The 988,265-nt window shown below is 40.5% G+C and overlaps 5 protein-coding genes, 2 non-coding genes and 1 pseudogene across 9 annotated transcripts; 2 read left to right on the top strand and 6 right to left on the bottom strand.

The window, feature by feature from the left end:
* Nucleotides 1-147,292: 147,292 nt before the first annotated feature.
* Nucleotides 147,293-178,388, bottom strand: TBX4 (T-box transcription factor 4). The gene is made up of 9 exons (XM_030881821.3): nucleotides 178,366-178,388; nucleotides 173,514-173,711; nucleotides 172,643-172,737; nucleotides 164,479-164,598; nucleotides 163,121-163,268; nucleotides 152,387-152,539; nucleotides 151,368-151,456; nucleotides 151,000-151,235; nucleotides 147,293-149,078 (listed from the first exon to the last, which is right to left on the bottom strand). The coding sequence occupies exons 2-9, from the start codon at nucleotides 173,706-173,708 to the stop codon at nucleotides 148,447-148,449; spliced, it is 1,668 nt and encodes a 555-aa protein (XP_030737681.1). The 5' UTR covers nucleotides 173,709-173,711; nucleotides 178,366-178,388; the 3' UTR covers nucleotides 147,293-148,446.
* A 7,459-nt stretch (nucleotides 178,389-185,847) lies between these two features.
* LOC132594334 (high mobility group protein B1-like) lies at nucleotides 185,848-186,651 on the top strand (annotated as a pseudogene).
* A 27,672-nt stretch (nucleotides 186,652-214,323) lies between these two features.
* Nucleotides 214,324-223,765, bottom strand: TBX2 (T-box transcription factor 2). Its single transcript, XM_030881831.3, has 7 exons — nucleotides 223,079-223,765; nucleotides 221,705-221,972; nucleotides 220,552-220,698; nucleotides 219,276-219,352; nucleotides 219,002-219,165; nucleotides 217,929-218,563; nucleotides 214,324-215,704 (listed from the first exon to the last, which is right to left on the bottom strand). The coding sequence occupies exons 1-7, from the start codon at nucleotides 223,474-223,476 to the stop codon at nucleotides 215,252-215,254; spliced, it is 2,142 nt and encodes a 713-aa protein (XP_030737691.1). The 5' UTR covers nucleotides 223,477-223,765; the 3' UTR covers nucleotides 214,324-215,251.
* Nucleotides 223,766-230,840: 7,075 nt separating this feature from the next.
* Nucleotides 230,841-803,893, bottom strand: BCAS3 (BCAS3 microtubule associated cell migration factor). Of its 3 annotated transcripts, none has more exons than XM_060290805.1 (25): nucleotides 803,739-803,893; nucleotides 801,944-802,031; nucleotides 797,498-797,552; nucleotides 791,724-791,799; nucleotides 783,562-783,668; nucleotides 756,634-756,715; nucleotides 716,909-716,981; nucleotides 677,042-677,149; nucleotides 674,975-675,051; nucleotides 659,101-659,177; nucleotides 653,842-653,925; nucleotides 644,091-644,261; nucleotides 631,577-631,670; nucleotides 610,938-611,071; nucleotides 594,032-594,296; nucleotides 567,121-567,271; nucleotides 557,095-557,139; nucleotides 549,209-549,333; nucleotides 547,052-547,217; nucleotides 544,988-545,088; nucleotides 520,410-520,510; nucleotides 517,490-517,686; nucleotides 511,383-511,480; nucleotides 253,525-253,692; nucleotides 230,841-231,643 (listed from the first exon to the last, which is right to left on the bottom strand). In XM_060290805.1, exons 2-25 carry the CDS (start codon nucleotides 802,012-802,014, stop codon nucleotides 231,495-231,497), a joined length of 2,775 nt encoding a protein of 924 aa, XP_060146788.1. In that variant the 5' UTR covers nucleotides 802,015-802,031; nucleotides 803,739-803,893; the 3' UTR covers nucleotides 230,841-231,494. The 3 variants fall into 3 exon arrangements, with proteins under 3 accessions (XP_060146788.1, XP_060146789.1, XP_030737682.1); XM_060290806.1 differs by having other exon boundaries at nucleotides 803,723-803,891; XM_030881822.2 differs by lacking the exon at nucleotides 557,095-557,139.
* A 3,247-nt stretch (nucleotides 803,894-807,140) lies between these two features.
* On the bottom strand, nucleotides 807,141-807,246 carry LOC115866412 (U6 spliceosomal RNA). Its single transcript, XR_004044649.1, has one exon. It is a non-coding gene; the product is annotated as a U6 spliceosomal RNA (small nuclear RNA).
* Nucleotides 807,247-814,866: 7,620 nt separating this feature from the next.
* PPM1D (protein phosphatase, Mg2+/Mn2+ dependent 1D) lies at nucleotides 814,867-868,133 on the bottom strand. Its single transcript, XM_030881833.2, has 6 exons — nucleotides 867,501-868,133; nucleotides 850,545-850,773; nucleotides 839,646-839,770; nucleotides 826,205-826,395; nucleotides 819,924-820,166; nucleotides 814,867-815,456 (listed from the first exon to the last, which is right to left on the bottom strand). The coding sequence occupies exons 1-6, from the start codon at nucleotides 867,970-867,972 to the stop codon at nucleotides 814,899-814,901; spliced, it is 1,818 nt and encodes a 605-aa protein (XP_030737693.1). The 5' UTR covers nucleotides 867,973-868,133; the 3' UTR covers nucleotides 814,867-814,898.
* A 48,727-nt stretch (nucleotides 868,134-916,860) lies between these two features.
* On the top strand, nucleotides 916,861-987,722 carry APPBP2 (amyloid beta precursor protein binding protein 2). The gene is made up of 13 exons (XM_030881835.2): nucleotides 916,861-917,284; nucleotides 944,425-944,513; nucleotides 948,431-948,582; nucleotides 953,387-953,510; nucleotides 967,997-968,165; nucleotides 971,915-972,004; nucleotides 973,246-973,313; nucleotides 973,394-973,499; nucleotides 974,201-974,325; nucleotides 976,961-977,046; nucleotides 978,719-978,909; nucleotides 980,281-980,446; nucleotides 982,727-987,722. The coding sequence occupies exons 1-13, from the start codon at nucleotides 917,147-917,149 to the stop codon at nucleotides 982,978-982,980; spliced, it is 1,758 nt and encodes a 585-aa protein (XP_030737695.1). The 5' UTR covers nucleotides 916,861-917,146; the 3' UTR covers nucleotides 982,981-987,722.
* Nucleotides 954,129-954,201, bottom strand: TRNAW-CCA (transfer RNA tryptophan (anticodon CCA)). The gene has a single exon. It is a non-coding gene; the product is annotated as a tRNA-Trp (tRNA).
* Nucleotides 987,723-988,265: the final 543 nt, after the last annotated feature.

The following is a 988,265-nucleotide window of genomic DNA, read 5'->3' as shown; positions in this document are numbered from 1 at the left end:
AACTACCTGAGAAAAATCAAACACATTATTTTTTAGTGTTATTATCCAGCTTGATCTCAAATACCATCCCTTTCCCTAGATATAATTTATTCTTTCCAAAATCTAATTCTCTCCAAGGCTAAAAATTTCCATTACTGAGAATGTACATAGAGATGTGGCACAAGCTTTTAGTAATTCCAAGAGGTGCTTCAAAAATTTTGTACAATGGTATCATGGTTGAATCAGGTATATAGTCTCCTCAGATCACAGCCTTGACCAGGTTGGTATTGCAAGAAGTAAAGTCTAGCCTTTATAAAGAGTGTGAGGTAAAACATTTTCATTAGTGACAAAATACTTTTTAAAGAGATGTTTTAGAAAGTTTAAGTTAAAACATGTAAAAGCATTTAAAAGAGTATCTGGCACATGGCAAGCCCTCAATTATTACTTGGTAAATCAATCATATATCTGGAGTACACTCTTGCTTTATACAAAGACTTCCCTAACGATGATAGATAGATAGATAGATAGACAGATAGACAGATAGGAGATAAACTGACAATAAAGAAGCATTGTGTAGTAGGAAGGGTAAGTTACTTGTCTCGTTTATTTTTTAAGGCTGAGATATATAAGATAGAAATTGTTTATCAAGTAATTTGCCTTACCCGTTCCATGCATATGAAATAATCATCTAATACTGAATTTATTTAAGGGCTGAAAATACATAGAATATTCAGGCCACGAATCAGGAAAACTACCAGCTGGAGAAGGGGCTTGGTTCATGGAAGAAAGGTACATTGTGAAGAGTAGATGCTTCATGACTTGACTTTTAAAGTTTACATGAATCATTTAAAACCTTTAATAATTGTGTTGGAAATTAATGACAACTCTTTGTGCTACTATTATGCATTTAATTATTAAGTGGTTTTTAATTTTGTATTGTTTCTAAGTTCACATGCTTTTCTATATTATTTTTCTGCAATATGACCTTCTCATGCTATGTTCCTGTAGTAAAACACATTCAAAATATTTAATTCTTTGAAATTGCTTATAAAACTCCATGAAGTCAAAACACCTATTGTAAAATCACTTGAAAGACTGGTTATTTAGTTATTTAATCTCTGATGGCATTATTTTGGTATTTGCTTACTACAGAATTATTCTTGCTCATGATCTTTTCAGCCTCAGATTTATCAGTAAGCTGCACAAGATTTTACTTTAACTGTTACGAATTTGTGGTAGAGTCTTGTCTATTTTTATAGACAAATGCAGTCAATTTTTTGTAAATAAAAAGGCAGTATTAAAACTGAACTTATTTTTTCTGAACTTTTTCATAATAAAAAATAAATTTAATACCACATCAAACAGTGAATGTCTAAGGAAGATAAAACTTTAATATAAAGTATCTGTGCAGCGATTAAACATAAAGACATCACTTCAGGAAATGGAAATTTAAATAGATGACCTAGGCTTATGATTCTCTAGCCTGAAACAATTTTCATGTCTACCAAAAAAAAAAGCATTTTGTTTCTTAAGGTTTCATTTGACAGACCATTAGCTGCCTGGCTTCCTGTACTCTACAATGGGGCCTTGTTGTAAAATCCATGTGATCTGAGCCAGTGGATCACCTTATTGGTGAAGCCATCTTATAATGAAGTGCTTTCAGTAACTGAACTCCTGGACAAGATCCAAAACAACCCATCTTATACCAAATTCTACTCTATAATAAACAAGTTTCAATGTATTACAAGGAAAACAAAAATTGTATTCCCAGAAATTAACCTTTGAAAATCTAATGGTAAATTCTGATTAAAAGGAATATTTGTTCACAAGGCACAGTGAGGTACATATTTTAGTATGCTTTATAGTTTGTGTTTTTTAATTTTGGTCTTTTGTGATTTTGATTCTCTTGTGCTTTTACCCAAAATTTCACCATTTCACATGATTTTACATCTGTATTTACAAAGCTTAATTTAAAAGGTTTCCTTTGTCTCCTTTCTGTTACAAAGTACTGATTGTACAGGTGGCATGTCATGTATGTAAACTAAGTTAGATGCCATCGTCTTTTATGTATGATTCATATATAGTGAAAAGATTTAGAGATATTAAATACTGATTGTTGTTATTTTGGATCAAGACTTGTCTTGGTATATTTTTCCTTTTTTTCAAACTAGTGTTGTGGTATTCATATTTAAATGTTAACCATCCTTTCAAACATTGATCTCTTTTATTGTATCTGTTGTAAAAGGACCCAAGTAATCCACCTTGCCAGTCAGGATTTTATTGCTTGTGGTTACCTAAAGCAGAAGGCAGTAGGAAATATAAAAAATTACTCTGTGCCATCCTTAGTATGGACCAACCTAAATTACAGTAAGGTAGATTGATGTATTAATATTTCCATATTTCAGTCTTTAAAGTTGATTGGCAGTATACATGGACTTTGTTACCATTAGACATGGAAACATGTTCTGATACCACCTGCTGACTTACTTTGGGCAAGTTACTTATCTTCTCTGGACTTCTGTTTCTTCACCTTAAAATGTTAATAAATAATAATTTCATAAGAAATAAATCAAACATTATGAGTATCAGATGCAATAGAGTGCATAAAAGCTTTTTTTTTTTTTACATCAGACAAGGAGACAGATAACAGAATTGGGGGTCAAAAGTATGACTTTGAGTTTTGGCCCTGCTATTTACTGAGTGGCCTTGGTCATATTATTATAACTCATTGAGCCTCAGCTTTATTTTCTGGGGGTGAAAAAAGTGAGCAGTTTCTACCTAAGAAAAGTATTGTGATGATTAAATGAGATGATATACAATATGTGAAAGTACTTTATAAATGTTGAACCACTGTCCAAATGGTAGTTGTTAGGAAACTGCAACAATAATCTAGTACAATTGTTTTCTCAGTATCCTGAAACTGCACCTTCAAAAGGACTAATAAACCTGTTAGAATTTGGTCCAAGCGCTGAAAGGCACTTGGAGCTTTATTAAAAATTCTGTGTAGTTAAATATTGTGAAAATGTATTTTCCATTTTTTACATTTCATTTTTATATCTTAAAATGTGTGCACATTACAAACAAAAATGTCATCAGCAGAACACTGAAATCTGTAATTTGCACTGAGAACATTCTATGTACAATTCATAGGGCAGGGATTTTTGTTGGGGGTGGGGGCAGTCTGTGTTGTTTACTGCTGTACTCCCAACATTATATTTACTGACTAAATTAATTGATACATTCTATTAATAATGTATTTCTATCAGGACTTTATATATGAATACTTGGCTTTCATAAATGCCTATTTCATTTGACTAATTTCAAGACTAGTGACCCTTCTCTTTCCAAATTTGTTATTCTTACCCTAACAGCATTAAATCCCTTACATTTTCTCTAATCCTTCAGCTGTGGGCCAGAGATTGTCTTTTCTCTTTCTTTTTTTCCAAAGGGTGTGATTTTACCAATTTTAACTTACAAAGAATTTTGTACATTCTCTTTGAGATATTCATAAACAGTACTATTCTGACACATTGGATTCTAAAATAGGAATTGGATTTCATGCTAACTAATTGATTAGCCAAAAATGACAGCTATTTTGTAAACCTTTTAAGCCCATTATGACCCTGGGACAAAGTTAATTTTTCCTGCCTTTGTCCCAGTGTAGTATTTGTTGTTTGGTATTGCAATTAATTGTTGAGAAGTCTGTCTCTCTGGCCCACTGTGACCCCTAAGAATCCAGACACTTTTCATATTACCTGGCATTTAATCATTCATCTACTTTTTCATCTGCTGTATTTTGAGAGCCTACTTTGTATTAAGAGCAGTGCTATACTCTAGGGATACCAAAGATGAGTATGATGAGGATATATCTACTAGGAATTCACAGCCTAATTCACATATAAGTAAACACTTATTTATAGTACAGTGTGATAGGAGCTGTAATACAGGCAAGGCAGTGTTTGTTGAGTATATGCATACTGTTAAGCACAATTAAGATTATAGAGGATCTGTAAGTTAACAGCATAATCTGTTTAACACAGGAAAATTCTTAACGGGTTTTTTTTTTAATTTTAATGGAAAAATGCTCAATTTTAAAATATATTCTTGAGGAATTTCAGGATATGCTACGTTTCCTGAAGTGCCCATCTTCAGATCTCTTAACTTCTCTATTCTGGATTATTGAGTGTTAACTTACCCAAACAGAACAAAACAAGAACATAACAAGTATATCTGTAGTGCCTTAGAGTATAGCATGTAGTATAGTGTATCATAGAGCTTTGACAACTGTTAGTTCATTCGGTTCTCAAAATAGCCTGCCAAAGTCAGCAACACAGGTGGTATTATCCTCATTCTTATAAATGAGGAAAATAAAACATAGTAATGAGACCACAATCAAGGTCTTGGTTGACGTATTTTTGGGCTTTGTATTGATTTTATGAGTCCACTTTTGTTTTCCAGAATCTCTCTATGAAAGGTATAGTCTTGGAATTCTGAAAGCAAGCCTCACGATCCTACTTTTTATCCTAAGGGGCATTTTCCAGAATAATTTTACAACATTTTAATAATATTAAATGAAGGTACATTAACATCCATTAAGGAGTATTAGCTTTTTGAGGGTAGAAACCATCCTGGAGAATAGTAAACTGCTTGACACGTAGTATGTGCTTAGTAAATATTTTTCGATGAAAAAAAGGAATCTCCTTAAAACAACTCAAAAAGCTTAACATTACCTTGGGTAACATAGCTAACTAGTGACATTTGAGTCAGAACTAGTACCAAAGTGTCATAACTTTCAATTCCAGTTTCTTAACACCTTACCAGCATACCTAATACCAAAGCCTCAGTTTCTGACTTCAACTCCTATGATTTCACCTCCATTTCATCTACCCTTTTCCATTGACTACACCCTACTCCATTCCTCCTCCTATACCTACTCCCTCAGTTTTCTCCCAGCTTATCAGCCTCCTTCCTTCAGTCTTTCTTCCTTACTTCCAGGTTTGGACTTCATAATCAGTCACTGGAACTATTCTCCCGCTGGTGTCCTGAACTCCTATCCACCTTTGTCATTCTATCCCAGTCCTGCAGAATCCCCAAACCTAGTTTAATATCAGTTTGTCTTTGCTGTTACTACACTGGAAAGTTGAGCACTGCTGAAGTTTATGTATAGTAGTGTGGATTGGTGTCACTACAGTAGATGGCTTCTAGTCTTGATTGGATTCTCAGCGTTGCTTTTCAGCTCATGTATTTTCCCTGACTAGTTCCCCTCTCTTCCCTAACCACCAGTAACTGGACTAAATTTACATGTTGTTTCTTTTCTCACCCCTGCTCCCTTCCCAGTTGATATGCTTCCTCTGGATAATCGTATCCTGTTTTGAACTACTTGCTGATGATTCCTGACCCATCATCCAGCTGACTGCTCAACATCCTAGATATCCCATAGCATCTCAAACTCAATTTGTATAAAACAATTCTTTTCTGAAACCTGCTCTTCCTGTTTCACTGGTGGCACCATCATCCATCTAGTTCTCCAAATATTAAATATCAGGTCATCCAAGTTTTTGAGTTGAGCAATATCGCTCAACTATCCCCTACTTTCCATCTTCACAGTGACTGCATTAATTCAGACCTTCATAATCTCTTTTCTAGACTAGTATAATGGTTGTGTTTTTTTTAATATTTATTTATTTGACTGCACCGGGTCTTAGTTGCAGTACGTGGGATCTTCGTTGCTGCGTGTGGGATCTTCAGTTGCGGCATGCTGGATCTTCACTTGCGGCATATGGGATCTTTTAGTTGCAACATGCGGGATCTAGTTCCCTGACCAGGGATCGAACCCAGGCCTCCTGCATTGGGAGCATGGAGTCTTGACTGCTGGACCACCAGGGAAGTCCTAGACTAGTGTAATAGTTCTTTACTAGTCACTTTGCCACCAGTCCATCCCCAAAAGTCCCCCTTCTACTTTGTTGCCATTTAACTAGTCTAAAAAACAAATCACTTCACTCACCTGTTTAAAATCTTTTTATATACAAGATCAAGTCAAAACTCTACATGAAAACATAACAGACTTTTTTTTTCATTTTAGTGAAGTATAGTTGATTTACAATGTCATGTTAGTTTCAGGTGTACAGCACATTCAGTTTTTTTTTTTATATATATATATAAATACAAATATATATATATATGTTCTTTTTCAGGTTCTTCTCCCTTATAGGTTATTACAAGATATTGAGTACAGTTCCCTGTGCTATACAGTAGGTCCTTGTTGGTTATCTATTTTATATATAGTAGTGTGTATGTGTTAATCCCAGCCTCCTAATTTATCCCCCTGCCCTTTCCCCTTTGGTAACCATAAGTTTGTTTTCTAAGACATACCAGACTTTTGTGATCTGGTCTTTGCTAACGTCTCCAACCTCATCTCCTGGCACCCTGTGCTAACTTTATACTTAAGAATAGTTTTTAAAACAAACCATGCTGTTTCACATCCATTGCCTGTGCTAATGTTCTTCCATCTGTGCAGAGTTCCCTTCTCCTTTACCTGACAAACTCATACTCATCTTGAGAAGTTCAACTAAGGCATTAGTCCTCTGAAAACTTACCATGTCCTCCCAAATGCATTAAGTATACTTCATCTAACTTTCTTGCTCCCCGCTGCAGTGCACAACTTCAACATAGTATTTTCAACATTAAGTTGTTTATTTTTGCTTCTGTCTTTTGTACCAGACTTGTATGTTTGTACAAATTAAGACCTTGTTTGCTTTGGCACTCTTGCATCTGGTACATGCTTTAAAATAGTAAGTACCCAATTTATGGCACTGTTTAGTTCCACAAACTGAACTGAATCATGTTATCTTGAGACTAGCAACTTCTAGTTAAGTACTGCTTTTATTTGTTTACTATACTTTTATTACTGTTTTAATATTCTAGAGTAGGCCAGAACTTTAGAAGTCATCTACTTCCCTTATATTAAACATGAGGTAACTGAGGCCCAGAGTGATTTAGTACCTAGACAAAGGTCATTGATAGCAACACGCCACACGGTTTTTAACATAGTTTAGTTCATATTAACTTAGCCTCTTTCTCAAGGCACTCTAAGAGAAAGGTACAATTTTAGACAACTAAGAATATAAAAATTAAGATACCAGTTATAAAGCCACTCAATCTCATTCTTTGGACTTCATCTAACTAAAGAGTTTTTTATGAGAAGCAGTACATATTGCTGATAATATATTTTAATGATAATATACTTGTTTTATTGTTACCACTATGTGCAATAATTCTCCATTGAGTTGTCTTCTGATTGACATACATATACAAACACCTTAATAAATTACTGCATCCAGTAGTTTTTTGTTTGTTTGTTTGTTTTTAGGAAACTAATATCATTGTTAGTGTGCTATGCCTTTCCTAAATATTTTTCATCTTATTCTTTTCTTAGGAATTTTTTTGGAAAGCTTTTTCTAAGAATACCTTGCTGATGAGACTCCAAAGAATCTTTCTGAATGTTAAATTAAATTGTACAAAATCCTTTTGCCATTGCTTAACTGAGTTGAGTACAGATCAGAAGAAAAAAATGTATTTTATGTCACCAATGACATTGCTGCCCTTAACCATTTAAAAGCCACATAAATGGTTTATCAGACTTCAGTGAATAATGAAGGTAAACTTAATGACTATATAGCTTCCTTGTTTTCTAAAGTCTTCAAGTGTAAATAAGGCACCTTTTTCATTTTCATGTGACTTCTAAAATGAAAAGCAATTTTTAATTCGCTTTTTAAAATAAGTTCCACTGTCTCAAGAATTGCAAAGGAAGAAAAGATAAAACAGAATCTCAAACTCTGTTCAAAACAAAAATGTATAAATAAGAAATGTCACATTGGGACAGATGAGGCATTGATCTATCTGTGTCTGATAATGACTTCCAAAAAATATTCCCAAGGGCTACAAATCCAGATCTCATGCATGTGTTGATAGTCTTGACCTGGGTAAAGGATGGGCAGTAGCTCATGGAAGCAACCTATAGGATAAAAGGTACTGGGTTCCACCAGCTCCTCCTAAAAAACAATGGGATGTATGCTTATTATATACAAACAAACGACCTATAAACCCAAGTCCTTTTTCTTTTGCATAAATAAGTCTCAGGTTGTCTACTGCCCTTTTACAATTTCTTGGCCACTTTCAAGCCTGTTCATCATGTTCATTTTTATTCTGCCAATACCTGTTTTTAATGTTCGGTAGAAGGGACTAGGCCACACATTATGATTTATCCCAGGCCCTGCACTCACTCAGAAATAATCCTAAACTCCACTCATTCCTAGAAGCAATATGGCCAGGTAGAAACATTACTTTTATTCCAAAGTCCTGTCTTCAGATAACCAAGCATCTATTATTTACCCATTTTCAACATCAGTGGATTCATCTAAACTTTCTTTTCTACCCATTTAAAAACTGAGTCATAAGTTCTGTGATAATATCCATTCACTCAATACTTAAGCATAAAAAACACTTAAAACTATAACTTGGGATTTTCCCTGCTGCTACCCCCTCAAAGGTAGACCATTCATGACAAGTCTGAATGTTTACTTAGGTTACAAATGTCTGCCGAAACATGGTCAGATCATATGGTTCTAATAATGTCCCTTTAGTATTTTGCAGCTTTGACCAATTTCAATATTTTTTTCTGGAATTGGAAATTCTTTCTTGCGAGAATGTACTCATTTATCAAAAACTGAATATGTGGTTGTTAAGAACTTTTGGGCTTAGTGCAATATGGAAGACTATAAGAAGTTTTTTTGAGAACTACAACTCTGCGTAGATTCAGTCTTATCATTACACAAATCCTTCCCATTTCATCTGTATACCCTTAAGCTTGAAGTGAAAGGCTATGTTGTTAATTTTTTTTCCTAGCTACATCATGCAATGTCTCCTCATTCTCAGTTTCCACTACTCTTTTTTCAGTGACTTCCAGACACAAATGCAATTCAGTCCCAAAAGAGATTGGGAGAGTGGAGTGTATAGGAGAGGTTCTCTCTTGATCTATTGTCTGCTCTCCGCCATAACTGAACACCTGTTATATAGCACCATTAATTCCTACCAAAGATAGTGAGTGCTCATTTAACCCCTGGAGCTCTCACTTCATAAAAACTTGGAGTTTTACTCACTTTATTAAAAAGTCAGTCCAACATAAAATATTGTCCTTGCATATTTGAGGTTTGTTTGGTGGATAGTTCAACTAAAGAGTATGGAGAAACTTTTTGTCCTGAAAGCAGATGTATAATGGTGATACCTATTATTGTTATGAATGTACTGTAAAAGGAACAATGCTACTCCCACAGACATATTACAGTGTAGAAGCTTGAGCAAAATTACTTTGCTTTTTCTAATTGCTGAGGAACTATTTGCATTTAAAATAATATTCTTTTAAAATAGTCTTCTCTTAGAATATGAATCTTCATGTATTTTCTTTTTTTTTTGTATTTTCTATTATAGCTTCTATTACGGGAAAGATTGCATTCTCATATTTTTATGTGATAATCAAATTTCTGTTTTAAAACGAACTGGTGTTAAAATTTTTAGAGGTACCGTTTCACAATTAATGTAAACAGATTATTCTTATTGTACAATAGACTATAGAGATTTGTTCATAGGTCTCTCAATTATACATGGTTTTATTTGAAAGCAAAGAATTACATTTTTCTCTTGAAAACAATTTTGATTCTTAGGAGGGCACTAAGCCGAAGGGATCGCGCATGAGTTTTGGATTTGGACATGTTAAATCCCAGCCTACTGTTTTCTAACTTTAACTTATACTCCCTGAAACCCAGTTTCTTTATCCATAAAATGAGGGCAATAATACTTACCTCAGAGTTGCTATGAGAGTAAAATTAAATAATGAATTTACACAATAGACATTAGCAAGTGTAAGCAATGACTCTTTTTGTAAACTTATTTTCTGTACTCGTCTATGTTAGACTAAAGATTATTAACGTTAAAATTTTCCCTTTTTTAAAAAAATACGTTAAACTAATGGTTTCAAAAACATTATCCAGTCTTAACATGCGGTTCACTTTCTATTAAACTTTTATAAGTGAAATTGAGATGTTGAATCTGGTAGTTCAGGGTTTATGAAAGGCCTTTTTAAATTTTCTGTAGGCATGGAGACAGGTTTATCTTTAAATGCCATCTGGAATATGGAAGAATGTTCTTTAACCATCTACCTGCAGTGTAGAAATTGTATCAACCAGTCTCTATTCCCGTGTCCTTTAATTGGTGCTGAAATAAGTGACCCTAGAAACCTTGCTGAATCAAGGGTAAGTTTATATATTTTTGTCCTTGAAATTTAATATGGAGCTGCTTATGCATAACTATACTGCTATGCTGATGATAAATATAATTAATAAGGCCCATTCTCTCTTTTAATTAAAAAATATATAAAGTATGTATACTATTAAAGATGAGCTATTCCTAGTATAGTACTTTAGTATCTGGCATTAAAGCAGAAGTATTAAAGCTAAAACTAAAAAGCCATTTAGTATGGCAGCATAGAAAAATTAGACACGTTGTGCTTCCATATTGCAGTGAAATTCTACTTTAAAAATTTGCGTTATTAAAGTAATTGTCTTATCTCTGTGTGTTTTTAATCTGTTCATTTAAGCCTAATCAGGATGAAATATACATTGGAGACAAAGACATGAGCCAAAGATCAGCCTTGTAAGATAAGGATCGGATTTCCAATTCAAGGTACACTGCCAGCACACATCCTAAACCAAGCAGAGTCAAAGTTGTAATAGTAATGTAAGCAATTTGTTATAGACTTTACAGTTCCATCAGAGGATGGAAGTACTTTCACCAGATATGTTCTATGAATAAGACTAAGTATGTTCTTAAAGAACTATGAATAACATCACTTAAAAAAGTAAAATAAAATCCCAGGTAACCAAGTGTAGTACGATTTTTAAAAATATTTTCCTAGTGTAATATAGTGTGGCAGGTAAGAATGTGAACTCTACAGTGAGACTGGTTGGATATCAAATTCTACTTCTGCCTCTTTATTGGCTCCATGACCTAGAGCCAGTTACTTAACTTCTCTGTGCTTTAGTTTATTTTTGTGCAAAACTGGGGAAATAATAATACCTAACCAATACGGTTGTTATAAGGATTAAATGAGTTAATTCCTATAAACCACTTAGAATGGTGCCTGGAATGATGATGCAAGAGCTCATGCAACAATAATCATAATGATAATAATGGTACATTATTATTGTTATTAATATTGCTTTAGAAGTCTTTAGTTATTAAAAAGAACAGGATCATTCATTATCCCAGCATTAGCAAAATTAGAGGTTAGAACATTTACCATTTTAGTTTTTAAGTTGTCTGATGATAGGTAGGTATATGAACAACTTAAACTATAATGTTCCTGTTTTAGCATCATGAAATGGTATCATAGTCCCTTAGAAACAAGAAATGCTCTACTGCTGTGGATTTTATAAGGTGAGTTTCAATACACATTCAGAGGAAATGCCATTTATAAGCATACAGTTAATTGAATGCTCACAGGAAGAGCATAGTTAAGTACTATTCCTTGGTGGGCTGGTGAATTATGCCTTACAATTAATACTTCTCTGTGGGAAAAAAATAGAGCTAGTCTTTCTTCCAAGGAAGGTAAAATTGGCAGTATGGGAACATTGAAAAGTTCTGGCAGGGTTATATATTTTATTTCTTTTAATTTACTCTTCCCAACTGGAAATGTAATAAAGATTTTGTAACAAGGTTTTGTTCCATTGTCTTGCCTGATAAGAAATTTAGACAGGAGGGTAAGCATAACCTTATTTTGGTTGGGACCACTGGGGATTAGCTTTCAAATATGGCTTTCTCTTTTATAGTTATGGCTATATCATATCCATCCATATCACACACTTTATTAGTGAGTTAGGACATTATATCATTTATCATATGTTAACCGAACATAACCATCACCTGTGTTGCTGAGATATAACTCACTTTTTATTCTCTTGTTTAATCTTACCTAATAGTAGCACAATAAAATTCAGATATTTTTTTGCTTGTTTTAATATAATGATTCTTTTTAAGCATTGAAGATATTTGGAGATCTAAAATCTGAAATGACTGTGTAAATGTACTACATGCAAATGAAAGATTAGTTCTGCTGTTTCTGGCTTTACTGAGGGTGGTTTTTATAGCTATTGTTGGCATCTTATTGAGGAAAATGAGGTGTTCTCTAGAGATGTTAATATTTTTAACCTAGATGCATCATATTTACCTTAATAGCTTGTAGAAGATATATTTTTTATATTTTTATTACCATGCGGGATAAACAAACTACATTTTCTCTGATTTACAATTCTTAACATCTCCCTTTTTCCTTTTATCTTTAAAACACCCACTGAATAATATTAGTTTTTAAACATTTTCTGTAAATCTGTTTTTTCTTATTGCCTTATTTCTCTCATTTATGCCTATTTATAACCCTTCTCTATTTTTTTGCTCCTATTTATACTAAATTAGTACTTGAATACTAGTACTCTTTAAATGACTGCATCAATAAAAAAATCACATTGCACCATAAGAATATCTTGTCTGCTTTAGGTGGTATAACACTCTTATGTCAATAGAAAAGGTAGAAGGAATGTTTTTGCAGTTCACATATATGGTTTGATTATAGACCTACATGTATATAGCTTGAAACCTTTATTTCACTGGACAGCATTAGAAAACCAAGAGTAATTCAGTGGTGAGTAAGAAAATCTGGAGGGAAAAAACTCCAAAATATTATAGCAAACACTTGCATCCTATTTGGCAACTATTAGAACATTGTGTCAATCGAAAACATACAAATCCTCCTCAGTTAAGATAGCACTTCTTGGGCTTCCCTGGTGGCGTAGTGGTTGAGAGTCCGCCTGCCGATGCAGAGGACACGGGTTCGTGCCCCGGTCCGGGAAGATCCCACATGCCGCAGAGCGGCCAGGCCCGTGAGCCATGGCTGCTGAGCCTGCGTATCCGGAGCCTGTGCTCCGCAACGGGAGAGGCCACAACAGTGAGAGGCCCGTGTACCGCAAAAAAAACCAAAAAAAACAAAACACTGAGATACCACCACACACCTATTAAAATGGCCAAAATCAGGAACACTGACACCAAATGGTGATGAGGATGTGGAGCAAGGAATTCATTCATTGCTGGTGGAATGCAAAATTGTACAGCCACTTTGGAAGACAGTTTGGCAGTCTTCTTACACAATTAACGTATATTTACCATAGAATCCAGCAATTGCTCTGCTTGGTATTTACTCAAAAAAGTTGCAAACTTGCACGTGGATGTTTATAGCAGCTTTATTCATAACTACCAAAACTTGGGAGCAACAAAGATGCCCTTCAGTATGTGAATACATAAATAAATTTTGGTATATCTAGTCAATGGAATATTATTCAGCACTAAAAAGATGAACTATTGAGCCATTAAGAGACATTGAGGAACTTTAAATGCATATAACTAAGTGAAAGAAGCCAATCTGAAAAGGCTATATACTGTGTGATTCCAACTATATGACATTATGGAAAAGGCAAAACTATGGAGACAATAAAAAGGTAAGTGGTTGTCAGGGTTTGGGAATGGTGGGAAAGGATGAATAGGCAGAGCACAGAGGACTTTTATGGCAAAGATAGTATAGTATAGTGTGATACTATAATGATGGATACATGTAATTATTATAGTATCATTATGCATTTGTCCAAACCCATAGAATGCAACACCAAGAGTGAACCATAATGTAAACTGTGGACTTTGGGTGATTATGATGTGTCAATGTATGTTCATCACTTATAACAAATGGACACTCTGGTGGGGGATGTTGGTAAGAGGGAGGCTATCCATGTGTGGGGCCAGGGAATATATGTGAAATCTCTGACCTTCCTCTCAATTTTTCTGTGACCCTAAAACTGCTCTAAAAGTTGTCTTAATTATTAAAAAAAAAAAAATCTAAGGCTGCAACACCCATATAACAGCAATTGTACTCCTGGGTATTTATCCCAGAGAAATGAAGACTCTGTTCACCCAGAAATCTGTACACAAATGTTTATAGGAGCTTTATTCATAGTGGTTAAAAGATGAAAGCAACCCAGGTGTTCTTCAATAGCTGACTAAACAAACATTATATACATACTATGAAATACTACACAGCAATAAAAGGAATGAATTATTGATACACACAACAACCTGGATAAATCTCCAGAAAGTTATGCAGAGTAAAAAGCCAATCTCAAAAGATTGCATACTGTTTGGTTCCACTTATATAAAATTCTTGAAATGACCAAACTTTTCAAGTGGTGAACAGACTAGTGGGGGATTAAGGAGGAAGTTCAGGTGGGAGCACATTGGGTGTGGCTATAACGGGCCAACACTAGAGATCCTTGTCACGATGGAAATATTGCATATTGACTGTTTCAATGTCAACATCTTAGTTTTGATATGCTCAAGTTCTACAAGATATTACACTTGAGGAAACTGAGTAAAAAGTCATGGGATCGGGACTTCCCTGGTTGTCCAGTGGTAAAGAATCCTCCTTCCAATGCAGGGGACACGGGTTTGATCCCTGGTCAGGGAACTAAGATCCCACATGCTGTGGGGCAACTAAGCCCTCATGCCACAACTGCTGAGTTTGCGTGCCTCAGTGAGAGAGCCCACAAACTACACAGCCCGCGTGCCACAACTAGAGAGAGAAAATCCATGTGCCACAACTAGAGAAGCCCACATATCACAACAAAAGATCCCACATGCCTCAACGAAGATCCCACAACTAAGACCCAATGCAGCCAACAACAACAAATAATAATAATAATTAAAAAGTCATGGGATCTCTCTACTATATCTTACATATCAGTCTATAATTATCTCAAAAGGTTTAAATTGTTTAAATGAAGGAGAAATTCTGACATTCTCAGGTGAACAAAAACAGAGAATTCATTACTAGCAAACTTTCCCAACAAGAAATGCTAACTGGAGTCCTTCAGGCTAAATGAAAACACTCTGGGTGGTAACTCAAATCCTCATGAAGAAGTAAAGAGCACTGGTAAAAGTAACTACAGAAATAAGTATATATAACAGTGTAAATGTATGTTTGTTCATAATCCTTTTTATCTACCTCTTTTCAATAACAACAACATAAAATAACAATTATAAAACTGTTGATGAGCTTATAATAAAGATACAAATTGAGTGGTAATAATAGTACAAAGGAGGAGGGAATGGAGATATCAGAGAAAAGATGGTGTATATTATTAAAATTAAGATACTATTAATCTGAAATAGATTGTTTTAAGATGCTAATTGTAATCTCCAGAGCAGTCACTAAGCAAGTAGGCAAAAAAATATGGGAAAATATGAATTTTGAGGAGAACACAATTTAGCCCATAACACTGAGCAAATTTTCTTTTTTTTCTGAAGAATTTCTTCTAACATTTCTTGCAAAGGCTGAAAGTTGTCTACTGGCAACAAATTCCCTCAATTTTTGTTTGCATGGGAAGGTATTTATTTCTTCTTCACTGTTGAAGGATAACTTAGCTGGATACAGAATTCTAGGTTTGTTTCTTTTTTCTTTTAACACTAAATATTTCACTCCACTCTCTTCTTGCTTGCATATTTCCTGAAGAGAAGTCCAATGTATTTATTACCTTTGCTCCTCTATAGGTAATGTGTTTTCTTCCTTTGGCTTCTTTCAAGATTTTCTGTTTGTCTTTGATTTTCTGAAGTTTGAATATGATATGATTTGGTGCAGGTTTTCTGGAATTTTCCTCTCTAATAGTTTATGAGCTTCCTGGATCTGTGGTTTGATGTTTATCATTGATTTTGAGCAATTGTCAGTCATTATTATTTCAAGCATTTCTTCTGTTCCTTTCTCTTTTTTTTTCCTTGTGCTATTCTCATTACACACATGTTACACCCTTTGTAATTATTGTACATTTCCTAGATATTCTGTTCTCTTTCATTCTTTTTTGCTTTTAGCATTTCACTTTTGGAAGTTTCTGTTGACATTTCTTTGAGTTCACTGACTCTTTCCTGACCTATGTCTTCAATCTGTTGATGAGCCCATCAAGGCATTGTTTATTCCTATTACAGTGTTCTTGATTTCTAGCATTTCCTTTAGATTATCTTTAGAATTTCCATTTCTCTGCTTGTATTATCCATCCATTCGTGCATGCTGTCCACTTTTTCCATTAGAGCCCTTAATATATTTATCATATATGTTTTAAGCTCCCAGTATGATAATTTCAACACCTCTGCCATATCTGAGTCTGCTTTTAACACTCTGTCTCTTCAAAAAAAAAAAAACGTTTATGTCTTTTAGTATACCTAGTTGTGTTTTATTTTTATATTTTTTAACAATCTACTTCACAGGTGTTATTGTATTCTTTTCTTTTGATGGTGTTAACAGCCATTGATATTCAACACCTAGAGCCATTAATTCATTAGGGATTGCAAAATAGTGATATCCTCTCATTCGGTTTTTATACAGAGTACTTTTATGAAGAAGAACTTCTCCTTATGTACTATTTAGTTCCCAGAGGTACAGTTTAGATAGGAAAGTCAGGGTAAATACTTGATATCTTCCTTTACCACAATTATTATAATGAGTTCGTTCACTAGCATCCTACATTTGTGATGATTTTTGGTTGTTTGTTTTTCAGTTTCACTATAAGCTCAGAAACTTAAACATGGTGACATATTTCAATTCCTTTCACATTTTAAAAAAAGAATAGGGGGCTTCCCTGGTGGCACAGTGGTTGAGAGTCTGCCTGCCGATGCAGGGGACGCGGGTTCGTGCCCCGGTCCAGGAGGATCCCACGTGCCATGGAGCGGCTGGGCCCATGAGCTGTGGCTGCTGGGCCTGCGCGTCCGGAGCCTGTGCTCCGCAACGGGAGGGGCCACAGCAGTGAGAGGCCCGCATACCGCAAAAAAAAAAATAGAATAGGGACTTCCCTAGTGGTGCAGTGGTTAAGGATCCGCCTGCCAATGCAGGGGACACGGATTCGAGCCCTGGTCCGGGAAGATCCCACATGCCACGGAGCAACTAAGCCTGCAACTGAGCCTGCTCTCTAGAGCCCACGAGCCACAACTACTGAGCCTGCGTGCTGCAACTACTGAAGTCTATGAGCCTAGAGCCCATGCTCCACAACAAGAGAAGCCACCTCAGCGAGAAGCTCATGCACTGCAACGAAGAGTAGCCCCCGCTAGCCACAACCAGAGAAAAGCCTGTGTGCAGCAATGAAGACCCAAAATAAAATTAATTAATTAAAATGTAATAAAAACTCAAATTTTATTTACATGTTGGTTAATATAATCACTTTCAGCAGATGTTGCAGTTTGGCTTGGAAGGCAAAATCTAGACCAAAGACTTGAATAGGCACTTCACAAAAAGATGGTATTCAAATAGCCAATAAATATGTGAACCTCATCATCAGGTAAATGCAAATTAAAACCATAATGCAATACCACTATATACCTATAAGAATGGCTAAAATGAAGGCAGAAAAATGCTAAGGATTGGCAACAGTGTAGAACAGCCAGACTCTCATGACACTGTTAGTGGGAATGTGAATTGGTATAACCATTTTGGAAAACTGTTTCACAGTTTATAATAAAATTGAATATATGTATATCCTAAGCCCCAGAAATACTTTTTGATATATGCCCGACAGAAATGTGTATATATGTTTAACAAAAGACATGTACAAGATTGTTTGTAGCAGCACAATTCATTATAGCTATAAAGTGGCAACTGTAGTAGAATGGATAAATAATACAAAATTTACCATTATAGTAGAATGGATATACACATATTGTGATCTATTTGCACAATGAGACTGAATGAACTATAACTGTGCTCAAAAACATTGAAGAATTTCACAAATTTAATGTTGAGATAAAAAGCCAGACACAAGTTCAAAAACAGACCAAATTAACGTATGGTGTTTAAAGTGAAGTTAATGGACTGGAAGGAAGTGATATAGTGACCAGAAGGGGCCTTTAGGATGCTGTTTCTTGATGTTTAGTGTTTTTAATCCAGTTATTGGTCAATGGGTGTGCTCACTCTGTGAAAATCAATGTGTTTAACTTTTTATTTGTGCACTTTTCTATAGGTATGCTATTCTTCAATAAAACATTTTAAAAATACAGTTTGAGATATCCTCACCTAATCTCTTTCATACTTTATTAATTAGTGCTTAGTTAGATAAGAAACAATTATCAAACCCCGTTGGATCCAAGGCATTTTAGGAATATAAATCTGAGTGAAACAATCCCTTCAAGTTGCTCAGAAAGGACCATAGGTAGAAAAACTTAAGCAATGGGACTACTAAATCTCCGATGGCATGATTTTATCATGTTTTTAGTGTTTGGAGAGCAAACCAAATTGATTTAAAACTTCTCTAAAAAATTAAATACATACAACTCATAAAGAAGTTTGGTCTTTTATTTTCCTAACTGATCAGACAAGTCAGCTGTTAAAAAGGTGACCTTTGTGTAACAAGGATTTTGTGTTTTTTTAGGGGAATCCATGTTAACACATTTGATAAACTTTTATTTTAATGCACCTTTCTGGAATACCAGTCTGACCTCAATCTGAACAAAGCCTTAGTTGATGTTTGAAGCAGTAGCTTGGTCATTTTCTCAGCCTGTACGTTTATTATTGAATGTTAATCAGATTCATCATTAAAGATTTCATCTGTCACACAAATGCATAATTGGTTATGTCTGAGTGGCCACCTTTTGTCTTGAGCAGATTGCTAAAACTGCATTAAGCATCATTAGACCAAAATGATGACGTTATTAATTTGTCCTTTACTTATTTTCTAACAGATTGGGTCTTATTATTATTGCAAACACACTATAAATAACAGTCTTAGGAAAAGCTCATGTGAATTCTTAGTTTGTAACAGGCTTTCATATTGAAAAATGCATGAAATAATTGCTAATTATGTTTATTAAACTGTTTCCTTTTGTGTATATTATAGCACACCATTCAGAATCCATGGGTTAAAAGTAGGATGAAAGTGAGAAATTTGTAAGCATTGCTCTTTTACCTTGGTATATTTTATCATCCACTTTTATGAATGAAATAATATAGAAGGAAAAAAGATTAAATATATTATTTAAACTTACATGTTAGTTTTCTCTTAAAATGAATCAATGAGATAGAAATAAGCAAAAAGTAATCATGAAAATATAATTTTTAATCAATATATTTATATCTCTACATTTTCCTACAACATATTTTTCTTAAAATCTTATTTGCTGACCCACAGAATTTTATTTGTAAAATATCTATCTAAGATTTTGAATTATATGTAATGACATCTTTCTTGTTCAATTTCTATTACTGTTGTGATTACATAAATTCAGTGGCTATGAAATGCATGAAATTGGCTGTCATTTGTGATATGACAATTTCGTCATAATTGGTTTATGCAGAATGTGCTTCATAATGATCTAGAACATCTTTGGTAATCTGTCTGCTCCTGGAGCTGAGACTTGGCCACAAATGAAATTATTGCAGCCGTGGAAATGAAATCCTCACCCGTGAAGGGTTCAGGTCGACTTAGCTTTATAATCTGGTTTAAAAGTTTTGAGTAGATGGAATTAGATGATTGTCTTTCATCTTTTCTCACCAGTGAGTTTTAGGGAAGAATATTTATTATTTTATATTTTATCAAGGAGCTGAATCCCCTCAAATTCATAAATTACAAATTTTACTAAGAATGAGTTATTGTCAAGCATTTTATACATAAAGCAATTATTATGGGCTGTAAAATTTATTACTATAGTACCTATTTGAGTGAAAATATTCACTTTAAAAATTATCTAGTACCTTTGTTTTTTTACTATTTTCATTTAGATTTACATCTGAGTTTTTTTTCCAGCTTCATTGAAGTATAATTGACAAATAAAATTGTATATATTTAAGATGTACAATGTGATGTTTTGATATTTGATACATTGTGAAATAATTACTACCATCAGCCTAATTAATATATCCATCACCTCACATCGTTACCTTTTTTTTGTGTGTGGTGAGACAATTAAGATCTACTCTTTTAGCAAATTTCGAGTATGCAATACATTATTATTAACCATAGTTACCATGTTGTACATTAGGTCTCTAAAACTTATAACTGAAAGTATGTATCCTTTGACCAACGTCTCTCTATTTTTCTCACCTCTCCCTGCCCTACCCCTGGTAACCACCTTTTAACTCTCTGATTCAACGAATTAGACTTTTTCGGATTCCACATATAAGTGAGATCATGCAGTATTTGTATTTTGTGTCTGGCTTATTTCACTCAGCCTAATGATGCCCTCCAGATTCATCCCCGTTGTTGCAAATGGGAGGATTTCTTTCTTTTTTAGGGTGAGTAATATTTTATATCATATTTGAATATATATGCATATAACATATATACATATACACATATACATACACACCATATTTTCTTTACCCATTCATTCATTGACAGTACTTAGGTTGTTTTCATATCTTGGCTATTGTGAATAATGTTGAAATGAACTCAGGAGTACTCACATCTCTTCAAGATAGTGATTTCATTTCCTTTAGATATATACCCAGAAATGGGATTGCTGGATCACATGGTAGTTCTATTTTTAATTTTTTTTAGGAACTTCCATACTGTTTTCCATATTGGCTATACCAATTTACATTTTCACTATAGTGTATAAGGGGTCCTTTTTCTCTATACCCTCTCCATCACTTATCTCTTATTTTTTAAATAACAGCTGCCCTAACAGATGTTGTTTTGCATTTCCCTGATTATAAGTGATGTTGAGCACCTTTTAATATACCCATTGCCCACTTGTATGTCTTCTTTGGAAAAAATGTCTGTTCAGTTCCTCTGCTCATTTTTAAATGGAATTATTTGGGTTTTTGCTGTTAGTAGTATGAGTTCCTTATATATATTTCTGGATATATAGTTTCCAAATATTTTCTTCCATTCCATTGGTTGTCTCTTCACTCTGATGATTGTTTCCTTTGCTATGCAGGAGCTTTTTTAGTTTGATGCAGTCCCACTTATTTATTTAGATTTTGCTATGCTTTTGGTGTCATATCCAAAAAATTATTGCCAAGACTAATGTCAAGGAGATTTTCCCCTATGTTTTCTTCTAAGAGTTTTACAGTTTCAGGTCATACATTTGAGTCTTGAACCTGTTTTGAGTTGATTTTCATGTATGATGTAAAAGAAGGATCCAGTTTTATCTTTTGCATGTGGATATCCAGTTTTCTCACCACCATTTCCTGAAGAGGCTAACCTTTCATCATTGTGTATTCTTGACTCCTTTGTCAAAGAATTAGCTGACTGTTTATGTATGGGTTTATTGCTGGGATCTTTGTTCTGTTCCATTGGCCTTTGTGTCTGATTTTATGTCAGTACCATACTGTTTTGATTACTATAGATTTATAATATAATTTAAAATCAGGAAGTGTGATGCCTCCAGTTTTATTCTTCTTTCTCAACATTTCTTTGGTTATTTGGGGCCTTTTCTAGTTTCATATGAACTTTAGGATTTTTTTGTTTTTTATTTCTGTTGTAAAAAATGCCATTGGAGGGGCTTCCCTGGTGGTGCAGTGGTTGAGAGTCTGCCTGCCGATGCAGGGGACACGGGTTCGTGCCCCAGTCTGGGAGGATCCCACATGCTGCGGAGCGCCTGGGCCTGTGAGCCATGGCCACTGAGCCTGCGTGTCCAGAGCCTGTGCTCCACAGCAGGAGAGGCCACAGCAGTGAGAGGCCCGTGTACCACAAAAAAAAAAAAAAAAAAAAAAATGCCATTGGTATTTTTATGGGGATTGCATGAATTTGTAGATCACTTTGTGTAGTATGGAAATTTTAACAATAATAATTCTCTCAATCCATGTACAGATATCCTTCCATTTATTTGTGTCTTCTTCAATTTCATTCATTAATGTTTTATAGTTTTCGGTGTGAAGATCTTTCTTGTCCTTGGTTAAATTTATTTTTAAGTATTTTATCTTTATGATACTGTTATAAGTGGGATTGATTTCTTTTTTGGATAGTTTGCTGTTAATGTGTAGAAATACAACTGATCTTTATATGTTGATTTTGTGCCCTATAACTTTACTGAATTTATTTATTAGTTCTAACATTTTCTTGATGGAGTCTTTAGGGTTTTTATATAGAAGATCATGTCATCTGCAAGCAGAGTAATTTTACTTATTCCTTTCCAATTTGAATGCCTTTTATTTCTTTTTCCTGCTTGATTGTTTGGGCTAGGACTTCCAGTACTATGTTGAATAGCAGAGGTGAGGGTGGATATATTTGTCTTTTTCCTGACCTTAGAGGAAAATTCTTCAGATTTTCACCATTGGGTATGTTATTAGCCATAAGCTTGTCATATATGGCCACCATTATGTTGAGGTACAGTCCTTCTACACCTAATTTGTTGAGTTTTTATCATAAAAGAATGTTGAATTTTGTCAAATGCTTTTTCTGCTTCTATTGAGATGATCATATGATTTTTATCCTTCTTTCTCTTAATGTTGTGCATCACATTTATTGATTTGCATATGTTGCACCATTCTTGTATTCCAGAGATAAATCCCACTTGATCATGGTGTCTGATCCTTTTAATGTGCTGTTGAATTCAGTTTGCTAATATTTTTTGAAGATTTTTGCAACTATATTCATCAGGCATTTGACCTGTAATTCTTCTTCTTGTAGTATCCTTGTCTGGCTTTTTTGGTAGGGTAATGCTGGCCTCATAAAATGAGTTTGGAAGTGTTCCCTCCACTTCAATTTTTATGAGTTTGTGAAGAATTGATATTAATTCTTCTTTAAATATTTTGTGTATTTCACTTATGAAGCATCTGGTGCTGGGATTTTTTGGGGTGGAGGCGGGACAGTTTTTGATTATTGCTTCAATATCCTTAATAGTAATTCATGTGTTTGGGTTTTCTATTTCTTCATGATTTAGTCCTGGTAGATTGTACATTTCTAGGGATTTATCCATTTATTCTAGGTTACCCAATTTGTGTATAATTGTTCATAATAATCTTTTATGATCCTGTGTACCTCCGTGATATCAGTAGTAATGTTTGCACTTTCATTTCTGATTTTATTTGAGTTCTTTCTCTTTTTTCCTTAGTCTAGCTAAAGATTTGTCAATGTCATTTACTTTTTTAAAAAACCAACTCTTACTTTCATTGATCTTTTCTACTGTTTTTCTAATCTCAGTTTCATTTTTTTCTGCTCTGATCTCTATTTCCTTCCTTCTGCTAACTTTGAGTTTAGGTTTTGTTTGTTTGTTTGTTCTAGTTCTGTGAGGTGTGAAATTAAATTTTTTAGTTGAGGTCATTTTACTTTTTTTTTTTTTTTTTTGGCTGGGCTGAGCAGCATGTGGGATCTTAGTTCCCCAACCAGGGATGGAACCCGTGCCCCCTGCAGTGGAAGTGCGGATACTTAACCACTGGACCACCAGGGAAGTCCCTCATTGTACTTTTTTAATGTAGATGTTTATTGCTATAATTTCTCTCTAAGAACTGCTTTTGCTGTATCTCTCATGATTTATGTTGTGTTTCCATTTTTGCTTGTCTCAAGATAGTTTTTAATTTCTTCTTTGATTTCTTTTTTAACCCATTGGTTATTCAGGAACATGTTTAATTTTCACATATTTTGGGATTTTCCAGTTTTTCTCCTGTTACTGATTTCTGGTTTCATATCATTTGGGTCAGAAAAGACACTTGATAAGATTTCAGTCTTCTTAAATTTCTTAAGTCTAGTTTTGTGGCCTTACATATGATTTATCCTAGGAAAATTTAGTGTGCACTTGCACTTGAAAAAATGTGTATTCTGCTGCTGTTGGATGGATTGTTCTGTTAGGTCCATTTGGTCTGAAGTGTAGTTCACATTCATTATTTCCTTATTGATTTTCTGTCTGGATGAACTATACCTTGTTGAAAGTGGAGTATTGAAGTCTTCTACTATTATTATATTGCTATCTACTCCTCCCCGCATATCTGTTAATATTTGATTTATATATTTAAGTGTAGTGATGATGGGTACATATATATTTACAGTTGTTATACCCTCTTGATGAATTCACCTCTTTATCATTATGAGATGATCTTCATTGTCTCTTGTGACAGTTTTTGACTTAAAGTCTATTCTGTCTGATTTAAAAATAGCTGCCCCCGGTCTCTTTTTGTTTCCATTTACATGAAATATCTCTTTCCATTTCTTCACTTTCAGCCAATGTGTGTCTTTATTTTTTATTTTTTTTAACATCTTTATTGGAGTATAATTGCTTTACAATGTTGTGTTAGTTTCTGCTGTATAACAAAGTGAATCAGCTATACATATACATATATCCCCATATCCCCTCCCTCTTGTATCTCCCTCCCACCCTCCCTATCCCACCCCTCTAGGTGGTCACAAACAACCGAGCTGATCTCTCTGTGCTATGCAGCTACTTCCCACTAGCTATCTATTTTACATTTGGTAGTGTATATATGTCCATGCTGCTCTCGCACTTCATCCCAGCTTACCCTTCTCCCTCCCTGTGTCCTCAAGTCCATTCTCTACATCTGTGTCTTTATTCCTGTCCTACCCCTAGGTTCTTCAGAACGATTTTTTTTTTTTTTAGATTCAATATATATGTGTTAGCATATGGTATTTGTTTTTCTCTTTCTGACTTACTTCACTCCGTATGACAGACTCTGGGTCCATCCACCTCACTACAAATAACTCAATTTCGTTTCTTTTTATGGCTGGGTAATATTCCATTGTATATATGTGCCACATCTTCTTTATCCATTCATCTGTTGATGGACATTTAGGTTGTTTCCATGTCCTGGCTATTGTAAGTAGTGCTGCAGTGAACATTGGGGTATGTGTGTCTTTTTGAATTATGGTTTTCTCAGGGTATATGCCCAGTAGTGGGATTGCTAGGTCATGTGGTAGTTCTATTTTTAGTTTTTTAAGGAACCGCCATACTGTTCTCCATAGTGGCTGTATCAATTTACATTCCCACCAACAGTGCAAGGGGGTTCCCTTTTCTCCACACCCTCTCCAGCATTTATTGTTTGTATATCTTTTGATGGTGGCCATTCTGACCCATGTGAGGTGATACCTCATTGTAGTTTTGATTTGCATTTCTCTAATGATTAGTGATGCTGAGCATCCTTTTATATGTTTGTAGGCCATCTGTATATCTTCTTTGCAGAAATTTATTCTTATGTCTTCTGCCCATTTTTGGATTGGGTTGTTTGTTTTTTTGACATTGAGCTGCATGAGCTGCTTGTATATTTTGGAGATTAATCCTTTGTCAGTTGCCTCATTTGCAAATATTTTCTCCCATTTTGAGGGTTGTCTTTTCATCTTGTTCATGGTTTCCTTTGCTGTGCAAGTAGCTTTTAAGTTTAATTAGGTCCCACTTATTTATTTTTGTTGTTATTTCCATTTCTCTAGGAGGTGAGTCAAAAAGGATGTTGCTGTGATTTATGTCATAGAGTGTTCTGCCTATGTTTTCCTCTAAGAGTTTTATAGTGTCTGGCCTTACGTTTAGGTCTTTAATCCATTTTGAGTTTATTTCTGTGTATGGTATTAGGTAGTGTTCTAATTTCATGCTTTTACTTGTAGCTGTCCAGTTTTCCGAGCACCACTTATTGAAGAAGCTGTCTTTTCTCCATTGTATATTCTTGCCTCCTTTATCAAAGATAAGGTGACCATATGTGTGTGGGTTTATCTCTGAGCTTTCTATCCTGTTCCATTGATCTATATATTCTGTTTTTGTGCCAGTACCATACTGTCTTGAGTACTGTAGCTTTTTAGTATACTCTGAAGTCAGGGAGACTGATTCCTCCAGCTCCCTTTTTCCTTCTCAAGATTGCTTTGGCTATTCGGAGTCTTTTGTGTTTCCATACAAATTGTGCAATTTTTTACTTAAGTTCTGTGAAAAATGCTATTGGTAGTTTGATAGGGATTGCGTTGATTCTGTAGATTGCTTTGGGTAGTATAGTCATTTTCACAATGTTGAGTCTTCCAATCCAAAAGCATGATATATCTCTCCATCTGTTTGTATCATCTTTAATTTCTTTCATCAGTGTCTTATAGTTTTCTGCATACAGGTCTTTTATCTCTTTATGTAGGTTTATTCCTAGGTATTTTATTATTCTTGTTGCAATGGTGAATGAGAGTGTTTCCTTAATTTCTTTCAGATTTTTTATTATTAGTTTATAGGAATGCAAGAGGTTTCTGTGCATTAATTTTGTATCCTGCTACTTTGCCAAATTCATTGATTAGCTCTAGTAGTTTTCTGGTAACATCTTTATGATTCTCTATGTATAGTATCATGTCATCTGCTAACAGTGACAGTTTCACTTCTTTTCCGATTTGGGTTCCTTTTATTTCTTTTTCTTCTCTGATTGCTGTGGCTAAAACTTCCAAAACTATGTTGAATAACAGTGGTGAGAGTGGGCAACCTTGTCTTGTACCTGATTTTAGTGGAAATGGTTTCAGTTTTTCACCACTGAGAACAATGTTGGCTGTGGGTTTGTCATATATGGCCTTTATTATGTTGAGGTAAGTTCCTTCTATGCCTACTTTCTGGAGGGGTTTTATCATAAATCAGTGTTGAATTTGGTTGAGAGCTTTTTCTGCATCTACTGAGATTATCATATTGTTTTTATCCTTCAATTTGTAATATGGTGTATCACATTGATTGATTTCAGTATATTGAAGAATCCTTGCATTCTCAGGATAAACCCCACTTGATCATGGTGTATGATCCTTTTAATGTGTTGTTGGATTCTGTTTGCTAGTATTTTGTTGAGGATTTTTGCATCTATGTTAATCAGTGATATTGGCCTGTAGTTTTCTTCCTTTGTGACATCTTTGTCTGGTTTTGGTATCAGGGTGATAGTGGCCTCATAGAATGAGTTTGGGAGTGTTCCTCCCTCTGCTATATTTTGGAAGAGTTTGAGAAAGATAAGTGTTAGCTCTTCTCTAAATGTTTGATAGAATTCACGTGTGAAGCCATCTGGTCCTGGGCTTTTGTTTGTTGGAAGATTTTTAAACACAGTTTCAATTTCAGTGCTTGTGATTTGTGTGCTTATATTTTTACTTCTTCCTGGTTCCATCTCAGAAGGTTGTGCTTTTCTAAGAATTTATCAGTTTCTTCCAGGTTGTCCATTTTATTGGCATAGAGTTGCTTGTAGTAATCTCTCATGATCCTTTGTATTTCTGCAGTGTCAGTTGTCACTTCGCCTTTTTCAATTCTAATTCTATTGATTTGAGTCTTCTCCCTTTTTTTCTTGATGAGTCTGGCTAAGGGTTTATTAATTTTGTTTATCTTCTCAAAGAACCAGCTTTTAGTTTTATTGATCTTTGCTACTGTGTCCTTTATTTCTTTTTCATTCATTTCTGATCTGATTTTTCTGATATCTTTCCTTCTTCTAACTTTGGGGGGGTTTTTTGTTCTTCTTTTTCTAATTGTTTTAGGTGCATGGTTAGGTTGTTTATTTGAGATGTTTCTTGTTTCTTAAGGTAGGATTGTTTTGCTGTAAACTTCTCTCTTAGGACTGCTTTTGCTGCATCCCTAGGTTTTGGGTCATCATGTTTCCATTGTCATTTGTTTCTAGGTATTTTTTGATTTCCTCTTTGATTTCTTCAGTGATTTCTTGGTTATGTACTAGTATATTGTTTAGCCTTCATGTGTTTGTATTTTTTACAGTTCTTTTCCTGTAATTAATATCTAGTCATAGCATTGTGGTCGGAAAAGATACTTGATACGATTTCAATTTTCTTAAATTTACCAAGGCTTGATCTGTGACCCAAGATATGATCTATCCTGGGGAATGTTCCATGAGCACTTGAGAATAAAGTGTATTCTGTTGTTTTCGGATGGAATGTCCTATAAATATCAATTAAGTCCATCTTGTTGAATGTATCATTTAAAGCTTGTGTTTCCTTATTTATTTTCACTTTGGATGATCTGTCCATTGGTGAAAGTGGGATGTTATAGTCCCCTATTATTATGGTATTACTGTCGATTTCCCCTTTTATGGCTGTTAGCATTTGCCTCATGTATTGAGGTGCTCCTATGTTGAGTGCATAAATATTTACAATTGTTATATCTTCTTCTTGGATTGATCCCTTGATCATTATGTAGTGTCCTTCTTTGTCTCTTGTAATAGTCTTTATTTTAAAGTCTATTTTGTCTGATATGAGAATTGCTACTCCAGCTTTCTTTTGATTTCCATTTGCATGGAATATCTTTTTCCATTTCCTCACTTTCAGTCTGTATGTGTCCCTAGGTCTGAAGTGGGTCTCTTGTAGACAGCATATATAGAGTCTTGTTTTTGTATCCATTCAGCCAGTCTCTGTCTTTTAGTTGGAGCATTTAATCCATTTACATTTAAGGTAATTATTAATATGTATGTCCCTATTACCATTTTCTTAATTGTTTTGGGTTTGTTTTTGTAGGTCTTTTCCTTCTCTTGTGTTTCCTGCCTAAAGAAGTTCCTTTAGCATTTGTTGTCAAGCTAGTTTTGTGGTGCTGAATTTTCTTAACTTCTTGTCTGTAAACGTTTTAATTTCTCTGTCAAATCTGAATGAGATCCTTGCTGGATAGAGTAACCTTGGTTGTAGGTTTTTCTCTTTCATCACTTTAAATATGTCCTGCCACTCCCTTCTGGCTTGTAGAGTTTCTGTTGAAAGATCAGCTGTTAACCTTATGAGGATTCTCTGTTTGTTATTTGTTGCTTTTCCCTTGTTGCTTTAAATATTTTTTCTTTGTACTTAATTTTTGTTAGTTTGATTAATATGTGTCTTGGCTTGTTTCTCCTTGGTTTTATCCTGTATGGGACTCTCTGCACTTCCTGGACTTGATTGACTATTTCCTTTCCCATATTAGGGAAGTTTTCAACTATAATCTCTTCAAATATTTTCTCAGTCCCTTTCTTTTTCTATTCTTCTGAGACCCCTATAATTCGAATATTGGTCCATTTAATGTTGTCCCAGAGGTCTCTCAGACTTTCTTAAATTCTCTTCATTCTTTTTTCTTTATTCTGCTCTGCTGTAGTTATTTCCACTATTTTGTCTTCCAGGTCACTTATCCGTTCTTCTGCCTCAGTTATTCTGCTATTGATTCCTTCTAGAGAATTTTTTATTTCATTTATTGTGTTGTTCATCATTGTTTGTTTGCTCTTTAGTTCTTCTAGGTCCTTGTTAAACGTTTCTTGTATTTTCTCCATTCTGCTTCCAAGATTTTGGATCATCTTTACTAGCATTACTCTGAATTCTTTTTCAGGTAGACTGCCTATTTCCTCTTCATCTGTTTAATCTGGTGGGTTTTTTGTATTAAGTTGGTTGGCTACGTTTCCCAATCTTGGAGAAGTAGGCTTATGTAGGAGACATCCAGTGGGGCCCAGCAGTGCACTGCCCTCTGGTTAACAGCACTATGTGCTCTAGAGGTGTCCTCTATGTGGGCTGCATGTGCCCTTCTATTGTGGTGGGGCCATCTACTGTTGGCATGCTGTTAACCAGGGCTGGCCCCTGACCCAGGTGGCTGTTAGTTCCTACCTCATGCAGAGACTGCTAGCTCATTGGTTTGTGTGGCTGGGTCCTGGTGTGGCTTGCTGCTTGGCCTTGGGGAGTCCCAGGACTGGAGTCAACCAACTGGTAGGTGGATAAAACCCTGGAACTAATAGCCTAAAGGGAGGAGTCCAAAATGGTGTTGCCAACACTAGTGTCCTCATGATAGAACAAGCTCCCCAAAATGGCTACTTCCACCATCTATATTGCCAGGGGGAGTCCCAGCTGCCTCCTGTCTCTCTGGGAGACTCTTCCAGATCAGCAAGTGGGTCTAACCTAGGCTCCTTTCAAATTACTGCCTCTGCACTGGGTATCACAACATGTGAGACTTTTTTTTGAGCCCTTTAAGAGTGGATTCTCTGTTTCCTGCAGCCCTCATGCTCTCCCATACTCAAGCCCTGTTGGCCTTCAAAGCCAGACATTCTGGGGTCTTGTCTTCCTAGTCCAGGACTCCTGGATGGGGGAGCCAAATTAGACCCCTTGCTCATTGAGGAGAACCTCTGCAGTTGTGATTATCCTCCCATTTGTGGGTTACCTAACCAGGGATGTGGGTCTTGACTGTATCCTGTCTCCTCCCCTCCTACCCATCTTGTTGGTTCCTTCTTTATTTGTTGACAATCTTTTCTTCTTGTCTTTGATAGTTGCTCTGTAAATAGTTGTAATTTTGGTGGGAGGTGAGGTCAAGGTCTTTCTGTTCTTCCATCTTGGCCACATACCACCCCCTCTCACTCCCAATTAGGATTATTTTTGAAAACTTTCAGCTAACCTCATACTTAATGATGAGAAACTCAAAACTTTCCCACTAAGATCAGGTACAAAGCAAGGATGTTCTCTCTCATCACTCCTCTTCAACATTGTTCATTGAAATACTTAGTTATAAATCTAACAAAATATGTACAAGATCTATATGAGGAAAATTATAAAACTCTGATGAATGAAATCAGAGAACAATTAAATAATTAGAGAGATATTCCATGTTTATGGTTAGAAAGACTCAATATTGTCAAGATGTAAGTTCTCCCCAACTTGATCTATAGATTCAATACAATCTTAATCAAATCCCAGCAAGATATTTTATAGATATCAATAAACTGATTCTAAAGTTTATATGAAGAGGCCAAAGACCCGAATATCCAGCACAACATTGGGAACAATATGTAGGACTGAGACTACCCAACTTCAAGACTTACTAAGCTACAGTAATCAAGACAGTGTGATACTGGCAAAATAATAGACACATAGATCAATGGAACAGAATAAAGAGCCCAGAAATAGACCTCCATAAATATAGTCAACTGATATTTGACAAAGGAGCAAAAGGAGTATAATGGAGCAAAGATAGTCTCATCAACAAATGATGCTGGAACAACTGGACACTCACACGCAAAATCATTATCATGATCATCATCATCATCTAGATACAGACCTTACATCCTTCACAAAAGTTAACTCAAAATGGATCACAGACCTAAATGTAAAATACGAAAGTATAAAACTTCTATAAGATAACATAAGAGAAAACCTAGATTACCTGGGGTATATTGATGATGTTTCGTATACAACACCATGAAAGAAATAATTGATAATCTGAGCTTCATTAAAATAAAAACTTATGTTTTATGAAAGACAATATCAAAAGAATGGGAAGACAGTTCATAGCCTCAGAGAAAATATTTGCAAAAGATTCATCTGATAAAGGACTATTATCCAAAATATACAAGGAACTCTTAAAAACTCAACAAGAAGAAAACAACCCAATTTTAAAATGGGCCAAAGACCTTAGCAGACACCTCACCAAGGAAGATATACAGATGGCAAGTAAGCATATGAAAAGATACTCAACATCCTATATCATCAGGGAAATGAATATTTAAACAATGAGATACCACCAGACAACTATTAAACCAAAATCAGGAACACTGACAACACCAAATGCTGACAAGGATGTGGAGCAACAGGAATTTATTCATTGTTGGTGTAATGAAAATTGTAAAGACACTTTAGAAGACAGTTTGGCAGTTTTTTACAAAACTAAATATACTCTTAGCATGCAATCCAGCAACTGTCCTGCTTGGTATTTACTTAAAGGAGTTGAAATTTTAGTCCACACAAATTCTGCACCAGGATGCTTATAGCAGTTTTATTCATAATTGACAAAACTTGGAAGCAACCAAGAGATAACAAAGAAAGATACATTCAATAGGTGAATGGATGAATAAACTGTGATACATTCAGTCAATGGAATGTTATAATGGAATATTATTCAGCACCAGAGAGAAAGGAGCTATTAAGCTTTGGAAGGACACAGAGGAAACTTAAATGCATATCACTAATTATAAGAAGCCAATCTGGAAAGCCTACATACTGTATGATTCTAACTTTATGACATTCTAGAAAAGGCAAAACTATGGAGACAGTAAAATGATCAGTGTGGTTGCAAGAGTTGGGATGAGGCAGATAAATAGGCAGAGCACAGAGGATTTCTGGGGCAATGAAAATACTCTTTTGATGTTATAATGAAGGATACATGTCATTATATAATTGTCTAAGTCCAAAGAATATGTAACACCAAGAGTGAACCCCAAGGTAAACTATGGATTTTGAGGGATTATGATGTGCCATTGTAACTTCATCTGTGGTAACAAATGTACCGCTCTGGTGAGTGTTTTTGGTAATGGGGGAGGCTGTGTATGTGTGGAGGTTGGAGGGATAATGAAAATCTCTGTACCTTCCTCTCAATTTTGCTGTGAACCTAACACTGCTATTTAAAAAAATAGTCTTTAATAATATTAGTAATAAGTTCAATCAGGAATAAACTTAATTATGGTGAAAGATTAAGTACTTTTCTCTAAGAGGAGCAAAATAAGGATATCTACTCTCACCACTTCTGTTCAACATTGTACTGGAGGGCCCAGCAGTGCAATGAGGAAAAAAAAAAAAGTAAAGCATACAGATTGTAAAGGAATATGTAAATCTGTTTTTATCCACAGACATCATGATCACCTGTGTAGAAAATCATACAGAGTATACAAAAAAAAAAAAAAAAAAAAAGCTACTGGAACTAATGAGTATGCTTAATGAGGTCTTACAATACAAAATCATTACAAAAATAAATTATATTTTTATATAGTACTATTCCTTTTAGTATTTGTCTCCCAGTGATGAATTTTTTCAATATTCATTTGTCTGAAAATTCTCTTCTTTCACATTTATTTTTGAGGGATATTTTTACTGGGTATAGAATTCTAGGTTGTAGTTATTTTCTAGAACCATTTTGGAAATAGCAATCTATTGTCTTCTGACTTCCATTGTTTTCATTGGAATGTCATCTGACCTTTCTTTCCTCTGGCTACTTCTAAAAATTTTTTTCTTTGTCTTTGGTTTTCAACACTTTTACTGTGATATTCCTAGTACACTTTTCTTTGTATTTATTGCTCCTGGGTATTAGCACTTCTTGAAAGTGTGGCTTGACATCTTTTGTGAGTTTTAGAAAATTCCCAGGAATTATCTCTTCAAATATTTCTTCTGTCACATTCTCCCTTTCCTCTCCTTCTGGGACTTCAAAAAAGTCTCAGAATTTTTGTACCCAGCTTATTCCATGTTTACTGGAAAAAATTAACTAGAAGTGCCCTCATCTCTCTATGTTAATATTTTTTAGACTATCATGCTATAATTTTGTTGCATATTATAACAAAAATAATTCCTTACTTAAGATGGGTACCAAAGCTTTTGAATAACTTTCAAAAGAGTAAGTATAATTTTTCTTTATTTGATTTATATCTTCTTGTGAATTAAATGAATGTTTCAGCTTTAAAAAAGAAGCATCAGGGGCTTCCCTGGTGGCACAGTGGTTGAGAGTCCGCCTGCCAATGCAGGGGACATGGGTTCGTGCCCCAGTCCAGGAAGATCCCACATGCCGCAGAGTGGCTGGGCCCTTGAGCCATGGCTGCTGGGCCTGCGTGTCCGGAGCCTGTTGTCCGCAACAGGAGAGGCCACGGCGGTGAGAGGCCCGCGTACCACAAAAAAAAAAAAAAAAAAAGAAGCATCAAACTTAAATACTGTTTTCGTAGTTTGTATTTTATAAGCATTAACTTCTATTCACCCACACTTATGGGAAAAGTCTGTATCCTTCATTTATTACTACCAGCCAGGGATATATGATTGTGGATGCATATTTCTGTTTCAACTTTTGTTTGAGCAGCTTCCAAAACATCATCCTATAGGTTTTTAGAATCTGTGCCAATTTTAGCTCAGATTAAGTTTCTTTGTTAGAATTGCTTTTTAAAGCATCTGGATCAGAAATCATATACCTCTGCTGCATAGCAAAGAAACATTTGGAAATCATCACAGACATCATAGTAGAGGATGATGGTACTGTATGTTTTTTCTCAGTGTAGGTAAAGGCTACAACAAAAAAAATTTATTAAGAATTTAGAAAGTGTTGGGTTGATATGGTTAAAACATCTTAAGCAGCTGATAGCTTGCTTTGAAAATAATAATACTGTTCCTAAAGCTATCATGGAGTATTTCTGAGTAAAAATAGATATTTCTGCTTTTGCCTATTTTTAGTGCTACACACATACACACGCGTGCTCACGTTAAGAAGGTAGGCAAGATTAAAAATTTTAGTTTAATTATAATTTTATCTTTGTTTCTTGCTCAAATTTGAATCAGAGACCTAAATTATTCTCATATCATTTCAACAAATAGCGTCCATTTGAGAAAAGAGGTTTTCTTGGGATGGTTTAGATTTCATTAGATGACAATAATCCATGTGCTCTCCTAAAGAGAAAGACCCATCTTTATTTAAAACAAACAAACAAAAAAGGAAAACAGAAAAACAAAACAAAACAAAATCTTCAAGGGAAGCCTTCCATTTCTAATATAGTATATTGTGTCATTTTCATAAATGGGCTAGAACTTTAAGAATAGTCTCAGAACTTTTTTACCTATGAAGCAAACTTAAATCTATGGTTTTTAGGCTCTCCAATAGTTTCCAAAATGATTTAACGGGTTTTGGAGAGATCATTTGATTATCCCATATATAGCCATAAGAAGTTACGTTTAGGTTGTGGTCTGGAAATCCAAATGATTTAGTGGATACGCTCCTGACTGTGGAACCAGAAGAAAAGAGTTCTTTTTCTGGCTGGAGTGTGACCTTTGTCATGCTTCCTTCTGTGCTTTTCTTAAATTTAGAAATAATTTCTCTTCTATGTTTACTTCCAAAGGATAGCGCAAGCCTATGAAGTTATCAAGGCACATCACGACCTAAATGTACCTACTCGTGGCTATATCTGGTATAATCAAATGACATCTCCAAATCTCATCAGTCATGAAATTATACTAATTATGATTAGTATGACCATTTTGGTGCCAATTAAAATGTCTGTAGTTCTAATGTTTGTGAATCAGAGCCTTCATATTGGTAGAGCTATTTTTTCAAAATCCCTGATACATTTTTTTTTCTCATCTTATTAGTCAAGGAAGATATTAGAGGAAAGGTGAACAGATTCTTCAGAGAGTAAGGAAATACACTTTTGCTTCTTTATAGTCTACCTTATCTCCACCTAAAAGACATAGCTAAAATGTGATGTCTGAAATATATGTAGCAATGAAGTTTTTATTGATTGATATAAATATGGGTGGCTTTGCTCAGCTGAATACTGCTGGTAGGAGTTAGTGGCGTATGTAATACATTATCTTACTACACTCATTTTATGGAAGCTGATCCTGATGGGACAGTGGAAGGAGAGCTTACTCTGGCTTTCTGGAAAAGCAATTAATCCTACTGCTTATGTATCAACCATGTCTTGGATCTCATTGGTGTGCTGGCACCCTTTCTCCTTTTATGAAAACAAAAATGCAGCTGCTGACCAGAAGGGCAGCTCTACAAGTGGAGCTTTCATTGTGTTAGTAAGAGATTCATATCCAGGGTTGACATCATTTCAGTTATGGCCTTTTCATTATTAAAGTTTGGAATTTCAAGTTTGTTTATTAAAGATTTAAAGCTGTAGATTAAATTACCAAATTGAAATCCACTTATTTTCCTATACTATGATAAGTGGATAGGTGTGCTGGAAAATGTATTTTTCAGATTTTACCAGCAGATGAATTATTTTAATTGTGAAATGCATTGTATCATAAAGAAACTGACTTTTTTTTCCTGAATCTTTAGCATTTCTTCTTTATGAGTAACTCTCCACATCCCTCAGTTTCTAGTAAGTAAATTTAGCAAATAAATTTAGCTCTAAGAAGAGCTACTGACTATTAAATGTTGGCAAAAATAGTAGCCAAGGCTTCTACTTAGCCCTTGTGGCAACTTTACTGTGTACATGATCTGTTTCTCATCAGTCTCTAAAATTGATAATTCTTTAAAACGTGTGGCATTTACCTCAGTATAGTCTTGTATATAAGGACTCTTAATTTGTAATCCTATCTTTTTCATGGCAGTGCATTTTTTTTGCAAAACAAAAATTAGCAGAATGCTTTTTATCTAAGGTTTAATGTAAATTCTATTTTAAATAGCAGAATTAACACTATAGTTAACAAAGACAATTTCACAAAGATATTAATGAAACAGAAAGTTCCAACTGAAATATGTTTTATATTTTTAAATTCCTAGTGTTTTGGGTTTTTGGCATTTTAGTTCTTGCTTTTCCATTAAATCAAAGGCTATTGGGCTTCAATTTTTATCTGTATAAAAAATAATTGTAAAAAAGACCATTGAATATATATATATACAGTGGCTTTTATTCCCATGCCCCATGCATTCTGCATATGTATTAGTAGATGGTAGTTGGTTTTTAAAAAATTGTTGCTGTTATTTATTTTTTCTGTTATTTAAGATGAAAATAACATTTAGAAAAAGCAACTGGGGTAATGGCTGTGATATCACTCTGACATATTTTCTTTAAAGACTATTTAAATTGTTTGGTTACATATTGAAGGGAGCAGGGTGGAAATAAATCCAAAAGTTTATAATTCTTTTCTTTAATATAAATGTATTTATTTATTTATTTATTTATTTACTGGCTGTGTTGGGTCTTTGTTGCTGCACGTGGGCTTTCTCTAGTTGCGATGAGCGGGGGCTACTCTTCATTGCGGCTTCTCATTGCAGTGGCTTCTCTTGCTGCAGAGCACAGGCTCTAGGCGTGTGGGATTAAGTAGTTGTGGCACGCTGGCTCAGTAGTTGTGATGTGCAGGCTCAGTAGTTGTGGCGCACGGGCTTAGTTGCTTCTTAGCCTGTGGGATCTTCCTGGACCAGGACTCGAACACATGTCCCCTGCATTGGCAGGTGGATTCTTAAGCACTGTGCAACCAGGGAAGTCCTTACAATTCTTGAGATAAAATTGTTTGTTGCTGGGTTCCAACACCAGTTCTCTGACACCAAATTGGTGGCCTGCAATTCAATTCAATTCTGATACCAATTACCCAGAGTTAGAGTCAAACTTTACAGGTTTAGGATAACATCCTTTACAAGACTACCCCCACTTCAGATGTCAGTCACAAGATTTGTGTTTTCACCAAAACACCCAACTTCTGCCTGGTCTATTACAAATTCAGGCAGGGCTTCCCACAGCCTCCTCAGGTTCAATAATTCAAAAGAATGACTCACAGAACTCAAGAAAGTGCTGTTCTTATGACTGTCATTTTATTATAACAGGTACAAATGAACAGTCACATGAAGAGATACATAGAGCAAAATCTGGAAGTGCCTGGAGTGCAGGGCTTTTGTTCCTGTGGAGTCAGGGTGTGCCACCAGTAAATCTGTATGTTCACCAACCAGGAAGTTCCCCTGGGCCTGGATGTCCAGACAGTTTAATTACATAAGCAAAATTGCTCAAATCGAAGGATACTGGTTGAATGTTCAAGCCTATCTCCTTTCCCTGAAGGTTGGGCTGGCCCAAAGTCTCAACCTTGTTCTTTTTGGTGATTAACCCTATCCTGAAGCTTTCTTGGGTCCTGTCTTGAGTAACCTCCTTAGCATAACAAAGACACTCCTATCACTCAGGAAATATCCAGGGTTTTTGAAGCTCTGTGCCAAGAACCAGGGACAAAAGTCAGATATAGGTTTTAATTATACTACAGTTACATATTATAATGGCCATAATTATAAATAGTTGTCAGTGGGATAAAACACAAAGAGATATTTAAAAAGATAATTCTGATGGCATTTCACATGCAGAGGTAATCAGTAAATTAATGGCCGTCACACTGGGAAAGTCTCTTAATGGGAGTTGCAAGTTTTCAATTTCTATTTCTACATTTAAAGTAGATTTAAAGATCCATTATAACTGGTTACTTATTTGATGCAGAATCATGAAAATAATGTTCTGATTACAATCTTACATTTAAAAGACAACTTAAACTTCATAAAGTAAATGGCAAACATCATTCAGGGTACTTGAAATATGCAGTTTGTACCCACTGAAAACTTTTTATTTATCATTAGGCAACTTGTGTTTATGATATCCATGTCATTGCAATTTGCTAACATAAAGATCAGTTTATTTCTTCAGCCACATGTTGTTAGTGCCAGAAACTCAGATCTGAAAACTGATTTTCCACAAGCCTATGCTCAAAATGCTTATCCATAGTATAATTCAAGTTATTAAACTACAATTTTCTGTAAAATAATTTGATGTTCAGATGATAGCATGATATAATAATATTGCATTGTACGTATCACATTACCAAATCTTATTTTCCTTTTGTTACCCAAAAAACTGGGTTCGCCTCTTGGAAGGTATTAAGCCAAAAGACACAACCAAGCCAAAGGGTGGGAGAAAGAAGGATTTATTACTTGCAGCAAGTAAGGAGAACGCGGGGATCTGTCCCAAAGCAGTGTCTCCCTTAACAGCAAAATTGGGGTAGTTTCAAGCTAAGGGTACATGCATATTCATGAAGAGTCTTGAGCAGAGGAAAATTCAGCATAGAATTGGGGCAAAGGTCGACAGAGTCCAGGCTTTAGTTGACTGAAGTCAAGAGGGTCAACATCATCACTCCATCCTCCACCTGGGAAGGGGCCTTAGTTTCTGCAGAACTCAAAGACATGTATCAGATCATTATGTGCATCCCTTGAGGAGGAACCAGGACTCTGCTTTATTGCTGAACTGTTGTTTCTTGACTGCTTTTTTCCTTTGCTCCTGATTTCCCTCACTTCCCTTAAGATCATGAATTACTGAGACCTGTTCAAGGACAAGCACTGTGACCAGGCCTAGATCACAAAATGGCTTAGGCCAAAAATGGCTTCTCTTATGTCAAGAAAGCCATGCCTGTTCTCTTCCTCCAGGGACCCCCTACGCTATCTGCTTACACTTTTGTTAATATCATTTCCAATTGACATAATAGATTTACTTATGAATAATGAATGAATGAATGTGTTCAGATCTTACACACATAGATACTGAACAACCATGCTGTTTTTATTTTAGAAGGGTAGGAGTTGAATTTAGCTTTCCTACTAAATTCCGGGTCTGTGTATAAATTGCTATACTAAATGTACCTTCTTTCTCCTAAAACAATTATAGGTTACAGAAAGATAGGAGGATTTATAATCTAGGAATGGCTGAGCATTAAAGTTGAGATAAGGCTGCTAACACCACCAAGAGAAGAAATCAAGAATGATTTTTTTTTTAAATCCTCTTTTATCAGTAACAACCATTTCTTTCTTCCAATGGAATTGGCAAATGTAGTAAAACACATGGTTTTCAATAAATTAATAAAATTAAATGTTTTAAGTAGTGAATTATTTGAGTGAAATTATTGCTGTATTATGGGATAATGTAGACCAACCATTAGAAAAGAGGATTAGTGATTTTAGTGGGAAAAATCAATTTCAAATAACCTAAAAAAAAATATTTATTTAGTTTTTTAGATTTCTTGTAAGGCAATAAGATAGGAACAAAGTATACTTACTATTTATATATAAAATTCTAAACAATTATATATTATATTTTAGAGTATATAATTTTTGTTATTATTTTAAAAATATTTTTGTTATTTTTTAAATATTTAAAAAAAATATTTATTTATTCATTCATTCATTCATTTGCCTGTGGTGGGTCTTAGTTGCAACATGCAGGATATTTAGTTGCAGCATGCGGGATCTAGTTCCCTGGCCAGGGATCAAACCCAGGCCCCCTGCATTAGGAACGTGGAGTCTTAACCACTGGACCACCAGGGAGGTCCCAATAGTATAAAATTTTGGAGAAATGTTATATACTTTGTATTGTGTGTGTGTGTGTGTGTGTGTGTGTGTGTGTGTGTGTGTATCCTACCTAGGGAGTGATTGAATTAAAGTGTATAAGACAACTAGAGAAGTAAGTTATATGATATTGGTGTGGAATGAGTTAGCCTCTCCAATGAGGTAGAATTTGTAAGTTTTAAAGAAAAAGCATGCAAATTTCTTCCTGAAATTTTATACAAACATTCCTGAAATCAGATCTTCTTTGTTTTCATTAGGAAATTATAACTTCTTTCCTAAAACTGGTTACCACAATTCCTTTTACAGAGAAGCAGGTCTATTTTAATGCTAAAACATCACTATTTTTTGTTTTTCTAGAGTGTAGCTGTTAAAGATTTAAAGCCTTGCTTTTGCAACCCTTCCTGTGTCTGCTTCAAGAACCAGATAAAGTTAAGTTGATGTTTTCATTCAATCCCTGATATTAGGCTGCAAGTTCTCCTTTCTCTTTTGCCCCTCCCCTTTGTATAATAGATGAAGAAAAAAATATCAATAGAAAGTACATACAAAAACACTTAAATTATCAATGGAGATAAATTTTCAAGAAATAATTCCTCATGTTATTCCAAAACTATTAAAATTATTTCAGAAAACGTCAATTTTTAATATGAAAACTTTAAACTAAAATTAACATCCATTTGGTGACGGATGTTAACTAGAATTGTATAGATCAAGATTGTTTTACAATAGAGAAGTCATTTGTGGTCAGTGGGGCATAAAATGTGGTTTTAGATGTCAAAGTGTAATGAAATTAAATTTATGTCACTCTTTTTGCTTTCTTTTCTGTGGACTAATCATGAATCTACTATGTCACTCGAGTTTAACAGCTGGTGTTGATGAAAAGATATTGGTCTTCATATATAGTAAGGGTGGTTATAATAAACCTAGTACAATATGCTGAAAATTTTTATGAGTCAACTCATAATGTACATGTGAACTTGTCCAAAAAGAAATCAATACCTTAGTGAAGGATAAAGTTGGAAGGGATGGCTAGCATCAGAGTTTTTTGATTATTCTACCATTTGTTTTTAAATTTTTTGAAAGTAGCTATTTTAAAATTATATGTGGATTACATTTGCATATTTTCAGATGGCTATTTTGTCTTATTAGATTAGTAAACAAATCAAAGATACCTTATTAGAGAACTTTTCCCAATCTGATAGCTTCTAGGTGTTAAGAAAAATTAGGTATGATGATATTAATTTGCTGTTAACTAATGTCGTACAACATTGCTAAATGACAGTCCATCTATCAAATTAACGTCATGACATCCTACTGGTTATTTTAATATGTTATAAGGATGAAATGTGTTCTTTAGAAATGTTTTACATTTGCACTAAGTAATGGAAAGTACAATATATTATGTGCCTCTGCCCAGAGGAGGGTTCTTAACAAAAATAATTGAAGGTAATAAATTTTACCCCCTTTCCCTCTGTGTTGCCCCTACCCCAATATACCTTCTACATTATTCTATTATTCTATTTCCTATACATAGCAAGCTTGCTAGATAGTAACAAAGGCTCAGCACTATTGTGTGTATTTTAGAATAAAACCCATAATACTTGCCAAAAATTTGCCTTGCCCTGAAATGTGACTTTAATAAAAGCTCTCTGTGATCACTTTTATAATGATTTGATCCCAGCTTCTAAGATTGAAATGTGCTCTTGAATGATGTTGCTATTGAACATAAGACAGGTTTTTCAAATAATTAGGAACATCTACAAACTAATAAATCTCTCCTACAGTTTTAATTTGATTGTATACCTGGTAGGTGTTTTTGCTTAAGAGAGTGTGTATGAGGGTGCATGATTTATAATGTGCTTCAGTTTTTTGTTTGTTTGTTTAAATTGTCATAGGCAGCAGTGATAAAATTTGGTGCAAAGAAGTGATGCAATTCATATTTGGTGTATAACTTACCATTATCTTTAATCATGCCTTAATCTTGCCAACATTACATAATGTGAATTTTTAAAATTTGAAGATAGCTCATTTTAAGACACATTATTCTAACAACTGGTTTTCTTCATAATGCTTTGTTTTCATGTGTAAATATATAGTACATATGATTACTTTTAAAAATGATTACAGTTTCATAGCTTTTGTGTAACAATATCCAGAGCATTTTCAGTGTATATTTAATTGTCACGTTTAATGTGACAATATATTGTGAAAAGTGATTTTTTAAACTATTTAAATGGGATACTTTTCAACAAGAAATAATGATGTGAATGAAAACTAATCCAATATATATGAATGTAGCCCAGGCTTGCAATATTGGTTTATCCATTAATTTTCTTAGCCCAGGTGTTTGTTTAGCAGGAAGTCATCTCACAAAGTGATGATAGATGTATTTTACTCAGAACTGGTTATACAAGTCCAACATCTTGTACTTTTCATGCTCAAAACTGTTTGGTTAGGAACAATTGCCTATAAATGTTTAAAAGTCACAATTCAAGAAAATTGCTCATGATCTTTCAATAGAAGAAACACTTTCTAAAAGCTTTCAGTGAAAAAATTAGAACATTTAAAAACCTAGGTAGGAGTCAATTTTATTCATAATTTCATTATAAAAATATTATTAAGTAACATTAGAACAGAAATTTTTCTAAAATGGAAACACTTTACTGATTTTTCACACTTAAAAATAATACATTTTTGTTGTAAAAATCAAGCAATACAAAAATCTCAGAACTGGAAATTTTACCTATAATCTCACCTATCAGAGAAAACTATTGTTAAAACTCTGCTGTTGGGCTTCCCTGGTGGCGCAGTGGTTGAGAGTCCGCCTGCCGGTGCAGGGGACGCGGGTTCCTGACCCGGTCCGGGAAGATCCCACATGCCGCAGAGCGGCTAGGCCCGTGAGCCATGGCCGCTGGGCCTGCGCGTCCGGAGCCTGTGCTCCGCAACGGGAGAGGCCACAGCAGTGGGAGGCCCGCGTACCGCAAAAACAAAAACAAAAACTCTGCTGTATATCCATCCAGGACTTTTTTTAACAAAATACTTTTAAAATATACTTATGCATACTACTTTGCAAGATGCTTTTTTCACTTAATATATCATGGGTATCTTTCCATGTCAATAGGGATAGCAATGATAATTTTTAATGATGACATAGTATTCTGGAGATAGTTAACTCCCTATAGGTAAACCACAATTTATTTAATGAATCTCTCTATTGACGGACATTTAGGTTGTGTCCAATTTTGTGCCATTATAAACAATGTTGCATTTGTTTAATGATTTCTTTGGAATAAACTTCTAAAAATTGAAATTACTGGATTAAGTGTTTAGATATTTTAAAGTTTTATATATCTTGTCAAATTGCTCTCTGAGAGTTATGCTCAGTTATGATCAGTTATGCTGATCGATATACAAATTTACAGTGCCACCAACAGCGTTTGAGAGTATATACCCTACCCTACCCTGAGTACAGTCCATGTTTCTAATATTTGCCCATTAGATGTGATGGAGTAGCACAACTTATACATGTATTGGTAATTTTAGATTTCTTTACTTGTGCAGTACCAGGAAATGCATACCTTTTCCCTAGCTTTCTAAGTATTCATCTTTTTCTTATTGATTGGTAAGAGGCTTGTAATGACAATACCAACCCTCTGTATATCATATGTTGAAGTTTATCCTTTAACTTGATTGATGTTATGTGTCAATTTGTGGTCCATTATGCAGCCAATTTTGTTAGTCTTTTTTTTTTTTTTTTGCGGTATGCGGGCCTCTCACTGCTGTGGTCTCTCCCATTGCGGAGCACAGGCTCCGGATGCGCAGGCTCAGCAGCCATGGCTCACGGGCCCAGCCGCTCTGCGGCATGTGGGATCTTCCCAGACCAGGGCACGAACCCGTGTCCCCTGCGTCGGCAGGCGGACTCTCAACCACTGTGCCACCAGAGAAGCCCTTGTTAGTCTTTTTATTGATAGCTTCTAGCTTTAGTGCATGCTAAGAAAGTCTTCCTCACCCAGGTTATGAAAATAATATATTTTATTTTCTTCTAGTGCTTTGATAGTTTTGTTCCATTTATGTCATTTCTATTCATTTTTAACTGATATATAATTAACATACAATAAATTGCACATATTTAAAGTGTACAATTTGACATGTTTTGATATACTTGTAACCCATGAAATCATCAACACAATCGAGATAATGAACATATCTGCCACCTCAAAAAGTTGTTCCATGCCTCTTTGTAGTCCCTTCGTCCCTCCTCTGATCAGCTTTCTGTCACTGTAGATTAGTTTTCATTTTCTAGAATTCTATATGAATGGAATCATAGAGTATGTTTTTTTTTTTGCCTAGCTTCTTTAACTTAGCATAATTATTTTTAGATTCATCTATGTTTTTGCATATAACAATAGTTCATTCTGTTTTATTGCTGAGTGGTGCTCCATTATATGAATATACTAAACTTTATTTATTCACATGTCAATAGATGTTTGGGTTATTTCCAGTTTTTGCTATTACCAATAAAGCTGCTATGACCACTCGTGAACAAGTCCTTGTATAGACATATACTTTCATTTCTCTTGGGTAAACATGTAGGAGTGGAATGGTTGAATATTATGCTAGGGGCATATTTAGCTTTTTGAGAAACTGCCAAACTTTCCCAAAGTCATTGTACCATTTTACATTCCTACCAACAAGGCATAAAAGTTTCAGTTCTTCCATGTTTTTGTCAACACTTGGTATGATCGGTTTTTAAAATTTTAGCCATTCTAGTTGTGCGGTAGTATTTTATTGTGATTTTGTTTTGTATTTCTCTAATAATTAATGATATTGAGTATCTTTTCATGTGTTTTCATGCTGTCTATATATTTTATTTGGTGAAGCGTCTGATCAAATCTTGTGCCCATTTTAAAAAGTTGGGTTGTTTTCTTATTATTAAGTTTTGAGAGTTCTCTCTGTATGATCTGGATTCGAGTCCTTTATCAGATATATGCTTTGCAAATTTTTTTTTTCAGTCTGTACCTTGTCTTTCATTCTCATAACAGTGTTTTTCTAAAAAACAGAAGCTTTAGATTTTGATGAAGTCAAATTTGTCATTTTGTTTTTTGGATCATGCTTTGGTATCATAACTAAGAAATCTTTGCCTAACCCCAGGTTGCAGAGATTTTTCTCCTACATTTTCTAGAAGTTTTGGGTCTATGACGCACTTTGGGGTAGTGTTTGTATATGGTGCAAGATATGGGTCCAAGTTTATTTTTTTATATCCAATTGTTCCAGCAACATTTGTTGAAATGAATATCTTCTCTCCACTGGATTACCTTTGCATCTTTGTCAAAAATAAGTTGTCTGTATATGTGTGGGTCTATTTCTGAACTCTCTATTTTGTTCCATCTATTTATTTATCTCTCTTCAAAATACCACACTGTCTTGATTACTGTAGCTTTATAAATCTTGAAATCAGGTAGTGTTAATCCTCCAACTTTATTCTTCTTTATTGAAGTTGAATTTACCATTCTAGATCCTTTGCATTTCCATACGAATTTTAGAATCAGCTTGGCAATTTATACAAATAAGTTCACAGGAATTTTAAGGTTGCAGTTGGAAGAACTGACATCTTAAAAATATTGCATCATCTGTGCATGAACAGGTATATCTCTCCATTATTTGGGTCTTTTTTAATTTCTTTCAGCAATGTTTTATAGTTCTCATGTATAGGTCTTGCACATCTTTTGTCACATTTATTCTTAGATATTTCATATTTTATGCTATTATTTTTAATTTAAATTTCTGAGTGTATGTTGTCAGTATGTAAAAAAGACATCACTGATTTTTTTACACTTACTGTGTGTCCTGCAACCTTGCTAAACTCACTTACTAGACCTAGTAGAGCTTTGTATGCTGCAATGGATATTCTCCATAAATGATCATGTCATCTGTGAATAAAGACTTCCTCTCAAACAAGAAGCTTTTAAATTCTTCTACTTGTTTATTACACTGGATAAAACCTCCAGTACAATATTGAATAGGCATGGTGAGAGGAGACAAATTTTGTCTTGTTATTGATTCTAGGGAGAAAGCATTCAGTCATTAACCATTAATTATGATGTTAGATATAGATTTTTTTTGTAAATAATTTTTAACAACTTGAAGAAGTTTTCTTTATTCCCATTTGCTGAGTGTTTTTATCAGGAATGAATGTTGGATTTTGTCAAATGTGTTTCCTGTATCTATGAGATGATCATGTAGTTCTTCTTTTTTTCATGTGTTGATAAAATGACTTACATCGATTTATTTTTGAACGTTAAACCTACCTTTCATTCCTGGGAGAAACCCAACTTTACTGTCACGTATATCCTTTTCATATATTGATAGATATGATTTGCTAAAATTTTATGTAGAATTTTTTTACATCTATGTTTGTTAGGACTATTATTCTATAATTTTTTCTTGTAATATTTTTGATGGCTGTGGTATCAAGGTGATGCTAGCCTCATAGAATGAGTTGACAAATTTTACCTACTCTTCACTTCTCTGGAAGTTTGTGTAGAATTGATGTTATTTCTTCCTTAAATGTTAGGTAGCATTCACAGTGGAATTTTCTTCATGGGATTGTTTTTTAACAGTTTCACTTTCTAGATGTAGGTCTATTCAGGTTATCTATTTATTCTTTTTTTAATTTATTTATTTATTCATTTACTTAATTTTTGGCTGCATTGGGTCTTCGCGGCTGCACGCGGGCTTTCTCTAGTTGTAATGAGCGGGGGCTACTCTTTGTTGCGGGGCGCAGGCTTCTCATTGTGGTGGCTTCTCTTGTTGCAGAGCACAGGCTCTAGGCTCACGGGCTTCAGTAGTTGTGGCTCGCAGGCTCTAGAGCACAGGCTCAGTAGTTGTGGTGCACGGGCTTAGTTGCTCTGCAGCATGTGGGATCTTCCTGGACCAGGGCTCGAACCCCTGTCCCCTGCATTGGCAGGCGGATTCTTAACCACTGCACCACCAGGAAAGCCCTTATCTATTTATTCTTTACTGAGTTTTAGTAGATTGAGTGAAGGGATTTTTTCCACTTAATTTAAGATATCACATTTATGAGCATAAAATTGTTCATAGTTTTCCTTTATTATCTTTTCAATATCTATAGGATCTATAACAAAGTACTTTTATTCCAATATTAGTAATTTGTGTCTTCTCTCTTTTTCCTGATTAGTCTTGTTAGAGGTTTATCAATTATATTGATTTTCATACAGTGCCGGCTTTTGGTTTTATTGATTTTCTCTATTGCTTCCTTTTCTTTTATTGATTTCTACTCTGTTATTTATTATTACCTGCTTTTGCTTACTTTGGGTTTAATCTGCTCTTCCTTTTCTAGTTTCTTAAGGTATAAGTTGAGGTCAATCATTTGAGACCTTTCTTATTAAAAATTTCTCTCTAGGGACTTCCCTGGTGGCACAGTGGTTAATAATCCACCTACCAATGCAGCGGACACGGGTTTGAGCCCTGGTCCAGGGAGATCTCACATGCCACAGAGTAACTAAGCCCATGCACCACAACTACTGAGCCTGTGATCTAGAAGCCTGCACACCACAACAAAGAGTAACCCCCACTCACCACAACTAGAGAAAGCCTGACTGGCAGCAACAAAGACCCAACACAGCCAAAAATAAATAAATAAATATAATAAATAAATTAATTAATAAAAATTTCTCTCTAGTCAAAATACATTCTAATTTCCCTTGTGATTTTTTCTTTGACCCATGGGTTATTTAGAAGTATATTGTTTAGTTTCCAAATACCTGGGGTTTGTAAAGATGTCTTTCTGTTATTGATTTCTAATTAAATTGCATTGTGATCACAAACCATACTTTGTATTATTTACATCATTTTAAATTTATTGAGACTTGTGTTATGGCCCAGAATGTGATCTATCTTGGTAAATGTTCTATAAGCACTTGATATGAGTGTGCATCCTGCTGTTCTTGGTTGGAATGTCCAAGGTTGATAATGTATTCAAGTCTGTGTACCTATACTGGTTTTCTGTCAACTTGTTCTATCAATTATTGAGAGGGGTTTTAAAATCTCCTATATAATTGTAGGTTTATCTATCTTCCTTTCAGTTTTATCAGTTATTACTTCACGTATTTTGGAGCTCTGTTGATAAATTGAAAACATTTAGGATTGTCATCTTGATGAACTGAAATTATGTTTTAAAGGTTATAGTCCATTTAAATTTATTATAAAATATTGGCTATTTTTTAAGATTCCACATGTAAGTTATATCATACAGTATTTGTCTTTCTCTGTCTGACATTTCATTTAGCATAATACCCTCCAAGTTCATCCATGTTGTTGCAAATAGCAAAATTTCATTCTTTTCTATGACTGAGTAGTATTCCATTGTATGTATGTGTGTATATATATATGTATATATGTATACCACATCTCTTTATCCATTCATCTGTTGATGGACACTTAAGTTGCTTCCATATCTTGGCAATTGTAAATAACTCTGCTATGAACATCGGGGTGCGTGTATATTTTCAAATTAGTATTTTCGTTTTTTGTTTTTTTTTGGATATATACACAGGAATGGCATTTCTGGGTCCTACAGTAGTTCTAGTTTTAGTTTTCCAAGAAACCTCCATACTGTTTTCCACAGTGGCTGCACCAATTTACATTCCCACCAACAGTGTATCAGGGTTCACTTTTCTCCACATCCTCTCCAACGTTTGTTGTGTTCTTTTTGATGATAGTCAAACATGAGCACCATGTTTGAAGTCCCTGAGAAAATAAAGAGCTTAGTGTATTCAAAGCCAGAGTTGCTGCAGCTCAGTGAGCAATGCTATAAGACAAGATTGGTGAAGTCATCAGGGACCAGATTATGAAAGGTCATGTAAGCTCTCTTAAGGATTTTAAATTTTATCCTAAGAAAAATGGGAAACAGTTGAAGAGTGTTAGACTGAGGACTAGCACGATCACATTGGAGTTTTGTTTTTGTTTTTTCTTTTCTCTAGTAGCTTTTCTTTTTTATTATTTATTTATTTATTTATTTTTGGCTGCATCATGTCTTAGTTGCAGCACGTGTGATCTTCATCGTGGCATGCAGGATCTTTCGTTCCCACACATGGGCTTCTCTTTAGTTGTGGTGTGCAGGTTTTTTCTTCTTTAGTTGTGGTGCACAAGCTCCAGGGAGCATGGGCTCTGTAGTTTGCGGCACACAGGCTCTCTAGTTGTGGCACGTGGGCTTAGTTGCCCTGCGGCATGTGGGATCTTAGTTCCCTGACCAGGGATCGAACCTGCATTGGAAGATGGATTCTTTACCACTGGACCACCAGGGAAGTCCCCAGATTGGAGTTTTAAAAGATCTCTGTGGGGGGAATTCCCTGGTGGTCCAGTGGTTAAGACTCCAGCACTTTCACTGCCAAGGGCACAGGTTCAATCCCTGGTCAGGGAATTAAGGTCCTGCAAGCCTCATGGTGTGGCCAAAAAAAAAAAAAAAGATCACTGTGGTTGCAATATGAAGAATGGATTAGATTTGAGGATGACCATAGTGGAAGCATGAAAGCTCTTGCAGTGGTCTGGGTAAGAAAAAAAGATTGCGGGTTAGATTAGGGGTGATGTCAGAATAGCTGTATAGAAATGAATCTAGATCTATCTTGGAAATAGAATTAACAAGACTGAATGATGAATAAAACATGTGGGAAAAGGGATAATGAATTAATTAGAGTTTTTTTTTTAAGGCAACCTTTTTCTTTATTTCATTTTCAACACAATTTTAGCTCAGACAGCAATTCACAGAGGGTTTCCCAGTAACCAATCTAAGTGGTCTTTTTTTTTTTTTTGAAATATAGTTGATTTACAACATTGTGTTCATTTCTACTCTACAGCAAAGTGATTCAGTTTTATATATATATACACACATATGTATATATATATATATTCTTTTCTTAGCTGTAAAAAAGAAAAGTTGGACTAATATTATCTCCTTCTCAAACTGACTATTAAATGATCTAGATTAGACTGATTGGAGTAGAATATGTGGCTGAAGAGAAGTACCCAGAAATAAGATCTTTTACTCGGTTTATCCCCTGTGCTACAAAAAGCTAGATTATGGAGCTACTTTACCTACTATAATGTCAACCTATACTTAATTTTCTTTTTATAAATCTCAGTAAGTAGTAAAAAAAATTTTTCCCATTCAAAGAAGATAAGTATTTTGAGGGTGTGTTGCTACAGACAATTTAAAACAAGAAGTACAAGAGAAAAGAAGGGCTACCTTCCCAAGCTGTGAACACAGGAAGAAGCCTTAACCTATTGGGTGGTGGCAACAAAAGCAGGAGCTTAGTATTTCATCACAGAATGCAAGAGTGTAATCCCCATTTATGTGTGTAGAGAAGACAAGACGTTTAAACAATTTGTCTATTGCTACACAAGGAACTGCTATTGAACAATGGATTAAATCTAGTTCAGCTAGTATATGTAATCAGATGCAGTTACAATAACCTTTCAGGTAGCTAAATAAGCAGGAGGTAGAATATATAGCTCTGTTAATTTTGGTTAACGTCAAACTACGGTATTCTGCCTGTAACCAAGCAGGCTGTCATCTTAAGACCAGGGCCAGCCCCTCTATATACAGTGCTGTGAATCCCAAGGTATATAAGTTAAAGCTGGCCACTTATGGAGATCTCTTTGAGACTATGTGCATGAAATCAATAATAGGGTTAAAATTTTAAAAAATTAAATCCAGAGAGGTTTCCCAGAAGTTATGTATAAATCTTCATTAGGTAAAATTTCCGTTTTGAATTCTGATGAATGGAAGCCAATAGTTGGTGAAGCCAGCACCACATACTTCAGTATACTCAATACTTAAATGCTCAGTATTTTCAGCTGAGTATAAAGCAGCATCTTTCAAGCCAAGTGAGAATAATGAATGAGAAAGTTTTCATAAGTAGAAACACCAATTTTAATAAGAAACTAGAATCCCATGATGCTTTGACACTTATCCCCAATTTTTAAGTGCATGGGAAGAAAATGTATTTATCTTTGATGGCTTTGGAGAAGAATACTTTGAGAATCCAAATAAAATAAATATATATATATTTTTATTTTTAAATCTTCAGACTTAAGCAGTGAGTATATATATACATATATATATTTATACATACACAAGTATATATAAAACAAATTAAACAAACATATAATTATTTATCTTTGTTTTTATTTTTTTTGTTGTTTGTTTATTTTTTATTTTTTTATTTTTTGCTGTAAGTGGGCCTCTCACTGTTGTGGCCTTTCCCGCTGCGGAGCACAGGCTCCGGACGCGCAGGCTCAGCGGCCATGGCTCACGGGCCCAGCTGCTTCGTGGCATGTGGGATCTTCCCGGACCGGGGCACGAACCTGTGTCCCCTGCATCGGCAGGCGGACTCTCAACCACTGCGCCACCAGGGAAGCCCTGTTAATGGTATCTTTTGATGCACAAGATTTAAAAATTTTATGGAGTCTAATTTGTCTATTTTGCTTTTTGTTGTCAGTGTCTTTGGTGTCATATCTAAGAAATCACTGCCAAATCCAATGTCATGAAGATTTTGCCCTGTTTTCTTCTAAGAGTTTTATAATTTTAGCTCTTATATATAGGTCTATGATTCATTTTGAATTAATTCTTGTATATGGTATTAGGTCAAGTCCAACTTCATTCTTTTGCACTTAGATGTTCAGTTTTCCCCAGCATGATTTGTTGAAGACTGTCCTTTCCCCCACTGGATGATCTTGGCATTCTTGTCAAAAATCATTTGACCTTATGTGCGAGGGTTTGTTTCTGGCCTTTCTATTCTATTTCATTGGTCTATACGTCTGTTTTTATGCAAGTACTACACTGTTTTGACTCTTGTGGCTTTGTAGAAAGTTTTGAAATCAGTAAGTGTGAATCCTCTAGCTTTGGTTTGTTTTCAAGATTGTTTTGGCAACTTGGGGTTTCTTGAGATTCCAAATGAATTTTAGGATGGATTTTTCTATTTCTGTAAAAAACATTGTTGGGATTTTGGTGGGATTGCATTGAATCTGTAGATTATTTTGAGTAATATCAACATCTTAACAATACTAAGATGAACAATCCGTGAACATAGGATGTGTTTCCATTTATTTGTGTCTTTTTAATTTCTTTTATCAGTGTTTTGTAATTTTCATTGTACATGTCTTTCATCTCCTTAGTTAATTCCTAAGTATTTTATTCTTTTTAATACTATTGTAAAAGGAATTGTTTTCTTTTAAAAAAATTTTTAATGACATTATTTTTTTCTACTTTTACAAGCAATATATGTTCATTGCAGACAACTAGAAATGCATAGAAGCATAAAGTAAAAATTAATGCTCACCCATAATCCCCACCCCCAGAGATAACCATCATTAGCATTTTGATGCATTGGAATTGTTTTCTTTTTGGTTGCTCATTGTTAGTGTAAAAAATGCAACTGATTTTTGTTTGTTGACTTTGTGTCCTGCTACTTTGCTGAATTCAATTATTAGTTCTAATAATTTTTTTGTGTGTGAGATCTTTAGAGGTTTTTACATATAAGATCATATCATCTGTGAACAGAGATCATTTTACTTCTTCCTTTCCAATTTGAATGGTTTTTAAATTTATTTTTCTTGAATAATTGCTCTGGCTAGAACTTCTAGTACTATGTTAAATAGAAATGGCAAAAGTGGGCATCCTTGCCTTATTCCTGATCTTAGAAGAAAAGATTTCAGTCTTTCACCATTGAATATTATGTTCACTGTGGGTTTTTTATATATGGCTTTTATTATGTTGAGGTAGTTTCCTTCTATTCCTAGTTTCTTGAGTGTTTTTATCATGAAAGGGTGCTGAATTTTATCAAATGCTTTTTCTGCATCAATTGAGATGACCCTGTAGATTTTTCCTTCATTCAGTTAATGTGGTGTATTACACTGATAGATTTTCATATATTGAAACATCCTTGCATTCCAGGAATAAATCCCACTTGGTCAGTGTATAATCCTTTTAATATGTGGCTGAATTTGGCTTGCTAGTAACTTGTTGAGAATTTTTGCATTGATAAGTGTTGTTGAACCATAGTTTTCTTTTCTTATAATGTCTTTGTCTGACTTTGATATCAAAGAATAAGTTAGGGTGTTTTCTTTCTTCAATTTTTCAAGAAAAGTTTGAGAAGGATTGATGTTACTTCTTATTTAAATATTTGATAGAATTCACTAGTGAAGACATCAGTTTCATTGATTTTCTTTGTCAGACTTTTTATTACTGATTCAATATCTTTACTAGTTATAGGTCTATTCAGATTTTCTATTGCTTCATGATTTTGTGTTTCTAGGTTTTGTGTTTCCAGGAATTTGTCCATTTCATCTAGGTTATCCAATTTGTTGGTGTACAATTGTTCATAGTACTCTCTTATAATCCTTTTTATTTCTGTAGAATCAGTAGTAACATCCCCGCTTTCATTTTTTTAGTCTTCTCCCTGTTTTTTTTAGTCCATCCAGCTAAAGATTTGTCAATTTTGTTCATCTTTTCAAAGAACCAACCTGGTTTATTGATTTTCTCTATTGTTTTCCTATTCTTATTTTGTTTATCTCTGCTTTCATCTTCATTATTTTCTTCCTTCTGCTAGATTCATTTGTTTGGATTTCATTTGTTCTTCTTTTTCTAGTTCCAAGTTGTAAAGTTAGGTTGTTGATTTGAGCTTTTTGTTTTTTTTCCTTTTAGCCCTTTAAATATATCAGCCAACTACCTTCCAGCTTCCAAAGTATCGAATGAGAAATCTGCTGATAATCCCATTGAAAAGCTCTTGTATGTGACAAGTTGCTTCCCTCTTTTTGCTTTCAAGACTCTCTCTTAGTGTTTATCTATCAGAAGTTTAATTATAATGTGTCTTGGTGTGGTTCTCTTTGAATCCATCTCTTTGGAGTTCCTTGAGCTTCTTGGATATTTATTTTTATGTCCTTTTTCAACTTGGGGAAGTTTCCAGCCATCATTTCTTCAAATATTCTCTCTACACCTTTCTAGCTCTCTCCTCTTGCAGAGAACCACACAATGGGTGTGTTGGTCCACTTGATTGTGTCTCACAGGTCCCTTATACTCTGTTCACCTTTCTTCAATCTTTTTTCTTTCTGTTCCTCAAACTCAATCATTTACATTGTCCTATCTTCAAGTTTACTGATTCTTTCTTTTGCTGGCTCAAATCTGCCTTTGAATCATTCTAATGAATTTTTAATTTCATTCATTGTGCTTTTCAGTTCCAGAATTTCTTTTTGGTTTCTTTTTACGTTTTCTATCTCTTAATTGATATTTCCATTTTATTGATACATTGTTTTCTTGACTTTCTCCACATCTTCCTTTAGTTCTTTGAGCATCTTTAAGGGAATTGGTTTTTGTTTGTTTGTTTTTGTTTTGTTTTTTTGGCTGCACTGCACAGCATGTGGGATCTTAGTTCCCTGACCAGGGATAGAACCCCACCCCCTGCTGTGGAAGCATTGAGTCTTAACCACTGGGCCTCCAGGGAAGTCCCTTAAAGTCTTTGTCTAGTAGATCCACTATCAGGTCTTCTTCAAGGACAGTTTCTGTCGTTTTATTTTTTCAATTGAATGGGTCATACTTTCATGTTTCTTTGTATCTTGTGGGTTTTTGTTCAATACTGGACATTGAATAATGTGGTAACTCTGGAAATCAGATTCTCCTCCTTCCCAAGAATTGGCTGAGTTTTGTTTTTGTTTATTATTATTATCATTATTATTATTATTAGTGTTTCTCTGCCAAGGATTAGTCTGATGTGTTTAGTGCTTCTCAGGTCTTTTCTGAGCCTGTGCCTTTCCCTGGCCATACACAATGACTTTATGTTTTCCCTCATATCTGCAGTTCCTTTTGAATGTCCTAGTTTTTAATGTCTGGCTACCAAAAGGGAAAGAAAAATGAAGGGGAGATAGAAAGGTTCCAGTCTTTTAAATCCTCTGGAAGTCACTTCAGCTAAAGGGATGGAGGTTGCAACAATTGGGGGAGGTGCAACAACAATGGCCACAGATCCCTGATGTTTTGTGGACAGAGTTCTGTTTGCTACCTTGGCTCTTGCAAGCTGCATTGCAAGCTGCTCCTGGAATATGTGCACAGCTGCCTGCCAGGGGGCTGAGAGGTGGGGAGATGGGTAAGTGCTACTGTGCTAAGAGCTGAAATTGATCAAGATTAACCACAATTTACCATCCAAACCTTCCCTTGGAAGTTGCAAGTCTCCTGTAGACTCTTGAGTTCCAAAATAGTTACATCAAACAGATTCTGTCAGTGTAATTTTGTCTAGATGGGAGAGAGATTCCTTGTGCTTCCTACTTCACCATCTTCTCAGAATCCTCTCCATGAGTATCTTTAATTTCTTGATTTACTTTAAATAATTCCCCCAAACAGGGAATCATAGACAATGCATTTATGGATATTATTTATGTGAGAAAACTGAGACTGATTTCAATACACATATACCAACAACAGATCATAAAGAAAGGTTTAGGCCCTGTATCAAAGATTGGCAAATAAATGTACAGTTATATGTTTCAGATTAAAATAATGTGAAAGAATGTGATTTTGTTTATGATTATCCAATTTAATCACTTTTTCAATGAATTATTGACCAATTTCCAGGTCCCACTCAGAAAACATTAATTTAAAGTGTTTCTACTGTACTCTGGATAATCTATACCTTATATTCTGTAAATCCAGTAGATACTTTTCATTGCCAACCTTACCTGACCTCTTGGCAATATTTGACACTATTGACATCTGTATTTTTTAATGCTCTCTTTCTTTGGTCTCCATGCTACCACATTCTCCTGGTCTTCTTTCTGTCTGGCTTACTTCTCAGTTTCCTTTGTGGGCATCTCCTCTTCTGCCCAGATCTTAAACATTGGTATATCTCAGGTGTTTTTCCTAGCTTTGTATTCTTTTCAGTCTGTACACTTACCTTAAATGATCTGATTCATTCCTGTTGCTGATGACTCACATATCTGTAATTCCAAGTCCAATCTTCATCCTGAGGCACACACTTATATATCCACTGCCTACTTAACACCTTCACTTGGATAACTCTCTGGTACCTTAAACATAGCATATTCAAAAATGAACTAACCACTTCTCCCCCACTGAATGATTAGAGCTCCTTCTTCAGTGTCCCGAGCACAGTGAGTGGCACGATCACACCCTTATTTTCAAACCAACAACCTAATAATTGTTCTTAACTCTTCTCTGTTCTTTTCTGTGACATCCAATGAATCTTCAAGTCCTGTTGTGTTTTTTTTTTTTAACCTGCTGAGTATTTCTCAAACCCATGTACTTCTCTCCATCTCTACTACCATCATTTTCTCCTAATTTTTGTAATAATAACCTACTAAATGTTCTCCCTACCTCCAGTCTCTCTTCTTACCAATTTATTCTGCAACTGAAGTTGCATACTCAAGCTTCAGTGTGTGTACAACTGAATTAGTAAAATGGCTTATTAAGCTCTGCATGGTCTGGCCTCTGCCAGTCTACTGTTGCTATTCCACCAAACACTCTAGCTCTACTGAATTTTTTTCAGTTCCTAGAACATCATCCTTCCTTTCCGTCAAGCATTCACATGCTTGCCCTCAAGCATTCCCTCTACCTGGAACACTCCTACTCATCTTTCAAATCTCAGCTTTAAAGTCATTTTCTCAAGAGAGTTAACCCTATCCCTAGACAGATCTCCCTGAAACATGTTCCCATTACACCTCTCTTTACTGTAATTACTTATTTAATATTTGTTCTCCTGACTAGATGAAGTTTCTATAAGAGTAGTGGCCATGTTTGTCCTACTCACTGCTGGATCCATAACCCAATGCCTATCACATAGTAGGTACTCAATAAATACTTGGTGAGCAAATGAATGAATAAGTAGCACTCAATAAATGTTTGTTGAATGAAACTGTTAAAAAAAATACACTGCAACTTCCTATTTGGAGCAGAATTGTCCTCAGCGAGCTCACTGATGTGGAAGATGTTATTCAAGTATTTGTAATTCTGGAATTGTTTTTGGAATTACCTTCAGAAATGCAATATGTTCTCTTAAATACCCTAGACAGTGGCAAATATTTACCCTTTGAGGTTGGATTTTATTTTGGAAGTAGCAAAATCACTCAGAGTCGAGATGGGTAATTAATCTGGGTAATACTATCAGAGGTGAAAAATTATGTGTGACTGTAAATTAATGAGTCTGACTTTTTTGTATGGCTCATAAACTGGGTCTTAAGGCAATTCCAGAAGAGAAATTTCAAAAATGTTTTGAGCAATGGCAAGATTGTTAGAATGTTTGTATAGCTTCCCAAGGGAACTACTTTGCAGGGGGCACTGCTCATTTAGATATATACAGTCAAGAATGTTTTGTTTTGTTTAATAATTCTTGTTTCCTTTAGATACAGTTTCTACCAATGTGTGAGCTTTACTCAAAGCTTCAGAAAGAGCATGATATAGTAGTATACAGAGCCCAAAAATGTTAAGTAAATGTTACTTATCATCACCATTATTGAGAACATTTAATAATGAGCAAAGCACTTACAAATTAATCATCACTGTAATTTGGCCCATATCACCACAAAGAAAAACTACTTTAGCCCACATACTTAACTACCTCCCCCAGCAAAAATGTTATGAAATATAGAGTAATCCTTTGCCAAATAAGATAGCTCTCAAGGGTACCAACCACTGTGAGATTTGGTTGGCTCAGTTTACTGAAGTTAATGAGTGAGACCAACTGCCACAGATGGTGCCTTCAGATTCTGGTCAGACATCTCAAAAATATGTATTATTGGTCACAAGGGAAATCATGGGCAAGACCAGAACTACAGAAATAAATCTATCTTCCCTATTAAAAGGAAAAATAATAAATCTCATTTAGATCCCCCTCTATGTGCCAGAAATTATGCTAAATTAAGCACTTAATGTACAAGTATTATTTTTTCATTTCAGAAACCAAAGCCAAGAGAGGTTAATTAATTTGTCCATTATCATACATCCAGCAGTTGGAAGAGTTAGACTGGGAACTCGTGATCTACATAATGCCAAAGCCCCAGTTCTTTCCACTTTACTCAAAGTACCTAATGAACTAAGGCCACATCATATGCAAAGACAGTACATTTTAAATCCCACCACTATCACTCTAATTCTTTTTGTGGCCCATCTTATCACCAGTGTCCCAGTCTTCTGGTGCCTCTACTTTCTTCAAAATGAGCATCAAGAGTTTTCTATTAAGTATATTTTTCTCAACTTTTTACTGTAAAATTGAGTGTTTTCTGACTGCATTCTCAGTAACTGTCTTTGAAGAATTATGCCTAACTTCTAACTTCATTGCCCCAAAAGTTGTTACTAAGGCTCAGATCCTGCTTCTATGACCTGCCCTATGGAAACTAACTTTCCATGATCTCTGCTTCCTATAGAATGGTAATGCACCAATCCTTTATGGGGAATTTTTCTTGCCTCCTGATATTGAGTCTCCTACGGGAAATGGGGTGGTTGATGGGACATTTCCAGTTACTAATCTGATGTCTATACCTTGTCCAAGCAAAGACTCCAACTTGGATGTTTACCTTGCTACAGACTGTCAGTTTCCCACAGAATACATTGACAGTCATAACATTTTTGTCATATCTCCATCTCGATTGTGCCATTATGTAGATGGAACCAAATTCATTTACCCCCCCTTTTTTTTAACATCTTTATTGGAGTATAATTGCTTTACAATGGTGTGTTAGTTTCTGCTTTATAACAAAGTGAATCAGCTATATATATACATATATTCCCATATCTCCTCCCTCTTTTTTTTTTTTTTTGCGGTACGCGGGCCTCTCACTGTTGTGGCCTCTCCCGTTGCGGAGCACAGGCTCCGGAAGCGCAGGCTCAGCGGCCATGGCTCACGGGCCCAGCCGCTCCGCGGCATGTGGGATCTTCCCCGACCGGGGCACAAACCCGTGTCCCCTGCATTGGCAGGCGGACTCTCAACCACTGCGCCACTAGGGAAGCCCTCTCCTCCCTCTTGCATCTCCTTCCCACCATCCCTATCCCACTCCTCTAGGTGGTCACAGAGCACCGAGCTGATCTCCCTTTTAACTTGATGCCCTTGGAGGAAAATATTTGTCTTGGATAGGTAGCTTGACACATTATCTCTGTCTTCTAGCTTAAAACTAGCAAAAAGACTATGATGCAAGAGCCTTTAGTGCCCAATGACAAGGAAACACCCAACTAAAGGAAATTAGAAAAGAATAGTAAAGCTTTGTGTCATAAAAATCAGCAGTACATTCAAATATATACCAAACTATAATTTTTTTTTTTATTATTTACAAGCTAGCATAATTTAACCCCACCTTTTTGTGTTTCTCCTCTTGTCTCTATTGCTGACTGATTTCATGGCATTTATTTTAAGGTCAGTAGAGTCTGTTTCCAGCACCTCATAAATTTTAACTCTTCATCTGTCCTTCATCATGATTTAATTATTTATTATAAGCATCTCTTAAGTCACATCTGTTCATAGTGCTCTTTTCTGGCCCTTAAAATGATATTGAACCTTCTAAATCATGCTCTATATTCTCAAAAAGCTTCTTGGATTGTAATAGGAAGATTACACACATAAAAAAAAAAACTTGGGCTTCCCTGGTGGCGCAGTGGTTGAGAGTCCGCCTGCCGATGCAGGGGACGCGGGTTCGTGCCCCGGTCCGGGAGGATCCCACGTGCCGTGGAGCGGCTGGACCTGTGAGCCGTGGCCGCTGAGCCTGCGCGTCCGGAGCCTGTGCTATGCAACGGGAGAGGCCACAACAGTGAGAGGCCCGCATACCGCGAAAAAAAAAACTTACCTAAGACAAATATTTTTAAGGAACAGTCAAAAAGAGAATATGCAATGAAGAAAATTAATAAGGGTATTAAAATTGCTGTTTTAGCAGTTCTCTCCATCCATATATTTAGCCTACTCTCGCTCAGAGCAGCCTACAGTATTATTAGTCTGCTAATATTAATTTTCCAAGGGTTCTGGAAAGTAATTTAGTAGCAGGAATTATTCTTACCAAATATACTGGGGAACTAAATCACAGCAGGACTTGTACAAGGTCTCCTGACAATCATAGAAATAATATTTAGACATCCTGACTTCCAGTTAATTATTTACTAAAAATAAGATGATTTCTAAGGAGGTTTAACTACACATTCCTTTGTTATCTGTTAGTATACAGTATTATTACACATTAGAATACTAATATATATGTTAGTATATGTTATCAGTTAGTACACCTATTTCTTCCTTCTGCAAAGCTTTAAGTATGAAAAATAGATTCTAGCATATGATAATTAGTGATAAAAGAGTCAAGGGTTACTAAGAAGAAAACCAAAGAAGAGAAACATGTACAAAATGTTAAAACTAGTAAAGATTTTCATAATTATTTTACTCTAACTCAGTGCCTTTCAAACTTTTAAAACCATGATTCACATTAATAGATACATTTTATCTTAAGACTCAAAGTAGTTACTCTCACTATGTATAATGCACCTTTGATGCTATTTCTATTTCATTTTTAAAAATTCTGATCAGGACTTAATAAATGGGTGAAAATTCATAGTTTGAAAATCACTGCTTTAAACTGTCCATATCTACCAAAGGGGAGAAGAAGAAGGAGGAGGAGGAAAAAAAAGGAATAAGTTAATGATGACATAGGCTAGTCGAAGTCAAGTTTAGTACGAGATATTTAATATGATCATTTTTTCCCTCACTGACAAATATGTACATTTTCTTCCAAAGAAACCTAGTGTACTTGAATTCATATTTTACTATGACATTCATCTGGGAATGTAGAACACTGTGTTTACCAGCTATAAATCATACAAGAAACATTTTTTTCTGAACTTTATACCCAATTTTTGAAACAAAAGACATGATACAAAAGATATTCTAACTCCATTTAAAAAAAACTTTTCCAAAGAAGGAAGTTATGTTCCATATTTTTAAGATGCCGAAGAGTCTTTACTTAGGTTTCTTGTTCGTATTTCAAGTGATAGCCCAAAAGCAAAGATGTATTTGCTTTTTAAAAAAATCAACTAGTGTGAATTTTGAATATCAGATTTCTGCTTTCACAAATAAATCATTTGTGTCAAATTCATCTGTTCCTCTTCATATGGCATATCACAAGTGTATTGCAGCTGGCTGCTTTACAAACTGGAATTTGGATTCTATTAACAGCTCTGGTGAAAGTTTCCTCTCTAGTGTCTGGGCTTCTTCATTGCTGCACACACTGAACATGGCTTTAGCACAATTACTTAAAGCTCCTTCAATTAGAAATTACAAGACAGTTGTCATCAAACTTATGTAACACGGATCAACAAAGCATCTGGGAGAATTCGTATGTGCAACAGATCCAAACCCTGCAATGCATTCTCATCTTGAAGCATATACATTGATTTTATAGCTAATGGAAAAATCAGAAGTGTCTCTGTTTTCCTGGTTTTAAAAATACACATACAACAAACCAAATCTCAAAGTAAAATGCATGTTTTGTAAAAATTGCAGTTAGGAAGTACATAAAATAGCTTTATTTTCATCAGAGTGAAATTTTAGCATTACTTTTAAGACATGAAATATAAAAATCACAAAAAATTGGTAATTTTTGAATAAGTAACATCACTGCTAAGCATTTTGAATTTTGCCATCTGGAGAAACCATTTAAAAATTCACTCTAGGGGCTTCCCTGGTGGCGAAGTGGTTGAGAATCTGCCTGCTAATGCAGGGGACACGGGTTCGAGCCCTGGTCTGGGAGGATCCCACATGCCGCAGAGCAACTGGGCCCGTGAGCCACAATTACTGAGCCTGCGCGTCTGGAGCCAGTGCTCAGCAACAAGATAGGCCGCGATAGTGAGAGGCCCACGCTCTGCGATGAAGAGTGACCCCCGCTTGCCACAATTAGAGAAAGCCCTCGCACAGAAACGAAGACCCAACACAGCAAAAAATAAATTAATTAATTAATAAACTCCTACCCCCAACATCTTAAAAAAAAAAATTCACTCTACTTCTAAGCAATATTGTGTCATATAGTAGAACAGACAGTATAAAAGGCCTGGGATTTGGGCTTAGCTCATCCATTAACTGCTAATGTAAATTTGGGTGATTTGCTTAACATTTCTAGGCCTTGGTTTCCTAATTTTGAAAATGAAGATATTAAACCACATGGTTTCTAAATTCCATAATATCTTGGGAATAGTGAGGTGTGAGATAATTTAATCTACAAACGTTAACAGACAGAAATTATCCACTTTTTTCTTTCTGCATTAATTAGTGGGTACCCCTCATCATGTAGGTAGGAAGTAAAGCAGTATCTTTGCTTGAATGTAAGAGGATTTAATAAACCTTTTTTAAAAAATCTCTGACCCCACTTAGGAACTAAAAGAAAAGAGGTTTCCGAAAGCCTGTTCTGTTTATCTAGGCAAAGCTTGTGATCACTACAGTAAAAGAATAAATCCTGCAGAAAACACATTAGCAAAGACTGAAGTGAATAATAAGATAAAACAGTGTACTCATCCACCCATGTCAGTGAGAAAAGGCAATGTGTTTTTATACAATTGAATTGAACAAAAATTATACTAACATATGAATCCTAGGGCTGCCAGAGAGAGAGAATGGCGACCATCTGGAGGTAAGAAGTTTCTTCTTCATGGAATCACAGTGACGACATCATTCACAAGGGGCAGAACATAGTAAAGTATTTATCTTTCATTCCACAAGGTGGTGTGTTTTATGTATAAAAGATTTGAGGTAGTGTTTTTATTCTGAATCTAATGATGTGCTTTTTAAATGGTTTTCTTATTTTTGCCTTGTTAGTACATCACTTAATATCCTGCCTCTGGATCTAACAAATTGCCTGATGCCAATGTAGATACAAGTACTTGTTCCCAAATTGATAACATATGCCAAGATTTTCTGTATTGCCCTCCATAAACACACTTCTGGGGGTATTCTTGACCCTGATCTCAATGAGAACTTCAAATGTGTTCCCTCTCTGCAAGATCACTTTCCGTGTGCTTTTCCCCCTGTGGTTATGGCTTTAAAAATTAAATATACGTTAGAGAAATAATATGATCCTTTACTTAGAAATGTTATTTGCATATAGTATAGGACTGAATGAGATTTGTGAAATAATATTAGAAGTTACTTAAAACAAAAGTTAAAGAATTGTTGGCAATAAAGTTCACCAACTTTAACCTAAGAATCTACTTAGAGCCTTCCAAACACCTAGGATTCTGCCTTTCTTCTCTTCCATAATGACTTCTTCAACCAAAACCCCTCCCAAATACTCTCAAAAGAGTCTAAGAATAGTTTCAAGGAGTCTGGGTTAAAGGTGTTTGATTTCTGGTTCTTTATGTTTGCCTCCTAGATCTTTGTTTCAGATACATCTGTAAACTGAACATCAGTGGGTAAGGTAAGGTACAGACATTCATAAACTGCAGTGTATATTTAGAGTACATTTGCCATTCATTCATTCATTCATTCTCTCACTCATTTTTCAAATATTTATTAAATACCTTCATTGTTCCAGGCATTGTGTGTTAAGACTGAGGGTACACAAATGTAAAATAGATAGCTAGTGGGAAGCAGCCACATAGCACAGGGAGATCAGCTTGGTGCTTTGTGTCCACCTAGAGGGGTGGGATAGGGAGGGTGGGAGGGAGAGGCAAGAGGGAAGAGATATGGAGATATATGTATATGTATAGCTGATTCACTTTGTTATAAAGCAGAAACTAACACACCATTGTAAAGCAATTATACTCCAATAAAGATATTAAAAAAAAAAAAGACTGAGGGTGCTAAACAGAATGAACTCTCTATTAAGAGTAATATTATAGTAATGATAGCATCAAACAATGTTCAGCAAGGTAAGTAAGAAAATAACTTTATTTTAATAAAATCTTAAAGATTTTCTCTATTTTTTCATTATGGATTTGAAATCATTTTTTCATTTATTTTCTGCTTTCCTGTCTTCAATGTAGTTTAAGCTAAGAATTATTTATGGTTTAAACACCACAACTTGCCAGGAAAAAAAAATGACCAGTAAGTGCATATGAGTTTTTAGTAACTCCTAATTGTTATTCCACTCTAACGTTTGCTTTAAAATAATTTTAGAATCTCATGGTATACTTGGGTCTTAAGATACTAGAAAAATGGAGGGAAATGTTCTCTGCCAGCAGGTCTATGGGGATTGGAACTTGGATATTATTTATTTAGAGAGAATTATAATAGATATGAGCTCAGAGATCAGGAGATGGTACACACTACAAAAGCAAATATAATTACTAATAGGATACATAATAGAAGGTTTAGCTGTGTATAAAACAGAAATGAATAGTCACTTTCCACCCTGGGAGGGACTGGTTGTCTTCTTAAACAGTGTCCTGGTTCAAAAAGTAAAACGAAGCTGTTGATCAAATGCTTTCCTAACTAGAGATTAGCTAAGTGTTTACCTTTGACAGTCCTACTCAGGGCATAAAAAATGGTGTGTTAAAATGAAAAAACATTCTGTATACTGAGAGAAAACGATGCTGTTTAATGGTAAGATAATTCTTATTCAAACCAAAAATGTCCTTTTTTTCTTTCACTCAAATTGAATCATCAGAATGTTCGTATTATGCTTAAGCCAATAAAAGGAAGAAAGACTAAAATATTCAGAAGTTAAACATGTCCATACTTACACAGTTTTGTGTTAGAAATGGTTGGTTAATTATCTTATTAAGTTGCTATCCACTACAATATTTAGTGCTTTATATTTCTGAGGTGCTGCACAAATACTAACAAACTGATTCCGTAACACTCTGTAAAGTTTGTTAGTGTTGTCCCTGAGATTTCTAAAGCAAAGAGAAAAGAGATCATTTCAATGAGTGTACTTTGGGTTGAGGGGACTATAGCACGTTCAAGACACCCTTAAAATTAACCCTGTTTTGGAAGTAAGATATGCCCTTCTGGAACATTTAGGGAATCTTCAAGATTGGACATGATTGTGTACCAAAATAGACAATAAATGCTATAGATCAGAGTAGAGAAAACCAGATCTATAGTTTATCTTAGAGCAAAGAGCATTTTGCTTCTTAGAAACAGGAGGAAATAATATACCATGATTTTGTCTTCTACCCTAACTACTTCAGTAGTTACTTTGAGACCAGGAAAGGTAATTGCCCTCCTTCAGCTAACTCTGCACACATATGGAACATACTAGCCTTGTACTCAAAGTCAGTTACTTTAGCATCTAATATGGGTGCAGCACTGCTTGTCAAATTTTTCCAAAACAAGAGACAGTAAAAACTAGCCTTTCCCCAGGAGCAGAACTTCAAAATTAGATGTGTGATCAGAAACTTGGAGGAAAAAAAAAGAGTTGAGGCAACACTGTGCCGTTTTCTACATGAGCTCCCCGCACCCCCGGCCTTTTTAAAAAATAAATTAACTCATCATGAGATTTTCAAATGCATTCTTTTAACATATGGTAAGAGTGTAAACATACTGGATTTATTTCAGGGGAAAAAGTAACCTGATTGATTCAAACAGTACCTCAGAATTTATTCAGTAATGTCAAAAGTCACAACTTCTTTTTATCACTTTGGATTCACAAAATTGCATCAGGGGAAGATATATGCTTGAGTGTGATTGCTCCCAGACATGCATTTTTTCCTCCATCAAGGATCTGAAATAATACCAAAAAGCCAACTTGTATTTGTGTGGGTTTTGGCGGCACTCATCCAGAATGATTTCCCACTGAATGTTATGCCAAACCTGTAAAACAATAAGGATATATCCTGACAACAGTAATTTTCTCTCTGGCATCCAAAATTCAGATCCTTCTGTTGATAGAACTGTTCTCCGAATAAAACTATCCTGTATTGCCTCTGCTAGGTGAGGGGAGGAGTGCTGAGCAGGCAAGTATGGGAGTGAACATGTGAGAAATTAAAAGAACGTGAGCAATTGCTTAATAATAGAAGAGCTCTAATAGCAGAGATAATGGTATTCTTACACTTAGAAATGAGCAATGTGAAATTCAAAGCACAGTTTAGTTGAATGTAGAGAAAGTATACATTGGAATGAAGTCACGTACTGCCAAGGATTAAGTCTTCATTCCTTTTCACTAGGACGAGTCCCTCCGGTGCACACGTGTCGCCACACTAATAGGCAGCAGGAGACACTGTTGCACTGTTTTCTTCCCAACATGAGAGGCCTGAGGATGAAATCAGAGATCATCTGCTTGTGAATGTGGGGAAAAGAACCCATTTTTACTGCAAGGATTTAATGTGATGTTGATGGTAAGTGACATGATCACTGAAAACAGATGCCATCTGGAGTCTCACTGATTGATGTGCAAACCTCTGACAGCAGAAACCCATGTTGCCATTTTGCCTTCATGCTTGTCTTATTGAGATCTAGTCAGGAAAGGATCCTCTTCATTTCAAATGTTGGAACATGAATCACGCTGACAGAAAAATAAAAGGTCCTTCTATCTGGCGTTATTATTCCAAAGTGTAAGCAACAGAGGGAATTTTTCTAAAGGTGAGACTCAGAAATTTTGAAATCCCCTTTAACAAATTCTCCTCTTTAACTGAAGAACATTTTCACTAGAACCTGTTTTCTTGTTTAAAACCATGTTTTATTGTCCTTTCAGATGGTTGCTATAACTTTTATAGTGTTCGCTATTTTTCCAGTTCTATATGTGACAACTTTGATTAACTTGCAAAATGAGGAATTATGGGCCCTCATGCTTTTGTGTGAGCTTGGATGCTGCCATAGTACAAAGAGAAAACATGACTTCACCATGTGCAGTAAAAGAGGGACTGACTTGAATTAGGAAACCTCTCAGGAAGCAGCCAGAGAGCCTCTCCACCTGAACTAAGTTTGGGAGACGTGCAGTTTGGTTTTAATTGGTGCGGTCTGACCAAGCAAATCACAAGAATGAAGTATTTATAAGATCTAGAGTGAATGGTATTCTTTAGAATCTCAAAGAACGACATATTATGATAGATACTAATCGTACGTGATTCTGTAAAGAAAAGCACTTGGCAACAACATGAGAAAAGATGGCATTGGATAATATGTTGTAGTGAGTGGAAAGGCATCTGAACCCAAGCCTATAAATACTTCATTCCAAAGGTAGATCCTAATTATATTTTCTGAATTGGTTTTTGATTGGTTGGCCCATTTTATGTTTGTTTTAATAATAACATCTATTAAAGATTTTCTACTATAAAAGCAATATATTTTTCTCTTTTAAAAATTGGATAATTATAAGCAAAACCACCCATATTTTTACTACCCAAAGGCAACCAATATACTTTTCTATGCAGAAGTTTTTATATTTTTAAATATACACCACATATAATATTTTGTATTCTGCTTTTAAAACTTACTATATCACATAATATTTTTTGTATTAAATTCTAAATTTTCTTTTATTAGCTACCATGATAATCATCAAATGAAAGTACTATCATGTTCTTAATCTTTCGATCATTGATGTTTACCATTTCTTCTCATGATAACGAACGATTCTCTGAAAAGCTGTGTCTCTGGATCTTGGTTTATATTTATTTAACTGGTTTCCAGATATAGAATTATTAGTTTAAACTATAAAAAAATTTTAAAGGCTTTTGAGAGACACTGTGAAAGTGTTTTCTAGAACGGTTGTTTCAATTTACACTCTCTCTAGCAGAGTGTGATATTATTCATTTTCATGGTTCACTCAAATGACTGATTTTTTTAACTCTTTTGGGATTCTGTGAGGCACAGTGGAATTTGGAAAGAGATGTGATTGCAGTTTGGCCCTTTGCTTAACCCCCTTAATGTCTCCATGTACAATTTTCTTCATCATGAGATGAATTATAAAATATCTCACAAAATTATTGTATGAAAAGACAGTAAAAATCAATGGAAAATAACTCATAATTTAAAAATATCCCGTAAGCACCTGCTGTGTATGAGATTATTCTACATACAAGTATTTTTTTACAAGTATTTTTTTTAACAGGGAACACCTAACAAATTTTTATTTTCTCCAGATGATAGTAGTTTAGGGAAGGAGAGGATGAAAATTTTTGGTTAGAGAATCAGGAGACCCACTTTCTATTTTACTCGTGCACTAACTTACTGTGTGACCTTTTGCACAAATTACTTAACCTCTTTGGGTCTTTATTTCTTCATCAAGGAGGGCAGTGGATTTAACCAGATTATCTCTAAAGTGCTTTCTGACTCTAAGATTCTTTGATGCTATCAAAACCATTTTTCCAGAAAAGAATGACCTTTCTAACTACTCCTCCTTCCGAAATCCAAATGGAGAGTGTCTGCAATATTTATTTCCAAAACCTTTCAGTGAGTTCAAATCTATATGTCTATGCTGGCGTAACTTTCATGTTCCTATCCAAATTCACTTTAAAGAAATATCATGATGAGAGCATAATCTTTGTGTGATCCTTTTGTCAGTTAAACAAAAACAGAAGAAAGTTACAACAAAGAATCCTTTAAAAAATGTAAGTATACTGCAGAATGTGCCAAATTATTTCCTAAGTTTTGTAGCATAATGGTCACTGGTTTCAGTGGGAATTTCATACAGACCTCTCAGATTAGAATTTGGGGGTCATGACTACAGCACAGTAGATATCCTATCTCAAAAGATAGTAACACCTTATCTGGGCTGCAGGGAACATTTATCTTGTTGATTTCACTTTTGTATACACTCTTAAATATGATGCTGACAAAGAAAAAATCATATATCTTTTTCCTAGCAGGATTTTGTTACAGAACACTTAGCTAGATTATTTTAAAAATAACAGCTTTATTGAGATATAATTCACATATCATAAAATTCACCCTTTAAAGTGTATAATTCAGTAGTTTTTAGTATGTTCACTGAGCTGTAAAACTATCACCATCGATGTGTTTTTAAAACAAAATGAAAGTGTGTAGACAGTACACCAACCACTTGCTTCTGTTTATTGGATTTGGTATTACGTGTAGATTTTTTTTTTTTCACTCAAGACATGGCTCAGTTGTAAGAATTTAAACTCTTCAGAGTTAATGAAATAATTGCTGTGTTGTGGGCACATTTTCAATTTAATTCAAAATCCACCATCTATCAAATCATACTTTGAAATCTTTTGTTTACATAATATAGAAAAATTGAAAGTGTGTGTGTCTGATGGTTTTGCAATACGATGAAAGGTGAATAAGAGGCTGAGGAGGATTCATGTGTTTTTCAATTTATTTAAAATATTTAGAGTCATTTAAAAATTTTGCCTCCCCCTGTTGACTTAGAATTCTAATGGATGATTAAATATCAAGGCCAGAGGTGGTGGGGACGGGGAGGGGAGGAAAATCTGAAGGTGATGGAGGGATAATAATTGTCTTTTCAAGCCATGAAAAAAACCCAGAACAGGGCTTCCCTGGTGGCGCAGTGATTGAGAGTCCGCCTGCCGATGCAGGGGACACGGGTTCGTGCCCTGGTCTGGGAGGATCCCACATGCCGCGGAGCGGCTGGGCCTGTGAGCCATGGCCGCTGAGCCTGCGCGTCCGGAGCCTGTGCTCCGCAACGGGAGAGGCCACAACAGTGAGAGGCCCGCGTACCGGAAAAAAAAAAAAAAAAAAAAAACACAAAAAACCCAGAACAACAAAACCCTTCTTATATTTTGAGAAAGCACAGGTATGACTCAAAGTGATAATAATAACTGAGACATTTATATTTTTATCCTAAACATTTCATAAGATCAATTATGAAAAAGTTAGATTTTTCTTTTACTTAAGCCTTTGCAATAAGCTTGCTAGTAATCTTTTCTTAACTATTTTGTAAACAAGCTGAATGACTTACTACTGCATCGAATGACTTTTTAGTAACTTGTACTACTGATGCTATAAAAAACACAACACTACCTTTGTAAATATAGATAAAACCTTTTCTCTTTAACACTCCACTATAAACTTTTCAGTGTAGCATCTCATTTTTCTTTTCCAGCCCATCTCTTCAGAAATGAATGGATTGTCGTAAATTATTCTCTCACTGTTAAATTCTCTCACCCATGGAAAATTTGAAGTAAATCTCTCACTAGAGAGGTGATAAAGAAGAGGCCTAACATTCTTGCTAGGACCTCAGGACAGACTGTAATGATAAGAGCCTCTTCTCTAAATGTTTATGCAAATTACTTGAAATGACCTTGAATAAGTCATTTAACATTCACATGCCTTATTTTCCTCATCCACCAAATGAGAGTGAAGAGTGGTCTAGTTAGGTGGTTGCTTATGATGATCAAAAATATAACATCAACTAATTGTATATCTTTTGTCCCTCAGAAAGACATTAAAAACTAATATTTTCAATATGACTAAATTTTCTATGATACCTTTATCTGTATTTGGGGAACTAGTTGAACTCAATCTAAAATACACTGAAACATTGGAAGGGTATAAATAAACTAACTCATATTATGGTATTGTAGAGACATTATAAACATTGATTTTTGTTCTTGAGTTTTTAGGTGAGCATTGAGATATATAGGACGCAAAGTTAGCTTGAGGAAAATAAAATGACTCATAATGAGACATAAGAAATATTCAGCAAAAATGTGGGACAGTTAGCAGAGATTAAATACTTAGCTGAGAAAAAACAAACTTGGATACAATAGACACTGGTAATATTGGGCATGATTTTCATTTTTGTAAAATTGGTTGGTTATTTCTGGGAATGTTCTGTATTTTATAAATACGATTTATATCTTAGTTGGATGCTACTTACTGAGGCAGCATTGTTCTCTAGAAAAAAGACTGATGCCCTCTACTGTCATCTTATTTCCTCTGCTTGCTGTCAGAACAGGAGGGAAAGGGCAAAACCCAAGAAAAGTGGTCATGGAGCAGTACTGTTAGTAGCACCCCATGGGCTGGATCATCTGCCTATGTCTGACTGTTTTATAACTTCACTCTGAAGTGAGTTCACATCATCATTAGAGGAACAAACATAACTGTTTTTAAAAGATTTTTTTAGTAATACCATCTGATAGAAATATATGCTGTAGAAATTCAGGAAAACTCATATGAGGTGGAAATATCTTTTGTATGAGGTTTCTCTTGAAGTGAAACTAAAATGGATTCCTTTGGTAATCAGAAGAAACCTTAGCCAAAAATTCTTTTGGAACTAATGAGTTTTGGAACTTACTCCACGAAGCGACCAAAAATATTTAAAGTGTATGCTGACCGGACAGGCCTAGAATTGTTATTTTTTATTATTTTATCAAGGCCCATGGAAAATTCTGGCTGTAGATGGCAGCATCACACTAACACATCCATTCTAAAGCCTCCTAGGGCGAATTTGCGAGAAAGATGCTAAAAGCTCTGGTGCCTGGAGGACTACAGTTCATTCACTAGAAACCAGCCACAATTTTTCTTTGTCAAGGATGAAAACTTTCCTGGACTCTGCAAGCATCCACCTCTGAATTCACTACATTTAGATTTATCCTCAAGGTTGTGAGTGTGTTCCTTTAGTTGTGGGGTTTGGCAGACACAAAGGATATGAATTTTATTAGAGCTTCTGAAAATACCAGTTGTAGGGCCTTTGAAAACCCAGAGTTGTCAGCATTTCACATTAATGGGTCTTTTATTTGTTTGTTTCTCTTCCTGATTTATAGACAACACCCCATTATAGAGGTAATATATCTTCATTTAAATAACTTTCAAGTTATTTATGACTGGCAATGACTTTGAGGCTGGGGTGTTTTACTTTGTTTTATTTTTGTTAACAGGTTCATTTCGGTGCTAGTGATAATACTATAGCCTAAAATAAAGGCAGCTTTACAGAGTTCTCTGGATGATTGGAATAATCTAGTTAATTGCATTAAAGACCCAAATTTTTCATGAAAAGTCCTTTTTCATTTCCAACTATATTCGAACTTAAGTTTTTAACAAAAGCAAATAATAAGTAATCAACAAATGATGAAAACACACTATGGCACATACTAAGTATGGCTCTTTTATATCTTATTTTCTTTTTTTTTTTTTTTTTGCGGTACACGGGCCTCTCACTGTTGTGGCCTCTCCCGTTGCGGAGCACAGGCTCCAGACGCGCAAGCTTAGTGGCCATGGCTCACGGGCCCAGCTGCTCCGCGGCATGTGGGATCTTCCCGGACCGGGGCACGAACCCGTGTTCTCTGCATCGGCAGGTGGACTCTCAACCACTGCACCACCAGGGAAGCCCTCTTATTTTCATTTAATCCTTTTTACAAACCTATAGTTATTCTTATTTTGCGCATAAGGAAGCAAGCGCAAAGAGTTCAGTGACTTGCCCAAGATTTCACATCTAATCGTGGTGGAGCGAAGCTGCAATACAGGTTATTTATTCTCAGGTCAGTTTCTTCAGAGCCATTGTAGCTGCTTCTCTGAGGAGACTGGTAAGACATGAGAGATTTAAAACAGGAAAATGGATATAATTTGTAAGCACTTGGAATGGGTAGGTGGGTGATTTTTTAAATTTGCTTCTTCATTCAATAGATATTTATTAAATGTCTGCTATGTTTTAGGCCCAGGATAAGAACTGAGGAAACACTGACATAGTCTAACATACATAGTTCTTGCCTTTTTGTAGTCTGTAGGGAGAAACTAACACACACATAGATTATAACATAACACAGTGTAGTCTATCATTGCATTTAGTACATTGTAATATGTGGTAATGTGGTAACACAGAGAAGGCAAATCTTACCTGGGATAGAGGGGAAGACAGTTTTCTTGAAGGAAATATTTCAGTTGTGTCTTATAGGCTGGACTAGACAATTGGAAGGGATAGAGGAGGGGCATTCCAAACAGTGGAGCAGCATAAACCAAAGACAGCATGGTACGCACATCAAATAACAATCTAGCTCTAATACTAAAGTGCAAAATCTAGAAAATAATTTTATTGAGTTCAAAGGGAAGAATCAGGGTCACTATTTCCTTGTCAACCCTTACTATAACTTAAAACCTATTATAATAATGCTAAATCTCAAGGACACTTACATTACAACCTTAACCATCAAAAATATAGTTAAGTACCTGGGAGAGGAAAGAAAATAAGAACATTGACAGTTCTTGAATAGCATTCATGCTGTCTCAACACTTCACATTAACTCTGTGATATTAATATTAATGTACCTGTTTTATGATAAGACTTAAAAACATTAAGGAACTTGCCCTTGGCAAGCTAGGAGAAGGTAGAGCCAGAGTTGGTGGTGCAGTGACTCTAAAGCCCATGCTTTTTTTATGCTTTTGTAGGAAAGGAAAAATATCTTTTCCCCCCTACCCTTCCAAGATCTTGACTGGGATCCCTGTAACAAAAGACAGATTAACAAGAGAAAAGCATACAAATTTATTTAATATGAGTTTTATGTGACACAGGAAGCTTTGTAAGGAAATGAAGACCCTAAGAATGATTTTATGCAAGTGTAATGAAGAGTGGAAAGTCGTGGGAGAATGTGATAGGACAAAAAGAGTATAAGGCAAATGTAGTAAACTAGGGGAAACTTAGTAGGGCCTATTTGGTCAGAGTCCTCTCAGTGTCCCTCTGTCTTCAGAGATAAGGATGCTCCTTTCCTCCAGGTACTGGAGGGGAGAACCTCTTATGTGAGGGTCTTATGACCTGCTTCAGGGAGAGGTCAGAATGTTCTTCCTGTACTTGCTGCGTCTCAAATTCCTTTAGCTTAAGATATTCACTATGCCAACAGGTAGCAGGTCCTGAACCCCATCACTTTCTTTCCTCATAGGAGCCAAAAGTTAAGCATTGCTAAGTCTAAACACTATGACTTCCTACGCACTTCACCCGTAAGACAAGTCCTTTGAACTCTGACTCTGGTGGTTTACTTTCATAAATCACAAATCCAGTCTCATGCCTACTGCTCAACATCTCAGACATAGATTAAAAATTAACTTCCTCTCTCTGCCTCAGTCTTACCATCAGCACCACACTGCATACAACTTAAGTCATTTTCCTAAAACAGAACTAGTCACATCAATTATCCAAACAAAAACCTTTACTGCCTTCCAGTTTTCTTCATCATAAAGTTCAAACTCCTTAGCATAGTATTCAAGGCTATTCACTTAGACCTGGCTTTGTCTAGCTGTCTTTTTCTCTCCTTCCCTCCCTCTCTCCCCTTCTCCCTCTCCTTTTCCCGCTCTTCCTCTTTCTCCCTCTCCTTCTCCCTCTCCTTCTCCCTCTGTCTCTCCCACTTCTTCTGTCTTTCCCTCTCCATTTGTCTCTTCTTCTTCCTGTTTCCCCCCCGCCATCTCTGTGTCTCTCTCTATCTCATCCCCTTCCCTTTTACCATGACTTTTGTCACACCAGAGTATTTATTGTTCCCTGAACATAGTATGTTCTCTTCCCCTAAAGTGTAATTTTCTATCTGATATGATCTGACAAAATCCAATTCATCTCTCAAGGCATATTTAAATGTCAGCAACCCTGTGACATCTTCCCCTCTCTCCCTGGTTAAATTAATAGTTCTTCTTCATACTACCACAATACTATTGTCACCTCTATTAGTGCACTTAGTGTTTTGTTTTACAGTTAGCTGTGTACATATATGCCTGTTAAATTGTGAGTGTGTTCATGCTCATCGTAGGGTATGAAAGTCATTAGCAGTACCTCAGAAACTAAATTGATGGACACTCAGAATGTTTATTGAATGAATGAAGCTCAGGTATCTGAATTCACAGAGGCATTAAATATAATGAATTAGGGTAGGAGTCAAGATGGTGGAGTAGGAAGACACGGAGTTCTCATCTCCACACAAGTAGGGCACCTGCCAGGTGCTGGTGGGGGACCTCAGACACCTAAAGTGATGGGAGGAATCCCCAAGCGACCGGTGAGGAATCCCCGAGGATGTGGGGGCCAAGGAGGAGGGGAGGAAAAGTGGAGGCTGGATGGGACAGGCACCCCTGAGGGGCAGCTGGGGGAGGGGAGGGGTTCCCACACTCAGAGGGGCCCACCCATGGAGTGGGGATTAACAGGAATGGGGAGAGACCTTTGGGGTGTCAGGGGATCAGAGGGGAACGAGGCTAGGGTCTCCCCCACCCGCTCGAGCCCCAGCGAGACTGTTGGGGTCCCAGGACTAAACCTCAGCCCTCCAGGGCCCTCTTTGTCCAGGCTGAGCCTAGGCCCTGCCCCCCACCTAAGCCCCGGCCCCCAACCAAGGCCTTTTCTGGCTTTGTTTTTGCTCTTGTGGTTCTGTTTTGCCTTGTTTTTGTTTCATTTATACTTTTATTTTTTCTAACATATTTTTTATTTTTCTAATTTTTATTTTTTTATTCTTTGTTATTGTTTGGTTCTTTTTCTTTTTCCTGCCACACAGCGCCGCTTGTGGGATCTTGATTCCCACTCTGGGGGTCAGGCCTGAGCTCCCGTGGTGGGAGCACCAAGTCCAAACCTCTGGACTAACAGAGAACCTCAGACCCCAGGGAATATTAATCGGTGTGAGGTCCCCCAGAGGTCCTCATCTCGGCACCAAGACCCAGCTCTACCCAACTGCCTGCAAACTCCAGTACTAGACGCCTCAGGCCATACAACCAGGAAGACAGGAACACAGCCCCACCCATCAAAAAAAAAAAAGAGAAAACAAAAATATAAGTTACAGTTGAAGGAGCAAGGTAAAAACCTACAAAACCAAATAAATGAAGAGGAAATAGTCAAACTACCTGAAAAAGAATTCAGAGTGATGATAGTAAAGATGATCCAAAATCTCAGAAATAAAATGGAGGCAGAGATCGAAAAAATACAAGAAATGTTTAACAAAGAACTAAAGAACAAACAAAGAGTGATGAATGACACAGTAACTGAAATGAAAAATACACTAGAAAGAATCAATAGCAGGATAACTGAAGCAGAAGAACAAATAAGTGAGCTGGAAGAAGAATGGTGGAAATAACTGCTGAGGAGCATAATAAAGAAAAAAGAATGAAAAGAATTGAGGACAGTCTCAGAGACCTCTGGGAGAACATTAAACTCACAAACATATGAATTATAGGGGTCCCAGAAGAAAAAGAGAAAGAGACAGGGCCTGAGAAAATATTTGAAGAGATGATAGTCAAAAAATTCCCTAACATGGGAAAGGAAATAGCCACCCAAGTTCAGGAAGCTCAGAAAGTCCCATAAAGGATAAACCCAAGGAGAAACACACCAAGACACATATTAATCAAACTAACAAAAATTAAATTCAAAGAAAACATATTAAAAGCAGCAAGGGAAAAGCAACAAATAACATACAAGGGAATCCCCATAAGGTTATCAGCTGATTTTTTAGCAGAAACTCTGCAAGCCAGAAGTGAGTGGCAGGACATATTTAAAGTGATGAAAGGGAAAAGCCTACAACCAAGATTACTCTACCAAACGAGGATCTCATTCAGATTTGACGGAGGGATCAAAATCTTTACAGACAAGCAAAATCTAAGAGAATTCATCTCCACCAAACCAGCTTTACAGCAAATGCTAAAGGAACTTCTCTAGGAAGGAAACACAAGAGAAGAAAAAGACCCACAAAAACAAACCCAAAACAATTAAGAAAATGGTAATAGGAACATACATATCGATAATTACCTTGAATGTAAATGAATTAAATGCTCCAACCAAAAGACACAGACTGGTTGCATGGATACAAAAACAAAACCCATATATATGCTGTCTACAAGAGACCCACTTCAGACCTAGGCACACATACAGACTGAAAGTGAGGGGATGGAAAAAGATATACCATGCAAATGGAAATCAAAAGAAAGCTGGAGTACCAATACTCATATCAGATAAAATAGACTTTAAAATAAAAACTGTTACAAGAGATAAGGAAGGACACTGCATAATGATCAAGGGAACAATCCAAGAGGAAGATATAACAATTATAAATATTTATGCACCCAACATCGGAGCACCTCAATATATAAGGCAAATGCTAACAGCCATAAAAAGGGAAATAGACAGTAACACAATAATAGTGGGGGACTTTAACACCCCACTTACACCAATGGACAGATCATCCAGACAGAAAATACATAAAGAAATGCAAGCGCTAAATGGCACAATAGACCAGATAGATTTAATTAATATTTATAGGACATTCTCCCTGAAAGCAGCAGAATACACTTTCTTCTCAAGTGCACACAGAAGATTATTGAGAACAGGTCACATCTTGGGTCACAAATCAAGCCTCAGAAAATTTAAGAAAATTGAAATCATATCAAGCATATTTTCTGACCACAGTGCTATGAGATTAGAAATCAATTGCAGGAAAAAAGCTGTCAAAAACAAACATATGGAGGGTAAATAGTGTACTGCTAAATAACCAAGAGATCCCTGAAGAAATGAAAGAGGAAATCAAAAAATACCTAGAAACAAGTGACAATGAAAACATGACAACCCCAAACCTATGGGATGCAGCAAAAGCAGTTCTAAGAGGGAAGTTTATAGCAATTCAATCTCACCTCAGGAAATAAGAAAAATCTCAAGTAAACAATGTAACCTTACACGTAAAGCAACTAGAGAAAGAAGAACAACAACAACAAAAAAAAACCCCAAAGTTAATAGAAGGAAGGAAATTATAAAGATCAGAGCAGAAATAAATGAAATAGAAACAAAGAAAACAATAGCAAAGAACAATAAAGCTAAAAGTTGGTTCTTTGAGAAGCTAAAGGAAATTGATAAACCTTTTGCCAGACGCATCAAGAAAAATAGGGAGGGCTTCCCTGGTGGCGCAGTGGTTGAGAGTCCGCCTGCCGATGCAGGGGACACAGGTTCATGGCCCGGTTCGGGAGGATCCCACATGCCGTGGAGCGGCTGAGCCCGTGAGCCATGGCCGCTGAGCCTGCGCGTCCGGAGCCTGTGCTCCGCAACGGGAGAGGCCACAACAGTGAGAGGCCCGCGTACCGCAAAAAAGAAAAAAAAAAAGGGAGAAGACTCAAATCAATAGAATTGGAAATGAAAAAGGAGAAATTACAACTGACACTGCAGACATACAAAGGATCATAAGAGACTACTACAAGCAACTATATGCCAATAAAATGGACAACTGGAAGAAATGGGCAAATTCTTGGAAAGGTACAATTTTCCAAGACTGAACCAGGAAGAATTAGAAAATATAAGCAGACCAATCACAAGTAATGAAATTGAAACTAATTTAAAATCTTCCAGCAAATAAAAGTCCAGGACCAGACGGCTTCACAGGTGAATTCTATCAAACATTTAGAGAAGACCTAGCACCTATCCTTCTCAAACTCTTCCAAAAAATTGCAGAGGGAGGAACACTCCCTAACTCATTCTACAAGCCACCATCATTCTGATACTGAAACCAGACAAAGATATCACAAAAAAAGAAAATTACAGACCAATACCACTGATGAACATAGATGCAGAAATCTTCAACAAAATTCTAGCAAACAGAATCCAACAACACATTAAAAGGATCATACACTATGATCAAGTGGGATTTATCCCAGCGATACAAGGATTCTTCAATATATGCAAATCAATCAATGTGTTACACCATATTAACAAACTGAAGGATAAAAACCATATGATCAACTCAATAGAGGCAGAAAAAGCTTTTGACCAAGGTCAATACCCATTTATGATAAAAACTCTCCAGAAAGTGGGCACAGAGGGAACCTACCTCAACATAATAAAGGCCATATATGACAAACCCACAGAAAACATCATTCTCAATGGTGAAAAACTGAAAGCATTTCCTCTAAGATCAGGAACAAGACAAAGATGTCCACTCTTGCCACTATTATTCAACATAGTTTTGGAAGTCCTAGTCATGGCAATCAGAGATGAAAAAGAAATAAAAGGAATCAAAACTGGAAAAGAAGAAGTAAAACTGTCACTGTTTGCAGCTGACATGATACTATACATAGAGAATCCTAAAGATGCCACCAGAAAACTACTAGAGGTAATCAATGAATTTGGTAAAGTTTCAGGATACAAAATTTATGCACAGAAATCTCTTGCATTCCTATACACTAACAATGAAAGATCAGAAAGAGAAATTAAGGATACAATCCCATTTACCATCTCAACAAAAATAATAAAATACCTAGGAATAAACCTACCTAAGGAGGCAAAAGACCTGTATTCAGAAAACTCTAAAACACTGATGAAAGAAATCAATACAAACGGAGAGAAATATGATACAAACAGATGGAGAGATATACCATGTTCTTGGATTGGAAGAATCAATATTGTGAAAATGACTATACTACCCAAAGCAATCTACAGATTCAGTGCAATCTCTATCAAATTACCTATGGCATTTTTCACAGAATTAGAGCAAAAATTTTTACAATTTTTATGGAAACAAAAAAGACCCCAAATAGCCAAAGTAATCTTGAAAAAGAAAAAGGGAGCTGAAGGAATCAGGCTTCCTGACTTCAGACTGTACTACAAAGCTACAGTAATCAAGACAGTATGGGGACTTCCCTGGTAGCACAGTGGTTAAGAATCTGCCTGCCAGGGGACGTGAGTTCAATCCCTGGTCCAGGAAGATCCCACACGCTGTGGAGAAATAAAGCCCACAAGCCACAACTACTGAGCCCACGTGCTGCAATTACTGAAGCCCGTGCACCTAGAGGTCATGCTCCACAACAAGAGAAGCCACCGCAGCGAGAAGCCTGTGCATTGCAAGGAAGATAGCCCCTGCTTGCCACAACTAGAGAAAGCCCGCGTACAGCAACAAAGACACAACGCAGCCAAAAAAAAAAAAGACAGTATGGTATTGGCTCAAAAACAGAAATATAAATCAAAGGTACAGGATACAAAGCCCAGAGATAAACCCATGCACCTATGGTCACCTAATCTATGACAAAGGAAGCAGGAATATACAAGGGAGAAAAGACAATCTCTTCGATAAGTGATGCTGGGAAAACTGGATAGCTACATGTAAAAGAATGAAATTAGAACACTCCCTAACACCATACACAAAAATATACTCAAAATTGATTAAAGACTTAAATGTAAGATGGGGCACTATAAAACTCTTAGAGGAAAACATAAGAAAAACACTCTTCGACATAAATCACAACAACATCCTTTTTGACCCACCTCCTAGAGAAATGGAAATAACAACAAAAATAAACAAGTGGGACCTAATTAAACTTAAAAGCTTCTTGCACAGCAAAGGAAACCATGAACAAGACGAAAAGACAACCCTCAAAATGGGAGAAATATTTGCAAACGAAGCAACTGACAAAGGACTAATCTCCAAAATATACAAACAGCTCATGCAACTCAATATCAAAAAAACAAACAACCCAATCCAAAAATGGGCGGAAGACCTAAATAGACATTTCTCCAAAGAAGACATACAGATGGCCAAGAGGCATATGAAAAGATGCTCAACATCACTAATCATTAGAGAAATGCAAATCAAAACTACAATGAGGTATCACCTCACACAAGTCAGAATGGCCATCATCAAAAATCTACAAATAATAAATTCTGGAGAGGGTGTGGAGAAAAGGGAACCCTCTTGCACTGTTGGTGGGAATGTAAATTGATACAGCCACTATGGAGAACAGTATGGACGATCATTAAAAAACTACAAATAGAACTACCATATGACCCAGCAATCCCACTACTGGGCATATACCCTGAGAAAACCATAATTCAAAAATACACACGTACCCCAATGTCCACTGTACTATTTACAATAGCCAAGATATGGAAACAACCTAAATGTCCATTGACAGATGAATGGTTAAAGAAGATGTGGTACAATATATACAATAGAATATTACTCAGCCATAACAAGGAACGAAATTGGGTCATTTGTAGAGATGTGGATGAACCTAGAGTTTGTCATACAGAGTGAAGTAAGTCAGAAAGAGAAAGACAAATATCGTATTTTAACGCACATATGTGGAATCTAGAAAAATGGTACAGGTGAACCTATTTGCAGGGCAGGAGTAGAGATGCAAATGTAGGGAATGGGCATGTGGACACAAGGGTGGGGAAGGGGAGGGTGGAACAAACTGGGAGATTAGGATTGACATTTATACACTACCATGTTTAAAACAGATAGCTAGTGGGAACCTGCTGTATAACAGCTCAGCTCGGTGCTCTGTGTTGACCCAGATGGGTGGGATGTGTTGGGGGGCGTGGGAGGGAGGTCCAAGAGGGAGGGGATATGTGTATACATACAGCTGATTCTCTTCTTTGTACAGCAGAAACTAACACAACATTGTAAAGCAACTATACTGCAGTTAAAAAATAATAAAATAAAATAAAATAAAACCAGGCCACTTTCTCACTACATTAAAATATATATATAATGAATTAGGAAGGGAAAAATGAGATTACAAATTATGATAGGAATCCTGATTTTAGCAAAAATGACAGCTCTCAGCAAGGGGAAGATAGAAAACCATATAAAACACAAATAACTAAAAATACCAGTCTGGGACCATTTCCTGTGGAGCCAAACATCCAATTTATTTCAGTGTACCTTGAGTGGCACTATTACTACATAATACAATATAATTGTTACTAAGAGTAATGATCCTGTATCATTATGAAAGCATTTACAATTTGTTCTGTGTAGTGTGTTTAAGAAAGCATGGTAGAATAAAGATAGATGTATAGATATTAGTTCTAATGGAATAGAACTAAGAGTCCAGAAATAAACCCATGTGTCCATGGTCAACTTATTTTTGACAAGAGTGCCAAGACTATTCAATGAGGTAAGAATATCTTCAACAAATGGTGCTGGGACAACTGGAAAATAATTAAGTTGTGCTCCTACCTTACACCATATACAGAAATTAACTCAAAGTGGATCAAAGACCTAAATGTAAGCACTAGAACAGTACAGTTTTAGAAGAAAACTTAGGTGTCATTCTTTATGACCTTGGATTTGGGAATGGATTCTTAGATATGACACAAAAAGTATGGGCAACAAAAGAGAGAATAGATAAATTGGGCTTCATCGAAGTTTAAAACTTTGTATATCAAAGGACACTGTCAAGAAAATGAAAAGACAACCTAATGCATGGGAGACATTATTTGCATATCATGTATCTGATAAGCGTCTAGTATCTAGAATATAAAAAGAACTCTTACAGGACTTCCCTGGTTGCACAGTGGTTAAGAATCCACCTGCCTAAGACAGGAATAAAGACGCAGACCTACTGGAGATCGGACTTGAGGATATGGGGAGGGGGAAGGGTGAGCTGTGACAGGGCGAGAGAGAGTCATGGACATATACACACTAACAAACGTAGTAAGACAGATAGCTAGTGGGAAGCAGCCGCATGGCACAGGGATATTGGCTCGGTGCTTTGTGACAGCCTGGAGGGGTGGGATAGGGAGGGTGGGAGGGAGGGAGACGCAAGAGGGAAGACATATGGGAACATATGTATATGTATAACTGATTCACTTTGTTATAAAGCAGAAACTAACATACCATTGTAAAGCAATTATACCCCAATAAAGATGTTAAAAAAAAAAAAAAAGAATCCACCTGCCAATGCAGGGGACAGGGGTTCGACCCCAGGCCAGGGAAGATCCCACATGCAGTGGAGCAACTAAGCCCTTGCGTCACAACTACTGAGCCTGCGGTCTAGAACCCGCGAGTCACAACTACTGAGCCCGCGAGCCACAACTACTGAAGACCGTGCACCTAGAGCCCTTGCCCCACAACAAGAGAAGCCACCGCAATGAGAAGCCCACACACCACAACGAAGCATAGCCCCCACTCGCTGCAACTAGAGAAAGCCCGTGCACAGCAGTGAAGACCCAACGCAGACAAAATAAATAAATAAAATAAAAATAAAAGGTATCAAAAAAAAAGAACTCTTACAACTCAACAGCAAAGGACACACAGTTCAATTTCAAAATGGGCAAAGGACTTGAATAGACAATGGTCAATAAGTACATGAAACGATGCTCAACAAAATTTGTCATTAGGACAATGCAAAGTAAAACCGCAATGAAATACCACTTTACATTCATTAGGATAGCTATAATTTTTTAAAAAAGGAAAAAGAAAATAATAAGTGTTGGTAAGGATGTACAGAAATTGGAACACTGTACTTTGCCTGTGTGAATATAAACGGATGCAGCTGCACCATTTTATATTAAAGCAGTTTGGTGGTTCCTCAGAAAGGTATAGAATTACCATATGACCCACAAATTTTGGTCCTAGAATAAAGAATTGAAAACATGTGTTCATAAACAAATCTTCAAAGCAACAAAACGTAAACAAATCTTCAAAGCAACACTACTCATAATAACTAAAATGTGAAAATAATTCAAATATCCATCAACTAATGAATGGATTCAACAAATGTTAACATTTTGCTATGTTGGCTTTAGTTTTGTTTTTCAAGAAATAAAATATTACAAGTAAAGTCCCTTTTGTATCCCTCCTTCATCCCATTTCCCTCCCTCTTGCTCCCAGAGACAGCCACTGTCCTGAACTTGGTATGTGTGACTCAATCCCATTTATTTTTAAATATTTTTTTACATGTTGAATCCATAAACAATATATAGTATTGTTTGATGTGATTTTTAAACTTTATATGAAAAGTATCACACCTATCCAGCTGCATTTTGTTTTTATCACTCAACTTTTTAAATATATTATAAAATTTATGTAATTTTAAGACCTTACAAGACTGTCGCAAATGTCTCCTAACTTTGTCTCCCTCCCTTTAGTGTTCCGCTATCTCCAGTGCAACCCTGTTTAACTATTTCATCAGTTGAAAATTCTGATGAATCAAGGTAATATATGACATAAAAACCAATTCTGTAGTCCAAAAATACAGTCTTACTATGTTATACATATTTTTCTGTTATAACTAAAATTATAGAATTTAAGCTATAAGACATAAACCATTCAAAGAAAATCATAGTTAAAAGGTTCAACAAGTACCCAAGAATCTTTGTTTAATTATATTTCAATTTCTGGAGAACATTGGCCATATATGTAATGCAAGTATTTATTTAAAAAATTAACACTATTGAGAAATGTAAGTATATTCAAAATGTTCAAATAATTTGGCAATAAAGCCATACAAAGTCAAAAGTATGGGCTAGATCATAACTATATTTAATGTCAAACACACATGGTTCTGTGTGTTTGTATCTTTAAATCAGAACTTGCAAAGTTGTATTCTCAGACCAATACTTCAGCTTCAACCATATTTGTTTTGAGAAACTAATTTTATCAAGGCGTGAACTTTGGTGTTTGATGGTTTTATACATCCTTCAGGTACCCCTACACCCCACTGGAGTCTGGCTATTTTTCATTACTGAGTATGTGACAAAGGAAACCTCTCTTTTGACTCAGGAAATACATTTATTCTGACCTGGAGTGTGATGTAAGTCCCTGATCTTCTCTTCCCTCTCCCATCTCATATTGTGCTCTTACTGTCAGCTACAAGAACTCAAAGATGGACCAGAGGTTTGGCTCTGGTACCTGAGCATTAGGTTGGCAATTCATTTATGCATCTTTCTGCCTAATGCATGATCCGCCTCAATAACAGTATTTTCCTGGGTGGTATTTTTTGTTGTTGATCATTATGCTTAAATATGGGTTCTTATATTTCCCTGTGAATCATTATATCAACATAGGTGTGGTTAGATAAACACAAAGGAGATAAATGAGCTAAATCTGAACCTGTAGAAACACTTTATTTTCAGTGCTTATAGTAATGACTTGCACATTTGTAATATTTCTTTCTGGCTTCTTTTCATGGGGCGGGGGAGGGCGGTATTGAGTGTGCAAGCAAAAAAAAAAAAAAAAAAGAAGAAGAAGATAGGTGGAGGTTGGTGGGGAATGCTTCCCACCAAGAGCTCAAGACATCTAAGGTGAAAATTGGCTTTTGAGTAACAAATATGCACGTGAAACACTTAAAAGAAAACAAAGATACCTAATAGTTCTCAGGTAGAATTAGTCATCATAACTTTGTAATACCTTCTAAAGTGTGCTTCTTTGAACTTTCAGTTGAAATGAAACCCGTGTCAATTAGCATGCAGCTTCTTGTCTTGGATATCAACACGTTTTAAAACCGGGTAGAGAAGTCAACTTCAGTGTTAATCTAGGAACACCCTAGATTAACCTTGAAACTTCTTTTAGCTTTAAAACATACAACCTCCCAACTCTACAGAAAAGTAGGTGTTCGTTGAGGAACTTTTCAGCTTGTTTGTGCTTCATCTTCATTGTTGGTTTTCATAGAGATAATAGTTCCTAATAATAATTGTTTCCAGTGAAAGGAAGTTCAAGGCAAGTTGAAAATACTTTTGAATGAGCTCAAACAATTTACAATTTCTATAGAATGCAGCACTCTCCTACTCATAGGTAATATTGTTTGATCATTGTTAACATGTTAGGTACAAGATCAGTGATTTCTGCTTGATAATACCTTTCACTTTAAAGTGTATTTAGTGTTTGCTTATCATCTGGTTTTAATGTGGTAGAGTCATAATACATAAAAGAGTATTTTCACTAGGGACATCTTTTGGGTTACACCCATTAACACAAAAGTTGTAATGTTTTCCAAAATACCTTCATTTAATTACCAGTTATGCTGAACTTTTCACAAGTTGCATCAATGATGAATCACTTAAACTAAAGTCCACGAATGTGTACAATAGAACAAAAGAGAGGCGCAAAAGAAGTTTCAGCCTCTAGACAAAAGTAGAATTTTTCAAAAGGTACAAAGAAATAACCTTTTGTCAACTTCCCATCCTATAGAAGAGCTGTAAAAGACTAAAGAGCCTAGCACCATGTAAACATTAATAGAAAACTAATATTTCAGCAGGTGTGCATGTTGCTTTTTAAACTGAATACAGTTATCCTTTGATCATATCTCTGAAAAGATTTTCTTTCCCAGATATGTTGCAGCCACTTTTCTTAAAGGTATAGCTTTCCTTTCTGGAAATTTCTTGATATCATTATTAGTTTTTGTTAAAAAAGAAACTCAATAAAAGTAATTTGAAAAGAAATTATTGGCCATTCTGCTTTTAGAATTTCTCCTCTTTAGATAAATTTACTAACTTCTGCTATTAGTCATGCCATTAACTGATATTAAGTTTTAATACAGTCAGAATTATACTTTTCTTCATAAGGTCACATTATATTAATATAATAATTAAGCACACTAATCAAGTATTTATAGTATTCCTATTCCATATTTAGGACTGGACTATGTACTGTGTTAGGAAAATATAAGAAATGGTTACTGCCTTCAAGGAGCTTACCATCTGAGGGAATGACATTAACATATATTAATATAGTATGTGCAGGATTAAAAATATACATGACACCAAAATAATAGCCAGCCAAATTGTCTACAATTAGAAAAGTCATTTAAAAAAAAACTATAAAAATTTCTTTAAGCTGTAAAATATATTAACATGTTTTGAAGGTACCACCACTGCAAAATGCTTTCACCAAGTTTTGTCAAGGCCCTATAGACACAGCCTAAGGACAAACCTCTCCATCTCTGCTACAAATACTTTCATTCAAACCTGCATCATATCTTGCCTACAAGCTAGAATTCCTGCCTCTCTATAACCTTATCTTCTCTTAAATCTGCCATCCATATTGCACCCAGAACAATCTGCCTACAACTGCTTGCTTAAAACTTCAGCAATTTCTCATTGCCAACTGAATAAAGCCCAAGTTCTTTAATGTGCATGTAAGACCTCTGGTCCCTCATTGCCCAATCCTTTCTTCTGCATCGCTCCATCTAGACTTTTATGTTCTAGTTATACTGGATTTTCTTTATTGTTGCAAATACACACATACTATTTCATACCTTTGGTGCCTTCTTTTCTTATGTTCCCTCTACCTGGATTGCCCTTCCCATGAATCTTTGTTTGTCTAATTCTTACTCATCTTTTAAGACTGCAATTCAGGCATCACTTTCTCCTGAGGTCCTAGGTTGAACTTAAAAGTCCCTTTCTCTGTGATCCCATAATGATCTCTGAAAATCTCTATCAGCATATAATGTATGTTGAAAGCATTCATATACATATAGAGAGAGGAAATGTCTTCTCTTTTATGTCATCAGTGCCTAATACTGAACTTAATGCATACATTTGTATGTTTTCTGGAGTAAACATATAATAGTTTAGTAGGTGTTTTCTTTCTTGTATATCGCTTTACTATTTTTTAGCTAATTGCCTAGGGCAAATCACTTGCCTCTTTGAAACAGTTTTTTCATCTTTAAAATGAAGATAATAACTTCTAATATTTATTGAACACCTGCTATGTTACAGGTATTCTTCTAAGTACTTTGCATGTGTGCACATCAATGCTGTGAGGTAGATACTATTATCATCCCTATTTGACAGATAAGCAAACTGAAGCATAAGGAAAGAAATTTAACCATTTTGCATAGTTAGTAAGTGGGGAAGCTGGCCTTCCAGCCTAAGCAGTCGGATTCCAGAATTCAGACTTTTAACAGCTGCACTACGCTGCAACACAGGAGAAAGGTTATCAGAAGGACCGAGTGAGATGCCAGTAAGGACACTTGGTAAAGCACATAGTATTATGCAAATAATAATAACTATAGTTTTTGAAGCACTAGTATGTGTTGTGCATAGTGCAAAGAAACTTACACATAGTATTAATTAATTTAATCCCGGGTACTGTTACAATCTCCTCTAAAGATAGACAATCAGGGCAAAGAAAAAACTGTACAGCAGTAGGTGATGCAGCCTGCATTCAAGCACAGCAGTCTGAGTCTACAGCCAAGTGTGCTTAACAGTGATGCTGCGCTGCCTCTCAAATATTAGTTATTTTAAATTAGTTGCTGTGTGCTCCCTACAGGGGAATTTTGTCACATAAATCTTCCCATTTACATTGCATGTATCTGAAATTATATATGCTTTAATCAAAGTGAGTTTCTTCCACTTGGAACCAAAAGGAAGTGTTACAAAGCAGAATATACCTGTCATGCAAGTGAGGACTTTCAGGATTGGCACCTTTAAAGAACTTGCTTACCTTCTTAAAGGCATGTATTTAAAGATGGAATAACATATATACTAAATGTACTTATGCATATGTTTTGTTTTTTTTTTTTTTTTTTTTTTTTAGCGGTGCGTGGGCCTCTCACTGTTGAGGTCTCTCCCGCTGGGGAGCACAGGCTCCAGACGCGCAGGCTCAGCGGCCATGGCTCACGGGCCCAGCCACTCCGCGGCATGTGGGATCCTCCCGGACCGGGGCACGAACCCGCGTCCCCTGCATCGGCAGGCGGACTCTCAACCACTGCGCCACCAGGGAAACCCCTTTATGCATATGTTTTAATCAGTAGAGGAAATCAACAAAAAATTCAATTGTGATTTAGAAATCAAAGTCTCCAGTTCATTATTATCTAATTCGTTACTTCTTAAATAAATACCAGCATTATATCCTCTTCTGAAGAATTATAACATATGAAATACCCAGACACATTTTTTAAAAATCCTAAATTGGGATCCACTACTTAGTGGAAATAGAGAGATATGAGTTCCAAACACCCTGACTTTAGTGGGGTTAGGTGACAAAATAGAGTGATTTCATTTTAATGCTGGTTTTTAACATTTAATTTCCTTTTATAAGAGTAGTTTGACCTTTGCGGAACATGGGAAATGTAAAAGGACTGAAAGAAAGCCCCAGGGTTCTCTCCAGAACCAACTTCTCCAGAGGATCCCTCAAGCAGGCCACCTGCTTCAGTATTACTCAGATGGAGAGGCTTATATCTTCTAACAGCAAAACTGCGAACTGAATCTCCTACATGAGAGACCTGCTGGTTAATGTCCCTAGCAGCTATATACTCGGTATAATACGGCATGTTTACCTAATGGCTTGCTACGTGCTTAACATGTGAAGTTCCTTCTCATGGCTGTTTGTTTCTGTTGGACTGTATGTGTTAAAAATAATATAAGGTCAAATTCCATAGGAAAGCATGGTTCTGATTGAATTTCCAGTCCCAAACTCTGGACCTAAGCCAGTAGGATCTGGGAATGTGTCAGGGAGAGTATGCCTTACATGGCAGTGCTCAAAAGTGACTACTTAGGTTGATTAACTAGTGGTGAAGATAGGTTTGGAAAGATATTTCAACCAGACTAATTAGCAAGCAGTCAGATGTGACAGAAAAGTGAGTAAAATATATGCCACCTCTCTGGAAGGGAACGAAAGAAATTGCACTGGGAAAAGATGGAAATAAGTAAGATGTGTGCTGGAGCCATGGTGAGAAAAGTTAGCTCCATTGCCTGCCTCATGCTGTTTAAAAATAGAAGTGAGAGCTCCTAAACATGATTTGAGTTAGACTAAGAGTCCAAGCCCTAAGTATATGTGTTTAGCTATATAATTTTTGGTGTAATTTATTATAGGCAATGTTGCCTTTAAGTCCATTTTAAAGTTTGAAATAGGACATAAAATCTAAAAAAGAAAAAAAGAAGACTTTATGATGTCCCTCCAAACTGCATTAGTCTAAATTTAAACTCGGAAAGGATCAGTTTATTATCTTTTTAATTTCCTTTGTAAAATGCCCAGCAAAACACATGTATTCATGCTGACACTTTTTGGAGTTAACAATACTTTTATATGAAACCATCTGCCCAAGAAAACTGCCCTTTAAAAAATGGATTATGATTGTGAAAATGATGACTTCTCTCACATGGCTCAAACAACTAAAACTTTAACCATTGCTTGGTCACCCTCACACTCAATTTTTGTTTCTTAGATTTTGATTCTCATTTATATTTCCACTCTGGGACACTTTCAGTTGTCTGCCTGGAATGCCTTTCTCAACTTTTTTTTTTTTTTTTGTGGTACGCGGGCCTCTCACTGTTGTGGCCTCTCCCGCTGTGGAGCACAGGCTCCGGACGCTCAGGTTCAGCGGCCATGGCTCACGGGCCCAGCTGCTCCGCAGCATGTGGGATCCTCCCGGACCGGGGCACGAACCCGTGTCCCCTGCATCGGCAGGCGGACTCTCAATCACTGCGCCACCAGGGAAGCCCTTTTTTCAACCTTTTTAGCTTAATAAAATCCTGTTCATCTTTTGAGGAATATTAAATATTATCTCTTACAGAAACTTTTCTCTGTTTCCCACCCTCCATTCTTCCCCCACAGAATTATTTCCCATACTCTGTGGTTCTATAGGATCTAGTACTGCTCCTATTACAGCACTTGTCGTATTATATTACAGGTAGTATGTATTTGTCATTCTCCCAAATTAACTGTAAGCTCTTTGATGGCAGGAACTGCTTTCTTTATGGTGGAACACTTATTCTCCATGTTCAAGAAATTAACAGAAAGACTTTCACATGGTTGACAATATATTTTGAAACCAAAGGATCTTCAAAGTAGAAATTCTGGTGAGGGGGCAGCATCTTTCCAAACATTCTCCTGCTCTGTTATTGAACTAGGCTTCCTATTTGTCCAGATTCTCCGCAATGTAGAGATGAGCTTTCCTTCTTACACCGGCAAATCTGTTTATCAATTGTTTTCACTGTGAGAGTGGACATGTTACTTTGAATCCGTTTATTTATTCAGAAAGTATGTTTTGACTACCTACTATGGCATTGCTGAAATTTCCACCAACATTAACGCCTCGATTTTCTAAAATGCTGATAAATAATAATATCCACTACCACCACTGTTTGTACAGCATTTTGCTGCTTCCAAAACTCTCTCATTTCATTAAAATTTCCAAAACGGATGGAGTGGATATTATTATTATCTCAACTTTTAAGGCCTTTCTTAGATAGCTGGCTAACTTCATTGAAGAATGCTTTTGTTTTATCTAATTACAAAATTGAAGATCTGTAAGGGACCTTGAAGGGTTCTTCCCCTTCCTCTTACCGATAAGTAAAATGATATCTGGACAGATGAATTGGCTTCTCTGTCACATATTCTTAATAAATGGCAGAGTCTAAACTGCAATAAAACCTGTCTTCTGAGTCCTACTTCTAGCCACTACCCCTACTGCCTCTAAGACAAAAAAGTTTGAGTACATCGCCCTCATTTTTGAGAAATTCTCTTTCTTCATTTTTGGGGAGTGTCATTTCTGACACAGTTTTGTAAATCTCGGTGTTGGTGTCATAGTCTTCTGCCTGGACTTGTATTCTCTTTTTCTTTTCTTTGTCTACTTTCACTCTCTGAAGTGTAACTCACACGCACACCTGCACCAGGTATTGTTACAATAACCTGTTCTATGCAATTTTCTCTCTAGTGGGCTCTATCTAACCATCATGTTTTTCAAATCTCCTAGTTTCTTGGCCTTTAGTTTCTAATTTCAATATTCAGATAGCTAGTTGGGTCATTTTATAACATTTACCCAAATGTCTACTGACAGAGCTGGGTGATGCGATATGTGGGCACCATTGTCTGGTACTCCTCCTTTGCTGAGAATTCAGAGAGTTTTAAACTGGAATGAATTATTAGAGATACTTGGTCTAATTCTGTTGTTTTCCAGATTAGGAGAATGAGCTCCGGTGGGGGAACAAAAAACTTGCCTAAAGTTATATAGCCTGGATCCAAATCTAGGATTCTAACAATGGTCCTTCTACTATTTACATTGCTTGTGGAATGAAAATAAGATCTCCGAACAAGGGCAAGGGCATTAGTTGAGTACAGAGAAGGGAAAGCGAAAAGTTTGTGCTGACAAGGCTCCCAAACTCGATAATCAGCAACTTTAAAAATTTAAAAAATTGACCTTAATTTGCAACTAAACCTGGAGAAGTCTTCTGAAGAGCCTGACAAATCTTATTTTCCTATTCCAATTAATCAAATTATTAGAAATGTGATCATTTTTTCCCTAAGGAAAATGATCGTCGTGTGACAATTTTCTAGCACTTTACGTCATCTTACCTCTAAAAGCAAGCCCTATTATTCTCTTCATGGCACATTATAGGGAAACACTGATAGTGTCTCAGCTGAGACTAGTTGAACTTAAACATAGTACATGAACCCTTTATAATTTATTAACAAAATTTGAGCATAGAGGCTGATTTTTGTAAAATTTGCTTCTGTGAGACAGAGTACTTTGCATTGATTTGGGATACTGACATTCAGACTGACACTTTCCAGACTTGAGTGTGTTCACATTTTTCATAGCTTAATTGTAAATCATCTTTCATTTAGAAGATTTAAAAACAGGCTAAAGACCTAAATCTTTTCAGTCACCCTCCTAACTGGGAAAAGCCTCTAGATGAGCCTTATTATGTTTTTTTCTAATAGATTAGAACAAATGGTTTGATACTGTTCAAATAGAACAAATACCATCGCAAGAAAAACAACTCTTTCCTCCAAGAGTTAAATGTAAAATTAGGTGTCATTATAGGGCATTTGGAAGATGTTTGAACGCCGTCTAGCCCAAGCAGGCCAAACCGCTCCACTGTAATGGGCAGCAAATCAAAACCAGAGTGGGAGGCTTGTTTTCCCCTATTTGTTTTGCTTCATTCTGCTTGATTATCTTGGCAAAGTTAAACTGAAATGGCAATGCTCTGAAGTTCTGTAAAGTTAAGCTTTTAATTAGGTAAAAGACTCTTTTGCAGCTCTTGTTGAGTGCTCATTTTGTGCTTGGAATGCTTTATTCCATACTTTGGTATGTTTTGAAAAGAGTTGTGGTACTCTGTGCCGACTCCCTCCAGTAGCCGTGAAAACCCTCCGTGGATGTTTTCCAAGTTTTATCTGCTTGGAGGTTGCTCTGTAGGTTCCTCGTGCATTTGAACATCTCTGGGATTTTCTGCACATTTGCACTATTAAAAGAAAACTGATTTCTGCTTAAAGTTAACTCTTTAAAGATCTTCTATTTTAAATCATTTTTACATTTTAAAAAGTTTTAATTAACCCTGCCTGTAAATGGTAGATTTTTCTCAGAAGCTTTTCTACTTTAAGCTTTCACTAATACTCTCTTAAGGGTTTAGCTGATAGGCACATGTTTTTATACCCATGGTTTTAACTAATAAATGGAACATAGGAGAAAAACAGTTATCAAATGATGGTACAAGGGCTTCCCTGGTGGCGTAGTGGTTGAGAGTCCGCCTGCCGATGCAGGGGACACGGGTTTGTGCCCCGGTCCAGGAAGATCCCACATGCTGCGGAGCGGCTGGGCCCGTGAGCCGTGGCTGCTGAGCCTGCGCGTCCAGAGCCTGTGCCCCGCAATGGGAGAGGCCACGGTAGTGAGAGGCCCGCGTACCACACACACACAAAAAAATGATAGTACAAGACTGTGGCTGTGTGTGTGTGTGTGTGTGCGTGTGTTAAGAAGAAAATATGGTCTTTACATTAATATTTTTCATCTGGGTAAAAATATCTTTAAATAATACTCTCATGTACTAGGACTTTAAAAGGTTCAAGTCTCCCGTATGAAGAATTCATTTAAGCAATGTAAGGATCATGAGGAAAATCTTGATCAGAATCAAATAAGTGTGTGTGTAGAAACATTAAGTCACTTTTAGAGTTTTTTAGAGGAAATCTCGAAATTGGATTCGTTCTGAAATAGGAAATATACTGTTTCTGAATTAGTAACCACAGTTAGCGGTTACTCTATTTTTGATTAGAATCTGGTCTGCTTTTTTCCTGGAATTTAACACTTGTCTACATTATAGAAAAAGCAGCCACCATTGTGAAAATAAATCCTGAAGCATGTGTGTCAATATTCAAATGTTAAGACTGTCTACAGAAAAGAAATTGCTACCAACAGACAATCTTATCACACTTACTCTTGGGAAACAGGTGTCTGAACTGATTTGGGAGCTTTGGTTTTATTTTTGTCAGTGTTTAATTTCCTGCCACGCAGATGCACTTCACGTTAAGGGATTTATGTGATTAAGTGGCAAAATGAGAAACAAGGTTTGTCTGGTTTGGTGCTCATCTTCTCTCTTTAGTTGACTAATCACCTTTGGATTCTGGGCTCTGTCAGGGAGTCCCTTATGCAAGCAAGCCACATTTATCAATCTAGACATTTGATCTGTCCGTGACCACATTGTTAGAGGTGAAGTCCAAGATAAAAGTTACAGTTTGGATTTAGGAGGACATTTTATAATCCTGGGTTGGAAATGGTTTTCTTGGTTAGTGTAAGTGTCTTTCCTCCTGGTTATGTTGACAGCAGTATCCTGCACATGTACTTCAGCTTAAGTGGGAGTCACAACACTGTTGCCAAGATTTAAAGCCTCAAGAGAGGTAAAGTAGTCAAGATCACATCTTCTCATAGCAATTCAGAATCATTTTCTTAGAAGCGAAATGTTCACAGTGAAGGCTTGAGGCCTATACAGAATCATTCTGACACCAACACTATAGTTTGCATGTCTCTCACTTGCCCTTAACTTGACACACAACTTGAGGGATTTAAGGTGATTAACAGCTCTCCCCCTCTCTTTCTCCAAGGTGATGATTACCTCCCTGCAGCTACTATCATCCTAGTGTATTAGTGGTAGTAATGACCGGGATTTATGTAACACTCTCTTAAGGAAGACTGCAAAGTATTTTATGCTTATTGCATCCTCCCTTTGAGGTATAAGCCGGAATTGTTATTTAGAGCATTCTGATGGGGAAACTGAAGCACTGTATTTACAGGACTTGTCTTAGGTCCCACTGACAGGCAGTGGCATAAGCAAGGCTTAGATTTTTGATCTCCTGATTGCTAACCCGCTATTTCTCTAACAAGAATGCTGCTCCCTCTTCATTTTTCAAAGTGAATAGGAACCACCAGCTTTCACATTTCACCCCAAGCACTGAAAACAACAAAAATACATCTATGCACTACCTTGAATTTGTATTGTAGCACACCATTCTCTGCATATGGGTTGACATACCTTGTAACAAAAAAGTTTGTGACAGAGTGACCTGACTTTGAGCCGTCAAAGGTGAGGCATGGCGCTGCTGAACTTTCTTTGTATAGGCTGCTCAAATACACGTGTTGCATGCTGTGAATGTGACTGGATGATGCTAGAGATGGTTTGAGCCTCTTTTATGTTTGGGGCTTCAGTTTCTCTTGTTTTGAACTTTCATTGGATTCTTTCCCTCATCAGCCCCTGTACCAAACCACATATTCACACATGACTGTAGGAGCTGACTAAACTGTTTTGCAATTCTATCGAATTCCTTATACAAAATTTGGATTATGCCTTTGGTACTTATATGTACAACCAAATCCTCTAAAACCCGGTTCCTTTGGTCAGCATCAACCTTTAACTGCCTTTCTAGTGATAAAAACACAATCTGATGAAGAGAAGAATTTGGTTTGATTCACATTTGGCTTGAAAATATGTTGTTGATAAAGGATCCCACCTAGGCATAGTTTTAAACACAGATAACTCTAACTTTTAAAAAATTTTTATTTTATATTGGAATATCATTGACTTACAATGTTGTATTAGTTTCAGGTGTACAGCAAAGGAAATCAGTTATACGTGTATCTATTCTTTTAAAAATTCATTTTCCATTTAGATTATTACAGAATATTGAGCAGAGTTCCCTGGGCTATACAGTAGGTCCTTGTTGGTTATCTATTTTAAATATAGCAGTGTGTACAAATCAATCCCAAATTCCCAATCTATCCCTCCCCCAACCCTTTCCCCCCATAACCATAAATTTGTTCTCTAAGTCTGTGAGTCTATTTCTGTTTGTTTTTTAAAAATATTTATTTGGCTGCGTCTAGTTCTTATTTGGGCACGCAGGATCTTTTTTTAGTTGTGGCATGCAGGCTCTTAGTTGCGACATGCAGGATCTAGTTCCCTGACCAGGGATAGAACCCAGGCCCCCTACATTGGGAGTGCGGAGTCTTAACCGCTGGACCACCAGGGAACTCCCCTGTTTTGTAAATAAGTTCCTTTGTGTCAGTTTTTTTTAGATTCCTCATATGAGCAATATCATATATTTGTCTTTCTCTGTCGGATTTACTTCACTTAGTATGATAATCTCCAGGTCCATCCATGTTGCTGCAAATGGCATTATTTCATTCTTTTTAATGGCTAAGTAATATTCCAGATAGCTCTTATTTTGAAGTGATTATTAATGTGTTCTTTGTAAAGGAAGGGAAGGGAAGAGAAGGGAGACTTAGACACATTGAGCACTGATTTTGTGCCAGTCTCTGTCATGTATGTTTTCATAAATGCTGTCTTATTCAAACCTCCTAAAACCTGCAAGGTAAACACTATTTTCTCCCATTTTAACAGAGGAGAAAATGTAGAGTCAGAGGGGTTAAGTGACTTGGACAAGTTACTTAGTAATGAACTAATAAATAGCAGAGCTCAAATTCAAGCCCTAGTGTGTCTGATAGTTATTAGCTAATCTATACTGGAGAGGCCCTTGGGTTAGTTTAAATGCTATAGATGAATAGCGTGGAAATAATGGAACTAAGGAGTTCTTAAAAAGAAAGGCCACTATATAGAGAGCTGTACCTATGCATATATTAAATATAAACACAAAAGAAATCTTTCCCAATCCTATAGGTTGTGGCAGTTGAGAAATCTTCTCACAAAACACCGCTTTTAAAAATAACTGTACTGGGCTTCCCTGGTGGCACAGTGGTTGAGAGTCCGCCTGCCAGTGCAGGGGACACGGGTTCGTGCCCTGGTCCGGGAGGGTCCCACATGCCGCGGAGCGGCTGGGCCCGTGAGCCATGGCCGCTGATCCTGCGTGTCCAGAGCCTGTGCTCCACAACGGGAGAGACCACAACAGTGAGAGGCCCACGTACTGCAAAAAAAAACAAAAAAAAACTGTACCGTTTTAAAATCTTCTGAGATAACTATGAGAAATCAGGGAAAATGAGTGTCAGAGGCTCAATGGCTTGAAGGAATCAAACATTTTTTGGATTCAGACTTTGTGGGGGAATAAATAGTAAGAGAATCTGGTGTTTTCAGTCAATATTTCAGCATCTGGGTAAAGGAAAAATTATCTGAAAAGGGGACTATTTCTATTGACCATTTTGCATTTCTAAGCACTAACCATTTTAGATGGAGCACTTTTCTCTAGAGGCAGGAATGGATGTAAGAAAAAAAAAAAACACCCTCTCCCCTTTCTAAAGGGATCTAAGCATAGACTGGGAGACATAAGATAATAGATTACTTCCAACTCTTCGCATCAATGGATTTAAGTTGTGTAAACATTAAATTTGCTTGTAATTTTGCCTTGATAAAAGCCTCAGAAAAGATGTAAGCCTCAAAAAAAGAAAAAGAAAAAAAATAGTAATCAGACCCAATACAGACTCGGCCAGAAGACAGCAGTAGGACAGGCACCTGGAGATTAAGAAGTAGTTCCAGGAATTGGGAGGAGACCGAGATTCTGCCTTATAAGCATATCTGCAGAGACTCCAGTGACACAACTATCCGTGTGCCTCTGAAAATTATTTCCAAACTTTGGCAGGCTGTAGATTGCACATGCTTGGTTGATGTTTTTCCGAATGTTTAATCCTAGAGTTGAAGCCATTCATATTCTTAACAGTAGAGGTCCTCAGTGCCACAGTTCTTCAACTAAGATGCTGAAAAATTCTCCCACCCTTGAATTATTTGGCATTTATAGGTACTTGTGGAATTTAAGTCATTTTGTGGATACCAGTGTCTATTTTTTTACGTCATTAATAAGTGAAAAAATTTTTAGCTTGCATTGTCTGATCTTGGCTTAAATTTTCACAGTCTTTTGTAATAGCTGAAATGATGTGTCAAAATGAGTTGACCCAATAGTGGGATATTTGAAAAAATACATAAATTTATTATATATATAATATATAAAAATTTATTTATATATAAATATGTAAATCATTTTCTTGAAATTTTGGAAGGACCACGAGAAACTATTTAGAGAAAACTTTAAAGTTTCTTGAGATGAAGGACAACAATGATTGAGGGGGTGTGCCGGTTTAGGGGTTACCAGTTTGGTTTTCTAAAAACTGCCGAATTTTTTATTGTCCTTTGTGTTAAGAACTATATATGTACAAGATCCTTGAGGAGGGAGGGGGTAGGTTTTTTGAGTTTTGTTCCAGGGGTTTTTACTTGAATTTACTGCCCATAAACACAATTCATTGAGGACATCCCCACTTATCCTCTCTTTTCACCAGAATCTGACATTATCCTTAATTCCTCCCACTTCCTTACTCTCCATAGCTAAACAATCAGTACATCTTTCAATTCTATCTCCTGAATATTGCTTGCACCATTTCTTGCTTGCACCTTTAACTTAGCTATTGAAACTATCTTCAAACTAATCTATTTCCAGTCTCACCTCCTTCTAAACCATTCCCTGCATATTTACAAAACCACCTTTCTGAAATGCCATTTCCCTGCTTAACATTTTCAGTGGTTTGCCATCACTACTCAATAAAGCCCAAATTTTCTTAGCATAGCCTGCAAGTTCTTTTATAACCTTGTCCCTAACTACCTCTCCAGCTTTATTGCTTCCTTCTCCCTTCACCACAGCACTCAAACCTATGTTCCAACCATGTACTGAATTACTTAGCGTTCTTCAAATGCATCAAATTATTTCAACCTTTCTGTCTTTACATGCTGTAGTTCTAATACTACTATTCTTTCTTCTCTCACTCCTTGTTTGCCTGACAAACACCTAGTTCTTCCTTTAAGATCCAGGCCAAGTATCTTCTGCTTTGAAAAGCCTTTCCTGAACCCCAGGCAGGGTTAGCCCTTACCCTCTTTGTGCCAATACTCTACTGTATATATTCTTCCACTAACACACTCCCCATATTATATAGTTACTTCTCCTGCAAGACCAGTGGTTCTGGAGGGAAGCAGGGGCATTTGGCAATATGTGGAAACATTTTTTTTATTGTCACACAGCGGAGAGGGAGTGTTACTGGCATCTAGTGGGGTAGGAGACAGAGACTCAGCTAAACGTCCTATAATGCCCAAAACAATCTCCCACAACAAAGAATTACCCAATCAAAAATGTCGGGCTTCCCTGGTGGTGCAGTGATTGAGAGTCCGCTTGCCGATGCAGGGGACGCGGGTTCGTGCCCCGGTCCGGGAAGATCCCACATGCCACGGAGCGGCTGGGCCCGTGAGCCATGGCTGCTGAGCCTGTGCGTCCAGAGCCTGTGCTCCGCAACGGGAGAGGCCACAACAGTGAGAGGCCCGCGTACCGCAAAAAATAAAAAAATTTAAAAAAAAAAAAGTCAATAATGCCAAGTTTGAGAAACTCTGCCAGACTATAAACTTGTGTCTTTTTTCAACTTTAGATCCTCAGGATGTAGAACAATGTCAACCAGAACTATACACTAAATGAATATGGTTCAGTGAGTAAAATATTTCATAGGATTCTCTGAAGGGAATTCATCCAAAGGTGGAAAAATAAGATTCTTTGAGAAAATTGCCAGAGCCCAAATTCAATCACATTCAAAGATGTAATTTGAAATTCATTAAAAAATTCTCTTTGTAAGGCATAGAGGCTAGATTAGAATTGGGATCTGATTATGTGCCTACTTCCTCTCTTAAAAAGTCATGTAAAATGTAAGAAAACATATGTTAAAGGAAGAAAAATTCATCAGATTAGATATTTTGAAGAATACCTACAGGAGAACACAGAGGATAAAAGGAAGAAAATAATTAAAGAAATAATAGAAGAAAGTTTCCTAGATCTAAATGAAAATAGAAGCCTTCAGACAGAAAGGGCTTATATCAGAATACCAAGGATGAAGAGAAATCTCAGAATACCCAGGATAAGGAGAGGAAAAACAAATTATCTACAAAGGAATAAATATCAGTTGGGCATTATATGTTTCATTACTAAGGCTGGATGCTAAAAGACAATGAAACAATATCTCAATATAAAGATGTAAAAGTATTTTAAAGCTAAAATCTTATTCCCACCCAAGTTAACATTTAAATGGGGGTGGGGTGGAGGTGCAAAATTAAACATTTTCAGACATATGAAGACTTGAAAGTTAATCACCCACAAACTTCCTCTTTAGAGAATTACTAAACAATGTAACTCAACCCCTCCTCCCCAAAAAGGAATTCATAGGAATATGAGAGATAAGGAACAAATGATCAGCAAAGAAACAAAACCTAAGTAAGTCTAATGATGCTCATGAATAATAAGAAATAATTAACAACAACCTGGAACTAAAACACCAGATAATTTCAGTATGGGCAATAGGAGGGAAAAGATGAGAGCAGAGGGAAGTGAATGTATGCTTGCTAAGACTGTTCTGTTGTTGGGGGCAAGAGGTGTATTGATATATAGATTAATCGTTAGGAAAAATGATAGAAAAATAAAAATGTTTAAATCAATATTTAAAATGTAAGAGTAATCATTAGAAAAATAAAATATAGCTTTAAATCAATCCAACAAAAGGCAATAAATAAGAAAATAGAAGAAATCACAGTAAATAAAAAACATAAAATAAAGTAGGAAGATTAAGTCCAAATATACCAGTAATCACAATTAATGTAAATAGGTTAACTTCTCCAATCAAAGGATAAAAATCTAATTGGGCTTCTCAAATCTTGCTGTATGCTGTTAAAAATATATATATATATTATATATATACATATATAAAATATTAAACATAAAGAAAATAAAATAAAGAAATGGAAAAATATATCTTATGTAAATGCTAACAGAAAGAAAGCAGTATAGGAATATTAATTTCAGACAAAATATTAGTTTCAGTTTAAAAAAAGTGAAAAGCAACAAAAGGGGCAAAGAGGGACTTTTCATATTGATAGAAAGTACAGTCCACCAAGAAGAAATAAAATTTTTGAACTTTCATCAACTAAGAACATAGCTTTGAAATATATAATAGTAAGTGAAATTTGATAGAAATACAAGGAGAAATTGACAAATTCACAATTAAACTGGGAGATTCTAACAACCTTTTCTCAGAAATCAGATAATCAAGTACACACACAAAAAGTAAAGATAGAGAGGATTTAAAGTACACAATCAAACAACTCTGTTTTAATGATACACATAGAATATTATACTCAACAAAGACGGAATACAACTATTTTTAAACATCCATGAAAGAAAGATTCTTAGAATTTAGCCATGTATTAAACTACAGAAGAAATTTTAACAGATACTAGAATAGAAAAATGTCTCTATGTTCTACAAATCTCTGACCACAATGCAAAAAAATAATGATTTGGAATTAATAATTAAAGGAAACCTCCCCGAATCTCTCTGCATGGAAAAAATTTAAATGTCCTAAATGCTATTGTATCAAATTACAGACTATTTAGAAATGGAAACCAATAAAAGCACAACGTATCAAAATCTGGTGGATTAGGCAAAGAGATATTTGGAGGAAATTTTCGAGCCTTAACTGCATTTATTAAAAAATAATAAAGATTTAAAATAAATTAATTTAGCATTCAACTCAGAAAACTAAGGGAAAAAACATAAAATAAACCCTAAAAGGAAGAAATAATTAATGAAGATGAAAGCAGATATTAATAGGAAGATCAAACTAGAAATCAATAAAACCAAAAATTGGAGGGTTTTTTTTTTTTAAGACCAATAAATAATACAAAACTTTGGCAAATCTGATCCAGAAAAAAGAAAGCACAAATAAACTCATTGGAAAAGATTTAAAGTTGTACTTACATACCCCAAATTTGAAAATCTAAATGAAATGAAAGACTTTCTAGAAAAGTATAACTTAGCAAAATCTACTCTACAAGATAAACAATTTAATATATCAAAAATAAAAAAAAAATATAAAAGTGGGAAACAGTCTTCCTCTAAGAAAGCATCAAGCCCAGTTTTTTATAGATGAATTCTACAAAGCCTTAAGGAATAACTGTTTCTTTTGATGGATAAAATGCTCTAAAACATAGAGAATGAGCTCAGGCTTTCTAACTCAGCCTCCTAGGCTGAACCCAAATCTAGACAAGGGCAGTATACACTTAGATATACACTAATGTCATTTATGAAAGATTCAAAACTTTAAGTAATATATTCAAAAATCAAATCTAATGATTATTAAAAGGTAAATGCATTATGTCCAATTAATATTTGTCTCAGAAATGCAAAAATAATTTAATATTCTATAAATTATCAGATTAACAGAGGAAAAAAAGGTGGTCTTCAAAGTTCCCCAAGTCAGAAAAGAACATTTAATATAACTGAGCACCATTCCACATTAAACAAATAAAAACCAATAATTTTCAGTAAATTTGAAATAGAAGTAGACTTCCTTAACTTGATCAAGTTTATCAGAAATATACAGCAAAATGGTTCTGAAGAACCTAGAGGTAGGACAGGAATAAAGGCACAGACGTAGAGAATGGACGTGAGGACACGGGGAGGGGGAAGGGTAAGCTGGGATGAAGTGAGGGAGTGGCATGGACATCTATACACTACCAAAGGTAAAATAGCTAGCTAGGGGGAAGCAGCCGCATAGCACAGGGAGATCAGCTCGGTGCTTTGTGACCACCTAGAGGGGTGGGATAGGGAGGGTGGGAGGGAGGGAGACGCAAGAGGGAGGAGATATGGGGATATATGTGTATGTATAGCTGACTCACTTTGTTATAAAGTAGAAACTAACACACCATTGTAAAGCAATTATACTCCAATAAAGATGTTAAAAAAAAAGAAATTAAAACTAAAAAAAGAAATATACAGCAAACATATAAGCATTCCCTTCAAAATCTGGAACAAGGTAGGATGCCCACTACAATTACTGTTCAATGTTATAACTGAAAGCCAATGCAATACGAAAAGGAAAAGAAATGAGAATAATAAATATTGGAAACAGAGACAGAAGTGTCATTGTTTGCAGACTACATGAGAATCTGCTTAGAAAAATCAACAGCTCTAAAAACTAAGAGAATATAGCAAAGTAGTTAACTAAAGATCATTATAGAAAGATCAACAGATTTCTTATATCCCAGAAATTACATGTAATGGATAAATTCCTAGGAATAAACCTAACAAGAAATGTGTATGACCTATATAAACTGCTGAACTTCAATGAAAGCCATAAGAGAAGAATCAGTGGAGACAAATACCATGTTCTTGTATTGGCAGACCCTAAATTGTAAAGATGTCAGCTCTCCTCACATTGCCTATAAGTTTAATGCAATCCCAATCAAAATCCCAGTATTTTTCATGGAATTTGACAAGCTGATTCTCATTTAGTGAGGAGAAACTGACTGAGACCATAAGAGGACGGTTTGATACAGAACAATGAGGGGGGAATTGCCTTACCAGATATGAAAAAATACTGTAAACCTATGATAATTAAAACATTCTGACACTGGTGCAAGAATAGGCAATTAGGTTAATGGAACAAATGCAGAGCTCAGAAACACACACTCATATACAGAAACTTAGTTTATGATAAAAATGGTATTTTAAATGAGTGAGAAAATACTGCTGAGGTAATTAACTGTCAATTAGAGAAATAAAACAAAATCATATCACAATCTCACACCAAATATAAAACTAAATTCTAAATAAATTAAAAAGCTAAAATAATAAAAATATCAGGAGAAATGTAAATGAATATTCTAAATTTGGTCTGCAGAAGTCCTTCCTAAGCATAATGAAAAATCTAGAAGCCATAAAATAGATTGACAGTAAATGAAAACTACTGAAACTGAAAACGCACAAAGTTTTAAAAAAATGACACAAGTGTAAACATGTATAAAAACTTTTGAACTCTATACCTACCATATGTAAATTATACCTCAAGTTTTGTTAAAAGGTAAGAAAAATGACAGGGAGAAAATAATTGCAGCATATGTAATAAATTTATTGAATGTAACATTCAAAATATAGAGTAATAAAAAGCAATCAGAGAAATTAGAAAACAAGAGTAAAAATGGCAATTGACAGAAGAAATTAAAATGACCAATTATCATCTGAAAAGATGTTCAAATGTGCTAGTAATCAGGAAAAGGCCAACGTAAGCAACAATGAAATGCTACTTTCTGCCCATCTGATTGACCAAAATTTTTAAAAAGATAGGTAATATCCACTGTTGATGAGTATAAACGGTAGGCACTCGTATGAATCACTGAGAACTAGTGGAGTTTGAAAGGTGTTTTTAAGTTCTCATCAACCATTTCATCAACCTGTCTCTGCAGTTTCTTGGTTTTTAACCTAGATAAATCCTTGCACCTATAAATATTAAAATATATATGGGGATGTTTATTGAAGCTTTGTTTATAATAGCAAAAAACGAAAGAGAAATAACATAAATATTCCCAGAGCTAAGTAGACTAGGGCTCTATGGATTCATGGAATATGATCCCACTTATAAACAAGACCAAATATAAAAATATATAAACACACATATATAAGACATAAATATGTAGAAAAATAGTCAAGAAGGATATACCAAACTGTTAAGAGTAGTTACATCTTAGGGAGGGAGTAGAATTGGAGATAGGGATGGGAAGAAAGAACTTTCTGATATTTATGCTATCTACTTGTGTATTTTTAAAAATTTCATGAGACTATATTTCTCACATAAATAATTTTAAATTTACATAAATGTTTGAAATGACGCCATTATTATAAAAGCAATGCCTTTTTATTATAGAAAATTCGGAGAAGGAAAATAGGAAAATAAAAATTAGCCTGTAATCCAGAAATATCCACTATTAACATTTTGATGTATAGCCCGCCAAATTATTTTATTCATATACATGCATTTTAAAATAGAAATGGCATTGTATATTGTGACCATCTTCCCTAATATAAAACTACTTGTGTTCAGTATCCTTTTTAAAAGGATATATTTTCCTTCATTTGTTCAGTAAGTACTAGGAATACAATTGTGAGTTAAAGTGTAATGTATTTAATTAATCGTCTGTTGTACTTTTAGATTTCTCCCAATTTTTTGCAGTGTTGAAAGACCTCTTTAACTGAATTATTATTGTGATTTTATTTCCTCAGACTAATTCTTAAATTGCTGGAAGTGTTGTTGCTGGAGCAGATGCAATGTGCCTTTTCTAGGCCTTGGGTGTGTATTTCTACAAGACTTTTGGTAAATTACTGTTTAATACTCACCAGCAGTGCATGAGAGTAGCAGTTTCCCAGTTCCCTGACCAACACTGGATATTGCAATTTTTAAAAATATGAATTTAATAAGTAAAGTCTGGCATTTGTTTTTATTCATGCTAATCAATTCTTTGATTATGAATAAAGTTTAATACTAAGGATATTAACCCTTTGACAGTATATTGCAAACACACAAACTTTTTAGCCCCCAGCTGTAAACTAAGGTTACATTTGATTGCCTTTAGAAGTCTCAGTAATATTAATTGCGCAGCTATTATGTATGTGTGTGTGTGTGTGTGTGTGTGTGTGTGTGTGTGTGTGAAATACATCACTCTACATACAAAAAAATAACATTACCATCTTGGCTTGTGATTGACTCATATTCCCTTAGAGAAAAATTAATTTATTTTCCATCAGTTAACAATGTTTTAAAAATTAAAATGTTTTCTGGAAAACTACATTCTTTGGTAAACCTTTCTTCATGAGAGATTGAAATCTGCCTTAGACTTTTACATGGATTAAGTTTTAAATTAGCATAGAAGAATAACAATATGAATCAATTTGATCAAAGAAAAAGTGTCACTAATTATTTAAACAAGACACTTACAGCAGGGATTTAAAGGCAAAGCAGCGGATTTCCCTTGCATGTGGATCAAATCAGAAGTATCCCATAATTGACTCTTTACAAGACCCTGCTTCAGTATAATGGACTAGATATTAAAGCTCTAAGTATTTAAAGCTAGTTTCCGTCTTTCTCTAAATGGAGGCCCGCCACTAAGAGCTATTTTACAAGTCTGACACATTAGCTGCATCACGGGGAAATACACTGGCTCTGCTTCTAGGGCGCGGAATTTCAAGTGCTTTCAATAGTTAAATGGTGTGAAATGGGTAACGTTGAACCTGTGAGAAGCAATGAGCGCCTAAAAAATAAATTCCAGATGGGAAGTTTGATGGAAAGGGATATAGATACTGTAATGGTTCTTTCAAAGAATTAATTCCAAAAAGAGCTCATACGTTTTGTGTGGGGTTTTTTGTATTTTTAGCCAACTTATCTGTGCATGACTTTGAGGGGGAAGAAACTGTAATTTTCCCCTTCTATTATTTAACATTGTTTGGAAACAAAGCAGGTTTTGTAAACTATTACTGTCAGATCAAACACAGGAATAGAATAAGACGAGTCATATAAGGAGTATTTTATAACTTTCTTAGACCAGTAAAGTCAAAGGGTCAAGTCCAGACCACAGCTCTTCCTTACAGGGTAACATTAGACTAAATAACTAACCGCTTTGTATGTTAGGATTCTCACTACAGAATAGAGGTTTTGATATCTACCACTGCAGTACATTATTCATCAGGACAGGATGTGTTTTAATGTTTTGATCTCATAGCATCTTTAGTAGTTCACACAAAGAACAACTCTGAAGAAGAATTGTAGTGTAGTGAAAAGAGTTTTAATGTTTGACTAGATGTGGGTTCAAATCCCAAATTTGCCACTTAGTAAATGATCTGGGTCATTTTACTTAATCTCTCAGGGCCTCAGTTTCCTCATTTATAAAATAGTCATATCACTAGGAATGTTGAGGGGATTATACAACGCAATGTCTGAAAAGCACTAAGCACTAACTTGTAAGTCCTCAAAAATCATAGCTCTTATTATTCACAGTAAATGTTTATTGAATTAATTTTCTTGTAATTATTCTTACCAATAATCAAAATAATTACTAATTGGTATTCAAAAGACGGCCCATTTTGACACTCAGATATTGGCCATTCTTTCTCCTGTACAGTATGCAGAATGTTGGAAAATATATTTGTGCTTCTACCTCCCAATATAATGAATAGAATGGAGCCAATGCAACACGCTCAGAATGGGTTTTTGAAGTTCTAACTTCACAACTTACCAACACAACTGCAAAAACCAATAGCTCCAAGGTACTGCAGTGTTCCATTAGTGTGAGAGTCACATCGGCCAGTGAAGGGGGGTTCACTCTGCAACCCCTCCTCTCCATTTGGCAGTAACTACTCGTAAGTGAAAGGTGCTGGAGGAGTCAGGATAGGGATCTGGCTCTGACTCTAGTTAAAGTTTTCCATGTTTTCATTACCAACTCCATTTTTATGGTTTAGATCTTGGCTGTAGTAAACTCCAGACTGAATAGACGCCTCACATATACATCTGAGACCAGCATTCAGTCTTAAATAGCAGACAAGTTGCCTGCAGATGCATTTTTTGAAATGAGGCATAGAAAGGGGGTTTTTTTGTTTTTTTTTTTTTATGTCAGGCATCAAGCAGCCTCACAAATCATTTTTACGTGGCTTCCTGGACCTTTGTTTTTAGCAAATCCTTTAACGGGGGATTGACTCATTTGTGTATTTCTTCAAAGGAAGGATTTTGCAGGTAGCTCTTCATGGGGTCTGTCACCTTCTAGGATTTGGGAGAAAGAGAGTTTTAAAAGAGTAGAGATGTTTACTTCTGAGAAGTCATTGTTTGGCACCTGCAGCCATTAGCTCAGGAACTAAACCACTGGCAATCTTGGGCATAAAAGTAGGTGTCTACGCCACAAGTCTGAGGTCCCAGGACTGAGCTGGAGACAAAGCAGTGATGTTTCAGAGACTCATTAGCATTTTTCAATATCACCGTTTCTTTTTTTCTCCAACTTTATTGAAATCTCATCAGCGTTGCTAATAAATGGACATGGTTCCATGTTAACCTAAGAGCAGATTGTGGCCTATTCATTTTATAAACATGAATTCTGTTGTATGATGCCTGCTTTGAAAGCAAAATCATTTAAACATTATGAAATTATTTTTCATCCCTTCATGTTGGGTTTTTGAAATAAAAATATAAATGTAATTTAGGTGGCTTGTGCCTCTAAGTTAAAACATAAGCAATTCTACTTAGCCAAAAAGCCAAATTTATTGTCATTTTATTAGGCAGGTGGTATACATATTAGATTATTTCCCTCTCGGGTTTTACATTTATTTCATGTGTTTTTCTCCAAAGAACAGGAGTTATTCTGTCAAAAGTGGGGAGGTGAAACCTCGGTTAAGGGGATACTGCAAATTCTACCCTTTCAGCAGAAGTAATTTATAGTTTCATAATATTCCAGAGTTTCTCTTTGTCTTTTACATGACAATTTATGACCAAGGTATTTTCATGTTTCCCTTCCTCCTTGCTACAAGCCTGAACAAATAAACTGTGTGCATGCAGCATCTTTTTCCCTGTGCTATTTTCCAGGTATCATTATTTTTTCTTCCCCTGACCTCATATGACATAAGCTGGATTCTGCATTGCATTATTTTAATCCAGAAAGCACATAATGTGAAACTAGACTAGTGAGAATGAGGTTTTTGTGTTATTTTGTCTAAAACTATTCTTTAAAAACAATCCAATTGTTAAAATCCATATCCTGAATACTAAAAAAAAAAGTTCTTGGCTGCCTGGATATATATATTTGGTATACCTAACGAATGACTTTCTTCAGGCATCTGCCCTAAGGTTTTTTTTTTTTTTTTTAATTGTTGTTACAGGTACAAAACTGGGGTAGGAAATAATACAACAAATACCTTTCTACTCACTGCCTAACTTAAGGAATGAAACCTTAGCAATAAATAGAGGTTCTCTGTGTGCCCCCTCTCCTTAGTTGCATCCTCCTTCCAATCCTCTAGATGAGGGAATCTGGAGTTTATCATTTTGAGGGATTTCTGTATATTTTTACTGCATATATATGTATCTCTAAATGATATTTAGTATTAATATCCATTTTTAAAACTTTATATACATGTTATCCTACTCGCTTGCTTTTTTCTTTCAACATTTTGTGTCTGAGATTGGTCCACATTGATATATGTGGCTCTGACTCATTAAGTTTCACTGACGTAAAGTATTATTCTGCATGGTTATACCACAATCTATTTAGACATTTCCTGTCAATGGACATTCGGCCTATTATTGTTTGCTGTTATTAACATTGCTGCTATGAATATTCTTGTGCATATATTTTATGCACACATGTAAGGATTTTTCTAGAATATATCCCCAAAGTAAATGCATATTCACTTTTTCTACTTATTGCCAATTTTTTCACCAAAGTGGTTGAAGCAAATTCAACCCCCACCAGCATGCTCTGCTTCACTATCTCACCGAAACTTAGTATTATAAGACTTTAATTTTGTTAATCTGATGGATGTGAAACAGCTCATTTCCCTGATCACTTAGTGAGGTTTAATATCTATTTGTTTATTGGCCACCCATGTTTTATCTTCTGTGAAATATAAGTTTATGTCTTTTGTCCTTGGCGGGGGCAAGGGGATTATTTGTCTTTTTCATACAGATTTGTAATATATCCTGAGCACTTATCTTTTGTTGGTTTTATGTATTACAAGTATGTTTTTCTAGTTTGTGTCTTCTCTTTTCACCTTTTCTGTGGTGTGTCCTTTGATAAGCTGAAGTTTTAATAGTTAAAATAGTCAAATATATCAATCTTTTCTTTATAGTTTATGCTTTTTATGTCTTGATTACTATAGCTTTATAATAAATCTTGATTTGGGGTGGGACAATTTTCTCCACCTTGTTTTTGGAGATGTCCTTGGACAAAATGATATCCTTGGATTTTTAAAGTGTGATTATTCCTGCTTTTCTAATAGTAGGACTTTATTTGAATATCCTTTTCTAGGCTTCTGATCATTTCCACAAATGCACTGATTATATCTTTCCTGCCTCTGCTCCTCCCCTACTCTATCTCCGTCCCAGTCTTTCTTCTGCCCACTCTGATTTCCAGAAAAATGTAAAAAATAGGGTTATCTCTATGCAGATTGCCAAATAAATGATCAGTTGCTCTATAAAGAGCCAAGATTCATACACTTTTAATGCTATTTAAAAATTTAATGCTAAAAGGAATCAGAGATTATTGATTTAAACCTCTTCATAAATGATATGAAGATGAGAAAATTTTTAATGAAATCAAATTTCTCTGAGTGATGGAAAACTAAGGATCAAATACAAAGAACATGTGCTTTGGATTCAGCTGTTCTTCCTCTTACTAGCTATGCTATTCAGCCTCTTTAAACTTTGTTTCTTCATCTATAGAATTATCTCAAAAGGTTTTTGTAAGCATTAAATGTTAAATATCCTGCATGATACCTGAAGTATGGGAGGTACTTAATGATGTTGTTCTCTCCCTGCCCCCGTGCTAACCTTTTCTCGTGGTGGTGAGCACAATGCTAGGGGAATACAGTTTTAGGGGATTCAAGAAAGCTTCCCGAAGAGGTGATGCTCAGCTGAAATTTGAAGAATGTGTAGTAGTTAGAGGGATAGGGAAGGGCCAAGGACACTCCAGGCCCAAGGAACAACATGTGTTTGGGAACAGTTCACAGTCTAGGTTTCTCTATGTAGACCACAGCTATCTTTTTGTTTGTTTGTTTGTTTGTTTTGCGGTACGCGGGCCTCTCACTGTTGTGGCCTCTCCCGTTGCGGAGCACAGGCTCCGGACGCGCAGGCTCAACGGCCATGGCTCACGGGCCCAGCCGCTCCATGGCATGTGGGATCTTCCCGGACCGGGGCACGAACCTGTGTCCCCTGCATCGGCAGGTGGACTCTCAACTACTGCGCCACCAGGGAAGCCCTATATTTTGATAATTAATAGAGAAAAGGACTTCCAGAGGCTTCCCTGCAGGTTATGTACTATGGTGATGTGTTGGAACAAAGGGTTTAACTTTCTTTAATGAGTTTTGGATTTACGTTTCTTGCTAAGCATTTCGATTGGTTGTGGGTGTGTCAGCACAAAGGCCGTATAAAGCAGTGTACTTCAACTTGAACGCACCTCTGGGAGTTCCCAAGATCCCTTCATGGTGTCCACAAGGGCAAAACTATTTTCTTAACAATACTAAACATCATTTGCCTTTTCCACTATGTAGATATTTGCACTGATGTTTCAAAACAACGGTAGATAAAACTGCTGACACCAAATTGCAGTAGTAATCATTGCATTCTTCACCACTGCGTGCACACCACACACACACACACACACACACACACACACACACAGCAACAAATAAAAACAGCCAGTTTTGTTTAAGGAATCCTTGATGAAGCAGTAAAAATCATTAATTTTTATTAACTCTCAACTCAAGTATAGGACTTTTTGAATAGTCTGTGTAACAAAAAAATGCATAAAGCTCTTCTGCTGCATACTAAAGTGTAATGGCTAGCTCCAGGAAAATTACTGTGCACTGGTTTGAGTTTCAAGTTGAACTAGCTGCTTTTTTCACAGAACCTTATTTTTACTTGAAAAAATGTCTGAGAGACAAGTTGTGGTTACTCAGATTTGGCAGATATTTTCTTTTGTTTTTTTTTTTAATTTTATTTATTTTTGGCTGTGATGGGTCTTCATCACTGTGCGTGGGCTTTCTCTAGTTGTGGCAAGCGGGGGCTATCTGCGTTGCAGTGCGTGGGCTTCTCATTACGGTGGCTTCTCTTGTTGCAGAGCATGGGCTCTAGGTGCGTGGGCTTCAGTAGTTGTGGCACACGGGCTTAGTTGCTCCACAGCATGTGGGATCTTCCCGGACCAGGGCTCGAACCTGTGTCCCCTGCCTTGGCAGGCGGATTCTTAACCACTGTGCCACCAGGAAAGTCCCAGATATTTTCTTTTCCTTTTTTTTTTTTGGCGGTACGCGGGCCCCTCACTGTTGTGGCCTCTCCCGTTGCGGAGCACAGGCTCCGGATGCGCAGGCTGAGAGGCCATGGCCCATGGGCCTAGCCGCTCCGCGGCGTGTGGGATCCTCCCGCACCGGGGCACGAACCCGCGTTCCCTGCATCGGCGGGCAGACTCTCAACCACCGCGCCACCAGGGAAGCCCGATATTTTCTTAATGATGAAAAAAGGGAGCCAGTCATTTCAACAACTAATATAGTATTTGTTGCCAATGATAAAAGCCCAGCTTCCAAGCAAGAAGAAAATTTTGTAAAATTTTAGATATTTTTAATCACATCAGTGGTGATATTAACGTGTGATTTTTTTTACATTATATAATGAAATGTGTCAACATTTGGAAGATCTGAATAACTCAGTGAACCAATATTTTCCAAATTACCAACGAATGATGTTAAAAAAAAAAGGATAAATGATCCATTCTAAGTGCATGAGAGACCAATGATTTTGATGTAAGGGAGTACAAAAAGTTCATTGATAAGGTTGCAGATTCCACCTGGCAACTAAACTTTAAGAAATTACCACTTGTCAATTTTTCGTGTAGCATCAAAGAAAAATAGCCACAGCTATCTCCAAATCCTCCTTAAAACACTTTTTCAACTACAGGTCTGTATGAAGCTGCTTTTCTTTGTATACTTCAATCAAAACATTTCACAACAGATCAAATGCAGGAGCGGATATCAGAATCCCCTGTCTTCTATTAAATCAGACATTAAAGAGATTTGCAAAAATATAAAACATTCCTGCTATCTTTTTGTTTTGAAAATATAGTTTTTTAAAATAAATGTTACTTATATTAACATATAATGACATTAGTTTTTAATGAATTAATAAATACCTATATATAATTTTTCTCAATTTTAGTTTCTAGTACAGTAAATACTGATAGATATAACTTACATACATAAGAAGTCTTTGGGGTCCTCAATAATTTTTAAGAGTAAAGGGTCCTGAGACCAAAAAAGTTTGGTCCGCTCATATAGACAGAGAAGAAACTTTGAGATTTAAAGAAAAAAGTAACCAGTATGTTAGTATGGTTGATGCATTGTGTTGAATTAGGGCAAAACTATGATGTATTACAAGATAGCACAATGTATTAAAAAAAAAATCACTGGAGTCAAAACTGATTTCTCCTAATTCTACCGTTAAGCAACAGTTACTTCAAGTCAAGTAACTAGAAGTTACTTCCTTTTAGGGTTGCTAGATTTAGCAAATAAAAATACAGGACGCTCTGTTAAATTTGAATTTCAGATAAACAATGAATAATTAGTTAGTATAAGAATGTCCCAAATATTGCATGGGATTCATATTTAACCAAGTGTCCTGCATTTTTTCTGGCAGCCCTACTTCCTTTTCCAGGTCTTAATTTTCTCGTAAGTAAAATGAAGATGTAGGTGAAACTCCTATATGTCTACTCTTGTATTGATGCTGGTCTTTGATGGTAAAACAAGAAAATTTAGGAATATATATTGCACTTGTATGCATGTATTAATATAAAGTTGTAAACAGTCCTTTATTGAAAGGATTATCACTTATTTTGAGGTTATTCTTCTACGATATTAATTCATAGCTTGAGTGCCTACCATCTTCAAACCCACTTCTAATTCTAATTCCATTATTCCAAATTCTACTACTTTCTGCTCTAAAGTCCAAAATTTCTTCTCCCTCTGTATCAGCAGTTATCAAAATTTTTGGTCTCAGGGTGTTATAATATCCCTTTTTTCATGATATGACTGGTATTGTTTTTCTAATGTCCTTTTGGGGCAAGTATGATAGTTAATCCTTAAAATTGTTTTTGAAATTTTACTTGTATAAAATCCAAAAGATTGGAAACCACTGGACTAGATGGGATCTAAGTTTTCGCCTAGCTTTTACATCCTATGGACTTTGCTTTGGGGAGTCAGGGGAACACGAGAGGCACGCAGACTTTTCCGCCTATACTCCTAAGCGACTCTAGCATAATTTCTTTTCTAAGCCGCATTTCCTCACTATGTAATATAAAGAGAACAGCTCTCACTCCCTTCTCCTGCACTGTTCCTTACTGGGAGAGTGAATGAAGTCATGTCTGGAAAGTGCTCTGAGCTCTTCAGAGAAGTACCTAGAAAGGGAGGGAGGTGTCGTTACCCTGTACTGGGAGCAAGAGTTGAGTTTTTAGGATAAACTGAAAAGCTGAGAGTATGTTTAAAGTATTGTTTTTGATTTGCACATCTTCGGTTTGATCCCTAACAACATGTTTTCTATGATTCCAGGAATTTTGTGATCTTAGTTCAGTGTTGACATTTTACATCCTCCCTAGGACTCTAAGTACTCTTTAAGGAATGCGTGGTTAATGCAGTAGAAAGAAAAATCCAAAATCACACTGTATCCGAGAGCCAAAAAGTCCAGCCTTTTTATTGGCTTCCAATACTGGCCTTAAACAAACATGACTCGTTTTTCTGGAAACACCTGTCAACTTAAAACAATCAAAAAGGACAAAGCCAGAATCCTCAAGATTCACTGAATAGCTATCAACCATGATTTCTAATCTTCCAAAGGTTGTGATTGTTTGTTTATTTTTCCATACCATTTCTTAGACTAACTTTCCCCCCAAATAAAGGCTAAATATGATGCATCATGGGCAGAGAATCCCTGATCCAAAGCCCCAGAGATAACCTGACTCGATTATTCCACATGCTCTGTATTCCCTACCAAAATAGACTTCTTTTTAACTAGAGTCCAATTTCCAATGGGTTTAACCTAGAAAAACAGCAAAAAGCTAATAAAAGCTCAGAGGCTGGTCCAAGGAAAGCATCGTGGCTGCTACACGTTTGGAGGCCTGGTCCAGCGGAGAGGTTTACAAAAGCTGCCAATTCCTCCAGTGAATTTGCTGTTCTCTGGGATGTGGCATGGGGTACCTGGTAGACTCCTGTTAAGTTCTCATCCAGGAATAAATTATACTTGACTTCTTTCCTGTATTGCCAAAACCTGTAATAATTGTGATACTGGAGTTGCTAACAGACTTGATCTTTGAAAAGAAAGAGGGAGTGTGCAGATAACTTCTTCTACAGTTTCTTCCTACTCACTCTTCACCCAGATTAGGATTGTGACAGATTCATCTTTTGTGGCACATCTGAGAACCATATTTTATCAGAAAAACATATTTTAAACACCTGGAGTAATACCTACCACTCTCCTATTCATTCTCTACCATAGTATCCCACACTGGGGGGTTTCAGGAATTTTACTCAAGAGGTATAACTTACAGTCACTCACTCTTCAAACTTGAGTCGATTTCGCTGTTATCCGTAGCTAGGTAATCTCAGCCAGCATCAGATGGGTAATGACCTTTCTTACCTCGCTTCCCACGCCCTCCCCGCCTCCCTGTATTTATAAGATCTCTGAATTTGGTGCTCTAAGTCCTATTGTCAGGTTTAACCTCTTGTATCTACACGTACTGTATAGTACTGAATGGTAGATTTTACATCTGCATATAGTGTAGGGTCTGATCAGGAATTTCTTCTTTCTTTCCTGCCGAGTTTCAAAGTCTACTTGTTTTCCTTGTTCTCAGCGACTGACTACAGACAAATAGGTCCTACAAATTTGGCTGTCAAAACTATTAAAATGAGAGGGTTTTTTTGTTTTTGTTTTTTGCTGGATTAAGGACCTAGTATGTCTTAACATTTCTCTGAGTTCCAGGTTTCTTTGGCAGCTTCTTCTCCGTATCTTAGAAAAATTGATCGCACACTCTCTAGATGAGAGAACTTCTACCCAGTAAGTAAAACAAAAAATTATGAAACATCATGATTGTCAAGGAGGAAAGTAGACATCAAATACAAAATAGTAAATGTCATTATGTAAAAACGTCTCCTTGAGGCTCAGGTTGATGTTACCATAAGAGGTCTCATTTCTAGTATACTATACATGTGGGATCCTAGTATCAGTTAGTGGCTTGGGAGGGCAAAGGCCAAACAGAGAAGTTTTTGTGTGAGATGAACTCAGCCTGCTGGGTTATGATGGGCCTGAACCACTGAGAAAGTCAAGTGATTCCAAACCAACTCCTAAAACAGCTTCAGAGAATTTGCCTCTCTGCTGCCAGGGTGAGTTTACTAGATCTCTCTGATGGACCGTAGGAAAAATTGATAATTATCATCATTGAAAAACAAAACTCCGGCTTCCCTGGTGGCGCAGTGGTTGAGAGTCCGCCTGCTGATGCAGGGGACACGGGTTCGTGCCCCGGTCTGGGAAGATCCCACATGCTGTGGAGTGGCTGGGCCCGTGAGCCATGGCCGCTGAGCCTGCGCGTCCGGAGCCTGTGCTCCGCAACGGGAGAGGCCACAACAGTGAGAGGCCCGCGTACCGCAAAAAAAAAACCCCAAAAAGCAAAACTCATTTATTGAGAGCTTAACATGCGCTGTGACTATGCATATGTTATTCTATTCTCAAGACAATTCTGCAAATTAAGATGTTATTGTCCCCATTTTAGAAATAAGGAAACTTGCTTCAGAGAGATTAAAGGATTTATTCAAGTTAATGAGAGAACTGGAATTTAAAATCAATCCTATAGCCTTAGAAGTCCTTTGGTCTAAATTGGTCCTCTTTATACAAATAGGGAAACTGAATCCCAGAGAAAGAAAATGGACTTTCCAAGTCTATATTGTTGGTAAGTAGAGAAGCCGGAGTTAGAACCCAGTTGGATTGTATGATTGCATTTACAGGAAGGGTCTAGAAGAGGCAAATCTATAGAGACAGGAAACGATTAGTGGTTGCCTAAGGTGGAGTGCGTGAGGTATAAGGGATACAGGGCTTTTTGTGAGGTGATGAAAATGTCCTAGGGTTATTATGGTAATGGTTGACAGCTCTGTGAATATCCTAAAAATCAGTGAGTTGTGCACTTTAAATAGGTGAATTATATGGTGCATGAATTATATCTCAAAAAAGCTTTTAAAAAATGCATTAGTGGGCTTCCCTGGTGGCGCAGTGGTTGAGAGTCCGCCTGCCAATGCAGGGGATCGGGTTCGTGCCCCGGTCCGGGAAGATCCCACATGCCGCGGAGCGGCTGGGCCCGTGAGCCATGGCCGCTGAGCCTGCGCATCCGGGGCCTGTGCTCTGCAACGGGAGAGGCCACAACAGTGAGAGGCCCGCGTACCGCAAAAAAAAAAAAAAAAAAAAAAAAATGCATTAGTGGCAGCGAGTATTATAATTAGAGCACCTACTCCTGTTAGTACTAGGTCAAACAAAGAAGGAACAAATAAAAGTTTTCCAAGTGTTTAAAAAGACGAAGCTTAGGGACTTCCCTGGCAGTTCAGCAGTTAAGACTCTGCACTCCCAATGCAGGGGGCGCAGGTTTGATTCCTGGTCGGGGAACTAAGATCCCACATGCTGTGTGGCACAGCCAAAAAAAAAACAACAACAACGAAGCTTAAATCTGAAAAAAAAAAAAAGAAAGAGAGAAAAAAGAAAAGTTAAGTGAGGTACAAATGTGAAAGCTCACAAAATCAAGGCTGTGGCTAAAATCAAATCACCTAGTGTAGGTTCTCACCCCATGTGTTGAGATCTTTCTGTATATCACAAGGGCTTCCATTGTCAGTTTCAGGTCCTGTGTTTCTTCACACTTCTTTTAAAATTTTTGACCAAGAAGTAAAGGGTTTAGTTAGTGATAACAATGAGAGAAGAGGGAGAATGCCTTCTCGGGTCATGGAGTGGGTGGTTAAAAGGCATATCAAGAGCCTACTCTATGTTTTGTTCTAGGCTTTGTAGGAAACACAAAGATGAAAAAAATATGATATCCTTGTCCATCAGGAGCTTGCAGACAGAGTAAGTGACCAAGCTCTTTGAGCTGGAGAACTGGAGGGAGGAGAGAATATCTACCCTGACGTTTCCTGGCAAGTTTCATGTTTCACAAGGTTAAAAAATTGAAAAAATACTAACCCGACTTGTTATGTGCACGACAGTGTGTGATGGATGATTCTTTTTCACTTGTCTGGTCAGGTCAGTCTAAACTTTAGAGTGCAGATCCTCCAACAGATGCAACAATCTGTCTGTCTGCATTATGTGGTTTCTCGTTTCCTCCACCCTTTTTCCTTCATCATCTCATGTGGAACTCCCCACATCTAAGCGGAGGGCTCAGAGCAGAGTTCTTCCTGACCTTAATGATAGCAATCTCTATCTCCTGCAACAATCACAGTTTACCTGTTGGAGCCCCAAACTGGCCACTTGTTTCACACAAGGTTTCTGTTGCTTTTTTTTTTTTTTTTAAATAGAGCCGGTAATGTTCTGGATGACTCTGCAGTTAACTCTGGTCTGACCCTGCACCTCAGTGGTTTTATTAGCTGTGTGTTTGGCTCTGGGATCCTCTCTCTAGCTATTGTCGTTACTGAGACTATTTGTGTCTCCAGTGAATCTCTCCTAAATCCCTGCCTGTTATCTGGCCTGGGTATGTGTGTCTAAGAAGTGAGTGCATTCTTGTCTGAAGTATGTCCTGACTGTCTCTGATAGCAGCCATTTCTGACCTAACTTTACTGGGTACTCAGATTGATATGATTAAGATTAACGAGACTTACTCTCAGTCATGAACCTATTCAGGGATAAACTTGTAAATCCAGGGAGTTCTGAAGATGACTTGTTACTACTTACCTTTCAACCTTTAGGGGATTTGAGGGATGATTTATAACTACTCCTTCCCCCTCCAACAATATCATTAGAAAGATGTCGTGAAAGATACTCTGCTCCTGCAGCCCACAGATTATTTTTCATGAAAAATATGCTTTTATTAATAATAATCCATAAATTATATTTATGTGTTTGTAATGAACAGTGGTTCAGTGAAGTCATTGCCACAAAGACAGGACAACACATACACCAGCTGAAAAGTATACAGCTCTCATGATTTCTATGACAAAATCCTTCCTGGGTTGGATTTTCTTCAAAATGTCCACTGAGAGGACCATATAAAATCATCTACTAGAAAGACAGACATGAAAATTACAAAACTGCACTAACACAAAGTTGGGAAAAGTGTAAGGAGCCTGGTTATATGGTAGGTCCTGTGGCACTATGTATGTGGTCATTCCGGAGAGCTAAGTTTTCCAGGTAGCTGGGTGCTTGCCATTTAAGTACACTTTTCCATTAGTTTAACCAATGCAATTTCCCTGGCTTTTTTTTTTTTTTTGCGGTATGCGGGCCTCTCACTGCTGTGGCCTCTCCTGCTGCGGAGCACAGGCTCCAGACGCGCAGGCTCAGCGGCCATGCCTCACGGGCCCAGCTGCTCCGCGGCACGTGGGATCTTCCCGGACCGGAGCATGAACCCGTGTTCCCTGCATCAGCAGGCGGACTCTCAACCACTGCGCCACCAGGGAAGCCTCTTCCCTGGCTTTTTAAACAGTTATAAGTTAATCTTCTTTTAGTGACTCAGAGCCAGGTCTATGGATGTTGAGGCAGCATGACAGTGGGAAAAGCACAGGCTCTGGTCTGCAGACCTGCATTTGAATACTGGCTCCTGCTCTTCATAGCTATGTGATCTTGGGCAAATTTCTCGAAGTTTTTGCGCTCCAATTTCTCATTTATAAAATGACAATGGTAGAATGAAACTTAACAGTGATGATTTGAGGATTAAGTGATATAATGCAGTGGTTTTTAAGTATTTCTCATCCTAAAACTCTTTTTACAAATGAAATCTTACGCAGAGCCCCATTGTGAACAAATAAAAGTGGAAATGCTCTGAGTTTTAAAAGTCACTGCATCTGGTACAGAGCCTGACATGTAGTAGATACTATTGATATTTAAATGATAGCAGTTTAGTATTGTCATCACTTCATGTGAAGATTTTATTCATATTTGTGCTTTTATCCTCATATCTGGTTTTTTAAAATTGAAGTATAGTTGATTTACAATGTTTTGTTAGCTTCTGGTGTACAGCAAAATGATTCAGTTTTATATATATATATATATGTATATATATATATATGTATGTGTATATATACATATATATATATATATATATACACTTTTTCAGATTCTTTTCCACTATAGGTTATTACAAGATATTGAATATAGTTCCCTGTGATATACAGTAGATCCTCGTAGATCTATTTTATATATAGTAGTGTGTATCTGTTAATCCCAAACTCCTAATTTATCCCTTCCCTCCCCTTTCCCCTTCAGTAACCATAAGTTTGTTTTCTATGTCTGCTGTTTTGTAAGTTCATTTATATCATTTTTTTAGATTCACATGTAAGTGATATCATATGACATTTGTCTTTCTCTGTCTGACTTACTTCACTTAGTACGATAGTCTCTAGGTCCATCCATGTTGCTGCAAATGCCATTATTTCATTTTTATGGCTGAGTAATATTCCATTATACATATATACCACATCTTCTTTATCCATTCATCTGTCAATGGACACAGGTTGCTTCCATATCTAGGCTATTGTAAATAGTGTTGCAATGAACATGGGGGTCTCTTTTCAAATTAGAGTTTTCATCTTTCCCAGATATATGGCCAGGAGTGGGATTACTGGATCTTATGGCAATTCTATTTTTAGTTTTTTAAGGAACCTCCATACTGGTCTCCATAGTGGCTGCACCAATCTTATATCTGCTTTTTTTTTTTTTTTTCTTTCTTAACGGTACGCGGGCCTTTCACTGTTGTGGCCTCTCCCGTTGCGGAGCACAGGCTCCGGACGCGCAGGCTCAGCAGCCATGGCTCACGGGCCCAGCCGCTCCGCAGCATGTGGGATCTTCCCGGACCGGGGCACGAACCCGTGTCCTCTGCATCGGCAGGCAGACTCCCAACCACTGCACCACCAGGGAAGCCCTATATCTGCTTTTTAATGTGGTCTTACCATCAAGTTGTCATTAGTCTCTTCTCACTGTAATCATTGTACTTGCTCACAGAAAACCTCCCATCTTTTAATTCACCATTTCTTTCTAATCAGCTCTGGACTTAGACACCAGACAACCATGACTTAGAATGACATGTAAAGTAGAGCAACCAAGTTCTGCATGAGGGTTTCAGAATCCTAATGTGAGTAAAATATATGATCCCTTTTTTTTTTTTTCTTTTTGTGGTACACGGGCCCCTCACTGCTGCGGCCTCTCCTGCCGCGGAGCACAGGCTCCGGACGCGCAGGCTCAGCGGCCATGGCTCACGGGCCCAGCCGCTCCGCAGCATGTGGGATCCCCCCGGACCGGGGCACGAACCTGCGTCCCCCGCACCGGCAAGCGGACTCTCAACCACTGCGCCACCAGGGAAGCCCTGATCACCTATTCTGAGCTCATATTTTGTAACACAAGTCTTGGTTATTCAGAGACCTTTTCAGAAAATAGTGTGTACAGTGGAAAGAAACTGAGTTTGGGAGTAAGACCTAAATCTGAATTTTAATTCCTCTACTTGTTAGTCATATGACCTTGGGCAAGTTACTTGACCTCACTGAACCTCAGATTTATCAGCTTTAAAATAGAGAAAAGAGGGCTTCCCTGGTGGCGCAGTGGTTGAGAGTCCGCCTGCCGATGCAGGGGACACGGGTTCGTGCCCCGGTCCGGGAGGATCCCACATGCTGCGGAGAGGCTGGGCCCGTGAGCCATGGCCGCTGAGCCTGTGCGTCCGGAGCCTGTGCTCCGCAACGGGAGAGGCCACAGCAGTGAGAGGCCCGCGTACCGCCAAAAAAAGAAAAAAGAGAAAATAAAACCTGTATCATAGCATTACAATGATTAAATGAAGATATATATATATATACATACACACACGATGTAGTGGAGTCCTAGACACATCGTAGGTGATATGCAAAAATTCATTCTCTTTCTTTACTTCACCCTTCATTTTTCCTGGTTTTTCACTGTGTTTCTGGATAGATTAAGTTGCTGACTGGCTCAGGTGAGATATAATGGTATAAATTTTGGAATATGTTAGGGAAGGGGTAGCAGTGATACCAGAGAAGAGTGAAGACCATAAGAAGCTGAGAGATGGAGTGTGGCTATCATTTCTCACCCATAAAAGAAAAAAGGAAGAAAAAGGCCAAGAAGATAAGGCAGTTTTTCAAAGATCATAGCATAAAACGTCAGTAGCACAAACATCAGTACAATATATTCAGTTACAGGATGCTGCATCCTTAAGCAGGCAATATTCTGAACTATCCTCTCTGCTCATTTTTGACATAAAATCTTGCCTGGAATCCTGTTGGTTTGAGTAGCATCAATAGTTAAATGGTTTTGTCTGTTTGAACTCAAGTCTTCATAAAGACTTTTAAAAGGATCTTTTGAGAATAACTATGTATTACAGAATGAACTATATTTTATCAAATAGTTAATTTAAACATAAATCTATAAACACAACTATAGTAATAAATAATATATTTCTGACATTAAGCACTGGCGGAATGACTCTCTCTTGGTCCTATTCAGACCCTCTTCTTCCATTGCCTGGCAGTACACTCTCTGCGCATCTTCTGTGTCCCATGCTGTCTCGTAGCCCTCACTTTTCGACCTTGTCCAAATGCTTTTAGCTAATCGCAGAGAATTTTAGGCTTCTCTGTCTGCAATGGCTCAAAGTTTAGTCTTTAATTACAATCCTTTTGAACTGTATTTCCATAGCACTAGCAAAACTGTTTTGCATCTGCTCCTGAGCAGAACCATTTAAAGCTCTTACATAGGAAGGTTTATTTTCTTTCACGGTGCTCCTTGCAAAATGTGTGCCACCACTGTCCACTCTTTATCTTGCACAACTTTGATATCTCTTGCTCTTCCTCGCTTGCTTGCATCCTCTGTCTCTGTGTGTCTCTCTGTTTCTTCTTTTAAGGATGAGACTAGTTTCCAGGTTGAAACAACTTGAAAAGTCTCCACTGTGCAGAAGAAATTATAGTCTGGCTGTAACAAACCAGAGTTTTGTTGTCTAATTATTTCAGGCCCATCTCTATGGGAGCATCAAATATCTAAGCATATTTTACTGAGTTATGCAAAATTTCCTAGTTGTTTCCTTTGTTTTATTGTTGTTTTACCTTACTGTTTTCCAATTAAATTCTGATCATGGAACAAGAGGTTTTATAAAACAATCTCTGAGGAAAAGAAAATTACTAAAACTAAAATTGGAGAAAGTGTAAAAGAAAAAGGAATTAAGTTAGACAACTTGTTTTAATTCCTTTTAAAAACGTATACGCTCATTTGAGCCTTCATTGCACCAATTCCAAGGTACTTTCTGAGATTCTCAGTAATAAAGAAATGATACGTGCTTTCTTTAGACAGTGAGCCTTTTTTAAAGTATAAAGTCAGTCTTTTATACTGAGAACCCATAAGGTGATGAGGATTGTACCATCTCCACCAGCCCTTCTTTCTTGTTCCACAAAATTCATGGAATAGTGAAATGAGCACCAAACTTAGAATCAGGACATGGTTCAAGCCCCAGCTTTTCACGTACTAGCTATATGACCTTGGCCAAGTCACTTAACCTCTCTGAGTCTCAGTCTGTAACATGGAGATAACCTACCTTATAGGGATGCTCTGATTAAATCATGAGACCATACACTATAAAGCACCATGCAAATAAGTCATCAGTTTTGAAGTCATCAATTTCCATTCTTCTCTCCCTTGGGTTCAGTCATGGGCAGTCCTCCCAGAGCCAGTCCTCATAGGTCCTGATCCCCTCTCTTGATTCAGGAAGAAAGAGCACTGCCCTCACTCAATACTCACCTAGTGAGTGTCAAGCACTTTGCTTATATTACTTCATTTAATCTTCAAAACTATCCTGTGAGGTAGGTGCTGCAAGTATTTGAATCCAGGCAGCCTGACAGTGTCTGCACGCTTAAAGCCATGCTGATTTGAGGTACGTTTCAGGCAGGCATCATTACCTGTCACTCTTGCTGCCATGAAGGAAAAAGCTTCTGATAGAAGTTTTCTTTCAGGAGGATGTAAACTCAGCACCAGCCAAAGCCATCGGTAAATCGGGGGAGCCCTGGATACTTCAGGAATGGCGTCCTTCTGCGTCATGGGAAGGATTCACAGGAAGGCGGTAGCTGGACCTAGGATGATAGCTTGATGCAGTACCACTCAGGGCCACTTGGGAGATCTGAGGCTAGGAGGGCCTGGTAGAGGGCAGTCCAGGGCGGCACCAGAGAGCTTTGAAACCAGTAAGGCTTCCACAGGCTGGGCTCTGCAGCCAGCCAGGCTTCACACTGAACATCTCCAGATGGGCCTGCATCTGAGCTGCTTTCTTAGCTGGGCCAGAGGGAGGCTTGGGAGATCTGAGAGGAGAACAAGAGGCCCCAAAGAAAGCTGGACAGGAAGTTTCCTAGCACAGCAGAGGCCAGCAGCAGAAAGAGAATAGCACTACCCCCACCAGCACGCAACGTTCTACGAAGTGCAAAGATTGTGTCAGCGTTTCCATTTTAAACCCTTAATTTCATAGGCTTACAGCTCAAGTCATAAAAATTCACTCTGGGCTGAAGTTTGGCATCCAGTCTCTTAGCTGTTCTTGTGTGCTCAAAAACAGAGACGTTTCCAGTTTCATACATTTTGGGGACTTCTATAAACACCCCCAAAACTTCATTTGATTAAAAATGGGTTTCTAAGCTGTCGGCCTATATGCAGCGAAAGCCTGACTCTGTAAATATGCAGAAAATCTGTTTTGAAATAGTAATATTGTCCCAGTAGAAATATCGATTCCCTACACACTGAACTAGGGCAGTGGAAGTAAGTGGAATCTAATGTTATTGCATATTTAGAGTAAGATGTCATGTGACACGTGACCTTCACTGCCACTCACCACCAGGGGCTGAAGCTGTTCTCTCCCTAAAAGATATTTGGATTTCCAACTGGAGACAGTTTGGTAGAGGGTTGAAGTCAGCAATGGATTCCAGTTTTTACAAGTTATTGGGTCTTGACATATTTACACCTCAATTAGACTTTCCTTGCAGGTTTAGGTACAGACAGAAAAGATAACATATGTCAACACGGCCTGACATATAATAGACTGACCTTTATCGGTAGCAACTTATTGGTAACTCAGGGACGTGAGTATATGGTAGTCATGAGTGAAAAGTCCTCTAACCTCTTCATTTTAAGATTTCCACCCATTCTGCTCTTCCCCTAATACCTCTCACTGGCCCCTGAAGCTATAAAGACATTCAAAATATTAGGTAAATTGAAAAATAAATTCCCAAGAGAAAGCTCCCAAGAGTGACGTTATAAACCTCAATCTTTGAAAAATCAGACAAGTGACTAGGAGTTAATAACTCTACACGTATGGCAGGGGTCTCCAAGACCTGTGAGAGCTCGAATCAGATAACTTAGCTCTGTAGGTAATGCTTGGGCACTTTGGCTCTTGTAACAGTCAGCCTGATTGGAGGGAAGTTAGAAGAGGCTGGTCTTCTCAAGTGCTGGGACTTTGGCAGCTAAGAATAGGAGCAATGACAGTCACTGAGGCAGATGCCTCAGCTGGAGAGAGGGCAGGGCAGGAGCAGGGCAGCCACTGTATGGACCACCCATCCCTGGGCAGGACGTTGCCCTGCTTCCCAAACACGCTGAGAGACTTGGGGAGTCAGTGCTAACCTCAGGGGAGAGAGAGGGAATGTCTGGCTGTGGGGCCTGGTTTGGGAGCCAGGAGAGGAATCCCTGGCTCTGAGCCCCAATTCCAGGCTGCCAACGTGATTTCCATCTCTGGAAACAAGTTTTCTATCAACAAAGGGATTTTCCAGAAACATCTTCTTCATTAACGGAGGCACTACTGAAATGTCCATGGAACATTTAGGGGTCAGTCAAACCTGAAGTTTAACTTTTACTTTTTAAATGTCAAAAGCAAACTGCAGATCTACGAACAGTTAACAATTTTACCTACTGCTGTCTAATCCTTTTATCCACTGCAAATTCCATTCCGAAGGGAGTCATCAAGGCAAAGTAAAAGTGTTTGGTGAATACTAACTGATTAGGGAGGGGAAGTTAGTGAAGTTTCTATTAAAACTAATGTGTTTCTAAGCCCTTCATACTCTTTCTTTCTTTATATTTTTAAATTATGCATTCAAAAGAATGCATATAAAGTATACATTAGGCAGAAGAATAAGATAAATGCTGGTATACCCAAAACACAGGCTACGAAACGAACACCATGCATATCCCCAAATACTCCTGTGAGCTCCTCCCCATTTCAAATTCTGCTCCCTCTTCCCTGGAGGTTACCCTATCCTGGTTGTCATGTTTATTACTCCTTGACTTTTCTCTAGCATGTAGCTCAGCTATGTGAGTACATATCTCTAAACTATACTGCTCAGTTTTTTCTTTTGAGCTTCATAAAAATGGTGTCATACTGTATTCTTCCACAATTTACTTCATTCATTCAACGTGCTTGCAATATTCACCCATGTTGATCTACATGGCTAAATTCATTTTCACTGCTGTGTAATATTCCATTGTTTGACCATACTAAAATGTATCCAACCATTGTCCTCTTAGATGTCTGGGTTGATTCCAATGTTTTGCTCTCACAAACAGTTCTGCTTTGAAGCTCACTGTACCTATCCCTTGGGGAACATGACGAGAGTTTCTCTAGAAATTTATTTCTGCCAGGTCATAGAGTTTGCGCATCTTCAACATACCAAAAAATGCCAAATTATTTTCCAAATGTTTACACACAACCACCAGCACTGTGTATTTGTTCCACTTGCTCCATATCCTTTTAAATTCTTGGTTTTGTTTGACATTTTAAGTATTGGCAATCTAATGTATGTGAAATGTTATCCCTTTGCGATTTTAATTTGCATTCCACTGATTTCCAGTGAGGTTAAGCATCTTTTCATATGTTTATCAGTCAACTGTATTTGTTCCTTTGTGAGCCAGGTTTTCTATGGGATTGTTTGCCTTTTAGTAATTGCTAGAAATTCCTTCTATGTGCTTTATCCTTGTCACTTGATGTGTTGCAAATATATTTTCACTTATTTATGCTGACATTTGATAGGCAGAAGTTTTAACACAGTTTGTTTTCACTGTCTTTGTTCCTTTCTTCCATGGTTGCTTCTCACAGGAGGAAATACAAGCTGGAATTTAGTTCACCCTTGGTGAATGGCTCCCCTAGTCCCTCTTGGGTAGTATTGGTTGGGATGGATCTGGAGTTGATTCGGTTTGTTTTACACAGTTTTTTTTCCAAAGCAGGAGCATGTCTCTAGAGGCTCTCAGAAAGTACAGGCTTTTGTTGATAACTTTCACCTGTTTTGGGGGAATTCTGCTTAGTGTCAAACAGCCATCAGAGTCTCAGAAAGAGTCTTCTGTTCCTAAGAATCAGTAAGAAATTGGAAAAAGGAATCCTTATCCTTACTTAGGGTTCGTGGTGGTGTGGCAATATGGAGCCCCCAAACCTGGCATCTAAACCCTGTTCCAATTCTTATCCACTATGTAAGCTCTCAGAGCCTCAGTCTTGTCTGTACATGAAGACAATTACACTTGCCTTCCTCCCCTGTGAGACCCAATGAGATGATACACATCAAGTGCCTACATGACACACAGCTCTCAAAACTGTGTGTTCCCTTCACCTTAGGAAGCATAGTCCTTTGACAGCAGTCCACCTGTTCAGCGCATCTGTGATCTTTGGCCAAAAACCTTTCCTCCACTAATCTCGCCAAACCTGCACCTCACATTTGGCTTACGTGAAGACTAGAGTAGACAAATAATTGTTGTCTGGGGCTTCTGATATTTTTCTCTTATTTTTTATTTTTATTTATCTATTTTTAAAAACTTAATTTCTTTCTTTTCTTTTTGGCTGCGTTGGGCCTTTGTTGCTGCCTGCGGGCTTATCTCTAGCTGCGGCAAGTGGAGGTTACTCTTCATTGCGGTGCCCGGGCTTCTCGTTGAGGTGGCTTCTGTTTGTTGCAGAGCATGGGCTCTAGGTGTGTGGCCTTCAGTAGTTGTGGCACGGGGGCTCAGTAGTTGTGGTGCACGGGCTTAGTTGCTCTGCAGCATGTGGGATCTACCCGGACCGGGGCACGAACCCGTGTCCCCTGCATCGGCAGGCGGACTCTCAACCACTGCGCCACCAGGGAAGCCCAGTCCCCTTCTCTTATGTTTTTAAATACTCAGAAATATGAGCACCATGTGCTTAATCATTCCAACTCAACTCTGTCACCATGTTCCATATATTTGTCAAATGAAAAGCCAGTTTTATTTTTATAAGCACATAATCTTAAGGAGGAACACTTACAACAAAGTACAATTGGACATTCTGATTTTCATTTTGTCAGTCACAAAGTCCACTCACAAATGCCACATAGACTTTCATTCATATTCTGTCTGTCTGTATGTCTGTCTGTCTCTCTCTGTCTCTAGCTATGATCAGAATGACTCAGGAGCAGTTGCAGTGGTGTTCTGGTTAAAAGCTTCCAATTCCATCTTTACTACTTTTTATCACAGAATTTAAGAAGCTTTGTAAGGCCTTTCTCCTTGGTCAATCTTTTCATCAATTGACCCTGCCCTGGGTAGTACCAGCAGTTGTGATCTTGGTAACGAGATGACCTAACATATATGCTGCTCAGTCTTTCTTTAGTCAAATTTAATTTTTAGTAAATGTACCAGTTCAGGATCTCAGATACTTTTTGTAAGCCGTTCATTCTTTTATTTTATAATCTTTCCTGCTTGATCAGTTGCACTGGTTCATTTATCACTTTCCCATTTTGAATTATTTTAACGAATTCTACATTCATTCATTCTTCATGTAATCAACATGTGTTGGGTGTTATGTTTTACTTTAAAAAACGTGCTCTTAAATTTACTATTGCAGAAATCATTGCTAGAGTTTAAAGTAACTCATAGCATATTTATCTGTTGTTGGTATGCACAGTGCTTTTATTACATATATCATTCAGATAGTTCTATCTCATTCTACTTTCATTAATATCAAAGCCCTCCCTTGATATGGTGATTTTCAGTGTTTCTGTTTTCCTATTCTGTTCTTTGTATATACCACTCTTACAGGGTGTATTTTACACCGCTTTGTATCATAGTTATGATTTTACTTGTGTTATCTCCCCTTCTAGATTGTAAGTGCAACTTAAATGTCTGCCTGGCCACCCCCCCATTCTTTTTTTTTTTTTTTTTTTTGACCACACCATGCGGCTTGTGGGATCTTAGTTCTCCGACCAGGGATTGAACCTGGACTCTCAGCAGTGAAGCGCGGAGTCCTAACCACTGGACCACCAGGGAATTCCCTGGCTGCCTCCTTTTAAAGATCACTTTCTTCTGATATCCTGAGGAAAGAGGGTTTCATTTCAAGGGCACAATCTTGAATTGTCCTCCACACACTGCTGCTACCAGCCACGCTGCCTCAAGGGAGGTGATGTGGAGTAGACTTCATTTCTTTTATTGCCCTCACCCTTGGTTCCTGCAACATCACTTATGCCAGGCTGTTATGGATAGCATATCTTTATGGGGGACACAGATAGGTTAACAACGCAGTACAGTAAACAACTTAGAAGTGAACATCCCTGTCCCAAAGTCCCCAGGCCATCCCCATTACAGAGAATTTTTCCCAGAGAGAAAGGAACTTTCTTTCCTTCGGTTCCTGCTTCTTGTCATCTTCTTAGGCCCTCTTTTCTCCCTAGTCCCTCCTCATCTCTCCAGACATCTCTACCTTGTGGTCCCACCCCATCTCTTTCACAGTGATGCTTTACAGAATTTCAGACCTTCTCTCTTTCTTCCACAAAGAACTTCAGCTCTCCCTGTGTCTAGCACATCTAGGCTGATCCTTTCTCAGCCAAAAAGTTCAGCCAAAGAGTTTTCCTAAACAATAATGTTATGTACCCTGAAAATCAGTTTGGCAACTTCCCTATAGTAGAAGTGGCTGCAGTCAGGTGTTTTTTCTTTAATAGCGTCATTTCGCATCACTACAAACATGAGGACCATATCTTTCACACATCATACCATCATGCATATGAGAGGCTCTGATCTTGCTGTTTCACTCTTTTGGCCTTATTTAACAAAACCAGCTGCGTTTCAACGGTATGCGAAAAAGAGAGGTAAGATAAGAAAGGAGATGACTTTCACTCCAAGTTTTCCAGCTTAGGTGACCAAGTGATTGGTAAATCATCAGCCTTTGCTTAGGACACACAGGAGGAGGAACTTTTTTTGTGGGGAAAAGAGTTCAGTTTTAAGCATGTCAAGCTTCAGGTATCCATACGATCAGATATCAGATAACAATGCAGATAAATATTCAGGTATCAGATAATATTGCCAAACAGCAATAGGAATGCAGATGTTGGTCCTCAAGAGAGAAGTAATTTCTCTCTCTCTTTTTTTTAATTTATTTATTTTATTTATTTTATTTTTGGCTGTGTTGGGTCTTCGGTGCTGTGCGTGGGCTTTCTCTAGTTGCAGCGAGCAGGGACTACTCTTTGTTGCGGTGTGCGGGCTTCTCATCGCGGTGGCTTCTCTTGTTGTGGAACGCAGGCTTTAGCTGCATGGGCTTCAGTAGTCGTGGCGCACAGGCTTAGTTGCTCCGCAGCATGTGGGATCTTCCTGGGCCAGGGTTCAAACCCGTGTCCCCTGCATTGGCAGGCAGATTCTTAAGCACTGTGCCACCAGGGAAGCCCATTTTCTCTTGACTTGGGAATCATCGGTGTACGGGGCACTGGTTAAGCTATAAGAGAAGTCATGCAGAGTGCCAAGAAAAAGAGAAAAACTACATTGAGAGAGACCATGACAGATATAGAACTCAGTGGATAAATGTTGCTCCTGGAAAGAATAGAATAAATGGGAACAGATGCAATAATCGAATATATAATAAAAAACATAAGGATAAAACACTAGGAGGATTTCTGTAGAAGTCAGGGTCAGGACAAGAAGGGTCGCTATCCCTACGCTTATTTATCGTTGTTAAAGTTAATTCTATCCAACAAAAAAATAGAAAAGAAGGAAGGGGTTGGGGGGGGAGAGGTGGGAAGATGATCAATATTTGCAAATGATAAGATTATCTAACTAGAAAATCCAAGAGAACCAAATAATTACTGCTAGAACCAAGAGAGTAATAGTATCTATTTACGAAATAAAAACTGTTTTCCTACTCTTTTTCAGAAACAACCACTTAGAAAATCGAATGGAAAAGTAATAAATACCATGTACAATGAAAATGAAAATAAGGAAAGAGCTACATTTGGAGATGCAGAAGAAGAAAGTTAAAGGCACTCCTTTCTTATGGTCCCTGTTACAGGTGGAGATTACGCTGCACATTTTTGCTGTTGCTGCACGTGTGCTAGCGCTGCGTCCCCAGTTAAACCACAAGCTTTTGGACCACAGGACCTGTCCTTCCTTCTGTTTCTCATCTGAAATCTACTAGAAAGCTAAGCACAGAGGAAAAGGGCTGAAACTACCTTATTCCTCCTGTTTTTGTGCATTTTTCTCAGTTTGACATAAACTTCAAGTAGAGACTTAACAGAAGGAAATAACTACTTTGTGAACTAATGAAAAAATACCACTATATCAAAATCATTCATCTAACTCCTTTCCCCCAACTTGAAAACTAACAGTTCCACACGACAAGATTTAGTGGCCACATTCCTGTTCACTTTCTTTGCTTCAACGAAGTACGTTTTATAAAAAGACCTTTTAAAAATGAATCTGCTGGAATAGCCATAAGACAGCCTCCTCAAGCAGACTAGAGTCAAGGGAAAGAGAAAGCAAAATCTTTCAAACCAGAGTCTCCTCTCTCCTGTCACTTCTCTCTCCTCACCTTCTTGCTGGCAGATAGATTACTTGGAGCAACAAGGAAGGTAATTAGTACATGTAAATCAGACATAGAAAGACAAATACTGTCTGATCTCACTTATACGTGGAATCTAAAAAACAACAACTTCCCAAAAAACCAAACTAATAGAAAAAGAGACCACCAGACTTGTGGTTATCAGAGGCATATGTGGGGGGAGGCAGAACTAGATAAAAGTGGTCAAAAGTTACAAATTTCCAGTTATAAGTATGAGGATGTACCATAGAACATGTTGACTAAAGCTAACACTGCTGCACAGTTGCTAAGAGTTCTCATCACAGGGAGGAAAGTTTTTCCTTTCTCCTTTTTTTCTTTCTTTTCTTTTTAATTGCATCCATATGAGAAGATGAATGTTAGCTGAACCTATTGTGGTAATTACTTCACAATGTATGTAAATCAAACCATCATGCTGTACACCTTCAACTTACACAGTGATGTGTGTCAATTCTCTCTCAATAAAACTGGGGTGGAGGTGGGATTCAGGTGAATCCAGGGTGATATATGAAGAATCATTTAAGACTATTCTAAATCACTGGTCTTTAACCTCATTGTTGACTGAGCCTAGATCCCTGCTTCAGTTAGAACAGTCACTTGAGAAGTAAAAATGCTTAAGGAAATTCAAACAAATGGGGTATCATAGTATTGTATTGTGGTTATAATCTGCATTTCCCTGATGACTATTGAAGTTGAGCACCTTTTCATAGAAGACTTTTGATGTTGACAATATTGTGACTTAGATAACCTGAAAATGCTTCAGCTCAAAAACCTCTCGAAAGATGGATAAGACGTAGCAACTTTCTGCTAAGAGAGTGGATCTTAAAAGTTCTCATCAAGAAAAAAAAATGTGTAACTACATGTGTGATGGACATTAACTAAACTTTATTGTGATGATCATTTTGCAATCATGCATATATCAAATAATTAATTTGTACACCTAAAACTAATACAATGTCAATTATATCTCAATAGAAAAATATATAGCAATTTTCACTTAAATATATAGCTGAGCTTTTAAAAAAGTAAGAAAACCCCTCAAAAATGAAAAATGTAAGAGGAACTAGAAACAGTCAGTTGCAAATTTAAGCTGATGCTGGGACTACCTGGCATTAAAGAACCTATCTTACTAACCCAGGGGCTTGAGTTTTTGTCTTTTTAATTGGTTAAGGATTGTGTTTTTTTAATAAACTTTTTTAGTAAACTTTTTTGAAGTGTAACATGCATAACAGAAATTTGCACAAATCATAATTGTACAGTTTGGTGCATTGTAATGAGTGAACACACCCATGTAAACTAGTACCCACACCAAGAAACACACTTTTTCCTGGCACTCCAGAAGCCTCCCTTGTACCCCAGCCAATCACTACCCACCTCTCCAAGGGAAACCTCTATTCTAACTTCTAACAGCATCAAATTAGCTTTGCCTGTCTGGACTTTGTATAATGAAAACACATGGTATGTACTCATTTAAGTCTGGCTATTTTGTTTAACATTATCTTTGTAAGATATATCTACAATTTTGCATTAAGTTGTCATTCATTCATTCTCATTGCTGTGTAATAGTCCAGTGTATGAATATACCACAATTTGTTTATTCTTCCTATTGCAGATGAGATGGTGTTGTTCTCACTTTTGAGTTTAATGAATAGTGCGACTGTTAAGATTCTGTACAGACCTTTTTGTCAGCACACACATGCATTTCTTTTCTGTATGTACCTAAAAGGGGAATTGCTTAGCCATCTGGTATGTTCCCATGTTCCTACTAAACATAATTGTAGGATACTGACAAACAGTTTAGTAGATACTGCCAAATATTTTTCCAAAGCAGTTATGCCAATTTATATTCTCACCAGCTGTATTTGAAAGTTCCACCAACACTCTGTATTGTTTTTTTTCTTTTTTCTTTTTTTTTTTTTGACCCTGCCTCGAGGCTTGCAGGATCTCAGTTCCTCCACCAGGGATTTAACTCAGGTCACTGCAGTGAAAGTGCCCAGTCCTAACCACTGGACTGCCAGGGAATTCCCTTGTCTTTTTCATTTTAGCCATTCTGATGGGAGTACAGTAGTATTGCATTATGGTCATAATCTGCATTTTCCTGATCACTATTGAAGTTGAGCACCTTTTCATACATTTCCTGGAAATTTGGATATCCTTTTTTGCAAAGAGCCTGTACAAGTCTTTTGCCCATTTATCTATTGGTATGTCTGCCTTTCTCTTATTGATTTATGGGAGTTCTTTATTCTGAAGTTGATTCCATAAATATATACAAAAAATATCTTTAGGGCTTCACTGGTGGCGCAGTGGTTGAGAATCCACCTGCTGGTGCAGGGGACACTGGTTCGTGCCCCAGTCAGGGAAGATCCCACATGCCGCGGAGCGGCTGGGCCCATGAGCCATGGCCGCTGAGCCTGTGCGTCCGGAGCCTGTGCTCCACAACGGGAGAGGCCACAACAGTGAGAGGCCTGCGTACCGCAAAAAACAAAAACAAAAACAAAAAATATCTTTAATATCTTCTATTCTGTACTTAGATTTTCATTTTCTTAGTGAAGTCTTTTGATAAAGATAAGTTTAGGGACTTCCCTGGCAGTCCAGTGGTGAAGACTCTGTGCTTCTGATGCATGGGGCTCAGGTTCCATCCCTGGTCAGGGAACTAGGATCCCATAACAAAAAAAACTGTTATCATGGAAACTGACACTTACTAAAATTGACACTTATTACAGCTTTTTTAAAAAAAGATAAGTTTACAGTTCAATATAGACCAGTCTATCAGTTTCTTCCATTATGGTTCGTGCTTTTTGTGTTCTTTTTAAGAAATCTTTGCTTAGCTCAAAGTCATGGAGATATTCTTCTATGTTTTCTTTTAAACATTTTATTGTTTCATATTTCGATCACAATCCAACTGGAATTTACTTTTCTGTATGGTGTGAGTCAGGGGTCAAATACCATTTCGTTCCACATGGATAACCAATCAACACAGCGCCGTCATTTTCCACTGCAATGCCATGTTTTTCATAATTCAGGTATTATATATGTGTGGGTCTGCTTCTGGACTCCCTGTTCTGTTCCACTGGTCTATGAAATCTGTCTTTGCACAAGTATCATACTGCTTTAATTGTTCTAGTTTTATGACAGTTCTCCTTACCTTATAGTATAAGTCCTCCAGTTTTATTCTTCTTCAATGTAAGGGACTTGAGCTTTTAACTGACATATAATGATAGGAAAGTAGAGAAGTTGATACTGAGACTCAGGAATAGCTAAAACCCTAAAAACTTCCAGCCAGCACAAGACAAATTTTTTCCTCCTTTGGGTTTCAGTGTCTGAATTTATTCTTCCTGCATAGTCTAAGAACCCAAGTTGAAAAGTCAACATAAAAGGTAATCTTCACGGCTTCCCTGGTGGCGCAGTTGTTGAGAGTCTGCCTGCCGATGCAGGGGATGCGGGTTCGTGCCCCGGTCCGGGAAGATCCCACATGCCGTGGAGTGGCTAGGCCCGTGAGCCATGGCCGCTGAGACTGCACATCCGGAGCCTGTGCTCCGCAACGGGAGAGGCCACAACAGTGAGAGGCCCGTGTACCGCAAAAAAAAAAAAAAAAAAAAAGGTAATCTTCAAAAGCAAAACCAAAACTGCTCTTGTTGTGAAACATCAGTAGACCCAATAAATAGCAGAATTAGCTCCTCCTCCCCAAGGACCTCAGATAACAGAATTATCATCTAGAGATGATTTTAAAGCATGTTTAAGATAATTAAATACATAAAAAGAAGAGAGCACAAACAGAAAAGGCAATTTTTTTTAAAAAAAAAGACTAAACTGACTTGGAGAAGAATCAAATAGAATTTCAAGGAGTGAAACATATACTCCTTAAAATTGAGAGTATTCATTGCTTCCATGAAAGTGGAAAGTCTTAGTTAAATAAATGACAGGTTTTAATCATAGAAGCATTAACATGACCCCTGATTATTGTCCTTTCCAACTGCAGGCATCAAGCAACCTTTCATCTTTGGTTGTGACATGATTAATACCAGAAGACATGGAATAAGCAGGAAATGTTCGGAATGGGCTGGGCATCCCAATTCATCTTCAGGGTATTTGTCTTAAATGTTAAAAGTGGCATTTGTAGTGAAACACCACCAAGAAGGTCATGCTCAAAAATGACCCAGAGAAATAGAAATTCAGAGGACGATTTCCTGGTGACTAAGTAGTTAGCGTTGGAGGGGGTTTTTAATGCCACATAAGCAAAATAAGTCCCATCTGGCTGATCCAGGCTTGGATTGTGTTGCAGGCAGCTGACATAATTCTCCATATTTAATTTCCCCAAGCTGGACAGTGGAACCAGGCTTTGGAGTCAGATCTGGATTTAAATTCTGGTTTTTGGTCCAGAGTTGGGCATCCAATCCCTAAGGCCTCCTTTCCCCTCCCACTTCCAGAACCCTTAACATAAGCCTGAGTACTGTACGCACAATGATGGTGCTTTTGCCTATCTGAGTCCTAAGGACCCTCACAAGGTAGTAGTGATGGCTGTTTACAAATCTTCGAGTCTGCCGCGGCCCTCGATGTTTTATATACATCCTTCTATTTCAATCCTCACAATAACCCTGGGATAGAAACAGAGATAGAGATATAGAAGACAGAAAATCGACAGAGAGATAGAAAATTTCCCCCATTTTATTTGCCCAAGATCATATGCTAAATTGGGCCGGAGATGAGATTTGAACCCATGTGTGTTCTAGGTTCTTTCCATAACACTAAGTTGCCTGACTCGTGGCTTATTTCAATACTTTCTACATTCAACTTCCTTCTGAACAATGCATTTTCATGAAATCTTCAGCACTGACAAGGAAACAAAGGGGCTGGGCTGATTTTCTCCCAGGCGGCTCCGTGGTCTTCACAACAGCCATGTTCTGTCGCAGGGCTGGCTGTTCCCCTCAGCTGTGCGTTGCTGCCTGCTCTTATGTAAACCCCTCGTCCAGGACAGGCTTTACTGATGCCGCCTTCAAAGGCAAGGCGGCTATCTGAGAGGACGAAAGAAACCAGTAAAAATGGTATTCTGGGGAGCCATCCCAGGTAGAGTTGTGTTTTTATGCACCAGCACACTTGTGAAGCAAATTTGGTGCACTCATAAGGGCAGTTAATGAAGTTCAGTTAATGAAGTTCATTAAGTTCAGTTAATGAAGTTCAGTTCTTTGTGTAAACAAGGGAGACAGCATGTGTCTGAATGTAATTCCGACTGCATCAAGGTCATTTTAGAGCTCGTGGAGCTCTATTTGTCTTAGGAAATCTCGAAAACTTTTATAGGGAATTCGGAAAATATTTTCTGCCAGCAGGAAAGATAAAATCCCTGCACACAAAGTACAGGCATGGGCCCAGAGACTGAACAGACAGACTGCTGTAAAACCCCCATTTAATAAGGCATTAAAATGCCATCGACCTGGATACATTTTAAAAAAAAAGAGAGAGAGAGAGAGAAAGCTATGAAAACAAATACCATTCAAATAATTAGGATCTTATGCCTGAGGCCCGCCTTGATGCCAAGCAGAAACTTCCCTGCAGGAATTGGAGCTAAGCCTGATCCCCAAAAGGACGAACTGGCCAAGACAAAGGCAGCTCTGCACCCAGGTTTTTCCCAGTCCCCCTCTACCGCCTGCCCCTTGATGCTGCAGGCAGTGTGTTTGAAATTGTTTCCCTCGCCGACATCTTGGGTGACTCTGCAGTCCAGTGACTCGAGTGGGGAGTCCGGGCCCTGGTGGACTGCTGGCCTGTCTTCAGGAAGGGCCAACAGCGTAGTCCCTAAAGAGGCCGCGAAGCTGGGAGCATGGGCGCTTGTGCCACCTGCTCTGTAAAGTCAAGGAGGCATTTGAAGGCCACTCTCTGGGATAAATATGCTGCAACTGGGGTAGGGGTTGGAGAGTGAACATTTGTTTGTGAACGTAGCTGTGAGGGGAAAAAAGGTATCTTTTCACCAGCGCCTGCAAATACGGAAGCTGCCACAGACCTATTTCCTGCCACCCAAGCTTCTGAATAGTTGAAGGCCAGGTGCATAGCTGCATGTTTCATTACCCACCTCCCTCAAGGTAGTTCCCAAGGGCTCAGCCCCACAAATTTGAAATAAAGGATTTGTCATTATTTCTGGAGTGACTGTTTATTGGGGGGCACCCAGTGTTGTGTACAGAACTGCCTGTTATGAAATGATGTTTAGCAGGTCTAACTGAAGGAGCTTTCCTAAAATTGAATTTTAAATCAGATTACGTCTGTGATACAAGTTGAGTGGACCTTGTAGTTACTCTCATATGCATTTGTGTCACTGATCAGTAACTTTCCTTAAAGAATCCTGTAGAGAAACTCGTGACTATCTGAATGTTTCTCATATTTTATTTCTTCTTCCTGTTGTACGTTCCTTTTCTTCCAATAGATTGTAATCACCAGCAAAATTTGAAAATGAGAGCGTGGAGAAAGGGAGAGAAAAAGAAAGAGAGAAAGGAAAAAGAATGAAAGAAACAAAGTCTATGCATTCGCTGGGGTTGATTTCAATGGACCAGTTGGTTTCATTTTGCAATACAAACGAAAAATTCAGGGCTTAGGGCCTAACACTTTCATTAAGTTAAGCTTTGGTGAGTTCTAATAATATAGCGGTTTATTAAAAGTGTGAACAATGTCATTGCAGAGGCCTTCCCTAAGCAGCAGCCTCACCTCATGACTCATGCTTCCTCCATGGCTGCCTGAGCTCTAAAGTTGTGGGCAGGATATTTAAGGTCCAGTGAACCAGCTTCTTGAGTCTTTCTTGCCGTTTGGCTGGGATCGTGTCCCGGTTAGCAATCTTGCCATCCAGAGGGGTAGCTGGACAGCAAACGTGAGAGAGGGGCTGGCTGCCTAGGGCTGTTGTAAAGGATGAGCCCAAAAGAGTAGTGAAAAGCTCAGAACTTAGTCCCCAGCAGGAGTCGGGCTGGAGGAAATGAAAGGATCAACAACAGAGGAGCGAGGAGCGCTGTGGCGATTGTTCCTGATCACAGCCACAGGCTCTTCCGCATCAGCCGGCAATCGACCTCATCAAAAGCTGAGGACGCAGGCGAGGCAAGGATCATGATAAGGCAGGTGATGATGCTAAATCATCCACGTCTCAGAGCTGATGAGATTGCTCAATACCTCACCACCATTCTCCTTCCTTAGTCTATAAAAAAAGCACTGTTTGTTTGTTTTTTTTAACGAAAATGGAAAAATGAGCATGGATTGGTACTCACCAGACCAACAGGAAGCTTAATAATTGCAATCCCATCCACTTCTTACTAAGTATTTCTATGCAGAGCATCTCATTGGGCCCATGAACCGAACCTAGGAGGTCGGTGGCACAGGTATTACCCATATCTTTTTGTAAATGAGGACCTTGAAGCCAAGAGAGACTGAGAGACTTGTCCAAGGCCTCCAAAAATATAGTGGCCGAGTTGGGACTTTCTTTTAGGAATAGATTCGTTCCCAGTGTCACTGAGTTTGGCTATCGGTTCTGAATGAAGGGGCAGAAAACGCAACCCGTCCCTTCCTGGAGGCACTGGTAAAGATGGCCGGCTTCTCCTTTGCAGGGACACCCTTTCCTAACTGTTCTTGAATGTCGTCCTTACTGCTGGATAAGCCCCAAACCCTTGGGGTTGTGAGGTGCTCAGAGGGCTGAGAAGACCAAGCAGGATTCTTCCCGGCATCACCCTCCCACCCCCACTAGCATTGTATACCTAACTGCACATAGATCTAGGCTTTGGCATCTGTTAAAGGAGGCTTAACTGTGAGACAGGAGAAGCAATAAAGTCCTGAAAAGCAATAAAAGGAATTTCCTAGAAAAAAAAAGTCTCACATCTTTTTTTTTTGTTTGTTTTTGCGGTACGTGGGCCTCTCACTGTTGTGGCCTCTCCCGTTGCGGAGCACAGGCTCCGGACGCGCAGGCTCAACGGCCATGGCTCACGGGCCCAGCCGCTCCATGGCATGTGGGATCCTCCCGGACCGGGGCACGAACCCGTGTCCCCTGCATCGGCAGACGGACTCTCAACCACTGCGCCACCAGGGAAGCCCTAGTCTCACATCTTTTAAGCATCAAAAATAAAATCTGCGTAAACTGGCATTCCATGTGGGGGGAGGGGAGCACACTTTTATCTCTATTATCTTATTTAATCTTTTCTGTAACCTTGGAAGATAGGTAGCACTTCATTGCTCCTAATTAACACATGGGGAGATGTGGCAAACATCTAATAAGTGGTGGAGCTCCAGGCTCACTCTCTCTCCACTACCTCCCTGTGCCTCTCCATCCAAAGCTCTGGTAAACCATCTCTGGAAGGTCATGCAGATCAGAGCCTTATGGCAATTCCTCTATCATCCTGTAGTCGCCATACTTTTTCTTTCTTTTTTTTTTTTTTGGCTGTGTTGTGCCTTTTTTGCTGCGCACGGCTTTCTCTAGTTGTGGTGAGTGGGGGCTCCTCCTCGTTGCGGTGCGCAGGCTTCTAATTGCGGTGGGTTCTCTTGTTGCGGAGCACGGGCTCTAGGCACGCAGGCTTCAGTAGTTGTGGCTCATGGGCTCAGTATGTGTGGCTCGCGGGCTCTAGAGCGCAGGCTCAGTAGTTGTGGCGCACGGGTTAGTTGCTCCGCCACATGTGGGATCTTCCCGGACCAGGGCTTGAACCTGTGTCCCCTGCATTGGCAGGTGGATTCTTAACCACTGCGCCACCAGGGAAGCCCTCCATACCTTTTTGATCTCACCTCCGTTTAGCAAAAAGTCTTAAAGCACATACTCCCAATATATTTATATTATTTATTATTTATAACCTTATTTATTAGATATATAGATGTACGACTTACTAACATAGACATTATATACTTGGAAAAGGATGAGATTAAAATAAATAGAAAAAGAAGTTCTAGTATTTCCTTCTGTTACTCTCCTTTGGAGTGTCCTGCTATAGATTTAGACAGATTGTGGAATATAAGTAGGGAATTCACGATTGCAGACGTTATTCACGGAATCATAGACTTTCAGTGCTGCAAAGGATATGAGGAGACTCAGAGAGAGGGCAAGTCACACAGCCAGCATGTGACAGAACTGGCGGTAGGGTCCACATCTCCTCACACCCAATCCCAAGCCCTTTTCACTGCTCTACACTGATGTAGATAGAAGCTGAAAGTTCATTTTCTTGGGCTAGAAAATGCACCGGGGTCTCCAGCATGACAGGCCAGAGCCTAAACACAATGCCTAACCCTTCAGCGCTGTGTCTGGAGTAAATTCAGGTCCATCGACTGCCCTAAAAATGCAGCCCCGGGCTTTTCAGTCCGGGCCGCAGAGCACATGCGCCAGGTCAACAGCGCATGCGCTCTAAGGAGAAGGAAGATTGTGCTATGCTGTATTTGATGCTATTAAAAGCAGCTCACAGGGCTTCCCTGGTGGCACAGTGGTTGAGAGTCTGCCTGCCGATGCAGGGGACACGGGTTCGTGCCCCGGTCCGGGAAGATCCCACACGCCACGGAGCGGCTGGGCCCGTGAGCCATGGCCGCTGAGCCTGCGCGTCCGGAGCCTGTGCTCCGCAATGGGAGAAGCCACAACAGTGAGAGGCCTGCGTACAGCAAAAAAAAAAAAAAAAAAAAGCAGCTCACATAGTTTCTATCATTCCTAATGCCACAAGTTATTCACTGAATTATGTTTAGAGGGGCCTCCGAATTCCTTAGAGCCAAGCCTGAAGAAGTGTCACATTCGAGCACACGGAGGAGCCCATCTAGCACCACAGCTTGAGCGCAGGTAAGATGGTGAGCGTCTCAACGGCTGCTGTCCCAGTTCATAGGAGCACCGTCATTTCCCAAGCGTGCACCCTTCCCAGAGGCTTACACAGGGAGCCATGTTTGGGGGCTTCTTGCCTTGGTTTGGTGTGGTTCTCTCTTCTTAAGAGAGAGACAAGGCCAGTCCTTTCTTGGAATAGGCTGAGTGGTCTCGCAGAAGGGGGTGGGGGAGGGGATAGTTTGGAATCCCCAGAGGAGAAAGAGATGTAGGGACATCGAAGGCAGTTGCTGGAAAACAGTCCCACTCTAGTACCGCTGGGTCTTATTTGCCCCTAGGAAGCAACTGGATAAGACGACAGAGAGCTGTCAGTGAGAGCATCACACTCTGGGTGCAGGCCTATCAGGGCAGGAGGTGCTCAGATAGCTCAGGACCCCGGGAGCTGGTCTGTGACCCTGAAGCTGAGCTGCAGGAGTGCACTGCTTCCTCATCACACCCATGACAGCAGCCAGAGCAGAGGACTCAGGCCACACCAAGCTGCAAACTGAGTCCCTGGTGGAGGCAGCATTCCTATCCTGTCTTCTGCTTGGGCAGTTCCCTGACTCATGTGTCTGAACAGCCGTCACCCCGTGATGGACACTTCACAACAGCCCAAAACTCTGCAGCCTCACGCGGCTGGCGCTAGAGGGCGGGCAGCCCAGACCCAAGGCTTTGCTGCTAGGCGGATATGCCGGGCCTGATGGAAGAGAGAAAAGTTGCGCAGATGTGAGCGCTCTTTACGAAGTAGAATCTGCGTAATTCAGCAAGCATTTGGGGTGGGCAGGTGGGGAGTCAGCACTGAAGCCCAGGTTTCTGAGTCGAGCAACGGGACGTTGGCTGGTGGCTCCATTCACCCAAAAGTAGAAGGCAAGGGGAGGTTTGGAGGGGGAGGACGGGTTCAAGTTTGAACAGGGGGAGCTGGAGATCCTGACATTTCTTAAGTAGAACGGTCCAGGAGACAGACTCAGGAGAGGGAAGTGAAATTAGACTTAAGATGCATTGGCATTTGTCGGTGAAAGAAGCTGTCGGGAACAGACGGCATCACCAAGGGAGAGCAGCTAGTTAGAAGAGAAGGCTAATATATAAAATTGATAAACAGTAAGGACTTGCTTACTGTATAGCACAGGGAACTGTATTCAATATCTTGTAATAAACTATAATGGAAAAGAATCTGAAAAAGAATAGATATAGATATAGATATATGTGTATATATATACAGATAGATACATATACCTATAACTGAACCATTTTGCTGTACAGCTGAAACTAACACATTGTAAATCAACTGTACTTCAATAAAAAATAAATAAATAATGAAGAAGGCTAAAGCCCCAGACCTTGAACAAGAGCAACGTTAAAGGCCTAGGCAGAAGAAGGGGTGTCTAAGAGGGAGACCCCGGAGTCAGGAGGCAAACAAGCAGAGAGAGGGGGCCCAGACGTCAGTCTCGGGCCACCTCACTAGCAGCCGCATCCACCTCCCAGAGTTACCTCTACAGCGTTTGGGCACAGTTTCTTTCACTCTTCTTTTATTTCAGGCACTTCTATAATCTTACCTTATTTTTCTTTTTTCTTTAATTAAAACTTTTCGTTTCAGAAGTAATACATGCTCATTGTAACAAGTCAAACAAAACAGAGATGTATGAGGGAACTATTAGAAACAGTTCCTCCTAAATCCTCTGTGCCCCTACTGCGCGTGAACGCACGTGCACACACACACAGAGATACACGTCACAGGCTCACACATCACACACCTTCATACGTACTCACACATCATGCATATATACTGCACACCCATATGTGCACACACACAGAGGGGTTTTTTGTTTTATAGTTCACACAATTGGGAAACCATGCATATTCCTCAGAAACTATTTTTCACATAATATATCATAGAAATATATATTTATATATTTCATTCTCTTGTTGATTGCTATTTAATGATCTATAGTTGGGCTATGCCAATTCTTTTTTTTTCATTTTCTAATATTCTTGAGATCATACTCTATACTACGATCCTCTTTTTTCACTTAGCTTTAAATCAATTCCCCATGTCATTAAACACACTTTGTAAACACAGTGTCAGTGACTACATCATATTCCAGAATATGGGCATATCATAAGTTACTTTCTGCCAATTTGGGGCTATTAAAAATAATACCACAATGAACATTATGGAGCATTAAGCTATGCCCACATTTCTGGATATTTTCTTTAGGATATGAATATTTTTAGTTTTTGTCCACACTCCCAAATTGCTTTCTCCAGAAATAACAATCTGTGCTCCCACCAGCAAGGACTAAAAGAAGCTGCCCACATCTTTTCTTAAATGTTGATTAGTTTGTTAGACGAAAGTGGTATTTTGGGCTTCCCTGGTGGCGCAGTGGTTGAGAGTCCGCCTGCCGATGCAGGGGACGTGGGTTCGTGCCCCGGTCCGGGGGGATTCCGCATGCCGCGGAGCGGCTGGGCCCGTGAGCCATGGCCACTGAGCCTGCGCGTCCGGATCCTGTGCTCCAAAGCGGGAGAGGCCACAACAGTGAGAAGCCCGTGTACCGCAAAAAAAAAAAAGTGGTATTTTATCACTTTCCTTTGCATTTTCGGTTATTAGTGATGTTAGTCTTGTTCAGGTTAATTATCCATTTGCCATCCTTCTCTTAAGAATGATCTGCTCACCCATGGCTCTCATTTTCCACGTCAGCCCTTCCTCCTTCCTCACCACCCTGCCCCGGATGTTTACTCCTCGCCCTGGGCTCCAAGAGCACCCTGCCCCTCCTGTTTCTGCATCGCTTCCCATCTGCTCACAAGTCTCTCCTGTCCCCTCCACAGTCCGCTAGCTGGTCTCTCTCGGCTTCTGTGCCTGTGGGTACCCCTTCTCTACCTTCCCCAAACCCCAGCTCCCGAGAACCAAGCACGAGCCTAGAATTCTCGAGCAGGCCGCCAGCGTTCACCATCGGCCTGGGGTCCGCGCAGACCGCGGACACGCACGGCAGGGTCCTTCCTGCCCTGCGCTGGGTCCAGGTAACTGGGGGCCCCGGCCGGGCATAACCAGCTGGGACTTTGCATGACCCTATCTCATCTTTCCCTTTCCCATTTTCCTCCTCTCCCCATGATTCCAACTCAGGCTTTAATTTTCACAAACGATACAATTTGGCGGTTTGGGGTTTCTGCAGGAGAATTTCTGTGCTCCTGAGAGCACTGGGCCTGTTTGCTCTTGTTAGAGAAGAGGGACTCCGGACGCTCTGCAGACCCCGTCAGGCTGTGGTAATAAGCAGGGGCTGTTTGAGCAGCGAAGTGTAAACCTGGTCCTTCTTAGTGAGACTTCGCAGAAATCCCACTGGAGATTTTTCTGCCCCTGCCCTGTCTACTTTCCTTCATAATGATAAATGGCTGAAAAGAAAACTATCTAATCTCCAAACTGCTGGCTTTTTTTCGACTCTTTCTTCAAGGAGAGAAGGAAGAACACCGTCACATAAAACAGAGTCCTTCATCGCCTGCTCCTCAGGATGACGGTTCTTTCCCTTTTCATCCGGGCCTGTTTCTGATCTGTGATGGGCTCGCACTGAAAGCTCCAGCAGGGCCCTCTCTAATCAGCTGCGACAGACGCGGCAGTTGCTTGGGTTGCCCATCGAAATTGAATTGATTACCCGGCCCCTTTGCCATTTTGTTCTGCACACAATTGCTTAATAGCTGTCACCTTGGCTTTCAGTCGCAGCGGGCTTCAGGCTGACTGGTTCCCATTACTCAGGATGGCCAGTGCAAGTTCATCACCTTTACAGGATGTCCCTGATTGATTCCGTATGCCTTGGAGACCTGTAATATATTTGCATAGGAGGGAGGAGGGCGTCGTCGGGGGACCGAATAGAAATCTCTTGGCCTCGGGAACTGCCAGGTTTTGCTGTGGGGCTCACCGCATTTGAATCATTACCAGGCCTTCTTGTCAGGAGTCTGGCCTCTGCTGACATAGCTGCTAATGAATTTGCAGATTTTTTAAAAATACAAAACAATCCAGCCTGTCCTAACCTTTGCCGTCGCCACCTGCCGCCTGTAGGGTGCGGGCGGCCAACAGGACCCGCGCTTTTCCCGCCTAAGTTCCTGCTGGTTTTTGAAATGATGCCCTCTCTCTCCCCACCCCCTTCCCCGGGCCGCCAAGCAGGAGAACCCGGGCTTGGAGGGAGACATCTTTCAAGTGAAATCCTTTGCGCTGGGAACTACTTCAATTAGACAGCAGGGGGAATGTTAACATGCCCTCCGGCCTTTTAAGTGGGTTTTAATTTTATGTTGTAAGATAAGACACTGCAGGGCTGGGACTGCTACTCCTCCAGCAGGCTCCATTAGTGGGGAGAGGCGAGGCCTCTTGACCCCCTGAGGCCCAGTGGAGGCTGGAAGTTGGTTTGGTTTTTTAACAATTTGTCAGTCTGACCCAGCTTCTCTTTTCATTCTCCCTCTGGTTATTCCAGGCTCTTCTGTTGCTGGAGGGGCAGCTGGGTGGCTGAGCTGCGGCTGGGAGCCTAGTCCAGCTTACTCCAGGGGCCTGGCCCTGGGCTGAGGGCAGAGCCCTGGGGGCGGCCTGCCTATGGCTCACAGTTGAACGTTCATCGTTTCTTATTTCCCTTCCCAGGCAGGGCACAGCAGCAGCAGACACTTTTCATGTGGCAGGTTTCTGGCCCCATGATGTATGACCTGTTGGCGCTACTGAATGGTGCCCTTTGTTCCAGGGTATCCCATGTGCCCCCTTTTTATTGACTTGTTGATTCAGAGGGGCAGGAAAGTTCCACAAATCCCACTGCAGGCCCTGTTCTAGCCATGTCCAGCTGGGGAAGCCCACGGACCTCATGCTTCCCAGAAAGTTGGTAGGAAGCAGCGGGCTGCCTAAAGACAACATCTCTCTTAAGAAGCGGCTTTCTTTACCTCCAAGTCAGGCAACTGTGTGTCTGGAGAGAGCCTGGGAACATACGTCTAGCTCCCAGCCCCCTACACGTGGTTGTAGAAGGTATAGAGTATCCCAGAATGCTGTCTTCACCCAGAAAGAAAAGAGCGGTGCAGGTGTGGGTTAGGAAGAACCCCCCTCTTCCCTGTCTCCTGAGCCAAGTTAAGTTTTTCTCTGTGACCAACAAGCCCAAGGTGGGAGCCGACAGCAAAGGGAAAAAAGGAGCTTGGCCTCCTTCTGCAGGGAGGAGTCCAGCCAGAGAGCAACCCAGGGCCACAAGGGCAGGACCCTGGGGAAACAGGAGATGAGGTTGACTTTTTACCCAGCAGGAAATCTCATCTTAATCCTGGTGAGGACCAGCTTGAAAGGGCATCCCTTACCCCTGCCTTCTCTTCTCATGGCTCCCTCCTGGAGATGGTGGGTGACAGGGAGCAGCTTTGGAAAAGGAACCATGAGGGGAGGGGGCGAGAGGCAAGGGGTTGTGAGGAGGGAGACCCAACATGCCTTCCGACACCAGCTTCTCTTCTCATCTAGGAGGGTGAACCTGGACTGGACTTTGTCTCTTTTTATCCCACCCCCATCTTGAGGCCAACGTCAGGGAACTGGCAGAGGAGTAGACAAGCGGAGGTCTCTGCCAGGCCTGGATTCCTCCCCTGGGGGAGCAGGTGGTTGATGGGCTCACATAGCTGACTGCTTGCTCCAGGAAGCCCCGGGCTCTGACTCCAGCCTGCTCTTCAGTTCCTTCTCTGAGGCAGCTGCACAAATCCCACCAAGAACTCCCCACCTGGGAGCCCATCTCCCCCAAACCACCAGGCTGCATGTCCACTACTAAAAGGTGACAGATTCTTGCGTACTGTCTGCCCTGCCCGTCTGGGGTCTTTGTGGGCCCTGGAATCCAGGTCCATCGTCTGGGGAGTAGCATGAGATCAAAGGTACAGTTGCTCCGTTGGTCCTAAATGACTTCACTCTGAGCTCAGAGGCTCCATGGAACAAACGCGCAGAGGCACTGAGGGCTCCACCTGGCCCTTGAGAAAATATATGAGCAAAGGGGAAGCAGAGACCATTGCTGAGCCAGGAAATGACAAGTCAGGAGTAAAAAGCATCCACACACTTCACAGTTGTAAAATGGCTTTATGTTCTGATATGTAAAATAAAATGTCCATGCTATATAACAAAATACTTGAAGTTCCATATCCCGTTAGCTAATGTGTCTTCTAATAAAGTGTAATCTGTAGTGTGTGTGTGTTTATATATAATTATTTATTTGTATGTTTTATCTAAACCATTCTTTGTTTTTAACATCAAATGTGTAATAAAGATTTAAATAGATGTCTTTCCAAACACCCTCTCCAACGTTCATTTTATTAAGTTTATTCATTTGTAAAAAAGCAAAGCTGAATTGGACATGTGGCCTGCATTTGTGAGATATATATATTTATATATTTTATTTTATTTATTTATTTATATAATATATAAATAGCTATTCAGCATGCAAAGAGTTTAGTGATTTCCCAAATTTGATTACAGAGTTCACACCAGCCACAGGGACGGTCTGGTGACTTTCAATGCTAAAGAGCTGAGCTGAGGACGAGATCCACCTCCCTGGAGAAGAATTATCATCCTTGCTCCTCTGAGCTCACTGGCTGAATTCACTGGAAGAAATGAATGTCTTCTGAGTTCTCATTTTTATTTCTGTTGGGCTTTCTTGCTCCAGAGGCGAGGATTTTCTGGGAGCAGAACGGGCTCTAGAGCTGCTGGGCAGCAGCTCCAGTGTGGTCTCCTGGGGACACTGCTAGGTCAAGTGTGCTTCCTACTGGCCAGTCGTAGGACGCAGATGGGGCCTGAGAGGTGAGTCTCGCGCACCAGAGAGGGTGAGGGGCTGTATACTGGGGACGGAGGGGGAAGGGCTTTGTACGTTATAAGAAAACCTGAATGATGCCAGAGATGCTACTGGTTGTGTTTTCCCTCCTCTTGAAGGAAAAAGCAATGTTTTAATACCCATCAGGTGGCACTTCGCCCATGACTCTCTCTCTAAAAATTGTCCCTCAGACCTCAGAGCTCCGGGGATCAATTTCCGGGCCACTAACTGAGCAGTCAGCGCTCCTCTCCCAGAAGGGCTTCGTGGCTTAGCTGAGCCCAGCTCTCAGGTGGTCTCACAGAATCTCCGGAAGCCAAAGGAATGGGCCTCCTGCTCCCAAAACAAGATTCTCAGCTCCCTTGCAAGGCCAGGACTCTTAAGATGTGCAGAGACCCCTCCCACCCCGACTTCCCCTGCGGGAGAGACCTCACCACCTGAACTCTCCACTCCCATCCCATCCATGGGCATGTCAAGAGATATCAGATAACAGTGGATCCAGGTCCTGCAGCCAAAATCACTTCCGAGATAGTGTGTTTTTCCCTTTGTCATGGCCTCAGTCTTATGTCAGAAGATAGATGCCCTCCAAAGAAACGCTCACGCGCACTCGCACCCCACCCTTTATGATACCTTCCTGTGTTTCTTGGTAGTGCACGCCACCCTCAGAGGTTAATGCTGGGTCAACCCGGTACTGGGGCTGTGGGCGGGCCCTGAGAGTCATCCGTCAGTCCAGTTCTCGACAGTCCCCATTCCTGAATGATACTGTAAGGAGGCTTCCCGGGACAAGGAGAAGCTCTGCGAGTAGAGAAACTCGTTGGCAGCATTCAGGTGCGGCGAGGGCGGCTTCCGCTCGCACGCGGTGCCAGTGCCGGGGAAGCCGCGCTCCCTCGGGAAGGAGGCGCCGGGCCCCCGCTCTCGCTCTCGGACCTGAGACTGTGAGAGCTGATTGTAGACGCTGAAGTGGGCACTTCCGGGCGGCTGGGAGCTCGGAGCCGAGATGGGGGGCAGCCGGGGCATCATAGTGGTGGCGGTGAAGTGCGTGGGGAAGGACTGGTAAGGCACAGTCTCCACGGTCTGAACGCTGTAGCTCGTGTACGGCGACACTGACGTCCACATGTTACAGCTCAGTGGGGGCGGGGGCAAGTCGTCCACCCCGGACACACCGGCGATCTCGGTCCCTGAACCTGAGTACATGCAGGCTTCTCGTGGGGTCACCTCACTGCAGTAGGAGGGGCTCAGCATCTGTTGGTCGTAGGGAGGGGGAGACCGGAAATAATGATCCTCCCCCACTGCAGTGGGAGCTTCCAGATAAGATCTTTTGCAGGGTAAGTCCAGGTGGCGGGCACTGTCTGCCGGAAGACAAAGAAACCTCAGGAAGAGCCATTTCCGCCAGCCCAGGGCCCCGAATACCCCCGCTGGATGCTAGGACAGCCCATCCTTGTCATTCAGGGCCCCCACTGCCCCACGCTACCACGGCACTCCCAGAACCATTTTAATCAGCTACAGCTTTTCAAGGGCGGCCGCAGCCAAGAAGTGGTCCGATCATGGGCACGCTCAAAGGCCACGGGGCGCGCTGCATCACTGGACGCTGAGCGATGTGTTTAGCCCGGCAGTGGATAGCTTTGATCCTTTGCCACCCTGACTCTTGGGGATGGTAAAAGGCCTCAATGTGCACTGGCACTCTTAGGCTAGGCCCACCCTGGCCAAGGAAAGTGCAAGCCCCTGCCAGCCCAAACCGGGCCCGGAGGCTACATCTGCCTGAATTAGCCAGAAAATTAAAGCCTCCATGCTTCGGCCTCAATCCTCCACTCCCAGGAAGGCTCTAGCGAGACAAAGCTACTCACAGGCACGCTCCCATTGCTTTTAGAGGAGGAAGTACACCCTCCCTGTGTTCAAAGAAGCCCCATCAGATTGTAATTACACAGATTCCAACCTAACAGCGTTTACACAATTAAGAAATGGAGCTGTTAATAAGTAAAAGGTGACTGGTACTTTTAAGGCTAAGCTAATACTCTGTCTCAGGAAACGTGACATTAACTGCTCCAGACCATGGGTGTGTGTCTTTCAACATCCTCAAGCATGAGGGCTTGACTCTCTGGACCAGCACGGGCTCCCCTGGGATACAGGGATGACCCAGGCCTGAGGACTTGGGCGGCAGCCCACTCAACAAATTTAAGAACACTTGTCGGGTCGCTTGTCTTGGTCTCCCTCCTGCTGTTTTCTCTAGGGATTCTCAACAGGAAAGAGGCCACAGACAGTAGGTAAATAAATGTGTTTGGCTGTGTTCCAGTAAGACTTTATTTATGGATACCAAACTTTGAATTTCATATAATGTTCATGTATCATGAAAGAGTCTTGACTTTTTTCAACTATTTAAAATGTAAAAACCATTTTGTATGACTCACAGGCTGAACAAAAACAGACAGCAGGCCAGATTTGGTCCAAAGGCCACAGTTTGCCAGCCCCTGCTCTAGGTCACTAGTTCTACTGGACCTGGTGTGGTGGGTACTCAGGGGCCTGCCTGGCTGGTCCCTAGGAGCTGGGCTGAGAGAACATTCTGGATTGCAAGCAAAAGTCCCCAAACTCATTCCCAAGACAATTCAGTGGCCCTGTGAGGACTTCTGGTGTAATAACACTGATCATTCATATTTTATAGAGGGAAAAATCGAGACCTGGCACCAGAGCACATCTGGTTCTCGGCTCAGGGCTCCTCTTCCTCACAAAGAAGCCAGCACGGACAAGTCTGTTGCCTGTCTTCCTGGTCCCCAGTCTGCATCCACAACAGCTCCCTGCCACTTTCAAGAAGCCTTTGCAGATCTGGTGTGATGCGGTGGGGAGCCTGTGCTAGGGACTCCCTGTGTTAGGATGGAGGTCGCCTCCCTAAGTGGAAACCTCGGGATTGTGACGCTTCCACCTCCTCCCACACCTAGAGACAGAGCCTGGCTGACTCGTGTCCTCTGCCCACCCTGCTGAAAGCAGCACCTGGGGCCAGGGAGGGGTACCGGTGTCTGGGGACACCAAGGCCGCAAGCTGCCTGTGAGGGTTCTGAGGGCTGCGTGGAAAGCAAGAAGCGTATCCCTGCACTGAGCCTGGCCACGGTCCCCAACCCTTCAGGCTCGCTCTCCCAGGCCACACAATAACCAGGTGTGTGTGTGTGTGTGTGTGTGTGTGTGTGTGCACCCATGCGTGATCACATGTGCAGTGGGCAGTGTCTGTGGGGAGAGTGTCACCCCCTGACCCTCCAGGGCTTCTAGACCAGGAGAGAGGTACCTCGTCTTTTCAGGCAGTGATAGAAGAGGCTGGAGTCCCTCTGGGCTGGGAAGGTGTTGAGGGGAAGGTCCTGGGGCTCAGCTGCAGCGAACTGCATGTGAGCCCCGTTCTCGTACTGGTAGTGCTGGAGCGCCTGGTGAGCCCCATGCAGGGGGCTGACGTCAGGCTTGGATGCCAGCTGGGTGGAGACTAGCCTCTGCCTCATGATGCTTTTGGAGATCACGGGATATTCTTTGCTGGAGGAGAGGGGAGGACAGTCAGCGGGACACGGGAAGGGAGTGGAGATACCTTGAGGGTTACGGAGTCTCTGTGCTTGAACCCGGGACACCCGGTCCACCCGCCCCACCCCCAGGCCGGAGCAGCCCCACCTCTGCAGCCGGGCCACGCGCAGGTCACTGTCGTCACTGCCCCGGAACCCCTTGGCAAAAGGGTTGTTCTCAATTTTCAGCTGTGTGATCTGTCAGGACAGGATACACGGTAGAGTCACTGCGGGGAGAGGACTGGGCTGGCCTCTGGCCCTCCTCCCCGACCCCGGGCACATTCGGAACCCCCGGCAGTGTCTGGGGAAGTTGCGTCTTGCTGAGGCCTCCTTGGCCTTGCCCTTCACGTGGCCGGCTCCTATCCCTTCCACTTGCAGCAGAACCTCTGGTTCTGTCTCCCGCTCTCCCGCCGGCTGTGCTACCTCGATTCAGCCCCTCATCATCCTCTCCCAGCGGCCTGTAGCAGCTTCCCCTGCACATCATCCCCCTCTAGTGCAAATGCCACATCAGGTTCTGCGTGACTCTTCTAAATGCAGACCTGACTCTGTCACTCTTCTGCCTAAGATCCTTCCCCTGATCTGGCCAGTCCCACTGTGCAAATGTGAAAGCCTTCTGAGAAGGATGGCGTGGGCAAAGGCGGGGGGCAGGGGAGAGTGGCCCGGGAGGGGATCGGGAGGCAGTTTGGGGTGGTCGGCCTGGGGTGGAAGGTGGGCCAGGACATGCCAGGACCCTGTGACCGCTGCCTGGGAAGGGCCTCCAGATGGCTCAGTCAGCTGCTCCCACACAGCTGGCAGTGCCCCAGGGCTCCTCTCCCTGTTCCATCCCCTTCTCTCTGCAGGTGCAGAATCCCACCCGGGAGAAGAAGACTGTAGAACGAAAGGGCCCAGCACTGAGCCACAGGGCAAGCTCCACGCTCCCGATCTTTACAGTTGCCAACTCTGTCCATCCCCAGCGCAGAGACCACAGTTACTCTGTGCTGGGGGTTCAGGGATCTGGTCTCCTTTCCTGCACATCACTCCATTTCTCACTGCTCTGCAGGGTTTAGCAGGTTCCTGAGGCGCCTTCCCTGCCTGCCTCAGCCCTGCTGCAACGGGGCTTCACTTCCTGCCTCTGTGGGGGTGCTGTACCTTGTGATTCTGGTAGGAGGTCACAGAGATGAAGGAAGTTTCTGGGAACACGTGGGTGCAGAAAGCTGTGTTTTTGGAGCCAAAAGCATTGTTCTCATCAGCCTTCACGATGTGTAGCCGCGGCTGGTACTTGTGCATGGAGTTGAGGATGATCTGGAAGAGAAGGGTCTCCTCTGAGCTCCGGGTCCCCACCCTCTTGTCTTCGGCCTCATTCAGCTGGCCTGGGGCTGGCTTTCCTTGTCCTAAACACCCGGGCTCCAGGGCCTGACCACAGGGGCTGAGCCCAGAAAGGTCCAAACCTCCCTTGAAGGTTGAAGAACCAGGCCCCTGGCCCCACTTGGACTCTGCTCCAGCACCAACTCCTGGTCCCAGGACCTCCCGGATGCTACAGACCCTTCAGTGTGGAAATGGGGACACAACCATTTAAAAGCCCCAATGAACTCAGCACAGTGTAGTTGGTGGAATTCTGAGCTGTAGGCGAAAGTCCAGGTGCCACTGACTCACTGTGTGACCTCAGGCAAGTCCCTCGACTTCTCTGAGCCTCAGCGCGCAGCCCGGCAGGCTGACTCTTCCCCGGGCCTCCCGCTGTCCTATCCAGCTCTTCTTCCCCTGCTCACCCCTCCCCACTTATGAGGGACCTGCCTTTTGGAGAGTTGTCAGCGGTGGGCGGCGCTCAGCCCCTCCTCTCACATTTGTCAGCAACAAAAGCAGCTTCCCAGCCCAGGGTTTGCAAGATGGGGGAGGGGGGATGCTGAGGAGAACGGTGCACTCCGACCTGTTCCCTCGGGGCACTCCTTCCTTCATTCACAGAGGCCTGCTGAGGGGACACGGGACACCCAGAGGCACTGTGCCTTCAGACTTGTCCCAGGCAGCTCTCAGCCAGGAGGGGAGTGCCATCAGGAGGTAGGAGGAAGCCCGGAGGCCCCAGGCACCCCCAGCCCTTGAGGATGCCTGGGGCAAAAGGCGAAGAGCCCAGGAGACTTGGCCCAGAGCCCTGGGAGAAACACACGGTAGTTGTGGCCCCAAACCCACTCCGTTTGGCCGTGCCCCACGGTAGCGCAGCATCACTGCCATTAAAATGTATTTTTCATCGTTGACATTTACCAGACGCCCTTCCCACTGGAGGTAGGACCAGGCGTTTGGGGCATTTTATCAGCACCGCTGCTTTTGTTAACCCTTTGGCTCCTGTCCGGGCTGGGTGAGGCTGGTCCCCTCTGAGCTCCTTTCTCTCCGCAGGGAGTGCCCCTCCCTTGGGCTGTCTCTGCTGGCTCCTACCCTTCCAGGTTCCCAGGGGCCACGCCTGGGGCTGAGGCTTGGTGAAACATTTAACCCCTGAGTGACCAGAGTGCCAAGTCCCTGACTTCCATGGCAAGTCTGGGCTGAAGCCTTCGTCTGGCGAGGTTCTGCTCTCCTCACACCCTGGGGACAGAGGCAGCCCAGGGAGAGGCTCAGCCAGGGGCGTGGGTAGCCCAGGAGCTGGGCTGTAGGCTCTGACGTTCCCCGGGCTCCTCGGTTTGGCTGGGCAGCTCCGTCCAGCAGAAACTAGCTCTTCTACACGGGCCACTCCTCACTCAGCCCTCAGTGACAAACCTCTGGACCCTCTTGGGGCAAGTACAGAGCTCCCCAAATCCCAAATCCCATCCTGCAGCTGGGGACCCACTGCCCAGCTGGGAGCCTGCCAAGCAAACCTCAGGGCACAAGTCCTGCCCGGGGAGGCCTCAACGGACTTCGTGTTCCAGGAGCCTGGGAAGGGGCCCCTCGGGAGAGGGGCTGGGGGTTGGGAAACACCTCCCAGACCCTTTAGGTTACTCTGTCATCCTGCACTGTACCCACGCTGCAGGAGCCCACAAAGGACCCCAGGGCCCAGAAGACCCAGCACCTGACTACCCGGGAGGCAGCCTAGATGCCAGATTTCCGCCTCTGCACCTGTGCACAGGCAGTTCCCTCTGCTGCCTTGATCTCCCTTTCCCATTCTCCCTCACCTTCTAGGCCTATCATCTCAAGGCCCAACTCTTCCAGGAAGCCTTCCCACACTACTAAGGCCTGCTCTGAACTCCCAGTTCATGAAACTCCCTTTCCACGCATTGTCTACTTGGCTTTGTGCTGCTTCCTAGCGGCCTCCCATTTCTTCTTGGCCCTTCAATTAAATTATAACTCCTCAAGAGAAAGGGTCATGTCTTTTATACCTTTTGTACCTCCAGGCTCCTCTCCTTCAAAACAGGAACAAGCAAGTGTGAGACCAGGATATGGGAGGAGAAAGACCTGGGCCATGACCACGAACTCTCTGTCCCCTCCTCCCTTGTCTTTCTTTGCTCACTAGAGACAGGATAACCTCTAAGGCACTTTTCAGGTCAAAAATAGTGATCAAACATGTGCACAGACAATCCTTCCATGACCACTCACACGCTCCAGCCCCTGACATGCAGGGCTAACCCTGCATCAGTCCAGCTCTCCTGGCAGCGGGTGGGGGGCGCCCAAGGGGAGAACACAGACGACGGGAGGACAGAACCCAAAGGAGGTGTTGCAGTCACCGTGCAGTAAGGCTGTGCCGTCCCTTAAGGACACCTGGGGACAAAAAGCACCCGCCCTGCTCCTCTGCCAGCTGGGCCGTCACAGGCTGTGACAGTCCACCAGAGCCCTGGGCATCATCAGTCCCCTCCCCCTCACTGTCACCCACCTCCAGGTCCAATCAGTGACCAAGGCCCGTGACTCCACCTGTAAAACAAAGGCTCCTCCATTCCCCACCCCCCCCACCCCACCCCCCCGCGCAGCCCTGGCTCAGGCCCCGCCGCCTCTCACTGGGCTCTGCGGCAGCCGCCATCTACTTCCTCTCCATTTCACCTGCTACACATCAGATCAGGTCACTCCCTTGCTTAGAACCTTCTGGCTCATCCAGGAAGACTGTACATTGCTTGAGAGCAGGGCCCTTTGTATTTCTTCCTCTTGCCTCCCTTGTCCGCTGGCCCCCAAACTCCTGCCAGTATTTAGGGCTCAGTAAATATCTTAAGTTCATGATGCCACCTTTGATGGCTCCCTCTTGCCCCCTGGGATAATGGCCGAATCCTTAGCCTATCAGACAAGGCCCTGGATGACACGGGTGGTGAGACTGCCAAACACACCTTCTAGGAGAGGGAACCAAACAGGCTGGCAGGGAAATCTGGGAAGAGAGCAACTGCCAGACGTGCAAGGGCAGGTAGGGGCCACTGGGGAGCCCAATCCCAGCCACAGAGAAGCCAAGAGAGGCCCGGAAGCTTCTATGGATCTCTGCCCACCAGCTGCAAGTCCTGAGCAAGCTCTCCCCCTCCAGTCATCGGGGTCCCCCATCTGTAAAGTGAGGCCTTCGACTAAGTGGTCCCAAACACCCCTCCCGCCTCTGACAGTCTGGAACTTGGACAGGTGTGTGGAAGGAAGTCCCACCCATTGAACCAATGCAGACGCAAAGCACAGCATCGGTCCCGACGGCCTGGGAGAATGGGAAGCTACCTCAGTGACTCGCGCCTGGCTTTACTCGGAAGTTCCTCAGGCGCCGCGTTAAACTGTTTAGCTAGAATCTCACATCCATATTTCTTGCAGAGGATGTTGGGTCAAATGGGCCAGCCACGTCAAAAAACCCCACTACACGGCTGGTCCCGTCGTCATCACTGTTCTACAGAAATGGGATTCATTATGTTCTGGCTACAAGTCAGAGGCCTGTTCTATTTTCACAATTGTGATAGCGCCAAACATCCATCTCCTCAAGAGATCGCCACAGCGTGCTTGGCTAATGAGGCCCAGATTTATCTGTGTTGGAATCACAGCACATCAGGGCATGGAGGGACAGACCGTCGAGATCATTCTAGTTCACCTCCTAATTGTAAAGACGAGGAACAGGAGGCGAGTAGTGGGAACGTGACTTGCCCAAGGACACACAGCTGGCTGGAGGTTGAATCGGGGAAGATTCCAGATGGCCCTTGAGACAGCACACACTGCTCTCAACAACAAGCTCGGTAATTAAGGATAAGGTTTCAACCAAACACTGCGGGGGATGAGGATTCCCCAGGCCCTGTCACCCATGGTAGGGCACAGCGTATCTGGATGCTAGCCACACGACAAGTGGGGCTAATGTCTGTTTGTCATATATTAAAACCAAATTTTCTCCTGCATCACATGTTTACTTTCTAAGACGACCTTCTCCATCATCCTTCTTACCCCCTCCAGCCCTGTAAAGAGGTTTAGGAAAGAGACAGGATCCGCAACTTAGAGAAAAAAGAAAAAAACACAACAAAACTAAGACCGGAGAGACCCAAAGATTGGCCCGAAGAATATCTAGACTAGAACTGAGTCGGACAACCCATCAGCCGATTCAAGAGGCCTGGGCCAGACAGGCCTGAGGCCTCACGCCCAGGGCAGCAGCCTTCCCACCTTCTCTCCCAGTCACAGCAATGACAGCCAGCGTTGACTGAACACAGCCTCTGTGCCAGGCCCTGCGATGAGTATTCTACACACATCACACAACTGACCTTACAACATCCCTGTAAAGGAGGTATCATGATTAGCCCCATTTTAACAGGCAAGGAACTGAGGCTCAAGCGGGGGAAGGCATCTGCCCAACCTCAGACAGCGACGGGAAGCAGAGCCGGCATCACTACTCTCCGAGCCTTAGCTCGTACCTGCACCTGCACCCGTGTGGCTGGGGAGGGTGAGGCCCGGTCTGGAGCCGGACGGGTGGTCTATGTCCCAGAGCGCCCAGCAAGGCGTGGCGCATTGTCGGGGCTCAGCAAACGTGGGAGGAAAAGAGGGAGACCAATGGTTCTGGGTCCCCGCTGGCTGGCATACGCTTTGGGGGGACATCAGCCTCCAGCGGAGGAAGTGCCTTCTCTGTCTAAATAATCCCCCCGTCAGCAGGTTCACTCACTCACTGCTCACCACCACTCACACGGCCAGGCACCAGGACACAATGGTGATGAAAAACCTCACGGTTTACCGTCCAGTGGGGAAGTCACACGGTAATCCAAAAATCAAGCAAAAATCAGTGGGGAGAAAAAGTCGTGGACCCCAAACTGCATTGATAATAGTAACGAACAAGATGAAACAGCTCGCAGCACATGTGTAGGACCTCGGGAAGAAAACCTGAATACGCCTTTGAAGGACAAAAATCAGACTGCAACAAAGACAAAGGCATCCCTATCAATCCTCCCTAAGTAAATTTATAATTTAAAGTGATTCTAATAAAAATACAAGCAAGTTTCTTTCTCAACACTACAAGCTGATTCTAAAGCTCATATAAAAAAATAGACAAGACCAGCCAAGAAACCGCTGAAAAAAAAGAGCAATGCAGGGGGACCAAGCCTGCCAGACACTAAAACCTATTATGAAGGCTCAACAGTTAAGGCACTGGCACACGAACAGACACAGATTCAGAAGGGGATTTAGTGTACAGAAATAAGGCATCCTAAACCAGAGAGGGAAGGGGACCAGTCAGTTATTGGTGTTGGGAACCACTGGATAGCTCTCTAGAAAAAAAAAAAGAAGTTGGATTCACACCTCATATAGAATGCCAGAATAAATTCCAAAAGGATCAATGGTTAAAGTGTAATAATAATTCTGTAAAATACTAGAAGAAAACACAAGCAAACTCCCTTATAAGTAAAGAGTGGAGAGGGGCTTTCAATTACTCAAAATCCAGAACCCACAGAGAAAAGACCAATACATTCAATCAAAAACTTCTGTGTAGGGGGCTTCCCTGGTGGCGCAGTGGTTGAGAGTCTGTCTGCCGATGCAGGGGACACGGGTTCGTGCCCCGGTCCGGGAAGATCCCACATACCGCGGAGCAGCTAGGCCCGTGAGCCGTGGCCGCTGAGCCTGCGCGTCCGTAGCCTGTGCTCCGCAACGGGAGAGGCCACAACAGTGAGAGGCCCGCGTACCGCAAAAAAAAAACAACAAAAAAAACCACTTCTGTGTAGGAATACCACTATAGGCCAAACCAAAAGACAAGTGACAAAAGGGGAAAACATATAAGCAATTCGACATCCCAGAGTAGGAGCGAAATCTTCCTAATTTATAAAAGCTCCTAGAATGGATAGGTGATTGAAAAAACAATCTAAGAGAAAAATGAGCAAAGGGTAAGGACCGAATAGGAGATACATATAAAAAAGATGCTTTGGAGCTTCCCTGGTGGCGCAGTGGTTGGGAGTCCGCCTGCCGATGCAGGGGACGTGGGTTCGTGACCCGGTCCGGGAGGATCCCACATGCCGCGGAGCGGCTGGGCCCGTGAGCCATGGCCGCTGAGCCTGCGCGTCCGGAGCCTGTGCTCCGCAATGGGAGAGGCCACAGCAGTGAGAGGCCCGCTTACCACACACACACAAAAAAAGATGCTTAATCTCACTCATAATAAAGGAAATATAAATTGAAACTAAAATTGACATCTATATTTCACCCATCAAACTGGCAAAGATCCAAACCTTTCTCTCCCACCATGTTCGTGAGGCTACAGTGATGGTGGGAATACACATCACTGGGACTCCAGTGGAGGGCAGAATTACAAATTGCAAATCCAAGCACCCCTTGGACAGGCAATTTATCAGAAAGAATACTTGCCATAGGTATAAAACGACGTATGTACAAGCTTAATCAAAAGAGCAAATATAGGAAAACATCTAATTCCTTCAATAAGGACTGGCTACATAATTAATGGAACGATCACATGATGAAATTCTATACAGCTGTAAAAAAAGGAATGCGGCAGCTCTACGTGACTGGAATGATCTCCATGATACATTAAGTTTACAAAGCAAGGTGCAAAGTGTTTACAGCATGTTACCTTTTGTGTGGAAAAGAAGGGATTTGAGACTCTGTATTCTGCCTGCATGTGCAAAAAGAAACACTGAGAAGAAATTAGTAACAATGGTTACCTGTGGCCAGAGCTGGAAAAAACTAGGTGGATGGGGAACCAGGGGACGGAAATGTCTCATTGCAGACGTGTTTTATTTATTCATTGATTGATTTTTAAACCATGTGAATGTATTTCCTATTCAAAAACAAATTTGACAAATAAGTATAAAATTATAACTGTGGTAAGTACTTGGACAGAAAGGTGCATGGTGCTCTGAGAGCATATAATGGGGACCCTGAACTGTCTCCCTGAAGATGTGGCATTTGAGCTTGGATTCCAAGGCTCGGCAGTAACGAACTAGGCTAAGAGGCCTGTGGCTGGAGAAGGAAACACACTGAGGGGATGGTGCATGTGCCACTTTGTGGCCTGGGAGCCCACACCCCCAGTCCGGGGCTAATTTTGCCTCTGGAACAGTGAGAACTACTATGCCCAAAATCAAAAGCTAATCTTCAGGCTTCCCTGGTGGCGCAGTGGTTGGGGGTCCGCCTGCCGATGCAGGGGACACGGGTTCATGCCCCGGTCCGGGAGGATCCCACATGCCGCGGAGCGGCTGGGCCCGTGAGCCATGGCCGCTGAGCCTGTGCGTCCGGAGCCTGTGCTCTGCAAGGGGAGAGGTCGCAACAGTGAGAGGCCCGCGTACCGCAAAAAAAAAAAAAAAAAAAAAAGCTAACCTTCTACCCCGGCAATCTGGGAGTCCTGAGACACAAGAGGTGGTGAAGACGGCCATTCCCCTTCACACACACACACACACACACACACACACACACACACACCCCTCACTGCAGCCATCCCCTCCCTGCCTCCAGATCAGGAGAAAAGTAAGACCCACGTGCCAGCCACCTCCATGTCCCGCTGCAGGACCCAGGCCCCACCCCAGTGAGGCCCTCTTCAATTTCCCGAAGCAGCTTCTCTTCCCATCACGTGGTCACCTGGCACAGGACCCTGCTAGGGGTAGGAGGGGTTGGCGAGTAGGAGGGGAGGATGGCAGGCGTCCTCTGTAGCCAGTGGAGCCACAGCAGTGGAGCTGAACTGGAGCAGCCCAGCCCGGCCCCAGCCCCCTGATCCTTTCTGCCCCTGCCGCCTGCCCGTCCTCTGCCCCTAGGCTTACACCCAGAACCCAGGGGTCACACCCTGAACCCACCCCTCAAGAACAGAGGGCTTTCCTGGACTCACAGCAAAAACCTACAGGAGTTTTCTAGTCAGAAGCCAACCCTGTCTTTTCAGAGCATGTGGCCCTGTGGCCGGAAGGGTTCCTGGACTCTGGGCCCTTCTCCTGGGGGAAGTCTGTAAATGGGAGACAGCTGCTAAAATCTCTGAGATACTGTGAGACCCAAGGGGAAAGTCCACAGTCCATTTGGCTGGAGAAAGTTCCCTGAGGTCTGGAAGCTTTTAGGAAACATTGCAAGTGTGGAGGTGAGCTGTGCAGAAGGACTTGTCTGGGGCAAGTTCTCAGTAGAAGATGGCTCTTTCCCAGGCTCTGCACCAAGAAGGGCGACTGGGAGAGCTCAGCACTCCAGGTGGCACAGACCAGGAGCAGAAAGCCAAGGTTCAAATGGGCCACTCTGCCTTGACATGTCGAGGAAGTTAGCTCATCCTCCACAGACCTTGCCTGCGTGGTCAAAGGCTGCTCCCTCTCCAGCGATGCCCCAAATTGCTGAAGATCTGACAGCTCGAGCCCTGGGTACGGGAAGACAGGTGCAGAAGCCAAAGGAGCGCGGGACCAGGCATCAGAAGGCGGGGGTCCACGCTCTGCTCCTTTACTCCCAGCTCCTGAGACAAGCACCTCATCTCCCTGAGCCCTGCCACCCTACAAAGGGTGTTGTAACCAATAGATTGCAAGTGCTGGATAAATTCGGGGATGGGGAGAAGGAAGATGCTCTGCACCCAAACCCTCCAGGGAGGAAGCTGAGTTAGCATGGGGAACGTCCCTCCTGCCGAGGAGAGGAGAGCCCCAGGCAGGCACGGCGAGTGTAGCCAGGGGCACCTCCAATGTCACGAGCCCAACACGCAGCCCCACTGGCCCAGACTCAAGACTATATGCAGGGTTATTGCAAACCTCTTATGGACTCCAGTAGAGCCACCAGACACAAGGCAGGCTGGGAAGCCTACTGCTGGGCTATGAAGGCCAGGTCTCCTGATTCCTAAAAATCCCAGCTTTTCAACCACCTGACTCTCTCCCCTGCCACATTCTGTAGGGGCCCAGGGAGGTGGAGGAGTCTTCAGAGGCATCCCTGCAGCTGGGAACCATGAGAGCAAGCTGTGCATCTGAAATTCTCCAGAGCTTCGGTTCCCTGGGTACTTCTGGTCACTCACCCAAAGATCCCGCTTCCGCCAAGCTCTGTGTTCACCCCAGTGGTCTGTCCCCTGGGGTCTGCGTGTGTGTGCAATCACGGGCAGAGATGTGGCTTCCCACTTCCCACCATCGAGGCCCTCGCTAACCTTTTGAGGTTGATCCCACAGCCTGGCCAAGCAGAGGAGGCCAGGTAGGAGCTGACCAGGAGCAAAGTCTTGGCCAGAATGGGAGGCCCCTCCGGCCCTCGGTTAAAAGACCCTGTGCTCTGAGAGATGGGGGCTCGGCTGACCCTTCCCGTTGGATGGTGGCTTGTCTCTGCCCCCTGGGAGAGGCTGGGGTTACTTGAGTACACGTCACCATGCACACCTGCAGGTCTCTGTCACACACCCGACGGCATGGGCCTGCCCTGCACGGGAAAGCCCACGCCCCTCGCAAAACAGGTAAGTCAGGAGTTTATTATGTTAACGAAGCATTCTCCTAATTGCTGGTTTATAGATCACCAGTGACCCAGAAGAGAACTGAACAGACTCCGAGAAAATGAGAACTGAGAGCTGCTTGCCAGTTACACACCAATCAGTCAGAGATGAAGCGTCACTGGCATTTTCCACAAGGAACTATGATTCACAGAGTTCTGATTTGCACACAGCTCCCCAGAAATAGAACTGAGGCATAAAAGAGGCACATGCCTGCACAGCGCCCACCCCTGCTTCCCCCACCACCGTCCACATGGACAGTATGAGTGTTAGGGGTGCAGCCGGGGCAACTGCATCTAGGAGCCTCGACAGCACCCGCTCCACCACACCACACCCTGAGTTTCCAGGGTAACCGTGGGTAGCCTAGAGGGGCGAGGCCTGCTCCCTGGCAGATGACACCGGGTCCCTAGGCTTCTGTTTGCCACACACTTGAGCTAACAATTTCCACATAAAAAGCTTTTGTGGGCCTGCCAGGGACAGACGGGGAAAGAATGAGCTTCAGCGGCCTGGATGGGCATCAGCGGCAGGACCCCTGGGGCTCCAGAACCTCGTGACAGCCAGGTCCCGGTCAAGGCCAGGAAGGCGCTGACCCAGGAGCCCGAGCGAGGCCTTCCCTTCCAGGGCAGGTGGCTGCCGGGCCAGGCAGACGGTACGCGCCAGAGACAGGCTTCGGAACCCATCAGTGACTCTTTCTCAAGAAGGTTTACTTGTCTGAGGCTCCAGCAAGGCCAGAGTTGGGGAAACTGAAGCTGAGATTTGGTCCATCATCATCGTTGCTGTCATAGTTGCCATGTATTTGGAGCCTCTTAGGTACAAAGTACCTCATGCGTAATCATTTAATTCTCACGTGGTCATCTCCATGCTCTAGACAAGGAAACCAAGGCTCAAAAAGGCTAAGAGACTTGCCCAAAGTTACCCAGCCAGTAAGTGCTAGGGGAAGGATGTTCTGCTGTGGGACTCAGACCCTGTGCTCCTTCCACAAACCGGCCTGGAGCTGGATCCCGAGAATGGATTCTCCAGATCCCAGATCCCTGGACCGGCCCATCCCCAACACTGGCCCTGGACTCGCCCTCAAGGCCAGGCGGTCCCATGCTTACATGGCCGAAGGGGTCCAGGTGGTTGTTTGTCAGCTTCAGCTTCTGGAAGGAGACCAGCTGCCGCATCCAGTGGGCCCCAGTGGCAGGAGAATCCGGGTGGACGTAGAGCCTTCCGGGCATGGCCGGCTCAGCCTTCCCTGCCACCATCCTGCCAACAGAGCATGGAGAAGCCAGAGCAGTTGATTGCCCTGCAGCCTGGGGGAGCCCAGATTCTCTGTCCCCTCTGAGAGCAAATCCCCAGAGACCTGAGAAACAAATCACCGATGGTCCTATCAGACTGTCAATTTAGGGCTTTGGGGGTAAGAGGGAGGGACAGAGGAAAGAGTGCTGGGAAGGGAGAGCGTTTCTGAACCTCCTGTATTTCACTGCAAAAGAAAGAGAAAGTGAGATTACAGAGACATGTGATGATTTACTTGAAGGAACGGGGCTAATCACAAGTATGCTGTGGGGAGATTCAGGCACTGCCATGTATGTGTTATATTTACAATTTTTAAATGTTATAAGTTTGGAGGTAGCTTCTCAGAGGATGTAGACAATTTTCAAATTGCTTGCCCCCAAAACAAACATAAGAAACGAACTGCTAGCTGTCCCCTGAGCCAGGAGCTGCTCCAGCCCAGAGACAGAACAGAGACAAGCCCTTGGCAGGACCTGGCCACCGAATCTGGCCTCCCGGGTCCAGGCTCTGCAGGCCTATTACTCATCCACCGCTGAGCCCACGTCCCGGGCTGTGGATTCATTCATCCCTCTCTCTCCCTGGGCGCTGTCCTGGGCTCTGGGGGCAGACAGGGTACTAACGGGATGGCCTCAGGAAAAGCAGCCCAGCGTTTTTTCACCCAGTCCCAGCTTGGTTTCGCCTTTCAACCTGACTGCTCTCTCTTGATGGGGGGCACAGCATAAGAGGGAAGCCTCTGCAGCCAAAGAGCAAATGAGCGGAGGAACAGGAGAGAGATGCCACAGCCCAGGTAACTGGGCCCCAACTATGGAATACCAAAGCCCCCAAGGAAAGTGGCTTCCATCTTCTGCCCCCCTCCCCGAGCACAGCACTGCCAGAGCCTAAACCTGCCCAGTGCTGGGGCTCATCTGTCATCCCAAAGAACAAGCACCTACCCGGTTCGTCCACAGCTGTGGGGCGAGCACAGACCCTTGAAATCCACCAAAAGCCCAAACACTGCGGCTCATTTTCAGCCAGCAGCAGGTGTGCGAACATTTGATGACCCTGTAGCCTCAGCAGGCCCGGCGCCCAAGGCTGCGGATCTGGCCAATCACTGGGACTAACTGGTAAGTCCCTGGGCCAAACGTCAGGTGGGGATGGGTGTGCGAGTGGGAAGGCGGGTGATGTGAGGGTCCCGGGTTCTTACCATTTGTTGTCACAGAACTTGTAGCGATGGTCATCCGCGGGGACGATGTCGATCAGCAGGATGTACTTGGTCTTGGGGTTCATGCCTGTGACTTTTACCTTGTAGCTGGGGAACATCCTCCTGGGGGAAGCCGAGAGATGACGCAGAGGTGTGGACAGAGCACCAGGAGAGGTGGCACAGAGTGGGCGAGGGGACAGAAGGCCTTAAGAGGCACTGCCCCTTTAGCAAGAGGTCTCGGCACTGGTCAGAGCTTTGTGACCTTGGGTAAGTTGCTTCCCTCTGTGGTCAGCCTCCCCCTCCACGAGGAAAGGGCTGCACAAGCTGCTCCCTCTGAGCCCCTGCAGTTGTCAGTCTGTGGTTGTGAGCAGCTAAAGCACAGAGACCCTGGTCAGGATGTGAGAGAGGATCTCAACACCAACAAGGCTGCCTTGATTTCCCTCCTGTCTGTCATCCATACACAACGAACGTTCTGGGGTGGGGGTGGGGGGGCATTACAGGGGCCCAGAGCAGAAGACCTGGAAGTCCCTGTCAGCTGCTTCCGTGAACAATGAGGTGCCTCCTCTGGGTCATGTCTCTATGGAAACCCCCAGGCCTCAAACCAACTCGTAGCAGAGCAGGAGTGCTGCTCGCTCTCCGGATGCCTCCTGTGTGTTTAGCAGAGGTGTTCATCCCTGTGAATGCCTTGCCTGGGCCTGTGTGCACTAACTGGGTGTCGGGGAAAGTCAGTCTAGGAGCCCTGAGGAGTAGAGCACGGATTCTAGAACCTCCCTGCCGTGGTCCACAGCCTGGCCCCACCACTGACACACCATGCTGCCTTGGCCAGCTTGCTTGGATCTCTCTATGCCTTGGTTTCCTTATCTCTAAAATGGGACTACCAATCTCATAGGTTGCTGTGTGGATTAAATGAGTCCACTTACAGTTCTTACCACTGACCCCCACTGCACTCCTTCCTCCGCAGACCAGTGGTATGACCTACCTCTATGAAAATAGAGTCAGCAAAAAAGCAGAAAGTTTTCCAGGTCCTGCAACCCATGATGAAACTGTCCAGGACCCTGAGGCTCAGGGAACATTCTAGAGAAGAGCTTCCTCAGACTCCTCAGCACACCAAACATACAACAGCATGTACCCATACCTGCGGGGTACCCTCCCCTGGTCACCAGGTCCCTGACACCGGACTTCCTCAGAGGGGAACTTCCTCAGTCCTCCTCAGATGCTCCCACCCCCTCCTAGCTGATCTCCCCCAAAGATGTCCCCAAGAGAGAGGCAGAAGCCAAACCTAACTGAAGACACTAAGGCCACTGGGAGCCAAATCCCCTGAGCTGGGAGAAGCCCAAGCAGCTCTGGGAAAGCCATCAGGGGGTCCTCCGGCTCTCACGAAGCTGAGAGACAGCACGGGAACCCTCAGGAGAAGCTGTCCTAAACACCTCAAACAGATGATTGGAGTCCCCCATTTTGTCGACAGGGAACCAGCTTACCTTGACAGAGCAGGGCTTCCAGAGGGATCCAGGCCCCCACAAGGTGGCAGACCCTACAGCAAGCCCAGGCCAGGACCCTGAGGTGGAGGGTGCCCCAGCCCGTGCACCCTCTCTCGCTGGAGGGCAGGCCCATGAGTGCTGCGGTGGGCCAGGGGTGTGGGAGCTGTGTGACCATGTGTGTGCACGAGCACATGTGCTTGCGTACACGGTGGAGTGCGCGTGTGTGCGGCTGGAGAGAGGAGGGCAGTTCTAGCGGCAAGTCTAGGGACTCATAAACCGTGTGGAAGAATTTGTCTCAGATGTCAATTGAAAGCGTTTTCAAATGTCCACCCAACCCCCTCCCCAGGAACCCAATGCTGCCTCCTGCTTACCAGCCCCCTGCCCAGCCGGCCCTGGGGCACAGCTGGAGCCTGCACCACCCTCTTCCTGGCCCAGCCTCTCTCCAGGTGGGCCTAAGGCTGAAGGAGAGGGAGGCAGCAGTTTGCTCAGCTCCCGCCTCCCTGGGGGAAGGCCAAGAACCCCGTCCCCTGCAGCCTATCATTTTGTAACTGCTACAGAAACAGCCACAGAGTGGGGCAGCCCTGGCTGGGCTTAGGGTTGGCCTGGTACCAGTGGCCTGCACTCAGCCTGCTTCTCCTATAATCACTGCAGGTGGCGACAGCAGAGGGCAGGCACAGCTTCTCCCCGCTCCCCCGAGCCAGCGTCCACAAAGGGGGCCAGGAGAAAACTGCTCGCTGCCACTTCAACGGTCTTCATAACCTAGGCTGAGAGGGGGGTACGGGGTCCTGCCCTTGCCCTTCTACCCGCTACTGTACTTCACCTCAGCAGCTCAGGAGGCCAGGCGGACGTGACTAGTGCTTTTGAGAAGGCTGGCAAGGAGCTGTCCTCGGCCTCCCAAGGCATGGGGCTGGTGTCCCGTGATTTGGCCTCTCCTGGAAGCTGACCGTGGACCAGATTCCTGACGGATAACAGCCTCCAGGAGGTTTTAAGGAAGTTGGGGCAGGGAAGGAAGGTGTCTCCTAGCCACTGCCCTGCCTTTCCCTCTTCCTAGGGCAACTGCCCTCAGAAATCAGGAGGCACGATGAGATCTGTGGTTTGAATGGGGAGCTCAAAAGTCCTCTGTTCCGGGCTGAGCTGGCCTGAGCTGGCCAGGTGACACCGCTGCCTTCATGGACACAGGTATCTCCGTCTCTGTTAGCGTCCAGTTTGGTGGCCGCTTCTGGGCCATGGAGAGCACACCCAGTGGGGACCCTGGGCACTATCATTTCCCCACCTAGTGGGCTCCAGAGGATGAAGGTCCTGCCTGGTGTGCAGCTGAAGCACACACTCCTCCAGCCTCGCAGGCCTCCTGCCCGAGCTGAGGGCATCTGCCCTTGGTTCCAGAGGGTCCAAGGTTGGAGCCGAGAGGCCTGGCATGGGAGTGTTCACCAGGAGGGCAGGCCTCAGGAAGCTGAACTGGGAGCTGTGGCTTCCTCTGCGCTCACCCCGCCCTGTAAAGGTCTTCTCTATTGAAACAGATGAAACCATAGAGTGAATTGTAAATTGCTTCTGTGATTTAGGACCAAAAGAAAATGTACCTGAAAACCATCACCCATGTCGGGGAGGGGGGGCGGAAGTGAACACCTCAGTGGGACAGGGAAGGAGGGCCAAGCAGGGAAGTAGTGACTGCGCAGCCCGTACCCCACTCAGCCCTGCCACCGGCCAGCGCTGGTGACCGTGAAGCCCTGGCTCCCTGTCCTCAACACCCGGCAGCCACCCAGACCCCTGCTCGGTACGCCCCTCCGCACCCCTTCCCCGTGCCCTGCGTGCCTTCTCTCTGCGGCCCTGGCGCCCTCTCCCGGCTCTGGTTCCCCGCCCGCCTCGGACTCCTGGTCCGCAGGCATCTGGGGCGCTCCCGGCCCCCGCGGAAACTGCTCCGCCAGGGAATAAACAAGCCGCCTGCCCCGCCGGCCCCGGGAGGAGATGAAAGCCGGGGGGGTCTCTCCTCTGATCATGAAACAGGCTCTGAAAGGGTGCGGGCGTGGGGCCTTATCTACTTCATACTCGGAAATGGTTTTAGAATGAACTGCTAAGATAAGCTTCCTTGGACGTTTCTCGGTGTTGGAGGCTTGCGGGGCGCCGGGCAAGGGTTTGGGGCATTTTGATTTTGGCAACAAACCCATAAAGACGCACTGAGAGAGAGGCCAAGTAAGTTTCAACTGGGCTCAGAGAGCCGCGGGGCGCCCGGTCCCGGGCCAAAGGGGTGGCCAAATTCAAGGTGCTGACCTATTCACTCCCCACCAATCCAAGGGGGTGGGGGGCAGGAAAGAACGAACCGAGGAGACCCACCAGATTCTCTCCAGTTAGCAGAGCCCCCCAACCCCAAATCCACCACACCCCCGGCTTCCTCAGGGGGATCCGGAACCCCAGGAGCGGCTATATGTGCCTTCCCTGTAATGTAGGTGCAAAACCAAATCGAAGGGGTGAGAAGTCTGGAGAGGGGATTCGAGGTGGGGAGAGGCGGTGACTGGGAGGGCAGACAAGAGGGATTCTGGGGGCCGGTAACGTGCTGTTTCTTTATCTGGGTGGTGCTAACACCAGTGTGTTCATTTTGTGAAAGTCTGTAGAGCTGTACGATCAAGATTTGTTCACTTTTCTGCAGGAAGGTTCCACTTCAATAAAATTGATATTAAAAAGTTGTATGTGTGTGTGTATATATCATAAATACGTGTACATAAACACATACAGAGGCCCGTGGAGGCCAGAGTTTGAAAGGAAAGGGATGCAGGAAAGGGTACGGGTCCACAGAAAACCCCATCCATTTTCTATCCCCAGTGTCTTGGGGTCTTAAAGAAGAATTCTGGGTGTGTTGGAAAGAGGCCAGGGCCTCTGGGTGGGAGGTAGGGGTGCCGTCTCTACTGAGACCAAAGCTTTTGTGGCCAAGTGGTTTCTGAGAGCAATGACAGAGCTACGTAATTTATTTCCACTTTACACACACACAGAGTTTTCTACTTCACTCAAAGCATTTTTAAGAAATACTTTCCCTGAGGTGGGGGGCAGGAGAGAGGGTGTGTGGAATGGATGCTGTTTTGGAAGGCCAGTTGCTTCTCTCAGATTTTTTTGAAGACACTTCCTTCTGATAGACTTTTGCTTTCAGAAAATACTTTAGAAAGAGATCAAAGCACTCTCTCCCCAACCCACTTTCCCAGTGTCTTCAACCCTTACTTCTCTTATCACCCACGCCACTGGGCTCTGACGCTCTGTATACAGAGCAAGGGCAACTGGCTTTGAAGCCCCGGATTAAGCCGGGCCAAATCCTTGCCTCAGAATAACAAACAATACAGGTTCAACAGGAGTTCTCATCAGTAGTTCATTTTTCAAACACAAATTCACTGTCACTAACACAAGCAACATTGAACTCAACAGGCTATGAAGGCTGATAGTGGAGATTTATCTGGTGGCAAAACCATGACCTAGGAGTAGAGCAGTCAGACGGTTAGGAAATTTTCATATTGGGGAGGTTTATATTTAAATTTTGTAGAGCTCACTTTTATCTGTGTTTGGGAGAAAATGCAGTTTCTCACATGTATCAAGCTTGGCGGGGATGTGAGGAAGCAGAGAGGGCTCTGTTCTCTGCAGTTAAGGGCATAAACTCTCTGGGTGCAGGGGCCTAAGAGAGACAGAGACTGGCTAGGGAAGGCTGTGGCCCCATTATATACCTGACATCGGGGGACCCCGAGCGTTCAGAAATTGATGGCTTGAACTGCGGCTGGCATGTTAGTCACCAGCTCAAGTTGTTTGAGAATTCAAAATCACTATCCAATGAAGGGGACCCTTTTTTCCTTTGGCCTTCAGCTCTTCGGGGCTTAAGGCAGAGGCTTGTGACTAAGGACTCATACTGGCTTGAGAACATTCGGGCTCCTTTTCTCCAGCCCCTGCCCCCCCCCCACCATGCCTCCACGGGCCAACCAGAGAGCAATCACGCCCCTAACCAGCCAGGGTCCCTAGGGCAGAGCAGCAACTCCACCTTGCGCAGGTCCCCATAAACAAGCAGTCAAGGGAATTTCTCAGTTAGGGGCTTGTTCTGGGGGGAGGGGCATCATTGCTTGGCTTGCGTAGACCTGGCAGCTGCCTAACTCTGCTTCTATGGGCAAGGGCCAAATGCCCTCCCTTCTCAGGGGTTGGGTTTATGTTCTCTTGGTTCTCCTCCAGCTCAAGCGGTCTAGGAATCTATGATTCAAGGTTCAGGAGAGATGTCCAGGCCATCTGCTGAGAAATAGAAGTGTCCCAGGAAGTTGATGGTAGAGACACAAAGAGGAGGACAGGGAGAGGCATTGGACAGGACGCTGAAGGGCCACAAGCCCGAGCAAAGCACAGTGCATTCCAAGGCTGCCATGGGAAGGAGGCAGCGGGGAGGAGGGGGACACGGGGTCAGAGCGGTGAAAGTGGTCTCTGAAGCCAGTGGGCAGCTACGCAGGAGAAAAAGGGTGTGTGAGAACCGTGCAGGCAGGGGATAAGGCTAGTGATTTTCCTAAGGACTAGACCTGGTGCAAGGATAACTTTCTGCCAGGGAAAGACTGTGATGAATCCCTAATGGGCCACCATCGTCATGGTCATTTAAAAATTATTATCATCATTCCCTGAGGCCTGCCTCTAAGCCTCTAGGGATGTGCCTCTTCTGTCACTAGGATCAGGCACAAATATCTGCCTGAAGCCCGTCACCTCTGGAAATGTGTGTGTGTGCGCGCATGTGTGCGCTCGCGTATGTGTGTTGGGGAAGGGAGGGAGGAGGACCCATGCAGGTGCAGGAAACCCCACTGAGGAGAATCACAAATGCCTTGTTTAAAATGGCAGGGGCCACACATGCCCAAAGAACATGCTGGTTCATTTTCAAGAGACAAGGTTATTTCTGCTGCCTCAAGATGGAAGTTCTGGATCCTTCTCTTCTTTTCTTCTCTACATCCCAGCAGTAACAAGAAATAAATCCCCTCTTCACACCTATAATCCGCTCAACAATTTACCAAGCACTGCTCATAAGGTCCCTGGTTTGAGTCTCACAGTAACTGAAAAAGGAAGGATGGCAGGTAGGTCTGCAGTCACCATCCTGTTTTACCTGACACCTCTGAGCCACAGGAAGCTTGGGGACTAGCCCAAGTGCACACAACTAGGCAGAGGCAGGCCTTGTGACACCTGATCCCCACTGTCCTCAACGACCGTTCCCCCACCAGGTTCCCCAGTGCATCCCGGGTTCCCCATCCCCAAAATGCAGCAAACTCCAGTCCAGACATTTCCTTGTTCCTTCCCCCGATAGAGGCCCTGGGTGGCCCTGCCACCTCCCTGACTTAGGCAAGAGGGCAGCCGAGTGCCCAGACCCCCTCCCCCAACAAAACAAAGGAAAATTTGCAAGGCCTCTCAGTAAGCAGACTGGAAGGACCCAGCAAACTGCCAGCTTTTTGTTTCCTCTGACCCATCATTCCCTAAGCAGTTCAGCAGAGCTCTCTAAAAAGTAGAACAAAACGCTGAGTAAATGCCAGACGTTTCTCTAATTATGATGAACAGTATTCGCTAGCATTTATTGTGTGCTTACATGTGCCAGGAGCTGTGCTAAGGGCTTTACATGCAACTGTATAAAGAAAAACCTATTATTTTACAGATGGACATGAGGAAAGGGCATAGACTCTAAAGTACCTGGCCTGAGGGTGGCACAGATGGAAGCAGGTGAGCGGAACGGGTAGCCTGCCCCCACCCCAGGTCTGACTCCCCCTCCCCGGCCCTTGAAGCTTCACCACCTTATTCCTCAGAAAACCCAACTACGGGTCCAGTGTCAGATAAAGGGACATTTTCACACCTAAACTGTACCCCGGGAACCAAAATCCAGTGTGAGTTTGTGGAGGAGGCAGAGTAGGGGAGAGAACGTTTCTGAACCTGAACCTTCCAGCTTCTCCATCTGCAGCCATCTCCCTTCACCTGGTAACCGCTCTCCTTGTGATTCCAACCCCACCCAGGGTGCACCGCCCCAGCGAATCTCTCCATCATGCCCCGTTCTGCATCTTCCTCCTCTTTCCCTCTCCTCCAGGCTCTCTCCCACAGACACCAGCACATTTTAAAGATGGTTCCACTTTATAAATCATCCCTCTCTGGCAGCCACCCGAGGGCTACTCCCCGAACAACACACACACAGGGCCCAACGGTGCCTTCCCCTTGGCCGAGGAGGGTGCTGGCAACTGGCGGAGCGGCGCCCGTGGGATGAGAGGCTTGGGGTTCGAGCTGCCCCGGGAAAAGCAATGGAAATAGGAAAACGTGGTCCCATTACCCTTTCCTCAGTCTGTTGAGGGGCATCTCCGGGTCCCCAGTCAATACAATCCTGAGAAACCCAGCAGCTCCCCAAAAGGAGGAGGACAAAGCAGCCCCCCAGGGGCCAAAAGTGCTGGAGCGGAGACCTCCAGCAACGCGACCCTGTTTGCGTTTCATTTGCATATCACTGCCCCTCCCCTCCCTCCATCCCGTGCCTCTCGATTGTGGTGTAGCCCCCCGCGGGCTTCCGAGGTCAGTTCTGATGCTGTGGCGGGACTTGGAGCTAAGGCCAGAATGGCGAAGGGGACTCCAGTCGCCCCCTGGGCTGAAGACCGAGAGGACTGCTGAGGGAGCCCCTGGGGCTCCCCACTGCCCCCATCCGTCATCCCCACCCCCGAAGTAAAACCAGCGCTGACCTGCCCGCCTTGGTGATGATCATCTCGGTGCCCGCCTCGTGGAACTTCTTCCAGAGCTCCTTCTCATGCAGGCCCACCTTGATGTTCTCGATAGTCTAGGGATGGGAGAGAGGGGACTTGTGTCGCCCTGCCCACGGCTCCACGCGGAGCCATCAGAAAGGGGAACACAGACCCAAGGGACCATGCAGGACACTGCCAGCCCCAGGTGCCCACGCCTCGAGATGTCGTTTCAAAAAATTATTCTGTACCACTGGTGAATTTTTAAAAATTTAATCAGTGGCTGAAATCCCCTTCTTCGGAGCTGCATCTACAGACGGCCCCGCAGAGGACACACTAACCGACCGTGCCAGGGTAGATGACACACTCTTGCACAAACATAAACACTGCACGTGGCCCGACATAGCCACAGGCTTGCGGGCAGACACACCAACACAGGATGGGCACACACACCCTCGGCCAGAGGCGCGCACCCGCAAACACCTCCTGCGGACCCGCACAGGCAGAGGGCGTGCACATGGTCACGGTGGTGTCCCCTAGGCCTCGGAGCTCGGCGGCGGCTCCCGCAAGCACCCGGCCAGGGGCTACTCACCCCGCCTGGTACCAGGCTTTTGTCCCCGCCCTCTCAGGGTCGTCGGAGCTGGACTGTTTTCCTGGGCTCGCTCCGGCGCGGCCTCCCCTCCCCGGCCTGTCTCAGAGCAGCCTCAAGGGCTCGAGGTGGAGGAAGGACGAAGGGCAGAAGGCGAGCCCTGCCCAGGGGAGCGCGAACAGGCAGACAGTCCTGCCCGCAGTGGGGCGGTTGACAGACACAGGCGGCCCTGCAGACAAACCGACGCCCGACCTCCACCCGACGGCCTGCCCGGCCCGGCCCTACCTGCTCGGCGGCGGCAGCGGTGGCGATGTTGGCGCCGGGGCCCGGGGGGCTGCCAAGCGCGGCTCCGCTGAGGCCCGGCGCGGCCAGCGCGGGCTCGGGGGCGTTGGCGGCGTTGGCGGCGCTGGCCTCGCCGAGCACCGAGCCCGGGGCCCGGAAGGCCTCCTCGCTCTCCGACAGGCCCTTATCCTGCAGCATCTCCTGTGGGCACAGCACACGCGAGTCATATGCCCATGTCCACACGCGCCCGAGACCCGGCAGCCCTGGAGCCGAGCCGCGGCTGGCGGTGGGGGGTGCTTCGGGCACTGCTGGGAGGCCGCCCTGATGCACGTGGACCCCGCCCCCTCCCGAGCTGGAGGAGGGAGAATAGCGCGGTCAGGACCCTCGCCTCCTCCCTCTGGGTCTGGACCTGGGAGGGTTTGTGTGCGGTTCCAGGTCCTCCTGCCCTGGGTGTGGGGCTGTGTGACGAGTAGGTCTGGGGGAAGGACCGCCCTCTCAGCATTGCCCCAGCTGCACCCCCAGTGCGTCCTCCTGCTGGGCTCCAGTGGACCCTGGAGCCTGAAGTCTGGGTCTTTTTCGTCTGTTCCTAATAACTGGGGTCCAGGCTCACTCTTGGCCCAGGGCAGCCAGGACACCTTCTGGGTAGGGAGGAGAGGAGAGTCAGCCCAGGAGGGCAGGGCCTGGGCTCCCAGGGCTCCACAGTGGCAGAGAGGGCCTTCGGCTGAGCGGCCTCTCAGGCTCCTGGTCACTCATCTGCCCAAACCCACTCCCTCAGACAGCAGTCAGGTAGAGGCTTCCTGAACCAAAGGTTTTCCTTCCTGTACGTTCCCACTCCCTCAGATGCCTGTGTGGCACCCACGCAGGCACCCACGTCCTCACACACAGACACAGCACCTTCTCATAGCCTACAAGTCACCCAAGTAGCCACATTTTCCTAGGGCCACTCTGATTCAGGCCCCGAACTCAGCCAGGGGCCACCCCAGCCTTGCCCTCACATGCACACTGGCTGGCTCACTCACTCACACTTTAGATTTTAGCTTCAAAGGGCTCTGCTTTGAGGCAAAGGACTCAGACCCTTCCCAGCTAAGGACCAGGCCAGTTGAGTCCAGTTGACAGGCACAGCCTAGTCCTGCCCCAGGGCACAGCTACCCTTCCCCAAGCGACTAGGACTATTCACACGCCTGCTCATGTGCCTGCTTCCTTCTGGAAGCTGGTCCTGGGATATCAGGATGAGAGTCCCGCCTGCAAGGACCTGCCTGTCCTGCCTCATCGTGGGTGCAACCCTGCGTTATCCCTGCTTCTCCTTTCCACCTCCTAGCTCTTCTCCCTTCATGTAGATCTGGGCAAGTTCTGGGGAGGCTTTCTAAATGTCTGCCTGCCTTTCTTGCAGCTGAATGTTCCCTCTTTCTCCCCCTATCTTCTTTCTGTCCTCTCCTGGCTCTCCCTGGGCATTCCAAGGCCCAGGTCCCTCACCACTGGCCTCCCATCCCAGGCCTAGACATGGGCTCCCAGGGCCTCACAAAGTAAACAAGCCAAGTGCAACCGAGGAGATAAAAAGGGGCCGGGGCCAGTTGGGGCTGGGAAAAGCCCATAAAGATAAGGCTGACAGGCGGGTCGGTCCTCCAGCCACAGGCACTGAGGAGGAAGACTCGCCGGGCATGGCCAATGCCAGCACCGGCCTTGGGCCACATGCGGGTTCCGGGGCCGAGCCTGGAAACCCAGGAGACTCCAGGCAAGGGGACATTGTGCAATGGGGGTAGTTGTGCGCTCTGGCCCAACGCGCTGGTTCCAACTATATCTGGGGTCAGCCGGGATGGGCACCCGCAATCCGCTGGTCCAGATGCTGCGGCCCGCGGGGCCAGGAGGGGCCGCCTGGCCTGATGCTGTCTTGGCCACTAGGTCCTCTGCGGACACTTGTCACACCCGGAGCTGTGCAGCGGCTCCCCGCGACTTGCGCCGCGCGCTCTCAGTCCTGCCCGGTGCTGAGCACATCCGCGGCCGGCGTCCACTGACGCCAGTCCCACCGCTACCACGCGGGACAAGGGCTGCGTTGGGCTTTCATTCCCCAACTCGAGGTTCGCCTCTTCCTTTTCTCTCCGCCACGCAGCCACATCCCGACATCGCGAAGATTCGCCTTCGCTGGAGCTCCCCGCTCGTTCCTTTTTCTTCCCGCCCGGCACGGCCATCCCCGCTGTCCGGTCCCGTCGGACCCCGAGCCCCGGCGCGCTGGGACGCCAATAGAGCGGGTCCCGCACCAGCCGGGGTGCGCGGCCCGCGCTCACCCTTCTTCTGGAGCCCTCGGCGGACGCGGCCGGCCGGCTCCGCGCCCTGTGCGCTCGGGTCCGTCACTTTCAGTTGACTCGTTTTTTTAAGAAGAACAGCATTTTTCTTTTCATTTCTAGATTACTGGTGATACTTTTCTCGCACTGGGGGAATTGTTAATTTTTTATACTATTTTAATTATCTCTATTATCAGAGTAGTATTCTGGTCAATTCAATAACATTAAGACTACTTATTCTATCACACAAGCTATTAGTACGTTATTTTTAATACTGTATGGTTTAAGTACTGGTTTGATTTGTTAATTCATCATTATCAAATATGTTGTTATTGCTTTCCTGTCACTGCTCCATCATTCTAGGGCCTCCTGGCACATTCGTAATACTATTACTAAAACCTAGGCAATTATTAAATATAGTCTTCCAATAGGTCATGTTAATCTCTCATTATTTTTATTTTTACTCTGTATCCCTGAAATGTTTCCGTGCTGCCTCCTCAGTCTCTGTTTGTACTTTGTCACAGTTTCAGTAATTTATTTACCATAACTTGTAGTATTATTGTTCTCAATATTCACATTCATTTCCTTCATGTCCTTATAATACTTCTCGTTATTTTACCATTATTTGTTTTGTTAGGATTGTTCATAATACTCCAGGTATTCTTCATCACATCGTTACAATATCTTGTTACTTTGTCATTATTTGTAATGTTATGGATCTTAATTCGCTACTTATTTTTCAATGCATCATTACTTCTTGTTACTTTGTCATAATTTGTAATATTGTTGTAGCTCTTAATACTCTGTTTTCTCATCACATTGGTACAATACTTATTACTCTACCATTATTTATAATGTTGTTGGGACTATTAAAACCTTGGTCATAAATTGTCATATTACTCCAGTAATTCTTGTTGCTGTCTTTATTTATATTACTATTGTTCTTAAGATTTTGGTTAACATTTATTTTAATAATTCACTATAGTATCAATAATAAATTATATGATAGTATTCTGTCAATACTACTAATATTAGTATTTCCCTTATTAGTATTTTCATTGTTCACCTTTTTCCTACAGTTTTATCATTTTTACACTGTTACTATTTCTTATTCTATTGATTTTAATACAATAGTTCTTATCACATTGTTCCATCACTTTGTCTATGATTCTCTCAAATTTGTGATTACAATTTTCACTTGGTTTTGAGAGTGACTGTTATTTTATTGTTGTTTTAAAGTCCGAGTACTGTATTAGTTATGCCGCTTAGCCCTGCTTTTTGGGTCATTGCTCATATTTTGATAATTCTTGATCATGGATCATTATTTATATAGTATGCTCCTTGCTTTAATTTTGACGACCCTGTTGCATCAAAGGCACTGTAGTCCAGTGTTCTGATCACGAACATTTCCACATCGATATTCGCCAAGTACCTGGGCCCTCCTCCTTGGCCTTTCTTATTCTTCAAACACCAATTTCAAGGCCACCGCTCCACTTGTCTCGTCCTAACCTTGTTCCTTTGGCGCTGGCGCTGTCGTTTCTATGTTCTTGGGCCCTTAGACCCAATTCGTCCGGTTACTAGGAGGAGAGAAGGGCTCGAGCTCCGACCGCTGGGAGTCGGGCGAGGCGGCAGCCGGATTAGAAACTCTTCTCGCCGCCCTCTTGCCGCCTTGACTGTCCCCGAGGTTCTTACCCAGGTCCTGTTACTCTCCCCCTTTCCAGCTCATCCTCCCTGGTTTCGGTGTTGCCCCTCTCCCGCACTCCCGACTCACCCCCACCCACGCCGGGACCCTCACTCACCCTAACTGCGCTGCCGCATGCGTTGGCGCCTGCGGCCCGAAGTCCGCTGCAGGCTCGGGTCCGAGGAGCCCGGGTCAGCCGGGACTCCGACTCGGGGCAGCTGGGTCAGGGTTCCGCTGCCCGCCGCGCCCTCGTGGCCGGACACATCCCGGTTCTGGAGCGGGCCCTTGATCTCCGAGGCTGCACTTTGGGGCCTCAGCTCCCTCCTCCTCCCTCCCTCCCTCCCTCCGGGGCCGCACCCCCCTCCCCGCGCTGACGTCGCTGCTGTCAATCAGTCCGCGCCCGCCGCCCCCCGGGGAGGGGGCTCGAGGGTCCCCTGGCTCCATGGTCCGGGGACCCCGAGCTCGGAGTGGGCTGCCGCTCCACCAGCGCGCGGCCCGGTGCCCTCTCCGCGGCCCTCGGGCCCCGCCGGCCGGCTCGGGGTGGGAGCCCGCATGGTTTAGATTAGAGGGGGGGGGGAAGAGAGGGCGAGCGGCCTGGCGGCGCCGCGCGGCTCCCACCCGAGGCTCGACAACCAGAATGGCCGGCCAGGGGCGGCGGCGCAGCCCGCACCCAGGGGCGCCGCACGCCGGGCCGGCGGGGCCGGGGCCCACTTCCAGACGGCCGCCCTCCGCCGAGCCGCAGGCCGCGGGGCCCGCCTGCTCGCACGCACCGCGGTCCGAGCCCGCTCCCGGCCGTGCCCGCTTTCTTCGTGAGCCCGCTCGGCGGCCACAGCGCACACGCGCCCCACCGCCCCGCACGGCGGCTCCCGACCTTGCCCGCCTCACATTCTCACACCTCCGCGCGCCGGCCCGCGCTCGCTCCTGCTGTCGGGTTCCGGCCCCTCTCGCGACAGCCGGGCCGGGCCTCGTCTGGGACCGACTCCGCTGCTCACTGGCCCGCGCTCGTCCGGGCCCAGCGGGCAGCGGGCGCTGGAGTCGACCGCGGGGGTCACGGGTTAGGGCAGGCCCTGCGTGCGCTAGGGCGGTCCGGCCTGGAGCGGCGGCGGCGGCGGCGGCGGCGGCGGCGGCGGCGGCGGCAGCGGCAGCGGCGGCGGCGGGGAGGTGCGGCGCCGGCCTGAATCCGAGCCCAGGCCCAGGCTCCGAGGTGCCAAGGCTTGGCAGAGCCTCTTGGGGAAACTGCGGACCAGGGCCAGGACTCTGCCAGCAGCTCCCCGAGATCTCGGAGGGCTGAAGAGGAAGCCCAGTGCCTGCTCCAGTCTAGGAAGCCCAGGCGGCTTCGCACTGAGCCAGACAGCCAAGGTGCCTCCGAAAGTGAGTGCCCCTCAGCCACCTGGACCTCCCGGTCCGGCCTCTGATTCCCTCTGTCTCACTTATCTCTTTTTCTCTGTGTCTGACTCTACCTCACCACAGGCTCCTGCAGCTGCACAGGCACACAGACCCATGTGGACCTCAGCCCATGCCCAAGCCTCACAGCCTGTAACATGCCCAGAACACTGGGGCCAGGATAGGTCTGCCTGCCCACCCATCTGCAAAGGCCCCAGAGTCCTCTGTCAATAGGATTCCCAGATTAGCCCCTCACTTCTCAGCATGGGCTGTATCCCTGCCTCCATGGTGTCCCAGCCTCTCCAATCAGCCTCTGTTCCTTTCCAGATTCTGACCTCAAAATCATATCGACGGGAACAGGACAGGGAAAATCCTGGATGGCTCTGTCCCTTTTATAATGCTAGGAAATGGAAAGCCAGAATCAGTGCTTTCCCCAGAACCCTGCACACAAAGGGGGAAGCAGAACACCACCTCAGAAAAGCCAGCTGCTGCTGTCAGGAGCCTGTAACCCAGCTCCACAAGGGCCCACTGCTCAAGAATCTTCATCTCCCCCAGCAGTACCAGATCCCACTGCCTCATCTTCCCTTCCTGACTTGTCTCATGGAGTCCCAAACCAGGAAGGGGAAGTAAGGTCTAAGAGGGGTGGAGAAGCTGAATCCTCCCCCAATCCTGCCTCCTCCTGGTGTGGAGAAAGGGAAGGCCCTGGTGTTTCAGGAGACGCCTGGGGAGTCATGTTTCCTGTGTTAGGGAGAACTGGATGACATGCCCACTTCTGCGCCCAAGCCCCCTCCCATGCCCTCTCCAACAGCCTGGAGGGAAATCCCTTGCAAGTAAATAGCGTACAGACCAACCAACTACTGTGTGGAATGGTGAACAGGGAGGGCAGTGAATCACCAGTTACCATGGGAAAACTAGACTTAGGCCAGACTCTGGAAAGAGTTTGATGACAGCCACTGGAGGAAGTTCATAATAAGACCATCTAAGGTAGCTCTTTAAAAAAACTAGAGTGGAAACCTCCTATGAGTGCAAGGCTTTCTGGAGACTCATGAGAGATAATCCAAATCAAAACTGACAGTTCATGATGATGTGGAGAAATGCGATATTGAAGAGACAGGCAAGGTTTGGGTGATGAAAAGGAAGGGGTGGGGGGGCTTCCCTGGTGGCGCAGTGGTTGAGAATCCGCCTGCCAATGCAGGGGACACAGGTTCGATCCCTGGTCCAGGAAGATCCTACATGCCGCGGAGCAACTAAGCCCGTGCGCCACAACTACTGAGCCTGCATGTCGCAACTACTGAAGCCCGTGCACCTAGAGGCTGCGCTCCACAACGAGAGAAGTCACCGCGATGAGAAGCCCGCGCACTGCAACAGAGAGTAGCCCCTGCTCGCCGCAACTAGAGAAAGCCTGCGCGCAGCAACGAAGACCCAACACAGCCAAAAATAAGTAAACAAAATAAATAAAAAAATAAGAAAAGGAAGGGGCAAACCAGCCAGCAATTGAGCAAGAAAAGAGGGGAGGTTATGTACACAAATTCTCCATTAGTAGGATGGAATACATCATTTTGTTGATTCTAAGACACACATTTTTCGCATTTTGACATCTCTGAAATTAGGATGCATCTTAACATCAATGGTGTGTCATAGTTTAAGTAGCAGGGTTTTTTTTTCTTAGTGGTACATAAAATAATAGAATAGCATACAATTGATGAAGTATAGTATTTGCTGATAAATGGCCTGTGGCGAAAGGAAAAAGACCAATTTTTCCCCCAAGACTTATTTGAGGAGTTCAAAGTACAAAAACTCTCCTCAACTAGCTAAGTAAATAGTTGACCATAACCAAGCATCTATCACACCAACTTGGGTTGCTTAGGGGAAAGGTCTCAGATTTGGTGTAGACTGGCCTTGGTTTTGAAATCTGGTTCTGAAATCTTAGCAGCTGTATGACCTTGAGCAAGTCCCTTGACACCTACATAAAATGGGGATAATCGCACCAACCTACTAGCTATTCGTGAGATTTGGCTAAGTCAATACATGTAAATGCCTGGCATGTGGTAGGTAGATAATAAAGGTTAGTTCCCAAGTATTTTTAAAATTAATTTTACCCCACCTCTTTCCCAAAAAGGCTTGAGGTGGTTTATAACCAAAATAAGCTAATAAAAATACAAGTAGAAAGACAAAGTAGGGTCAAGGAAAAAGGAGAAAGAATATATGCTATCGCTAAGTGTTGACAAAGTTGCTATAATTGAGAGAGAAATCTGGCTTACTAGCAACAGGGCAAAATGGTAGTTCTCCATTTCAGAAATGTGGAAACACTATTTCCTTGGTGAAGGATGGGGGGAAAAACTTTACTCTGGCCCTAAATTTTAAAGTAGCTTCTCATGTAAATGTTATTCTTATATCTTTACAGTGTTTTATCATTTACAAAGTTCATAGCTACTATCTCATTTGATGCGGTATTAACTCCGTTTTATCTCCATTTTATGGATTCATTCACCCAAAGAAATATTTATCAAGTACTTACTATGTGCCAGACACATAAACAAGAGGAAAGGCCAACTAACCATTCTATTAATTAGTTAGCCAGCTGATTAGCTAACCAGTTACTAACTGCAAATTCACTAACAAATGACCTACAAATGTACTAATTAATCACCTATATAATCAGTTCCAAAGGGAGCAGGGGCTACAGGATAAGCTAGAGAATCCCAGTCAGTACAATAAGGTGGCTTGTCCAGAATCCAGGGTGGGTTTGGCTGAAGATGATTACTTGAGTTGGCACCATACTGTAGTAAAAAGCAATTACATTTTTTTTTTAAATCCTAGGTTTTTGGAGAATTTAATAAATACCAATGTCAAGCCCCAACCCTGACCAACAGAGTCAGAATCTCTGAGAATAGAGCCGAGGTTGAGAACCACTGTTCTGTGCCAATCATGGAAATCCTGTTCCATGCTCTCATAGACTCCCTTCCTTGTAGCTAGGAGTGGTCATGTGACCCAGTGTTGGCCAATGAGGCCTAAGCAAAAGACTGGAGAGGAGAAAGGATGTGGAGAATTTTTTGCTTTCTTGAAAAAGGGGAAGACATAGTCTTCTTTTCCCCTGTGGATGAGATCCTTGGAGTTCTCACTCTCTAGAGACCTTGAGGCAAGAAAGATAAAGGCCAATATGCTAAGGATATCAGAGCAAAAAGAAAGAGTCTGGGTTCCTGATGGCATCACTGAGCAGGTAAACCTGCTCTTGTAATGTGAGAAGAAATAAACCCTATTTCTTTACATCATTGTTAGTCTGAGTCTCTGTTATTTACAGTCTTACTCCTGAGGCATATGCAAAGGTCCAGCTCAGTGCTGAGTGAGTCCTTGGGCATTTCATAGTGAAAGATACATATCTTAGTGTCCATATGTGTTCTTATGCACGTGCACATACCTTCTCATTCAAATCCAGGAAAGAACATCCCTCCACACTGCCTTCCCAGCCATGTTATTCTATGTGTGCTATAATCTAAGGCCTGGGATCCTTAGTAAGTCCCCCAAAGAGGAAAGATGGGTGAGGCAGCAGGGAATTCACCTGTCCCCTGTGGCTTTATTGTTACCCACTAACCCCAAATCTTGGTTCCAGATTCCCCAGCCCACATCCCGTTGAGATTATCAAACTCAGGACAGCTGGAGTTGGGGCAGGAGCTTGAGCTCACTCTGGAAATTGGAGGATTGACTAAGGAGAATGGGTAGTGGGTGGCAGCTACTGCTGCAGGTGCTTCCCCTCTTGCCACACGTGCAGCTCTGCACACCTGACCTCTCACCCTGGCCTCCCAGGCCTTCTCCCCCAAAGAGAATTAGGAAACTTCCAGTTAGAAGGAACTGAGGACTGGGCTGGCCTGATCCTGGACCTGGGTGAGGTAAGCTGGTCTGAGCCCCTCCTCAGGACTGAGGACAGGGACGGTGATTCACCAGTAACCCAGGTGGATTCCTACTATAACTCTCACTTGAGGAACTACAGGGATAAGGAATGAATAATCACATCTGGGTTTTGCACAGTCACAGGTAGCAATATAGACCTTCTGTTCCAGAGTCCTTATCAGTAGGTGGATTCACTGTAGACGATCACACTTTCTTCCCCATTACACTATATGCTCCTGAATTGCCACTTCCTTCCATTTCCTCCAGTAAGACTTCTCTGAAATACACATTTATTTTACAATCTGTCCGAGGAAGGTATATCCGCTAGGGTTGTGTTAGGTTAAAAACAAAATCCTAAGTCAGAGAAATTATTTAATGTTTCAATCCCCTCTGCCCCTTCTTTCCTCCTCTTTCTCCCTTCCATTCTTCCTAAGCATAGATTATCCAAAACTGGCTTTTAATTTGGGCCCTCAAGGATTTCTTTGAACCAGGGGCTGAAACAAATTAGAATTCAAGAATGAAAATATGTGCACTATTAGAAAGCCCTTGGAATTTGAAGTTTAAAAGCCTGAATTCTGGTCCTCAACATGCTGTTTATAGAGGGACCTAGAGCAAAATCTGCTTTAAGCCTCTTTCCTCATCTGTAAAATGAATTTAATAATAACAGCCACCTTACAGGGTAGAAGAAAGCATGAAGTGATATCACATAGATAAAAGTGCTTCCTGAGAAAAAGAAAAAAAAAAAGTGCTTCCTGGCTTCCACCCCTCTTGCTGCAGTTGGTCCATTTTCTGCTTCTAAGCAATCAGAGGCATACCCCCGCTGTTAACTGGTCAGACCTCCATACTAAGTTTCCATTCCCTCACCCAAAGCTGGGCGGATGGAGCTGCCCAAGGAGCCCTGGGCTCAGGCGCCATGCCAACACTGGCACTGAACAGGGCACAGACCCCAGCCTGTGTGTTCCCGGGACGTAGTGCCCCTGACTGTGGCTCTTCTAGAATTCAACAAGACCTTGTTGAAGGCTGGGGTCTGTGCCCTGTTCAGTGAAGGCTGGAAGAAGTCCAGAGGCCCGACCCCCACGTCCCTGCATTTTCTGAAGTTTCTCCTTTGAACACATTCCTTTATTTACTGGGACTCATTTAACCTCAGCCATATCATTTATTTGGTAACTGTCACTCAGCCTGCTCTGGCATTAACCTCATAATCCTATTGATTTTCTCCAAGCTAGTTGGGGGCCTTCTCTACTTCTCCTTGGGCCAGCTGGGGCTGATTCCCAGTTCCGGTCATTACCGAGAAAGAGGCCCCAGACGGGTAAGGACCTGCCTGGAGGACCATCTGGGGTTTCCTTGTTTCCACCTTGGCCCTTCGAGGCTGCGAGAGACAAGATTGATGAGGCCCTGGTTGCTTAAGCGTGAGGTAAGGCGGCTGACCGCTCACCTACACCACAAGGAGTTCCCTGACTGGCTACTGAGGCCGTCTTTCAGCACAAAAGACCTGCGCTTCACCAATCGCAGTTTCGCTTGGCCAGGAACCCCGCCTCTGTCCGCCATCTTGGATTCCGGAGGGCCCAATCACTGCGGGGGAAGCAGGGAGGGTGGGGCCGAATCTGCAGCTCGCACCGAAGTGGCCACAGGCTTGTGCCTTCTTGCCATGTGCAGCCCGAGTCTGGCCCCTCACAAGCTGCGGCTGCAGCTCCCAGACACCACCCCTGCCCGTCGCCAAGGGATTAGTGTCCGTCTGTCGTTTGGGACAGCCTTGGTGGGTGTTGTCCCAGACCAGGGCCTCCCCTTCGCCATTCCCCAGGACCACTCTCTCAAGAATCCAGCTTGGGCAGAAGGGATTGTGTTAGGGGGTCCAACAGCCTGGGGTGCTGTCTCTCCCAGAGCTGAGTGGGGTGACGGGAGTCCCCTTCCCCACCAGGCTTGAGCCACATGTGCTGGGAAGTTCATTTCCCCTTGTTCTGCAGAACGGGCTCAGGGATTGACCCCAGGAGTGACCCCAGTGTCAGGAGGTATTAATGATCTCCATACGGGCAATAAACAGGCAGACCGGCTGGCTTGGTGTGGAGGTGCCCTGGAATGGGGCCGCCTCATTAGCCTCACATTCGCTGGAGGGTAGAGGCTTGATTAGCGAGGGCTCCCTCATCTGTCTCTCCTCCCCCAAACATCCTTGAGCTCCATGGGTACGCGGTTGGAGACACTGGAGACCTCCGGCTGGTTTCTCAAGAGGCAGCCTCTTCAGGTGTCCGCTCAGCCATTTGTCCACTTCTAACAGGACTTCCAGCTTGCTCCTGATAAAGTCTCCCTTGTTTTTAAAAGCCTGCAAAGGCCAAATCCATGCATTCTGAGTCACCTCACTTTTTTGTCTACAAGAACCCAGGAACAAGAAGACCTTCCTCTTCTATAACTTAAATCTCTCCAAGCCCTGTTTTCCCAAAGAGCAAAGGGAATAAGTAGGTGGTTACCTGCCTTTGGTGCGGGTGGGCAGTCTTTAGCCACTGCCTAGACTATGAAAAACACAATCTGGTTTATCACATCTCCCTCCAAATTCATTTCCATCAGGTTGGTTACTTGTTCTAGGTGTGTGACTTAACCTCCCAGTCTCATGGGATAGACAGACTTGTAAACAAATGCAGTAATAAAACAGGCCCAGGGCTATAATCTATTTCCATATTGAGTGTGATGAGACTACAAAAGAGGGAATAACCAATTCATCCTACCTTGTTCCACAGGGTTCCATGAGGAGATGACATCTGAGTTCATCTTTGGAAGATGAATATGTATGGGATCCTGAGAGATAGAGGATGTGAAAAGGGACTCCCAGGAGAGGGGAAGCACAAGTACAAAGGCACAAAGGGCATATCTGAGGAGCAGCGGGGCTGCAGTGGTGGAAATGAAGCTTTGTAGAAAGGTAAAGTTTGGAAAGGGTCCTGTAAACCCTGTTAATAACTTTATCTAGACAGCCATTGCAGGACACTGAGCTCCACAGAGACAGCACCAGGGCAAGTGAGAGCCAAACAGGTACTAGGTAACTCTGAGCCTCGCTGAGGAAAAATAATTAAACACGGGCAAGGAGAGCCTAAGAAACTGAGAGGCAAAATGTCGTCATATGCATCCTTTGCGCAAACTTGCTGGGAGAAGCACAAGAAGAAGCACCCAAATGCTTCAGTCAGCTTCTTGGAGTTTTCTATGGACTATGTCTACAAGGAGAAAGGAAAATTTGAAGACATGGTGAAGGTGGACAAGGCCCATTGTAAAAGAGACATGAAAACCTGTATCTCTTATAAAGGGGAAACAAAAAAGAAGTTCAAGGATCCCAATGTACCCAAGAGGCTTCCTTTGGCCTTTTTCTTATTTTGTTCTGAGTTTCACTCAAAAAATCAAAGGAGAACACCTGGGTCTATCCATTGGTGGTGTTGCAAAGAACCTGGGAGAGATGTGGAATAACACTGCAGCAGATGACAAGCGAGCAGCCTTATAAAAGAAGGCTGAAGGGAAAATATAGAAAGGATATTGCTGTCTACTGAGCTAAAGAAAAGCTGATGTAGAGAAAAAGAGAGTCATCAAGGCTGAAAAAAGCAAGAAAAAGAAGGAAGATGAGAAAGATGAAAAGGGGGAGGAGGAGAAAGATGAAGAAGATGATGATGAATAAGTTGGTTCTTTCTAAGTTTTTTTTTCTTGTCTTGTCTGTAAAGCATTTAACACCCCTGTACACAACTCACTCCTTTTTAAGAAAAAATTGAAATGTAAGGCTGTGTAAGATTTGTTTTAAAACCATACAGTGTCTTTTTCTGTATAGTTATGCTGCTGAATGTGTCTCTAGCTAACCCTGTCCTGGTGGTATTTTCAATGGCTGCTAACCTTGCGTGATACAGCGTTGGGAAGTAAATTGGCATGGAAATTTTTTTTTTTTTTTCGGTACGCGGGCCTCGCACTGTTGTGGCCTCTCCCATTGCGGAGCACAGGCTCCGGACGCGCAGGCTCAGCGGCCATGGCTCACGGGCCCAGCCGCTCCGCGGCATGCGGAATCCTCCCGGACCGGGGCACGAACCCGTGTCCCCTGAATCGGCAGGCAGACTCTCAACCACTGCGCCACCAGGGAAGCCCATGGCATGGAAATTTAAAGTAGGTTCTTGCTGGTACACAATACAAATGAGTCATGTATGGGGATAGTTTTTTCATCTTCAGTTGTCTCTGATGCAGCTTATATACGAAGTAATTGTTGTTCTGTTAACCGAATACCACTCTGTAATTGCAAAAAAAAAAATAAAAAAAGTTGCAGCAATTTTGTTGACAATCTGAATGCCTCTAAGTAAATACAGTTTTTTAAAATTAGTATTGTCCTTTTCCTAGGTCTGAAACTTTTCTTATTGAGAGGAAGCTTGTCTTTTGCCTTTGCCCATTTTGGATCACATGAACTATTACAGTGTTTATCTTTTCAATATAGTTAGCTGATAAAAAGCTTTTGTCTACACACCCTGCATATGATGAGGGTAATAAAAGTTGAAATGAGACCCAAAAAACTCCACAGACTCCCCCCCAAAACCAAACCAAAACAAAAACAACAGCAAAAACGTTATCTAAGGGCAATGGGAAGCCATAAATGGTTTTTAGCAGGAAACGTTCTGGACTGATCAGATTTGTGTTTTAGACAATGATTGCTGGTAGGGTGGGAAGATCTGGGAGTGAGGAAGAGTAGCAAGAAGACCAGTTGTGAAGGCAGGGAAATTATTCAAAGGATATTTGGGAGAAGTGGAGTAGGAAAGAGGCTGGAGTTTAGGATGTCTCTGGGCAGGAATATGGTAGACATTTGTGATTTTGCACGTCCTGGGTCCACTCCTCTTTTTCAGGTTCAGAACCCCAATTGAGTTTTAGGGGAAAGAATCATTGCCATTGGTAAAGTTTGGTGGGAAGAGTTTCAGTGAAGGCGCTCCATCCCCAGCCAAGAACATGTTAAATGCTTTCTTCCTAGAATTCTAATCTTGAGCGTAAGGGCAGAAAGAATGGAGGCAGAGGAGTTGAATCATCATTTTTGGGTCTCAGCTTCCTTACGCATACAGTTGATTTAAGCTTCAACCAACACTGCGTGGTAAGCAACAGTCCTTTTTTTTAAAATTTTGTTTTATTAAAGTACAGTTATTTTACAATGTTGTGTTAGTTTCCACTGTGCAGCAAAGTGATTCAGTTACACATATATATATTCTTTTTCAAATTCTTTTCCATTATGGGTTATCACAGGATATTGAATATAGTTCCCTGTGCTATACAGTAGGACCTTGTTGTTTATCCATTCTATATGTAATAGTTTGTATCTGTTCATCCCAAACTCCCAGTCCATCCCTCACCCATACCCCTTCACCCTTGGCAATATGGTAGGTAACATTCTCATTCTAGATTCTCCAGTCTTCATGCCCTGAAGGAGCCATTCACCTACACCCACCACTCAGCTCCCCAGAGCTGCTCTGGCCTCCGTCATTTCTGAGCCTGGATTTTGAGGCTTCACTTCAAGTTGGTGAGTTGCTTCATCCTTCCAGTAAACCCCTCTCTGCTTAAGCCAGCCAGGTGCATTTCAACAGCTTTGACAACAGAACCCTATCTGGTCCTGAGGACATTAAGTGAGAGAAGAGGCAGTGGGCGTGGGCAGAAATGAGTTTAGTTTTAGTCGTGACAGGACTTTAGTTGGAAATACAGGGGCTGAAGATTTGGGACACATCAGTACACAGTGGGGTTCACTGTGTTCACTGTAGCTGATGAGGCCACTAAGGGAGAAGTTATTTAAAAAAAAGAAAAGAAGGAGTCCAAGAAGAGAATCTGGAGGGTGTGGAAAAGAAGATAGGAAACCAGCAAAGTGACCCAAGAAGAATCAGTTAAAGGGCTGGCCAAGAAGGGGTGCAGTCCTGGCAGAAAAAGAACTTTTTCAGAGCAAGGGAGAGGTTAGTATAGTGTAAAATACCGGCAAGAGTATCAAGGAGGAGAATGTAAATGATTGGCAAGGGGAGCACCAGGGACGTTAGAAAGAGCAGACTGAGGGCGGGGGAGAGAAGAGACTACCTCCCTCCCAGACTGTTGGAGGCTCAGATGAGCTGGCTTTGGTGAACTGGGAGGGGGCCACCAAATAAGAAGCTTGCACTCTGATTTCCCGGGACTTCTGGAAAGAGCAGTAGTGCTTGCCTCCTGTACCATCCTCCCCTCTCACGGGCATTGACAAAAATATGCTGGCAAGTTCCTACACCCCACTGGAGCCCTCACCCACCCAGAGGACCTGTCCTGGGGAGCTCTGTCTCAGTCACCTAGGAGCCCAGGGCCCAGCTGAGAGGCTGGAGACAACCCTGCCGTGGCCCTGGGTTCCTGCAGTGGACTCTCCTTCACAGCCCACCCTTCCACCCCGCTGTCACTAGCGTCCAAACTCATCCAACTCATCGTCTGACATTAGAGCCCTCCAAGACCAACTCCAAACCCCCTCCCACCCCCGTCGCGCTTCTCAGAAACCAAAGTTCCCTGAACACAGCACTCTCGAAATGGCCTACACAGTCCTGTTTCTGCACCTTTGTTCACACGACACACCTTCTCTCCTTTGATCTCCTGCCTACACGCACACTTCACAGTTTCCGAAGCATCTTCACATACCTGTGTTCACAACAGCCCTGAGGAGTAGGAAAGGAGGAAGTGGTATAGTTACGCCCCTTTTACAAATAAGGAAACTGAGGCTGGGGGGAGTAAAGGGACTTTCCCAAGGTCACACAACTAGGAAGTGGCCTGTGCAGACTTCTGGAGTCCAGTGGCTTCTAGAAGCCAGGCCCTGGAATCGTGAAGGTTAGTGCAATTGTAGCCTCCTTGCCAGCACAGGGCAGGCTGTTGGCTCCATGCAATTTGGCTAGAGGTGTTTGGGGGTATCATGGATGCAGTGGTCAAGAGCTGGCCTCTGGGTCCATAAGGCTTGGGTAACTTAGCCTCTCTGGGCCTCAGTTTCCTCATCTATAAAATGAACAAAACCCATTTACATCATCAGGTCATTAACTATTTGGGAAGCATTTAGAACACTACATAGTAAACAGATTTACTTGAAAGAAATCAGTGAACCCAGTGATTTAGGCAAGATGGCAACTGGTTGAAAAGGACTAGACCCAATCACTTGTCCACAGCTTTACAGTAATGTCCTCCTGGTAGGGACTCTGGCAGTCACAGCAGGCTGCAGAGGAAACCAAAGAGATAACCGCTGTCAGCATTTTGCCGTATTCCCTTCTCTTCTCTTTTTCTTAACTTAAAAAAATTTTTTTAATCTATTAAATTTTAATAAAACAGACCTAGAAAATTCAGTCATTAACTCTTCAGATGAGAATCATTCTGAGGAACGATTGAGCACCTTTTGTGCATATTTAAGCGCTGTTGCCCAGTTTTTATAATTTTTCAGGGTCTTGTTCCCTTCCCAACTAATATTTAGTCCATTACTTGTGCTCTTGACTACTTGTAAGAGCAAAGAGGTGGAACAACAGAAATGTTCCTTACTTAAATGATGGCCACTTACCAAACTGCATGTGATCCAAGTTTTATAAAAAATTAGACTAGAGAATTAAACACTTTTTTCATATGTTTAATTGCTGCTCGGTTATCCTCTTTGGTGAGACTTATTACCTTTTTATCCATTTTCTTCTGTCCATTTTTCTATTTGTTTCTCCGCTCTTTTCTTGCTGATCTGTAAGAATTTTCTGTATATTATTTATACCAGGCTGTTGTATTGTATGTACTAGATGTCTGTGTGGCAAGTAGCTTCTTTCAACCTGGGGGTGGTGTTTTCACTCTCTGAATGGATCTTTCGATGATCACATGTTCTAAATTTTAACATAAATTACTACAGCAGACATTTTTCTCTCAAAAAACAATTAGTTATATCTCTGCAAGGATCCATGGCAAGGTGTGACCAGTAGTTGTCTCAGGGAGGGTAGGGTTGTGGGTGTTCTGTTTTGCTCTTCTGTGGCTTATGTCTTCCTTTGGCTCATCTGTAAATTTTTCTGTAATGGATATGCATTGCTGTTTTCATAAGAAGACTAGAAATTAGAGCAATAAGAGCAATAATGAAGGGGCAATAATAAACCCTCACCATATGCCAGTGTATTAAATGCTTGATATGAATTCCCTTAATGGGTGCAACAACATAATGTAGACACTGTTATCCACTTTCTAAAGTAAACTTTTTATTTCAGAATAGATTTATAGAAAAGTTGCAGAGATGTGCATAAACTCCCCAGATAGCTCACACCCAGTCTCCCCTACTGGTAACATCTCACGTCACGTGAATATCGTGTATTTGTCACAACTAATGAACGAATATTGATCGATAATATTAACTAAATAAAGTCCGTCCATACTTTATTCAGATTTCCTTAGTTTTTACCTAATGTCCTTTTTCTGCTCCAGAATCCCATCCAGGATATCACATTACATTTAGTCATCATCTCTCCCTAGGCTCCTCTTGGCTGTGACGGTTTCTCCAACTTTCCTTGTTTTTGAAGACGTTGACGGCTTTAAGGAGTGCTGGTCAGGTATTTGTAGACTGTCCCTTGATCAGGGTTTGTCTCGTGTTTCTCAGGATTGAAGGAATCTCAGGATTCCTTCCTTTGGGGGAGGAAAGCCGCAGCTGTGAAGCGCCCTTCTCATCACATCCTATCAAAGGGACGTGTTATCAAGATGACTTATCACTAATGATATTGACCTCGATCACTTAGCCGAGGCAGTGTTTGCCAGGTTTCGACTAGACTAAACGTTCTCCACTCTCTTTTCACACTGCAGTTGTCGGGAAGAAGTCGCTGAGCGCGGCCCTCACTTCAGGAATGGGGAGTTCTGCTCTCCTCCTGGAGGGAGGAGTATTTACGTAAATTATTTGACGTTCTTCACAGAAGATTTATCTATTCTCCTCAAATTTATTTATTTTTTCAATCATTTATTTATATCAGTATAACCTCATGGATATTCATTTTGTACTCTGGGTTGTAATCCAATACTGTGTTATTTATTTTGTCACATTGTTGCAATTTTGGCCATTGGGAGCTCTTTCAGCTGGTTCCTGTGTCCCTTTGATATCCTATCATTAACATCCACCTTTCACAGATGAAAAAAATAAAATTGAGAGAAGATGAATTACAGCATTGAGTCACACCACGTATGATCATTAGACACCGTTGTCTCCTCTAAACACACACACACACACACACACACACACACACGCACACACACGCACACACGTTTTAAGAAATTTTGGAGTTTGGATCAATTTTGCCCTGCTTGCAAAACTTTTCTAATTTCTCTTAATCCATAATCTTTGCTATGGTTTCCTTATCATGCCTCCGTGTGTGTGTGTGTGTGTGTGTGTGTGTGTGTGTGTGTGAACATCTAGTTTGTTCCCACAGATACTTGTGGTTATATATTAATTCTGTTTCAATAAATAAATACTTTATTGTTGGGCATTTCAGTTATTCCAAATTTTTGCTAATACATACAACACAGAGAAGAAATACTTAGCTATAAAAAATTAGAAATTAAAAAGTAGATTTAAAATGCCTTGAAAAGATGGGCAGAAATGCTTAAAGACATCTAAAGGTTGCAAAACCACTTCGCAAGCAACTGAAAATTCAAAGACTTTCGAAACACTGGCTTTGGATATGTGTTCGTTTCCAAGGCCATCCTGCTGATCAGCCTGTTTTGGGCCAACTGCCAGGAGCCCATCTACCAGCCCCTCTTTCCCGGATAACCTCCTACAGCACATGTGGCCTGGACGCACTTCCAGACCCCTGTACGGTTCCTGCCCCCTCGGTCTGAGAGCTGCAGGGAAGAGCTGCTTTGGAGGAAGGCGTCACTGGCCCAGCACCGTGATGCCGGCCACTCCCCCTCCTTCCTCCCGGAGGCCCTGTGATCTAGGCCAGGTGGGTGGTTTGCACCCTCATAGCTTACACCCTCCATCCTCTCCGCCCAGAGTTACCCTCCCTGCACCTGCCGCCACCTGGGTCACCCCTATATCTGCACACACCCTCCCATAACAACCCTGTGAAGGAGACAAGCACAGGAACCTGTGCCCAGAGGAGGGCCTGAGGAAACCAAGGCACAGAGGTTAAGTGAGCCAGTCAGAAGCAGAGTCAGGCAGAGCTAGAACCCAGGCGTCTCCCTCAAAATCCAGGGCTCCTTCCTACTCCCTTGCTGCAGGGGTCTCTGCTCTGGAAACTCTTCTGTGATGGGAGATACTGGCCCGAGACCCTGCCTGTCTCTCCCTGTGTTTGGCGTGGTGTCTGGGCCCGTCTTCAAGGGCAGTTATCTCCTTGCTTCTGCCAACAGAAGAGGATGCAATGGAGAGCTGAGGGGTCCCCAGCCTCTCCCCTCTGACAACAGCATCAAGGCCAGGACCAAAGTAGGTAGGAGGAAACACAAGTGCCAGGGCTGACACCCTGGGGTGCACCCCGGTGCAGCCCTGGAGAAGTTAGACCAGGGTTTCTCAGCCTTGACACTATTGATATTTGGGGCCAAATAATTCTTTGTTTCAGGGGCTGCCCTGTGATTGTGGGACATTCAGCAGCATCCTGGCCTCTACCCACATCCCTACTCCAGGTTATGAAGACCCAAAACGTCTCCAAACATTGCCAGATATCCCTTGGGGGGGGCTCAAAAATCACCCCCGTTTAGAAACACTGGCCTAAACAGACAACCACTGGGTTTTCAGGACAGTGTCGGCCTTGACTGCATTTTTTCCAGAAGTATAATTTATTCAATATGTAACCAACTGTGACTTGATTTGTATACATTTAAAGAACTTTTTGCATCGTTAAATAACAAATTTTTATCAAGCATGGTGTTCTGATTTGGGGGGTTTAAAATATGGTCTCCGTGGCATGTTCTCAAAGAGAGGACAGACCTAAACTCCGGTCCTTGGCCAAAGGTCCAGATCCTGGGGAGGAACCCGGCCAGATTTGGGAGGGGGTGGAGCTGCTGACCCAAGGTCCTGGGTCATCTCTGGCTGTGACACAAACCCTTTCTGAATGTTGTGTCCGCACTGCCACCACACAGCCTCCTGGTGAGCGGGCTTTGCCCATGAAAGCAGGATGGCTGTCTGCAGAATAGTGAGAGCTCACAGCAATGGTGACCTCGTCTCCCTGTGGCCTGAGTGAGCACAGGACGGAATTTACCCCACCCTCACATCCATCTTCCTACCACCAGCAGCGTGGGTAATGTGCTTCCTAGGTTAGCACTGAGTTCTCAGGCCACAGGAGCAGAAACACTGTCTCATCAAAGGACCAATATGTTTGGCCCACGTTGCAGACCCTTTCAATAAAACCTTTGACCTTCTGAAAGATGGTGGGATTGGGGGAGGAGGGGTGTCTGTTTTTTTTTTTTCCCAGGATGGACCGAGTCAACTAGAGAGCGTCACTTCTGGCAGACGGGCCGAGGTCTGGGACTGGAGGGAGAGGAGGCGCTGGTGAACTTGGACTCATTGGCCAGAGGCAGGGTGGGTAGGTGACCCTCCCTTCCAGTTCAAAGTCATCTCACCTAGCTTTGTAAGGTATTCCCACCTATGCCTGAAATGGAGATCCAGTGAAGCGCTTTCTCTAAACTTACCTGATCTGAAGATGTACCTGGGGCACTTGTTAAAAATAAAGATTCCTAGTCCCTTTCAGCAATTCTGACTCAGTAGGTCAGGGACTGAGCCCAGATGTTTTTAGTGCCTATAACAAACACCTCAGGCAAGTTGGGCAACACAGAGGAGGCAAATTCCTATACTTCGCCCTTGGCGTGTTATTTTCATCTAGCTCCTTTCTCTTTGAGAACTTGGCAAGTTCTCTTACAGCCCTGGGTCTCCTGAGGGTGGAACTTACCTTATCCACCTCCAGGGTCAACCAGATACCTGCAGTGATGGATGTTCAGTACATTTTTGTGGACTAAGTAAGTTCTCAAATAGGTCTCTCCACATGCAAGTCACATGTACTATTTTTCTTGGAGTAGAGGATGCCGTATTTAGGATCCAAAGCTTTATAGAATTTTCTTTTAAATCTACTTTATTGAGATATAGTTTACATACAATAAAGTGTACCCATTTAAAGTATCAGTTGGATGAGTTCTGACAAGTGTGCGCTACATCGGTATAACCACAACCACAAGATACAGAATATTTCCATCAACCCCGAGTCCCCTCCTGTCCCTTTGCAGTCAGTCCCCGCTGGGCCCCGGCTCCAGACAGCTTCTCTTCTTCCTGTCACTATAGGTTAGTTTGCATCCTCTAGAATTACACGTAAACAGAATCGTACAGTATGTATTCTTTCGCATCTGGCTTCTTTCATTCAGCGTAATGATTTGAGATTCATCCGTACTGGTGGGTAAATCAGTCCTTCATATTGCCGAGTCGTAGTCCATTATATGGATATGACCCCAGTTTGTTTATTCAGTCACCTGTTGATGGGCATTTAGATTGTTTCCAGATTTGGCTGTTGTAAAGAAAACTTCTATAAACATTCATGTACAAGTCTTTGTGTGGACATATGTTTTCATTTCTCATGGAATTTTCTAGGACTGGGGTAGAGGTAGCCAGGAGTAGGGACCATCAGAAAAAGCCCTCCCTCAACTATTAAGTCAATAAACATTTATTAGGATGCTGATGTGCCAAGCCTGATCTACAGGCTAAGAAAGCCAGGTCAAAGAGAGCTCTCATGACCTTTCAGTGTGGTCAGCATCGTGGCAGAAATGCCCTCTGCGGAAGGGGCCAGCCCAGCCAAGGAGACCCAAGAGGGCCTCAAAAATCTTCAGACCACGTTCCGCTAAGGAGGCTTCATTTCGAATGCAGGTGTGTGAGGGAACATTTTTAATGGCTCAGAGGGAAAGACTCCTTAACTAAATTATCACATTTTTTTCCTCTTAACGCCAAGGTAAATTTCCCTAAATGGGAGTTTCCACTGGGAAGAGAAAGAAATGTGGACAGACTCTTCTGGGAAAAGTGAGCCTGGGTAAGTTTTCTGGACAATCAGAAAGAAAAGTATATTAGTATATCACAAACTGGGTGGCTTAAACAGAAGACATTGATCCTCTCATGGTCCTGCAGACCAGAGTTTGGAATCACGGTGCCTGTGGAGCCGCGCTCCCTCTGGAGGTTCTAAGGGAGAATCCTTCCTTCCTCCTTCCAGCTTCTAGTGGCTCCAGGAATTCTGTGGCTGTGGCAGCATCTAATCCCTGCCTCAGCTTTCACGTGACCTTCTTCCTTGTGTCCTTTTTATTGTAAGGACACGAGTCCAGTAGATTAGTGTCCACCCTAAATCCAGGATAATATCACCTTGAGATCCTGAACTGATTACATCTGCAGAGATCCTATCCAAGTAAGGTCACATTCACAGGTACTGGGGGATAAGGATTAGCTATATCTCTCTCAGGGTGGGCAGGGGAGGGGACACAATTCAACCCACCGCAGAAGAAAAACTACCGAGAGTTTAAAAGACTCTGGGCCAGAAACTAAACAAAATAAAAATAATAAAAGTCAATATTATTTAGTTTCCTATGTGCTAAGAACTGTCCTAAACACGAGACATAAATTATCCCGTTTAAACTCCTTGGCAGTTCTGAGGCAGGCGAGATCACTCGCTGCAATATGATGACGGAGGAAACCACAGGTGGTACCAGATGCTTCATTAACATGTTCACGGGTGGTCGCACAGCCTACAGATAAGCGGCCCAGGCCCAGAGCCACTGCATCACTTTACCTGCAGCAGGTGTTGAGGAGAAGTGCGTCGCAGTGCAGACTCTGCCCCTAAAGTTCTTGGAGGTCTTGGACATCTTTCTCCTTTCAGGGCTTGGGGGAGTTCTGTGTAAGGGGTGGGAGTGACCTCTCAGAGCCTAGACCTTGGGAAGCGAGCAGAGGCGGTGGGTGAATCTACTGCCGGCTGGCTCTGTCCACGACTTCTTTTAACCCTTGAGTCTGGGGGCCACAATTGAGGCAGAAGGGCCAGAGAGAAACCAACACAGAATCTTGGGAATAGAAGTTGAGGCAACATGTCAGTTTTGAAACATGCATTTTAAGAGTAGGGCAGCAGGTCCAGCATCCAAAAGGTGGCAAGAATGAGGGTGCGCAGGGTGAGGCTGGCTTGCAGCTGGGGGCTGCCTTGGGAGTCCCAGCCACCTGGGGAAGAGGTTTGCCCTGCCTGGGAGCCAGGATGGGCCAGGCACCCACCTTCTTAGCCTGGTATCTAGGAATGGGCTGAGGAAAGTAAAATTCTGAAAGCACAAAAAATGACCAGCTAAGAGGCAAAGAGGAAGCAGTGGATAGAGGGGTCCTCTCCCAGTTCAGCCAGTCCTCCTTCCTCCCACTTGAAGGATTTATTCTCTTCTCCCTGTTCTTCCTTAATCAATCTACTTTCTTCAGGTAATCAATGATCTACCCATTACCCAGATCAACCTAGGAAAAGCTGAGGCCAGTAACTGACCAACCCCAGCTCCAGTGTGGAGTTGAGCAGTTTAGAAAAGCAGTCAGCACACATTCATTCATTCATTCATAGCCCAGCCGTCACCCTCCAGGTGATTCTGATGCAAGTTTGAAAACAACTGCCCTGCATCATCCTACCCCCTCAAAGATTCAGGCAGGCCAAAGTCATCTCATTTTCTTTTATAATAGGGTGCCCAGACTGGCAGATGAAGGAAACAGCCTCTCTCTGGAGTTTAGTAAAGCCTTTGAAAACTTTGAGGACAATGTGGGAAAATGTGGAGAAGACCAGTGAGGAAGGAGGCTGGATACAGCACGACAGTGTGCTGTCATTCCAGAGGCACAATTAGGACCAATGGCAGTTGGACGGTCACACCCAAAGAGTGTTAGTTAACAGGTTAGTTACAAATCTGGCAGGAGGTCTCTACTGAGGAGCCACAGGATTCTGCCCAGTTTGACCTTTTTAATCAACGCTGTGGAATATGGCATAGCATCTGCTCGGTAGGTGGCACAAACTGGGGGAGATGGCAAATATACTGGATAACAGAATGAGGACCAAACATGATTTTGACCAATCAGAAAGAGATATAAATATAAAATCCAGCACAAAGTCGCCATGTATGGTTGCGTAGGCTGTTGACTACCCAAGTGCATCTTCCGAGTTGAGGAACTAAATGGGGGCTGAAATTCAGCCAGCTCTCCACTCAATTCCACCCAAAAGAAGAGGACCCTTTTAAAATTTCACACTGAAGGTATTTTATGAATTTGCAGCAATGCTGGCTTATCATTTTTTCTACTGCGGTAAATATATATACATATATAACATAAAATTTGCCATTTTAATCATTTAAAAATGTTAAATTGTGGTACGATATACATAAGAGTTACCATTTTAATTTTTTTTAAGTGTACAGTTCCGTGGCATTAAGTATATTCACATTGTTTTGCAACCATCAGCAATATCTATTTCCAAAATATTTTCATCACCTTAAACAGAAACTGTACCCATTGAGAAACAACTCCTCATTTGCCCCTCCCCCCAGGCCCTGGTAATATCTGATCTACTTTGTCTCTATGAATTTGCCTATTTTAGATATTCCATGCAAGTGGAATCATACAATATTTGTCTTTTTGTATCTAGCTTATTTCACTTAGTGTGATGCCTTCAGGTTTTATCCATGTTGTAGTATGTATTGGAGCTCCGTTCCTTTTATGGCTGTATAATATTCTATTGTATGTATATACAGGCATACCTTGGAGATATTTTGGGTTTGGTTTCAGAGCACCACAATAAAGAAAATATCTCAATAAAGCAAGTCACATGAATTTTTTGGTTTCCCAGTGCATAGAAAAGCTATGTTTACACTATAGTGTAGTCTATTAAGTATGCAATAACATTATATCTGAAAAAACAATGTACATAACTGAATTAAAAAATACTTTATTGCCTAGAAATTCTAACCATTATCTAAGCCTTCAGCGAGTAATAATCTTTTTGCAAGAGTAACATCAAAAATCACTGATCACACATCACCATACAAGTATAATAATAATGAAGTTTGGGCTTCCCTGGTGGTACAGTGGTTAAGAATCCGCCTGCTGATGCAGGGGACACGGGTTCGACCCCTGGTCTGGGAAGATCCCACATGCTGCAGAGCAACAAAGCCCGGGTGCCACAACTACTGAACCTGGGCTCTAGAGGCTGTGCACCACAACTACTGAGCCCGTGCACCTAGATCCTGTGCTCTGCAACAAGAGAAGCCACAGCAATGAGAAGCCCGTGCGCCGCAACAAAGAGTAGCCCCCACTCGCCGCAACCAGAGAAAAGCCCATGCACAGCAACAAAGACCCAATGCAGCCAAAAACAAAAATAATAAATTTATTTTTAAAAATAAATAATGAAGTTTGAATTACTGTGAGAATTACCAAAGTATGAGACAGAGACAGGAAGTGAGCAAATGCTGTTGGAAAAATGTCACTGATAGACTTCCTTGTTGCAAGGTTTCCACAAACCTTCAGTTTGTAAAAAAATGCAACATCTGCAAAGTGAATAAAGTGAAGCACAATAAAACAAAGTATGCCTATACCATACTTGATCCACTCATCTGTTGATGGACACGTGGGTTGTATCTGCCTTTGGACTGTTGTGAATAATGCTGTAATAAACACTGGTGTACAAGCGTTGGTTTGTGTCCCTGTTTTCAGTTCTTAAGGGTACATACATAGGAGTGGAATTGCTTGATCATATGGTAATTCTATGTTTAGATTTTTGAGGCACTGCCAAACTTGTCCACAGTGGCTGCACCATGTTAGATTCCCAACAGGATGGACAAAAGTTCCAATTTCTCCACATCCTTGCCAACACTTATTTTTTATTTTAATTAAAAAAAAAATTCTAGCCAGCCTTGCAGGTGTGAAGTGGTATCTAATGGTGATTTTGATTTGCCTTTCCTTAATGACTAGTAATGTTGAATATCTTTTTAATGTGCTTATTGATTATTTGTATATCTTCTTTGGAGAAATGTCTATTCAAGGTCTTTTGACCATTTTTTAATTGGGGTGTTTGTCTCTTTCTTGTTGAGTTGTAGGAGTTCTTTATGTATTCTGGATATTAAATCCTTATCAGATAAATGATTTGCAAATATTTTTTCCATTCTGTTTGTTGTTTTTTCACCCTCTTGATAGTGTCTTTTGTTGTACAAAAGTATTTAATCTTGTGAAGTCCAACTTATTTTTTTTTTTCTTTTGTCACTTGTGCATTTGGTATCATATTTAAGAGACCATTGCCAAATCTAACATCGTAAATATTTTCCCTTATGATTTCTTCTACAAGTTTTATAGTTTTAGCTCTTAAACGTAGGTCTTTTTTTTAAAAAAAAAAAATTTATTTATTTATTTATTTTTGGCTGTGTTGGGTCTTCGTTTCTGTGCATGGGCTTTCTCTAGTTGTGGCGAGCGGCGGCCACTCTTCATCGCAGTGCGCGGGCCTCTCACTATCGCAGCCTCTCTTGTTGCAGAGCACAGGCTCCAGACGTGCAGGCTCAGTAGTTGTGGCTCACGGGCCCAGTTGCTCTGCGGCATGTGGGATCCTCCCAGACCAGGGCTCGAACCCGTGTCCCCTGCATTGGCAGGCAGATTCCCAACCACTGTGCCACCAGGGAAGCCCAAACGTAGGTCTTTTTGATTCATTTTTTAGTTTATATATGATATAAAGTAGGAGTCTAATTTCATTCTTTTGCATGTGGATATCCACTTTTCCCAGCACCATTTTTTGAAAAGATTCGTTTTCCCATTGAATAGTCTTGGCACCTTTGTGGAAAGTCAGTTGACCATAAATTTGAGGGTTTATTTCTTGGCTCTCAATTCTGTTCTTTAGTCTATATATCTATCCTGATGTCAATACCACACTGTTTTGATTACTGTAGATTTGTACTATGTTTTGAAATTGGGAAATGTGAGCCCCCCAACTTTCTTCTTCTTTTTAAGTTTTTTTTGGCTATTTAGGATTCCTTGATATAGAATTCCTTGATATTCTATATGAATTTTAGGATGGGTTTTTCCAAACACAGTTGACCCATCGTTTTTGATTTAAAAAAAAAAAAATCAGTGTCATCTGTCCACAGTGGGGAGGGGATCTGGCATAGAACCAACTTGAGCCAATACTGCTCTGTGGTTGCCAAAGAGCAAGTGATGTTGGGCTGTGTTTAAACCCATGCAGGAGGAGAGAGGGCCCTGTCTCCTGTGCTCTACCCACTGAGGCCCACATTTTTCTAGAGGATTCTTGAGACCATAGATGATGTTTCCAGAGACAGGATAATATATATAGTGAATAAACTCAATTGAGGAAACTTGGGATATGACTGGGTGGAGTTAGAGGAAGGGGGTACATGGTAACTTTCAAATATTTGGATGGCTCCACCCTCTACCCAAACTTTCTCTCTTCTCTTCCAGCTATAAAACAAAAGCTCCCCCTACAGATGAATGAAGACAAACAAATGATCAGGAGCCAGCCAAAGCTGCCCTGTTTCTAACCATTGGTGTGGTTTTTAACTACTAGACCAGTTCAAATCTCTAACAAGCTGCCTACCTTGGGAGCGGGTGAGTTCCCTGGGATAAGCAGTGTCCAAACAGAGGCCAGGTGATGGGTTACTGAATCAGTACGGCAACAGGAGTCAATGACCCCAGAGACTCTTTCAATCATGGAGCAGGGCTTGTAAAAGATCTTGTCTGAGTGTGTGACCCCCTTCTCCTCCCAGGGCATCCTCTCTGTGACAGCTGCTGCAAAGTGTGCTGGGAATGATGTGGCTGCCAACAGGAATCTACTTCTTCAAGTGATGTTTCAATATCACTTTAAAAGGAGGCAGGGTAATGTTCTGGGAAGAGCAGACAGACGTAGGTTTGAATCCCAGCTGGGTCTCTAGCTATATAGCCCTGACAAGTTACCTAATCTCTGCAAGCCTCAGTTTCCTAACCTGTACAGTGGGAAAATTATACCAACTATAGCTGACCATATGCAATCTGTCAGCCCCCAGCCAGTTCTGGGGACACCAACCCTCACAGCTCTGTCTCACCCTCTTGCTGCAGGCAGGGGTGGGCATGTGACCTGGCCTGGCCAATTATGGTTGCCTTCCCCCTGTCCACTGAGTAGATATGGAACCCTCATAGGAGCTAGTCAGAGTCTCCCCAAGTGGTCTGCTCTACACACAGAGAGCAGGCCTCTTCCTCTGGGATTGAGTGATCTAAAGGCCATCTGGGCCTCAGCTGCCTTGGGCATCTTTCCTGCTTTGCAGGGAGAATGTGCCTGAGAGCAGAGCCAATATAGAGGGGAGTCAGGTTAAGAGCTGGAGCTAATGAGAGACAGCCCAGACTAATCTGACTCCCTGGACCCAGCTATGCCTAAAGTCCACTCCTATTTTTATCAATTATGTGAGCAATAAATTCCGGTTTGGGCTTAAGCTAATTTGAGTTGGGCTTCTGTCAGTAGGAACCCAAAAAGTCCTAACCAGTATATCTTTCTGCAGGGCAGTTGTGTGGATTCAAAGAAATATTGTCAAGCACCTGGCACTTAGGCAGGCATTTTGTGAGAGCCCAGCAAGCCTGGTTTTCTGGTGTAACCATAATGGACAACAGTGGAACAGGGTGTTTGTTCGGGTGTTTGAGACAAGCGAGAATGTGATCCCCGCTGCGCCAATCAGCGTTTCCCTGGGTTGTTCTGAGGGGTGCGGTGGGGCAATTTCTTCTCCCCTTGAGCCACGAAGCTGGATTTCTGTAACCACAGCTGTCCGCAGCCAAGCTCCCTGTCCCCTGAAGAAGCCCACATGCGGTGGGAGAGAATGACACCAACCCCCAAAGAGAAGAAATAAGAGAGCAGGTCAAGAGTTAGAGAGGGCTTCCCTGGTGGCGCAGTGGTTGAGAGTTCGCCTACTGATGCAGGGGACATGGGTTCGTGCCCCGGTCCGGGAAGATCCCACATGCCGCAGAGCAGCTGGGCCCGTGAGCCATGGCCGCTGAGCCTGCGCGTCCAGAGCCTGTGCTCCACAACGGGAGAGGCCACAACAGTGAGAGGCCCGCGTACCGCAAAAAAAAAAAAAAAAAAAAAAAAAGAGTGAGAGAGTTGGGGACACGTGTGCCCAGCCGTGTGCCCAGCCACCAGAGTTCTGAAGGCGGGCTGCCCCCTCCCCTGCCCTTCCAGGTACCACATAAGCCAACAAACTGCTTTTTTCCTTCAGCCTGAGCTGTATTTCCATCCCTTGCCAATGAAGGATTCCTGACTAACGTGCCCAGAGGCCAGCTGAGGTGAGTCCACAAAAGACCCACTGGGTCAGCTCTGCCGCTGGGACAGTCCGTCCCTGGCTCCCGGCGTGGAAAAGGCCAGCATCCTTTCCTGTCAAGCAGCTCTCACATCTCACGTCCCTCCTGGAGGGGACAGATAGGGCCGATGCAGGACGCTGATGTCACAGTTGAACGCCCTCCCCAACTGCCACCGTTTAAACCCTTTGACTAAACTGTTGCCTTGTCTGTAAACTGTGTCCTATCCAGTAGGCAGGCCTGTTGTAAGGACTGCACAGCGTCCCGCCTAGTTTAGGGAGTTAGGTTGGGTTCCCCTTTGCCCCTGGTGGGCGACGGTGAGAGCATGAGTGGTCTGGGCTGAGCCCCCATGACAAGTTTGACAGGCGGGGGCCTCGGTGATCCTCGGAGCGCCCTCACCCCAGGCCTCACCCTGTTCTGCCCTGTGCGCCCAGCACAGTGCCCTCCACCTCTTCATTCATGTGACCCCAAAGTGGTGAGAACCAGGGACAGCAGATCCCTTTGGGCCTGGCTAGTTCAGGTTTCTGAACAGGTGAGGATTCTCACTCAAATCCCTCCTACTTCAGGGGACAGACGGATGAGCTCTGGGGAGGAGGGGGCACCTGGCCAAGGAGTAGACCCGTGACATAAAAGGAAGGATCCCAAGCTCCACGTTCTGCTTCCCTGGGCTGGTCCTTCACTTTTTCCCACTGGTGGAACCTGCGCTGGGCTCTCTGGACCTCAGTTTTCCTGCCCATCACTGGGGGAGAAGGGAAGTTAGCGCTCAGCCCTGGCAGGGGGCCTGATGGGGGCACAGGAGGAGGGGGAGGGGACTTCTGAGCCTCTGAAATGATGCCCTGGGACTCAGACCAGAGTCTGATCCCTAGGTGTTGATGGAAGCTGCCAGCGTGGCACCTGGAAGAGGGAGCACTAACTCTAGCCCTAACCCTCACCCTCACCCAGCCTGGCCCCGGGGGAGGGAGTCCTGGGAAGGGTAAGTTTCCACCAGTGAGCTAGGAAAGTGGGGAGGACCTGGAAAACAGGGTGCTGTCCAGAAACATGGGGGAATGGGCAGCCCTGGGCATTTAGGAGGTCACCGTGCAGGGCCGGGGAGGCATCCTGAGGACAAGCCACACTAACGCCACACACCAGCCTGAGGCTCAGGCCCGGCCTCGATGTGAAGAAAGGCGAGTTCTGCGTGCAGCTCAGCTGCTCTCATGCAGATGCCCTGTGGCAGCAGAGTGGGGGGAAATAGGGCCCACCGTGGGAGGCGTTGAGGGGAGCACTGTCGGGGGCAGAGATGCATCAAACATAGTCTACTCTTTGGGCTTCCCTGGTGGCGCAGTGGTTGAGAATCCGCCTGCCAATGCAGGGGACACGGGTTCGAGCCCTGGTCTGGGAATCTCCCACATGGCGCGGAGCAACTAAACCCGTGAGCCACAACTACCGAGCCTGGGCACCTGGAGCCTGTGCTCCGCAACAGGAGAGGCCGCGATAGTGAGAGGCCCGCGCACCGCGATGAAGAGTGGCCCCCGCTCGCCACAACTAGAGAAAGCCCTCGCACAGCAACGAAGAGCCAACACAGCAAAAATTAATTAATTAATTAATAAACTCCTACCCCCAACATCTAAAAAAAAAAAACATAGTCTACTCCCAGGCCCTCAAGGGAGGAGAGTTGTTGATGGTAAAACACATTGTCTCCTTAAACCTCAGGAGAGGTTGGGTGAGGAGTGGGGGAGGGGGACAACTTACTCCCATTTCCCAGGTGAGGAAACCAGAGATATGGAGCCATTTGCCTAAGGTGACCCAGCTGAGAGGTAGCAGAGCCAGGCGGAAGTCAGGTCCATCTGCCAGTCCAAGCTCTTCCTACGCTGGCCCTGCTGGAAAGCTGAGCTGGGGGAAGAATGGAAAACCGCCCCCAGCAGGGCACCCAGCCCCATGGCGCATTCTGGTTCCACTGGATACGTCCGAGGTGGTGATGGAGGAGGGGATGGGGTGTGGTGGGGTGGGGAGGGCATGACCCTCAGAGAGGCTAGACTGGGCCCGGGCCCTGCTCCACCACTGTGGCCAGACAAGCTGCAGGTTTTGGATTTGGGGCTCCCAGTAGGCCCTCTCAGGGCCTCTCTCCCCAGGTCCTCTCCCCAGGACCTCTCTGCCCAGGTCTCCCAGCCACCTCCACCCTCCGGGACCTGCCTTCCTCTCCGAGGCTCCTAAGCAGAGGCCCCCCTCCCCCCTCCCCCTTTGAAAGGCCTTCCCATCTTTCAGGTCGCCTCTCTATGACGTCCTCCTCTTCTGGCAATGTTCCCTTATGTTCACTAAGCATCTGCCCTGTGCCAGAAGCCTGAACCCAGCCAAAATTCTGGGTTTGGGGAAAGGGACTTACCAGGATTGAGGGAGCCCAGACTGGAGGGAGGAGCCAGATGAGGCACCGGGAAGGAAAGGACTTTTGACCTGAGACTTCGAAAATACTGGTGCATTTAGATAAACAGGAGAGGAGGGACAGAGGGCCACTCCACGCAGACAGGAAGTGGGGTTTCCCTGTCGTGGAAGATGAACCGCCCAAAGCTCTTCCTTCCTACCTCCCTGTGGACCTGCCATCTTGTCTGTTGGCAGCCTGAGAAAGGGGACCAGGCCACGCTTCCTTGGGACCCCTCAGAGCCCTGAGAGCAAGAAGCTCCGGAGGGAGTATTGGATAGGACAAGCGGAGATCACCTTCGGCCCCTCCTCCTGGGTCAGCTGGTCCCACATCCTACGTGAGCATGAGGCACAGGCTTCAGCACACTTGCTGGTTCCCCCAACTCTGTGTGACCATCAGGGTGGCCCCATTTCCTCTTGCCCTTTGCAGGATAAATAGACGAGTCTATTTCAGAGATGAGGACCCTTGAGGCTCAAGGGGTCAAAGCCACAGAGCTAGAGGTGCAGCTGGGATTTGCACTCAGGTCTCTCTGGCTGCACAAGGTCTTTGCTCTTACTTCCCTCAGTGTCATTGCCTGGCAGCGGGACTAGCCAGAAATTAGGATGGAGGCACAGAGAGCAGGCCTGGATCCCCCCAGAGGCAGCAGCCAGCAGGCTGTGAACCCCTGTGAACAGGCCTGCAGCAGTGGGTGCAGGGGCTCTGGGCCCCAGACTCCAGGCCTGGATGACTCCAGATCTCCACCTAGTGGTAGCAGGGAGCTACTGCCACACCACCCAGGCAGCTCAATGAGACACAGATCTAGCCAGGTCACCAGTAACCCATCCTCCAGCAACAAACACCCTCTCCCTGGGCGTAGGTTCTTAGGAGAGAGAGGAGGTCCCATCAGCTGGCACTGGGGTTCATTGCCCTCATGATTTCTCTGTAGCGACATAGTCGCATGTCGGACCTCTGTGCTCAGCCGCAGACACTCTATCCCACAGGCCCCTCTGGCTACATCTAGCCTAAACATCCAGGTCTAGGCCAGATTCCCCAGGCTCAGGGACTTGGCAGCCTGTCACCCCAGACAGCAGGGTCTCACTGGCCTGCACTGGCCTCCAGGGTAGAAGGGGTCACCCAGCTCTGGTGGGCTCAACCCTGGCTGCTGCCCAGACCAGAAGAGAATTTGCCCTGTCCCCAGATGGCCCCAGGCCCCCATCCTCAGGCTCCTCCAAAGGGGCAAGGCCTCCTCAGGAGGGGCAGGGAAGCAGCGTTCACTGTGCCAGGCACTGTTCTACACAGCACCTCAGTTAATCCTCAAACAACCCCATGAGCTAGGTACTATTATCTCCAGTTTGAAGAAGTGATGGGGGAGGGGTAAACTAATTTGCCCAAGTCACACATTCATTAAATACTGACTATAAAACAATGTGCATGGGCACCACACTCAGAAGGGAGAAGGCCAATGGGAAGCTTCCTGGAGAAGGAAGTGATTCCAGGCAGAGGGCAGAACTATGGGTGTGAGAAGTCCCTGAGGCAAGGTCAGAAATGTTAACCTAGACCTGGGCAGGTGGACAGCAGAGCGGGCGGGGGGTGGGGCAGGGGGGAGTAGGCAGGACTCATACAAGCCCCACTGCCAGGCTAAGGAGTCTGGACTTGACCCCAAGAACACAGGAAGCCTTTGGAGGGCATTAAACAGGGCAGCGACCCCATCTCATCTGTGTTTGGGGAAGGTCCTGCTGGCAGGAGAGATCAGTGGGGAGACACACTGGGAGGCTCCCTACCGTCGCAGGTGCAGGGGCGTGCCCTGGAATGGGGGGTTGGAGGGGCGTCTGTTGCTCAAGGCAGGGACTCAGTGGCAGCAAATGCCCAGAGGCCAGAGAGCCCCAGAGCCCCTAGGGAACAGAGAATCACCCAGCACAGCTGGAGAGCAGGGTTTGAGGGCTGGGAGGGCCCTCAGTCCATTCGGGCTGCTGTAACAAAATTCCACAGACTGGGTACCTTCTAAACAACAGACATTTATCTCTCCCAGTCCTGGAGGCAGGAAGTGTGACCTCAGGGTGCCAGCATGGTCCAGTGAGGACCTTCATCCGTGTCAGAGGTGTCCCATTGTATCCTCACGTGGTGAAAGGGGAGGGGCTCTCTTTTATAACAGCACTAATCTCATTCAGGTGGACTCCATCCTTACGACCTAAGCTCCTCCCAAAGGTTCCACCTCCGAACACCATCACCTTGGGAGTTAGGTTTCAACATGAATTTGGGGGGGACACAAATATTCAGACCACTGCAGCTTTGACCCTTCTCCTGCAGAGGCAAGTCCTCAGGCAAGATATACGTCCTCCTCCCTGGGCCTCAGTTCCTCAGGAGAGAGAGGAGGCCCCATTGGCCGGGACTGAGGCCCTTGGCCCTCAGGGGCTCTCTGTGCCGACACCAAGTGAACGTGGAACTTTTGGTCCAGGGCCTGGCAAACATATCCTGGCGGGGCCAGGTGTGGGCCCTGCTTCTGGAGGGTACATTTCACTTACTCATTCATTCATTTATTCAGCGAATGCTTTTTGCACCCCTTCCGTGTGTTAAGCAGTTTCAGGTCTGGAGACCCAGAAATAAGCAAAGCAGACACCAGCCCTTCCTTGAGGGAGCCAATGATCTCATAGGAAACAGAGACCTTAAGCAAATATATCCCTTCCCAGAGGAGATATGGCAACACAGAGGGGTGGGGTGGGAAAGGGCTTGGCCCCAGCAAACTGAGGGCAGAGGGAGAGCCTCAGAGCCTCAGAGAGGCTGGGGAACTCGTTTCTCCATGGAAAATCATCCCACCAAGCGTCTCCATGTAGGCTTGTCTCTGTGTGTTTGCATGAACGTGTGTCTGTGTGGTAGGTACAGGTATGTGTCTGTGTCCATTTGTGAGTCTGAGTGTGTTTCTCTATATGTCTCTGTGTGTTTGTATGTGGTTGTTAAGGAAGTGCCTCTGTGTGTTTGGGGGTGTGTCCATATATGATGACATTTGTGTGTCTGTGTGTGTGGGTGTTAGCATGCTAGGTATGGGTCTCCACGTTCATGCATGTGTGTGGGTGTCTTTGTGTGAGGGACAGGGTGACCTCCTGGGTGATTTGCTAAGATCTAAGGGGTTTCTCAGAACTTGATCTAGTGATACTAAAGTCAGAACTGCTAGGGACACACCATGACAGTTGCAGGAGACCAAAGCTGGGAGAGTGGACAGCCCCCCCGAGAAGGAAATGAGACCCAAAGTGGGGCAGGGCTAAGTAAGGACCAGTCCCACAAGAGTCCGCCATGGGGGGCTGGGCTGAATGCCCAGTGGCACTTGGAGGTCCTGGGGCTGTCACCTCAGACAGCAGGGTCTCACTGGCCTGCACTGGCCTCCAGGGTAGAAGGGGTCACCCCTTCTACCCTGTAGGAAAGAGGGCTCCAGGAAAGAGCTTAGGCTTAGGGTCTGCCAGACCTTGCCATGACCCGTGACCTGCTTCTTAGCAGCTCTATAACCTTGGGCAGGTCTAAGCCTTGGTTTTCTCTTCTATAAAATGGGGATGAGCATACCCACTACCCAGCTGAGAATGCAATAAGAAAAGGCATGCCCAGCGTTGAGCACATGGTGGGTGTTCCACAGCTCCTCCTCTCGAGCTGAGGAGAAGTTGTGGTGGGACCAGAGGACACCTTGTTCTCTTGGGGACTGAAATCAACAATAAGGAGACCAAACATCCCTGAGCTTAGCACTTGCCACGTGACATTCCCCCTGCTATGGTTTACACAGAGGAAGCCCCTGCCCCCAGCAGGGGGTCCTGCCCCCTGCTGGGCTGACATGAACAGGGGAGGCCACCCTTCCCCTGGTGTCCTAGTCTTGGGCTCCAAGTCAGGCTGCTTCTCCCATGGACACGCGGCCTGGCGGGCCACAGAGGGCACCCGGCCCCTTTGCCCTTTCCCAGCCATGAGGCTGACTCTCACCCGTCGTCACTTCATCAGCTAACATTTCCAAGGACCAGGCCGTGGGATTGTGAAAGAGCTCTTCCTTTATTTACTGGATGGTCTGGGGCACTTCACTTCACCTCCCTGAACCTCACTGTCATTGGCTGGGAAATGGGGATTCGCAGTCAACAGCCTGCCAGTGAGGGTTCAGTGAAAGCCCATGCACAGAAGTGCTTTGAATGCCCCCAAAGCCTTCCACCAGCTAAGGAATTAGCCCGCTGGGTATCCCAGGGCTGGGGGGCACCTGAATGCCCTCCATCAGTATCCCCTTCTCTCTTTGGGAAGAAGCCACAGGCAGTGGGCAAACCGTGGTGCTGGGTGCCAAACCCACCCTCCACCAAGCTGTGCCTCTCCTCCAGTTTGCGCCAAGGTGGAAGGGGGTTGCAGGGCTGGGGTGGGGGGCAGGGAACCACATCCCACAAGGAGTGGAGGCAGCTGGAGCCAGCCGGTTCCCTGAGGGTTTCAGGACCTGGAATGTGATTTCCTAATTGTGAATTCATTCTGGCCACCAGCCTCACCCCCAACCCCAGGAATCTCAGCAGCAACAGCCTGGGTCTGTGGATAACCCCGCCTACCCTCCAGGCTTGGGTTCCTCAAACATTAAATGGAAGCAGAGTCCCAGCCTCTTATCTGAAGACGTTGAGACTGGGGGTCACTGGGCATTGGAGAGCGAGGTCACCTGCTCACTCACAGACCAATGTGATTTTACTCCAAACCACTTATCTTCAGGAGGAGGATTTGGCCCAGAGAAGAAAGTCACATTGTCCAAGGTCACACAGCAAGACTCACAGCTTGACTTTATACCTGTCTCTCCAGCTTCAGCGGTAGATGGACATGCAGATAACTACTAAATTACCATAGGTTTGATTCTATCCTGTGTTATACATTGAAGGGGAAAGAGCTGGAGGCCTAGGGCAGGAAGGACACTCGGCTGGGGTCACACAAGAAGCTGGTAACTGTGTTGCAGCTCTCTAGCTGTGTACCCTTAGTTAATAATAAGGGAGGTAATCTCCGAGAGTGCCAGAGCTCACCTGGGGACTTTAAGCGTCAGCTGGAATCAGCCTTCCAAACCTCGGCCCCTAATCAAACTGGCAATAGGACATTGGGCCTCACACTCGCCCGTCCCCATTCAAACCTGACCCAGAACCTTGGTGGCTTTTAAACCCGAGGGAGAGATTCTCAGGCTGACCCCTGTGCCCTCTCCAGTCCCCACCGCTTCCCACTGGAACAACGCAGACCCGAAGCCTCCCCAGGGCTTCTGGCACCGGGGCCCACGGAGGCAGGACCCTGGGGAAGCAGCTCCGCAAGTCTCGCCCCTGGGTGGCAGTGGGGGACCGGGGGCCCATCCTGCCCCTGAAGACGGGTGGGGGAGGAAGGTGCCTCGGTGCACCTCCCGGCGGGAGGCCCACTGGATCCCGCCCAGCACCCGGGAGCCTCCTCAACCTGCTATCCCCCAACCCCGCACCCTCGTGGGGGCCCCGCCGGGCAAAGCAGTTCGTCCGGCGCGCGACGGGTCCAAGCCCACAGACCCGCTTCTGAGACGTCCGGAAGGCGGGAGTCAGGCGGCCTCCTGCCCCGAGAGGGATCGCAAGGGCCCTAGCCCGCCCGGCACACAGAAGGCGGCCGGTGGGTGTTTGCAGCTGGGGCTTCGCAGGTCGGAGAGCTGGCCCGGCAGGGCGGCCCCGAGGAGAAGGGAAGCCCCCATCCCGAGCCTAGGGCAATCCCATCCTTGTGTCTGCAGCCGCTGTCCAGAGCTTCCTTCGGGCTCCGCGGAGCGCCTCTGTCTCTTGGCTGGCTGCCTGTGCCCGTGTCTGGCCTGGATCGACGGTAGTCTGTGGCTCTGCCTCCGTGCCGCTCTTGCTGCGGCTCTCGGTCCACCCCAGCTCTAGCCCGGGGCGGGCTGTCCGGCTGCAGCCCGGCCCCTGGCCTAGAGCGCCATCTGGTGGGCATGTGGAGAGTTGCCACGGTCCCCGGACAGGGCTCGCTCCAGGTCCGTTCCTGGCCGGGAGCTGAGGAAGGTACCAAAAGGAGGGGCCTGGAGAAGAGAGGCGGCCGTCGGCTCTGGGAACCTGGTGCTTCAGGAATGAGTGAGAGGTGGGGTGAGCGGGTCCGCGCCTCCAGAGAACCCAAAAGGAGCTCCAAGGGCAAATCAAAGTCCCCGGCGCGTTCAGACGGAGACAGGAACGTATTCAGTGAGGGTGACCAGGCTGCACTGCCAAGGGCCCTCCTGGGGGAGTGCCCAGAGAGGACCCGGAGCTCAGGGTCCTCAACCTTTGCCCCCTACCCCGGGTGCTCACAGGTCTCCCTTCTGCTGCCCAGGCCCTAGAGCACGGAGCCCTTGGCCCCTCGACGGACCTTGTATGCCGGGCTGGTGCTACGGACTTTGGGGTCCAGGACGGCGAAGGAGAGGACAGAGTGGGATTGGATTTGGGGTACTTCCTAGAGCAGTGAGGAAGGCAGGCTCAGAGTTTAAACCTCGGTTTCATCGAGACTCTGTCCCTTGAACCGTCCTATACCCGGGAAACGGGGGTGGGGGTGGGGCAGGCGGGGAGGGGCCTGCAGCTGGGGCTTTCACCTGTGGGTGTCAGGTGGCGCACCAAGCTGAACGCGCCCCTCTGTCTGCAAGGGGTGGCCTGCGTGGGCATTCGCGGTAAGCTGCGGAGGCGGGTCCCAGTTCTGGGCCCTTGGGGAGGACAGGGCGGGGCCACTGATGCTCAAGATTTTCCACGGCAGCCTTTTTGGGGGTTGGGTTGGCGGGGATGGGGGTAGGGGTAGGGGGATGACTTGAGGGCTCGGGAGACTCGGATTGGCAGAACAGGAAACAAGGTCCCCTAGGTCTCGCACTCCTCGCTGCCCATCCGCTAGGGGTCTCACGGAGCCCCCGACACCCACACCCCTAGCCTCCAAGCTCCCCTGTGAATCACACTCACAATCCCACGCCGACACGTATAATTCCCTCTCACACCCCGCAGTCCCAACGCACAGGGCCTCGCGCGACACACCAGGTCAGCAAGCCCTCCACACTCGTCCGCTGGGGATTCTGCCGTCTAGGGCGCCTGGTGCCAGGCCCTGAAGGGTTAAGGAGGTCTTGGGACACCGGAGCGGCGGGACGCGGGGAGCCTGGCCTAATTGGCGACCCCGGGAACAATGAAAGCTGGGAGGCGGGTGGCTTAATTGGGCCAGGGAGCGGCCTGGCCTTTGTCTGGGACTCGACCGCGCGGTTCCCGCAGCCGAACTCAGGCTCGCAGCTGGGACCCAGCGCAGAGGCGCGAGGGCGACTCAGGGAGGGGACTGTGCGATTGGGGGGTCAGGGGGGACGACTCTCCAAGCTGCGCTCGGGGCCCAGGGCCTCTCGAGGCCCTGAAGTATCACTCCACCCCACCCGGGGCGCTGCAGCCACCACGAGGTGAGAACGCGGCCGCAAACTGGCCGCTCTGCCCGGCTTTGACAGCGACCCTCCTCCGGTTTCCCATCTGCCCGCGGGCCCGCCCGCGGCTCCGGGTTGGTGCTGCCCCCTGGTGTCAGCAGCTCGCTCTGCAGCCTCTTCCCAATTCTTCCTAGACGGGCTGACAGTGAGAAACCGGAAGAAACCAACGCGCCCCTCTTCGAATTTTAGAGGCGTTTTTAGCTCAGAGCGACCTCGAATAAACACACTGTCCACAGAGGATTTTATTTGAGCTGAGAAAAGGACCTTTCTGCCCCACCTTGTTCCTGAAGTGCCCGCCTCGCTGTCCTGCACGCCCGAAGGTCAGAGGCACGGAAGCCGGAACCCACCATCCGAGAGTGGGACAGCGTTCTGGCCCTCCCACCGGTTCACTGGCTGAGCCCCTCGCCGAATTCAGCGTGACCTGTGGCCAGCTCCCTCCCTGGAAGAGGCAAACATGATTCTCTTCCTTGCAAATGTGTCGGCCCAAGAAGGTGTCCTGGGAGCTTGGAGGCCAATTCCACCTCCGCCTTCACCCTTCCTCCACCTCACCATCCTTGATGGCCCCGGTGAACAGGAAGCCAAAGTCTCAAGTCCCCCGAAGTACCCAAGTTGAGCGTCCTGCTGGGCCAGGGTGTTACGGATCTGCAAGGCTTAATGAGGAAGGAACTGGGTTTGAAAGAGTGACCGCCCGTCTCCCATCCCTTCCACTGCTAGGATTTGGGGCTGGTGACACCTGTTGGCTCGCTGAAGAAGAGAGAAGATTCCGCCCTCATGGGATAGGGACAGGAGGCAGCTGTCCTCGCAGACGTGGGCCACGAGGAAGGAGGCCTAATGGAGACTGACACAGTGGGGCTCCCTGAGAGACCACCATCTGAACCCATTATTATACAAGGGGAAAGTGAGGCAGGAAAAGAAAGAGCCTAGTGACCCTCACTCCCCACACCCCCAAGAGGGATTTAGATGATTTCCACGGGAGAACTTTCAAGCTAGACTTTGCCACTCTAGTCAACAACCCTGATACGGAGAGAACGTTTCTTTTTGAGGTTCAGGAGACAGAGCGATGGAAAAGGATTCTAGGGTCCGCGGTATATGGGGGACCATGGCCAAACCTCTCCTCCGAAGGGAAAGAGGGAGCAGGCAGCACCCATCTTATCAGCCCCACCTACCCAGCGGCTCTGAAAGTGGGTGCAATTCCGCTGTGGTGCCCCGGACTGGGAGCGGGAGGCCAGGCGCGGAGTGGCGGGAGAGGCGGACAGAGGCTAGCGGCCAGCAGAGGGAGCCCGGCCCCCGGCCTGGGACGCGGACGCGCTGGGAGCGCGGGGGCTCGCGGCGGCTCGGCGCCGCCCGGCCCAGCCCGCAGCCCGCGCCGGCGCCGCCCGGCCTCGCAGCTCAGCTCGCTGCCCCAGCCTTGCAGCCGCCCCCGGGGAGCAGCTGCCGCCGAGCCCGGGGCGCCCAACCTTCGGTCCCCGACTCCAGTCCCGCCTGACGAGCTTGCGGCGCCCCTGCCCCGCGCGACCCACAGAGCGCACTGTGCCGTTCACTTTGCATTGTAGCGTTTTATTGTTTTCTCGAGTTTTTGTCGTTTCGTCTCGCTCCAGAGCGAAAAGTGAAAACCTGAGGTGGAGCCCGCGGGCCGGAAGAGCAAAGCCCGGGCGCAGGGGCCGAGGGGCTGGCGGGGTGGGAGCTCCTCCAGGGATCGGGGCCCTCTCCCGCAGCCAAGGAACCCCCAAGCCCTGTACAATATAGATGCTCATGTAAAATGAAAAAAAAATTAAATGCTATGAGTTAATCTCTAAATATTATGTACACAGCAATGTACACCTTTGAATAAATTAATACCAATTTGCATATTCTGGGAACCTTAAAGCTTATTTACACAAATTACCATTTATTTCATAAATATCTTTTTTTTTTTTCACCCTGGGGACTCAAGGCAGAAGTGCCACTCCCTCTGCTGACCCAGGGGTGGGAGGGGCGCCTGTCTGGGTGAAGAGGTGGAAGGACTAAAAGAACAGGTTCCTCTCAGCTCAAGTCTACACTGACTTGAATCTTCACTGACCCCAGCACCCCTCACCCCAGATTCTCAAGCGGTCCCAGCCCGAGGCTAGGGGTTCTGGGGCTCCCCCGCCTGACGCCTGCACCTTCTGGCTCCCGAAGAGCCAGCCTCTGGCTGGGCCAGGGACGAGGACTCCCCACAGTGCTGGAGGACCCGGAGAGGGCCCCGCCGATGACACCTTGACACGGGAGCAGGCTTGGACCAAATCCAGTGGCTCCAAAGCGACTGCGTTCCTGGCAGCTGGATTCCTTCTGAAGCCCAGGGAAGTGTCCCAGGCCCTGGCTGGCTGATCGGGGCTTCATTCCAGCCTCTGCAGCCCGCTTTTTCTCCTTTATTTAAATAAATACCCATTCTGTGCTGTACATGTCCCAAGCAGCAGGGGCAGGCAGCTCAGGAGGCCTGCGCGGCAGCGGAGCAGCTGAGCAGCCCCTCACTTGGGCGACTCCCTGCCGGGCGAGAGGGCTCGCTGGCTCTCCAGCCCACTCACCAGCCTCTGGATGCTCTGCAGTTCACTGGCTGCCTCTTTGGCTGAGCCGCTGGGCGACAGGGCCCCGCGGGGCGGGGCCCCCGCTTTGCGGAGAGCCAGCTCGGGCGGCGGGCTGGGCTCCCGGCTGTTGCCGCCTGCAGCCTTGGAGCCCTCGGCCGCCAGCCCAGTAGTGAGGAGGCTAGTGCTAGGTGGGATGGTGACTGGGATCTGGTAGGGGCTGAAGCGCAGGCGGGGCCGGGCACTGCCCAGAAAGGGACTCCGGGATAGGGAGCCTGCGGCAGCAGCGGCAGCCGCCGCAGCACTAGTGGCTGGCAAAGCGGAGGCCGCCGCGGCAGCAGCAGCCATGTAAGTGTAGGGGTAGGGGAAGAGGCCTCCGAAAGTGGGCATTGGGATTCCCTGGAAGAAACAGAACAAGACAAGGGTTAGGCATCCTGCCTGAGGTGTTTCTGCAGGTGATCTGGGCTCTAGGGGTGGTGCTACAACTGGAAATCCTTGCCCTACAGTTTTTAGGAATATGAGACCAGAGCTCACATGACCGTAATCCCCCAAAAGCACAGGTAGGCATGAGCCGGTATGCCTATGGCCAAACCCAGTCAGAAGGGGAGCTCACTTCAGGTTATGACGCACAGACCTGGCACCATCAAGCTCTGTGCCAGGTACTACAATCGGAGTATGGGAAGGCCATTACAGGCAGCTGAACTAGCATGGGCCTTGAGGGAGGAAACAGGGCTGGCACAGGGCCAGGTGGCCAGTAGGCATCTTTGGCTGTGCTGGGAGGGAGGTTCTGCTCACTTAGAACAGTGTCCTCCCCAGCCTTTCTATCCGCAGGTGCCCCGCGGGGCAGGGGAAGCACAGGCGAGGGGCGGGGTGGGGGCCGGGGGCCTTTGTAAATTCTCCCTCTGCCTGCCCACCTGCTCAGGGGTCTCCTGCCTGGACCAGGAGAAGGATCCAGATGCCAATCAGTTTATAAACTGGCCTGAATACAAAGGACTCCTGGCGGCACCTAAGTGGCAGCTGAGGAAGGAATGCAAGGCCTTTGCCTGTGGAAAGCACAGTAGCTGGGAAACCCTGGACAAACACTGCCTGAGTCCCTGAGGCCCGACTTTTGGATTATCTGACCTTTGAGATAATGTTCACTCCACAGAGTATGTGGGTATGGGGAGGAGGGCAGGAGCTGACTGGGCTGGGCTTCCGGGGAGCCTCAGGCCTGGCTCAGGCAGGGAGAACGAAGAGAAGTAGCTTAGTCAGGAATGAGAAAATATCCTTCCTGAGAAGGTCAAGCCCTACTGAGCATTCAGACATGGTGTCTCAGAGGAAGGAGGGAGGCTTCAGATCTCCCAGGTTTGGGCTCTTCCTGATGGCCAGAGGTGAGCTATCCTGGCTTGAGAACTTAACCATTAGCCGTCCACCAAGTGATGCGTCCTGAGTGCTGAGTACTTCTGCCCTGGCCTTACACCTGTGACCAGGCTGTGTCTAGAAGCCCTGACTTCCCTGTGACCTCTCTGATGCCCATGCTTATCACTAGAATTTGTCTGAGGAGGAGGCATCACATACACACCGACTCAAGGGTGCAGATTAAACCTCCAGGCCCTGAACTCCATTTTCTGGAGGCTTCCTTGCCAGCTCAGATCCCCAGATAGGTGATGTTAGTGCCTCAGACACTCACTCCACACGCCCCCGACGCTGAGCTCTATTTAAAACTCATTTCAGAATCCCCTCCCCCACTTTAAAAATATTTGCTTCTGAACCAAAGGAGCCTTCTCAGATCTGAACTCCTATTTTCCTTCCCTTAAGATAAGATCTCACGGGTTCAATTTGCCAGAAACCTCAGAGGGAGGAAAATGAATGTAGAGATTCCAAATCTTTCCACAGGGAATATTCCACCTAAGCAACCAAAGAGGCCGCTCTCCCCATCAGATCTTCTTATTTTGCTGCTGGCCACAGTTTCATAAACTTTCCCCTGGGAGCTCAGAATTTCAACTTGGGCCTGGGGAACCGAGCCCCTCGTCTCTGAGACATGTGCCTGGGAGAGTTGGGAAACCCGGTGTGGGGGAAGGGAGAACCCAGTCCTTTGTCAGGGCAGAGGACTTCCTGGGGGGTCTGAAAGGGGCCAGAGACATCTGGGAGGTGGGTCATTTGGGTGGTCAATTATCCAGAACATATTTCAAATTTTCCTACTCCTTTTGTCCAGCCACCTTAGCCTTTCAGGGACTGACAGTGAGCCAGGGATCTTTGTTCCCAAGAAAAATGTCCTGAGGCAGGCCAGGCAAGTGGACTTACAAAAGCCCGGGGCAGCCCCAGTCTGCCATAGCAGAAAGAGTCTAATGGGTTACACTCTATGCTAGGGTTATAGGGAAGGAAATAGGCCCAGAGAGGGTCAGGGACTTGCCCAAGGTCACACAGGAGTCAGAAGCAGTGCCCTTGCAGACCCTGGACCTACAGTCCTAGTCTCCCTGAACCTAGGTGTGTTCCAGAGGGTCCATTGGGTCTCCCCAGGAGGGAGTCCTTGCCGGCTGGAAGCACTGGAGCGCCTATGGCATCCTCAAGCCCTATGCCTGCCTCCTCTGCCCACCTCAGTCCTCCTCCCTCCATCGTGCTGCCACCAGCTCACAGGCCTTACCTGAGATGCCAGCATGTGCTGGGAGAGGTGGAACGGGAAGGGCCCGGCGGTGCTTGCCGCGCTGGCTGCGGGACCCAGCCCGCCTGCGTCCAGCCCGGTGGCTGTCCCTGGTCCGCCACCTCCTCCGCTGCCGCCGCCTGCCACCGAGGCCAGTAGGTGGCCCATGCCCATGGCGGAGAAGGCGCCGGGGCCCATGGCGAACTGTCCCGGGTGCAGAAAGAGCGGCTGGCCGGCCCCCAGAGGCCCGAAGAACTGCTGCCCGTGCAGGTGGCCGGAGAAAGCCAGGCCCGGCAGGTGTCCGGCGCCCAGGGGGGACGCACTGTCTGTCTGCACCACCAGTGGCGCCAGGCCGGGATCCTTGCCCTCGCCGGCCTCCTTGCGCCCCTCGTCCTTCCGCCGGGCTTCGGCGCGCTCCTTCTCTAGGCTCCGCAGGCCAAACAGGCCGTCCCCGCCGCTCTCGGCCGGCTCCTTGGCCCTCTCGGGGCTGCGCCGCTCCCGGGCGCGCTCGGGTTCGGTCAAGCGAGGGGGGCTGCCGCCGTCCAGGGCCGGGCTGCGGCCTAGCGCCTGCCCCGCGCGCTCCTCGCTCAGCCTCTCGGGCTCTGGGTCACTGTCCGCGGCGCACGACTTCTCCTCGGCTGCGGGGAGAGAGGACGCGCGGGGTTACGGCCTGGGAGAGACAGGCGCGAAGCCTCTCCCGGTGTCGGCGCCGGGCCGGAGAGACGTGCGAAAGCCTGCTCTCGGGGAGGCCAAGTCGGAGGAGCTTCTAGGGGCTCGTGGGGCTAGGGGCAGTTGTAGGTCACCTCATCCAAGACCCTTTACGTGCAGTGGGAGAAAGTGAACCCGGTAGAGAAAACCTTACTGCGCCAGAGTCACCCAGCGCCGGGGCCCTACCCCGGAGCCCAGCAGGATCTGCGGGCCACCTGGGACCGCCCTCACAGGAGAGTCCTGGGTTAGAGCCCTCCCAGGCTCACTGCTGACGCTTCTCCCAGGCCTTAAGTTAGCCGGATGTGGAGCACCGAGCCACCTGGCGCCCGGTGGACACCCTCCCCTTCTCTTCCCCGCCAGATCCGCACCTCTAGTCCGGTGCAGGCGCAGGGGACTAGGCGCTGTCCCCGGGGAGGGTGGCGGTTCCCGCGCGGGGGGAGGGTCGCAGGACGAGGCGTCCGACTCGGCACCGTCGCGCTCTGGCTTGCAGTGCTCCTCGTACAAGCGCAACGACGGCAGCGTTAGCTGCTTCCTGGGGATAAGCGGACGGAGCGGGTCAGAGCGCAGCGCAGCACCCCCACCGCCCCCTTCCACGTCCTGTTCCCCCAGGCACCGCCATAGGTCGGTCCTGTACACCCTCACCTTTTCTCCCGCCGGCCATTCCCGGTGTCCCGGAAGCCCTTGGCAAACGGGTTGTTGTCGATCTTAAGCTGCGTGATCTGCGGGGACCGAGGGGGTGGCGCCAGGTCAGGATGCGGCTCTTCCAGCCTGGCCTGGGGCACCCGGAGGTCAGCGGCTGCCCACCCAGAGGAGAGCCCGGGGAGTGCACACTTGGTACCCGCCCACCTGGGATAGGACACTCCAAGCCACAAGGCAAGGTGAGGCCGGCGGGCGGGCCTCGAGGAAAGCGACCTCCAAAAACCTTATTCGAGGCATAATCCCTCAACTTGCACGCACAAGCCCAAAGCTCTGCGGCCAGAGTCGAAATGCGTCCAAGCGTGCACACAGGCCCACGAGGCCACTCAAGTTAAACTAACCCGGAACCTGAGCAGGGCGCAGACAGCAGAGCACACGCAGGTCAGCAGACACACACAGTCAACCACACTCACGGGCCGCGCACATGCAAGTACACACGGGCAAAACAAGTGCCCAGGAAACCAAACGAATTCACACGCCTCCACACGAATCTAAGGCACTCCAAATGGTGCGCGCATATCCGCGTGGGACAGACACATCGGTTCACAAGGACGGAAAAAACGACCGGCAGGACACTCAGACACTGTCGTTCAGCCGAGAGTCGTGCACATGGGCACAGGCCTAGTGGGGTGGTGATGTGCCTCTCTAGAGAGGGGTGTAGAAGGGCAGCAAGCAGAAAAGGCCCTTTCACTTGAAGGAAAAGCCTCTAAGCACCTCCCAAGGGGTCCCGGGCCTGGACTGACCCAGAGAGGGATGGCGGGGTGGGGGCTGTCACCTGTCCCGCCCTCTGGCTCCCCCAGGAGAGTGAAAACTGGGCCCCCTGTTCCTAGCGTTGGGTTCCTAGCAGCAGGAACGCCTGGGCAGATTGCCTCCGGCGCCCTCTTTTCATTTCAATTCCCATCCCTGAGCCAAGAAATAAACGAATAAAATGTAAAAATGTCAGCACGGCCCCGGAGTCTCCGCTAATTGCTAAGTAAATATCCCCACCCCAACGAGCGCCCAGCTGCTCGCGCGCCCGGGGGAGCTCGTGGGTATGTGTCGCGGGCTTGCGAGAGAGCCTGGGGGATTTCGGTGGCTGCTGCGCTTACAGACGTCAGGCTTGGTGCTCGGGAATGGGCCGTGAGGGAGCCGGGGGCTGCGGGCAGGTGTGAGTGGAGGGCTGGAGCCTGCACGTGGGGAGGGCGTCGGTGGAGGGGCTGGGCCCACCGCCGGTCCCGCGCACCTTGTCGTTCTGGTAGGCAGTGACCGCGATGAAGTCGGTCTCGGGGAACACGTAGGTACGAAAGGTGCTGTAAGGCAGCTTCAGGATGTCGTTGGCTCGCACGATGTGGAAGCGTGGTTGGTACTTGTGCATGGAGTTCAGGATGGTCTGCGGGGAGGGCGCGGGTCAGCCGACAGCACCCCCCCCCCCCCGCCAGCCTGTGACCCGAGCATTTCTGTTCTCTGGGGACCCGACCTCTTTCCATCTCTCTCTCTCTCTCTCAGGGTTTTGCCTTCCCCATTCCACCCCCCACCCTTCCCCGTTTTCTCCTGTCTTCTCTGCTTTTTTTCGCTCCTATATTACTTTTTCTTTTTTCTCTCAATTTTCTTCATCACAGTTTCTCTCCATTAAAAAAAAATTTACCCCAGTTGAAAACAGAAATAAAACAAAATAAAAACCCCTACAATGCCACTCTTAACCTCTCTTCCTGGGCTCACTGCTAAGACCCTAGTAACGCCACGGAGAGAAGACTGGGACCTTCGAGGGCTCACCGACTGCCCTACGTTCGGACAGGGAGTCCCTTCTGCCCCATGAACTTCCCCCCTCCCATTCGCTGGGGCCCTCGCTCAGGCAGAAATGATGAGAACCCCAAACTCCCTCCTCCTGGTCGGGCAATCTGCCTGTGGGAGGAGGGAAAGGAGTCTCAGAAAAGGTATGGAGGGGGCTGTTTTAACTTTTAAATCTCCACGTTTGGGGAGAGGGATGGGAACCCAGGTCTTGTTCACGGGGAAGGGTGAAGACAAGCTGAGGTCCTGGGCAGGGCTTCCAAGCTCAGAACCTAAAGACCAGCGGCTGCACGACCCAGTTCCGGCCACACCTGCCTCCCGCTGGACCCTAGGAGGGGCTGTGGAAGGCCTGAAGAGAGCTGAGGCTGTGAGCAGCCTAGAGCTTAGCGGCCGCCAACCCCCCCATTCTCCAGGCTTGCAGAGCAGAGCCCTCTGGGCCCAGGCCCAGCCGGCATAGGCCACAGGGCAGTGACCTGGGCAGGGGCACCCTGCAGGTTCGGCAAGCGTTCCCCTCCGGGGAATCGTGCGGTCTCCTCTCCTCCCCCCACCCCCTGCAGTGCCCGGTGCTCAGTGTCCGACCCCCATCCGCACAACCGCCCTGCACTCACGAAGCCGTGCTTGTCGGAGATGTTGTTGGTCAGCTTCAGCTTATGGAAGGCCACCGGCTTGGCCATCCACTGCTCTCCCGTGGCCGGGCTGTCCGGGTGGATGTACATCCGTTTGGGCATCTCTGGGTCGGCCTTGCCCGCCACCATCCAGCGCGAGTTATGGAATTTATACCGGCAGTCATCAGCGGCCACGATGTCCATCAGCAGGATATATTTGGCCTTCTTGTCCAGGCCGCTGACTCGCACCTTGAAGGGAGGAAACATCCTCCTGCAAGAAAGGGAAAGATGGAGACGTCATGGGACCCGGCTCTCTGTCGGAGGACCCCCCCCCCCACACCATTGCCTGGAGCTTCCCCACCTGTGTTCCGCTGTTGTCCCTGCTCTCCCCCTTAATACTGTCTGGGAGACACCACCTGCAGTTGTTATTCCTGGGAGACCCCATTTCTGCCTGTCAAGACCCTCTCCTATTATAAGGCTTCCCATCGGCCCTATGCTCAGATCTAGTGACCCTCTTTCTCCCTCATCTGAGATGAAAGCTGAGGTTTCAAGAAAGAAATCCAGGGCCTTTATAAATACACCCGCTTCTCTTGACTCTCCCTGAAATCCGTTCAGGGGATATATCCACTTGGGACCGAAGCTCTCAGAAATAAATTCGGATGTTGTTTGTTTGGGGGAAGGAACTAGGTTACAGTGCCGAACAAGGACCCTGACCCTGAAGTTCGGGGGAAGAGGGTGAGCCTGAGGCCTGGATTCTCCGTATCTGAGTCAAAGGCTTGAGTGGTTGGGGATTGTAGTTTTCTTCCGGCCTTAAGGCCTAGGGCGACGTGAGCGTCTGAAGGTCCTCGCTCCTCGGCGCGAACAAGGCTCCAGGCCGGGTCAGGCTGCAGCTGGGCCGGTTCGGGGCTCGCTGCCGAGAACGCAGCGACCGGCGGGAACCAGTGGGCCAGCCTGGGCCTAGCAGGGTGCGAGTCTCATTCTGGGCTCCAGGGTCGGAGGAGAGTGCGGGAGACGCTGCATCTGCCCAGAGCACCGAGCCAAACTCACAGGCAGGAGAGCGAGGCCGCGGGGCTGAGTTGCAGCCGAGACCGCTGGAGAGCAGCCAGGGCCGAGCCGCGGGGCCTCCTCGGCTTTGGGACTCATAACGATTGGGGCTATTTTGCAGGAGCATATTTTCGTTTTCATTTGGGAGATTTCGATGCTTTGGTTTAAAAAAATTCGTTCGCTGCCAAATAAGAAAAGTCAACTTGGTTGTCTAAGCGTGGTGCAGGGGCCCGAGCGAGCAGGGAGCCGCGAGCGGCGGGCTCGGCGCTGGTGTGTGCTGTCGGGTGCCCCTCTCGCCCACCCGCGCGCCCTCCGGCCAGCCGGCTGCCCTACCTCCCGGACTTGGTGATGACCATCTCGGTGCCCAGCTTGTGGAACTGGTCCCACAGCTCCTTGGCCTCCAGCGTCACCTTGGGGTCGTCCTCCACCTCGTCCTCGGGCTCCAGGCTCTTAAGCGAGCGCAGATGCGCAGCGGGCGGATGCGGGCCGAGTGCCGAGACGTGCAGCCCCGCCTCGGCCGCCGCCGCCGCCGCCGCAGCCGCCGCCGCCGCCGCCCCCGCCAAGCCGGGGTCGGGCAGAGGCTTGGCCAGCGCGCCGGGCGGCAGTGCGAGCGCCGGGAAGAAGGAGGGCTGCGCCGCCGCCAGAAAGGCGGACATGGGGAAGTCGGCCGGCCGTGGCGCGTGAAACGGGTGGTAAGCCATGGCGCTGGCCGCCAGCGCCGGCTCTCTCATCGGGACATCCGGCCCAGGCGCCCGGTGGCCGGGGCCGGGGGCGCGCGGCTCGGACCCCCGGCCCGGGCGGCGGCGCGCGCGGAGGAAGGGCGACCCGGGTGGCAAGCGCGGTGGCAGCTCCTCCCGGTTCCCCGTCCGGCGCACGGCGAGGGACGCGGGGCTCTGGGCGCGGGGGCGGCGGGGGCTCTGCGCGGGGCTGGGCTGGGCTGGCCCGCTCCGGCGCCGGGGACCACGCGCGACTGGTTAGATCTTGTCGTGATCTCTGGAAAACTGTGACTATCTCACATGTCCTGCCCTGCTCGGATCCCCTGCGCTAACGAGCCAGGCCCCCCTTGATTGCTGATTTTACGCTTTTTGGACCAATTGTGGGTCTCCGGGGGCGGGGTTTTGACAGCTCAGGCCAAGCTCCGGCCGGGAGGGGGGGCCGAGGAGAAGGTGTCGGAAGCCTCAGCAGTAAGAAAACATGTCAACAGAATAAAATATTAACCAATGACGGGCCAGCGAGCCCCGAGACCCCTCCCCCTGCCCCGGCCCCCACCCCGCCGCCCGCGCCCCCGGTTGCCTGCGCCCGGACAGGAAAGCGCGGCGGGCCGACCCGACTTGCCGAAAGGGCCTGAGGCGGGGGGCGCCCGGGTCCCAGGGCCCTGGGGAAGGACCCCCAGCCGCAGGCCGCCCCAAGTGCAAAGCATTGACACGGCCCAGAGAGGAGAGGGGGCGCCCTCCTTCTCCCGCGCCCGGCGGCCCGGCAGCTCTGGCCCGCGCCCCAGCTTGGCCTCCGACCCCGCTCCCGGCCGTGGCGCCGCCCGGGTCCCTGCACTCCGGAGGGAGGCTGCGGGTGCTGGAAAGAGAGGCCGGTGGGCGGGCGAGTCGGGAGGCGCTGGCTGCCGAGGTCCCGGAGCGGAACCCAGGTGGCGGGAGCCGGTGAGTGGAGCCGTGGCAGAGCCCTGGAGGGGCCGGCGTGGGCGGGAGCGGGACGCGGCCTTTCACTCGGGAAACGCGGGGACCCCTTAGCCCGCGCCTCCCCTCACAGGAAGACTCAGGAGGAACCGGGAGTTCCGGGAAAGCCGTGGACTCAGCCCCGTATCCGCCTGCGTCCCCGACCTAAGCAGAGCTCTCCCACTGCCGGGAGAGCGGGTCCTCGGGGCTGGGAAGGTGTGAGTGCACCTTCCGCCGAGTACAGGGCGGCAAGGCGCGGGCGGATCCAGCCCCCAGGTTCTTGACCCGCGACCCAACGAATTTTCGCCGCATCCGGTACCAAAGACACAAGTATCCCTCATTCTAAACACCGGCATCCTCTCTCCTCCACTTTCCTAGAATTTGTTTCCAGCTCTCGAAAGCTCACGTCTCCCAGGTTCAGTAATGCCGAATAACGAGTGTGGGGTTCTGAGCGTCTGTGCGCACCTGCGGTTGAGCCTCCACCCCCACCCCCTCCTACCCCCGCCTGCCGCAGTCGTTCTCAGGCACCACCAGTATTGCCTCCCGCCCTTGGGGTGTGTATGTGTTTGTGTGTGTGTGTGTGTGTTTCGCGCCCACTGTGGTGGTGCCTTCTGTGCGCAGCGGGAGCCGAACTTAAGGCGTGCGCCCAGTGAAGCGGCTACACACCTGCCTCGAATCAGTCTCAGGCCTGACACTGATTCCTGGAGGTCGCGTTCTGAAGGCAAGACGGACCACGCACTAGACACGGGTGACACTCCTGCCCGCACAACCAATGCAAAGGCGGGTGAGTTCTGCCGGAGCGGGTTTGCGCCGGCGTTGTGGGCGCGTACAGCCCACATCAAACAGTGTCCCATCCGCTGCGCACACCAGTCGCGGGGAATCCTGTCGCTGCACACGCAGACCTGCCGTGTAAAATCTGATCACCCCGGCAGTGCGGGTTGGGGACCGGCCGGAACGGTTTGGCCTCCCCGAACTTTTTTTCTACTTTTCTGAGCGGACCCCGGAGAGCTCGCTACCCCGCTACCCAGCGTGCAACAGGGCGCCGCCCCCAAAGGGTTTTTCTTCACGACCTCACTCTCTACTGGGTCGCTCCTCTCTTAGTGCCTCCTCTCTGTCCAGAACGAATCTTCGACTCCGCGCTGCGCAGTCTATGCAGCCGGGGCAGGATCCGTTGCAGCTTTGCACAGGCGAAGTCCTGCCGGCTCCGTCTTAGGCGAGATGTTGCCCCTGGGGATGGATGTGTGTGGACAGGTTTGAGCAGTTGGTGAGGTGACCAGATAATAGCCAGGGCAGCGTTCCGGAGCCAGGAATCCGGGCACAGGCCTGGGAATCCGTGCATGCACTCGCAAAGTCGTGTGTGTACACGTACTTTCGAACTTGCAAGAATGGCGTGTAGTACACCTAAGTGTGTGCAATTTGGACATTTTCCTGGAGAAGGTCTGTAGCTGGTCCGGGGTCCAAGGCCCAGGCAGTCTGAAACACGCTGGTACGGGTTGTTCGCCCAAGAAACCCCGCGGAGACGATGCAGCGGCTGCATTTGGGGACCACAATCCCACCTGGCCACAAGCACTGGGCCACGGACCTGCCCTCCGGCGGCCACAGGCTCTTTCCCGGCCCGGACCCCATCATCTGCCCTGCCCCGTCGTCCCGCAACCAACCCGAGGTCGCTACAGCCGCTCTTAATATTCCGAATTTCCATTCCCCTATACCCCTACCCCCAACACCTCCAGCCAAACTCTCCAGCGAGGAATACCCTTGGCTCAACGAAAACCCGCGAAGGGGAGGCCCGGGAGGCCCTGGTGCTGCGCCGTGCGGCGCGCATGTCCCGCTCGGCCCCTCCCCCACCACCCCCCGGGTCTGACCCTCCTCTTCCCGGGGACAGGCGCCTCTGGGGGGTCCCCGGGGTCTGAGAGTGCGTGTCTCTTTAAGAGGCCCTGGGGGGCGCCTCGCGAGCCGCCCGGGGCTGGAGGGGGAGGGCACGAGCGGGGGCGGCTGGCGCCAGGCGGCCGAGGCTCCACAGCAAAGCTCCGGCCCCTGTCACTTCGCATCGGCCGGGCCCCGCAGACAGGCGGGGGACGCGCGCTCAGCCGCCCCTCCCTCTCCTAGGCCGTCCAGGGCCCGGGCGTCGGGCGGGCTCGGGCCTCGGGCCTCCGGCCCGTTGCACGCGCTCAATTAGCTCTGTGCTTCCCGCAACCCGGAAATCGGGCGGGGGCGGCCTGGGCCGGGTGTGGCCGTGGTCCCGAGCCTGGCCGGGCTGCTGTCCGTCCTTGGCCCCCCGTAACCTTTCGCGGGGTCAAGGGCCACTGCTGGGACCTTCCCGGAATTGGTCCCCGCCCGGTGTCTTGGTCTGTGTGACCGGGCGTGGATCTGCGTGCTCCTACGTGGAGTGATGGCTTGGTGTGTACGGTCCTGTGGCAGAGGGGACGTGCGTCCGGGTAGCGGGGCGCTGGCGTGAGACTGGTACTGAGTGCGCGGTGGTTTCTGAGTGTGCCCGGGCTAAGCTCGGGTGCCGTGTGTGGCCCTATGCCGGTGACCAGTAGTGGAGGTACCACTGGGCGCGTCCATCCTCGTCTTGGCCTGTGTGTGTAGGAAGAAGGGGAGGGGAGAATAGACAGAGTTGCTCCCCATCCCCGGCTTCCCGGCCAGACCCGCGCCTCCCGGAGCCTTGGCGCCAGCCAGCCCCGTTTAGTGGCCGGCCCGGCTCCCCCGCGGTCCCGGGTCTGGCTGGGGTGGGGGCCGCGGCCTCGATGACCCCGGCCCGCAGCGGCCCGGCCTGTCCCGTCCACTTAGACAAATTGCGGCTGACAGGCTCGCAGTCTCTCTGGAGTCGCCGCCCGTCCGTCGCCTCCCTCCCGACCCAATTACCCCGCGCAGGGTCGGGCCAAGTGGCTGGGATGGGGCGGGGGGCTCGGGGAGAGCGGGAGGCGCGCGCGACCTCTTCCCGGCTGCGTTGTGGCCCAGGCCTTGCGCCGGGACAGGCGGCGGGGCCACTTCTTCGGATCATGTCCCTGGAAGTGCCTGGGCAGCACGGCCTCTGCGGCCCAGTCCCCAGTCTTCCAGGCTGATGCGAAAGCAAGGCCCAGGCTGGCAGCTCTGGCGCGGGACAGCCCTGGCCCTTGAGGGTCGTCGCTGTGCACCTGAGGGCAAGCAAGGTCACAGGGCCCGGCAACCCAAGACTCATCCCCGCCGGATTTGGGACGACTTCCCCAGAGTTTTGGGGATTCCATAACCCTGAGAGCTCCGGACTACTCTATGCTCTGGGGTCGAGGTCCTCGGTTCACAGCAGTCCGCTTGGGACGCAGGGGTCGGTAAAAGTGAGGTGCACATCTGTGAACCTGCCAGTGCGTGGACGAGCACGGGTGTGCGGTCATGGGTGTGGGTGCCTGGGATCGTGGCAGAGTGAACAGGCCACGCTGCTGTGTGGCTTGAGAAGGGGCAAAGCACAAAAAGGACCCCCCTAGGACCAGCCCACCTGCGAGAGAGGGGCGGGGCTGGCCTGCGCGCGCTCACCAGGCTCGATTAGCTTTCGCAGAAACGCTTTCGCCTGGAGCAGGGCCATGATTCCCTGGAGCAGCTTCGGGGGTAGTTCTCGACAATCCGGGCGGGCTCCGGCGTCGCCTCACCTGCCCTCCCTCTCCCCGCCAAAGAGCTACCTGGCCTCCGGTCAGCCTCTGGGCCTCCAACCAATCTTTCGCTTTTTTGACCTGCAGCTTCCTCTTTGCTTCCTTGGACCTTGTTGCTTTTCTCCGCTGGGTGTGCTCCCCTCCCCCCACTTTACAGATGAGCCCAGAGGTGCAGTAATTTACCCGAGGCCACACAGCTACCGGTGGCAGAGCTGGGATGGGACCCAAGGACCTTAAGAAACAGCAAGGCCACTCCTTAGAAGCTGGTGATGTCATTGCTGTCCCACTAGCTACACCTGCTCCTGCAGCAATGCAGTACTGAGACTCCAGGGCCCCACCCTCAGGCTGGGCTCTGACTTTGAATACAAGACGGTACAAGATGCTCTTCCCTTTTGCCCCCAGAGTTCCCAGCTCTAGGTCTGCAGGAGGGGGCTGCCTTCTCAGTTACACGGGGGCAAAGGAGCAGCTGTAAAGCTAGCCAGGGGCCAGGGCTGGACGCTCTTAGGAGTAGAGAATGGGGGTGAGTGGCCTCAGAGTCTTGGACTGTGTGCGGGCCCAGGACAGGGAGGTCAGTGCAGAATGCAGTTCCTCTAAGGGAACTGGCCTGGGCATGTGAGGCAGCATGGAGCAGACAGGGGTCAGCAGATTAGCTGTGTGACTTCTTAACCTTGGGTGAGGCTTCTTTCAGGCTCAGGCTTCTCATCTGCAAAATGAGAACCGAATAGCGCTCTTTTGGGTGCCTTCTAGTTTAGAGATTCCCTGATCTGTGAAAATCAGAAAACTCAGCAGTGAGAAACCATTTCCAGTCTTAGACCGGCAGCTGCCTGCTCTGGCCTCTGCTTGCTTCCAGAGGAGCCGACACTAGTGTTTGACAGAGCGCCGTGCACCTGAATTTACCTTGGGACCACTGGGCCATTTCTCCAATCAGTCCCAGACAGTGCCCTCCCTCCCTGAGCTGCCACCCCAGCTACCATCAGCCTCCTCGCAAACCATGAAGGTATTTTTTCCTCCATCAAGTTGAGAGAAAGTCCATAGTGATTGCCTGTTGAGCAGGTAGGGCTGTAAGAATCAGGGAGGTCACATGGCTTCCTCAAGGTCACCTGGTCAGGCCACAGTTAGATGCATGTTCTGACGGCCTCCTAGGGTGATGCCATCATGGGGGTCTGCTGGGGCTGCTCGGGGTGAGGTGGACCTTGCCCTGGGTGTTATCTCTAGAGGAGAGGAGGCTGGCTGCTCCCGGGCCAGTGGGCAGTAAAGCCCCCCACCCTGGGGCCCAGTCTCACTTCCAGCTGATTACAGGCTGTGGCAGGGTCTATAACCTCTCCAATTAGCCGGGGGCCAGACCCGAGGCCTCTCTGATAACCCCAGCTCCAGTGGCAGCCGCCATGGGGCCAGCTTATCTGGCCTCTCTTATCCTCCCCCTTCCCCCACATACTCAAAGAGTTGCCCTAGCTGTGAGCAGATGAATAACCAGATTGTCCTGCAAGCTCAGCCCTACACCCACCACTTTCCCTGACTGAAGGAGGCCACAGCTGTTTTGCACCCCCTGGAGGGAAAGGGCTGAGCCAGGGAGGACTCCTGGCTCTAAGCTGCCAGCCGGTCCCCTGTGTGGTTGGAGAGCGCTCCTGGCTGTCCATCTTTGCCCCATCCACGTGCCCTAGGGTGGGTTCAGAGGGCCTGACCCTTCCTTGAGCTCCTTCCGTGGCCAGTGTGCATAGGCAATCTGGTGGCACGCCCCTCCCTCCCTCCCTGTCCCCTTTTGACGGAAACACTGCTCTGGCTGGGGTGGGGGGTATGCCAGGCACATCAGTGTCTCCAGTTGGGCTGGAACGGGAAAAGCTGCTGTTCCTCCCGCAGCCCCGACTGGGCCCAGGCCTCCTTCCGTTCCCAGCATGCCTCACTCTGGCATGTGATTCCTCACCCCGCAGGTTCCCAGGCAGGAGGGACTGGCTTCAGCCACCCTATGCAGGGCCATCTACTCAGCCTTTAGAGCCGAGTGTGATTCAGGTCCCCCTTCTGCTAGCATGCCCAACTGGTCGGGTGGAGGGCACTGAAGATTTAATCTCTCCGCAGGCGCCAGGGTTGGATGGGGTGCGTGCGAAGAGGGCGGGGGCCCTGGAGCTCCCCCGCTCTGGCTGGATGGCTGGATGGGAAGGCCTGCTTGTTTGTGAACTCTTCTGTGGCTGTTACATTAAACTTCACCCCAAACCACACCTGGATCAGTGGGTTTCCTTCAATCCTCCCAGGCCTCTCTGGGGTCTCAGGGAAGGCGGGACTGGGGCTACCCCTTTTCACTCCCCTGGCTCCTGTCTCCTTCCTGCCATTCACTTTAGGTCCAGAATTGGGAGGTGGGAGGGGAACCACATCAGGAACTTGTCATCCAAGGTTCCAGCCAGGTTTCCTGGGAGACCCACCTTCACCTGACCACCCGTCACCTTCTGAGTCTGAGGAGAGGTAATGACAGGGAGCCTGTCCCAAAGACGAGGCCAGAGTCTTCATCAGGCTCTCCTTCCCACAGCAGCCCAGAAGCACATGCCAAGGACCTGACCAGCCCTGATGGCCACAGCCAGGGAGGGTCCGGGCCTGGGCTGCTCCCAGAACTCAATGGCTCTGGTAACAGGCAAGAAGGTCAGAGAATGGATTTAAGTCAGACCCTGCCCCAGTTCAAGAGTAAACATCCTCATTCTCCTTCCTCCCCCCTCCCAGACTCCCCCTCAGCTGCACGTGTGGAGCAGGGACACACGGTCAGGCCCACAGGACTCTGCTCAGCGCTTGGAGAGGACCCTGACCCCAGCAACTCAGGGATGGACACCAACTGCAGCGTGATTTATTGAACAAGACGTGCACTTTTTGACAGGGCCTCAGTAACCAGGGTTTCCTTCACTGAACAGTACAGGACCAGGGTAAAAGGGCTTACAGACAAGAAAGACAAATCCTTTCCATGAGCCAAAGGGGAAAGAAAAGAGGAAGGGGGGTTTCTTCTTCCTTCCTCCTTCCCTAATACGCTGGGCCTCAGTTCAACGCCAGAAGGAGGTTGGCCAAGGGAAGCTGGGCAGCGTGTGCCAAAGCCAGGAGTGAGCTGGGGCTGTCGCTCAGGGCCAAAGTGCCCGCCGGACCACCCACCCTCGCCCCACCCAGGCCCCCGAAGGGTTTGGTTAGAAAATACAAAAGCGGGTCCAATGCAGGACATCATGTGCAAACGGAGGAGGGGACGGAGCTTCTGCAGAGTCTCTCTCAGCCACGGCCCCGTTGATGGGGGGCAGAGGGCATGGTGAGCCAAGGTGCTTTGGAGAAGGGTCTCTTCTCAATCCAGGGAGGGGGGGCGGCTGTTGTCACGAAGCTTGGGGAAGGTGGTTGGTAAAAGACGAGCAGAGTCCGAAGGGCAGGACCAGAGCGGGGACTTCTCCCCTCCCCCCAGCAGGTGAGTGGGCCAGCCAGTCAGAAGCAGGTTGCTGGTACCTACGGGAAGCTGGTAGGGAAGAGGCTGAGGGGCTGACTCTCATTGGTGGGCAGTGGGGATCGGTAGCCATCGAAGTTTCTCGGGATGCTGCCGCTGGTGGAACCTGAGCTGTTACTCAGAGTCTCGATGCTTCCCTCTCGCTGTAGTTCTGCAAGACAGAAGAGCGGGCCAGGCCCGGTCAGAGTGCCGTCTTGGGGAGGCGGGGGTAGCCCTGGGCCGGGCTGCCTGCCTTGAGGCACCAATCTGGGTCCATTTACATCCTTCTGCGGGGGGAAGGACGGGCCGGGTGGCAGCTCGGGGCACAGGGAGGCTCCCCCTGAGGAGGGCGAAGCCCCCTTGGCTGGCGGGCTCCAGTTACTCCCTCATTGTGGGAGCCCCTTTAGCCAGAAGTACGGCCGCCCTGATGATTTGTCAGGACCACACTGCCATACATGGGGCATGTGCTCAGCCAGCATGCTCCCCCAACTCCATGAGAGGCTCCTATCCTGGAGCTACAAGTCTGGCAGGAGGGGAGAAGCCAGGACATGGGAAGGACCGACGCTTCCCTACCTGATCTGTCTCCCTCCCCTCCCCTGCCAGGGAGCTTCAACCCTGGCTTAGCCACTCGCTCACTCATTCTCACCCACACAGTCTGCCTGCTGGCCAGGCCCCGGTCCATCTGCGGCACCTCCTGGAAAGTGACCTGTTTCCCTTCAGGAGGGAATGCCAGGTTTGAGAGGGGCCTACGTGCCTGGAGTGCCTCCTTTCTCCCTTCCTCTGGGCTCCCAAGTGTCCTGGAGGCCCCCCAGAATTTCTATGCTCGGAGTCAACCTGGGAAGCAGGCAGGGAGGCTCCCATCTCCTCCTCTGCCCCTTCCCTGGCGTCAACACAGCCACGCTACCATCTTGGGTATGGCACCTGGCTCCCTCTCGTTCAACTCTGGGCAGCTTACCCAACTGCCCACCATCTCTTGATCCAAGACAAGTACTGGGGTAGGTGGACTGGGGACAGACTTCCTGGCGTGCCGAATGCAAGGAAGAGAGAATTACTTCTTGGCTTTTTGAAAGTGGCCAGTTCCTATACCCTCTCCCTCACAGTGGGCTCTGAGATGTGGGCACACACATCCCTGGGCAAACTCTGGGCCCCAAGCCGAGATGTGGTACCCGCAACCTCTCCTTCCCCAAGGTACACCTGCCCGGGACTGAGGGGGTCTTGCGTGTCCACCCCAGGAGCCCAGGACCTCAAAGCAGTCATCTGAAACGGCAAGGTGTGCTCGAATGTTACACTTGTCTGGTCTCTTTTATCTCCAGCCTGCACCTGCTCCCTGGCTCCCTGCCACCGTACACACGCAGCACAGCTGGCTTTGGTTAGGGAATGGGTCATGGCCTTTGCTCCTGGGCCGGCCATCACCAGTCGGCCAGGAAATAACCACCGACCCCCCCCCCTGCGGGTGACCCCCAAAGCATCGTGGTGACCCAGCAGAGGCAGCCACAGAACGGGCTGGGGGAGTCTGTGCTGCCCTCCTTCAGAGCAGGCTCCTGGTCCTGTGTGAGGCGTGAGGGGCCCTCAGGCTGGAAGGGTGTGTGTGCCTGGACACCAGAACCCCTCAGCAGATGGGGGCTGTGGACACAAGCTACAGGCTTGGTGATGGCCCCTGATCTCCAAGAGACACTGGCTGCCCCGTTGGGCCCAACCCTGAGATAAGTCGAGAGTTATCTAGATGTGGATCGCCCTCTAGCCTCACCCTCATCTGGGAGTCCAGGCCATTATGCCGAGAGAGGGACGGGACAGGAAAGCAAAGAACAGGCCCCGGGATTTCTGTATGGAAGCGTCGGGCCGAGGAGTCTGTGGGAGATCTCTGATTCCAGAGGCCCTGGCCCTGGTGCAGGCTGTCCCAGCACTAGGGGGCGCTGGCAGCAGGGCCAGGAGGGCAGGAGACGGGAGCAGTGGCCGCAGCAAGAGGAGCAGGGGCTTCCTGAGCCAAGGGAGAAAGCCCCACGTGGAGGAGCAGAAAAGGCCACCGGCATGGGGAAGGCCGGCACCTCTCCAGAGCTGGAAGCCATGCCTGACGTTCTGGAGGCCCAGCGCCGGCACATCCCCACTAGCGAGGAAGCCGAGGGGCCGGAAGCCCAGGACCGAGCGTGGCACCCCCTCTGCCCCTCAGCACAGGCCCGCAGGGACCCCACCCCGCGAGTCTGGGCAGACGCCCGTCATCCCATCCTGTGACAGTGCAGGGACGGTTGCCAAAGGGACTTACAAGATGAGTTTGCTGCTCTCAGGGGCCAGGTAGAGCCTGAGCTGTCCTGCTCGTGTTTTCTCTTTACCAGTGAGGCCTGGGACGTGAGGGAAGTGGTCCCATCTCCCAGGGCGACCGAGCTCTGGTGAATTTATGTCCCGGACGTCTCCCCGGGCCTCTTCCCTCCTCTCCATGCCCACGGCCACTGCCGGGTTAGGCCTGTGCTTCCTGCCTGGATAAGTTCCAAAGTTCCCTACTGGTCTCCTGCCCTCCAGACCCCCCTCTCCAAGCCACCGCATCCCAAAGCTGGGGTGTTCTGTCTGTAGCACAAACCTCATCTTGCTTTTCCTCTGCTTAAAAATCTTCATCGACTCCTAAGCGTCCTCAGGATAAGGTCTAAACCCCTCAGCTCTATCGAACTGCCTTCCATGACTGACCCGCCCCCCGCAAGACCTCACTAACCTCTCCTGTTATTGCATTTGAGGAACCAGTAATGAGCTTGGGCAGTCTGGGGGCCTCTCCAGGCTGCCTTAGGCCTCTGGGCCGGTGCTCATCCAACTTCCTCTGATGGAAAAGCTCTTCCCAGGCTCCCTAGGCCCCTAGGGCGCCTACTCATCTTCAAAGCTAAGGGCAAGCAGGAGCCTGTGCTGTTGCCCTGGCAGAGCCGGCCAGGCCCCACTCCTGCCCTGGGCCCTCTAGCACACTGTGCACCGCCTGCTCACACGCGTGTCTCCATCCAGGTGGAGGGTCTCTCGGGGGCCAGTTCTGTGCTTTCTCTCTGTATTCCCTAGTGCCAACCGCAGGGCCTAGAAAACAGCTGGTGCTCAAAAAACATTTCTCGAATGAATGAGTGAACGATGTGGTAAGGAGATGTGGCGCTTTTCCTGCGCATGACTACCAGTACAAGAAGCAGGGGCCCGGCTGGGCCTGGGCACTTTCCTACATGCCTCTGTCAAGTCCCTCTCTTCTTCTCGCTGAGACAGGATGAGCGTGTGCAGAAGCGGATGTGGACGTGTTCGAGGGGTGCACACACGGTTGCCCCTCAGGCCACCCAGCCGCCCAGCCCTCAGAACAAGCGGCAAACGGAAGTGTGTGGCCTTACCTTCCTCCATCCTGAACACATGCTTTGTGACTGTTGTTGCTCATGGACGCTGGGCTGTTGGCATTGTTTTTTTTTCCCTTGTGAAAAGAAGAGCATTGAGGAACCTTTTGGGAAAAGACCCGGACAATGATGGAGAAGTACACTGATCTCTGCAAGCAGGAGGAGAGGGTATCGGGAGGTGTGGGGAAGTCACACTGGGAGGAGGGTAAGCTTGCAGCAGAATTCTGTAGTGACATGCATGTGTAGGGGCCTGGGGACCAGTCTTGGGGTCCCAGAGATGGAAGTGTCGTGACACAGCCGAGACCCCCTTTGGTGAGGGTGACGGGTGGTGGGGGAGAGGGAAGGAGCCTCTGGCCCATGCAGTGCCGGCTGCGCCCCATGCACGTGGGATGCCAGGAGAGGAAGAGGAGACAGACAAAGGCTGAGTTTTTGGGGACGCCTCCGGATGTTCTGACTCAGTGGCCCAGTTTCTGGCTGCCACCCTCCTCCCCCAATCCCCAGACCCCTGGGTCTGAACAGCTCTCCTGCAGCTGAGGTGGACCTCTGGGGAAAGCCCACCAGAAACCTGCCAGGGCTGCAGGAGAGAGAGCTGGGGGCTCTGTGGTGGGGGACTAAGCAAGCATCCCTGGAAGCCTCCCCACTCAGCAGAAGTAGGTGGATTCTGGCCGGTGGGAAAAAGCTAGCTCTAAAGGAGGCTGCTCTCCAGGCCTCAGAGCGAGGTAGGGGATGAAGAGTAGCTCCTAGACAATGGACTGGACTCGGACAGAAAATCCTATTATGACCTCACATTCTCCAGCGCCTTCGTGCTCCTGGGAGGTGGGTGCTGGTCTCCCCACCTTGCAGGCAGCAAAACCAAGGAAGAGCAGGAAGCCATTGGCTCTGGGTACACAACCCCCCACGAGAGAGAACTGGGCCGCTGCAGGCCCCAGGACGGTGATGTGACGACTCCAGAAACCGCTAAGACTGGCGCCAGTGCTCCCCACTGGCTGTGTCCACCCATTCCCTGCTGGCTCTTTTTGGAAAATGGGCCTGCTGCCCCTCTATGCCCTGGGCCAGGATGGGTAAGCCACAGCGGGTAGGGGGGCAGTGGAATGAGCAACAAGCAAAAAGGAGGTGCCTTGGCTCTCATGAAGTAAGCAAAGGACCGAGAAAGCTCAGCCCTCGTGCTGCCCTCACTCTCTATGGAGCCTGGCAAATTTCGAAGGTGTCAGAGGCGGGCAAAGAGGTGGCTGGCCTTGTTAGGGAGAAGCGAGCCTGGTTCCCTGGGCGTGTATGCCAATGGAGACCCAGGGAGCATGTGAGGAGGCAGGAGCTTAGCTGCCCCATCTTGGGCTGGGCCACGCAGGATGAGGGAGCCTGTCTTCCGTCCTTCACTCCACCATCACCCCAGCCCCTCATCTCCCAGCAGGATACTGACGCCCCTTTGCAAAGGCAGGAGCAGCAGCCTGGCTCCTGCGAGCCGTGGGTGGGTGCCGATGAGCAGGGCAGGGCTCCACCCAGGGAGAGGCAGAGGATGAGGCAGGAAGGGGACCTTACACGGCACAGGAGATGGCACGGGGGGCAGGGCATGAGGAAGCCCCTCTCTCTGGTCCTCCCCGCTGGACTGCTGGTCCCCAAGGCTGCTTCACCCTGGAGGTTCTTCTCCCTGGGACAGTCCTCTCCCCTGGGTACAGACCCTTCACTCCCTGGAGGCCGTGCAGTGCCTGGTAAGACTGGGTGCAGGTCTCTCTTCACAGGAGCAGCCACTTTACTGAGCGCTATGGTCTTGGTTCCCTGATCCCTGGGGAGGGGGTGAAACGCTGAGGACACAGGGTCTATGTGAGCTTTGGGAGGAGCTGGGGGAGCCCAGGAGGGCAGGAGACCCCAGGGGGAAGGTCAGGAGTGAAGTCCCACTTTGGGCTTGACCTTCTCCAGGCCTCCTCCAGGCCGGGTGGCAGTGAGGGTGGCTGGCCAGAGACCCCGAGGGAAGCCCCTTTGGCTTCTGGTGGGTGAGGGCCCTGTGGAGAGCCCGTCTCGGGACTCGGCTGAGGAAGGTCTGTTTCCGGGACCTGATGGGGTCAGTGAGGGCAGTTCTGTGTGTGTGTTTGGGCGGAGGGTCCCTGGGACCCCTGGGGTTCAGTCCCCAGGCCTCCCTGGAACTACCCTTGCCACAAAAGGAGTAGCATTTACTGCCGGGCCCCTCTGGTGTGCTAGAGGCTCCAGCCGGCCCAGCTCTGCACACTCAGCCTCGATGCTGCTCATTAAAGGGATGAGCAGAGCACTTCTACTGGGCCCTGGCTGCAGCCACACACCCCCGTCCCAAGCTAACTGCCCAGGCGGCCTGCGGGGAGCAGGATTAGGCCTTGGGGTGGAGTCTTAGGTGGTACCCACCGCCCACTTCCAGCAGAGAGGAGGGAGAATGCCCCCCACCCTTACCCCTCAGCCTCAAGGGCCTGAGGAGTGGGGGGGGGGCAATGTCGGCCCAGGCTGGGGAGGCAGATGAGGGCAGTGGTTAAGAGCACAGGCCCTGGGCCCTGCTACCTGGGAGATCTGGGGCAAGTTACTCAACCTCTGTGCCTCAGTCTCCTGCGCAGGAGGGTAACAGTGTCTCTTTCATAGTGTGGTCGTAGAATTAAATCAAACAATGCATGTAGAGCGCGTCATGAAGTGCTTAAAGCTTCCCGTCAGCAAATGTGAGTTACTCTCATTGCTGCAATTGTATTAGCGCCTGTGATTATCCACAGGACCTCGGGGTCCCTCTCCATCTTCCCTCCCCAGCAGGTGTCTCTGCCATCCAGGCCCCACCGGTTCGCGCTCCCCCTTCTCCACTGGATCTTGGGAAAGAGTCTTTCTTTTTAATCAAGAAATGGCCTGAAGAGGAAGATGGCAGATATGTGTTTACAGCTTTTCATCTCCCTCCTTGCCTCTTTGAAAATACCTTCTTCTGAGCTGGAAAATAAATTTCCAACCCTGTTGACGTGCATTGATTTTTCCCTCCTGCGTCCACCTCCCAGTTCTTCCCCATCAGCAGGGCCTGTGGTTAAGCTCCGTGTCTGGGTTGGGCTCAGTGGTACCCCAGGGGAGTGGGTGGCCCCAGAGCACGGAACTGTCAGCCAAACTGCCCCATCTTGCCCAGTGCCTGGCTCAGAGGTCTGCAAACAGAAATGGCTTCCATCCCCTTCTGCCGTGAGGGTTCTTGGCTGGGGGGTTGAGGTCAGGGAGTGGGGTGGGGGGAAGGAGGTCCTCTGAGCAGGAGATTAGCGATTTTTAGCATCTTCCCTGAAAGGGATATACAGAGAGGAGACCAGGGGACCACAGGACTGCTTCAAGCTCAGCAAGTGGATCTCAACGGGGTCTGCCCCAAGCAATGGACTTTGTCAGCAAGGGGCCTGCCAGCAAGGGCCTGGGACCAGCTATGCAAGCTGGGGCTCGGAGAGAGAGGCGCTGAGGAGGTGGGGGGCTTGGCTGCATCCTGCGGGTTCAGGAGGTTCGTCAGCTTCCTGGTGCTGGAACCCGAAGAGGTGATCCGGAGGCCACCTAGGGGGTGGACACGGCTAGGGGCTGCTTGTCTTACAGCAGCCCTGGGCCTGGAAACTACTGCTGTCTCTTCCAGAGAACAGGAGTGGCTCACAGAGGTGGGGGTCTCTTCAGGGAGACAGAGATGGAGTTGCCCGAGATGGCTTCTGGAAACCCTGACAGCTCTGTCACAGACCACACTCTGGGTTGGAGCCAGCCTCAGCCCCAGGGCACTTTTTAGGAGGTTAAAAGGGCAGCAGTTAAAGGAGGCAGCCTGTAGGGAGGCCTTGATTTTCCTCCCACCCTGACACACTGAACTGAGGCTGCATGGCCCCCCTGCACCTTCCCTTTTCCTGTCCTCTCAGCCCTGCCGTATCCCACCCTCAGGCACCCTCCCCAGGCTCCAGAGCCCGCAGAGAGGCCAACAGACCAGGGATCCTCTTCTTCCACCAACACCAGGTCTTGGAAGGATGGGGGCTGGGGGGTAGGGCTGAGAAGGTATCACCTTTCTCCTCCAGCAGGGGTTTTTATTCCCCTCTCGGGCACACTTGTGGAAGGAAGGAGGGCAGTTTCTCGAAGCTGAGGGGTTGAGGATGAAAAGGGCCTTCGGAGTTCAGATAATGGGAATCCTGGTCTGGGTGACGGAATGAGGGAGTGGAGAAGATAGCTAACAATGGCCTGGGTATCTCCAGGGCTTCACACCTGTGTCTGAGCACAGAGCCCTGGCCCACTGATTCCACCCGACTTCTGGTCATCTCACTGCACACTCAGCCTGGGGTCCCTGAGAGCTTGTGCCAACGGCCCGAGTCCTGCAGCCGGTGGGCAGGTACACGCCTTCCCTCCTGGCAGGAGTCTCTTCCAACCCACAGGGCTCCCACAAACACGCTTTCTTATCTCCTTGCCCAGCTCTTGTTCCTGACCCCGCAGGTACCGAGACCCAGAACGTCACAGGATGAGGCCAAGGCTACGTGGCCTGCCTTGCCCCTCGCCAAGCCCTCCCCCGCTGCCAGCTCCAAACATGAAGGGCAAATATCTGCTGCTCGTGGCTCAGGCACCTGGAAGTGTGTCCCTTGGCCACTGGGGCCACGCACAGCTGCCTAATTACCTCAGGGTTTTGGGGGGAGACCTGAGGCCTCAAGGAGACCTCAGACCCTTCTGGGCATCCACTGGCCCCTCCCTGGAAGGTGAAAGTCACGATCAATACCTGGAAAGGATGGTTGAGGAAACTGGAGAGCCCTCTCTGTGCCTTAGGCCCCACCCAGAAAAACTGGGGAAAAGGCACATCACCTTTCTTCCCTCCAACAGGAAAGGTCCTCAGGCCTCTGGAAACCCTATTCGTGACAGCAGGCCAGTCTGGCATTAATACATGAGACAGGGGCACAGAGGTAGGCTAGGTCCAGGATGCGCGCGCGTGCGCGCGTGCCTGCGTGCGTGCGTGCGTGCGTGTGTGTGTTGGGGGTGGAGAAGGGAGCAGAGCATCTGAGTTCCAGGCAGAGCAGCTCACAACCCAGCCCCGGATCCCTTCCAGGCTTAGGTGGTATTGGCCAGAGGGTAGGCTGGCCTGTCTGGGGCTGGAGCCTTCCCCTGGGTCCCTCCTACAACAGCCATGATAGGGCACCAGCCCCAGCCAGGGAAAGACCAGGAAGGCTGCCACAAGCTGCTCCCAGGCGACCCATGTGACCCAAGCCCTCTCAAGTCTTGGCTTAAGGAGAAGAGAGCAGGATCACCCACCCAGGTCACCTCGACCAGCACCCCATGTGTGGGGACCCTCTCGGTGTCACTACATCTGTCTAACTTTAAATCCTGACCCAGGCAGAGTATGTCCTGTCACAGCATATTATACTTGGGGATGGCAAAGGCTGAGCTGACCTGGCTCACGGGTCCCTGGTTTTGAGTTATGTGATAAATCTGGCTGAAACCATGCTTGAGATCAGCCAGATGTAGGAGCAGCCTTGAGCTGAACCTCCCTGTGGGTGTCGAGGAGGACTCGCTCTAGCCCCAGTCCTGCCGCCAACGTGCTGAATGGCCTGGGCAGGTTGCTTCACTTCTCATCTGCATCACCATCTGTCAGGCAGGAGGGGAGGGGCTGCTCTGCAGACCTCATGGGGCGTGTGAGGCTCTAAACAGAAGAGGATGTGAAGGTGCTTCAAGAAGCAGGATACGCCCGGAGCGCGTGGGAGAGACCACTCTCACTGCAGTGGGGTCCTGGGTAGAAAGCTGGGGTTGCCATCTCTGATGCTTCAGCAGGCTGAGGCCCTTGGAGAAGCGGTCCTCACCCAGGAGGGCCCAAAATGCCCCCTCTAGCTCCAGGCCAGCAGCACAACATGGGGGACAGAGCTGCGGCAGATGCCATCTGAGGTAGATGCAGGGGGGCAGCGTGGCGGTAGAGGACGCCCAGCCAGGTGCTGGACGGGCCTCCTTTGTGTGCGTCTGCATATGGGGCCCCGCGACCATGCCCACTCAGCATGGCTCTGGGGAGGACACAGAGCTTGGAAGCTGTCCCAGGGAACCAGGTGTCCGGCAGCCAGCCTCGACTTTCCTGCCTCCTGAAGTCCAGCCTTGAAGCTCGGAATACCCCACCGAGCTCCCGGGCGGGGTCTTCCCGAGCCGCCCTCTGGGGCTGTGAGACAGCGCGGGGGCCCATGGACCACAGGAGAGATGCTGCTCCTTGAACACGGCTGGTCTGATGGGCTCAAGCCACATCCGGTTCTCATTCAAATGTCCAAATGTAATTAAATTCTCTCCGATGCAGCGGAAGAGTTTGGTAAGATGTGGCTTTCCCCCTTCCATCAAGGTTAAGAAATCACCATCATCTCTCATTCCATGGCTGACCCAGTCTGCTCCCTGCCACTGATCTGTCCCGTTCTGTACAGTTAAGGCCTGTGCTCTGATCTGTTTTCTAGAGCTGATGGGGCGGGGGCCCATGCCGTGCCCTCTCCCCCACCATCCCACTTACCCACCTGAGAGGACGGCCAGCTGAGGCCCAAGCAGCAGGCTCGCTTTGACTGAACAAGTCAGTGCACTGTGGGCTGTGCAGGGGCGGGGAGGTGAGCGGCCCTGGGGACACGGCTGCCGAACCCAGGCTCGCCTCGGGGATGCACCAGTGTCCTCCTTCCACTGCCTGGATGTGCCTTGTCACGCCCTGCTGAGGGATCCCCTCTCTGTAGTTTCTCACAACAGGATGCACTCGAGAGCCTCTGGCCTGGTCCCAGAGCCCTCTATGGGAAATGGAGCCTCTCACAGTCCGGGCAGGGTGAGGCAGCCTGCCTGCCCCTACGCACGGAGAAGAGGAGGGAGGCGTGAAGGAAGCAGAGGAATGGAGAAGGCCTGGGAGCCGTCTCCGGGAATCCCTGGGACCTCCACGTCTCACAGGATTGCTGGTCATTTCTGGCCTGTCAGGGCTCCGAACGGGTTAACGGGCAGCACGGTCCAAGGTGCCAGCCTCGGTGAGACGGAGGGTGGCCCATGCCACTCAATAGAAAGGAGGCGCACTCACCCGAGGCTTCGGTGCCTCTCCCCAGCCTCCTGTTCAGGACTTCCCTGAATTCAAGCAGAACATCCCCTAGACAGGCTGCCTTTTCCCGCTTCCCTTCCCAACTGAGCATCTCCAGTTTACGGCTTATTTTTACTTAGGGATTTATGACTTTCATGGTAATGGGTTCCATTCTACTTCCTCTATGTCTATTTTTCTAATCTTTGTGGTATAGACTTTACGAGACTTTCTTAATAAGTCGGGGTAGTAGTCTTTTTGAAACAAACTGTCCTGCAAGTTAATGACTTAGAGTGGGTGTGGATGCTCCCCAGAGACAAATGGGGGCTGGGGAGGGGATAACCAGGGTGGGGGTAGATAAGACTCTTCTAGATTGAATACAGGTCCCTTTAAGGCTCTCGGTCAGCTCCTGGACCAGAATCCCCCAGGCTGCTCACCAACATCCCCATCAGATCTAGGACCACTTTTAGGCACACGCGGCACTTCCACACCAAAGAGTGCTCACCCTGGAGATGGGCACAGCTCACAGCAATCCCAACACTGCTGACCTGCCTCTAAATAGGAAACATTTTGTATATTTGTTTCCAAATGGTAAACTTTAGTTTAGTAATGGATTTAATTTAATTGCTTGGTGGCATTACTGCCAAGGCCATAGGGCTGGTGCCTTCGTATCAGTGAAGGTTTTAAGGAAATGAACCTAGTTCTTAGTTCAGTTGTCCTAGGCCAAGCTTAGCTAGGACAGTGGTGATGGGGTCAAGGTCTCTGTTGCCTCTGTTAGGGTCCCCAGCCTATGATCTTGACCCCGTAGTCACGAGTTTCGATTAATTGCTGCGGTGCCGCCCGTCCAGATGAAAAAGCTGGGCGGGTACACAAAGGCGGATGCTGCCTTTGTGCTCTGTCCACAGACTGGCTGCTGGTGCCGGGCCTCTATTCATTATTCAATTCAGCTCGCTCAGACGAGCCTTTCCATTTGCTCCTCCAGGAGAAATAACAAATCTAGAAATGCAATTCCACTTTGCTGTATTACAATATTGATTTGCCCGTCGAGTGGGAGTGCATTTGTTCTGTCAGCCCCCCTGTGGGCAGGAAGGGGTTAACCAAATGTTTATCACAAGGCTGGCTTCAGAGTTGAAAGTAATGTGATCAGTAATGAATTTTGTGTTACATTAGGTTGTATAAATGGACAGACAAGCGCAGACAACAAGTGGCCAGGAGTCGGGGCTAATCTAATGATGTAAAAATAGAGACAGCACCAATTATACTAGGGGCCAGCTCCAGGCTCCTGCAGGGACTGCAAATGAATAGGTACAAATCAAATTACTCACTAATAGACGCACTACAAGAGGGGCAGTCAATGGTAAATGCATTAGAGCCTAGTGACCTCTCTGCTCTGCACAGCAGAATCCGAAAATTTGACTTCCATCTTAAAAGTGGGGGGCAGGGAGTGAGGTTCTCAAAGAAACTCTTGTTGGGGGAAGCACGGCAGCTACTCCCCACCCCAAACCAGTCCGTCGCCAGAAGGTACCTCCTGTCTGAGCCGACCTCTTGCCCTCACTCCAATGCCTCCTGAAGCCTGAGCACCGGGGCAGGGGCGGGGGGCCTCTTGAGGGACCAAAAGAGCAGTGGATGAAGCCCTGCACGTAGGCAAAGACAGGAAGTTACATACCAACACACTTCACAGCCATGTGCCTCTCAGGGGTGATGGTTTTTGCTGCTATGTCAAGAGCTGTGTCCGTATTGAAAATAAAATATTTCTTTAAAGAGGATCACAACATGGACCTTTCAGAGAGCAGCGGTGCCAAGATCAAAGGGAGTAGATACGAAAATCTGGTTTGACCACTGAGCGCTTTGCGGGGAGTGCTAGTGGTCTGTTCCGAGGCACAGCACAGGCAGGGTTTTTTTTTTTTTTTTACATCTTTATTGGAGTATAATTGCTCCACAATGGTGTGCTAGTTTCTCCTTTATAACAAAGTGAATCAGCTATACATATACATACGCCCCCACATCTCTTCCCTCTTGCATCTCTCTCGCTCCCACCCTCCCTATCCCACCCCTCTAGGTGGTCACAAAGCACCCAGCTGATCTCCCTGTGCCATGCGGATGCTTCCCACTAGCTATCTGTTTTATGTTTGGTAGTGTATATATGTCCATGCCAGTCAGGCAGGGTTTTATCTATTTCTTGCCAGCCTGAACTCGTCTGTCCTTCCCTCTGTTCCTTCTCCCAGTCCTGCCTTCGCCCTTACAAGGGAATGGGAGCAGAGAAGGATGTGGAGTTACCACTGGCACCGCAGCCCCTCAGGTTTTCTTCCTCCCTCTCGGGTTCTATGAATGTGGAAACCAGGCCTTAAGTTCCAAGCTGCTTGGCAGTGCTGCTGGGCTGCTCAGAGAAGGCTCATGGAGACGTGCTTAAACGCATGAACCATATGCTTAGATTCAGCTCCCAGTGGCTTGGGGAGGGATAAAGTATGAAACCAAAGGACCCAGGCCCATGCCCGGATGGAAGCGGGGGCGGGGGGGGGTCTGGTAGGCTCGGCCCACCTGCTCCTCCCCACAACCCACCCCTAAGGCCAACACCAGTCACATACATCAAAGTGGAGATGGCAAGCTGGTCCTGGCCAACTGGAGATGATGGGAACCGGCCAGAAAAATGAGCCCCCTGGCCCCAACCTGGCGGGGGTGGGGCGGGCAGGCACAGAAGGGAAAAAATCATCCTGAACAAATGAAGCAACTGGATGTCAATTCTCCCCAAACTCAATTAAGCACACAGAGGGGTGCGACTGCAAGCTATCGGGCTACACTAAATAAAACATATGTGGGGGGAATCGGCGTAGGTCTGGGAAGCCTGGTGCCGGGAGATTCTACCAGGACATTTAAGAATGCTTTCTGTGGTGGGCCTGCAGGTCCCTGGGGGCAGGGGTGGGGTTCAAAGAGAAGTGGGCAGGAAGCAATCACCAAATGTCAGAGGTTAGACAGCTGACTCTGGGGTGGGTGCTCGGAAACGCCTCCCTCTGTAAATTCAATCTGATGGGCACGGCTTGGCTTCCTTCGTCCAGGACTCTTTTGCTTCAAGAGCCCAGGCTCTGGACTCCTAAAGGGTCAGAGGGCCACTTCCAACTTTCATTTTCTGTGTGTCTGTTTGTCTTTCCTCTGTCGCCAGCCATCCCGCCTGGGGTGGGGGCAGATGGTGGTCGACACCTCAGGCCACCTTCCGGGGCAGTAGAGGGGCAGAGGCAGGGGCAGAAGGGAAAGCTGGGTATTTAACCATCCATGACTGTGTTCAACTTTGTTCAGATCTCACACCTCGCAGAAAGGTCAATGGTTAAAGGTGAATTCTCTGGCAGAAGAGGAGGAACGGAGAGAAATCCTCCCGTTTGTTAACCATTTACCCATGTTCATGTCTTCAGAGAAGGCCCCTTATCTGGGGGTCCAACGGCCCTTCTCCACCCCTTGTCCAAGCCTGTCCGTTTTCCACAGGAATTCGTGCCCATGTGGGGCAACACCTGGAAAGGGGACTCTGAAGATTCACTGATGAGGTCACATGGGCACTTCCTCCTTGTCGACAGGAATCAGTGTGCTTTGGTTAAAGAATTCAAAGAAGACTTTGGGCAACTGAGAAATGTGCAGAGGAGCTTCTCAGCCCTAAACTTCCATTACAGCTCTGCCTTTGCCTGGGGCTTCCAGCGGCCTTAGGGGAAAAGGAGAGAGGGATGGAGGAGGCAGAAACTAACTATCTAGAACTGGCCAGAAACTGACAAGTGTGTCTTTTAAACACAATTCTTCTTTCCATTGCTCCGACTGGCTTTCATTTACCTCTCAGGAGCCACGAAAACCCATCCAGTCATTCAGCAAACATTAACTGGGGCTCAGCTTGGCTCCTGTCCTAGTGCTAGATGCTGGGCAGGGAAAGGCTGGTGGTTAGAGGTAACAAAGAGGAATCGGACTCAGTCCGAGGAACCGGAGTTGGGCTAAGACACACAGTATGGCTGACGGAGGGGCTGAAGAGACCACCAGAGTTGAGCCTTGCCCCAGTGGGATGGAGAAGGGAATCCGCCATTGCTAGTTAGTGGAAATGGCAACATGTACTACCTGCCCAGGGCCAAGTGTCAAGTGAGTAGGCGATGCAGAAATTCAGAGAAAGCTTCAGACAACGTGAGATTTGAGCTTGGTCTAAAAAGGTGACCGGGCAGTGGGTGAGGGCAGCAGGCCCTTGAACAGAGCCAGGTCAGCAGTGCCACGTGCTGGGGGTGATGGGTGAGGGTGTCTGCATGGAATATGAATAAGGGGCGACTGTGGAAGGGGTGTGGGGGGAGCAGGCTGGAAAGGAAGGTGAGGAAGGCCTGTAAGAGACTTGAAATATCACAGCAAGGAGCCCAGGCTGTCATGTGTGGGCCCTGGGCTCTTGTGAAGAGGGAAACAGGACAGGCAGAGGAGGCCCTGACAGTAAGGATGCCTTCCTTTTCTGGGTCTCCCTTCTCGGGAATAATATGTAGGAGTGATTGATAAACCCCTCGGACCAGGTGACAGGATCTTAAGAACTGGAAATTCTTCCTCCTTTTTTTGTTTTTTTTTATAAATTTATTTTATTTTTGGCTGTGTTGGGTCTTCGTTGCTGCACACAGGCTTTCTTTAGTTGCGGCGAGCGGGGGGCTACTCTTCGTTGCGCAGGCTTCTCATTGTGGTGGCTTCTCTTGTTGCGGAGCACGGGATCTAGGCATGCGGGCTCAGTAGTTGTGGCTCACGGCTCAGTAGTTGTGGCTCGCGGGCTCTAGAGTGCAGGCTCAGTAGTTGTGGCGCACGGGCTTAGTTGCTCCGCGGCACGTGGGATCTTCCTGGACCAGGGCTTGAACCCGTGTCCCCTACACTGGCAGGAGGATTCTTAACCACTGCGCTACCAGGGAAGCCCTGGATATCTCCTTTTAATCCCACATGTTTTAGTTATGATTTCATTTCAAAGCTTTAATTTTTCCTCCTTTGTACATCGCAGAGAGGAACGTCTACCCGGCGGTGGTGTGACAACTGTAGGATGCTCACATGGTTAGCATGGATTTGGAGCTGTAGAAGCCGTTTGGGAGGTGGCGGCCGTGAGGACAAAGGAGAGGAGGAAACAAGGCAACCAAAGCGCTCGGCACAGGGAACAGCGGCCAGGACATCACGGGAACAGGAGGCCAACATTTCCTGCACCTCCTGTCTTCCCTCTCCCTTGGACTTAGAGAGGAAGAAAGTGAGCTGAGAGAGGGAAAGCTTTATTCCCTGGAGGGCCAGCACCGTGCCCAGGGGTACCTCCAGAGAGCCCGCCTGCCTGCAGCGGCCCCGGAGAGAAGGTGAGGGCCTACTGAGGAGGTGGCTGACAGGAGCCCCTGAAAGCACTGAAGAAGGCGAGAAAATCCAGGGCCCGACTAGGTGAAGCAGAGGAAAGTACCTAAGGGACTGGCTAAGTTGCTTCCATGATAGTGCTTGCCTGAGAGCAGGGACGTCTAAAAGGTAAGAGAATTAATTCACTGCCCCATGCCTGCAATTACTGTCACGTGATCATGTGGCACCCTGAGATGGAAGGGGGCTGACACGGGTCCTACTGGAAATGCAGCCTTAGCACGAAAATGTTCCCAGCCCTCAGCAATGAGGCAAGCAGGAGTTCCAAGGCCCATTGGAAGAGCTAATCCTAGAGGTAGGATAGAGGGTCCAACATGGTCCAACATACTGGGTTATTTGTTTTGGGGTGCCCATCTGGTCAACTCCAGGAACAATAGCTAACATTTATCGAGATCTTAATTCTCACAGTCCTGAAATGAAAGATATTAGCGCGCATACACAAAAATAGTGCTTTTAGTTCATCTTTTTGCAAAACGTAGGTAGTCGATGGACTTTGTTAATGGCTATTTGTTAATTCACTTATTGAACCCTTCCTATGACCATTTAAAAGCTGTGTCTACTGTTCAAAATGTGCTTTCCATATTAAGGAGGAAAAAAGGTACAGCCCTTTCAAAAAGTAGAAGTAGTTTCTGACAGAAATCTTTGGAAGACCTTTCGCTGAAAAGAATCTCACAGCCTTTTCTGCTGAGTAATTACTATACACACAGGAAAACTCAGAGGATTTAGCAGAGTAAACTGGAGCACTGCTTTCCAAACTGTAGGTCACAATTCATTGATGTATTGTAAAGTCAGTTTAGTGAGTCATGACTGCATTTAAAAAAAATGTAGACAGCTGATTCACATCATCGTACAGCAGAAACGAACACAGTATTGCACAGCAACTATACCCCAATTTAAAAAAAAAAGAAATAAAATAGTACTAGAGTGTACTGCCTATACTATTGTTTTCTGAAAGTTTTATATATTTGAGCAAGGAAGTAAATGTATTTCTCATGGAAGGTAAGAGGTAAAGATTGAGCCCCCAGTGTGATCCCCAAGAGTAGCTGCTTCTGGACTAGGACAGAATCTATTAAAGAGACTCTAGACAGAAAAGGATGAGCGTCTTTCCTACCCTTAGTGCTGTGATCATAAAGGAGAATGAAACAGCATTCCCAGGACTGATGGAAGCCACAGTCATGGGGAAGAGTCAGTCCCCCTTGACCTTGACTGCTGACTTAGTGAGCTCTTAAGAGTCAACGGCAGCAAAGGGAGGCTGCCTGCAACAGAGATGTGTCAATACTTTAAACAGCTGCTCAGGACCTGTGAACTAGGCCTAGGGCTTTTGCTATTGGATGCGGGAGAAAGCCAAAAAAAGAAAGACAAGGTTTAGCTAAATAGTGATTGAAAGAGTTAAAGTGAAAATAAACTTAATATGTGTCCAGGTGTTTATGAAAAGTTTTTTGGTTTTGGGTTATACCTTTACTTAGACACAAAACAACTGGAATAAGTAAATGTTTTGCTTATCGAAAAAAATCCTATTTTTCTAGAAAAGGCAATATTGAAAGGCTTGTCTACTAAGCAGGAATTAGTCATGTTATTTTGAGGGGCTGAGAGAGGAGGGGCTGTAGGAGACAGCATTCCCGGCAGAAGGAGAAGTCTGTGCAGAGGCCCAGCAGGCAGAGGGAACACGTGTGCTTAGGGACCCTCCGGGGACTTCAGCTCGGCTGGAGCTCGCCCAGAGCAGTGAGAGAGGAGTCCGCAGACAGGGCAGCGGCTGGTCATGAAGGGCTTTGTACGTGATGAGATGGGGTGAATCTGGGAGAAGGACAGAGCTGGCGGGAGAGGAGTTCAGTTTTTGGACATGTGGAAACATCGACAGGTGACTGGTCTGGAGATCAGGAGAGGAAGCCAACTTGGAGAATCTTTGGAAATCATCGGTTTATGGGTAGTAACTGAGGCCGCGGAAGCAGAGGGGATGGCCCTGTTCGCACTGAGGGAGAGGAAAGAGGGCTAAGAAAGGGCCTGGAGAAATACATTGAAGGCCGACAGAGAAAGCAAGCCCGGGGAAAGGACGGAGAAGTAGCAGAGGCAGAAGAAAAACCATGAGAGTGTGGTGAAACAGGAACTACAGGGAAATCACTCCGAGATCACAGGGCCTGGCTCACCGGGCCAGCGCTGGGGCAAAATGGACATTCGGTGGTGACTCTGGGTATTGTGGCCGGGCAGGCTGGGGGTAGGAACTGCTCCTCCTCTGGACAGCAGGGGAGGGGACGTTGCTGCAGAGACGTTTAGGGTCTGGGTGCAGGAGGCCAAGGGATTGCTCAAATGGTGACCAGCATTTTCTGAGGGTGAGAGACAAGCTGGTGGGATAAGAGATTTGAGGGGAACGGGAAGTTTGACATAGCGTCCATGAAGAAGGAAAGAGACTGATTTCAAGATGCCGGGTGGACAGAGCACAGGTCCCATACCGAATAAAGCGCAGACTAATTCATACCAAATAAACAGCAATAATATGGAAAAAATAATAAAATACGAACTCTTAGAAGACCAGAGATCTGGGGAATCTCTAAGAGAATGAAAACGGGCCAGAAGCCACAGCAGTAAAGCTGCAGCAGAGCTGCTAACACCTAGGTTAAATGTACAATCCATTCACCCAGTAGTTACTGCACACCCCCTATGTGTCAGACACTGTTCTATGCACTGGGATCTGCTGCAAAAGATGAGTGCAAACTGAGAATCGGAAAAGGGGGCACTGGGAAAATGCAGAAGGACTGCCAGGGCTCACTGGACAGTACAGGCCGTATGTTTGTAGACATACCGATCTGAACAACTTATGATTTTTCTTCAGCAACCTAAGTGTACGAGCAGAGTTGACTTGACCTGGATTTTGTTTTCTTGACTGGGGACAGGGGAAAGGTAACAGGGGCAAGAGGTGTGAGGATATTAGAAAGAAAGCAATGCAGTCAGTTATTTTTTAGCTGGACTTTCAAATTTAATTTTGATCCAATTAGAGTAACTGGTCACAGCCATCCTGGAGGACAGAGCTAATGTCCGCCTCACAGGTCAACTATGTTTTAAAACGGGCCTTCTCAAACTTTAATGTGCATAGAGATCTTGTCAAAACGCAGGTGCTGATTCAGTAGGGCTGGATGGGGCCTGAGATTCTGCATGTTTAATCAGCTCCTGGATACAGACAGTGTTGCTGGTTCACAGACCACTCTGCGAATAGTAAGGTTTTGAAAGGTTTTGCTTTACTTTGGGGGAGAGTTGTTTTGCACTATGGTATGGCTTACCGGTGGGGTGCTGGGGCTGGCTGACTGCTACATTTTCAGGAATGCTGCTAGGTTGACTGACATCATGCTGATAGCTTGAAATTGGCCGTAATGGGAGGTTCTGTCCTATGGCAGTGCCCAACTGCTATAAATCAGGGCTTTCCTGCTTCCCTTTGGAGAGCTGGTTGTTAAACATTTACCGGCATATCACTAGGTAAACCTGTATAATAGTGAAGCACGGATACAATGGGCTTTGGTGTCAGGGGTCATGGAGCACCCGTCCCGGGTACTACACTAAACAAAGAGCCTGCTGCAAGCATTACAGAAACTGATCATCTCTGGTGCCTCGGAGGAACGAACAGAGGCACATGCTTGGGTCACCCTATCCCATGAGCACCTAGAGGAGCAGGTTGTGGAAAGCGAGAGTGGGACTGACAGGCTGCTCTGAGCAAAGGGTGACTTGCTGGAAATTCTCACCCACGTTGCCTGGCTATCTCTGGGCAGCAGGCTGACTCTGATGTGGGTGTGTCAGGCTGCCCTTTCAAGGCCCTGGGCTGCACGACCAGGCTGATACTTTATCTGGAGCTGCAAAATGCGAAAACTGATTCTCAACAAAGGCAGGGGGGAACAGGTTAACTTCCATGATATCTGCTTAACTTACTGGCCTTTAAAATCGAGGCAGAGTTTAAAAACAACAACAAAAACATATATATGTGTGCACACATATAGACTGATAGATTTAATTTGGTCAAAGGAAACCAAATGAATCCCATTTGGTGACAGCTTGGGGAGGAAAATGAAATCCCTCTGCTCAAAAAGGGCATCTCCTATTTTCTGACCTATGGGTCATGCAGTTTTAATTTCCTCTCTCTCTCTCTCTCTTTTTTTTTTAATTTCATGAACCTGCTTAAGGCCACAAAGACTCTCCCGAATCCTTCAGCTGTCTGGCAGATGAATGGCTGCCAGCTTCGCTCAGGTTACTAATGGTCTGTGCCAGGCTGAAGTTCCCCAACTCTGCCTGAATGCGCCTTCCAATCTGTTGCTGGATGACACGGAGGTGCTCTAAGCGGCTTCTGAGGAAGGCGGCTGGGGAGGAGAGCTGACCCAGAGCTGCTCTGGTCCCTGGAAGGGTGGCTCCTTGGGAGTGTGTCTGGTGCCACCGGCTCTGGTTTGTGTGAGCTGGGGCTGGCCAGGGCCCAGAGATGTAAGGGAAAGCTGTGCTACGAGCAAGGTTCAGAAAGGGAAAAGATTATCTCCCTTCGGCCAGCTTCCAAGCAAAATGGGGTTAGAGCCCCTGTAAATGGCAGAGCTGCTTCTCATCTCCGGATCCAGGTGGGAGAACAATGGCATGATGACCTGCCATTCACTAGTTGGATGGCTTTACAATGGGGGTGGAGAGGTGGCGTGCCCATGTCTGTGCTTGTGGGAGTCGAGGGGGTGGGACATGGCTTGTTGCAGCTTCCATGGTGCACGTCTTCCTTTCCAGGGAAGAAGGGGGCATGGAGGGGGTCTGGTCCTCAGAGATGGCTGTCTCCTGTGGCCAGATAAAGCACCTCTCCATCTCTAGCCAACTCCCTCTCTTGCATCTATTCTGTTCATTTGCCAATTATCACACGAGAGCTATGGGCAGGCATGAAGCTAGTGCTGTGGAGAAAGAGATGAGGACAATGCATCTCTATCCTGTTAGTGTAGGAACAGAGGAACTGAATGGGATGGGAAAGAAGAGAGGGAAAAGGTTAACTGCTAAACCCAAATATCTAAAAGACCTGGAGGATCTGCAGGAAATTGGGACTGTGTAATAATGTCAGGCATTTTGCGCCCTGCCAAAAATGCTTTTTTTTTTTTTTTTTGCGGTACGCGGGCCTCTCACTGCTGCGGCCTCTCCCGTCGCGGAGCACAGGCTCCGGACGCGCAGGCTCAGCGGCCATGGCTCACGGGCCCAGCCGCTCTGCGGCATGTGGGATCTTCCCGGACCGGGGCACGAACCCGTGTCCCCTGCGTCGGCGGGCGGACTCTCAACCACGGCGCCACCAGGGAAGCCCCTTTTTTTTTTTTTTCCCAAAAATGCTTTGACTCTCGATCTTGCTTGTCCTGATTCCTGCCCCAGGGTTGTAAGTTTCTCCTCCCTGGAATCCCCTCTTCAGGTAGGCACGTGGATGGAGCAGTTCATGGTAAGGAATAACAGGCTTGAGGGGACTCAGGCAAGCAAGAGGGAGAAGGCCTGCAGCCAGGATTTGCTCCATCCCTGAACAAAGTTCCTGTTGACCTCAGAACACTGGCAAGAGGCCTGTGGGGCGGTCTTCCTCAGGGATAAAAGCCGGGCTAGAGCTGGCACTAACAGCACAGATGTCTAGAAGGAAGCGGTACTTTAGAAAAAAGGAGAGGCAGAAAAAAAAAAAAAAAGAAAAAAGGAGAGGCAGGCTGTACTGTAATTCTGCAAAGATGGAAGGGTTGTGGGCTTTCCTAAGTGCATACGTGTGTGTGTGTGTGTGTGTGTGTGTGTGTGTGTGCACACCTGCTTGCCCGGGGCAGGGCTTACCCATCATCTAAGGATGTCTCTGCTCTATGGATGTGAGAAGCTACCCCAGGCCCCAGTTGCTGCACCGTCTCAGAGATAAGAGCACAGAGGCAAAAGGCAGCGTGAGAAAAAGCTGTCTGGGGGATCACACCAGCCTTGCCTGCTGCATCCTTGCTCCCTCCCCGGCTGGCAGGGCCCACTGATACTCTCCAATCTATAAAGCCTGCAGCAGGGCAGAAGAAGGTGTGCTGCCTCACTGTTCAGTGCTCAAGGGCTGCTGAAACCTTAGGGACACCAAGGCTGTCCCTTCCCCTGGAGAAGGTGTCCTTCTGGGAGCCACCTATACAATACAATTGTGTAACCACAGCGTGTTCGTACGCATTAGTCCATGTAGGAGGGGTCGGTTCCCTGGGAACCCCCCTCTGCACGGGGTTTCCCAGTATCAGAAGCTTCCAAAATGGATGGCAATCAGAGTACTAACTAAAGAAACAAATGGTTAAAACACACACCCTCTCCCACCAGAGAAGCTCCATACCCACAGGAGCTATTCACGACCAAGCCAGGCTAGGAGCGTGAGGCCGCCTTTACCTGTTCCGGATCCCACCACGTCCCGGCTCGGTGACTCGGCCATGGCATCGGCCAGCCGCTCCCGCAGGCCCTCCTCCGTGTGCTCCATGGAGGCCATGTGCCGTAGCCCGAAGCCCTCCGGCCAGCTCCCACACACCTCCAGCAAGGTCACGCTCCGGTCGAAGGTACCTGCAGCGCACAAGGGACATCTGACGCTGAGTCACCTTGCAGAGAGCAGGCCGTTCTCTATGTCTGCTCACCGCCAACTCCCCGCCCTGCCCAGGGTCCATTTTAGCCCTTCCACAGGACGGATGAAGGAGGGAACGCCACGAAACACGGATGTGCAGGGCAGAACGAGACCGCTCATGCCACCAGATCAGAGCGTGTAGACCTCCGCGGCGTGGGCCTAGTGGTTTTTGAACTGTTTTCTTTTTTTGTTATTGTTGCATGGCTTGTAGGATCCTTGTTCCCCCACCAGGGATTGAAACCGGGCCCTCAGCAGTGAAAGCACAGAGTCCTAACCACTGGGCCGCCAGGGAACTCCCCCGAACTGTTTTCTGAGGACCTACAGGGTTCTCTGAAGTCTTCAGGGACTGCTTCAAGATCTAGGTCAAGGGTAGGAAACTTCTTTCCCAGGTTCAAGCAAACTGCCCTCCCCACTTTTCTCTGTTTGAGGCAATAGGGCTTCGCCTAAAGATTCTTTTTTTTTTTTGCGGTACGCGGGCCTCTCACTGTTGTGGCCTCTCCTGTTGCGGAGCACAGGCTCCAGACGCGCAGGCTCAGCGGCCATGGCTCACGGGCCCAGCCACTCCGCGCCATGTGGGATCTTGCCGGACTGGGGCACGAACCCGTGTCCCCTGCATCGGCAGGTGGACCCTCAACCACTGCGCCACCAGGGAGGCCCTAAAGATTCATTTTTAAAAGGGGTTACATAGCTTAAATTTTTTTAAAAAAAGGCATTCTAAGTCACTATATCCTATCACCTATACCAAATGTCCTCAGAAAGGTTATGTCCCGATATCCAACGGCAAGTTTGTGGCAGGCTTGGTTCAAGAACTCAGATCTTCCGATGGCTCAGTCTAGAACTCATTCTACTCCACCGCCTACAGTCCCCCAGCTGCCCCAGGACACGTGCACCACTGGGGCGCCATTTTCAGGACGGCAGCACGAGACTTGGGTGATAGCATCTTCAGCAAAGACCTTTCCTCGATCTGAAGCTGCTTCCCAATTCCAAAAAGTACACGGTGCTCTGCTGAATGCCAAGATTAGATTTTACATGCAAGATCACTTCAAAGGCTAAATTTAAATTATTCTCCTTTATTATACAGCAAGTCTTCTGTGAAAGCTTATTTCATCCACTCTCTCTTGGAAGGAGATTATAGTCATGCTCTGTTGCTTTAAGCACATACCATTTCCCCAGCGATTAGGTAACTGAATCCACTGCATTTATTGGGCTTGGTTCCTGCCAGCACCAGGAAGATGGGGAAAAAATGCAAATGCCAATGTTTCCCAAAGTTAAAAGAACACCACCACACACTCTTTTTATCAGGTCTTGCTTCTCCTCTTTGATCAGCCGTCAGAAACTATCTTCCCTCGGCGGTCAGGACTGAGCAGCGTCAGGGCACACTCTCTGCCAATGACAGGTGGTAATAGAGAGGGTGCGAGCCCCAGCCCCGGCAGGCGGCCCTGCCTCTGATAATGGCCAAAGCACTGAGGTGATAACCGTTCGTAAACACTCCGACAGTCGGTGACTCCATACATCAGCAAAGAGGGCCAGATAATCCTGAGCTCTCCTGACCAGACAAAGGCCCCTGGCCAGCCCGCTGGGATTTCTATGTGTGGCAAGGGTCACTCCTGGTTCCTGGATGTCATCAGCCAAGTTTGGCTTTGATTTATCTCTTGCCTAACTGGAGGGTAGATTCCTGGTGCCGGGGTAATGGGCAGCGTCTATAAATGCATCTCCCCAAGAAGAGGCCCACCTTGGGAGTGCGTTGCTGGGGATCAGCCTGTCAGGTGGGACTCAGGGACGGGGAGCTGCCCTATACCACCTTCTCTCTCCATCAGGTAGGGTCAGGCGGTGGGTCTGGGGAGCCAGGCGCTGGGCAGTGGGGGAGAGGTGCTCTGAGTGTCAGCCCTCTAAGGGCCTGGGCTGTGCCAGTGTTGCCCTAGAGCCCACACTCAACCGGCATCAGCCACGACTCAAAGGTGCCCAGTCCCCAAGGACACACAAGGAATGAAGACACACAGTGGACTGCTGATTCCAGTGCCCACTCACTAAGTGATGTGAGGCAAGTCCCTCCATCTCCTTTTTCCATCTCTGAAGTACAGTTGGTAACTCTCTGCCCTGTCTCAAAGGAGGGAAGAGATTAAGCGAGGTTCCTGCCGGGAGTCTGAGTTCTCCTCTAGCGCCACCCCACTCTTAGTTGACAAGATCAAGAGCTACAGCACCAGCGTTCCTGGTCTGCCTGGGGTCTGCCTGGGAAGTCTATGCTTAGTAATTTCCAGAACAGGAGATCAACAATAAAATGTGGGCACTCCTCCACCCTGTGCGCTCAGGGCCGGGGCGGCAACTTTTTATTTTATTTTATTTTTTATGGACAGAGATGTCCCAGAGCCTGGGGAAGGGAAGAGAATGATCTCACTTCACAGGAGCAGGGTGCCTGCCTCTAGAAAGGCGCTCAGTCAAGGATTGTACGTACTGTGTTTAGAGGTCAGGGCAGGTAAGCTGACAGCAGGGCCAAGAGGTGTATCAGAAGCCAAAGCAGGAAGAAAACGAAACAATCCAGCAAGACGTTATGGCAAGAAGCGTGCAGGTAAGAGGCCCTGTCCATGAGAGAGGGTAAAGGCCAGGGGAGTACGTAATATTGTAAGGGACAGAGTGACAGTATACAGGAGAAAAGGATCATGAGCTAGTGTTATAGTGGAGAATGGAAACAGAAACACAGGCTCTAACACATATTACTTGTATGCGTATAGCTCTGGGCAAGCCCTTTACCTTTCTGAGCCTCTGATTCCTCATCCATAAAAATGGAAAAACGATACAATCTTATAGGGGTGTTACGGGGTTTGCATTAGATAAATAGCATATAGTGAGTGCTCTGCACATAAGGGGTAATGCTCGTGTATATGTTAATAATAACAAATACGTACAACTTTATACCACTTGAAGCGTCATCATAAATGCTGACTATCACAGTGATCCTGAAAGGCGAGATGGGCACCACTCCAATTTACGGGAGAGGAGCTGGAAGCGCAGAGAGATTCAGTGGCTTGCTCAAAGTCTCCAGGTGACAGATCTGGAACACAAGCTCCTAACTGTCATCTTGGAGATCATTCTATCAGCTGCATCTGGAGCTGCATCTGGAGAACTGTTATGGGGAGAAATCACCTCCATCTTTCCTAACTTGCTCTGAGAACTCCTGTCACCTTCAACCACGGCCTTTTAAACATCTTTCCCACACCCAACCAGCCCAAGTTTCTTGGAGTATCCTGGTAACGCCGATGAGTCATCCTGTCGGATGGCACACAGGAGAAAAGAAAAATTGATAGAAGATCTAATCTGTTCTCTCTCAGCACGGGCACTGCGAGGAAGCTGTGAGTACGAGGCTGGGGATACAAAAAGTGCTCAGCAAAGGAGCATTTGATCATTTCGACAGTCCTGAGAGGTCACAGAGAGCACACAATCAGTGGTCCTGCTTATAGTGCTAGAGGGAGTCCCAGCAGAGGCCCAGCGATGCCCCCCTTCCTGCCCATCCTTCCACCCCTGCCAGTGCAGATGAGGGCAGCAAAGGCGCTCACGGGGTCCCCTCGTCTTGGAGGGAGAAAAGGGCTGCAGGTGTGTGCGTGTGCCAGCAGGGGCTGGGGTTAGAGGCTAAGCCCTCGGAGAGTGAGGTCACCTCTGGGCTCTTAGGCAACTGCGCATCTTGTCAGCGTGATCGGCACCGCTATCATTCATCTGGCCAGCCTAGAGACACTCCATCAGATGGGCTGGCCCTTTGAGCCCCATTACAGGGGAAAGGGTCAGTTTCAAGGGGGAGAAGACACTTAGTGCAGGTTGCTTGCAAAGCACAAAGTATATGTACTTAGCAAAAAACATCTTTAGCTGAAGCAATGCTCTGCTGTTTACCAAGCCCTCTCACGTTTATGATTTCGGTTAACTCACACATTCATCAAATATGGATTAGTGTCCACTGTGATATGAGTCAGGCCCCGTGCGGAGGGATGGGAATACAAAGTGAGAAAGAAAAAAAAAAAGCTCAAGGTCCACAAAACTCTGGGAAGCAGCAATGGTCACCATTTTACAGATCTGCATTTTTCTGAGACTGAGGGACGTGAGACAACTTAAGGTCACCGGTCCTAAGTGCGACAGTCTTCCCATGATGCTCCCTGGGGACCCCTTCCTTCAGGGCTGCCTGCCACCCCACTATTCTCTGAATATATTTTCTAAGATTCAGTTCAGGTCTCATTGGCTCAACAAAACCTTGTTATAATGATAATCTAAGTTATCATGAGCACTCTTCTACAAAGTCTGACTGTTCGCGAAGTTCTTCACCTCTTGGGATGAAGCTGGTGAAAGTTATAAACTTACCCCCAAAATGTGTATTGGCAAACATGAAATGATACGAACAGTTTCAGGGTGCTGAGGGATGCCTCCGAAGCCCATCCTCAGATCCCAGGTTAGTGAGATCAGTGTCCTGGTGTTCTCCCCACACTGCCTTCTATGATTCTCATGATCTGCTCTTCAACCTAGTTTAGAAGCTGCTTTAGGGCATGGATTCCTCCACAAGCCGTAAGTCTGTAATAAGCACCGGACTTTGTGCATTGTGCTTGCTCCAAACATGTTTATTGACTGATTATGAACATCTGAGAAATCTGACAGTCACTCTGGAGTCAGTACCCTTTGGGTGCATTGCCCCAGAGACTAAACATCTAGGGCCAGGACTGGGAGGCGGAGATGGAGGAAAGCAGAAAACGGAGCTAAAATTAAATAAGAGGAAGGAGACAAATTGTAAGTGAGCAGAAAACAATGTTGCGATATCATTCTACTACCCCCTGGAGACTTATTTTACAGGTGAGATTCTGGGAATTGGAAGAACCCGAACAATCTGCCTCGGATGACACAGAGAGCCAGGTTCATACAGGTGAGCTTCCCGAATCCTGCTTCCCAGCTTGGCATCCTGCATTACACTCTCTCCCCAGAGGAGAAATGGGTCAGGTTCTCGGGTTTCACGAACGCATTAAAGGCATGCCATGACAGCTGGCGAGCCAGCAAGCTCCAGGGGGAGGTGAGTGGCACACGTGCTCTGTCTTTTGTGCACCACCGTCAAGGGGCAGGGAAGCCCAGCGGTGGAGGCAGCGTGGGGGAGGTGGGATGTTCCTCTGAGCTGATAGCGTCTAATCACACCCTCGCTATTTAGGAGATTGTGGCTCAGCCTCCGCTTTGCATCCATTAGATTCAGCCCAGGGTTTGGATGCTGATGAGAGCCTGTCGATCAGATTTCCAGCCACCAGGGAGGCCAGGTACCAAGAGCAAAACTTGTCATTAAACAATGCTCTTCAAGACAGAAGCCTTCCTGGGTGAGAGTTTGTGATGATAACGATGGCCACGATAACTAAGAAATGATCCCAGGCACGATGAGCGCGGCCATTGGAGAGGGTCCCCACCTGATCTGCAAACTAGGTCACCAAACTGAGCTTGAGACTGGTGCTTTCTCTGTGCTTACATGAACAGGTTGCTTCATATCAGCACAGGCTGAGGACATTAGCTTTGTGGTTATTAGATGTGGCCACAGGCATGTTTCACTGTCTCAACATGTGCTATGTCATGGCTAACAGACGTGGGAGAGGGAGGCTGAGAGCATATGAGGACCCCATCTGTCCCTCTCAATCCTTTACGTTGGTTCCCAAGATAACAGTAACCCACATCCACAGACGTAGTACAGAGCAAAGAGGCCTAGACCCCAGCAATCTTTTATGACTCCGACTATCTAATGCTCACCAAACTTGTGACCGTGTACCATGTTTGTCCCATAGTCATCCGTTTGGCTGCGGGGTTTAGATTCGGTGGTTAGGTAATTAAAGGATCTACTATTCCAGTTCAGAAGTAAACTTAGCAATAGAAAGGAAAGGTACCAGCGAAGTACAGAAACACCCTTAGCTAATGGTGGCAAGCGAGGAGATGCTGGCGAGCCAGATGTGGTGATGCCACATCTGTCCTCACAGGCCCTCGGGGCCACTAGTGGGAAGGAATTAGTCACTGTTCATCAGAGGTCCATGAACAGACTACCATGTGGGGCACGTCAAAGGCACCTGAGACAGGGAAGAGAAATTCAACAGTAACTGAGACACTAAGAATTTATGTGCTATTTAAAATAGTCATTTTGACAACGATTTTAACTGCAATATATGATCACAACTCATACTTTAAAGCTTAGGATATAGATTACAAATCCAGACATCCAGGCTATAATTGGAATTCTCCCATTAACTTTTCTGGTTACTCTAGGTCTTAATTTCCCCACTTACCACATGGAGAATAAATGAGCAACTCTCATTTAAGGGGTTTGCTAATAGTTTCAATGTAATGAACAGTAATACACTAACAGAGCAATGGTGACATGATGTCTGAGGTTCCTAGGGTATCCAAGGGTACCAGATTTCATTTTCTATGAACCAGTTCCATAAGCAAGCAGCCACCCTGTAAAGGAGTCTTGGCTGGAGGAAGCAAGGAAGGATTCTCTCGTGGAGACTTTGGTGGAAGCGTGATGCTGCTGACACCTTGATTTTGAACTTCTGGCCCCCAGAAATATGAGAGAATAAATTTCTGTTGTTCTAAGTTACCAAGTTTGTAGTAATTTGTTACGGCAGCCCTAGGAAAATGATACACCTATAAAACAGGGAAATGAATGTTTGCCTTCCAGGGCTGTCATGAGCATCTGATCAGATAGGACATGAAAGAGTGCTTTGTAAAACTGCACGGGGCCACTCCAACATAGAGGACTACCCCAGGGTTCTGTGAGCAGCTCTTCTTAGGGGCAGTGGGATTCTGTGACAGGCTTAGAAAGTGAGTAGGGACACCTCTAGGCCAGAAGACAAGCAGCTTGAGGAGGATACTGGGTGGGAAAAAGTCACATCAGCTCCCAGTCTGGGCAACTCCATCGTGAAAGCTGAGTGGTTCTGTGTCATTACATAGCCAGAGCCTTTGATAGGGAGTTACAGCACCTACGTTGGGTATGTATCCTCCACTTCTCTGAGGATGACTGCAGAGGGCCCAGGAGAGCAGGGGAGGTGGTGTCTTAGCTCTGAGGTCAGGTCCCTCACATCCCCTGATCTCCCCACATCAGAGGGATAGGACATTTCTGTTCCCTAAATTCTTTAATGAATAAACAGAATCGTACTCAACACAGGTAAGGATGAAATGAAATAGGCTGTTGCTAATGGGAATATTATTGTTATAAACTATCTAAAGGGCAATTTGGCAAGATGGATAAAGAGCCTTTTAAAAACATGAAGGGCCACTTCTAGGAGCCTAACCCAACCTAACCCTAATCTAAGATGCCAACAGCCTTCATGCATAAAGATGCTCACTGCTACTTGAATGCAGCCTTACAATAGGGTATTTGTTAAGTAAACTATGCTTCGTAGCGGCAGTAGAATATTAGGTAGTCTTGGAAAATGATACTTATAACAGGAGAAATTCTATAAGAGATGATGTTAAATTATTTGGGATTAACAGACATACACTATTATATATAAAATAGATAAACAACAAGGACCTACTGTATAGCACAGGGAACTCTACTCAGTATCTTGTAATAACCTACAATGGAAAAGAATCTGAAAAAGAATACATATGTATATATAAAAATATGTAAATTTATATATACATATATAACTGAATCACTTTGCTGTACACTTGAAACATTGTAAATGAGCTATACTTCAATTTTTAAAAAAATAAAACAAAATTGTACAGTTAGTATTACTGAACAATGTAAAGAAAGCATTAAAAAAAAAACATTTTAGGGCTTCCCTGGTGGCGCAGTGGTTGAGGGTCCGCCTGCCGATGCAGGGGATGCGTGTTCGTGCCCCGGTCCGGGAAGATCCCACATGCCGCGGGGCGGCTGGGCCCGTGAGCCATGGCTGCTGAGCCTGCGCGTCTGGAGCCTGTGCTCCGCAACCGGAGAGGCCACAACAGTGAGAGGCCCGCGTACCGCAAAAAACAAACAAACAAAAACATTTTAAAAGAGTCATGACAAAATGTTATTAACCACGGTTGCCTCTGGGCAGTTGGGTTATATGCAACTCTCCTGTTACTTTAAACCTTTCTATTTGTTTCTTATAACTTCCGTAATCAGCATAAAGCAAACCAACAAATACTAAGAAAAAACTGGAGAGAAAAAAATGCCTATGGCAGCAACAGTCATGCTTGGACCTGGATCACAGCTGAGCCTGTGAAAAGCATTGGAGGGGAAGCCCTGACTCTGCTGAGCTGACTCCCTTGCCAAGCTCTGTGCTTGACTCAGCCAGGGCAGGTGAGCCTGTGGCTCCAGGGCCCATATTTGACTTTCCTCCCAGTGGCCGTGGTTGGCTGCATGCGATGTTGACCCATCCCTGTGTACATTTGGCATATTTCTTATTAATTCATATCAGGAATGTGCACCAACTTGTGTGTGAAAAATGGCAGAAACAATTCCACCTCTGTACAAATTTCATACATCAGATCAGAGAGGGCAGGTAGAGCAACTCTGGAAGGAGCCGATTTTTACATCAAGTCCCTTTACCTGTCACCTTTGTCCCCACCCTGCCCTGCCCCCCACACTCCCACTATCCTTTGGATAAACAGGACACAGCTTCCTAGGAGACACCCTTCCATGACTGTCAAGGAAGGTCTGAGCCCCTTGCACATCATTAGGAGGTCACTGAGCAGGGCCCTGCCTCTTGCCTGGGAGCCCAAGAAATCAGTCATCACTGCAGGTCCCAGGGGAGTTACCACTGGCTTCACACTCAGACCAGACCCGAAGGTGCCTCAAACAGGAGAGCTTTCTGAGTCAGGTGGACATGGGCATTTCCCAGACAGGATCCCAGAGACCCTTTCCTCCTCTGCTTGAAACGTGGCACCATCAAGATTTCTCGCCGTCTAGGTGAGCAGAGAAGAATCATTTTGCAGCTAGGCTAACCCTCGGCATGTTTGGCCTGCTTCTGAGGGTGGAGAGGAAGTTTACACACAGCCCTCTGTCATAGGATTTCTATGGTAAGGCTCAGAATACACTGCAAGACAAACGGTATCCTCGGAAACCTAACAGCTCCTTGAATGGAAAAACTTCACGGAACTGTTCTCTCTCCAGACAGGTAAGCGCACAAACTAGGTTTTCCAGGACAGTCCCGATTCCACATAATTAGTTCTGTGATCAGATCAGGTATCAGGAAAGGCAAGAGAACGGACATTTGTCAAGTGTCTGTTTTGATCCAGGCATAGCTACTTCACGTGCATTACCCCATAGGAATCACCCCAACATGTCTGATGTTGGTATCAACATTCCCATTTTACAGATCAAGAAACTGAGGCAGAGAGACCTCACATTTTTGCTCAAGATGACAATATCAAGGGTATGGTCAGGATTCTGATTCTAGGTTCATCTGCCTCCAAAGCCTGTACTTTCCCCATGAAAATCCAGGCTGAATTTTGATTTTGAAAATATGGCTGCAGAACCAGAAGGGGGTTTTCAGCTCAGTCTTCCCAGTCTCGAATTATAAAGTGGTTCTTGCCATTCAGCTGTGGTGGGGTGGGGGCAGCAACCCAACTTAAACCCTGTGTTTGTCTTGAAAGAGATTACAGTGCTCCACAAATAGGCCAAATTTGAGGCTCTCAACTGAGGAGAACTTTGAAGTCTGAAACCTGGGGCTAAGATGTCCTGTTTTTATTAATTAAAGAAGATGTTTCAAAACCATCAGATGCATCACAACTGGATTTCAGATGTGAAACCCAGTATACACATAGACGAGCATGGCTCGCCCTTTTGGGTTGTTTTCGCTCCTCCCTGAGGATCTGCATTTCCTCAGATGAGAGTGCTCTGCTTCCCGGTCTGGCTGAGGCGAATGGAGGCCCAACTTTGCAGGCCTGGGCCCTGCTGGCCTCAGGAGTTTTCAAAGGCCAGAGAGGGATGAGTGGGCAAAGTGGGTCCTGCTGCCATTTGCTCCTCTAAGCCCCCGGGGCAGTGGCTGTGGGGAAAGGGAGGGCCACCCTGTGCCGAAGGAGGGTCCACCCTGTGCCGAAGGAGGGTCCTGGGTGTGCGTACGGGCCCCAGAGCTGACTGGTTTGATACCCCGCCCATTTCTGGTTTTATTACTGGTAGACCCCTAACTCTGTGGCCTTGAAAATGGCGCCCCCAGCTTGGGCAACAGGCATTTCCATCTGTAACGTGTGGTCAGCCTTCTACCAGTCTCTGCCACCAAAACCCATCAGTACTGACTCCACGGGGTAAACCTGAACCAGATTTTCCGCCGCAGGCATCTTGCGATGAAGATCTGGGCCTGGCCTGCCATTCTGACGTGGGGTCTATTATATAACAGGATCTCTACGTTCCAGGCCCTTCCAAAGAAGTTGTTCGGCAGAGACTTGGCCTCAGGGCCTGCAAGGAGGAAGATGAAAACCAGCACTGTTTGGACAGTGCGGGACCCCCACTGGAGCTGGGGTGCCTGGGGATGCTTTCCATCGGGCGTGGAGGTTGAGGTTGGTGGAGGACAACCCACGCTAGGGAAGGCAGCGGGCGGGGAGGTCTGAGCACAAAAATGAAAGCAAGGATGTTCCTCACGTGGGGCTGTGAGTCAACGCCACTGGAGCAGGAAGTCTCTCATGAAGAATAACAGCTCACATAATTCCGCAGAATCACTGCATATTTTCACACAGTTATTTCACTTTGATTCTAGGATCACAGCAATTTGTACCGTAGGCAGGACAGACACTGTCGACTCCTTTTTACAGATGAGGATACTGAGGGTCAGGGAGGGTCTATGACTTGCCTCAGTCACCTTAGTTTCTTGCCTCACAGGGTAGCTGTGGAACCATCTGTGAAGGTCCTCAGTGGACAGACCAACACACTTCAGAAATATCATCGTGGCTGCCTGCGGTGGGCACAGAAGTGGGATCACAGCGTGGACTGGTGACCCACCTTGCTGAAAGCCTGGCTAGTGCTTTGCTTGGGTCCCTTGTCCTACAGGGACCTCCTTGACTTCTGGCCTCATTTCCTGGCCTGGCAGCCATGGGGGAGGGGGTGGGGCTCAGCTTGGTATCACTTGAATTTACCACACAAGGTGTGTTTGGGGCTTGTTCTGCACCTGAAACAGTGGGGTGCCCGGGAACTGTCATTTCCTGCCTTGACATGTCCAAGTATTTGTTTAACCCTGGCTGGTGACACTGACTAGCCGCCCAGGCATGGAAACAAAGGAGGATGTAGGGAAAAGTTGAGCCGCTGCAGGAACACACAGGGGGGAGCACCGAGGCATACAAATCTTCACAATGAAGATAATCCCTTACACTCACACTGCCTTACCCCTCACAAGGTGCTTTCACAGGCCTTTCTCCCCTTAATCCTCACAACACCCCTAGGGAGGAAGGCAAGGCAACTATTGCTAGTCCCTGTTTCACAGCTGACGAAGTAAGTGCAGGGAGTTAAGTGGGGGGCAGAGCGTAGACAGGGGAAGCCCATCCTGTGCTCCACGCCTGTGCTACTCAAAGTGCGGGCCCCCAACCAGCAGCAGCAGGAAGCCCATTAGAAATGGAGCCTCTCAGGCCCCACCCGAGAGGTGAATGAATCGGGATCTTCGTTTAAGTCGGATCCGCAGGGGATCCGTGTGCGCAATAAAGCCGGAGACCGCTGCTGACACGCCCTCCCCTCCCCTTGCCCTGTCCCACCAAACGTTCTTAGAGCATGCTTAGAGAAGCACCTTAGAGATGCTTCTATCTACTCATTTCAGACAAGGAAATTGGTCCAGGGAGGGGACGGGTCCTGGCCCCCGACGGCAGCAGGAATAGACAGAACCTTGATCTTGCTAATCAGTCCTGGGTCCCTTACATCCAGCTGACATTCAACTGGTACCTCCTTTGCCTTTCCATCCCCCTCCACACCCCACAGGTCACCCCTCAGACCACCCTCATCTGCCAGTCACTCAGCCTCTCCCCTTGGTTCCAGCCTTGTGCTAAGTGTTGACACAAGTTCTAAGGTCCGGGGTTAAAGCAAACAGAGAAGTTCATACCTCGTGCTAAGTCTAGGAGCCGAGTAGAGGGGTGTGTGTGTGTGTGTGTGTGCGCGCGTCAGGTGGGGAGGGCCAATGCTTGGGTTGTCTCTGCCCTTTCCCCTCCAGCCTTCTTGCCTACAGGAGAAGGCTGGGGAACTCTTGCTTGCCTGTGAAGGAGATTCTGCTTAGGCTTTGTAAAATGCCCACTTCATTAGTTAAGTGTGAAAATGTCCAAAAACTGTGTTAATCTGCTTATAATTTCCCCTCCACTCACTGGTCACACTCTGTGCCAAGTCTGGCACCTGGGTAAAGTGATTCGTATGCCGTGGCTGGAGCTTGGGGCCAGGATTTCCCCTCCTTTTCCTCTGCTTCTGCTCCACTGGGGCCAATCAGGATGTTATTCATTTCCCTAGTTGAGAAGCAAGTTCAAAAAGGCCAGCACAGCCTCCTCTACCCCTTCCCTGTGTAAGCAATGCCAATCCCTCCCACGAGGAGGAAGCGACATATTTTGTTTCTGCTACACTCACGCAAAGAGCAGGTTTACAGAGTTAGCCCAGAACGAGTGTGTTCGCGTGTTTGCTGAAACCTATCTTTTTATCTTTGGACCTAGGGTACACAATGAACTAGAGGAAGAGCAGAGTCATCCATAAGGGGGGGAGAGAGAGAGAGAGAGAGAGAGAGAGAGAGAGAGAGAGAGGGAGCGCCAAGGCGCCAAGAGGCCCTTAGGAGGGGCCTGGATACCTCCTAAGGTATCCGTGTCAGACAGACACGGCCCTGTCATCTAACCGTGAGTTAGAGCTAACAGCTGAACGGAAGAATTAATTTCTCATTGTGCTTCATTTGAGTTTTAGAAATGCCTTCAGGGTAGAAAAGTTACTAGAATAGCTTTCTCATATGTCTCAGACTGTTAAAAAAAAAAAGGTAAATAAATAAAAACGAAGTCATCTTTCTTATATAAATACCTACCAAACAACTCAATGAACTTGCAAACTCACCAAAACCCTCCCGGGCAAGTCATTAATGAAGAGGCCTGGATATGAGCTCTATCATCATCTTCTAATGTAGGAGGTGACTCTCCTGCTCTCGAGTCAAGATGGGTGGTGGTACATCCCAGACTGGGTGAACCACCCCTCCTTCTCCTACCCCTGCCCGCGGTGTCTATCTTCAAGGCCCGAGTTGCTTGTACCCTTTGAATCTAGCTGCAATCTCTTCTCTTCACCTTATATCTTATTTTTTAAAGCATTGCGAGATGGGGCTGGGGGTCAGATCCTTTAGACAGACAAGGTGCTTATAAGGTCGACGAATTCTGCTGGTAGAAAGAGTACGTGGTAAGAGTGGGAAACTAAATACTAGCTTTGGCTCTGGTCTGTTCTGTGTGACCTTGTGCAGGTCACTCAGCCTCCAGGCACCTCAGTTTTCTCTACTGGAAAAGAGCAATAATAATGCTAGCTATTCTGGCTAGTTATTCGTAATTCTCAAAGTTATGTGAAGATTCAAATGACAGGGTACGAGATAGAACCTTCAAGATTACGATGTGTAATCTGCATGCAAAGTACTGATTTTGCCCTGAGAAGCCAGATGGCCCTAGGCTGGTGCTTTCACCACTTCCCTCCAGCTCCTTTGAGACATAAGGAGGATGTCTAAACGGTGTGGCTTCCTGTGGCATGGGAACATCCACATAGCTTAGCTCGCTGCTCATTTCTAAACCGGGAATGTGAAAGTCACCAGTAACGTCTTTACTGTAGCTTTCGTGTTGCACAAGATCCTCCACTGCTGCCCTCCAGGATCAAACAGGCTCCCCCTGAAGTTGTTCTGATGTCCCAGAGATACCTGAGAGCCAAGAGCCTGCAGCACAGATCTTGCCATATAATAGGTGCCCAGTAAATATTTATTGAATGAATGGATGAAAGAACAAGACTTCGTTATCTTTCAGTCTGAAGTATGTACGTGTCATGGGTATGAAGGGAGCTCCTAAGGGCATTTCTCAGCCACCCTCCTACCTCCAGGCAGCATCAGTCTTTCATTTTAAAATAACTACAAAAAGAAGAGGTCCCCACGCTCCTTAGAGGGACACTCCCGAGTTCTCTACCTCAGCAGGTACCTTCTGCCTGCAATATTAGCATAAGTCTAATTAATATCTCTATTTATCCTGGAAAGATAATGTCCCAAAGCCAATTGCTTAGGAAAGATGATCTATCTTGACTGTTCATTAAAGACAATGTTTGAATTTTATAGATTTGCAATTTCACACAAGGGGTGCAGGCCCTCTGAACAACTTCTATGCCTAATAAATACCTATGGTAGAGTCAAAGGCCTTATTTACAAAGACGCTCCAGAGAATAGACGTTTTAAACATACCTCATGAATTTCACTGCTGGGACAGTGAGTGGTCTTAGCTCCTAAACATACAAATGGGTAGAGTCAGCTCCTGCCATGGCAGTAACTTTAAAATCTCTTCTTTGTCTACATGTGGTGTCTCTTCCAAACTACTTTAATAGTCAGCTTTTTAACATATGGTGGGTTTTTTTGTTTTTTTTTTTCATGCTGGATTACATTCAGTTCCATTATTCCACAAAGTGGAATAGGCAATGAGACTGTCTACACCAGAGGGCAGTGAGGGTGTTCCAGTCTAAATGCTTTCAGAGAAGTAGCGCTAGATCAATTATCTGTCTAAACGCAGGATTTCCACTGGATTCCCGAATACTCAGACAGTTGTTCAAAAACTCTCCATTAGATCAGTGGGTTAGCATTTCCATTTCCACACATTTGAGGAGTTCTACCAGTCACAGTGGCTCATAACTAACTCCAGGGGTTCTCCAGAGCCTTAGGTCAGAATTTGTGTGTAGGGTGGGAGGGTGGAGGTATGGCTGGTGGAGTCACAAAGAGCCCCAGGTTATGACGGAAGAACCTTCGGCCTGGAGCATCATTCTCAGACTTCCCTAATGAGAAGAATCACCAGGGTGCTTATTGAAAAACAGATTCTCAGGCCCGTCTCCAAGGTGTCCTAATAATAGAGTGGTTCTGGGATAGCGTCTGATTCTGACCTGGGAATTTTGGGAACCACGGTTCTAGAGCAGCCGGTGCTCAAATCTAGTCTTAAGAATCTCTCAAGATTGAAAAAGCATGCGACTGTCCCCCCATGACCGTGGTAGCTCAGTTACAACCATGTGGCAACTCAGATGCTATAAAGGAAAGCTGAGTGCGTCGGGAAGTTGCAGACTGCTCCCACTCTTTCCCAGTTTCCTCTGATTCTCCTCCTCCCTCTCTGACCACCCCCAAAGCCTCTCCCAAGGCCTTGCTCGGCCCCTTCTGCTTCTCAAATTTTGGCGCTTCTAGGGGTTTCACCCTTAACCCTCTTCCTTCTCTGCACACTGCACCTGGGTGAGCTTATCAGCTCTTAGTCACAACTATCATGGACATGTGACTTGACTTCCAAACTGCACTTCTAACTCGGTTCTCTCTTGGCCTCCAGGGCCATTTGTGTCAGACTAAACACGTTCCCCAGGCACCTCCAAGTCATGTCCAAAACCAATCCATTACCTTACAGCTCCAAAGTGTGTTCCTCCTTCTCTAGTCCCTAAACCAATGGCCACACTGTCTTCTTGGTGCCCTCTGCCAGACCCCTCCTTTCCCTCATCCCATTCTCAGAGCCAGCTGGTCAGGAAGTCCGGTGGATCTGACTTCTCAAACTCCTTTTAAAAAATAAATAAGTAAATAAATAAATAATTTTGGGGGGCTGCACCGCGAGGCTTGCGGGATCTTGGTTCCCTGACCAGGGATTGAACCTGGGCCCCAACAGCGAAAGCACCAAGTCCTAACCACTGGATCGCCAGGGAATTCCCTTCTTAAACCCTCTTGAATCTGTCTCCTCCTCCATAGCCACTGAGTTCAGTTCTCACAGGGTCATTCCAACAACTTGACACTGGTCTTCCTGCTGCTCAGTAGACCTTCCCCCTTCTCTTCATTCTTCTTAGTGCCACCAGAGTGATCTTCTCTACAATGCAAATCTGAGTATCTGCCTCATCTAGCCTCAGGATAAAGCCCAATCTCCTTAGCACCACTGTCATCACCTGGCCCTGGCCGGCTCTCCACACCCTCCACACCATACTCGCCCTGGCGCTTTGCCCCCTGTGCCACTGAAGCTGCGGCTCCCTCTGCCTGGGATGTGCTTCCCTGGCTAAGTCCTATTTATCCTTGAAGACTCAGATCAGCTGGGGAGTCCAGCGCTCTCCTTCTGGGGCTGATTCAGGTTTTCCAGCAGGCACCACAGCACCCTGGGCTTCCCCTCCCGAGAGCCCACATGTAGTCAATTCCACAACAGACCCTTACCGGGGGTCTATTACGGTCCAGCTACTGTGCTGAGCGCTGGGAGTTTTGGTAAAGGTGACAGGCTACAAAAAAGAACAATAAAGTATTTTCTGGTCTATCTTCTCACTAGACTGTACGTTCCTGGAGGGCAGCATCTGCTTCTTCTTCTTCTTTTTGGGACTTCGTTGCTGCACGTGGGCTTTCTCTAGTTGTGGCATGCGGGCTTCTTATTGCAGTGGCTTCTATTGTTGCGGAGCACAGGCTCTAGGCGCACGGGCTTCAGTAGTTGTGGCTCGTGGGTTCTAGAGCGCAGGTTCAGTAGTTGTGGCGCACGGGCTTAGTTGCTCCGCGGCATGTGGGATCTTCCTGGACCAGGGCTCGAACCCGTGTCCCCTGTGTTGGCAGGTGGATTCTTAACCATTGCGCCACCAGGGAAGCCATTCTTTTTAAAAAAGATCTCTGTATCCTAAACGCACAGCACGGTGCCTCAGTTCCTGGCACCCAGCAGGAAGGAAAGAGGGAGGGAAGAAACTGAGGCTGTTTAACCTGGAGAAGAGGTTCAGAGAGCTGAGATTCTAGAACTCAAACATTTGAAGAGCAGTTTTACAGAAAAGGGAATAGACGTGTGTGTGGTGTGTGTGTGTGTGTGTGTGTGTGTGTGTGTGTGTGTCTCACCAGGGGGCAACACAGGACACAGAGGGAGAAGACAATATGCTGCCACGTCTCAGACCAACACGAGAAGAGGTGCCAGCCAACACACAAGCTGCCGCCTGCAGCTGACACGACACGAGGCTCGACCCCAGCCTGAGCTCCTCCGGGAAGCCCTCCTGGAGTCACCTGCAGGGAACGGTCCTCCTGCTGCATCCCCACAGCACACGCACACCCTCCGTGGTGGGACTGTGGTCAAGTGAGCTGTTTCCATGTCTTTCAACAGCACTGTGAGTGTTTTGTCTTATTTTTGTATTCAGAGCCCAACAGAGGTAGAATGGGAAATGGTGAAAGGCTCAGACTTCTAGGGCCCTTCTTCTGTCATTTATAATAGTTGTATAAGTTGGGGAACTTAGTTATCTCTCCTGGTTCAACTTATACATCTATAAAATGGGAATAATTAAAAACAGTAAGGCTTAAACAAACGTGCCTTATACACAATACATGCTTAAAGGGACCACTATCCCACCGATTGTCACAACGACCCTGCATTATTCCGTTCTTCTGAGAAGTTCTTCTGTTTCAGAAAGAAGCTGAGGTATAAAGACACTCTGTACTAGGCCACAGAGCTGGACCTCGGGGCCAGGATTTGAGACATCTCATACAGTATTCCTTTCAGGCACTACAAAAACACTCTCTCCCTGATTTTTCAATCATACTAAAATGATCTGACAATAAAAGGAAGCACTGTCTTCTCCAAGGGAATGCAAATATTCTTTGTGAATGACATCACCTCTTCCAAAGGAATTATCTTACCAAGCAGGGGAGAAGCTCAGAGCTCACACAGCCTCTAGCATAGGGCTCCACATCCCCGTCACTGGACTCTACAGACCAAAGCAACGATCCCTCGACTTCAAAGAGGACTGTGGTGTTACAGCCCTGTCACCTTCTCAATTCCTGCCAAATGCTGAGAAAGCGTGGCGCTCAGGTGCCCGATCAAACCACCCCCCTTGGCCTCACGATTCACCAACCTCCACACACCAGTGACCTTCCCCTTCATTCCAGCCATTCGCTCACCTGGATCTTGCAATTGGCACTTGTAGTATTTGAAGCAAGAAACCCCACATTTTGATCGTGAAACTTCCTATTTGTCTCTCCCTCACACTTCCTCATTTCTACCAATGATGATTTTCAACTTCACCGAGACTGCCAGCCTCTGGAGCCCTCCACAATATTCCAAGCCACCAGCTCCCTCCTGCTGGCAGTTCTTCACCATCCATCCCAGCTCACAGGTCCAAGAACACTCTCACCGAGCCCCCGTCACCCCCCCTCCTGGTCTATACGCCCCCCCGCTTTGCCAGACGCATCCGGGATGGTCCAGGCAACCATCGAACTTCTCTGCTCCTGGGCTGCTGAGCTGTGCTGGAGAAAAACCATACACTTGTGTCATCTGGCGCCATGACAAATTTATCAGCCAGGCCCTCCTTGTTCCTCAATCTTTTTTTTTTTTTTTTTCCTATTTGTTCCTGGTCAGTTTCCTCCTGTATTTTCCCCCTCTTCTCAAGCTCCCCAAACCTGTCACAGCTCTCTCCCTCATTCTCAGCAAATGACCTGCCAACTCACTGCCTTTGGGATTTCCTTTTTAGTTCTTTCTTTTAAAGATTCAAAAGTCCATGCATCTTAAAAGCAACCTGGTATGGAGTGACAAGCCCAAAACACAGCCCCTGAAGAATCGTCCAGCCAGCCAGTCAGGCAGAGCAGAAGCGGAGTCTCCTCCGGAACGAGAAAGCGGGAGCGGGGGGTGGCGGCTGGGAACAAGAGAACCGCTCTTCCCGCCTTTCCTTTCCCACTGAATACGTTCTGGAGAGTTTTTCATTTTGCCCTTGTCACTTCTATTCTTCATCAGCAGGCTGGTGCTGTGTGAGGCTGAGTGCCATCCTAAGGTGGAAGGAAAGATGATGACAGAAGGCGGGTGAGCCCCTGCCCCAGGCGGACGGTTTATAATCCAGATTACCCTGTGGCGCCTCCAAATGAGAAGGGACACAGCAGTAATCATTCCTGAGAGATTTGCATGCACATGCGCGCGCACGCGCGTGTGTGTATCCATTTCAGAGTCATCCCAGGAGTCAGAAAATACCTGTCCGCAGTGGCAGACAAGGGGCTAGAATGTTGCCTCAACTGCTCGCCATGGTGGCCAAGTGCCTTGATGACCCGGCCCTGCTCACTCCTCCAGACTCATCGCTCCCCCCGCTCCCTTGTTCCTTGTGCTAAGCATAATGAACTTCTTCTTCTTCCTCCAGTGGATTGCTCCCTCTCACCTCTGGGCCTTCACATCTTCCCCCTGATGACAGCTTAAACAGAGCTTTTTCTGAGCCTTCCCTGACCCTCTATAGGTTAGCTCCAATGCCCCTCCTGTGTGCTTCCCACAGCAGAGACCCCTGAACCTACCTTATCACACACACTCCATGGGCACTGCTGGTTTGTCTGTTTTCCCTTCTACAATATAAGCCCACGAGGGTGGAGAGATCATCCGTCTTGCTCTTTACCGTATCCTCAAAACTTAGGGCCCACATTCCTAACGTCTTGATACCGATCCCTGAGAATCAAGGGTTCTAGAGGATAACAGAACACTAATATCAGTGCACAGAGGGAAGAAAGTCCCAGTGGAAATAACGCTGGGCCTAAAGGGGGAACCAGTCTCAACCAGAAGACCCAGAGTCGACCGTTGCTCGTTTCATGGTGCAATGGCTCCAACTTTCAGCTCAGGGTCTTGGATGAACAGGCCCATGTCTCTGACAAAGCAGAATAAACTGGTAAGAGGTTGGCCCTTTAAGACCCAGGGGATTTGATGTCAAAGGATGACGTAGGCGGGTGAACTCAGGTTCCTCTGTGTAAAGAGGGTTCCTGTGTTCCAGCTCCTTGTGGGTTATCGACGAGCCTCTCTCAGACTGGATCGCGGGCTCTTTGGGATCAGAGTTGGGTGCTGGTCTGGTCTGCACCCTCAGCCTGCTCTCCAGGCCCCTGGCCCCCGTCTCCTGGTCTCTGATTTGTCTTAGCCCACCCAGGACCTTCTTGCCAACCAGATTTCACCAGGCCATCTATAGCCGAGTCTGTATCCAGCCAGGCGCCCCGTCCTGCTAGAATGACCTGACTTCACCAACCAGGCACCAGACGAAGCACTGGACTTTGTGGCAGGAAGAGAAAGCGGGGAGGGGTACGAACAGCGACGGTGCCCCGTGGCGGCTGCAGAGCTGAGTCGAGCGAAGAACACCGCCACAGATTTGCTTCTCTCGTTCCAGGCAAAATGCCCGACTGGCGCTGTTTTCAGAGAAGTTAAGCTGCTTTTGACTTAGACTGAGGATAATCACAAGTTCCCGGAGGATCACGCTGAGGAGGGAACTGTCAGGAGAGACATGTGATCACGCTGAGACCTGGGAGAGGAACGGCAGTGGGATGTCTGTCCAGCTGTCTGTCCTGCCGTCCAGCTGTCTGGCACAAACCCCTGCATACGCTTCCTCCAACAGTGCTTCTCACCTGGGGCGACACATCAGAATCCACTGGGGAGCTTTTCAAATATACGGAGGTGCGAGCCCCGTCCCAGATCATAATCTGAATCTCTGGGGCATAAGATTGGGGCCTGGGCATCTTTATCTTTGAAAAGCTCCCCTAACCCTGACCCTCACCTTCACCCTAACCCTAACCCAGGTGACTCTGAGGCACTCCCTGTTGCCATAAACCACGGCCAGGTCTCTACTGCTGTCTAAGTCAGTGCGTCTGCCTGAGACCATTACTACGTAGAGAGCAGGGCACACACCTGCATAATTCTCTCTGCTCAGACGCCACCCTGGTGCCATTTCCAACATGAAGCTGCATGAAGGGGCTGTGCTTCTGCTCCAGATGACATTTGTAGAAACACTACCGTCCCCACCCTGCATGGCAACAGCCTTGGCCAATGTGCCCATGAAGGCACACATGGACTGACGGAGGGATCTGGTGCCAAACCTCCACAAACCAACCCTCCTCCGTGGCCCAGCAAGCTGGGAAACTAGGGTGGGGTGGCTCAGAAGAGGTCACTTACTAGAGTATGAAGGAATATTCTCCTTTTCCTTCAGAAGAAAAATTTCTTCATACAGTGCATGGAGGAGAACCTCTAGCCCTCCACGGCATTCATTTCTGTAGTGTGCTGTTGACTGCTGTATGCCCAGAACTGCAACAGAGGTGATCAACACACGCTTGCTAAGTGAATGAGCAACAGAGACCCCTTCATCTTGGGCTCTCTGGCCCAGTGAGGGAGGAGGCACGGGGTAACTCGGCAGTTGGGAGATTCCTCAGCGGCGATACTGCCCCACTCACTCTGCCTGAGAATCGAGAACGAAACATTTTTAAGAACCAAGCTCTGAACCACCACCCTAAGTTCATGATTTCCATCATGGCCAACTGCCTGTCTACACGTCATAATAACTTTTCTGTCCATTGCTGCTAAAAAGGCACTTTCTAGGACACCTACATTCCTTAACACTAAAATATTGTGTTATTCCTATTTGGAAATTGTTTTCCAAATCATCCCTGAAAGGGAATGTCCACTTGTGTCTCACTGGTGGCTGCTAAGTTTAAGATATTTGGGGTACTACAGAGAATGGTCCTTAATATCTAGGTGGATCTGAGAGGGCAGAGTATAGGCCCAATGATCACCACTTCCCAGAACCTGTCTCTGGGTGCTGAATCTCAGGCTACGGGGGCAGCACGGGAAGAACAGTCATGACTCTGGATCAAGTGTGATTTCCTGGGTTCAGTGATAGGACTGCTGGCCTCCTGAAGGACGGCAGAACCGTGTGGTGAAAAGAGCACTGGGCTTGGAGTCAGGAGGCCTTGGGTCCATCACCAACTAGCTGAGTGTCACTGCACAAACCTCTCACCCCTGTAAGCTTCAGTGTCCTCCGGCGTGAAATACCTGCCCTCCCTACTTGAAGCATTGTTGAAAGGATCGAATAAAATAGGAAGTGTATATGCACGCGTTCTCCCTGTAAACCCTAAAGTGGTATCTTTTGAGAAATCCCCGGCCCTCGTCTGAGGACCTGCCCGCCCAGCAAGCCTCTCCTGACTCTCTCCCATGTCCCTTAGCCCCCGGGGTGGAGCTGGCGTCCTTCCGGCTCCTCACAGAGGCAGACCTCTCTTCTTTGTTTCAAAAAAGCTCCAGCTTTGACTCTGGTGCCATGAGACTAAACGGCCCCTCACCCCTCCTTCTCCAATTCCTGTCCCTCCATCACACCCCCCACTCCTCAAAGATTTTAGCTCCTGGTTGGTTCACTGCCACTCTCTCCATCACGCATCCTGTCATAAGTCACACAGATGGTCCTTCCAACAACTTGGCCTCTCAGTTCCTGAACTTCACTTGTAGTTTACCTCCATCACTCAGTCTCAGCCGTTTCTTTGATATAATTAACTGCAAACACTGTCACACTCTCAAAATCAAATATCCCACTCTGACCATCACCTCCTGTCTTTCTGGGTCTCTCCCTCTAGTACCCCAGCTCCAACAATCCTTCAACACCCCTCCAAGGTCTATAATCTGCTGGTTCCACTTGCTTTTCATCGCCCCTTGGTCCCCTCTGTCCTCTCCTCCCACACGTGTGCTGTTATACTCACGCCCTCGGATGAATATAAGAGTGCCCCTCTCTCCCTCTGCTATACTCGCCTGGTGAAACCACGATCTTGTTAAACCCACTCTCCACTTACTCCCTGGCCCCATGCAATTACTCATAGCTGGAAAAAAAAGCTCACTGTGTTAACCGGTCTTACGTTTAACTTGATGATCACTACCTTCAAATGGGCCTCTAACGCTGCCCTCTAATCATATTTCCTTGGTCCATCTGCTCTCCACTCTCTTGACTGATGCCTTCATATTTGCTCCTCTAGCCTCAAACCTCCAATACCTTCTCCATCCTTCTCACCTTCAGCTGAGGACGTATTATGACTTTGCCAAGAAAACGGAAGCAATGAGAAGGGAACTGAAAGTCCCTCTGCTGTATCTATCCACCTACCTCCATCTGAGTGTATGTGCTCACTCATCAAGGCCAATCCCCCCACCTGTGCGCTAGAGCCCGTATCCTCTTGCCATCATTCTGCTAGTTTTTCTTCCATGAAGAGAAAGGAAGACCCGGGCTTCCCTGGTGGAGCAGTGGTTAAGAATCCACCTGCCGGTGCAGGGGACATGGGTTCGAGCCCTGGTCAGGGAAGATCCCACATGCCACGAAGCAACTAAGCCCGTGCACCACGACTATTGAGCCTGTGCTCTAGAGCCCGCGAGCCACAACTACTGAGCCCGCGTGCTACAACTACTGAAGCCCGTGTGCCTAGAGCCCATGCTCCGCGACAAGAGAAACCAGAGACAAGAGAAACCGCAATGAGAAGCCCGCGCACCGCAACGAAGAGCAGCCCCCGCTCGCCGCAACTAGAGAAAAGCCCGCGCGCAGCAACGAAGACCCAATGCAGCCAAAAATAAATTAATTAAATAAATAAATTAAAAAAAAAGGAAGACACTCTTGACCCTCCTCCCTCCTATAGCTGCCTCCCCATTTCTGTCCTTCCCTTAAAATTCCTTGAAAGAGAGGTCTGGACTTGCTGTCTACAAGATCCTTCCTCCCATTCTCTCTTCGAACCCACTCAATCAGGGTGTTGCCCCCATCTCTCCACTGAAAAGGCTCTTCCACAGGCGCAACCTCCACGTTAGCATCCCATGGCTGCCTCTCAGTTATCATCCGACCTGACCGCTCAGCAGGTCAGGTGTGCATTTGATGCGGTTGATCCTTCTCTCCCCTTGGCTTTGACAGCACACTCACCTAGTTTTCCCCCCATCTTTCTAGCAGCTACTTTCAGTTGCTTTTGCTGACTCTTTTACTCTCCCCCTCAACCTCTAAATGTTGAAATGCCCAAGTTTACATGCAAAGCCACGGTCTGGTCAAGGAAGGATTACAGGGCAAGGGAAGCCCTCGTCTGAGCTCCTTCCCCGTCTTCCCACTGTATCCTTATCACCGGGGGCTGAAGGGTGCCAGTGCCTGAGCGCTCTCCCTCACTGCACCAAAACCTCTTCTTCGTTAGCGCTGCAGGTGTGACCTGGGGATGAAGGGGAGGCGGACACTGGAGGTGAGGCAGTAAAACAGACCGAGGGCAAGGGCAGCGGCCACTGTTGAATCAGTATTCAGGCTGAGAGCTGCGGCCCACGACGGTTGCCAGCCATCAGTTTCTGCAACCTCCACCGAACAACCTTCCCAGGAGGTCACGTGTTGCTTCTTGAATAGGCTGATTGAGTAACAGAGTCCAAGAGAACATGAGAAAATGGGAGAATCAGACAGGTTTTTGCAACCTTTCTTTTTTAAACCAAGATGTCAAGCTGTGGCTCACTGAGAAACTGAATACGAAGACGGACGTGACTGCCACGAAGGAGAGAAACAAGAGTTCATTTTATTTGTTATTTTTCCTTTTTTTGGGGGGGGGTGTGTGGGTAAGGGCACCAGACAGGCTTCCCATTTGAGGACTGGTAAGGATTTGCTTTGGGACACTGAAAAAAAAATAACTTTTCTCAGTGTCACAGGGGAAAAGGCATTCTTCCTGGGAAATGGAAAAGGCATTAGTCAGGGTGAGGGCAGAAGGATCTACTCCCACACGGGCCTGATTTGCCAGAGCCAATGGTGTCGGGCTGCCTCCTACCCCTGGGAGGGGCCTTCTCCTTTCAGGCTGGGCTTAGCTTAACTCACAGCTCAAAAGCCCCTACCTCCACTCAACAACAATGCCAGAAAAACATCTGCTACCCCTAACTCTCCACTTCCCAAAAGAAATGATTAAAAAGTTAGAGAAACACTTCCATATGGAAGAATCCACTCCCAACAGGTCACCACAAAGATACTTCAAACACAATAAGACAGGAAGGGCTAAAAAAAGCAGAGAAGTTCACAGAACCCACACAATCTTTTATACAGGAAAAAAAAAAAAAAGCCACCCTGGTAACTTTACACAGTTCAGAACACCATTTGGCAGTTAAGTATGTCCTTAATCTGCTCAATTTGCTTATTATAGTAAAGGGTTTGAAGAATTTGAGAGTGGTGGCCAAAAATACTGCCATAATCTCTATTCCTAAAGTAAACTCACAAAGTGAATTAACTTCTTCAACTGAAATATTTCAAAGGTGAAAGTCTCTCCCCTCCCCCGCCCCACCTTCCGACATAGAGACTGGCCACAGGGAAGACACGGTCACTTAAAATCAGAAGCACGTTATTCATCCAACAAACATTCATTGGGCATCTAAATCAAACAAGGTCCAGGACTAGTCACCGGGATACAAAATGAAGCATGACATTCAACCTACCTTTGAGATGCTTACACCACAGAAGGGATGCTGCAGTTTCCAAATCAGAACTCAGACCTTCCAGAGGAGAAGGGATCGAATGCAAGCAGCAGGGGGAGAAGGTAGACAGCCCTGGCTTTGGAGTCACACTGATCTAGCTGCTTAAACCTTAGCCCCGCCGTGGCTGTGTGATACTGGACGGGCCCTCACTGAGCCTCGGCTTCCTTCACTATAAAACAGGGTTAGAACTAGTTTCCTTGCAGGGATGATATAATGATTAACAGAAACATACACAGGCACGCCACTGACTGTTGATACGAGGGAGACTTTTTCTGTCTCTAAAGCCCTGTGACGCGCCAAAAGGCTTCGGCTAAGAACCTTGTGGATCTATAAGGCCAGAGGAGAAGGAGTGGACAAAGAATGACTTTTAACGAGTGAAAGCAAAAAAGAAAAAGGAAAAAAATAACACCACAACCACCAAACAAAAAAGAAATTCCACCGATACTCAGTTTAGGTGGACTAGAGATGGTCATTTTCTTTGGAGAGAAACAAAACCAGAGGCAGCTCACGCGGAGCTTGGCAGGATGACGAGGGGGCACTCTGCTGCTCTGAAGGGAAGACGGGGATGGGAGGCGCTGGGCAGAGCCGGGCCTCCTTTCCAGGAGGCTGCGAGCTGACTTCTTTGACCACCTCCCCTGGGCCTTAAATTGCTTCCTGAGGCGAGGACCTGGCTAATGGTTTATTTACAACGGGAAGAAGCAATTACCTTGGAGAACACGGAGTCATATACCCCCCATCAGCCAGGAACACGGGCACTCTCCACCAATAACCCCGAAGATATACGGAGCAGCGACTGCCCCCATTTAAAGACACGGCCACCGCTCTCCTCCCCACGCCACCCCGGTGAGGTGACTGAGAATCAAGTATGAGAAGGGGAGCCCGGGGAAGCAGGACCAGGCTTTGAGGTGGGGAAGTATAAAGTCATTTTTGGTTCTGCCGCTGCCTTTTTGTGTGATGTTGGGCCTTTTTGGTGAGACCCTTGCCCTCTCTGGGCAAAAAGACATGACACATTCATGCCCCAAATCTAGCTTCCCCCAAAGAATGCCATCGGTAACGTTAAAACAAACAAAAAATCCTTGTGGGTGAGTGGAACGAAGCGCTATGACGAAGTCCTCAGGCCTGGGAGCGTGGGCAAGCCAGGCTTGGAATGAACGCATTGCACCTTGAAACTAGAAGGCGAGATGACCTGCTAGGGAAAAACTGGCAAGGCTGCCGCCAGGGTAGCTTACCTGCGGGGTGGGCATAGGTGGGTAGGGTTTCTAGCAAGCCCCAGAGAGAACAGGAGGAAAGCTGGAAGCTCTCTACGGGAGGAGGCTGACAAAGACAATGAGAAAGAAGCCTAAGGGAATGCAGGTTGTCTGTTCTGATATTTAATAACCAAGAACGAAAAAGGCAGAAGAGGTGCAAAAAGCTTAATAGTATTTGTAGTTCAAATTAAAGTGTTCAAAGCCCCATTATAGAGCAGGGTAACGTATGCAATGACATCTGGGACTGTAATCAGCAAAGTGCTTTCAGGAGCTGCCAAAGCAAACAGCCAAATAACAAATCCACTTTACAGATCATCAATCTGGTCCTGGACTTGCCAAGGTAAATAGTACAAGGCTGAAGTTTGCTTTGCAAACCAGGGAGCTGGGAGTTTAGCGAGGCCTTGATCCAGAGCAGCACCGTTGGGGCAGGGCCTCTGGAGCTTCCCTCCCTCGCATCAGGGAAGTTCTACAAGCCCTGCATCTGAGCAGAAGGCAGTCAGGAGGCCGGCAGAGCCCTCTGGGCCGGATGTGAACACCTCCGTGGTCTGCAGGCCGCTACAGCTGCCAGGCTGGGCTGTGCCCTCTCAGGTGCCCACTCTCCAGCCCAGACTCTGACCAGACTGAAGTTTGTAGATTTCTGAGAGAAAATCCAGCCTAGAGATGCTTTTGCTCCTGTTTCCCCTGTCACTGTGAACGGCCCTGAATTCCCAACGTGGGAAAGGCATCTCTCAGGAGTCAGTCAGCGTTCAGAGGAGACGCAGCCCTGGGCCGGGGATCAGGGGGGACGCTCTCCAGCTCAGTCATCGGGACTCCTTGCTGCTTCCGAGTCTGGAGCAGCCCTGAAGGACGGCACAGGGGTCCCCTGCGGGCACCGCTCAGAGCGTTAGGACTGGAGAAAAGGGGCCAGACCTTCTGGTCAGACCCAGCAGACGCCAGCCTCTCCTTCATTTCTGTGCCCAGCTAACCTCAGCAGCCTAGAAATACAGCCGTTTCTCTCCTCTCTCCTCCACCCAAAGGAGGAGAAAAGCCGTTGAGGGAAGCCCACGTTCTCCTTCCCTCAACGGCTTTTTGTCTTGATGCGATCTGCCCTCGTCCCTGAAGGGCAAGAGAAGGGAAATTTGTAATTAGATATTTATTTACGTGATTCTTTGCTTAATGTCTCTTTCCCCTGCTAGACTGGGCTAATGACTTCCTGGTTGCCTGGGTCTTCACCACGATGGTATCTCCAGGGCCCCCTGCAGAGTCTAGTCCACAGGAGGCCCTCAATAAATATTTGGGAGCTCTAAGGGCAGATGAACGAGAGCTACCATGTACTGAGCACCTCGTCTGGGCAACTCATCTAGGGACACTGTTTAATTCTTAGCAAGAGCTATACGAGGTATTATTACTGTGGCCATTTCCCAGATGAGAAAACTGAGGCCCACAAAGCAAAATAATCATTTAATTAAACTTCACTCAATGTGCCAACATTAATTACTTGGCAATAAGAACTCCTTTGGGAGGGAGACAGCCGCTTAGATGGTCCCTATACCTTGCATCTTTGCATTTCCCATAGTGTGGGGTTCAGAGAAGCAATGAAAGGAGTATCTGTTGAATGACCGGCAAAGAATAGCAGAGTCCACTTGCTTACATCTTACAACGCTAAGGATGTAGGGCAAAGACAGCTGTTTTGAGTGAAAGGGGATGAAGAGGTAGTCCTGAAAAATCAGGTGCCTTGACTGAGGGCACATTGTAAGTCAGCCCTGGAAAGTAGGACTCAGCGGCTAGGTCAGAGGGGAACGTCCCCGTTCCACCCGAGAGGAATCTGCTGCTCTGAATTTACATGGTTTTCATGGAAGCAGACTTGACTAAAATGGGGCCTCCTAAAGGGAGGTCTGCCTATGTCTACTTGATGAGAAAAAGCAATGGGCTGACAATGATACAAGGCCATGCGGGTTGGGCAGTGATGTGCCTGAGGAAGAACTCCTCGGCCTGGTCTAGGACCTTCAGCGGTAACGAGAGTGCTGGGGCCATCAGAGCTTTACTTTTGAGTGACTGAGGCCCTGCACGGGATGCAGGCTCAGGCTCTTTCTATCCAGATGCCAACGTCTGCTCAGGAACCCCAGATCACAGCAGACGTCTCAGCCTCAGGTACAGGCCAAGGTCCACAACGGGTCAGGCATCTACTGGGCACTAATGAATACTAGTTGCTGTTATAATGAGTCATCTCTGTGACTCTTATTTTTCCAAAAATTGCAATTCAATAATCTCTGTGGCTCTTTTGCTTTCTATGACCTATGATGTGTAGGTATTGGCTCGATCCTTGAATACATTCTGTACTATCCTTACATTAAAACTCTGTAACATGGGCTTTATGATTCTGCTTCATAGATAAGGAAATTGAGCCTCAGAGAAGTTACAGAACTTGCCCGGGGTCATCCAGCTCACCTTGTCTCCCACATGCTTTTCCATGACTTCTAAGGAATGAAGCCCACGTTCTCCTTCCCTCAACGGCTTTCGGTGGACACAGCTTTGACATGAGCTGGGAAACACTTTGTTGATGTCCCTACTGTATCATGCTCATCTGTTTACACATCTGTCTGCCTTGCTAGACTATGAACGTCTGGAGGGCAGTGTGATTGTGTCTGATCACCTTTCTGAACCTCTAGGGCTTGGGGCCCTAGAATCTGAATTTTGGGGACTCATCAAATTATAAGTTGAGTTAATATAAATGAATGAATTGATGCATGTGTGCTGACCTCATCTCTCAACCAGGGAAACAACGACCAGAAAGGTTCAGGAACTTGATAAAGCTGTATAGCTAGTCTAGCGGGCACAAAAGGGGCTCTTGGGCCTGGAGAGGAAGCAAGAGCTGGCATGATTGCATGGTATGCACGGGGTTGGTGAGGGCTGGGGGCAGCAGAGTGTGGGCCGAAAGGAAGGTATGCTATTGGTGATGGTGAAGCAGAGGCCCACCTGGCTCACAAAATGCCTCCATTCTCACCAGGGTCTGGCTTGAGGTCATGGCCAACTATGGCCTCATGAGAACTGGTACCCTCTGAAGATTACAGGTGGAGATTAGCAGTCGGGCACAAACCCCTTTGCAGATGGAGCTTCCCTAAGATCAACAGCCACAGCAGCAGTGGCTGACAGTCTGAGGCCCTGGGCAGTAACTGTACTTGTTCTCACAGGGATTTCATCTTTCTGCCCACACGGGCTTCTCTCCTGGCCCACATGCCAACCAAGGTCCAGAGATAGGCCTGAGGTGGCACCAGGGAGACAGGAAGAGCCTTGAAAGAGCACCTTGATGGGGTCTCTGCGGAAGGGGTAAGGAGCCACTAGGCTGCAGCCTGTAGGTCTGGGGAGGGCAGAATTCTAGAAGAGAACTCTGAACCTGGAGTTCGGAGGCCGGGATTTGGTCCTGGCCCTGCCTCTTACCGGCAGCAAGACTTCTCTGAACCTGCGGGAGGTTAATTCCCACTTCAGAGGGTGGCTGTAGGGATCAGTACAGGTAATGACTTTGAAAGAACTTTGTAGAATTGCAACATTACCCTTCACATGAGGTTTCTTTTTCTGCTGTCAAACTGCTTCCCTCCTTTCAGTCTGCAGCCATAAATCCTATGGATCTATTTGCCCTTCAGAAACATGGTGAGCAGGGGCTCCATCCAGCTGGGGAGGGAAGCTGATTTCTAGGACGGTGAAGGGAGGCGAGAAGAGGACGTTGGTAGTCAGTGCAGGGAGTTCAAGGCCTAGAGGACTCCTCACCTGAGAGCCACACAAGGTCTGGCCAACAGCCGGGCACACCTTAGGCCCACTGTCCTGGCGACACTCTGCTCTGGCTGGGTCACCAGGCAGTAGCTGTTCAAAGGATGCCTTCTTCTCATGCCCCACTCAACCCAAAAGAGAAGCCCATCTGGGTGCCTCTCCACAGAGCCTTTCCAGAGAGAAGAGGCCTAAGGGGGGCTGCCCTCTTCAGAGAGCCAGACAGTGGCCCAGCTCCAGAGCCTGGCGGGCTGGGCAGCAACTCTCCGCGTTTGTCTGAGGCAGCCTCGCCGTCTCATGGGAGGTCGAGATGCACATGCCAAACCAGACACACATATGGAGAAGATTAGCCCAACGTGCAAAAGAGACAGACCAGCACAGGATGATCCATGGAAAAGGCTGGTTTGGTGCAAACCCAAAAAAGTACACCACCCAAGCTCATCGTAGGCTCGGGCATGGACAACGCTCTTGTCAGCCGCGGTGATGGGCTGAGGGTTCAGAACGGTAGTCGTTTCGGGCTAATAAGCAGAAGCCGTACACCTGCCGTGCGCTGAGTACACAGTGACAAGCCCACACGGGAAAAAATGACAGAAATGGCACTGAAATGTGTTCCTTGTTCATGGTTTTCTTGACAGGAATTCCCCTTTCATTTTCCCTTAGGACTAAGAAGGGTTATATTAACTGGACCTTTTCTTTCTGCCAAGGTGGGCAGGCAGGGCATTCTAGAACAAAGGGAGAGGGGCGTCTCACTGCTTTCCAACTCTCCTTCACCCCTAAGGAAATTTCAAAAGCTCCAGCGTGCGTTCCCTGTCACAAAGTGATTCAGAGAGTAGGATGTTCTGGAATGAAACAAGACAATGGGATTGCCACATACCTTAAAAAGGGGCAATTTCTCTGGAGATCAGTAGGAACCTTTGAAAACTGACCAAAGAACCCACCCCTCACTCCCAGCCTCCACCATTTCCACCCCTCCAGCCCTTTGTCCTGAGGGTTCTAGGGGTTGCTACTGTTCCACGGATACTTCTCTTGCCTTTCAGAAAGACTGGAAGCTCCTAGAAGGCAGGATAAAGTCTTACAGGCTTCTCTCACCTCTACCACACCCAGCACCCGTAGTAGGCTGGCAACAACAAACACGTGTGGAATACCTACTGTGTGCCTGACACTGTGGCTTCATGTGACCCATCGGGGAGATGGCAGAATTGTTTCACCATGATTGCAGGATGTCAAAGTTAGCAGGGACCACTCAGCCCCAGCTGCTGAGCTTGCAAATGAGGAAACCGAGGCCCAGAGAGGGAACGTCATCTGTCCCCGGTCACGCAATCAGCAGAGTGAGAGTGCCGGCCTTGCACTGTGCGTCCCCGAGGGTCCCTGTGCACATTAGGTGTCCCCCTGGGTGCTCACCAGCGTGTGTTGCTGATGGACGAGCAGGCAGGCTGGGGGACTCTCCTTGGGCCTGAGGTCTGAGAGGCTGTCAGGTCATCCACTCAGCCAACTGGCCACTGACTCATGCATCTGCCTCCCACACCAGGCCTTGTGCTGAGGGCAAGAGCCTGCTGCCCAGTGAATGAAGGCCCGCATCTGGCGGCCCAGGACAATTCAGGGATGAACACTGCTCACAGCACATTCCTCCCAGCCTGTGAAAAGAAGCCAGAAATTTTGGGGACTTTCTTCATTGAATTGCAGGCTTTTCAACTTGGAAGAGACCCCAGGGCCTCTGGACTCAATTCTGTACTGCAATCGTTCGTTTCCTTGGCAATCTCTGCCCCTCCGGAGAAAGTTTCTTAAAGGCAGAGACTATCTTATTCACTCTTCTCCATTAGGCATCTCCAGTGCCTCATGAGGGCTGATAAAAGGAAATTCTCAATAAATGCTCATTAAACCGACACCCTGAATTTGATTAGCAGGAACAGAATCCTGGAAGATCTGGCATTTGAGCATGGTCTTGCAGGATCCATGAGCAAGTGCAGCTGAGTCACACAGGTAAGCCCCGAGAAGGAGAAAGTAAAGAGCCCTTCCCCCACCTCATCACCATCGTCCAGGAGAGCTTGTTCCCAGCCAGTAGCTATTCCTGCCCCCTTACTTGTGTTCTCTTGGTAAAAGTCTTTACTGTTATTTCTGATTAGAAAAGTAACATATGTTAATTGCAAAATATATTAACTATAAAAGACCATGTAAGAGTGAGAATTCCCTTTTTTAACTTCCCCAGATAGCTACTATTCACTGAGTTTTGTTTTTATGCTAGCAATAGAATCATATTATACACATTGCTTTTCAACTGCTTTTTTTTAATCTAAAAATGTTCTTTTTAATACCTACATGCTATTGCTATGATATGGACATACCAAAATTTACTGTTACCCGTGCCTCTATTGATTGACAGCGGTGTTACTTATTATTAGTTTTTCTTTGCTATTACAACAGTGCTTTTCCCTATACCTTAGAAATTTTACCTATATTTTTATAGAATAAAGTCCTAGAAGATAAATTACTGGATCAAAAAGAATGAATTATTAATATATAATGGTTACTACCAAACTGCCTTCTAGAAAGGGTTACCCAGTTGACACTCCACTGCCAGTGTCTGAACAAGCACTACAAGCATTAAATAAAGTCAATGCCTACCGCTGACCTGCCGTGAACTGAACCGCTGCCCTCATCTGCACAAGGCCTTGGTCAGTTCCCTCATTTTCTATGGGTTCCACCTCTTCATTGCTACACACGACACACTTGGCTGTCATCTAACTCTCAACACAGTCTCATCACACTTCTAAAAAATCATGAACAGTTACACTTATTATATTCATTTGTAAATGTCTCCTTGCCTCTCAAAATAGATCTGAGCATGCCTCAAGGGAGAGGGGTATCTATTCTACCTTTCTGTCATCTCCCTTCCCTCTCTCCCCATCCCTCTCTGAGGAAACACCTAACCCAAACATCTCTTCTGTGCCGAAGACCCATAGATTCAACCCCACAGATGTGGAGTTTGCATCCTGACATCTCAATGGAAACTCAACGTGTCCAAGCCGCCTTCTCCACAACTGGCAACTCTCCGTGAATGAAGTGAATAGAGAAAAATAGGTCAGAAACCTGGGGACCACCCTCAACATCTCCTCCTCTCTCGCACCCATATTGATTCCATCACAAAATCCTTTGATTGTACCTCCTGAACATCATTGGCATCTGTCCGCTTCTGTTGGTTATTGATACCAACCTAATCCATTCCATCACCTCCTACTGGACTTCTGTAAAAGTCTGTCTTCCAGAGTGATCTTTTCAAATCTCAAATATGATCCTATCATTCTCTGCTGGAAATAGATTCCCCACTGCTTTTAGGATGAGACTAAAATCCTTCACAGGAGCAGCAAGTCCCCACAGCCTCACCCGTGCTATTCACCGCCCCTTCCTCCCCTTGGGCACTGAGCTGCAGCCACGCAGGCCCTCTTTCACCTTGACCACTCCCCTGACCTCTTGCACCCCTGCCCCCCTGGCTGACTTAACTCACCCCCTAGGGCTTAGCTTCAATGTGACTTCTCAGGAAAACTCTCCCCAAATAGCCCTTTCAGATGCTCTCATACCACGTGGAATTCTTCCTTCATAAGACTTCACACAATTTGTAATCATGTTTATTTGTGAGACTATTTGATTAATGTCTTTCCCCCTCCCTAGACCATAGACTCACAAGCCCCACTGTGTTCAAGCACAGTGCATGTAACAGTACCCACAGCAGCACTGAACAGCTATTTGATGGACGCTGAACTAACGAATGGCGGGTGCTCAGGAATGTATGACAACACGATTTCTCAATTATTTTCTGTCAAGGTTCCCTTGCTGGATATTTTAGCCAGATTCAATCACACATAGTGAGTCTTTTGGTGGGAGAAGCCTTCAGCACGACTGGTTCCCAGCTGACAGTCCCTAGGGACCACCCTATACTGTTTATCCTGCCACAGAGACCAGCAGAAATGGAGACTCTTTTCAAAAACACCTCCTTGAAAGAGCCCCAGCTTTGGAGAGCTGGCCCATCTCTCTCTCTCTCTCTCTCTCTCTCTCTCTCTCTCTCACCAGTCAGGCCTGTTACTCCTGGAATCCAGCCAGTCATTTTTTGAAAAAGAACCCCTGTCACTTTAAGATTTGAGTCCCTTGCTTGGGCCATATATCAATGTTCCTCGCTGCAGTGGCTCTGCGGCCTGCTGTTCAAATTTGTCCAATTAGACACAGCCCCATGGGGTGGAATTCAGTGTGAAATCTGCCTGCCACTGACCAACAATGAATTGGTGTGTAGCTCCTCTGCTTTGCAAAGCCTTCGGGGAGCGCCAGCACAGGTCTTCCCGGAGACGGCTCACCACCCCCCAGGCAGTGCCCAGTGCCTTGAGGCTGAGGGTCACCCTTCCCACCCCAGCGGGGCCTGAGGACTGCACAGGGCAGGGCAGGGCAGCACGAGGCTGCCCAAGCAGGTTTGGGATGGGGTGGAGGTTGGGAGTCAGTTCCCACAGACGTGAAAGGGTCAGGGCACCGCTGGTTCTGCTCAGAGTTCCTTGTCATGGTCGCTATTCAAACAGCACAGAAACCAGGATTCTCTCGCTCCCTAAATGCAACTAAGCTACAGCCTGTGTCCTGTGCTGTGGGCCGTGGAGACACAGTCAAACACTCAAGCTCTCCGACCGGTAACTCAGCTGGCCACGGGAAGAGGGCCGGGTGCGTCTAAAGCACAGGCGAAGTGCTCATGATGGGACCCTCGTGGAAATGGGTCTTAAGGAAAGAATTTTTAACCAAAACCCTCCTTTGTAGTAACTCTCTGATTTTTAAAAATGTTTTAAAATTTCTCCTCAAGAAGCTAAAACTTTTAGAAACTCGTGAAATTCTTAGAGCATTAGACTTCTGAACATGGAGAGACTCAAGAGGTCATCTGGTCTACATCCTTATTTGATAAACTAGGCGACTCATGTGAGGGAGAGGAAGTGACGTCATACAACGTCCAAGGTCATACAACCAGTCACTGGCAGGGCTGTAAGCCAGGCTGGTGACTCCAAGCGTGGCTCTTGCCTTCCTATTCGGTGCTGCCTTCCTTTCTGGGCTATTTCAGTTTGCTTTTTAAACACATGGCCAACTCTGAGTCAGGACATACATAGATGTACTAGAGTCAGGCTATGGTACAACTGAGATTACTTACGGGTATCATACACAATATATAAATATATGTATTTGTTATAAATACATATTTAATCCCAGTTCTAGTTTTCTCTGCATGATCAATTCACATAGGAGCCGTGGGCTTTGGTTTCAACAGTGTGTACAGGGAAGGAAGCTGGGGGCTGTAAGTACTCCAAGGTCTCCTATTCATTCATTCATTCATTCATTCCCTGAAACATTTACTGAGTGCTTAGCATGTGTTGGGCACTGGGAACACAGAGGTAGAGAAAGGAGGAGTCCTGACAGGAAGAGAGAGCCACGAAAGTGCTCTAGCAGACGCTTGTGAGGAGTGCCCTGGGAACACAGAGGAAGGAGGCCCGAGCTGAAGCAGTGTGAGGATTCCAGCTGGAAGCTAGGGTGAGCATGATGAAGGGACCCCAAACACCGCACAGACACTAGCAGCTCGAATCCTGTCTCCCACCCAAGCTCTGACAGTGAGTTATCATTCTCCCCCAGGAAGAATGTACAAACGGGAAGGGAACAGGTAGTCTAGGAAAGAGGGGAAACAAAGAGGTAGCTAACCCGCACGGGGACCAGGGGGCCCAAGGAAAAGTAGGGCTGCCTTCTTCTGCCGGATAGCTTACGAGCAGTGGAGCACAGCAGATGGGCCGCCTGCTTCCTGGGGATTCTGCACCGTGGTGATGAATGGTCTCTGGGTCCTCGGAGGGAAGTGGGGGCTACTAAGGAAACAGAGACCCAACTTTTGACTGAGACGCCATATGGAGGAAGGAAATGGGAAGCGTGTTCACCATTCTCTCCCCAAGTTCACCCCCACCACACACCTTCAAGTGTGTAATTTTAAGATTTTTTTTTTTGCCACGCCACGTCGCTTGTGGGATTTTAGTTCCCCGACCAGGGATTGAACCCAGGCCCACGGAAGTGAAAGCACAGAGTCTTAACCACTGGACCGCCAGGGAATTACCTAAGATATTTCTTTTTTTTTTTCCCCAAGATATTTCTGAAAGCACTTTACATTATCAACTAATTTTCTCCTTCAAACCAATCCTCAAGGTAGGAAGGATTTGTTTTATTGCTTCATTTTACAGAACAGAAAACCCAAGGCTGCTCAGCGCCATTCCTATGGCTACACAGCTTTCTAGGGAGTGTCAGAGCTGAGACTGGGACCCAGGGCTAGAACTCCCTGAGGCCAAATTCTCACTGCATTACTTATTTTCATGTTGTAGCAGAGTGCTCCACATATATTCATATTTAACCAGTGAGATTTCATAGGAAAAAATAATCAGAATGGGTTATAAATGAGTCCTTCCCCCTGGGGAAGTTTGGGCTCTAGACAAAAGTCTTCTCATCTTTAAAAGACTCCCTTTTGTGAAATGAACAATCTGGCCCGTGGTCATCAGCTGTCTAAAAGACCGCTGGGTTACAGCGAATTTCCCCATGTGATGCTAAATCCATGTGACCATTATCCTTTTTCTTTTTCTTTCTTAATTCCTTTCTTTCTTTCTTTCCTTCCTTCCTTCTTTCTTTCTCTTTGTTTATTTGTTTCTTTCTTTCCCTGTCTCTCTCTTTTTCCTTCCTTCCTTCTTTCTTTCTTTTTTAAACCAACTGCTTAGCAGCTCAATCAAATTAACTGTGGTGCTTTCAAAAGGCATCAAAATAGCCACGACTCTCCCTGAGAAAAAAAGGAAGGCGCCTTGTTTTCAGGAAAAGATGTAAAGTCCTCACTCTAGAGTACTCAAACAGATATTCATTCCATGACAAATCCTCCCTTTCTCCCAGAGCCTTTTTTTAAAATTTTTTATTTTAAAGAAAGACTTAAAAATATCAACACCAATAATGAGACTATATTCTCAGCTTACTTCTGGCCAAATTTTATTTTCAGCTTTGAGTAACTGGAAGTTCTTTATGGTCAAGGACAAAAAAACAAGAGGCTGGAAAAACCTCATTAAAGAGCTGAGCAACACAACTCACTTGTTCGAAATTGAAGTGGAGGCCGGAGAGGGGGAGGAGGAAGGGAAGAAGAGGGGGAGGCACGGGGAGGCCATGCACTCGGCCAAGCCTCGGGCCTGAAGAAACGTCCCAGCTGAATCGTGGCTGAGTTACAACCTCACTCCCAAGAGGCTGGCGGAAGGCTTGCAGGGATGGGCACAACCCCAGGAGGCAGTCCTGGCCCTCACCAAGAATGAGGAGAGGAAAGAATTCTTTCTGTTCCTATGAACTGCTCAGTTCGGCAGCTCCCCTAAAACAGAACGTTCCAGAGACTAGCACCTTCCCTCAGAGTGAGACCCTTTCATTTGGGTGGGCTTTACAATGAGCAAGGTGCCTTTACACGTGAGCTCATTCATTTTTTTTACATATTGGAGTATCGTTGATGAACAGTGTTGTGTTAGTTTCAGCAAAGTGAATCAGTCATACATATGCATGTATCTATTCTTTTTCCAATTATTTTCCCATTTAGGTTATTACAGAATATTGAGCAGCGTTTCCTGTGCCATACAGTAGGTCCTTGTTGGTTATCTATTTTAAATATAGCAGTGTGTCAATCCCAAACTCCCAGTCTAACTCTTCCCCCACCCCTTCCCCCCGAGTAACCGTAAGTTTGTTCTCTAACTCTACACATGAGCTCATTTTTGCCTCATCACTGTAACCTGAGGAAATAAGCGGGAATTCACGTTATCATCCATGTTTTACTGATGAAGAAACAAAGCTGAAACTTAGAGAGGTTGCCTAAGGTCACACAGGCTGCAAAGCCTAAATTCCAGCCGTCCGGGGTTCTTCATGCTACTCTCCCTTGTCTCCCAACCAAATCATAGGCCAGAGTGGAGAACAGCAGGCCAGGCTGGTTCTCATAGTCTAGAGTGGCCACAAGGACAACTCGCTGGTCGTTCTTCCTAGGGCTTGCTCCAGCATGAAGAATTTCTGATGACAAAGGCCCAAAAGCCAACCTAAGTGACAGCAGCGTGAGGTTCCCCAAAAGCACAGGGAGCCTAGTGGTCCACAGGGCTACCCGGATGCCCGTCAGGAGGAGAGGGCTTCCTGGCCAGAGCCTCACACCGCCCTAGGCCAAATGGCCTCTTCTTGGGGGTCATCAGCCATGCACCATCACTGAGTTTGCTCATGTGTTTCCTCCTGGCCTAGGACCACCACAAAGCTCTTTGAAAATGGAGGTCATGAGCTGCCCAAGAAGCCAAAGGATGGATGGGTACAGGGAGAGGGGGTGGGAGAGGAGGGGTGTGAGTCCATCTCTTAGTCAATTATTTGTTTTTTTTTTTTTTTTGCGGTACGCGAGCCTCTTACTGCCGCGGCCTCTCCTGTTGCGGAGCACAGGCTCCGGACGCGCAGGGCTCAGCGACCATGGCTCACGGGCCCAGCCGCTCCGCGGCATGTGGGATCTTCCCGGACCGGGGCACGAACCCGTGTCCCCTGCATCGGCAGGCGGACTCTCAACCACTGCGCCACCAGGGAAGCCCTCTCAGTCAATTATAACCAGCATCTTGCTTCTTCTGCTACTGCTCTGTCCTTCCTTGGGTTAGTAAAGGGTGACCATTTAATTTCATGCCACATCTTTCCAAAGCACTGGGTGCTACAAGGAACTGAGAGCCTACTTTAAACAAATAAGCCAAAAAGGGAAATCGGAGATTTTTAGTTATGTTTGTAAAGCTCATAAGAAAACAAAGCTAGATTAAGGATTCAGAAGACTTGAATTCTAGTCTCTACGACTTACTAATTATATGATATGGAAAAATCTTAAATTCTTGAGGCCTCTTTTTTTAAAATCTGTAGTATGAACTGATAGCAATAATCCCTGCCTATGTCACCGCATGCTTAAAGGTTCATCTGGGATAAGGTATACGACAGCTATTTGTAAATGTTCCAGTATTATACACCTGTGATGTATTATTATTTTTATTATGACTGAAGAGCTTATTACACATGTTTCAGGCAGATTGAAGAAGTCCTCTTTGCCTGTTAAGAAAACATATGGAACATCCAAAGCAAATATTAGAGAAAGTCTAATTATATCCTCTGGGTCCTGTCACTAAAGCAGGTGAGTGTTTTGTGACTTAAGAAAAGTAAAAGAACTGCGCTGAAAAAAGAGCTTGCGGTCAAATACCTTCTTTCACCTGTGTCGCCTGGCTGAGAGTCCAGGGACAAGTGAGGAACCCAAGTCTTTTTGGCTTGAAGCGTAGCTCTCTAGGAAGAAATTGCTTGGTGCAGAAGAAAAAACTGGGTTTTAGAGTCAAAGCGACCTGAGTTCAAATTCTAGCTCTGCCAAAGTCTAGCCATGCACCTGGAGCAATTTATTTAACCTCTTTGGGCTTCAGCTGCTGACCTGAAAAATGGGGATGAGAATCTCTATTCGTGCAGAGTTGCCATAAGGATTTGGAATTATGTATGTAAAGTGACTGGCCTGTAGCAGATGTTCACTGTAAGTGATCTTATACCTTATCTCCTTATCTCCTAAAATGTCATAAAATTCTAGTGACTCGCTGAAGTAGGTAGATATGAGAGAAACAATGTAAAGACAATAGCATGGTAGCATGGAAAACCCAGGCTTTGAAGACCTGGGTTACTAGCTGTGAGACCACGGGCAGGGAACAGCCCAAATGTCCTCATCTGTAACAAAGGAAAAATACTGTACTGTCAATGTAAAGACTACAAGATGCAAACTAGGAAGAACTCTAGAATGTCAAGCATATAATAAGAGATCAATAAATATCAATTACAGGGCACAATTCATTTTCTCAATTTACCCCTTTTCAGTTCACTATGTCTGAACTTTCCCTGGGCAGGTATCATCATAACATATTACATGGACTTCTAAATTTCATTTGCTAATTGTTTCTCTAGATCTATACGGAAAAGCATATATGTACAAAAGTGGCCAATTTTTTTTCCTGGCCCACCACGTAGAAAATGTCTTGGTTTTTCCTTCTTTTGGCAAACATCTGGGGTCTTGGACTTAAAATAATGGATAGCTTTATAGGACAACAAGAGTGTAACAAGCATTTGAGGATGATTCTAGAGAGTAAACATCAGAGATATAGGTGTATCTTGTGTACCTCAGACGTTTTCCCGTCTCTCATTTCCTATTCCTCCTGTTGCCATCCTTGGCCTCTTGTGCTCTTGGACAGCATTACATACACCTTTGCTGCCATATCTGTTCTCATAAATCTAATCCAGAAATGCCTCTTGTCTCTCAATTCCCATCTTGCCTACTTATCATCTTATTAGAATCCATCTCCTTAGCTGGACCAGGTCTCATTTCTAGTATTCTTAGAAATATAGTAGTTGACAAATAAACGTATGTTTATTTGCTATTTCTGTATTGGAAGAAGGGAACTAAAGTCTAGAGAACCAGTAAAAATACACTTTTCCCTATGGAAAATTTCTCATAATAAATGCATAGAAAAAACAGACTTCTTTTCTGAAAACTATGAGTTCACACTGAAAAAGACATTTGAAATCCACCTTCAAAGATACACACTACTTTTCATTTTAATGGAATTATAGCTATTAATCTGATTAACGGCTAACAGAGATAACAATACTGCACAAGAGAGGAAAAAGAAATTACTTTAGTCAATGTCAAAATGACAAGCCATCAAAAATTTGTGGTTTATTAAGAAAAAAAGAGAAGATCTCTTAAACAGACCTAGATGGCCTGGCAAACTTTTTAATTTAATCTTGTGATATACTGTAACAACAAAAGGCCTCTATAGCATATCAGGCAAATTTATAAGAATATGATCAATACATCTGACATATTATTTAATTATAATCTCTAGTGACAGAGACAATATGAAAACCTAGCATCAATATTCTGACAGTGGAATAAATAAATAGATATAATTATTCCTCATACCAATCCCAGCAGAATTGTAAATTATCAGGCCAGACTGTAGATCTGAGTTCTAAGGTTTCCTTAATATGATAGAGTTTGATGTAGGGGGTGTCATATCTCCAATATCATGCCTTTTTATTAGAATGTAAGGGTCTCTGAGGATTTCAAATTCAAACGGTCAGAACGACCCCAGGTTCTCTACATATTACTAGTATTCCCAGATCATGGCTTCCTACTGGGATACGCCGATGGGGGAGAATTCTGGGGAGGGAAGAAGGTCACAGGCAGGGGCAGAAGCAGGAGTTGAGAATCACTGTGCACCCTCTGAATCTTGGAATCTAGACTCAGAGGCAGGAGCCCTTACCCATCATTTCACGGAGCATGACAGTGAGAACCAGAGAAGAGAATGGACTTGCTCAAGGTCACAAGGCCTCCTGGCAGGACCAGGTCCAAACCCAAGTTTCATGATGCACAGTACAAAGCTCTTTCTATGTCACCATGGGAGAGAAAGCAATTGCTGAGGTGGTCAGCTAGAACACGGCCAATATAGCCATGGCTATTATCATACCGACAGAAGGAATGCACTCTTCAGCGAGAGCCAAGACAAATTATAGTTAACATTTAACATTATGGGACCAACTTCAAAGGTACTCCAGCTGGACTCTAATAATGGGAGATGAAACTGCTAACACTAGCAGAAAGTTGCAGGTGGACAACTTGGGCTGGAAATAGCGCACGTCCTTGGAACAGGAGTGCTCTGCAGAAACCCCACACGAGGCTGTCGCCTCACCACAGGGCGGGGAGAAATACGGGAATAACCTTTTGTCTGTTTGTGGTTCAAAATGTTATTAAGCTGTTCATTCCTTGTTAATGCTACAGGACACTTAGAAATGGCCACACTTGCCGTTTGGGGGAGCAGGGCATGGCTGCTGATGGCAATGGGAAAGGGAGATGGTGCTGCCTGGTGGGCGTCAAGAAAGACTACATTTTGCTACAACTAGAGGAGAGGAGGAGAGGAGACAGCTGCTGCTTGGATGCCCCCAAGGAGTAGAGATTGGACACTGCAAATCCTGGAGGCTGAGAAGGGAGGTTCCAATGTAGAAAAGTCAGTTAATTCTGGCACCTCTACTCCTGCCTCAAAAAAAGGGCAGAGTTCACCTGCGGAACCCTTACTAACTTTTGGCCACAGACAGTCTCTTAAATGAAGGGTTGATTCCACCTGGCAGGGAAACTGTCCATTCTTTTTCCAGCAGGTTCTAGTCCCTTCTAGCCAGGGGTTTGGTCCCCAGTGTGATGATGGAAGGGGAGGATGGGAAGGGTGGGACAGAGCTCTGGCAGCAGAGGAGGTCTCTGCCCCAGCGTCCTGTACATCCTGGGACGCCCAAAGCACAAACACTGCCCTTGTTGCCCCTCCACCACTTGGTTTGACTTGTCAGGCCTGCAGAGCCATGTCGGTCAGGGCAACCTGGCACGTTCTACCTGGTTCCTCCCACCCTCAGGTCTCACCCAGGTTCTTGGTCCAAGTCTGCCCTCAGGTGGGTGGAGGGGAAGAGATCAGCATCTGGCCCCCCATGGCAGGCTGTGCCTCTGCTCTAATAACTACGCTTCTGTTCCCTCCCTGAGGATGAGTCCCAGGGGTATCTGTGCACTGGATCCCTGCCCCGAGCAGCGTCAGCTGTCTAGGAACAAGACCGTGCCTTACCCTGCCAGCCACCATTCTCCTGCCCCACCTAGGAGAGTCTTGCTGGAGTCTCAGCCTGCTACAGGGCTCCACTGCCAGCTGTCCCTGCTGCTGTTACCAGCCCACCAGGTCAGGCCTAACTCTCAGCACAGGCCCACAAACAAGCAGGTGTTTGAGAAAGGCTGTTTGCTGATAAGGAAAATAACATCATCTGTAGATGAATGAATGAAAGCATAAAAGCATCTGACCTGGGCTTCCCTGGCGCAGTGGTTGAGAGTCCACCTGACGATGCAGGGGACATGGGTTCGTGCCCCGGTCCGGGAGGATCCCACATGTCGCGGAGCGGCTAGGCCCATGAGCCATGGCCGCTGAGCCTGCGCGTCCGGAGCCTGTGCTCCGCAACGGGAGAGGCCCGCGTACCGCAAAAAAAAAAAAAAAAAAAAAAAAAGCCTGGCAATGGAATGCGCATATCAATCGAATACCTGGGAGGAAACAGCTAAATATAATATAATGGATATAATACATACGTATATTAAGTTTAGAGATCAAACACTAAGTATATACACAGCTCCATGACCCTATCTTTGTTGCTCTGAGAATGACATCTTAGGCTCCCCTCCCAAACAGCCCCCATTCAGTACTCATTTGCTGAGTTCCTGCTGTAGATCAGACATGATTCTAAGCACCAGAGAATCCCAGATGGAAAGATCAAGTCCCATCCCTGAAGAAGTACAGTAACAGACGAGGGGGGACGATGAAACAGATGGGGGGACGATGGAGGTAGAGTTGAGATACTGGCCATGGGAACCACTGAGCTTACTGAGGGGTGAAGGACAAGGTTGTGCAAAGGTGCTGCCACTTGAGGGGGCTCCTGAAGGAGGAGCAGGTGGCATCTGGCAGATGGGAGGGAAGAGGAGGTGAGGCGAGGGGACATCCCAGGGACCGGCAGGAGCAAAGGCAAAGGGGCATGAGACGGGGGTCAGGGAACGACAAGCCATCTGGCCTGTTCAGAATCCAGGTCCCACGTGGGGGAGAAGTTAGGGGTGTGGGTGGAGAGACTCGAGGTCAGAGAGGATCGCTGGAGCTCACTGGCCTGTAATCCTGGGGCTGTTATTAACCAGCGACACTGTGCTGCCCCTTCCATGGGCTTCCCTGCTCTGAGGTGAGAGCACAGGCGCCAAGGCTGAGGGTCAGGTTCGCAGTTGTTCTTCAGGTTCTCCTGGGCCTCGGTACAGGGAGTGCAGGCTGAGATGGGCAGGGGTGCAGAAGGGCACGCCACTGGAATGTTTGGGAGAGGATTAAAGGCATTTTCTAAGCAAACAGTTGCTCAGATGGGTGAAGGGGAGCTCCAACATCAGACAAATGCTGTGCTTGCTAAGAGCATTCAAATCTGGAATTCCCTCTGGTGGCTGAAATCAACATCTCTAACAAAGGCAACCTGGACAAGCCGGATCTGTAAAGAGCATTATCCACTCCCTGGGTACGATTTATTGGCCCAGAATATCAGGTTAGCGAGCTCAAATAATTAAACATCAGGCCAGCTGTTTTAGGCAATTAGGTAACATTTTTCATTTAGGAGACCACACAACAGAGAGGAGAGAATCGAGAGATAAGACCTGCGTTTTGATTTACGGAGTCTCTGCTGCAGATAGAGCCCAGCTTTTTGGAATCCTTCAGGCAATTACTATTTCAGGCCTGGCAAGAAATGGAGGCTGAAAGTAACTATTGGGCTTGTCTTGGCAAGACTCAAAGTCACTGTAGTTGTACGGTTGTCCCGGGCAGCGGCGGAAGGGAAAGTCAGTGGCAAGAGGAAGCCAGGAACCGTAGGGCCATTAGGAGGGTTGTTGCAGGCTGGGAGCTCAGGGGAGGCCAAATCTAGCCTCCCACAACACGTTCTTAGAGAGGGAATGTGGTCAGATGGAGAAGGCCCAGCCCTGCTAGTCGGGACCCTGTGGTTCCCTTTCTGGCATCTGCTCTTGTCAGTTCTGTGGGTACTGCTGACACTCCCTGCCTTAGCATTCTCTGCTGTAAAAGAAGAGGAGGGCTGAGCGCACTTGTGTTTCGGGGGGGAGAAGGAAAGAAGTGTGACTGGCAGGTTGCCCAATGGTGCTGGCTTGGGACACTTGGAGGAGGAGGGGCGGGGGTGGATACAGACATCAGAAGACCTAGACTTTAATCTCCTCTCTACCCCTCACCTCGCTGGCAAAGAGACTTTGCTCAAGTCACTTCCCCTGTCTGGACCTCAGTTTCCACAGCATTAATCCAGCAGCTGGATTCGACGACACTCCTTGTTCTCACAGCCTACTCTTCTAAGACGCCAAAGAAGATAAATGGCTGGGCTGAAGGCATGCAAGTTTTTCTCTGAATGGAAAAGAGAAAAGGCCTGTGTGCTCCAGCTGACGTTCCCCACAAAATCCTGGAGCCAACGCTAAGTATGGGGCGGGGAGCGCGGGGCCGTCTGAGGAGACAGTGGGCCCGCGTGTGGTCACTGGCGACACTGGACTGAAACGTCTCTTGCGCGAGCTCTTCCACTTAATTGGGAGCTTGCCTTTCCAGTTGTATATTTTTATCCTGCACCCTGGAACCCAAACCATGAGGTCTGCTGCCAAGGGCTGCTTCTTGTTTAATCGTTAACTGCCTCGGCCCCGCCGAGCTCTACCCCAGCCGGAAAGGCCGCCTCCAGAGGCCGCACGTCCTCGCCAAGCGGGACTCGAGGGAGGATGCAGCGCTGGACCAGAATCCCAGCTCTGTCCTGCAGCTCTGGAAGTAAACCCCCTACACTGTCTGGCCCACACAAATCCCAGTTCAGCCGGGCCTCTCCGGTGGGGTTATTCTGGTAACAAAATGCTGGAGATCAGCAATTCTTTTCTACTCTTACCCACTCTCAGCAAGGAGCCAACTGGGCTATTCCTCAGGCTCCACTTTCCGTGTCTGAAATGTGGTTGAAAACTAATATTCCAGATGTTTCCTCGTATTTTAAGTGGAGCCACAGATTACGCTTCCTGCAGGAAGGCAGTGTGGCACGGTGGGAGGAGGACAGGCTTTGGAGTCAGACAGGCATCCGAATTGGGGCTCTGGCCTGTAGAGCTGTATGGCCCTGAGAACCTCTTGATTCTTTGAACCTCGGTTTCCTCTTAATATGGAAATAACAGGATTCCTGTCGACTCGGTGGCAACCTCCATGAGCACAAAGGCTTGTCTGATTTGTTCATCATTACGTAGTCTATGCCTCGCACAGAGTAGGTTTCTCGATTAGTACATAGCAAGTCTGTGATTAAAAACCTCACAGTATTTGGAGGAACCCAACAGGATTAAAGATATGAAGTGCCTAACCTAGTACCTGGGCTTGGAAAGTGCTTATTCACTAGTCTGCAGTGGCTGGAGACATATTCCTTCTACTGAGTGAAGTGGATGCTCAAAGAAGAAGACAAGTCCTTGGTTATGCTCATCGAAGTAATAATGAAGAGGCCACCTTCCCTTGTGGGAGAAAAGACAGGCACTTAGAAGCCTGTAGATTTGGGGATCTTTTGCTAAAGCTCACTCTCTGACCATGGAAAAAGAAGCCAATCTGATGCAAAGCCACTGATGTCACGGATGGCGGTAGGAAGGCGTCGGTAATACCAATGGCTTCCTGGCCTTAGGGTCTTCCAAGGAGATTCACACAGGCATGGAAACCAGATTTTCAAGGGCCCTGGGTACACTAGACTATTGTTCCAGGACAGAAACGACTCAGAACAAAATGATGAGTGGGATTTTCCTTGCATTGGCTACAATACATATGTTTGTTCAAGAAAAAAAAGTTGGAGTGAGAAGACATGAACGTCTGCTGCTAAAGAAAAGCCTGTTTGTGCCAGCCACAGTGGTGAGATTGTTCAGGGAGTTCATCTTGAAAGTCCAATTACCCCAACAGCATGGCCAAGGTCAGTGCCATTTTGGGGTGTGGCAACACTCCAGCCTCTTCAGTATCAGATGTGAATTACACAGGGTATCTGCCTTGTGGGAGAACTGGCATCCGCTAGACGGTCCAGCCTATCTGGCTGATACCACGGTTCTCCTTGCTCCATTCCGTTTCCTTGGACAGACCTGTCTAATGGATATGCCACAGATTCTGTAACATGTAGGATCCTGGACTGGGATTTGGAGCTACTGTTCCTAGGGGGTAAATCAGGAAGAACTCTCCCAAGGGCCAGCTCCTCTTAATGACGACCCAGGGCTCACATTTAAGGAGCAAGAGATCAAAAGATCTTCCAGGGCTTCCCTGGTGGCGCAGTGGTTGAGAGTCCGCCTGCCGATGCAGGGGACATGGGTTCGTGCCCTGGTCCAGGAAGATCCCGCATGCCGCGGAGCGGCTGGGCCCGTGAGCCATGGCCGCTGAGCCTGCATGTCCGGAGCCTGTGCTCTGCCACGGGAGGGGCCACAACAGTGAGAGGCCCGCGTATCGCAAAAAAAAAAAAAAAAGAAAAAAAAGAAAAAGATCCTCCGGCTTCATTTCTAACTGCCAGAAACCACGTCAGTTTGGAGAAGTACAAGTCTCAGGAGGCTGAGATGTGAAATGACCTATGTGCCCTAACAGCTGACTTAAAAATGTATCTTTTCAATACAGGATGCCAAGGTCCCTTCTGCCCTATATTTCAGGGGGATATAAAAGCAACAATTTACCTACAAATTCTTCAAGCAGCCTAGGAATTAGTATACGGTGACTCCTTCAAATAGTGGATAATGTGTCCTGATGTGGATTTAAAAAACAAATATCTAAAATTTTCACAGACCAAACAGTTTGAATAGAGATCTCAAATTTGATCACTGAAGAATATAATTCCATCAACCAGAAGAAGACCCGATCTTAGAGAGGTGCCACCTCGTAGAATCTCCAATCTCTGAGGGGTTAGTTATAAAATTTCCCCAAAGAAAGTTAATTTTAAATCAATGTCATAAGATAAATCTGTATGTGCTGATATGGAAAGCAAGTTAGGCTCTCTGTAGAGTCGGAGCTTAAAGAAGAAAAAAGGATAGGTATACATATATCACATTTATATGCATTCACACAAAATACGTGAAAATAGTAATAACAGCTAATAATTATATACAGCATTTACTGTCAGGCAGTATTTTCTGTGTGGTGGGCAGCCAGTATTTTAAGTGTTCTACACATATTAACTCACTGAATCCTCACAACAACCCTCGGATGTAGGTATACTATTTTATGGATGAAGAAATGAGGCCCAGAGAGGTTAAGTAACTTGCCCAAGGTGACACAGCTAGTAAGAGGCAGAGCTGGGAACTGAAGTCAGAGCAGACTGCTCCAGAGCCCATGTTCTAATCCACTGAACTGCCACTAACGTCCTGGAAGATTCTCAGAAGCCATCTGGAACACAGTCTTCCCTCTTCTGCATTCTACCTTCCTGCCAGCTGCCTCCCCAAACACACACAGGGCAACAGAATTGGGAGTCCTTTTTCTCTCACAGTATTTGCCACTAGAATGATCTGTTTATACAGAACAAGACGGGGAGCTCTCGGAGGGCAGGGCGTGGAGGCAGGATCCTCATTATGTCTCTCACACCTCTAATTTTTTGTTCATAGCTTGGTTCGGTACCTGGGCTCGGGGGAAATACTGGTTTCTGAGAGATGGTTCACATACGGGCCAATGAGAGAGATTTGGGAGTTCTTTCAATGGTCTCATTTCTGATTATTCAAAAGACCCATCAAAACAGAGATGGATGAGTGGGTCAAAGAGATGGGAGCCCAATACATATATGCATAACAGGGAAGAAGGGCTGGAAATCTGGAAGCTGGGAGAAGGAAGAAATGTGATCTCTTTTGGTCCATCCACCCGGCAAACCTCTGGCAATCTCCACTGATAACTGAGAGCCAGGACCATGTTCATTAACCCCTGAATTCTTATATTTATTACTATGAACCATATGGACGGCAATGACTAATTCCCACCACATGGCTGGGATTCGGCTTCCTTACTAAGGAAACACAAGGTGGTAGCCTAAATGCTGTAGGTTTTTATAAGGAAAACTGCATTAAGCATAAGCCTTTCCTTTAACTTTATACCTTCGTCTTGAACCACCAACGTTCTCATTTGCCAGTGTTCACGGCTTACTTTTACAAATTACCATTTGACCTCATGAGCTGCTTCTTACAAGGGCGTGTAGATACATGGGAGCCTCCTGGTCTCCCTCTTGTCATCCTGTCCTTCCTCCTTAACCCATGAACCCATAAACAGGCCACTGCTTTCCCCCAGAAGCTACTTCACAATCCAAAAGCGCCTGGGTCACCTCTCCAGCTCCAGACGTTGCTCAGTGTGCCTCACATATGGGTTTTTCTTGGGAAGGATGCAGCTCAGGGAGAGGAGGCGAAGCCTATCTGAGATGGGACTCGTTTTTTCTCAGGGAGAACAAACACACGAAAGTGTTTTTTCATTCTATGATGAAGCTGGGATGCAGAGGGGTAACTGAGGCAGGGAAGGGTCGGGGCCACACTGGCCACGCCACGGCCCATCTGACACCCACTTCGGGTCCACTGATGCCCCTGTAAGTGGCTCCCTGCTATGTCTCCTACAAAAGGGCAATTTGGGGAGTAATGCTCTAGAGTGTAGTACCCCTGAGTTCTCCCCACACCAGTTCCCTCAAAAAATTTCTATTACCTCTACCTAATCCCTCATTATCAGAGAATGAATGGGGAGGAAAAAGGAGGCTCTGGATATCTCTTCCATCTTGCAAAATTTGAGATGTTTGCAAATCGGTGGAGAATTATCTAATTCCCCTATAAACATTCTCACACAGGCTAAGGTTCTTTTCTTTCCCCCCTATTACTAAACCCAGGGCTGAAAGGAACATTACTCCTTGTGGGGGAAAAATATTAACCCTTGTTTGGGGCAAGCATCATGGAATCCAAAAGGAAACAGGATTCCGTGCTTAAAACACTCAGAGGATGGGACAGATAGGTCCTCAGCATCTCTGCCGGAGGAGTCCATGTGGCCGGATGGAGGGGACACATATAATACTCCCCCAACCTACTCATACTTTGGTACGTAAACTTTATAAGTACAATGTTGCCAGATTCCGGTGCATAAAAAAGTAGCTGAAAAAACTCAAACCATAAATAATGCCAAGTAATAAAGGAGGTGAATGTTTCTGTTATTAGATTCTTTCATTGTATAAATCTGTTTAATAAGCTGGCTAGGAATCACTGATAGAAAACAGACTCAGTATGGTGTTACAGACCAACCCGTTCCAAAAGGCCAGCATGGGAACTCGTGCCAAGTTATATTTTTCTGTTCTTAACCAATGCAACTTAAAATGTAATTGTTGTTTCCTTGTTCAAAAATGGAAAATGTCTTATGAGGCTGTGTTTGGAGGGAGCAGATGGCACGCGTGCGTCGTGTCACACACACAGTGCTGGCCACCCCCCCCCCCAAGAATACTCAGCATTTGAAGGCACTTTACCGTATTTATAGATCGTGCTGCCTTTTGTCTTACTCACTGAGAGGGACTGGGGTCTGTGTATAACTCCTACTTTTTAGAGTCCTATTTCTCAACATTTATATGTGTGTGTTTAGAAAAAATCCCTCCAAATATCCTCCTTTTGACCCAAGAACCATGGCAACCACTTTGGCTAAAGAAATTCACTGAACACTGAAGGGGGTGGGATGGGATGGGGGTGGTGGATAGAATGGAGGTCTCTGAGGTCACATTCATCTTCCAACACGATGGTTTCTAACGGCTTGATGTTTTTCTGGGGTTGGTTACTATCATCACGATGGGCTGTAAAATGAAATGTTATAAACTAGCTGAGGGCTTGAGGGGAAATATTTGCCAAATGGCATAGATGACAACACCGGGAGTCCCCACGCACTCAGCCACGCTCACAGGGCTGGGCCACCTGTACCCCCTCCACCGCTGGCCTGTCTACTTTCTGACCCTCATTCCCAGGTCCCTTTTCAGGAGGTCCACATACAGCTAACTAGATAAAACAGAAGGTAATTGGATGAAATAGGTATTTATCTGCCCCACTTAATTAGTGTTTGGAAAATTTGAGTCTCAACGGTATAAAGGTACATCATCTGAAGATGCTCATAAAACGGTGTTACATTTGTAACTCTGTATCAGATGTTTTGCTGTTAATTTTACACAGGTCATATGGAAGTGCCTAAAGAAGGTGTTCCCAGCAGTTAGTTAAAAGTTAGAGTTAAACACTTTTAATTTGGTTATTTCCCAATGAGTTGGCCATTACGTTCTTAGTCAGGAATGTAACTCCTTCTAGAACACTGTTTACGTGGGAAACTGTAATTCAGTGTAGAGCACTCGGACTGGAAATTAGCTAGAGCCTTCTCTGTAGTTTCTGGGATTTATATAGTTCTTTTTGTTCTGAACACTATTTGGTGGGGGGTGGCAAATCCCATTGAGGAAGATTGGGATTATTGCTGTTTTACACAGGTAGATGCCAAACACAGAAAATAAAGTTTAAAGGGGCCACTTAGTAATGTACAACATGACAACTATAGTTAACAATGCTGTATTGTGTATTTGAAAGTTGATGGAAGAGTAGACCTTAAGAGTTCTCATACAAGAAAAAAAAAATTGTAACTATGTGAGGTGATGAATGTTAACGTGTATCAAATCTTTATGTTGTACACCTTAAACTTATACAATGTTATGTGTCAATTATATTGCAATAAAACTGGAAAAAAAAAATGAAAGGGGCTGCTCGCATGTTGGCTAGAGGCTAAAGAAAGATAATTCCATGCTTATTATGCTTACAGTGTGGGAAATGCAATGGGAAAAAGAAAGGGTGGGTACGATGCTCCTCTGAGATTACTCTCAAAGAACCTGAGTCAAACTCTAGTAAATGCTAGTGACAGTAAGGGAGAAATGGGGAAAATGACAGGTAGTATTCACTGTTCTCCAAAGAGCAAACTAAAAACTGACAGAAAAATTTCCTTCTGGGAATAGTCCCAGAGGAATTACGTGGCTGAGGAAGACTGGAGTGTACTCTTCAGACAGATGGGAACCAACATTAGGTGCCAACCCAAGCGCAACAGTAGGCTGGGCTCTTAGCTTCATCCCTCCTTTTCTAATTCTGTGGCTCATGGGGAAGAAAAACCACAAGGACTCAGCAGAAATGACTCTCTGACGAACACTGTCAGACCTCTGAGAAAATCACAGAAGCTGAGGAAACTGGCCCAGAAGCTCTGATGCCAAATTGGCCAAGAGACCCAGAGCTGTTCCTAGAAAGATCTGACGCCAGGAAATAGCAGACTTAGAAATAACCATTCTACTTAAGCCTGGGGAAAAATCCAAAGTTCCGTTACGGAACGATTAATAAAAGTGAAGATCTACGGGCTTATTTTCCAAGAAATGTTTTAAAGAAAAGAGCTTCTTGAATTATCTTTGAAAATTAATACTTGGTGATACTGATTATGTTCTACTTCTCAAGGTGAGTTTTGTTTTCATTTGAAGACAAAGCAAAGCCTGCTCATCTCTAATAGCTAAATATAAGGCTGAAGTCTGGCTCCTGTATAGTTATAACCAAACCACTATTACAGTGCCAAAGTACTTTGACTGTGAGCAAAGTGTCCACAAGGACGTTAAAAAAGCACATCCAACAACAGAAAGTTCCATGTACACTTTAACCTCATGGGATCTTTACAACTCAGGGGCAGAGACTCTAAGGGTTCTGTCCAAGATCACACAGCTCCCAAGTAGAGAAACCAGGGCCAGGACCTGAGTGTACCTCCTTTTTTATACCACACTGCTTTCCCACATATAGGATTTGGGGCTTTATGATGCTCTCACCAACTGTTTGAAAACTGGAAACACATACTAGGGTGTTTGAATCAAAAGCCACCCAATGACGTGGAATTGGAAGTTAAGCCTCAGGGCCAAGTTAAGTGAAACAAGAGAAAACACACATAGAGCTCAGAGATTATGGCGTTCTCATTACACAACAACCTCTGTCTGGCGGGAGTGAGACAGGGAAAGTAACAACAAAGGCAGCCATCATTATTGATCACCTACTATGTGCTAGTGACTCTTCAAAGCATATAACATATATTTACTCACTTAATCCTTATCGCAATTCAGTGTGTACGCATGTTCAACAGAGGAGGAGGGGGTTTAAGGAACTTGCTCAATTTTCCACTGTTACGTGGCAAACAATGGATTTGAACCCAGGCTTGTCAATCTTTCAGAGACCATGCCGTTTCTACAATGCCTGGCTTTTTTCTGGTTGGGCTCAGCACTGCTTTTGGCTCATGGCCCCCCTTCACGGTATGTGACTGGCGCTCCACTGCATTCTCCATTCCTCACTCTATAGTGAGTGCAAAGGCAAGTGTTAACCCAACTGAGCAGCCGGGTCAGAGTTCAACGGATTCGTCATTTTCCTGGGATCATCTGGCAACCCCAAGAGATGCCTCCTCATTCACTAAGGCCAGTATCCCACCTGTAGAGGAGTAGGGCTCTATAGAAATGGCAATCCTCCTAAGAAAGGTCACACATACCTGTCACTTTGATCCTAATGTGAATAAAAACTTTAGAAAAGGATTGGGAAGGAAAATGGAGAGAATTTGAGGGTATTAAGCAATTGGAAGAGGCATGTTGGAAGTTCAATACCCTATGGAAGTGACTTCCCGTGCCTGGGACATTGAGGTGTATGTACAGAGTTCTGTAAAAGCCGCAGAGGAGATGCCCACTCTCTCCCTCTCCCTCACTCCCTTCCTTCCACGGGGAGACAGGATCAGACGAGGAAGTGGCATATGTCCTGAGCTTCACAGTATGACTGAGAATGGAAAAAGCAAAAGTGAGAGAGGCATCCTAGGCAGCAAACAGTATGACTCATATGGGGAACCATAAGAATTCAGGTGCCGCTGAAACATAAAATTCAAGGCAGGAAGTGGTCGGAGCCGTGGATGTAGAGGCAGGCAGAAGCCAGAGCAAGGAAAGGCTCTGCAGACGATGCTAAGAGCCGCTGTGGGCAAACAGGGAGCCTCAGACAGACCTCAGGCAGGACAGTGACAAGGTCAGAGCAGCAGTGTCACAGGACAGATAAATGGAAGCCAAAGTGAAGGTAGGAAGAGCAGACAATGACAATACTGAGGAAATAACCAGGCGGTGGTAATAGGAATGAAAAGGAGAAAGGACAAATTAGAGCAATTTTAGGGAAAAAGAAAATCAGCAGGAATTGGTGATTTATTTGTGTGGAGAAGGAGGCAGCAGTGAGGATGACCCCATATATTTCTAGTTCTGTTGACATGATGGGTGGTGGGGCTACCAGCCCCGACTGGAAAATAATGACAATGGTACTGTTGGAAGTGGAGCAGGGGTAGGACGGGTTAGGCTAGGAGAATGATGCCCACCCTTCATCCAGCCAGCCAACAAGTATTACGGAATACCTCTTTAGTGCCGGGCACAGAACTCGGTGCTGGGATCACAGAGATGACTTTTCAACCTCGACTGCTCAGGAGCTTACAATCCAGAAAGGAGTCAGAAATGTTAGCAGAAAACTACAGCACGTTGTGATACATGCTCAATACAGACGGAACAAAAGAGGATAGGGAAACACGGATTCCACCTCAATCCACGCAGAGCCAGACACAGGCGGCGGAAAAAGGGAAGCACCGTCCCGTACCTGGGCCCTCTTCCTGCGGGCTGGTCACTCCCCATTGCCCCCATACCCCTAAAACGAAGTCAAGGACAGAAATGAGAAATGACAGCAGGAGGAGAAAGCACCGAAGTCCAATTAACAACAGGTGGTAAGGCTGTCAGCTCAAATCACGGTCCTGGAAGCCAAGCAGAGTTGGGGCTGAATCAGACCAGGGCTAGATCAGAATTCAAACTCTATAGAAACCTACGGCACCGATCACTCAGTGAAGCCCATGTGTTCCTTCTCACACACTGTACGTTTCTCTGGCAGCTCAGAAGTTCCGGGCGGCTGCTGTGTGCCCACACACAGGCGCTTGTTTACATTTTTTCCCCCACTCTCATACATGAGGGACTATTTCTTTCCTTTTTTATTTTTAGGCCTCCTGCAGCAGTGTGTGGCTCTGCGTCCCCATACATTCTTTTCATTTTGTCTCAATAAGATGATGTTCAAATACTATTTGAAAAATCAATAATATCCCCTGCTTTGCTGTATCAGTAGAGCTGTTCAGCACACAGGACGGTGGCTACGGTGCTTACGAATCCATCTCTGAGGTCCCACTGCTGGACCAGCCTTTGCCTTTAATGACCCACCTGAAAGGCAGGCTGGGAACTCATCACAAGCTGGGCTTCCTCAACATCCTTTGCACTGAATATCCTAGAACACAGATGGTTAGATGACACTGGAAGGGGCCTTAAAGATGGTCTCCCTCAAAGCCCTGAGTGCCCAGCTGAGAAAACTGGGAAATGATCTACAGCCTAGATCCCGAGTCTACAGTCAGAACTATTCCATTTCACTGTCTTTCTCTACAGTGTTTGAACTACTACAGGATTCTCTTAGATAAAAACACACCCAGGGGCCATAGCTGATCCTGAAAGTGAAGGGTCATATAAAGTAACGTCTTTTCTCTCCAAGTTGGAAAAAGAAATACAAGAATTCTGGAATTCTGTCACTTACCAGTGTAACCTAAACTCTCTCTATATTAGTTTTCTTCACAGTAAAATGGGAGTAACAATGACATGGACTTTCTGGGTCTGTTTATGTGTGGAACCTAATTTATGGCACAAATGAACCTATCTACAAAACAGAAACAGACACAGAGAACAGACTTGTGGTTGCCAAGGCGGCGGGGGTGGGTGGAGGGAGAGGAACGGACTGGGAGCTTGGGGTTAGTAGATGGAAACTATTACATGAAGAATGGGTAAACAAGAAGGTCCTACTGTACAGCACAGGGAACTACATCCAATCTCCCGGGATAAAACATAATGGAAAAGAATATAAAAAAAGAATGTGTACATGTGTATAACTGAGTCACTTTGCTGTATAGCAGAAATTAGCACGTTGTAAATCAACTATACTTTGATTTAAAAATATTAAATTAAATGAAGTGTAAGAAACTCTGTACCTTTATTTCTAGTTTTCAATTCATAATAAAGAGGATATTCCATTCCTCAAGAGTCTAAAAATGACCATACCAGAAAAAAAAAAAAAAGAAAAAAGAAACAACCCAGAAAAATTTGCATTTCATTATTGGAATGGTGTGGTTAGCATGTTGAAGATTCTATTAGATGGTACCAATTTTCACAATAAGTGGACATGAGTTATTGCTGAATACTTGACGCTATCTCTGGAGAATAAGACATCATAGCCACACAAATGGTAAAGTCAGATCCCATGGCGTGTCTTGATGTGACATTAAAAGACAAGATGAGAAAAGTCAAGGTATGCACCGGAGAGGACGGAAGAAGCATAGGAGTGGGGGAGGGGAAGATTCTGGCTCTTTCTCCTGTCAGGGTGGGATGGGGCAGGGGTAATGAGCTGATTGTGCAGAGGATCTCAAATTTTTCTTAGCATGAGCTGACAGAAATAACCTTTCCTCAGCAAGACACTGGGTCTTTACAGAATGGTAATGAGAGTCCAAGGTGGCGCTGGAGTCCAAGGAGTCACCTGATTCTAGGGATGATCTAGCTTCTTTTTCATTTATCCCTTAAAAACCCCTTATATGAAAATATGAAATTACAATACACAAATTTGTGAGAGGGGGTAGAAAGGGAGAAGATTTTTCACACTGCAAAAGACTGATTTCCTTCTGATGAAAGGTCTTTTAAATTTTAATCCCATCCAGAGGTTACCAACGTGGGGTCCACAGGTTCCCAAGGGATCCATGGTTAACATTCAGGTGGTCTGTGGAGTTGGAAGGAAAAAAAGTTCCACCTATATTTTCAGTAACCTCTAACTGAAATTTAACACTTACATCAATTATGAATGTAGGCAGCAAACATTAGTAGCGCCTACGACTGTCGTCAACAGAAATCACATTTTTATTGCACATTACTATTATTGCAATTTACACAAGGGATTGGGAAACTTTTTCTGTAAAGAACCAGATGCCCAATATTTTAGACTTTGAGGGCTATATGATCTCTCTCCAGCTGTTTGACTCCGCTATTGCAGCATGAAAGCAGGCAGAGATGACATGTAAATGAATGAGCATAGCTGTGTTGCAATAAAACTTTATTTACAAAAACAGTCTGTGGGCTGTAGTTTGCTAATCCCTGGTGTACACACATTATGACTTTATAGTAGCGATTAGTTCTGGTTATTTAGTATGCTAAAATATAAGTATTACTATATCATAAATGTGTAGGCATATAAAATATGTTAATAATTATGTTCCTATACATTTTATGCATTGAAAAATATCCTGTGAAGGGGTCCACAGGCTTTACTAAATTACCAATAGTCCATGGCAGAAAGATTTAGATGCCTTGTCGTAGATATATGTGCTTGTTGACAAATGACTGCTGGGCAGACTAGAGGTACTGGGGAAGAGGAAAGCTGGAGGAACAAAGTCAGCGTGGTAGAAGACACTGTCAACTTGAAGCTAATCAGATATGAAATAAAAACCTCCCTGGTCTTTCCATGGTAGGTGATGAGAAAAAAAGGAATTCTTTTCCGATTTTCAGTGACTACATAAAGTGAGTTCCACTTTCTGTACATTTCTTCTCTCTCAGTTTAAGAAGCACTCACGGACTTCCCTGGTGGCGCAGTGGTTAAGAATCCACCTGCCAATGCAGGGGACACGGGTTCGAGCCCTGGTCCGGGAAGATCCCACATACCGCAGAGCAACTAAGCCCGTGAGCCACAACTACTGAGCCTGTGCTCTAAAGCCCACGAGCCACAACTACTGAGGCCGCGTGCCACAACTACTGAAGCCCGCGTGCCTAGAGCCTGTGCTCCACAACAAGAGAAGCCACCTCAATGAGAAGCCCGTGCACCGCAACAAAGAGCAGCCCCCGCTCGCCACAACTAGAGAAAGCCCGCACAAACCAACAAAGATCCAACGCAACCAAAAATAAAATAAATAAATTTATAAGAAAAAAAAAAAGAAGCACTCACTATTCCCATCTTGCCTCCCCACGCCATCACTTCTTGCTGCCATGAATTTTTCTGAAGAGTTTACAGTGAAAATCTGTTCCTTAAGCACAATGGGTTTATACACCTCAGGTTGAAACTTGCTTTCTGATGATTTCTTTCCTCAAATGTCACCAGAACAATACCTTCTGGATATTAGGGAGCACGTGTTCTCTTAAGCTTTTTTTTGGCCATGCAGCGTGGCTTGTGGAATTCCCGGACCAGGGATCCAACCCTGGCTCTGGCGGTGAGAGCACCGACCCCTAACCACTGGACCACTAGAGAATTCCCTAGAATTTTTGATTTAGAAACTTGAGGTTGAAGGGACAGGGAAGCTGAAGGGAAAAAGGGGACAAGAGGACAAGGCCTCTCTGTGCCTGATCAAGGTCAAAGCTCTAGGAAAATATCCTTAGAGTCTCAGAACAGTGAAACCGACTGGGAATACACATGGCAAGTTACATACTTCTCATAAAAGACAGGCTGTTTTGTCCTTCAAGTATAAGCCGTATTTACTTCTAATAATGCAACAGCAAAATATAATGTGAGTAGAAAGCACCTTCTGCTTAGTACTGTACTAAACAGCTCTGGGTTACATTTACAATTTTAATAAACTGATTTGTCAAAACTGTCAGAATCAAGGGAGATCATCTGGATACCAGATGAACAAAAATATCTGTAATTATAAGCTGTCCATTTTTCTCTTTCATCTTCTATATACGTATCTGTGAGCAGCTACATATTTTCATGCACATACATACACATAAATTTTAAATCATTTTTAAAAACCTGTCATAATAGAATTCAGGAGAGTAGAAAATACAGTTCTCCTGGGAGAGCAATGGGACTTGAAGGCTGAGCTACACTCCCCATTTTAAGACTAACATCCTTTTGCTGAACTATTCTGTCAGAGCCCAAACATTTCAGTTTCATTACCACCTGGATTGTTCCTCATCTTTCCTGAGCACTCACTGTGTGACCACACGCAAGTAACTAAACCTCTCTGGCTCTCTGATATCTGAATGTGAAATAAACATTTTGATAGATGTTAACTGCCCTACAAAAGTGGCATGAGTACTAATGAGATTCTTTTGGTAAAGAAGCCCAAACCCTCTGAAGAATGCTATGAAATTGCCATGAATTTGTTATGACATAATTAATTCATACAGATACTTAACCCAAGTTAAATCAGAATCCCATCTTTTGCCATGTGATTGTTAAATTATATGTGACTACTGGGCTTCCCTGGTGGCGCAATGGTTAAAAATCCACCTGCCAATGCAGGGGACATGGGTGCGAGCCCTAGTCCGGGAAGATCCCACATGCCGTGGAGCAACTAAGCCCGTGCGCCACAACTACTGAGCCTGCACTCTAGAGCCCAGGAGCCACAACTACTGAGCCCACGTGACACAACTACCGAAGCCCGCACACCTAGAACCCATGCTCCACAACGGGAGAAGCCACCGCAATGAGAAGCCCACGCACCGCAACGAAGAGTAGCCCCTACTCGCCGCAACTAGAGAAAGCCTGCGCACAGCAACGAAGACCCAACACACCCAAAAAAAATTAAAAATAAATAAATAAAATTATACGTGACTACTCTCAACTGGAAGGTAGCCTGTATTTGAGGGCACTGAAATCTCTATTCCCATAGGAGAGGTGAGATGGATGAGTGGAAAGATGGAAGGATGCAGCCTGAGACACAAAAATTGGAGGAGCCTGAGTGCCATTCCCTGTGGGGGCTTGGATCTGACTCCCTTTTGGAAGTAGTTTGGAAAGACAGTGGGATAGTCATCAATGATCTTTTTCATCATTATTCTCGGGGCAGAGGATTTGAGCTGGAGAGTCAACTCACATGGAGAACGAAGTTGCTGAAAAGAGCCAGTGTTAACAGGGACAGAAAGATCAGGACATTTGGGAGAGCTTCCACATATTACAGCTCAACTTCCTTTTCATTTTAGTTTGCTTTTATTTGAAGATCAATAAGGAATGCAGCCTCTAGATGAGGCCAGCTAGGAAGCTGACTTTTTTAGGGAGAGGGACGCATGGATAGTGGATTTTTAAACGTGACATTCTAAATCACCCCTGCTGGGTTAAGGACTACAGTGAGTGTCTCTGTGGCAATTTTCCAGCCTTGCTACACACCAGGCACAGAATGTGCTGGGAAGTACCATTTACTGAAGTATTTTGCTGATGTCCAAGCCTGTGTCTTCGGTGAGTGAGAAGACCGTGCCATTCTAAGCAAGACGTGTGGCCTTTCCAAATCAGAAATGGACACAGATATAGAATGCTAATGCTGGAAGGGACCTTAGAAACAAGCTGGGATACGATACTTAACTTTCTGAAGGCAAAGGCTAAGGTCCAGAGAGGGTGAGTGATGGGCTCGATGCTCTGCAGTGGGCTACTGACGAAGCTGGAGACGGGGACCCGAGTCAGTCTCCAGCTGCTGGTCCAGCGCACAGGCAATGGCAAAACGTGAACCAATGGTCCTTCTCTGAAACTATTCTCTCTGGATTATTTAGAAACAGTCTTTTTGAGGGCTGAAACACTTGACTATAGAGAAAAGTGGAATGTATTACCAACAATGGATAGAATAAAACATTTTTGAAAGCCTAGCCGTTGGGCAGAAGTTTCTCAGAATGAACGCAAACATCTGTACTTTTTCTAGACCGCCTGTTTTACCCTCTCCATCAGACTCGGGTCGCCTTGTTCTCTCTGTCCACCAACCCCTGGGGACCCACATCACACCGATCTTTCTGGCAAGAACACCAGGGCTTGGCTTTCTCCGTAGCCTTTGCTCCCTTGCCTATCCCTACAGGGGTCTAGGTGTCTGCCGACTGCCGCTTTAATCATTTGTTTGTTCATTTGCTTAAACATCTGGTCAAATTTTGGAAATAATCTCAACAGGAGGGTTTATGCTAACTTCTCTTGGATGTTGAGAGCTTCTACATGCCCCCCTCTCCCCTTCCTCCCGCCCCAAGCCAATCACCAAGGGCAGTGAGACAGTCTGAGCCAAGAAAGAGAAAGTCAAGGAGTATGACTTGCCCCTATTTCTCCTGGCTGTTTCTTAGGTTCCTTAAACTCAGTGTTACAAAGTAGATGTATCTTCTCTCCTCCCTCCCCACCCTCAATCTCTATGAGTAGTATTGCTTTCTACTCAGTTGCCCAACCAGACCTTGAGTACCACCCTGGACACTTCCCTCTTTATTACATCCTGGGCGCAAGATGGCATTTAACCCTCATAAAGCCCTCTAACTGTCTCTCATGTTTTGCATCTCCTCTCTACTCCCACTCCCACTACCTTACTTCAGGCATTCCTCTCTTATCATTTAGATTAATACAGTTACACTTGATGGTCTTCCTGGATCCAGCCTCACCCCACTTGAATCCATTTTCCACACTGTAGTCAAAGTGGTTTTTCGGAAACACATATCTGATCATACTGCCTTGCTTAAACTTCCACGGGAGCTCCCCAAAGCCTTCCGCCTCTCTACCGTGACTCACCTCAACTCCTCATGTTCAGCCTTCTATTTCTCCCACCTCATCTCTCGTTTATGCCCTACAGCCTGGCCTTCCTGAACTAAATGAAGCTTGTGCTCTGGCCTCTCTTGTCAATGGACTTTGTCCCTCTTCACTGCTGCATGGCTAATTCCAACTTGTTCTTCAAGACTTGGTTCAAGCAATCATTCCTCCAGAAAGCTTCCCCTGGCACCTGGTGGGTGCTTAATAAATTTGTTGAATAAATGAATAAACTGAACAGATGGTAGGAAGATGTTCTGGTAAACACACCTCTCTCCTACAGAAGCCCAGTAATAACTGCAAAGGGAAAGGAAGGAATGTAGGCTGGGGAATAAGAACTTTGGCTAAATGTGATGTCATTATCATGACTGGGGCAGAAGCATCCTGTTTCAGGTACCTTTGTCAGAATTGCCTTTTCAAAAGTGAGATGGAATCCTAAGGAACAGTCTCTCCTCAGAAGACCTGGAACTTAGAACAGTAACATAACTGCCTGCCTTGGAAGCATTAGGAACCATCGAATCAGAGTGATCATGTTATTTGCCTTCACTGACTTTGCCAGCAATTGTCCTATTAAACTGTCATTAAGTCTAACTCAAGGTAACCACGAAGAACTTGGAGTATCCAAATGACCTCTGGGTCGAGGCTATATAATCTGATTGGGGGGATGAGGGAGTGGTGGAGGCAGATACGGTGATGACACACATCTAGATTCTGTTTCCCTAGGAAATATTTTTGGGAATATTTTACTAAATAACATCAGCAAGACAAAACTCATGTTCAAAGAAGAAAGGGAAACTTTTCAGGATCCCCTTGGGCCAGTGCAGGAGCTGTCTGAGCAACTGTTAGTGTTTAAAATTGTAATGATCTTTGGAAATTTCCAATGCAACAGACATCTCAGTAAGACTGGTCTTGACCTGCGTGGTAGCAGAAACAGGCTTTACCGTAAGCACGGAAAGAACTGGACAAAAGAACCTTCACCTGGGAGCCACTGCCTTGGCTCCTGGAGGAAACTCACAGAAAAGCAGCTCCCCCATGGCCTCAGAGACAGAGAGGCAGCTACTCTTCTAAAAGACACTCTCAGTCTGCCCTTGTGCCTTGGGGATAATGCTGGGCACGGTTTGTCTTGGAGATAGAGGTTCTCTAGCCCTTCGTTCCCCCCAGGAGCCAGACTGCTCTCTGGTAGAAGTCTCCATCACCAACACCTCCTTGCCGCCATCACCTGCTCGTTGTAAACCACTTCACTTGAGAATTCAGTTTCAGGAAAGGAGAAAGGGGTTGCTGGCTAGGCTGCCTAGTAATCCGGCACGACCATTCCAGATGTTGTGACTCATTGAAAGGGAGTTCCTTGTCTGCATTGCCCATCTCAGGCAGCTTATTAGGGAGCGTGCCCTCCAAAGGTTTAGAGATAAGTCTCAGGGGGAGCACATTCCCCGATCAAGACTTCATCACCCAGCAGGGGCTATTTAGAAGCTGGGCTTCTCAGCTTGTCTCCTCCATAAAGTGACACCAAGACCTTCCTGTCAGCCACAGTCTTGAGTAGTGATGTCATCAAAGGCTTTGGTCATGTGGGTGGAGGCGGTCTTGGTTTTCTAAATTAGTGAGGGGGCTAAATGCTTAACTGACCTGCCCTACTCATAGCACCGCAGAAGCAGAGAGAACTGTCTTAGGGGCAAAGACCTCAAGGGTAAGAAACAAACCAGAAGTCTCAAGAGAAACTGTTTGTGAAAGACTGAGCTTATCCCCAAGCCCAGCTGTATCAAATGCAGGCTAGATCCCAGTGACGGCAGCTGGATGGAGCCTGGCAGAAAGGAAAGGAGCTGCCCAACTGCGTTTAAGTAACAACACTGTCTTGAAAAATCTGACAAATATAGGGACAGGAGAGATGGAGCAGAAGAGTTCCCAACGGGATCAGGCATCTCTGCCACTGAGCCTAGGCCTGAAATCTCTTCTATATGTTTATTTCATCACTTTGGATTTCTCTATTTCTTTGCATCTCTGGGTATCCTTCAGTCTCCATTCTAAAACTCTGGAGGGGCTTCCCCGGTGGCACAGTGGTTAAGAATCCGCCTGTCAATGCAGGGGACACGGGTGTGAGCGCTGGTCCGGGAAGATCCTACGTGCCGCAGAGCAACTAAGCCCATGTACCACAACTACTGAGCCCGAGCTCTAGAGCCCGTGAGCCACAACTACTGAAGCCCACGTGCCTAAAACCCGTGCTCCGCAACAAGGGAAGCCACCGCAATAAGAGGCCTGCACACCGCAACGAAGAGTAGCCTCCGCTCGCCGCAACTAAAGAAAGCCCGCGCGCAGCAAGGAAGACCCAATGCAGCCAAAAATAAATAACTAAAATAAAATAAAATAAAATTCTGGAAGAGGATTTCTCAGACTCAGGCATTTCTGCCCACCAGTACCTGAAGGAGTACATTAAAACAGCCCTAGACAAAAGCTCTCTATTTCTTATCCCTCCTCAGGCTTCCTGAACTCATACTACCAGTGTGGAATTTTTTAATAACAAAAGGAATTCCAAATACATGCTGTAGGTAGCATAACTCTGCTTGTTCCTTGTATGGCTTAATCAGATACTTAAAGATACTCAGGATGGGTGATTCTTCCTGGGCTGGTGAGAAGTTCTGTGCCCCTCAAATACAGAAGCACAGGACCAGTGAGCATGGGGACATGACAGCGCTACTATCCATCTGGGGGCCTGGAATAAAAACATAGGCTATTCCATTCCAGTCTCTTTTCAAACGTAATAAGTAACTCTTTTATGAGTTTAACTATAGTAGCTGGGCATCTCTTCTATACATTTATTTTCTTTTTTAATAACCACTTATGTTGGTGACTGCAAGATGTAAGAATGAAATGCTGTAATCTATCACTCAACTCCGTGGACTGCAAACACAATGTACTTTCTAGCAAAATGGTTTGCTACTTCCAGTAGCTCTCTTGAATCCTGCTGCACATAATGGAATTTGAGCTTATGACCATACATAGTTCCTCACCAGCATCTCACCAGCAACATGGTCTTTTCCTCACAGCATCTCACCAGCAACATGGTCTTTTCTCTTTCCTACTTGACCATTGTGGATCCCCGGTTACCTGGTAACTGCACGAGGGTTGTGACGATGTCTTAGAAATGCCCGATTTGAGTTATGACGGAATACGAAGACCTTGTTCTCTTTTTTTCTATAGGAGTTTTCTGAGTCCTAGTTTTCTGATCTTAAAAATGAGTCCGTCTGGGACTTCCCTGGTGGCACAGTGGTTATGAATCCACCTGCCAATGCAAGGGGCACAGGTTTGAGCCCTGGTCCGGGAAGATCCCACCTGCTGCAGAGCAACTAAGCCCATGTGCCACAACTACTGAGTCTGCGCTCTAGAGCCCACGAGCCACAACTACTGAGGCCACGTGCTGCAACTACTGAGCCTGTGTGCTACAGCTACTACAGCCCGTGCGCCTAGAGCCTGTGCTCCGCCACAAGAGAAGCCACTGCAGTGAGAAGCCCGCGCACCACAACGAAGAGCCAACGCAGCCAAAGATAAATAAATAAATAAAATTAAAACAAAATATGAGTCAGTCACAGACATAAAAAACAAACTTACGGTTAACAGATACACACTACAGAAAACAGATAAACAACAAGGTCCTACTGTTTAGCACAGGGAACTATATTAATATCTAATAATAACCTATAATGGAAAAGAATCTGAAAAAGAATATATATAGGTATATAACTGAATCACGTTGCTGTACACCGGAAATTAACACAACATTGTAAATCAACTATACTTTTTTTTCAGTAAAAAAAAAGAAGCCATGAAGCTTCAATTAGTGGTTCTTAATTTGTTTGTCTCCATCTCAACATATCTGAGAGACATGCATATCTCAGAGGAAGAGAGGGAATGATTTTTAAATTGGGGTGAGGAAGGTAAGAAACAAAAGTTACCAGACTGGAGGGGCAGGGGAATTTTCTCAAACTGTAAGTGAGATTTTCAGCTTAAAGGATTTCTAATATCCCTTCTCATTTTAAAACTTTGACTACCTCCACATCCCCTAATTTTCTCTCCACTGGGTCCCCAATGAGGTGAGGGTCACATCTCTTTCAAAATTGCATCAGTAATATTTTTTGCTAACATACTAGTGATCCCTGAACTTGCCCACAAAACACGAGTTCAAAGAAACTCTTCTGGTTGCCAAATTTTAGCCGTAATTGACATTTACACTTTGAGAAATCTTTATCAAAAATCTCATAAAAAAATCTTATACATATATCAAAAAATGCATTTGTCAAAAATAACTCCCCATAAATGATTTTTTTCCTGGCGTATACACTCATAGGTTATTGCTAAAGTTTATATGATTTAATTGGAGATTTTTAATCACCAACGGTTCAACTTTGCAAATATTCTGTACGTACTGATGAAAAACAGACATCCCGAGGCTGATTTTTAGAAATGAAATCCACATACTTTGTTACTTGCATGACATCATGTAAGTGATAGTTTGCAAGCCTATGGTAACTCATTCATCAAGGACAAATACTAGGCGCGTGACTAAGAGACCCTCTGTCTTCTCCCACCCTGGCCTCACCTACCCAGTCCCCAAGCATGCGGGACCAGCCCCACCCCCGCCGATCTCTTTTCAAACTAGGGAACTGTCTTTTTCTTTTAATTCTCTGCAAACCTACCTGAAAAAAAAAAAACAAAGGAAAATACAAGAACTGCTGTGAGAAGGTTCAGTGGCAAAGAAGGCAAGTGGGGGTAGGTGGGATTGGAACTCATCTAAAGAAAACATTGGGGTGATCCTCGAATCCTTTCTCCCGGAGGGGTCAGTGGGTGCCAAGTTCTGCATTTCTCCTAAATGATCCCAGCAGCTGCAGCACATTATATGTGGCAACTCTTTTAGGATCTGAAAGGGTTTTCAAAGTCATGCTGGCAGCTGCCTCCTGTCGCCCCACTCTGTAATCATTGGACCTCTTGTTCCTTTTATAGAGTTGTTCTCTCCTAATAAAACACTAAATGCTGGTCTGAGCAACTGTTCCCGGATCACTAGCTGCACTCCTCCCTCCCTCTTCCTCCTCGCCCGACGTGCCTTTTCTTCTCTGGCCACAGTGGAGCCCTGTGTAAATTGCTCCAGCGCGGACCTGTGGTGGCACTGGCACTCGCATGGCTCACACAAGCACCACCAAGCCCAACTCCACCGGGCCTGAACTCACATCCATTTCCAGCTATTTTCTGAGCTGCTACTTTGAAACTGGGCAACCATCCTAAATATATGAAGGCACACGAGAAGCACAAACTGCCATAAGCGAAGAGCCGCAATTCACTGTGTCAGGAGCCTGAGGAGGTGACAACTCCAAGCTGTTCGTCAGAACCCAAAGCTGCGACCTCTCAGCTTTTGGATGACAAGCACTACAAAATAAACTGGTTTTGTTGTTGTTGTTCTTGTTGTTTTCCTGGCCAATATGAACCATATTTTAAAGGTGTGAACTCCTTCCAGACTTCAAAATGCGGGTGGAAACAACACCGTCCCAATCTAGGAATCAGCTCAAAGAGGGTTCTCTGCTCATCTCCAACCTCACAGTCCTCCCAGCTGTGACCTGGGAGCCACAGAAAGCAAGCACGACTCCCTTTCCCACATCAAGTACAGCGACATTTAAAAGTGGCCTTGGTTTTCAAGGTTTCATGCCTACTTTACGTTTGATCTGGGTTTTTACATTCCCGTTTAAGGTCGTAAGCTTCTCAAGAGTGGGAACCCAGGTTATTCAGCTTTTTAGCACTGCCTGGGATGTAGCAGTTGTTCAGGAAATGTTTGCTGAATAAACAAGTGAAACCCTGAAAACAAAATTGACTTGGCTTGTGGGTGCTTGGTTAAAATAGGCAAACCGAAAAAGTCCCTTGATCACATTTGTTCCCAAGATTCTGAAGGCTTTTGGCTGAGCTTTTAAGTGAGGAAATCCCACCTTCTTGAAATAATTCTATTTAAGGAAGGGCCATTTGACTATAAATGAATATAACAGAATGAATCTTCAATCCCTAATGGGTAGTAAACAAATTACAGGCGCCCAGATTCTCTGTGCAGCTTTTCTTTATCTTAAGATCTCTCTGAAAGTATAAATAAAAAGGCTGTAATTGGTGATTTAATGCTTTAGCTCATACTGGTTAGCACTTTTTTATTCTTTACATTGAGTGCTGAGCATTTTATTTAAACTGATTTATTTGTTTTCTATTATGAAAATTTTTTTTAATATATAAGCAGAGAAAATGGTGTAATGAACCCTACATACTCATCACCAACTTTAATGACTATCAGTTCATGGCCTCTTATTTCACTTATATAAATTAGTTTTTAACGTAAGTTTTTTGACAATCAGACTTTTGCCTAGAGCTCCCCAATTAGTTTATAATTACTACCAACTTTTTAGTTTTGAGAAACCTCCCACTCAGAAGGTGGAAGTTTTGAGCCAAAATATGACATTTGACTTGGGTGCAGCTGCTTAAAATATGTCTTCATTAAAGTCAGATGAAGGAGATAAGCTTAGTCTTGGCCTCCAATGGAACGTAGTCAAAGTTTGCATTTTTTCTTTTAAGTATAAAAGTAGAACTGTTTCCACCACCACACTCCCTCCTACGCTCCCTTCACACACACACACACACACACACACACGCACACACGCACACGCACGCACACACACACACACAACTAATACCCTACGTTCTGAACAATTCCATGAAGAGCGCGTTCCCAGACCTCTGGGTCATGAGCACACATGTCTCCAGTTCCCAGGTTCTGTGCTCACACTTTGAAAGAACCTGAAGGCAAGGACACGGGGCAAAATAAATGCTCAAACAAATTGATTTTAAGGAACAGACCTTTATACATCTTTTCATTTTTATGGCTTAAGATGGTGCAAAAATGTTACTTACTCCCTAAACAGTTATTAGTCTCTGTAATGTAACATAGCAGATACTTTCTAAATCCTTTTAGCCTTCTCCCCCTTACTGGAAAGATCATCATTTTTTTTTTTTTATTTCAAAGTGGATTTAATAAAGAAAAGGAGTGTGCTGTTAAAGTAATACGTGAGGCTTTGACATTAAGCAGTGCAACCCCAGAGAGTCGGCAAGAACAGGGTCTCTAATCTCCAGTGATTTATAGAGGCTCTTCCTTCATCTCTGTACTTGGGGAGGGCCAAAAAGTTTAGAGACAGCCTGGCGTCCCTCTTACTCCACACCACTAACTCCTGCTGGCCAGTCGGCCTGCTAAAACTTTTAACCCTTTAGCTGCCAGCTGCCAGCGCATGCATTAAAGCCAGTTTATTTGCTTTCAGAGGATGGAGGGGTTTCATATTGCAGTAATGCACACGGAGGTAAACATCGATGTCTGATACTGAGACATGATAAGCCAAGAGCAGGAAAAGAAGCTAAAAAACAAATCTGGTTCATCTTAAGATGTTTGGAAAAGGTCCGAAGAGGAGCCCCTTTTCGTGGGTGAATGAGAATTTACTGGGTCACATCCACACCCCAATCCCACCACTCTGAGTGAGCCCACAGAGTCATGGCGGCTGCATCCTCTCCTATGTAATGCTTAGTACTTGGAAACATAACTCAAGGTCAAAGTTCTAGAACACGATTAGAAGGAGACAACATGAAGAGTCTGAAACAAGTTGTTCCAACAAGTGGACTAAGGGGTGGGAAGGAAGGGACACTCCTTGGCCCTTTCGGAGGCCATATTCGGTGGCTGCCTCAGGCTTGGTTCCTAGTCTCTGTCACTCAGACAAGGAAGCAATCATCCTAACCCACCAGAAGTATAGGAGAAGTCAAGGTCTTGGGCTGAACTGCATCTTTTAAAAGATCAGAGCACAGCGTTTGCCAACAAGGCCTGACAGGGATCTGTGGTAGAAAGCACATGCCGATCTAAAGCCAGGACCGTCTGCAGCAGAGACGGCCCTGGGACAAAGCCCTTGCACTCCCTAACCTTGGGACCCTGCCGCCCGGGCCACTCCTGACAAAGGAAAGAGACTGAGCCCTACTTTAAGGGGCTCTCGGGAATCAAGTACCCAGGTCAAGAAGACTAACAGAGATCAATATCACTTACTCGAGGGCTGGCAGATGGCAAGTCGAGGCCACAAAATTCACAACTGACGGCAGCAACAGCAAGCAGCAAAAGACCTTCCTCTCTCCCTGGCCACAGCCCACGTGTTTTCTGTGACTCAAGAAGCTGGTTGAGCATCTCCCTTGATGGTGAGGCTCGGGAGGGAACTGAGGCAGAGACAGGAAGCAACTTGCTCACGAGCTGGCAGCCAGAGGGGGAGAGTCAGGACCGGAGCCCAGAGTTCCCGACTCTGATGAAGAGGAACAGGGGTCAGCGGGCTGTAGAGACGTCACACCCGAGTTCAAGTCCTGCTTCCTATCTTTGGCATCATCTCAAGCTTCAGTTGACTCCTCTTAAAATAGGAATAATAACTGTATCTATCCAATGCTGTGAAGATTCAACTGAGAGCGTGAACTAAAAGCCCTGAAATGGTACCTGGTATGTGGTGCACCCTGAAAACGTGTTCTTAATTATTGGAGTTGTTGTTATTACTGGTTTTTTCCTTCAGAAATTCATGTGCTGGTCCCACTCAAGTGAAAAGGATAAGAAATGTATTTCTGTGGGACAGCACGTGGCCCAAGTTGCTCTGAACCAATGCAGTGTGGCCGACAATCTCCCCCATGACAGCCGTCACCATATGCTTCCTTACTGCTGCCATGACACACACCACATTTGGTTGTAATTTAGCTCTGTGCGGATCTGCTCCCCAACTAGATGGAGTTCTCCTGGGGTAGAGTCCATAGCTTATTCCTAGTCACATCTCTAGGGTCTGGCTCCGTAGGTGGCCCACAGATGTTTATCGAATGAATAAATGAATGAATGTAGTTTAAAGGGCCTAGAAACCCTTCTGTCTTTCTTCGCTCTGGCCAGAGTGTAGCCTGTCTAAATGGTCTGCCTTCTCACTCAAGTGGGCCCAGGGCAGAGCTCAGATACCACATGTCTTTGCAGTCCAACCTTCTCTGAAGGTGACACGTTCAAGGAGTCCCTCTGTGACTCTTTCATCAGGCCGGGAAGTGAGCGTTGAACACATCACGCCTCTTAACAGCATCTCTCGGATCCTAGCCCACTGTTAGAGGTTAGTGTGGAAGTCCCTATTTTGTCATATTAGTTTCTGGTCCCACACCAAGTAGCAGCATGCTAATGTGAGAAAATCTGGAGAAACCCCTTCTAGGTTGAACTGTCGATGGCCTGCAGGGTCATATACACCACATCACAGTCCTTTTCTGTACTCGCCAGACACTTCACCAGCCCAGGAGTAGGCGCCGACATCAAGACAAACCCAACCACTGTTGCTCCATCTCATATGATGACTTCCAAATGCAGATTCAGCGGATTTATGAGCAAGAAGGAATTTGTCACACTCCCCATCCAGGCTCACCAAGGGCCAATGGCAAAGACCTTCCCTTCAAATATTGCAAAGCAATCCAGGAGGAAGATGTGTGTAGAGTTAAGCTGCTCTGTAAGCAGTCTTTTGACTCACACCCACACACTGGGAACTCTTTGGAGACAACTTCCCACCAGGTGTTTCCTTTCATGAAACATTTCTGGTCAACGAGTAGCCAAGGTGTCACAATGTTCTGACAGCCACAGCCTGGCGCTGGTTTTAGGTCTAAGATTCCACAAGGCAAACTCCAATAGTCACTTGCCTTTTTATTTTTCAGACAAGCTTCCCAAGTTTTGAAAATCAAAAAGTTAAGTGGTGGAGCTCTAGAATTCGGAGGACTAAGCTGATTCGCCCAAAGTAGGGCCCAGAAACGGGGAAGTAGGTGGCAGAACTCGGCATGGGGGTGGAGGGAGTCTCGGCCGCAGGCTCTTACCTCTGGAAAACTGCAGATCCCCAGCTCCGAGCACTCTGGCACCCTGAATAAACAGCCTGCTTTATCGGCCACCCACACTCCTTCAGTGAGTAAAAGGGCTTAGGAATGTAAATCACACTGGAGTGAAGTGTGATCCTAATTTGCACTTAATCAAAGCCAATTAGAGGGACATTATTTACACAAAGCCCATGCATCTCAATTATGCCTAGCACAGCCCAAGACAGTTTTGAGTCCAGACCTTAATTTTGCTTAATTAGAGACGTAAACATTTTCACTGAGTCAATCCCCCAGTCTCGTCTACAGCCTATGGGTAAACCGAACCAAACACGCGGAGCTCCGCACTTTAGGGCCAAGAAAATATAACTGACACCTGTTGGAAATCAGCAGAAAACAAAGAGAAGTATTCAGACCTGGGGGCTCCTCTGGGCCGGACAATGGCACTGGGTTCTCTCTTTAACATACACGTTTTAGCACCTACTCGGCCAGGCACCAAGTAGCATAATTGTGTCCCTTCGTTTCTGCATTTTAGCAAGATAAACCACAACCCAGGAGGATGGGAAAGCAAAGGACCCCAATTCAACTCTCAGCTGATACTTTTTTTCTTTTCTCTGGTTCTTGTGGTCCCTGGTCTACTGTGGTGGAGGCAGATTCAGGGTAGTTGGTTTGAGTCACCAGGGGACAGAAGAGGCCCCAAGGTCAGAGCCAGGCAGTAGGTCAGGAGAGAGCAGCTTCGTCTGAGTAGAGACTGAAGAGAGGAATTTAGGACAACAAGCCTTCCAGAAGCCTACAGACCAGATGGCCCGGAGAGGGCCTTGGTGACAACTGCTTGGGAACATCACTCACCCATCCATTCTACAAATAGGTGCTGGGGAAGCTTCTACTGCTCTTTCTGAGGAGGCCTCTCTGTGGTCACTGTGCTATGCCCTGTCCTATCTGGGCAAATCCCCCTCGCTTTTTGGTGAGCGGGGCATGGGGACTCTCCCAGCAGAGGCCCTGGCAGCTCATCTGAGGGTCCCTTCTCTCTGTGTTTACAGCCATCAGCACAGCCTTAAGGGAACAAATCAATGCCCAGGCAGGTTGAAAAGCCGGTAGAGCTGAAGTCTAAACGGCATCCTCCGAAGCTCAGTTGGAGAAAGCAAAAAAGAAATGCAGCGAGAAAAGAAATGCAGCTGCATACTGCACTGCTGCTTCCAAGGAGCCCAGAGGCAGCAGGGGTCAACAGATCATAATACCAAAGGTATGATTAAAGCTGCCCAGGTGAGGGAGTTCAAGTTCCAACTTGAACTACAGTTCTCAAGTTCTAACCGCTGAAAGTCAACTTAACTTTTTTTGAACCTCATTTTGGTACAAATCCCCTCTAAATTCACCTGGCCATCCCTTTGCCACCTGTGCCTCCTTCCAAATAGGGACAGAGGAGGAGTGAAATAAATACAAAGTACCTGGCATGAAGTGGGTGCTTAATAAAGATCTGGTGGATCAACTGTAGGAGACCAAGACTAATTAGATTCATGGGTACTTTTCCAACACTAATGGTCCTATTAGTCCTAAAAAAAAAATAAAATGAAACGGTAAAATCTCTAAAGGGACTGGGCAGCATCACTGAACATCCCAGCAGCCCAACTGTTTCCACCACATAAAAGAGCAAAGTGAAATAGCCATCACAACTTCCAGTGTTATAACATCACAACATTATAGTATTATGTAGATATAAGATGTCATGAGTTGCTTTATTTTAAATTTTAAAGAGGGAAAAATCATAGTCAAATCTACGTACATAAAATTTACCTCAATATAAATGTTTTAAAAATTCACATTTTAGGTAGATAAAGGGATAACATAATTTGTCCAATTCGTTAAGCCAGGATAGAACCAAAAATAATAGTGTTTAATTCTTCTCAAACTGAAGTATAGCAACTTTGGGAAGAGTTTGGTCCACAGCTCTCTGTGTTCATAGGCTTCCTTCTTTTTCATTCAACCCAACTCTTCTATTTTATTAACAGGGACCAATCTAAACACAACTTTCTATAACTCAGGCATTTAACATGTCCTTGGAGCCTTCATAGGTCAAGCAAGGGAATTTTCCCTTGCTGACACAGGAAGTCACATCTAAGAGTAAACCAACTTTAGTTCTCCAAAGACTTTGCCTTTGAACTCTTTGAGCACGATCCCAGTGACCTGCATTCTCTGTCCTTGCATATTAACCAAATGCCCCACCCACTTTTTCTAACCATCCAACTCTTAGAAGTTACCAGTTTGGACACTTGGGGAGAACCTCTTACCAAGGGCTCAGTCCTCCCCCTCCTTTGTCAGCTCCCAACCAGGAGGCTCAGGAAAGACTTCAGTTTGGTAAGATATTCCCAAAGAAGCACTAAAGGAAATTTCAGATTTATGAGGTTTGCTTTCTCCTAGAGACAAGTTTTATTTCAAACCTGAGACCAATTAGGGAGAAAAATAGCAAAAGCATGTATGGACGTGTTCACTGAAATTAACCCAAATGATTCCTTTACAGTTTAAAAAGTACTTTCTCACATATGACTTCATTTGATCTTATTAGATATTTACAAAAATCTGAGAGGCAGGTACACAGTAGATAACTGGTATGTGTATGTTACAGTGAGGCAATGAGGTATTCTGAATCCAAATTCAGTGTTTCTTCCACTAGATGCAACAGGCTAAATGCAAATAGTTGTTTAGGAAAAATGTTCCTGAGCATCTATTATGTGTGCAACCTTCTTGCAGAAAGGGAGTGACAGAGAGAAGAACGTGAAGATTTATCATGAAAACATAAGAGAATTTTGTAATCAATAGAGAAGGGGAGAAAGTTATTCTAAGTATAATGCAAATTCCCAAAACTGTTAAAAATTACTGATAAATTCAAACACATAAAAACTTAAAATATTGTATGGCAAAAAGTATCAAAAACATGTTAAAAGATATTGACAAAATAAGAAAAATATTTACAATACACCCACAAAATGCTAATTTGCTTAATATGTAGAAAGCTTCACCAAATCAATATGAATAAAACCAATCCCAATAACCAAAGAAAAATGAGCAAAGAACATGAACAGAGAATGCACAAAATATAGAATGTAAATATGTGAAAAGATACTCAATGCCAATCTAAGAGAAGTTCAAATTAAGATTACAATGAGGGCTTCCCTGGTGGTGCAGTGGTTGAGAGTCCGCCTGCCGATGCAGGGGACACGGGTTCGTGCCCCAGTCCGGGAGGATCCCACATGCCGCGGAGCGGCTGGGCCCGTGAGCCATGGCCGCTGAGCCTGCGCGCCCGGAGCCTGTGCTCCGCAACGGGAGAGGCCACAACAGTGAGAGGCCCGCGTACCGCAAAAAAAAAAAAAAAATTACAATGAAATATAAAAAAAAAAATTACAATGAAATATCAATCTGAATCTATCTGATTAGCAAAACTCAAAAAATTTAATAACATGCTGTTTTGAAAAGGTATAGAGAAGCAAGCACTCTTATATATTGTTAGTGCGAGTATAAGTTAGTATAGCATTAGGAAATAAAATTGCTCACAACACTGAAACTAACACAATATTGTAAATCAACTATACTTCAATAGATACTTTAAAAAGAAGAAAAACAAACAAAATAACCCAAATGCACATACCCTCTGATTTGGGAATTTTATTTCTAGGAACTGTGTAGCTACAATTATACAAATGCTCAAAGATGTAAAAGGATATTTACTTTAGCTTTAGTTTATAATGAAAAAAGACTGAAAACCATCTATATGTCCAACAATAGCGGTTCTAGGTAAATTATGGTATATCATTACAATGGAAAACTATGTAGTCTAAAAATAATAAGGAAATTCCATAAATACTAAAAAGAGAAAGGAAAAATATCTGAGATATATTGACATATAAAACTAATGTACAAAAGAGTGTGCATACTAGGGTGTCCTTTCGATGTAAAGAAAAAAGGATGTTTGTATGTGCACAGAATATCCTTGGAATGACACACAGGAAACTGGTAACAGTGATTACCTCTGGGGAAACGCTAGAAGATAGGGGTGCGAGACTTTTCACTACATACCATTTAGTGCCTAATATCACGTGGTACATAATACTGTTCAGAGCTGTGACTGGGCTTCCCTGGTGGCACAGTGTTTAAGAATCCGCCTGCCAATGCAGGAGACACGGGTCTGAGCCCTGGTCCGGGAAGATCCCACATGCCGCGGAGCAACTAAGCCCGTGCACCACAACTACTGAGCCTGTGCTCTAGAGCCCGTGAGCCACAACTACTGAGCCCGTGGGCCACAACTACTGAAGCCTGCGCGTCTAGAGCCCGTGCTCCGCAACAAGAGAAGCCACCACAATGAGAAGCCCGCGCACCACAACGAAGAGTAGCCCCCGCTCGCCGCAACTAGAGAAAGCCCACAGCAGCAACCAAGACCCAACGCAGCCAAAAATAAAATAAATAAATAAATTTATTAAAAAAAAAAAAGCTGAGGTACCACGTGAATAAAGTAGGCCAATGAGTTGAGACTTGCTGGAAAAAGGCTTTGACCTGTTAAAAGTCCAGAGATACACATATGGCTCCATCTTTGCTGCCCAAATGAGCAGGCATGTGTGAGAATAGCTGGCAGAGCCCTCGGCACTGGTGCTGCCCAAGTAAACACTACTCTGTCATAAGAACGTACTTGGAGGGGCCGCCTCTTAATCGGGCACAGACCCACAGACCCACAGACCCCCTACCCCCGCCCCCCACCCTCGAATGATATCAGTCTTTTCAGGTGAATATACCTTTCCTTTCAAGTTACAAGAAGCTTGTATACCCATCATTTCATCAAATCTTTACAAACACATTCCAAGGAAGGGACATTTTTTTTTTATATAGCAGGTTCTTATTAGTTATCCATTCTATACATTTTAGTGCCCTCCTGATATACAGATCTGTACACTGAAGCTCAAAAAATTTAAGTCATTCACCCAAGTTGCAAAATCTAAGTGGCAGACCTGTGACTCAAACCTAGATCCCCTGATCCAAATTAGATGTTCTTTCTACCTGGTCAACTACTTCACATTCCCTTCTGAAAAGAAATCAGTGACGACCCCTCCATGCTGAAGCTGTGGAAATTAAAAGCTATGAAGTAATTATTTTGCCTATACAACTCCCTGGATCCTGAGGCATCCAATAGCCTCCTGGACTTTAACAAACTATAATTGCCTTTCTCTGGGCATCCACGGTGCTCCAGGGTAAAGTAAGGAGATTGGACTATAAGAATTCTGAGATCCCTTACAACTCTACCCTTCAGTGAAATGGAGGATTTCCTGAGTTCTGCTGACAGTGGGGAGAGAATTACCCCAGGGGTGAGCGTTTAACTACAAAAAAAAGTACTCAGAGCTCTGGAGCTAAGCTAAACAAAGAGTTAACATAGAGAGAGACTGGGGGAGGGAGAAAGAGGGAGCCATATAGGTGCTTTAGCAAAACTCACACCGTCTCAGACATCCAGCCGGTCTGAAGAAGCCAAGTACAATGTGGCTTGTGGTTACCTGGCCGGCTTTTTTTACTCAAGCAGAGGAATCAGGGCCACCTCACCATGGAAGCCCAATGGCTTGGCCCACTATTTTAAACATGGTTTGTGGTCTATACCAGGATAGACTGAACAAGTCTGTGTCCTCCAAGGGATTAAGACTGAATGTAACATGTGCTTACCCCAATGGCAGTGATGGGGACAAGTGAAGAGACATTGGGCAACATCAACATTAGACACAAATTTTTGCTAAAAATATCATCTGCAAGGCCTCAGGGAGAAGTCTGCAACATACAAACAATGCCTAGTGAATCGTTAGCCACGACAGGCTAGGCAGAAGCTGCCATTCAAGAAGAAACCAAATGATAAGGAACAGAATGGAATTCCCCATCTGCTCACATACCTGCCCACAAAGGGAATCATTGAGAAAGAGAGAAGAAATAAGCAAGAGCCTCTATTCTGTTAAGAGTGTCAGTCCCAGGCCGCACACATTTTAAAAACAACACAGCTTTACTGAGATATAATTCACCTACCATACATTCCATCCATTTAAAGGGTACAATTCAACAGCTGTTAGTATATTCATAGAACATGTAACCATCTATTTTAGAACAGTTTCATTACTTCAAAAACAAACCCTGTACCTCTTAGCCATTACCTCCCAAACTCCCCATCCCCCAGCCCCAGGCAACAAGGAATCTACTTTCTGTCTCTCTAGATTGGCCTATTCTGGACATTTCATATAAATGGAAACATACAATTGGTGGTCCTTTGTGACTGGCTTCTTTCAGTCACAAATGTTTTCAAGGTTCATTTATGTTGTAGCACAGATAAGAACTTCATTCCTTTTTATGGCTGAATAATAACCCATTGTACGGACATACTGCATTATGTTTATCCATTAATCTGTTCATGACACTTGGGTTGTTTCCTCTTTTAGCTATTGTGAATAGTGTACAAGCATCTGTCTGAGTTCCTGCTTTCAAGTACTTTGGGTATATCCATTAATCAGTTGATAGACAGTTGTTTCTACTTCTTGGCTATTAATGGTTATTAATTACTACTTGAGATTAATGTTGCCATGAACATTCGTGTACAAATTTCCATTTCTGTTGGTTTCATTCCCTTTTACCTAGGTGTGATATTGCTGGATCATATGGCAACTCTATGTTTAAAAATCTGAGGAACTGGCAGACAGTTTGCCAAAGAAGCTGCACCACTTTACATTCCCAAGGGCAGTTCCAATTTCTCTACATCCTCAGCATCGCTTATTATCTTTTTGATTACAGCCATGCTAGTGGGTGCAGAGTGGTATCTCATTGTGGGTTTTTTAAAAAAAAATTTATTTATTTATTTATGACTGTGTTGGGTCTTCGCTGCTGCGTGCAGACTTTCTCTACAAGCAGCGAGTGGGGGTTACTCTTCGTTGTGGCACACAGGCTTCTCATTGCGGTGGCTTCTCTTCTTGTGGAGCACGGGCTCTAGGCACACAGGCTTCAGTAGTTGTGGCATGCGGGCTCAGTAGCTGTGGCATGCGGGCTCAGTAGTTGTGGCTCATGGGCTTAGTTGCTCCGAGGCATGTGGGCTCTTCCCAGACTAGGGATCAAGCCTAGGTCCCCTGCATTGGCAGGTGGATTCTTAACCACTGCACCACCAGGGAAGTCCTCATTGTGGTTTTGAGTTGTGTTTCCCTGATGGTTAATAATGTTGAGCATCTTTTCACATGATTATTGGCCATTTGTATATCTTCTTTGGAGACCTGTCTATTCAGATCCTTTGCCCACTGTTATATTGGGTTATCTGTCATTTTATTGTCGAGTTGTAATAGCTATTTACGTTGTATAAATAAAAGTTCCTTTTTGGATATATGATTTGCAAAAATTTTCTCGTATTCTGTAGGTTGTCTTTTCACTTTGTGATATTATCCTTCAAGGCACAAAAGTTTTTAATTCTGATGAGGTCCAGCTTATCTATTTTTTATTATGTTTCTGCTTTTGGTATCATATCTAAGAAACCATTGCCTAATCCAAGGTCACAAAGATTTACACCAATGTCTTCCAAGAGTTTTATGGCTTCAGCTCTTGTATTTAAGTCTTTGATCCATTTTGAGTTAAGTTTTGTATATGACATAAGGTAGGGGTACAACTTCATTCTTTTGCATGTGAACCTGTAACAGTCCCATCACCATTTGTTAAAAAGACTATTCTTTTCCCAAAGAATTGTCTTGGCACCCTTGTTGAAAATCAATTGACCATAAATGAGGGTTTATTTCTAGGCTTTCAATTCTATTCCATTGATTTATGTGTCTGTCTTTATGCCAGTACTACAGTGCTTTGATTACTGTAACTTAGCAGTAAATTCTGAAATTGGGAAGTTGATGCCTATAACTTTGTTCTTCTTTTTCAAAATTGTTTTGACTATTCTGCATCCTTTGAATTTATATATGAATTTTAGGACCAGCTTGTTGATTTCTGCAAAATCAGTTGGGATTTTTAAAGGGACTTAGTCGAATACAAAGATCAATTTGGGGAATACTGTCATCTTAACAATATTGTCTTCCAATCAGTAACATAAGATGTCTTTCCATTTATTTAGGCCTTCCGTAATTTCTTTCAACACTTTGTAGTTTTCAGAGTATAAAGTTTATACTTCCTTTGTTAAATTTATTCCTAAATATTTTAATCTTTTTGGTGCTATTATAAGTAGAATTGTTTTCTTAGTTTCATTTTCGATTTGCTCATTACTACTGTATAGACATACAAGGTCTGGTCCCTACAATGAGACCCTTATTCTATAAAAGTGGTTCTGCTTCTATGATCAAAACCTATTTATGTTATTATAAACAATACCACTCTGTGTGGGATCTTGAACATTTGTTGGGACTGGGGTGTACGGGAACTCTCTGTGCTGTCCACTCAATTTTTCTGTGAACCTAAAATGGCTCTAAAAAATTGTCTATTAAAAAACAAATTAAAAAAATTTTTAAAGGATAAATACTGCATGATTTTACTTACATGAGGTAGGTAAAGTAGTCAAACTCGGAAACAGAAAGTAGAATGTGGGTTACCAGGGGCCGGGGATAAGGGGAAAATGGAGAGTTGTTCAACGGGTAAAGAGTTACAGTTTTGCCAGATGAAAATTTCTAGACATCCGTTGTACAACAATATGCATAAAGTCCACACTACTGTACTATACACTTAAAAACAGTTAAATTGGGGGGAAATTGGATGAAGGTGGTCAAAGGTACAAACTTCCAGTTATAAGATAAGTAAGTACTGGGGATGTAATATATAACGTGATTAGTATAATGAACACCGTATGTTATATGTGAAAGTTAAGAGAGTAAATTCTGAGTTTTCATCACAAGGAAAAAACATTTTTTTGTTTTTCTATTATTTTGTATCCATATGAGATGATGGATATTTACTAAACTTATTGTGGTAATAATTTCACGAGGTATGTAAATCAAATCATTATGCTGTATATCTTACACTTATCCATTGCTGTATGTCACTGATATCTCAGTAAAATGAAGAAAAAAGGGGGAAAAAATTGTAATGGTTAAAATGGCAAATTATATATATATATATATATATATATATATATATATATATATAAATTTTAACCATGCACACAAAAATAATTTGAATCTGGTAAAGGGAAAGCAAAAGAAAACTTTAAAATGTGGTGGGGTGAGAGAGTTGGTGGTGGAGATACTATCATTTACTATATAATTCTGTCTTTCCATCTAGAATGAGGATATACCTTGATGATAGAGTTCATGGCTTATTCATTTTCATGTCTGAGTAGTCAAGATTACCTTTAGTTAGGAAAAGTACTTGAATGAATGAATGAATAAATAAATGCAGAACAGGCAGGGATGGAACAAGTAAAGGTGTAAACAGTGCCCAAGGTCATAAATGACTGGGGAGACTGACTCTTTAGTGAGTGACAGAAGATCTGCGGCCTGAGGGACATCTACAAGTGAGTAACGGTTTCTCTCCAGGCACAAAATGTAGGACATGATATTAAATATTCAAGAGATACATGACCTAGTTTTTTGGGGGGCTGGGGGTATTGGGTTTTCCGTGAGCTCTGAGCATACACAGACCTATGTAGGACAGGTCCGTGGACACAGAGGAGAACAAAGCAAAGGAGAGCAGCCTTTTACCCCGTGGTCATGTTTCAGGTCAAGCAGTCCTCTCTTACATAACACTTCCTGGCTATGCTCTGGAAAATTCCATGTTTCATTCACCTCCTTGCCACCTCCCTCTCTGAACTTAGAATCAGACTGTAAGCCTGTGGGCATCTCATGCTTCTTGACAAGGATAATACATTTTGGCAGCATGGCATTCATTCATTTATTCACTCACTCACTCACCCACCCACCAACCACGGCTAAGATAATTCCTACCACTGTAGCTGTTGGTCAGGCCCCTGAATATTTTTGAGGGACCGGTCAATCTCTTGTTTAAGTTTCCAAAGAAATAAAAGCCTTGACATCACTACTTATTATCTCTGAAGGTACCAACCACCGTGGAAATTTAAAAACTAACTTTGCTATCCTAGTAGAGATGAGACAAGAAGAAAAGAACCTTACTCTTGGAATTCTGGCTTTATAAAGAAAATATGGAATGTCCCCATTTGAATGCATCCCTGGTGGGAGATAGTTAATCTCTGGCAATGTATGATATGCGTGTGTGAGGACACTGTTTATTCTAGACTTTCTGCAATTTACAAACTGAAACAAATAATGGTGGAGACATTTGCAACTATGGGAAAAAGGGTGTTTACAAAGTGGGAGAAAATAGACTAAATAGGCTTCAATTACAGAAAATTTCTAACACGGCAAGGGATGGACTCCATAACAGCAGAAGGTGCAAAGGGTTATGAGTCATACTTGTTGCAGCAAGTATGTCAGTTTCAGAAATGAGCATCTACATGCAAGGTCATGTTGGTAAACCCTGGGGACACCAGACAGGAAAATTTTCCTAGGCCTCTTGTTTTATCTCTCCAGCCTTAGATAGAGCTTCTCAAATACCAGGTCTTAGTTTAGTGTTAAATCATTCAAGCTCAAGGGGCTTCTCACACTTTCCTTTGGAAACTAATTCTCCTTTCCTAAATCTTTCCTTAAATGGCATTGCTCACAGCAAGTCTCCTTGTGAGAAGCCTGCAACAAAGAAGATCTCCTTTCAAAATTCCCACACAGGTCATTTTCTTTGTCCACTTAGGCTTAGGTCTCTCTGTCTCCCTCTTTTTAAAGCCATCTGTCTCCTTTGCCTATTGCACTGCTTCCATTTTTAGCACTGAATGTCATATCTAACTCCCCAAATACTAGAGTAAAAATGAGGTCCAACTCCAAAGCACAATCCCTAATTTGCTATCTTGGTTGTTACAGAAGTGTTCATATGAAAAACATCAAATTGCTTGTTAATGGTCAAAAGGGGTCTGCCTAGAATAGAGAAATTTTAATGAAAGTGAGGACAAGTTTCCCCCATGTAGAAACTGATGTTGACTACACGGGCTTTCAAATGGATTTCATGTCTTTATAAAAACAATAATCAAACAGCAATTCATTAGAGATGAGGAAGGGAAACAGTTTAGTATCCATACTGGTTTTCATGAGAAAAAGACACTTATCTGTTATGGGGGGAAAGGATAACTATTCTCCAGCTCAGTTAGCAAGAGAAGGTGTAAGTTCACAAGTGCATAATAGTCGAAGATTTTCTTAGGATAAAGGGAAGGACCATGGTCATTTGCTCTTTTTTATATAAAGCTCAAGACAGCAGTGCACACCCAAACACTGGGAAATATACCACTTGATGGAAAAAAAAAAAAAGAATGATGATTTTATGCAGTGAGATTCTGCAGTTCATTTCTTTATCAAATGAGCTTGTTTCACTAAGTTTGGTTATGACTTGGCAATCCTTACTTAAAGTCAACATGAATTTGAGCCAAGAAAAGATTGTAGAAACCAGGCCCACGGAAGCAGAAATTTGGTCTAGAATATTTTCCAAGGAAAATATTGATTGGACATTTTTCTTCCTTGTACAAAAGGAAAAAGAATGGAACAATTATTGAATATTATGTATCAGGTCCTATGCTATATTATATACAGTATCTCATTTAATCCTCAAAATAGCCCAGTGAGATAACTAATGTTAAGTTGCTCTACGAAGTTACACAGCTAATTAAAAAAAAAAAAAAAAAAAAAAGTGGAATGGAACCCAGGGCTCTCTGCCACCAAAAACTAGATCCCTCTACAAGGTGGTTTCTTTCTATCATATTTCTAATAGCCCTTTTATATTTTTAAAACCTGACCATAACTCACCACATAGCTCTCTCTCCCTCTTGTTGATTCAGATTTTTTAAAGTGTTTTAAAAGATATAAAATATTACAGATACAGCTGAAATCTCTGTGTACCTTAACCCAGTCCCATTTCTCCTTCTATCCCAAGTGTCATACTATTCTTATTCCTCTGCAGTGTTTTTTCCCCCACATGTTTTTAAGATTTATCTATGTTGCTACATACAGCTTTAGTTCATTCATTTTTACTCTATATAAGGAACATACCATGATTTTTGAAAAGATCGATTCTTTTGCTCATCTGCAATGAACATTATTGTAGGAGTCTTCTTTTACATGAGTCAGAACTTTCCCTGGATTACATACCTAGGGATGGAACTGTAGGATCCTAGAAATAATAATGATAATAACTGACACGTAGTGCTTATTTTGTGCCAAACATTGTTCTAAATGGCTTATATTAAGTCATTTAATTTTCACAATAACCTTATGAGGATTCTGTTATTACCTCTATTTTACAGACAGGAAGTAGTTTGACTCTAGAATCTATGCAACTTTACTAGACATTGCCTAATCTAATCATTACCTCCTAAAATGATTACATCAATTCATACTTCCACCATCACTGTATGAGTTTCAACATCCTTGCCGACACTTTTGGTCAAAGTTTTTAATTTCTGCTATCCAAATATGAAGTACTAAGTTTTTCCTATATGGATAACCATTTGTCCTGGCACAATGTATTGACTAGTCCATCTTACAGCACTGATTTGTAGTGGTATCTCTATGATATTTCAAGTTTCCACACACATGTGGATTCTGTTCTACTGGTTGCCTCTGTAACGATACCATTCTGCCTTAATTATTATAGTTTATAATACATTTTAATATCTGGTAGGACAGAAATTAATTGAGATTCGAATGAAAATCATAATAGTCTGTTGTTCTCCAAAATCGCTCTTTGATGATTTCAACCCTTTGGTCTTCCACGTGAAGTTCAACACCACCTTGAAAATTTTTATGGAAAGAAATCTGTGCTGGATGTTCTGATTTCTCCTTCAGATCCCCTTTCTACTCTTCACCTTGCTCCATCCCCATGAGGCTGTCCTCCAGATGGACAGCATCAACTGGGTCCCTTCACCCTGGATTCAGCCACTGAGAGTCAATGACAGGAGAATGAAGAACAAGAAGGAAAACAGGTCAAGGCATTTTCCCCCACTGGCTTTCTTGCCACAGGGCCCAATCAGCAGTGGCTGTTCCTCTACCCAAGGCCTGGCAGATTTCTCCTAGATCTACAGCTACAGCACTCTCTGGGGTCTGACAACTGCTCCACCTCTTGCTGTTTCAGGCCGGGGGATGCTAAAGACTTCTTGCCTTTGATAGCTTAGGATGCTTCACCTTCCTCTGTTGGTTTCTTGGTTGTCCAGACCTTTGCAAATAAGCCCTTCATTGCCTCTCTTCAGTAAACACTTTGGTGTGTGCCATTGGTGTCCTGCCAGGCCTTTGACTAATTTAAAATCTATTACGACTTTGATTAAAATTTCATTTAATTTCTCAATTAATTTGAGGATAATGGACTTTTATATACTGAGTCTTCTTATCCATGAACATGCTATATCCATTTACTTAGGTCTTCTTTCATCCCTTCAATTTCCTTTTTTTTTTTTTGCTGTACGCGGGCCTCTCACTGTTGTGGCCTCTCCCGTTGCGGAGCACAGGCTCCGGACGCGCAGGCTCAGCGCCCATGGCTCACGGGCTTAGTTGCTCCGCGGCATGTGGGATCTTCCCCAACCAGGGCACGGACCCGTGTCCCCTGCGTCGGCAGGCGGACTCTCAACCACTGCGCCACCAGGGAAGCCCCTTTCAATTTCCTTTTATAAATTTTCTGTAAACATTCTGCATATCTTTTCTAAGGATTATTCCTAGCTTCTTTGTGCTTCACTGCTTTGGCAAAAAGGGTTGTTTCTTTAATTGGTTATTGCTGGCCTGTAGCAACACCATCAATTTCTGTATCCAGTAACAATTCTAATAGTTTGTTGATTCTCCTGGATTTTCTATGCAGCAAATCCTATCATCTACAAATAAGGTCAGCTATGTCTCTTTCCTTCCAAATCTTACATTTCTTATTGCTTGTTCTTACTTCATTGCATTGGCTAGTACTTCCATACAATGCTGAATAGAAACGGTGTTAATGGGCATCCTTGTCTCATCTCTCTTAGCTCTCTCTTCACTGAGTAAAACCACCGTAAATCCTAAAGCTATGCCTCCCAGCTTCCATTTGCCTTTAAATAATTATATTCAAATTAAATAAGTCATATTAGCCAAAAAGTCATGTGACTACCATATGCCCTGGAGCATACGATGTAACATTCTAATATAGAAATGACAGTCGCAGTCTACACTGAAATAGCCTTATGTGAGTTGTAAGCCTTGGCTTGGGTATAGCTAATTTAAACAATAGGGTTCAACCAATTCCTGTATAAGCCACCATCAATTCATATACTAGAAATTGCAGAGGCGATCACACCAAACATCACATGATTTACCATGTTAGCTTTTGAAACTGGGGGGAAAACATGCAGAAAAGAAATAAACAGCTCTCTCTCTCTCTTTTAATGGATGTAATAACAGAAGAGTAATGAGGTTGGAAAACAGATGTGGACAAAAGAAAAGCCCATGCTACAGTGTGGCCCACACAATCTGGAAAGGAATGATAAAAAAAAAAAAAAAACTTTACAAGCTGTTTTGAGTCTTGAATTAAAAGGAGTAATCAAGCAAGGCTGACTTATAAAGGGTCAGAGGGTAGCATCCTGCAGCAGAGAATAAGCAGAACCCCTTTTCCTGAGCCGTCCCCTGCCCAGCTGAGCCCAGGAAGGAGGATTTTCCCGTGTAGCAGCCTCTCTGAACACATTCTAGATTCCGGGTTTAATAGCTGCCATCTAACCTCTTTCCCCTGCCCACCCGCTCCCCAGGGAGGTACTTCCTAATGGGTTGGACCTTTTCAGTCTGGTTTTAGTCTCTGGCTCTTTATATTCTGAATGGGGACACCTCAGTCTCTTTCTATGACTTCCAGGCAAATTGTGTCAAATTAGATAAATGTGTTTGATGCTGCTTTGGGAGCTCTCATTCTCTGATTCCTTCCCACACCCTGTTCACCACGTTTGCCTCCTAGAGTCAATTAGAATGTGTATAATCAAAGAATTCCAACTCAAATAGAGGGTTTTTAAAAAAAGAAAACAAAACTTTACCAGTATACATATAGTAAAGCAATATCAAGAGGCAGATGCAGCATATTGATAAAAGGAAGATAAAGCCTCATCCTGTTTCCAAGGAGATTAACCACACGAAGATAATTTTTTTTTCTGCTCCTATGGACACTGTTATTAATGGTGTTTTATGGAAGAATTGTCAGACGCTCATCAGTTTACCAAACTATGTTAGTCTGTACAAAGCGTCTCTCAAAATGGTCCTGTGAGAAAGCAGTCTGCTGCAGTTGTCTGACTGGGCCTCTGAAAGCTTTCAAACTCAGCTACTGAAGTCCAGCCAGCATCTAATTTTACCCGTGAGTTCCAGGAGAGAGGAAAGCTGGTGGGAAGATTACAGAGTTCCTTGAAGCTCTGACCTACAACAGGAAGAGAGTTGTCAGCCTTCATGTCTCTCACCCTAAATCCCAAGGCAAACAACAGTGGCGGGGCGTTTTATAACACGTTCCCATTGTAAAATTGCATATTTCAGAAACACGATGCTGGCTCCCTCATTTTCCATAGACCTCGTGTCAGTATAAATAGATGACCTTCAAATGAATATTTTTACTTAAGCTTTTCAATTTGAGTTTTTCTAATGTACTTGGGCTTCTCTGGGTTTTCTTATAAAACGGTAGACATCTACTGCTTTTGAACTGGCTAATGCCCCTACAGATTCAAGTCTGATCACTACATTAACGTCCCGGGAATTTCTGGTAATGTTAGTGTGAAATGCCACAGTGATTTCAGAGTTTCAGGGGCATTTTGAGCTTTTTGTAAACAGAGTGGAAAAATGGGGCTTTGAAGTTAAGTCTCGGCTTCTGCAGTTAGTAATTTGACCGAGTTACCTAACTTCCCCAATACATATCTGTAAAATGGGTGTAATAATACCTTCCTTAAAAGGCTGTATGGGGGACTCGTGACAATCAAGGTTAAGCAAACTGTCCAGTGCTTAAGTCACACAGTTCAATAAACGGTAGCTACTGCCAACCCGAAGTGATAGACGGCAAATCCACAGTTATCTACAGTAAAGATGGCACAGAGTGACACCTCCTAAGGAAAAAGATGACCTCAGGCGCCCCTAAGAGCACGTGGAGGATCAGCCAACAGGAGAGCAGAAGCGATAGCCAGTGTCTGGTGTCAGGGAGATCTCCAATATGATTGTCCCAGGCCAGTAATGGACAGCTGCCTGCTCCAGGACTGGTGCCCTGGGAAAGAACATGAGCCTCTTCTTGCTGGTAGGCTGATGAAAGGGAAATAAACAAGAGAACCAGCTCCCGTGGGTAGAAAACTTAAATGGCTTCATTAAAATTCTTATGCTGATAACTTGTCTTCTGGAGCAGCAGTTCACACAGTAGCCAGTAACCTAAGGATGGACCATGACTTAGGCCACCCTCAGCTTCTCCAGAGTTAAACAGATGATCTGATGTTCTCAGCTTCTGTGGATAGGAACTGACAATTGCTATGCTATTAAAGTCAGAGCTGGACTCTAATCAGAACAAAGCACAAACCATACCGGAATGCTGACCATAACTCTGGGTCACTATCTGGCTGAATTTCAGTGTTCTCAAATTCTACGTGCCCTTGAGAAGAAGAGATCTCAACACAGATTAGTTCTGTGAGTTCTGCTTACTGCCCCCAGCCTCTTCCGATGTAAATAAAAAGTAAAGATCGTACTACTGTTAACTAAGCAACTACAAAGTACCAGGAACTACTGCTAATCTACCCCCATACCACTCTTCTGTCTGCTAGAAAGAAACATTTTAGAAGGGGCTCAGCTACCAGAAATCTTCTTCAGTATCCAATAGACAATAACAAGGTTACTCCTGACATTCAAATAAGCTGTTTAGGAGAGAAGGGCAGTGTATACGTAGACCCTTGGGTTTAAGAAGGAAACATCTTTTAATCAGAAATGAAATAAGAATCCCCAAGAGCTCAAGGCTTGCTGCAACATCTGTCAGTTTAGAATGGATTAATAAAATTAAGAGGGACGGTAAAATCTTATCTAGAGGGAATTACAAATACAAATCCATATGCTGGAAGGGGATGGAAGAGTCAGTTAATATTTAGCTAGTGTTCTGTGATTCTTCCAAGAGTAACACTTGGCTTCCCAAATAAACTAAAGAGAGTGTATACCAATCCTCGTTCCATTAGATGAGCCAACTAAAATTATTATCAATAAATCCCGTTTAGAAAATCATGGCAGAAAGGGTGAGCAGCAGAAAAGGCTACGAGGAGGAATGGTATTTGATCTAAAATTGGAAAGATGAGTAGCGCTTCTATTGGTGTGTACAAAGGGATACTGATGACAGAAGGGCTTTTCAGAGGAAGGAGACAATGTGCACAGAAATATGAAGGTGGCAAGGTGGAAGGCATGCTCAAGAGATGATAAATATTGGGTTGGCCAGAGAGTTCACATGAACTTTTTGGCCAACCCATTAATTAAATTCGGCACAAGCAAAGGGTTCATCTAAGCAAGGAGCAGGAGGTCAGATAGAAAAGATCGGTTTGAACCAAAGTGAAAATGGGAAGGGAGCCTCCAGTTTATCATTGTGAATATGAGGCACTGTGCTGTCATTTCATCTAGATCCATAGACTCCTTTGAGGTGGTTTGCTATTCACATTTGTATAGAAGAAGAAACAGGCTAAGTGAAAGTCCCACATTTACGGCAGAACAGAGTCATATTTTTGAATTATTTGATTGCTCCCCAATTCCATGTTCCCCCCACTACACTGTGTTACCTGCAACAAGAAATTAATGAATCTGGATTTCTATTATTTGAAGGTGACAACACTCAGTAAAGTTTTTGAGGGGAAAATATTTTGACATGATCAAACTATTTGCTATTTGGGGATACATAAAGACTCTCCTGGGGCCGCTGAAGTCTTCCATTCAAAGGAAGGTAACTTGGTAAAAAGTTTTCTTGAAGGAATGACTGAGAATATGGGTTGAAGGCCAGGGTTCTGGCCTTTTTTAGCAATGTGATTTTAGATGAGTTTCTTTCTCTAAGCCTTATCGGCAAAATGGGGATGAAAACATCCATCTCACAGGTTTAGATTTAAAAGGGGGAAATGCTCTATAACTAGAGCATAATGTAAAATTTTTAAAAATCCAAAATTCTTGAGTTGGTAGAGAAAATACCTAAACAGAATTTGAGTTCACCCCCAGAAACGGTTCAGAGACACACATAAGTGCAGTAGTAAGGCCTACCCCTTACTTGTAGGCTGTTCAAAGACCATCTGCAGGGGTTTCCCTGGTGGCGCAGTGGTTAAGAATCCGCCTGCCAGTGCAGGGGACATGGGTTCGAGCCCTGGTCCGGGAAGATCCCACATGCCACGGAGCAACTAAGCCCGTGCACCACAACTACTGAGCCCACGTGCCACAGCTACTGAAGTCCACGCACCTAGACCCTGTGCCCTGCAACAAAAGAAGCCACTGCAACGAGAAGCCCGTGCACCACAACAAAGAGTAGCCCCCGCTCGCCACAACTAGAGAAACCCGCACGCAGCAACGAAGACCCAACACAGCCAAAAATAAATAAATAAAATAAATAAATTTATTAAAACAAAAACAAAGACCATCTGTAGCGTTTGGGGGTTGGGTTTAAGGTTAAGGAAATTACTTTGGGTTCCTGTGCCACAGGATACAAACAACCCTAAAAACCCTTAGGTCCCTTTTTTTTCTCTTTAACATTTCTTTTTCTTTTTTTTAATTGGAGTATAGTTGATTTACAATGTTGTGTTAGCTTCTACTGTACAGCAAAGTGAATCAATTACACATATACTGTTGTTTTAGGTTCTTTTCCCATACAGGTCATTACAGAGTATTGAGAAGAGTCCCTTTTGTAATGGTTATTTTTGTGTGGCCCTGTCTCTTGTTCACCTTTGTATCCTACTCATCTCTCTCCGGGCCCCAGACTCAATGGTTTTAAAGGCAAGAAGTGGGCATCAACCTCAAATGCATAGCACTCCACGGACAAAGACATTCTGTTTAAAGAAATCATGAAAAAAGAAACTACCTCTTGGCTTGAAGAAGGAAGGCTTAATGACCCCATGTCGTCTGGTCCAGCTCAGGGTCACTTTGAAGGCACTTTGAAACACAGCACTTCCATGTTAAAAAAGAAGCCTCAATTATGAGTCATTAGCCCGTTTAGCCTATGACTATGAGTAGAGGTTGACAATGGGCGGGAAACATTTTATTAAGTGTCAAAAGTAAAGATTAAAGTCAGAAAATAAATATGATATACTTTTGACTTGGAGTTTCAGAAAATAAGCTTCTGGTTTGATCAGACTCAATTTTCAGGGGAAAATGGATAATGTGGCAACTCCCATCCCTCAAGTCTAGGAGCAAAGTTGCATGTAAGTAGCTTGGCAAGGAAACTAGCAAGGGCCCCCAAATTCCTGAGAGCCAAACGCCATCCACTTATTATTTTATTAGGTGTTTTTCACTGAACGTATAAACAAATTGCCAGGACTTTACTATAAATAGCTCAGGGAAAGAAAGCTGTGGTAAGGGTCTCCACATGAGCAGCTCAATCAGGAAATCTTTAGTCCCCAAACTCTACACACGGTGTGGTCAAGCAAACACGTCTTTAGAAAAGTCTTCCCAAAAAATGATCATTCTGATGGAAAAGCTTCACTCAATACATGCAGTTGGCACTTAAGTCAACTACCAAGAAGCACAAAGTCAAGTCTACTCTGATTCCAGGGCCCTCACTCACACCACAGGGTGCAATGATATGCCCACTGGGGTTCTAGAGAAGGATGGGAAGGCTTATGGGTGCTGATGATATTCAAAATCTCTGACCACTGGAAGTCACCACCAGTTTCCCACGATGATTTCCAGACATTGTCAAACTAAGAAGAAATGTAGGAAAGTGGAATGTGGAAACTAAAGAAAGTGTATCATGGATGTCTTTTAGAGGCTATAAGGAAAAGAGACTTGGGCGCACTCATCCAAACTCTCTTCTTACCTTGTCAGATGACCTTGAGATGAAGAGTTACCTCTTGAGATTTGCTTTTGCTCTTTGGAAAATTAGGAACGTGATTAGCTGCTGGGAAGGGTATGTTCGACAAGCATCAGAGAAGGGAAAGCTTTGATATTTTCATCCAACTCTGGGGCAGAGATGAGGATGGAGAATCGGTTCCAATCTACGGTAGCTCCAAACAGAGCAAAATCTGAAACTTCAATAAGTCTTTGTGCTCTTTCTGTGACAATTACAGCTCTTAGAAAAGCTGCTTCAGTGCCGTCAGAACAAATTTAGATTAATGAAACTAAAAAGAGTCCCAAAGAGGAAGGTACCAGGTGTTTCAATGTAGCCAGGCAATCCCAGAGCTTAAAACCTTAAAAGCGAAAAGCTAAAATATTCTTACTGAGAGTTGGGATGAATTTATGGTTGATTTTTCTAGGTAAATAATAATCAGTGTTGTTGTAGTATTGTTGTTGCTAAGTATGCAAGACCTTTCCAGCAATCATATACTATACTTACCTGCTATTTAAGCAGTGTAGTTAAATTTTCTAATCTTACCAACTACTTGGTCAATCATTTTAGAAAAACAGGAAAACTGATTTGACACAAGGGCGAAGGAGAGATAAAAGCTCAAGGAGGGCTTCCCTGGTGGTGCAGTGTTTAAGAATCCGCCTGCCAATGCAGGGGACAGGGTTCAAGCCCTGGTCCGGGAAGATCCCACATGCCGCGGAGAAACTAAGTCCATGTGCCACAACTACTGAGCCTGCGCTCTAGAGCCCATGAGCCACAACTACTGAGCCCGCATGCCACAGCTACTGAGCCTGCACTCTAGAGCCTGTGCTCTGCAACAAGAGAAGCCACCACAATGAGAAGCCCGCGCACCACAAGGAAGAGTAGCCCCCACTCGCGGCAACTAGAGAAAGCCCGCGCACAGCAACAAAGACCCAATGCTGCCAAAAATAAATAAATAAAATAAATAAATTTATATTTTAAAAAAAGCTCAAGGAAAAGACAATTGATGCATAAACTAAGAAAGTAATTTTACTTTTTAAACCAGTGAGCCTATGTTAAGCACAGAAATGTGCTTCTCACAGTTTTTAAAGCAACTGGGAAAGTAAGTCTTCTTTCAGGTAGTACCATATGAGGCCTCAAAGGACAATGCTTGGGGTGAGGCAGTAGCAGCCCAACAGGGTTAAGTCTCTTCAAGGTTTTAAACAAAAAACAAACATCCAAAAAATAAAAGCATGAAGCACAAAAAACAAAGCAAAACACCTCCCCCCCAAAAAAAAATCCACTTAATTTTTATAGGGATTGTTCTCTAATACCTAAGGAAGGGGTTGGTTCTCTTGAATTTTTCTTTAGGGTTGTCTCTGTGCTAAGGAATAAGGTCACAACTGGGGTTTTAATAGGGTCTCCGTGGGCCTAATGTAGAAGAAAAGCTAAAGGGCTGAGGTCTTGTGGGTATTATCCTCAGGCTCTTTCTCCTCCAGTCTTCTTTTATATATAAATAAGACAAGAGTTCCAGGCAATTGTGAAGTTAGGGCAGCAAAACATAAGGCAAATTTTCTCTCTCTGAGCCTCAGTTTTCCCACATGTAAATTGAGGAGACTGAACTGTAATATATAATCACTCAATCATCCCCAAAGTCCCTTTCAACTGAAAGTACATAACAAAGATAAAAATGCAAAACAAAAACAAACATCAACAACAATCAAAGAAAAAAAAAACAACCCACTTCTAAACCTCTACTCCTCAGCTGGAATCTGATGGTAGGACTTCATGAAACACCAGCCCAGAGGTATTCATGACCCCTCAATCCTGGGTCTGACAGCCTCCTAGTGATAGAGCTCATGTTCCATCCCCCCCAGGTCCAAATTCCTGAGGGTGACTGTCGAAACAATAGGGGTAACAATGACATCACAATGATAGTATTGATAATAAGGCCAATAAATGCTATTATTAATGATAATAACAGCTAACATTACTGAGCTCTTATTAAGGGCCAGCCACTAGAAACGTCACATCTATTTACTCAGTCAATTCTCGTAACAACTCTATGAGGAATTAACCCTGATATTATCTCCATTTTGCAGATGAGGAAACTGAGGCTGAGGCACAGAGCAGTTAGGCAAGTAGCAGGAGCAAATGATGCAGCAACAAATCACTGAATCGCCAAGATCCAAGGGGGAGGGGGTCCACAGGGCTCCTACACAGCACCGCAGGACGCTAAGGACAGGACAGAGCTCCCAAGAGAGAAGACTTAGCCCACCGAGGTGGAGCCAGTGGGGTTAGCCGACTGAGAACTGAGAGCTACGGGTTGCATCTTGACTCTGCCACTGCAGTTAATCCAAGTCAATTTCCTTGTCTGTAAGACAAGGGCAGAGGATGAGATAACCTTTAAGGCCCTTTTCAGCTCTGACATTCTCCATGAGGGACCATGTTCCATAAGGACTCAGCAACTGTTTGATTCCCAGGCTTTTTTTTTTTTTTTAAGTTCTTCATTTCTATTTTAAAAAATTGCATGTTCCCGTGGCCCTGGAATGCCTGCCTCTGGCCCCTCTGGAGCCCTGGGTTATGTGAAAGCAGCCGTGCCAAGCTGGCCCATGGGCGGGGCCGAGTCTTCCTGGCTGGCCTGTGACATGTTCCTGACGTACTGTGTGGTCAAGGAGCTGGAACTGGGGGGGCTGAACAAGGGCCAAGCCTTGCACTTCAGCTTCCTGACCTGGCAGCCATTCAGAGAGACCCTGCTAAGTGCTATTTCCTAAATACACTCTCTTTTCATAACAATCTTACCACATTGCTTTCCTTTACAAGCACTCTTAAAAAAGGGAACTGGACTCCTTCTGCTTAATCTACACAGACTACATTTGGAAACCATCAGAAACTGAACTCTAAACAAAACGTTATTAATGTGTTGTAATCTGCCCTCTATGTTGCAGATGAAAAGAAAATGTTTTATAGTTTCAGAGCATACGTTTTAATTGCCTTTTAAGAGTGCATATACTTTTAGTACTTAGTGTTATAAAACTGTAGTATCTGTTTCTTGATAACTGTTGAGTGATCTCAGCTATTTTTATTAGTTTTTTTTCCTTATCCTTTTCTCCCTTTTTCTCCTAAACTGCCACCCATCAAAGTTCCTTTAGATCAAGCTTGATAGAGGGCTCACATATTTGAGATCTTCCATTATAAATAGCTTCTTAACAACATCCACCTCACTATAAAACACTTGTTCCTGAAAATGAGTTCTATAAACAAAGATGGAGTGGGTGGCTTTGTCTAATAAGCCAGTATAGCTGGGAACTGTGCAGTCTAGCCTTTTCCCAGTTTGCTATTGCTTTTTTATGGGGGCCAGATGACCCACGGAGATCTGATGCTCTTGCTACTTTTCTCAACTGTACAGGCCTGTCCCAAGAGACTAACATATCAGTCATCAGCCCAGAGGTTTCAAGGGCAGAGTCTTGGACATACCAAGATCCAGTTTGCTCTTCAGCAAGGAATCCCAAATTCATTAGAATTAGGCCTGAAGTTAACAGAGGATTGGGCTCTCCACCAGCTTGTCACCAGGCTGACAACTCCCCGGAAGGCTGGGTCACTTGACAGAGTCTGAGGGGCTGAGGTCTCCATTGTCCCACCCTCCAGATGGACAAATGATGCCCAGCTCTTGGACCAGTGATATAAACCTGAATCACAGGCTCACAGGAAATGAAATGACCTTTCTGAGCGAAGGGTTTCTTGGGGCAGGGCCGGGGGATGGGAGCATTTGGCCATCTGGATTCCTGGCCAGGAGGAAACTGTCTCTTGAGTGGTCCAAGTATTAAGTACTCCCAGTGACACAAAGCACCACAATGGCAGCCACAAATGATAAAACCTTTCCAGGAACATCTAATATAACACAATGTTCAAAAACCAGATTTACAGAGACTCCTTCGACCAGAAGGATCCATGGAGATGATGTAGTCCATCACTCATTTTCAGGTGAGGAACTGAAGCCAACACGGGCAAGTTATTTACCCAAGGTCTCATGGCCTACGGGAGCTCAGAAACCTGGTTTCTAGTTCTCCACCTGGCTCTTCACCACCTACAGGATGACCATCGGTGAGTAAAGGAAGCGTCACTGGAAGGAATTCCCTTTAGTCATCTGAAAATGGGACCATGTGCCCTTTAATTTCAGTTTCTTTTCAGAGATAGCCATCTTCCTTATCTCAAACATTAACTCAAATGTTTCTTATGATGTCTCCAGTGTTTCCCTAATGTCTTCATGACTCACTGGATATTATGGCTTGATACAGTACAGAGCAGTGCTCAGTTACAACCTTAGTTTCTAAAGCAATTTTTTTTTATGAAAAACAAGCCTTCCTCTCAGTTCCCTTGCCATCAAAACTTGCACAATATATTGAGAATTCTTGCAATGGCTCAGCAGGGCCGATTTTCATAATGTGTCAGAATCCACAATGTGAAGGAGCAGTTGTTTATAAATCTATTAAAACTGAATTTTTTTTTTTTTTTTGTCTGCACTGGGTCTTTGTTGCCGTGTGTGGGCTTTCTCTAGTTGCAGTGAGTGGGGGCTACTCTTCATCGCAGTGCTCAGGCTTCTCATTGCGGTGGCTTCTCTTGTTGCGGAGCACGGGCTCTAGGCGTGCAGGCTTCAGTAGTTGTGGCATGCGGGCTCAGTAGTTGTGGTTCGCAGGCTCTGGAGCGCAGGCTCAGTAGTTGTGGCACACGGGCTTAGTTGTCCCGCGGCATGTGGGATCTTCCCGGACCAGAGCTCGAACCCGTGTCCCCTGCATTGGCAGGCGGATTCTTAACCACTGTGCCACCAAGGAAGTCCCCAATTTGTGATTCGTAATCTCTGGGGCAGGTGACATTTTAATAACCGAAAAAAATTGGCTCAAAAGAAAGCTTTGAAAAATTGGGTCATCCTATTTTCATACTCCAGGGGTCTACAAGCTAGATATGGCAAGTCTTTCTCTTTTTTGACAGATCGTAGGTCAAGTGGTTATAATTATAAAAAGATTGGACAGAGAACAGCTACTTAAACATCCTGGAAATAACTTCTTCTACCACCATTTTATAACCACTTCTAAAGAATTCTCTTCTGGGATGAAACAATGTGAAACCAAGAGTTTCCCTTAGACAGGTTAAGGGAAAGCCCTTCCATTCAGTCATTTTTGCATTCATTGGTGCTCCTAAAACAAACTGGGTTTTTTTGTTTGTTTTTTTTCCGCCGTGCCATGAGGCATGCGGGATCTTAGTTCCCCGACCAGGGATCAAACCCGTGCCCCCCGCAATGGAAGTGCTGAGTCTTAACCACTGGACCGACAGGGAAGTCTAAAACAAACTGTTTCTCCACCCAGGGAAATAATTCTGTGTTGGGATACTGGAGTCCATCTCTGCTGCTGAGATCTCTCTCCTTAAGATCTCAGCAATATAGTTTTTGGGTGTGTTTCATGACCTTTTGTGCTAGCAAATAAGCCTTTGGAGGATTAAAATTAACTTTCTCATCCTAGTTTAAAGAGTGCTCTGCTCTGGGAACATGAAAAAAAAAAAAGCCCAAGTCCTGTGCCAAATACCCAGTCTAGCAGTGCTGATATTGCTTTCAAGGCTCTTACTTTAAAAATAAATTTTTACAGGAGTAGCAGAGAAAGTAGCAAAAGAATATACAAAAGCTCCTCTTTTTAAGATCAAAGAAGAATCAAGTTTTGTGTTACAAGTATTTGAGAATATACTACTACTTTAAACTACTCCAAGTGGTCTAAAGCATTAAATGTGCCTCAAACTTCCTGACCTATAGATCTAAAAGTAATCACTCACCTTGACCTATGTATCCTAATATGGACTAAATAGAATATTCAATGAAGTCCTGGTATCATATGTGTTAGGAGCCTTAAAATCAGGCTATCAGAACTGGTCATCTGCCCACAGAGCTGGCTAGATAAATTTCCACAATGACACACTCCTGGAATGAACACTGAGGGACTCAGGTCAGGGCCACTTCCTGTTACGAAAGCACAAGGCAGACAAATTCTCACCATATGGCCTTTACCCTCTGATCTTATATCTTACCTGTCCTCCCTTCAGCTTCAACTCAAAAATCTATTCCTTTACCTCTGGACAAGCAACACAGGGAAACTGTATTAAATCAGCCAAAGCAAAATACAGGCCTTTAAAGTGCTTCAACTTTCAAACTCAAACAGGGTGCCACCCTTGATACGTACAATCAGAAGAAGTTCCTTTGGCTGCCTTCGTGGGGCAAGGATTCAAGAAGTGTTCAGGAAGGCAGAAAGCTCTCCAAAAGAAGCTAATTCAAAAGAGATTTCCAAGTCAACATCCAAACCGAAGAGATGTGGAAAAATTCAGAAAAGCATCCTAACAAAACATCCCAACAAAGTACCCTAACTCCTTTTTGCAAACCCACAGCTGGTAGGAGCAAAGTTCTAACGTGACAGCCTTTTAAAGCAGCAAGTTGCAACCACAAGTGTGGTTGCTCTTCCAACATTATTTTCTTTGGGAAAATTACATGGGTGGGTAGGGAAGCAAACCCAAGAGGACTGCAGTTTACAAGTCCCGAGGCCTGGGAAGTAGGATGCACAGAACCTGGGAGTGGGGACCTCATGGTAGAGAGGGGAAATCTAACCTTCTTGTACAAGGTGGCTAAGATCTCTGGCCGCTCTTCAGGCAGAGTATACTGCTCTCTATGTGCAAAACTGATCAATAAAATTTTACTGGCAAGGCAAAAGGAGAAACATCTGCTCTAGTCAAGAGCAGCTGTGGTCAGCAATAAGGCAGCTGGCACAGGGTCAAGGCTGTTCTTGCTGGTAGGTGGTATTGTGGTCACCAGTAATTACTTTGGAGAATTTCACGGAGTCAAGGATAACTAAACAGACAAAGAACATTTTATTTTACTTTCTATCTTTAGCCCAGGAGCAAAAATCGTGACATGTTGTATAGAATTCAGAAGCCCGATGCAGTCCATATTTTTCAGGGCAGAACTTTTTACCTCGAAGACTGGAAACCCTTAAATGTAAGTATTTCAAAAAATATGTTCTTGACAAGTGACCTCTCCACTCATTATTTCTGATTGAACAGTTCCTGTAGATTGCATTACTCTTTAAGTGTTTCCTTCTGAAAGATATAGTATAGAATACTTTAAAGAAAATGTGAAAATTACATTTAGCAAATCAATAAATGGTACAAGGTTTTAAAAACCTCATCTTTATCAAATTTCCATGGTATCTTCAAAGTTAAATAAACCCTACAGTGAATGGGAATTTGGAATGTAAATATAAATCTGTTCAATGCATGCAGTTGATAATTTTTCATGGAATGATGAATGTGAGAAAGTAGCAGTTACATTAACATACACTGTACTTAAAAAATTAAACACTTGGGAAATAACCTCTTCAGCCGCTGGAAAATGACAAAGTCTAAGACATTTCAATCAAGTTAATTTCAGTAGGAAAGCAATGCATTTTTCCCACCAGAAACTATATGAAAAAAGAAATTAACCAAAATGGGTCTCTGAATGATGGGATAACATCAGCCTCAAGGAGAACTTCATGACTGCTTGTCAATTAAGTTATTCTACACACATATTCATAGGCAAAACTAGCCACATTCATTTTAAATCATGTCAAGGCTGAATGGTCGATATTATATTAAAACGAAAGCATGATTTGCATTAAAAAAGAAAAGGAAATTCTCTTGCCAACCAAGAGAGCTCACCTGCAGCAGCTGGATAATTCAGGTATTCAATCTCCAATCAGGCCATGCCAGGTAGGTCATGTCCAAAATATTACTGGATATACAATACTACCCCTAGTGTACCCTCTGACGGCTGGGGCTCCTCGAAATCCTTAGACAGTTTTGGAAGTGGAGGGAGAGACCCAGGGACCAATTTCAACCTACTTTAGACCTATTCCTAACTCAACCATCTCTAGAATGCCACCTTAGACCAGGTCTGGGGTCATGATAGGTCCAGGGTTCTCCCAGGACAGAAAACAATCCTTGATCAGTATGTAAGGAAGGCCAAATCCAGGTGCTAGAAGGCTGGGATTGTAAGTATCAGCCCTGTCAATCGCTGTACATAGATCACTTGAACCCTCAGAGTGTCAGGTTTTTCACATGTCAGAGTAGGAAGCCTTCCAGCTTTGACATTACATTGAGTCCACAAAGAACAGGTCTCTAGACCTAAAGAGGTGTCCCATCAGCTCCATATCCCTCAGGACTAGGCAGTAAGAGGTCCCCTAACAATCTCCTGTTGTTTTTTCTTTCAATGAGACTTTCACTACCATTAAAAAGAAGTACTAAATTTAGGTGTTCCCTGAGGAACTGGTTTTTATGATAGCCCAACATCTCACAGTTGTTACGTTAAAGCCTACCATCTGAAACCACTGAATAGTAGGCAGAGGACTTCTATGACTTTGAGTTTTACATATAAAATTTCGACCAGAGAGAAAAACTGATTGACATCAGATAATATGGGAACAACTTTTACATCTTCTAAAATAAGCAACTTTAGGACTTCCCTGGTGGTGCAGTGGTTAAGAATCCACCTGCCAATGCAGGGGACACGGGTTCGATCCCTGGTCCAGAAAGACCCCACATGTTGCGGAGCAATTAAGCCCATGCACCGCAACTACTGAGCCTGCGCTCTAGAGCCCACGAGCCACAACCACTGAAGCCCGTGAGCCTAGAGTCCATGCTCCGCAACAAGAGAAGTCACTGTAATGAGAAGCCCGCGCATCGCAACGAAGAGTAAGCCCCCGCTCGCCACAACTAGAGAAAGCCCACAGCAGCAACGAAGACCCAATGCAGCCTAAATAAATAAATAAATAAAATAAGCAACTTTATTAATTTATCAGTAATATTTGCTTAAATACTGCCTAAAATTATAGTCTATTACACTGCGTTTAGGAGGATGAATAGTGAAATCACAAATCCTATGGAGTTTCAGTTAAGTCTTAAAAAACATTGCTCCTTCCCTGTATATCCCATTTTGTAAAATGTAGAATAAATGAAGTCTGTGAGCATCAGGCAATTTTAATAATAAAGTAAAAATCTTCTGAATTTTACCTATTGTTTTTCTTTTATGACACATTTTTGCTAACTTCTAGTCACACTGTTTTCAAACTGATGCCTTTGCCGATGCTATTTCCACAGACTGAATGGACTTTCCTTAGTTTTTTTTTTGCTTTTTTTAGCGTGTTGAAAACCTACTTATTTGTCTTCTAAAGACACTATCTTCTAAAGAACTGGCAAAATAAATCCTGATATATCCAATAATGAGATAGTATGCAACCCATTATATGAGATTATAAAGTTCTCAATCTGTTTGGAAGAAACTGGGATTAGGGATTAGTTCACAAAGGCAGCGCGGGACATGACAATCTTTGGAAAACTGATCAACACTATTCCTTCTCCTAAACATCGGCTCAGAAGTGGGATAAACCTCTGTAAAAAAGCAGGTTGACTGGCAGAAGTGAGGCTCTGAAGGTGAATTTTTCCTTTAGCTTCCTGAATTCCAGGTTCTTTTCATCTCAGGAGATTGTTAACTGCAGGTTCTGTACAGCAGCTCTGTTAACTGCAGGTTCTGTACAGCAGCTCTTTGCTATAGCTTGCAGTCAGTGATGTCTTTCTAATCGGAGGAAGGGTCTAAGCGTCACGGGCTAGTCAGTGAAGAAGTTCTCATCATGTCTAAAGCATCAGATATAAAGGGAGGATAGCTATAATCTGGGTCTGGCAACATTAACCAAATATGGACTGAGTCCAAAATAGACATGAAAGTTATTAAAACACCACTCTAAACGTCTTTATGTGTTTTAGGTATAGTGACTTAGGGCTCATCGGGACATATCTAAGAGTCTCTTTTGGGTTCTGATATTTATACTGTCTTCTTCATGTTCTTGGCTTCTTCATCTTGAATAACAAGAGCCATTCTGGTCCTAGATATACTTATCACCGAGAAACCATTCCCCTTTAATTAAAACATACACACACACACACACACACACACACTGAATCTTATTCTATTATCCTGAAGGCTCTTAGCCTTCTCAGAAAACTTAAGCATTTACTCAACAAACCTTGTTTCAACTCCTATGTGTCATATGCTATGAGTAGGGGAGAAAGTACAATTTTAAACTGGTTTTATCTCAAAATTATTATTTTATTAGGCTTATTTACTTTCTCTTCTGTTATTAGCATAAGGAGATGGCTAAGTCATTTGGGGTGTGTGTGTGTGTGTATGCGTGTGTGTGTGTGTGTGTGTGCGTGTGTGTGTGTGTGTATTAAATCCTGGCACAAGACAACAAGTAGAGAACAGCAGAGACAAAGGGAGATACAGGCGCTCGGTGGTCAAACAGGCTGGTTCACTGGCTTTGCCACTCTCTCCTGTATACCAACCTACAAATCGGTAGAAAGAGCAAACTCCTTATTGATTTCCGGAATCACCTTCAAATAGTCAAACCTCTAATGTCAAATCTACCTAATTCAGTGTGTCTATCGTATTGAGGGTCCCCCAAAGAAAGCCTAATTGGATTGTAATTTCAGGTTGGCCTCTTCTGAAGGGTGAGAGACAGGGAGTGAGAGTTGTCAGGGAGGGAGCAGACAGTTTCTCATGGCAAGAGTCCTCTCCTGTCCAAACAGAGGAAAGTTCCCAAGTAAGGGTGGCATATTGAAATCTAATCAAATGGCTAGACTATTTTTACCCTTGAATTCATCAAAATCCTCTCAAGAACAACCACCCTTGGTACTATTTAAGAATGCTTCTTTTGGGGGAAGGTTTTAGTTAAGACTTACTTCAGTGTTTTTGAATTTAATTTAAAAGAAATGAGCCCTTTATAGTCAGTCACAGGGCTGAAAGACACAGGTAAATGAATCCAGTCTACTGAGTAAGATAAGATCGGTCTTGAACTTCTTAGAGTATGTGTGCTAAAATGGATAAGTTTTAAACGAGCATCAACTACAACTCATTCCATTGTAATATCATGGTGCAGTGGAAAGAATATGGACTTTGGGGTCAGATAATCCTGGGTTCAAAGCCTGGCCCTATCACTTATCTTAGGCTCAGTTCTCTTAAAAATATAAATACTATTCTATCTGGCAGGATAGTTGTGAGGATAAGAAAATATGCACATAAAGTGTTTATCACACACACGCAAAAAAAGTGTCCATCACAGAGTAGGCATTCAATAAATGGTAGTTACTGCTATTATTATTATTATTATTATATGAGGTGACATGCTTACAGTTCCCAAACATCCAAATACCCACACCAAAATGCAGGTCACAAGGAGAATGTAACTGCCCTCACAGAAAATCCCAATCAAAATATTTTTATCATATACATATTTAAAACTCAAGTATAAGACTTTTAGGCCTGCGAACTTCCAATACAACAGTATGGCTTCACACACCTGAGTGTTCTTTTAAAAAAATATATTCACATTTAAAAGGTCAAGTTGTAAAGCCATTTGATTAAAATAGTAATAAAAGAGTAAACATTAACTCACAATTTCTCCTTTGGTCTTTACTATTCCAAGCGGTATCACCTCCCGAATAAGTTGCACCTTAAGACATTGTAAGATTATCTTGATTAAAATCTTTAAGTTCTTAATTTTAAGTAGGGAAAACCTAATCTCCAAAAGCTAAGTTTAATACTTTTAGCATGATCTAGATCTTAACAGTAGCATGTTATCCTCTGCTACTCCTGAAACATGACTGCCCAAAATAAATGAAGTTCCCTTTTTATATTAATTTTAGAGCCACTGATAAAAATACAAATGATTAACATCAGAAAGGAAGAATTGCTCATCGTTAGGCCACCCAAATTTCCAAAAGCATCATAAGTTATAGAAAGCTTGTCTCTGGAATTTCAACAGTTTTCTCAAAGGTGTCAGAGCTATCTACTAGAGGCCTTGCAAATTGAATTAAATAACAAAATAAAGCAAACAAATACCCACCCCCCTAATCTGTCAGTATTTCAAACCTAGGCTTTCCTCTTGGGTATGTAACTATCCTTGATGATAATTCTGTTCAAGCTAGTATTTCCTCTCCAAATTCACTTTTAACCCAAGCTAAATAAGGATGTTGGTGCCAATCAACTCCCACTATCTACAGTATGGTAACCCATTTTATTCACTCTTGCTTTTGCTTCTCAAAAATAAACTCACTAAATCAGCACCTGATCTTCCCCTAAGAACTGTAAACCCATCCTATACGTAGGAAAAATTGACACAAAGATAGGTTATATTGCTTCCGTTGTTAAAAATATCCACTAGTAAAGTTAAAAATCTGAAGCATTCAAGCATTTCGATTTCTTATTTGCTTGTCTGGACTATCTGCAATACGCATTTCGATTTTTGCTATTTCTAGCCACAAAGCCATCACAGGAGTTGGCCTCAGGGCCCGGAGAGGAAATCTGGCTTCCACCTCTGGGACACACGTTTCAGCGCTTATGTCTGACTGACCCTGCCAATCACCCCTGCCAGAAGCCACAAGCCTGGCTTACAATAACAGAGTATATCAAAGAGGACAGGAAAGAAAACAAGACAGTGGCAGGGTCAGCAGAGGATAAGAACACGGTGAAGATGCCCTGTGGAAGCAGGGAACGGGGAGCCATATATTCATCCTATCGACTGTGTTTCTCAGAAAAGGCAAAGTCATAAATGCTTTGGACCTTGACTGCCAAAGTCGGCCCTGTACTACCATAAAATTACTGCCAGACGTAACTAGGAGAGCAGATTGTCTCGTTATGATGGGATGGGTCAAGAAGAAACACTCTTGTTCACACGAACTTGTAATTACAACCCATATGCTTAAACCAACTCAGAGTGGTGATCGTGGTAACTGTATATTGACCTCTGATATAAAGATCATCCATGTAAAGTGACTCTTTTCACTAGAACCATCCAGTTCAAGAACAGTGGTAATCCATGCTTGCCTCCATAGAAGAACATGCCTAATCCACTGTGCACTGTGATCATAAAGTCAGCAAATTTAAAAGGCGTAGAGAGGAGAACAGAAAAGTCGTTAAGAGTCGGGGAGAGGGTTTATAGTCAGTCTGGGTTTGACCTTGACTCTGCTACGTATGAGCTGTGTGATCTTGGGGAAGTTACTAGTTTCTCTGAATCGCAGTTTTCTCAGAGAATTATTATGAGCACTCAATGTCCAAAAAAAAAAGATAAACTTTCAATATATGTTAACTTATTATTAAAGACAGCTATGTATTATAAAAACAGAAGATAACTTTTAAAGGCCGCTCTCTTAGGCCTGACATTCCCAGTCTACTTTTAGTCTCAATCAACTTTTTCAGCCTTCGCTTCTACTACTTCCCTTCACATCCACTATCCAACCTTCCTGCCTCTACTGCTTTATTTGTGTCGTGCCCTCTGCATAAAATCACCATTAGAGTCACCTTTGAAGATTCAAGCCTACTGTTCAAATAACACCTTCTTCAAAAAGCCTTTTTTTTGATCTTCCCCATCTCTCTCCACTAAATTACTCATAATATCTTGTAACCTTCTGACAACTATTTTATGCTGTCTGTTATAGGCATTTGTACATAAACAGAGTACCTAGCACAGGGCTTTGTCCACAGTAGCACTTAGTAAAGGTTAATTAGAGGAATAAACAAATAACAACAATTCTCTCTCTAATAAGAAAATGAGCAACTTGCCTTCACACTCCCACTTCCCTACAGAACCCCACGAAAACGCCGATGCCTCATTAACTCCGGCGGGACTGGAGAGACAGAGGCTGCCAGGAGCCCAAGCTGTGAGAGTTGGCACTTCTCTCTTTGCATCCAAGGAGTTAAACTGAGTCCCGGGGAGATAAAAATCTCCGGTTTTATTGTTTAGTGAGGCTGCCTGACAAACGAAGATCCAGCTGCAATTGTAACATTCCAAGCTCGGAAGGCGCCAAGTTTTACTAACTATAATTTAACTGGTCCGACTGCTGCAGTCCAAATTCTTGTTTGGATAATCAGTCTTTGTTTGAATATGTTCAAAAACAGCACAGACTAGCATTAGCCTCTGGGTATGTCATGTGAGCTGATTACCCTGTGGCTCCCAGTAGCAGAAACTCATACACAAGAGGAGGATTATTTTCCTAGTATTACTGTTACGCTAACATATAATCAGTCCTTTTCTCCCAGTCTCCACATCTCGTCCACAGCCTCCCCCAACCTTTTTTTTTTCCTCCTTTCTTTTTTCTTCTCTTTTTTCTCCCTCTCTCTCTTTTTTTTTTTTTATAATTCAAAAGTCTTCTTTCCAAGTTCAACCAAAGTTTAAAGGTGAAAAGGTCAAGAAAGTTTCATGGCTGTGGCTGTTTAGAAAAGGGTAGGACTAACTGTGGTCTCTAGCTCAGCCTCTACTAAAGGCTCAAGAAGCTCATATTTCACTGTACTTCTGCAGCGCCCAGTTGCCTTGACACAATCTGTTTGGAATGAAATTAAGCCCTTGTTAATCATTTTTAACATAATAGCATAATAATAACTTCACCTGCCAAACAATCATTTCATACTTAAGCAACTCAAGTGGCTCATTTGTTTGTTAAAAAAAAAAAAAAATCCAAATTCTCCAAGTTGTACGTTTTAACTGGAGGACACTCGTTTGGGATCTACCCACCCTGCCCGTCTGCAAGTCATTCGGCTCTCTCTAACAAGCCAAGAAGGATTCTGGAAACTCTGCACCTATCCTGTCACTTGGGCCTTGCTCTGGCCATTCTCAAAGAGCCCAAATGAGTTGACAGTGCCTGGCTGACAGAAAATGCTAGACAGTATTTGCCATTAGTATTTTGGAGGGGAAATCCTGACTCAGAGGTACAGTTCTAGCAATCAGTGGAAAAACTGCTGGTGGGGAAAAACCATGGCTTGGAAAAGGCTGGAATGATTAGCCATTGGTACATGGGTTGGCGAAATGCTGCAAACTGGGAAATTGAAGTGGGAGCTCTCAACTGGTCTGGAATTGTAGGTGTAAATCTGGTCCCAGCAGCTCCTGTATTGCTAGAGGGAAGGCCACCAAAGGAGAAGGAAACTCTGCTCCCTGGGAGGGATACCTGTTTATTTTACAATTAACAACAGCAAAGGAACGCTTTCTGAAATTCTTCCTGGAAGGCACAGAATTTAATCCTATACAACAGTTTGAATCTGCAAGGTCTTAGCTGAGATGACAGGTAGAAATCAGAGTACTTCAGAGCTGGCTCCAGTTACAGAGAGAGACATAAGGAACCAAGAAAAGCCCCTTCTGGGGCCAAAATTCTAAACTGTGCAGTGATCTAGGATTTGAGAGAGGAGGAGAAGAAAAAAGACGGCGCTGTGCATTAGGGCGCAGTGGGAAATGGATAGGAAGTGAGGTCTAAAGGTTGAAGGTTTATCATTTATCTACTCCTCTGCATCCTTGCTCCATGCATTCTGGGGCAAAGGAAGAAGGTTTCTATTGTGAATTTCCACAACTTCTAATAGTCGTATGTTAGACATATACTCATCTTTAATATCAATGAATTACACCTTCTACTAACTTAAATCATGCTGAAATTTAAGACCATGTTTTTCCTCCCTTCTGTGGGTACTGAGTGAAAAAAAAACCCAGGCCCACTGATATTCATAGTGCTCAATTCACATTAATTAGAATTATAGAATGCCACAGCCGGAAGAGCTCTTAAAGAAAGGTTAACGTAGAAGTGTCTCAGGGGCCAGAACTGAGGCCACACAGGGATTTCCCCTGTACCCTCCATTAACAAAACATCTCCACCTGTATCTGTTTTATATATTGGGGTCCTGCAAAAATTTCACTAGAAGAAAAGGCTCTGCTGTTGGGGAGGAACGGGTAAGAGGGAGGTTTGAAAACCAAAGAGCTGGTCCAATCTTTCATTTTAAAGTTAACGAAACACGGGTCTGTGAGGCTGTGACTTGGCCAAGGTCCCTCAGTGAGTAGAGAACAGGGTTAAGACAAGAATTCCTCTGCAGCCCCCAGTTCAGTATGTGCTCCATCTCCAAACCATGTCTGTCTGCTCCACCTTTCAGGGAAGCCCTGCCTCCATTTACTGTGTTTGCATCACAAGACTGCAACCTAAAAAGAAACACTTTTTAGAAATATTTAACTGGCACAAGAAGTCAAATTAACGATCATTTTTTAGATCTGGACAATGAACTACGGCAAGCCTGGTTGATGGCCATCTTTAGTTGTAAAATCACTTCTGCTAAAGCCATTAGCCACGAAGTGTTCTGGGCAGCTCGGATTTTACAACAAAACCTGTAAAAGCTAGGGGTCAAAACTTTTCCCCGGGGCTTAAAGGTGTGAAGCTTCTGAAATGAAGCTTGGGTACTCAGAACCTTCCCAATCAGCTCTAATCTTCACCACCTCCTTTTGATTATCCCTTGAAGAGTGTTGCTAGATAATATGGAGGGGGAAAGAAAAAAAGCCCAATAAAAAAAGGAAGTATTTTTAGCCTCTTTTTAAGCGGTGACAAAGTTTATCACACTCCTACTCAAATTAGTCACACAGGTTAGTCCCAAGGGAGAGCAGTCTGGCTACAGATCATTGCAAAGGAATGACTTCTTGGAGGCCTAAAACAAACACTTAGGCACATGGTTCCATCTGGAAATATAGTCAAATAGAAGCAAATTCCACGAAATTCCCAACTGATGCAAGCAACATAATTTTGTATCTTACAATACTAGCTTGGACTAGCTGCTGTGGTCTGCTAAATAGATACATGACTCTAAAATGAGGATAAAGACAATAGTTACTTTAATAATGATAATAATAATAATTATTTCCAATATGCTTATTCACAAGGGTTGAAGATGCCAATACAGCAGCAATGGAGAAGAGAGAGAACAACTGAGGAGAAAACAAGACTTGCAAAGAATTTCCCACCATTTTGGTTCTTTCTCCTTTTAAGAAAGAGAAAATTGGTCCTGAATCCTCACGATGAAACTCAGGGACTTGAGGTTTTTTAAAGTTTTTCTTCACAAGCAAGAGGGTTTTCAGGGAAGGACTAGCACGTGGGCCATGCAATTGGTTATCTTCAAGGGTCTGTCAAAGTGCCATAAATGCAGCAAAGATTCCCACATGAGTCTCTGTTTCTCTGTTCAAATATGAAAACCACCCCTTCTTACCCTGCCAGATATAGCCCCCTATTCTTTTTTGCCAAAATGCATTAGTTATGAAGCATTACTGCCAGTAGGTACAGTTACATAAAACATGCATGCTTACCCAAAATTAATTGTTTCCAAGCTATGTGGGAAACTAAGCACCCCGTACATGAATAACTCATAGTCACTAACTTTGTGGAATATTTTAAAACTTACCTTCTTATTTCTTTTGAAGACAGGGTTGCCTTAATACCCAGCATGGTTTTGTATTATAGATTTGTACCTCGAGAAATTTCTAACACGGGTTAGAAATGGCTTTGCCACTCATGAACTTCATGAGTTTACGACCTTGAACAAGTAGCTGAACTTTATAAAACCTGTTTCTTATCTGTAAAATGGGAACAGAAGAGAGCAATAAAAAAATATAACCTTTATCAATGTTTGTGTTATTGTAGAATTTCTGGGGTTATCTCGTGGTGGGCCAGGGAGAGCTGCATTGCTTAAAATTTTTAGGGGAAAAAGTTAAGTAATTTGACAGACAAATAATTCATATGTTAAAACAAACATATACATTGTGGAAGAGAATACAATATCAACACTCATTTTAAGATAAAACCCTAGCTTCAAGAAAAATTTTAAGCCAGTAGCAGTCAAGGTTGTGGGTCCAGAGTTGGGGAATGAGCAAAGGGGGACACATAAGCATCCCTCTTCTGCTATTCGAGGTACTTCAATGGAAAAGTTTTAGAAGCACAAGAAGGTGGTTCCCCAACTCAGACTGGGGCTGCTGAGGAGAAAAATTATTAAATTTAGACAGAAAATTGATGTGTGACTTAAAAGGTGACAGCTTTCATCCTTTAGGATAACATGCAATGATTTGGGAAAATACTGTAATTATTGGACCTATTACTTTAGTGCTTTTAAATCCTTTTAAAATACACTATGGGGGGACTTCCCTGGCAGTCCAGTGGTTAAGACTTTGCCTTCCAAAGCACGGGGGGCAGGTTCGATCCCTCATCAGGGAGCTAAGATCCCACATGCCTCGCGGCCAAAAATACAAAACATAAAACAGAAGCAATATCGTAGCAAATTCAATAGAGACTTAAAAATATATATACATTATAGGGCTTCCCTGATGGCGCAGTGGTTAAGAATCTGCCTGCCAATGCAGGGGACATGGGTTTGAGCCCTGGTCCGGGAAGATCCTACATGCCATGGAGCAACTAAGCCCGCAGGCCACAACTACTGAGCCCGTGTGCCACAACTACTGAAGCTTGAGTATCTAGAGCCCGTGCTCCGCAACAAGAGAAGCCACCGCAATGAGAAGCCCGCGCACCACAACGAAGGGTAGCCCCCGCTGGCCGCAACTAAAGAAAGCCCAGGCAGCAACGAAGACCCAACACAGCCAAAAATAAAATAAATAAGATAAATAAATTTAAAAAAATACACTATAAAGTATGCTTTCTTGTTAAAGGCAGCTTCTCTGGTTAAAGAGTTCAACGTGTCTAGTCTCCTTCACAATCTCTCAACACTACTGGGGCTTAAAGGAATCTCAAAGCAAGATAATAAAGTGCTCCTGAAGCCGTTCAAGGCTTCTTTAGCGAAGAGCCAGGTGACTGGTCCCACACACATGAGTCTCACTTGCCAAAATGAGGAATTTCCTACTGCTGGATTCTACTGGGCCTGGGGGCATGATGTAAGAATTTGTGGGAATGAGCGTAAAAGAACAGGTAGAACAAGATGCAAAAATCTTTAGGGCTAAAAATCTAAAAGGAGAGTCTCCAGGTGGGAAGGGAGTCTGTGTCTACACCTGTGGCTGAGCCTTTGCACTTTATCTCCCTGGGGTTCACTCTCAAGGAAGAGGAAAAGTACTGCTAACGCCACTGCACGAGCTGTTATTCCCTTTATAAAGGCTCAAGGATTTATTTGCAAAACTCCCTTTCTATATTGACCTCAGTGCAAATTTTACATAAAGCCAGGGAGAGAGAGAAAAAAATCATTAGAGAAAAAATGAGCAGCATAAAAAGCTATGTTTCCCAAGGTTTCTTTTTTTTCTTTTTCTTTTTTTTTAACATCTTTATTGAAGTAGAATTGCTTCACAATGGTGTGTTAGTTTCTGCTTTATAACAAAGTGAATCAGTTACACATATACATATGTTCCCATATCTCTTCCCTCTTGCGTCTCCCTCCCTCCCACCCTCCCTATCCCACCCCTCTAGGTGGTCACAAAGCACCCAGCTGATCTCCCTGTGCTATGCGGCTGCTTCCCACTAGCTATCTGTTTTACGTTTCCCAAGGTTTCTGATCCTGAAAATCTCTCCTCAGAGCAGCAAGGGCTTTCCTGACATGGCGCCAGGTGCTCCGCCCTGCTGGACCCGTATATCCGTACAGGACCTTTGCCTGGTTTCTTCTCTTCTGGGTGCTGGCCCTTCTCTCAGCCAGGTGACCTCAGGCACACAAGGTCTCCCCAGTATCCAGGACTGGCTCTACTGTCCACCTGCTCATCTCACCTTGTAATATTCAAGGGCAAACACAAATTCTCCCCTTTTCTGTTTCAAATCTCCCACAGTCCCAAGGGTTTCTCTGCCATCATATCGTTTCTGGTCTGAGGGACATGTTCAGGTTATAACAGCATCAGTGACAACCACCCACCTGCAGAGGCCAAATCAATTATCTTAATCTGGGGTCCAGGAATGGATGTCAGAGGATCCCCAAATCCCTGAAAACGTACAAGATTGTGTGTCTGAGAGTGTCTGCACATTTCTTCTGGACCAGACTCACAAATTTCACTAGCTTCTCAGTGCTATGACCCCAAAATATTAGGAACCACTGACTTAGCTTTTCCATATTTAGGTGGTGGAACTTGTGCCCCTCTGGAACAGTCTGTGAGGACTCATTCATGTCATTCCACTACCCCTAGACAAAAGACAGTCTAGTCAAAATGCATCCATCCTGGCTAACAGTGTAACATTAGCTTAACATAGAGCAACCATAACCTATATGAAAGGGGCATTAGCACCCACATAAAACACCTCATAAATAGCCAACCTGGAACCCCTCTCCCAGTCTTCATCATTCTTTCCCTGAAGGAAAGCATATTCTATTTTATGCATAATCTAGTTACCTGGATTTCTGGTCCTCAGAAGTAGAAGCAACACATTTAAAAAGGAAAGGGATGATATAAGTAGATGCACGGAGAGCAACAAGAAAAACTTGGTCTCTCTAAGACTCAGTTCCCTCACCTGTAAAATGGATACAGTGAGAGCTCTCTCAGAGGGTCACTGTGAAGATTAAATGAAGTATCCAATGTAACACTATGTGCACCTGGCATATATTAATTACACAGTCAGTAAAAGATTTCTGTCTTTCTCCTAAGGTTGTCAGTCTTGATGGCAGAAAAATAAAAGTTACAGTTAATACACATCAGTGCTGGAGCTATTTTGCATCTGAGCAAAGAATATGACATAAAAAACCCTCAACCTTTAATATGCAAGACCCAGTACAACACTGTACGCTTATAACAATGAGTCATTCAATAACATACACGCAAATGTAGAAAAAGTATGAAATCATGAATAAACAGGATGATACATACCAAATTGAGGCTAATGATTACCTCTCGTAGCAGTAATGAGTTAGGAGGCTCTAGCTGTTTATTTCTTTTGGGAAAAATATAAGAACAAATATTAAATTGTTATTAAGTTTTAAAATTTGCACAATGGGTCCATGGGATGGTGGATACACTGCTGTTGTTACCATTATGTTCTGTACTTTTCTGTATGTTTGGAGTATTTCATAATTAAAAATTAAAAACAGATAAAAAGAAAAAATATGAGTCATTCAACAACTAAGAACTGCATGTCTAGGCCCTGTACTAGATCAAAGGGTACTCAAGAAGTAAGCAAGCATGAATCCACTTGAGAAAGAGCTCCATACAAAGGGTTAAAACATTAAAATAATTATCTGAACACTTTCTTCTCCAACTATGCACAAAAAGACAGTGTTAATATAAATGCTTCAGATATTGCCCTTTTTTTCTGACATGCTGGAGTCACCCGAAAAGTTGATATCACAGGACAAATTTTCCCAAATTCTCTATAGAAAGCATTATGGACGTAAAAGCAAGAATGTTAAAACGCGTATGATTGACACTCTTGTGGTCAGCAGGCGTTTTAGAAATCACGCTGTATTTCTGAATGTATAAATATTAACTCAGAATGAGCATGTGATAGAGAAAAAGGTGAACCTTAATTTGCAAAAGGACAATCATATATTCTGTAGCTGAAAATATATGAGTAGTCTCCGTAATACCATATGTAAAGAAAACAGACCCTCTGAACAATCACTAATAATTAAGCTCTCACCCTCCCTTCCTTGGCTGTGCCCACTGGAAACAGGAATAAATATCCCCTTCACCACTATACTAGATCATGCTAAGGTCTTAGGTGGAAAAGAAGCGGGGAGAGTAAACTGATTACACTGCATCAAGTACCAGCACATATAAGTGTTTCTGGATTGTAGGGATAAGATGCTCTGGGCTTATTACTGCTCCTTGATCCAGAGAGATTTAAGGATCTGGTTTCAATTAGATGCTTTAAGCCAGTAAAACTATATCCATAAAGACACACTTATAGAAGAACTTTAAGATAATTAGGATGCTGAGGAAACTGACGAATTCCATTCCTTTTCCTTCTCCTCCTTTATTTGCCATCCAGTTGAAAGAAGAAAAAAAATAGCCGTATGATTTTATGAATTAACCAATGGTGGCAAAATTAAATAAACGAATCCAGAGGGATCTTAACAAACTGAGCACTGATACAGCGAATCTTTGGGGAGGAAGTGTACAAGTTCATGACCTTTGACACAGTGTCCACTGGCTAAAACCAGCACAAGTGTAAAAGGTAAACTTTAGGAGCAATTGGAATTAGATCAGTGCTGGGAATTCAGACGGCCACTTATTAAGTGAAAAAGGGTAACTATTATATTTAGCAAATAATCTGTGTTCTTCTAAGGTTGTTAGACCTGAATACAAAGGCAGGCTGAGTCAAGAAAGAATAAAAGGAGAGATGAGTCTTATTTCTTTAAACAAATGCCTGAGCAAAACTCACATGTCGGGACTTCCCTGGTGGCTCAGTGGCTAAGAATCCGCCTGCCAATGCAAGGACACGGTTCAATCCCTGGTCCAGGAGGATCCCACATGCCGCGGAGCAACCAAGCCCGTGTGCCACAACTACTGAGCCTGCGCTCTAGTGCTCGCGACCCACAACTACTGAGCCCGCGGGCCACAACTACTGAAGCCCGCACGCCTACAGCCCGTGGTCTGCAACAAGAGAAGCCCCCACTCGCCACAACTAGAGAAAGCCCGCGTGCAGCAACAAAGACCCAACGCAGCCAAAAATAAATGAATAAATAAATTAATTTAAAAAAATAAACAAACAAAAAAACTCACATGTCCACCAGAACGGACTTGCTACCAGTGATTACTTTCATTCTAATCATCATTGCCAAATCTCTTGTGGCCAGCTAAGAACAAAACTTATTTGGATTAACTTCAGTCATGTCAAAAACATCTGTAAGTGGTAGCTATGGATATCAGCATGGCATGACTTTTGAGTTCAATTCAAATGTTTCACTCTTTGTGTTCATAAAACCCAAGATGGTGGAGTAGAAGAAGGGGTTCTACATGTTGCAGATCTGTGCTGACAAGGTGTGACTGTCGAGCACGGGAAAGACGGCTAGTCCGAATCAAAATGTGCTGTAAGGATGAAATATACAGCAGATTTCCAAGACTAAGCATGGGAAAAAAGAATGTCAAATACTCTGTTAATCATTTTTATACTGATTAAACCTTGAAATGGTATTTTAGATATACTGGGTTAAATAAAGCATATTATTAAAATTCGTTTTAGCTGTTAGTTTTTACACACCAGGAAACCGAAGTGCAGAGAGGATAAGGAATTGCCCAGGGTCACAGAGGTTAAGAAGTGGTGGAAGCAAGATACAAATCCGACTGGCCAACTGACTCCAGAGGTAACATTCAAAACCCTATACTCTCTAGTCTAATTTACTTTTCAAACATTCTCTCCTTCTCCTCTCCTTGTCACACCATGTCCTACAGGCAAACCAAACCATCTACTTTCCCTGTATGTACATCATGTTTTCTGAGCATTGTTCTCCCTGCCAGGAACGACTTCCCTTTCCTATTTCCATATAACGAAACTCATCTCAAATGATACCTCTTCCAGGAAGCCTTCCCTGAACTTCCAGTAGAAACTTACTTCCCTTTCTTCTGAATGTCCCCCCCTATTTCACTTGTACTTCTGGTATTACTTGATAGTTACACGTGTACTTATAGTTTATCTTCCTGCTAAGAGGAACTTGGCATTGTGCATCTTTAAATCGCCTATGGTTCCTAGCACAGAGATGCACATGATAGGTACTCAAAAATTCCTTTTATAAATGAATGAGTAAATAATAAATATATAGGATGAAAATTAAAACCGCTTTCTATCCTCAATAGGTTTATGATTGAGTACAGAAGGAAAGATGGACTGCCCAAGTGATATAAAGCAAATGCCTTTTTTTGCCCCCAATTAGAGGTGGCTGAAGGGAATTGAAGAATGGCAACTTCACTGTCCCCTACGTCCTTCTATTCAAATCCTAGCACGTGATGATGCTTGGCAGACATCCATCAGACATGATCAGGCTATAACTGAGTTCTAGCTATAATGCCTGGTTGACATCTGTAGAAACAACTTTACACACCACAAAGAACCCAGGCTTAGGAAATCAGCTGTTCTGAAAATACCTGCGCTAACTCTTTCATCATCACGTGGCCACCTCACCAAAGGCTCTCAGAGATTCAAATATAAATTACTCCATATCGTGTTCTAAGAAATCAAGATATTCCTCCTTTCAAGTGTATCCTAATTGCTAGGTTTTTAAAAAATTTAATTAATTAATTAATTTATTTTTGGCTGCGTTGGGTCTTCGTTGCTGCGCGCGGGCTTTCTCTAGTTGTGGCGAGTGGGGGCTACTCTTCGTTGGGGTGCTCAGGCTTCTCACTGAGGTGGCTTCTCTTGTTGTGGAGCACGGGCTCTAGGTGTGCGGGCTTCAGTAGTTGCAGCACGCGGGCTCAGTAGTTGTGGCTCACGGGCTCTAGAGCTCAGGTTCAGTAGTTGTGGGGCATGGGCTTAGCTGCTCCGTGGCATGTGGGATCTTCCTGGACCAGGGATTGAACCCGTGTCCCCTGCACTGGCAGGCGGATTCTTAACCACTGTGCCACCAGGGAAGTCCCTAATTGCTAGTTTTAAATTTTTAAAAACTTGACATCATGAAAAGACACTATGCAGCCCTTCATAATGACTCACGGTTAAAGACATCTTTTAGCTAGATGTTGGCAGGTGGTATATAAAATAAGGAAATGCATGAGCATGTAGAGAGACAGTACCCAAGGCAGAGAGGAGAATGACTAGATCAGGCAGCTTGCAAGCCATCCAGGACCTTATTAGAGGTGTCTCTACTAAGTGACATTTTAAATATCTATAAAAAACAGCTCTGAATACTGTCACATATGGAAAGCAAAATAAATATTTCTAAGAAATCTATTCCACAATTACCATCTGCAGTTGTGATTAAGGAAAGGGAGATACTGCATTGGCGTTCTTCAAATGTGGAGGATTAAACTACTGAATTTGAGACCAACCAAACTGGGAAATGAGAAAAGCTCAAGGTGGAGTAATACTATCACTGGGGGAAACCTAAAGGGCTAGCTGTAGGTTATGCAGCCCACAAGTTACATTCCCATCTTTCAGAGAGGGCACAAACATGAAAGTAGAGGAAGCACAGGGAGCAGCAAATGGTTCTACTCAAGGCAGCCGAGTGAGGCAAAAGGGAGCTTCAAAGCAAACGTCAAAGCCAACAGGCATAGGAATCAACCTGGACTTGTGGACCGGCCAATGGCCCACCTTGACCAAGACCACTCATCGCATGATGTAACTTACAAAATCAGCCATAAAACAATAAGTTAACCACGTTGCCTACTGGTAAGCTATAGACAAAAGGCAGGAGTCTGAAATTTCACAGAAAGATCTATCAGGGCGGATCCACAAAACATCTTTACCTCAGGGAAAATACAATTGAGCAACTGTGAAAAGAGGAATGCCACTATTCTTTCTTTTTCAACAAACCTATAAAATTTTAGACCAGAAAATTCTCTGGAGACCATCTATTCCAATCTCCCACTTTAGAGAAAACTGAGGCCTTAAAGAAAGGAAAAACCATCCTAAGACCACAGTAGGTAGTCAAGCCTAATCTTGATTTTAGACTATAAAAGAGAATATAGAGTCTCAAAATTGAAATCTGTAGTTTGACAAGTCGAGGGGTGCTCTTTCTTTCAAAGGTTTGTGCTGAGTCTTTATTTTTATCATTTATTTACAGCTCCCCACCATTCTTTCGTATCTTGGTTAACTGATCTCATTCTGCCATTCTATGTCCTCTACCCCTGTATCTATATCTGATTGTATCTACGACTGCTAATAAATTCCCTAAATTAGGCACTTTGAACATATGCAGGGATTATTTATTGAGTACATTTATTGAGTACCAGGCATGTGTATTCTTAATAGAAATAGTAATATCAACGCCTGTTAACCAAGCACTTACCTATGTGCCAGGCACTGTGCATTTTCTTATTTAATCCCTAACAGTCTTATAAGTAGGTTACAATTCTCATTATAATTTTTATTTTATAAATGAGGAGGCTGAGGCAGAGGGAGGTAAATCCACTGGTTAGTTAGTGATGTGGTTAGCTTTCTCCCCGACTCTAGAACTCATACTCTTCATAATTACACTCTCCCATAGGCCATATTCTTGTGGTTTTTCCCTTTATATTATGTAGCCTCCTGCAGTTTTCTTTATTCAGGGCCTCGCAGAAGATCCCAAACACAGGCACATCGAATAAAGCCTGTTTTATGATCTTAGTTGGAGGAGCAGTCCCAATAGCAACATATCCAACAGCAGCTTTGGGAAAGGTAGCCAGCTGTAAGAAAGCAAATGGTAGACAGGCTTGGGCCTTCCCAAGAATCCATTTCTGAATGTGTCCCAGAGGTGTACTTTTTTTTCCTCTTACAACCTTGATAATCAAATTTATCCCTTAATAGCTAAAATCATGCCTCTGCTGGTGACAAGAAGAATCTTAAATCTCTGAAGGACAGATGATAACCTAGTACTATCAATTTGATTTGGGAAGAGAAGGCTGTGAAATGGCCTTAAGTGTCTGATAGGAGATTTTTCTCAGGCAGCCTGAAAAAAATCTGTGGAGGGTGATAATGATAAAAACCAATTCTAAGCAGGTAGAGCTTGAAGTGAAGGCAGTCTCTCTGTGACATTAGAAGGAAGTATTCTTAGATCTCCTTTAGAAAGAGCCAGGCAAACTGTTTCTATGTCCCTGAGAAGGGAAATGATGGAGAGAAACAATCACAGCCGCTGATGTCTGTACTGATACTTCCAGACCCCGGGATTCTACCAGGAACCACACTTTTAAAATGAAACACAGACATATTTTCCCCAGGGGTGGGGACTGGGGGTGGAGGGAGGAGTAGGACACGTGCCCTCCTGATTAGACTGAGTTCTTGTATCCCACTAAAAACTTTATTATTTCGGCCACTCTATTTTTTCTTCCATGTTTATCACCAGTTCCCTTTTGGGTACCCTGTTGACCTTGGGCACAGATATCAAGAACTTTCTTTGGTACCACAGCTGGGAGGTCAATGTCATATCATGTTTTCACCTCACTGTCTCTGTAAAGAGAATTCTTGGAAGGGTCGTTTTCCATCCCCTTTCACCCTAAGATTTGAGGTTTTAAGTTACTAGTTGGGAATTCAGTCACTTTGTTGCACCTAAAGGTCAAGTAATAGAACCCAAGCTGAAACGTCATTAATTCACTGTGCTTTAACTCTGGAGATGTATTTCATAAAAGCCCAGAGTATCATGAAATAGTCAAAAATTGTCTTCATGTGTGGAAAGGTGTTTTCCTCTTTCGTGTGCCTGTCAGCCATTAAATAAAACTCTAAAATGTGGGAAAGCTAAGAAACAGGGGCTCTGGGCATGGCATTCTCCAAATAGATTCTTGTGACTCCATCAAATGAGGACACTTTAGTTTTAACGATGCACCAGGAATTTTCTCTGAAAGGTTCTGGGAATGGCAGACTCATTCCTGGTTAGACTCCCTCTCTCCCTAACTCCCACAACCCGCCCTGTTTCTCCCTGCTCCCAACAGGATGGGAAGAAAACGTCCTTAGGAGACCTTTCCTTTTTTATATTACACAATCTCATCTCTGGAATTCAAGTCCTAGTACTGCTCAGACCAAATAAGAAGTGCTTGTCACCAGGAAGGCGGCCATCTAAACAAGCAGCAGCTAGATGAGAAAAGAGGGCATGTCAGCCCAGAGCAGCAGAGAGGGTTTCTCACGGCAGCTATTTGCAACCCTCCAAGGAGCTTCAGAGGCTGCCCATTAAAACCCTGTTAAAACACTTCTGATGTTGTCAGCAGCAGAGAGCTGAAATAGCACAGCGATCACTGAGATGCTATCTGCCTTGAGCAATTCAATGGTACTGTCAATACTATGAGCAAGGAGGTACAACATAAAGCAACAGCCTAATTTCTACATCAAAATTTCATAAGCTCCCTCAGCTGGCAGCACTCGTCATGGGGGCACATAGAGACCAAGCCAGTGGACCACCCTAGGAAGAGAAAGACCTTTATGTTCAGGTCTGGCCCCAAAGTCCTGAACCTGCACACGACTACTGAACCTGCAATACTCCCTAGGAACTTTGCCCAGAAAGGAATTACTGGAATGAATGTTCCTCTCCAGGGCACCACTGGGCACCAGTTAAGGCACGGGATTTCTGGATCAGGTTTCTTTCTTGGAGGTTGTATGTTCAGAAGACAGTTTGTTCCACCGACATCTACCCATGTTTGTTCCTCACGAGAAGAGTCCAATTGTATTGAAAAGGCTACAGAATTTGCCTGATTTCATACTTCACTGCTCTGTTTCTGATTTCCGATGACAATATTAGTTACAGAGACCAGAACCCTAATTCTAGAGCACCTTCCGTTGTCAGCAAACGTAAAGAAGAAGGTATCTTACGACTGTTTTGGATGCAAGTTGAAAACAGCAGGTAATACAGGCGAATTCCCCCGCTTTAGAAGCACACAGCCTGGTATCGTTCCATTTGATGGCGCTTTCTTTTGGCTAACATAGGGTGATAAATAGGGAGGCTGTCACCCACATCAGTGCACTTTTAAGGGTGAAATGAGCACCGCTAATTAAACTGACACGTGCAAGCAGGAGCTGGGTAGACTGGGACCTATGCTTAGCCGAGCTAAGTCCTCGCAGTAAATTGAGACTTGAAAAGTTATGTGATGGGATAGGAAATGAATAAGTGGCTAGTTCCTCACAGAACGAACAGCAGGATGGAATGAAGATGCTCAGCCCACCAGCTGGATGTCTTACTTGCCTAATAACAAACGTCAGGCTGTTTGATCCACGGTGTCCATGCAGACAACTGTGCCGACTCAGCCCTGACCGCCGCTTCCCCGGCCCCCACCCCACCCCACCCCACCCCCAGGTGAGAGGAAGGAGGCGTTACCATGTGACTACAACGCAGTTACAATTATCCACTGCAACTTCACATGCAGGGTGCTGGGACAGCTAGCGAGCTGTCTCCAGGAAATTTACCTGAAGCCAAGAGCATGCTGGTCTCAGGGTCCTTTTCTCTGGCCCCAAGGACAGACCCAAGAGGACAGGCAGAATGGGGTTTGGGCATTTTCCACTGTGACAGAATTTAAGGTAATCCCAACACACTAAGGAGAATTCAGACTGTAGTCTTTCGGGTAGAGTCTTTGAGGGAAAGGAGTATTACCTAACCTTCTGGATGCTTCTAATCACTGTGATAATGGGCTCACAGGGTAATGGGGTAGGAGGGGGAGACTTCAGACGGAGAAAGCCAGTACAGCAAGCTCCACAAGGAACGAGAGATGGGTGCTCGATTCAATTTCCCATGACGCAACGCTTCGCATTTCTTCTTTTAACCATCTCAGTGGGTGTTCTGCCTGAAGACCATGATAGCATAACCAGACGATAAGCAAAGCAATATTAAGTGAAGAACTACTCGGAAAAGATCAGATAATCCCAAGAATTCTGGCAGTAACTAGTCGACTTAAATTATCAGTGGCCAATTATAATTGTTCATTCAAAACACGAAGGCCTCTCAGAGCAATAAACTCAGTAACCAAGACTTTTCAGAGGAAGTCTGACAGTTTTCTTGTATAGTTTATTTTGTGCCTGGCATTAACGCTTTTTTTAAAAAAAGCATTAGGCTTTTTTTAAAAGGCATTTTGAGGAAGGGAGAAAAAAAGGCTTCAAGGAGTTTAAGCAAAGCAATATGGGTTGCTACATGATGAAGAAAAATATTTCTCAAGCAAATTGACAAGTCAGAGGAATCTGCCTAATGATATCAGATGTGCAAAAGTGAACTTGGGATAAAAGGGGGGTAATTTTGGAGGGTGCCTAGGTCCTGGGAATATGCCCTTCATTTATTTGTCCATTCTTTCAATAGCTCCAAATAACCACGACAGGAGGAAAAGCACTTCTGCTCTCAGTTCCTGTTTATCTTTTTCAGGAAAGATTTCCTATAATTTACATTACTAAGGCAAGCCAAACTAAGCCACAATGATTCCTGGGTCACAATATCCTCACCAAACACTTCCAAACCATTGTAAGGACTGGAAATCATCCAGGTGGGAAAAGAATCTATTCTTTTCAGGAATCCAGATTTTTCACTATCACAAAAGGCAGAGGACACTTTAAAACTAGCGCTAACTTTAAACTCTACAAGGTAGGCAAACAACTTTGCAGACTGAGGACTTGATATTTAGATAAAGGAAAACCTGCACAAGACTGTACAGACTAGGGACTTCCCTGGTGGCACAGTGGTTAAGAATCTGCCTGCCAATGCAGGGAACACGGGTTCGAGCCCTGGTCCAGGAAGATCCCATATGCCGTGGAGCAACTAAGCCCGTGAGCCACAACTACTGAGCCTGAGTTCTAGAGCCTGCGAGCCACAACTACTGAAGCCCGCATGCCTAGAGCCCGTGCTCCACAACAAGAGAAGCCACCGCAATGAGAAGCCTGTGCACCGCAACAAAGAGTAGCCCCTGCTCGCTGCAACTAGCGAAAGCCTGCACGCAGCAACAAAGACCCAATGCAGCCAAAAATAAATAAAATAAATAAAATTTTTAAAAAAGAGTGTACAGACTCACTGTTAACAAATGCACATTTTAAATTCTGTATCTTAGAAGAGTGTGTTCGAAAATTATCTTTTTAAAAAAATTTTTTATTGAAGTATAATGGATTTACAATGTTGTGTTAATTTCTGTACAGCAGAAATTAACTTTGCTATACAGCAAAGTGCCTCAGTTATACATATATATATTCTTTTTCATATTCTTTTCCACTATGTGAGAATTCTCTTACTTCATACAAAATCAACAAGTATTTATTGAACTGCCTAGTTCATAGATACGATGACACAGGCTAGAATCCTACATGTGTTTCAATTTGGTATCTCCTTTCTGAACTGTTTTGTTTTGTTTTGCTTTGTACTTTAAACTTCCGTTAAGCGTAGGGTCAATTCTGGAAGAAAAAAGCTTCTCCCTCAATACTTTGTAAACCTGAGTTAAGGCAAATCTGACAAAACAGTGACATAAATCCCAATAGTGGTATCTTCTGTAGTACATAAACACATATCGACACCACTCTAAATCCACTCATATGTCCCAGACTATGCTCAATTTCTTGACATCCCATGATACACTAAGGAATCTCCCTCCTCACTTACTTAGAGTTTATTCCTAGGAAATGGGAATAGACAATTTATGTCATGCTGCCTAATCTGAAACGATGCTATACCTCCAAAGGAAGGGAAATGGCTATCAGAGAGATTAGTATGGAATAAAATATACAGTAAGATATTCAGCAAAATGTTCTGGAATATAAAAGACCTACTACTGGGGAAACCAACATAAATATATATTTTAATAAATTAGAAAAGTGAACTTATATATTACACTCTGAAAAGCAAAAGAGATCCAACTAAGACAGAGGTTTTCAAGTTCGGCCGTACACTGGAATCATCCAGAGAGTTTAAAAAATACTGATGTCTGTGCTTCAATCTCAACTGATCTGAGCGTGGTCTGGAGATAGGAATTTTTGGAAAGGTCCCCAAGGAATTCTAATGTGCAGCCAAGGTTGAGAACCACTGCACAAGAGCTGCTGGTGTCCACATCTAATGGAGCCTGGATATGGTGAGCTGGGGGGGTTAGCAAATTAAGGAGGTGAATTGGAAAGAGATGGAAATTGGGAGAGGCTAATGTTAAACTTTCACTCTTCTTGTAAAAGATTACAGTTTACTTTGCAATTAAGTAGCTTTAAAAAATATGTCAAAAGATATTCCTCTGTATTCTAGAGTCTGCAGTGCAATGGACATTGGTTCCCACTTTATGCAGGGGGAGCAATGCATACACGTTTGGAGACATATTCAAGTGTCTGCATGTCTCAAGTGATGAAGCAACAGAATCACTACAAATCTGGGGGGAGGTCAGGAATCATCTAGTTTAGATGTTTCACAAAATACCAAACTGAAGTATAGAAAGGTAAAGTATCAGAAGAGATAACTAAAAACCAAAGACATCCAGATTCCCCATCCAGAGAAAGAATCAGCCAAGCAAGTTCTTTTCTCTTGTACTATGATGCCTGAAATATTTTCTCTAACCAATGGGTTTCAAGAGACTTTTGTTTCCCTCTCAAAAGATTTAAAAGCATTAGACATCGGTGAAATATATCCTTGTCCATTCTTTTTTTTTTTTTTTAGCGGTACGCGGGCCTCTCACTGTTGTGGCCTCTCCCGTTGCGGAGCACAGGCTCCGGACGCGCAGGCTCAGCGGCCATGGCTCACGGGCCCAGCCGCTCCGCAGCATGTGGGATCTTCCTGGACCGGGGCACGAACCTGTGTCCCCTGCATCGGCAGGTGGACTCTCAACCACTGCGCCACCAGGGAAGCCCCTTGTCCATTCTTAAGAAGCTAGCTCCCTGAACTGAAAAATATTAGACCAAGCCAAGGAGTAGACTAAGAAAAATCATAATAATAGACAATAAGTGAAATTAATCCTGGTTAGTTATATTTCCTGCTTATCTGTTCCAGCTATCAAAAGAGAGAGCCTGATTGGTTCCTTAAATTTTATCAGGTGGATGTAAGAGAAATGTAGGTTGTATTTACAGGGTAATCCTGTGCATTAAGTATATGCAAGTGGTTAATTTTCTGAGACGAAACCCCCAACAAACTTGTTATCACTAAATACTGCTCAGCGTCTGTATGGTACATTCATAGCCAGAGAATAGCCTTTTGAATAGTTATCTTTCAGTATTTTCCAGGAAAGCCACAGTTAATTCCAAGGAGTAGTTCCATTAGTATATTCCTTTACTTGGAATGAGCTTTGAAACCGGCCCTACAAGGAGTCCTGTGAGGTTAGTTAGCATCTCCAGCCCACTTTAAATCAAGCAACAGCTCTCAACAATCATTCTCTTGCCTTTCACTTTAGGAGGCATTCGGCTGCCAGAATTCCTCACTCACCCCTTTGCACTACATTACCATAGACCTTTCTCTGCCATCCTGGGACAATTGCAAAAGGGCAGAAGGCAGAGTTTAATATCTCATTCAGTTCCTCCTTGCCTGCCTCACATGCTGGGAGCTGCCATGGTTTGGAATTCATGATGGACTAAACCACATCCAGAAGACTCAAAACCTGTGAGTTCTAAACAGCTACCTAGGGACTTCCCTGGTGGTCCAGTGGTTAAGACTCCACACTCTCAGTGCAGGGGGTCCAGGTTTGATCCCTGGTCAGGGAACTAGATCCCACATGCATGCCACAGCTAAGAGTTCTCATGCCACAACTAAGGAGATGGAGAGCTGCAACTAAGGAGCCTGGCTGCTGCAACTAAGACCCGGTACAACCAAATAAATAAATAAATAATAATAAAGTAAACAGCTGCCTAGCACAAATGTCTGTCTGTCCATCTGTCTATCTATTCATCCTCCATCTTTCTTTCACAACTTTCAAAACAACTGTATTTTTCAAAAAGGAAAACATGTGACTATAAGACAGTTAAAGGTCAGGAAGAGAGATGAGCTACAATGCAGAGGTGGCAAAAGAAGATCATCCTTCTTGGAACTTGAGGTAAGATGGTTATTGTACTACTTTTGCTTTAAATTCTCATCATGCCTTACTTTTCTCATATGAAAAATTTATGGCTAAGAATTAAACAAGGGAAGGAAACTCACACTTACTGAGGCACTGAACAGTTGGCTAGGTTCTGAGGAACACAGAAAAAGTATTACATAGGTCCTGCCTCAAAGAAGTTAACTACCTTGTTGGAATTCAATTCTAAAACATAAAAGCACTTGCACACAGTATAATAATAAAAAAAAAAGGTATTAACTAAATAAAGGAGGAACTCTCAAGAAAGACTTTTAGAAGAAAGGACCAGAAGGACATATAGATATAGGCAAAATCTGCCAAGGGAGCCCATAGATACAATGCTAATCAAATGCCATTGCCCAAAAATGGGACCTCCACAAAGGCCACTTCATTTTCTAGTGTGGTTTCTAAGAGAGGCTGAAAAACGGAAACTGGAAACTAACACCAGTGAGTCTAATAATCGCCCTGGTTATAATTAAGGCTGGCATAGTCTCTGCCTAAAGCAAAGCAAATATGAAGGCATCTTGGCTAAATCCAATGACTTGCATAGACACACATACTTATATTTTATATACTTATATTTATTTATACATATATTATTATATATAATTTTTATATATTCAAGTGTACATATAAAAATAAAGTGGTAATGTGTGTGTATGTATATATAAAAATTTTATTCCATGCCTTGTCTTTTGCTGATATAGCAGACTTCAGATACCTCTTTGAAGGTATAGACAAATTCTTTGCTATAAACAAAGAATTTAGGGGGTTAGTACACATATCCTCTTATTTTTAAACTTGTTGATCTTCAAAATAGGATATTCTTCCAATGGAACAGATCTTTTCGCAGGTAGGCTTTTTGTAAACAGGATATGTATACTCTTTAAGGAGCAACAAGTTGAGGATATAAATCTGTCAAGTCTAGAATATTCCTACTGAGTTTTACAAATGGCAGAAAACAATAGTGTACCAGTTCTTTCTAACATTAGCTGCTTTGTTCCTCTCACAGCCTTACAGAAAAGTTGTTTGCAACTCTTCACATCCTTACAAAGTATTCAGATTCTTCAATGAAATGAGGTTCCCACATTGTGGATACACCCACACAGCAAACTGCTACAGTGAATGAAACGGATTATAGTCAGATCTTTGACGATACTAACTTTACGCTAAGGCCCTACTCTGGTGGGCAGCTTTCCCTCCAAATCTATGCCTGAAAAATGTTACCCAAGAAACAGACCCTAGACCTTCAGAAGAGCTGTTGAGTGGTTATTTGAGTTGAAACATTTCCTGTGTGGGAATAGACTGGTATAAGTACAATGATGGTTCCCTGGCTGAAATGTCAGACGCATTTTTTTTTTTTTTGGATGGAGAAACGACCTGGATACAAAGAAAAGATCCTGAGTCTAATGATGCATAATTCCTACTAGACCAACGCACATCTGCAAAACCAACCTCAGGAGAGCCTGCCTGCCTTATGCAGCCACCTCTGCTGCTCTAGATAGCACTCTTTTCAGCCAACAGCTCTTCCACGGAGCAACACTCACTTTAAATCAGCTTCCAAACAGCTATTCATCCAAGGGAGGACAATTCAAAGGGATCAAATTGGGCAGCTCAGAAATCTGTGGCTAGAGACATGACAAAAGAGGTCAGAAGGGACCCAGAGGGAGGGTGGCTCTCAAAAAGGGAGGAGAGTCTCTGGATGTTTACATTCTTGTTTGAAAAGTCTTCCAGGGCACAAGTACAGTCAGTAAGGAAGCACAACCACCTGGTGGCCAACTGGGCTGTCGTATGAACTAACCAGGCAATGATTACTGATGACAGAGGGGAAAAGTGAAGGGGGGCTGGTTCCAGCAATTTTGAGGGGAGTGGGGAGAATGTTAATGTCATTCCATTTCTTCTGAAGAAGTGAGAATACTCTCCAGAACAGTTCTTCCCACCCCCACCCCAGGCTTTTTCTCCTTTCCTCCACCCAGGGCAGAGATCCTGGCTCAGAGAAGGCTGTGGGCAGCTAAGACTCTGGCTCACTTCCACCATCTCTGGGGGTGTGGGTCAAGCTTGGCCTGGGATAGACTGGAGGGAGAATCCTTTCAGTTCTGCTGAAGGAGGCTTACACACGCCTTCATCTCCCCATGATAACCTACACCTACCTGTGGAGAGTAGATTCCCTGCTTCTTCTGCACGATTCCTGACTCCCTGAGATGGGAGAGTGAGTTAGCAGCTGGAAGAGTCCCTTCCCTTTCGCTCTCTGTTCATGTCTGTTATAACTCAGAGTTAGGCAACCACGTTGTGATCCTATTTAAAAGCTATCCCTGAAATTGCCTCTGCTAAGTAGTTTACTACTACTATCACCACACAGGGAGGATTCTATGCTTAGCATCTGGTCACAGAGCAATTTCAGCAATAGGTCCTAGATTAGAACTTGGTGAACCTGAGGCTTTCACTGGTATTATTCCTAGCCACCAGGTATGAATCAGGGAAGAAATTCAGAACCTGGCCCTATCTTTCAACACTTTACTTCAACATTCACTCCCTTAGGATTTCTGGATATCATCTAACAGACCATAAAGGTAAATCTCTAAACGGCTCCAAAGGGAGCTTTCAGAGTTAAAAAGCCACTCCATCACAAAAGCTACACATGTCCTTATTATATAACAGGAACAAATCCACTGGGTTACTTCACCTGCCAAGGGGTAAATTCGTCCTCTGCCTGATGGGAATGACATTAATTTCCACGGCGGTGACGTTGTAGTCACCTATCAAGTCATAGGTGCCAATATTCCTGATGAGAGCTGGCTCAGCTTTAACCTTCCTCACATTCTATCCTTTTGTGAACCCTGACACTTCCTCTCTGCAACTGATGGAATCAACTTCCAAACCTGGTGGATTTCATGTCTAATCAGAGCATTCTCCTGACCTTTTTCCTGTATAGGGGTGAAGGCTGGACCACTGTTCAAATGGCTTTCTGTTCAGCCTCTTTAAGCAGCAGTGGCAGCAGCTCTCCTACAAAATGGTCTAGGGAAGCCACCTAAAAGGGTGGGTGATCTTCATAAATGGACAGGAAACAGAAAAGACGAATATTTGGGTGGATGACAGATGCCTTAACTGGCCTTCAAGATACGAGCTGTTCTATTAAACATAGGGCCATTATGCTGGCCGGCCATCCACTTTAAACCCCAGAGTGATTAAAATGCTGGCAGGAAATGAAAGCTCTCTATTGAAGGTCCTTCCCTGAGGTCCTAATTTCAAACCAAATTTTACAGCACCGCACAGGAACAAAGGAAGCCCAGTCTTCCAAGTCTTCTTTTTGTCACTTTGGACAAAGACACCCCCTCATACTCTTCAAAGAACAATGGCCTCTGCAGAGCCACAGCCATGCCAAGAATGGGCACAAACCATACAGAAACACATTTTAAAAATACATTTTACACTGCCCTTGACATTTCGGATAAATAGAAACCACTGCACTGAAATTCCAAATATTTCATCCTTTCCCTCCTCCCTTTGCCTCTATAATGAGAATTTTCCTATTCTCCCAATCTACTTGATCTTTGACATTTTGGCCTCTGTGAATGGAGGACACAGTTGAGTAGCCAAATAAATTAATTATTCAGATAATTGCGTTTTATTAAAATAATCACTGTCACTGAGGCAATCGCATGATTTTCACCGTCAGAAGACAACATGGATGGCTACAAATCTTTTTTAATTGAAACATCGCCAGAGCTTTTCCTGTTCCACAGTCCACTACAAGCAAGCCAGGGAAAATATGTTATCAGGACAGGATTTCTTATTTCTTTACTAGCTGTTGTTTCGGGGTGGCCTTTTTTTTTTTTCCTCCTTCTTCTTCTTCAGCAAAAATAGCTTTTATGTTTTTACTGAACCACTTCAGATTCACTCTTCCACACAGTGGATGTTTACTTGGATTTGGCAGCCTGAGAACAGCTGGTTGTTTCCTAACGAATGGAACACGAAACCATATGTTTCAACATTTAAGCAATTTTGAACCAGAGGTATAATTCTGAGTGCCCTTTGTTGAAACTGTACATTAAATACCCAAAGGATCCAAGCTATACAAGAGATATGGCACCCCCCTCCCCTTCCTTTTTTAGCACATTTCCCTTAGCAACACCACCACTCCACACCACTTATATCACACACTCGCACCACAAGTTTGCAGGAGCGCTGGTGAGCTGACGACGGCTCTGCTTCAGGGGCAGCTGTATTTTAAACAGGAAAAGACAGCTAAGCAGACTTTTTCCTTCTAATTCTGTTTGGGAACGAAATGTGTCTGAGCCCCTCTGAGGGCACATCAACAATATGGATACCTATTTTTCTTCACAGAAGCATGGACCTAACAGATGTATAAAAGAGGAGGCTCTGATATTCGCATTTAGGATGACCAGACGCTTTGTCTCTCCCCTTTCCGTTTTAGAACATCCTCACGTGAAGCTGGGCTAGTGAGATTCAAGTTAAACTCACACCGAGGATGAGAAATGTCCTAAACAGAAGAACTTCTCATGAAACTTACTATCTCAGCTCTCTAATGAAACTTACTATATTTTTTTAAAAATTTGGTGCTTCAATATTAATCATTAAGAATGTTAGAAAACGAAACTATGGCTTTAAATTCAGGCTGAGTCAGAGCATTAGCAAGGCATTAGCGGTGCACCAAAAACAAGATTCTCTTGTTCCTGGAAGATGAGAGCTCAGCTTCAGAAAAAAATGAAATACTGTGAGAAGTCAAATATATGTAAATAGGCAACACAATAAGTAAAATACCAAGTGCAGGAGAGTGGGACAGGAAGCCACCAGCCTCTAGAAAGTCTGAGAGTTCATGAAACCTCCCTATTTTGAATTTAGATTTTGAAATAATAAATTGAAGTCAACACATTTTTAGACACCATTTTCTAAAATACTAAATGAGTTATTTATTAAGATATAATAGGTAAGAGGTAAAACTAAGTGAAAACAGGTTATTTCTACCCTAGATTCAGAGGCATTTCTTTAACTTCTTTCTGAGTTCCTAAACGTCCCAGTCTCTGTAAGTTTCTGCACATGTGGTTGGATATATTTTTCGAAGGGGATTTTTAAAATAGCCCTACTTACTATCATTACTATACACTTTAAAGATAACTTAAAGAGGTGATCAATATTACCTCCTAAGATTTTTCTTCTCCATCCAGGTTCTTATATGAAAGGAAGATTAGTAATACTAACAATACTTTTCTTCCTCTGATTCCACTTAAGTGCAAGAATCCTACTGAGAGTTTTACAAAGCCATGTTACTAATAAAATCTCAGCAAAACCAAAAACATTATCCCGCCCCACCACTTTCACCAAACAAGACACAAATATGTATATGCATTGTTTCTACCTTAGTTTAAATCTCACAGCTCCAAGAAAACTTGGGAAAATGGACCCTTTGACAGCTGAATTTCCTTGAGCCTTGTGACAGGGCAGATTTTCTCCTCTCCTGGGTTTTGAAGCAACACAGGGATTGCTTGGGGTAGGAGTGGCTGGAGAGGGCAGTTATATCCATGCTTTTAAGATGCTACTCAGTACACAAGGAAATAGGTACAAAGATGTTCACTGCAGCTTTGTTCATAGAAGCAAACATTTTTAAACCACTGCCACAGGGAGGCAGTTAAATCGATTATAATACCGCCATACAGCAGAATGCTATTGGAAAGAGCTCAATGAACAGGAACACAGGCCAATGAGCCAGAATATCTTGGTCTGAATCCACCCTTGGCTTTTGCTGTCTCTGTAACCTTGGGCACATCTATAACCTTTTTTAAACTCAATTTCCTCATCTATCAATACTTATATCCTAAAGTTATAGTGAAGATTAAATGAATTAATACACAGCTGCCTCTAGAAATATTATCCATTATTATTAATATACAGACAGTAAAAAGAATAAGGTAGATCTATAAGTACAATATATACTGACAGGGAGACGGTACCTACCACATAAATTGGTGAGAGGAAAAACACAGGCTGGAGAGCAGTAGATGTAGCAGTATGAGAACAGGGAAGAAAATTGAATTTCTATGCTTTTACGCATGTATAGATAAAAGTTTAAGAAACATCCCTGCTCCATTGACAGATGAATAGATAAGGAAGATGTGGTAAACATATACAATGGAATACTATTCAGCCATAAAAAAGAATGAAATAATGCCATTTGCACCAACATGGATGGACTCAGAGATTATCATACTAAGTGTAGAAAGTCAGACAGACAAATATCACATGATATCATATGTGGAATGTTAAAAAATGATACAAATGAACTTATTTACAAAACAGAAACAGACTCACAGACATAGAAAACAAACTTATGGTTATCAAAGGGGAAAGTGGGGTGGGAAGGGATAAATTAGGAGTTTGGGATTAACAGATACATACTACTATGTATAAAATACATAAACAACAAGGACCTATGATATAGCACAGGGAACTATACTCAATATCTTTTAATAACCTATAATGGAAGAGAATCTGTAAAAGAATACACACACACACATTACTGAATCACTCTGTGGTACATCTGAAACTAACACAACATTGTAAATCGACTAGTCTTCCGTTAAAAATTTTTTAATAAAATAAAATAATTAAAAAATAAGAAGAAACATCTCTGCTATCTTTGGCATACTGCAAGAGTTTATATGCAGAAAACTTGAAAAAGGTCTAAGAACAAATATTAATATTGTGTCTTCATATAAAAAGATACTTGAAAAACATACTCCTTTGTAGCTTTCACGTCAGTTGTTCCCCTAATACCCCTGTTCTTTCAAAACAAAATTATTTTGGATCTACATTGAATTCTTCAAGTTAAAAAAAGAACTAGATAGGGACTTCCCTGGTGGTCCAGTGGCTAAGGCTCCACGCTCCCAATGCAGCAGGCCCGGGTTCCATCCCTGGTCAGGGAACTAGATCCCGCCTGGCGCAACTAAGACCCGGCGCAGCCAAATAAATAAATGTTAAAAAAAAAAAAAGAAAAGAACTAGATAGAGCCAAAGTAAAACCTGCTACATTCATAGGGAAAAACCACCTCATGACTTTCTAACATTAAAAAGTAGTTTTAGTTAATATTATAGTTATTCGTAGTGCCACAAAAGAACTAGCATAATATATAGATCTATATATACAGATATACATACACACACAAAGCAAGATAAAATATGCCTACTTGTTGTAAAAATAAGTTGTTCCCAGAGCTCAAGAATCATCCAGACAGCTCTGATTCAGAATATGGGGAAGGCTGTGCATGCGATGCCCCAAAAATGCCCCAGGGTGCCACGAGCATCCCAGCTATTCCGACAGACAGTCACTCCAGTGTATGTGTCAAGGCATATGGCACTGCAAAAGCTAATGGATCGGTCTTAAGCTAAAAATCAAAGGTGTGATTTGATTTTAAGGTCCTGTTTCAAAGGTGATGATTTGATGGTACTAGGTAAGGCTCTTGCCTAGATTATGACTTACCCGACACATCCTGAATTGTGCAAGATTCACTCATTCAGCAACATTTATCAAGTGCCTATAACTAGAGTGCTAGAAACAGTCCTCTAAAACTTAGGCTAAAACCTATGTTACCCAGATACGTGAAAAAACTACAGAAGTAAAAGAGAAGTATAATTCAGGAATATGCTCATCTCGCCCTTTAGGTGGGAAAAGAGATACCATTGTTTTTCCTTTAAAAGCTCAGATTCTACTGATCTGATGGACACAAATAGCATAAAGGCCTTTGGGGCAAAAATTATCTTCCTAATTGATAAAAAAAGCTGTCCTTCTGATTGTGTCTGCCTGAAACTCTGCTCCTGACACAGTTCACACCCTAAGAATACCAAGACTACTCGTCTGTTAAGTACTCGGGTAAAACTAGGTACACTCCACAGGTCCTACAAAGCTTAGGCCACTTTATTTATTTATTAATTAATAAATTTATTTATTAATTATTTATTTTTGGCTGCATCGGGTCTTCGTTGCTGTGCGCAGGCTTTCTCGCAGCGAGGGGGGGCTACACTTCCTTGCGGTGCGCGGGCTTCTCATTGCGGTGGCTTCTCTTGTCGTGGAGCACGGGCTCTAGGCGCACGGGCTTCAGTAGTTGCGGCACGTGGGTTCAGTAGTTGTGGCTCACAGGCTCTAGAGTGCAGGCTCAGCAGTTGTGGCACATGGGCTTAGTTGCTCTGTAGCATGTGGAATCTTCACGGGCCAGAGCTCGAACCCGTGTCCCCTGCATTGGCAGGCGTATTCTTAACCACTGCGCCACCAGGGAAGTTGCTTAGGCCACTTTAAATTAGCCATTTTCAGACTAACCAGAGTGGGAAAAGCAGCTGAACAAGGGTCTAGAGAACATAAAAGAAGCACATTCTCTGATGAGCAGCTCTCTTTCCTGCCCACTTCCCTTTAGACCAATGGCGGTGTAAGAAAGCACGACAGCATGTGGTAGCAATCACAAAGCCCAATTTGTTCTGAGCATGTCAAGGTCAATGACATTATGGCTGAGGAGACTGTCTTGAGCATTGGAAGTCTGCAACAGTTCCTGAATGTCACACAGGATCACCTACGGTGTTTGTTTGCCATTTCCTCCATACTAGCTCTCTTAACAGCTATCTTTCCTGTAGACTTAGAAATACGCAGAAATGGAAGTACCTCATTCTGGTGGTCTTCTGTTGGTCAACAGATAAATGCTATTGATGTTGACAAGGTGGGAGGCCCACCAGGAAGTCCAGCTGGATTTGTTGAAATAAAACAAATTTTCCTTCCTAAAACACATTTTATCAGGAAACTGGTCCCTGCCTGTATCCCTCTTAGGAGATACTATCTGTTCTGGTTCTAGAAGACAGAAAAGGAGGAAAGAAATGATAGATGTTTGGGTTTTTTTCTTTCACTTTCAAACTTTTTTTTTTTGACAGGTAGAAAAGAGAAAAATAATACTTCTTGTATTTCCCAGACAGGTAAGTTCCAAAGAAAGTCACTTTTTTTATTACAAGAGAGTCTTAAAATTCTCTCCATTTTAACAGTGGACTGGAAAAATGAGCAGAGTAGGAGTAACCCATGGCATATTTGTCAGAAATTGCTACTTACTTAATTTCTTCTTAGTGTGAATCAGACGTTAGCCTTTGATTTCAGATGGAATTGGACTTCCTAATTTTTTATCCTATTACTCTTTAATTTTTCTTCCAATTATTCTTGATGTTTAATAAGTTCCAAGACATTTTTCCATTCTCAGCCAACGCAAAGACTGAATAATACAATGGGAATCAGATTTAAAGAAAAAAGCCCTGGTACTGTGTTTTCAAAGGTAATCGTATTCCAGAAATACTTAATGTAAGGGCTATAAACTCTGTTTTAAAGAAAGTTACAGTGACGAAGCAACAAAAATTTTTGTTATTTTTAACATGGGTATTTTAGTTTAAAAAAGATTCCACTCAATGTTTCCCAAATTCAGTGTTTCACATAATGGTCAGTCCAATATGAATGTGGGAAAAAAAGACAAATCCAAACATGGAATATTATTTTCAAAAAATAGTTAACTAAATGTAAAGGTCCAGTAAAATGTGATATTCAGATTTTTCTGAACTCGTTCACATGACCTTCATTCTATTTATAGAAATGCAGCAATTCCCATTTGAATATAGAGCAATACCTTGTAGGAGAACTTAGTTTAGCCAAATAAACTTGGGGAAAGTGTTGACTTAAAAATAAAACACTGGAAGAGGAGGGAGGGGCTTCCCCCACCCCCACCCCTCCGCCCCTGTGAAAATTTCCGGAAAAGTTGTAAACAAAGGCAGGTTTGGCTCAGACCCTGAGTGACTCTGGTGAGCTGAGGAGGATGAAGAGTATATCAAACCTCCCAGAGTGAGGAAATGTTTGTAAAACAGTTAGTAAATCACAGGCAGCCAGGGTCACCATACTGAACAAGCCAAGGGACACGCAGCCAAAACCCCAGCTGTGAAAGAAGGGGGCCGGCATCCTTCACAACTTGAACCCCATTTTAAATGATCTCTTGGTTCCATTCTCTGCCCTTTCCCCTCTGTCACTTCAGAGCTTGGAGGGCTCTGCGATTAATTAGCTCAGGGCCAAGGGCAGGGCTGACTATCCCCTACTGACTGCCAAGGTGAGGATACTAGTACATTGAAAACGGAGTGATACTGATGGAGCCTTTGGTCCTAGGGACAAAGCTGAAAGTTCCAGCTGGAAAAAAAGAATCACACTCAACCTTGAAAAAAAAAAGTTTACAAAGATGAACAGAAAGCAAAATATGTAGCTGGAAGTTTCCATGTATTTCGAAATATCTTTTCAAGCCCTTTTGATCACTATTCTCCCTAACTATTCTGTGGTACATCTGTTAATTATTCTTTGCCTGATTTTACACAGATGACAATGTGGAAATTGTTAAGTTCTTCATAAACTGTCTTTTTTGTGCCCCATTGTCCCCCAGAAGTCAGGAAGACAAAAATAAAATAAAAGTAGTAATGAAGGGAGAGAGAGAAAGGAAAATACACTCTGCAGGACTCTTCTCAACTACTCAGGGCAGAAGGTTCTTCCTGGCTGGACTGACGTTTAGTTCTCTTCATTAATCTTTACTCTCTAAAAATGACTCTTTAAAGACTGCCTATTCTTTCTCTACACCAAACTCAATCTGCCCACGCAGAAACTGTTACTATGCACTTAAACTATGGAATGATTGAAGGATAGTTATTAATGGTTTTTAAAAATTCTTGAAGTGAAAAGTGTGATGATAGATGAAAATGTTTATTTTTTGAATACTGAATGAAAAGAAGGTGGAACAGACAAAAGCAGGTAGCCCTGATCACAACCAGCAGAGACCAAAGATGGACAGAGCAAGGTGTTTACATTTAAAAAATAACTCAAAAAAAAAAGAAGTCTTGAAATTGTAAGAAAACGGTTCCCTTTTAGATTTAGCAGGCACCAAAAAAATTTTTTTTGAAACGAGAGGTAATAAGCACAGGCATTAGAAAACTTCTCCAGCAATTATACATAATTTAATATGAGCCCTAATTCACAACAGAGGGCTAAGACCACCTTCGTCATGATGCTGATACTATAAATATAAACCTGCTCAGAGAAAATTCAGTATCTTGATTACCTAAATTGAAACAAGACAGATACAAAAGAGTCAGCTTTACTGTTGAAAAGCTACCGACTTGGTATAAGTTATTCAGGCTGTTTATTTCTACTTCTGATGCATTACTTTTACTCCTTTTTTTTTTTTTTTTTGCGGTACGCGGGCCTCTCACTGTTGTGGCCTCTCCCGTTGCGGAGCACAGGCTCTGGACGCACAGGCTCAGCGGCCATGGCTCATGGGCCCAGCCGCTCCGTGGCATGTGGGATCTTCGCGGACCGGGGCACAAACCCGCATCCCCTGCATCGGCAGGCGGACTCTCAACCACTTGCACCACCAGGGAAGCCCTCTTTTACTCCTTTTAAATAGTCAGACCCTGTGAGAGCAACAGGACATGTGCTTTAGAGTTGCTTTTCTGGGTTGCCATTGAGTCAGACACACTCTCAGCTCATCTCTCACACTTTTGTCACAACAGCAGCCCAATGGTGATGCTATAAAATCCTCAGCTCTGCTTTATAAAAAATTCATTTGGCCCATCCAGAGATCAAACAAGATTTGGGGCCCAATGTATTCTTATTCTAACTAATGGAGTGATTAGCCCAGATAGCCTAGGGCAGAAAAACAAGGAAAATCAGAAGGAAAGTAAACTCGCTGTTGAGAGTTCTAGTGAATGCTTTGAATAATATTTCAAGGCAATTGAGAAAAGTATGGGTTTCGGAGCCAGATCTGGGATCAAATCCTGACCCCCAAACTTGATAGCTCTGTTGGACTGGGCAAGTCATTTCACGTATCATGTTTCCTCCTCTGCAAAATGGTGGTAAAAATCACTACCTACTATGAGTGTTAATAGAACTAAATGTGACACTTCTGGAACGGCATCCAACACATAAAAAGTACTCAAAAATGTGAGCTTCCTTTCCCCTACCACTCTCCTACCTCTCCCCCACCTCTCCCCTACCTCTCCCCTCATTTCTTCGGAGTATACAGAAAAGCCTTTAAAAGTCCCTGGCTTTTTTGGATTGCACATGGACTGTACGTCATGTACATGGAGCTGCACCATTCTCTCTCACCATCCACCACAACCTGGGCGAACTCTTTAGGCTTCCAGTCTCTCACCTCCTCCAGCACCACATCTGTTATACTCTAAGTCAAAGGGACTCCTTTAAGCCTCAAAGAAGAGAGTGTACCCCCCAAAATAAATGGACTTGACTCAAACTTTGGATATTTAGCGATTTAAACATGTTGCTCACAGCTCATGTTCTCAGCTTGAGGAATTCCTCTTGGATCCGTTCACAGTGGCAATGGATAGTTTCCACATTACATTCTTTGCCCCCTTATTCAGCTGGCAAGCCAGATAAAACAAAAATAAATTCAGAATACACACACACACTTCAGGGCTATTGTGAGACAGACAAGTAGGTGATTAACACAGTTTGGAGGTATGATTATTATTCACAGGCCTCCTGGTTCTGATTTTGCTACTAGTAGATATTTGCCAATGTCAGGTAGTCTGCATTTGAGAAAAAATATTGCTGTCATTGTTTGATTTTAGGTTTGAGTTACAATATATCTTAATGTTTTTTAAAAGCAAGATCTCATTTTTTTTTTTTTTTTTTTTGCGGTACGCGGGCCTCTCACTGTTGTGGCCTCTCCCGTTGCGGAGCACAGGCTCCAGACGCGCAGGCTCAGAGGCCATGGCTCACGGGCCCAGACGCTCCACGGCATGTGGGATCTTCCCGGACTGGAAGACGAACCCGTGTCCCCTGCATCGGCAGGCGGCCTCTCAACCACTGAGCCACCAGGGAAGCCCCAAGATCTCATAATTTTAATGGGACTGAAAGACAACTGAATAATGACCTATAAGTTTTTTACTATTTGTCCTCTTTTGCTCTGTCTGGTGGATGGGTGAACAATACTTCCTAAGGATCAAAGACAAACATCTGTCCTGCTAAAAATGTCTCAGAGCTTCTAACTTGGCCTCAAAATCCTTTGTGAGGGTTCCTTCCTTCCTTCCTTCCTTCCTTCCTTCCTTCCTCCCTCCCTCCCTCCCCTCTCCTAACCTTTCCATTCCTTTCCTTTCTTTTTTTTTTTTTTTTTTGCGGTACGTGAGCCTCTCATTGTTGTGGCCTCTCGTTGCAGAGCACAGGCTCCGGATGCGCAGGCTCAGCGGCCATGACTCACGGGCCCAGCCGCACAGCGGCACGTGGGATCTTCCCAGACCGGGGCACGAACCCGTGTCCCCTGCATCGGCAGGCGGACTCTCAACCACTGCACCACCAGGGAAGCCCTCCTTTCCTTTCTAATGGGGATATTACTGGGCTCAGGCAGGGGTGGAGAGAGGTATCCCATCAAAAAAGTGCATTTTCCAATTCTATTTGTAGTTTCAGTACTTGATTATTAGGCTCAAAGAAGTTTCTTCATTTGGAGAACGAAAAATTCAGTCCAATCGTACCTGGCACCATGGGTGTGGCAAAGAAACAAAACCCAAATATCGGTTGGAACAAAAGCAAGATAATATAATAGTAAATAAAAACATATTAACAAAATGAGAGAGCCAGCCGGGCAGCCAAACAACTGAAGATATCTAACCACCCTAGTTGAGAATCAAAAGAAATTTGCTCCACTCCTAAAGCCTCTCCAATAGGAACGTTTGGTTGGCTGCAAAGGATCAGGATCCAGGAGGCTAACATTCCACACCAGCTTTGCCATTTATTTTCTATCTGGCTTTGGGCAGGTCAAGGACCTTTTCTGAAGCTCAAGTTCCTTTACTGTGAAATGAAGATAATCTCTCCCTCTCACTAAATTGATATGGTTATAAAATAATAAATGTGATAATGCTTTGTCAACAGTAAGTACCATATTGATGTTAGTTATTACTATTATCAAACAGCATACTGACCAGTAGGGCAAGAATATTAAGTTAACCAACCAATTTTATTAATCTACTTCTTAGTCACTCAAACCTTTCTGAATCTCTCTGATGTCTCAAGCAAGTTGTGTTGTGACCTAAATAAAAATTTTACCTACTAAGTCAACAGTAAATTCTAAGTTGTTGTTGCTGGTTTTTTGTTGTTGTTTTGGAGGACAAGAAATGAAGGGGCCAATTCAAACTGGCTTAGACAGGATGCTGTAGTTAGTTTTGTTAAGTTTTTTCCCAAGCATGTTTCTATTTAAAATCATCTTTTTGCATTATTCTGGAAGAGAGGGTAACTCTTATCTCATCCAAAATTGGTGTTTCCAATTTCCTTATATAACAAGGCTTGAATGTTGTGGAGGAAGTAGGCAAAAACTAAGGAACCAAGAAAGATCAAAAAGCAAGAGACCTCTAACCTGTAAGGTTAAGAGGTTATGACCCTAGGGCCCTGAAGTAAGGTGGAAGTCTAGAAAGATGTTTTCAGGTCCTTTTGGGCAACTAACTTTATGGGGCTTTTTGAAAAGTGATAGAGATAGAATCTAATGCTTAGGACAAGATTACAGGCATGAATACACTTTACAAAGATCATAGGGATCCATTCAAAATCAACCAGTCACTGTTTGAGAAAGGAGCTTCACCTTCTGTGTATGCTGTTTAAATATCAACATTTGTCCACCCTGAAAGTCCTTCTTTTGACTTGTTCGTCATTGTCCTAAACCTTTGATAAGGCACAGTCAGACCACAAATTACAAGGAAAAGTATATATGATTAGATAACCACACTGAATCACATACACACCTAAACAATGGTATTAATCGCATCCTAAATTTGGTTGTGATAGCTAGTATTCACCTTTAAACTAAGAGAGGAAAGTTCAGTCAATATATTGTCATTCATGTAACACCACAAGCTGGTTTCCTCCCTCTGTTTTTCTAATGTTTGGTAGAGAAGGGCTGGTAGCTTCTCCACACGCAGCTTGGAGAGGAAAGAGTAAGGCCGGCAGGTTGCACATATATTCTATACAATAGAATAGATATAAACACATGTATTATGTGGTTGTACACGGTATACAAATGGCTAAAAGAGGGAAAGAAAATGGAAGGAAGAAATACCTTTCTTATACATCCCAGCAAGGCTGCAATGTATTATAGATTGGGAAAGTTTTAAGAAACATAAAAATAAGATGCAGAGCTGCATTAACTAAATTCAGGAAGGATAGCCTCCACCAAATACTTTTATTCACTAAGAATTACAAGATATAGAAAATGTTTGTTTCAGTTGTATATTACTAGTAATCAGAGTATGGTAGAATATATTAAAAGTCTTTGGAGCTTGTAAACATCTATTAAAGACATTAGTCATCAGGGAAGAATCAGTGATTTCTAAGTATCATTATCTTAAAAGCTTTAGAAACATGCACCTTTCAAACCTCCAATTAGGTTAAACTAATCTGCATCAATCTAAGGAAACATTTAGACTCTCAGACTCAGGAAATTAAGCCACTAGTTCTTGAATTCTGAGCAACCTCTAAGCCTGTCTTGCTTTTGTACTTAATGTTTGTAGATAAATGCTAAGAAAATGTTTGAGACAAATTGAACAGTATATTAAAATCAAATAGAAGATTAACCAAAAGTAAGTGCACAGGAACTAAAAAAGGGCCAGGTTAATGGAACTGAAGGTGGCAGGAACAGCAATGATAACTTGTCAAAAACAAATTTTCCATACTCTCTCTCTCTCCTGCAAAACATAACTAACTGATCTACTATATAAATTAAGGTAATAAATAGTGCCTATCCTCCCCCCAAAAATTTAGCATAAAATGGATGCAGATATTATAGGAGAAAACATTTAAATGACTGAATGATTCGGAAATCAGCATTTCCTACACTTTAATTTCACAGCAGCAAACATCTACTGGGTACTTTCATACGTGCAAGACTCAGTGGATACAAACGTGAATAAGACCTAGTTTTCTTGCCCTCAAAATGCTTAAAAGCTAGAACTACCCAGACAGAGAAGACAGACTCCTAACACACGCCTAACACACCTAACTCACTCACCTTATGAGATCTCCAAGGAAATATGACTAAAACAATCTAGAAACCGTCAAAATATCTAATAAAATGTTGATGCTTCAGTGACACTTGCTTTGACACTGTAAGGCTGTAGTAAAGTAGGAAGTAAGTACAATTACACAGCAGATGTGGGTAAATCTGGGATCAACAGATAGAGCTGATGATTCAGGTCTTCTGCAGGCCTTTGTCCAGCTTGGCTTAGCACTATTCTTCCTCAGAACAGGGTCCTCTGTATAACTGCAGCTGGGAAATGCATAGCTGATGAGGGGTCCACGTCATCCTCCAGTCGCACATTCTACCCTTGAGATCTCTACTACTCTGGCAGTAAGATGAGAGGAGGTATCTGAGATGATCACTGAAGTTCCTTCTAGTTATAACATTCTATGAGTAAAGCTAAAATGTTTATTTTAGGCTGATCATTACAAGAAGAAAAATACATTATTTAACTTCTGTGTCGGACCAGCACATTCTCTAAGACGATGCCTCAATTTTGGCAAAAGACCCTAATTTATGTCTCTTTATGGATTCCAATATCATGAGTTCATCCTACACCTAAAAAATGTATTCATTATGTAAGCTTTCTCTTAAGCAAACATAAGGCTGGAGAGGAGGAAAGTGCTGCTTGCCATTCAATTTGGCTTCAGCAGAACTTTCCATTATCAGGAGGAAGCTGCCCATTTCTAGATAATGAGGACAAATTTTTCATCATCACTGTGGTGTCTTTTATTTCACTATGTCCCTCTGGAAGAGTTCGAAAGTCATATACTCTCCACCTTTGCCTCTTGTAGCATCAACAGGTTATAAAAATAATACTTTGTCTCATGGTATGCAACCTTAAGATGAACTCAGGAAAATGGTATTCGTTATTGTGTAGGATATATTAGATGTGCAATAACGATGTATTATAAAGTAAATCAAATTACAAAAATGAACCCCATCCCTTGGATAAAGTTCTGGGAGTGAGCCAACACCACAATTATTATCTTCTCTAGCACTGAATGTTCTACATAAGTGTTTGGAAGATGTAAACAGGACATAAATCTGAGATCGGTTCTTCAATCTGTCTACAAATAACCATGACATTATATATAAACTATGCTTTAGAGCATATATGCTTTCTGTTTAAGCAGTTAAGAAGTGTATTAGACACTATGATAAACAGAAAAAACGGAGCGTGAATACCGATAAATGCAAGCCTTCCGTCTCGGAAAGTCTTCACTTATTTGATTAAGTTAGGTGAAAAACAGAGCAGTCATGCTTGTAGCCTTTCTTCCTTTTCCCTTTCCTCTCCTCTTTTCATTTCTAATGCGAATCGGAAGTCTATGTGGAGCAGTCTGGCTAGCCCCAGTCTAACCTCCCCATCTGGAAGGGGACTAACCAGCCTTGGGGCTACTTCCAACCCTTCCCAGCTGTTGGGTTGGGGTTTTTTGTTTTTGTGGGCTTGAGAAAGCATATTTATATAAATGATTGCCATATCCTTTGCCAGCTGTTGACCCTGCTCTTGTCCCGGCTGGGGCATGGTTTTCATTTTTAGCGGCCACAGACTGGAACTGACCCTGATAGAGTTAGCACGCTACACAAACAGCTTTACGCGCTATTGCTGTGACAGTTCAGACAATGGATGCACAGTGTAATCCAAGGGACCGGTGTTTCCCTTTGGGCAAATGTCACAGAATCCAGAGCTGGAAGTATCAGTTGAAAAAATAAATTCTGAGATTCACTGTGTTATGGAATAGCTTCTCTTTAGTTATTCAGACTGCAGTGATTTCAGCTATAGTCACAGCAAGGATGTATCAGCAGCAACAAATGAGTTTTCTCATTTACATGTATGAATCTGAAAAGTGCCCTAGATGGATCTGCAGAGGTAACTGTCCCTACAGTTATGTGAAAGGTTAAAAAAAAAGCTATATTTTCAGTTTCAAAACTATGTATAAATACTTCTGATGCTGATGTCCATAAATTTTAAAAAATGAGATCCTTGTACCTTAATAGGACAAAAAGATAAAAATCAGTTTGGGCTTTTGATCATTATTACAGCCTGCAAATAAAATCACTCCTAAAGATCCAATCAGATCATTTCTTATGCACATTACCAACCAGAAAAAAAAAATCTATGTTTAATCTGTGGATAACTGTAGTCACAGCAAACTAGAAAGTTTAGAAATATTATTAGGGAGAGTACAGTTGGGGGAGGGGCCCCACAGGGATGGGAGGGAAGAATATTCCATTAAGGATAATTCATCCTGAACAACCAATTTTCATCTGTAGTTAAATGGGAATAAGAGCGTAAACAGCAAATTTTTACAACTTTCATAAATTTTAAGTCCTTCTGTCCATAAGCACAAACGCATATGTGAAGAATAAAGAAATTTAATTGAAAAGAAATAGATTGCTAATGCTTAAAGTGATACACTTCCAAAAAATGAAGATTTCTAATATTTGATAATTTACAGGGTCAGTCACTGCAACAGATTATTATTTAGAGAGTCTAATTGTAAAGGGAAACCAGCAAGATATCTAGCTTGTCAGAAAGAAGTCCTGTATTACATTCTCCCTTTCTCTCTCTGCAAGCCTGCACGCTGACTGGCTATGGCAGATGGAGACTGCCATACACATAACTGTAATTAAAATGTGAACCCCATCTTAGAGGTCAGAATAGAAGAGTTGACAAACAGGGAAGCCGGGAGATGGAAAGAGAAAATATTTCCTGACATAAGCATTTTCAGTCTTTGAAAAGTAATCCAAAAGGAAATTTAGCCTATGAATTTAAGCGTCACATACTTAGTATAACTTTAAAAAAATCCTCAGAAGCTTGAGGTCTGGAATTGCTGTAAAGGCAGCTCAGAATTTCAATCAGCTTTAGCACAATGAAAATTTCAAGTGCTGGGGGAATTAACTGATGGGATATTTGAAGCTTCTGTGAACTCTGATTGATGACAAAATTTGTGAAATTACAAGGCGATTTTTTTTTCTCTCACGCAAATATATTTGTAATAATGAGGAAAAGAAAATAAAGCCATTTGTTGCTAACAGTAGATTCTGACTGAAAATTTCACACCATTGGTAAAGCTAACAGCACAATCTCCAGATGTACTTTTTTTTGGTAAGCAGAATATGATTAGATTTTTAAGTTTAATATTATATCCCCTTTTATATTTATTTTGATCATTGATGTATTGGGGCTTATTTCTACCATCTTATTTTGTAAGATCTGTTCTCTCTTGCCTTCTATGGCACTGATAGTTTTCTATAATCATTTTTCTCTATATGTTTGGAAGCTATAGATTATGTTTCTGTTAATGGTTTACCCTTAATTTTTATCATAATATATACAACTATAAAAATCCCTAAGTTACTCAATATCACAATATTTGTCCTAAATATGCTTTAATTGCCACCGAACATCCTCACAGCTTCTTTGTCATTATTGTCTGGGATTTAAGTTCCATGAAACGTATTGTTATTATAACATTCAAAGCTAATTGCCAAAATAATTCTGTATCTTGCATATCACTCTTTCCCTCTGCACTCACATTTTCATGGTGAAGTACATCTTTAAAAGATATTTTTTCCAGCAAGAAAAAGTTGGTAGTAAACTCTTACTACCCCATGAAAGTACTGAATGATAATTTTAGCTGGGTATAGAATGGTAATTTAAGAGTTATTTTTGCTCAGCACTTTGGTGTATTACTCCATTGTCTTCTAGCATCTAATGTGACCAAACAGAAGTCTGCTAGCTATCTAATTTTCATACCTGTGTAGGTAATATAGCTTTTCTCTCTGCTAACTTTTAAAAATCAGGGATCTTCAATTTTACAATAAAATATGCAGATATGAATTTATTTATATATTCAGCTCAATACTCAAGTTATACTTTCAATCTGAGGACTAAATCTCTTCAATTCTAGAAAACTCTTAGTTATTATGTGAGCATCACTTCTTGGTCATTTTCTCTATTTTATTTTGGAACTCTTACTAGATATATATTGAAGTTTCTGAACTCCTTATTTCTTAACTATTATTTCTCTTTTTTATATCTCTGTACTGTTTTCTGAGAACTACTACCAAAAATACAGTCTAAAATTGTTACTGAGTTTTAAGTTTTCAATGTCTTTATTATTTTATTGTTACTACTATTGTTCTTTAGCTTTACCACGTCTCCTAAATTTTCTTTTCTTTTTTTTCCTTTTATTTTTCCAGTAGTTTGTGATCAAAGTATAGACTTACAACATCATCTTTACTGAAAGAATTCTCCCAACCAACTTGTTAGTAATCTCTAAGTCATTCACCTTTTGATTTTCCTTGAAGCCAAACCGGCCTTATTATTGCTATGTCACAGATACTTACATACGCAGGCCATGCTGAAAATTTCTTATACTCAAAAAATTTCTTATAATTCATAATTATAATTGTAATTAATTTCTTATACGCTTAATTATTCAAGTAATGAGTGAAAGTACTCAAAAATATTCACTTAAATGATCAAAACAAATGAAAAATAATCAGCATCAAAGAAATGCAAACCTAAAGCGAAAGATACCTAACTTTTGCATATTGTATTATCAAATTCTCGCTTTAAAAGTTGAGAGTAAGAAGAAATCATTCTCTTATATGGCAGTGCAAACCTGACAATCTGAAATGTGATTAGGCAAATATACATCAAAGCCCAAAGAGAACCCCTACTCAATAGACAGCATTTCTACTTCTAGAAATTTATTGTGAGGAAATGAACAAAAATATATGAAAATGTACAAGGAATTCATTATTTATAAAAGCAAAAAAACAAACCAACAATATCATAACAAACAAAAGCAAAGGAATAAACAAAATATTCATTAACATGAGACTGGTTAAATAACTTATGGAATACTACATAGTCACTGTAAAAATGCACCCATATACACAAAAGAGAGGTGAAAGTTTATACCAAAATGTCACCTCTGGAAGTATGTTAATGGGTAACCTATATTTTCTTTTCTTTCCTTTTTTTTTTTTTTTTTTTTGGTAGTTATGGTATTATTGCCACAGGACTATGTATGTATCTCTCTGTAAAAAGTAAAAAGTAGAGATGGGGGGAATAATTACTCTTAAATGCATAGAAGGCAAGAAAAGAGTGATAATATGAGCTTGAGACCAAGGAACTTAATCCCTCAGCTGATTGTCTATAAATGCAAATATATCCCCACATGCCTAGAGCTATTTCTTCTTATTACACAAATCTGAGCTCTCCTTCCTTCTTTTCAAGGCCTCCAAACCAATCTTCTCTTCCTTGTTTGGGATCTTGCTCTGTCAGGCATCCAATCTCTCTTCCATTTCTAACTCATTCCTTATTTCTGCATTTTCCCCTTCAGACCATGAGTATGCTCAAGTCTTTTTAAAGGAAAAAAAAAAATCCGCTCTTTAAAATGACATCAAAACAGACACACCCCATGTCCTGTTTTCTCACCTCCTACTAATTCCTATTCACTCCATAATTTGTGGTAGTGTGGCTCTCACGTTTACTGCTATGTTCAAATTGCTCTTGCTAACACCTCTCGTGATTTGCCAATTGCTCAATTCAATATATACTTCTATCCTTGTCATCCAGGACGATTGCACGATCCTATATTTAATGACACTGCTGATCGAAACCCCCACGCCCACCCCGCCACGACTTCTGGTGGCACTGCACTTTGCGGGTTCTAGTCTTGATTCTTTCTCAGTTCTTTCTGAACAAATCGTCCTTTGTAGGCCTATGGTATTTTGCTGATTTTTGGGGTCTGCCCTTGACCCACCATTTTTCTCACTCCATACACTTTCTCTTTCGTCTGCACTGATAACTCCCAAATTTTTACTCAGGGCCAGGTGGTCTGCCTTGGTTGTCTCAAAAGTACATCAATTTCAACATTTCTAAAACAACAAGTATTAAGTTCCCCATTAAACTGCTTTTCTCCATTCAGTTAGCACAGGTGGAAACCTGGGATTCATATTAAACTCCTCCCTCTTCCTCATGCCTAATATCCAATCACCATGCCTGACAATTTTTACTCTCAAACACTTCTCAACTTTCTATCCTACATCTCTCCATTCTTCTCCTTTCATTTGCATTTACCACTGCCCTAGGTCAGGTCAACACTCTAAGTAGTCTCCCTGACTCTGGTCTTAACCTTTCTTCAAATCTGCTTTCTCTGCAGCTACCAAATTGCATTTGAAATGCAAGCCTGACTATGTCACTCCTCTTCTGCTTAAAATCTGTGTTCATACCTTATAAGATAAACTCCAAAATCCTCAACTAACACACACACTGCTCTGGATTCATCTCTTACAACTCCCTGCCTAGGAATTTATATTATGGTGACCTCTGTATGAGCCCATGGAACGTACCATGGGTTTTCTTGCCTCTATACCTTCACTTAGGCCATACTGTCTACCTGGATTGCTACCGACTCAACTCATCCTCATCCTGGGTGTCATATCTTTAGAAAGCTTTCCTTAAATATTCTTTCCCTTCCTCAACTCCAAGCACAGAAAGGAACTTAGCAACAAAGACCATACCCTTTGAAGTTTGCTGTTCTTTAGAGTATAATATTATTAGAAATCCAGTTGATTTTCATCTCTCCCTTATCAAAGGTTTCATATGTTTGAAATTTTATGTATATACTTTACCTTCCTCTCCTTCTTTTACCCACTAAGCTCAATACTGCACTCTGAGAAGTCTGCACTAAGGACTTTTCCCTGATTGTTTTACATTGTACCCATAGGGTATTCATTATATACTTATTCACAGGCTAAGGCCGACTGAGAAGGTTAGAGACAAAAAGAAAGCGAATCACAGACAGACAGCAATTGTTTGTTTGTTTGTTTTTTAAAGGTTTTTGTTTGTTTGTTTGTTTCGGCTGTCTTGGGTCTTCGTTGCTGAATGCAGGCTTTTGTTGAGGTGTGCGGGCTTCTCATTGCAGTGGCTTCTCTTGCTGTGGAGCACGGGCTCTAGGGCGCATGGGCTCCAGTAGCTGTGGCACGTGGGCTCAGTGGTTGGGGTGCATGGGCTTAGTTGCTCCGCGGCATGTGGAATCTTCCTGGACCAGGGCTCAAACCCGTGTCCCCTAAATTGGCAGGTGGATTCTTAACCACTGCGCCATCAGGGAAGTCCCAGCAATAGTTTTTTAAAGTTAAGTAAAATCTCCTTCTAGTAATCGAATGAGAAACAATTTTGGTATAAAAGACCTAACATCGACTTAGCTTCTAGAGAGGGCTTGTGGTTCATACCAGAATAAAAACTAGGAATTGTGTGGAAATTCTCATGGAGACATTCCACAGGGAACACTTGCTACTGATACATGATGACTAATGAAACTACATTATAACAGGTGATTCTTTTTGCTGAAGAGTGGAGAGAAAAAGAATGTTTCAGATATCATGGCACCAACTAAATAGATACCTAAAGTTAAACAGCAACAAGAAAACTTGCTGGTTTAGGAGTTGGGTGTTGTTTATTAGCAAGATAGCAAAAGAAAATCAACCAACCAACCAAACAAAAAAAAAAAATGGTTTAGGGAAGAATCCATCCCTGAAATCCTAAAATTCTGCTGTGTATTGGTTTGTATATTTTGGGTTTTTTGGTATGTATATATGTGGGGGGAAAAAACCTTAAGACTTCAAAAATAGAAGAAATAGCTGTATTTGTACATTGGGAAATGGATCTTAAATATCTGAAAAATTTTAAATCTTAGAAAAAGTTCACATTGCTTCATGGACAAGGAAAAGGGACTAGAAAGAGATCTGAATAGAGAAAAATATCTTTAATAAAATTTAAGAAAAAACTCAGATCAGAAAGGAGAAATTCTAAAAGTGGGCAAGATTAATTTGGCATGCTATACAAATAGGAGGAAATCTGCTAAAAAAAAAAAAAAGAAAAAAAACTTCGCTGCTAATCTTAGGTTAATAGTAAATGACCCCATCCACTCTTAACCTCAAAGACTGACCTCTTGACCCACAGCCAGTGGCCCTGTTCAGAAACATGTTGCCGCCAGAATAAATAAAAAGAGAACATAATGTGCTGAAATTGTTACTGCTAATGACAAGTGACACACACTTTATACTGCCAATGAGCAAGCCACCAATAAATAACCCTAAACATGTTTACAAATATTCTTCTAGGTTTTAGTTTCCTGTCCTGAATTTTTACATATTTATTTATTTATTACGGAAGAAGGATGGTAAAATTATTATTCTTTTATTATTATAAAAGTAAGGGAAGGGCTTCCCTGGTGGCGCAGTGGTTGAGAGTCCCCCTGCCGATGCAGGGGACGTGGGTTCGTGCCCCGGTCCGGGAAGATCCCACATGCCGCGGAGCGGCTGGGCCTGTGAGCCATGGTGGCTGAGCCTGCGCGTCCGGAGCCTGTGCTCCGCAATGGGAGAGGCCACAACAGTGAGAGGACCGCGTACAGCAAAAAAAAAAAAAAAAAAAAGTAAGGGAAATACCACATGGGTAGATGTGTCATTGATCGGCGTTACACAATAATTCATATCCATGCTCTTTCTAACTGTCATGGTCCATGCTAAAAGACAAGTGGTAAAAGATGTATTTCAGACATTCCAGAATTCTAGCCTAGAACACAGGTCATAGACATAAAGTCTAGAGATAGGAAACTCTAAAAGCCTGATATTCAGAATATTTTGAATAAGTTCTTAAAATCTCTTAGTGAAAGGTCTGTCATGATGTCCCTGATAACATTTAAGTCCCTGAGAGTTGGGACTTCCCTGGTGGCACAGTGGTTAAGAATCTGCCTACCAATGCAGGGGACATGGGTTTGAGCCCTGGTCCGGGAAGATCCCACATGCCACGGAGCAACTAAGCCTGTGCGCCACAACTACTGAGCCTGTGCTCTAGAGCCCACACGCCACAACTACTGAGCCCGCGTGCCACAACTACTGAAGCCCACGTGCCTAGAGCCCACTGCAACAAAGAGTAGCCCCCACTCGCCACAACTAGAGAAAGCCCACGCACAGCAACGAAGACCCAACACAGCCAAAAAATAAAATTAAAAAAAAAAAAAGAAAACTCTGAGAGTTGATTGATGTTGGCAAGTTGATTGTATAAAAACCAACATGTGGGGCCTCCCTGGTGGCGCAGTGGTTGAGTCTGCCTGCCGATGCAGGGGACACGGGTTCGTGCCCCTGTCCGGGAAGATCCCACATGCCGCGGAGCGGCTGGGCCCGTGAGCCATGGCCGCTGGGCCTGAGCGTCCGGAGCCTGTGCTCCGCAGCGGGAGAGGCCACAACAGTGAGAGGCCCGCGTACCGCAAAGAAAAAAAACAAAAAAAACAAAACCAACATGTGGAAAGTGATAGCACTTCAATAGTTTTGAAATTTTGAACCCCCCAATTTATAAATAAATTTTGCTTCAGTTTTTTTTTTTCCTCCACCCAAATAGATATTGTGTAAAACACTTTTGGAAGGATAAAGAAACTGATAATATTGTTGGCCTCCAAAGAGAGGAATTAGGTGACTGAGGGACAGGGATAGAAGAAAGATTTTTCAATTTTGTATGTTTTGAATTTTGAACCTATTAAAAATTTAGAAATATTAAAAGTAAAACAAAAATTCAAATGGACAAATAACACAAATTATGAGCATAACTATGGCCAAATTCAGAAAGCAGGAAAAAACATATTCAAGTGTAAAAAGATATGAATTACGAATGGGAAGTAGGCTCTAAGTTAAGCAGTATAAATTTGCATGTGTATACTAGTGAAAATAGAGGTAAGTGTAGGGACAGATAACTAATTTTAATAAAATAAACCTTAATACACAGGTTAAAAATGATTGTATAGAATGTGTATGAATCCACACATAAGATACAGTACAAATAAATAATAATTTAAGGGAGTAGAAAGAGCCGGAAAACTACATTTTTCAAAGTAGTTGGATATTCGCTGGAAAAATAAAAATTATACTTCATCCTACATCCCACTCCCACACCTCTCCCCAAGAAATACTATTTAGTAAGTGTACAGATAAAACCAAATTGTGTACACACAACTGTGAATTGTATATTTTCTTACATTTTGTACTTTCTTGTTATTAGGAATTTTCAACTTGAAGATGAAATGAAAAATTAAGGCTTTTTAGCACAGTTATAATCTGTAGCCAAACAAGAGCATATAAAATAATATAATCCACAATTCTCATAAATAAAATTAAACTGTATTTAACTGTAAAAGGTAACCAGTTTCTCTGAATTTCTCACTCAAATTTTTTATTTCTATAAAATGTTTTCTGCTTTAAAGTTGTTCAGGAGTAAAAGATGCTTGGACATGCTTTTAATTGATTCGTTTTACACTCAGAGGGAGGATAACAGTGATTTGTGAAAGGATTTTTTTCCGTCTTGCACACATCTCTCATTTGTCCATCTTAATTCAATTAAAGGAAATAAGGACAGTTTGACCGATGAATGAACCATATTTTAACCGAGGACACTTCTATTTAAACTGGAGTGTATCAACCACTGTAATTGTCAGTTAGTTACATCCGATCTCTAACTTTTGTTTTGAGAGGTCACAGCATGGTCATGAAAGAAGAACATATTAGAATATGGATAAGCATTTAAACCATTAGTCCATTAGCCATTTTAAGAAAGAGCATTTTTAATTCTTACTGGCTTATATGGTGATAACTCAACCCCACTAGTTGCTTTTGTTGTGCTGAAGGTCTACGAATACAAATACAATAAACTTTTATACTTGTAAGTTGAAAAATTAGGCACAAGTTTTATTATGCTAGGCCTTATAGGTTTTGGTAAGGAGTTTTGTTGTTGTTTTAATTAGCTTTACAGGGGCATTAATTTACCTTTAATTAAGCCTACCCATTTTAAGTGTTGCCTTTGAGGAGATTTTTGTTTGTTTGTTTCTGTCTTTAATGTATATAGTATGTAATCATCACCACAATCAAGATATAGAACATTTCCATCACTCCAAAAGGTCCATTCACGCCCCTTGGAAATCAATCTCTTTCTTCCAACTCCTGGTCCCCGGCAATCACTGATCTGCATTCTAGCTCTACAGTTTTGCCTTTCCTAGAATTTCATGTAAATAGAATCATGCAGTATGTGGTGTTTTATGTCTGTCCTTTTTCACTAAGCACAATGCTTTTGTAATTCATCCATGTTGCTATGTGTATCAATCAGTAGCCCCTTTCTTTTTATCGCTAAGTAGTGATACAACGCAATTTTTTTTTTCTCTCTTCACAAACAGATGAACGTTTGGTTTGTTTAAAGATTTTGGCTATTATGAATGAAGCTGCAATAAACATTTGAGTACAAGTCTTTGTATAAACATATGTCTCCATTTCTCTTGGGTAAATACGTATGAGTAGAATGATGGAACCATATGGTAGGTGTATGTTTAACTTTATAAGAAACTACCAAACTATATTACAAAGTGGTTATGCCATTCTGCATTTCTAACAATAATGTTTAAGGGTACCACAGTTTTTCCACATCCTCATCAACACCTGGTATTATTAGTCTTTTAAATTTTAGCCATTCTAGTAGTTCTAGTATCATTTCCCTAAGGACAAACGTCAGAGCATCTTTTCACATACTTGTCACTTTTTTATCTTCTTTGGTGAAGTCTCTGTTCAAATGCCCATTGTTTAATTGTTTTTCTCTTTACTGAGTTATAAGAGTTCTTTACATATTTTGCACATGATTCCTTTATTAAATAGAGTCAATTCTTGTTATCTGTGGTACTTATGTTCTATAAAGTCACCATGAACACTGAATTAATGAATACTGAAATTTCCTATGGGAGAAACAGAGTGAGGGACCTGTGAGCCTCTGGTTACAACATTTCCAACAAATAAATGAGAAGAGGCCTGTAGTGACCCTTCCCCATCTTGAACAGGCAAGGGAACTGAGTTCCTTTTGTAGCTATGCCATTGTGGAGAGTGTCTCCTGGCCCCATATGACCAGAAGGGATAGGAGAACACCTGGAAGTTGCATAAGTCCAGCAACGCTGGAGCTGAGAAATGGCCAGGCAGAGCTGACAGTCTGCAGAGCTAACCCAGTGGCCCTGTTCAGACAGGAAACTTGGGGTGCAGGTCAGCTTGAGTTAAGACAACAAATAAACAGATTTACCGGCTTTAGAGCTGCTTCTCCCACCACACCTGGGCAGGGAAACTAATTCATAGCCCTGCTCATTGCTGAAGATAGTCTTCAGCCCGCCCAACCGAGGAACCTAACCAGAGTACACGGGAAACTGCGTAGCCCATCGAAAAGCCCCACTTAACAGTGGCACTTGAAAAGAGAACATAACCCATGGCTTTCCCCATCTGCAGGGCAAAACTGGTGGCCTCACCTGACCAGGGAATTCAGTGCACACTCTTGCCTGATTCCAGTCCCCAAACAATGAGCCATATAGGCCCTGGGTCCCATCCTGTTGTCCTGCCAGAGCAGGGAAGCTCATTCATGGCCCCATCTACTACTGAATATAGTACCCAGTCCTGACCATCTAGTAAGCCTGACCAAGAATCCAGGCAAACATTGAGTTTCTTACAGCCTCACTTGAATAGGAAACCAAGCCAGCAGTCCTATCCAACAGTTCTCAGACAGCGGAACACCTGCCCCCCCATCCCTGACCTCAGCGCTCAAATGGCCGCTGCTCCCAAAACAGACCATAACAGCAGGCCCCACCTGCCCAAGAACATTACCAGCAGACACACCCAGAAACCCAAACTGAGCTGACTAGTAAAGATCTGTCTCTGCCAAAGTTAACCTGTAAAGTCTAGAAGAGGAGACTGATTACTCAGATGTGCAGATATCAACATAAGGAATGAAGGACAACAAAAAAACAAGTAAATATGAGACTGCCAAAGGAAACTAATAAAGTTCTGACAATTGAGCCTATACAAACAGAAATCTATGAACTGTTAGACAAAGAATTCAGAATAATACTCGTGAGGAAGTTTAGTGAGCTTCAAGAACACACAGACAACTAAACGAAATTAGGAAAACAGAGGATGAACAAAATGAGAAGTGTGACAAAGAAACAGAAACCACCAAAAACAAACAACAAACAAACAAAAAACCCAAATAAACAGAAATCAGAAATCTTAGAGTTGAAAAATACAATAACTGAACTGAAGAATTCAGTTTTTGAAACTCTCTAGAGTTTCAAAAGTGGACTCAACCACACAAAAGACAGAAACAGCAACCTGGAGGATAAGACATTAGAAATTATCCAGTCAGAGAAGCAAAAAGAAAAGAGAATGAAAAAGAGTGAAGAAAGTCTGTGGGACTTACGGGACACAATGAAAAGAAGCGATTATGGGAATTTTAGAAGGAAAAGAGAAAGAGAAGAGACAGAAAGTATATTTAAAGCAATAATGGCTGAAGACTTCCCAAACCTAGAAAGAGAAATGGACATCCAGAGCCATAAGGCCCAAAGGACCCCATGTAGGTTGAACCCAAATAGGGCTACACTGAGACATATGATAATTAAGTTCTTAAAAGTCAAAGGCAAAAAATAAATTTTAAAAGCATCAAGAGAAAACAGAGAAGTTATATACAAGGGAACCCCACAAGACCATCAGTAGATTTGTCAACAAAAACTTTTCAGGCCAGGAGAGAATGGGATAAACATCCTCAAAATATTGGGGGAGAGAACTGCCAACCAAGAATTCTATACCTGGCAAAGCTGTCCTTCAGAGTTGAAGGAGGAATAAAGACTTTCTCAAACAAACATGGCAAATCCATACTTTGTCCTGATCTTCTTAGAATCCTTCATTTGACCACAACCAATGGGCCTGCAATGTTTCAGGTCTTACCATGGGCTCAGGTCAGGATCAAATCATCTCTTGTCCCTCACCAGTCATGCCAATTAATTAATTAAAATTTTATATCAAACTGCCATTTTCTGCCAGGCACTGTTCCAACTTCTGGAAATTCAATGACAGAAGATAAGGCCTGGCCTCATGGAGCTTAAATTCTACCCTTGGGCTCTACATGGCTATGTTATTTCCCCCTCATTTCAAGGGCTGCATGGCTAGGATGACTTTATCCTGTGCCTAAAGCACAAAGTCTCCTGCAGGCAATGCTGTCTGTGAGGTTGAACTGCTGCTTTCTGTTCCACTGCAGAGGCACACAGAATGGGGCCAACGCCCCCTGGTAAAGGTAGCAAGTATGAGCCCCCATTTGCTATCAAGGCCCATCACTTGCTATAACAGTCCCTCTGAGTTGTTTCCTCACAGGTGTGAGGCACACCAGTTCTCCAAGTGACCTGACAATCAACTCCTGAACACCCTGGAGGCAAGTGACAACTTTCACTAATTCTTTCACAACCTCTGACAACACGGGGTCAAACTTCAAGCCAAATTATTTCTACCCAGTGGCTCCCAGTTTAATAGTATATGGGCTCAGTATTTATCACAGGCTTATTGGCTGAATAGCTTAATCGCTTATCCGTGGCCATAATCATTTTCTGTCTTGGCTTATCTGCCAAGATATTTTTAATGAAATGATATATCATCTTCTCAAACCACTCATTATAAAGAGAAAAGGGAATATGGTAAAGCTCTTGGGATTAATATAAAAACGTACAAGGGCTTCTCTGAGCTTTTAATCAGTCCTTCACAACAAGTCCCCAAAGCTAATGACTTAATGACGTTTGGCAAAACGAGGAGCTCTGAATCTGGTCTCAGACACTAGAATATCTTTAATACTGAAAATTAATTACATAGCAACTCTTTGCTAGTATCTATCTCTAAAAAAATCCCCGAGAGCAAGAGCTTGCAAACATATTTTTACAAAATATCATAGCAAACACAAAGGGCTCTCCGTGATATACGACTGAATATCCTGCTGAAAGTATCTAAAGGGAGTTTTTCTAGAAGATAGATGCTGCCAGGCCTTGAACAAGTTGGGCTACATGAAAAGGACAGTATCATTTCACCTGCAAATTTCTAGAAAGTACAGACATTCCCGGCTGCCCTCTGGAGCTCATAAGGATGTTCTTGTGTTAATGACCTCACACAGCAGACAGATCCAGTCTTTCTGCTTTTCTTTCTTGTAGAATGATTTCCCTAAAGCCAGTGTTGGGCAAAATGCCACTAATACTGCCATAAAGCTCCCACAGTGCTTGAAGGGGGAGGCAAGAGATAGAGGGGTTAGGAGGTAATCAAGCTTACAGATTAAAGCTTACTAAAGCTACAAGATGAGCACAGCTCTTGGTGTTTATTAACTCTTCTAGTACTGAGGACTCCTCCCCCACCCTCATGGCACAAAACACAAAGATCTTTTCATCAATGGACCTCAAAGGCAGGTCTGCTTTAACTTTCAGCTTCCAAGTACAGCATCTCTACTGAAGTGTTCTTTGGTACCCATCAGTCAGGCAACAGTTCCTGCTTTTCCATGTAATATTGGAGTTATTCACACCTGAAGATGGTGAGATTTTTCTATACATACACTGACATCTGTGAGGGCTGAGTATTATAAGCAGTATATTCTAGACTTCTTTTGAAAAAGGCCTTTTCCTAGACACACAGACACACAAAAAGACTTTTTCTGTGACAACAGGAGGCTGCAATAGGAAGAAGTTAAAATAACAAAAAAAAAAAAATAGTTCAGAGCAAAAAAAAGGACTAAATTTGATTATAATTCAATGGTCAGGACCTGCTCTACTAATCCACTCAGGTGGAGGTGTTCTCAAGATTAATTCTTTTTTTTCATAAAACATCCTGACGTTAGGCAGATCAGCCCACTTTACCAGTGTCGCATCTCAGTCTCTGAGTGCATTAAAACAAAAGGCAACAACTCCTTTCTCCCTCCAATTCCACAACCTTAGCCCAAGAAAAATAGTCACATAATTTTTAGAATTTAATCAACTATGGGATTTCTGTAATAAGCTAATGCTTCTTATTTTGCAAACCTCCAGCATCTTCATGTAGGGTATATAAACTTCATTATTATTTCCACTTGTGACATCTTGAGGGCTATACCCAGGTTGTTGAATTTGGGGGTACTAATTCCTGAGGGATATTTATTTGATTTGAAGCCATGAAAAATCTCCCACCTCTATTTGATAAATTATATGCCTTCATCCTCCCAACTAACTTAAAAGTTATGTAAATTATCCAGATGAACAAAAACAATTTACGATTATAACATTGTTAAATGAATTAGATAACAATGACTACAGCTTCCCAATTATAGTTTGAGACAGATAAATTTATACTTTATTGATAGCAGGAGCAGAAAGCCCTAATCACTAAACACCAGCACAGCCTGGTTTCTGTAAGGTAATGACCCATCTCTATATTCATAACAAGAATCTCATTCATCATAATTCACATTAAAAAAAAAAAGAAAAAGAACTCTAGTCAAGCTAATGGAGGAAACGTGTGAAAAGTGATTGGCTGGGAAAAACTCTGTATGCAGCTGGAGGGTCCTAATTGATTATATTGTGCTGCAACTAAGCCTTCTGCTAGTACAACAGATCTTTATCTAACCGCATTTCAATTGATTTTCACTGATAGCCTTCTTTCTTATGTCTAAGGCTTAAAGTACTAAACTAATAAAAGGATAAAAGACTTTGTAATACAGATTTCAAAATATAATGTCCAAGCAGGACTTCCATGGAGTAAGATGGCAGACCGGGTGTGTATAACCCACCAAACATCTAAGAGCCAGAACCTGTGAATTTGGGAGGTAATTAAAAAAAGAATGTTTAGGATTTTAGTCTTTATTTCAGAGTCCAAAAGCAAAACACTACCCTAAACATTCAAAGATACAGCAAGTGTCTAATGTTCACTTTATTTTAGGATGTAGACATGTAGGACATTTAGTAGCTGTTATACGTGTTCTCATGTAATATATCCTTTCTGTTGGTTTAGTACAGTATCAAGAGTTGGTTTCCTCATTAAACAGGGGTCAGTTTGGAAACAAGTCAGGTACAATGACTAGACAATGTTCATCTTTCAGATGAAAGACCTACTGGATTAACTGGAACGCTAAACCAAAAATCTCAAAATAGCATTGCTGTACAGAATTTAGAATGAGAGTGTAAACTGTCATCCTTGAGAATTTAACAGTTTAATTGACATGCAATAAACTGTGTATGTTAAAGTGTACAGTTAGATGTTCTGACATATGTATAAACCTATGAAACCATCACCACAATTATCAAGATAATGATCACGTCCTTCCCTGCCAAAGGTTTCCTCCTGCGGTAATCCATCTCTCACTTTGCCCGACCTCTAAATCCAGGAAGCTGTTTATTGACTTTCTATTACACAGATCTGTTAGCATTTTCTAGCATCTTATGTAAATGAAACTATATAGTATGTATTTGTTTGGTCTGGTTCCATTGACTTATTCTGAGATCCACCCATGTTACTGCATTTATCAAAACTTCCTTCATTTTTGGGGACTTCCCTGGAAGTCCAGTGGTTAAGACTCTGCACTTCCAACGCATGGGGTGCGGGTTCGATCCCTGGTCAGCTGGTCAGGGAACTAAAATCCCACATGCGGCACAGCCCACCAAAAAAAAAAAATTTTTAATTCATTTTAACTGCTGAGTAGTATTCAATTTTACAGATAAATACCAATTTGTCCACTCATTTGCAGATGGACATTTGAGTTGTTTCCAGGTCTTGGCTACTACAAATATGGCTTTTATTGAATTCTGATACATGAAAAAATTAAGGAACTGCCAAATTGTTTTTCAAAGTGTTTTGTAAGATTCTATATTTCCAACAGTAGTGTATGAGAGTTCCAGTTGCTCTATGTCCTTGCCAAGACTTGGTATGGTCAGTATTTTTAATATGAGACAATCTAATAAGTATGTAGTAGTATCTCATTATGGTTTTATTGCAATTCCCTAACGAATAATGATGTTGAACATCTTTGCATGTCCTTATTTGCCATCTGTGTTTCTTCTTCAGTGAAATCTGTTCAAATCGCCCCAATTTTTATTTGGTTGTCTTATTACTGAGTTTGAGTTTTTACATATTCACATATTCTGGATACAAGTCTTTTATCAGTTATGTAAATTGAAAATATTTTCTCTCAATGTGTGGCATTCCAGTATCAGCATCAGTAAAAGAACACATGTTCCTGATTTTGATGAAGTCAAATTTTAATTTGTCAATTTTTTCTTTTACGGAAAACACTTCTGTTACCAAAACTAAGAAATTATAGTTTCATTGATTTTCTCTATTGTTTTCTGTTTTTATTTGCTTTCTACTTTGATCCTTACTCTAGTCTAGGATGGGAGCTGAAGTCATGGATCTGAGACCTTCCTTCATTTCCAGTTAGGCACTTAGTACTATAAATTTCCTTCTAAGTACCACTTTAGTGCATCCTACAAATTTGTATATTCTGTGTCTTAATTTTTATTCAGTTCAAAATAATTTCCAAAAACAAAAAATTCTTCTTAGAACCATGAGTTTTTTTTAAATGTTAGTTTCCAAATATTTGGGGATTTTTCCAAATATCTTGTGGTAATTGATTTCTAATTTAATTGCATTGTGGTCAGAGAACAAAACTGTGTATGATTCAACTCTTTTAAATTTATTGAGGCTTGCTTTATGGTGCAGAATATGGATCATCATAAGAAATGTTTTCTGTGCACTTAAAAAGGATGTGGTTCTGGGGACTTCCCTCATGGCGCAGTGGTTAAGAATCTGCCAGCCAATGCAGGGGACACGGGTTTGAGCCCTAGTCCGGGAAGATCCTACATGTCACGGAGCAACTAAGCCCATGCACCACAACTACTGAGCCTGTGTGCCACAACTACTGAAGCCTGCGTGCCTAGAGCCCGTGCTCCACAACAAGAAAAGCCACCACAATGAGAAACCCACGCATAGCAAGGAAGAGTAGCCCCTGCTCACCACAACTAGAGAAAGCCCACGCCCAGCAACGAAGATCCAAAGTAGCCAAAAATAAATAAAAATTAATTAATTAATTTTAAAAAAGTGAAGGTGGTTCTAGACTTCTCTGGCGGCTCACTGGTTAAGAATCCGCCTGCCAATGCAGGGAACACGAGTTCGAACCCTGGTCCAGGAAGATCCCACATGCCGCAGAGCAACTAAGCCTGTGTGCCACAACTACTGAGCCTGTGCTCTAGAGCCCGCGAGCCACAACTACTGAGTCCACATGCCACAACTACTGAAGCCCACACACCTAGAGCCCATGCTCTGCTACAAGAGAAGCCACCACAATGAGAAGCCTGTGCACCACGACGAAGAGTAGCCCCCGCTCACCACAACTAGAGAAAGGCTGTGTGCAGCAACGAAGACCCAATGCAGTCAAAAATAAATAAATAAATTTATTAAAAAAAAAAAAAAAGAAGGTGGTTCTGCTGTTGGTGGTGTTTTTTTTTTTTAAATAAACGTATGTTAGGTTAAGTTGGTTATTAGTGTTATTCAAGTCTTCAGTATCCTTGCTGATTCTCTGTCTATTGGTTTATCAATTATTGAGAAAGGAATGTGGAAATCTCCAACTATGTGTTTGCCTAATTCTGCTTGTAGTCAGTTTTGTCTCATGTGGCTTGAAACTCCATAATCAGGAATATAAACCTTTAGAATTGATATGTACTCTTTATGAATTAACACCCTTAACATTATGAATGTCTCCTTATTCTGTAATATTTCTTCTGATGTCTATTTTGTCTATTAATATAAGAGTTACTGCTTTTTTAAATCTTATACAGTATATTATTTCCATCCCTTAACTCTTTTTAAAATTTAATTTATTTTTTATACAGCAGGTTCTTATTAGTTATCTATTTTATACATATTAGCATATATATGTCAATCCCAATCCATCCCTTTACTTTTATTCTATTTGTATGCTTATATTTAATTGGATTTCTTGTAGACATCCTATGGTTGAATCTTCCCTTTTTATCCAATTAGACAACTTCTGTCTAATTTTAATTGAGTCTTTTGGCCATTTACATTTAATATGATTTTTGTTATGTTGGGTTTAAATGCACCATTTTGCTATATGTTTACTATTTGCCTATATATATATTTTTTGGGGGGCGGGGTTCCTTTTTTTTCTCCCTGACTTCTTTGTCATTGAATATTTTTAGGATTCCATTTTATCTCATTTGTTGGCTTATCAGCTATATAATTTGTTCTTTTAGTAGTGGCTTTAGGGTTAATAGCATATATTTGTTACTCATCAAAGCCTATCTTTTAGGAATATTATACCACTTCATGGGTAGTATAAAAACCTTATAACTTTTAAACACTGGCTTAAAGCAATTTAATTATGACGTGGGTCATGCTTTTAAGTTATGTTAGGCAGAACTGGAACAGTATAGTGTAAGAGAAATTTTGCCCCACTGTGGAGGAAAAAACTTTCTGCATATTATCCCCATTTGCCTGTAAATTATGAGATTTTCCACTCTTGCTACTGGGAACAGAAACTATTCCCAGCCCTGTGTGAGTTCTAGTGAATGTTTGCTCTAACCCTTGTTGGTGGTTCTTTCCTGGGCCTTGGGTAGTTTCTCATGTGCTGATCAGTACTCAGCTGAAGGCTTACAGGATATCCTCTGCAGATCTCTAGAGCTATTTATCTGGACAGCTCTCTCCTCTCTGGTACTGTGCCCTGTGACTACGAGACACCTTGGCCTCCCCAAACTCCCAGCTTCGTCTTTTCCACTCAGAGAGAGTGCTGTGCTCTATGTGGATTCCCCTTCCCTACAATATGTCCTGGTAATGAGCCAGGACAATTGTAGGACTCACTTCATTTGTTTCCCATCTCTCAGGGATCACTGTCCTTGCTGCCTGATACCCAATACCTTGAAAACCACTGTATCATACAATTGTCTTGCTTATTTTTTTCAGGTGGAAGGGTAAGTCTGATGCCTGTATTTACTGAAGGCCTTGTAAAACTCCATGGATGGAGTATCCAATTAATGTTTATAAAATGAATGTTAATTATTTCACCTTTATGAAAATCAATTTACAGAAATGGAAAGGAACAAAATCTATTTTAAGTTAAGTTAGTGAAGGGACTTCCCTGGTGGTCCAGTGGTTAAGACTCCACGCTCCCAACGCAGGGGGCCTGGGTTCGATCCCTGGTCAGGAAACTAGGTCCCACATGCCGCAACTAAGAGTTCGCATGCAGCAACTAAAGATCCTGTATGCCGCAACTAAAGATTCTGCATGCCACAAATGAAAGATCCTACATGCCACAACTAAGAGCCAGTGCAGCCATATAAATAAATAAATATTACAAAAAATTAAAGGAGTAAACAATGATCCAACGTCCACAAATATCCTTAGCTTAAACTCTAATTCATTATCTTATCACTAACACCAATTTCTGCTTCTCAAATGGTCTTTAACATCTATGTAACAAATGAAAAAGTAGATTGATTTTTCTGATTTTGTGTCTATTTATGAAGATTGGTGTTGAGAGTTTCTAACGTATACTGAGGAATCCTTAAACAAAAGAATCATCTTATAGCAGTTAGGTTATCCATGTGCAAAACCCCAAACCAAGTTATTTCACTTCTGTGCAAAGGACTGGGTACACAAGATGTTATCTTCATTCTAGACTTCACAAAAAAATCTGCTAAGCTTAAAATGATTTGCTATTCTGCTTCAAGTAAAATACTTTAAAAGTCACTTAAAAGGAGGCTTGGGCTTCCCTGGTGGCACAGTGGTTAAGAATCCGCCTGTCAATGCAGGGGACACGGGTTCGAGCCCTGGTCCGGGAATACCCCACATGCTGTGGGGCAGCTAAGCCCATGCTCCACAACTACTGAGCCTGCACTCTAGAGCCCGCGAGCCACAACTACTGAAGCCCACGCGCCTAGAGCTTGTGCTCCACAACAGGAGAAGCCACCGCAATGAGAAGCCCACGCACCGCAACGAAGAGTAGCCCCCGCTCGCTGCAACTAGAGAAAGCCCACGTGCAGCAACGAAGACCCAAAGCAGCCAAAAATAAATAAATTTACAAAAAAAAAAGTAGGCTTATTAGCAATTTATGGTCAAAACAATATATGGTACTGTCTAAACACAGAAATGAAATTGGGTATTAGAATTGTTGAAAAGACACATATCTTGATAGTGAGGTCTTAAAAATTATCATGAAATACATTCCAGGGACTTGCCTGGCGGTCCAGTGGTTAAGAATCCACTCTTCCACTGCAGGGTACACAGGTTTGATCCCTTGTCGGGAAACTAAGATCTCACATGCCCCGAGGCGCGGCCAAAAAAAAAAAAGAAAAGAAAATACATTCTAATTTTCAATGATGTGTTAGCTGAAAGCACAATAAGAATCCCTTATATTGCTCTTTAATACAGATGATGGTTTTAGATGATTAGGTTAAGAACAGGCTCCTGCCTATTGTGCTCAAGGATGGGAGCATATTTATCCACACTAATATCTTAAGAGGTGAGATTTTCTGTTGTGGGCACTAAGAAACTAGGCAAAATGACCAGAAATCAGCTTACACTACTCAGGATCTTTCAACATTCTATATTACTCTAGGACATTACTGAAGTGAACATAAGTCATTGCAAAACCATACTATATTGTAATTAGAATATAAGGTATAGGCAGTTATATGTATAATGACTATAAGCCCTCAAAAGAAGTTAATGAACTGAGGCTGACCTTGATCACTGACTCAGATCTTGCAGCACAGGGCATTACCTGCTCCCTCTCCCACATTGGCCAACCTTTGCTACAGCAGTAATCAATTTGCCGTCTTGATCTCTCAAGCATATCATACATTTTTTGATCCATCATTAAGCCTCAAACTTGTGGCCTAATTAAATTACTGAGGAAAGACACTTTGGAATTCTAGACTTTGGCAGGAGAAAAAGTAGAGATAAGATATTTGAATACAGTGAGAAAATTATGACCTAATCTCCATGCAGTTATTAATATTCAAAGTTGCTGTTCAAAATAAGCTTTTATTCGACTGCATTTTTTAAACACAAAATGATGTCAAACCATTTGTAGCATGGTAATTAAATGCCAAATATAAAACGTAGGAGAAGGAAGAAATAGAAAAGGCTCAAGGGACAAGGCAGCTCCACATGATAGGTGTGAACAGATACGGAGGGGCTGTCTGAGAGTCATCAAGGTGATTTCCAGAGTGTAGAAGTTACATGGGAGAAACTGTGGAGGGACAGAAAAAAGCCTAGAGATAGAGAAATGAAAGACAGAAAGACAGAGACAGATCGGAAGAAAGAAAAGTCAAGCTTGACCCAGCAAATAAAATAAGCTAATGATGAATTTTGTCAATAGGCATTAATTTCAATTGTTTCCAATGAATGATAAAAGCCAATGAGGAAGTCAAATTACTTCTAGAATCAAAAGACAGGCAGTGCCATTTTATGCCAGAGAGGAGAGAAAACAAACCTGTAGTTACGGCAAATATCAAAAAGTAGGTTTTAGCAGCAAGGTAAAACCCCACGTAGACGTGGCTAAGATGGTGAAAAACAGGTATGGGGAACAGAGGTGAAATTAGAAAGAGTAAAGGGGGGATTCCCTGGCAGTCTGGTGTTTAGGGCTCTGCACTTTCACTGCAGGGGGCACGGGTTCCATCCCTAGTCGGGGAACTAAGATCCCGCATGCCCCAAAAATAAATAAATAAAAGAAAGAGTCAAGGAAAATAGGAACTAATTGTGAAAGCACTAAAAAACAGAAAATAAACCCTAGCATTTCCCTTTGCACCTAATGCCCTTCCAAACACTGCCGCACGTTCAAATACATCCCCTACAAGAAGCCCTAGTCCCCATTAACCCGATTTCTGCCCCCACCGCTGGGCACCCACAACATTATATTCATGTAAGGCTCTTCTGTGGCACTTAAGTTTATCTTGTAGTCCAGTTAACTGTATATATTCCTGCCCCAGTAGACTGTAAACTACTTGAGTCAAGGACCATTTTTTATAGGACCAGTACCTCCATGCCCAGGACACAGCAGGGTGCTGGATAAATATCCACTGTATCATGTTGGAAACTTAAAAATACTGAGGGTGAGGTTTCACTTCTATCTCAAAAAATCTAAGTGATTACAGGTCAGGGAGGGAGTATACTTCCGGCAAGAGACTGGCAATGAAAAGATATGAATTTGAATTCCAGATATGACAATATCTTTCTGTATAAATTTATGCCTGTATATTAATCTTGCTGAGTTCTACCTTCTCTTAAGGTGGTAGGATTACACATTCTAAGACTATGATTCTCTCTTCCCTGAATGCAAAGCATTTACTATCTGTACTATTAATTTTGCAATTGATCATAGAATGTATTTCTTCATCTTTTAAGTAATTCAAGTGCTATGTCTCATCTTTCCCAACTACAGCTCTGTGAATTGAGAAAGGAACAAAGTTTTCTCATCTCCCACACTGCTAAGAACAGAAAGACAGAGAGAGACAGAGAGCATTGAATAAATACCAACCTATTTCACAAAATGAATCGATTCTTTAAGAAAATGCTCAGAGTGCTGTCACCTAGCATTTGGAGGCTCTATTGCAAGTTGCCTTTTAACTGGAAGGAGTTGGGAGGCAAGACTAATGAAGCCATCAGTTACAGAAGCTTCTTTATAGGACAAAAATATGCTAGGAAGGAATTCAAGGCTTTTTGCTTGTTGATAACCTGCCAAAAGGAGCTCCTGGGAAAGGTGTTTTGTTTTGCAAGGATGAAAAGGAACTGAGCAGGGACATCTCCTGAACCAGTAATAATAGGGGAAAACTTATCATGAGACTTAGTTTCCTTTGTTCATTGATAAGCCCAAGTAGCAATTACCTACTGTAGCAATGATCATTACCATCACAAAGAATTAGGCAGTGTCACATGGTGGCAGTATTTGGATTTACAGGACCTCAGTTTGACTCTCAGCTCTAACACTTGGTCACTATGCTGAAATTACTTAACATCTCTAAGCCTCAGTTTGCTCATTTATAAAATATAAAATAATAATTCCTGCCTGAGTCCATTCAAGCATCGAGGATGCAGCAACATGGATGGACCTAGAGATTATCATACTAAGTAAAGTAAGTCAAACAGAGAAAGGCAAATACCTTACGATATTGCTTACATGGGGAATCTAAAAAAATGATACAAATGAATTTATTTACAAAACAGAAACAGACTCACAGACATAGAAAACAAACTTATGGTTATCAAAGGGGAAAGGTGGGGAAGGATCAGTTAGGAATTTGGGATTAACAGACACACCACTATATATAAAATAAACAACAAGGACCTACTGTATAGCACAGGGAACTACTGTAATAACCTATAATAGAAAATAATCTGAAAAAGAATATAGATATATCTATAGATATATATGTATCTGTATAACTGAATCACTTTGCTGTACACCTGGAACATTGCAAATCAACTATACTTCAATCTATAAAAAATGAAGGAAATGTAAGTGATGTAAGTGAAGAGTTCTCTATAAATTAGAATGTTTTTTTAAAAATCACACAAATGCCCTCAGAGTGCCTGACACTCTTGAAGTACGTGTGGCCAAGCTAAAGAATGGTGGGCCGCAGGCTGCTACTTTCTAGAGAGCATCTGGGTGCTTAGGTGGGTTTGTTCTAATTCCTTCATATCCCGGGGCTCCCTTTGAGACAGAAGTCTCTAAGTACTCAGGGCCCTAACAAGGCTTCCTTTGCAACAAAACAGATAACTAAAGAAGCTCTAAGAGACAAGGGCAATGAAAGTGAACAGGTAGAAACTGTCACTGCAGGCACTCTCCTGGGAGTTCTGCTCTGCACTCTGCTTCCTGGATGACACCTAAATGGAGAACCAACTAGGGTTCAATACCTTTCAATCTGAATGCTGCTGGCTGTGGGGTCTCTTTGGTTCAGCTTTCTCATAACCGACAAAGAGAGTGGTCTAACCAGGAAATTCCACGTTGGGGTTAACAGAACATTCTTCTTAATGAAGAGGTATCATCATAGCTATCATATACTATCAGTAAGATACTAACTTGTAAGGAACTAGAAAATTATGAAGCATGTTTAATACAAAACTATACTGAGCATAATTTTTCTTTGATGATTTAGAAGACAGTTCAATATCTTGCCACTGTTTCAGAATCACTATATACACATGATTCCACGGTACTTTTGTTTATTTATTTATTTTTAATTTTATTTATTGATTGATTTTTGGCTGCATTGGGTCTTTGTTTCTGTGTGCAGGTTTTCTCTAGTTGCAGCCAGCGGGGGCTACACTTCATTGCGGTGCGTGGGCTTCTTATTGCTGTAGCTTCTCTTGTTGCGGAGCACGGGCTAGGTGCGGGGGCTTCAGCAGTTGCAGCACGTGGGCTCAGCAGTTGTGGCTCACGGGCTCTAGAGCGCAGGCTCAGTAGTTGTGTAGCACAGGCTTAGTTGCTCCGCGGCATGTGGGATCTTTCCGGACCAGGGATCGAACCCGTGACCCCTGCATTGGCAGGCAGATTCTTAACCACTGTGCCACCAGGGAAGTCCCGACTTTTATTGCTTTCTCTTAAGGGTTTTATAAATTTTCCAATATCAACATCTCCCCCCCCCCCAAAAAAAAGTCACGTCTTTATCACTGATTTCTGTGACTAACTGAAATATGATCACTTCAATTAAGTCTTTGGTTTGAGTTTTGTTTGTTTATTTTGTTGACTCCTGGACAAATGGAATATGATCACTCCTTAAGCTATATTCCAGAAAGATTATGGAATGAAGACTTTAAACTGCTGAAGAATCTGAGCAATTCTGCATTGGAAGAACATACTATAGTTATTCCTTCATACATAAAATACCTTGGCGTAAAGTGTTAAAAGAAACTATCCCATTTCTTGAGAGTTTAGAAATGTTGACCCCCTACATTTTAGTAAGAAATGTCTTAGTCAGCAGTATTTATCATGTGTGCTGCAGTGCTTTGCTCTTATGATAGAAACAACACCACCTACTCTGGCAGTAAACACATTCTAAGTATTCACTATTGTATTGCCCAATAGGTGTTCAACCAAAATTTGTTGAATGTGAATAAAATGTTGCCCTGATCTTTCACAAAGTAAGACTAAACTTACAGACCTATGACTACAACTTGAACAAGACATGTATGTATATAATTTTTTATACCATGTAGATCCTCCTGAATGTCTCAAATAATAAGACCTTAAGAATGTAAGTAATACCGTCTTTTCTCTCACATTCCAACATGAGTGGCTCCTTAGGCTCCAGCCTTGGCTAGAGAGACAGCTCCTCCCCAAGGAGGGCACTATGACAGGGAATCAGTTTCAGAAAGAGAAATATATCCCTAAACTGGTTTACTTATTATTTTTGTTTTCAACAACAAAAAGCTGAAAACTGCAAAAAGCTATCGGAGAAGTCTACTAAAATAAATGCAGAGTCCAAAAAAATCAGTGAACCATACCCATAAGGTTTATTACTGGGATCATCTTGGTCTTGCTGCTGTATAACAGACTGTAACATGGAAAAAGGCAGGGAGTAATTCTGTCAGAACATCTCCAAATAAAATATGGTGTGTGTATCTGTCTAGAAAAATGGTACAGATGAACCGGTTTGCAAGGCAGAAATAGAGACACAGATGTAGAGAACAAACGTATGGACACCAAGGGGGGAAGCGGAGGATGGGGGGTAGGGGTGGGGTGAACTGGGAGATCGGGATTGACGTATATACACTAATATGTATAAAATAGATAAGTAATTGAAAAAAAATGAAGTTGCTAAGAGAGCAGATCTTAGAAGTTCTCAACACAAGAACAAAAATTTGTAACTGTGTGGTAATGGATGTTAGCTAGACTTACTCTGGTGATCATTTTGCAACATATACAAATATCAAATCATTTTATTGAACACCTGAATCTAATATAATGTGGTATGTCAATTATATCTCAATAAAAAATGGTAAATTAAAAAAAATTAAAAAAAATATGGTGTGTGTATCTGTCCTTTCTCTATAACCATATAATAGGAGAAAATTCTCTTTCTGTGGAGGCAAATATATTTGAAACATCTCCTTCTTGGGAATTAAAAAAAAAAAAAAACAACAGGTGTCAGGAACACTTCCACAATTCCATTGCAAGCCCTCCCTCACAAAATGATTCTCACCTACACCCATCCCACAGAGAAATCAAAATCTTCCTGAACCAGCCTCTTCAATAAGTGGTGCTGGGAAAACTGGACAGGTACATGTAAAAGAATGAAATTAGAACACTCCCTAACACCATACACAAAAATAAACTCAAAATGGATTAAAGACCTAAATGTAAGGCCAGATACTATCAAACTCTTAGAGGAAAACAGGCAGAACACCGTATGACATAAATCACAGCAACATCCTTTTTGACCCACCTCCTAGAAAATGGAAATAAAAACAAAAATAAACAAATGGGACCTAATGAAACTTAAAAGCTTTTGCACAGCAAAGGAAACCATAAACAAGACCAAAAGACAACCCTCAGAATGGGAGAAAATATTTGCAAATGAAGCAACTGACAAAGGATTAATCTCCAAAATTTACAAGCAGCTCATGCAGCTCAATATCAAAAAAACAAACAACCCAATGCAAAAATGGGCAGAAGACCTAAACAGACATTTCTCCAGAGAAGATATACAGATGGCCAACAAGCACATGAAAGAATGCTCAACATCATTAGAGAAATGCAAATCAAAACTACAATGAGATATCATCTCACACTGGTCAGAATGACCGTCATCAAAAAATCTAGAAACAATAAATGCTGGAGAGGGTGTGGGGAAAAGTGAACACTCTTGCACTGTTGGTGGGAATGTAAATTGATACAGCCACTATGGAGAACAATATGGAGGTTCCCTAAAAAACTAAAAATAGAACTACCATACAACCCAGCAATCCCACTACTGGGCATATACCCTGAGTCATGTACCACAATGTTCCTTGCAGCACTATTTACAATAGCCAGGACATGGAAGCAACCTAAGTGTCCATCGACAGATGAATGGATAAAGAAGATGTGGCACATATATACAATGGAATATTACTCAGCCATAGAAAGAAACGAAATTGAGTTATTTGTAGTGAGGTGGATGGACCCAGAGTCTGTCATACAGAGTAAAGTAAGTCAGAAAGAGAAAAACAAATACCGTATGCTAACACATATATATGGAATCTAAGAAAAAAAAAAAAAGGTCATGAAGATCCTAGGGGTAAGACGGGAATAAAGACACAGACCTACTAGAGAATGGACTTGAGGATATGGGGAGGGGGAAGGGTAAGCTGTGACAAAGTGAGAGAGTGGCATGGACATATATACACTACCAAAGGTAAAACAGATAGCTAGTGGGAAGCAGCCGCATAGCACAGGGAGATCAGCTTGGTGCTTTGTGACCACCTAGAGGGGTGGGAGGGAGGGTGGGAGGGAGGGAGACGCAAGAGGGAAGAGATATGGGAATATATGTATATGTATAACTGATTCACTTTGTTATAAAGCAGAAACTAACACACCATTGTAAAGCAATTATACTCCAATAAAGATGTTAAAAAAAAAACAAAAAAAAAAGGTGTCAGGAACACTTCCACAATTCCATTGCAAGCCCTCCCTCACAAAATGATTCTCACCTACCCCCATCCCACAGAGAAATCAAAATCTTCCTGAACCATACATACTCCTATAAGAATGGCAGCTCCATACACACTGCAGTCACTGTCAGTTTACTTACCCAAGATATTTTCCAATGAGAGGTCTTTAATTTTTACTTAAGAAAAAAATACTGCACGACCAGGATACATACATATCATTTGGGGGAGTAAAACCATCTACATACCGACCAAATTTTATATTCTGTGAACCAAATCTACAATCAGCCTGTAAATGTAAATCAGCTCTACATTTATCTGGCTATTAAGCACAAATTTAGGATTTCTTACTAGAAGGAATCCAATTTGGTTATGGCATTAAATGTGTGCTTTTTTCCTCTCTGAGAGACAGTAATATAACTGAATTCTGTCCATCACAGCAGATCAGGACTGCTCAGCTTTGTGCAGCAATCATGTCTGTAAAGGCCAGAGAAGGCAGTACTGATACTTTTCCAGCACAAACTACTAGTTAAATATCAGCTGAGGAGAATGAGTTCAACCAACCAAACAGCAACTCAGGCACCATGAAACTGGATTTGCGGAGGCTGGTGTGTGTGTTGTAGGCGAAGGAGCAGATGACTACCCTCAACCAGCAAACACCCTTGCCCTCAGCTGACATCACCTTTCCAGATGGCTGGCTCAACCAGTGCTAGATTGTTTAAAATAAAGACATCGTCTGTGTTTTCACTTAGAAATGTGTACACTGAGGTGCAGAAGGAAAGAAAAAAAAAAAGTCACGGATATAATCACGTGATCGATCAAATACTGCTTAAACCTATAGTCACATTTGGTAGCACTGTCTCTGTCTTTTAAAGAATTGAAAAGCACTGTGCTCTGGGATAATGATATAAGAACAACTGCTTTAAATTAAATGCAACAAGTAGACCTTGTAACATGACCAAAATCCATCCCAGGCTTTTTCTAAATTCCAAAGGCACCAAATTCCTCTTTAACAGTATTTGATAAGAAATGCTTAACACTTTTCTTTTCATATATTTCCTGTAATTACACATTTATAACAAAATGTGGATTTACTTGGCAGCCAAACCAAAGTGTTTCATATTGCTCTTAGATTGCAACCCTTGCTGCTGAAATACAGTATACTAAAAATGAAATAACTTTTCCATTTTAATGTGGTTATAAGATTCCTGCTAGGCAGCAACCTAATTGATACTTTTGATGTTAGCTTTTTTTAAGACACGCTATCCTTCATCATCTACAGAGCATTTTAACTATAGATCTCTTGCAGTCTTCCCAAAGTTGACAGAGAGAAGGGGGAAGGGGTGGGAGGAGGAAGGCCACTTTATCAAAGTCATTGGAAATACAAGGTATTAATTATGTTAAATGAAGAAATATGGGCATTTGGTTACTTTTGTGGGTCAGAAATATTTTAATCTGACACTGCCAGCCAGCTGCCTCTCCCTGAACAGCCCCCCCTGCATTTATATCAGTTGCAGGGACACATCAAAGCTCCAAAAAGTGAGGAAAGCCACCACCAGTGGGGCCTTTCCCCCTCCCCCCACCAAGGTCACAGTTTTAACTAGAGCGACCGCAGTGTTATCCACTACAATGAGTAATAAGGCCATGACCTTTTTTTACATTTTGGAAGTATGTATAGATGTTAGAAAAATTGGTAAACCCTTAGCCCAAAGGGTGGGGGGGAAGCCCCAGTGGATGGAAAATAAAACTTTTGTGATATTTAGAAAAGAAAACAAATGGTGTTCTCAATTGCTCCCAGTCAAAGCAGAGTTGGCTCACACAGATGCAGCTGACTTCTAAGCTTTGCTAAATCGGCCAAGCACACGGTCCAGGAGCAGAGTTACAGGGAGGGGAAACATAGCCCCGGTGCCCGAACGCGCTTTATTAAAGCGACGCATGGAAACTTTGGATATGAACAATCAAAGAAGCCAATAGCAATTACGTAAATGCAACGTATCTCTTGTATGACCAGGGCAGGGACTTCTACAAGGTCACCTAGTAACATTTTAAAAATCCATTCTGACTATTTCATAAAAGTTTTCTGATCAAGGGATCAGATAATGTGTTAAGAAGTCAGGTCACTACAACGTGTAATAATTGTGCAAAACAAAACAAAAAACAACAACCCTGCTTTAGATGATAAAAAACCACCTTTTCGTGAACTGTCCTTTATTTCTATTTTTGATTCCAGTAGCATATAAACATTTTGGGCAAATGTATTCATAGATGATTCTACTTTCAATAAATTTTTTATTTGAATCATAGATAAGTACCACATTTTTTCTTCTTTGACTTCAACTGCAGAAAATTCTCAAAGGAATTAATTGAACTACGGGTACTAATTTTAAGAAACGAACCCTTTGCATGTAATATTCAGGCAAACAGAACTTATCTGTTCTAGGATTGGGTTTTGAGAGTCCTTATGGTAGAATTTTTTAAAAATAGGAATTAATCAGCATAAAACAAGAATACACCATGCTTGTCTTGAACCTTATACATCACAGGTAGAGAGTGCGGCATCTTTTAGGTAAAAACACAACAAACAAAACACAATAACTAAACCCCACAAGAGACAAGTGAAAAGACAAAGGCCCTCCCTTTCCCTGCCTCTGAAAAGGAACGGGTGAAGCCAAGGGCCTTTTCACTCTTGTTGACTCATTTCAACCTTACCCACATGTTTGTGTTTCACTGTAGCTCTCCCACCTCCTCAAGGATGTTAAAAGTGCACAAGATCTCTGTATAAAGATATTCATTACGGAGCTGCCTGTACTTTTTCTAATCTTAATTCGATAAAAATCCACATATCATGAGTCAGGCTTACCAACTAATTTTAGGTCAGGAATAAAAGGATTTAGAAATACATTTGCCTGCAATCACTTTACAGTTTTCTTCCTTATTTCAGATACTACTTATTGGAATAAAAATGGAGTGATAAGAAATTTCACTTCTTTTGATAGTTCATTGCTGTTAGAGGTGACAGCCACCAGCACAAGGAATTTAAAACTAAACCGAACAGAACCTCTCTCAGCTGACGCTGGGTATACCTTCTCTGAAATTAGTACAGAGCAACGTTCAATTTTGAAAATAAGCAGAAGTAAACATATTGATTTTCTGTTCCTATGTGTAATTCTTATTAAGTAATCAAAGGCAGCAAAAAAAAAAAAAGTCCTAGCTGAGACAGTGAGGACTGTAACGCTATTCTCAGGCTTTTAAAGGAGAAAATGTATTAATACGTATGGATTCATAAGTTTGTGCTTTAAATGAGAAAAATTATGGACATATATTTGATTTGTTGATGTCACATTGTGTCAAGAAAATATGCAAGCTGATATAGAAATAATTTTCCCTTATATACATACAAGAAAATACATTTCTGACAGTGAAACCTGTGAACTTCATATCAATTTTCTGAGCTTTTAGCATTTTCATTATTTGCTAACTTCTACATTTTCTAAATACGTAAGACCTTTATTTTAAAGAAATGTAGTCAGACTAGTCTGGTTTTTCCACTGATGTCTAAATAAAATTCCTTTACTAGAGTTTCCTTACTGCCTCATGTACTATGCCTCTCTCTCTTTAAGCAAATATCAGAATCAGGCTATTACTGCAACTTGAATTTCATTGTTAAGACATGAATGTGGAAATTATTCAAAAGTCTGGATGAAGATAGCCTGATATCTGATGCAGTATTAATGCAATCTGTCTAATCTCAGCTAAAGATTCACTACCAAAATTACCAACAATTATAATAGCTACATGAATTCAGTAAAATACTTTTGAAAAAGTTACCAGCCTTGTCGGTCTAATCTGATTTTTCAAAATGACTCAGAGATTTAGCTTAATTACATGAAAGCAGTCGATGTTGGATTAAAACAAATACCAACCACAAAAAGTCATGTACATATTCTAGGACGCTTTCTAAAAAATGACCGAAACGCTTCAAAAACTTGGCATAAAGGTGCAGGTACTAACGTTACAAGAGATTTGATGGGTCACGTAACGAATAAGAAATCATCTCCCAGAAGTTTGAAGGACAAGAAAATAAAGCTTTCTGTGAATGTAGAAAAAAATATCTGACTATAAGCAAAATATCCATGATTAAATAAATTGTAGGTGATTGAAATTGACTAGCATTTTACAATATTAATGCTAATGGTTCTTCATAGTCTTGTTTGCACGTTTAACAGCTCCCATTAAAAAGAAAAAAAAAGACTTGTATGCAGGAAGGAGAAGCGAAGGGAAAACTAAAGCCATACATGGTAAGGATGGAGATAGAAGAAATATCGAATCAGCTAGAAATATACAATAGCAGTTTCCAATGTTGAGTCAGGAAATAAGGTAGTTAGAGAAAAGTTGCAATCCAAAGAGAAAACACTTTTAGGAAATGGCAAAATTAAAACAGAAGTAGATATGTAAAATAGATGAATGAAGACAAGGTCTTCCTGCACCAAGGGAGTTGTTTAGGAGAAACAGTGTCCGTTTGTGGCCAGCGATAATACTTTCCATTCAATAGAGTTTGCAGCTTGCTGATTCATATGATTGCAGGCTGGCGCCCTGCTGGCGAGCCTCTCCACTGAAATTAAATCCACTCTCTTCAGTTATAAATTATAATGCTCTATAAACAACACTCCCATTGGGAATGGGGAGAGAGAGAAAGAGAAGAAGAGAAGGAGAGGGAAGAGTGGAAAAAAAAGAGGAAGAGAGGAAGGCAGAGAGAAAAAAAAAGAGCCGGAGAGGGAGAGCGTTTCTGCACAGTCCACTCACTGTTTAATGTTCTGCTCTTCTGCAACAAACAAGGGGAGTAGCTCTTCCCCAGATATCACTCCTGCTGTAATTCCTACACTGTTTGATGTAGAGCCCAGGGAGGAACGTGGGACAGTAATGTGAGTCTATAAGGAAAAGCACTTAGGAGTCAATGAGTATGCAAGAAGATAAAACCATAAAATAGATTTTATACATGGATTTTTCAAATCCATTATTGAATATATCTTTGGAGTCCCAGGGGAGAACCAAAATAAAATAAAGTTCTTGATTCTATTTAGATAAATTAGATCTACACGTGGCACATCTTTTGATATCCAAATCAATCAGAGATATTCCCTCAAAATGCCCGGGCAGGCAAAGGAAACGTAGGAAAGCAAAGATAAAAAGAATCATGCCCAAACGGCCACAGACAAGGAGTCCAGGACGAAAAGAAAGTTCAATGATTTGATCACCCACAGCACATAGAGATTAAACACATTTTTTAAAATGAATATCTATCTCAGAATTCAATGTTAAATTTATAGGAAAGTGAAACCTCAATTGTTTAATGCTGAAGAGTTTCTTCGTTTTTTTTTTAATAAAGGTGGTTTCAGAAGGAAAAAATTAGAAAATATTCAGTTTTGTCAATTTCCTAAATAACTCTTGAAAGAGTCCATCGTAGAGTTGGTTTGTATGCATCAGTTTCAGGGCATTAAATTGTATCTATATTCCACATTTCTTTTGTGTGTCAGTCTTTCTTAGGACTGATTTACGCCCCTAAGTGGGGTAGAAACAATTATTGTCATATGCCAATTAGTATTCCAAAGGATCACGTCCACAGGTTACTCATCAACTACAAAAGGACACAGTTCCATATGAAAAAACACCTTTGAAATTTCTTACTAAACGATGAACCTGCACATAAAAAATGTCAGGGGAGGCAGGGGTTGGAGGGGATGAGAGAGAGAGGGACGGAAGAGGCGGGCAGAGAAGCAAACCCGGTCAAACCTAGGTTTGAATGTGATTTAGGAAAGCAGCAAACCTGCAAACCCAAGATGTGTTTCCAGTGAGGAAACTCAAGGCAAACAGAATCCTCCACAAACCCCAGATTCCCATTTCTCTTTTATTTACGCAGACCCAGTATTACTCCCATTTTCCTTCCAAAGTAACAAGATGAAAGACAACTCCAGTTTCCTACTTTAGTCACAGAGAGAAGAAAGAAAGGAAAGGGGACTGAGATTTCAGTTTTAGACCTGAAGGAACTGTACCAAGCTAAATTCCAAACTGTGAAAAAACCCAAAAACCAAAACTTTAAAACTGAAACATTGACCCAAACCTTAACCAGAGAATTAGGTTTAGGAACAACTCTGATTTTGCTCGCGCTCTCTCTCCTTTTTTTTTTTTTCAAACGTGTCTGGCTGACTGTCTCTCTCTGTCTCTCTGCTTTTGGTTGTGGTGCATACCAAGTAAATTATTTGCTGATAGGTGAATCTCAGCAAATGCTTTTCTTCCTTTGAATGCCTGGTGAGCTTGTTGGGAAAAGTCATTTAAGTCACTTAAAACAATCCCATGAAAAGTAAAACTCAATTCTGAAATAAGAGTATAACTTAGAGCTTAAAAATAAATTAAATAAAGGAAACATTAAAAGATAAAGGGAGCAGGATGCTCTGTGGCTGAGGTAATCTGAGTGGAAAGGGAAGAAGGAGGGTTACGTTAATAAATGATTAAAAGGCCTTAACAAGGGCCTATCAGGTTGACCAGGAAAGCATTCTTCTCTTGGGCTCCTCCTCGAGACCACCTTTTTTACATTTGTTCTCAATGGTGATCAATATGGTTTTCATTTGCTGATTTCCATAATGCCATATGTGATCTGCCAGCCTGACATAATGAAGCTAGAAAGAGCTGAAGTCATTTGAGCATTCTCGCTTGCATGACTGTCGCCAGTTCACCAAATGCCTGTTATCTGAAAGGCAGTATTTTTCTTTTGCTTATTGACAAATACCAGCAGTGTTTGCCCCTAGACAGATGTAAAACCTCAGCATTGGGTGACAAATTCAAGTTAAGATTCAAGTTAAATAATACACTTTTTCTGGAGGGTTTTTTTTTTCTTTTTTTTGCCACCACTCAACCTGTAATTTAAGTTGGATTCAACACAGAAAAACAAGATTTAAGTGTGAATTATCCATTTCTGAACACAAATGCTCACTTCTGTTGATAAAGCAATAAATCACGAAGAATAAAGCACACATACTTGATGATGCCACCAAAGCCTCAGGACGTATTTATTGCCCCAATTCAAGCTTTCCTATAAAGATACCAATTTAGTTGGCCCACTACTACTTGTCTCTGATAACGTTCACAGAAATTCATATCGAACGATGTTTATTAAATTTTTACTCCCTGTTAAAGTTTCTTTAATCTATGCTCTAGGATGGAGAAACTTTTTTTTTTTTTTTTTTTTTTTTTTTTGCGGTACGCGGGCCTCTCACTGTTGTGGCCTCTCCCGTTGTGGAGCACAGGCTCCGGACGCGCAAGCTCCGCGGCATGTGGGATCTTCCCGGACCGGGGCACGCACCCGTGTCCCCTGAATCGGCAGGCGGACTCTCAACCACTGTGCCACCTGGGAAGCCCCCTGGAGAAACATTTTTATCACATGTAAGCCTCTCACGCCTTTTTTTTTCATTGTACAGCAAAATGAGTTTGTTGAGGTCATCTCACATGAGGGAGCTATGCAAGAACCTTCCATGATGCCTGAAATGTCTCATTACAAATTCTCTGTATTGTGTATTGGTCACTTTCCCATATTCAAAAGACAATTTCAAGGAAAAGTGCCGACAGGAACACATTTCTGAAATGATTTCTTTTGTCTTTTGCAAGCCAAAAAAACCCCCCACAAAAAACAGTTGCATTCAATCAAAAGAACACTTCAAGTTTACATTTTAAAAACAAAACTATATTTAGTGACAGTAACTTCATTCACAATAGATTTCATTCCTTTTTACATTAAACACATTAAATAATGAATAATCTGGTGATTAAATGATAAAGTCATGTTTTAGTTCTCAAGAATGTGAAAGTCTGTGGTGGTACTTTTGTCCCGGAACTATCAAAACAAAGTTACGGAGTTTTGCCAAAAAAATCTCCCTGAGTTTTCCCAAAAAGGTGAATGTGTCACGGCTGAGTCAGCGCCCAAAGTTTTATAAATAGTTCTATCTCCAAATATTGCATTTGCTCCAACACGCAGTTCAAAATCTTTGCTTTATTACATGGGTTTTCTTTTTCCTTCCTTCCTTCCTTCCTTCCTTCCTTTTCTTCGTTCCTTCCTTCCTTCCTTCCTCCCTCTCTTCTGTCTGTCCTTCCTCCCTTTCCTTGCTTCATTCCTTCCCTCCATCCTTCCTCCCTCCCTCCCTCCCTCCATCTCTTTTCTTCCTTCCCTCCTTCCTTCCTTCCTTCCTTCCTTCCTTCCTTCCTTCCTTCCTTTCTCCCTCCCTCCCTCCCTCCCTTTCTTCCTTCCACCCTCCCTCCCTTCCCTTTTTATACATGCTTATCCAGCAAAGGACATAACTGGCTCAAAACAAAACAAAACAAAACTGAAGGAAGGCAGTGTGACATACATCTATAGGAAAAATCCTTCAAGAGAACCAAGCAGTCCCAGGGGATGAACACCAAGCTTACTTACTCAGCCCTTGCTTCCTTTCTTTAAAATGGATTGCTGTCTGTTTATTCTCCTTTCTCATAATTCCTTTATCACCAGTAAAGGGATACTTAAACGATGAGATCTTTAAACTGGCTAGTTGCAGAACATGGACTGTTCTGAAATGTTTGTTGTTGGTGGTGGTTGTTTGTTAATTCCTTTGGAAAACACTAGCAGATTCTACCCACAAATGGGAAGATAGGAGTTCAGATATCACCATGTTACTAAAGAATCTTATAAATGCCGTTGCGTTCTGATACTAAAGTTGATAATGAAGTTAAATAGTGAAGTTTAGCAAAAAATTCAGAAAACAACAAGCCAATACAAGGATTCTAAAGGCATACAGAGGTGGAAAGAATGCATTTCAGGGACCTTTCCCTGGGACTCTGAGATTTGGGGCTAATGAAAAAAGCAAAGGCTAAAGCACACGTGGTCTGTCTAAAAGTACCAAGCTACCTTCTCTTGTGAATTCCAAATGAAGTAAATAGGAGCTGTCACATTACAATGGGGGGGTTGGTGAGGTCAGATCTTTTAAGCACATTGAGTCATCTCTTTCCTTACGATAGTCATAGTAAAAACCGTAACCAATAGAAAACCAAGAGAAAAGGTAATTTTGCCTAGATGTGAACCAGGGTGAAAGGCAGGAGTGATATTCTTAAAGTCTAGTGGAACTGGTGGCAGACTACCCTATGGGGTATTTGGCCACTAACCTTTACGCTTTCCTTGAACATGGCCTCAGTTGCCTTAACTCTAAAATATCAGCCACCAAATCCAATTAGGAGAAGTTATACAAGTAACTGCCACACTGAGAGGTCAGATTAACACTCCTACCTCCTAACACGATGATAACAAGTTAGTCAGAATAGTTGAAAAGACTCACAAAAGATGGAATTATAATCAGAAGAGACTTCTAAAGTGAGGTAATGAGGTGGAGGGCATGGCAGGAAAGGGCCACTCTTATTTGCAGAAGCAACAAGAAGACAAAGAAAGTTCTATGGACAATGGACAGACGAGAAAACTATCAAGGTACTTCCGAGCTCTAGTGAACTCAGGAGGATTAGGAGAAAAACTGTTAGAGTAAGAAGATGGAAGAAAAAAAATTTTTTTATAACTGTATATTGGTTTTTAATTAATTAATTAATTATATTTTTGGCTGCATTGGGTCTTAGTTGCTGCGCATGGGCTTTCTCTAGTTGCGGTGAGCAGGAGCTACTCTGTTGTGGTGTGCGGGCTTCTCACTACGGTGGCTTCTCTTGCTGCGGAGCACGGGCTCTAGGTGTGCGGGCTTCAGTAGTTGAAGCACGCGGGCTCAGTAGCTGTGGCTCGCGGGCTCTAGAGTGCAGGCTCAGTAGTTGTGGCGCATGGGCTTAGTTGCTCCACGGCATGTGGGATCTTCCTGGACCAGGGCTCAAACCTGTGTCCCCTGCATTGGCAGGTGGATTCTTAACCACTGCACCACCAGGGATGTCCAGGAAGAAAATTTTTAAAAGAAGGACCAAGGAAAGGCATTATCTCCTGCAATGTCAAGACAGCATAAATAAGAAAGTTCAATAATAAGTGGTTCACATATAGAAAAAAATCTGTGAGGCTGTTGGTAGTTCCTCTGCCATGTGGGGCAATCCTATCTTTCACCGCTTTGTAGAGGGAGGTGTACCCACCAAACTCAAGGGCACCTTTCTCTCCAAAAGGAAAATGACCAGGAATCTGCAGTACTGGGATAGTTTTTGTTTTTTGTTTTGTTTTGTTTTGTTTTTAATGTAACCTCAAGATTTTACACTCTTCATAATAAAATGAAACATGAAGTTTAGAACTGGATCACTTGATTCTCTTATGTCCTTCCAGTTCAAGGAAAGGATAACCTAGTCTGCCTACTATAGCCTCTGCTTCTTGTCATAATGCTGCTCTCTGTGGGCAGAGGATCCTTGCCCTTCTTGTACTGGGTCACATAGTGGGGTTGGTGCTTGCCACACTTCTTACAGGAAGTTCGCTGGGTTTTAGCAACATTCGCCACACTCGGGGTAGCATGATCAGCTCGGAAAGCTGTGGTCTACTGTCATCGCCACTGTATCCACAGTACTTGCAAGAGCCCCCGAAATGGGGCAGTCATTCAAAACGTGGATGCTGAATGATGGAGATCTTTAGAAGCAACGAGAGGATGTGCAGAAGTCCTTAACGTGTTTTGTATTTTTTTAATAGCAGTAGCAAAATTAAAGAAGCAGGAGAAGCAGGAGGCAGTAGTAGCAGCAGCAGTAGCTGTGGTCATCACGGCCTGAAGGGACAAGCTGGCAGTGCAGGTGAAATCTGGTCGTCTAGATGTGGCTCCCCAGAAATCTGTGGCTCAGGGCCTTATCATCAGTAGAGATTTACGCCCCTTCAACCGGGCTCCCAGGAAACTCTGAACTACAAAAGAAGGTTTGAGCGAGGGTGGAAAACCAAGATCTTGAGTAACGGAAGGATTTATAGTCAAGTTTAGCAAGTGAGAAATGAAATGATGAGGTTAAGTACCTTATTAGTAATGCTCGGGTCAGGACCAGGTCAGGACCAGGTCAGGATGGGTTAAGACAGAAGAGCCAGGCCACAAGCTCCAGAAGCAGTCTGGATGGTGCAAGTCATTTTTAAACATGGCCTCAGTTTCCTGAACTCTAAAACAGCAGCCACCAAATCCAATTATTAAAAGGTCTACAAGAGCAAATCCAAGTGTAATCAAGGAAGGCAAAGGAACGGGGAGAGTTGAGAAACCTGTCTGTGGAAGGCAGGTAAAAGAGAGGACTGTATTATTTTATCTCGTGATCAATGGGAATTCTACGCCGGGAGCAGAATTTCTATTTCTAGAGCAGGTAGGGCTCTATCACACAGCTTGTCCAATGGTTCCCACTTTTCAGTCCACGCGGGTGGTGGTGATTATTTTTAATGTATTCCTCCTTCAATAAGTCATAAATAAGCTTACCTATTCAAATGACCACAATAAATGATGAGAAATAGCACACTGACCCATAAGCAGCAAAGACCCAGAAGGCAACACTTAAAACATAAACTGCCAAGAGCAACTTGATCGGGTTTCATAAATCAGAGCGACCACGGCCCTAAAAAGTGGGAATGAGAGCTCCAGTAATTGCAGCCTTCTGTCTGGAAGCATACAGTAAAAATAGCCACAGTAAGCACTCCTCCTGACCAATCAATAGACTCCTATTAGCCTCCCGGCCAATTACAGGATGATTGGCTAAGCAAACAAAGAATTATTGGCTGTTTAGCTGGGACTTTATTCAGGCCTCCCTCTTCCCCTGTTTCTCATTCTGTTCCTCTCCTCCCCACCCCCTTTCCTGTGAGGAAAAAAACTTCTGCAAACACCTGATATTCATCTAAGTCTCTGCAGTTGTACAGTCTTGTTAAATTGTTACCACCTTTTCCACAAGCAGTTTTGGCAATTAACCTCATGGCCAGGGACTTCAAAGAAAACAACTGTTGAGTTTAACCTCTCTGAGCTACCATAGATTCTTTTATGATTTTTCCTGAAACACTTTCATCCAGAGAGGAAAAAATGCAGACTGATAAAATGAATGTTTATTTTAATATCTGGTTAATTAAGGAGATGAACGCCTCAGACATGCGCCATAAAGTGGTGTGCTCGCTTCTCAAAGTCTCCACAAAGTGAGGTTTTATTTTAATTTACATTCCCAACACATGTGTGCTTCTCTGCTTGTCCACAAATCCTACATTTGCTGGAATCCAAGGATTTGATACATTTGACCCTCTCTTGCCCCTGTTCACAAATCTCTCATATGTTTCTCCAAACTGTTTATAAGTTCAGAATGAAAAAGGCATGTAAAATTAATGCTAAGAACCAAAGTTGCCATTAAAAATCTATTTTCATTTTATATTTTTACCCTCATAGATACACTTTTTACATTAAAAGCAAGGCTAATCCCCAACTCTCAGGAGAATAAACTACTAGCAATAAAGATCAAAATATATGACTGAACAAGCAATACAATTCTTCTTGAGTAATCTTGTGGCCTAAGTGTTTCAATGCAATTTATGCTATGTAACCAGCTTTTTACAGCTGTATATAATAATAATCACGGGCCTGATCTTACCAGCTGAAGGCAGGTTTGTGGAGGTGTGTTAACTCCTTCAGGCCACAAAGTTCATATTAGAATTTTAACAAAAGTGATTGAATATTTAGTAGATCCTGAGAACTACAGATTTGTCCTCTGTCTCTGTCAAGGTCAGGCCTTGTAAAATTGCCACTAACACTTTTGCCACTCTGTGAAATGAAGAACTCTACAAACGGTTTAGAGTATTTGTGTAGCTCTTCTAGAAGTACAATGAGGTTGAAATAATAAATCTGCAGCAAAGGCAACAGAGCTTTTGTTTGATATTTATAGTCACCAATACCTTCTTGTTATAATTAACTCCCCTCAAGCCATACATAACTGTTCTCGGGAAGATGACACTCTATGGTACAGTAATACAAGATGTGATAATTTTGTTAAGGGCCTGGCTTTAACCAAACAGCACTTTTCTGCCAAAACTATCCCCAGCTCCATCCCCACAAATCTAGGGGAGAAAGGAGAGAGCCCAGTAACACCATAGTTTTTGGAGATAGGCCTGGGGGTAAAGCTCTACTTTTGCTACTTATTGGCTATACTGAAAGTGGCCAGATACAAATAACTATCCCTATCTTGTAGGGATGTCGTGAGGATACAACGGGGTTGAGTATATAATGCAAAAGTCACAAACTTTTATTTGGCCTGTACTGGTTTAAAAATCAGGAAATATCCATAAAAATGTGAATTTCCTGTCTCTCTTGACTAAATGGAAGGTCTGGCAACAGCAACATGGAACGGAGTAGCGACAGAACCTTAAATGCAGGTAATTTGCTATATACAGTTCCCCGGCTTAAACCTGGCCATCGGAGCATCTGAGTTTTTGAACCCTCCATGGATAGCTTAAAACAGAGTTTGGAACTGTGTTTGGCGCACAGTGTTTGGTACATAGTAAGTACTCAATAAAAGAACTACTACACCAAATAAAATCCGTTGACTCCAAAATGGAGAGAGGTTTCACAGGTATTTTACGTGGCACAGAATACATCAAGTGCTGGAAATAAGTTTTTAAAACGTCCATGTATTTTGTTTTTATATATATATTTGGAAAGTTTTTTGAAAACAGCATATATATGTATATGTGCTGTCTTCAGACCTTCCAAATATCTCTACGATCTAAAGCTCCTATAGCACTTACTTTTTATCAAGCTTCTTCTGGAATTTAGCACATACGATTTTGTATTGGTATTTGCATCCCTAACCAACTTGTAAGCTCAAGTGTGTATTCCCAAAGCATTGTTGAGAACATAAAAATACCTCTAATTCAGGCAACTCAGGAAACCACTAGTCTCAAACAAGGAAACAGGTGAGTGCTACTTCAGAAGAATACTTGCTGAGAGGTAGAAGTCTGTTAGATCTATGCTGATAAAAGAAACACCTGTAATTAGGAATGCTGTACACAGCTAACTGTATCAGCAGAAGTGTTTGAAAAGTTTTCGTTTCTTCAGTAAACTAATATTTAAGATACCAATTTGTATAACAAAATTTACTTCCAGATAGTTCAATTCCGCATCAGCATACATTTGGAATTAGCGGGATCCAAATTAGGGACTTGATGGTGTTATCACCCTTTCACTGGGATCACGAGGATTACAAGGAAAAAAATTGAAGAACATAGTGGAAGAGCGAAGCCTAGAATTCAAATCTGTCTCTCTAGCGGCAGGATTCTCTCATTTTTACTTTAATTACAGTCCCATACTCAAAGCCAGGCAAACAACCTACCATTTTGATTAGGTTGTCTCAGACAGCTGGGGAGGGAGTGGGTAGAAATAGGCCTATGAGGTCAGTCATTATAAACAATCTGTGTTCAAAAGCAATTTTCAGACCGACCCAAACTGGTTCACAAGTACATAAGTGATCCTGTGCTACAAACAGTAACGCACCAGCTGTCTGTCTGGGGTAGACTGTGCAGAGAGGGATGAGTCCTCTGTAGAAGAGCTGAGGGGCTGCAGGGAAAAAGACAAAAATATGTCTCTACCAAGAAGAAGACAAAAGGCAACCTCAAATTTCAGGAGCATCTTAGCAGCAGCCAGGGAAGGTTTGGCAGTTTCTGCAAACAAGTGGCCTGGGTTGAAATTTGTGAAGGAAGAAAAAAAATGAAATCTGTCATGAACATGAAGTTCAGATCAAACCTAAAACTTCCTCTGTCCACTCTTGTTAAGAGGACTTTCCTATTCAGCAGAACTCTCCAGAGAGCCAAGTGATTTCTGGTCATTCTCACGGCGATAGTTCGCCTTTTCTTCCTTTTTAATTTTTATATTCTTTGTCAACTTGAGTCAAAGGGGGAGGGATATTTTTGCTGAACATTTAAGAACGATTTTAAGAAGGAACATTAAATGACACGAGGCTCTGGTGCTATGCTGTACAGTTCAATGAACTCCCGCGCAGATCAGCAAGATGGTTGGAAATGCCTCTCTCCGTCTGTTTTTCATCTCCAAAGTCTGTGTACTCAGTAGAGTGTGAAGAGAGCCTCTCTTTTCTTCAGAACATTCTCCCAACGGTCCTGCCCCCACCCCCACTCCCTCTCCGAAGCCCCTGCAGCAGAGAACAGGAACTAGAGCAAATGCTTTTGTGAATTAAGAGATCTTGTGAGCGTAAATTTGGTCAGGCTGCTCCTTTCTGCAGGCCAGACCCCGCTGCTGCCCCAGGATGTGAACTGTCAGTTTGCATAGCTGGTGATGAGTTGCAGAACCATCAGCAAAGGTGAAGACGGCAGAAACAAGAAAGATTCAAGACTGGTGGAAATCATTTCACAAGGAAAATTTCAGCCATCAGTGGGAGGAAGCTTTGAAAAATGCTGCCATTTCCGAGTCAGAATGAAGGAAAAATTAAATTACTGCCGGTGAGGCGAGCCAAAGTTGCATCTCCCTCCAGGGAGAGTTTTGATAATGGTAAACATTTGACAGCTGGCCTGGAGTTGTTATCTTGTTCTAACAGTTGTTATGGTCTAAATGAATATTTCTGATAAGGAAAGAGAAAGAAAAATTTAAACACTTTTATATTTTTTCTGTTTTAAACCTTAGGGGGTAAGCCAAACAAGTTTAGAGCCACCGAGAACGTACTCCAAATGCTGGAATGATCCTGGTCTGGAAATCTCACCAGTATCATTATTTCCATTAATCTAGATGATGTAATTCTTTGATGTAAATCAACTTACTAAGAAATTATCTTTAACCTTTAGCTTCCTCCGCCACTCAAAAACCATTCCAATTGTTGACTTGAAGTCAAGAAAATAAAGCGTTAATAAAAGCAAATGTAAAAGTCCAAGAACGGAAGCTCAAGACCATGCAGAGAAATGCTGTATCGTTACAGAATCGATTTTTTAGCTACTGAGGATCAATCATCAGAAAATTTTAATCTCTCACAGATTTTATTATTTTATGAAAACTATTGGGCCAAATATTTCAGAAAGGTAACAGAAATAAAGCAGCCAAAAGAAAGAATTTTAAACTTAAAAAGGACTGTTTACTGGGTGTCTGAGGGTTTTGCATCACCAGGAGATGCAGAGTGCCTGGAGGGATATTTCATTATAAAACACTTGCTCAATTCCTATATATAGCATAAGAAAACAAGTCTGAGTTATTGTCTGAAATGTTCCAGGTCTTCACAGGCACTGGATCTATCACGGTATCTAGACATGAGCGCAGAAGGCTCGGAGGAGATGGGAAGCAGTCCGGCTACCTTATATGGATCTGCTGATAGTTGTGTCCTCAGAGAAAGCATTGAAGTCCTGAGAATACTATAACCCTCTCCATCTACGTTAAAAAAGAATATCTACACTCCTAAATTTATTCTGCCTCTGACATGCTACCAGATGGGAGTTTATCCCGGGTCAAGAAAAGAGGGACCATGGCAAAAAGCAAAGAGAAGGAAGGAATCAGAACACTGTCCTCCTCTGGAATGAACAGAAACGTAGAAGTTATTTTCAGCAAATTTTATAAAATTGGTACTTTACTTGCCTAAAGTATAACTGGCGTGAAGTCTGGGAAATTTAGTATAATATTTAGCATTCAGAAACAAATTCTTTGAGCATCTGCTTGGGGCTACAAATTGAGCATTTGGTCTCCCATCTTCACACACCACGGGAATCAGCCCACCTAATCTGTAGGTATCCTATATTTCTGTCGCTTGTATACTCAGAATGCATTTTTGCAAACATCATGCCCTAACCAAAGGAAACCTTTACCCAAAGTCTTTCCCTATTTTTCTTTAAAAAACAAAACCAGAAAAATCTACCTTGATTCTTGTATTTGTGGGAAGTAAGAGTTTCATTATTTTTTTCCCCAGGGACCCTGCCCTGCCTTAGTAGGAAAGTATATAAATCGATATTAAAGTATGGTATTTTGAGAATGTTTCAAAGTAAGGTCAAACTGGTGTTAAAAACCTTACTAGTGAAGGCTAAAATAACAGTCTGGCTGAACAGTCTTAAGTGCAGCTGACTCCAATTACTAAGTACATCCTAGCGATTTTTTTTTTACTAACAAGAACAATGCAAGCAAGTCTTTGAGTTCAAAAATAATGTCAAAGAGAAGTTACTCATAAGAGAAATTAGATGAATTATCCCAACACTGCAGCCATATAGGCAGCTGACAGTTAGCTTCAGCACTGGAAAAGTTGAGTCCTTTCTTTAACAAATATTCAGAAAAAAGAGAGGAAGGAGATTCTAAGAGGGAATAAACGCGAGGAAAAAATGCTTCTCTTGACTAAAACATCCAAGAGACTTTTGGATAAGAAAACATATACATAATCTAACCACTACAAAATTATGAAAACAGGGCTTTCAAATTAAATTTCTAAAACATTTTATTATGAAGGATTTTGAACATACACCAAAATAGACAGAAAAATATAATAAAACCCAAGCATCCTTCACACCACCCAACAACCATCAAGCCATGGCCAATCCTGCCCCATCCACATCCACCTCTCTCCTCCTGTATTATTTTGAGGCAAATTCCAGATGTCATCAAATCAGACACAGTACATGAAAAAGCAGAGACCCTTCAAGTACACTATTCCACAGTGACGGCCTCTTTCGGCCTTCACGTCCACCCAAAAATCATTTTTTTCTGATGATAAACTTCTCCCCTTCCCCATAGGTCGTTGTTACTAGTACTAACTACCCAGGGCACTACCTGAATCTAGTTTGTTTTTTGTTTTTGCCATGTGGCATGCGGGATCTTAGTCCCCTGACCAGGGATTGAACCCCTGACCCCTTCAATGGAAGCATGGAGTCCTAACCACTGGACCGCCAGGGATTTCCCTACATGAATCTAGATAAACCTAGCATGTCTCAGATACACAGGACTTTTGTTTGACATGAGGGCTGATGACCTCCATATACCCTTCCATTCTTAAAAGTCTATGACTCCTCTATGCAAACAGATATTTTGGACCAGTGTTCCTCCATTACCAAAACTGGGGTCACATCGTCTGGCACCAAGAAAGACACTCTACAGTGGTCAAGGAAGTACAGCGGTGAAGACATCAGCTTCAGTCATACAGACCTGGTTGTAAATTTGGCTCTGCCAATTACTAACTTTGTATCCTTGGGCAAGTTCCCTGTCTCCTCATCTCTAAAACTGGAATAATAATTCCCTCATAGAATTGTTGAGAAGATTAAATGAAATAATACGTGTAGAGTGCTTAGCCAAGAATAATAAATAATAAATGGTAGCTTACTTTTAAGAATTAAGTAAGAGAATCTTACATGTGATAAATACCAATAAAGAGAGGAGGTATGTATAAGGTGGAAAGGAGGAAGTGAAGGAAGAAATGGGGGTAAAAATATTCCATTTTTGTAAATCATAACCCTCAACAAACTTCTTTTAAGAACTTAAGTATTTCAGTATAATTGTTTAATGGGAACTTTCAATAAGCTCATAATCTAAAACAAAGGTGCTTCAACCTGTTTATAACTGTCGATCCTTAAAAAATCGAATGTCACATACACAAATGTAAGGAGCCTTGGTTGAAGAATGTAATATTAGGGCTTCCCTGGTGGCGCAGTGGTTGAGAGTCCGCCTGCTGATGCAGGGGACATGGGTTCGTGCCCCGGTCCGGGAAGATCCCACATGCCGCGGAGCGGCTGGGCCCGTGAGCCATGGCCACTGAGCCTGCGCGTCCGGAGCCTGTGCTCCGCAACGGGAGAGGCCACAACAGTGAGAGGCCCGCGTACCGCAAAAAAAAAAAAAAAAAAAAAAAGAATGTAATATTAATATATTACATTATATTACATATAATTATATAATTAATTATATTAGTGTTAATATATCGGGGTAAGGACTCAGGATAGAGGATGAATGCTTGCTGCCTGATCTAAATGAACCAGCCCAGTGCATCTGTACAGGTGAGCCACAGCAAAGCCAAGAAGTGACAGTACTGATAATGGAAAGTAGCAGTGGCGGCAATGGTCTCTCACTTGGCTTCAGCCTGCACCGTTTCAGTATTATACTTTTGAAAAAAATCACTCAGATGAACAAAGGGCATGGGGAGGCATGCTTTTCGTTCACTTAACATTTGCCAGGACACTTGCAGATTGGGACAAAATGTATCTTAAATCATGCACTACCAAATAACTACATTACAATCTGTAATGTGCCCAATGTCATACAGTCATTTAATAAGGAAAAGAACGGACATCCACATTTTATGTAAGAACAGTCTACCTACTTATTAATTAAAAAATCACAAACTAGAAGCTTTTTGCTGACTTTATAATGAGTATTCTTTTCTTTCTCTCTCTCTCTCTCTATTTTGCATTCCAAAGTTGTACAAAAGTTATCCTAAGATGGCCAAATGCCAGAGCACTGTTTCTTGGGGTCGAGGGGCAGGGATGGAGAGGAAAGATTAGCAACCTTTTTTTCCGAATTTTATTTATTTTTATACAGCAGGTTCTTATTATTTATCTATTTTTAAAATTTTTATTTATTTACTTTTGGCTGTGTGGGGTCTTTGTTGCTGGGTGCGGGCTTTCTCTAGTTGTGGCGAGCGGGGGCTACTCTTCGTTGTGGTGCTCGGGCTTTTCATTGCAGTGGCTTCTCCTGTTGCAGAGCACAGGCTCTATGCGTGCGGGCTTCAGTAGTTGTGGCACGTGGGCTCAGTAGTTGTGTCTCGCGGGCTCTAGAGCGCAGGCTCAGTAGTTGTGGTGCACAGGCTTAGTTGCTCTGAGGCATGCGGGATCTTCCCGGACCAGGGCTCGAACCCATGTCTCCTGCATTGGCAGGTGGATTCTTAACCACTGTGCCACCAGGGAAGTCCTAGTTACCTATTTTATACATATTAGTGTATATATGTCAATCCCTATCTCCCAATTCATCCCACCACCACCACTACCACCCCCCACTGCCCCACTTTCCCTCCTTGGTGTCCATACATTTGTTCTCTACATCTGTGTCTCTATTTCTGCCTTGCAAACCAGTTCATCTGCACCATTTTTCTAGATTCCACATATATGCGTTATGTGGCTTTACAAATCAAGCCTCTCTTGGTGTGATTACCAGGTAAATGGCTGACTGTGATAACCACTTAACAAGGTTACTTTTCTTTAGCCTTTACCACACCTATTCAATCCTGCTGCTAGGACAGTCTTCCTAAACAGATCACTCATCACCTCAAACACTTTTCATTCCTTGTCCTCTATTCCAACTCTTCTACCAGCACTTTCCTTTCACTGTCTGGTCATAACCTCCCTAGACAGCTGAAGCTCCCAAACTTCCCCGCACATATCCCCTCCTATATATTCAAAGCAGACTCCAGGTTGTCCTCAAATTATTATGTGTCTGACTTGGTGCCTTTGCTTCTTGCCAATAGGAGTCCATTTCTTGAATCTTTACCTATCAAAATTCTACCTATTTCTCAAAATTTAGCTCAAATGGCTTTTTTTTTTTTTTTTCACACAACTGTCTCTCATCGCCCCAGTTAGAACTCATCTTTCCCTTATTTGTACTCTGAGAGGACTTGATTGGTCTTGTACTATGGTCACTAGAGTTTGATTTTTATCCCCTGAATTCCAAGTTTCTAAGGGTCAGGGAGCATACCCTTTTCATTTTTTGTACCCCTTAGAGCATGGAGCACAGTGACTTTTAATCACACTGAACTGTGCTGCATATTTGATATCTAGGAAACCATCAGTAATAACATTTACATCTTTTCTGATAAGCAGTCCACACAAGGAATTCTTTGAGGGAAATTTCTTAACTGGCTCACCAACTCCTGGACTTTATGGTTTCTGCTACAAAGCCCCCACTGAGTCCATCTGATATATGCACAGTACACAGAAAGAGCAGCCAATTCTCTCCTGACAGAGTGAGTAAGAAACTGAAGAAGGAAGACACATGTGTAGGAGGAAATACCAAAACCACAAATATGGAAACAGTGTTTGTGAACCTCTTTCAGCCAGATCACAGACATCTTTAATTTCATCACACTTCCTTAAAAGGAGCAAGTCGGGAAATGGGGAAGGGAAAAAAATATCTTTATGCTTTTTTTTTCTTTTAAAATCTTCCAAATTTTTAGATTAGGTCATCTGTAACTCTAAGGAGAATAATGTATAATCTTTGAGAATGCACCTTACGTTTCTTGGCCTTTTGGCTAAGATCAAGTGAAGAATGCACCTAGACTTCAGAATTTCAACCAGTAGCAATTAATACAAGGTACATGCTAGGGCAAAATAAACATAAATAAAAAATTAACAGGAACTCTTGTTGGTTATCCATTTTAAATGCAGCACGAAATGCATATACTATTACTTTTAAAATATAACCACGGGACTTCCCTGGTGGCTCCGTGGTTAAGAATCCACCTGCCAATGCAGGGGACATGGGTTTGAGTCTGGGAAGATCCCACATGCTGCGGAGCAATTAAGCCCGTGTGCCACAACTACTGAGCCTGTGTGCCACAACTACCGAGCCTGTGTGCCACAACTACTGAGCCTGCACACCACAACTACTGAAGCCCTCATGCCTAGAGCCTGTGCTCCACAACACGAGAAGCCACCGCAACGAGAAGCCCGTGCACTGCAACGAAGAGTAGCCCCCACTCGCCGCAACGAGAGAGAGCCCACGCACAGCAACGAAGACCCAACGCAGCCATAAATAAATAAATAAATAAAATAAAACTACCCTCGGGGGAAATCTAAGAGTTACTAGTACAAACACACATATGCCAAAGCACACGTGCAGGCCCCAGTCCTTCCAACACCACGGACCCCTTTCTGTCCCCACCTCCCAGTTATATTTCTAAAATGGCACTTGGGATTGACATATACACAGTGCTATATTTAAAATAGACAACTATGGGACTTCCCTGGCAGTCCAGTGGTTAAGACTTCATCTTCCAATGCAGGGGGTGCAGGTTTGATCCCTGGTTGGGGAGCTAAGATCCCACATGCCTCGTGGCCAAAAACCCAAAACAAAACAGAAGCAATATTGTAACAAATAAAGACTTAAAAAATGGTCCACATCAAAAAAGAAATAGTAATACAAATAAAAAAAATAACATAGATAACCATCAGGACTTACTGTATAGCACAGGGCACTCTGCTCAATATTAACAATAGTAACAATCTATTACTAGGGAAAAGAATTTGAAAAAGAATAGATACAAGTATATGTATAACTGAATCACTTTGCTGTACACCTGAAACTAACACAACATTGCTAATCAGCTATACTCCAATATAAAATAAAAAGTCAAAAAGAAAACAATAACTCTTGAAAATCCAAAAATAAAACTCATCTCTGTCTCCTTATAATTGAGTTGCTTTTTTCCTAGATCTAATAGACGTAATGAACACACAAGCAAAGGCAAAAAATGAGTTTAAATATAACTTGTCAAAGATAATAGCTAATTTAGGGTGGCATTTGAAATAAAGTGTTTCTCTCCTTTTTATGAATGTGTTGCTGATGAAAATTTTACAACTTAATATTTTTATACTCATCATAATTAAAATATTATGAATACGAAAAGTATTCCAAAACACTACATCTTCTTTTCTTTTTTTTAAAACTTTTTACTGCATTGGGTCTGTTGCTGTGCGTGGGCTTTCTCTAGTTGTGGTGAGCAGGGGCTACTCTTTGTTGTGGTGCACAGGCTTCTCATTGTGGTGGCTTCTCCCGTTGCAGAGCACGGGCTCTAGGTGTGCGGGCTTCAGTAGTTGTGGCACGTGGGCTCAGTAGTTTTGGCACACGGGCTTAGTTGCTCCGTGGCACGTGGGATCTTCCTAGATCAGGGCTCGAACCTGTGTCCCCTGCATTGGCAGGTGGATTCTTAACCACTGTGCCACCAGGGAAGTCCCCCAAAACACTACATCTTCTGAAAGCAATATCCCCAAAGAAGAAAAATTTTGTTAGTTTTCTGCTGAATTCCTAAATATAGCTGTCATTTGGACCAAGAGCCAAAAATCAAATGTTATGGTAAGAATTCCTAGCATTTCAACAAAGTAAGACTCTTACTCCAACAACAATTCTTAAACACCTAAAACAATCAAATACACCACATTCTCCATTTTATTTCTCAATGTCTCAACATTGCCCCTGGATGGATAATTTATTTTATCACTATAATAATCAAGTCAACAGAAAAATGCAAAATTGCTTACTAGAAAATGTTTATAATTGTTGAAGTATATCCCCTACAGAGTAAGTTTGTCCTTCTACAAGTCACATAGCTGTAGTATAACAATAACTTATTCAATTGTGCTGTGAAAGTAGATATTCCTACACTCTCCATATGTATTCAACACTGGTCATTTATTCAATCTAAGACTGGGCTCCCTTTACTCAATCTGAAACTGGGGCCTCTGACCCCTAAGATATTTTCTGGGGTTAAGCTTAGATTTGTGGTTTTATCAAAGTGAAGACTTCTAAAGCTATGCTGTCCAATCTGATTGTCAGTAGACACAAATGGCTATTTAAATTTCAATGAATCATAATTAAATTTGAAATATAGTTCCTTAGTTACATTCATCACCCCTCCAGTGCTCAAAGGCTACACGTGGCTCTCATATTGGACAGCAAAGATCTAGCACTTTTCCATCATCACTGAAAGTTCTATTGCACAGTGCCATTCTAAGGATGACCGGTCTTATAGGTCATATTTGCTTTAGTGCCATGGCTTCAAGACAAAGTGAAAGATAGAACTGATAATGCCACCTATCAAGTTTGTTCTTTTATTTCTAGGCTGAGAATCAAATCGTTATGATGTTTCAGACTAGAGTCCCCACCACCTCAGGATCTAAAAACATGAAAAAAAAAAGTGGTCCCTTGGCAGACTCAAAGAAAACAAACCAACCAAAACAACTACAACTACAACAAAACAAAAACTCCACCATGGTCCATAGAGCATATGGGCTGTTCTACCAATGAGAAACTCAGTGCTAAGCATTTTGGACAAAAATAGTGTTCCCCTTATTTAAAAAATCCTCACATCTGCTATATACACATATTGTCCTTAGTAGGTATGTGCATTTTTGCCTAACCAAGAAGATAGGCTTCCTCTGGCTAATAACTGGCTTGCGGAAGCAACATGGTCAAATGATACAAACAAAGGTTTTGAAACCAGATAGGAGCTAAGTACTGTATCCCTTCATACATGCTCACTAGTTACATGACTTTTGAGCAAGTTACTGAATCTCTCTACATCTGAATTTGCCAAAAAAGAAAGAAGCAAAACTCAGGTCAACTTCCCAGGCTTGTTCAGTATTAAGAAGATAATGTATGTTTGGCATCAACTAGCACAGTATGTGACACAAGGAGTTGCACCAGCAACTATTCTACAAGACAAAAAAAACACAAAACACTCATTCACAGTACACAATAACAGTGCCACTGGTAACAGCTATTAGTAAACCAAATCTTTTTATTTAAAAACAGCTTTATTGAGCTATATCTGACTCATCAAACAAATCACCCTTTTGAAGTGGAAAACTTCCCTAACATGGGAAAGGAAATAGTCACCCAAGTCCAGGAAGCACAGAGAGTCCCATACAGGATAAACCCTAGGAAAAACACACCAAGACACATGTTAATCAAACTAACAAAAATTAAATTCAAAGAAAAATTATTAAAAGCAGCAAGGGAAAAACAAAAAATAACATACAAGGAATCCCCATAAGGTTATCAGCTCATTTTTCAGTGGAAACACTGCAGCCCAGAAGGGAGTGGCAGGATGTACTTAAAATGATGAAAGAGAAAAACCTACAACCAAGATTACTCTACCCAGCAAGGATCACATTCAAATTCGAGGGAGAAGTCAAAAGCTTTTCAGACAAACAAAAGCTAAGAGAATTCAGAACCACCAAACCAGCTTTACAACACATGCTAAAGAAACTTCTCTAAGCAGAAAACACAACAGAAGAAAAAGACACACACAAAAAAACCCCAAAACAATTAAGAAAATGGTCATAGGAACATAGATATCAATAACAACCTTGAATGTAAATGGATTAAATGCCCCAACCAAAAGACACAGACTCGCTGAATGGACACAAAAACAAGACAGCATATATATATATGCTGTCTACAAGAGACCCACTTCAGAACTAGGGACATGTACAGACTGAAAGTGAAGGGATGAAAAAAGATATTCCATGCAAATGGAAATCAAATGAAAGCTGAAGCAGCAATACTTGTATCAGGTAAAACAGACTTTAAAATAAAGACTGTTACAAGAGATAAGGAGGGACACTACATAATGACCAAAGGATCAATCCAAGAATAAGATATAACAATTATAAATGTTTATGCACCCACCACAGGAGCACCTTAACACATAAGGCAAATGCTAACAACCATGAAAGGAGAAATCGACAGTAACCCAATAATATTAGGGGACTTTAACACACCACTTACACCAACGGACAGATCATCCAAACAGAAAATAAATAAGGAAACACAAGCTTTAAATGACACAATAGACCAGATAGATCTAATTGGTATTTATAGAACATTCCACCCAAAAGTGGCAGAATACACTTTCCTCTCAAGTGCACATGGAACATTCTCCTGGATAGATCACATCTTGGGTCACAAATCAAGCCTCAGAAAATTTAAGAAAACTGAAATCGTATCAAGCATCCTTTCTGACCACAACGCTATGAGATTGGAAATCAATTACAGGAAAAAATCTGTAAAAAAAAAACAAACACACACATGGAGGCTAAACAGTACGCTACTAAATAACCAAGAGATCACTGAAGAACTCAAAGAAGAAATTAAAAAATACATAGAAACAAATGACAACAAAAACATGATGACCCAAAACCTATGGGATGCAGCAAAAGCAGTTCTAAGAGGGAAGTTTATAGCAATTCAATCGCATCTCAAGAAACAAGAAAAATCTCAAGTAAACAATCTAACCCTACACTTAAAACAACTAGAGAAAGAAGAACAAAGAAAACCCAAAGTCAGTGGAAGGAAAGAAATCATAAAGATCAGAGCAGAAAAAAATGAAATAGAAATAAAGAAAATAATAGCAAAGGTCAATAAAACTAAAAGCTGGCTCTTTGAGAAGATAAACAAAATTGATAAACACTTAGCCAGACTCCTCAAGAAAAGAGGGAGAGGATGCAAATCAATAAAATTAGAAATGAAAAAGGAGAAATCACAACCAACACTGCAGAAATACAAAGGATTATAAGAGACTACTACAAACAACTATATGCCAATAAAATGGACAACCACGAAGAAATGGACAAATTCTTGGAAAGGTACAATTTTCCAAGACTGAACCAGGAAGAATTAGAAAATATAAACAGACCTATCACAAGTAATGAAATTGAAACCGTAAGTAAAAATCTTCCAACAAACAAAAGTCCAGGACCGGATGGCTTCACAGGCGAGTTCTATCAAACATTTAGAGATGAGCTAACACGGATCCTTCTCAAACTCTTCCAAACAATGGCAGAGGGAGAAACACTCCCAAATTCATTCTACAAAGCCACCATCACCCTGATAACAAAACCAGAAAAAGATATCACAAAAAAGAAAATTATAAACCAGTATCACTGATGAACATAGATGCAAAAATCCTGAACAAAAAACAAGCAAACAGAATCCAACAGCACATTAAAAGAATCATACACCACGATCAAGTGGGATTTATCCCAGGGATGCAAGGATTCTTCAATATATGCAAATCAGTCAATATGATACACCACATTAACAAATTAAGAAATAAAAACCATATGATCATCTCAGTAGATGCAGAAAAAGCTTTTGACAAAATTCAACACCATTTATGATAAAAACTCTCCACAAAATGGGCATAGAAGGAACCTACCTCAACATAATAAAGGCCATATATGACAAACCCACAGCAAGCATCATACTCAATGGTGAAAAACTGAAAGCATTTCTACTAGGATCAGGAACAAGACAAGGTTGTCCATTCTCGCCACTCTTATTCACCATAGTTTTGGAAGTCCTAGCCACGGCCATCAGAGAAGAAAAAGAAATAAAAGGAATACAAATTGGAAAAGAAGAAGTAAAACTGTCACTATTTGCCAATGACATGATATTATACATAGAAAATCCTAAATATGCCACCAGATAACTACTAGAACTAATCAGTGAATTTGGTAAGGTTGCAGGATACAACATTAATGCACACAAATCTCTGGCATTCCCATACACCAACAATGAAAAATCAGAAAGAGAAATTAAGGAAACACTCCCATTTACCCCTGCAACAAAAAGAATAAAATACCTAGGAATAAACCTGCCTAAGGAGGCAAAAGATTTGTACTCAGAAAACTGTAAAACACTGATGAAAGGAATCAAAGATGACATAAACAGATGGAGAAATATACCATGTTCTTGGATTGGAAGAATCAATATTGTGAAAATGACTATACTGCCCAAAGCAATCTACAGATTCAGTGCCATCCCTATCAAACTACCAATGGCATCCTTCACAGATTTAGAAGAAAAAATCTTACTATTTGTATGGAAACACAAAAGACCCCGAATAGCCAAAGCAATCTTGAGAAAGAAAAATGGAGTTGGAGGAATCAGGCTCCCCAACTTCAAACTATACCACAAAGCTACAGTAATCAAGACAGTATGGTACTGGCACAAAAACATAAATATAGACCAATGGTACAGGATAGAATGCCCAGAGATAAACCCACGCACATATGGGCACCTAATTTATGACAAAGGAGGCAAGAACATACAATGGAGAAAAGACAGCCTCTTCAGTAAGTGGTGTGGGGAAAACTGGACAGCTACATGTAAAAGAATGAAATTAGAACACTACTTAACACCATACACAAAAATAAACTCCAAATGGATTAAAGACTTAAATGTAAGACCAGACACTATAAAACTTTTAGAGGAAAACATAGGAAAAACACTCTTTGACATAAACCACAGCAAGATCTTTTTTGACCCACTTCCTAGAGTAACAGAAATAAAAACAAAAATAGACAAATGGGACTTAATTAAACTTAAAAGCTTTTGCACAGCAAAGGAAACCATAAACAGGACAAAAAGACAACTCTCAGAATGGCAGAAAATATTTGCAAGTGAAACAATAGACAAAGGATTAATCTACAGAATATACAAACAGTTCATGGGGCTCAATATCAAAAAAAACAAACAATCCAGCTAAAAAATGGGCGGAAGATCTAAATAGACATTTCACCAGGGAAGACATACAGATGGCCAAGAGGCACATGAAAAGATGCTCATCATCACTAATTATTAGAGAAATGCAAATCAAAACTACAATGAGGGGCTTCCCTGGTGGCGCCGTGTTTGAGAGTCCGCCGGCCGATGCAGGGGACACGGGTTCGTGCCCTGGTCTGGGAAGATCCCACATGCCGCGGAGCGGCTGGGCCCGTGAGCCATGGCTGCTGAGCCTGCACGTCCAGTGCCTGTTCTCCGCAACGGGAGAGGTCACAACAGTGAGAGGCCTGTGTACCCAAAAAAAAAAAAAAAACTACAATGAGGTGTCACTTCACGCTGGTCAGAATAGCCATTATCAAAAAACCTAGAAACAAAAAATGCTGGAAAGGGTGTGGTGAAAAGGCAACCCTCCTACACTGTTGTTGGGAATGTAAGTTGATACAACCAGTATTGAAAACAGTATGGAGGTTCCTTAAAAAACTAAAAATAGAACTACCATATGGGGAGCTCCCTGGTGGCGCAGTGGTTAAGAATCCACCTGCCAATGCAGGGGACATGGGTTTGAGCCCTGGTCCAGGAAAATCTCACATGCCGCAGAGCAACTAAGCCCATGTGCCACAACTACTGAGCCTGTGCTCTAGAGCCCGTGAGCCACAACTACTGAGCCTGAATGCCACAAATACTGAAGCCCATGTGCCACAACTACTGAAGCCCGCACGCCTAGAGCCCGTGCTCCATAACAAAGAGCAGCCTCCGCTGACCACAACCAGAGGAAGCTGGTGCGTGGCAACGAAGACCGAACACAGCCAAAAATTAATTAAAAATTATATTAAAAAAAAAAAGAACTATCATATGACCCAGTAATCCCACTACTGGGCATATACCCTGAGAAAACCATAATTCAAAAAGAGACATGCACCGCAATGTTCACTGCAGCACTATTTACCATAGCCAGGACATGGAACCAACCTAAATGTCCATCAACAGATGAATGGATAAAGAAAATGTGGCACATATATACAATGGAATATTACTCAGCCATAAAAAACAAAATTGAGTTATTTGTAGTGAGGTGGATGGACCTAGAGTCTGTCATATGGAGTGAACTAGGTCAGAAAGAGAAAAACAAATACCATATGCTAATGTGTTCATATGGAATCTAAAAATATATACGTATATATATGTAGGTTATATTCTGTTGGACAATATATCCTTATAGCTTATTTTTTTTTGAATTTTAGAATTTTATTTATTTTTTTATACAGCAGGTTCTTATTAGTTATCCATTTTATACCTATTAGTGTATATATGTCAATATAGCCAATATTTTATAAAAACTATAAACGGAGCATAATCTTTAAAAATTGTGAATCACTATATTGTATACCTGTAACTTATATAATATTGCACAGCAACTATACTAATAAAAATTTTTATTCCAGAAAAAGAAATGGTGCTGATGAACCTAGTTGCAGGGCAGTAATAAAGAGGTAGATGTGGAGAATGGACTTGATGACATGGGGTGGGAGGGCGAAGCTGGGGCGAAGTGAGAGTAGCATCGACATATATACACTACCAAATGTAAAATAGTTGGCTGGTGGGAAGCAGCCGCATAGCACAGGGAGATCGGCTCGGTGCTTTGCGATGACCTAGAGGGGTGGGATAGGGAGGTTGGGAGGCAGACTCAAGAGGGAGGGGATATAGGGACATGTGTATGCATATGGGCAATTCGTTTTGTTGTGCAACAGAAAGTAACACGGTATTGTGGAGCAATTATACTCCAATAAAGATCTATTTAAAAAAAAACCAGCTTTATTGAGCAATATCTGACACATCATACAAATCATCCTTTTGAAGTGTACAATTAATTCAATGTGAATCAAGCCTTTTTTGAAAATTGAAAACTTTTGGCTGTGTTGGGTCTTCGTTGCTGCGCGTGGGCTTTCTCTAGTTGAGGTGAGCGGGGACTCCTGTTCGTTGCAGTGCGCGGGCTTCTTATTGTGGTGGCTTCTCTTGTTGTGGAGCACAGGCCCTAGGCATGCGGGCTTCAGTAGTTGTGGCATGCAGGCTCAGTAGTTGTGCTTCGTGGGCTCTAGAGTGCAGGCTCAGTAGTTGTGGCGCATGGGCTTATTTGCTCCGCGGCACATGGGATCTTCCCGGACCACGGCTTGAACCCGTGTCCCCTGCATTGGCAGGCGGTTTCTTAACCACTGACCCACACAGAGAAGCCCCTGAATCAAGTCTTTTAACACATAATTCAACATTACCCAGTACCCAGTATGGGCTACTGACTCTGTAAGGTTCTAGAGCAGTGGCTCTCAAATGGGGACAATTTTGCCCACCAGGACACATTTGGCAACGTTTGGAGACATTTTTGATTTTCATGATGGGTGGAAGCTATTACTATTTAGTGGATAGAGGCCGGGGATACTGCTAAACATCCTACAATGCACAGGACAGCCCCACAACAAAGAATTATCCAGTCCAAAATGCCAGTAGTGCTTAGGTTAAGAAACTTGTTCTTGGCATACAAAGATGAACAAGAGACAATATCTGTCTGCCCAAAGCTTACTGTCTGGTGAAAGAGTGCAAGGTGGAGACAGCACAGGATGCTAGGGTTACAGAGAGAAGAGGACGCTTAAGCCAAAAAATATTGGAAGACAAACAGGAATTTGCCAGGGGTACTCAGGATGGAAAGGAGTGATTTCATGCAGAGGGACTAACGTGGAAAAATACTGATATGCAGAAAGCATGTTGGAGTCTAAGAAGTTCCAGGAGTTCAGAATAGTTACAGCTCAGGAGAGAACAAGAAAATAGAAGATTACACAGGAGCCCGATCATCATGGTTTTGTATGTCATGCTAGGAAAGAACTTGGACTTGATCTTATAATCAGTGGTCAACAAACATTTTCTGTAATGAACCAGATAGGAATATCTTTAGGCCATATGGTCTCTGTTACAACTACTCAACTCTGGGATCATAGTGAGGAGAAAGCAGCCATCGACAATCCGTAAGTGCATAATGAATGTGGCTATGTTCCATTAAAACTTTACTTATGGGCACTAAAATTTGAATTGCATGTAATTTTCAGGGTTAATAAAATACTCTTGTCCTTTTGATTTTTTTCTTCCGTATAAAACTGTGAAAACCTTTCTGTACCTGTGGGCTGTAGCTGTACATAAGCAGATGGTGACAGTAGTTTGCCAAGCCCTGCTATAGTGAATACACAGGACTTCAAGGTGACAAGTCAGCTGATCAGATAAAAAATGAAGCGGGGCATTTTTCTTGAGATCTCTGGAGGGACGGACCATCTTCTAGCCATTCCTGCTAAAGAACAAATGGACTTGGGCCTAAATTTTGTCAATACCTTGCCTGTAATACTTACAATGAGGTGGTATGCTAACTAAAGGAAAGGAAAGCTCATTTTAGGCTACTGTGGTGAAATGACATTTACCTAATGCAGATATAAATTTCTTCATAATTAGTGGGCACTTGACACTAATGTAATCTGATTACTGCAGCAAAGTCATCTTTAAACTAAATCCCCAGTACTGACAGAGTATGTCCTTGAATTAAGCAAATGAGGGCTAAGTGACAAAAAGTACCAACTATTAAGAAACAACTCCATATTTATAATCATCTGTTATACTGAAGAGAAGACCAAATACCTCATAGTATCAATATGAGAAGTATGACACAGACCGCTTGACACATAGGTAAGGTGTCCTCACTATCTTAGCCCTGATATTATCCCAATTCAAATTCTAGAAACTTCAAGCTACTGGAAACCTCTTACTTTTAATTTGGAACTATTTTCAAGAGAGAGGTCTGATAACATGGATTCAAATTGTGAAGACAGTATGTCACTTTTACTCAATTTAAAAATGTTTTATTAAAAAATAAACCGTGTAAGAGAAAAGTACAAGAATACTGATCTAGAGAAACATTTCTTTAAAAAACTTGTTTCTTCCTGATTCCAATTTTGTATTATTTGTAATAGCCACAATGGTGTACTATTATAACTAAAGCCATTTCAAATCTAAACAACTGTCTTTTACATCTTTGATGTGGCTGACTCTTTATGAATAATTATGATCTTTCTTAGGGACAATAAACATACGTCAAAAGGATTGTTTTGAGGATTAATTGATCTGTTTGTAATTTAATTACATAGTGTCTGGTATAGAGTATATGCTCCATCGAGGTTAGGTATCATTAAACACGAAATGTATTACAATCACTACTTCAACTTCTCTCTAAATGTGTCACCACGACAGAGTTCTCACGACTTTAAAATACTTTTCAAAGAATTCAAGAATCGAAAGAACCTAGAAATTGCACGGTCCAGCTCTCATATTATATAAATGGATTGACTGACCGAAGTCACACAGGGAGATGATATATCTTGGTATAAAGAGCAAGGGCTCTGTAGTTGAACATGCCTGATTTTGAGTCCTGGCTCCACCAGCTGAGTTAACTCAGCCAAAACCTCAATTTTCTAATTTATAAAAATGTGGCTTAAATGAGATGATGCTCACAAAGTACTGAAGACAATGACTAACATATTTTTTTAAATCAATAAATGTTCACTATTATTTTGATCTTAATTTTCCTACCATGAAATTATATTTCCTCTGTCCATCTTTTGAAGAAATGTGTGTAAATTGCTCCTGTATTTGTTCTGAACTTGACTCCTAGCTAACTATACTGACAGGCCACACCAGACTAAGGCAAATTATTTAAAATATTTATTTTCCAAATCCAGCAAACGCTACCTCTCCCTTTCTTTGTACAATTCCTTCGTTAGTATATACCTCAACTTCAAATTATTTTAGTAAGTCTTCCAATGCTTCAATTTCTCCAACTCTGCTCCATGGGTCCTGGGAACACATATGTAAAAACTGTGCTAAATATATCTGTGGAATGCCTTGTTAAAGATTACACAATAAGGAACAAAAGATGGTGTTTCTGGAGATTCCAAGCAGTTGTGGGCCAATGAACATCACAGAAAGCATCCTTCCAATTCATTTGCTTAAAAGGCTAAGGAAATAATCTATTTCCTTTTCTCTGTTTTCTATCTGGTTTCTCTGATGTGTTCCCAGATACTCAAAGAAAGATTCAGATATCCATGAAATCTTAATATGCCTGTTTGAAGCCAGGAAAAATAAAGAATAGTACGCCAATATTGAAGACCAGAAAAAGTCCATCAGTACTTGAGGGGGAATTTTGTTCAGTCTTGGAAATTACTGAAAGAGTCTACTTCCATGGTAACTGGGGAAGAAAATGCCAAACGGTTTAAATTTACACGGCATTCCACGACCCTGAAGCATGCTCCTGAAGTGATCCTACAAACTTGGCAATTACTCTAACAGCCTAAGTCTTCATCTGTTGCCAGATGAGCTGCAGCAATTTTTGGCCTTGCCTTACAGCCCTTGCACTTGACATCATTTAGCCTAGACTCAGCCCTTGACCTTGCCTTTATAGTTGGGGAAGAGTTCAGAGGGACCAAACCTCGATAGAAACAACCTAAGTGTGAAAGGTTTTACCCCAAGGCTTCTCTCAATGAGTGCTCTTTAATATTTAACGTTGATCTTTAATCTCATATGTTCATCAGAATGGGATAAGTGCAAACTCTCCCTTCTATCTAAGAAACATTAAGCTCATAATTTGTTGTTCTTATTTGTTTCTTTGTTTTTGTTTTGCCTTAAGGCAGAAGTAGAAGGCCATAATGGTAACTTGAAAGGCTCCTCTCACACTAAGGATTGTATCTTTTTTTTTGCGGTATGCGGGCCTCTCACTGTTGTGGCCTCTCCCGTTGCGGAGCATAGGCTCCAGACACGCAGGCTCAGCGGCCATGGCTCAGCGGCCCACATGCTCCGCGGCATGTGGGATCTTCCCAGACCAGGGCTCCAACCCGTGTCCCCTGCATTGGCAGGCGGACTCTCAACCACTGCGCCACCAGGGAAGCCCAGATTGTATCTTTTTATCAGCTTTGTTCATCTGATTGGATTCTATTTAAATTTTCCTTTAACCTTGGATGTTTGAGAGGTTCTTGAGCACACTGAGACTTTCTCCACAAAAAGGAAACCCCTTGATTGGATTAGAAACCACTACCTGCCTCTGGAAATCAAACCTTTCAGTAGGGTCAGATCAATCTGAACTTAAATTCTTTGATGTTTTCCTGTTAACCCAAGTAGATCTGCTCAGGAGCTTCTTATTAAGAAGGGCAGGGCTGGGGCTATATCTCCTACTTTTTGTCTTTCCTTCTCTCCATCTTGCCTTCTCAACATTGAACAAAGCATTGTGGGCGCCATGAAGTATTCTGGTGAACGAGAGCAGACTGTTACGCATGTACCTGGTTAAAGTGCTGCGTACTTTCTTCAATGTTGAGAAGGCAAGATGGAGACAAGGAAAGACAAAAAGTAGGAGATATAGCCCCAGCCCTGCCCTTCTTAATAACACTAGATTTGGAACTTTCGACCTAGTTGTGATTAAAATTACCAAGGGAGTAGGAATTTGTTCTTTCTACTGGCATTCTGTCTTGTAAAAAGAAGAAGGGAAGGTGATTATAGGTACCTAACATCAAATTTAGTAAAAATCACTGAATAGAAAACCAGAAGTGTGATTTAATGACCTAAGAAATTAGGCAAAAGTGTCAAGTCTGAAGAATTTTAAAATGGTTATAGGTCAAAGCATTAAAAACTTCTTTGGGGATGGAGTGGCTATAAGGCGAACCCGGTTAGGAATCTGCCAGGGGTTAATTGCAACCCTGCATGAAAAGCAGTTAACAAGTGAGAATTAGAACACCCAGGAGGAAAAGAAAAATGTTTCCAGTGCCATAAGAAATAAACAACAAAGGAGAAATATTTCCTTTGGCTACCACTGCCTCCTTTTCAAAAGCTCAGAGGAGCTACGGGGAATGCCAAGGACTGGTTTTCTCTCAACTCCCTCTGAAACATTTGTCTTCATTACCACTCTTTTTAATCAGGGCTCCTTCATGAGTGTTTCTGCTCAGCCCCTAAGGGGCAGCTCTGGTCTGCGATAAATCAGAGTCCACACCGCAAGTCACTAATCAGCACTCCCAGGGAAAGAAAAACAGAGAAGTGCAGACCACTACACTGAAAAGGACTGGCGGCTCACAGGCCTCAAGGAAGAAAGGCCTTTATGTAGAAATAATAAATTAGTGGAGGTGGAATAGCACTCCAATGTCTAGGACTTATTTTAAAATCTCAAACGCAAATTGTTCACACTTAATCATAAGAGTTTAGAAGATAATTTCGTTTTAGCAATGTAAGGCAGATTATGAGTTTGCTTAATGAATCGAATTTGTACCCCCAGCTCAATGATTTTGATACCTAACTCAAAACTTAGTTAAGACTCAGAGATGTCATTGAGAAATAAAACAAAAAATTCCAGGTGAGGACTCTAATGTCTATAATATGACTGTTACTTTGCTTAAATGGAACTAGGATCATAAAATTATGAACATATTGTATTTTTTCTCTGGAAAGGATCTTAGAAATAATCTAAGAAAAAGACTAAATGGAGTGGCTAGAAGTCAGCAGAGCTTGTTAGTAGCACAGTTTACTCTAGAAACTAGGATTCCAAACATCTTACACAACTATAGATCTCATGCATGAGTCAATACTGAAAAATCACCACTTAACGGAGAAAAGTGAAGAGTAGAATATGAATCAGGAAATGTGGGCTACAGTCCTATGTCCACCACTTACTCGCTTACCTTGGCTAAATCACTGAACACTCTGAGTCTCAATTTCTTCACCTGTAAGACGGGGTTTACATATTTCCTGCATATATTATAGGGCTGCTGCAATATATATACAAGGTATTATTAAATTATTATAAATGACTTTTCTGAGAGGTAGAATGGGCTGAAGAGCTAACGGGATTCAGGTGAAGTAGAGAAAATTCACTTTTCAGAGGAAGACGGATACAGATTGTAGCAAATACTACTAGAATCCTAGGATACAAGCTTAGGTATGAAATCACCCCTGAGACACAAAATCAGACCATAGTGTGGAATGCAAATTAGCAAGCCAAGAGTTGAGTCCATGGCTTCCAAAATAGATGCTAACTTTTCTAATGGCAAACCTAAGACCTACTTTATATCTATCTGCCTATGACAAAGTGAGGATGGCATGGACTCCAGAAAGAAATCATAGGAGACACTTAGCCAAATACATGATGCCGTGTGGCAGTAAAGGCAACACGCCTGCCTAGGAGCCAAGACGTACTGCTGTTCCAGCTTTGTTGGTATGTTATTGCTTGTTGTCTGTGAAAGCTGAAGCATGATAATGTCATCTCACCATGGCCTGACAGATATGGATATTGTCCTTACACAGAGCACAGAGGAGCCCCCCTCTGAGGCAGAGTCATAGGTATGCAAAAATGCTAGTTTTTCTACACTCCAATATTATTAAAATATAACTAAGGAACTAGCATCCGTCAAAGTGATGAACACTTCCTGAATCTAACTGCATAAAACAGCCTCCTGTTTTTCCTAATGTAACCAGAACCTTTGTCTGTCATTAACTTTATGAAGAAAAACTCTCATAAGACCTCAGGAGAAACACTGTTTGATACTGATCTTAGGAGCCAGGATCTGACCTGCTTGGAGCCCAACTGAACTAAAAAGAAGGACAATTTGATTAGACTGCAGGTGTTTATAGAAGGGATATACAAGAAGCATGGCTAGAATTTTGAATCTTCATTCAAAATACTAGACTTCATATTGTAAAACGGGAGCAATGAAATGATGAAAGCAGTATTTGAGGAAGAAGTTTCTATCAGCATTATGTAGGATAAACTCGGGGAAGTGGCAGGTTCAGACAGACTGACATTTGGGGGACCAAGGTTGACACTGCTGCAGTGCTCCAGGCAAGAGGTAATTAAGAATCAGTTTTGTGGTCATTCTGATGAATGGGGGCAAGGGGTTTCCTTGGCTTGTACTGACTATTCTCTTGGATATAAGAGAATTAATCACACTGTAATAGGGAAGAACAAATCCAACTCCACATTAGATCTGTTTCTTTTACTTTAACCTCTGTATTCTATTGCTTTAAGAGTGTTGCCTATAGCCTGAAATATACAGAATAGCCCATTCTCAAGGCTCTGATCTTTAAGAGTATAACACTTTTTCATTCACATAGAGATAAAAAGTTGCAGAACAGAGAATAACATTTGTCTTGTTGGAGTTTTACAGGAACATTGAGACCTGACCTACCTAGACAGCTGCAAGAACAAAGGATTCCAACACCAAGAAGTGTGCAATAACCAACCATGCCCCTTCCCTCATCTTGCCTTTAAAAATACTTTGCTGAAACCCTTTAGGGAGTTCAGGGATGTTTAGGGCATAAGCCACCCATTCTCCCTGCTTGGCCCTGAAATAAACCTTTTTCTGTTCCAAATGTTGACGTTGTTTCGGTATTGCTTTGTACAGACTAATTGCTCATAGTTAACTGGGAAGATATTTTATATTTGTTGGTTTTTAAGGAGCTCTGAAAGTTAGAACTAAGAGGAATACTTATGCAATTATTATTAAATACTATTAAGAATTTGAAAGAGCTTTAGATTAAAAAGTATTGACAGTAAATTTAGAGTTAGTCATATAAGCTCAGTAAAGTTGAATGTGGGTCTTTCAGCTGTCTACCAAATATGTGATTAGAACAGCTGGGCAGATGCCATTAGGGAATCATCCATATGCTCTCGGGGACCTGCCAACTGTCTGAGCCACAGAAGCAGAGTGTGGGTGATAACGCTGAGAATCCAAAATGGCCTTTACAAACAACAACACACCAAGAATCACTCACGGTCTAAAGAAAAGCACCAGCAGATTTGTCAAGTACAGATACGGATTTTATTTTGCTTTTAAATGTTGGAATTAAACCAGATACAATTTCATGATGTGCTATGAGAAATGAATAAGTCTACCTTATACACAAAAATGGCTTCCGTAGACCCTGAAGAACAGCTCAGCAGAAGAAATAAATCGAGGTGTAGTTCCTAAATATGGGCAGAGAAGAACATAGAGAAGTTCACGGGACAATGAAAGGTGTCCAACAAAGGCGCTAAAACTGAGGATCTGCACCTCCCTGTACAGGACCTCGGGGTCTCCTCAACCTCACACGTGAGAGCAAAGCTCCTCCTCTCTGTTTTCCTGAGTACTGTAAGGAAAGGAGGCTCAAAGTCTTGGAGGTTGAAAATCAAGTCTGGCTGCTATAAAGCAACCCCTCTCAGATATATTCTCATTCCTGACAAATACCCACCCACCGGCAGGCCTGGGAGACACATGGCGACCAGAGCAAGTTGTCAAAACTTATCATTATAAAACGTCCATCTTCCCAAAGTACAACCTTTGCTCAACGCAGTGTTTTCCTTGGAAGACAGCTCTTCTGAGAGCTATAAAAAGGTGGTTAGAATTGATGAGGTAAGCTCTTGTAGTCAAGCTAACCATCATGTTAAAAATGTAAAGGTGAATAATGATGGTGGAATGCTTAACCAAAACCAAAAACTAATAACAACAACAAAATTCATTAATTATGTCCCTCTACTTCAAAGAATTTCATAATTCTTAGCATTCCTCTTTTGAGAAAAGAAAACTGCGTGCAAATGTTACGGCCCTCCTACTTTAATTTCCTTTCTTACGCCATACCCTCAGATAGCTAGCCTGGTGCTACGTGGCCTAGGCTACATACAAAATTCACAGCTCTTTGCCTGATCTCATGATCCTCTATCAAAAAACAGCACTTTCAAAAGTGTTTCCTGTCTAGTTCTGCCATTGCGTGAGTATTGCCTTGGCTGGATCCGCTGCCAAATTAAGTCCCTTTGGTAAAAAAACTGCAGGGAACTCAATACAGCCCTGTCCCCCCTCTACCTTAGGTTTGACATCCGGAAGTGACTTAGGAAGTACTCTAATGGTTACCAAATTTTTGGAAACTGATTTAACTTTCCTGAGCTAAACATGTGTTTAGGAGAGACTACATCACTAATCATCACTTGACCCTGTGACAGACCAAAATTTGCTGATTTTTTTTCCCTTAAAAAAAAAAGAAAGAAAGAAAAAAACAACTTTTATCAGCTAGCACAATGATGTAAATGCAAAATCATGTTGTGAGATGACTGCAAACATGCTGATTTCCAGATGTTGGACAAGATAGTGCAGAAACACCGAAAAGGACAGTTAACAGTTTCTGTCACAAACTCTGCTGGGTTACTTGCTTTCTGGGGACTTTACACAGCTGTCAAACCATTTAGGATAGAGAAGAACTGAAGGTTTCTTGTCAGTTGGCAAATTCTAATCCATCGACTCTGGGTAAAAAGAACTTTGTCTCTGAAAACACAGACAATTTTCCAAATCTATTATTATTACTGTGATCAGAAATAACTACAGTGTGTAATTGACTCAAATATATATTTATTGTTGCCATATGTTTTATTTAAATAAGCTTGTACACCAATCATAGAAGGTACAAATCTAGAGCAAAGCTCTGCACATTCCACTAAATATCCCCTCCATATATCAGCCATAGATAAAATCATGTCAAAACAGAATAGCTCAGGCTGTCCCTGCTGCATGGGCTTCTTTTTTATGGACTCATCCTTGACTCACACTATTCCTGGTGGGAGTCTTCCCCCAAAAATCCAGATTTAGTTGTCAGGTTTACACTATCAAAAAATCTCTAAAATGAGTGGGTTCCTTAAAAGAAAAGCCAAACTCTGGGTAATTACATTCAAATTCCTTAATCACATTTTCTGAGCTCAACGGGAATTGTGGTGTTTCTTTCCTGAATATCTTCTCCAAAGCCACATAAATGCAATACAGATTCTTCCTCCAAAGGGATATGGAACATAAGGAGTCCCCCTTGGCAAAATGTTAGTTTCAAGTGTATGCTTCTTGTCTTTTTCATGCAGCTAGAAACAGTATATGTGTATGTATATATTCATGTAGGTGTGCATTTTTATCACCCTCCTCACATTTCACCCCCCCCCCAAAAGAAACAAGGGGGAAAAAAAGGATACAGAGCATCTCAGGAATATTTGCAAGCATATAGTTTACCAACAGTGTTAGACATTATTATTGCAAGTCAGTAATATTTGCTTCTTTCCCACCTCTGGGCTAATAAGAGGATTGTACTTCCCCATCCCCTTAAAGCTCTAGTCCATTAGTCTCAAACACAACTTTCTGTGATAATGGAAATGTTCTGTATTTTGTGTTGTCCAGGATGGTAGATTTATAATGCAGCTAGTGCCACTGAGGAACTGAAGGACAAATTTTGTTTAACTTTCATTAGTTAGAATTTAGATAAGCAAATGCAGCTAGTGGCTATTGCACTGGACAGCACAGTTCTAACCCATGAATTGTGAGCAGAAGTGACCAGTGTGAGACCTCCAGTGTCCCCTTCCCCTTGCCATGGTCACCTGCAATAATTTGATGATGACGCTTTAGTTAATTGAGGTCCAAGAGTGGAGACAGCATGGAGCAGAGACTCCTGCAACCTCTGATGGACAATAATTTAGCCAGAAAAGTCACAAAATATACAAGAAAAAGAGTAGAGCAAGTACTGATCTTTGTTAAAACCCTATGGGGCAAATATTACCCACGAAAAGGTCAAGAAGCTCCTACTTCGCATGTGCAGGTGGTGGTGGAATGAGGAGGAAATGTAGCTGCTCAAGCAAACTAAAACTATTCCTTAAGATGTAACATAATATAAAACCTGTGATATAAAGGTAGAGATGATCTTTTGTACCTTACTATATTTTCATAATACAATGCCTGGGATAAAGGGTGGCTGATTTATGACATCGTACTAACTGCTCAGAAAAACAACCCAAGAAGAAATCTTAACACATTTTATGCTATTGTTGCCATGGAAGACATTTTTGTATTCCAAGTAGTAAAAATATGTTTGTGAGTAATATTTTTCCCACAAAGAGAAAAATCCCCTAGTCATGGAAGAGTTAAAAGAGACCAAAATTAGACACAGTTCATGTTAAAGGTTAGAAGAATAATCAGTCATTTGAAAAACACTACATAAACATTTTTCCGGATGCAATTTTCAGTCCAAGGATACATTTCCCAGTAGAAATCAGCAGCTAAAAAGGAAATCATTTCGTCTCCATAACTGCCAAATTGTATCCTGATTTTTCCTGGTCTGGCTCAACTTTCAAAACTAGTGGTTCAACTTCTGCAATCTTTCACCCAATGACTATGTAAACACATCTTTATAAGACAGACATAATCCTTGGGTGGGCCAATTTATGTTGGATTATGAAAATACTTAAAATACAAAATCATATAATGACTGTTGTCCTTTGGTTTTTCACGAAAAGGAAAGGAAAATCCAGTTAACATAGGCAGCGGTTACTGTGAAGATAATATGACACATATACGTTGCTTTCTCTTTTTCCAATATCTTTGAAAATAAATATTACTGACAAATCAGTAAAGGACTGCATCATATTTTGGGAAGGTGGCATGTAAATTAAGAATCTGCAAATATACCTCTGATGTGCTCCATCACATGCCACACTGTACCACACAATTGGAATGAATTAAACTACTCACACGAGGCCAGGAAAAATTCTCACCCTTGGAAGTACTTTGGATCTTCTGTATTCGGTCAGAGGTTATAGAAACATTAGTTTTAAGGATAAAGTAATCTTAAGTAAAAACCAAAGATTCATTCAGAATTTATTACTGCCTCTGATTCATATATATCTCGGATTATTCAGAACTCTCCACAACACAATTCAAGCAGAATATCAAGCCTATAGCTCGGAAAAATCATAAATTTAAAATCTGCATAGAAAGATAAACTCTGCTTTTTCACTTCCCCCTTGAAATTCTAGAGCTTTTATAGTCAACTACAAAATGCATCATGAAAAGCCTATCTTCAATATTTAGCATGTGGTGGGGAAGAATTTTAACTTTTCCTCCAATGAATAAAGTTATGTAAAAGAAGACATTTGGGGAGTCTTCGGAGAGTGCAGAATAAATTATTGCTGTAAGATCTGGAAAAGTTTGGTAGGATGTTAAGAGATTTCCACATCTGTGTCTATACATTCATGTCTTGGGAATAATGTATCTTCAAAACCATTCACAGAAAAATGTTGTAAAGTACTCCTCCCTTCAGTAAGCAAAGCTTATGAGTTGCAATCACAAAGATTTCATTTCACCATACGTTATTGAGAATTAATCAAACATCCATGATTATATTCACAAAAATGATTTCTGTAAATATTGTTAAAAGTTATAACAAAGCAAAGAATTTTAAGTAGCTTAATTCTAGAAATTTTTGACAATTTATAGTATAACTCTATGAATAATCTTCTAATGGCTATATTAGCCCTTCATCTTTGCTCCTGAGAAAACAAATAAATATGTCACTGAAGCAGCATGAACAGACTATAGAAATGAACACAGCACAATGCACATTTTCTTTCCTGTGCTAGGAGAGGCTGATGAATGATATAATTTTTTAATTCACAAAATTTTAACTGAATGTAAGAACATATTAGAGTTGCATTTTCCTGTTCAAATGACTCATTCTGTCCAAACCAGCATGAAGCATTTAATTAAATATTTTCATTTAACTCTAATTTGAAAGACACAAAAATTTTAACTTGTTTGCCAAAATTAGAAAATCCTTAGTTCTTCTGAAAAGAATATACATATATAAACGTTCAAAACTAAAAATTAAAGGTTGATTATTTAAATCTTGCTTTTAAATTAAAATATTTTGCGTTCCTTTCTGATTTAAAACACTCTCCAATGAAAGCCACCATTATTTATAAGTGAAGAAAGAAAAGGGAATTTGTCTTACTTCTCCCCACTCCTCACTTTGCCATTGTCACCTGTATCTATTTCCAGGAAGCCAATATTCATTAGGGTTAATCTGCCTACTAAATGAATAAACAAAGGATTTCTCTGTCACTAAGAGGCCAGGTGAGCCGATAGCATCTTCTAACACAGAAAATCATCTGTACCATACAGCTCAGGAAATTACCTGCTGCAATCCCACACCTGGGATCATTTGGCAGGTAGATCTCTAATGTTGAGTAATACATGGAAAATTGACTATAACGATTTTTTCAAAGGACTGAAAATCTTACATATTTTAGAACAGAAGAACATTTTTATGGAATTAACTTTATAAGTCACCAAGGAAAACTAGTAAAAAAAAAAAAAAAGAAAAGTTTTCCATGATTTTCCCCTAAATACTAACAGTGGATGTAAGAACTAATGCCAAAGTGCCAAAATGCAATGAAATAAGAACCGATACAACACCAATATTTTCATGAATCACATGATCTTAAAAATATATATACATAACAATTCTAGAATAGAATGCAGTCAACAAACTAAATTTAAAAAATACATTATCATAATCCCTACCTGTACAGACTGATAAATTCAGACCAAATAAAGCTACATGAATGCAGTGGTTCATCAAGATGCCAGGAAAAGAACCCAAGGCCAATTATTTGTTAATACATTAAATTGATAACATTGCCTCTCCATGTTTCCCTTTATGGAGTAGAATCCCAGGTCTTACTTCCGTAAAGAAATCATTTTTCCAGCTAAATAATCCAAAAGGAAACCATTGGTAATAAATCAGCAAAACAAAAGTAAAAGAAATGAGGTCAAAGATATGCGACCTCTCTCCAAATGTTGGGGGTGGGAGAAGAAATATATCCTAGATATTACTTTTAAATAATATTTGATAGCTTAAAAACCATGTGGTATAAGCAGATAGAAGAACCAGAGGACTGATTTGATTAGGTACAAGACACTGCAGCAACAAAACTCATTTACAAAACATGAAAACAAATAGTGGTTAGGGATTATTACCCTCTCACATAGGTTCAATCCTACAAGTGGGCCTAGCTGTGATATAGAATGAAATAAGACTAAATCTATCAGCTTTTGTGCCAGTGAGAATCAACCAATGTGCGACCCTTGGCACAAGAGGCCATTACGTAGCTGAAACTGGTGCTATATTTATTCAAGTTTTAATAATACACTCGCTGAGAAAAGGAGCCAAACTACTAGGCAGATAATATATCATTCTCTAGAGGGAGTAGAGACTGAAGAATGAAAAGACTTAGGAAAAGGGTCAGTCAACATTTAATGAGTACTTACTGTTTGTCAAACCCCATAGGAAACAGGAGTGGATTTGCTCAAGGGTGATAAAAAACAGATACAGTCTTTGTACACAGTATGTGTTATCAATATTATTATCAATGCATTTGAATTTCTTAGCTTCACAAGCGTTCCCTGGTTGTTTTTTATACTGTATGTGTCCGGAGAGGTGTCCATATAGGCTAGCAGTGCTATCAGTGGGAAACAGTGACGATGAGGACTGAGCCCCATGCACACTGCACCTAAGAAAGTGCAGAGTGGAAAAAAAGAAAAAGGACTTACTCAAAATGTGGGATCTTTCATAGTTTTTTATCTGTTGGGCCAGGTTTTCTGAAATCAGCCATTTAAACATAAGTCAAAGTAAATGCAAACTGTCTGCGACTCCCAATAGCCATCAGCTTATATTGTTGTATTGACAACAGCTGCAAAATATATGAATGTCATATATACATATTCCTGAATTTATTTTTGCTGAGAGGGTTTTTTGGTGTATGTGGGAAAATTCAGCATGTCAGTTTAAGGAAATGTATATGATTTCCCTTTCAAGATCCTACAAAAACATATGGGAGCAAGATAATGTTTGTCCTGACCTGCCAAAATCCTGGGGAGATCATCTCAAATCCACATCACATTCCTGAGTACTAATGCTCACACTGGGGCTTTTGCATTAGCAGATGTGTGAAAATGCATGTACTCAGAGAACTCCCTCATGGCTTCACATCTAAAGAAGCTCTTCTACAACAGCTATTCCAGCCAAAAGCTGAAATGATATTTCCAAGTTAAGTATACCATCATTTAAGCCAGTGTCTGGACAGAAAAATTCAACTGAAGGGTTTGTTATTTGGCTCAGAACCAAGAGGAGCCTGAGCGAATGTTAGACAGATTTTCAGGAGGCCTCCCCCGCTCCATTCCCAGTCCTTGAGTTGCATCAAAGACTCTGGGAATTTTCCTTCACTCATGTAACAATTTCCCATTTCAAACCCATGCCTGAAAGAGGCATGCACTAGATTTTCGTTGTGATTAAAATAGGGGGCAGGGTCTGTTCGATACTGTCACTAGTTCATTATTTAGGCTGTGGCCAAAAACATACTAAGAACATTAACAAAACCAAACTACCTTTGCATACTTTCTTTAAAATTTTCCCTTGTAAAAAAATAACAGATTTTTAAGCCTTATGTAAGTAACACAAGCTCACTGTAGAAAACTTTGGAAAAACTTTAAAGAAGAAAGTTAAAAATGCCCCATATCCCACCACTCAGAGGTTAAATACTATTTATATTTTGCTCTGTTTCCTTCTAGTTTCTCAAATGTATAAAATACAGTTCTGTTATCCTTCTACACATTTATAATGGCAAAATGAAAAGCAGTGGTCACAATCTGAGTTAGAGAAAAAGCATTAAACAACAAAAAAAGCATTAAATCTAGAAATGTTAAAAAGGACACCTAGTACCTTACATTCTACAATGAAGCCTTAGCAGTTATGCATATTTGTATATCACATAACATGGACATTATATGGCAAAACTACAGAAGTAGAAGGAGAAATAAAGAGAAAAGTATTAGTAGCATGAGAGTTTAATTCACCTTTCTAAGTCCAGGATAGGATACATACGGCATCAGAAGACACAAAAACATAATTAATGAGGTAAATCTAACTGATATAAACACAACTTTATATCTTGAAAACAGAGAATATATCCTTTTTTCAAGTGCGCATAATAAATATAAATTCACAGAAAGTAAGCATTTTCGCCACAAAATAAAATCTGATCTAAACAATCTTCCAGATCTAATTAACAATTTACAGGAAATTTCAGGGACAAAAGAACACCATGGGGATATAGTCAGCAAAATCCTATTTGTGGGAAGGGAAACACTACAGGATACATGTTTCTTTAAAAACTGATGGAATAGAACCCTATATTTTAAGATACTCTTATGAGAGATATCAACCAATTGGAATGTATGGGTCTTATTTGGAACATGATTTTTAAAAATGAGATGATCAGGGAAATTTAACATGAATTGGAAATTTGATATTAAAGCATTATTGCTATTTTTTTCAGGAGTGATAGTATTTTGCTTTAAAAGAAGTTTATTTTTTGGAGATATGTGTGGATATATTTACAGATGAAATAATGTCTGAAATTTGCTTCAAAATAATCTGGTGGGGTAGTGGGGTAAGATATGAAACTAGTCTGGCCATGAGTTCTTACTTGCTGAAGCTACCTGATTGTTAGGGGGTTTGTAATGTTATTCCTTCTATGTTTGCGTATATTTGAAATTTTGTATAATAAGGTGTTGAAGAGAGCGTGTATGTGCGCATGAACGCATGCATGCGCACACACGCGCAGACCCACAGAAACTGATGATAGCAAGTGTAGATAATTCTTTTGAGGAGTTATACTTTAAACGAAAGAAATGGGTCTGTAGTTGATATTGCTTTTAAAATGGACCTCATGGTTCATTCATTTTTATTTAAAGTTCTACTTTGTGTAGAGAGATAATTATCACTTCTTGAAATCTAGTGACTGTTTAGATATTTGCTATATTATATATTTAAATTTTTTCTATAAGTTAGAAAATTTTCACAATAAAAAGTTATGAATTAAACTTCCTACTCATTGCCAAGACAAAAAATTATCTTAGCAATTCTTGCCTGTTGATACTTTCAAATGCAGTGTTAAGAGTCAAATAAAATCCACTGCTAGGGCTTCCCTGGTGGCGCAGTGGTTGAGAGTCCGCCTGCCGATGCAGGGGAGATGGGTTCGTGCCCCGGTCCGGGAAGATCCCACATGCCATGGAGCGGCTGGGCCCGTGAGCCATGGCCGCTGAGCCTGTGTGTCCGGAGGCTGTGCTCCGCAACGGGAGAGGCCACAACAGTGAGAGGCCTGCATACTGGGAAGAAAAAAAAAAAAAAAAAAATCCACTGCTATTTTGACTGGGATTGTAAAAAAGTTCAGAACTAATTTTGGAATAACTGCAATTTTTACAATACTCAGTTTCCTTCTTCAGAAACCTGATATATTGTTAGTTTATGCAAATTATATTACTCTGAAGAGTTTCACCCTTTTTTTTTTTTTGGTACACTTTCTATATTTCTTCTTAGGGTTATTCCTAAGTACTTTATGTTTTCTGGTATTATTATGAGTACATTTTTTAAAAAATTAGATTACTTAATTAGTTTTCACTGTTTTACAGAAAGAGTATGGATGTTTTACATATGAACCAAGTATCTGATCAGTGTAATAAGTTCATTAAAACTTGATGCTCTTGAATTCTCTGTCAAAAAAAATTACATTGTCTGAAAACATAATTCAAAATCAATCTGTAAATGATTTTGTAACTATATCTCTTCCTTATGTTTTATATATTACTGCATTGTCTGGAATTTTCAGAGTAATTATATAAAAATGGTCATGGCATGATTGCCTTTTTCATGATTTTAGAAGGAATGCCGATAATATTCCACATTAAATATGATGCTGCTGTTTGGTTTAAGATTTGGTTTAAGATTCCTTATTATTTACAGAATTTACCTCTCTATTCCTAGTTATCTCAAGAGTAAATCTCATAAATAACTGCTGAATTTTATCAAATGCTCTTTCCACAACTAGTGAGATTATTATGTTCTCTTAGTGGACCAATTAATATTATATATTACGACAACAGATTTTTTAATATGTGAATAAATAATATTTGGTCATTGTAGATGATTCTTTTATCGTAGTGTTCAATTTTTTTTTTTTTTTTTTTTTTGCGGTACGCGGGCCTCTCACTGTTGTGGCCTCTCTCGTTGCGGAGCACAGGCTCCGGACGCGCAGGCTCAGCGGCCATGGCTCACGGGCCCAGCCGCTCCGTGGCATGTGGGATCTTCCTGGACCGGGGCACGAACCCGTGTCCCCTGCATCGGCAGGCGGACTCTCAACCACTGCGCCACCAGGGAAGCCCCGTAATGTTCAATTTGGTTGGTTGGTATTTTACTTGATATTTATGAATCTAAATTCAAATGTAAGAATGATGCTTAGTTCTCTTTATTTTAATGCTATGTTTGTTAGGTTTTACTCATTCATTTTTAAAATGCTCTCTTATAGGGGATTAGAAAACTCCTGTCCTCAATAGGTGTTAAAAAGTTCCTGAATGCTAATGCTACTTATTATGAAATAGGAAAAGGCAAGAGGCCACAGTCTACAAGCACAAAGATGAGATAATGGCTTCCACATCGCTTAACTGTCAGCCTTCCTTAGTGTGAAGTGTTGTATCTAGAGACTCCCAACCAAGCAACTGTTTAAAAATATTAAAGTAATTGACTAACAAAAGAGCTGTCAACTTTTTGGAAGATAACTTAAAAACTTTTTTTTGGCAAGGTCACTAAGGAATAAGAAACGAGAAAGCCAGATTAGAAACAAACAATATTCATTTCAAATTGTAGCACCAAAATCTTGAGAAGTTAGTGCTGATTTTGGTAAATGTTACTGAACATTTCTATAACTCACTGGAGTCCTTAGTACTAGTTTGCTACAGTTTATGATAGAATCTACATAGTGACCTGGAGAAAGGATAGGTTCTTTATTTTATAAGGTGCATTACATCCCTGAGTAATGACATTTCAATTGCAAGATATTCAGAACACAAAGGAACTAAATGGAGGCAGTAACACAAGTCACCTACCATATGAGAGACAACAGTAGCTTACTGAGCTATGTGCTCATCTCTGCCGCTTTCTGTAGAGAAGTCTAAGTTTGAGGTCTCTGCAGATTTACTAGTCTTTAGCAGAGAAGAGATTGGTCTACAAATTCTATTTGTAAATGAATGAAGCCAGGTAAAAGAGATGGAGGGGAAGCAAAGCTGTGCTCCTACTTAGCAAGACTCAAGACTCCAAAGCCCATTTCATATTCAGTCAAGGCATATTCTATGTCCATCAATGTTTCAGTGTTTTTCCCTCCCAGATTTTTGCAACATGTTTCAAAAAGAGAAACAGTGTTGACAAATTTTAGTTTAATGTACATGAAATGTCTAGCTTGGCTTTAAACTTGTGTCATATTGAACATGATGCTCTAAAAATACTGGTAAAGTAAAAGCAAGCAAGGAAGAAATGAAAAATTCAAATGTACCTACCATTACAGTATGGTCTTCAAAGTCTAAAATATTTACTGCGGAGGAAAAGCTTATTGACTCCTGATACTGACCAAATCGGGGACAAACTGTTCACATAAGATATATTTTCATACACATACAGACAGAAAAATGCATATATATTTTTGCCGAAAGATTTGAGTAAATTGCACAAACTGATTCCACTTAGTGGAAAATAGAGTAGATGTACGTTTCTCTACCTAAGTACAACTAAAAACCCTGGACATTAATTACAGCTGACCCTTGAATAACAGGAGTTTGAACTGGGTGGGTCCACTTACAGAGGAATTTTTTTTTCAACAATAAATACTATAATACTACACAATCTGCTATGCAAAACCATGGGCATTAATTGCAGCTGACCCTTGAATAACATGGGCTTCAATTAGGTGGGTCCACTTATACGGGGATTTTTTTTTCCAACAGTAACTACTACAATACTATGCAACTTGCAGATGCAGAACCGGAACCGGGGGTATGGAGGGCCAATTTTAAGCCATACATGGATTTCCGACTCCGCAGTGAGTAAGCACCCCTAATGCCCACGATGTTCAATGGTCAGTTGTACGTACAAAATAAACATAAGACTCTGGAGGGTGAAGAAGAGGCGGCAGGACAGCTAGGACCTTCAGGACACAAAGAATAACACAAGGAACGTGAGGTCCTTGGGGTTTGTTTTTGCCTCAAATACCCCAGCTTTGGAGGTGAAGAGGCCAGCAACCTGAAAATGCCAATGGAAAAGGACAAAAAGAAGTCTGAACAAAAGCCTGATCTCTCTAGCCAAAGGAATAGGAAAGGGGCAGGCTTGCAAGGAAGAGACTTTTAGAAAATAACTGCTCTACTCTAGACAAACACCAAAGGAAAAAACTGTGGCTCCACCACCACCCATGCCAGCAAAAGCCAAGTGGGGAGGCTGGACTTCCGCCCTCCTGAGACTATAACGAGATGCCCAACACCCAACTGAGGCGGTGCCAGAAAAGGCTAAGTAGGTTGTCAGGACTTGAATTCCTTCCAGCCATTAACAAGAACTAGCCCCCAATCCACGCAGTGGTGGTACAGAACAAACAGGGAACTTGGACTGCCCTCACTCGCTGCTCCCAGCAGTAGAGAGGCGCCCCTGCTCCTTCCCACTCGTGAGCTGTGAGTACAGGCCTAGAAGAGGGTCAGGAGGACTTCTGTCATCATTCAGCAGTAATGAAGCCACATGGTGAGCTGAACTACCATTTCTGCCCAATAGTCCCCTGACCTTGAAGAGTAACGTTGGCCAAGCAAGACTTCTACCTCCACTTGGCAGAGTGAGGCACAGTGCTCAACTTCCCTGCCACGGTGGTGTCAAGAAAGCCAGTTAAAACAAAAGCTTTAAATAAGATCCAAATCTTAGGAAAATGCCTAGGTTCAAACTGAAAATCACCGGACATACCAAGAACCTGGAAGATGTCAAACTGAATGAAAAAAGGACAATCAATAGACACTAACACCAAGATTACCAAGATGTTTAAATTATCTGTGAAAGATTTTTCAAATGCCGTGATAAAAATGTTTCAAAGAGCACCTATGAACATGCTAGAAACAAATGTAAAAATAGAAAGCTTCAGCAAAGAAAAAGAAACTCTCAGCAAAGAATTAGAAGATGTAAAGAAAAATCAAATGGAAATTCTGTACCTTCAACATACAATAAAATCAAAAGTTCAGTGGATAGATTCAATAGCAGAATGGAGGGACAGTAAAAAAGAATCAGTAAACTGTAAAAGAACAGTAGAAATTACCCAATCTGACAAAGACAGGAAAAACAGACTGAAAAATTAACAGAATCCCAGGGATTTGTGGGATTATTTTAAAAGAGCTAACATGTGGGTCATAATGGGCCCAGAAGGGAAAGGGAAAGGAGATGGGACTGGAAAAGTATTTGAAAAAACAATGGCTGAAAACTAACTAAATTTTGCAAGAGACATAAATCTACAAAATAAAGAAGCTGGGTGAACCCATAACAGGACACTCTCAAAGACACCCATGAAAAGACATATCATAATGCAACTTCTGAAAACTAAAGACAGAAAGATACCTGAAGGCAGCCAGAGAAAAGTGACAGTTTACCTATAGGGGAAACACACCTCAAATGATAGCAGATTCCTCATCAAAAATACACGGAGGCTGGAAGAAACTGACACGGTATTTTTTTGAGTATTGAAAGAAAAGAACTGTCAACCCTGAATCCTGTACCCAGAGAAAATATATTTCATGAATGAAGGGGAAATCCAGACTTTCTCAGATGAACAAAAACAAAGAGAATTTGTTGTCAGCAGACTTACTCTAAAAGAATGGCTAAAGGAAGTTCTAACAGAAAGAAAACAATAAAAGAAGGAACTTTAGAACATTGGATGGAAGAAAAAACATAGTAAACAAAAATATGAGTAAATATAATAGGTTGCGCTTCTCCTCTTGAGTTTTCTATATTATGTTTAAGAGTTGAAGAAAAAAGTAACACTCACGGATGTGGCTCAAATATATAAGATAATTATATTACAAATAGGGAGTGTAAAGGGACATAAAGGGAGGAAAGGCTTCACTCAATCTGGTAAAATGACACCAGTAGACTGTGATAAGTTATGCATAGTTAAGGTAATACACCTACAGCAACCACTAATAAAGCTATATAAAGTGGTATAATAAAAACAGGAAGGCAAGGGAAAGAAAACAAAAAACAAACAAAAACAGAATAGAGAATAAAAAATAAAAGAGCAGACTTATGCCCTAACATATAAATAATTACATTCAATACAAATTGTCCACAAACATGAAATAAAAGACAGAGGTTGGCAGAGAGAATTAAAAACATAAACTGTATGCTGTCTATAAGAAACTCATTTTAAGACATAATGATATACACAGACTGAAAGTAAAATTTGGAAAAAGGTATATGATCTTAAAATCAATGAGAATAGGAAAACTCCAGAAGGTAACAATGAACGGCTAATTAACATTTTCTCAAAGTCCAACATCAAAAGTAATCAAATGAGTATAAGTTAAACTTACTTTCCCCCCCAAAATAGAATGTGTTTATTTTTGATCTTTTAAGTATTAAATCATTTTTAAAAACTGAGGTGGTCAAAAGGTACAAACCTCCAGTTATAAGATAAATACGACTACAGATATAATGCACAACATAATTAATATAAGTAACACTGCTGTATGTTATGTATGAAAGTTGTTAAGAGAGTAAATCCTAAGACTTCTCATCACAAGGAAAAACATTTTTTTTTCATTTTCTTCTATTTTGTATCTATATGAGATGATGGATGTTCACTAAACATATTATGATAATCATTTAATGTAAGTCAATTATGCTGTACACCTTAAGCCTATACAGTGCTGCATGTCAATGATATCTCAATAAAATGAGAAGAAAAAATATTTTAATTGAAATATAATTGACATATAACATTACTTTCAGATGTACAACATAATGTTTTGATATATGTATATATTGGGAAATGATCACAATAGTCTAGTTAACATCCAACACCAACTTATAGTTACAATTTTTTTCTATGATGAGAACTTGTAAGATCTACCCTCTCAGCAACTTTCAAATACACAATGTAGTATTTTAACTATAGCCACCATGTTTTAACATTCCCAAGCCTCACTTATTTTTAAATTAGAATTTTGTACCTTTTGACCACCTTCACCCATTTCATCCATTTCCCTCCATCTATCAATACGTCCCCCCACCAGCAACCACCAGCCTGTTACCTGCATGTATGAGTTTTTGTTATTGTTTTTGTTTTTACTTAGATTCCACTTATAAAGTAAGGTCATATGGTATCTGTCTTTCTCTGTCTGACTGGCATAATACCCTCAAGGTCTATCCATGTTGTCACAAGGGCAGGATTTTCTTCTTTTTATGTCTGAATATTACAGTGTGTGTGTGTGTGTGTGTGTGTGTGTGTGTAACATTTTCTTTACCCATTTATCCATCAACAGACACTTAGGTTGTATACATGTCTTGCCTACTGTAAATAATTCTGCAATGAACATGGGGATGCAGATATCTTTGTGAGTTAATGTGTTCCCCAGAGTGGACATTGCTGGATCATATGGCAGTTCTATTTTTAATTTTTTGAGGAACCTCCATACTGTTTTCCATAGTAGCTACACCAGCTTACACTCCGTAACCCTAGTTTACAGTACACAAGGATTCCCTTTTCTCCACATTCTTGCCAACACTTGTTATCTCTTGTCTTTTTCATGACAGCCATTCTAACAGGCTGTGAGATGATATCTCATTGTGCTTTTGATTTGTATTTCCCTGATAATTAGTGTGCTGAGCATATTTTCATGTACCTATTGGCCATTTGTATGTATTCTATGGGATTTCTCTTCAGATCCTCTGCCCATTTTTTAATCAGACATTTTTTTCTATTGAGTTGTATGAGATCTTTATATATTTTGGATATTATTCCTTATCAGATACATGATTTGCAAATACTTTCTCTCATTCTGCAGGATACCTGTATTTTGCAGGGGGGTGGGGGGGAGGGTTCTTTTGCTGTATAGAAACTTTTTAGTTTGATGTAGTCCCACTTGTTTGTTTTGCTTTTGTTGCCTTTGCTTTTGGTATCAAATAAAAAACCCAGTGTCAAGGAGCTTACCACCTATGTATTCATGAGTTCAGGTCTCATTCTGAGGTATTTAAACCATTCTCAGTTGATTTTTGTGCATAGGATAAGATAGTGGTCCATATTCTTGGCTTCTTTGTTGTAAATTAATTGACCATATATGCGAGGGTTTATTTCTAGGCTACCTATTCTGTTCTATTGATCTATTTTTTATGTCAATACTATATTTTTTTGATTACTATAGCTCTGTAATATAGTTTGAAATCAGGAAGCATGGTGCCTCCAACTTTGTTCTTTCTCAAGATTGCTTTTGCTATTTGGGGCCTCTTGCAGCTCCATACAGATTTTAAGATTGTTTTCTTTCTGTGAAAAATGCCATTGGAATTTTGATAGGGATTTCATTAAATCTGTAGATTGCTTTTGGTAGTATGGACATTTTAACAATATTAAATCTTCCAATCCATGATCATGGTATATCTTTCCATTTATAGGCACACCTCGTTTTATTGTACTTCACTTTATTGCACTTTGAAGATACTTTATTGCACTTTGAAGATACTGCATTTTTTACAAATTGAAGGTTTCTGGCAAACCTGTGTCAAGCAAGTTTACCAGCACCATTTTTCCAATAGCATTTGCTCCCTTCGTATCTCTGTGTCACATTTTAATAATTCTCACATTATTTTAAACTCTTCACCAGCAAAAAGATTACTATTCCTTGAAGGCTCAGGTGAGGGTTAGCATTTTTTAGCAATATTTAAAAATTAAGGTACATACATTGTTTTTTTGGACATAATGTTAGTGTACACTTAACAGACTACAGTATATTGTAAACATAACTTTTGTATGTACTGGGAAACCAAAAAGTTCATGTGAAACACTTTATTTTGATATTCACTTTATTGCAGTGGTCTGGAACTGAAGAAGGTATGCCTGTATTTATGTCTTCTTCAGTTTCTTTCATCAATGTCTTAAGGTTTTCAGTGTACAGGTCTTTCACCTCCCTGACTAAATTTATACTTAGGTATTTCATTCTTTTTCATTTAATTTTAAGTGGGATTGTTTTATTAATTTCTCTTCTGATAGTTCAGTATAGTGTATGTAGTATATAGAAATGCAACTGATTTTTGTATGCTGCAACTTTACTGAATTTGTTTATTAATTCTCACAGTGTTTTGGTGGAGTTTTTAGAGCTTTCTATATATAATGTCATGTCATCTGTAAATAGTGACAGTTTTGCTTCTTCATTTCCAATTTGGATACTTTTTATTTCTTTGCCTTGCCTAATAAATGGCAAGAGTGGGCATCCTTGTCTTATTCCTGACCTTGGAAGAAAATCTTTCAGCTTTTCACCATGTTGTTAGCTGTGGGCTTGTCATATATGGGCTTTATTAGGTTGAGGTATGTTCCCTGTATACCTCCTTTGTTGAGAGTTTTTATCATAAATGAATGTTGAATTTTGTCAAATGCTTTTTCTGCATCTATTGAGATGATCATATGATTTTTATCCTTCATTCTGTTAATGTGGTGTACCATACTGATCAATTTGTAGATGTTGACTCATCCTAGCATCCCTGGAATAAATCCCACTTAATCATGGTGGGTGCTCCTTTTTGTGTACTATTGAATTTGGTTTGCTAAATTTTGTTAAGGATCTCTACCTCTTGTTCATTAGGGATACTGGCCTGATTTTCTTTTCCTGTTGTGTCCTTGACTGGCTTTGGTAACAGGATAATGCTGACATCATGAAATGAGTTTAGAAGGGTTCTCTCTGCTTCTGTTTTTTGGAATGGTTGATAAGTACTGGTATTAATTCTTCTTTAAGTGTTTGGAAACATATAAACCAAAGATCTCTATATAGGAATTTTATTTATTCTTAATTAGTAGGGCAAAAAAAAATTAGAAATCGAAAAGTTTAAGGATAGAAGACTAGACAAATAAATGATTCAGAGGATATAACCATTAAAATATCTATGCCTTGAAAAATATTTAATGATTTGAAGGAAATATGCTGATGATAATAAATGAGGTAAGTTACAAAATATAATTTAATATTTTGTCAATTTAAAAAATATTATAGTTTTTAAATTTTATTCTTAATACTTTTCTGTATTTTCAAAAATTTCTAAGTCTAGGACAAAATAAAACACCAAATAAGTGACAAATGAACTCAACCAAGCTTCCCCCATCTCCTTTCTTTCCCAAAGTAGACCACTGCTAAAGCTCTTCCATCTTCCTTGTTTTTTCTTTTCTCCCCAACACTGAAAGCAGGAAGTATAAGAATTCTGTAAGTTTTTCCTCTAGTGTCAGCATAAGCATGGCTTTTCATGGGTCTGGTTTTCTAGCCACACTCAACTTTTACTGAAAACCTCACAAACGAAACTAGGTTCATCCTAAGTTTTTGTGTGATCATTTGGTTTAAAGAAATTAAAGGTCTGAGGAAAGGAAAGTCCAGGTTTTTGGGTAAACCACGTCGGTGGAAAACTGAGCTGGTGCAAGGCAGTTTTCAAAGTGCCATGCCCTGTGGCAGCATAGTTTTCAATAAACGTAAGTAGGAAATATTTAAATAGCACCCAATTTACATTTTAGTCTCATAAAGAGAGAGGGTTGAAAGAGTAGAGGTGCAGATATGGCTCCAATAAAAGCCCTAGCTGAGCCAACAGCAGGGAGGAAACGCATGGAGGCTGCCTGAAGTTTGTGTTATTCAACTTGTGATGATAAATGATTCACAACTTTTCATCTTCTCAGTTATGTCTAGGTTTATGATAATCTGGTAGCCTACTGAAGGACACTGCTTGCTTTGGACAGGAAATCCTTAAGTTTCTTCAGTGGTTCCTTGTAGAACCATCAGAAGCTAAGATTCACTGGCTCACATTTAAGAATGCTCAGGTCCAGGTCTGGGCAAAGCTACTCTGATAAGCAAAACTTAAGATAAAAGTTTTAACTATTGTGCTTCCCTGGTGGCGCAGCGGTTAAAAACCCGCCTGCCAATGCAGGGAACATGGGTTTCAGCCCGGGTCCGGGAAGATCCCACATGCTGCGGAGCAACTAAGCCCATGCACCACAACTACTGAGCCTGCACTCTAGAGCCTGCGAACCACAGCTACTGAGCCTGCGTGCCACAACTACTGAAGCCCGCGTGCCTAGAGCCTGTGCTCCTTGACAAGAAAAGCCACTGCAATGAGAAGCCCGTGCACAGCAATGAAGAGTAGCCCCCGCTCGCTGCAACTAGAGAAAGCCCGTATGCAGCAACAAAGACCCAACACAGGGACTTCCCTGGTGGCACAGTGGTTAAGAATCTGCCTGCCAATGCAGGGGACACAGGTTCGAGCCCTGGCCCAGGAAGATCCCACATGCCACAGAGCAACTAAGCCCGTGCACCACAACTACTGAGCCTGCACTCTAGAGCCCGCGAGCCACAACTACTGAAGCTCGCGTGCTGCAACTACTGAAGCCCGTGTGCCGCAACTACTGAAGCCCGCGTGCCTAGAGCCTGTGCTCCGCAACAAGAGAAGCCACAGCAATGAGAAGCCCGCACACCGCAATGAAGAGTAGCCCCCACTCACCGCAACTAGAGAAAGCCCGCGTGCAGCAACGAAGACCCCATGCAGCTAAAAAATTTAAAAATTAATAAATAAATAAATTTATAGAATAAAAAAAAGACCCAACACAGCCAAATATAAGTAAATAAATTTATTTTTAAAAAAGTTGCAAGCCTCAGAAGAGGCACACACTTAAAAAAAAAAGTTTTAAGTATTATTTTTATGAAGAGGGCAAACATTTTTCATTACACTGAAACCCACAGATACCCAGCAAAAATGAAGATGCTTAAATAAAGTCCTATAAGGAAGGAGGGCTGGAGAGGGGCAATGCAGAGAATCTCTTACAAGGTGACATATAACAGATAATTTGGATTTCAAGGTGCTGACATGGATCCTAAGTAAATGAGACTGCTATTTGATCCAATAAATGATGAAATGCAAGATTAAAATAACAGCAGGAAAGTGTGTCTTGCTTGCTCCTTGGTAAATGATTTGTCTCCTAGAAGACTGGAATTATGCTTCAAGCTCTTGGCATCTCTACCAACATGAGTGTGTGGGTGGGGAGGTGGAGTGGGAGAGAGGACATCAAGCCCACCCAACTCCTGGAAATTTTAAAGAAAAGACAAAACTTTCCAAGAGTAATAGTCATTTTGGTAAGTGAAACCATTTGTAACTTTAGAGGAGTTTTTTCTTTCCCTCCAACATATCATAAAAAAAAAAATCCACACTGTGCTGTAATAGGCTATAAAGCTTTGGTTTAAAGAAGGGTCAACAAGAGCTAAAACCACTAATGTCATACTTGAAGAAGGAAGAGTGGAGGGCAGTGATGCCTCAACACTTTCATGATCCCAATGAAAAGTCTCACCGAGGTTAAAAACTATCTGCCAAATTTATGCCAAGGACAAATTTTACAGCCAAGCTAAATTCTTCTGTGCATATAAGGAGTGTTATAAAAAGAATGAACTATTCAGCATCCCTGGGAGAGACTTGCATTTAGAGAAAAAAAGGGGGGGCGGGATTATCAAAACAAAAAGATAGAACCTAGGAGGGAGAAACTGAAACACAGACAAACTGAAACAGAGATATAGGGAAAAAAGAGTGAAAGGGAGACAATGACAGATCAGGACAGAGCCAAAAACGTTTAGGAGAGTGACTCCTCCTCTGGCAAACAGAACGGCTCCGTGTCTTCATCTTCTGTAGGCAGAACAAAATGTATTCACATGCAAAAACTAATACGACCAAAGTCAAATCCAACTGGGCAGAATTATTTTAAGGAGATGAAGAGGCTTAAGGAGGTAACTTGCATTCTGTTGTTCCCACCAAAAACCCCATGAAATAGTTAATTTCAGTTCACTATTGAAGTCAACATCTTCCCTATTTGGCCACGGTGATGAATACCTTTCCCTTAAAGGACTGTCAGAGCTGCCTCAGAATACTGCAAATGTATCCAAACAGTATAGCATCACAGATTTTAGAATCAGAAGGGTCTTTGTGAACATCTAATCGAACAAACTTATGGTAGGAATCAACTGAGGATCAGGAAAAGAATTGTCACACTGTCACATCTAAACCTGGAAGAAGTGGATGAGGGAGAAGGAGGGGGTGGGAGAATAATTTCTAGGATTAAGACCTAAAATATCAGAATCTCATCTATTGTTATTGGAACATATCCTCCAAGAAACTCATATATTAGTTAAGAAGGCAAGCTCTTTTATAAATCAACTATACTTCAATTAAAAAAAAACAGGGGAGGAGTCAAGATGGCAGTGTAGGAAGACACAGAGTTAGCATCTCCCCACAACTAGGGCACCTGCAGGCTACTGGTGGGGGACTCTGACCCCAAAGGAGACGGTAGGAACCCTAGAGTGAACCGGTAGGACGCAGGGAGACCGAGGGGGGAGGAGAAGTGGAGGTCAGACAAGACTGGCACACTGCTGAGCTCCCAGGCCGGTCCCCTGCCCTCCAAGGCACCCCATTCCCCACCATCAGCTGCATTGGTCCTGGGGGCATAGGAGGGAGGCCCGGGAGATCAGGAGAGGCAGGAGGGAGGGGCCCTCCCAGACCACAGACTGGAGGAGCAGGAGAGGAGAAGAGGGCATTTGCCGTGCCCACTCGATCCCAGGAAGCCTGCTGGGCTCCCAGGTGAGGTCCTATGCCCTCTGAGACCAGGGATGGGGGGCATGCCTGGGACCCTTCTGTTCCTTGATCCTAAACCCCACCCCCCAACAGACCCTAGGGCCTTTTCCAGTCCTGTGGGTCCTGAGCATTGGACCCTCCCACTGCCCAAACCTCACCATTGCTTAGGCCCCGCCCTCCACAGTCAAGGCCTTCCCCCCCTCCGCCCCCCCACTTTTTTTTCCCTCCTCCTCTTTTTCACTACTGTGGTACTGATGCACCTTCCGGTTGTTGATTCATATATATATATATATATTTTTATTATTAATTAATTAATTTATTTATTTTTGGCTGCGTTGGGTCTTCGTTTCTGTGTGAGGTCTTTCTCTAGTTGTGGCGAGCAGGGTCCACTCTTCATCGTGGTGCGCAGGCCTCTCACTGTCGCGGCCTCTCTTGTTGCGGAGCACAGGCTCCAGATGTGCAGGCTCAGTAGTTGTGGCTCACGGGCCTAGGTGCTCCGCGGCATGTGGAATCTTCCCAGACCAGGGCTCAGACCCATGTCCCCTGTACTGGCAGGCAGATTCTCAACCACTGCGCCACCAGGGAAACCCCCCACCTATATTTTTATTTTTTACATTCTTTCTAAAATATCTGTTAGTTTCCAAGTTTAATTTTATTTTTTACTTTGTTATTCTTCTCCCTTTTTTCTTGCTGCCCCATGCAGCTTGTGGGATCTTGATTCGCAAGCCTGGGTCGGGGGGAAGCTCCTGCAGTGGGAGCTCCAAGTCCAAACCACTGGACTAACAGAGAGGCTCAGACCCCAGGGAACATTCATCAGAGTGAGGTCTCACAGAGTTCCTCATCTCAGCACCAAGACCCAGCTCTACCCAACAGCCTACAAACTCCAGTGCTGGAAGCCTCAGGCCAAACAACCAGTAACACCAGAACACAATGCCACTCATAAAAAAACAAAAATGAGACACCAAAAAAATATGTCACAGATGAAGGAGCAAGGTAAAAACCTACAAGACCAAATAAATGAAGAGGAAATAGGCAATCTACCTAAAAAAGAATTCAAAGTAATGATAGTGAAGATGATCCAGAATCTCGGAAATAGAACGGAAGCACAGATTGAGAAAATACAAGAAATGTTTAACAAAGATCTAGAAGAACTAAAGAACAAACAAACAAAGATGAACAACGCAACTGAAATGAAAAATACACTAGAAGGAAACAATAACAGAATAACGGAGGCAGAAGAACGAATAAGTGAGCTGGAAGACAAAATGGTGGAAATAACTGCCAAGGAGCAGAATAAAGAAAGAAGAATGAAAAGAATTGAAGACAATCTCAGAGACCTCTGGGACAACACTAAAGGCACTAACATTCGAATTATAGGGGTCCCAGAAGAAGAAGAGAAAAAGAAAGGATCTGAGAAAATATTTGAAGAGATTATAGTGGAAAACTTCCCTAACATGGGAAAAGAAATAGTCACCCAGGTCCAGGAAGCACAGAGAGTTCCATACAGGATAAACCCTAAGAAAAACACAACAAGGCTCATGTTAATCAAACTAACAAAAATTAAATTCAAAGAAAAATTATTAAAAGCAGCAAGGGAAAAACAAAAAATAACATACAAGGAATCCCCATAAGGTTATCAGCTGATTTTTCAGTGGAAACTCTGCAGGACAAAAGGGAGTGGCAGGATACACTTAAAGTGATGAAAGAGAAAAACCTACAATCAAGATTACTCTACCCAGCAAGGATCGCATTCAAATTCGAGGGAGAAGTCAAAAGCTTTTCAGACAAACAAAAGCTAAGAGAATTCAGAACCACCAAGCCAGCTTTACAATACATGCTAAAGAAACTTCTCTAAGCAGAAAACACAACAGAAGAAAAAGACACACAAAAACAAACCCAAAACAATTAAGAAAATGGTCATAGGAACATATATATCAAGAATAACCTTGAATGTAAATGGCTTAAATGCTCCAACCAAAAGACAGAGACTGGCTGAATGGATACAAAAACAAGACCCATATATATGCGGTCTACAAGAGACCCACTTCAGAACTAGGGACACGTACAGACTGAAAGTGAAGGGATGAAAAAGATATTCCGTGCAAATGGAAATCAAAAGAAAGCTGGAGTAGCAACACTTGCATCAGATAAAACAGACTTTAAAATAAAGACTGTTACAAGAGATAAGGAGGGACACTACATAATGACCAAAGGATCGATCGAAGAAGAAGAAATAACAATTATAAATGTTTATGCACCCAACACAGGAGCACCTCAACACATAAGGCAAATGCTAACAACCATGAAAGGAGAAATCGACAGTAACACAATAATACTAGGGGACTTCAACACACCACTTGCACCAATGGACAGATCAACCAAACAGAAAATAAATAAGGAAACACAAGCTTTAAATGACACAATAGACCAGATAGAGATCTAATTGGTATTTATAGAACATTCCACCCAAAAGTGGCAGAATACACTTTCCTCTCAAGTGCACATGGAACATTCTCCTGGATAGATCACATCTTGGGTCACAAATCAAGCCTCAGAAAATTTAAGAAAATTGAAATCGTATCAAGCATCCTTTCTGACCACAATGCTATGAGATTGGAAATTAATTACAGGAAAAAAACTGTAAAAGAAAAAAAAACAACCCAAATACATGGAGGCTAAACAGTGTGCTACTAAATAATGAAGAGATCACTGAAGAAAACAAAGAAGAAATAAAAAAATACATAGAAACAAATGACAACAAAAACACGATGACTAAAACCCTATGGGATGCAGCAAAAGCAGTTCTAAGAGGGAAGTTTATAGCAATTCAATCGCATCTCAAGAAACAAGAAAAATCTCAAGTAAACAATCTAACCCTACACTTAAAACAACTAGAGAAAGAAGAACAAAGAAAACCCAAAGTCAGTGGAAGGAAAGAAATCATAAAGATCAGAGCAGAAATAAATGAAATAGAAACAAAGAAAATAATAGCAAAGGTCAATAAAACTAAAAGCTGGCTCTTTGAGAAGGTAAACAAAATTGATAAACACTTAGCCAGACTCCTCAAGAAAAGAGGGAGAGGATGCAAATCAATAAAATTAGAAATGAAAAAGGAGAAATCACAACCAACACTGCAGAAATACAAAGGATTATAAGAGACTACTACAAACAACTATATGCCAATAAAATGGACAACCACGAAGAAATGGACAAATTCTTGGAAAGGTGCAATTTTGCAAGACTGAACCAGAAAGAATTAGAAAATATAAACAGACCTATCACAAGTAATGAAATTGAAACCGTAAGTAAAAATCTTCCAACAAACAAAAGTCCAGGACCGAATGGCTTCACAGGCGAGTTCTATCAAACATTTAGAGATGAGCTACCACGGATCCTTCACAAACTCTTCCAAACAATGGCAGAGGGAGAAACACTCCCAAATTCATTCTACAAAGCCAACATCACCCTGATACCAAAACCAGAAAAGATATCACAAAAAAAGAAAATTATAAACCAATATCACTGATGAACATAGATGCAAAAATCCTGAACAAAACACTAGCACACAGAATCCACCAGCACATTAAAAGGATCATACACCACGATCAAGTGGGATTTATCCCAGGGATGCAAGGATTCTTCAATATATGCAAATCAATCAATATGATACACCACATTAACAAATTAAGAAATAAAAACCATATGATCATCTCAGTAGATGCAGAAAAAGCTTTTGACAAAATTCAACACCATTTATGATAAAAACTCTCCACAAAATGGGCATAGAGGGAATCTACCTCAACATAATAAAGGCCATATATGACAAACCCACAGCAAGCATCATACTCAATGGTGAAAAACTGAAAGCATTTCTACTAGGATCAGGAACAAGACAAGGATGTCCATTCTCGCCACTCTTATTCACCATAGTTTTGGAAGTCCTAGCCACGGCCATCAGAGAAGAAAAAGAAATAAAAGGAATACAAATTGGAAAAGAAGAAGTAAAACTGTCACTATTTGCCAATGACATGATATTATACATAGAAAATCCTAAATATGCCACCAGATAACTACTAGAACTAATCAGTGAATTTGGTAAGGTTGCAGGATACAACATTAATGCACACAAATCTCTGGCATTCCCATACACCAACAATGAAAAATCAGAAAGAGAAATTAAGGAAACACTCCCATTTACCCCTGCAACAAAAAGAATAAAATACCTAGGAATAAACCTGCCTAAGGAGGCAAAAGATTTGTACTCAGAAAACTGTAAAACACTGATGAAAGGAATCAAAGATGACATAAACAGATGGAGAAATATACCATGTTCTTGGATTGGAAGAATCAATATTGTGAAAATGACTATACTACCCAAAGCAATCTACAGAAATCTACAGATTCAATGCCATCCCTATCAAACTACCAATGGCATTCTTCACAGATTTAGAAGAAAAAATCTTACTATTTGTATGGAAACACAAAAGACCCCAAATGGCCAAAGCAATCTTGAGAAAGAAAAATGGAGTTGGAGGAATCAGGCTCCCCAAATTCAAACTATACCACAAAACCACAGTAATCAAGACAGTATGGTACTGGCACAAAAACATAAATATAGATCAATGGTACAGGATAGAATGCCCAGAGATAAACCCACGCACATATGGGCACCTAATTTATGACAAAGGAGGCAAGAACATACAATGGAGAAAAGACAGCCTCTTCAGTAAGTGGTGTGGGGAAAACTGGACAGCTACCTGTAAAAGAATGAAATTAGAACACTACTTAACACCGTACACAAAAATAAACTCCAAATGGATTAAAGACTTAAATATAAGACCAGATACTATAAAACTTTTAGAGGAAAACATAGGAAAATCACTCTTTGACATAAACCACAGCAAGATCTTTTTTGACCCACCTCCTAGAGTAACAGAAATAAAAGCAAAAGTAAACAAATGGGACTTAAGTAAATTTAAAAGCTTTTGCACAGCAAAGGAAACCATAAACAAGACAAAAAGACAACCCTCAGAATGGGAGAAAATATTTGCAAGTGAAACAACAGAGGATTCATCTCCAAAATATACAAACAGCTCATTGGGCTCAATATCAAAAAAACAAACAATCCAGTTAAAAAATGGGCAGAAGACCTAAACAGACATTTCACCAAGGAAGACACACAGTTGGCCAAGAGGCACATGAAAAGATGCTCAACATCACTAATTATTAGAGAAATTTAAATCAAAACCACAATGAGGCATCACCTCACACGGGGCAGAATGGCCATTATCAAAAAACCTAGAAACAATAAATGCTGGAAAGGTTTTGGTGAAAAGGCAACCCTCCTACACTGTTGGTGGGAATGTAAATTGATACAACCACTATGGAAAACAGTATGGAGGTTCCTTAAAAAACTAAAAATAGAACTACCATATGACCAAGCAATCTCACTACTTGCATATACCCTGAGAAAATCATAATTCAAAATGAGACATGCACCACAATGTTCATTGCAGTACTATTTACAATAGCCAGGACGTGGAACCAACCTAAATGTCCATCGACAGATGAACAGATAAAGAAAGTGTGGCACATATATACAATGGAATATACTCAGCCATAAAAAGAAAACAAAATTGAGTTATTTGTAGTGAGGTGGATGGACCTAGAGTCTGTCATACAGAGTGATGTAAGTCAGAAAGAGAAAAACAAATGCCGTATGCTAACACATATATATGGAATAATAATTTTTTAAAAAATGGTGGGCTTCCCTGGTGGCGCAGTGGTTGGGAGTCTGCCTGCCGAGGCAGGGGACGCGGGTTCGTGCCCCGGTCCGGGAAGATCCCACTTGCCGCAGAGCGGCTGGGCCCATGAGCCATGGCCACTGAGCCTGCGCGTCCAGAGCCTGTGCTCCGCAACGGGAGAGGCCACGACAGTAAGAGGCCCGCGTACCGCAAAAAAAAAAAAAAAAAAAAAGTACTGATGAACCTAGTTGCAGGGCAGTAATAAAGAGGTAGGCGTTGAGAATCGACTTGTTGACATGGGGTGGGAGGGCGAAGCTGGGGTGAAGTGAGAGTAGCATCGACATATATACACTACTGAATGTAAAATAGTTGGCTGGTGGGAAGCAGCCGCATAGCACAGGGAGATCAGCTGGGTGCTTTGCGATGACCTAGAGGGGTGGGATAGGGAGGGTGGGAGGGAGAGTCAAGAGGGAGCGGATATGGGGACACGTGTATGCAGATGGCCGATTCGCTTTGTTGTGCAACAGAAAGTAACACAGTATTGTGAAGCAATTATAGTCCAATGTATTAAAAAAGAAAAAAAATAAGCTCCGGAATTACACTACCAGGCCTCCAACCTGGCATCTACCACTTCTCTTTTTCCTCAGTTATAAAATAAGGACAATAGTATAATCATTCTCCATAGGGAGACTGAGGAATAAACATAATATACTAAAGAGCAAAACAAAAACATTGGGACGTAGTAAAAATTCCCCCTCCTCCCCCTCCTGCTCCTCCTCTTACTGAAATAAAGTAACAAGGAGAGAACTAACATTTAATGAGTCCTTGTTATGTATCCAAACAGTGGCCAGAAGATATACAAATGTTACGCCTATTAATTCTCACAACACAGTAGACAGGTATTTTCATACTATTCTTAAGGACAAAGAGACTGGAGGTAATAGAGCTGGCTGGCTACAGAAATGGAAATCAAACCTACATTTCATCACAAAGTTCATACACTACACACCTGTCTATCCCAAAAATGCATTTTAATAAATATCTGTGTAAAACATGTTCATGATAAAGAAATTCAGATGGCACTGTCAAAATGGGAAGTAGTATAGTGTCCACAATTTCTCTTGAGCCATAGCTCCTTATTCTGAAAAAAGGAAATTATAACAATATGTTTATCTCACAGGATTTCTGTGAAGAATACAGAAGGTAATGCATGTGCAACTCCTAGCACAGTATGTTAAGCAACGAACTGTTACCAAAAACCACTATTATTCATTATATATGGAATCTAATATGCAGCACAGAAACTATATGGGCTGCATGTAACTCAAGATTTAAGTAGAGATGTTAAATATCCTATTTATTTCCCTTTACTTCTATAACTTTCCTAGAATAGTGTAGTTTGGTTTTCTTCAGAAGTAAGGAAGTGCGTAATTCAAAATTATATTAATTTACATTGATTTTGATGATCACAACCTCAAAATAATTTTGTCTCAGCTAAGTACATCTACTAATTTACAGAGAGCTATTTTTGTGAATGTAAATGGTACTATATTCATTGAGATATTTTAGTAATTTTTTATTCTTAAAACCATATTATTAAAATTAAACCATAATGAACCACTGTTCATTCTTGACACCATAGTAGTAAAGCAAACTACAGTGAAAATTCCACCATCAACAGCAGGAACTGATAGAAGTATCATCTTAGTACCTTTCAACTTATCAGTATTTCGATCATATTAATGAAACAGAAGGCAAAATTTAGTTACCATTTTGCACACGAAAATACAGAGGGATAGAATCGGTCAGTTTAAGACCCTGTAGTCCCTAAACATTAATGGACAAGAAAAGCAAAGCAAAAACATTTTTCTCTCAGGTATACTTTCATATCTGAGCTCTACTTTTTAAGTTTATTGAAAAGCCTAATATTATTATTCAGAATTTGACCAGTGTGGTACTTCTGAATGAACTATACTAAACAAACCAGAATAACTTTAACATGTAAAAACACAAGTCCAGTGGATGGGATCTGAACAGCTCTTAGCAAGTTTCAAAGCGACTAAAAACTCTTAAATCTTTATAGGAATAAATATTGTAGTGTGGAAAGGTCCATTGGGAACCTCCACTCATATGTTATGCCATGATAGAAGATCAAGGTGTCAGGTCCATTTAGAATCAGAGAGGTTTTTTTTGGCTTCTTTTATGCTTTTACCCATATTTTGAAAATGTAATTCACAATATTTCCAAGAGAAATATAATCACTCTGCCTCTCCCACCCCTCCCCCGCAAATACAGAATAAATTGTGAGTTTCAAACACTAGTATTCCTTTAGTTTGTGTTTTCCCACAAGTAGATGGGTAACGAAATGTGACCTTGGGCCATCACCATTCTTCAGTGAAAGCCTTTTTCAGCTTGAGAAAACATTACCTGATTGATGGTGGCTTTCCTAGCTGAAAATAAATGTTTACTGCTTGAAGGGTAAGAGTCTGTGAGCTGCAGGGATACCTAGGTGAGTCACGAGCACAACAGTCTTCAATCATCAAAACCTCATCAAAGAGGTTGGGCCAATGGCCTCTTAAAATAGAGGTGCCACTCAAAGAGTGGAGGTGCTGTATTTTGTGGTTTCTGTGATGTACACAGTCCATGTATAAGAAGTAAGTAAGGATAGTTCCTAGGTCAGACACCTACCCTGCTCCCTGCTGATTGTATGAACAAAATCAAGGTAGGCTATTGTGGCCGAGAATGGTATTCAATATCCTGGAGAAAGTAAAGGTCGTACTGATTCATACTTTGCTCTATCACCTACTAACTAGGTAACAATACACAAGTTATTGAACACCCTTTAATCTCAGTTTCTTTACTTGTATAAATAAATAAACAATAATATCTTGTTGTTGACGGTAACCTGTCAAATTCTGGAAAATATGTCAGGTGTTAAGAAGAGCTTCATTTATGTTTTGCAAGGATACTGCACCTTCATGTTCTAAAAGGCTACAATGAAAAGAAAGTCTTCTTTTCACTTCTGTTCCCTAGCCATTCAGTTCCCCTCCTAGGAGGCAACTACTGTGCCCACTCAAATTCAAAAGTTTGGTTTCAATATTCCATGCTAAAATGCTGAATTCATTAAAATTTATTGAGTGCCTATTATGTGTCTGAACCATTCAGGGTGCTGCGGGGAGTTCAAAGATGAGCTCACAGTTTTGAAAGGGAAATGGTTCCCAACGAACTTTAATATGAGATGATAAATACAATAGTAAAAGTTTAAGAACAGAGGAGAAAGTAATTAATTTAATCAACGAGGTGGACTGGAAGAAAAAGTAAAATTAAGAACATGTTTCAAGGCAAATGAAAAGTTTCAGACACCTCACCAACATTTTTCTAAAGTCTCTCTGGCGTAGGCCCTCTGATTCAGGAACTGGGAACCTACCACGGGGATAAAAACTCTGATTAGAGGTATTCACTTATGGCTCAAAATGTCTGACATAGGAAAAGTCAGCCTGACAGGAGAATTTCAAAGGGATTACTGTGGATGTTCTAAGTGTCCTCTTTAGGTAGAGAGAAGCAGAAGGGTGAAGGAGTCTTTTCTCTTCCCAATCATACAAACATTCTTTACTTGAAAACTATATAAACTCATCTAAAAAATGGATGACTAAGTGGAGAGTTCAAGTTTCAAGCGCATCTTTTGGTATTCTCTACAATCATAACACTGAGCATTTATAGCATAAATACCATCTCTCCAGTATTCTTAGAAACCAAAGTAAAACAGGTTTAAGACTCAAGATGGCGTGTTGCATAGGACTGCCTAGAACGTAAGTACAAGCCACTGGACTGTAACGGCATTACCAAAATGGTAGCAATTCAAAACAAAACTTTTTCGTTTAATGGAATTTAGGTCAGATCCCTATATGCCAATATCCTGGGCCCATGTATAAGATGGGCTAGACTTAAAAGACAGTCCCAAATATCCACAACACCATTTCTGGAAGCTAGCCTAGTATGACCAGAAGACAAAAGCAAGTCCATTCCTTTCAGTGGATGTTTGTCAGGCTTGATAACAGATCCCAGGAAGCAGGAATTTGCCAATTATTGCTTTATGAAGATAACCTTCAAACACAAATTTCCATGCCAGCCTAGTAAGACTAAAGCATGACTGAGTTGAGGGCCATAATTTCTTTATTTTTATTGTCCAGTTATGTAAAAGTATCAAAGGTGAGAAACATACCACTCACACATAATGCTGCTTTTAAAAAAAATGACACGAAAGATCATTTGAAACGCTCTACAAAATATTTCAACTGATTACACAGTTTACCAAGGACCCAAACAAAGGAATAGTGACCATAGCAACCTAATAACAACCTTAATAATGGACTCTAGGTCAAGATTACATATTCTAGGTTTAAGTGAGGTAATGTATACACAAAGATGTAACATTATTAAATTTAAAACATTTTGTGGTATATTTAAAGACTTAGGGACTTCCCTAGTGGTGCAGTGGTTAAGAATCTGCCTGCCAATGCAGGGGACACGGGTTCAATCCCTGGTCCGGGAAGATCCCACATGCCAAAGAGCAACTAAGCTCGTGCACCATGACTACTGAGCCTGCACTCTAGAGCCTGCGAGCCACAGTTACTGAGCCCGTGTGCCACAACTACTGAAGCCCGTGTGCCTAGAGCCCGTGCTCTGCAACAAGAGAAGCCACTGCAATGAAAAGCCCCCGCTCGCTGCAACTAGAGAAAGCCTGCGCACAGCAACGAAGACCCAATGCAGCCAAAAATAAATTAATTAATTAAAAAAAAGACGTTTTATCAGAAATCAACAATGTGACAAATACTGATTATCTGCTCTGTGGCAGACACCAATACCAGGCATGTGGAAATACAAAGACAGCCCTTGTTTTCAAATAGCCCTCTATTACAAGGCATTACTTTTCCCTTCTTTTTCAAGGCATCCTACGCATAAGGTAATCTAATAGTAACGCCAGCCAGAGATATCTTAAGCCAAGCAGTGACAGAGAAATCAGGATCCACATTGACTGTTAAATGCTTTTATAACTCCACTTCTACTATTTTCTCATGGCAAGTTAATCTCGATCACAATATACTTAAACACATTGGAACGTAAAGTAACTTAAGATTTGCTACCAGTGTCACAGCCTTCTACTCACTCCCACCCATGGATCATGGATGCCATAACATCTGCTTACCCAATGTCTTTTTTCAGCATACACTTAGCTTCAGGAAAAGATCAAACCCAAATGCGTTATTATTTAAGCTGCACTTCAAATCCAAGTATTTGTTTTGTTTTTTAATATATTTATTTATTTATTTACTTTTTGGGGGGCTGTGTTGGGTCTTCGTTGCTGCGCGCGGGCTTTCTTTAGTTGCAGCGAGCAGGGGCTACTCTTCGTTGCGGTGCACAGGCTTCTCATTGTGGTGGCTTCTTTTGTTGCGGAGCGCGGGCTCTAGGTGCCAGGCTTCAGTAGTTGTGGCACACAGCTCAGGAGTTGTGGCACACGGGCTTAGTTGCTCCACAGCATGTGGGATCTTCCCGGACCAGGGCTCGAACCGGTGTCCCCTGCATTAGCAGGCGGATTCTCAACCACTGCGCCACCAGGGAAGTCTCTCAAATCCAAGTATTTAAATCAATGAAAAGAAATTCTACTTTGGAATTTGAAAAATCACAATCACAAGCTGCAAACACTGAAGACACGACTTTCGCATCAGAGGTAAAATTTAAACTTCAGCACCCAAAATCCTAAAGATACAATGTTCTAATCCTTTAAGAATACCCTGATCTGTGATTATTATGATAGCCTCTTAAATACTAGGAAGTAGAAAGAGAGGGACAAAGCCTCTATTTTTCTTCACTTCATTCACAACTTAGTCCCAAAGTTCTGAATATAAGCATTTTCTTTAACAATAAGCCACCTTTACAACATACAGATAATTACAGGTTCAGGTCAAGAACTCTAGACCATATTGATTACATCTCTATGCAATAAGGACCCTCCAGCACTGTCTGTATCCACTCTAACAGGGACAGCTTTTAAGTATCTGTGACACTAAGAATTTTCAGTCCTATCAATGCCAGAAATGGAAAGCCAATGACCAGTCAGGCCTGTCAGTCGTTGCCTGAAGCAATAAGGACAAGCTGGGAATTCATCACGCTGGAACTTCATCTGCCAGCTGCATTCACACATTTTCACCACCTGAATGGTTGATTCTCTTCAACTCCCACGTGGCTCATTTCAGCATACAGTGTTTTGAAATGAATATTTGATCAGGCAGGGTAAAAAGAGGTCTGGACTTATCTGAGGTGTCACCATAATGCACTTTAAGTATTTCTAAGTATCAGGAACTAGGTGTCTCGAAGCCCACTCTTTGCATATTTCTGAAATGGACCTGTGATCCTGATTAAATGAGATAAGCCATGCGAAAACACCTACCACAATGTTGGGCACATAGCTGTTTATAAGTAAATACTGGTTCCCCATTTCTTTTCCTTCTGTCTAACGGCAAATATCCTGAAGATTCCTCACGGAGCACTGGGAGACAGGGATCTCATACTGTCAAAGAAACTTAAAATCACCCTAATTTTGTCAAAACTTTAGATCCTCACCCAAATATGAACCTAAGAAATAAAGAAACATGGTAGGCTTGTTAAAATTGCTTCAAGATTTTGGCTCTGATATGCTACGGTATGGTTTTCTTTATATTTATCCTACTTGGGGCATGCTAAGCTTCTTGAAATTTGAGTTGATGTCTTTAATTTTAGAAAATTCTCAGCCCTTCATTTATTTCTTTTGCCTTATCCTCTCCTTCTTTCCATCCATGTGTAACAACTGCACATATGATAGACAGTTAAACATGACCCCACACACTTCTCACACTGAGTTCTGTTGCATTTCATTATTTTCTTCTTTCTCTACTTCAGTTTTGGTAAGTTCTGACTTGTTTTTGAGTTTCTAATTCTTTCTTCTTATGCATCCAGTCAGCTGTTAAGCCCATTCAATAAATTATTTATTTAATAAATTATATTTTTCAGTTTTAGAATGTCAGATTGGTTCTTTTATGGATTTTGTCCATCTTTTTGCCATTCCAATGAAGGAATGATATAAGAATGTAGGAGTTCCAATATAGGAATAATACAATAGAGGAATGTGGGTTTTCATTTGTAAAAAACACCCAAAACAACTACATCTAACATTATATTTAATAGTGAAATATTAAACACTTCTCTCTAGGATTAAGAAGACAAGAATGTTCAATATCATCATTTCTACTCAGCATTGTACTAGAGATCTAAGCAAGTACAATAAGGGAGGAAAAGAAATAAAAGGTATAAAGATTGGAAAGAAATAAAACCATCTTTATTTGCAGATGACATGACTGCATAGCAGAAAATCCAAATGAATCTATTAGAATTAATACATGAACTTATAAAGGATTCTGGATACAATTTAAACATACCAAAAAAAAAATCATTGTATTCTATATACTATGGAAAAATCCTGAAAAATAAAACATGCTATTTATAATAGCATCAAAACATCAAATAATTGAAATAAATTTTACAAAATATGTATGACTTTTACATTAAAAGTTAACAAATATTAGGAGAAATTAAAGAAGGCCTAAATAAATGGATAGCTAAAGAAGATTCATGTATTGAAAGATTCAATACGGTTACGATGTCAAATCTCCCAAATTTGATCCACAGATTCAGTGAAATGTGAATCAAATCTCACCTAAATTTCTGTAGAGGTGAATATACATTTAATATGCGTGTGTGGGGCATATATATATATATACACACACATATAATCTGTCTCTCTCTCAATAGTTTTCAAACATTCTTGGGAATCAAGACTCCTTTGTGCTCTTAAAGATTGAGGACACTGGGCTTCTCTGGTGGCGCAGTGGTTGAGACTCCGCCTGCCAATGTAGGCGACATGGGTTTGTGCCCCAGTCCGGGAAGATCCCACATGCCGCGCAGCGGCTGGGCCCGTGAGCCGTGGCCGCTGAGCCTGCGCTCCGCAACGGGAGAGGCCACAACAGTGAGAGGCCCGCGTACCGCCAAAAAAAAAAGATTGAGGACTCCAAAGAACTTTGGTTTATGTGATTATATCTATCAATATTGAAAATATTTATGTATTAACTCATTAAAAAACAACAAGAATCACTTTATGTATTAAACTAAGTGACATTTTAATTTTAAGCCATTACAAATAATGACATTCTTTCTTTCTTTCTTTGATGGTATATTACGTAAAATTTTATCAAAGTATAGATGATTTACAATATTATACTAGTTTCGGGTATACAACATAGAGATTCAGTATTTTTATACTCCATTTAAATTTATTACAAAATAATGACTATATACTTGTTGCTTATTTTATACACAGTAGTTTGTGCCTCTTAATCCCCTACCTACCTCTATCTTGCCCCTTCTTCTTTCCCTCTTCCCACCGGTAACTGGTAGTTTGATCTCTATATCTGTTAGTCTGTTTTTGTTTTGTTATATACATTCATTTGCCTTATTTTTTTGATTCCACATATAAGTGATAACATGGAGTATTTGTCTTTCTCTGTCTGACTTACTTCACTAAGCATAATGCTCTCCAAGTTCATCTACATTGTTGCAAATGGCAGAATATCATTCTTTATTATGGCTGAGTCATATTCCATTGTACATATATACCACATCTTCTTTATCCATTCATCTGTTGATGGGCACTTAGGTTGCTTCTATATCTTGACTATTGTGCATAATGCTACTATGAACATTGGGGTTCATATATCTTTTTGAATTAGTGCTTTTATTTCTTCAGATATATACCCAGGAGTGAAATTGCTGGATCATATGGAAGTTCTATTTTTAGTTTTCTGAGGAATATCAATACTGTTTCCCATAGTAGCTGCACCAAATTACAATCTCACCAACAGTGTACTAGGGTGCCCTTTTCTCCAACATTTGTTATTTGTAGACTTTTCGATGATAGCCTTTCTGACAGGTGTGAAGTGATATCTCATTGTGGTTTTGATTTGCATTTCTCCTTTGATTAGCAATGCTGAGCTTCTTTTCATGTGGTTTTTGGCCATCTGTATGTCTTCTTTGGGAAAATGTCTATTCAGGTCTTCTGCCCATTTTTTAATTGTTTTTTTTTTCTTTTGGATGAGCTATGTATATATTTTGGATATTAACTCCTATGGTCATATCATTGGTTAAGTTTATTTTATTCTTTTTAATCCAATTCTAAATTAACTGTTTCCTTAATTTCTCTTTCTGATAGTTCATTATTAGTGTATAGCTAAGCAACATATTTCTGTATATTAATCTTGTATCCTGCAACCTTGCTGAATTCATTTATTAGCTCTAATAGATTTTTGGTGGAAACTTTAGTATTTTCCATACATACAATATCCATACAATATCATGTAATCTGCAAATAGTGACAGTTTTATTTCTTCCCTTCCAATTTGAATGCATTTATTTCTTTTTCTTGTTTAATTTCTGTAGCTAGGACTTCCAGTACTATGTTAAATAGAAGTGATGAGAGTGGGGATCCTTGTCTTGTTCCTGATGTTAGAGGGAAAGCTTTCAGCTTTTCACAGTTGAGTATAATGTTAGCTGTGGGTCTGTCATAAATGGTCTTTATTATGTTGAGGTATGCTCCGCTGTACCCACTTTGATGAGAGTTTTTATCATGAATGGACATTGGATTTTGTCATGTGCTTTTTCTGCATCTATTGAGATGATCATATGGTTTTCATCCTTCCTTTTGTTAATATGGTGTATCACTTGATTGATTTGCAGATACTGAGCCATTCTTGCATCCCTGGAATAAATATCAGTTGATCATGGTGTATGATCCTTTTCATATACTGCTGAATTTAATTTGCTAATAATTTTTTGAGAATTTTTTGCATCTATATTTATCAGAGATATTGGCTTATATTTTTCTTTTTTTGTAGTGTCATTGTCTGGTTTTGGTATCACGGTAATGATGGCCCTATAGAATGAGTTTGGGGGTGTTCCATCCTCTTCAGTTTTTTAGACTAGCTTGAGGATAGCCCTTATATGTTTGGGAGAATTTCCCTGGGAAACTGTCCATTCCTGGACTTTTGTTTGCTAGGATTTTTTAAAAAATACAAATTCAATTTCACTACTAGTGATTGGTCTGGTTCAGTTTATTTCTTCCTGATTCAGTTTTGGAAGGTTATATGTTTCTAGAAATTTTTCCATTTCTCCTAGGTTGTCCAATTCGCTGGAATAGAACTGTTCATAGTATTCTCTTATGATTTTTTGTATCTCTGTGGCACTGGCTGTTTAAATAGTATTTTTATTAAAAATAATTTCCAAACTAATAGTGAGAAGAGTGACATTTTTATTTTTTTGGAGAGAAATCTTTATAATAGATAACAGGTAGATTCTCCTATCAGCTTATGTATTTGATCTGTTGTGATATGTTGTTTTGGTTGAAGTATGTGAAGACAAGTTGGCCTCGCTGAGAAATGTGATTGGAAAAGGATGTAGCACATTCATATTCTGAGCCTTTTCAGAGTCTGGGGATATTCGTCTTTGATATTACACTTAACAAATTAGTTACAATGATATCTGAAACCATACCAATTAACTTTTGTACTCTATCATATTAAAATCCTTTGTCCTATCTTGCACTTGGAATGAATCCATTACCCAGACATAATTTTATCATATCATAAGATTGGTCATTTGGAATATATATCAGACCTTCCAAATGTTGATTTATTTTATGATATAAAATATCACACTAGTCAATATCACCACCTATCTCATCAGAAATGTGTTTAAGTATTGGGAACGTGTTAAGCAGACTGGTTGGTACATGGTTTCCAAATTTCCAATCTTCAGTTGAAGACTAGAATTTCTACCATTGGTAGTAAATACTGCAAGTTGTCTTCTTTGAAATGACAGGCTTACTTTATTTTTGAGAAAATTTCTGCCAAATACCAATGTCTGAATAAACATAGTTTGTCAGCTGTTCTTTCAAGTAAAATTGCATTCCATGAAAACAGTTGCTAGTTCAGTGCACAACAAACACACAAGTGCATTTCCTCAAGACAACATTGTGCATTAATTCGACTGTGATATATAGAACATTAAAAAGAAGTACACAAGCATGAAAATTTAATTAAATGTATTAGATTTTAAAATTTAGTAAAATTAATAATGTTTACTATATCAAAGACAGCCTTAAGTAATTATATCTTTTTTTTTTTTTAACTGTGAGTTGCATTGGCTGCAAGCATAGTTTGGTGCCACTGCTTTTAAGTGTGCTAAGATGCCATCAGTTTTATCTACCATTGCTTCAGCACAATCTATACTAAATGTCAAGACAGTATAAAAAAGACAAATAATGACTTCATATTTATAAAAATAGTTTTCACGCACTGACCCCTTGGAAGTGTACTGGGGACTTCCAGATGTCCGTGGACCATACCATCCACCAGTATGTATGTACATATACATGTGTGTGGAAATGCAAAGATAAACTGATACATGAATTTATATTCTATATTCTAGAATAGCCAAGATATACTTGAAAAAAAAAGTAGAGGGCTTCCCTAGTGGTGCAGTGGTTGAGAGTCTGCCTGCCGATGCAGGGGACACGGGTTTGTGCCCCGGTCTGGGAAGATCCCACATGCCGCGGAGCGGCTGGGCCTGTGAGCCATGGCCGCTGAGCCTGTGCATCTGGAGCCTGTGCTCCACAACGGGAGAGGCCAAAACAGTGAGAGGCCTGCGTACCGCAAAAAAAAAAAAAAAAAAAAAGTAGAGTCATTAATCTGCTACATTTCAAAACTTACTAAACAGCTCCAGCTTTCAAGATAGTATGATAGTGGTATAAAGACATATATATATACATATATATATACATACACACACATATGTGGAAGAAAATAGAGAACCCAGGAAAAATATGATTATTTTAAAAGGCATCATCGGGACTTCCCTGGTGGTGTAATGGTTAAGAATCCGCTTGCCAATTAAGGGGACACGGGTTCGAGCCCTGGTCCAGGAAGATCCCACATGCCGCTGAGCAACTAAGCCCGTGTACCACAACTACTGAGCCTGCGCTCTAGAGCCCGTGAACCACAACTACTGAAGCCCACACGCCCTAGAGCCCATGCTCTGCAACAGGAGAGGCCACTGCAATGAGAAGCCCACGCACCACAGGGAAGAGTAGCACCCGCTCGCCGCAACTAGAGAAAGCCGACGCAGCAACAAAGACCCAACACAGCCAAAAATAAATTCAAAAAAAAAAAAGAAAAGGTAGGCTTCCCTGGTGGCGCAGTGGTTGAGAGTCCGCCTGCCGATGCAGGGGACGCGGGTTTGTGCCCGGGTCCGGGAAGATCCCACATGCCGCGGAGTGGCTAGGCCCATGAGCCATGGCCGCTGAGCCTGCGCGTCCGGAGCCTGTGCTCCGCAATGGGAGAGGCCACGATAGTGAGAGGCCCGCGTACCGCAAAAAAAAAAAAAAAAAAAAAAAAAGAAAGAAAAAAGGAAAGGCATCATCAAAAGGCATATATTTTCAATGAACAGTGCAGGAACAACGAGACATTTGTACGGAAGAAACTGAACCTTGATCCTTGCCTCATATCGTAATAAAAAATAATTTGAAAAGGATAATAGACCTAAATGCAAAGGCCAAAACCATATAATTACTAGAGAAAAGCATCAGAAAACATAAAAGGGAAAACAATGGAAAGTTTGGGTTTCTGCTTTGTCAAAAAACACCAATAAGAAAGTGAAAAGGCAATGAACTGAAAGAACATACTGGCAAAATATCCAATGAAAGACCTTACCCAGAATAGTTAAAGAACCCTTGAAATTCAATAAAGACAGCAGACCCAACAAAAACTGGTGAAAGACTTCACAAATACATTGCAAAAGAAGATATCCAAATCGCCAGTAAGTATATTCAAGGTGCACAACATCAGTATTTATCAGAGAAAAGCAAATTAAAACCACAGTTTACATTCAGTAGAATAGCTCCTACATTGCTGTTCAGAATGAAAAAATGGTATAGTCATTTAGGGATACTTTCTTGGCAGATCCTAATAAAGCTAAACACATGCCTACCTTGTGAGCCAGCACTTCCAATCCTAGGTATAGGCCCCAAAGATATGAACGTATATGCACCCCCCCCAAAAAAACAGACTTATACAGAAAAATTTATAGAAGCTTTATTAATAATATGCCAAAAGCTAAAAACAACAGGGTAATGGATATATAAACTGTGTTACATTCAAACCACACTGCAATGTAGAAAAAAATGAACTAGTGACACATGTAATACCTGGATGAATCTCGAAAACATTAAGTTGAGTAAAAGAAGCCAGACACAAAAGAGTATGTACAGAATGATTCCATTTACACGAAGTTCAATATAGACAAAGCTAACTTATGATGATAAAAGCCATAGTCTAGGCCAAAGGTAGTCTTGACTGGAAGAGAAATAAAGGAACTTTCTGGCGTGATGGAAATATTCGAACTTGATCTGCCTGGTGATTACACGGGCATAAAAATTGATCAAGCTGTATGCTTAAGATATGTGCATTTTTGCTATATGTAAACTGTACCCTAATTTTAAAAAATTCTTCAAAGGTGATCTGAAGTACGGATGTATCAATTTTTCAAGCTGGAAGGGACTTTGCAAATAACCTACTTCAATTCTTTTCTTCATTTTATAGAAGCAAGCCTTGGGTTTTGAAGCAAATTCTTAAAGAGGTAGTTCCAAGCAGAGCTGAGACTAGAACCAAAGATTCGTAAGTGACTAGCCACTATTCCTTCCACTGCACCAAGCTTTGAAAACAAAACTGTTCCCGGGAACAATTATTTCCACTTTGATTATTTGCTTTAGTTTTTCTCTGACAGTTTTCAACAATATCCAGGGGAATATCAAGAGCTCTGGTTCCGACTAGTTGTCCGGGTGAGGTCCCAGGCTGGTTTTTAATTGCTCACTGGGCTTTCATATTCAATGGAGAGAGGCTCTTTTGTTTGTTTCTAAGTTTATAGATGGCACCTATAAGCATAAGCCTCAGGCTCTTGGACACAATTTAAAATAGTGTGGCACTAACAGTTTGACACTAATGTCACTAAGACAGATGGAATTCCCGGTTCAGACTTAAACAAATTCTAATACTGCCCCCAATATTGTCCCTCTGCCACCACAGTCTCAGGCAACAGACTACATAAACAGTGCAGCCTTCTGTTAAAGATGTAGTAATAAAGGTACAAAAAAGAAATGTTGGGTTTTTTGGCCCAAAAGTCCCATGTAAATATGTGGTAACCTGGTATATCAACAGTAGGGAGAATTCCATCAATTCCTTCTCAAAATGCTTAGGAAAGACTTAAAGTCATGTCAAGGACTTGGTGCTTGCAACAGAGAAAGCAAAGGCGAGGTTTCAGTTGACACAAAGATTTATTCAAAGAAGTAATGTGTCATCAGAAAAAACTTTCCCGGCAGCTTCTTCTACCTCTGTTTACAGTTTCTTCATTTTCAAGTGGGGCAATGATTTTTTCCTTAATTATGCTGAGCTAAAATTTTCCACATTGTTAACTTGAATTTCATCTTCTAACATCCTATAAATATTAGAAAGAAGAATGAGAGGAATATTTAAATCAGAAGGAGAGAGATGTGACTGAGCACTTTTCTGATGAGAAATCTAGGTCTTTTCCCTATATTCTTAATCTCTAAAATTTATTTTTGATTCTCTACAGGCAGTAGGTGTTCATTAGATTAGAGCTGAAATAATGCACAGACTTCCTCATTTCTAATTAAAAAGCCAATCTTAATATCTTAGTTTGAATATTTACTGTTTAAAGTATAAATAGTGTCAAAGTAAAAGTACTGACCTCTTTCTTCCCCTCTGAGGGACTCTGTTCACAGGTCAGGACTAAGCCTTCTTTTAATTTCACCCTCATCCATAATCCTCTTATTGATCCCACATAGGCTTTGAATACCCAAGGTACAAGTATGCCTGGAGTTTTCGTCACCTTATAATCACAAAGAATATCTGGAACTCTATTAAATGAAAACCATATTGTTTATTCAAAGAAATATCTCAACATTTCAAAAGAACTTTATATCCTTTATATCTGGGAATTATTTTAGGAAATAATTTGAACACATTCCTGCCAAAAGAGGTGAAACAAATTTTTACATAGGGAAACTTAAATTCTTTTTACAGATGCAGAGAAGAATGGATAGGTAGGAAACATGACTTGTTGAAGGTTTCAGCAAAAGTTCAAGACCATGATTATAACATCATGGCTTCTGTCACTCAGTTCTAGTTTTAAAATCATGGAGCTGGATTAATCTCCCAAATATATAAGCAGCTCGTGCAGCTCAATATCAAATAAACCAAACAACCCAATCCAAAAATGGTCAAAAGACCTAAAGAGACATTTCTCCAAAGAAGATATAGATTGCCAACAAATACATGAAAGGATGCTCAACATCACTAATCATTAGAGAAATTCAAATCAAAACTACAATGAGGGGCTTCCCTGGTGGCGCAGTGGTTGAGAGTCCGCCTGCCAATGCAGGGGACATGGGTTCGTGCCCTGGTCCGGGAAGATCCCACATGCCGTGGAGCGGCTGGGCCCGTGAGCCATGGCCACTAAGCCTGCGCGTCCGGAGCCTGTGCTCCCCAACGGGAGAGGCCGTAACAGTGAGAGGCCCACGTACCACAGAAAAAAAAAAAAAAAACTACAATGAGGTATCACCTCACACTGGTCAGAATGGGCATCATCAAAAAGTCTACAAACAATAAATGCTGGAGAGGGTGTGGAGACAAGGGAACCCTCTTGCACTGTTGGTGGGAATGTAAATTGGTACAGCCACTATGGAGAACAGTATGGAGGTTCCTTAAAAAACTAAAAACAGAATTACCATATGACCCAGCAATCCCACTACTGGGCATACACCCAGAGAAAACCATAATTCAAAAAGAGTCATGTACCGCAATGTTCACTGCAGCGCTATTTACGATAGCCAGGACATGGAAGCAACCTAAGTGTCCATCGACAGATGAATGGATAAAGATGTGGCACATATATACAATGGAATATTACTCAGCCATAGAAAGAAATGATACTGAGTTACTTGTAGTGAGGTGGATGGACCTAGAGTCTGTCATACAGAGTGAAGTAAGTCAGAAAGAGAAAAACAAATACCGTATGCTAATGCATATATATGGAATCTAAAAAAAAAAAAATCGTTCTGAAGAACCTAGGGGCAGAACAGGAATAAAGACACAGACATAGAGAATGGACTTGAGGACATGGGGAGGGGGAAGGGTAAGCTGGGACGAAGTGAGAGAGTGGCGTGGACATATATACACTACCAAATGTGAAACAGATAGCTAGTGGAAAGCAGCCGCATAGCACAGGGCAATCAGCTTTGTGCTTTGTGACCACCTAGAGGGATGGGATAGGGAGGGTGGGAGGGAAACGCAAGAAAGAGGGGATATGGGGATATATGTATACATAGAGCTGATTCACTTTGTTACACAGCAGAAACTAACACACCATTGTAAAGCAGTTATACTCCAATAATGATGGTTAAAAAAAAAAAAGTCACGGAGCTAAGTGGCCTCACCATGGTAGACCAAATGGTGTTTCTTATAAATCTCTTGCTTCTTACCACCAGCAGCTCTTGTGCCTCTGATGGCTTTAAGATGCAATAACTAAGTTTGTCTGCCTCAGATTGAAATGGCAACTGTAGATACAGGGAAATACAGTCCTTAGGAATATGCTTCCCCCAGCGCATCAGAAAAATCTCTGTAAGATAAAAGCATGCCTCTATCAGAATGTCCCTCCAGCAGAAATTTGACTCCTCAAATAATATCCTTGTTGCCTACCCAACCATACTCTTCTAATGAGTATTATTTGTTCTTTTAAGGGTCTGATGCACCAAATGCCAAATACACAAAGTAGGCACAGGTGATCATTATAAAATCAATCAAATCAAACCAGTTTCCATTTTCTTCAAGCAAACATATTATTTCGCTTTCCAGAAGAATTGGTGCTGGAAGCCTGAATTAATTAATTCCTTAGAAATCATTTAGATGACTGCAATTGTACAACAAAAATAACATTTCTCTTGAGTCAAGAACAACAACAAATACCAGGTCTGCAACTCTGACCCTATTTAGTGGAATGCTTGAAGTAGCACCAATACCTTATGTACCAAAAAGCCTGCTCTAAAGAATAAGAACTCATTTTACTTATCTGTCACAATTTTCCCTCTCCTACTGTCATCTGCCTCAGGAATGTACATCAATGCTGCTCTTACCACTTCTAATAACATTTTCTCTATAAAATGTTTACTTTAGTAGAGTTTGACAAAGATGTCTGCTCTTCATACAAGTCAGGCATAAGTTTGTCTTTAAATCTCAGTTGCTTTGAGTTCTTTCTTGGTAAACACCAATTTCCATAGTAAAACTACAAACGAGGACAAACAAACTTAGGATGAACCAGATCTTTCTAGGCTCTTTGTGTGGATGACTCAAAAGCAATTAGAGTTGTTATTAAGTTATCCAACAAGTACAGCCTGCAAGGCCTGGAACAAGTACTTCAGTCACCAATGTGGGAAACAAGTTTGAACAGGACATTGACAGTATTTTTTTTTTTCTCTTCAGGTCCTACACTTTTATCAAAAGAAGGACACATGTTATAAAGGACAAAGGGAAGAAATTCTTAGTTACCTAACCAGGAATGTTAGGAAAAAAAGGAATGTACAGAGGGAAAAAAAAAAAAAAGTAAGTAATCCATGCATTGCTTTGTCTAGACATACTGTCTAAGATTCCGACACTGATGTCAATCAGTTGGACCGGAAAGATGGAGCAGTTCATTCAAATCCCATTTGTTCTGGGTAGCCCGTGTGTATGGATAAATCCTATAAAGTCCATTTCCAGAATGGTCTTCTCCTCAGTCAAGAAGGGAACCTCATACAATTATCTAAACTCAAAACCTCAGGTAGGGCAGTATCTTTTGAAACTCCAAAGATCAGATGAAACATGTCATGGGAAGCAACATCTACATATAAAGCAGTATAGATCTGCTGAGTCTAAAATATACATATAGAGAGAGAGACAGCAAGAAGCTGGTTCATAGGTATCTAAAGGCATGGAATTTACACTGTGCCTAAATTATCAAAGTTAATAAGTGAAAAACATGCAGTTTAGGTAATATATTTCCATGTGAAGGAGTGAAGCACAAACATATTAGATGATCAAGAAAAAAAAAAAAATTTGCTAGCAAGAGTGGCACAATGCCCTGCTGATCTCTTTTAGTTTCAGTAGAATAACACTGCAAGATACACATATACCTAAAACAGAACATACAGACCCAAGGTTTAAATAATATTTTCACTTTGAAAATTGTCACGGCCATCAAAAGATGTGATAGTGTCACATTAAACTTTTAAATACTATGCCTCTGAAAAGTAATTAGATGAAAAATAATTATACTACCACTGGTTTAGACAGACAGAGCAAGAGCTGCCACTAAAATAAAGGTAACCAGAATAAGGGTTACCTTTCACAATTGAAAGGGATTATAAACACATGAAAGTCTTTTCCCAGGAAGGTGATGTTGTTAAAAGAGAGATTCAAGAATATTTCAGATAACTTAATTGATGGCGGATGCATGTCAGGCTGTCAAAAGAAGATCTTCAGTGTTAACATTTTGAGACAACACTTACTGGAATGCTTAAATGATTGAGCTGCTCCAGGGTGACATTTTTCTCATATTTTTTACACTTTTACTGGTAATGGAGAAAAAAAATGTGCCATAGGAACAATTAAAAAGACAATACGTTTAGTCGTATAAATTGCTTGACGGTAAGACAAAGCAATGAACCCTGATAAGAGGAGGTGCCACACTGGTCATATCCCTCTAAGCAAAGGCAATCAACACTCCAGATTAGCATCTTCATAATATGCAGCTGCCTCCAATGCATGGGTCATAATCAGAGATGCACTTCCTGGTTTAGGAGCAATTATAAAAACATGTTATACTCTTTTTAGTAGAAGAATCTAAAACGGAATTTTCCCATAAACTTCCTTTCAGAAAGAACCCAAATCAGAGTTTGAGATTAGCAGATGCAAACTATTATATACAGAGTGGATAAACAATAAAGTCCTACTGTATACCACAGGGAACTATATTCAATATCCTGTGATAAACCACAATGGAAAAGAATATGAAAAAGAATGTATATATGTATAACTGAGTCACTTTGCTGTACAGCAGAAATTAACACAACATTGTAAATCAACTATACTTCAATAAAATAAATTTCAAAATGAGAACCCAAATCATCTAACCTCTATCTTGTTATCTCTATCTTTTCTCAATAGAAAGTAAGACTGTTAAATAAGTGGTCCTATTAGACAGAAGTAGATGAAGTTTCCCCAACAAAACATCATTCACCCACTTAAAAAACATGTTCAACAAAAGGGATGCAAACCATTTGAGAGGTAGAGGATAATTCATAGAAGTCTAATCCCTCATTTATGGGGTTTCTTTAGCTCAGCTAGAGAACGTAGCACGCACATTTCATTTCTCTGGCTGTCATTCTGAAAGGAGCTATAGTTTTCTGGAATGAAAAGAGGCCGAGAAAAATAATACAGCTTGGTCACCAAGAAGCCCTTTTCTACTCCAAAGATTAGTACTGTCAGGCAGAGGCTCAGAGTTGGAGAACAATATCCTAGAAACTCCTACATGTTTTTCTGATGGAAATCTGAGTAAATCAAAGGCAAAGACTGAATCCCCTGCTCAAACATCAACTTAAAAACTCTTCTTGCAACAGAGTAAAACAAAACTATGGTTGCAATAGTTCACTGAAGTTCCTTTCTGTGGCATGAGAGAACTTTACAAAGAGCTAAAATTGAGATAATGATATGTGATAAATACAAGTCTTAACCCAGAATTGTGCACTGAATATGGTACATTTAATAACACACATGGGAACTGCTTTAGTGACATGTGTTTCACTTGACAAATAGCTAGTTACCTGATACTAAAACATTAATAATATGGCAGTTTAATAACGTAAAAAAACAAAAAACCAATACCCCCAAACCAACAAAGCCTACTACTGAAATCTTGAATAAAATACTTCAGGTTAAAATACATCATTTCCAGGATTCACAATTGTAAATGATAATTTCATATGAGCAGGATCTGTTAGCATTGACAGACTGAAACTATCAAAAAGATTTATTGTTTAAGTCACCTATCTCAATATCTCATTCAGTGCAAGGCTAGAGACCTTAGATATTTCTGTGCTTGTTTCCAGGGGACTACCCTGGTTGCCAAGTTAAAGCAGAGGAACAAGTAAGAGTTCTCCAAAGTAAGAGTTTACATTAAGAATGAAAGCACAGCCCGGAAGTGGATAGCTCAATCAGACACAAGGTACAGTCCACTGACAAATAGTTCAGAAAGCCAAGAAAACGTACGAAACCCATGAGCTTTCGAACTTCGAAACACATCCAGAGACAGAATCAGAAACAGAAGCTTTGGTTCTATAAAAGAGACCCTCACAAATCAGGTTTGTGTTTGTTTCCTTTTTCTTTCACATTTTAAGCCGCAATCAAGTCAGCTGTCTCTAGGGATTTTGAAATTGCTATAGATTAAAATCCTCTCTGACTCAACTGTCTGACTAATGCCGAGGGTTTAATAATTCTACTTATAAGAGACTTTTTTGATGAAACCCTGCCGTATGCTGTCTTCAGATGCGCCACAGATGCACCATATATAAAGCATCACTGTCCTTATTTTCTTTATGACTGCATTTAGAGATGAGAAAATGTATTATTATGAGTTCTATTATTTGGCAGACCTGGCAGAAAACAGTTTTACAATACTAATGTAGCAACTATCACCTATAGAGACAAAGACCTACTTCCAGGTACTGATGACACATATTCATGGCTTGCTTCCAAGGATAGGAAGTTAATCATTGTGATAGATAGAGTTAAGTTAATGAATTTCTAAACTTTATGCTTTCAATAATAAAACCATTTAAGCTATAGCATTTGGACTCTCTACTTCCACAGATCAGGCACTTTGATACTCAACAGGTTGAGTAAATTGAATCCATATATTGTATTTACGTTCTCTGTCAAGGTTGCTTCTCCACATTTGAGAGATCAAAGGCAAAACAGTCATCAACCTGTAGCCTTCAATACTGTGTTCCTGACATTTAATCAAGTGCCAACTCCACCGCATCATTCACCAACCTTAACAATATTTAAATGCATGGCGTCGTTTAGCAGCAAATGTAGGCACTGTACTGTTTTAATACACACACACACACCCCTCACACGCACACGTGCACACACAAGTGCATGTGCACACGCAGCCATCCCTCCCCACCACCCCCGAAAAAAGAAGAGGAAGATGGCAAAAAATATATACTCGCTACATTGTGCGAGAAAAGAAATTAAAAATGCACAGAAATACCCAGTAAACACTTTGGAGGTAGTTTTCTACCTGAGGCAGCATCAATCACGGTGGAAATTCCCCTTCGATCAGACACTGGACGGGATGACCCTGGCATGCTGACTGGGTCAGAGCGGACTGGCTGGATCCTGCAATGCAATTCAATTTAATTCACGTATGTTACTGGCATCAAAACTGTCGCTGGCTACAACAGATCTTAAATCAGGAACGCTGGAATAGCCCAATCCATTAAAGAACCATTCATTCTAAAACAAGGCAAACAGGGGAGCTGCAGTCCCTTATTCTCATAGAAGGCTAAAGCACAGCATTCTCTACACTCTAGACCTCTTCTTCTCTTTGTATGTTTTCAATAGGTTTTAAGCAAGGGACTGAAAAACTGAAATTAATTTAAAGGGATAAATTAAGCAGCATGGGAGAGGACACAAAACACATTATACTGAAAACTTTGGCATTTGCAAAGGAGATGAAAAGTTTTGAGAATCTTCAGATTCATGAATAGAACCATGCCTTCCTTAATAGATACAGATTTTGAGTCACTCCCTTAAAATCCTTAATGAAAGTTACTTTATATATGACAACAAGCATAGGATAACAAAGCTGTGCTGGGATCTGGCTGCCAGGGGGTTAGCTAGGAATACTACTGTCTAACTGAGTTACCTCCATAAAATCATCAATTAGCATTGAAGAATCAATGAGAGTCTCAGCAAAATTGCAGTTTACTACATACAATTTCAAGGTGCTTGGGAATGGCAAATCTATAAATGCCAAGAGTCTATTTCCAGTTGTATTAGATTAATACTATTCACACAAAAATTTCTGTATGGCTAAAAGACTTGAGAGGCCCAGGCAACTTAAAGGACTAAAGACTTGTTATAACAATATAAGCATGCATTTTTGGCGATTCGTTCATTCAGTAAGTATTTGCTGAATATTAATCATGTGTCAGTATTATTCTAGGAACAAGCAGAAACAAAACACGAAATACAAAGTCTGTGTGCAGATATATAGTATAGCATATGGACATTCAGGACTGATGCAAAAGAAAACTGGAGTGTGAAAATGAATGAAATAGGTAATGAAAGCTCAGAATGAAGAAATGGGGGAAGGAATGTACAGTCCACAGCAGATCGAGATGATCTTATGGCGCTATAACAGAAATTGGCCTGGAGGGGTGGGATAGGGAGTGTGGGAGGGAGGGAGACGCAAGGGGGAAGAGATATGGGAACATATGTATATGTATAACTGATTCACTTTGTTATAAAGCAGAAACTAACACACCATTGTAAAGCAATTATACTCCAATAAAGATGTAAAAAAAAAAAAGAAATTGGACCTATATACAGTCTTAGGATGTGTATATATGCAAAGGGGCAAGAAGTGCCCTTTAAACATAGAACTAGAACAAGTGAACCCTTGGAATTGTGACCAAGCATGATAAATGGAGGGCATCTTGAGGAGCATGATTTGGCTTAAGCATAGGGTTTATAGTGGATACTGGTGGAAGATAAGAATCGATAAGCACCATGGGACAGATTATAGAAGACTGACATACCAATTATGGACTACAGAAAAAGAGTCCTTTTTTTTTTTTTTAAATTTTGCTTTTTACATTTAGATCCGTGATCCATTGAGTTAATCTTTGTGAAGAGGTATTTTTGTATGTTTTTTAAATAAATTTATTTATTTATTTTTGGCTGCACTGGGTCTTCGCTGCTGTGCGGGGTTTTTTTCTAGTTGCAGAGAGTGGAGGCTCCTCTTCGTTGCGGTGCGCGGGCTTCTCATTGCGGTGGCTTCTCTTGTTGCGGAGCACGGGCTCTAGGTGCACGGGCTTCAGTAGTTGTGGCACACGGGCTCAGTACTTGTGGCTCACGGGCTCAGTAGTTGTGGCTCACGGGCTCTAGAGCGCGGGCTCAGTAGTTGTGGCACATGGGCTTGGTTGCTCCGTGGCATGTGGGAATTGACAGGCGGATTCTTAACCACTGCGCCACCAGGGAAGTCCCAAAAGAGTCCTTATTGAAAGCACAGCTCGAATGTATATGCATTTGTTGTATGAAAGAAAGAAATGGGGCAGGGGGGATGAAAAATGATGCATTTGATCTAGTACTGGAAGTTGGAAATGTTGATGATCACTGCTGTAGTGGACGATAATGGTGCCCTAACCAGTATGCCTTCTGCCCCAGGTCATTTTCCCAAGTCAGTCATGGTAATCCCATTATCTCATGGTGAGATTAATTAGCTCAGGGATGGGCAGGCCGAAGCAAATGAGGGCCAGTGAGAAGAGAGGAAGAGTTTATTTGAAGTTTCTAGAAGAGATGTTTTCTGGGTCTTATAAGAAACAAGAAGCTAGCCCGTTAGACATGCCCAGTGCATGCAAATCAATGCTCCTTCCCAATCTAAATAATTTATGTGGCCTAATAATTTTCCTATTATTAACTCACTTTATAGCATTGGAGTTTCTGAATCATCCAGAGTTGTGGGTGGGGTATGGACTGGGCTATAGATGAAAGAAGACTGGCCAAGAATTGATGTGTTGAAGCTGGGCAACGGATACACAGGGGTTAATTCTATTATTCTCTTTAACTTTACGTATTTTTATATATGCTTGAAATTTTTCCATAATAATAATTTTAAAAAGACCCCAAAAAAACTGGTGGGGGTGATGGAAATGTCCTAGAATTAGACTGTAATAAAGCCACTGAATTGTACAGTGAATTTTATGTTATGTGAATTATATATCAATTAAAATAATATGATTAAGGTGTGAAGATCTAATGTATCACACGGTGACTATGGTTAATAAAACTATATTATATAACTGAAGTTTGCTAAAAGAGTAGAAGTTAAATGTTCTCACACACAGAAAATTCACAACATACATATATAAAATACATCAGTTGATGGATGTATTAATTAACTAGATGAAAAAATAAAATGATAAAATGAAACTGATTTCTTAGGAGCTAATCTTGAATGGAAAACTAGGTTTTATATTTCACTTTCTTTTACATTATCTATTTCTCAGGTCTATTAATAAATATTTCATTGACCTTTTTAACGAGTTAAATCCCTATTCCAAATAAGGAGCTGGTATGAGGTTAGCCATGCCTAACAGCCATGCCTGTTATAGATAAGACAGCCACCAATACACCTGACTGTTGCCATTTTGGTTAGGATACAGGGAGGCAGAATACCACAGCATCAAGTAATCCTTAGCAATATGAGGTATAGGACAAGGTACCAGGTGTAAAGGGTCAGTTGAGCCAAAAAATCTGAACAAGTCTTCACAATTTAAAGGAGAAGGTACGGGGCCGCTTCCCTGGTGGCGCAGTGGTTAAGATTCCGCCTGCCAGTGCAGGGGACACGGGTTCGAGCCCTGGCCCGGGAAGATCCCACATGCCGCGGAGCAACTAAGCCCATGCGCCACAACTACTGAGCCTGCGCTCTAGAGCCCACGAGCCACAACTACTGAGCCCACGTGCCACAACTACTGAAGCCCGCGTGCCTAAAGCCCACGCTCGGCAACAAGAGAAGCCACCACAACGAAGTGTAGGCCCCGCTCACCACAACTAGGGAAAGCCCGTGCACAGCAAGGAAGACCCAACGCAGCCAAAAATAAATTAATAAAAATAAATTAAATAAATAAAGAAGAAGGTAAAGTCAACAGACATACTGCCATTGTGCATAAGCCTAAAGAAATGTAGAACCAGAGGTGAGGAGCTGGGATAAAGTGATAGTGGACAGGAGTGAGGAGAATATAAAGAGTGGGATTTCTAACTGGATGCTGGGCAGGAAATGGTACTAAACAGGACACATAATTGAAATGATGTGAGGTAAATCTGAATTTTCCACCAAAACTGTGTTCTAATGGGGTTAAGGTCATAACCAAGAGCCTATATGCTTAAATGTTTAAATATAAACTACAAGTGAAATAAAAAAAAATTATAAACCTGGGACTAACATAAAGGTTTCTAATATTTATTTATTTATTATTATTATTATTTTTTGCTATACGTGGGCCTCTCACTGTTGTGGCCTCTCCCGTTGCGGAGCACAGGCTCCGGACGCACAGGCTCAGCGGCCATGGCTCACGGGCCCAGCCTCTCCGCGGCATGTGGGATCTTCCCAGACCGGGGCACGAACCCGTGTCCCCTGCATTGGCAGGCAGACTCTCAACCACTGTGCCACCAGGGAAGCCCGGTTTCTAATATTTATATGTTCCCAACAAACAGGACAGAAACAATTTAAATACCGGGAGCTCTTTAGTATAAGAAAAAGAAAAGTCCCTGAGGAAATTTCTGGAAGGATTTCAGGAATAAAGCTCTGTCTGAAGAAGCAAGTTAGAGAGCTTTTAAATGAAGAACTGTATCTGAAATAAGGGGTAAGAAAGCTAGGGGAGGTCAAAAACAAAGGAACAGGGGTAAGAACAGGGATAAGAAAGCTAGGGGAGGTCAAAAACAAAGGAACAGGGGACTTCCCTGGCAGTCCAGTGGTTAGGACTTCACCTTCCAGCGCAGGGGGTGCGTGTTCGACTCCTGGTCGGGGAGCTAAGATCCCACATGCCTTGTGGCCAAAAAACCAAAACAGAAAACAGAAGCAATATTGTAATAAATTCAATAAAGACTTTAAAAATGGTCCATATCAAAAAAAAAACAACTTTAAAAACAAAAAAAGAAACAAACAAAAAACCCAAAGGAACAGAGCTGTGTATACAGGAGCTGAGGATGTCCTCCAAAGAAAAGGGACAGGGTCTTATCAGAGTAGCGGGTGACAATCAACAGAAAGAAAAAAAGGTGGGGGGAGAATCTTGTGAATACTTTAGTAAAGAGAATAAACATAGTTTTATGGGTCTATTTTATTAACATTTAAGTAACAAAATAACCTATAAAAACATTTGAATATGCACTTATTCACTAAGCTAAGGACTGACTCTACTTGACTTTCTGAAACTGGATCATATTTTATAATTAGTACCTATGAAAAATGGTCTAGCACCCACTGTATTGTCACTATTGCCTCACATCTTAGGGAGAAGTGCCACTTCTAGAAAGCTGAAGAAAATATACTGAACCAAAAAACCCAAAAATGTATGGAAGAAATAAAATACAAAGAAAACTAAAATACTGGGCTTCCCTGGTGGAGCAGTGGTTGAGAGTCCGCCTGCCGATGCAGGGGACGCGGGTTCGTGCCCTAGTCCGGGAAGATCCCACATGCCACGGAGCGGCTGGGCCCGGGAGCCATGGCCGCTGAGCCTGTGCGTCCGGAGCCTGTGCTCCGCAACGAGAGAGGCCACAACAGTGAGAGGCCCACGTACCGCAATAAAAAAAAAAACAACACAAAACTAAAATACTTAGAAAGGTATTACAGGAGACATGCTTCATTATATGAGTTATTCTTAAAGAAGAAATATCTAGGCCTAATCCACCTCTGCAACAGCTTTTGCATTGTTATAAAGATTTGTTATTCATGTTGACGAAGTAGAATAAAAACATATTTCCAACATAGGATTGGGACACATTTTTCCACAATTTTTAAAAAAGAGATGCAAGAAAAAGGTCAGAGGGCTATTTTAGATTCAAATAAAAATACACTGTAGAATTCTTTTTTAAAAGAACACAGGAAAGGGAGATTATATTGCATTAGACTGAGCCCTTCACTGTCTGTTGTATCCTAATGTGTCAAGTCTTGGTGTAACAAATTAAACTGCTAAGCAAACAGAAAAGCACAAAAGTCAAAAAGTTCTCAATTACATTAAAAAAAATGCTAATAATAAAAAGCATACTCTGTAAACTACTGTGATTCTTACAAGTAAGAATCGAGAATATATATGATGAAAATATAGCAAGACAGATAAAGAGAGAGATATCAGAAATATGAGAGAGGCATCATAAAATAAGATGGCTTTAAAAAGTACACTGAATATTAGATATAGGGAAGTACAATCCAGAACACAAATATTTATTGGATGTGATAAGATCTCACATAAGATCGCCAGTGATAATGATGAACCACAAGTTACACTGCATGTATTCTGCAACGTGATACAGCGTCAAAAGGGGAAATGCAAATATTATCTAAGATGTTAACGACAAATGAACATATTAATGTGTTCAAATCACTCTCTAGTTCTTATTTCTTACCTGAGACTGTTGAGATCAAGATCATCTGTATCAAAATCCGAAAGGGGCTGTGGAGTATCACTTGGACCATGAGACTGCAACACAGATGAACTGGATGATATGACTGTGGTTTGGCCTGAGGGATGGATGGTTTTGAACTGGAACTGTGGACCCATCCACAGACGTCTGTGGGGTCCGGTGTGCGTTACAATTTCTACCTGGAACAGATTAGGAATCATGATTGAAATATATTAGGCTCTCCCTTTGAGAGCCTTTCATGATCCACCCTCTCACCCCAGTCTCAGCTCTGAACACTCACATTCTCCAAGAAGCCCATCTTAACCAAGTGGAAGAGGGACAGGGCATCTACAATCAAAAGGTGATGACAGGGACTTCCCTGATGGTCCAGTGGTTAAGAATCTGTCTTGCAACGCAGGGGACACTGGTTCAATCCCTGGTCGGGGAACTAAGATCCCACATGCTGCAGGGCAACTAAGCCCGCATGCCGCAACTGGAGAGCCTGTGTGCTGCAACTACAGAGCCCATGTGCTCTGGAGCCTGCACACCGTAACAAAAGATCCCGTGTGCTGCAACTAAGACTAGGCGCAGTCAAAAAATAATAATAATAAATAAATAAATAAATATTTTTTAAAAAGGTGATGACAATAGCAACCTATAGAGACATTCACTACATCCCTCTACAGGTCCTCACCAAAATATATCAATACCAGAAACTCGTTTTGTGTATGTGTAAATATATGTGTGTATATGTAAACACAAATACACACACACACATGCACCCCACATATATAACACAAAAATCACATGAGAATAAAAGGATCAGTTGCCTGCCTCATATACCGAGCACTGGCTCCCTAGGGACTACGTTTTTCACTCATTCTAGACAGTACTTACCACTTTGTGGGCATGCAGTGAATACTACACCTATCAATCCACAGATTAAAAGTAATTCCTTCATTGAGGACCAAGCTCATGACAAATGTGAAGTTGTTCTTGAACTATCCAAGGAAAAGAAAAGGTCTGAAATAATTTAATACCCAAAGCCAGTTTCTTTCCACAATTAAACACTATAATATTTACTGCCCTCAAAATCCTCCAAATTTCATTTTTAATGTAAGAGAGGACTATATATTTTCCCTCAAACTAGATTTGTCTTCAAAATACCATTTCTTAATTAGATTGTTTTCTCAACTACCATGAACATTCACATAGGTATTTTAAATGCTGCAAAACAGTAATAACAGAATGCTTTATGAATTTCATGCTCTAAGGAGGGGGTATGGAATGTTGCCAATATTAGACAATGCAGAGAGTAAGACACAGGGTAAAACCTAAAAATAAACATGTGATTTTACAAATGAGCGACTTGAATAAGAGACTAAATATGCAAACCTTTGGTAAAACACTATTTCTCAATGTCTTGTAATTGCTACATCCACGTCTGTATACATACTTTATGGAACTGACTTGCCATGTGCCTTAGTTTTGCCCTGAGTTCTTTTATATTTAATCACATTTCTCTGATTGCAGTGATTAATTCTTAACAAAATGTAACTGAAAAGGTTCACGGAGTGCAGCTCTGTGTTTGTAAGTCCTAAAGGGCAAAAGCATCACGGTCTTGGAACAATATTCACATTCCCACTAAACACAGGGAGAAAACTACTCAGATTTAGGACAGTGATTTCTCATTCAAGAAGTTGTATTCAGCAATGTAAATGAGGCCACAGATAAAGCATTCTGTGTATTTTAAGCTCAAAACCATCAGTGTCACAGAGCCGAGAGGTAAACAGATGCCTGTGCAATTTCACTGAGGCAATGGCCAGATGTTCCTGCTCACTCTCCTGTGGTATGCAGCACAAACATATTGTAGATACTTTCACACTGACAGCACACATTACCCCTTTTCCTAATTGAAATGTGGAAGTGAAGGACAGTGGTTTCTTTGCCAGCATTCTTTTTTTTTTTTTTAAATTTATCGTGGTATCCTCAAGAAATGATGTATCTCCATACGCATCAAGATCCTTCAAGGATCTTCCTGGGAGTATTTTTGGTGTGATGAAATGTATGTCACCTAGAAACAATTTGATTCTCCAGTTCCCAGATTCCCTTTAGTTTTTCGGGCTCCCTTCCCTGAGAAAGCAATGAAACTGCACCCGGCCTCCACTGAGGCACCTGTCTGATGAAAAGCTGCTGGATTGGTAATCTGAGACCAGTCATTAACTTCACCAAATGATGTCAGACTTGAGACAGACATAACAGCATTTGTAATGAAGTCACTTGTAATCTCATCATTTTGAAATCTGCCTGAGTATCTTTTATTTCAAAGCCCTTGAGATGAAGACAGCTTCACCTAGCACGGAGAGGAAGGGTCAGTCGAAGCTGTTACAGGACTGGTTTTGAGACCGCTAGAAGCGGCATTACAGGAGCTTAGGAAAGGAAAGCCAGGCGGGCACTTGTGTAGATTAGAATGCCTAACTTTTCTAATCAAAGTATGGGCCCAATCTTCAGAAATTGTTGCCTCCACAAAAAAAAAAAGCCCAAAGACTGCTGAAAGGCTTCACTGTTTTAACAAGGCCAATTCTTATTTTAATCCAAACAGTCCATCTGAAATCCAAGGTCCTGGGGGATATGAATGGATTGTTTGAAAGATAGCATATTTTATGCTCTCTGTGTGAACGCTAATGTACACACATATATACATATGTATATGTGTGTGTATAAAATATATGTATCCCTGCAGCAGTATTTATGAGAAATTCTTAATATGGAAAGACAATTGATTATTTCTTGGGGAACCTAAAAAAATCCCAATTCTGCCCATTTTCCTCTAAGGAAAATAATTTTTAAAATTCAAGAAAAAAAGAGCTAATGGATCTCTGTTTTCTGTCACTTTAATAGACCCAGTGTTTCAGAGTCTTACCTGAGACAGCCACTCTTCATCTTCCTGTCCACTATGGTCAGAAGCTAAACTGTCATAGGACCCATGCCGAGTAATGGGCCCAGGACTTCCAGGGGGAACCACTGCAGGAGAAAGAAAATGTATTTAAACAACTTTAATCCATTCAGTGAAAAAAATGAATGTGGGCATAACCATCCTGAATACTGTGGTAATTTATAAGCTAAAATAAGACATTCAATGCACAATTCAAATAATTAACGAACAAGAAAGACTGAGTTTCTGAGGAATAAGAAAAATCTCCAAATAAGAGTACACTTTAAAAAACATCTGCAGGAATTTAGTCATTACATATATCACTGTTAAAGAAATACACAACTAATTGCATCTTAACAGCACAAGTACATTAAGGAATAGTGACAATTCGATTGCCCATGCACCAATATAATTCCTAGCCTTTAGGACACTTCAGTCCTCTCCATCTAACAATGAAATTAATTTAATGCAGTTCCTATAATTCAGGAAGGGGTTTTTAAAACAAATATCAAATAAGATTCTTTAAGAGTTTATTTAATAGTTCATATAAAGGGAAGGCATTAAAATATTTTTAATTTTAAAACACTTTTAGTTCCTAAAACATTTCATTTATCCAAAGAAATGTTTCATTTTTTCTGGATACTTCAGTAGTTTCCCTGATTCTTAGGTGGTAGGATATAGGCTTTAAAACACAAAGAGGCTGCTTTCTCATAAAAAGAAGAACCTTTGCTTAGTCAAAGCAATAAAATGATTCAGCAAACATTTATTGAGTTCCTAATGAACCAAATACCATCCCAACAGAAACTTATTTAAAGTCCATACTATTTTTTTAAATTTAATTTAATTTATTTATTTTTGGCTGCACTGGGGTCTTTGTTGCTGAGTGCAGGCTCACTCTAGCTGTGGCTTTCAGGGACCACTCCTCGCCACGGTGTGCGGGCTTCTTATTGCGGTGGCCTCTCTTGTTGCGGAGCACGGGCTCTAGGGCGCGCAGGCTTCAGTAGCTGCGGCACTAGGGCTCAGTAGTTGTGGCTCCTGGGCTCCAGAGCGCAGGCTCAGTACCTGTGGCACACCGGCCCCGCAGCTCCGCGGCATGTGGGATCTTCCCAGACCAGGGCTCAAACCCATGTCCCCTGCACTGGCAGGCGGACTCCCAACCACTGTGCCACCCAGGGAAGTCCCTAAAATCCCATACTATTTATTTGCTTATTTTTATTATAAAATAGACTTCATTTTTAAGGACAATTTTAGGTTCAAAACAAAATGGATGAGAAGACAGAGATTCCCCATATATTCTCTCCCTCTGTATACATTTTAATACTAAGAGAAATAAAGCAATAAAGTACTGAGAGGAAATAGAGAAAAGAAAAGGAAGAGGACAGAAGAGGATGGAAAGTTGGTGAGTATTAAAGAAACCTAGAAGAAACAGAAAAGAATGAGAAAAAGAAAATAATCTCAGAATTTCTACCACCCAGAGATAGGTATATACTTCAGTATGTGCATTTTCCTTAGGCTACATTCCTAAAAATGAAATCAAAGGATATGAACATGTCTAAATTTCTTAATGCATATTCTCAGAAAGAGTTACACTTCCATGAGCAGTGACTGAGAATGCTAATCTCACAGCACTCTTGCCAGAACAAGGTATTTTGAAGAACTAAATCTCAGTGAAACAGATATTAGTGAAGTAGACAGAGCAGAACACAGGACAAGATTTTAAAGAAGACGTACTCACAAAAACCTTATCTTAACTATCTGGGAGAGGAGAAATGATACCAGTCAATTACTCATCAGAGGGAGATAAATAGTATTAAAATACAAGATTTGCAGTGGTTAAAACTATTAGCTATCAGTTCTTCAGATTCATAGTTCTACAGCTGAGAGGCATGCTGGCATCTGGCACAAAACACAAGTTATCACCAAAGCATAACACCTAATTTCTTAGGATTTTGAATATCATGAAGAAAAGAATACCATAATAATCAATTAATATTTAAGCATCCTTAATAATTTTGGTGTATACTGCAAAGATGATAAGTAAATTTATGTTTGCAAAGGCTGAGTTATTCCCTAACCATTTGTATTCTTTTTAATAAATAAATTTGATATTAAATTCTTAATACAGAACAGAGCAAGAGTATGCCTCAAAACCCCACTCCCTAAATACTAGTCAAGAAGGCAACTATGGACAAATATCTAGAGGTCAGGACACACTTTGGAACGCAGTTGAGGTGAGAGAAGATTTTAAAGAGGTGAGGTATGAATAGGCCATGCAGATATCTGAGGGGAAAGTGTTACAGAGAGAATATCAATTACAAACATTTTGAAGTGGGAACATAAAGGAAATGTTTCAGTAATGTCAGGAGGCCAGTGTGGTTGGGTGTGATGAGGCAAGTTGGGAGTGGAAGAAGAATCAGGAAGGCAAACGGGGCAGGGATCAGCAGATGGTTTACGGCTTTCTTTTTTAAAAAAAAATAAAGCTAGGGTAGACAGAAAGATATTGGAAAAACTTAAGAAGAAGTGAGAAATTATACCCTTGTGTTACCAACTAGTACCTAATGTGAATTTTTTCCAGGAGTTTACAATGTACTCTACATATGCTGAGCCTAGGCTACTACCTGTTGCAGAATAAGCATTCCATAAGTATTACGTGAATAAATGGAGTTTTGCATTCTGGAATAAGTAATGATACCAGAATGGTAGAACACTTATTCATCCATCATCAAAATGGGATAAACCTGGGAATTCCCTGGAGGTCCAGTGGTTAGGACTCCATGCTTTCACTGCCGAGGGCCTGGGTTCAATCCCTGGTGGGGTAGCTAAGACCCTGAAAGCTGCAAGGCACAGCCAAAAAAAAGAAAAAGGCAAGGGGTGGGGTGGGAGGGGGGATAAACTTAAAAATAATCCAGGGCTTCCCTGGTGTCGCAGTGGTGGAGAGTCCGCCTGCCGATGCTACTCTTTGTTGTGGTGTGTGGGCTTCTCATTGCGGTGGCTTCTGTTATTGCAGAGCACGGGCTCTAGGCGCACGGGCTTCAGTAGCTGTGGCTCACGGCTCTAGAGCCCAGGCTCAGCAGTGTGGCGCACGGGCTTAGTTGCTCTGCAGCATGTGAGATCTTCCTGGGCCAGGGCTTGAACCCGTGTCCCCTGCATTGGCAGGTGGATTCTTAACCGCTGCGCCACCAGGGAAGTCCCATTGGATTATTATTATTATTATTATTTTTTTTTGCGGTACGTGGGCCTCTCACTGTTGTGGCCTCTCCTGTTGCGGAGCACAGGCTCCAGACGCGCAGGCTCAGCGGCCATGGCTCACGGGCCCAGCCGCTCCGCCGCATGTGGGATCCTCCCGGACCGGGGCACGAAGCCGTGTGCCCCGCATTGGCAGGCGGACCCTCAACCACTGCGCCCCCAGGGAAGTCCTTTATATTCATTCTTGGGTAGAGTTCAAGGAAGTAGCAGGAGATTCCACATGTGCAACAGTAGAGAAGCTGTGCACATAGTGGGTCTGCACAGCTGAGCCTGTGACAATCTCTCTAAGTCCCCTATGGATGGGATGATGACTATTTACTATGTGTCCAAGAGTAATATGGACAAGGTCCAGGGAACTGTCAGACTTTGAAAAGGCTTTGAAACAAGGACGGATGTTGCAGAGATCTATATGAACCAATAGCCAATGATCGGGCAGGGAACTGGGACATCTCAGTGGTGAAAATAAAGATAAAATGATCCCTGGTCAGGGAACTAAGATCCCGCATGTCACGTGGCCAAATAAATACCAGCTATTATTTAAAAAAAGGTTACAGTTGATGAGATTAATTTTTCTGTACTTGTTAGGATGGAGGCACAAAAGAGGACTTAAGAGAGTTTATTTATAAAAAAAAAGTTACATATATTGCAAGCCTGAGTTTAATGGACCAATATACCTACCTTCTATCTAAAGAAAAATGGTTAGTATCTTTTACTTTTACCAACTGTTTTAGATAGTTAATAATCTTGGGTTAGGAAAAGGATATGGAATTTTGAAATAAAAATCTCTGCCATGTTCTATCCCTACCTTTAGTACAGTAATTTAAAACAAGCCTATCCATCTAACTAAAAAGGAAACACTGTCAATTTTCTTTAGAGAATACAACTTCAAAAGTACTGCCTGTACACACAGGCATTTGATAAGTATAGATCAACAACCAAGGGCAGGATGGGCAGATCGTTATGAGGTAACTGTGAGGTAGACTTTGTTTATATTGTGTTCTCAGGAAAGCAGATCATGCTTCTAGTGAGTAAATAAAAGCTAAGAAAAAAATCACTAAGTGTATTTTGCTGTCTTACAGTGATATATGAGTGTGTGTGTAGGTATGTGTGTATTCCTATGAATATATTTCTATATTTTATATGTGTTTATGTACAAAGCAAACAAAAACAAATCTGCTTCAGCACTGACCTTTGCAAATTAGTCCTGTTAATCAAAACTCCCAAAAAACTTCCAAGTCAGTAGAACAACCTAAGTAAAATTATGAACAAAAAGATTAAATGGTCCTCTGATAATACCCCTACGTCTGAATCCCACGTAACAAAATTCTCAATTTGAAAATGGAAAATGTCAATTCATAATATAACATCTCAAATCCATAAGTAGTCAGGAAGAGGATCAATGAGTATAGAATTTTTACAAATTACCCACATAAAATATAGTAATTAGATAGAGTTATAAACATTGTATTAACAGATATCTAAAGTGACACGCTGAAATCTCCTTTTTTAAAAAATTTTATTTGTGGTATGTGGGCCTCTCACTGTTGTGGCCTCTCCCATCGTGGAGCACAGGCTCCGGACACGCAGGTTCAACGGCCATGGCTAACGGGCCCAGCCGCTCTGCGGCATGTGGGATCCTCCCGGACCGGGGCACGAACCCATGTCCCCTGCATCGGCAGGCAGACTCTCAACCACTGCGTCACCAGGGAAGCCCAGAAATCTCCTTTTTAACACTAGTTAATGGAATATTTGAAGGTTAGGATATGTAGGTTTGAATCAAGGTTCCAAGAATGAGTTATTACTAGTCCTGGAGAAATGTAAAACTCTCGACATTTCAGGGTGTTTTACCCGAAGTAATAACAGTGTACCCTCAATTCCAGGGAATCAAATTCTTTCGAAAATCCCCAGAAAGTAACAGCTAGATCTCAGTAGCCTAAGTTCATCCACAACAAATCTAACCTTCTAATTGAAAGAGAGAGATACATTTTTACCATTAATATATTGAATACACTTTATATTAGAGCAGGTAATTACTTTTCTCAGTGTATTGGGCATGGTTTAGATACTCCAGAAAAAATCAGATCTCCTAACTATGGAGTTTATAACAGGGCACACAGGATCTAGATATTCCATTAAGATGAAAGAATAAAAGGAATAATTATTTGCTCCCAGCACCATCTGTCCTTAGAACAATGAAAGAAAAGAGTTGACAATGCATATGAAAGTTAAAAGACTAACCACATACATGTTATAAGCATCCTTTTTATATAAACTGACACAAAGCATAATGCTGAACAATGAGCAGTGCTTATTTATGAACCCAATGAAGGGAAAATCTATTTGGTTCTGTTATGTTCTTGTTCTAGTCTTCCCTGCATCTCTTGAACTCCCAGTAATAAATTCTCTTAGCTTCAGAGGACACAGCTGCTAGTCAAGCACAGGCTCTCCTGGAACGAACTCCATGCTCCCAACTTTAGGAGATGCTAAAAAGCTGCTCTACTCCCTGAAATGAATCTTGGTAGTACTGGAATCAGGGAAATCTACTTCTCAAATAAGGGGGCAAATGTTGATCCAAACAGTATCTCATTTTTTATGTGAGATGTAGCTCTCTGCTTTAGCTTCTATTGCAAAACCTAAAATATGTTCATATGCTGAATAAACAGCTCTAGAAAGAAACGCAGAGAGTCTTTTAATATGAAGAAACAAAAATGGATCCAAAGGTTTTTATTCGGAGAAGTGAGTGAGAGCTGGGTCATACCGACAGCAGAGTGGGCGGTAGAATAAAATATTCTTCAGATTCAGGACCAGACACAGCTTTTGTTTTCTCCTACTCCATACCATATCCCCACCAATCCTCTGTGAACAATAAAACCCTTACCATGCTGAAGTCTTTAGTGGAGACCTGAGAGGTGAATAATGTTGTGCCAGCATTATTCAGCCCTTTAAGTTATTTAGGGGAACAACAATTCCTTTTTCTAGCAACAGAGAAATTTGTGAGTTAAATGACATCATGCTGCCTTGAATGAAACAGCTCAGGCTCAAAGTTCACCCAAAGGCCAACAGTGATAAACTCTCATCCAAGGACAAACTTCAATATATTTTTGGTACTTATTAAAAACAGCATTTATATAGCAGCCATACAGTAAGAGAGGGTTCTTTACCAAACTCTGTTTCTGATCAGAAAGCACTCAGGATCTTAGGAAGAAATTCTGCTTGGGAATGTAGTTTCTTAGTACAGAAAATAAAATTTGCCTTTTAAGAAGAAAGGCTCAAATAGAAATAATCCGAAAGCAAAATAGTCTAAGGCATTTCCTAACGAACAAGCAATTCACAAAAGAGGAAATACAACAGTCGACAAACACACATAAATAGTAGTAATCAGAGATTTGCAAAATTTAAGAAGTTATGCTTTCATACTATCAAACTGACAAAAATTAAACCCTGGTCTTTTTAAAAATAGTTTTTTAAAAAGGGAGAAGGCTCTCAGGTCAAAAATACCACACCTAACTACCTTAAGATAAAGGTACCTACTTATATTTATTGAGGGAGTGACTCTTACCTCTACTGAACTCTGTAAGTTTTCTCTGTAATTTATAAATGTTTCCATTTAAATGTAAAGGAATTCACTGGATTTCACACACAGAGTAATCAAGCAATAGCACGATATATTACTGGCTGATCTGTTTATTAGGAGCCATCTCCTGTATCCGTGCAACAACAACTGAAGTGTTACAATACATAAAAGGGAACAGGCTTTACCTATGTTATATATTAAACGGATCAATGATCTTCCTTGCACCCTGACCCTGCGGTACCATAGATGTTCTCTAATTAATTATTAAAGTTTTCTAACAGTCAGTCATTGTACATCTCTGGTTTCACTTTCCTTTCATTCTACATTCCCAGAAGAACAGTCACAAGCAATATATAATTAGAAAAATGACATACCCTCATTGTTTATGAGATAATAGATTTCACTGGATAACTGACAACCCAAGGTGCATCTCCTCCCTACCGTGCTCTGTCTCCCTTGCCCTACCCCTAAAGCATCATACAATATTCCCACAGAAGACATAAACTAAGGAGCTTTCATTTGTTATTCTTCCTACCATAACGGTCATTTGCCATTTCGTATCTGGACAAGTTGTACCTGGGGATAGACTGGAAGGGGTCACAATTTAGTTTTGCTCCTCAGTGTAACTCTACATATCATAAAATGAACAGAAAGAATAAAACACAATGGCTTCAGGCTGTCAGCAAGATCAGCTACTCCCCTGAAAATTTCGAACTGTCCCAACTTAATAGGCTGCGACAGTCCCTTCAAAACATCTGCAATTAAAGTCACCTGGAAAGATGTACACAATTTAATGTGTATTATGGCAACTCAATTCATAGTACAACTATATTATATATACATTAAACCAGTAGCAGGATAACCAGAAAAGTGAGTCCACCCTGACTATTTTAAAGGATCGTACTACGTCTGTATAATACCTTGCTTGCAGCTTAGAGATAACAATTTTGTCTTACCAAGGGTTAGATAATCTATCCAGAAAAATAAGTCTAAATAACAACAAAACCATTCTTATCAAAGTTCACCTTTACATAACTGTTACCTCACGGGAGGAAATGAACATGGCTGGGGACAGGGGTGACTCAGTTTCCACTAAATATTTCTTGGTACCTTTTAAATTGTGTATACTATGTACCTATTTAAAAATTTATAATTATAAAGTTGTGGAATAAGTACACTACAGTTAATATGGTTAGCGAAGTCAATCCAAGAAGTTAAGAAAGGAAAACAAAGAAATAAAATGTGTAACAATAAATGATGGAAACCAATGCATGAAACAAAAGTTGAGCTTATAGCATATCGAGTCATACATTTCCCCCGTTTTCTTGGGTTTTGTGGCGTTTTCTCTAAAAAGGGAAATAGAAGTGCTTATATACACTCTTTCTCACACTCACTCTACATGTATCTGTTTATCATTATCTCTGTATTTACACACACATATCAAATATAGGACCAGCTTTTAGCAACTGCTCAAGTACACATGGTGGTGTATGTTTCTGTTGAGGGAAATGACTATTTGCTGGAAGCTAGAAGCTCTTTGGTGCTAATTCTCTGTAGAATTATGAGCTGTAATCTTTCGATAGTGGCAACTGTATTCTCACAGCTAACCCTATATGTTAGAGGCAGCTCTTTCAGGAATAATCAATTCTCTAAATTCAAGGAACACTCTAAAATATAATATCCTCTATGAGATTGAGATGAGTAGAGGTTAGGCAGAAAGTATTGCAAATTGATGTCTTGAAGGTAAAAAATCACTGTTTTGGATCATTAAACCACATTCAGTCATCAATGTACCAATCTGTACAAGTAGGCAATAGGCCAGTTATTGGAAACGTATTGTTCCCGATCTAACCTACAATGGCACAGTTGAAGGGCAAAGAGTCTAATGTACTCAGTCCAGCCTCCACAACAAGGTCTTACAAAACGAATATAAAGGGGAGGGAGTCGTTTGGAAATGTAAAAACGGCAAAGATCATTTTTTGCAAAGAGTTAATGCAGCTTCTTCCATGCTTCCCTTATTTATTATCTAGTTGCATACCAGATAAGGCCAGATCATTATACAGCAGGAAGAATTAAGTACAGATTTTCTCTTGCCTAAGCAAAAGAGGCAAAGTTCTCTTGGCATGGAGAGTTAAAAGCTTTTAGTTGTGGAAGACATCAACATTTTCAACCTATACTTAAGAACATAATTTAAAATCTTTCCAAACAATCATTAAGGATCCTTGATATGTTCCATAAAATAGAGAAATTAAATGTTTAAGATTTTTACCTCTAAATAAATCAGAAAAATCATAGAGCCAAGAGGACTGGGGAAAGAATGAGATGGAGAATACTGCCTTACAACCACCGTATGTTTTTCTCTCTTTCCAAATGCAGGAGAACATTTTCCAAGGCTTGCTCTTCCCTCTACTGCTGCACAATGTACAACTACTAGAAAGAGGTATCTCCTTATTATTAAGTCCTTGTCATTAGATACATACTAAAGTATTAATAGGTAAAAAGATACAAGAGTGGGTGGCTTTCTCACAATACTTTTATCCACCATACGTTAAAAAAAAAAAGATTTTAAGAGAACGTAAGAAACAAGAGTGGCAGAATGTTGTTAATTCTTCAAGCTGAGTAATAGGCAGACTCATACTATTCACTGTACTTCTGTGAATGTTTCAACATTTCCATAATAAAAAAAATTTTTTAAGTCTGTTGCATGAATGAAAAAAACAGCAAACATTTCTTGACCCGCAGTTGGACACAGAGCCATCTTGATTCTTTTCTTGGCAAGACTAGGAGATCTATGAAGTATTCAGGACTATGTTGTTTTCCCACAGCACCATACGTGTGAGGATCATCCATGTTAATACCTTTAGCCTTAGTATAACATTTAATTTCTATGCTCTATAACAAATTGCAATATAGTCTGTCCTTCCGTCTCCCCTTCTTTCCCTCTTTCTTTTTTTTTAAAGATTTTTTTTTTTGGTTGCGTTGGGTCTTCGTTGCTGTGCGCGGGCTTTCCCTAGTTGCGGCGAGCGGGGGCTACTCTTCGTTGTGGTGCACGGGCTTCTCATTGCAGTGGCTTCTCTTGTTGTGGAGCACGGGCTCTAGGCATGCAGGCTTCAGTAGTTGTGGCACGTGGGCTCAGTAGCTGTGGCTCGCAGGCTCAGCAGTCGTAGCTCGCAGGCTCTAGAGCGCAGGCTTAGTAGTTGTGGCGCACAGGCTTATTTGCTCCGCTGCATGTGGGATCTTCCTGGACCAGGGTTCAAACCCGTGTCCCCTGCATTGGCAAGCAGATTCTTAACCACTGCGCCACCAGGGAAGTCCCCTCTCCTTTCATTCTTTTTCTTTCTTCCTTTTCCCCTCCCTCCCTCTCTTCCTCTCTCATTGCCTTTAAAAAAAAAAAAATCACCTAAATAATATTATATGAACACATGTTCACTATAAACTTCAAAAAATATGGAGTAAAAAACAAAAGGCTCACTGGAATAGTGAACAATGATTCTAATGACAAACTCAGAAAATCAAATGCCCTTCTGGCATTTCAGAAGTCTGGGGGTTGAGAATCTTACCTTTTATGTAAAAGTTTCAGAGTTTTAAGGCAATTATCCAGAGTAAAGCCTTTCAGAATGCAGTGGACACCAAGAAAAATCCCAATTCCTATAAATTACTAAGGTATTGAAGATGCTCAAAACAAATAGGTCTAAGAGAAATTTTCATTTGCATCAATAAATTAAAATTGCTAAGAAAAATTTCTTTCTATAGGTTTGAAAATGCTCAGGTTAGAGCCATACTTGTCCAGATGACCACTTAAAAACAGAAGAGACAGGATTTACCACAAATGTTTTCTCTTCACTGTTGCTTGTTAACAACAAAGCCGTGCCGACTAATAGTATCTCAGTCATAAAGCTCTTGGAAGGGATAGAGGCAAGAAAGACCTCAAAGGAGAACAAGAATACTATTTCTGTTAACACGACCTACAAACAAAAGCTAATCTTTGCTAAGTTTTTATTCTATCCAAGATAATGTGTAAAGCTTTTTGGATGAATTACCTCATTTAATCTAACACAATCTTGTAAGGTAAGTATTATTCCCATTTTAATGGCGGGTAAACTAAAGCCCAGAGAGGTTATCTGCCCAATGTCACCCAGCCAGCAAATAGCAGAAATGGAATTTAGAACTGCAAACTCCAAAGACCATGTTCTTAACCTGAAGTATAAACTGTTTCAATTCATGATGTCTCTACCTGGTAAGTTCATTATTTTAAATTAAAATTTTCATGTGAAACATCTGAGAGTTATTTATCCCCAAATATAAACTATATCACCGAGTTAGTCTCCATGATTCCTTTATTTCATGTCTTAATATAATCATTTTTCTCATCTTAATAAACATCTATGTATACTGATCAGAGATACCATATAAAGCTATGGAATAATGGGAAAAAATGACTGTGAACAGAAGTCCCAACACAAAGAAGTTACAGACATTCAAGGAAGCCTTACATGTAGTAACAGAAAAGAAAGTACCTTGAACCACACTTTACATTCTCTATAATACCCCTGAGGAATTAGAAGATTTCATTTTAGATAATATTGGTTTGGTTTTATACTTAAAGTATAAGTGACATAACCATGGGAGGACCACTGGTACCTAGGAACAGCCTTGGAAGGCAGCAGAGTGCCCAAGAGAAGAAAAAAACAGTAAACGCAAAATATTCTTAAAAATCTCAGCTCTGGAGCTTCCCTGGTGGCGCAGTGGTTGAGAGTCCGCCTGCCGATGCAGGGGACACGGGTTTATGCCCCGGTTCGGGAAGATTCCACATGCCACGGAGCGGCTAGGCCCGTGAGCCATGGCCACTGAGCCTGAGCGTCCAGAGCCTGTGCTCTGCAACAGGAGAGGCCACAGCAGTGAGAGGCCCGCGTACGGCAAAAAAAAAAAAAAAAAAAAAAAAAAAAAAAAATCTCAGCTCTGACCCAGACTTGACACCATGTAAGGGAGGTTCTGATGCTCTTCATGTGGTCATAAAATACAAAGAAAGCATAGTAGAAAAGGCAAGAAACTAATGGTACAAAGGCACTCCAGTGTTTCTCGTCTCTCCACCAACTTCCACAAAATCACATGGCAGAAAGCCTCCTGTCATATGTCAACAATAAGGAGAACAGACTCAAACTGGAGAGAGACAATCCACGGCATTCACCCACCTCCCTTCTGCCTTGGTCATTCGGTTGGTTACCTTCAGAAAGAAAGACCATGAGAAAAAGAAGAAATTGAGTGATGATAAAAGCTTATACACCATCAAAGCAAAAAGTAAAGCTTCTGACTTAAATGAGACTCCAAGGGCAAGATGGACAGACAGGGGTGCAGCTGAGAACCAAGCAGAAAGGCTGAGTTTCCCTGGTATTTTCTACTTTTCTGGAATAAGAACTAAAAACTATTATGCAGTCAGGAGGGCCTGAAACATATAACAGAGCAGAAATTATTATTTTTTTATGATTATGTAAAGGGCAGTGGCCAAGAGCAGCCCTTCTGTTAACAACAAAGAGGTGTAGGTAAACACATAAGCAATGCTACCATAAAGTGGAGATTTTTGTTTTAACAAAATCTATATTTATATGATTATATTTCCCATGGTTGAGAGCGGCTATAATTAATGGATTTCCCTCGTTCTCCTAATGCAGCCATTTGTCAATTCAAATACAGAATGTCCAATCAATTTTGATGTATTTAGTAAGCAATTTGTCAAATGGTGCTATAATCCAGTTAATATATTAATTCTTGTCATGGAGAGAGTTCTGACAACTACATGGTTTTCCATAACTGGTTTGGAAAGAAAAATCTGAGCTGGAACTCAACGGTCATTCTTTGGAGGTGACACCTCTGTGTCCCGGGATCTGAGAGCATGCCACAGTACATCATTTAATAGGAAAACTGCTTTGCTGAACTAGACATCTGGGGTCTACTGGACGGTGTGGCTGCCAGTTCATTGTAATACTGGTTTTCTTTGAATGCCTGTGTGTTTCATATATTTTAAATAAATTGATCAAGCCAATATATGTGACACAAAAAATGCAAAGTATGTAAGCTTCCAAGAGAGGAACAAGGCTTTACCAATGAAATGTATGCATCTTAAACTTAAAAAGTACTCTTATAAACACTTTCCCCTATTCTTAATGTTTCTTCATATGAACTGCTAAAGAAGTGGCTCTCAATCTTTTATTTTCCTATCCCAACATCCTTCAGGTAAATGACTGACTCCTAGCAGTACTTAACAGTGCACTGTACTGTTAAGGCCACATAGTTAGTAACCATTAGACAAGACTCTTAGAAGGCCACCTTCAGCTTATACAGTGTGAAGCTCCGGACATGACAGTTTTCTTACTTTATATTTCATCCAATAATCACTATGTTATCTCCATCTTTTCCCCAAGTCTATCTATGCACTGGGGGCTGGAGAGAGAACCACGGAGATTTCAAGTAGGTGGCCTAAATTTATATCACAGAAGAAATCTGGACTATAGTGATCAAGGAAGTATCAAGTTCTTTCTCAAACTTTTCAGTGGGATATTTAATCACTACCAGTTTGGGCACAGCAGGAAACAGAAGATAGGTTTTTAGTGTACCACAGATAACCTCCATGGGTGTATTTCGCAAATACTTTCCAAAGATGATGGCTCTATCCATTCACTATGTCCAAATCTTTCCATATTTCTCTATCAGGAAATGCGAAAGCAGACATGAAGGCAAATCCTTTCTAGAAAACAATACTGAAAAACATGGCAAAAAAAATTTGTTTTAAACAGAAGAAAAAGAAAGAAAGAAAAGAGGAAAGGAATATTACATTCATCTTCCAGACATTAGGCTCCCCTTAGTACATTTATGAACCATGCAAGAGCAAATTGTCAGAGTGATTTGGCACAAGGCTGTGTATTTAAAAACCTGCCATGTGCACTAGTCCTCCAGACTACCAGACGTCCCATTGTTTGATGTGTCTGCTGAGAAAGGTGCCCTATGTGTCAGAAGAGCACACTGAATATTTTTCAATGACCCAGGGGGCAGAGGTCGCTTATTATAAATGGATAATGAGACCTAATGCAGTGCTCTGAGTATGGACAATGAAAGGGTCTATCCATAGCCCCTGGTGGATTGGTCATTCAGGCTTTTATTTCCTCTGCACACTTAATGGAGTCAAACAATTGACAGAAATTCTATAGAGAAGGCTGAAACTGAGAGAAACAACTGTATTCTAACTCTGATAGACAGATACAAATAGTGACCCTGAAATGGCGCCAGAACTCCCATCACCACTAACGTAGCAGACAGCTGTAGCATTCCCCCTAAATTCCCATTTAGTCATTTGTTAGCAATTAACCTTACTGATGGAAGTGATGGCACATCAAACCACAAGCTCCTGCCAATATCAACCCATTACATTATTGCAGGTAAGCAGACACAGACCATTCTTTTAGTTCCTTATTTTTGGAGAAAAAGGCAAACAGATATCCCTGTACCCTCCATCCTATATCCCCACTACTCAACTAACAAAATGCATATTCAGGGGTATCAGTATCTGAATATAAGAAACTTAAACTCTGGTGGGTTAGAGTAAATGACAGCAGAAGCAGAGGTACTCATGGACTAGAGGCTTTATGACCAATAGATTATTTTTCTTTAATCTATCAGAATCAATGTTCTATCCCAGCCAAATCTGCCAATCTGATGGCAATGAATATTAATAGCATAAATGGAAAAGAATATACTGTCAACTGTACCTGAAAAAAAAGCAGGTCATAAAGCAACCTACAGGGCTTCCCGGTGGCACAATGGTTAAGAATCCGCCTGCCAATGCAGGGGACATGGTCCCGGAAGATCCCACATGCCACGGAGCAACTAAGCCCGTGTGCCACAACTACTGAGCCTGCACTCTAGTGCTTGCGACCCACAACTACTGAGACTGCGAGCCACAACTACTGAAGCCCACATGCCTAGAGCCCATGCTCCGCAACAAGAGAAGCCACTGCAATGAGAAGCCCGCTCACCACAATGAAGAGCAGCCCCCACTCACCACAACTAGAGAAAGTCTGCACGCAGCAACGGAGACCCAACGCAGCCAAAAATAAATAAATAAAATAAATAAATTTATTAAAAATAAAGCAACCAACAGGTACAGTAAGTTGTGATGTCACACAGTTGTGTAAAATAAAGTAAGCAAGATATTTAAAAGTACCAAAAAACCCTCTATAAAAACGTTTTTGTTTCATTTCAATTTTAAGAACAATTATGACAGGAAGGTGGTTTGACATGTAATTATGACAGGAAGGTGGTTTGACATCATTTCTCCAAATGATAAATACTAAAGCAAATGACAGAAATGCCAAGACTTACTTCAGAATGGAGTATAGGTCATTATGTTGTAAAAGAGAGGACTTTTGATGGTGAAACATCTCAACAATAAATCAACGATGACAGAGAAACCCAATGAACTATTCCATAGGTGTGAAGATCTATGTAAAGATACGGGTATCAATAAAAAGCATGTATCCCATTAAACACAAAGGGAAAGAAGAAGGAAAAGGGTACTCTAATCTAAACTTTTTGATTAACTATATGATATTTTTTCATTGAGGAAGACAATGTATTCAATTTCATAATGTTCTCCAAATTATACAACATATATATGGCTAAATTCAGGGTCAGTATGTCTCAAACTTCTAGTCTCCTGAAGAAAAACACCATTCGTTTCACTAAAATCATTTCTCTATGGAAGGACATGTCAGTGGATAAAATTAACTATAAATAAGAGAATCCATCAAATATAACTCAATATGAAGTGGTTTCTTAAGTACCTCAGATATTCAGACCTAGATAGAGCAGTATGACACACCCAATGACCAACAATGGACTATAAATACTCTATAAATAAGTCCTACATTACAAGTTTCCTCTACAGGAGAAAAACATTTCTTTCTTTCCCCTTCCACCCTACCCAATCTTGGGCAAATATTTATTATGGACAATGCAAGGAAATAGTGTTGAGTACCTCCACCATACTTGGTACATACCACAACAACGATGCAATCCAGGATGTTAGGTTAAATCTAATGTGACACTCCAAAGAGAGCAGCTCAGAAAACTGCTGCACATTTAACTGCTTTGCCAGGGTACTGATAATGACCCTGGTAGAGGAGAGCAATACTTTTTTCTTCCTTTTTGTATCAGTATGTTCAAAATAGATCACCACTGTATTGTAAAACCAATGAAACAAGACAGTAAAATAGGCTAAAAATGTCTTCAACTCTAAACCCCAAAGTGTGACTTTATATTACAAGGAAAAATATTTCCTATTTTTACTCTCACAGTTGTAGCCGGTAGGCCAGCAGCAAAAAATTTAGTTGGGAATTAAGATCTCTAGAATCTAACCTTAAATATGCTGCCTACTTGTGTTTTTCATACTTCTATGGGTAAGACAAATTTCAATACTAGCTTTAGGTATTATCTACTTCATTATATATACAGATTTAAACAAAAGTGCTAGTAAAGTCCAAGTGATCAGTAAAGCAAAAACGTTTTTAAAAAGCCGATATATCAATAGATAGCCCAGCTATTGAAAAGTAAGGTTTCAGGTGGAGCTTTTAGAATGATTAACACTGCCTTCTTACATGTTATGCTGTCTGTACCATAATGGAACCTCATCTCTTCTCTCTAAATTCTCTCTAGGATACAATTATTTCAGAGAAAGCTTACATCAATTACTAATTACATATCCAAACAATCTCAGAAAGGAGCTCAAATCTATAAATACACACATGGAAGGTTCTGAGTTATTTCCAAGAACCTACTGAATATTACCACCAGGATACATACTGCATGCACCAAAACAGATGCAACACTGCAATCAGCAATTCTCTCTCCTACTCTAGGCAACATATTTCTCTTTAATGTTTCAATGAATGGCATAACCTAGTGTTAAGCTAGTTATCCATTCCTCCTCACTTTTCTTCAGTAACCTCATATAGTCCCAAATCCTACAGAGGCAACTTGCTCAATTTCTCTGAAATTCAGCCACTTCTCTCCATCCCACTAACAATTAACTTCTTCCTTCTTTGAATTTCTTGTTTTTAAACTTTTTATATTGGAATATAGCCGATTAAAAATGTTGTGATAGTTTCAGGTGCACAGCAAAGCGACTCAGCCATACATATACATGTATCCAGTCTCCCCAAGACTCCCCTCCCATCCAGGCTGCCACATAACACTGTGTGTACATGTCAATCCCAAACTCCCTAACTATCCCTTCCCTCTACCCTCCCACCCCTGGTAACCATAAGTTCATTCTCTAAGTCTGTGAGTCCATTTCTGCTTTATAAATACGTTCATTTGTATCACTTCTTTTTAGATTCCACATGTAAGTGATATACGATATTTCTCTTTCTCTGTGTGACTTACTTCACTCAGTATGACAATCTCTAGATCCATCCATGTTGCTGCAAATGGCATTATTTCATTCTTTTTTATGGTTGAATAATATTCCATTGTATATATTACCACATCTTCTTTATCCATTCCTCTTTCGATGGACATTTAGGTTGCTTCCATGCCTTGTCTATTGTAAATAGTGCTTCAATGAACACTGGGGTGCATGTATCTTTTCAAATTATGGTTTCCTAAGTCATTTCTGTCCCAGCAGCTATGGTTTGAATTCTCTGTACCTCCTTCATCCTTCACCATCCTTTCTATACCAATTAATTCATGCTATTAACAAGCACTTATCACAATGTGTTATAGATACTCATATACATGTTTTTTATTTCTATTTATGTTAGGGAAGGTAATGAGTCAAAAGTAAAGGCAGCAGAACTGGTATAATGTAATATCAAGATAATACATAGGATTTAAGGACAAGAAATGTAAAAATCAATTAGGGTCACCCATATCTACTACTGGCCACATAAAAGAGACTAGATTTACATTATCTCCTAAAATAATTAAATTAGTCCTAAGCAAAAGGTTATTTTGAACCCTCCGTAACAAAGCTTAAAAATAAACAAAGAAAGAATCAAATTTTTTCCAAGTAATTTGACTACATCCTAGGAAAACAGAATAATCCACCACTCAAGAACATGAAACCAAAAATGCCCAGCATCCTATCAAAAATCATTAGGCACATAAAGAAGCAGGAAAGCACACCAAGAAGAAAAATCAATCAATAGAAAAAAAACCCAAGCAATACCAGGGTGAAAAGAATTAGCACACAAGGACTCTAAAACAACAATTACAAAATATATGTCTCGTATGTTCAAACAGGTATGTGATGTGGAAAGAAATGAAAGATATAAAAGAACATCCAAATGGAACTTATAGATGAAAAATATGGTATCTGGAATGAAGAATGTGTTGAATAAAACAGCAGATTAGACAGCAGAAGACAATATATATATAAATACATAGAAATATAAACTATACAAAATCAAACAGAGTGAAGGAAAGAGAATTTTTTAACTGAACAAAGAACCAGTGAGCTGGGAAAATATCAAGTTGTCAACAGACATATAATTGGAGTCACAAAAGGAGAGAAGCAGAGTGACAGAAAAAAATGTGAAGATGTAACTGTATTAAAATTTTCAAATCTGATGAAAATTAAAACTTCACAGATTGAAGAATCTCACAGACTCCAAGCAGAAGAAAACCACACCACAGCGTTATGGTTTAAATACTTTTTCCTATTTTTCTATATTATTTCTATTGTTTTTATGTTTTCTATTTCCTTGATTTCACTCATCTTTATTATTACCTTTTTTGTGTTTTAATTCCCTCTACTTTACTAGTTTCTGAATGTGAAAGCTGAGTCATTGATTTCATTTTATAACATGGGCATTTAGTCCTATAAATTTCACCTTGAGTAGTAATTTAATGCCATCCCACAAATGTTTCATTTTTCTATGAAGTTTTTATTTTGAAAGAATTACAGATTCATAAGAATTTGCTAAAATAGTAATCAAGATACAGAACGGTTCCATCACCATAAAGATCTACCGGACCCTTTATGGTCATATTCAAAACTCTCTGTCGTACTCTGTCTCTCCGCACGATGTTCTTAAGAATCATCCAACTTGTTGCATGTATTTATACTTCAATCTACTATTTTTTTCCCTGAATAGTAGTCTAAGATAGGGATGTGTTCTGTTTTCATTTTCATTCAGCTAAAAATAATCCTAATTTCCCTTTTGACTTTTCCTGTGAACCATGTATCATGTAGAAGTGTATTGTTTAGTTTCCAAATATTTGTAGATTTCTCAGAGACCTGTTAATCATTTCTTATTTAATTCCACCGTGGTCAGAGAATATACATACTTTGTATAACCTGAAAGCTTTTAAACTTATTGAGACTTGTTTTATGGCCCAGAAGAAGGTCTCTATTTGTCAATGTTCCCTGTGCACTTGAAAAGAATGTACGTTCTACTGTTGTTGGGTGGAGTGTTCTACTTAGTCTTATATTAATGTAGCAAGCGAGGGTTTAAAGGGGGTTTCTCCAGACTGGTGGTTGCCAAGGGGGAGGAGGTTGGGGTTAGCAGATATAAGCTTTTAGATATAGAACAGATAAACAACAAGGTCCTACTGTAGAGCACAGAGAACTATATTCCATATCCTATGATAAACCATAATGGAAAAGAATATATAACTTAATCACTTTGCTGTACAGCAGAAATTAACACAACATTTTAAGTCAACTATACTTCAATTAAAAAATGCTGATTAAAAAAAAGTGGGGGTTTCCCTGGTGGCGCAGTGGTTGAGAGTCCGCCTGCCGATGCAGGGGACACAGGTTCATACCCTGGTCCGGGAAGATCCCACATGCTGCGGAGCGGCTGGGCCCGTGAGCCATGGCCACTGAGCCTGCGTGTCTGGAGTCTGTGCTCCTCAACAGGAGAGGCCACAACAGTGAGAGGCCCGCGTACCGCAAAAAAAAAAAAAAAAAAAAGTGGGTTTCTCCTAAGCAGCATATAGCTGGGGTTTATTTTTTGATCCATGACTTGTTTAGATGTTTAGACCATTTATAACTAATGTGAGCACTGACATGCTTAGGGTTACATCAACTTGCTTATTTGTTAACATTTTATTTCCTTTTTGAGCACTTAGGTTTTTTTAAATTTCATTATATACATCTTTAACAACCTTCAAATGATGCTGAAGTCACATATACTATAAAAACTTACAATAGTATAGTTCCATTTCCCACACTCCTGGCCTTTATGCTACTGTTGTCTCACACAGACACACACACACACGTATGTATGTGTTTTAAAGACCACAATACATTGATACTATTTTTGTGTTAACAGTGAATTATATTTGAAAGAGTTAAATAATTAACAAAAACCCACATATATGCTTTAACCATTTTCAGTGTTCTTCATTCTCTTCCATCTAGTGTCAAAGGCTTTCCCCACCTTTCCTATAATGCCTTTATAAGTAGAGAAAAACAATTATATCCCCAATAAAACATTGGGAGGGGGTTCTATGGATCCCAGTCACCTTTCTATTGTGTATCAAAGCTATATTTCTGTTGAGTGATCCTTTGTTACCATTTAACAAAGAAAATTCAGTAAGCTTAGGGAGGAACTTCTCACAAACCCATGGATTATCTTGGAAGTTCAAAGTCTGACCTACCCCCAACAAAGCTAGTTAATGTCAGCAACTTAAAAAATACTGCTGCTGCCAAATTACCTGAAAGAAAAGGAGGAAACATTATTTTTGCCCTAAATAAAACGTTCCCAAGTAAGCCCTGTTTCTAATTTACAATTTGGGAAGCTCTGAAGCAGACTGAAGAAAAAGCATTGTCTACTCTGGATCACATTCAAAGCTGGTTGATATTTGTTAGTCTCGTCTAATGTTTATCTTTGTATTTGGCAAAGAAATACACTGAAATAAAAAGCCTATTTTAGAAAAGGTAACTATAGCATGCGTTTTTTTTTTTTCAGAAGGAAGAAAATATACCGTTAGCACAAAAATCACTAATCACCACTACTATAATCTTTTTATAAACGATTCCCAAGATTTCAACCCAGGCAAAACTTTTTTTTTTATATTAGATTCTTGACTTTTACCTTTACTGAGCTATATAGCAAGATTAGATTACCAACTGCATATCCACTTTGCACACATAAACTAGTCAATCTACTCAAACCATATGACGTTTTTTGCTTATTCTAAACAGCAGTTTCTTATGGCTTATCCTCCTAATGACAAAGGAGTGATTTCTATCTCCATAGTGAGGAGCTCTTGTAAGGAGCAGGCTACTATAAGTCAATTTATGATATACCCAAATTGCTCAATTTTGTATCATTCCATTCATTTAATATGGGTAGGAAGTGTGACTACAGTTAATACAAAATTTGGAGTTTTAACTTACTTCACTAAATTTAGGTAAGAAGTCTTTAGCGTTCAGGCAGGTTTCCCTTTCCCTTACCACCAGTCACCCTTTTGCCACATATGCAGAACTTTGTTTACAACTAGTGGTGTATTTATTATGATTACAGGGCTGAAAGGGGAGTGGGGATTCCTTGCTAAACATCCTGCTCTCCTACTCTCCTCTCCCTGAGACAAAGTCTCTTTCGCATTTCCATTTACATCATTCTTTGTCCACTATTATTATAATTTCCGGAGTTTGAACAAGTCTGCTTCACTTGATCCACAGATCCAGATACAACCAAAGAAAATACTGACAACGTTTGTGAAGGTTGCATTACAGTTTTACTCCAAATGGTTATATTTGAAAATACCTTCAGTAATATATTTATCAACAGTTTGCAGGTTGGGAAGTAAGAAGTGATTTTCAATATGGTTGAATAAAACAAAAAACTTCCTGCCACCAGGTACAGTATACACGTCATCTTTTCAAATGGCTTCAGTAAGGGAAACCGGAGAGAAAGTCAAGCAAGAAGGTAATAAGAAAGTTTTCTTAATGAGGCTCTAACTTACAGAGGGCTCAACAGATGGGTAGGCAAAGGCATTCTCTCTAAACTGGCTCCAGCATTGCTTTCACCAATCATATTTCAGCTCTTACTCCTCTGATGCAGATGCCCATGTTTTGCATATTTAATTGCTTCAGTCATGAAATATACTATCTTGTTGAGGACTCTCAATCAAATAGCCTTTCTTTTTTTCTTTTTTTTTTTTTTTGCGGTACACGGGGCTCTCACTGCTGTGGCCTCTCCCATTGCGGAGCACAGGCTCTGGACGCGCAGGCTCAGCGGCCATGGCTCACGGGCCTAGCTGCTCTGCGGCATGTGGGATCTTCCCGGACCAGGGCACGAACCCGTGTCCCCTGCATCGGCAGGCGGACTCTCAACCACTGCGCCACCTGGGAAGCCCCATATAGCCTTTCTTTATGTTGAAAACATGACTTTAAAAATCCAGGCTAAATCTGTGTCTCTACTGTCAATGTAAAGAAGCAATATAATAATTATTACAGAATTACCTGCCTCTTAGGTATTTTTTAACTTATTAAATTATATCTATACTAACATTTCACTAGATAAGAGGAAACATAATAATTACGTCAGTTAGATATATGACAGACATATTAAGTCTATCACTTAGATGACAGATCTGGCAACATCGTCAAAATCACATATTCAGAATAGGGATTCCATTGTTAAGTCCCTGAAGTCTATTATTTGAAGATACGCACTTCTGAGATAAGAAACAAAGGTTCAGAATGATGCTTAAATGTATAGATTATTTTAAAGTTTTTAAAGGACTTTAGCATCACTTCACTGACCATAGTAACACCTTCGTAAGAGCAAGTATCATTACTGATACTTTACATTTTCCAAGTTATTGAGAGGTGGTCTAGAACTGGAAACTAGGCCTTTTCATCCTTATCCCAATGCTAGTCCATCGGGAATTCAAAAGGTCTCACATAAAATGCATTATATTATGTATTTTATTTAGAAACCACAGAATCATCAGTGACTACCTTTCTTTCAAATTGTCTAATTCTGTTCTAGTCCGACTGTGCAACATCTCACAGGTTTGTCCTGTCTTCTCTGTAAACAGCCTTAACTAAAGCCCTCTCATCTTGCTCCAGGATCACTGTGACTCCACTCCCCCCACCACCCCCACCGAACCTCTTATTACAACACTGCCAGGGTGATCTTTCTAAGATGCAGTTCTGATGGTGCCGTTCCAATGCTTGAAAACAACTGATGGCTTGCTACTGCCTACAGTGGCGGTTCTTCAACCGTGCAAGTAGAGCTGCTAAAATAAAGTCATATCCATCAGCTTAATTCACTGGAACAAAAAAATTAAGGAATAGAGACAGTTGCTTTTTTATTATTTTTCCCCCCATATCTTTTTCTCACATATTTGGGACTTGCTACTGTTTGTCTACTGAGCAGACCTATCAAAATAACTAAACAAAGAAAACCAATATCAATTCTGAAAAAGTTACCTACACTTAATCCAACAATTAGTTATTTTCACCCCTATTGAGAAGTAGGGGGAAATGTTCTCGTGAACATTGATATTACATAAATGTCATGTATTTTCCAAGTCATATGATAGAGTTAAATATATGCTTAGATGACCTAGACCCTAACAACTTTTATGTACTCTGCTTCTTGGAACCAGAAAACCACTTACCTATTATCCCCCTGTGAAAGCTCATAATTCAATGAATAACCCTTCACTGATGCACCTGCCTCATTTCCTTTTATCTTTTAACACCTGTCTCCTGAATTAGATACTGAATTCATTGAGGACAGAAGCAACATACTATTCTCATTTAAACCACAAGTTCCTGACACATAGAAGTCACTCAATAAATACATGAAGAAGAAGAATCAGTGAGTTTTATTATACAAGAGAATGAGACTGCCAACTATTTGTTACAATTATAGAGTTTCGTAACTTTAGAGCAAAGTCAATATACTGTCTCTGTTTCCAGTATAACATATAACACGCTATAAACATAAAATAAAATTGTTTCACAAATATTTTACTTCATGCTGCATAATACAGCTAGGCAAGAAATGAAGTCTGATTCAACAAAACTCCATTAAAAACATGTCTGTTGATTTTTAGAAAGTTTCTTAAAAACATGCAGTACTCAGAGCCATCAAGTAAAATTAAGGATCCAGTGAATTCTACAAAACTGAATTATAATTGTAAAGAATTTTTAACTCTATGACCATAAACTGGATAATAAATATTAAATTATCTTTTCAGGCCTCACCTACAAAGAAGGCTGTTTCTAGTTCAATCTACATTTTTTCTCCTTAAGTAAAAAAAGAATCGAGATCAATCTCTACAAATGTTAGGGCTTAGGTATAGAAGTAAACAAACAAAATCCTGATGGAGCTGGAATCACTACTTCATTATTGCAAGTAAAATTCTACAAAGCAAAAAGCCTGCTGATACAATTTTCACAATGAAAAGTGCTTAACTTTTTTCATGTCAGAAACAAATTCCAATTTCATGAAACTTTATTATATCCTAGTATCCTCATTTTTTAAAAGAAATTTTGAGCCCACCAGATATCTCATGGCCAGGGAATGTGAACAGCTAGAGGCATACTTAATGTGTGCTAAAGCTTATGGTATACATTTGTATTAAATATCTTACTTGCCTCAGTCTGATTACTTATGGCCTCTGGCCTATGGACCAGTGGTAATATGCATGGTTGCATTAAAAGTCAGCATTTTAAAATGAAAGCTCAAAATACTCTATGGAAGGAAAAAAAATGAGAACTACTCACGGCCAGCAAGCAGAAACTGATAATACTGTACTGCATCTGCAGCGAGGAGCAGAGGGTGGTTTGCGTTAAATGGTGGTTGCAATTCATTCCATTGAGGAGTTCTAAGGAAACAGCAGAAGAATATTAATATTCAGGCTTAATAGATGGGATGTAAATCATCATCACTGTCACCACTTACAGACATTGATATAAACTCACACTATCTTTGTAATCATTAAAATGAACTTGTTGGAGTGCTGAAACCTGAAACACAAGGCCATCTGCTTAGAAAGAATAAAAGGTGGCAGTGAGTCATACAAATTACATACAGCCAATATTAGTTTAAAGCAGACGACCCTTCAATACGATAGACAAGACATTCAAAACACTGAACAGAGAGGAAGTGTGGAATTCAAATGTCACAACTAATTTTTACCTAATTTCTGACACTTGTTAGAGCTCTCTATTCTTAGAATATGTATACATTTTAAAATAAAATAAAAGCAGATAAAAATGGCTTAAAAAAACACAGTTAATGGTTGGCTTATTAAAGACCTAATTAGCATCTGAATGCCAAAATAAGCCACTTATTTCAATGATGGTGCAGTAATTTTAATTAGATCTGCCCATTCCTAAATAGCTTGATAAATAAGATATTGATCAGATCAATCCAGTGCAGTAATGTACTAGTAAAGAATGGTAGAGCCTCCAAAAATCAATATAAGAATATTTTAAAATGTCATAAGAAGAGAGATCATTTTCATATCCATTTTTGTCTGTTTCCTTCCATACATGTCAGGACTAATTTTTTCTGTCTCTCCTATACTATTGTACACTATATTGAACGGATTTTATCCTAGATCTTATTTCTCCATCTTTATACTAGATTACAAAGGTTCTAATGATTATGTTCTTTTGAGAAGGACTCTAATTGTTAATAAACATTTTTATAGTGATAAGCCATTATATCTTGGGGAATCACTTTAAAGGAAACCTTCCAATCTATATATATTAGTTTCCATTCCCCATAATGGCTATCTCAATGTACTTTCTACTTGCAGTGAGCATGAGACTGGAAATAGGGGAAGCACGAAAGCTCTTTATGTGGGATAGGAAAAAAAAAACAAGTCCTAGAAAAGGTAACTCAAAGATGTGAGGAGAAAGAAGTTCAAAGGGAGGTCTTCTCCAAGGCATATACCAAAGACAACTGAATACATAGGACCACACAAAAATTTGTACATGAATATTCTCAGGAGCATAATTCATGACAACTAAACTGTGGAAATGCCCATCAACTGATGAATGGATAAACAAAATGTGGTATATCCATGCAATGGAATATTATTTGGCCATAAAAAAGGAATGAAGTTCTGCTACATGCTGCAACATGGATGGACCTTAAAAACATTATACTAAGTAAAGGAAATCAGATGCAACAGGTCACATTTTGCATGATTCCAATTATATGAGATGTCCAGAGTAGGCAAATCCAGAGACAGGAGATAAACTGGTGGTTGCCTAGGGCTGAAGGGTTGAAGAAAAATGGGGGCAGGGAGGGGATGACTGCTAATGGGTACGGGATTTCTTTGGGGGGTGATGAAAATTGATTGTGGTGATGGATGCAAGACCTAGTGAAAATTCACTTTAAGTGGGTGAATTGTATTATATGTATTACATGTAAATTATATCTCAATTAGAAAAGGAATGGATTATAAAAAAACACAACAGGGATAAATCAAAATAATTTTGCTGGGAGAAAAAAGACAAAAAGACTATGCACTCTGATTCCATTTATATAAAATTCTAGAAATTATAAACTGATCTATAGTGACAGAGAACAGACCAGTGGTTGCCTGGGGCTCAGTGGGTGAAGTAGGGATAAAGGGGGGCAGGTGAGAGATTAGAAAGAGGCATAAGAAAACATTTGAGGTGATGGATATATATATAATGTTACTTATGGGGATGATTTCACAGCTGTATACATACGTCGTCAAACCTTACCAAATTGTACACTTCTAATATTTTATATCTCAACAAAGCTGTTAAAAAAAACCCCAAAAAACAAAAAGCAAAAAGAGATACTACCTAACCAGAGTCCAGCTGGCTCGGGGAGATGTCATCATTTCCAGTGGGGTGTCATCGCTGATCTTGGGTGCAGTGCTAAGCGGTCGTGGCTCCATCATGTGCTCCACTAAGTTCCCGTAGCAGCTAATAATGTAGAGGGATTCAACTACAACTTGTTTGGACTGATCTACAAAACAGGAAAACAGATCCTGCGTATGTGATATTGGCATAAAAGGAGCACAGCATCATTTTTACAAGTTATTGACCCTTCAGTCCGTTCCTGAGGTTGCTGAGAGAAAATAAGAAGGCAGGAACTTTTTCACATGGTGCCTGCTCCTTGCCTAAAAATTGTCTCTTATAAGTAGACGCTAACGAATATGAAAAGTTCTATGCTATCAAAATATTTTTAAATTTAAGCAATTTATTTCAAGAACGACATAAATATACTCAAAATTCTAGTATGCTCAAACAATATTATAGTCTTTTGTATTTGCCTGAAGTGTAGTAATTTGTCCCACATTACGAAAAATGAATGGTATCAGGTGGGACAGGGAAGGACTGACAGAAAAGGAACCCTGTATGGACTAAGATTTAGTTACACTGGATGCACCAACTCAACTGCAGGAGAGACCCTTTGCCTAAATCAGCCTAACTTCTCATCTACTCTCTCTCAGAAAACTTCCTCCTTTAAACTTCTGGATTAAAACAAACAGACAAATGAAAAACACACACATGTCCTCCTCCCCCAAATCCTTGTCCTTCTTTCCTCTCAATCCTCTTCCTTCTTTCCTCCCACGGCAAATGAAGACCAGTCATACTTTGAGGTCAGGTGCTGAATATGGATCTAATCAAATGACTTTATAAGGAGTACACATGTCCTCACTACCAAACCAGGTTTAGTCCTCTATCTTGGGTTTTACAGTAAACCTAGGAGCATATAAAATCCCTCATGAATGCTGGGTGGGTTACCTTATCTCTATGCCAGAGGACTGGATTACAGCTGCTTTGAGAAAATGGCTAATGACCAGTAGTGGGACATAAAGGGGTAGCAAGTTAAAAGGGTAATTAGAACAGAAGCGAGAAGCATTTGAAATCGAGCTTCACAGAGGGTTTTAACTAGTAACAAAAAGTCATTTCGATAGCATCATTAAAGCTGAGGAGGTAACAAAAAAATAAAGATGGGATAAGAAAATGGAAGGCTTGCATACTTTACTGTATCCTCTCCCACTTAGGTAAAGAGCCTGCTGTGCCTGGGATCCTATTTCCAAGGAAAGGGCCACTGAAAGGCGATAACAAGGGAAAGGGCTGACGTCTGACTGCCAGTATTAAGCGTAAGGGAGAGCCATTTTGCCAAGAACAATACAGCCTGTGGAACCTGTCAGAAAAGTGCCTCACTAACAACTCAGTTTCTGACCTACTTTAATAGTATCACAATAATAAGAGGAAATTTTTAACACTCAAAATTAAACACTTGGTCCACGAATGCAGGCACTCTTTTCTAAACAGAAACAATGAGGAATCACATACTAAAAGAGTAATTATATAAGTTGACTCTGGTGGTCAAAGGAGAGATTTAAAAAAAAACAACAACAACACTATATAAATTCAAAGGGACAACGGTCACCATAAAAGATGATTCTTATTTCTGAGTGGGAGCCTGTTTTTATCTTTTAATTTATAACATGGCAGAGCTGTTGTAGATTATTTTTTAAGGACAGATTTAGCATTAGAAAACCTGGGTTCAAACTCTGATACCATAACCTACTAACTAGTGATCTTAGCTAAATTATTTAAACTTACTGATCTCAAATTCTTCATCTCTAAAATAGGGATAACAACGGTTTTCCTCTCCACACTTTATAGACAATGGCATGAAATTAGTTTGAGAAAAATGTAAAAGTTACATATAATGGTATGGAATTGACAGCACTGAGAACACCTGTATATTGTCACCAGCAAAACAAAATAAAAACACTCAGTGGCCAATTTATTCCACATTTACAGTGAGAGGATAGCCTGTCTTCTTGAGACTTGAATAGTTGAGGAGAGACATGCTAACTGAGTGGGAAAATTTTTTTCTATTGTTGGGCTCAAGATTATTCAAAGAGAACTGCTCTGAATTTTCCTCAAGAAACAAAAATTACAAATGGCAAGTTTAACTTCAATAAAAATACGTACCTTTTTCTCTTTTCAGACCTGCATTATTTGCAAACCACGATCGGGATGTCCCAAACGTCGCAGCCACGCAAAATTCTCCGCCCATTGATTTGCTGGGTGAAATTTGTGGAGGTGGTTTAACTTTGCTTAAAAAATAAAATGATAGTAAAAAAAGAAAAATTACCATGATAAAATCATGGTCCTTGATAAAATGACATATTTCCCTTAAAATTTGCCCCTAAGTATTCAAACGTTCCCACGTGGACATGCATTTTGCCGTAAGTATAACTGGTGGTTGTGAGACTGTGATCTGCAGTAAAAGTAAAACTAGTTCAAAGCTCCAGAGTATTATCGGAATAGCAACTTAGACCAAGAAAAATTAGCTTCTTTTTGAAGAATGTGCTGGCAAAATCCAAGTCAACCCATTTGAGATAGATAACATTTCCCTGGATATTTCAAAGTGGAACAGTAGAACCAGCAAAAACATCTCACGATAATAGAATAGTTTATCAGTTCACTTCAATATGTAAAATGTGGGACTGACAATACAGTTGAATGGAGACAGCATGTATGAAAACACGAGATGATACAGAATGGAATCCTGACAATGCTCTCAGACATGTATGTATGGTTAGACAATGTCTGGTGAGTAGACCTAAAGATCTAGGGCGATTACAGTCACTGATCTTCCTATTTCTTGTTTATTTTTTCTTTGTGGATTTGTGAAGATGATAGGTCAATTTTTATTCTGCTTCTCCTATGTTTGAAGACACATTAAGTAACTCCTGCTACTTCACATAATTACCATAAAAAAGTACTTGCTGTCCTCTTTGTTTTCCCCAAATCAGCTTTGAGCTTCTAATACCATTGACTTCTGATATCAACCTTTCATCTTCTTGCAAATCCTGTATCTCTCTTCTTTCCCAATTTGTCAAAGACTGCCCCAAAGTTCTTTAGCAATTTTGTCAGGCACCTTAGAGAAATGGTGTATTACTGTCTCTGACTCGTAGACCAGGAAATAGCCCCACTGTACACTGGTCAAGATCACAGCCCAGTCGGAGCACAAGAATAATGTTTCGCCGCTGCTAGTCAGTCTCCAATGTCAAATAACATTATTTCTACCTTCGTTTGCTCACTATCCTTTATCTCTTTATCTTTTAATGAAGTACGGTTAGACAGAGAAAGACTGGGTTTTGGAGTCAGGTGGAAACACAAATCCGAATCCCAGTGCTGCCACTTTTTTATCTGTGTGAATTTTGATTAGGTTATTTAACCTCTCAGTGCTCAGACAACTAATATATAAAATATATAAAACAGAAAGACAGCAATGCCTACCTCTTAGGGTTATTTTACGGTTTACAGCATTTTATTTGTTCTCAAAGTGTAGTCCCTGGCTAGTAGCACTGAGAACCTCTTAGACATGCAAATATTCATCAGGCCACACCTCGCTCTGGAGGTGGGGCATGACAATCTGTGTTTTTAATAGCCCTCCAGGAGATTCTGGCACACGTTCAGGTTTACGAACCACTGTATTAGGTAACGTGTAGAAAGCGCTGTGAATTCCCATATCACAGAACTCAACGCTATCTCCTGTATAGCACACAGCCTTCAACTAATTTTCAAAAAATCAGACTTCACTTTGGCAATCTCATTTTCCAGGTGTTATGACACCTGAAATAGTCTCTCACATATTTTATTTCCTGAGCCTTCTGTTTTGATGTCTTCCTTGTAGGGAAAGCAAAAAGTCTGGATCAGAAACCACTCTGCTTGGTCTCTCTGCCTTTGACCAAATTCATGTAATGCACATTGCCGTATATGCAAAGGCCTCGTCTTTCCATCATTAACATTTCTTAAACACAACAAGTTATTACCCATAAAAATCACATCCATGCCTAAATCACCAACACTAGTCACAGTCAGACTTCCACTGATAGGGAATAAAATGACAGTTTTTTTATTTTTAAGTTTCTGTAAGAAAATGCATCTGTTTCTACCAACAATTTCACGTTTTCCTTGCTGCATTTGCCACAGCTGCAATAACCTTTGCAAAACCAACAGAAGAGAAGACTCCCCTCCACCTACACCTGAACAAACAAGCACCTTCCCTTGGTTTCTGGGTAACCGGCACCAGAATTGTTCTTTCTGGTTATGATGCTCTCTGTTGTACTACCTTAGAATGTAAATTTTGCTTCAAAGCCTTTATTTCCATCACTGAAATGCTGTAAGTTCCTGTAACTAGCATCTTTTAACTTCCATTGGTCAGTTTTTGGAGGCTGGAAGGCAGAGGAGAGAGGAAAAAAACATTCCAAAATTTTTTGAAAGGTGTTTCAACTGTGTGACTATGTTTTTACTAGAATCACCATCAAGCAACAATGATCCCACAAAATGTACGAGTTCAAAGTTCTTTGCAAATTAATGAATGCTATTTTTGTTTTTGTTTTTAAATCATGTGGTAAAAGCAACAAGACAGAAAACAAGTAGCATGCCACTTCTTAAGAGAGTCTATGGTGCATCTACGGAATGCATCCTAAATAGATTTTAAAAGTTGCTACTGGGCCACTTAGCTACCTTTGTAATATAATAATCAATTTAGTCTTTAGCCAAGCAAATATATATATTTTGTATGTTCATTAGCTTACAGTCTAATCAGTTAATGTCAAAAGCTAAAGTCTTTTAGGCTTCTTTAATGTTATACATAACTCAGCTTCTGAACACACAACTAAAAAGCACCAACACAGTATCAATTTACATAAACTCATTATCTCCTGCAGAGAATAAGTATCTTAGGTTAAAAGTATTCTTAAAATTATGAAAAAATGTTCATTTTTATTCTTATACTTCATTATTTCTTCTTGTTCTTCTGATAGGGCCTTCATAAATCACATTAGTACAAGTTTGTGTTTAATAAGTAGTTAAAAGGTTTTTATCCCTGAAAATAACTTGCTACCTCCTGCATGACACAGTGCTGTGTACTGGGTATTTAGCATATTTGGTGAACATATTCATAACAAGTTATTTCTATCATCAACCTACCTTTGGAATGACTGTGGTATTTAAGCAAAACAGAAATTTAAAATATGTGCTATGTGTACAAGATTTTCAGAAAAATAAAAAGGAGAAATAATCTAAAGAAAAGATTATTATTATTAAAGTATTTTCTATACAAAATACCCAAAGGGAGAAAATTTAACATTGATTCAATTTGCCCTTTATCCTAAAATTTTAAAAGACCAAGACCAGGAATGTTGGGTGGAAGCAGAACTGAACTTTTTCCACAATGACCCAGAATATTTCTATTGCAAAATCACCTTTTGTCGGCAGAAAGATAAAACATTGAAAAATGATACATACGTGAAAGGAACAAAAGAGAAAAGTGCTAGCCTTGCAAATCATGCTCACTTATAGACTGATGACCCAACCATTTTAGGAAAGCATTCCAGTACTAGCCTTTTTTTCTTTCTTCCTCTCAATATCTCCCTTTATCCTCTGAAAGAGACAATAAATCCTATTACAAGACATTTGCAAGTATAAACGAATACCTCTGGGTGTTTATTAATTTATTAAATTAATAATTGATATAAAAAATAAAAATTTTCAATGTATATGGGGGTCCAGAAATTCAATTGTGTTGTGGTTATAAATGAGTACAAAACATACTGATAGTGCTGGTGGACTCCTTTCCACTGAGAACTCCTGCTCTTTACCCTCCTGAGCCATACATAACCCCATGTTCAAAAATTAAAAGAAAAATTTGCCTTAACTTGTGAGCAAAACATAAAGAACTATGGAATGAATTCAACCTTCACCACATCAGAAAACATCACATTTACTAAACTTGAGACAAGAGACAACATAATCAAAAGTAAAATTAATGTACGATGAAAAAAACAACAGCAAATAAGGTGCTGAATTAAAACTCAGGAGTTTAACATTTTGTCATTTCTTCTGGGAGACCTAACCATCTAACCATAGAATGAGAATCATTTTTAATGCCATCAGATGTTCTACGGACATTAACATGATGACATCTTTAAAAATATTTACGAAGACTATTGAAGTTACCCATTGGCTTTTTCTGTATTATATAATTCAGTCAGAGAAACATATTGAATTTCTCTTGCCTGTTTTCTTTTCCTCCACACTCTACTGCAAAGAAAAAAAAAAAAAAAAGCAAAACTCTAATGATATCGGCTTTAAAATTATAGCAAAATTATGTCTATCTGGATAATTTTACTATGTTCTATAAAATAGGATACAAGTGGTGAATCTGTGGATGGCATGAAAAGCAACAATGAGGTCCAGTGCCTTGTTTAGGACACAAGCATGGAAAAGAGCTAAACTGAGATAGAAGCACCGTTTTCTTTCCTTCTCTAAAACATAAGGGTACAGTCAATATTTCAGTTTAAATCTTAGACACAATATTGATGTAAGAATTACAAGTGGTATTACGTCTTTGTGTTAAGGAAGAAAAACTTTTCTTTATGCTCCTCACTATGACTGGGCTTTCAAAAGGAATTCAGCAGTTTTCTCTCATTCTCAACTGTGTATTCTAAAATAAAAACTAAGAGGGAAAATGAAAGTATTTATTTTTAAAAAAGATATTGATAATATATCTAAAATTATTCTATCACAAATTATTCTTAAAGATATGAGATTTCTGTAAACCTGCCAGATAAGATTCTCCTCTCCATATAAGTCTTTGCTTCTAAAAAGGAAATTATATTATTTTTTTCAATATTCTCAGAATAACAAGATTAATTTAAATTAGCTATTTATAAACAGATTGAAGACTCGGTGCTAATTAAAACTTTAAACATAATTTGACATGTAAGTTTTAACTCTTCTTTAAAATTAACCTTATACACTACAAAGATATATTCAAATGGACTACCTCTTGTCTACACTGTTGTGCATATATTTTTTCTTTTGCTAAGAAAATCAAAAATAGCAATAGTTTAAACATGATACTACATGCCAACTAGGAGCTCGATAAAAACTTGTTACTTATTTGTAATATTGAAAGCAAAATTCATTTTTAAAATTTCACAATGGCTATTTCTCTTAAAATTTCTGCATTAAAAACTGTATCATGTGTGTGATTCTTACATCATTTTATGCCATTATTTAAATTCATAAATCTTAGAGAATACATAATCTCCAGAATGTAGAAAATGGCTAAAGTGTCGAAGATGGTCTGCATAGTTAACTTTCTAACAAGCTTATTTGGTTGGCAAAGGAAAAGATATTATTATAAACTGACTCATCTGAAACTGCCTGAATTTAAATAATTAAAACAGTTTATCAAAGAATGAAGAATTAGTAGAAACTGTGATCAAACAAAAGTAAAATCTTAGCTAAATATAAATGTTTCAAATGAAAATTTATAAAAAAAATTTGTATGAAACTTACATAACATTGTAAGAGGAACTATAAAATTTTCATATTCTTCCAAAATACAAATATTATCCTATATTGGAAGTCCTATAACCTGATGAAATAAATAACTTTATTTAGCATAATGTTTTATTTCAAAACAGTAAATAAAAACATTCTCAGGTTGAATGCTAAATAGCATGAAAAAATAGTAAAAGCTCTTAAAACAAAGAAGCTCTTATAAACAACATGGAAGAAGTTGTCAAATTTATATTCATTTTGCTGCCTTAATTTGAGGTTTCATTAAGATCTTAATGGGAAAAACATGCACCACCAGTAAAGGAACGTATTTTAAAGGAGGCTCTTTTAGGCTAGTATAAGTGACTAAAAACGAGTTTCTTGTGAGCTAACGATGGCATCAAACAAACCACAAAGCAGTCTTCTAAAAGACAAGCAATGATTTAAAAGTCTACTATATTTCATATATCCCTTTCTTTAATCTGGCTCTTTTAATCTTGTTTCAACCTCAAATCATTTCTGGTTGACAAGTACTTTTGCTTAAATTTGAGGAGCACATAAGCTGTTGAAGGCATGGGCTTTTCTTATTTCACATACAATGTTCGTCATTCTATCTTTACTTCTACGCTAAAACTTCAATCTTTATTAACATACTAAAACTTTTTTCTTTGTACTTAGAATGAGAAATTTATCCGAAGATGGAATTTAATTCTAAATTGAGTCTACAAAGAAATGTTGTCATATGTTGAATCTGGCATTTAAAAATCAACTGTTCACTACAAGCTCCTGAGTAAGATCCATGTATTTTATTTGTTTTGGAAGAAATCCGGTTAACACAAAGAATGAAGGTTGACTTTCAGGGAATTTTTATTCCTGTATACCCTGATTTTGTTTACAATAGTTTCACAATCTATATCCTAATTTTGATGCTGCATTTCAAAGAGGAAATTTTTATGATGATTTATCACCCTATTCTAATATGACAATGAAATTTTCAGATGTTCCTGTGGCATATGAACACTGAAATTAGTTTGTGTCAAATTTTTAAGTTTCTTTTTGTCCAAGAGAAAAATGATTGGAAGGTTTTCTCCTAGTATAATGGGACAGTATGAGCAAGTCCCAGGAGCAGTTATGAGAGCTGCACATACATGTATTCTGACTAAATTTATAAAATTGATATAACTTACATTAACCAAAACTTCTTTTTGGGCTCACTCACTCTTAAAAGCAAAACAGACAAAAACAAAAACGAAAAACAAAACCATGATCTAACTTAAAGAAACTACTTTTCAAAAATGGAATTTTCCCCTTAAAGCAGAAAAGAAATCATAGCAGTAGCAGCGAGCATTTACTGAGCTCTTATTATGTGCCAGGCACTGTTCTAAGCAATTTATATTGTCGGTTCATTAACTCCTCATAATAAATCTATGAGGTAGGTGCTACTGGTAACTCCATTTAATGGAGATAAGGAAACTAAGATAAAGAGAGGTTTTAGAAAATTGCCCAAGATCATATAGGCAGTAAGTGTGTAAGCTGGGATTTAAGACCTAGGCAGTCTGATTATGGAGCCCTCTTTTTTTTTTTTTTTTTTTAAGTTTTTTTTGATGTGGACCATTTTTAAAGTCTTTATTGAATTTGTTACAATATTCTGTTTTATGTTTTGGTATTTTGGCCACGAGGCATGTGGGATCTTAGCTTCCCGACCAGGGATCGAACCTGCACCCCCTGCACTGGAAGGTGAAGTCTTAACCACTGGACCACCAGGGAAGTCCCCTGACTCTTAACTATTGTGCTAAACATATTATACCAGGTTCTAAATATATTCTATTTCATACCTTTACATAAAAGTATTAAACATACTGTTTCTTTTCTATGATCACCATGTCTAAGACTGACAAAAGTTGTATTTTATGCAGTCTTACATAAGAGTTTACTAAATAAGTTATGGTGGGGAGGTGCTAATAACTCGAAATAATAAGTTACGTAGGAGGTTTTATATGAAATACAAATTTCCTCATGTAGCTCCATAACTACCTAAACTACTCAAAACAGAACTGACTCTTGTTCCTTTGGCACCAAATAAAATGCAGTAAAAATTTATAGGGTATTTTTAGTATACCTTAAATATATTTACATTTCAAAATAAATCTTGTCTGCAAATGTTCAGCATGTCATGTAGGGAATTTCTATCACTAAAATACTCAAAGCTTTAAACTTGGGTGTTAGCCTTTGTCTTATGACATATACTAGCATTATTATGAGAATTCTTCTAATTTCTATTTTTTTAAATATTAATCTATGATTTTTATGTGACTTTTCAAGAAATGAAGTGAAACCAAGAAAACTAATCTTTTAAAGCTTAGACACCAACATTCACATCCCATCTACAAATTACTCAGTAATTCGGTGCATCTATCTGTGATCAGGCCATGCAACTGAAAACAAAGTACAAAACAGAGTTACTTTCTGAGAGTACAGCAAATGAATTAGGCATGCTGGACTGAACTGGGACTCACCATGGAGCTTTTATGGAAAAACACCCCGCTCCAAACAGATAAGGCCTTCATGGAAAAGGGGGGAAAATGCACAAAAAATTAGAGGAAAACTCATGTAACATTAACAAATACATGTTTATTATACTGTTAAAGAGTATGGATAAAATAACTTTAAAAATTAGTAATCGTTTGCAATCCTGCCATAGATACTAACAAGTCTGATATAACCAATAAATAGAATGATGTGCAGTAACAAGGCCCTTAATTTTCATAGGGTTAGAGATTTCAAAATGCTCTATTTCTCCCCCTTTTCTGGAGCACCCCTGTAGGGTTCCTAAGGTAAAATAAAATAAAATCCACTTCAGAGGCCCTTTAAAACAAAGTACAAGTTAAATGGAATAATTGGATGGAGAAAAGAGTGGGACCAGTAGCGATAGATGTGTGGTTGTGTGACACGAAATGTTTAAAACTAGCGAAAGGGGACTCAATAAAAATTTGATAAGCATTGTTTGCTGTTCACCAGTTGTAGTCTCAGAGCCACAGAAAGAAAGTACATATTTTCTAAGCTGCTTAATTACAGTAAGTTGAACTGCATATTGCTGGTCAAAGGAGCTAACACTAAAACCAAGTCTGTGGTATGATTTACTTCCATTTTAGGGTCACATTCCGGGAAATTAGCATTACTCTTAATAATGATAGAAGAGGTTAGCTTCCTCTATCTGGCCTACACTGGGCTAGGTTGGAATACAGGAAACTAAAGCTACAACTGCTTGCTTTAAATACGGCTGGGGATACAAAGGCAGACTTCAATGTTACACATACTTCTTAATATTCTGTTCACAGCATTTAAGACATGCTATGCATATTTGCACACAGAACAAAATATTGCTGTTGCATCTGACATTTGGAAGGAAGACATAATAAACTGAGAAGGAAAGAGCACTGCATAACTTGGTAATTTTCTTCTTCAACTTTGGTGCTAGGAACATTAAAAAAGAAAAATCATGCTTATTAGCACCAATCTCCCAGTGAACTGAGCATATTCACAAAACTGAGTACAAATCTGAGGACTGAAGAACAGAAGATATGAAAAAGGGAACAGAAAAGCAAGATACTATTAGAAGAAAGAGTGAGTTGGAAGACAGAAATATTGGAAAAGAAAACTTTAGAGATGATGTCAATACAAAGCAAGGAAATCTCTCCCACAGTTAATGATAAGACCACAATCAGAGAAATGTCATCATTCAGATGTCATCATCCACATCTAAAACAATGTATTTCAAAAATTTTTTGACTATGACCCACAGAAATATACAGTTGGCCCTCCATATCCATAGGGCCCACATCCACAAACAACTATAGATCAAAAAAAAAAGAAAGTTCCAAAACGCAAAACTTGCTGTGCACCAGCAACTATTTACAATTTAGAAATGATTTAAAATATATGGGTAGATGTGTGTAGGTTATATGCAAATACTAAGCCATTTCATATAAGGAACTTGAGCATCCACGATTTTGGCACGGGGTGGGAACCAACCCCCTTTGGATACTGAGAGACAAATGTATTAACGTGTAAGCTGGTATGTACATGAACACACACAAATTGAAACAATTTAATGAATGTGGGTTTTTTTGGTGTGTAATCAACTTTATTATTCTCTATTTCAACGTTTTGTAAACATTAATGTTGGGATTTAGTTACAGTGAAGATTGCTGCATATAATGACAGGGTAGGTAGGTCTGAGTGGGGCCTTGGACTCTATATTTCTAACAAGCTCCTAGATAATGCCAAGGCTGTTAGTTTGCAGAACCAGTAGCGAAATTACATTCTATTATATTCTATTTCATTAATGAAAAAAAAGTTAGCCATGATCCCCTTGTCTTGATTTCATGATTCACTAATTACATCAGAAACAAAACGTTACTGGAGCTCACCCGGAACTTTGAGAAACACCATTTTAAATAAGTGTGACCACGTGAAGACTCCAGTGTCTCAACAGCACTGTGACGCCATAAAAAAAGGATCAGAAAATGGAAAGTTCAACACATTTCCGTATGCCCACAAATACCACCAAAATGAAGAAGTTATTGTTGGCACATACTACCCAACTCCCTTTCATTTTCTTCCTTAGGCAGACACCTGAATTAATCAAATAGTTCAAACGATTCTGACAGAAGCACTTGTCTGGAACGTCTGGGCATGAGTTGCTCTTTAGCATATATTGCATAGAAGCTAGACAGTCTCCCACCTCATTCCAAATATCAGAATACAACTGATTCACTGTAAAGAATTTGAAAGTTTTATCTTAATCCTTTATGACTTAAAAGGCTTCTAATTGACCCCCAAAATCAAACAAAAATGAAACAAAATTAAGTTTCTACATTTCGAAAGACCAGCTGATGTTCCCACCTACAGAGCTAGTAAATACCTTTTTCCAACTTTAAATTTCCTTATATATAAAAAAGAAACATATTAGCCAAACAAATTAAACACAAGTTTTTGGCGTTTTTTTTTTTTTTTTTTTTTTTAATATCCTAGATTTTCCTTCCCGGACAGTAGCAGCATGTTCCCAACAAGATTTCTACAACCCCACAATCTCAAAATGCACTGTTAACCCTCCAGACACTGTAGCAAACAGGCCTGCACTAAACAGCAGTGTGGTCAAGTTTAAAGACAACACAGTCCTCACTGTTCACAACATAACTCGGTTGTGTGAGTTACAAGCCATCCTTCTTTAGCCAAATAAGGATCTACAGGCTGACGCAGCTCAAGGAGAAAACAGGGGTTGGGGAAACAGGGTGAGGACCCGCTTTAGCACGTACATTTGGCATGGTCCCAATCTGTACTCACCCGCTTCTTACTCGTTCCGACAAACTGGACCTCTGCCACATACATGTAAAAGAAGAGCCACAAACTCCAACGAATTAGAGGGACTGACGTAACTACTGACTTTGCATGGGTGGTGTCAGCTGTTCTTTTGAAATGTGCCCGCTTCATCTTTCCTCAGTAGGGAAAGAATGAAAATATAAAGTCACAAAGGCCCAGTCCATGATCCAGCTGTCTTCACCTATGACTTTCCGCTCCTCTCCAAAACCCCGCAGCTGTAGTTTTACAGGGCGTGACTCAAAGGAGGAAGAGAGCGTGTGAGTAAGAGTGTATAGGGAATTTAAATGGTCTGAATTAACAAATGCAACTCAAATTATCATATTCAGGTATTAAGAATTTGTGTGTTTTCCAAACACTATTAAGTTTCAGCAGGTTGAACAATCCATATAAAACCTATCCACTTAAGTCATGATTATGTCCTTTTTAAGCTGAATTCTGATTGAAAAACATCAGGGCTGGCCAAGAGACTAAAAATACAGAAATGCTAGTCCAGCACAGAGTGACTTTGCCTTTGGCTCTCAAACGGTTTCTTCTGGAGACTGTCAGAAGACAGTTAGGAATTGTGCTTTATATCAAATCATTAATGCTATGTAACTCTTTAAACTCTGATTCATTTTTTCAAAGGCCACACAGTACCACAAAAGCTTTGGTCTTACTAGCTAAAAACAAGACAAATGTGAAGACTTTTTTTTTTATAGGTAAGGGAAAAGTAAATCTAGATTTGATTTGAACATGGTAAAATCTTTTATAACTTGACTCCAGTGCTGAAAGGCATTAATAATGATTAGATTTCATCATCTTCAGAGTTATGGAAACTAAAAAAATCTCTGAAAGTCCTATTTTCCAATTGATCATGTCCTATGAGAATTCAAGCACTATCACTTAACAGACATCAGAAAGAGCCCATATAAATATTAAACATAATGAACAGAGAAAGGGCTATACAACATTATGTGTAAATTGTAAAGTAAAGCCGTATTCTCTAACAAAATATTCCAGGAACCCTAATGACTCTGCTACACTCTCTATGCCCCCTGTTAAGCAGCATCTTTGATAGACACACATTTCCTACGTGGATGCAAGCAGATCAGTCCTCACATCATTTTCAAGTATTACTTTAAATTTTTCATTAATTTAATTTTAACCACTCACTACTACAGAGAACTATGGCATTATTGGCTCTCAAATTATTGATCTGAAGGCAAATTCAAGCTGAAATATACAGATGAATTGTCTAATCTGAGGTACGTTCAACATGCAAATTTAAATTACAAGGTCAAGATTTTCATTAGAAAAACACTAATGCTCAAATTCTGCCAGATGTGGCAGAAGAGAGACTAGAATAGTACAGATTGTCAAATTTCTATAGAAAGTAATGCTTACTGACTTGTATTACAGTATATAGGAGACTTAATCCCCTCACCGCTCCCATCCCCCCCAAATCCACAGATTTATGGTAAAAGGGAACAAACTATGGAGTGGTTTAAGGATTCTACTGATTTAGTACAAAAACTGAAAACTCAAACTATATATGTATATTGCACATGTAGACATATCCACCCTAATGAAAATACATTATCAATTACTTTATATCTGGAACCAAACATACACAGCTTAGCTATCAAGAAATAACACATAGGGCTTCCCTGGTGGCACAGTGGTTGAGAGTCCGCCTGCTGATGCAGGGGACACGGGTTCCTGCCCTGGTCCGGGAGGATCCCATATGCCGCGGAGCGGCTGGGCCCGTGGGCCATGGCCGCTGAGCCTGCGCTCCACAACGGGAGAGGCCACAACAGTGAGAGGACCGCGTGCCACCAAAAAAAAAAAAAAGAAATAACACATAGATAAGACAGGGCTGGGAGGTGGAGAATTACCATTTGCTACTGTATCTGGGGAATCTTTCTCCAAATCTTACCCATTTAACTCTTAGAACTTCACCTATAACATTTGGGGCTCAGGTCAAAGCATCTAAATAAGCCAAGGCAGACCTAACTGAATTAGGAGGAATAGACCTTCCTCAAGGACTATATGCCAATGTCATTTATTCACTTAGCAAGCTCTGACGGCAGATTTAGTCTACAAATTTCAATTACAGATAATCAAATAAATGCTATTAAATGCTTCCATTTCTAAATAAGAATAATCATCTATGTCTTCTAAATGGAGCTCTTGCGAAGCACTGGCCTAGGGCACAGCAATGAATGAGGCTTAGAAAGTAGGTAACAGGATCAAACACCTGGTGGGAATTCATACACTGTAAGTATGACAGATAATAATCCATACATACAAACTTTCATTTTTCAGATGAAGAAATTTACCTAGGACAACCAAGATGTGAAACCAGAGCTTCAGACTCCTAAGTCAGTATTCTTTTACTACATTATCTACTTCTACAGGGTCAGGCCAAAAGTTCCTAATACCTAGCTCGAATTGCTCACACAGAAATGAATAAATACAAAAATGGGGGGGAGGGAAGAAGGAGCAAAAAGCTGCTCGATTTAAGAAAAAGGAAACCTACGAAAGACAACAAGTCATACCAGGTTTACTTCACCAAAAACCTCAGCTAGTTAAGGGCAAGGAAGTAACTTCATTCCCAATTTCTATATTTTTATTCCCATGAAATTACTCTGACCACTCTTTTTTTGCACATTCCACATATACTGTTCTTTTTATTAATTAAGTAATTATTTATTTATATTTATGTATGTATGTATGGCTGTGTTGGCTCTCGAACCCATGTCCCCTGCATTGGCAGGTGGATTCTTAACCACTGCACCACCAAGGAAGTCCCCTGACCACTTTTTGAAATGTACTGTTCCCTGCTTGTGCCCACAAAATGATGTGTATATGTTAATAATTTTAGATTTGATGTACAAAAAATTAAGCATATTGATGAAAATTATCTATTTAGTAAGTTTTTACATAGGAAGCATTAAAAATTAACGCAACCAAACATCTATGGACTATTGCTTAGTAAATCCCTACTACAAAAACTTCACACTCCAAAACAATGAGCAATCCCTTAGCACCCAGTTTCACTTTTAATAGATGAAAACTACACTTATTCACACATGATAAAAACATGATGGAGGTCCTTCCAATCCTCCAGTCTCAGACTGGAAGAAATGGGTTTTGTTTGAATGAGTGACTGTTAAACCAAAAGATTCTTAGCACGTCTTTTGCCTTCACCAGTGTGTACTACAATCGGGTTAAGCAACAGCTGTTGCCAAAACAGGCCTTATTTCCTCCCAGTGCTGCTTCAAGGTACAGAATGTGAAGGTGCAAATACATCTGTCTTTTGCCATTTGTAGTTCTACTGGCCTTGCAAATGTCTTCGAATAAGACAGATGGTCCCTGACACCACACAGGCTTTCAGGGATCTATATTTCCAAAAATAAGAGGGCAGACATGAAACACGGTAAGTACATGTCTATCCCCTGAAGGTCTGAGTTAAGGCTTCCATCTAAATTTGGTTATTTAAATATAGGATCCTAAGCAATCCTTGGAAATCTCTATGCTAGAGATATGATTTTTAATGTTTATTTCATGCCATTATGCCAAATATCTAGGACATGGAACAAATAATATATATTTTACTAGATATATTATCAGGTATATTTGAACTTACATGTCTATAAATGAGTCAGCTCTGTGTTCTCTTTCTACATAATTCATGTCAAATACTTCTGTTAATTTTATCTTTAAAATGTTAGGAAAGGCATTTCACTGAAGCACAGAGTAAATCAGGATTTCCACAATGACCTGGAAAATTAAAAGCCTGTTTGCTCCTCACTCTGGTGACCTTAATGTGGCAATCAAAATTCTCAGTGAATATATAAAATTTGATGGAAATAACGCAAGTGAGCTAAGGGCAGCTTGCGAACTGGTCACAGTAAAAAAAAATTGGTTTTCTTAATAAAAATGACATAAATATAACCTTACTATCTAATGGGAGAAATCTAATGACATAAAAATATCTGGGATGTGCTTCAAATCTCAGCATATGTCAAAAATGGAAATTTAGGGAATATATCTTACTCTCCCCCCAAAAATATTACTTTTGGTTAGGCAAAATACATGTATTTCAATGAAAATGCTAAATGTTAAGATAATAAAACCACAAACTATATTCTAAAAATTCTATGACCAAATGTTTGGGTGACTTACAGTAGTACTATAAGAATTATAAGTAAAGTCACAATAGCAATTTCTAAATATAATCAACAAACCCTTCAGAAAATGGCTTAAGGGTATTAAGTCTTGTAACCTAGCCATAGGCAAGCATAAGTTATGAATACTATCATCAAGGTGTTTTTGGTCACTGTAATCTTTGTTAATAGGAAGGGGAAAAAAGAATAGTAGGAGGGGAGGGAAAAAAAGAAGAGTGGGTGGGGTAATTTATGGAGCACTAAAGCTCTGCCATAGTAGAGAATTCATTACAGAAAACAACCATATAGAAGAAAAAAATACTAATAAAATGAGCTTTTGGTGGATGTGTGTGTGCATGTGTGTATGTGTGTGCCGAGTGAGAAAAGATAAATGATAAGGCAAATATGTTAAACTGCTAACATTTGGGAAATGTGGTATACAGGAATTCCTTCTACTGGTCTTGTAACTTTTTTTGGTAAGTTTGAATGAATCTCTATCAAAATGTTTAAAATTTTAAAGCCAAGCTTGTCACTGTGGGACAAGCAGTAATTATTCCTTCTAAACACTCCAAGATAGGGGACATGCCAAAAAGAATTCAAAAATTTGGAAAAAATAAAATGGTATGAGATCTGAGATAAAAAGCCCAGTAAAGAGGGAGGAGATATGGGGATATATGTATATGTATAGCTGATTCACTTTGTTATAAAGCTGAAACTAACACACCATTGTAAAGCAATTATACTCTAATAAAGATGTTAAAAAAAAAAAAGGCCCAGTAACTAATAAGATACATGTATCTTGAACTAATATTAATTTCAAAGCACACAATTCAAATTCCTATCATTTAATTCATTAATAAATAATTATTAAACTGTCTAGAATATAAGGGAACATAATACACGTGCTCTGAAAATCTAGGAATTGTGACCAAGTTTTTTTTTTTTTTGCCTCTCCTGCTGCGGAGCACAGGCTCCGGACGCGCAGGCTCTGCAACCATGGCTCACTGGCCCAGCCACTCCGTGGCATGTGGGATCCTCCCAGACCGGGGCACGAACCTGCGTCCCCTGCATCGGCAGGCAGACTCTCAACCACTGCGCCACCAGGGAAGCCCTGTGACCAAGTTTTTAACAAGAAAAGGAAACACAGAAGTTATCTAAGTTCATAAAGTATGGTAGTACAGGAAGACACCAGATGATTAATAGTTTCTACCCAACTAAAGACAAAGAGAAAGAGTAGCAAGAGAGACAGTGAAAGAGTGTGTGATACAGTTTATCTTTTTATTATGGAAAGTTTCAAATATATATAGAAGTAAACTCACTTTTCAACCTCCTCACAAATATTTTGAATTAAACTCTAAGATCACGTGATTTCAGGCATAGAACTTCATTTAGGATCTTAGTGGTAAAATTAAAATCAAGAGGAACAATTTTGAGGTTAGATTCTTAGATTCAGGAAAGACTGACAAACACTTCGTAGAATTCTACAATGCTGGGTTGGATCAAGAAGGTATATTTATGTACTGACTGACTTCTGTGAGTGAAAAAATAACTTTTAAGATTATGATTCAAGATTTAGTCTCATTTTTATTTGATTCTACATCCCAGAAATGTATCATTACACAAAGAAAACAATGAGCCACCTGTAAATATAAGTTCATAACCCCTTTACTATCCATAGCCACTCTTATTTAACTTATTTTAAAATAAAGAAACTAAATAAGAGGAAAGGGAGGTAAAAATTCTATTTAAATTACACTACTAATGAAGAGTTAAAAAGCTGATATCAATTTTTAAAAATACAGGCAAATGATATGTATCATAAGATGTCTGATTTGGGAGCTCGGTTTGCTGTATTTTTCCCTTAATACACCACAACCTCAATTTCTGCATTCAGAAACAGGAATTTATAGGCAAACACAACTCCACTATGTAGAGGGTCAATTTCAGTGTAATGGTGAAATCTGGAGCTAAAAGGCCTCATCCTGGAGAATGAGTATTTCTTCTTACAAAAGCAGCTTCTGTAAACACTTCACCACCTAGCACAACAATATTAAAACATAATGATACAGCAGCCACATAATTAAGTCTATTCCTCTTATTGGAAAGACCTTGAAGACTATTTGAAGCCAAGATGGAGTTTTCTCTTGACTACCAAATACAGAATTTTAAGACAGTTGTTCCATTTCAAATTAGGCTAAACCTCAGGATTGCTTATTGATGAAAATAGGTAATTTGGCTATAGACATATATATTTTGGGGAACATAATGGAGTTTCACAGTTGTTATACAATTGAATATCTAATAATCTTATATCTTAGACACAGCACTTTATTTTCAGGAACCCAAAGAAGTGATAATTTTATATTCCTAACAGGTAGGAATTTGAAAAATTTTTAAATAGCTAAAATAAGCACAAAGATATCAAGTGAGTCATCAAGAGTCTCTGAGGATGTTAAGGACCAATCTGAGTAAAGCCTAAACCCTAGGACTCTGGATTTTGAAAACTATCCATAATATCACATTGTCCTGATACTAACAATAGATTATTATATGTAAATTGTACCTCAATGTAGATGATTTTTTTTTAAAGTATTAGAAACATGGTTGTCATATTAAGTTCTCTCCCTAGTATTGGTGTCAGTCAAAATTTAGGGGTCATTATAAATCCAGATCATGTCCACAAAAGCAAGAAAATGCAACTGCACTACTTTCAGACAAAGCCACAAGGCAGCAACTATAAGCCTGAGTAAATGGATCTGGTTTTTATTAGCCAATACTAGTTTTCACAACTTGTCACTGCTTTGTTTTTTCTGTGAATGTGTGTGTACATGGCTATGTATGAATGTGTTTGTGTATGTTCTATATTTTGTATTTAATCTGCTGCCATTAAGTCTCATGTGGGCTGTAAATGAAGAACATAATCAAAACCACCCAAAGAAAAAGTATGTTTTATTTTTGTGTATTTAATCCTCTAAAACAGCTACTAAAAAAGCATCAAGCCTGAGGCCTTACCCTGTTCGTTTGGTGATGGTTCCCAATGTCATTGGCTGCTTGATTTGTGCAAGAGGCATCAATACCATCAGGCTGGGGAGAGGAGAAAGCCGGGGGTTGCCAGGGTTGTTGTTGGCAAAATTATTGTAGGAGTCTTGGCTGTTGAGTTTCCCTACAAAGAGAAAAAAGAAAAGAAAAGCATCACCAAGCGAAGTTTCCTTCTCTGATAGGATTTGCACTGACTCCACTAATCTTTTAAGAAAGTTATTAAAGGCAGAAGGGATTCTAAAAGAATCATGGCTATATGGATGGAAGAAAAACAAAGGACTCTGGTAATACCAAATGTGCATTGATTATAAACAGAGACTGTAGTGTTTGAGGATGGAGGATTGGAGGATACAGAATTGGATAGATGTTACATGGTTATACAAATAATTGGTATAAAACTTAATTATAATTTTATGGTGCTATAAAGAAATATAGGATAGTAAAAGAAAATAAAATGGCAAGATCTAAATTAGTCTAGAGGAAGCATGGAACATTTCCCTAAACAAGCTTGAGAGTAAGTGGGGAGAATATTCCAGCCATGGCGACCTGCAAAGGCTCAGAGAGCAGAAGAAACATGAGTCATAAGGATGTGTATCCATAGAATGCACCACAGTAGACATAGGGTGAGACTGACAAAAGTCAATAGGCAAAAACATTGCCTTACTCCCAAAATGTACCACTCCCCACCATAAAATTAAAAAACATAAATCAACCCTTTATTTTATGATGGTATTAATACCAAAAAAAAAAAAAAAAGAATAGGCATTATGGCTCATTAACAACCAGGAAAAACAAGCTCTGTGAAATAAAATCCGATCTGCAGTGAGAGTAATTACTCTGCTCTCACCAATAAGCCAAATTCCTCTCATGCACTTATCTTTTCTCCCTCTCCATGGCTTTGTATTTTCCGGAACATCCTATAAATGAAATCACAAAGTATGTACAGTATTGTCTTGCTTCTTTCACTTGCCAATAAGCATCTGAGATTCATCCACTCTACATTTTCCTACATGTATCAATTCTTTCCTTTTTATTCCTGAGTATGATCACATTGTATGGAAGTACTTCAGTTTGTTTACCCAGTCATTGGAGAAAGGACATTTGACTTGTTTCCAACTTTTAGTTATTACAAATAGAGCTGCTATAAACATTTTTGAACAGGTTTTTGTATGAATGTAAGTTTTTAAAAAACATATAAATAATCTAGGAATGGAGTTGCTGATCATAGTAAATGAATGTTTGCATAGACATAATAATTGTATGTTTAAGGTTATGAGAAAATGCCAAACAATTTGACAAAGTAGCTGATTTCATACTCCCACCAGCAAAGTATGACAGTTCCAGTTCTTCTGCATCCACACCAGAATTTGGTATTGTTACTCTTTTTGATTTTAGCTATTCTGGCTTTTATTTGGATTTCTCTAATGGTCAAAAATGTTTAGCTTGTTGTTGTTATTGTTCATGTACTTATTTGTCATCCATATATTTTCTTTGGTAAAGTACCTATGTAAAGCTTTTGCCAATTTTAAAAACTGGGTTAATATTTTTGCTGAGATATAATTCATATACCATAAAATTCATCCTTTTAAAATGTACAATTCCATGGTGTTTAGTATATTCTACAGAGTAGAATCATATACTATGATCACTATCTAATTTCAGAACATTTTCATCACCCAAAAAGAAAGCCCATACCCATTAGTAGTCACTCTTCCTTTGCCCCACCCATCGGCTTTTGATACAGGAATCTTTTCTGTTTCTGTAGATTTGCCTATTCTGGATGTTACATATAAATGAAATCATACAGTGTAGCCTTTTGTGAGTGTTTCTTTCACTTATTATGTTTTCAAGGTTCATCCATGTTACCAAGTATCAATAGTTCAGTCCTTTAACTGGTTGAGTAATATTCCAATGTATGGATATACCACATTTATACCAGTTGATGACTATTTGGGTTGTTTTAACAGGCTACTATGAATAATGATTCTATGAACATTAGTGCACAGGTTTTTATGTGGACTTGTGCTTTCAATTTTCTTGGGTATATACACCTAGGAGTGGAACTGTTGGGTCTATGTTTAACCTTTTGAGGAACTGCTAAACTGTGGCTGCACCAGTGTATGAACGCTCCAAATTCTCCACATCCTCAACAATATTTGTTATGGTCTATCTTTTTTATTTTATCTATCCTAGTGGGTGTGAAGTGGTATCTCACTGTATTTTTGATTTGCATTTTACTAATGACTAATGATGTTAAACATCTTTTTCATGTGCATTTTGGTAATTTGTATACCTTCTTTGGAGAAATGTCTATCCAAAATGTTTACCCAAAATTGAGTTATCTTTTTATTGTTCAGTTGTAACAGCTAATTATATTCTCAGAATGTAAGTCCCTTATCAAATACATGATTTATAAATATTTTCTCCCATTCCATGTGTCATCTTTCACTTTCTTCATGGTATGCTTTGAAACATAAAAGTTTTTAATTTTGATGAACTCTTTATATTTTCTTTAGTTGCTTATTCTTTTGTTGTCATATCTAAGAAACCACTGCCCAGTCCAAGGACACAAAGATTTAGAGCTATGTTTTCTTCTAAGAGTTTTATATATTTTTAGCTCTAACATTTAGGTCTCTGACCAATTTTTTTTTTTTTTTTTTTTTTTTTTGCGGTACGTGGGCCTCTCACTGTTGTGGCCCCTCCCATTGTGGAGCACAGGCTCCAGACACGCAGGTCCAGTGGCCACGGCTCACGGGCCCAGCCGCTCCGTGGCATGTGAGATCCTCCCGGACCGGGGCACAAACCCGCGTCCCCTGCATCGGCAGGTGGACTCTCAACCACTGCGTCACCAGGGAAGCCCTCTCTGACCAATTTTGAATTAATTTTTATAGATGGTGTGAGGTAGGGGTTCAACTTCATTCTTTTGAATGTTGAATATCCACTTGTTCCAGCATCATTTGTTGAAAAGATATTCTTTCCCACACCAATGGACTGGCCTGGTACCCTTGCTGAAAATCTAACGACTATAAATGTAAGAAATCATTTATGGATCTTACTCCCATATTTCAAAAGTTCTTATATATTCTGGATATAAACCTTTTATAAGATACATGATTCTTAAATATTTTCTACCCTGCTGCGACTTGTCTTTTTCTTCTCTTACAGATCTTTTAACAAGCAAAATATTTTTTCATAAATTCCACTTTATGAATTTGTTTCTTTTGTACATTTTTTGCTTCAAAAATTCAATCTAGGGGCTTCCCTGGTGGCGCAGCGGTTGGGAATCTGCCTGCCAATGCAGGGGACACGGGTTCGAGCCCTGGTCTGGGAAGATCCCACATGCTGCGGAGCAACTGGGCCCGTGAGCCACAACTACTGAGCCTGCGCATCTGGAGCCTGTGCCCCACAAGAGAGGCCACGATAGTGAAAGGCCCATGCACTGCAATAAAGAGTGGTCCCTGCTTGCTGCAACTGGAGAAGGCCCTCACACAGAAACGAAGACCCAACACAGCCATAAATAAATAAATAAATTTAATCTAAAAACTTTTTAACTTTTATATTTTACACTTATTTACCACAACCTTACAAATACGCATTTCGAATTTTTTTGTTTTTTAACCAGTGTCCTCAAAATAGTACCTATAATGTCTATTACTTCAATACTCTGACACTTGAAATCTGAGGCAAGTCAGGATCCATGATCTCTTTTGCTTTTTCCATTTAATGATATCCTGGCCTAATGACAAACTTAAAGCTAAATTTTGTTAAGCAGACATGTTATGTCAATTTGTACTGCTATCTGAAAATAAATAGAAAACACATATAGTCACTGAAAAGAAAGAAAGGAGAATAGCAGAAGGGAACACACTATACTGTAGAGCAGAAGCACCCATTTGGACATTTACTATTTCTATATTATTTGATGTCACCAGCTTGTAAGCCTACCACTACAAAATTCAAATAAGTTACACATCTCCCAGAGAGAAGGTTATGAAATATAAAGACAGAAGTTGGGATTACATTATCAATGTCCTCTTCAGATACAAGCCACATGGAATTAGAAAATTTAGATCAGTGTGTTTGTTGTTTTTCATTTCCAAATTGTTTTGAAATTCTGCCATATCAGGATGACTTCTAAAATAGCCATTACATAAACCCTTACCCAAACACACACATACAGAACTCACTGAAGACAATACTTTCAAAACTCCTATAACACTTATTCACTTTTTTCCAGGAAGAATAAGGACTGTGAAGCATCTCTGTCACTGCAAATAACGGTTTTTCAGAGGAACTTAAGATAGAAAAAAAAAACAGGAAAATCATGCTGAATTCCTTTTCTTTCTAAGACAGTCAGTGGTCTGTTACGCTTCTTTGATGGATCATTATATCCAACAAAACTTGCTGCTTCCACCTATATTTTGTCATTATCTGCAAAAATGCCAGCTGGGATTTTGACAGGGATTGCACTGAATCTGTTGATCAGTATAGGGAGCACTGACATCTTAAGAATATTAATTCTTCCAAGCCAAGAACATTGGATGTCTTTCCACTTATGTAGGTATCCTTTAATTTCATTGAATACTGTTTGGATCTGAATCTAATTTGGATCTGAAATCAGACCACAACCAAGCCAAGAACATGGGATGTCTTTCCACTTATGTAGGTATCCTTTAATTTCTTTGAATATTGTTTGGATCTGAATCTAATTTGGATCTGAAATCAGACCGCAACACGAAATATGTCACAAGCTAATGAAATTCAAGGACTATGTTTAACACACACATTTCACAATGAGCAGTCAAATATTTGTTGAGTGCCTTAGCCTAAGATCACACACTGTGAGGACTGCATTCTTTGCTGTCACAAAGCTTACAGTCTAATATGCATGAAACAGGAATAATTAAGTGCTAATTGCCTAGCACTAAAGATAAGTACACACGGGATCAATTATTTGGAGAAGAGATCATAGAGCAGATGAGACATAACCTAGGCTTTGAAAGATGGGTATAATATGGATAAGAGCAGAAGAGTAGAAATATTCTGAGGATAAGGATAACATGAAGAGGAGAGCATGTAAAGTGATGCCACAGATGTGAGCAATAGTAAGAAATCTCTAACTAGGAGAGAATTATAATGGAAAGCAATGGGAAGATAATATATTTCAGTTTTAGAAGAATATTTCAATTGAGGCAGAGGAGTAGGAACTTAGGTACCTAAATTATTCAGCAAGGGAACAGAACAGATTTTGAGATCACTGAACTTTACGGATAGGATGCGTAGTCTAGAAAAAGGAAGTGATTTCACTGAGAAGCTCCAAATCTTGTGGTTTAGTTAGCCATAACTTAAAACCCTTTGCTGGCTCACCAAGATAAAACCACCTAAAGGGAGCATACAAAGTACATCACATCTATCCCTCGCAGCCTTCTATCTTATTGTCAAGCAACACTCAAGTATTTATGAGCTTTTATTCTTGGTGTCTGTGTTCATGGTGTAGCCTGTGAAACCCAGTGCATCTGAAAGAGTAAAATAAGTTGGGTATATTTCATAAGAATTCATAAGTGTCTGACATATTTTACTATGTGGTAAGCAATTTATAAAAATAGCTTTAATTAAAGAATAAATAAAATGGTCAACAATGACAAGGTTCAGAAAGGCAAACATAGAGAGAAAACTAGTAACTCTGGTAATCTTCAATAGGGTAGCTTCACTAAAGAGGTGACAAATCATATGGAAAGGGATAAGTAAAGGGAGCGTTGATAGGAAATGATTCCGGTAATGGATACAGAACACAAATTTAAGGACTTTGGAGCTGAAAAGAAGCCGTTAACAAGATGAGATACTGTACCAGGCAAAGGTTTCATTCAACATTCATTCTTTCAACTCACACTTTTTGAGCCTTATTGGTATGAGGCCCTGTTCCAGTCCTGGATAAATAAGTCCAACGGACTCCTAAAGAGGTCATAACATAATGAGACAGAAATACTACAGGTCTTTAAAGAATTTAATGGGAGAAAAAGTGCTAATAAAGATATCTGCAAAATGTCTCAGGAACAAAAAGGAAGGAGACGTTTTTCATTGTTGTTTTAAAGGGACGATATGCAAATTTTGAGTATAGAGGAAGGAACTTGGATCTTCTCATCTTCACTTTTCTAGTAGAAAATAAAGGATGAGAGCTGTGTGAACAATTAATTCAGGAATTAGTAAAATGAGGGAACTAGCTTAGACAAGACATCTCATTAACTCACACGTAATGATCTACGTATAAAAATATATGTTAAAAGCACAAAATTTAAAAATGAAAGTTCATACTGAATCAAATACACAAAAATAGTATAATGATCCTTTCTTCCCTTTTCAATTGTTCAAAGTCTTTGTTTAAAGACAATTTTCACTATCTCTTTCTTGTGTCATGGATTTTCTTTGAAAATGAAGTTAGAATCTAACAAACCCCCAGATTTACCCTCCACAAAAACTGTTAAGACTCCTCCAGAGTAGGAGCAGTATCTTACTAGTTGTTGACGGCTCAGTAAATGCTGAATGAAGGGAGGAAATATATTTTTTCTCATATCCAGGAAGTATAGGAAAATACAGCCCTATGATCTATAGAAAAAAAATTAATTTTGGAGGGGACACCCAAAGTCCTTCAGAAGATAGCCAGGTGCTGGAACCCATGGCTTTCACTAGTCTCCTTAGTCTTAGGTTGACTCGGCCAGGAGCCTAGACTTGGTAACTTTAAGAATAGATCCTCAGGGCTTCCCTGGTGGTACAGTGGTTGGGAGTCTGCCTGCCGATGCAGGGGACACGGGTTCGTGCCCCGGTCCGGGAAGATCCCACATGCCGCGGAGTGGCTGGGCCCATGAGCCATGGCCGCTGAGCCTGCACTCCGCAACGGGAGAGGCCACAGCGGTGGGAAGCCCGCGTACCACAAAAAAAAAAAAAAAAAAAAAAAAAAAGAACAGATCTTCAGACACTTCCTTATGGATATATCAAACCTAAATTTCTGGGCCAGGATTATTTTTGAAGCCTGAAGCTTCTTAATACAATGAGGCTCAGCAGAAGAAACTCGTAGTATCCTAAGTCTTGGACGCGGATTAAGCCTGTCCCTCCATTTTACACTTCAATTTCCCTTTGGACAGACAGGGAGAGCAGCACTTTCTTTGCTCCACCTTCTAGGCATATATATGATTGTAACAGTAAAATTAAAAATTTCTGAGATCAGTGAAGAGTCACTACATCAATTCTAAATGTCACCTTCAGCAACCATTCTTTACTATGCTTTTCTCTTTATTGTATGAGTGAAAACAGTGGAGGCTGTTTAATTGCAATTTCAGTAGTGGGCTTCATAAAACCTTAAAATGCATATAATATTTCACACAGCATTATACTTACAAATTCCAGCTGGGAAAAGACCTGTAAGTGACAAATGCCATGAGAATGGATATTCTCACAGTATTTCTGGCACATCCAAACAGAGGAAGTCTCAAAAATCTCATGAGAAAATAAGCTCTTCTAAAACTCTCATCCCAGTTTTTTGGACTTACTCTATATAGATAAACTTCCATAAGCCTTCAGGCTTTTGGGTCTTTAACCAAATCCACCAGAGCTTTGATCCTTTAGAGGTTTACCAGTCCCCAAGATAGACAGAGCTCTCTTGGGGTGGGGGAAAAATCCCAAGTTCCAATAAAATGCTTTCTCAATAAATTAAAGCAGGAATTCTATTTGAGAATAGAAAATAATTTAAAAATCAGAATTTTCAAAACATCCTTTGATGTTTAAAGCGATATTTTGTTTTCAGTTGTTTATTTGTTTACAGTTATTATTGTTTTTAATGTCACAATACAAAGCCCGAAGCCAGAACAGTTCACATCGGGGTTTAACCACTGACTTTTTGTATTTACTTGTACAAGTTTGCATTTTTGAAAAAGGAATTATGAAAAAAATCTCATGTGCTCCTTTTTTCTCCCCCGTTCTGCCTTTTGGATGAAGAATACCTGCAGGTACGTTGGGGAAAGAAACTTTCAATCTCCACATTAACACACAGCACCTCTGTCTGTGTGTGAGGCTGATGTGATGTAATCTCTGCTTACTAAAAATGTTTCTAACTTCAAAATGCCACCTTATCATGTATGCACTGTCCCAAAGTATGTTTTCCCAGACTTTCTATACTATAAACACACAGGGGGAAAATGGATGAAGTTGAGGATAAAAGAGAGAAAATAACAATGGGCTTTGTTGCTGTGCTGGAGGAACAGCCTGTCAGGTCAGCTTTGCAGAGGCATATTCCCAAACCAGTCATCATTAACGGACTCACTTCCACAGGAAAAAAAAAAAAAAAGACAGAGTCTGAAAACTCCGGACAAAAGAAATCCCTGCAGACAAAGTAAAAACAAATTAAAAGACCCATTATAAAACACAGATGCTACAAGGAAAATAAACTTTCCAAGATTTACTGGGCTTTGACAAACTTGAACATTTGTGGAAAAGACATCAGCAACAACTCCCAGGTAATGTGGCTGCAAAGCTAGACTCCTTTCTGTTTTATCTTTACCCTCCCTGCAGAAGCTGCCAGGTTGGTATTCTTAGCTTCTGAATGCATGATGTGAGAACATGTGAATGTGGCAAAGTGCCAGCCACAAGAAATTTCTAAAAGCCAGCAAGGTCCTGAGATTACTGCCCATTTCAGATTATGCTAAATATTAAAGTTAATACCAGTGTATCTGTGTGTACACCTTCATTTCTTCTCAAATGCAAACCAGAAGAGGAAAAATAAGACGTAAATGCAATTATAGGCCTCCTCCCTCCCCTTTAAAAAATTTCCCTATCTTACCATACAGCGAAGTAAGATGAATGAGTTCAGTTAAAATAACATTAAGCAATCAAGGAATCAGAGTTGTAGGTGAGAAAGTACCTTAAAACGGTATCATTTCAGTGAAAAAGAGAAAACTTTTTGTTATAGGATTCTAGAGGCACAAGCTACAAATTACTGCTAATGAGGGTCTGAGGAAGATTCTAGGAACAGAGGTGTAAGAAAATAAGAACTACAATGGAATCAAGGGGACCAAATGGAGAGTGTGGAGGATAAAGAAGCATTGTCTTTTATTGTCATTAGGGATGCAGGGATAAACATAAAAATGGCAAAGGTTCATGTGGAAAAAAGCAAAATGACACTAGGCAGTGTTGATGGTGTCCTAAGGGAGAGCACAGCTTTTAGGAGGTCTGCATTATCTTCTCACTTTTTTTTTTTTTTTGTGGTACGCGGGCCTCTCACTGCTGTGGCCTCTCCCACCGCGGAGCACAGGCTCCGGACGCGCAGGCCCAGTGGCCATGGCTCACGAGCCCAGCCGCTCCGCGGCATGTGGGATCCCCCGGACCGGGGCATGAACCCGTGTCCCCTGCATCGGCAGGCGGACTCTCAGCCACTGCACCACCAGGGAAGCCCATCTTCTCACTTTTTGACCCTTAACATGGACACAGACTTCATTCCTTTGGGCACTCCATTTTTTCTGAAGGTTTACTAAAGAAACATATAGAAACGAGACTCCTACAATAGTTTCAAATTCTGTTCTCATCACCCTTCCACACACCTGTCCACAAGATCCACTCTTGTTCTAGGATATAAACCTCTCAGTCAGTGTCCTTGGTCTGCTAATATTTTGAACCCTTACATTTTGAAATTGGAGTAACGAGGCACACTAAGAGGCAATGTGGATGTGACAACCTGGCACCCCTGAGAAGATAAATATATAGGAAGAACCCTATTCCCAAATATCCCATTATTATCCTACTTCAACCAACTTCTTTACTCTAAGACCTCATGTAGATGGTCTACTCCCAACATCATGTCTTTCCAAAATAAAAATCAGGTAACAAGTTCATATGGGGCTTTTTTGGTGCTTTTTGCTTTCCACAGAAGACCAAAACGTTCGGTCTGCTTTTAGTATCCTGCTGTGGAATTGACAGGGATAAAAATCCAAAATATACCAATGAGTTTAACTAAGTTAACTCTGTAGTTGAACAGCTCCCGACTTCTTGACTCTGTCAAAAAGGGTACAATGGTAGCTTGTTTTGTAACAATCCCTGGAAATGTAGGCTCTGAAAACCTAAAAACACTGCTTAGCACTTGCTTGCCATCTAATTTAACATTAAAGCTTTCTCAGCCAAACACTCGATAATTATTTAATCAAAACCAAATAGAGTCCTTTTGGAATATATAAAAAGTATCCTGTGCAAACAGGAATTTCTTGAATGTGGGTTGTTTGGGGTTGACATTGGAGTCTCTGTTTCTCTTTTTCTTTCTTTCTCTCTTTTTTTCCCCTTTCCTAGATGAGAATGACAAGCTTCCCAGCTGCAGTTCCAGGACTTTCACCCTCCTTTTTGACCTTTTCTTAGGCGTATTCCAGTATAATCTGTAATCTACTCAAGTAGGAAGAGGAAACAGCAGCGCCCTGGTGAGAAACAGTGCCTTCTGACCCACATACCAAACTGGGCGGAAGCAATGCTTGTTCACAGAAGCCAAGGAGAGCAGAACACACACAATTAAAAGAAAATGAATAATACATCCCTATTTTTTGAAAGACTGTTAACAGAACAACCAAACAGTTTTGGTGACAAAGTACAAGATAGGAAGCGTTCAAGGACAATTCTGACTAGGCACTGACTTGTTTCTCCCTGTAAAATTTTTGGAGAGTAATAGGTGGTGAAGCAAAGATACTGCAAAAACATATATGCATTTCAAGCGAAACATTTGTTGCTTTTTCAAGTAAACAGTTCACAACACAACAGACAGGTACTTTGGGGGAGGGATGGGAAGGTAGAAAGATAAGAAATATTCCCCACAAAATTAACTTGAAAACAAGAACCCAATTTTTTTTTTTCTTTGCAAGATGGGGTTGAGGTTTTTAATGATACTGTCATTACTCTTCCCACTACATACAAAGTAGCTGCACGGAACTTTGCACTAGTACTAACTAAATGTCAGTAGAATTAAAACTTCACATTCTGGAGACTTGAAACTGTACTATTTTTCAGATATTAATCAATATATAAATTTATAGGGGCTCCCTGGTGGCACAGTGGTTAAGAATCCGCCTGCCAATGCAGGGGACACGGGTTTGAGCCCTGGTCCGGGAAGATCCCACATGCCACAGAGCAACTAAGCCCGTGCGCCACAACTACTAAGCCTGCACTCTAGAGCCCACAAGCCACAACTACTGAGCCTGCGCTCCACAACTACTGAAGCCCGCGTGCCTAGAGCCCGTGTTCTGCAACAAGAGAAGCCATAGCAATAAGAAGCCCGCGTACCGCAACAAAGAGTAGCCCCCGCTCGCTGCAACTAGAGAAAGCCCGTGTGCAGCAACGAAGACCCAACGCAGCCATTAATTAATTAATTAATTAAAAGTATATATATAAATTTATAAATATTCAAATACACAATGTGCTAGGTAGTTTCCTTTTCTAGTCTGAATACTTTTTTACCAGTTTATTATCTTAATGTGTTCACGACTGTTACATGTAAATGTGTTTTTCTTTCCTTAATCCAAAACTAAATAAATTTAGAAAATTTACACATAAAAATTAAAAGTCAAAAGGAACTAAGTAACTGTTGCTAAAACTATATGTAGAACAAGATTAGTCTACACTACTCCAAAAAGATACTAAAGCTGTCTGAGAACAAGGATCCTTGGACTGCAAAAATAAGCCTAGAAGGGGAGATAAGTCAGAAACAACATTCAAAAAAATACAAATAAGAGGAAATAGGAAATATTTCCAAAAAGTTTCAGAGATAAAAAGTGTATGGGGACAAGCACTGAAATAAACTGCATGAAAATCTTCTGTCTGCATCTCCTCTCCACTATACTTTTGGCACCATTTGTTCACACAGCCAACCCAAATTTACAAGATGAATTTTAAAAATCTCCTCCCATAAGTGGGAAGTTCATTACCTTAGTTTATTATTCTTGCAGCATTCCAAGATTTGGGATGAAGACAATTTGTAAGAGCTGGTGCTCTTAATATTTAAGAAGTTTCAGCAATTTTTAATTCATTTTAAACCTTAGGATTGTAGTTTACCACTCTTTCCACAATGAAAAATCAAGGAAGACAGTCAATGGACTATATTTAACAGTAGAGGGAACAATGCAAACTGTTTGTATAAAGAAGGAGAATAAATGAAAAAGATCTTGGGATTTTACTTTAAGAATCAAGTTATTAAAAAAAAAAAAAAGAATCAAGTTATTCCTAAAGACGTAAGCAACCTCAAAATTCCCCACTCTTCTGAATCGAAGAGTAGAGTTTTGGGACTAAGTGCTCAGAAGTGAAGACATTTAATAACCCTAGTGCAAAATCCCCAGAATTAAAAATCCCATAATCTAGCAGCACTTAGACCAAATCTGTGATTAAATGAGTTCCCCAAAGTATAAATAAATCCTCATTAAAATTATTTTTTGAAAATATTCCACACCCATATCTCCCATGCTTATCTCGCAATGAATTCTGTATCATGTCAACAGATCAAACAGAAGCACTTCACTGTTCAAGGAAAAAAAAAGGAAACTTATCTGCATCATTCAATAAACATAATGCTATTAAAACTGTTGAACCTATAAGATATGGAAAAATGGGAGCTGGTACTGAAATAAAAAGAAACACTGTAACAAGATAAAATACTGAATAAGTTGCAAGATTTAAGGTGTAATGTTTTTAGACTTGGAGGACTCAAAATAATTTAACATTTGCAGAACTGGTCTTTTTCCAGTACATTAAACACTGTATACTAAGGAAAAATTAAATATTAAAATCAAAGTATTTTCTGCTGAATAACAACGATCATAGTAAAATGTAAGCAACTTTCATAATAATCAAAAAGATATAATTCAAAATAGCAAAGATGCTCCCCACAACCTCCTTCCCGCTCCCTTACCCCCACTCCACAGAAGCCTTCCTTCTTTTTACTTATGACTGTTAAGGATATTTTCTGGCTCTATTTCAGCATCATGACTCAGGTCATGAGAAGTGTCAAAGATGCATTTCCTTCAGATGGGAAAGAGCAACAGATTTTAACAACCATACAAAGATGGGAGTACTGTGCAAAAGAGCCAAATCAGCATTTTTGACAGCAGGGAAGATAAAACCTTTTATACTCACATATATTTTATTTCCAGCTTAAAAACATTTAAATATCATTCTATCAAAATATGCTCACATGTTCTGCTCAAGAAGAAAACAGGAAACCCATTCTCAATATAGCTGCCTAAATTATCAACAATTTGTGAGAGTATTGTTCACCGACAAAAAAAGAAAAAGAAAGAAATCAAAGTACACATATGAACATTAATAAATAGTTCGAGTCCTTGTCTTCCAAACTTATTTTTCCAAAGGCAAAACCATGAATTTACCTGTATGCATAAAAACTCCTTTGACAGAAAGTCCTTGAGAATGAAAATCACAAAGAGGAGTGATACCATGACCATATCTGGGCACCTGAGAATGACGACTCTACTTCTTTCCCTGTAATTCTTCTGCCTTAGCAGAAACACTTATTCTTAATCAGCTGGGTTATTGCCAGAAAACCATAATCATTTATCAGTACTGTTGTTTTATATTTTCTTTCATCCATGATTTTTTCAAAAGCGTACACATTTCAATCCATTCCAAATTGGACAGGAGTGAAATATTATTGAACATTTGTTAAGAATTCCCTACTCATGATGCTTCTCAACACTGAAAAGGGAATGGCCTGTCTCTTCTGAAGCTGCCAACAACAACAATGCCCACACTAAATCCACTCTATCCATTTTGAAATAGTTTCACTCTTGTGCCTCATTCTAGCTTCAATATTCTCACCTGCAAAAACACATCATCCAATGTTAATACCTCTTTCAATGAACCTTAAATCCCTTTCCTTTTCTCATCCTCTTCCAAATTCTAAATGTCATTTTATGCTAAGAACCTATTATGCTAAGAACCATAACGGTTTCTATTTCTCAGTATGTGTAATGCTGGCACAGCAGCGACTTCACTCTCCGTACCCTTTTGTAGTTTACAAACTATAAGCCAGCAGTCATATTTTTACTTCCTGCTCAGATTTTTAAGTTCAAGACTGCTCATGGCTGCTACTCCCAAGTCTCATGATTTCTAAATCTGTTTATTTGGGTCACTCATGAAGACACTGGTCATTGTGTATCCTAAGAAGCCCAATTCCTTCTCTCTTCTCCCCCTCCAATTTTTCTAAAACCAAATTTTGAAAAAATATTTCAATGGAACCTGACCAGAATTTTCTTACTTAATCGTCTTCCTCACTGGAAAAGGCTAACTTAACATGCAAATAGGTAAGCCAAATCCTCTTGTAATTAGTTATTCTAATCACCAGACTAAAACAATGTTGAAGGGTCAACTCCCTGAAAATTAACTTGTAATTCTATTGCCAGAACGTTTCTAGAGAATTCCTTCGTGGGGAAACTGACCAGTCAAAGTGAAAAGATCTACAAATACTATTGATTGGGGGGTACCCTAATAAAACTGATAGACCAGTTGGACCTATAAACTGGTATGAGCTACTTGTGCTCAAAGAGCTTCCAATCAGTTCTTTAGTATGGATGTGTTGATTAGGTGAATAAATATGAAATAACACAATAAATCAAATAATAATAAATTTTTTTAAATAAAATAAAAAATAAGAATGATCAGCCAAGGATTCCTACACATTCCGGCCAGTATTTTAGTTTAATCAGTCTGAGATTGGGCCTAGGCATCAGTACTTTTTTAATCTATCCAGGTAAATTATAATGTACAATCAGGGTTGAGAGTCCAAGATGAAAGATAATGATGACCACAAAAAAAACTGAAAAAGGAACTCAGAGGAAACAGAGATACTACCAGGAGCAAATAAGTGCATCCAAAATTATAACTATCTTTTAAAGAGATAAACAATTTTACATCTGTGAAATAAGAAAAGGATGTGAAAATAAGAGAAACATTCATAGGAAAGGTTATTAAAAACATATTGCACAAATAAAAATCTAATAAGAAGGTTAGGAGATAAAGTTGGGGATATTCTCTTAAAGTAAAACAAAAAGACAAAGAGACAGGAAATAGAAAAGAAAGTTAGGGGTTCAGTGTAGGTGATCCATTATCCAACCAAAATGATTTCCAGAAAGGGGCAAAAAAAAGAAAACAGCAAGAAATAAATTATGAAGAACTGAAAGAAGCAGACTCTGAGAGGGAGAAGTGGGTGCAGGAGAGTGCAATTTTTCTTTATAAAATTGTGGCATTATTTGACTTTTATAATAAATGTATGTATTGCTTTGATACAAAAATTATATATTGAATAGGTAAACAAAAACAATAAAACTACAATGAATGTTAACAGAAAAGAGAAGCAGAGATTAAGTATAAGGCCTAATGATGCCTCAGTAGTAGAGTGTAATCACTCTGGTCCCATAAAATACAGAGATAGGTCCTTGAATAGCAATGTATAGAGAAACAAAGAAAGGATCTTTTAGAACATACAGAAACCACTTACTCAGATGATTAACTAAAAGAGTTCCCTCCATTCATTCATAGGAGCTAGGTACCTGGACGGGGTACTAAAACTAGATAATAATTGATAGTAATATATTTCAAAAGTCCAATTCTCTAATAAGACTTTGAGGAATAAATCATAGAAAACATCATGAAAAGGAAGCTAGGTTATTATAAAATCTTAGACAACATCAACAACCATAGTACACCAAGTTCATGCCAGGGTTGCCATGATTGCCATCACAGGAAAGTTTAGAAAAGATCGCCCTCTAGAGGCATGTCTCATTAACCATTTAAAAACAAAACAACAAACCTGGAGTCTATGATGTGCCAGTGTTAAAAATACAGAGAAAACACAAAATATTTCACGAACAGTAAAGAGGAAAACAAAACATGACAGTTTAGCTCCAAGTGCTAACTACCTGAGCCAGCATTTATTTTAAGGAATAAAAACGAGAGAAAAAAGTGTAGCATATTCCAAATAACAGACAAGAGATAAAGCATTCAAATAGACTTTAATCAGTTTTTATAGTATTAAATTTAACATAAAGTATAATTTAGAGACAATATAAGAGTGTTAGAAGATACTCCACAGGTAATTTTATTTTCCTCAAAAACTATGTTATCTGAAACTTCCTCTCAATTTTGCTGTGAACCTATAACTGCTCTATAAAACCGTCTATTAAAAAATGATGCTATCTTTACTTAGTAGATGGTTTCTCCAATTAGGGCTTCTGAAATAAAAGAACTTTTCAGGATGGTATTAATTATAAGGCTTCTCTTTTCAATCCACTTTCCCTAAAGAACTCATCTGTTCTGAGAAACAATAGGAAGTGACATGAAAATATTTTAAATATGCATGATTTTGGTGTATAGATGTAAAGACACAAATTCACTAGGAAAACTTTAATAGACTTCAAAACAATAGATTAAAAACTTCATCTGAACTACAAGAAAGTACATGCAACCAGTAAAAAACCCAGGTACTAAACTAAGATAGCCTAAAAGAAGATTTTTATCCATTTACATGTATATACCGTATATATATATATATATATACGCTGTGTCATATGAGGCATAAAATTTAAAGCAGAGCTACAGTGCACATGATTGATTTTTCTTGGCAAAAATTAAAACATACAAATGGAAACTTCAATCCACAAGTAAACAGTGATGTGGAAAGAGAAGTCAAAAAACATCACATTATTATTGATTGTCTTAAGTAGGTGAAACTATATAAGGCTGAAATGGGCGGTTGCTTTGTATTTACAGTTGTGATGTGGTCTGTATCAAGAAAACTACTGATCAACAAAAGTAATTACAATAAACCAGCAAATGAAAGCTATAAACACAGTTTCTGAGTGGTAAAAAAAAAAAAAAAAAAAGAATGCCTCATACAGATGCTAGGAAGAAAAGTGATGCTACCAGTTACTTAGAAGCAGTTTATTAAAATAGTGAGGCTTCAAGCCCAAGAAATCAGAGGCCCCCTCTACAGGACCCAGAGTCTCATCCATTCCTTCCATTTAGAAGAAGTAGAATCTGGAATTCAGATGCCTAAAGCTGTGACTCAATGATGACTCCTCCCTTCAGGACCAATGAGTTAATGGGAAGGCGACACTTCCGAGAACTGCTGAAGTAAATCCAGAATCCCTCTGTTAACGCAATGGAAATAGGAAAAAAACAAATTCCTTAAAAGCCCTATCACATAGTGACTGTCATATTCTTGAACCTAAACTGGAAAACTAATTTGCAAAATAAAGAAATGCAAAGGCTAGAGAATGGGTAGATTAATTTATACAACTATATTTCCTAATGTATGGTATTACAATGAGTAAAAACAGATGAAAAAGAAAAAATAATACTACCTTCACTTTCAATTTTGCGTTGGGTGTACCTTCATTTCAGAAACAATGTCAGAAGTCAACTCATCAATACTGAGTCTAATAATGCTACAAAAGCCTATGCACAATAAGGTCACGATTATATTTCAGTCACTTATTATTTGGTGAATTCTTCATTTATTCTCTTTTCTGCATAAGAGCCACTATACAAAAATATGAATAATGAATCAGTCCTACATACCTCCTTAGTAATAATCAGTATCAATAATGAAATTAATCATAGCAGCTAATCTTTTCCTGAGTTATTTCATGTGTGTCAGACACTATTCAAAATGCTTTGATCCTCACAGTAACTCTCTAAGGTAGGTAATTTTATTATCCCCATTTTACTGACAGAAAATTAAGGCACAGGTAGATTAAGTAATCTGTCTAAATTTACGGAGCCAGAAAGTCACAGAGGTTCTACCACAGGAAGTCAGACTCCAGGTCCTCCAACTGCCTCCCCAAGGAAGTTACAGTTAAAAATGGAGATCATCGAAAATAATAGGTAGAAGGCAGGAAGTGATAAGTATGGATAAATAGCTTACAGAAGAAACAAATACCAAAGTTAGACACTTTATGTTAAGAGGGAGAAAAGCACACTGTGCGCTGAGCTGAGCTGAGCTTCAAAGATTCATTCCACGTTTACCTGAAGAAATAAGCGGAAAACAATTCAGACGCAGGAACAAGGTGTTGATTGAAGCTGAAAAGCAAAAGCAAGTAATTAAATTTGCTTGGAGCATAAACAATAGTGGCAGAAATGGTTTCTTCATTCAGCAAAAATTTACTAACTGGTAAAGGGAATGCCTCATCTCCTAGAGGACTATTCACCTGCAAACATGCTCACCTCCTATTTCTATGAGAAACAGAGGCAATCTCCTCTTTGCCCTCTAACTTTTCCCCATTTTCCTGTTCCCCTTTTCATCAATGCTCATTGAAAGGCCTGTCAATACTGGCCTCCAATTTCTCTCTTCCCGTCCTTAATAAAATCCTCTCTTATCAGGCCCCTACCGCTTCAACAAAACTTGCTCTTATCAAAGCTACATGTCCTCTACATGACTAAATTTGATGGTATTCTATCTTTTTCTCAGTCCTTATCTTAATTGACCTATCAGCAGAATTTAACACATTAATCATTCCCTTTTCTCAGGAAAAAAAAACCAATGTCTTCATTTGGCTTATAGGATTTCTCATGTGTGGTTTTCCTTCTATGTCACAGGCTCAGTCCTGGGACATCTTCATCTTCTTTTCATACTCATTCACTTACTAGGTGATCTCATCCTGCTTTGGCTTTTTTTTATCTATGCCTCCACAGCATTTATTCTCAGCCTATTCCTTCCCACTGAACTCCAGATTCATAAAACCAACTACCTACCTAACATCACTAGGAGGTCAAGACACATCTTAAACTAAACATGTCCAAAAGTCCTGATCTGTCTCTATCCCCAGAGCTGCTTTATCCTCGTGGTCCTCATTTCATGTGATGGCAGTCGCACCCTTCCAGCTGTTCGGGCCGAAAGCCTTACTGGTCACCCTGACTCCTCTCTTTTCTCTCCTGGATTTCTGCAATGCTCTCCTAACTGGTCTCACTAGACTTCTACTCTTGTCAGACTGCAGATGGTGCGTTCTCAATACAGATCACCATTCTGCTCCTGTCAAACCACAATCTGACCCCGTCACCCAAAACCCTCCACAGCTTTTCCACTTTACTCTGAGTAAAAGTCAAAGGCTGACATGATCTGGCCGCATTCCCTCTCCGACCTCATCTTCTACTCTGCACCTTGTACACTGTTCCTTGGCCACATGGGCCTCCTTGCCTCTCCATGAACACTCCAGACAGATTCCCAGCTCAGGGATTTTACACTGACTGTTTCTTCTGCCTGGAACATGTTCCACAGACATCTGCATGACTTTCTCCCACACTTCCATCAGATCTTTATTCAAATGTCATCAACTCAGTAAGGCCTGCCAGGAGCATCCTAATTTCAAACTGCAATCTTCTCCAGGCATGCCCTATTCCCCTTCCTTTACTTTTCTCCATAGCGTATAAAACTACCTGTTTATCCATCCATTTGTCCATCCATCCATCCATGAATCCATGAATCCATGAATCCATCCATCCATTCACCTATCATCTATTCTATGCATCACATATCCCGCCACTGGAAAGTCAGCTCCATGGGAACAGGGATGTTTTCCTCTTTTATTCACTGCTGTATCCTACAGCTCAGGAACAGTGCCTGGACATAGTAACACTAATTAATAGTTCTTGAATAAAATGAAAGAATCTTACAGATGTTAAAATGAAAAGCAATGTTACCATGAATGAAAATCTCTTCATTCTGACAAGTAATAAACTGTTTTTATTAGAACTTCTAAGTTCTAATAACTTTGAAAACTTTGGTTTGAAGCCTTAGAATCTACATTTTACCAAATACTATATGAGGTGCCAAGATACAAATATAAACAAGAAAAAGACCCTCTCTTCATGGAGGTAAATCTACTGGGAGACACAGGCATGTCAATGAACATATTAACATATGTTAATATGAACAACTAACATTAAAATATAATAAAATCACATTCATAGTGCCAATACCAAGACTGATACAGAACATACAACATAAAGAGGTGTTTAAAAGAGGCTGAAGAGGAACTTCCCTGGTAGCACAATTAAGAATACACCTGCCAGTGCAGGGGACACAGGTTCGATCCCTGGTCTGGAAAGACCCCACATGCTGCAGAGCAACTGAGCCCACGCGCCACAACTACTGAGCCCGCGGTCTAGAGCCCACGAGCCACAACTACTGAGCTCGCACACCGTAACTACTGAAGCCCACGCACCTAGAGCCCATGCTCTGCAACAAGAGAAGCCACCACAATGAGAAGCCTGAGCACCGCAACGAAGAGTAGCATCTGCTCACCACAACTAGAGAAAGCCCACGTGCAGCAACGAAGACCCAACGTGGCCAAAAATAAATAAATAAAAAACAAACAAAATAAGAGGCTGAAGAGATGAAGTGATACTTTTAGCTAGATCATAATGAAGTAGGGTTTCAGCAGGCATCCAAGGGAATAAAAATTAGTTTGAGAAGAGTATGCAAACTTAAAAGGTGCCAAGAAATGAATACATGTGGCATTTTCAGGGAAGGGTACAGAAATGTAGGTGTGGTGGAACAAGAAGCTGAGAGTGAGATGGAACCTTCCCTAACATCCTAAAAGCATGGTGAGACACTGAAAGACTGAAAGCAGAAAAGTGGAATATTATCCTACTTACGGTTAACAAAGAAAATGCTTGCGATAGTTAAAAGAAAAAAAGAAGGCTGGAGGCTACAGAAACAGATGAGGTAAGAAATGATGATAAGAGGTTCTTAATCACTTTTGTCATGGACTACTTGGACAACCTGGAAAAGCCTGTGGACTCTTTCTCAGAATGATAATTTAAATGCATGGGATACAATACACAGAATTACAAAGAAAACCATATTATTATACTGAAGTATAGCTATCAGTTTATTTTAAAAATTAAGTTCTGCTATAGTAATATATGTAATATTAAAATCAGTAATATTATTACATTATATATATATATAAAATTTCCAAGCAATGGTGAGCATAAACAATATTTCAAAATACATCTCGACAAAACATTTCAAGATTTCTTTGTATATAATGTGATACAAAAACATCTGTGTTTTTATTGGTGACAATGTCACAAGTACTGCTGCTATAACTGTCATGTGTTGTCTATATTCATAATGAAAGAAAACATTTACTTTTGGGTAGAGGATAGTAATCCTAAAGATGAAATATTTTCCTATCCATGTTCACGGATCTTAAGAACTCCTTAAGACTAAGGTCCAGGCAACAAGACCAGAAATGAAAGAGATATTTAGAGAAAGTATATTTCAAATAAATAAACATCCTCTGTTAAGTAAAAATGGCAAATAGATAAAATAATCCTAACCTAAACTGGATTGCATCCAGAGAGTAAAAAGGAAATATCCTTATATCAACTGTTATTTAACAGTTTCCTTTACTTTGCTAAAAAGAGCACAGACAAACAACAGCAATAACCGCCAAACCATGATTCATTTTCAAGATGAATCCCTCCCTGTTCAAACGTTTACATTGTTTTTGACTAGCATCAGATTGTTTATCCACACAAACTGTAACTACATCATTTTTAGAACTAACCAACAACAATGCCCATTTTGTTTTGACATGTAAGGTACAAAAAGAACATAAAGAAAAATGACCATCACTCTAATGTCTGCACTTTAAAAATGAAAAAACTACAGAAAAAGGGGGTGAAATTCCAACATAATAAAAATTTAGCATGTGTTATCAGGAGGAAAACGTCTCCTGAAATTCCTTGCTTTCAACAGGGAATTTAAGAACTGCAGTACTGCTAAACTGTCTATAATCTCCTCTCTGAGATGCCTTCTCTTAGTTTTATGGAAAAATATGAAGAAAGCTGTGAAAACAATAATGCTGAGAGAAAATAATATATTTTGACAATATTACTCTTCAACTGTTTGATCTTTTACAAATGACAAATCCTTAACTGACTGGCACTTTGCACCCTTCAGCAAAAATATATTGAAAGGTATTCATTCAGTCATTCAATATCCGTTTTGTTCCCTTAGACAAGGGCAGAGATGACCTTAATTTCTGTGCACAGTATGCCCAAAGCCTAGCACAGAACCTGGTATGTGGTATGCTTATTAGAGAAGGAAGAAGAGGAAGAAAAAAGGAACTCAAAAGAATGCTCTCTGAAGATGCATAAAGACTATAAATTCTTCCAAATTTTTCTACTAATACAGCTGGTTCTCTGGCCAATCTAGCTGCCCAATGTGCACACTAAATCTCGCTCCATAAACTGTATGGTGAAATTCAAGTTAAGAAAAATATTTAACACAAAAAGCAAGGCCCTCAAAGAACCTATACTACCATTTAGTTATATGACAAAACAGTCACACCTAAGAATGTAAGTAATTATTTCTGAAGTAAAATTTCTTGCAAATGGCTGAAAACATGAATATCTCATAGCTTTCTAAACTTTTTTTTAAATTTTAAATACTTTTTTATGATTTTTATTTGTAAAAATATTTATTTATTTATTATTTATTTCTTTTGTCTGCACCGGGTCTTAGTTGCAGCACACGGCATCTATGTTACGGCCATGGTATCTTTGTCGTGGCATGCATACTCTTAGTTGCGTCATGCAAACTCTTAGTTACAGCGTGCATGCAGGATCTAGTTCCCCGATCAGGGATCGAACCCAGGCCCCCTGCAATGGGAGCGTGAAGTCTTACCCGCTGGACCACCAGGGAAGTCCCAATACTTTTTTAAATGACAGTTTTCACCCAGGACTTATTTCAACCTCAAAGATCATGGATCACTAGTTAAATATACATGAATAATAACTGTTCTTATAAAAATAATAGGGCCAGGGACTTCCCTGGTGGCGCAGTGGTTAAGAATCCACCTATCGGGCTTCCCTGGTGGCACAGTGGTTGAGAGTCTGCCTGCCGATGCAGGGGACACGGGTTCATGCCCCAGTCCGGGAAGATCCCACATGCCGCGGAGTGGCTAGGCCCGTGAGCCGTGGCTGCTGGGCCTGCACGTCCGGAGCCTGTGCTCCACAACGGGAGAGGCCACAACAGTGAGAGGCCCACGTACTGCAAAAAAAAGAAAGAAAAAAAAGAATCCACCTACCAATGCAGGGGACACGGGTTTGATTCCTGGTCTGGGAAGATCTCACATGCCACAGAGCAACTAAGCCCGTTTACCACAACTACTAAGCCTGCACTCTAGATCCCGCGAGCCACAACTACTGAGCCCGTGTACCACAACTACTGAAGCCTGTACACCTAGAACCCATGCTCCGCAACAAGAGAAGCCACCGCAATGAGAAGCCTGTGCACTGCAACAAGGAGTAGCCTCCGCTTGCCGTAACTAGAGAAAGCCCATGAGCAGCAACAAAGACCCAACACAGCCAAAAACAAATAAATTAATTAATAAAAAAAAATACTTCTAAATAAATAAATAAATAATAGGGCCAGGGACTTCCCTGGTGGTCCAATAGTTAAGAATCTGTCTTCCAATGCAGGGGGTGCGGGTTTGATCCCTGGTCGGGGAACTAAGATCCCACACGCTGGGGGGCAACTAAGCCCACGTGACACAACTAGAGAGCCCAAGTGCCACAACTAGACAGCCTGCGTGCCACAACTAGAAAGCCTGCACACAGCAACTACAGAGCCAACGTGCTCTGGAGCCTGTGCGCCACAATGAAAGATCCTGAATGCTGCAACTAAGACTCAATGCAGCCAAACACAAATAAAAATAAATATTAAAAAAATTATAATAGGGCCAAAGCACAAAATATCATCTAAGCAGAAAACAAAGGTCCCAAACTGTTTTGAGTTGCAGAATTTCTCCCCAGGATTCTATTTACCAATATATTTTTTCAGTCTATCTTAAAACTTCCTCCAGAAAAAATACATATGTTGAATTGATTAGGTATTACAAAAGGATGTGTGTTCAAGCAGAAGCATTTTAGCTTCTTTAACTTCTTAGGGATATAGCCAGAAGAACTGCAAAGATGTACTCAAACAAGTACTTGTACACACATGTTCATAACAGCACTATCCACAAAATCAAAAGGTGGAAACAACTCAAATATCCATCAATGGATGAACGGATAAAAAACTATGGTACATACATGTAATGGAATATTATTCAACCATAAAAAGTAATGAAGTACTGACACATACTACAATGTGGCTATACTTTTAAAACATTATGCTATGCAAAAGAAGCCAGAAACAAAAGGTCACATATTTTATGACTGCAGTTATATGAAATACCCATAACAGGTATATATTGAGATGGAAAGCAGACTGGTGGTTGCTACGGGCTTGGGGACAGAGGGGTGGGGAGGAACTGCTTAAAGAATATGCAGTTTGGGGGATTTCCCTGGCGGTCCAGCAGTTAAGACTCCGCCCTTCCAATGCAGGGGACACGGACTAGATCCCTGATTGGGGAACTAAGAGCCCACAGGCCATGCTGTGCAGCCCAAAAAAAAGAAAAAGAATATGCAGTTTTCATCTGGGGTGAAGACAATATATTTGGAACTAGACAGAAGCGGTAGTTGCATAATATTGTGATGTAATAAATCCCACTGAATTGTTAACATCTAAATGGTTAATTTTATGTCATGTGAATGTCAAATCAATTAAATAAGGGTTGTTTTCTGTAGGAACCATAATCTCGCTCTATAAAATTCCCTATACTTAAAAATCTAAATTGGTCATCTGTCAAGGAGAAACTGCAATACTCCAAAAAACAAAGTGTCATCTAATGTCAATGAATATCTTCTCTCATTCTGGTGGGTACAACCATTCTGGTATTATCAAGGCCAAGATTCACATACGTTGTTATCCAGCACTTCAATTCAAAAATAAAACAAAGTGAGAGAGTGGCATGGACATATATACACTACCAAATACAAAACCAATAGCTAGTGGGAAGCAGCCGCGTAGCACAGGGAGATCAGCTCGGGGCTTTGTGACCACCTAGAGGGGTGGGATAGGGAGGGTGGGAGGGAGACGCAAGAAGGAGGAGATATGGGGATATATGTAGATGTATAGCTGATTCACTTTGTTATACAGCAGAAACTAACACACCACTGTAAAGCAATTATACTCCAATAAAGATGTTAAAAAACAAAAACAAGACAAAAATAAGCACACATCTGCACTAAGAAACAAGGACAAAAATTTTCATCTCTTCATTATACATAATAGCTCCACATCAGAAACCACCCAAATATACATCAACAGTAGGAGAAAGGATAAATAAGTAAAAATATATTTGTACAATGGAATATGTAAGAGCAATGGAAATAAATGAATTAAACCTACATAAAAATACATGAATTAATCTCACAAACATGTTAAAGAAGTTGAATATATGAATATATACACACTCTGTTTTTAAAAAAAAGTAAGGAAGTGATTACCCTGAAAGTCAGAATCACAGCTTACTTTTATGGAAAAGGGGCACAAATATGGAGTTCTAGTAATGTTTCCTTTATTGGTTGGAGTGACGGTTACACAACTATTTGCTCTAGATAAAATACTGACTGATACGTGGGTTTTTTAGAAATCCCCCAAAGATGTATTGGGTTGGCCAAAAAGTTCGTTCGGATTTTTCCGTAACATCTTACGAAAACCCAAATAAACTTTTTGGCCAACCTAGTATTTTAAAATAAAATGCAAATGCTGCTCTAAAATACATACGACTCAAGATTATTCCTCTCCAACAATAAATATTTCTTAATGAACTACAGCACTGATTCTGGTTAAAGCCAGAGTTTTCTGGAAAAGATCTATAGATATAAGATTCAATCTCCAAATTTATGAAAATAGTCTTGAACATCATATTCCATACATATGACATCAAGTAATTCTTATATACTGAAAAAGTTAGGGAGTTAGCTGAGTGCGGCAAGTGAGCTGAAGAGATCTGGTGCTTCCCCTGGGGCCAAGGAGAGTGGTGTGGCCTCTGCTAGGGTGGGGGAAGGGGGCAGTCATTGGGGAAGAAGGAGAGAACTTATCAAAAAATGCAAGGCAGAGTTCCCAGCACAACGGGAATGTTGAAGCCTGGGGACTACTGTTTCCATATTCGCTCACTCACACACTCCTCCATCCATCCATCCATCCATCCATCCGTTCATTCATTCAACAGATCTCCATTTACTCTGCGCCTGGCAGGCACTGTAATAAGTTCTGTTCATACAGAATGGGCATTTAATAGAACTAATAGCCTGGTGGCAGAGACATATTTAAAACATAATCACATAAATAAATATTTAATTTAAAGTTGAAAAAAAAAGTTAGGGAGCTAATGTAGTATGGTAATGGTCACCATTACTATATTAACTTCAATTTATTAAATGATTTAATAAATTAAGAATGTTCCCGGGCTTCCCTGGTGGCGCAGTGGTTAATGACAATGCACGAGACATGGGTTCGATCCCTGGTCCGGGAAGATCCCACATGCCGCAAAGCAACTATGCCCGTGCACCAGAACTACTGAGCCTGTGATCTAGAGCCCGTGAGCCACAACTACTGAGCCCGCACAACACAACTACTGAAGCTCGTGCACCTAGAGCCTGTGCTCTGCAACAAGAGAGGCCACCGCAATGAGAAGCCTGTGCACCACAACGAAGAGAAGCCCCCACTCGCTGCAACTAGAGAAAGCCCAGGCACAGCAATGAAGACCCAACACAGCCAAAAATAAACAAACAAAATAAATAAATTAAAAAAAAAAGAAGGTCCCCAAATGAGGCCAAGATCTTATCTTCATATGAATGAATTAGAAAAATGGGTTAATTTTATTCCAGATCTCGAAAATGAAAGATAAAGGGAAGAAGTACTGTTGGGAATAGTGGAGAGAGAGAAAACTGGGTTTACCATGCAGAGGAGATCCAGAAGGGCTGCTGGATAGACCTGGAACAGGGCTACAGCGACCTCCTTGCTTAGACGTCAGTTCCTGTTCAATCTCTTCCAGCCCAGCACTCTTCTGGAAACGGCTCATACGATTTACCACTCGTGGTGACATATGTGTTCGAACACAAGGCTGGCCACCATAAGGGTTGATTGGGAAAACGTGGGAAGTCCCCCGGAGTGTACTGACCACAACCCAGCGACAGTCATGGCTGAAGCATATGTCTTGTACCTAGAAATGAAACAAGGAAAAACAAAAAAAAGATTGAAACTATTTGGATTTACCTAGGAATATCACAAACATATTACTAAATATGAACAGAAATGCCTGCCTGGGGACTTCCCTGGTGGTGCAGTGGTTAAGAATCTGCCAAAAAAGACCCAAAGCAGCCAAAACCAACCAAATAAATAATAATAAATAATATAATTAATTAATTATTTATTTTTAGAAAAGAAATGCCTGCCTGGTTACCAAATTTACCTAACACCAGATTATATTTTCAAAATGTTTCATCTAAAGATCAGATTCATGGTGAATACTGATCAAAACTCCACATAAGGGATTTGATAAGATTTACAAGAGGGAATTCTGTCCCTTGCTGTATACAGTGCCAAGTCAGAAAATAGGACCTAGGTGGTTTTACCCTATAGAGCTATATTAAAAAAAAAAGATATATGGATAATGTTCATTTCTTTAAAGGAATTTACCTTCCAAAAAAGCATAGAAGAGTAAAAATTAAAACATACATTATACAAAGCAGGTGAAGTTATTAATCCAATCATTCACTCAACGAATACTCACTGGGTACCCTGCTAATAAACACTAGGAAAAGAGGTGGGTAAGAAATCGTCCTTGGGCTCACAGCCTACCAGGAAGAAAAGACATAAGAAATTTGCAAAAATATAACATATAAAAATGAAATAACTGTCTTACATTTGAGGCACAGTGGTAACAAAAAGGAAGGAAAATATGAAATCTGCTTCTGAGAGGTGAAAAGGAGATGTTCAAGAAGGTAGAGGGTTAGGAGTGGCACCAAAAACACATGATCTGAATAGCTCTGGGTTCTGGAACTGAGTTTTGAAGTAAGATATACTTACAAAGAAAGGAGCGATGGACATTCTAATTTAGATATATGCAGATATTCTACTTTTGATATAGATGCAGAGACATAAGATGGAAATGATGAGCAAGTAGTTCAGTATGTCAGAAACAACATGAGAGTGAGCAAAAGCCAGCGCAAGAGGTGTCTGGATTTTATTTAAGAAATAAGGAGTCAAGATTTCAATTCTGGAAGGATGATTGTGGGAGTGAATGCAGGGGAATGGATGTGCAGTGGAGATGAGGGTAACTGAAGGAAAGTTAAGTAGAAGTTTCTTCAACAGACACAGATATAGGACCCTAAAGAGAGGTGGGAAGAGAAAATGTCTCAAAAACACCCAAATGACAATCCAAATGTCCATCAACAGATGAATGGAGAAAAAAGATGTGGCATGTATATATACACAACAGAATATTTCAGCCATGAGAAAAATGGATATCCTCCTAACTGTGACAGCATGGATGGACCTTGAACACATAATGCTAAATGTGGTAAGTCAGACAGAGAAATAACTTTACAGTATCACTTATATGTGAAATCTAAGAAAAGCAAACCTGTAAAAAACAGAGTAAAATATGGTGGTTACCAGGGGATGTGAGGCGGGGATAAGACTGACAGTGTTTAAGAGTACAAATTTATAACGAGTAGTAAATAAGCCATAGGGATCTAATGCACAGTATACTGATATAGACAATAATATTGTACAGTTATATAATGTGATAAATATGGGTACAATGGCAATCACATTGCAATGTATAAATGTATCAAAGTAACAAGTTGTACACCTTAAATTTACACAATGTTACATGTTAAACTTATTCAATTTAAAAAAAACCACTCTGATAACAATGAAAAAAAAAAGAAAAAACTTACGTATTTGCAGTGGTTGGCAAACACTACAGGCCATACGGTCTCGCTCAGCTATTTCCCTGCCCTTCCAGTGACAAAGTAGCCATAGAAAATATATGTAAATCAATGAATGCAGCTATGTTTGTAGAAAAAAATTTTACAGAAAAACTGACTGGCCACAAACTTGATCTAGGTAAAGTTAGTCACCAAATTGTATGACATTTATCAGGTACTGAAATACAGAAGTCCCAGTATTTTCAAATTAGCAAACTGAATTTATTACTTTCATCTTCATATCAATCTAATGATGACAACTTGAACAAAAATGTCTCTGTAGGGCTTCCCTGGTGGCACAGTGGTTGAGAGTCCGCCTGCCGATGCAGAGGACACGGATTCGTGTCCCGGTCTGGGAAGATCCCACATGCCGCGGAGCGACTAGGCCCGTGAGCCACGGCCGCTGGGCATGCGCATCCGGAGCCTGTGCTCCGCAACGGGAGAGGCCACAACAGTGAGAGGCCCGCGTACCGCAAAGGAAAAAAAAAAGTCTGTTTACTTTTATACTTAAAAAAGACAGCTAAGGGCTTCCCTGGTGGCGCAGTGGTTGGGAGTCCGCCTGCCGATGCAGGAGGCGCAGATTCGTGCCCCTGTCCGGGAAGATCCCACATGCCGCGGAGCGGCTGGGCCCATGAGCCACGGCCGCTGAGCCTGCGCGTCCGGAGCCTGTGCTCCGCAATAGGAGAGGGCACAACAGTGAGAGGCCGGCGTACCGCAAAAAAAAAATAAATAAAAATAAATACATAACCCAGACAAAAAAGTATAGTAAAATAAGATAAGATGTTTGTGAATAGGATTTAAAACTTGTGAGTAAAACTCCTCAAGCAGTCAAAGAAGCCGATTTTCAGTGTATTAAATCTTCAAATAAGCCGAAATTCTGCTTAAAATCTTGACTAATACTTCAGAAATATTCTACAAGCAAAAGCTATACGTATTCATCAAAGTACAAGAGCCTGGAATCTTTGAAATAAAAAAGAAATTTTAGTCTTACATCAAAACAGGATATTTAATTGCTAGACAATTGACAGACCAAAATTATCAATACATGGATAAACCCCAAACTGAGCCCCATGCCTGCCCATTTCAATTACTGTGACACATCCAAATGACACATTAATGTTATAATTAAAGAATCTCCTGATTCTTTACACTGAGAAATTTAACTCCCAGCAATTCTAGAATTACGAATAAAAAGTCATTCCTCAAGTGCTTTACCTCTCTACTTCACTTACACTGACTTTCAGCTAAACGACTTACAGAAAAGCAGGAGAAAAGGAAGGGGTAGGACAAAGAAAAGTGTAAACAGCAGAAGCAAGAGAAAAGAAACACAGTACCAGACAAATTTAATATTATAGTATCAAATGCATTAACACAAGCCAGAATCAAACATCTAAAGAAAACTATCTTTAGGCTTACTGAGTAACTTATGTTCCACCCACAGCGGAACTAAACCATGTCATCTAAAACCTTTTTCCAAAACACTTATAATCAAGATGACTTCCTGGTCTGTCAATGAAAAGAAGTTTCCTAATTTCATTTTAAGAATACTTCTGATATGAGGTGGTACTAACAAACAGTATCAAGGCAAGAAGACAGAATTCTACCTAAAAGCTTACTTAGAAAACTGCTATTAGAGAAGTAATTCTGCTCTGTGACCTTAAAGACACATCAGGATACATAAACGAGCAGAGAAGAGTTGCTAAACACATCAGCTGTCAAGAAACTAGAGAAAGTTTAATCCTTTAAATAACATTACGAAGGATAACAAGTTGCCTATCCACAAAATGCAAAATGATACAACTGTTCCTGTTATCAAACAAGTTGGGTGGTTTTTCATACATTATTAAAAATAAGAAAGACTGGGAACCCTCATTAGGACACTCATTATTATCAATTTGGAGCTTTTAAATAAGCAAATGTCAGAATTCTTAACTAATGAGATATAAATAAGAAATACAGAGTGCTTAATTAAATGTTTTGCAAATTTCTATTCGGTTATATAATTTATTGCTCTTTAAATGTATTATTTGGCATATTTATAACATCTCACACTTGCTTCTTATTGTAATGATGTAAAATTTGGCTATGAGAAACCAATTAGGCCTGTAGAAAGCTGAAGTATTTGTTCCTTAAAACATACTGCAGCTATATGTCAGTAATTCTAGTTTATACAAGTATTTTTTTCAGCAATCTAAATCAATTTCATTGATTTACTCATCCAAACAATATTTGGGGCAACCAAAATCTAATATAGCAGACATATATGGCATAATTACGTCCAACATTTTATCAAAACAAACAACCAAAAAAAAAAAAAAAAAACCTCGAGTGTATATTTCATTCACAGAACAGGCTGAATTCAAATTACATATAAAACAAGAGTAATTGAGCACTAGAATTAAGTGTTACTACATTTAAGCATCTAAGATACAGAAATGAGCATCGCACAAGCCTCCAAATTTATGCCGCAAATTTACCCCCAATCCCAATTAACTAATAATAGCAATTTTAAAATTCACTGTTATTTTAACATACTAAAATCTAAAGCAGAGATTCTCTAACTTTTAGTAGACTAAGAAGCACCTAGATTATTTGTAGGAAATACAGATCTTTTGGTCCCACCTTCAGAATTACGATTCAGGAGGTGTTGGGAGGTCTTGGGGGAGACGTGACCAAGAAATCTGCAGTTTTAGAACTCAGATAATGACTCTGATACTGGCCTGAAGTCTTTAATATGGAGCTAGAAAAAAAAATAAACTTACCAGAAATAGCAGTCCCCCAGCCCCACACCAAACCTTAGAAATTACATAAAAGATACTCTTTTTTAAAAATGAAGTAATGGCAATGATTTCCTAGGGTGTGAGTGGGGCAGAAGACTGACTGAAAAGGGCAGGAGGAAACTTTCTGAGATAATGAAAATGTTCTATACCTTGATTTGTGGTTGTACAGATGTAACTAGTGGATGGCAAATAGAACACCCAGCCTCCAACCTTCACTCCCTCACCTGCCACCACTACAGATACTTCCTATGTGCTTCCCAAAGCCTCTCTTACAGCAGGTGTTGAAAAGTATCCACTTTCTTGACAAAAGGAATTAACATCACTGAAGCTGTCCTTACTCCTTGAATTCACCTTACTGCTTTGAATTCAGAAATGATGCCCACTGGAGTGGCAATTATAAAGCGATCACAAGAAAAAGAACAAAAAAAGTCACTGAGACACTGTACCAAAACTGGCAGCAGCCTTCTTGTAAAGTGAGAAAAATAAACCCTGGGTTGTTTTTTTTTTAAACCATTGTTTTTGGTTCTGTAGGCAAATACATGCCTAATGATTCAATTACTAATTCCCTTTCCAACTCTCTTTTAAAAAGAAAGAAAACCCGAAAGCAGAGAGTACTTGGATAAAAAGTCTCAAATCCCGGAGTACTTATTCTTTCACAAGCCTGTAAGAATGGCAATTAAAACCGTAAAGACAAGTCCCATATCACAAAAACTAACTAGCCAAGGTCCTAGCCTTCAGATGAGGTTATGTTAATGGCAATAAGTTTGCTTGAGAATAAGATGCTTAGAATGGAGATGTGGTAAAGACAGATAATCCACACACACCCTCTATCTCATCTGTCTACTCCCTCCCCATATCAATTCTTCAGATTCATTTATTTATCCAATAATGCATTCATGGGAACCCTATTACATGTTTTGCACTCTTCTAGTTGCTAGAAATTTGAAAATGAGCTATCAAATAAACAGCATGCTGAACTCTTGGGCATCTATGCCAGAGAAATGAAAACTATGCTCACGTAACATGCTCATAATATCCCCAAACTGTAAATAGTCTGGGTGGATGTTTAAACAAACTGTAAAAGTTAGGTTACTTATAAAAGGGTAACATGAGGGAACTGTCCAGTATCTTGACAGCAGTGGTGGATACACAAACTGACACGTGATTAAATTATAAACACCTAAACACACACACATACACAAACACACACACACAAGCACATCTGGTAAAATCTGAAAAAATCAGTGCATTGCGCCCATGTCAATATGCTGGTTGCCATATACTCTAGTTTTTCAAAATGTTACCATTGGGATAAACTGGGTAAAGTGTACATGGGATCTCTTAGTACAATTTCTTAAAAGTGCCTATGAACCTATGATTATTTCAATAAAAATCTAAAAGTACAATTTCTTACAAGTGCCTATGAACCTATAATTATTTCAATAAAAATCTAAACAACAAAAAAAGCGAATGTGACACTTTGTAAACACCACAGAGCCAGCAGTGCTAGTGCAGCCGGCTCCTGCTGCAGCCTGAACTTGAGTGGAGACAAGGATGATGGGTGGCCCAAAATGCCAAGGAGTGCAGTGTGAACCGTGGCAGTGGGGGCAGAAAGGGGCTGTGATGCCTGGACGCTCGCTGGAAGCCGGTGAGCAGCACCACTGCTCATCGGGAAATAACTGGCACCAACACTTGGCCAAGTGAGGAAAAACGGCTAACGCTCCTGGCTGCCCCCATAGTGTCTACAGACTAGCCTCCCCTGCCACCAGGACAGGGGATAATGAGATCCCCTGGCAGCCGTCACTGGAAAAACTGGCATGTGCACCTTAAACACATTCGTCCATGTTCTTGTGTAGGGGGAAACAGCCCATGCCCTCGTAGGAGGAAAAATACCCTGGAACGAAGTGTAAGCACAGTTCACAGTAGGGAAGAGGAGCTAAGATGACCTTGCGGGTGTACTATTGTTGTCGTTTATGTTGATAAATGTATAACTAGTATTAATGGCTTAATTGATTGTACTTACATGGTTTTAAGTCAGGGGGTATCCTCTGCCATGCAGATCGAGGTGACAATGCGACAAGCCCACAACAGCTCACCTACTAGGCTTCCAGTTCCTTCCCATGTTATGTAATAGAAACAACAGAATCCCAGTAGGAAAAAGTTGAGGTAGAGACTTAATGGCTGCTGAAGTTCACAGCGGTGTTATCCCAGTACAACATCGCCACCTGCCTGATCCAGCAACCAAGTACGCTCCCTTTTTTTAGTTGGCAGCTACTAACCTGCTACCAGGTTCTTGTAACTGAACTGACCCATGGAGGCTGTGTGATTTTCCAGACCCACACTGGGATGAGTCAACTCAAATCTGATGATGAGCACGGTGGGAAGGGCCCGACAGGGCTTGCTAGTCAAGTGGGAATGGTATATTCCAGAATATGTTCCAGAATGGCCCTAGGAGCACCTTGTTTTTACCACTACTTTATCACCCACTCTACTGCTTGAAGCAATGCCACTGGTTCTATAAGCCCCTGAATCACAGAGTTTCCTTTAAATGCCTGATTGATGGTTTGGCTAAAATAAAAAGTGATGGTGTCCGCTGGCCCAGGGCAGCTGCACAGCACCAACAAAAACTGTGGATGGACAAATCTAAGTACCAGTCAACACAGCAGGATAAAGGAAAGCTGTCGCCTCTACTTTGAGGGGTCACTATAACTGTGGACCAATCATGCCCATTCATTAATGTATTATCTATGGATGTTTTTGCACTACAATGACAGAGGTAATACATGTAGAATGCAGAGTTATTTTACAATCTGGCCTTTTAAAGAAAACTCCTACTCCAAAGGACTAGAACTGTTATATTTATACCGAAACTTGTCATCTGCCGATGGCCTTGCCAATGGTCTGTTTGCCATGAAGTAGACTACATACTGGCAGATTGCAGATGTCCCTGTTGTAGGGCCATGAGCTGTGCAAGCAAATCATGGCTGGTAACTGAAGAATCTGGGTCACTAATGCCCAAGGTAAGAATCCACCCACTGATGAGAATGACTGGAATCAAGCCACTGATCAGGCCTGCTTTTTGCCCTGCCTTGTACAGTGATTTCCATCTAAATCCATCAATTATAAATCTTTGCCCCATCTATTATCCATTGTTTCATATCACTCAAAGTATACACGACGTCATAATTTAAAAGCATAAATATACTACAGGTGCTGGGGTTAGTTGCTGAACTTATCTATTAGGACAACATAGTTGACAGGATTGCTCAGATATTTGCCCTTTTTTCCTTATTTGTTCTATCAAATGTTGAGAAAGTGTTATTAAACTCAGTTTTAGGTGCATAGACATTGAAATCCTCCTGATAATTTGACTCGAACATTATGAAATAGCTCTGGTAACAGTCTTTGTCTTAACCTCTATTTTACTTGATATTAATATAGTCAAATCTTTAATATTCTTATGTTTATTATTTGCATGACATACCTTTTAACATGCTTTTACTACCATCATATTAAAGATTCAAAGAAAATCTTTAATAGATAACTTGTTCCTTTAGTTTGAAGTTCTTTAGATTGGAATATATTAAAATTTAATATACTTATTTATATGATTCAACTTTGATGTACCATTTAATGTTGTTTTCTGTTTATCCCCTCTGTTTCTTGTGCCTCTGCTCCTCCCTTTCTGCCTACTTTTGAATTAATTGAACATTTTTTAGAATTCCATTTTATATGAAGTTTTGTCTTTTTAGGTGTAGCACATTGAACCTTGAAATAGTAATAGTTCCTTGCTCCCACAAAGCACCAATGGTCCATTATGCTACAGTTATATGCATTACATGTATACAATATAAACCTGAGAAAATGTTAAAATTTCTTACATATAAAAATTATTTTAACATTAAATTTAAAATTTTAACATTCCTACATATTTTAAATGAATTAAAAGAAAGAGAGAAAAAATGCTCTCTAATAAGAAATTGATCATTTCTCACATACTTCATTACTTCCAAGATATCTAAGTTTGCTCTGGTATCATTTCCCTGTACATGATTTCTAGTGTGGATGTGCAAGGTTTATTGCTCACTCCTTCATTCTTAAATGATACTTTTGCTGGATGGAGAATTTTTGATTACCAGTACTTTTTTCTCTCAGTCCTGTAAACATGTTATTCCACTGCCTTCTGACTTCCATAGTTTCTGATGAGAAGTCAACAGTTTGTTCAAATGTTATTTCTCTGTATGTAATGTGTTATTTTCCGCTGGCTACTTTCAAGATTTGCTTTGGTTTGCAGAAAGTTTACTATGACATTTTTGTTAAACTTGTGTTTTGTCATATTCAATATTTTTTTTCAATAAATTTGGAAAGTTTTCCATCTTTATTTCTTCTTCTTTTTTTTTTTTTCTGCCTCATTCTCTCTGTATCCTCTCCTTCTACACAGATTGAGAGGAATTTTGCTCCAGAATGGATCATACGCAGAGTCTCAACCATACCTGATTTGTATGATTTTGATGAGGAGATCTGAACTTTGGAGCTGATGATATTTTAAAGAAATTTTAGAGTTAGAGGAGATGTTGTAATGTGCTGAGATCTTCAGGGATGTTTGTATGGAGTAAATACATTTTACACATGAAGTAATCCTGAATTTGAAGGGTCAGAGGGTGGACTGTAGTGAGGCAAAGAGTGGCTCTAAAAAAGACACATCCAGATCCTAATCCCTGGAACCTACATACAGTACATTATAGACCCAAAGAGTGACTATTACATTATATGACAAAATATGTGATTGATTTCTAAATCTGGAGAAGTTATCCTGGATTATCAGTGTTGACATTAAAAGGAATCACAGGTACCCTTATAAGATACAAGGAGGAAAGGACAAAGAGAAGAGGAGGAGGAAATGAGACCATAGAGGCAGATACTGGAGTGACGCAGCCAAAAGGCAAGAAATGCTGAGGGTCACCAGAAGCTGGAAAAGGCAAAGAACAGATCTTTGTTAGAATTCTAGAGGGAGTGCAGCCTCACCAGCACCTTGATTTTGGACCTTTGCCTTCCAGGACTGTGAAAAAATAAATTTCTGTTATTTTAAGGCAATTTGGTTTTGTTCTGTTATTTTAAGGTAATTTGTTATGACTACCACAGGAAAGAAATGTGGAGTAAATTTGTATATCGTCCAGAACAATGTGAATTTAATGTTGTGGACTGCCTGTAACTGAGGTTGCTGGGTGGAATGGCAAGCTTATGTTAAGATTTTCATAAACTGCCAAACTATTTTCCAGAGTGGCAGCACCATTGTACATTCCCAACAGCACTGTGCGGAAGATCGAGTTCCTCCACTCATTGACTTTTTGAGAGTTCCTTAAAATGTGTTGTAGATACCAGACAACTTGTATCTAATCCAAAGGGTTCCTCCTATGTTTTCTTCTAAAAGCTTTATAATTGTAGATTTTATATTTAAATGTGATCCAATTTCAGTTTATTTTTATATATGGGATGAGATATGGATTAACACTTTTTTTTTTTTGGCACATCAATACCCAGACAGACAGTCTATTACCATTGTTGACTAACTTGTCTCCACTTTGCACCTTTGTCAAAAATCAATTGTACATATGTATGGAAATGTTCCTGAATGTTATTTAGCTTTAATAAGTCTTATTATCAGGTAGTGGTAACCCTCCAACTTTGTCTTTCTTTTTCAATATTATTTTGCCCAGTATAAGTCCTATGTACTTCCATATGAATTTGAGAACTAGCTTGTCAATATCTATCCAAAAATTTTTTAAAAAATCCTGCTGGGATTCTGATGGAGATTTCAATGAATATATAGATCAGTTTGGACAGAAATGATATTCTAATAATATTAAGTATTCCAGCCCAAGAATATGGTTTAACTCTTTTATTTATTCAGGTCTTTACTCTCAGCAATGTTTTATAGTTTTAGAATATAGTCTTGCACATGGTATAGTCACTATTTTAAAATTTTAACTAATTTTTTTAAAATCACCAATTATTTTTTCCTAGTATGTAGTACCCTGAAGTCTTGTTAAAATCACTTATTAGTTCTAACTTTTTTGTAGTATCCATTAGATTTTCTACACGTCATCTTTAAATAAACATAATTTTACTTCTTCCTTACTAGTATGATGTCATCCTTCCTGTGGCTGCAGATTTCTCTGCAGATCTCAGGGGTTCTTTCTTTGCAGCTTTCATCTCTCTGGTGCTCTGTCCTGAGAACTCGATGATCTTTGTCTCCCTGGACTCTCATCAACAAAGGGAGTCTACTAGGCTCCATCTGGGTTCCCCCTTCCTGCATCATGGACTCTTTTTTCCTGAACTGATCATCAGCTACTATCAATTAATAATATTAAATAGCTAGATACTTTCCCCCTTGAGTATTAAACATACTAATCATACCATTTTGCAGAACTGCTCTGATAAAGTAAAAGTAACACGTATGCAGAGGTTTCAAAAGCAAGTTTACCATTTATCAAAATTAGCATGTTAAGTACAAAAACTACTTGTGTCTGCTTCAGTAAGACTTTACAGAAGTATATTTTTTAAATATTGTAAGGTCTTACTATATACAACTTCATTGATGAAAACTAAGAATATTTTTCTAACTGCATATGTACTTTATGAGGAAAATTACTGTCAGATGCAGAGGATATCCTAAGTCACAGATCACAAAACAAGTTAATTCAACATAATTAGATCCACATATTTGATTTTTTTTCTTGCCTGATGAAAGTGCCCTCAGAATCCTTGGAAGATTCCAGAAGGACATGATTTTAAAATACTCAAAGACAGATAGATCACTTGCCATACAGATTTCAACATCGGTGTTAAATTTTATATATCATTTCAAAATTACTTTCAGTAGAAGTTTATAAAAATTAATTTTATGGTCATTAATTGAGTTTCCTTAGATCTTGATGTTTGATGTTTAAAATTTCCAGTCTCCTAAATTACAGGGTGTGAAATAGAACAACATAATTTTAATAATGTCTATTTGGTTTTCCTACCTGTTAAACAGGAATAGCATTGTCACTAGCAAACATGATTACCTACAAACGTTTGTCCATGTGCAGGGCACTGTTCTACAGATGAGAGACACCAAGAAGCTTAAGCAAGATCTCTATTTCCGGTTGGATGTAAAGGTAAATTAAGTGACAAATAATTCTAATGCAAAAGAGGTATCAAAAATAGGTGTAAATTTTTTTTAAAGGTGTGGGTGCTTAAAATAATTCTAGTAGATTGTAGCTGAGGTACAGCATATCAGTAAGTAGGGAGGGCAAGACAGGGATTAAAAAACCAGAGTTAAGAAATAAAATGTGCCCTGTATTGTACAACACAGAGAATATACCCAGTATTTTTAGTAACTATAAATGGAACATAATCTTCAAAAATTGTGAATCACTGTGTTGTAACATATAATATTGTACATCAACCATACTTCAACGAAAAAAAATTTTTTAAAAAGAAATAAAATGTGCCCAGCAGCATGTAGAAATAGTAAATTTTTACCTAAAATGCTCACCTAATTAAAAACTTCCATGCAAAAGAAACAAAAACAAATGGTTACTAAATAAGAGTAAGCAAGTTCATTGTACCAGAAAGTTAAGGACAATGTCAAAGAATAATGGAGATAGGTCAAAAGTACATAGATGTCAAGCTAATAGGCTCCAACTGGTCAAATCTGGGATATTTTGAGTATTAAAATAATTATTGAATGACTGTAACTCATTTAATAAAGAATCTATTCAATCAAATGATATATGTAAATAAAAGAAGTAATACAAAGCTTGATGAGGAATGGGATATTTACATAGTTTTAACTGACTTCCCTTAACCCGCTATCCGCCCAGGGCACAGCATAGAGGCAGCAGACTAAAATGTCCTTCTCCCAATCTTCCCCTGAAAGAAGTACATTTGCGTACTTTAAAGACCACTGCCAGCTTCCTATCAGTCTGCATCTAGGTGCTGAGACACACACCACATTAACAAAATGAAATATGATCATCCCAATAGATGCAGAAAAAACATTTGACACAATTCAACATCCATTCATAATAAAAACTCAATAACGTGGGTATAGAGAGAATGTACCTCAACATAATAAAGGCCATATATGACAAGCCCACACCTAACATCATACTCAATGGTGAAAAGCTGAAAGTTTTTGTTTTAAGATGTGGAGCAAGACAAGGGTGCCCATTTGTGATTCTTTTATTAAACACAGTACTGGAAGTACTAGCCAGAGCGCTTAGGCAAGAAAAAAATAAACAAATAAAAGGCATTCAAACTGGAATGGAAGAAATAAAACTGTCTCTATTTGAAGATGACATGATCTTATATATACAAAAACCCTAAACACTACACCAAAAAACTGATAAAACTAATAAACAAATTCAGTAAAACTACAGGATACAAAATCAGTTCTGGTTCTTCACACTAATAACAAACTATCAGAAAGAGAAATTAAGAAAGTAATCCCATTTACAATTGCATCAAAAAGAATAAAATACGTAGGAAAATTTAACCAATGAGGTAAAAGACCTGCACACTGCAAACTATAAGACATTGATGAAACAAACTGAAGACACAAATAAATGAAAAAATAATCCATGCTCATGAATTAGAAGAGTACTGTTAAAATGTCCATACTACCCAAAGCAATCTACAGATCCAATGCAATCTCTATCAAAATTCAAATGGCATTTTTCACAGAACTAGAACAAAAAATCCTAAAATTTGTAGGAACTACCAAAGACCCCAAATAACAAAAGTGATCATGACAAAGAAGAACAAAGTTGGAAGCATCAAGTTTCTTGATTTCAAACTATATTATAAAGCTAAAGTAATAAAAACATCATGGTATTGGAGTAAAAACAGAAGCTAGCAGTACAGCAAAATAAGAAAGTAAAAAAAAGGAGGTATTATTAACAAAGAAAAGACTACAACTATCACTTGTATAGGTATACATTGTTTTAGAGTTCTGACCTAATGTAACAAGAAAAATAAAATTGAAAACAGTCAAAAGTTATCATAATTGTCAGAAAGTATGTTCTACTTATAAAATCCAAGAAAATGGTACAGAAGAAGTATTGGGTCTTACAGTAGAGTCTAGCAAAGCAGGAAGATACAAATTACAAATCTAATACAAAACAATCTATAGTTTATGATACCTCAGCATAAAATAACATTGGATGCAAAAATTCTACATTTAATGATGTGAATTCTAACTGTATTAAAATGTAATTTCAATGCAATCCAAATAAAAAACTTCAAAATATTCTTTATATAACTCAATAGGGTTACTCTAAAATGCATTTCAATGAGAAAATGCCAAAGAATAGCTGGGAAAGTTTTTGAAAATGAACAATAAATCTGCTAAAGTAAGTAAAACAGCATAAAGTTGGTAAAAGGTACTGATTTATTTTTACTTTCTATTTGAGGAATTATTTTGTTTTTTGGCCACGCTGCACAACTTATGGAATCTTAGTTCCCCAACCAGGGATCGAACCCAATCCCCCCGTGGTGAAAGTGCTGAGTCCTAACTACTGAACCGCCAGGGAATTCCCTAGAAGAATTTCCTGATATACACTAAGTGCAGAGATTGCTTTAATGAACCACCAATATCAGCATCACCCAGCTTTGCATATTGTGTTCAATCTATCTCTTAGTTTGTTTTGTTTTACCAGAATATTCAAAGGCAAACTAGAGATATCATATCATATCGTTTCAACAATAACTACTTCAGCATGACTTCAGGTTATATGCCTAACAGATTAGGGCTTTAAAAAAAAAAGTAACACAATTACAGATCCAGCAAAATAAACTGGTTAAAATCATGTAACTCCCAGTTCAAGGTCAATTTTCTCTGTCTCAAAAATGTCTTTTTTATACCTTGTTTAAATCAGCCTCTAAACAAAGTTCACATATTGAATTTAGTTGGTAAATTGATATGTCTTTTAAGACTCTTGTAATCAATATAACCACATCCCTACTTGTCATGTATTTGTTCTTTTATCTAACCAACACTCCCTTATGTCTAGATTATTTTAAAGCAAATTCCACACTCTTGTATGAATCACAAAAAAATAAGGATATTAAATTCCTTAATGGTATCTACTAAGCCAAATGTTCAAATCTCACCATTTGTATGAAAAATGTATTTTCATACTTGATTTGTATGAAACAGGGTTCAAACAAGGTCCACACCTTCTACTTAGATATTATTCTCTAAAATTACTTCTAAGCCCTGCCACACAGCCTGGTTTTTGTAATGAACTTCCCACATTTTAGATTTCACTAGTTGCACTCTCATGGTATTTAACTTGTCCCTCTATCTATGTATTTTGTTTAATGTGCTAATTAACAAAATTAATTAGCCGGTTTGCAAGGCAGAAATAGAGACACAGATGTAGAGAATGAACGTATGGACACCAAGGGGAGAAAGTGGGATGGGGTGGTGGTGGGATGAATTGGGAGATTGGTATTGACATATATACACTAATATGTATCAAATAGATAATAAGAACCTGCTGTATAAATAAATAAATAATTTTTTTTTAAGAAGTGCTCATTGTATCTAGTGGCTGAATTAAATTCAGGTTTAATTTCATAGATGATGTCGTATACATCCTAATTACATCATATTGGGAAGCACATGATATAGGTAGGACTGATCCACATTGCTAACATTAAGACTCATTAGCCAAAACCACAGAGATGTTTGTTGCCTAGGTACATTGTTTCATTAGAAATAGCAACACAGTGATTCTTATATTTCTACGTTTTTTAAAAACTGAGGTACAACTGACAGTGACATTAGTTTCAGGTGCATACCATAATGTATATATTATAAAATGACGAACAAAATAAGTCTAATTTCCAACATCTTTTATTCTGAAATGCTTCAATAAGGAAAAACCTTCCCTCATCAACTACTTGGTCATCTTATTAAATTGATACAAGAAAGGCAGGGTACTTTCTCTTTAATTATCAATTTTTAGAATAATGAGTTTGCAAACAAGCAACATACAGTAATGTCCAATACCTTGTTTTTAAGTATCATTATAAATCATAGGTTTATATATATTAAAGATGTTTCATTCTATTATAGAAAATTTAATGCAAAGTCATGAAAAACAACATTTTAGACTACTGGGAAAGAATGGACTAGTCAATAAATGTTGCTGGGTCAATGAGCTATCTTTCAGAATAAACTATATACAGAAGTGTACTGGTATATGCATACCCACAGGCTCTGTGAAAGAGTATTTGGGATTTAAGGCTATTAAAAAGCATCTCAGTATCTACCAAGTGATACTAAGAGTATTAAATACATGTAATACACTCGGCATGGTGCTTAATTCAAATGCTCATTAAATTATATATATGGATGTGTGTGTATGCGTGTGCGTGCGCATGCACGCGCATGCATATGTGAGCAGTGATGTGCTAGTAAATGTTAAAAACTGGCTCCCTAAAGAAAAAACAGCCCTGATTTTTAGTGTTGCTGATTTCCATTGTGTAACCACTCCTAACGTGGATGATTTCAATCTACCAATATAATGTCACTACATCCAGAACTGGGGCTAGATGTGCATAACTGATCCTCACTAGCAACTGTGAGCTGGCTCCAGCATACCACTGAATATTATGCATATAAGTTATATACATTATAAAACTCGATTATTTTCTGGTATATGTGAATATGTATGTATTTACATGTATGTGTGTGTGTATGTATGCATGTATAGAATCAAAATGCCTAGGAGAAGGTCTGGAGAGATGGCTATCATATGGATGACAGCGTTTCCTCTGAGGCTAGAAATGGTATTATGGTAGGGGGAGAAGGATAAATGGAACTTCTGTCTTATCAACATTCATTGAATTGTTTACCTACTGCTTATATATTTACTGGATCAAAATAGGATAAAAACTCTTAATTATCTGACCCAGTCCAAAGAACAATATGAACTCACTAACATTAACGTTAAGCTCCTATATGATACAAATAACCAGCTGGATTAGGTGTCATATTACACAAAGAAAACATCTTCTGAAAAATATAAAACTTACTTTGGCTTCAGTTTCTCCCCTGTGAAGAGTATACAGATGATGGACAGCACTTTGTGATGAGGACCAAGGATGAGTCAAAATTTGGAAGACATGGAAGTCATGGCCAAGGGTATCTGTCGTGACTAGAAGCATTCCTAAAGGACACACCAAAAAAGGGTAAAAATATAAACCATTATGTATGTGGATGAAATATTTTCACAAAGCATTAATCATGATTTAAAATATTACCAAAGGGAAAAAAATGACTAAATATATAAGAAACTTCCCAAAATAAAAAAATTAAAATGCAGGGTCTTTTTCCTACGGGAATACAAAACCTAGCACCACATCAGTATACAAGCATAGTGACATACTACATATCCAGGTTTTGTGATGTTCTCATATAACTGGTAGAGAAAAGTTTAAATGCCTGAATTTACAGAGTTCACAAGCATTTTCAGATAGCAAATCTGATAACAAAGAATGCAAAAGACTTTCCTCCATGGAATTAAACCCACTTCCACTTTTTCCATTTCTCAAAACCTGAATTATAAGTTCCAATTTATCTACTACTACAACTAGTAATATCCTACTCAATTCACCAGTTTAAAACTTGTTTCTACTCTAGCATAATATTTACCTAAATTCCCAAGTGTCTTTCACAAAGCAAATTTTGATGAGATGTCATAGCTAAGAATTCTGTGCCCAACACAAGGTCACAAAAATTTTGTTTTCCTGTCCAATTTCTCAGTTTTGTATTTAACCTTTAGGTCTATCATCCATTTTGCGTTAATTTTTGTATAAAGTGTGAGGTATAAGACAAATTAAATTTTTTGCAAATAATGTCCAATTGTTTCAGCAGGATTACTTGAAGAGACTATTCTTTATCCATTAAATGTTTAATCTACTCTAAATCCACTGTCAACATGCCAAAGATCAACTGGCTATATTTGTGTAGTTCTTTTTCCGGAAGTTCTACTCTGTTGCATTGATTTCTATGTTTATACTTTCATTAATACCACACTTTCTTAATTTACGGTAACTTTGAGGGAAACTTTGAAATCAAGTAAAGCAAGTCCTCGTTTTCTGACCTTTTTCCAGATTGTTTTAGCTATTCCAATTCCTTTGCCTTTCCAAACACCGATTCAGCTTTTTGATATCTACAATGGCGATAATGGACATCTTAACAATATTGATTTTTCTGATATATGAACACCTCATATTTCTCTAATTTTTAAAAAATTTATTTTATTTATTTTTGGCTGTGTTGGGTCTTTGTTGCTGTGCATGGGCTTTCTCTAGTTGTGGCAAGCAGGAGCCACTCTTCGTTGAGGTATGCAGGCTTCTCATTGCAGTGGCTTCTCTTGTTACAGAGCACGGGCTCTAGGCATGTAAGCTTCAGTAGTTGTGGCATGTGGGTTCAGTAGTTGTGGCTCGCAGGCTCTAGAACGCAGGCTCAGTAGTTGTGGTGCACGGGCTTCATTGCTCCATGGCATGTGGGATCTTCCCAGACCAGGACTCGAACCCATGTCCCCTGCATTGGCAGGCGAATTCTTAACCACTGCACCACCAGGGAAGCCCCAGCACCTCATTTTCTTGATATGTGTGTTCTCTGACTTTTTTTTTTCTTGTTCAGCACATTGATTACAAATATATTTTCTTAGAGCTACTATAAATGGTACTCTATTTCAATTATCAATTTTTCCTTGTTAGTATATAGAGATATAATTGACATTTATATATACATGTGTGCATACCTATATAGTCTGCCAATTCTAGAAGTTTTTATGTAGATTACATGGAATTTTCTTTCCAAACATATAGTATGTGAATAGACATAGTTTGATTTTTTTCCTTTCCAAACCGTACTCCTTTTTTTTCTTTTTCTTGACTTACTACATTTGCTGAGGTAAACAGGAATGGTGAGAAGCAATATTCATGCCTTGTTTCATATTTTAGGAGAAAGTATTCAATCTTTAAGTATGATGCCAGCTGTAGATTTTTTGTAAATGCCCTGTATCAACTTAAGGACATTCCTTTCTACTTGTAATTTGTCGAGAGTTTTAAATAATGAACAGATGTCAAATTTTTCTAGTGCTTTTCTGCACCTATGAGATGATTACCTGGTTTTTCTTCTTTGGTCAATTAATATGGTAACTTTTAATAATGAAAAGTTATCAAATGTGGAACAATCTTGCATTCCTGGGATAAACTCCACTTGGTCAAAATCCTTTATTATATGCTGCTGCATTGAATTAGCTAAAATTTTGTTGAAGATTTTCGTGACTGTGTTCCTGAGGGATATTGATTTGTAGTTTTCTTTTCTAATAATGTGTTCGTCTATTTCTGGTATCAGGGTAAAGCTGGTCTTGTTGCAGAATGTTCCTTTTATTTTCTAGAAGAAATACTTAAATAAATTTCCAGTAGAATTTGCCAGTAAAACTATTTGGGCCTTTGTGTGTGTGTGTGAAGATTTTTAGATATTTATAATAATTTAATTTCTCTTTAATTTAAATTTTGTTAATTTAAAATGTAAAATGTAATTTTTCTTCTTGGAGGAATTACTCTCTATAACTCAAGGATACCGTCTGTAAGGTCTTTAGCACACTTTTTCATTCACGATAACCGAAAATTTGTGTCCTTTCTCTTCTTTTCTTGACAGTCTAGCTAGATCTTTTCAAGGAAACCATTTTGGTGTCATTGGTTTTCTCTTCTCCATTTCACTGATTTCTCTTATCTTCCTCCTTTTGCTATAAAGAACTTCTACTACTATATCCTTCATTTTACTTGCTTTAGTTATATTTCCTCTTTCTTTTTTCAAGTTTCTTAAGGTTGAAGCTTAGATTACTGTGTCAGGAAGATATGTTTTTTAGTTTCCAAATGTTTGGGTATCTTCCAGGTATCATTCATATATTGATTTCTAGTTTAATTCCATTACGACAAGAAATTAGTTTTATGTCTCAGAATGATATATCTTGGTAACTGTTCAATGTACACTTGAACACCTGGTGTGTCTTATCAGTGTCAATTTAATTTAATTGATAGTGTTATTTGGATCTTCAACATCCTTACTTATTGATTGCCTGCTTTCGTGTTCTATTACTGTGTAGAAGTCAACATCTCCAAGCATAATCATAAATATGCTTTTTTCCCAGTTATATAAGCTCCCTAAATACCAGACCTTTTTTTTTTTAATATAAATTTACTTATTTATTTATTTATGGCTGTGTTGGGTCTTTGTTGCTGAGCGCAGGCTTTTTCTAGTTGCAGTGAGCGGGGGCTACTCGTGGTTGTGGTGCGTGGGCTTCTCATCGTGGTGGCTTCTCTTGTTGTGGAGCACTAGGCTCTAGGCATGCAGGCTTCAGTAGTTGTGGCACGTGGGCTCAGTAGTTGTGGCTCGTGGGCTCTAGAGCACAGGCTCAGTAGTTGTGGCGCACAGGCTTAGTTGCTCCGCGGCACGTGGGATCTTCCCGGACCAGGGCTCAAACTTGTGTCCCCTGCATTGGCAGGCAGATTCTTAACCACTGTGCCACCAGGGAAGCCCCAGACCTACTTTTTTTTAAGTCCATACACACTTAGGATTATTATGAGTTCTTGGTGAATTACCTCTTTTATCATAATGTCCCATTTTAACCCTAATATTTCCCTTGTTCCGAAGTAAACTTTTTCTGATATTGATATCACCACTTCTGTTTTGCTTTGATTGGTATATGCATGGTATACACTTTTTTATTATTTTGCTTTCATAATCAATATATTATAAAATGACTGTGTTTTGGACAATCATCGGGATCTAGTTCTGGGGTTTTTTATTCCAATCTCAGACTTTTAATTGCTGTTTGTACATCATTCACATTTAGTGTGACTTATGGGTAGGGTTGAATTTACATCTATCATTTTGTTATTTTTTTATTGTACCCTTTTTTCTGATTATACCCTTGGTTTTTTTCCTTTTTTTAAAATTTTTGTTTTATATTGGAGTACTGTTGATTCACAATGTTGTGTTAGTTTCAGGTGTACAGCAAAGTCATTCAGTTATACCTATACATGTATCTATTCTTTTTCAAGTTATTTTCCCATTTAAGTTATTACTGAATATCTAGCAGAGTTCCCTGTGCAATATATAGGTCCTTGTTGGTTATATATTTTAAGTTGTACCCTTGTTTTTGATTTTTGTTTATTTATCCGCTCTTGCTTCCTTCCCATTTTTGGATAATTTCACTGTTTTTCATATCCAATTTTAATTTGTCTATTGGTTTTTACTAGTTGTTCCAGAGATTATAATACACATATTTAAATTTGTGTGTGTTTGTTAATATTTTGTCCAGAATTTTTATTTGTTTTCTGTGGGAAACAGAAGCAGAATCATATTTTTTAATTCCTAAAACTTTTCTTTGCTGAAAGAAAAGATTATGAAAGAATATTAAGCACCTGTGGAAAGATAAAATAGGCATTTATATGGGAAGATGAAGTATATTTGAGTTTGCTATTTATTGGCTAATATAAGGTATAGCTCTAGTCATTACATTAGATTAAAACATAGCAATATTAGATGACAGTGTCTTGGCTATTTCCAAGAGAATACATTTGAGATGATGAAAGTGTCATTTATTGAGATCTACTTCAAATCTCTAACATTTTGTATAACACTGCCACCCACTCTATGCCTAGCTATCATCATGAGGTCACTGACATACTTAATATTATTTCCATATTGTTGTTGTTATTCAAACAATAAATTTCTAAGATGGGACATGTTCTTTCTTGTGGACAGTATTTGACTCCTACTTTTTGCTTAGTTATGGTAAGTTTGTATTATCACAATTCTACTTCTATGTTCCAATTCCACATTCCCACAAAATTATTTTCTGCATATGACAAACAATTCAGTGGAAACATTCTAACAGCAAATGTGATGAACTTATATTTATATGTTACTCATCTACTGAACATAAACTTCACTTGGTTTCTTTTATTAGCATATCAATATTTTACTCATAATTAGCATTCAAATAGTAGTCCCTATTAAGCAAATCAAAACTATTATTGTTTTGCATATGAAAAATAATCACAGATGGAAACTTTTCAACGTACTCCTAGTTTTTCAAATTGACATCAATATCTGTTTGGTTTCTAATATGCAAAACAAACTGAAATTTTTAGAGAATTAGTCCTTTGAAAATTTATCCTTATTATTGTCTGTGTATCCTGTCTCAAAAGTTTTCTTTTTCCACTTCTCCATGCAAATGTGGCTTCTATAATCCAACAATGAGCTCACTTTTTTGACAAAACTTTAAAACAATTTTTTTTTAATTTTTAAAAAGTAGAGAGAAGTATAGTACTATACCAATAACATGCTTTCTTTTAATTTATAATTTCCTCTTTTGCACATCTGCTGGGAGAAATGACAAGCTCCTTTTTTCTAGAAAACAAGTTAAAAAGCAGATATACATAAAAGGAAAGACTTGTACAGAGTAGACTGTGGCTTGAGAACTATTTATGCAGCATCAGAAGACTAAACCAGACTCTAGCCTGGCCATAAACTAAACCCACGCCCCAGATGAGGTGCCAAGCCACAAAAAGCATTTGCGTCATCTGGGAATACAAGGAAAAGAAGGACTTCTAATTATAGGGCCTGGAAGCGGAAGCCTAGAGTGATTAGCTGTTTAGGCGCTGCTGTATGTTTATCTGGAAGCTTCCTCTCCTTCACTCTCAGCCTTAAGTTTGATAGATGAGCGTTAGCATTAGAGGGTGGGGACTAAAGCTGCTGATGGTACATGGTGTTCTCCAAAATCTGAGGTAGCTGGAGACTGAACATTAAGGCTTTTGCGGCCTCATAAGAACATAAGTCTTTTCAACTGGGCGTCAGCTGGTTAACCCAAAAGGCAAAATTAAAGAGTAGCAAACCTTGACTGGGCATATGCTATAAAATCTTGGAAACATGAGTAGGGAAGCCTTTTTTGCTATATACTATTTATAACACCTACCTAATTGTACGGTTCTTTATCAAATACACACATATGAACTGGAAGACAAATTACCAGCTATTCACACTCTCTCCAAAAAGAGACATATGCTGGGTCATATAGAAATCTTTACAGGAATTCAGATTATTATCACTCATAAAATAATTGTATGTTTTAGTATTAACTCTTGTGAATTTAATACTTCCCCTTCAATATTTATACAGATGGAAACTTAAAAATTATTAAAGTTTGTAATCTTTAAATGTCCTAACATCTTCATTTAAACAATTATTTTCTTCCTTTCATTTTGCATCATGAAATTGTTAAGCTTCTAAAGACATCTTTGGCCATATCCAATAGGTAAATATTCTAGTATTCATTACTTTCAACAGTTTATTCATCCAACAGACATAGAGGAAAAGTGGTAAATGTCTATGTATATCCTTATTGTTCCAAGTGGCTGGATATATTTCTTGTCACAAGCCAGAATACTTTTTAAACTGTATTAACCTTTATTAATGTGTAATTTATAAAAAACACACTCATTTAAAGTGTACAGTCTGATGACTATGACAAGTATGTATACCTCTGCAGCTACTACCATAATCAAGATAGAGAACATGTGAAAAAATTCCCTTGTGTCCACTTGCAGTCCATCCCCTCCCCATTGCCTGGCCCCAGGTTACCACTGATTGGCTTTCTGTCATTATGAATTAATATTGCCTACTTGAGCATTTCATGTAATGGAATCATGTAATATTTTGCTACACCTATTCACTACAGGTAAGAGTAGTCCGTGCACTTATTTATATTATTGAGTAGTGTTCCATTATATGGATATATGACAATTATATATCCATTAAGCAGTTGATTCTTGGTTTTGGCTGTTGTGGAGATTCAAGTACAAGTCTCTCTGTGGACATATGTTTTCATTTCTATTAGGTGAATATTTAGGAGGGGAATTGCTGGGTCATATGTACACTTAACTGTATAAGAAACTGGGGAAACGTTTTTCCAAAGCGGCTGTATCATCTTACCTTCCCGTGAACTCCATAATTTTGCAACATTTGGTATTGCCACTCTTTTTAAATTTAATCACTTCAGTGAGCACTTGGTGGTTTCTTGTGGTTTACATATGCCATGTTCCTTGGTGATCAGTGATGTTGGGGTGCTAAGTGGCTATTTACATATTTTCTTTTGTGACATGATTGTTCAAATCTTTTGCCCATTTTAAACTGTTTGGTCTTTATTTTATATACATTTAAAGTATATTTATATTACATTATAAAATACACATAAACTTATATATGTGTATATTTATCTCAAATATTTTCTCCCAGTTTATGGCACCCCACTTCATTTGCTTAACCGTATGTATCCCAAAAGGTTTAATGAAGACCAATCTGACGGTTTGTTTTTTTGGTGTCCTATCTAAGAAACCTTCCCCTATCCCTCCTGGCACAATAATATAATCCTTCTGTTTTCTTTTTGAAGGTTTATAGTTTCAGGTTTTAAATTAAGTCTATGATTGATTTTGAGTTAAATTTTTGTGTATGGTGTTAAAGAAAAGTTTATTTTTTCCCAAATGGATATGCCAGGTGCTCTAGCACCATTTGTTGAGAAAACTATGCTATCCCTAACAAATTACGTGACACTTTGGTCTAAAATCAAGTGACCATAAGTGTTTGATCAATTCCTGGATTCTATTCCATCCATCTATGACTATATTTACCCCAAACCATCTTTTCTACATTACTGTAGATTTATCAAGTAAATGAGAAATTTAGGTAGTTTCAGTTTTTAAAATTTACTCATCTTTTTCAAGATTGATTTGACTATTTTAGATCCTCTGAGTCTCCATATTATTTTAGAATAAGCTTCCGTTGATTATTTTTGGTTTAAACATTCGCTTTTAATAAAGCTAACTATTAGTGAACAATATTAACACAAAACACTCACAGGATATCAAAGCACAACAGTGATAAAACATTTTTATGTAAACATGGTTTTCTACCATAATTGAATTAATGAGTTTTCTCACCATATAATTAATTGTAACATCACAACACAGAAGGTCACTAGGATGGCAAAAATGTAAAATTTTTAGATAAAGCAGTTACCTTGGGAACATTCTTACGTACCAACACAATGCTACCATCCTCAAAGAAAAATTATATACACAGATACAGATAAACGCACACGCACACACACACACAGCAATACTAAATTAATGTCACAGACAATCATTGCTACAAGTTCATAATAAAATACGTTGCGAATTGAGGTTAATAGGATTTTGGTAGACAGATCAGTCTGCTTAGAAGATATATTTTATGTATTAAGCCTGTAAGATGTAAATTGAAAGGTAAATTTGGAAATTTAGGAATTTCCAAAGAAATGCCATTTGATGTACTTCACAGATGTATGAAACAGAACTTTAAAATTTTCTGGTTGGAGTTTATGTGTGTCTGTGTGTGTGTGTAGATATATATATAGTTAGAAAATCACCAAGCTATACACTTAAGATTTGTACAATCTGTACCATATAACTACAGTTCAATAAAAATGAAGACGAACCAAAACAATAACAAGGGTGAGGAAACAAGATAACATTGATGATTTTATCTACAGTGAAAGAAGAGAGGAAAAAGATAAAGATGCTAAAGAGAGAAGTTAGAGAGTTAAAACACTAGCCCTATGGGGGAAAAAAAAAACACCAAAAAATAAAGAAAGAACATAGCAGTCATAGAGAGATGTATAAGAAATACAGATACATAGTGAGGAGTCAAGAAAGAGGTCTACAAGTCTCAGATGTTCAGCGTGGCCAAATGAGTGGTCAAAGCACCATTATTCATGAATTCCACTGTGTATATATGAAAATATAACAGATTTCATTCAGGGTTCTAACAGGGGAGATCAGAAACGATGTAACACATAATGATTAGATGGAAGATAAAATTTGGTCATCACTTAACACTTTTATTTTGGGTATATTTGCAAACATAGCAAATATTAGAAAATAGGTCTCTATCTATATAGCCAAATACAATGGCTTCTTAGCCCATCAAAAAGATATGACTTAAAAAAAAAAAAAGATATGACTTGAAAAAAAGAGAGACCAATAACAAGAACAATCAAAAACCTCCCATGAAATAATGGAGGTATGGGGTTGGGGGGAGTGAATTTAGTTCATTTTTAATTAAATAATAATTTTATTTTTTCTATGCTATTGGTAAGACTTTGTTAAGATTACATTTATTAATTTTGAATAGACTGCTGCTTTCACATTTTCCTTCTCTTCCTCCATTCCTGCACCCACTCCCATCCTTTCCCACAATAGGCACCCACCATACTGAATTTAATATATGTCCTTTGAAATATGCTTATCCTTGAAAAATACTTAAAACTGTTTTAAGAGTACTGTTCAAAATGTTGAATAAAAAAATATTTAATATATGGCAAGAATACAGACCAATCTGAAAGAGGAAACTGAAACAAGCCTGAAGCTAGGGGAGGGCCAGAGCATTCTAGAAGAGTGGAAAGGAGAAGGGACAACAATATTCAAGTACTTTACTGTTTTAAAGTTGTCCTTTAAAAAGTTTAATTCAACCTTGGCTACTTTGCCTGTATGTACTTGGTTATAGATATCCTTCTTTACCTTCTTCAAAATTTAATACTGGGTCTATATTGTTGTTGTAGCTATAGTGTTACAGGCATATATATTTACTTCATGTTTTTACACAGTATGCCACTGTATGCATTCACATCTTTCATTAGTTCATTCAGTATTAATTGAGCATCTTTGCTGTGGCAGTGGTGGCAGTGAAGGAGCAGGGCCCCTCCTTACTAATGGACATGCAGGATTCCAAAGCTGGATTAGCACTTTCGTGGGCTCTGGACAATTTTGCCTTCGTTGACCCCCCCAACTCCTCCAGGAAAAAAATATTTTATGACTACTGTTGTTGGTTTTAAACGTGTATTAAGGCATTCTATCAACCTAAAAGTTTATATATATATATATATATATACACACACACATTTTTTTTTACATTTAAAAGGAATGAAACGTTTTGGTGGGACCCTAAAATTATTGTGGGCCCTAGGCATGGTGCCTACTGTACTTTATGGCACATCAAACCTGAAAAGTTTGACTCTCATACAAGCCTAGCACCACAATGAACAGAGCGAAGACAACAAATTCTCCAAGGAGCAATCCATTACCTGAGTAAAAGACATCACTTCACAAGATGAAAAAACAGGAGAGTAACTACAGACCTCTAATGGAAACATCCCCTTGTTGGTGGGGGGGAGGGGTTGGCAATAAACTCTTCAAGCTGCTTTTGCATTGTTAATGATATAGTATGACTGACTAACAGTAATAAACCAAAGCTGTCACATGAGAGGAAAAATCTAAAGCCACATAATTCTATAAATCTACAAGGCATACACGTTAACAAAAAATCAAGACAAGGTATTTTTCTGACAACTTGCTATGATCAATGGGGAAAACTGTGCAAAAAAGAAAAATCCAACTTTTAAAATGATTAACCCAAGACCACCATCACCTTTCGATATATAGCATTTAAGTAACCAGAAAAATTTCAAGTCTGTTAAAGATGCAGTCAAGCATCCAAAGGGGTACATGTTTAATCTACTTTACTAGAGACCCAATGTTCATTTTCCTCTTATTAATGGATGGAAAAGCAATTTCCCTGCCAAGGAAGGGTAATTATTTTAAATGTAGCTGTGGGGGCTTCCCTGGTGGCGCAGTGGTTGAGAGTCCGCCTGCCGATGCAGGGGACACGGGTTTGTGCCCCAGTCTGGGAAGATCCCACATGCCGCGGAGCGGCTGGGCCCGTGAGCCGTGGCCGCTGGGCCTGCGCGTCCGGAGCCTGTGCTCCGCAACGGGAGAGGCCACAACAGTGAGAGGCCCACGTATCACAAAAACAAAATAAAATAAATAAAATAAAATAAAATAAAATGTAGATGTGTTGCCCTTCACAGCTCTAGGCTACTACTCAGTTGGCAGAAGTAACGCCTCTGGAAGGCAGATCAATTATTTGCCGAAGTAAAGACAACAGGTCTGTTTGAGAAACGTCAGGCTGACTGCAAGGAGTTGACAATTTCTTCCTTACATCTCTAATTTCCAATTTAATTAATAAAGAAATACATATCTTCTTTGGTGTCAAATGCCATACAATTAATAATATGCCAATCTAGCGTACCAAGTCACACAAATGTGATGTAGTTTCCGCAAGATATTTTAAATTTAATTTCAATATTAATTACATGTGATATGCATCTGCATTTAATATAACTGGCATCATGGAATAATCCCACAGTTGAGGGAGGGAGACAATTCTTGATCAAATCACAAATTGGAAGTTGGTTTTATTCAACAAATGACTAATTACATTAAATTAATGCCTTATCTCTGCCCTGCCAGAGTTTTCCCATAATTACTATGATAGAAAAAGACAATTAATTAATATAATTATTCAATGTGCACTTACTCACTATCAACTATGTGAAAATTACCAGGCTAATAATACCTGGGGATGAAATAAAAGTTTACCTCTAACAGAAAACATGTTGAAAGGATACTCTTGATGGATATAAATAAAAACTAGGATGAGGGAGGTTAATAATAATGAAAACAACAACTGAGACTTCAATAAATGTCTCAGTATATTTTAAGTATTGTTTAAGATGCCAGTATAGCCCTCATTTTACTGATGAGGAAACAGAAGTACTGTGAGTGATCCACGCAGATTAAGTAGCTTGCCTTATTAAGTAGCAGGATGAAGGGGTGACATGATATTTTACGTAGGGTCAGGTAAGTCTTCCCAAAATGATACGTAAGATGGGATTCAACAGATAAATAAGAGCCAGGGAAAAGAAGCTTCCAGGCAGAGGTAAAATGATGTAACGTGTTTAAGGAGCTGAAAAATAACTAGAATGGCCAAATATGGGAAGAAAAATGTTGATCAGGTTGAAGCAGTAAACTTGTACCAGGCTGTAATACTTTTCGACAATACACTCAATAATAAGGAAGTTGCTGAAAGACAGAAGTATCATTAACATTTAACATTTCTTACAAAATATGTGAATATCTTAAAATGCAAGTAAACATGGAGCATGATACAACAATCACAGTTGAACAGAATAACCTAGAATTGGGCTGTGATCAAACAAGACTTTCTAAAAACAAGAATAACTGAACGATTCTCATACATACTGTTATAGACTAAATGTCTGTACAGCCCCAAAATTCCTATATTGAAATGCTAAAAACCCAGTGTGGCTATATGTGGAATGGGGGGTGTGGGGGGGGTGGTCTCTTTGGAAGTAACTAAGTTTAAATGAGGTCATAAGGGTGAGGCCCTGATCTGATAGTATTAGTATCCTGGTAAGAAGAGACACCACAGAGATCGCATTCTCTCTCTCTCTCTCTCTCTCTCTCTCTCTCTCTTTCTGTCTGTCTGTCTCTCTCCCTGCTCCCTTGTACCAAGGAAAGGCCATGTGATGACACATCGAGAAGGTGGCTATTTCTTAGCCAGGAAGAAACACCTCAGTAGAAACCATCAGCTGGAAACTTGATCTTGGACTTCCTGCCTCAATCACTGTGGGAAAAGAAATTTCTGTTGTTTAAGCCACCGAGCCTATGGTATTGCATTCTGGCAGCCTGAGATGACTAATACATGTACACAGGTTATTGTCTAAACCTAGTATCATAGAGAACATTTTACATGTCAAATGACCAGTGAGCAGGATTTGGGGATGGATTTATAAAATCAAAAGAGGCTATTGTTCTTGCTCTATAACAAACCGATGAAGAACATAATAAAGTTGTAAAAAATACTATTTGAAAGTTCAATAAGTAAAACTAGCTGCTCTCACCTTGAGCAGAACAGCAGGAGGAAGAGGGGTCCAAGATAGGTGAGGATAAGGAGAACTCAGCAACCTTTTGAAAAATTTTCAAGGGCTCAATTTGAGCTGACACGACAGATTAGAATACCACCCCCACAAAAGTACAACTCTGTACCCAACTAATCGAGAGGATTAAGATTAATAATGTCAAAAGCTGTGAATAAAGAAAGAGAGCTGACAGTTGCTGAAAGAAAAAATAACCACTGAACTAAACTATCATATCTAGTTGACATATTCCTCAAAATTATGAGCAAAATACAGATACTTTCAATGAAAAAAATGCTTTAAAAAAGTAATCTTTATCAGAGAAAGCAGAAATAGCCAACAGTAGTATGTTACTGAGGAAAGTACAAAAGCAATTCAATGGGCTTCCCTGGTGGCGCAGTGGTTGAGAGTCCGCCTGCCGATGTGGGGGACACGAGTTCGTGCCCCGGTCTGGGGAGATCCCACATGCCATGGAGCGGCTGGGCCCGTGAGCCATGGCCGCTGAGCCTGCGCGTTCGGAGCCTGTGCTCCGCAACAGGAGAGGCCACAACAGTGAGAGGCCTGCGTACCGCAAAAAAAAAAAAAAAAAAAAGGGAAAAAAGAAAAAAGCAATTCAATGGAGGAAGGATAGTATCTTGAAAAAATTATGAAGTAGCAAAGAATAGGGGAAAATCATGACCTAAACCTGGTCATAAACCTAAAATAACACAAAGGGGATCATAAATTTAAATATAAATACAGAGACTTCCCTGGTGGTCCAGTGGTTAAGAATTCTTCCAATGCAGGAGACACGGGTTCGATCCCTGGTCAGGGAACTAAGATCCCACATGCCAGGGCAACTAAGCCCATGTGCCACAACTACTGAGCCCATGCACCACAACTAGAGAGGCTGCATGCCCCAACTACTGAGCACGCACGCTCTGGAGCCCACAAACCACAATTAGAGAGAGCCCTCACCACAACAAAGCCCTCATCCCACATGCTGCAACAAAGATCTTGAGTGCTACAACTAAGACTCGACACAGCCAGGTAAATAAAGTTTAAAAAAAAAAAAAAAGAATGGGCTTCCCTGGTGGCGCAGTGGTTGAGAGTCCGCCTGCCGATGCAGGGGACCCGGGTTTGTGCCCTGGTCCGGGAAGATCCCACATGCTGCGGAGCGGCTGGGCCTGTGAGCCATGGCCGCTGAGCCTGCGCGTCCGGAGCCTGTGCTCTGCAATGGGAGAAGCCACAGCAGTGAGAGGCCCGTGTACCGAAAAATAATAATAATAATAATAATAATAATAATAATAATAATAATAAAGTTCACAAATGTATAGCACAATCCCAAATTTACGAATAAAAATTATTTTAAAAATTGGGCTTCCCTGATTGTGCAACGGTTAAGAATCCGCCTGCCAATGCAAAGGACACGGGTTCAAGCCCTGGTCCGGGAAGATCCCACATGCCGCGGAGCAACTAAGCCCGTGCACCACAACTACTGAGCCTACGCTCTAGAGCCCACGAGACACAACTACTGAGCCTGTGTGCCACAACTACTGAAGCCCACGTGCCCTAGAGCCCATGCTCCGCAACAAGAGAAGCCACCGCAATGAGAGGCCCACACACCACATTGAAGAGTAGCCCCCACTCGCCACAACTAGAGAAAGCCCGTGCTCAGCAATGACGACCCAACACAGTCATAAATAAATAAATAAATAGATAAATAAATAGGAAAAAATGGATTTCACAAAAAGTAAAGAATTTTGCTCTGCAAAGGACCCTATTAAAAATACAAAAGGAGGGCTTCCCTGGTGGCGCAGTGGTTGAGAGTCCGCCTGCCGATGCAGGGGACGTGGGTTCGTGCCCCGGTCTGGGAGGATCCCACATGCCGCAGAGCGGCTGGGCCCGTGAGCCATGGCCGCTGACCCTGTGCGTCCGGAGCCTGTGCATCCGGAGCCTGTGCTCCACAACGGGAGAGGCCACAACAGTGAGAGGCCCACGTACAGCAAAAAAAAAAAAAAAAATACAAAAGGAAAAACTTCTTACTGGGAAAAAAGATTTCCACATCACATATCTTACAGAGGGCCTATATCTAGTGTATATATATACAAAATAGAAAATGATGAGACTACCAAATCCTAGCAAGGATACAGAGAAACCATGTCTAGAGGATTAAAGGGAAGTATGAGAATGTCTCACCAAGTAGGGAAAATCAATAAAGACATAACATTATAAAAAGAAACAAATAGAAATCTGGAGTAGAAAAGTATTTACAATAACTGAAATGAAAAATTCAATAGAGGGGCTGGCTCGAAAAGCAGATTTAAACAGCAGAAGCAATCAATTGAGAGTATCCAGCTTAACAAAAAAAGAACGAGGAAAAATGAAGAGCCTCTGAGATCTGTGGGATACTATCGAGGAGGTGAATCTACAGGAGTCCAAGAAGGAAAGAAGAGGGGAAAAGAGGCAGAAATAATGACTGAGAAGTCTCAAATTTCATGAAAAACATTAAGGACAGTGAAACTACTTTGTATGATACTATAATGGTGAGTACATGTTCATATTAATTTGTTAAAACGCATAGAAATTACACCACCAAGAGTGAACCCTAATGTAAACTGTGGACTTTGGATGATAATAATGTGTCAACATGGGTTCATCAACTGTAAGAAAATGATCAATGTGGTGTGGAATGCTGTTAGCGTAGGAGATTGTTGGTGTGGGCCTGAGGGGTGGGGGGGATGGGAGAAAGGTGGAATACGAGAGCTCTCTGCACTTTCCATTCACTTTTGCTGTGGACCTAAAACTGCTCTAAAAAATAGTTTATTAATTTTAAAAGAAGTTCCCTAGAAAAGGTTGAAAATACAATATAAAATATACTCATCGTGTATCTAAATAATTGAAAGCAACAAACTTACACCACCCATATTGAATCTGCCTAGATCTAAGCATGATGCCTCTCCGGTTCTTCTAACCAAATCATAAATGTTGCCATTAAAATATTTATTTTAATTCAGGACTCACTCATAGCTAATAAACAAGAATGGGAAGGAGAAATTGAAAAACAAACTGAATGCAGCTGCTGAACTGAAAGTTTCACAGCTCTATTTAATGGTACCCCTTAATTTCTTTTCTGAATAGGTCCCATACAAGGCTGAACTGCATGCCACCCAGTCAAACAACCTACATTTTCTCCTTAATTCACTTTGCAGTGTTATTCCATCATGTACATTGTTTTTAAAATTTCTCAGGAGATGGACAGCATTCCTGGTTTGTTCTTGAATTTTGATACACAGGACATGGTAATAATTCTGGCAGTTAAAAATAGGCCTCTCTAAATAAAAGTAAAACAGTGATACATATATACAGGGAAACCAGTTAGAGAAAATCAGGTTTAAAAACAAAAAACAGGCAATCAACTTTTCTTATATGTTTTGTTAAACTTATTTTTTTAAGTGAACTTCCCTATGCCCATTAAGAGTACTTCAACAAGCACTAATGTTATTACTGGCCACATTACATACCAAATGAAAATGCCTTTAACCAAATAGAGAATTATTAGAGGGTTAGTTAAAACTTGAATATAAATAAATTTTGAAATATATATTGGATACATGTAAGGAAAAACTGGGGTATTACTAGAGGATTTACAAAGTTACATTTTGAAAAGGTACTATTTAAACAACAACAAAACAAGTGTTATGGCAAGGGCCTTTTAAATTAGATGCCTTTGTACAAAATAGCAATTAATGAAAGTTCAGAAGCTAACAGAAATAACTTAGCCAGAGAACAGAAAAGTGCCTCATCTTATAAGTAAATTCATAGAGAACTTAAATTTTGATAGAAAATACATTTGATCTCCCCAAAATATTTTTAAGTATTACATAAAAAATTACAAGGAAAAAAAATAACTACTACGGTATTCATGCATTTACAAATGGCAAAGAAGCCTCTTGCCCCAAATATTTCATATGTCTGTGTGTATGTCTGAATCCGAGAATGTTAGGATAAAACGAGAAACGTGATACAGAAACTAGACAAGCAAAATAAAATGTCACCTAGTGATAGGAGCTGGATAATAGTTAGCAGCCATAGCTGAGCGCAATACCTTTCTCTAAGACGTTGTGCAGCTACTGAATAGCTAAAATAAAATCAAGGTTTTCAAATCATTGAGAATTGAATATTTTATGTACATACTTGTTCATATTCAAACAATAAAAGTCATATTCTGAATGGCAAAAATACTCAGAGATGAACAGTAAATAACTAAGATGAATTGTAAGCAACTGCACTAAATCTGTGTCTACCAGCTTCTATAAAAGATTTTGCAAACCAATTTTGTGAGTGCTTGCTGAATTATGAACCCTCCATTTAATTCAAATTTTTACAGAGATACAAAGCATTTTATAAAATTTTGCAGAAATGTTGACACATTGAAAAATAAATCTGCCACATAACAAACTGATGAGTCCACTGTATAGCCTCTGCTTCAAAATCTATGTCAAATGTGCCATATTTTTTTTGCCTCATTCATTCAACTAATATTAATTTATATACCAGGCACTGAATCATTATTTCCTAATCATCTTTTGGTTCCAATTTAGAACTGACTTCCTTTTTAAGAACTTTCTCCAAAAGCAGAAGACCAAGTTAACATTCACCTCCTAGCACTCTGTCCTTACTCCCCAAAGGATTTATCTTCCTTTTTTAAAAAAAGTCCCTATGCCACCAGCAGACTCCATGGGTAGGGACTGAACCAGGCACTGTGAATGAAGTCTAGCTTCCAATGTGTTTAGTTTAAACAGGTGAAATCACACCAAGCATGAATGGGCTCATAAACATTTTAGTGCCATGAACCTTTTCGGCAACATGGTGAAGCCTAGGAACCTCTTTCTCAGAATAATATTTTTTTAAAGACAAAATAAAATACTTAGGGTTATAAAAATTGACATGTGGTAGAATATGTTTTTATTAATATATTAAAATATAGGCTCTACCATGATTTTGAACCATAAGCATTATTTAGAGAATTATATAAATAACATCAAAATGATATGAAAATATCCATTATTTCTATTACTCACAAACTCGCCAGCAAGCTAGTATTTCAGTGGTTTATTGTACATATTCATAAGTGAAAGAAATTTTCATTACAGGTTAAAGAAAATAAAGATGAATTTTTTTCTTTCTAGGTTCACATACTGTCTAAATATTACCCATGGACCTCTCAGACCCAGGTTAAGAAGCTCTATTTTAAATTCAAGAAGAACTGTAAGAGATCCTAAAACTCATAAAATAGTTCTCATAAAATTCTCTTCCCTCCAAGAAATTATAAGATTTGGTGTGAGACCAAATTAAGAATACAACAGTACAAGAATGTCAATTTATATGTATTGAACTGTTACATAACACACCAAAGGAAAGATCCAGCAAAGAAATAATTGATAAGTTGGATTTCATTAAAATTAAATACTTTGATTTTCAGAAATTTTCAAGAGAATGAGAAGACAAATCACAGACTGGGAGAAAATATGTACAAAACACATATTTGATACAGGAGTGTTATCCAAAATATACAAAGAACTCTTAAAACTCAACAATCAAAAAATGAACAAACCAATTAAAAAGCGGATGAAAGATACAGACAGCTCAATAAATAATATATCAGATGGTAAATAATGTATGATACATCCATACAATAGAATATTATTCAGTGCTAAAAAGAAATGAGCAATCAAGGCATGAAAAGACACAGAGGAGATTTAAATATCTGCATATTAGTAAGTGAAAGAAGCCAATCTGAAATGGCTACATACTGTAATATTCCAACTATATGACATTCTGAAACTATGAAAACTGGTACACAATGACACGATGATAGAAGTAACTAAAACATTCTTTAAGTTATATAAGATGTTCTGGTAACAATGGAAATTCATAGACAGGAGAAAATACAACTTCAGACTTCTGCAGCACCCTAACTATGGCAATATGAAATATACATTAATACAAAGGAGATCTGACATAACAGATGGACTATCAAAATGAGTCATGCTGGTTACTCCAAGTAGAGTGCTATAAGTGACATAACTTCCAGACTGTTTCTTCAAATTTAACTAAATTCCCACAACATTCAGATCATTTCAATAAATCTTTGTCTTCATTAATTAAATCAATCCTAATGATCAACAATTACTACAAAATCTTCCTCTCTATTGAAAATACCGAAGATAATCAGAGGAAAATTATTCAAAATACTTTATATTATCCTCTTACCATCATTCTTTATCTGAAAAGATGAAAAGAAGGGGGAAAAGATGGGCCTTTCCATCAATTTTACCTAATACTCTGCAGAATAAGATAAAAATGGCAGTCTCTTCAGACCCACCAAGCAAGGAAAAGATTGCAAACTTACGTAGATTGTTTCAGCTCTGAAAGCATAAGAGCAATTTTATCTTCTATTCATAATCAAAGTATTTTAAAAATAAGTCCACTGAAGTGGAATTCCACCACTGGACGTATTAAACTAATTCCTAACTATGAAAATTGGTAAAGAGAAAGTATTACATTTTTGCCCTGTTTTTTGCATACAGGAGAACTATGGTTCATTTATGGTTGATGAGAGAAAAATCTTTTTTAAAATACAGCAGTTAATCAATACAGAAAATATGATAGAATTAGACAAACCACCATTCTATAGCCTTCAATGTAACAAAACTATTTAGTAAAAAGTTGTTTCAGAAATGAGGCCAAAATAACACTCTGCACTTGCTAATCTCCACAAGACAACCTATTTGCAAAATGCAGATGTCTGATGGGTCACTAACTTATTCTTGTGATCAAACATAGTATCATAAATTGCAAGAGAGCCTGATATAATGTGTCTCCTGCTGGGATGAAATGATGTAGACAGCAATACTTAGGAAGTTTAAAAAAAAATCTTTAGGCCTGAATGTATTTAAAAGCCTTTTAGGGAATAAGGAAAACATTATTATAATGAAAAAAATATGTGACAAATGCAGAGTTTGGATAAGATAACTGCTCTGGACACTGAAATTTAGGGGGAAAAAGGTGAAAGTAATAAATTGGATTAAAAGGAGCTAAAGAGACATAAAATGTAAGGAGTAAACTTTAATTAGACCTTGATTTGAAGCAGTTAGAGAACCCATTTTTGAGACAATTGGGAAATTTTAAATTATGACTTGGATATTAGATAACATAATGTGTTACTTTTCTGAATATAATATAATATTTGCCTATAAAGTACAAGAAGGGCCTTACTCTTAGAAAATGCATGCTTAATTCGTAATGGGTGAAATGTCATCACGTATGTAACTTACATTCAAACAGTTCAGCAAAATACAAACACACACACACACACACACACACTATATTAAAATGTGAAGACCTGTTTAATCAGGGTGACAGTACATCTGTCACTGTATTGTTAAAAAGAAACTTGAAGTTACAGAGAAAATGCCATTCACATACATATGTAGTTTCATATATTGAAGTCCTTACCTTACTAATAATACAGAAATTAATGCAGTTCAACAGCACTGTTTATCTACTATTATTTATCTACTGCTACTACTTAATCACAACTTTGCTCAGAGTAAAACTAATCTTTAGGGAGTTTCTAAATTTTTATTATAAATTCATTCATTCAATAATCACTTACTGAAAACTATTTACTTATCTCACATACACTAACACATATATTTCATATTTTCCATTTCCAAAAAATTGGTTGGAAAACCCATAACATAAATGGGGGGTGAAGGGGAGGGAAGGACATACCGCTTGTATTAAAAGCCATACAGCACACTGGTTTTTCATGAGCAGGGAAATGGGCCACGATGCCATCACTGTCAGAATCCTCACTCACAAGCACCTTTACAAAAAGGAAGAAGGCAAATGGAAGTTAACCAACTACTGAGCCTGAAGATATACACAGATACACCACTGCATCCCTGACCAAATAACATGTTTCCACTACATTTGAAGATTATTCTTGGCAATATAAGGTGAGAATGTCACTTCAGAAATAGGAAAAGATGTAACATGTCCCCAGCAGATCAATCATATAACCTCTAAAAACAGTTGGTTGACTTGACTGTACATGACAGAGACAATAATTTCTTGACACGTAGATTCAGAAAAAAACGAAAAGCATAAAATCAGCTATGCAGAGCTTCATCTAAGAACAGGAGCAAGAGTTCTTATTGTGTTATGGCCTGCTGAAAAACTCTTGGCCATGACTGGAACAGAACAGTGAAAAACAACATAAGTTAAATACAAACAAACAGCCATATATTAGAGGAATTATCGAAATATTTTTTACTTAAAGTACAAAAGTTATGGTCTTTTGTACTTTAATCTAACTCCTAGATTTTAGATGGACACATCACTTCTTTGAAAATATTACCAAGCAAAAGTATATTGGAACAGGCAGTTTTGTATCTCAAATTTATTCCCCTTAATTTTCTAAGCATATTGAAATACAATTTACATTCCATACAATTTGCCCATTGTGAGTACACTGTTCAATGATCCCTAAGGAAAAAAGTTTTAAAATAACATGTATTCGTTTTACAAAGCAAGTAATTAACTCAAGAAACAAAAAAGTTTCACATATCTAATGTTGCAAAGGAAAAACCTACTGCACCAATATTGGATCATGATCGACATAAAGAATTTAATCTGAAGTAATCCAGGAAGTAGTCCTACACTGGCAAAGTTAATTTTTCTTTTAGAGTAAAAAGCTTTACAGAGGTGTAATTTACATTCCATAAAAGTCACTTATTTTATGTTTACAATTCAATGATTTTATACAGTACTACAACCATTACAACAATCCGTTATATAGAAACATCTGATTTGTCACCCTTTCCTATCTTAATGCTTTAATCTTCTTGCCTTATTGTTCTGGCTAGAACCTGCAATTCAGTTAAGCTGCAGACTGATCATTTTTCTGTCTGTAGATTTTTTTCATTACCACTTAAACCATTTTTAAGTATTCACTTCAGTTCTGTGAAGTATACTCATATTGTTATCTAACAGATTTCTAGAACTTTTTCATCTTGCAAAACTTAAATTCTATACACACTAAACACTAATTCTTCCTCTTCCCTCCTCCCACCCTTAGTAACCACCTTTTAATTTTGTTTCCATGATTTTGACTACTTTAGATATTCAAAATAAAAGGAAGAATTTAGTATTTGTACTTCTGTGACTGGCTATTCCCTTAGCACAATGTCCTCAAGGTTCATCCACATTGTAACATGTAAAAAGATTTCCTTCTTTCCTAAGGTTGTGTAATATTATTACATTGTATGTATATACCACATTTCTCTTTATCCATTTATCTGGCAATGGACATTTGGATTGCTTCCACCTCCCGGGTACCGTGAATAACACTGCAAAGAATAGGAGTGTGTAAATATCTCTTCAAGATCCTGATTTGAATTATTCTGCATATAAATGCCGAAGTGGGATTACTGGATCACATGGTAATTCTATTTTTAATATTCTGAGAAACTTTCATACTGATTTCCATAATGGCTGCATCATTTTACACTCCCACCAAAAGTTCACAAGGGTTCCAACTTCTCCCCATCTTCTGTCAACACTGTTAAATTCTGTTCTGTTGATAGTGGTCATCCTGATAGGTAGGAGGTGGTATTTCACTGTGGTTTTGATTTGCTAATGATTAGTGATGTTGAGCATCTTTTCATATGCTTACTGGACATCGCTACATCTTCTTTGGAGAAGTTTCTATTCAAGTCCTATGCCCATTTGTTAATCGGGTTTTTTTTTTATTATTATTATTGTTGAGTTGTAGAAACTCCTTATTCATACTATATATTAATTCCTTATGAGCCATATGATTTACAATGATCTTCTCCCACTCCATAGGGTGCCTTTTCACTTGGTTGATTTGTTCCATTTAGACACAGAAGTTTTAAAGTCTGATGTAGCTCCATTTGTCTATTTTTATTTTGTTACCTGTGCTTTTGGTTTAATATCTAAGAAATCATTGCCTGATCCAATGTCCTAAAGATTTTCTCCTATGTTTTCTTGTAGGAGTTTAATAGTTTCCAGTCTAATGGCTGGGTCTATAATCTATAATCATTTTTGTATATGGAATAAGGTAAGGGTCCAACTTCATTCTTTTGCATGTAGCTATCCAGTTTTCCAAACCTCATCTGTTGAAGAGACTGCCGTTTCCCCACTGTGAGCTTTTTCCAACCTTGTCAAAAATCTTTTGGATGCATATGCATGGTGTTATTTCTGCACTCTCTATTCTGTTCCATTGGTCTACATATCTATCTTTACACCAGTAGCACATCATCTTAATTACCAAATTGCTTTGCAATATGATTTGAAATGAGGCAGAGTTGTGTTTTTCTTTTTCCAAGATTATTTCAGCTTTTCAGGGTCCCTTCAGATTCCATAAGAAAATTAGGATGGTTTTTTCTATTACTGTCACAAAATGTCATAGAGATTTTCATAGATATTGTATTTAATATCACATTAGGTGCTATGGATATTTTAACAACATTGTCTTCAAATCCACAAGCACGAGATGTTTTTCCCATATTTTGTATCTTCTTTCACTTCTTTTAACAATGTATTATAGTTTTCAGTGTACAAGTCTTTCATCTCCTTGTTTTTGTTTATCCCTAAGAGTTTGTTTTTTTTAAAAAAATAATCAACAAAATTGACAGCCCTTAATTAGACTAACAAAAAAAGAGAGAAAATTCAAATAGCTAAAATTAGAAATGATTATTTAGTAACATATTGTTTAGCTTCCATGTGTTTGCGTTTTTTACATTTTTTTCTCCGTAACTGATTTCTAATCTCATAGCATTGTGGTCAGAAAAGATGCTTGATATGACTTCAATTTTCTTAAATTTACTGAGGCTTGATTTGTGAACCAAGAAGTGATCTATCCTGGAGAATGTTCCATGCGCACTTGAGAAGAAAGTGTAATCTGCTGTTTTTTGGATTGAATGTCCTATAAATATCAATTATATCTATCTGGTCTATTGTGTCATTTAAAGCTTGTGTATCCTTATTAATTTTCTGTTCGGATGATCTGTCCATTGGTGTAAGTGAGGTGTTAAAGTCCCCACTATTATTGTGTTACTGTAGATTTCCTCTTTTAGAGCTGTTAGCGGTTGCCTTATGTATTGAGGCGCTCCTATGTTGGGCGCATATATATTTATAATTGTTATATCTTCTTCTTGGATTGATCCCTTGATCATTATGTAGTGTCCTTCCTTGTCTCTTGTAACATTCTTTATTTTAAAGTCTATTTTACCTGATATGAGTATTGCTACTCCAGCTTTCTTTTGATTTCCATTTGCATGGAATATCTTTTTCCATCTCCTTCCCTTCAGAATGGCCATCATCAAAAAATCTACAAACAATAAATTCTGGAGAGAGTGTGGAGAAAAGGGAACCCTCCTGAACTGTTGGTGGGAATGTAAATTGATTCAGCTATGGAGAACAGTACGGAGGTTCCTTAAAAAACTAAAAATAGAATTACCATATGACACAGCAATCCCACTACTGGGCATATACCCAGAGAAAACCATAATTCAAAAAAGACACATGCACCCCAATGTTCACTGCAGCGTTATTTACAATAGCCAGGTCATGGAAGCAACCTAAATGCCCATCAACAGACGAATGGATAAAGATGTGGTACATATATACAATGGAATATTACTCAGTCATAAAAAGGAACGAAATTGGGTCATTTGTAGAGACGTGGATGGATCTAGAGACTGTCATACAGAGTGAAGTAAGTCAGAAAGAGAAAAACAAATATCATATATTAATGCATATATGTGGAACCTAGAAAAATGGTACAGATGAACCGGTTTGCAGGACAGAAATAAAGACACAGATGTAGAGAACGTATGGACACCAAGGGGGGAAAGTGGCGGGGGTGTGTGCGATGAATTGGGAGATTGGGATTGACATATATACACTAATATATATAAAATGGATAACTAATAAGAACCTGCTGTATAAAAAATAAATAAAATTCAAAAATTCAAATAAAATAAAAATAAAATTAGAAATGAAACGAGAGCCATTAAAACTGATGTCACAGAAATAAAAAGGATTATAACATATATCTATAAGACCCTCATTGTCCTGAGACCAAAACAAGAGAAAGACAAAAAGAAAACTACAAATCAATATCCCTGATGAATAATGATGAAAAAATCTAAAAGAAAACAGGATCAAACAAAATTCAACACATTAAAAGGATCATACACCAAGAAAAGTGAGACTTACACTTGGAATGTAAGGATGGTTCAACATACAAAAATCAATTAATATAATATACCACATTAACAAACTGAAGAACAAAAGATGATTGATTGATCATCTCAATCAATGCAGAAAAATTATTTGACAAAATTCAACCACTTTCATGATAAAAACACTCAATAAACTAGGAATACATGGAAACTACCTCAATACAATAAAAGTTACATATGCAGAGTCCAAAGCTAATATTACATACAATGGGCAAGACTGAAAGATTTTCCTCTAAGATCAGTAAAAAGGCAAGGATGCCAACTCTCAGTACTACTATTCAACATAGTACTATAAGGTCTAGCCATAGCAACTAGACCAAAAGGGGGGGGAAAAAGAAAAAGAAAGAAATACAAGGCATACAAATTGGAAAAGAAAGAAAATTACCTCTGTAATAGATTTTGCAGATTACACACACACACACACACACACACACACACACACACACACATAATTCAACAAAGTTGCAGGATATAAAATTAGCACTCACAATCAGTTTCATTTCTATACACTAACAAAGACCAAATTAAAAAGGAAATTAAGAAAACAATCCCATTTGCTATATCATCAGATTTATCAACTTTGTTAATCTTTTCAAAGAACCAGTTTTGGATTTTCCCCATCATTTCACTGTTTGTTATTTTGTTGACTGCTGGTCATATTTCTATTATTTACTTCATTTGTCTTGCTTTGGTTATAATTTGCTGTTTTTGAAATCTCTTAATGGAGAGCTAAGATTATTAATTTAGGACCACTTTTCTACTATAACCATTTAAAGTTGTAATTTTCCCATTATTCAATAATATAGTTGCAATTATAATTTCTGATATGTTCTATTTCTATGTTCATTGCATTCAAAATATTTTCTAATTTACTTGAGACTCTTTCATTTCATAATTTCATTCTATTATTGATTTCCATTCTTTAGATTTGTTTTATGGCCAATCATATGGTCTATCTTGGAAAATGTTCCAGATGTTCTTGAAAACAATCTTACGTTTGTAGGTTTTGGGGGAAGATTTAGGTCATGTTGGTTGACAGTCTTAATCAAGTCTTCTGAATCTTTAAAAATTTTCTGTATAGTTTTTCCATCAATTATTGAAAGCACAGTATTTAAATCTCAAACTGTAAATGTTAGCTAGAATTTCTTCTTTCAATCTGTCAGATTTTGTTTAATGCTTGCTGCACTATGTTGTTAGGTGTTTACACATTATTAATTGTTTTATCTAGCTATTACATTGACTCTCTTATCATTATGAAACATCCCTCTTTTCCTCTGGCAATATTTCTTGACTTAAAGTCTTTTATCAGATATTAATATGCCATTCCAATTCTATTATGGTTATTGTTTGCATGGTACATTTCTTCCATCCTTTTACTTGAAACAATTATGTCTTTGAATCTAAAGTGATTCTGGTCTGACAATCACTGTCTTTTAACTTGAGTCCATTTATAGTTAATATAATTACACATATAATTGGATTTAGGTCTGCCATTTTCCATTTATTTTTATGTCTCAGGTGTTTGTTGTTGCTCTGATCCTCTTCCTTTGTGTTAAACAATTATTTTTAATGTTTACTATTTTTATCTTCTGTTAATTCTTTGGATTAATTTCTTAAGTGGTTACTGTACAGGCTATATAAGGTGCTGTATAGACAACAAGATTACATGTTAATTCCACACTTAATTGCAATAAATTATAGCTCCTTGCTCCAGTATAGCTCCATTTCCTCCCCATTCCTTTGTGCTATTATTATCATGGGAATTATCAACTGAGAAACATCATTATTCCCTAAAACAATCTTCCAATTACATATATGTTGACATGTTTAATGTTGCCCCAAAGGCCTCTGAGACTCTATTTTTTTTTAACTTTTTATTTTCTATTGGATATAGCAGATTAACAATGTTGTATTAGTTTCAGGCGTACAGCAAAGTGATTCAGTTATACATATACATGTATCTATTATTTTTCAAATTCTTCTCCCATTTAGGTTGTTACATAATATTAAACAGAGCTCCCTGTGCTATACAGTAGGTCCTGTTGGTTATCCATATTAAATATAGCAGTATGTACAGGTCAATCCCAAACTCCCTAACTATCCCTCCCCCTGACACTTCCCCCGTGGTAACCATAAGTTCACCATAAGTTCGTTCTCTAAGTCTGCGAGTCTGTGTCTGTTTTGTAAATAAGTTCATCTGTATCATTTTTTTTTTAGCTTCCACATATAAGCTATATCATACGATGTTTCTCCTTCTCTGACTTACTTCACTCAGTATGACAATTCCGTCCAGTAATGTACTTATTTTCTGGGGAAAAGATTTGCTTATCTCTTCACTTCATCATAGCTGGGAGTCATTCCCCAATGACCACAAAATTCATACATACAAATCACCCCATATAAGTGGATAATGCTTAGTAAATTTATACAGTTGTATAACCATTACCACATTCTAGATTTAGAATACTTCCAACACCCTCCAAATTTCTTCATGATGACTTTAGAACACCAACCACAAGCCCCAGACAATCCCTAGTGTATATTTCATCTCATCTGCCTTTTCTAAAATTTTTCAAAATATTTCAAATAAATAGAACCATGCGATTTATCTTCCGTTTCTTTCTAAATATATAATTTTTTGTTCAGACATATTGTTTCAGGTATCATTCATTTCTTTGTATTGCTTATGTGTATTCCACTGGATGGAGGGACCACAACATGTGGGTTCACCAAAAAATTCTTGGCAATTTGGATTATTTCCAATTGATTGCTATTATGCATAACACTGTTATGAATATCTGCACACACATCTTTTTTGTGAAACATGTTTTTATTTCTCTTGGGGAGATACCTAGAAGTGGATTTTCTCAGTCATATGGTAAATATATACTGAACTTTTTAAGAAATAGGAAAAACTGTTTTCCAAAGTATAGATACTTTCATATGTCCACCAATAGAGTATAAGGTTTCATCTCTCTACATCCTTTTCAACAGTTTATACTGTATGTCTTTTTAAGGAAGGGCAATCTATTGGAGACAGAAATTAGAATGGTGGTCAACAGGGAGTGTGAGAAGAGGGGGATGGGGAGTTACTGTTTAATGGGTACAGATGATGAAAAGTTCTGGACATGGATAATGGCAATGGTTGTACAACATTGTGAATGTACTTAATATCACTGAATTGTAAACTTAAAAATGGCTGAATGGCAAATTTTATGTTATATATATTTTACCACAAGTGGGGGAAACATGGGTTATAAATTATTTCTCTCATCTCTCTTTTCCATTCTTCCATTTGACTTTCAAAAATGTTAGGTAAGGAAAACAAGAAAAAGAGAAGAAACTTATAGGAGCAGTCTCCAGGAAAGTGTGTTAAACTAAGTCTGCTAAATAACTGATAGATTGCTTTAGGAAATATGGTATATATACAGAGTTGTGCAACCATTATGACAATCAAATTTAGAACACTTTCATCACCCAAAAGAAACTTCATAACCATTAACAGTCACTCCCCACCTGATTCCCTCCAAACTCCAAGCCCTAGGCAACCAATCTATTTCCTCTCTATGTAGATTTCCCTATTCTGGACATTTCATATAAATAGATTCATACAATATGTATTCATTTGCGACTGGCTTCTTCCACTAAGCGTAAGATTTTCAAGGTTCATTCATTTTGTAGCATGAATCACTACTTCACTTCTTCTTATTGCTAAATAATATTACACTGTATGTATATACCACATTTTATTTAACCATCCATCAATCAGTTGATGTACATTTGGGCTGCTCCTATTTTTTGGCTATTACAAATTATGCTGCTACGGACATTCATGTACAAGTTTTTACATGAAAATATATTTTCATTTCTTTTGGTAATATATCTCCTAAGGGCAAATCTCTTCAGAGACAAATTGCTGAGTCAAATGGTAATAACTCCTTTCCGAAGCGGCTGTACAATTTTATGTTCCCACCAGCAGTGTACCAGGGCTCTCATTTCTGCTTACTGGCCACTGGCATATCATATTTGGAAAGATGGCTATTCAAATCCTTTGCTCATTTTAAAATAAGGCTATTTATCTTTTTTTTATTCAGTTATAGGAGTTCTTTCAATATTCTGGATACACACACAAATGAATGCAAGTAAAACAAATGGTGAGAGCTGAATATGGTCTGTAGCCTAGTTAACAGTAAAGCGTCATTGTCAATATCCTGGTTTTGATATTTTACGACAGTTATATAAGATGTCACAGTTTGGGGAAACTATCTTCAACTTACTGTGAGTCTACAATTATTTCAAAATTAAAAGTGAAAAATGTAGAGCAGGGACTTCCCCGGTGATCCAATGGCTAAGACTCCACGCTCCCAATGCAGGGGGGGCTGGGTTTGATCCCTGGTCAGGGAACTAGATCCCACATGCTGCAACTAAAGATCCCGTGTGCCACAACTACAACAAGATCCTGCATGCCGCAACTAATAAAAGATCCCACATGCCACAACTAAAAAGATCCCGCATGCCAGGCACAGCCAAATAAATAAATATATTCTTTTAAAAGAGTATTAAAAAAATGTAGAGTATACTGCAAGCTTTTTGATTTCTTTCATGCTGATAGGTGACAAGTGGTATCTTAGGGTAGTTTTGTCTCTCTCTCATAACAAGTCAAGTCTAAAGATTTTACACCATTTGTAAGTATTTTATTTTTTCACTGAAATATTTTGTCCTTTGCCCACTTCTCTATTTTAACTCAATCTTATGATTCCCTTTCCTTTCATATATTATAACCCTATACCTCTCCTTCCAATACAATTAGCACTGAGTACTCTACTTGATGGTACTAATACAGAAGCCATCCAGCAAAAAGGCTCATTAATCTTGGTGAATACCAAAACCTCATGCCACTATATAGGATTCTTCGAATGTTCTCTTTATGAACTTCACAAATATAACAACCAGATACTTTTGTAGAGATTCTCTCCACTGCATCATCATCTTGCCTAAAATATCAATATCAAATCAATACCAGCGATATCCCAATACAGTTGTCCTGAGACATTTAATTTTTACTCACTACTTAACTAAACAGGCTAAACCCCCAAGTATATGTAGCAACAACTTGCGTTTGTTAAAACAAAGCAAAGCAAGGTGGATACAAGGTGGATAAGGCTTTATCATATGAACAAAAAGATAGACAAACACCATAGGAACCATCAAATTACTATGAATAACACTTGTATTTGCAACCAGGGCAAGAAATAGCTCTAGTTTATGTTATCATTCTGGAGCGTTTTTCTTTGATTAGAGACTTTGCCACCTTGTTAAACTAAAATTATATAAATTTATAAAGGCAAATTTTATCGCTTAACTTATCCTAGCCACGAAATGCTTTTAAATAAAACATGAAAGTAACACAGATAAAAATGGACAAAGTCAAGCAAATACATTCCCCTTTAATGCAGGTACCATACAGTGATCCTGTCACCATCAAATCAAACTAATCAATTCAGCATCAGAAAGATGGTGAATCAAATTTTATACACTATCCCTGTAAACATGAAAATATATTTATTAAAGGCTCAATGGCTTTAAACAGCAAAAGTGCACATAATGTCAGCTTTAGTTCCTGATATGTATAGGGACAAGAAGAAACACTACAGCTAAGGTCAAACATCAGTGGGAAAGGGCTAAAAGTGATAAATCCATGACATTAACCACTGCAGTCTTTCTAATACAATCCAGCATAACCTAAAAACAGCTTTGTACTTCAACTGAACTATTTATTAGAGACAAAAATGTCTTCCTGACAAAAAACAGATTCACATTAATAAAAGAAGACAGTATTATATTGAGGAAATCTTATTGCTTAAAAAAATATTTATAATTCCTTAAAAATGCACATAGCAACTTATTATTTATTTCCTGTCTTTTAATAGAATTTTTAAATCAATCAAAACTGCAGAATATGTTATAAGTAGGAATGAAAAGAGATTATGCTCCCAACAAATAATAGAAAAGATAAAACTTTTCAGGTTGAGCAACACTTTCACTTTTTTAACTTTTAAAAGCTAACATTTCTATGATTCTTATTTCCTAATGAACAACTTTACTTGTTTCCAGGGTTAACAATGCACTTATACAGAAAAATGAACTTTTGTACAATCTACTGTTCACTTCCATATTCCAAATGTGAGAATTCCAATTTAAAGTTATAAAAAGTTAACAAAGAACTAGGGGAAAAAAAACCCCAAAGAAACCACATGTGAAAACACAAGACCAAATGCTATGCTTTTCGTATAAATTAAATTTTTCTTTTTACTCATTACATAAATTAATGAGTTATAGCTCTATTTCATCAAAAATAATGAGATAACATTTTCAACTTTTAAATTACCACAAATCAGTCTGTCAACAAATGCTAGATTCTTAACAGATTTCAATCCACTCACCAAACTAGACAGTGTTGAGGAGGGTTGTTACTACTTAGTAAATGTGGGTGGCCTTGGAGGTGAATTAATTAAGAATCGAAGGACAAAAGAAAATATTTTTTACTTTAACACTCATAAAACACTAAGGGTTTATATATTTAATTCCAATTTAAAAAGAGAACATCTGTATGTGTCTATCAACTTGAGCTAATTAACACAACTTAAAAAAAAAAGTCATTACAGTCAACGAAAAGTTTGCTAGCACTTCATTAAAATGAGTTTTAAACAGGAATACAAGTCTGTAACATATCTGATTAACCACAAAGTTAAGATGGGAAAGGCAGAGAATTGCATTATTCAGATTTTAAATAAAATATAATAGCCAGATTCAATAACCCAGAAATTCAAAGATTTTTGGGGGTGTTTTAATTGCAGCACAGTCCATATTTTTTTGAAATGCCACTTGATCTTACTATAGGAATTAGTATATGAGTACCAGCCAAATGTAATCTTTCATCAAGATGTAGAACCACATATACTGGAAGCAGATTTTCTCAAAAGAACATGCAATATTTAGGGTTAATATTTTAATGGCTCACATAATTATGTTCTGAAAATGGAATTAAATATAAATTCTATATAAAATTAAAATAATTTCTATTTCCAAATCTTGCTCTACTCCTATCTCATTCTAGTAATCAGGTTTACATTGTGTATTTATAGCAAGGATCACAAACCATGAAAATTACCTTCCTTTCAGAAATGTATTTTAAAATTCATGACCATGATTCAAAAGAAAATACTGTCTATGAATGTATGAGGGAGAAAAACAAAACCCAACTGGTTTCTTTCTAGCAAGACTTACATAAGCATAACGTATGTCTCCATGTTTATAATCACTCCTAAATGTTTCTGAACATAGGCTGTAAAAATCTATTTTATGTGAAGATATAAGATCTTATAATAAGTTATTACCATTTATATATTCTAATACACTCTTTGAGATTTTTTTATATTTTTCCATATTTATAAGGAGGTATCTGTAATAAAATTTGTAATACAATTTATTAATATTATTGTCATTTATTACCATCATAATTAGTCATAATTAGTCTAAGTTATAACAAGTGTCATTAAAAAAAAGAAACAGTACTAAACAGTATAAATGAGATATATAATTATTTATTTATGGAACAAATGTCCTGATGAAGAGATAGCAAGAGAATTCTATAGAACCTCAATTTTACCTTCAGGTTTGATACATTAACAATGTCTGAAATAATAGGTTTTAACATGTTACTCATCATTTTTTAAAAGGGTCTACATCATTTATAGTTTTTATAAAATATTGGCTATATTCCCTGTGTTGTACAATAATTACTCATCATTTTTTGAAAAAAACAAAATTCTAACCTGAGATAACCTTAATTTTCTACAATTCCAAATTAACACATCTCCAAATACATTTTGTATGATCTTGATCCCAAACGATATTGTTAGTTACTCCATCCTCTGCACAAAATGAACATTACATGCATCACATGTTCTTACCTGGCCCTCTCCAACTGTCTCAGTGTCGATTACTGTGATGATGCCTGGGACCAGAGGACTCCGCCTTGAATTACTATGGATGGCAACATCATCTTCTGTCACACCTGAAGGCAGCGTGCCTGTCAGCTGAGTCACCACCTTCCCAACCATTGTCAGGCCAGTTTTCAATGTCTATACAATGAAAGGTAAAATGTATGACTTCACATCAGTATTTGGATTCTAAATAGTAATACATGTTTTGTTAATTCACATTAAATTCTTTATTCTCTAACAAGCTTATATGTAGCAGTGCACTGTCACAGAAATTCAGTCTGATTTTTATACGATCTTAAATTTTAGTTAGAAAATTGGTATTAGATTGAGTGAATCAGTAGATTCCCCAAAGCCAGCATGGTGAGAATAAAGCTATAGGTAAATAATTAAAGAGTTTGTTTCACATGAGGATACAATTATACTTTTATTAACAGTATTTATTTTTCCCCTCTCCTCAATGCATATAACTTAAAATATGTGAAATATTAAGAAGTAGCAACTATGTGATGTTCTATTTTTTAAACAGTATAAATCTAATACTGAGTCAACTTTTTAGCAGGAAAAAGACTGAGATACTGGTAGAATTCATATGTGAAAACAACTTTGATTCCAAAGTAAATCTATAATATGATGTTATATAATATTGCACATCAAGATTTGGCATGTAGAAAATACAGTCTCCATCTAAGATACTTTTTACTAGATGAATGAAATGTCATATAAAATTAACCAAGAAGGTTCTTTTCTCTCTGCTAACAGAAAACAATTTAATGTAATGGTCCTAATATATTATTTCAATTAAAGACAACTTAAGACGTTTCAGAATTACATTTTAGTTCCATTTCATTGAAAACAAAGAGATGAAACTAACTCATGTGCATGTTTTCTTTTATGTGAATCTCATCTGATTATTCTCATAACCACTAACAAACAATCATGTTAAGTAACGGGGTTTTCTCTTTTTGTCCGAAAGGGAAGAAAGTGAAAACAAAGAGAAAATTATGTGATTCATAAACACATTAACATATCTAATCATTAGAGCCAAAATAAGTTGTTTAGATTACATGGACATATCAGAAATTATGTATGATACAATAGACACATATCCTCATACTGTGAGGAAAAGTTTTTATTAAAATACTTCAAATTAATCTTCAATACCATGACTTGCTCTTTTAAAATAATTATGGACCTATATTCTAGCATATGCTACAGCTAAATTTTAAAATGTATATTATATATACAGCATTTCAAATATTAATTTATAAATGCTACTAGGCAAAAAAAGGTTGTTTATAAAGGCCTAAATGTAATTTAAACAACAACCAGATGGAACTAAAAAAAAAAACGAAACAGGGCTTCCCTGGTGGCGCAGTGGTTGAGAGTCTGCCTGCCGATGCAGGGGACACGGGTTCGTGCCCCAATCCAGGAAGATCCCACATGCCGCGGAGCAGCTGGGCCCGTGAGCCATAGCCGCTGAGCCTGCGCGTCCGGAGCCTGTGCTCCGCAACGGGAGAGGCCACAACAGTGACAGGCCCACGTACCGCAAAAAAAAAAAAAAAAAAAAAAGAAACATACATAATATATGTATTATTTTACTGTAGCTACGTTCCATGGAAACTTGATTATGAACTCAGAAATGGTTAAGGCTCTTTAACAAAAATGATCTGGATAGATATCCTCAAACACCTCTACTCTTTAAAGAAGAGAAAATTGAGGCTACAGAAGTTAAAGAAAATGGCAGCTCAAACAGCCAGCCAACGACAAAGCCAGAACTCAAAACCAGGACTATCTCCAAACCACTATCCAGTATTGCCTTGTAATCTATTCCTGTTACTACCTGTGATCTCACACACTTCATGAATTCAGTACACAAATGCATACTGGGAAGGAGAAATGAAAACCGTAATAGTGTATCCTAATAAATACTTAAATAAAATAATCAGCAAAGCCATTTGCTGAATTCAAGCAAAATGATATAACTTACAGCTGACTGAAACCAAGAAAAAGCCACAAATCAATTGTAACTGTTTTGTTTAGTGCTAAAAACTCAAACTGCAGTGATTATAAAACACATTAGTGCTCCTCAATTAGCAGCCAAACATTTATTTCAATAATTCACAAGAAATGACTTACACAAAGTCTGTTAGAGTGTTGTCAAGAAAGCCTCTGAAGGACCAACAAAACCAGGCGCCACAGTATATTGATGTCAAAAGCGGGCCAGGAAGCCTGATTAACCTCTGAGATGCTTCAGCTGATGTACTTACTCCATTAATGCTAATGGAGATGCTCCCACTTAAACGGAGCTATCCCTTTATCAAAGGAATGCCTTTCAGGTTTAAAGTCTTTAATTGTTTATCCTCCCTGTTTGCCCTTGAGCTAATTATTTCATGCTCTTATACCAATGAAAAGGAATAAAACTAAAATAACTGGAGCACACAGAAAGTGGAAGTAACATACCAAAGCAAACCACAAGATAAAGGGAAAAGTTAATAGAAGAGAACTAGGAAAAAAACTCCAGAAAGAGGGGAAAAAGAGTAGTATATTTCAGCGTTAAAGGCTAATATTACAGAAAGAGTTAATGATGCTTCTAAAAAAAAAAAAACAACAACTTAGGACTATTGGTTGGGTCTTCTTATCAGTGGACAAAAACTTAAACCCAAAATTTAACAGTCATCAAATCTTTACTTTGTATAGTAAGTAACATGACGGTACTCTCTATCATAGCTCATTAACTTTCAAATAAGGTCTAACGCAGGGTGTGAGAGAGGGGTGCTGGAAGCTTTCTACATTGGTAAAGACCTTTGCCTCTAGGAGAAATTTGTTTCCATGTTAGAGTCATATCAGCGAGCACTAGTGTCCTCACAATCTGAAGAATATTACAAGAATATTCACATAACTAATCTGTACTGTAAAGTGCTGAACATAAGACTATAACGAATGTGTCAGATAATCTACTGTGACCAAAAATTCAAATGAGCATGGTTCTTATTCTGTTCTGTTGCAGACAGATTTGCCAAAGGGTCACTAGTCATCTTTAACCTTTCTCAGGCCATATCAGTTGTCCTCCCTATCCATTAGGACTAATGGTGCTGCTTTCACAAAAGCTGTTAGTTGTCATTAAGAAGTTATCAGATAACAGGAGAAAACAGAGGCATTTTTATTAAATCAATTTACAACGCTGGGGTTAAAACGCATTAAAAGGAAAAATCAAATAAAACAGTTATAAGGTAACTAGAATATATGGACCAAGATTTAATAAATATTTCAAAATAATCCAATTTGAACAATTTCAATATTAAACTTCTTCCTTCAATACGACCTCAGAGAATTTTTCACTATTATATTCTTTATAAGGAAAGCCAAATTATTTGGAAAGATGAATTTTAAGTGCTATTTGAAAATCCAGGAGAAAAAAAAAGATTATTTCCTCTAAAGAGATCCAAACACATATACAATTAATATAATTTATACTTACAATTGTAATGTAAGACATAAAAGAGAATTAAAAATGTAATAATTATTCCTTCTATATAACAATGTGGTTAACCTATATGAAGCCACATGAGAAGCTATCAGAGAGAGAACAATATTAATGATTACTCTGTCAAAGGAAGTGTAGCATTCTTTTTTTTTCCAAATTCATTATTACATTTATTCCATTATTGAATTCATTTATTGACTGCTACATATTGGGTTTACAGAAATGAACAAAATATAGTCCCCGACCTCAAGGAATTCACCATCTAGTGGGAGAGACTAATAAACTGACAATCATAAACAATTATACACATACACATATGTTACCAAACCAGGTTCATCTTGCCCAACACACAGGAAGCCAAAAAGCTGAGACATCGAGGTTTGTAGCAAAGAGAAGTTTTCTTCACAATATAGCCAAGCAAGAAGACAGGAGAACAAATCTCAAATGCACCTCCCTGAAGGCAAGGGGCTCAGGGTATTTATGTGATAAAGAATAAAGAAGCAGGGCGGTCTGAGGTGTGGGGAGTGTGGGAAGCGTGGGGGAAAATGATTTGGAAAAAATGTACAGGCATAACAAAGCTACAGGTCTCTGCACATTCAAAAGGTCATGGAGCAGACCCTTGCACAGGCCCAGGTGAAGGGTAGGTGGCCCCATCCAGTCTTTTTTTCTTTTTCAATAAAAGTGTTTCTTTCATTTTTTTTAACTTTACTTTTTTTATACAGCTGGTTCTTATTAGTTATCTATTTTATACATATTAGTGTACACATGTCAATCCCAATCTCCCAATTCACACCACCACCTCCCCACCCCACTATCCCCGTGTGGTGTCCATCCGTTTTTTCTCTACATCTGTGTCTCTACTGCTGCCTTGCAAACCGGTTCATTTGTACCATTTTTCTAGATTCCACATATATGCATTAATATATTTGTTTTCCTCTTTCTGACTTCACTCCGTATGACAGTCTCTAGATCCATCCACGTCTCTACAAATGACCCAATTTCGTTCCTTTTTCTGGCTGAGTAATATTCCATTGTATATATGTACCACATCTTCTTTATCTATTCATCTGTCGATGGACACTTACGTTGCTTCCATGACCTGGGTATTGTAAATAGTGCTGCAATGTACATTGGGGTGCATGTGTCTTTTTGAATTATGGTTTTCTCTGGGTATATGCCCAGTAGTGGGATTGCTGGGTCATATGGTAATTCTATTTTTAGTTTTTTAAGGAACCTCCATACTGTTCTCCATAGTGGCTGTATCAATTTACATTCCCACCAACAGTGCAAGAGGGTTCCCTTTTCTCCACACCCTCTCCAGCATTTGTTGTTTGTAGATTTTCTGATGATGCCCATTCTAACCAGTGTGAGGTGATACCTCATTGTAGTTTTGATTTGCATTTCTCTAATAATTAGTGATGTTGAGCAGCTTTTCATGTGCTTCTTGGCCATCTGTATGTCTTCTTTGGAGAAATGTCTATTTAGGTCTTCTGCCCATTTTTTGATTGGGTTGTTTGTTTTTTTAATATTGAGCTGCATGAGCTGTTTATATATTTTAGAGATTAATCCTTTGTCCACTGATTCATTTGCAAATATTTTCTCACATTCTGAGGGTTGTTTTTTCATATTGTTTATAGTTTCCTTTGCTGCGCAAAAACTTTTAAGTTTCATTAAGTCCGTTTGTCCATTTCCATTGTTTATTTTTGTTTTTATTTCCATTACTCAAGGAGGTGGATCAAAAAAGATCTTGCTGTGATTTATGTCAAAGAGTGTTCTTCCTACGCTTTCCTCTAAGAGTTTTATAGTGTCTGGTCTTACATTTAGGTCTTTAATCCATTTGGAGTTTATTTTTGTGTATGGTGTTAGGAAGTGTTCTAATTTCATTCTTTTACATGTAGCTGTCCAGATTTCCCAGCACCACTTATTGAAGAGGCTGTCTTTTGTCTATTGTATATCCTTGCCTCCTTTACTGAATATAAGGTGACCATACGTGTGTAGGTTTATCTCTGGGCTTTCTATCCTGTTCCATCGATCTGTATTTATGTTTTTATGCCAGTACCATATTGTCTTGCTTACTGTGGCTTTGTAATATAGTCTGAAGTCAGGGAGTCAGATTCCTCCAGCTCCGTTTTTTTCCCTCAAAATTACTTTGGCTATTCAGGGTCTTTTGAGTCTCCATACAAATTTTAAGATTTTTTGTTCTAGTTCTGTAAAAAATGCCATTGGTAATTTGATAGGGATTGCACTGACTCCGTAAACTGCTTTGGGTAGAACAGTCATTTTCACAATATTGATTCTTCCAATCCAAGAACATGGTATATCTCTCCACCTGTTTGTATCATCTTTGATTTCTTTCACCAGTGTCTTATAGTTTTCTGAGTACAGGTCTTTTACCTCCTTAGGTAGGTTTATTCCTAGGTATTTTATTCTTTTTGTTGCAATGGTGAATGGGATTGTCTCCTTAATTTCTCTTTCTGATCTTTCGTTGTCAGTGTATAGGAATGCAAGAGATCTCTGTGCATTAATTCTGTATCCTGCAACTTTACCAAATTCATTGATTAGCTCTAGCAGCTTTCTGGTGGCATCTTTAGGATTCTCTATGTATAGTATCATGTCATCTGCAAATAGTGACAGTTTTACTTCTTCTTTTCCAATTTGTAGTCCTTTTATTTCTTTTTCTTCTCTAATTGCCATGGCTAGGACTTCTAAAACTATGTTGAATAACAGTGGCAAGAGTGGACATCTGTGTCTTGTTCCTGATCTTAGAGGAAATGCTTTCAGTTTTTCACCACTGAGAATGATGTTTGCTGTGGGTTTGTCGTATATGGGCCTTTATTATGTTGAGGTAGGTTCCCTCTGTGCCCCCTTTCTGGAGAGTTTTTATCATAAATAGGTGTTGAACTTTGTCAAAAGCTTTTTCAGCATCTATTGAGATGATCATATGGCTCTTATTCTTCAATTTATTAATATGGTATATCACACTGATTGATTTGCATATATTTAAGAATCCTTGCATCCCTGGGATAAATCCCACTTGACCATGGTGTATGATCCTTTTAATGTGTTGTTGGATTCTGTTTGCTAGTATTTTGTTGAGGATTTTTGCACCTATATTCGTCCGTGATATTGGTCTGTAATTTTTTTTGTTGTATCTTTTTCTGCTTTTGGTATCAGGGTGATGGTGGCCTAGTAGAATGAGTTTGGGAGTGTTTTAATAAATGTTTCAAAATAATCCAATTTGAACAATTTCAATATTAAAATTCTTCCTTCAATACGACCTCAGAGAATTTTCCACTATTATATTCTTCATAAGGAAAGCCAAATTATTTGGAAAGATGAATTTTAAGTGCTATTTGAAAATCCGGGGTGGGCAAAAAAGATTATTTCCTTGAAGGAGATCCAAGCACATATATAATTAATATAATTTATACTTACAATTATAATGTGAGGCATAAAAAAGAATTAAAAATTTAATAATTAATCCTTCTATATAACAAAGTGGTTAACCTATATGAAGCCACATGAGAAGCAGTCGTCAGAGAGAGAAAAATATTAATGATTACTCTGTCAAAGAAAGTGTAGTATTCTCTTAAGGAGCACATACTACATGGCTTTTTAAATATTCTCCATGTTATATATCTCATGGTAATATATCATATTACCTAGAAATTATTAAAATGGTAAGAAATAATAAGAAGAAATTTTATTTTCTATTTTCAGTAATGACAGGCTAGGTAAATCAGATCAATCCTACCAATGAAAACAAGTAGGAAAACCAGGGAGTTTATTTTTCTTTAATTCTGCTTGAAGTTACTGAATATTGAACAAAACAGTGATGAGTTACTAGGTCAAAATCCAAGAGAACAAGGAAATCCAGACATGTGAGCTGGTATTTAGGCCTAAATGCACAGGATGATTCTAGAGGGGGCTTCTAAGAGACTGAGTAGTGCTTTTGATAGACTTGTGGAACTAGGTAGTCATGTTCAAGGGGGTCTACTTTCCCTGCATGCTTTGGGTTGAAACATAAAGGGACATACAATAGAAATAAGAGTGAACCTGTAGTAATCAGGATCTTACAGCTATTTCAGGTGACCTTTATTTAAATAATTTAAGTAATCTCAATCTGTGAAATTGGATTAAGATGATCCAAGCCTAGATCTCAAACTCACATCTGTTTCTACAAATCTTTTTTAAAAATTCTAGCAAACAAGGAGTCAAGACATCATAAATGAGAACTAACAGTAAACAACAAAAACACAACTAAAAGGGAGCCAGATAGTGAAATGATCAGAAACAGACCATGTCTACTATGTTTAAATAGTTTGGCAATTTGAGAAAAACTGAATTCTAGAGAACCAGAAACTATCACTATTTACTAAAATGTTTTATCAATGCATATATGTTCGATTTTATCAAACGCTTTTGGTGCATATATTGAGATAATTTGTATCATTTTCTCCTTTATTCTGCTAATGTGGCAAATTACACTCACTGATTTTGAGTAGTAAACCAGCCTTAATTGTGGAATTATCCCAAATGGATTATGACACATTATCCCTCTGTGTATTTTTTTTTCTGCTAGTATTTTGTTTAGGATTTTTCCTATCTATGTTAATGAGCAAGACAGGACTATAGCTTTCCTTTTTCATAATGCTCTTGTTAAGTTTCAATATCAAGGTGATCTTAAATCATGAAACAAGATGAGGCATAACCTGACCTTTTTATTCTATAGAAGAGTTTTCATAATATTGCCATTGTTTATTCTTTTTTTTTAACTGAATTATAGTTGATTTACAAGATTGTGTTAGTTTCAGGTGTATGGCAAAGTGATTCCACTACATATTTTTTTTCAGATTATTTTCCATTATAGGTTATTACAAGATATTGAATATAGTTCCCTGTGCTATACAGTAAATCCTTATTGTTTATCTATGCCATTGTTTATTCATAAACATTAGATAGAATTCTCTGGAGAAGGTATCTAAATATGACAGTATCTTTGTGAGATTTTTCTTTCCTTAGCAAAGTTCTATATCCACTTAGACAACAAAGTACAGGAATTATAAGTGTACACCATGATAAATTTTCACAAGTGAACATACTAATATAACAGGAGTGTAATCTATAATATAACAGTAAAAATTATAAAGTAATATATTTATAACTACACTACTTAATTATGGAAGTCATTTTTATGTTCTTATCATGGAAAACTGGAACTAAGTCGGCTAAATAACACTGATGCTGCCTAATTACTCTGTTTCAGATTTCTCTTCACTGAAATAACCATAATTTTTTCATACAGAGGAGAAAAGTAAACCATTCTTATAAAGATTCTGAAATCTAAAATATATGGGGCTGTAAGCAAAAAGCCATTCAATAATTCCCTTTGAGTGAAAAATATGTAATGCTTCTCTCATCAAACCACATCATGTAAGCATTTGTGATCAGTCTTGAAGTATTTTTGTATTTGTTTTACATAAAACAGTGTGACCTTTGATTCCCTCCCTGTGGTTTGTTTTAAACTGTTGTTCTTTTCGGAATAGTTGTGCTTTCTATTACATGCTGTCATTTAGATTCACTATGTCATCCCTATTATTAGAATTGTTTTGTTGTATACTTCACAATTCAAAAGGATGGTGATTATAAGGATACCTTATAATCAGCATAAAGTTTACGAGCCATCATCATAATTAACCCTCGCACATACACAAAAAGAATTCACTTGACAAACATGCAGGGGGCAGCTCTGTGTGACATGAAAGGATCTTTGAATGTGCCAGGAATTTCGCTCAAGTTTTGTTAAGGAATAATATTTTTTTTTATGTCAAGAAGATTCATAAATGTTCAAAAATGCAAAGGGATGTCAGTATAGGTAGAATGATGCAAATCACACACATACACACACACACACGCACACACACAAATCCAGAAGTTACTACTTAAAACATGTAAAGCTTCTTTCCAAAGTAATTAGATTACAGACTTTGACCTAGCTAACAGACTTAAATATTTTAAATTGGATAAATACAAACCTTATAATCATTACAATAGAATATAAAGTATGATTTAGGAAACTTAAGAGATTAAATACCTAATCATTTTAAGTCACCAGTTCTCTTGAGTGACAAAATAATTCTGACTTACTTAAGTTTGTTCGACCTTTGCAAATGAAAAGGGAACGTGATAATTACTCCACAAAATCGTACCTCCTAGAGACTACTGGATACTTACTTTAGCAGCACTAATGACTGTGGCAGTATAAGACTGAATGTTGTCTCCACAGGCTCCACCACGGGACTGATGACATCGAATCAACTGGAAAGAGAGAGAATGACCAGAAAGTTATTTCTATTAAACTGTTTAACTCTACAGGCTCTTAAGATAGAGCTTATTTACCATGCAGAATGATGGTGGTGGGTGGGAATGTTTGCATGAGTGTTTTCCAGACAAACAGCTAAAAGCCCTGCTGAGACACTTTTACCCCTTTTTATAATCTAGTGGTGCCACTCAAGCAGTTTCATGCTCAAATACGATTTTTAATTACAAGATGAATAGTCTTTAAGAATTCATAAACTCTGAAATGGTAGGATTTGAGATCTGGCAGGCTTTCCACAAATAAATTTTAGAAACATAATCAAAGGACTTAGCCATGACTTCCTAACATTAAATATTTAACATGCTAACAAACTGGAGGTTTTGTCCTCTTAATTCCTACATAAAGATTGTAAAAGGAAACTTTAAAAAACAGACAAAAGAATGTGCCGTATTTCCATTTTCAATTGTGTTTGTGGGGAAGTGGCACAAATTATGCATAAATCAACTATGACACATAATAGCTGTCCACTTCAGAGGGCTCACCAGTTTTAACATTAGAATGAAAAAGACATGCCCTTATTCATAAATAAGTAAATCAAACTGTCAATTTCCAAAGTGAATCAGTAGTTTGACATGCATGATTCTCTCATGTGCTGAGCAATTAACCAAGACTAAACTCTCCACTGCTCCTACACTTCTAAATTTAAAGAAAAAATAGAAAGAAAAAGAAAGAAAAGAAGAAAGAGAAAGAACGAAAGGGAAATAAAAAAATCATTAGCCAGATTTTTACACTTAAAATTTTCAATAAAACGGCAATAGTAGACTATTAGAACAGCTCCACATTGTGATATGAATATGAATTCAGAACAAATCTTCCTCTCCCAAAATATAAAAACAAAAAAAATGTTCTATATAATTTAAAACCAGGTCACTTGATAAAGATTAATATGTGAAACTTTTATTCTTTTATTATAAAATCAAACTTTTCTTCATCACTGATTTGTATTTAAAAAAAAAAATCCCTTAAGACAATAGTGCTGTGGAATTTTCCAAATCGCAGGTGACTGGCAAATGTAGTTTCACACGGGAAAAGAGGGAGCTTGAAAAGTGATCACTTTAGCTAATAAAAAGAATCTCTCTCACTTACTCACCCAGTCACTCATTCATTCATTCACAAATACACATTTGAAGAATTATGAAAATTATCCCCTCTGCTGCCTTCTGAAGCATGTGCAAGGAAAGACATATCCTAGAAACACTATCTTTTCCCTGCTTCAGGTAATTAAAATAACCAAGGAAAACAAGCAATACTATCACCTTTTCAATTCATCTAAATCTGAGTCAGCATTTCTACATAAACATAACTAAGCCAGAAATTTCTTTAAAACTTAGACTCATTACAAAAGTTATATTTGCATCTCAGTACATCAAAATAAAAGATAAACCAGAAATTTCCATAGTGCAAAAATCTATCATGCCCAAATACCAGGAAATAATGGTAAGTGAAAAAAGCGACGTATAAAAGACCATGTATATAATGTTATCTTTGGGGAAATAAAGGGAAATATAAATATATCTATATAACATATGAGAAAATATATACGCATATAAATAAATATAAAGACAAATGTATACAATTATGTATCAAATGAAAACTGTAACAATGAAGGAAGGCAGAAAAAGGGGGATAAAGGACAAACTAACTAAAATAACCTATGAACACAGTATTTGATTGCATACCTTCCATTTTAGGCAGTAATGAAAGCAGAGAAAATTGCAAGAAAATCCTGAACTCTTTGTAGTTGGTTTGATTTTTGCAGTGGTATGAGCAAGCAACTCTAATTACTTTTTGGCATTATAGGATTGAAGAAATGAAGAAAACGTGCCGATGTCATGGTCTCCTATCCAAAACAAAGGACATACAAATAGGAAACGGGGGACAAAAAGAGAGAATCCTGTGGAAATACCAATATGACCTCTTCATTTCCAAAATGTACATGTGTATATGGGTATACATGGGTGCACAAATATGCATATATGTATATTTGCCTCTTTATGTGTATAATAAGTGTGTGTGGATATATAACATGCATATTTCTAAACTTTGTCCACTGAAAGAGTCTAGAAGCAAAAATACGCCAGTAACAATGAACACATCTACTGGACAACAGCTTAGTATCTAATACCATTGCCCATTAAAAAGAAACAGTAAAATCAGAAGAAGATGATTCCAGGGCTGGGACAAGGCAAGTACAAGATGGACCTGGACTTATTCTTATGATAGCAAGTAAGGAAATTATTTTTTTTTAATTTTGATGAAGCCACAACACAATGTCACAAGAAGCAGACTAAAGGGACTCTCATTGGTCAACTCTGGCATAATTTGAAAACCAAAATAATTAAAGACAGAAAAAAATTAAAAACTACTTAAAAAATAGGAATCATTAACCCCTATCAAAAATATAGAAACAGGAAGATTTAAAAAGAAGGGAAAGTTCTTGATTATGATAGAAAGCCAAATGCCTACAGGTAAATGTGTAGTGGGAAGTGGAAAACCATTAATTTGCAATCCTCATAGTAAAGACTGGTTCAGGCAGGAATCATCAATGGATGCTAAAATTAGGTAGGCTAAGATTTTGATAAAATGCAGGATATAAGCATGCTCTTTCCACATTATTAGTTACAAGAGGAAAAAATAGTACTTATTCAGTACAGAAACTGGACAAGACCTTGACAAAATTAGCATCACCAATAAAGGACAGACATATACCATGTGCCTCCAGATGTGAGGCTGTGGGAAGTCCAGAACAGCACTCATACAATACTATAGTATTCCAGACAGAAATACATAACCCGAATATAATCAAGAGAAAACATCAAAACACTGAAAATAAAAAGCATTCTACTAAAAAGAATAAGGGGTAGATGTAGGGGGCTGTAGTCTTCAAAATTACCAATCCTGTAAAAGATAAAAAAAGAAGGGACACTCTTACAAGATATAATACCTGATCCTAGACTGGATCTGCACTATAGGAAAAAATTTTCTACAAATGATATGATAGGGTTAATTGACAAAATTGGAACATGGATGCTATAATAGATAAAAGTAGCTTATCAATATTAAATTGGCAGACTTCCCTGGTGGCGCAGTGGTTAAGAATCCGCCTGCCAATGCAGGGGACACAGGTTCAAGCCCTGGTCCGGGAAGACCCCACATGCTGTGGAGCAACTACGTCCATGCACCACAACTACTGAGCCTGTGCTTTAGAGCCCGCGAGCCACAACTACTGAGCCCACATGCCACAACTACTGAAGTCCACGTGCCTAGAGCCTGTGCTCTGCAACAAGAGAAGCCACTGCAATAAGAAGCCCACGCACCACAACGAAGAGTAGTCCCTGCTCACAACTAGAGAAAGCCCGCGCGCAGCAACGAAGACCCAACGCAGCCAAAAATAAAATAAATAAATTTTTTAAAAATTAAATTGGCTGATAACTTAAGTATTCTGGGGTAATGTGATATATGCAACTTACTCTGAGATTGTTCAGAGGTCAACCTAAGTAAAGAGTACATGGGTGTACTTTATAACATTTGTACTCTATTAATTCTTGCAGGTTTTCTGCAAGTCTTCCAAGTTAAAAGTACACTTAAAAATAGGCACTGAAAAACAAACACAATCAAGATAATATGGCCTCTTGGTTAAAACTGTAGTCAAAGAGCATTTTCACTGAAAGAAACTGTTGCTCCAAAATTTAATTTCTGCAGTTCCACACTCAGCCCAAATGCTACTACAATCAGAAACTGTTAACAAATACTAGCTCTTATGTAAATACCATGGAAACACATTTATCTGGAAATATTTCTTCCAAAGGATGGTACAACCATCTGATTAGTAAACTCCTTGTGAATGCCACTACACGTCCTGGTCTCCGTATATAACACTAGATGTTACTGACACGTATCTCTACAAAGGCAAAGGCAAGACAAAGGCAAGACAACTGGCACACTTTGATGCTATGCATCTATGAAGGAAGTTTTTTCCATAAGAAAATAATATGTAACTATTTGCATAATACCTACAATCCTAAATGAGTAGTTTCCCACACATCACAATAAATCTGCAAGAGCCAAGGGACAATGTATTTATCTTCCTCTTGGAAGTCTTGGATGTCTCCGGCACTCAAAGAAATTTCCTACAGACATAATCATTAGAAGATACCATGATGTCAGCACACTGAATTGTATGCCTCTTGTCTTATTTGAAAAGAATGAATTTGAAAAGTGATATACTGGATAATCCAGAGAAAGAAGAGGGTAGAGTATAAATACAGCATTCACTAAAATGCAAAATACCTATATGTAGCGGACAGAATTCTGGAAAAAGCATCAAGGGATTCATCCAGAAAAATAAATTCCTCCAGTAGTTTCTTGATTTTGTGAATTCCAGAGGCTAGAGATATACTGTGGTTTCACCAAATAATTGTTGTACTTACCATATCCAGACTTGTGTCAAGAACTCTTCAATACATATTATTTCATATTATTCTCAATATACAGTAACCATACAAACAAGCAAAAAGGGAACAAAAAAATGATCTTCTTTGAAGTCTGTAATATTTTTTTAGGTTTCGTTCTATATTCATATGCAGGGCACTAAATGGCATAAAAAGGGATTTGCCCTTTGCTTTGAACTAGACATAAAAAAAGTTTCAATGTATAAATATAATATCTTCATTTACTATGATGACCTTAAGAGGTAAGTGAGATTGATAAATAACAACAAATGGCAGAACGCTTGTTTAGATTTAAATGTACACATACAGTTGAAGTCCATTAAATTATTCTATGCCTCAGGTTCCCAACCAACTACTAAAGACAGAAGTCATTCCTGCCTCCTGATTTCTAGCTCCACAGAAACTCCTGTAATGATATCAATGCTGTGATTTAAAATTAATGGAGTAAAGTTCTCTATATAAAACTAAGCCTGGAAAAGTAAGGCTGAGTCCAAATATTGATCCTGAGCAATAAGATCAGACAACTGGGTGCCCAATTAAAACAAAAACCAAACCAGAGAAAACAAACTAGTAAGTTAAACATTCATTATTGGTTGTTAATTACCTTTGGAAAACTCTTCAACACTTCCTCCATTACAAACATTCCAACACGGCCCTGCTTACCTTGTTTTCTGCATAAGCAAGCCAGCGGCTCCCAAGAGCAATAGGATTCATGTTGGGCCCGGGACAAGGGTAGCAGCCTGAAAATTTTCAAATGGCAATGTAAGAAATTTAATAATTTCCGTTGGTGCATCATATTTTGATGCCATAAAAACAGAATAATCAAATGCTTTTATTTTTTCAAGTCTCACATAAAATTCCCATAACCTAGTCATTATTTTAATAGCTAAAAGAGGTTCATTTTTTTCTCCTCTACAGTTTCCTTTGGGTTTTGACTCTGTTCCAATAAGAAATAAATCTGGGAAGAACTGGTATTCACTTTTCGCAAAAATTGGGCATTTTATACAGTTATTCCTGGAACAAGAGAGAGAAGCCAAGAAGAATCATTTAAAAATCATAAGCCTACAATTTCATAAGTCTAGCAAAACTGTTTAGAGAAGAAAGAGAAAGGATACAATTGGCTCAGGAATTTAAGGGCAAAGATAAGAAAGACATAACCCTAAAATAAAATGACAATAACAGGGGCAGGGTAGAACAAGTAACTTAGGTGTGGAGCTAATGGGGAGAAGTAATCCACAAAGGGTGCATCAGGAGATGTTGGGGAACTAATTTACATAATCCTATGCATTTACATTAAGCATTCAATTTCATTCTTCTTACTTTCAGCCCAGCCAAAAACAATCTAGTAGGTAGGATTATTTTGTGGTTCTCCAATTTCAAAAAAAAAATCACACATTCCTGACAGTGGTCACCAACACCATGGAAACACCAATGCCATCTTCCCGAACTCCACTAAACAAGACACAACACAATTCAGTCAAGTAAGTGATATCTGTCATCCGTGAGGGTCTCATCTCCCCTTCTGACTATACCAATAAGGTCTCTGAGTATAATGTCCTCATCTGTCAGCTACACAAAATAATATTACAGGGTTTCACAAAACTGCTTTTAAGGGACTACTCAAAGGAGACTGCAGAATCAAAGAACACAAAAAGCCTAACCTAAAGAATTCCTTGTTTATCATTCCACAAGTATCTGGTTAATATTTTCACAAATGTTTTTCCCTAAAATGTACACTAGCGGATCAAACTGAGGTTATCTATTTCATAGTTTAGGTCTCAATTTGGAATCTAAACTTATACGAGACAGGTTTTTATAAAAATAACCTTTTCTTCCCATGACAAAAAACAAAACAATACAAACAAAGAAAAACAGCCAAATTGCATGAAACACATGAGCGTACCAGGAAAAAATATCTAATCTGAATAGCATGAACAGCACACCTGAAAATACCTTACCCAGCAGAAAGTCTCAGTCTAGTGCTGATCCTAACAGGAATAGAGTTATCAATGAATGAATAACTACTTTGACAAGTACTGTCAAAAATAAAAATAGGCTTCCCTGGTGGCGCAGTGGTTGAGTGTCCGCCTGCCGATGCAGGGGACACAGGTTCGAGCCCTGGTCCGGGAAGATCCCACATGCCGCGGAGTGGCTAGGCCCGTGAGCCATGGTCGCTGAGCCTGCACGTCCGGGAGAGGCCACAACAGTGAGAGGCCCGCGTACCGCAAAAATAAATAAGTGAATAAAATAAATAAAAAATAAATAAAATTTATATGTTCTGTAATATATTTATTTATCTTTTTGCTTCTTTATTTTCTGTCTTCCACTTGATTAAGGTCATGTTTGTGTCTTTTGTTCACAGTTAAATCTATACTGCTTAGAATAATACCTGAAAAATAGCTTAATAAATGTTTGAATAAATTAAACAATGCACCTAAATTAATCAAAGCATATGTATAAGACACACTTGCAAAAAAAAAAGTCATCTACAGAAGAAAAATTTTCAAATATTTTTCAAATATTGTGCTTGCCTATTCTTTAGGTTAGGCTTTTTGTGTTCATTTTAAAGCCATTTTTTAATAGAAATCTTCCTTAATTGTACATACATGCTTGCCTGAATTCAGAAAGCCTTTGAGTAGCAATCGTGGTGATTCTGAAATAGTAATGCCGTTGTGTTCACAGCCACTAGAGAAGCGCAAGTCGCTGTTGCTTTTGTTACTGCTAGTTTTCATTTCAGCTCCTTCAACTCCATCTACTTTGAGTTTTCTTTTTTCTTTTTTTTTTCGCCACACCGAGCAACCTGTGGGATCTTGGTTCCCTGACCAGGGACTGAACCCGGGCCCTCGGCACGGAATCCTAACCACTAGACCACCAGGGAATTCCCTGAGTGTTCATTTTTAAAGAAGATGAAGATAATAATCCTAAGAGAAAATCCATATGTCATACAAAATATAAGATGTAAGTTTTCTAATGTTTCACTCATTGTTTAAAAACTTTTTTTGTATTTCAGGGTTTAAAGTGGTGTGTTTGGAATGTTTGGATTTCTGGAAAATCAGCTTCTGGGTAACTGTGATGTTACTATAATCACTGAAGGCATATTATGGACACATATTATGGACATATACATAGAAAAAAAGGTCCACTAATATAATACAAAGACAACACACTCTAATGTATATATCACACAGTATTTACATAATAGATTTCATTATGACACCCACACCTAAATGTACTTTTTTCACACCAAAATGTACTTTTATATAAGTGTATATACATAGACCATATATAATTTCAGAACTGGAGAAATGAGCATAAACACTGTCTATAAGAAAATTTCCCCTTTTAAAATGTCATGAAAAAAATAACCAAATAAAAAACAGAAATAAATACCTGTGATGTGGCATTACATTAGAGGCAGCTAATCTCCTGAACTTTAAAGTCAACATAATCTAACTCAACCAACTCCGATAACTATTTTGCCTCAACAGATCCTAATAATATATAAGTATACCTGCCTTCCAAATACTAAAGAATACTAAGAAAAGATGTAGTTTACAATTCTCCATTTCACTTTTTGAGTCAATGTTTTTAGAAAGCTAGTGGATCTCAAGAATTATAGTGTATTGGAATGAAAGCAAATTGTTTTTCTGCTCTCCAAAAAACATTTTACAGCTGGAATCAGCAGACCATCAGCCTCTCAGCACTATCCCAACTTTATAAGCATGACTCCTTTAAAGATTAACCATTGCCTCCAGCTAAACTCTGAAAACAAGTGAAGAAAAAAGAAACAAAAAACAAAAAAAAAAACACAACCCAAACCTCTATAATACTGGGACTAATTCTAACAAGGTTACAATGTTTGTGAACAAAGTAAAAGAGAGCTGGATATTTTAAAATATCAGGTTTCCAAATTTAAATAAAGGTAAAATCCACAAAAAGCATGCTACATGAAGATGATTCTATAACTAAAAGATTCTTGAGACTGATGCAATTTTACATGGCATCCTCCCAGAATGTTGGTCCTAGTGGGGAGAAGACCTGAACTCATTTTGAAAAACAAAGGATTTAACTACTCTCTGTAACACCCTGCCTTATTTTTCTTGGAAAAGACAACTCAAAAGATTTCAGACCTTTTTCGAAAAAACAGATGTCTGCATTTATGGTCAATTGGCTTTCAACAACGCTACCAAGACAAGTCAATGGGGAAAGAATAATCCTTTCAGCGAATGATGATAAGTCAACTGATATCCGCATGCAAACGAATGAAACTGAACCCTGGCCTCACACTACATACAAAGTCGAAATGAATCAAAGACTAAAGCTAATGTATTAACCTCCTGGAACAAACCATGGTAAATCTTCATAACCACAGGCAATGCTTTCTTAGATATGACACCAAAAGTACAAGTGATAAAAGAAAAAAATAGATAAATTAAACTTCATCAAAACTAAAATCTTTGTGCTTCAAACGACACCACCAAGAAACAGAAAAGACAACTCAGAGAATGGGAGTTGGGCAAAACATATATCTAATAACTGACTTGTATCTAAAATATAAACAGAACTAGTATAACTCAATAAAGACAAATAAATCAATGTAAAATTTGACAAAGAAGATAGAAGATGAGCATATGAAAAGATACTCAGCATCATTAGCCATAAGGAAATGCAAATCAAAAAAAAAATGGTACTGATGAACCTAGTTGCAGGGCAGGAATAAAGAGGTAGATGTAGAGAATGGACTTGAGGACACGGGGTGGGAGGGCTAAGCTGGGGCGAAGTGAGAGTAGCATCGACATATATACACTACCGAATGTAGAACAGTTGGTTGGTGGGAAGCAGCAGCATAGCACAGGAAAATCGGCTAGGTGCTGTGCAATGACCTAGAGGGGTGGGATAGGGAGGATGAGAGGGAGGCTCAAGAGGGAGGGGATATGGGGACACGTGTATGTGGCTGATTCGCTTTGTTGTGCAACAGAAGCTAACACAGTATTGTGAAGCAATTATACTCCAATAAAGATCTATCAAAACAAAGTATAAGGGACACTCTTGCACTGCTGGTGGGAATGTAAATTGGTACAGCCACTATGGAGAACAGTATGGAGGTTCCTTAAAAAACTACAAATAGAGCTACCATATGACCCAGCAATCCCACTACTGGGCATATACCCTGAGAAAACCATAATTCAAGAAGAGTCATGTACCAAAATGTTCATTGCAGCTCTATTTACCATAGCCAGGACATGGAAGCAACCTAAGTGTCCATCATCAGATGAATGGATAAAGAAGATGTGGCACATATATACAATGGAATATTACTCAGCCATAAAAAGAAACGAAATTGAGTTATTTGTAGTGAGATTGATGGACCTAGAGTCTGTCATACAGAGTGAAGTCAGAAAGAGAAAAACAAATATTGTATGCTAACACATATATATGGAATCTAAGGAAAAAAAAAGGGCATGAAGAACCTAGGGGTACGACAGGAATAAAGACACAGACCTACTAGAGAATGGACTTGAGGATATGGGGAGGGGGAAGGGTAAGCTGTGACAAAGTGAGAGAGTAGCATGGACATATATACACTACCAAACGTAAAATAGCTAGCTAGTGGGAAGCAGCCGCATAGCACAGGGAGATCAGCTCGGTGCTTTGTGACCCACCTAGAGGGGCGGGATAGGGAGGGTGGGAGGGAAGGAGACGCAAGAGGCAAGAGATATGGCAACATATGTATATGTATAACTGATTCACTTTGTTATAAAGCAGAAACTAACATACCATTGTAAAGCAATTATACTCCAATAAAGATTTAAAAAAAAGTATAATCAGATACTACTTTGTGAGATACCAACAGGATGTATATAACCTTATTAACAATCATTGGTGAGAAACTGGAACCCTCATACACTGCTGGTAGGAATGTAAAATGTGCGGTCACTGTGCCCAACAGCTCTTCAAATAGTTAAGGATAGAATTACCATATGACCCAGTAATTCGACTCCTGGGTACATACCCAAGAGAAACGAAAACATATCCACACAAATACTTATATCCAAGAGAATCAAAAATAGATGTCCCCATAAAAACCTTTCATTTATGAAAGCATTATTCATAAAACCCCCAAAATGGAAACAAACTAAATGGCCAGCAATAAAAAGAAATGACGTATAATATTCCACTGTCAGGATACACCACAGTTTATCCATTCACACACTGAAGGACACTTTGGTTGCTTCCACTTTTGGCAATGTGAATAAAGCTGCTATAAATATCTGTGTGAAGGCTGTGTGAACATAGTTTTCAACTCATTTGGTTAAATAACAAGAAGTGAGATTGCTGGATTGTATACTAAGAGTAGGTCTAGTTTTGTAAGAAACTATCAAATTGTATTCCAAAAGTGGCTGCACCATTTTGCCTGCCCACCAGCAATGAGAGTTCCTGTTGTTCCACAACTCTGACAGCACTGGTGTTCTCAGTGTTTTGGATTTTAGACGTGTGATGATTATCTCATTGTTTTAATTTGCATTTCTCTGATGACATATAATATGGAGTATCATATCATATGCTTATTATTCTTTGGTGAGGTGCCTGTCAAGAGTCACTGGCCCATTTTTTAATCAGGTTGTTTATTTTGTTCTTGCTGAATTTTAAGAGTTCTTTGTATATTTTGGATAACAGCCCATTATTAGGTTTGTCCTTTTTTTTTTTTTTTTTTGTGGAGTATAGTTGATTTACAATGTTGTGTTAGTTTCAGGTGTACAGCAAAGTGAGTCAGTTATACATACATATAACCACTCTTTTTTTAGATTCTTTTACCATATAGGCCATTACAGAGTATTGAGTAGAGTTCCCTGTTCTACTGTGTTGTACAGTAGGTTCTTATTAGCTACCTATTTTATCTTATTTTTGGCTGCGTTGGGTCTTGGTTGCTGTGCATGGGCTTCCTCTAGTTGAGGCAAGCAGGGGCTACTCTTCGTTGCAGTGCGCGGGCTTCTCATTGCGGTGGCTTCTCTTGTTGCAGAACACGGGCCCTAGATGTGCGGGCTTCAGCAGTTGTGGCTCACGGACTCTAGAGCGCAAGCTCAGTAGTTGTGGCACATGGGCCCAGTTGCTCCGTGACATGTGGGATCTTCCCGGACCAGGGCTCGAACCCATGTCCCCTACATTGGCAGGAGGATTCTTAACCACTCCACCACTAGGGAAGTCCTAGTTATCTATTTTATATATAGTAGTGTATATATGTCAATTCCTATCTCCCAATTTATCCCTCCCCACCTTATCCCGTTAACCATATGTCTGTCTTCTACATCTGTGACTCTACTTCTGTTTTGTAGAGAAGGTAAGTTCATCTGTACCCCTTTTTTCAGATTCCACACATAAGCAATATCATGATATTTGTCTTTCTGTGTCTGACTTAACTTCACTCAGTATGATAATCTCCAGGTCCATCCATGTTGCTGCAAATGGTATTATTTTGTTCTTTTTTTATGGCTGAGTGATACTCCATTGTATATATGTACCACATCTTCTTTATCCATTCCTCCGTTGATGGACATTTAGGTTGCTTCCATGTCCTGCCTATTGTAAATACTGCTGCAGTGAACACTGGGGTGCCTGTATCTTTTCAAATTATGGTTTTCTCCAGGTATATCCTAGGAGTGGGATTCCTGGGTCATATGTTAGTTCAATTTTTAGTTTTTTAAGGAACCTCCATACTGTTCTCCATAGTGGCTGTACCAGTTTACATTCCCACCAAGAGTGTAGGAGGGTTCCCTTTTCTCCACACCCTCTCCAGCATTTATTGTTTGTAGATTTTTTTGATGATGGCCATCGTGACTGGTGTGAGGTGACACCTCATTGTAGTTTTGATTTGCATTTCTCTAATAATTAGCAATGTTGAGCATCTTTTCATGTGCTTTTTGGCATTCTGTACGTCTTCTTTGGAGAAATGTCTATTTAGATCTTCCACCCATTTTTTGATTGGTTTGTTTTTGATATTGAGCTGCATGAGCTGTTTGTATATTTTGGAGATTAATCCCTTGTCAGTTGCTTCGTTGGCAAATATTAATTTGTCTATTACAAATATTTTCTCTCAGTCTGTGGCCTTTCTTCTCATTTTCTTGACATTGTCTTTTGCAGAGCATAAGTTTTTAATTTTAGTGAAGCCCACTTTATCAGTTATTTCTTTGGTGCCTTTGGTGTTGTATCTAAAAAGTCATCACGATACCCAAGGTCATCTAGGTTTACACCTATGTTATCTTCTATAAATCTTATACTTTATGTATTACATTTAGGCCTGTGATATTTTTTGAGTTAATTTTTGTGAAGGATGTATAGTCTGTGTCTAAATTCAGTTTTATGCCCGTGAATGTCCAGTTGTTCAGTACCATTTGTTAAAGAGACTATCTCTGCTCCATCGTGCTACCTCTGCTTCTTCATCAAAGATTTATTTCTGGGCTCTCTATTCTGCTTGTCTATTCTTTTGCCAATGTCACACTGTCTTGATTACTGTAGCTTTATAGTAAATCTTGAAGTTGGGTAACAACATGGAGGAAACATGATATTATTCATTGAAAGAAGCCAATCAGAAAAGGCTACATACTATGATTCCAACTATATGACATTCTAGGAAATGCCATGGTTGCTGGGGGGAACGGGAGGGCAGAGATGAACAGGCAAAGCACAGAGGATTTTTAGGGCAGTGAAAATACTCTGTATGATATTACAATGATGGATATATGTCATTATACATTTACCCAAGCCCACTGATGTACACCACCAAGAGGGAATCCTAAGATAAACAATGGACTCTGAGTGATAATTATGTGTCAGTGTAGGTTCATCAAGTGTAACAAATGTACTACTCTGGTGAGGGATGCTGATAATGGGGGAGAGGGAGACTATGTATGTGTGGGGCTGGGGTTATATGGGAAATTTCTGTGTCTTCTGATTAATTTTGCTGTGAACCTAAAACTGCTCTAAAAAATATAATCTTCTACTATGTTCAGTGAAAGACACAAGTCACAAAAGACCACACACTGAATGAAGTTCAAAAAGGACTATGAAACCCTCTCCAGAAAGAATAAGCACATAAAATGTTAAATATCATTTCAGAGATTTATTTGACCATCTTACTCCTGATTAATGACCCTCTTAAGGTTCCATGAGCTTTGAATTTAAAACTTGATTTTATTTTTGCTTTATTTTTTATGTATATGAAACAGAGTAATGCCATTCAAAGGCTCAACGGGTTCAATGGGTGGGAATTATGTGCAGAAAATATGAAAATCACGTTAGTTCATGGCATACATGTTATTTAGAGTCCACTTTATACTGAACACCTGCCTGGGCTCTGAAAACACCATGGCAGCCTAGTCTGTTGTATACAGATGGGAAACCAAAAGAACAGGGTTTTAACTTGAACTGGTCTTAGATGCCACATTAACCTGCCAATCTCTTCTTATCAATGTTACAAGCTTGCTTAGAAACATAAAAAGAAAGGTTCCTCTTCCCAAAATTAAAACTAATTTTACATTTTAAAGATCCTTAAAATACATTCCTTATTTGTAATTCACCATTAACATAAATGAAAAATACACATTCTAACCCTAAGAAATAACATTAGGATTGTAAGGAATAAATTTTCCTCCTCAAAGTAAAAACAGAAGCCAGTGGAAAGAGTTATTTCCTATACAATCCTTTGGTCTCTCTGGAGACTTCATATCTGCATTTAAACTTAAGCACACTGGAAATGACTGCTAATGACATCTATCAGTCTTGGTCTTTTGTTTTCTTAATCATACGTGGGTTTTGGATTTCCACATCAGACAGCTGCTCAAGGCCACCTTTTCTGTACAGCCAAATACGAAGGTGTCTCCTTTCTCATCATATTGGCTGTGTTCCCTTTCCAGTTCTCTATCAGCTCTCTTTACCTGCCCTTCCACCCTTTGGCACAAATTCCCATGGTGCTTTCTCTGATGGACACAGCTGTCTACTTATTTTACAGTCTCATCATTGTATTCATACACAACTTAGGCAATCATGATTGTATTACACAAGAGCTTTTCAAACTCTTTTAGAAATTAAATGCTTGCATGAACAAAACAATATCCTCATTAAGAATCTGTCATTCTACATGGGCTTTAGTACTAATTCTTTAATAACTAGAAACCAATCAATGGGGGAAAAAAACTAAATGGGCTACCACGAATGCTATTCTCAGTATGCCTATAAGCTCCCCTGTCCTCCAATCCTTATATCCTGTACTTCTCACTGTCCCAAGCAAAACTGGCTTACAAGCATGGAATAACCCAAATTCAGAGAAACACACATAACTTATACCATGCTTCTTTCCACCTGCCAAAAGTTTCAGTCTGTTTAAAGGAATGGGGATGGGGGTGGGGGTTGCAAAAATTAGGGGAAAATAAGCTTATTTAAAGTTAGGAAATGGCTCCATGTGTTCCTTGATTTTAAATATTAAGTCTTGCTCAATTTTGTTCAAAATGTTGATAAAAATCCCTTAAGGTGAAGTTGTATTTCAAAGAAAAGAAGCTAAATTTCTTCATACAAGCATGCGTTAAATATCATCAATATCACGAACCTAACAACCCTTGAATAAATCTGGTTTATAGGGTTTTCAAGTAAAGTAAAATAATACGTAACTAAGAATGGTGAGAAAATGGAAGTATGAAATGAGATATATAACTACTATTGGCCAGAGTATTATAGATGAAGGGTTTGGGGAGATCTGCTGTGAAATGCTACAATGAACAGCATTCAGAGTGTGAGGAGAGAAATCACAACTTTTGTTGTTCTTGATGCTTTCTGGACTCTTTTTTTAATGTAAACTATGTATTTAAATATAATATAGATAAAGAAGTACCCAAGTCAACAAAGTAAACATATGCGTGCATAAAAGCAGCATCCAAAACAAAAAACAGGACATTATAGAATCCCAAAAGCCCCTTCTCATACCCCCTTCCAGGTTACGCAGGTGTGTTCTGACAACGATACTAGACATCTATCTTCAAAAGATATCACTGGATTTTAACACATAGTTTATTACACTTATTTCCATCATTTGTCACCAAGAAATGACAGTTGTACTTTTATACTACCTCATTTTTCAACATTTAACATACATTTCAGACTTAAAGAAATCCATACTAAACAGACTTCATGGCATCCTCAAGCCACGAGACCCATTTTACAAGCAGTACAGTCACAGAATAAGTGATAATCCTAATGAATCAGAAATTACTGAAAATTCACTACTGTGGGCTCCACTCCACTTGACCAGGACTTGCTGCATGCCACTTATAAAGCACCTGACTGCAACACTAGACACACTAGTGATCCTTCCAGATCTCTTCTTCCTATCATGAACAATTCACACAATATGAGACGAATATTTTAATAATACTTGTTTCAACTGTTCAGTAGTCCAGCAATACAGAGGGAAGCATTTGGGACTATATGGCAAAGATCCTAAAACAATATTAACGTGTAAAAAAAAAAAGAACACTCATTTTTATCAAACTCAATTGATATTTTGTGCTTCCTAAAGGCTTAAAAAACAGAAGCTCCTGCTCCTGAAAGGGGAAACAATACTCCAGATACTGGAGAGATATTCAAGAGCTAATCACTACAAAGGTATAATTTTCAAATAAACTCACACTTCAGAAAAGCTGTGTACTTAACTCCAACGTGAAAAAGAAACTTTGTTCATATATGCATTCATATATTCATTTCTTTAAATACCCACCAAATTTATAATTCCCAGTTTAAACCTATATCACTTTCTCTAGAGATGACTACTGATCCTATATGAATAACTTTCTTCCTTATCTGATAACTTTTGATACAGTTGTACTACATTCTCAACGCTTTTGGCTAGCTAAACATCTTGGAAAAGAACCACTGATGCTTTGAAAGTAGAAATAGTTGTGATAAATGTTTTCATCTTTAGCAAATTGAGTTTTATTATTGTAAGAACCAAAAATAAGCATCAGAAATATTTTTAAGTTAGCTAGAACAAATGGATATATTATACCTTGCATGACGGACCTACTTCCTTAATCCAAGTCAAGATGAATAACTTCGCTCTCAAGGAAATTACTATATAGCGGCAAAGACAGAACAAGTAGACAGAAGACACATACAATAACATAGAAATTAAGTGTCTTAACAGAGGGAAAAATTACACTATAAAAGCATTCCCAAAGGGTATTCGGTACTGTAATCTAATAAATCTAGGAAATATTGAAATATAGTAAATAAATTTAAACAAATTAAAATGCTAATCACCACTGGCATCCTCCAATAGAAGGCAGCATTTCCTAAGTTTATTTGACCAGGGCATCCTGATTTACACAGCATGTTGAAGGTCTACTGTTCTGTGGATAGATTTTGGGAATTGCTATCTTTGGGGATTTAGAAGAAGGAGAGGCTTCCTTAAACTAAGGGGATCAGGAAATACATCATATAAGAACTAACATCTACACTGGGGCTAGAAAGACATGTAGGATTAAGTCACTGTGGAAAGAGAGACTGCTAGTGAAAAGGCCATTTCAGGCAGGAAAACAGAGCACTTGCAAAGAACTGAGATTTATGAGTGGCTCAAAGAAAATGTAGCATAAGCAGCATGAAAATGGGTTGTAGAGATAAAGATTTAGCAAGGACACTGGATTTTGATAAAGAAGGTTTTGTATGCCAAAAACCTTGAGAGTTCAGTTGGAAGGAATGTACAAGTTTACACTTGTTGACCACAGTTACATCAAGTAAGGCCTTTGTTCCAATCAAAAGACCTCAGAGTTTAGACGATAAATTATTTGATCAATTGGTAATACAGAAATAATGATTTTGTAAGTTCTTATCATTTAAATATAGATAATAGATTAAATTATATGTCAGGGATATGCTTCAAAATAATTTGGGAAGGGTATAAATGAAAAAGATTGTCCACGAGTTGGTACTTATTGAAACTAGATGATAAATACGTGGTGGTTCATTATACTACCGTCTTTAAATAATTGTATATATTTCCCCAAATAAATTTTTTAAAAAAAATAACATTTAGGGACTGTCCTGGTGGCACAGTGGTTAAGAATCCGCCTGTCAATGCGGGAGACACGGGTTCGAGCCCTGGTCCAGGAAGATCCCACATGCCGTGGAGCAACTAAGCCCGCGAGCCAAAACTACTGAGCCCACGTGCCACAACTACTGAAGCCCGCGCGCCTAGAACCTATGCTCCACAACAAGGGTAGACCCCGCCTGCCGCAAACAGAGAAAGCCCGTGCGCAGAAACAAAGACCCAACACAGCCAATAAATAAATAATTTTTTTTTAAAAAAGAAAAAAGGCATCAAAAAAATAACACTCATAGGAAATGAAATGGTATATCTATGGCTTTAGTAATTTAATAAAATGCAATATTTTTGCCATATCACTAAATGACTAATATTTATCAAATAAGCAAAATGACTGAAAATCAAAGGTTCATTTCACCATTTTAACGTGACTAAAAATTCACCTTTCTACAAGAACTTCATGATTTCAAGTAAGACTGAAAAGTAAGAAGAATACATACTATAGTCTCTCATCTTCTGCTTAAAGGTATTTTCACTCTTATTTCCACTATAAATGGATTAATTGAGAAAGTACAGTAAAATCCCATGAAAATATGAAATTTCTGTAATGTGCCAGTTTCTATATTGATCCTGCCAATTGACTCAAGGCCTTTAGGTACTTTCTGTAAGTTAACCCAAGTCAGGACATTCCAAAAACAAATTCTTCTATCGCAAAATCTCAGACTGCAAAATACTCTCCCAGAAAAGCTGCAAAATCATCAATGTGCAAAAACAAAACTCTCTTAAAAAATAAATTGTAATTATAGCCTACAGTGCATAGGGTTTTGTTTAAATCTTATTTGTAGGTCCTTATTTGAAACAAATACATTTCTATCACCCATTAGTTAAATAACAGACATGCTGGTTGAGACAAATTTCACTCATACATAGATATAAACAATTAAAGATACAGGTTATATCTACATGATTTTATGTAAAATTTAATTAGATCATCTAAGCTTAAAAATTACTATTATAATATAAATATAATATTTACTATTATAATATAAATAATACATTGCCCATTTTCTCCAACAAAACAGAGTATTGTGAAAAGCCTATTCTGATTCCAATGTATCAAAATTATTACAAAGCCTATGTCCTTTGACTCTAACTATGAAATACACAAATCTAATTATTTCAATTCTTTCTTTATAATAAAGTTTAATTTTTTCTTTTAAAATTCTATAGTGGGTATTAATCAATGAAAAATCTATAAGGTTTATTTATCCACTAAAAAAAACTAGCATTATTATTTATGCTAGTTTTTTTTTAGTGGATAAAGAATAATAATAATATTATTAACTCTCCATTAGTAACTTACTTACATATATTAACTTCTCTTTAGTAACTGTGACAACTGACTTTATACCCTACCATTTATTACAGAGAAGAAAACTGAAATCTATTAGCAAGTGTAATATTACTTTCAACATGCACAGCGCAGTAGAGCCCAGTGTTTAAATAAGGTTTAAATTTCAAAACATATATTGTCATTTAAATAAACTATCTTAACAAATAATGATTTGAGAGTTCTCCCCAATTTAACACTCAGCTGAGGCAGCAAGAGCTATCTGTGAGTATAAAATTAAAATGGACCTGCAACAGAGATGTCTAACTTTGCAGAAGCCAACACACACATATCTTTGATTAACGATAAACAACAGAAGACTACTGATAAGATGTAAAGACAAATACTCAGGAAAAACTGGCATCTAAATCTGGCTGAAATATTCATACTCTGTTCTAATTCACTCCTCTGTAGCTCACACACCTGGAAGAAATGGAAAGACTCATACATGATTCCTCTATTTCTCTACTTGTTTCAATTTTAATAGTGAGTGATATAATTATAAGGTAATATATTAACGCATAAGATCTGTAAGAATTAATATGCTAAAACAGGCCATGTAATTTTCAAAGCTTACTATATTATATATATACTACATTTTTGAATGAAGATGTTATTAACAAATGTATGCTCCCCCAAAACTTTTAATTTATAGATAAAACAATAAAAGATCCTTCCTGGTAATCTATATTTAATCATTATTAAAACATCAGTAAATTTCTGATCAGTATGAAATAACTGACTGATAAGTGGGTTAATGTACTCAGTCATTCAAGAAATAGTTAATGAGAGCCTACATTGTGCCAGCCAATGTCCTAGGTGCTAGAGATACTAATGTAAATTTGTAAATGGTGTAAACTTGTGATAAAACAAAAATATGTCAATGAACATGATCTCCATTATTATCTCTGTAGATCTCTGAGAGAAAAGATTACAAGATCAAGGAGGTGAGTTGTATTCTTCTTCATAGGCTACAAAATGATAAACTATATATTACAATGAATTATTCATGTGTTATATATAGTATAGTATATATTATATAATGTATGCAATAACATATAGATTGCAAGATATTAACAAGAACATGAGCTCTAACCAGAAAGGAATAATGTCTCCTACTCAGAACTTAATACATGGATTAACATCTGATGAGTAAGTGTGTAAATAGTTCTGATATTTCAGGAGATGCAACAGTATGATTGGGATTCCCTACACATAACAAAAATGAGCTCTGTTCCAACAGAACTATTTCTGCAGCATACACATAACAGATTCTCTGAAAAAACAGCTATAGCTTTGATGGTGAGTGTTAAGAGTTAAAACACGAAAGAGTGAAAACTATTGTTTTACTAGGCTGTAGTAAAAAAAAAAAAAAAATCTAACTCCAGACAAGGCCCCTGTTGGAATTTCCAGCTTGCTGGACTGCCTTGCAAATCTTGGACTTGCCAGCTCCCACAACTGCACGGGCCAATTTTTTAAAAAATAGATCAACTGATCAAACAATCACTCTCTCTGTATGACTGTGTCTCTGTGTGTGTGTGTGTGTGTGTGTGTGTGTGTGTGTGTGTGTGTGTGTGTGTGTGTGTGTGTGTGTGTGTGTGTGTGTGTGTGTGTGTGTGTGTTTGGATCCAGAATCTAGGCTTATTTCTGCAAATCCAGGCAGAGTTGTGACAGGTGGGGGAAAGAAGGAGTGAAAGACTGACACATTTCCCTCATGAATGATAATCCAGTTATGTCCACAAGTATGTTATGTTAATTAAGTAATTTAACAATGTAGCTACACAAATCTAAATTAATCACAACGACTCAAGGAAAATATATAAGGAAAAGCTGAGGTATACAACAAGGCTTCCTCAGTAATATGAAGAAAATGCACTGTGGGTTGAACACATATACCATAAAATTATATTACTAAATAAGACATCACAGAAACATAAAAATACAGTAACTGAATAAGCATGAAATACTGATGTTATGATTCCAATTAGTCTGCTGATTCTATCAAGTAAGTAGTATAAACTCAATGCATATGATAGGAAATAAATCAAGTTGATACGTACTTGTGACAAAAAATTTTTTTGTGAAAGTACAGCTATCAAAGGCAGCAATTTTCTCCTGCAATACTACGACAAGGATCCTAAAATTAGAGGGAAAAAACCACAAAAGAAAATGTTAATGTGAAATTCTATAAACTGAACTATAAATAAGTTAAATCATCTAGATTTAAGTAAGTATATACCAAAGGAATTTTTAAAAATCAAACGCTTCTTAAAGCATATAGGCTAGAAACATCTGCTTATTAAATGTCAAAATACAGTCACAAAATCCTTAATATGATCAAGATAGACAAGATGAAAGGAAGAAAAGTCACAGGAGAACTACACCTCAAAATAAAATTTCATTTTCATTCATTATAAATCAAATGAACCTATCTTCATTAAGAATGTATGAGATCAATAAACTGCTGGCTATTTACTAAAAGTGTTTTTCCAGTGCTGGCTCAAAGTCATGGAATTAAACATAAAATGGATTTATACAACCTGGCACTTAAAATGATTGCTGAATTTCCCAACACAAGAGCCAAAATGAGAGCAGGAGGGAGGGAGAAAGGGAGGGAGGGAGGGAGAAAGGAAGCTCAGATAACTATTATTCAGTGTAAATGAGACATTTCTGATTATTGAAATATTAAAATTAATCAGAATCTGTATTTCTCCCAAAGTTCAAGATTTATAAATAATTAGGGAAAAGTTATAAATTTTCAGAATTAAAATGTATCTGAAATGAAGTTATTTTATAAACTGCATTTTAGAGTATTGCTCCTTACAACTGTTGTTAAATCTTTAACTACTAGATCCACCCATTTAAAAATGTTGATTTTTTAAATTTATTTAATTTATTTATTTATTTATTTTTGGCTACATTGGGTCTTCGTTGCTACACATGGCTTTCTCTAGTTGCGGCGAGCCGGGGCTACTCTTCATTGCGGTGCTCGGGCTTCTCACTGCGGTGGCTTCTATTCTTGCAGAGCAAGGGCTCTAGGCACACGGGCTTAAGTAGTTGTGGCTCGTGGGCTCTAGAGCACAGGCTCAGTAGTGGCACACGGGCTTAGTTGCTCCGCGGCACGTGGATCTTCCCGGACCAGGGCTCAAACCCATGTCTGCTGCACTGGCAGGCGGATTCTTAACCACTGTGCCACCAGGGAAGCCCCAAAATGTTAACTTTTAATAATTTAATATATCACTGAATAATTACATTATCCCAGAAATAACATGAGTATACCTCCTATGTCATATATAATTTTGTTTGATGTTATTTTAAGTTTAAATATACATAATAACTAGATCTTCATTATGAATTACACACTATCACTGAACTTTTCTTTGTCTTATTTCATATTTTTGTACTGAATTCAAATATTTTTATCATTAATATCAAAGTCTTGGTCTTTTAGTTTGTATTTGTCAGGTATGTGTTTACCCTTCCTTTTACATTCAAACTTTCTGAGTCACTTTTGAAATATCTCTTTAAAATCTAACCTGAGAGTCTTTTATTATAAAATTTATTTTTTGTTTTCCATGTTCCATGTGTTTGCTCTTTAATGAGATTCATAATTTGCAGCCATGACCTTGATAAGACATTTAGCATCATGGGGCTAGGAAAAATCTAGCTGGTCCCTCTTTTAGCTCCATTGTGAAGTGCAAAAAAATAAGAATATTTAAAAGCCTTTTTTACATTTCAGAAATAAGCTTTGTTTTGATGAATGCTAACAGGAAAATTACATTTCCCATCATAAACCAGTAAACATATAGAAGTACATATATTAAACAAAAAGTTATATATAAAATGTTATGTTATACATATAAAAAGGTTCCTCAAAGCAATATTTAACCTTCATATGTTTGCTCAGGCACTTTTATTCTTTTCCATTTCATTATTTCACTAATGGGTCAAGACAAAAAGTTTGAAAACATTAAGAAATCTTAAGAGTTACTTATATTTGGCAGAATTCCGAAGACATATTTGTGACTTTTTTATTATTATTATATCAAAGTCAATGATAATGGAAATGCACTACGTGCACAAGAGGTATGTTATCTTGCACAAGAAACACCTGAAAAATTGCTTACCTTTTGTTGCAATGGAGATCATAGATAGGTGTTTTAAACTGAATGGACTTGACCATCTCCCCAGTACGAAGTGAATATAAATCCACACAACAGTAAGGTGGACTTGTGCTAAAAAATAAATAAATAAATACATACATACATACATAAATAAACAAATAAATAAAGACAAAAGCCATTATGTTTTAACAGGTGGGAGGGGCAATAAATTTTCTTACTAACATAATACAAGCAATTGATTTGGACTTTAATCAACAAAATTAGCAATTGCATAATGATGAAATACTGAAAGCTTTCACCCTAAAATCAGGGATTAGAGAAGAACACTTGAAGAATATGGCCACTCTACTCAACACAGTATAGAAGGTATGTGCATAAGAAATTACTACAAGAAAGAAATAAAGCTGCAGTTATTTGTGAGAATTTGATTGTATAAGTATAAAACCTAGTAACACAAATTGCAATATATACACAAACCCATAATAAAAGACAAACCATTAATATAAGGGTTAATATGTAGATTGATACAGTTCAACCCTAATCAAGAATCTATCAGAAACGAGACCTCTTTCTAAAATGTACATAAATACGCATTCTAAATGATAAGATTTAAATTATAAAGACGTGTTCCTTCATACTAGAACAGATGAAGAGATCAATGTTTTCACCTTAAGAAAGTAGGAAAAGAGCAAGTTAAATCAAATGAAAGTGGAATGAGGGAATGAATAAAATACAACAAATCAATGAAACAAAACTTGAGTAAGCAAAGAAAAAAGTAAACCCAATTCTTTGAAATAGATAATTTGAATATTCCAGTATCTATAAAAGAAACCAAACTCATAATTTAAAACTTCTTACAAAGAAATCCTTAAAAATGGCTTCATTTGTAAATTCTACTAATCATTTAAACAAAAAAGTTTAGATATTCTACACAAACTCTTTTATAAGATAGGAGTCACCAACTTATTTTATGAGGCCAGTAACACATGATCCCAAAAATAAATACCTCACAAGAAACTACCGATATATTTATATGTCTCACGAATATACATAAAAAATCCTCAACAAAAACATTAACAAGTTGGGACTGCCCTGGTGGCGCAGTGGTTAAGAATCCACCTGCCGATGCAAGGGACACGGGTTTGAGCCCTGGACCAGGAAGATCCCACGTGCCACAGAGCAACTAAGTCCGTGCACCACAGCTACTGAGCCTGCGCTCTAGAGCCTGCAAGCCACAACTACTGAAGCCTGCGCACCTAGAGCCTGAGCTCCGCCACAAGAGAAGCCACCACAATGAGAAGCCCGTGCACCGCAAAGAAGAATATAGCCCTCGCTCGCCGCAACTAGAGAAGACAGCCCGCGCGCAGCAATGAAGACCCAACGCAGCCAAAAAAAATAAATAGGAAGCAGATCAGTGGTTGCCAGGGACCAGAAAAGGAGAGAAGCTACAGAGTACAAAGTGGCATGATGGGTGCCACTTTTAGGGCGACAGAAATGTTGCTGTGTCTTGATTGTGCTAGGGACTTACACAAGTGCATACAATTGGTGAAAGTGGAGATGGGAGAGAATCTAGTAAAACTTGAACTTCAACCTCTAAAATTGACACAAGGCAAAAATTCTTTTCTTAATGTTCCCAACTAATTAATCCAGTCCTCTGCTGAGAAGCAATGAGTTAATAATGAACGAAATCTAACATTTTGCCAGACCAACTGGGAAGGAAAAAACAGCTTGTCACCTTCAATTAGCAGCTCATTATAGCCACGGTACACTAGAAACTTGAATTCTGATCATTTCACTGGCATCCATACAATGTCACAACTGAGATTCTTCCTGCAGAGAGCCTTCAATAGAAGTAGACAAAACAAATGCTGTGAAGGCTCAGTTTAGAGTTGAATGAACAAGATTTGGTAGATCTAAAAATTCTATTTATATATGGAAAAAACCTCTTATTCAATGCCTAATAGAAAAAGATAATTCTTTTAAAATCAGAATTTTCAGAAAGTCACACATTCATAAAGGAGTCATGCTATCTGCCAATAACACAGTTGTGTACACGCCTGACATATCCTTTTGTTCTCTATTTTCTCTCTTTTTAAAAGCCTTGACTATTTCCCTGGGACACAGCAAGACAATCTTAATTTTCCTCATGGGTAGGCTGATGAGAAAGCTTTCTATAACATCAGCAGAATGCATGCCCCATAACAGAAAGGACGTGTGTTATTCTAAAATATAGAAACGAGCTTTTACTTTGTACTCTAGTATACACCAAGCAGTGTCAAAAGCTGTATACAGAAGTCTTCATTAGATTTCTAGAGCTCAAATGGGTTAACATTTTTACAGGTTTGCGCCTGACATTTAAACCTAAAATTGTGACTTCACTTTAAGATAAAACCTAATTAATACTTTAAGGAAAAAAAGTTCGCATAGAAATGCAGAGAATCTAATTTAGAATGTAACTGAATCTATTGCAAGCAAAACCAGAGTTGGAAAGAAAAGCAGAAATGACGTAATTTGTATTATTAAATCGTTGGTTAAAGGACTCTAAACTGTGCCCAGGCACCACTGCCTTTCCAACACATAAATATCAACAGGGGTAATATAAAGTTATTTAGTACTTTTAACGATAAATATATAATAGAAATGAATGCAAATTCTCCTTAACTGACCTTCCCTTTACCTATGTAACTTGTTTTATAGTGAGGAACCAGGACATATATTGAAAATTTTTGCATTGCAGCAATCTGTTACCTGCTGTATACATAACCTATACACATAAAGGAAGTTATAAAGCTTTTATTAGCAAAGGACTAGTCCTCCCAGAGCCAAAGGTATGGAATTTACAGTTCATTTCCGTGAAGAGTTGACTACAATTATTTAAAGAGTAAAATTTTTTAAAACTTCCATTACTGAAAGTGAAAAGGTTAAATTAAATATAAAACAAAATAGTTAAACTGGATTTCCTAAAAGCAAATCCTGAAACTATAGCATAGAAGATAAACCCAAGAAGAAAACACTAAATGTTTTCATCTAGGTACGTTGCCTATTTCATTATTTCTTACTTTCTCTGTAATCCTTCCCATCACATTTTTTTAAAAGTTTTAATATGCTTTATTTTTTAGAGCAGTTTTTGGTTCACAACAAAATTGAGAGGAAGGTACAAAGATTTTCCATATAGCCTCTGCCCCCATTCATGCATAGTCTACCCCATTATCAACGTCCCCTACCAAAGTGGAACATTTGCTACAACCTATAATGACACAATATAATCACCCAAACTCCATAGTTTTCATTATGGTTCACTCTTGGTGTTGTACATCGTATGGGTTTTGGACAAATTTATAACGACATATATCCAACATTACAGTAGCACACAGAATAGTCTCACTGCCCTAAAAATCCTTTGTTCTCTGCCTGTGCATCCCTCCTGGCGAACTCTGATCTTCTTACTGTCTTACTGTATTGCCTTTTCCAGAATGTTGTTTGGTTGGAATCATACAGTATGTATACTTTTCAGATTGGCTTCTTTCACTTAGTCATACACGGTTTTTTGGGGGGTTTTTGTGGGGTTTTTTTGCGGTACGCGGGCCTCTCACTGTTGTGGCCTCTCCCGTTGCGGAGCACAGGCTCCGGACGCGCAGGCTCAGCGGCCACGGCTCACGGGCCCAGCCGCTCCGCGGCATGTGGGATCCTCCCAGACCGGGGCACGAACCCGCGTCCCCTCCACCAGCGGGTGGACTCCCAACCACTGCGCCACCAGGGAAGCCCAGTAATACACTTTTAAAGTTTCCCCCCTTTCTTTTCATGGCTTGATAGCTTTTAGTCCAGAATAGCATTCCATTATCTGGATGTACCACATTTTATTTATCCATTCACCTACTGAAGGACATCTTGGTTACTTCCAAATTCTGGCAATTATGGATAAAGCTGATATAAACACCTGTGTGCAGTTTTTTGGGCAGACGTAACTCCTTCGGGTAAATACTATGCAGGACAATTGTTTGACTATGGTAAAAGTATGTTTAGTTTTGAACAAAACTGCCAAACTGTCTTCCAAAGTGGTTTTACCATTTTGCATTCCTACCAGAAATTAATGAGAGCTCCTGTTGCTCCACTTTACCAGCATTTGATATATTCAGTGAACTGAATTTTGGCCAGGTGTGTAGTAGTATGTCCTTGTTGTTTCCCTGATGACATATGATATGGAGCACCTTTTCATATGTTTACTTGACATCTGTATATTGTCTTTGAGGTGAGGTCTTTTGCCCAATTTTTAATCAGGTTGTTCATTTTCTTATTTTTGATTTTTAAGAGCTTTGTGTATTTTGGATAACAGTCCTTTATCAGATATGTGTTTTGCAAGTGTTTTCTCCCATCCCAGTCTGTGTTTTTGAAGAGTGGGAGTATGTAATTTTAATGAAGTCCAAGTTTTATTCAGAAAATTGAAACTGTATAGGACAAACCTCGAAAAATTTCCAGAATGAAGAAGAAATAAGAGATGAAATGAAAGATAGCAGATTATAAAACTGAATATAGAGATTCAATTTATAAAAATTCATAATCCTGAAGAAATTCTACGTCAAGACTGCAGTATCAGTCTCTACCTGACAGTTTCCAGCCTGCTAGCCTACTCTACTTCTTACCTGCCAGCCCAGTCACATAAGCCAATTCCTTGAAATGAAAATCACATGTGTGTTTCTGTATATGCGTGTGTGTACACTGAATGATATACCAGGGAATCTAGAATACAGCACACATGCCCAGAGCCAATGCCGGCTCAACAAAGAACTGTGAAGACATTAGTCTTGCATCTCTGGCTGAGCTTTTGACTGCACAAGCCAGAGGTAAAGGCTACAACAGAGCTGTAGATGGTATCACTACACACTCAAAGGAGTGTCCCAAACACAGTCTTTACAAAAAGAGTTTGAAAAAGTCAATAAACAGTGTGTGGCTGCAGACCTCAACAAGCAAAACAGCAAACCCTGGGGAGGGGAGGACAATATGACGTTCAGAGTTGCCACATTATGATATTCAAAATGTCCACCAGGGCTTCCCTGGTGGCGCAGTGGCGCCTGCCGATGTAGGGGACACGGGTTCGTGCCCCGGTCTGGGAAGATCCCATATGCCGTGGAGCGGCTGGGCCCGTGAGCCATGTCCGCTGAGCCTGCGCGTCCAGAGCCTGTGCTCCGCAACAGGAGAGGCCACAACAGTGAGAGGCCCGCGTACCGCAAAAAAAAAAAAAAAAAAAGTCCACCATTCAACAAAAAATCGCAAGGCACACAAAGAAACAGGAAGGTATAGCCCATACAAAGAACAAAAATAAACTGAGAGAAACTGACACTGAAGAACCTATATAAAGAATTTAAATCAACTTGTCTTATATATGCTCAAAAAGCTAAAAGAAATTATAGACAAAGAAATAAGGGAGAAAGATGAATTCACAAATTGAAAATATCAATAAAGATACTGGTTCGTTATGAAAAAGGAACCACATAGAATTAATAAAACAGAACAGTACAATAACTAAAATAAAAAAGGCACTAAAGGTTTCAAAAGCCTATCTGAATATCAGAATAGACCAAAGAAAGAATTCACAAACTTGAAAATAAGATGAGTGAAATTACACATCAAAGTAGCAGAATGAAAAAAATGAAAGAAAAAAAAATGAACACAGCTTAAGATTAACAATATAAATCAACTAAACTCAACAAACCTATAGAAGACTCTACCCAATAATGGCAGAATACACATTCTTCTTCTACGTTAGCCACAAAACAAGTCTCACTAAATTTAAAAACAATGAAGACAATCTCTCTAACCAAGCTGGAATGACATTACAAATCAAAAGCAGGAGGAAAACTGTAAATTCATGAATATGTGATATTAAACATAGCATATCAAATAATCACCATGTCACAAATATGTGGAATTAAATAATAAACTCTTAACAGTCAACATCACATTAACAGAATGAAAGGGGGAAAAAACAACATGATCATCTCAACCAATACAGAAAAAGCATCTGCCAAAATTCAACACCCTTTCATAATTAAAAAAAAAAAAAACCACAGCAACAACAAAAAAAAATACAGGAAACTAGGAACAGAAGGGAACTTCCAAATATGATAAAGGGCATTTGCAAAACACTATACTAAGTGACAAAAGACTGAATGTTTTTCCGCTAATATCTGAAACAAGACAAGGATGCCTACAGTCAACACTGTGTTGAAAGATCTAACCAAAGCAATTAGGCAAGAAACTGAAAACTTCTAAATTGGAAAAGAAAGAAAACTATCTCTATTCACAGACAACATGATGCTATATATAGAAAATTCCAAAGAATTCATAAAATAGTACTAGAACTGATAAATTCAGGAAAATTTCAGGGTACAAGATCAACATACATAAACCAGCAATTATCAATCCAAAATAAAAAGTTAAGAAAGCAGTTCTAGTTACAATAGCAATGCAATCTCTATCAACATTCCAATGGCTTTTGCAGAAGTGAAAAGCCAACCTAAAAACAAATGAAGTTGTAAGAGGTCCCAAATAAAAAAGAATTGGAGGACTCACGTTACCTGATTTCAAAAATTACAACAAAGCTACATTAATCAAAATACTGTGTTACTGACATCAGACATATAAACCAATGGAATAAAATTCAGAGTCCAGAAATAAACCCATACATCTATGATCAATTAATTTTTGAAAAAGGTACCAAATATCTTCAACAAATGGTACTGGGAAAACTGAAGTCCACATGCAAAAAAGTTGGACTACTATCTTAAATCATATATAAAAATTAACTCAAAATGTATTAAAGACCTAAATATAAGAGCTAAAACTATACAAGACGAACATATAGGGGTAAATCTTCATGATCTTGGATTTGACAATATTTTCAGATGTGACACCAAAAGCACAAGCAACAGAAGAAAAAAAATTATATTACATCAATATTTAAAACTGCTGTGTATCAAAGGGCATTATTTTAAAAAGTTAAAAGACAATAGAAAATATTTGTAAATCATATATCAGATAAGGGTCTAGTATCCAAAGTATATTGAGAACTCTTACTATTCAACATCTAGAAGATAAACAACCCAATTACAAAATGAGCACAGGATGTGAATAGACATTTCTCCAAAGAAGATATACAGATGGCCAACAAGTATATGAAAAGATTATCAAAATCATTGATCAGTGGTGAAATGCAAATCAAAACCACAGTGAGATACTACTTCACACCCACTAGGTTTGTTATAACAAAACAATTGAAAAGGAGCATGTATTTGCAAGGATACAGAAAAAGTAAAACCCTGATCCATTACTGGTGGGAATGTAAAATGGTGCAGCTACTGTGAAAAACAGTCTGGCAGTTCCTCAAAAAGCTAAAGATAGAATTACCATATGATCCAGCAATTCCACTCCTAGATGTATACCAAGAAATGAAAGCATGGGGCTTCCCTGGTGGCACAGTGGTTGAGAGTCCGTCTGCCGATGCAGGGGACACGGGTTCGTGCCCCGGTCGGGAAGATCCCACATGCCGCCGAGCGGTTAGGCCCGTGAGCCGTGGCCGCTGAGCCTGTGCTCCGCAACGGGAGAGGCTACAACGGTGAGAGGCCCATGTACCGCCAAAAAAAAAAAAGAAATGAAAGCATATGTCGACAGAAAAACATGTACATGAATATTCATATCAGCATTATTCATAATAACCACAAAGTGGAAACAACCCTATGTCCTTTTTTTTTTTTTGCGGCATGCGGGACCCTCACCACTGCGGCCCCTCCCGCCGCGGAGCACAGGCTCCGGACACACAGGCCCAGCAGCCATGGCCCACGGGCCCAGCCGCTCCGCGGCACGCGGGACCCTCCTGGACCAGGGTACGAACCCGCGTCCCCCGCATCGGCAGGCGGACCCCCAACCACTGCGCCACCAGGGAAGCCCCATATGTCCTTTTAAATGATGAATGCATAAACAAACTGTCGTATACACATACAATGTAATATTATTTTGCCTTAAAAAGAAATAAGTTCCAACGATATGACGTTCTGGAAAAGCAAATCTACAGAGACAGTAAAAAGATCTACTACTACCTTCAATAACATTCAGTTGCCTTTTCACTTACTTATTTGAATATTAAATTTCAGCAGTGTATGCTAGAGTCATGATTTACTGTTTACTCTTTCAATCTATCAAATTAATATCTTTCCTTTAAGTACTATATAGACAATTATGTTAAACTAATACACTTTTAAATAAATTTTTACTATTATAAACTATTCTGAAACAAATCTGAGTGGGCTTCCATTTCTCAGGTTCTTCTGTAACACACTAAAATTGTTGATAACCTTTTATTAAGCCAACATACTTTTATTAGGACAACAGAGAGTCTCCAAATAATAAAACTTTTAAAATGCTAAGCATTAAGTACTTTTAATCAAAAAGTTATTTTAATTTTCATTAGTTATACCAGTAATTTTTTCTTAATCAGGGTTACACAGTGAAAAGATTTGACCAACAATACATAACCACATAATTTGGTTGAGTGACTGTCAGAACTCTCAATCCATGACTTCAGTTAGTTTTATATACAGATAATACTATACATGTTGTAAACATTGGGAAATATTCTGACAGTGTGTTTCAGATCCAACAATTACTATTTAAGGGAAAAGTCAGCAATACAGTGAGACCTAATCAAATGAACCACTAAATGGAGCAAGGAGCATGAAATGGTCAAAGAATAGAAATTAAATAAGATCTTTAGGTATGTGCAGTTAAGTATTCCTATTGAAGTACATATTTCCATAGAACATTCAATAATCCCTTTTCTAATGTCAAATGCTAGGTTATTAGCATGTAGAAAATGAGGAATGACCTAGGTATCTTGGGCTTTTTGTGAAGACTTAGAATAATGGAAGAATGATAATGGTGACCTTACACTTTATCTTTGAAATTTAAACACTGATTGAAAATGTTGTATTAGATAGATGCAAACTATCTTTTATGCCTGATAGAAAACAAGAATCACAAATAATATATATTAATCCCCTAAACTTATAACTTTCTATCACAGAGTCACAGAGTCTACTTTTAATTTTTATACTAATTTTTTTCTTAATAGTCATATATTTTTTTAGAATCATAGCCATTTCTTACCCTGGACAATGTTTTCAAAATAGTTTTGGGGGGACTTTCCTGGTGGCACAGTGGTTAAGAATCCACCTGCCAATGCAGGGGACACAGGTTTGATCCCTGGTCCGGAAGATCCCATATGCCATGGAGCAACTAAGCCCGTGCACCACAACTACTGAGCCTGTGCACCACAACTACTGAAGCCCACAAGCCTAGAGTCCGTGCTCCGCAACATGAGAAGCCACCACAGTGAGAAGCCCGTGCACCACAGCAAAGAGTAGCCCCCGATCACCACAACTAGAAAGACTGCACGCAGCAACGAAGACCCAACACAGTCATAAATAAATAAATAAATTGAAAAAAAAAGTTTTTTTGTAATGCAATACAATAAGCATCACGTTAAAGCAATGTGAGATATGGCTTTTATGACTTGAAAATTCTGAACATTAAAAACATTTTCCTTTACAAAGACTTTTATTATTTTTATTCATGATATTTAACAGATTGAACCAAAATTAGGAAAAGCGGAACAAAGTATTTGAGAAAGTGACATTTTCCAAGAATATGCATGTATAAGTGAAACACAAAATAGCAAAGACATCTTAAATCTACCACAAATTGCAAGAAGCATGGAAACACTTATTTTTAAATGGGAAAAAGCTGCACAACCTTCAACATGTGTTACTGAAGCTAATCCTTTAAATATAAGAGGAAACTTTTTGATAGTATTACATTATTTGTATTCTTATCCAGCTGCTAAAGAACAAAAGCCAGTTGGTGGCGTTTTTTTATTAAGTAATTAAAAAGAAAAAGCCAAGAAAATGGAAACTTAACCATATTAAAGACTAAATTTGTGATTAGCCTAGTTAATAATAACATTTTTCTTTTGCAAAGTTCAGAATAAACACTGGGTATTTAAACCCTCCAACACCACTACAAGTTGAGAGAGTGGTACTAACAATGCTTTTACATGGGGAGGTAACCAGGCAAGAAGAAGTAAAGTCTCCACATGAAAACAGGAGGTAATGTAAAATTGAGGTTGGAATCAGGTGTTCTTCAATAGGGTCATATACTACATAAGAAGCAAAGAGGTAATACACTGTATTTTTTTAATGTAAGAGTCTATTATTTGCAATTAAATATGAAGATGACTTAGAAATAGTCTACCTTCATGGAGATATCAAAAAATATTAGTTTTTTTTTTTTAAGGATAGAGAATAAATTTATAATACAAGTATGTTTAATATACCACAGTGAAGGGCTTCCCTAGTGGCGCAGTGGTTCAGAGTCTGCCTGCCGATGCAGGGCACACGGGTTCGTGCCCCGGTCCGGGAAGATCCCACATGCCGCGGAGCGGCTAGACCCCGTAAGCCATGGCCGCTGAGCCTGCGCGTCCAGAGCCTGTGCTCCGCAACGGGAGAAGCCACAACAGTGAGAGGCCCGTGTACAGCAAAAAAAAAAAAAAACACCACAGCGAAAAATAAATGCAATGGAAATTCAAATTATGGAAGAGATGTTACAGGGAACAAAAAAAGTCTGCAGGTTAGTTCATATATCCATATATAAACAATATAAACATTACACAGTTTATACATTTATGATACTGTTTTTCATTTATGCCTAAATAATCTTTGTCCACTAAAAACTATTCCTAAATACAATACTTAAAATTTTAAGGGACTTCCCTGGTGGGGCAGTGGTTAAGAATCCGCCTGCCAATGCAGGGGACACGGGTTTGAGCCCTGATCCGGGAAGATCCCACGTGCCACGGAGCAACTAAGCCCGTGCACCACAACTACTGAGCCTGCACTCTAGAGCCTGCCAGCCACAACTACTGAAGCCTGCACACCTAGAGCCTATGCTCCCAACAAGAGAAGCCACCACAATGAGAAGCCTGCCCACCACTACAAAGAGTAGCCCCCACTCACCGCAACCAGAGAAAAGCCCACGGTGCAGCAACGAAGACCCAACGCAGCCAAAAATAAAATAAATAAACTTATTAAAAAAAATTTTTCAAAAACTTTAGGGTATGGTAGAGATCAGCAAACTATGTCCCAAATCCAACACCAACTGCCAGTTTCACTGGAATATAGCCACACCCACTTATTTATTTTCTATGGTTGAGTTGAGTAGTTGCCAACTCAACCACAGAGACCACATAGTCCGCTGAGCACTTCATACATGGCAAAAACAAAACAAAACAAAACACCTTTGGGGCTTCCCTGGCGGCGCAGTGGTTGAGAGTCCGCCTGCCGATGCAGGGGACACGGGTTCATGCCCCTGTCCAGGAAGATCCCACATGCCGCAAAGCGGCTGGGCCCGTGAGCCATAGCCGCTGAGCCTGCGCGTCCGGAGCCTGTGCTCCGCAACGGGAGAGGCCACAACAGTGAGAGGCCCGCGTACCGGAAAAAAAAAAAACACCTTTACATGTTGAGGAAAGTACAAAAGTAATTCAACGGATTAAGGCTAATATCTTGAAAAAATGATGAAGTAGCAAAGAACAGGGAAAAACCATGACCTAAACCTGATACATTATACAAAAAATAACACAAAGGGGATCATAAATTTAAATATAAATGTAGGGACGTCCCTGCTGGTTCAGTGGTTAAGAATCCGCCTTCCAACGCAGGGGACATGGGTACGATCCCTGGTCGGGGAACTAAGATCCCACATGCCGTGAGGCAACTAAGCCCACGCGTCACAACTAGAGAGCCCACATGCCGCAACTACGGAGTCGACGTGCCACAACTAGAGAGAAGCCTGCATGCTGCAACGAAGAGTCCACGTGCCACAACTAAGACCCGACACAGCCAAATTAATCAATTTAAAATGGGGCGGGGGGAGACACCTTTAGTGACCCCTGAAATATAGTTCTCCATTTCTAGTGTAACTGGGTTGCTTTACACTTTCTCAGGGGTCTTTTAGGTATGTGCTTCAGTTGAGGGGGATATGAAGTGAGCCTGAGTTCCTGAAATATAGGAACTCTACAATAATATATCTTGGGATTAAACATTCTGGTGTTTGGCATTCCCTCCATTGCATTACTTTGCTTCTCTTATTTGGGAAATATGCAAATGTTCTAATTTTCTTCCCATTTTGCTCAAGCTCTCATTTTATTCAGTTTTCTGTCTAGTCTTCCTTCTCCACCTTCTAATTTCTTTGTCAGTTCTACGATGAATTTGTGGAGCTATGTCCTTCTGGTTCTTCCCATAGGTCATGTCTCTCATCTTATCTCACCCTGTCTTCCCTAAGTTCTTGTATGTCTGTTTTGTACTCTTTCTTTATAGAAATAATTGTGAAATATCTATTTACAATTATGAACTACTCCATGGCAATATTATTCTACTGACTGGTCTTTACTTACCAATAACTTTTCACTAAGTTATTTTCCATTTGTCCATTTCATGTAAGCTTTCAAAGATAAAGGTGATCCTGATATTGCTTACTATCTTTAATGACCATAAGATCTGTAGTAATGCCCACTCTTAATATTGGTGATTTGTGTGGTTTTCAATCAGTCCTACTAATGATGTTTTCAAAGAACTAGTTTTTGACGTAACTGATTTTCTCTGTTGTTTGTCCATTTCCTTTCATTAATTTCCATTTATTATTTTCTTCCTTTTACTTATTTTAGGTAAACTTGCTCCTCTTTTTTAGATGCTTAAGGTGAAAGGTTTTAGACCTTCCTTCTTCCAAACATGAGCATTTAGCACTATAAACATCCCCTGTCTCTGCTTTACATTCCATTTTTCATATGCTGTGTTTTTTCAGTCTTTCAATTCAAAATCTGCTCTATTTTCTCTTGATCTCTGCTTTACCCATTGTTTAATTTCCAAACACTGTACAGGTTTTACAGAGAGATGTTTATTACTGAATTCTAACTTAACTGCACTGTGGTTATAAAACATACTCTGTTTTTGAGACTTGCTTTATCACCCAGCATATGGTCAGTCTTGGTCAATGCTGTATGTACAGTATGTGGATACAGTATTCTATAAATATCAGGTGAGTCAAAATGATGTTGTAGTTGATATCTTCTATATCCTGACTGATTTCCTATCTCCTAGTTGCATCATTTACTAAAAGAGGATTCCTCATCTCTAACTTTAATTGTTGATTTCTCTATTTTCCTTTCAGCTGTAATAGTGCTTCATGTATTTTTAAAATTCATATTTTTTCAACATATTTGAATAGTCATTTTTTAAAAGATTGAACATATTCAAGGAAGAACAAATGTCTGTCAGTCATCTCCCCTAAAGAAATAAATATTAAATAATAAAATACTCATTACACATGAGTAGGTATTTTTATAATATATAAGTATGGTTATCTAAGGCAATTCCAAATAAATTGGATTAAAGTTCCAGTGAAGTAGGAGGTATGGTACTCTGCTGGAAATAAAAGAGCTTTAAACAAAGTTATGAATGTTTGGAACAGCTAATCTGTCATCTTCTACTCCATCTGTTTATTAAATATATACGCCTTCTAATACGAGTTTACCATCCAAATCTAAATAGTTCAACTATTCTGACTTCTGCTAAGAAAAGTAAAATTTTCAGTAGATAAAAGGTCAAAGTGCAATCGTTCAAGAATAGAGCAAAATCCTCTGAATCTCCAAGAGATGAGATGATCAAGCCTCATTTCCCAATAACACAAAGGACAAGTTTGCCAACCTGTCAAATATCTCTTCAAAATGCAAAATCTAAGGATCTACCTCCTCCAAAAATAAATATCAATAAGAATTAGAACATTTTAAAACCTCTCAACTGGTTTTAACTAGACTAATGAGGTACAAGTGAAATATATTCTAACAAATAAATCTGCCTCTGCTATTCACAAAGTAAATATTATAATTAGCCATAACTGCAGTACAACTATTATACTGTATTCTTTGAAATTAATACTTCAGGATACTAAAATGTTACTTTGGGATTGGAGGAGGGAAAGATTGGGAGTTTGGGATTAGCAGATACAAACTGTTATATTTGGATGGATAAACAAGGTCCTGCTATACAGCACAGGGAACTAGATTCAATATCCTGTGATAAATCATGATGAAAAAGAAATATGTATAACTGAATAACTTTGCTGTACAGCAGAAATTAACACAACATTGTAAATCACTACACTTCAATAAAATTTTTAAAAAATAAATAAAATCTTACTTTGTAATTCCCAATGTAAAAGAAGATCAGTTTTTCTTAATAGCAGAAAATTAATAAATTGTTCATTATTTTATAATTTTTGAAGATATATGAATTTAGGGAGTCTAAATTCTACTACAACCTGTTGCTTCCTTTTCAGGGACAACATACTCCTCCATAAGGGAAACCACTGGCAGAGGGATACCGAAAAACAGAGGCAAAAAAGTTAAGTTAAAAATTAAAATTTTACTTAATGGTTAAGAAATGGATCATAAATACAGTTCCCTAAAAACAAAAGTTAATTTTGAGTCATGATATTGTAAAGAAACTTTGAAAACTAAAATAATATACTAAGAAAAATTTGTATATTCTTTAAGGCAGAAGCAATAACACTCCAAACAAAAACAAAGCAAAATCTTGCTTGAATTTATTTCCCTAGAAAGCAAGGTAATTTGTGAAATGCTCATCTGTCATGATAAACAAAGTATATACAGAATCATTTGCATATTAACAGATAAATATAACCATAGTTTAACTGAAAAATACGGGATACTGGAAATGAGAGCACTAAGTCTGGTTCAATTCACAAAAAAGATGTTAATTATACCAACTTCTGCCAAGCAAGCACAGACATCAAATATGCTCTACTGCATAAAAGCGTACCTGGTTTTATTATTCCAGTGTTACCCTAAAACTTCACCAATGTGCATGAAGTTTGCGTATGAAATCAATACAAACCAACATAATAAACATGTCAAAGAAGCCAACAGATCATTACAGCATTTGAGACACACTGAGAAATTTAAACAAGCTAAAGCTAATAGATTATATGCAATCTATTTCTCAAAATCAAGGAATACCAAAACTTACCAAAAGATATTTTAGAAAAGGATATGTGTAAAAACTTATTACTTCTGATATTTCCCTTCTTCATACTTAAAATGACAACAGAAAATCTGAGCCCTTGCATTTATATATATTTTTAGAAGGTGCCTATATTGTTCTAAATCAATTCTTCTAATTTGACTTACTAAAGCACAAGAAAATCATTATTTGTACACTGTAGAGTATGTCTGTTTGAAACTTGTGAGGAATATTTACATTCCATAATACCTGATAAAGCCACATGATTGTCCTTTCTTTTTCCTGTGGTATCAGGTTTAGAAAAAAAAGCAGATGACCCTTTAAATACTTATAATAATATGCAAGGTTATTTTATAGTGAAGTATAAACTGAACTGCAACAACTCCAAATGCCATATAGATATGGTTAAAACTTAAAAGTCATTTTCCAGTTTGAACAGTATCATTACTATGAAAGATTACTTTTCTTAGTAGTTAAAACAAAAACGTTTTTCTAATTTGACTGCTCTTATAAAGGTAGGTGGAATGGGGCAGGGGGTGGGGGGATGAGAGGAATCAAACAACAAACAAAAGTTGTGAAATACACATATTACATCCAAAGTGGCTAATTATAATTTTGAAACAATATGTTAGAAGTGAAATGTATAACTGCCTTCCACTAATTAAAAAGTTTTTATAAAAATATATAGGGGAAGAAAGTGAAAATAAATTATTTGTAACATAATTTTGAAACGTTGGTAATTCAAAGAAATAATCCTCATTCACAATTTACAAATAAAACTACTATATGAATCGTCACAGAGGCAGATATACAAAATGCAAAATACTAAGGTTATACTGGAGCAATCTGTAACCACAGCTTAACCACAGCAAGATGTGAATTTTTGATTCAAACTTGTAAGAAATTTTATATTTCATTATGAGGAATAAAAATTCTCTTTCTTGCCCAGGATCAAGAAAACTAACAACATACTAATTAAAGCTATCTATTCAATACCTAAATAAAAGACTGCCTAAATAAATTTCTTCCCAAGTGAAACCATGAGTATATTTGCCTTACAAAACAATAGTGCATAATTGTGTTTTTCAAGAATTATATAAAAGGTTTTAAGAAGATTAGTAAAGGGCTGGAACTGGAGATACAAGTTAGTACAGACGTTCATATGACACAAGGGCAGACTAATTGAAATTCAGATTGTTTTAGAATACATAAAATGCAAGGTCAAAGTATTTATCCTATATATAGTATAGAAACACTAACTTTAAAAGAAAAGGATGAAAAGCAGGTGGTGACAGATGAATGGAAAGAAGTTTCAGAGAAATTAAAGGGAAATGTCTCTAAGGTTCTGGTCCCTGTGGGATGGAGAGTTAAAAATGGAAACTGGAAATTCCCATTTCAACTTCCAGGATTAAGCAGTTTAATAGTTATCAGTCTGATGCTCCTAAAGTGGTTAGGCTTTATTTTGAAAAGCATACTTTAAGATCTAAATTCTCCTCAGAAATGGGCAGAATGTTTCTTCTCCCTCACCAAAAATAACTTCTTTACATTTTGAACTTAGATTTTTAAATAAAGGAGAGACTTAAAAAAAAAAAAAAAGCATATCTCAGGCAAGGCTCAGTTCACTGGATCTATGTCACATTGATTTATAACAGTTATTTCTTAGGGGGAAAAAAGCACCCACAGATGCAAACAATTACTCTATTTTTGTAGGCAACAAGTGAGGTGGGTGGTAACTGAGAAATTTTTTTAAAATCCTGTCACAACATTCTGCTTTTTCTTAAGAAACCCTCCTCACACAACAAACGTTTGCCACATCAGAGAATTTCCAGGGCCCGAAGCACCACTTTGATTCCAGACCGCTGCAGGCATTAGCAGGAGGTAATTAGGGTAAAAAGTTCAGCCACAGTTCCATGTCTAGAGTCCTGCCAGAAATAAATTTCCTCTCTGTTCACTGGTTTCTACTGTACCCTCCCTAAGAATCATATTGAAAACACATTTATCTTTGTGGAGTTTGTTCCTCTTCTAATTAACGTTATGGCGTTTACAGTGTTTAATAATTTAAAACGTCCCCCATCGCGGCAGTTTTGTCTTTAACAGTGGAGGGGTGCATTATCATTTTTCCTATACTGCTGCTTCATTTGACAAGTGACTCACAGAAGTATGCAGTGCAGCTGTTCTCATCAAGCTCTCTGGTCATCATAAACTTTACTTTTATTTCCTTGTTTGAAAAAGGTGCATGGACGAAACTGACAAACAGATGCATTCAGTATGTGCTCGCTGAAATTTTTTAGGGAAATGAAGACTAACAAGTAAACAGTTAGAATAAAATAGGAAATGTTACTTTAACACATACAAATTTATTATATTTCATATTTCCACAGAGCTAAATACAAACTGTATATTTAAATAAGTGATAAAACCTAAATACACCACATGTTTAAGCACTTAAAAGTTTTTTTAAAAAACTCCAAAGGGACACTCAAAATACTGTCTCTTGTTCATTCCCCTCCACAAGCACATTTACCCACCCCACATCAGGAGGCTCTAATTAATATGCCAGTTATTGTAAAATAACTGTTTTAACCTTCCTTGGATATTGTGTTTGAAAAACAAGATGTTAGTAAAATTACTTGAATGCCAAGAAAAAAGACTCGTTATACCAAAAGTTACTGACAAAGAACAAAATCAGTTAACATTAAGATATACTCAAAAGACTAAAAAACAAAAACAAAAACAAAATCTTGCTTCTAGGATATTACATTGGTTGTGACAACCACCTTGAGGCCAGGAAATTTAGTTTTAAAATAACAATCTGTTTCTAAACATAAAACAATAATTCAAGTCATTTGTAATTTTTTTGAAGTTTTTCAGCACAGTGTAAGTCCAAAGGAGTTTTTGTGTATTGTGCCTCTGTATCCTAAGGTATATTCATCTTTACAAACTGAAATAAACAAGAAAATTGTGGCCCTCTGTAACATCCTGCACAGAATAAAAAACCAGGATCTTATCGCCTTAAAAAAAACAACCAATCTCCTCTACCATTGCACTTTCCCACCAAGTAATTATTCAGGACTTCCTATTTGTCCTTTCCCCCCCCTTCATGATCTGGATGGCTTCAAGAATTTCTGCCATCTTTGAGGGGAATTTTCCAACAAGACTTATAGAGCAATATCATGTTTTGTACCATTATAGTTGGATTTACATTTCTCGAACATTAAAAAAAAAAAAAAAGAAGCTATTTAAAGGTATGCTAGGGCTTCCCTGGTGGCGCAGTGGTTGAGAGTCCGCCTGCCGATGCAGGGGACACGGGTTCATGCCCCGGTCCGGGAAGATCCCACATGCCGCCGAGCGGCTGGGCCCGTGAGCCATGGCTGCTGAGCCTGTGCGTCCGGAGCCTGTGCTCCGCAACGGGAGAGGCCACAACAGTGAGAGGTCCGCGTACCGCAAAAAAAAAAAAAGGTATTCTATCATTGGAATTAAACTAGGAAGAGAGACTGGGATTGACATATATACACTAATATGTATAAAATGGATAACTAATAAGAACCTGCTGTATAGAAAAATAAATAAAATAAAATTCAAAAAAACTAGGAAAAGAAATTAAGAAACGAAATAATATTTAAATGACTACAAAAGGAGAAAAAGCAAACCTAAGATTTCAAATCCTAATTTTTTAAGGCAGCCTTTATAAAACCCACGGTATCATCAACAAAGGAAATGATACACAGTTACTATATTGTTCCAATTATATGATAATTCCATATACTGACATTAAAGGTTCACAAAATAGTAAAATCCTGGTTTTCATTACATGTACATAACAGAATATCATATATAAGTCATACACCACCAAATCAAGCAATTTTCTACATAATATTGAAGCCAAAAGAATACAAATGTTTTTCTTTACAGTGAGTACATATTATGTTTTGTTTAGGGAATACCTGTCTACCTTAAAGTCATGAGGGGGACTTCCCTGGTGGTCCAGTGGTTAAGAATCTGCCTTCCAATGCAGGGAATGCGGGTTTGATCCCTGGCCAGAGAAGTAAGATCCCACATGTCACGGGGCAACTAAGCCCGCAAGCTGCAACTACTGAGCCCCCACGCCACAACTAGAGAGAAGTCTGCATGCCACAATGAAAGATCCCTGGCTCCACAACTAAGACCCAATGTAGCCAAATAAATAAAAAAATAAATAAATAAAATTTTTTTAAGCCATGAGATATTTTCTTCATCTTCAAAATATTTTGTTTTTTCTCTCACCTTTAGGTCTACATCTTAAGTTGATTTTTGCATGATATGCAACAGGAAACAAGTTTCTTCATTTTCCATATGAATACCCAAATGACCCAGAACCATACATGAATTGCCTTTGTACTGCAGTGCCATTTTTATCATAAAAATATGTGAATCTGTTTCTGGACGCCCTACGTATTCCACTAATCTAATGGTCTCTCCTTATGCCAATGCAACTTTGACTATTGCTTTATAAATATCAAGTAGTATAACCCTACCAACTTTGTTCTTCAAAACTGTCTTGGCTATTCTTGGGCCTCTGTATTGATAACCATATACATTTTGGAGTCAGCTTCATGACCTTGAGGTAAACAGGATATAAAAAGCACTAATCAGGGACTTCCCTGGTGGTACAGTGGTTAAGAATCTGCCTGCCAATGCAAGGGACACGAGTACGATCCCTGGTCCGGGAAGATCCCACATGCCATGGGATCTTCAACGAAGCCTGAGCACCACAACTACTGAGTCTGTGCTCTAGAGCCCGTGTGCCACAACTACTGAGCCCACGTGCCACAACTACTGAAGCCCATGCACCTAGAGCCCGTGCTCTGCAACAAGAGAAGACATCACAATGAGAAGCCCGTGCATCACAACGAAGAGTAACCCCCGCTCGCCGCAACTAGAGAAAGCCCGCATGCAGCAATGGAGACCCAACACAGCCATAAATAAAAATAAATAAATAAATATTAAAAAAAACCAAGCACTAATCATAAAAGCATTGATAGGGGGCTCATATTAAAACTACTCCAACAAATGAATAAGAAAAGGACATTTAAAACAAAAGAAAGCGCTTCCCTGGTGGCACAGTGGTTGAGAGTCCACCTGCCAATGCAGGGGACATGGGTCCGCGCTCTGGTCCAGGAAGATCTCACATGCCATGGAGCGGCTGGGCCCGTGAGCCATGGCCGCTGAGCCTGCGCGTCCGGAGCCTGTGCTCCGCAACGGGAGAGGCCACAACAGTGAGAGGCCCACGTACCGCAAAAATAAATAAATAAATAAAACAAAAGAAAAATGGGCTTAAGACTTGGTCATGCACTTCAGAGGATGTTGAAATAGATTAAAATATATATAAAAGTATTTAAATTCATTAGCTGTCAGTAAAATGAAAACAAAAACCACATGAGATACCAATGCATGTTCACCAGAATGGCTAAAATGAAGACTATCAATGCCAAACTTTCACACAAAGTACTGCAACTGGAAGCCTTATGAACTGCCGGTAGGAAGGCAACTGGTAGAACCACTTTAGAAAACTGCTTGGTAATATCAAGCAAAGCATAACTTATGGCCTTGCAATTCCACTACTAGGTACATATACCAAACAGAAATGCACACCAAAAAATGTACTCCCATGTATACAAATGTTCATATCAGCACTGTTCACTATAGTCCAAAACAGCCAATTATCCAAATGTCCACCAACACCACATAGCATTGCCTTGTCCAACATTCTCTAACCACCTTCCCTAGTATTTTTTACACATCACTTGTTAACATACTATATATTTTACTTATTTGTTTCTCTCTCCCTGCTAGAAAGTCAGCTCAATCAATGCATAGATTCTTTGTCTCCTTAGATCCGAGTGTCTCAACCTTGGCCCTATGGGCATTTTAGGCTGGAAAATTCTTTGTTGTCAGGAGCTGATCTGCACATTATAGGACGTTTAGCATCATCCTTGACTCTGCTACAACACTAGCACCTCCCAGTCCCCAGATGTGACATCCAAAAATGTCGCCAGGCACTGCCAAGTGTGTCCTGGGGGTCAAAACCACCTCTCTCATCTCCCTCTCAGCTAAAAGCCACTGCCTTGGATTACTACTGAATTCCCACATACTATGAGAGCAGCTGAAATATAGCAGGTACCCATAAATAATACTGGTAGCTATAAACATTTCTTGAAAGAATATAAAATTCTTTCTTACAACAAAAGGAAGAAAAACATTAAAATAAAGCATTTTTTGAGATAGTAGCATAGGTAACCTATAGCAAACATTTTAAAATCATACACACAGGTATGATTTACCCAGTAGCAAACGAGGATTCCTTACTTCTCACAGAGGTGTATAGTAATTAATTTCCTATCAATTAATTAACATACTCTTTGACTATAACATACTTAAGTCTTAGTTAAAGCAAATTACCTTTCTCAATTCCCAATACTTTTTTTTTTTTTTCTGCTATGCAGGCCTCTCACTGCTGCAGCCTCTCCTGTTGTGGAGCACAGGCTAAGGACACGCAGGCCCAGCGGCCATGTCTCACGGGCCCAGCCGCTCCGCGGCATGTGGGACCTTCCCTGACTGGGGCACGAATCCACGACCCCTGCAGGCGGACTCTCAACCACTGCGCCACCAGGGAAGCCCTCCCAATACTTTAGATTCAAGAAAATCATCAAGTAACACAACTAGTGAGATTTAGCAAGATTTTTATTCTGGCTAAATACCCTACAGCTACATCATGAAAATATTTCCCCCCAAAAATTGTGGAATAATACATGATTTGGAAACTGACGTGGTTCTTCATAATGAATTCCCTAATTTTCATCATCAATTTTGTCTTTGGGATAGGAAGAACATAACAGTGATCTCTTCTTAAGGCTTATTCACTGTGTACATGCCCTGTTGCACCAGCAGTAGAATAAGCATGCCTGTACGGAATTCCACAAAGTCAGAATCTATACAGATGTTCTTGCCCTTTTGGTTTTCTTTAATTTGCAAATCTTGTAATCTAAGCCTGAAGTTGACTGAACCAACATTTAAACCAGTTTAGCAGTATCAGCCAAAAACTCAATCTGTTTTCTATTTATATGTCAAGACTGCATCCTTTTGGTGGCTGAAAAAAATTGTTGTTTTGAAATGATTACACAGAAAACTGCAACCCCTTTAGCTGTTTTCTGAACTGGTTCTAGAGGGAAAATGTTTCTTTTAAAGGGCCTTTAGTTTAAGATACAGAGCAGAAGAAAAAACAACTTTGAATTAAAGACTGCCACCTTTTGTTTCTGTTTTTTAAATTTATTTATTTACTTATTTATTTACTGGCTGTGTTGGGTCTTTGTTGCTGTGCGCAGGCTTTCTGTACTTGGAGCAAGTGGGGAATACTCTTCGTTGCAGTGCGCGGGCTTCTCATTGCACTGGCTTCTCTTATTGCGGAGCACAGGCTCTAGGTGGGCGGGCTTCAGTAGCTGTGGCTCACAGACTCTATAGAGCGTAGGCTCAGTAGTTGTGGCACACGGGCTTAGGTGCTCCGTGGCACGTGGGATCTTCCCGGACCAGGGCTCGAACCTGTGTCCCGTGAATTGGCAGGCAGATTCTTAACCACTGCGCCACCAGGGAAGCCCCCACCTTTTGTTTTTAGCTGTATAATATAAAGTCATATTAAACTACATGACAGCAAAGTATCTCCCCTCAAAAAAGATCTCAGTGATACTGAGAGAGACTTATTACGTAGAAATGTGCTTTTATGGAGCACTGGGAGGGGCAGCAGGGGTGCATTATAAAGGGGCGTGAGAAAACTATTGTGCGTGGTGGACATGCTCATTATCTTGACTGGAACGATGGTCTCATGGGTGTGCACATACGTCAAAATTTATCATACTGTACACTTGAAATATGTGCCATTTGTCATGTTTCAATTATACCTCAATAAAGATATAAATAAATATAACATGGGCTTTCTTGGGGAATATAAACAAATTACCATTTTCCAATGAAAGTAAAGGGCTCCAGTTCATCAGAGACAATATAAATACAGCACTAGGCTAGGGCATGAAGTCAGACAAACCTGTAGCGTGGATACTGGATAAACTGGGCATAGCCACACTCTTCCAAGAGTCATACAGGCAACACTTCAATTTACCTATACATTTACAGATAAATATATATTATATATATATAGTTCTTCATATATATATACACGAAAAGAAATTCCTAGTAAAGAGTGTTCCCTGGATACCCTTCGTATCTTTCTGACCAAATAATATGAGGTGCACCTAATATGGGCTTGACATTGTACTAAATATCTGAAAATACTGTCATATTCAATCCCCACAAGGACCTAGCACGAAGCTGTGTATGAGCACCACATTACAAATAAGGAAACTGAGCCTGAGAATTGTTGAATAATTTCACTCTAGTAATTCATATCTAGGTCTGTGTGACCCCCAAATCTCTGTTCTTTCCAGGGTTCTATACTTCTATCCATGGATTCAGGAGTGTCAATGTACACTACAGAGTACCTACCTTAGGCTAAATGCATTCAGAAAGGAAATGAGAGAACCCAAAATGAAAACCAGATCCATTAAATGTAAATATCACTATAGGTAGAGTTTCTTTTAGATTAACACAACAAAAGCTGCCACTGAAGGCCCACCATCATCCAGAATATCATAATGTCAAAATTTCTTTTTAATAAAGGCCTCCTTCTTCAACTATACATTACAGACTACTATTCTCTGGCAATCTTTGCTTTGTTAGATTTTTAGGAATTCCTGTAAAATTTCCTGGCTAATAGCAAAGGATTGATGAATCTATAGATCTGTACATGTAATAACAAATCATGATAGTTTTCCACAAAGAGGTAATCAGAAAGAGTCCAAATGTATACCCCTAGCCAAAAGCAAGGTGAGAGCAACATAGTCCAAAAGAAAGACAAAATGAGCTACACGTGTAATTTTTAATTTTCTAGTAGCCACGTTAGTAACCACGTTAAAATATATTAATTTTAATATATTTAACTTAATATATCCATAGTATCAGCATTCCATTGGCACCAACCATGTTTCAAGTGTTTAATAGCCAAATCTGCTTAAACAGTACATGAAGAGAATTTCTAGCCAGCTAATAACTTAGGTGTACAGATCCTAAGGAAAAGTGATAACACATATAACACATCCCAAGAAAAGAGACATCATCATCCTCCCAGGTCATTGTAATGATGGGATTTCAATACTTACTTTCTGAATAAAGGTTCAAAAATTGATGTGGATTCATTCCCTAAGAACCTCTATTAAAATCAGGTAAAACCATACAACAAGAATTAGATGTACCTCTTGGAAAACACACCTCTTTGCAACGTGGCCACAGGAAACACATGCAGTAGTTAAATGGCGGGAGAGATGGTCCCATTTTAATAAAATCTGTGGCTAATTTCTGTTCTCAACAAGTTTTGAATCAGACAGTATAGGAAACAAACCTTTCACAAGTGTTTTTTTCTTCTTTGCTTACCAGCATTCTCTGACACAAAATCTTAAAAAGCTGAACAAGAAATTCTTAGATATGGTGGCAGCACATGATGGCCTATTTTAAGCTTTAAGTTCTTTCCATTTATAACTAATATTTTAAAATATGTATATTAATGGAATATGTATTAAATGGGATAGTATACATAATAAGGTAGCACCAGTATTCACCATTAAATTAAAATATGCCATAATATATTAGTAAGAGGTAAAAACAAGCAAGGTGCAGATAAGAACAATGCAACTCAAATATCTTTACAAATGTGTTTGTGCATGTATATAAGGCCACCTAACTCTGAATCTCCAAATGCCTTTGAAAAACACCACCTATCGACAAGAAAAGCAAATGAAATCACCCTGAAATCACACTACATCATAACTATGAGAGGGATGAGAGAGAAAAGCCAAGAACTTTAAATAACATTTACGGGGCGGGGCGGGGGCGCCACGGGGGCCGCAGGGATCATGATTCAAAACTGGCAAAGCCTTCTCTGCTGGCTGGCAGCAAAGCGGAGATTACTTGGAAAACAAGGAGAGAATGCAATAGTCCTATTAGTGGTGGGGCATAGATAAAATCACCTAAGATTTACTCCCAGAAGCACGTGGGTCTCACCCTGAGTAGGGAAATGCTACAAACAGGTCTAAGATCAGTTGGCTCAAAGCCTTGGCTACTAATGAATCAAAAGTAGGAGGATGAGGGTGTGTGCAGGACCAGAGATGCTTGTCAGAGGGAAAGCATCTGAGAGGAATCACATCAGACATGGGATGTATCTGTGGGAACTTAGCAGTGAAGGAAAAATAGAAGAAATGAGCTGAAAGTAAGGGTATTACAAGAAAACCACAGGAAGGACTGAAGCCATTGCACCAAGATGCCACTTATTAAAGAAACCCTGTACTTCCCTATACCTACAGAAAAAGACGCACTCCCACTAGGAAACCAGGTAAAGACCCAAATCCCTCCAACCACAACCCTTAACCTCTATAAAAATGATTATTAATACTGCCCCAGAAAAGTCATACTGAATATATCATGAAGGAAAAAAAAAGTAACAGCAACATTCACACAAAACTACCAGAAGAAAAACCAGAATTTCATCTTAATGAAAATATTCCCCCCAAGCCCCACAAAATAGAAAACTATAACCCAAATATGCAAGCCTCACTTAGTGACTTCAATTTGTTCCTGAAAGCTCTGCCACTAAATGAAAAGGCATTAAGTGTAAAATCATTTCCATTACTTTTAATGGGAAAAACTGGAATGAGTTCTATCTCAAACCGTATCTTTACAGAGAGAGAAAAATATATTAATTGAATATGAAAGTGTGTTTACATGAGAAACACTAATTTGAAAATATAGATTTTCAAATCTATATTTAATTAAAATTTATATTTTAATTAAAAAATAATGAAAGTTTATCACACTAGTCAAAGTAGAAAGACTTTATCATAAGTGGCTGTTGATAAAGAAGGGTGCCAGAGGGTTTTTTCTTTCTTTCTTTCTTTATTTTTTAACATCTTTATTGGAGTATAACTGCTTTACAATGGTGTGTTAGTTTCTGCGGTATAACGAAGTGAATCAGCTATACGTGTACATATATCTCCATATCCCCTCCCTCTTGCGTCTCCCTCCCACCCTCCCTATCCCACTCCTCTAGGTGGTCACAAAGCACCAAGCTGACCTCCCTGTGCAATGCAGCTGCTTCCCACTAGCTATCTATTTTATATTTGGTAGTGTACATATGTCCATGCTACTCTCTCACTTCGTCCCAGCTTACCCTTCCCCCTCCCCGTGTCCTCAAGTCCACTCGTTACATCTGTGTCTTTATTCCTGTCCTGCCCCTAGGTTCTTCAGAACCTTTTTTTTTGGATTCCATATATATGTGTTAGCATACGGTATTTGTTTTTCTCTTTCTGACTAACTTCACTCTGTATGACAGACTCTAGGTCCATCCACCTCACAACAAATCACTCAATTTCATTTATTTTTATGGCTGAGTAATATTCCATTGTATATATGTGCCACATCTTCTTTATCCATTCATCTGTCAATGGGCACTTAGGTTGCTTCCATGTCCTGGCTATTGTAAATAGTGCTGCAATGAACATTCTGGTACATGACCCTTTTTGAATTATGGCTTTCTCAGCATATATGCCCAGTAGTGGGATTGCTGGGTCGTACTGTAGTTCTATTTTTAGTTATTTAACGAACCTCCATACTGTTCTCCATACTGAGAAGATCTTTTCTTGAAAGGCGAACCTACTTTCAGGTGATCTACGTTCAGATGGATATTCAATATCAGAATCTGACATGTTTGACAGGAAGTATCTTTTCCTTGACACTATAACTCTATAAAGTTTTTAACAGACAATCTGATCTAGCCATAAAAGAAGGATCTTTTAAAGGAGGCAAGAATATACAATGGAGAAAAGACAGCCTCTTAAATAAGTGGTGCTGGGAAAACTGGACAGCTACATGTAAAAGAATGAAATTAGAACACTCCCTAACACCATACACAAAAATAAACTCAAAATGGATTAAAGACCTAAATGTAACGCCAGACACTATAAAATTCTTAAAGGAAAACATAGGCAAAACACCCTATGACATAAATCACATCAAGATCCTTTTTGACCCACCTCCTAGAGAAATGGAATTAAAAACAAAAATAAACAAATGGGACCTAATGAAACCTAGAAGCTTTTGCACAGCAAAGGAAACCACAAACAAGATGAAGAGACAACCCTCAGAATGGGAGAAAATATTTGCCAACAAAGCAACTGACAAAGGATTAATCTCCAAAATTTAAAGTAGCTCATGCAGCTCAATATCAAAAAAACAACCCAGAAGCAAGAGGGAAGAGATATGGGAACATATGTATATGTATAACTGATTCACTTTGTTATAAAGCAGAAACTAACACACCATTGTAAAGCAATTATACTCCAATAAAGATGTAAAAAAAAAAACAACCAAACAACCCAATCCAAAAATAGGCAGAAGACCTAAATAGACATTTCTCCAAAGAAGATAGACAGATTGCCAACAAACACATGAAAAGATGTTCAACATCACTAATCATTAGAGAAATGCAGATCAAAACTACAATGAGGTATCACCTCCCACCGGTCAGAATGGCCATCATCAAAAAATCCACAAACAATAAATGCTGGAGAGAGTGTGGAGAAAAGGGTACCCTCTTGCACTGTTGGTGGGAATGTAAATTGGTACAGCCACTATGGAGAACTGTATGGAGGTTCCTTAAAAAACTAAAAATAGAACTACCATATGACCCAGCAATCCCACTACTGGGCATATACCCTGAGAAAACCATAATTCAAAAAGATTCATGTACCAAAATGTTCATTGCAGCTCTATTTACAGTAGCCCGGAGATGGAAACAGCCTAAGTGTCCATCATCGGATGAATAGATAAAGAAGATGTGGCACATATATACAATGGAATATTACTCAGCCATAAAAAGAAATGAAACTGAGTTATTTGTAATGAGGTGGATGGACCTAGAGTTTGTCATGTCTTACAGAGCGTAGTAAGTCAGAAAGAGAAAAACAAATACCGTATGCTAACACATATATATGGAATCTAAAAAAAAAAAAAAATGGTTCTGATGAACCTAGGGGCAGGACAGGAATAAAGACACAGACGTAGAGAATGGACTTGAGGACATGGGGATACGGAAGGGTAAGCTGGGACAAAGTGAGAGAGTAGCATGGACATATATACACTACCAAAAGTAAAACAGATAGCTAGTGGGATGCAGCTGCATAGCACAGGGAGATGAGCTCCGTGCTTTGCGGCCACCTAGAGGGCTGGGATAGGAAGGATGGGAGGGAGGGAGACACAAGAGGGAGGGGATATGGGGATATATGTATACGTTTGGCTGATTCACTTTGTTTACAACAGAAACTAACACACCATTGCAAAGCAATTATACTCCAATAAAGATGTTAAAAAAAATGCTTTGTGGCTTCATACACAAAATCTGTATATGCAAAAATAAGTGGAGCATCTTGTCCACAAACAAAAGAAAAAAAAAACAGAAGAAGAAGAAGAAGAAGGATCTTTGAAAAAATGTCCAAGGTGGAAGACTGGCAGCTGCCTCATAGTTTGATAATGTTAATCCACCAGTGGTTTCATTCTCCATTTAATGTATTATATACATTTATTTTTAAGTTTCTCAAAAAACATGACTCCTTCTCACAACACAATGCAATTTTCTAGAACATACAACCAGTTCAGTAGAGTGAGCTAATTCTAAAGAAAATATACTTTTTAAATTCTATGTCCATTTTCAATCCTCTTTATAAGACCGTCTTTTGCTTAATTATTAAAGCTTTTTTCCTTTGCTTCCCTTGTACCTGCACCATCTCTTCACCAATTTTTCAACCTTTTGGGGACTCACAAAGCTCTTGCTCTCAAAACACACATTAAAAGTTGTAGCAGAAGGCTTCCCTGGTGGCACAGTGGTTAAGAATCCGCCTGCCTATGCAAGGGACATGGGTTCAAGACCCGGTCCGGGAAGATCCCACATACCACGGAGCAAGTAAGCCCATGCTCCACTACTACTGAGCCTGTGCTCTAGAGCCCGCGAGCCGCAACTACTGAGCCCATGTTCCACAACTACTGAAGCCCACACACCTAGAGCCCATGCTCCACAACAAGAGAAGCCACAGCAATGAGAAGCCCATGCACTGCAATGAAGAGTAGCCCCTGCTCGCCGCAACCAGAGAAAGCCCGCATGAAGCAACAAAGACCCAATGCAGCCAAAAAAATTTTTTTAAGTTGTAGCAGAGAAAAACTGATTGGGACAAAATAAAAACTAAAATCAAGAATTCTCCAAAAGGGACTTCCCGGGCAGTCCAGTGGTTAAGACTCCACGCTTCCACTGCAGGGGGCATGGGTTCGATCCCAGGTCGGGGAACTAGGATCCTGAATGCTGCGCAGCATGGTACGGCCAAAAATAAATAAATAAAATAAAAAAGAATGCTCCAAAACACATGGAAGTAGTAACCATAAACAACTGACTACAGTCATTAGGTGCTACTACATCCTTCTCACTAGGTATACAAAGGAAGAGATAATATGGTTCATGCATCTAATGCTGTATGCCAAACCACTAGAAATCATACTGGCTTAGGACAATAACTTATTTCTCATGAAAGAAGAGTTAACTGAATTGAGGGTTGAGAATAACAAAAAATGGGGGACGTACAAATAGAAACCATAATGAGAATCCATTACGTATTTATTAGAATGGTTAAAATTTAAAAGGCTGATAAAGTCAAGGGCTGGTGAGGAAGTAGAGGAATTAGAAACCTCCTATATTGATGGTAGGAATGTAAAATGGGACAACCACTTTGAAAAACATACATCTAACATGTGATTCAGTCATTCTACTTGTATATATTTGACCAAGAGAAAAGAAAGTATATGTCTATACAAAGACTTGAACATTAGGTTCAAAGCAGCATTACCTGTAAAAGCCAAAACCTAGAAACAACCAAAATACCCATCAACAGGTGAACAGATAACCAAATTATGGTACACTCATATAGTACGATACTACTCAGCAATAAAGGTGAATGAGCTAATGATAAATGCAACAACATGAATGAATCTCAAAATAAATATGCTTCGTAAGAGAAGCCAGACCAAAAAAAGTACATACTATATGATTCCACTTACATAAAACTCCGGAAAATGCAAATTAATCTACAGTGACCGAAACCAGATCAGTAGTTATTTGAAAAAAAGGAGTTGGGAGGGAAAAATTATAAGGAGACATGAGGAATCTTTGGGGGTGATAGTTATATTCATTATCTTGTTTGTGGCAATGGCTTCATAGGTGTATACATATGCCAAACATATAAAACTGTACACTTTTAGGGGCTTCCCTGGTGGCGCAGTGGTTAAGAATCCACCTGCCAATGCAGGTGACACAGGTTCGAGCCCTGGTCTGGGAAGATCCCACATGCTGCAGAGCAACTAAGCCCATGGGCCACAACTACTGAGCCTGCGCTCTAGAGCCTGCGGGCCACAACTACTGAAGTCTGCATGCCTAGAGCCTGTGCTCCGCAGTGAGAGAAGCCACCGCAATGAGAAGCCCACGCACAGCAACAAAGCGTAGTCCCTGCTCGCCGCAACTAAAGAAAGCCTGCACACAGCAATGAAGACCCAATGCAGCCAAAAATAAATAAATTTATTTTTTAAAAAAGAATATATAGTTTATTGCATATCAATTACACCTCGTAAATCTGTTAAAAGTGTATACAAACACATCAGAGTCTGCTAAAATTTATGATTCTGAATGAGGAGTGACATCAGTAGTATTAATAAAGGAAGTGATATTAATAAAATTGACAGCACTTAGTCGTTCGTGTTACAATACAACATACAAAGTATATTTTGAACACAGAGTTCACTAGCTCAGTTGAATACAGAAAACCAGAAGGGACCAGGTTTGTCATGGCTCAGTTTGACCATGTGCTTAGGCAACAAGAAATGTTATAGCTTATTTCCACCTGGTCTTTGCCCATTTTGTTCTTACCGCTCTAACTTAACAGTCTCAACCCCTTCTTATACCCCCATTCCATCAAGGCTCCTTGGCCTTCTTTTTAAGGTAAAATTCCATATTTACTAGTAATTTTTAAATTAATATGAACATTCCTTTTTAAATTTTAATCAGGACTACTGCTCTGATTACACCATTGTATAAACTTTCTCCATATCTGTTTTCCCCATAATCTCAGTTTTAGGGTGCAATTTTGCAGAATATAATAAGCATGCTGCCCCTGTAAATACTCTGCTTTCAAGGGACCCAGCTCCCTGCCTTGGGAGACTGGCACATATCAAACGGATTGCATCCATGGGCTCCCTGAACTTTCAGAACCTCCAGCTTCTGGCTGGGCTCAGCCTGAGAGAGTCATCTGGAGAAATGACAGTAAGGCGGGGACACCCTGGCTGCTCCGCTGTCAGGTTATTGCAGATGGACCGAATCTCTCCACCAGAGGCCACAGCTCCTGTCAGGTAAACATCTTGAAAGGGCTCTCATTGGAGGTTCTGCTAATGGCTCTCACCCCTTGCTTAGAAATGGTAAAGGGTCTCAGCTCCTACTCACTTTATTTAAACTCTCCTCAAATTACCCAATTTGAGTATATCTTCTGTTTCTAGCTAGGACCCTAACAGGACAGGTTTTCAGGAATACAAATATCACGTAATAGCAAGAAAAAAAAAAGTTCTTCAAAAAATTAAAGCAGGATTCCTTTGGTTTAGTCACCTACATATAACCATTTTGGTGGGCCATTTGAAATTTGTACCAATTTCAGGCTCACAAGGAAATATACAACAATGTCTATAAAAACAATCTTACAACACACCACTAACTGGTGTCCATAGTTTAGATACTATATTTTTAAATAAATACATAAAAAAACAACTTTTACCTGTTACAGTAATGTCATCTTATTTCCTTAAGGTTTTATTACATCCATAATCAGATAAACAGGGTGTGCTCTATCATGCTCTGAGGGCTCTGGTGGTTCTAAGACAACACTAAAGTCAAGAGGTCTATGAACAATCCATGATATTGGATACCCCACTATCCTGACCCATCTCATTAAAAACCTCTGTGCCAGGGTGGCAGCTTTCAGCATAAATGGTATATCAAAGATGTAAAAGCCCAGTCTTTGAAAGCAGTAAAGAGAGTCACAAGGCCATACAGAGAGCTAGAAGAAAACGCAGAACACCCACAGAAATGTAAAAGACCAGTGAGATGAACAAGCGAAAGACTGGGTACTTGAAGGAAGGCCAAGGAATTACTCAAAAAGCTCATGTGTTAGAGCACCAAAGACTGGAAGAATGGCATAAACCTCTTTTTTGTATCTGCACAAGTAATGCCAGCTCAAACTGTGATTCCATCAGACCTCACAACACAACAGGATGAAAATCAGTTAAAACAAGGGCATCGTATGTAACGGCTCTGTGACGTTTCATTACAAGAAGAAATGTCAGATACTTAGTATCCCAAGCAACCTCCCTTCTAGTTCTATTTAACGTAACCCTTATTTATTTTAGACACAAGTTGAAATAAACTCTCTTCAGCAACACTTCAGGACAGTGAAACTGTGCTTAACCTCCACCTAAATAACTGCTGCTTTAGATCAGTGTCTACCAAACACCAGCCCTAGGAATGTCTATATGTGTATAACTGAGTCACTGTGCTGTACAGCAGAGAATGGCACAACACTGTACATCAACTATACTTCAAGAAAATTAAATAAATAAATAAAAACCAGTCCCACAGAATTCTGTCAATCCAAAATGACCTTTTTTAGCAATTGGTAACAAACTGCAAAACTATTAATACTGTGAACTAACTGTATCATATTTAATGAACAGTCCTTAATTTTGAAATTAAGTCTTCATTCCTATGCACCTATTAAAATTAATTAGCTTTTTTCAAGGTAAATTTAAGATGTCTTTGGTTGCCAAAATCTTAATCTCTCTGATTATTAAAATTCAATCTTGGAAATATGGCCATAGAGCGCTTATTTAATAAGAGATAAGGGATTCCTATCAAATTGAAATAAAGAAATTTTCTCACACTTTCATTTTATTTTATTTTAATATTTATTTATTTATTTGGCTGCGTCAGGTCGTAGTTGTGGCACGCGGGATCTTCGTTGCCACGTGTGGGATCTTCGTTGCCATGTGTGGGATCTTCGTTGCAGCATGCAGGATCTTTTCTGTTGCAGTGTGCAGAATCTTTAGTTGAGGCAGGCAAACTCTTAGTTGCGGCATGTGGGATCTAGTTCCCTGACCAGGAATTGAACCTGGGCCCCCTGCATTGGGAGTCTTAGCCACTGGACCACCAGGGAAGTCCCTCTCACTCTTTTAATTGAAGCATAGTTGACTTTCAATATTCGTTTCAGGTGTACAACACAGTGGTTCAATACTTTTATAGATTATACACCATACAAAGTTATTATAAAATCTGGACTTTATTCTGTGTTGTATATTGCATCCCTGTATATATGATGTGATATATGATGTGAGTCTCTGGATAAGACTTCCTTTATCTGTAGCACATATCTTACGTGGTTTCAAGGTTCTTTCCACTACCAGCATTCTATGATTCTCTCTATGTAAAGATCACATCTTCACTCCAATAACGTGATGATATTATATTGGATTAAACATTCTTCAAGGTCTGTAGTCAGCTGTTGAATAACGTTACTCTTTTGCAATTATTCATAATACCCAACAAAATCCTAACCACAAAAAACTGCATTACTGGAACAGTTCAGCATGTAATACACAATGAGCTTTCATTTCCTAAGAAAGTGTATATTCCTTAGTATACTGTCCATACTTCTCCTCCCTCCCTCAAATTATTACACAAGGCACTGACTTAATCCCTGGATCAGTAGCACAGTAAACATTATGTCCCACCAAGCACTTAAATGGCTTATCTGGAATGATTATGAAACAGTGTATCTGTCTCTCTCTCTCCCCTTCTCCCTCTCCCTCTCTCTTTCTCTCTACATAGACACATACACACAAAAAAAGACAACAACACTAGAATATAAAAAAAAATGAAAAAAACAAATTTAAAAACAAAAAATTGGCATTTTAATGACTGTCATGAATGCACTAACAGCCAGTATTAAAAATTGTGGGCTAAGTGTAATGTGTGTATACCTAAAGGATAAAAAATGAGGAAGGACTGCGATTATTTCCATAGTAATTCCCCCCTTTCTTTGAAAAGTTATTATAAATTTAATATAAATAAGAAAATTTATACATCAAAAGGAAATTTTACTGAACTTTCCTAAGAAGAACTAAGTAGCATTAATTGTGAATATAAGCAACTGACAGTGTCCAAAGCACCCTGTGCTCAATAAAGCATTTGCCACGGAAATGAACAGCAACAGACATGTCTTGTACGTCTCCAAAGGGTGAAGGGGGTCCTAAAATTTTGTTCACCACAGGCTCTGAAGAAGACATCAACACCCAGGTTCAGGAGATGTGGTTCCTCAGATTAAGACATTTTCTCAACCATAAAAAAGTGTTACTAAGCAAGCTTACTAAAATTCATTTAGCAAAAAATAAATATTTTTGAGAGCCTGCTAGTTAGAAGGCACTGTGCTTAAAACCAAGGAGGACTTCCCTGGTGGCACAGTGGTTAAGAATTAGCCTGCCAATGCAGGGGACACAGGTTCGAACCCAGGAAGATCCCACATGCTGCAAAGCAACCAAGCCGTGTGCCACAACTACTGAGCCTGCGCTCTAGAGCCCATGAGCCACAACTACTGAGCCTGCACACCACAACTGAAGTCCACGTGACCCAGAGCCGTGGAGCCACAACTACTCAAGCCCACACACCATGGGGCCCACGTGCCGCAACTACTGAAGCTTGCGCTCCTAGAGCCTGTGTTCCACAACAAGAGAGGCCACTGCAATGAGAAGTCTGCACACCACAACGAAGAGTAGCCCCTGCTCACCACAGCTAGAGAAAGCCCATGCAGCAACAAAGACCCAACGCAGCCAAAAGAAAAAAGCAAAAAAACAACAAAAAGAAAATATCTTTGCATTTATTTATCAATAACCATTCTTTTTTTTTTATAAGACTTTTTTTTTTAAGATGCTGGTAGGAGTTTATTAATTAATGTATTTATTTTTGCTGTGTTGGGTCTTCGTTTCTGTGCGAGGGCATTCTCTAGTTGTGGCAAGTGGGGGCCACTCTTCATCACGGTGCGCGGGCCTCTTACTATCGCGGCCTCTCGTTGTGTAGCACAGGCTCCAGACACGCAGGCTCAGTAGTTGTGGCTCACGGGCCTAGTTGCTCTGCGGCATGTGGGATCCTCCCAGACCAGGGCTCGAACCCGTGTCCCCTGCATTAGCAGGCAGATTCTCAACCACTGAGCCACCAGGGAAGCCCAATAACCATTCTTAAAACAACCCAGCAAATGATACAGACATATAGCAGTCTCTTTCCAGAATGATTCTCCTACTAGAAATAAATTAATGAGCAGAAATGGGACAGGGGAAATGAGTGCCTACAATAGACTTTTTTGAAATAGGTAAATGCTATTTTTTTTAATAAATTTATTTTTGGCTGTGTTGGGTCTTCGTTGCTGTTCACGGGCTTTCTTTAGTTGCAGAGAGCTGGGGCCACTCTTCATTGCAGTGCATGGGCTTCAGTAGTTGTGGCACATGGGCCCAGAAGTTGTGGCTCGTGGGCTCTAGAGCACAGGCTCAGCAGTTGTGGTGCACGGGCTTAGTTGCTCCACGGCATGTGGCATCTTCCCAGACCAGGGCTCAAACTCGTGTCCCCTGCCTTGGCAGGCGGATTCCCAACCACTACGCCACCAGGGAAGCCCAGCAAATGCTATTTTTTTTGGGGGGGGGTGCTGCATTGGGTCTTCATTGCTGCCCATGGGCTTTCTCTAGTTGTGGTGAGCAGGGGCTACTCTTCGTTGTGGTGTGCAGGCTTCTCATTGCGGTGGCTTCTCTTGTTGTGGAGCACGGGCTCTAGGCACGCGGGCTCAGCAGTTGTGGCTCGCAGGCTCTAGAGTGCAGGTTCAGTAGTTTCGGCACAGGGGCCTTGCTGCTCCGCGGCATGTGGGAATCTTCCCAGACCAGGGCTCAAACCCGTGTCCCCTGCATTGGCAGGCGGATTCTTAACCACTGCGCCACCAGGGAAGTTCCGCAAATGCTATTTTAATCAGAACTATATTCATTGCCCCTGTGGTCATTAATGTGTCAACTTGGCTAAGCCACAATAACCAGATTTGGTCAAATATTATTCTAGATGTTTCTCTGAAGGTATTTTTTATATAAGACTAACATTTCAATCAGCAGTTTGAGTAAAGCAGATTATGCTTCATAATGTGAGTGGGACTCATCCAATCAGTTCAAAGTTCTAATAAAATTTTAAAACATTGACTTCCTTGGAGGAAGAGGGAATTCTGTCTTTGGATTGAAATTGTAACTCTTCCCTCAGTCTCCAGATTTTGGATCTGCAGCCCTCACAATCATGTGAGACAATTTCTTAAAATCAATCCCCCACTCCCTCCCTCCCCACACACATACATCCCACATCCCACTAGTTCTGATTCTCCGGAGAACCCTGACTAATATAACCTGCATAACATCATGGTCATCCCTCAATAAATCATCTCATCACCTACTATATACAACCCTTCCTTTCGTGTCTTATTTTTTGATAAAGTGATACCTCAATAAATGAATCCTGTAAAAATAAAAACAATCTCCTTAATCATACAGTTAAGCAGGGTTGCTAAGGAATGGAAAATCTTTCAAAACCTGCAAAGCAAACTCAGTAGGTAGCTGAGCACCTTCCGTAAACACATCTTTTTGTGGGGCTTCAACAGGACTGGGTGCACCTGAATTACAGGGACCTAAACACCAGGAAGAGTGAAATCAACAAGGTTTTCTTTCACCACAGGTGTTTCCCCTCTTCTGCTTGGTTCCCTTTCCCTTTCAGCTCACTTGTCAACACACCAGTTCCCTGATACTTGTGCTGACTTGAATATGGTGTTGCGTTCTTCCGGAGAGTTTATTTCACCTTTTTTCTCTTCAACTCCAGAATTTCCATTTGGTTTTTCTACAATTTCTAATTTCTTATTGAGATTCTCTATTTGTTCAGTCACTGTTATCATACTTTCCTATCATTCCAGAAACGGTTCATTTAGTTCTTAGAACATATGTAGAATAATGGCTTTAAAGGCCCTGTCTACAAATTTTAACATTGGAAACAATCAGGAACACTTTCTATTGCCTACTTTTCTCAATATATCACACTTTCCTATTTCTTGGTATGTATCATAATTTTATGTTGAAAACTAGACATGTTATATAAAATAGTATAAGAATTCTGGAAATCTCTCTTCCTCCACAATGTGCAGTTACTAATGCCTCTGTTGAGTTTTACTTTTCTTTAATTCTTGTTTTCATTTTAAAGCCTGCTTGCCTGGGGGTTGCCCCTGTGTCTAAGTAGCTTAGTGATTTAGCCAAAGATTCGACAGGGAATTTGCTCAAATACCCTAAGTCAATAAAGGTTGTCATCCTTTCCAAAAGGATCTATGTGTGGGTAGAGGAACACGTTCAACAGGCAGACATTTTCAAGTCTTCCAGATTTTAGCTTTCCCTGGATGCTTTCATGGCTCCTCTGCCCCTACATGAAGCCTCAGCTAACCATGACTTTAGGCTAAAAGAGCCATGGGCCTGCACAAATCTCATGACCCCAAGACCATAACTTCCAGGGACAATGCTGCTGGGCATCATCATGACATTGCACACCCTGGAAAATCAAGCAAGTTGGAAGGGAAAAGGGTGGAGTGTGATGGGAGCAGCTTCCGGGCATGAATGTGACAGATTGCCACTGTTATGGCTTAATATTTACCGGTTTCTCAAACATAAACACTTTCCACATTGTTGGAAGCCTTTGGTTGAGTTCTAGAGCACTGAAATGGTTGTTATTACCTGTTTTGCAGATGGACTTCATTCTAAGTCACAAACCTCCATCTTTCCTAAGTATATTTATACCAGTGTCTGTTCCCCTTTTATAGCTTTATAACGTACTTTGGAAGTCCTTAGTCGTCTTCATGTACTGCCAAACTTTCTTATTCCTTTAGATCCAGCATAAGCTGTGCCTTCCTAATGAGGCCATCTCCCATTAATCCATGCACACTGATCTCTACCTTCTTTGAATTTCTATTACACATCATTATATCACAATCATTTTCTGTGTGCTATGTTTTTGTTTTCAGCAACATCCTTAAGTCTTTGGGACAAGGAATTCGGTTTTCATGCTTTGTATCCTCATCCCATACCTGGCAGAGTGATGAGCACAAAGTAAATTTTTGCCCACTTCAACCCAAAAATTTACACCGGAAGAAAACTGCCTTGTAATGCATGTATGTAGCCCAACCATTTCCCCAGAAAGCAACGATTAAGATTCCAAGACCTAATCATGTAACACCACTAGCACATTCTTCCCTTCTGCACTGCATCCATGACCTAGAGTGTACACTATCAGCTGAAAGTACAAGGCAGGGACTACTGGTTGCCAAGCCTAATATTCATTTTGATCCTCTACCTTACTAACAAAACCATAATCATATCCCTGCTTATCTTGTAGCTAGGAGTTCAAGTGGAGGAGAGGCACTAACTGAAAAGACAGTAGCCTTCTTGAGATCATTAGGGGAAGGGGTCAGATCCTAAAAGATGTCAAAACTAGAAATGGAAAGAACCTAGGTCATTAATGACATATCACAGAAACACTTCACTAGCCCTGGACTGCCTACCCAGTAACTTTCAATTACATGGTTTGTATAGGCCATTGAAATTTTACCAGCGGCTGAATTGGAATTACATAGTGAAAAGGTCACGACAAACCTGATAACTAAATCACCACAAGCCATTAAGAAGCACATATTCTCATTTATTATATAGAGAAAGTAGGGGAAAATCTGACTTCCTGAGTAATAACCATTAATCATCTTTGTCCATAGTCCTCTCATGGTCACAAATGTAACCAGCATGGAATTAAGAGAATGCTTGCTTGGGTTTGAATCCACAGCTCCACTGTGTGAATTCAGCGCCTGAGTGTTTCTAAACTGCAAAATGGGACTAAGAACAGTATCTATTTCATAGTATTGCTGAAAGAAATGAAAGAGAAAATTCACGGAATGCCTTTAGAACAGTGTCAGGCACATGCTAGCTACAACAACAGTAAATGTTAATGGTGGTGGTGGTAGTGGTGGTGGTGGTGATGATGACTGATGATGACGACGATGGCGACCTAATAGTAAGTTCTAATCCACTGTAGAAGGCCACTATAAATAGTAAATAAACACATAAACTGAAACACATTTTTCTTAACGATGCTAATCTTTTATTTCAAGACTGAAGTCTGAGGTACTGCTGGCTTGCTTTCATGTTTTGCTATCACCCTACATTTGGGAAAACAGTGAGCAGAAAAATCCCAAGGACTGAGTGACAAAAACCCTAAATATGTTTTTATTTCCTTTCCCATCTGTCTTGTAAGAGCATACTCTTATGGTAAACAAAGATTTGAAGACATCAAAGTTCCCCCTCTGAAATAATACAAAATTTTAATAGTGGTTCAAAGAAATTTTTTTTAATTCCTTACCCAGAAGATCCAGTGCTCTTACAAACACCAAGGAGGGGCCTTTTTTCAGCAAAGTTGTCACACTTTTGAGCACCTGATGAGGAACATGAAATAAAATGTAAAATAAAACTTTGAGAAGTATTCTTGTATATTTCCCATTATTTTCATTCTCTCAAAACATTTACAGCTAAAGAGATAGCAAAACATTCATTTAAATTGATATATTTATACAGTTGACTGAACAAAAACTAGAAGAGCTATAAATAAACTTATAACTATTTTCAAAATTGAACCAACATTTAAAAACCTTTTTTTAAAATTAGCAACGTCAACCTTATACACATTCACCATGAAATCAGAAAACCACCCCCAATTCCACCAACTAATTACCTAAGAGTTGTATAACCTTGATTTCAAAACTAAATAAAGGAAGGTCACAACAGAAACTTTAAAAACTTCAAAATTTCAGGCCATTCTCAATACACAACAATGCAAAATCCTGAGAAAAGACTAGTAAAATGAATAGCAATGTATTAGAAAAAAAATTAAATCAGTCAGTCTGTGAAGAAAGACTGAAAGACATTGTCAACCAGAGAGCTCCAAGAAACAGCACACCAAAGCACCCGCAATAAAGTTAGAGGTTGGCAAACACATACACATTGCTTGCAATCAGCTTTTTAGTTTGCTGCTTACAAACAGGTACAAGCACCTGGAAAAGTGGTTAACTCTGTACAGGAAGAAAGTATCAAAAATTTTGAAACTATCATTAATAATTTTAAAAATATGAGAAGATATTTCAGGCATGAAGCAATATAAGAATGCAATGAAAAACTGACACTTAGAAAATAAAAGAGCTCTGGGAAGTTAAAAACAAGGTAGATATTATTTAAAAACTCAACACAAGCATCAGAGAAAGTTTCCCACAGAACACAGCAAAAACACCGAAAAAAAAAAAAAAAGAAAAACAGCATTAATTTATACACACACACAAACACATACACAAGAGAAATGTTAAAGGAGAGCCTCAAAGTTCCAGTACGTAGGTAGGAATTCCAAAAAGAGAGAAAAGAGAAAAACAGAGGAGGAAAGAATCCATGAAATGTTTCAAAATTTTTCACAGAACAAACAAGGACAAACAAGAATTTTGCAAGAACGAGGCAAGGACTCCACTCTCACCAGTACTATTCAGTATAGTACTGGAAGTTCTAGACAAGGCAACGAAGCAGAAGAGAAAGGGGGAAAAAGTCATACAGATAAGAAAGGAAGAAATAAAACTCCCTATTTTCAGATAACATGATTGATACATTGAAAATCCCAAGGAATCAACAACAGCAAAAACTTCTACAGCTAGTGGGTTAGCTCAGCAAGGTCACCAGAGTCAAGATCAACATACAAAATATCAACCGTATTTCTATATACTAGCAACAAGCACACAGAATTCCAGATTAAAAATACAATACTGTTAATAACTTCTCAAAAGAACATTAAATACTCAGGTATAAATCTAAAATATATATTCAGGACTTAGAGACTGAAAACTACAAAATGCTGATGCAGGAAATGAAAGACAGTTTAAGTAAACGGATATATAAAGTTGACAGAAGATGCACAGATTAATGGAACTGAAGACAATCCAGAAACAGACCCAAACAAATATGGTCAACTGATTTTTGAAAGACGTGTAAAGGCAATTAAGTGGAATAAGACCGTTTAACCATTTCAACAAATGGTCCTGAGGCAGCTGCATACCCATAGGAAAAGAATAAAACTGGAAATAAAACACCTTACCTAAAATTAACTCAACATGGATCAGAGATTAAAATGTAAGACTATATAACTTTTAGAAGAAAACAAAAGAAAATCATAGGACCTAGGGCTTGGTGAAGAGGTCTCAGACATGACACAGAAAATATGATCCATGAGACCGAAAAAAGCAATAAGTTGGCTATAATTAAAATTAAAAACAAGCTACACGTTGGAAAAAATACTTGTAAAACACATATTTAACAAAGGACCCATCTAGAATATATGAAATAATCTCAACATACTCAAAACTAAAAAACAAAAATCCAACTTTAAATGGGCAAAAGACATGAGATATTTCACTGAAAATAAGATATGGAAAGCAGATATGCAAATGAAAAGATTTTCAACAACAGTAGCTACCAGGGAAATGTAAAAAGCAAATGCTGACAAAAAGTGCAGAGAACTTAGATCTTTCACACATTCCTGGTGGAAATATAAAATAGTACAGCCCCTTTAGAAAAGAGTGTGGCAGTTTCTTTAAAAGAGCAGAAACAAAAAACCTAAACATACACTTACCATATATCCCAGCAATCATACTACTGGGCATTTATCCCAGAAAAATAAAAACTACACCCACACAAACTTGTACACAAATTTCACAGTAGATTTATTTTAAACAGCAAAATAAGTGAAATCATCCCTGATGTCCTTCAGCAGATGAATTTTACCTCCACACCATGAAATATTAATCAGTAGTAAGAAGGAACTAACTATTGATACACTAAACAACTTGGATACACCTCAACAAACTTGTACTAAGTGAAAAAGCAATACTGTGTAAATCCACTTATGTAATACTCTTGAAATGACAAAATTAGTACAGAGATGGAAAACAGACTGATAAATTCCCAAAAGTTAGGGATGGTGGACGGAGATGATGTCAGGGAGATTACTGTAGTGATGAAATAGATCTGTATCTTGATTATGGTAGTGGTTACATGAATGTACACATGTGATAAAATGACATGGAACTATGTGCACACATCCCACCAATGTCAGTTTCCTGGTTTTTATATTGTATATAAGATGTAACCAGCTGGGCAGAGGGTGCACAAGACCTGTCTGTAGTATTTTTGCAACTTTCTGGTAAATATGTAATATCTCAGAAGGCAGGTTATTTTTAAATGGAAGGTAGAATAAAGAGGATAAATATTTTCTTTTAATATTATGTAATTTAGTTTATGCTCTTTAAAAAGGTACATATGTCAAGGGTGAGACGAAAAGCCACAGACTTGGAGAAATACTTGCAAAAGACACATCTGATAAAGGAGTGTTATCCCAAAAATAACAAAATACTTTTAAAACTAAACAGTAAGAATACGAACAGCCCAATTTAAAACTGAGAAAAAGATCTGAACAGACACTTAACCAAAGTAAATATACAGATGGCCAATAAGCATATGAAAAGATGCTCCACATCACAGGTCATCAGGGAAATTCAAATCAAAACAACAATAAGATACCACTCCACACATACTAGACCAGCCAAAATGTAAAACAATGACAACACCGGATGCTGACAAGGATGCAGACCAACAAGAACTCTCAATCATCGCTAGAGGGAATGCAAAACGGTACAGCCACATCGTAAGACAGTGTGGCAGTTTCTTACTAAACTAAACATGCTCTTACTACAAGATCCAGCAATCATGCTCCTTGGTATTTACCCAAAGGAGTTGAAAACTGTTTATACAAAAACCTGCACATGGACATTTATATCAGCTTTGTTCCCAGTTGCCAAAACTTGGAAGCAATCAAGATGCCCTTCAGTAGATGAGTGGATAAATAAACTGTGGTACCACCAGACAACGGAATATGACTCAGGACTAAAATGAAATGAGCTATCAAGCCATGAAAAAACACGGCGGAAACTTAAATACATACTGAATGGCTCTGGAAAAGGCAAAAGACAGTTACTGAGACAGTAAAAATACTGAGACGGTAAAAAGATGAGTGGTGGGCTTCCCTGGTGGCGCAGTGGTTGAGAGTCCGCCTGCCGATGCAGGGGACACGGGTTCATGCCCCAGTCCGGGAAGATCCCACATGCCGCAGAGCGGCTGGCCATGGCCAGCTCAGCCATGGCCGCTAAGCCTGCACGTCCGGAGCCTGTGCTCCGCAACGGAAGAGGCCACAACAGTGAGAGGCCCGCGTACTGCCAAAAAAAAAAAAAAAAGATGAGTGGTCTTCAGGGGTTAAGAAGGAGGGAGGCATGAGTAAGTAAAGCACAGAGGATGCTTAGGGCAGGAAAACTATTCTGTTCAGACACTACAATGGTGGATACATGTCCTTATGCATTTGTCAAAACCTACTGAATGTACAACACCAATAGGGAACCCTAATGAGAATTATGGACTTTGGGTGATAATGATGTCAGTGTGGGTACCTCTGTGGTGCAGGGTATGAATAGTGGGGGAAGTTGTGAGATGTGAGGGGTCAGGAGATATACAGCAACTCTGTACTTTCTGCTCAATTCTGGTATCTATAAAATGCTCTTAGGGCTTCCCTGGTGGCACAGTGGTTGAGAGTCCGCCTGTCAATGCAGGGGACATGGGTTCGTGCCCCGGTCCAGGAAGATCCCACATGCCGCGGAGCGGCTGGGCCCGTGGGCCATGGCCGCTGAGCCTGTGCGTCCGGAGCCTGTGCTCCGCAACGGGAGAGGCCACAACAGTGAGAGGCCCGCGTACCGCAAAAAAAAAAGAAATGCTCTTAAAATATTAACTTTAAAAAGATGTAGCAAGCTCTTGAACACCCATGTTCACTAAAGAATCATTCACAATAGCAAAAGGTGGCAGCAACACAAATGTCCATCAAATGATGACTGGATAAAGAAAATGTATATATTAAAAAGGAAATCTTGTCACATGCTACACACAGATGAATCTTGAGGACATTATGCTAAATGAAATACACTATTCATGAAAAGACAAATACTCTATTATTCCACTTGTATGGGGAATCTAAAGTAGTCCAATTCCTAGAAACAGAAAGAAAAATGTGATGGGGACTAGTGATGGAGAGAGAAATGGAGAGCTGGTGTTCAATGGGTACAGAGTTCTTTGAATGCACTTAACACTGCCAAGCGGTACAATTAAAAGTTTGCCGGGAATTCCCTGGCAGTCCAATGGTTAGGGCTCTGTGCCTCCACTTCATGGGACCACGGGACACGGGTTCAATCCCTGGTCAGGGAACTAAGATCTCGCATGCTGCGCGGCACAGCTGGGCAGGAAAAAAAAAGTTTGTAAAGATTTAAAGATGGTAATTTTTTTTTTCTTTATGTTTGGCTGCCTTGGGTCTTTGCTGCTGCATGCAGGCTTTCTTTAGTTGCGGTGCGCGGGCTTCTTACTGTGGTGGCTTCTCCTGTTGCAGAGCACAGGCTCCAAGCACACAGGCTTCAGTAATTGTGGCTCGCGGGCTCTAGAGCGCAGGCTCAGTAGTTTTGGCGCACGGGCTTAGCTGCTCCACAGCACGTGGAATCTTCCCAGACCAGAGCTCGAACCCATGTCCCCTGCATTGGCAAGCGGACTCTTAACCACTGCGTCACCAAGGAAGCCCTAACGACGGTAAATTTTATGTTATGTGATTTTTACCACAATTTTGAAAAAGGTACAAGTTGTGTGCTTGAACAAGTGTGTGCCCACATGAGTGTGTGTAGTTAGATGTATAGACAGATATTTAGTTATCTTAAGTGCTAAACACATAAACACCAATTTCAGGATAGGAATAGTCCTCTTAGGGGTTTAGGATGAAGACAATATTTGGGAGAGGTAGCCAGGGGACTTCAGCTCTCTTTTAATAATGTTTCATTTCTTTGCTAGATGGTAAACAGCAACTGTAATGTTAATGTTAATAATCCTCGTTAATGGATCCCTCCAAAAATAATGAAGTTTAATCCAGAGGAGGACAGGTTAATGGTTACACATTTAGATTGTGATCTGACATAATATACTTTTAAATTGTTATAATAATTATACTAAATAGGTTAAGACAAGTTCTATGATCCACTAACAGACTGTATTATCACACCTTAAAAAGAGCAAAACTATTAAAAAAAAGGATCCAAAACTATAAACAGTGTTGATGAATAAAGTTCTCCATAACTAATTTAAATTTTGAGAAGCTTATAAAGATCAGTGACTACATCTTCACCAAACATTAATTTACTACGGATTGTGTGCTCTTACCCCTGCTAAACAAATAAATCAGATTTCAGAATTAACAATATGACTTTCGAGCGAAGCACAAGTTAAAAATTAACTGGTCCAAAGCCCATAACATTTATTTTCCAAATTAATTACAATTGAACTTCAGCTATACAAGGCCAATTCTTCACTCCTCCATATTTCACCTTCACCTTTAACAATACCTATTTTCCCTCTGCATCCTGGTGTTCTGACAAGGTCTTTATGGTTTGTACCTGTATTATACATACCAATTTGATATTTTGATGAATGATACATCATGTCTTTAAAATGCAAATAATACTGGCAAGAATGGTTTGATTGTTTTTGTGTTTCTCAAACCTGAATTGAAGAATTCCATTGGTTTCCGCTGACCTACTGGGTTACAACAGTCCTACTGAATCTGTTCTCTAGGTCAGTCACCTGACGCTTACTAAAGATAAGCGTCATGGATATTCAGAAAAGGTAACCAAGCAAAAAATTTAAACTACAAAATAATGCCCTCACTTAAGAACAACATAAAGCCAAAAGCCTCCACTGTACTACCAAAACCTTGTAACTAGAAAAGACGAATCTTCAGTAAGCAAACAAACCATAACAAATCCTTCAAATATCTTTGAGGCACACTCTATATTAAATTTTTTCAAAGTTGGAAAACCATGTAACAAAACCTTAACTCTGCCTTAAATAATTTCTTTGTGGATGGTTTGAATAAATACAATTTTTTAAAGTGTTGGTATAAAAATTCTATAATCTCATGAACACCGTAGCTATTAACCTGATTTTTCTTGCAATATAAATAGCATGTACTCTCCAAGATGCCTAACGGAGTCATCACCCTCCCATAATGTAATCCTCCAAATTGTAGAGGATTAACTTTTTATACATAAAATTGTGTTTATTTGCATGTACAATAGAGAGAATGACGTTACACACACCTGTTCTACAGCATTTAACAGAATGTAGCATGATGATTGAAATGAAAAGCCGTTAGCTAAATCCATCAAATATAAAAACTATTGCAATCCTGTTGCAAAGTCCTTTTGTTAAACTCCTTTTATTCTAAATCCTTTTAATTCTGTCCTGTAACACTAAAACATTTATAAAAAGCTTAAAATCCTAATAAATCGCACAATTAAAGTAATGAAAATGTGCTTGCCCACCAAGTCACCAACTCCTCTCGCCCTCAACAAAATTCAAGACAGTTTGCATGTCAGAAAATGTTGAATAACACCCCCCATCATACACACTATTGTAAACTCATTAACTAAAGAGTTTAAGTTCATGGATCAGCCTTAAGGATTTCAAGATATCAAATAGAAACCACTCCTGTATGGATCCAAATCATATCCAGAGGCAAATAAACATCCAACTGATAATAAGATATTCCAGCTCTACTCTTTTGATGTTGAGGATGACTGGAAAACAGAGATTTTACACAAAAGTGTATTACGTAGGTACTAATTTTAACTGAGAGTGCCTTCTGCAGAAAGATTCCATTGAACAATTTAATTCATTTTATCAGTTAAACTGTTTCCAAGTCTTCCATTCCATTTGTTATTTTATTGAAATAATTCTTTTAGAAAATATTTAATTCAATGAGGTTGTCCAAACCCATTTTCATCATAGATTCTCTCAATGTGAGCTTCAAGTTGTAGTCATATCTGCAGATCTAAATTTTAGCTAGAAAGTATGATTCCACCGTTAGTTTGTAGTCAATACATTTTATTGTGTGTAATTTTAGATTCTGTGTGGATATTTTCCCACTAAAAAGTTCTATTTTATTACGCAATGTTCTATTTTGTGCTACAAAACAATCACCATTATGAACTGAATACTCTTCAGGTTTATTTCTCACCTTAACAGAGAAAAATGTGAGGAATTTTTTTAGGACGAAGAAGACAGAGATAAAGTGGAAGATGAGATGAAGAGAGAGAAATGGGAAAACAGACACATAGGCTGCGGGTGCCATCAACCAACCCCAAGAAAAACAGGACAGAAATGTTATTGCCTTGAACAGTTTTATCAAAACATGATCACCAGGTGGCGCACTGGTTAAGAATCCGCCTGCCAATGCAAGGAACACGGGTTCGAGCCCTGCTCTGGGAAAATCCCACACGCCACGGAGCAACTAAGCCTGTGCGCCACAACTACTGAGTCTGTACTCTAGAGCCCGTGAGCCAGAAGTACTGAGCCCGCGTGCCACAACTACTGAAGCCCGCACACCTAGAGCCCATGCTCTGCAACAAGAGAAGCCACTGCAATGAGAAGCCCGAGCACCACAACGAGGAGTAGCCCCAGCTCGCCGCAACCAGAGAAAAGCCTGCGCACAGCAACAAAGACCCAACGCAGCAAAAAAAAAAAAACCATGAACATCAAGTAAATCTTTGCATCTGCCTCAAGTATCCAAAACATGAGTATACATTTTAGACTCCACCGTGACTTCAGAAAGTTTAAAATGTCAAACACACCATTTTTAAGTTGTTGCTCGCTTTATTATCTTCCTCCATAAGTTAAAATGTTCAGCATGTGAGGTATCCCTTAATATTTAGTGGCATCACATTATTTCTCTTCAAGGATCAGGCCTCTTGTGCTCTTTCACAGATTTGACTCACCAGACCTTAACAAACACAAAGTACAAATCATACATTTGACAAAGGAGTAAAATGAGACTTTGAGAGGCTAAATAATTCTCCCAAGTTATTGTGGTACTAAACCACGTGCGAACCAGAATTTGTTCCTCTGTTACCCTGGCTCACTGAAAAATCTACTGTCAGAAAGTTATGACCAAGAAGAACTCTGTTGGAAAATAAATAAATGTACTGATAAAGGCTAATGTATCTAATTCCTTAGTGCTTTAATTCTCTCATCTGTAAAGTGGAGATAAGTACCAATACCTCACATAGTATTGTTGTGAAGTTTAAAAAATATAAGATATGGATTGGACTAAACAAGGTGCTGCAACATGTAAGAACTCAATAAACTTTATGCAGTTATTATTGTTGCTGGCAACCGTCGTATTGTGAATCCATTCATTTACTTTCCTCGTAAGAAAAAAACACTGTTCATGTCCTTAACTCCTTTCTTGCTCTTCTATCATGGTATCAATATCTCTCTGACCTAGCCCTCTACCCTGCTCACCCACATTGGAATATGCCAAGCACACTCCTGCCTCAGGAACGCTCCATTTTCTGCTATCTCCTTGGAATTATCAAGTTATACCCTAGTTATCTCCATAGTTCTCTTACATACTTTTTTTAGGTCACTGCTAAAATATTTTCCGATCAGAAAGATCACCCTCTATCATGCTTCCGCTCCTTTTTTTTTTCTTTAAATCACTTAACAGAGCCTCATATTATACACATTCGATTGACTATCTGTCTCAGCTCACCCAAATGGTGACTCAAACTCCATGACACATAAAAACTTGTATTACAAAGTTCACAACAGCTTTATTCATAATAGCTCAAAAATATATATTCAACCCAACAGGAAAATGAATAATTAAATATATTCATAAAATGGAACACTACTCAGCAATAAAAAGGAAAGATACACTGATACATGTAACATCATCAAGAACAGGGAAGACTACTCCTCTGAAGTGAAAGAAGTTGGAACAGTATATGCTTCCGAGGGGGTAAGGATGACTGGGAAAGGGCATGTAAGAACGTTCTGGGGTAACAGAAATAATCTTTAAGGAGGTATGGGTTACATAAGTGTATGTATTTGTCAAAACCCAAAACTGTAACAGGTAAATCTCTGCATTTCTCCACTGCAAATTACACCTGCATTAAAAAATTGAAGCAAATAAGCAAGTTGTTCAGTGGCAAAGGAAATAAACTGTGTGTATGACATTAATAGTGGTTGATTAGAGTGATTAGAAGCGGGCTAAAATGTGACCAAAATATTAGTAATTAGTCTAGGGCAAAGGTATACAGGAGTTTATTGTCCTACTCATTTCACCATTCTGGGGTTTTATGTTTTTGGCAAAAACAAGTTGGAATATGCATTCTAATATGCATTAGAATAAAAAGGATAATGGGATAAACATGAAGATGTAAAATATGATATCAAAAACACAAAGTGTGGGGGAGAGGAGTTAAAATACAGATCTTTTAGAATGTGTTAGAACTTAAACGATTACCAGTTTAAAACAGGAGATACAATTAAAGATCAACATATATGAACCCAATAGTAATAACAAATCAAAAACGTACAATAAATACACAAAAAAGTAGAGAGAGGGCTTCCCTGGTGGCGCAGTGGTTCAGAGTCCACCTGCCGATGCAGGGGACGCGGATTCGTGTCCCGGTTCAGGAGGATCCCGCATGCCACAGAGCGGCTGGGCCCGTGAGCCACAGCTGCTGAGCCTGCGCGTCCGGGGCCTGTGCTCCACAACAGGAGAGGCCACAGCAGTGAGAGGCCCGCATACCGCAAAAAAAAAAAAAAAAAAGTAGAGAGCAAGGAACACAAGTATACCACTAAAAAAAAAAAAAATCATCAAACCATAGGGAAGAAACTAAAAGAAGAGGAAAAGTACAGAGAAGAACTACAGAAACAACCAGAATACAGGGAACAAGATGGCAATAAGTACATACAAATCAAAAATCACTGGGTCTTCCCTGGTGGCACAATGGTTAAGAATCCGCCTGCCAATGCAGGGGATGTGGGTTTGAGCCCTGGTCCAGGAAGATCCAACATGCTGTGGAGCAACTAAGTCTGTGCGCCATAACTACTGAGCCTGTGCTCTAGAGCCTGCAAGCCACAACTACTGAGCCCACGTGCCACAACTACTGAAGCCCGAGCACCTAGAGCCCATGCTCTGCAACAAGAGAAGCCACCACAATGAGAAGCCCGCGCACTGCAATGAAGAGTAGCCCCCACTCGCTGCAGCTAGAGAAAGCCCGTGTGCAGCAACGAAGACCCAATGCAGCCAAAAATAAAATAATAATTTTTTTTAAACATCACTTTAAATGTTAATGGAATAAATGCTTCAATCAAAAGACACAAGGAGGATGACTGGATTAAAAAAAACCAAGACCCATCTATATTCTGCTTAAAAGAGCTAAAGACACACACACAAACTGAAAGCAAAGAGACGTAAAAAGAAATTTCTTGCAAATGTGGGGGGGAGCAATACTCATATCAGACAAAATAGACTTAATAACAAAGTCTATAACAAATGACAAAGAGGGCATTATTTAATGATAAAGTGATACAAGAAGAGGATATAATACTCACCAACATATATGCACCTAATACAGAAGCACGTAAATATATAAAGCAAATATTAACAGACATAAAGGGAGAAACTGGCAATAATACATTAATAGTAGGGGACTTTACGCCTCACTTACATCAATGGACGAAGCATCCATACAGAAAATCAAGAAGGAAACAATGGTCTTAAATGACGCATTAGACCGGTTAATCTTAATAGATATCTACAGGACATTCCATCCCAAAAGATCAGAATACACATTCTTATCAAGTACACATGGTATGTTCTCCAGAATAGATCATATGTTAGGCCAAAAATAACTCTCAACAAATTTCAGAGAATAGGAGTTGTATCAAGCATTTCTTCCAACCACAATGGTATAAAACTAGAAAGCAATTACAGGAAGAAAAATGGGAAAAATGAAACAATATGCTACTAAAAAACCAATGGGTCAATGAAGAAATTGAAAAGGAGATCAGAAAATACTTCAAGACAAATGAACATGGAAACCTAGCTTTCTAATACCTATGGGATGCAGCATTTGACAAAATTCAACATTCGTTCATGATAAAAACTTTCATCAAAGTGGGTATAGAGGGAACATATCTGAACATAATAAAGCCCATTTATGACAAACCCACAGCTAACATCATGCTCAATGGTGAAAAGCTGAAAGTTTTTCCTCTAACATCAGGAACAAGACAATGATGCCCATTCTTGCCGCTTTGGTTTAATATAGCATTGGAAGTCCTAGCCACAGCAAACAAAGAAAAAAAATTAAAGGCATCCAAATTTGGAAGAGAAGGAGTAAAACTGCCACTATTTGAAATGACATGATACCATATATAGAAAACCCTAAAGTCTCCACTATTAGAACTAATAAATGACTTAGGTAAAGTGGCAGGATACAAGATTAATACATTTAAAAAATCTATTGGGACTTCTCTGGTGGTCCAGTGGGTAAGACTCTTTGCTCCCAATGCAGGGGGCCCAAGTTCCATCCCTGGTTGGGGAACTAAATCCTGAATGCATGCCACAACTAAGAGTCTGCATGCCGCAACTAAGAGGTCCGCATGCCGCAACTAAGAAGTCCGCATGCCGCAACAAAGATCCAGCATGTCGCAACTAAGACCCAGCACAGCCAAAATAAATAAGTAAATAAATAAGTTTTTTTAGATCTATTGTTTTTCATACACTAATAATAAGCTATCAAAAAGAGAAAGCAAGAAGACAATCCCATTTAAAATCGCATCAAGGGCTTCCCTGGTGGTGCAGTGGTTAAGAATCCTCCTGCCAATGCAGGGAACATGGGTTCGAGCCCTGGTCTGGGAAGATCCCACATGCCGCAGAGCAACTAAGCTCGTGCACCACAACTACTGAGCCTGCGCTCTAGAACCCGCGAGCCACACTGCTGAGCCCGTGCACCACAACTACTGAGCCTATGTACCACAACTACTGAAGCCCGCATGCATAGAGCCCCTGCTCCGCAACAAGAGAAGCCACTGCAACGAGAAGCCTGCACACCATAATGAAGAGTAGTAGCCCCTGCTCGCCAAAACTAGAGAAAGCCCGCGTGCAGCAACAATAAATAAAATATAAATTAAAAATAAGCAAAAATAAAAGCAACTGCTGGAGGGGCAGGGCACAGCAGAATCTCCTCTTGGAGAGAAAGGCACTGGTGGATGCCATTACTGCACTCGCCTGGTACCCTGCTAGCATAGCTGGGCTAGATCAGAGGCAGCACCCTCCCTCCAATCTTGCTAAGACAATCAGGAGAAAGTGGTGGCAACCACTGCCTTGATGAAGCAGGAAAGCTCAGGGGGTTGCAGCACTTCCTCACTACTGGTTGGAGTGGATAAGCAGGAACAGACATTCTATCGCTGACATTCTATTGCTCCCTAGCTAAATTCCGGGGCCACATTCAGCCACTCCCTGGCTGAGGCTGACAAGCATGAGCAGTGTGGCATTCTCCCACTCCGAGACCAAAGCTGGTAGGGGTACAAAGGCAAGGCACTGTCCTGCGGCACTGCTGAAACCATGGGCATGTGTGGTAAAGACATTTTCCCACTGTGTTTGGAAAGCCGGGGGGCCAGCCTCACCGCTTACACTCTCCAGCTGACCTGCTAAAGCCAGCAGGCATGTGCAATACACACAAGGGCCACCCCTTGATTGCCCTCTCTGTTGTACAAGGAGGCTGACATTACTGAGCTCTAGGGGACTGTAACAATTGAAAAGACAGTTCTTGGCAGGCCACCATCCCCAGGGCATTGCACAGAAAACCAGAAGAAATTCAACCCCAGTCTTCCTGTGAAAGGGGCCTATTTACTTAGCCTGGAGCTTCAGCCTGAGGGACAGGTCTCAGGTTTCCCACACACCCAGGAGCTAAGGAGGTGCTCCCAGGGAGACACCCATCCCTGTTTTTCTTTGACCTTGCTACAGCTCTAAAAGACCTTCCAGAAAGGAGCTTGTACAACTGTCTAGAGCCCCAATTTTTGTAACTGTCACCCAGGGAACACCTACAGATCTCCTGGACTGGAGGCCAGTAGGAATTACAAATGTGACCCACAGGACTGTATATATTTCTATACAGATCCTGCCTGGGGGTCTGGCTTCCAATCAGCCTGAAACTAGGTGCTAAATGAGATTCCTCCTATTAACACACTGATAGGTCTTGGCACACCCTCAGCAAGCCTACAAGAATAAATCAAGAATAAATCAAGCAGTTTAGGGACTTCCCTGGTGGTCCAGTGGTTAAGAATCCACCTTCCAATGCAGGGGATGCGGGTTCAATCTCTGGTCAAGGAACTAAGATCCCACATGCCGTGGGGCAACTAAGCCCACACGTCACAACTACTGAGACCGTGTACCACAACTACAGAGACCACACACCACAACTAGAGAGAAGCCCACGCACCATAAAGAGCCCACACACCACAATGAAAGATCCCGTGTGCCTCAACTAAGACCCGATGCAGCCAAAAATAAATAAATAATTTTTTCAAAAAAAAAGGAAGCATTAAGACATTAAAAACACTAATAATGTATTAACCAAAAGGTATACTACAAAAATTATATTTAGATGTTTTTTCAATATCTGCCTAGAAAAAACTACTTTGGACACAAGGCAGTTTTACAATAAATAAGTGTTAACATGTACATAACCTATAGTTTATCTGCTCACACAACCGTATGCTACTTACAGCACACACTCAACAGGCATGCATAAACCACTCAATTCTATCCAAGAGAATCCTACTGCCTGGTAAAATGCTAGAGTTAGTGTTTTTACATGATAGGTAATTATATCCTCTTATAAAGAGATGTAAAACCTTTATGCCACCCAGGGATCAACTATATCAACTAGTAAACTTCGGGGATTTGTCCAGTTCCTCAAAAGATTTACAGACCGCAGGGAAATAAATCTTGCTGAAGAACACAAAGTTCTTGCTCAGTAAGCACCAACTTCCCCACATAATAATATCTGAAAAATGAGAACCAAAAACACAGAGTATGAAAATTAATAATGTGTAGATGGATCTCTATTAATTTGTGGCAAAATATTCATGAGGAAATAATCCTTTCATTTGAAAATAAAGTGATTAATTGGAATTCATTTAAATTGAGGTGATGAAGAGATAAGCCATGGACAGAAAAAAAATTTTTCAAAACATATATCCTACAAATGACTCAAAGCCAAAATATGTAAAAAACTCTCCAAATTCAACAGTAATTGGCAAAAGACATGAATAGACATATCACCAAAGAGGATATAGGGAAAAGAAAAGAACATTCCAAAAGAGATTGAGGATATAGGGAATTTTGCAGATGACAGAGACTTCCAGAGGGCCCAGTCAAAAGGCTTGTTGGAGTGAGTAGTGGAGGGAGTAGGGGAATCCACAGAGAGATTTCAAAAGTTTGACAACTGAATGCTATTTGGAGGAGAGTGTGAGGATGAGAGATGGTCTTTGGCTTCCTATGGTGACTGAGGTCAACAAGGATAAAAGTCCCCATGGTCTTAGACGGTGATGGCAACACTGTGAGTGTACCATGAGAGGGGGAAAGGCAGATGGTGATGGCGTAGACACCCAGAATTCTAGAGCCACTTACTCCCTCCTGCCAGTGGTGGAGTGGAGGCCACGGGGCGCCCTCTTGACATCTGCTCATTTTAGTCACTTCTGCAGGGAAATTTTCCAAAAAAAAATTATAGTTTACTTCATTTGTCCTCATGATAGCTCTGTGAAGTAGGATATAAAGGGATATTATTACACACCTCCAATCAATTAATCTTTGACAAAGGAGGCAAGAATATACGATGGAGAAAAAACAGTCTCTTCAGCAAGTGGTACTGGGCAAGTTGGAGAGCCATGGGTAAACCAATGAAGTTAGAACACTCCCTCACACCATACACCAGATTTGGCATGTACACTATGGAAAACAGTATGGAGGTTCCTCAAAAAACTAAAAATAGAGTTGCTGTATGATCCAGCAATCCCACTCCTGGGCATATATCCAGACAAAATTAAAATTCAGAAAGAAAGATGCACCCCATGCTCATAGCAGCACTATTTTACAATACCCAAGACATGGAAGCAACCTAAGTGTCCATCAACAGATGAATAGACAAAGAAGATGTGGCATATGTGTGTGTGTGTGTGTGTGTGTGTGTGTGTGTGTGTACCATGGAATGTTATTCGGCCATAAAAAGAATGAAATAATGCCATTTGCAGCAATATGGATGGACCTAGAGATTATCATACTAAGTTAAGTCAGACAGAGAAAGACAAATATTATATGATATCATCTATATGTGGAATCTCAAAAAATGATACAAATGAACTTATATACAAAACAGAAACAGACTTAGACATAGAAAACAAACTTTGGTTACCAAAGGAGAAAGGGTGGGGGTACAATTAGGAGTTTCGGATTAGCAGGTACAAATTACTATATATAAAATAGATAAACAACAAGATCCTACTGTACAGCACAGGGAACTATATTCAATATCTTATAATAAACTATAATGGAAAAGAATCTGAAAAGAAGAATATGTATATATACAAATATATATAACTGAATCACTTTGCTGTATACCAGAAACTAACACAACATTGTAAATCAACTATGCCTCAATTTTAAAAAAATTTTAGGGGACTTCCCTGGCAGCGCAGTGGTTAAGAATCCGCCTGCCAATGCAGGGGACACGAGTTCGAGCCCTGGTCCGGGAAGATCCCACATGCCGCGGAGCAACTAAACCCGTGTGCCACAACTACTAAGCCTGCGCTCTAGAGCCCACAGGCCACAACTACTGAGCCCGCATGCCACAACGACTGAAGCCTGCATGCCTAGAGCCCATGCTCTGCAACAAGAGAAGCCACTACAATGAGAAGCCTGCGCACCACAACGAAGAGTAGCCCCCGCTCGTCGCAACTAGAGAAAGCCCGCACCCAGCCAACGAAAACCCAAAGCGGCCAAAAAATAAAGAAATTTAATAAATAAATAAATATTAATAAAAATTTTAAAAGAAGGATATTATTTACATTTGCAAGAGTATAAAACTATAGTATAAAAACTATAGTAGGTTAGATGATTAACTTGAGATCATACTACAGTAGCCCGTTCAATATATGAATAAAAATACCAAGAGCACATGTTAGCTGCAGTCATGTTCTGGTTAGAGAAAATATATAAGTACAGTACTTTGAAAATGCAGAACTGATTTAATACTGTTAAATTTAAAATATTAGCATCTTTAAGTAACACATCTTTATATAAGAAAATCTCCCAAGCCAAAATACATACAAAGAGAAATATCCCTCTCTTTTATTTCTTCACTATAAACTTTTAATTCTCATTTCTGATTTCCACTTCTGACCCAGTAAAGACTGCTGAATATGGTTTCTCTTGCTTGCATCTTTCTCCTCTCCACCTAAGGTCCCAAATACAAAGAACTAGACCATTAATAATTCTTGGCTCACTTCAACGTTGAATGCTTGGACCTCTTCTTTATATTTTAATAATATAATAAATACCTATGAACCCATCACCCAAGATGAGAAGTATAACATTACCAGTAATTTCCATTTACTAACATAGACTCATACATCCTAAACCCTGTCAGCCACCCACTGCTGGGTAGCCATTCTCCTAAATTTTGTGCTTCTCACTCCTTTGCAGACACACACACACAGAGTTGTAGTTTTTATTTTTGTATTATACAATTTGAGAGTTTTGATTAGTTCATGTGTCTGGCTGTTGCTGTAAACTATGAAGCTATATAAATTCACCTGGCCTCAGATTCTTTCCATGTTCCACAGGTGAAATAATGGAAATTCCAAAATACTTCCAAAGTGAACACATATATACATAAAAACTGGAAGACACAATAAAAGCAACAAGAGGTAAAATTTCAGTGAAAACTAGGTTAAACAGTAGGTGCCAAGAAGATATTCAAATGATAACAACTGAGGCCCAGTCCTCTTGTTTTTTAAGATTAAAAGCATCACAGGCAAAGAAAAAAGAAAAAAAGAAAAGCCATTCTCTATAAGGCAAGAATCATAGTAGTCCCTTGATAATAGTAAGAGGAGAAAGTTCAAGCCTCCTTTAACTATTCACAAAATCAAAAGAAAAAAAGAATCCCTTGGTGTTTTTATCATTTTCTTTTTCTACTACATCTAGCACCAGAGAGAAGAAAGCACAATTAAAACTACAATAACTCTAAAAATGCTTGCACCTTTTAAAGGATCTAAGATTCAGCTTCCCCAAAGACACATTAAAATTTAAACTATCTTGCAAACAAAATCCAAACCCAATTTATTTTTCTTTATCTACAAATAAAAACCCCACAAGCCTAAAATATTTCCTAGCTGACCCTTTAAGAAAATGTTAGCACACTCCTGCCCTAGGCTAAAGACTGTCCCAGACACACAAAACAAAAACGGAGTAATCTGACTATATCCCAGAACCAAGTCCAAAAATATTTAAAGGAATACAAAATACCAGCCCTGAGCAACATAAAATTCACAAAGTGTGTCATCCAAAGAAATGTTTCAAAGCATGCAAATAAGCAAGAAATTCTGACCCACAATTAGAAGATCAATCAATTGATAAAACAGATCGACTTTTTTTTTATTGAGGTAATCTTGATTTACAACATTATATAAGTTTCAGGGGTACAACACAGCGATTCATAATATAGTGATTCACAATATAATTATAAAATATTGGCTATATTCCCCATGCTGTACAATATATCCTTGTAGCTTAATTTTTTTAAATTGAAGTATAGTTGATTTACTATGTTGTGTTAGTTTCTAGTGTGCAGCAAAGTGATTCAGTTATATATACATATATATACATATTCTTTTTCAGATTCTTTTCCATTATAGTTTATTACAAGATATTGAATATAATAGTTCCCTGTGCTATACAGTAGAACCTTGTTGTTTATCTATTTTATATACAGTAGTTTGTATCTCCTTGCAGCTTATTTTATACCTACTAGCTTGTAACTCTTAATACCCTAACCCTATCTTGCCCCTCCCCACCGGTAACCACTAGTTTGTTCTCTATATCTGTAAGTCTGCTTTTTTTTGTTATATTCACTATTGTATTTTTTACATTCCAGATAGAAGTGGTTTTGTATAGCATTTGTCTTTCTCTGTCTGACTTATTTCACTAAGCATAATACCGTCTAAGTCCAATCATGTTGCTGCAAATGGCAAAATTGCATTGTGTGTGTGTGTGCGTATATGTGTGTACATGTAAATCCACATCCTCCTTATCCATTCATCTGTTGATGGACACTTAGGCTGCTTCTATATCTTGGCTACTATAAATAGTGCTGCTGTGAACACTGCACTGGGGTGCATGAATCTTTTTGAATTAGTGTTTTTGTTTTATTTTCTTTTTCTGGATATATACCTAGGAGTGGAATTGCTGGATCATATGGTAGTTCCATTTTTAGTTTTTTGAGGAACCTCCATACTGTTCTCCATAGTGGCTGCACCAACTTACATTCCCACCAACAGTGTACAAGGATTCCCTTTTCTCACCAACATTTGTTATTTGTGGCATTTTTTATGGCAGCCATTCTGAGAGGCATGAGGTTTTGTGGTTTTGATTTGCATTTCTCTGATGACTGATGATGTTGAGCAACTTTTCATGTGCCTGTTGGCTATCTGTACATCTTCTTTGAGAAAATGTCTATTCAGGTCTTCTGTCCATTTTTTAATGGGGTTGTTTGCTTTTTTTATGTTGAGTTGTATGAGCTGTTTATATATTTTAGATATTAACCCCTTATCAGTCATATCATTGCATATCATTTCTCCCATTCAGTAGGTTTTCTTTCATTCCGTCAATGGTTTCCTTTGCTGTGCAAAAGTCTTTAAGTTTAATTAGGTCCCATTTGTTTATTTTTGCTTCTATTTCCTTTACTTTAGGAGACACATACAAAAAAATATTGCTACAATTTATGTCAAGGAGTGTTTATGGTTTTGAGTCTTACATTTAGGTCTTTAATCCATTTTGAGCTTACTTTTGCATATGATGTGAGAAAATGTTCTAATTTCATTCTGTTACATGTAGCTGTCCAGTTTTCCCAGTGCCACTTATTGAAGAGACTATCTTTACTCCACTGTATATACTTGCCTCCTCTGCCACTGATCAATTGACCAAAAACGCATGGGTTTATTTCTCGGCTCTTTATTCTGTTCCACTGATCTATGTCTGTTTTTGTGCCAGTACCATACTGTTTGGATTACTGAAGTTTTGTAGTATAGTCTGAAGTCAGCAAGTGTGATACCTCCAGCTCTGTTCTTCTTTCTCAAGACTGTTTTGGCTGTTCAAGGTCGTTTGTGTTTCTATACATATTTTAAAATTATTTGTCATAGTTCTGTGAAAAATGTCATTGGTATTGTGACAGGTATTGCACTGAATCTATAGATTGCTTTGGGTAGCATGGTCATTTTACCAATTTTAATTCTTCCAATCCACAAACACAGTATATCTTTCCATAGAACAGGCTGACATTTAAACTCTCTGATAAACATACTCCATTTACTCAAGAAGGTAGAAGAGAATGTGAACATATTAAAAAGACATGGGAGGGACTTCCTTGGTGGTCCAGTGGCTGACTCTATGCTCCCAATGCAGGGGGCCTGAGTTCAATCCCTGGTCAGGGAACTAGATCCTGCACGCATGCTGCAACTAAGAGTCTGCATGCTGCAACTAAAGATCCCGCATGCCACAACTAAGGCCTGGCACAGCCTAAATAAATATTTTTTAAACAAAATACATGAGAGATCTCTCCATACAGAAACACACACACACACAACTTCTAAAAATGAAAAATGCAGTGTCTGAAATGAAAAATACACTGGATAGGTTAATGATATATTAGATACTGCAAAAAAGAAAAAGATCAGGAAATATGCAGAGACAGCAATAGAAACTACTGGAAACACAAAAGGAAAAAAAAGACGGAAAAAAAAGATTAGGAAAGAGGCAGAGGCAGCAATAGAAACTACTGGAAACACAAAAGGGGAAAAAAAACAGGAAAATAATGAACACAGCATCAGTGAGTTGTGAGACAGCATCAAGTAAGCTAAAATACATGTAGGGAAGAGGAAAAAAACATTTTAATATGTTCTACAAGAGACACTGTGAGGAGAATAAGACAAGCCATGGACTGGGAAAAATATTATACACATGCACAGTTATCTGAAATATACAAAGAGCTCTTAGAACCCAACAACAAGAAAAGAAACAACCTAGGCTAAAGATCTGACAGATACCTCACCAAAGAAGACATATAGATGGCAAATAAGCATATGAAAAGATGTGTCCCATTAACCTCCAAAATATATAAACAGCTCATGCAGCTCAATATAAAAAAAACAAACAACCCAATCCAAAAATGGGCAGAAGACCTAAATAGACATTTCTCCAAAGAAGATATACAGATGGCCAAGAAGCACATGAAAAGCTGCTCAACATCACTAATTATTAGAGAAATGCAAATCAAAACTACAATGAGATATCACCTCACACCAGTTAGAATGGGCATCATCAGAAAATCTACAAACAACAAATGCTGGAGAGGGTGTGGAGAAAAGGGAACCCTCTTGCACTGTTGGTGGGAATGTAAATTGATATAGCCACTATGGAGAACAGTATGGAGGTTCCTTAAAAAACTAAAAATAGAATTACCATATGATCCAGCAATCCCACTACTGGGTATATACCCAGAGAAAACCACAATTCAAAAAGACACATGCACCCCAATGTTGACTGCAGCACTATTTACAATAGCCAGGTCATGGAAGCAACCTAAATGCCCATCAACAGACGAATGGATAAAGAAGATGTGGTACATATATACAATGGAATATTACTCAGCCATAAAAAGGAACGAAACTGGGTCATTTGTAGAGACGTGGATGGATCTAGAGACTGTCATACAGAGCGTAGTAAGTCAGAAAGAGAAAAACAAATATTGTATATTAATGCATATATGTGGATCTAGAAAAATGGTACAGATGAACCGGTTTGCAGGGCAGAAATTGAGACACAGATGTAGAGAACAAATGTATGGAGACCAAGGGGGGAAAGCCGTGGGGGGGTGGGGGGGGTGTGATGGATTGGGCGATTGGGATTGACATGTATATACTGATGTGTATAAAATTGATGACTAATAAGAACCTGCTGTATAAAAAAATTAAATTAAAAAATTTTAAAAAAAAGAGAACAGATGAAAAGCCAAAACTGATTATTTTATTCCTAGTGACATTTTATATGTTAACTGAAAAAAAAAAAAGATGTGTCCCATCATATGTTATCATGGAAAACAAATTCAAACAATGAAATACCATAACACAGGTAGTAGAACAATGATTGATATAATCAATGCTCATGAGGATGTGGAGCAACAGGAACTCTCATTTCAGGGAATATATGGGAACTCTATATTTTCTGCTCAATATTTCTGTGATCTTAAAACTATTCTAAAAATAAAATCTATTAAAAGATATATCTATATATCCTATTTTAGAGTATCTATATATTCTAAATAAATAACCAATTTTTTCCACAAATCCACATTTTTGAGAAACCACCATTCCACTTTTCACAGTGGCTACACTACCAAAGCACATGGATTCCAATTTTTCCACATCCTCACCAACATTTCATTTTCTGTGGAGTTCTTTTCTTTTCTTTTCTTTTATTCTAGCCATTCTAATGGATGTGAAGTGGTATCTCTTTGTGGTTTTGATTTGCATTTCCCTAATGATGATGTTGAGCATCTTTTCACGTGCTTATGGGCCATTTGCATATCTTCTTTGGAGAAATGTCTACTCAAGTTCTTTGCCCATTCTTCAATCACATTTTTTTATTGTTGTTATGTATTTCAGATTTTTATACAATATATGAAATGGTATAATACTACTTGAAGGTAGGTTGTGATGAATTATAGATATATATTTTAAATCCTAAATTACCACTAAAAACAAAACGAGACAGTTAATAGTATACAGGAGATAAAGCGGAATCATTTTATAATTTAAATCCTGTAATACAAACGTTACACGTAAATGGTCTAAAACACAATTATAATCAGAGTGCAATGTTGGATAAAAAAGCAAGACACAATTATATGCTGCCTACAAGAAATGCATTTCACATATAAAGAAAATCAAAGGTTAAAAGTAAAAAAGATCGCAAGAGATATATCATACCAGCACTAGTCAAAAGAAAGCAACAGTGTCTACATTAATAACAGGAAAAGTGGGTTTCAGAGCAAGGAATATTACCAGGGATTTCACTAAAAACAAACAGATCAACACATAAAGAAGATTTTACCATCCTAAATGTTTTTGCTCCCAGTAACAGAGTGGTAAAACACATAAAGCAAAAACTGATAAAATTAAAAGAATTCACTAACTATTATTATGGAAGATCTCAACAACCATCTCCTATAACTGATAGAAGAAGCAGAAAGACAACCAGTAAGGATACAGAAGAAGGGAACAAGATAGACCATATTCAGGGACATAAAACAAATCGCAAAACACTTAACAGGACTGGAATCATATAAACTATGCCTTCTGATAAAAATGGGATTAAATTAGAAATTAATAATAGAAAGATATAGAAAATGGTACAGATGAATCAGTTTGCAGGGCAGAAATAGAGACACAGATGTAGAGAACAAACATATGGACACCAAGGGGGAAAAGTGGTGGGGGTGAGAGTGGTGGTGGGACGAATTGGAAGATCAGCCATCTATTATTTTTTTGTTGTTTGCTTTTCGTTTTGGGGTTTTCCAGGTTTTTTTATTGTTATTATTGGAGTATAATTGCTTTACAATGTTGTGTTAGTTTCTACTGTACAGCAAAGTGAACCAGCTATACATATATATACATCCCCTCTTTTTTTGGATTTCCTTCCCATTTAGGTCACCACAGAGCATTGAGTAGAGTTCCTTGTGCTGTACAGTAGGTTCTCATTAGTTATCTATTTTATACATAGTATCAATAGTGTATATATCTCAATCTCAATCTCCCAATTCATCTCACCCCCGCTTTCCCCTTTGGTATCCATACATTTGTTCTCTACATCTGTGTTTCTATTTCTGCTTTGTAAATAAAATTGTCTATACCAATTTTTTTCAGATTCTGTAGTACGATATCTTAGTCAAATCACTATAAAATGTTACCCATCTTAACCTGTTCAATCCACATCCCATACATGGACCAGTGAACATGGGGTACCGAGCGTCAGCCCCAAGCCTCCCTCCTCAGCCTGGCCACCTAATCAACCTGGGGGAGGAGAAGCATGGATGTTGATAATGGGAGGTAAGGAGGGTATAGAGAAATCTATGTACCTTCTGCTCTATTTTGCTATGAACCTAAGGCTGCTCGAAAAAGTCTTTTTTTTTTCCAAAGCCCATTAAGGTGAGCCACATGAAGGAACACATCTTTGTACATATTTTACATTTATCTAAAATATATATAGAACTTCTACCTAAAATATATATAGAACTCTTATAACTCAGTAATAAAAAAAAACATTAAAATGGGCAATATTTTAAGAGCAATTTTATAAAAAAATAATAAAATGGTAAATAAGCAGAAGAAAACATGATCAGTATCATTTATCATTAGGGAAAACGGAACACTGCTGGTGGGAATGCAAATCAGAATAGCTACTTTAGAATTGCAATTTGGCATTTGCTTATAAAATTAAGCCTAACTTACTATAGGACCCAGTAATCTCACTCCTAAATACTGACCCAAGAGACATGAAAACATATATACACAAGCAACTATTCAGAGGAGCTTTATGCATAAGAGACAAAACTGGAAATAATCCAAATAACCATTCACTGATGAAAGGAAAAACAAGTTAGAGTATATCCAGACAATGGAATACTACTCAGAAATTTTAAAAAGGAATGAACAACTAAACTGAAACACACAACAACAGCTATGATTCTCAAAAGCATTATGTGAAATGAAAGAAACCAACCACATATAAATGTTATATATCCCATTTTTTTCAAATTCCAAAAAGGCAGAAACAATAGAGACATAAATCATATTAGTGGTTTTGGGACCCCAAGTTGGGGCCAGTTACAAGGATACAAGGGGACTTTTACATTAAGCAGATTACAATATGTACAGTTCAATAGTTCCTAGCATATTTACAGAGTTGTGCAGCTATTACCATAATTAATTTTAGAACATTTTTATCAGCCCAAAAAATTAAAAACCTTTATACATTACCAGTCATTCCCCAACCTCTCAATCTCCCAGCCCCAGGCAACCACTAATCTGCTTTCATTCTCTATGAATCTGCCTATTCTGGATATTTCATATAAAAGGAAATCAATAATTTGTGGCCTTTTATAGCTGAGTTTTTTTAATTAGCATAATGTTTTCAAGATTCATCATGTTATAGCATTTATCAGAACTTCAATTCTATATGGTCAAGTAATATTCCATTGTATGGTTATACCACATTCTCTTTATCAGTTAACAGACATCTGGATTGTTTCTACCTTTTGACTAATATGAATAATGCTGCTATAAATATTCATGCACAAGTTTTTGTATAGGTGTTTGTTTTCATTTTTATTGGCTATACATCTAGGAGTGGAATTACTGGGACATATGGTAACTCTGTATTTAACATTTTAAGGAATTGTCAAGCTATTTTCCAGTGGCTGTACTATCTTACATTTGCATAAGCCACGTATGAAAGTCCCAAATTAGTCCACATCTCACCAACACTTGTTATTATCTCTCTTTTGGATATAGCCATTTTACTGGATGTAAAGTAGAAAAGGGGACTTCTTACAGTGATAAATGGCTTTGTGTTTTGATTGTGGTAGTAGTTACATAACGGTATCCATCTGGCAAACCTCATCAAATTTTATACTTATAATTGATGAGCTTCATTGCAGGTAAATTATTTCTAATAAAGACAAATCCTTTAAAAGACTTTCATACGGACCTGGAGGAATCAGGCTCCCTGACTTCAGACTATACTACAAAGCTACATTAATCAAGACAGTATGGTACTGGCACAAAAACAGAAATATAGATCAATGGAACAGGATAGAAAGCCCAGAGATAAACACATGCACATATGGTCACCTTATCTTTGATAAAGGAGGCAAGAATATACAGTGGAGAAAAGACAGCCTCTTCAATAAGTGGTGCTGGGAAAACTGGACAGGTACATGTAAAAGTATGAAATTAGAACACTCCCTAACACCATACACAAAAATGAACTCAAAATGGATTAAAGACCTAAATGTAAGGCCAGACACTATCAAACTCTTAGAGGAAAATATAGGCAGAACACTCTATGACAGAAATCACAGCAAGAACCTTTTTGACCCACCTCCTAGAGAAATGGAAATAAAAACAAAAATAAACAAATGGGATCTAATGAAACTTAAAAGCTTTTCCACAGCAAAGGAAACCATAAACAAGACAAAAAGACAACCCTCAGAATGGGAGAAAATATTTGCAAATGAAGCAATTGACAAAGGATTAATCTCCAAAATTTATAAGCAGCTTTATGCAGCTCAATATCAAAAAAACAAACAACCCAATCCAAATATGGGCAGAAGACCTAAATAGACATTTCTCCAAAGAAAATACACAGATTGCCAACAAATACATGAAAGAATGCTCAACATCATTAATCATTAGAGAAATGCAAATCAAAACTACAATGAGGGCTTCCCTGGTGGCGCAGCGGTTGAGAGTCCGCCTGCCGATGCAGGGGACACAGGTTCGTGCCCCCGTCTGGGAAGATCCCACATGCCATAGAGCGGCTGGGCCCGTGAGCCATGGCCGCTGAGCCTGCACGTCCGGAGCCTGTGCTCCGCAACGGGAGAGGCCACAACAGTGAGAGGCCTGCGTACCGAAAAAAAAAAAAAAAACTACAATGAGATATCATCTCACACCGGTCAGAATGGCCATCATCAAAATATCTACAAACAATAAATGCTGGGGAGAGTGTGGAGAAAAGGGAACCCTCTTGCACTGTTGCTGGGAATGTAAATTGGTACAGCCACTATGGAGAACAGTATGGAGGTTCTTTAAAAAACTAAAAATAGAACTACCATATGACCCAGCAATCCCACTACTGGGCATATACCCTGAGAAGACCATAATTCAAAAAGAGTCATGTACCAAAATGTTCATTGCAGCTCTATTTACAATAGCCAGGACATGGAAGCAACCTACGTGTCCATCAACAGATGAATGGATAAAGAAGATGTGGCACATATATACAATGGAATATTACTCAGCCATAAAAAGAAACGAAATTGAGTTATTTGTAGTGAGGTGGATGGACCCAGAGTCTGTCATACAGCGTGAAGTAAGTCAGAAAGAGAAAAACAAATACCGTATGCTAACACATATATATGGAATCTAAGAAAAAAAAGGGCATGAAGAACCTAGGGGCAAGACGGGAATAAAGACACAGACCTACTGGAGAATGGACTTGAGGATATGGGAAGGGGGAAGGGTAAGCTGTGACTAAGTGAGAGAGTGGCATGGACATATATACACTACCAAAGGTAAAACAGATAGCTAGTGGGAAGCAGCCGCACAGCACAGGGAGATCAGCTTGGTGCTTTGTGACCACCTAGAGGGGTGGGATAGGGAGGGTGGGAGGGAGGGAGATGCAAGAGGGAAGAGATATGGGAACATATGTATATGTATAACTGATTCACTTTGTTATAAAGCAGAAATTAACACACAACTGTAAAGCAATTATACTCCAATAAAGATGTTAAAAAAAAAAGACTTTCATATATATTATTTATTTAACCGTGTCGAGTTTTAATTGCAGCACGCAGGATGTTTAGCTGCGGCATACAAATTCTTAGTTGCAGCATGTGGGATCTAGTTCCCTGACCAGGGATCAAACCCAGGCCCCCTGCATTGGGAGCATGGAGTCTTAGCCACTGGACCACCAAGGAAGTCCCTAAAAGACTTACTTTAAAATAACTATTATTTAGAAAATTATGAGTTTTCACTTTCACACCTAGGAATGTGTTGTGATAAATAAACACAGATTTCCAAGACCATAATTTGTCCAATTCACTAAGACTCCTACAATCTTCTTTACAGTTCTAAAGTAAAAAAGCATTTAAGCTGTACCGATAATAATCAGCATCTCCATTACAAGTCTGTTTATTTGGGTCAGAATCATTAAGCTCACATGTAATTTAGTTGCTTCATGTTACACCTTTGTTTTTATCTGATTCAAGATATCCGTCACTAATCCTTTTGATGTACTTTTAATAGTTTATACCAAGTCCTGTAAAGGGAACCAACGTTTCTTTTAAAGGGCTGATTTAATTTAGGGTGAATGTAACTTAAATACATTACAGCTGTCTCTGTGACATACTTTATCCCAACAGCTTAAAATTTTAAATACACTAATGTAGGATAATAGCTTTCCTATATATTGGTCCCGATATTGACTATTTTCAATGCTCTTCACCACTAGACTAAACAACCAAGGGCTCCAAATATAATGAAGACACAACTGAAGATATTTTAGACCTTCAAAAGTGGATGAAAACACAGAGAAAACAGAGCTACTTTTTACACATTTCAACTGATACACAACTGTTTGATTCCTGCTGTCAGAGACACAGCCTAGAAACACCTGAATTTGGTAAAAGTGCTTCCCTGTAATAATGGAAAAATCATATAATGGGACACAGTGAGGCCTAAATTATTAAGGAGCGAGCTTTAAAGTTCAATTTCCAGCTGGATCACTTATCAACTATGTGTCATGGCATTCACCTTGCAGAATAGCGGTAAAGTGGTGATAATGTTTATTATCAACCTAGAATTTTATCTGAAAAATACTAAGCAATATTATACACTTGATTTATCAATTTACTTCCTCTCTTTTCTGTTCAGTATACTTCCCACGCACTATAGCCCTCATATGAAAAGTCCCTAACTACAGGGATCAAATATTTAGGTATAAACTGAGAATACTCTTAAATCAATTTCTCTAATACCATGACATCACCAAAAACTAAAAAAAAATTTTAAACTAAAAAAGCAGCACTTCTAAAGCAAATATTCTCTATTAGAAACACTGTTCTATGACCAAAAATATTAAATAAATTGATAGTGAACAGAACAAATGTTCCCAAGTTATAATTTATCTGAATAATGGGCTTAGCAAAATTTTGTAAAAATCTAAATGATCCCAAGTGATAAAGGCTCCACTGATAAGGACTAGGTGTTATGAAAAACATACACAAAGCAAACTGAGAAGTAATTAGAGCAGAAAACATTAGGGAAGCCCTAAATCTCATAGTTTGGCCATTTAAAATGTCGATAAGCCTGATTCCTCTTTGCAAAATACTGGTGATGACTGTAAGCAAATGTCAGTTGGCCTACTTTTGGAAGGTTGCTAGTGTTTTGGATGAACAGACTGTGAGTGTGTGTAAAGATTTACTTATTTAACCATAGTTATTACATTTTTACAGTAAAAAAAAACTTATGGCAAACCGTTCTGGAAAAGTTAAGCAGAATTTCTGAATTGATATGACTGAACAAATCAAAAGCTCTTCCTTGAATGTGACAAAAGCCACATTTAACTTGCTTGAAGAGGATGAAAGAGGTAACTTGTACATTGAGAAAAGTAATGAAAATTCAACACACAGAAAGTGCACCCTATATGAAAATATATCCCCCCTAAAAAAAGAAAATGAGAAAAAGTTTAACAATTCTAAAGGTGTTCTACTCATATTTGCTTCTAAAGAATAACTTAAGCCATTCATATCATAAAAAGTCAGCAACAATTAGTATTATTGACTGCATGGGTGGGCTGTTTACAATATTACAAGCTTCAGAAAATACATGGCATTTACACTCCACTAAGGGAAAAATGGGTTGGATCTTGGGGTTATTTTAAAACCTTTTAATATTTTAAGATGTGAAACTGTGAATTCCGTGCACAGCAGAACAAAAAACAATAGTACCTTTCCAGTAGTAAGTAATAACAAAATAAGCTAGAAGGAATAAGCCAAGTTGGCTACCCAGTGTTTTGGATGAGTATTAAGATTTTGGTTCACAGGCACTTGAGGAAACTGTATCTCCACAGAGTCCGTCTATTCCCAGAGTAAAGGCGCTAGTTTATAAGAATTTGCTCTAAAACAAGGAAGTTCAGATACTCAGTATATTGGACTCCTAAGAATAACGAGTAAGGTTCAATCTGCATTTCTAAGAAATCTGGTTCAGGTGAGAGGCCAAAATGATCGTCTACTCCATAATCAATAAGCAAACAGCATAAGCACAAGGCTAAGATAATTCCTAATAGAGTTATAAACTCAGAGTCAAAAGCGGCGCTATCCATTTGGTCACTGATAAATGACTAAAAAAGAGAAAAAAACTTTATACAAAAGTGGAGTTCTAGTTTTTCTTTTACAAAATACTGGATAAATTCATTTCGGGGGCACCACCCATATATATTCCACATATTATGCAAGGCACTGAAGAGAATGCAATGATTAATAAATCACTGTTCCTGTGATTCCAAAGGAACATATTATAGTAAGGGAAAGACCATAATAAAGGAGAAATTTCCCCCAAAAGCTATGAAAATCAGAGGTTGGCAAGAAACAATCAAGAAAATATAATAGAAAAAGAAAACAAATTAAAAAAAGAAAAAAAATACAACACTCAGAGTCATGATTTGAAATGACATGGTAAAATATGCAAAGTTTTTCTTTTTGTGAAACTAAAGATATATAACATAAAAAACTGATAGATTTCACCAAATAACAAGATAGGTTGCAAACTACACAGGAAGTCTACAGGACACATATCCATGATAATATTTCACTAAGAATAATCTAGTAGAGAGCTGAAATCAATAAGAGAAAAGAGTACAAACAAGCACGGTATTATGAGAATAAACAGCAAAAATATGAAGATTTTTCCAATCTTCCTAGCACTCAAAGACAGAAAAATTGCAAGAATAGGATTTTCCTGCATCACACAGGCCAAGACTGAAATGATTCATAAGAGCCAGTAGAGGACAGAATTGGGGGAAAAAAAGGAATTCTCATATATAAATGACAACATATTCTCTCTGAGAAGCAATTTTACAACATGTATCAAAATTTTACATGTATACATTCTTTTACCCAGTAATTCCCCTTCTAGGAATTATCCTGAAAATATTTATACTTCCTTGTGTATTTTCTAAATGTACATATACAGAAGCATATAACTATATAACCTGTTATAGGGAAAAGGTTAAAATTAATATAAATGTTTATACAATGGAATGACATAATTTTTAGCAATGTTGAAAGTTTTGAAATGGAAAGACATTCATAATATAAACTGTTATGAAAAAACCTACATATACACATCAATAGCAAATAAATATAATACATGTAAAGAACTTGAATCAGGTCCTGTTCATACTACTACAAGTTACTTTCATGCATGTATGAATAGCTTAGGGGGAAAAAAACAGGAAATACATACTCTAAGCTGTCAATACATGCTCAGTATCTAAAGAGAGAAAAGAAGGAAAGTAAAGAGGTAACCTGGGTTTATCTCTAATAACAGAATCATGTGAATTTTCACTTTCTACATTTCAGTATTCCTTGAATTTTTATAATGAATACTTTAGCTGGTTAGAATTAATTGTATGGTCTTTATATTAAGGAATTTAAAACATATTAAAATGTATATGTCCTCTGATCCCATTCCTTGGAAATAAGCATTATTAGCACAAAATCTACAGTCATATAAAATTTTTAACTTATATTAAATTTAACTTATATATTAAATCACACATATTGCTATATTCTATTTCACAAGTGAGGTACTGAGTTACTAAAAACCACTATGGCTCCTAAGAGTAACAAGGAAGAAGAATTTACTTGGAATTAAGTTCTAAAAAGACAGATTTGAAAGATAGTAACAGCTTTTATCTGACATGAGAATACCAATTGATTGGTCATAGCTTCCTGGAAGACTGCACTGAAAAAAATTCTAAAGCAAGTGTAGGTTCATTAAAAACGTAATCAATGATTGTTAGTGACCATGAAAATATAGGGAAATACAAACTGTGTCGTTGGGAGTAAATGCCCATTAAATACAATAATGACCTTCTACAGTGTAAAAGAACATCCAAATCCTTCAGTTTTTCTGCTTTTAGTTAAGAGACAGGCTTTGCACAGAATCACCTACAGAAAGGAAACTTGCTTTTCTTCTAGATCATAACCTTCAAAACATTATACCATGCAGCAACATTCAAATATTTATTAACACCTTGTACCAAGTACTCTGTTAGGTACTGAAAATATGAAAACAGCCTATAAACCTAGCAATTAAGAGGCAACTGAGTAACTAAAATAAAAAACCAGTAAATCCCATGGAAGCACATACTACTGACATCGGAAAACAAGAAAGAAGGGTTAGGACATGAGTATTCTAGAAGAGGAAATAGCAAATGAAAAGGTCTGAAAGAAAGAAGATGGATCGCTTGAGGAAACGAAAGTTCAAAAAAACTATCACACACACACACAGAAAAAACTATTCCAAAGGAGTGAGCGTTGTTGGGGAGAGGAAGGCTTAGATAGGGGATACTGGTGACAGCTGAAAATAATGCTGGAAAAATACACTGTAAGGGAATCAGTTCACCAAAGATCCAATGACTCTGGTATGCAACAGCTCTATTTTTTTAAAAACATCTTTATTGGAGTATAATTGCTTCACAGTGGTGTGTTAGTTTCTGCTGTAAAACAAAGTGAATTAGCTATATGCATAAGTATATCCCTATACACCCTCCCTCTTGCGTCTCCCTCCCAACCTCCCTATCCCACCCCTCTAGGTGGTCACAAAGCACCAAGCTGATCTCCCTGTGCCATGCAGCTGCTTCCCACTAGCTGTTTTACATTTGGTAGTGTATATATGTCCATGCCACTCTCTCACTTTGTCACAGCTTACCCTTCCCCCTCCCCATATCCTCAAGTCCATTCTCCAGTAGGTCTGTGTCTTTATTCCCATCTTGCCCCTAGGTTCTTCATGCCCTTTTTTTTTTTTTCTTAGATTCCATATATATGTTAGCATACGGTATTTGTTTTTCTCTTTCTGACTTACTTCACTCTGTATGACAGACTCTAGGTCCATCCACCTCACTACAAATAACTCAATTTCCTTTCTTTTTATGGCTGAGTAATATTCCATTGTATATATGTGCCACATCTTCTTTATCCATTCATCTGTCAGTGGGCACTTAGGTTGCTTCCATGTCCTGGCTATTGTAAATAGTGCTGCAATGAACATTGTGGTGCATGACTCTTTTCGAATTATGGTTTTCTCAGGGTATATGCCCAGTAGTGGGATTGCTGGGTCATATGGTAGTTCTATTTTTAGTTTTTTAAGGAACCTCCATACTGTTCTCCATAGTGGCTGTACCAATTTACATTCCCACCAACAGTGCAAGAGGTTACCCTTTTCTCCACACTCTCTCCAGCATTTATTGTTTGTAAATTTTTTGATGATGGCCATTCTGACCGGTGTGAGGTGATACCTCATTGTAGTTTTGATCTGCATTTCTCTAATGATTAGTGATGTTGAACATCTTTTCATGTGTTTGTTGGCAATCTGTCTATCTTCTTTGGAGAAATGTCTATTTAGGCCTTCTGCCTATTTTTGGATTGGGTTGTTTGTTTTTTTCATATTGAGCTGCATGAGCTGCTTGTAAATTTTGGAGATTAATCCTTTGTCAGTTGTTTCATTTGCAAATATTTTCTCCCATTCTGAGGGTTGTCTTTTCATCTTGTTTGTGGTTTCCTTTGCTGTGCAAAAGCTTCTAGGTTTCATTAGGTCCCATTTGTTTATTTTTGTTTTTATTTCCATTTCTCTAGGAGGTGGGTCAAAAAGGATCTTGCTGTGATTTATGTCATACGGTGTTCTGCCTGTTTTCCTCTAAGAGTTTTATAGTGTCTGGCCTTACATTTAGGTCTTTAATCCATTTTTAGTTTATTTTTATGTATGGTGCTAGGGAGTGTTCTAATTTCATCTTTTACATGTAGCTGTCCACTTTTCCTAGCACCACTTATTGAAGAGGCTGACTTTTCTCCATTGTATAGTCTTGCCTCCTTTATCAAAGATAACGTGACCATATGTGCATGGGTTTATCTCTGGGCTTTCTATCCTGTTCCATTGATCTATACTTCTGTTTTTGTGCCAGTGCCATACTGTCTTGATTACTGTAGCTTTGTAGTACACTCTGAAGTCTGGGAGCCTGATTCCTCCAGCTCCTTTTTTCTTTCTCAAGATTGCTTTGGCTATTCGGGGTCTTTTCTGTTTCCATACAAATTGTGCAATTTTTTGTTCTAGGTCTGTGAAAAATGCCATTGGTAGTTTCATAGGGATTGCAATGAATCTGTATATTGCTTTGGGTGGTATAGTCATTTTCACAATGTTGATTCTTCCAATCCAAGAACATGGTATATCTCTCCATCTGTTTGTATCACCTTTAATTTCTTTCATTGGTGTCTTATACTTTTCTGCATACAGATTTTTTGTCTCCTTAAGTAGGTTTATTCCTAGGTATTTTATTCTTTTTGTTGCAATGGTAAGTGGTAGTGTTTCCTTAATTTCCCGTTCAGATTTTTCATCATTAGTGTATAAGAATGCAAGAGATTTCCGTGCAGTAATTTTGTATCCTGCTACTCTACCAAATTCATTGATTAGCTCTAGTAGTTTTCTAGTAGCATCTTTAGGATTCTTTATGTATAGTATCATGTCATCTGCAAACAGTGACAGTTTTACTTCTTCTTTTCCAATTTGGATTCCTTTTATTTCTTTTTCTTCTCTGATTGCTGTGGCTAACACTTCCAAAACTATGTTGAATAACAGTGGTGAGAATGCGCACCCTTGTTTTGTTCCTGATCTTAGAGGAAATGGTCTCAGTTTTTCACCATTGAGAACAATGTTGGCTGTGTGTTTGTCATATATGGCCTTTATTATGTTGAGGTAGGTTCCCTCTATGCCTACTTTCTTGAGAGTTCTTATCATAAATGGATGTTGAATTTTGTCAAAAGCTTTTCCTGCAACTACTGAGATTATCATATGGTTTTTATCCTCCAATTTGTTAGTATGGTGTATCACATTGATTGATTTGTGTACATTGAAGAATCCTTGCATTCCTGGGATAAATCTCACTTGATCATGGTGTATGATCCTTTTAATGTGCTATTGGATTCTGTTTGCTAGTATTTTCCTGAGGATTTTTGCAACAGCTCTTATTAATGACTTATTAATTGGGGCTTCCCTGGTGGGGCAGTGGTTAAGAATCCACCTGCCAATGCAGGGGACACGGGTTCAAGCCCTGGTCCGCGACGATCCCACATGCTGCGGAGCAACTAAGCCCGTGAGCCGCAGCTACTCAGCCTGCACTCTAGAGCCCACAAGCCACAACTACTGAAGCCCGCGCACCTAGAGCCTGTGCTCCACAAAGAGAAGCCACTGCAATGAGAAGTCCGCACACCACAACAAAGAGCAGCCCCCACTCACCGCAACTAGAGAAAGGCCGCACACAGCAACGAAGACCCAACCCAGCCAAAAGTAAATTAATTTTTTTAAAAAATCACTTCTTAATTCTAAGTTTGTAGATTGTTTTGTATTTTCTACATATACAATCAAATTATCTATGAATAAGATGATTTTATACCTTTCCTTCTAATATTTGCATCTCTTATTCATTTTTCTTGCCTTATTGTAATGGCTAGGACTTGAATTCAATGGTGAATAGAAGTAGTGATAGGATCCATCCCAAACTCAGTAGGAAAGTACAATATTTAATATATCATTATTGATTATAATGTTGGCTATAGATTTTTTTATGGATTATCTTTAGCATACTGAGGATGTTTCTTTCTACTTCTAATTTGCTAAAAGCTTTTTTTTAATCCTAAATGGCTATTAAATTTTGCCAAAGTTTTTTCCACTTCTATTGAGATGATCAACTGTGTTTTCTTCTTCATTCTACTAATATGGTGAATTACACTGATTTATTTTCAAAATGTTAACCGACCTTGTATTCCTGGAATATCTTTTACTTGGTCCTGATGTATAAATTTTTTATGGATCACTGGATTCTATTTGGTAATATTTACATGTAAATTACACCAAGAAAGAAAAACAGGAAGGGAGGGAAGGAGGGAGGAGGGAAAGTGGGGGGAGGGAGGGAAGTAGGGAGGAAGAAAGAAAAGGAAGGAAGGAAGAAGGGAGGGAGAGAGAAGGGGAGGGAAAGAGGGAGAGGGAAGGAGGAAGGGAGGGAGGGAAAGAGAGAGGAAGGGGAGGGAGGGAGGTGTTGGGCATGAGGAGAGGTTAAGAAAAAAAGACAGCAGAAAAGAATCATTTTGTGGGGCGGGTGGGGCACACCACAAGGCATGTGGGATCTTAGTTCCCCGACCAGGGACTGAACCCGTACCCCCTGCATTGAAAGCACAGAGTTTTAACCACTGGACCACCAGGGACATCCCAGCAAAGAATTATTCAAGAAGAGTTAGTAATCCATATTGAGACAATCTCCCAAACAGAACAGGGATGAAATTATTTTTTAATTAATCATTCTAGGGGATATAACAGCCAAATAATACAAGTACCAGAAAGAGAGAACATGGAAAACTTAAGAGAAGAAACCATCAAAAAAGTAGTTTAAAGAATTTTCTCCCTTGACGCTTTGTGACGACCTAGAGGGGTGGGATAGGGAGGGTGGGAGGGAGGCTCAAGAGGGAGGGCATATGGGGATCTAGGTATACATATAGCTGATTCACTTTGTTGTACAGCAGAAACTAACCCAACATTGTAAAGCAATTATACTTCAATAAAGATATTAAAAAAAAAGAAAAAGAATTTTCTCATAACTATACTACTTGAATTTCTACATCGAAGAGGCCCAGAAAAACATAAGAACCAAGAAACAACAGTGCAAAATTTTGGAACACTGGGAACAAAGCCAACATTCTATTAGCTCCTGAGGAAAAAATAAGCCATATACAAAGAAAAAGGTGTCAAAATGTCTTAAGATTCTTCAACCATAACACCAGATCAATACCTTCAAATTTCTGACGTAACATTACTTACAAACAAGTATTTCTTACCCAGACAAATTGACAATCAAGAATTAAAGAAAAATAAAGACATCTTCAGATGAACAAGATCTACCACACATCCTTTTCCAGGAAGCTACCAAAGGACTTATTCCACCAAAGCGAGCGCAAAAGCAAAACGGGCAGAAGAGAGGAAAGGGGTATTCTATTTTCCATTACAAATTTTATCTGATCAGTTGCATGTTTGATGAAAATAAATCTAAAAAATTAAATACAATAAAAGCAACATGTAATTTCTGCAAGTCATACAACATTTTGTGAAATTACATCTTAAATCTAAAAAAAAGTGTATTTAAAGTATCTTATAGTGCATGTAAAAGTATATTATAGTTGGATTTCCCTGGTGGTACAGTGGTTAAGGATATGCCCGCCAACACAGGGGACATGGGTTCGATCCCTGGTCTGGGAAGATCCCACATGCCACAGAGCAACTAAGCCCATGAGCCACAACTACTGAGCCCGCGCTCTAGAGCCCACAACTACAGAGCCCGTGTGCCACAAGTACTTGAGCCCGCGTGCTGCAACTACTGAAGCCCACACGCCTAGAGCCCGTGCTCCGCAACAAGAGAAGCCACCACAATGAAGAGTAGCGCCTGCTCGCCGCAACTAGAGAAAGCCCGCATGCAGCAATGAAGACCCAATACAACCAAAAAAATTTTTTTAAATAAATAAATAAATAAATGTATATTACAGTGGATGGAGAAATCTTTCTTTTAATTAGACAAAGTAAATTAAACAAATTCAAATTCTACTAGCAATATTAGCTTTTAAAGCTTTATACTCTCTCATATAGTTCTGCCCAAAGTAAAAAATTTGAGAAAAGTTGAACATTAATAATTGGCATAAAGAGGGGAATTTCTTGGCGGTCCAGTGGGTAGGACTCCGTGTTTCTACCGCAGGGGGCCAAGGTCCGATCTCTGGTTGGGGAACTATGATCCCACAAGCCATGCAGTGCGGCAAAAAAAAAATTAAAATATAAAAAATAAATAGGGTTTCCCTGGTGGCGCAGTGGTTAAGAATCCGCCTGCCAATGCAGGGGACACGGGTTTGAGCCCTGGTCCGGGAAGATCCCACATACCGCGGAGCAACTAACTCCGTGAGCCACAGCTACTAAGCCTGAGCTCTAGAGCCCACGATCCACAACTACTGAAGCCCACGTGCCTAAAGCCTGTGCTCCGCAACAACAGAAGCCACCGCAATGAGAAGCCCGCGCACCTCAACGAAGAGTAGCCCCCGCCCACTACTAGAGAAAGCCCTCTTGCAGCAACGAAGATCCAACACAGCCAAAAATAAATAAAATAAATTTTAAAAAAATAAATAATTGACATGAAGAAAAGAACTTCATAAATGAAATGAAAGGAGAAAAATCTGCCTCTGTGAATTACATACAAAAGAAACAAAGACATGGCAGAGTCCTTTAGTAATAAAGTTCTTTTTTTTTTTTTTTTTTTTTTTTTTGCGGTACACGGGCCTCTCCCTGTTGTGGCCTCTCCTGCTGCGGAGCACAGGCTCCGGACGTGCAGGCTCAGCAGCCATGGCTCACAGGCCTAGCTTCTCCGCAGCATGTGGGATCCTCCCCGACCGGGGCACGAACTCACGTCCCCTGCATCGGCAGGCGGACTCTCAACCACTGCACCACCAGGGAAGCCCTAAAGTTCTTCTTGATTCCAACCATCCAGTGAGGCTGGTTATTCCAAAACAATCTTCTTTGTCAAAAATTTCACCAAAACACAAATGCAACAGAAAACAGAGAGTGTAAAGCAGAGACAAAGTTGATAACTGTAGATGCCATACAGTTCAATAACAAGGAAAAATCTCCACGTGACTGCAGGATATTGTTGCCTTATTACCTCCACCCTTACTATTTCAATTAAGTAGATTTAATAATTAAATTAATCCCTAACATTAGTTATGCAAATAGTAGTACATTTTAATAAACATCATTCTCACCAATGTAGAGAAATAACTGCATAAAGAAGTATTATCAGGAAGATTTCCCAACTTCTGTACAAACTTGAAAAATATAATAGCATTAAAATATTTTAATATCCTCTTTTTAAGTATGCAAATGATATTAATATGATTGCTTTTAGTGCACATACAAAAGCATTACTGAGTGAACATAGGCAAATTAAAGAGAAAATACAACCCTTAGAAAGCTCAGATCATTAAAGGGTTGGGAATTACGCTTCCAAATAACAGATGTAATTTAACCATATATCTGATTTTTTAATTTTAAAAATACATAATATTTAAATACAACATTAAGAAGTTTTCATTATTAAAGCAGAGATCCAAGGTCAAAAGCCCGAAGCTGTACTTCTGCCATAGCTGTAAATACAGACAACAGACCCATCTACAATCGAGATAATGGTGAAAACCAAGCTCTTCAAGGCAGTAAGTATAACTAAGAGGAGCAAAGACACTGAGAACAACAGAGACTTGGGGAATACCCACAGAAGTAAGCTAAACCAGAAACATAACAAAAGCGGCACAGTCAGCAAGGAAGGGATATGGGAAGAGCACTGCCATGAAAACCAAGAGAGAAGAGGGCTTCAAGAAAGAGCCAGCAATGTCAGAAACTAAATGGAGATCAAAGAGGAGGAAGATAAATCAAAACCGCAGCAGAAAGTGAATGGCCATACTGAATTGGTTAAGATTACCTATTTCCATCTCAACTGACAGAACTAAGAGTTTATCTTGGAGGGAGGAGGGGAAGGAGTATGGACACGTGGAGGAAAACAGACTTTAGTTATCATTCTTGCTGTCTGTTGTCCAAGACCAATAAAAGAGAAACCTCTTTCTGAATGATTTGTTTCTTCTTGAGGGCTACACTCACCAAACTGTGGAGCAGGCAAGATTCTAGCTGCTCGAATTGGGCCATGTCGAACAGAAAAAAGCTCCTGTGCTTCCCCACTGATCTGCAGAAGACAGAAAAAAAATTCAGTAAATGAAAATGCAGGTCAGAACATTATTATACAAAAACAAGATCTCCTGAATTTTTATCACGATTTTTGGTCTGAAATGTAGTATATGTACATTCACACACCTATTTATGGCTGACATACACATTAAGTATATTAATACCTTAAATTATCATAAATATTTTTAGAAAATTATAAGAGCATGCACTTAATATGAATAGGAAAATAAAAGGTCTGTTTTGAAAACCTGTAATTTTTATCTTTAATAAACTACCAGTTTGTTAAAGTCTGCTCGGTTCCTATGTGACTGCCTTCCATTTCAGAGCAAAGCAACTCTGATTTTTTTAATTAGTATTCAGTTTTCTGTGTAAGAAAAACATAAATATTCTTAGCATTCTGAAAAGCGAACTTAAATGTTGTAGTAACTTTCGCAAATTGTTATAAATGAAAAAGAGCAAAACATGTTGCAAAGAACACTGAGGTGGAGGGTAAATGACCTAGTTGCCAGTTATGGTTCTGCAACCCAACCTGTTAACTACGTTGAGTAAATCATTTAACCTCTATAAACCTTTATTACTTATTTTCTTTTCTAAATATATTTTAGTAAATATTGTATACATTTAGGTATACAACATGAAGATTTGATATACATATATATGGTGAAATGATTACCACAGTCACTTCCTCAGACTTACCTTCTGTGTGTGATAAGAGTATCTGAAATCTATCTTTCCAGTCTTCAATATAGTATTAACTGCAGTCATCATGCCTGAACATTACGTCCCCTGACTTGTACATCTTACAAAACTGCAACTTTGCACCGTTTGACCAACATCTCCACATTTCCCCTACCTCCTCTAAGGCTATATTCCTTTGCATTTATAAGCTGAGACTATAAAGGTGCTAAAGGACCTCAAGATGCTTTAAATTTCAGTATTCTATGCATAAAAAAATATGTACACATCTTTAAATGTCATTATTCTTCTTACACACATAGATCAAACACGTATGAATGTCCGTTCATTTTCAGTAATATCAGATCTGTTCCTCAGATGTACAGCAGCCTATTAATCCCAAAGTAAAAGAGGTATTCTAATATTTGTGTCAAGTGTGAAAACAACTGCTTTTCAGAATTAGTGGTTCCAAAGAACAATCTGCTAATTGAAATACTGAACATATTAAATCATAATGTTAAGAAAGGCTTTCCAGATTACTATAAGTGGTAATGTAGTTCCCAATACATTTTCTTAATTCTCAAGTGTTTGATGGAATATGTAATATCAGATAGGGAAAATGGCAAATATTATAAAACTCATTCTAAATACCCGAAAACTTACAACAGATATAGAAATAACTCGTTCTAAATACCTAAGAACTTACAACAGATATAAAAATGATAAACATTCCATAAACACGCTGATGGTATTTTTTAAAAATAGGCCTGCCAAACAAGGAGTTTAAAATATCATCATTGTATACATTATAAAAGGCTTATCAATCTTCCAATATTAAACTATAAATCTGCAGAGCTGTCTTTTAGATTAACTACTTTTTTAGATCTTCAGCTTCTCTTCTACCCGAATTTAAGAGCTGCAAACTGTAAATATTTTTGTCTCTTAAAGAGCCATCATATTCATTTAGCTTATAAAAATTATTACAATGTATTTATTGGCCACAATGGCAAATCCCTCTATAGCACTTGGGAAGCAGAAGATACGAGGAATGCTAGGCTCTTCCCACTAACTATGCAACAATAGCACCACCTATCACCAATTAAACACACAAAAGCTACAAACTCAGTATAGCAAACTTAAATTTACTTCTTAAATTTACCTCTCTACAAATTCCTCTGTAAACATTAATTTTCTAAATAAAATACCATTGCCATTATATACTGCAGCTCCTAAGTCCACATTTTATTCTTATAGAACAGAATTTTCAGTTTAGAAAAATCCTTAAAGGGTCACTTTGTTCAATCTCCCACCCAATGCAGTAAATCACACATTCTCTGAAATCCAAAAATTACCATCACCTCTTTGATTTTAAGAACACTTTCACCAAAAGGTAAATCACTAATACAGTCCAATTACATTATAGATGCATTACTGGCTACCTCCAAAGCTGCCAAGTCATTTACTTTTTGAAAAGAGGTTGTTTGTTAGGCAATGGATAAACAGTATTCTTCAATATACATACCATTTCTACTAAGAATGCAATGAAAAATAAATTATAAAACAATACTGTAGGGCTTCCCTGGTGGCGCAGTGGTTGAGAATCTGCCTGCCAATGCAGGGGACACGGGTTTGAGCCCTGGTCTGGGAAGATCCCACATGCCGCGGAGCAACTAGGCCCATGAGCCACAACTACTGAGCCTGCGCGTCTGGAGCCTGTGCTCCGCAACGAGAGGCCGCGATAGTGAGAGGCCCGCGCGCTGCGATGAAAAGACGCCCCCACTTGCCGCAACTAGAGAAAGCCCTCGCACAGAAACGAAGACCCAGCACAGCCAAAAATTAAAAAATAAATATAAAAATAAATAAAATTAAAATTTAAAAAAAACAATACTGTAGAAATTGCACTGACATTATAATTCAGAGTAATGAAAACCACCTCTCACAAATAAGGTTTATACCTATAACAAATCATAGTATTCTAACACAAAATTCACTGCTCTGTACTATTATTTCCATATGCCACAAGTCTAGCATTTAGCTTTTGGTCCTATCAAATAAAGCCTTAAAGCTAAAAAGTCTAATCACATTTAACTGAGCTGCTATACTAAATTATACTAAACAATAAAGAATAAAACAAACCTGTCTTGGCCTATTCACAATATGATAAACGTTTGTTATCACTGGATTTAATACCCAAGAGCTTACTTTGATATACAAAAACATTCTGAAATCTGAACACACCATGCTTTTGAGCATAACGGCTTTTAAAACAAACCTAAATGCCCTATTCTATTCTAAGCTTCTACTCTAAATCCCTCTTTAAATGTACAGCAACAGGTAAGACAAAAAACATTAGGCGTGATTACAAAACGCATCTCCACATTCATTGCCGATCCTTCATTACCTCTAAGTTAAGGTCCTAGAATCTTTAATTATCACATCAGGGAAGGGAGGTGGGGGGAAGCACTATTACTATGTATAGAAGTTTGTGAATATGTTAAAATCAAAATTGTTAGAAGCATAATTCTAAAGTATCCTAAGTGAGTCACAAATGTCAAACTTCCCAGAGGAGAGAACTCTCCCAATAATATAGGCAAACTCTATACTGGAATACAAGTTCAGAACAGAGACAGTGCTAATAACGTGTATATAGATAAGACGTGCACATTTTAGGTAGGACACAGAGAGAATGGCTATGTCCTTATAGGCTCCGCTTTAGCTGCCGTTTTCAATTGCCTCTAATCATTTTATACAGTATGTTCACTGGCAATTTTGCTCTCAAATAAATGTCAAAACTGATGAAGTTTTTTTAAGGCTTTCAAAGTGATTTTTAGATTTCTTAGAAAGAGCTCATTGAAAACAGCAAAGAATCTCTGAGATGAGGATTTTACTGATCCTGAGAAGAATTACCAGGAGCTCTAAGTTCACTTTTAAACCAACAATAATAAATACAAGGGTAGAACTACAAGGAAGGCGTGTATCAAGCAATGTTCCAACTTCCTGGCAACTGCAGTAACTTGGGGAGAGGAGCAAACAGGGAGGAAACCTCTCCAATAGTTCCTCATGGGTCTCTGCCTTTGTTCTTACTGGCATTTTAATTTCTGATGACAGGCTTTTGTTGTTTGGAGCATAAACCGGACGTACCAGTTTGGAGGCACAATAAGGAGAACAAAGAATGATTTGTTCACACTGTTGGAAAAAAATCTTTTCCAACCATAGAAAATAGCTTTCACATGGTGAAAATATGCAAATTACATACCAAACCAAAAAGGGGTGGGGGGGAGTACAAGTTTAGAATCTCACAGCTCAACCTAAGGCAAAAGGAAATTATAACAGCCGAGACAATCATACACACAGAGAAAAGGCTATAAAAGCTGGGGGGGGAGGGGGGCTTTATAAGTGCTTTTAGAGAATTCTGAAAGCACATGAAGGTCATCTAGCCCTCAGAACCAAACTTGTTTCTGAAATCCTGATGACTTTTCAAAGGCATCTGACTACAAAATAGAAAATTCAATCAAACACAAAGGACAATAATAATTATGCTCTACAAAGACACAGAATTAGGACAATAGTACATATTTACACCCCCAACTTCCCTTTTAGACACTGGTCAAATGGAGAATTGTGGTCTCCAATTGATTCTTTTTAGCAAACTTTACTGAAAGATAACAGACTTAGCAGTAATACATAAATCTTAGGTATATGTACAGCTTAATGAATTTTCAATGTTAATACACCTCTGTTACCAGCAGAGACATCAAGAAACAGAACATTACAGATACTCAGAAGGTCCCTCCACACCCCTTCGCACTCACAAACCCAAGGCAAGAATAACCATAACCACTATCTTGACTTCTAACACTTCTCACACATAAGTTTTACTTCTTCAAATTTATTTAAATGGAATCACGTAGTATGTACTCTCTTGTGAATGGCTTCTTTCACACATTACATGCCTGTGAAATTCATTTGTATTGTTGCATATGATCGTAGTTTTTTATTTCTGTTGCTATATAGATTCCCATTGCATGAAAAGACCACAATTTATCTGTTCTACTGTTGGTTGCTGGACTTCTAGGTTGTTTCTAGTTTTGGGCTCATAAGATGTCAGGAAAAATTGCAACAAACTTTCAAATGGGAAAAAGATTACTGTGTGTTCTTCCAGTGGATTACCAAGAGTTATATAGTGGATCCTTTGGGATTATTTGATTCTATAAGAATCTGCACCTTTGTCTTGACTGGGCTATTTTACAATACTGTAAGTTGTAGAAAACGAATAGTAAGGCAATTGACTCTTGCCCACAGAAATGCAAATGAAACTTGTTTAGTAGATATACAATTGAATTCCACTCATAAAAAAGATTCCAAGCAGTATACACTTTCCCAACAGGCTATTAGCTAGGTTTGCATCTCTTAACAGGGTCATTTCAGCATTCCTAATTCCCTATATCTGTTCGTCAGATTCTCCTTTGAACCGGCGTTAACTTGTCCAACACCTCATTAATAAGTTAAATAAAATCTATGACACATGTCCATTTTACAGTTGTATGAGTGTCATGATTTTACCATTTTTTAACTGGTAACATCATAAGGAAGATTACTATGAATATTCTTGCACATGGCATTTAGTGACCATATTTAAGTATTTCTTTTGGGTATATACTACTGAAGTTGCTTCTGTGCATATTTTGTGCATATTTTGTAGATTTTAACAACAGTAACTGAACAATTTACCAGTGTAAAAGAGTTCTCAACCTGCTCCACATCCAACAGTTGGTGTCATTCTGGTGGATGTTCAGTGGGATTCTCACCGTCATTTTAATTTGCATTTTCTTCAAAGGAGGTTTCACCCTTTCATATTATTATTGGAATTTAGTTATACTCTCTCATGAGCAGTCTGATAAAGTCTCTTGCCCAATATATTTGCCTGATTTTAATAAATTTTGGATTTAGATCTATTATGCACAGTGAGTAAAATGCATAAATTAGCCTCCTTTGGAAAAGCAATGCTGCCTCAAACTAAATAAACAAACAGGCTTTATTATAGTGGCCCTCCATCAGGGCTCATGATGTAAGAGCTTTATCCTGGAGGACCCTTGATTTCCAGCATTATGACTGAATTCAAGAACTCATTTCAGCAGCTCTGGAAAAACTAGAGCTTTTTATACCTAACTGAATTCATATCTTAATTCCAAATCCAGTAATAAGCAATCTCTCCCCCCATATAAGGTACAATGATTGGGTTATAAAAAAATGATAGCCCTTGAAGTGGAAAAATGTTGATTTGTAAACATTCAAAGCAAATTCAGTCCCTATTAAAGATAGGAAACATACAAAAATTACTATCTTTCCCCTATAACTCAAGCAGTTCGAATACAAAAGGTATGATTAGCAGGTTTTTTCCTTGATAAATACATCAGCAAGGTTTAATCTCTAAAAAACTTAAAAAGAGGTATTAATTTACCTATTTTTCAAAATGGCTACATCACATACAGTAGGGATTTTTACACTGGAAATATAAATTAAAAGACCAAGGGCTTCCCTGGTGGCGCAGTGGTTGAGAATCTGCCTACTAATGCAGGGGACACGGGTTCGAGCCCTGGTCTGAGAGGATCCCACATGGAGCGGAGCAACTGGGCCCGTGAGCCACAACTACTGAGCCTGCGTGTCTAGAGCCTGTGCTCCGCAACAAGAGAGGCCGCCATAGTGAGAGGCCCGTGCACCGCGATGAAGAGTGGCCCCCGCTTGCCACAACTAGAGAAAGACCTCGCACAGAAATGAAGACGCAACACAGCAAATATAAATTAATTAATTAATAAACTCCTACCCACAACATCTTCTTAAAAAAAAAAAAAGACCAAGCCATCAGACATAAAAGACATCGGAAAAAGAATTCTTTGTGTTTATCTCAAGCACATCCTGACTTTCAGTCAAAAATATCTTTCACACCTGAGCTTTCCAAAAAGTAATGCCTCTGATTCCACTTGGAAAATCAAAGAGAGTAAAAGCAGCCCACAGGTAAGACCCTGAAAGTTTTATTCTTTTCCCAAAATCATGCATGGCCTATGGCAACAATGCCAACTGCGTACAGTATGACAGATAATCAGTTACAAAGATCACATCAGCAACATCAACGGTTCCAACAGTTTATTACAATAGAAAATAAACTGGACTTCTGTTTATAAACTATACAAATTTGCTAAATCTGAGTTTGGCTTTAAAATACGGGTAATGACATATCTATCTAACAAAGCAAAGGTGTTAAACTGTATATTTAAAATATGAAGCAAGAGAGTTAAATCAAGAAGATGCTTGTTAAATGAATGAACTGATAAATAAACGACTAAGTCTATGTTGGCATCATTATTCAATCTTAATGGTACTTAATTTGCCTTTGCCTCCCTGTTTTCAAAACATGTTGTTAACATTTAATACCTGGAAATTTGTTATAACACCACATCATAAAACACATTTTGGTACAACTCATTATTGAACCCACTGGTATATTACTTCCTAAGCTTTTCAGCTCTCAAGAAAAGGACTACTATCAGAGTGGCAAGCAGCACCTCATCTGGGCAGCAGGTTTCATCACACTGGTCTTCACACTCCCACTCAAGATCAAGGCAGTCGCCACTCTCGCCGGCAAATATCCCACGCTCAATCCAGCCTTTCTGGGTTAATGTAATGTTTTTACCTGCAACAGGTTTTCTTACCAAGAGTGACGTAAAAACTGTCCATTTAAATAAACAAATGTAGAATTATCAATCTATTCTAATTGTCTCACATGTACCAGCCACATAGACAGAGTTGAAATGAAGTCCTTAATAAGAACAGTGCTTCATTAAAGTTAAAAAGTAATAACAAATAAAACTTTTTCGTTAAGGAGAAAAATGTAAACTATGGACTATTATAGTTAATAATGTGTCAATACTGGTTCACCAATTTTAACAAATGTACCTCGGGAATTCCCTGGTGGTCCAGTGGTTAGGACTCAGCACTTTCACTGCCGTGGGCTAAGGTTCGATCCCTAGTCCAGGAACTAAGATCTTGTAAGCCACGTGGCGCATCACTAATGCAAGATGTTAATAGGGGAAAATGCAGGGGATGAGGGATACATGGAAATTCTCTGTACTTTCTGCTCAACTTTTATGTAAACCTAAAACTGCTTTAAAAATAGTATATTAGTGTTTATTTTCATATATATGAAAAATGTGAAAATTCCACAAATAAATTTTAACCTTCCTTAATACCCACCCCACCCAAAATAGGGATAAAAGGTAAAAATATAGAGAGATGGGAGGAGCGAAGAGCCGATAACATTTTACACTAATTAATTCAGTTCCCAAAGTAACAAAAGGACCTTACTTGGTCTATTTAAATAAACAAGTATATAAGTTATCACTTTGCTAATTGTTTCACATGTAGTAATCATACATACAACACAACTGAACTGATGAAGTTCTTTAAAATGAAGACTGGTTCATGACAGTTTTTGGTGTTCTTTTTTTTTAAATAAATTTACTTATTCTATTTATCTTATTTTTGGCTGCGCTGGGTATTCATTGCTATGTGTGGGCTTTCTCTAGCTGAGGCAAGCTGGGGCTACTCTTCGTTGCAGTGTGCAGGCTTCTCATTGCAGTGGCTTCTCTTGTTGCGGAGCATGGGCTCTAGGCGTGTGGGCTTCAGTAGTTGTGGCACACAGGCTCAGTAGTTGTGGCTTGCGGGTTCTACAGTGCAGGCTCAGTAGTTGTGGCGCATAGGCTTAGTTGCTCCGTGGCATGTGGGATCTTCCTGGACCAGGGCTTGAACCCGTGTCCCCTGCATTGGCAGGCGGATTCTTAACCACTGCACCACCAGGAAAGCCCTGGTCTTTTCTCTTTCTTTTTTTCCTGGGCACACTGTGCTAACCAGGGATAGAACCCGGGCCCCCTGCAGTGGAAGCCTGCGGAGTGCTAATCGCTGGACTGTCAGGGAATTCCTGCCAGTTTTTTTAACTTACAAAGTAACAACAATAATTTTTTTAAATAAGGAGAAAAGGTAAATACATATATATATATATATACACACACATATATATATATGTATATTTTTTTTAGTTAGAAAGGGTAAAAATTAAAAAACATAAAACAAGAGATAGGGGAAGGAGAGGGAAGTATCATCTTATACTAAGGTATTTGGTTCCTAAGCAACAGAAGGACAGCACATAGCTACATGAGTAATGATCACACTACAAAGCAAGCTCTCTCTCTAGCTCTCTCTCACCCTGTGAGCCAATCTGATGATATATTTTCATTTTAGACATAAGGAAACAGAGAAAAATATTCCCCCTAAATGACCAGATCAAAGAGGCATCAGAATCTCCATTAATACTGTATTCAAAAACAGTTTTTAAACTCAGGGTTTTTTTCTTGAACAAGTCACTGCCAGGTGGTCATTTTATGTGTTACAGTTCTGCTCCAACAATATCAAAAACTTAAGATAGCACACATTGAAGAAAGTATTCCTAATGGTAAAAATGTAATTCTTTTGAAAGCTCCTAAAAGTAGGAGGAAGGAGGGGACAAGCTTTTTGTTTTATTTCTGCCTAGCTAACCACAAATGATTCAGTTAATGTCAGAGTGTCAGTATCTCCATAACCTACTCTGTATGCCATCAAGAAAAAAATGCAAACCACAAAAACCACCTAAAATGCATATTTGTGAGGACTAACAACTTATAGAACAGATACTTGCTAACCACATAAAGCAGACAGCAACCGAGTCTGTATTTTGGTCTTGACACTAAATTCAAAATACAAAACTTGAAGCAAGAAGGAAGTAAGTTTCAAAAACAATATGAAAACCGCAGAACATAAATAATGAATGGAATTTGTAATCATATTTTCATACTTCCAAATTTTTACACACATAGAGAGGAATATTTTAAGGCAACTTTAACCTTTCTCCTTCAGCCTGATTTTTGAAAGGAAGATCAAAGAAAAGCAGTTTAAACTCACACGTTCCTCCGGTTATGCAACGCAGATTTAGACATTACACTTCAAAACCCGGGCCATTACTTCAGCATCACCAATCCAAATACCATTCCAGAGCTTTGAAGCAGCCCTAATGGTATCTTCCATTTGCAAGTAACACTTCTGTAGTCAAAAGATCTTACTCAGGGTGGATGTTAATGTAAAACCACTCAGACTACACAGACACACACGCCTGGAGGCAGACTGGAAGGTGTTCAGAAGCCAATGTAACACCATTACAGAGAGTGTCAGCCTAGCAGCTGTCATAAACACTTCATAATCACTCAGACACACAAACTGGATTCCCTTTAACTCATTATTTTATTTCATGCTGAATACATGTCCAATTGAAAAGGGAAAGAGAGAAAACAGTGCTGCAGATAAGCCAATTTTGGCTTATAGACTTTTTCCACTTTTAAAAGAGTTTGTCATATTATACTCGTATTGTAAACCTACCCTGATATAATCTGTTGATTGAAGATAGCTTTGCAGTAGATATCTAACCAAAGAGAAACGGATTATATCAAAAAGAAGCCTAAGGTTTTTTTCTTCTGTAAAACAGATATCACACAAACTTGTAATATTGACAAGATGATAAAAAAAATGACTGACAGGGGCTTCCCTGGTGGCACAGTGGTTAAGAATCCGCCTGCCAATGGAGGGGACACGGGTTCGAGCCCTAGTCCGGGAAGATCCCACATGCCGTGGAGCAACTAAGCCCATGCACCACAACTACTGAGGTTGCGCTCTAGAGCCCGCGAGCCACAACTACTGAGGCTGCGAGCCACAACTACTGAAGCCCGTGCACCTAGAGCCCGTGCTCTGCAATGAGAAGCCACTGCAACGAGAAGCCTTGCACTGCAACAAAGAGTAGTCCCCGCTCGCCACAACTAGACAAAGCCTGCGCACAGCAACAAAGACCCAACGCAGCCAAAAATAAATAAATTTATTAAAAAAAAAAAAGACTGACAGAACCAATGGTCGCAGGAAATGGAGCAATTAGAACTCTCAGATATTGTGGATGTAAGTGTGTAATGGTACAACCCCTTTGGAAAACTCCAGGTAATTTCTAATAAAGTTAAATACATGCCTAACCTATGACCCAGCAATTCTGCTCCTAACGTACATAAATCTACAATTATGTTCATAGGAGCTTTATTTACTATAGCCAGAAGCCAGAAACACAAATCCTCATCAAAAGAAGAGCTAAACAAACTGTGGTACATTCGATCCATGGAATAAAACCCAGTAATGAAAAAAAATTAAAAATACAAACTACTGGTAGTAGTTTCCCTGGTGGTCCAGTGGTAAAGAATCCGCCTTCCAATGCAGGGGACGCAGGTTCGACCCCTGGTCCAGGAACTAAGATCCCACATGCCGCGGGGCAACTAAGCCCGCGTGCCACAACTATTGGGTGCACCTGCGTGCCACAAACTACAGCGCCTACACATCCTAGAGCTCGCGTGCCACAACTAGAGAGAGAAAACACGCACGCCACAACAAGAGAGAAGCGCACCCACCACAACGAAGAGACTGCGCACCACAACGAAAGATCTCGCATGCCTCAGCGAAGATCCCGTGTGCCACAACTAAGACCTGACGCAGCCAAAGAAAAAAGGAAAATAAAAATTAAAAAACAACTACTGCAACATGCAACAACATGGGTGAATTTTTAAAAGACATAGTGCAAAGGACAGACACAAAGTAGCACATACTGTGTACCTCTACTTATGTGAAGTTCAATGAGGCAAAGCTAATCTATGGTCAGAATAGTGATTACCTTGAGGCTAATAGTGACTGGGGAACTTTCTGAGTAAGAAAAATGTTCTACATTTTGTTCTCAATGGTAGTTTGACTTATTTGCGTATAAACATATGTAAAACACACACACAGTCATCAAACTACAGACTTGAGATTTGTACATTTTATAGTATGTATATCTTAATTTTTTAAAAGTGTCTGTCATAAATAAACAGTGGTACCTCCAGACAGTGGAATATTACCCAGCACTAGAAACAAGTGCGCTATCAAGCCATGAAAAGACATGGGGAAAACTTAAATGCATATTACTAGGTGAAATAAGCCAATCTGAAATGGCTACATACTGTATGATTCCAGCTATATGACATTCTGAAAAAGGCAAAACTACATGGACAGTAAAAAGACCAGTGGTTGCCAGAGAAGGGTGCCCACAAGACTTTTAGAGCAGTGCATACATAGGCAGAACACAGAGGATATTTAGGGCAGTGAGATTATTCTGTATAACCCTATAATGGTGGGTACACGTCATTATACATCTGTCAAAACCCATAGCATGTACAACACTGGAAGTAAACCCTAATGTAAACCATGGACTCTTAGTGATAATGATGTGTCAGTGTCAGTTCATCGATTCTAACAATGCCCCACTCCTGATGTGGAATGCTGATAGCAGGGAGGCTGTGTGTTTGGGGGGACAGGAGGTATACGGGAACTCTTTGTACTTTCAGCTCAATTTTACTATGAACCTAAAACTGATCTAAAAGATAGTCTTTTGGGGGACTTCCCTGGTGGTGCAGTGGTTAAGAATCTACCTGCCAATGCAGGGAACACGGGTTCGAGCCCTGGTCCAGGAATATCCCACATGCACAGAGCAACTAAGGCCATGCGCCACAACTACTGAGACTGCACTCTACAACCTGCGAGCCACAACTACTGAAGTCCGCGCACCTAGAGCCCGTGCTCCACAACAAGAGAAGCCACCACAATGAGAAGCCCGCGCACCACAACAAAGAGTAGCCCCAGCTCGCCACAACTAGAAAAAGCCCACGCACAGCAACGAAGACCCAACACAGCCACAAATAAATAAATAAATTTATTTTTTAAAATAAATAAAAAATAGTCTCTTTTTTAAGGCATCTATTAAAGAAGCTGAGCTGGTTAAATATGAGCTTCAATTTTTTTCATCTGTAAAACAGGAATAACACTAACTAGTTAAATTGACAGGATAATGAGACAATAATGGGCAATGTGCCTAAAATAATGTGTGTGGTACATTCCAGTTATTTTTTTAAATAGTTGCCATTATTTATATTAATATTATGAAACTTCACTATGCAACACAAGTGTCAAAATTCCCCAAAGCATCCCAACACTGCTCAGCTACAGCACTCTATTCAACCCTCCAACGTAACACAAATCTCATAGACCAGGGCTTCTCAGCGCTACTGACATTTTGGACTGAACAATTTTTGTTGTGGGAGGTTGTCCTGTACATTGTAGGACGTTTAACAGCATCTCTGGCTTTTATCCACTAGATGCCAGTAGCAGCTCCTAATAGTGACAATAAAAAATGTCTGCAAACATAGACAAATGTTTCCTTGAGGGCAAAATCACTCCCATTTGGGAAGCACTGACATAGACTGCAATTATGTAGTGACATCGCGCACAAGTAAAATATGATCTCCTCAAGGCAGGGCTCAGCCCTTAGTTACATTTATACCCCCTAATACGTGGCATAGACCCTCAAGTTTCAGTATGGCTGAATGGAAAAATGAGACTTCTGTTAATTAATTTAAACAAGAAGATTTTAGGGAGAAGGGATGGATTGGGAATGGAATGGAATGAGAGCAAACAGCAAAAGATTATGAAATTTAGTTTGGATCTTTCTGATATTGAGTCTCTAGCACACTTTGATGAAAACATCCAGCAAAAGGCTGAAATCTTGAAACACATTTATTAAACATATATACATGTGCATATATACATATACACGTACATATGTAAATATATATGTAAATAGACACACACACACAAACACACACACCCTACTAACTGTTAGACAATGTACTTGGCACCAGAGATACAAAGACCATTAGACATGATCACAGTTCTAGAGAGTCTTATGAAGAATTCTCCCAACTGCTAATGTAAAATCAAGATTCCCAGAAAATACTGAAACTCACAGGTAAATTGAATCAAAAATTAGGAAATCAGAAATTCTCCATTTCATTCCTTTGGTCCTATGTCCAAAATTCAAACATTAAATTGAATATGAACAAAATTTAGAAAATAGAAATCCTAGTTCCATTTCTTTTTAAGGTCCCCAGAAAACTAATACTTTCTATTATCTCACTCTTCCCATCTGAAAAAAATGAGACAACTGATTATTGACAATCAACTTGAATGAATATTAAGGGAAAGAACAGGTTTATAATGGATAGTTTATAATACAGTTTATAATGGATAGTTTATAATGGATTTTAATATTTAAAAATACAGATATTTCAGTTCCATTTTTAAACAATTCTTACTAAAGTGGGTGTGTGGTGTGGGTGTGTACATATATATGCACAGTAACTCTTTGGTATTCTTAACTACACGCAACAACTTTTCCCATCAAATTATATGTACCTAAGCCAGTAGTTTCAATCAAAATTTTCTCTGGAGTTGTGGTTCTTAACCAGAGGATGTTTGGCAATGTCTGGAAACGTTCTTAATTGTCACAATTCAGAGAGTTGCTTTGGGCATCTAGTAGATGGAGGCCACAGATGTGGCAACTACAATGTACAGAACAGCCCCCCATAACAAAGAATCATCTGGTCCAAAACGCCAATAATGGCAAGAATGAGTCACAAACATATATAATTTGTATTTGCATACCTTCATGCATTATAATTTTAGTTAATTTCTTATTTAAAAGAGTATTAGCCTTGGGCTTCCCTGGTGGTGCAGTGGTTGAGAGTCCGCCTGCCGATGCAGGGGACACAGGTTCGTGCCCTGGTCCGGGAAGATCCCACATGCCGCGGAGCGGCTGGGCCCGTGAGCCATGGCCGCTGAGCCTGCGCGTCCGGAGCCTGTGCTCCGCAACGGGAGAGGCCACAACAGTGAGAGGCCCGCGTACCGTAAAAATAAATAAATAAATAAATAAAATAGTATTAGCCTTTTAAAACAATTATTTATTAATTTTGTTATCACTTCTGATAGTTCACATCAAGCTGACCAATACTCTTTAAACCAGAAATGTACACATAAGGAAAGAAGATAAAAAGCAAAGGCATAAATGAGAACCGTGTGATCAATGCACACTCTGTCTAGCTGCAAATAACCCCTAGGCCAGGGTTGAAGAATATTCATATGTGGTCAATCGAAAAAAAAAATGGGACTTAAGTCTCAAGATTAATCATTGTGTCTGCAGATGAAAATCTGAGTTCATATCCTATGAATCCATCTAGATAAAGTTCAAAATGGGCAAAACGACCATAATTTATGGTGTTAAAAATCAATGTGGGGGCGTGGGATGAATTGGGAGATTGGGATTGACATGTACACACTAATATGTATAAAGTAGATAACTAATGAGAACCTGCTGTATAAAAAATAAATAAATAAAATTTAAAAAAAGAATCAACATAGCGACTTCCCTGATGGTCCAGTGGTTAAGACTCTGTGCTTCCGATGCAGGGGACACCGGTTTGATCCCTGGTCAGGGTACTAAGATCCCACATGATGCTCAGCACAGCGAAAATAAAAGAAAAACAATATAGTAGGTCAATTATATCTAAATAAAACTGGAAAAGACAAACTACAAAATTTTTTGAAAAATCAATGTAAATGTCTATTTCCTGGTTTTGATATTGTACTACAGGTCACATAAGATGTCACCTCTGGGGGACCCTGGGGGAAGTGTACCCTGAACTCTAATATTCTGCAACTTCCCATGAGTCTATAATTATTTCAAAGTTAAAAGGTTTTAAAAATCAATTTGAAAAGAGACCAAAAAACAAAAAAGAAAGAGCAAAAACACAGAGCTGGCAAGAATTACATGCTCATATTTGGTGGGGAAAGAACGGTCCTTTCAGGAAATGGTGCTGAATGAGTTAGCTGTTTTTTTTTTTCTTTTTTTAATTCAAAAAAGCCTTGACCCCTATGTCATACCGTACACCAAGAATTTCAAAAGGATTATAAACCTAAAGATGATAACAACAACCTTCTAACAGAAAGCACAGGAGAATATCTTCATGGCCTCAGAGTAAACAAGGATACAAAAAGCATTAAGAATAGAGTAAACCAGGCTTCCATGGTGGTGCAGTGGTTAAGAATCCGCCTACCAATGCAGGGTACACGGGTTTGAGCCCTGGTTGGGGAAGATCCCACATGCCGCAGAGCAAATAAGCCCGTGCGCCACAACTACTGAGCCTGCGCTCTAGAGCCCGTGAGTCACAACTACTGAGCCCGCACACCAAAACTACTGAAGCCTGCGCGTCTAGAGCCCGTGCTCCACAACAAGAGAAGCCGCTGCAATGAGAAGCCCACGCACCACAACGAAGAGTATCTCCTGCTCGCCGCAACCAGAGAAAGCCCGTGCACAGCAACAAAGACCCAACGCAGCCAAAAATAAAAATAAAAAAAAATAGAGTAAACCACTTAAAATCTGATCTGGATTTCTTTCATCAAAAGACAATATTAAGAAAGTGAAAATGTAAGAAAACCTGTAAAGAAGACTATTAGGACAAATGATGAAACCGGAAAATGGACTGTGGATTACAAAATAGTATTGTATCAAATTTAAATGTCCTGGTTTTGATAATAGTGCTATGGTTGTAAAAGATAATGTGCTTACTCCCAGGAAATATATACTGAATTATTTATGGAAAAGAGGGGGGGCATAAATTCTCCTACTTATAAATGGTTCCGAAAAAAATCTTCACAGGAAAAAAATAAAAATGAGAGAATGATAAAGCAAAAGGGGCAAAATGTCCTTTATTGGTAAATCTGGGTAATGAGTAACAGGAGTTCCCTGTAACAGTTATAAAATTTTCTGAAAGTTTAAAATTATTGCAAAATAAAAGCATCTTTAAAACCCCACAATGAGATACCAACACATACACAAAAAAATTATTAAATTAGTAAGATTGACAATACTAAGAGCTAATGAAAATGTGGAGCAAATGAAACTTTCATACATTGCTGGTAGGAGTACATATCAGTAAAAACACTTTGGAAGACTGGTTGGCAATATCTACTAAAGTTAAACATACACCTACACTATGACACAGTAAATCCATTCCTAGGTCTATATCCAAGAGAAATGGGTGCAGCATATATCCACCAAGGAACACTTACAAGAACGTCAGAGCAGCTTTATCCATAATGCTCAAAAAGTAGAACCAACAAAAATGTCTATCAGGTGTATAACGAACTTTTAAAAATACACTGTGGGACTTTCCTGGTGGTCCAGTGGTTGGGAGTCCGCCCTCCAATGAAGTGGACACGGGTTCAATCCCTGGTCAAAGAACTAGGATCCTACATGCCGGGGACAGCTGGGCCTGCGCACCTCAACTACTGAGCCCGCGTGCTCTGGAGCCTGAGCGCCACAACTCAAGAGAAGCCTGAGTGCCACAACGAAGAGCCTGCGTGCCACAACCAAGACCCAACACAGCCAAATAAATAAATAAATAAATTTTAAAAAAATAAATAAAATAAAATGCATTGTATTCATGATAAGATAGTATATAGCAAAAATGAGAACAAATTACTTCTACGTACGATAACATGAAAGAATCTCATAGTCACACTGTTGAGAGAAAGAAGCCAGACACAAAAGAATAGATTGGGTTATCTATGTCCCCCCATCCCCCCCTTTTTTTAAGTTCAAGAATAGAAAAAGCTAATCTCTGGTGATAGAAGTCAGAATAGTGGTTACGTGGAGGTATGAGGACAGTATTGACAGGAAAGTGGCATGAGAGACTCCTGAGTTGCTCCAAATGTTCTGTCTTAATCTGAGTGGTGCCCAGAAGGTTACATACACATATAAAAATTCAGTCTGCACACTTACAATCTGTGCACTTTATGATATTTAACATACGCAGTAACATTTATAAGAAAAGAAAAAGCTGTCTTCCACACACTCGTAAGTCAGCTTGTGTCCAAAGAATATCTTCCATTTTAGAGTAGAAAAACATCAAAATACTTCAAACAAGAAAAATACCAATTTATAATAAAATTTCAAACTCACTTTTCAAATCAACAAAAGTCACATAAAGCCACTATTTAAACATTGGAAAGACTAAACTTCAGATACAAGACTTCTCTAAAGTGACACCTTAAGAAACATACACTACAAAAAAAATTGCCTCTACTAATATGAATGGATTCCACAAGTTACTTCAATATTATTCTTCATTTCTGCTTCTATTCACTCCATGACACCCAAAGATCTTTCATTGCCAGGTGACTAAAGAGCCATCCATTACTTCTCTTTCCAGTAATAAGACAGTGGACCAAAAAAAATAAGATACTCTCAACAAAGGCAATTTTTTGATTTGGGTCCATATTCAAACTTTCTCTGCTTGCCAGTTACCCAAATCACTGACTTTATATTGTTCCCAAATGAAACCCATAAAAATTGTTTCCTGGCTAGCAATCTTGACATGGCAAGGTCTGTTGGCATCCAACTTCTAAGAAATAATAAACTAATTGGAATTCACCTCAAATATGTCCTTGCATGTTTTCTCTAAAGTTTTTTGTGTAAAGGCAACACAAAAAGTGTAAAAGCTACACTAAAAGCTTTAGGGCAAATCTTTCAAGGGAACAGCTATACTTTTCTTAGCTCAATGTGTTAGCGACACCTAGTGTTATTCCTTTGCAGTATATTCAAAAGCTCCAAGAAAACACTTCAAATCTTAACTTACTGAACCTAAAAATATACTGTTTCATACAATGCAACTCTCATCTTCTAGGTGCTGTAATGAATACATTTTCAAGATGTGTTTAAGATATTAAGCATTTCAAAAGAGGATGAGAAAGCTAAGTAACCATTTAACAGCAAAAGAGTATGGAAAAATTTCAGGACTTTTTACAAAGGTACTATCTTGAAAATTTTTAATGGCAACACTTTATTATTTAAACTATACAGTGCAATTTTGCCTTATAAAATTTTCAACATAATGTAAGTCTAATTCTAATAATCAAATTCTACTTCTTCTAAAACTATGCCATCTTACGTACCAGGCAGCACCAGCCCCAAATCAAGATCTTGGAAACATCTTTGATTCTTCTCTTCTAAATGTTTTATCAGATACCAATACAACTAACTCAGTTCAGGCTCTCAACGTCTCCCAAGTAGACAATGTGAAACTGACGGGCCTCAGCCGACAAGAGGAGCTCAGACAGCTGGGACTTGTGAGGCTCGGGCTCCGTGCCCGCATCCAACAACAGGAACAGTGACAACCATCAACGGCCTTAGTTGCTCCACGGCATGTGGGATCTTCCTGGACCAGGGCTCAAACCCGTATGCCCTGCATTGGCAGGCGAATTAACCACTGTGCCACCAGGGAAGTGAAATTGACTCCTTACTGGCCTCATATCCTTTTCTTTTCTCCTTTACTCTCTATTCATTCCAAAGCCACTGCAAAACCAACCTTTATTAAATATGGATTTTGGAATGTATCTCTGTTACTCAAAGATTCTTAATGAATTCATACTGGCTGAAATATTAATAAATCCAAATCCTCATCCTGCAATTCAAATCTCCTCCCTGAAACTTCTATATCTCATTGCATGTCCACAGAGAGCTTACAACCACTAAAATGAATATTAATGATCATAGAGATGTAACTTGTGCTAAATGAAATAATACATGACGGCACAATGTCTAAAACACACTCATTGTCATGAACAACTCCTCCAACTGGTTGCCCGCTGATACTGCTTGTCAAACCATGTTATGAAGGCTCAATTACTTTTTTTTTTTTTAATTTCCATTCTGGCACAAACAGATAGGTCTGTAAATGACAAACACAGGTTTGGATGATGCGCAACTGGCAAACAGCTATAGGTTTCCAAAAGCTTACTCTCAACTTCTGTACTTATCTTGTTGCAAACAGTAACAAACATTTCACTGACTATCAACAGTTCATAGACGAGCAACAGTGCATAGTCCACAAACTCACCATCTTTCCACCCAAATCTGCTCCTTATCACTCCCTATTTTTTAAAATAAATTTATTTATTTTATTTATTTATTTTTGGCTGCGTTGGGTCTCTGTTGCTTCCTCTAGTTGCAGCGAGTGGGGTCTACTCTTTGTTGTGGTACGCAGTCTCCTCACTGCAGTGGCTTTTCTTGTTGCAGAGCACGGGCTCTAGGCGCGCGGGCTTCAGTAGTTGTGGCGCGTGGGCTCAGTAGCTGTCACACCCTATTTTTATAAGAGGCATCACTGTCTACCCCTGTTCAAAGTTCTCCATTGGCTTCTACAACTCAATTTTTTTAACTGGCAAAAAAACTGTCCAGATAATCCCTAAAAGATATTCAAATGGCCAACAAATATATGAAAAAGCATTCAACATTATTAGTCATCAGGGAAATGCTAACTAAAACCGCAAGGTATCACCCACCAGAATGGCTAAAATTAAAAAGATGGGACTTCCCTGGTGGTCCAGTGGCTAAGACTCCACGCTCCCAATGCAGGGGGCTCGGGTTCAATCCTTGGTCAGGGAACTAGATCCCACATGCCACAACTAAGAGTTCGCATGCCGCAACTAAAAAAAAAAAAATTAAAATGATGGACACAACACCAAATGTTGGCAAGGATATAGTACAACTCATACATTGTTGGGGGAAATGTAAAACGATACAACTACTTTGGAAAAAAGGTTTGGAAGTCTATTATAAAACTAACTATATTCCTACCCTATGAAGCAACAATTCCACTTGTAGATATTTATCTAAGAGAAATAAATGCATATGTTTACAAAAAGACTTACAGAAGAATCTTCACAGCAGCTTCATTCATAACAGGCAAAAGCTATTAATAGGCCAGCTATCCCTCATTAAGAGAAGGGATAAACTATGGTATATTCATATATTGGAATACTATTCAGCAATTAAAAGGGACAATCAACAAGAGTGAATCTCATAAACATTATGCTGAGTGAAAGGAGCCTTACACAAAAAGAGTCCATACTGTATAATAGTACAGAAAGTTCTAAAACAGGCAAAACTAATCTACAATGGAAAAAAAAATAACAGTGGTTGTTTCATGGATGGGATGGAGGAAAAATTGAGAATAGGCATGAAGGAAATGTCTTGAGTGATAATCAAGATCTACTGTATATCTTGACAGAGATTTGGGTTGCCATGCACTTGTCAAAGTTCAGGAAATTTACATATTAAGATTTGTATATTTAATTGTGTGTAACTTTTACAATAAAAAACTAATCAATGGGGCTTCCCTGGTGGCGCAGTGGTTTAGAGTCCGCCTGCCGATGCAGGGGACACAGGTTCGTGCCCTGGTCCGGGAAGATCCCACATGCCACAGAGCAGCTGGGCCCGTGAGCCATGGCCGCTGAGCCTACGCGTCCAGAGCCTGTGCTCCGCAACGGGAGAGGCCACAACAGTGAGAGGCCCGTGTACTCCAAAAATAAATAAATAAATAATTTTTTAAAAACTCATCAAATATTGAACTTTAGTTAATGCAAAAGTAGTTAGGGGAAAGTATGCTGATGTTTGCAATTCACTTTGAAATGCATCCAATAAGATCTACAGGTGGAGACTAAGTATAGTAAAAATTTTCATGGTATAATCTAGGTGGTGGGCATAGGTGTTTTCCCTGCGAAACTTCTGAAGTTCTTCCAATGGTACAAAGCTCATTTTGTAAGCTTTTACCTTACAAAACTCTAGCCCACCACCACCTCTGAGACACCATTAGCATTCTCCACCTAGTTCCACCAAATTGCCTCCTTGCTGTTCTTTAATATAGGAAACATAATCCAGACTTCCCTGGTGGCTCAGTGGTTAAGAATCCGCCTGCCAATGCAGGGGACACGGGTTCAAGCCCTGGTCCGGGAAGATCCCACAGGCCATGCAGCAACTAAGCCCGTGTGTCACAACTACTGAGCCTGAGCTCTAGAGCCCGTGAGCCACAACTACTGAAGCCCGTGTGCCACAACTACTGAGCCCGCGCACCCTAGAGCCTGCGCTCTGCAACAAAAGAAGCCACCGCAATGAGAAGCCCACACACCGCATTGAAGAGTAGCCCCCGCTCGCCGCAACTAGAGAAAGCCTGCGCACAGCAACAAAGACCCAAAAATAAACAAAATTTTTAAAATAACAACATAATCCTATGAGAGAGCACTGCCTTTGAATGCCCCTCCCTCAAATACCCATAAGTATCACTCCTCCACACTTCTGCTCAGGGGGTCTTTGAGAGAGGCTTTCCAAGACCACCTCATATAATATAGCAACCCACAACAATATCAACCACCACACCTTAACACTTGGTAACTTGTTTATTATCCAAGCATGGTACATGTTTATTATCATCTTCCCCACCCTCCAACCCACCTACCTAGAATGGAAATTCCATAAGAATAATGGTTTTGTTTTGCTCATTGTTGTTTTCCCAGCACCTTGAACAGGGTCTGACATATAAAAGGCAATCAATAAATCTTTTCTGAGTGAATGAATTAATAAATGAATGAGGTGAGAATAAATGGCATGGCTTTACAAGAATGCAATTTGGTAAATCTATCAAGAGTTTTGGTATATTTACTTCTAATGAACTCTCCAAATTACATGATCATAAAGATATTTATCTCAATATTCTTTAAGAAGAAAAAAACTTAAGAAATCTAAATCAATGTCCCAGTAGAGAGAAAAGAACATTTCCACCTCAGAGCCTCTGACTTCACTACTTGCTGTTCCAATCTTACTGTGGCTAAATCTTAATTAACTTTTATGCCACTTCCTTATTATATATACTCTCTTATTATTTTCTTCATATTACAATTTGTCTATTAATTTTTTTTTTTTCCATACGCAGGCCTCTCACTGTTGTGGCCTCTCCCGTTGCGGAGCACAGGCTCCGGACGCGCAGGCTCAGCGGCCATGGCTCACGGGCCGAACCGCTCCGTGGCATGTGGGATCTTCCCGAACTGGGGCATGAACCTGTGTCCCCTGCATCGGCCGGCGGACTCTCAACCACTGCGCCACCAGGGAAGCCCTATTAATTTATTTTTATTTAAATCCATTTCTCCTACTAGCTCCATTTGAGCAAAGGCCATATCTATTTTGCTCAAAATACATACTTTATCCAAGAATTGTAATGAATAAATGAACAATTTTTACGTTCTCACAGTTCATGGCATCAAGTCAATCTATGTGTAAAACTGGCCGGAAAAAAAAATCAAGAGTGTAAGCAAGAGAGGGTGGGAGGAAGACGCAAGAGGGAGGAGATATGGGGATATACGTTTATGTACAGCTGATTCACTCTGTTATACAGCAGAAACTAACACAGCATTGTAAAGGAATTATACTCCAATAAAGATATTAAAAAAAAAAGAGAGAATGTAAGCAAGATATTTTAAAATAACTGAAGTCCCCACCAGGGACTTCCCTGGTAGTCCAGTGGTTAAAAATTCCTCGCTCCCAATGCAGGGGGCCCGGGTTCGATCCCTGGTCTGGGAACTAGATCCCACATGCCGCAACTAAGAGCCCACATGCCGCAACTAAAGATCCTGCATGTGGCAGCAAAGATCCCGTGTGCTGCAACTAAGACCTGGCACAGCCAAATAAATAAATAAATAAATATTTTTTAAAATAAATAAAATAAAATAACTGAAATAAATGCAAAGATAACAAGAGCTGAAAGAACTATGGGAGTTAAGAAAGGAAGAATATACAACTACTGTTTTTTTCATATGACTCCCATAAAATTACTCAGTCTTTAGTCCATGCACATGTATAACTTTGACTTTTTTTTTTTTAATTAAGAATTTTAAGCAAGAGAGCCTATATTTACATTACCAAAAAGAGGCAATGTCACTGTTAGGCACAGGTGGGAAAAGGGCCTATGTATCCAGAATATCAACATCACAAATAATCATTCTTTCTTATGTTGCATCAGATGTGTTGAAAGAAGGGGCCTGACAGCTTGGGAAAGCTATGAAAGCTGGTGTTTTCCTGCAGCCATCTCATATACAAAGTGGTAGTGATTGGGCAGTAGAGAAATTACTTCTGCACAGTTCTGCTTCTGAGCTAACTCCACTTAACTATATTCCTAGATATCATCTAAGCTTTGTTCATATTTGTGCACTTACATAAATAGACAATTTTTTTACATGTTTAGCCAGGATGTTTATTTTCTTAATCTGAGACTCACAGGTGGGACAGTTAAATAAAATCAACAGAAGGGAACCCTGTGCACAAACTTGAAGAAAAAACTGAGCTGTAGTTTGGACAGGGTTTGATTTCTGGCCACCCGCACTTACTGAAAAGCAAATACAATTTATGGTCTGCGAAGATCCCTAAGAGCCAGGATTATTTCTAGGTTGACCAACATAAGCTCCCCAGTGTCTAGCACATGGTAACACTTAAATGATTACTGAATAACTGACTAGTGATAAACAAGTTTCAGAAGGGTTTAGTTAGAGTAATGGGTAACAGTCACACTAGTCTATAAAAGATGAATATATGAAGGTCCTTCGTAACCTATTACAATGAAAACTAAAACTAAGGTGCCATACTACTTGCATGGCATATCTTCTGCTATCACATAGGGGAAATAGAGCTCTTAGATCATGGGCTTTGAATCTGAAGTCAGAACTGGGTTTGAATTCCAATTCCACCTCTTATAAGTAGTGTGACCTTACCACCTGTAAAATAGGATAACTTCTCCCTCACAGTATACAACAGATGAGATAATGTGTATATAAAGTTCTCTGAACATAGTAAGAGCTCAATCAGTGCAACAGAAGGAGCTTATTTTACCAAACTGCCTTCTAATTCTTGAACCAGTCCTCACGGGGCTATACTACTACAACAGTAAACAACTGTCAGGGACTTCCCTAGGGGTCCAGTGGTTAAGAATCCACCTTCCAATGCAGGGGACTCAGGTTCGATCCTTAGTCAGGGAACTAAGATCCCACATGTCGCGGGGCAACTAAGCCTGCATGCTCTGGAGCCCACGCACCACAACTAGAGAGAAGACCGCGAGCTGCAACAAAAGATCCCGCATGCCACAATGAAGATCCCGCATGCCACAACTAAGACCCAATGCAGCCAAATAAATAAACAAATAAATAAAAACAACTGTTAGTCAATGAAAATTCCATGAAGAAAAGATTATTTAAATCTCTCAAAATACAATCTGGGCATAAGAATTACTGTAAAGAAGTAATTTCCTCATAAGACCTTTAAGTTACTCAGAACCAGACACAAATTAACTATTAAAAGTGATACCTCTAATTATAACCAAAGCAAGTGGGTAGCCTGAGTACCAGCAAAGAAATGTGCTCAATCCAGTCAACATCCCTAATCCCACAAGGCCCAAGCTTGTTAAAGCTCTAGCTTCCTCTTTGCCTTCAAGTCTGTCAACAGTGTAAAGAATCAAAATGTAGTCTCTATTAATAAGAAAAAGTTAAATTCACAAAATCCTCTCCTCTTGAACACAACCTAGAAATATTTCTCTTGGTAGGAAAAAGCAAGCAAGCAAAGACTGTCAACGCTTTTAAGTCCTTTGTCTATGCCTTTGGCGTGATACTTAAATTACAAACAACATTGCAGGGCCTTGAAAAAACGTCAACTACACACCCCCAAAGGCAAAAACACGAGGACACGCATTCCATGACATACCAACAGGATTCTTCTATCTCTGCAAAATAATGCCAATCTTTAAAAGAAAGAAATATAAAACCTAAAATCCTAAATACTAATAATATGATATATAATTATTATAAGATTAGATGGAAGACCAAAGTTCATTATAAGTGATTTATCAAAGAATAAACAATAATTTTACTTACAATATTAAAGAATTATGCAGTTCAATGTATTCATTACTTAATAATCTTTTAGCCAAATTCTGCATTCAGGAACATCCTGAATTTCATTAAATTTGAGGTAATATATGTTTGCTTATAAATCCTTTAAGAAGTAACCATAATGTGCAAAAAAATCAAAAAGGGAAAAAAATTCTAGCTGAACCACCCACTAACAAGAGGCTTCAAACAATGTGGTAAATGCATCTATTAAAGGCACAAATTAAAATTCTATTGGCTCCAGGCCTCTAACTGCAAAAAAAAAACACACAATAAAGGGTCCACCCGCCAACTCCCCCCCACACCCCAAAATCTGGAGGAGAGACATGATATCTAGGCCATGCCAAAGAGCAGAATATAACTAAGTACACGCCAAAGTATGCAGTCCCTACTACACTTCACTGAGCTGTGATCCTACCAAGCCTCTTCCTCTTTTAGTACATTTTATTTTTGGTCATTCCAAAGAGGAACACGTAGGATTGAAGAGGGAAACTGGGAATAGAATTTGGCAATTTAAACCATTTATTAAAATTATGACTTATCCTATATAGATACACAGACACAAAATAACCTTTGTTCAAATTCATGTATTACATCACTGTTTCTAATAGCAGAAAGGGGGTGGAGGTGGGGGGGAATTTTAAGTTTTTCCAATAAAAGGAAACAAGTTATGTAAATTAAGGAAAATCCAAAAAACAGAATTATAAGCAGTTATAAATTCCATAGAGAAGCTCTCTGAATACTGATTTATAAGTAAAAAACAGCAATGTACAGACTGAGTTGTATAATATGTTCCCTTCTGTTAAGGAAGGGCAGGCTGGGAGAATTATATGTATGTATGTTCTTATTAGCATAAAATATAGCTATAAGGAAAAGAAACATAACTAGAAATCCTAGAAAACTAGAAACTGCTCAAGATAAGGGAAATTGGGGAGAGTAGTGGTAGGGAGTTTTGTTACCCACTTATACCTCCTGAATTTTGAACCATGTGAATGTTTTAACTGATTCAAAAAATGATCACTATTTTTTTTAAAAGCCTTCTGTAAGCCTCTTTACTCTTCTGTAAAAATGCAGGAAAAGATAATAATAACACCAACTAGGTAGAGTTACTATGATAAGAAATTAGATATTCCATGTAAAGTGATTCCCACAATTGCTGGCCCACTTTACAAATCATTTACAACATCTTTAATTTCCCATTTTCCCCTTAGCCCTTGGGCCTAGTATGGGGTTCCACACACAGCGGTCTCTCAGCAATTGCTTGCAAAATAAATGGATGAGACCTTAGAGAAAATATCGCCAGGTTTCACACCAGCTAGCATGCTGAAAAGTATTATATTTCAGGGATTCAACCATCTTCATACTTACAGGGATGCTCCAGACCTGCATTCCATCACTGTAGCCAATCATAATCAGCAAAGGTGGCTCATTCCCCGTGCTATGTATTTCATGAAATTCCAGATTTCTTGATGTATCTACATTAGAATTAAGTAACAAAGGAGCAAATTAAAAAGACAACCCTCAGAATGGGAGAAAATATTAGCAAATGCAACAACAGACAAAGGATTAATCTCCAAAATATACAAACAGCTCATGGATCTCAATATCAAAAAAAAAAAAAATCCAATTAAAAAATGAGCAGAAGACCTAAATAGACATTTCACCAAGGAAGACATACAGATGGCCAAGAGGCACATGAAAAGATGCTCAACATCACTAATTATTAGAGAAATGCAAATCAAAACTAAATGAGGTATCACCTAGTGCCGGTCAGAATGGCTATTATCAAAAAATCTAGAAACAATAAATGCTGGAAAGGGTGTGGTGAAAAGGGAACTCTCCTGCACTGCTGGTGGGAATGTAAACTGATACAACCACTATGGAAAACAGTATGGAGGTTCCTTAAAAAACTAAAAATTGAACTACCATATGACCCAGCAATCCCACTATTGGGCATATACCCTGAGAAAACCATAATTCAAAAAGAGACATGTACCACAATGTTCACTGCAGCACTATTTACAATAGCCGGGACGTGAAACCAACCTAAATGTCCATCGACAGATGAATGGATACAGAAGATGTGGCACATATATACAATGGAATATTACTCAGCCATAAAAAGAAACAAAACTGAGTTATTTGTAGTGAGCTGGATGGACCCAGAGTCTGTCATACAGAGTGAAATAAGTCAGAGACAGAAAAACAAATACCGTATGCTAACACATATATATGGAATCTTAAAAAAAAAATGGTACTGATGAACCTAGTTGCAGGGCAGAATAAAGATGCAGACATAGAGAATGGACTTGAGGACATGGGGTGGGAGGGTTAAGCTGAGGCAAGGTAGGAGTAGCACTGACATATATACACTACCAAATGTAAAATAGTTAGCTAGTGGGAAACAGCAGCATAGCACAGGGAGATCAGCTCGGTGCTTTGCGATGACCTAGAGGGGTGGGATAGAGAGGGTGGGAGGGAGGTTTAAGAGGGAGGGGATATGGGGACAGATGTATGCATACGGCTGATTCACTTTGGTGTACAACAGAAACTAACACAGTATCGTGAAGCAATTATACTCCAATAAAGATCTATTAAAAAAAAAAGACAATGCCAATCAACAAAAACAAGTACACTTCTTTAATGTTACTGGCGGTAACAACTGTTTAAATTGTTTTTCAATAGGTTCTGAAGTTTTTGGAAGACATTTAAAGGAAAGCAAACAGGAAGCTGAAATCACAAAACTAGTATTTTTTTTTAACAGTACCTATAATTATCAGCACAAGTAAGGTTTTAAAACTCAAACTCTCTCAGTAGAGTACAAGTACCAAGTACCACCCCACTACACACAAAAAGTAGACTACAGAACCTAACACAGTGACAGCAGTACCCAGTAGGAAACTAGTGCCAGGTAAAAGCACAGAAGGAGAAGTGCCCAGCGGAAGCACACAACATAAACTGTGTGAGTTCACAAGTTGCATCTGGACACTCTGAGAAATAACAGGCAGAGGACAGGGAAGAGCAAGATGCGGAGAGGGTTTTGCAAACAGCTAGAGGTCTTGTATAAGTAGGTAGACACAAGAGTCTGTGAAATTTAGTACTGTTAATGTTCCTCAGTTTCCTCACCTGTAAAATGAAGGTAATCATACTCATATCTCAAAGGATTGTTGTAAGAGTTAAATGGGATAATACAAAAAGCATTTAGAATAGTATCAGGCATAGGAAGCCCTATGTTGATGTTATTACTGTTGTTATAAAATCATGCTGCAGTAAAAAAAAATAAATAAAAATCAAACTCTCACTTGATATCTAGGAAATACTAATATCAGGAATAAAACCACCTGTAAATGATAAATGAAAATAAAATATTTTACCAAAGTTAACTAAATATAAATATGACATATAACCATCTAGAATTTCTAATATATGCAAATTTAGCAATAGAAGAAAAATTATATTCCTTTACATATAAGAATTAAATCCTGCTATATCTGAACACACTGGGCATATAGTTCACTATAAAAGAATTGTGCGGTTTTTGTTTTTTTAATTTATTTTTGGCTGCGTTGGGTCTTCCTTGCTGCACGTGGGCTTTCTCTAGTTGCGGTGAGTGGGCCTATTCTTCATTGAGGTGCGCAGGCTTCTCATTGCAGTGGCTTCTCTTGTTGCAGAGCATGGGCTCTAGGCACACGGGCTCAGTAATTGTGGCTTGCAGACTCTAGAGCACAGGCTCAGTAGTTGTGGCACACGGGCTTAGTTGCCCCACGGCATGTGGGATCTTCCCAGACCAGGGATCGAACCCGTGTCCCCTGCATTGGCAGGCAGATTCTCAATCACTGAGCCACCAGGAAAGTCCGGATTATGTTTCCTATATTTAAGAATAGCAAGGAGGCAATTTGGTGGCGCTCTGTTAGGTTCTGTAGTCTACTCTTTGTGTGTAGTGGGGTGGTACTTGGTACTTGTACTCTACTGAGAGAGTTTGATCTTTAAAACCTTACTTGTGCTGATAATTATAAGTACTGTTAAAAAAAATACTAGTTTTGTGATTTCAGCTTCCTGTTTGCTTTCCTTTAAATGTCTTCCAAATACTTCAGAACTTCTTATTGAAAAACAATTTTTAAAATTTCAAATAAATCAATACCAGGGAATTTTAGATGTAAATGACAAAGGTAAAGTTAATAAAATACTAGAGGAACACCGTAGAAACGTATTTTCATGATCACGGTACAGGGAACAACTTTACAACTGAACACAAAAAAACTCTTAGCATAAAAGATAGGCAAATTCTACATTAAATTTATTACATTAAAATGAAGAACTTCTGTTACTCATGAGCCACCCTTACCAGAAGAGTGAAAAGCCAAGCCACAGCATGGGAGAAGAGACAACTATAACCACACAAGGATTCATCTAATACATATAACAAACATCAGTATGAAAAAGATAAATCAGTAGAAAAACAGGCAGGAGACATGGTAAAACACTTCAAAAATAGGATAGTCAAATCATTAGTGAACATGAAAAGTGGCTCAACCTCATCTGTAATCAAGGAAGTGCTAATTAAAACCACAATGACAAAACCAAGTGGTGGCAGGATATGGAGTGAAGAGGCTGCTTATTTATTGCTAGTAACTGTAAATCAGTACAATCACTTTGGAAAACAGTTTGACAATATATACTCAAGTTGAAGATACCATGCCCTTGACCAAGTAGTTCCACTCTAGGTATATACTCATTAGAAGCCTCAGCACATATACATCAAGAGACAAGAATACTCACAGCAGCATTACTATAAAGACCCAAAAGCTGGAATCTATCCAAATGTCCATCAAGAGGAGAATGGACAAGCACAGTGGTACACGGATACAATGGAAGACTATTCAGCACAGAAAAAAATGACCCACTACCATATACTGTAACATGGATGAACCTCACAGACATAATATGCAAAAAGCGTAATATGCTAGACACAAAAGCCTATATACCGAACAATTCTATTTACATGAAATTCAAAATCACTAGGCAATTAGGTAGCAACATTCCATTTCTTACCCTAGGTGTTGTCTACACAGGTGTTGGATTTGTAAAAATTCATTCATTGATCCATATTTTTGTGTTATTTACCATGATATATTTGCATAACAAGTTTTTTAAAAAATCATAAAGCAGTAATATCCCTCCCCCTTTATTTGACTTCATTTCCTCTCCTTCTAGAAGCTAAATTCCTCATCTATTTATAACTGTCATCTGTTTTTCATCTCTCATTCACCCCGAATCCATTTCAGAATGTGTTTCTGCCCCTAACACTCCTCCCAAGTGACTTTTGCTACGGTCACCAATAACCTCCAAGTTGTTGAATCCAATATATGTTTTTCAAGCACATCTTGTTAAGATTATTCAGCAGCTATAACCGATGCTCACCATTTTCTCTGCTGGCTCATCCTTTTCTAACTACTCTTTAAATATTGGAGTTACTCAAAGCAAATTCCTAAACTCTGTTTTCTTCTCACAGTATACGCTCCCCAAGTGATCTCATTCCAACCATTGCTGCTTCAGTCAGTATCTGCTAGTGACTTCCTCAGTGTGGGTTTTTGCATGTCTCAGTAGAAGATCAAATTCCACTCAAAGATCAGGATTTCCTCCCCAAACCTGATCTTCCAGAGCTCCCTATTTTGGTGAATAGCATGTTTATCTATGCAGATAGCAAGATCAGGAACCGCCTTCTTCCTTCCCTCTAGCAATAAATCTATGACCAAGCTCCTAAACAGCTCTCTTACATCACCACCACCCCTGTCTACAACATCTACTGAAAAAGCCTGAGTGGCTTCCTGCCTCCACCACTGCCTACCAAACTCCATATTTCAGTCAGAGTGCTCTTTTTAAAATACAAATAACGGGGAATTCCCTGGTGGCCCAGTGGTTAGGACTCTGTGCTCTCACTGCCAAGGGCCTGGGGTTCGATCCCTGGTCGGGGAACTAAAATCCCCAAACAAACAAACAGAAAAACAAAAAAAGGGACTTCCCTGGTGGCGCAGTGGTTAAGAATCCGCCTGCCAATGCAGGGGACATGGGTTCAAGCCCTTGTCTGGGAAGATCCCACATGCCGTGGAGCAACTAAGCCCGTGCATCACAACTACTGAGCCTGAGCTCTACAGCCCGCGAGCCACAACTACTGAGCCCGCATGCCACAACTGCTGAAGCCTGTGTGCCTAGAGCCCGCGCTCCGCAACAAGAGAAGCCAGCGCAATGAGAAGCCAGCGCACCGCAACAAAGAATAGCCCCCGTTCGTGGGAACTAGAGAAAGACTGTGCGCAGCAACGAAGACCCAACGCAGCCAAAACTTAATTAATTAATTAAAAATAAATAAATAAATAACCTGCTTTGGCTACTTCTTATACCTTTTTCAGTACCGTGCCTTAAGAAAAACAATCTTAGGTATAAATCAGGCTGCCTGAAAGCAAAAACAGAACAATGACCATGATACAAAGGGCCTTAATCTCACTTTCTAATAAACTCCAAAAGTAGTAGTCTCTACCTAACACCAAACCAAAGTTAGTACATTGATTAGGAATGCAGATACCTAGAAGGATCCAGGACTGGAGAATCTCAATAAGCCAGGCTCCTTAGAAGTATCCCCTGTAAAAGTTGTTACCTACTCCACCCCCAAGCACAACAAGCCCATCATCAAATGGGCTGCAGCCTGGAGGTAAGGGGCCAACTGGCACCACTTTATAATTTCAAGCAGAAAAGCAGAGCTCTCAGGCCTGCTGGAATAAACAGAAAGCAATCACCAGAGCAGAGTTCAATTCGAACACTGCAAGTTTTAAATTAATAGCAACAGAGTTTCATTAATATGATAAAATAACTTAAATCTACAGACAGGTAGAAGACTTCTAAATTGTTTTGCCAGAAAAACTCCCAGTCTAGCAAGGAGAAGCCTAAATACCTAATACAATCTCTGGGTACCCATAACTGCTCTACAAAGAAGCAGCCTGCTAAGCTAATATGGCTGCAATCAGAAGAATCCCCTCCACTGTCTCCCTTAGGATATCATGAAAGACAAAGGCAATGAACAAGGAATTGCATCCCAGCTGCAGCAGGCACAACCAGGGAAGGGCAGACTGGCTGATCAAGAATCTCTAATGCAATGGAAAAGTTAGTCCTTGTTAGCTTTATTCAAGGAGATGTTGGACTTGCAGCCAATGAACCCTACTTTTTCTTTCCCACAGCCAAATTTTCTTTCAATTATAAATATCTCCAAAGGTCTGCCACACAAACACCTAAATAAAACATTCCTGAAGAAAGAACACAAATAAGAGACAAATTCAAGAAATGTTCTAAGAGGGACTTCCCTGGAGGTCCAATGGTTAAGACTCGATGCTCCCAACGCAGGGGGCACAGGTTCGATCCCTGGTCGGGGAACCAAGATCCCACATGCCACACCTCATGACCAAAAAAAAAAGGAAATGTTATGAGAGATTGGGGCAGTTAAGGAGGATCAAATATCTTGGTAATATTTACTATTGCCTTAAAACAAACACAACCATACACATACATGTGCACACATGCACACACACCCCCTAGGGCTAGAGATAATAAAAAGTATATCCTTGAAAAACCAGGACAAAATTTCATACACTATCAATATGATATAGAAAGGAGAGACCAAAGGACAAGTGAATGTGCTCAAGTATTTAACAGGAAGATGTATAAACTTAAAAGTTTAATAAGTCAACGGGGATATGGGATACTAAATTAAGGACAACCATTATAAGTTCAACAGAACACAAAGTACCAAATAAGCAGTTTCCATCTACATTTCCAGATGCAGATGCATTTTACTTCAATAAAGCAAATGCTTTATAGAGCATTATTACACCAGCAATTCTTATTTGTTGTTTAAAAACAAAACAAAACAAAAAAAACCTTGCCTAAAGATTATTTTGATGACATTTTTTTAAAGATAACTTTGTGGTTGTTTTTTTTTTTTTTGGCCACGCTGCATGGCTTATGGGATTTTAGTTCCCTAACCAGGGATTGAACCCAGGCCCTCAGCAGTGAGAGTGTGAAGTCCTAACCACTGGACTGCCAGGAAATTCCCCAATTTTGTGACTTTTAAATTATTTTTAGCATTTTGCATACGCTGTACAAGTTTTTGCTATTATCTGGCTAGTATTTTCAAGACCATGACCACATTTTCTTTGTTATTAAATCAAGAAAGTCCTCTAATACATTCCAACATCCACAAAGCAAATATACTTCCAGGAGGGAAAAGAGTATGAATTATGAGGAAACGGTGATAGAAAACAAAAGATGACCGACACTTAAATAGTTATTAATAAAGAAGGAAAAGGAAGAAAGAAAAGAATATACTAGTAAACAAGGAAATTCGACAGTCATAAAAAGAAAGGAAATTTTAAATAGAATAAGCTTTCAAAGAGAAATAGTGTAGGAAAAGTTTATATATCATAAATAATCACCTATACAAATGAATGTGTTATTCTCCACAGAGGGCACAAGTTGTCATTTAAACAAACCAGCTGACAGAGAATCCAAAATTCAAAAGAAACCTATTTGCAGAAGTGACACAGCCTCCCGCATCCTGGACCGTAGCTTTTAAAGGAAAATATGGTATTTTAAAAGTCTCAGAGGAGACTAAGACTCAAGAGTATGGTATCCATCAAGGTCCAAGTGAAAACAACTCAGTGTATTCATAATTGGGAATTTAATACAGACAACTCGTTACACAGATTACAGAATTGCTAAGAAGCCAAAAAAGGAACTGTGAGGCAACCTACTGGATTAGCAATGGCAGGAAGCCATTACCACCCCTACACTAGGGAGACCGGGAGGAGGGCAGGGCGCTAGAGTCACCTGGCAGAAACTGGAACCCCAGTGGAGCTGCCGAGGTGAAGTGAAAACCACAGAGGAAATGCAGCTGCTGACAGAGAGGGAGAGGGAATAATACTCTTCCCTTTCTCCCATCCTCCCTTTCAATTACCCACCAGTGCCTCCCAAACCCTGCCAGAGGAAAACAGACATGGCAGCCTGGGAAACAGACAAGAAGCAGCCCCCTTGCAAGAGGGAGCAGGAAGGAGCAATGAAATGGAAGGTATCTGAGAACAAACAGGCCTTGAACTGGCACACATTCTGCTCAGAAAAATAATTTTAAAGTCTAAAAAGTTCAACACTAATGATTATTTTGCAGTTATAAATCCTATACAAGTAACCAAACTGGAATTACAAAAACTTCTTTTCTAAGAAATTGTTATCTCACTTGGACTTGAAGTTTAAGGCTAGGCACTACATGTTACAGTGACTCTAAGACTTGTACAATACAATATTAGTTCTAATCAAGTTTCTGTAGTTGAATATGTTACTTTTTAAATTAAAAATAAATTTATTTTGAAAACTTAAAAAGTCACTTAAAGAAAAAGTAATCTGACGAAAAGTAAGCGTTCTTTTTTTGGAATCAGGTAAACCTCAAACAAACATTTAATTCATATGCCCCCCAAAAGTTAAAACCATACCATTTAAATCTGCATTTTCAAATCTGACCCAGACTATTTTCTCCTTTTCTTCTGTTAGAGGTGTTCCACTGTAAGCCTGCATAGTAAACAGAAACACTTGAATGAAAATGTTTTACAGTTCAAATATTAACTGATATTCAAAACAAAAAGTAACTTAAATAAGGCCAACACTATCCCCCTCCAACCTCACCAATCCTACATCTTGAGAACTAGCACATTTTGTAATATTTTTATTTTTAAAGAAACTTACCCAGGAGTCTGATAAGCTTGGTCAGAAAAGGGTTTTTAGCCTAAGAATTACAGAAACCTAAAATACAATAATCATAGTCTACTAGGAAGCATCACTCTAATTCAAAGGTACTCAAAAAACTAATCTCCTATACTGGTCAACAAATAAAACTGAAGAAATACACCAAACTACCACAGGTATCAATTTAGCTCCCAGGTGTTTATGATCAGGCAATTACACTCTACCTAGAATTGTCAAGAGCATTACTTTCTGCTAACCACCAGTTCCAGGTGGAGGGCATGGCCAGGGTTGGGGGGTAGAAAAAAACGTATTACTTTTCAGTCTCTTATCTGGCCTCTGGACCCAAACTATTAGCTTTCTTGCAAGCCTGCAAGGGTCACAAAGATAAGCATGAACTGCTGTGAAGTCACAGGAAAAGTATCAACGGTACCCATCAATATTCAAAGGGAGTCATCTCTCCTCAAATCAAATGTTTTTATTTAAAATTGTCTAGATTTTCTAGACTGTATACACTTGCAAGCACTTAGAACGTCAACAAAAAGCTGCAACGTTTTCAGTTATAAAGTGGTCTTCAGTTCACAGAACAATTATTTAATATAAGCTGGATCAAAAGCATTCAAAAACCACTATTCCATATATAATCTGTGTTATACACAACTTGCTTTAAATTTCCATGCAGTTTTACAGCCCTTTTCCTCTACCGCACAAGGTTAACGGCCATTGAAAATATTACTAAAAGACAGGGTTACTCTAATAGTAGGTTTACTATGCAAAAAGAAAAAAAAAGTTATCTTACACATCCTTATGATTTCAATTGTTTAAGAAAACAAGTTGTGTATAGGGCAGTTAATTCCTTTGGAGAAAAGGAAAACCTGCACTAGAACCAACTAATTCATCTACTTTATCTTCAACCATCTCATCCTCAACTTCTTCCTCTTCTCCCTTGGTCTTGCTCTCTTCATTCTTGAAAATTCTCCTTTTTAATATAAACTTCTTCTTTGGGAATAATTTTAGATTACTAAACAGTACAGAATTCTCATATACTCCTCAGCCAGTTTCCCCTACTGTTAACAATCTAACCTAACCAAATCTTACCCTACCATGGTACATTTGCCAAAGCTATGAGACTAACGCCAGTGCATTACCACTAATTAAAGCCCCAGACTTTATTTGGATTTCAGCAGTTTTTCCACTCATGTCCTTTCTCTGCTACAGGACCCAATCCAGGATACCACATTCATTTAGGACCACCTCTTTTTTCCTATGTCAGGCTCTCCCTTAATCTGGTAAAGCTATAACATATACAATATCTTCTTCCATTTAGCAGATTTATTACAAGGCTGCTAATCACCTGCATTACTCGACATTCTCCCAATCCCTCTGCAACATTTGCACGGTGCTCTCCTTTGATTTCTGGCCGATATGCAGCACGAAACAAGGTTAAAAGAGGCCTTTCAGTGAATTGAGATTCTTAAACTTTTTTCTTTCCCCTTCAGGGGGAAACAAAACTTTCATAATGAGGCCTGCATACTTTTGCTATGTCTTCAAGTTTTCCTCTCTCCTTAGCAGACACAGTGCTCTTTACTAAGCATTTTTTTAAAAATTCTGTGAAGTTCACTGAAGAGGGTTGCTTCTTGTGTGCCTTCCTGCAGACTGGCATCAAGAAGGCATATGACAGCATGTCATTTTGCCTCTCAGCTTTCTATGATATCCTTTGCTCATGTTTAGGTATTTTACTGTCAGTGAAGCACAGACTCACCCAGTGCCCATCCAGGTTTATTTGCTATCTTACTGGAGGGCAGTGCGCTGCCACACAAAAGTTTGTTATTTCTCCCCCCAGCACTGATTTTTAGCCCTCCTTCTCCAACCGAAATCCAACTGCTCTAGCTCTCTTATTTATGGTTGAAAACTTTCACCCCATTACTGAGTACAGGATTTATTTCTCCTTTTATTTCTTATCCGGTTTCTAACGCATATACACGTTCATAAGCACAAAGTTATTGTTCAATTTTAAAAAACACAGCAACAATCACTATAGATATGTTGTGTTTTATTTTTTCACTGGAGAGAAAGTAACTTCCATTGTGTGCTATTTGTCAAAAGTATAATTTTTAATCACAGCAAATTATTCTATAGGGGCAACATATCACAATTTGCTTGACTGCTACTGACATTTGGGCAGGCTACAATTTTTCACACTGAAACATGTCAAAATTTCTCACTGAAATGAAAAGTTCTGAGCTTTAATTTTTTTATTTGCTGAATTTTTTTAAAATAAATTTTCAGAAGTACAACTATTATATCAAACGGCACAGTTAGGGCTTCTACCAGCTGTCAATGACATCTGCGTCAATGACACAGTAGGAACTCACTCTATTTATGACAGCTGAAGAAGCTGATACCAGTCTAACAACACATTTTCTCCCTTTTAGCCATATCTGGAGACCCAGAGAATAATTTCTAAGCTCCATGAATTTGATAATTCCCAGAACAGGGCAGGAGTTGGAACATAACATCAGCAAAAATATATCATTTTCCAAATGTATCACCACAAATTGCCAACGGGGGATTACAGATTAAATGTGGAGAAAAGGAGACCATGGGTCACCAAATCTGGCCACGACCTGTGTTCATAAATAAAGTTTTATTTTAACACAGCCACACCCTTTCTTTTACATAAAAAGCAGTGCTGCGTAGTTATAACAAACATTGTATGAGGGACTTCCCTGGTGGCGCCGTGGTTAAGAATCTGCCTGCCAATGCAGGGGACACAGGTTCAAGCCCTGGTCCAGGAAGATTCCACATGCCACGGAACAACTAAGCCCGTGAGCCACAACTACTGAGCCTAAACTCCGGAGCCCACGAGCCACAACTACTGAGCCCGCGTGCCACAACTACTGAAGCCTGCGTGCCTAGAGCCCATGCTCCACAACAAGAGAAGCCACTGCAATAAGAAGCCCGCGCACTGCAACAAAGAGTAGCCCCTGCTTGCTGCAAATAAAGCCCGCGCACAGCAACAAAGATCCCACGCAGCCAAAAATAAAAATTAAAAAGCAGGGCTTCCTTGGTGGCGCAGTGGTTGAGAATCCGCCTGCCACTGCAGGGGACACGGGTTCGTGACCCGGTCCGGGAAGATCCCACATGCTGCGAAGCGGCTAGGCCCGTGAGCCATGGCCGCTCAGCCTGCGCATCCGGAGCCTGTGCTCCGCAACGGTAGAGGCCACAACAGTGAGAGGCCTGCATACCGAAAAAAAAAAAAAATTAAAAAGCAAAAAATAACATTGTATGAATTGCAAAGCTTCTCTGGCCCTTTACAGAGTCTGCCTGATGGCTACACTAGACCATGAAGCCTTAAGGACAGGCACTGAGTATTCCCCAACTTAAGACAGCACCTGACCAGTAGTGCCTGAATTTTTGCTTTCTTTCCACGGTCACTAGAATGACTTACCTAACATAAATTTCTTAAATGAATATTCTAATTCTTAGATCCGGACTACAACTTTACTTCTGAAGTGACTTAACTCTGATCCCAGTCTTCACAGTCAACTGCATAGATTATCCCCTTTCTAATGTATAATCCTCATAAAAACTAAGTTAACCTTCTACCTTCTGGCATTTTTACCCTATCAGTTTTAGCAGCCCCCTATTTTCAATCTATTGCTCAACCCAGTATTCTTGTTTCTCTAGCAAACTCTCCAACTATTCCCTCAAAGCCTCTGACCGCAGCCTCTCTCCTCCAGCCAACAAAAACTGCTTGCTACGCAGGGTTTCCACTAGCACAAAAGGTGCCTTTGTAAAAATCTGATAAAGGGGCACTCTATAGCAGGCAAATTACCAATATTTTTAAATGCCCCTTCCTTGGAACTAGCCTCACGTCAGGGCTCAGGGCTTAAGAGAAAGGTGCAGTTTGTAGAAGACCAAGTTGGATTTCGGCCCCTGATTGTTCTTTAAGTCTGTACTGTACAGAGTACAAGATTCTCCACAGCCACATATGGATATGCCTACCATATCCAGTTGGGCAGTTTCCTTTACCATCAGATTCCCAACCTTGCCATTCATTTCAACTAACGCTACTTCCAATGTCCTTCGGAACTTGACTCCTTCACGCTTTCTTTGCTATGCATTCCCTTAGCAATTACATATTCAGTCTGTACTATCATGTGCAACACTTAGTGATATGTTGCTATTACCTCTGACTGCTTCAAGCCATTTGACTTCCCTTCTTAACCAAGTTCCTCAAGAAAAGAAAGCATTTATTTTTCCTTACATGCCCCACAGACCTTGTCATTGTGGCCTATTTTCATTAAAGTTGACCGAACATAATAAAGGAATACCAAACATGCCTTGATACTTTCCCTTATTTGATGAATACAATTTATTAATACAACTGAAATCTGGATTTTAGACTTTTCTAGGTAGGACCTTCTCATAAAGCTGGGACACTGGATCTATGAATGGTCTTTTTTTTCTTTTTTTTTTTTTTTTGCGGTACGCGGGCCTCTCACTGTTGTGGCCTCTCCCGTTGCGGAGCACAAGCTCCGGATGCGCAGGATCAGCGGCCATGGCTCACGGGCCTAGCCGCTCGGCGGCATGTGGGATCTTCCCAGACCAGGACACGAACCCGTGTCCCCTGCACCGGCAGGCGGACTCTCAACCGCTGCGCCACCAGGGAAGCCCTGAATGTTCTTTTTGAACAGTGCAATTACAGATACCACAGCAGTCTGAACACTGACATCATCACAGGAGAAAACACAGAAACCTTTTCCTTCAGTAGTTCCACTAAACAGTGTTTCCCAAAGATACTGTTTCACAAGAATCACCTGAGATTCTTTCTAGAGACACAAGTTATTGGATGCCACCTTAATTCCCCTGAGTCAAACTCACTGGGAGATGGGCCTGGAAATTATTATTTTTAACAAGTGTGCCAAGCGACACCTATGTTAATTTAAGTCTGAGAGACGGTGCACTAGAGGTGATCCCAGGAGGGTTCCTCTCATTCTTTATTCTCACATTTACATAGAGGGAACAGTAAAGGGCTTACTCTCTTATAAGTTAGAGTAACAAGGCAAGCTATAATTGGCATAAAACTACTGCTCAATGGGAAAGTGATATAGATTTGACCTCAGTGTAGTATTTAGTTAATATAGTATCTAGTTAACCAGATGCAAAGCATATATTGCTTATTTCACTTCCAACAGGCAACATTTAACTAGGACAAGAGAAAGATTTTGGAAAGAGAACCCAAATAGACAGTTCCAAGCCCCATCTCTCAGCTAATATCGCACCTTGATTACTCTTAGTAAAGCAAGGGCTAAGGAATAATAATTATGCCACCGTCAGCACAAAACTAAGGCACATCTAATAATAACAGCAAGTATGGTTCTACCCTACCAACGCTTGGGATGCTAAAACATCAAAAGTCTAAAGTTGGCGATACTGGTGTCAAGTTTAGGGAACAGAATATTTCAGAGCTTCCCTGGCCAACAGTAAAGCCTACTATTTCTGAAACCACACAGACACTTACCTGGGGCACAACATCCTGCAGAAAAGTCACGACACTTTCCATGTAGGACTGCTCCCTGAAAAAGGGTGAAATGGATAAAATTTATCATGACAGCTTAATATGAAACATGGAAAAGCTCTTTCTACAAGCCTTAATAAAGTTATTCATAATAGTAAAAAAAAGAAGAAACAACTCTCATCGTCTGATAATTCTGCTAACCTGCTTTCTTAATTTCTTTATATATGTTATTAAATGCAAATGAGATTTTAAAATTTTTTAACTTTATCTTTTCTTTTCTGTTTTTTTTTTTTTTTTTGGCCGCACCATGGGGCTCGTGGGATCTTAGTTCCCCAGCCAGGGACTGGACTGCCAAGGAATTCCCAAACATTATCTCTTCTTAAAAGTCATGCTCCATTTTTTTTTTAGGGACTTCCCTGGTGGCACAGTGGTTAAGAATCCGCCTGTCAATGCAGGGGACACGGGTTTGAGCCCTGGTCTGGGAAGATCCCACATGCCGCGGAGCAACTAAGCCTGTGCGCCAAAACTACTGAGTCTGCGCTCTACAGCCCACGAGCCACAACTGCTGAAGCCTGCACGCCTAGAGCCCGTGCTCCAAAACCAGAGAAGCCACTGCAATGAGAAGCACGTGCACCGCAACGAAGAGTATTCTCCACTCGCTGCAACTAGAGAAAAGCCCGCGCACAGCAATGAAGACCCAACGCAGCCAAAAATAAATTTAAATTTTTAAAAGTAAAATAAAAATAAATAAAAAGTCATGCTCTATTTTTTTAAATTGAAGTACAGTTGATTTCCATTATTGTGTTATTTTCAGGTGTACAGCAAAGTAATTCAGTTATACATTTTTTCGATTATTTTCCATTATAGGTTATTACCAGATATTAAATATAGTTCCCTGTGCTATACAGTAAATCCATGTTGTTTATGTATTTTATATATAGCAGTGTGTATCTGTTAATACCATACTCCTAATTTATCCCTCTCTCTCTCTCTCCTCTTTGGTAACCGTAAGTTTGTTTTCCATGTCTGTGACTCTGTTTCTGTTTTGAAATATAAAAGTTCATTTGCATTATTCTTTAGATTCCACGTATAAGTGATATCATATGACATTTGTCTTTCTCTGCCTGGCTTACTTCACTCAGTATGATAATCTCTAGGTCCATCCATGTTGCTGCAAATAGCAATAATTGATTCTTTTTTATGACCGCACGCTCTCTTATTTTGATACAGATAGAACTTTTAACTCATATTTGAAAGAGTGCTGACAGAAGACTTGGCTAAAGCAAGACCGTCCTCTTGAGTCAGAGCAGAAGAATGCCCTAGTTAGAGCAAGAAAAACTGTTGCTGATGACTCAGTATTTAGTGACCTTCTCTTTAAACTGGTTAAGAACCTAGTCCCTTACCTGTATCTAGCAAAATGAATCTATATTTTGCTGCAGATGCAGGCATTAGAAGGAGTTATTAAACAGTCCTCACAGAACTTTTGGTGTGGATAAGGTATGGGAAAATATCAAAATGCATAAAGGTGAAGAACTATTAAGGACACTAAGATATTTTAAATGGGAAATATATGGAGATCAGCAAATGGAGGAAAAAAATTTTTCTTCAAAATATATACCAAATCAAATTCATTTCAGAGAAATGTGAAAAATTACATTTGAAGAAAATAATGTGAGTTACCCTAAATCCTATTTTTTAAAAAGGCAATATGCCTTAGATACCTACAAAAACTGAGTAGGCCTTAAAAAAAATTTTTGATTAGGCCTACCTCTCCAACCTCACTTTTCTCCCACTCTTGTAACTTACTCTGCTTCAGTCACATGCAACTTCAATTCTTAGACTACACCAAGCTCTTCTTTGAATCAAGACCTTTACACCAGCTTTTTTTCTGCATGGATCCCTTCGCAAATTCTTCCCTGCCTTTTAGATCTCCAGCCTAAGTGTTACCTCCTCAGAGAGGCCTTCCCTGACGGCCTTAAATCATACTCCCTAATGCTGTTCTCTAACATAGCACACTGGGCACTGATCAGAGCCTGTAATTACTTACTGTGTCCTCCACTAGAATGCAAACTCTATTACAGAAAGGAATCCATCTCTCATATTTACCTTATATCTCCAGAATCTATAAGCCAGTACTTAGCCACAGAGTAGATGCTCAAGCATTATTGTTAAAAGAATACTGAATAAAGAACTTCAAAAAACACTAAAATTATGTATTGCGTAACAAAAAGCAATATATGTGGAATACCATATGGTGAGGCAGCATAGAATAGTGCATAAGCACACAGACTCTGAAGACAAACTGCCTGGGTTTGATCCAGGTTTCCCTTCTTGGATGTTACCAAGGAAAACTTTTCTCTCTCTGCTTTGGTTTCCTCATCTGTAAAATGAAGATTACAACAGTACCTAACTCATAGCTAATAATATGCTTAGCCAGTTGCCATGGTCCACAGTTAGCAAAGAAATATATAGCCCTGGGAAATGCAGGAGGGAAAAAAAAGCAAGTATAATGGTGAAATATCATACTATACATATATTTTTTGTTAGTCTGAGAAGGCAATTTTATGTAACATGCTAAACTGCTCAAGGGAAATAATTCAAAATGCTACAATTCCCTTATTAACACTTTGAAAGACAGAAAGCAAACTTTATCTCCTTAGCCAGGTATTCAAGGGTCTTAATTGTCCACCCCAACCTCCTTTAAATAGGTCAACTTCCCTAGATTCCATTTATGAAAATAGCTTGCCTTTCCCACCTCTGCTTACTCCATTGCCTTTGCCGAAAATGTGCCCTTGATTCTAATTGCCCAAATTGTATTCAGCCGTTAAATTACACAATAAATGTCAGCTTTTTCAAAATTTATTTATTTATTTTTGGCTTCATTGGGTCTTTGTTGCTGTGTGCAGGCTTTCTCTAGTTGCGGTGAGCGGGGGCTACTCTTCGCTGTGGTGCGTGGGCTTCTCGTTGTGGTCGCTTCTCTTGTTGCGGAGCACGGGCTCTAGGCACACAGACTTCAATATATGTGGCTCACAGGCTCTGGAGCGCAGGCTCAGTAGCTGTGGCGAACGGGCTTAGCTGCTCCACAGCATGTGGGACCTTCCCGGACCAGGGTTCGAACCCATGTCCCCTGCGTTGGCAGGCGGATTCTTAACCACTGCGCCACCAGGGAAGTCCAAATGTTAGCTTCTTAATGAAACCTTTTCAGATCTAAAATACTCCCACTAAAATATTCCCTCCAATCAAAATTTTAAAAAAATAATAAGGACTTCCCTGGTGGCGCAGTGGTTAAGAATCCGCCTGCCAATGCAGGGGACATGGGTTTGAGCACTGGTCCAGAAAAATCCCACATGCCATGGAGCAACTAAGCCCGTGAACCACAACTACCGAGCCCACGTGCCACAACTACTGAAGCCCGCGTGCCTAGAGCCCATGCTCCGCAACAGAGAAGCCACACAATGAGAAGCCCGCGCACCGCAACGAAGAGTAGCTCCCGCTCACCACAACTAGAGAAAGCCTGCACATAGCAAAGATGACCCAACGCAGCCATAAATAAATAAAATTTTTAAATAAATAAATAATTAAAAAACACAAAATATTCCCTCTAAATTCCCATGCTGTTTTGCTGGCAACTTTTTTATTCATTAGAGTGCTTGCAAGTATACACAGCTTAAAACTACATTAGGGACTTCCCTGGCGGTCCAGTGGTTAAGAATCCGCCTTCCAATGCAGGAGACGCCAGTTCGATCCCTGGTCAGGGAACTGAGATCCCACATGCCGTGGGACAACTAAGCCCATGTGCACGCTAGAGCCCACAAGCCACAACTAGAGAGAAGCCCCCACACCACAACAAAGATCCCATGTGCCGCAATTAAGACCCGACGCAGCCAAAGAAAAAAAGAAAAAAAAACTACATTAGATTATAAGCTACTGCAAAGTATAGCCATGCTTTGTCAAAAAAATGCTTAAAATATAGAAATGTACTCTTTATGACATTCACTTTGAAACTTTCTGACTGAGACCTAGAGTGATACATCACAATCCAGAAAACATATACATACATATGAATGCATATTATCTATGTGCGTGTCAGAACACAATACTAACTCCCAACTATATTTTCTACTATATTCTATTTCATTTTTTGAATAATGGTCTTGATCCACTAAACTGATTTAATGACCCTAACTGTTAAACCTGAGGTTTGAAAAAGCAGTACTCAAGGACAAAATACAGTGCTTTTCAAGTACTCTATAAATGTGCTAAATACATCAAACTGACCCTCCAATTACTGCTTTTATTTGGCCTTGGCAAGGATGTTTATCATCGTGTAAAGCCAAAATTAAACAGATTTTACAAAAGTAAGTACTGCTTAGAAAGGAAACCTAAATGTTAGTTACTATTCTGAGTAATCTTTCCTTTACCTATCAGGCTTATCTGAAATTTGCTTACGTGACAGCCTGAGGGCGAACCACGACTCCGCCAGTACAACGACTGGGTCTTCTGGGGGAATCTGTAGCCATTGCTTCATTCACAAAACCTGTTTCCAGAACAAAAAGACAGAAAATAATGGATCATTATTGTTGGGGGTCGGGAGAAAGATACATGGTTGCTCACTAGAGATCCCTTGTCACAAATACCTAAATGTTAGGTCCTAAAATGTAGGAAAATTTCCCAGCAATTCCTATTACACCTAAAAGAGGGGAGTGCAGAAGAGGAAGAAGTAGATAAAAGATTTTTCAAACTACTATGAGGTTTTCTTATTTGGACCAAGGCTCAGAACCACAAAACTAGTTAAGACCCTTGCAGGACCCTCTGACCTACTGCTTTTTTATTGTTTTTGTTTGTTTATTTTTGGCTGTGTTGGGTCTTCGTTGCTGCACTCGGGCTTTCTCTAGTTGTGGCGAGCAGGGGCTACTCTTCACTACGGTGCACAGGCCTCTCATTGCGGTGGCTTCTCTTCTCCATGTCGCAGAGCACGGGCTCTAGGTGCGTGGGCTTCAGTAGTTGTGGCACACGGGCTCAGTAGTTGTGGCTTGAGGGATCTAGAACATAGGCTCAGTAGTTGTGCAGCACAGGCTTAGTTGCTCCGCGGCATGTGGGATCTTCCCGGACCAGGGCTCCAACCTGTGTCCCCTGCATTGGCAGGTGGATTCTTAACCACTGCACCACCAAGGAAGTCCCTGATCTACTATTAACATAAACTAGGAAGGGATGGAAAGTCTAGCACAGGATCACTTTATAAAAACAAATATGCTAACTTTGCGAGCCAAAATTAAAGAATTTACTGAAATCTTATATTGAGATAATAAAAATATACATGGTATAATATTTTAAGACCAAATTGAACAGTGAGGTACTACCTTCCAACTAAGAGTGTTGGGAAAATAGGAGTAAAATGGCCTACGTATCCTGATGGATGTTAACTAGTCTTATTGTGGTGATATTTTGCAGTGTATACAAATATCGAATCATTATGTTGTACACCTGAAACTCATGTAATTTATATGTCAAATATATATATATATTTTAAAAAGACTGCAGTCACAATTTAACAAGACTATCAAAATCATATTTGTAACCTCATTTGTAATCATATTTGTAACCTCTGCTATTGTAACCTAATCACCAGAGTCTAAATAAGTAATAAAAACATATATGACATTAGAAGCCCTTCCAGTCTCATCACTGAATCCTGATCCTTGAATGTCTAATAAGCATCTGAATCACTGGGGAGGTTTTCAAAGCATGGACTGTATGTGGTTAAGGTTAAAAGAGACAGCAATATTAAAGATCTCTTACACGGCTCAGGAAAGCCCACAGCCTGGAACTAATCTTGAAAGCCCTTAAAAGCATCTCCTCTAAGCAGGGAGCATTCTATCACCTTATTTGAAAACTCGCAAACTGATGAGTCCCATCTGCTACAACCAAAACACCCTGTGCCCCAACTAGCCCAGGTACCCCTTCCTCAGTGGGTATCTTCACCTCCAGCCCCTGAGCCCTCTCATTTCCATTCCACCCTTTATTTCTCGAAACACAGGCTCCCAAGAACTGTCTTTAAGGGCCCTGTCTCCTGAGGACGACCCTCGCCAGCCCCTCAGGCCCCACTCTCCTGAAAGACATCAGCACGGCGTTACCCATTTCACCTCCAACGCTCAGCCACCGCTGTCCCCGGCCGCCCTCTGGCCCCTTGCCCTTCCTCCCCTCCCCCTCCGATTTCCACAGCTCTACCTCGTCGAATTCCTACCAGCCAAGCCCTCTCCCCTCACGCTGCTCGTCCCACGTCCTCGCCAAGCCTCCTCAAAGCCGCAGCACCGCCAGCCCTCTCACCGGCCGCGCCGCCGGTAAACGCTGCTCTCCAGCTCAAGACTCACTGTTTGGAGTCTCCCCTCGTGATTGACGGTTACCACTTCCTACCACGCCTCAGCGGAACTACCTTTCTAGCCAATCCCAGAAGCAAACTGGCCGCAGCTGGGCACCGCCCTTAGAGGTCAGCTTCGCCAACCAGCAAGTAGCAAAGAGGCGGACCCGCCTCCTGAAGTGATCCAATCCGCTGGGGCTCGAGGGAAAACACAACAGTATGTGAGTTCGGGTGAAGCCGGGGTGTAAGGTTCGGTTGCGAACGCAGGCAGGTAGGGAGGAGTTACAAACATGTCTGTTTTCCTTTGGACACAGCACCTTCGTGGCCTTGTCAAAAAGCATCATGCCGCAGAAGCCTGTGCACGTCACTTGGGTGTCTCAGGCTGGGAGTCGTACCTCACGGGGACCGGTCTGTTTACATCGAATTCTCGCGACAGCTGGTTCGAAGCTCAACGCACGTGGACATGGCAGCTGCCAATCACTTTTAGCTGGCCAGTCAACCATCCCGAACGCGCCTTCTGCCCCGCCCTTTTCAATGTGTTTACCTTCCGGGAGCTTAGGCTGGCTGACGCTGATGGGCTGCCCTGCAGCCAGGGTGGTGATCTGAATGACCGGTACGGCTTGTATTGTTTTCAATTTGACATGGGTTTGTGGACCACACCTGACTCCTTCCTAACTGTTTACACTTCCCGTAAGGAACATATTGAGATCGCCCTGGTGTCATTCCGTGGGTTACATTTCTTATATAATAATATTTATTGTTCTATCGAAGGAACGCTCAACATAGACTTAAGCACTTCATAAGTACTATCAAATTTAATACTCTTGACAATCCCATGAAAATATGGCTTATTAATAGGCATGGGGTTTGTAACAAAGTGGCTGATACAGCAGTAAAAACTTTTAAAAGGTTTTAGCACTGTGAAGGAGGGAAAAGTTTAGTAGAGAAAATACCTCACCAGAAATATGCAGTTAATCAGGTGCTGGACAGACGGATGATGATATAGATATAGATATAGCCAAGAAACCACCCATTTGCTTGTGATGCTCAATTAGTGCCAATAAAAAGGACACCCAAAGTAATATTTATCAGGCTAATGTTTGGACATTCATGTTCTTTCACTACACAAATTCCCAGCACTGTCGTCCTTTTAAGATTTGCTTCCTACATTAAACCCAGTAATGAAAGAATCTTTCCAGTATTTTGAATTCCCTTTGTTCTTATTGCTTTCACTGGCTTACTTCCTTGTTGTCTTTGAAATGTTTTTTGGTTATTTCTCTAATACATGTCTCATTTTCTCCCACTAGAAAGTTAAACTCCTCCTAGACATTAATAGACTAAGGCTTTCATGTTGTTGAATCCCCCTTTATACCTAACTACCCTGAACACAACAGATATTTCAAAATTCAGACTTACTTGAATTAAATAATTATTACTCTCATGTTGTCCCTGACCCAGAGCAGGAATAAAGAGAAAATCCAGAGGAGACCAATAGGCAATACTCACAAGCGGGATAACCAGCATTTGTATAAGGTTTTTCAGTTTAAATAGCTGTTTTACATGCATTGTTAAATTCCATAACTCTTTCACTATTCCTCTACAAAGTTGTGGAAGAAACAAGGAAACAAAAATCATAAACACAAATTCAATCATTCAATAAATATTTGAATGCCTACTAAGTGTCAGGCATGTTCTAGGCTCTGGAGATACAGCAATAAACAAATCAACCAATGTACTTGTCCTCAGCCAGAGAACTTGCATTCTGGTGGGAAGACAGAAATAAACACACAAACAGAGAAATTCAAGGAGTGTAAAATGGTATGGGAAAAAAATAAGCCAAATAAACAGAGGTCAGAGCTGGCTTATTTTAGGTAATGTGGTCAGGGAAGGCCTCTCAGGAGATGGCACTTGAGCTAAGACTTCAATGAAGTAGTAAGAAAGCTGCTCTGAGGGAAAAGCAGTCAGGATAAAAGAAACAACAGGTACAAAGGCCTTAAGAAAGGAATGAATTTTGAAGAAGAATGAGAAAAACATTGTTGTTAAAGTGAATTAAATAGAAAATGATAGCAAACTAGTTAGGAGAGGTAAGCAGTGGCCAAATGGAGTATAGTGTATAGAATTATAAGGAGTTTTAGTTTTATTCTAGGGTGGGACTCTATTGGAGGACTTTCAGCTAGGAAGTGTCATGATCATACTTATATTTCTAAAAGATCGTTCTATCTACTAAACAGAGAATAAACTGTCATTAGGGAGGGGACAAGAGTGGAAACAGTGGGTCAAGTAGGGAGGCTATTTCACTAGACCAGATGGGAGAGCTGTCTAGAACTGGGCCTAGAAGTGAAGCAGCAGAGGTGAAAAGTAATCACTTTCAGAATATTTTGGAAGACAGAACTAAAAGAACTTGATAATGGGTTGGATGTGGGATAGAAGGAAATGAGAGAATCAGGGACGATGCCTGTGCTTTGGGCTTGAACAACTGAGTGATGATGTTTACAGATAGGATGAACCCTGTTGAAGTTATACATTTTTTAGTGGGGATGAATTTCTGTGCCCTGATTTCATCCTTTGTAAATTGTAAAAAAAAAAAAATTATTAGCCTGATAGGATTTTTTTTATTAATGTGATGTTTTGATAGGAGGTTGTGTTTTATTTTATGTTTATTTATTTATTTGGCCACGTCATGGCATGCAGGATCTTAGTTCCAGACCAGCCATCGAACCTGTGCCCCCTGCAGTGGAAGCACAGAGACCCAACAACTGGACCCACCAGGGAATTCCCAGGATTTTAAAAAATTAATTTATTTACTTATTTATGGCTGCATTGTGTCTCTGTTGCTGTGCAAGGGCTTTCTCTAGTTGTGGTGAGTGGGGGCTGCTCTTCGTTGTGGTGCACAGGCTTCTCGTTGCTGTGGCTTCTCTTGTTGCAGAGCACGGGCTCTAGGCGCGTGGGCTTCAGTAGTTGCGGCATGTGGGCTCAGTAGTTGTGGCTCACGGGCTCTAGAGCACAGGCTCAGGAGCTGCGTCACACAGGTTTAGTTGCTCCACAGCATGTGGGATCTTTCCGGACCAGGGCTCGAACCCATGTCCCCTGCATTGGCAGGCGGACTCTTAACCACTGCACCACCAGGGAAGTCCCAGCAGGATTTTTTTTTTTTAAGTTTTAAAATTTTGCAAAGTTTAATGTTGGTACTGTTTCTTTCCATATCAGTTGGTACAATTTACATCATATTTTATACTATTTAATCTTTGCAAAGACATCATATACACAAAGATACAAATTCGATAACTGAAAAATATGGAATGTTTCATGAATTTGCATGTAATCCTGTGCAAGGGCCATGCTAATCTTCTCTGTGTCATTCCAATTTTAGTATATGTGCTGCCAAAGTGAGCACAAGCCTCACAATTCCACAAGTGGGATTCTTATGAGGTGTAAATAAATTTAAACTTCTCAGAACCAGTTAGAAATTTATACAAATTAACTCATTGTAATTACTAACTTGCCAGTCTTACCAGGTTGAGAAGTTCCGAACATTAGGACCTGCTTTCCTTTCTTATCGAAGTTTTCCTGCCAGAACACCATACGTCATTACTTGCCTTGAGTTGGAAAACAGTTTGCATTCACATCTGTAAATGTATTCATCCTCTTAACTTATGTAAGGTTTTTGCACACAATTCTCAATTCTTGAAGAGATAACAACAGATTTTGGTTTTCTACTGTCATGTGAGAATATTAGGCCCCAGCAGTGTGCCATTGTGAGGAAGTAAAAGTGCTGCAGTAAACCGAAAAACAAAACGAAACAAACCCAGCTATACTCCGTTTTTTCTCCACAAAGATGGTGTTCGATTCTCTCATCAGCCTTCAAATAGAGAGAAAATAGAATTTGTGGTGATCATGTTTTGAATGGACGTGAATTGTGGGTGCTTTGTCCATATTGCCAGCTGATGAGTCACTTCAGATTATTGGGACGCGGGGAAACGTTTCACAATCTGTTCTTGGGATTGAGCAATCCCAGCTAGGAAACTCATTTTCAGTATATAAGAAAGTAAACTTCAAGCTAGAGTCCTTTTTCTTCCAGTTGCTATAATGGCCCATTGTAATAAATCACTGATTACTAAAACTGCCTCTCCGGTGGCCATGCAAATCAAAAACAAAAGTTCCCAGTTCCCAGAGATTTGTCAGAGAACTATCCAAATGTCAAGGTCAGTTTATACTTTCTCCCCTCTTTTTGTCTGGTAGGATTAGGATTCTTTTTTCAGCCTCAAACAAGCCATTGCCTCACTTGTTTTGGCCACCAAAAACACTTGGACAAGAATCACATGATTTAAGCAGTGGTGAAATAATCTGATTTCACATAGAGCTATGGTGAACATTAATATTTTAATTGTCAGTCAAGCATAAGGAAAAACAAAGAGGGAATTCCCTGGTGGTCCAGTGGTTAGGACTCTACACTTTCACTGCTGAGGGCAGGGGTTCAATCACTGGTGGGGGAACTAAGATCCTGCAGGCCGCGCCAAAAAAAAAAAAGAAAAAAGGAAAACAGGTAAAAAAATCATCATCAAGTGTAAGTTCGTCAGTTGTTCAATGGTATCACTCTGGTTGGGGATGTTGTAGCAAGGGTGACTGTACGTGTGTTAAGGCAGGCCGTATATGGGAAATCTGTACCTTCTGCTCTAATTTTGCTGTGAACCTGAAACTGCTCTAGAAAATGTCTATTAAAAAATTACATTTCTCTAAAGTCCTCTAATTGTGAGGTAAAAATACATTAATTACTCACTCCATGGACATTCTCTCGTGCATTCATCAGGCTGAAACTTTTGAACACTACCATTTGTGGTAATCGCCTAAAAATTATAATTCTAAACTTCAGAATTGCAAAACCAACATAATCCAAGGTTATATAACCTCACATCTCTTTAATTACAACGCCTGCCATTTGTCTGCCCTGCATATTACTAGATAACTGTGGTTTCTGAAACACCATTTCCCACATTTCTATTTGAAATTCTAAGTATTTGTTTACTATCTTGGGTCCCTTCACCCCAACCCACAGATCTCTTTAGCCCACTCTGCTCATTCTCAGGCCCAGCAAACTTTCTGAAAATACAGTGATAATTTTTTTTTGCTTTGTTATTCTCTTGAAACTAGTATTTATAAAGTGGCCATGTAATTTGTCATCCTGCCTAGGAAACCTTCATGGAATGAGGCTCTATTAATAATTAAACCAAAAAAATAAGGTAAAGTAGGACTGTCCCCTGCAAACCATGAAGTATGGTTACCCTTTATCTTTGACACATTAGTACTACTTTGTAACTGTTTTGTGCGTGATTATATATTTCTGCATGATTATAAGTCTATTGTCTATTTAGCTAAAATGTAAACTCTTTGACAGAAGTGATTATTTGTTACATTTCTATTCTCCATAAGACTCTGCTCACTAACAGGAAAAATTTCATGTCAGAACCCCAGTAATTTATCCTACAATTTGGAGCTGGTATTTATAATTAAAGATACCAGAAAGTAAAACTATTAACAAAGACCAAAAATTAGTTTCATCAACTGTTTTAATGATGGCCATGGCATAATTTATCTTCCCCTCATATACGTAAACCTGGATAAAGATTGCTTTAAATCAGTGAAAACTGAATATGTAGTAACAGTTTTGAGAAGCTAAAATTTTAATATTAGGAAACATTTATAAACATTTATTTAGCACTATATACCTGCCATTGTAGTAGCATTATCTGCATTTTACAGGTGGGGACCAAAACTCAAAGATGTTAAGCCATTTAGTCCCAAGTTCAGGCAAAGTGACAGAAGTGCATGGTTCCTGAAGCCTCAGCTTTCTGCCTGAAAAAGAAGAACCCCAAAGAAAGGGAAGGTACCATGCAGACTGTAGAGAGGGAGGAGCTCAGGAAAGCGACCCCACTGAGTACATTAGGCATGAATCTGATCTTAATCAGCATATTAAAGACTTTGAGAACTTAACTGGCAGATAGATCACTGCCCAGGTCCCCAACTAGCTACTGGGTGATGAACACATGGGACAGATCAAATTACACAATGGCAAAGGATTTGGAAAATGAACTGATATTGAAACCACAGACCACAGAAGGTGTGTTGGAATATGTGGCATTGAGACAGGAAGGGGGCAGGGCACAACCTTTTAAAGAATGACAGCCATTGAGGATGTGACATAAACTGGTTACCACAAACTAGGTCCAAGATGGCAGATGATTGACTTCCGCTAAAACTTGAGCCTCAGTATATGCTCAATGTAATACGTCAGCAAGCTAAATGACACACCCACAGGTGCCATGACAGTTCCAAGGCCCACCATAAAAGGCCAAAAAATGGGCAGTGGCCCAATTCCTGGAAATTCCCGCCCCTTCCCCAAAATAGTTGGAATAATCCTCCCACTCATTAGCCTATGAAATTACCCACCACTATAAAACCTGACAACCCCACATCCTTAAGCCTCTGGCCTTCTGAGATGACCCACATTCAGTGTGTATCTCCCTGCGTAAGCCTTCTTTCACTTTATTATGGCTCGCTCTTGAATTATTTCCTGCACGAAGCCAAGAACCCACACTCAGCAGCCGTCCCAGGGACTTGCCTGAGACCTGGGATGGGACGTGACCATCCTCTTGTGCCCCACTTTCTTTCCTGCAACAGCGTGAATTAACCAGATTGACTATCTATTAAAACAATGATCTCCATAAGAGCTAAATAAGATTGTCATAATATTCAAATGTCTAGGATAGAATCCAAAATTACATGGTATACAAAGAACCAGGAAAACCTCAATTTGCATGACAAAAACAATTAACAGATGCCAATACCTAAATGACAAAGAATAATATCTGACACTTTAAACCAATATTATACAAATGCTCTTGCAAGCAACTGTGAACACTCGACATGAATGGAAAAACAGAAAATCTCAAAAAAGAGAAGATATAAAGAACTGTAAGCAGATAGGGTAGGGGGTCCTTGGAGAAAGAGAACCAGGCCTGGCTTTCTTGACATAAGAGAAACTATTTTGGCGTAAGCCATTTTGTGACCTGAGCCTGGTCACGAAGCTTGCCCTTGAACAGGTCTCAGTAATTAATGATATTAAGGGAAGTGAGGGAATTCAGGAACAATGGAAAAGCAGTCAAGAAACAATAGTTCAGTGATAAAAGTCCTAGTTCCTCCCCAAGGGGCGTACATATCCTCTGATACATATCTGGTACAAATACTTTCCATGTCCCCCATTTCTTGTTTGTAGGAAATAGGCTTCATTCAGCCTCCTGACCTTCCCTGAGTTCCAAAGAGCAGTTTCAAACTGCTGCTTAGCAGGGAAGGGGAGGGAAAGCAGAAACAAAGGGGGAGCAGTCAAGAAACGATAGTGCAGCTGTGGGGCAGGGTCCTGGTTTCTCCTCAAGGAAGATAACAATATCTTTGAGTTCTGTAGGAACTATGGCCCCCACTTGGGTGGAGAATGGTAACTTAAGGCTGAGCACAAGATTCCTTGAACACGGCTGTCACCTCACCATCGACCAATCAGAAGAAAGTCTGCACGTGGGAAGTCTGATCCCTCTTCCCAAAATGATTCTCCCTTTAAAACTTTCACGGTCAAGCAGAATCTTCAAAGTTGATTTTTGGACACCAGTCCGTCTTCTCCCCAGATTGCTGACTTCCTGAATAAAGCAACTCTTCCTTTCCAACCAACACTCTCATCTCTTGAATATTGGTTTTCCAGCGGCAAGCAGCAGAACCTGAGTTCGGTAACACCACCACCTTCCTCCTGGGAGAAGAAGCTGGAGATTAAGTTAATAATTGATCATGCCTATATAATGAAGCCTCCATGAAAATCCCTGAACTGTGGGGTTTGGAGAGCTGCCAGACTGGTGAACAGACTCATGTGCTGGCAGGGTGGTACAACCCAAATCCATGGGGACCGAACCTCCTACACTTGGAACCCTTCTGGGCTTTCCTGATGTCTCTTCATCTAGCTGTTCATCTATATCTTTATTACATGATAAACCAGTAAACACATTTCCCTGAGTTCTGTGAGCTGTTCTAGCAAAGTATCAAACCTGAGGTGGTGATTGTGGGAATGCTGAATTATAGTCAGCCAGTCAGAAGAGTAGGTGACAACCTGGGACTTGCAATTGGCATCTGAAGTGGGGGCAGCACCATGAGACTGAGCCCTTAACTTGTGGGATCAGATGGATAGTGTCAGACTGAACTGAACTGTAGGACACCCAGTTGGTGTCTGCAGAATATTGCAGCATTGCTTGGTGTAGGAAAACCCACACATCTGGCATCTTAAGTATTTTGAGTGTGAGTAAAGGAAGAAATAGTGTTTGTTTTCCTTTCAGTGGACACGGTTAAGTAGTGGCATAGGTAAATAACATATCCAGAGTAGAATACAAAAGAAGGAGGAGGTGCTGTGATGTACTGATGTGGAAAAATCTTTAAGATATAAGATTAAGAGAGAAACAGATGTATAGTTGCATGTCTATGTACAGATTGGTTGGCTACCCTGGGGACTAAGGTGAGGGTAGTTTCATTACGTACCATTTTATAAATCATGAATTTTGCATCATGCATTATACTACTGATGTATACATTACAGGCAAATAAAATTTAATAAAAATAATATAAACATTAAAACATTATTTGTTAATTGCATAACATCTTTAACTCGTTAAAGGCCTAAAAACAGCCCTAGGTACGCATACAAAAGAGAGCTAATTTTACCTTTTAGTTATGTATCTCAAACCAAAAATGTTTCCAGTATTAGACAGCTATTAGTATGGTATGGAACTGGACTCTATGGCACTATAAATGTGACCTAGGAAAGAATGCTATGACATTTACATTAAAAAATTGATCTGAAAAATAAAGATGGAAAAATTCTTCACAAAAAATTGACTCCAAAAGTATATGCTACTTGCTATATGTCATTACCTTGGAAAGATCCGAAAAACAAACTCATTAGTTTTGAAAAACTAGCCAAAATTAATGTTTCACCTGAACCACTGGTTCTCAATCTTTTTTTTTTGAAGGAAATTTTTATTTATTTATTTGGCTGCATTGGGTCTTCATTGCTGCACGCGGGCTTTCTCTAGTTGCGGCGAGCGGGGGCTACTACTCTTTTTTTTTTTTTTTTTTTTGCGGTACGTGGGCCTCTCACTGTTGTGGCCTCTCCCATTGCGGAGCACAGGCTCCGGACGTGCAAGCTCAGCGGCCATGGCTCACGGGCCCAGCCGCTCCGCGGCATGTGGGATCTTCCCGGACCGGGGCACAAACCTGTGTCCCCTGCATCGGCAGGAGGACTGTCAACCACTGCGCCACCAGGGACGCCCCGGGGCTACTCTTCATTGCGGTGTGCGGGCTTCTCATTGCAGTGGCTCCTCTTGTTGTGGAGCACGGGCTCTAGTCACGCAGGCTTCAGTAGTTGTGGCACACGGGCTCAGCAGTTGTGCTCGCAGGCTCTAGAGCACAGGCTCAGTAGTTGTGGTGCACGGGCTTAGTTGTTCTGTGGCATGTGGGATCTTGCCAGACCAGGGCTTGAACTCATGTCCCCTGCACTGGCAGGCGGATTCTTAACCACTGCGCCACCAGGGAAGCCCTCAATTAATCCTCTTATGGAAAACTGGTGTGCTTCCAATTGCACAGTTCCTAGGATACTGTAGGTGCATGGTCAATGTTGAATGCATGGATTAACTCTTCAATGTCTCATTTAGAGTCCTATTCTAAATTAATAAATTTAAAAAATTTCTCTTTGTAGAACAATTTATCACACCAAAAGAACATACTCTTAGTATTTTGGTATTAGTTCCTTTTAGTTTTTTCTTATATTACCAAATAATAATTTTATTCATTTTTAATTGCTACATAATATTTCATCAAACTCTTATAAGCCACAACTGATCTAACCATATACTTATTATTGTATATTTAGCCTGATTTGATGTACTCTAAGTTAAAATTAAAAAGTCAAGATTGCAAAAATAAACATTACATGTATTTTAAGTTGTTACTCTAAAGCTTGATCATGGCCTAACAAAAAGTTAATATACACCATTTAAACAAACCACTAACAAAAATCCAGCAACATCAGTAACAGTTCACTGATTTTATTAGATGAACAAACATGTCCATATAATCAATGAAAACCATAGGATATATAAAATAATTTAAGAAATGTTGGGAATTAGCAGCACCATCCGTTATTGACATAGCAAGAAAAACTTCACATATTTTATGCAAACACTAGAAGAGGATATAGCTACTTTTAAGACCTACTAATGCCACTGAATGCCTGGGATGATTGAGAAGGGCATCTTTTTAGGCAAACCTACCTCCTTCTACTTCAAAGATTTGGTGAGCAAATCTGATGATTAATGTTTAGAAAAAATGCTACTGAATGAAATAAGAGATACTGCATAGTATTTTAATTAGGACAAGGAGACTAAAACCCAGCTGCTTTTGCATGGCTCAACACTTCTGCTTCTATGAAAAATTTAGTTCTGAATTATGAAATCAGAAATAAAGAATAATTTTTAAAAGACACTAGTTGTCTCTAAGAAACATTAAGTGGAACACAGGTCACTATGAAAATACATCACTTTTCCAGTTTGCTTCATAATTTACTTTAAAAAGTTGTGTAGTTTTCATCACAAGTGACTTATACAAATTTTTTAATAAGCATATTTAAAAGTTTAAATGTACTTCTAAGATCGAATAGATTCTTTTGATTTTTTTTTAAACCTTTAGCCCTGTTGTTACGTTTACTGTGTATCAGAGTAAGAGACTGAGTTTGTGTGAAGGATACAAATTTACACACATTTTATAGCAACTTATACCCTAACATCTACAAAATTCACATTTATAATACAAGCAAGTACAAGGCCAGGATAAAACTGTTGAATTCCAAAAAGTCAAACTGTATACTATTTTTATTTTGTCCCCTTAAAAAAAGTTCAACTTCGGCACCAAATTCAAAGAGCCCTCTTAGAAGTTTGGAAAAAAAAAAAAAATTCCAGATATATTTCAGCAAACACAAACAGTTTTTCTGTGCTGATGAAGTAAAGGATTTCCAATTTTCTTCTGGCCCCTAAGTCTGCGTCGCATGGTAAGTTTAACGGAGTTCTTTCGCTGTGAGTTTGTGGGGAGGCTTGCAGGCTGAGCACCACTACTTCGACTTAAACCATTTCGTCTATGCTTCTTCACAAGAGGGCCAGAGTTGGATTCTTCTAATGTCCTTTTGAAGTTTGTTGGAGGGGTTCTTTCAACTTCTTGAGCTTTCATTTGACCTGGGATCGACATCTTTAAATTTTTTTGGTCCATGATGGTGTTTGTTGAATTGGTAGGCACAAGGCCAACTGACAGGCTGTTATTCAAAGAATCATGTATCCTTAAAGTCAGGGCTTTAGTGCAATTTTCTTCAAGTGGCTCTGGATCTTTTGAGGATATGACTGCAGCCTGGACATTCCCTCGAGCTATCTCAGCTGGGACTTCTAAATAATTCTCTGAGAAGGCATTACTACGCATAAGGGCAGGTATGTGGTCCTTAGAGTTCAGCCTTGGCCATGGGTCCTCCTCCAGTGACTGAAAAACAAGAAGGTAAACAAAGTAAGAAATAATTTATCCTAGAATTCAGCGTAACCATTGGGGAAATGAAAAGATTTCATTAGAATAAGTGACAAATTTGTTTATTTGGGGGGTTTATTTCCTACTTTCTATATTTTAATTTCTGAATATTCAGTAGTGTGGAAAATGTGAAGTGCAACATTAAAGCAACTCTGTCATAATGGAAATTCAGACTGTTGCTTTGCACCCATCTCCCAAACACTAGGTACTGTTCTGTTATTTGAGAAAACAGGACATATGGGAATGTACTGAGTATGGCTGGGGCAACTTTCAAAGATATAAGTGAGGGCTTCCCTGGTGGCACAGTGGTTAAGAATCCGCCTGCCAATGCAGGGGACACAGGTTCAAGCCCTGGTCCGGGAAGATCCCACATGCCACGGAGCAACTAAGCCCATGAGCCACAACTACTAAACCTGCGCTCTAGAGCCCGCAAGCCACAACCACTGAGCCCACGTGCCACACCTACTGAAGCCCGCACACCTAGAGCCTGTGCTCCGCAACAAGAGAAGCCACCACAATGAGAAGCCTGCGCACCACAACAAAGAGTAGCCCCCCCTCACTGCAAAGAGAGAAAGCCTGCGCACAGCAACAAAGACCCAACACAGCCAAAAGTAAATAAATAAAATAAATTTATTTTTTTAAAAAAGATATAAGTGAAAATCATATGGAAACTTTCAGGTATTGTTTTTTAAAAAGCTTCACAGGAGGTTCAGATATGCACCACTCCTTTAGGTGTAGTGCCTCAGATCTATATGTATTCAGAATATCCTCCCATCTCCAGACAGATAAGAACATTCTTCCTATCAAATACAAATCTTCCACTATAATATTTTAGAAAAACATTGCTTTAATACTTTCTTAAGTACAAATTTTAAGCATAAATACTATCTCTTGCCCAAGTGTGTAACATTTCCCTCAATCATTTCCTCTCTCAATCAAATCAAATTTATTAAAATAGTAATATATTCTGAAGAGCCCAAGTAAACCATTTTGTAGAATGGTAAACAAAGACATATTATCTGGTCGCCCTCTGATATAAAATCCCCTAGGAATAAATGCCTTTCGAGAAAGTGCTCTATAAAAAAGCATATTTATAAAACTAATGTTCCCTTTAACGTTTCTAGATTTAAAAAGAAAAAGGCAAATTGAAGCAATCAAACGCATTTCAATTTAACCATGTAACATGAACATGCTTTACTGAAAAAAAATGAACTTTAGGTCCAGTGGAGGCTAGAGATGAGAAACCCTAAAGTTCCTATTTTGGTACTGCCCCAAATAGAATGCTGCTACCTTTTTTTAAAAAAAACTAAGAATATATTCTTCCTTTCTGAGGTCATTGGCTCATTTATTTATTTTATACTACATGGTTTACTGAAAGCCCAATTCTTATCTGTTTTAACACTGACTAGATGTTGGGCAGCAACCTTATTTCAAAATACCAGTGTTGAGAACGGATAACAGGACAGTCTCTGTTCTAGAATATTTACATCTGGCTTTCAATGATATCAACAACAACTTGTCTGTGAATTTATCCCCACTGCATTAGGTTGATTCCAATGCCTACTACCCTGATCACAAGCATGTTCTGACTGACCACAGAAAACTAGTCATTAGTAATTTTTGACTAAAAGTTCATCTTGGTTTAATATAGAAAAAGGATTTGCAACAAGACCAGGCAGCAGATAAATTCTGTAGACAGAAGGCTTCCTACTACCAAACAAGCACATCACTAATTTAGGCACAAGAAGAAAGGTACTAATCAAGCCACTTACAGAAATAGAACATATTGCTCTAGTTTATGCAACAACGTTAGACATTAGATGGAATTCCTTTACAAAAGAAAAACAATGGGATGATGTCAGAGTTAACACAATTTATTGTAATTTCCGTTGTGCTGTGTCTTTTTAAATTCACAAATTATTATTCTGATACTACAGGTGCATTGGCTTTTCTTCCCCCACTTTTTCCTTGAACTTTTCCTTCTCTTTTTATTGGCATTCTGTGGAAATACATTGCATCTGTTAGCTCAGGCAACTGCCTAGACTTCCTAGACTCATCCCAGATTAATGACTACTGTATTGCTAAGCCTTCTTACATGCTTATAAAACACTTGTGATATTGAGAGGTTACGTCCTAAAAACTCACACTTTAAAAGTTTCACTACTTCAGAGATCAGCTTTCTTGAGAGCTCCATATATTTTACAATCCAACAGTAAACAACTAATTACAAGTTGTGTCTAGAACACAACTGAAACTAAGTGTTAATCCTCTGGAAGAACTCTTTTCCTAACTCCTCCTTCCTATAGCTCTTGGCTTATTTAAAAAACAGCTAAATTTAGTTTTGCCCTAAAGAAAGGATAAAGAAATCTGTGCCATAGTAATATATCACAAACAGAAGTATTTCTACTATTATCTGTCTGAAAACAAGGATTTGACTACCAATTTAGCTTAGATTCAAACAGAAGTTGAATCTTCTGTTTAGATTCAAACAGAAGTTCACATGTCTATAGATAGATAACCTAGTCTCAAGTGCCTAGTCTAAATGTGGGTAGGTCTTAAAAACCATTCAAAATCAACCAAAATGTCATTTATATCTAGATGTTACTAAACATAGGATTACTGTAACAATGAAATACATCAGAGATACTTGTGAGTAGCCATGGTTAAGATAAACAAACAAAACACAATCTTTGGGGCAGAGATTTGTCTTTATTTACTTGTTAGGCCAGAGCCAACAATACTGATTGTTCTGAACGGCTCTAAATATTCTTTCATATTTAGGTGGGGCCAGATGGTTAACGAACAACCACGCCTACATATAAGTCAGTGCATACATAAATCTCCTAAGCTTTACTTTAGTAAAATTGTTAGATCATTATTTTTCAGAATTTTAAAGTATGTTTTAAAAATTATTTCTAGGTGCAATTTATGTTCAATTTTACTAATGCCAATCCACAGACGGCAATAAGTTTTGAGATCAATATTAAGAGTATTTATTCCTATCACAATATCTTCTATCCCCTCATCCTTACCTCCACCTTAACGCCTCCTTCTCTGTACTGCCTAAAGTTCAGTTATTCAAATACAAACACATTAGGAAACACGAAAGTAATGAATACATTCAAATACAGAAACCAGCGAATTCTCAAATGAACATAAGCTCCTTCATAACACTCAAAGAGAATGAAGAGACTTTAAAAGATTTCAATCTGCATTATTATTCAAGAGTTTTCAAAGCAAAGAAAGCTTTGACAAGAAATTCTTTTAAGAAAATAAGCATAAAATATTAATTTGTCAATTTCTAAATGAAGAGTCCATGTAAGGAAAATTAAGTTGCCATATATATAGTGAAGTAAAAGATAGGAAAGTGGTAATAGTAAACTTCCAAGTACTCCATATAGGATCACAATACCCAAAATTAAATAAATTCTTTGTACTGTGTAGCTTTGAACATCTTAAAAAACTGCCTGAATACATGACATAAAATTCCACTGTGGGGGCTTCCCTGGTGGCGCAGTGGTTGAGAGTCCGCCTGCCGATGCAGGGGACACGGGTTCGTGCCCCAGTCCGGGAAGATCTCACATGCCACGGAGCGGCTGGACTTGTAAGCCATGGCCGCTGAGCTTGCGCGTCCGGAGCCTGTGCTCCGCAATGGGAGAGGCCACAGCAGTGAGAGGCCCGCGTACCGCAAAAAAAAAAAAAAAAAAATTCCACTGTGTTTCCCATTTTATTGGTCATTCTTCTGAAAGCACGTTCTCAGAAGGCCAGGTATATCAAAACAGTTATCCATATTACTAATTATTAGCAGGAAAAAATTGGGATGAAATCAGAAAAAGGGAAATACAGTAGCATTTAAACTTGTTTATTTCACAGCACATCTTAAATTCATTCAATATTAACATGGATAAGAAATAGGAATGATGTTTTTTATCCATGTTAATAGACAACCAGTTCTAAAGTCTTATATCCTAAGGTCCAGTTCAGTCTTGATTCTGTATGATCTTATTCAAACTGCTCAATATCTCAGTTATATTATCTATAAAATGGAATAACATCTGCACTATTTAGCTTTCAGGGTTATGAGGTTCAAATGAAATACCACATATGGAAGTGCATCATAAAAAATGCTTACAAACTTTCATACTATCAGAAGGGAGTCAATAAGTTCCAAATATTAATATTGTTAATATTCTTCAGGGGCCATATCTAATCACTTTTCTATTAGGTGCTCTACATACAGCTGGCATTCAGTATAGTACCTATGTGTAGATGGCCTACTGACAATAAGTTACATGGCAAAGATCTATCACTTTCTTGACGGTAGCTCAAATCTGAAATTCTATTATATAAAGAATCTGAAAACTGTTTTCAGGTAATACTAACAGAGAAATTCTATTACAACTTAAATTCTAGAGAACTGTGTACCTTGACTGGTGGTGTAGAACACGGAGAAGAAGTCATCACGCAGGTTTCTTGACTATTATAGGAAGGGCTATCAGTCAGGTTCAGATAGAGCTCGTCTTCATTGGTGAAATCTCCCTGAGTGCCCGCTCCTGGAGAGATGCAGATTACTATGGCACTAGTATTATCTGCTCGAAGCATACGCTGCCTCCAGCGGCCTAGAGCTCGATTCACAAGCATTTTGGCACAAGACTGTCCATGCTCACCCTGTTTTTAAAAGAATAAGAAGGAAGATAACAACTCAGACCTTGCTGCCACTACACCTGTATCAAGTGAAAAATCACGTGTTCAACATGGCCTACATAAACAATTAAAATTTCAAACTTTATCCACAAACCCCATAACTATGCTAAAACAGTATTGCTCTGAATTAAAAAAATAATAAGACAAGGTCTTATCCTGTGGTTAAGTTTCACCTGTATTTTTATCTTTTTGGTAGCAAACTTGGTCTTCATTGTAAACTTACTCAGGAAAAGTTATACAGAAGTTATCTAAAAAGGGGAAGTAAATATCAAGTTATAATAGATAAACAATTCACAAATGAAATAATCACACATGGCAAAAATACTCATTGCAAAGGGCCAATTTCCTCCTAAAATAAGAGCTTCTGCAAATCAAAGACAATCCCAACATAAAAACTGTCAAAGGATATGAACAAAATTCAGAGACAAGGAAATAAAAGTGGTCATTAAATATATGTATACATATTGACATATATATATACATACATAGATATATGTATATATATTGACATATATATACACACATAGCCATTTATAGATATATAAATGGCTAATGTCACTCCTATGAAGAAAAAAGCAATACAATGAGTGGTTATAGTATAGAGATCAAATACATACAAACAGAGTAAAAAAACAAAAAAAAATTAAATGAACTTGTGTTATACAAATAAATGTGGCTTGGAATAAAACTTACAGCATCATACATGGATTTAATAACTGCTAAGTTTCAAAGAACAGAAAAGAAAATGATGTGCTCCAGAAAAGAATTACTTATCTTAAAAAATACCTCTAGAAATAACTGAATAATGAAAATGAGTGGAAATGTTTGAAAAAGAAATGTGTCATGAACTATAAGGGGAAAAAAATTTTAATTAATATGTTATTTTATGTAATGTAATAAAATATATTAATGTCACAGGGAGCTCAGCTCGGTGCTCTGTAGTGACCTAGATGGACAGGATTGGCGGGTGGGAGGGAGGTCCAAGAGGGAGGGGATATATGTATGCATATAGCTGACTCACTTCACTGTACAGCAGAAACTAACACAACATTGTAAAGCAACTATACCCTAATTTAAAAAATGCATATATTAATGTATTGTAAGTACAAAATATTAATGTACTATAATGTATACTATGTAATAATATATAATGTACTACCATACTATAAGCACTTTATTAAAAAAATATATAACGTATATGTCATTTAACTGTCAGCTATATGCCTCAAGTTTATATATTGAAACCGGATAAAGAACTGGGCTTTTTTCATTCTTTCCTTGGGAAACAGGGAATCATTTTTATTTGGGATTGTCTGATCTTGGTCATATTACAGTATTCCAACACATTAATGATGGCAAACTGCAAAAAACTCCTCTCAGCTCCTTTAAAATCTTAATATTAAGCCATCCTTGCATTCGCAAGAAAAGTACCACTTTGTAAAGATGTTTTTAAACATTGCTTTGTTCCCCCCTTTCTAATATGAAAAAATATGCACTTCACAATTGATGAAAGGCAGCATTAATCTGTAATCCATGAATCTATTACATTCCCCAGTGTACGTGCTGCACCACTCTCCAAATACTAGCTCACTGAGAACTCACTGAAGGACTCCTTTACCTTTCCCTTTTTCAGTGTGCCTGTTTCCCTCCCAGCAAAGCTCCGTAAAAAAGAAATCTACATAAGCCATTTCTACTACCTTACTTGCATTTTCCCTCAGCCCACGGATTCTGTTGATTTGGGCCGCCCTTAACACTGTGTCCTTTTCTTCCACCCTACTGTCTCACTAGGTGATGTCATAAATTGTCACAACTTTAACTCCCGTTAACACTGAAATTAGCATTTCCAGGCATTGCCTTTCAGTAACTGCCTACTGAAAATATCTATCTAGATGAACCAAAGGCATGTCCTGTTCAACATGCCTATATGAATTATCCCTCCCTCCCCACAAAATAATGTGTTTCTTCTTGATAACGGCTTCCAGCCACCACTAAGAAGTTGGGGTGTCATAATATTCTCCCTCCTTAAAACCCAAGTTCTGTCAGTTCTACCACTTATGTATTTTTTTTAACATCTACATTTCTATTTACTTACTTACTTACTTATTTATTTATAACTGTGTTGGGTCTTCATTGCTGCGTGCGGGCATCCTCTAGTTGCAGCGAGCGGGGGCTACTCTTCGTTGCGGTGGCTTCTTTTGTTGTGGAGCACCGGTTATAGGTGCGCGGGCTTCAGTAGTTGTGGCACAGGGGTTAATAATTGTGGCTCACAGGCTCTAGAGCTCAGGCTCAGTAGTTGTGGTGCACGGGCTTAGTTGCTCCACGGCATGTGGGATCTTCTGGGACCAGGGCTCTAACCCGTGTTCCCTGCATTGACAGACGGACTCTTAACCACTGCCCCACCAGGGGAGTCCCATATTTCTTTTTGGCTTGTATGTGCATATGTTTTCTTTTTCTTTCTTTTTTTTTTTTAATCCATTGCTGCTTTAGCTCAAGCTTGCAAAAATTTTCATTTGGAACATAACAGCAGCTTCCAAAGAGGAAGCCTAATAGATCCATTAATAAAAATCAAGTCAGGGACTTCCCTTGTGGTCCAGTGGTTAAGACTCTGCACTCCCAATGCAGGGGGCCAGGGTTCTATCCCTGGTCAGGGAACTAGATCCCACAAGCCACAACTAGACCGGGTACAGCCAAATAAATAAATATTTTTTTAAAAATTAAAATCAGGGGACTTCCCTAGTGGTCAAGTGGTTGAGAATCTGCCTGCCAATGCAGGGGACACGGGTTCGAGCCCTGGTCTGGGAAGATCCCACATGCCGCGTAGCAACTAAGCCCGTGAGCCACAACTACCGAGCCTGCGCGTCTGGAGCCTGCGCTCCGCAACAAGAGAGGCCGCGATAGTGAGAGGCCCGCGCACCGCGATGAAGAGTGGCCCCTACTTGCCGCAACTGGAGAAAGCCCTTGCACAGAAATGAAGACCCAACACAGCCATAAACAAACAAACAAATAAATAAATAAATAAAATTAAAATCAGGACTTCCCTGGTGGTGCAGTGGTTAAGAATCCTCCTGTCAATGCAGGGGACACGGGTTTGAGCCCTGGTCTGGGAAGATCCCACATGCCGTGGAGCAACTAAGCCCATGTGCCACAACTCCTGAGCCTGAGCTCTAGAGCCCACGAGACACAACTACTGAGCCCGCATGCCACAACTACTGAAACCCTCATGCCTAGAGCCCATGCTCTGCAACAAGAGAAGCCACCGCAATGAGAAGCCCATGCACCACAATGAAGAGTAGCCCCCGCTCACTGCAACTAGAGAAAGCCCGCGTGCAGCAACAAAGACCCAAGGGAGCCATTAATTAATTAATTAATAAAACTAAAATCAAATCAGATACTGTCAATAGGAATCAACATGTGAAGAGACACAGAGACAGACCTTATAAATATGATTCCATTCATGAAAATTCACCTTCTCTCAGGGATTCTTCACTAATCACTCACTGCTGACACCCATTCTCTTTCATTGCCAACTTTGCATCAGTTTAATTTAGTAAGGGGCAAGATGTTTTTCCTACACCTCCTAATAAATAGAATTCTCACATCCATTATCATCTGCCCTCTATTCCACCCTGCCACGAGTATGCTTTCTAAAATGCGTATCTAAAATGCAGCTTTTCAATACTTTCCACTACCTGACTATTAAGACTTAACTTCATAACAGACCATTCAAAACCTTTTTGCCTCCTGTCTTCGAATCACATCAAGTTACTTGTGAAATCTGAATGTGCTGTACTTGTCTCTTCCCTCTGACTTTACACATTCTATTCCTTTGCCTGGAAAGCTTCACTCTCCTCGCTTCATCTCTTTACCTGGTAAATTCAACTCCACCTTTAAGACCTGCTCAAATACCACTCTCATCCATGAAACTTCCTTAGGCAGTCCTCATAAGTTTCCTATCTTCTCCCTCTCAGTTCTCAACACTTGTTATAAATATTGTTAGATGAATGCTTCCTTCAATACTCATTCTAAAAACACTTAGGTGTTTATGACACTTAGGTTCTCCCAACCCAATAAAACTGGCTTTTGGCTTCATCATGCCACTGAAATGTTTCTCTCTTCCTCTCTCATCATTAAAGAATTCTAAATCCAATAGACATGGAAATTCCCTGGCAGTACAGTAGTTAGGAGTCCGCGCTTTCACTGCCAAGGGCCCAGGTTTGATCCCTGGTAGGGGAGCTAAGATCCCGCAAGCCGGCGTAGCAAACAAACAAACAAACTCCAATAGACAAAATAGTCTTTATTTTATTTAATCTTTCTTTTATATCTGACATCACTGACCAAATGCATCATGCTAGCCCCAAGTTTGTAAAATTGAATAGATACATGACTCTTATCTTTAAACAACTCACAATCAAATGGTACTGATAGCTAGCTATATATCCTATTTGTAATAATATGGTAAATGCTAAGCAAGGACCATATTCTATTCACCTTTGCTTCCTTTGTACCTAGTGCCTAACATGTTAGTTGAGGGAATGAATGGAGGCAATTTAATACAAGTTCTTTCATGTTGCCTCCTTATCACCCCAAAATATAGCTTTACCATTCCTCCCATCTTAGAAAAAGATAATCTTTTCCAAGGAGCCATTGATTCCAGTTACTTCGATGTGCTCTGGACCTTCATTCCATCAACATCCCTTATTTCTCTTGTTCTGTCAATCTTTCTTGTAAGACTATAAAACTGCTTTCAAGACCCTCACTATCTTTTCAAGCTAACAATGGCACATTCCCTTGTCTTCCTTAACACTCACTACATCTATTTCCTAGGCTCACAAAGTACTGTTTCATCATCACTCCAGTCTGCTAGCTAATGCCCTCATCACTTCAACCGAAACTCTTCATCCTTGAAGGTCACTAATAATAAAAGATCCTAAATGTAAAACCCAATACCCTGTTTTCATCCATCTGCCTCTACTTCTTTGTAGAATTTGACATTGCTGGCTACTACTCCAAAACACTCTCTTTCCTTGCCTTCAATAACATTGCACTTTCCAAATCTCCTTACTTTGTCATTGCTCAGAATGAAGATCAACTTTTAAGCAAGCCAGGAAGGAAAGAAAAGAATTTTCTCATTGATGGTTGTTTCTAGGTTTGCAATTGACTAAAACAATATAGGTGGCATAGAGTTACCACATGACCCAGGAATTCCACTCCTAGGTAGATACTTGAGAGATCTGAAAACATGTCCACACAAAAACTTGTACATGAATGTTAACAGCAGCATCATTCAAAATAGCCAAAAAGTGGAAACAACTAAAGTACCCACTGACTGATGAATGGATGGATAAATAAAATGTTATATATCCATCAATGGAAAATTATTCGGTCATAAAAAGGAATAAAGTACTGATACAAGCAACATGAATGAAGCTTGAAAACATTATGCTTAAGTGAAAGAAGTCAGACACAAAAGGCCACATATTGTATGATCTCATTTATACGCAGTATGCAAAACAGGCAAATACATAGAGACAAAAAAAATTAGTGGTTGCCAGGGAACAGGGGTGATAGTGAATGACTGCTAATGGTTATGGGGTTTGTTGGGGGCAGTGATGAAATGTTCTGGAATTAGTGGTGAGAGTTACATAACTTTGAGAATACCCTAAGAAACACTGACCTGAATACTTTAAAAAGGTAAATTTTATGGAATGTGAATTATATCTCAATTTATAAAAAGAAGGATCAGTGAGGGTTCCATAGGCCAGGAAGTCAAGGGCTGCTCATAATGAAGTCAGTGGCTGTATGTTTTGTTATCTAGTTTCATTCATCTATTTCCTGTCTTGTTCTCCTAATAAGCTTCAGAAATCTATATTTTACTTTCTTCTACAGCCAGGGCAAATGCAAAAATCTACTCAAGGTGAACATCCTTAGTTTATATTCAAGACCCCTGACAAAAGTACCAGAACAATGTGTAGATAATAATATCGAATTGAGTTATTTCTCACCATCAAGTATTTTTTCTCCTCTTGGTCCTGGCACATTGAGATGGCATCTTGAGGTGGAATCATATTCCAAAGACCATCACTCCCCAAGATAATATACTTGTGCTTCTGGGGATCAAGAGTGTGGACACTTGTGTCTGGTTCAGGTGACACCACAAACTCACCACTGAAGAAATCATAGCTCCACAAATCACCTGGGGAGCAGGAGGCAGAAAAAGCAAGAAGTATTATTTGCAAGCTAGTAGTATCATATCAACAGATTAAAGAAGAAAATCTACATGTTCATCTCAACAGATGCAGAAAAGCATTTGATAACATTCAAAATCCATTCATGATTTAAAATAAAAAAGACTTCTTAGCAAACTAGAAATTTGAAAAGGTAACTCCCTTATGAACCTGATAAAAGTATGCCTTCTATCACCACTTCTCTTCTAATTCTATATGAGGGATTCTTCTCAACACAGTAAGATAATAAAAATAAATGATATATGTGAATTGGAAAGGAGAAAATAAAACTATCATTACTTGAAGATAATTTTATTTCTACATGGGAAACCAAAAAGAAGTTAGATAAATTATCAGAACAGGAACACTTAGCAAGGTTGTTAAATACAAACCCAATATATAAAAGTCAGCTGTATCTCTATATAATAGCAAGAAATGGAAAATGTAAAATTTTAAACAATTCCATTTATAACAGTGAACCAAATATCAGGTACTGCGAAATTTAATAAAAGGTGTGCAAATCTTTTATGGACAAGATTATACAATTAGATTCCAAAGACTATCTAAATAAGTGGGGAAATAAACTATAATCGAAGATAGGAAGAGTTAACATTATGAAGATGTTAATTCTTCCAAAAATAACCTATAATGTCAATGTAATTCCATCCAAAATCCCAAAAGGACTTTTGTAGAATCTGACAAGCTGATTCTAAAACGTATAGGAAGGATCTACTCTATATACAGCACAGGGAACTCTACTCAATACTCTGTAATGACCTACGTGAGAAAAGAATCTAAAAAAGAGTGGATATATGTATAACTGATTCACTTCGCTGTACAGCAGAAACTAACACAACATTGTAAATCAACTATACTCCAATAAAAATTTTAAAAAATATATTTAAAAGTAGAAAAAAATAAAATGTATGGGGAAGAGCGAAGGGCCAAGATTAACTAAGATAACTGTAAAAAAAGATAAAATGTGGAGACGTTGCTCTACAAATAAGAGTCCTAGTGGCTAACTGAAAACCTCCTGTTAACCCCCTAGGTCAAGAAAATACCTACATCAAAACTGAAAGGATGGGTGCCAGTCACTTGGAAGAAAATTCCAGAGATAAAAATGAGCATTTTTATGCTTTTAACCTACCTAGCCTTTGGAGATCAATGACTAGCCTTTGGAGATCAATAGTTCACCCTTTCAGTGAGCCAGTAAAAGAAGATTCTTAAATAATTATCTTCCTTCTTGATTAGCTCCACATAAAACAATGCCTAACACTTCTGCTTTTTAGACGCATTAGATGTACACCTCAAAATGTTCAACATAAAAGAAGCTTTAGTTGACTCAGGTCATCTAAAAGATCAATAAAACTGAAATAGAAAAAAAAATTTATAGAAACCATCTACTCTTGTGATACATAAGATAAATAAGTAGGACAATATAAACTCTTCTGCGTCCAAAAACAGGAAGGAGGAGACAAGAAGGAGAAAACATTAATTTCCGCCTCTTTTATTTGTTGTGAAATACTTTAGGGAAAGACCTAATTAAGAGCAAAAGGTTTTCAGACAAGAGGATAAATTGTTTTTGCCGCTGTTAAGCAGGTCTGACTTTTGCTAAACAAGAGGAAGCTCTTTGTCCTCTCCCTTCCTTATTTAAACGTCATCATACCTCTCATCAGAAATACTGGCCAATCCAAATATGCTCAGAGTCCAAGGAAAGAATAATTCAAATCAATTACTCTACTCTGAAATAGCAAAATTCACTGCTAAACCAGCCTCTTGAAAGGGGCAATTCATCCTTCAGAGTAACAAAAGAGAACACATATGACCACTAAAAGCTAATTATAATCCAGGTCACCTCACAAAGACACATTTATTTCTTTATACCAGTAAAACAAAACTCTCTGGTTGATGAAACTATAAAAATGAACATGGATGGAAACAGTTAAGATAAATTTTAAGATAGCAATTACAGGGTTCATATGTGATGCTAAAAGCTTTCAAAAGCAATTTGCCCCCCAATATTTGAAATTAATATTGCCACTCCAAGTAAAAACATAAATTCATATAAAGCAGAATCCTTAATATGTCTAAACTTAAAATCTAGGTTAAAAAAGAAATTCCAATTTTGAATCTAATGCAAACTATATGACCTCAAAGAAGGGTCACAATTTCTCATATATAAACTAACATTAATATTGTTATAAATTTGAAAATATTTTAAAATAAGTTACTTGTTTATTTCACATGGCACGAAAACCAAAAGATACAAAAATCTCCTTTCCCATTCATGTCCTTTCTGGTTCTCCACTTAGGGAACAACTATTGTCCTTATGTATCCTTCTAGAGATGTCTACGGATATATACCCAATATATATGTATACTCCTTCCACAAAATTGTCCTCTCAAGCTCGCAACTCCGAAATCACTAGCCCCCAATATGTTGCCAATCTCTTTTTTCTTTCTCACTAAACCTCAATACATTTCCAGAAGAAAGGCGCATTTCTCCTAACTTAAATTTCTGAAACTGTTTTTTAAATTAATTATTTGTTTATTTTTAGTTTTTGGCTGGGCCACGTGGCATGGGGGATCTTAATTCCCTGTGAACCTGTGCCCCCCTGCAGTGGAAGCATGGAGTCCTAACCCCTGGACCGTCAGGGAATTCCCAAACTCTATTTTTTGTTTTTCATAATATTTACTGGAACTTCCCTGGTGTTCCAGTGTTAAGAATCGCCTTCCAATGCAGGGGACACGGGTTTGATCCCTGGTCAGGGGACTAACATCCCACATGCTGTGGGGCAACTAAGCCCATGCACCACAACTACTGAGCACGTGAGCCACAACTAGAGAGAAGCCCGTGCGCCACAACAAGGAGCCTGTGTGCCGCAACGAAAGATCCCACATGCTGCAACAAAAATCCCATGACTAAGACCTGACGCAGGCAAAAATTTAAAAAATATATTTAAAAAAATAATAATATTATTATTACCTTATTTATTTAGGCTGCACTGGGTCTTTGTTGCAACATGAGGGATCTTCAGTTGTGGCATGAGGACTTCTTAGTGGCGGCACGTGGACTCTTAGTTGCGGCATGCAAATGCTTAGTTGCAGCATGCATGCAGCATCTAGTTCCCAGACCAGGGATCAAACCTCAGCCCCCTCTTTGGGAGCGTGGAGTCTTACCCACTGGACCAGGAGGGAAGTCCCCCCAGATTCTGGGTTTTGAATGCGATTGCACTGAACCTATAGATTACTTCAGGGAGAAATGCCATCTTAACAATATTATATCTCCCAACCCAATAACATGTATCTCCTATTTAATCTCCTGAGCATAAGGATATTCTCCTATGTAGCCACAGTCAGAAAATTTCATGTTGATCCAGTATTGTGTAATATAAAATCTATGTTCAAATTTCCCCAGTTATCCCAATAATGCCTTTTTTATTTTGGCCGCACCACGTGGCTTTCAGGATCTTAATTCCCCCAACAGGGACCGAACCCAGGCCCCCTCAGTGAAAGTGCCAAGTCCTAACCCCTGGATCACCAGGGAATTCCCACAATAATGTTTTTTTAATATCCAGGATCCACTCAGGGATCATTCATTACATTCAGTTGTCATATTTTTTAGTTGTTTTTAACCCAGAACAATTCTCTAGGTTTTGTGATTTGTTTTTGTCATTCATGACACTGACAGACAATTGTCAAAAGAGTCCAGGCCAGTTGTCTGCAGAGTGACCCTCAATTTGGATTTGTCTGACTGCTTCCTCGTGTCCGCAGGCTAGATATAAGGGTTTGTGTTCAGGTTAAACTTTTTTTTTGGCCAGAATACTACAATGCTGAAGTCATAGCCTTCTTAGTATGTCACATTAGGAGGCACAAAATGTCAGTCTGTCCTATTATTGGCAATGCCAAGCCTGATCATTCAGTTAAAGTGCTGCCTACCAGCACTGTAAAGATGCCCTAAGTAATCTATACAGTGATAGTTTGAGATTGTGTGAAATATCCTATTCCTCACCAAAATATGCCACATTTTAGCATTCATTAATGATTCTTGCACGAATCAAGTGCTATTGTCACGGTTGTAAACTGATGATAGAATTAGGACACTAACTACATTTATTAGTTGTCTTCTCTAAAGAAGAACTTTCCATTGTTCTCTCTACCTCTTTATAATCTTTTTGTACCAGTATGGACTTAGGGATTCTTTTTTTCCTCATTATACTATAACTTATTCCTGTTATCGTTTTGATGCTCAAGTTGCTTTATATTTGCCGGTAAAAGTCCCTAGAATTTGAATTTTTAATGAACTCACCATATGATCTGTATTCATAGCTAGATTTAGGAACAGAAGATAGAGCCAGTTCCCTTATTTTGCCAGTTCAGGTAATCTACATGGCTTTACCTGAGATCAAATGAGTAAGAATCAGAATTGAACTAAGTATTTTATTATTGGCCTAGTGTTTGTACACCATTATAGGATCACAGGAATGTCATTCCTCTATATATTAAAGGGAGGGGCCTTGAACATTGTGGCAGAGGTTGGTTGCCTGCTCAATAGCCATTTCCCTTTTGTTTTCAATAGGGGCACTGGAGTGATACCAGATGAGAAAGAGGCCTTTCTTCTGGTTTCAGTATGTTCTCTGCTTGCTGCTGGGGCATACTGCAGCCAGCAATGTGCAGGACACCTAGTGGTCCTTATCCTAGGGAATTTCAACATTCCTCCCCCACCCCCCTCCAGCTCTGTGAGTGGCTTCCCGTGGAGAGCTTCCCAGCAACTTTTGCCTCACCTAATCCATCCTCAAAACTGCAACCAAAATCATCTCTTTAAAACACAAATTTAAGATTGACGGTGGTGATGGTTGCACAACAATGGAAACGTACTTAATACCACTGAACTGTATACTTAAAATGGTTAAGATGGTAAATTTTGTTATATGTATTTTGCCATAATTAAAACACACACACACACCCCTACCTAGTTATGTTTCCCACCCCAACTCTGCAATAGTTTACTCTTGCATAACTCTTAACCACAGCCTATAAAAATGCAGTATTTTCTGACTTTATCTATGCCTCTTGTTCCCATATCTTTGTTCCACCTACCCTTCATCAGAGTCCCTTATATTCACCATGCCTCCTCCTATCACAGAGCTGTTCACAAATGCAGTTCCTATGCCTAGAACACATTTTCTTCTTCTATTAACTTTTAGTAATTCTTAAGACCTCAGCTCAAACATCACTTCTCTGGCCTCTCCGGTTAGGTAAACTACTCCCATTTTAAGTTCCCACTAACAGATATACAAATAGTTAAGAGTTGTAATGTTTCAGTTCTTTTTGTGATCATTTGATGAATGCCTCTCCCCTCTCTAAACTGTAAGCTTCCATGAGGGCAAAGACCCTGTGCTTGGCACATACTGCACTCAAATATCTGTTCAATGAATAAATGAATTGCAAGACTCACATGCAATTCCATCGGACAGCCACTAGGAGACACCTTTGCTACATTTGCACTCAGGTAATTTTGATCATCATCAGTACAAATTTTGATAAGCAAACTTCTCTCTTTCCCAAAAAACTGGAAGAAAAATGACTATTAACCATAAGAGTGGTGCTAAATTCTATAATTTAATTTACTATGGGCCAATAAGAATTACCATGCAACAAGTTAAACTTAAAAAGAAAGCTAGAGGGCTTCCCCGGTGGCGCAGTGGTTGAGAGTCCTCCTACCGCTGCAGGGGACGCAGGTTCGTGCCTCAGTCCCGGAAGGTCCCACATGCCGCAGAGCGTCCGGGCCCGTGAGCCATGGCCACTGAGCCTGCGCGTCCGGAGCCTGTGCTCCGCAGTGGGAGAGGCCACAGCAGTGAGAGGCCCGCGTACCACAAAAAAAAAAAAAAAAAAAAAGAAAGCTAGAACTTAAATAGTTAACTTTTTTCCCCCCAAGTGCCAAAATAAAGACAGGAAAAGTAATATGACAAAGCATTTCTTTCAGCTTAAATGTTCAAATCTAAAGGATATTCTCTTTTAAATGCTGTACGCCTTAAACTTATATACAGTGCTGTATGTCAGTTATATCTCAATAAAGTTTAAAAAAATAAAAAAGATATTTGAGAAAATATGTGATAGAAAAATAAAATCAAGAGAAAAAGTAGAAGCAATTTTTTTCCATTACTAAAACAAAACCATCTCTCCCACGTCTTTTTATATGAAAATATTCATTTATTTCCATACATTTGTTTACAAAATTATGTTACAATAATATAATTGTCATAGGAAATAACTATAGCAATTGTATTTTATCTCCTACATGGAGTTTTCCCTGGTCTAGACGATCTTTCCCATCAACTGTTATTATTTCTTCCCTTTTAAAAATAACAGTAGCAAACCCTCTCTTGACGCTATTCTTTCTACTCCAGCTAAAGCCCCATCTCTTCCTTCCCAACCTAGGAAGAGTGTCTAAAACTTGCTATATCAAAATTTCCCCTTCTCACTCTTTCTTGAACCAACTCCAGTCACGATTGTGGTCTCAATATCCACCAAAAGCTACTTTGTCAAGGTCACCAATGACTTTCACATTGTAAAACCCAAAGGTCACTTCTCAGTCTTTCCTTTACCTGAACTATCAACAGTATTTGAAATTTTTTTTTTAATTGAGGTATAACTGACATATAACAAAATACCTTCTTGAAACAGTTTCTTCTCTTAGCTTTCAGGACACTCTCCTGAACCTTCTTGTATTTTACCTGTGGCTCTTTCTCAGTCTTGTTTTCCCTGTTCTTCCATTCATGCCCCCACCTCTTAACAGTGACAGTATCTCAGGGCTCAGTCACTGGACCCTTCCCTTTTCTTTTTTCCCCCCTTTTTTACCTACACTCAATCCCTTGATTCAGCCACAGACTGATATCTCTAGCCTGGCCCTCACCTAGTCAATTTTCATAACCAGAAGCCCAATGGATATCACCACTTTAATGTCTGATTAGCACCTTGAAGGTAAGTTGTCCAAAATTGAACTGACCTCCCCCTGCTACATATACTCTGGTCTTTGCTACATCAGTTAATGGCAACTCCACCTTTCAAGCTGCTCAGTTAAAAAAAAAAAACATAAAAAGGACACTTTATATTTGTTGTTCCTTCTGCCTAATATCTTGCCCCAAACACCCACAGACCTTGATGCCTCATCTCTTCACTCAAATGTCATCTTTTCAGACCTCCTCTGACCATCCCATTTATTTATTTGTTTGTTTTATTTTTGGTTGTGTTGGGTCTTCATTGCTTCTTGTGGGCTTTCTCTAATTGCAGAGAGAGGGGTCTACTCTTCGTTGCAGTGCACAGGCTTCTCATTGTGGTGGCTTCTCTTGTTGCAGAGCATGGGCTCTAGGCCAACGGGCTTCAGTAGTTGTGGCTCGTGGGCTCTAGAGCGCAGGCTCAGTAGTTGTGGCGCACAGGCTTAGTTGCTCCACGGCATGTGGGATCTTCTCGGACCAGGGCTCAAACCCGTGTCCCCTGCATTGGCAGGTGGATTCTTAACCACTGTGCCACTACGGAAGTCCCCTGACAATCCCATTGAAAATTACACTCCCACCCCCACAACGTTTCCTGCTTTATTTTTCACATTAGCACTTTTTACTATATACCACAATATATATTCTACTTATTTATTTTAGTTTATCATCTGTTTCCCCTCACTAGAAAGTAAGTTCCATGGGTCCAGGAATTTTCACCTGTCCATTGCAGAATCCTCAGAACCTAGAGCAATACCTGGCACACAGCAGGCATTTAATAAATATTTGGTGAATGAATAAACAATCACAAAGAAGTGGGGACTCTGTATGTGGTTTTATCCATTTTTTTTTAAGTTTATTTCTTTTTTGGCTGCATTGGATCTTTGTTGCTGTGCACGGGCTTTCTCTAGTTGTGGCAAGTGGGGGCTACTCTTTGTTCTGGTGCGCAGGCTTCTCTTTGCGGTGGCTTCTTTTGTTGCTGAGCATGGGCTGTAGGCACGTGGGCTTCAGTAGTTGTGGCATGCGGGCTCAGTAGTTGTGGCTCACGGGCTTAGTTGCTCCGCGGCATGTGGGATCTTCCCAGACCAGGGATCGAACCCCTGTCCCCTGCATTCACAGGCGGATTCTTAACCACTGCGCCACCAGGGAAGTCCCTGCCAGCCTATTTTTAAAAACATTTCATCTGGAGATCATTTCAAATGTATAAAGCTATAAAAATAAAACTATGACAAAGAACACCGATCTTTACTCAGATTCATCTATTGTTGACATTTTGCCCCATTCGCTTGTTTTCAATCTACATATATATAAAGATTCTGGGGCTTCCCTGGTGGCGCAGTGGTTGAGAGTCCACCTGCCGATGCAGGGGACACGGGTTCGTGCCCCGGTCTGGGAAGATCCCACATGCCACAGAGCGGCTGGGCCCATGAGCCATGGCCGCTGACCCTGTGCATCCGGAGCCTGTGCTCCACAACGGGAGAGGCCACAACAGTGAGAGGCCCGTGTACCGGAAAAAAAAAAAAAAAGATTCTGTGTGTATATATAAAAAATATTTTAAATAATGGTCCTTTATCCCTAAATACTTCAAAGTGTATTTTCTAAGAATAAGGACACTGCAGTTATCAGCTTCATAAATTTATATTAATATAATATTTACCTAATATACCATCTACCATCCATATTCTGAATTATCAGATGGCCTAATAATATCCTTTATAGGATCCAGCCTAGGATCAGGAATAGCATATACTTGTAACATTTCTTTTCTTCTTCTTTTTTTCTTTACTTGTAACATTTCTTTAACCTCCTTTATCTAGATTGAGGCTATGCATTTTTGACCAGGGTACTACATAGGGGATATGTGTACCACACATCTGGAGGCATACAATGTCCAACTATTCCTCATTAGTGATGGTAACTGTCATCACCCAGTCAAAGTGTCTGATTTCTCTACTCTCTAATTACTATTTTTTCTCTCTGGCAACTAAAAGTAGTTAAACAATGCTAATATCTTGCTGCCTAAGTATTTTTGAATATTTGTATAATATACAAAATCGAGGACCACGCACATTATTTCTTTCTCTAGGTAGTTAACAAATGTTGAAACTAAGCTAAGAAGAAAAACAGCATCACATCAATCAAGATCTCTCTCTCTAAATACACACCAATCTATTAATCAGTACCTTTTGTATTGATAAATACATTTCACCAACAACTCATCTAATGCTATTATTCAGTCTCCATTTCCCCACCCTTACACCATCCCAATAAAAACCAACAGAGTACATAAAAGAGAAACTTGACCTGGTAGCAGTTCATAAGAGAAATATCTAGAGATCTGAGCTTAATAAGCCAACTAATGTGTTAAGATTACAAAAAGCTAATGACAGGATTCTTGGACTCCATTATTAGAAGTACAATGTTCAGGTAGCAGGAACTAAATATTTCCATTGTACTTCAAACTGGTCAGACCACATCTTGCAGTGTCCTCAATTCCCAAATCACGTTTATTGAAGGAAACATCTAGAGGAATACGACAAGAATAATGAAGGGTCTGAAATTAGCCTAGAGAAACATGCTAGCCAATTCTGAATAGGTAAATGACTGTCATTATGCAAAAAGAAAAGGAAGTACACTGCCCTGTCTGAAAGCTTCATGGAAGCAGATTTTTAACTCACAGAATTGTCTAATAATACAAGAATTTCTACTTTGAAACATTAAGGAAAGATTACTGAAGATATTCAAGCAGGTTGAATTACTTCTTGTCTGAATTACTCCAGAGCTATATCTGAACTAAGTAGGAATGTCTGAAACAGGAAAACCAGTTGGTTTTTCTGCTCTTTTTGCCACTCCATCACCTGTTCCTTCTCTTCCTCTCCACAATCACTTAAGGGTTTCAAGGCTTACTTGAAATGCTTGGCGCGCACACACTTAACATATACAAAATAAATTGGCATCTACTTTCTAAACTGAAGGTTCACCTTACTTTTGAACCTGGAGTAAGACCTTGCCCTCAGTCCGTGTTGAGTTCCCCACAAAAATTCCCTCTATTTCTTTAGTAATATTAATTCCTTGCCTCCCATGCCTTCCTCCTAAGCTCACTAATGTTACAAATGGCAACAGTTAACTGGAAATTTACCATCTACCTGAAGTGTCAATAGCAGCTGACTATCTGTCATCCACCTTGCCCCCTTTTTCTCCTTGCTAACAATTGAAGGATCAATTATATCACATGTATACTATGAATGAATGGCTTGGGAAACGCAGACAAAAATCTGTAAAATATGTAAAGTGCTTAGAATACTGCTACAGGTCCCTAAATGGGACCCTGGCCTCCAATTTTATTACCCTATAATTTTAGCCATTGTGATCTTTTAAAAACAAGCTGGATCAGCTAAAATGATCCTTTAAAAACATACTGGATCATGTCTCTGCCCTACTTCAGTACACAACAGTAATAAAAACAACTAACATTTACAGAGCACTTACTATGTGCCAGGCACTATTTTAAGCACTTTACACGTGCTAAGTTACCCAATACTCATGACAGTATGAAGCAGGCCCCACTTTACAGCTGAAAAAACTGTGCCACAATATATTAAGTAATTTGCCCAAGTTTGTACAGTAAATAACAGCACTGGGATTGGAAACTAGGAATTTTGGCTTCAAAGGCTACCTCTTAACCACTATGGCCTACTTCCTCTCCTATTCTTCAATCCCTTCCCAAAAGCATTTAAAATAAAATTCCTTATCATGGTCTAGAAAGCCTTGCAGGATTTAGTTTTTGCCTACCACTGGTAATGTCTTCACCAAACTCCTTACCTTAGCTGCGCCACCCTCTTAATCAGGCAAGTGTCCTCATCCCCGCCTTCATCTTACATCTCTACCTCCTCTCTCTCACACTGGCTTCATTCTTGGTCCTTAAAGACAGCAAGTCCTTTCCTTTCTGCATTAGGATTCATTGCTAACAAACAACAATTTCCAGCTCAGGTTAACCTAGGCCAAAAAGGCAACTCAGAAGAAAATCAAGTAGCTCACACAGTAGACAAGAAGCTGGAGAACCAGGCAAGGAGACAGGGCAATTCCAAACAACTAGGCAGGAAAACCCAACCACATCAATGAGCACTGCCAAAGGAGGTCAGTATCACTAGGATGAATTCATTCCAACCACGTTTTTGGTTTTTAATGTTTATCCTTTCTAGATTCACAACTCAAAATCATGGAACAGGGAATCTAACTGATCTAGCTGGTGCCATATGCCTGACCTTTTATGTTTTATAAAAGGACCCTGAATAGGAATGTCTAAACTAAAACTGCACATAGTAGGGGAGATACAGTTTCCCAAAAGGAAGTCAGGGCATTATTCAGTAGGAAAAAAGAATATATGCTACACAACCCGCACCACCATCCCTCCAAAATCAAATGTCCACTAATTGCCTAACAGCCTTTGCAAGTGCTATGGCTTTGCTTTGACTTGGCCCCTTCTCCTCCTTTTAGGTCTTACTCACTCAAAATATCACTTTTTAAAAGAATGTTCCTTGGGCTTCCCTGATGGCACAGTGGTTAAGAATCTGCCTGCCAATGCTGGGACACGGGTTCAAGCCCTGGTCTGGGAAGATCCCGCATGCCGCAGAGCAACTAAGCCTGTGTGCCACAACTACTAAGCCTGCGTTCCAGAGCCCGTGAGACACAACTACTGAGCCTGAGTGCCACAACTACTGAAGCCCACGCGCCTAGAGCCCGTGCTCCGCAACAAGAGGAGCCACCGCAATAAGAAGCCTGCGCACCGCAACGAAGAGTAGCCCCCGCTCACCGCAACTAGAGAAAGCCCACGCACAGCAATGAAGACCCAACGGAGTCAAAAATAAATAAATTTATTAAAAAATAAATAAATAAAAGAATGTTCCTTAATCATCCTCTCCAAAGTAGCCCTCCTCTGCTACCCACTATCCCTCCCACCAATCAGTGGCATATCATACTGTTTAATTCCTTTATAATGCTTTTTAAAATAATTTTCTCACTTGTTTATTATCTATTCTCCCCATTAGATTATAGGCTCCATGAATATTGGGACTATATGTATATGATCACCAAAGATGAACAAAGATAGTAACATGATAGGTAGCATGATCTTTTAAAAATGCAAATCAGATAATGTTAGTCCTTAGCTTAATATCCTTCAATGTTTCCCAGTGCCCTTAGACTAGAATGAAAACATCTGTGGCTCATGTTTGCCTCCTTAACTCCTGCCTTTTGATAATTCCTACAACAGGCCACGCTGTTTCCCAATTCAGGAACCATGCCTAGAATATTCAACAGGCTCTTCACAAGAATAACTCCTTCTCAGCCATCAAATCTCAGATAAAATAACACTTCCTAAAAGGATCATTTCCATCACACTATCTAAAATAGCTTTTACCTTCTAAATTATTCTTTATCATAGGACTTTCATATTTCCTAACCTGTAATTATTTCATTTACAAGCTTACTTTTTAAAAAACTAAAGTAGAATTGACTTGCAATGTTATATTACTTTCAGGACAAGTTTCCTTCTTTATTGCCCATCTCCCCAACTACTTAGTCTTGCTCCCTGAGGGCAGAGTCTATCTGTATAATCTCTCCAAAGCCTAAGGCAGTGCCTGGCACCAAGTCAGTTCTCAAGTATCTGTTAGAGGAAGAAGGAGAGAAGGGAAAAAGTGGTGTTTTCTAAAAGAAATTTTCCTTAGAAGAAAATTTAATTAGTACATCCAAGGTAAGGTATTTCTATAGCTATAATCCTCTAGCCTTCCTTTCAAAACCAGGTAGAACAGAAAATAAGCATGTTTATTTTGTCATGTACAATTTACTTTGCTAGCTAATGAAAAAAAAGAGCTTTGAAGGCTCTGAAGAGAAATATGAAGGGCTGAAGTAGGGAAGGACATTTAGAAATAGTTTTAAGGCTAACATCAAGCCTAGGCATACATTTACTTCCCTAGAAATAAATGGGAACTAGCAAAACATTGAACATAACTCATGATCAAAGAGCAATTGGCACTGAAACCCATACTTTAATTAGGTTTTCAATCATTTACTATAATTAGGTTTTCAATCATTTACTATAATGTCATATTTATACCTTCATTACGTGCCAAATGAGGGTTTAATTCTCAGTCTTCTCTTTTATTTTACCACCATATATTATAGAAAATCCAAGATGATTTCACGAAATATTAAGTCCTACTTACCAAGTGCTCTTGCTACTGCCAGAAATGGAATCTGGTCAATGACTGTGCTCCTTCTCACAGGTCCACTGTGAGTGAGCCGAGGTCGTTTCCAAACTACACGATTCACCCCAGACTTGTTCATCACGCTAAAAAATAGAGTTCACATAAATACTCTAAATGATTAAAATATAACAACTAAAGTAGTTTAACGTGTTAAATAGCTAATAAAATCAGATTATTGCAAAATAATGACTTATCTGTTTCAGATACAAAGATGCATAAACCAAAGCTCCTGTTCAGAAGGCAAAGACAAAATAGGGTAGATTAAGATGAAAATTTGGAGGTTATTGAGGTAGGCTAGACAGAATGGAATGGAAGCAATGGGAATAGAAATGAGTAGATATCATGTATGTAAAAAAGCAAGATAATTTTTTTTTAAGATCCAATGACAGGCACACACACACACACACACACACACACAAATGGAAATACACAGAAATAGACTACTGCAATAGGACATAATACATTTTTTCCTTTTCAAATCCATTTCAGTGGGATTCAGTGGTCTTAGTTAATTTCTGCCACGATATTCATTTTGTGTTTCTTTTGGATTTTTTTAAAACATCTTTATTGGAGTATAATTGCTTTACAATGTTGTATTAGTTTCTGCTGTATAACAAAGTGAATCAGCTATATGTTTACATATACCCCCATATCCTCTCCCTCTTGCGTCTCCCTCCCACCCTCCCTATCCCACCCCTCTAGGTGGTCACAAAGCACCGAGCTGACCTCCCTGTGCTATGCAGCTGCTTCCCACTAGCTATCTATTTTACATTTGGTAGTATATATATATCCATGCTACTCTCTCACTTCGTTCCAGGTTACCCTTCCCCCTCCCCGTGTCCTCAAGTCCATTCGCTACGTCTGCGTCTTTTCTCCTTTTTAAAAATAAATAAATTTATTTATGTATTTATTTATTTTGGGCTGTGTTGGGTTTTTGTTGCTGTGCACGGGCTTTCTCTAGTTGCAGCGAGAGGGGGCCACCCTTCATTGTGGTGAGCAGGCTTCTCATTGCGGTGGCCTCTCCTGTTGTGGAGCACGGGCTCTAGGCATGCAGGGTTCAGTAGTTGTGGCTCGTGGGCTCTAGAGCACAGTCTCAGTAGTTGTGGCACATGGGCTTAGCTGCACCACAGCATGTGGGATCTTCCCAGACCAGGGATCGAACCCGTGTCTCCTGCATTGGCAGGCGGATTCTTAACCACTGCGCCATCAGGGAAGTCCTATGTCTGCGTCTTTATTCCTGTCCTGCCCCTAGGTTCTTCAGAACCTTTTTTTTTTTTTTTTAGATTCCATATATATGTGTTAGCATACAGTATTTGTTTTTCTCTTTCTGACTTACTCCACTCTGTACAACAGACTCTAGGTTCATCCACCTCACTACAAATAACTCAATTTCATTTCTTTTTATGGCTCAGTAATATTCCATTGTATATATGTGCCACATCTTCTTTATTCATTCAGCTGTTGATGGACACTTAGGTTGCTTCCATGTCCTGGCTATTGTAAATGGTGCTGCAATCAACATTATAGTATATGACTCTAAAAAAGCAAGAAAATTTGATAACTAAAAAAACTGAGGGGAGGAAGAAGTGGTTAAAATTGAAGAGGGATTACATAATGATAAAAGAAATTGAAAAGGCTGTATACTTTTTGAAGGATTTAGGGGTATTGAAAATAGAACTTCAATTTTAATATTTTTGATCTGAGGAATTAATAATAAATTTCTCAATAGAAGTACCTATGTATTTAGATATTTTTATATTTAGAAGTGAGACTAGACTTTGGAAACAGATCAGCTGTAGAAATATAGATTTGGGGGTTACACAACAAGAAAACCCGCCTAGAAATTTGGTGTTGGAGCAACAGAAATCTGTAATTAATACACAAGAAGTCAGTACACTCCAGGGTGCCTAAAACATTGAGATATAGTCAAATATTGCAGCAAAAAAGTAATAAAACTCAACAGAGATGGTCTCTCAACCTATGCCTGAACGACTGAAATGGGAAACTGGCCCTTAAATCAATTTAATCATAATCTGCCTGGAATTTTAAAAAATAAATAAACAGAAGAAAAATGTTCCCCTGGAAGGCTTTAAAAAGGTGAGGGGAAGAGTGGCAAAGAGCATTCCCAAGAAACAGTATTAGCCTGCCTGATATTAGGTTCACCTGACAGATACATGCATAAGACACAAGTGGATTCTGAACTCTCAAAGATAGATGACATTAAGATAACTGAATTAAGTCTTCACACTAAGGTCACACGTGCACACTGAAACCCTCTGATTATAATCTGAAATTTCATTTCATCTATGGCAGGCCAGCTGACAATAATATGTGGTCTTCTTGTCAGTTACTGTTCTCATTATTAATGAGTACTATGACATCCTGATGTATACATGAGTCTCTTAATAGCTTACTATGTTGACTGTGAGTAGTATGACTCTGTCCCCGTAAACCTGATGAACACTGAAACTAAACTGGCTTCAAGATATGGAAAGCTGAAGACAGGACAGATAGTGGTGACCATCTCCACAGGAATGTCAGTATGAAATGCTGTAGACCTCAGCAGCAGCCTCCAAGTTAACCTCCATTTGTGGCTTTTCTATTTCTGCTCTAACTTCAAAGGAATGAAGACACTAGGGAGAAGAGATAACAAATGGAACACAAGTTCTAAGAGAACCAAAATAAAGGCATAAACCTTCATAAATGAGAAAAAAAATCTTCCTCTGAGCCCAGAAAAACATGAATATGACAGAAGGAGAACAGCCTCAATCATCTTTAAGTAGAAAACAAGCTCATGAGACAAGGGCAGGCCAGGAGATTTGAGCAGCTCTGTCTCATGAAACTTCCTGCAGTGATGGAAATGTTCACTAGGCACAGTCTGATACAGCAGGCACTAGCCATGTCCACCAACTGAACACTGTCAATGTGATTAGTGCAAATGAGGAACTCAATTTTTAATTTAATTAATTTATATTTAAATTCAAACAGTTATATGTGGTTAGTGGCTACTATACTGGACAGAACAGGGGGGAATGCAGCAAGTACAGGATGAGCAGAAAACTTTGTCAACATTAACCTAGAAGAGAAATTCAAGAGAGGTGTTCATTTACTAGCCCTTTTGGGAATTAAGTTTAATTTGTAATACTGAAAGCAACATTGTTCTTGGTCATAGTAAGAGTATCGAAGGCCATCACTCTTGTTATTTTATGCTTTCTTCAATGCTGATCCTCAAAAAGCAAACAGGAGAGTAAACATTGAATCTACAATTCACAAGAATCTGTGAAACATAAGAGTTCCAGGAGAAGAGACACCAACATTCTGCCTTCCTAACACCTTATGCCCTATTGTTCTTTCCTAAACCAGCTCCCTAAAAAGTAAGGCTTAATACTTAAGTAATTACAGTACCTACGCAAATTGCTTCCAACATAACTCTCCTAGGAGCTCTCTAGATACTTAATATTCAAAGATATTATGGTCTCTGTGTTTCTCAGAAACAAATGACAAAATAAGGGCACTGGCTAAAACAAAGTTTTAAATCCAGAATCAAAAAATCAAAGAAATGTTGCAAAAGATGCTGCTTTTATTGCACTTCCTGCTGTTGTCCTGCATGACTAATGGCATACACAAAGGATCAGCCTGATATGCAAAAGGCTGACTGAGCAGCAACAGAAGGCTGGAAAAACAGAGCACTGGCCAGTTGCCCAGGGTGAGGACAGAGGGAAAGGAGTAAATAGCTTACAATAAAACAGTTGAGGGACTTCCCTGGTGGCACAGTGGTTAAGAATCCGCCTGCCAATGCAGGGGACATGGGTTCAAGCCCTGGTCCAGGAAGATCCCACATGCTGTGGAGCAACTAAGCCCGTGTGCCACAGCTACTGAGCCTGTGCTCTAGAGCCCACGAGCCACAACTAATGAGCCCACGTGCCACAACTACTGAAGCCTGCGTGCCCAGAGCCCGTGCTCCACAACAAGAGAAGCCACCACAATGAGAAGTCTGCGCTCGGCAACGAAGCGTAGCCCCCGCTCACCGCAACTAGAGAAAGCCCGCACACAGCAACGAAGACCCAACACAGCCAACAATAAATAAATAAATAAATATTTATTTATTTTAAAAATAAAAAAAAAAAGTTCAATTTGTGCAAAAAGACACCTGCTTTCAAATGGCAAACAGCATCTGTCCAACTATCCAGATGCTATTTTAAGTAACAGGACAAAAAAATAAACTCTAAAAGAAGTTATTAAAATAAAAATAATTTTAATATTCATAGTGAAAAATAAAGAACAGTCAAGAAAAGCATTTTTTTAAAGACTAATGAGAGGAGTCAGGCCTACCAATATTAAAAATTAAAATAAAGCCTCAATTTAAAATAATATGGGCTTCCCTGGTGGTGCAGTGGTTAAGAATCCGCCTGCCAATGCAGTGCACACGGGTTCGAGCAGCAATGAAGACCCAACGCAGCCAAAAATAAATAAATAAATTTATTAAAATAAAAATAAATAAAATAAGTATGGTACTGGTGCACGAATATACAGTATTAAAAAAAGAAAGCCCAGGGGCTTCCCTGGTGGCACAGTGGTTGAGAGTCCGCCTGCCGATGCAGAGGACGCGGGTTCGTGCCCCGTTCTGGGAGGATCCTGCATGCCACGGAGCGGCTGGGCCCGTGGGCCATGGCTGCTGGGCCTGCGCGTCCAGAACCTGTGCTCCTCAGTGGGAGGTGCCGCAGCAGTGAGAGGCCTGCATACCGCAAAAAAAATAAAAATAAAAAGCCCAGAAAAAGACCCAAATATATATAATTGCAAAGCTCAATTTGCATAACTATCAGTATTGGTCTCAGATACATACTGACCTTCACACTCATAGGATCAAATAAACTATAGCATGAAACCAGGCTCATTTAACTTTGTAGCATACAGGACAGGAAACAGAGTATGCCAGCACTGCTGCTTCAGTCGTGCTGTCTTCAGCAGTGATCCTTACAGAAATCCAGGAGCCAATTTCTAGGCACCACAAGTGAGCTTCGTATGCCATAAGAATCAGTATCTTAACAGCCCATGACTTGCTCGTCCCTGCACAAGTCAAACTGCATGTACACATGGCAGCTAAGGTCTCTGCTTCCCAAGAGAAATTTGTGGTCCATTCAAAATCTTTCCTATCCAGATGCAGTTCCATTCAAGGGTCATTCTAAAATAAGCAATGTTGCCTTATAACAGAGCTGACATTCCATATTTATCTTAACCAGAGAAAGAGTGCTAGAAGAGGATAAACTCAAGATCATCTTCCCATTGAAGAAGGGTTTTATGCCTGGTAAGCCTTTTAATCAGTAAGGAATGGTTGTTCAAGTGGCTACCAATGGCCAATGAGAAAAAAATATTAACATATCCCTACTACTCAGCTTTAATTTTATAATTCCAGAGCTATAAGATTAAAATGTAAATGATGGGACTTCCCTGGTGGCACAGTGGTTAAGAATCCACCTACCAATGCAGCGGACATGGGTTCAATCCCTGGTCCGGGAAGATCCCATGCGCCACGGAGCAACTAAGCCTGTGCACCACAACTACTGAGCCTGCGCTCTAGAGCCCACGTGCCACAACTAATGAGCCCACGTGCCACAACTACTGAAGCCTGTGTGCCTAGAGCCCATGCTCCACAACAAGAGAAGCCATTGCAATGAAAAGCCCGTGCACCACAACGAAGAGTAGTCCTCGATTGCTGCAAGTAGAGAAAGCCCACGCCCAGCAACAAAGATACAATACGGACACCCCATATTTAATTAATTAATTAACGAAAAATTTAAAAGAGGGACTGCTTAAAATGTGAATGATGAAACCACACAAATACTAGAAAGGTGGTTCTCAAAATATGGTTCAGGGATGCCGGGAGTCCCCCAGACCATTTCAGGGAGTCTGCAAGATCAAAATTATTTTCTTTTTCTTTTTTTAAATTTTATTTATTTATTTATTTTTTGGCTGTGCTGGGTCTTTGTTGCTGTGCTCGAGCGGGGGCTACTCTTCGTTCTGGTGTGCAGATTTCTCACTGCGGTGGCTTCTCTTGCTGCAGAGCCCAGGCTCTAGGCACGAGGGCTTCAGTAGTTGTGGCACATGGGCTCTAGAGCGCAGGCTCAGTAGTTGTGGTGCACAGGCTTATTTGCTCCACGGCATGTGGGATCTTCCCAGATCAGGGCTTGAACCTGTGTCCCCTGCATTGGCAGGAGGATTCTTAACCACTGTGCCACCAGGGAAGCCCTCAAAATTATTTTCATAATAATACTACGACCATGTGTATACAGTGGACTTTTTGAGCAGTTACAGGATTTGCTATATTGTATAATAAAATGTGTCAATATTTGGATGATCTACATAACTCAGCTAACCAATACTTTATAAATGACCAATACCTAGGTTTCAAAATCATGCATGGGGGTTATATACTATAGGATTCCAACTATATGACACTTTGGAAAAGGCAAAACTATGGAGACAATAAAAAGACCAGTGGTTGCCAGGAGTAAGAAGGGAGGAAGGGGGCTTCCCTGGTGGCACAGTGGTTGAGAGTCCGCCTGCCGATGCAGGGAACAAGGGTTCGTGCCCCGGTCCAGGAAGATCCCAAATGCCGCAGAGCGGCTGGGCTCGTGAGCCATGGCCACTGAGCCTGCGCGTCCAGAGCCTGTGCTCTGCAACGGGAGAGGCCACAACAGTGAGAGGCCTGCGTACCACAAAAAAAAAAAAAAAAAAAAAAATGGAGGGAGGAAGGGATAAATAGGCAGAGCACAGAAGCTTTTTAGGGCAGTGAAACTATTCTGTATGAAACTATAATGGTAAATACATGTCATTACACATTTGTCAAACCCTAGAATGCACAACACCAAAAGCAACCCTAACGTAAACTATGGACTTTGAGTGATAATGATGTGTCAATGTAGGGTCGTCAATTGTAACAAATGTACCACTGGGGAAGGATACTGATAGTGGAAGAGACTATGCGAGTAGAAGGAGGCAGGGAGTATACAGGAACTCTCTATACTTTCTGCTCAATTTTGCTATGAATCTAAAACTGCTTTAAACAACAAAAATCTACTAATTAAAAAATCATGCATGGATAAAGATATTATTCAACCAATGGCTCTTGGTTGTAACTGATACACCTATGGCTCTCAGTGAAAGAGTATGAAAAAAGTCACTGATATGATTTCAGATACCACACTATATTATTAACCTTCAAGAAACTCCCTCTTCGTGAATTTTAGAATAATATCAAAGAAGAATACCCCCAAAATATGGAAAAGCTTTTAAAATAGTCTCCATTTTCCACCTATAAATCTCTGTAAAACCAGACTTTACTTCAGATACTACAACCAAAATACCTTATCACAACAGATTGAATGTAGAAGCAAATACACGAATCTAGCAGTCGCCTATTAAGCGAGACAATAAAAAGACTTTTAAAAAATGTAAAACAATGCCAATCCTCTCAAATGTTTGTTTTGGGGAAACAGCTATTTTTTCATAAAAATTTTCTTTATATTAACAAATAATGAGCCTAACATTGTTATTTTTCAGTAAATGAACAAATATTTGAAAATGTCTCCATTTTAATTCCTAATATGGTAGAATCAATACATATAACCCATATAAACAAAAAGCTCTTTGAGGGCCTCAATTTTTAAGAGTGTAAAGGGTTCCTAAGACCAAAGTATTCATAACTGCTGTACAAGAAGAAAATATAGAAGACTTTTTAATAACCTCAGAGTGAAGGAACTGTATGTATGGCACAAAACCCAAAAGTCATAATGGTAGAGACTGATCAGTTTAACTACATTAAAATAAACTGCCACATGGAAAAATATTCCAGGAGCAGAATCAAAACACAAACTGTGAAAACAACATCTGAAACTCATCAATTATATCAGTCTAATTTCTCTAATGTCTAAGTGGCTCCTACACATTAATACAAAAAAGGCTAACTACTCTCCCCCAAAATGAACAAAGAATATAAACAAAAAAAACACAGAAAAGGAAGTATAAATGGCTCTTAAATAAAAAGATATTCAACCTTTCTCAAGATAAATGCAAATGAAAACATCACCAAGATGCCTTTTTTTAACCTACAACTGGATATGATCAACTGTTGTCAGGGTCATCCACGTATCCTGATGATATAAGTATAAATTTGTACAATCTCCATGGAGACAAAGAGTTAGCAATGTAATTTTATATCCTGCTTATTGTGACCAATAAGCATTCTCCTATATTATTAAAAATTCCTGGTAGGGGAAAGGGGGAATTGGAGGAATGTGGTCAAAAGGTACAAATTTCCAGTTATAAGATAAATAAGTACTATGGATGTAATGTACAACATGATGACTATAGTTAATACTGCTACATTATATACAGGAAAGTTTTAAAGACAATAAATCCTAAGTGTTCTCATCACAAGGAGAATTTTTTTCCTTTATTCTCTCTTTTCTATTTATTGTATCTATATGAGAAGATGGATGTTAGCTGAACCTATTGTGGTAATCATTTCACAATATAAGTAAATGAAACCATCATGTGGCATGTCTTAAATTTATAGAGTGATATATGTCAATTATTTCTCAGTGAAACAGGGAAAAAAAATCATATATTAAAGAAAAATTCCCCATATGTATGGGAGTTCATTACACTATTCCACCTTTACTTTTTTTTTTTTTTTTTTTGACTGCGCCACGCGGCTTGCAGGATCTTAGTTCCCCAACCAGGGATTGAACCCAGTCCCTCAGCAGTGAAAGTGCAGAGTCCTAACCACTGGACTGCCAGGGAATTCCCCTACCTTTACTTTTATGTTTGAAATTCTTCATAACACCATGATTTTTAAAAATTTACATATAAAAATTAATGTTCATATCATATCCAATGTTATGAATATATATTAAATGTACTTAACCATTTTCCAGCTGTTGGGCCTTCAAGTTATTTTCAGCTAAATTAACAGTCAATAAACACAGCTGCAATCAATAGCTCCATTCAGATATTTTGGTCCACATTTCATATTTCTTCTTTAGAGTAGATTCCTTAAATTACTGAGTCTATATACATTTAAAATTAGTGGTGTTATATTTTGTGTAGGTCATACCAATATATAATCCTATCAACAGGATACCCATTACAACAAAAATATTGCTAACCCAACAGCAAAAAATATAATTTCATTTCAATAATGTTAAACATTTTTTCGAATGTTTATACTATTTTTTTGAGAATCTGTTTTTGTTCAAACTTCCTCTCCATTATCCATCTATCTGAAGGCAGCAGAGTTTTAGTGTTTTTCTTACTTATCTTTTGAACTCCTGGTAGTTTAAGGATGTTAATTCTTTCCTTCAGTTTATTATTTCTCTGAAAAAGACCATTTTGATTTAATAAAAGCAAGAAAGAGGGCTTCCCTGGTGGTGCAGTGGTTGAGAGTCCACCTGCTGAAGCAGGGGACACGGGTTCGTGCCCCGGTCCGGGAAGATCCCACATGCCACGGAGCGGCTGGGCCCGTGAGCCATGGCCGCTGAGCCTGCGCGTCCAGAGCCTGTGCTCCGCAACAGGAGAGGCCACAACAGTGAGAGGCCCCAGTACCACAAAAAAAAAAAAGCAAGAAAGAGAGGAGGGACTTCCCTGGTGATCCAGTGGTAAAGAATCCGCCTTCCAATGCAGGGGACACAGGTTCAATCCCTGGTCAGGGAACTAAGGTCCCACACGCTGTGGGGCAACTAAGCCTGCACGCCATAACTACTGAGCTCGCGCATCTCAACGAGAGAGGCCACGTGCTACAAACTAAAGAGCCCATCCACCGCTCTGGAGCCCGCGCCATAAATAGAGAGAAGCCTGTATACCATAATGAAAGATCCTGCATGCCGCAACTAAGACCCGATGCAGCCGAAAAGAAAAAACGACGACAAAAACCTGGGGCTTCTTAAAAAAAAAAAAAAAAAAGCAAGAAAGAGGAGGCAAGTAATAATATCATTAAGACTTGAGTTAGAATGATTATTTAGAAAACACCAGACTCTGTTTAACTTGCCTTAATCCTTGATTTTTAAAAATTAGTATTGGAATAATTTTTAAATTTTCTTATGTTACTCATTCCTCTGATTTTTAGAATAATCTTACATTTTAGTTTGTAGCATAAAAATATGCTGAAGTCAAATTCAGTTCATAGTTTACAAACTATCTCGATACATATTGAGACAATAAGTTGAAACAGAGGTTTGCAGCATATATGACTCAGAAATAAAAGGGAAAAACTGAAAGCTAATTCTAACAAAATTCTATTCCCAAAGACAGATTCAAATTGTTCTACTCTGGGGGACTTCCCCAGAGTAGGTGGTCCAGTGGGTAGGACTCGAAGCTCCCAGTGCAAGGGGCCCAGGTTCGATCCCTGATCGGGGAACTAGATCCTGCATGCATGCTGCAACAAAGACGACCTAAGACCCAGCGCAGCCTAAAGAAATAAATATCAAATTGTTCTACTCTGGAACTATAAGGGCTGCTCTGTCCAGATTCTGAAGGGCATGCTGATCAGTATTTATGTAAAAGGTTTTAAATAAATCCTTGTATGTTTTGTTACTTGAGTAACAAAATTATTATTATTATTAGTTATATTATTATTATTATTTAATAATATTAAAATATTATTTCCCTTTGGAGCCATTATCAGAAATAAAACAGTCAACTCAAAATAATAAGATAAATATGAACATACATAAGTACTTCATCAGGCAAACTGAAAATCTGTAACTTCATTAAAAGGGAGGAGTAGGTCAATCTGGTAAATAAAGCAGAAAACGACTAAATAGAACCAAGAGCAGAAAGACAAAATAGGACAATAATTACCTCCCACCAAGTCCTTCAATTCGTTCTCTTTCCTTGGGAAGTTCTGGCTTATGGTCCTGTGTCACCTCCACAGCTCTGATAAAATCATCCTTTGGGTCATCCTGAATTCCAAGAACCACCCCTGAGTCACCCACATGAGCTACATACATCTTCAGGCCCCGTATGATGACCACACTGGCAGTTGTCCCTGACGTGCTGGGAAGACCTGTCATAGTCTTTGGCCATTCTGCTGTAATAAAAAATAAAACATTTTACTCTTTCAGGTGTATACATTAATCCTGTGGCAGAATAAAAATGCCAACATATGCTGAATTAGCATGTTAAATTTTGAATTAGCATAGGAAAATATTTAAGAAAAATATTTTGAAAGCTATTAAAGAAGGACTTCTATTAATCCCTTCATTCACATATTAATAAATTAATTTTATAAATAATGCAACTATATTATGACCATCAAGCTGATCCTAGGAGAAAAATGTTACAGCACAGATTTACTAATTCCACATAAGTCTTAGTCTTAATTACATTTAGTGGCAAGGGTATGTTAAAAGTTTTGATACCATACTGCTAGCAGCTTATCATCTGTTTATTAATTTCACTTCAAGAAGATTTTCAGAAAAAGCTACTGGATTTGTTTTTAAAACAACTGTTGAATATTCATAATCTAATAAATAACATTTATTGAGCACTTACTGGATACCACTTTCTGTGCTAAGAGCTTTACATGTATTGTATTATCTCATATAATACACCTAAGTGATAGGTAAGATTAGTTCCATTATTTTCATTTTGCAGATGAGGAAACCAAAACTTTGAATGGTTAAGAAATTTGCTCAAAATAACTCAAGTATTTTAAGTGGCAAAGATCCCATATACCTAATTCCAAAACCTATACTGACTGACTATATTCACTATCATTTAAAATTCTGAAATATTCTGTAATATTAAACTTCAAGTTACAGTTCAAGACAGCAAACTAAGTCCAAACACTGACATATTCTCCCCACCAAAATCCTACTGAAAGGACAGAATATAAATATTAGAAAAAGTCCAGAGCAGTCATGAAACACAGAGAAGGGTCATAAGAAAATCTGAGGAATTCCTGGAATTTTAAACAAATGGAATTATATTGAGGGAAAAATCAGAATGCAAAATTTGTAATCCAACATAAGGAAAAAGCACAGTCAGTAAAGGAGGCAGTACATCAGTATTCCCCATTAACAGAGTTCCAGAAAAGTTCAAACTCAGAGGCAGTGGCAAAGGCTGAAGTCAGGAATGGATGGTAGAAGCCTGGCAGATTCATTTAAAACTGCAGGAGCTAGGTCAGTGCCTAAATTCCCTGCATGGTAAAAGGTGAAACATTTAAGTTCCTAAGATGCCAGTAACTATAATACCTCTCTTTTAAGAAAAGTGGTGCATCAGCTGATAGGGACAACAGGGTCTCAAAGGGGATGTGGTAGAAGAAATAAGCCCCCTCCCCAAATGGACAGGTGCCACACAACTTTTATAGCCACAAGCCTTCTCTAATATGTTTGGGCTAACTAGTTCTTTTCTTTTCCAATATTATATATGCTGAAAAGCCATCTCTTGAACACTACAGTGCATCTCCCCATCCCATCCCATCCCACAGATGGAACCCACCCTCCAGAGTGACCTGTCACTCACAACAGGGGGTTGCTTGCAGTATACGAAATAATGACCTTCACAAATGCTAAGGGAAACCAGAACAGCTACCAATATTGATGAAGCTAGAAATTCACACACACAGGCATATACACATGTAAAACATCAGCAACAGCACCAGACACATAGTTTGTGTTCAATAAACATTAGTTTTTGTTGTTATCACCATTATGTATTTAAGAAAAGCAACCAGCCTGAGAGGCACCAAGTGGAGTCGCCGAAACAAAGAAACAAAAAAAGGCCCTAAAGAAAACATTTGTGGATAGATTACTGGCATTGATAAAGTTCAATAAGGCTACTGGATATAAGTAGTTATATAAAATATGAATTCTATTTTTGTAAAACAGCAACAAAAAATTACAAAATGTAACTTAAAGAAAAAAGATCCCATTCACAATAACAGTGAAAGGTGTGATATACCTGCCAACAATGCTAACAAATCTCTAATAAGACCTGTATGGAAAAGTTGTAAGCCAGTGAACAAATACAACAGTGAGCACAGAGACAGATCCATGCATATTCAGACACTTGATATATGAACAGTGGAGAAAGGACAGTCAATAAATGGAAACGGGATAAAATTATAAAAAAACAACAACAACAACTTTGGGTCCCTGATGCCAAACACACACACACACACGCACACACAAAATCAATTCCAGGTACATTAAAGACCTGACATGAAAAGCAAAGCTAAAATGCTTAGATAATGCACAAGAAAGTACATTTACGATCTCAAGGTGGGGAAGGATTTCCGAAAGACAAAGAATGCACTAGCCATATAAGAAAATGATTGTGAAGTTGTACTACCATCAAAATTAAGAATTTCTGTTCATCAAAAGATATGATTACTAGAGTGAAAAGACAACTCACAGAATGGAAGATGAGATATATTTATAATATATACACACCAAAAGAATGGTATCCAGAATATATAAAATGCTAAAACAAATCAAATCAAGAAGACTACTCAATAGAAAAACGGATAAAGGTCCTGAACAGGCTTTTACAAATGAGGAAATCCAAAGAGCCAAAAAGCATGCAGAGGTGTTTGGCTTCTTTAATCATCACGGAAATACAAATTAAAAGCCATAATGAGGACTTCCCTGGTGGCACAGTGGTTAAGAATCTGCCTGTCAATGGAGGGGACACGGGTTCGAGCCCTGGTCTGGGAAGATCCCACATGCCGCGGAGCAACTAAACCCGTGTGCCACAACTACTGAGCCTGCGCTCTAAATCCCGTGAGCCACAACTACTGAAGCCCGCGAGCCACAACTACTGAAGCCCGTGCCCCTAGAGCCCGTGCTCTGCAACAAGGGAAACCACCGCAATGAGAAGCCTGCGCACCACAATGAAGAGTAGCCCCTGCTCGCGGCAACTAGAGAAAAGCCCGTGCTCAGCAATGAAGACCCAACGCAGCCATAAACAAATAACTCAATAAATAAATAAATAAAAGCCATAATGAGATACCACAGCATAATTATCAGATTGCTGCATAAATTAAAGTTTGACAAGAGTTAAGTTAAGAATGTGGAGTAACATGTTCTATCATCAACTACTGGTAGGAGTATAAACTGGTACAACTACTTTAGAAAACATCTAGGCATTATATGGTAAAGGTGAAGATATGTATACTCTTGACTACTCACTACCCATTGGTATATAGCATAAATTCATGACACACAATACATATGAATGTTCATACCAGCACTGTTCATATGGACTAAAAACGGGCAACAGCTCAAATGTCCTTCAACATAACAACAGACTATATTACATATAATGGGTGAGAATCTTACAAGAAGGATGAGATAAAAGAATACATTCAGCATGATTTTCTTCAGAAAAAAAAACTATCATGTTTACAGACAAGAGGTAAAACTATTAAGAAAAATAAGTAAATCACTACAGACCTATAATCACAAAAGTCAAGCTTGTGGTTGCCTCTTGGGGGACGACAGAAATATGAGATCAGAAAGGGCATACAGGGGCTTCTGGTGTACAGGCAATGTTCTCTTTTGTAACTGGATGGTATTCATTTTATGATTATTTATTAAAGTGTACATTTATGTTTCATGGCCTTTTATGTATGCATGCTATGTTATATTTCACACCTTTTTTAAGTTAAAAGAAAAACAAGCAGCAGGAAGAAGGCTTCAATTTTACAAACATAGATCACAGCAGACAGTTCCCTAGCCCATGCAGTTTTGCAGTCTGGTTACAGACGTCATTTCCAGAAGCCCAGCATAGAATATGGTGTATGTTTCTTTAGTCCTTTCAATTATTTTATGGGTTAACTGTAGCTCTTGCTAAAACATTTTCTTTTTTCCTTTTTTTTTTTAAAAAAAAACAAACTAGAAAACATGGTTTTCTGCAGCTAAGAACCTGAAAAAAAAATCTATTATCATAATAAATGCAAACGAGGTGAACTCCCAGAAACAAGGGTTCTTAACTACATTCAGAAAATAAAATTTACCTACAGCATACAAGTAATTTAGCTGTTTGCAAAAAGCACCTAAAACAAGATGAAAAAGAGCTAAAAATAAAAAGGATATTCAAAGCAATGTTAATATTTAAATCACATTTTTTGTCAAAAGCACTAACATATTATGAAAGAAATTCTGCAATGATCTAAAAATACTGAATAATCCATGCTTTCCCTATTCATTTGAAATGTCACCTTTTATCATATGTTACATTTTGCCTCAGATCTATTTCTGGACTCATCCTACTAATCTATTTATGGTGCTTTTTAATAATAGGGAGTTTAAGTATCCGCCAATTATTCTTCTTTTTCAATATTCTCTTAAGTATTTTTCCATATGAACTTCAGAAGCAACTTGTAAAATTAAAAAACAAACCCTGTGGAGGTTCTGATTGAAACTGCAATAAACTTATATATTAAGGAACCTACCTCTTTAATTTGTCTTCCTTAGTTAGCCTTTCTTGTTTTCTACTTTACATTTTAATCTTTTAATTTAAAAAAATGACTTAAAACTAGGAGCATATTAAAAAGACAGTATCTGATAGTATATGAACTCTGACATAAGTATCCTTTAGGAAATGTGCATAAGTCATTAAAACAAAGACTAAGGGACTTCCCTGGTGGCACAGTGGTTAAGGATCTGCCTGCCAATGCATGGGACACAGGTTCGTGCCCTGGTCCGGGAAGATCCCACATGCCTCGGAGCTACTAAGCCCGTGCACCACAACTACTGAGACTGCACTCTAGAGCGCGCAAACCACAACTACTGAATCCTGCACGCCTAGATCCCGTGCTCCGCAACAAGAGAAGCCACTGCAATGAGAAGCCTGCACAACAGTCCCCTCTCGCCACAACTAGAAAAATCCTGTGTGCAGCAATGAAGACCCAGTGCAGCCAAAAATAAATAAATAAAATAAATTGAAAAAAAATCATTGTTATAAAAAAAAGTGATTTATGTACTTTTTTTCCCCTGCTTTGGCCATGCCACACGGCATGTGGCATCTTAGTTCCCCCATCAGGGATTGAACCGGTGCCCCCTGCAGTGGAAGCGCGGAGTCCTTTTTTTCCTTAATTTTTTTTTATTATTATTATTATTTGCTGGGTGGGGGGGCTGCATTGGGTCTTCGCTGCTGTGTGCGGGCATTCTCTATTTGTGGCGAGAGGGGGCTACTCTAAGTTGCGGTGCACAGCCTCCTCATTGCGGTGGCTTCTCTTGTCGTGGAGCACAGGCTCTAGGTGCACAGGCTTCAGTAGTTGCGGCTCGCAGGCTCTAGAGCGCGGGCTCAGTAGTTGTGGCGCACGGGCTTAGTTGCTCCGTGGCATGTGAGATCTTCCTGGACCAGGGCTTGAACCCGTGTCTCCAGCATTGGCAGGCAGATTCTTTTTTTTTCCTAAATAGATTTTATTTATTTATTTGTTTGTTTGTTTGTTTATTTATTTATTGCTTGCTTGCTTGCTTGCTTGATTGGCTGTGTTGGGTCTTCGTTGCTGTGTGCGGGCTTTCTTTAGTGGCGGCGAGCCAGGGCTTCTCATTGCGAGGGCTTCTCATTGCGAGGGCTTCTCTTGTTGCAGAGCACAGCTCCAGGCGCCCAGGCTTCAGTAGTTATGGCATGTGGGCTTCAGTAGTTGTGGCTCGCGGGCTCTAGAGCGCAGGCTTAGTAGTTGTGACGCACCGGCTTAGTTGCTCCGTGGCATGTGGGATCTCCCCAGACCAGGTCTCAAACCCGTGTCCCCTGCGCTGGCAGGCGGATTCTTAACCACTGCGCCACCAAGGAAGCCTGGAAGCGCGGAGCCTTAACCACTGGACCACCAGGGAAGTCCCTGTATGTTCTTTTTTTTTTTATTATTCTTTTCCATTATAGGTTATTACAAGATATTGAATATATTCCCTGTGCTATACAGTAAATCCTTATTGTTTGTCTATTTTATATATGGTACACTAAAATCTTTTAAACACATTTTACTGACTCTTCTCTCTAGGCAAGAAATACTAAGGGAAGAGGCTGCAATGAAAATGGGCTCCCTGATCTCTGTGGATAGGAGAACCTGAGGTGACAGAGATCAGATAGGAGCAGTTAATTACCCAAAGAAAATCTGGTACAGTTACCTCACTGACAAGAGGGCAGAAGAAAAATTGGATCTGCAGAATGGTCTTTCACAGAAAACAAAACAAAAAACAAAAAGAAAATCTTACACGTTTAAAGAATTGTTAACCTTCTTCAAAGTGATATGTGGCCATTTTCACATGTAGCTATACACCAAGGAAAAAGAAATACCCACAACATTGAGTAACTACTGAACGATGGCTCTAAGATAATAATTCTGGGGCTACAAAACACAGCCACAGTCCACTGATAAGACATAAGGCTCATGGAGGTCAGGTACTAAATAGGACTTTCAATCCAGTCCACCTCAGAACCAATGGAATCCCAAACCTATGCCACAGCTAGTTTGGTCCCCAAATAACCTCAGCAACTAATAGCTTCCCAATATAGCTCTTCATTGATTGGTCGAAAGCCTATTAGGGTAGAAAAGGCCAAGTGCAAGACCACCAATGATACTCTCTTCCAAAACAGAAAATTAAAAGCGTTATCACACCTCTCAAAGCATAACAAAGATTGGTGTCACCATTAAAACATAAGCTGAGGTGGTGATCCGATATATTCCAGTCTATAATTTGACCACTGCAAAAGTCTGATAGCTCTTGGAAAATGACAGGGAATTATAATCAAATGGTGATTCCAAATGCTGCTGCCAAGTTTCTGATTTAGTCTGTGTACTGAAACAAATAAATATAGCCTGGTATGCATCCAGCAGCAGGGCTCTGGTGAAACTGCTACCTAGATTCCTGGAGGTATCCAAGGTTTCTGATCTGAGACCTGCTTCTTCAGGTTTACTTTTTTTTTTTTTCCCTAGGAATAATCCAAAGAATTTTTTTCTTGAACCAACAGAAAGCAAACTGCCAACAAAATATACCGTCACTCCCAAATATTATTATAGTATCTAATTCCTACAATACACCATGAAAATCAGGAAATTAACATTAATACCATACAACCATCTAATCCATATATCTCATGCAAATTACATCAACTATCCTAACAATATTTTTTATAGTAAAAGAATAAAATTCAGGATCCCTTGTTATATTTACTTATCATGTATCTTTATTTATCTTTATTCTCTTCCAATCTGGAACAATTCCTCAGTGTTTCCTTGATGCTTTTTAGTACTTGGCCAGTCATTTCAAGAATGTCTCACAGTTTGGGTTTGTTTCATATTTCCTCCTGTTTGTAATCAGATTACACATTTTTGGCAGGAATATCACAGAAGTATTAAATATGATCTTCTCCCTGCAGGCAGTATACAATTTCAACTTGTCCCGTTAAAAGTGATGATACTCTTGATCACTCGATTAAGGTGCTGTCTACCAGGTTTCCCCCTATAATCCTTTTCCTTCTGTAATTAATAAGTGTGCATGAGGAGATTATCTGAGACGACATAAATATCCTTGGAGTGGGTTGAGTGGTGCCCCCCCAACTTCAATAAAAGATATGCTCACCCACAACCTCTGAATGTGACCTTATTTGGGAAAAGGATCTTTGCAGATGTAATTAGGTTAAAGATCTTAAGAAGAGATCACCCTGGATTAGAGTGGGCCCTAAGTCCAAAGACAAGTGTCCTTAAAAGAGAAGAGCAAGGGGGCTTCCCTGGTGGCGCAGTGGTTGGGAGTCCGCCTGCCGATGCGGGGGATGCGGGTTCGTGCCCCGGTCCGGGAGGATCCCACGTGCCACGGAGCGGCTGGGCCCGTGGGCCGTGGCCGCTGGGCCTGTGCGTCCGGAGCCTGTGCTCCGCGGCGGGAGAGGCCGCAGCAGTGAGAGGCCCGCGTACCAAAAAAAAAAAAAAAAGAGAAGAGCAGGGGAGAAGACACAGAGGAGGCAATACAAAGACAGTGGAGACTGGGTGATGCATCTACAAGCCAAGAAATGACAAGGATTGCTGCCAGCCACCAGAAGCTAGGGGAGAGCATGGAACAGATCCTCCCTCAGAACCTCCAAAAAGGAATCAATCCTCCTGGCACCTGGATTTCAGACTTCTGGCCTCCAGAACCATGAGAGAATAAATTCCTGTGGTTTTAAGCCACCCAATTTGTGCTAATTTGTTACAGCACCTCTAGGAAAGTAATATAGCTGTTCCTCAAAGTTTTACCTACTAGTTGTAACATTTATTGATGTTTCTTGGCTGAATCAACTATTATGATGGTTACCAAATGAGATTTTCGAGTTCTATCATTCCTTCTACATTTAAAAAAATATATGGATTTGTTTATTTGGCTGCACTGGGTCTTAGTTGTGGCATGCAGGATCTTTTAGTTGCAGCATGCATGTGGGATCTAGTTCCCTGACCAGGGATCAAACCCAGGCCCCCATGCATTGGGAGCGTGGAGTCTCAACCACTCTACCACCAGGGAAGTCCCCATTCCTTCTACATTTATTAGTGGACTTCTGTAAAGAAAAGCTTTACATCACAGCTTTATTTGTAATAGCCAAAAGCTGTAGACAATCCAAATGCCCATCAATAGGTGAATGGAGGGCTTCCCTGGTGGCGCAGTGGTTAAGAATCCGCCTGTCAATGCAGGGGACACGGGTTCGAGCCCTGGTCCAGGAAGATCCCACATGCCGTGGAGCAGCTAAGCCTGTGCACCACAGCTACTAAGCCTGTGCTCTAGAGCCTGCGAGCCACAAATACTGAGCCCGTGTGCCACAACCACTGAAGCCCGTGCACCTAGAGCCTGTGCTCCACAAGAGAAGCCACCACAGTGAGAAGCCCGCACACAGCAACGAAGAGTAGGCCCCGCTCACTGCAACTAGAGAAAGCCCGTGTGGAGCAACGAAGACCCAACGCAGCCTAAATATATATATATATATATATATATATATATATGTATATATGTGTGTGTGTGTGTGTGTGTGTGTGTACATATATATATATAAAAAATAGGTGAATGGATAAACAAATTGTGGTACATCTAGACAACCGCATACTACTCAGTAATAAAAAAAGGAATGAACTATCGATATATGCAACAACATGTAGCAGAGATTATCTAATACTGATTGAAAGTAATGACTGATTAACAAAAATGGAAAAAACTGGTACTTGATAAATATGGCAAACTCATTCGGAACATGTGATGTGCGAGAGGGTGAAGGTCCTTGACGGTAAAAACTGAGAAATATCAAACTACAATAAAGATACAGGTTTAAAATTCTATGATTTAATAAAGGTTTTCTTCCAGTTTAGTTCTATCTGGCTTTCCCTGTCTTTCCCTTTACCCCTTCCACCCCTCTTCTGCATTTGTCTGTCTCCGTCTCTGTCTTTAAACTTAAGAGAATGAAAACTATGTGCCAAAACCAGAACCAACAATTTAGGTTAGGACCAGCTTCTTCATAATTCATTCATTTGGCCATATTCTTTTAAGTAGATGCTCTGATTTTCATTTGAACAAATTAAAAAAACAAAACGTCCCATATTTCATCTTCCTTTACAAATACTGTGGCAAATTTCCTGTAATCACATCAGAGATCACACTACATTTATTTCAAGAGTATGTCGTTATCTTTCTAATGGCTCTCTTGATAACATAAGTCAATGAACTTTGGCTCAGTGGAATAAAAGCTGCATGTTGTTCACTATCTTCTCTGAACTATCAAAAGAAAAGGATAATAAGAACATTATTTCAAATGAATAAACCTAAAGAAGCACACACAAACTTTGAAACATTATTTCTTAGAAGGCAAGCATAACACAAGAACGGTAAATCCAGACATAAGAAAATACATAAATCACACACATACTGCAACTTAAGATCAAGAAGTAATAAAAATATGAAAAAAAATACTTTTAAAAAAGGATATGTTGGGAATTCCCTGGCAGTCCAGTGGTTAGGACTCCCCGCTTCCACTGCTAGGGGTCCAGGTTCTATCCCTGGTCAGGGAGCTAAGATCCCACAAGCCGCATGGCACGGCCAAAAAAAACCCCAAAAGGATATACTCACATACTCTCTCACTCCATGCTATATTTATCAAATCCCCTGGCCTCAAGACAAAAATAAGTCATATAAAAATTTTTGGATAAATTAAGTTTTCCTTTTTTATTTGGCAAGAGTACACAAGCACTAGAACAAAGCTAGAGAGGTCAAGCTCAATGTTAATTAAATAAATCAAGAAGGGCTTAGGGGACTTCCCTGGTGGTCCAGTGGTTAAGACTCTGCGCTCCCCATCTCAATACATAAGGCAAATACTAACAGCCATAAAAGGGGAAATTGACGGTAACACAATCATAGTAGGCGACTTTAACACCCCACTTTCACCAATGGACAGATCATCCCAAATGAAAATAAATAAGGAAACACAAGCGTTAAATGATACATTAAACAAGATGGACTTAATTGATATTTATAGGACATTCCATCAATAAACAACAGAATATACATTTTTCTCAAGTGCTCATGGAACATTCTCCAGGAGAGATCATATCTTGGGTCACAAATCTAGCCTTGGTAAATTTAAGAAAATTGAAATCGTATCAAGGATCTTTTGCGACCACAACGCTATGAGACTAGATATCAATTACAGGAAAAGATTTGTAAAAAATACAAACACATGGAGGCTAAACAATACACTACTTAATAACGAAGTGATCACTGAGGAAATCAAAAAATACCTAGAAACAAATGACAATGGAGATATGATGACCCAAAACCTATAGGATGCAGCAAAAGCAGTTCTAAGAGGGAAGTTTATAGCAATACAGTCCTACCTTAAAAAACAGGAAACAGCTCAAATAAAAAACCTAACCTTGCATCTAAAGCAATTAGAGAAAGAAGAACAAAAAAACCCCAAAGTTAACAGAAGGAAAGAAATCATAAAGATCAGATCAGAAATAAATGAAAAAGGAATGAAGGAAACGATAGCAAAGATCAATAAAACTAAAAGCTGGTTCTTTGAGAAGATAAACAAAATTGATAAACCATTAGCCAGACTCATCAAGAAAAAAAGGGAGAACACTCAAATCAATAGAATTAGAAATGAAAAAGGAGAAGTAACAACTGACACTGCAAAAATACAAAAGATCATGAGAGATTACTACAAGCAACTCTATGCCAATAAAATGGGCAACCTGGAAGAAATGGACAAATTCTTAGAAAAGCACAACCTGCCGAGACTGAACCAGGAAGAAACAGAAAATATGAACAGACCAATCACAAGCACTGAAATTGAAACTGTGATTAAAAATCTTCCAACAAACAAAAGCCCAGGACCAGATGGCTTCACAGGGGAATTCTATCAAACATGTAGAGAAGAGCTAACACCTATCCTTCTCAAACTCTTCCAAAATATAGCAGAGGGAGGAACCCTCCTAAACTCATTCTACGAGGCCACCATCACTCTGATACCAAAACCAGACAAAGATGTCACAAAGAAAGAAAACTACAGGCCAATATCACTGATGAACACAGATGCAAAAATCCTCAACAAAATACTAGCCAACAGAATTCAACCGCACATTAAAAGGATCATACACCACGATCAAGTGGGGTTTATCCCAGGAATGCAAGGATTCTTCAATATACACAAATCAATCAATGTGATACACCATATTAACAAATTGAAGGAGAAAAACCATATGATCATCTCAATAGATGTAGAGAAAGCTTTCGACAAAATTCAACACCCATTTATGATAAAAACCCTGCAGAAAGTAGGCATAGAGGGAACTTTCCTCAACATAATAAAGGCCATATATGACAATCCCGCAGCCAACATCGTCCTCAATGGTGAAAAACTGAAACCATTTCCACTAAGATCAGGAACAAGACAAGGTTGCCCACTCTCACCACTCTTATTCAACATACTTTTGGACATTCTCGCCACAGCAATCAGAGAAGAAAAAGAAATAAAAGGAATCCAATTCGGAAAAGAAGTAAAGCTGTCACTGTTTGCAGATGACATGATACTATACATACAGAATCCTAAAGCTGCCACCAGAAAACTACTAGAGCTAATCAATGAATTTGGTAAAGTAGCAGGATAAAAAATTAATGCACAGCAATCTCTGGCATTTTTATACACTAATGATGAAAAATCTGAAAGTGAAATTAAGAAAACACTCCCATTTACCACTGCAACAAAAAGAATAAAATATCTAGGAATAAACCTACCTAAGGAGACAAAAGACCTGTATGCAGAAAATTATAAGACACTGATGAAAGAAATTAAAGATGATACAAATAGATGGAGAGATATACCATGTTCTTGGATTGGAAGAATCAACATTGTGAAAATGACTCTACTACCCAAAGTAATCTACAGATTCAGTGCAATCCCTATCAAACTACCACTGGCATTTTTCACAGAACTAGAACAAAAAATTTCACAATTTGTATGGCAACACAAAAGACCCCGAATAGCCAAAGCAATCTTGAGAAAGAAAAACAGAGCTGGAGGAATCAGGCTCCCTGATTTCAGACTATACTACAAAGCTACAGTAATCAAGACAGTATGGTACTGGCACAGAAACAGAAATATAGATCAATGGGACAGGATAGAAAGCCCAGAGATAAACCCACACACATATGGTCACCTTATCTTTGATAAAGGAGGCAAGAATATACAGTGGAGAAAAGACAGTCTTCAATAAGTGGTGCTGGGGTGGGGCTTCCCTGGTGGCGCAGTGGTTGAGAGTCCGCCTGCCGATGCAGGGGACACGGGTTTGTGCCCCGGTCCGGGAAGATCCCACATGCCGCAGAGCAGCTGGGCCCGTGAGAAATGGCCGCTGGGCCTGCGCATCTGGAGCCTGTGCTCCGCAACAGGAGAGGCCACAACAGTGAGTGGCCCGCATACCGCAAAAAAAAAAAAAAAAAGGCAAACCAGTTTAACTTAAGAATATCCTTGATGGGCTTCCCTGGTGGCACAGTGGTTGAGAATTTGCCTGCCAATGCAGGGGATACGGGTTCGAGCCCTGGTCTGGGAGGACCCCACATGCCGTGGAGCAACTGGGCCCATGAGCCACAACTACTGAGCCTGTGCCTCTGGAGTCTGTGCCCCACAACAAGAGAGGCCGCGATAGTGAAAGGCCGGTGCACCGCGATAAAGAGTGGCCCCCGCTTGCCGCAACTGGAGAAAGCCCTCGCACAGAAACGAAGAACCAACACAGCCAAAAATAAATAAATAAATAAATTTTAAAAATAATATCCTTGATGATGCAATAAAAATTAATTTTATTAAACTCCCACCCATGAATACATGTCTTTTTAACATTCTGTAAGACAAGAGAAGCATGAATAATAGACTTCTGTTACATACTAGGGCTGTATAGAGGAAAAGCACTTGTGATTGTGTGAGTTATGAAATGAAGTAGCCACAATTTTCACAGACCATCATTTTTACTTGAAAGACTGATAAAATGGGTTAATAAGACTTGGGCAGGGAGTTCCCTGATGGCCTAGTGGTTAGGATTCTGGCCTTTCACTGCCGTGTCCCTTGGTCGGGAAACTGAGATCTTGCAAGCAACATGGCGTGGCCAAAAAAAAAAAATAAGAAGATGACTTGGCCATTTAGTGTACATTTTCTTCAAAATGAACAAAGTGAGTTTTTCATTTCAAGAGAAACAACTGACAGTATTTGTTGCCAGTGATAAATTTCTAACTGCTGCTTAAGACCTCTTATTTATTTATTTATTTAGGCCGTAGTAACATGTGGCATATGGGATCTTAGTTCCCCCACCAGGGATCAAACTCACATGCCCTGCATTGGACTGCCAGTGAAATCCCAAAACCTCGTATTTTAGAATATGTGTGTCCACTACAATGAACTTGATAACTTCCCAACCTTAAGATTTTTCTGAAGAGATTAGTGATATTAACAAATGTGGATACTTTAATATTGTATAATGAAATGCATCAATACTTGGAAGAGCCACGTAATTCAGTGAACCATTATTTTCCAAATGACTAATGCACCATGTCACAAAATCACACATAGGTAAAAAATTGATTCAAAGTGCAAGAGAGACCAATGGCTCTTAATGTAAAAATAGAAAAGTTCATTGATGAGGTTTCATATTCTATTTTGACTACTCTTAAGAAACTATCACTTCGGTATAGAATATCCACAACTATCTGAAAAGACAAACTATTCCTCCCTTTTCCTACTATATATGTGTGTGAGACTGCCTTTCCTTTACATACTTCACCAGAAAACATAGCATAACAGACTGAATGCAGAGGCAGAGATGAGAATATTTCTTATTTCAATATTTATTTGGGGGAAAAACTGATTTTTCACTTAAAAATGTCAACATACAATAAGTTTATTTTTAATAGATTAATAAATATTTTTTAAATTTCTCAGTTCTAACTTCTCAAACAGTAAATATGATAGATGTAGCCCACATAAACAAAAGCTGTTTAGGACCCTAAATCATTTTTGAGTACAAAGGGTTCTGAGAGCAAAAAGTTTGAGAACCACTACAATAACCAAATGAGAATTACAAAAGTGGAAACTTGACACAGGGAGTTTCCTGTGTCAAGATTTCCATATACTCAGCATACTCTTTTTTTTTTTTAATTCAAGTTTTGATGATGGAGTACGAGGTTAACTGTGCAACAAAGCAAACTTTAACATTTGGTGTATAAATCTTGGTTCACAAAGTACATATATGTCAAAAAACATATACATTCACATTTAACAGCATGGTTTCTGCTTTATTAAAAATATGTTCAATGGGCTTCCCTGGTGGTGCAGTGGTTAAGAATCCGCCTGCCAACGCAGGAGACATGGGCTTGAGCCCTGGTCTGGGAGGATCCCACATGCCGCGGAGCAACTAAGCCGGTGAGCCACAACTACGAAGCCTGCGCTCTAGAGCCCGCGAGCCACAACTACAGAGCCCACGAGCCACAACTGCTGAGCCCACGTGCCACAACTACTGAAGCCCGCGCGCCTAGAGCCCGTGCTCAGCAACAAGAGACGCCACTGCTGTGAGAAGCCTGTGCACCACGACGAAGAGTAGCCCCCGCTCAGCGCAACTAGAGAAAGCCTGCGTGCAGCAACAAAGACCCAACGCAGCCAAAAATAAAAATAAATAAATTTACTTTAAAAAAATATATGTTCAAGTAACAGGGTTTATATTTTATCCTTTTAGTGAAAACATATGGCAAATTCACCTTGCCCCAAGTGTGCTGCAAAATAAACAGGACTCTAAATCGTTCTTTGTGTCTAATCTTCCTCTATCTTGTCTTGCTGTCCACTCCTACTTGCCCTGCAAGCAATGAAATGACAAATTTCTGGAATATACTCCTGGTGCTTTCAGCTGTGCTCTGCCTACACAAAAACAAAACAAATCTATAATAGGGACCTCTGGGATTGGATGGAAAAACGCCTCCCACCGGTGGACTGGTTGTTCTATGAGTCAATCAAATAATTCCTGGCAGAAAGCCAGGCAAATAGAAAACAGACTTTGAAAGAAGCTACTCTACAACTCTATAACAATACCTTTTTAAAATGTTCTGTATTTGACCAACCTTTACACTCTTCTCTACGTCTCTGTCCCTCTGCTGAAAATAAAGCAACACTATTCTTCCATAAACCACAGGACTTTTAAAACGACAGTAGTATTACCTTTTCTCTAAAAAAAAGATTCAGACCATTCATTCACAGCAATGGGTAAGCAATTATAACTCTGTATGATAACATATGTTGGGTACAGGAACATAGTCTGCTTTAGAGAACACTTAAATCTTAGATGAAACTACAACTACACCAAATTTTTAGAAATGAAGGTCTCTCCTTTTGGCACATCAGTAATTCCTTACCTCTTGCTGCCTTGACGGGCAGCTACAATTTGCAGGTACTTTTAACTAGGAACTGTGGAGAACGACCTGACAGCAATTAGCTAAGGCAACTACCAAAGGGCGGGGTGGGGGTGGGGGTGGGGGCGGGGAAGCGCACTCTTAAAAAGCCCTAGCTGAATTTAACACATCGCTTTAACCCGGCCAGTTTAAGCGGTAGGAACGCATTCTGCGCTTTTGTTTTTCATAAGCCGTACAAGCATAAAGATCTTAGAAACATTTCATGACCACCACAGCGAATTCCTTCCAAGACTTTAAGTCGCTAGATGATAACTTTTTAGACTTTCTGAATTATCCAACAGCTTACTCCAACTACCAGCCACCCTGGATCAATTCTGGAGGACTGACACCACCAGTAGGAGGCAACCGACAGGGACAAGTCCTTCAAGAGCAAAATTATGACAGATCGGAAGGAAACACTCTAATTTTTGCCGTCTTGTCTACAGCCATACCACCCTGAACGCACCCGATCTCGTCTAATTTTTGCCACCTCCCGCTTCCTTCGCCTGTCCCAGATAGCAACGTGTCTTCAGTGCATCTTTTGGCCAAAATCTGGCTCCAGGTTTCAAACACGTTTCCGCTGGCGGCCGCCAAAGTGAAGTCCCGAAGGGAGAGGACTGCTCCCCATTGATCCTTGGGGCGGGAGGGAAGTAAAGCGAGGAGCGTTTGAAGGGAGACAACAATCCTATCCTTCCCAAAGCCACTTTGTTTGCCCGCACCTCCACCGTGGAAAGAGCGCTGAGACCCAGAAAAGTCTTCCCTCCCATCGACTGACACTGAGAGCGCTCTCCGTGCTGGGGGACCACGGGACTGGCGCTATAAAAGGCCCCAAACTGCCTGAAAAAGAGGCGGGCGCCAAACAAGCCGAGGAACTTACCCAGTTTCTTCCACATGGCGAGATGACAAGCGAGGAAGCCTTTGCGGATGGCAGCGCACACCTTCGCCGGCTCGGAAGAGGTGAAGCCCTTCTGCTTCTTGATGAAACCCCACAAGTGCTCCCGGGCAAACTGTGCCGCCTCCCGCCCGCCGTGCCCGTCGCACACGGCGAAAAAGGCCACCGAGGAACGGCGGCGGCAGCAGCAGCCGGGAGCCGGCGAGGCCCCGGCGTCCGGCGGCGCGTCGCGAGCCTCTCGGGCTGCCACCGCCGGGCCTTTCCCCGAGATTTCGCCGCCAGGAAGAGCCAGCGGTGACCGCTGCGGAGGCAACGGCTGAGAGAGAGACCGCCGCGGCGAGGGCTCTTCTTCAGCCGTGGGCTCGGGCTCCACCACGATCTGAGTAACGTCCTCCATGTACTTCCTCCCGCCCTGGTCTGAGAAGACGCTCACTCCCAGAGAGTACAGCCCCGCCATGGCAGGCTGGCCGAGATCCCGCCGGTCCCACGCAGCCCGCCGAATGCGGCGGCGGGATACACACTCGGCGCTCGCCGGCTAACTATTGTTTATCTTCGACTACGCAGAGAAGGGGGAGGGAGCGGTCCCGGAGGTGGGGGGGGGCGCACGATGTCGAGACTTGTCCGCCAGAGCTGGGCAGAAGCGCCAGGGGGAAAGGAGCAGACCAGCTGCGTCTGCGCAATGCGCCTCCGCCGGCTGCCCGCGCCCACCACACAAATCAGACGTTCTTCCCGGCTTACGTCACTCGGCTCTCTGGGCCCGACCAATCCGGAGTCGAGTTGGAGCGAACCCGCCCTCCGCCCTCAACCCTCGCTCCTCCCCGCAACGGCCGCCCTCAACCCTCGCTCCTCCCCGCAACGGCCGTCCTCCCTCCTCCCGCCGTGGGCGCAGGGCCCGCGCGCGACCTGGCTGGCTTTCGCTTTGCAGTGGGTGTTTTCGCCCTCCCACTTTTCGGCGGGTGCTAAACGCTTATCTACCAATTTGATGTCACCTTTTTGCTCAATCCCGGGGATCATGATGCAGTCTGCTGCCCTGGGCGTTCCGCTGCTCGCCTCGTGTGGGCTTGGGCCTCCCACGAGTGTAGAGAATCTGGGAGGAAAGACCTTCATTTCTTGAAGTTAAATGGCGGGAAACCTCACTTCGGAAGGTGGTTTGCGAACAGGCTGGAAAAAGCATGCCACAGCTGAACTGGATTTCGGTGGGATGGATCCGACCGGGAGTTGAGAGAGCAAATCCAGTTTGTGTTAAGAAAACTTGGGAAATTTCCACTATCGGCTGCACAGTCTCGTTTCATATACCTGGGTATGTCGGAGACTTAAAAGGCTTAACTGTTTTTTTAAACATCTTTTCAGCTTTTGTTAAAAGTAGTACTTTTTCCGACGAGCCCTGGGTGCAGCATTTTCCTCCTTAGGCGGGATCAGAAAATAGCTTACAAAAACTACCCAGCTCTCCAGTGCTCCAACAGTTCGGTTATCTTCTGTCTTCCTCCAGTAGGTTACAGTCTAAACCTTTGCACGGACTTCAACGGCATTAAAATAAGCCTCAGAGTGGGCAGATTGGTATGTTCTCAACAGCACACGTTCTTGTCGTGAATCAAAGTTCACTCTTCCAGTTTTGGGCCACATCACCATCAGCTCTCCTGGGTGCCCTTTCCTCTACAGCCTTGGAGTTATTTTCAAAAGGAATGATACTAGTTCTGAACTGGGAATGGGGAAAATGTTCATTTTTTCACATGTGACAAGAAATACAAATAGAAAAAAATCCTTATGCCAATAAACATATAAATAAAATCACCTGCGACTTCCCTGGTGGTGCAGTGGTTAAGAATCTGCCTGCCAATGCAGGGGACACGGGTTCGAGCCCTGATCCGGGAAGATCCCACATGCCGCGGAGCAAATAAGCCTGTGCACCACAGCTACTGAGCCTGTGCTCTAGAGCCCGCGAGCCACAACTCCGGAGCCCGCGTGCCAAAACTACTGAAGCCCGTGCGCCTAGAACCCGCACTCCGCAACAAGAGACGCCACCGCAATGAGTAGCCCGCGCACCGCAACGAAGAGTAGCCCCCACTCGCCGCAACTAAAGAAAGCCCGCGCACAGCAACAAAGACCCAACGCAGCCAAAAATAAATAAAAATAAAAATACAGTGGGTAGGGCTTCCCTAGTGGCACAATGGTTAAGAATCCGCCTGCCAACGCAGGACATGGGTTCAAACCCTGCTCCAGGAAGATCCCACATCCCGCTGAGCAACTACGCCTGTGTGCCACAATTACTGAGCCTGCGCTCTAGGGCCCGCGAGCCACAGCTACTGAACCCGCGCACCACAACAACTGTAGCCCCTGAGCCTAGAGCCCGTGCTCCGCAACAAGAGAAGCCACCGCAACGAGAAGCCCGCACAACAAAACGAGTGGGCCCTGCTCGCCGCAACTAGAGAAAGCCCACGCACAGCAACAAAGACCCAAACGCAGCCGAAAGTAAATAAATAAATTTTTAAAAATAAATTAAGTCACCTCAAAATGTAGCAAGTCTGACTAGATCAATTAAATTGAAAATGTAATCAAAGATATACCCTATGTCAAAATGCACTACTACACCAGATGGTTCCAGAGTGTAAAAACACCTAGAAAAAAATCCCAGCTTGTTTTGAAAGTTAATCATAATCCTGTTATTAAACCCTAATAATTGTAACGCTGGAAAGATATCTGTAGACCATATTTTATAACTAAATGCAAAAAACCTAAGTGAAATATTAGCAATTCTAGTTCAGTACCCTCCATAACACAAGACCTGCAAGAAACAACAGTTTGTGTAGCTCTCTATATTACTCATCTTAAACAGCTTACTCACCTTCCCTTCCACTCTTAGAGATTACAAAAAGTTAATTCCATCATGCTCTATAATCCTTTTCACTCAGTCACAACCGGTAGCCTCCAGGTTATCCACCATTACCCTGATTAGCATCTCCATGGTACTCTCTACTTCTATTAATCTGATTCAGTACTCTGCTCTTTACCAATCATCCTAACCATTTCACTCCACCCTTCAGATTTCAACATCTTTATCAGCCATTTCCTCTTTATTCTTAACCTCTTCTCTAAATGTCCCATCAACTTCCTCTTCCAACTGAAAACTGGTTTGTCGCCTAGCAAAACTACCTCCCTTACAACTTTTCAAGTACAGGAGATTGTTTTTCCTCTCACAGGTATTCTTATCTTCAAACCAACTTCTCTTGTTGCCCCCAAATCATTTCTCTTCCTTCCTCCTTCAAAAACCCAAGCTTGGGACTTCTGTGGTGGTCCAGTGGTTAAGACTCCACGCTCCCGATGCAGGGGGCCTGGGTTCGATTCCGGATTAGGGAACTAGATCCCACATGCTGCAGCTAAGACCCAGCGCAGCCAAATAAACAAATAAATATTTTTTAAAAAACACACGAAACCCAAGTTCTTTTAACGTTAATGCCAGCTGCCACCACACCAACATGCTGTCACCTACTGATCCCTGTTAACTCCCCCTTCATTTGTTCATGCCTCACTGAAATCCTTTCTTCCACTATTTATTCTTCAAAATGTTATCTACATTTTCCATCCAATATCCTGGCTTCTCAGTTCCTCATCCTCCTCTTCATGATGCCAAGGCCTTGCTACCATTAAAGGCAACCCTTCCATTTGTATTCTAGATCCCGTCTCCTCACTCCTTCTCAAGAGCTTTGCTCCACCAGTTATCCTTTCTTGCTCCTACCTCATCAATTTCTCTTTTTCTATGGGGTCATTTCCATCTTTGTACAAATGTGTTCTGGTTTCTATTTTAACAAACAACAAAAAAACTACCTTGACTCCTGATTCTACCCAATTTCTCTGCTCCCTGTCCCCAAAAAAATTTTTAAGGAGTTGTCTCAGGGACTTCTCTGATGGAGCAGTGGTTAAGAAGGCTCCTGCCAGTGCAGTGGACACGGGTTCGAGCCCTGGTCTGCAAAGATCCCACATGCCGCGGAGCAACGAAGCCTGTGCGCCACAACTACTGAGCCTGCGCTCTAGAGCCTGCGAGCCACAATTACTGAGCCTGCGTGTCACAACAACTGAAGCCTGCACACCTAGAGCCCGTGCTCCACAACAGGAGAAACCACCGCAATGAGAAGCCCGCACACTGCAAAGAAGAGTAGCCCCCGCTCGCTGCAACTAGAGAAAGCCGTGAGCAGCAACGAAGACCCAACGCAGCCAAAAATAAATTAATTAATTTAAAAAAAAAGAGTTTTCTCTATCTAGAGTCTACTTCCAATTCAACTGCATAATTTCCCCCTAACCCATTCCAGTCAAGCAACCATCCCCGTAATGCTGCTAAGACTGTTTTTAATGACATAACCAGACCTCTCTGTTTCCAAAGCTAAATGACGACTTTTCTGATCTTACTGACTCTGTTCCAACTGAAGCAGCAAGGGAACCACTGTTTCCTTCTTGAAACTTAGTAGCAATTCAAACCATTGCTTCTTTCTGGAAACTTTGTTCTCTTGGCTTGTAAGAGACCACACTATTCTTGGTTTCTTCCTACCACATAGACTGACCACCCCTTTTCATTTTCCTTTGCTTATTTATCCCCAGCTAGACCTCAGGTTGTTGGGAGTACTCAAGTCTTTGTCATAGGATCTCTTCTTTTCCTATATACTCTTCCCAGGTAACACCATCCAGGACTATAACTCTAAAAACTATTCACTGATGACTCCCCAAAATTTTTTTTAAATGCATAGTTTTTGTTTTGTTTTGTTTTGTGTTTTTTGCGGTACACAGGCCTCTCACTGTGGGCTCTGAACCGTCCCACATTGTTCTGTATTTCAGGGCTGCTTTCATCCCATGTAGTTTGTTCTGAGATTTCTGCTTCTTTGTGCTTCCTTTTGATATGTCCTAGTTTTTGCTTATGTACTAATTCAAATTACAGTTTTCATACACTGACAGTTTATTTATTGATTTATGTGTAGCAGAAAATTGTTCTTATGTTTACTACTCCCAGAAATTCCTATTACCTCAAGACCCTTCCTTCATTCACAAACTCGTGAACTCGCTTTGAGTTTACATCTCAGGAAAGTGATATTAGAGGGAAAAAAAAAGTTAAATATTCAACTTTCTTGTTTCAAAATCCTTGGTATGCAAAAGTATATAATTCAATAGAGCCAGTTTTTGTGTGTAATCAAGGTGATAAAGATTTTACAAACTTACAAGAAGACATATGCAAGGATGTTCATTGCACCATTGTTTGCAATAGCAAAAATCAAAAACGTCCATCAAAAATGGAATAGGGACTTCCCTGGTGGTGCAGTGGTTAAGACTCTGCACTCCCAATGCAGGGGGTCTGGGTTCCATCCCTGGTCAGGGAAGTAGATCCCACATCCGTGCGGCAGCTAAGGGTTTGCATGCCACAACGAAGGAGCCAGAGAGCTGCAACTAAGGGGCCCACATGCCACAACTAAGATCAAATAAATAAAATATTTTTTAAAAAATGGAATAGAGGGAATTCCATGGTAGTCCAGTGGTTAAGAGTCTGTGCTTCCACTGCAAGGGGCATGGGTTCGACCCCTAGTTGGGGAAGTAAGATCCAACATGCCCAGTGTCATGGCAAAAAAAAAAAAAAAAAAAAGGAATAGATAAGAATATGTGGTGTATTCATGTGACTGTGATAGCAGTTGGAAGGAATGTTCTTTTAGGAATAGTGTGTCAGACATTATTTGACTGACCTACCAACCATTCATAACTCCTTTCTCCATTTGCTGTCTCCTCTGTAGAGGATTTAAAGGTTCAACACTCCCTTTCCTAAACTCTACTGCACCTGGGTCTTGAGATAATAAAGATCAATGAAATATAAATGGAAGTTTGTTGGGGGATTCTGAAGACAAATGTAGCTGGCACTGGCTTTTCCCTCAGCATACAACCATGAAGGAAATGCCAAGAGAAATATAGAGATTCTGGTCCTTACATTACTGAGCCATGGAAAAAATACCAACAGCTGTTTACCTCTAGAGTATTTGTTATGTGAGGAAAAAAATCCTTCTTTAAGTCACCCTTGGTTGGATTTTATACTATTCTCAGCCAGAAGCATCACTAACTGTTATGCTCTGTCAATATGGATGCATCTCAAAAATAATGTTACAAGATATAAGATGGATAATGTTGGGGACTTCCCTGGTGGCACAGTGGTTAAGAATCTGCCTGCCAATACAGGGGACACGGGTTCGAGCCCTGTTCCGGGTAGATCCCACATGCCACGGAGCAACGAAGCCCGTGCACCACAACTACTGAGCCTGCACTCTAGAGCCCACGAGCCACAACTACTGAGCCCATGTGCCACAACGACTGAAGGCCGTGCACCTAGGACCCGTGCTCCACAACAAGAGAAGCCACCACAATGAGAAGCCCCCACACCTGAACGAAGAGTAGCCCCCGCTCACTGCAACTAGAGACAGCCAGCATGGAGCAACAAAGACTAAACGCAGCCAAAATCAAAAATAAATAAATTTATTTAAAAAAAAAAGCCAAAGGAGAAGAATGTTAAGAAGGCAAACATGGTCAGTAGTGTCAAATGCTGTAGGGAGGTCAAGTAAGTTTATGACTAAAAACCATTCACTAGATTTATCGCGAAAGGGGTTACTTGTTACTTTTGCCCCAAAAGTTCCAGTAGGTGGTAAAGGCCGAAGTTTGGCAGATATGGATTGAGTGAGTGAGAGGTGATGACCAAGAGACCCTGATTATAGTGTAGGCAAGTCATTCAAGAAACTTGTCTGTGAATGGAAGGGGAAAGAGAAGGAGCTGAAGGGTTAAGGGAATAATTTGTTAGTTTTTTTTCTGCCAAGCCACTCAGCTTCCAGGATCTCAGTTCCCCTACCAGGGATTGAACCTGGGCCACGGCAGTGAAAGCTGGGAATCCTAACTACTAGGCCACCAGGGAACTCCCCAATAATTCGTTTTTAAATAATGAAGAGACAGGGAACTTCCCTGGCAGTCCAGTGGTGAGGACTACGTGCTTTCACTGTGGTGGACCCAGGTTCGATCCCTGGTCAGGGAACTAAAATCCCATAAGTCACATGGCATGGCCCGGAAAAAAAAAGAAGAGAAAGGTAATTTTAAAATGCCGACAGGAAAGATCCAAAAGAGAGTAAAAAGTGAAAGGGAGACGGGGAATGTGGATGGTCCCTGAGAAGAGAATGCTATCTAGAGCAGTTTCTCAAACTTTAATATACTGGGGATATTGGAGTCACCTGTGGGATTAAGCCTACATTTCTAACAAGCTCCCAGGTGATGCCAATGCTGCCAGTCATGGGCTCCACTTTGAATAGTAAGAATTTAGAGCAGTGGTTCTCAAACTTCAGTGTGCATCAGAATTACCTTGTGGGCTTGTTAAAACAGGTTCCTGGGACCTACTCCCAGAGTTTCTGCTTCAGTACTTCCCGAATGGGGCACAAGAATTTACATTTCTATAAGTTTCCAGGTACTGCTGATGCTTCCAGTCCTGGGATCACATCTGAGAACCATTGATTTAGTAAATAAATGGAGAAAATCACCTTAGAACAGAGATAGCTTCACCACTGAGGAGATAAGGAAAAGGCAGAGATTGACAGGGTTGCAGATAAGTTTGTAGATTTGTGGGGAGGTAGGATGCTGAGGAGTTTACTGCCCATTGGCCTATATCGTCTCAGCGAAGTAGGAGTGAAATCAGCTGGGAGCAAGGGAGAGACTGATGGGTTCAGGAACTATAAATATTAGGTGAAGGCTATTGCTCTATAATTAGCTATTCTCATAACACTGCACAAAAGGTCAATTTGTTTTTTTACTTATTAAAGGAATGTTTTTCAATTAATTCATCCAGACAAGTTGACAAGGAAGTTATGCGGTGCAGTGGAAGAATTATTAAGATTTTCCTGTGGCAGGTAACTAGAAACACCTGCTTTGGGAATTGCCAAGCCCGAATCTTGTTGCTATGTGCTTTGATGAAGAAATTTAGGAATACAATTTGTTTTATTTATTTATTTTAAAATATTTATTTTTAGTTTTGGCTGCATTGGGTCTTCGCTGCTATGTGTGGGCTTTCCCTAGTTTGAGTTATTTTTTTTGTGTGCTAGGCATTATTTTAAGCACTTTACACATATGAATTCAGTTGATTCTCACAATAGCTCCATAAGATGGGTTCTATTATTCTCCCCATTTTGCAAATGAGGAAACTGGCACTTGAAGAAAATAATTTGCTTAAGGTCACACAAAAAATAAGTGGTAGAGTTTGATCCCACGCAGTCTAACTCCAGGACTATATACTCAAACCAACTCAGAATATAGCCTCTTTGGGGCTCTGTAATGTGAATTCACTTCAGATTATGTGTCAAATAAGTGGATCAGATGAGGTAGCTGTCATTTGGTATTAAAGAACTTAGGATTTCAGAATCTAGGATATGGTTTCAGGAACAAGCTCTTTCTTTTTTAAAATAATTTAATTAATTTTTGGCTGCTTTGGGTCTTCACTGCTGAGCACGGGCTTTCTCTAGCTGCCGTGAACAGGGGGCTACTCTTCATTGCCATGCACAGCCTTCTCTTTGTTGCGGTGGCTTCTCTTGATGCGGAGCACGGGCTCTAGGCACGTGGGCTTCAGTAGTTGTGGCACTTGGGCTCAGTAGTTGTGGTGCACGGGCTCAGTTGCTCTGCAGTATGTGGGGTCTTCCTGGACCAGGGCTCGAACATGTGTTCCCTGCGTTGGCAGGCGGATTCTTAACCACTGCGCCACCAGGGAAGTCCAGGAACAAGCTCTTTCTGTTTTCGCTCAGATCCCAAGAAGATGACCTTGGAGTGACCACCAGGGCGTGGTACCAATTAACCAGTTATTAGCTTTAAGCATATTATTTTACACAAAATCTCGATAGTCTACTATTGAGGTAGCCAAATAATTATCCTTATTTAACTGGACTGTTATGATACTTAAGTAATATAGTTTATGTGGATTGAAAATTATAATAATGATTACTATTTGTTGAAGGCCTATTTCATGCTAGATCCCTAATATACCATAGGCTTAATACAATTGTTCTGCAAAGGTAAATATTAATACATCATTTAACAGATTAAAATCTGAAGTTAAGAATTTGTTTGAGGTCGGGAATTCCCTAGTGGTCCAGTGGTTAGGACTTGGTGCTTTCACTGCCGGGGCCCGGTTCGATCCGTGGTTGGGGAGCTAAGATCCCGCAAGATGCGTGACACAGCCAAAAAACAAAAAAAAAAATTTTTTTTTTTTTGCTTGAGGTCAACAAAGTTTTCCTATTTCCCAAATTTTAGACTGAAAATAATTATTTCAAGACAAAGTAGTGTACATTGAACTTCAGGACTTTGGGGTCTGTCAATCTCCCTAACAGAGCTTTACCTTCAATTTTTGAGGTGTTATTTCCGTCTGGTTCTGAGTAATTAATGGTAATCCTATTCAGCACCTTCTCTACTGCAGCAGAGAGGAGGAAACAAATCAATCAACAAATATAGTACAAAATAGTGAAATCCCCAAAGGACAAGTGACAATGTCATTGAGATTATATCTGTGAGAAAAAATTCAGAAGATGAAGTGAGATGAGGATATGTCAGAATTGTTGGGTAATTTGATGGAGATGATGGTAGGGAGTGAGGTGGGGGGCAGGAAGAGTCTCTGTTTAAAAGAAAGACTTTTTCCTCCACCTCATCTGTCAATGGATTGATTTCCCTACATTCATTTCAGAAGCTTGACTCTCATGTAGACCGTTCATTGAGTGACTTTTTTAGACATGTTCCAGGGGACAGAGTACAATGAGTTCTTCCTCCTCCAACGCCCTTTCAACAAACACACCCTCCTATCCAAGATTAAGTTCATCTGGTCAATACCCTTGCCTTTGGGCAGGACAGTCTCTCAGCCACTCTAGTTCTCTGAGGCGGCCAACTCTCAGCCCCACCCCATTTCCCAGTTTTATGACTGTCGAAATGGGAAAGGAAGGAAAAATAGCTGAGATCTTCTAGGCCTTTCAGTCCTTTGGAGACTTCACCTATTTTCTTTGGTTACACCCAGTCCCTCTTTCATTGGACAAATAATGAGTATACATTGAACACGTACTGTACACAACGGCTTGGAAATTTTTGAATGATAGAGCCAAACTAGACCTGCTCCAACATGCTCACCCCAGCTCCCTAGCCTGCATATCATGATACAGAATCCACTGAGACTTTATCTGAATATAGCTATATCAGAATATCAGACATACCTGAACAGGTCACCAGAGTTTTGTATAGAGGTCAGCTGAACTCACCTATCATTCTTGGATTTTACCCGAAATATGGGCAGCTCATCACTTAGCTTCTGTATCTCCCACTCTTTTCCTCTCCCAGACTTCCAGACCAAAGCCACTTTATTCTCTTCCCTGACTCATCTTCCCATTGCTCTCTTCCCTAAAATATTTTTCCACTGTGCCTTCTCGATATTTACTTCCATTATAAACAAACTCCTCCACATTTTCTTCTCCTCTATAATCTTCCCCCCCTCCCTTCATGTTTTATCTCAAAAATCCTGCTCCTGGGACTACTCTTTTCAAGTTAGGGGGCTCATGGTCTCCCATAATCCACACATTATAGGGGCTGGAGGGAACTTTGCATTTTTTTCATTCCCATTATTACTAAGCCAGTACTCCTCTCAGGTGGGTAAAAATTCTTCCACCGCTTTTCTTTCTCATCTACCAGTTTATGGTTCTATTCTACATTTATAAGAGCTTGTAGCACCTGGCTCCTATCTACTGCTAACCACCCCCCCCAAGTGTGCCAGCACCCAGATAACTTCATTTTCCCTTGAAAGAACCATTAAACAAACTTCATAACCTCACACTTCAGTGGCTTATGCAACTCAAGTGACATATAGTTTCACTCCAGGTCAATCAGACTCATACATGACCATGCTAAAAACTACTCCATATTAGAAATCTTTGGGGAATTCCCTGGCGGTCCAGTGGTTAGGACTCTGTGCTTCCAGGGACCCGGGTTCGACCCCTGGTCAGGGAACTAAGATCCCTCAAGCCGCGCAGCACAGCCAAAAATAAATATAATAATAATAATAATAGAATAAAATTAAAATAGAAACCTTTGACTTCAGTGTACCTACCATTCTCTATTTCCACCTCCTCCAAGCCCTAATTGTTATTACTACCGTTCTTAGGTCATACAGAGTCCTATAGGTTCTTTTTTTCCCCAGCTTTACTGAGGTTTGACTGACAAATAAAAAAGAGACATATAGGTTTTCTTTTTTTATTGAAGTATAGTTAATTTACAATGTTGTGTAAATTTCTGGAGACATATAGGTTCTTGATCTTTCTTTCCTCAACCTATCACTGCCTCACTTCCTTCACTCTTTAGTCTGACCTCCCCGGTTTATCACCTCAACTACTCTTTCAGGAGCACTTTCACCTCCCTCACATCACTTCCTTCTTCTATCAACCTGGATATCAAACACCTTCTCGAAAACAAATCCTATGCCGGCTTCTCTGCCCCTATACCAAGAATGATGAGGAATGCTACAAGGATAAATGTTGCCTCAAATTCCTGGATCTGTACGCCCAGAGCATTATTCAAGAACCTCATTCCTTGCCCTTGATCGATTCTCTTCCTCTTCCATTCTACTCTCACACCTTTCCGAGGCTTCCCCCACTCCCTCAAGCCCCCTTAAATCCAAAGCTACTCACTCTGCAGCTTACTCTTTTTTTTTTTCAACCTTTGTTTTTGGCTGTGTTGGGTCTTCGTGTTGCCCGCGGGCTTTCACTCCTTGCGGTGAGCGGGGGCTACTCTTCATTGCGGTGCACGGGCTTCACATTGCGGTGGCTTCTCTTGTGGAGCACGGGCTCTAGGAGTGAGAGCTTCAGTAGTTGTGGCACGCGGGCTCAGCAGTTGTGGCTCGTGGGCTCCAGAACGCAGGCTCAGTAGTTGTGGCGCACGGGCTTAGTTGCTCCACGGCATGTGGGATCTTCCCCGACCAGGAATTGAACCAGTGTCCCCTGCATTGGCAGGCAGATTCTATTTTTTTTTGCGGTACGCGGGCCTCTTACTGTTGTGGCCTCTCCGGTTGCGGAGCACAGGCTCCGGACGCGCAGGCTCAGTGGCCATGGCTCACGGGCCCAGCCGCTCCGCGGCATGTGGGATCTTCCCGGACCGGGGCACGAATCCGTGTCCCCTGCATCGGCAGGCGGACTCTCAACCACTGCGCCACCAGGGAAGCCCTGGCAGGCAGATTTTTAACCACTGAGCCGCCAGGGAAGTCCTGCAGCTTACTCTTTAACTAGTTTTTAAACTAGCTTTTAACTAGTTTTTTTGTTGTTGTTGTTTCTGGCTGCGCCTGCGGCTTACAAGATCTTAGTTCCCCAACCAGGGATTGAACTTGGACCCCCGGCAGTGTAAGTGCCAAATCCTAACCACTGGACCGCCAGGGAATTCCCTCTCAACTAGTTTTTAGATCACTTTCATTTTATGCATTTGTACAGATCTTTATTGGTCAGTTTTACTTTATTTTTCCCAAACCTTTTGCTTAATCCAGCTTTCCAATATAATATATTTCTTTAAATTTGCATCTGTGGATTGAAAGTGACTGAATCATAGAGAAGAGCTGAGAAAAGAGATGGAAGAAAAAGATCACATTACTTCCCCTTTTGATTCACCAGTCCTCCGTTATTTGAGCTAATAAACTTTTTCCACTTAAGATAGTTTAGATTGGATTTCTGTCACGACTGAAAGTATCTTAGCTAATATAGCTATCTCTGTGTATGCCATGTTTATCTTTTTCTTCTGTGATTCATAACATTCATAGATCCAGTGTTCTTCCTCATTATACATACATATATTTATAAATTGAAGTATAATTGATTACAATGTTGTGTTTCTTCTTACTCATATTTGAGTGAGGATAAGTCTAGATCAGCAAACTACAGCCCGTGAGCCGTATCTGGCCAGCCACCTGTTTTGTTTTTACAGCCCACAAGCTAAAAATGGTTTTTACTTTTTCTTTTTTTGGCTGCATTGCGTCTTCGTTGCTGCGCGCGGGCTTTCTCTACTTGCGGCAAGTGGGGGCTACTCTTCGTTGCAGTGCGTGGGCTTCTCATTGCGGTGGCTTCTCTTGTCACGGAGCACGGGCTCTAGGTGTGCGGGCTTCAGTAGTTGAAGCACGCGGGCTCAGTAGTTGTGGCACACGGGCTTAGTTGCTCCGCAGCATGTGGGATCTTCCTGGACCAGGGCTCGAACCTGTGTCCCCTGCATTAGCAGGCGGATTCTTAACCACTGCGCCAACAGGGAAGTCCCTGGTTTTTACATTTTTAAAAAATGATTACAGTTTAAAATAGTTATATAAGTACCTGCATAATAGCCTTGATTGTGTCTCTTGGCCCACAAAGCCTAAAATGTTTACTTATCTGGCCCTATAAGAAAAACCTTGCCAACCTCTGATTTGGAAAGACTTCATAATCGACTAAAAATATTATGCATTTATTTTTCTTGGGTTTCTCTATTTACCCAGCTGCTCTTAGAGTCCTTCATTATGTGGGTTTAAATAATAAGTTCAGAGTGTCAGCTTCCTGCACAGGGTTGAGAGAAAGTTAGAGTCATGGTCATCTTATCTAGAAGTTTGTCTTGGTAGATCTTTACCTATTGTTTGTTCAAATTGCTGTTCCTGGTAATAGTTTTTTGGTATCTGAATTTTTGGCCTGGCTTCTGCTTTAGGTACAGGTGTATGGCTGTCTCCCTGGCTGTGTTGTAAGTTGAGTTGCCTCATGGGGTCAGTTGCCCCTAAAAATAAGAAAACTTCTCCCAGCATTGAGATGAGCTACCTGCTTTAATGAGATGTACAGTCAGGGAAAGACCTCTCCACAGGTTCTTCTGTTTTCATGGCCTCCTTTTGTTCTCTAAACTATGTGCAACTGCCTTCGGGTGCTATTGATCTGTAGTGTCAAAAGCAATTCCAAGTATTCAATAGAAATGGCCCCATCCTTCCAAAAAACAGCTTTTTCTAGGAGATCTTATTTCTCTGATTAGTGGGGATCCGCTAGGATTCCCTCTACTCAGTTTTCATGATACTGCACTTGTCTCTTGGAAATGATACATATGGGTTTTAGTCTTACCTTGAGTCCCAGGTGACCATTATCCAGCAGAAATGATTGTGGTGTGTATCTATGTCTTCCCTCCATTGTTTCAACAGTTATGTATATTTTCATCATTGATATTAATTTTCCTTTCATTATTTAAATCAATTGCATGGAGATAGAGGAGTTGGTGTCTATTTCTTTCACTCACATTCAATCATTGGAGGACAACAAAAACTCACTAAAGACAGAAAGCTTTGGCAGATTACCAGCTGGGACCCCAAAAAGGCACAGTTCATGTCCCAGCAGTAAAGTCATGAATGACATGGACACAATATGAACTGATTCTTAGGAGAATGAATGAGAAATCCGGAGAAAAGGCATTATTGATTGGCTCCACTAATGCCAGGTGAAAGGTCCAGAGCTAAGAAGGATTAGCACCTCGTCCTAAATAGCCCATGATGCTTTCTTTTCCGCACAGGTAGCAATGATGGATCAAGGACACGTCCTGGATGACAAGACAGATGAAAAACAGAAGTAAAAGAATCTACTGGCATTTGTTCCAGCCAGGGCACTTGTACAGAGAACTTGACAGTACTCGAGTTATCACCTTCTGTCCACGGTGCTGCTGTACAGTAACTTGTACTGCACAGCAGGCTAGGGGGATGCTCCTGATGAAATATGTTCCAATGACCTCTGGGAGTTCCATTTAAGAGAACCATACACCTTAAGGATAACTGGGATATTCCACGTCAGAATAAGCTTATATCACACTGACCTTGAAGCAGGACAAACTTTAAATAAAGACTGCTGAGAGACGTAGGATACGTGAGAAGAGCCACGATTAGGAATGAGCTTGCCTGGAAGTCAACTTCCAGAATAGCAGACTGAGGAGCTCAGTGAACTCACTTTCCCACAAAAACAATAAAAATGCGGGCAAAACAATGAAAATCAACCATTTTAGAACTTTGGAAACCAATCAAAGCCACAGAAAAACTGAAAATCATCTATCCAAGCAAAACAACTGAAGTTTGGTTACAAAATGGGATCTGTGATATTTTAACTTATGAATGGAATACTATTCCCATTCACCCTCCCTCCCCAGCTCAGTTTCAAGGTAGCCACAAAAAGCCAGCAGTCTCACAGCCAATGGAGAGGACTGACCTCTTGCGGAGCTCAGTTAAAAGCAACATCCCCAGAGCACAGTCAATATTTTGTCTGAGCTTGCAGCTCCCTGGAAAATCTCTATTCTTAGGTAGTTTTGACTATTTGATTTGACTCAGAGTTCAGCTGAGCAGAAAAAAAATACTCTGCTCCCAGGGCATTATCAAAACAATAGCCATCTGCTGGAAACGTAGGAGTTGCCTAAGGCTATGCTTTCAGTTGGGGTTAGCGAGAGACAGGCTGGGAATCTGAGTACACCTTGGAGAACTAGATAACCAGAAGGAGCTCTGAAAATCTCTAGCATATTCCAGCAGTTCTAAGAGGCTGTTTGAATGCACAACGCTTTGCACATGCACAGGAGAGACAAGGGAAGGGAGAAGGTCCTAGTTACTCATTTCTGGCTGACTTTAAGGCTCTTTGCAAACAGAAAGTGAAAGCTAAGGCTGTCTGGCAAACTGCCTAAAGTTTGAAGGCACACCTTCTCACACAGATTCCCTTGGCAAAGCTGGAAGCCATAAAGATATCCATAGTGGGACTTCCCTGGTGGTACAGTGGTTAAGAACCTGCCTGCCAATGCAGGGGACTCGGGTTTGAACCCTGGTCCAGGAAGATCCCACATGCCGCAGAGCAACTGAGCCCATGTGCCACAACTACTGAGCCCATGTGCCACAACTACTGAGCCCACGTGCCACAACTATTGAAGCCCGGGCACCCTAGAGACTTAGAGCCTGTGCTCTGTAGCAAGAGAAGCCACCGCAATGAGAAGCCCGTGCACCACAACTAGAGAAAGCCCACGCGCAGCAACGAACATCAATGCAGCCATAAATAAATAAATAAATAAATTTATTTTTTTAAAAAAGAAAAAGATATCCACAGTAAAGGATACCCCCTGCTCCTAATGAACTTTAATCTTTTCTTCATAAGTTTAAGGAATGGGTAACAGGATCTAGAACTCCATTCCCAAGAAGTGTGAGAAGAGGGAACTTATTCCTCTGGACAAATTAGACAGTGAAATGGGGAAAGTGATATAATAGTGTGATCCTGTGAGGGTTACCAAGTGACCCTGGCACTGAGGCTGGGCCACAACTCCTGAACCTGAGAATCAAATATACAGGAGGAAAGTGAAGATCTCATTGGCCTTTGCCATCCTCTAATCTACCATGAAAATCTACCCTATAGTCAGCTGGGGGTATCAAGAAAAGCAGGGAGACAAGGGGCTAAGGAAGGGTAGGAATGAACTAAGGATCCTTGGGGATAAGGCCTGGACTATGCACTCCCTTCTCTCCTTAGAATTTTCTTATTTGTCGTATATCATCTCTGGAATGGAGACAATAGCCGTGACTGCATGCTCCTGCTTATGTTAGGGCGCACAGAATCATTGGAGCTATCAGAATAAGAATTAGGAGGGGGCTTCCCTGGCGGCGCAGTGGTTGAGAGTCTGCCTGCCGATGCAGGGGACGCGGGTTCGTGCTGCGGTCCGGGAAGATCCCACATGCCGCGGAGTGGCCCGCGTACCGCAGAAAAAAAAAAAGAATTAGGAGGACAATAGGAAGGTGGGTAATATGTCAATATAGCCTCAGCACAGTCTTGAGCTAGCCTCCTCCCTGGAGTGAAGGTCGATATTCCCTTTTGTATGGTCCAGGATCCCCATTCACCCTCTTCCCCATTCCATCAAAGCCTTTCCTCTTCTGCCTTTTCTGGTTCTGGATTCTTTTCTCTCCTCCTTTATCTGTTCTCTGCAGAATTCTCCCCTACTCACAGCCATCAGTTTGTTCCCACATGTCCCCAGCCATAGTTCCTTAGGGGGACCGGGTGCCAAGATATCTAAGTCCCTGTACAGAGAATACCAATGATGACTACTGAGTTCACCTGAAAGCAGAGCCTAAGACAAAGAACTGAGTGAAGGTAGTTTATTTGGAAGATGATCACAGGAGGGACTGAGGAGAATGAAATAGAGAAGGAAAAGATCATATAAGGGTCATTATCTAGATTGTTGCTGTGGGCAACGGGGGCTCCAGTTATCCAGAGCCTCCTGAGAAACTAGAGAATGCCTCCCAGAACGGTCCATCTGAATGACGGGAGGCTGGATCATCATCCACTCCCATTCCCCTTTGGAGGAATTTGCCCCGGCCTACACTTGTCTATGGGTCTAGCTGATTCCTGTGGCATTGGAGAATGTCCTGGGGCAGAATATGCAAGGTGCACCGTGGATAGTCATGGGCTATCTGGTTAGTTAGTGCTAGGTGCATCTGAGCTCACATGGAACTATCCACCACAACTGTTTCTGAAAGCAGAGATGGGTCAAGGGGACCTCACGTGAGAGCCCAGCACGTCTGCCGTAGGCCCTCCTCTGATTTTTAAAACTTTCTCATCAGAAACCACTATTGATGACATAACTTCTAATGGATGTTTATTTGTGCCACTTCCTTTAGCTGAAGTTCAAATATGAAGTTCCTGGTTGGCAGAGAGGGAGAAAATATACTCCTCCACTAAACCTAGCATAGAGCAACAAGAGGGAAGAAACAGAAAAGAGCTGTAATGGGCTGCCATGTGACTCATGAAGGTCAAGTCATAAATAACTTGGAGTTTCGAGTACTTTCATAAGTTTCAGATAATTTTTCTGCCTAAACCCAGAAATTGGATTTCAGTTTTACTCTGATATTTCTCAAGATAAGATTTCAAGGATCTTATCTATAAATGTTCTATGTCTGAGGTCATGGAATGCTTCCTACATTTGTTTAAAAGATTTCCAGAGCTCTTCGTTGCTACTATTATGGATGGGGAGAAGAAGTCCTGATTTCTATTTTTTTGCAAACAATAAGGCACCTGTTGAATTCTCACATGATATATGGACTTTTTGGTTTAGAGATTTTCCTGTTGGGTATGAGTATTCTATGCTTTTGGAGAGTGAATATATTAATTACTAACTTCCCGTCGTTGCCTAGCACCTGAGCCTTTACTCCATATACTTTCCCCAAATATCTTGCTTACCACAATAGCCAACAACTTGGACAGCATGATAACATGCATTGCAACAACAAACATTTTCCTTTTAATGATTATATCATGATTAATTTGGAGGGAAGCAGAAAAGACAAGAGAAAAGGGGGTGGAGTCATCTGAGGCCCTTTAAGGCTGATCTGTGTTGTGAGTAGACCCAAGTGGAGGGTTTGTTCACCCCCTGGACCCACTCTATTATCCGCAGTGACATTTTGTAGCTGGTTGTTATACTAGTTCTGTCTACCAGGGGGCATTTGCAAAATAGAATATATATCGTAAAATTATGTTGCAAGATTCACTCTTGCCTAATTGGGGAATGATCCAAAGTTATAAAGTTGACATCTAGTTTCAGAGAGGGTGTGCCCCTTTTGAAGAAACCGGGCCCTTTGTCGATACTTGTGGGTAGACAAGAAAGATATTACATATGGTCAGGATATAAGAGAGATTTCTGTTGTCTACTGTGAACTACAGAGACACAGGTGTCATCTGAGTTCCAGGTCTCAGTACAGGAAGGACTTGATGACCCTGATTTTTCTTAGGATCGTAAGTATGTTCTGTTTGGTTAGGAGTACCTGAGCTCCCCCTTCTCTCTTGGACATTACGTATAATGCTTTGATCCCAAACAGAAAATTTGCTTATTGCCTTACAGAAATCCTCATCCACGCTGAGTGGACAGGAAAGTACCAGCATTGAACTTTTTACTTAGCTCCAGGAAATCAGTAAGAGAACAGACACCTAGATCAACCTTTGCAGACCAGATTGGCGGTTTGTTTGTACGTACTGCTTTTATCATCTTGGCATTTCTGCCATCGCTTTCTTCTGGTAGCCGACTTACTCTCTAGGCAGAGAGAAGGTCTATGGCCCAAGCTAGGCTAATCTTACAACACCTCACCCACAAGGATTAGGCCACCAGAAGCCATGGGCATATGCAGATTCTACCTCCCAGGAATTGCAGACTTGAATGGAGACACATAGAAATAGTTTAGAATGGAGATATCTTATGGCAACATCCTAAAGAGAAGTTCTGTGAGGTGATTGGGCTGCTCTAATTCTAGTTCATTCCAGTCTAGAGAGAGCAAACAGGCAAGAGAAAGAAATAAAAGGTATCCAAATTGGAAAGAAAGAAGTAAAACTATCTCTGTTTGCAAATGATATGATCTTATATGTAGAACACCCTACAGAATCCACACACACACGAAAAACTATTAGAGCTAATAAATAATTTTAATAAAATAACAGGATACAAAATAAAGACACAAAAATCAGTTGTATTTCTATACACCAGTTACAAAAAATATAAAAAGGAAATTAAGAAAACAATTCCAAATAAGTCATGGGGATGTAATGTAGAGCATGGTAACTATAGTTAGTAATACTGTATTGCATATTGGCAAGTTGCTGAGAGAATAAATCCTAAAAGTCCAAATCACAATAGCATCAAAACGGATAAAATACTTCAGAATAAATTTAACCAAGGAGGTGTAAGACTTGTATACTGAAACTATAAGACATGGCTGTATGAAATTAAAGACCTAAATAAATGGAAAGATATGCTGTGTAATGGACTGGAAGACAATACTGTTAAGATGTCAGTACTACTCAGAATGATCTACAGATTCAATGCAATCTCTAGCAAATTCTCTTTTTTTTTTTTCAGAAATAGAAAAAGGCAAGATTATTTTATCTATTCTAAGTTTCCTGATATGATCACACTTAAGAACTACTTTCTAAATCACATAAAGAATCAGTAAAAATCAAATGTTGCTTAAAAATGAATTTATGGGAAACAGTATGGTGGTTTCTCAAAAAATTAAACACAGAATTAGCATATGATCAGCAAGTCCTGGGTATATACCACAAGAACTGAAAACAGGGACTCAAACAGATATATGTACACCCATGTTCACAGCAGCATTATTCACCACAGCCAAAAATTGAAGCAGCCCAAGTGTCCACCCAAAGATAAATGGATAAACAAATGTGGTGTATATAAACAGTGGAATATTACTCAGCTAAAAAGGAATGAAGTTCTGATACATACTACAACATGGATGAACCTTGAAAGCTATGTGAAATAAGCCAGACACAAAAGGAAAAATATTGTATGATTCCAATTATATGAGTTACCTAGAGTAGTTAAATTCGTAGAAACAGAAAGTAAAATAGAGTTTACTAGGGGCTGGGAGAATGGGAGAATACGGAGCTATTGCTTAATGAGTGCAAAGTTTCTGTGTGGGGTGATGAAAAAGTTTTGGAAATAAATAGTGCTAACAGTTGCACAATATTGTGGTTGTAATTAGTGCCACTGAGTGGTACACTTAAAAATGGTCAAACAGCAACAACAAAAATAGACTGCTATTTTTTCCAAGATTTGTGAGCTACTTCAACATCAAATTCCATTTCTTGTTTTTTTTTCTTCTCCCTTAACATGTAGCAGTCATTTTCTGTATTTAAATTCAAAGGAATTTAACTGATACACAGCCACCACTTTCCCATTCTTTGCTGATTAGGGATCCTGAGTGGTCATTCTGTCAGTTCAACCACAGTGGATGGAAAGAATCCATGGGAACTTTGTGTGGCTTCTTGAAAAAAGGTGGGAGGAAAATGAGTGACACTTTTGGTCTTTAGGTTTATGAAATTTCATTTAAAAAGAATCTGCATTTGGAATCCTCAGCTTTATGAATTAGGTTGAAAGAGATGCAAGAAGAACCTCTGGCAGAAAGAAGAGCACCTTACAGGAAACTTTAAACAAAGAAACAAACAGCATTTTTTTTTTTCAGTACGCAGGCCTCTCACTGTTGTGGCCTCTCCCATTGCAGAGCACAGGCTCCGGACGCGCAGGCTCAGCGGCCATGGCTCACGGGCCCAGCCGCTCCACGGCATGTGGGATCTTCCCAGACCGGGGCACGAACCCGTGTCCCCTGCATCGGCAGGCAGACTCTCAACCACTGCACCACCAGGAAAGCCCTACAAACAGCACTTTTTATACAGAGTTGGCAGAGGGTAGACTAGAGGTTATCAGGATGTGAGGGAGGAGAGGGGCCTATCAGAGACAAAGGCTGTGCTCTTTCAGTGAAAGGGAAATATGAAAAAACTTTTACTCAGATATAACAGCCTTGGAAAACAGGCGTTCTATCACATGTTACTATTTCAGGGACACCAGGGATGTTTGGGACCCCAAAAGATTTAACAAACGAGTGGTCAAGTAGTAATCCCAGAAGTAGCTGAATCTTCCCCAGAAAAACCCAAAGTTCAGGAAATCATTGAAAAGTATCCTCTGAAATCAACAAACAAAGAACAGGGTTGGTACTCGGGTAAGGTGAGTGAGATACTTAGCATGCACAATTAAAAAGGTGCTCGCTCTTAGGGTCCTACAAGTGTAGGGTGTGTATAAAATAGAACTATTTTCTATGATTCAATCGTAATTTCTGACCTCAAGTCCCCATCCTTGCCAATTTAAGGCAAACAATTCAATTCAATTCTACCTCAATTCATGTTTAAAATACAGTGTGTTTAGGTTTGTTCCTACTTGGTCCTTTCTTCCCTTTGGAGTTTAAACTCCTGTGAGAGGGAGTGGGAGGGAGGAGAGATTGTCAGTTTCTCAATCTCTACCTGTCTAGTCCTCTGCCACTGTTTTTATCTACTTTCTTAATATTTTTTTGCTTTATGATATAGAAATAGATTTTGAGCTTACAAAGAAAAATTTATTGGAATTTCTTGATCGTCCAGTGGTTAGGGCTCTGCACTTCCACTGCGGGGGCATGGGTTTGATCCCTGGTCGGGGAACTAAGATCCTGCATGCTGGGCCATGCAGCCAAAAACAAAACAAAACAAACAAAAATTTATTGACTTTTGTTCCTGACATTGCACAGTGATGTCTCCACCCTCCACCCCCGTTTTCCCAAAGCTGTGGGAAATTCAGAACTAATTGTAGGTTGTGGAAAAATCTCTTCTGGAAGAAGAAGAAGAAAAAAAAAGATCTGGAGGATAAGGAAATATACAGTAACATCTGAAATTTTATAGCCCATCACTCACACAATGACATATATTACAAGTAGCATGCTTAGATGTGTACAAAGCTGGGCTTAGGATGTATATGACGCTAAGGGAAACCACAAGTGTTGAGATCCATGAAACAGGAGCCAGACAGCACCACAAATGGTCATGTGTGAGACTGGGTTGGATGCTGGGCTGACAGTGGAAGGCTAGTTCCTTGACTACTCTACCAAGGAGGTGCTGGGTTAAGAGGAATTTTTCAGACCTCAAACTCAAGGAATCATATCTCCCTCTTGGAAGATCCCCACAAGGCAGGAGTTAGAATAATATATTATGAAAATAATTCTATGTTCCTGTAATAGTTTCCTAGGTCTACTGTAGCAAATTACCACAAACTGAATATCTTTAAATGAGAGAAATTTATGCTCTCAAAGTTCTGGAGGCAAGAAGTCCAACGTCAGGGTGTCGACAGGGCCATGATCTCTGTGAAGGCTCTAGGAGGATTCTTCCCTGCCTCTTCCTAGCTTATGGTGGTGGCTGGCAATCCTTGGTGTTCCTTGGTTTGTAGATGCACAACTTCAATCTCAACCTCCGTTGTTATACGGTGTTCTCCTGTCTGTGTCTCTGTCCAAATTTCCTCTTCTTATTATGATAACAGTCATGGATTAGAGCCCACTCTAATCCAGTATGATCTCATTTTGACTTGATTACATCTACAAAGACCTTGGTTCCAAATAAGGTCACATTCTGAAGTACTGGGGGATAGAACTTCAACATATCTTTTGGAGGGACACAATTCAACCTTAATAGTGCCTGAAAGCAGAGAAAAAATATAGGTGGTTCAGTGCTAACATTTTTTAAAAACTAGCTTTATTAAGGTATAATTTATATACTATAAAATGCACCCATTTTAAATACACAGTTCTGTGTGTTTAAACAAATGTATACACCCATGTAACCACTATCACAACCAGCACAAAAAAGTTCCCTTATCTTTTCGTGCAGTAAATCCCCCTATCCACAGCTCCAGGAACCCACTGATCTGTTTTCTGTCACTATACTTTTTTTTTTTTTTTTTTTTTGGCTGCATCAGGTCTTAGTTCTGGAGTGAGGGATCTTTTGTTGTGGTGCACAGGGTTCTCACTATTTGTGGCATGCGGATTTTCTTTTCTCTAGTTGTGGCGCGTGGGCTCTGTAGTTTGCAGCACCCGGGCTCTCTAGTTGAGACGCAGGTTCTCTAGTTGAGGCGCGTGAGCTCAGTAGTTGTGGCACACGGGCTTAGTTGCCCTGTGGCATGTGGGATCTTAGTTCCCTGACCAGGGATCGAACCCCCATTCCCTGCATTGGAAGGTGGATTCTTTACCAGTGGATCACCAGGGAAGTCCCTGTCACTATATTTTATATTTGCCTTTCCTATAGTTACATATAAATGCAAACATACAGTATGTAGCTTTTTGTAAGTGTTTTTTTTTTTTTCTGGCTGTGTTGAGTATTCGTTGCTGCGCGTGGGCTTTCTCTGGTTGCGGCCAGTGGGGGCTACTCTTCCTTGCAGTGCGTGGGCTTCTCATAGCGGTGGCTTCTCTTGTTGCGGAGCATGGGCTCTAGGTGCACGGGCTTCAGTAGTTGTGGCTCACAGGCTCTAGAGTGCAGGCTCAGTAGTTGTGGCGCACGGGCTTAGTTGTTCCGCGGCATGTGGAATCTTCCCGGACCAGGGCTTGAACCCGTGTCCCCTGCACTGGCAGGCGGATTCTTAACCACTGTGCCACCTGGGAAGCCCTGTAACTGTCTTGTAATAATAACATAATAATCTTGAGATTCATTCATGTGGTCATTTGTATCAATAGTTTGTTGCATTTAATTTCTGAATTTAATTTCATTGTAGGCATATACCACAATTTGTTTATTCATTTGGACATCTGGGTTATTTCCAGCCAGTCCAAGAATGCACACAATGGAACCACAGAACCAGGAAACACAGCTGTAAGGAACTGTGGAGCTGAAGCAGCATCAGCATCCACTGCAGCATACACAATAGCAAACGGCGGCAGAGGACGTGGATGAAATGTGGGGAATACAAAACTGTAAACTTTGGGACTTCTCTGGTAGTCCAGTGGTTAAGACTCCGAGCTCCCAATGCGGGGGGCCCAGGTTAGATCTCTGGTCAGGGAACTAGATCCCGCATGCCACAACTAAGACCTGGCGCAGCCAAATAAATAAATAAATATTAAACAAAACAAAACTGTAAACTTTGCTTGGAGATATGCCTTTTATAAATACGTGGAATCATATCCCTAAAGGAAAATGGAGGCCACACCCTAAGACTCTCTTTGGCATTGTTCCAGGAATACAGGAACCAAAGATGAAATGGAAATTCATAGGTTTTAAATATGAGATAAACACAAAGGAAGCAGAAAGAAGATGTAGTAAACCGTCTGTTGCTATTTCTGGCTAACATTAATCCTCCTTTTTTAGGGGTATCCCTCACTTTGTATAGTCTTGCGATTGGCTCACAGAATCAAAGCTATACTGGAGAATCAGGCTCAGAAAACCAACAGAGGCCAAGACCACTCAGGCCTAAGAAGCAGGAGTCACCACAGCTGTCTTTTATCAAGAAGTGTTTACTGACCCTGACATGGCAAGACACTGCCACTGTAGCCCCTCTTGTGAGTGAATTCTGGCCATCGTTTTTTCATCACTCACTCAAGACTCAAATTCCTGGGTAGGAACATTTATTTGGTCTTGTGTTCTGACTGCTGGGAAGGGGAAGAGGGTAGGAAGAATTTGCCTCTTTGGTTTCTGTAGTGGGAGGTGAGCTACTTTCTTTCACTATGGAAGAGGTTGGATGATGGATAGAAAAAAAAAGCCCACTAGTCTGGGTCTTTGGAATAACCATTACAAGTTTTCTTCTTTTTTTTTGCAGGGAGACAAGTAATTCAGATGCTGTTGTCTAGGAAGTGGAAGTTTATATGCGAGGGCTATATATATATATATGTGTGTGTGTGTGTGTGTGTGTGTGTGTGTGTATACACACACACACCTATATATGTGTTTTGGTCGTACCACGTGGCATGCGGGATCTTAGTTCCCAGACCAGGGATAAACCCTCGCCCCCTGCAGTGGAAGCATGTAGTGTTAACGACACTGGACTGCCAGGGAATTCCCAGTGTCATGACTTCTTACTGTGGATCTTCTGCCAAGAAGAGAAGATATATTATGTTGACATATTTTCATGTGTTCTTCTAGAACTCAGGAAAAGTACAGAATTGGGTTGGGACATTCTGCGAGGGGCTGGAAGAACTGCAGTGAGTCTAGTGAAAGATGGATAGAGTTGCAGTTGTCAAAGAAAGAACTCTGACAATAAGCTGGCACCTGAATGAGACTTCTCCAGCTAGAGCCTTGAATAAGGAGAAGTGGTAAAGGGGAAATTTGGGGATTTTAATGCTTCTTTGGGTGTAAAAAAGGAGAGATTCATTGGGGGCACATGAATTTCTCTTCAATATAAGGGCTAAGCATCATTCTGTTACAGTCCAAATGTTACCGTTTTAAAAAATAGCTGGCCTGGTATTATTTGGGTGGTGTCATCCAATAAACTAAATTTGAAAATATAACTGAGCAGGAAATAAGGTGTGACATCTCACGTAGTATATAATGTGGCTTTTGGACTAAAAAGTGAATGTTCTGCCTTAATCCATTTCAAAGGCTTCAGAGGCCAGGATCAAAGAAGCATTCATAAAGGCCTTGAGGAGTTAGACTGCTTGTCTTATTTGCTCCAGACCAGTGTCTGGGAGGCTGGCCCAGGATGTGTGGGCAGAATTTGTCTAATACCTTGATCTCCTCCCCTAGAACATCCCAAGGGGTACACTGTGTTCCAGGAAAAACTAGTACAAAATAGTCAACACAAGACAAATTCTGAAAAACTTGCCTACTGGACTTCAAGTCTGACAAGATACTAGAAAACGTTAAAAACAAAACAGAACACATGAAAATTTAAACTGCTTCTTCTAAGGCCAAAAATCTCCATAAATGAAAACAAACTCCAAATGACAAACCAGGCAAAATATTTTCCACCACTTGATAAAGGGTTAGTATTCTTAACACATATATTAGTAAGTAAACCATTCTCTACGGGAAAAAGGAGGAGAAAAACATAAAAAAGCTGCTCATAAAAAATAATAAACAGGGACTTCCCTAGCAGTCCAGTGGTTAGGACTCCAGCTTCCACTGTAAGGGGGCACAGATTCCATCCCTGGTCCGGGAACTAAGATCCTGCATGCTGCGCAGTGTGGCCAAAAAAAAAAACCCACCAAAAAACAAAAACAACAACAACAAAAATTGTTAATAACGTGAAAAAGTTTTCAACTCCACCAATAATTTTAAAGGAGTAAAAGTGGCTTTTCGACGACCGTGAAGCTGGGGAGATCCCGGCCTGGAGAAGGATGTCAGATCTCATTGTCCTCCCAGCCCTTCGACCCTCCCTGGAAGCCCCTCAATAAAATGGCTTGGTCTCTCCCCGCCCCCCCACATAAATAAATAACAAAGAAATAAAGAAATAAGCAAGCAAGTAAATAAATAAATAAGTGTACAAATGAATGCAGCAATGAAGAAATGTTTTTACCTACTAGAGAGGCAGCAATTAAAAGATCAATACTACCCAGTGAATTTCCAGGTTATGGAAATTAAGCAGTCATGTCCTGTTGGTGCAAATGCAAACTGGTACAGCTTTTCTGCGGGGTTATAAAACAATGCCCATCAACCTTTACGAAGTCTATTCCTTTCTTTTTGGCTGTGCCTTGGAGCTCCCCGAGCTGGGAAAGCGTGGAGTCCTAACCACTGGACCACCAGGGAATTCCCGTGCATTCCTTTTAAAGCATCATTCTTCTACTAGGAATGTATCTTACAGATATATTTATACAAATGGAAAAAGATATATTACAAGGTTGTTCATTACAACATTATAATAGGAATAAAAACCTAAGTTCAGTGTGAATGTCCAATTAATAGAAAAAAATCAGTGAATTAGTAAACATTTATCCAGTGGAAGACGCTGGAACCATTCAAAATAATAAGATCAATATATTTTTACTGCATCGGTGTTCAGCTCAATAAATTATTACAAAGCAATTACACCCATTAACAGCTCAGATGCCCCCTCATGCACCCTCCTAGTCACAAGCAACCTCTTTTGAGGTGACTGCATCCTGATTTCTACCACTATACACTAGTTTTGCCTGTTTTGAACTTTATATGAATGTGATCATAGAGTATATTTTCTTTTGTATCTGGCTTCTTTGGTTATTATTGTGAGATAGATTCATATTGAATGCTGCTATAATTTGTTAACTTCTGTTGCTATCTGGTATTTTTATTAAACATACCAAAATTTATCTGTTCTACAACTTAGTTGTCTCTAGTTTTGAGTTATTATGAATAATGTTCTATGAATGTTTCTTTTATATATTTTCTACATATGCCTACATTTCTGTTGGATATACACCCAGGAGTAAAACTACTGTGTGTCTTTGTGTATATTATTATTTTGGTAGTTGCTACCAAATAGTTTTCCAACATGGTTGTGCCACCATCAGTGTATGAGAGTTTCAGTGGCTTAGATAAAAAATTCGGAAGTATATTTATTAAGCTTAACAACAGCTACATCTGCGGAGTGGGATTAGGGAAGAATGGAGGGTTGTATAGTTTATACATTAAAGTACTTGTGGGTTTTTTTAATAACAGCGTTATTTCTTTTTAAAAAACGAATAATATTTTTCTTCTTTTCCATATTCCATTGATTTTGTAATTTTAAAAAGTAAAGTAAAATATAAGGACAGAGATCTGGTGCAAAGAAATGGAAAAGACAGGCTAGTAAGAGTTCAGTGAGTAGCCATCAAATTTAACTTTGAGCTTCCTGACAGTCCAGGCAGGATATATTCTGAGTAATTCAAGGTAAATAGGTGTTCTCAATACTGATAAGATGTGACAAGAGCATGGGGAGCATGATTCATCATGTGTTGCCCGATTAGGCAGTGGCCAGTTTTTTGGCATAGTTGAAGACCGGATTTCAAGAAATAGGGGAGTGGGGTAGGAGGTAGGGTAGGAATAGTGAAAGGTGGAAATGTAGGTTTGGGTTAGATTGTGAAGGGCTTTAAAAGCCAAATCAGGAAGTGTGGACTTTATGATTTGGGCAATGATGAATCATCAGAGGTCTTTAATCAGGGAAGTAAAACCACATATATACATTTAAAAAATATTTATTTATTTTTGACTGCATCGGGTCTTAGTTGCGGCATGCGAGACCTTTCGTTGTGGCCCGTGGGCTCTCTAGTTGTGGTGCGTGGGCTTAGTTGCCCCACAGCATGTGGGATCTTAGTTCTCCAACCAGGGATCGAACCCATGTCCCCTGAACTGCAAGGCAGATTCTTAACCACTGGACCACCAGGGAAGTACCCTAAAACCATGTATTTATACTTTAGAAATATACCCTGGTATCAGTAACCATGTTAACAGTTAGTCAACACCTCACCTTTCTAGTTACTTTCCTGAAGAAATACAGCTTAATACAACCAATGGCACAGGGATCAGGTCTCTGTGGATGGGGAACATCCATACAGTGGACCAACAGACCAACAGGAAAGCAGAGATGAGCCCTTCCAATCTTCAGTCAAGTATTTTTCAAACCAAGAGAAAAAGACTTAGGTTCTCTTCCTCAACAAAAGAATCCTTCAGGACTGCCTCTTAGTAAGCCCTTCTTCATAACGAATCAAATAGAATATCTCCTTCATCTGTTACAGGGAGGAGTAATTCCACTTTGGAGGTATTTCAAAGGGGCTTCACTTTTTGGGTGGGTTAGGGTTTTGAGATTTAGCTCCTGCTGTTGGAAACCAGACTCATCACGACCAGTGGAAATTGGGGAGGATAGATTTTTGGAACTTTCATTTATAAAAGGAAGGGAATTTCATTTTTCAACTTTTATTTCTCTGCAAGAAAGCCTGAGTGTGTGGGTCACAAGGTCTGGATTCAGGCTGGGAATAAAAGTCTTTATTTCAGTCTCAGAGCTAAGCTAAATTACAGCTTAGCATTGGAGCACAGGGCTGTTGTCCATATTCATGGAACTGTACTTCAATTCTCATTTGACCAATTTTTGGGGGAAGTGTATGTTCTTCATTAATCAGAATTGGAGTTGTAGCTGGGGAAAGGAGCATTCAAAGTCTTCAACAACACTATTCAGTGTACATTGAAGGTGTACATTGGCATGAGGTTTATTGAAGGAAATTTGGCAGTATTTATCAAGCTTTTATATGCACATACCCTTTGACTCAGCAATTTCGTTTCTAGGAATTTATCTTAAAGATAACACACAGGTAGGCAGAGATGTAAGGAATGTTTGTTGTAATACTATTAATAATATTAAAAACTGGAAATAATTTAAATGTCCAAGGAAAAGACAGGTTAAATTATGGTATATCCATTTTACACTATTACAATTCTTCTGATTGCAAGCAAAAGAAAAAGGTTCTGGGTGGTTTTGGGGGGAAATGAGAATATACTAAAAATATACTATATTTCATGAAAAAGAAGGAAAAGTTGAAGCATAAATACTCAGGAATGAATGTAATCAGGGCAGTTTCAGAAATGGGGGAGCTGTCCTATTTACTTCATACAATTCTGAAGTGTCTGTGTGTGCATATGTATAATGAGAAGGACTCATAATGTTTATAATTTTAAAATCTTTAAGAAAGACTTGGTTTTAGGTTTTGTTTACACAAAAGCTAGCATAAATAATGTATTCTTAGGGCAGTAGTTTAGATTCATTAGGCCTAGTTTTACTGTTTGTGCAGACCTCAAGTAACTCTTTCAAAATTCTTCTAGACATAGTAGATTGTTATTATTATTTTTTAATTATTTATTATTTATTTTTGGTTGCATTGGGTCTTTGTTGCTGTGCGTGGGCTTTCTCTAGTTGTGGCGAGCAGGGGTTACTCTTTGCTGTGGTGCATGGGCCTCTCATTGCAGTGGCTTCTCTTGTGGAGCACGGGCTCTAGGTGCATGGGCTTCAGTAGTTGTGGCACACGGGCTCAGCAGTTGTGGCTCACAGATTCTAGAGTGCAGGCTCAGTAGTTGTGGTGCACAGGCCTAGTTGCTCTGCAGCATGTGGGATCTTCCTAGACCAGGGCTCGAACCTGTGTCCGCTGTATTGACAGGAGGGTTCTTAACCACTGCGCCACCAGGGAAGCCCTCATAGTAGATTAGTTATTTACTACTGCATAGCAAATTATTCCAAAATTTGATGGTTTAAAATAGCAAATATATATTATTTCACAGTTTGTATTGGTCAAGCATTCAGAAGGCGCCTTGCTCGGTGGTTCTGACTTAGGGTCTGTCTTGAGATTGCAATTCAGGTGTCAACTGGGGCTGCAGTCATTTTAAGATTTGCTGGGGCTGGAGAATCCACTGCCAAGATGGTTCACTCACACGGCTGTTAGCAGGAGGCTTCAGTTTCTTGCTGGCTGTTGGCTGAGGGCCTCAGTTCCTCACTACATGGATCTCTCTATAGGGCTGCTTGAGTGTCTTCACAACATAGTAGCTGCCCTCCCACGAACCTTCCAGGGAGTGATGCAAGAGAGAGCAAGGCAAAAGCCATAATGTCTTATGATACCCTAGTCTCAGAATGAACATACCATTACTACTACAGTAGTCTACTGGTCACACAGACCAACCCTGATCCAGTGTGAGAGGGGATTATACAAGAGAGTTGTTTAGGAAGATGTACTGTTTTCCTTTACTCTCACAGTCTAATTCTGGTCACCAAATATGTGGGGGTTTTCCCACACTGACCAGTATTCCAACACCAGCTGGTTGTCCTTTAATTCAATTCAGTTCTGACACTATCTACCTAGAGCTGGTGTCAGATGCCATAAGTTAGGGGCTTGGTCCCATACGACTGTCCTCACTTCAGATGTCAGTCGCAAGTACCAGGTTGTCACTTGTATTTCTGATGACTGACAAGTTATAAATTAGGGTTCCCACAACCCCATCCTCAGGTTTGATAATTTGCTAGAATAGCTCACGGAACTCAGGGAAACACTTATGTTTGCCATTTTATTATGTAATAAAGGATACGATGAATGATACAGACGAACAGCTAGATGAAGAGATACATAGGGGGAGGTCTGGAAGCGTCCTAGACACTTCTGTCCCTGTGGAGTTGGGATGTGCCACCCTCCCGGCATGTGGATGTGTTCACCAACCCAGAAGCTCCTTGAACCCTATATATACTTCAGGGATTTTTACAGAGGCTTCATCATGTAGGCATGATTGGTTATTAACTCAGTCTCCAGCCCATCTCCTCTCTTCAGGTAGGAGGTGAGGCTGAAAGCTCCAAGCTTCTAATCATAGCTTAGTCTGTATGGTGACCAGCCCCTATCTGAAGCTATCCAGGAGCTGACCAAGTGTCACGTCATTAGAGCAAAAGATGTTCCTATCATCCAAGAAATTCCAAAGGATTGAGGAACTCTGTGTCAAGAATCAGGGTCAAAGGCCAAATGCCAAAACCAAAATGGGTAATTCCCTGGCGGTCCAGTGGTTAGGACTCGGTTCTTTCACAGCCCAGGGCGCAGATTCAATCGCTGGTCAGAGAGCTAAGATTCCGCAAGCCGCGCGGCCAAAAAAAAAAAAAAAAGATGTTCCTAGCTCCTTTTTCACTTAGAAAATTACAAAGGTTTTCATTGCACTGGCCAAAGGTCTAGGGATGAAAACCAAAATATTCCAACATTTTCCAACCAACATTTTCACATTTTGACTTAATCATGTTTTAGTTACTGTATCAAGGAGAAAAATTAGCTTTTAATTTCCATATAAGAATTCCAACAAATTGAGTCATATGAGTTAATTATTAATATAGTACCCTTAATAGAATTATGTAAAATATTTTGTAATTAGTTTTCTCAAAGTTATACATTCATTTAATTTGAGTCAAGATGTTCTATTATAGTTTTATTATGTCAGACAGCAGTCCTCCTTTCTATTTTCTGTTCTCAGATTGTTGTAGATTGGAAATAGATTTTTCCCTCAAGGTCATTCACCAAGTCTATACACTAATTAAAAGGTTTCCAACAACAGTGCTCCTATTGGGAAGTCTTATGCCTTTGTTATCTGTCCACCCTTTAATGAAATATTTTCCCAAGTGGCAACCAAATTTCACTTCTCAAGTGATTTTTTGGGAATTTACCTCCCTATCTCTAAAATAACATGCATTGCTGCTTCTTATTTTTCAAATTCAGGCATCATCTATTGTCTTCCTTTCATGAAAGATGAGGATTTAACTCTTTTGCCATCCCCTACCATGTCACATATGCACCCTTCCCATTTCCTTATCCTTCTTGTACATTTAATTTATAATTTCAATAGATCAACATATAGCATTTATTTTATTATGGCTATGTAAATGCTAGTCTTATCAAATTTAGTATTATACTATGAGTCCTTTTCATTTCTTTCACATTTTGTCTTTTGTGGGGTTATCGTGTTTTTTAGATTATTTAGCTTTCTACTTATTTATTATTAATTTAACCCCAAACTTCCTCTGGCTATATAAATCTCCCAAAACATTTAAAAACAGTAGTATTCTAGCAGTAATATTCTTTCAATTTAATCTTATTTTAGACATCTTTTCCAGAGTCTTCTTATTGGCTCTAGTCTATACTGGTTCCTCTTCAGGCCTGTGCCACTGTCTTGTTGGAGCTGCCTTTGCTATCATCCTAGAGTTTTACTTTTTAGCTCTGTTTTGGTTGGACCCTCAATATTGTGTCATATTCTTTCCTCCTTTGTTTATTCCTTCGTTTTGGTGGAGTCCATTCCTTAGTTGTTTTTGAGAGTAGGTAAATGAGGAGCAATTGTTTTTTGAGATGTTCTATGTCTGAAAATATTTTTACCTTACTTTCACACTTAATTCATAATTTGGCTGAGTAGAGAATTCTAGGTTGGAAATTATTTTCTCTCAAAGGAATTTCCTGAGACCATACATTAATAAATATTTTCACAGTAGTGTTGCTATTGACAAGTTTGATGTCTCTTTGATTTTTTTTGTTGTTGTTGGTTTTGGTTTGGGTTTTTTTTTAACATCTTTATTGGAGTATAATTGCTTCTTTGATTGTTTTTTAAAATCTTTCTGGAAGGATATGTCCTTGGTGTTCTGAAATTTCATAGTGATGAACCTTGGTAGATGTTCATCTTTCATGCATTTTGCTAGGCACTTGGTAGGCCCTTTCTGTCTGGAAACTCATGTACTGTGGTTTGGGAAAATAATTCTAAATTATGTCTAGATTATTTTCTCCTCTCTATTTTTCTCTATTCTTTTTTCTTTCCTTTTTTTTCACCTCCTAATATTTGAAAATGTCATCCATTTCAGCCTGATCCCCTATATTTTTCTCTTCTATTGCCTATCAGTTTTTTTTTTTCAACTTTCTGGGAGCTTTCCTCAAAGTTAACTTCCAAAACAGCTATTGAGATTTTAACTTCTGTGATCATGTGTTTAATTTCCAAGAGCTCTTATTGCTCTCTAAAATCTAGAATTTAAGTCCCTTTTAAAATTGTATCTTATTCTTGTTTAACAGATTAAAATATCTCTGAAGATATGAGACATAGTTTTTGTGTTTTCTTCTCGCTCAACATACAGGTTTCCTCCAAGTGGCTTTTTCTGTTTGCTTTGGTTACTGTGTTTTATATTAGATGCATGGCTGTGTGCTCATATTTAATTGAGCTGCCTCTAGGTTCTGTCTGCAGGTGGGACTTATTCACTGTGGGTCTTTATTATTGGGTTGGCCAAAAACTTCCTTCAGTTTTTAAGTAAAAATAAAAGACACATTCATCATTTTCACCAAGAGCTTTATTGAACAACATATTCACCATTTTGTGGACTTCCCCAGTGGTCCAGTGGTTAAGACTCCGCCCTTCCACTGCAGGGGGCACGGGTTCGATCCCTGGTCGGGGAAGTTCCACATGCATGCTGCGTGGTGTTGTCAAAAAAACCAAAACAAACAAAAACATATTCACCGTTTTGTGCTACTACCTTCTGCCATTGTTCAGGCAACTTCATAATTCCATCTACCCAAAACATTTTATCTTTTTGGGCAAAGAACTGTTCCATGTGCATTTTACAGCCTTCCAGGGAATTGAAATTTTTTCCATTAAGAGAATTTTGTAAAGACCAAAATAAATGGAAATCCAAAGGTGCAATGTCTGGTGAATAAGGCGGATGAATCCCAGCCAAGCTGTAACAATTTTTTCCTGGTCATCAAAGAAACATGCGGCGTTGCATTATCCTGATGGAAGATTATGTGTTTTCTGTTGACTAGTTCTGGACGCTTTTCGTTGAGTGCTGCTTTCAGTTGTTCTAACTGGGAGCAGTACTTGTTGGAATTAATTGTTTAGTTTTCCAGAAGGAGCTCATAATAGAGGACTCGCTTCCAATCCCACCATAAACACAACATTACCTCCTTCGGATGAAGACCGGACTTTGGTGTGGTTGGTGGTGGTTCATTTCGCTCACCCCACGATCTCTTCTGTTCTACGTTATTGTACAGTATCCACTTTTCATCACCCGTCACAATTTGTTTTAAAAGCGGAACATTTTCATTACGTTTAAATAGAGAATTGCATGCAGAAATGTGGTCAAGAAGCTTTTTTTGCTTAACGTATGTGAAACCCAAACACCAAAGCGATTAACATAACCAGTCGGTGCAAATGATTTTCAGCGCTTGATTTGGATATTTTGAGTATGTCGGCTGTCTCCTAAGTGGTATACGTTGATTTTTCTCAATTAATGTCCCAATGTGATCGCTTTCAACTTCAACTGGTCTACCTGACCATGGAGCACCATCCAGCGAGACTTCACAAACCACTTTTGACATGTTTGATCAGTCACAGCACCTTCTTCATATACTGCACAAATCTTTTTTTGTGTTTCGGTTGCGTTTTTACCTTTCTTGAAATAATAAAGCATAATATGCCCAAAATGTTGTTTTTTTCTTCCACCTTCAATATTAAAATGGCTACACAAAAATTCACCACTTTTGATGTTTTTTTTTTTAATGCATGCTGATATGACAGCTGTCACAATACAATCTAACAGAATTGTTTCGAATGAAGTTAAACACCGTATAAACATCGTTATAGACCCAGCCATCAGCATTCTGGAAGCTGAGGCAGGAAGAAAGCTAGGAAGTAGGGGAAGCATCTTAACATTTATTATAAAAATTTTTTACTTACTAAACCTGTCTTTAGCATGAAACTCCTACCTTCAACTGAACCTGGCATCCCCCAGACCAGAGACCCTATGTTTTACCCTTTCGGAAGATTAAGCTTCCATTCTCCTGCCAGGATGGAAGAAGCAGAGTGGTTTGTCAGCATGTGTGAAGGTTAGCATCTAGGAGCCTAACATTTCCTATTCATATTTTCAGTCAGTCTTCCTGTTTTTAGCCACTCCTTTCTCCCCAATTCCAGAGGTACCTGGTGCCAACAATTCCTGAGTCTTCTATGAGTTCTCTGACATAAATCAGATTGATGCTCTACTTTCTCCATTGCTGGTTGAAGATTGTGCTTTCTTAGGTCTTACTAAGTCAGTTAATACCCATCCATTCCATCTACATTCCAGCAGCCAAAGTATTGTTGTTGTTGCCTCCCTTCTTGTTTTCTGTATTCCTGCTGGTTTATGCCTCTTAAAAAAAAAAAAAAAAAAAGGGCTTCCCTGGTGGCGCAGTGGTTGAGAGTCCGCCTGCCGATGCAGGGGACATGGGTTCGTGCCCCGGTCCGGGAAGATCCCACATGCCGTGGAGCGGCTAGGCCCGTGAGCCATGGCCGCTGAGCCTGCACGTCCGGAGCCTGTGCTCCGCAACGGGAGAGGCCACAACAGTGAGAGGCCCACGCACCGCAAAAAAAAAAGAAAGAAAGAAAGAATCCACCTTCTAATGCAGGGGACATGGGTTCGATCCCTGGTGGGGGAACTGAGATCCCACATGCCACAGGGCAACTAAGCCCGCGCACCACAACTACTGAGCTCGCGTACCTCAGCTAGACAGCCAGCTTGCCGCAGACTACAGCGCCCACGTGCTCTGGAGCCCGTGCACACAACTAAAGAAGAGAAAACCCGCATGCCACAACTAGGGAGAAACCTGCGTGCCGCAACGAAAAATCCTGCATGCCTCAACAAAGATCCTGCGTGCTGCAACTAAGACCCGACGCAGCAAAAAAACCAGATAAATAATAAATAAATAAATAAACATTTAAAAAATAGAGGGCATGCACACATTAAAAAAAACAGATGTTGAATTGTCCAAGGTGGTGAACAAATCACACACATTCTACCTCCTATCTCTCCAATTTCCTGATGAAATGATTCAAGAGTTGTAAAAAGGAAAAATTTTATCATGCTTCCAGAAACTAAAGAGGAACCCCTTTCACACCTTAGCCTTCAAGTAATTCTTATGGAGCTGAGTCACATGAAAGGTTTGGAGGACTGTAGCACTTATACAGGCAATTTTTAAAAGTCTGGGATTAACTCATTTAAGGATGAAAAAGAGGGCTTTCCCATGGATTACCTTTCTTTGGGAAAAAATATAAGCTGTTATCATCTTTATTTTTGGTTACTGAAAGATAAGCCACATCTAAGTATATCCTACTCAACAACATTGCAAAATGTTGATCACAGTTGTAGCTGGATGATGTGTACATAGCAATTTATTATGCTTTTTATTTTCTACTTCTTTTCGAAAATCACATGGTAAGAATTTTTTAATCTAAGAAAATATATATCCTACTCATTATATTCAACAGATATTCATTGAGCACCTATTATGTGTTGAGTACTGTTCTAGACACTGGAGATAGAATAGTGAACACAACAGACAAAATTGCTACCCTTGTAGAAGTTATGTTCCAGCAGGAGGAGAGGTAATAAATCATCAACATAATAATTACCGGTTTATGTGGTATGTTGGAAGATGGTAAGTGCTATGGGAAAAAATAAAGCAGAGGACGGAGAAGATCAGGAGCAAATTGGTTGGAGGACTAGTTACAACATTATTTAGGGTGATCAGGGAGGGCCTCATTTGAAAGGCATCATTTGAGTGAAGACTTGGAGACGTGAGAAAGTTAATAGTGAAGTTATTTGTGGGAAGAGTGTTCCAGGCAGAGAGAACATTAGAGCAAGGTGACCACTGTGTCTGGAATAGAGTGAGGTGGAAAGCAGTAGGAGATTAAGTCAGGGAGGTGAGGTGGGGTGGAGGGAACTTCAAATCATATGGAGTCTTGTTGGCCATTGTAAGGACTTTTGTTTTTACTTGGAGTGAATGAAGTGAGATCATTTTAGGAGACAATCTCAGTCATCCAGATGACAACTGATAGTGGCTTAGACTGGGTGGTCACAATAGACATGGTGAAAGGTATTTCACATCAGTGAAATTCCTTAAGCCTCCACCACCTCCCTTGTTTTCTTGCTCTGGGAGGGTCTTCACTTGCAGGCCTCTTCCATGCCCATGGCTTTACCCTGGGGGTAAAGCCAGCAGAATGCTGTAGGCTTGGAGTGAGAGGCCTTCCTCAGGGGAAACTCAGGTCAGTGACTGATACAAGTTCTGAGGAAGTACAAACCATCTGTCAACAGAGATTTTTTTCCTTAAGGAAGTACTGCAGCACAATAAAAAATGAATCACAATAAAGAGGACAAAAAGGGGAAGCATGATTTATTAGAAACTGTGATAAGCAAAGAAATCAACAAAGCTTACAGTTAAGTATAAATAGTTTTTGATAAAGTGATTTTGAAGTTTAATGCAATTCTTCAGAAGAGATCTTAAAATAAAAGAGAACAAATAAGAAAAATTAATAACAATCTTGAACTGAATCACGATAAAAGTGGAAGTGAGGTATAAAGTAGGGGAGAATGAAATCTTGTTAAAAGTATCCTGTGTAGGGTAGCAAAATTATAGATAAACTATCTTGATGCTCATAAACATATTGGCTCATATCATAATTCTTAACAAATTATGGGCAACCACAAGTAAAAAAAGATTTAAACAGAAATTGCAAACCCAAATGTCCACAGGGGCCAGAGAGGTAATGTACATTTTTTTTCTTGAAAAAATAGTATATTATAGTTATCTTGGGCTGCCATACAAAGTACCATAAGCTGGTTGGCTTAAACAACAGAAATTAATTTTCTCACAGTACTAGAGGCTGGAAGTCTGAGATCGGGGCGGCATGGTGGGATCTTAGTTCCCCGACCAGGGATCCAACCCATGTCCCCTGCATTGGAAGGCAGATTCTTAACCATTGGACCACCAGGAAAGTCTCCATATTCCAGACTTTTAAATGTTGACTCAAAATTATTAAATACCCTATAAGACAAACACCCCAACCATATCTGTGGGTTGAATATAAAGCTATCAATTTGCAACCTCTGAGGTAAGACTTCAAACTTACTAAAGAATAAAGCAAAATACATAGACTGCATGAGCCAAAATAGTGAGAATAAAAACAAATATATGATTAATCACTATAAGAGCAAATATAGTAAATTCTTCCCATCAGAGGCATAGGTATGTTGAGAAAAGAAAAAACAACAAAACCCCAGCTAAAGAGGCAGCTAAAACGACATGACTAAGAAAGTTTGAAAATAACGGGAGATGTTCATTTCAAAGCATATACTAACAAAAGGAAGGCTTTTGCGGCTAAAATGGTAAGGAAATGCATTGGCTCATATAACTGGAAGGCTAAAGTTAAGGTGGGGTTTATGGTTATTTGTTTCTGTAGCTCAATAATTTTATCAAGGACCCAATTTATTTGGTCTATCTGATTTGCCACCTGCCAGATTATATTCATCCTAAAGTTGGCCTCTTTTATGACGACAGGATGGCTGCCAATTACAATATGAATATAGATTTTCATGTTTATGGGTAGTGGAAGACAGTTGCTTACCCAACTGTTTTTAAAAAAAAGAGGAAGCCCATCCCGTTTGTCCAGTTGGGACAGTTTAGTAAATTGCCTATTCCTAAATGGATAAAGTTTACCTGGAATGCCACATTCTGATTGGCTTAGGTCTAGATTCCTAAACCAACCTGTTTTAGTTATCTATTACCATATAACAAATTACCCTAAAACTTCATGGCTTAAAGGAACAATAAACATTTAGTATCTCTCAAGGTTTCCATGGGTCAGGAGAAGCTTAGCTGAGCTGTGCTGGCTTAGGATCTCACATGAAGATTCAGCCAAGAAGTCAGGTAGAGCTGCAGTCCTCTGAAAGCTCAACTGAGGCTGGAGGATTTCTTTTCAAGGTGGCTCGCTCACATGGCTGATGCCTCAGTTCCTCTCTTCAGGGTCCTTTCCATGAGGCTGCTTGAGTATCCTCACAACATGGTGGCTGGCTTCCTGATTCATTCTATGAATGACTCAAGAAGGAAAGCGCAGAGTAGAAGTTATGTCCTTGGAAGTCACATAGCACCATTTTCATCATATTCTATGTTTTAGATGTGGGTCATAGTAGAAATGAACTTCTTTTTCCCAATATGCAATTTCAACCAAAGTTGCAGAATTGTTTCCTGTTAGCCTTTCCTGGGCCATCATTACTCTGACCAAAACTAAGTCTTGTGCTAGCCCTTAGAGCTGAGGCATTGGATCAGTCTCATCTGAAACACATGGACTGAAAGTGGGGGAGAGAGAGTTCCCCAAAGCAAAATCAGGGTATCATTTCCAGAAGAAGAAGGACTAGATACTGGACAAGCAAAAATAAAAGATGCCCACTATAGTGTCTTTGTATTATTTGAAATTGTTACAGGAAGCATGCTTTACTTTTAGTAAAAAAAAATTAATTTCAATACACAAAAAGTTTAAAGATATTAATGGTGGTTATCTCTGCATAGTGGGATTACAGTAAAATTTTTCCTAGTTTTCTGTTTATTCCAAATATTCTTTCATGGGCATGTCTTACTTTTATAATCAGAAAATAGTAATAACTACTATTTTATAAAAGATAAAATTCACCACTATAAGAATGGAAATAGAATGCAGTACTGCAAAAATAGAATGCAATACTATATTTTTAAAAAATAAATTTATTTATTTTTGGCTGCGTTGGGTCTTTGTTGCTGCACGTGGGCTTTCTCTAGTTGTGGCGAATAGGGGGTACTCTTCGTTGCGGTGCATGGACTTCTCATTGCGGTGTCTTCTCTTGTTCCGGAGCACGGGCTCTAGGTGCATGGGCTTCAGTTGTTGTGGCATGCGGGCCTCAGTAGTTGTGGCTCGCAGGCTCTAGAGCGCAGGCTCAGTAGTTGTGGTGCATGGGCTTAGCTGCTCCGTGGCAAGTGGGATCTTCCCAGACCAGGGTTCGAACCCGTGTCCCCTGCATTGGCAGGCAGATTCTTAACCACTGCACCACCAGGGAAGCCCAGTACTACATTTTTTTTAAAAACCTATATAGCCAAAGTCACAGACAGAGAAAAGAAAGAAAGCAAGACTATACAATGGGTGGAAAATGTAAACCATGATTGCTGGAGCAAAATCAGATATACCAGTAGTTAATATATGAATTTTTTTAAAGGTAAATTCCAGCTATATGTTATATTGACCACAAAAATGATGCGGAATTGTTGAGAATTAAGTAGAAATTAAGTATAATTAAGTAGAAATCACATAATTACAAAATTGTCTTTCTGGGAACAAAGCATGTCCCTCCTTTCATTAAAAGCCTCTTTTGTATCCCTTTATTGTTTTGTGGCTATTCTCACATAGGTCTTTCGCATTTCTTATTGACTTTATCCCTTATTCTTATTCTTTATTCTATATTCTTAATCTTTTTCAGTTTTCATTGCTTTTGTAATCTTTCTTTCCATTATGTTTCCTAACTTGCTATGATTTGTATATAGGAAAATCACTGCCACTACTGTCAGGAATGTAAATTAATAGAGTACTAAATACTTTCCAAATAGTCAAATCTACAGGAAGGAAGGTAAGAGCATCAGGAGTTGTAAATAAGCAGGAAAACATAAAAGACTGCTTGCTTTCTTGTAATTCACTTGAAAGACAGTAACTGTTAAAACAAATGTAAGGAGGGGCTTATAATGGAGAAGGAAAGGATATGAACATATTCATATAAAGTATAAGAGGGTAGGTGAATTTATTTGTAAATTTTTATTTGTTATAAAATTATTTCATTGTGAGGCAGGAAGTGTCAGGTAAGTAGGATAAGTCTTAAGTAGAAAGTGGGAAATGGGAAGAGATATATTTAGTATTGACTCTAAATAGACTCTGATAAATTAAGAATACATATTATGAGCCTTAGAGGAAACACTGAAAAAGTAATAAAAAGAGCTATAGCTAAGCAGCTGATAGGAAATAAAATGAAATATTTAGAATATTAGATTATTATTCCATTTATAAGAAATTCTAAAACAGAATTAATCAATAGTACTAGAAAATCACATTGGTGGTTGCCTGGGGTGGGGCAGCTGGGGAGATTGACTGCAAATGGGGCACCAGGGAACTTCTGGGGAGATGGAAATATATACCTTGATTGGGGTGGTGGTTACATACATGTGTACATTTGTCAAAAGTCATCAACCTGTTCACTTAAGACACATAACTTTTATTGTATATAAATTATGCCTTAATGAAGTTGATTTTTTCCAAAAATTATTATATCTTTGAAGAGTAAATCCACTTGGTGACTTCAGCTGTGGTATACATCTGTAGTTTTTGCTTGCTGGCTATCTCTGACCTCATCTTTTGGTAATATCATCTGATGTTATTTTCTTAGGTAACTACCACTTTTCTACTTGAGATAGTCTTTTTTTTTTTTAACTGTTTTATTTATTTCTGGATCCCCACATCCAGAATGTGGTCTGGAATACAATGTATGTTCATTAAACACATTTTTTTAAAAATAAATTTATTTGTTTTCTTTGTTTGTTTTTGGCTGTGTTGGGTCTTCGTTGCTGTGCGCGGGCCTTCCCTAGTTGCAGCGAGAGGGGGCTACTCTTCGTTGTGGTGCGCGGGCTTCTCGTTGTGGCTTCTCCTCTTGCAGAGCACGGGCTCTAGGCACACGGGATTCAGTAGCTGTGGCACACGGGCTCACCTGTTGTGACTCACGGGCTCTAGAGCGCAGGCTCAGTAGTTGTGGCGCACGGGCTTAGCTGCTCCGCGGCATGTGGGATCTTCCTGGAGCAGGGATCGAACCCGTGTCCCCTGCATCGCAGGCAGATTCTTAACCACTGTGCCACCAGGGAAGCCCCACATTTTTTTTTTTAATTGGGGTATAGTTGCTTTACAATGTTGTGTTAGTTTCTGCTGTACAGCAAAGTGAATCAGCTATATGTATACATATATCCCCTCCTTTTTGGATTTCCTTCCCATTTAAGTCACCATCTACTTGATATAATCTTGGTGAATAGTCATATATATTGCCTTGTCCTCCTCTGGCCGAAGTTGGACATGTGACCCAAGCTAGCCAGTATGACCTTCTATCCTTGGAATTTGAATCTTGGGTCGTGTGATCCAAGGACCAGAAATGGTTGGAGCTGTTTTATCCTGCTAGTGATCAGCTTTTCCGAGATGGTCCATGCCCATCACTGCTTTTGGATCTCAGAGCTTCTTGAGAGACAGATTTCTCTCTCTCCTCCGTGAAGGGCCCTCTCTGTTACATGGGAATTGTCAGCCCCTGTGACAGGCTGCCAGTGGCCAGCTCTGGGAGGCTGTCTCAGGATCTTGGGTATACAGAAATCATTCTGCTGTTCTGAGCAACTCTTCTTGGGTTGCTCAAAGCCCTTCACAAATGCCGGTTATCCCCAGGTAGTCATTATACCACTCCCATATCATGCTGGGGTGCCCTGTGACGTTGTCTAAGGCCCATCTGCCTGGGCCTATTAAGCCGCATTTCCTACTATGTGTTCTTACTCCCTTTATGGGTTCTAATACTTATGAAAGCAGACCTTCTGCATTCAACAACCCCTCGCCCCAAATCTGTTTTTCGTTCCTACTCTAGGACCCATGCAGGGCTGTGGGGGTGAGGGGTGGAGGCGGTGAAGGCACAGGGTACAGGGCACTTCCACATAATCAGTTTCCTATACTTTCCACTTTGGGCTTTCCCGCTTCTTCCTTTCTCCTTTCCAGTAAAAACAGGCTTGTGTAAGGGATGGGGAAACTGTTTTCATCAAATCTACTGTGCTGTCCATGTATATAAGTTCTTTCTATTCCCCAGCAGAGCCCAGACTTTTGAAATACACAAGCAAAGAAAAGGATCCTTGTTTCCCTCTTCTGTGTCCTGTCATTTAAAACAAATGAGCATAGAACCATTCTATCTACTGCCTCAGTGGGGGGAAGGGTTGTTGTTCATATTTTAAAATGAATATCTTACCACATAAACAAACCGTATGAACATCTTTATACATGTCAGTTTAAACATGTGAGGAAACATCTATAAATTAAGTTGGAATTTGCACATTTTTTAAGGCTCTTGATATGTATTGCCTAAATGTTTTTTCCAACATAACTTTACTGTCTTCAGCTATGTATTTAATACACTTTGTCTTCTTATTGGGCTAGCTGATCACTCTAATGTGAATTTTTGTGAAATACAAAGATATTTTAATACCACTTCGTGTTCATTACGATGGCTAATTATCAAAAAAAAAAAGGAAAATAACAAGTGTGAGGATGTGGAGAAATTGGAACGTGTATGCATTGCTGGTGGGAATATAAAATGGTACATGTTGTGGAAAACAGTTTGGCAGTTCCTCAAGAAGTTAGAAGTAGAATTACCATATGAGCTAGCAATTCTACTTCAAGGTATACACCCAAAAGAATTGAAAACGACTCAACGGATGTTTGTATACTTTGTTCATAGCGTTATTCACAATTGCCAAAATGTGGAAACAACCCAAATGTCTATGAACAGATGAATGGATAAACAAATGTGGTATATACATACAATTGAGTATTATTTAGCCTTGAAAAGGAATGAAATTCTGATATAAGCTACAACATGGATGAACCTTGAAAACATGCTAAATGAAATAAGCCAGACACAAAAGGACAAATATTGTATGATTCTAATTAGTTGAGGCACCTAGAATAGGTGAACTCACAGAGACAGAAAGCAGATTAGAAATTACCAGGGGCTGGGAAGAGGGGGGATATGTGGAATTACTGTTTATTTATTTATTTAATTTATTTATTTTTGGCTGCTTTGGGTCTTTCGTTGCTGCGCATGGGCTTTCTCTAGTTGCAGTGAGCAGGGGCTACTCTTCATTGTGGTGCGCGAACTTCTCATTGCGGTGGCTTCTCTTGTTGTGGAGCACGGGCTCTAGACACGCGGGCTCAGTAGTTGTGGCTCGTGGGCTCTAGAGCACAGGCTCAGTAGTTGTGGCACACGGGCTTAGTTGCTCCACGGCCTGTGGGATCTTCGTGGACCAGGGCTCAAACCTGTGTCCCCTGCATTGGCAGGTGGATTCTTAACCACTGCGCCACCAGGGAAGTCCTCACAACATTTATTGTCTTGTCCTCAAGATGCTTAGAGGTCTATTGGGGAGATAAGGCAACCACACATGATGTAATTAAATTATAAGATATCATTATAAGAGATGTTACATGGAAGATTATAATGTGATCTTTTAACTTTTTCTTTTCTCTTGAATTATACGTTCTCCCTCTCTTTTGATATACTCTTTTTACTCTCTTATCTTTAACTATCCTCAAAAATTATCAAGTTTTCCACCCCTGCCCCCAGTCTTGAAACCTTTCCCAAGTCTGACTGTGTATCTCATAGAAACCTCATCCTTAAAAAATCCAAAACTGGACCCAAACTCCTCACTATGTTGTTAAGTTCAGTAAATGACCTCACCACATATTTTGTCTTCTAGGTTAAAAATCTGTATCATTTGCATATTTTGACTAAAAAGTTTGGTGGGGAGTCGGATGTGATTGGAATGCCCTTAGGTAGGATAATATCTATACAAGATGGCTCAAGAGTTATATGACTATATCACTTTGTGTATAGTTTACTTTGTTCCCATTTTCTATCTCATTGAAAAGTTACAACTTTTCACTGTCACAAATAAAGAACCACAACTTTGTTTCACAATTTTGCATGTATGTTTTTACATTCTGAAAATTAGAAAATTTCCTAGAACTTGGAGGTATAGTGTCAAGGTGAAATGAACTCACTTATACTGTAATTGCTCAAGTAAATCTATTCGTGTTATTTTCCTATGAACTTTTTTTTTTAAGGATTTTATTTATTTATTTATTTGGCTGCGTTGGGTCTTTGTTGCTGCACGTGGGCTTTCTCTAGTTGTGGCGAGCGGGGACTACATTTTGTTGCGGAGCGCAGGCTTCTCATTGTGGTGGCTTCTCTTGTTATGGAGCATGGGCTGTAGGTGCATGGGCTTCTGTAGTTGTGGCACGTGGGCTCAGTAGTTGTGGTTTGCATGCTCTAGAGCACAGACTCAGTAGTTGTGGCTCACAGGTTTATTTGCCCTGCAGCATGTGGGATCTTCCCCGACCAGGGCTCAAACCCATGTCCCCTGTATTGGCCGGTGGATCCCCAACCACTGTACCACCAGGGAAGTCCTGAACTTTTTTTTAACTCTTATTGCCTTTATTTAAAAAAAATTTTTATTGGAGTATAGTTGATTTACAATGTTGTGTTAGTTTCAGGTGTATATTTTCCTATGAACTTCATTGCAACTGAAAATACTTTGAGAATTGACCTATTTTGGAACTTTCTATGACTATTACATCCAAAACCAACTCGTTATCTCCTCACTACTCTCATGATATCCTGTGCAAAGTCTATCACAGTATTTCTCACATTATATTGTGATTATTGATTACATGTTTGTCTTTCCAAGAATGACCCTTAAGCCTTTATTCCATGCACTGGACCAGCACTAGCAGCACAAATACAAAACCACTCAGACCTTCTTTGCTAATTCTCTACTTCTGATTGTCAGGGTTAGTAGACAGACTGCATACAGGGCAGGTTCCAAGTGGATTTCCTCAAAATAAGGACTGGTAAATGATAGGTTTTATTTTCCATTGCTCTTAGGGCCAAATGGGGGTGTTATGTATGTGAATGAAGACAGTAGAGATCAAGAATTGGGGGAGCATCCTAGTAGGTAGCTGTTTGGATTAACTTTGGAGACAGGAAGCCACATGTAGCAAGCAGAGTGAATTTAAAGGGGTCAAGACAAGATGGACAGTAACTATGAACATGTCCAAAAATCTCCTGAGTTTTCTGCAGATATGGGTGATGGTACTGAGGGATGAGAAGTGGGCAGGATTTCCCATCTTCGTTGTTTCCCTAAGTGACAAGAACTGGTTGGCAAAGCCTTGTTCTGCTCTTTGATGGTTGCTAGTATCAGGACCCAGTCATTTTGCCTATGTGATGTGTGCTGCCACAGGTGTGCCTTGATGATTCTATTTATGAGGTCCATGTGATTGTTGGCCTGTGGTTGATGGGTGTTGATTATGTGGATTTAGACTTGGAGGGCTCTGAAAAAGGCTCTTCAAATTTAGGACAAGAATCATTGTTTCCATTCTGATTCTCTTTGGTTAGGCAGTTCACTCTTATAAGTAGTATAGCAGAGCCATTGTCAGAAAGTTAAGAAAACTGTCCAACACAGGTTATCAATTGTCTCATTCTCATGAATGAATTCATATGTTTAGTAATGTATAACCCTGAGAGGGAATAGGTTGACTATGGAGTCTAAAGCGATGGATTCCTGGGAACTTTAGGGGATTGAAATGGGGTGTTCCAGTGACCTGCTGTGGCATAACCACTATAACCTTAGTGATATAAATGAAGAACCATTTTATATGCTCCTGTGGGTCAGGAATTCAGACCAGAGCAGGGATACTTGTCTCAATCAGTTCCCTGATGCTTGGATCCTCATCTGGAAAGACTGGTGTGGCTGAAGGTAACTCAAATGTCTTAGAGATGAGGAATCATCTGGAGGTTTCTTCACTGAAACAACTGATACCTGAGCTGGGATGACTCAAAGGCTGCATTCGGCTGGGATTGTTGACTGGGAGTGCTTACACGTAGCCTCTCCGTGTGGCTTGGGCTTACTCAGAGCATGGTGGCCTCAATGCAGATCATCTTTTTACATGGTGGCTCAGGAATCCGAGAGTGAGTATTCCAGAGAACAGGGTAGACTCCATATGGCCTTTTCTGGCCTAGCATCACTTCTGCGGTACTCCATTTGTTGAAACAGACACAATCCAACCAGAGTCAAGAGCAAGGTATTGCTCAATACTTAGACCCCCACATCTCAATGAAGGGAGAACCTGCAATTTAAAAATGGTCAAAATGTGTATTGCCTCTTAGGATTTTCAGGATTCCTTCTGGACCAAGTTCACATCTCATACAGCTCTGTATAGTGCAAGGCTCTCTGCCAAATTTGAGGCCACCAGTAGTCAAGGGTTAAAGATCTGGTGGACTGTAGGGATTACATTGTGATACAAAGGACCTCTGTCCGCCAAAATGTATAGATGGCCATGACAGTTTAGCAGTCCTCTTCTGTATTCTATCCTTCTGTAGCTGGGAGTGCATGATTCGAGATCTTCCTCTGGCTCTGCTGGTCATAGATGATTACTGTCTTCTTGCTGACACACAAATCTGATCCTTTTGCTTCTTTACAATCCTTTAAGGATTCCCTATCATCTCCAAGATGAAGTCCAAGGTCATTAGCATCATATTAGCCCCTTCATAATCTGACCCTGACCACTGAAAACTCAGATGTTATGCTATCATTCAGAATATGAAAGGCAGTATTTATATAATTATTGAGTTCAAATACCAGCTCTGCTGGGACTCGTTAATTTTCTAGAGTACACGGGAGAAGCTTTCTTCCCTCAATTGAGGACAGTCCACAACAAAAATGGCCTAGTTTCCACTAGTTTCTCTGTTCATCCGGTTCACAAGGGCCTGGCCTGCCGATGGATTCGCATTCTGGATTTAGTGCCTTAAGGTAGGGATTCGTTGTTCATGTGAAATTAAAATGTAACTGGGCATTTGTATTTTTTTACTTGCCAATTCTGGCAACCCTACCTTAAGGCCAACCACAGCTTTCCCAGGTTCATGGACTACAGAGTAAGAACTGGTACAGATTGAGAAGAGGACTAAGTGTGTTTCCTTCTTTCTTTCTGACCAAACTATTTAACCATTTAACATTGAAATAGCAGGGTGAACTGGAAGAGCCACTTCCAATTCCTTTAGCTCTAAATGTCAGCACATTATCATCATTGTTTTCAGGTTTTACATTGCTACAGCGTGACTACTAGATTGACAGTGTCACCAATTACGGCCAGTAATTTCCTTGTTAAATTCCTAGAGCAGAAAGATGTTGCATAAAGTTCTTGAAATCACAGACTTGGAAAATTAAGTTACATAAGTAGCAGATATTCAGGCTGAGGACGGAAGGAAACAGATATTTTCATTTCTGTTTTACCACAGTCATATCACAGTTACCATTTAGCCCTTTTTCTCTCACCACTATTTGTAAATCCATAATAAGGCTAACCTTCCCAACAAATTCTTCTAAAGCAGTTCTTTTCCCTTTTTTTTTGTAAGTTTCATTTAGAAAAAGAAACATAGTAAAGTTCAAACAGGGCAAATGGTTACACAATGCAAGTCTCCCTTCCATCCTGATCCCTAGTTCCTGGGCCGAAGGTTCCTAACTTGGCTTAGGGACTGGAGTCTAAGGGAGGGTTTCCAGAGTAATGTGAATTCTCTGAATGCATGATTTTTAATGGACTGATAACTCTGCACCCAAACTTCTACCTGAGCCTGGAAAGGGTCCGTGCCTAAGAACCCCCCAAGCAGGATCGGCAGAAAGGACTGATGCGGCCGGTGACTCGGAAGGAGCTGCTTAAAAACCTGTCATAACTTGTCGCAGTGAAAAAAGCTCACCCCCATCCACCGAACTCCAGCGCCCTCGGAAAGTATGTTCCCCGAGGGCGGGATCACGGATCTTTTCTTCCCAAGTTTTTTGCCTGCCGCATTCCTTCCCTCCAGCGCGTCGGCGTATGCTGACGCCATGACGCCGCACACGTAGTCCCGCCCCTGCAGAGAGAGGCACTGGGACGGATCCCAGGGTGCTTGCAAACACGGAATGTGAGGCCTCGGCCCGGTTGCTCCCGGATCCCCGGCCCGCTCTCTACACGGGCCTGCGCCCGCTGCCGCCGCCCCCAGCTCGCCCGGAGGAGCCAGGGCAGCCGCGCCCTTCTGCTGTGTGCCCGCGTGGCCGCCGCCGCCCCTCGGAATCCTCCGGGGCCGCCGAGGAGTTCGCTACGGAGGGAGGCGGGGGCCTTCGGGAGGAGGAGGCGGAGGAGGCGGAGGAGGAGGGAAGGAAGATGGCGGCCGTGGAACTAGAGTGGATCCCAGAGACCCTCTATAACACCGCCATCTCCGCTGTCGTGGACAACTACATCCGCTCACGCCGAGACATCCGCTCCTTACCCGAGAACATTCAATTCGATGTTTACTATAAGGTACGGAACGTGGGCCAGCATTCTGCTCTCCTGCAGCAACCCCTGGGGCCGCACCCCCTTCCACGTCCGCGAACCCCCGCGTTTAACCCCTTACCCCTTGTAGCAGGGTCGTCTTCCGAGACATATGGGGCGGTGTCGGGGTGACCAGTATAGAAACACCCCATCTGGTAGCCTCTGTCTTGCAAGATCTTGGGCCTTGATGGATACGTCTTCCTAATGAGTCTTTTCCCCCTTTTGGTGTTCCCTCCTACATTGGGGCCCCTTTGGGGAGGCCTTTTGCGTGGACTTCCTCTATTGCGCCCTTGTCCCACTCAGTCCTTCCCTTCTAGCCTGTGTCTTCGGGATGTTTTCTGCCCTCCCTTCCCAATTAAGTGTCACCATCAGTTGGACTTTTCTTTGCTCTTTTCCCCTCCTTTCTAGTTTTTTTTCTCGCCGCCCTCCCCAAGTTTTTTTTCTTTTTTCTTCTGCTTTTTGTTCCTTAGCTTTACCTATTTCTGCCTAATTGGGAGGGAGTTGAGGAATTATTGGAAGTAGTCATCTGTCTTATTCGCATCTCTTTTAAAGCTTTGGTTTTTGTATATACTAGGGGTTGAATAGGGGTTTTTATTAACATGGGAGTGGTGATAAACTACTTGAAAGGGGGAAAATCCTTAAAAAAAAAAAACTTTAGAATTTAAAGTATGTTCATATATTTGCAAGTTGTAATCTTGCAGCATTCCTAAATCGCTCCCCCTCAGAAATCTGAACAAAAAGTTTCCAAGTCAGTCTCCAAGTAGTTTCAGGGGTAAGTGTCTTTAGACGTGGACAGTTTTGCAGTGTTTAGAGAGGGAGGAGAACTTTATGGACTGGGAGCCTCCCTTTTCCTCTCCCCCCACATTTGAATGTGAACAGTGGACTTATTATTCAGTCCTCTTTGCCTTGAATCGGCGTGGATAACGCCTCTTCTCCTGTAGCCATCCACGCAAAATTTGACTAGAAGTGTGATTTATTTTTTAGATCTAAACACTTCCTCTTGACGTGTGAGTTGGCTGGAACATTGTAAACTGATATTTAACAGATGTGTATGTTCTTATATATGTATGATGTTTTGTGGCAGTTGTTTCATCGGGAAGGTTGCCCACTTCTCCACCCCGAATATTTTTTCAGAAAGCAGCTGACTTGCTGCATTCTACTAAATCCAGCTGCTTTACACCAATTCTAACAATTAAATTTTTTTCCCCCTAGATATTTGGGGAATATTCATTTTGGTCATTTATGTTATTATTTGGGGAGAGGGGAAGTTAGAGAAAAATCTCCCTTTGTTCCAGATCCCTTTGATACATTGATTTACTTTTGTGCATATCTAAGGAAGTTTTGTATATTTAAGATTCATTCCTCCCAAGAAGGATGAGTTGGATTTCTTTCTCAACCTGGGAAACTGCAGCTTTTCGTGTATGCTAACTCTATCTTTTAATAAATCGTGTGTTATCTTTTACACTTTCTAGAGAAAATCATTGGAAATTTAATCAAAGTATATTTAGTGGTTGAATTCCCTCAAAGTACTTGGATATCTTCTAGTAACTTTTATTTCTAATTGAAGCTTTTCATTTATGGATTATTAATAGTGAGTATGAACAGATGGTGCTTTTGCCACATTTTCTGTTTCACATAGTCCACAAAGGTTTAATATGGTGTCTTTTTTGGTACACTTGTACTCCTTAATAGCTGTGTGCCTGTAGGGAATATGGCACTGTGCTAAGGTGAAGGGAGGTGTTTAACATGTGCCCGGAACTGTAAGTGCTTTTACACAGTTATTTTGTTTAAGCCTCACAATTAAACTGTAAAGTGGGGTATAACCCTGTTTTATAGGTGAGAAAGTTAAGTAATTTAGTCTAGGTCTCATACCTAGTATTTAGTTCCTGTGTACCTTGCTTTCTTGCTTAATGTTTACAGTTTCCACTTTTCTCCAATTTAGAGTCAAGGAGAAACTCACAGTCAGATCCCTCCCTCTAGCTGTCCCAACTTCCATCAATAGGCATAGTCATAGACGAAATAATAGTATTTGTGCAATCAAAAATTTCCCCATCCTGATTTACCATAGTCCAGTGTCACTATGTTAGTTTTTGTCAGTAGCTTCAGGTGAAGGCACAATCATAAAGCTTTAGGAAATGGGGTTATGGAATGAATGGGAGTTGAAGAAGTAGACAGGCTGACTGCTCCCTAAAAAGGGAAGGGAGAGAGGTATTGATATTTAGAAAGGGTAAAATGTGAAAGTTGTTCTTTTTTAAGAATGGAAGATGTTAGAATATATTTATTGGCTGAATGGCAGAAACCAAAACGGAATGAGAGGTTGAATATACAAGTAAGGCAGGAAATAAATTATGGAGCAGAGTCCTTGAGTAGGAGTGTTAAATTAATGAGCCTTGCCCCTTCCTTCACCCTGCATAAATTAAGGTATTAGTCTTTTTAAAAAAAATTTAATTTATTTATTTTTGGCTGCATTGGGTCTTGGTTGCTGCGCACGGGCTTTCTCTAGTTGCGGCGAGCGGGGGCTACTCTTCGTTGCGGTGGCTTCTCTTGTTGCGGAGCATGGGCTGTAGGTGCGCGGGCTTCAGTAGTTGTGGCTCGCGGGCTCTAGAGCACAGGCTTAGTAGTTGTGATGCGTGGGCTTAGTTGCTCCACGGCATGTGGGACCTTCCCGGACCAGGACTCGAACCCGTGTCCCCTGCATTGGCAGGCGGATTCTTAACCACTGCGCTACCAGGGAAGTCCAAGGTATTAGTCTTACATTGGAGTTGAGGAAGGAATACTTCTTTCTCTAAGATCAGATGCAAAGAGTTAAAGACACAAAGTGTCTACATAACTAAGTTTGCAAAGAATGGTAGTTATGAATTAGGAGGTAAGATCATCTGCTGAGAATCAGGGATAGAAGTGGTGGCTTTTATGTAGAAAGGCTAAACAGAAGTTGGAAATGGCTACTAAGTTATATAGAAAGGGAGGCTCAGTAAAAATATGTTTTAAAAAAATGATAGGAGATATAGATGGTTCCATAAAAGAGTATCCTACAGGATAATGTCTTTGAATCAGAATGGGTTTTCTCTAAGGGTACTCAACAATTTGGGTATAGAAGTACATAAAGTGAATAGAAAGCATTGTAAAATTGTAGACAAACTGAAGGCAAATAGAGTGAAGGGCTGGGTTCTTCAAAGAGTGAAGTTTATTAACTTTTCTTTTTATTGTAACTGCTGAATGGTCTATTTTATCCTGTTCCAATTACAGAATTTTCCATAGAGTTTTAAGTTTTGACCCAGTGAAGTGTTTCCATAATGTGTTCTATTTATTGTTTTCAGTCTTAAACTTAATAATTTGGGATTTTAAAAAATTATTATTGTAAGTCTCATGCTGAAAACCATACAAATTAATGCCTGATTTAGTATTAGAGTTGAATTAATTTTTTCTTTTTCTGTGTTTATTTCCATTCTTAGTTATAAACAGCCTCAACTAATATTTTTTTTTGATTGGCTTGTAACAAATTGAAAAAAAATTCTTGCAACGTATTTGACAGCCAAAGAGTTAATATTCTTTTCACATAAAAAACTCTTAGGCTTAATAAATTGAGAACAAAAACTTTAGGGGAGGCAGGGCGTAAAAAAACATAAATAGCCAGCCATACCATGTATCTGGATGAGAAGGTAATATGTTATAAATATGTCCACTCATGTCAGTTTAAGCTGTGAATTTATTACAACTTGAATCAGAATCTCAGAATTTTATTGGGTATAGGAAACTGATTAAATATATTTATATGGAGGAATTAATTACATGAGAATAAATGAGCCAAGGAAATTTTTAAGATGTACAGTATTTAGGATAGTCAAGTGTATTAGAAGGCTATATATTTTATTTTATTTTATTTTATTTATTTATTTTTGCGGTATGCGGGCCTCTCACTGCTGCGGCCTCTCCCGCTGCGGAGCAGAGGCTGCGGATGCGCAGGCTCAGCGGCCATGGCTCACGGGCCCAGCCGCTCCGCGGCATGTGGGATCCTCCCGGACCGGGGCACGAACCCACGTCCCCTGCATCTGCAGGCGGACTCTCCACCACTGCGCCACCAGGGAAGCCCAGAAGGCTATATATTTTAAAACAACATGGTATTGGCACAAGAACAGCAAAGAGGGAAATTGATTTATAGAACATAGTAGACAGAACATTACTAGAACATAGAAGACAGACTAGATAGAAACCAAAGCATATTTAAGAATATATTACATAATAAAGTTATAGGACAGTGCTGTATTTTAAATAAATGGGGAAAAATTGGTTATTTGGGGGGAATGTTAGACTTCTACTTCACACCTTATACCAAAATGAATTCCAGGTGAATTAAAGATTTAAATATGGCAAATGAAATCATAAAAGTATCAGAATAAAGTGTTGGGTATCTTAGAGTGGGAAATGACTGAAATTCTTTTTTAAAGAAATTATTGAGGTAATTTACAAATTTAAAAAATGTCAAACTTTATAAAAATGAGTAATGTAAAACGTGAAGTCCTGTTACTCATCTTGCCAACACTAATGCTGTCTTGGCATAGAGAAGGCTTTTCTAAGCCTGAAACCAAAACCCAGGAGGAAAAAAAGAAATTGATACTTTTGAGTACATTAAAAAATAGGGGGAAAATTGTAAGCACATTTTTTAAAAAGACTATGTAAATGGCAACATTTGTCACATGAAGAGTGAATTTCCTAATACAGAAAGATCTAATACTAATTAGTATGTAAAGGACAACCAACTTGTTTTCAGAAGACCTGAACAGCTAGCTCATACAAGAAGAAAACATCTAATACTAATCATAATAAATATCAAAAGATGCTCAGATGAAATGCAAATTAAAATGCAGTGTCAAGCCAAGTCAACCATGAAGAAGAAGGAAAATCTGGAGGGCTTACACCATCAAATATCAGGCTGTAACAAGATAAGATGGTTTTGGCACATGGGTAGACAAATAGGCCAATGGAGCAATACAGTCCAGAAGCAGACTGACACATGTATACTGTCAGCTGGTTTATAATAAAAGTGACACAGCAGTACAATGGAGAAAGGAAAATCAAATAATGGTGTTGGTCAGTTAGATATCCATGTAGGGGGAGAAGGATCACGATCTTACCTTATATCATACACAGTTACCATTTTTGGGTGGATTGCTGATCTAGATGTGAAAAAACAGTTTTTTAGGAAAAAAAGTTTTCACTGTGTCAGCAAAGATTTATGAGATAGGATACAAATGAGCTAAATATAAAGATAACTTGAAAAATTGGACTACATTAAGATGAAGAATATCTATTCATAAAAAATACCATTAAAAGGGAAAAGCTGGGGCTTTCCTGGCGACGCAGTGGTTAAGAATCTGCCTGCTAGTGCAGGGTACACAGTTCGAGCCCTGGTCCAGGAAGATCCCACATGCTGCGGAGCAACTAAGCCCGTGCGCCACATCTACTGAGCCTGCGCGCCACACTGCTGAAGCCTGCGCACCTAGAGCCCATGCTCTGCAACAAGAGAAGCCACCACAACGAGAAGCCCACGCACTGCAGTGAAAAGTAACCCCCGCTCACTGCAACTAGAGAAAGCCCACGCGCAGCAACAAAGACCCAGTTCAGCCATAAATAGATAGATAGATAGATACCATTAAAAGGGAAAAGCCGGGGCTTCCCTGGTTGCGCAGTGGTTAAGAATCTGCCTGCCAATGCAGGGGACATGGGTTCGACCCCTGGTCCAGGAAGATCCCACATGCTGCGGAGCAGATAATCCCGTGCGCCACACCTACTGAGCCTGCGCGCCACAACTACTGAAGCCTGCGCACCTAGAGCCTGCGCTCCACAACAAGAGAAACCTCCGCAGTGAGAAGGCCGCGCACAGCAACAAAGAGTAGCCCCCGCTCACCGCAACTAAAGAAAGCCCGCACGCAGCAACGAAGACCCAACACAGCCAAAGATAAAAATAAATAAATAAATTTATTTTTGAAAAAGGGAAAAGCCATGCCACAGAGTAGAAAATATTTGTAGCACATATATCTGACAAAGGAATCATCCTGCATCTAAAGAACTAGAAATTAAGAAAATAAGAACCCATTTTTTTTAATGGAGAAATAACTTCAATAGATCTCCAAAAGGGGACATTCCAAGGACCTGTCAAACATTTGGAAAAATGCTCAACCTCATTTTGTCTTCAGGGAAATCGCTGTCCTCCTGTACTTTCCTCAGAATGAGTAAATGAAAAAGAAAAAAGTGTTGGTAAGGATATGGAGCAATCAGAACTCTCATATACTGTTAGTGGGAATGTAAATTGATAAACCATTTTGGAAAACTAGCATCATCTACTAAAACTGAACATATATATACCCTATAATTCCATCTCAAGATATATACACTTAAGAACGTTCAGGGAGTCCCCTGGTGGTCTAGTGATTAGGATTTGGTGCTTTCACTGCCATGGCCCAGGTTCAATCCTTGGTTGGGGAACTGAGATTCCACAAGCTGTGCAGTGTGACCAAAAAAAAAAAAAAAAGGTCATAGCAATACTATTCATGATAACCAGAAAGTGGAGACTATCCCAATGTCTATCAGTAGGAGAATTAATAAATAAATTGTGGAGTAGTCGTATAGTAGAATATTTTGCAATGAAAATGAATGAATTGCAACTGTTAGAAACCATATGGATGAATCTCACAAATGGTATTGAGTGAAAGAAATCAGTCATAGGAGTATGTATCAGAGTCTCCCAAACTCTCTCCCCTCATAGCACCCTTAGGCCAAAAGAAATACCTAACAGTTCTGTTCATTAAGTAGATATAAACAATTAATAATACTTACGTCCTAACAACTTAAGAGCCATTAAAAGAATAGTGCACAAAAATTGAAAGAACAAAGAGTAGTGTACTTCATTCTTAAATAACCACAATTACTTATTACTGGGTTGTGTGTGTTTGTCGGGCACTGTACAGCTTCTCACATCTTGGAATCGGATTGGTCACCACCATTCCATTTTCTGTTCCATAATGATTTTTGCACATTACTTTTATTATAGCAACCACTGAAAATGCTGCTTCACAAAGATAAGATGTTGTTGAAAGGAATATAGCAATCTAGTATTTGGCATGGTTTAATACAGATGTGGAATATTGTTTCTTTCAAACTTCAAATATCTTGCAATGCCCCAGGGAACCTTGGTGCAGTTTGGAAAATGTGGATATGTAGTGTGATTCCATTTGTTTAAAGTTCAAAAACAGGCAAAATTAATCATAAGTAAGTCAGGAGCAGTTATCCTTGGAGGATAGTGACTATGCAGAGGCACAAAGGTAGATGTCTGGGATTCTGATAATATTCTATTTTATGATCTGTATGTTGGTTATGGGTGTGTTCACTTTGTGAAAATTTATTGAGCTTTACATTTTATTCTTTCATTTTCTTTTTAAAATTATATACATATATATATATATATATATATATACACACACACATATATATAGTTTTTTTTTTTCGGTACGCAGGCGTCTCACTGTTGTGGCCTCCCCCGTTGCGGAGCACAGGCTCCGGACGCGCAGGCTCAGCGGCCATGGCTCACGGGCCCAGCCGCTCCGCGGCACATGGGATCCTCCCGGACTGGGGCACGAACCTGTATCCCCTGCATCAGCATGCGGACTCTCAACCACTGCGCCACCAGGGAAGCCCCATATATTTTTTAATTAATTATTTTTAGCTGCATTGGGTCTTCGTTGCTGCACGTGGGCTTTCTCTAGATGCCGCGAGCGGGGGCTACTCTTTGTTGCGCTATGTGGGCTTCTCATTGCGGTGGTTTCTCTTGTTGTGGAACACGGGCTCTAGGTGTGTGGGCTTCATTAGTTGTGGCACGTGGGCTCAGTAGTTGTGGCTCACGGGCTCTAGAGCACAGGCTCTGTAGCTGTGGTGCACGGGCTTAGTTGCTCCGTGCCATGTGGGATCTTACCAGACCAGGGCTCTAACCTGTGTCCCCTGCATTGGCAGGCGGATTCTAAACCACTGCTCCACCAGGGAAGTCCTAAATTATATATATTTTTTATTGAAGTATAGTTGCTGTACAATATTATACAAATTACAGGTGTACAATATAGTGATTCACAATTTTTAAAGGTTATACTCCATTTATAGTTCATATAAAATATTGGTGATATTCCCTGTGTTGTACAATATATCCTTGTAGCTTATTTTGTACATAATAGTTTGTACCTCTTAGAGCTTTATATTTTAAATATGAATTGTGCACTCATCTATGTGTATGTTATACTTCAATAAAAAGGTTTAAAAATTAACATTCATCTTCACTTACTAGATTGTCATGGTTTAATCATTCAAATAACTCATACCCTTTAATCCACAATACCATTAAATTTTTTTTTTTCCTACAGGAATGCTTGTTGACTGTGCAGAAAATTCTATTTGGGAATATTAAGTACAGTATTGTTTATGATGGCAAAAATTGGAAACAACTACATGCTAATCAATCAGGAATGGAATATCATACTGCAGTTAGAAAGAATGAGGATGCTGGGACTTCCCTGGTGGTCTAGTGGTTAAGACTCCGTGCTTCCACTGCAGGGGGCACGGGTTTGATTCCTGGTTGGGGAACTAAGATCCCACATGCCACGTAGCGTGGCCAGAAAAAAAAAAAAAAGAAAGAATGAGGATGCTGTGTATACTGAAGTAGAGAGCACATGGGGAGAATAAAAAGCTTGTTACAAAGTAGTGTGAATAATATAATCCTGTTGTTTTTAAATGGAGGAATATATGTGTACATTTGTATATGTGTTGAAAAAAATTAGAGGAACACAAAATTTCATACTGTTTATTCAAGGGATGGGATTATAGTCATTTTTAACTTTGTACATATATTCTCTCTTAAATAAATTATATCCATTTATTGATGTTACTATTGGCTTATTGTAATATTCTAAGTAGAATAAATTCCTCAAATTATCAATTTTATCATGCTCGCTATATTACCTTTAAAAAGTTTTAAAATTAAAATAATTTAAAATGTTTCCTTAGCTTCCAAGACATTTGAGAGTAGGAAAAGAGAATCCACTCAAACATCCTTTGACAGAGTTCTTTAAAGAAACTTGGATCAACAAAATTATTTCCTAAAGTATCTTCCAAATATTCGAAAATCCAGGAGCATTATTAATATTTTAATTTAGTAGGCTGTGTTTTACACTTAATATTGATAAAGATCTCTATTTTTAAAAAAGATAACAAGCAAAGTACTTGTTATGTTATGTTGTTCTTGTTTATTTTCTTTTTTTTATACTGCTTGGATTTTTATGACTGTATTATTTTGATATATAAAAGAAGTAAAATTGAATTTTTAAGAATAAAATATCTGGGACATGAAGTTGTACTAAGAGGGGAATAGCCTAAAAATTGATATTCTAAAATATTAGCGTGACCAAGAAATAAGTTGAGGGACTTCCCTGGTGGCTCAGTGGTTAAGAATCCTCCTGCCAATGCAGGGGACACGGGTTTGAACCCTGGTCCAGGAAGATTCCCCATGCCACGGAGCAACTAAGCCCTTGCGCCACAACTACTGAGCCTGCGCTCTAGAGCCCGCGAGCCACAACTACTGAAGCCCGCGCTCCTAGAGCCTGTGCTCCGCAACAAGAGAAGCCACCGCAGTGAGAAGCCCGCACATCGCAATGAAGAGTAGCCCCTGCTTGCTGCAACTAGAGAAAGCCCACATGCAGCAATGAAGACCCAACGCAGCCAAAAATAAATAAATAAAATTAATAAATTTATTTTTTTAAAAGTCTTAAAAAAAAAGAAATAAGTTGAGGTGATTGGTTTAAAAGAAAAGTAAATAATTCAACTAACTAAGTAGTTAATTCACTAGCTAGCCAGATCAGCAAGTGTGAGAGAAAGCTCACATTCTCAAAATTAGGAATGAGAAAGTAAAAACAACCATAGATACAGTGGAAAGGGGAAAAATAGCTTTTTAAGTTATAGAATAGCTTCTTTAGATGTACAGTAGCTTATGTAATTCTGTGCTAATCAGTCTGCAAACCTTACTGAAATTTTGTTTCTAGGAAGATACAAATGATCCAAGAGAGAAGTTGATAGACTAAAAACTGTAAAAGAATTGAGAAATTATACTTTTCTCTTTGTTCACATGCCTCCTCCCTCAGCAGACAAAACTCGCGCCAATTTTAGATACTTTCTTGAGTATATTCAAATAACATTTGATATTACTGGTATTTAAGTGATTTTCAGACTTATTTCTGGAGCTGTATGCTACATATTCAACATTCTTGAAGGGCTAACCAATACAGTTAGAATAAGAAAAATCCAGCAAAATCAAGTGAAAAACTACAATAAGATAATTCAGTAGGAGGATGATTACACATTTATAATTAAAAATTTGATAATTTTTTTATATGCAATATAGGAAAGAATATGTTTTACTCGTTAAAAGAAAACATGCCATGGAGTAAATCCAAAAAGAGGGGTACAGAAATCTGAAGGTCTTCAATAAGTGTAGAAGAAGCATATTTTCTTCTTAGATTGGAAGATTCAGAGTTTTAAAGATATGATTTCTCTCTAACTCTTGTGTCTTGGAACCAAGTTTAATAACTTAAAAATGTGTAATGAAAAAAAAAGTTTTTAACATCCATAATGGAGAATTAAAATTTATGAAACATACTGAAAACTCCTGCAAATCACTAAGAAAAAGAGGACCAAAAAGAAACGTGTTGTCATGTTGACAGTGATTTTCTCTAGATGGTAAAATTGAATGAATGTTATTTTTTATAAATTCTTTTCTATATTTTCTAATTTAAAAATGTATATGCAGTTCTGGGATCAAAGGGAAAAATGTTTTAAAGTTGGCTATCTAGAATACAGAATGAGTTTTTTTTGTTTGTTTTTTACAATTAAAAAAAAATTGCAGTATAGTTGATTTACAGTGTTTCAGTTGTAGAGAATGAGTTTTCTTATAGAGGCAGAATGTTTTGTTATAACCATACTATCTTCTTTCTAGTGCTTCATGGATACACTCCTAATTTTCACCAAGATTGGTAGTGAAGGTTTAAGAAGAGAAGTTGAGAAACTTCTTACCCAAATGTAGAGATCACTGATACATATTGAGTTTTATGTGGCTGGTTATCACTGTTGGTTAGATTGTACATCCAACTAGTTTTTTGTTTTGACCTTCCATTTGTACCATGGTAGCATCTTCTACCATTAACACAATCATGGTATCTTGAAAATTATGCCATTGACCCATCACGCGAGAGACAGAGTTAGAGAATCTGTGTATTAGACATAAGTTCATTCTTGTAATGATTGAGGAAAAAACTCAATTTCTCTTTTAATGGATGGCAAATCTAGTATCTTTATATGTGGACAGTGTATTTAAACGTTAGGAAAGGGTTACCTTCCCATTTGAGAGTTAACTGTTTCTTGTGCTTTAAATAATGTGAACATTTCCACTTAACCTTTTGCTTACTTAACCAATAAGCAAAGCACCTTGCCCTGGAAGATACAAAAATCATGTTGGTCAGTTGTATTTTTTTTTAAAGTATGACATAGAACCAATGAGTGGAACAGCTGAGCAATTAAAATGTTATAAGAAGCAAGAAATTAAAATATTTGGTTTACCTCCAGAAGAAAGCATTTATTGGGTTGGCCTAAAGGTTCCTTTGGTTTTTAGGTAAAAATAAAAGACACATTTTTCATTTTCATCAAAAACTTTATTAAACAACATATTCACCATTTTGTTCCACTACCTTCTGCCATTTTTCAGGCAGCTTCATAATTCCTTCTTCCCAAAACATTTTATCTTTTTGTGTAAAGAACTGTTCCAGGTGCTTTTTACAGTCTTCCAGGGAATTGAAATTTTTTTCATTAAAAAAATTTTGTAAAGACTGAAATAAATGGAAATCTGGAGGTGCAATGTCTGGTAAATACAGTGGAAGAATCAGAACTTCCCAGCCCAGCTGTAACAGTTTTTACCTGGTCATCAGAGACATGCAGTCTTGCGTTATCCTGATGGAAGATTATGTGTTTTTTGTTGACTAATTCCGAACGCTTTTCATTGAGTGCTGCTTTCAGTTGTTCTAACTGGGACCAGTACTTTTTGGAATTAATTGTTTGGTTTTCCGGAAGGAGCTCATAATAGAGGACTCGCTTCCAATCCCATCATATACACAACATCACCTTCTTTGGATGAAGACCGGGCTTTAGTGTGGTTGGTGGTGGTTCATTTCGCTTGCCCGACGATCTCTTCTGTTCCACGTTATTGTACAGTATCCACATTTCATCACCCGTCAAAATTTGTTTTAAAAACTGAACATTTTCGTTACATCTAAATAGAGAATTGCATGTGGAAATATGGTCAGGAAGCTTTTTTCGCTTAACTTAACGTGAAACCCAAACATCAAAGCGGTTAACATAACCAGGCTGGTGCAAATGATTTTCAACGCTTGATTTGGATATTTTGAGTATGTCGGCTATCTCCCGCATGGTATAATGTTGATTGTCCTCAATTAATGTCTCGATTTGATTGCTTTCAACTTCAACTGGTCTCCCCGACCGTTGAGCATCATCCAGCGAGAAATCTCCAGTACAGAACCTCGCAAACCACTTTTGACACGTTCCATCAGTCACAGCACCTTCTTCATACACTGCATAAATCTTTTTTTGTGTTTCAGTTGCGTTTTTACCTTTCTTGAAATGATAAAGCATAATATGCTGAAAATGTTGCTTTTTTCTTCCATCTTCAATATTAAAATGGCTACACAAAAATTACCCAATTTTGATAAGTTTTTTTTTAATGCTCGCTGATATGACAGCTGTCACAATACTATCTAACAAAATTGTTTCGAATGAAGTTAAAGAAAACTAAGTGCTATTAGAGCCATTTTACAGGAAAAAACGAATGAACTTTTTTGCCAACCCAATGCTTTTTAATTAAGTGTGTGTTATATTAAAATACTTCTGTGGTACTTTAATCCAAGAATGTGTAATCTGACAACACGTTAAGATTGTAATCAAACAACAGATAAAGGACATTATATGTAATTTACAATGTAATATGAGAGCAAAGTAAAGGAATATCAAGTTATATGCCAAAGTTAATTTTTTCGGAGCTACATTTCAAGTGAATTTTGAGATTAGAGAACAATAATAAATGTATCTTATGTGTGTTAAACAAAACAAAATATTACTTTATTTTTATTTATTTTCTTTTGGCTGCGTTGGGTCTTCATTGCTGGGCACGAGCTTTCTCTCGTTGCAGCAGGCAGGGGCTACTCTTTGTTGCAGTGAGTGCTCTCGTTACAGTGGCTTCTTCTGTTGCGGAGCACGGGCTCTAGAGCACAGGCTCAGTAGTTGTGGCACATGGCTTTAATTGCTCTGTGGCATGTGGGATCTTCCCAGACCAGGGCTCGAACACGTGTCCCCTGCATTGGCAAGCAGATTCTTAACTACTGCGCCACCAGGGAAGTCACTAGACCATAGTTTTGAACTTGATTTCTTTTATATCTTTTTCTAAACCTTTCTGAGTTGTTTTTTGTTTGTTTGTTTTTGTTTTTTTGCGGTACGTGGGCCTGTCACTGTTGTGGCCTCTCCCGCTGCGGAGCACAGGCTCCAGACACAGAGGCTCAGTGGCCATGGCTCACGGGCCCAGCCGCTCCACGGCACATGGGATCCTCCCGGACTGGGGCACAAACCAGCGTCCCTCGCATTGGCAGGCGGACTCAACCACTGCGCCACCAGGGAAGCCCCTGAGTTTTTGTTTTTGGGAATAAGCCTAGATTATTTTGGGTTGGTTTTGTTTTGTTTTTTGTTTTTTTTCTTTTCCATTATTATTTATCATGGGATATTGAATATAGTTCTCTGTGCTATACAGTAGGACGTTGTTGTTTGTCCATCCTATTATATATATAATAGTTTACATCTGCTAATCCCAAACTCCCAGTCCTTCCCTCCGCCCTCCCCCTCCCCCTCGGCAACCACAAATCTGTTCTCTATGTCTGAGAGTCTGTTTCTGTTTTGTAGATAGGTTCATTTGTGCCATATTTTATATTCAACATGTAAGTGATATCCTATGGTATTTGTCTTTCTGACTGACTTCACTTAGTATGATAATCTCTAGTTCCATCCATGTTGCTGCAGATGGCATTATTTCATTCTTTTTTATGGCTGAGTAGTATTCCATTGTGTATATATACCTCATCTTCTTTATCCATTCATCTTTTGATGCACATTTAGGAGGTTTCCATGTTTTTAGCCTAAATTATTTTGTATGCTAATTTGATATTAACACTAAACTGTTCACTCAGCCTGGTAATTTTGGATTGGCTGCAGAGCAGCCACGTCAATTCAAAATCCCTTGGGGTAAGGCAGGCTTTCATCCCTATCTTTAGCTCCCAGAGAGTTCTCCGGTTTGGGGGATGTCTTGTATTGCCATTGCAATAGCTGCCTTCAGTTTTCTGTAAAAATTTTACTTTAGGGGACTTCCCTGGTGGTGCAGTGGTTAAGAATCCGCCTGCCAATGCAGGGGACGTGGGTTCAAGCCATGGTCCGGGAAGATCCCATGTACCGCGGAGCAACTAACTCCATGCACCACAACTACTGAGCCTGCACTCTAGAGCCCACAAGCCACAACTACTGAAGCCTGCACGCCTAGAGCCCGTGCTCTGCAACAAAGAGAAGCCACCGTAATGAGAAGCCTGCACACTGTGATGGCGAGTGGCCCCCACTCGCCGCAACTAGAGAAAGCCCGCGCGCAGCAACGAAGACCCAACGCAGCCAACAGCAAATAAATAAGTATGCTGTTGGCTGCGTTGGGTCTTCGTTGCTGCGCGCGGGCTTTCTCTAGTTGCGGCGAGTGGGGGCCACTGTTCGTCGTGGTGCGCAGACCTCTCACTGTCGTGGCCTGCCTTTTTGCGGAGCACAGGCTCCAGACGCGTAGGTTCAGTAGTTGTGGCTCATGGGCCTAGTTGCTCTGCGGCATGTGGGATCTTCCCAGATCAGGGCTCGAACCCGTGTCCCCTGCATTGGCAGGCGGATTCTCAACCACTGCGCCACCAGGGAAGCCCCAAATAAATATTTTTTAAAGAAAGAAAATTTTTCTTTAGTCTCTGAAAGTCCTTGCTTCTAAAATATCACCAGGAGTTTCACCCATTTATGTATTAAAGATATTAAAACTTGCACAAATGTGTTACTAATATTTTACTTACTTTTATTGTATGTTTAATTTTTATTTACAGTATTTTATTTTATTATTTATTTATTTTAAAAATTTATTTATTTGTTTCTTTTATTTTTGATTGTGTTGGGTCTTCATTGCTGCGCGCAGTCTTTCTCTAGTTGTGGTGAGCAGGGGTTACTCTTTGTTGCGGTGCACGGGCTTCTCATTGCAGTGGCTTCTCTTGTTGCAGAGCACAGGCTCTAGGCACACAGGCTTCAGTAGTTGTGGCACGTGGGCTCAGTAGTTGTGGCTTGCAGGCTCCGAGTGCAGGCTCAGTAGTTGTGGCACATGGGCTTACTTGCTCCGCGGCATGTGGGATCTTCCCAGGCCAGGGCTCGAACCCGTGTCCCTTGCATTGGCAGGCAGATTGTTAACCACTGCACCACGAGGGAAGCCCTATTTACAGTATTTTATATTCATGGACATTTTTGGTGCTTATCACGTCACATATCTCTTCCTTTATGATTTTTGCCTGTGGTATATAATGCTTAGAAAGGCAGTGTTACCAGGTAGCTTTTAACACTGCCATGATTTAATTGTTTAATATTTAAAACTTCGATAAATCTGGAATTTATTTTTGTTCTATTTTATCAGGAGGTACCTTACTTTGTTTTCCCATTTTTATGCACTCTTTATTAACTAATTTTTTGTTTCTTTCAGTGATTTTTAAAATGCTTCCTTTATCATATGTTAATTTTTTTATGTATACTAAAATCTGCTTTTGAACTTTGCGTTTTGTTCCATTGATTAGTCTACATGCCTGTACAGTATTGTTGATGTTTTTACATAATATTTTTATTGTCTGTTTCATATCTTTTGGGAGATAATTTACCTACTTATAAAATAAACTTGTTTTTTCTTATTTTCCTTAAGGTACCAGTAGCTAAAAGAAGTTGCTAGTCCTTTGATAGCCTCATTACCCAGTGGGTGCAAAATTTATTTATTAAAAAAATTTTTTGTATTGGAGCATAATTGCTTTACAATGTTGTGTTAGTTTTTGCTGTACAATAATGTGAATCAGCTATATGTATACATATATCCCCTCCCTCTTGAACCTCCCTCCCACCCCAATGCCCCCCACCCTGTCCCACCCCTTAGGTCATCACAGAGCACCGAGCTGAGCTCCCTGTGCTGTACAGTAGCTTCCCACGGGCTATTTTATAGATTGTAGTGAATATATGTTGGTGCTACTCTCTGTTTGTCCCACCCTCCCCTTCCCCTCCCCCGGGTCCACAAGCCCATTCTCTACATCTGAATCTCTTTTCCTGCTCAGAATTTAATATTAAAACACATGTAATAATGAACTAAAATATGTCAAATTTTAAAAATTTGGTATAAGAATCATTACCAAAGAACCTAGAGCCTCAGTTTTCTTTCTTCTAAGCTCTACTCCATAAGATGTGTGACTCTATGAAGGGATTAATCTTCTATTATTTCTTCTTTTTTTTTTTTTTTTTGCCTGTGCTTTGTGGCATGAGGGATCTTAGTTCCCTGACCAGGGATCCAACCTATGCCCCCTGCATTGGGAGCATGGAGTCTTAACCACTGGACTGCCAGGGAAGTCCCTCTTCTATTATTTCTATAAAAATGTTTTAAATTGCCCATTTTATACTCTTTCTTACTTCCTGATATAAAACCGTCTAAAAGCATTGTACTGTAAGTTATTAGGAACATGGATGTAAGGATAGACTGCTTGGAGCCAGATTGTTGCCTTGCCGCTTTTTTTTTTTTTTTTGAGGGTACGTGGGCCTCTCACTGTTGTGGCCTCTCCCGTTGCGGAGCACAGGCTCCGGACGCGCAGGCTCAGCGGCCATGGCTCACAGGCCTAGCTGCTCCGCGGCACGTGGGATCCTCCCGGACCAGGGCACGAACCCGTGTCCCCTGCATCGGCAGGCGGACTCTCAACCACTGCGCCACCAGGGAAGCCCCTTTTTTTTTTTAATTGAAGTATAGTTGATGTACAATGTTGTGCCAATCTCTGCTGTACAGTAAAGTGACTCAGTTATACACATAGAGACATTCTTTTTTAATATTCTTTTCCATTATGATTTATTACAGGATATTGAATATCATTCCTTGTGCTATACAGTAGGACCTTGTTGTTTATCCATTCTCTATGTAATAGTTTGCCTCTACCAAACACAAACTCCCAGTCCATCCCTCTCCTTCCCCCGTCCTCCTTGGCAACCACAAGTCTGTTCTCTATATCTATGAATCTGTTTCTGTTTTGTAGATAGGTTCATTTGTGCCATATTTTAGATTCCATCTATAAGTGATACCATATGGTATTTGTCTTTCTCTTTCTGACTTCCTTCACTTAGTGTGATAATCTCTAGTTGCATCCATGTTGCTGCAAATGCCTTGCCACTTCTTAATTATGTGATTTAGACCAGGTTATTTAACTTTATATGTCTCAGTTTCCTCATCTGTGGAAGGACAGAGCGAGTTGCTTATGAAAAGCACTTAGAACAGTGCCTGGCACATACATATAAGATCTCTGTAAGGATTTAATGCTCTTTTTCTTCTGGATTGGTATTCAAAAATCCCATTCATAAAATTTAGAAATTTTCATTTTGGGGGATAAGCCTAGTAAGGATTTTTTTTTTTTTTGAATTATAGTTGCTGTACAGGAAAGGATGATTTGAAACAGTTAAGTCACTACTCTCTCCCCAGAATTTAAATGCGGACCCCTTTTTAGCTAGAAAAATTAAACAGCTGAGAGGAAAAAAAAAGCTTGTGTTTGTTAATAGGCATACTTATACTTAAAATTGTAACTAAGGTTACTACTTTCCTAAATTTTAGTTTCAAATCCATTTGTTAGGAAATTTTCAGTATTAAAGGGATACTATGAGTTGTAGAACATATAAAGTTTAGTTTAATTGTCTTTATTTGACTAGTAAGTGTAGGCAAAAAAAGTTGTACAACTTTCCATTTCTTCTATCTTACAAAAGAAATTCTAAGCCTTAAGTTTGCTAATGATGAGTTACTTTGATAAGAAACTAAGGTTTTTTGGTCCTGTACTGTTTTTGGAGTATGTGTGTGTATATTTTGATAAGTGCATTTGTTTTTCTCCCTCAAATCAGAAATGTATCACATTGTTAAGCCCCCAAATAGGATGTGATTATAAATTCTCAGCTTTATTTTCCCTGAGTTATTCTTCATTGGTTAACTGTGAAGGTATATGTGATGGAAGGGAATTTTATCATATACATTCCCAGAAGCTTTTTTTTTTTTTTTTTTTGGCCACACTGTGTGGCTTGCGGGATCCTAGTTCCCTGACCAGGGATTGAACCTGTGCCCCCTGCAGTGGGAGCGTGGAGTCCCAGCTACTGGACTGCCAGGGAAGTCCCTGTTTTTCTAACCTCAGAAAACATAATCATCTCCAAAAATAGCAAATCTTTCCTTATGAAAGTTTATGGTTAAGATGAATATCCAATCACTGTTTGAAGATAACATTTCTGCCTCCCCTTCCTGAGCACGTGGCACTCCCTGTCCCCTCTCCCTTCCAGCAGTCATTATTGATTTGTATTCCTGTATCTACCTAATCTGACCTGGCCTCCATTATGAATAGTGATTTATGCCCAAGAGTTTGCTAAATGAGTTTGTAGTATGTTTTCCCTGTGCAAAGTTAACTGGCCCATTTGGCAGATGAATTCAGGATCATGTCCTCTTTCTGAAACCCATGTTTTTGTCAAATGAACTGTTAAGTGCTTACTAATGTAAAATGAGTTGATATAATAAAATTCCTGCCTTCTAAGGCACTGTATTTATATAGCTATATAAATTCAGTAACATTTGGTGAAGTTGAGGCAGGGGAAAGAGGAGCAGTAGTATTTTTTTTTTAACTGTGTACATGTATTTTTTGGGATAAACATTTAACACATTTATTAAAATACTATTTTAAATGGAAGTTTTAAAAAACCAGATCTTGAGTTGCAGTGTCAGGGACAGTGCTTCCGCACACGGCCCGGCCCGCTGAGCTGAGGTGTCAGCGCAGCCATTTCTCACTAGGCACTCTGATCCAAAGTGCCGGGTGTGAGGCCTCTGCATGAAGCACCCTGTGAACAAGTGAAACTAGACAAAGCACAAAGGAAAAGGAAAAAAAAAAAAAGCAAGCTCTGCAAATCCTCTGAAAAAAATGCCTCTGCACCTCTAGCTCTTGCGGAGATTGGTGTCTTCAGTGGAGTCTCCTATTTCAGGGGGACCTTCAAGATGGCAGAGGAGTGGGATGTAGAGATCACCTTCCTCCCCACAAATACATCAAAAATACATCTACATGTGGACCAACTACAGAACACATACTGAACACTGGCAGAAGACCTCAGACGTCCCCAAAGGCAAGAAAATCCCCACGTACCTTGCAGTGTGGCTGACAGGGTCTTGGTGCTCCGGCCTGGTGTCAGGCCTGCGCCTCCAAGGTGGGAGAGCCGAGTTCAGAACATTGGACCACCGGAGACCTCCCCGCCCCACGTAATAGCAATCGGCGAGAGCTCTCCCAGAGATCTCCATCTCAACACTAAGACCCAGGTCGACCCAACAGCCAGCAAGCTCCAGTGCTGGACACCCCATGCCAAACAAACAGGAACACAACCCCACCCATTAGCAGAGAGGCTGCCTAAAATCATACTAAGTTCACAGATACCCCAAAACACACGGCCAGACGCGGCCCTGCCCACCAGAACACAGGCACCAGTCCCCTCCACCAGAAAGCCTACACAAGCCACTGAACCAATCTCACCCACTGGGGGCAGACATCAAAAACAACAGGAACTACAAACCTGCAGCCCATGAAAAGGAGACCCCAAACAAAGTAAGTTAAACAAAATGAGAACACAGAGAAATATGCAGCAGATGAAGGAGAAAGGTAAAAAACCCCCAGACCAAATGAAGAAGAAATAGGCAGTCTACCTGAAAAAGAATTCAGAGTAATGAGAGTAAAGATGATCTAAAATCTTGGAAATAGAATAGAGAAAATACAAGAAACGTTTAACAAGGACTTAGAAGAACTAAAGAACAAACAAACAGTGATGAACAGCACAATAAATAAATTAAAAATACTCTAGAAGGAGTCAATAGCAGAATAACTGAGGCAGAACGGATAAGTGACCTGGAAGATAAAATAGTGGAACTAACTACCGCAGAGCAGAATAAAGAAAAAAGAATGAAAAGAATTGAGGACAGTCTCAGAGACCTCTGGGACAATATTAAATGCACCAACATTCGAATTATAGGTGTCTCAGAAGAAGAAGAGAAGAAGAAAGGGTCTGAGAAAATATTTGAAGAGATTATAGTTGAAAACTTCCCTAACAAGGGAAAGGAAATAATCAAGTACAGGAAGTGCAGAGAGTCCCATACAGGATAAATCCAAGGAGAAACATGCCAAGACACATATTAATCAAACTATCAAAAATTAAATACAAAGAAAAAAATATTAAAAGCAGCAAGGGAAAAGCAACAAATAACATACAAGGGAGTCCCCATAAGGTTAACAGCTGATCTTTCAGCAGAAACTCTGCAAGCCAGAAGGGAGTGGCAGGACATATTTAAAGTGATGAAAGGGGGCTTCCCTGGTGGCACAGTGGTAACGAATCTGCCTACCAGTGCAGTGGACACAGATTCAGTCCCTGGTCCCGGAAGATCCCACGTGCCACAGAGCAGATAAGCCTTGTGCCAAAACTACTCAGCCTGTGCTCTAGAGCCTGCGAGCCACAACTACTGAGCCTGCGAGCCACAACTACTGAGCCTGCATGCCACAACTACTGAAGCCCACATGCCTAGAGTCCGTGCTCCGCAACAAGAGAAGCCACTGCAATGAGAACCCTATGCACCACAACGAAGAATAGCCCCTGCTCGCCACAACTAAAGAAAGCCTGTGCACAACAATGAAGACCCAGGGGCTTCCCTGGTGGCGCAGTGGTTGAGAATCCGCCTGCCAATGCAGGGGACACGGGTTTGAGCCCTGGTCCAGGAAGATCCCACATGCCATGGAGCAACTAAGCCTGTGAACCACAACTACTGAGCCTGTGCTCTAGAGCCTGCGAGCCACAACTACTGAGCCCACGTGCGACAACTGCTGTAGCCCGTGCACCTAGAGCCTGTGCTCTGCAACAAGAGAAGCCACTGCAATGAAAAGCCCGTGCACTGCAAAGAAGAGTAGCCCCCTTGCGCAGCAACGAAGACCCAACACAGCCAAAAATAAAAAAGCAAATATATAAATTTATTTAAAACATAAAAAAACAGTGAAGACCCAAACATGGCCAAAAATAAATAAGGAAATATCAAAAAAAAAAAAAAAAGAGAAAAACCTACAACAAAGATTACTCTACCCAGCAAGGACCTCATTCAGATTTGACGGAGAAATTAAAACCTTTACAGACAAGCAAAAGTTAAGAGAATTCAACACCACCAAACAAGCTTAACAATAAGTGCTAAAGGAACTTCTCTAGGCAGGAAACACAAGAGAAGGAAAAGATCTGCAATAACAAACCTAAAACAATTAAGAAAATGGTGATAGGAACATACATACTGATAATTACCTTAAATGTAAATGGATTAAATGCTCCAACCGAAGGACATAGACTAGCTAAATGGATACAAAAACAAGACCCGTACATATGCTGTCTACAAGAGACCCACTTCAGACCTTGGGACACATACAGACTGAAAGTGAGGGGATGGAAAAAGATATTCCATGCAAATGGAAATCAAAAGAAAACTGGAGTAGCAATTCTCATATCAGACAAGTAGACTTTAACATAAAGACTATTACAAGAGACAAAGAATGAATCTACATTAATGATCAAGGGATCAATCCAAGAAGAAGATATAACAATTGTAAATATTACACACCTAACATAGGAAGACCTCAGTACATAAGGCAAATGCTAACATCCATAAAAAGAGAAATCAACAGTAACACAATAATAATAGGGGACTTTAACACTCCACTCTCACCAATGGACAGATCATCCACAATGAAAATAAATAAGGAGACACAAGCTTTAAATGACACATTAGACAAGATGGACTTAATTGATATTTAGAGGACATACCATCCAAAAACAACAGAATACACTTTCTTCTCAAGTGCTGATGGAACATTCTCCAGGATAGATCATATCATGGGTCACAAATCAAGCCTTGGTAAATTTAAGAAAATGGAAATCATATCAAGTATCTTTTCTGACCACAACGCTGTGAGACTAGATATCAATTACAGGGAAGAAAAGCTGTAAAAAATACAAACACATGGAGGCTAAACAATATACTACTAAATAACCAAGAGATCACTGAGGAAATTAAAAAATACCGAGAAACAGATGACAATAAACACATGACGACCCAAAACCTATGGGATGCAGCAAAAGCAGTTCTAAGAGGGAAGTGTATAGCAATACAATCCTACCTCAAGAAACAAGAAACATCCCAAATAAACAACCTAACCTTGCACCTAAAGCAATCATAGAAAGAAGAACAAAAAACCCCCAAAGTTAGCAGGAGGAAAGAAATCATAAAGATCAGATCAGAAATAAATGAAAAAGAAATGAAGGAAACAGTAGCAAAGATCAATAAAACTAAAAGCTGGTTCTTTGAGAAGATAAACAAAATTGATAAACTATTAGCCAGGCTCATTAAGAAAAAAAGGGAGAAGACTCAAATCAATAGAATTAGAAATGAAAAAGAAGTAACAACTGACACTGCAGAAATACAAACGATCATGAGAGATTACTACAAGCAACTCTATGCCAATAAAATGGACAACCTGGAAGAAATGGACAAATTCTTAGAAAACCACAATCTTCTGAGACTGAACCAGGAACAAGCAGAAAATAAAAACAGACCAGTCACAAGCACTGAAATTGAGACTGTGCTTAAAAATCTTCCAACAAACAAAAGCCCAGGACCAGATGGCTTCACAGGTGAATGCTATCAAACACTTAGAGAAGAGCTAACACCTATCCTTTTCAAACACTTCCAAAATATAGCAGAGGGGGGAACATTCCCAAACTCATTCTATGAGGCCACCATCACCCTGATACCAAAACCAGACAAAGATGTCACAAAAAAAGAAAACTACAGGCCAATATCACTGATGAACATAGATGCAAAAATCCTCAACGAAATACTAGCCAACAGAATCCAACCGCACATTAAAAGGATCATACGCCATGATCAAGTGGGGTTTATCCCAGGAATGCAGGGATTCTTCAATATACCAGATCAATCAATGTGATACACCATATTAACAAACTGAAGGATAAAAATCATATGATAATCTCAATAGAAGCAGAAAAAGCTTTTGACAGAATTCAGCACCCATTTATGTTAAAAACTCTCCAGAAAGTGGGCATAGAGGGAACTTTCCTCAACATAATAAAGGCCATAGATGACAAACCCACAGCCAACATCGTTCTCAGTGGTGATAAACTGAAACCATTTCCTCTAAGATCAGGAGCAAGACAAGGATGTCCACTCTCACCACTGTTATTCAACATGGTTTTGGAAGTTTTAGCCACGGCAATCAAAAGAAAAAGAAATAAAAGGAATCCAAATTGGAAAAGAAGAAGTAAAACTGTCACTGTTTGCAGATGACATGATACTATACATAGAGAATCCTAAAGATGCTACCAGAACACTACTAGAGCTAATCAACGAATTTGGTAAAGTAGCAGGATACAAAATTATTGCACACATCTCTTGCATTCCTATACACTAACGACGAAAAATCTGCAAGAAATTAGGGAAACACTCCCATTTACCATTGCAACAAAAAGAATAAAATATCTAGGAATAAACCTACCTAAGGAGACAAAAGACCTGTATGCAGAAAACTACAAGACACTGATAAAAGAAATTAAAGACGATACAAACAGATAGAGAGATATACCATGTTCTTGGATTGGAAGAATCAGCATTGTGAAAATGACTATACTACCCAAAGTGATCTACAGATTCAGTGCAATCCCTATCAAACTACCAATGGCATTTTTCACAGAACTAGAACAAAAAACTTCACCATTTGTATGGCAACACAAAACACCCCAAATAGCCAAAGCAATCTTGAGGGGAAAAAAACGGAGCTGGAGGAATCAGGCTCCCGGATTTCAGACTATACTACAAAGCTACAGTAATCAAGACAGTATGGTACTGCAACAAAACAGAAATACAGATCAATGAACAGGATAGAAAGCCCAGAGATAAATCCATGCACATATGGGTCTTATCGTTGATAAAGGAGGCAAGAACATACAGTGGAGAAAAGACAGCCTCTTCAATAAGTGATGCTGGGAAAACTGGACAGTTACATGTAAAAGAATGAAATCAGAACACTTCCTAACACCATACACAGAAATAAACTCAAAATGGATTAAAGACCTAAATGTAGGGCTAGACACCATCAAACTCTTAGAGGAAAACATAGGCAGAACACTCATGACATAAATCACAGCAAGATCCTTTTTGACCCACCTCCTAGAGTAATGGAAATAAAAACAAAAATAAACAAATGGGACCTAATGGAACTTAAAAGCTTTTGCACAGCAAAGGAAACCATAAACAAGACAAATAGACAACCCTCATAATGGGAGAAAATATTTGCAAATGAAGCAACTGACAAAGGATTAATCTCTAAAATGTACAAGCAGCTCAATATCAAAAAAACAAACAACCCAATCCAGAAATGGGCAGAAGACCTAAATAGACATTTCTGCATAGAAGATATACAGATTGCCAACAAACACATGAAAAGAGGCTCAGCATCACTAATCATTAGAGAAATGCAAATCAAAACTACAGTGAGGTATCACCTCACAGGGGTCAGAATGGCCATCATGAAAAGATCTACAAACAGTAAAAGCTGGCGAGGGTGTGGAGAAAAGGGAGCCCTCTTGCACTGTTGGTAGGAATGTAAATTGATACAGTCACGGAGAACAGTATGAAGGTTCTTTAAAAAACTAAAAGAACTACCATATGACCCAGCAATCCCACTACTGGACATGTACCCTGAGAAAGCCATAATTCAAAAAGAGACATGTACCACAGTCAGTGTTCATTACAGCACTATTTACAATAGCCGGGACATGGAAGCAACCTAAGTGTCCATCAACAGATGAATGGATAAAGAAGATGTGGCACATATATACAATGTAATATTACTCAGCCATAAAAAGAAACGAAATTGAACTAGTTGTAGTGAGTTGGAAGGACTTAGAGTCTGTCATACGGAGTGAAGTAATTCAAAAAGAGAAAAACAAATACCATATGCTAACATGTATATATGGAATCTAAAAAAAAAAAAAGGTTCTGATGAACCTAGGGGCAGGACAGGAATAAAGATGCAGACATAGCCAATGGAGTTGAGGACACGGGGAGGGGGCGGGTAACCTGGGACGAAGTGAGAGAGTAGCATTGACATATATACACTACCAAATGTGAAATAGATAGCTAGTGGGAAGCAGCTGCATCGCACAGGGAGATCGGCTCGGTGCTTTGTGACCACCTAGAGGGGTGAGACAGGGAGCGTGGGAAGGAGATGCAAGAGGGAGGGGATATGGTGATATATGTATACATATAGCTGATTCACTTTCGTTACACAGCAGAAATTAACAGGACATTGTAAAGCAATTACACTCCAATAAAGATGTTAAAGAAAAAAAAAAGTCAGGCAAAAGGAGTAAATGATTGTGACATGATCAGAAATCCTGCCATGCTGGATTACTTTAGATATAATTTACTGTTAGTCTGCTTGTGAAGTTTCATGCCTGGAACTGAACTGAGGTTTTTGTGGTCTGAAGAGCCCTTAGTGGGGCATAGTGACCAGTTCTGGCTTCTGGATATTATCTTTGCTATCATTTTGATAATTTTACTTTACCCAGTTTTGTTTAAGAAAAAATGAAGTTAAAAAAAAAAAGTTTCAGACTTCCCTGGTGGCGCACTCGTTGAGAGTCTGCCTGCCAATGCAGGGAACACGGGTTCGAGCCCTGGTCTGGGAGGATCCCACATGCCGCGGAGCAACTAGGCCCACGAGTCACAGCTACTGAGCCTGCGCGTCTGGAGCCTGTGCGCCGCAACAAGAGAGGCCGCGACAGTGAGAGGCCCGCGCACCGTGATGAAGAGTGGCCCCCGCTTGCCACAACTAGAGAAAGCCCTCGCACAGAAACGAAGACCCAGCACAGCCAAAAATAAATAAATAATTTTTTAAAAAAAAAGTTTAGTTTTTTGAATATAATTGTTCTTTTTTAATCAATTTATTTGTTTATTTTTTGGCTGCATTGGGTCTTCGTTGCTGTGTGTGGGCTTTTTCTAGTTGGCGGCGAGCGGCGGCTATTCTTCGTTGCGGTGCATGGGCTTCTCATTGCGGTGGCTTCTCTTTGTCGTGGAGCATGGGCTCTAGGCACTCTTACTTTAGTAGTTGTGGCACGCGGGCTCAGTAGTTGTGGCGCACGGGCTTAGTTGCTCCGCAGCATGTGAGATATTCCCAGACCAGGGATCGAACCGTGTCCTCTGCATTGGCAGGAGGATTCTTAACCCCTGTTCCACCAGGGAAGTCCTGAGTATAACTGATTTTAGTGTTTAATAAATAAAGTAATTATATAGCACTTTTTAGTACTTAGCATGTACCGTATACTGTTATACAAATATTAATTTCTAAATATTATGTACAACTATTAAAGTGTTCTCTATGAATTATGGAGATTTGTTAAGTTAGCGTTACATTTCTTTTAGCATAAGCATCTTCCCTGATATTACTGTGTAATCTTAACTTTGAGTAATAGTCATAAATTCATCAAATATTAACTCCATCAAATTATATTCATAAGTAAAGTAGAAATTGAAATTAAATTAAAAATTTTAAATGTTATCTTTTTTTGTTTGTTTTTAATTTCAGCTGTACCAACAGGGACGCTTATGTCAACTGGGCAGTGAATTTTGTGAATTGGAAGTTTTTGCTAAAGTATTGAGAGCTTTGGATAAAAGGTAAACTCATTTTGTAACAATTGTGGTAAACTATACATATCTGAATTTTACCACTGTGACCATATTTTAAGCGTACAGTTCAGTAGCAATAAGTACATTCGTACTGTTTTGAAACCATCAGTACCAACCACCCTTGCTTTTTGTGTTCAAGAAAGACTGAATTCATCTACCCCGTTCTGGCTATTATGTAGTAGGAGTTATATGTGGATGTAGGTGACATGGCCTTTGATTGTCCTTGCTGTTCTCTTTAGCATTCTTCCCTAAATTTGCTTGAAATGCCATTTCTTTTTCCTAACCTACATTTCTGGGAAAATAAGAATATAGTTTTACAAAATATTGTTAATCTCTAATATGAATGTTGCCAAGTTAAGTAAATACTTGTTAGAATGCGTAGTGTATGTCAAGTACTATTCTAGATGCCGGGGTTACAGCAGTGAATAAGTTTTACAAGGTCTCTTCCTCATGGAGTTTGTATTTTAGAGAAGATAAAATAATCAACAAGTAACATGTTAACAAATTAACATGATTTCATTGTTTAGGGATACCTTTGGATGTGACCTGTGTACTAAGCCTAAGAGAAATTTCTTGGTTAGTTGACTAATTAAAAATTAATCTGTTAAAAAATAATAGATGAGAGTTTCATTTTGGGACAAGAAGGCCATAGAAAAACTTAAAAAAAAAATTCTTTACTCTTGGAAAAGGTTAGCTTTCTAGGATTTGAATTTCTCTGTGCAGTTCTAAAGATGGCCATTATAAAGATTTAGTGGACTACCTCTCTTTCATCTCTCAGGTTATCTTTTTACCAAGTCCAGATCCCTTGGTAAGTGTTTAATATATTTGTGAAACTAAACGCATGTAGTTTGACTTTTCTTCCCCCTTTATGCAAAGCAGTGACTTGGTTATTTACAATTTTGTTTAAAGCAGTTTTTTTATTGAGATAATTCACATACCATAAATTCATCATTTTAAACTGTACAATTCATTAGTTTTTAGTATATTCACAAATGTTTGCAACTATCACCACTATCTAATTCTAGAATACTTTCATCATCCCCAAAAGAAACCCTGTACCCATTAACAGTCACTCCCTATTTCCCCTTACCCCTGGTCTCTAGCCTACCATTAATCTACTCTCTGTTTCTGAGTTTATCTGCTCTAGACATTTCATATAAATGGAACTATACAGTATGTGGTCTTTTGTGACTGGATTCTGCCTATAATGTTTTCAAGGTTCATTCATGGCTGTTGTTTGTATCAGTTTTCCATTGTGTGGATGTACTATGTTTTGGTTATCTAGTCATCTGTTGATGGACATTTGGGTTGTTTCTACCTTTTGGCCATTATGAATAATGCTGCTATGAATGCTCATGGACAAGATTCTGTGTGGATGTATGTTTTCAGTTCTCTTGTATGTATATATAACGAGGGTAAACCTACGTTTAACTTTTTGAGTAACTCCTAAATTGTTTCCCACAGCAGCTGCACCGTTTTATTGGGTTGACCAAAAAAGTGCCTTTGGTTTTTAAGTAAAGGTAAAAGACACATTTTTCATTTTCACCAAAAACTTTATTAAACAACATATTCACCATTTTGTTCCACTATCTTCTGCCATTTTTCAGGCAACTTTATAATTCCATATTCTCAAAACTTTTTATCTTTTTGAGCAAAGAACTGTTCCAGGTGCCTTTTACTGTCTCCCAGGGAATTGAAAGTTTTTCCATTAAGAGAATTTTGTAAAGACTGAAATAAATGGAAATCAGAAGGTGCAGTGTCTGGTGAATACAGCGGACGAATCAGAACTTCCCAGCCAAGCTGTAACAGTTTTTGCCTAGTCATCAAAGAAACATGCGGTCTTGCATTATCCTGATAGAAGATTACGTGTTTTCTGTTGACTAGTTCTGGATGCTTTTCATTGAGTGCTGCTTTCAGTTGTTCTAACTGGGAGCAGTACTTGTTGGAATTAATTGTTTGGTTTTCCAGAAGGAGCTCATAATAGAGGACTCGCTTTCAATCCCACCATATACGCAATATCACCTTCCTTGGGTGAAGACCGGGCTTTGGTTTGGTTGTTGGTGGTTCATTTTGCTTGCCCCGTGATCTGTTCCATTCCACGTTATTGTACAGTATCCACATTTCATCACCCGTCACAATTTGTTTTAAAAATGGAACGTTTTCATTACATTTAAGTAGAGAATCCATGCAGAAATACAGGCAAGAAGGTTTTTTTTCTTAACTGATGTGGAACCCAAACATCAAAGCAATGAACATAACATAACCAAGCTGGTGCAAATGATTTTCAACCCTTGATTTGGATGTTTTGAGTATGTTAGCTATCTCCTGCACCATATAACGTTGATTGTTCTCAGTCAATGTCTCGATTTGATTGCTTTCAGCTTCAACTGGTCTACCTAACAGTGGAACATCATCCAGTGAGAAATCTCCAGCACGAAACTTCGCAAACCACTTTTGACATGTTCAATCAGTCACAGCACCTTTTCCATATACTGCACAAATATTTTTTTGTGTTTCAGTTGCGTTTTTACTTTTCTTGAAATAATAAAGCATAATATGCTGAAAATGTTGCTTTTTCTCTTCCATCTTAAATATTAAAATGGCTACACAAAAATTCACCAATTTTGATAAGTATTTTTTTAAATGCACGCTGATATGACAGCTGTCACATACAGTCTAACAAAATTGTTTTCAATGAAGCTAAAGACAACTAAGTGCTGCTAGAGCCATCTTTCGGAAAAAACCAAATGAACCTTTTGGCCAACCCAATATGTCCCTATTACCAACGTATGAGGGTTCCAGTTTTTCCATATCCTTGCCATCAACTGTTTTTAAAAAAGTAGTATTATAGCCATCCTAGATAGTGTGAAGTCGTATCTCATTGTGAGTTTGATTTGCATTTCCCTAATCACTAATGATATTGAGCATCTTTTCTTGTGCTTATTGGCCTTTGTATATTTTCTTTGGAGGAATCTCTGTTCAAGTCTATTGCCCATTTTATAATTGGGTCATTGTTGAATTACAAGACAATTTGGTTTTTAAGATTGATGTTAGAAGTTGTTTTCATCCTTCACTGTCATCAGTTTACATATACAGAATCACTCAGTGATCCACTGAGTAAAAGATACTAGGCTAAATTGTGAATTATTATGACCTCATAATTCATAAGACAAACAGTTGATTTTTATCTTATTCCATCTTTGAAAATAATGGTACTGTTATTTCAGAAGAGCAAGTTAGCACTTTCTTTTTTTTTTCTTTTTAGATTACAAGTTTTATTTTTGAATCCCCATTGAAATAAATATGTTAATCTTTGGAAAATATTTGGTTATATGCCACTAAAATTGTGCCTAGAGCCCCCAGTGATAGTCATGCCCCATTCTGGAAAACACTATCATAGGGAATTACTGGAGGTACCCTGGGGAGGTAGAATGAGGCCACTGTTTGTTGGGCAAAGGTCATCTGTGTCCCAGGTGAGCTGCCTGCTGCTATTCATAATTCTCTAGCCCCAGACCTACCAGCATATTTGATCTTATCTTTCCTGGCTGGCAACACTTTGGTGGCTGCCTATTCTCTTCTAGATAGAAGAGTAAATGCCTTAACATAACCTACAAGGTCCTTGGGGATCCTGGGATAGGCCTGCCGTGGCCCCATCAGGCTGGTGAAGAGAGGGAGACAGGAGACAGGGAGGATCTCCTGGCGGAAGTGACATTTGAGCTGAAGTCTAACCGATTTAGGGGAGAGAACTAGGTGATGGTGGTGAAAAGCTTTTTTAGGTAGAAGGAACAGCATGTGCAAATTTCCTGAGGCAGGAAGGAACAATGTGCATGAAAGTTAGCACTTTCTAAAAGGACAAAATATGTTACCTTTATAAAAACAAAAATGACCTTTTCCTTCTCTTTCAGACATTTGCTTCATCATTGTTTCCAGGCTTTGATGGATCATGGTGTGAAAGTTGCTTCAGTCTTAGCCTACTCATTCAGTAGACGGTGCTCTTACATAGCGGAATCAGATGCTGCAGTAAAGGAAAAAGCCATTCAGGTTGGCTTTGTTTTAGGTAAGTAATGGTAAAACAGAGGGGTGTTTTGTCCTGTGACATGACTCAGATCTAAGCCTGCTGGCATTAAAGGATTCTCACAGGACATTCCCAAAGTCAACATGGGAGGTTATGAGAGGAACTAGATGTGATATATTGAACATTAACTTTGTGCTGAGTACTGTACTATGTATCTAAATGCTGTCTTTCGAGAAAATCCTCATGACATTCCACTGATGTGAAGGTATTAATAGAGTTTTAGAAATGAGGAAACAGACTCAGAAAAGTTGAGTAACTTGCTAAAGTCACATAGTAATGGAGCTAAGTTTAGAATCCTGTGGCGCTGTGATTCCAAACCACTTACGTTTCTACCATGTCAAGCTGCTACCAACCTCTCTCACCAGCTTACTGTGTGTTGTGACGTGGGACTTAATCCTTTTGGGACCTCAGTTTTCCCCTCTCTAAAATGAGGGTAAATCTCCATTTCCTCATGGGTATGAGAATACTAAAAACATGAATGGAGAAGGATTCTGAAAAGGCTTTGTATGCTATACACGTAGAAAGATATCGTTTAATGTTGCATAACATTTTAGTATGGCTTTTACAAATCTACATAGATAAGTATGTCTCAGGCAATTATTTATTCAAGTTATTGCTACCTTTTTACTTTGTGGAAAAATTTTTATTTTGAAATGATTGTAGATTTACAGACAATATCAAAACCAGGAAATTGATACTGGTTTAATACTGTTACCTAGACTATAGACCTTATTTAACTTTCATTGGTTTTTACATATACTCATTTGTGTGTGTGTGTTTTATTTAAATGTAGTTGACATACAGTATTATGTTGGTTTCAGGTGTACTACATAGTGATTTGGAATTTGCATACTTTATGAAATGATTGCCACGACAAGTATAGTCCCTGTACAGAGTTATTACAATATTATTGACCATGTTCCTTAGGCTGTATATTACATTCCCATGGCTTATTTATTTTCTAACTGGAGGCTCAGACCTCTTAATCCCCTTCACCTATTTCACCCCACACCCCACCTCCTTTCTCTGGCAACCAACTGTTTGGTCTCTGTATCTGCGAGTCTATTTTCATTTTGTTTTGTTTGTTTGTTTTGATTTTTAGAGTCTACGTATAAGTGAGATCATATGGTATTTGTCTTTCTCTGTCTGACTTATTTCACTTAGCATGATACCCTCTAGATCCATCTGTGTTGTCACAAGATTTCTTTTCTTTTTTTTTTTATGTTTAATTTTTGTGGTTGGGTAATATTCCACCGTTGTGTGTGTAAATATATCTCACGCCTTCTTTATCCGTTCATTCATCTGTTGATGGACATTTAGGTTGCTTACATATCTTGGCTATTATAAATAATGCTTCACTGAACACTGAGGTGCATATATCTTTTATGAGTTAGTGTTTTTGCCGTTTTTGGATAAATACCCAGAAGTGAAATTGCTAGATCATGTGGCAGTTCTATATTAAATGTTTTGAGCAACCTCCACACGGTTCTCCATAGTGGCTGTGCCAATTTACAGCCCCACCAGCAGTGCAGGAGGGTTCCCTTGTCTCCACACCCTCGCGAACACTCGTTATTTGTGTTTTCTGGTGATGACAGCCGCCTGACAGGTGTGAGGTGGTATCTCATTGTGGTTTTGATTTGCATTTCCCTGATTAGTGATGTGGAGCATCTTTTCATGTATCTGTTGGCCATCTGTATGTCTTTTTTGGAAAAATGTCTATTCAGATCCTCTGCCCATTTTTTTATTTTATAAATTTGTTTATTTTATTTATTTATTTTTGGCTGCATTGGGTCTTTGTTGCTGCACGCAGGCTTTCTCTAGTTGCGGGGAGTGGGGGGCTACTCTTTGTTGCGGTGCGCAGGCTTCTCATTGTGGTAGCTCCTCTCGTTGCAGAGCACAGGCTCTAGGCGCGAGGGTTTCAGTAGTTGCAGTGCACGGGCTTAGTCGCTCCGCAGCATGTAGGATCTTCCCGGACCAGGGCTCAAACCCGTGTCCCGTGCATTGGCAGGTGGATTCTTAACCACTGCGCCACCAGGGAAGCTCTACCTTTCATTTTTAACTTCTCACATTAATGTGTGTGTGTGTGCATGTTTTCTCTCTCTCTCTCTCTTTGGCACGTGCACATTTACTTTCTTTGCCAAGTTTTCATGATCATTTCCTTCAGTATTAGGAAAAAAATTTTTTTTTGTAGTGGTCATAGAGAGTTTGCTTGGAGGAACTTAAGAACATTCTTTTCCGAAAACAACCCTCAGCATTTATCCTTTGATAGTCCTGTGGAATATAAATTGCAACAAAGAATTGTGACTAAAGAATGTCTCTTAATAGAGTGTTCGTGACCTAGATGAATGTTAATATTGACATCCACTTAGTCCTAGGTAGTCATGTAAAAATCTATGTGGGAGATATTTAGTATCAAGGAAGCTGAAAGGCAGGAAGGCTAATGTTCACTGAGGTCCTCTGTCGTCTCTTCACTTGTACCAGTCTGGCCACTGTAAGGAGCCAGATTGAACAAGTATCCTGGAGTTAGAACCAAGTCCTAACAGATTCAGTTATATTATCAGTCTTGATCCTAAAATTACCAAAACAGTGAAAACACTTCATACCAGAAGTATACATGATGGAAACTTTTAAAAAATGACAGCTTTATTGAGTTATAATTCACATACCGTACAGTGCACCCATTTAAAGTATATAATTTAAAGGTCTTTAGTATTTTCACAGCGTTCAGTCCCTGGTCGGGGAACTAAGATCCCACAGGCTGCATGGCGTGGCCAAAAGAAAAAAAAAAAAAAGAAGCTTGAGGAGGTACCTCGCAGAGCTGGGATGTTGCTTGGCTGGTACAGGTGCCTCAGAGTTCTGAGAAGGGAGCTCGTGGGTCTAGAATCTCGACCTCTAGGAGGGACACCTGACTGGCTGGTACTAGTGTCTCTCTGATGGGGTGCTGTGAATCAAGTTCTGTAAGTGTTGGAAAACTGCAGCTGGAATTGGCTTACTGAGATGAATCGCCACTGCCAGAGTAAAGAAACATTACTCTGGGACACTGCTGTTAGCAGGGGCGTTGCTGGCAGAAACTGGAAGCTAGCAGGGAGTGTCTCTTACTTCTCCAGGCTTACAGTCTTTCTCTCTAGTGCCTTCTTTGGTAGAGACTACTAGGGAGCCAGCTGGCAGAGGAGAAATGTGGTTATAGAGTCCTAGCCCAGTGTCATAGAACAGTCTAGAAGGGTTGGTTTGAAACTGAGAGATAATAGCCTAATAACCCAGCACAGTGCACAATATGTTGAGATAATGAGTAGGAGGTTGCTTCATATGAATATTATAATCTCATTATTCCAGTCATTCAGTGAGGACCCTAAAATGTCATATTTGGGGGGATAAAAAAGTGTTCTAAAGCACACTTCTCTCCAGTTAAATATTTGTTTCATTTCATATAGCTTTAATTAAACATGAAACACCAGTCTGAGCAAAATACATTTTTTCTTGACCCAGATACTATTGACACTATTAAGATTAGTTGACACTATCAAAAAATGTATTAAACTATTAGGAGCGGGTCAGGAGCCTCTAAAAAATGGACAGTATCCTAAGGAAATGATGCCCACATGCCCCATTACGACTGTTGGAGGACAGCAGTTTAATTTTTTGCTAAAAAAAAATTAAGATGAGCAAGCACTACTGTCTCTTTTATCTGTCTATCTTCTATGATGTGCTGTTATGCTAAGGAGATTAAGTTTATTCAGATGTCTTTATCCTCTTTGGGATTGGGTATGGAGAGATTGGAAATTATGTTTACCCTGCATGATTAAAATGTTAGACAAATCACTAAATATAGTGGTTAATTAGCTGGAAAATGTCAACTCTTAGGTGATGAAGTACATTTGGAGGGCTAAAACTTTTTTTTTTAATTTATTTATTTTATTTATTTTTGGCTGCATTGGGTCTTCATTGATGTGCTGGCTTTCTCTAGTTGGGGCGAGCGGGGGCTACCCTTCATTGCTGTGCGCAGGCTTCTCATTGTGGTGCTTCTCTTGCTTCAGAGCACCGGCTCTAGGTGCGCAGGCTTAGTAGCTGTGGCGAGTGGGCTCAGTAGTTGTGGCTTGCGGGCTCTAGAGTGCAGGCTCAGTAGTTGTGGCACACGGGCTTAGTTGCTCCGAGGCATGTGGGATCTTCCCAGACCAGGGATCGAACCCATGTCCCCTGCATTGGCAGGCGGATTCTTAACCACTTTGCCACCAGGGAAGCCCAAGGCTAAAACTCTTGACTCCTGAGACTTCCCTGGTGGCACATTGGTTAAGAATCCGCCTGCCAGTGCAGGGGACATGGGTTTGATCCCTGGTTGGGGAAGATCCCACATGCCGCCGAGCAACTAAGCCTGTGCGCCACAGCTACTGAGCCTGTGTGCCACAACTAATGAAGCCCGCGCACCTAGAGCCTGTGCTCCACAGCAAGAGAAGCCACCGCAACAAGAAGCCCGCGCACCGCAACGAAGAGTAGCCCCTGCTCGCCGCAACTAGAGAAAGCCCGCGCGCAGCAATGAAGACCCAATACAGCCGAAAGTAAAAAAACAAAACAAAACAAAAACTCTTTACTCCTTATTCAGGATCTCAACTTTGATCTAATTTCCCTAGTTTGAGTTCCTTTTTTTTTTTTTAATTTCACAATTAGTATCTTTGTTTCAGACTAAACAGAGGTTTTTTCATTTTAGGTAATAATCATTGTAAGCATGTCATTTTAGCTTTCAAGTGATTTATTAAATTATCTAAAGTTTTTGGTTTTTCTTGTCCCTTAGGTGGCTTTCTTTCAGATGCAGGCTGGTACAGTGATGCTGAGAAAGTTTTCCTGTCTTGCCTTCAGTTGTGTACTCTACATGATGAGATGCTTCATTGGTTTCGTGCAGTAGAATGTTGTGTGAGGTAAGTTGGAACAGTCCTTTAATTACATGCTGTAATGGTATTAGTGGCTTTTTTTAAAAAAATTATTTATTTATTTTAGACTGTGTTGGGTCTTTGTTGCTGCATGCAGGCTTTCTCTAGTGCAGTGAGCGGGGGCTACTCTTCGTTGTGGTGTGTGGGCTTCTCCTTGCGGCGGCTTCTCTTGTTGTGGAGCATGGGCTTCAGTAGTTGTGGCGTGCGAGCTCAGTTGTGGCACACGGGTTTAGTTGCTCCGTGGCATGTGGGATCTTCCTGGACCAGGGATCAAACCATTGTCCCCTGCATTGGCAGGCAGATTCTTGACCACTGTGCCACGAAGGAAGTCCCTTCTTGGGTTTTATGTGTGTGTGTGTGTGTGTTTTGTTTTGTTTTGTTTTGTTTTTACTGTGCTCCATTTACATTTCTGGAATTGTACATAACCTGATTAATATTTTACTATTTTACTTCTAAATAATTTTTTTTTAAAAAAATCTTCATTTATTATTTATTTGGCTGCACGGGGTCTTAGCTGCGGCACGCGGGAATCTTCGTTGCTGCTTGCGGGATCTTCGTTGAGGTGTGTGGGATCTTTTGTTTTTAGTTGCGGCATGTGGGATCTAGTTCCCTGACCAGGGATCGAACCTGGGCCCCCTGCATTGGGAGCGTGGAGTCTTAACCACTGGACCACCAGGGAAGTCCCTAACCTTTTTTTTTTTGATGTGGACAATTTTTTTAAAGTCTTTATTGAATTTGTTACAGTATTGCTTCTGTTTTATGTTTCGGATTTTTGGCTGCGAGGCACCTGGGGTCTTAGCTCCCTGACCAGGGATTGAACCCACACCCCTGCATTGGAAGGTGAAGTCTTAACCACTGGACAGCCAGCGAAGTCCCCCTAACCTTTCTTTAAAATACATTTTTTAACAGATGTACTTAAATGAAAGGCAAGCAAATCCAGAAGCAACTCTTTGATTTTACTGTCTTTATTATTTTTGTATATGTAACATTTAGTTTTAGCTATTTTCATGTAGGTTTTCTCTCTGTCCCCCCATTTGATTTGACATTTCTTAAAAAGAATTTTTATATGAAACTAAAGGGAAATCAAAATAAAGTTTAAAAAATAACAAAATAATTCTTTGTCCTAAGTTAACTAGAGTCTGGTCAGTTACTGAACTGATAGTCTTCTATTTTTTTTGAATAAGGGGTCATATTTTTTTTGTACCTTAGAGATGAGTTAATTAAATCTGCACCTCTTCAGAACTAGAATACAGGTTCTTCTATATAAAACCATTGTTGATTTATGCTACCATTGACTAAAGCCCTCTCTGCTCAATCTTTTGAGGCTATTACCCCGTTTTATACAGGGCTTACCTGTGTTAGACAAACATTCAAATCCTGAAGTTAATTTTATAATGTGCAAACTTAATTATAAATAATATTTTAGGAGCTTAGGATAATTTCCCACAGATATTTATTTTTTTTTTATTTTTTTATTATTATTTTTTTTTCGCAGTATGCGGGCTTCTCACTGTTGTGGCCTCTCCCGTTGCGGAGCACAGGCTCCGGACGCGCAGGCTCAGTGGCCATGGCTCACGGGCCCAGCCGCTCCGCGGCATGTGGGATCTTCCTGGACCGGGGCACGAACCCGTGTCCCCTGCATCGGCAGGCGGACTCTCAACCACTGCGCCACCAGGGAAGCCCCACCCACAGATATTTATGATAAATTATAGTAATACTTGTGTGCAGAAACTATAAAAGGGTTGTTATTGGGCCTGTAATTTGTAGTACTGATAATCTGTGTCATCTTTCCTCCCCACTTCTGCCTGTCCTAGGAATAGAAGACTAGACTATCTCATAGGGATTTTAGGGTCTAGCTAAATGTTTCTTTGTGTATGAACTAGTTAATTTAGAACAGAAAACCCATTTTGTATGATTTCATTGTAGATTGCTCTTTCACTGCAAGCAGTCTTTTGACCAAAAGGTAAAACATTTTCTTCTTATAAGTGCTTGCTTTTTATGCACAAAGTCAGAAGATTTATTTCATCCAGATAACTAACATTTCTCCTATCTGTCTGATTTTAAGGCTCTTATATAAATTTTGCATTAATATAACCAAAAGATTTAGTTTTCTCAAAGAACCAGGGCTCCTCTTCTTTTTCCTATCTTGTCATCTTTAGCATGTAGCTCACGTCATTATGTTTGCAAATGCTACAGGCAAGGAGAAGGGCAAAGGGCTCATGCCCGCTGAGTCTGCTTCCTTTTCCTTTTTTTTTTTTTTCCAGTCAGAAAAAACAGCTTTCCCAGAGGCCTAGCCTTATCTTCTTTACTTATTACGTCTCTTTGAAACTGGGAAACTGGGACACATTCTGCACATCCTCCAACCAGTATAAGGTGGTCTGGAGAGCAAAACGTTTTTAACTGTGCATTTTGCCGCCCCAAATGAACTCATGGGTCTACATTAAGGAAGGAGGAGAGGGGAATATTGGACAGGTAACTGTAAATACTGTGAGTGCTCGGGCTGTTTTCAGAACAAGCACATGTGAATAGGAAAATACCTGTGCCAAGAAACAAAGCTATTTATACCCGCTTACTGCCTGTATACCTAGACATCTTGTTCTCAAGAATTTTAAATTTCAAAATAAAATTTGCTTCTACACGGCTTTGCTTGCTAAATTCTTGGCCATTACAGCCGTTAAGATAATTTTTATTATTATAGTAGTATTTTTTGAAAAAAATTAAATTATTCTTACTTAGCTTTTAACTGATTTGGGAGAGGATTATTTTGGAGAACAGATACTAATGAAATCCTTTAGCCAATCCCAGGAGCTTTGAGCCTAATGTAACAGTGTGTTTTTAACTTTAATAGCACAAAACCATTCTCTAATCTGGGGCTGGCATGGAAGCAGTATAGAGCAAATGTCAGAGACTCTGCTTGTTAAACCTGGTACCATTTCTCAGTCTTTGTTTTATTCCTTGAAGACTCTGCCTAGTTTCGTTTACTTTACTTGCTTTCTATTTAATAGCTTTGTTTGTTCTGCTCATATGCGTGTCTATTACCAAACAAATTGAAAACATACAGAAAACTATGAAGAAGAAAATAAATATTATCTGTAACCCTGCTGCCTAGAAATAACCACAATTATTATTTTGGTGTATTTTGGGGATTTTAAGTGAAAAATGGAACTTCCTGAACTGGAGGGAAAAGACTTGAATCTAGATTGAAAAAGAACCTTGAGCCCGAAGCAGGTGAATTTCTTGAAGTCCAAGGATAAATAGGAGTTAGAAGCTAAGAGAGAAGAGCAGTATCTCAATTACTGAGAAAATACTACACTTCACAAACTTTTAGGATAAAATTCAAATTTTTCAAATTTGTAGATACCAAATATACCTCCAGGTACTTTATCTGAGGAAAATAGTCAAGGAATATCTCTGACCAAATAAAAGTTCAATAGTAACAAATCTCACGACAGGGGAAGATGGTGTAGAAACAGTGGTAAGCAGTGAATATTGTAATATATAGTTAGACATAATGGAGTGGAAAGAATGAAGAACAAATGGTGAATTTGTAATATGTCTTATGTAAGGATTTTTTTTCAAACTGGAAATGAAAGGGAAATTTTAGAAATACCAAGACAGAAATTCTCAGTTACCACATACTGTTAAATGTAAGATAAGTTTGTTTGTGTTTTTTCCACCTGAAAATTGAAAAAATAGTTGCCTTACAAAATCCCTCACGTTATGTGATGTTCTTTCAAGTCTCTTGTTTTGAACAACAAAGTACTCTTTGGGAAAGAAATGTTAGCCTGAAACTCAGCCAGTGCCAATACCAGGAAGCTCATAGAGGTCACCTGGCAGAATTTTCTTTTTACGGAAGTAATGGAATTTAACATAATTTAACACAAAATTTAGAATTATTCTAGGGGTCATAACCTTATAGTTGTGTTAGATATCTTTATTAACTGGCTTCTTGAATATTACTTTGAAATGTGATGCATTAAGTGGTTTGGTTGTGGAGATTATGGGTGTCTACTTATCTTAGGTGGAATGGGAAAGCCCAACTGTCTTAATGCTTTGCAAATGGTTGCTGGTACCTTTGGATAACGTTTCTAGGGACATGATACCAGACTCAAAAGTGCTGATTTTCAAGCAAGTGAAAATGTTTTACTCTGAAAAACTGTTAGATGACTCAGAAGTAGTTTGGTGATTATGAAGATAAATGTTTTAAGATGCATGTGAATAGTTTGGGTAACATTTCATAAATTACAAGAAGGAGAATTTTTGAAAATTTAGTTTAGATTTTAAATATGTATTTATAACATAACATAAAGATGATTTAAATATTATAAATTTCAAAATGTTATCATATATATCCCTAAAACCTGATGTATTCAAGTTAGCAAAAAACCTTTTTGGATGGAAAATTGAGGCTCATGTTATTATGTTCAGGTTGCTTGCTGTTGGGCATATATTATATAATAGCCTATTTTAAAAATAAACATTTGGGAAAATGTAGTAGTATAAGAAAGTATTATAAAGGTCTCATCTTGGTAAGGGGAATATGAATGCCTGTCATTTAATGTTCAAACATTGTCATTGCTAGGGAGGGGTATATAATAAATTGACTAATGGAAAAATACGATAGACATTCCAAATTAGAATAGTGGGAATAGGGGTAAGAATGATTGGAAACTTGTCCAAGGTAGATAGATAAGCAAAGAGAATAGAGGAAATAACTAAGTATGATAACTGAAAAATGTGAAACAATTAAAACCAAATACAACTATGACCATGTAAATGGGCTCAATTCCCCTATCTAGAAACAGCGACTGCCAAGAAGGTTAAAAAATGAAACCCAGGGACTTCCCTGGTGGTCCAGTGGTTAAGAATCTGCCTTCCAATGCAGGGGACGTGGGTTCTATCCCTGGTCGGGGAACTAAGATCCCATGTGCCACGGGGCAGCTAAGCCCACATTCCTCAACTAGAGAGCCCGTGTGCTGCAAACTACAGAGCCTGCATGCTCTGGAGCCCATGCACTGCAAACAAAAGATCCCACATGCTGCAAGGCAGATCCCACAACTAAGACCCGACGTAGCCAAAAATTTAAAAATAAAACAATTCTTTAAAAATAATAATAATAAAATAAATAAAAAATGAAACCCAGCTATATATTGTTAAAAGAAAATACCCCTAGACAATAATATTAACAATAAAAGCAGAATTCAGGATAAAAACCATTAGTTGATAAAAAAGGGATATTGATAATGTACAATCCACAAAAAAGTCATAAACCCATGTATAGCAAATAAGATAGTAGCCCTCTACATAAACACAGCACCCTAAAAATACAAAGAATTTGATTAAAAAGATAATCAATACAAAGTCGAGTACCTCCAGGATGGGTTAATTCAGAATTCATAGAGGTTATCAGGGAACTAGGTTTTTTCCATCTTCTGGCTCCTCTGTCCCCAGTGGTTGTAAGACTGCTGCTGTGGTTTGAGGTATCACATGCAGATTCCACATTGTCCAGCAGAAGAAAGACCATATTTTATCTCTAATGACAAAGGAGCCTGTCTCAGAAACCACCTAGCTGACGTACCCTTGAGTCTCATTAACCAGAGCTAGGTCATTTGTTGACCTCTGAATCAGTCAGTGGCAATCTGAATGGGATCACCATGTTAGTATTGGCTTAAACTAATCATGATTTACTTATGAATCCTATGAGAAGGGGGTCAGCGTCTAACAAAATCAGGGTTCTGCCAACAAGCATGAGATGGGAAGAATGACTTGGTTAGGGAGCCAGCAGTATCTGCTACATCTCACAGTGCTTTGCTTCCCCACTTAAAATTAAAACCACACCAGACAGGTATTTCTTAGAAATACACAAGTTACCTAAACTGACCCAAGAAAAAAATTAAAATTCTGAACAAGCCTATAACAAAGAGATTGAATCAGTAATCAAAAACCTTCCAAAAAAGAAAAGTCCAAGACCAGAAGACTTCAGTAGTGAATTGTACCAAACATTAAAAGAAGATAGGGACTTCCCTGGTGGTCCATTGGTTAAGAATCTGCCTTCCAATGCAGGGGACGCGGGTTCGATCCCTGGTCAAGGAACTAAGATCCCATGTGCTGTGGGGCAACTAAGCCTGAGCACAGCTAGAGAGAAGCCCGTGCACTGCAACAAAGACCCTTTTGCCGCGACGAAAGATCCACCGCCACAATGAAGATTGTGTGTGCTGCAACTAAGACCCGATGCAGCCAAATAAATAAATAAATATTTTTTAAAAAATAAAAGAATTAACACCAGTTCTTCTCAAAGTCTTAAAAAAAATCAAGAGGAAGGAACACTTCCTAACTTACTCTATGAGGCCAGCATTAACCTATATCAAAACCAGAAAAAAGACATGAGAAGAAAAAAGAAAAGAAAATTACAGACTAATATCTCCTATCAATATAAATGCAGAAAGTCTCAACAAAATACTAGCAAATTGGATGCAATAGAATATAGAAGGATTATGCACCATTACTAAGTGGGATTTATCCCAGGAACGCAGAAGTGATTCAACCTAAGAAAATTAATGCAGTATACACCACATTAGTAGAATGAAGGGTGAAAACCATGATTATCTCAATTGACACAAAAGACATTTGACAAAATCCAGCACTTTTTCATGATAGAAACATTCAGAAAACTAGGAATAGAGGAACCTTCCTTAATATGATAAAAGGCATTTATGAAAAACCCACAGCTAACATTATATTCAAATCTTCCTCCCTGAGATCAAGAACATGACAAGGATGCCTGCTTTCACTACTACTATTCATCTTTGTCCTGAAAGTTCTAGCCAAAACAATTAGACAAAAATAAAATAAAATGCATCTGTGTTGGAAAGAAAGAAGTAAAACTATCTCTGTTCACAGGCGAATTGGAATTTGCCAATATTAAAAACTTTTGTACATCAGAGGACATTATCAAGAAAGTGAAAAGACAGCCTATGGAATAGGAGAAATATTTGTAAATCATATATCAAATAAGGGTCTAGTATTCAGAATATTTCAAGTACTACAATTCAACAACAATCAACCCAATTAAAAAATGGGTAAGGGATTTGAATAGACATTTCTCCAAAGAAGATATGTAAATGGCCAATAAGCATCATTTGTCATTAGGGAAATGCAAATCAAAAACAATGAAATACCACTTCACATCTGCCAATTTGGCTGTAATGTAAGAAAGAAAAGAAAACGAAAGGGGGGGAGGGAAGGAAGGAAGGAGGAACAAGAGAGAGGGAGGGAGGGAGAGCAAAGAAGGAAGGGAGGGAAGGAAGAAACAAAATAAGTATTAATAAGAATGGAGAAATTGGAATCCTCATGCATTGCTAATGGGAATGTAAAATGGAGCAGCTGGTATGGAATAGTTTGGTGGTTCCTTAAAAAGCTGAGCAAAAAAAATTACCATATGACCCAGCCGTTTCAGTCCTAAGTATATATATCGCAAAGAATTGAAAACTGGGACACAAACAGATACCTGTGTGTTAGGGTTCATTGCAGAATATTTCACATTAGCCAAAAGGTGGAAATGACCCAAGTATCCATCAACAAAAGAACCCTTAAACAACGTGGGTTTGAACAGCAAGTGTCCACTTAATACACGGATTTTTTTTTTCCAGTACATACATACTACAGTACTACACAGTCTACTCTTGGTTGAATCCACAGATACAAAGGGCTGACTGTAAAGTTATATGTGGATTTTTTTTTATTGCCCTGGAGGGTCAGTGTCCCTAACCTCCCCCCGCCACGTTGTTCAAGGGTCAACCGTATATACGGTGGAATATTATTCTGCCAGTTTTGATGGCTGCTACAACATAGGTGAATTTTGAAAGTAATATTCTAAGTGAAATAAGACAGATATATAAAGACAAATACTGTATGATTTTACTTAAATACCTAGAATAGACAAATTGATAGAAACGAGAAATAGATTAAAGGTTACCAGGAGCTGGGGGGTGTAAGGAGAGAATGGGAAGCTATTGCATATTATAGTGTGTGTTTGGGGTGATGAAAAGTTATGGAAATGCATGGTGGTAATGGTTGTAAACGTGGTAAATATAATTAATACCACCAAGCTGTACATTTAAAAATGGTTAATATGGCAAATTTCATGTTATATATTTCACTACAATTTTTTTAAAAGCCCACCAGTCTTTTTTTTTAATTACCCAACCCTCCCCTTTCAGTTTATCGTTTATTTCTAAAATTCTTAAGTAGTTCATAGAAAAATATGCTTGCATAAGCAGGAGAGAAATTTTTTCCTTTGGGTTTACTTTTAAGATTTTATTTTTGTCATGTCTATCTAATGAGGATCTAACTAGTCATCTTGCTCAATCTTATAGTAAATATATTTATAAACTAGTGACCTCTAGATTTGTATATTTTCCACTTCAAACAATGAATAACTTAACTAATTAAATAGTAATTGCTTTTTTAAATTTATTTTTTAAATTTACTTATTTATTTATTTTTGGCTGCATTGGGTCTTTGTTCCTGCACACGGGCTTTCTCTAGTTGTGGCGAGCATGGGCTACTCTTTGTTGCAGTGCGCAGGCATCTCATTCAGGTGGCTTTTGTTGCGGAGCACGGGCTCTAGGCGACGGGCTTCAATAGTTGTAGCTCGTGGACTCTAGATCGCAGGCTCAGTAGCTTTGGCACATGGGCTTAGTTGCTCCACGGCATGTGGGATCTTCCCGGACCAGGGATCGAACCCATGTTCCCTGCATTGGCAGGTGGATTCTTAACCACTGCACCACCAGGGAGGTCCCATAGTAATTGCTTTTGATAATAGCTATTGATCAAGTAGCTATGATTTTACGTTGTCATAAAGATAAAATACTATGGGGCTAGAGGCATATGGGAAATCTCTGTATCTTCTCAGTTTTGCTGTGAATCTAAAACTGCTCTAGAAAATAAAATCTATCTTTAAAAACTATTAAAATAAAATACTGTGCTTACATGGTAGTGCCACATTTGGAGAGCCTTGAGAACCTGCCTTTTTATTAGGCTGAACGTTGAGGCAAAATTAGATCCTCAGTTGGACCAAAAGTTTTTTGGATCCTGCATCCTGCTCATTGTCAGCGCAGATGGACACACAGACCCTGAAGAGTCTCCAAATGTTGAATTTGCCCTTTTGTTTCAATAGATCATCAGTGGAGACTGGAGAAAATATCAAGCTGTGCTTTTCTGGCATAAAATATGTAGTCTGCTACTCCCACCAATTACTAAATAATTTCCAGAAACTAATTTTTAGGCAGAATACCTATAGCGAAGTTTGCTGGAAATGCAGTTCTTCGTATCGTAGAAATGATTGGTGAGCACTGTTCTTTTCATTCTCTAAATTTAACTTTTTTCTCATTCAGCCATTTGGATAACTATCAAATCTGTATTTCTTATACCAATCCTTTTTTTCTCAAGGGTTTTTTTTCTGGGCTGTTGTAATATCTTCTGTCCTGGTTGCCTTGCTTCCGCTCTTGGCTTTACTATAATCCATTCTCCACACTGCAACCAGAGCAATCTTTGTAGAGTTGCACTGTTCAGTATGGTAGCCATTAACCATATGTGACTATTTAAATTAACATTATGGGACTTCCCTGGTGGCACAGTGGTTAACAATATGCTGCCAATGCAGGGGACACCGGTTCGAGCCCTGGTCCGGGAAGATCCCACATGCCACGGAGAAACTAAGCCCATGCGCCACAACTACTGAGCCCATGTGCCACAGTTACTGAAGCCCACGCACCTAGAGCCCGTGCTCCACAACAAGAGAAGCCACTGCAATGAGAAGCCCGTGCACCGCAACAAAGAGTAGACCCCGCTTGCCACAATTAAAGAAAGCCCGCACACAGCAACAAAGACACAATGCAACCAAAAATAAATAAATAAATAAATTTTAAAAATTAAAAAAAAAATTAATTAACGTTAAAAATTTAAAGTCAGTCCTCAGTCACACTAGGCAGATTTCAGATACTCAGTAGCCACTTGTGGCTACCAAATTGAGCAGAGCAGGTATAGAACATTTCAGGAAGTTCTATTAGATAGCGTTGTTCTACGGCATAAATCAAGTAATCTCACTTTTGCAACCAAAATGACTTACCATGGCCAGTAAGACCCTATAAAAATCTTTCTTTTCTCTACTTTCTCATCTCTCTTTATATAATCTGTTATTCAAAATATTCCAGACACATTGGCCTTCTTACTGTTCTTTGATTATGCCAGAACTTTTTTCCCTGTCTCAGGGCCTTTGCACTCATTATTCCTTCTTTTTGGAACATGCTTCCCCCATGATTGCCTCTTCATCATTAAGTGTCAACTCAAATGTTACCTCTGCAAGAGAATTCTTCCCTATCTACCCTAAGCCCTTCCTTTAAGAAGGCTTTGATCATATCACCCCGTTTTTATCATCTTCGTAGCATTTATCTTTGTCTTACTTAATTGGTGTGTGTCTGCCTAATACACTTTTCCCCACTAGAATGAAGCTTTTTTTTCTTTCAGCTTTATTGAGATATAATTGACATATAGCACTGTGTAAGTTTAAGGTGTACAACAAAATGATTCGACTTAGATACATTGAGAAATGATTATCACAAGTGTAGTGAGCATCTATCATCTCATACAGATACAAAATTAAAGAAATAGAAAAAAATTTTTTCCTTGTGAGGCAAATTCTTAAGAGTTACTCTTAACAACTTTCATATATAACATACAGTAGTGTTAATTTATCATGTTATAAATTATATCCCTAGTACTTATTTATCTTATAACTGGAAGTTTGTACTTTTTGTCTGCCTTCATCCGATTCCCCCTCCCCCCACCTCTTACCTTTGTTAATCACAAATCTCTTTTTCAATGAGTTTGTTTTTGATGTATAATTGACCTACAACACTATGTTAGTTCCTGTTACACAACATAGTGATTCGATATTTCTGTACAACTCAAATGATCACCAGATAAGTCTAGTTACAATGTGTCACCATACAAAGATATTACAGTTATTGACTGTATTCCCCGTACTGCACATTTCATACCTGTGACTCATTTATTTTGCAGCTGGAAGTTTGCACCTCTTAATCTCCCTCACCTATTTCTTTCCCTACCCCCTTCCCCTCTGGTAACCACCTGTTCATTCTCTTTGTCTGTAACTCTGTTTCTGTTTTGTTATGTTCATTTGTTTTGTTTTTTAGATTCCACCTATAAGTGAAGTCATACAGTATTTGTCTTTCTCTGTCTGACTTATTTCACTTGGCATAATACCCTCTGGTTCCATCCATGTTGTTATAGATGGCAAGGTTTCATTCTTTTTTATGGCTAATATTCCATCGTGTATATATATCACATCTTCTTTATCCATTATCTGTTGATGGGCACTTAGGTAGCTTCCATATTTTGGCTGTTGTAGATAATGCTGCAATGAGCATAGGGGTGCGTATATCTTTTCTAATTAGTGTTTTTGTTTTCTTTGGGTAAATACCTAGGATCTTTGCCCATTTTTTAATCGGGTTGTTTGTTTTGTTGATGTTGAGTTTTATGGGTTCTTTGTATATTTTGAATATTAACCCCTTACCAGATGTATTGTTTGCAAGTATCCTCTCCCATTCAGTAGGTGGCCTTTTTGGGTTTTTGATAGTTTTCCTTGCTGTGCAAAAGCTTTGTAGTTTGATGTGGTCCCATTTGTTTACTTTTGATTTTGTTTCCCTTGCCTGAGGAGATATATCCAAAAAAAAAAAATTACAAAGACTGATGTCAGAGAGCTTACTACCTATGTTTTCTTCTAGAAGTTTTGTGGTTTCAAGACTTAACACTTAAGCCTTTAATCCATTTTGAATTTATTTTTTATGGTATAAGCAAGTAGTCCAGTTTGATTCTTTTGCATGTAGCTGTCCAGTTTTCTCAACACCATTTATTGAAGAGGCTGTCTTTCCCCCATTATATAGTGCCTCCGTTATTAGAATGAAGCTTCTTATGGTCATGAATTCTTTCTCTCCTGTTTACCACTAGATCCCTTGCACCTAGAGAAATAGAAATGACTGGCACATATAGGTGTTCAGTCAATACTTGACTATGAGAGTCTCTGAAAACTTTATCATCTGAAGTATATATTTCTTTTTACTATAATATTTTACTAGATTTCACTTTTTTTCCATAGTGACAGGGATCATTGCAGACTGCTTGGTCATTAGATCAGCAATTTGACTGTCAAGTGATATTGTCTCTTTATTCTGTATGAGTATACTTACTTTAGCATGAAAAGTTGCCTGTATACAAAACATATTTTTTCTACTTTTATATTTCCGCTTTAACATATAAATCTAATCAACTCACCATTCTAGAGTTGCCTGATAATTATATTTATTTCTTCTTTAAGTTGAAATTTTGTAATATGAAAGATACTCCATTCAGATTTTTTTTGGCCACACTGGGTCTTCGTTGTGGTGTGCAGATTCTTCTTCATTGCAGTATGCGGGCTTCTCTGGTTGTGGCGTGTGGGCTCAGTAGTTGTGGTGTGCGGGCTCTCTGGTTGTGGTACTCGGGCTCCAGAGTGCTCAGGCTCAGTAGTTGTGGCATGCGGGCTTAGTTACCCTGCGGCATGTGGGGTCTTAGTTCCCCGACCAGGGATCGAGCCCACGTCCCCTGCATTGGAAGTCTGATTCTTAATCACTGGGCCACCAGGGAAGTCCCCAGAACTTTTTATTAACTTCAATACTGTATTATTTTATTTGAGGGCTTTAGTCTTTTCTAAAAGCAGGTAACTGTATTGTGAGTGTTGGGAGGATACACAGTGGCATTGTGTAATATTTGCTACCTTATTGAATAGTACTGATAATTTAAAATTACTCTCTTTTAGAATAGACTGGTGGCTGCCAAGGGGGGAGGGGAGCGGGAGAGGGATGGATTGGGAGTTTGTGATTAGCAGATGCAAACTGGTATATATAGAATGGATAAACAACAGGTCTTACTGTATAGCACAGGGAACTATATTCAGTATCCTGTGATTAAACCATAATGGAAAAGAATATGAAAAAGAATGTGTATATATATGTATATATGTATAACAGAGTCACTTTGCTGTATAGCAGTAATTAACACAACATTGTAAATCAGCTGGACTTCAATTTTTAAAAAAGTAAATTAAAAGTACTCTCTTTTTTCTCACTGTACAATGGAATGATAGACATCAGAAGATTGTTAAGAGTGTTTCTCATCTTGGGTCATTGATCTGTTAATATTTTTGGAATAGATATAAAAATTAGATTTTAAGTATCTGGGTTTTATTTAATACTCCTGAAGAATGCTTCCTAACCTCTTCATACTTGGTTTTCTTTTTTTAATACTTGGTTTTCTTTTAAATTACGTTTATATTTTGTTCCATCTCAGGGCTGAGCATTTTCAGAAAATTGTCATGATACATGGACATAATGTTTAGCATGATATATGGACATAATGTTTTAGCCAACATTATAATAGATACATAAATATATGTCCAGTCCTCACTCTGTTCTCCTGTCTTGTATGGTCTGTACAGATGTATAGTCTGTTGCTATCTTGACCTCATTCTGACCTAAAGCATTTTACTACTCTTACATATCACTAGGTAGCATGGTTTTGGGACTTCCCTGGTGGTCCAGTGGGTAACATTCTGCACTTCCAGTTCGGGGTGTCCGGGTTCGATCCCTGGTTGGGGAACTAGATCCCACATGCATGCTGTAACTATGAGTTCACATGACGCAACTAAGAGTCCGCATGCTGCAACTAAAGATCCCACGTGCCACAACTAAGACCCAGTGCAGCCTAAATAAATAAATATTTTTAAAAAACCAACAACAACTAGATAGCATGGTTTTACAGATACTTTGTGTAAAGAATTCTGTATTTTTCCACCATAGAGGATAAAGGTTATAAAAGAAAGAACTGGCAGTACCACTATTTTCAGTGAACTTATCTTACTGGAAAGATAAGTAAAAACAACTTTTATGAAGCAACATAAAATGAGTGGTAACTGATCAAGGGTTGCACGAATATACTAAAAAAAAGAATGGAAAGTAATGGTAGGTAATAGAATTTCATGTTGATTTTTATTGTCTTCATTGTTTTCCAAATTTTTTATAATGAAACTGCATTACTTTGGGATTTGGAACAAAAAGAATTAAGTGATAAATGTAGCACATGGTAAGTCACAAATACACAAAATATTTAGAGAAGATAAGGAATCAAAGTTGGATGAGATAACCATAGGTAGCTTTCTGGAACGAGCATATACTTTTTTCTGTGCATTAGTTGGTCCCAGCTTCAGCTGGATGGTTGTTTTCCAGTGCTGCCTCATTTCTTCTGTCTCGCGACCTTAACTCATTTGGGTGCTACATAGTGATCAGTAAGAGGTTATCAGTTCTCCCATGCTGGAAATAGCTATCAGAAATAGAGTAATGTTATTTGTGCTTCTGCAGATTGCTTCATGTGCGAAATGGAAACTGCAAATATCATTTGGGTGAAGAAACATTTAAGTTAGCTCAGACATACATGGATAAACTCTCAAAACATGGCCAGCAAGCAAACAGAGCTGCACTCTATGGAGAACTGTGTGCACTCCTATTTGCAAAAAGTCACTATGATGAGGTGAGTGTTTTGAAGAACATTTCACTGTGACCAGTAAGTATCTATAAAACAAAAGATAAATCGTATAATGTCATATTTGTTTTAATAGATCTCATTTTGACATATTAGGTTTACTTAAAGCAATATACATTTGTAATGGAATATTTTAAATTAGGCAAAAGGATTATTCTGTGAGATGGATTTTAAACATACATATACAGTTTAGAGCCTGTTTTTGTTTTTAATTTGACCAAATGTATCTCTGCATAAATTATTTTGAGGGCATGCTCTATTAAATGAACCTTTAATAGGTGCTTTTTTATTGGATGTGTAGCTCTGGGTGAATTCTCATAACTTGAAGGCATTCATTTCAGTGGGAACCTAGATTTTATTTATACTTTATTGCATTGTTTTGCTTCTGTCTCTTCATTATGAGAAAGATAGCCTCATTCTTGGCTTTATACTGTTAAATTAAGGCTTTGGAGCTAATGAATACATAGTTGAGAAGTGAGCTGTGTAAGCTTAACTCCTTTATTTATGGAAGAATATCATAATTACTTTATGCTGTCAGATAGCTGTCATTTAGCTTTCATATTTTAAAATTATCCCTATCTCAGTTTTTACCCTGTAATATAAATATGTGTATGTTCCATATTTAAAAGAAAGTCACCATTAGAAGTGAAACTGGAGAATTCTAGAATAATTGTGAAGTGATGTGTACAATCCCAGTGCTAGGATCATCCTGCTTTTAATATCTAAGAGGTATCATCAGGGAATGCATTTGTTGAATCGTATGGTGAGAGTATGTTTTTTAAGGAGCTGCCAAACTGTCTGTACCAGTGTACATCCCACCAGCGGTGAATGAGAGCTCCTGTTGCTCCATATCCTTGCTAGCATTTGGTGTTGTCAGTGTTTTAGATTTTTGCCATTCTAATAGGCATGCCTCATTGTTTACATTAACTATTTTTGAAAGCTTAACAATTCATTATAAGATGAGTAAGTTCTGAGGATCTAACGTACAGTGTGGTGACTATAGTTAATACTGTATTGTGTATTTGAAATTTGCTAAGAGTAGATCTTAAGTGTGCTCATCACACACAAAAAAGGTAACAGGGTGACGTGATGGATGTGTTAATTAGATTGTGATAATCATTTCACAGTGTATATGTATATCAAGTCATCATGAACACCTTAAATATATACAATTTTTATTTGTCAGTTATACGTCAATAAAGTTGGGGGGGAATTTTTTTAAGTCGTTAAGTGTATGTGTTAAAATCTAAAATCCTTATCAGCATGCCTCAGTTTTCTCAGGAGGTTTATGTAAGTTCTTCGGTTATTTTTGATGCTGAGTTGCTGTGTCTGCTGAACTCGTTCTGTCGATGGATTATTTTGCCGCCCCTTTTATGCAGACTATTCCATAGCTTATTGACCCAGATATAGAATTTGGCCCCTTTCTATGATTTCCACACACCAGAAACAAAGAACCCCATTCACAGAGGGCCTTTGTGTGGATAGCCTTTACTAGAAATGAGAATGAAGTAAACAGCAACAGTTCAAGTATTAGAAATACCTACCTTAAAAGTTCTTCTGGGAATTGCCTGGCGGTCCCGTGGTTAGGGCTCAGTGCTTTCATTGCCGGGGTCCCGGGTTCAGTCCCTGATTGAGGAGCTAAGATCCCGCAAGCCGCATGGTACACCCAAAAGAAAAAAAAAATTCTTCAGGTGCCCCACCATCTTTTTATCTCTCTGCATATGTCCTCCTCATCTTGGCCATCTCTGTTTCCTCTTTCATTGTTTCTTTTCATCCTTGTTTTTCATACTGCCCTGCATCCTTCTTTCTGTTCTATAAAGTGAGTCATGTCTTGCCATTTTTTACTCATGTACTCAGCTCCAGACCCACCTTAATATGTCCAGACTCACTGATGTATTCAGTGGAAGAAAAGTACCTTTTATTCACCAGTTTCCACTTTCTTTCTTTCTTTTTTTAATATTTATTTTTATTTATTTACTTATTTTGGCTGCACTGGGTCTTCATTGCGGCACTCAGGATCCTTGCTGCAGCGTGTTTAGTTGCGGCATGCGGGCTCATAGTTGCCTCATGTGGGATCTAGTTCCCCATCCAGGGATCGAACCCAGGGCTCCTGCATTGGGAGGGCAGAGTCTTACCCACTGGACCACCAAGGAAGTCCCACCAGTTTCCACTTTCTTTACTAGGCAGTTACTATTTAATTGACGGTTATTTTCTTTCTGAACATTTGAATTGGGGTGTCGTACTGTGTCCTATTCATGATCTTTGCAACTCGCACATTCATGAGGAATATTTAAGTCTATAGATGTTTCTTGGATAATCTCGATAGTTTATAAATTTGTCGTTGTATCTACAGAAAAGTACACAAATCTTGAGGATATATCAATAGTTTGATGAATTATCACCATATTCTGTTATTAGTCCATGTAGGCTAGGTTATGCTAAGGTAGTATCAACCTCTAAACAGCACTGACTTGGAATAAAGAAGTTTATTTCTTGCTCATGCTACATCCCATCTTGGGATCTCTGTGGCTCTGCTTAACATCCCCTCTATACTTTGATCAAAACCCTGCGTTGTGGAACAGCCTGTATCTAGAACATTACCAGCCTTGAGCAAAGGCAGAAGCATTATGGGGAAGGGATTACTGGTTCTTAGAGCTTTCTCCCAGAAATGCCATGTTTCAACTCTGCTTATATTTTAATTAATATTTTGGCTAAAGGAACTCACATAACCATTCTCGTCTTTAATGTGGAAGGGAACTTTATCTTTCCCCGAGGAGGGGCAGTAAATATTTTAAAAGCAGTATTACTTACAACTTACCATAGATTTTACCTTCTTATTCTGGAACAAAATCAGCTTATTTAGTATCTTACAAACAAATCAGGTTTTTTGGCCTATATCTCATATATTTCCTTTTTGTATCAAAATTGCTTCTGAATAGCTACATCTTTTAGGTGGAATGGAAGAGATGGAAGCTTACAGAGGAAAACAAATGTTTACTTTGTAATATTTTCAATTTGTTTTCCCCACATTTTTTGTGATCCCTTCATAATATTATTTTGTTTCTTTGAAGCAGTTCTTATTATCTATAAAGTAATTTATTTTGCTTTTTTCCCCCACTAAGCACTAGGAGACGAAGGACATTTTCTGTTGTGCTCCCCAGTAGATACCTATGTGCCAGCACATTGCCTAGTACTTAACCTCTCTGCACCTCGTTTTCCTATAATAATAGTACATATCTCAAAGGGGTGTTGTGTCAATTAAATGTGTGTTAGTGCACATTAAGTGCTTAGAACAATAATTGGCACAAAGTAAGCACTCAACTAAACAAGCAATTAAGATACAAAATAATAAGTGTTACAGTAGGGGAAGGAAAGTACAGGAAACCGAGTCTAGGGCTGAAACCTGAAGGACAACTTAGGTGGTTTAAGGGGTCGGAGGGCGGAGGGGAATGTATTTTAAGGCAGAGGGAACAGTATGTGCAAAGTCTTCTGGGCCACAAAGAACATGCAGAACATGCCTCTGATTTCCTGAATATGTGTCACATATCCAAAGAAAAATGTAACAAACTTACACTTTCAAGAACACTCAGCCTCTGAGAGAAAATTTTAAGTGTAAATATTTTATATGTGTTCTTATTCAAGTACTTGTAAGCTTGCAGGAAAAATTCATAATCACTTCATTAAATATTGTCAATTTGATATATCACAGGTTTTGCTCTTCTGTAAATATTTTTTAGGCATACAAATGGTGCATTGAGGCAATGAAAGAAATCACAACAGGTTTACCAGTCAAAGTCGTGGTGGATGTTTTAAGACAAGCTTCTAAGGTGAATATAATGTTGAAATTATTAAATGGATTATAGGATTTAGTAAGCTTTAAATTTGTGTAAATTAACCTACTATTTAACAAATCAGGTATTGCATACTCATGGATAACAAAGTCTATTTTCTAAGTTTCTCTGCTCAGTTTTAGAAGTCTGGCTTCTTTCTTAAACCTTTACAGCAACCTGAATTCCTTTTGTCATGGTTATATAGGCTTTCGTCACTTTTCTCCTAAAAAATAGCCTGGTATTAAATCTTTTAGTCACAGTATTGGCAGTGTCACAGTGTGATAGCTTTTTTTTCTTGACTTGGTAGGCAATACTTATTTGATTTTTACTCTAGTTTCTTCTTACTCTGTAAAAAAAAATGGATTAAGTCTTTGAAGCCATTTAGTAATATTTAAAAATTGCTGCTTTGGTACACTGAGGCTTTGAAGCACTGATGTACTTTTCAGATATACTCTTTCTACCCAGAGGTTTTTCAGTTTTGAATATTCCATTTTGGTTGGTTTTACTTATGGAAATTTCAATTAGAAGAATTATTCTAAAATTATAGATTTAGAAGAGTTTAAGATTTCTGCGAAATTTATGAAATAAGTCATTTTAGAGCAAGTAAACAGCATAAATATACAGGTCATTATTAGAGCTAGAAGAGACATTAATATGTTTTTAATTAATTTAAAACATTGAATATACATTTAATATAAAGACAGCTTAATATATATGCAAGATTTACATTTCTGTATGCAAATAATATTTACAGTTAAAGACTACTGGCTGTCTCATGAATCAAAATATTTTAAGAAGTAATAGGAGTACTTGGAATTCTGTGCATTTAAAAGTTATTAGATGGAAAACTACAAAATAGTTGTAAGCCACCGTAGAACGGGGATATAAATAAGTACCTTAGAAAATAATACGGTGAACCCTCCCCACCTCTGTTTTAATAATATGTAAGGATGGGAATATACCAGCTTTTTAAGGTAACTTTGTTGTAACAGGTTTGTTCTGGGCATGACTATCAAAATTTTAAGTTTTGTAATTTCCCAGGGTATGTACAGATCTGTTTATAATGGAATTTTCAAATACTTGGAAGGAAAGAAATTACAAATAGAACCATTCTATTTATGTTTGAAGATGCTTTTTTCAACCATTATAGTTTGACTATATCAGTATAAGCTATACTTGTTTCAACACACTAATTAATTGTTTCAGAGTTATTTAACAATTTTTCACTTTATCTTTAGGCTTGTGTTGTAAAACGTGAATTTAAGAAGGCAGAACAGTTAATTAAGCATGCAGTGTATTTGGCACGGTAGGTGATTGTTATTAAAAATACCATTTCAAATTGTTTCTTTCTACTTTATATCCTAATAGTTTTGTATCTTTTTATAGGGATCATTTTGGATCCAAACACCCAAAGTATTCTGATACACTGCTAGATTATGGGTTCTACTTACTCAATGTAGATAATATCTGTCAGTCTGTTGCAATTTATCAGGTATGTTAATAGTTACACTTTTTTTCTTTCAACCTAAATTGACTTGCTGACCTGTAATTTGTGATGTATAAACCACTGTCTAAAAATAACTCTTTCTGAGCCCTTCCTCATATATGGTACTCCATTATTTTACTAAATAGTACCTAGAAGGCTTAAAACTTAATGTTTTAGGAATTAAAGAGTATCATCCAGGAAAAAAGTTCAGGGGTTGTGGGTCAGTATTTAAGAGTAGTTTTCCATTTTTCATTTACCGAGATGATGGCTTGTCTTTGTTGTTGATTTATCTCAAATCATTATAGCTGCCTTTGTAGTAGCAAGGAGGCTTGATAGCAATTATTTTAGGCCTTATCTCAGTCCGTCTCAGGAAAATGATGTGTTATGCCATCACTCTGGACAAGGTATCCTTGATTTTATAGTGTACTTCCGAAGAGGTCATAGAGAAAAACACTAATGTAATTCCTAAGACATGTGAATGATTTTATTATTAAGCCATTGCCTTTTAAGTCAAACTTACTCTTTAGAAAATCAGGCTGTAGGTGAATTTTATGTTCTGTTGTGATTTAAATACAGCAGGACTTTTTTCAAAACTGATGGGATTGAGTATATAGAATCTATATTTAAATTACTAGGATGCTTAATTTAACTGGGTAGTGTCTTTTAAGGATTCACAGTATTACCAGTTATTCTCATGACTCTTTCAGGCAGCCCTTGACATTCGGCAGTCAGTGTTTGGTGGCAAAAATATCCATGTAGCAACAGCTCATGAAGACTTGGCTTATTCTTCTTATGTTCACCAGTATAGCTCTGGGAAATTTGACAATGCACTGTAAGTTCCTCTTTCCTTTTCAGTGAGGGATTAAATACTGTTGCTATATTTTGTTTTGTTTTTTCCTAGTGCAATACTTTTCAGTGTATCTTATGGATTAAATTTGATCTCCTGGAACTTGAACAAGATACCTAAAATGTTCTTGAAGTCATTTAAAATCATATCAATTTATAAGCCATTTGTTTAGATCTTATGTGGTTTAATGTTGAGACATAGATCTCCATATAGAATATGACTTATTTTTTAAGTGTCTCCTTCAGTAATTTTTCTTTGACTAATACAGTAGTGTCTGGTTAAATGACAGACTTAACCTAAAAACTTGCTCATAACATGCAGAAATACTGAATAATGTAACAATCATCTTTTTAAATGCATAACTGAGCTTGTAAGATAGAGAAGAAATCCCCAAGGGCCAGTAATGGACTAAAATCCAAAAAGGGTAGGCATGAACTACAGTATGAGTGTTCTGGGGTGGAAAGGCTTGGAAGGCTTAGAAGTTTCTGTAACCTTGGTTGAACAGCAATCCTGGGTTTAAGAGACAAGGCATTTAGCCCATAGGAAGCTGTGGCTTAGAAGTGAAACCCTCACATGAAGCCAAGATCAAGGCTACACCCTCGGAGAAAGAGTAGACTAGGGGAAAAAACTGCCCACTGGCAAGAGAGGTGACATGGAAATTTGTCCAACTTAAGTTGGGCCCTCAGTTGAAAAAAAAAGGAGCCTCACAGGGGTATTTATAATTTATAGATGTCTACGTTGTGTTTGGGCATCATGCATGCAGGAACCCCCAAACTGAGGGAAACATTAAGAAGCACGTTGGGACTGCTAGTTCTCCTGGGATGCTTTTCAGGAGAAAATGCAAAACTCTTGGAAATAATTAACCTTCCGTCCAAGCCATACAGACTTCCCATAGATCTAGCTGTACCTGAGATGAACTCATCATAAAAAATATTTAAATAAGGGAACATTTCCCCCATGGGTGAGCCAGCAGACATAATGATCAAGATTAGAACACTAGAAATATCAGTTAACAGAACTTTATGGCTGATACTATAAAGTAAGGTTTCTTAAATGTTTAAAGATATAAAACGGGTTGGCAAACTATGGCCTGAAGGCAAAATAAAGGTTTATTGGAACATAGCAGTGCTCATGCACTCATGTATTGTCTATGGTTGCTTTTATGCTGTAACAGCAGAGTTGAGTAGTTGGGACAGAGTGTAGCCGCATAATCTGAGATATTTACTATATGGCCCTTTACAGAAAAAAATGTGCTGGCGCTGATATAAAAGAAGAAATCAGTAATATTTTGGAGGGAAAATGAAGGAAAAAAGGCAGATTTAAAAATAAAACAACTGAGGGAACTATACTCAGTATTTTGTAATAACCTATAAGGGAAAAGGAATCTGAAAAAAATATATATATGTATGTATAACCGAATTACTTGGCCATACACCTGAAACTAACACAACATTGTAAATCAACTATACTTCAATTAAAAAAATAAAACAACTGATACATCCTACAGCATGAATGAACCTTTAAAACATTGTGCTAAGTGAAAGCAGCCAGTTACAAAGGACAACATATTGTATAATTTCATTTATATGAACTCTCTAGATACAGGCAAACAAGTAGAAACAGAAAGTAAGTTGGTGGTTGCCTAGGGCTGGTGGAGTTGGAGGAAAACGAAATGACTCCTAAAGGGCACAAGGTTTCTTTCTGAGGTGATGAAAATATTCTGAAATTAATCGTGATGGGTACATAACTCTGTAATATACTAAAAACCTTCAATTGTACACTTTAAATGGGTGAATTGTGTTGGTATGAATTGTCTTAATAAGCACTTTTATTACAAAAACCATTATAATAGCTGGAATTGGAAAATAGTCATTGACATTAAAACTCAGTAGACAAGTTAAACAGCAGATTAGACACAACTAAAGAGACAGTGAACTGGAAGACAGATCTGAGAAAACTAATGATTACCTGGAAGCTGGGAATAGAAGGCGTGGAGTTGTTTGAGATTATCTGGCAGATAAAATAGACAAACAGCTTGCTTTCTGTTTGAGGAGATGGGCCATGAACAAATAACCAAACATGTCAGGTGAGAATACATGCTATGAAGGAGAATAAAGTAAGCTGAGAGTTTAAAGCGTGATGGTAGATTTTTTAGGGTCTTTTGTATAGGCTGGTCTGGAAAAACTTCAGTGTGGGTAAGCCATGTGGATATTTAGGGGACAGCCATTACAGAGAGACAGTAAAGTGAGCGCAAGAGTCATAGGTGAGCACGTGCTTTACATGTTCAGAAAACTGCAGTTCCTTTGTGCCTGGAAGGAAAAGAGGGGATTGTTTCTGAGAATGATAGGAGATGAGGTCAGAGAGGTAGCCCAGTGAAAGATCATATTATATTGAGCCTTAGGCTGTGATAGCAACTTCACAGTTGATTCTGAGGGAGATGGGAATCCACTGGATGTTTAAAAGTTCAGTCTACAAAAGATTGGAACTTTAAAACAAAAAAAAACTGGTCCTTTTCCACAGATAGTTTTAGAAATTCAGTATTATAAATTGTGATTTTTTTTAATGCTTAAATTATTTGTAACTTAAAAGAAATGCCAGAGTATATCTATCTGTATTGCAGATTTCATGCAGAAAGAGCTATTGGTATCATTACCCACATCCTACCTGAAGATCATCTTCTTTTGGCTTCTTCAAAGAGGGTGAAAGGTACCCTTTGTAATCTAGTCTCTCATATATATATATATATATACACACACACACACGTATGTATGTTTTTTTTTAAGATTTCTTTTGCTGTCAATTATAATAGATGTCTACTCTCTGATAACTTTAAAATCGATGGTATATGGTATAAAATAGGGGTATTTGTTTAGTTCCTCAGGATTAGACTGCATATTACTAAAATAGCCAATTCACTGATTTAAAGTATTTGCCTACAACTCTAAGAATTTACAGGTTGTTCACATCTCTCATATAACATTGTTAATAGGCCAGAATACATTTCTTTTGCCTCTTTCTTTACCTTTTCCTACCTTCCTTCCTCTCTTTCCTTTCACTCATTCATTCAGTCAGTCAGTCCTTTCTTTTGAGGAGAGGATGGAAGAATCACAAATTATTACTGTGCAGTGACAAGGGTAGGAAACTGAAGATGGGTTTTTCTCATACCTTCAGTTTTATCATGCAAGCTTCTGAAACTCAGTTTCATATCAGGTTACCCTTAATGTTGTAAGGCTCTTACCACATACCACTTTCTTCTTTTCTTATTAACTCTTCTGCAAATCACTACCAAGGCTTTCATTTTGCCAACATGATTGGGTCACCCATGTGGTAATTCCATGCATGTTGGATAACTTTTACCTTAATTCTGGAACTGGGTTTTACCTCCCCTCTAGGTTTGCATTTTTAAAGTCATGCAAGTAATACACGATTAATGTCAAAAATTAAAAGTTAGAAAAGAGAAAAAATTAAGTTACCTGAAATCTCATCGATCCAGAATCAACATTTTGGTGAATATTCTTTTAAACTTTTCTTTCTTCAAATGCTGAAATGAGTGAATAATTTTTTTTAGTTCTGTAATCTGCTTTGTTCAATTAATATATTATCAACATTTTCCCATTTCAGTACATGTAGGTATATATCTTTTTTTCTAATGTTCTTAACCTCACCTGTCTTATTGGACCTTTAAATTGTTTTTTAACCTTTTGTTGTTTAAAAATGCTACAGTGAACTAAATCTCTTTTTACTTTTGTGCACATGGACAATTTTCCTAGAAATAAAATTGCCTGGGAAAAGAATATGTGTTTTTAAGACTTTAAATGGAATTTGAGGGTCTTGAATGGGACTTTGAAGTTAAATTATCTTCTTGACTGGTTTGAGTGGTCAAGTGAGTTAGGAGGAAACCAGTTCTTTTAGTTGTATTTGGTTAAAGGTTATATAATTTACAAAGTGTGGTTTCAAAATTTTCAGCAGTGCTTAGGTACTCCTTGACAACTTTTTCACAACTTTAAAAAATTTGCCTCTTTATTCTTGTCTTCCTTGTATTTGCTTAAACAACAAATTCACATCAGCAAAGCATAACAGGTCTGGTAAAATAGAGAGTAATTCTACAAAATAATTTGTTGTATACCATTGTTTTTCTTAAATTTGAAATTCATTATACTGTGCAAAATAGAATGACCAAAAGTGTATTTTTTCATTAAAATGGAATACTTTCATCTTTACCAGTTCTGTGGCATGGGATATGGTTTATGGTTCTAAACCATAAGCATATAAAAGTATATACAACTAACATCTGTAAAATTTAGTTTTAAATTTTATGTTCTGATTAGCTTTGATACATGGTTTGGAAATGCACTAATTTTATTGCCTCCTTATTCAGCACTTATTTTAGAGGAGATTGCAATTGACTGTCATAATAAAGAAACTGAACAGAGGTTGCTTCAAGAAGCTCATGATTTGCACCTGTCTTCACTCCAGCTAGCTAAAAAAGCTTTTGGGGAATTTAATGTACAGACTGCAAAACACTATGGAAACCTTGGAAGACTTTATCAGTCAATGAGAAAATTTAAGGTTAGAAGCACATTTTACTATATTTTTCTCTCTCTAAATAATCTTAGGTAATAAAGTATAATCTTAAATAATAAGTAAATCTTAAATAATGCTTCTTTAGTAATCTTAAATAATAAGGTATACATTTATTATACTCCTATATTATTTCACATAAGAATTGAGAAAATGGCTAGTATAAAACGACAGGGGCTTCCCTGGTGGTGCAGTGGTTAAGAATCCACCTGCCAATGCAGGGGACGCGGGTTCAAGTCCTGGTCTGGGAAAATCCCACATGCCACAGAGCAGCTAAGCCCGTGAGCCACAACTACTGAAGCCTGCGCGCCTAGAGCCCATGCTCCGCAACAGGAGCAGCCACTGCAATGAGAAGCCTGCACACTGCAACGAAGAGTAGCCCCCTCTCGCCTCAACTAGAGAAAGCCCGCGCGCAGCAACAAAGGCCCACCGCAGCCAAAATTCATAAATAAATAAAAATAAATAATTTTTTTGAAAAAGACAGTCAAAATATAAATAAAATTCAAAAATACAGACCCTAGAAAAATAAATATGTCAAACCATAAAGACTAAAACAGTTATTATAGTTAGACTTAAAACATAGCTCTTAGCTAGTAGTTTAAGTTAGACTTAAAACATAGCTCTTAGCTAGTAGTTTAAGTTAGACTTAAAACATAAGCTCTTAGATAGTAGTTTAAGTACAGCACTTAGCAGAATGCCTGCCACGTAATAGGTATGTAAGAAATATAAGATATTGCAAGTGTTATTAATTGTAGTGATGATAAAAATTTACTGAATTTAGTTCCCTTTTAGAATTTTGGGTCATAGATTCTTATTGTCCATTACAGGGTCACAATAAGGAAGGGATGAGAGTTGCTGCTTAAGACATTCATTTTTATCTAAAAATCAGTTTACACATTTCTCAATTAATCTGAATTTGGTTTGTTGGAATAAAAATTGTCAAAACTCCAAAAAATAAAATAAAGTGTACTTCTATGTAAAATAACATACTATAGTGTAGAGTTTCTTAACAAGGTTCAGTTAAATTTTAGAGTGTATTAACTGAAAGAAGAAATTTTCATTTTAGAATATTTTGATGTTAATTTCTTCTAACAATTTTTTATTACAAGGACAGGTTTTCTTTTGTCATTTTGGTATACAACACTATTACTTTCATCAGCTTATGTGCACAGCTTCCCCAAACTAGGAAGGCTTCCCGTAGGCAACTTTTGGAAGAATATAGTGTGTTCTCTGATCAGATTACCTTATGCCATCCATAAGACGTCTTTGGCATTTAGAAGAATCTTACTCATGGGGTAAGAATTGTTGACATAAGAAAAACTATAATCTAATAGTTAATACACCTTAATTGTTTTTCAGGAAGCGGAAGAAATGCACATCAAAGCAATTCAGATTAAAGAGCAACTTCTTGGTCAAGAAGATTATGAAGTAGCCCTTTCAGTGGGACATCTGGCTTCTTTATATAATTATGACATGAATCAGTATGAAAATGCTGAGAAACTTTATCTCCGATCTATAGCAATTGGTATGTTACTTTAAAATTTTCTTAGTCAATTGATTAGAGATGAACGTGTCTTATATGTTGTATAGGGAAGTGTTATTATTAAGACTTAAATGAGTTTAGAGCTGCTAAGGATATCCAGAAACCACTCAGAAATCATCTGAAACATTTTGCTAAAGATTATTTATTGACGTTGAAGCCACTAGTAAGAAATATGACAGTAGGGTGTCAAGTAAAGGCAAAAGTAGTTATTTTTAAATATTTGTGTAAACACTACCCCCAGCCCATCCTCTCCCTTCTTCTGATTTTAACATAGACCCAGTTTGCCTGTTTTTTAACTTGATATAAATGAAATCATACAATGTATATTTTTATATGCCTGGTTTCTTTTGGTGAACATCAATTGTGAGATACATCTGTGTTGTTCATATCACTGTTGCTTGTTAATTTCCAGTGCTGTGTAATATTGTATTGGATTAGTATATCATTATTTAATCCATTCTACTGTTAATGGGTATTTGGAACATTTGAATTGTTTTCAGTTCAGCCCTATTACAAAATAAGATGCTGTGGTCATCATCTGAATGTTGTGCCTATTAAAACTCTTCCCCATTTTTATATTGACTTGTCTGTCATTTTCTTATTGGTTTATAGAAGTTCTTTATATACTTTGGATGTATCTGTTGGTTAAATGTGTTGCAGATAACTCTCACTCTACTGCTTCTTCCTTCCTTCCTCCCTCCCTCCCTCCCTTTCTTTCTTTTTTGATTGGTTGTACCGGGACTTAGTTGCAGCAGGCGGGCTCCTTAGTTGTGATGTGTGAACCCTGTCTTTTTTTAATTTTTTAAAATTTTTATTTATTTATTTATTTTTGGCTGCATTGGGTCTTTGTTGCTGCGTGCAGGCTTTCTCTAGTTGCGGCAAGTGGGGGCTACTCTTCGCTGCGGTGCATGGGCTTCTCATCGGGGTGGCTTCTCTTGTTGTGGAGCACAGGCTCTAGGCATGCCAGCTTCGGGAGTTGTGGCACGCAGGCTCAGCAGTTGTGGCTTGTGGGCTTCAGTAGTTGTGGCTCGCAGGCTCTAGGGCGCAGGCTCAGTAGTTGTGCATGGGCTAAGTTGCTCTGCGGCATGTGGGATCTTCCCGGACCAGGGCTTGAACCCATGTCCCCTACATTGGCAGGCGGATTCTTAACCAAAGCACCACCAGGGAAGTCCACGTGCGAACTCTTGGTTGCAGCATGCATGTGGGATATAGTTCCCTAACCAGGGATCAAACCCGGGCCCCCTGCATTGGGAGCATGGAGTCTTAACCCACTGCGCCACCAGGAAAGTCCCTACTTCTTACTTCTTAATGGTGCCTTTCAAAGACCAGAAGTTCTTAGATATTAATGTAATCAAATATTGCTCTTTTCTTTTATGGTTAACACTTTTTGTATTCTGTTTAGGAAATCTTTTCCTACCCCAAAGTCATGGAGATACTCTTTTGGAAGATTATCTTCTGGAAACTTTATTTTACCATTCACATTTAGATCCACAGCCCTGAAATTGATTTTTGTTTATGGTGTAAGGTAGCAATCAAATCCCCCACCCCCTGCCTTTTTTTCCCTCCGTATGGATATACAGTTGACCAGGACCATTTTTTCAAAGGACTGTCCTTTCCCCTCTGCTGTGCTACCTTTGCCAATAAATCATATATTCATGTATGTGAGATTGCTCATTATCTATAATATATTACCTTGCTCAATCCTGGAAGTCCCATATTTTCTGTGTATCTTTTTGCACAAATGTTCAGAGACATAAATATTTTATTTTCCCTTTTATACATAAAAGGTGGCAAACTCTTGGTACTTTTTTGTACTTCACTTTTTTTTTAACTCAACAGTATACCCTATAAATGACTCCATGTCAGTTCATAAAGAGCTGGGAGCTCCCTCCTCTGTTTATAGCTGCATAGTATGCCTTGAATGGATGTTCCATAGTTGAGTGGATGTTCCATAGTAGATTGAAACAAATCTTCATTTGTTTCTACTATTTCGCACTTATAAACAATGCTGTAATAAATAGCCTTGTGCATATGTATTTTTCTACTGTTGAAGGTGCTGCCATTCTTTAGATCTCTTTTAAGTCCTAGAGGTAGATTATGGTTAGGACTATGTTGGTGAATGCTGATAAAAGAATTGAATCTATTCCTTTTAAGGGAATAAAACGAAGCTACCTTATTTTAAAGAACTGAGCTTGTGTTGTGGAAACTACTTGTTATTTCATTATTTATTTGAGTTTTCTTTCTTTTTATGTTTACTTTCAGGGAAGAAACTTTTTGGTGAAGGCTACAGTGGACTAGAATATGATTACCGAGGTCTCATTAAACTTTACAACTCCGTTGGAAATTACGAGAAAGTGTTTGAATATCACAATGTTCTGTCTAACTGGAACCGGCTGCGAGATCGGCAGTATTCAGTGACCGATGCTCTTGAAGATGTCAACACCAGCCCCCAGTCCACTGAAGAAGTGGTGCAGTCCTTCCTGATTTCTCAGAATGTTGAGGGACCGAGCTGCTGAGGGAGGACCTCAGTTAACTAATTTACCTTTTCCCAGATTCCAGGGAATTCATACTGTGAAATCAAAATCATGTTGTTTTTTCGGGGCTGGAATTTGCATTGAAACACTGGTCCAGTCCATTAACCCTATTTGGGTGATCCCTATCTTGCAGAGTGTCCATAGGAATAAGCATATATTCAGTTATATTCAGCATGTACCGCATGTGTAAGTAATCTGGCCCATATTTTCAACCTAGTAGAACAAACAACAGGAATTTTTTTTTTCTTTTTAAAAAATAATTCATTTTGCAGAAAGCCTGAAAGAAAAATAGAACCCCTAAATAAAACTATTTAAGAGTTTAAAAGAGTTGCATTCTTATTATGTAAGGATGATTTTAACAACTTTTTAACATATAATTCTTCCTTGAGGAGGTATTCAATACTGTATTGTAAAGAAATTTTATGGGGAAAATCTTTATATGCAGTATAGAAAAGTTAACACAAGTACTAATAGAAGAGGGACATCCAGACTTAGGTTTGGCTACCTTACCCAGAGAAGTGGATACAACCACTCCAGAGCTCTGTTACAAGGGAAGGACTGTCAGATTCATCTGAACTGGACCAGTGTTGATCTGTAAGTAACAGGAAAGCTGATAAACCAGCAGTTCTAACTCTTTGGTTGTTTTGGTTTTGTTGTGTTTTTTTGGGGTACAAAAATGCAAGATGCTCTGATAGCGTTTGCTAACAGGACCAGGAGGATCTGAAAAGGACCAGCCTAATGTAGAAAGGGGTTATTTGGACCAGAAGCTTTAGATTATATTTTAGCCCCTGCCTATACTTTTATCAGTAGAATGATTTCATTTAGATGTATAATGAAAAGTGATCATGCAAAAGTTATATTCATGTAATAGACACCAAACTAGGGGAATTTGGCAATTTCAGTGGCATATTTTAGTCAAGGTACACAGATGGCAATGCCATAAGCAAGTCTATAAATATCTGCTGCAGCCATCTCCCTCATTTTAAATGTTACCCTAATAAGCAACACAGTTAGCAAGTATATTGGCTAAGAGTCATGAAATAGCTCATGTCCAGATGGGAATTATAGGTTACTGTGTGGTTTATGGGGATTAATGGAAAAATGAATTCCGAAAAACAGCAAGTCTTCTTAGAAATCCTTCATGTTTATGGTAAATAATAGTGCAACTAGGTCATTTTATTTGAAATTCAAGAGTCAAGTGGAAAGATTCCCCTAATGATTTATCTATTTCACTAACTTGTCTTTCTGTTTATTGGGTTTTGATTTTTTTTTTTAAGCCAGTCAGGTTATTTAATGTTGAGGTAATATTCAAATTTGAGAAGTTGTGACATGTAGCAATCCAAGAAACAAAAAAGGTCTTTTGCTGTTACCTCAGTTCTTATTATAGTGGCCTATTTGGTGCCTCTATAGTTAAGAATCAGGGTTTTTCCCCCCTATTTTCAGGGGTTCATGACTTGGCTGTTAGAGATGTTGCTCCTGGCTAATGCTGGGAGTGGTCTGTGGGTGAGTGGATGTGTGCTGAATTTTGGTTTTCTTTTAACAGGCATGTTGGGGTGGGAGGGGGAAAAAATCTAAACTGTCCACCACATTGACTACAGAAAAAGTAATTGGAGATTCCAGATAAATTTGATTTTAAACACTTTTTTGGACTTCCTAAATACAACCTTGTTTAAAACTGTTATTTGCCGTCTTGTTAGTTATGAGCCGGTGTTTTTAAGTCCCCAAGTGGGCATTGACTAGGGGAGGTACCTAAAGAGATGAAGCAAGCCCAGACCCTAAGATTATAGCTATGTGATTTTGAAACCTGGGTTTAATCCTCAAATTGAATTATTTTTAATTTTGAAAAGGGTACATTGGCACACCTGCACCTCCCCCTTCCAGTTTATTACAATCTAATGCCAAGAGGCACCTCTTTATTAATTACCAAATAGTCTGTGTGACCAAGGACTAACATTTTTAAGTTACTCAGCTCTATCCTCATGGGCCTATATATTTAATACCTCCAAAGATACTTTAAGGATAGGCTTTGTACACTTTTGTTGGTTATTTAGAGTCCTGTGGTATGTTTGTGGTATAGGAATGTCATGGTAAATTGTTTTTCAATAAATATTTTGAAACTTATGTTTTCATATGAAGTTTTTTTTTTAATCTATGTTTTTGGTTTTGTGCACATATAGCATTTCCTAGGATAAAATCAAGCAAATGACTTAAGGCCTCATCTTCTCTAATTCAGTCTGAACTCAGCTTAGCTCACTCAGTGATAAAGCAACATGATATTTAGAAGCCTAGGATCACAGGGTGATAATATTAAACAGCTGCCAGTTTTTCTTAAAAAAAAAGTCATTATTGGTAGTTCCCCCTTATTGCCACTGCTTTAATGTAGTTTTCTGTAAATCCATATACTTTGACTTAATGCAGACACTCTAGGTTGAGAAGAGAAATTGCCAGTTTCTGTTAGTGATATAACTTAATGTGCTATTATTTCTGGTTTTAATGAAGAATAATACCCTAATAATTTTTAAGTGTGTGATTTATCCTTTCAGTAGGGATGTTTAGGATAAGTTAGGGAGGTAAATATCATCATGATTTTTGGGGTTAGACAAAATCTCAAAGCAAAGAATAAAATTACCTCACAATAGCCAGTTGCTTGCACAAACTTTTTATATATGGTGGGGTTGTGTGTCAGAAATCCTAGACCAACTTAAAAGATTTTTCTGGAAGTTCAGCAAAGTAATATTAAATAAGGGGCCTTTGGTCTCATCCTTTCCTGGCTTTCATTTTTTCTCTCTTACCCAGTCTTTTGGCTAAAGTTTGGTGCTACTCAAGTTGGGTGCATCAGGGAGCCCCGTAACATTCGTGAGCCACACAGGTGGTCGGTCACTCCTACGTTCAGTTTAGGAGAGCCAGTTGGGTTTTTTAGACCATAATTTTTATGGGTCCCCAAAGCTGACTTTGCCTGAAGCATTAAGACCCTTATTATCATCAAATTTTGCCTCTGTTCAGCAAAAAATGAACTCATTATTGCTTTGGGGTAATCCCCACACAGGTGTGCTTTCACTTGTGAAAATGAAAGATTTGACAAAGACCTTTGTTCTTAGCCTGTTAGAGAAGGGTTCATAATATTGTGAAAACCAGGTCCAGCGGCTGCAATCATAAATAATGAGAGTGCCATCTGGCTGCGCCTTATAGTGCAGACAGAATGCTGAACAGTAAACACATGCCTAGAACATGATTGAAGCTTTTGGCCATACTTTACAGATTGAAAGATTGGTTTGCTGAGTAGCAGGTAGAGGCTTTCACCGCTATCCAAAAGTAGAGCGTTCCCATGAAACCTCTTTAAGCCAAAACAGGTGAACAGCAGAGAGGCAGTTACCTTAGGACATGTCTTGCTAATGGATGCACAAAATAAATTGAGATAATGCACAGAAACTGGCACAGTTGTGGCTTGAAGCTGAGATACTGAGCGTAGTTCTAGGGGAGGAGCTTGGCAGTGCCACTCTCGCTCAGGGTGCCACTGCCTCTATAACAGCTGTCTGCAAAACAAGCGCTGCATGCTAATTTTGCTTTTCACCTTTTTTCGTAAGAGTGAAGATCCTTTTGGATTTTTTTCGGTTAGCAAAAACAGGTGCTAATGTAGGTCTTTCATAAAAGCAGAGTAGCATAAAGTGAACTTTCAGAAAGCAGAGCATACCTGTATTAACTGCTACTCAGTTTTGTTGGTTTTTTTCCCCTGAATTTGTAGCCTTGCTGCTTCCAAACTGTTCTTTTTCTGGATGGCAAAGTTACTACTGGAAAAATACTTATTTATAAGTAAAAACGTTTTTAAGAGTTTTATTTTTGCTTTAAGAATTAACATGTATATTTCACCTCTTGGCTTTGGAGGACCTCAGTTCTTGCTAGAAAATTCCTTTTTTTATCTGACATTTGAATTAATCTCCAGCTTGAACACTAGTAGTTGTATTGTCCACAGATCTCAGGAATGTTTTAGGCAGAAAACTGGTTTTACCCTGTTGGTGATCTGAAGGAGTGTGCTTTGGCATTTTTTAAAATAATGCTATTCTTTAATTACAGTCCTAGGCATCTATAGCATGAGTGGCCTTAGTGAGTTTTTTGAAGTGCACATTTTTTTTTCAAAAGTAAAATTTAAGATTAAAAATATATGCTATATATAGGTATCTAGAAAACTTGGTTTGTGGTGCACAAGTGTTGGATCACTAAATAACTTTGCAGGTACCATTTGTGTAACATTACTCATTTCTGTAGATTTCTTTTATGGGAAGATATGTTGCCATGGTAACTAAAACTTTTCAATTTAGTTCCACTTTTATGATGTGAATGAATGCTATGTTTTATTAAATATTACCAGGTCAGTACTATTTTTATACTTTACTAAGCAACAGGGGATTTTAGTTTAATAGACTCAAAAATCTCTTAATGAAACAAAAGCAAATCACTGTCAATTCTTTACATGAAAATCCCCGCTAATAGTGCCACAGTAATTTCTATAGAAATACCTAAGGTCATTGATAGATTTTTTAAAGGCAGTTAATTCTTCATTGTGTCAGAATGACCTTTCATGTCATCCTTATCACAAACTTGTAGTGCCCACCATTATTTGTAACCATTAAACCATACTAAGTATGTTTGTAATCAGCATTGTGATATATTCTGTACTTGTATTGCTAAAAATGAATTATTGACTTAATAAATATAGTGTTCCTGCATTCATAGTGTATCTGTTTCCAATTTAGTTGTGCTCACTTTTGGTTGGGACTTGGGATTGTTGAAACATCACAGACTTTTTATTAGAGAACAGTGTGAGAGAAACTGTTGGAACTAGAACAACAGTGTTCTTGCTCAACAAAAGTGAGCTGTGTGGCAGAGAAGACACATGGTAACAGCATCTGGAGATGGTGCTCGTGAAAGTACTTTGGAAACGATAAGCACTGCATTAATGCAGGGGACTTTCTGATCTTTACAGAATTAATCACACCACTCTTTTCCCTAGTCTTCTAACTCTAAAAGGCTGAGAATGGGTGATGAGACCTGGTGAAGTTCTGCTGGTGACAATGGAGAAAACCCTGGGTGTGGGTTAGGATTCAAGCCCTGCCTGTCAACAGTAGGAATTTGAGATATGTCATTATAAGCCTTTTTGTGTTTTATTTCCTCCTATGAATGGCGGGGTCACATTAGGTCTTTTTAAAAATCCACCATGAAACAGCATGAATCTAAAGCACTCAGGAAATGAAACGCGATTTTAAAAGATT

Source organism: Globicephala melas, chromosome 20, assembly GCF_963455315.2.
Source record: "Globicephala melas chromosome 20, mGloMel1.2, whole genome shotgun sequence".
Lineage (NCBI taxonomy): Eukaryota > Metazoa > Chordata > Mammalia > Artiodactyla > Delphinidae > Globicephala > Globicephala melas.
The sequence above is the reverse complement of the archived record's forward strand: the minus strand, read 5'-3'. Positions and strand labels throughout refer to the sequence as shown.

Bases quoted from the DNA above. Each gene is read 5' to 3' on its own strand.
- TBX2 (XM_030881831.3), bottom strand. From the start codon at position 223,476: ATGAGAGAGCCGGCGCTGGCGGCCAGCGCCATGGCTTACCACCCGTTT. The intron at 221,973-223,078 runs GTAGGGCAGCCG...CCTTTCTTGCAG, and splicing joins GTCATCACCAAGTCCGGGAG to GAGGATGTTTCCTCCCTTCA. The intron at 219,353-220,551 runs GTGCGCGGGACC...CGGTCCCCGCAG, and splicing joins CTGCCTACCAGAACGACAAG to ATCACGCAGCTTAAGATCGA.
- PPM1D (XM_030881833.2), bottom strand. From the start codon at position 867,972: ATGGCGGGGCTGTACTCTCTGGGAGTGAGCGTCTTCTCAGACCAGGGC. The intron at 826,396-839,645 runs GTAAGTAGGACT...CCTGCTCCCCAG, and splicing joins GGCAGTAGCAAGAGCACTTG to GTGATTTGTGGAGCTATGAT. The intron at 820,167-826,204 runs GTGAGAAATAAC...TTTTAAAAACAG, and splicing joins AGGAGAAAAAATACTTGATG to GGTGAGCATGGACAGTCTTG.
- BCAS3 (XM_060290805.1), bottom strand. From the start codon at position 802,014: ATGGCTACAGATTCCCCCAGAAGACCCAGTCGTTGTACTGGCGGAGTC. The intron at 644,262-653,841 runs GTAAGTATCCAG...TTCATTGTATAG, and splicing joins CAGTCATTAGTGCTGCTAAA to ACATTGAAAACTGGCCTGAC. The intron at 231,644-253,524 runs GTAAAGGCGGCC...TCTGTCTTGCAG, and splicing joins CGTGGTGGGATCCGGAACAG to AACTACAGCGAGAGGGAAGC.
- APPBP2 (XM_030881835.2), top strand. From the start codon at position 917,147: ATGGCGGCCGTGGAACTAGAGTGGATCCCAGAGACCCTCTATAACACC. The intron at 973,500-974,200 runs GTATGTTAATAG...TGACTCTTTCAG, and splicing joins AGTCTGTTGCAATTTATCAG to GCAGCCCTTGACATTCGGCA. The intron at 977,047-978,718 runs GTACCCTTTGTA...CTCCTTATTCAG, and splicing joins TTCTTCAAAGAGGGTGAAAG to CACTTATTTTAGAGGAGATT.
- TBX4 (XM_030881821.3), bottom strand. From the start codon at position 173,708: ATGCTGCAGGATAAGGGCCTGTCGGAGAGCGAGGAGGCCTTCCGGGCC. The intron at 151,236-151,367 runs GTGGGGCTGCTC...CCTCTCCTCCAG, and splicing joins CGCGTGGCCCGGCTGCAGAG to CAAAGAATATCCCGTGATCT. The intron at 149,079-150,999 runs GTACCTCTCTCC...GTCTTCCGGCAG, and splicing joins TCACTGCCTGAAAAGACGAG to ACAGTGCCCGCCACCTGGAC.